Source organism: Ambystoma mexicanum, chromosome 8, assembly GCF_040938575.1.
Source record: "Ambystoma mexicanum isolate Mex_15411 chromosome 8, UKY_AmexF1_1, whole genome shotgun sequence".
In the NCBI taxonomy this organism is placed as follows: Eukaryota; Metazoa; Chordata; class Amphibia; order Caudata; family Ambystomatidae; genus Ambystoma; species Ambystoma mexicanum.
The window spans coordinates 70,533,201-71,459,396 of NC_090929.1; the positions used below are offsets into that span (position 1 = coordinate 70,533,201).

The 926,196-nt window shown below is 48.6% G+C and overlaps 1 protein-coding gene across 6 annotated transcripts; it reads left to right on the forward strand.

Moving 5' to 3' along the window:
- Window positions 1-163,160: 163,160 nt before the first annotated feature.
- NTNG2 (netrin G2) lies at window positions 163,161-680,406 on the forward strand. 6 transcript variants are annotated; one of them, XM_069609300.1, is made up of 14 exons: window positions 163,161-164,001; window positions 235,979-237,026; window positions 353,388-354,031; window positions 517,894-518,066; window positions 559,500-559,526; window positions 572,721-572,804; window positions 577,854-577,919; window positions 583,615-583,740; window positions 589,966-590,103; window positions 659,265-659,357; window positions 664,785-664,859; window positions 669,776-669,943; window positions 678,677-678,811; window positions 679,280-680,406. In XM_069609300.1, the coding sequence occupies exons 2-14, from the start codon at window positions 236,814-236,816 to the stop codon at window positions 679,501-679,503; spliced, it is 2,166 nt and encodes a 721-aa protein (XP_069465401.1). In that variant the 5' UTR covers window positions 163,161-164,001; window positions 235,979-236,813; the 3' UTR covers window positions 679,504-680,406. The 6 variants fall into 6 exon arrangements, with proteins under 6 accessions (XP_069465401.1, XP_069465402.1, XP_069465403.1 ...); XM_069609301.1 differs by lacking the exon at window positions 664,785-664,859; XM_069609302.1 differs by lacking the exon at window positions 583,615-583,740.
- The last annotated feature ends 245,790 nt before the right edge of the window (window positions 680,407-926,196 follow it).

The window sequence follows — 926,196 nt, forward strand, 5'->3', positions numbered from 1 at the left end:
ATTACAGATATGTGCTGGTCCTCAGATTGATAAGAGATTCCATAGTTCAAGGCATCCGAGTTCTGCCGGTCTTGTGGAGAGGCACAACGGGATTCTTAAATCAAAGATTAGCAAGATTTGTGCGGGAAGCAAGTTGAGTTGGGTGGATGCATTACCAATAGCACTATTATGCATGCGTACGTCTGTACAGGTTAAAACTGGGCTCTCCCCGTACGAGATCGTGATGGGGAGGCCGGCAAATGTATGGTCCGCACCACATCCAAAACGACTTAGTGAGGTAGAACATCCTGTGCTTAGTACTTATTGTGGCCTTTTAATGCAGAAATTGCATTTGATTCATCAGCAGGTGCAGGAGGCATTACCAGTGAGATACACCGGTCTGGGGCACGCACTGGAGCCAGGCGACTGGGTGCTGCTAAACATTTTTGAAAGAAAATCATCGTTAGCACCCAGGTGGCGCGGGCCCTATCAAGTACTCTTGGTGACGCAGACGGCAATACGGTTGGATGGAAGGAAGTCGTGGATCCATGCCACCCATGCCAAGAAGATTCCAACTTCACTGAAAGACTTGCCTGACACCGATGACCGGAAAGAGACAGCGGTCCCAGAAACGGAAGAAACTGTTGCCAGTAAGCAGCCACTAAATCTACCAAAACGAGAAGTGAAACTCGAAACAAAGCCTGTGACGATTGCCAAAGAGTGGGAAGGGCAAATAGTGCCTCAACGTTGCCAAGCAGAATCGACATCACTGCTGACCGACACAAAATCTGCCTTGCAAATACCAGCAGAAACAAATTGTGTACCACTTTGGCGCCCACCAGCACTTGCCAACACACCAAAGAACGGATCTGCATCATTGGCGCGGCGCACACCAGCACCTGCAGTAACGCCACAGGCTGACTTTGAACCTGAATCTGGAAGTGCACCGGCACTGTTCACGGATCACACGATACCAGGCGCAAGGCGATACAACTTGCGGCTTCGAAAGACAAAGTGATCCGCAGTTCTTTTTTGATGTTTATGTCAACCTCTGGTTCAGCTCATGGACGGAGAAGGAACTAGAGGTGTCGAGGAGAGAAGCGTGAGAATTGTGCAAGTCGGACAATTCAAGACTCGCGGCTCCTCGGTGCGATCATAAAAGTACATGTGTCAGAAACCAGAGCGGACAAGCTGGGCGCACATGGTACTAAGGCAATGAGATAACTGATTAAAAGTACATGTGTCAGGAACCAGAGCGGACAAGCTGGGCGCACATGGTACTAAGGCAATAAGATAACTGATCAAAGGTCCTCTGAGCAGTATAAGAAAGGACAAGTGATCTTGCCTAAAAACGAATAAACAAAAACAGGGTAATAAGGACAGGCAGAACTGAACTGTGACAATTCCGTTGAACTTATTGACATCAGAGCAAGCGCAACGAAGAGAGATATCCACAACGAACTGTGATAAGGAAGAAGAAGGACGATGAGAAACATGCCGGGACCGGTTCCAGCCTCCTCCTGCACCACCACCGCTGAGAATGAGTCAATTATAAAGACTATAAGCTAAAGAAAAACGCATGGTAAAACAAATTGTATGCTGGCACTGACAATAATAATGTGCTTTATGAGCGTGGTAGCACCAATATCGACAGCCATAATATTATGGTATGTGGAAGCAATACACCCATTAGAAATGTTTTTACCAATAGTTAATATATCCACTACTGAAAGTCCGGTTCAGGTGATTACCTATACCCTGCCCCCAATGGAAGAAAGACACAGGGAAGGTTTTGGGAATAATACCTTGCTATTGATCATGAACATGACACATGCAATTCTGAAGAAAACAAATTGCTGGGTGTGTGCCCATTTACCACAGCATGCTGGGAAAGGAATAGGGTGGTATGTGCAGCCACTACCATTAAGTTCTGCATGTAGTGCATCTTTAGGTGCAATGTTTTATGGGAAATGGAATGAGAGTAGTATGGGTCAATTAGACAGAACCAACATGAATGTGTTTGAGGAGATAATAATGAAGCCTGTGGGTTGTTCCATTTTCCATAAAGCACAAGTAATAGCCTCAGAGCCCACGAGGAAAAGTACACAACAAAATAGACGAGATAGATTGTCCCCGCCAGAAAAAACATCTGTAATGACGTTTCGTGTAAGAACAGAGGGGGACAAAGATGCAATGCCCCCATCTTACACAGTGAATTGTAGCCCAAGAATAGCCCAAGAACTGTCCCTTTTTGTCTAAAAAAGAAAGGCTCTTTTTCAGTCGGAACATATACTGGGTGCATGAATACAGTGGTATTAAAATGGGAAATAGAACCAGTATATGTAGGTGATCCAGTTTATTTTATATGTGGAGAGAAAGTATATCCTTGGTTGCCCAGAAACTGGGGAGGTACATGTTACCTAGGTCTACTGTTCCCAGGAGTATTCCTCTTAGAAACAGCAGACATGGCCAGACTATCCAGAACTAGAGTCAAAAGGACTGACAAGGGTGTTTTAATAGCAACTGATGTAGCAAAATCATTCATTCCATTCTTAGGGCAGATAGTGAACTCCTATAATATAAGGCAACTGTCCAGAATCCTAAAAAATACAATAAACACAACAACAGATATACTATTTAACATGACGCTGGAAGAAAGAGGAATCAGGTTAATGACGCTGCAAAATAGAATGGCTTTCGATGTGATCCTGGTTGATCGTGGGGGAATTTGCAAAATAGTGGGATCAGCGTGTTGCGTTTATGTCGATGACTATTCCCCCACGATCTTTGAAGCAATAAAGAAAATGCACGTCCTAAGCTCTGCACTATCTACTGGAGAAGGAAGCTGGGGAATAGGATCTTGGTTTTGGGGAATACTACGTTCTTGGGGATGGAAGTTGATCTCAATATTAGTGGTGGTGTTTGGAATATTCCTAACGTGCTGTTGTTGTATACATTGTCTACCCATAGTTTGCTCTGAGGTAACTGAGGGATGTACGGAAGGATGTATGGATATGATGACAAAGAAAAAACAACCTCATGGTCGAACTGACCAAGACCCAAATGAGATGAGAGCAGTAAACGAGTTGATGGCAATAGATATTGATGAAGACGATGATGTTTACGATAGCATGAAAAATTCAGACATAAGTACTTCAGACTCATCATCACTAGAGGAGGTTTCAATAAATAGATGAGACGTTTGGAATACGGCCAAAGGAGGGTTTGTCAGTCTAGAAAAATGGATACCTCTACTTTGTGACCGCAACCGTATTTTGGTGGCCGTGGGCCAACCGTCTCATGCACGATATGATAGAATATAGGTTTTTGAGTTTACCAATGAACGGCCATTTTGATGTAACAGGAATCGCCATTTTGTTTTCTAAGCATTGCTCATTGCTTTCTGTTCCTATTGCTTCGCAGTATATTTTCCGCTTGCATTGCTTGACTGTAAAACATTGTTGTCTGTACGTAAAAAGGACAAGGCCGGAGGGCCGAGAGGATAACAAGAGTTTGTTGAAACACAAACGTAGGCAGCGCCAGGAAGAATGCCCTGCTCCCGCCCGAATGTAGCCTTGAAGCAGAGCTACGGGGCATTTAATCATTTCGCAGCTGCCAGCCAGTCTTGTTATATGGTAGAATATGTTAGAATAATATAGCTAAAGTCTTGAATTATGCTTTTCTTACGGCCCCCCTTTGCTGAGCCCGCTAGAGCGTGTCGGCTCCCAGGACACGAATAGCACCTAATAAATAGCAAGGTCCAGAATGCAACTCCTCCTCCCCGTATGTAGCTCGCTTCCAAGAACAGAAGCGCTGTGTTCTATTCAACAACTGAAAGATGCCTTCGCACTCACAAATTGCAAATTGTTACTAGAATAGATGTTTGAAGATGTCATAGTTGTCGGAGATGTCCATCATCACACCAAGTTCAAAGAAACCCAATAAAAGGGGGGTGTTAAACATGTCATAGCTGATTGTTTGATATGCATTTTGTATATATGTAACTGATGTACGTAACCCACTCTCTTGTGTCCCTCGAGGTCTAGAGATACACGTTGCGGGGCGTGAGACCGAGTTGGCCAACTGAGACTTTTATTTTGCAACAAACCCTAGCTTTTGGAATACAACCTCGTGTCTGGCGTATCTATCGTGTGTGGTGACTCGCCTTGTTTCCATAGACGTTAGGGACCTCTAGGGGCCCCTTTCAAGTCTGTTAGCCAAACCTGAAAAATGCGTCTTTGAAGCATCCATGGTACCCTACCTGGGGTTTATTCTATCCGCTGATAAGATACAGATGCAATCATCAATTGGCCTGTACCCTCCACCATCAAGGATATACAGAGGTTTTTAGGGCTCTCGAATTTCTATCGGAAACTCATCCCTAACTTCTCCAACATTATTCTACCCATCACCAACTTACTTAAGAAAGGCGTGAAGTTTGTTTGGGATTCCAGCACGGAACAAGCCTTCCAACAATTAGAGAAGTCCTTTGTAACAGCACATGTCCTTAGACAACCGGACCAATCGCAGCCATTCATAGTCGAAACAGATGCCTCCTATGGAGCCATTGGCGCCGCGCTGTTACAGAAAGAGGAAGAAGGCTTGGAAGATCCGGTAGCCTATTACTCCCGAACATTAAGTCAGAGCGAACAGAATTATTCTGTGTTAGAAAAAGAACTTTTGGCCATCCGACAAGCCTGTGAAGAATGGAGGCATCTTCTCCAGGGATCTGTCGTCCCTTTCCTAGTCCGCACAGATCACCAAAATCTCAAAGTACTGCAGAGGATGGAGTGTTGCAACTCAAGGCATGCCCAATGGGCTTATTTCTTCTCACAATTTGACTTTGTGATCACATACCTACCCGGAAAGGACAACACTCTGGCCGATGCCCTTTCCAGAAGTTTGGCCGAAGAATCAGGAGGATACCAAGAACACGAACTCATGTTGGCAGGAAAGAGATTCATCAACACTATAAACACATTTCTCCAACAAGTACAGACAGTACAGCAGAAGAACGGAAATGCCAGAACCGACTTGAACAAGAAGGGTGGTCTTCTCTTCAAGAATGACACCTTGTTTATACCTACCCGAACATTACAAACAGAGGCAATGTCCTGGTTCAATGATATCGCTTCAGCAGGTCATAAAGGTCAGAGGGCCACGATAGAACTAACATCTCGTCAATTTTGGTGGCCTTCTCTGGTCAAGGAGGTAAAGGAATACGTGGCTGCCTGTCCAGTATGTGCTCAAAATAAATACTCCTACCACAAACCCTTAATTTTGTTGCAACAAGAAACACTTCCGGATGGTCCTTGGCAGCACATATCCACGGATTTTATTGTGGACTTGCCGGTTTCTTGTGAACACACCGCCATAATGGTCACAGTCGACTCTTTCAGTAAACTGGCTCATTTCTCGCCTCTAAAAGGACTCTCTACAGCCAATGTTACAGCAGAGGTATTCATGAGAGACGTGGTTAGGCTTCATGGACTCCCCAACAACAAAGTTTCTGACAGCGGCACACAATTTACGGCTAAGTATGGGACTATTATTTGTAAAACATTAGGAATCAGAAGATCCCTTTCTACTGGGTTCCACCCGTAGAGAAATGGGCAGACAGAGCGCTTAAATGCTACTCTGGAGCAGTATATCTGATGCTTTTGCAATCAGGAACAAAGCGACTGGTTCCATCTTCTACCCATGGCAGAATTCTCGTACAATAATACAAGACACACTTCCATAGGTATCAGTTAGTTCAAATGCACCTATGGTTACCACCCAAAGGATATTCCACTTTCCGGTTTATCTTCTACAAATATGCCTTCAGTGGATCATCTACTAGATGAACAAAGGCTTCACCGAGAAGCACATTACAATCTCGAGAAGGCTCGACAGGACTGCAAAACATGGGCAGAACAGAAACGGGGCCCTAGCCCTCAGTGGGAAGTAGGAACCAGGGTTTGGCTGTCTACTAAATTCCTATCAAGATGGGTTCATCCAGGAAAGTTTGCACCCTGGTTTCTGGGACCCTTTCGTATTTCAACCAAGATTAATCCAGTGGCCTATAGATTGGATCTCCCTTTAAGCCTCTAAAGGATCCATCCAGTCTTTAATACCTCACTCTTAAAACCTTATATAAAAGACCCTCATTCCCGAAAGATTAGAAAACCACCGTCAAAAACAACAGATACTCCTGAGGAATATGAAGTATCCAATATTCTTGATTCCCGATACAAGAAAGGAGAATACTTGGTCTTTTGGAAAGGATATCCAATGACAGAATGCACTTGGAAACCTGTTAAAAACATCAAGACTCCTCGCTTGCTGCAGAAGTTTCACCGCCTCCATCGAGGGAAGCCAGGGGGAGGACTCCTGAGAAGGGGTCATACTGTCATGGTTCGCCAGCCGTGGAAGCTATGGGGGAGGTGGAAATCGAGAAATGACTAATGGTCCCTTCCGTAACGCTATGCGCGTTCTAGTCTTCCCAGCCTTAGATATCCAGAAGTCGCTAATGCGCTTGAGTTGCAACTTCCAGTGTTTCGGGAAGCGACTACCAATGCTCCGGTTTGTTTGTTCCTGCACTCTGCGCTGAGGTGGATATTCTTTGTTTTTTCCCGCTTCCTGCTTTGCCTACTTCCCACCTCCCGTTTCCTTCCCATTTGCCTTTAGTCCCTCGCAGTGCTCTTTCGGCTGTGTTGCTCTCTCCTTCCTGCCTGTGTGCGGAGTTCTACAGTTCTCGAACGGGATACCCTTCTTTGCTGCTTTTACCTTACCTTCATACTCCGAATTCCATCTCTACTATTAGATCAGTATCTGGACTCCCTCATTGGAATTATATCATCTCCAACCTCACAGCATTGCATGCTGGGATTCGAAGTCCTCATCCGGATCATCTCTTTGACAACCTGCCAGGGTTTTTCAGCAAGGCTTTTCCCTGGTTTGGGGTGGGCTCCCTGGGGTCCCCGCTGCCAGGCAAATAGCCTTATTGGCAATGTGGCCTCCGGTGGAGCTCATCCTCCACTCTCCAGACAGAAGGGAAAGATAGACAAGAAGAAGCCCAGCGATTCCTGGAGACAGAGAAGAAAGGAGATTTAATCAGACGACTCCTCAGACTTTCATACAGACTCAGGTGAGGAGAGGGTTGTGGAACTAAACACTACTGTGCAAACAGAATCTGAGAGGCATTTAGTCGTTTGGTCTGACCAACGTTTGAGGGTGGTAAGCGGACGAAAACTGGTCGTCAATCCCCAAGGATCTTGTGAGAGCCCTCCAGAATCGAGACGTGAATTGGGAACCACGATCAGATATTATGATATTAGGAAGACCTAAAAACCTGAAGACATTGTTAAGAAAAAGATCAGCCAAGAAAGGGGTAGTAGGAAGACCCTTACAAGGAACAAATAAGGCCATCTTTGAGAAAGAATCAATCACAACCCATATGGTATCAAATCAGTGAGCAGCTGGTAGTTCCACTATAAAATTCATCGTCAACATGACCCACGGTTGTTCGGGTATGGGCAAAGGATGTAAGAGGCCTACAGGCTTAGCCAGAGTGTTTTTGCCCTGGGCGCAGATGGAACAGGCCACAACGTATTCCGAAACTTCCTTGTTCAAGGAAGGCCACCAACACCAATGTTGCAATAATTTAAATGTTTTTTTAACCCCAGCGTGAGCTGCACACTTGAAATCATGAACCCATCATAGAGCCGTAAAGCGTAAAGTGGGGAAAACCCTCAGGTAGGTATATGGAACCTTGATGGTAAGGCAGTCCCTAGAACACTTGGAAGTTGTTGTCCTTTATTTCCTGTGGATGGGTACTCACCCAGTCTGATAAGGTAGTAAACATTGGTGTTTGCAAAGTACAGGCACAAATGACATGTTGAGGCAGCAGAATGGGTGCACCCATATTGAGGCTAGCTGAGGCACCATGGAGGCGCAACAATGCATCTGCTTTTGAGTGCTTGCAGCCAGGTCGATAGGTAATCTCAAAATGATACATAGAAAAGAACTCATGCCACCTTGCATGATGGGCCATCATGCATTTCACCGACTGTAAGGCCAGGAGGTTTCAATGGTCTGTATACACCTGTATTGGCAATACGATTCCTAGAAGATGATGCCTCCAGACTAGAAAAACATCCCACATTGCCAAGAGCTCTGTCTCAATAATGGGATAAATAGCTTCAAAAGAGGTCAACTTCCTAGAATGAAAGGCCACCGGATGTAGTACATCGATATCCTTGCACTTTTGTGATAGAATAGCCCCCACCGCTGCATCAGAGGCATCTGCCTCAACGACATAGGGTTGTTCTGGGGTCGGGAGGAGCAATACTGGCGCTGATGTAAAAGCCGACTTCAAGGCGTAAAACGCTTGTTGGGCAGCCGGACTCCATACAAATGGAGTCTTGGGACTAGTAAGAGAGGTCAAAGAGGCAGCGATCTTGGAAAAAGATGTAATGAAATGCCGATAGTAATTAGCAAAGCCTAAGAAATACTGTAGATTCTTGATGCTAGTCTGTATTGGCCAGTCTAGGACTGCTTGGACCTTTGAGTTGCTCATTTGTATGCCTTTGTCTGTGATATCATATCCTAAGAATTCAACCTGTGTTACATGAAAAACACATTTCTTGAGTTTAGCATACAGATAGTTGTCCCTGGGGCCTTGCAGTACCCAGGATACATGTGTGACATGGGATTCATACATAGGGGAGTACACCCGGATGTCATCGAGGTAAATGACATAAACATGATCCACCATGTCCCTAAATGCATCATTTATGAAGTGCTGAAATGTGGCCAGAGCATTGCATATGCCGAACGGCATTACACAGTATTCATATAAGCCGTATCTTGTTTTGAAAGCCGTCTTCCACTCATCGCCCTTCTGCATTTGAACCAGATTGTAGGCTCCTCTTAGGTCTAGTTTTGTGAACAGCTTCGCAGAGCCCAATTGGTCCAGCAGTACTGAGATGAGCGGTATTGGATATTTGTTTTGAATTGTCACCGCCTAAAGGGCACAATAGTCGATATAAGGGCGAAGATCGCCTTCTTTCTTCAGGACAAAGAACATGGGAGAAGTTGCAGGGGAATGTGAGGGTCGAATGAACCCATTAGCCAATGCCTTATCTATGGACTCCTTTAATATAGCATCTTCTTTTAGGGTCAAGGAATAGCGTTCTGTGGGGATCTTAGTCCCAGGAACTAAATCGATTGAGCAATTGTAGGCTCTATGTGGAGGCAAGACGTCAGCTCCCTTAGCACTGAAAACATCCCTAAAACATGGTATTTCTTGGGTAATGCCACAGCGGCAAGTTCCCCTATAGTAGAAGCAACACCCAACAGCGATGTACAATGGTTTTTGATCGTATCCGAAGTACCCATGCAGTGGTTCTCACAATAAACCGTGGAGAAGAAGACTACTTCGGCCTCCCAATCAAGAACAGGGTTGTGCATTTTCAACCATGGAAGACCCAGGATAACCTTGTAGTGAGGGGCTGCGATAACATCAAAATGTATGGATTCCGTATGACCTGAAACTGTTATCATATATAATGACACTGTATGTTCCGTGACCAGACCGGAAACCAATGTGGAACCATCCACAGCATTGACGAGTTCCGGATGTTCTTTATGAACCAGAGGGATGTTGTTTTCATGAGCATATGTATTGTCAATGTACTTCCCGGTGGCCCCTGAGTCCATGACTGCCTCCCCGGACCACAATGAACTGAAAGGAAAATGGAACTTGGCCTTGACCGTCAGAGGTCTGAAGCCCAAAGGCAGGGACTTCAGTAAGCAGGCTCCTTCCTTTACCAAGCCTTCCTGTTTCCCGACTTCTTTGGTTTCTTAGTACAGGCCTTCGGGAAGTGTTCCGAAGAACCTCAATAGAAACAGAGATTAGCGGTCTGCTGTCTTTCTCTTTCTCCGGCGGGCAACGGCCCCCTTACTGTCCTGATCTGCATCGGCTCCATGGACTCCTGTGTGTTAGCGTGGGATAGAGACCAGAATCGGGGCTCTCTTTTCTCCTTTACTCTCCGCCCTTCTGTCATCTATCTGGAGTACTAGATCCAGTAGTTCATGAAATGTAGTAGGAACCACTGGTACCGTGGCCAAGGTGTCTTTTAGAATCTTTATAGAATAAAGATGCCTTTTTGTCTTCAGGCCAACCAGTCTCAGCCACAAGCAGATTGAACTTGGCAACATAGGCTAGAAGAGAAAAATCACCTTGTTGTAATCCCAGGAGCTCCAGTTCCGTTGCTTGCGTTTTACACCGCATGTCGAAGACACGTCTCATGGCTTCAAATAATGCATCACAGTCAAACAGCAACTGACTACCGGCCTCAAGTAAAGGGTTCACCCAGGCTGCTGCTGTTCCCCCCGAATGGGATAGAACAAAAGACACCTTAGTAATGTTGTCAGGGAATGCATTAGGGCGATAAAGAAAGTGTAACCTGCACTGGTTAAGGAAGGTGCGATACAACTTGGGATCGCCATGGAATCGTTCCGGCGGTGCTAACGGAAACTAAGATGTCAAATAGACAAGAGGCATAAGAGGGGATGGCACCGGACCCCCTGAAGCTGAAGCCACTGCTGGTTGATGCACCCCAAGGCCAAGTTGGGGACCACCCTGTATGTCGTCTATCCGACTTTGTGTGGAGGCATGAGCCGAAGCCATGTCCGCACGAAGCTCCGCCATCATTTGTGTATGAGTTTGTGAGGATGCATGGGCCGAGGCCATCTCGGTATGAAGCTCTGTCACCACTTGCATAAGGGTAGCCAGGGTTTCGTTGGCATCCATTTTAGGCTTCTGATTATGTCAGATACCTGGTTTTTACCCCGTAGTGTAGCCGAGAGTTCTTGCCCCGTAGTGTAGGCGAAGAATTCTCCCCACCAATGTAACCCTCTAGATTAAACACACATAAAGAGGGAACAATTTGTTGGGAGAGAGGACACCAGCTGAACCCAGGAACTGAAATGGAAATAAACACAATCAGTAATGGAGTGTGTTTAGCAGAACCATAATTACTCGGTATTTCAGGGAAATGGCCAACCTGAGAATAACCGGAGAAAGACCTCCAAAGAATTCAGGGAAACAGCCCTCCAGATAAACACCACAGCTCACAGTAACCAAGAGGGAAACCTAAAGGCAGAAAGAAAATTATAACATGAAACCCCAAGAGATAGTCACAATGAAACAAGGCAGAAACGCACTTACTATGAGGGAGAGAGTGAAACGCTGTTCCAGGTATTGTGCCCCGTGTGTTCTGCTTATGTTAACCTGACCACGACGGCACGAGGACGCCTGAAACGGGTAGTGGTCTTAAGTTTCTAGTCCTGGAGGACCACCTATCCCGACGGAACGAGGACACCTAACGATGACGGAGCGCCAGGGATGGAAGTCCAAAAAGTTCCTGCGCTGATTAGGGCAAACACACAAGAACACAAAACGGAGAGAGATGGTGGTCCGACATTGTCTTCAGTTCAGGGCTGTACTTTCCGATGGCAGTTCCGGTAATGTCTCTAAAAGGTTGCAGTTCGGGTCAGTTAACTTGCGTGGCAAAACGAGGACAGAATCAGCAGGAGGGAGGCAGGTCAAGTAAGCAGTCGGGGTCTGTTAACTTGCGTGGTCTGACGAGTGCAAAATCAGCAGGAGGGAGGCAAATCGAGTAAGTGGTCTGGGGTCTGTTCATGGCAAACTGATGAGGAAAGGTCCAGGTACAAGGGCTTGGGGACTCGGGGAAAAAATAGGGCAAGGACGTAACAGGATTAAGGAACAACAAGACAGGAAAAAAAGTAGTAGCGCCATGATTTTACAAAATTTTACCGAAAACCGGAAGTTTAATTAGCCCTTCCGTGCGAACCAATGAGTCCGCCCCTAACGAGTCATATGTTGCAATGGGAATGCAGCAGATGCCATAGTTGCCATGGAAACCCCCAAACAGCCCGCCCACTGTGTCGGGAGCAGAAAGGAACAGAGAAGTTAGGGGGTTATCGGAGAGTAGAGGCGCGAGAATTAACTTTACTCAAAAGCCGTGTGTTGGGACTGTTGGTGTGTCCCGTGTATGCTCTAGTCCTGACACATAGGCGCAGTCACTGTACACCGTTATTTCAGTCCATGCATGTTTCTCAAGTGTGACAATAAGCACCTGGCTCTAACATCCCACTGTAATATGCCAGAGATTTGTAACCCAGTGTAGTCCTCTGTGTAAGCACTTCTGTCATAACTGTTCCATTTGTGTACGAAAATAAAAATAAATCCTCAGAATAGTTGAGAATTCCTAAAACTGAAGCTGTAAAAATTGCTTGCTTTAATTCTTCAAACCTTCCCTCCATTTACTTAGTCCATTTTATTTTTTCCTGTTCATTTGAGCCTTCTTCAGAGCCTGCAAAAGGGATCTTGTATATGAACTATAATCAAATATCCATGCTCTAACATAGTTGCACAATCCCAAAAACTGCTGCATTTGTTTTATCGTGTGCGATTTTGCTGTTTTCCTAATCACCTCAGCCGTTTCAGGTGTAACTTTCTTCCCCTCATGTGAGATTAACTGACCTAGTACAACACCGCTTCTTGACAATATTGCTACTTCTCCTTTTCCATCAACGTCCGGCACCCGTTACATACATATGTGTGATCAATTTCATTCACATATATCATTTGTTCTATCCTTATAGAATCCATCTACATACTCTACTTGTTTCGTCCGTTCTACGCATTCAGGAGTTCTATGTACTTATCCGTTCGATGATGGCATCTGGAACTCCAGTGAGTAGGGCCTGGCTACCTTCCAGGTGGGAGATGATCAGTGCTTGGATAATTTTGCTGAAACTCAAAGTCACAATGACATGCTTGACTTTGCAGAGGAGCACGAGCCTTTTACACCGTGTGAGAGGCGAGGAATGAATCTATTGAACCTCACGCCAGTCAGCCAATTCTGGATTTAAGCATGTTTGATGGGGTTATTGCAGTGGAGATGGCCGGGGCATTTGGACAGCTCAAGATGCATAGTCACCCAAACTATGTGTCAGGTCGAGGATATATCTACAAGGATTGCCCCTCAAACATTCCCTGTCCACTAACCATACATAAACATACTTCCTGGTGCAAAAAGAAGAACGAAAGGTGAGGGATTGGTTCCTCCGGGATGTGGAAAGAAAAACAAAAAACAGGTAAGAAAGGAAGAGAAAACAATGATATACATTTGTGTAAGTGTAACCTGTACCACATAACTTAGAGGAGCCTGGATTGGCTGGAAAACCAATAGGAACACAATCCCACCCTTCAGAAGTCAGGGGCCATACCCCAGGACACCTTGCACTAGGGCAAGTGTGCAACAAATGCAATAATAGTCCACAAGTGGGGCTGACCCTGCACAGAACAGATGGAAGCTAAAGGACTGTTTCCAGAGCATGGAGAGTAGGAACCAGTAATGGGCAACGAGGGCTGACATGCAGGCAGTGAGGTAGACAAGTGGTTCAACTGTCAATTGCACGTGGTGGGTCAACTGCATTTTGGCCAACCTGCCTTTTGTTCTGTCGTGACCTCCTGTGAACCAAACCACTTGCCTACTGCTCGCCCTGCTTGGCCTGCTCGTCCTGCTTGTCTTGACCTTCATTGTTCAGAGCGTCCCACAATAAAGGTTAACTTTCAGGTGTTAATAGAAATCTTTGTTAAGAGGATAGTGCAGCGTATAGAAATGAAATACATCTCTCATAATCTAGATTCTGTAAAGAAAGGTATGGGCACGGTAGGATCAGAAGTATAATGGATATGATGAGGCTTAATCGCGACAGAACCCTGGCCACCTTGGCCTTGTATAGGCAGAAAAAGCATTTGATAGGGTTAACTGGGGAGACTGAGGGTTCACTTGTTGCAATTTCGGAGTTGGGAAGTGGTTTATATAGCTCTTAAGAAGCCTGTAGCATGGTGCTGCGGCAAGGATCTGATCTGAGGGCAGCATGTCTGGTGAATTCTCCTTGGGGATGGGGTCAAGCCAGGCTCACCACTTTCACTGTTATTCCCCAACATTCCTGCTAGGCTTCTATTGGGCAGCGTAAAACAGTCAAGGGCATAATGTGTGGTGGGTGAGAGTACAACAGCCTGTTGCATGAGGATCGCATGGTACTCCTATTATCAGAACCAGGGGAAAGTTGCAGTCCATGCAAAGAGATCATGTGAGAGTGCATCAGCCTGTTGCATGAAGATCGCATGGTACTCCTATTATCAGAACCAGGGGAAAGTTGCAGTCCACGCAAAGAGATCATGTGAGAGTGCATCAGCCTGTTGCATGAAGATCGCATGGTACTCCTATTATCAGAACCAGGGGAAAGTTGCAGTCCACGCAAAGAGATCATGTGAGAGTGCATCAGCCTGTTGCATGAAGATCGCATGGTACTCCTATTATCAGAACCAGGGGAAAGTTGCAGTCCACGCAAAGAGATCATGTGAGAGTGCATCAGCCTGTTGCATGAAGATCGCATGGTACTCCTATTATCAGAACCAGGGGAAAGTTGCAGTCCACGCAAAGAGATCATGTGAGAGTGCATCAGCCTGTTGCATGAAGATCGCATGGTACTCCTATTATCAGAACCAGGGGAAAGTTGCAGTCCACGCAAAGAGATCATGTGAGAGTGCATCAGCCTGTTGCATGAAGATCGCATGGTACTCCTATTATCAGAACCAGGGGAAAGTTGCAGTCCACGCAAAGAGATCGTGTGAGAGTGCATCAGCCTGTTGCATGAAGATCGCATGGTACTCCTATTATCAGAACCAGGGGAAAGTTGCAGTCCACGCAAAGAGATCGTGTGAGACTGCATCAGCCTGTTACATGAAGATCGCATGGTACTCCTATTATCCGAACCAGGGTAAAGTTGCAGTCCACGCAAAGAGATCATGTGAGAGTGCATCAGCCTGTTACATGAAGATCGCATGGTACTCCTATTATCAGAACCAGGGGAAAGTTGCAGTCCACGCAAAGAGATCATGTGAGAGTGCATCAGCCTGTTACATGAAGATCGCATGGTACTCCTATTATCCGAACCAGGGTAAAGTTGCAGTCCACGCAAAGAGATCATGTGAGAGTGCATCAGCCTGTTACATGAAGATCGCATGGTACTCCTATTATCAGAACCAGGGGAAAGTTGCAGTCCACGCAAAGAGATCATGTGAGAGTGCATCAGCCTGTTACATGAAGATCGCATGGTACTCCTATTATCAGAACCAGGGGAAAGTTGCAGTCCACGCAAAGAGATCGTGTGAGAGTGCATCAGCCTGTTGCATGAAGATCGCATGGTACTCCTATTATCCGAACCAGGGTAAAGTTGCAGTCCACGCAAAGAGATCATGTGAGAGTGCATCAGCCTGTTACATGAAGATCGCATGGTACTCCTATTATCCGAACCAGGGTAAAGTTGCAGTCCACGCAAAGAGATCATGTGAGAGTGCATCAGCCTGTTACATGAAGATCGCATGGTACTCCTATTATCCGAACCAGGGTAAAGTTGCAGTCCACGCAAAGAGATCATGTGAGAGTGCATCAGCCTGTTACATGAAGATCGCATGGTACTCCTATTATCAGAACCAGGGGAAAGTTGCAGTCCACGCAAAGAGATCATGTGAGAGTGCATCAGCCTGTTGCATGAAGATCGCATGGTACTCCCATTATCAAAACCAGGGGAAAGTTGCAACCACGCAAAGAGATCATGTGAGAGTGCATCAGCCTGTTGCATGAAGATCGCATGGTACTCCCATTATCAAAACCAGGGGAAAGTTGCAACCACGCAAAGAGATCATGTGAGAGTGCATCAGCCTGTTGCATGAAGATCGCATGGTACTCCTATTATCAGAACCAGGGGAAAGTTGGAGTCCACGCAAAGAGATCATGTGAGAGTACATCAGCCTGTTGCATGAAGATCGCATGGTACTCCTATTATCAGAACCAGGGGAAAGTTGCAGTCCACGCAAAGAGATCATGTGAGAGTGCATCAGCCTGTTGCATGAAGATCGCATGGTACTCCTATTATCAGAACCAGGGGAAAGTTGCAGTCCACGCAAAGAGATCATTTGAGAGTACATCAGCCTGTTGCATGAAGATCGCATGGTACTCCTATTATCAGAACCAGGGGAAAGTTGCAGTCCACGCAAAGAGGTCATGTGACAGTACATCAGCCTGTTGCATGAAGATCGCATGGTACTCCTATTATCAGAACCAGGGGAAAGTTGCAGTCCACGCAAAGAGATCATGTGACAGTACATCAGCCTGTTGCATGAAGATCGCATGGTACTCCTATTATCAGAACCAGGGTAAGGTTGCAGTCCACGCAAAGAGATCATGTGAGAGTACATCAGCCTGTTGCATGAAGATCGCATGGTACTCCTATTATCAGAACCAGGGGAAAGTTGCAGTCCACGCAAAGAGATCATGTGAGAGTACATCAGCCTGTTGAATGAAGATCGCATGGTACTCCTATTATCAGAACCAGGGGAAAGTTGCAGTCCACGCAAAGAGATCATGTGAGAGTGCATCAGCCTGTTGAATGAAGATCGCATGGTACTCCTATTATCAGAACCAGGGGAAAGTTGCAGTCCACGCAAAGAGATCATGTGAGAGTGCATCAGCCTGTTGAATGAAGATCGCATGGTACTCCTATTATCAGAACCAGGGGAAAGTTGCAGTCCACGCAAAGAGATCATGTGAGAGTGCATCAGCCTGTTGCATGAAGATCGCATGGTACTCCTATTATCAGAACCAGGGGAAAGTTGCAGTCCACGCAAAGAGATCATGTGAGAGTGCATCAGCCTGTTGCATGAAGATCGCATGGTACTCCTATTATCAGAACCAGGGGAAAGTTGCAGTCCACGCAAAGAGATCATGTGAGAGTGCATCAGCCTGTTGAATGAAGATCGCATGGTACTCCTATTATCAGAACCAGGGGAAAGTTGCAGTCCACGCAAAGAGATCATGTGAGAGTGCATCAGCCTGTTGAATGAAGATCGCATGGTACTCCTATTATCAGAACCAGGGGAAAGTTGCAGTCCACGCAAAGAGATCATGTGAGAGTGCATCAGCCTGTTGCATGAAGATCGCATGGTACTCCTATTATCAGAACCAGGGGAAAGTTGCAGTCCACGCAAAGAGATCATGTGAGAGTGCATCAGCCTGTTGCATGAAGATCGCATGGTACTCCTATTATCAGAACCAGGGGAAAGTTGCAGTCCACGCAAAGAGAAGAGTTGGGAAAAGTGTTTAGGCATAAAATAAACGGGGTCATGTCTGAAGGACTCTCGCTATCAGGGAACTCTTCTAAGTGGGATTTCTCACCATGGAATATAAAGTCGGTGGAAAAAGGTGTACAATACTTGAGAATGTATACTGTAAATAGTTTAAATATCCCAATTAAATACAAACATGGTAATAAAGAGAACGGAAGCAGACACCTCAACTAGAGTACATTGAATTAAGGCATAAGGGCAAAGGTCAATGCTATGAAATGTGTCCTCTCTTGAAAATACTTGATGTCCTACAGCCAATCCCTCAGATAAGTTAAAAGGTGTTCTTCGGGCCAGTAGATTTCTCTTTGAAAGCATTTCTCTGGGAAGATGGAAAAACCCTGAAGAATCCATACCGCATGCTCGGCTGGAGTCTTAGAACGGGTAGACCTGACTCCCCTGATCTTGATAAATACAAAATGCACAGACTAAAGAAGGCCCACCACTGGTTCCAGTTGGACACTGCCAATAAACTGAGATACAGAGATGTGGACTGCATGTGGTTAAACCATTCAACCTAATCAATTTGTACTCATTAAATAAACCAATTTACGCTGGAGATAACACTTCAAACTTTTAAATGCACTAATCAGAAGACAATGTGCAGATCATCTGGTGTCATGGCGCCGGATCTCGTCATAACCCCCCACTTCAGGTGAGTAATAAAGTGTCGTGCTGGTAAAGCAGTTTGACGGAATGTATAGTGACGATAGAGGATATCATTTCAGACAACAACGCGATCACATTTAAGGCATTATGAGATAGATATGGCCTCAGTCAAAGTATGCTGTCAATATATAAGACTCTAAGGGACCTGCTGAGAACAATAACTGCCAAATGTGCCTGTTAGGATTTCACCACGTACCTCGTCTCACGTGCTCCTCCTTCCTGAGAGACTCTTGCAACCGCGATGGACTCGTCGCTACCAAGCATCGGTGATCTGTTATCCCAGAGGGAAAGCCACTATAGGCTACCTGCCCTCCTTCCTTGCACTAGTCTGATGACCACAGATATAATAATATAGGAACCTTTAGGATATCGGCCCATTCCAAGATGGCTTCTTTGTGATGCTACAGTGAAAGAACAGAGAAATATCGAGGCTGAGTAACACAAAGGAAATACACCAATCACGGGCTAAAAAGATTCACAGATCTTTTATTACTGTATAGTTCACAAAGAAACAGATAGCTATCTGGCTCCCAACACCCCGCAATGTGTACCAGCCCAACAGAGAGAGGTGAGAGAGTACTGGACATTGAAACATTTGTGCTTTTATACAATTCCGTGTAATATTGGCCAGCCTCTCTACATGTTAATAATTTGTGGTCTAGATTTTGTGCCTAGTTCACATATGGATCATACAATATTATACAAAGGATTACATAGGTTTGCATTTCCATGGAGGCACAATGGCGATGTATGTTCTCAAATCCTGCAGTAAGCATCATTCAATATCCCTTTACAATTGCGTTCGGCCTGTGTCTACGCTTGAGGTTTGTTCTACATTGTCCCCAATGTGTATTCAAGGATGAGTCTTGTGAGCGCAGACAACAATTAAACAACAGTTCATATGCAGTGCAAGGCCTTATTGCCTAGTCTAAACAGTCGGCTCTTGGACAGTCTAAACATTAACAGAACTCAATGGTCGGGAAGCTTGGTTGCAAGTTGAAAACATAGTCCACCATTTTAGAACAAAGAACACACGAGTAAAAATCAAAATGGCGGACAAATCTTAAAATGGCGGCGAAGTTAACCCAAAAATTGGAACTTTGCAACGTGGTTTTCTGTGCAAAGCGATTGGGCTTAGGCCAATATAAATACTAAGGAGGCACTATATAATTACCCTTTAATAAACCCTCCTTTTGGCCTATGCCAATAACTTACTACATATATTCGCTTTACTCACAACTCCACGCTTCAATGTCCATACATCCTAAATCAAATTCATCAGATATATTGTTTGCCATTAGATCCTTGACAGTAATACCTTTTTTGCCACAAATGAAATAAGCAGAATCGTCTACATACAGAGGTCTGTCTTTAGTAATCAAATTCACAATATTGGTACAACCCTTAAAAGTACCCATTGACTTAGAACCATCCCTTTGTATGCAGAAGGAAACAGAGTAGGGGCTGTGATTGATAGTGTAGGAAGGAGACGTGGCATCCCGGTTGCCTACAGGTGCCATTTTGAAAAGAAACTAATGATTAGAAAGGTTTAGAAATCAATCAAAAAGGCCTAAATAAAGCAACGTTAAGCTCACTCCTATTTCAAAAAGAGAACATCCCAGTGGCGTCAGAACTCGCCTTTTGATTCATACAAGTTAGAGGCATCAAATTTCCCTGAGATGCTGTCATTCAAGTGACCAAAGAATAGTGCCCTTAGAGAGGCGTAGCATACAGTAGTTTAAAAGCAAAGGATCAATATACCAGCCCCAACCTTTTCCCCATAATGTAGCAAATGCAATCATATCCATTAATTCATTCTATTCAAAATTGCATAGGTCACATTTGTAATTAACAAAAAGGGTATTGTTGTAATAACCCCGTCTGTGTTGGGAATCCCTAGAGGATAGAGTGTGCAGATGCACGAAGGGAGAAGACATAATAGAAACATTAATCAGTGGATGTCAAAGTTTCGAATGGATGCACCCCCTTCAATATACCAAAACCCTAGAGCAATGATTACTGTTAGACCAATTAACAAACTCAAGAGAAAACAATAAGTCCTCAACGACCATGTATTTGTCTGTCCAATGTCTTTGTTAGCCACACAATCGATCGGTTGCTCCGTACGAGTAGAGATAATGACAGGCATGGTTCCTCAAAGCTCTTCCCCGAAAAAAAGTTCCTGCAAAAAACACTGTAGTCCGTTTGCTGATATTCTCCCGATCAGAAGATTCTATATTGAAGGTAGTCTTTTCCGTTCCCCGGCCACTTGCTTATGTTTCAGCGCAAAGGTGGCAAAGGACGAGTTCAACAGTCGTTTCCTGTGCGCACAACTACACTGTGCCGTAAGTCTAGTGCTGTGGGTGCAGGCTGTACCTTAAGACTCCAGGTACTGCGTGATCTGCGAACAGAGTATCACTGTTTCCTGATGGAAGTGGTGAAAACAGGGGAACGATTGATCAATAGTGTAGAAAGATCCAAAGAAAATGTCAAAGACAAAGCAGCTGTCTCCCCAGGCTCCATGGACTCAGGAACTATCTCCAAAACACGCTTGATGTTATTCAAGATCGATTGATCCTCAGAAGCAGGGCAAGTAGTTTTCTTCTTTTCTTCTCTGTTGTGTGACAAAGGATAAGCTTTTCTTGATGTGTGTCGATCCAGTGTCTTTTCTCAGCTACCCATACAGCAGTTTGTGTGGCCAACGGGACCTGGAACGGTCCTCTTCAGCGTCGTGCGAGACTGGATACTCTCTCAAATGACTTCGGGAGCACCCATCTACCTGGTCGAATTCTGTGACCTGGACCCTCGTACTTAACTGGGAGGACTTCTCGCACCTGTTAATAAATCAAATACATGTTTTGAGTTAACTGGTCACAGCATTCACTAAGAAGCAAATACTCCACATATTTTTAACACTCTAGGTTTTTGGTAGACTTCAAATATTAGCTGACCTCCCCTTCATGATTTCTCCCGGGGGGATTCCAGTTCTAGTCTGTGGGGTTGTTCATATGGACAGTAGAGCTATAAATAAGTGTCTAGTTATTTCAAATTACTGAGAGGCTTTGCGTTTACCCAGACAGGTTCTAGTATTTTACGGATTTTCCTAACACGTATGTAAATGGGACCATGAGCCATTGTGATCATGGAGGTGACATATGTATCGGGTAGCATCCATCTTCCCTTTGCACTGTCTACCCAACACCTTTCCTTATCCAAACTCGCTAAAACCCACAGCCCAGTGTCTAAGTTCTTTTGAAGTGGCATCAGCTTGAATATTCTTTATCAAATCAATCCTTTCATCTACTGTACATATATTTTGTGGTTTCTTTTCTGACATACATTTCTAGGTATAAATCAATAGAAGTCTGTTTAGCTATCCTGTCAGAAAAAGCGTTTTCTCTCCCTACATCATCTACTACCTTTTAATGTGCGGCGCACTTCATGATTGCTAGTTGAGTAGGAAGTGCAAGTGCTGAGAGTAGCTGAACTATCAAGGTGGCATGTTGGATTTTTTTGTTTTCCGTGCGAGGTCAAGAAACCTTGTTTTACCCATCGTCATCCCAAGGTATGAACCACCCCAAAGGTATACTACCGGTTATCTGTAAATATATTCACTCTAAGCTTTTCTGAAAGTTCACAAGCCTAAATCGGTGCAATAATCTCTGCGGCCTGCGTGGAGTTATGTGAAATTCTCCTGGTTTCCACAATCTTGCTTAGTGTAGTGATGGCATAAGCAGCAATGGATGTATCATCCAGGAGTTTGAAGCAGGAGCCATCGAATAACAGCTCCCTTTGTGGATCATTCAAAGTTGCATCATTTAAATCAATCTTGCCTTTAATTTCCTACTCTATGGTATAAAGGCAGTCATGTGACATTTTGTCACTGCAAGCAGTATATTGCGGAAGAGGAATCAATTCAGCCAAATTCAATACGCAACACCTTTTAATTTAAATATGGGGTGCAAATAGGATCAGTTCATATTTTGTTGATCGTGCGGAAATAAGGTGTTGTGTTTTGCATTCTACGTAACAGAACATCTACAGAGTGAGGTGTCATGCCGGTTAAAGTATGGCCTAGAACCATTCCCTCACTCTGCTTTATGAATGTAGCAGCAGCAGCGACAGCTTTCAGACATCACAGCAATGCGCATGCAACAGGATCAAGTGTGGAGGAATAAATAACCACACAGTCAGTCTATTCTCCCCCCCATACTCTTGCGTTAACACAGCGAAAGCACATTTATCACATTCATGCACATACAACACAAAGGCCTTATCATACGTTGGTGTGCCCAAAACTGGTGCTGAACACAGTGCAGTCTTGAGCAGATCAAAAGCTTTCTGTGTTCCAAGTTCCACGGTAGTGGCAAAGAAATGCCCTTCTTTGTCAATGCCAACATTGGTTTTGGGATCCACTATTTACAGTAAGAAGCCTTTCCGATCAAGGCTCTAACTTCTTTCTGTGTATTTGGGACAGTCATGCTAGAAATGCTTTTTATTCAGGTGTCAATCTTCTTCCCTCCTTTGACAGGAGAGAGCCTAAATAGGCGACCTCCTGTCAACAGTACTGACATTTTTTCAAATGAAGCTTTACGTCCATGTTCTGCTAGATGAATACGCAATAACACAGTACCCTCTTTGTAAGCACTTTCCGAGTCTGTAGCAAAGAGAAGGTCGTCAATGTACAAGTGGAAGGCAATTCAAGTGTATCGAACTGCCCTTTCAAAGCCCTACTATAAATGCTCAGACTCTCTGTGTACCCTTGTGGTGCACGGGTAAATGTAAACGAGCGCCCCCCTAGGGTGAACGCAAACAAATATCTACAATCCATGTATATGGGAATGCTAAAGAAGGCATTCTTAAGATCCACAATACTAAAAGGAGTAGCAGAAGCTGGAATCTTTGTAAGTATCATTGCTACATCAGGCACAATTGGAAATTGTGCAGCAACAATCTTATTGATAGCACGCAAATCGATAATGAAACGGAATGGAATCGCATTATCCCCTTTCTTGCACACTGGTAAAAATCAGGCTATTGAACAAACTTCCTGCAATTTCCTCAATCACTCCACGATATACAAAGTCAGAAACTATACACTTCAAAGCTTGCTCACCATCAACTGAAATCTTATGTTGTGGAATTCGTGACAACTTAACTCCTGGTTTCAAAACTATTTTTACAGGCTCAGTCTGTAAAATACCAACATCATTGTCATCAACCGCCCAAAAACACGTCGAACTTCACTAAATTCTGGCGGTAAAGGTCTAGTCAGAAACTGTGAGGCAGAAATTGCTGAGGTGAAATCGTCAAACGCACTCCATCCGAAGAACAATGAATTAACGCATTTAATTCCTTCAACAGATTCAACCCCAACAAATTCTCTCCACAGTTCGTTTTCAGAAGGAACGGACAGTAATCCGTGAATGGACCCAGTGAAATCAGTACCGGCAGAGAAATCAGACAACCACTGGCGTACCAGAAAAATCCTAAAAACTTTATTCTGCCCTCACAGTGGAATGTCTGGAACCCGTGAATGATCAATGGAACAATTCTGTGCCCCCATATCTATGAAAAAATAGATGCTTCCTATTCCCCACCTTCATCTCAACTTAGGGACATATTATTTAATGGGAATAGGCATTGGTTCCATACCCTGCTTCGGGCTTTCCTAACGGAACAATATATTGTTGAAGACAAGATTTCCAGAAAGATAGGCAGTGGAAGCATTATCAAAGATGTTTCGGCTATCTAAATTAGGTTGCTGATTATCTTGTGAAAAGGACTGAGAATTTTGACCAAACTGGCTTCTCGCAGGAACCCATACTCCAGGGTGGCCTTTGGGTCATCTACTCATGACACCACATGTGTTATTCGAGCTCTACTGAAGGATCGGGCATTGTGCTCTCCGATGCCCCTCTTGTCTGTAATATGCACATTGGTTCATGTGTACAGGATACAACTGCTCATTATTCTGTGGAATAGACTGACCTCGAAACTATGTATTCCCACCTCCAATCCCTCTAACTATCTGAATCTCAACTCTAAGAACAAATGTCGGAGGACCCTCCCTCATAGGCAACTAGGAAGTAGGCAACTCCGAATGTTTTTTTAGCAATAAAGCCAGATCGAGTGCTAAAAGTGGTAGGAATAGTATTGGGCGCAAAAGGCGCTCTTACAAACAATCATCCATTCTGCGGGACAACAAATCTCTTTTTTATACACTCATCCTTCAGGTATTCTACCATTACCTGTAACACTTACCTCTGCATTTCTGGAGTATACTGACTATATGTAGCATGTACTTCTGTGGGAGACATTGACACATTAAAAATCCATCTAAGCGCATCCCTTGTGCAAATTCGTGTTTCTTCACTCATTGATTTACAAGGAGGAAGGAACCGTTTCTGCGCATAAAAAGCATCCAAACTATCACCATCTATTTCATCATTCTGTAACCATTCTAACTCCCTTCTTAACTCAAAACCCTCTCGACATGCTCATGTACTTTGTCCCCAGAATCCCTTGAATAGTCTAAAACATTCAAATCCCTCAACCCTTGTGAGACATCCGCGTCCGTCAATCTATTCCATATTACAACTAAATGTATCCCCATCCCCTCAATAGAGACATCCTGATTGGGAATACTTTCTAGATTAAGGAGTTTTAGCTATGACAGTACATTTTTCACTTTTCTCTATACATCGCTTAGCCCATCCATTCAACTCTTTTCCTCTTCTCTTTGGAAACCATGTCCTACGTTACAACTTTTGATTCAGTGCTTGCCTCTTTATCAGCTACAAGTGGAGCAGAACCGCTTGGGAAAGAAAGAGAGTAGGCAAATCCTGTACAATAGGTAGTGGAGATACTACCACTAGCAACAAAGATGAACTTACTGGAACAGTAACAGTCGGTAAAGGTTGAGGTACAAGTAGAGGAACAACAATAGGAAGCAAAGCAATAACTGGTGGCGGAGGAACAACAGGAAGAACAGGAATTGCTACGGGAGAAGGAGCGACAGCAAGAAGAGGTAAAACAGCAGGAATAGGTACATAAGGAGGTGGTGCAGTGGCACCAGGCCTACGTTCATTTAGGAGTTTATCAATTAGTTCATCTGTGAAATGAAAATCTTTTCTGTACACCAAGTTAAAGAAAACCCTATCCATTTTTCTAACAGACTCTGACTAATTTTTGGTGATCATAAAATTATGGTTTTCTTCAAAATGTTAACATATGACGACGTGCATGCTTCTATTTACTCTTAGTTGCTAAATAGCTTCTCTTTTCCAATTCTGTATTATATCAAACACTGTAGGTCTAGCATTTTGTTTTCTTTAAAAATATAGTTTCTGAATACTCTATTCGGGCAATCTCAAAACTACCATTGACTGGCCACTGAAATTCGGAAACATGTCTAGTCTGTCTGTGCCAAATATCATCGAATACTCTACTATCAAATGCCGTTCTTACAGTTCATAGACATGCCGGCGACCCCTCCTGTGGCGCTGGTCGGCCAAATATCAAAGATTGTCTGTCTCTGCAGAATAATGCCCTGGAACAGGCAGACAATTTCCCAGGTATGTCAGATCACTGGTGTTACCTGGAATCATTTGTGCTCATGAGGACAAAGCTGCAACCAAATATCAGGATACTTAGGAATCGGGGCACGACTCACCTGATTCAAAGGACTAAGGGAGGTCCAATTGGATTACAAAGGACAACAATGGACCCTCGTGGTTGGTGATTTCAGCAAAACTGCCCGCCTCGATATATGGACCCTCGTCAAGATGCCGTCTCGGATCGCATGCTCACCGTCCAGTGATTGGATTGTGCAGTACTGTTGAGGTATCGCATCTCATCCAAAAAGGGGCCCCCTTTTCTCACCATCCGATCCCTGTCCGATAGCCGTGGCAACTCTTCAACGAGGTGGCATCAATCTTGAGGGTCCCTATTTGGGCGCCATCTGAAAGAACAGAGAAATATCGAGGCTGAGTACCACAAAGGAAATACACCAATCACGGGCTAAAAAGATTCACAGATCTTTTATTACTGTATAGTTTACAAAGAAACAGATAGCTATCTGGTTCCCAACACCCCGCAATGTGTACCAGCACGACAGAGAGAGGTGAGAGAGTGCTGGACATTGAAACATTCGTGCTTTTATAGAATTCCGTGTAATATTGTCCAGCCTCTCTACATGTTAATAATTTGTGGTCTAGAGTTTGTGCCTAGTTCACATATGGATCATACAATATTATACAAAGGATTACATAGGTTTGCATTTCCATGGAGGCTCAATGGCGAAGTATGTTCTCAAAACCTGCGGTAAGCATCATTCAATATCCCTTTACAATTGTGTTCGGCCTGTGTCGACGCTCAAGGTTTGTTCTACATTGTCCCCAATGTGTATTCAAGGATGAGTCTTGTGAGCGCAGACAACACTTAAACAACAGTTCATATGAAGTGCAAGGCCTTATTGCCTAGTCTAAACAAGCGGCTCTTGGACAGTCTAAACATTAACAGAACTCAAAGGTCAGGAAGCTTGGTTGCAAGTTGAAAACATAGTCCACCATTTTAGAATGAAGAACACACGAGTAGAAATCAAAATGGCGGACGAATCATAAAATGGCGGCGAAGTTAACCCAAAAATCGGAACTTTGCAACGTGGTTTTCTGTGTAAAGCGATTGGGCTTAGTCCAATATAAATACTAAGGAGGCACTATATAATTACTGTTTAACAACAGGGACCTTCCAAGATGGCCACTGTGTCATTACTACGCACTATATAAGAACGTAGCTCCATCGGTTTAAAGGCAATAAAAACACTGTCTCCAAAGACGATCCCCGGACATCAATTCTAAGTATTTAGTTGCTTCATATATGTGGAGCAATCCACATCCCTGCTGTGATTCTTGATTTGGTCTTGTGTGTCTCTAGCAGAGGAAGCTCCTCAGGAGACCAGGCGGTTACTGTTAGAACCAGCGGCTGTCAGGTACATGATTGGGATTGAGGCGCATTACATATTCCTGCTATTGTGTCCTGTTTGACCCTAGCCTTATTTTTTGTTTCTCTCCAAACTGCTGCTCCCATTCCAGGGTGCGAGGAACCTGTACAGAGGCGTGTAGCATAAGCCGCCTCAACCCTGTGGGATGGGATCCTGGATAAGAGTTTCTACCTCACTGTCCAGGCCTGATCTTTCAGGGAGGTGTTTTCGGGCTGTTTCATCCGTGGCTCACAGAGAAATCTACTGGTCTCTGGTAAGTCCCTCAGGAAGGGAGTTGAATCCCAACAGTGCCGGAGCTGCGCAGGCACCTTGGGCAGTCGCAAACAACTGTGTGTACATTTTGGGGGCTAATGCCTAATGAAGCAAATATGTGGATAGCGCGGAGAAGCTGGAGCAAAAATGAGTGAGGAATTTAATTGCGACGTTCTTCCAAATACGTGGCATCCTTGGGGCTAGAATTTATTCAATAGTGATGGTAATCGGAAAATGGAATTCTGTCAGAAGGGAACATTATACAGACTCTACTGGACTCCAGCTAAAATGTGTGAACTAGTCTCTGAGATAGAGATGCTTGCCGTCCGAGGCTGCCCAATACGCAATGGGTGATCCGTGCCATGTGTTGTGGATTGGCCATAGGTCTATGACATTTAAGTTTGGCAAGTTGGACAAAATCATCCTAGTGTGTTGCGGTAGGGTTGTATACTAATTGTCCTTTTCACAATTGACCTCGGGAGAATTGACCTTGGGAGAATTTACCTAATTTAGAAGGTCAATTAGGACATATATGCGGGGGAAACCCCCCACAACCCTCCAGCCAATCCAAAAACCCCCGCAACCCCACACCTTATCCCCTTATATTATTTATAATTCATAACCAACACAATAGCCGGTCAAGTGGCACAGTGAGTAGAGCGCTCTCTTTGACATCTGTGCAGAGCCTGCTAACGCAGGTTCGAATCCTGGCGGGGCCGAACTCAGCCTTTCATCCTTCCGCGGTCGATAAATGAGCACCACACACCGTGGGTAATAATAAGCAGCGCTCAGATACCTGAGGGTTCGTAGTGCTATATAAATGCCAAATTATTATTATTTATATAAAATAACTAAAATAATGTAAAGGTCAATTGTGCAGAAGGTCAATTAGGACCACTATAATTAGGTCAATTGTGCAAAAGGTCAATTGTAAAAGGTCAATTTGGGTAATACCAGCAGTAGTCTAGCTAGAAGCTATTTCTTGCTTCTCCTTATAGATTGTGTCCCCCTCCTTTGATACATTCGGTGACGGGTCTATATAGGCTCAAGAGTGGCTACAAATACTAAAGGTATGGCTGACTGGAAAGAAGCCCCCTGTGGATGGCTGGACCCCATATCCAAATAACCCTACTCTCCACCTATGCTTCCAACGCCCGACCAGTCAACACTGGAGGTCCACAAGGAGCATGCCGATCAGCCATCCTGTTTAACCTCTATATGTCCACCCTCCCACGAATAATCCGCTCGGACAATATCCTGTGCTATAACTACGCCGATGACACACAACTAATCCTAAAACTCCTGAATTCAAAACCCAACTGCCAACCCGACCTCGCTTCCTGCCTCCTCGACATAGATCACTGGATGACCACAAACCACCTCTTGCTAAACCCCTCCAAAACTGAAATCATGGTATGTGGCAACACCAAACTTCTTCCGCACCCACTAACCTGGCCATCTGCCATGGGAAATTCCCTGACACCCTCAAATTCAGTAAAAAACCTTGGATGCACCCTAGGACCTAACCCTCTCGCTCCAAGTCAACATCTCAAAGTCCTGCCACTACCACCTTAAAACTCTTAGGCGTATTTTCCCATACCTCTCCTTTCCCAACAGACTCTCCGCAGGCCAATCAATTGTTATGTCAAGACTGGACTATGCTAACCCCCTCTACCTCGGAGTGCACGCTTACCAACTGACTAAACCACAAAGACCACAAAACGCTGCAGCCAAACTGCTACTAGCACTCTGCCCAAGAGATCACATCTCCCCAGCCCTCAAAACTCTGCACTGGCTTCCGGTTACCCGAAGGGTGACCTTCAAAACCTTATGCATCTCTCACTGAGCAAAGCATATCCGGACCTCAATATCTTCAAGACAAACTAAAACCCTAGCATCCTCCACGCACTCTAAGATCGACCTCTGCCGGCCTCCTAGTCATACCAAAAACCAACTCAGTCAGGTTAGGCGGATCATCATTCTCAGCCCTGGCCCCCACTCTGTGGAACGCACTTCCACCAACATCCGACTCACCGAGGACCTCATGTCTTTCCGCAAATGACTGAAAACATGGCTCTTCCCCTAAAATCGACTCTTAACTCAAACTGGTTAACAGCAATCAATGACCTCAGCCCAAAGCTGCTATATCATAAATAACAATCCATCAGAATGATCCGAGCGAGAAATCGAAAACTAATAACCGCTAATGTAAATTAAAACGGATAAACTGACTAGAACGAGTGAAGTGGATGAAAGGAATAAACTGGATGAAACAAGTGAAGTGGATGAAATTAAGAAAATGGATGAAATCAATGAAATAGAAGAGAGGATCGAATCGGACGAGAGGAATAAAGTGGACGAGAGGATGGAAAGGATGAGTACATGATACGGATGGTGTGCACGGAATAGATAGAGTGCATGGAACGGAGAGATGGCATGGAATGACAGAGTGCATGGAAGGAACGGAACAAATGGAATAGATGAATCAAGTGCATGACATGGATGGAGTGCATGGGACGGGTGGGGTGCATGGGACGGGTGGGGTGCATGGGACGGGTGGGGTGCATGGGACAGCAGGGGTGCATGGGATGGGTGGGTGCACGGGACGGCAGGGGTGCATGGGACGGGTGGAGTGCATGGGATGGGTGGGTGCATGGGACGGCAGGGGTTCATGGGACGGGTGGGTGCATGGGACGGGTGGAGTGCATGGGATGGGTGGGTGCATGGGTCGGGTGGAGTGAATGGGACGGGTGGGGAGAGCGGATGGAGAGTGTGGAGCAGATGAAGTGCATGGATCTGATTGAAGAGATGGAGTGCATAGAACTGAGGGAGTACATGCGACGGATGGAATGCTTGGAACAGTTAGGCGACATGAAATGGGCACTGTACAAGAATGGTTGGAGTGAATGGAATGGTTGGAGTGAATGGAACGGTTGGAGTGAATGGAACAGCTGGAGTGCATGGAATGCATGGAGCATGAAGGCGCTCGATCACAAGCACCTACAGAAAACCACCATATCACATCACCACGCTTACTCTCTTCTCCACCATGCAACTAGAACACAGCAATACTATGACACATTCGGTATAGCTGTTCTCAGAGCCGGCCTTGGGGGGGGCGAGCCGGGCGACCGCCCGGGGCGCCACGCCCCCGAGGGCACCTTTTGCCCCTGCCACGCCAGCTCGGGGGAGTCTTTCAAGGGCTCCCCGAGCTGGCGTTGTGGGACAAGGCGCAGCAGGCGGCCTTTTACTGTAAAAGGTGCCCGCTGCGGTGGGTGCATTTAAATGCGCCCCTCCGCTGTGGACACTTTTCACAAGAAAAGGTGCCATTAGTCCCCCACCATGCCAGCTCCGGGGAGTCTTTCAAGTGCTCCCCCGAGCTGGCGTGGTGGCAGAAGGTGTGGCAGGCACCTCATTGTCATTGAATGAACCCGCGATGGCGGGCTCATTCAATGACAATGGGGTGCTAACGGCACCTATTTAACCTCCTCTATTTAACCTCCTCGCAGGAGCAAGGAGGTTAAAAAAAAAGTTGCCCATCCTGTCCCCGCCCCCTTCCGTCCCGCCCCTGTGAACCAGGGGGGCGCAGTGGGCGAGGGGGGGCGCCAGTTCGCCCAGGGCGCTGCTGGCCTTAAGGCCGGCCCTGGCTCTTCTCATACCAACACCTGCCACATACTACCCATCATCCTAACTAAACCCAGCTGGCTGCACACCCGCCAGCCTAGGCGTTCTCCTCAGGCCTAAGGCAGCCAGAATCACTCTGGTATCACCCTGCCAGAACGAACACATACTCCTGATCTCCCAACCACCACACCTACCGCTAAGAAGCAGCTATCATACGAGTGCCATGCCTGCTGCACACATATCCGGTGCACGCACGCACCTTATGACTCTCTCTCTCTACTGACTTGAACTACGGTTCCCGAGGGCGTTCACCCTACCAGCGTCTTGAGATCATACCAATGGTACATAAGGCGCTATATAAATGCAAAGTAACATAACGTAACATCTGCAGGCTCTAGCTAAGCATGACTAGATTGCATGGATGAAGACACAATAGAGAGCGAGTACTGTGTAGGCGATATGTGGCCTTCTTTCAATCACCTCCATGCATGTAAGCATGTTTCATGCATGACCAAAGCGTGTCGTAGTCCCATGCTGAAGGCCGAAGCATAGCATGAAAGAAGGGTGCCAGGAGGCTGTCACTGCATCCCTCCTTCCCGGTCCAGTGTGGTCGCACATCCACCTGCGCACAGTCTAATGAACACAGCCTGCGGGGGCGGGGGTGGCGGGGGGGGGGCTCGTGCTATCGTCTCTCACTTTACAAGGCTGAGTATTGCTAGACTTTGGTAGCACCGTCCGGTCTAACCGTGAACTAAAAGAAAGCCTAGCACGACATGACACTGAATACACTTTTAATAATGACCATTTTTGACATCAAGGGGCCAGGCCTTTTCAATTTTACCAAATGTTGTTTTTCCCACTCTGTTCCCTTGCCTTCTGCCACCAACACACTCTACCCTTGGCTCTGCCTCACTTGGCTCCGGACTGGCAGTCACGGAACGAACATTCTGGAGTTGGACCTGGGGTACAACATATAGTGACACGCGGGCAAAGAAGCCACCAAACTTCCAGGATTGCTCGGACACGCTCTCGCGCCCCTCGTGCACCCCACATTACATTGTGCCCTTCCTTACAAATCTCCACACCTGCCATGAAGATACGCCCCAATTACCACAGCCCTCCAGGACATGTCGGCTGCCTCGTTTTCTGAGAGCTATGGTCCACCTAGCAGGACTGGCATGTGCCCAGACTATGCCCGCTACATGCCTCCCACACTGGGTTTGTAGAATCTATTTCCTGCCCCCCCCCCCATTCTCTATTTCTATAGGGTACCTTGCCGCGCTGTGTAGGGTACACGGTCATGTTGCTGGAGCGTCAACGTTTCATCGGCATTTTTCGGGAACCACCATAGGAAGGCTTTGGAACAGACCTAAAAGCACCCCCTCCCCCAACACGCCCCCGCAAATAGTTCGCGTTTGCCACTCAGCCACCTGGCGCGGATGGGAAGAAGTGGCCCCGTTCCAGGCGTGTTTCAACAGCAACTTAGGGCAGGGATGGGGGGGGGCGATGACGCGTGGCCGGTGCTGGGGTCAGGGTGGCCCCCAGGAGCTACACTGCTGCGCTCTCCCGCGGGAGCTTAAGTGCACAGGCCTGGCGAGCACGCAGAGTCTCACCCGAGCTCACCCCAGTTGCCACCCAGAAATCAGACTGGCAGCTGATGCCGTCTGCAGAGGCTCCGCCCACACACAGCAGGGCTCTGCGATGCCTCATCTCTTGAAAGCAGAGACCGAAATCACAAACATGCTCAGAAAGGGTGGGCGTCAGAGCTCCCGAACCAGCCTGCCATCAGCTGGCATCAGCCTCGCAGGGAGGCAGCGTGTGCCAGCTAAGCACAGCAGGTGCCACCCGAAAAGCACCCAGGGATGGTACATTTAAACAGAGAGGAAAGCAAGCAGAGAATGCTGTGCCACGAAGGGCCCGTTCTTATGGGTTTGGAGAATCTAACAAAAAGCGCCCACCAATCACGGGTCCGCGGACCAGGTCCGCGGATCAGATCTGTTGTCTGGATCCGCGGGTCAGACTTTCTAGCCAGATTCTCCTCGTTCCCTGAGACGGGAAAGCGGCGGACCCCAGGGTCCTGTGCCTCTTGCTTATCTGTCAAACCTTTGAGTTGCCTATGGGGGAGCGAGACCTTTGACCCCTATGAACAAGCAAGAGGATTGACCAATGAGTGAACTGAATCTTTGGCAGGTGACAACCGTCAAAAAGGGGGGGTGGGGGGGTTGCCAGGTAAGCTTTTAGTGTTAAGTCAGTGGATGCATATTGATTCCAGCTGTCAGTGCACCCCAGAAAGCAGTAATGGCGGCGACCAGGTTAAAAACATGGTGGGGGTCAATGACAAGGATGAGCGCTGGCTCAGGGTGTGCTCAGAGGGTGCGGCCGCACAAGCCCCCCCTGCCCCCATGCAGAAAATAAAGGGCGCCTTGCCACCAGTTTATATGACACTGAACACGAGCATGACACTGAGCTGGAGGCTCCAGTTCAGTGTCATGTAAACTTAAGTGTCGGTCTGTCTCGGCCAGCGCCTATAAAAGAATCACGCAGCAAATACACTCTACAAGAAGCAGGGGGCTCAGTTCTGTTGTTCGGCTGAAACTTGTTCTAGTATCAGCCGAACAACAGAACTGTGCCCCCTGCTGTTCTGCATTTGTGATTGGGGAGGGCGCACCAAAAAATCTCGCACAGAGCACTGCCAAGAATTATCCATGCTAGCAGCCACGTGGCCCAAACTGCGCGCTATGCAATAAGGCTTCCTGCACGACCGTCCACGCGGGTGGGTGCCCTGCGCAGAGAATCAGTGGAGCATGGAGCGAATGCGGTGAACTAAGCAGAAATAAGATGGCGGTGTTTTCCCGCTGAACCCGCTCCGCGCTGAATGAAGGTTCGATCCCCGGGTCCGCGCTTAGAAACCTCTGGGTATTAAGCGTGTTATATTCCTGTAACAGCGCCTCGATGCCCTCGGGCTCTGTGAGTGCTTTTAAAATGCAAATAACATAAATAAAAAAAAGGTGTGAGAGTGCGATCCGCACAGAACGCTCCCAGAACGCAGAGTGCGGGACTTCGCAGCACCGTGGCTAGAACTATGTTCCATCGTGCCATGAGTGACCGCCAGGTCACGTGTCTAGATGCCAGCAAAGCTAAGCCTGCCCTGCATCACAGCACCTTTAGACATAGGTCTCAACTCACACGCTGGTGGCGGGTGTCACCTACCTTGCAATCAGCTGACACACCCGCCAGGCCCCCAGAAGCCCCCCACACGCCCAGTCACTTCCATGATCTCTCACCCAACCGAAAACTATGGTGTGTCTTCACCTACCTTGGTGTGGTATCCTGGTATGATTGTATTGACTGCTTGAGTGTATGCAGGGGCCTCATGGAATGGTGAGGTGGAGCTTGGAGTGTGGGAGGCTTGGGGTTCGACTGGGAACCAGGGCAGAGGCTTGTTGCTTACTCTCCTACCTTTCATGAACTTTACCTATGTAACTAAGCAAGAATAAAGCCTGTATCTTTTGATACTTACCCGAGTCAGCCTGGTTCCTGCTCCATGGCATCCCTGGCTCAGATGCATCTATGGTTTAGCGGTGCAGACGTACATTTTGTGTGTGTGCTTTAAAAATGGTCATCATGATGAAAACGCTAGAAATGTGTGGGCGTTTCATGGAGTGGTCTGTAAAAGAGGTGTTAAATAAAAGGATGTGGCGGAGAGGTGATGAATCGAGGATTATGAACAATGGGTGTAGAAGGCAGAGGCATGGAGGCGAAGAACATTAAAAAGAAGCGTGTGGAATGCCCGACTGAGGGGAAGAACGGAGAGACACAGAGTTCAATGCGAAATAGAGGGCTGCGAAATCAGTGGGCAGGGCCGAAACAGTGCTGCAGAATAGCTCAGTGAGTCAAGAGTTTTCCTCTGTCATCTTTGTTCAGCCTACTACACACAGGACCAACTCCTAGCAGGGCTGACTCAGCCCTTCATCCTTTTGAGCCTGAGACATGGGCCTGATTCATGGAACGTTTTCCTATGGGATTGCGCCATTATAAATCACTTCCATGAATCAGGCCCTATATACTCTCTTAGTGTACAGAAGAGAAAGAAACTGTGGAATTTGGACCTTAAAGGTATCCCAAGAGGTCAAGTGAATATCGCCCGGGAGGCCCAGACCATCGCATACCATCCCCTCTCGACAACAGCCCACTACTCAAACATTACGTGGACGTTGGGAACACATGAATGCCACTTGGAGTTGTTTTCTCTTCTTAGAAAGTTGTGATAGCATGGCGCCTGCTGCTACAATGAAAGGCTTGGCACGGTCTGGTGCTTGAAGCACTTACATGACAGAGAGGGCATCTTTCACCTTCTGAAGGGGATCTAGGCACTCCTCTGTCCAAACAACCTAGCCAGGCTACCTGGGAGTTAGTGGAGCTGCCAGGGAAGCAACGCGTGCAGCAATGGTCCTATAGTAACTAGAGAAAACCAAAAAGCTCTCTCCTGGGTCTGCTTCCAAATCAAGAACCACATGGAGTTTGAAGTGTATGCTCTTTACTTCTCTACTACTAACTTCAGGACCTGGTAACCCACAGAGCTCTGTCATATCTGCCATTTGGACACATTCATGGTAAGCTTGGCCATCTGGAGTGCCTAGAAGACTTTCAAGCGGGTAACAAGGCTCTTCTCAGCTGGAGCTGAAGACTGGAATGCCATCGAGCCGGTTGATATGAGGGGTGTAATCAGAATATCCCTTCAGGGTGGGCGTGTATAGTATCCACTAAGACAGGGGTCCCCATAAAATAACACGATAGATTCATTGTATGAGAGTGGTTTCTTTTTCCTGCTCCTGCAGCCCAGCAGGTGTTCTTTTGCAGCCTATCTCCATTGCATGGTAAATAACAGATCTTACCATTGCCCACCTCAAAGGTCCTCATTAGTAGTGAGTGGGTAAGGGTGAGAGGCAGAAAGGACCCTGCTAGAACTGGAACATATGCAGCTCCCACAAACATGTATGGAGATCTACATACATGCGAACCTAATCTGTATGGGAGGAATCCTCTTAGCAGGACTACCCTCCTATTTTCTTTTGCACAGCATCCCATTTGTTAGCTATGTTTGTGCTATGTAAATCGCATACATGCATGTGTACAAAGGCACATATGTTCTCTTCTGCCACACAACAGTAATCTGTATGCAATATAAGCGTGTGGTGTGAACTTTCTAAAACTAGTTTTGGCGGGTACTGAGGTAGGGGGAGAACCTCACAGAAACTGGAAGTGAATGAGGGGGAATAGGATCCTAAAATTTAGGGGCGTTGGTTCAAAATTCAAGAAAAATTGTAATCATGTAATGCGTGGTATGGAGGAACACCAACTAGAAACAGTTTGCACCCCAGAAAACGTCCAAAATGTAATAACGGACCAGGACAGACCGTAAGGTATGACTCATAAAGGAACACCTATGCATTCCCCTGTATTCGATGAAACTATATGGCAAAAAAACGAAGGAATTGAGGACAAATATTAGAATACTAAGAAAGGAATGTAAAGTAGACTTGGTATGTAAACAACAAAAGAAAAGACTTAAGCTAAATTATCAAAACTGGGTAAGAGGGTCCAAATATCTTGGGTATCAAAAAGGTGGAGAGGTTCTGCTCAGGACGTTGGAGAGTAATAATGCAAGACGTTTCTGGTCATTGATAAATAAGAGCCAAGGAACTGGAGAAGATCAGCTGAGCAATTCAGTGACAGAAGGAGAATGGATAAAACAATTCCAAGATCTCTATAAAATCCCCAGGTGAGAGGAGGAGAAGCAAGAAGAGAGTGGCTAGTGGTCATTAAAATTGCCCAGCGAGGGTATAAGAGAGATTATTAGGAAGTCATCAACCTCGGCAGCTGCCGGCCCAAATGGACTCACCTATATCATACTCTAGTCTGATATGGAATTGTGGTCCCACACTTCATTGATACTATTTAGGAATATTCTCAGAAGTAGAACCTATCCATGGAGCTGGAAAGTAGCAATTATCAGCCCAGTCTATAAGAAGACCAGTCGGGCAGATCCGGTGAACTATCGCCCGATTGCCCTTCCGGATGTGGATACTAAGATATTTGCAAAGTATCATTCTTAGAGAATTAGAAGGATGGGCAGAACGCAATGGGATCTTGAGGAAGGAACAGATCGGGTTTAGGAAATGTACGTCCACCTCTGTCAACGGAGTGATAATAAACATACTGAGGGGAAGGCATGGACAACAGGCAATGTACCTCTATATGTAGCCTCAGTAGACCTATCGAAAGCTTTTGATATGATGAATAGAGGCCGCCTGAGGTGTAAACGGAGAGATTGGGGTATTTCATCTGGCCTCCTCTCATTAATAATAAATCTTCATAAGAACTCACACATACGGGTACTTTTAGATGTGGAAGGGCACCTCATCAAATCAATTCTGACAGAACGGGGAGTGAGGCAGGGATGTATTCTTGTCCTCTGCCTCTTCAGCCTCTATTTAGGAGACTTGAACGAAGCTTTCCAAGATCGGGCCTTGGCAAGTCCTCCGGTCGGCGTGCATAAGGTCTGTTGGATTGCATATGCGGACGGAATCGTACTTCTAGATAACACTCCACAAGGTTTACAGCGTCTACGTTTGGGCTTGGAAATCAATGCAAAGAATAATGCTCTGATTATTAACCCATTAAAGTCCAATATAATCCACTTTAGCTCACGTTAAAAAAACAATGCAGACAAAATGGTTCCTAAATAGGGAGAAACTGGAAGCAATACATATACATGGAATTAAGTATTTGGGTTTTATGTTGAATTCCCACTCGAAAAAAACACTAGCTGAGGAAAGACTCAGAGAAAAAATCGATCAGATGAGTTGTCAACTGAAAAGCCTGATGAAACAGTATTGTAGGTTTTCCATAATACCCCCAATTAGATTTTATAAGGGGAAAGTTATCCCAACAATAATCTATGGTATGGATATGGAGTCACAGTCATGGCAGCTAGATTGGGTGAAACTGGAGGGGTGATTATGGAAAGAAGGGACGAATCTCCCCCAGTCGCTGCCAATGGCCTCCCTTAGGTATGAGTGCTTTCCTGGAGTGGAAATTGGTCCAGGTATATAGATCTATACAGCCGACACCTGGAAACACTTTGTTTTGTTTTTGTTTGTTTTGTTTTATTATTTATAATGCGCTATTATACCCGAGGGTATCAGGGCGCAGCATTTACAAGAATATGCAAAGCTTAGTTACAAAGTGTACAAGGTTCAAATAGCATAGAGAATGTACAGAGCAGTAGATGAGAGCACACAATATATACAGTATATACAAATTGATAAGGTGGCACACAGGTTAAGCGAATGCGGATCGCGAGAGGGTGGCTTTAGCACATATCTATATGGCTGTCCTTCAGTTTAAGCCATGAAATTACCTTGGATCGGAAATTCAGGTAGGGCATGTCTACTCTGAGGTTGGGGGGCAGAGAGTTCAATAGTTTGGCTGCCTTTACCGGGAAACTGTTACCTCCTATGGTGGCAAGTTTGTAATTTGGGACAGAGAGGCAATCTTTGTAAGCAGTTCTGAGTGGTCTTGCGGAGGCTTGTCTGTGGAATCTGTTAGTCAAGTAAATTGGGGCAGCGTTGTTAAGAGATTTGTAGGTAAGTGAGTCCGTTTTTAGGATAATTTTGTCTCTGGTGGAGAGCCAGTTATTCTGTTGGCTGAAACCTGATATATGCTCTCTTCTGGGGATGCCCAAGGCTGCTCTCAGGGCGTTATTCTGGAGGGTTTGTAACTTGTTGGTAGTAGCCTTGGAGGTTCCCAAGTAGAGGGCGTTACAGTAGTCAAGGCGGGATAGAATGAGGGCTCTAGCGAGTGTAAGGCAGCTAGTGTCTGACAGAAATGGTTTAGCTGAGCGAATTAATTTGCATGTATATGCAGATGAAGATGCCAGTGAGCTCAGTTGTCTTTTGAAGGAGAGGTTAGAATCCAGGTAGAAGCCCAGTGTTTTGACCTCCTGTCCAACTTTGATGTTGTTCCCATCTATCATGAAAGAGTTGTAGGCCGGGCTGAGTTTCCCTAGACTATGCGTTGTTCCTAAGATGATAAGCTCTGTTTTTTCATCATTCAGGCATAGTCCATGAGTGGCCATCCATGCCTGGATGATGATGTACACCCTATTCAGCAAGGCCAAATCCTTTCCATAATCTCCAGAAAGCGGAAGGAGGATCTGAGTATCATCTGCATAATTAGTGTAGGTGATACCGAGATGATCCAAATCATCGAAAAGGGGCTTAGTGAATATATTGTACAATGTAGGGGAGACTTTATACGAACATGTCGATGTGACGCTGAAGGACGACTCCAGTACTTATCTGGGTGCCTAAGAAAAGCAGGTGGCAAAGTGACTAGTCAATTGTGATAACAGAATCGAAGATTGAAAAATCCTACGGGTTATTAAGAAAGCGATACTTAGAGTGGATTGGATTAAGACATTTCATGCTGTGCATGGGTGTAAGTTACACAGTACCGTCTCCATTTTGGATAAACCTAGTGGAACCTGGCCAATGTATTCAAGAAGATTTCCAGATGTTAAGAGAAGAAGCGATTTCCTCAGGTTCTGAATAAACTCACTACCAACCAAACAACTCTTAGCAACACGCAAGAGAGAACTTGTAGTAAATGGTGGCTGTAATTGGTGTCACCGGTGCCTAGAACAGACATGACATCATATTCTGTCAAACTGCCCAGGAACTTTGCACAGAAGAACCAGGTCGCTCGCACGTTTTGTTAACAATGTTGAATGGTTAGAAACGGAGGATTTCGGGTTAAGGTTGTCCGCTGGGCATGAAACCTTCCTAACTTTGTAAATAATCAATCTCTTGAATGACCGTGGACTCTTTCCGCAGTGTACACGAAAGAATGAATATGGACTGGTCAGGAATATAGGTTCTGTTTTAACACTAATCATTTTAAGTAAACGGTATGAAAGTTTGTAATAATGTATTGTATTTATATGTGAAAACTCTTTCTCCTGAATGGTGGACTATATCATATTAATAATAAAAAACTTTTAAAAACTAGTAATGCAGAGAACTGCACACTTTTATCGCCCAGCTATTTAATTTGCACTCTGGTTTTGTTGAAATATACCGAAACAAAGTTCTCAGATCATGTTCTGTAAGTCCAGGAAATGTTTCCACGTGTCATTTTGTATTTCTGTACAGTTAATAAATACATAACTACAGGTACCAGAATGCATCGTGATGTGAGACTAAAAACTGAGAGTGTTTGATTGACACCAGACACCTGAGATCATGTCCAATGAGTTATGCATGCTATGGTCGATCTTATCTTTGCCCTTTCAGCTACTGCCGCTGTTTTCTCTGCGCTCCCTGTAATTTGGTCTGCCCAAATGCTGGTGCCCTTTTCAGTGCAGCCTGAGGGTTCCTTTCTTCCTCCTCCCCGGCAGTATAGTCAGAAACGCTGTTGGCACTCTGCTTCTCATCAGGATCTGAGCCTCTTAATTTCCAATGGCTGTGCAAATACTACTGACTGCACACTGCCAATCCTGTCCCGGCCACTAAACGCGGTGGCAGATACTCGTGCCCCTTTCAAGAACTGTTTAGTGAAAAATCGCCATTCGGAACCGTGATATACAGCCGAACTTAAAGATCTTAAACTCCAGCGTAGACAGGCTGAGAGGAAGTGGAGAACTGGCTATTTATTAGCCGACGCAGTTCTCTTTCGTTTGGCTACTGCAAGATAGCCTAGAGATAGTACAGTGGCCAAACAACAATTAGTGGAAAGACTGAGCAGGCTATCAGCCAACCTAAAGCTCTATTGGAGGCAGTTCAATTGCTGATCACTCAGCCTAGGTCTCCGCCCAGTCTCCCCCCCTCGCAGTAGCTTTGTGACTCCTTGTCTAAGTTCTTTGACAATAAGATAGTTGCCATTCGTGGTGCGATTACTGCTACTCCTCCGCATTCCGCCTTGCCCTATCCATCTGTGGCCGACTGTGCAGTTTCAGCTGACTGGTCTACTTTCCCTACTTTTACGGCCCAGGACATTTTAGCCGCTATTAAAGGGCTAAAACTGGTATCGCCCTCTGACCCTAACCCGCTTTCTATATTCAAAGATGTGTCGAGTGCAATCGTCCCGTGGTTGGTCAAGGCAGTTAACGATTCACTTCCATCAGGGTTCATCCCTGATGATCTAAAGCACGCCCTTGTAAACCCCCTTCTTAAAAAACCATAGTTGGATCCGCTGGTCCTTTTGTAACTTTCGCCCTATTTCCCTACTCCCATTTCTTATGAAACTACCTCAGTCTCTGGTTTCTCCTCTTCTAAGCTCTTTTCTTGAACTATTTTCCTTCTTTTACTCCTTTCAATTAGGGCTTTCATCCGGGCTGAGGTACTGAATCTGTCTTTGTGTCAGTAGTTGATGACTTGACACAGTTAGTGGACCAGGGCGGGGAGGGTGCCCTTATTCTATTAGATCTTTCGGCAGCATTTGACACTGTGGACCACCCCACCCTGGTCTCCCATCTCTCTTCCGCTGGTCTATCTGGTCAGGTTTTGGCCTGGTTTGCTTCTTTTTGGAGGGACACTCACTGTCCTTTTCTCTGACACCTTTTCATTCCCAACCTGTACCTCTGTTATGGGGAGTCCCTCAGGGCTCCTCGTTGTCTCCCACTATGTTCAACGTTTACATCCAGCGGCTTATTGGCATCATCCACGCTTCCCGTGCTACTCCTACGCCAACGACACACAGATTATTCTGCGGCTCTATCTGTCTCAGCCTGAAACGGCTGTTCGGCTGAGGAGTTGCCTGTAGGCCATGGGTGGATGGATGGATAAGAACTGGCTAAAGTTGAACAGGGAGAAGACAGAGGTGCTGGTGGTTGGTACCGCTAACCCTTCGCTGTTCTGGACCCCATAGTTATGGCCCACTAGTTTGGGCCCTTTTCCCACACCCGTTTCATCGGTCAAAGACCCATGCATCAAGATTATGTCTTCTTTATTCATGGCGGGACAGGTGTCAGCCACTTGTCAAAAGGGTCATTTCAAGCTGCGCACACTACGCAAGGTTTTGCCTTTTATTCCTGTTAAATTTCATGCCCTGTAGTCTCCTCTCTGGTAATCAGTGGAACTGATTATTTTAATGCGCTTTATTTGGCTGCACTATTTGCGCCACCGTTCCCAGCTGCAGCAAAACATGGCTTCTAGGACGGTTCTTTGCCCCCGGCTTGGTGCTCATATGGCTCCCATTCTTCTGCAGCTCCTCTGGCTCCCAGCTGAGCATCGTGTGAGGTTTAAGTCTCTGTGCTTGGTACACAGAGCCTTTCACAAAAAAGGGCAGAATATCTTCAGGTGAAATGTTGGGCCTTGAAAACATTTCTTTTTCAGTTTCTTGTGGGTACTCAGTTAGTGCGTACATTGCTTAGGGCATAGAACCATGATGCCTTTAGGCCACTGATGCGCTTTACAAGTGTCGATAACACAACATAACATAACATAACAGAACAAGGTGGACACAACCTAAAATAGATTGTGTGAAAAAAAAGAAACATGCATGCAGCCATTTTCTGACACAGGCAGATAGCTTGTTGTTATGCATAACATGAATAACATTTGGCCATCTAAAATATATTGTATACATTTTTTGCACATCAAACAGGCAAATATGCACCATCAACTGTCAGGAGCAGGTCTGAAAAGAGCTCTACTTTCACCAGAATGGCTGTTTGGCCCCTGGCTCGCAGTATAAGGTCCCACTGTTCCTGGGCCTGCCTTTCCAGTAAACCAGGAATGGTCCCAGGCTTTCCCCCTTTGAGTCCCAGGCCCTGCCTGCATGGACCCTCGAGAGTAGGACGCTCTGTCCTTCACTGGTAGAGTTCCTCCTGATCAGGGAGGGTGTTAGGCAGAATCACATCCATTGCAGTACATATCAAGTAAAGGAACGAGAACGTTCACACAGGATTCTCCGCCACAACAGCCATCGCCAACACCCAGTGCCAGATAGTGACGTCACCATTGTTGTCAGAGAGCTGAGCTGTATGGAGCTCCTCCAACCAACCGTCACCAGTGCTTCCACAGCTGAAATGTCACCAAAGTCCCGCCATTAGACCGACGGTGCCCATACCTCGTTAAGACTGCACAACAGGTACTGTCATCAGCATCGCTTCTGCCTGTAAACGCTGCAGCCGCTACTCTTAGGGCAATTAATAACGCTGATTGTAGCCCCTTTATTAGGCTCTCTCTCAGGAGCCACTTCCACAGTTTGTTTCCCCCAGCCACCTAGCTTCCGCCAACTTAAGTCGCCGCCCCTTAGCCCAACGATGTGTCGGGTGCAACACGGCCCCAGCTCCAATACTTTACATGGGCTGTCTGAGGCGAAGGCAGAACCAGGTGTACAGCGCTACTCCAAAACACCTTTGGGTGTCCTTACTCTCACAGTCACACTGGACAAGGGTACACTCGCCTTGAGGAGGGGGGGGTCCATGTCTCTATTCCAGATGCTTACTGGTGGGCAACTTCCTTGCCACCCTTGTCTTCCTGGACGTTCGGTCCTTTCCTGCAACCTTTTCTCCTTCTTCCTTTGCCGTTCCTGGTACCCTTCAGTTTCCACAAATTCTCATCGCCAGTGTTACATTTAATGAGGTCAGAAGAGAGGAGGAGATATCCCCCATTCTGAGAGAAAGGAGGAGATGGGGCCAAGGGCCTGTAGATAGTGTCAATCATCAGAGAAGAGGTAGGAGAGATGGCAAGCTTGTAGACCAGGCTTTCGAAGGAGGAGTTGTGCTGAGTGGGTATGACGGAAGAGGGGACCCACTCAGGGAAGATCAAGGCTACACCACCTCCAGTGAAGTTGGGACGAGGCTTTGAGATGATCTTGTAGCCATCGGGGAAAAGGGCGTCAAAAGCAGTGACTGAGCTGGCATTGAACCACCTCTCAGTGAGAGCGAGGACGTCGAGATCAAGGTCATCAAGGAGGAAGCAGAAGTCAGAAGAATGTTTAATAGCAGAGTGAGCATTCAGTGTGCCTAAGTGAAGCCAGTCACCACCTTTTAATGTTTTCCAAGGAGGGGTACATGCAGGTGGTACACCCGTCGGAGGAGGTAAAGGAGGTGCTGAGAGATATGAAGGAGGAGTTGAGGGAGCAGGAAGGAAGATGATGAGAGATGGCAGGCTCTGTTCAAAGTGGAGAAGGTTGGGTTGAGGACCCTGGGCCATGATAGTTCCATTCTTATAGACATTCATGACGCACCTTGAGGATGAGAAGCCAGCCAAGAGAACTTCCCATATAGTGCCACCAATAATGGTTGAGGAAGAGAAAAGGGAGAGAGTGGAGATAAGGTGAGGGGTCCATAGGTCTGAAGAGGGGACAGAAAAGAGGATGTCAATGACAACCTGTCTGGACATGGCACTAATGGGGGTGTCTGTGATAGGTAATCTAGGATTACAAGAGAGGAGATCTTTTTTAAACTTTTTCATATCAGACTTGGTGAGAGAGGAGGTATAGGTGATAGTATAGCAGTTACAGTGGATAGGAGAGATGGAGAGGGCCATAGCCGCAAGTGAGAGGGGAGTGGGACAGGGGGAGATACTGCACAAGTGTGCACTAGGACCCCAACCAGCCCATAAAGCTGGGGGTTGCCCAATAGCACTTTAAGATGAGTAGCATCACCCGTGAGATGGATGGGGATGCCAATTAATACTCTAGCATCAAATCAATAATGAAAACTCAATGGTTTGGCAAAGGGAGTCCGTTTAATGACAAGTACAAAAAACAGGGAGTTCATGAATATCAGCAATCGCTCGATCTTCCTTCTCACTTCAACAACTCCAAAGAACTTGTGAACACCGATGAGGTTAGGGTGAACAGTCTGTTTTCGTATGGGATTGCATGAAAAGCTTCTTCTGATTTAGTCAAAAAGTAATTCTCTCTATTCATTCGATTCATCAGTTCTACAGATCTCCTCTTCCTCAGGTGAGCATCTGCTTTTGGGAAGCTGTCAATATTCGGATCACTTTTTGGAATCACCAATGCTGGAACATGGACATTCACTATTGTGCATATACCTCCCCAGTTTCTCGGCAGCCTGATATATGCTTTGGGTCCACATGCCCAATAATGATCCATGATCACTGCAGTACCAAGTACCATTCCTGGAGCGCCAAAATCTCCTCCACAGTTTTGATTCTCCCCCATTTTCCTTGTGCCATTATTCCTGAAGCAGAATTTTGGGCTCTCCAATGGCACTATCTGCAAGGGTCCTCCCCTGCCTTTGACCCATGTTAGTAGTTTAGCAAGATTTGGCCATAATGGCTTGCATCCATTTTGCACTATGTTAATGGTGGGCTCGTAGTGATCGAAGACCATGCATGCTCTGCAGATCACCATTCCTTTCTCCCATCCGTCTGGTGAAAGCACTGTTCCCCAAATTAGCATTTGTTCTCTGTTCTTCCACTTCCGAGCTTCTTCTGGATTTTTTCCTTGGACGTTAGTGTTTGATTTGCCTCTCTTCTGATCTCTGCTCCTTTAACTCCAGGCTTCTCATATCTGATCACACTGTGCTTTGTTTTTCCATTGTTACTTGTCTTTATGTCCTGGATATAATCGTCTTCATTTGGATCCGTTGATTCAGTTGCCCATTTCAATGAAGCATCACTTCCCATGAACTGGCCTCTGGTCTTGCACATTGCTACGTGTGATAGACACTGTGCCGTCTGCACATCTATTTCCAACAGCTACAAAGATCTTTGATTTCCTCTGCTGTAAGGTAGGAGTGCATAAACAAAGCATTCCTCCTCTGAATTTCGTCTTCCAACCTCTTTCATGTGTTGGTACCAGATGTTATTTCCCAAGTGTGCTGTGCTGTCCAGGTAGTCATTTAGTTCGTTGTCATCTCCTTGTATGCTTCTCTTTATTCTCAAGGTTTTCATGTAGTTTGCTATCATCACATCCGTAATAGCATCCGCGTAGCTTCTTCTTGCTGGAGAATTCTCAGGTATCTCAATCCATGGTTCAGGTCTCTTCATCTGCACCAGTTGGGGAGAAGACAGTCTGGCAATTCTTTCCTTGTCCTCTTGTCTTTTCCTTTTGTTTTTTTAACTTTTATTTTTATCGGCAGAGGTTCACAAGGTACAAACATCGAGGCAACAAGCATATGAATCATGTAAAGCGTGGAGCATCTTACAGACTACCTTATCATCATTTCAACAGTGATTGCAGTATTTTACAGATAAAGGAGGACATCAGAGGAGATCACGATGCATGAGTGGAGGCCGGAGACAAACAAGACCCTGACATGCTTTCGCACTGATTGTTGAGATATGTGTTAAATTCATTCCAAATGTTCTTGGGGAGAGATTGGGCCGGCAGCATAGTCAAGTAGTCCTCCTCGCAGTTCCGTGACCATGTGAGCAGGCCCAACCACCTTTGAGGGATCGGGGGAGAATAACACCTCCAGCTCTGGAGTATACACTTCTTGGCAATCATACGACTTATATTCAAATACTTTTTCAGGCGCTTAGTTTCCTCAGTCCTCCAGACCCCAAATAGAACTGCCACAGGATCGGGATCAATAGTGGTTTCAGTTACTGCACTAAGTGTTTTTAGGACCCCATCCCAAAAATCGGACAATTTGTGACAGGTCCAGAACATATGTAAGTGATCAGCGTCTGCAGCCTTGCATCGCGGGCAGAGGCGCACCTCAGAACGAGCAAACCCCGAAGTCCTGCGCGGTGTATAGTATAGCCTATTAAGGAGTTTATATGGCATGGCCCGAAACCGGAAGTTGAGGGAGACTTTTTGGGTGTGAAGACACATGCACTCCCATAACTCATCAGGTATCTCTAGGCCCAGTTCGTCTGCCCATTTGTTGCGCACTCCGAGAACAAGAGTAGAGGAGACATCCTGCAGGATTTGATATAATGATGAGACGACGCCCCGTGCACCGCCCGAGTTAGCAATGTACGCTATTGCCGGGTCATCTGGGGGCTCATCCAGGAAGGAGGGCCACATGGTGTGGAACGCGGCGCAAAGCCTGTAGTATTGAAGAGTCTCTAAGGGGGATCTAGTGTGACCCGGCCTCCAAGTCCGGGGGTCTATAAATTTGCCCTCTGGATAGAAGTCCGACAATGCCCTATACCCCAGAGCCTCCCAGTGGCGGGCCAAAGCAGCGTCCAGCGTGGGCTCCAACCCAGGAAAGGCCCACGTGGGAAGCCACCTGTAGTACGGGGAGGTCCCATCTGATGGGCTTAGTATGCGTGTCCAGGCGAACATGGTCGCAGCAATGGGGTCTACGGGGGAGTCCGGAGCATAGTGTCGATGCAGCACTAAGGTCATTAAATTAATACCAACAGATGCCAGCCGTTCCAGCTTAAAATGCGGGCGCACTGGGGCGCCAGGGTACCAGTGAGTGGCATGCTGGGCGTGGGCCGCAATCCAATATATAGCAAAGTCAGGAGCAGCAATACCCCCTCGTCTGTATGAGAGTGCCATGTCAGTCCACTTCTTGCGCACCGCACCAGAGTGGCAGAGGAATTGTGCGCAGAGTGTGTGCAATTTAGTGAAGTATGCCCTCCCAGGCCATATGGGTATATTACTGAAGGTGTATAAGAGCTTGGGGAGCAAAATCATTTTAATCAGGGACAGTCGGCCCGCAACGGATAACGGAAGAGTGCGCCATCGTGAGATTTTAGCCTCAACTGTTTGCGCTACCGCAGAGTAATTATCGGTAAGTAGGGTGGGTTTAGTGAGGGATACATGCACACCCAGGTATTTAATGCCGTCCGGGGCCCAGCGCAGGGGATATTCGGAGATGGGCTGTACGGTAGATTTAGTGAGCGGGAAGATCTCCGACTTGGAGTAGTTAATCGTAAATCTGGAATGGGTGCCAATGCGGGTGATATCTCTCAATATGGGATTGAGGTGAGTTGTGGGATCTCTGATATAAAGTAGGACATCGTCTGCATATAGGGATATGATTTCAGGCTCCTCTATCAATCTTATTCCCTTATGAGAGTGTCTTGAACGGACAAAGTCCGCCATTGGTTCTATCACCAATGCAAAGAGAATTGTGGAGAAGGGCCAACCCTGGCGGGTGCCTCTAAATAGCGTGAAAATCTCAGATGTTAGTGAGTTGACTCGAACTCGCGCAACAGTGGAGGTGTATAATAGTATAATAAACCCTATCATGTTTGGGCCAATACCCATTGTCTCGAGGACCAGCCACATGTATTTCCAAGAAGCCATGTCAAAGGCTTTCTGAGCGTCCAACGTAACCGCTACAGCCTGAGCGTCCTGATCTATGCGGAACATGACATTAAACAATCTCCTGATATTATGGGAGGTGGACCTGCCCGGAACGAAGCCCGCTTGGTCCTCATGCACCAAGTGCGTCATGATTGGCAAAAAGCGATTAGCAATGATCTTAGCAAAGATCTTTGTGTCAAGATTCATGAGGGAAAGAGGTCTGTATGACCCGCACTCGTCTTCAGGCTTACCCGGTTTGAGCAGCACCGTGATGACCGCTTCACGCATGGAAGGGGGAATGTTGGAGGCCCGGAGTGCCTCATTCCATACCTCAAACAACCGAGGGGCCAGAACAGCTATGTGCTCCTGGTAAAAGTCGGTGGTGAGTCCGTGAGGACCAGGCGCCTTGCCTTTGGGCAAGTCAGAGATAGCCGTCACTATCTCGTCTAGCGTGATCGGGGAGTCTAACTGGTCTCAGGTCTGTTGGGAAATTTCTGTAGTGGGGATCTGCTCAAGGAGCTCTCGCATACGTTGCTCAGTGTGTTCTACGGGCTGGGAGTAAAGGGAGCTATAAAACTCAGTGAATATCTCTAGAATATTTTTGTCCGCACACTGAGCATCGCCATTTCGATCTTTGATAGAAGAGATCTGCATTCGGCCCAACTCCCCGCTCACAAGTGTCGCAAGCATTTTCCCAGGTCTGTCGCCCTCCCCATACCTCCTGGCGTCCTGGGGGCGGCTGAAATATCAGACTTCGGAGGTGGCCAGTGTGTTATATACATGGAGTTCATCCGAGATTTGGGCAAGAATGGTGGGGTCAGAGCCGGTGGTGTTACGTTGATCAAGTTGTTTCAGTTTGATTTCAGATCGCCCCAGGGCAGCCCTGATGGCCTTCAGCACCCCGGCCTCCCGGGAGATGGACATACCCCTTATGTATACCTTGAAGGCATCCCATCTAACCGTGGCAGTCGTGTCCTGAAGGGAGTTAAGTTCAAAAAAAGACCCGATATCAGCTAGTATTTCGGATTTAAACACAATGTCTTTTAGGGCTTCGGACTTAAAGCGCCAAGTGCTGAATGTTGGAATGGGAATGCCCAGCCTTAGAGACAGTGTGATTGGAGCGTGATCCGAAAGTGTGCGGGCCAGAATACCTGCACCCTCCACCCCACCCATTACCTCACCAGAGACCAAGAACAGATCTATCCTGGACGAGCTGTCGTGCACAGATGAATAATAGGTGTATTCCTGCTTCTGGGGATGGAGTGTTCTCCAGGCGTCACAAATGTTGAGCGACTGCATGTGGCCCTGCAGCCTGCGCGCCGCGCGAGACAATGCTCTGGGAGCCGTGGCAGTTCTGTCTAGAACAGTATCCAAAATGAGGTTCAGATCCCCTCCCCATATAATATGCACCCCCACGAAACCCAGAAGTATGGTGGCTATTGTGTCAAAGAATTCCGGAGAGTCCACGTTGGGACAGTAGGTGTTAACAAGCAAATATTCCTTATTGACTAGTGTGCAGTGTAGTATAACGTAGCGACCTTCAGGGTCGATGTAGCTTTTATGCAGCCCAAACTTAATCGATTTGTGAATAATCGTGAGAACACCCCTAGATTGTGTGGAATAGGAGGTGAAAAATCTGGCGGGACCCCATGACGGGGCAACTGCCCTTGGTATGAGTCCATTGGAATGTGTCTCCTGTAAGAGCAGGATCTTACAGCTATGTCTGTTGGGATAAGCCATGATCTTGCGGGCTTTGGTGTGGTTGCTCAGCCCCCGAATATTCCAGGACATTATGACAGTAGCCATTTCAGAGGTAGCCATCCCCAACCGCAATATCCATTTTCAGTGAACATCCCAACACAAATGACAGTGTGAGCTCCCAAAGTAAAAACAGCATGCGCGCATGTGCCTCCTCAGGATGCGCCTCGCGAAACCTTGTGTGCCTTTTTGAGAAATAGCCCCCTTCCCACCCCCCACCCGCACCACTAACCTTGAATCAGCAGTGTAAACATCACCCGCCCTTAACAGCACGCAGATGGGCCAACCCCAACCTGGCCAACACTTCCCCAAGGCCCAACAGGGGCCAACCCATTCCAGCAGAATAAAAAAGAACAGTGCAATCGCAATGGTGTGCGTCGTTGCCGCGCACTAGCACGCTTAGAGCCAAATGGTTCTGTTGCAAAACGAACAGTAGTGGTGGACTCATAACGCAAGCCCCCGCCCGCAGAGCGGGAAGCCGGGGACTGCGCACGAGCCCCTGCGGTCCCGTAACAACTAGAACAGTTTCGACAGTCATATAGCATTCACCCCCTGTGTCCCCAGAGTGGGGAACTGGGCCAGTCTCAGAGAAGTAGAAGTCCTGCAGTTGTGCAATTGGAAGAGAAAAATAGCAGTAGGGCAGCAAAATATTGCAACATTGGCTTCGTGTAGTGCATCATCAAAGCCCGAAGGAGGATGAGCGCCTGAACACTGTGGACCAGACAATCAGCAGAGACGCAGACCGTCTCAGGGGGAGCTAGCCCCCGAGTAGACATCCGGCACCCAAGCAAGCGCAACGCCAATGGCAGGCGGCCGGATAGCATGTCCAAACGTGGCCAGCCTTATGGGCATACCACGAACCAGCGTGTACTGAGCGAGGCCCAGCACTTTAGTATGCTAAATGTTTGGGTGATATCAGGACCAGCCAACGCCCCCCAGGACATCCGACCACCAAGGGAGACTGGAGTAAACGTCAGTTCCCGGTAACGTGAGAGGTAAGTGGCCAGTGCCAACAGTTTGTGGCCCACCCCCGCCACAGGCGAGCGCTGCCGGGAGCCAGAGCGACTCAGTAAGCCGAACAGTATTAACAGTAACAAATTGTAATTACAGAATTAACAAATGCAGCCAATATCCCCATTCCATGCCACCCAATCAACTTTCATCAGCAATGGCATCTCTAGGGCCCTGAAGAGGTATCTGCATCTCAATGAATTTTACCGCCTCTTCAGGGATGGTGAAGAAATAGAGTTTGCCCCTATGGGTGATTTTGAGTCTAGCAGGAAATAGAATGGCATATGGGACTTTGCACTCCCTGAGCATCTTCTTGACGCCAAGGAATTGACGCCTCTCCTGCTGCACGGCCATTGAGAAATCTGGGAAGATTTGGATAGTATGAGCCTCCAGCCGCAACTCCTCCTTTTCTCCTGCCAGGCGGAGGATGAGGTCCCTGTCACGGTAATTGAGAATCTTGGCTATAATGGGCCTGGGGCTATTGCCTGGTCTGGGTCGCGGAGACAGGGCCCGGTGAGCCCGCTCAACAGTGAAGTAGGGGGAAAGGTTCGGGTCACCAAGCAGGTCCTTGAGTATTTGTTTGACTGCCTCCTCCATTCGACCCTTCAGGGCAGTGGACCCCAATAATGCGCAGGTTGTTTCTGCGGGAGCGGGATTCCAAATCGTCGCATTTTGCCTTTACATTCTTCATATCACGCGATAAGGTAGCCACAGTGTCTTGGAGTGTGTGTATCTCATCTTCGTTGGTGGATATCCGGTTTTCGGCCTCAGTGATTCTGAAGCCAGCCTGGTCAACGCGTGTTTTGAGTGAGGCCACGTTAGCATTGATGTCATCAAGATTTTCATGAAAGGAGGCAAAGTTTTTGGCCATCGATTCCATCATGGCAGTAAGGTCAGGAGCCGCAGCCCCGGGACTCGGCTCAGCATCGGGTTCCTCCGGCCTAGTTGACGCGTGGCCCACTTCTGACCGAGGGACCGCCTTTGTAAATTTGTCCATGGCCGCCCCCTGGCGCCACTCTTGGAGCGATTTGACATGATCAGGGACAGAGAATCAGAGGGGGAGATGACGAGATGAGAGTAGCCAGTTACGGCAGCATAGGGGGCCGCTACGGGCTCGAAGGAGGCAGCCAAACAGGTCCAGGTCGGCCCAGCCCCGGAGCCAGAAAGTAAGGAGACCCTGCGTGCGGAAGGTCCAAATATCTACTCGGTGTGGGGCTTACCGCCGGCACCCCCAGAGGGACCAGGACCTACCCTAGTGCAGTCCCCCGCGGAGGTCCCCACCAAAGGGAGCAGCTTACAGTCCAGCAGAGAGTGGCAGGAGGAGAGACAAGGAGGTGGAGTATGGAGGACTAGTATAAACGGGGTCACCCGTATGCGTAGACGGGGTGCTGCGGAGCTGATGAGTACGACCTGGTGCAGTGAAGTTTTGCAGCTTGTGATGAGACCGCCCAGTATAACGAACAGTAAGTGGGTCAAGAGCGCAGGAGGTCCACAAAGGTAGGTCAGCTAAGTGTGGGGCAGGTCACCCACCCAACAGGGTGAGTTATAATGTTTTCTCAGGGCGACTCCACCCGGATAAAATCACTCCGGAAGCGGGATGAAGCCTTAATATGGTAGGGCGGTGGAGGGAGACCCCTCAGGAAGGCCGCGCATCCAGGAGGCAGGAAAGGCCCACCAGTAGAATGGGCAATGCGCAGGGCATCCAGGCCTCAGCAGGCCATCACACGAGAAGGGAGAAGCGAAGAGAGTGCGGGAGGCAGAGATGGTGGCAGCCCCCGCTCCTCACCTTCAGTCCGCCGCGTCCTCTATCCAGGCGCCGCCACTCCGACCCCAGGCGAGGCCGCAACGCACCAAGAGGCCCCGCCAGCGGCCCCCCGATCCCAGAGAAAGGGGCCGCCGATCCGCGGGGCCGCCTCCAGTAGCCGCGGCGGCGGTGGGCGAAGGGTTCGGCCGCGGCAGCGCTCCCCGCGGGCCCGCTCCTCGCCCAGCCCCCGCCACTCCCGGCCGCAGCCAAGCAGCCGGCGCGGCCGCGGTACAGATCTTCAGTGGGAAGGGCGGGCAGGCGGAGATGATGGGAGCACCAGTCCAGCGACGAGCAGGGATTGCGCCCGGGGCACAAACGTGGGTCAGCGGCAATGAAGACGGCGGCGGGCACCCGTCCGAGCCGCGGTGCACGCGGGACACGCCGAACGGCCCAAGGCCACCCCGCCACCAGCGTAATATGAAGGCAGATCCAGGGCACCCGATGCCCGATTTCCTCTGGGATTTGGCGTGCGGGTAGCGCACATCAGCAGTAATGTTTAATTCGAAGCAGGGTTGCAGGATCGGGTACAGAACCGCAGATGTAGGCGGATAGAGGGCGGCTAGGCGCAGAGCTCACACACTAGGCAGCCATCTTGCAGGCTGCTCAACAGCGCCCCCGTCCACTTGTCTTTTCCTAGCTCTGGCTATGAACAGCCATAATGAGTCTGCTATAATTTCTGCACGTGAGATTTTTGCTGGGCTTGCACTTGCCTCTTTCAGTGCTGGGTCAGTTGTGTTTATCAATGCTATCTCTGTTGGTTTCTTCTCCAACTCCTTTTGTTTCTTTAAAAGTTCAGCCTTTTCCATTTGGCTTTTCACTTCACTTGTAGTAGAGCTTCTCATTGTTGGTTGTCCAACCTTCTGCCAATCTTTGGATTGTGGCTTGCAGTTATTGACACTAGACCTGGTGTATGTGCACTCATCGTTTTTTAAATGCGTGTGGTTGTCAGTAACCTTTTTCCCTTCTTACTCTGCCGATCCTGTCTCTGGCTTTTCAACTTGCTTGTCAATACATGTGTGTCATTTCTAATCACATCCTTTTCAAGTTCACTCACTCCTTTGTCAGACCTTATAGGAACTGGAATCACTATAAAGGGTGTGGGTGCTTTTGTGGGTGTCATGCGTACATCATAAGGTGGGTGCACTGGAATCGGAACACTTTGTCAATAAAACAACGATGAATACAATGCATAGATACATTATGCCTCTATAGGTTAATCGGCAGCACTTAGATCTGGAACAATAAGAGCGTCTCTCCTCCTGAGGGATGACGATGCTGCTGTTTTGATTTCCCATCTCTAACAAATAAGGAAAAAAGACTAACGTTTAATACATTCTATGCAACAATATCTCTGGATTCTGTTGTCTCTGCTTGTCGGTTGCAGGTACTGGAACAATTGTCCTCCTTTGTCTGGACAATGGATTGTCTATTGTCTCTGGATACAGTTCTCTTTTCTGTATACGAAAAAATGTCAATTAAGGTAATAAGTTCAGCAAGTCCTTTTTTACTGTACATGTTCAAAATACACAAGTTCCCAATCTATTCCCCTTATCTGTTTCACTCCGGAAGACATGTCGTGTCCTTGACAGTATAAACAAAAGTGAAGTCTCTGGCAACACTTTCTCGATCTGTCCCTCGGCGGAAAGTCTTACAGTCTCCTCCGGAAATTCTGATGATGATTAGAAAGTTCAACTTACATCAAAATACCATGCAGGAGCATGCTCATCTGTGTAGAATTAGCTGGGTCTCTGATGAACGTGAGGACGCCAACACCGGCGGGCCTCCCCACAAGTTCTGGAAAGTCCTCAATTAGGCAGAAGAAGATATTGCTCACCAATCTGCTGTCTTCTGGTGACAGGGACATTTGTCTAGTTCTTTCTGAATTCTGGAACTGCTCGGTACTCACTGTGAGCAGCTTCTGTGATTTCGATGAGCGTGAAGAGCAACCTGAATTATGATTCCGTTCAGGATTACACTCAAACGTTCTGTGTTTGCTGGATCTCGAAGAAATGTCAAGACGTCAGTGTGTCTCTGGACGAGATCTGGGCAGTCTTCAATTAAACGAAAGAATAGCACGCTGACAAGTCTATTTGCTTCTTCTTCTGCTTGGGACATTTGGTTTTTCCTCTGTGTACTCCGGAAGCAGGAGGAACAGCTCGGCGATCACGGTGAGCACCCTCCTTGTTGTCTTTTCGTTTTCAGGGTCTTGAAGAAATTCAGTGATGCTAGTGAGCCTTCCCACTAGTGACGGGTACAATTTCAAGACTAAGTCAAAGTAGTTCAGAACGTCTTTAGTGATGTCACTGCTGTGGGACACCATAAGTGAGTCCAAACAATGCTCCTGTTTGGAACGAGTGTGCATACTGTATTTTCTTCCAATTTGTGTGTCCTCGATCAACATTTGGCATATCCTTTTCTTATCAAGGCTTCAGTGTGCCTCAGTCCAAAGTTCAAAGTTAATAACCTGTGTTGTGGCTTATGCATGCAATTCTCTTCTTCACCCTGCAATTAGGATGCACAGAGTGTCGGTTTTTATGTCCTTATCCCATTTTTTGCATAGAGGAAATGTCCAAAATTAAGCCTCAACCTTGCACAAAGGTTCTTTGCCTTTGCTTTGCTGGTCATGCATCCTTCTTCCTCGTCATGGATCTCGTCTGCACGTGCTGCGGTTCTTTCCCATCATCTGTGGTCTCTACGAATTGGGGTGCAGGCAGGGGGCCTTCTCCGATGTATGGCTTGATGTCACCCAGAAAGATCCAAGCTCTTCTTCCTTGCAGCTTGACGGCAGAGGGAGTGACGTCTTCCACTGTGAAGGGTCCGTTGAACCTTGGCTTGTCCCACTTCTTTCTCGTGTGATTCTTCACCAGGACCATGTCTCCAGGGAAGATTGGTGGTAAACATAAACTCTGAATCGGGTTTGCTGTAGTATCTCCTTCTGTGCTCTGTGCTGCCCTGCACCCTTTTTCTCATCGCTGCAGCTGTCCTGAAATTACAGTAAGACAGGATGTCATACAATTCAAGTAATTTTGCATTTCCGATCCTAAAAGTTCCCCTGTCGACTGAGCATCTCATCTAGCTCTATCTCGGGGTGTCAATGGAGTGTGCATCCTTCTGCCTGTTGCTATTTCTTGCGGCATAAATTGATGGTCAGAACCAGGCTGGTTTCTGAGTGCGTACAGTGCCAATGGAAGGCAGTGCAAAAATTCCTTCTTTAGAGTAAGCTTCAACTTGGCTATCCATTCCTTTAACAAGCCGTTGAGCTTCCCACATATTCCATTACCTTGCGGATGATACGCAAATGAGAACTTGTGCTTTATACCAGGCAGCAAGCTGATCTGTTCAAATACTGTATTAACAAAATGAGGACCATTATCTGACCTCATGACCTCATATACTCCCCACTTGGGAAATACCTCTCTCACCAGAAATTTGGCCGCACAGGTAGAGTCTGGGTGTGTACAGGGACCTGCTTCTATCCATCTAGAGAATGGACACACCCCAACAATTAAATACCTGTACCTGTTACATACTTGAATCATATCGACATAATCAACATGCAAGTGCTGAAAAGGTCCATTGGGCCTTGGGATGACTCCTCTAATTACTCTTAGTGTATGCCCAGCCGTGAATTTTTGGCAGATTATACAGTTCACCATAAAAAATTCAACGTGTTCTTCTAAGTTCAGTATAAACCAGTCTTCAGTGATCATTGCTGCTATATTCTCCTTTGACATGTGCGCTGGATAATGCAATTTTTTCAATGCCAATTTTAACAGGGCTAGAGGCATCACTGGTTTACCAGTGCTTTCTTGTCACCACAAGCTTTCGGAGGGGTTTAAAGAACACCGTTGCCGCTTCCAGAGGTTCTTTTCCTCCTTTGGTGCTTCCCCTTGGAGTTCCAATAACTGGGTTTGCCCCATGTTACTATAACCCGTAGGTTCACTTTGTGCAACAATCATTTTTCATGTACATCAGTTATTTCTACATTCATTATGGTTATGCCCTTGGTCGCAATACGATTGGCTTCCGTGTCTGCTGCTTGATTTCCTCGTGAGATAAAATCTGTCCCCTTCATGTGGGCAGCGCATTTCACGACCGCTATGCCCACTGGGAGCTGTAGTACCTTAATGAGCCTATCCAATAAGGCTGCGTACTGCGCTGGCGTGCCATTCGCTCGGAGATAGCCCCTCCTTTTCCAGTGCACTAGGCCTGCGTGCACTGTCGACGTCACATAGGCGTAGTCACTGTGCAATGTTACTTCCTGGTCTGCGTGATTTTCAATAGCGAGGATCAACGCCAATAATTCTGCAGCTTGCGCTGAATAATGAGATGGTAATCGTGCACTAATGAGTACTTGAAATTCTCCATTTGCTGTGTGCTCCACCACAGCAGTACCTGTATATCTTTGCCCATCATTTTGATCGATTCTCGAGGAACCATCAATGAAGACAATTTCACACTCTGCCAACACATTCTCTTTCACTCTACGGAATTTCATCATAGAATTCTTCATAGTTCACGCAGTCATGGATTGGGTCTCCGTCAGTGACAGGCTCTGCTATAAACATAGCTGGGTTCACTATCTTACCTCAAATTATCTTAATCGATGGATTAGATATGATTACTTCATAAGCAGAAGCTCTCTGAGATGGCAATGTGCATTTCGGTTTTCCTAGAATGGCAAATAGTGCATGCTCGACGTACAACATCATTGAGCATTCCAAAACAATGGTTGAAGCCTTCTCTATGGCGAACGCTGCAGCAGCTAAGCTTTGTTTGCTAGGGAAGTGACCTCTCATCACTGGATCCAAATTCCCACTGTATGGGTCCAAATTCCCACTGTAGTATGCCAGGGGCATGTACCCCAACGTGGCTCTCTGTGTGAGTACTGCTGTCATTGAAAACAGGTAGAATTCCTCTGCATAATTGGGAATCCCTAAAACTGGTGCCGTGCAAATGGCTTTCTTGAGTTCAATAAACCCTTCTTCCATGGTCTCAGACCATTCAATTATTTCTTTTGTCACCTGTGCCTTCTTTAGGGCCTGTAACAAGGGCTTGGTGAATGAGCTGTAGTCAAAGACCCATGCCCTGACATAATTGCAAAGACCTAGAAAACTCTGCATCTGTTTTATCGTGTGTGGCTTGGTTGTGTTCAATATGGCCTCAGCCCTTTCAGGGGTAACCCTTTTCCCCTCATGCGAGATCGGCTGGCCTATGTACAGCACTTCCTGCAGACAATATTGTAACATTTCTTTGTCAACTTTATATCCTTTCTCAGCCAATATAGTCAATAGCTCAATAGAATCGTGTCTACACCTCACCTCTGTAATGCAGCAAATTAAGATGTCATCCGCATATTGCAAGACAACACTCTTTCATGCAACATTGCTTAAATCCATCTGCAGCACTCTGTTGAAAATTGAAGGAGACTCACAGTACCCCTGGGGTAACCTCATGCTTTTCAGACGCATCTGTCTGAACGTGAATGATGTCAAATCTTGTGAGTCTTTGTGCAATGGGATAGAGAAAAACACATTTTTTAAGTCCATCACCGTGAAATATTTAGCCTCAACGGGTATATTACATAGGATTGTGGACGGGTTAGGGACTAGAGGGACAATATCATTTATTGGCAGCAAATCTTGAATTAGTCTCCATGACCCTCCCTTTGATTTTTTAATCAGATAAACCGCAGTGTTGCATGTCAACTCTGACATCACTAAGATGCCCTGTTCCATCATAGCAGAAATTGTCTTGAAAATCCCTTCATCTGCCTCCCTCGACATTGAATATTGTCGTGCCTTTGGCAAAATTGCTCCTGGTTTCAATTTAATCCTCACTTCTCTGACTCCTTTCAGTAAGCCTACGTCATAGGGGCCTGTGGTCCACACTGAGACAGGCACCTGGGCCATGTCTTCAACAAAATATTCATGACGGTTTTGTGCCAGCATCATTCTTTGGGGCACCTCTCTTTTGATTATTCCCACCCAAAAAATGAGATTTACCTCAACTGTTGTTTCCTCAACATCTGTTTGTTCATCAAACAGATCGCCATCAGTGACATCAGTCAATCTGTACCCTTCCTCAATGGCGATTACTGTGCACCATTGTCTGCCTTCATCATCACAACCATTGATCAAAGCCATCATTCTTCGCACTATGGCTATGTGTAGTGCCAAGGGAAATACTTCTCCCTTTTCCTCGTGCATAGGTATTCTTGGCCTAAATAGAAACGCACATGGAGTTCTCATGGTTTTGTCTGCAAGGCTTGGTCACCCTGCCATTAACACACGCACTCCATACGCGAATATTTCTGGTCCCAATGGGATAGCCCTCATAGCTGTATGTCCTGCGTATGCTCTAATCATTTCGCATACGTTCAAATAATGCATTCCTGGAGTTGAACATACTATGCCCTTCTCCGTGAACAAGATTGTCATGTTTAACTTTGTCATTAGGTCTCATCCCAATATAGTTACTGGGGTTTGCCTCGAATATAGCAGTGGCACATTCATGTCACATTCTCCTATAGAGATCGGAAGTTCATTTGTAAAAGGAACACGACTTGTTGCTCCTGTGAAGCCCTGAGTATTTATGGCATCGCCGGACAAGGAAAACTTTCCTTCACGTATACACGAACGTGTTGCACCCGTGTCAACTAAGAAGGAATATTCTTTATCCCCTATAAGGACATCTCCCCTTGGGTCCTCGTGAGGGTTAGGTGTCACTGATAGGATAGAACACATCAGGTTTCCCAGTGAGCTGTCCTAATTCGTATATAACTTCGTCACATGCTGAGTGAATGGACTTCCTCCATCACCAGTGTTATTTACGATTCCAGAATTCAGTACCTGTCCTGCACTTGTTGTCTGTGACAGTTGCATAGGCGACTGTTGAGACTGTCCTTGTGGAACATTTGTCATATTCTGAGGTTGCAAGCTTTGTTGTGCTGCCAGCGCTTGCTGCTGCACCATGTGATTTTGTGCAACTTCATTTCCACCGTGCGGTAAAAACACAGGTGGATTCACCACACCTACTCTTGTTCCTTGGTCGTTTTGCATCATGCCTTGACTCCTGCATGTACGTGCTAGATGCCCTGTCATCCCACACGTCCATCAGATTGGTGGTGGTCTGATTATTTGCCCATTGGACATATCCTGATTGCCACTTTGCATGTTTTGAAAACCTCCCTGATTACCTTGGAAACCTCCCTGATTACTCTGCCATCCTCGCCCTCGAAAGCCTCTCCCTCTTGGGTAGAACCCATTACTACTCTGATTAACCTGCTGTTGATTATTGACTTGCTGTATGTTCGATCCGTCTGTGCTAGCGATCATTACCGCTTCAATGGCATATTTTGACAATTTCTTCTGCACTCATTTTGCCTCTTTAGCTTTTCGTGAAGCCTCTTTTTTTGCAATTCTTCTCTTGCAGCAACCTGCAATAGTGAGCTATGGTCAACTATATTTCAGACCACGGTTTGGTTTCAATTCTTACCAATTTCTTGAGTTGCTTCTGCATCTGATCTGGCAGCCCTTGGCATAATATATGGTAAAACACGGGTATAGATTTTCCCCAAGATTCACGAGTTTCAAGCACCCATGTGTCTTGGAAATTCTGAATGTAAAGTAAAGGATCCTCTGACTCCTTCATTTTTCGTGTCATTATAGCTCCCATGTCAGATGTATCCGGGTATAGCAATCAGAATGCTTTGCATACCACGGCTCTGCAATTGTTAAATGGAGCTCCATCGTGTGCAGTGTTAACTGTAGTCACTCCAGGATAACCTGCATGCGTCACCACATCGTCAGCTGTATAACCAAGTATGGTGATTAAAAGATCCTTAATATCCCCAATAGCCAACGTGTTCCCTCCCATTATTTTTTCTAGCTCATATATCCATTTTCAGGCTCCCGATGTTAACATTGGAAGCTTATTTTTCAGATTTTCTCAATCCATGTGTGGCCAGGGAATATACTGTGGCTTCATTCCTCCTTTTTCGAGCAACGGGAATTGTAATACATGGCACTCCTTTTCCTCTCTCATTATTTTTCTATCCACTGCAGGGGTGATAATCCTGCATCCCCATCTACCTGGCAATGTCCTTAGTTGGCTCACATAGGGTGGTGAAGACACCCCCTCTGACTGTAAAATACTCCTGCGTGTCAGTCTGACTGTGTGGCTGACTCTGATGCCTTAGGTGCAGACTGGCTAGAATCTGACCATCTTATCCCTTTTCCTCCAGAGAAGCGTTTTTCACGTCTTCTCTCTTCTTCCTTTTCCTCATATTCCTCTCTTTCTGCATCTGATATTGGCTGTGCCCAACTCGTGCAACTTTTCTCATCCTCCTCATTCCTGTTTAGCGTCAGCCTATCTAGGGACAGCTCTCTGTTTCTGCTACTTCGAGAGGCGTCCTCAGTATCGTACAGCTGAGTGCTCTCAAGCCTCTCATCCTCTCCTTTCCCTTGGGGTACTTGTTCTAGCCCCATTTCATCATATATTCTATCGATTGTTTCTCCGATGCTTCTGGTGTCAAAGTCATCTTCGAATCATACTCAGGAAAGAATTCTTCTATGTCTTCCCAATCTACTACTGGATCAGGTTTTTTAACCTCTCTCTCCAGATATTGAAGATCGCATGCTTTCTGTCTTCGCTTACGTTCTATGTCATCATCGAAATTATCTGCCCTTCCTCGCTTCCTCTCTGACCCTATCTTCTTCCTGCTTCTTTGCATCTCTACGTTCATTTGCCCTTTGTATTTCCTCATCCCTTTGTCTGTTTATTCTCTTCTCCCTTATCTTTTATTCTTCTTCTTCTATTCTCCGTTGTTCTTGCCTGCTCTGATCGTTAGCTGTTCTCTGCTTATGATCTTGTTTCCTTTCTTGCTCATCATGATACAACTTCTCTCGTCTCTGTCTATCTTTCTTCCTGATCCTTTCATCTCTCAATCATTTTTCCTTTTCCTTCTCTTTTCTTTGTAAATTGCCTGGCTCTCCCCTTTGTCTCACATCCTCAATGACTTTACCATTGAGTTTCATTAGAATCTGACCTCCCATCCATTCGTTCTGTGTGAATGCTATCTCATCAGTTCTATCCTCATTTACTTTCCATCTCTTGCCCTCTCTCTCTGTATTTAGAGATGTACTTGCTTGTGTCTGGTCTACTTTCTCTTTCTCGCGCCTCTCCTTGTCTCTCGGGACTTTGAAGGTGATATCTATGTCTCTATCTTTGTGTGGGTTTTCGTCACTACTTTGCGTAGATGACTCATATGCTGGGTTGCTATATCCCGTGGCTGCTTTAAGTTCCCTCAGCGGGTATAATCCTTCGTCTTTACTGACTTCAATTTTACTTTCAGATGTGGCGGGTACGCAGAAGGTGTCTTGCCCCACTCTGTGCATACGTTAAGTATCCATTCTAAAGACGGCTCCTCCTCCTTATCCTCTTGGTACATATTCCAAAGTTCTAAACTCGCTAGGCGTTTTTCCAACATTTTGCCCGTGTATGTGGCGTGCAAATATGTCGACATGTGTTGTAGGATCGTTTTAGATAGCGATCCTCCTTGGGGCCATGGCATAAACATTTTGTGGGCGGTTCCTTTAACCCATTCTGCGCTGTACTTTTTCAGCTTAGGTGCATGTTTTGGCAACTGCTTGCACAAGTGTATTAATGGTGTAACGTCTTCCATGCTTAAATCTGTTCAACTTCTCCTTATATAACACCTTGTTATGCTTTTACGCTTCTTAAACAAACCCAACAATATGAGCGAGCACCAATCGTCTCAAGCTCCAATTCCATTTTTTTCACACATTTTTGTTTCTTTTCCAAACAACAACCATCAATTCATATTATAGATTATCTTAGCTGAACAATCGCGTAATTTTCGGGCTAATTCCTCTAAAACAAAATTCTTATTCTATGACGTCAGAGAAAAGAGAAAAAAAACCACAAGACAGACCTGACAGACTAAACAGACTCTGGCCGGCTACACAAATCTCCTGCCCCTATTATTATTCTGACATGGAATGTAAGCCCATCCCTTTCAGATCGCTTCTTTCATCGATTCTGATTTTCTACTGTGCCCTATTTTTTCAGGACTTTGAATGCAGGCTTCTTCTAACCGCTATATTAAAGCATAGGTATTTGAGCATATCCTTTCTCTGCTCAGGTATCCTCCTGGTATTCTCTCTCTAGCTCGGGTAACCTCCTAGCATCCTCTATGCTCGGTCACCCTTGAGTCACTATTTCCTTCCCCTATATATATACATTCTACTCTAACCCTAATGTTATTTTTGTCCCGCCTTGTTCTAAGGCATGCAACTTTTTGCCAAAGCGTTTAGTCTTTTTCACTCACTGTTCGCATGTTTTCCTCTCTGGATCCTCGGGATCACTGCCTTCGTTACCGCCTCTCCTGCTTTTCGCTCGATCGGCTGCTCGTAGAAGTGGGAAGAGGTTTGTGGGCGAAAACACAGGTTCCTTCAGACATCAATCTGCAGGCTTTACAATTTAGTCTAGTCACTATCTACGGACTTGTGATATTGCTGAGGACCTAGAGTTACTTTATGTCAACGGTCAATGGGTGTCTTATCTAATCGATAATCGATAAACCATCCTCTGCTACAAAGTGTGCACTAGGACTCCAACCGGCCCATAAAGCTAAGGGGTTGCCCAATAGCACTTTAAGATGAGTAGCAGCACCCGGGAGATGGATGGGGATGCAGATTAATACTCTAGCATCAAATCGATAATGACAACTCATTGGTTTGGCAAAGGGATTCCGTTTAATGACAAGTACAAAAAACGGGGAGCTCAAGAATATCCACAATCACTTGATCTTCCTTCTCACTTCCACAACTCCAACAAACTTCATAAAAAACACATCATTTATGCAAAAAATTCGTCATCACTGACGTGTAATGCTTAAAATATTGCATGCAATTTTATTGGTTATAGGAAGGTAACTTTAATATAGGTACTATATCTGTATATGGTAACGGAGTGAGGGGATTGGATGAACAGTGTCAGGTGGGGCATCTAAGCCATGGCTACTGTAGACGTCACTAAAAGTATGACGTCTCAATTGTTCTACTACTATAGGTCCCTAGATTACTTGGTCCACCATGATGGGGTTGGCAATAGCCCCACTCATACTTTTCCACTTGCCTTGCAGCGTGCAGAATAGCCAGCCAGGTGCAGGGAGCTCGTCTGCACCGCCAGCCCCCATCCAATTATTGCTACAATCAATCATCACCTCAGTGGTCATGTGTCAATTATTTCCTTGTGGTTGGCCTCGAGACTGCTTCACGGTCTGGAAAAATTAAGATATCTGTGCATGGCACACGGCCACATGTAGGTGTGAAAGTTTCATCCCGTCTCGCTTGGCTGGTCACGTGATTCCGACACCATGAAATGGTCTTATTCTTCATGCAATTTGTGTATTTCATTTAATTCTGCCAGTCGTCTGCCGTCTGTGGCTTATCTTGACCTTTCACAATAGGATACTCTGTTCTTCACTTCATTAATTGTATCCACTGTGGGTCTATTTCAGCCGATACGACCTTGGCTTTTTGGCACGATTTGCATGCGTCTGAGTTTCTTTCTGTCTTTAGTTTTTGATTTGCTTGCTGAGGGGCTCTTCGCCTGAGAGCTTTAGTAACCTTTGGTTGATTCTGCTCTTGTGTATAGTGGAAGTATACTTATATAAAGTGCTCCTTTTGAGGTAGATATGTATAGGTGGTGCTTGCCACAATCTATCTTACTACTAAACATAAGCAAGCTTCACTATTCTTTGCTTCTTGCGGTTCCTTGCATATGTACACGTGTAAACTAACTGAATATCTTCATGGTGCTCATGGCATAAGATTCTGATATTTTGACATAATTATTTCACTTTTAGGGTCATGATGTCCCTTATCCATGGTGTTTCATCTCTTTTTGTCGTTTGCAGGTTGTCATATCTTCTATGTGTGAGTCAGTCCGGGTTCTTGTGACGTCACTATTCGTCTTCCTTCTGTATCTTTGTAGCTTCTTCAGGGACTGTGCTCTGACACTCTTCATTTAGTTTCATCTGTCAATATGGCTTTCTCAATGGGTACCTTACGGTCCAGGTTTTCTTAGGCGTCGGTACTTCAACAGGTGCTGTTCTTTTGATAGGTACTGGACAGAGCCCCACTGCGGCTCTCTGTTGGTTTATTTGCTCATCATAGGTCACATATTTCGGCATAATTGTTCCTGGTACTTGAAAATGGACGGTTGGAGTGCGGGTCGTGCTTGGGACCTCCTCTACACTGGCATGAGGCAGCTCACCAGGCAGCCTAGCAGCCGGGAGGAGGGTTTTGCACAAGAACGCTAAATAAGTACACAAATGAAGGCAGCCACAATTTAAACGCACACCTAGATTGGATTTTGCACAAGAGCACTAGATCAATAGACAAATGAAAGTAGCCACAATGTAAAAGCACACCTAGATTGGATTTTGCACAATAGCACTAAATCAGTACACAAATGAAGGTAGCAGCAATTTTAAAGCACACCTAGATTTCATTTTGCACAACAGTACTAAATCAGTACACAAATTAAGGAAGCAGCAGAGTGAAAAGCACACCTTGTCTAAGCGAGTGAGAAGGATGTTAGCGCAGCATTAAGAAAGAGTTAGGCACAGTATGCATTGATTGAGAGCAGGTGAGAGATGGGATAAAGTGAGAGACCATTGCAGTTTGGGGAGCGCTGATAGCAGTGTGTCTGATGGTCAGTGGAGGTCAGCATCCAGAGGCAGACAGGAGGAGAGAGTTCTTGCCCAAGGCCGGTTGGTTGCATTGCTTACCGGGCCAATGAAGAAGCACATGACAGGGACGGACAGGTGCCTTTGTTGTGGGCCTTGAGTAGGGTCTGGCTCGTGTGTTTGGTGGACAAAAGGACTGTGTGGCCCAATCACTGTGAGGCTGGTGAGGCAGGGCAGGTCCTCCAGTGCAAGTAAGTGGCTGCAGCCAAGTTAGAAGATCCGGCAGGCCCCGGAAAGCAAAGCTCAGCTCGGATTTACAAAGTGTAGAGGCCCAAAATGTTAACAACACAGCAAAGGGAATGCAGATTCCAAATCAAGCATGCATAATGTTTTTTTGTAGAAAAATCGGAGCGCGCTGGCCACTCATCTCCAAAATGTGAGTGCTTCAGGCCACAATGACAGAAGGGGCTGACCTTGCTGGCAGATGCTGAGTTTGTCAGCCTCTGCATCATCGGGACAAAGGTAGTGGCAGCTGTTTTCCCCCAAGGCTGGCAGCAGCAAAAAGGGAGGCGAGGAGGAGGGCTGGGGCATCTTTGTGGGCCTTGAGTGTGGGCTGGAATTTGCCTGCCGGCTCACATGATTGGTCGACAAAAGCACTGTGTGGCCCAATCACTGCAAGGCTGGTGTGGCAGGGCAGGTCCTCCAATGTGAGTAAATGGCTGCGTCCATGTTAGAAGATCCGGGATGGCCTCGGAAAGCAAATCCCAGCTGGGTTTTACAGAGTGTAGATGTCCAAAATGTTAAAAACACAGCAAAGGGAACGCAGATTCCAAATTAGGCATTCATAGTTTTCTTGTAGAAAAATGGTAGTGCGCTCGTTGCTCATCTCCAAAATACAGGGCTTCAGGCCACAATGCCAGGAGTGGCTGCCTCTGCCTCGTGGGGACAAAGCCAGCAGCAGCTGTTTTCCCCGAAGGCTGGCGGCGGCAAAAGGAGGTGAGGAGTAGGGGTGGGGCCTAGTTGTGGGCCTTGAGTGGGGGCCAGCGTTTGCCTGCCGGCTCATGTGATTGGTGGACAAAAGGGCTGTATGGCCCAATCACTGCAAGGCTGGCGAGGCAGGGCATGTCCTCCAGTGCGACTAAATGTCTGCGGCCATGTTAGAAGATCCGGGCAGGCCCGGAAAACAAAGCCCAGCTGGCTTTTACAGAGTGTAGATGCCCAGAATTTAAACAACAAAGCAAAGGGAACGTGGACCCCAATTCAGACATTCATGATTTTTATTTGTAGAAAAATCAGAGCGCGCTCATCGCTCATCTCCAAAATGCGAGCGCTTCAGGCCACAATGCCAGGAGGGGCTGCCTCTGCCTCATGGGGACAAAGACAGCAGCAGCTGTTTTCCCCCAAGGCTTTCCGCTATACAGTCTTGGTGTACCTCCATTGACCTTTGTTTCTATGTCAGCAAGACTGAGATTATTCCCATCAGGGCTCCTGCTCTCTCTTTTCTCCCTTCACTTTGGCCACCCTCAATTGCCCCCCCCCCTTCCTCTAAGGTCATAAATCTGGGAGCTATGTTCGACCACTCTCTCTCTTTCACTGCCCACATTCTGGACCTTGCCAAGAAGGCCCAATTCCAACTCTTCCTCCTCCAGGGCATCCTCTCCTTCCTCACCTTCCCCCAGAAGCTCAATATCACCAGAGCTTTGGTGCTCTCCAGGCTGCAACAGCCTCTTCCTGAATCTACCTACTTCTTCTTCTATCCGCCCGCTCCAGCTAATCCAGAATAGGGCTGTGAGACTTATCCTTGACCTTAAGCCCGGGAACGGTATCTCTCCAGCCCTAAAAACTATCACCTGGCTCCCAGTTGCTGCAAGGATACATTTAAATCCTGCTGCATCATCCACAAGGCTGTCTGGGGCCGTGGACCACGCCATCTACAACTGGCCTTCACCAAGTACTCACCATCGAGATCCCTCTGATCCTCTGGCTCCTACTCTCTACTGGTCAATTGCTTCTCTAAACAGAGAACGGGGGCTGATCCCTCTCCTCAGCTGGCTCCCTCCTCTGGAACAGCCTCTCGCTTTCTCTCCCTCTTGCGTCAGACCTCCTCAAGTTCTGCAAACACCTCAAGACTTACATCCTTTTCTCCTCCTTCCCCCTCTCCCTTTCGCACCCCCTCTGCACTTGCCGTGCGGCTCCACTTGGCACAGCTTCTCAGGCCTGCACTTATTAAAAAGCCTGTGTCCCTGCTTCCATCTTGGGGTCACAGTGTGAGGAAATCGACAATACACACGGTGGGTTTGCATTCGCCTAGGATTTTTTGATATTTTTTAAAAAAATTGAATGATGGTAGATCGACCTCGGAGAATGTGTGGGCTAATCCCCACACATTTTCATATGCCCACCGCACAACTAACAGATAGCAATGTGTACTCTGGGTGGATACAGCCTATATGCGCAGTTCTCCTGTCATGCTCAGTTAGAATGTGGCAGCCAGGAGTACATGAAACCTGTAAGCGGAAGAGGGCAACACCTTCCTGCCGCCATGGCCAGCCTAATTAAATATTGAATGCTCCATGGATCTGCCCTATCCTTTGTCTTGCAAAGGTAGCGGGCGCCCCTCTATCGATAGAACAAGGCGTGATAACCTGTTCAGTGGTTATTAACCACTTGAGAGTTCGCAGCCATTGCTTTTTCTCACTGTGCCTTTCACAGATGGGAAATATCCATTTGCATATCAGTCTTTGTCCTGCCCAGGGACAGTCCAGCACCGAAATACAATGGCAATTCCAACCTGAACGAGAGTACCACCAGCAACCCCATACACGTGTTTCACCCTTGTTGGGGATCATCAGTGAGGTGAAGCTGATGCCTCTCTAAGCACAGTGAGAGGGAGACCACGTCTGGTTGCCCCCAGGAGACCTAGGGTTACCAATCTCAGGTTCCTTGAAATTTGGTTTGCAAAGGTAGCGGGCGCCCCTCTCTCGATAGAACAAGGCGTGATAACCTGTTCAGTGGTTATTAACCACTTGAGAGTTCGCAGCCACTGCTTTTTCTCACTGTGCCTTTCACAGATGGGAAATATCCATTTGCATACCAGTCTTTGTCCTGCCCAGGGGCAGTCCAGCACTGAAATACAATGGCAATTCCAACCTGAATGAGAGTACCACCAGCAACCCCATACACGTGTTTCACCCTTGTTGGGGATCATCAGTGAGGTGATGGGTGTATGGGGTTGCTGGTGGTACTCTCGTTCAGGTTGGAATTGCCATTGAATTTCGGTGCTGGACTGCCCCTGGGCAGGACAAAGACTGATATGCAAATGGATATTTCCCATCTGTGAAAGGCACAGTGAGTAAAAGCAGTGGCTGTGAACTCTCAAGTGGTTAATAACCACTGAACAGGTTATCAGGCCTTGTTCTGTCGAGAGAGGTGCGTCAGCTACCTTTGCAAACCTATCCTTTGTCTGGCTGTTGGTGGCAGCGCATACTGATGAAAGTTAATTGAAGCGGGTCTGCAGGAGACATGGTCGCCAGACTGACAAAGGACAGAATGCTTAACACCCTTTGATATGAATCTGTGTCAACTTGAAGTCAGCTCCCACCCCTTAATATGAAGGGCAGTGAATGTCATGTCTGGGACAACTGCTTACAGTAGGCAACCCCTGCAGGGGGACCTCTTTCAGAGGGAAGAAGTATGTGATTTGATGGAGACAGAAAGTTTGTTCTCGCCATACCTTCAAGGGAGACCTGCACTTTGATTAGCAGCCACAGAGAGCTCAATTAACCAGAGCGACACTTTGATCCACAGCAGACAGGATGATGGGTGGGACTTAGTAGTACATGTTGTCACCCCTTACCTTTCCTGTTGCAAAGCACTCTGATTATGACCTCATGCATAATAGACTTATTGTTGGTGGTGACACAGGATTGGTTCATTAAGGTAGGCATAGCCTCCGCCAATCATTGGGGCCCATTTGGCTTTAAAAGAGGGCTGAGGCCCTCTCTTAGCAGATCATCTGAAAACTTTTCAAGGAGTAACAAAAATAACTCATTTGGACCCTGGCTGAAGGTACAGTCTGCCTTACAGCTTCCGCCATTGAAGGAAGACCAGGATTTGCAAGATGGAAGCAAGATCCCTCCCCTAAACATCTCCCAGGGAGCAGAGAGAGATAGCAGACACAGAGGACCCATCCAGCACCTCCAGAGCTGGTACCCAGCCAGCACACAGTATGCCCTGCTAGGGTCTGCAAACAAGCTTCCTAGTTGGAAAGTGCTAGAAAGTCTCTGAACCGAATGACAAGGCCATTGCCTGCAACACTCTCCTCAGCTTTGGGCCGTCTGCCTTAAAGGACGACACAAGCCCAGCGAAGAAGCTAGGAGGAGTGCATTGATAAGCATCAACCAGCATCCGCATGAAAGGACATTGTCGAGACAGTTGAGCCCATCGAGCTGCAACCAACTGTAACACTGACTGTTGCCACAGCCGCAGTCGGCCAACTGTCCGTTGTGATAATAATAAAGTAGATATTTTTATACAACTTTGACTGGACAATCCCTTTTATCATTGGGTAATATTTTTTTTTTTGGTGTGTTGCAACTAACCAATGATCCACGACCTTGTGGAGATAAGCCTGCCATTCCATCCACGTTACCAAAATTAGACAAGGAGGTCTTATAATTTACATGTATTTCCAATCTGTTCGGATCCCTTCCGGTGTACTAGAGGTGTGGGGCTGATTGATGGTTTAGAAACCAATATTCATGCCTGGACCACTGTTGCCCCGGAAGTTGATTCGTCACACACAGCCTGACACTTACCTGTTGCCCCTCAACTTACTCCTGCACTTATCTGTTGCAGTTGCAAACATCCCTCTGGCACTTTATCCCCTGTGGATCCCCTTAGCACTTACCCTCTTCCCCTGTAACCCACTCAGTCCTGCACTTGCACAATCCAAATGTTCACAAGGCCTAGTAGGACCGTCTTTCTGTACTTTGTATTTACCCTTGTCTCGCTGTTTTTCCCCTGTTCCCTTCCCTTTGCCCATGTGGGAGCTTTGAAACACAATTCATTGTTGTATAAGCACCTTACAAATGCCCAATAAATAAATAAGGCACTCTGATAGTCCATTCCAATCTAGTGCATGTTGGTAACAGAAACCCGAAGCAAGAGATATTGCTGTCAAAGCAACGCTCTTATAAAAGAGCAAGGGTCATTATACCAGAGTCGTCAATCATTCATTTGGGAATAACTACCAGACAGGGAGTAAGACTCAGGTGGTAATCTGGAGATGCTGGGCACAAGGCACGGGAACCTCTGGAAAGGGCAGAAGAGACGAAGTGGCTGCCTAACGTGGCCTGGAGAAGGGGAAGCCCGGATGACCGCAGAATCCCTAGACGGGTATGCAGTAATAAAATCGCAGCAAAAAGTCGTCTGTACAAAAGACGCTGAAAAAATGCTGTGGTTTAAACCGGTAAAGGTGTACCCCATTACACCATTTAAGAGGAGCGGTGGTTGCGGGTGTGTCCCCCAATTCATGGATTGCGGCGGCAAAACCACAGGCGTTTTGCTGTGATTTTCTGTGTAAACAGCATTTTTTGCTACGATTTTAACACATGGAAACCCTGGACGGCAGCAACGAAGGGAGACAGCAGGCCCTCAGGGGCCTCTCACATCCCCAGAAGAGCCAGGAAATGATCACTTTTTGTCATCCACGTTTTCGAGTTACAACTTGTTTTTCAGCAACAAAGGCGTAACGGCGAAGGCGCAACACAAGCACTCTGAAAACGGATCAGCGATCTTGTGAAAGATGGAATGGCGGCAAAGCGAGGCATTGGGTAACTAAAGTGATTTTCTCGCTGGGTGCAGCTTTAATTAGGAAAAGGATGGAGAAAAGGCACTCTCGGATTCTATTGACTGACGGGCAAAACAGCACCCAATGGCTTCAAAAGGAACTGGGCTGGTCACGTGGGCTCGCCGGGCCTTCTTCCAGCTGGAAGATGGGCACAGCCCATTTTAATGAGTACATTCTTTTTGGGGGGATGGGGGAGGGGTCTTCCGACACCAGGAGGGTGTTATATTTATGGTGCTAAGGGCAGGAGTGCCTTGATAGTTGTTAAACTCTACCAACACTTTATTTTTAATCTGTAAAATCATTTTTTAAATTTATTTTTATTTACCGATTTGGTTGCAAAATGCAGCCTTTCAATGTACGTATAATTACTACAAAATCAAAAATATACATATACATCTATATAAGGACAACCTTGATATACAAAAAATAGAATAAAATACATGCTATTCTTAAAATTACAATTTAAAAAAAACATTTTCGGCTGTACAAATCTTTTTGGGACTTGTATTAAATCATTGATTGATTGATTGATTGATTTATTTATAAAGCGCTTTACACCAAGGTGCTGTACAATGGAACAACAAAATACAGAGTAATAACAACAAATAACAATGTGAGCGACACTGACTTTGATGTGAAGCATTGGGACAACAGTGCCAATATTGGCAAGTACAGGAATCTCATTGCAGCTATGATGGTTGAAATGTGTTCTCCTTTGTAAATTCTACACCAGACATTTTCAGGTGTTAGTATTCTCTACTCCTTAAATTAATGATGCAAATATGCTTTCCTTAAATCCTGGAGTGCCGGACAATAAACCAGTATATGTTTTAACGTTTCCATTTCTGTCCCGTTTTTACAGTAGCAAAATATTCTTTCATTAATGGGTACGTTTGCTCTAGAACCCAAGATGTTTCGAGCAGGCCACTGATTTAATCTAAATCTTAAGAACATAGTCCTATATTTGGGATCTGGTAAATGTATCATGCAGGGTTCTAGGCAGTCTAGCTGCTTTAACGTCGGGGCTCCTAAATAGAAGGTTTTATACCTTTGGTACGATTCCCAAGTTATCCTCCAGTCATACCACCACAATTTGGTTTTAGCTTTCGTCGACAGATTTTTTATCAGCATGTCTAATGATATGTCTGCCTCTTCCATGAATTGAGTTGCAAATACCACCCAAGGTTTCACTGGCTTATCTATATAAGAGGTCAACATCGTGGCTACAACGTCTAGCAGAGAGTTTGGGGTGGGATCAAGTAAACATTTTCTGTACAAGGTTAGTATTTTCCACACAACAACTATGTTCAAAGAAAGCAATCCCAACTCATATCTTACTATTGCCATAGGCTGACCAGCCGGTAACATCAAGAGTTGTTTTCCAAAAGACCCCTTCAAGCCTTGTCCAATATAACACACCTTGATAGAATCGGGTCTCAGCACCATATGTAACATTCAGCACTGTTTTTTGCCTGCAATAAATTATGAGTGGGTTATAGGTAAATGTACTATATTTCTGGTGTATCACTCTGACCTGCGATACAGCCGTTTGCATTTTCTTCTTTAAGTCGAAATGATATGCTAAATCAACCAAGCTATTATTTATATTAAGCCCAAGATAGCGATACTCATCTACTGTTGCAACAGGGCTTTTATTAATCTTCCACTTAAATTATGTTCTATTTTTAGATTGATTCAGTTTAGAAATCATCACTTTCGTTTTTTCCAACTTGATCAATGAAACATTTTTATTTTCATATAATTCAAAAGTATATAGTAGATTGAAGTGATGAGGGGCACGGAGGTGATTAACATAAACGTGTGTTTATTTATGTATCTTAACATTTGTGGATTACGTTATACTAAATACTATCTATGATAGGGGACATGAATTGATCCGCTGCTCCTTCTCTGGCTTCTTCTCCAACTGCCTCTCTCCAACGTTCTCTCCTTCCTCGAGCTCCAATCTCCTTTCTTCTTCTCCTGGCACGCGGAATGCACGTGGACGGTCTCGCTTTCCCGATGCATACTGTGTCTACATTGTTATAGTGTTAGGACACTACACATCCCCCTTCCTTAACACATGAAAACCAAATTACAAATTCAGATAGTCCGAGAAATGCTTCGGTCGTCTGTAACGTCTTCCTGCTCTGGATCTCCTGCTGACTATCAATGAGCGCTCATCTGGAATGTTTGCCAAGGACAAAGTACTTGTTGGATCTTGAATCCCACTTCTATATCCCCTGTTACATTCTCCTTCTCCTCTACCTCTTTCACCGCATAACTTGGTCTTCCCATTCTCTTCATCTCTCCTCTCCTCCAACTTAGTCCACTCATCTGCATCTTTCTCACTTAACAACATCACTCTTTCGTTGTTCCAGACTCTGCCATCTTTGGTTTTCACAGCATGAGCTGGACCAATGACAATCATTCTTCCTCAGAGGTACAGGAAGTTTGATTCTCACAAAACAACCCACCTGTGGCATTATTCTCTGTTTGAATTTCTTAACATCATGTAACAGCTTATTGGACATCTGAGCTTTCATTATGTTGTCTCTCACACCTTCCAGATTCACCTCTGTACCAACAATAACATTCATCCACCCAGGGAATAGCTTGGTGTTGGCTCGCCTGCCTCTGCTCAATTCGAAAGGGGATACTCCTGTTGTAGTGTGAGGCGTGAATCTGTGTGCTAATAACGTTTGTTTAACAAACATCTTCCATTCTTTTCCACTGGCCCAAGCTACTTTCACAGCATCCTTAATAACACGATTATACCTCTCAACAATCCCATTTGACTGGGGATGATAGATTGCAGAACAAACATGCTTAATGGATCTTTCACAAAAGTATTTTTCCATCATCCTGGATTTAAACTGTGAACCATTGTCCGTTAGGACCTCCTCAGGATAACCCTCTCTTTCACACACCTCCTCCATGAATTCAATAATTTTCTGTTTGGTCACCTGTGGCATAAAAGATATCTCTACCCATCTAGTCAGCATGCCAATAATGACCAAGCAAAACGTAGCACAGCCACCACTCCATATCGGACCAATCACATCCATGGCAATCTTCCTCCAAGGTGTTTCAGGGATATCTCTCAAGACCATTGGGTATTTTGCCCCCATACACACTTTGTCACTTCTCATACAAAGGATACATTTCTTGACAAGTTCTTAGGCTTGACGGTCACATCCGGGCCACCAGTATGTGTTTCTGACTCTTCTCTTTGTTTTGACAATCCCTTGATGACCTTCATGACTCATCCGTAATATTCTTTCTCTGAGACCACTCGGGGGCACCACTTTATCTTTCCTCATGAAGTACCCACTTTGCAGGTATAGTTCGCTTCGAACTTCCCAGAAAGCCTCAGTTCCATCATGATGGGTCTTATTTTTTTCCATCTTCCTTCTTCAACTCGTTTCATTACTTCCATCAGAATCATGTATTTTTTTAACTCTCCGTCCCATTCTTCCATAGATATTGATTGGTCAGAAATTTCACAAACAACTTCTTCATCTTCTGTGTTGTCGTCTTCTGCAACAACACCAGACAGTCGTGACAGACAGTCTGCCGTATAGTTCTTCGACCCTGGAATGTGTACTACATTGAAATCGAACTCCTGAAGTCTGGAAACCCACTTACTAACTCTGCTAGATACTTTATTCAGTCCTTTCTTGTTGAACGTCTCCACCAAAGGTTTATGATCAGTATGAATGTTGAATTGTAAACCCCAAACAAAAGTTCTAAATTTCTCCGTGGCCCATTTTATGGCCAAAGCCTCCTTTTCTATTGTCGAGTAATTTTTTTCTGCTCCTTTGAGAAGCCTAGAGGCAAAAGCGATCACTGATTCCTGCCCATTGTAAAACTGAGATAGGGAAGCACCCAACCAAACTTCACTCACATCTGTTGTGATTACTGTTTTTTTTTCCCCTCACAAAACTTTTGAGAGAAGGTGCTTTAGCGAGTGCTTCCTTGATGAACCGAAACTCCTTGTCACACTCAGCATTCCATATGAATTTTTTATTCATTTTCAACAGACTCCTCAAATTCACTGTATGGTCAGAAAAGTTCTCGATAAATTTCGCATAATATTCTGCCATCCATAGGAATGTTCTGAGTTGATCTTTACTGCATGGCGTAATCATCAGTTCAATGGAGTCTGCTAGCTCTTTCTTCGGTGCAATGCCATCTCCTGAGATAACATGTCCTAAGTATTCGATCTCCTTCCTATTTAATTTGGACTTTTCCTTACTGAGCACCAGTCCTGCCTGATGCAATTTCTTGAGAACTTTGTTCAACCTCATATCATGCTCAGTCTGATCGCTGCCATAAATTAGGACGTCATCTTGAAAAAATGCTACACCTTCTTCTCCAGCTAATATCTTGTACATCACTTTCTGAAATGCTGATGCCACTGATATCAGGCCAAAAGGCATTCTGCAATATTGGTATAGACCTTCTGGCGTTATGAAAGCCGTCAAATGTTTGGATTGGTCATGTAATCGAACTTGATGATATGCGGCTGTGAGGTCTAAAGTGGAAAAAATCTTTGCCGGTCCTAGAGTCAAAATGAGTTCTTGATTATTTGTTAGATGATGGCGATCAGGTATTACACATTTATTTAGTTCTCGCATGTCAACGCACAGCCTCACCTTCCCTGAACTTTTCCTTACAATTACCATTGGTGATACCCACTTGGCTGCATCGATACTCTCGATTACACCTTGACTTTCCAGTTTCTGTAGTTCTTTCTTCACCTCATCTCTGAGGGCTAGAGTTACATTGCGTAGTTTTTGTGCAACAGGCTTAGAACCTGATCTAAGTAATATACGATGTGAGAAACCTTTCAGGCATCCTATTATATTTTCCCTGAATATTTCATCCTTTATTTTCTGTAGATTGTCACTGGTTTCACCATCTATTTGGTATATAGTATCACTGGCATTGGGATCCAGACAGACTTTTAGGAGTTTCTGATGTGTCCAGCTGAGTAACGATGGTTCTCCATTTCTTGAAACATAAATGCGTCCATTTGCTCGTCTGTCTTTGAATTCTATTGTAGCCATGAACCAACCAATCAGTTCTATTTTAGCTCCCCCATAGGCTTTGGGCTTTACATCAACTTCACGTAAATATTCCGGGCCACATGTTCTCCATACGCTCTCCGGAATCAGGGTATATTTGGCCCCTGAATCTATCATCATATCTATGGGATAGCCATTCACTTTTATCTCCGCCCTGGGGCTTTCTGTTTGTACACCTTCATCAGAAACTACAAATACACATTCTTCTTCTTCATCGCTGCCCTCAATCCAATTAAGAGTTGGGTTTTCCCGGTACAAACTTCTGCAACACTTGGCTACATGGCCTTTTCCACCACATTTCCTAGGAATCAATCTCAGAGCAGGGCACATGTTGCTGTTCGCCAAGTGAGAAAGACTTCTACATCTATAACATGCTCTCTGTCTGGTTCTACTTCTCCTCCCTTGAGAGTTTTGTCCCTTATTTTGATTCTCACCACTAGGCATTCTGGTATGATCTCTGTCTGATTTATATCTTCTAAAATTCTGTGTGGACCTTCCTTTTGAGGATTTAGCATGTGATTTACTATGTCTGGGAGTTACTGTCCTGTTGCTGCTGCCGCTTATTTCTCCCACTTCTTCATCTTGGTCAGACTGTATTGAGCTGATAGATGGTTTGATAGCAACGTCTTTCACTCTGTTTTCTAATGCAAGAACACATCTCTCAGTGTGTTCAACTTCTTTAGCTAATCTCAGGACCACATCAAGCGAGGGATCATCCTCGGACCAGAGTTTTTCTCTGACTTTGCTGCTTCTGCATTCGAGCATAAATTGGTCTCTGATTCTCTCCTCTAGCTGTTCATTGAACTTGCAATTCCGTGCTAACTTCCTGAGTGCACAGATGTATTCTTCTATTGTCTCATCTTTTTCTTGGACTCTCTTCCCAAATCTGTACCTCTCCAGTATGGTACTGATTTTATTTTCGTAGTGCTTATCTAGTTTGTATATTGCAACATTATATTCATTCATGTCCCCTCTCTCTTGATCTGTCAGATCAGGAAGATCTTCATATTTCTCTTGCCCTGCTGGACCAAGACAGTGTAAGAGTAGAGATTTCTTTCTTTCTATGCGATAGTTCGTTCCACATACTACGTGTGCATAGTGTTCAAAGGATTTGAGCCAACGCTTCCAGGGTAGAGTTGGTTCTCCCACTTCTGGCAGAAACATGTTTGGAGGATGGACCCCTTGCATTGCCATGGTGGCAAAATTGAACTTTGTGCACTAAGAACTTGGTGGGTTGTGCAGAAGTGGAGTGTGTCCTTGTGGTGTCCAGCACTGAGATCTTCTTGCTGTAATTTGTGATATTTTAAACTGTTGCTGCAAAATAGTTTGTAGTATTTTTAAAACTGTTGCTGCAATGTAGTTTGAAGTATTTTTAAAACTGTTGTTGCAATTGTAGTATATTTGAAACTGAAATCTTCCTGCTGTACTCTGTAGTATTTTTTTTAAACTGTTGCTGCAATGTAATAACATGCGCACTGTCTTGGTAACGCCTGTTACTTCAACGTTTGCATTTCACAGCGTTCGTCATGTGCAGATATGTAATCACAGACTCTCTCGAGCACCAATACGACCCCTGGAAGCAGTTCGTTATGATGTGTACAGCGCAGCCGCACGGGAGCGAAAGGATGTGTAAGGGGAGCGTCCAAAGGGAGTGTCCTCTTCCCCGTTCTTACGTGACGTGGGCGGTCAGAAACCCAACATGCACAGCCATAAGCCGGAAGCAGGGAGGAATGAAAGCAGCAGAGCCGCAATCTCTCGTATGAGGACAGCTTTCTTTTTCCAGGCGAAGAAATATACCGGGACGTGGGCGGTGTTGCTCCTACCTTTGTGGCGGCCGGAGATCCTTCTCAACGGCCGCAACGTAATCCCATCCTCATCGCCATTGAAGTGATGAGGGGCACGGAGGTGATTAACATAAACGTGTGTTTATTTATATATCTTACATTAACATTTGTGGATTACGTTATACTAAATACTATCTATGATAGGGGACATGAATTGATCTGCTGCTCCTTCTCTAGCTTCTTCTCCAACTGCCTCTCTCCAACGTTCTCTCCTTCCTCGAGCTCCAATCTCCTTTCTTCTTCTCCTGGCATGCGGAATGCACGTGGACGTCTCGCTTTCCCGATGCGTACTGTGTATACATTGTTATAGTGTTAGGACCCTATATAGATTTTGCAGATCTGTAGACATTTTGGAAATTAAAACCAAGTCATCGGCATATAACAGCCAGGGTATCTTCACTACGGCCGATTTGGGTGAGTCTGATACCATCTTATTAAACTCCTTACCAATTTCTGCTATAAAAAAGTTAAAAATAGTTGCTGCTAGAGTACAGCCCTGTTTTAGCCCTCTATATGTCTTAATTGGCCGAGAGAGTAGAACATCCTGGGTTAATCGAATTTGCACCGAGGTGTTAGTATAAAATTGGGTTATCCGTGCTTGGATATGGTTGGGGCAGTTTGCTTCCTCCAAGTTTTCAAATAATAATTCTCTAGAAATAGAATCAAAAGCAATTTTAAAATCTACGAAGGCCATGTAAACTGCTTGTCCTGTTAATAAGCTTAGACATTTAATTAAAGAAAATGCTAAAAGATTTACTGCAGTACCCAGTCCCGCTATGAATCCTGTCTGAAATGTATGATTCAGATGCATGTTATTTTGTCGTGGGGTCTTGTTCCCTTACTTCCTCTGTGCCTTGCTCCGAGAAGGTATTATCGACACTGGCCCTACTTTTAGTCCTGTGTGCGAGGAGCTCATTGTAGGCCGTTCAGGGGATCAGAATTGATTTGACTCGGCCGATCTACGATTGCCTCAGGGCCTTGTTGGCTCCCTACCCGCTTGCTCACATCATCAAATTCTTTGTTGGTAGCAGGTGTAGAGAGTTGTGGTTTAGTGATCCAACCATCAGGTGGGCCTCTATGTTGGACCAGTCTTGTCTCCCCATCCAAGAGTGTGTTTGTCACAGTGGTTAAAGTTTTGGCCATGTGTTGCGATTGATGTTTAGATCTTTCCTTTGGTTTATCTTTCTTTTGTACTGTCTTTTGCTTCGTTCCCTGGGCCCCAAAGAATTTAACAAGTCTGAATTTTCTTGGGGGAGATTCGGGGGCTTTCATTAATGATAGTTCTGCACAAATGGCCTCTAGTGCCCCACTATCTGATTCTGCTACCACATAGGCCCTTTCAGGCGACATCTCATGTTTTCTGGGTGATGACGTAAGGGTTTTAGAGTGATCAAAGTCCTGCTTGTCCCAATCCACAGGGGACTGGGCTTTCAAGTTTTTCAATAAGAAAATCATTTCTGACGTGTCCTCTCGCGCAGCTTTTTGTTCCATTGCCACTTTGGCGCATAGTTGGAAAAGTTCTTCGATCATTCGAGCACCCCCAATCCTTTCGACATGCCAGTTGGAAGCCGTTCCTCCATCAAAGACCCTCACTGCTTCTTCTGCACAGGCCATAGTGGCCTCTTCGTCATCAGACTTCTCAATGGCTGATTCGGAGAAGGTCATGATGTTTTCCAGGTCGGGGGTGGCTGACAGGTTTGATGACAGCAAATTATTGGAGTCTAGATCACCAGGCATCAATGAGTTCCTTTTGGCAACATTGCAAGGTTTTAGTAAAGACCCATTCATTGTTGTCCATAGAAATAATAGATTCCTGTTCAGTTGTGCCAGAACAGGGTTCTGTGATCCGTGGTGCTTTTTGTGAATCATCTTTTGGCAGAAAATAAAAGATTTTATTTTTTGTTGTAAGTTCGAGGATGGCATTGTAATAGAGCAGGCCGATTTATTCTTCTTCGGAGCCGAATTTGCGTCGCCTTTGTTCACGTTAGGGCTTCTAACCCTTTTTGCCTGTGTTTTCATATTTAGTTGTTGAACCACAGCACTTTGGTTTCAGGTTTCCACTGAATATGGGCAGGGAAAGATGTTAAGGTTAAGAAGTGTGTCGGCGTTGCAGGGGAAAAAAGTGCCCAAAAACTGAAGTGCTGTTCTATATTATACATATTTGGGGCACTGTCCCTGCTGTTCTGGGGCGGCTGCCTGTAGTGTCCCTCAGCCATAGCTAAAGTATGTGCCCGGCAGCAACCTTGCAGCTTCACCCCAACAGCACTGCCACCAGTGCCCAAACACTACAAGCCACACCACTCAATTGCCACAGATTTACATAGAAACACAAATGTTTTTGTAGTTTCAGCACCACAGCACTTACTTGCAGCTACGATCCGTCTCCGTGCCCCTCCACGTCCGAACACTGTCAAACACTTCTGCTACACTTCCGCTACGCTCCATGTAGCCGGAAGCTTTCTCTGAACTTTGTAAATGTCAGTGACCTTAAAGGGGCAGCAGAAGTTCCGTCTCGTCGCCTGCAGCACAGTAAATCCGAAAGGTAACACTGTCCCCGCGTTACCAAGCCGCATCAAACGGTCTCCTTTTTTGAAAATCGGGATTACTATTGATTTTTACTTGTTTGTAATATGTTGTTAAATAGGGCGAGCCGAATTTGGGCCCGGGCTTCAGGATGAGATTTTAACATTACGTTTGTGAGTCCATCTGGGCCTGGGGCTCTGGAACCACTTAACTTAGCTATTAGCAACAAGATATCATCCTTATGGATAATAATTGTGCCGTTAGATGTCCACGGTTTAGGTGCTAAGGTTTCTTGATTATACGAACGACCATAAACATGATCGTTTCTGAATGTCACCTATTCTTTCTGAATGTCTGAATGTCTTAATGAATAAAATTGAGGATTCTGACAACCCCGAGACTCTTATCAGTATTAATAATAAGGAGATAACACGTATGTTAGATAACTTTGCTCCTTTGAAAACTAGAACAGTCAGAGATATCCCTAACCATCAGAAATGTTTCTCCCCAGTTTTAGTGAAACTTAAAGCTAGTAAAAGACATATGGAACATGCCGGGTTGAAAGAAAACACCCCAGAAAACCTGGCAGCATTGACGCTCAAGGAAAAGGAATACAAGGCCATGATTATAGAAGCTAAACATAGCTTCTACAATGACCAAATAAATCAGGCCAGGAATCCAAACTAAAGAACTCTCATGACTTCTTAGATCTTGGGAAAAACCCACAGTCACAAATCCTACTATCAAACCCACAAAAGATGACTGTATAAGAGTTAAAAAAGCTTTCTCTGACAAACTGCAAATAGCACGAAAGAAGATCAGGGAAGAGCTAATCAGGCAGGATCTGCATCCAACAGTTACGACTGGAAGCAGTAATAAGGAAAATAAGGAGGTGGATCCCCAGAGCCCAGAGTCAGGGGAAATCCCCCGTGGGCTTTAGGTTTTCCAAGAGGACTACGATCGAAATTCACAATATTCTTAGAACTATGCACACCACTAGTTGCCCTGGAGAACTCCCTTCTAAGACAATATTGGTACATAAGGAAATTCTTGCTCCGTTTCTCCGTAGGTTTGTCCACGCCTCTTTTAGAACAGGTGTCATTCCGCATATAAAACACATAGCGGTCGCCCCACTGTTAAAGAAGGCGGGTTTAGACCCAAATGATGCTGCAAATCTTAGACCCATCACTAATACTCTTTTTTTCCTGAAACTGATTGAAAAAGTTGCCACAGTACAACTACAGACTCATATGTCAGTTGCAGGCATCTTACATAAAAAACAATCTGGTTTCTGCAGTTTTCATGACACTGAGAGTGCACTAGTAGATCTACAGACCCATATGCTATCCAAGTTAGAGCTGAGCAAATCAGGGCTGCTGGTATTGTTGGATCTATCGGCGGCCTTCGATTTGCTCAATCACAAGAACTTGCTTGATGGGATGGCCACTGTAGGGGGACTATCAGTACAGGGGATTGATGGCTTAAGTACTTTCTTGAGGGTCATCGTTCAAGAGTTTAATGGGGTGGAAACGCCTCTGAAATTGAAATCACTACCTGTGGAGTCCCTCAGGGGGTATGTCTCTCTCTCCTACTTTTAAATATATACATTGTCCCGCTGTGTATGGATTTGGAGAACCTGGATCTCTTCTTCTATAATTATGGAGACGATTTTCAGTTCACACTTGAGATTAGTGGAAACCACGAAAATGATCAGAGAAAGCTGGATTTGGTCTATCCGACCATCAAGGGCTGGATGACCACTAATTGGTTATGCCTAAATGCAGCAAAGACTGAGCTCATGCTCTATGGGTCTCGGCATGCCAGAGACAAGTTGAGTCAAACCTTTGTACATTTTATGATCGATGCTAGCCAGATTACAGGGATGTCTAAGGTGAAGACCTTAGGTTCTTACCTGGATGCCAGCCTAGATAGCGGTGCCCATGTGGAGGCAATAGTGAAAAACACTAATTACCACCTTAATGTGTTTACGGAAAGTTGCCCCTATGCTCTCTAAGGAAAACCATGTGAAGCTTGTCGGAGCCTTGATACTTCCACGGGTGGACTATTGTAATGCTCTCCTAGGTGGGGCAAATAAAGTAGATGGTCAGAAATTGCAAAAAATACAGAATGCCACAGTATGCATCATACATCAGTTGAGCTGTGCTGAACCTACCTCTGCGGCATGGCGGGATCTGCACTGGCTGCCTGTTTCAGCAAGGATGCAGTTCAAGTTATTGACCATCTGTCATAGGTGTGTCTTCGGTAATGCCCTGACATACCTTAAGGATATGTTGAACATCCACCGCCCGAAAAGAAACCTTCGATCCGCCAAGGCCTGCGCCTAGAAGTTGAACGCATAAAAAGAGCCTGTGGAATAGGCCGTGCCTTCCACGCACTTGCACCACGAGCCTGGAACGCCTTACCGGAACTTCTCTGCGTAGGGAAGAAAACCACCTGGGGTTCAGGAAATTGTGGAAGACCACTTTGTTTCAGTAATACTGGGAACTTGTCAGCTCACTTTCTCTGTTAAGGGCTCCTGGATGCCTTCGGGCTTTGGCGCGACATAAATCTGTAAACATAACATAACATTGTGGTATTGAATCCATGCCACTTCTTGCACAGCATTGTTTTGGAAAGGCAATTGGCTGTCCTGGATTTAATGTCGCCCAGATTTGACCAGTATTCTTGGACGCTATCACTTTCAGCATGGTTTCACCATCTTGCTGCAGGAAGTGTGCTCGATGTGACTTACACCAATTTCAATATCTGATCTTAATTTCCTGTATCGCGGCCAGTTTTATATCTATGTTTAGTTGCTCAGTTGCTCTGATGTATTTTCTCATTTATGCTTTTTTATCACGTACAATGTGATCAAATGAGTGCTTATGTTTATAGCATGGACTTGCAGTATGGAATGTTTGAATTTTAAATAGACACATGATCGCTACATATCTACCATCCGATTCAACTAAATTCGGGTTAAGTAGCATATTTTTGGAGGAGAGGCAATTGTGGAAATATTGTAGGGAATCCTTCGACCATCTGAATCTATTCATCCCTCCAGTTGGTTGTGCTGTATTTGGATGGTAGATATCGATGATCTTAGGTACCACCTGCTTCCAGGTTAGTGATAAAAGATCATGACCACTTTGGATCTGCTGGATTACTTCAAAATGGGTTAATGCATTGAGCATTTTTCTCTGACCATAGACATAATCGACGATTGAGGTAGACTTACCACACCTCCACGTTGGACTGGGAGATATATCACTCTTTAATGTACCATTAACCATAATGAATTGTCTCTCGTGCATTAAGGCTATTCATCTTGATGTGGCATCTGTGGAGCCTATTTTCTCCAGATATTATCACTTCAGTCATTTTGCTTTCTGAATTAATCATGTCAAGCATCTACGCAACACCCTTCAGAAACAAGCTGTTTGATATTCCTGTATGGTTCCAATACAAGTCCAATAAGGCAATATTCCCACATTCAGATTTTATCTTTACGAGCTGTATGAAAGGATGTGGAAATGCCCAAGCATCTAAAGAAAAGCCGTTACTGGTTTTTACAGCTGCTAATAGACCAGGTGAGGGTCTCCCAAAGGTACCTCTGATCGCCGGCACTAAGACTAGAGCACGATCTGCCCATACTCGAGGTTTAAGAAACCATGTCTCTTGTAGTACAATAGTATCAAAAAAATTGACACTGTCTATTTTATTGAATGACAGGTGTGTACGCCCCATCGTATTCCAACTTGCGAATATAAAAGTGTTTTGCGTGGGTTTTGCGGGTTGTTACATATAGATAATGTTTCTTATGATATTCGGTTGCTTGGTAAGCTCTGCGCCTATGTAGAACTGCCCTGTCATTTGATTGGTGAGTCTTACTTCCATTGCGCTTCCTTGTGTACAGGTGATCCTTATTGCAGGATTTCCCAACTCTTCGGGTTTTAGGGTACTTGTTGTGTTGATCTTCTGTTGAGAATGTAGTTCTCACATTGTTGTCAATGCTACGATCATGGATTAATAGGGGAGTTCTGGAGGATAGTCTTTTTTGATTCTGCATAAGTGCAAAATAATCACTGTCTGATGTTTATTGATTAAGGAGGAAATCCTGAGACACGATAAAGCCAAGTTGATACAGTTCATCTCTGACTGGCCATAATGTGTTCATAATTACTCCTGATTGAATCCCTAACTTCACTATGCTCAAATTGGTATCCTGCAAAAATTCAACCTGTGTAATATCAAACGTTTGTAGATCTTCCAGCAAAAGAATAGCATTAAATACGTTCAGGATGCTTGTTCTATTTGGAGCATATTGAGGGAAGGGTTCAAGTCTACATTGGAACATTAATGAATGACAATTGTTTTGTTGGTTTTTTTGTGGGTTTGCTAGGTTTTTTGGCTTATCTGTATCTTGATTGGGTATTTCTCAATCAGGTATATTCGACCACAGATCTGAGTGTGGATTTTGTACATTCTTCCACTCGCATAGGGAATTAGTAGTTAGTATATTCGAATAACTGCTATTTGCGTTATGCAAAGTAACAGATTGTTTCAAGGATTTTTCAATTTCGTTTCTATGTTTAGAAATGTGGCTGTGTTTTGCTATAGTTGCAGCGTTGGTCTTTCGGCATTTATATGGTCTTTTGTTTATTCGCGTTATTCTACGGCAGCCTGTATGGGTTTACGGATGCGGGAGAATTAGACACAGCCTCATCTTGATTCATCGGCTCAACAGCCTGAATCGGGTCATCTAATGCTCCCTACCTACAGAGATTTCTTGGTGATCATTCAGCAACAGATTTTTATCTTTTTTAATATTCTCACTAGTTTCTTAGTTTTTTTTTCTGTTCCTTGCATTTGTATGGAATCTGTGTTTCTCAGGTGTCATCAATAATTGAAGGAATTTCCTGGATCCTATCTTCACTGATTTGGAGCTGGCTTTCTGCTTCTTAGATTTTAGTTCTAATGCAGCGGTTGTCCCTTTCCCCTTAGTTCCTTGAATAATCTTAAATGTGGATTTTGTAGGTTGAAGAACAGGTGTAGGAACCTCCGTACCTCGTTCGTCATTCCTGTTGACCAACTGGTCAGCTGATATAGCAGTAGTGTCTATGTCTTTTTCAGTATTAGTTGTTAAGTTGATTACAGTACATTGGGTCTCAGGTTGAACAGTCCTTTCTAAATTACACACACCCTGTTCGATTATTACTGACACAGCTATTTTCGTTTTTTCAGTGCTTTTAACAGCCCTTTCCCTAGACACTTTTATGAACATGTCGGTCTGAATATGTATCTTGTTGTCAGGTGTATCATATAGTTTAGCCAAAGATAATGGAGCAGTATTCATCGCCCCTACGGTAATGTCTGAAGAAACTCCAGTGGCCCTCATTACGACCCTGGCGGAGATCCATGGTGCAATTTGCACCATGGACCATGGCGCAGAGCTGCCAACTCCGCCATGGGGGTTGGCGGACTTACCGCCCCATTCCGACCTTGGCGGGGCGGTAAGTCCCCAATCCCCATTTACCCTTCCCCATTCCCATTTTTGCCCCATAGGGTATAATGAGAGTGGGGAAGGCGTTATTTACGCCACCGTAGAATACGGTGGCGTAATTAACGAGGGGTCCCGTAGCACCATGGATTTTTCCGCCCGGAAAATCCGGGCGTAAAAATCACCATGGCGCTACGGAAAGTCCTAATCTGGCGGAGAGGTACGCCATGCATTACGCTGGCGTAAACCCCTCTCCGCCAGGGTCGTAATGAGGGCCGGTGGCCCGCACCCCGCAACCCACAGCAATGCAGAAAGTGATGGGATGACTTGCGGATACGCGTACGGAGCATACTATCCGCCAACCGTAACATTGCCACAGCTACCGGGGGAGGATCGGAATCACCCATCAAGCTGACCCCCTGGGAAGAAATCTGTGCCTCCACCATTGGAATGGAGACCATAGAGGGAGTCGGAGGGATGGAGAAAGGAGTGCAGACATCCAAGAATCAGGTAGGTGGCCCAAATAAAACTATGCTAAAACCACAATGTCCAATCATGTGAAGTACCATGTGTCCACATAGTGCAACAGAAACACATGTCCAGGAGAACGTCCACTTACATTGGCCTGATATCGGACATTAAAAGTCAAATTAAATAAATAAATAATTAAAATTCCTAAAAACACCCTCTACACGTGCAGCAGGCACCCCCTAACTGCAGGCTGCAATACAACTGCACCCTCAATCCACACAAAAATGAAACCACCTCCAAGGCCCTGACCCAAATCACCCTCAGGTACCACCCCAATGCATGTGATACATTGCCATTCCAATTTCCACAGACCCATTAATAACGCTCGCCCTCCTTTACTCCACCACAGGGTCCGATTCAAACGACGAGCTCCAGGACACCCCTACCAGCACACCTGCAAAGAGGGCCAAGACCAACGGCCAAAGACCCTCCACCTCAGCTGCACGCATCAAGACACGGCAGCAGCACAAATCAAGTGGCAGCACACAGGAGGGGACTTCAACAGGCACCCCAGCAGCCAGCATGGCCACAACACCACCACCACCACAGGCCCCCCCAATGGATGCCACAGAAGGCACTGCTTCTGGTGGCAGCAGCACCATAGGTGACACTGCATTATTGGCAGCATGCTCCGACACAGAAAACGGTGATGTCGATGTACGATCCATCCATGACCTGTCTCAATCCCCCTGTTTGTTTCATCCCGTACAACATGAGGATACCACGCAGGGGCACTCACAAGACGACGACTGGCCATCCCCCACAAGCCCTGTGTCAAGGCAACATGAGGTGATCAGCCCCTCTGTGACACCACCGCAAATGTCCATGGCCCAGCAGAGGCAACAGTCCCTCGACCAGGTGATCGTGCAACAGCAGCAACTGGCCACGCTCCTCAAGGACCATGCTGATGAATGTGGGGGTACCAAGGCAGCCATAGAAACATGTACAGAGACACTAAGGGCAGAAATGGAGAGAAGCACCGAGAGCCTGAGAGTACAAATGGAGAGAAGCACCGAGAGCCTGAGAGTACAAATGGAGAGAAGCACCGAGAGCCTGAGGGGGGAACTGCATGCGACGTCCAAAGACGTATGTGCTGAACTTGCCGCTGTGCGCCGTGTGCTCACTGAGCTCTCACAAACCCTTAGGGACATGCATGGACGTGAGCAGGCAGAGACATCATCCGTTGCAAGTTCCGTCCAGGGCAGCCCCCAACGTAGATCTGGGAGGAACCTGCGCTCCACAGGCAGGGGTGCCCCTGATACCCGGAGAGGGGGCTTGCAATAGCGTCTGCCCACTGACAATGAGCATCCTTGGACACTGGTGTTCGGGGGGGAGGTAGGAGGGTGGAGGGGGTGTGTTGGGCTTACTTGGGTGGCGGGTCGATGGGGTGTGTAACACAATTTCACATATGCTATAAACATTTCACAATCATCCAATGAGATGTGTGGACATTGATCTTTGTGTACGAGGCCATCATAGGCGTACAGTCCATATTGTGCATGTTCCAGACACACACAGTGCCACAACTCCCGTGTCCATGTATCAACCACCAGGCGTGAGTGCTAGAAGCATGAATCTATGATAATCTGACGAATTTCACGGCCCTCCTGTGCCTCGCGGACTCCTTGAGGTTCTGCCACATCCCCACCCACATCATGACCATATTCTGGTGCTTGCAGTTCTGCGTCAGGGGGCATGGGCACATTTCTACGTATGCACATGTTGTGTAGCATGACACATGCCATGACCATCTTAGCAACCTTCTCATGGCGGTACAGGAGTGCCCCGCCAGACCTGCTGAGGCAGCGGAAACGACCCTTCAGTAGGCCGAATGCCTGTTCTATGACTACACGGGTACGTGAGTGGGCATGGTTGTAGTCCTCCTCATGCTGGTCCTGTGGGTTCCGGAGTGGTGTAAGGAGCCATCTCTTCAGTGGATACCCGGCATCACCTGTATGTGGACAATAAAGGATGTTTGAGGAATGACATTGCTACGTAAGCACCCCCCCCTTCCTGGCAGGTCAGTGCCGCATCACATACCCCACATTATCATGCATGAAATGAGACTCACCGAGTAGCCAGGATCTGTTCCCTGCATGTCACTCCATGTAGCGTGGTATTGTAGAGTTCCGTAAGACCATGGAATCATGGGTTGATCCAGGAAATCGGGCACAACAATGTGTAATGATCCTGTTTGAGTCACACACCATTTGTACATTAAGAGAATGATATTGTTTTCGGTTGCGGTAATGGGCCTCCATGGCATGTGGGACAACCAATTCCACATGGGTGCAGTCGATGGCACCAATGCAACCCGGTATGCCGGCAAGTGCATGGAATCCCACTTTTGTGTTCGTAATTTCCTGCTCCGAGCGTGGTAGAGAGATGTAGTCGTCTGCGTGCTTCAGGAGGGCATCGAGCACTTGCAATAGTGTCCGTGACAACAGTGGCTGTGAAATGCCATGCAACTGTCCGACTGTGTGCTGGTAGGTGCCTGTGGCCAGGAAGTGGAGTACAGACACCACCTTCAGTAGGGGTGGGATGGCGGTTGGGCTATCTATCATGCTGACAAGGTCAGCGTGTGTCATGTCCACAATGGCGGTTATGGTGTCCCGGCCCAAACGGTAGAGGGTGTGGATCTGCTCATCAGTGAGGTTGAACGGATGTGCTCGGAGGCGTGGGATTGCGGGCTGCCTGCGTGGTGGTAGTGGTTGTGCTGGTGGGCCTTGCTGGCCCTGCCTTGCCCTCCTCCTCCTCCTGCGTCTCCTCTGTGCGGCCGGTTGTTGTAGTAGTTGGTGTTCGTCTTCTTCTTGAAGTTGGAGTACTTGCAGTGCTATCAGGTCCCCCAGGGCCAACATCGCAAGTCCTGCCGGTAGCATTTTGGAGTGGGTGTGGTTGTGGGAGGGGGTTGGGTGTGCAATTTATGTGTTTCCAAGCTGTATAGCCTCCACCTGTGGTGATTCATTCCACCTGTGCAAGCTGCAATCGCCTTTGGGCGAGCACATCCCGCACACAACGCTGCAAATCGACGCATGGCATCTTGCTATTACAATCATGTATTTCATCCCGATGGCAGTGAGATATTGCTTCATATGTTAATTCTGCTATGCTCCCATTGTTTCACATACTATCTTTGCAGTCGGGAACAAACTTGTGAAGGGTCCGTGGAATGTAGTACTCGATTAACGGTGGACCCTCATGCAGCGCTGTACCGCGGTTCACCGACGGGCGGGGCGTCCCATTTGTGAGTGTAGCCAGTTGCCATTTTCACACACTGCCGCACTAAATGGGTGGATTTGTGATTTCAAGCGGTCACAGATGCCTTTTCGACGTGATGTTGCAAATGAGGAATTCGAAGGACAGCGCTTTCGGTTTCCAGCTAGCGGCGAGGAGACGCCCACAGGTCTGACTGCAGATAGAAAGTTCTATTGTTTAATGTCCTTGGGACAGGGGCCATGCCGAGAATGCAATGATTGATATGAATAGTATGGGATGCGCAATAGCGTAGTGGAGGATAAGGCAGGACGTTCCCAAATACATGTTACTTCACAACACTAGAATTCCGGCCTGGAGCACAGTGGATTTTGCAGACTGCATTAAGCACAGATTCAATGGAAATTTCTAATGTTATGTGAGTAAATAATCAGGCGTTTTTATACCGGGATGAGGGAATGATGTATGGATGCATGGACAGATGATTTAATAGAGAGTCTGCCATGTACATGGCTTTTTGGAATCTATCAACTTCCTCTGCGCTATGTGATGCAGGGCTGCCATAGTGGGACCATCGTCTATCTGCCCTTGTTGAACCCTCCCTGTCTCGACGCGCCTTCAAACACTTGTGTCTATGCACGTTACTAATCCCATCTAATGGATTCTGTTTTAACAGACGCATGCACACAAACACTCGTTTGTAATAGTGTTTTCACCTCGATTTATATAGTTATGATTCGCAAGTGATTATTGGGTGCGAATAATCCTTTTGAGTGGGCTAGCATGCATATGGCTGTGGATTTAGTGTGATCTTTGAAGTGAGTAATTCAAATGGAGTTCAGATGCCCATACTATTCTTTTTCGTTTCATTTGGGTGACAGGTATCTCCTCCCCTTTTGCCGCTGCCATCTGTATGCCACTCCTGCAGATGGCTTTTACTCCCGACACCTGCTGCTTCGTGTTAATCAGTGGAGCACCATTACGATCTTATGGGACGATCGCCAATGGCCCACATGCCCTTACGCAGTACTAGTGGCTAGGAGCAACATTTCGAGCTTTCAGCTGGACTAGTGCCTACCTAATGGGACGACCCTGCGGTTCTAGGCGCTTCCATGTTGCCTTTTTGAACGTGGATGTAGCCCCTGTGTACCATGGAGGAACAGGGCGTCACACAAGAAGAAGCTGGTCATTTATTGCGGATGCAGCCCACAATTATGAGATATGATTTGGAGTTCATGACCTAATAGCTGTATGGCCCGGGTGATTTTGTTGTGCATTAAATTTTGATTATGATATTGACCTTGTAGCGTTATTCTTTGCAAGTAATGTAGCATATTCCTATTTGTGGAGCGATGTATTGTGAGGAGATCTGCTTTGGGTTCGGCCTTCTGAGCATAGTTGCGTGGTACTGTACTGGGCGCGTTTGCCTACGAAGGCCAGTAAGGTCAGGGATAGGGGCTGCCATTATGACTGTTTTAATGATGTCATGCTCATGGGAGGGGGATTGGCTTTTGTGTAACAGATGCCGGTCAGCCAGGTGGATTGGTGGAATGATGTGATTTTCAGAATATGGCTGGTCACAGGTGCCTGTGTTTGCGTGCGTTTCTTGGAGGGAGACTAAGGTCATGTCCATTGGAATGGCTTCTGTGTTCGTGCCATCTGTGCCCTGCTGCTCCCATTGGCCCCTCTTGAGATGTGCCTGGCTGCTCAGTCACTCTGCCAACTTGTGTGGTACATGCTTATGCTGCTGGTTGGTTTGTTTACTGGCAGGAGTACAGGGCTGGTGCAGTCTCACTCAGGATACTGCTTTGTATGTTGCCTTGCACTGGTGTCAAGCGATGGGGGGCCTGTTTTTGTTTGTCTCAGTTTTCAGTTCATGTTGCTGTACTTGGAGCTTCACATGCCTGTGCTGCATCAGTACGGCAATGGTGCCATGGCTAATATGGATGGCCACTCACAAGGCACTTGGAGCCCCTACATTCATTTGTTCGTTGGCATGCATGGGTGACTTGTACATTTCACTAGTTGCATTGTTTGACTTCATTGCACCTACGAGGAGTTGTGCAATGTGGCCAGGGAGTGGTGTACAGGCACTCAGTAAGGCCTTTTACGGTTGGTTTGCGATGCCGTACTTATCACCATGGCGGAATGGTACTTTCCGCCATGCTTGATGGCGTTAGGTACATGTCCGCTAGGGTCAGAATTCCCGTACCGTTGCGCCATGGTGGTAATTACGGTTTCGCAGTGCGCGCGTGCGCGTACTTGGTGCAGTTAGCGTTGGCGTTCACTACGGTGTCGCTAATGGCATCGTAGTTTACGGTGACGGGTCATAATCGCAACGGGCGGTATTCGATGGCGGTATTGCATTTCCGCCATCGTTTTTCGATTTCCGCCAGGGTCGTAATGAGGGCCAGTGTCTTTTTGCAAGTTAGAGGGTCTCCATGGTGTTGGATTGACATAGGAGGCTGAAGAGCATGGGGAGGTATCCGGGGATGATCTATACATAATAGGAGATTCTGATAGATGTAAAGGCTGTCGCAGGGGAGCAACAGCACGCAGATTTGGAAATTGGGAGTCAGGTACTAAAATTACTTCTGGGTCCACTTGTGTCTGATTTATGATGTCAAATGATGGGACTGCAACAACTTCTTAATTTGAACATACTAGCTCGATACCTGTTGTGGGGCTCTGTATACTCTCATTACCCTTGACAGGAGTATGTTCTATACTGAGTCTAGCATTTGCATGGACTTGGGCTGTTGTTATGGGTCATCCAATCATGTGTGGAACACCCTCTGATAGGAGCGCTTGATATTTGAACACTCATGCATGCTCCGGTTCTTAAGCTATAGTTTCGTGGGTGGCTAACATCTGGGTATCAGAAATTTGATTTACCTCTTCCAGAGGTGCGTTATTCTCGAGTTCTTGAAGCCTACTTGATATAGCAACATTTATCTGGATATTTGGATTCAAATCAGTGGATCTCTCCTGATGTCGTTTTTTGGAGGTGCAGAAATATCTAATATCCACAGTTAGAGATTTAGCACGCTTCCTTTTCTGTAAACATTTCAACTGTCATACTGACTCAACATTTTCAATGTCCTCTATGGAGGGAGCCGATGTCAACGATAGTTGAAAAGGTTTATGTACAGGCGGCATTGCTATCTTTAAAGTATACGAATAACTGATGTGTCTGATCACGTGATGTGTATCGCGTGATACACAGGTAACACTGGTGATCCATGCTGTTTAGTGTATTGGAGTGTGTTTGTGAAAACTCCCACAGCACACATCGAATTATCAGATCTGTGCGCATTATGCGAGATCACGCAAAATACTCTTCTCTATTTTTAAGTAGTTCAAGAAAAGTAATACTAAATCAATTAGACACAAGCCTGTATTTGCGGCTAATACAGCACAGTTGCATTCATAACAGCACCCTCAACATCACATAGAAGCACTTGCACCTGAACCCTTATGGTCCTTTTAGTTAAGTTAACATCGTACGATGGATGGGATGGAGAATAACTCTCACCCCAACCAAGAAGACGAACTCAGGAAGTTGGCAAAACTGTATGTTTTAATATCAATTATCTAAAACAGGGAGTACAACAGACATCAAAGGACATTGCACAGCACGATCTCAATACATTTAATAAAAAACATTACTTTTATAGAAAAAACTCATCATATGTGATGTCATACTACATGGAAAACTACAAAAACCTACGTAAGATTGTGATAGGACTAAGGGGAACATCTAAGTATATTTTCTATATGGGAAAAGATTGTGATTGGGTCTCTATAGTCAGGTGGGCCACTCATGCCCTCCCTTAGTGCAAGTCATCTTCAACAGTTGTTAGCTAGACGGCACACCATTGGCTATCTAACTATAAGGCCCTTCGCTATATGGCCTTCTACAATTGGTTGGCACGCTTGTACCCTTCTGGAATATTTCATTCTCTAGCAGCATGTAAGCTGGTACCCCAGGTGCTGGCGGGTGGACTTGACTGTATCTCCCCACCCAATTAGCCCAACATCTCTCATTACTCATGCCGTCTGCCTTTCAAATTGTCTTTGAACTTGGCCTTGTAGTTGCTTCTTGTCTCTGGGAATATAATTGTAAGCATGTTCTTATCAAGGTTCAGGCTTGCATGCCCACTTCTATTTTCATTTTGGACTCACATGATCAGAGGCTGTGAATCGGCCCATTTAATAGCATTTAATTGTTTTAAATGAAGAAACGTGGCTCTCTTTGCAATTTAACAAGGGATGATTTTGCTTCTCGCGTTTTACTTTTCTTTGAGAATAGATAACCAGTTCTTGGCTGCCCCAGCTCTTGATACCAAGCCAAGCAGTCTTCCTTCGGTCCATCTTCGAACTTCCGTTTATTCTTTGCTGTGACACACACACACAGCTATCAATCCTCCTTTCTCCAAGGGTTGAGCGTACTAAAATTATAGCATTGAATGTCTAGATTCTCTCTCTCTCTCTCTCTCTCTCTCTCTCTCTCTCTCTCTCTCTCTCTCTCTCTCTATATATATATATATATATATATATATATATATATATATATATATATATGGACGCACTGCCTGCAGTTTAATCACTACATATAGCCAGTCTTATGATTACTTAGTCTACTTGAGTTACGGCATCTGTGCAGTTATAAAACGACTTGTATTTTCTTCAGTGTTTTTTTACACATGCAGTCTTCATTTCGCATATGAAGGTCTTCCCGATTCCTTACTTCGCCATTAGATTCTATAAGGTCTATGCCTTCTCTTCCTTGGTCATCCTTCTCAGTGCGTCATGCTCATCTCTTGTGACGTCACCAGCCTCTCTTGTTCCATCTTCATACTTCTTCAGGGCTCTCTCTCTCAGGAGACCGTCATCTCTTTGGGGATATATCTTGTAGGGATTTCTCAACAGATACCTTGTCTCAAAGGCTCTTCGTGGTGTAGGTACCACTACTGGCGTTGCGCATGTCACAATTTCGGGTTTCCAACATATAAGCAAAATAGGGGCGGGGCTTCCTGTAGAGGCCTTCGGCTGCTCCTCTACACACCATAAATAGTGAAATGAAGGGACAGGGTGCAACGGAGAATGTCACACAGAATAGACTTGGTCTCAAAGAGCATACCTTACGAGGAAGAAGGATCGAGCGACTGACGTTTAAAGGGATCTTGCCTTAAGTGACATTACCTCTCCTATTACTCTGCAGAACCTTTGTAAACGGGAGAGGTTTATATGCTAAATAGTAAAAAATGGGAACAAGTCATCACCCTCTAGCCCTTGCCCATCTAACAGCCAACAGCACTTGCAAAGAACTTCCACAAATGCGTGCGAGCAAATGGGCATGACCTTGACTGTTGTGGGCACTTCCGAGTTCGGGGGGCATGGCCAAGTGAAGTTCCTCAGGTAAATGCAGTTAAATGGAGTAAAAATGCCTAGGAAGCAATGAAAACAAAGGTACAAGTTAGATACCATGTATAGAGGGTGTATTGCTTCCCATACCGTTGTCTCTCCAGTAGACTAGACAGCCAAAGACAGCCAACAGCACTTGCAAAGAACTTCCACAAATGCGTGCGAGCAAATGGGCATGACCTTGACTGTTGTGGGCACTTCCGAGTTCGGGGGGCATGGCCAAGTGAAGTTCCTCAGGTAAATGCAGTTAAATGGAGTAAAAATGCCTAGGAAGCAATGAAAACAAAGGTACAATTTAGATACCATGTATAGAGGGTGTATTGCTTCCCATACAGTTGTCTCTCCAGTAGACTAGACAGCCAAAGACAGCCAACAGCACTTGCAAAGAACTTCCACAAATGCGTGCGAGCAAATAGGCATGACCTTGACTGTTGTGGGCACTTCGAGTTCGGGTGGCATGGCCAAGTGAAGTTCCCTAGTTAAATGGAGTATAAATGGCGTTTCCACTCCAGTAGACAGCCAACAGCACGTGCAAAGCACTTCCACAAATGCACGTTACACAATGAAAGCACATTGTATACATAGTTTGGATCACATAGCGTGCCTCAGGCGGGTCACCCCGTTTTGTTTTGTCTCTGCGTGGATTCCCTTTGACTCCAGCTATTTATTTTCGAGCACCTTGAAGGCCTGAAGAATGTGGAATTCATGAGTTTGCATTTCAGTCGGCGTGCCTGCCACCACACCACGCGTGCCACTTCCCTGGGGTTAGATTTGGATATTGTTTTGAATTTATCATTCACCTCCAGAAATGCTTTGCTTCCATTTGGCGGTAGGTGGGTCTCCGACTTTTCTCCTCACTTAACTTTTGAAAATGTCAAACCAGTTCAAATGCAGCCAGGCAAGCAAGGGCGTCCAACCCCACAATGTTCACAGGTGCTAAATCTTTAGGGAGTTGGGAATGGGACCGAGGGATTTCTCCATTCCATGCCAATGCAATGTGCAGAGTGTCTTCCATTGCTGCTTCCAGCTGCAGTGTCTTCAATTCGGGCTCAAAGGCTTGGTCTTTCATCCTCTGCTCTCTGTCCCACTTCTCGGCCGGTCTTGCGTCCAACTTCTCTGCCTCGATTTCCAGCCAGTCACACTCCAGGCCCCTGGCAGCTCCCTGCCCAGCCTGCTGGGCTTGTTGGCCTTGGGTTAGTTCACCTCCAATCCAGACTCATAAACTGCCATGCTGGTTACTGAAGGGGATGGTGAGGACAGTGGAATTAAGTTCTTGTGGTCACTGGATGGGCCCCCTTGCTCTTCACCCTCTTCCCGCTTGTCTGGTTCTTCTGGCGTGGCAACTTGAGCAGGCCTGATATGATATGGTTCTGTCTGGCTGGACGGACCCTCCGGCAGCACCTCTTTGGTAAGGTTCCTGGCCTTGAGCTTCCTCAGCTGGTATTGTTCACGCAGCCTCTACAAATTCATGGCACTCAGTTTGGGCTTAGCAGTGGTTGCCATTGCTTCCATCTTCTTGGCACTAGACTTGTGTGGCTTTTACCTAAAGTGATATTTGTGCCTGAGCCTGGTGCAAAGAATTATTTATATAAACAGGTAGGAATTGGGGGGTCACTGAGCTATCCTGTCAAAGCAAGTACTGGTGTCTATTACTTTGAATAACCCTGCCACAGGTAACACAGCAGTGAAGTCCTGAACAGAGGGCAGATTATATCTGCTGGTTATAAACTAAAGAGCTGAAGAAATGCATGACATGTGTTTCGCCCTAATAGAAAAAAAATCAGATCTAGCTCAAAGAATGAACTTCTTCAGGCCCTCACCGAATTTATATTGCAACAAATGTAGGTTGTCGTAGGTATACAAATAGCAAACGTCTTCATCCTGGTGCACTCTTCGGTATGGGCCTCTGTCAGTACTATATGAGGCTTTCAAGCCACTCTTTTAGTTCACGTTGCAACTGTGACTTAGAAAGATACTGCGTTGATCGTGGACTAGACTTTTATTATGTCAAGCTCTATCTTTTGCCGACGTTTAGAGAATGGTCTTTGTATTACGGATAAATTACAAACCACTTCTGTCGTTACTTAAACAGAACTCCATTCTTGTTTAGCAGTTTCCCTTGAATAATTGAAGTGAAGAAGTGGGTTGTTTGAAGGTGTTTTATACCATGCGCCGCTGCAATTTTAATGGTCTACAGGCGCTTTCGTCACTCTAAAAGGAAAAGGGGGGGTTGGCTAGGATAGAAAGAGGGATAGGATAGGTGTTGTGCTCAGCTGCTGGTGTGTGTAGACCCAGCGTAGACCCAGCGTGCTTCTCTGTGTGTGTGTGTGTGCTTTCGCAGTGTGTTTTTGTTTTGCGTTGTTACCAGTTGGGAGACACCCAATGTCTGAGTTGTCGGGTGTTTGAGGCTGGTGGGGGGTTTATGAGTTGGTTTGAGGAAGATGCATGGTCTAGGGTTGTTAAGCGGGCGGGTTTGTTCTAGCTTTCCGGGGCGTGTATGGTAAGTGTGCGGTGAGTGAGGGGGGTTGAGAAAGGAGATGGTTAGTAGGTTTTGGGTGTCAAGTCATGGATAGCCCCTGGGTATAGATCAGCTCTGTGATTTGCTGTTTCCTTTTTTGGGGGGTCGGTCACCTACACACAGGTGTGGGCTATGCTGTTTCAGAAAGTCGTGCAGCAACGTTGAGCTTGTTTGAGTGCAGGGTACAGCCCAGGGGAGAGCTGGCATTGTAGTGAGTGTTGCCTCAGGTGGAAATGTTCTTCTTGAGAAGACTGAGGTATGAGGTATAAGGTATGAAGTATGGGTTTCTCTGGGTGCACTTGGTCCACTTAATATTTTAATGTGGAAAAAGGTGGTATGTCGGTGGCAAACCGCATGAATCTGGTGTCCGTGGGTCTGGTACAAAACTGAAGGGTGACTCATAGGAGGCCCTGAATGGCATTGGCATTTGGTTGGGCAACCCTCCAGGCCATCGTTCTTTGCCTGGCAAGCCATTACAGAATAATGAAAGATCACATGCAAATCAGGCTTGGTCCCACCTCGAAAAGGGGCAGTACAGCCTGACCTGTTAGGTCACATCCCTTCTGCACGAGACCACAAACACCCCCAGACACGTTTCAACCTCACTGGGCCTCATCAGCGAGGTGCAGCTTCGGTCTCTAGGAACATAAGGGTCGGGAACCACGACGGGGAGCACCCGCCCCACTTGGGCTGACACACATGACACTGGAGAGTGATGGCCGGAAGGGTCGGACTGAATTGCCCTACAGATTCTTCCTGCGTCTGGTGCCAGACCCCCACCGTTTTCATATATGGTCACACCTGCACCCAATTCCCCCACACACGAGATCAATGCCTGGCGGCAGACCCCTCTACATGATTTTACATGGAGTGCACTAATTGGGGGACCCCAGTGGAAGAGTGGGCCTGAGCTGCAGAGAATCGAGCAAAAGGCTGCCACCAACCGCTGCAGCCCGCACAGCCAGCTGTGCGGGGCGACTGTCATGGAAGCAACTGGGCACCTGGTGTACCCTGACCTTAAGGACATGCGGTTCCCTTAGGGAGCACATCTGTAAGCCATATAGCTGATGAGCCTTACGATAAGGATTCCTCAGGAAAAATCCTAAAACCAGGCAGAGATAAATGTCGAAAAGTCATGGGTATTGCCCCCAAATTGGTAGCCTAGGACTTTGCACCCCACAACTTGACAAGGGCATGCTCTGGGGTTCTGCTCACTCACTGCAAAGTCTTCCATCGCCACCAACACTCTGGGCCCCCTCCTGTACACCATACACCGGCCCCTTCTCTTTCCCCCCTCCTTCACTCCATACACCGGCCACTTCTTTTTCCCCCCAACTGCACACCACACCGGCCATTTCTCTTCCCCCCTCCTGCACCCCACACACCGGCCACTTCTCTTTCCCCCCTACTGCACACCATACACCGGCCATTTCTCTTCTCCTCTCCTACACACCACACACCAGCCACTTCCCTCCCCCCTGCACACCACACACCAGCCACTTCTCTTCCCTCCCCTCCTGCAAACCATACACCGGCCACTTCTCTTTCCCCCCTCCTGCACACCATACACCGGGCACTTCTCTTTCCCCCCTCCTTCACTCCATACACCGGCCACTTCTCTTTCCCCCTCCTGCACACCACACACCGGCCACTTCTTTTTCCCCCCAACTGCACACCACACCGGCCATTTCTCTTCCCCCCTCCTGCACCCCACACACCGGCCACTTCTCTTTCCCCCCTACTGCACACCATACACCGGCCATTTCTCTTCTCCTCTCCTACACACCACACACCAGCCACTTCCCTCCCCCCTGCACACCACACACCGGCCACTTCTCTTCCCTCCCCTCCTGCAAACCATACACCGGCCACTTCTCTTTCCCCCCTCCTGCACACCATACACCGGCACTTCTCTTTCCCCCCTCCTGCACACCACACACCGGCCACTTCTTTTTCCCCCCAACTGCACACCATACACCGGCCATTTCTCTTCCCCCCTCCTGCACCCCACACACCGGCCACTTCTCTTTACCCCCTACTGCACACCATACACCAGCCATTTCTCTTCTCCTCTCCTGCACACCACACACCGGCCACTTCCCTTTCCCCCCTCCTGCACACCATACACCGGCCACTTCTCCTTCCCCACTCCTGCACACCACACACTGGCCACTTCTCTCTTCTCTTTCCTCCCTCCTGCACACCATACACCGGCCACTTCTCTTCCCCCCTCCTGCACCCTACACACCGGCCACTTCTCTTTCCCCCCTCCTGCACACCATACACCGGCCACTTCTCTTTCCCCCCTCCTGCACCCCACACACCGGCCACTTCTCTTTCCTCCCTCCTGCACGCCATACACCGGCCACTTCTCTTTCCCCCCTCCTGCACCCCACACGCCAGCCACTTCTCTTTCCCCCCTCCTGCACACCATACACCGGCCACTTCTCTTTTTCCCCTCCTGCACCCCACACACCGGCCACTTCTCTTTCCCCCCTCATGCACCCCACACACCGGTGTAGAGGAGGTCCCAGATATGGCCTGCACCCCTGCCCCCCAGTGCGAGTTGTCAGTAAAATACTTGCCATGGTATGTGACGTATGAGGAGCAACTGAACCAACAGAGAGCCGCGTTGGGCCTCTGCCCTGTGTACATTACAAGATTAGTACCTGTTGAAATGCCAATAAGCAGACAGCCAGGGCAGCACGGTACCCAATCAGACAACCATACCAGCCGCTGATACGAAATGATGAGTATTTACAGACTGTCCATGAGGAGACACAAAGAGCCTTGATGGAAGGTAAATGATGATGAGAATGCATGAGAAAAGGCAACACGCAAACGTGTGTATCCACGAAAACAGGTGCAAGAGACACAAAGGACAACACAATGTTAAAACGTAAGAAACGTCATAGCGAAAGAACCAAGATGAAAGAATCAAACCCGTTAAATGTGTGTAAATAGGCTTGAAACGCAAGATGCTAAGAAATCGATACTGCTTGCAATGCTTAGTAGAAGATAGAGCGGCAAGCACCAACCATATATCTACCTCAAGAAGGCACAATGTACACGTGTGACTCCATTTTGTAAAAGCAGAAGTACGCCCAGGCGGCCAAGGACAAATGTCATGATCTCTGCTTCCAAAAGATCAGGACTTGCCCGACTCCCTTGGAAGCAGACCCATAACCCCGGTTCCGAGTGCCAGCCAGTCCCAATTGGGACCTTTTGGACCCTGTCCTGGCGCCAGTGGCACCAGGCTCATAAAGATGCCCAGTCCCAGCGCTGGAAGCGCCGGGCTCATAATGCTTGGGTGGACTTACCTGCAGCAGACCATGCTGCTTACTTACCTGCCAGTTGAGCCCCTGATCCTCTTCTGTTTGGGACTACTTTTCCTGTTGGGTGGGGCAGGAGCCACTCCCTAGGTTCAGAACACTGGAACTCTTCTGGAAAGCAGGAACTCTTTTGTCACCTAGGCGAGGCTGTGGAAGGAGACACCTAAGCACTACAGGAGGCTATTTAAACCACACCCGATGGATGAATCTTGCTTTGCGTTATTCTGCATTCTCTGCAGCAGAACACTCATCGTGTCTTCTGCTTCTGATACTGGGCCTAAGGGAACAAAGGCTTACCATCCTGGAATCCAGTCTTCAGCAGCACCTGTAAAGACAAAGAAAGAATAGGTTAGCACTACGGTCTTCAGTGGCAGCGCATCTCTTACCTGGTCCATCGGCTGTCACCAACGCCTCGCGCTGCATTCCGGCATCTGAAAGACAAAGGCTTACCTACTCTTCGCATGCTCCGGAGGTCTTTGCACTGCATTCCGGCATCTGAAAGACAAAAGCTTACCAGCTCTTCGCACGCTCCGGAGGCCTTCGGCGCTGCATCCCGCATCTGAAAGACAAAAGAAGGTGCGTTTAAAGACATTGGGCAACTTTATTACTCACGTGCCATTACTCCTTCCCACGCCGAATCCAGTGGGTATTCCAGCACCCTTCAGCTTCTCTAAAGCTCCGAACTTGTACCTGCAAGATAAAAGGGACAGTTAGTGCGCATCGTGAAGCAGGCTACAAGCGCTTACTTACGTGCTTCCAGGTGCTTCTATTCCTCACGCGGGTTCGATCCTCAACTCTCATCAGCCCGCCATCCGCCATCGCCGGAACCCTGCAAAACAAGAGATATCATTACAAAAGACTTTTAAGACATTTGAAGTGCCCAGAACTTACCGTTCGTGCAGTTAACGACGGACAGCAGTCCTCTGAGGTCAAGAGGCCTGCACCCTTATCCAGTGAAGAAACTGGTTACGGCACCCTGCCCCGAGGCAGATGGAGAGCTCGGCGTTCACTTACCTAAGACATCTTACTCTTCGAGTCAGACATACAGTGCACAGAGGTCCAGCCCAAAGAGCCAACCGTGTGTTACACATCACCTTTGAAGATACGGCATTCACCCAGTCAAGACCGGCGCCTCTGCGGGAATCAGGTGAGCGTTACACAAACTGGTCAGGTTTCATACCCAAGCCCAAAACAGGGGAAAGAGCGGAATTGAAACTCAACAAAGGACGGCTCAGGCCTGGGAAATCAAGGTCAACCCAAGAGAGGGAGGCGAGCGTCATCTAAGTAGAATCAAATCTTCAGAGTATACCAGCCTGCCCTGTGAAGGTCAAGATAAGGAGGCCCGGGCAGGTGGTGGAGCTACATGGAGAATTAAATACACGAAAATCTGGAAACTGAAGCAGATTCACGGTGAACCAACACGTGACCAGCCAGGTGCAAAGATGTACCACCGTCTGATGTCACCCAGATCCAAGGGGTGCCATAACTTTTCCTGAAAAGAGACTACAGTTTCGAGGCCTTCCTTAGCCAACTCATTGACACATTGCCCTAAAACCACTAATTGATGGAAGGGAGGCAGGGTGAATCTTGGGACACTAGGCACCTGGGTGTCCAGCCTGCTTGCTGCTAATTAAAGTGGAGATTTATGATTAGGGGTGTAACTTGCCCAATCACAATGGACCATGTAATCTAGGGTCCTACAGACACTGTAGCCAATAGGACGTCGTACTTATAGTAACGTCTATCGCGTGTGATGTAGAAGGATAGGCGTAGATGCCCACCAGATAAGCGTTAACCAATCTGCATGCTCTATTGCCATATACAGATATAACACCAATACTTAAGTTACCTTTCCCAACCAATTATATTGCGTGATGATTTTTTATAGAATTAGACGCCAATGATGACGAGTTTAGCCTATAAAAACGGCTGTTGGACTAAAGTTCGAGGAAGTCGGAGCGAGACAGGTGTATGGAATGCTGCTGATATCCATATGCTGATGTATGTATAATTAAACAGACTTACCTTTGCCAACTTACTGAGTCCTGATTTTTTAGATGTTCTGGAGTATGTGAATCCTTCACTCTGTCCTCACATGGTGCAGCTATCTAGCATTACAAGTTCTCGGGGGTTGAGTACTGACCAATGGGTCCATCAGTAATTTCCTCTCTTCGTGAACACTTGGTAGTGTGAGGATGGTTTCGGCCATCGATTATTGATCATTGATTTATATAGTTATAAGACACCCTTAGACCGACGGCACAAAGTAACTCTGGGCCTTCGGTTACATCATGAGTCCTTTCGCCATTCCGGCTGACTAGGCCGAGAAGCTCCACGTGGGCAATGATAGAGTAAAGAATTTCAAAAAATCTGCAGTGGGTATGAAGGAAGCCGCCTTTCCAAGCATAACCCTTCTCATTCCCATGGTCAGCGGATCGGACGTAAACCTTAAAAGTGGAAAGAGGAAGGGGCGGTGATCCTGAAGTTCGAGAGAGGAAAAGAGGTGATCGGTGAGTGAAACAACGAAACCCGTTACCTGGGCAGATGTCTTATAGGCATTAGAGTAAGTAGGGGAAAGATAACGGAGGGCGGCAGAGAAAAATAAAGTAGCTAGAGGTAGAGTAGACGGTATATATTTAAAGGGTTAATGACTCGAGTATAAAAAGAAAAACATATATAAAGAGGAATACCAGGTGGGCACCTGAGCCAAAACGTAAAAGAATACCAGGGGGGCACCTGAGCTAAAACGTAAAAGAATACTGGGGGGGGGGACACCCGAGAGAAAAACGAGATTTCGCCTTGTTCCTGCGCTTTAAAGATTGGTCAGAAGGAACGTGAACCCAGAGCCCACAGAGGGGGGACAATCTAGGCTACAATTACGTTTAAAGAGGGAATTAACGGGGTTCGTTCAAATCCCATGGTGGGGTATTAATTAGAAGGCAGGTACATGTATGACCAGCTGGTGTCTGTCTAGTCTGTCAAGTGTCCGTCAGATGTGTCTTACTGCATGTTAAATGTACAACAATTGTATTGGTGATTGATTGAAATGCATTTTGGCCTTACGCGATTCTGTAACTAAGAGAGAACCACCAGTGAATTGATGGTTTCTTTTGAGTTAATTGATAGTATAAATTTTGGCAGGAAGAAGTGGATTGGAGCTTGCGGTTGTGGTGCTCGCTCATACTAGTGGGAAGATTAAAAGATTGTGTAAATATTGTTGGTGTCGAAGTTAAAAAATGGAAGAGGTTACCCCACTAGCACACTTGTGCAAGCAACTACCCAAGCATGCAATAAAATTGAAGAAATATAGCCAGGAGTGGGTTAAGGGTTCTGCCAATAAGATGTTTATGCCTTGGCCCCAGAATGGGTCCTTGTCTAAGGCTGTTTTATAGCACATGACAACCTTCCTACATGCCACATATACTGGCAAGAAGCTTGAGATACGCCTTGCTGTTCTCGAGCTTTGGAAGATGTTTGAGCAAACGAAGGAAGAAGAACCACCTGCAGACTGGATATTAAATGTATGTACAGAGAGGGGGTGAGACGCCTACCGCGCCACCAGCCCCGCCAGAACCAGTCATTGAGGGAAGCAAATCAGATGGTTTTTACCCGTTACGAGAACTCAAAGTAGCCACAGGGTACAGTAACCCCGCATATGAGTCACCTACATGTAGAAGTGACGAAACTAAAGAACAGGAGCAGCATTGATTTGGCCTCCACAGTCCCGAGGGACAAGGTGAGGCGCGGCGATAGTAGTAAGGATCGGGCACAGGCAAGTTCACCTCTCGATAAAGAGAGAGAGGGAAAGAAGCGGAAAGGAAGTGATGAGACAGCATTCGCAAAAGACGAATGGATGGGAGGACAGATACTATTAAAGCTAGATGGAAAGGGAAGTGATGATGTGCGGACGAGAGAAAGGCACGATGAAGAGCGGAGAAAGAAGAAAGGGACGAAAGGATGAGAAAGAAGGATAGATTAAGGCAAGAACAACTATATCGCGAAGAGCAAGGAATACCGCTCAGTCGCACCCAGTATGCAGCCTATGAAAAATACAGGCTGAACATGTTAAAGTTGGAGGAAGAAAGGAGAGTGCACGAAAGGAAGGTGAAAAAGCGGGAAGACGAGGAGAGTAGAAGGGCAAAGGAACATAGAAATGAACGAATGAGAGAAGTAGATAAGGCTAGAGAAGAAGCGAAAAAGTGAAAGGAGATAGATGAGGAATTGGAACGAAAACACAGACAAAGGGCATGAGATCTTGAGTATTTGGAGCGGGTAGTCATTAAACCCAATCCTACAGTAGAATGGGAAGACATAGAAGAATTATTTCCTGCAAGCGATGCGGTACCACGTCTAGCGGGATAAATATTGACGAAGACTTGGATACCAGAAGCATCAGGGAAGCGATTGACGAAATATATGATGAGATCGGACTAGAAGTAGCCTACCAAGGGGGAAGGGAAGATGAGCGCTTAAAGAGCACTCAGCTACATGACACTAAGGATGTTACTCAAAGTAGTGGGAGTAGGGGACTGTCCCTAGATAGACTAGAAATTTGACAGAACGCAGATGATGCAAGAAGTTGTATAAACTGGGAATATTCAGAGTCTGACTCCGGTGGGGATACAGAGGATGAGGCACAGGAGGAAGGGAGGCCATGTGAAAAGCCGCTCCCTCGAGGCCAAGGGGTACGATGGTCCAACGCCAGTGAATCTGAACCTAGGACATCAAAGCCTACCAAGGCACATGGCAAACGTGAGGAAACACCCCGCGATCAGAGGGGGGAGCCAGCATCCACCTATACAGGCAGATTAAGGGCATTGCTGGGTAGACGGCAAGGCAGTAATACTGCCACGCCAGTAGACGGGAGGAGTGGGGCAAAAGAAAAGGAAGATTGTGCCTTTCAATTCCCGCTGCTAGAAAAAGGGGGAGTGAGGCCGCAATACATTCCATGGCCACACATGGACTGAGAAAAAGTAAAAAATAAGCTTCCAATGCTGACATCGGGGGCTGGGAAATGGATACACGAGTTAGAAAAGATGACCGGGGGAGTCACCTTAGCTACAGGGGACATCAAGGGCCTCCTGATCGCCATACTTGGTGAAAGGGCTGACGATGTGTGGAAACGGGCTGGGTATCCAAGGGTAACGGTAACTAACACTACCCATGACGGAGCACCTTTTAATAATTGTAAAGCAGCAGTGTGGAAAGCGCTGCAAACGCTGTACCCAGAAACATCGGACATGGGAGCTATAATGACTTGGAAAATGAAAGAGTCTGAGGATCCGTAGATTTATATCCAAAATGTTCAAGACGCGTGGGTGCTCGAAACGCATGAGTCTTGGTTAAAGTCTATCCCTGTCTTTTACCACATACTGTGTCAAGGGTTGCCTGAACCGGTGCAAAAACAGCTCAAGAAATTGGTAGGGATCGAAGCCAAACCGTGGGCCGAAATTCAACTGACAATTGCACACTACTGCAGATTGTTACAAGAAAAGAACCGAAAGAATTAAGCAACCCGTAAGGGGGAAGAAGCAAAGCTGGTACAAAAGAAGCTCTTGAAGTATACTCTCGAGGGAGCCAAGTTGACCAGCCCAGCCAAGCCCAGCACGCAGCAAGCAAATTACCAAGCAAATACAGGATATTACCCAAGGGGTAGAGGATTTAGAGGAAGAGGATGGCAAGGTGGCCAGGGAGGTTTCCATGGTAATCAGGGAGGTTTTCAAAATAAGCAAGGCGGATTCCAGAATGAACAGATGAGCGGTCAAGCCATGCCAGATGGGTAGATAGTCCGACCACAGCCAGTATGCTGGCTGTGCAGAATGACAGGACATGTGGCGCGCATGTGCAGAAACCAAGGCATGTGGCAAAATGGCCAAGGAATGGGAGCAGGTATGGTGACTCAGCCTGCCGCCCCGCAACAAGGCAGTGCGCAGGGCCACATAGTCCAGCAGCAGGCAGCAAGCTTGCAGCAAGGTGCACAACAAGGGTTTCAACCCTCAAACATGGGGAACTTGCAACCAGGGCAGCCCCAACAGGCACCACTGCCGGTGCCACAAGGAATGAACAATGAAGGAGGAACCAACCCCGGGAATGGGGGTATTCCACAAACTTACAGCTGTACATAAAATAGGACAGCTCACAGGAAACTCTGATGTGCTATATCCTATCTGTGACACCAGACCCTAATAGGGAACCCAGGGTAAATGTCACCATAGTGGGTGAAGAATATTCCTTCTTAGTTGACATGGGTGCGACGTGTTCGTGCATACGAGAAGGCAAGTTTTCCTTGTCCGGCGAGGCTATAGATACTCAGAGTTTCACTGGAGCTCATAGCAGAGTTCCCTTTACAGACACACTCCCAGTCTCAGTTGAAGAGCGTGAAATTAATTTGCCCTTATTGTACTCACGTCAGTCCCCTGTAAACATCATGGGTTGAGATTTTATGACAAAGTTGAATATGACAATCTCGTTTACTGAGGATGGTATAGTGTGCTCCACGCCAGGAATGCAGTATTCTAACGTGTGCAAAATGATCAGAGCATACTCTGGACGTGCAGTCATGAGAGCTATACCGCTGGAGCCAGACGTTTTCGCATATGGCGTACGAGTGCTTATGGCGGGATTGCCAGGCCTCGCAGACAAACCTATGAGAACCCCTGATGAATTTCTATTTAGATCAAGAATACACATGCATGAGGAAGAGGGACAAATATTTCCCTTTGGAAATACAATCTGCCGCAGCAAAGGGGAAGGTGTCCCTGGTAGAAGGATATAATGACGAAGGAAGGCAATGGTGCGCTATTATCGCCATTGAAGAAGGGTATCGAGTGACTGACGTCACGTATGACGATCTGTTCGAAGAACATCCTGACTTAGAAGAGACAAGAGTGAAAGTAAGTCTCATATTCTGGGTCAAAATGATCAAACGAGAAGTGCCACAGAGAATGATGCTGGCAATGGTACGTCCAGAATACTTTGAGGAGGACATGGCTCAGGTGCCTGTCGCAGTATGGACAACAGGGCCTTATGATGTAGGACCCCTGAAGGGGGCGGGAGAAGTGAAAATCAAACTAAAGCCAGGAGCGATCCTACCAAGAGCGAGACAATATCCCATGTCCAGAGAAGTGGAGGAGGGGATCGCGAAGACAATTTCCGCCATGATGGAACAGGGCATCCTAGTGACGTCAGAATCACCCTGTAACACGGTGATCTATCCCATCAAGAAATCGAAGGGCAGGTTTTGGCGTTTAATCCAGGATTTAAGGGCATTAAACGACATTGTCGAAGCTGAGTTCCTTCTAGTCCCTAACCCGTCTACAATTTTGTGTAACATGCCCACTGAGGCAAAATATTTCACGGTGATTGATTTGAAAAATGCATTTTTCTCAATTCCGTTACACCGTGACTCGCAAGACTTGACATCGTTTACGTTTAAGCAAATGCGCCTGAAAAGCACGAGGCTGCCACAGGGGTATTGTGAGTCCCCATCCATTTTTAACAGATTCCTGCAAATGGACCTAAGCAATATTGCGGTAGACAGTGTTGTTTTGCAGTATGTAGATGACATTCTGATCTGCAGCACCACTGAGGAGCAATGCAGGAGTGACTCTGTCCAGCTACTAACGATACTAGCTGAGAAGGGGCACAAAGTTGATAAAGAAAAGTTGCAATATTGTCAGCGGGAAGTGCTGTACATAGGGCAACTAATCTCTCATGAAGGGAAAAAGATAACCCCAGAAAGGGCTGAAGCCATCATGAACACGGCCAAGCCACGCACAATCGAGCAAATGCAAAGCTTTTTAGGCCTGTGCAATTATGTCTGAGCTTGGGTCTTTGACTACAGCTCGTACACCAAGCCCTTGCTTCAGGCCCTGAAGAAGGCCCAAGCGACAAAAGAAGAAATCGAGTGGACTGAGGCAATGGAAAAGGGTTTTACAGAACTCAAGGGGGCAATTTGTAAGGCCCCAGTTCTCGGGATCCCTAATTATGCAGAAGAATTCTATCTGTTCTCACATACCGCTGGCAATTTTATGACGGCTGTACTAGCTCAACGAACATCGCTGGGGTGCAAACCTCTAGCGTATTACAGCGGGAGACTAGACCCGGTTATGAGGGGCCACTTCCCATGCTAAAAAAATCTGGCCTCCGCCGCGTTTGCCATTGAGAAGGCATCTTCCATTGTGATGGGGTGCTCCATGACATTGTATGTCGAGCACTCACTGTTCGCCATATTGGAGAAGCCAAAAGGCACATTGACATCCCAGAGAGCATCCGCCTATGAGGAGATCATCTCCATATTCACATTCATAATAGAACCAGTAACCGAGGGTGAACCAGTCCATGACTGTGCAAACTATGAAGAATTCTACGATGAAATCCCAAGGGTAAAGGAAAACGCCCTGCCAAGTGGGGAGGTCGTCTTCATTGACGGGTCCTCTAGAATCGACCAAGAAGATGGACAAAGGTATACAGGCGTAGCCGTGGTGAAAAACCTGGCGAATGGAGAGTTTCAGGTACTCGTCAGTGCGCGAATACCCTCTCACTATTCAGCCCAAGCTGCAGAACTGGTGGCACTGATACTCGCCATCGGAAATCACGCAGATCAGGAAGTGACGGTGTACAGTGATTCCACCCATGTGACTTCCACCGTGAATTCAGGTTTAGCATGATGGAAAAGGAGGGGTTACCTCCGAGCAGATGGCACGCCAGTGCAACATGCAGCCTTACTGGATAGGCTGATAAAAGCACTACAGCTCCCAGTGTGCATAGCGGTCGTGAAATGCACCGCTCACACCAAGGGGACAGATTTCGTGTCACGTGGAAACCATGAAGCGGACACGGAAGCCAAGCGCATGGCATCCAAGAATGAAACAATCATGGACATGGAGGTGGCACGTACCCATGAACGAATGATGGTAGCGCGAGCCACACCAGAAGCCTATAGCAATATGGGGCAGACTCAGTTAATGGAGCTCCAAGGGGAGGCACCTCAGGAGGAGAAAAATGTATGAAAGCGTCGAGGGTGTTCTTTAAACCCCTCTGACGGATTGTGGATGCAAGACAGCACTGGTAAACCAGTAATGCCTGTCACCCTTCTAAAGGTAGCGTTAGAACAACTCCACTACCCTTTCCATATGTCAAAAGAAAATCTTGCGGCAACGCTCTCAGAAGACTGGTTCACGCCGAATTTAGCAGAGCATGTTGCATTCTTTATGGTCAACTGCATAATACGTCAGCAATTCACCTCTGGGCACACATTAAAAGTAGTGAGAGGAATCATTCCCAGACCTAATGGACCGTTCCAGCACCTACATATCGATTATGTCGATATGATTCAGGTATGTAATGGGTACAGGTATTTAATTGTGGTGGTGTGTCCTTTCTCAAGATGGATAGAAGCAGGTCCCTGTACACAACCCGATGCAGCCTGTGCCACAAGGTTTCTGGTAAGGGAAGTGTTCCCTAGGTGGGGGGTGTGCGAGGTAATGAGATCAGATAATGGCCCATTTTGTAAATACAGTGTTTGAGCAGATTAGCTTTTTGCTTGGTATAAAGCACAAGTTCTCATCGGCGTATCACCCAGAGGGAAATGGGATATGTGAGCGGCTCAGCGGCCTGTTAAAAGAGAGAATAGCCAAGTTGAAGCTCACATTAAAGAAGGCATGGTTGCACTGTCTACCATTGGCATTGTATGCTCTTCGGAACCAACCAGGCTCTGACCATCATCTTACGCCGCACAAAATAGTTACTGGTAGAAGGATGAGGACCCTTCTTGCCCCCCGAGACAGGGCTAGATGTGATGCCAGCCTGCTAGGGAGGTTCTGGGAGCTGAGATGAAGGATTACCTTGACTGTCTCACATCCAGCGCCACTGTCATTTCAGAACAGCACAGCACAAACCGCAACAGACAGTGCTGATGCAGGCGCAGCTCACAGCCTTCATGCGCCCCTTGTCTTCCCTGGCGACAGCGTCCTTGTACGGAATTTTACAAGGAAAAAATGGGACGAGCCAAGGTTTAATGGCCCTTTCATCGTAGAGGACTGCACCCGTCCGCTGTCAAACTCGAGGGCAGAAGAGCCTGGATCTTCCTAAACGACATCAAACCATTTATAGGAGAGAGCACTCCTACTGCATCCACCTCTGAGGAATCTACAGACAACAGGGAAGGACCTCAGCACGTGCAGACAAGATCTATGGCAAGGAAGAAGGACGCATGAGCAGAGAAGAAAGGAAAAGAGCCCGTTTGTGAAAATCATGTCCACACTGAACTTTTCCTTTATGCACAGATCGAGACAAAACCAAGCAAACAAACACTCTGCGCAGCCAAAAGTGCAGGGCAAAAAGGAGAATCATATATTCCGAATCCGCAGTGACACTGGTAACTCGAAAATGTTGAATCACACGAAGCTTTGAACATGAACTCTAAGACTCCGATAAGTAGTAAAATAAGACATTTCTGAGAACCAAAAAAACATTATTCTAAAGCATCCAGTACCAAGACTTTGTGCACAGAACTTATGGTACATCCCGGCAGAAGTCTCAAGTGGGATGTACTCACCTATTTTCAGCTCGTGCTCCTAACATATCCGTCACTCATAGGGAGAGGAACAAGTGTCGCAAAATACATTCAAGGTCCAGAAAATAAGAAGCTAATCAGGCAACTACTGACTGTCATCATAGAGGTCTTCGCCGAGTTGCCCGAGCACAGTGAACAAGAGACTAATGCTCCCACCATAAGTGATCATTGATGAAATAACATATACATTATTCTTCCGAATCATAGAGGAGTGCCTAGGACTTGTCGGGAGAACCACAGATATACCGACTTTCATCAGAGATCCCCGAAACAATGACTTTTTTAACCAAGTGTGCTATAAACTGAACCATGTGGTAGCAATCCACGCAGCAGGAAAGTGCAAAAACTGCTCACGACAAAAGAAAGACTTGTGATCGGGACCCAGAAAAACAAAGAAAATGTCCCTGTCTCCTGCAGACATGCAGCTAGCCCACAATGTCCTGATTAGACTAGTCACAGACTATCCAGAAATGGTGGGAAGGCCTGCTGATGTTGATGTTGTCACCTTCCTCAGAGATCCAGTCAATTTCCTACACTGAAGACCCTTCTCCACGGGATCATGCTCTAGGTGGAACTTTCCAACTTCCAGCGAGAGTTCCTAAGGAGATTCCTGTGAGACCGTTCGCCGAGGGACAGATCGAGAGAAGTACAAAGACTGTTCATGGCACAAAAAAGGGCCTGTGATCTAGAGGCCAGAAAATAAGAGCGAATGTCATTGACACCAGAAGACAGCAGATACGCATTCCGAGTCTTCTTCCACCTCATTGAGAACTTTCCAGAACTTGTGGGTAGACCCATTACTGTCGACGTGCCCACCTTCCTCAGCAACCCAGCAAAGAACGCGCAACTCAACAGGCTCCTGAGAGCTATCATCTCGCAGCTGAGAAGCAATTACGGACATCCATTGCTGAGGAGAGCCTTAGGGGGGGAGATCCATGATAAAACTCTTCATCATCCTTCCACCGAGGACAGAGTAAGAAAACAAGGACAAAGTTCTCCATTCTGCTCACATAGGACAGATTGAGAAGAGCGGAAACAAGGATAACCACATCGTGTTCGTATTTTATTTTTATTTTTATTTTTATTTCTGTGTTTTTCTTCTATTTTTCATCATCTTTCTGCCGTGGTGCAGATGGAGGAGAGAGACACTACTCTTCAATATGTCAACGAACAACCAATTGGAAGGAACAGCACAAGAATTTCACCATCGTGTTTTCCATTTTCAACATCTTTCTTATTTCTTCCTACCTTCTCATATGTTCACTTTTATTTTTGTTTTTATTTTTTGACGTTTTATTTTTGCGTGATTTGTAGCGGATCCATCTTTTCATGGTGTCATTGCGAATAGATTCCTGGATGTCCTCAGGGCCATGGTGAATTGGAGGGGTGCCCTGGGACTGTGTTTATTATAGAAATGCAAAATGAAAATGATATGATAAAGATAGTAGTCTAACCTTTCTCCATAGTCTAGCTAAACGGTACTGTGCCGCATATCTCGAGACTACTGGTTACACCGATAAAGGGGACATTTGAATAATACTCGTCACTTTAGTATTTTCTGAACCTTTTTGAGCAACGAGATCAAAGTAAGAAAGCAAATAAACTATTGACTATGGACTTGATCGGCATGGGGGCCCAGAACAGTAACCTAGTTTTGCCACCCGCAAAGGGGCACTCCCGCTTCCCTGGAAGGAGATGCTGCAAGCTATCGTTTAAAGCCATTATAAGCATATGCATAGTGATTATTATTGTGTTTTTGTCTCTAACTATCAGAACTGCATTTAGTGTTGGTGCACGGAGTGTCCCATTGTCTGTGCATCCACCAGATAACGAATATCTGGGTCCCACAAAAGCACCCAGACCATATATCGTCATCCCTGTTCCTAGAAATGTTGGTGGCAAAGCAAACGAACTGAAACTGAATGTAATAAATAGTGACAACTACATGGTTGAGGTTATGAATGATGAGAAACGCTGGAGACAGGGTCCGCTCGGAATGAATGATAACATAGCACTGTCCACGGCACGCACCCACACAGTGAGTGCACACGAACAAGGGCAAGTGTCAATGGCTACGGGACCTCAGACCAAATCAACAGTAAAAGAAAAACTGCCTAAGGAACGACCGGCTCCAGAAAATACTGGAAGTAAACAAGGGGAACCAGGTGAGAACCCAAGCAGAGGGGGCATGACAGAATCCTTCAAAGAACTGGAAGAAGTCACGAAAGAACCTACTGAGAAAACACATGCGTTGGTTGAATATGTGTTCCCGCTCATACTTAGAGCAAAGAAGCTACATGAGGAGCTGAGCAAGAAAACCACAGAAACTGTTATAACGAGCACGCCTGCGCCAACGCCAGAAATAAGCATGAGGCCTCCAATGCCGCCACGCATTGGGAAGATGACGAGCCAATGGTGGTGGGAGGAGGTCTACAAAAGAATGCATGAGGGAAGGAAAAGAAACGCAAAACATCCCCCTGTTACTGCAGGGCAGGAAATTAAACCTGCCCCACCAAGGATAGTACCCGAGAGCCAACCCGAACGGAAGAGCAGTACGGACGAATTCAGAGACATAGTGATAGCCAATTACAGAAAAACGTTAAGAAACAAGAGAAACCCATATGAAACCGACAACGAACTAAACGATTCCTTGGACAGCACAGCCCATCTAGGAAACAACATTTGGTACCAACACATGAAAGAAGTTGGAAGGAAGCAATCAGAAGGGGAATGTTTAATGTGTGCACTCCTGCCATACAGTATGGGCAAGTCCAAAATCTTTGTGGCGATAAAAGTTGATGCCCCCACTGCACACTGCATGTCACACATAGCAATGTGCAACACCAGAGGGCAGTTTATGGGGAGAGACACCTCCCTGATATGGGCCAATGAAAAGGATTTCCCTGATGAAGAGGGTTTTGTTCAGGACAGCAAAACAAGAAACAGGGCGCACACCAAGAATCATGTGATTAGATATGAGAACCCTGACATCAAAGGATCGGGAATAAGATGGGAAATAAACCCGAGACTGAATGTCCAAGGGAAAACAGCTGAAGAAGCTCAAATTGGAAGAACCGAGGCCAAATGCAGATCTGGGGGTCAGTAGTGTCCCCAAACGGATGGGAAGAAGGGGCTGTGATCTGCCGAGCCTGGATGGTCCTTGGAGCCTGCCAAGAAGCAATAGAAAATTCACAAAGACTATGCAAACCATTGTGGCCAAGAGTGGTAAAGCTTCTAACATGGGTCAAAGACAGAGGAGGACCCCTGCAAATAGTGCTACTAGAAAATCTGAAACTGTGCTTCAGAAGTAATGGCACGAGGAAAATGGGGGAGAATCAAAACTGCGGACAAATATATGAAGCCCCAGGGATGTTGCAAGGAACCGCCATCCTGATGGAACATTAACTGGGCATGTGGATCCAAGGCATACATAAGGCTACCAAGGAACTGGGGAGGCATATGCACACTGGTGAACGTCCACGTTCCGGCACTGGTGATTCCAAAAAATGAACTGAATTTGGACATCTTCCCAAAAGCAGATGCTCACCTGAGGAAAAGGAGGTCTGTGAAGTTAATGTTGAGGATGAAGAGAGAAAATTACTTCTCCACCAAATCAGAGGACGCATTTCATGCCATTCTCTACGAACACAGGCTGTTTAGCCTAACCTCATCCATATTCACAACAATACTCTTGCCGCATATCCAAGTTAGTGCAAATACCAAATGGTTGCAGATAACCAGATGGGAATTACTGCAGACCATCAATACCACCATAAAAGGATTCAACGCGATTAAAGAAGAACTAAGAGCAGTCCGCCTGATGACTCTCCAGAACAGATATGTGCTTGACAGGATTACAACGATGGATGGAGGTGTTTATACAAAGATTGGAGAATCGTGTTGCACATTTATACCATCACACAATGAGGAAAATGGAACCCTCACCGAGGCCATAGGCATGCTGACAAGCCTAAAGAACCAGATGACCAAGGAAACAGATGAAGTGGACGTCGACAGTTGGTTTGGGAACTTATTCTCCTGGGTCCCACAATGGATGGCTGACATATTCAAGTTTCTGGGAGCCTTACTAGCTATGGTGCTGATAGGATTCTGTGTTATCACGATAATCATCACACAGTGCCAGAAAAATGCAAAGAAGGCCATTGGGATGATAATTATGGTTGATATCGAGCCAGGGTGGAAGCCCAGAGACCTGACAGACGAAGAGATAAAGGACTCCGTGAAGGCCAGTGAATTTGCACCAGAGGGAACAAAATTCACTTATCCCAATAAACGAAGAAGGTATGGAGGAAAATAGATTTATTGCAGCCCAAATGGACAATGCCAGCTGATGACCTGGAACAAAGATGAGCGTGTGAAAACAGCAGGAAGTTTGAAAGGGGTGATAAAGATATGGACATCAAAATTGCATGCATTCACGCCATCTTGTGTAAACCCGGAAGACGATGAACAAGACATTGAAGAAAACAAAGAAACTAAATATAAAGGAGAAAGCAGAAGTGGTCGATGAACCAACCAGAAGGGAGAGTGTAGAGGAGGTCCCAGATATGGCCTGCACCCCTGCCCCCCAGTCAGAGTTGCCAGTAAAATACTTGCCAAGGTGTGTGACGTATAAGGAGCAACTGAACCAACAGAGAGCCGCATTGGGCCTCTGCCCTGTGTACATTAGAAGATCAGTATCTGTTGAAATGCCAATAAGCAGACAGCCCTGGGCAGCACGGTACCCAATCAGACAACCATACCAGCCGCAGATACGAAAAGATGAGTATTTACAGACTGTCCATGAAGAGACACAAAGAGCCCTGATGGAAGGTAAACGATGATGAGAAGAGGGCCTAGACAGACTAACGCATGAGAAAAGGCAACACGCAAACGCGTGTATCCACAAAAACAGGTGCAAGAGACACGAAGGACAACTCAATGTTAAAACGTAAGAAACATCATAGCAAAGGAACCAAGATGAAAGAATCGAACCCGTTAAACGTGTGTAAATAGGCTTGAAACGCAAGATGCTAAGAAATCCATACTGCTTGCAATGCTTAGTAGAAGTTACAGAGGCTAGCACCAGCCATATATCTACCTCAAGAAGGCACAATGCACACATGCGACTCCATTTTGTAAAAGCAGAAGTACGCCCAGGCGGCCAAGGCCTAACTGGTCAGGTTTCATACCCAAGCCCAAGCCTGGGGAAAGAGCGGAATCGAAACTCAACAAAGGACGGCTCAGGCCTGCGAAATCAAGGTCAACCCAAGAGAGGGAGGCAAGCGTCAGCTAAGGAGAATCGAAACTTCAGAGCCTACCAGCCTGCCCTGTGAAGGTCAAGATAAGGAGGCACGGGCAGGTGGTGGAGCTACATGGAGAATTAAATACACGAAAAGCTGGAAATTGAAGCAGATTCACGGTGAACCAACACGTGACCAGCCAGGCACGAAGATGTATCACCGTCTGATGTCACCCAGATCCCAGGGGTGCCATAACTTTTCCTGATAAGAGACTACAGTTTCGAGGCCTTCCTTAGCCAACTAACTGACACATTGCCCTAAAACCACTGATTGATGGAAGAGAGGCAGGGTGAATCTTGGGACACTAGGCACCTGGGTGTCCAGCCTGCTTGCTGCTAATTAAAGTGGAGATTTATGGTTAGGGCTGTAACTTGCCCAATCACAATAGACCATGTAATCTAGGGTCCTACAGACACTGTAGCCAATAGGACGTTGTACTTATAGTAACGTCTATCGCGTGTGATGTAGAAGGATAGGCGTAGATGCCCACCAGATAAGCGTTAACCAATCTGCATGCTCTATTGCCATATACAGATATAACACCAATACTTAAGTTACCTTTCCCAACCAATTATATTGCGTGATGATTTTTTATAGAATTAGATGCCAATGATGAGGAGTTTACCCTATAAAAACGGCTGTTGGACTAAAGTTTGAGGAAGTCGGAGCGAGACAGGTGTATGCAATGCTGCTGATATCCATATGCTGATGTATGTGCTGGAGTATGTGAATCCTGCACCCTGTCCTCACATGGTGCAGCTATCCAGTATTACAAGTTCTCAGGGGTTGAGTACTGACCAATGGGCCCGTCAGTAATTTCCTCTCCTCGTGAACACCGGCCACTTCTCTTTCCCCCCTCCTGCACACCATACACCAGCCACTTCTCCTTCCCCACTCCTGCACACCTCACACCGGCCACTTCTCTCTTCTCTTGTCCCCCTCCTGCATACCATACACCGGCCACTTCTCTTTCCCCGTCCTGCACACCACACACCGGCCACTTCTCTTCCCCCCTCCTGCACACCATACACCGGCGACTTCTCTTTCCCCCCTCCTGCACACCATACATACACCGGCCACTTCTCTTTGCCCCCTCCTGCACACCATACACTGGCCACTTCTCTTTCCACACTCCTGCACACCACACACCGGCCACTTCTCTTTCCCCCCTTCTGAACACCATACACCGGTCACTTCTCTTTCCCCCCTCCTGGACACCACACACCGGCCACTTCTCTTCCCCCGTCCTGCACACCACACACCGCCCACTTCTCTTTCCCCCTCCTGCACACCACACACGGGCCACTTGTCTTTCCCCCCTCTTGCACAACACACACCGGCCACTTCTCTTTCCCCCCCTCCTGCACACTATACACTTCTCTTTCCCCCCACGTGCACACCACACACCGGCCACTTCTCTTTCCCCCCTTATGCACACCATACACCGGCCACTTCTCTTTCCCCCCTCCTGCACACCACACACCGGCCACTTCTCTTTCCCACCTCCTGCACACCGCACACCGGCCGCTTCTCTTTCTCCCCTCCTGCACACCACACACCAGCCGCTTCTCTTTCCCCCCTCCTGCACACCATACACCAGCCACTTCTCTTTCCCCCCTCCTGCAAACCACACACCGGACACCTCTCTTTTCCCCCTCCTGCACACCATACACCGGCCAATTCTCTTTCCCCCTCCTGCATACCATACACCGGCGACTTCTCTTTCCCCCTCCTGCACACCATACACCGGCCACTTCTCTTTCCCCCCTCCTGCACATCATACCCCGGCCACTTCTCTTTCCCCCTCCTGCACACCATACACTTCTCTTTCCCCCCTCCTGCACACCATACACCGGCCACTTCTCTTTTCGCCCACGGCACACCATACACCGGCCACTTCTATTTCCCCCCTCCTGCACACCACACACCGGCCACTTCTCTTTCCCCCTCCTGCACACCATACACCGGCCACTTCACTTCTCTTTCCACCCTCCTGCACACCATACACCGGCCACTTCTCTTCCCCCCCTCCTGCACACCATACACTTCTCTTTCCGCCCTTTTGCACACCACACACCAGCCACTTCTCTTTCCCCCTCCTGCACACCATACACCAGCTACTTCTCTTTCCCCCCTTATGCACCCCATACACCGGCCACTTCTCTTTCCCCCCTCCTGCACACCATACACCGGCCACTTCTCTTTCCCCCTCCTGCACACCATACACCGGCCACTTCTCTTCCCCCCTCCTGCACACCATACACCGGCCACTTCTCTTTCCCCCCTCCTGCACACCATACACCGGCCACTTCTCTTTCCCCCTCCTGCACACCATACACCGGCCACTTCTCTTTCCCCCCCCCTGCACACCATACACCGGCCACTTCTCTTTCCCCCTCCTGCACACCATACACCGGCCACTTCTCTTCCCCCCTCCTGCACACCATACACCGGCCACTTCTCTTTCCCCCCTCCTGCACACCATACACCGGCAACTTTTCTTTCCCCCTCCTGCACACCATACACCGGCCACTTCTCTTTCCCCCTCCTGCACACCATACACCGGCCACTTCTCTTTCCCCCTCCTGCACACCATACACCGGCCACTTCTCTTTCCCCCCTTCTGCACACCATACACCAGCCACTTCACTTTCCCACTCCTGCACACCATACACCGGCCACTTCTCTTTCCCCTCTCCTGCACACCACACACCGGCCACTTCTCTCCCCCCCCTGCACACCATACACTTCTCTTTCCGCCCTTGTGCCCACCACACACCGGCCACTTCTCTTTCCCCCTCCTGCACACCATACACCAGCTACTTCTCTTTCCCCCCTTATGCACACCATACACCGGCCACTTCTCTTTCCCCCCTCCTGCACACCACACACCGGCCACTTCTCTTTCCCCCCACCTGCACACCACACACCGGCCGCTTCTCTTTCTCCCCTCCTGCACACCACACACCAGCCGCTTCTCTTTCCCCCCTCCTGCACACCATACACCAGCCACTTCTCTTTCCCCCCTCCTGCAAACCACACACCGGACACTTCTCTTTTCACCCTCCTGCACACCATACAGTGGCCAATTCTCTTTCCCCCTCCTGCATACCATACACCGGCGACTTCTCTTTCCCCCTCCTGCACACCATACACCGGCCACTTCTCTTTCCCCCCTCCTGCACATCATACCCCGGCCACTTCTCTTTCCCCCATCTGCACACCATACACTTCTCTTTCCCCCCTACTGCACACCATACACCGGCCACTTCTCTTTTCGCCTCCGGCACACCATACACCGGCCACTTCTATTTCCCCCCTCCTGCACACCATACACTGGCCACTTCTCTTTCCCCCTCCTGCACACCATACACCAGCCACTTCACTTCTCTTTCCACCCTCCTGCACACCATACACCGGCCACTTCTCTTCCCCCCCTCCTGCACACCATACACTTCTCTTTCCGCCCTTGTGCACACCACTCACCGGCCACTTCTCTTTCCCCCTCCTGCACACCATACACCAGCTACTTCTCTTTCCCCCCTTATGCACACCATACACCGGCCACTTCTCTTTCCCCCCTCCTGCACACCACACACCGGCCACTTCTCTTTCTCCCCTCCTCCACACCACACACCGGCCACTTCTATTTCCCCCCTCCTGCACACCACACACCGGCCACTTCTTTTCCCCCCTCCTGCACACCATACACCAGCCACTTCTCTTTCCCCCCTCCTGCAAACCACACACCGGACACTTCTCTTTTCACCCTCCTGCACACCATACAGTGGCCAATTCTCTTTCCCCCTCCTGCATACCATACACCGGCGACTTCTCTTTCCCCCTCCTGCACACCATACACCGGCCACTTCTCTTTCCCCCCTCCTGCACATCATACCCCGGCCACTTCTCTTTCCCCCTCCTGCACACCATACACTTCTCTTTCCCCCCTACTGCACACCATACACCGGCCACTTCTCTTTTCGCCTCCGGCACACCATACACCGGCCACTTCTATTTCCCCCCTCCTGCACACCATACACTGGCCACTTCTCTTTCCCCCTCCTGCACACCATACACCAGCCACTTCACTTCTCTTTCCACCCTCCTGCACACCATACACCGGCCACTTCTCTTCCCCCCCTCCTGCACACCATACACTTCTCTTTCCGCCCTTGTGCACACCACTCACCGGCCACTTCTCTTTCCCCCTCCTGCACACCATACACCAGCTACTTCTCTTTCCCCCCTTATGCACACCATACACCGGCCACTTCTCTTTCCCCCCTCCTGCACACCACACACCGGCCACTTCTCTTTCTCCCCTCCTCCACACCACACACCGGCCACTTCTATTTCCCCACTCCTGCACACCACACACCGGCCACTTCTTTTCCCCCCTCCTGCACACCACACACCGGCCACTTCTATTTCCCTCTCCTGCACACCATACACCGGACGCTTCTCTTTTCACCCTCCTGCACACCATACACCGGCCAATTCTCTTTCCCCCTCCTGCATACCATACACCGGTCACTTCTCTTTCCCCCCTCCTGCACATCATACCCCGGCCACTTCTCTTTCCCCCTCCTGCACACCATACACTTCTCTTTCCACCCTCCTGCACACCATACACCGGCCACTTCTCTTTCCCCCCTCTTGCACACCATACACCGGCCACTTTTATTTCCCCCCTCCTGCACACCATACACCGGCCACTTCTCTTTCCCCCTCCTGCACACCATACACCGGCCACTTCACTTCTCTTTCCACCCTCCTGCACACCATACACCAGCCACTTCTCTTTCCCCCTCCTGCACACCATACACCGGCCACTTCTCTTTCCCCCTCCTGCACACCATACACCGGCCACTTCTCTTTCCCCCTACTGTACACCATACACCGGCCACTTCTCTTTCCCCCCCTCCTGCACAACATACACTGGCCACTTCTCTTTCCCCCTCCTGCACACCATACACCGGCCACTCCTCTTTCCCCCCTCCTGCACACCATACACCAGCCACTTCCCTTTCCCCCCTCCTGCACACCATACACCGGCCACTTCTCTTTCCCCCTCCTGCACACCATACACCGGCCACCTCTCTTTCCCCCTCCTGCACACCATACACCGGCCACTTCTCTTTCCCCCCTTCTGCACACCATACACCAGCCACTTCTCTTTCCCACTCCTGCACACCATACACCGGCCACTTCTCTCCCGCCCCCTGCACACCATACACTTCTCTTTCCGCCCTTGTGCACACCACACACCGGCCACTTCTCTTTCCCCCTCCTGCACACCATACACCAGCTACTTCTCTTTCCCCCCTTATGCACACCATACACCGGCCACTTCTCTTTCCCCCCTCCTGCACACCATACACTGGCCACTTCTCTTTCCACACTCCTGCACACCACACACCGGCCACTTCTCTTTCCCCCCTTCTGAACACCATACACCGGTCACTTCTCTTTTCGCCTCCGGCACACCATACACCGGCCACTTCTATTTCCCCCCTCCTGCACACCATACACTGGCCACTTCTCTTTCCCCCTCCTGCACACCATACACCAGCCACTTCACTTCTCTTTCCACCCTCCTGCACACCATACACCGGCCACTTCTCTTCCCCCCCTCCTGCACACCATACACTTCTCTTTCCGCCCTTGTGCACACCACTCACCGGCCACTTCTCTTTCCCCCTCCTGCACACCATACACGAGCTACTTCTCTTTCCCCCCTTATGCACACCATACACCGGCCACTTCTCTTTCCCCCCTCCTGCACACCACACACCGGCCACTTCTCTTTCTCCCCTCCTCCACACCACACACCGGCCACTTCTATTTCCCCACTCCTGCACACCACACACCGGCCACTTCTTTTCCCCCCTCCTGCACACCACACACCGGCCACTTCTATTTCCCTCTCCTGCACACCATACACCGGACGCTTCTCTTTTCACCCTCCTGCACACCATACACCGGCCAATTCTCTTTCCCCCTCCTGCATACCATACACCGGTCACTTCTCTTTCCCCCCTCCTGCACATCATACCCCGGCCACTTCTCTTTCCCCCTCCTGCACACCATACACTTCTCTTTCCACCCTCCTGCACACCATACACCGGCCACTTCTCTTTCCCCCCTCTTGCACACCATACACCGGCCACTTTTATTTCCCCCCTCCTGCACACCATACACCGGCCACTTCTCTTTCCCCCTCCTGCACACCATACACCGGCCACTTCACTTCTCTTTCCACCCTCCTGCACACCATACACCAGCCACTTCTCTTTCCCCCTCCTGCACACCATACACCGGCCACTTCTCTTTCCCCCTCCTGCACACCATACACCGGCCACTTCTCTTTCCCCCTACTGTACACCATACACCGGCCACTTCTCTTTCCCCCCCTCCTGCACAACATACACTGGCCACTTCTCTTTCCCCCTCCTGCACACCATACACCGGCCACTCCTCTTTCCCCCCTCCTGCACACCATACACCAGCCACTTCCCTTTCCCCCCTCCTGCACACCATACACCGGCCACTTCTCTTTCCCCCTCCTGCACACCATACACCGGCCACCTCTCTTTCCCCCTCCTGCACACCATACACCGGCCACTTCTCTTTCCCCCCTTCTGCACACCATACACCAGCCACTTCTCTTTCCCACTCCTGCACACCATACACCGGCCACTTCTCTCCCGCCCCCTGCACACCATACACTTCTCTTTCCGCCCTTGTGCACACCACACACCGGCCACTTCTCTTTCCCCCTCCTGCACCCCATACACCAGCTACTTCTCTTTCCCCCCTTATGCACACCATACACCGGCCACTTCTCTTTCCCCCCTCATGCACAAAACACACCGGCCACTTCTCTTTCCCCCCTCCTACACACCACACACAGGCCGCTTCTCTTTCTCCCCTCCTGCACACCACACACCAGCCGCTTCTCTTTCCCCCCTCCTGCACACCATACACCGGCCACTTTTATTTCCCCCCTCCTGCACACCATACACCGGCCACTTCTCTTTCCCCCTCCTGCACACCATACACCGGCCACTTCACTTCTCTTTCCACCCTCCTGCACACCATACACCAGCCACTTCTCTTTCCCCCTCCTGCACACCATACACCGGCCACTTCTCTTTCCCCCTCCTGCACACCATACACCGGCCACTTCTCTTTCCCCCTACTGTACACCATACACCGGCCACTTCTCTTTCCCCCCCTCCTGCACAACATACACTGGCCACTTCTCTTTCCCCCTCCTGCACACCATACACCGGCCACTCCTCTTTCCCCCCTCCTGCACACCATACACCAGCCACTTCCCTTTCCCCCCTCCTGCACACCATACACCGGCCACTTCTCTTTCCCCCTCCTGCACACCATACACCGGCCACCTCTCTTTCCCCCTCCTGCACACCATACACCGGCCACTTCTCTTTCCCCCCTTCTGCACACCATACACCAGCCACTTCTCTTTCCCACTCCTGCACACCATACACCGGCCACTTCTCTCCCGCCCCCTGCACACCATACACTTCTCTTTCCGCCCTTGTGCACACCACACACCGGCCACTTCTCTTTCCCCCTCCTGCACACCATACACCAGCTACTTCTCTTTCCCCCCTTATGCACACCATACACCGGCCACTTCTCTTTCCCCCCTCCTGCACAAAACACACCGGCCACTTCTCTTTCCCCCCTCCTACACACCACACACAGGCCGCTTCTCTTTCTCCCCTCCTGCACACCACACACCAGCCGCTTCTCTTTCCCCCCTCCTGCACACCATACACCAGCCACTTCTCTTTCCCCCCTCCTGCAAACCACACACCGGACACTTCTCTTTTCCCCCTCCTGCACACCATACACTGGCCAATTCTCTTTCCCCCCTCCTGCATACCATACACCGGCGACTTCTCTTTCCCCCTCCTGCACACCATACACCGGCCACTTCTCTTTCCCCCCTCCTGCACATCATACCCCGGCCACTTCTCTTTCCCACTCCTGCACACCATACACTTCTCTTTCCCCCCTCCTGCACACCATACACCGGCCACTTCTCTTTTCGCCTCCGGCGCACCATACACCGGCCACTTCTATTTCCCCCCTCCTGCACACCATACACTGGCCACTTCTCTTTCCCACTCCTGCACACCATACACAAGCCACTTCACTTCTCTTTCCACCCTCCTGCACACCATACACCGGCCACTTCTCTTCCCCCCCTCCTGCACACCATACACTTCTCTTTCCGCCCTTGTGCACACCACACACCGGCCACTTCTCTTTCCCCCTCCTGCACACTATACACCAGCTACTTCTCTTTCCCCCCTTATGCACACCATACACCGGCCACTTCTCTTTCTCCCCTCCTCCACACCACACACCGGCCACTTCTATTTCCCCCCTCCTGCACACCACACACCGGCCACTTCTCTTTCTCCCCTCCTCCACACCACACACCGACCACTTCTATTTCCCCCCTCCTGCACACCACACACCGGCCACTTCTTTTCCCCACACCTGCACACCACACACCGGCCACTTCTATTTCCCTCTCCTGCACACCATACACCGGACGCTTCTCTTTTCACCCTCCTGCACACCATACACCGGCCAATTCTCTTTCCCCCTCCTGCATACCATACACCGGCCACTTCTCTTTCCCCCCTCCTGCACATCATACCCCGGCCACTTCTCTTTCCCCCTCCTGCACACCATACACTTCTCTTTCCGCCCTCCTGCACACCATACACCGGCCAATTCTCTTTCCCCCCTCTTGCACACCATACACCGGCCACTTCTATTTCCCCCCTCCTGCACACCATACACCGGCCACTTCTCTTTCCCCCTCCTGCACACCATACACCGGCCACTTCACTTCTCTTTCCACCCTCCTGCACACCATACACCAGCCACTTCTCTTTCCCCCTCCTGCACACCATACACCGGCCACTTCTCTTTCCCCCTCCTGCACACCATACACCGGCCACTTCTCTTTCCCCCTACTGTACACCATACACCGGCCACTTCTCTTTCCCCCCTCCTGCACACCATACACTGGCCACTTCTCTTTCCCCCTCCTGCACACCATACACCGGCCACTTCTCTTTCCCCCATCCTGCACACCACACACCGGCCACTTCTCTTTCCCTTGTCCTGCACACCACACACCGGCCACTTCTCTTTCCCCCTCCTGCACACCATACACCAGCCACTTCTCTTTCCCCCGCCCTGCACACCACACACCGCCCACTTCTCTTTCCCCCCTCCCTGGACACCACACACCAGCCACTTCTCTTCCCCCCTCCTGCACACCACACACCGCCCACTTCTCTTTCCCCCTCCTGCACACCACACACCGGCCACTTGTCTTTCCCCCCTCTTGCACAACACACACCGGCCACTTCTCTTTCCACCCCTCCTGCACACTATACACTTCTCTTTCCCCCCACGTGCACACCACACACCGGCCACTTCTATTTCCCCCCTCCTGCACACCATAAACCGGCCACTTCTCTTTACCCCCACACACCGGCCACTTCTCTTTCCCCCTCCTGCACACCATACACCGGCCACTTCTCTTTCCCCCCTCCTGCACACCATACACCGGCCACTTCTCTTTCCGCCTCCTGCACTCCATACACCGGCCACTTCTCTTTCCCCCCTCCTGCACACCATACACCGACCACTTCTCTTTCCCCACTCCTGCACACCATACACCGGCCACTTCTCTTTCCCCCTACGGCACACCATACACCGGCCACTTCTCTTTCCCCCTCCTGCACACTATACACCGGCCACTTCTCTTTCCCCATCCTGCACACCATACACCGGCCACTTCTCTTTCCCCCCTTCTGCACACCATACACCAGCCACTTCTCCTTCCCTCTCCTGCACACCATACACCGGCCACTTCTCTTTCCCCTCTCCTGCACACCACACACCGGCCACTTTTCTTCCCCCCCTCCTGCACACCATACACTTCTCATTCCGCCCTTGTGCACACCACACACCGGCCACTTCTCCTTCCCCCTCCTGCACACCATACACCAGCTACTTCTCTTTCCCCCCTTATGCACCCATCCACCGGCCACTTCTCTTTCCTCCCTTTGCACACCACACACCGGCCACTTCTCTTTCCCCCTCCTGCACACCACACACCGGCCGCTTCTCTTTCTCCCCGCCTGCACACCACACACCAGCCGCTTCTCTTTCCCCCCTCCTGCACACCATACACCAGCCACTTCTCTTTCCCCCCTCCTGCAAACCACACACCGGACACTTCTCTTTTCCCCCTCCTGCACACCATACACCGGCCAATTCTCTTTCCCCCTCCTTCATACCATACACCGGCGACTTCTCTTTCCCCCTCATGCACACCATACACCGGCCACTTCTCTTTCCCCCCTCCTGCACATCATACCCCGGCCACTTCTCTTTCCCCCTCCTGCACACCATACACTTCTCTTTCCCCCCTCCTGCACACCATACACCGGCCACTTCTCTTTTCGCCTCCGGCACACCATACACCGGCCACTTCTATTTCCCATCTCCTGCACACCATACACCGGCCACTTCTCTTTCCCCCTCCTGCACACCATACACCGGTCACTTCACTTCTCTTTCCACCCTCCTGCACACCATGCACCGGCCACTTCTCTTCCCCCCCTCCTGCACACCATACACTTCTCTTTCCGCCCTTGTGCACACCACACACCGGCCACTTCTCTTTCCCCCTCCTGCACACCATACACCAGCTACTTCTCTTTCCCCCCTTATGCACACCATACACCGGCCACTTCTCTTTCCCCCCTCCTGCACACAACACACCGGCCACTTCTCTTTCTCCCCTCCTCCACACCACACACCGGCCACTTCTATTTCCCCCCTCCTGCACACCACACACCGGCCACTTCTTTTCCCCCCTCCTGCACACCACACACCGGCCACTTCTATTTCCCTCTCCTGCACACCATACACCGGACGCTTCTCTTTTCACCCTCCTGCACACCATACACCGGCCAATTCTCTTTCCCCCTCCTGCATACCATACACCGGTCACTTCTCTTTCCCCCCTCCTGCACATCATACCCCGGCCACTTCTCTTTCCCCCTCCTGCACACCATACACTTCTCTTTCCACCCTCCTGCACACCATACACCGGCCACTTCTCTTTCCCCCCTCTTGCACACCATACACCAGCCACTTCTATTTCCCCCCTCCTGCACACCATACACCGGCCACTTCTCTTTCCCCCTCCTGCACACCATACACCGGCCACTTCACTTCTCTTTCCACCCTCCTGCACACCATACACCAGCCACTTCTCTTTCCCCCTCCTGCACACCATACACCGGCCACTTCTCTTTCCCCCTCCTGCACACCATACACCGGCCACTTCTCTTTCCCCCTACTGTACACCATACACCGGCCACTTCTCTTTCCCCCCCTCCTGCACAACATACACTGGCCACGTCTCTTTCCCCCTCCTGCACACCATACACCGGCCACTCCTCTTTCCCCCCTCCTGCACAGCATACACCAGCCACTTCCCTTTCCCCCCTCCTGCACACCATACACCGGCCACTTCTCTTTCCCCCTCCTGCACACCATACACCGGCCACCTCTCTTTCCCCCTCCTGCACACCATACACCGGCCACTTCTCTTTCCCCCCTTCTGCACACCATACACCAGCCACTTCTCTTTCCCACTCCTGCACACCATACACCGGCCACTTCTCTCCCGCCCCCTGCACACCATACACTTCTCTTTCCGCCCTTGTGCACACCACACACCGGCCACTTCTCTTTCCCCCTCCTGCACACCATACACCAGCTACTTCTCTTTCCCCCCTTATGCACACCATACACCGGCCACTTCTCTTTCCCCCCTCCTGCACACCACACACCGGCCACTTCTCTTTCCCCCCTCCTACACACCACACACCGGCCGCTTCTCTTTCTCCCCTCCTGCACACCACACACCAGCCGCTTCTCTTTCCCCCCTCCTGCACACCATACACCAGCCACTTCTCTTTCCCCCCTCCTGCAAACCACACACCGGACACTTCTCTTTTCCCCCTCCTGCACACCATACACTGGCCAATTCTCTTTCCCCCCTCCTGCATACCATACACCGGCGACTTCTCTTTCCCCCTCCTGCACACCATACACCGGCCACTTCTCTTTCCCCCCTCCTGCACATCATACCCCGGCCACTTCTCTTTCCCCCTCCTGCACACCATACACTTCTCTTTCCCCCCTCCTGCACACCATACACCGGCCACTTCTCTTTTCGCCTCCGGCGCACCATACACCGGCCACTTCTATTTCCCCCCTCCTGCACACCATACACTGGCCACTTCTCTTTCCCCCTCCTGCACACCATACACAAGCCACTTCACTTCTCTTTCCACCCTCCTGCACACCATACACCGGCCACTTCTCTTCCCCCCCTCCTGCACACCATACACTTCTCTTTCCGCCCTTGTGCACACCACACACCGGCCACTTCTCTTTCCACATCCTGCACACCATACACCAGCTACTTCTCTTTCCCCCCTTATGCACACCATACACCGGCCACTTCTCTTTCTCCCCTCCTCCACACCACACACCGGCCACTTCTATTTCCCCCCTCCTGCACACCACACACCGGCCACTTCTCTTTCTCCCCTCCTCCACACCACACACCGGCCACTTCTATTTCCCCCCTCCTGCACACCACACACCGGCCACTTCTTTTCCCCACACCTGCACACCACACACCGGCCACTTCTATTTCCCTCTCCTGCACACCATACACCGGACGCTTCTCTTTTCACCCTCCTGCACACCATACACCGGCCAATTCTCTTTCCCCCTCCTGCATACCATACACCGGCCACTTCTCTTTCCCCCCTCCTGCACATCATACCCCGGCCACTTCTCTTTCCCCCTCCTGCACACCATACACTTCTCTTTCCGCCCTCCTGCACACCATACACCGGCCAATTCTCTTTCCCCCCTCTTGCACACCATACACCGGCCACTTCTATTTCCCCCCTCCTGCACACCATACACCGGCCACTTCTCTTTCCCCCTCCTGCACACCATACACCGGCCACTTCACTTCTCTTTCCACCCTCCTGCACACCATACACCAGCCACTTCTCTTTCCCCCTCCTGCACACCATACACCGGCCACTTCTCTTTCCCCCTCCTGCACACCATACACCGGCCACTTCTCTTTCCCCCTACTGTACACCATACACCGGCCACTTCTCTTTCCCCCCTCCTGCACACCATACACTGGCCACTTCTCTTTCCCCCTCCTGCACACCATACACCGGCCACTTCTCTTTCCCCCATCCTGCCCACCACACACCGGCCACTTCTCTTTCCCTTGTCCTGCACACCACACACCGGCCACTTCTCTTTCCCCCTCCTGCACACCATACACCAGCCACTTCTCTTTCCCCCGCCCTGCACACCACACACCGCCCACTTCTCTTTCCCCCCTCCCTGGACACCACACACCAGACACTTCTCTTCCCCCCTCCTGCACACCACACACCGCCCACTTCTCTTTCCCCCTCCTGCACACCACACACCGGCCACTTGTCTTTCCCCCCTCTTGCACAACACACACCGGCCACTTCTCTTTCCACCCCTCCTGCACACTATACACTTCTCTTTCCCCCCACGTGCACACCACACACCGGCCACTTCTCTTTCCCCCCTCCTGCACACCATAAACCGGCCACTTCTCTTTACCCCCACACACCGGCCACTTCTCTTTCCCCCTCCTGCACACCATACACCGGCCACTTCTCTTTCCCCCCTCCTGCACACCATACACCGGCCACTTCTCTTTCCGCCTCCTGCACTCCATACACCGGCCACTTCTCTTTCCCCCCTCCTGCACACCATACACCGACCACTTCTCTTTCCCCACTCCTGCACACCATACACCGGCCACTTCTCTTTCCCCCTCCTGCACACCATACACCGGCCACTTCTCTTTCCCCCTCCTGCACACTATACACCGGCCACTTCTCTTTCCCCATCCTGCACACCATACACCGGCCACTTCTCTTTCCCCCCTTCTGCACACCATACACCAGCCACTTCTCTTTCCCTCTCCTGCACACCATACACCGGCCACTTCTCTTTCCCCTCTCCTGCACACCACACACCGGCCACTTTTCTTCCCCCCCTCCTGCACACCATACACTTCTCATTCCGCCCTTGTGCACACCACACACCGGCCACTTCTCCTTCCCCCTCCTGCACACCATACACCAGCTACTTCTCTTTCCCCCCTTATGCACCCATACACCGGCCACTTCTCTTTCCTCCCTTTGCACACCACACACCGGCCACTTCTCTTTCCCCCCTCCTGCACACCACACCGGCCGCTTCTCTTTCTCCCCGCCTGCACACCACACACCAGCCGCTTCTCTTTCCCCCCTCCTGCACACCATACACCAGCCACTTCTCTTTCCCCCCTCCTGCAAACCACACACCGGACACTTCTCTTTTCCCCCTCCTGCACACCATACACCGGCCAATTCTCTTTCCCCCTCCTGCATACCATACACCGGCGACTTCTCTTTCCCCCTCATGCACACCATACACCGGCCACTTCTCTTTCCCCCCTCCTGCACATCATACCCCGGCCACTTCTCTTTCCCCCTCCTGCACACCATACACTTCTCTTTCCCCCCTCCTGCACACCATACACCGGCCACTTCTCTTTTCGCCTCCGGCACACCATACACCGGCCACTTCTATTTACCCCCTCCTGCACACCATACACCGGCCACTTCTCTTTCCCCCTCCTGCACACCATACACCGGCCACTTCACTTCTCTTTCCACCCTCCTGCACACCATACACCGGCCACTTCTCTTCCCCCCCTCCTGCACACCATACACTTCTCTTTCCGCCCTTGTTCACACCACACACCGGCCACTTCTCTTTCCCCCTCCTGCACACCATACACCAGCTACTTCTCTTTCCCCCCTTATGCACACCATACACCAGCCACTTCTCTTTCCCCCCTCCTGCACACCACACACCGGCCACTTCTCTTTCCCCCCTCCTGCACACCATACACCGGCCACTTCTCTTTCCCCCTCCTGCACACAATACACTGGCCACTTCTCTTTCCCCCCTTCTGCACACCATACACCAGTCACTTCTCTTTCCCACTCCTGCACACCATACACCGGCCACTTCTCTTTCCCCTCTCCAGCACACCACACACCGGCCACTTCTCTTCCCCCCCTCCTGCACACCATACACTTCTCTTTCCGCCCTTGTGCACACCACACACCGGCCACTTCTCTTTCCCCCTCCTGCACACCATACACCCTCCACTTCTCTTTCCCCCCTCCTGCACACCATACACCGGCCACTTCTCTTTCCCCCTCCTGCACACCATACACCGGCCACTTCTCTTTCCCCCCTCCTGCACACCATACACCGGCCACTTCTCTTTCCCCCCTCCTGCACACCATACACCGGCCACTTCTCTTTCCCCCTCCTGCACACCATACACCAGCCACTTCTCTTTCCCCCTCCTGCACACCATACACCGGCCACTTCTCTTTCCCCATCCTGCACACCATACACCGGCCACTTCTCTTTGCCCCCTCCTGCACACCATACACCGGCCACTTCTCTTTCCCCCTCCTGCACACCATACACCGGCCACTTCTCTTTCCCCCTCCTGCACACCATACACCGGCCACTTCTCTTTCCCCCTCCTGCACACCATACACCAGCCACTTCTCTTTCCCTCTCCTGCACACCATACACCGGCTACTTCTCTTTCCCCTCTCCTGCACACCACACACCGGCCACTTCTCTTCCCCCCTCCTGCACACCATACACTTTTCTTTCCGCCCTTGTGCACACCACACACCGGCCACTTCTCTTTCCCCCTCCTGCACACCATACACCAGCTACTTCTCTTTCCCCCCTTATGCACACCATACACCGGCCAATTCTCTTTCCCCCCTCCAGCACACCACACACCGGCCACTTCTCTTTCCCCCCTCCTGCACACCACACACCGGCCGCTTCTCTTTCTCCCCTCCTGCATACCATACACCGGCGACTTCTCTTTCCCCCTCCTGCACACCATACACCGGCCACTTCTCTTTCCCCCCTCCTGCACATCATACCCCGGCCACTTCTCTTCCCCCTCCTGCACACCATACACTTCTCTTTCCCCCCTCCTGCACACCATACACCGGCCACTTCTCTTTTCGCCTACGGCACACCATACACCGGCCACTTCTATTTCCCCCCTCCTGCACACCACACACCGGCCACTTCTCTTTCCCCCTCCTGCACACCATACACCGGCCACTTCACTTCTCTTTCCACCCTCCTGCACACCATACACCGGCCACTTCTCTTCCCCCCCTCCTGCACACCATACACTTCTCTTTCCTCCCTTGTGCACACCACACACCGGCCACTTCTCTTTCCCCCTCCTGCACACCATACACCAGCTACTTCTCTTTCCCCCCTTATGCACACCATATACTGGCCAATTCTCTTTCCCCCCTCCTGCACACCACACACCGGCCACTTCTCTTTCCCCCCTCCTGCACACCACACACCGGCCGCTTCTCTTTCTCCCCTCCTGCATACCATACACCGGCGACTTCTCTTTCCCCCTCCTGCACACCATACACCGGCCACTTCTCTTTCCCCCCTCCTGCACATCATACCCCGGCCACTTCTCTTTCCCCCTCCTGCACACCATACACTTCTCTTTCCCCCCTCCTGCACACCATACACCGGCCACTTCTCTTTTCGCCTACGGCACACCATACACCGGCCACTTCTATTTCCCCCCTCCTGCACACCACACACCGGCCACTTCTCTTTCCCCCTCCTGCACACCATACACCGGCCACTTCACTTCTCTTTCCACCCTCCTTCACACCATACACCGGCCACTTCTCTTCCCCCCCTCCTGCACACCATACACTTCTCTTTCCGCCCTTGTGCACACCACACACCGGCCACTTCTCTTTCCCCCTCCTGCACACCATACACCAGCTACTTCTCTTTCCCCCTTATGCACACCATACACCGGCCACTTCTCTTTCCCTCCTCCTGGACACCATACACCGGCCACTTCTCTTTCCCCCTCCTGCACACCATACACTGGCCACTTCTCTTTCCCCCTCCTGCACACCATACACCGGCCACTTCTCTTCCCCCCTCCTGCACACCATACACCGGCCACTTCTCTTTCCCCCCTCCTGCACACCATACACCGACCACTTCTCTTTCCCCCTCCTGCACACCATATACCGGCCACTTCTCTTTCCCCCCTCCTGCACACCATACACCGGCCACTTCTCTTTCCCCCCTCCTGCACACCATACACCGGCCACTTTTCTTTCCCCCTCCTGCACACCATACACCGGCCACTTCTCTTTCCCCCTCCTGCACACCATACACCGGCCACTTCTCTTTCCCCCTCCTGCACACCATACACCGGCCACTTCTCTTTCCCCCCTTCTGCACACCATACACCAGCCACTTCTCTTTCCCACTCCTGCACACCATACACCGGCCACTTCTCTTTCCCCTCTCCTGCACACCACACACCGGCCACTTCTCTTCCCCCCCCCTTCTGCACACCATAAACTTCTCTTTCCGCCCTTGTGCACACCACACAACGGCCACTTCTCTTTCCCCCCTTATGCACACCATACACTGGCCACTTCTCTTTCCCCCCTCCTGCACACCACACACCGGCCGCTTCTCTTTCTCCCCTCCTGCACACCACACACCAGCCGCTTCTCTTTCCCCCCTCCTGCACACCATACACCAGCCACTTCTCTTTCCCCCCTCCTGCAAACCACACACCGGACACTTCTCTTTTCCCCCTCCTGCACACCATACACTGGCCAATTCTCTTTCCCCCTCCTGCATACCATACACCGGCGACTTCTCTTTCCCCCTCCTGCACACCATACACCGGCCACTTCTCTTTCCCCCCTCCTGCACATCATACCCCGGCCACTTCTCTTTCCCCCTCCTGCACACCATACACTTCTCTTTCCCCCCTCCTGCACACCATACACCGGCCACTTCTCTTTTCGCCTCCGGCACACCATACACCGGCCACTTCTATTTCCCCCCTCCTGCACACCATACACTGGCCACTTCTCTTTCCCCCTCCTGCACACCATACACCAGCCACTTCACTTCTCTTTCCACCCTCCTGCGCACCATACACCGGCCACTTCTCTTCCCCCCTCCTGCACACCATACACTTCTCTTTCCGCCCTTGTGCACACCACACACCGGCCACTTCTCTTTCCCCCTCCTGCACACCATACACCAGCTACTTCTCTTTCCCCCCTTATGCACACCATACACCGGCCACTTCTCTTTCCCCCATCCTGCACACCACACACCGGCCACTTCTCTTTCTCCCCTCCTCCACACCACACACCGGCCACTTCTATTTCCCCCCTCCTGCACACCACACACCGGCCACTTCTTTTCCCCCCTCCTGCACACCACACACCGGCCACTTCTATTTCCCTCTCCTCCACACCATACACCGGCCGCTTCTCTTTTCACCCTCCTGCACACCATACACCGGCCAATACTCTTTCCCCCTCCTGCATACCATACACCCGCCACTTCTCTTTCCCCCCTCCTGCACATCATACCCCGGCCACTTCTCTTTCCCCCTCCTGCACACCATACACTTCTCTTTCCACCCTCCTGCACACCATACACCGGCCACTTCTCTTTCCCCCCTCTTGCACACCATACACCGGCCACTTCTATTTCCCCCCTCCTGCACACCATACACCGGCCACTTCTCTTTCCCCCTCCTGCACACCATACACCGGCCACTTCACTTCTCTTTCCACCCTCTTGCACACCATACACCAGCCACTTCTCTTTCCCCCTCCTGCACACCATACACCGGCCACTTCTCTTTCCCCCTCTTGCACACCATACACCGGCCACTTCTCTTTCCCCCTACTGTACACCATACACCGGCCACTTCTCTTTCCCCCCTCCTGCACACCATTCACTGGCCACTTCTCTTTCCCCCTCCTGCACACCATACACCGGCCACTTCTCTTTCCCTTGTCCTGCACACCACACACCGGCCACTTCTCTTTCCCCCTCCTGCACACCATACACCAGCCACTTCTCTTTCCCCCGCCCTGCACACCACACACCGCCCACTTCTCTTTCCCCCCTCCCTGGACACCACACACCAGCCACTTCTCTTCCCCCCTCCTGCACACCACACACCGCCCACTTCTCTTTCCCCCTCCTGCACACCACACACCGGCCACTTGTCTTTCCCCCCTCTTGCACAACACACACCGGCCACTTCTCTTTCCCCCCCTCCTGCACACTATACACTTCTCTTTCCCCCCACGTGCACACCACACACCGGCCACTTCTCTTTCCCCCCTCCTGCACACCATAAACCGGCCACTTCTCTTTACCCCCACACACCGGCCACTTCTCTTTCCCCCTCCTGCACACCATACACCGGCCACTTCTCTTTCCCCCCTCCTGCACACCATACACCGGCCACTTCTCTTTCCACCTCCTGCACTCCATACACCGGCCACTTCTCTTTCCCCCCTCCTGCACACCATACACCGACCACTTCTCTTTCCCCACTCCTGCACACCATACACCGGCCACTTCTCTTTCCCCCTCCTGCACACCATACACCGGCCACTTCTCTTTCCCCCTCCTGCACACTATACACCGGCCACTTCTCTTTCCCCCTCCTGCACACCATACACCGGCCACTTCTCTTTCCCCCCTTCTGCACACCATACACCAGCCACTTCTCTTTCCCTCTCCTGCACACCATACACCGGCCACTTCTCTTTCCCCTCTCCTGCACACCACACACTGGCCACTTTTCTTCCCCCCCTCCTGCACACCATACACTTCTCATTCCGCCCTTGTGCACACCACACACCGGCCACTTCTCCTTCCCCCTCCTGCACACCATACACCAGCTACTTCTCTTTCCCCCCTTATGCACCCATACACCGGCCACTTCTCTTTCCTCCCTTTGCACACCACACACCGGCCACTTCTCTTTCCCCCCTCCTGCACACCACACACCGGCCGCTTCTCTTTCTCCCCGCCTGCACACCACACACCAGCCGCTTCTCTTTCCCCCCTCCTGCACACCATACACCAGCCACTTCTCTTTCCCCCCTCCTGCAAACCACACACCGGACACTTCTCTTTTCCCCCTCCTGCACACCATACACCGGCCAATTCTCTTTCCCCCTCCTGCATACCATACACCTGCGACTTCTCTTTCCCCCTCCTGCACACCATACACCGGCCACTTCTCTTTCCCCCCTCCTGCACATCATACCCCGGCCACTTCTCTTTCCCCCTCCTGCACACCATACACTTCTCTTTCCCCCCTCCTGCACACCATACACCGGCCACTTCTCTTTTCACCTCCGGCACACCATACACCGGCCACTTCTATTTCCCCCCTCCTGCACACCATACACCGGCCACTTCTCTTTCCCCCTCCTGCACACCATACACCGGCCACTTCACTTCTCTTTCCACCCTCCTGCACACCATACACCGGCCACTTCTCTTCCCCCCCTCCTGCACACCATACACTTCTCTTTCCGCCCTTGATCACACCACACACCGGCCACTTCTCTTTCCCCCTCCTGCACACCATACACCAGCTACTTCTCTTTCCCCCCTTATGCACACCATACACCAGCCACTTCTCTTTCCCCCCTCCTGCACACCACACACCGGCCACTTCTCTTTCCCCCCTCCTGCACACCATACACCGGCCACTTCTCTTTCCCCCTCCTGCACACAATACACTTGCCACTTCTCTTTCCCCCCTTCTGCACACCATACACCAGTCACTTCTCTTTCCCACTCCTGCACACCATACACCGGCCACTTCTCTTTCCCCTCTCCTGCACACCACACACCGGCCACTTCTCTTCCCCCCCTCCTGCACACCATACACTTCTCTTTCCGCCCTTGTGCACACCACACACCGGCCACTTCTCTTTCCCCCTCCTGCACACCATACACCCTCCACTTCTCTTTCCCCCCTCCTGCACACCATATACCGGCCACTTCTCTTTCCCCCTCCTGCACACCATACACCGACCACTTCTCTTTCCCCCCTCCTGCACACCATACACCGGCCACTTGTCTTTCCCCCCTCCTGCACACCATACACCGGCCACTTCTCTTTCCCCCTCCTGCACACCATACACCAGCCACTTCTCTTTCCCCCTCCTGCACACCATACACCGGCCACTTCTCTTTCCCCATCCTGCACACCATACACCGGCCACTTCTCTTTGCCCCCTCCTGCACACCATACACCGGCCACTTCTCTTTCCCCCTCCTGCACACCATACACCGGCCACTTCTCTTTCCCCCTCCTGCACACCATACACCGGCCACTTCTCTTTCCCCCTCCTGCACACCATACACCAGCCACTTCTCTTTCCCTCTCCTGCACACCATACACCGGCTACTTCTCTTTCCCCTCTCCTGCACACCACACACCGGCCACTTCTCTTCCCCCCTCCTGCACACCACACACTTCTCTTTCCGCCCTTGTGCACACCACACACCGGCCACTTCTCTTTCCCCCTCCTGCACACCATACACCAGCTACTTCTCTTTCCCCCCTCATGCACACCATACACCGGCCACTTCTCTTTCCCCCCTCCTGCACACCACACACCGGCCACTTCTCTTTCCCCCCTCCTGCACACCACACACCGGCCGCTTCTCTTTCTCCCCTCCTGCATACCATACACCGGCGACTTCTCTTTCCCCCTCCTGCACACCATACACCGGCCACTTCTCTTTCCCCCCTCCTGCACATCATACCCCGGCCACTTCTCTTTCCACCCTCCTGCACACCATACACTTCTCTTTCCCCCCTCCTGCACACCATACACCGGCCACTTCTCTTTTCGCCTACGGCACACCATACACCGGCCACTTCTATTTCCCCCCTCCTGCACACCACACACCGGCCACTTCTCTTTCCCCCTCCTGCACACCATACACCGGCCACTTCACTTCTCTTTCCACCCTCCTGCACACCATACACCGGCCACTTCTCTTCCCCCCCTCCTGCACACCATACACTTCTCTTTCCGCCCTTGTGCACACCACACACCGGCCACTTCTCTTTCCCCCTCCTGCACACCATACACCGGCCACTTCTCTTTCCCCCTCCTGCACACCATACACTGGCCACTTCTCTTTCCCCCTCCTGCACACCATACACCGGCCACTTCTCTTCCCCCCTCCTGCACACCATACACCGGCCACTTCTCTTTCCCCCCTCCTGCACACCATACACCGGCCACTTCTCTTTCCCCCTCCTGCACACCATATACCGGCCACTTCTCTTTCCCCCCTCCTGCACACCATACACCGGCCACTTCTCTTTCCCCCCTCCTGCACACCATACACCGGCCACTTTTCTTTCCCCCTCCTGCACACCATACACCGGCCACTTCTCTTTCCCCCTCCTGCACACCATACAACGGCCACTTCTCTTTCCCCCTCCTGCACACCATACACCGGCCACTTCTCTTTCCCCCCTTCTGCACACCATACACCAGCCACTTCTCTTTCCCACTCCTGCACACCATACACCGGCCACTTCTCTTTCCCCTCTCCTGCACACCACACACCGGCCACTTCTCTTCCCCCCCTTCTGCACACCATACACTTCTCTTTCCGCCCTTGTGCACACCACACAACGGCCACTTCTCTTTCCCCCCTTATGCACACCATACACTGGCCACTTCTCTTTCCCCCCTCCTGCACACCACACACCGGCCGCTTCTCTTTCTCCCCTCCTGCACACCACACACCAGCCGCTTCTCTTTCCCCCCTCCTGCACACCATACACCAGCCACTTCTCTTTCCCCCCTCCTGCAAACCACACACCGGACACTTCTCTTTTCCCCGTCCTGCACACCATACACTGGCCAATTCTCTTTCCCCCTCCTGCATACCATACACCGGCGACTTCTCTTTCCCCCTCCTGCACACCATACACCGGCCACTTCTCTTTCCCCCCTCCTGCACATCATACCCCGGCCACTTCTCTTTCCCCCTCCTGCACACCATACACTTCTCTTTCCCCCCTCCTGCACACCATACACCGGCCACTTCTCTTTTCGCCTCCGGCACACCATACACCGGCCACTTCTATTTCCCCCCTCCTGCACACCATACACTGGCCACTTCTCTTTCCCCCTCCTGCACACCATACACCAGCCACTTCACTTCTCTTTCCACCCTCCTGCACACCATACACCAGCCACTTCTCTTCCCCCCTCCTGCACACCATACACTTCTCTTTCCGCCCTTGTGCACACCACACACCGCCCACTTCTCTTTCCCCCTCCTGCACACCATACACCAGCTACTTCTCTTTCCCCCCTTATGCACACCATACACCGGCCACTTCTCTTTCCCCCCTCCTGCACACCACACACCGGCCACTTCTCTTTCTCCCCTCCTCCACACCACACACCGGCCACTTCTATTTCCCCCCTCCTGCACACCACACACCGGCCACTTCTTTTCCCCCCTCCTGCACACCACACACCGGCCACTTCTATTTCCCTCTCCTGCACACCATACACCGGCCGCTTCTCTTTTCACCCTCCTGCACACCATACACCGGCCAATTCTCTTTCCCCCTCCTGCATACCATACACCCGCCACTTCTCTTTCCCCCCTCCTGCACATCATACCCCGGCCACTTCTCTTTCCCCCTCCTGCACACCATACACCGGCCACTTCACTTCTCTTTCCACCCTCCTGCACACCATACACCGGCCACTTCTCTTCCCCCCCTCCTGCACACCATACACTTCTCTTTCCGCCCTTGATCACACCACACACCGGCCACTTCTCTTTCCCCCTCCTGCACACCATACACCAGCTACTTCTCTTTCCCCCCTTATGCACACCATACACCAGCCACTTCTCTTTCCCCCCTCCTGCACACCACACACCGGCCACTTCTCTTTCCCCCCTCCTGCACACCATACACCGGCCACTTCTCTTTCCCCCTCCTGCACACAATACACTTGCCACTTCTCTTTCCCCCCTTCTGCACACCATACACCAGTCACTTCTCTTTCCCACTCCTGCACACCATACACCGGCCACTTCTCTTTCCCCTCTCCTGCACACCACACACCGGCCACTTCTCTTCCCCCCCTCCTGCACACCATACACTTCTCTTTCCGCCCTTGTGCACACCACACACCGGCCACTTCTCTTTCCCCCTCCTGCACACCATACACCCTCCACTTCTCTTTCCCCCCTCCTGCACACCATATACCGGCCACTTCTCTTTCCCCCTCCTGCACACCATACACCGACCACTTCTCTTTCCCCCCTCCTGCACACCATACACCGGCCACTTGTCTTTCCCCCCTCCTGCACACCATACACCGGCCACTTCTCTTTCCCCCTCCTGCACACCATACACCAGCCACTTCTCTTTCCCCCTCCTGCACACCATACACCGGCCACTTCTCTTTCCCCATCCTGCACACCATACACCGGCCACTTCTCTTTGCCCCCTCCTGCACACCATACACCGGCCACTTCTCTTTCCCCCTCCTGCACACCATACACCGGCCACTTCTCTTTCCCCCTCCTGCACACCATACACCGGCCACTTCTCTTTCCCCCTCCTGCACACCATACACCAGCCACTTCTCTTTCCCTCTCCTGCACACCATACACCGGCTACTTCTCTTTCCCCTCTCCTGCACACCACACACCGGCCACTTCTCTTCCCCCCTCCTGCACACCATACACTTCTCTTTCCACCCTTGTGCACACCACACACCGGCCACTTCTCTTTCCCCCTCCTGCACACCATACACCAGCTACTTCTCTTTCCCCCCTTATGCACACCATACACCGGCCACTTCTCTTTCCCCCCTCCTGCACACCACACACCGGCCACTTCTCTTTCCCCCCTCCTGCACACCACACACCGGCCGCTTCTCTTTCTCCCCTCCTGCATACCATACACCGGCGACTTCTCTTTCCCCCTCCTGCACACCATACACCGGCCACTTCTCTTTCCCCCCTCCTGCACATCATACCCCGGCCACTTCTCTTTCCACCCTCCTGCACACCATACACTTCTCTTTCCCCCCTCCTGCACACCATACACCGGCCACTTCTCTTTTCGCCTACGGCACACCATACACCGGCCACTTCTATTGCCCCCCTCCTGCACACCACACACCGGCCACTTCTCTTTCCCCCTCCTGCACACCATACACCGGCCACTTCACTTCTCTTTCCACCCTCCTGCACACCATACACCGGCCACTTCTCTTCCCCCCCTCCTGCACACCATACACTTCTCTTTCCGCCCTTGTGCACACCACACACCGGCCACTTCTCTTTCCCCCTCCTGCACACCATACACCGGCCACTTCTCTTTCCCCCTCCTGCACACCATACACTGGCCACTTCTCTTTCCCCCTCCTGCACACCATACACCGGCCACTTCTCTTCCCCCCTCCTGCACACCATACACCGGCCACTTCTCTTTCCCCCCTCCTGCACACCATACACCGGCCACTTCTCTTTCCCCCTCCTGCACACCATATACCGGCCACTTCTCTTTCCCCCCTCCTGCACACCATACACCGGCCACTTCTCTTTCCCCCCTCCTGCACACCATACACCGGCCACTTTTCTTTCCCCCTCCTGCACACCATACACCGGCCACTTCTCTTTCCCCCTCCTGCACACCATACACCGGCCACTTCTCTTTCCCCCTCCTGCACACCATACACCGGCCACTTCTCTTTCCCCCCTTCTGCACACCATACACTAGCCACTTCTCTTTCCCACTCCTGCACACCATACACCGGCCACTTCTCTTTCCCCTCTCCTGCACACCACACACCGGCCACTTCTCTTCCCCCCCTTCTGCACACCATACACTTCTCTTTCCGCCCTTGTGCACACCACACAACGGCCACTTCTCTTTCCCCCCTTATGCACACCATACACTGGCCACTTCTCTTTCCCCCCTCCTGCACACCACACACCGGCTGCTTCTCTTTCTCCCCTCCTGCACACCACACACCAGCCGCTTCTCTTTCCCCCCTCCTGCACACCATACACCAGCCACTTCTCTTTCCCCCCTCCTGCAAACCACACACCGGACACTTCTCTTTTCCCCGTCCGGCACACCATACACTGGCCAATTCTCTTTCCCCCTCCTGCATACCATACACCGGCGACTTCTCTTTCCCCCTCCTGCACACCATACACCGGCCACTTCTCTTTCCCCCCTCCTGCACATCATACCCCGGCCACTTCTCTTTCCCCCTCCTGCACACCATACACTTCTCTTTCCCCCCTCCTGCACACCATACACCGGCCACTTCTCTTTTCGCCTCCGGCACACCATACACCGGCCACTTCTATTTCCCCCCTCCTGCACACCATACACTGGCCACTTCTCTTTCCCCCTCCTGCACACCATACACCAGCCACTTCACTTCTCTTTCCACCCTCCTGCACACCATACACCAGCCACTTCTCTTCCCCCCTCCTGCACACCATACACTTCTCTTTCCACCCTTGTGCACACCACACACCGCCCACTTCTCTTTCCCCCTCCTGCACACCATACACCAGCTACTTCTCTTTCCCCCCTTATGCACACCATACACCGGCCACTTCTCTTTCCCCCCTCCTGCACACCACACACCGGCCACTTCTCTTTCTCCCCTCCTCAACACCACACACCGGCCACTTCTATTTCCCCCCTCCTGCACACCACACACCGGCCACTTCTTTTCCCCCCTCCTGCACACCACACACCGGCCACTTCTATTTCCCTCTCCTGCACACCATACACCGGCCGCTTCTCTTTTCACCCTCCTGCACACCATACACCGGCCAATTCTCTTTCCCCCTCCTGCATACCATACACCCGCCACTTCTCTTTCCCCCCTCCTGCACATCATACCCCGGCCACTTCTCTTTCCCCCTCCTGCACACCATACACCGGCCACTTCTCTTTTCGCCTCCGGCACACCATACACCGGCCACTTCTATTTCCCCCCTCCTGCACACCATACACTGGCCACTTCTCTTTCCCCCTCCTGCACACCATACACCAGCCACTTCACTTCTCTTTCCACCCTCCTGCACACCATACACCGGCCACTTCTCTTCCCCCCTCCTGCACACCATACACTTCTCTTTCCACCCTTGTGCACACCACACACCGCCCACTTCTCTTTCCCCCTCCTGCACACCATACACCAGCTACTTCTCTTTCCCCCCTTATGCACACCATACACCGGCCACTTCTCTTTCCCCCCTCCTGCACACCACACACCGGCCACTTCTCTTTCTCCCCTCCTCCACACCACACACCGGCCACTTCTATTTCCCCCCTCCTGCACACCACACACCGGCCACTTCTTTTCCCCCCTCCTGCACACCACACACCGGCCACTTCTATTTCCCTCTCCTGCACACCATACACCGGCCGCTTCTCTTTTCACCCTCCTGCACACCATACACCGGCCAATTCTCTTTCCCCCTCCTGCATACCATACACCCGCCACTTCTCTTTCCCCCCTCCTGCACATCATACCCCGGCCACTTCTCTTTCCCCCTCCTGCACACCATACACTTCTCTTTCCACCCTCCTGCACACCATACACCGGCCACTTCTCTTTCCCCCCTCTTGCACACCATACACCGGCCACTTCTATTTCCCCCCTCCTGCACACCATACACCGGCCACTTCTCTTTCCCCCTCCTGCACACCATACACCGGCCACTTCACTTCTCTTTCCACCCTCCTGCACACCATACACCAGCCACTTCTCTTTCCCCCTCCTGCACACCATACACCGGCCACTTCTCTTTCCCCCTCTTGCACACCATACACCGGCCACCTCTCTTTCCCCCTACTGTACACCATACACCGGCCACTTCTCTTTCCCCCCTCCTGCACACCATACACTGGCCACTTCTCTTTCCCCCTCCTGCACACCATACACCGGCCACTTCTCTTTCCCCCATCCTGCACACCACACACCGGGCACTTCTCTTTCCCTTGTCCTGCACACCACACACCGGCCACTTCTCTTTCCCCCTCCTGCACACCATACACCAGCCACTTCTCTTTCCCCCGCCCTGCACACCACACACCGCCCACTTCTCTTTCCCCCCTCCCTGGACACCACACACCAGCCACTTCTCTTCCCCCCTCCTGCAGACCACACACCGCCCACTTCTCTTTCCCCCTCCTGCACACCACACACCGGCCACTTGTCTTTCCCCCCTCTTGCACAACACACACCGGCCACTTCTCTTTCCCCCCCTCCTGCACACTATACACTTCTCTTTCCCCCCACGTGCACACCACACACCGGCCACTTCTCTTTCCCCCCTCCTGCACACCATAAACCGGCCACTTCTCTTTACCCCCACACACCGGCCACTTTTCTTTCCCCCTCCTGCACACCATACACCGGCCACTTCTCTTTCCCCCCTCCTGCACACCATACACCGGCCACTTCTCTTTCCACCTCCTGCACTCCATACACCGGCCACTTCTCTTTCCCCCCTCCTGCACACCATACACCGACCAATTCTCTTTTTCTCCACTCCTGCACACCATACACCGGCCACTTCTCTTTCCCCCTCCTGCACACCATACACCGGCCACTTCTCTTTCCCCCTCCTGCACACTATACACCGGCCACTTCTCTTTCCCCCTCCTGCACACCATACACCGGCCACTTCTCTTTCCCCCCTTCTGCACACCATACACCAGCCACTTCTCTTTCCCTCTCCTGCACACCATACACCGGCCACTTCTCTTTCCCCTCTCCTGCACACCACACACCGGCCACTTCTCTTCCCCCCCTCCTGCACACCATACACTTCTCTTTCCGCCCTTGTGCACACCACACACCGGCCACTTCTCTTTCCCCCTCCTGCACACCATACACCAGCTACTTCTCTTTCCCCCCTTATGCACACCATACACCGGCCACTTCTCTTTCCCCCCTCCTGCACACCACACACCGTCCACTTCTCTTTCCCCCCTCCGGGACACCACACACCGGCCGTTTCTCTTTCTCCCCGCCTGCACACCACACACCAGCCGCTTCTCTTTCCCCCCTCCTGCACACCATACACCAGCCACTTCTCTTTCCCCCCTCCTGCAAACCACACACCGGACACTTCTCTTTTCCCCCTCCTGCACACCATACACCGGCCAATTCTCTTTCCCCCTCCTGCATACCATACACCGGCGACTTCTCTTTCCCCCTCCTGCAAACCATACACCGGCCACTTCTCTTTCCCCCCTCCTGCACATCATACCCCGGCCACTTCTCTTTCCCCCTCCTGCACACCATACACTTCTCTTTCCCCCCTCCTGCAAACCATACACCGGCCACTTCTCTTTACGCCTCCGGCACACCATACACCGGCCACTTCTATTTCCCCCCTCCTGCACACCATACACCGGCCACTTCTCTTTCCCCCTCCTGCACACCAGACACCGGCCACTTCACTTCTCTTTCCACCCTCCTGCACACCATACACCGGCCACTTCTCTTCCCCCCCTCCTGCACACCATACACTTCTCTTTCCGCCCTTGTGCACACCACACACCGGCCACTTCTCTTTCCCCCTCCTGCACACCATACACCAGCTACTTCTCTTTCCCCCCTTATGCACACCATACACCAGCCACTTCTCTTTCCCCCCTCCTGCACACCACACACCGGCCACTTCTCTTTCTCCCCTCCTCCACACCACACACCGGCCACTTCTATTTCCCCCCTCCTGCACACCACACACCGGCCACTTCTTTTCCGCCCTCCTGCACACCACACACCGGCCACTTCTATTTCCCCCTCCTGCACACCATACACCGGCCGCTTCTCTTTTCCCCCTCCTGCACACCATACACCGGCCACTTCTCTTTCCCCCTCCTGCATACCATACACCGGCGACTTCTCTTTCCCCCTCCTGCACACCAAACACCGGCCACTTCTCTTTCCCCCCTCCTGCACATCATACCCCGGCCACTTCTCTTTCCCCCTCCTGCACACCATACACTTCTCTTTCCCCCTTCCTGCACACCACACACCGGCCACTTCTCTTTCCCCCTCCTGCACACCACACACCGGCCGCTTCTCTTTCTCCCCTCCTGCACACCACACACCAGCCGCTTCTCTTTCCCCCCTCCTGCACACCATACACCAGCCACTTCTCTTTCCCCCCTCCTGCAAACCACACACCGGACACTTCTCTTTTCCCCCTCCTGCACACCATACACCGGCCAATTCTCTTTCCCCCTCCTGCATACCATACACCGGCGACTTCTCTTTCCCCCTCCTGCACACCATACACCGGCCACTTCTCTTTCCCCCCTCCTGCACATCCTACCCCGGCCACTTCTCTTTCCCCCTCCTGCACACCATACACTTCTCTTTCCCCCCTCCTGCTCACCATACACCGGCCACTTCTCTTTTCGCCTCCGGCACACCATACACCGGCCACTTCTATTTCCCCCCTCCTGCACACCATACACCGGCCACTTCTCTTCCCCCTCCTGCACACCATACACCGGCCACTTCACTTCTCTTTCCACCCTCCTGCACACCATACACCGGCCACTTCTCTTCCCCCCCTCCTGCACACCATACACTTCTCTTTCCGCCCTTGTGCAATCCACACACCGGCCACTTCTCTTTCCCCCTCCTGCACACCATACACCAGCTACTTCTCTTTCCCCCCTTATGCACACCATACACCGGCCACTTCTCTTTCCCCCTCCTGCACACCATACACCAGCTACTTCTCTTTCCCCCCTTATGCACACCATACACCGGCCACTTCTCTTTCCCCCCTCCTGCACACCACACACCAGCCACTTCTCTTTCTCCCCTCCTCCACACCACACACCGGCCACTTCTATTTCCCCCCTCCTGCACACCACACACCGGCCACTTCTTTTCCGCCCTCCTGCACACCATACACCAGCCGCTTCTCTTTTCCCCCTCCTGCACACCATACACCGGCCAATTCTCTTTCCCCCTCCTGCACACCATACACCGGCCACTTCTCTTTCCCCCCTCCTGCACATCATACCCCGGCCACTTCTCTTTCCCCCTCCTGCACACCATACACTTCTCTTTCCCCCCTCCTGCACACCATACACCGGCCACTTCTCTTTCCCCCTCCTGCACACCATACACCGGCCACTTCACTTCTCTTTACACCCTCCTGCACACCATACACCAGCCACTTCTCTTTCCCCCTCCTGCACACCATACACCGGCCACTTCTCTTTCCCCCTCCTGCACACCATACACCGGCCACTTCTCTTTCCCCCTACTGTACACCATACACCGGCCACTTCTCTTTCCCCCCTCTTGCACACCATACACCGGCCACTTCTCTTTCCCCCTCCTGCACCCCATACACCGGCCACTTCTCTTTCCCCCATCCTGCACACCACACACAGGCCACTTCTCTTTCCCTCGTCCTGCACACCACACACCGGCCACTTCTCTTTCCCCCTCCTGCACACCATACACCAGCCACTTCTCTTTCCCCCACCCTGCACACCACACACCGCCCACTTCTCTTTCCCCCCTCCTGCACACTACACACTATTCTTCTCAGGTTGATAAGTCAAGTACCATTATAACACCTGTTATTACAGCGCTTAGAAGCCGGAGGAGTCTGGCATGACGCGCTATACAAGAACAGCGCTATAAGAATGAAAGCGGGTCATCCCTCTCTTTATGGTGAGGAGATCGGGGAGGGCGTGTCCCGTTGCGGCTGAGAAATGCTGAGGAGTCTTAGGAGAGGGATGGGAGAAACGCTGACAGGCGGCATCAAGCAGGAAGATTCCATGCCGAGCAGGGATGGGAAGGAACAGGCTGACAGGCCGACTGGTAAATCCTGGACGGGCCTTCAGCTGGATGTCAGTCACCGAGGACGGGCGTAAGCAACGGAAATAAGGGCGAGCAAGGAATGGGGTACTGGGGGGGGGGAGGAGGGCCAGGGAGGGCTCTGAAGAGAGGCTGGCAGCTGAGCATTAGCAGAATACAAACAAAGCACGGCTACGTAGTAATTGATCACAGCAGGCCGAGACAATTGGCAGAGAGCGATGGGATGCCACGGTGCATTCTGGTACCTGTAGTAAGGTTGACCAGATATATACCAGCAGCCACTGAGAGTTGTGACAGGGAAGACAGCACAACGCTGCATCCCAGAATCCCAGACCTGCACAAAGGTCGCCAAGTAGTAAACTTTCCTCCCAAGAGAGGCAACCCAGTGCATCCTGGAACCTGATGTGCAACTTCCTAAAACATATGACAATGCACTTCAGCATTGTGCTCATAAGAGAGAAACGAAGTGCATCCTGGAGCCTGAAGTGCAATTTCCTAAAACATACGACAATGCACTTCAGCATTGTGCTCATAAGAGAGAAACGAAGTGCATCCTGGAGCCTGAAGTGCAAGTTCCTAAAACATATGACAATGCACTTCAGCATTGTGCTCATAAGAGAGAAACGAAGTGCATCCTGGAGCCTGAAGTGCAAGTTCCTAAAACAGGTGTGACAAATCAAATCAACCAGTGGTCCAGGGATGAATATCAGTTTCTAAAGCATCACTCAGCCCCACACCTCTAGTAGTACACCTAAAGGGATCTGAACTGATTGGAAACACAAGTGAATTATAAACCTCCTTGTCCAATTTTGGCAACGTGCACAGTACTGCAGCCTTATCTCCGCAAGGTCGTGGGTCGTTGGTTAGTAAATACAGTGAAAATACAATTATTACCCAATGATAAAAGGGACTTTCCAGTCAAGTTTGTTAAAAATATCTACTTTATTATTATAACAACAGACAGTTCTAGCAACACTACGAAATGCAACCCCCCCCCCCTGTAAAGGAATGCAGAGGACAGACAGTTTCAAGAAGGAAAGGGGTGCACTCTGGATACTGACAAGGGGGTAGTCGGTAAAGCAATTAATTACAATAGTTCAAGGATAACTGGTTTGAACACAAAGGGAGCAATGGGTCGTAAAATGTCACTGGGGGCATTCAGAGAAGGACCAGGGGGACAGAACCACAATGTACCTTGTGCTTGCAGAAGTTCTTGGTGCTCGACAGAGTTGAGTCGGTTTCGGTCGCTTTGCAGCTTCTGTGACAGAGTTCAAGATGGGAGACAGCTGCCGGTATCAGGCGGCAGGCAGTTCCGCGAGCGAGGGTGGATGGACGGATGCAGGCTGGCCTACATGTCGGCTCAAAGTCAGGAATCATTGTCTCAGTGCTGGTTGGCGGGTCTGAAGCACTGGTTGAGGCATCATGGACAGCGTGAGTGACTGCGGCGTAACAACAATCAGCTGTAGAGTCGGTTGCAACTCGAGGGGCTCAACTGCCTCAAAGATGTCCTTTAAAGTGGACGTTGGTAGGTGCTTGTCAATGCACTTCTCCTGGCTTCTTCACTGGGCTTGTGTCGTCCTTTAAGGTGGACGGCCCAAAGCTGAGGAGAGTCTTGCAGGCAGCTGCCTTGTCTTTGGTTTGGTTCAGAGACTCTCTGGCTCTTCCCACCTAGGAAGTTTGCTTTCAGAGCCTTGCAGGGCACACTGTGTGCTGGCTGCGTACCGGTTCTGGAGCTGCTGGAGGTTCCTCTGGATTCAGTATCTCCCTCTGTTTCCCAGTGAGATGTTTAGGGGAGGGATCTTGTTCCCTCTTGGAAATCCTGGCCATCCTTAACTGGCAGAAGCTGTAAGGCAGACTGTACCTTCAGCCAGGGTCCCAATGAGTTCTTGCTACTCCCTCCAAAGTCTTCAGTTGATCTGCCAAAAGATAAAGCCAAATGGGCCCCAGTGAATGGTGTAGGCTAAGCCTACCTTAATGAACCTATCCTGGGTCCCCACCAACAATCTTCTGTTATGCGTGAGGTCATAACCAGAGTGCTTTGCAACAGGAAAGGTAAAGGGGTGGAAACATGTACTACTTAGCCCACCCATCTTCCTGTCTGTTGTGGATCAAAGGGTCTCTCTGTGGCTCCTGATTAAAGGCAGGTCTCCCTTGAAGTTGTGGTGAGAACAGACTTTCTGTCTCCATCAAATCACATATTCCTACCATCTGAAAGGGGTCCCCCTGAGGGGATTGCCTAGTGTAAACATATGTACCAGACATAACTCTTCACAGCCCTTGATACTAAGGGACCAGGGGCTGGCTTCAGGTTGACAATGTGCATAGCAAAGGTCGGTGGGGGTTTCCTGTCTCCTTTGTTAGCCTCTACAGCTAGGCCCCATGTGGGCCTGTTTGAAGTATTCTCTATTAGTATGCTAATTATGTTTAATTGCTGCCATCATTCTGCAGGGTCAACAAAGGCTAGGGTGGATCCATGGAGCTTTTGTTATTTAATTAGACTGGACATGGCGGGGGAATGTTTTGTCTTCCCCTTTTGAGATGCCTTGGTGTACTCCTGGGTGTCACATTCCAACTAAATGGGACACGGAGGACTGCACCTGCATGCTGTTCCCACCCAGAGTACACAGGTCTATGTGTATGTTGGGCGGTGAGCATAGGAAAATGTGTGCAGATTAGCCCCACATTTTTTCCAGAGGTTGACCTACACTCATTCAATTTCATTTAAATTTCAAAGAAGCACAGGTGAGTGCACACCGATTGTGTGGATGATCAAATTCCTCACATGCCCCTAGTCTCAACATGTGAACCACCACCCTACTGAGGGTCTGGTTCATCATCAAGGTGAAAGTACTGGCTGAGGCCATCTGCATTTCCATGCTGGGAAACTGGCTTGTGTTGGATGTCCATACCTAATCCCTGTAGGGATATTGCCCAACGCAAAAGATTAGGGTTCTCCCCTTGCATTGCCATTAACTATCAAAGAGGAACATCACAAATGTCACAAACTATCGAAGAGGATGGTGGTCTGTCTGGATCGTAAAGTGCCACCCAAAGATGTAGGGTTTCAGCTTCTCTATGGCCCACACGACCGCTCAAGTGTCTTTTTCATGTTCAGCCCAGTTCCTTTCCCTTTTAGTCAATCGGGCTGCTAATGTAGGCGTCAGGTTGCTCTACCCCTAGAGAGGTCAGCTGTGCTAACACTGCTCCAATCCCAAAATCACAGGCGTCTGTCTGGATAATGAACTCCTGACCATAGTCTGGCATGTTCAGAAGTGGAGCCCAGCACATTTTATCATTTCAATCCTGAAAGGAGGTTTGACAGGCGGGGGTCCACGTTCGCCATTGTCTTGGAGGTTACATCATTCAGGGGCATGGCAATGGTCCCATAACCTCTGATGAACGAACGGTAGTACCCAGTTAGACCTAAAAAGGCTCTTACCTGTGTCTGTGTGGTGGGGATGTCCCAGTCCCTCACAGCCTGTACCTTCACTTCGAGGGGTTGTTTCTTACCTCCACCGACCAGGTGGCCTGGGTAAGTCACTGTGCCCTGCGCTATATGGCACTTCGTGGCCTTGATTGTCAGACCTGCATTCTGCAGCACCTGAAGCACTTGTTTCAGGTGGGATAAGGATCCTCCCAGGTGGGGCTGAACAAAGCAATGTCATCTAAATAGGCCAGACAAGACCTGGTTAACCATCTGCTGAAAAGTGGCAGGGCCATTCCTAAATCTGAAGGGCATCACAGTAAACTGATAATGTCCTTCCGGGGTTGAGAATGCTGACCTCTCTCTCGTTCCATCTGTCAAGCCGACCTGCCAGTACCCTGCCATGAGGTGAAAGGTACTCATATGCTTGGTAGCGCCAAGCTTGTCGATGGGATCATCTGCCCGAGGAATGGGGTGAGCATCTGTCTTTGTGACAGAATTGAGCCCCTGTAGGTCCATACTAAAGAGAACTTCAGTCTTCCCAGCACTGCTCTTTTTAGGGACAAATACCACTGGGCTAGCCGAGGGGCTGTGGGATGACTCTATCACTCCTAGGGACAGCGTCTTGGAAACTTCCTCCTTGATGGTGTCCCAGACATTATCGGATATGTGGTGAATTCTGCTCGTCACTGGCTTAAGGTCTTCAGTATCCACATCTTGGAATGGCAAGTGTGATGTCTTCCGGTTCGAATGTGCCATCTTGGAATGGCAAGTACGACGTCTTTCGGTTGCAATGTGCTATCTTGGAATGGCAAGTGTGATGTCTTTCGGTTGCAATGTGCCATCTTGCAATGGCAAGTGTGATGTCTTTCGGTTGCAATGTGCCATCTTGGAATGGCAAGTACGATGTCTTTCGGTTGCAATGTGCTATCTTGGAATGGCAAGTGTGATATCTTTCGGTTGCAATGTGCCATCTTGGAATGGCAAGTACGATGTCTTCCGGTTCGAATGTGCCATCTTGGAATGGCAAGTACGACGTCTTTCGGTTGCAATGTGCTATCTTGGAATGGCAAGTGTGATATCTTTTGGTTGCAATGTGCCATCTTGGAATGGCAAGTATGATGTCTTCCGGTTCGAATGTGCCATCTTGGAATGGCAAGTATGACGTCTTTCGGTTGCAATGTGCTATCTTGGAATGGCAAGTGTGATGTCTTTCGATTGCAATGTGCCATCTTGGAATGGCAAGTGTGATGTCTTTCGATTGCAATGTGCCATCTTGGAATGGCAAGTGTGATGTCTTTCGATTGCAATGTGCTATCTTGGAATGGCAAGTGTGATGTCTTTCGATTGCAATGTGCCATCTTGGAATGGCAAGTGTGATGTCTTTCGATTGCAATGTGCCATCTTGGAATGGCAAGTGTGATGTCTTTCGATTGCAATGTGCTATTTTGGAATGGCAAGTGTGATGTCTTTCGGTTGCAATGTGCCATCTTGGAATGGCAAGTGTGATGTCTTTCGGTTGCAATGTGCCATCTTGGAATGGCAATGGCAAGTGTGATGTCTTTCGGTTGCAATGTGCCATCTTGGAATGGCAAGTGTGATGTCATTTGGTTGCAATGTGCTATCTTGGAATGGCAAGTATGATATCTTTCGGTTGCAATGTGCTATGTTGGAATGGCAAGTGTGATATCTTTCGGTTGCAATGTGCCATCTTGGAATGGCAAGTGTGATGTCATTTGGTTGCAATGTGCCATCTTGGAATGGCAAGTACGATGTCTTTCGGTTGCAATGTGCTATCTTGGAATGGCAAGTGTGATGTCTTTCGGTTGCAATGTGCCATCTTGGAATGGCAAGTACAATGTCTTTCGATTGCAATATGCCATCTTGGAATGGCAAGTGTGATGTCTTTCGGTTGCAATGTGCCATCTTGGAATGGCAAGTGTGATGTCTTTCGGTTGCAATGTGCCATCTTGGAATGGCAAGTGTGATGTCTTCCGGTTCGAATGTGCCATCTTGGAATGGCAAGTACGATGTCTTTCGATTGCAATGTGCTATCTTGGAATGGCAAGTGTGATGTCTTTCAGTTGCAATGTTCCATCTTGGAATGGCAAGTGTGATGTCTTTCAGTTGCAATGTGCCATCTTGGAATAGCAAGTGTGATGTCTTTCGGTTGTAATGTGCCATCTTGGAATGGCAAGAACGACGTCTTTCGGTTGCAATGTGCTATCTTGGAATGGCAAGTACGATGTCTTTCGGTTGCAATGTGCTATCTTGGAATGGCAAGTGTGATGTCTTTCGGTTGCAATGTGCCATCTTGGAATGGCAAGTGTGATATCTTTCGGTTGCAATGTGCCATCTTGGAATGGCAAGTGTGATGTCTTTCGGTTGCAATGTGCCATCTTGGAATGGCAAGTGTGATGTCTTTCGGTTGCAATGTGCCATCTTGGAATGGCAAGTGTGATGTCTTCCGGTTCGAATGTGCCATCTTGGAATGGCAAGTACGACGTCTTTCGGTTGCAATGTGCCATCTTGGAATGGCAAGTGTGATGTCTTTCGGTTGCAATGTGCCATCTTGGAATGGCAAGTGTGATGTCTTTCGGTTGCAATGTGCTATCTTGGAATGGCAAGTGTGATGTCTTTCGGTTGCAATGTGCCATCTTGGAATGGCAAGTGGGATGTCTTTCGGTTGCAATGTGCTATCTTGGAATGGCAAGTGTGATGTCTTCCGGTTCGAATGTGCCATCTTGGAATGGCAAGTACGATGTCTTTCGATTGCAATGTGCTATCTTGGAATGGCAAGTGTGATGTCTTTCGGTTGCAATGTGCCATCTTGGAATGGCAAGTGTGATGTCTTTCGGTTGCAATGTTCCATCTTGGAATGGCAAGTGTGATGTCTTTCAGTTGCAATGTTCCATCTTGGAATGGCAAGTGTGATGTCTTTCAGTTGCAATGTGCCATCTTGGAATAGCAAGTGTGATGTCTTTCGGTTGTAATGTGCCATCTTGGAATGGCAAGAACGACGTCTTTCGGTTGCAATGTGCTATCTTGGAATGGCAAGTACGATGTCTTTCGGTTGCAATGTGCTATCTTGGAATGGCAAGTGTGATGTCTTTCGGTTGCAATGTGCCATCTTGGAATGGCAAGTGTGATATCTTTCGGTTGCAATGTGCCATCTTGGAATGGCAAGTGTGATGTCTTTCGGTTGCAATGTGCCATCTTGGAATGGCAAGTGTGATGTCTTTCGGTTGCAATGTGCCATCTTGGAATGGCAAGTGTGATGTCTTCCGGTTCGAATGTGCCATCTTGGAATGGCAAGTACGACGTCTTTCGGTTGCAATGTGCCATCTTGGAATGGCAAGTGTGATGTCTTTCGGTTGCAATGTGCCATCTTGGAATGGCAAGTGTGATGTCTTTCGGTTGCAATGTGCTATCTTGGAATGGCAAGTGTGATGTCTTTCGGTTGCAATGTGCCATCTTGGAATGGCAAGTGGGATGTCTTTCGGTTGCAATGTGCTATCTTGGAATGGCAAGTGTGATGTCTTCCGGTTCGAATGTGCCATCTTGGAATGGCAAGTACGATGTCTTTCGATTGCAATGTGCTATCTTGGAATGGCAAGTGTGATGTCTTTCGGTTGCAATGTGCCATCTTGGAATGGCAAGTGTGATGTCTTTCGGTTGCAATGTGCCATCTTGGAATGGCAAGTATGACGTCTTTCGGTTGCAATGTGCTATCTTGGAATGGCAAGTACGATGTCTTTCGGTTGCAATGTGCTATCTTGGAATGGCAAGTGTGATGTCTTTCGGTTGCAATGTGCCATCTTGGAATGGCAAGTGTGATGTCTTTCGGTTGCAATGTGCCATCTTGGAATGGCAAGTGTGATGTCTTTCGGTTGCAATGTGCCATCTTGGAATGGCAAGTGTGATGTCTTTCGGTTGCAATGTGCCATCTTGGAATGGCAAGTGTGATGTCTTCCGGTTCGAATGTGCCATCTTGGAATGGCAAGTACGACGTCTTTCGGTTGCAATGTGCCATCTTGGAATGGCAAGTGTGATGTCTTTCGGTTGCAATGTGCCATCTTGGAATGGCAAGTGTGATGTCTTTCAGTTGCAATGTGCTATCTTGGAATGGCAAGTGTGATATCTTTCGGTTGCAATGTGCCATCTTGGAATGGCAAGTGTGATGTCTTTCGGTTGTAATGTGCCATCTTGGAATGGCAAGAACGACGTCTTTCGGTTGCAATGTGCTATCTTGGAATGGCAAGTATGATGTCTTTCGGTTGCAATGTGCTATCTTGGAATGGCAAGTGTGATGTCTTTCGGTTGCAATGTGCCATCTTGGAATGGCAAGTGTGATATCTTTCGGTTGCAATGTGCCATCTTGGAATGGCAAGTGTGATGTCTTTCGGTTGCAATGTGCCATCTTGGAATGGCAAGTGTGATGTCTTTCGGTTGCAATGTGCCATCTTGGAATGACAAGTGTGATGTCTTCCGGTTCGAATGTGCCATCTTGGAATGGCAAGTACGACGTCTTTCGGTTGCAATGTGCCATCTTGGAATGGCAAGTGTGATGTCTTTCGGTTGCAATGTGCCATCTTGGAATGGCAAGTACGACGTCTTTCGGTTGCAATGTGCTATCTTGGAATGGCAAGTGTGATGTCTTTCGGTTGCAATGTGCCATCTTGGAATGGCAAGTGTGATGTCTTTTGGTTGCAATGTGCTATCTTGGAATGGCAAGTGTGATGTCTTTCGGTTGCAATGTGCTATCTTGGAATGGCAAGTGTGATGTCTTTCGGTTGCAATGTGCAATCTTGGAATGGCAAGTGTGATGTCTTTCGATTGCAATGTGCTATCTTGGAATGGCAAGTGTGATGTCTTTCGGTTGCAATGTGCCATCTTGGAATGGCAAGTACGATGTCTTTCGATTGCAATGTGCTATCTTGGAATGGCAAGTGTGATGTCTTTCGGTTGCAATGTGCCATCTTGGAATGGCAAGTACGATGTCTTTCGATTGCAATGTGCTATCTTGGAATGGCAAGTGTGATGTCTTTCGGTTGCAATGTGCCATCTTGGAATGGCAAGTACGATGTCTTTCGGTTGCAATGTGCCATCTTGGAATGGCAAGTGTGATGTCTTTCGGTTGCAATGTGCCATCTTGGAATGGCAAGTGTGATGTCTTTCGGTTGCAATGTGCCATCTTGGAATGGCAAGTGTGATGTCTTTCGGTTGCAATGTGCCATCTTGGAATGGCAAGTGTGATGTCTTTCGGTTGCAATGTGCTATCTTGGAATGGCAAGTGTGATGTCTTTCGGTTGCAATGTGCCATCTTGGAATGGCAAGTGTGATGTCTTTCGGTTGCAATGTGTCATCTTGGAATGGCAAGTGTGATGTCTTCCGGTTCGAATGTGCCATCTTGGAATGGCAAGTACGATGTCTTTCGATTGCAATGTGCTATCTTGGAATGGCAAGTGTGATGTCTTTCGGTTGCAATGTGCCATCTTGGAATGGCAAGTGTGATGTCTTTCGGTTGTAATGTGCCATCTTGGAATGGCAAGTACGACGTCTTTCGGTTGCAATGTGCTATCTTGGAATGGAAAGTACGATGTCTTTCGGTTGCAATGTGCTATCTTGGAATGGCAAGTGTGATGTCTTTCGGTTGCAATGTGCCATCTTGGAATGGCAAGTGTGATATCTTTCGGTTGCAATGTGCCATCTTGGAATGGCAAGTGTGATGTCTTTCGGTTCGAATGTGCCATCTTGGAATGGCAAGTGTGATGTCTTCCGGTTCGAATGTGCCATCTTGGAATGGCAAGTACGACGTCTTTCGGTTGCAATGTGCCATCTTGGAATGGCAAGTGTGATGTCTTTCGGTTGCAATGTGCCATCTTGGAATGGCAAGTGTGATGTCTTTCGGTTGCAATGTGCTATCTTGGAATGGCAAGTGTGATGTCTTTCGGTTGCAATGTGCCATCTTGGAATGGCAAGTACGATGTCTTTCGATTGCAATGTGCTATCTTGGAATGGCAAGAGTGATGTCTTTCGGTTGCAATGTGCCATCTTGGAATGGCAAGTACGATGTCTTTCGATTGCAATGTGCTATCTTGGAATGGCAAGTGTGATGTCTTTCGGTTGAAATGTGCCATCTTGGAATGGCAAGTGTGATGTCTTTTGGTTGCAATGTGCCATCTTGGAATGGCAAGTGTGATGTCTTCCGGTTCGAATGTGCCATCTTGGAATAGCAAGTACGATGTCTTTTGATTGCAACGTGCTATCTTGGAATGGCAAGTGTGATGTCTTTCGGTTGCAATGTGCCATCTTGGAATGGCAAGTGTGATGTCTTTCGGTTGCAATGTGCTATCTTGGAATGGCAATGATGATGTCTTTCAGTTGCAATGTGCCATCTTGGGATGGATCATATTGCAACCCTGGTTCTGCATGAGATGCTTAAAGCCGGTGAACAGCCCGTAAATTCTGTCTAAGGGCCTCATTACACGGATTGCGGTAAGGATTTACCGGTACCGGTAAAATACCGGTACCGGTAAATCCTTACCGCCTTACTATGAGGTCCCTTTGCGGGTTGGGGGAGTTAAAATCCAACCCGACAAGGGACCTCGGAGCTAATTACGGCACCGCACAATTGCGGTGCCGTAATTAGCGCCTTCTCCATTCCCATAGAGCCCTATGGGGCAGAAATGGGAATGGGGAAGGGCAATGGTGGAAGGGGGATTTACCGCCCCTCCAACCTTGGAATGGGGCAGTAAATCCCCTTTCCGCCAAGGCGGTGCCGGTATTTTACCGGCATGAGCCATGGCGCTAATAGCGCCAAGGCTCACCGCCTACCGTGTAATGAGGCCCAAAGAAGTAAGCACCACTTTCCGGAGTCCGGATACTATTGGAATTTCCCTTGAGTAAAATAATGGCCACCGCAGCCACCCAAAAACGTGTACTTCAAAAGAACTATTGTGGCTGAGTCGTGGGGGTGGGGGGAACTATAGGGAATTCTGAAGTGTGCTGGGCCGTGAGCCAGAATCTGTTGAAATGGCAAGGCACATCGAGGGCGGCAAGGAGGAGGGTGCACGAAATCAGGTCTGAGTGATGTCAGAAGTGTGATGATGAGTGGTACCTCGGGAGCTTGTCACGTGAGAGTGTGCTGAGAGTGTGATTTGCCGCTGTGTGCCTGCCCTCTGTCCTACCTGCACCTTTCTACTGCACCTTAGGTGGGGTACAGGAAGTACCCTGCTTAATAAAGGAAGAAGTGGGCTGCCCCTGCTTGCCTGCAGCCTCATCTCCAATGAAGCACCTTGCATCCCCACAGAGTGGCGTGTGCTATTGGGGTGTGCGTGAAATAGGAGTGCGCGGAATAGAGGAGTGTTTGCAATGAACGGAGGGCTTGTGGTGTAGAGGCGTGTGGTATAGAGGGGTGTTTGCAATAAACGGAGGGCGTGTGGAGTAGGGGTGTGTGGTATAGAGGTGTGTGCGGAATGAATAAACGTTGTGTGGAATAGGGGTGTGCGAGATAGAGGTGTGAGGAATCGAGGGGTGTGTCGAATGCCTGGATGGTGTGTGAAATCGGGGTGTGCTGAAAGCGGGATGTGGAGTAGAGCTGCTCGTGCGGTGGTGGATGTGCGGATTCTGTATGAGAAATAGTGGGCGGTGCAGTGCAGTGGAGTGTGGAGTAGAGAGCTTCTGGGTAATAGAGGTGTGTGGACAGAGGGTGGTGGGAGTGGCGGGTGTGTGGAATAGAGGGGGGTTCAAGGGAGGTGTGGTGGCGTTGGGTATGGAATAGAGGGTGTGTGCAGTAGAGGTGTTTCAAGTAGAGGGGGGAGGGTTCGTTGTAGGCAAGCGGTCTGTGAAATAGAAGTGAGCGTGGAATGGAGCAGAGAGGGGAAGCAGGAGAGAAAGAGAGAGTGAGAGAGGCAGATAGAGCGAGAGAAAAAGAGAGAGGGAGAAAGAGGGGGTGAGAGAGAGCGAGCGAGAGAAAAAGAGAGAGAGAGAGAGAGAGAGAGAGAGAGAGAGAGCGAAAGAGGCAGAGAGCAAGAGAGAAAGAGAACGAGAGTGAAAAACAGAGAGGGTGAGAGGGCGAGAGAGCGAGAGAGCGAGAAAGATAGAAACACAGAGAGAGGCAGAGAGAAGGAGAGCAAGAGTGAAAAATAGAGAGGGATAAAGAGGGTATGAGAGAGAGCGAGCGAAAGAAAAGGAGAGAGACGGGGTGGGAGAGAGAGGTGAGGGAGAGAGAGAAGGGGCGAGAGAGAGCGAGAAAGTTAGAAAGAGAGAGAGAGAGCGAAAGAGGCAGAGAGAGTGAGAGAGAGGGAGTGAGAGAGAGGGAGACGGAGAAAGAGGGTGAGGGTGAAAAACAGAGAGGGAGAAAGAGAGGGCGAGGGAGGGGATAGAGAGCGAGAGATAGAAAGATAGAGAGTGGCAGGCAGAGAGGGGGAGAGCGAGAGAGTTAGAAGGTTGTGTGAAACAAAGACGTGTGTGGAATAGGGGGCTGCTGGGGTCTAGGGCATGTGGAATAAAGAGATGCAGGTGTGTGTGGAAGGGGGAATGGTGAACAGGGAGTGTGTGAAGTAGGGGTACCAGGAATAAAGGGGCGTGGCACATGGCATTGAGTGCCATACACTGGTTGTAGGAGTGTGAATAATATGTAGCATGTAAAGGGGTGGATTGGGTGTGGCATGCAGATGTGTTCGTATAATGAGTGTGGGGCGGTGGCGTGTGCAGCAGAGGGGAATACACGGGCGTGCAAAGGAAAGGTGTGGGACAGGGTGTGGGGTGCAGATGTGTAGATTTGAGGGGCGTGACCTGCAGATGTGTGGATTTGAGGGATGTGGCATGCAGTTGTGTGGATGTGAGGGGTGCAGATGTGTAGATTTGAGGGGCGTGGCCTGCAGATGTGTGGATCTGAGGGGTGTGGCATGCAGTTGTGTGGATTTGAGGGGTGTGGCGTGCAGATGCGTGGATTTGAGGAGTGTGGAATCAGAGAGGCGGGTTGTAGAGGGTTACTGGAGGCAGGGCGGCGAGCCCTGTGAGGGGAGCTGTCCACCCGGAGGTGCTGAAAGCTGCGCTAATCCTGCGGTGCACGGGACCTCGCCTCCCACCTCCCTGTGCCACCTGCTTCCATTTCTTCCCACTCACCCACCTCAAAGTTCTTCTCCCCCACCTCCCATTGCCACACTTCTTGACCTGATGTCCCACCCGCCACGCCCCAAAGCTGTCCCTTACTCCTCCCTCCCTTCCAGTCTCCCCTCTCCCTCCCTTCCTGTCTCCCCTCTCCCTCCCTGTCTCCTCTCTTATTCTTCTGCCGTTCCCCTTCTTTCCCCAACTTATTCCAGCTGCCACTCTTCCCACCTACCGATTTCCCCATCCCCCTTTTCTCTTCCGATCTGTTCCTGTTTCTTCACGCCCTTTCCTCCCTGCCACCCCCCTCCGACCCCTCACCGCGTTCTCCACGTCCCTCCAACTTCTCACTACCCCCGCTTCTTCCTCCTGACCCGTCTCTCTCTCTCTCTCTCTTCCTCGCTCCCTGTCTCACTCTCCGACTCCTCTCACAGTCAGTCACTGCATTACGCTTTCCTTCTTCCTCATCTCCTTTCTTTCCTCCTTCACACCCTCACCTTCTCCTTCCCCGTCACACGTACTGCTCCATTTTCTAGTTCTTAGTGCAACCCTCTACTCTTATTTTCCTTCTTTCTTTCTTTCTTTCTTTCTTTCTTTCTTTCTTTCTTTCTTTCTTTCTTTCTTTCTTTCTTTCCGTTTCTTTCTTTCCGTTTCTTTCCTTCCCTCTTCCTGCCTTCTTTCTTTCTTTCTTTCTTTTTTCTGTTTTCTTTCTTGCTTTTTCTTTCTTTCATTCCCTCTTCTCTCTCTCCTTCCTTCCTCCTTCCTTCCTTCCTTCCTCCTTCCTTCCTTCCTCCTTCCTTCCTTCCTTCCTTCTTTCCTTCCTTCCTTCCTTCTTTTCTTTTCCCTTTCTTCTTCCTTTCTCTTACATTCCTTCCTTCCTTCCTTCCTTCTTTTCTTTTTTCTTTCTTCTTTCTTTCTTTTTTCCCTTTCTTCTTCCTTTCTCTTACATTCCTTCCTGCATTCTTTCCTTATTCCTTTCCTACATTCATTTCTTCCTTTCTTTCTTTTTTCTTTCTTGCTTTTTCTTTCTTTCATTTCCTCTTCAATCCCTCCATTCTTTCTTTCTATCTCTCTTTCCCTTTCTATTTTCTTTCTTGCTTTTTTCTTGCTTTCATGCCATATCCCCTTCCCCCTCTGCTTCCTTTCCTCCCTTGTTTCCTTCTTTCTTTCCCTCCCTCTGTGTTTCTTTTTTTACCGTCATTCTTTCTTGCTGTCTTACCGCATTACTTTCTTGCCTTCTTACTTTCTTCCTTCCTTCTTTTTTCCTTCTTTTCTATTACCTCATACACTATCATCTCTTGCCCTCCAACACCTACCCTCCGTACCAGGCATCCACCCTTCCTCCTTGACACTTCTCATCCCCCCTCTTCCTCGGGGGCTCCTGCCTGCGCATCTCCCTAGCTTTTCCTTTCCCCGTGCACTCCTCCTTGCCAGCACTTCTCTCCTCGCCCTCCTGGCTCCCTCCCTCCTCTCCCCGCCCCCCGCCCTCCCTCCCTGCCCCTTTAAGAGCACGCTGCGCTCGGTGCGATGGTGTACTGGGCTGGGAGGAAGTTACGCACCCGGATCAGGGCTGAGATAAGAGCCGGACGCTGATTGAAAGTGAAGGCTCGCGGATTTGGGCGCAGTCCGGAGCTGGGGAGGTACGCAAGCAAGTGGGGGGACATACACTGCTCCCTGGGAAGCAGCTGAGTGAGCAGCAGGGGACCTCCGTGAGCCCTGCTGGAACCCCGAGGACATACTGCCAGTAGCGGGGGGCTGCTGGGACCCCGAGACCTCGCCACGACTTGCTGGAACTGCCTGGAGCCTCGGGGAGCTTCGGCACCCTACCCCAAGGGGCCACAGCACAGGGGGCAGTCCCCAATAGGATACCTGTCAGCCTCGCCTCAATAGAAGACCTGGTGTTCACCCCAAAGAGGTCCAGGGGTACCGCCACAGGGAGACCGACTGGACCGTCCCCTGACCGGACACTGACAGGCATCGCTCCGGAAGGACACCGGGGTGTGGCCCCCCACGAGGAGACTGCGGGGTTGACGCCGCCCCTCGAGGACACTGTTTGGACCAGCACCCCGAGAGGACTGGGGGGGGGGGGCCCGCACAAGGAGGAAGGGCGCTGGAAGGGGACCACCCGGCCCATCAAAGTTCAGTCTCCTGTGAGGGGAAACTCTACCGGCGTGCGCCCTGGAAGTGGGGGTCGGCGGAGGCCCCCATGCACGTCCTGCATCTTTTCAACTTCTGGGACACACCGGCTTCTTCTCGCGGCACAGCCCGGGGGTCACAGGAGTTGAGGACCCGCGTCCAGCAGCGCCGGGAATGACCCGCACTGGCGGCCGGAGCGTCTGACCGCCGACGGGGTAAGGAGGTGGTGGGGGGGGGAGGGGCGGGGGTTGGAGAGGCGGGGTGCCGGGGAATAACCCAGGGTGTGTGTGTGTATAACATGTAGGTATGTGGGTATGTGCACATGGACATGTATGCAGGGAGCTGGTGTGCAGGAATGGGATTATCCGGGAGAGGGGGGCGGTAGCATGCCCCCTACCCTCCTGCCCCCATCTAGGCAACACAGACCGCACCAGCTCTGAATTCAGAAGCTGTTGGTAATTATAACGATTGAAGCAACTCTGGTATTATGGCTAATACTATAACCAGGTGTTATAATCGCCCTCGGGACACGACAAGGTGTCATTTCCTGTTGATTGGAAAGTTTCTTGCCTTCTCCCTCTCCATGTTATTTCATTACTGAGTCATTTCGGTTCGCTCCGAAGTCCGGGTACACTCTAAGGTTTTGGGGAGGGGCATGCCCCGCTTTGGGACCCTAGCTGTCCTCCATCGGGCGTAGCGCCCCCTCTATCTGACCCTACCGGGTGGAGGGAGTCTGCCCACTTTTTCGGACTTTTCTTGAGGGCTGTACCCCACTCTAGGCCCGGCTGGGTGGGGAACAGACCCCACTCTATTCCGGCCTTAGATGCCCCCATCTCTAGGAACCTGCCCCCCAGGGGCTCTTCTCGCCCCCCTTGCAGATCCAGAAGGGCGAGCCTGACCCAATTGTAAAGTCTCCCTGGCGGGTTTACGCTGCAGGAGCCCCTGGGCGGGGGTCCCTTCTTTCCACACCTTATATGAGGGGGCGGGGAAGCGCTCGCCTTCCCGGGCGCGGTCTTGTGGGGTCACTTCTAGGAGAGTCTGGGGGCTCCACCTTTCGAATACCTTCCTGCCATCACTCAAGGATCTTTCTGTGCACCCCTTCCTTATCAGAAGCTTACCTCTGGGTGCTCGTTCATTGCCAGGTTCTGCCCCCCCCCCCCCTCCTCACCCCCGACGCTCTCCAAATTCTGCCCGGACTGTCTCCCTCACCAAGAACACCCCGCCACCAGCCGCCCCTTCCAGGGCCACCTAATTATAACAACCAGGCGTGTTATTCTGTATAATCACCCATCCTTATTTGTTAAAATTACAGCATCTTAGCACGTGTAAGGGGGAGGTGGGGGGGAGGGGGGGGAGTGGCACCCCCCTCTTCTGCTCAAGTCTGCCGAACGAGGCTTGATATTTGAAGGGCGCTCGCTCGTGGATTGGAAGCCGCTGGTAGCGCTCTCCTGGCAGATGGGGGCGAGAGCTGCTCTTTCAGAGCGCTGATAAAAAGGCTCTCCAGTGTCTGGAGCTGCCCCGCGCGCCTCCCCGTCTGCTGTGCCCAGCCCACCGCCCAAGCACTTGTGCCACCCGGGACACTTCACTCGCGCGCCGTTATATGGGTGCAGTCACATGCCCCGCGACTGCGGAGGACCCCCACCTCTTTCATCAGACTTGGCGTCATCTTAGATGGGGGTTGAGGGACGGGGGGTTAGACATAGGCCCACAGACCACAGCCGTGGACCTTTCGCCGAAGCGCTGTGCTGGGAGTCTTCGTCATACGCGCGCATCTGCCGCCCGAGCAGATCTGAGTCCCAGGAAGTCTCCTGGCGGAGCTGGCAGCGCCGCACAATCGCTGCTGGCATCACTATCCCCGGCCGAGGGCAGGGCGGCAGGGGTGGAGCGTTTATGGCAGGAGGGAATTGGGGACACCTGTGAATACCTTGTAGGGAGTGTCTCTCCTGCGTTAAAAGTGATAAAATGGAGGCCTTTACACACCTCAGGAGTCCTTTTGTTTAGGAGAGCGCCAATTAAATGCACAGGCTCACCCAGGAAGTGGGCAGGAAGGGGGCAACACCTAGATATCGGACACCATGTTTCTGTATGTTCCCCCTCTTTTCTACCATCCCCTTTTTTATCTACCAATTCATGACCCCTACAGCGCCCCGCTTGCCCCCACTATTAGCATCATGGTAGGTAGGTATGTAAAGGTGGAGCGCAAAGAGATTGTGCTACTTACGGGCACGCGGTCTCCACTATCACCGTGCACGCAGTCTCTACTATCCCCGTGCATGCAGTCTCAACCATCACTGTGCACGCAGTCTCCACTATCCCTGTGCACGCAGTCTCCACTGTCACCGTGCATGCGGTCTCCACTGTCACCGTGCATGCGGTCTCCACTATCACCGTGCATGCGGTCTCCACTGTCACCGTGCATGCGGTCTCCACTGTCACCGTGCATGCGGTCTCCACTATCACCGTGCATGCGGTCTCCACTGTCACCGTGCATGCGGTCTCCACTATCACCGTGCACGCAGTCTCCACTATCCCTGTGCACGCAGTCTCCACTGTCACCGTGCATGCGGTCTCCACTGTCACCGTGCATGCGGTCTCCACTGTCACCGTGCATGCGGTCTCCACTATCACCGTGCACGCAGTCTCCACTATCCCCGTGCACGCGGTCTCCACTATCACCGTGCACGCGGTCTCCACTATCCCCGTGCACGCAGTCTCCACTATCACCGTGCACGCAGTCTCTACTATCCCCGTGCATGCGGTCTCCACTATCACCATGCATGCAGTCTCCAGCCACTACCACTGTGCATGCAGTCTCCACTATCCCCGTGCACGCAGTCTCCACCATCACCGAGCACGCAGTCTCCACTGTCCCCGTGGACGCAGTCTCCACCATCACCCTGCACGCAGTCTCCACTATCACCGTGCACGCAGTCTCCACTATCACCGTGCACGCAGTCTCCACTATCACTGTGCATGCAGTCTCCACTATCACCGTGCACGCAGTCTCCACTATCATCGTGCACGCAGTCTCTACTATCCCCGTGCATGCAGTCTCAACCATCACCGTGCACGCAGTCTCCATTATCCCTGTGCACGCAGTCTCCACCATCACCCTGCATGCAGTCTCCACTGTCACCATGCATGCGGTCTCCACTATCACCGTGCACGCAGTCTCCACTATCCCCGTGCACGCAGTCTCCACTATCACTATGCATGCAGTCTCCACTATCACCGTGCACGCAGTCTCCACTATCCCCGTGCACGCAGTCTCTCCACTATCCCCGTGCACGCAGTCTCTCCACTATCCCCGTGCACGCAGTCTCTCCACTATCACCATGCATGCAGTCTCCACTATCACCCTGAATGCAGTCTCTACTACCACAATACTTACCATCTCTGTTATCACCCTACATCTGGTCTTTATTATCACTCTACTTGCAGTCGCCGTTATCACATTCGGTGTCTACTCTACTATCACGCTGCATATGGCAACTACTATCACCCTACTTGCGGTATGGGCGGTCTCTGGTAAGAGGAGTAGTCGGCCAGTCTATACATTTATTGAAACTCCTTTAAAATGAGAAACCGATTTTTGCTGCAAATTATTATTTTGCAATGTGTGATATGCGTACTCGTGATATGCGTACTCGTGATATGCGTACTCGTCTATGAAGTGTGCTTACCCTAAATAAATAATTCTCGCCTGAGCCGTGCGGCACTTCTGGGCGAAGTTTCCAATCAAGTGGCCAAACAATTGGAAATACAGATTAATAGAAATAAACGCAAATGCCCGCGGGATTCAAAGACGGTAGAAGAGAGCAGGCGCACGGAGGCGTGTAATTACCGCCCTCTTATACGCACTGTAGAGCGGGGACTTTGCGCACTCCAAGACTCGCTCCGAGAGCGGGCAGATGCGAGCAGGGCATTGACATCCAAGAGTTCCATAAACACCGCCAAGGTGGGGTCGGGGTGCGCCCAGAACAAGGGGTGACAGCATACAGTGATGTCTGTCTACGGCATCTTTCCATCCATCCGTGCCGAAGTTTCCATCCCCTCCAGAAGCCCCCCACGCCCTTCCCCACTTAACCCCTCACAAGCAGCCCGGGCCTTCCTGCTGCTCCCCATTAGTCCCTGGAAGTGCTTTTAGCGCAGAGTCCCATGGGAGGGGCGGGAGAGAGGAAACCCAGCAAAAGGGACACACGGAAAGCAGCACTTTGCCGGTAACCGCAGAAGCATTAGGGAGGCCCGAACTCTGCTGCATCGCCCCTAGGCCGCAAGCCCTTCCAGTCATCTGGAGCACGCCGCCCTTCCATCGCCCACAGCATCCAAGCATCCCTGCCTCAGAGCATCCCTGCCAGAGTGCTACCCAAAGCATCCCTGCCTCACAGCATCCCTGCCCCCAGCGTCCCTGCCTCTCAGCATCCGTGTCGGAGTGCTACCCATAGCATCCCTGCCTCCCAGCATCCCTGCCCCCCAGCATCCCTGCCTCATAGCATCCCTGCCGGAGTGCTACCCACAGCATCCCTGCCTCACAGCATCCCTGCCCCCCAGCATCCCTCCCTCATAGCATCCCTGCCGGAGTGCTACCGACAGCATCCCTGCCCCCAGCATCCCTGCCTCCAAGCATTCCTGCCTCACAGCATCCCTGCCTGAGTGCTACCCACAGCATCCCTGCCTCACAGCGTCCCTGCCCCCCAGCATCCCTGCCTCCAAGCATTCCTGCCTCACAGCATCCCTGCCGGAGTGCTACCCACAGCATCCCTGCCTCACAGCATCCCTGCCTCACAGCATCCCTGCTGGAGTGGTACCCACAGCATCCCTGCCTCCAAGCATTCCTGCCTCACAGCATCCCTGCCGGAGTGCTACCCATAGCATCCCTGCCCCCCAGCATCCCTGCCTCACAGCATCCCTGCCGGAGTGCTACCCACAGCATCCCTGCCTCACAGCATCACTGCCCCCCAGCATCCCTGCCTCATAGCATCCCTGTCGGAGTGCTACCCACAGCATCCCTGCCGCCAGCATCCCTGCTCCCCAGCATCCCTGCCTCCAAGCATTCCTGCCTCACAGCATCCCTGCCGGAGTGCTACCCACAGCATCCCTGCCTCACAGCATCCCTGCCCCCCAGCATCCCTGCCGGAGTGCTACCCACAGCATCCCTGCCACCCAGCATCCCTGCCTCACAGCATCCCTGCTGGAGTGGTACCCACAGCTTCCCTGCCTCCCAGCATCCCTGCCTCACATCATCCCAGCTGGAGTGCTACCCACAGCATCCTTGCCTCCCAGCATCCCTACCGGAGTGGTACTCATAGCATCCCTGCCGCAGTGGTACTCACCGCATCCCTGCCCCCCAGCATCCCTGCCTCACAGCATCCCTGCCGGATTGGTACTCACAGCATCCCTGCCTCACAACATCCCTGCCGGAGTGGTACTCACAGTATCCCTGCCTCACAGCATCCCTGCCTCCCAGCATCCCGGCCGGAGTGGTACTCACAGCATCCCTGCCTCACAGCATCCCTTCCCCCCAGCATCCCTGCTGGAGAGGTACTCACAGCATCCCTGCTTCACAGCATCCATGCCCCCCAGCATCCCTGCCTCACAGCATCCCGGTCGGAGTGGTACTCACAGCATCCTTGCCGGAGTGGTACTCACAGCATCCCTGCCCCCCAACATCCCTGCCAGAGTAGTACTCACAGCATCCCTGCCTCCCAGCATCCCTACCTCACAGCATCCCTGCCAGAGTGCTACCCACAGCATCCCTGCCTCCCAGCGTCCCTGCCTCCCAGCATCCCTGCCGGAGTGCTATCCACAGCATCCCTGCCTCACAGCATCCCTGCCAGAGTGGCAACAGGAGCAACCCTTCCGGGTGGCACCCACAGCATCCCTGCCAGAGTGGTACCCACAGCATCCCTGTCAGAGTGCTACCCAGAGCATCCCGGCCTCACAGCATCTCTGCCGGAGTGGACGCCCACAGCATTTCTGCCTCACAGCATCCCTGCCGGAGTGGTACCCACAACATTTCTAACCCACAGCATCCCCGCCAGAGTGGTACCCACACCATCCCTGCTGGAGGGATACCCACAGCATCCCTGACGGAGTGGTACCGACAGGATTCCTGCTGGAGTGGTACCCACGAGATCCCTGCTTGAGTGGTACCCACGGGATCCCTGCTGGAGTGGTACCCAGGGGATCCCTGCCGGAGTGGTACCCGCAGCATTGCTGCTGGAGTGGTACCCACAGCATCCCTGCTGGAGGGGTACCCACAGGATCCCTGTCACAGTGGCAACAGGAGCATCCCTGGTGAAGTTGTATCCACAGCAGCCCTGCCGGAGTGGTACCCATGGGATCCCTGCCAGAGTGGTACCCACGATATCCCTGCTGGAGTGGTACCCACAGCAGCGGTGCTGGAGTGGTACTCACAGCATCCCTGCTGGAGTGGTACTCACAGCATCCCTGCTGGAGTGGTACCCACAGCATCGCTGCTGGAGTGGTACTCACAGCATCCCTGCTGGAGTGGTACTCACAGCAGCCCTGCTGGAGTGGTACCCACGGGATCCTTGCTGGAGTGGTACTCACAGCATCCCTGCTGGAGTGGTACCCACAGCATCCCTGCTGGAGTGGTACCCACAGCACCCCTGCCGGAGTGGTACTCACAGCAGCCCTGCCGGAGTGGTACCCACGGGATGCCTGCTGGAGTGGTACCCACAGCATCCCTGCTGGAGTGGTACCCACAGCATTGCTGCCGGAGTGGTACCCACAGCATCGCTGCCGGAGTGGTACCCACAGCATCCCTGCTGGAGTGGTACTCACAGCATCCCTGCTGGAGTGGTACTCAAAGCATCCCTGCTGGAGTGGTACTCAAAGCATCCGTGCTGGAGTGGTACCCACAGCATCCCTGCTGGAGTGGTACCCACAGCATCCCTGCTGGAGTGCTACCCACGGGATGCCTGCTGGAGTGCTACCCACGGGATCCCTGCTGGAGTGCTACCCATGGGATCCCTGCTGGAGTGCTACCCACAGCATCCCTGCTGGAGTGGTACCCACAGCATCCCTGGTGGAGTAGTACCCAGGGGTGCCTGCTGGAGTGCTACCCAGGGGATCCCTGCCGGAGTGGTACCCACAGCATTGCTGCTGGAGTGGTACCCACAGCATCCCTGCTGGAGGGGTACCCACAGGATCCCTGTCACAGTGGCAACAGGAGCATCCCTGGTGAAGTTGTATCCACAGCAGCCCTGCCGGAGTGGTACCCACGGGATCCCTGCCAGAGTGGTACCCACGATATCCCTGCTGGAGTGGTACCCACAGCAACGGTGCTGGAGTGGTACTCACAGCATCCCTGCTGGAGTGGTACTCACAGCATCCCTGCTGGAGTGGTACCCACAGCATCACTGCTGGAGTGGTACTCACAGCATCCCTGCTGGAGTGGTACTCACAGCATCCCTGCTGGAGTGGTACTCACAGCAGCCCTGCTGGAGTGGTACCCACGGGATCCTTGCTGGAGTGGTACTCACAGCATCCCTGCTGGAGTGGTACCCACAGCATCCCTGCTGGAGTGGTACCCACAGCACCCCTGCCGGAGTGGTACTCACAGCAGCCCTGCCGGAGTGGTACCCACGGGATGCCTGCTGGAGTGGTACCCACAGCATCCCTGCTGGAGTGGTACCCACAGCATCGCTGCCAGAGTGGTACCCACAGCATCGCTGCTGGAGTGGTAGCCACAGCATCCCTGCTGGAGTGGTACTCACAGCATCCCTGCTGGAGTGGTACTCAAAGCATCCGTGCTGGAGTGGTACCCACAGCATCCCTGCTGGAGTGGTACCCACAGCATCCCTGCTGGAGTGCTACCCACGGGATGCCTGCTGGAGTGCTACCCACGGGATCCCTGCTGGAGTGCTACCCATGGGATCCCTGCTGGAGTGCTACCCACAGCATCCCTGCTGGAGTGGTACCCACAGCATCCCTGGTGGAGTAGTACCCAGGGGTGCCTGCTGGAGTGCTACCCACGGGATGCCTGCTGGAGTGCTACCCATAGCATCCCTGCTGGAGTAGTACCCACGGGATGCCTGCTGGAGTGGTACTCACACAGCATCCATGCTGGAGTGGTACTCACAGCATCCCTTCTGGAGTGGTACCCACAGCATCGCTGCTGGAGTGGTACCCACAGCATCCCTGCTGGAGTGGTACCCACAGCATCGCTGCTGGAGGGGTACCCACAGCATTGCTGCTGGAGTGGTACCCACAGCATCCCTGCTGGAGTGGTACCCACAGCATCGTTGCTGGAGTGGTACTCACAGCAGCCCTGCCAGAGTGGTACCCACGGGATGCCTGCTGGAGGGGTACCCACAGCATTGCTGCTGGAGTGGTACCCACAGCATCCCTGCCGGAGTGGTACCCACAGCATCCCTGCCGGAGTGGTACCCACAGCATCCCTGCCGGAGTGGTACCCACAGCATCCCTGCTGGAGTGGTACTCACAGCAGTCCTGCTGGAGTGGTACTCACAGCATCCCTGCTGGAGTGCTGGAGTGGTACCCACAGCATCCCTGCTGGAGTGGTACCCACAGCAGCCCTGCTGGAGTGGTACCCACAGCATCCCTGCTGGAGTGGTACCCACAGCAGCCCTGCTGGAGTGGTACTCACAGCATCCCTGCTTTAGTGCTGGAGTGGTACCCACAGCATCGCTGCCAGAGTGGTACCCACAGCATCGCTGCTGGAGTGGTAGCCACAGCATCCCTGCTGGAGTGGTACTCACAGCATCCCTGCTGGAGTGGTACTCAAAGCATCCGTGCTGGAGTGGTACCCACAGCATCCCTGCTGGAGTGGTACCCACAGCATCCCTGCTGGAGTGCTACCCACGGGATGCCTGCTGGAGTGCTACCCACGGGATCCCTGCTGGAGTGCTACCCATGGGATCCCTGCTGGAGTGCTACCCACAGCATCCCTGCTGGAGTGGTACCCACAGCATCCCTGGTGGAGTAGTACCCAGGGGTGCCTGCTGGAGTGCTACCCACGGGATGCCTGCTGGAGTGCTACCCATAGCATCCCTGCTGGAGTAGTACCCACGGGATGCCTGCTGGAGTGGTACTCACACAGCATCCATGCTGGAGTGGTACTCACAGCATCCCTGCTGGAGTGGTACCCACAGCATCGCTGCTGGAGTGGTACCCACAGCATCCCTGCTGGAGTGGTACCCACAGCATCGCTGCTGGAGGGGTACCCACAGCATTGCTGCTGGAGTGGTACCCACAGCATCCCTGCTGGAGTGGTACCCACAGCATCGTTGCTGGAGTGGTACTCACAGCAGCCCTGCCAGAGTGGTACCCACGGGATGCCTGCTGGAGGGGTACCCACAGCATTGCTGCTGGAGTGGTACCCACAGCATCCCTGCCGGAGTGGTACCCACAGCATCCCTGCCGGAGTGGTACCCACAGCATCCCTGCCGGAGTGGTACCCACAGCATCCCTGCTGGAGTGGTACTCACAGCAGTCCTGCTGGAGTGGTACTCACAGCATCCCTGCTGGAGTGCTGGAGTGGTACCCACAGCATCCCTGCTGGAGTGGTACCCACAGCAGCCCTGCTGGAGTGGTACCCACAGCATCCCTGCTGGAGTGGTACCCACAGCAGCCCTGCTGGAGTGGTACTCACAGCATCCCTGCTTTAGTGCTGGAGTGGTACCCACAGCATCCCTGCTGGAGTGGTACCCACAGCATCCCTGCTGGAGTGGTACCCACAGCATCGCTGCTGGAGTGGTACCCACAGCATCCCTGCTGGAGTGGTACCCACAGCATCGCTGCTGGAGTGGTACCCACAGCATCGCTGCTGGAGTGGTAGCCACAGCATCCCTGCTGGAGTGGTACTCACAGCATCCCTGCTGGAGTGGTACTCAAAGCATCCCTGCTGGAGTGGTACCCACAGCATCCCTGCTGGAGTGGTACCCACAGCATCCCTGCTGGAGTGCTACCCACGGGATGCCTGCTGGAGTGCTACCCACGGGATGCCTGCTGGAGTGCTACCCACGGGATCCCTGCTGGAGTGCTACCCATGGGATCCCTGCTGGAGTGGTACCCACAGCATCCCTGCTGGAGTGGTACCCACAGCATCCCTGCTGGAGTAGTACCCAGGGGTGCCTGCTGGAGTGCTACCCACGGGATGCCTGCTGAAGTGCTACCCATAGCATCCCTGCTGGAGTAGTACCCACGGGATGCCTGCTGGAGTGGTACTCACACAGCATCCATGCTGGAGTGGTACTCACACAGCATCCCTTCTGGAGTGGTGCCCACAGCATTGCTGCTGGAGTGGTACCCACAGCATCCCTGCTGGAGTGGTACCCACAGCATCGCTGCTGGAGGGGTACCCACAGCATTGCTGCTGGAGTGGTACCCACAGCATCCCTGCTGGAGTGGTACCCACAGCATCGTTGCTGGAGTGGTACTCACAGCAGCCCTGCCGGAGTGGTACCCACGGGATGCCTGCTGGAGTGGTACTCACAGCATCTCTGCCGGAGTGGTACCCACGGCATCCCTGCCGGAGTGGTACCCACAGCATCCCTGCTGGAGTGGTACTCACAGCATCCCTGCCGGAGTGGTACCCACAGCATCCCTGCTGGAGTGGTACTCACAGCAGTCCTGCTGGAGTGGTACTCACAGCAGCCCTGCCGGAGTGGTACCCACGGGATGCCTGCCGGAGTGGTACTCACGGTATCCCTGCCGGAGTGGTACCCACGGCATCCCTGCCGGAGTGGTACCCATGGCATCCCTGCTGGAGTGGTACTCACAGCATCCCTGCCGGAGTGGTACCCACAGCATCCCTGCTGGAGTGGTACTCACAGCAGTCCTGCTGGAGTGGTACTCACAGCATCCCTGCTGGAGTGCTGGAGTGGTACCCACAGCATCCCTGCTGGAGTGGTACCCACAGCAGCCCTGCTGGAGTGGTACTCACAGCATCCCTGCTTGAGTGCTGGAGTGGTACCCACAGCATCCCTGCTGGAGTGTTACTCACAGCAGCTCTGCTGGTGTGGTACTCACAGCATCCCTGCTGGAGTGGTACTCACAGCATCGCTGCTGGAGTGCTGGAGTGGTACCCACAGCATCCCTGCTGGAGTGGTACCCACAGCATCCCTGCTGGAGTGGTACTCGCAGCTTCCCTGCTGGAGTGCTGGAGTGGTACCCACAGCATCCCTGCTGGAGTGGTACTCACAGCAGCCCTGCTGGAGTGGTACTCACAGCATCCCTGCTTGAGTGCTGGAGTGGTACCCACAGCATCCCTGCTGGAGTGGTACCCACAGCATCCCTGCTGGAGTGGTACTCACAGCAGCCCTGCTGGAGTGGTACTCACAGCAGCCCTGCTGGAGTGCTGGAGTGGTACCCACAGCATCCCTGCTGGAGTGGTACCCACAGCATCCCTGCTGGGGTGGTACTCGCAGCATCCCTGCTGGAGTGGTACCCACAGCATCCCTGCTGGGGTGGAACTCGCAGCATCCCTGCTGGAGTGGTACCCACAGCATCCCCGCTGGAGTGGTACCCACAGCATCCCCGCTGGAGTGTTACTCACAGCAGCCCCGCTGGAGTGGTACTCACAGCATCCCCGCTGGAGCGGTACCCACAGCATCCCCACTGGAGCGGTACCCACAGCATCCCTGCTGGAGCGGTACCCACAGCATCCCTGCTGGGGCGGTACCCACAGCATCCCTGCTGGAGTGGTACTCACATCATCCCTGCTGGAGTGCTTGAGTGGTACCCACAGCATCCCTGCTGGAGTGGTACCCACAGCATCCCTGCTGGAGTGGTACTCACAGCATTCCTGCTGGAGTGGTACTCACAGCAGCCCTGCTGGAGTGGTACTCACAGCATCCCTGCTTGAGTGCTGGAGTGGTACCCACAGCATCCCTGCTGGAGTGGTACTCACAGCATCCCTGCTGGAGTGGTACCCACAGCATCCCTGCTGGAGTGTTACTCACAGCAGCCCTGCTGGTGTGGTACTCACAGCATCCCTGCTGGAGTGGTACTCACAGCAGCCCTGCTGGAGTGGTACTCACAGCATCCCTGCTGGAGTGGTACTCACAGCAGCCCTGCTGGTGTGGTACTCACAGCATCCCTGCTGGAGTGGTACCCACAGCATCCCTGCTGGAGTGGTACTCACAGCAGCCCTGCTGGTGTGGTACTCACAGCATCCCTGCTGGAGTGGTACTCACAGCATCGCTGCTGAAGTGGTACTCACAGCATCGCTGCTGGAGTGCTGGAGTGGTACCCACAGCATCCCTGCTGGAGTGGCACCCACAGCATCCCTGCTGGAGTGGTACTCACAGCATCCCTGCTGGAGTGCTGGAGTGGTACCCACAGCATCCCTGCTGGAGTGGTACTCACAGCAGCCCTGCTTGAGTGCTGGAGTGGTACCCACAGCATCCCTGCTGGAGTGGTACTCACAGCATCCCTGCTGGAGTGGTACTCACAGCATCCCTGCTGGAGTGGTACCCACAGCAGCCCTGCTGGAGTGTTACTCACAGCAGCCCTGCTGGTGTGGTACTCACAGCATCTGACAGCATCCCTGCTGGAGTGGTACCGACAACATCCCTGCTGGAGTGGTACTCACAGCATCCCTGCTGGAGTGGTACTGGAATGGTACTGACAGCATCCCTGCTGGAGTGGTACCGACAGCATCCCTGCTGGAGTGGTACTCACAGCATCCCTGCTGGAGTGGTACTCACAGCATCCCTGCTGGAGTGGTACCCACAGCATCCCTGCTGGAGTGGTACTCACAGCATCCCTGCTGGAGTGGTACCCACAGCAACGGTGCTGGAGTGGTACTCACAGCATCCCTGCTGGAGTGGTACCCACAGCATCGCTGCTGTAGTGGTACCCACGGGATCCTTGCTGGAGTGGTACTCACAGCATCCCTGCTGGAGTGGTACCCACAGCATCCCTGCTGGAGTGGTACTCACAGCATCCCTGCTGGAGTGGTACCCACAGCATCCCTGCTGGAGTGGTACTCACAGCATCCCTGCTGGAGTGGTACTCACAGCATCCCTGCTGGAGTGTTACCCACAGCATCCCTGCTGGAGTGGTACTCACAGCATCCCTGCTGGAGTGGTACCCACAGCATCCCAGATAGGATTCATCTTGTCTTTGTGACACTTTACACGCCCCCTCCCCATGACACTCTAACAGGAAATGTAGAGTCTGAAATGGGTGCTTCCAGAGTTGCTCACACGTGGGTAATTAATGAACCCCCTCCCCGCGGGACCGGACCTCTCAGTGGGGCGCATGCTCACGAAGGCTTAGTGTGAAAAGTACACATTTTAAGCATACATTTCATGCCACGTCATATTGTCATTCATTTGCATGGTGCACAGACGTCATTTACGATTCTGGCTTCCATGGGTGCTTTATTCCCACATCAGTTCCCCCATCAAACCAACACAATTCAGAGAACATTTTACAGCAGGAATTGGGGGGGGGGGCACAGGATTTACAGGAAAGGGCTGTTGCTATAACATCTCAGCAACAGTCACCTCACCTGCTGAGCTGGCTTTGCAGCATTCTGTTTAAGTATTCCCCCTCCCCCTACTAATCCCGCGCTCTGCCTGTCCTCTCCTCCCCTACCCTGAACAATCAGGGATCACGTGGCCCATTGACGAGGCGGCATTCCCACTTTGAAGTGAACAGCACTTGCTAATTTTGAAAGATGTGGGCTAACTCTTCACCAAGCCCTACACCCAGCAGGAGTGGAGCCAGAAGCCCTGCCCAAGCCTGCAACCAGCAGGAGTGGAGCCAGAAGCCCTGCCCTGCACCCAGCAGGACTGGAGCCAGAAGCCCTGTCCCCAGCAGGAGTGGAGCCAGAAGCCCTGCCCAAGCCTGCGCCCAGCAGGAATGGAACCAGAAGCCCTGCCCTGCACCCAGCAGGAGTGGAGCCAGAAGCCCTGCCCAAGCCTGAGCCCAGCAGGAGTGGAGCCAGATGCCCTGCCCAGCACCCAGCAGGAGTGCAGCCAGAAGCTCTGCCCAAGCCTGCACCCAGCAGGAGTGGAACCAGAAGCCCTGCACAAGCCTGCACCCAGCAGGGGTGGAGCCTGGAGCCCCAGCCAGCACCCAGCAGGAGTGGAGCCAGAAGCCCTGCCCAAGCCTGCTCCCAGTAGGGGTGGAACCAGAACCCCTGCCCAAGCCTGCACCCAGCAGGAGTGGAACCAGAAGCCCTGCACAAGCCTGCACCCAGCAGGGGTGGAGCCAGAAGCCCCGCCCAGCACCCAGCAGGAGTGGAGCCAGAAGCCCTGCCCAAGCCTGCACCCAGCAGGGGTGGGGCCAGAAGCCCTGCCCAAGCCTGCACCCACCAGGAGGGGAACCAGAAGCCCCACACAAGCCTGCTCCCAGCAGGGGTGGAGCCAGAAGCCCCGCCCAGCACCCAGCAGGAGTGAACACAGAAGCCCTGCACAAGCCTGCACCCAGCAGGGGTGGGGCCAGAAGCCCTGCCCAAGCCTGCACCCAGCAGGAGTGGAACCAGAAGCCCCGCACAAGCCTGCACCCAGCAGGGGTGGAGCCAGAAGCCCCGCCCAGCACCCAGCAGGAGTGGAGCCAGAAGCCCTGCCCAAGCCTGCACCCAGCAGGGGTGGAGCCAGAAACCCTGCCCAAGCCAGCACCCAGCAGGAGTGGAACCAGAAGCCCCACACAAGCCTGCACCCAGCAGGGGTGGAGCCAGAATCCCCGCCCAGCACCCAGCAGGAGTGGAGCCAGAAGCCCTGCCCAAGCCTCCACCCAGCAGGGGTGGGGCCAGAAGCCCTGCCCAAGCCTGCACCCAGCAGGAGTGGAACCAGAAGCCCTGCACAAGCCCATCACCCAGTGGGAGAGGCCAGAAGCCCTGCCCAAGCCTGCACCCAGCGGGAGTGGGGCCAGAAGCCCTGCCCAAGCCTGCACCCAGCAGGAGTGGAACCAGAAGCCCTCCACAAGCCCAGCACCCAGTGGGAGTGGCCAGAAGCCCTGCCCAAGCCTGCACCCAGCAGGAGTGGAGCCGGAAACCCTGCCCAAGCCCAGCACCCAGTGGGAGAGGCCAGAAGCCCTGCCCAAGCCTGCACCCAGCAGGAGTGGAACCAGAAGCTCTCCACAAGCCCAGCACCCAGTGGGAGTGGCCAGAAGCCCTGCCCAAGCCTGCACCCAGCAGGAGTGGAGCCAGAAACCCTGCCCAAGCCCAGCACCCAGTGGGAGAGGCCAGAAGCCCTGCCCAAGCCTGCACCCAGCAGGAGTGGAGCCAGAAATCCTGCCCAAGCCTGCACCCAGCAGGAGTGGAACCAGAAGCCCTGCACAAGCCCAGCACCCAGTGGGAGAGGCCAGAAGCCCTGCCCAAGCCTGCACCCAGCAGGAGTGGAGCCAGAAATCCTGCCCAAGCCTGCACCCAGCAGCAGTGGAGCCACAAGCCCTGCCCAAGCCAGCACCCAGCAGGAGTGGGGCCAGACGCCCTGCCCAAGCCTGCACCCAGCAGTAGTGGAGCCAGAAGCCCTGCCCATGCCTGCACCCAGCAGGAGTGGAACCAGAAGCCCCGCACAAGCCCAGCACCCAGTGGGAGAGGCCAGAAGCCCTGCCCAAGCCTGCACCCAGCAGGAGTGGGGCCAGAAGCCCTGCCCAAGCCCAGCACCCAGCAGGAGTGGAACCAGAAGCCCTGCCCAAGCCTGCACCCAGCAGGGGTGGAGCCAGAAGACCTGCCCAGCACCCAGCAGGAGTGGAGCCAGAAGCCCTGCCCAAGCCTGCACCCAGCAGGGGTGGAGCCAGAAGCCCTGCCCAGCACCCAGCAGGAGTGGAACCAGAAGCCCTGCCCAAGCCTGCACCCAGCAGGGGTGGAGCCAGAAGCCCTGCCCAGCACCCAGCAGGAGTGGAGCCAGGAATCCTGCCCAGCACTCAGTGGGAGAGGAGCCAGAAATCCTGCCCAAGCCTGCACCCAGCAGGAGTGGAGCCAGAAGCCCTGCCCAAGCCAGCACCCAGCAGGAGTGGGGCCAGAAGCCCTGCCCAAGCCTGCACCCAGCAGGAGTGGAACAGAAGCCCCGCACAAGCCCAGCACCTAGTGGGAGAGGCCAGAAGCCCTGCCCAATCCTGTACCCAGCAGGAGTGGGGCCAGAAGCCCTGCCCAAGCCCAGCACCCAGCAGGAGTGGAACCAGAAGCCCTGCCCAAGCCTGCACCCAGCAGGGGTGGAGCCAGAAGCCCTTCCCAGCACCCAGCAGGAGTGGAACCAGAAGCTCTGCCCAAGCCTGCACCCAGCAGGGGTGGAGCCAGAAGCCCTGCCCAAGCCTGCACCCAGCAGGGGTGGAGCCAGAAGCCCTGCCCAGCACCCAGCAGGAGTGGAACCAGAAGCCCTGCCCAAGCCTGCACCCAGCAGGGGTGGAGCCAGAAGCCCTGCCCAGCACCCAGCAGGAGTGGAACCATAAACCCTGCCCAAGCCTGCACCCAGCAGGGGTGGAGCCAGAAGCCCTGCCCAGCACCCAGTGGGAGAGGAGCCAGAAATCCTGCCCAAGCCTGCACCCAGCAGGAGTGGAGCCAGAAGCCCTGCCCAAGCCAGCACCCAGCAGGAGTGGGGCCAGAAGCCCTGCCCAAGCCTGCACCCAGCAGGAGTGGAACAGAAGCCCCGCACAAGCCCAGCACCTAGTGGGAGAGGCCAGAAGCCCTGCCCAATCCTGTACCCAGCAGGAGTGGGGCCAGAAGCCCTGCCCAAGCCCAGCACCCAGCAGGAGTGGAACCAGAAGCCCTGCCCAAGCCTGCACCCAGCAGGGGTGGAGCCAGAAGCCCTTCCCTGCACCCAGCAGGAGTGGAACCAGAAGCTTTGCCCAAGCCTGCACCCAGCAGGGGTGGAGCCAGAAGCCCTGCCCAAGCCTGCACCCAGCAGGGGTGGAGCCAGAAGCCCTGCCCAGCACCCAGCAGGAGTGGAACCAGAAGCCCTGCCCAAGCCTGCACCCAGCAGGGGTGGAGCCAGAAGCCCTGCCCAGCACCCAGCAGGAGTGGAACCATAAACCCTGCCCAAGCCTGCACCCAGCAGGGGTGGAGCCAGAAGCCCTGCCCAGCACCCAGTGGGAGAGGAGCCAGAAATCCTGCCACACACAGAGATTCATGTATTAGTTTTTGGTCACCCTATGCCAAATACTTGCAGACTCTCCGCAGGGGCAAAATGCCACTCCTGCCCCTGTTGTTAAAGGAGAAGAAAGGCAACTGCTCCCTCTGCCCCACCATGCACTCAGTACATATGCCACCTGTCGCCTCCTCTCCGCCATACAAATACTCCAGCATTTACACCAGCATAACACTTTCATGCTGTGGATTCCAATGGAATTGGCTTTCTTTTTGCACCAGCAAAACGCAGGTGGATTTCATTGGAACCCATTGTACACGCTGCCTGCCATTGGAACCCATTGTACACGCTGCCTGCCATTGGAACCCATTGTACACGCTGCCTGCCATTGGAACCCATTGTACATGCTGCCTGCCATTGGAACCCATTGTACACGCTGCCTGCCATTGGAACCCATTGTACACGCTGCCTGCCATTGGAACCCATTGTACATGCTGCCTGCCATTGGAACCCATTGTACACGCTGTCTGCCATCGGACAGGCATACATGGCAGGTGGTGTTTACTCAATTTGCAGAGTGGAGTGCAAAGGGTGGCATAAAGGCAGGTACACCTCCTCTTTACACCTCCATTTTGAACATCAACACGCACATGGTAACATTTATGCAAAGGGGACCAGTTTGCACCAAAGTGAAAACATAACAGGTCCCCTCGCCGTAAATTACAGAGAACTCGAAAATGCACCCCATTGTGCGTTAGTTGCTCAAATCTGCCGACAGCCGACACGGATTCGGGCCCCGTAGACTAGACTATATACACGATCTGCCGACTCTTGGTAGATGGGGCCAGTTCTGGTTTATGCGCCTTTAGCTTGGGTCCACCACGTGAGCAGGAAGAAGCTGGTTGTAGGTCAGGCTCCAGAGTAGAGAGTGGCCCATCGTGGGCCCAGGTCTGGCCTATGAGTATTTGGAGCAGGGAGAGACTAGGTATAGCCCCAGCTCTTGTTTACGGCCATCTGGAGCAGGGAAATGATGGGTGTGAGTGCAGCTCTGGAACAGGGAGTTCCCGCTCCAAAGCAGCAAGAGTCCAGGTGTGGGTCCAGATGGATCTTTGCAGTATTGAAACTCTGGGTTTTTGGACTAGGTGTACACGTTTCTGGGCCTCTGGGGCAGGGGGAGGTTGGGTGTGGGTCCATGTTCTAGTGCATGAGTTTCTGGAGTAGGGAGAGGATCGGCGTGAGTCCAGTTCTGGTTTATGAGTCTTAGGAGCAGGGAGAGGTCAGGTGTGGGTCCTGAGATCCTTCTCATTGGGACCCCTGCTCCTGCTTTCCCTCTTTCACTCTGGTCGCCCTCCTTGGGCCCTCTCCCTGCACCTTCCTGCGAGGCAATAAACATTGGGGTCATCTTCAAGTCCATTCTCTCCTCACATCTCGGATGTTGCCAAGAAGTCCCACTGCCAGCTGCACCACCTCAAAGGTACTCTTCCCTTTCTCACCTTCCCCCAGAAGCTCACTGTCTCCAGAGCTCTGGTTCTCTCTAGGCTGGACTACTGCAACAGCCTCTTTCTCAATCTACTTTCCTCTACTCTCCACCCTCTGCAGCTAATCAAGAACAGGACCACAAGACTTATCTTTGGCCTCAAGCCTAGGGATAGTATCTCTCCAGCCCTGAAATCTCTCCACTGGCTGCCGGTGGCTGCAAGGAACAATTTCATACCCTTTGCATCATCCACAAGGCTTTCTGGGGCCTGGGACCCCGCTACTTCCAACTCTCTCTCCCTAAATACCTCGCTGCTAGAGCCCTTCGGTCTGCCACCACCAACTCTCTGAGGGTCAGACGTTTCTTCGGGCAGAGGGTGGGGGTAGATCTCTCTCCTCGGCTGGTGTCTCCCTCTGGAACAGCCTCCCTGCCTCTCTCAAACTTGAGTAGGACCACCTAAGTTTCCGGAAGCAACGCAAGACCTTCCTTTTGGCATCTGCTTTCTCTCTCCCCTGCTGATGTACTTGTCTGCTGTACTAACAAGTTTACCTGCCCATCCTCTGAACCTTTTGGGTCTCTAGAGCGCAGAGAGTCTGGATGTGGGTTCAGCTCTTTTTAAAGGAGGCCAGAGAAGGGAAGCCCCGGTTGTGGGTCCAGCTCTGATTGACAGGTCCCTGGAGCTGGAACAGACAGTGTGTGGGTCTAGCTCTGATGGACTGGTCTCTGGAGCTGGAACAGACAGTGTGTGGGTCCAGCTCTGATGGACAGGTCTCTGGAGCTGGAACAGACAGTGTGTGGGTCCAGCTCTGATGGACAGGTCTCTGGAGCTGGAACAGACAGTGTGTGGGTCTAGCTCTGATGGACTGGTCTCTGGAGCTGGAACAGACAGTGTGTGGGTCTAGCTCTGATGGACTGGTCTCTGGAGCTGGAACAGACAGTGTGTGGGTCTAGCTCTGATGGACAGGTCTCTGGAGCTGGAACAGACAGTGTGTGGGTCTAGCTCTGATGGACTGGTCTCTGGAGCTGGAACAGACAGTGTGTGGGTCTAGCTCTGATGGACTGGTCTCTGGAGCTGGAACAGACAGTGTGTGGGTCTAGCTCTGATGGACAGGTCTCTGGAGCTGGAACAGACAGTGTGTGGGTCTAGCTCTGATGGACAGGTCTCTGGAGCTGGAACAGACAGTGTGTGGGTCTAGCTCTGATGGACTGGTCTCTGGAGCTGGAACAGACAGTGTGTGGGTCTAGCTCTGATGGACTGGTCTCTGGAGCTGGAACAGACAGTGTGTGGGTCTAGCTCTGATGGACAGGTCTCTGGAGCTGGAACAGACAGTGTGTGGGTCTAGCTCTGATGGACTGGTCTCTGGAGCTGGAACAGACAGTGTGTGGGTCTAGCTCTGATGGACTGGTCTCTGGAGCTGGAGCAGACAGTGTGTGGGTCTAGCTCTGATGGACTGGTCTCTGGAGCTGGAGCAGACAGTGTGTGGGTCTAGCTCTGATGGACAGGTCTCTGGAGCTGGAGCAGACAGTGTGTGGGTCTAGCTCTGATGGACAGGTCTCTGGAGCTGGAACAGACAGTGTGTGGGTCCAGCTCTGATGGACAGGTCTCTGGAGCTGGAACAGACAGTGTGTGGGTCCAGCTCTGATGGACTGGTCTCTGGAGCTGGAACAGACAGTGTGTGGGTCCAGCTCTGATGGACAGGTCTCTGGAGCTGGAACAGACAGTGTGTGGGTCCAGCTCTGATGGACAGGTCTCTGGAGCTGGAACAGACAGTGTGTGGGTCCAGCTCTGATGGACAGGTCTCTGGAGCTGGAACAGACAGTGTGTGGGTCCAGCTCTGATGGACTGGTCTCTGGAGCTGGAACAGACAGTGTGTGGGTCCAGCTCTGATGGACAGGTCTCTGGAGCTGGAACAGACAGTGTGTGGGTCCAGCTCTGATGGACAGGTCTCTGGAGCTGGAACAGGCAGTGTGTGGGTCCAGCTCTGATGGACAGGTCTCTGGAGCTGGAGCAGGCAGTGTGTGGGTCCAGCTCTGATGGACAGGTCTCTGGAGCTGGAGCAGACAGTGTGTGGGTCCAGCTCTGATGGACAGGTCTCTGGAGCTGGAGCAGACAGTGTGTGGGTCTAGCTCTGATGGACAGGTCTCTGGAGCTGGAACAGACAGTGTGTGGGTCTAGCTCTGATGGACTGGTCTCTGGAGCTGGAACAGACAGTGTGTGGGTCTAGCTCTGATGGACTGGTCTCTGGAGCTGGAACAGACAGTGTGTGGGTCTAGCTCTGATGGACAGGTCTCTGGAGCTGGAGCAGACAGTGTGTGGGTCTAGCTCTGATGGACAGGTCTCTGGAGCTGGAACAGACAGTGTGTGGGTCCAGCTCTGATGGACTGGTCTCTGGAGCTGGAACAGACAGTGTGTGGGTCCAGCTCTGATGGACAGGTCTCTGGAGCTGGAACAGACAGTGTGTGGGTCCAGCTCTGATGGACAGGTCTCTGGAGCTGGAACAGACAGTGTGTGGGTCCAGCTCTGATGGACAGGTCTCTGGAGCTGGAACAGACAGTGTGTGGGTCCAGCTCTGATGGACTGGTCTCTGGAGCTGGAACAGACAGTGTGTGGGTCCAGCTCTGATGGACAGGTCTCTGGAGCTGGAGCAGACAGTGTGTGGGTCCAGCTCTGATGGACAGGTCTCTGGAGCTGGAGCAGACAGTGTGTGGGTCCAGCTCTGATGGACAGGTCTCTGGAGCTGGAGCAGACAGTGTGTGGGTCTAGCTCTGATGGACAGGTCTCTGGAGCTGGAGCAGACAGTGTGTGGGTCTAGCTCTGATGGACAGGTCTCTGGAGCTGGAACAGACTCAGACAGTGTGTGGGTCCAGCTCTGATGGACAGGTCTCTGGAGCTGGAACAGACAGTGTGTGGGTCCAGCTCTGATGGACAGGTCTCTGGAGCTGGAGCAGACAGTGTGTGGGTCTAGCTCTGATGGACAGGTCTATGGACAGGTCTCTGGAGCTGGAACAGACAGTGTGTGGGTCCAGCTCTGATGGACAGGTCTCTGGAGCTGGAACAGACAGTGTGTGGGTCTAGCTCTGATGGACTGGTCTCTGGAGCTGGAACAGACAGTGTGTGGGTCCAGCTCTGATGGACAGGTCTCTGGAGCTGGAACAGACAGTGTGTGGGTCTAGCTCTGATGGACAGGTCTCTGGAGCTGGAGCAGACAGTGTGTGGGTCTAGCTCTGATGGACAGGTCTCTGGAGCTGGAGCAGACAGTGTGTGAGGACCAGCTGTGCTGAAAGGATGTGGGAGTCATGCATGCTTTCTGAGGTCTCTGGAGCTTCACTGGGGGGGGCAGGGGGAGGGAGGGTGAAATCTCATATCTGGCTTGTGGATGATCAGGTGTGGGAATTCAGGGGGCACAGTTGGGGTCGACCAGATTGTCAGTTCCCAGCCAGTTTCTGATGTCTCTAGAGAATGCACGGGGTTAGGTGTGGTTCCGAAGTCTATTGTGTGGGGGTCTGGAGCCTTGGGGCAGGGGCAGACTCAGTGTTGGGTGTGGTGGGGTGTGGAAGCTTAACCACAGATAATTGAACATTCAGAGACTGTCTAAAAGCCGACTGCTGCACCATACAGGGAGAGAGACCCTAAAAGTTAATGCCAAGCAAAGGAAGCAGCACAGAACTAGGCAGCCCAACCCCAAATAGTACTGTATGGAGAGCCAGCATAACCCTATAGCACATACAGAGCAAAGCTTTCTCAGGAGAGTACTGCACAGGCAGAACAAAGCTTTCTCAAGAGAGTACTGCACAGGCAGAGCAAGTTATCGCCAGAGAGCACTGTGCAGGCAGAGCAAGCCTAACCCCAGAGAGTACTGCACTAGCAGAGCAAGGGATCTTCAGAGAATCCCGTACAGGCAGGGACAGCCTAACCCCAGAGAGTACTCTACAGGCCGAGCAAGTTACCTCTAGAGAGTACTGTACAAGCAGAGCAAGCCTATCTCCAGAGAGTTCTGTGCAGGCACAGCCAGCCTATCGCCATAGAGTAGTATACAGGCAAAGAAAGCCTAACTCCAAAGAGTACTGTAGAGGCAGAGCAAGTTATCTCAAGAGAGTCCAGTACAGGCATGGCCAGCCTAACCCCAGAGGGTACTCTACAGACTGAGCAAGTTAACTCTAGAGAGTACTGTACAAGCAGACCAAGCCTATCTCTGGAGAGTTCTGTACAAGCAGAGGAAGCCTAACTCCAGAGAGCTCTGAGCAGGCACAGCAAGCCTATCGCCATTGAGTATTATACAGGCAGAGCAAGTTATCGCCAGAGAGTACTCCAAGCCTTACTCCAAAGAGTACTGTACAGGCCGAGCCAGCCTATCGCCATAGAGTATTATACAGGCAGAGCAAGTTATCGCCTGAGAGTACTCCAAGCCTTACTCCAAAGAGTACTGTACAGGCCGAGCCAGCCTATCGCCATAGAGTATTATACAGGCAGAGCAAGTTATCGCCTGAGAGTACTCCAAGCCTTACTCCAAAGAGTACTGTACAGGCCGAGCCAGCCTGTCGCCATAGAGTATTATACAGGCAGAGCAAGTTATCGCCAGAGAGTACTCCAAGCCTTACTCCAAAGAGTACTGTACAGGCCGAGCCAGCCTATCGCCATAGAGTATTATACAGGCAGAGCAAGTTATCGCCAGAGAGTACTCCAAGCCTTACTCCAAAGAGTACTGTAGAGGCAGAGCAGGATAATCAGGAGAGGCCCGGGCATTTTGCAGCGCGACCTATTGGGAGGTGTGGTGGCAGGCCAGGAAGGGAGGGTCACCAGAAAAGGGAGGTGGACCACCCGGGTACCAGGCGTCATGGAACGTCGCTGGCAGAAGCCGCCACTGGCAGTTGGATCCAAAGGGTCCCGGGCGGGTATAAAGAGGGGGTGGGGCACAAGGTGCTCTGCCTCTCTTTTGCCCCACCCGGGACCGTTGAACTGCAAAGGCAGTAGTTGTTGTTAGATTAGGGGTTTGTCGGTGTGTTGCGGTAGCTTGTGGTAACTTGGGGCACAGTGCATTGACTTGAGCTAGGGGGCTCAACCATTGGGGTCACTGGAAGGGAGGTGTATTGCTGACTCGGGTTATGGTCCTAGGTTCGATGTGGAACGGTGGGATGTCATGCCAGGGGCTCATAGAGTGGTCCTCACCGGTCTGGGGGAGAAGGTCTGGTAGGTTTAGGGGGTCACACATTTCTCTCAGGCCCGTCCCGGCGCGTGGGGGGGTGACCACTGCCACTCCGCCGCGTACTAGTACGTAAACGACATAATTGATTATATAACTATGACGTAATGATGACGTAACATCTTTGTTGATGTGAGTCATTTATGGCTTCGTCGCATTTCTTGATGATGTAAGAAATGTAAGAATTGCGTTCATTTCACAGTGCAAAGAATGTTTGTGTCTGGTGTCCCCCGCGGGCTTTGCTGCATACACCGCCCACTACCAAGAGCACTGTACAGGCAGAGCAGGCCTATCCCCAGAGAGCACTGTACAGGCAGTACAGGCCTATCCCCAGAGAGCACTGTAAGGCAGAACAGGCCTATCTCCAGAGAGCACTGTAAGGCAGAACAGGCCTATCTCCAGAGAGCACTGTAAGGCAGAGCAGGCCTATCCCCAGAGAGCACTGTACAGGCAGAGCAGGCCTATCCCCAGAGAGCACTGTACAGGCAGAGCAGGCCTATCCCCAGAGAGCACTGTACAGGCAGTACAGGCCTATCCCCAGAGAGCACTGTAAGGCAGAACAGGCCTATCTCCAGAGAGCACTGTAAGGCAGAACAGGCCTATCTCCAGAGAGCACTGTAAGGCAGAGCAGGCCTATCCCCAGAGAGCACTGTACAGGCAGAGCAGGCCTATCTCCAGAGAGCACTGTACAGGCAGAGCAGGCCTATCCCCAGAGAGCACTGTACAGGCAGAGCAGGCCTATCCCCAGAGAGCACTGTAAGGCAGAACAGGCCTATCTCCAGAGAGCACTGTAAGGCAGAACAGGCCTATCTCCAGAGAGCACTGTAAGGCAGAACAGGCCTATCTCCAGAGAGCACTGTAAGGCAGAACAGGCCTATCCCCAGAGAGCACTGTAAGGCAGAGCAGGCCTATCCCCAGAGAGCACTGTACAGGCAGACCAGGCCTATCCCCAGAGAGCACTGTACAGGCAGAACAGGCCTATCCCCAGAGAGCACTGTAAGGCACAACAGGCCTATCCCCAGAGAGCACTGTAAGGCAGAACAGGCCTATCTCCAGAGAGCACTGTAAGGCAGAACAGGCCTATCTCCAGAGAGCACTGTACAGGCAGAGCAGGCCTATCCCCAGAGAGCACTGTAAGGCACAACAGGCCTATCCCCAGAGAGCACTGTAAGGCACAACAGGCCTATCTCCAGAGAGCACTGTACAGGCAGAGCAGGCCTATCCCCAGAGAGCACTGTAAGGCAGAGCAGGCCTATCCCCAGAGAGCACTGTACAGGCAGAGCAGGCCTATCCCCAGAGAGCACTGTACAGGCAGAGCAGGCCTATCCCCAGAGAGCACTGTACAGGCAGAGCAGGCCTATCCCCAGAGAGTACTATAAGGCAGAACAGGCCTATCTCCAGAGAGCACTGTACAGGCAGAGCAGGCCTATCCCCAGAGAGCACTGTAAGGCACAACAGGCCTATCCCCAGAGAGCACTGTAAGGCACAACAGGCCTATCTCCAGAGAGCACTGTAAGGCAGAGCAGGCTATCCCCAGAGAGCACTGTAAGGCAGAGCAGGCCTATCCCCAGAGAGCACTGTAAGGCACAACAGGCCTATCCCCAGAGAGCACTGTAAGGCACAACAGGCCTATCTCCAGAGAGCACTGTAAGGCAGAGCAGGCTATCTCCAGAGAGCACTGTAAGGCAGAGCAGGCCTATCCCCAGAGAGCACTGTACAGGCAGAGGAGGCCTATCCCCAGAGAGCACTGTACAGGCAGAGCAGGCCTATCCCCAGAGAGCACTGTACAGGCAGAGCAGGCCTATCCCCAGAGAGTACTGTAAGGCAGAACAGGCCTATCTCCAGAGAGCACTGTACAGGCAGAGCAGGCCTATCCCCAGAGAGCACTGTAAGGCACAACAGGCCTATCCCCAGAGAGCACTGTAAGGCACAACAGGCCTATCTCCAGAGAGCACTGTAAGGCAGAGCAGGCTATCCCCAGAGAGCACTGTAAGGCAGAGCAGGCCTATCCCCAGAGAGCACTGTAAGGCACAACAGGCCTATCCCCAGAGAGCACTGTAAGGCAGAGCCGGCCTATCCCCAGAGAGCACTGTACAGGCATAGCAGGCCTATCCCCAGAGAGCACTGTACAGGCAGAGCAGGCCTATCCCCAGAGAGCACTGTACAGGCAGTACAGGCCTATCCCCAGAGAGCACTGTAAGGCACAACAGGCCTATCCCCAGAGAGCACTGTACAGGCAGAGCAGGCCTATCCCCAGAGAGCACTGTAAGGCACAACAGGCCTTTCCCCAGAGAGCACTGTAAGGCAGAACAGGCCTATCCCCAGAGAGCACTGTAAGGCACAACAGGCCTATCCCCAGAGAGCACTGTAAGGCAGAGCCGGCCTATCCCCAGAGAGCACTGTACAGGCAGAGCAGGCCTATCCCCAGAGAGCACTGTACAGGCAGAGCAGGCCTATCCCCAGAGAGCACTGTACAAGCAGTACAGGCCTATCCCCGAGAGCACTGTAAGGCACAACAGGCCTATCCCCAGAGAGCACTGTACAGGCAGAGCAGGCCTATCCCCAGAGAGCACTGTACAGGCAGAGCAGGCCTATCCCCAGAGAGCACTGTAAGGCAAAACAGGCCTATCCCCAGAGAGCACTGTAAGGCAGAACAGGCCTATCCCCAGAGAGCACTGTAAGGCACAACAGGCCTATCCCCAGAGAGCACTGTACAGGCAGAGCAGGCCTATCCCCAGAGAGCACTGTCCAGGCAGTACAGGCCTATCCCCAGAGAGCACTGTAAGGTACAACAGGCCTATCTCCAGAGAGCACTGTAAGGCAGAGCAGGCCTATCCCCAGAGAGCACTGTACAGGCAGAGCAGGCCTATCCCCAGAGAGCACTGTAAGGCACAACAGGCCTATCCCCAGAGAGTACTGTAAGGCAGAACAGGCCTATCTCCAGAGAGCACTGTGAGGCAGAGCAGGCCTATCCCCAGAGAGCACTGTACAGGCAGAGCAGGCCTATCCCCAGAGAGTACTGTACAGGCAGTACAGGCCTATCTCCAGAGAGCACTGTACAGGCAGTACAGGCCTATCCCCAGAGAGCACTGTACAGGCAGAACAGGCCTATCCCCAGAGAGCACTGTAAGGCAGAACAGGCCTATCCCCAGAGAGCACTGTAAGGCAGTGCAGGCCTATCCCCAGAGAGCACTTTAAGGCAGAACAGGCCTATCCCCAGAGAGCACTGTACAGGCAGAGCAGGCCTATCCCCAGAGAGCACTGTACAGGCAGAGCAGGCCTATCCCCAGAGAGCACTGTAAGGCACAACAGGCCTATCCCCAGAGAGCACTGTAAGGCAGAACAGGCCTATCTCCAGAGAGCACTGTAAGGCAGAACAGGCCTATCTCCAGAGAGCACTGTAAGGCAGAACAGGCCTATCTCCAGAGAGCACTGTACAGGCAGAGCAGGCCTATCCCCAGAGAGTACTGTACAGGCAGTACAGGCCTATCTCCAGAGAGCACTGTACAGGCAGTACAGGCCTATCCCCAGAGAGCACTGGAAAGGCAGAACAGGCCTATCCCCAGAGAGCACTGTAAGGCAGAACAGGCCTATCCCCAGAGAGCACTGTAAGGCAGTGCAGGCCTATCCCCAGAGAGCACTGTAAGGCAGAACAGGCCTATCCCCAGAGAGCACTGTACAGGCAGAGCAGGCCTATCCCCAGAGAGCACTGTACGGGCAGAACAGGCCTATCCCCAGAGAGCACTGTAAGGCAGAACAGGCCTATCTCCAGAGAGCACTGTACAGGCAGGGCAGGCCTATCCACAGAGAGTACTGTACAGGCAGTACAGGCCTATCCCCAGAGAACACTGTACAGGCAGAACAGGCCTATCTCCAGAGAGCACTGTAAGGCAGAACAGGTCTATCCCCAGAGAGTACTGTACAGGCAGGGCAGGCCTATCTCCAGAGAGCACTGTACAGGCAGTGTAGGTCTATCCCCAGAGAGTACTGTACAGGCAGTGCAGGCCTATCTCCAGAGAGCACTGTACAGGCAGTACAGGCCTATCCCCAGAGAACACTGTACAGGCAGAACAGGCCTATCTCCAGAGAGCACTGTAAGGCAGAACAGGCCTATCCCCAGAGAGTACTGTACAGGCAGGGCAGGCCTATCTCCAGAGAGCACTGTGCAGGCAGAACAGGCCTATCCCCAGAGAGTACTGTGCAGGCAGTGCAGGCCTATCTCCAGAGAGCACTGTACAGGCAGAACAGGCCTATCCCCAGAGAGTCCTGTACAGGCAGTGCAAGTACAGCGAGAGGCAGCCTAACTCGATGGAGTTTCACAGGGAGATCAGTACCACCCACCCCGGAAAGAAGTGAAAGGAGAGACGGGACACGCTGAGGTTCTGGGGAAACACAAGTTATTAATGAAGAGCGGGGCCGGGAGTGATTTCTATTGCCCCCCCCCCCGCACATCTTGACTTCGAGGGTAAATACAGACACTGGGTGAAGGTCTCGGAGGGGGCATAGCCCAGGGATGGGAAGGCTGGGGCGAGTTGGCAGGCATTGATTTCTGTCCCAAGATCCATTTATCTCAATCAGACGTCCTTCAGCACTTAAAGGAGCGTGGGGGAGGGGAGAAGAGGGGACCCGCAAAAGCAAATCCATGCTCCCTTTAACCCAGCCTCGGTTTCAATCCCAGCCCAGCAGGGGTCACCTCCTCCTGCACCCATGGGAAGGGCGCAGGAGCCCGGGGTCCAGGCGACCTCGCCCACAGCCTGCTGCACTTCCCCGTGTGCCCGCTGCAGGTCACAGGTTGCAATCCTGCCAACACTGACTCAGCATTGTCTGCTCCTGAAACTGATCAAATGGGGGCTTCCGAGTAATGCGCTGTTGTACCCCAGCAAACATACCAATGGCTTCAAAATAATGTTATTAGTACACTTATAACATACGCCCGTATAATAAAGTGTAACTCCTGCTTCCACAACGTTTATGCCCAGACGTGACCGTATCTGACACCAGATATCACAGTGTATACGCAGCGGAGTCCTAGCAGGTTAGTCGATATGTCCGTGCATGTAAATCCTGGCACCATAGCATGTCATTTCAGGCATGACAACGTGAATGTCCCGGTGTCATACAGTGTAAGCCCAATGATCACAGTTTGTAAGGCCGGGTAGGCTAGGTATTATAGCATGTAAGGCCGGGTGTGAAAGTATGTTGGGCTAGGTATTGTAGCATGTAAGCCCGGGTCTGAAAGTATGTTAGGCTAGGTATTGTAGCATGTAAGCCCGGGTGTGAAAGTATGTTAGGCTAGGTATTAGAGCATGTAAGGCCGGGTGTGAAAGTATGTTGGGCTAGGTATTGTAGCATGTAAGCCCGGGTCTGAAAGTATGTTAGGCTAGGTATTGTAGCATGTAAGCCCGGGTGTGAAAGTATGTTAGGCTAGGTATTATAGCATGTAAGGCCGGGTGTGAAAGTATGTTAGGCTAGGTATTGTAGCATGTAAGCCCGGGTGTGAAAGTATGTTAGGCTAGGTATTAGAGCATGTAAGGCCGGGTGTGAAAGTATGTTGGGCTAGGTATTGTAGCATGTAAGGCCGGGTGTGAAAGTATGTTAGGCTAGGTATTGTAGCATGTAAGCCCGGGTGTGAAAGTATGTTAGGCTAGGTATTATAGCATGTAAGGCCGGGTGTGAAAGTATGTTAGGCTAGGTATTGTAGCATGTAAGCCCGGGTGTGAAAGTATGTTAGGCTAGGTATTATAGCATGTAAGGCCGGGTGTGAAAGTATGTTAGGCTAGGTATTGTAGCATGTAAGCCCGGGTGTGAAAGTATGTTAGGCTAGGTATTATAGCATGTAAGGCCGGGTGTGAAAGTATGTTAGGCTAGGTATTGTAGCATGTAAGCCCGGGTGTGAAAGTATGTTAGGCTAGGTATTATAGCATGTAAGGCCGGGTGTGAAAGTATGTTAGGCTAGGTATTGTAGCATGTAAGCCCGGGTGTGAAAGTATGTTAGGCTAGGTATTATAGCATGTAAGGCCGGGTGTGAAAGTATGTTAGGCTAGGTATTGTAGCATGTAAGCCCGGGTGTGAAAGTATGTTGGGCTAGGTATTATAGCATGTAAGGCCGGGTGTGAAAGTATGTTGGGCTAGGTATTGTAGCATGTAAGCCCGGGTCTGAAAGTATGTTAGGCTAGGTATTGTAGCATGTAAGCCCGGGTGTGAAAGTATGTTAGGCTAGGTATTGTAGCATGTAAGGCCGGGTGTGAAAGTATGTTAGGCTAGGTATTAGAGCATGTAAGCCCGGGTGTGAAAGTATGTTAGGCTAGGTATTATAGCATGTAAGGCCGGGTGTGAAAGTATGTTAGGCTAGGTATTGTAGCATGTAAGCCCGGGTGTGAAAGTATGTTAGGCTAGGTATTATAGCATGTAAGGCCGGGTGTGAAAGTATGTTAGGCTAGGTATTGTAGCATGTAAGCCCGGGTGTGAAAGTATGTTGGGCTAGGTATTATAGCATGTAAGGCCGGGTGTGAAAGTATGTTAGGCTAGGTATTGTAGCATGTAAGCCCGGGTGTGAAAGTATGTTGGGCTAGGTATTATAGCATGTAAGGCCGGGTGTGAAAGTATGTTGGGCTAGGTATTGTAGCATGTAAGCCTGGGTCTGAAAGTATGTTAGGCTAGGTATTGTAGCATGTAAGCCAAGGTGTGAAAGTATGTTAGGCTAGGTATTAGAGCATGTAAGGCCGGGTGTGAAAGTATGTTGGGCTAGGTATTGTAGCATGTAAGGCCGGGTGTGAAAGTATGTTAGGCTAGGTATTGTAGCATGTAAGCCCGGGTCTGAAAGTATGTTAGGCTAGGTATTATAGCATGTAAGGACGGGTGTGAAAGTATGTTAGGCTAGGTATTGTAGCATGTAAGGCCGGGTGTGAAAGTATGTTAGGATAGGTATTAGAGCATGTAAGGCCGGGTGTGAAAGTATGTTGGGCTAGGTATTGTAGCATGTAAGGCCGGGTGTGAAAGTATGTTAGGCTAGGTATTGTAGCATGTAAGCCCGGGTCTGAAAGTATGTTAGGCTAGGTATTATAGCATGTAAGGACGGGTGTGAAAGTATGTTAGGCTAGGTATTGTAGCATGTAAGGCCGGGTGTGAAAGTATGTAAGGCTAGGTATTAGAGCATGTAAGCCCGGGTGTGAAAGTATGTTGGGCTAGGTATTAGAGCATGTAAGCCCGGGTGTGAAAGTATGTTGGGCTAGGTATTGTAGCATGTAAGCCCGGGTCTGAAAGTATGTTAGGCTAGGTATTATAGCGTGTAAGGCCGGGTGTGAAAGTATGTTAGGCTAGGTATTGTAGCATGTAAGGCCGGGTGTGAAAGTATGTTAGGCTAGGTATTAGAGCATGTAAGGCCGGGTGTGAAAGTATGTTAGGCTAGGTATTACAGCATGTAAGGCCGGGTGTGAAAGTATGTTAGGCTAGGTATTGTAGCATGTATGCCCGGGTGTGAAAGTATGTTAGGCTAGGTATTAGAGCATGTAAGGCCGGGTGTGAAAGTATGTTAGGCTAGGTATTAGAGCATGTAAGGCCGGGTGTGAAAGTATGTTAGGCTAGGTATTATAGCGTGTAAGGCCGGGTGTGAAAGTATGTTAGGCTAGGTATTGTAGCATGTAAGGCCGGGTGTGAAAGTATGTTAGGCTAGGTATTGTAGCATGTAAGGCCGGGTGTGAAAGTATGTTAGGCTAGGTATTAGAGCATGTAAGGCCGGGTGTGAAAGTATGTTAGGCTAGGTATTGTAGCATGTAAGCCCGGGTCTGAAAGTATGTTAGGCTAGGTATTGTAGCATGTAAGGCCGGGTCTGAAAGTATGTTAGGCTAGGTATTGTAGCATGTAAGGCCGGGTCTGAAAGTATGTTAGGCTAGGTATTGTAGCATGTAAGGCCGGGTGTGAAAGTATGTTAGGCTAGGTATTAGAGCATGTAAGGCCGGGTGTGAAAGTATGTTAGGCTAGGTATTATAGCATGTAAGGCCGGGTGTGAAAGTATGTTACGCTAGGTATTATAGCATGTAAGGCCGGGTGTGAAAGTATGTTAGGCTAGGTATTATAGCATGTAAGGCCGGGTGTGAAAGTATGTTAGGCTAGGTATTGTAGCATGTAAGCCCGGGTCTGAAAGTATGTTAGGCTAGGTATTAGAGCATGTAAGGCCGGGTGTGAAAGTATGTTAGGCTAGGTATTATAGCATGTAAGGCCGGGTGTGAAAGTATGTTAGGCTAGGTATTGTAGCATGTAAGCCCGGGTCTGAAAGTATGTTAGGCTAGGTATTATAGCATGTAAGGCCGGGTCTGAAAGTTTGTAAGGCTAGGTATTGTAGCATGTAAGGCCGGGTGTGAAAGTATGTTAGGCTAGGTATTAGAGCATGTAAGGCCGGGTGTGAAAGTATGTTAGGCTAGGTATTGTAGCATGTAAGCCCGGGTCTGAAAGTATGTAAGGCTAGGTATTAGAGCATGTAAGCCCGGGTCTGAAAGTTTGTAAGGCTAGGTATTATAGCATGTAAGGCCGGGTCTGAAAGTATGTTGGGCAAGGTATTGTAGCATGTAAGGTCGGGTGTGAAAGTATGTTAGGCTAGGTATTGTAGCATGTAAGGCCGGGTGTGAAAGTATGTTAGGCTAGGTATTGTAGCATGTAAGCCCGGGTCTGAAAGTATGTTAGGCTAGGTATTATAGCATGTAAGGCCGGGTGTGAAAGTATGTTAGGCTAGGTATTGTAGCATGTAAGCCCGGGTCTGAAAGTATGTTAGGCTAGGTATTGTAGCATGTAAGCCCGGGTCTGAAAGTATGTTAGGCTAGGTATTATAGCATGTAAGGCCGGGTGTGAAAGTATGTTAGGCTAGGTATTGTAGCATGTAAGCCCGGGTGTGAAAGTATGTTAGGCTAGGTATTATAGCATGTAAGGCCGGGTGTGAAAGTATGTTAGGCTAGGTATTGTAGCATGTAAGCCCGGGTGTGAAAGTATGTTAGGCTAGGTATTAGAGCATGTAAGGCCGGGTGTGAAAGTATGTTGCGCTAGGTATTGTAGCATGTAAGGCCGGGTGTGAAAGTATGTTAGGCTAGGTATTGTAGCATGTAAGCCCGGGTGTGAAAGTATGTTAGGCTAGGTATTATAGCATGTAAGGCCGGGTGTGAAAGTATGTTAGGCTAGGTATTGTAGCATGTAAGCCCGGGTGTGAAAGTATGTTAGGCTAGGTATTATAGCATGTAAGGCCGGGTGTGAAAGTATGTTAGGCTAGGTATTGTAGCATGTAAGCCCGGGTGTGAAAGTATGTTAGGCTAGGTATTATAGCATGTAAGGCCGGGTGTGAAAGTATGTTAGGCTAGGTATTGTAGCATGTAAGCCCGGGTGTGAAAGTATGTTAGGCTAGGTATTATAGCATGTAAGGCCGGGTGTGAAAGTATGTTAGGCTAGGTATTGTAGCATGTAAGCCCGGGTGTGAAAGTATGTTAGGCTAGGTATTATAGCATGTAAGGCCGGGTGTGAAAGTATGTTAGGCTAGGTATTGTAGCATGTAAGCCCGGGTGTGAAAGTATGTTGGGCTAGGTATTATAGCATGTAAGGCCGGGTGTGAAAGTATGTTGGGCTAGGTATTGTAGCATGTAAGCCCGGGTCTGAAAGTATGTTAGGCTAGGTATTGTAGCATGTAAGCCCGGGTGTGAAAGTATGTTAGGCTAGGTATTGTAGCATGTAAGGCCGGGTGTGAAAGTATGTTAGGCTAGGTATTAGAGCATGTAAGCCCGGGTGTGAAAGTATGTTAGGCTAGGTATTATAGCATGTAAGGCCGGGTGTGAAAGTATGTTAGGCTAGGTATTGTAGCATGTAAGCCCGGGTGTGAAAGTATGTTAGGCTAGGTATTATAGCATGTAAGGCCGGGTGTGAAAGTATGTTAGGCTAGGTATTGTAGCATGTAAGCCCGGGTGTGAAAGTATGTTGGGCTAGGTATTATAGCATGTAAGGCCGGGTGTGAAAGTATGTTAGGCTAGGTATTGTAGCATGTAAGCCCGGGTGTGAAAGTATGTTGGGCTAGGTATTATAGCATGTAAGGCCGGGTGTGAAAGTATGTTGGGCTAGGTATTGTAGCATGTAAGCCTGGGTCTGAAAGTATGTTAGGCTAGGTATTGTAGCATGTAAGCCAAGGTGTGAAAGTATGTTAGGCTAGGTATTAGAGCATGTAAGGCCGGGTGTGAAAGTATGTTGGGCTAGGTATTGTAGCATGTAAGGCCGGGTGTGAAAGTATGTTAGGCTAGGTATTGTAGCATGTAAGCCCGGGTCTGAAAGTATGTTAGGCTAGGTATTATAGCATGTAAGGACGGGTGTGAAAGTATGTTAGGCTAGGTATTGTAGCATGTAAGGCCGGGTGTGAAAGTATGTTAGGATAGGTATTAGAGCATGTAAGGCCGGGTGTGAAAGTATGTTGGGCTAGGTATTGTAGCATGTAAGGCCGGGTGTGAAAGTATGTTAGGCTAGGTATTGTAGCATGTAAGCCCGGGTCTGAAAGTATGTTAGGCTAGGTATTATAGCATGTAAGGACGGGTGTGAAAGTATGTTAGGCTAGGTATTGTAGCATGTAAGGCCGGGTGTGAAAGTATGTAAGGCTAGGTATTAGAGCATGTAAGCCCGGGTGTGAAAGTATGTTGGGCTAGGTATTAGAGCATGTAAGCCCGGGTGTGAAAGTATGTTGGGCTAGGTATTGTAGCATGTAAGCCCGGGTCTGAAAGTATGTTAGGCTAGGTATTATAGCGTGTAAGGCCGGGTGTGAAAGTATGTTAGGCTAGGTATTGTAGCATGTAAGGCCGGGTGTGAAAGTATGTTAGGATAGGTATTAGAGCATGTAAGGCCGGGTGTGAAAGTATGTTAGGCTAGGTATTAGAGCATGTATGCCCGGGTGTGAAAGTATGTAAGGCTAGGTATTAGAGCATGTAAGCCCGGGTGTGAAAGTATGTTGGGCTAGGTATTAGAGCATGTAAGCCCGGGTGTGAAAGTATGTTGGGCTAGGTATTGTAGCATGTAAGCCCGGGTCTGAAAGTATGTTAGGCTAGGTATTATAGCGTGTAAGGCCGGGTGTGAAAGTATGTTAGGCTAGGTATTGTAGCATGTAAGGCCGGGTGTGAAAGTATGTTAGGATAGGTATTAGAGCATGTAAGGCCGGGTGTGAAAGTATGTTAGGCTAGGTATTAGAGCATGTAAGGCCGGGTGTGAAAGTATGTTAGGCTAGGTATTGTAGCATGTAAGCCCGGGTCTGAAAGTATGTTAGGCTAGGTATTGTAGCATGTAAGGCCGGGTCTGAAAGTATGTTAGGCTAGGTATTGTAGCATGTAAGGCCGGGTCTGAAAGTATGTTAGGCTAGGTATTGTAGCATGTAAGGCCGGGTGTGAAAGTATGTTAGGCTAGGTATTAGAGCATGTAAGGCCGGGTGTGAAAGTATGTTAGGCTAGGTATTATAGCATGTAAGGCCGGGTGTGAAAGTATGTTACGCTAGGTATTATAGCATGTAAGGCCGGGTGTGAAAGTATGTTAGGCTAGGTATTATAGCATGTAAGGCCGGGTGTGAAAGTATGTTAGGCTAGGTATTGTAGCATGTAAGCCCGGGTCTGAAAGTATGTTAGGCTAGGTATTAGAGCATGTAAGGCCGGGTGTGAAAGTATGTTAGGCTAGGTATTATAGCATGTAAGGCCGGGTGTGAAAGTATGTTAGGCTAGGTATTGTAGCATGTAAGCCCGGGTCTGAAAGTATGTTAGGCTAGGTATTATAGCATGTAAGGCCGGGTCTGAAAGTTTGTAAGGCTAGGTATTGTAGCATGTAAGGCCGGGTGTGAAAGTATGTTAGGCTAGGTATTAGAGCATGTAAGGCCGGGTGTGAAAGTATGTTAGGCTAGGTATTGTAGCATGTAAGCCCGGGTCTGAAAGTATGTAAGGCTAGGTATTAGAGCATGTAAGCCCGGGTCTGAAAGTTTGTAAGGCTAGGTATTATAGCATGTAAGGCCGGGTCTGAAAGTATGTTGGGCAAGGTATTGTAGCATGTAAGGTCGGGTGTGAAAGTATGTTAGGCTAGGTATTGTAGCATGTAAGGCCGGGTGTGAAAGTATGTTAGGCTAGGTATTGTAGCATGTAAGCCCGGGTCTGAAAGTATGTTAGGCTAGGTATTATAGCATGTAAGGCCGGGTGTGAAAGTATGTTAGGCTAGGTATTGTAGCATGTAAGCCCGGGTCTGAAAGTATGTTAGGCTAGGTATTGTAGCATGTAAGCCCGGGTCTGAAAGTATGTTAGGCTAGGTATTATAGCATGTAAGGCCGGGTGTGAAAGTATGTTAGGCTAGGTATTGTAGCATGTAAGCCCGGGTCTGAAAGTATGTTAGGCTAGGTATTATAGCATGTAAGGCCGGGTGTGAAAGTATGTTAGGCTAGGTATTGTAGCATGTAAGGCCGGGTGTGAAAGTATGTTAGGCTAGGTATTAGAGCATGTAAGCCCGGGTCTGAAAGTATGTTAGGCTAGGTATTATAGCATGTAAGGCCGGGTGTGAAAGTATGTAAGGCTAGGTATTAGAGCATGTAAGCCCGGGTGTGAAAGTATGTTGGGCTAGGTATTAGAGCATGTAAGCCCGGGTGTGAAAGTATGTTGGGCTAGGTATTGTAGCATGTAAGCCCGGGTCTGAAAGTATGTTAGGCTAGGTATTATAGCGTGTAAGGCCGGGTGTGAAAGTATGTTAGGCTAGGTATTGTAGCATGTAAGGCCGGGTGTGAAAGTATGTTAGGCTAGGTATTAGAGCATGTAAGGCCGGGTGTGAAAGTATGTTAGGCTAGGTATTAGAGCATGTAAGGCCGGGTGTGAAAGTATGTTAGGCTAGGTATTGTAGCATGTAAGCCCGGGTCTGAAAGTATGTTAGGCTAGGTATTATAGCATGTAAGGACGGGTGTGAAAGTATGTTAGGCTAGGTATTGTAGCATGTAAGGCCGGGTGTGAAAGTATGTTAGGATAGGTATTAGAGCATGTAAGGCCGGGTGTGAAAGTATGTTGGGCTAGGTATTGTAGCATGTAAGGCCGGGTGTGAAAGTATGTTAGGCTAGGTATTGTAGCATGTAAGCCCGGGTCTGAAAGTATGTTAGGCTAGGTATTATAGCATGTAAGGACGGGTGTGAAAGTATGTTAGGCTAGGTATTGTAGCATGTAAGGCCGGGTGTGAAAGTATGTAAGGCTAGGTATTAGAGCATGTAAGCCCGGGTGTGAAAGTATGTTGGGCTAGGTATTAGAGCATGTAAGCCCGGGTGTGAAAGTATGTTGGGCTAGGTATTGTAGCATGTAAGCCCGGGTCTGAAAGTATGTTAGGCTAGGTATTATAGCGTGTAAGGCCGGGTGTGAAAGTATGTTAGGCTAGGTATTGTAGCATGTAAGGCCGGGTGTGAAAGTATGTTAGGCTAGGTATTAGAGCATGTAAGGCCGGGTGTGAAAGTATGCTAGGCTAGGTATTAGAGCATGTAAGGCCGGGTGTGAAAGTATGTTAGGCTAGGTATTGTAGCATGTATGCCCGGGTGTGAAAGTATGTTAGGCTAGGTATTAGAGCATGTAAGGCCGGGTGTGAAAGTATGTTAGGCTAGGTATTAGAGCATGTAAGGCCGGGTGTGAAAGTATGTTAGGCTAGGTATTATAGCGTGTAAGGCCGGGTGTGAAAGTATGTTAGGCTAGGTATTGTAGCATGTAAGGCCGGGTGTGAAAGTATGTTAGGCTAGGTATTGTAGCATGTAAGGCCGGGTGTGAAAGTATGTTAGGCTAGGTATTAGAGCATGTAAGGCCGGGTGTGAAAGTATGTTAGGCTAGGTATTGTAGCATGTAAGCCCGGGTCTGAAAGTATGTTAGGCTAGGTATTGTAGCATGTAAGGCCGGGTCTGAAAGTATGTTAGGCTAGGTATTGTAGCATGTAAGGCCGGGTCTGAAAGTATGTTAGGCTAGGTATTGTAGCATGTAAGGCCGGGTGTGAAAGTATGTTAGGCTAGGTATTAGAGCATGTAAGGCCGGGTGTGAAAGTATGTTAGGCTAGGTATTATAGCATGTAAGGCCGGGTGTGAAAGTATGTTACGCTAGGTATTATAGCATGTAAGGCCGGGTGTGAAAGTATGTTAGGCTAGGTATTATAGCATGTAAGGCCGGGTGTGAAAGTATGTTAGGCTAGGTATTGTAGCATGTAAGCCCGGGTCTGAAAGTATGTTAGGCTAGGTATTAGAGCATGTAAGGCCGGGTGTGAAAGTATGTTAGGCTAGGTATTATAGCATGTAAGGCCGGGTGTGAAAGTATGTTAGGCTAGGTATTGTAGCATGTAAGCCCGGGTCTGAAAGTATGTTAGGCTAGGTATTATAGCATGTAAGGCCGGGTCTGAAAGTTTGTAAGGCTAGGTATTGTAGCATGTAAGGCCGGGTGTGAAAGTATGTTAGGCTAGGTATTAGAGCATGTAAGGCCGGGTGTGAAAGTATGTTAGGCTAGGTATTGTAGCATGTAAGCCCGGGTCTGAAAGTATGTAAGGCTAGTTATTAGAGCATGTAAGCCCGGGTCTGAAAGTTTGTAAGGCTAGGTATTATAGCATGTAAGGCCGGGTCTGAAAGTATGTTGGGCAAGGTATTGTAGCATGTAAGGTCGGGTGTGAAAGTATGTTAGGCTAGGTATTGTAGCATGTAAGGCCGGGTGTGAAAGTATGTTAGGCTAGGTATTGTAGCATGTAAGCCCGGGTCTGAAAGTATGTTAGGCTAGGTATTATAGCATGTAAGGCCGGGTGTGAAAGTATGTTAGGCTAGGTATTGTAGCATGTAAGCCCGGGTCTGAAAGTATGTTAGGCTAGGTATTGTAGCATGTAAGCCCGGGTCTGAAAGTATGTTAGGCTAGGTATTATAGCATGTAAGGCCGGGTGTGAAAGTATGTTAGGCTAGGTATTGTAGCATGTAAGCCCGGGTCTGAAAGTATGTTAGGCTAGGTATTATAGCATGTAAGGCCGGGTGTGAAAGTATGTTAGGCTATGTATTGTAGCATGTAAGGCCGGGTGTGAAAGTATGTTAGGCTAGGTATTAGAGCATGTAAGCCCGGGTCTGAAAGTATGTTAGGCTAGGTATTATAGCATGTAAGGCCGGGTGTGAAAGTATGTAAGGCTAGGTATTAGAGCATGTAAGCCCGGGTGTGAAAGTATGTTGGGCTAGGTATTAGAGCATGTAAGCCCGGGTGTGAAAGTATGTTGGGCTAGGTATTGTAGCATGTAAGCCCGGGTCTGAAAGTATGTTAGGCTAGGTATTATAGCGTGTAAGGCCGGGTGTGAAAGTATGTTAGGCTAGGTATTGTAGCATGTAAGGCCGGGTGTGAAAGTATGTTAGGCTAGGTATTAGAGCATGTAAGGCCGGGTGTGAAAGTATGTTAGGCTAGGTATTAGAGCATGTAAGGCCGGGTGTGAAAGTATGTTAGGCTAGGTATTGTAGCATGTATGCCCGGGTGTGAAAGTATGTTAGGCTAGGTATTAGAGCATGTAAGGCCGGGTGTGAAAGTATGTTAGGCTAGGTATTAGAGCATGTAAGGCCGGGTGTGAAAGTATGTTAGGCTAGGTATTATAGCGTGTAAGGCCGGGTGTGAAAGTATGTTAGGCTAGGTATTGTAGCATGTAAGGCCGGGTGTGAAAGTATGTTAGGCTAGGTATTGTAGCATGTAAGGCCGGGTGTGAAAGTATGTTAGGCTAGGTATTAGAGCATGTAAGGCCGGGTGTGAAAGTATGTTAGGCTAGGTATTGTAGCATGTAAGCCCGGGTCTGAAAGTATGTTAGGCTAGGTATTGTAGCATGTAAGGCCGGGTCTGAAAGTATGTTAGGCTAGGTATTGTAGCATGTAAGGCCGGGTCTGAAAGTATGTTAGGCTAGGTATTGTAGCATGTAAGGCCGGGTGTGAAAGTATGTTAGGCTAGGTATTAGAGCATGTAAGGCCGGGTGTGAAAGTATGTTAGGCTAGGTATTATAGCATGTAAGGCCGGGTGTGAAAGTATGTTACGCTAGGTATTATAGCATGTAAGGCCGGGTGTGAAAGTATGTTAGGCTAGGTATTATAGCATGTAAGGCCGGGTGTGAAAGTATGTTAGGCTAGGTATTGTAGCATGTAAGCCCGGGTCTGAAAGTATGTTAGGCTAGGTATTAGAGCATGTAAGGCCGGGTGTGAAAGTATGTTAGGCTAGGTATTATAGCATGTAAGGCCGGGTGTGAAAGTATGTTAGGCTAGGTATTGTAGCATGTAAGCCCGGGTCTGAAAGTATGTTAGGCTAGGTATTATAGCATGTAAGGCCGGGTCTGAAAGTTTGTAAGGCTAGGTATTGTAGCATGTAAGGCCGGGTGTGAAAGTATGTTAGGCTAGGTATTAGAGCATGTAAGGCCGGGTGTGAAAGTATGTTAGGCTAGGTATTGTAGCATGTAAGCCCGGGTCTGAAAGTATGTAAGGCTAGGTATTAGAGCATGTAAGCCCGGGTCTGAAAGTTTGTAAGGCTAGGTATTATAGCATGTAAGGCCGGGTCTGAAAGTATGTTGGGCAAGGTATTGTAGCATGTAAGGTCGGGTGTGAAAGTATGTTAGGCTAGGTATTGTAGCATGTAAGGCCGGGTGTGAAAGTATGTTAGGCTAGGTATTGTAGCATGTAAGCCCGGGTCTGAAAGTATGTTAGGCTAGGTATTATAGCATGTAAGGCCGGGTGTGAAAGTATGTTAGGCTAGGTATTGTAGCATGTAAGCCCGGGTCTGAAAGTATGTTAGGCTAGGTATTGTAGCATGTAAGCCCGGGTCTGAAAGTATGTTAGGCTAGGTATTATAGCATGTAAGGCCGGGTGTGAAAGTATGTTAGGCTAGGTATTGTAGCATGTAAGCCCGGGTCTGAAAGTATGTTAGGCTAGGTATTATAGCATGTAAGGCCGGGTGTGAAAGTATGTTAGGCTAGGTATTGTAGCATGTAAGGCCGGGTGTGAAAGTATGTTAGGCTAGGTATTAGAGCATGTAAGGCCGGGTGTGAAAGTATGCTAGGCTAGGTATTAGAGCATGTAAGGCCGGGTGTGAAAGTATGTTAGGCTAGGTATTATAGCATGTAAGGCCGGGTGTGAAAGTATGTTAGGCTAGGTATTGTGGCATGTAAGGCCGGGTGTGAAAGTATGTTAGGCTAGGTATTATAGCATGTAAGGCCGGGTGTGAAAGTATGTTAGGCTAGGTATTGTAGCATGTAAGGCCGGGTCTGAAAGTATGTTAGGCTAGGTATTAGAGCATGTAAGGCCGGGTGTGAAAGTATGTTAGGCTAGGTATTGTAGCATGTAAGCCCGGGTCTGAAAGTATGTTAGGCTAGGTATTGTAGCATGTAAGCCCGGGTCTGAAAGTATGTTAGGCTAGGTATTGTAGCATGTAAGGCCGGGTGTGAAAGTATGTTAGGCTAGGTATTAGAGCATGTAAGGCCGGATGTGAAAGTATGTTAGGCTAGGTATTGTAGCATGTAAGCCCGGGTCTGAAAGTATGTTAGGCTAGGTATTGTAGCATGTAAGGCCGGGTCTGAAAGTATGTTAGGCTAGGTATTAGAGCATGTAAGGCCGGGTGTGAAAGTATGTTAGGCTAGGTATTAGAGCATGTAAGGCCGGGTGTGAAAGTATGTTAGGCTAGGTATGGTAGCATGTAAGCCCGGGTCTGAAAGTATGTTAGGCTAGGTATTAGAGCATGTAAGCCCGGGTGTGAAAGTATGTTAGGCTAGGTATTGTAGCATGTAAGCCCGGGTCTGAAAGTATGTAAGGCTAGGTATTATAGCATGTAAGGCCTGGTCTGAAAGTTTGTAAGGCTAGGTATTGTAGCATGTAAGGCCGGGTGTGAAAGTATGTTAGGCTAGCTATTATAGCATGTAAGGCCGGGTGTGAAAGTATGTTAGGCTAGGTATTAGAGCATGTAAGGCCGGGTGTGAAAGTATGTTAGGCTAGGTATTAGAGCATGTAAGGCCGGGTGTGAAAGTATGTTAGGCTAGGTATTATAGCATGTAAGGCCGGGTGTGAAAGTATGTTAGGCTAGGTATTGTAGCATGTAAGCCCGGGTCTGAAAGTATGTTAGGCTAGGTATTGTAGCATGTAAGCCCGGGTCTGAAAGTATGTTAGGCTAGGTATTATAGCATGTAAGGCCGGGTGTGAAAGTATGTTAGGCTAGGTATTGTAGCATGTAAGCCCGGGTCTGAAAGTATGTTAGGCTAGGTATTATAGCATGTAAGGCCGGGTGTGAAAGTATGTTAGGCTAGGTATTGTAGCATGTAAGCCCGGGTGTGAAAGTATGTTAGGCTAGGTATTGTAGCATGTAAGCCCGGGTCTGAAAGTATGTTAGGCTAGGTATTGTAGCATGTAAGCCCGGGTCTGAAAGTATGTTAGGCTAGGTATTAGAGCATGTAAGCCCGGGTGTGAAAGTATGTTAGGCTAGGTATTGTAGCATGTAAGGCCGGGTCTGAAAGTATGTAAGGCTAGGTATTAGAGCATGTAAGGCCGGGTCTGAAAGTATGTAAGGCTAGGTATTGCATATCAATGCATATAAATCCAGGTAGCACGGCGTGTGGGCCCAGCCAGTCATCCAGATAAGTATCGTACAGGGCCTTTTAACGTGTTAAAATCTTGTAAATACGACACCTTTTATCTTTCTATGCGTACCATTTACGCGCCGGTTGAGAGCAGAGTGCAATGCAAAGGGCAAGTGACTTGATGGAATCCAAAACACCTCTTGTGATTCTTATCTGCATGGATGCAGTTACAGGCCATGTAGCAGCAGTTCAGGCATGTTTCTCTGTGCTGCATGCACTGCTGCATGCACTAAGCCTGTCAGAAACGGCACACACACAGTGAGAGGGGAATGGTTTCTCTTTGTTCAACTTCTGCTGTGTTTTGGGTCCCTCGGTGCTCAATAATGATGCATTTCATAGTGCAGGCATATTTATTTTCCCAGTATTTTAGGATCATAGCAGTAATAAGATGGAAAACTTAATACAATTGGGAGGTATTCTTTTAACAAACAAATGATGCTTTTTAGTGAATGCTCGCTTGCCTTGCCCCAAAGTATTCTTTAGCGTTTCACGTTTTGTGTGCATTTATCATCAATGACAATGACCACGATGGGTTATTCATGTAGGGTTCTCGCCAAATCGCTGTTCATAGAACATATTTACATACAATTATCACCCAACCAAAGCTGACACTCATTATCGACTTTAGAAGGAGGAAAGGCCGAATTGGCCTTTGCCGGAATTCAACCCTGCGACCTGCAGATCTCTTGAACAGTGCAGCGAGCGCTCAACCGGCTGAGATAGCTCACTGGTGCATGATGCATCAAGAGGCATCTATGTGGTGGGTTCATACATATTAATGTGCGAGAGAAGGTTTTTCAAAAATGTAATTACTTATTTGAAGCTTCGCATCTTTGCTACGCAACTGTTTTAGTTGTGTACTATTCATTTTCGCGTCTTGTAATGTTCAGCTTGCTTTCAGATATTATTCACACTCTTGCTAAAGCAAATTATGTGTACTCTTATAATTTAATTTAAATATAATTATTAAAACAGTGTGTACATTACTGCCACCTAAGAACCTTCTCTGGGGCATGGGTGAGCATTCCATGTCTAGTTTAAACATCCCATTAACATGCAGTCCATGATGTAACTGCTAATATAAATGGTCCGCGGTATCGAGGCCCTCGCACAAGCGTGAGTGGTTGTCATTACCGCAATCATAGTGGTCACAGCCTCTTTCAAATCTACACTTCAAACCTTCAAAACATTCAAAGCCAGTCAGCGGAAGCACCGTTACAAACCCAAAATGAAATGGTTCCATTTGTAAGTAATTGGAAACGCACTTACTTTAGTGGTGGTCCAGGGAGGCAACTGTTCTATGTAGCGCTTCATGCAGTGTTCCTTCAACTTCTAAGCAGTGTGATTGTTATTACCGCAGTCGACAGTTTAGTAACCTCTGAAGGATGAAAGGGTGACTCGGGACAGCCGATATTTGACCATGAGATTAGATATAGATTATAGCACTGAGCACTTGCCTCACGGCACTTTCGTATCACAAGACTGGTATATCATTAAGTAGAACTGGTCCCAGTAAATGCAGACTTTAATCATCTGGCAATTCTACCCTCAAACTTCAAAACACAAGCCATGTTTGCCTTTACCGTGTAATTGGCCAAGTTTGCCTTTACCGTGTCATTGGCCATATTTGCCTTTACCGTGTAATTGGCCATGTTTGCCTTTACCGTGTCATTGGCCAGGTTTGCCTTTACCGTGTAATTGGCCATGTTTGCCTCTACCGTGTGATTGGCCAGGTTACCGTGCAATTGGCCAGGTTTGCCTTTACCGTGTAATTGGCCAGGTTTGCCTTTACCGTGTGATTGGCCAGGTTACCGTGTAATTGGCCAGGTTTGCCTTTACCGTGTAATTGGCCATGTTTGCCTTTACCGTGTAATTGGCCATGTTTGCCTTTACCGTGTCATTGGCCAGTTTTGCCTTTACCGTGTAATTGGCCATGTTTGCCTTAACCGTGTGATTGGCCAGGTTACCGTGCAATTGGCCAGGTTTGCCTTTACCGTGTAATTGGCCAGGTTTGCCTTTACCGTGTGATTGGCCAGGTTTGCCTTTACCGTGTGATTGGCCAGGTTACCGTGTAATTGGCCAGGTTTGCCTTTACAGTGTAATTGGCCAGGTTTGCCTTTACCGTGTAATTGGCCATGTTTGCCTTTACCGTGTGATTGGCCAGGTTACCGTGTAATTGGCCAGGTTTGCCTTTACAGTGTAATTTGCCATGTTTGCCTTTACCGTGTAATTGGCCAGGTTTGCCTTTACCGTGTAATTGGCCAGGTTTGCCTTTACCGTGTGATTGGCCAGGTTACCGTGTGATTGGCCAGGTTACCGTGTAATTGGCCAGGTTTGCCTTTACCGTGTAATTGGCCAGGTTTGCCTTTACCGTGTGATTGGCCAGGTTTGCCTTTACCGTGTGATTGGCCAGGTTACCGTGTGATTGGCCAGGTTACCGTGTAATTGGCCAGGTTTGCCTTTACCGTGTAATTGGCCAGGTTTGCCTTTACCGTGTGATTGGCCAGGTTACCGTGTAATTGGCCAGGTTTGCCTTTACCGTGTAAATGGCCAGGTTTGCCTTTACCGTGTAATTTGCCAGGTTTGCCTTTACCGTGTGATTGGCCAGGTTACCGTGTAATTGGCCAGGTTTGCCTTTACCGTGTAATTGGCCAGGTTTGCCTTTACCGTGTGATTGGCCAGGTTACCGTGTAATTGGCCAGGTTTGCCTTTACCGTGTAATTGGCCAGGTTTGCCTTTACAGTGTAATTTGCCATGTTTGCCTTTACCGTGTAATTGGCCAGGTTTGCCTTTACCGTGTAATTGGCCAGGTTTGCCTTTACCGTGTGATTGGCCAGGTTACCGTGTGATTGGCCAGGTTACCGTGTAATTGGCCAGGTTTGCCTTTACCGTGTGATTGGCCAGGTTTGCCTTTACCGTGAGATTGGCCAGGTTTGCCTTTACCCAGGTTACCGTGTGATTGGCCAGGTTTGCCTTTACCGTGTAATTGGCCAGGTTTGCCTTTACCGTGTAATTTGCCAGGTTTGCCTTTACCGTGTGATTGGCCAGGTTAGGTTTGCCTTTACCGTGTAATTGGCCAGGTTTGCCTTTACCGTGTAATTGGCCAGGTTTGCCTTTACCGTGTAATTGGCCAGGTTTGCCTTTACCGTGTGATTGGCCAGGTTACCGTGTAATTGGCCAGGTTTGCCTTTACAGTGTAATTGGCCAGGTTTGCCTTTACCGTGTAATTGGCCATGTTTGCCTTTACCGTGTGATTGGCCAGGTTACCGTGTAATTGGCCAGGTTTGCCTTTACAGTGTAATTTGCCATGTTTGCCTTTACCGTGTAATTGGCCAGGTTTGCCTTTACCGTGTAATTGGCCAGGTTTGCCTTTACCGTGTGATTGGCCAGGTTACCGTGTGATTGGCCAGGTTACCGTGTAATTGGCCAGGTTTGCCTTTACCGTGTAATTGGCCAGGTTTGCCTTTACCGTGTGATTGGCCAGGTTTGCCTTTACCGTGTGATTGGCCAGGTTACCGTGTGATTGGCCAGGTTACCGTGTAATTGGCCAGGTTTGCCTTTACCGTGTAATTGGCCAGGTTTGCCTTTACCGTGTGATTGGCCAGGTTACCGTGTAATTGGCCAGGTTTGCCTTTACCGTGTAAATGGCCAGGTTTGCCTTTACCGTGTAATTTGCCAGGTTTGCCTTTACCGTGTGATTGGCCAGGTTACCGTGTAATTGGCCAGGTTTGCCTTTACCGTGTAATTGGCCAGGTTTGCCTTTACCGTGTGATTGGCCAGGTTACCGTGTAATTGGCCAGGTTTGCCTTTACCGTGTAATTGGCCAGGTTTGCCTTTACAGTGTAATTTGCCATGTTTGCCTTTACCGTGTAATTGGCCAGGTTTGCCTTTACCGTGTAATTGGCCAGGTTTGCCTTTACCGTGTGATTGGCCAGGTTACCGTGTGATTGGCCAGGTTACCGTGTAATTGGCCAGGTTTGCCTTTACCGTGTGATTGGCCAGGTTTGCCTTTACCGTGTGATTGGCCAGGTTTGCCTTTACCCAGGTTACCGTGTGATTGGCCAGGTTTGCCTTTACCGTGTAATTGGCCAGGTTTGCCTTTACCGTGTAATTTGCCAGGTTTGCCTTTACCGTGTGATTGGCCAGGTTAGGTTTGCCTTTACCGTGTAATTGGCCAGGTTTGCCTTTACCGTGTAATTGGCCAGGTTTGCCTTTACCGTGTAATTGGCCAGGTTTGCCTTTACCGTGTAATTGGCCATGTTTGCCTTTACCGTGTAATTGGCCAGGTTTGCCTTTACAGTGTAATTGGCCAGGTTTGCCTTTACCGTGTAATTGGCCAGGTTACCGTGTAATTGGCCAGGTTTGCCTTTACCGTGTAATTGGCCAGGTTTGCCTTTACCGTGTAATTGGCCATGTTTGCCTTTACCGTGTAATTGGCCAGGTTTGCCTTTACAGTGTAATTGGCCAGGTTTGCCTTTACCGTGTAATTGGCCAGGTTTGCCTTTACCGTGTAATTGGCCAGGTTTGCCTTTACCGTGTAATTGGCCAGGTTTGCCTTCGTCTTACAAAATACACAGAAAAGAAATGTAAATGCAAAATGTGCAGGAAAAAGGAAAGTCCAATTGAGTGACTGTTCCTGGCCTTTCGCAGCAGCTGCTTTAGCAAAGGAAGCAGCGGAATCGGGGCTGGTAATCGGGGCACAAATCATGTGCTGCTCTAAGGCTGAATTTGCTCTAATCATGGTTTGCTAACTTCCTATCATGGGAAGTTTGTCTGATTCTGGAAGCGGAGTCAGCCTTCGTGTTGGAACTAGTCGCTATCAATGCAATGGTACTTCACTCCGCGAGGCGCTTGCTATGCTGAGGCAATTAAGTGTTCCTGCTCTACGTGGGTGGTGCGCCCCTGTTATTCCCATTCTATGTGAGGGGGGCTTGGAACGCTGAGCCCCTGCAGGGCAAGGTCTTTGTGATGGGAATTTGGACTGCTGAGCCCTAGGCTGTCTGGCTTGCATTTGGGGCCCTTTGTTGACCCTCTTCGGTTTGGGGGTGCTTGCACTGCTCCGTCCCCTGCAGTTTGTTCTCTATGCGATTGGAACCTCTACTGCTGGGGCCTGATCTCTGGTACGGTTGAGACCCTCAACATTCCTGATCTACGGAGGCTCGTGGCATACCCTTTCTGTAGTAGGGTGTGCCCACTACTGAAGAATGTGTTGCACCTGTTCTGTGTGCGGGGAGTTTCTACTGCAGGGATCCAGTCCTTTATCTGTTCTGTGTGGGTAACTTATGCCCGTGCATGGATTCACTCCACCTGTTCTAAATGGTGAAGGTTTGCATGGCTATTGCTCTGAATTGCCTTCTCTGTGTGAGGGACCCCTACGTGGCTCCTGCTCACGCAAGCCGTTCTGTGTGAAGGGAGCCTGCGCGGCTCCTACTCACACTGGCCTGTCCTGTGTGAGGGAAGCCTGCACGGCTCCTACTCACGCTGGCTGTTTTGTGTGAGGGTTGCGTGAAGTGGCACTTTTACCGATTCTTTGCCTCCTACTCAAGATGCCGTGTTCTGTGTGAGGGAAGCCTGCGCGGCTCCTACTCACGCTGGCCTGTCCTGTGTGAGGGCAGCCTGCGCGGCTCCTACTCACGCTGGCCTGTTCTGTGTGAGGGAAGCGTGCACGGCTCCTACTCACGCTGGCCTGTCCTGTGTGAGGGAAGCCTGCGCGGCTCCTACTCACGCTGGCCTGTCCTGTGTGAGGGAAGCCTGCGCGGCTCCTACTCACGCTGGCTGTTTTGTGTGAGGGAAGCGTGAAGTGGCACTTTTACCGATTCTTTGCCTCCTACTCACGCTGGCCTGTTCTGTGTGAGGGAAGCGTGCACGGCTCCTACTCACGCTGGCCTGTCCTGTGTGAGGGAAGCCTGCGCGGCTCCTACTCACGCTGGCCTTTCCTGTGTGAGGGAAGCCTGCGCGGCTCCTACTCACGCTGGCCTGTCCTGTGTGAGGGAAGCCTGCGCGGCTCCTACTCACGCTGGCTGTTCTGTGTGAGGGAAGCGTGAAGTGGCACTTTTACCGATTCTTTGCCTGCAGGGGAAGCTCAGAGGGTTAGTGTTCATCGGTCCCATTTGTGAGAGGGTGCCTGTGCTCCTGCACACTGGGCTTTATCTCTTAATTGTGAGGGGTGATCTGCTTTTCTTTCTTGATGTGGAACACATGATAATGCTGTCGATACAGTTCACTTTTTGCACGTGGTGGCTGGAGGTCCCATGTTTTATTCTGCTGTGAAGCGGAAACTCATTTAGACCCCCTTGAAATCATATTGCTCCTCAAAGTTTAAAAATAGGAAGTAAAATACTCCCACCTCAACATCTTATCTGGAGGACTGGTTTAGAGCCTGGCACCCGTGAATGTGAGGAGTGCTCTAGACCAGAAGGACCAATGTTGGAGCTTTGCCAATTCCATGGGGCTGATGGGCTGGCATCATTTAACCGCAGTGTGAATTCAGCTCCACCATCCTAGGCTGAGTGCTTTATGTAAGCGAGCACGCCTCATATGTGTGATGCTATACTAACAGAAATGCGCAGGCCAAGCGTGCAATGGGGCCCACAGTACAGATAATCCATGAAACAAATGACAGCATGAAAGAGTTAATGCAATATAGAAAGCACACCTGTGGGAATTGCATAAAGAGAAGAGCTAGTGTGAGACTCGTTGATCCCCCCGAAACTTGGCGCATACCAATTAAGTCACCCCTAAAAGTAAGGTTTGTCCAACTCCAGTCCTCGCGTCGGATTTTCAGGATGCCCTGCATCAATATTCATGACATACATTTGCATACAATGAGTTTATGATATGCAAATTCTTCATCCTGAATATTATTGAGGGGTATCCGAAAAACCCGCCAGGATGCCGGCCCTCGAGGCCTGGAGTTTGTCAACCTAAGACTGTGCAGTAGTGAAGAGGACAAGTCTATCTGAGTAGGAGAGGGTGCAGCCGGCCGGCTTTCTAGAACTAGGGTGTCGTTTAGCAATGGAGGGGGGCAGGGCTGTGGAGTAGCTCCTGGTGTCAGCACCGTCTTCTTGGCACCGGGGCACCCAGCCCTAGCAGGCGCCCGCTGTTCCATTCCCACCCAAGGACTGCCCGATGGGAGGGGCAGAGAGGTTTCTGCTTGCAGTGGCACTGTGATGCCGGCCAATGGGCACACATTACCGAGCGTGAAAGATAGCAATGAGGTGGCCTCTAGGCGCCGGATTCCAAGATATCAGGACATGGTGCGGCAGATGTGTGGGCGAGCCGTGGTCTCAAGGCTGGTCCGAAGCGCAGATGTCCGTCCGGCGATGGTTCCGGTCCTGAGTAGGTTCCATAGTCTCCAGGCGAGAGTTACACATGTACGGCAGGACGTGTTGAAGGACGGGCTAGCGGTGAGAAGTCTGGGTGAGGCGCAGAAGTCAGGGCGCCCTGGAAGCACCCCCATACACGCCAGGAAAGAGCTATTCATGCGTCCATCTTTCTCGCTGTACAGCGTTCCGCCGCGTGTGGGCTGGGTTACCTCATAGGTAATTCCATACCATAGAGCGCTACAGTGGAAGACGCTTGACCCTTCCGGCAGTCCGTACGCAACTCAACGGACCTCGCAGCAGCATTGCCTGTCCTGGCACTCGACGTCCTTTCTCGGAGGGTTTAGTATAGCGCCGACGTGTCGCCTTTCGACCACTTCGGAGCGCTCTATTCGTTTTTTTGCGTGCGATTTTGGAGGAAGGATAGAAAGCGAGCGCCTCTCGGTTCCGTGGGCGCGTAGCGACCGGATACCGGTGGAAGATCTGGCGTGACGCTGTTACCGTGCCCGAGGGGCTTCAGCGGGTCGCCTCTGACGTCAGCTGGAGATGGCCTGTTCCTCTCAAGGATCCAATGCATTAGGGCGACTTTCCTCACATTAGCGATATAATAATCGCCATCATTACTTGTTATTTCCCTTAGCAATATTCATGGTGCTTTTATTAATCATGTTATTATCATGAACTTAATTGTATCTTCCATTACTGCTGCTTGCTCATTCTTAGAATAATGATTAATAACTTACCACGGAATCATAATAATGTAGTATTAGCAATTAGTATTATTATTATTGCCGTTATTGTTATTAGCCACCCTTTTAAATGGAGCCCCCCCCCTGTATTCTCTGTTTTTTCTATAGAAAATGTTCTCAATTCTCTACTTCTGTCATTTTTTTATTGCAGTTTCTCTTTGCGTATTGATCTGCCCCCGACCCCCAGCGGCTGCTAAAGCCATGCCATAAAATCTGTTTTTAATGTAAAAATAAATACCCGCGCCGGGCCATCGCTCTTGTGAAGGCTCCTCATGAGCTGAGCTGGGGGGTCGGGGCGGGGGGGGCACCTCTCCTGTCCTCCATTATTGCCGCTTTATTGGGGCAGTAAATCGCCAGAAGGCCCCCGGGGGCCACTTACCCCGCACCGCTTCTATTTCAGGTGCTTTTTCTCTGCACTGCCGGGGACATTGGCCAACTGGCCCTTCATCCAGAGCCAGCGAGGGTAGGTAGCTCAGAGAGCACTGCTCTTGCGGTAGAGATGTGCACACGCCTAGAGGATGAGGGCTCCAACCCCAGAAGGGTACCTCAGCGGGTTGAGTCCGTGATGCAGAGACCTGCGGGCTCCCTGCCGGGGATAAAAGGTCGCTGGCTCAGTAAGGTAGCTCGGTGGATTCATTGGCGACTGCAGAGCTCTCAGAGCACCCTGATGGTTCTCGAGTTAGATCGCAGTTAGATGAGTGGGTTGGCCACCTGATGCAATATACGGGTTACAGGTCCCCACGCCAGTTAGATAGTTCCGCGGGTTAATGCGCTCAGAGATTTGCGGGTAACGCGCACACTGGCAGCTCTCAAGCTTGTAAGATAGCTCGATTGGTTTGAGGTTTGGAGAGAGAATGAACTATGATCCGTGCCCACTGCAGAGATCGGTGTAGTGCCGCCAAGTTACAGGTCAGAATCTCAGCAGGGCTGGCTCAGCCTTTCATCCTAACACAGGTATACAGAAGTGGGCGGCATAGTGCGTTAAGTGGGGGTGACGCGGGTTTTTGAAAGCATTGCCTATCTTGGTAGCACCCAAAGGCATCCAGTCTGTATTGTGCGGTCTGTGAATGGTTCATTTAAATACCACCTACCCCCCGCCCCCCCCCCCGCCCACCGGGGCAGGGGGGTAGTAATGCCTGTTTCCGGGACACCGAGAAATCCACCGCTTATTTTGGGGAATGCTTTGTTTGTTGGGAGTGTCATTGAGTACCTGCCCCCTCACTCGCGGTCGGGTCTCGATGCCTCTGAACAGCCCCCTGCCCCCTCCCCCTCTGCCCCTGCCATCTCGCCACCCTCTCCTGTACCCCCAAAGGCGGCCTGGGTTAGGACCACATGGTGCGGCCAGAGCACTGTTTTAGAATCTCTGTGTGTAGTCCTTCTTTGGCAGGGCTTTAAGTGGGGTAAGAAATTGAAGGGGGCCCTCATTTGGAGGCTTGCATGATTTGTGTGGCCTGAAAAGTACACAAACCATAGTAAGGTATGGAAACAAATATATGAATGTATGTAAGCATTAATATATTTTTATGCGTACCTTACTATGGTTTGTGCACTTTTCAAGCCTTCTTTTTTAAACACAGAAACATATTTCTATGTTTATAAAAGATGGCTTGAAAAGTACACAATTCAATCCATCTTTTATAAAGGTTTGCCGACAGACAAAACCCGAGGCGTCTTTGTCCGTCGGCAAAGCTTTATAAAAGATGGCTTGAATTGTGCACTTTTCAAGCCATCTTTTATAAACATAGAAATATGTCACACAGTCCCCAGGTCCGCCGAGGGTCAAAGACGCCTCGGTGACCTGGGGAGGGTGAAACAAAAGGACAGTACCTTCCTCTGGTGACCCCTCGCACGAAGGGTCACCAGAGAGAGTTACACTCACTGACAGAAGTGCCAGCCAGCCACAGCAACACATTTCTATCATCTTGATGACTGAACGGCAGCCGCATCTCCTGTCGCGCTGCTGCCGTGGCGGGATAACGTGTCTCGCCGCCATGACACAGGGACCCAGCAGGGCCCAGGCTCAGCACCATTATTTGGAGACTGCCGGGGCCTGGCCCGGTCTGGCCCCCGCCCACTTAAAGTACTCTATCTGTGGTTTCATTCAGGTTATCTTTGCAAACGTTTGAACGGGTTTAATGTTTCACCATTGAGCGGGCAGTTATTGTCTAATATTTCACGGACCTTCTCTTATGTGACTGCTGGTGTCTGGCTGCTATTGTGCTTAGATTCCAGGTGACTATATCATTTTTATTCTTGCTGGGGTGGCGAGTCATTGTTTTTACATTTATCACACACATGGCAATTATTTTTTTTTTCATGTGGCTTTTGTCGGCTTTAGGGGTTCATATCATCATTTCTCGGTGCTGCTTCATTTGGCTGTTTTGTCACATTGCTCTGGCTTTTAATTATTTTCTTTTAGTTTCCACATTGTAGGGCGCGTTTTTTTAAACGCGTTGCATCTGCGGGCAGCGCTGCAGTGGTTTCCCCTCTCCACAACACCAGGTGAAACGTATATTATTGTTTAAAAAAAGGCATGTCTGGTTACAGGCAGAAGTGCCATGGAAAGGCTCCGCATCTCGGCTCCCCCTTCCCATATCCAGAAGATTGGAGGGGGCGTGGCGCAGCCTCAAAGAGGGAGCTGGAGACCAGGGCCAAAAGAGATGGCCCCGGGCTGCTCGCCTGATCACGCGGCCCGGGGCAAACACACGGGGGTCGTCTTAATCTCGGAGCAAAGGCAGAGTTGGAGACTAAATAGAGCCTGCGATGTTACTGGATACGTGGCTAGGCGCAGACACAATACGTCTGGCTGTCCTTGTCTGCTGCCAATATCTACATAATGGAAAAGGCCCCCCAAAAATAGGCAGGCGAGCAATACCACCTAGGAGTTCAGGGTGACCCTGGAGTCTGGTTACAGTCTACGGGGACAAGAGTGTGCAGGGGGTTTTGGGCGGGGTGTGGGGGCGTGAAATGACCAGAGGAACTGGCCTCCTGGCTTACCTTTGCCTTCCGTGCAGTTCCTGAACCAGAGCTTTAAGCAGCTGCACAGGTATCGGGAACAGTTCAACATCTTGCCGGCAGCGAAGGGCGTGGACCTCCCCTTTCCCCCCCAACAGGAGCATAGAGACTGAGACTGGGCTTACTACAACTGAGGGGACGTGGCAGATTCAAGGTAAGGGCTCCGTGAGCAAAACTGACAGAGGGCCCCAGGTGGGCGGGTCATGAAGGCGGAGTCTGGAGTGGGTGGAGTTGCACAATAGTGAACTTTAGGTACATATGCTAAATTTATGTTTTTTACAGTTTTCTGTGTTTGGGGGTCTGACTCTAGCTAGAAACAGCTGGACCCCTCGCCAGATTTTGCTGTCAATGAGGGTAATATTGGAAGATCGCGCCGGAGGCTAATGTTGGAAATTATACGATTCAAGGCAATGTGAGGGGGCGTTACAGGGCAGGGTGGGACTGGGACAAGAAATAGGCCCGGTCATCCAATAAAAAGTGACCCACAGCTCGTCTCAAAAAAGTGGCCCACCCCTCGCCTCATGACCCTTGACCTCTGATGACATCACTGGAAGTGATGTCATTTGACCCCACCCCAAAGTGACATCCCGGGAAGCGATGAAACACCACAAAACAGGAAGTGGCATCAAATAGCATTGTTCCCAAGTACACTAAATTACTGTAAATCCAAGCAGACGTCCAAGGCCAAATGATAATATGGTATTATATAGCACTTACGCTTAAGCTCTTTTTTATAGAACAAATATGCATACAATATCACCCAGCCTGTGTTGGTACTCATTTATCGAGATGAAAGGCTTTTTGAAAAAAAAAATGAAAAAACGTTAAACAAAAATGTTTTTTTATTTTTATTTTTTTCTTCCAAACTGGGCCAGTCATGGCCTGAAACCGTCCCCCACTCCCCAGGGACGATTTCGGCCTGGCCATGACGCTGTTACAGGGGGTGATATCGCAGGATAATTCCTACAGCATGCAGAGCCATTGTGTGCATGTCCCCGGTGTTCTTACTCCCCACACACTTGAAAGGTCATTGAGCATCCCAGATTTAAAGGAGTTCACCTTTTAATCTCAAATTATAGAAGGGATTACCCTTGTTTGTGGGTGCTGCTTGTGGCCCTTGAAAGACCCCTTAACTCCATCCCACCACCTCCATATCTCCTCCAGCTCCAAAGCGCCCTCTACAGGGCAGTGAATGGGAATGTAGAGGGAATAAGTAGAGAAGGGACAGGTAACATGAACACTGATGGCACAGGAGAGTGGAGAAAGAGGGAGGGCAGATGCATGCGGGAGAGATTGAGAGTGAGGGAAGGCAGGAGATAAGGTGATTGAACAGAGCCAGGTGAAGGTAAAAGGGTGAATGGGTACAGAGAATGAACGAGGGCAGGAGAAAGGGGCAACAGTTAATAAGGCACAAAGGTGAGGGGAAATGCAGGGTGAAGACCACGAAAGGGAGAGGAAATGGCGAGCAGGGGGTTCAGGAGTGTAAGGCGAATGGGGAATAATGGAGGTCTAAAGAGTTGGGGGGGAAATGAAGAGTGAGGGAGGGAAGGAGAAAGGGAGAGAAGGGAGGCAAGTGACGGAGAAATGGGGAGTGGAGGGGCAGCAACAAGAAGACATTGCTAGTAAGGAAAACAGAGGGGGCCAAAAAGAATGTTTTATGGGAGGAAAAGGAAGCAGGAGGGAACGGAGTGAAAGGGGAGCATATTTGCGTGCCTTAAAAGGGGCACATTTTGGGTGATAATAAGTGGGAGGGGAGTATAAGGCTGCATGCTGTGTGACATGTCGGCTCGAGCAGATTAGCTTATATTGCATTCTCCTTCACTGGGAACACCTTTTTTAGAACCAAATTATATATTTTTAGGTCTTGCTTCCTTTGCAGGCTGCTACTGCAATCATGCATTAAGGTGGGCGGGAGGAATAAAGCGATACGTGTCTTTTTGCATGACCTATTTCTATAACAATGTATATAATGTCAGGTTGGTTTCTTATATGATGTGTGTACTTTTTAAGACATTGATAGAAAACGGATAATTTTGTTTTTGGAAACCCGAAAATTAACAAATATGTATGTGGCCTATCACTGAGAAGATATGTATTCAAGTGCTTAAATCACAGCTTGGGTCCAAATACGGATTTCACCACTTTAACAAAATGTGTGATCCTGGGCAAATCATTTAATCTCACTGTACCTGATCTGCTGACACTGGATGCCACTAGAAGTGATTTCGTTTGTAATTCATGCCATGAAAAAAAACCTTCATAGTTGACTAAACTATAGAGTTGTTGCACATTAATAATAGTGAATATTTATATATTGCACGGCACATTATTCTCTTGGCTTACAGGTGAAAACTTCTTTCACTGTCTCTACCAATGGTGCCCTAGAGTATCGAAGACTGATGCCACTGCTTGCATTGTGATCTACTGTGGTGCCGCTTCTGACCCTGGCACTTTATATTGTGCAAATTAGGGTTCTGCATATCTTTTGCTGCATTGCCTTGTATGGCCTAACAGTCCCACAGTGTTGCAATTTTTTTGTGCTGTGCATGTGTTCAAGAGCCAAGCAGTCATACTACACAGCAACATATTTCTTTCTATCATGGCATTAGATGTGCACTTTGCCTTTCATGTATGTTACAGGCTGCCCTTTGCTGGCTGCTGTCATCTTAACTGAAGACTTTAAATGTGCGCTTTGCGGCAGCTTACAGACTGGCTTCGATGGCCTACAGGTTTTACTCTGGTTTCATCTGCGTCAGCACCTTGCTGACAGAGCAATTACTAACTTTTCAGTGGCCTTTTAGTGTTTCAGCTCCCCTCTGGCTTCCTGCCCAATGAGATTAAAGAGCATTCCTTTGTAGCAATTCTTTTTAAGCAACCCAAGGGTGCCACAGACTGTGTCCACCTCTCCGAACTGGAGGCAAGGGGGGCCCAATCACATTGAAATGGGCCCCCAGGAGCCCTAACACAGGTTTAGCCAGGCCGTGTGAACGAGCACTACGGCTGGTCTTTGGTATTCCACTGTGCCTGACTGCCAGTAAGGAAGGACGTGGGCGTGTGTGTTGTGGCTGGTGTGAAGAGATTGGGATGGTGGCGGACCAGGACACAGCAGAGCCCACTCACCCTGTGCCCGTCAAACGAGTGCTGAGTCTGCCTCTAGTGAGCGGTCTGAGGGGGCACAGGGAAGCTGCACAGAAGAAGGAAAATATGTGGACTAGTTGTATTTATTGCTTGGAAATGTAAAGTGCTTTGCCATGAAGTGCTGCACAAAGTGCATGTTGATGGCTGGAGCAGTCCCATTGATGTTGCTTTACACAATGACGAACAGGAAGCCCACAGCGGGATGGGGGTGGGAGGGCTGGGCCCAGTAAAAGGGGACACCACATGGCAGAGTTTAGATGCACCCTGAGCTGTGACAGGCTGAACAGATCTAAGCAGATGTGCAGTCCAGTGATGCCAGTGGCTGGTGGTCAATGGCACCTTAAGACTCTGGGGCCCCCATCTTCAGGGCCACGTTGAAGGCAGTCACTATGTGTATGTCCTTCATTCTTGGGACTCAAGGTTCTCATGGGGGGCCAGGGAAGGCAGACCTGGGACCCTTGACTTGGCTATGCCTGCGTCCTGCATAAGGGACTGTAACCATTTTCCGTAGCCCTGTCGGAGAGCCAGTGGGGCCCCGCGGCCCCCTGCATGACACTGGGATCCCAGTGCAAGTCTGTCACATAGCTCAGTGGGCTCAGCGCTTCCTGCTAATGTGAGCGGGCTCCATCCTTCATCTCTGCACTGCTGATAAAAGGAGTGCCGGGTGAGTTGGATCACTTCTGAAACACTTGTGTATGAGCGCGACACAAATATCATATCATATCATATCAATTGCAAAGGCGTGTTCGTTAAAAGTGCCTCGAAGCAGCAAGACCCAGAATCCGCGATCGACGGCCCAGACGCAGGAAACGTTGTGTGCAATAAAGCCATTGCCTCCTTGAGCGTCAAGTTTTGGGAGGCCACCGGCACCTTCAAGGGAAGGTTCATGTCCTTATGAATCAGAAACGGTTTGACCCATTTATTGGGCGATCTGACACCCCCAAGGGTGGTGTAGACGCAGAAAGGGCCTGGATGGCGGCAGGTGATACATTGCGCCTCCATTGAGCTGCGCACCCTCAAGTGTTGGGGCTTCCTCCAAAAGGTGTTTTCAGCTCATGGTGCGTGGGTGGGGGCGGGCATACAGTGACTGGCGTTATGTGGCCTGCAATGCAGAATGATATAGTGGCATGCCTACGTCGACACAGGGACACTGTGCCGACACTGCACCTCTGCACAGTGTTCTCACATTTGTGCATGCTAATTTCAATGGTTAAACTATACACATGTGGTGAATGTAGGAAGAGTTAAAGGTCCCCCTCTGCACCAATTAGGCTCCGGGAGAACACGCAAATACACTACGTGTAGTGCGAAACATCATCATACAAAACACTGCACATGGGGGGGGGGCTTAAACACGCAACAAAAACCCTAGTACACAACCGAGGCACTGAGTCTTACCCTTACGGTTACTACAAGCTGGGCCGCACAACCATCCCGCACGCAAGACAACACGCACACAGACACCAGCCCCTCCTGGTTCTGAACCTATCCTTTCATCCTATCCTCACTAACACTCCCGCCCTCTTCTCTTGCAGAGCCACGTGAGTGCCTGGAGACTGTCTCTAGGTGGTAGCGGTTCACGGTATAAGCACCGGGAGGCTGCCCCTGGGTGGTAGCAGTGCTCGGTATAAGCGCCTGGAGACTGCCCCTGGGTGAGAGCGGTGCACTGTATAAGCGCCTGGAGAGTGCCCCTGGGTGAGAGCGGTGCACTGTATAAGCGCCTGGAGAGTGCCCCTGGGTGGTAGCAATACATGGTATAAGCACCTGGAGACTGCCCTTGGGTGGTAGCGGTGCGCAATATAAGCACATGGAGGCTGCCCCTGGGTGGTAGCAGTGCTCGGTATAAGCGCCTGGAGACTGCCCCTGGGTGAGAGCGGTGCGCGATATAAGCACCTGAAGACTACCCCTGGGTGGTAGTGGTGCACTGTATAAGCGCCTGGAGACTGCCCCTGGGTGGTAGCGGTGCGCGATATAAGCACATGGAGACTACCCCTGGGTGTTAGCGGTGCTCGGTATAAACGCCTGGAGACTGCCCCAGGGTGGTAGCAGTGCGCGGTATAAGCACCTGGAGACTGCCCCTGGGTGAGAGCGGTGCGCGATATAAGCACCTGAAGACTACCCCTGGGTGGTAGCAGTGCACTGTATAAGCGCCTGGAGACTGCCTCTGGGTGGTAGCGGTGCGCGATATAAGCACCTGGAGACTACCCCTGAGTGGTAGCGGTGCACTGTATAAGCGCCTGGAGACTGCCCCTGGGTGATAGCGGTGCGCGATATAAGCACCTGGAGACTACCCCTGGGTGGTAGCGGTGCACTGTATAAGCGCCTGGAGACTGCCCCTAGGTGGTAGCAATACATGGTATAAGCGCCTGGAGACTGCCCCTGGGTGGTAGCGGTGCACGGTATAAGCATCTGGAGGATGCCCCTGGGTGGTAACGGTGCACAGGATAAGCACCTGGAGACTGCCCCTGGGTGGTAACGGTGCACGGTATAAGCGCCTGGAGACTGCCCCTGGGTGGTAGCGGTGCATGGTATAAGCGCCTGGAGACTGCCCCTGGGTGAGAGCGGTGCGCGATATAAGCACCTGAAGACTACCCCTGGGTGGTAGTGGTGCTCGGTATAAGCGCCTGGAGACTGCCCCTGGGTGAGAGCGGTGCGCGATATAAGCACCTGAAGACTACCCCTGGGTGGTAGCAGTGCACTGTATAAGCGCCTGGAGACTGCCCCTGGGTGGTAGCGGTGCGCGATATAAGCACCTGGAGACTACCCCTGAGTGGTAGCTTTGCACTGTATAAGCGCCTGGAGACTGCCCCTGGGTGATAGCGGTGCGCGATATAAGCACCTGGAGACTACCCCTGGGTGGTAGCGGTGCACTGTATAAGCGCCTGGAGACTGCCCCTAGGTGGTAGCAATACATGGTATAAGCGCCTGGAGACTGCCCCTGGGTGGTAGCGGTGCACGGTATAAGCACCTGGAGACTGCCCCTGGGTGGTAACGGTGCACGGTATAAGCGCCTGGAGACTGCCCCTGGGTGGTAGCGGTGCATGGTATAAGCACCTGGAGACTGCCCCTGGGTGGTCGCGGTGCATGGTATAAACGCCTGGAGACTGCCCCTGGGTGGTAGCAGTGAATGGTATAAGCGCCTGGAGACTGCCCCTGGGTGGTAGCGGTACACGGTATGAGTGTCAGGAGACTGCCCCTGGGTGGTAGCGGTGCGCTGTATAAGCGTCTGGAGACTGCCCCTGGGTGGTAGCGGTGCATGGTATAAGCGCCTGGAGACTGCCCCTGGGTGGTAGCGGTACACGGTATGAGTGTTAGGAGACTGCCCCTGGGTGGTAGCGGTGCACTGTATAAGCGCCTGGAGACTGCCCCTGGGTGGTAGCAGTGCATGGTATAAGCGCCTGGAGACTGCCCCTGGGTGGTAGCGGTGCACGGTGTAAGCGCCTGGAGACTGCCCCTGGGTGGTAGCGGTGCACGGTATAAGCGCCTGGAGACTGCCCCTGGGTGGTAGCGGTGCACGGTATAAGCGCCTGGAGACTGCCCCTGGGTGGTAGCGGTGCACGGTATAAGCGCCTGGAGACTGCCCCTGGGTGGTAGCGGTGCTCGGTATAAGCGCCTGGAGACTGCCCCTGGGTGGTAGCGGTGCACGGTATAAGCGCCTGGAGACTGCCCCTGGGTGGTAGAGGTGCTCGGTATAAGCGTCTGGAGACTGCCCCTGGGTGGTAGCGGTGCACGGTATAAGCGCCTGGAGACTGCCCCTGGGTGGTAGCGGTGCACGGTATAAGCGCCTGGAGACTGCCCCTGGGTGAGAGCGGTGCACGGTATAAGCGCCTGGAGACTGCCCCTGGGTGGTAGCGGTGCACGGTATAAGCGCCTGGAGACTGCCCCTGGGTGAGAGCGGTGCACGGTATAAGCGCCTGGAGACTGCCCCTGGGTGAGAGCGGTGCACGGTATAAGCGCCTGGAGACTGCCCCTGGGTGGTAGCGGTGCACGGTATAAGCGCCTGGAGACTGCCCCTGGGTGGTAGCGGTGCACGGTATAAGCACCTGGAGACTGCCCCTGGGTGGTAGCGGTGCACGGTATAAGCGCCTGGAGACTGCCCCTGGGTGGTAGCGGTGCACGGTATAAGCGCCTGGAGACTGCCCCTGGGTGGTAGCGGTGCACGGTATAAGCGCCTGGAGACTGCCCCTGGGTGGTAGCGGTGCACGGTATAAGCGCCTGGAGACTGCCCCTGGGTGGTAGCGGTGCACGGTATAAGCGCCTGGAGACTGCCCCTGGGTGGTAGCGGTGCACGGTATAAGCGCCTGGAGACTGCCCCTAGGTGGTAGCAATACATGGTATGAGCGTCAGGAGACTGCCCCTGGGTGGTAGCGGTGCACGGTATAAGCGCCTGGAGACTGCCCTTGGGTGGTAGCGGTGCACGGTATAAGCGCCTGGAGACTGCCCCTGGGTGGTAGCGGTGCACGGTATAAGCGCCTGGAGACTGCCCCTGGGTGGTAGCGGTGCACGGTATAAGCGCCTGGAGACTGCCCCTGGGTGGTAGCGGTGCACGGTATAAGCGCCTGGAGACTGCCCCTGGGTGGTAGCGGTGCACGGTATAAGCGCCTGGAGACTGCCCCTGGGTGGTAGCGGTACACGGTATGAGTGTCAGGAGACTGCCCCTGGGTGGTAGCGGTGCACGGTATAAGCGCCTGGAGACTGCCCCAGGGTGGTAGCGGTGCACGGTATAAGCGCCTGGAGACTGCCCCTGGGTGGTAGCGGTGCACGGTATAAGCGCCTGGAGACTGCCCCAGGGTGGTAGCGGTGCACGGTATAAGCGCCTGGAGACTGCCCCAGGGTGGTAGCGGTGCACGGTATAAGCGCCTGGAGACTGCCCCAGGGTGGTAGCGGTGCACGGTATAAGCGCCTGGAGACTGCCCCAGGGTGGTAGCGGTGCACGGTATAAGCGCCTGGAGACTGCCCCTGGGTGGTAGCGGTGCACGGTATAAGCGCCTTGAGACTGCCCCTGGGTGGTAGCGGTGCACGGTATAAGCGCCTTGAGACTGCCCCAGGGTGGTAGCGGTGCACGGTATAAGCGCCTGGAGACTGCCCCAGGGTGGTAGCGGTGCACGGTATAAGCGCCTGGAGACTGCCCCAGGGTGGTAGCGGTGCACGGTATAAGCGCATGGATCAACATAACACCATCATAGCTCAGGAATGGGGGTCATTCGCCCCTATAGCACATGTTAGAGAAAAGTTGGCTTAGAAATGCTTGGGATCTTGCTTAAGAATTCCCCAATGGGCCTTAATCACAGGTGGGGCCCGGAGTCTGCTCCACAGGCACGCGCCTGATCGCGCGAGGGCGGGTCCAATAGCCAAGCCCAGCCAAACCTGCCGGAGACCTAAGATGAAGCAGGAGACCACTGCTCTCTTTGGAAGCTTAGTCAGATAGTAAAGGTTAAGTTGGAGACCACTGCTCTCTTTGGAAGCTTAGCCAGATAGGTAAGAGTCTGAAGAGCTGGGCAATGAATGCACACAAGATGGCGGCCTCGGTGGACGACACATCAATGGCACGGAGTCTGAAGAGCTGGGCAGTGAATGCACGCAAGATGGCGGCATCGGTGGACGACACATCAACGGCACAGAGTCTGAAGAGCTGGGCAGTGAATGCACACAAGATGGCGGCCTCGGTGGACGACACATCAATGGCACGGAGTCTGAAGAGCTGGGCAGTGAATGCACGCAAGATGGCGGCATCGGTGGACGACACATCAACGGCACAGAGTCTGAAGAGCTGGGCAGTGAATGCACATAAGATGGCGGCCTCGGTGGACGACACATCAATGGCACGGAGTCTGAAGAGCTGGGCAGTGAATGCACGCAAGATGGCGGCATCGGTGGACGACACATCAACGGCACAGAGTCTGAAGAGCTGGGCAGTGAATGCACATAAGATGGCGGCCTCGGTGGACGACACATCAATGGCACGGAGTCTGAAGAGCTGGGCAGTGAATGCACGCAAGATGGCTGCATCGGAGGACGACACATCAACGGCACAGAGTTTGAAGAGCTGGGCAGTGAATGCACACAAGATGGCGGCCTCGGTGGACGACACATCAACGGCACGGAATCTGAAGAGCTGGGCAGTGAATGCACATAAGATGGCGGCCTCGGTGGACGACACATCAATGGCACGGAGTCTGAAGAGCTGGGCAGTGAATGCACGCAAGATGGTGGCCTTTACCACGAATGCTTGCTGGTACATGGCGCGTCTTGACTAATAGCGGCCCTTTCCCGATGAAGGATGAGGTGCCACCAGCCGGAGAGTCATGCCCGCACTACTCAGGGCCAATTTGTAAGGGAGCCGTGCTTCTTGTATGAATAAAACATTTCATTTTTTGAGAAGAGAATGTCGCAGATGTCAGACAAGTGCTTTACAGAAGATCTCTCACGTGCAGATTCTCAGGTGAAGATCAAAGGTGGTGTTCGGGGCCCCATGGGTGCAGGGCCAGCCTTAAGGCAGGGCCGCATGGGCGACCGTCCGGGGCGCCATTAGCCCCCCGCCACGCCAGCTCGGGGGAGTCTTTCAAGGTGAGCAGGAGTAAAGGGCGGGTGGGGGTGGGGGATTTTATGTTTTGCTGCCCAGGCGCTGCCGCTGCTGTGGCCGACCCTACATGGGTCCCAGGTTTGCAAGGGAGAGGGGGGGGGCTTACTCCACTTGGTAGAGGAGTGAAATGACCCAAGCTGTGGGTCCTTGGTGAAGGAAACCGGGTGCTCCAATTTCCTATGTCCCGATTTCAGGGTCCAGGGGAGTGGGTTTAATAGTTTGCAAAAAAAACAGATGTTTTTAGGCAGCAAAGGAAATGGGCGACGATGCAAAGGGTAGCGACTATCCAGTTGTGATATCATGGTCAAGATCCACCAACATGCGACTGGCGCATAGTGTGGTTGTGGGGTCAAACAAGAATTAAGGGTACAGCCGCCTGAATGCCACCGGTGGGCTCTAATCTTCTAATATGGCCCCAGGTATCAAGATAGGGGGTGTGGCATCACTGCTTTCTAACATCACAAAATGGCACGAGCACATCAAAGCAGACATTAGGTGGAAAGGACATCACAGCAAAGCACTCGAATCCCACAATGGCGCTCCCTGGCCGCCCAGCAACACTCTCGTGGGCTTGTGGATCTCTCTAGCCACAGAAGGGCTCTCTGACCTCGCAAGAGGTCTCTATGACATGACAGTCGGGCCCTCTACTTCATGATCAGGGCCCCTGGAAACACGATAGAGCCCCTTGGCATCACAAAGTGATAGCCTGATACCACAATGGGACCATTTGCCATCACAACAGGGCCAATTGACATCACAATTGGGCCACCACCTATTACAATAGAGCCTAACAGCTCTCTACAACCTGGTCCAATCACACGAGAGCCAGTCTTTCCCACATCACAGCCTGCTCCAATAACATCACAGTAAGGCCTCCAACATCACAGCCTGGTCCAATAACATCACAGTAAGGCTTTCCCACATCACAGCCCTGTCCAATAACATCAGACCAAGGCTTTCCCACATTACAGCCTTCTCCAATAACATCACAGTATGGCCTCCACCATCAGAGCCTGATCCAATCACATCAGAGCAAGGCTTTTCCACATCACAGCCTGCTCCAATAACATCACAATAAGGCCTACAACATCACAGCCTGTTCCAATCATATCACAGTAAGGCTTTCCCACATCACATCCCTGTCCAATAACATGGCAGCAAGGTCTCCAACATCACAGCCTGGTCCAATAACATCACAGTAATGCCTCCAACATCACAACCTGCTCCAATAACATCAATGACGGCTTTCCCACATCATAGTCTGGCCAATTAACATCACAGTAAGGCATCCAACATCACAGCCTGGTCCAATAACAGCACAGTAAGTCCTCCAACATCACAGCCTGGTCCAATAACATCACAGAAAGGCTTTTCTACATCACATCCTGTTCCAATCACATCACAGTAAGGCATTCCCGCATTACAGCGTGGTCCAAAAACATCACAATAGGTCCTCCAACATCTCAGACTGGTTCACTAACATCACAGTAAGGCTTTCCCACATCAAAACCTGGTCCAATAACATCCCAGTAAGACATCCAACATCACAGCCCGGTCCAATAATATCAGAGTAAGGCCTCCACATCACAGCCTGGTGCAATAACATCACAGCAAGGCCTCCAGCATCACAGCCTGGTCCACTAACATCACAGTAAGGCCTCTAACCTCACAGCCTGGTCCAATAACATAACAGAAAGGCCTCTAACATCACAGCCTGGTCCACTAACATCACAGTAAGGCCTCCCACATCTCAGCCTGGTCCAATAACATAACAGTAAGACCTCCAACATCACAGCCTGGTCCAATAGCATCAGAGTAAGGCCTCAACATCACAGCCTGGTGCAATAACATCACAGTAAGGCCTCCAACATCACAACCTGGTCCAATAACATCACAGTAAGGGTTTCCAACATCACAGGCTGGTCCAATAACACACAGTAAGGCCTCCCACATCATAACCTGGTTCAATAACATCACAATAAGGCTTTCCTTCCCATATAACAGCCTGGTCCAATAACATCACAGTAAGCCCTCCAACATCACAGCCTGGTCCACTAACATCACAATAAGGCCTCTAACATCACATCCTGGTCCACTAACATCACAATAAGGCCTCTAACATCACAGCCTGGTCCACTAAGATCACAGAAAGGCTTTCCCACATCACAGCCCCATCCAATAACATCACAGTAAGGCCTCCTACATCACAGCCTGGTCCAATAACACCACAGTAAGGCCTCCAACACCACAGCCTGATCCAGTAACATCACAGTAATGCCTCCAACATCACAGCCTGGTCTAATAACATCACAGTAACGCCTCCAAAATCACAACCTGGTCCCCTAACATCACAGTAAGGCCTCCCACATCACAGCCTGGTCCAATAACATCACAGTAAGGCCTCACACATCACTCAGAGCTGCATGCTTACTCAAAAGGACTCCCAACATTGCAATAGGGCTTGACACAGCATCATGGCTCCAAACAGCACAGTAACCCTGTCCGAGATAACAACACAGACATGTGATATCACAAGAGGACTCACTGTTTCACATAAGAGCTAGCTGGCATCACATATGTGACCCCTGACCTCACAATGAGCTGCTTTGACATCACAAACTGTTCCAGTGACATCACAGCGGGGCTCTCTGGCAATACAATAGAGTGTTCAGAGCCCACAACAGGTCTCCTTAAAATTACAAGTGCACCCTTTGGCAGCCCACAAACCACATGGCCTTTCAATAGGACACTGTCACCACAGGCCTCCCTGATATTGCAGTAGAGCCGTGTACTCTCACGACATGACCCTCTGACATTGTGTTGTGTCTCGCTGCACTTATGCTATGACCTCCCTTCCCCCCTAAACATCAAAGTGGCCGGTGATGTCCTGCTAGGGTCGCTCACATCACAAGAAAGCCCCATTGTAGCAGAGCAGAGCCTTATAACATCACAACAGGGCTCACACCATCACAATAGGATTCTGACATCACAACAGGGCCTCAGCATCACAATAGGCATGTTTGATAGGCGCCCCTGAAACCCCAATAGGGTCCCTGATAATAGCACAGGGACAATGCGATTCCCACCCAACACAGGAGCGTCTTCTGATGTCCCACAACTTGACATCACACGGGGGGCCATGGGCGCCCCACTAGTGACCCCAGGAAACTGAGTAGTGGGCCAGCGGACACCCAAGTGTTCAGTAGGGCAGAGTATCTGATAAAATATATCAGCAGAGTCATACAATGTCAAATGAAAATGGCATGAGTTATGCGCCCGCCACCTGCTAACAGTGCGCGAAGGCTGTTGAATATTTAAGCGCGCTATCAGTGAAGGCGCCCAACCCTGGCTGTGCCGCAGTGCCAGTGCCAGTGCCAGTGTCTGGCTCCTCTTTTAGCCTGGAAGTTCATAATACATAACCTCCATTTCGCTTTCTTCCTCGTTGGGGCCATTACTGGCATTACTATGTATTACCTTAAATAACTCTTTCCTGTCTTACTCGTTAGAACCCCTTAAATATTAATAGGGCCCACTCCCCCCACCCCCCAGCCCTCCCCTTTGAAGAATAAACATATCATTTCACTCTTTCATCCAATCTGAAACCCTCCAGTCCTAATTAACGTTTGCCTGCCTCTCTCTACATTATCGTAAATTAATCTGTGGGTTTCACGTGCATCAGTGCTTAAAAGGGACGTCCCCACGATAAAACCGACTTGTAGGGTGTGCATTAAGAGGATGAGGTCAATGCTTTCTCATGTGTACTGTAGTGTCACTGTTTTAAACAATTCTAAAAGGAAACAGAGTAAGCCGTTTTCAGGGGTTGTGTGGCTCGTGTTTTGCGGTGATACTTGGTGCTCTGTGGGAAAAGTCGGCTCAGAATATGGCACAACTTTGAGTCAGGAAGTTGGTCTATACACAGAGGAAAATGTGGGGAAGTCCAGAGGGGTCCCCAACATACTTTCAATCTAAAGTCAGAAAGGGGTATTCCAAAGACCTTAGGTTGACCTTTAAGAACGAGGTTGGACCCTCAGACTGTACACAGATGAAATCATTTAGCAATAGCACACGGTCCAGTGGGCCGGATCAGGTGGTAACAGCTGGTCCGGATTGGGATTTATCGCTATTAGCACTCCGGGTTTTCAATCTGGAAACGCAGGGTGCTACCAGCAATGTATTTTGTTTGCAGGAACAGAACGCTGTGAAGGGTCCCGTTCATGCAGACAAAATACTTGCTTAAGATGGCCCCTGTGGAGCTGGAAGAGGGGCTCCACCAGGAGCCCCTCTTCCATTTTCATGACGGTCGGTGGGCCGAAACAGAGGCTGGAGCGGCAGCGGCAATGGCCGCTGCCATAGGAATAATGTGGGTGGGGTTTGGGGGCAGGTAGGGGATGAAACATTGACCGGAGGGGAGGGAAGATGGCGGGTCGTGGAAGCAGCCGTCAAGCTGCTCAGAATGTGGGCTGAGATTGTGGGAATCAGCCCACGATCCGAGCAACCTGATTCGTTAGCTCCCGCACCCCAGGTACGAATAACAAATGAATATGTTCTTAGCACCTTATAACAACAACAATATTCACATACCTATTCGTTGTTTTGAAAATAAAAATGGTTGGGACACAATATTCACATAATATAATATAATTCTACTGTTGCAAACCCTTGGATAACAAAATACATCAAACTAGAAAAGCTACTACTGGCCCTAAACAACAGTAAAAGGGTGTTTATAAGGCCAAGGGCAGGAGCCTCTTACTGCTGCATTCTTTTGGAGCAATGGTAGCAGGAAATGTCTTCCCCTGAACACGCTAGACAATACATTCCCAACCAGCCGTGAGACGAAGAACACTGATTGCAGATCAGGTCCAGCCGTGAACACCCCCAGAGTGAGCCAGAGTGGGAACATACCTAGACCGGGCGAGCCTGTGCGCCTTAGCCACAGAGTCCTCAACAGGAGAAAGTCACCGGCATTGCCAGACATTCACATTCCTGTCCCAATGTCTTTGCAGGACTGTCAAGGAGGCAGCAACACTCTCAATGGCCATTGGTGCAAAGTGATTTATGAAGCGGGGAACGGTGCATGGACCGCAATGTGCCCGTTAGGGCATGCACAGTTCTAGACTATTGGACCGAATGGACCAAGTGGAACTGGGTGCATTGTAGTCAGTCATGTAAAGAGCACGACGATGCATGCACGTTGCCCCCAGGCACCCTATGATGGCACCAGGCATGACGTAGACTAACATATTCACCTTCCAGACAGCATCCGGGCAGCATGGTTTCAAGATAATACTCTAGGCGAAGACCCATCAGCATAGTGGAAATGCATTATGCATAACGCCTTATGCGCAAGTGTTAATTCCAGGTCTTGCAGAGAGATAGTCCAATGTAACACCTTTCAAACATCACTCCTATTAGCTGTGATCCACCTTAAATGTGTAGGATGTTTTTGGATCTGAGGTGGGTTTTCAAGAAAGTATGAACTTCTTGAGGTCCCATATAATGGCACAGCATTCTTACTCAACTGTCGCCCAGTTCTATCCTCCTAGAAGACGCTCACTGATGAAGGTCCATTTGTGTTCAACAGGGACGAACCTGTTCCGATGTTTATGCCAGAGGAGCTGTGCCGGATAAGGATGTCCTGTTCCAAGTCTGAAGCTTATAACGTAGGTGTCTCACAGGAAGGCTTTTGGAAAATGACAAGTCAGCAGAATAAAGGTGCCTGTATGATAGCCTATTGGTAAACATAGGTCCTGTGAAAACAGTGAAACATAGTAGGCTTTCACTTGGCTCTGAATTTTGGTGCTGGTTGCAGATCAGGCGTTTACGATAAAAAAAAAAGCTACATAAAGAGAAGTTGAGTGCTATGATTTTAATATTTTGCACATTAATGTCCCTTTTCCTTCCTTTATCTGAAACGGTTTGCCTGGAGCAGGTCCCATGGATGTGTAAAGCATCATACAAGGTTCCGATTCTGCCAGTTCGTAGAATCTTGACATCTACTGGCTTTCTGTTTCTATCTCTCTGCAAATAGTAGTGAACTGGAGGCTTCCAGCCCTTTAAGATGGGTAGTGATACCCTTGGGATAGATGGGGATGCAGATTTTAATCATACATCAATAATCAAGATGACACAAATAGGTTGGCAAAAGGTTTGTCTGTTTTAATGCAAGTATTTAAAACAGGGAGTACAACGAACATCAGCAATCGCTCGATACTCTAACTCTACTTCAAAAAAAGTTCAGTTCTTATACCCATAATTGTTCACAGCTGACATGCTGAGCTGCATCATTACCAACTTCATCCTACGTGGCAAACTACAAAAAAACTTATCGGGAAGCGGGATTGGTTGTAAGTCAATAAATAAGCATAGGTGCTATATCTGTACGGAGTAACGGAGAAAGGTAATAGGATCATTAACATTAGGTGGGGCATCTAAGCCCTCCCTTCAAAATGGCCACTATGAACGTCACTAAACGTATGACGTCCCATTGGCTACACAAACTATAGGACCCTCAACTACGTGGTCCCCTACAATTGGTTGGCTACTAACCCCCGTCAGTAATTTTCCACCTACGTGAGTAGCACGCAGACCGAACAACCAGGTGCGGGTGAGCTTGTCTTGATACCAGCTTCCCACCAATTAAAAATATTATGCATCATCACCTCGATGGTCCAGTATCAATTAGTACTTTGAAGTTGGCCTTGAGTCTGGACTGTTCTCTGAGAATTTTTAAAGAGTATGGGTACTATCCGGCTTCCGCGCATAGGTGTGATCATCTTGCTCGTCCAACTTTCTTCCATCACGTGACTGGACACCATGAAATGAAGCCTTTCTGTGTATTTGATTTTATTTTCGAGAGTCTTCTGACGTCTTTTGATTTATACTTGAACTATCTGAACAGGAGCTTCTGTTCTTTCACGTTAATTGTATCTAATGTCAGCCAACTCCTAGTTTGATAAGACCTTGGCTTTCTTGGGTCAGTGAACTCCTTAGCTGAACTGTATTCTGTTTAATTCAATTGCTTTGTGTTAACTGCGACACTGAAATGAGGCCTTCTCGCGTTGTTCAGTACTGCTTTATACGTATTGGAAACATTCATTCTTTACTTAATCCATATGTATCTATAAGTTATATAGGTATATGTTGGAGCTTGCCGCGGTCTAATCTATTTAAGAATGTGGCTAGCTTCATGATTTCTTTGCTGCTTGCCTTTCATTGCATCTGTACATGTTTAAACTAAGTATCTTCATCAGGCTTGTGGCATAAGTCTCTTCCTCTTAAACCCAAGATGTCACTTATCCTTGGTACTTCTTTGTGTTTTATAAATCGTCTACCTCTCTGGTCCGGTTATCTGTCTATATGGGTGTTGATTCAACTTTGTATGACGTCAGCATACATCTTTGCCCGTTAGTGTCTCTGCTTCTTCAGCAATCTCGTTCAAATGGCCATCATATGGCCCTGGATGCAAGTATGGTTTCCTCAATGGGTACTTTACCTCCCATATTCTCTTAGGTATAGGTATTCCTATGGGTACGGCACAGAGTCCACACTCTTCTCTTTGCTGGTTTAACCATTCACTATACGTCACATCCTTTGGTTCATACTTTTCAGGTAATGTAGGCGGGGCAGTTGGAGTGGGGGTGCTTGGCTCCTCCTCTACAGTAGTTTATTTGAACAAAGTGTCCAGGTCTGGTGGTAGAACCAGGGTAGAAGGAATGTGACCCAATCACGGCACAGTCTCCGCGTTGCATGCCAGCAAGTACCACAAGGCAGCATGCAACAGAACAACTAGTCCTAGCATGAAGCACTACTTCCACATGAGTGTGTGCCTTGCTACTACACCAAGCACATGGCACACCTACTGCAGTGTCTCCGGTCTCCCGGGGCTTTCCTGCACTGCACACAGGGCACCACCAGTGCATGGTGCATATGTGGGTCTGCCTGCACCGAGCTCATGGCATTAACAGGATTCAGAAATGTTGCAGCAAAACACTCCATTTCTGATTAAATCGCAATTGGCGCCGGCGCCCGGGTTCTTGCGACCTCACAGTATTTTGAGCAGCTTCCAAGAAAAGGTCAAAAATAAAAGAAATTGTCAACAAATTTAAGTAATCTAGCCTAGGCAGAATGAATCTACTAGCACAGATCACTAGATCCCACAAGGTGGATCACTGTGGTACAATGAAGGCTGACAGAGGGGTGCATATCTCCGGGATAATGGAAATAGAACTGAAAAGCACAGACTCGCTGAGTAGCATTATAAAAAAGATACAGCGCCCCCTTCAGCCTGCACAGGGCCATGCCAGGGGTCCCTCAGAAGTAGCCAGAGCTTGGTGACTTAGGGCACAGGCCCCGCGCCTGATTCCTTGGGCAAGTCTTGAAGTGAAGAAAATGCTTTGGCGAAAGCTATACAAATTACATAAAATACAAACACGAACACAAAACGTTGATCATATGAAAGAATGCTGCCCCTACCCGCCCCCCCCAAATTGGTGCCAAAAACAAGCATATGCTTGAATGTCCAGAACTAGAAACACCAGATGTAACACATTGGGTGCCTTGTAATTGGTTATTTATAACCAATAGGTTTCTAAGCGCGGACCCGGGGATTGAACGGTATCAGGTGATAATATCCCCATATATATGGTCGCCGTAAATAATATCGCCGGGAAAATGTCCTGGCGATATTATTAGGCAAAAAAAAAAAAACGTTTTAAAAAAAAAGAACAACAAAAAAGTTTGGGGGTTGCGTGGGTGTCCCCCGCATGCTCCATGCAATAATGTTGCCACAAAAAACGGCCATTTTTCGGCAATATTTTGTGGCGACATTATTACATGGAACCGATTGAATATGTGTTGCTCAGCATCGTCTTGCTTCCAAGGTGAGCACGTTGCCCCTGAGCTATCCTCCCGAGACTTCCCTTTCTGACACAAATCAGGAGGGCTCAAGGGCGTATGGTGTTAGAGTGTTGAGTCTTGGGGGCCTGAGACACACATGCACGTCCTTGCTTTTTGTAGTGAGTTGAGCTTGTTTTTTTGCTGCTACTTAACATGTTGTGTTTTTCTTGCAGGGACTGGACAGTGAAAGAGCACCATGCCGGGGCCCGCTCTCAGGATGGGAGACAGTCCAAGTGGACCGTCCTGCTACGCTTTAGTGACCACTGCGGCCTGGCGCCGGTTATAAGGAAGCGCCCGCCCAAAGAGAACGTCCTACAGAACATCGGTTTCCCTGCACCCCCTGATCTACCTCAAGGAGGGAACAGACCTACAGTTCTCAGGAAGATGAGGTACGTTTCACGCATGGGAAGGAGAAAGCAGGCGTGCCACCTCCAGGAGACCCTGCCAAGCCCCTGCTCCACAGTTTGCCACCTCCAGGTGACACCCCTAAATCGCACAGAAGTCCTTTTTTTCAAATAGTACATTCAGGAGCAGGATATTTTTCATAAAGATGTTCAGAAAACAACTACATCACAAGGACTAGGACGCAACGCGCTTTCCACCTATCACATGCTGAGAAGTCATGGTAGGCGGCATTGGGGGGACCTGAGTGCACGCGACATGCTCAGAAGACGAAGGGAGGCCCAGGCGACTGGAGACACTGTGCTGCCAAAAGCAAAGGTTTAGCCGCAGCGGCCTGCCATAGCAAAGTGACAGTCCTTGGGCTCCAGCCGGGTCACTGTGTCTCTCCACCAGGTGGCAGACTGCTTCTCATCTTAAAGGACCATCCTCCTGCTCGCCACTAGGGGGAGTGCAGCTGTTTGCAGACTACCCACCCCTTTGCGCTGTGCTGCGGGGTATCCCTCTGATGAGGAGGTTCCATGCTGCCCCTGACCGTGGCTCCTGACGTCTCAGCCGCTGCCTCCTTACGGACTCTCGGCGCCCTGTCTGTGCGCGGAGCCGGCGGACATGCTCTCCTTGGTGGCCGTTCTGCTACACTGCCTTCCTCTGGCCATGGGCTACTACGACATTTGCAAATCCTGGGTGACATCAGACGAGGGCCCCTCCTGGGAGTTCTACGCCTGCCAACCCAAGCCTGTGGCCATGAAGGAGTATGTACTGGTCAAGGTGGAGCCAGCGGGCATCACCTGCGGCGAGCCCCCGGAGCGCTTCTGTACACACGTGAGTACTCATTGAATGCTGTGTCGCTGCGGTTTGGTGGGTTGTGTCATAGGCCAAAGTCCAGGGTCTCTCGCTGCCGCCAGATTGGTAAACTGTTTAGTTCCCACCCAAAGGTGTTAACGTACAGGGGTGTTGCTAGGTCTGGAAAAGCTAATGTTGTGACTGTCGTGACTCGGAGCTAAATAGCCTTTTGGTTGTAGCGCCTGAGCTTCTATCCCGGCCGACAACCAAAAGACCCGGGGCTATAGCCCCCTAGCAACGCCTCTGTTGGTGTAGATACAATAGGCAGCATGGGAAAGAGCGCCGCCCAGTGGCCGGTCAGAGTTTGATATTGACTGACATTTGATAGGAACAGAAAGACAGTGGGGATGAAGTGACACGCACACCATGGTACTTTCAGAAAACTTAGACCAAGCAGAGAACTACAATCTAAAAAAACAATCATATGTCTCTGCAACAAACAAATTAGAGAAACAAAAAATCCAAAAAGGTAATCAATGCCAAAGGCGAGTAGAAATGGTAAAGGGTTTAGTTTAGTAAAATGTGTTTTAATGGTTTAAAAAGAGGAGTTGGGGGAACCCCCCCATAAAATAAAAAAATAGAAAAAAGGCATTCAATGGTTTTCTTTAGATGCTTTTTTGTCAATGGTATGGTTGTCGATGGTTTGGATGTCAATGCAATCACTAGGAACCATATTGTACCAATGCCATCCTGTACCTAGAGTTAAGCGTGCCAGAGGAGGGGGTGTAAGCTTTCCATTCATTGCTGCCAGGCGATGGAACTCGCTCACACTCGCTCTCAGATCAGAACCCTCACACCTTGCATTTCACAAAGCGATCAAAACCAGACCATTCGCCTGAACCTCCAAAGTAGCCCAGTAACGTTCCCAGGACCACCCACCTGTGTAGCTAATCTACAACAGATATAAGTAATTTACTTTGTAACGATATGCTACCCATTATGTAACGCTGTGCAGCATTACCGCTCGCCATGCAATGCATCATGCACAACTAAGCACACATACTTGCAATTGTAAATAAGTCAATTTCAAGCAACAGCGCCACGATGCCTGTGGGCTGTTTTCTGCGCTTTATAAATGCAAATAAAAAAATAAATCCTTCCTCGACCACAAAAAAAGTAGCACAACAGTTACAATAAGTGGATCCTACACATCCTTCCACATTCCCCAAAAGCATACACTTCCTAAAGTGTGTCCTGATGAAGGTGGTACAGATTCTGCAGAAACCCTGGCACTTGGAAGACGGCCGTCGGAGCAGCGAGAGGATCTGGGGCCCAAGCCCCTCTCTGAACTCAGAAGGGGTCCCTGCCCCACTGGCTGGCTCCTACCCCTCTTAATTGAGCACATGACTGGGATGATGCAAGGCCAATGGATGTGCAGCTAGCACGCGTCCTCTATGCGCTTGGCCATGGCCATACCACGGCTATTTAGTCTTCCATGGATGATTCCTGGGGTGAAGCCAGAGAAGCCTGTCTTACACCCTAAAAAGGACGCCATGACACTGGAGCTTGGGGTTGGAAGGTAGTTGGGATTTGTGAAATACCCCGAGGAGTTGGGGGAAAGGTCTAGGGAGGTGGTTGAACATTGAACAAAGATCCATTGTCCATATGGCACTGCTCTTTCATTCGACAGCCCTGACCCAAAACATTTGATCCAATCTGGTGATCAGCAGAGAACGAGAGCATTCAAAAAGTAGAGGGCGCTGTTCCCCCACATTCAATGCTTCCCTGACCAGCCCAATGGAAGGATGGAATTCGTGTTGAAAAGGTTAACCCTTTGCATGAGGCAGATGGACTTCAGTGTCTAGCTCCTAAGAATGGCAATCTTGCGTTGCCGGCCACTTGCTGCCTGATTCCACCAGGGGCAGGACACCTGGATACTCGCAAAGCGAGGGCAGGGGAGAATGGAACGATCTTGACAAACTCGCATTTTGGGTCCATACCTGAAGCTGGGCTTTCTGTGGCCTTTAAGCCTCGACTTCTTTTTAGATAACGGTTATAACCAAACAAATGTATTTTCCTGTGGATAGGCAAGACCAGGTTTACATGTAGACGGGCATAAAAACTATCGGGACAGATAGCCCACGAGTTAAGTGCTCACCTCTCACATGGGGTGTGGTGGGCTGTACTTCAAGAGTTCGAATCCCTATTACAGACCACTCAGCCTTTCATCCCTTCCGAGATCGATACATTGAGTACCTTCAATCGGAGTAAAAATAACACCTGTTTCTCAAGCTCTTAGAAGCTGTAGAATTTTCATGAAGCACCATGGAAAAACATAAGTCATTACCAGCAGTGCCCAGTATATCATGCAGCGACCTGTGTCTCCTTCCTTTCTTTCTTTCTTTCTTTCTTTCTTTCTTTCTTTCTTTCTTTCTTTCTTTCTTTCTTTCTTTCTTTCTTTCTTTCTTTCTTTCTCTTTCTTTTTCTTTCTCTCTTTCTTTCTCTCTTTCTTTCTTTCTTTCTTTTTCTTTCTTTCTTTCTTTCTTTCTTCCCATTGTGGTACTCATCGAACTGTGGAGAATCACGGAGCTCTGTGATAAGCTTTGTGAAAGGCTCTGTGAAAACCCACTAGTGGAATGGGTTATGGGTCAGTGACCCGCAGGCTATGCTAGCTTGTCCCCCCGGTCCCTCCCTCTCTCCTGGCGTGTGCTGGGTTATCTAGTGGTTCGTTGTGACAGTGTTTCCCACTGTTCTTCTAACTGGCTGGCCACTGTCCCCTATTGTCCCCATGCTCCCTTGCTTCCTTGCTTCCTTGCTCCCTGCTCTGCTCAGTAACTAGTGAGAGCGGGAGACTAGGAAGGAAAAACGAAGTGCTGGCCTTGGCAATTGGGTCTCAGTCCTCCGAAGTTTTCTTACATTATCTGATGCTCCTGCTTTTGTTTGGAGATGTTCTGCCTTACGGCGCTACGCTGAACTATTCGATGCCTCGCGACTCCCCGTGGTTGCAGTGACGCTCTTCCCGCCAGCCGGGGGGCAAGGTGTCTTGTGTGGTGCGTGTATTTTGCTGAAAAAGACCATCTGGATTTTCAAAGGAGGGGGTGGTTAGCTTTCCTCTGCTGTAGTATTTTCTGGTGATACTCTCTGGTGGTGTGGCAGAAGGCCACGGTGGCCAAACGTCATGCTCGCAAGGTCCTGAAGAAGGATGCCGTAAGAACTAGCTCGTCGGGCTGCAAGGCCTCTGGGCTTGGTAGGCTACCTAGACAGCCCAGGCAGACCACTATTGACTGGTTAGCTCTCAGACATTGCGCCGCAGATGCCTCCACAGGTCCTCCACAGTGTTCCACAGGTCCCATTGTAGAGGAAAGAGGTGACATCCGGGCGATAGCACCTACAGATCCGCAAGGAGATGAGGTGGCCGGTCTAAGCCCAGCAGATGACCCAAATGGCATGGAGGTGCTTTTGGCCAAAGACATGGATGTTTCAATGGAATCTGCAGTCAGGCAGCAGCAGTGGGGAGGCGCAGTCCGCGTGCTGGCCTCAACTGACCCGGGTGATTGGGAGCTCATTCGACTCACTGGTGCCACCACTCCAGGCCCGGGAATCATTTGCAGCGGCTCCCCGGAGCATTCTGCTCTCAATGTTGCAAGTGACAGCGTTCGGACTATCGCCCCAGGCGTTGTTGTTCTCTTTCGTCGAGCGCGTCTTTGCAGGCTCTCGAGCGTTCTATTGACCGCTACCATGTCTGACCCTGGCCCAGGACTACGGCCCCATTTTTTCTCGGTACCCTGGTTTTCTGCTCCTCTTACCTTTTCTCCCATGCACTCCCTTACACCCAACCCCCTTCCCCATCATCTTCATTTGAAGCAAAGAATGTGTTTAAAGCCCCACTCTTACCAAATGTTATATGTCCGTCTGTTATTACGTTATACGACTTTGAAATCCTTACATTGGGGCAGAAATGATGCGCAATCGCTAGTTGCGTACATTTCTGAATGTTCTTCCGGCCCACACCCCTCAAACATTATTTAGCGGGATTCGACTTTCAGATGGTTTCATATGGGGCCACTTTCAACGAGATTTCCAGGGCCACTTTCGGTCCCCAGTACGTGATCCGATAGGAACACGTAGTTCCAGGTAAGTAGCCAAGTAGCCCTGGAGCTGCTTTCTAGGCCGGGCCTCTCAATCCCGGCAGCGTTACTCTGGAGCGCCCTATCCCCGGTGCCTGAGAAACCGCAACCATGGTCGGACTGGGGCATTAGCCTGTCTCGGGACCACCGTTGCATATCGCTATTTATTCCTTTCATGACAGACTGTTTGAGTAGTTCCCAAGGGGGAGGTTTTATATCAAGTGTGATGCAAATTGCGCATTTTAAAGAATATTTATTCAGTAACACTGGTCACAACGACTAGAGTGAAGTAACTCAAACTGCCCCATATTGGCCAAAAAGGAGGCCCACCTTGGCCAAGAAAACTGGCCCACACTAGTATATTGTGTTTTTGGTTAGAGCAATGTCCTATGCCCTGTAGGCCAGTCCGAGCCTGGCAGCGACGCTCCGCAAACCCAGTCCTCAGTATAAACGCCACGCAGCATTTTCTACAGACTTGCATGCAGGCACAATGTGTGGGCGGCACAATGTGTGGCCCGCACACTGAACACTCGCACAGTCTCTGAGAAATGCCTGCTCGTGTCAACAGGTTTTTTGGTAAAATTGAATTGTGAGCCCTGATTCCTGCAAAACGCCATTCGTTCTATTTCATATCTAACTTCGTTTGTTTCTATTAAATATTAATCGCCTCCTTTTTATTTGGTGACCACACGCCCGGGTGGGAGCACCTGATCCATAATTCACAAGAGTAGACCGGAGGATGTTCTGCAGGGTTTGGACTTAGCTGGAAATACATGAATGTATTGACACGTCTCGCGCCTCACACCACAAACTGTACTTACACAATATACCTTATAATGCATGGCAGCCTACCAGACACGTATGCTGGCTGCAGAATCATGTTCATATTCACGGCTTCTTGTGACGTCACTGCCGCTCTGTAATCAGTTATTACGCTTCAGTAAATCATGTTCACATTAATGGCTCGTTGTGACATCACTACCGCTCTGTAATCAGTTATTACGCTTCAGTAAATCATGTTCATATTAACGGCTTCCTCCGCTCTGTAATCAGTTATTACGCTTCAGTAAATCATGTTCATATTAATGGCTCGTTGTGACATCACTACTGCTCTGTAATCAGTTATTACGCTCAGTAAATCATGTTCATATTAACAGCTTCTTGTGACGTCACTATTGCTCTATAATCAGTTATTACGCTTCAGTAAATTATGTTCATATTAATGGCTCCCTGTGACATCACTCTGCTCTGAAACTAGTTATTATGCCTCAGTTAATCATGTTCATATTAACGGCTTCTTGTAACGTCACTTTTGCTCTATAATCAGTTATTACGCTTCAGTAAATCATGTTCACATTAATGGCTCGTTGTGACATCACTACCGCTCTGTAATCAGTTATTACGCTTCAGTAAATCATGTTCATATTAACGGCTTCCTCCGCTCTGTAATCAGTTATTACGCTTCAGTAAATCATGTTCATATTAATGGCTCGTTGTGACATCACTACTGCTCTGTAATCAGTTATTACGCTCAGTAAATCATGTTCATATTAACAGCTTCTTGTGACGTCACTATTGCTCTATAATCAGTTATTACGCTTCAGTAAATCATGTTCATATTAACGGCTTCCTCCGCTCTGTAATCAGTTATTACGCTTCAGTAAATCATGTTCATATTAACGGCTTCCTCCGCTCTGTAATCAGTTATTACGCTTCAGTAAATCATGTTCATATTAATGGCTCGTTGTGACATCACTACTGCTCTGTAATCAGTTATTACGCTCAGTAAATCATGTTCATATTAACAGCTTCTTGTGACGTCACTATTGCTCTATAATCAGTTATTACGCTTCAGTAAATCATGTTCATATTAACGGCTTCCTCCGCTCTGTAATCAGTTATTACGCTTCAGTAAATCATGTTCATATTAACGGCTTCCTCCGCTCTGTAATCAGTTATTACGCTTCAGTAAATCATGTTCATATTAATGGCTCGTTGTGACATCACTACTGCTCTGTAATCAGTTATTACGCTCAGTAAATCATGTTCATATTAACAGCTTCTTGTGACGTCACTATTGCTCTATAATCAGTTATTACGCTTCAGTAAATTATGTTCATATTAATGGCTCCCTGTGACATCACTCTGCTCTGAAACTAGTTATTATGCCTCAGTTAATCATGTTCATATTAACGGCTTCTTGTAACGTCACTTTTGCTCTATAATCAGTTATTACGCTTCAGTAAATCATGTTCACATTAATGGCTCGTTGTGACATCACTACTGCTCTGTAATCAGTTATTACGCTTCAGTAAATCATGTTCATATTAACGGCTCCCTGTGACATCACTACTGCTCTGCAATCAGTTATTACGCTTCAGTAAATCATGTTCACATTAATGGCTCGTTGTGACATCACTACTGCTCTGTAATCAGTTATTACGCTTCAGTAAATCATGTTCACATTAATGGCTCGTTGTGACATCACTACTGCTCTGTAATCAGTTATTACGCTTCAGTAAATCATGTTCATATTAACGGCTCCCTGTGACATCACTACTGCTCTGCAATCAGTTATTACGCTTCAGTAAATCATGTTCATATTAACGGCTTCTTGTGACGTCACTATTGCTCTATAATCAGTTATTACGCTTCAGTAAATTATGTTCATATTAATGGCTCCCTGTGACATCACTATGCTCTGAAACTAGTTATTATGCCTCAGTTAATCATGTTCATATTAACGGCTTCTTGTAACGTCACTTTTGCTCTATAATCAGTTATTACACTTCAGTAAATCATGTTCATATTAATGGCTCCCTGTGACATCACTACCGCTCTGTAATCAGTTATTACGCTTCAGTAAATCATGTTCATATTCACGGCTCATTGTGACATCACTACCGCTCTGTAATCAGTTATTACTCATCAGTAGATCATGTTCGTATTCACGGCTCGTTGTGACATCACTACTGCTCTGTAATCAGTTATTACGCTTCAGTAAATCATGTTCATATTCACGGCTCGTTGTGACATCACTACCGCTGTGTAATCAGTTATTACGCTTCAATAAATCATGTTCATATTAACGGCTCCCTGTGACATCGCTACTGCTCTGTAATCAGTTATTACCCTTCAGTAAATCATGTTCATATTAATGGCTCCCTGTGACATCGCTACTGCTCTGTAATCAGTTATTACCCTTCAGTAAATCATGTTCATATTCACGGCTCGTTGTGACGTCACTACCGCTCTGTAATCAGTTATTACCCTTCAGTAAATCATGTTCATATTAATGGCTCCCTGTGACATCGCTACTGCTCTGTAATCAGTTATTACCCTTCAGTAAATCATGTTCATATTAATGGCTCCCTGTGACATCACTACAGCTCTGTAATCAGTTATTACGCTCCAGCTGTGACATCACAGTGCTGCTGCTAGAGCCAGCACAGAGCAGAATTCCAGCTGTCTCTGCAGAACCTACCGCCATGATAACCTTTCTTGAGAAACCGCTTTCTATCACTTTACAGCCAGTCACTGATAAGGAACTGTTTGGAGTAGTGTGTTTATGTTGTGCAATTCTGGAATTTAACACACGAGAGCAAGCACGTGCATGTTATTTCGAATTTTAAAGCACACATTGAAAAGGTTTTTGTGGATGCATTTTATTAAACTTTTAGCATAATGTTCCTGCAAAACATTGGAGCCTGCACATTGTTTTTTTGTATTAATCCAAATGGATTCTACTTGGATTATATGGATCAGCAAAGGCAAGAGCTCTTATATTGAGCAAGAGGCCAGGTGTTGACGGGGATGACAGTGTGTGGCCATGTATTATAAGGAATAAAATACCCCCCGCCATATGTAAAAAGGATATTGCAAGTCCCCTTGGAGTTCTGTGACCTTATAAAGGAAGTTGGCCTTCAGCCTCGTTTCTCTGCTTGGTCAAGGAGCTCCTCAGTGGCTGTCAATATCCTTGTAATGTTCGGTGGGGGGCACGTCATCCCATATGTTACCAAATTATTATCCCCAATGGAAGGAGGGAAGGTTGCATGGGTACCACTGGAATTCGAACCTGCAACCTGCCTATTACATGAGAATGATGATTCATGGGTCCTAGCGATGGAACCTAGGGTACCCTAGGGATGGACCCTGCACCGCAGCACGGGGGCGGCGATTGATGATTCATGGGTCCTATTGATGGAACCTAGGGTACCCTAGGGAGGGAACCTGCACAGCAGCACGAGGGCTGGGAATGATGATTCATGGGTCCTAGTGATGGAACCTAGGGTGCCCTAGGGAGGGAACCTGCACAGCAGCACAAGGACTGGGAATGATGATTCATGGGTCCTAGTGATGGAACCTAGGGTGCCCTAGGGATGGAACCTGCACCGCAGCATGGGGGCTGGGAATGGTGATTCATGGGTCCTAGTGATGGAACCTAGGGTGCCCTAGGGATGGAACCTGCACCGCAGCACGGGGGTTGGGAATGATGATTCATGGGTCCTAGTGATGGAACCTAGGGTGCCCTAGGGATGGAACCTGCACTGCAGCACGGGGGCTGGGAATGATGATTCATGGGTCCTAGTTATGGAACCTAGGGTGCCCTAGGGATGGAACCTGCACCGCAGCACGCGAGCTGGGAATGATGATTCATGAGTCCTAGGGATGAACCTAGGTTACCCTAGCGATGGAACCTGCACCAAAGCACAGGGGCTGGGAATGATGATTCATGGGGGGTCCTAGTGATGGAACCTAGGGTGCCCTAGGGATGGAACCTGCACCGCAGCACGGGGGCTGGGAATGATGATTCATGGGTCCTAGTTATGGAACCTAGGGTGCCCTAGGGATGGAACCTGCACCGCAGCACGGGGGCTGGGAATGATGATTCATGGGTCCTAGCGATGGAACCTAGGGTGCCCTAGGGATGGAACCTGCACCGCAGCATGCGAGATGGGAATGATGATTCATGGGTCCTAGTGATGGAACCTAGGGTGCCCTAGGGATGGAACCTGCACTGCAGCACGGGGGCTGGGAATGATGATTCATGGGTCCTAGTTATGGAACCTAGGGTGCCCTAGGGATGGAACCTGCACTGCAGCACGGGGGCTGGGAATGATGATTCATGGGTCCTAGTGATGGAACCTAGGGTCCCCTAGGGATGGAACCTGCACCGCAGCACGGCGGCTGCGAATGATGATTCATGGGTGGGGGTCCTAGTGATGGAACCTAGGGTGCCCTAGGGATGGAACCTGCACCGCAGCACGAGGGCTGGGAATGATGATTCATGGGTCCTAGGGATGGAACCTAGGGTGCCCTAGGGATGGAACCTGCCCCGCAGCACGCGAGCTGGGAATGATGATTCATGGGTCCTAGGGATGGAACCTAGGTTACCCTAGCGATGGAACCTGCACTGCAGCACGGGGGCTGGGAATAATGATTCATGGGTCCTAGTGATGGAACCTAGAGTGCCCTAGGGATGGAACCTGCACCGCAGCACACGAGCAAGGAATGATGATTCATGGGTCCTAGTGATGGAACCTAGGGTGCCCTAGGGATGGAACCTGCACCGCAGCACGGGGGCTGCGAATGATGATTCATGGGTGGGGGTCCTAGTGATGGAACCTAGGGTACCCTAGGGATGGAACCTGCACCGCAGCATGGGGGCTGGGAATGATGATTCATGGGTCCTAGTGATGGAACCTAGGGTGCCCTAGGGATGGAACCTGCACCGCAGCACGGGGGCTGGGAATGATGATTCATGGGTCCTAGGGATGGAACCTAGGGTGCCCTAGGGATGGAACCTGCACCGCAGCACGCGAGCTGGGAATGATGATTCATGGGTCCTAGGGATAGAACCTAGGTTACCCTAGCGATGGAACCTGCACCGCAGCACGGAGGCTGGGAATGATGATTCATGGGTCCTAGTGATGGAACCTAGGGTGCCCTAGGGATGGAACCTGCACCGCAGTATGGGGGCTGCAAATGATGATTCATGGGGGGTCCTAGTGATGGAACCTAGGGTGCCCTAGGGATGGAACCTGAACCGCAGCACGGGGGCTGGGAATGATGATTCATGGGTCCTAGTGATGGAACCTAGGGTTTCCTAGGGATGGAACGTGCACCGCAGCACGGGGGCTGGGAATGATGATTCATGGGTCCTAGTAATGGAACCTAGGGTGCCCTAGGGATGGAACCTGCACCGCAGCACGGGGGCTGGGAATGATGATTCATGGGTCCTAGTTATGGAACCTAGGGTGCCCTAGGGATGGAACCTGCACCGCAGCACGGGGGCTGGGAATGATGATTCATGGGTCCTAGTTATGGAACCTAGGGTGCCCTAGGGATGGAACCTGCACCGCAGCACGGGGGCTGGGAATGATGATTCATGGGTCCTAGTGATGGAACCTAGGGTGCCCTAGGGATGGAACCTGCACCGCAGCACGGGGGCTGGGAATGATGATTCATGGGTCCTAGTGATGGAACCTAGGGTGCCCTAGGGATGGAACCTGCATCGCAGCACGGGGGCTGGGAATGGTGATTCATGAGTCCTAGTGATGGAACCTAGGGTGTCCTAGGGATGGAACCTGCACCGCAGCAAAGGGGCTGGGAATGATGATTCATGGGTCCTAGTGATGGAACCTAGGGTGCCCTAGGGATGGAACCTGCACTGCAGAACGGGGGCTGGGAATGATGATTCATGGGTCCCAGTGATGGAACCGAGGGTGCCCTAGGGATGGAACCAGCACCGCAGCACGCGAGCTGGGAATGATGATTCATGAGTCCTAGGGATGGAACCTAGAGTACCCTAGGGATGGAACCTGCACCGCAGCACGGGGGCTGGGAATGATGATTCATGGGGGGTCCTAGTGATGGAACCTAGGGTACCCTAGGGATGGAACCTGCACAGCAGCACGGAGGCTGGGAATGATGATTCATGGGTCCTAGGGATGGAACCTAGGGTGCCCTAGGGATGGAACCTAGGGTGCCCTAGGGATGGAACCTGCACCGCAGCACGGGGGCTGGGAATGATGATTCATGGGTCCTAGTGATGGAACCTAGGGTGCCCTAGGGATGGAACCTGCACCGCAGCACGGGGGCTGGGAATGATGATTCTTGGGTCCTAGTGATGGAACCTAGGGTGCCCTAGGGATGGAACCTGCACCGCAGCACGGGGGCTGGGAATGATGATTCATGGGTCCTAGTGATGGAACCTAGGGTGCCCTAGGGATGGAACCTGCACCGCAGCACGGGGGCTGGGAATGATGATTCATGGGTCCTAGTTATGGAACCTAGGGTGCCCTAGGGATGGAACCTGCACTGCAGCACGAGGGCTGGGAATGGTGATTCATGGGTCAAAGTGATGGAACTTAGGGTGCCCTAGGGATGGAACCTGCACCGCATCACAGAGGGCTGGCAATGATGATTCATGGGTCCTGGTGATGGAACCTAGGGTGCCCTAGGGATGGAACCTGCACCGCAGCACCCGAGCTGGGAATGATTCATGAGTCCTAGGGATGGAACCTAGGGTACCCTAGGGATGGAACCTGCACCGCAGCACGAGGGCTGGGAATGGTGATTCATGGGTCCTAGTGATGGAACCTAGGGTGCCCTAGGGATGGAACCTGCACCGCAGCACGGGGGCTGGGAATGATGATTCATGGGTCCTAGTGATGGAACCTAGGGTGCCCTAGGGATGGAACCTGCTGGAATGGTGATTCATGGGTCCTAGTGATGGAACCTAGGGTCCCCTAGGGATGGAACCTGCACCGCAGCACGGGGGCTGGGAATGATGATTCATGGGTCCTAGTGATGGAACCTAGGGTGCCCTAGGGATGAAACCTGCACCGCAGCACGGGGGCGGCGATTGATGATTCATGGGTCCTAGTGATGGAACCTAGGGTGCCCTAAGGATGGAACCTGCACCGCAGCACGGGGGCTGGGAATGATGATTCATGGGTCCTAGTTATGGAACCTAAGGTGCCCTAGGGATGACACCTGCACTGCAGCACGGTGGCTGGGAATGGTGATTCATGAGTCCTAATGATGGAACCTAGGGTGCCCTAGGGAGGGAACCTGCACTGCAGAACAGGGGTGGCAATTGATGATTCATGGGTCCTAGTGATGGAACCTTGGGTCCCCTAGGGATGGACCCTGCACTGCAGCACGGGGGCTGGGAATGATGATTCATGGGTCCTAGTTATGGAACCTAGGGTGCCCTAGGGATGGAACCTGCACCGCAGCACGGGGGCTGGGAATGATGATTCATGGGTCCTAGTGATGGAACCTAGGGTGCCCTAGGGATGAAACCTGCACCACAGCACGGGGGCTGGGAATGATGATTCATGGTTCCTAGTGATGGAACCTAGGGTGCCCTAGGGATGGAACCTGCACCGCAGCATGGGGGCTGGGAATGATGATTCATGGGGGGTCCTAGTGATGGAACCTAGGGTGCCCTAGGGATGAAACCTGCACTGCAGCATGGGGGCTGGGAATGATGATTCATGGGGGGTCCTAGTGATGGAACCTAGGTTACCCTAGGGATGGAACCTGCACCGCAGCATGGGGGCTGCAAATGATGATTCATGGGGGGTCCTAGTGATGGAACCTAGGGTGCCCTAGGGATGGAACCTGCACCGCAGCACAGGGGCTGTGAATGATGATTAATGGGTCCTAGTGATGGAACCTAGGGTGCCCTAGGGATGGAACCTGCTGGAATGGTGATTCATAGGTCCTAGTGATGGAACCTAGGGTCCCCTAGGGATGGAACCTGCACTGCAGCACGGGGGCTGGGAATAGTGATTCATGGGTCCTAGTGATGGAACCTAGGGTGCCCTAGGGATGGAACCTGCACTGCAGCACGGGGACTGGGAATGATGATTCATGATTCCTAGGGATGGAACCTAGGGTGCCCTAGGGATGGAACCTGCACTGCAGCAAGGGGGCTGGAAATGATGATTCATGGGTCCTAGGGATGGAACCTAGGGTGCCCTAGGGATGGAACCTGCACCGCAGCACGGGGGCTGGGAATGATGATTCATTGGTCCTAGGGATGGAACCTAGGGTGCCCTAGGGATGAACCTGCACCGCAGCACGGGGGCTGGGAATGATGATTCATGGGTCCTAGTGATGGAACCTAGGGTGCCCTAGGGATGGAACCTGCACCGCAGCACAGGGGCTGTGAATGATGATTCATGGGTCCTAGTGATGGTACCTAGGGTCCCATAGGGAGGGAACCTGCACCGCAGCACAGGGGCTGTGAATGATGATTCATGGGTCCTAGTGATGGAACCTAGGGTCCCATAGGGAGGGAACCTGCACCGCAGCACGAGGGCTGGGAATGGTGATTCATGGGTTCTAGTGATGGAACCTAGGGTCCCCTAGGGAGGGAACCTGCACCTCAGCACGGGGATGGGAATGGTGATTCATGGGTCCTAGTGATGGAACCTAGGGTTCCCTAGGGATGAAACCTGCACTGCAGCACGGGGGCTGGGAATGGTGATTCATGAGTCCTAGTGATGGAACCTAGGGTGTCCTAGGGAGGGAACCTGCACTGCATCACAGGGTCTGCGAATGATGATTCATGGGTTCTAGTTGTAGAGAAGGACCTAAGTACCCCCGCCTCAACCATCTTGCCCACAGCACCTGTATGTTGGGTGCGGGAGTGTGAAACACGTGCAGTACCAGTGAAAATACTTATAGCTAGGAGAATCTGGGAGGCAAGGTTCCCATTGAGGAAACCATACCTGCATAAAAGACAATATGAAGGTCGTCTGAATAAAATTCCGGAAGAAAAAGGACGGTTGAATGATGAAGAAGAATGGTGATGTCATCACCATCACCATCATACAGAGCAAAGCTGACATATAGGGAAGAGATGCAGAGACTAGAGAATGTAGACGATTCTATAAGGCATCAAGAAACTATCAAGATAAATGGCATCTTGGGATCAAGGTGAAGAAACTTATGCTACAGAAATAATGAAGCGATCAAGCTATTTTCCACGTGACGTGTACAGATGCAAAGAAACGCAAGCAGATGAATTATTCATAAAGGCTGGCTAAATAGTGAATAGATTGCAACAGGCAGCAACATGAACATATACATGTATATATATTGAAGTCAGTAGAAGAGGGACGATAGCAGTGCTGAGCAAAAGGGAGGCCGATTTTTCCACTTTCCAAGTGTGGCGCAGTTAGAAAACAAGTGAATTAACAAGGGTGAAACCCAGAAAGGCGAGGTTGGATGAGCCAAGGCCATATCAGGCTGGGGTGAGCCGACATTGGATACAAATCGCGTGGAAGAACAAAGCTCCTGTTCAGAAGGCATGGACAAAAACAAGAAGACGTCAGAGGTCTATTAGAAATTAGCATTTGAATACGCTGAAAGCTCAATTTCATGGTCTTTAGTCATGTGGGGAGGAGAAGTAGGACGAGTATGATGGTCGCACCGATGCACAAGGTCGGTGCGTGCTTTCACTCCCCTGAATTCCCCGGAGCAAAGAACATGTTCAAGGCCGAGTTCAAAGACCTAATTGACAGTGGACCACTCAGGCGAGGATGGATGGATATGCTAATTGGTGGGAAGCTATAGTTAAGACTAGCTCATCTGCACCTGGGCTTTCAGCCTGCGTGCTGCCAACGTAGGTTGGAAGGGTACTGAGGAAGTTGGAAAGTAACCAATGATAGAGAACTGCATGATCAAGGGTCCTATAGTTGTATAGCCAATTAGACGTTGTATATTTAGTGACGTTCATAGTACAATATTTTAAGGGAAGAGCTTAGTTACCCCACCTGATGTTAAGAAACAAATCATTTTCTTCCACTGCCCTAAACAGGTATGGATCGTATAACTAGATGCTCCTTGTAGAACCTATCACACTCACCATTAGGTTTTTGTAGTTTGCCAGATAGGATAACGTTAGTGATACAAAGGTTAAACGTCATCAATGACGAATATTTACTATAAGAATGTCATTTTTTACAAAATGCTTTGGAAGTATTGAGAGAGATCATGATGAGGGATGACCGTTGATATCCGTTGTGCTCCCTGTTTTAGATAATTGATATTAAAACAGTATCTTTTGCCAACTACCTGAGTTGTTTCTATTATTGATGATTGAGTAAATTCTGCATCCGCGTCCATCTCTCAGGTATTGATATCTCATCTTAAAGGGCTGAGAAGGAACCTCAGTTCATAGTGATGGAACCTAGGGTGCCCTAGGGATGGAACCTGCACTGCAGCATGGGGGCTGGGAATGGTGATTCATGGGTCCTAGTGATGGAACCTAGGGTACCCTAGGGATGGAATCTGCACTGCAGCATGGGGGCTGGGAATGGTGATAAATGGGTCCTAGTGATGGAACCTAGGGTACCCTAGGGATGGAACCTGCACCGCAGCACGCGAGCTGGGAATGATGATTCATGAGTCCTAGGGATGGAACCTAGGGTGCCCTAGGGATGGAACCTGCACCACAGCACGAGGGCTGGGAATGATGATTCATGGGTCCTAGTGATGGAACCTAGGGTGCCCTAGGGATGGAACCTGCACCGCAGCACGGGGGCGGCGATTGATGATTCATGGGTCCTAGTGATGGAACCTAGGGTACCCTAGAGATGGAACCTGCACCGTAGCATGGGGGCTCGGAATGATGATTCATGGGTCCTAGTGATGGAACCTAGGGTACCCTAGGGATGGAACCTGCATCGCAGCATGGGGGTGGCGATTGATCTTTCATGGGTCCTAGTGATGGATCCTAGGGTGCCCTAGGGATGGAACCTGCACCGCAGCACGGGGGCTGCAAATGATGATTCATGGGGGGTCCTAGTGATGGAACCTAGGGTGCCCTAGGGATGGAACCTGCACCGCAGCATGGGGGTGGCGATTGATGATTCATGGCTCCTAGTGATGGAACCTAGGGTACCCTAGGGATGGAACCTGCACTGCAGCACGCAGGCTGGGAATGATGATTCATGGGGGGTCCTAGTGATGGAACCTAGGGTGCCCTAGGGATGGAACCTGCACCACAGCACGGGGGCTGGGAATGATGATTCATGGGTGCTAGTGATGGAACCTAGGGTACCCTAGGGATGGAACCTGCACTGCAGCACCGGGGCTGCAAATGATGATTCATGGGGGGTCCTAGTGATGGAACCTAGGGTGCCCTAGGGATGGAACCTGCACCACAGCACGGGGGCTGGGAATGATGATTCATGGGTCCTAGTGATGGAACCTAGTGTGCCCTAGGGATGGATCCTGCACCACAGCACGGGGGCTGGGAATGGTGATTCATGGGGGGTCCTAGCGATGGAACCTAGGGTGCCCTAGGGATGGAACCTGCATCGCAGCACGGGGCTGGGAATGATGATTCATGGGTCCTAGTGATGGGACCTAGGGTGCCCTAGGGATGGAACCTGCACTGCAGCACCGGGGCTGCAAATGATGATTCATGGGGGGTCCTAGTGATGGAACCTAGGGTGCCCTAGGGATGGAACCTGCACCACAGCACGGGGGCTGGGAAGGGTGATTCATGGGGGGTCCTAGCGATGGAACCTAGGGTACCCTAGGGATGGAACCTGCACCGCAGCATGGGGGCTGGGAATGATGATTCATGGGTCCTAGTGATGGAACCTAGGGTGCCCTAGGGATGGAACCTGCACCGCAGCACGGGGGCTGGGAATGATGATTCATGGGTCCTAGTGATGGAACCTAGGGTGCCCTAGGGATGGAACCTGCACTGCAGCACGGAGGGCTGGGAATGGTGATTCATGGGTCCTAGTGATGGAGCCTAGGGTGCCCTAGGGATGGAACCTGCACCGCAGCATGGGGGCTGGATACATGTATTCTGGGGGTGCTGGTGCATTACTGCTGCGGTGTCGTCTGCATCAGAAAATGGTGATTACACACAGAGACCACTCAATCGTCTGTGATTTGCCAGGTTTTGGCATCACGATGGTTTAGCTACTATTCTGAATAATGTACCTATTTTGGTTATAAATGATTATTAAAACATAACAATAACAGCTGGGCTGGCCTGCCTGGATCTCGGCCCGAATGCCCGTTGGCTCTATGGCCACAAGGGCCTACAGTCACTGGCTGCCAATGTTGAGCTGGCATGGGCACAAGGCAATGTGCGCCAAACTGGGGGGGACATAGTGTGAAGTTGGGCGTGGGATGGTTAGCCCCCTTGGAGGCTCCCCTACCGCCCACCCCTCTAGTTCCCAGCACTTCCTCCTCCACGGACCCTACAATGCACACAATAAGGCCCTCTTTGCATGCTTAAATATTAATGGCCCAGTGCCGGAGTCTCTCCATGCAGCAGCTTGGATCCAAGGCTTTTAAAGCCCAGAGCTCCCTCCCTACCCTGTAAGCACTTTCCGGACCGGAATCAATAATGCACTCAGTGGCCGAGATCCGGAGAGTCCGGGCAGAACACTGCGCGTGACCCGGTGGTCCGGTGCCACGCATTCCTCCAGTCCAGAGCCCAGCAAGCCAGATAGAAGGAATTTTGACCAACAGGATTGTTCTATGTGCCAGGCTCATGCAGACTGTTCGAGACTGTACTGCATTGTGTGTGTGGAGGGGGTGGGAGTTTGGAGGGGGGAAGGCCACCAATCAAGTGAGACTCTGCCATGGTCCACATTGTAACTGTTGCACCTATTCAGGAAAAGGCGCTTTGAAGTGTGAGACTAGCATTCAATGAGGGTTAGAGAATGCAGGTGCCTGTCTGTGATGTCTCACACAAAAGGGCAGAATGTTAGGCTCAATTCGTGGCACTATATTCCAAGGTGTGAAATGCACACGCACACACGCACACACGCACACACTGCATGGAAGGGGTGAGGTGCCGATCCAGTGAGCAGAGATGCGCAAGCCAGTGGAAGCCGGAGCTCGGCTCGGCCCCAGGACATGTGGGACAGAAGAGCCAAACCAGAGCCGAGCCAGAGATCGTGGACCGCGCGCGACCTCTTCCTTGTTCCTTCTCATAGGCCCTTTCATGCTGACATGTTTGTGAGCAAATAATACAAACTTTGCTGAACTTTCTGGCCAGTCAAAGAAGGATTTCTGTGCAGTTATCCATGTTTACAGATGTTTATTTGTTTGTTTGTTGCATTTGCCAAGCGCGCTTAGCCCGGAGGCATCCGGGCGCTGGTTGCAGGACAGAGTCGTGGTTAGAACGGTAAAGGCTGAGGAAAGAGCAGGCAGATCACTTGCATGAAGAGCCAGGCTTTTAGGTGTTTTCAGTCAGAGGGCTCAGAGCGGAGGGCGAGCGGTAAGGAGTCCCGTAGCCTGGAGCCAGTGACTGGGAAGCTGGAGTCACCTGCTCTGCTGCGTCGGAATCCGGGAATGGTGAGGCGGTGGCGGTATTCGCAATAGGTATACTGGGGCTGAGTTGGTAAGGCACCAGCGGGTAATAGATAGGGGTTCGAACTTGATACATTCGGGTATCAGGAGCCAGTATACCCTCCTTCTGGCAGCTGAGATGTGTTCATGTTTGGGAAGACTGAGGGCAGCGTGCAGGGCATTGTTTTGGATGATTTTTAGTTTATTGAAGTTCTGTTTGGAGGTGCCTGCGAGTAAGATGTTGCAGTAGTTTAGTTTTGAGCCTATGATGGCTCGGGCAATGGTAAGACGGTTGCTGGCGGAAAGAAAGGGCCTACTGGCGTTAATGCCTTTCGTAGTGTGGGCAGCGGAGGATGCAATGGCGCTTACTTGTCATGTCATGTTTAGGGTGGTGTCAAGGTAGATTACCAGAGTTTTCACTGCCGGTGAGACCGGCCTGGTGATACCATCTATCACAAACAAGGGGTAGGCTGGTTCTAGTTTATTGAGAAGGGCTTGGGGGCCGACAAGCAGGAGTTCCATTCATTCAGGCAAAGCAGGTGGGAGGCCATCCAGATTTTGGTGATTTCACAGATGTTGTTGAGTGTGGTGATGTCGTGTAGGCAATCTCCTGTAAGCACCCAGAGTATTTGTTTATTGTCTGCATAGTTTGTGCATGTAATTCGATCGGCATCCAGGTGATCGAAGAGAGGTTTCGTGTATATCTTGTAGAGTGTTGGGGAGATGCTGGACCAGCAGCGTCCATGCGTGGCGCCACAGGTGACCGGTGCACAGGGAGCTACTGATTCTCTAGCGAAGACTCGAGTGGTTCTGCCGGCAAGGAAGGATGTGATTCATTCGGTTGCTTCGGGGAGAAGTTGGTGGCAGTAGTCAGATGGTGGCAGAGGGTTTTTTGGTTGATGACGTCAAACGCTGTGTATAGGTCTAGTACAAGTAAAAGGGCCAGCTTGCATGCATCCCTGATGTCAAGTTGGTTTTTCAGATCGAGTATGGCTATTTCCGTGCCATGTCTTGGGCGGATGCCAAGAATATGGTTGTGCTCTAGGTAGTGTTGGATCTGGAGGTAGGCTGCTCGATCTACAATCTTTAGGATGAAGGGGACAGTGGGGATGGGAAGGTACTTGGTAGGGATGGTGAGGTCAAGCGAAGGCTTTTTAAGTAGTGGCTGGATCCATGCTTCTTTAAGGCTTGCAGGGATCGAGCAGGAGCCGAAGGCGGCATTGATGATGGCGCTGATGAGGTCGGGAGAGGGCCTCTGCGCCTTCCTTGATGAGTGGGGCTGGACAGACGTCACTTTTGCAGGTGTGATGGGTTGATGCCTTTGATGAGAAGGGCTACTTCCAAATCCGATAGTGGGTGGAATTGAAAGGGGGTGAGGGACTGTGTGCCAAGTTGTTGGGTGTAGGGTGAGGGCGGGGCCTTGTTGCTGATGGTGGCTGATTTTAGTCGGATTTTCTCCTGTAGTGGGACCATTTTGTTCATAAGATGCAGAGTCTTTGGTGAGGATGGGGGGTGGAGTTGTAGGTTCGCGTAGGAGGGTGAAGAGCTCCTGCGTGTCTGATGTAGCATTAGCGATTCTCGTGTTGTAGGTGGAGGCCTTGGCGTCATGTATGGTCTGCTTGTACTCCTTGGCAATGGTGGTGAAGTGGAATTTGTATCAGATTGTGCTTTTTCACCATTTTGCCTCAGCGGCTTGTTTCTCGAGCAAATAGAATGAGATCTGGGGTAACGGATGGTTTAGCGTTGCGCTTTACTAGTTGGGTGAGTGTGTTTACCGCTTGGGAGATAGTGGCGTTGTAATGATCACGAGCATGGTAGGGTTGGTGGAGAGAGCTGTGGCCGGCCTAAGGTCTGCGAGCAGTGGGAGAAAGCGGTCCTTTGTGAGTTCGCGTGAGCACCAAGATAGTGCGGGAGGCATGGCGACTGTGGGGCTGAAGGAGAGTTGTGCGGTTGGGATGACTAAGGACATGATGTGGTGATCTGACCATGGGCAGGGTGTGTTGCATAGGAGTCTGATATGACAGTTAAGGTCGGCCATCCAGTCTAGTGTGGGACCTAGGATGTGAGTAGGGTTCTGATGTGCATTGAGGCCTACATTGTTTTGGCCTACATTGAGTTGGGGCCCAAAACATCTCCAGTGGCACATCCGATTGTGCCTTGAATGTGGCCACTTAAAAGTGTCTGGATAGAATGCTGGATTGGACGGACTACTAGAGGTAGCAACGGGGCACGCCGAATTAGAATTGGGGACAGGTCATGTCACGCACTCAGTTGGACATCCCTACCTAATTATCAAGGGGCTTACCCAAGCACTGTGAACGGTCAACCCATAGGTTTCACTGGAGGCAGAGAGGAAATGCACCAGTTCAACTTGAGCTATAGGGCAAGACTCGCACTTAAATGGCTTTTGGGAGGGTAGGAATAGTGATGCACTGAGACGCCCCATGGGGGCAACTACAGGACGCACTTAGATGGTTCTTAGTTTTTGGGACAGGAATCGATACCATTGGTCTTAGGCCATAGGTGGCAATGTCTATTTAATGTATTTGCCTACTGCACTCAAAGAATGCCAACAGCTGTAACGGTTTATTGAGAGACCACCCTCAACACAGGGATCCCCTTCCCTCCCCACTCTTGGTGTCACGCAACAAACTATTTAACAGACTCTTTTCTTTAGCCCTATCTCAGACACATATCATGTCCCTTGGACCCCTCCAACTGAGCTAACAATGAACCAAGAACCAGGCCGGTGTACGGGAAATATATTGGTATTTATTTAAATTAGTTGTAATAGGAATTTGCACGAAAATATAAAACACAACTTTATCCGTGGCACAACACAATCAACTTCTCTGAGCATAAATAAACCACAAAAGTGAATTGAAAAGAACACAGTCACAATTCTTCACTTGACACACATTTCACTTCACAAAATAATTACACTGATCAATCTGAAAGTAATTATCATGTAGTGTTGTGCGATTTTGATTTTCCTGCAGGCTTAAAAGTCTAGCAGTAGGATTATCTGTACTGGACTGGTTGATGGTGTTGGCATTGACAGAACGCTACCAGGCAGTGGGGCCTGTACCGCCTGTGACTGGAATAATTGTCTGCTCAATTCGTCAGTACGCTCTTTAGTAACTATCAATTCTCTCCTCAGGGCGTTGGTCTCTTGCCTGGCGGAATGTACTTCGGCATGTAACTGTTCCAACAACTGGGCTAATTGGTCGGTTTGTGACGTTTCCATGACGCCCAGGTGGATATTGGTATGAAGGCTTCGCATTCTGTAATGCTCACCTGGTATCCACGGGGACGCCACTCAGCCTAGCTGGACCTTCGCTCCCTCTCAGACCTCTTCCCTTGGTAATGCTTCAGAGAGTTGGGCCTGCAATACAGGAGTGCTGGGTTCAACCTTAATTGTTCCTTGCTGCTTAACCCCCGCCTCCCTTGAAAATCAGACCTTCCCTCAGACCTGTCCTCACCTTGATTTTTTGTACGATGCGCTCTCCGTCCTGCTTCTCAATGCAGGGGCATGTAGATGGAGCGGGCGTGTTGCAACCGAGTTATTTCACTGGTGCGAGCCCTGTTCGAATCCAGTCCTGCTGTGACTCCAACTTTGTAAGGTAGGTTGCTTCTTCACACTTTTTATATTTCAGTCTCTCTTCTTTCCTTCTTCCTCCTTATTAATTTGCTAATGTCTCTGTTTTATTTCATCTAGGTGTGGAAAGTGATGTTGGCGTTGCCATGTGGATCAGCGTGGAGCATGAATTGGTGAACGAACGTGCATTGCACGGCATTATTCCTAAAGTAATGTGTGGTGCGTGGCGTTAATTTGCCTTTCTTGTGCTAACCTGTGTCTCTTGTCTTGCTTGCAGGTCGCTGTGATGTTCCAGAATGGATGCTGACCAGGAGATGTTCGAATCAGGTAAGAGTCTTGTACTTCCTTAGCAAGAATTTCACAAAAGGTAGCAGGCGCTCCTCTCCAGAAAGAATATGGCATGATAACCTGTTCTGAGATGAGAGTTTACAGCACACGCTTTTTGCTCACTGTACCTTTCACAGATGGGAAATATCCATTTGCATATCAGTCGAAATGCTATGGCAATTCCTCTCTGAACAAGAGTACCGACAGCAACCCAATACATGTGTTTCAGCCTTGTTGGGCCTCATCAGTAAGGTGAAACTGTGCCTTTTCCTTAACAAGAATGGTTAGGTGCTCACTAACGCTGTTCTTTCTCTCTCTCCTTTCCAGGTTGCGGTGCTCCGGAGGAGGATGCAGTGCCTGGATGCTGGTGTTCTGGAGATGGATGCGGTGCCTAGATTCTGGTGTTCTCTGGACCGGGTAAGAGATGGACCGAAGACAGGATGCTACTCACAGGTAAGTGCTGTAGTAATGATGTTCTTGTTCTTTCAGGGTGTGCGATGTCTGGAATCAGCAGGTAAGGAATTCAGGAGGCAGAGCCCGACACGGTGAGCTTCACGCTGCTAACCGCAGAGTAACGCGAAGCGTGTTCCTTTGTTTGGACATGACTTATATAGCCCCAGGTATTCAAAGGCCCGACCACACCCAAAACACTAGACCGCATGGCTCAGTTCTTGGAACTGAGCTATGGGGGAGCCTCCATGTTGGACCCAGCCCATTACAAAGTCCAGGCCCCGATATTACCTTCACATTAAGCATGAGCCTGGCGCCAGAGGCGCCAGGACTAACTCCAGGAGAGTCTTTGGCAAGGCAGCAAGGCCTTTGAGGCCATAATAGGAGACCCTAACCTGGTTTCAAGGGGAAGACTGACTTGCCTATGAGGGTTGGGGGTAGGGATCATGACAGCACCTCCCCCCAAAGCCCCTCTCACGGTAGTTCTTCTGCCTGGTCCTGGTTTGGTTGGGTGATTCTGGTGGGACCGTTTTACCAAGCATGGAGCATGGATGTACTCACAAGGTTCCCACGTTCTGTACTGCGGGCCATATCCTTTCCAATATACTAGATAATATAGCTTAGATCCGGTGTATTTCGAATACAGGATGTCTTTAACTTCAAATCCCGGTTCTCCATTTACTATTATTGGTTTTGGTGGTGTTGTAACACAGGTTCCAGGTTGAACAGGTTTCAGAATAGATACGTGGAACACAGGATGAATCTGGATATTTGATGGTAAGGCTAGTTTAACAGCTGCTGAATTTATTACTGATTCAATGGTGAAAGGTCCTATTTATCGTGGGTGAATGGTCCGGGTTCCTTTTATGGGCACATATTTTGATGCTAACCAGACTTCGTCCCCAACCTGATAATCAGGAGCCTTCCTACGATGCTGGTCGGAGAATATCTTTTGGTGGTTTTAGCTTGGAGTAAATGTTGAGCTGCCTTTTTAAAGGCTCGAAAGATGGTTGTGTGTAGGGTTTTTATTGCTGTAATTTCCAAAGTGGTTGGGACGTCTAGTTCAGAAGTCCGTGGATGTCTACCATATATGATATAAAAAGAAGTCTGCCCAGTGCTGGTATGTAGAGAGTTATTATAGGCATATTCTGCTATCCATAACAAGTCTTTCCAGTTTCCTTCCACTTGATGTAGCATACAGCCTAGGTATTGCTCGAGTGTTTGGTTTGTTGTCGCTGTTTGGCCATCCGTTTGGGGATGGTGACTTGTGGATAGTCTAATATCAATTTGGGCCATTGAACTGCACTTCCTCCAGAAGTTAGACACAAATAGACTACCTCTGTCAGAGATCAAGACTGAAGGAAAACCATGTAGTCGTATGATATGTTCAAGAAATACCTTTGCCAGGCTAGATGCATTTGGGAGGCCTTTCAGAGGAATAATATGTGCCATCTACGAAAACAAGTCTACAACCACTAGTATGGTGTTGAATCCCTGACTGAGAGGTAAGTCTGTGATAAAGTCGAGAGACAGCGTATGCCAGGGTGCAGGCGGAATCTCCAACGGCTGAAGACCAGCTGGTTTCTGCTTCTGTGATTTATTTTGTGCACACACACCGAAGGACTGGATAAACTGAATAATGTCTTTGCGCCAAGTGGGCCACCAATAATTTATTTTCACCTTAGCTAATGTTTTAGCGATTTCCGGATGACCCTCAATTAAGGAGTCATGATAGCCAGAGATGACTTGTTCCAGTAATTCTTTAGTTGGCAAGTATAAACGGTTCTTGAAATATGGTAGTTGATCTTTAATTGCGTGATGTTCCCCTTGTATACTCCATTCTTGTAATAGCTTAAGACTCATCAAGAGTTGAATCTTGTTCTGGAGTTCACTGTGAGTCAATGTTGTTGTAAGCCCTAGAAGTTTGTCACTTGGAATGATGGCCACTGTGTCTGGGGTCGTGTATACCTTTTCGTCAATTCCCATACGAAAGAGGGCATCAGCCTTTCCATTTCTGACTCCCGGTCGAAACCTGATCACATAGTCGTATTCTGCGAAGAAGAGGGCCCAGTGCAGTTGACATGATGATTGAGCATTCGCTGTTTTGAATTATTGTAGGTTTCAATGGTCAGTTATTACGGTGATGGTATGCCTGGCACCTAGGAGGTAATGTTGCCGGGCCTTAAAAGCTGATTTAATAGCTAGAAGTTCTTTGTCCGTTATAGCATAGTAGGCCAGAACTTACGTGACCAGAAAGCCACAGGATGCAACTGACCTGTTTCGGGGTCCCTTTGTGAAAGGACAGCTCCCATTGCCATGCTTGAGGCATCTGTTTCCACCATGTAAGGGATGTCTGGATGAGGATGTTGTAGAATCGGGGCAGAAGTGAACCTCTTTTTGAGTTCTTGAAAGGCCTTTTCTGCTTTTTCTGTCCATTGGAATTTCTTATTGTTTTTTCCGTAATAGTGATGTGATCAGATGCACTATTTGAGAAAAACCTGGGATGGATCGGCAGTAAAAATTTGCAAAGCCCAACATGCTGTGGATTCCTTTGAGAGAGGTCGGTCACGGCCAAGTTAGAATAGCATCTACCTTGTGCAGATCTATTCGTATTCCCTTTGGAGTGAGAACAAAACCAAGGAACTCAACTTCGGTGACATGAAATGAACATTTATCGAGTTTAGCATATAGGGGATGTTGACAGTTTTGCGAGGACAGAACGGACATGCTTGACATGGTCTTGTTTTGAAGCAGAATACACTAAGATATTGTCAATGTAGAGCAAGGCACACACATTGATTAGTTCCCTTAAGACAACCATCATGAAATATTGGAATGCAGCGTGGGCGTTGCAAAACCCAAAGGGCATCACCTGGTATTCATACAGGCCATATTTGGTGCAAAAGGAGGTTTTCCATTCGTCTCCCTTTTTTACCCGAACAAGATGGAACGCCCCTCTAAGGTCCAATTTAGTATAGATTTGGGCATCTTTAACTTGATCTGACAGTTCCGGAATAAGAGTTAGTGGGTAGCGTTTTTTACAGTGATTTGGTTTAATGCACGGTAGTCAATGCAAGTCCTTAAATCTCCTTCCTTCTTTGGCACAAAGACTAATGGAGAGGCTGCCGGTGATTTAGACAGGCGTATAAACCCATTTGCCAGGTATTTATCTAAATAGGACTTCAAATTGAGGTTTTCAGGTTCTGTGAGTGCGTAGATCCGCCCACAAGGAATTTGTGCACCAGGTACAAGGTCGATCGGACAGTCATAAGGCCTGTTCGGTGGTAAGGTATTAGCTTGTTCTTTTTGGAATACGTCTTGGAAATCTTGGTATTCATTTGGTAGGGCTCCAGTCATGCCCAGTACCATTCCCGCTGTTCCCTGAGCCGACGTATTTATATCTGCTTGTTGCTTCTCTCTGTCGTAGCAAGTAAGAGCGCAATGGTCAGAAAAGGAAAGGCCAACTTCCTTGCACGCCAATCTATTTGAGGGTTGTGAGCTACTAACCACGGCATCCCTAGGATTAGCCGAAACTGAGGTGCCTTGATGAGGTTGAAAACAATAGATTCCCAGTGTCCATCCTGGCACACAAGGGTTAATGCTGCTGTACATTGGGTTACTGGACCAGAAGCTATTTCCGTACCATCAACAGTGGTGACCTTTTCAGTAGTCGACTTTAGGCATAAGGGAAGCTCCATTTTTGCTGCCAGATCTTGGTCCATGTAGTTCCCAACTGCTCCGCTATCTATGTATGCTTCCACAGCATGCATTCGAGACGGTTGTTGGTGGTTGATGAAGATCACAGGTAATGCGAAGTGTGAGGTCTGTGGCTCACCTTCCTCGCTCGACAAACGGACCTCTACGCTTGCCGGGCTTGGTAGTTTTCCGACTCCTTGTTGTCTTCTTCTTTCTCTGTGGCCCCAACGGTTCTCCTTGGAGGTTTCACTGGGCAAGCCCTAAGAAAATGGCCTGATTTTCCACAATATAGGACCTCATTACAAGGTAGGCGGTAGTGGTTTACCGGTACCGGTAAGGGCACAGGTACCGATAAACCCCTACCGCCTTACTACGAGTTCCCTTTGCGGGACCCGACTTTAACGGCTGATTTTACCAGCCGTTAAAGTAGGGTGCCGCAAAGGGACCTCGGAGCTAATTACGGTACCGCAATTTGCGGTACTGTAATTAGCACCTTCCTCATTCCCATTATGCCCTATGGGGGCAAAAATGGGAATGGGGAAGAGCCTTGTGGAATGGGGAATTACCGCCCCCGTTCACCTTGGAGTAGGGCGGTAATTCCGCCATCCACCAAGGCGGACACGGTAAAATACCTGCGGAAACCATGGCGCTATTAGCGCCATGGTTACCGCCTACTGTGTAATGAGGCTAATACACATAACTGCTGCTGCCTTCTCTTGTCCCTTTCGGCCTAGGTTAACAGGGCCCTTACCCCTCCAATTTGCATAGGTTCCCCCATATTGTCTGCCGAGCGTGAGGCATTGTCCTTTGACTGGACATACATTGCACGAGTGACAAGTCTAGTCCGATCTGCTCTTCTGTCTTCCAGCCTATGGTCTGGCTGAATGACAAGAATGATAAAGTCTGCACAGTCCTTAGGTGGATCAACCACTTGAGCAAGAATGTCCTTTAGGTCTCCCCGTAGACCCCGATGGAATAATGTGGTCCTTTTATCTCCAGGCCACCCAGCTTCAACAACGAGCCGGTTGAACGTTGCTATGTATGTTAGCAGGTCTTGGTTCCCTTGACCAAGGGACAAAAATTTGTTATCCAATGCCTGTCCATGGGTTCGGCGAAAAAAGAGTTTCTCCATCTCCTGTTGAAAACCCCTGAAGTCATGTAGCAGAGGGTCATCCTGACTAACCAATGTTACAGACCAATCCGCAGCACTGCCACTCAAGTAAAATAAAACAAAAGCAACCCGTGACTGGTCGTTAAGAAAGGCCCCAGGCCTGCAAAGGAAATGAAGACGGCACAGGTTCATGAATGTCACGTACTTCTTGGGATCCCCTGTAAATCGTTCAGGTGGAGCTAAGGGAACTGCTCCAGGTAGGGTTATCTGTACTGGACTGGTTGATGGTGTTGGCATTGACGGAACGCTACCAGGCAGTGGAGCCTGTCCCGCCTGTGACTGGAATTATTGTCTGCTAAATTAGTCAGTACGCTCTTTAGTAATTATCAATTCTCTCCTCAGGGCGTTGGTCTCTTGCCTAGAGGAATGTACTTCGGCACGTAACTGTGCCAACAACTGGGCTAATTGGTCGGGTTCTGACGTTTCCATGACGCCCAGGTGGATATTGGTATGAAGGCTTTGCGTTCTGTAACGCTCACCTGATATCCACAGGGACGCCACTCAGCCTGGCTGGACCTTCGCTCCCTCTCGGACCTCTTCCCTTGGTAATGCTTCAGAGAGTTGAGCCTGCAATACAGAAGTGCTGGGTTCAAACTTCATTGTTCCTTGCTGCTTAACCCCCTTCCTCCCTTGAAAACCAGACCTTCCCTCAGACCTGTCCTCACCTTGATTTTTTGTACGATGCACTCTCCGTCCTGCTTCTCAATGCAGGGGCGCGTAGATGGAGCGGGCGTGTTGCAACCGAGTTACTTCACTGGTGCGAGCCCTGTGCGAGTCCAGTCCTGCTGTGACTCCAACTTTGTAAGGTAGGTTGCTTCTTCACAGTTTTGATATTTCAGCCTCTCTTCTTTCTTTCTTCCTCCTTATTAATTTGCTAATGTCTCTGTTTTTTTTCCTCTAGGTGTGGAAAGTGATGTTGGCGTTCTCATGCGGATCGGCGTGGAGCATGAATTGGTGAGCGAATGCACGTTGCGCTGCGTTATTCCTAAAGTAATGTGTGGTGCGCGGCGTTAATTTGCCTTTCTTGTGCTAACCTGTGTCTCTTGTCTTGCTTGCAGGTCGCTGTGATGTTCCAGAATGGATGCCGACCACGAGACGTTAGAATCAGGTAAGAGTCTTGTACTTCCTTAACAAGAATGGTTAGGTGCTCACTAACGCTGTTCTTTCTCTGTCTCCTTTCCAGGTTGCAGTGCTCCAGAGGAGGATGCAGCGCCTGGATGCTGGTGTTCTGGAGATGGATGCGGTGCCTAGATGCTGGTGTTCTCTGGACCGGTTAAGAGTTGGACCGAAGACAGGATGCTACTCACAGGTTAGTGCTGTAGTAATGATGTTCTTGTTCTTTCAGGGTGTGCGATGTCTGGAATCAGCAGGTAAGGTATTCAGGAGGCAGAGCCGGACACGGTGAGCATCACACTGCTAACCGCAGAGTAACGCAAATCATCTTCCTCTGTTTGGGCGTGGCTTATATAGCCCCAGTTACTCCAAGGCCCGACCACACCCAAAACACTAGACCGCATGGCTCAGTTCTTGGAACTGAGCTATGTGGGAGCCTCCATGTTGGACCCAGCCCATTACAAAGTCCAGGCCCCCATATCACCTTCACATTAAGCATGAGCCTGCTGCCAGAGGCGCCAGGACTGACTCCAGGAGAGTCTTTGGCAAGGCGGCAAGGCCTTTGAGGCCATAATAGGAGACCCTAACCTGGTTCCAAGGAGAAGAATGACTTGCCTATGAGGGTTGGGGGTAGGGATCATGACAGCCAGCTTCATCTCAGGACACTCTGGAAAGAGAGGGCAGGGGTCAGGTCACTCAAGATGGCCTCCTGCTCTCCACCATAAGACCCAGTGAGCTTTGAGTCCTTCCTAGAGATAGACAGCTCCACCCAGCTGCACTCTCTGCAATCTTCTCTGGTGTTTCCTCCCAGCTGTCAGATGGTACGTTTCAGCAGCCCTCACTGTCTTTTTTTGTCTCTGTGTTTTTTCCTCTGTACTAGTGCAGTTTCCCTTATATAGCAGTAATGACACCACCAATTTTACCATTGTGGCGAAGTGCTCTGCAATAATTCCTGCCACTAGGATTGGACAGTTACCCTTCTCTCTGCTCTCAAAGCCAGCCTCCAAGTCAAGATTGGTTTAGGGGTCTGGAGCAACATATGCCAATTCCCATTTGTATTTGCATTTTGTTCTCCTTTCAACTTTTTGCCAAAAAACTAGTTATGTATCAGAACTTCATAATTTTACTAGCAACTGCCATAATAAACATATTTTTTTTATTATTTTTTTTTTTTATTTGAACTTTACTCAGTAAAGACTAAGTTTTGTCAAAAGACCTTCTCTATCTTGCATATCATAAAAGAAGGCGAACACACGAAGGGTAGCTTCTCCCAAAAACCTCCCCTAGAGGCTGGCAAACCGGGCCACAGTCCAAATCCTAAACCCTGTTTGGGAAGCTAAAAAGGCCTCATTCAGCAGGGTCATAGACCGTCACCGAAGTACTTTCAGTCCGAAGACTGTTAATTTGTTCAAATACAAGGTCGATGAGTTGGGCCAGAGCCAGGGTCCATCTTGTCTTCTCGCCCGATATCAGTCTATTCCATAGTTCATCTACTTGGAAAATCCACATATTTTCGGCCAGGCAGGGGAGGTATAGCCTTCTGTTTTCCATTGTGTTGGGACACTCGACCACGAGGTGTTTTAAAGTCTCAATAGCGGACTCGTTTTTACATAAACGGCAGCGGCTTTCGGTTCCATTTCTTCTTAAAGTTATGATCTCTCTCGTAGGGAGGAGGTTGAATCTGGCTCTCATGACAGAAATTCTCAGCTTCTTATTTGGAATCTTTACACAGTACTGGAGTGTTTTTTTCCCCTTGTTGAAAGTGGGTGGGAGATGTTTCAGGAGTTTGTTTTCCACCGCCTTTTCTGTTGTCACAATCCAGTCCATGTTTTCCGTCTTTTTTTTAATTCTTTCTGGGTTTTCTATTAGCTCTTTCTCGGCGCATTCAACTTTTCTCAGATCCTTCTTTCTCGCTTCCACCCATTTATTCAAAGCCGTACATTTGCCTAAATCAATTTCTTCCCTTATGGTATTATAAATGGGTAGGGTGTCAGACATGATGATTCGTCTGTAGAGGCGCAAGGCGCTTTAATCCACTGTCGATGCTAACGATATGAGCCCCAACTCTCTCCTTATGGCTGGCATGGCGGTAGATTTGGGTAGGCCTAAGACCGTTTTACAAAGGTGGCCTTCGATTTTGCTCCAGATGTTGCGCTGGAGATATAGCACACACTCCGTACCATACGTCAGGGCCGGAACAACCTTAGTGTTATAGAAATTTATAGCCGGGATCAGGAAGAATTTGCCATATTTGCGGTCTACTGCTCTGGTTTGAGTAGTCAGTCTTTTCACTTTTTCCCAGAGTTGGTCAACAAGGCTCTTTCCCACACCTGAACTGTCTAATTGAATCCCCAGATATTTAAAGTTGGTTACGATTTCGATTTTTGACTCGTCCAGGAAGATCTTTAGATTTTTCGTCTTTTTGCAGGGGACTTTCTCGAGCACCATGACCTTTGTCTTCGATTTGTTGAGTTCCAGCTTATTTTCCAGGATGTAGGCCTCCAAATTACAGAGTTTTCTTTGCAGGCACCTTCGTCTGGTCGATCACAATGATGTCATCTGCATAGAGTAACCGTGGGATCTCAGTTTTCCCGATTTTGGGGGGAAAAGATCGAATTTTTTCTTTGGAGAGTTGATAGTCGCCCAAGAAAGCTGTGAACAGTACCAGTGCCAAAGGACATCCCTGCTTTAACCCTCGTTTAACATTTATCTCCTCTGAGAGCATGCCCTGATTGTTGAGTTTAACTCTTATTTTGGTGTTCGAATGGAGCGCTTTTATTGGCTCCAATATTTTTGCCGGGCAGTTCCAATCTTGAAGCTTCGTCCACAGGATTTTTCTGTCGATTTTATCAAAGGCCTTTGAGAGGTCCACGAATGCCAAATATACTTTAGGCGCCCCCTCTTTGACTTTGGTTTTCATGATGTTAAGTATGAGAAGGTTGATTGATGTACACCCATTTTTCTGGAAGCCAGTTTGAAGCTGATCTTTGGCCTGGCTGACTTTTTCCCAATCTCGAAAATGGACGAGTAGCAGGGTCGCGTAGATTTTACCCAGAATGTCCAAAAGGGCGATTGTTCTATAACTTACCGGTTCTTGTCTCGGTCCCTTTTTATAAATCGGGACAATTACTGCTTTCTGCCATGATTCCGGCACCATGTTGGTTCTACCACATTCCGAATATATACCACTGATCATTTCAGGCCATTTTTTTGGGAACATTTTCAGGTCCATGTTGGAGAGTCCATCAGGGCCCGGCGCTCTAGATGTTTTCAGGTTCCGTATGGCTGTTTTGATATCCATAGTATTAGACAGATCGACCCACGTTATCACTTGGTTTTGCTTTGCCCCTTGGCTATCACTGGTGGGGCCGTCGAATTCAGCCGTAAAATATTGGATCCAGTTTTCTTCCGCTACAGCATTTCCCATTGCGGCGGACAGGGGCCTGTTCATCTCTTTTATTAAACCCCAAAAGTCACTAGATTTTTTTGTGTGAAGTTTTTGCATCATCGCCTCTGCATCGTTTTGGTACAGAGTGGCTTTGTGATGTTTATGCCAATTTTTGTAGCTTAAATTTTCCTTGCGCCAATTTTCCCAATCAAGCTCATCGTTGGATTTCTTAGCTTTTCTTTGCAAACGACGGACAATTTTTCTTTTTTCTACCACCGTCTTATCATACATGTGATTGTTCTGGGGCATATTCTTCGCTTTCCCTGCTCCTTTGACCTGGAAAGCTAGCAATAACCGTAGGTAGTTTGGTCTTTCTCTCTTGTCGGTCAAAGCTTGATCTTTTACTCTCATCTCCCAGGTATTTCTAATTTTCTCAATGTCTCGTTCGGTTAACCGCAGGCGAGTCTGTTGCAGGTTTACCTCTGTCGTCCAATTGTAGGTTTTGGATGTTCTGGTAGTGATACTCCATGAACAGCACAGAAGGTTGTGATCACTATGGATGGTTTTTTTGACCTCGAAACCTGACAGCTCCTGGATGAAGCCATTGGAGATAAAGATGTAGTCCAAAGTTGCTTTGGATTCATTACGTTCCCATGTTGGACAGTTAATTTGATAGGGGAATAACCTCGCCACATTTTGGACATTTCTTTTACTCATAACTTCGTTCAAGGCTTTGCCTCTTTCGGTAGCAGAATCCATGTCTCCCCAATGGACCCTCGGAATGGACTCCAAGACCTCGGTACATTTGGCGTTCATGTCGCCGCATATGATGAGCTCGATTTTATCAAATTCTGCATACAGCTTGTCAATTGTTTCAGCGATGTTGTTGCAGAATATTTTGGTAGACATTCGCTGGGGGTTCCAATAGCAGTTTATAATAGCTATCGTCTTTTGATGGCCATTTTTCCTTTTGATCTTTCCCTGGGATATGGATGTCAGGATGACAAGCATTTCGTAGGACTGTTTCCAGTTTTTAGGTTCACTCAGTCCTGTCCCTGTTTTTATAGCTGTAAGTAAAACCGATGACGGTCTACCTAAGAGGCCTTTAACTGCAGGAGAGATCTTCACGGAGAACCCGTCCAGAAACGGTTGGTGGACGAGCCAGATTTCTTGGAGGCAGAGAATATCATAGGCGCCCAGATCGACATCTCCTGGTGACGTGAGGTGCATATGGCCTCTCGTGTTCCATGAGCCCAATTTTAAGGCTGCCATTTCCGGTTGCTCGTTGCATTTATCGTTGCAGGTTTTGTTAAAGTCACTGCGACAAGCTAACCCAGGTCGTTGCTATTTGTCATTCTTTTTCGACCAATTTGACATGAGCCACTTCCATGGGCCTTTCGGTTTTCTTTCATCTTCCATATTTTTCCGATGCATGTCAGAACTATTTGTGAACACTTCGGGCGATAGACAGTCCGATCTGGAGGAGTATTTAATCGATCTCTGATCATTCTTATTGCTTTTTGCAGTGTTTACTATCCAGTCAGAGTGTATTTTGGTGTATTGGCCGTGACTTTGGTTTATATATTCTCTCCCCCTCCTATCTGAGGGCCGTCTTATACCCTGGCCTTGGTAGAAAGGTCGTCTGTGCAACTCCCTACTTTCTCGAGTGTTATACCCTCGGGTTTGCTGGTATAGATCCTCCGTTTTCGATCTGTAGTGAATTTGTCGTTTATATTGCTCTGTCCTTTCCTCTTCGGGTTCTTGGTACTCCGTAATTCTCTTATGTTCCATCAAGGACAGGCCTAGTTGCTGGAATTCCTCATAGACTGCCTCGTCGATATGTTCGATGGCAGCTGATTTCAGGTGTATAAATGCTTTCACCTTCTTTTCCCTATGATAGGGTTCGACAAGCACCAGATCCTCTGTCCTAAGTTTTTTTAGGGTTTTCATTTTTTTGTTATCTGGAGTATTGTTGGTCTGTTCAAAAAATGGAAGTTTCTCTCCAGTTCCTGATTCAGCTAATCATGGAGAATTAGATAAACCGACCACCAAGTGCGTGCCATGTAGCACGGCCATGTGGCACCTTTCTGTCATTTCCATAAAAAGCACAACTGTTATGAATATGTAAGTTATTAAGCATATCCTCAAATTATATTTTCCACCTCCTCACCAACTCTCACATTTGAAACATGTTCAGATCAGTCAGAAACCTAGTTTAACTGGCTATTGCAGTTCCCTGAGTCGCAGGTAGATGAATTTCATATCTCCCAAATTGCCTGGAAATTATATTAAAAATGGTACAGAGATGAAATCCATCCGCCTTATAATGGCTGAGAAAAAGATCTAAATGCTAATAGTCCTTTTAAATGAATTGTGAATCTTCATGTGAGACAAATGGCACTGCTCCTGCCTTCCAGCCATTTGTTTTCACTGCGTCAGCCTGTACCCATGATTTTTTTATCAGTCTCTTTTATGTTGGAAGATTGCTCTTTGAAGGGGTGACCCCATTTTCACACATATCAGTCGTGCTCCAGGCAAGGATGTCTCTTCTTGAAGTTCCTGCTTTCAGAGCCAGCAGGTCTGGAGAACACTGAATTTCGACACCATTAGCAGGACACTTTATTGCGGTTGGTCATTAGATGGGCGATGTGACTTCCAAGCTAAGAGTGGGAGATTTCCTTGTGTAATTTTGCCCATAGCCAGCAAAAGGGTCTGCCTTGGGCTGACATTTTTCCATGAAGACAACGTGGCTGTTCAACTATCACTGAAGTTTTGTAGGTGAAACATAATATACATCGCTTTGTGTCAACCCGTACATCATGTTTTGTTTCCCTGATATTTTTCTGTGAGCAGCGATACTTTTTCACTTTTAAAAATGCTTTTATTTACATACACCTGTGCAAGCCATATTTTTTGTAAATGTTTAAAAATCCTGTTTTCCATGTGACAGGGGCTTCTGTTTGGGGCCTTTAAATGCACCCCACACAGCCAGGTCTCCCACAATGGTAGTATGCTAACCCCACCAGAGGATGCACTCCAACGACCAGCCGCCTTGTGAGATCTAGGAAAGCGACATTGAAGTTAAACTCCGCCTGAGTTTTTTGGTATGTATAAATCGCATCACGTCTGTGGACACATGCCACAGGCACGGCTCCTGATCCATGCACTCTAGAATTCAGCTACAGCTATGTCAAATTCAGTCTAGCTGCTCGCATAGCTGTCCGCACTGAAACCCCTGACGTGCCTCAACACCTCTGCCATTAGTATACAGTGACAACCTATGACAAATTCGGTCTAGCGAGGCACACATCGAGTCTCCTGCCCTAGCAGTCTCTCTTAACCACTAGCAGCACCCGCCCATGTACCCGGCATCTGTGGTTGCTTACTTGGCCTAGCCAGCCGTCCTGAACCCTAATCCCAGCAGAATGCACACACACACATCTTAAAGTCAACTGTTAGAATCTTTGCCATACCTGGACTTCGGTGGCCGAGGGCGTTCCACCCACAAAGCGCATTGAGGCCATACAAATGGGGAAAGGGCGCTATATAAATGATGACTACAATGCATTGCAAAATGAATAACCATAGTGGAGGGTCTATCACGTTTCATTTTAATTGCATATTCTTGCCAAATGCCTGTATCTGGGAACATGCATATTTACGTTGCCATGGCATTCGTCAGTAAGTGAGTTACTGAATAGAAATTGAAGGGGACAGCCTGGGCTAAGCAAGCACAGCATCATAGAACCCCCCAAATAATGGTAGGTGCTGCCTTTGAAACAGGTGAAGTCCTGGGGGGCCAGGGGGGTGACATCACAGGCACGCGACTGTGGACAACGCAGTGGCTTAAGCCTTACATTTACTCCAGACACTGATTTCCACCAACATTAGAAAGTGATGAATGGAAGGTTTTAAATGAATCCTAACCACTAGCATTGCTCTAGGAAACCCTCCCGGCCGTCATTGTAATTGGACCCGGGGATCGAATCTGTGTTGCTCTGCGTCTCTTTCTTCCAAGGCGAGCGCGTTACCCATGAGCTATCCTCCCGAGACCAACATTTTTTAGCCCATCTACGACATTACAGAAATCAACCAAAGAGTTGCAGGCCGGTCTTTTTGCTACAGGCGATGAACATAATAGTTGTCTATACTGCACCAGGGGAGTACTCTGCTGCTCTCGGCCATGCCCCCGGTGCACAGGAAGGCAAGCTACCCCAAACACGGTTTTGGCCTTGTTCAATTGAACCAATGAAGTGCAGCTTGATTCCCTGGGGATAGTAAACCGGTTGAGCGTACACTTGCTTACTTAGGGGGACAAAACCAAAAAGGGATCGATGGATGGTTGGATGGTTGGATGGATGGTTGGTTGGTTTTGTATCTATTATAACCTCTGGCATTGCTCTGGGCAGCCTCTCATACGCACGGCCGGCTGAAGATGTGCCAGGGCCGGTGGGGACCCATTTCAGCATGCTGTTCGGTACCCCCTTGCCTACAGCTGGGACAAACAGTTTGAGGAACCCTAATGGGCGCTTAAATTATAATGGAGACAGGTAACCGGCAAGTTGTTACAAGCTACTGATTGCCACGGGTCTGGCAATCAGTACTGATTGCCAGGGGAGCTGAAACCCTAAACACAAATGCACCCCAAAAAGCGGTGTAGCACCGTGTTGGGAAAGTGTGATTATGCAGAGGAAAGTGGAGTAAAAGGGAGTGAGGTGATAAGGGCATTGCTGGAGACTGGGAGAGGGCAAGGTGATGGCCTGAAGGCCAGCAAGCAACAGCAGCCGGTAGCTGCGTGCTACAAAGTGCCATTTCATGTTCCAATTTAAAGAAGATGTTGAAGTGCCATAACACTTTCAACATGAGGGAAGCTGCTGGGGGCCCCATTGAGGTTTGGGGCCCATTTCAACCAAAACGATTGAAAGGCCCTGACACCGTCCCTGGCTGAATGCAAATCAGTGTTCCGCGGTGAGGGGCATGGCCAATTCAGACTGGCCTGCTGCTCCTTTTGTTGGCAGGCTTAAAAATGATTTGCATATGCCTGGTTCTGGGGGGTGGGGGGGTTATAGAAAACTGTCCACAGCAGTAACAGTGTGCGGACATGTGAGATGCTCAGTGGGTTTCGGCTTTTATGCTCCCACAAAAAACAAGAAGGTCCCGGGAGTCCCTCTGCCAGGCATTAGTCCCGGTTACGGAGGATGGGCCTTGCTCTGTGCCTTGTATGTAGAGGATGGGCCTTTCTCGCTACCATGTGCACCCCAGCCCGGCTCTTGGATTGCATAGAGTACCAGCCGTCCTAGAGACCAGTGCAGAGTATGGGCCTTGTTCTGTGCCTTGTATGTAGAGTATGGGCCTATCTCGCTGCCTTACACATCATCTCAGTCGGTCTCTTGGCTTGCACAGAGTACCAGCCCGTCCTAGAGACCAGTGCAGAGTATGGGCCTTGTTCTGTGCCTTGTATGTAGAGTATGGGCCTTTCTCGCTACCCTGTGCACCCCAGCCCGGCTCTTGGATTGCATAGAGTACCAGCCCGTCCTAGAGACCAGTGCAGAGTATGGGCCTTATTCTGTGCCTTGTATGTAGAGTATGGGCCTTTCTCCCTGCCTTACACATCATCTCAGCCGGTCTCTTGGCTTGCACAGAGTACCAGCCCGTCCTAGAGACCAGTGCAGAGTATGGGCCTTGTTCTGTGCCTTGTATGTAGTGTATGGGCCTTCCTCACTGCCTTGCACAGCATCCCAGCCGGTCTCTTGGCTTGCACAGAGTACCAGCCCGTCCTAGAGACCAGTGCAGAGTATGGGCCTTGCTCTGTGCCTTGCATGTAGAGGATGGGCCTTTCTCGCTACCCTGTGCACCCCAGCCCGGCTCTTGGATTGCATAGAGTACCAGCCCGTCCTAGAGACCAGTGCAGAGTATGGGCCTTGTTCTGTGCCTTGTATGTAGAGTATGGGCCTTTCTCGCTGCCTTACACATCATCTCAGTCGGTCTCTTGGCTTGCACAGAGTACCAGCCCGTCCTAGAGACCAGTGCAGAGTATGGGCCTTGTTCTGTGCCTTGTATGTAGTGTATGGGCCTTCCTCACTGCCTTGCACAGCATCCCAGCCGGTCTCTTGGCTTGCACAGAGTACCAGCCCGTCCTAGAGACCAGTGCAGAGTATGGGCCTTGTTCTGTGCCTTGTATGTAGTGTATGGGACTTCCTCGCTGCCTTGCACAGCATCGCAGCCCGGCTCTGTTGTCTAATCCGAGTGCCATGCTGGCCCAGCGCCCGGTACCAGCCCAGCTCTGTGGCCGGCTGCGGCAGGGGGAACCGGTGCCCGTTGCGTCTCTGGACTGGCAGATGCAGCTGCCAGGATTAGGGCTCTAGGCAGAGCGCTGGGTGACCCCAGATCCTGAGCTTCTGCCCGAAGCCCAGCCAACATGATCCGCTTAGGGGGGATTTGAAGCAGGGAGCGGTTAACCCTGCGTGCACCACACGCTCTCTGTAACCCAAGCGAGATATCTGCTGTCCAAGTCATGGACCCACGAACCGGGCCGTTTCTAGACACTATGGGCCCCTCGGCGAAATACTAGAATACACCCCGTACTGGGAACCCCTCCCTGAAGCCCCATTTCATGACATGATTATAATATCAGTAGCTGTACCCAGCGTTTCACACGCCGCACTAGCACGCACGCTCTCTCTTGCGCGCACTTTCTCACTGCACGCTCTTTCTCGCAGTCTCTCACTGTTTCACTCTGTGGTTGAGAGTCGCTCTCTCTTGCTCGCACTTTCTCACTGCACTCTCTTTCTCGCTGTCTCTCACTGTTTCACTCTGTGGTTGAGAGTCGCTCTCTCTTGCTTGCACTTTCTCACTGCACGCTCTTTCTCGCTGTCTCTCACTGTTTCACACTGACTGTGGGTAAGAGTCGCTGTCTCTTGCTCGCACTTTCTCACTGCACTCTCTTTCTTGCTGTCTCTCACTGTTTCACTCTGTCAGTGGGTAAGAGACGCTTTTTCAGGCGTGTGTTTGCTAGAGCCACCCCAGCCGTTGCTGACAGCAGCGTGACCAGTGAAAAAAAGCTGATATCTTGAAGGAAGAGTGGTCTGGGGGGTGGGGAGGAGTTGGTCCTTTTTTATGGTTAAAAGCAGAATTGAGGGTCACTCTACCCTACCCCCAAGATGAGGAGGGGGCTGGTACGTGGAGACATACACTGGCATTACTTGTTTTTTCTGTAGGAATGCCGCCCTCACACTGAGGGTGTATTATCTGCATGGTGGGTGGTGGGAGGGCTTGTGTAGGCTCTGCAAGAGGTGCTGAGGTTCAGACAGACTGGTGTATTCAATGTATATGGAATATGTGTATGAAATTTCAAATTAAAATATGTAATGGTTTTAGATTTTCTAACTCTGGTATTTTGCATTATTGACTAATATATTGACAGACGAGTACATGGGCTAGTATCCCCTATCCATTCTAAGAGAGCGGTATTTTGTGATTCACAGGCCAGTTTGTATATTTCAAGGGTTCCACCCTTTACACAAGGGTTTGCCTGTGACTCCAAGTTTTCCCTCTACCTCCCAGTGTTTTCTTGTGGCTGAGGTTCAGACAGACCTTGTATGAAACCAGAGAACCAGACTGCAGAGTCGAGAATAGTTTTTATTTTCTAATTTTTTAAAAATTATTGGCATAAGAACTACTTACCACAACTGTAAGAAATGGGTGGGTTCAATTGCACTATCAACCAAATGTGTGGCCAGATCGCAGAATAAAACGTTTACTTCGTTCTCACTAATCTGAGCACACGCCTTTCTGAGAAGGACAGGCCTTTTCAGAGACAAAATGTTGTGTATTCTTGGCAAAAGAAGCTAGTTAAAAAAGGGGAATTAATTTTAATAACATTACAAAATGGCTCTTTTAAAACGTTACCAATATTAATTTCTAATGAGCACTTTGATGTATGTTGTTATCATAATACAAATGTTACACTCATCTTTCTGGACAAAGCACATTATCAAAATCTAGAATAACCATATACATTATTTTCTGATAGAAGCTGACATTTCCAAGATGAGCTGTCTTTGTACATTCCAATAAGACCCGTTTGAAATACCCACATGTGAAGGGGAAAAATAGCACCACTGAGTGCTCCTGGCTGCTTTGCATAAAATCAAAGGTTTAAAAAAATAATATTATAAAATTGCCACACCCCCATGGGCCTCAGAGCACTAAAGAAGGAAAAATGGAACAAGAGAAGAGTCATCATCAGAACATGGAGAGATCCTCAAACAAGGTCAGGTCAGGAAGAAGAACGATGTCTAGCCGGGAGCAAGTAAGTAGGTCTTAAGAGCTTTTTTGAAGCATGAAGCGGAAGGTATGAGGCAGACTGTTCCAGAGAGATGGCACATCAAAATCAAACATGGAAGCTCCGGTACGCTGCAACTTGAAGCCACTGACATCCACCTGAAAAGAGTCATTGGAGCGAAGACATCTCCTTGGAACAGAGCGTTTGATGCGACTGGAGATAAAGACAGGGCCAAAGTCTTGGAGGTATTTATGTGCCAAAGTTAGAATATTGTGTTGACACGTGCCTGAACTGGAAGCCAGTGTAGCGACTGCCAAACAGGAGTGACGTGGCCCCGGTGAGCAAGATTACGAACAATACGAACCGCGCTGTTCTGAATAACTTGCCATTTTTGAAAGTTGGCTTGTGAGGAGGTTATGAGAAGGCCGTTGAAATAATCCAACTTTAAAACTAGAACTGACCGACCTAGAAGCCAACGGTTGGTATCAGAGCAGTACGGTCTGACATGTCTGAGTAATCTACGGCAGTATGCACAAGAGGATCCAAGCTGGTTGATATGAGGAGTAATGTTGAGCTCCGAGTCCAAGATGATTCCTAGTGTCTTAACTTTGTAGCTTTATTTTGCCCCATAATGATTCAGAACGATAGTGACCAGCATGTAAAGTAATGGAAGCCCAAACAGACCTCCTATGGGTTTTAAAACCATAGTATGGAGGCTTAAAGACACTCATTTAAAAAAAAACGTAACGTAAGGTCCCCTGCTTGTAGTCATTATTTCACTCAGGTCAACCTTCTGTGTACTCCCCCTGTGCTAATCAGCAAACATTTGCATTTCTTACGTTAATTGAATCGATGAATAATAGTCTCTCCAAATCACGTCCTCATTGCTGTATCTGCAGTCATCCACCACGAGTCACCCCCTGTTTAAGTGCTCTGCTGATAACAGACATGTTTGAACTTATCTGACTGGCCCTGTTTCTTTTGTTGTGCTTAATTTCAAAGCAAAACAAAATAAACTACTAGGTTCATGGGTCATAAATCAGTCCATGAGCACTGGCTGGGAAGACCTCGTGCTGCACCCTCAAGCTACCTGCCCCAATGAAGCCACTCACTTTGCCTGCCCCTAAACATGTTCCTACCTATGAAAGACTTGCCCTGCTGGGCTGGTGGGGGGCCAGGGACAGTAAGGCCTGAGCTTCACATATTTGTGTACCCCGGGAGGGCTGGGTTACCTCTCATGGACCTGGATCCATTGTATTGTCGCTGGGGGTCTAGCAGGCCAGTGTAGCAAGGAGAAGCCCTTGCCCCCAATCTCCTCAAGGCAGACCGAGATCCCCAAGTTGGCTCAGGCCGAGTGGTCGACGACGAGGCCGGTGATCCTCAGGCTCGTGTGCAGGAGACAGCTTCATTCTACACTAAGCAGTCCAGCCTGACATGATCCAGAGCATAAATCTTCGTTCCTAAAAGCAGACTTTGCTGCCGGTTATATCGCCACTACCTGCATTTTGCCCCCCGGAGTGTTCCAAGTGTAGATTCTGCTGCCTTGTTATCCCGCCACTGTTTATATTGGAATGCACCTGCATTTTGCCCCCCCCGGAGTGTTCCAAGTGTAGATTCTGCTGCCTTGTTATCCCGCCACTGTTTATATTGGAATGCACCTGCATTTTGCCTACCGGAGTGTTCCAAGTGTAGATTCTGCTGCCTTGTTATCCCGCTACTGTTTATATTGGAATGCACCTGCATTTTGCCCCCCGGAGTGTTCCAAGTGTAGATTCTGCTGCCTTGTTATCCCGCCACTGTTTATGTGTTAGCGCCCCTGCATTTTGCCCCCCGGAGTGTTCCAAGTGTAGATACTGCTGCCTTGTTACCCCGCCACTGTTTATATTGGAATGCACCTGCATTTTGCCTACCGGAGTGTTCCAAGTGTAGATTCTGCTGCCTTGTTATCCCGCCACTGTTTATGTGTTAGCGCACCTGCATTTTGCCTACCGGAGTGTTCCAAGTGTAGATTCTGCTGCCTTGTTATCCCGTCACTGTTTATATTGGAATGCACCTGCATTTTGCCCCCCGGAGTGTTCCAAGTGTAGATTCTGCTGCCTTGTTATCCCGCCACTGTTTATCTTTGAATGCACCTGCATTTTGCCTACCGGAGTGTTCCAAGTGTAGATTCTGCTGCCTTGTTATCCCGCCACTGTTTATCTTTGAATGCGCCTGCATTTTGCCCCCCAGAGTGTTCCAAGTGTAGATTCTGCTGCCTTGTTATCCCGCCACTGTTTATCTTTGAATGCACCTGCATTTTGCCTACCGGAGTGTTCCAAGTGTAGATTCTGCTGCCTTGTTATCCCGCCACTGTTTATCTTTGAATGCACCTGCATTTTGCCTACCGGAGTGTCCCAAGTGTACATTCTGCTGCCTTGTTATCCTGCCACTGTTTATGTGTTAGCGCCCCTGCATTTTGCCTCCCGGAGTGTTCCAAGAGTAGATTCTACTGCCTTGTTATCCCGCCACTGTTTATCTTTGAATGCACCTGCATTTTTCCCCCCGGAGTGTTCCAAGTGTAGATTCTGCTGCCTTGTTATCCCGCCACTGTTCATATTGGAATGCACCTGCATTTTGCCTACCGGAGTGTTCCAAGTGTAGATTCTGCTGCCTTATTATCCCGCCACTGTTTATCTTTGAATGCGCCTGCATTTTGCCCCCCAGAGTGTTCCAAGTGTAGATTCTGCTGCCTTGTTATCCCGCCACTGTTTATATTGGAATGCACCTGCATTTTGCCCCCCGGAGTGTTCCAAGTGTAGATTCTGCTGCCTTGTTATCCCGCCACTGTTTATATTGGAATGCACCTGCATTTTGCCTACCAGAGTGTTCCAAGTGTAGATTCTGCTGCCTTGTTATCCCGCCACTATTTATATTGGAATGCACCTGCATTTTGCCTACCGGAGTGTTCCAAGTGTAGATTCTGCTGCCTTGTTATCCCGCCACTGTTTATATTGGAATGCACCTGCATTTTGCCCCCCGGAGTGTTCCAAGTGTAGATTCTGCTGCCTTCTTATCCCGCCACTGTTTATATTGGAATGCACCTGCATTTTGCCTACCGGAGTGTTCCAAGTGTAGATTCTGCTGCCTTGTTTTCCCGCCACTGTTTATATTTGAATGCACCTGCATTTTGCCTACCGGAGTGTTCCAAGTGTAGATTCTGCTGCCTTGTTATCCCGCTACTGTTTATATTGGAATGCACCTGCATTTTGCCCCCCGGAGTGTTCCAAGTGTAGATTCTGCTGCCTTGTTATCCCGCCACTGTTTATATTGGAATGCACCTGCATTTTGCCTACCGGAGTGTTCCAAGTGTAGATTCTGCTGCCTTGTTTTCCCGCCACTGTTTATATTTGAATGCACCTGCATTTTGCCTACCGGAGTGTTCCAAGTGTAGATTCTGCTGCCTTGTTATCCCACCACTGTTTGTGTTAGCGCCCCTGCATTTTGCCCCCCGGAGTGTTCCAAGTGTAGATACTGCTGCCTTGTTATCCCTCCACTGTTTATATTTGAATGCACCTGCATTTTGCCCCCCGGAGTGTTCCAAGTGTAGATTCTGCTGCCTTCTTATCCCGCCACTGTTTATATTGGAATGCACCTGCATTTTGCCTACCGGAGTGTTCCAAGTGTAGATTCTGCTGCCTTGTTTTCCCGCCACTGTTTATATTTGAATGCACCTGCATTTTGCCTACCAGAGTGTTCCAAGTGTAGATTCTGCTGCCTTGTTATCCCGCCACTGTTTGTGTTAGCGCCCCTGCATTTTGCCCCCCGGAGTGTTCCAAGTGTAGATTCTGCTGCCTTGTTATCCCACCACTGTTTGTGTTAGCGCCCCTGCATTTTGCCCCCCGGAGTGTTCCAAGTGTAGATTCTGCTGCCTTGTTATCCCGCCACTGTTTATATTCTGCCACTATTTGCATTGTGCCCCAGAGTGCCCCAAAGGCAAAATCTACCACTGTGAGGCTAGACTCACCCCTAAACGTGCCGTGATGTGGCAAGGCCACCCAGAACTTCACTGTTGTGAGATTTTAGCACTTTACAGCACACCTCATAGAGTTCGCCACCTCCGAGCCTTGCCACTCTGCCACCCAATGTTTGGACTCCGAGACTCTGAACCTCCCACTACTCATTTCGGAAATGTTCAACCTACGGCCTTGAAGGCTACCATTGTAAAACTGGGGTTACCAAGCACCATGAGGCTCTGAGACTGAGATGCAACCAGCACAGAGAGGCTTTGGCCACTGTGAACCCAATACCATGACAAGGCCTCAGAAACGGGAGCCCACACCATCCGGAGGCTAAAGCCACACTAAACCATTTGCCAATACAAGGCCCTGTCGCTATGGGGACTCACGACCAGGAACCCTAACATAGTAAGGATATACCACTCAGAGAACCTTCCATTTGCAGTACCCCCCACTCCACCGCCCTGCGCCCCCATCACAAGCTCCAAGCACTATAAGGCCTATATCACAGGAAAACCAAACCAAAAACCTGAGAGAAGGGATAATACTGCATCGGGATACACTCACCTAAGGCAATTTCCACCTGGAATAGTGCCACCCCAGGTTAGTTCAGCACCAGGAACAGCTCTGCCACTGTTATAGTCCTACTTGGGCATAGCTCTGCCCTGGAATAGACCTGCCCCGGGAAAAACACTTCCCCAGGAACAGTTCAGCCCCTTAGATAGCTCTGCCCTGAAACAACTCAGCCCTTGAGATAGCTCCAGCCACCGGGATAGCTCCAGCCACTGGGATAGCTCTGGCCCCTGGGATGGCTCTGGCCCCTGGGATAGCTCTGGCCCCTGGGATAGCTCCAGCCACTGGAATAGCTCTGGCCCCTGGGATAGCTTCCACTCCTGGGATAGATCCGGCCCCTGGGATAGCTCCGGCCCCTGGGATAGCTCCAGCCACTGGAATAGCTCCAGCCACTGGGATAGCTCTGGCCCCTTGGATGGTGCTGGCCCCTGGGATAGTTCCAGCCACTGGAATAGCTCTGGCCCCTGGGATAGCTTCCACTCCTGGGATAGCTCCGGCCCCTGGGATAGCTCCGGTCTCTGGGATAGCTCCTCCCCTGGGATAACTTCATCCACTAGGACAGGTCTGGCCCCTGGAATAACTCTGGCCTCTGGGATAGCTCCGGTCTCTGGGATAACTCCTGCCCCTGGGATAACTCCTGCCCCTGGGATAGCTCCACCCACTGAGATAGCTCCAGCCGCTGGGATAGCTCTGGCCCCTGGGATAGCTCCAGCCCCTGGGATAGCTCCGGCCCCTGGGATAGCTCCGGTCTCTTGGATAGCTCCACCCACTGGGATAGCGCTGGCCCCTGGGATAGCTCCGGTATCTGGGATAGCTCCACCCACTGGGATAGCTCTGGCCCCTGGGATAGCTCCAACCCCTGGGATAGCTCCGGCCCCTGGGATAGCTTTGGTCTCTGGGATAGCTCCGCCCCTGGGATAACTCATGCCCCTGGGATAGCTCCACCCACTGGGATAGCGCTGGCCCCTGGGATAGCTCCAGCCACTGGGATAGCTCTGGCGCCTGGGATAGCTCTGGCCCCTGGGATAGCTCCAGTCTCTGGGATATCTCCACCCACTGGGATAGTTCTGGCCCCTGGGATAGCTCCAGCCGCTGGGATAGCTCCGGCCCCTGGGATAGCTCAAGCCCTGGGATAACTCCTGCCCCTTGGATAGCTCCGGCCCCTGGGATAGCTCCGGTCTCTGGGATATCTCCACCCACTGAGATAGCGCTGGCCCCGGGGATAGCTCCGGTCTCTGGGATAGCTCCACCCACTGGGATAGTGCTGGCCCCTGGGATAGCTCCGGTCTCTGGGATAGCTCCACCCACTGGGATAGCTCCGGCCCCTGGGATAGCTCCAGCCCCTGGGATAGCTCCGGCCCCTGGGATAGCTCCAGTCTCTGGGATAGCTCCGCCCCTGGGATAACTCCTGCCCCTGGGATAGTTCCACACACTGGGATAGCGCTGGCCAATGGGATAGCTCTGGCCCCTGGGATGGCTCTGGTCTCTGGGATAGCTCCGGCCCCTGGGATAGCTCCAGCCGCTGGAATAGCTCCAGCCACTGAGATAGCTCCGGCCGCTGGGATAGCTCCGGCCCCTGGGATAGCTCCGGCCCCTGGGATAGCTCCGGCCCCTGGGATAGCTCCGGCCCCTGGGATAGCTCCGGCCCCTGGCATAGCTCCGGCCCCTTGGATAGCTCCAGCCCTGGGATAACTCCTGTCCCTGGGATAACTCCTGCCCCTGGGATAGCTCCAGCCACTGGGATAGCTCTGGCGCCTGGGATAGCTCTGGCCCCTGGGATAGCTCCGGTCTCTGGGATATCTCCACCCACTGGGATAGCTCTGGCCCCTGGGATAGCTCCGGCCCCTGGGATAGCTCCCGCCCCTGGGATAGTTCCGGCCCCTGGGATAGCTCTGGCCCCTGGGATAGCTCCAGCCCCTGGGATAGCTCCGGCCCCTGGGATAGCTCCGGCCCCTGGGATAGCTCCGGCCCTGGGATAACTCCTGTCCCTGGGATAACTCCTGCCCCTGGGATAGCTCCAGCCACTGGGATAGCTCTGGCGCCTGGGATAGCTCTGGGCCCTGGGATAGCTCCGGTCTCTGGGATATCTCCACCCACTGGGATAGCTCCGGCCCCTGGGATAGCTCCGGCCCCTGGGATAGGTCCAGTCTCTGGGATAGCTCCAGCCACTGGGATAGCTCTGGCCCCTGGGATAGCTCCGGTCTCTGGGATATCTCCACCCACTGGGATAGCTCCGGCCCCTGGGATAGCTCTGGCCCCTGGGATAGCTCCAGTCTCTGGGATAGCTCCGCCCCTAGGATAACTCCTGCCCCTGGGATAGCTCCACCCACTGGGATAGCGCTGGCCCCTGGGATAGCTCTGGCCCCTGGGATAGCTCTGGCCCCTGGGATAGCTCTGGCCCCTGGGATAGCTCTGGTCTCTGGGATAGCTCCAGCTGCTGGAATAGCTACAGCCACTGAGATAGCTCTGGTCTCTGGGATATCTCCACCCACTGACATAGCGCTGGCCCCGGGGATAGCTCCGGTCTCTGGGATAGCTCCACCCACTGGGATAGTGCTGGCCCCTGGGATAGCTCCGGTCTCTGGGATAGCTCCACCCACTGGGATAGCTCCGGCCCCTGGGATAGCTCCAGCCCCTGGGATAGCTCCGGCCCCTGGGATAGCTCCAGTCTCTGGGATAGCTCCGCCCCTGGGATAACTCCTGCCCCTGGGATAGTTCCACACACTGGGATAGCGCTGGCCAATGGGATAGCTCTGGCCCCTGGGATAGCTCTGGTCTCTGGGATAGCTCCGGCCCCTGGGATAGCTCCAGCCGCTGGAATAGCTCCAGCCACTGAGATAGCTCCGGCCGCTGGGATAGCTCCGGCCCCTGGGATAGCTCCGGCCCCTGGGATAGCTCCGGCCCCTGGGATAGCTCTGGCCCCTGGGATAGCTCCGGCCCCTGGCATAGCTCCGGCCCCTGGGATAGCTCCAGCCCTGGGATAACTCCTGTCCCTGGGATAACTCCTGCCCCTGGGATAGCTCCAGCCACTGGGATAGCTCTGGCGCCTGGGATAGCTCTGGCCCCTGGGATAGCTCCGGTCTCTGGGATATCTCCACCCACTGGGATAGCTCTGGCCCCTGGGATAGCTCCGGCCCCTGGGATAGCTCCCGCCCCTGGGATAGCTCCGGCCCCTGAGATAGCTCTGGCCCCTGGGATAGCTCCGGCCCCTGGGATAGCTCCGGCCCCTGGGATAGCTCCGGCCCCTGGGATAGCTCCGGCCCTGGGATAACTCCTGTCCCTGGGATAACTCCTGCCCCTGGGATAGCTCCAGCCACTGGGATAGCTCTGGCGCCTGGGATAGCTCTGGCCCCTGGGATAGCTCCGGTCTCTGGGATATCTCCACCCACTGGGATAGCTCCGGCCCCTGGGATAGCTCCGGCCCCTGGGATAGCTCCGGCCCCTGGGATAGCTCCAGTCTCTGGGATAGCTCCAGCCACTGGGATAGCTCTGGCCCATGGGATAGCTCCGGTCTCTGGGATATCTCCACCCACTGGGATAGCGCTGGCCCCTGGGATAGCTCTGGCCCCTGGGATAGCTCTGGCCCCTGGGATAGCTCTGGCCCCTGGGATAGCTCTGGTCTCTGGGATAGCTCCAGCTGCTGGAATAGCTACAGCCACTGAGATAGCTCTGGCCCCTGGGATAGCTCTGGCCCCTGGGATAGCTCTGGCCCCTGGGATAGCTCTGGTCGCTGGAATAGCTCCAGCCGCTGGAATAGCTCCAGCCACTGAGATAGCTCCGGCCGCTGGGATAGTTCCGGCCCCTGGGATAGCTCCGGCCCCTGGGATAGCTCCGGCCCCTGGGATATCTCCACCCACTGAGATAGCGCTGGCCCCGGGGATACCTCCGGTCTCTGGGATAGCTCCACCCACTGGAATAGCTACAGCCACTGAGATAGCTCCGGCCGCTGGGATAGCTCCGGCCCCTGGGATAGCTCCGGCCCCTGAGATAGCTTCAGCCCTGGGATAGCTCCAGCCCTGGGATAACTCCTGCCCCTGGGATAACTCCTGCCCTTGGGATAGCTCCGGCCCCTGGGATAGCACTGGCTCCTGGGATAGCACTGGCTCCTGGGATAGCTCTGGCCCCTGGGATAGCTCCAGTCTCTGGGATAGCTCCAGCCACTGGGATAGCTCTGGCCCCTGGGATAGCTCCGGTCTCTGGGATATCTCCACCCACTGGGATAGCTCCGGCCCCTGGGATAGCTCTGGCCCCTGGGATAGCTCCAGTCTCTGGGATAGCTCCGCCCCTAGGATAACTCCTGCCCCTGGGATAGCTCCACCCACTGGGATAGCGCTGGCCCCTGGGATAGCTCTGGCCCCTGGGATAGCTCTGGCCCCTGGGATAGCTCTGGCCCCTGGGATAGCTCTGGTCTCTGGGATAGCTCCAGCTGCTGGAATAGCTACAGCCACTGAGATAGCTCTGGCCCCTGGGATAGCTCTGGCCCCTGGGATAGCTCTGGCCCCTGGGATAGCACTGGCTCCTGGGATAGCTCCGGTCTCTGGGATATCTCCACCCACTGGGATAGCTCTGGCCCCAGGGATAGCACTGGCTCCCGGGATAGCTCCGGCCCCTGGGATAGCTCCGGCCCCTGGGATAGCTCCAGCCGCTGGAATAGCTCCAGCCACTGAATAGCTCCGGCCGCTGGGATAGCTCCGGCCGCTGGGATAGCTCTGGCCCCTGGGATAGCTCTGGTCTCTGGGATAGCTCCGGCCCCTGGGATAGCTCCGGCTCCTGGGATAGCTCCGGTCTCTGGGATATCTCCACCCTCTGGGATAGCTCTGGCCCCTGGGATAGCTCCGGTCTCTGGGATATCTCCACCCTCTGGGATAGCTCTGGCCCCTGGGATAGCACTGGCTCCTGGGATAGCTTCCACCCCTGGAAGATGTGAGGGGTCAGTAATGCAAGGCAGACAATTGCTTGTGGATTTCTCAGTGTTAGAAATGTTATTAATAACAACAAGTGCAATAAAAACCCTAACCCTAAACCTAACCCTAACCCTAACCCTAACCCTAAACCTACTTCACAAGGGAGTTCCCTGCCTGGTCTAAGTTCTAATGGGATTTCTCCTGCATACACAAAACTGGCCCTCACACTAAACAAAACAAACATTCAAAGTAAATCATAAACAACATAACTAAGTGACCACCAAAACCAGTGACTTGGATGACCTTCACCGGTGCTGGGTAGACCCCTTTCCCATGGTTGTCCAATGTCAATTTCTCCAAGTGTTCATAAAGAAATGTAAAGTCTTTAATCAGTTACCAGAAAGGGTTTTTCAGTGAACCTGAATACGGAGCTTCACTCACCGGCTCCGAGAACATTGCGATTGCGGGCTGCTTCCACTTCCTGACTTCTCCTCCTTCTTCTACTACTTCAGGCACTCTTGAGACCCCCACGCCCCTGCAGCATGGGTGTCTCCAAGCTGGCCTTAACCAAAGGGAGTCTCCTTCACTCCTCTGTCCCTCGGCTTGCTTCTGCACACAGGCCACGGGTTGCAGCACATTCTCAGCTCTGCAATTACAGCCACTAGGTACACCTGGGAAGACCTTCAATTTCGGCACGTCTCTTTCATTGCAGCTGCGGCAAGGAAGGGTTTGTGAACACAGGACCAACTCAGAACCTGCAGGTGAAATCTGCTCGTCTTTCATCATGGCGTCCCTTAAGTGATCACACTTCCTCGTGAACTGCCAGCCTTGTGCTCTTCTCCTTCTGCTACTACTGCCAACATTCCAGCTCCTGTTCCAGCTCCTTCCTGCTGCCTCTCAGGTGGGGCACTTGATTTCAGGTGCAGCCCCTTAATGTTAATTGCCTGACCATAGCAAAGGCTGTCTGGCCTACTTGTCTGTCCTTCACTTCTACATGCATCTTCTACCCTCTTCTTCATCTCAGTTCCTGTGTGATTCTGGGGCATGTAGTTCACTTTAGTTATATTAGGTTTTCTGACTTATTTGATACTTTTACGGCTCCCTTTAATTCCCTTATTATTTTTAGAAGACGGATTGTGGGTTTCAACCTTACAAGAGGCAGATGGCATAGAAAAGGCCATATTTCCGTCATTCCTTGTAGTATACCTTCGGTATTGAGGTAAGTGTTTGTTTTTAAGGATACAAAAGATGTGTTCTTTTGATCTAAAAGGTTACAGGGTTACAACCTTAGAATTTACCACTTCAGTTTGACTAGGAGGTTGAGATATGTTAAAATGATAATGTACCAGAACCTCCTCTGGCACAGTGGTAAGAGTCTCCCTTTTAGAGGAAGAATACTGTGTCTCAACCCACGGAATCTCCTCACTACCCCGGGCCCTGTCTCCACCCAGGTGATCCTCCCCCACTACACCACCCCCAGGGTTGGGATAAGGAAGCACCTGATCTCCCCTGGCCACCTGGGATGAGACTTTAGGCAGGGTTTCAGTGATGGATCTGCAGGATTCCTTACAGAGAGCTCCTGCCCCTGGCATAGGCCCCGCTCCAAGGATAAGGTTTCTAGCCCTGGGACAAGGTTAAGACCAGGGATCAGGATAAACCTAGGTAAAAAACTCAGAGCCCCAAGATCAGGCTAGCCCCCAGAATAGACTTACCCATGGGACAGTATGACGCCTAAAACAGCCCGGTCCCATGGACAGCAAGAACACTGGAACAGCTCTATAATATCCTACAAACTATACCCCTGAGACACCTCTGTTCCATGCTGGAATAACACAAACAGCCCAAGTGAAGTGAAAAACCAGGACGACAGACAGTCCACCAGGAAACAATGGGAACATCCAACATAATCAGGAAAAACAGAACCTAAGAAGAAACCCAACCTCAAGCAACAAGCCCACACCACAAAATGCATCCTACCAGGAAAGACAGACGCACAAGAAATAGCCAAAACAAAACAAGCCAATTGGAATAACCCAACCATCTCAATAACCCAACACTGGGAACCAAACAACACCAAGAAATGGCACACCTACCTGCCCACCGCAAAAGAGACCCTTTGCTGAAACAACTCCAAAATCACTCTACTTATCGTGCTACCTATCAACCTATCACCCACTTGGCCAACGTATCAACCACAAGAACCGTAAGCACCATAAGGAGGATAGCAGGAAACCCAACAGACAGACGTGAAACCCACAAAAGCACAACTGAAAGATACAACCTCAACACACTATTCGTCACAAAAAATTGGCATGAATCAAAGAACCATCAATGTGAGCAGACAGACAACCCAGAAGAAAACACCAAACCAAAAAACAACCTTTTTGACCTACTCGATGAAGAAACAGAAACAAAACCGAAGGCACAATGTGATGGAAAAACAAATCAATAGCAACTCAAATTACCAAGGGCACCATCAAAGGACAAACGAAACACAGGAAACAAAAGGATACAGTGAAGACTAGTCATCATCATATCAGTGTCAAAACACACAGCTGAAATATGCGAACTATTAAGTGTTGGAGGTACAGACATACTATTTCTCACTGAAACCTGCCTAACTCAAACCTTGAAGGTAACAGCACACAATTCCCTACCGAACAACTTCAAACTTAAACAACACAGCCGAGAAGGAAAAAGAGGAGGAGGTCTCACCATAGCATATAAGGACCAGCTAAAAATAACAACAGCACCACCGTTAAACATCCCAAACTGCGAATCACTGCTCCTGCACTTAGCCTTCGATCACCAAACCAACCTATCATTCCTACTTGTCTACAGTCCTCTGACATAAAACCCTACTTTCACTGACAGATTTGTGGACATCATCGTTACTATCACCATTAAACATGATCACCTGATCATACTGGTAGATTTCAACATCTGGATAAAATAAGAAAACATTGGTTCACCCATAACTCGAACAAATCAGCTAACAACGACCCATCTACAACTGGTGAAGGGAGCAATACACACAGCAGGCCACAACTTAAATCACAATTGCGCCTCCAATGCAAATCTTTTGGAGCAATAACCTCCTAACACCCTTTGTGATCCATCCATAAACACGAATACTATCTAACCTCACAAAAATCCTCCAATTCGGAAAAGAAACTGGAAATCCATAAACACTGAAGACCTAAACAGCTGCTTGGAGGCCCCTAAACCTTCAATCACCATTTTAGACTCAACCAGCATAGAGGAAAGTACTGAGACAACCCAAAAATGGATCAGGAAAAACTAGACTTCTTTGCATCAGAAAAACTATTCACCCTCTCATTAAAGAAATAAATGGCGAGGGTTCACACCCCACATCAGAGCACTAAAGAAAATAACAGGAAACTGGAACAAGAATGCAGGAAAAACTACGATCAAGAGAAAAAAATCACCTACTAAAGACAGATACGACTATAGAAAGCTGAAATACTCAAAGCAAAAAAGACATACTGCAATGAAAGGGTCACAAGCTCAAGCAACAACCGGAAAATAGATGTTCAACATCTTCAACGAGCTAAGACCCCAACATCATGCAACAACACACCCACGTCATCACAAAACCTATGCGATGATCTTGCAGACCACTTTGAAAACAAAATCAAAAACATCCAGCAAGTCATTCAGAGCATGCCCAAAAACACCAACCACCCTAAACCAGCCAATGCCGGAATCATCTACAAGACTAAACAACTACCACCAATTTCAACAGAAAAATTCACCAGCTGGCTGTCGATCAGACCCCTGCCAACCGGACACAAACACCCAGAAGACCCCTGCAGAATATTTCCTCACCTCTTCAATGACTCACTAGCAACTGGAACTGTGCCATGAGTCTGTAAATCAGCAAACATCAAGCCACTCCTTAAAGACCCATCGGAAAATGTGGAAGACCTAACCAACTACCAACTAGTTTCAAACATCCCATACTCAGTGAAACTCCTAGAAAGCTATGTCTACGAACAAATCCTGGAACATGTAGAAAACAATCGGACACTAGACCAGGCACAAGTCGGCTTCAACCCCATAAAAGGAAAAAGAGCAGCATTACTATCGATATGGGATGATGTAAAAACCAACGCAGACTCCAACGTCAAATCAGCACTAATACTACTTGATTTATCAGCAGCTTTCGACACAGTCCACCACAAAACACTCATCAAAGCACCTGAAGGTATAGGAATCAACAACACAGCGTTACACTGGGGAAAATCCTTCATGACAGAAAGAACGGAAGCAACTTGACTAACACCCTTCATCTCAACCCCCGCACAACAACTCGAGGAGTCCCACAAGGCTCGTGCCTCTCACCACTACTATTCAACATCTATATGACCCCTTATAATCAACTTCAACAAAAGACACAGACTCACCTGCTACAATTACACAGACAACACACAAATCACCAACAAAATCAGTGCTAGCTAAGAACAAAATCCAACCCTTACCAACTGCACCACAGAAATATAACACTGTATGAGTTCCAACAACCTTAAACTCAACCCGGACAAAACAGAAATCATGATTGCACCCAATGAACCACCACCGCATTCCATGGCCTTCTGAATTGGAAACCTACCAGAACCAGCCAAAGTGGTCAAGAAACTCGGAATATTCATGGACAACGCCTAAAGATTCGAAGTGCAAGTCAATGCAGTAGTAAAGAAGTGCTTCTTTCACCTGCACACAATCAAGCGGATACTTTCCTTCATCACCTTTCCAAATGGAACACTTGCTCTGATTTCTTTTGTCATGCCAGGAATCAACTACGCCAACAGCATCTATCTCGGAATGCCAGAGTACCTTATCAAAAAACTACAACGAATACAGAACGCAGCTGCAAGACTGCTTCACAGACTCATTAAGAGAGAACACATCGCACCGGCACTAAGAACACGATATTGGCTACCGGTCAAAAAATGAATTATCGTCAAAACATTCTGCATAACTCACAGGGCAATCGACAGCCAAGGAGGAGAATTGATAGAGGGAAAAATGTCCCATCTACAAACGAAAATGAACATTAAGGTCCAGCAACGACATTTTCCGTGAACCTAAACAATTCTCAAAGAGTACATTTGGGGGAACAGCAAATCACCAAAGAATAATAACAACTCGATATAACCCTACCCAAAGGACTCTGACAAGTCTCCACTAACCCTACTAGAACCTAAAACCTAAAACCACCACAAACTGCACACACTCCACAACAGGAAACGAAACCAATCACACACAAATCACCCCATGCACACTCATGCACCAAACACCACATAATGGCCCTCATTACAACACTGGCGCTAAACCATGGCGCTATTAGCACCATGGTTGGTGCCAGTGTTGTAACGAGTACGCCATGGTGAAATGGGGAAATACCACCCCATTCCAAGGTTGGCGGGGCGGTATTTCCCCATTTCACCATGGCCCTTCCCCATTCCCATTTTTACCCCATAGTGCTCAATGGGAATGGGGAAGGCGGCAATTACGGTACCGCAAATTGCGTTACCGTAATTGCCTGTGAGGTCTCTTTGCGGGTCCCTACTTTAAAGGCTGGTCCAGACCAGCCGTTCAGGTCGGGTCCCGCAAAGGGACCTCGTAGTAAGGCGCTAAGTGGTTAACGGCGCCGCAGCCTTTTACGGTGCTGTTAACCACTTAGCGCCTGGGTCGTAATGAGGCCCAATGTCTCCCAACTAAAAACAAAGCAGCACACAGTGGCCGGTTTTTCCGATTTGACGCTAGAAACAGCACATCAAAGCTCTCTTGCACTTTTCCATCTCAATCCCACTAACTAAACCCTCCCATCTGCCAGAGGGTCTGTAAATGGCAGCGGTGTACGGTATAGATCGCAATAACATAACATAACAAGCACCCAAAGTAAACAGATTCCAATAAAAAAAGAGGTTATGTTACTGGGATTTACTCTACATACTGGTGGCATGTGCATGGCCACCAGGCACTCTAGCGGCCCTGGTGGAGAAGGGGGTGGTTGAAATTTGTGGGGACGGAGATAAAATGCAAGATAGCTGTGCTGTTGCGTTGATGCATACAGACCGGAAGTAGCCGGGTAGCGTGCATGCAGCTGTTCTATACCGAGAGCATAGAGGCTTTTGTGGCTGCATGCGAGTCTCGTGCACCGGTGCTGCTGGGATGCACTGGCCGGGACTGTGGTAAGTAAGTCGATTGTAGAGATGTAGTCGTCTGTTGTTTGATGTCTGTTGGGAGGGTTGTTCACATGCCACGTGCAAGTGGCTGAGTTGTTAAGTGTATAGTATGGTTCAGCGTAGTTTAAGAATGTTACTGTGGGGAAGTTAGTGGAGGGTCAGGGTCCGGTGACCCATTCCGGGCATTGTCTGGGGAGGATAGCTCAGGGGCAGCGCGCTCGCCTTGGAAGCAAGAGGACGTAGAGCAACACAGGTTTGATTCCCGGGTCCGCGCTGAGAAATTATAATATAATAATCCATCCAGTGTGGCCATGGCAACATCTTGGTAATCGAGCCTGGTGACCTTCAGGTGATGTGTGCTCCTTCACCTGCACAACCCGAGTCCAGAAAGAATGCAGTCGATTTTCACTATATTTGCGTCCCCTTTAACTGTCCACTCAACTTGAGAAAACCACTTGGACAAATCACTCTTTTCTTATAGCCTGAAACCACCTTTGCCTCGCCACATGTAGCCTCTTTTTATTTTTTTGGGGGGCCGTCAAACTATACCCAGCGCAGGCAGGGGCGTTGCTAGGGGAGGGGCTAAGGGGGCTATAGCCCCTGATCTTTTGGTTGTAGCCCCGGATAGAATCTCAGGAGCTACAGCCAAAAGACTAGCTAGCCCCCAATCCCGACAGTACCGACATCAGCGTAGCCCCGGGTTTTTTCCAGGCCTAGCAACTCCCCTGAACGCAGCGGTCTGATCAAGTCCATAGTCAAATATATCATTGGCCCTGCCCTCAGACCTCATATACTATACTACATCATTCAGATATCGCATGGTGCCTCCCCTAAATGGGGTCCTTTGCCCTTCTGGCCCCCCAACATTGTAGCCCTCTCGTGTGGGGACCAGTTCAGCGACTGCCTTGAACGTCATCGAGAGGAACGGAAAACTGCTTCCGCCTGCGGCTGGATGGAACTTCCATCACTGCGGCAATCCGCTGCGCCTCCAGAACGTTCAGGCTGCGTGATGACGTCACGGCGCCCTCTCTACTTCTCGTTCTCGTGCCTTCCCGCTCCCATCTACTCCCTTGCCCACGTGCACCGGTGACTGGTCATTGCAGGAAACAGACAATGTTTCTGCTCAGGGAACAAGTACCAACAAAAGGAACAAAAAAGACACTTGTGGGAAAATAGTGTGGTGCAGGAGTATTGCATTTACTGAAAGATGATATAAGATAGCTCAGTGGGTTGATGCACCCGCTGCACTTCCACAGGTGTGAATATCAGTTGGGCTAGATTAGACGGCCATCCTTCCAAAGTTGGGGAAATGTGTGCCATTGTGGTGGATAACAGTTTCGCAGGTTAATTTTATTGTTGCAAGACCACACAACGTATACAAAAGCATGCATTTTTTAATTCAAATTCCTTGTGAGTGCAGAGAGTGTATACGCATGAGCCCCCCCCCACCCACCCCACTTACCCTATTTTACTTTTTGCACAGGGGAACCCCCTCTCAAAAGACAGAAATACAAACAATGACCACTAACAGTCAATATAATGTTTGTCCATTTTCCTATAGAAATAAGGGGCGCCTTCACGCAACCCTTCGTTTTGCTTTCTCGAGCAGTTGGTAAAACAGAAAAGGCCGGGGCTGCGGATCCCACAATGAATGGGAAATGTATAATCAGATGAAATTATCCCTAATCCCCTTGGGCCTCATTAAAACCCATTTCTTTCCTCTTAATCACCAAATGCACAGGGCTTGCCGTTGTATGCAAATGAGTTGTGTGTTACCCACTCAGCTGGCAAAGTCAAATCATTTGCATTTCCAGCTTTGCTTCAACTCTTTGGCCATCAGGGATCTAGTGCAGGGAGGTGGGGGGTGGGGGGCATCGGGGGGGGGGGGGGGGGAGGGGTCGAGCTTTGTTAGATCTGGAAAACAGGCCGAGCTGCAGGCAATTGCAGCTCTAGGAGTGCCAGAGACGTCAGAGGACACCATGACACCGAATGCTGAATACATTTGCGCTTACAGAACTAAGATTGTTTCTAATTTATTTATTTAAATTTATATAGCGCACCGCAGCCCTGGAGCATCGTGGCGCTGTTACAGAATACTTGCTTGGTACAGGCTTGCATCAGATAAGCAACAGTGCGATCATTATGGACAATCGGAGGAGAGTATATGTTCCTTCATTACATTGGAACAGCATAACAAGACTGAGAAAATGTTGCAGGTTACCTAGAATTGAGAGAGTTAGTTGAACAGTTTGGTTTCCAGCATTTTGCGGAAGACTGTGTAGGACTTTTCATCTCTGAATGCAGTGAGGAGGGCATTCCAGTTTTTGGGTGCTAAGTGTTGAAAACTGGTGCCTCCTGCTTTGGCTCTTTTGAAGGAAGGGACATAGATCTGGTTAGTGAGATGCGATCTCGTGGGTCTGGGTGAAGAGCTGGGGGTGATCCTTTCCGATAGATGGGGGGGGGCGTTATGTGGAAGGCATTTGTGTGTAATGGCCATGGTTTTATAAAGAATGCATTCTTTAACCGGTAGCCAGTGTGCGTCTTTCCTTGCCTGTGAGATGTGTTCCCTTTTTGGAATACTCAATGCTGCTCTCAGGGCATTGCTTTGTTTAACTTGTAGCATGTTAAGGTTTGGCAGAGGTGCCCAGGAAGAGGGTGTTACAATAGTCCAGCTTGGTGCTGACTGTGGCTCTGGCAATTGATAGGCAGTTTTTGGTTGAAAGGAAAGGTTTGACCGCGTTGATAACTTTCGTGGTGAGTGCAGCAGAGGAGGCCATGGCACTGACCTGGCGTGTCATGGACAGGGAGGAGTCAAGGTAAACTCCTAATGTTTTTACTGCTGATGAAACAGTGGTATTGTCGATGTTGAAGGTGCTGTATTGGGGGAGAGTTTATTGAGCGTTTCTTTAGCGCCTACCACAAGGATCTCGGTTTTATCTCCATTGAGACAAAGGCTGTTGGCTTCCATCCATGTTTGGATGACAGAGTAGATATTGCTTAAGGCCGCACAGTCTTGTTCGTAGATGCCGGTTAGAGGGAAGAGGAGCTGCGTGTCATCGGCACAGTTTGTGTAGGCTATGTCACGACGATCCAGGTCATTGAAGAGAGGGAGGGTGAAGATGTTATTAAGGGTAGGTGCAGTGCATGATCCCTGTGGGAATCAACAGTGTATGGTGGTGGGAGAGGCACAAGCGCTGTCTGGGAAGACTCTCATGAGTCTGCCATTGAGGAAGGATGCGACCCAGGCAATGGCTTGCAGGGAGAAGTGGGCCGCGTTTTTAAGTTGCTTACCGAGAATATTATGGTTGACGAGATCAAAGGCAGCCGACAGATCTAGCACAAGGAGAAGTGCCAGTTTCTGTCCCATGGCCTGGGCGCAAGCCAGATTGCCTTTTGACTAAGATCTTGTTTTCTTCCAGCACTTGCTGGATTTGCGTATAGGCAACGTTATCCAAGATTTTGAGCAAGATTGGGATGGGGGTAATGGGCCAGTAATTGTTAGCTATTTCAGGGTCTAGTGAGGGTTTTTTCAGAAGTGGGCGAACCCAGGCTTCTTTTAGACTGTGTGGGACTGTACTGGAGTTGAAAGAGGCATTGATGAAGGTTTTTAGAGAAGGGGCCAGGGATTCTGCACACTCTTTGACTAGTTTGGCTGGGCAGGCATCTCCTTTACAGTTTGATGGCCTGATTTTATTGACTATGTCTACTACTGCGGACTCAGTAACTTCCCTGAAGGAGAAGAGTTTTATTACGTCTTTGGTGACCTTTCTGTCAGGGTCGGAGGCTAACGTGATGGGTTTAGAGAGGTTTTTGTGATGCTCATGGATCTTATGTTGCAGGTGCTCAATTTTATTTATCAAGGCTGTTTGTACACTCGTACACCAGGCTTTATCTTTACCAATCTCTTGTGAGTTGGTGGCTGGAATGGATAGTTCTTTAAAGATGGGGAAGAGCTCCTTTGATGATTCAGAAGTGGCATTGGTAATTCGATCATGTAGGACGAAGATTTGTCTGTAATTATGGCTTTCGTGTATTAAGTGGCCAGAGTTTTATAGGTGGATGGCATAGATTCCTATGGTGATCCTAGCCATTTGCTCAAGGCTTTGTGTGTTAGGGCATGTAATTCTATCTGTTCTGTGGAGAACCAAGTGTTTGCATGTTTTATTTTTCTCGTTTTTTTGTTCTGTGGAGGTGCAATGGTGTCGATGGCTGTTTTCCAGCGTTGTGTTGCAGATATCCGCCAGCACCGATGGGTCTGAGGAAGTTGGGAGGTTGAGCGTTAGCATTTATAGGTGAGAGGTGAGGAAGGATCCTTTCTTTAGCGGGGATCTGTGCACTTCTAGCTAAGGCAGGTGGGCTGGGGTTGAGATTTTTGTGTAAGGTGGCGCAAGTTAGAATGAGGAAATGGTCAGACCAAGGTGTAGAGGTGTTGGAGCTGACGTCTACATCACAGTTATGGTCTACTATCCAGTCCAGTGGGTGGGTGTGAGTATTTTTTGTTTGAAACCGGGTTCTTGTAGCGCTTGTGCCAGGGCTTTGGAGGGTCTATCTTTTTGGTCATTAAGTCCCAGATTGAAGTCACCTAGGAGAACTGTTTTTGTAGAGGTTTTAAGGTTTTCACCTAGGAGATGGATGAGGTTATCGTGGAAGTCTGCTATTGTTGGACCTGGAAGGCGGTAGTCTAGGTGGATGGTCAAAGTGGTGTTAGGAGAGATAGAGATCTTAACTGTGAGGGAATCGGTGTTCTCTCCGAGGTGTGAGGAGGTTTTTCTGACCGCTATGCAGTCTTTGATTATGAGGGCTTCTCCCCCACCTTTGGCTGAGTGTCTTTCTTTCCTGTAAATGGTGTCCTTGTGGGAGGGCTAGCGAGAGGGCTGGTCCTGCTGCTTCATGGAGCCAAGTCTCTGTGACAGCTAAGATGTCAAGGTCGAGATTGGTGATGAAGTCATAGATTTCTGTGGCATGTGCAGGGAGGGATCTGGCATTAATCAGTGCACATTGCAGATTGGAGGGTGCCATGTGTTTCCTAGTTATGCCTTTGCCTGACTAGGTGGTAATGGTGGTTCCTGTGGCCATGGACAGGGTGGGTGCTGAGGAGATTTTGGCAGTGTCAGGTGGGACAGTAGCATTTGTAGCACCGTTGTATGCCCGTGGTGGGTTGGGGTTAGGTGTAGGGGCATAATGGGAGCGTAGACCCAGGAGTTTATTTCTGGTGTCAACGGATCTGGGGCGTTTGCCTAATTTGGAGGTACTGGAGAGGTAGCCTGGCAGGTTGGGCATGGTATTTGAGAAGTTGAGGCGATGTGGGTTGGCCCTCAGATGGGCAGTGATCTGAGCAGTGGATTTGGTGAAAAATTATTGTAGGAAGGGGGTAGGTGGAATGTCAGAGAGTTTAGGGATTGCAGATGTAGCCATGCTATGCACTGTTGCCGGTGTGTGGGCGCATGGCTAGGCCGAGCTGGTAGCAGCTGTGCTGTAGTGTATATGAGGGTGAGGTGGTGTGCCGCGTTCAGGCATACAGGGCGTAGTGCAAGGCGCAGGTGAGCCCGTGTCAGAGGACCAGCGCAAAGTTACAGTAGCAGACGGTTGGCGAATGACACTTTAAATGCAGGTAGCTATACAACGCATGCAACACAACACAACACAGGGCACATGAGCATTCATTCAGGGATTATTGGTGAGGAGAGGCTCGTGGTTGTGGAAGGCATCACAGGGTTCTGGGCAGCTCATCTTCTCTACACATCTTTTACACGAATAAATCAGATTTACTTCTTTTTTAAACCTAATTCTCTATAAGTATTCATGTATTTGGGGTTTTTTTTGTACATACACAGAACCCTGCAGGACGCTCTCTGGGGCTTATCAGAAAATGCACAGTCTTGAGAACCCAATAGGTGGTTCTACTGTATCTAATTGGCTAACTGAGATTGCTTGAATCACACTTTTGCCTAGATGGGCCTCTTTAGGAGGGTGGGACCCGCTCCTTCTGCTTAGGAGGGGCCTGGTCAGTCCTGAGGATTTTGTGTCAGCCAGTGAGCAGGGCTGGTGGGGAGGTGTCCGGCTTCTGCAGTGAAGGACATGCAGCTTTCTTACCACAGTCGGACACCTCCCAAAGTATACAAGAAGTGTGGTAATTGGGGGAAAGGTGGCTTGTGCGAGCAGTTGTGGCAAGCCGAGGGTTGGAGCTATGGAAGGAGGAAACCAAGTGTTTCTCTTGTTTCTGAAGAACAGGTGCGTCTCCGTAGCTCGCGAGACACATAGTTCCAGAGGAGGGAGGCTTGCACCAAGAACGCTCTTCTTCCGGTGTGCACCAATTTACCACAGGGAACATTAAACCGAAAGTTCTCAGATGAATGAAGCAAGAAGAGAGGAACACAGTGCTACTGTCTCTTTGTGGGGGAAGTGGGCCCAGATTTGTAGACACATCTGTGGACCACACGGAGTGAATTTAAGGCGCTGGGCGTCTTTCTCTGTCTTTCGTAGTGGAGCAACATACACCTCCACGTCAAACCGTTGAATCACGCAGGCGCCCAATTTGTGGTTAGAGTGTCAGACATGAGCGCTGGCGTACGTCAACAGTGTGACGTGTGTCTGGCACACAGAATGAATTTGACCTGGTGATGTCAGACGCAGAAGTGATGCATTTGACATCACTTCCAGGCAGCTCAAGTCACACCAAAGTGAGGCACCCCTAGTAGGTGGTCCCAGGGTGGGTGAACAACTCATTTATTGGGCATTATTGGGGCAGCGTTTCTTGCCTCTGTTAATGATTAATATTATTGCATTTATGGAGCGGAGGAGTTGCTTTGGGACGCAATGGAGCGCTTTACAATCATAGGGGAAAGAACACAGTGAGAGAAGCAGAGAAACGAGGAGAGTAGGGTCCTAGCAACAGGCGGGGCAGAGGCCGGGCAGTGTGGCAGCCCTGGCAGCTAGGGAGATGGGGTAGCAGATCTCAAACTGATTTCATTGATTTGCGGTTTGCACATTGTTTTTTTGTCCTTCTTTCTTAGTCTCCTTATGTGTATTTGCTCTCAGTTATTACATGTATATACTTTTTATTCCCTAAAAAATTAACACAAAACAGGCTGTGTGCACCCACATAAAAAGACAAGGGAAAACCGAGCATGCGCACACCCACATCGGCCAAAGTGCTCCTTATAACCTTCAACAGCACACCAAAAGTTCAGTTTGGAGGACATCAAAACTACCACCACAAACAAATAAGGGTAGCAGAACCTGTCCATGTCAAATTCCTTCCAATGCACTTTTTTTGCACCAATTTTCAACCACTCCCCTGAAGTGTTTCAGTCTGTTTTCTGCGAGTTGGTTTTTCTGTGCAAATGTAACATGAGCCGATGCATTTCACACTGGAAAAAGTGGCGCGCTGGTGCATAGCCCTCACACTTGACCGGCCCTAACACGGGTACCTGTTATCCACCATCTCAATGGTGCATTTCACAGGTCTGCACTTCAGCCGACAGTGTCTTGATTGCCACAAGTTTACTGACCAGAAGCTGGTGGAGAGTAGCCTGTACCTGAGCAATGTGGGACCTATAACGAAACTTGTTTCCTCTTAATGATGCCTTTGCACGCATTATAGAAGAGAATTTCACTGGTCCATGAATAAAAACAAAAGCAGAAAAAGTGAAATGGAGGACAAATGTCCTTAAAAGCAAAAATCAATTTGAGAGGAATTCGACCATATGCACGGGGAGTGTGTGCTCCTCTGGGCTTTTGTGAAATTTTGTAATGAAATAGATTGTTGGGAGATCAACCTCTGGAAAATGTGTGGGGCTAATCAGCACACATTTTTCTATGCTTGCGCACAACAAACACATAGTCTCATGTACTCTGGGTGGACACAGCCTACAGGCGCAGTCTTCCTGTCATGTTCAGCTGGAATGTGACAGCCACAGGTATATCAAAGCATCTCAAGAAGAGGGAAGGCAAAGCCTTCCTCCTGCCATGCCTAGCCCCATTATCTGACAAAGGCTCCATGGATCTGCCCTATCCTATTTCTGCCATGCTGGTGGCAGTGCATAGTGATGAGAAGTTAATTGAAGCAGACCTGTGAGAGGCCTGGTTGCAGAGCTGACAAAGAGGACAGGAAACCCAACACCTTTTTGATAAGCATCCGTGTCAACCTGAAATCAGCTCCCGCCCCTTAGCATCAAGGGCAGTGACCTGCCATGTACAGGACAACTGTTTACAGTATGCAACCCCCACAAGGGGACCACCTTTCAGAGGGTAGAAGTATGTGATTTGATGGAGAATGCCTGTTCTCACCACAACTTCGAGGGAGACTTGCGCTTTGATCAGGAACCACAGAGAGCTTCAGTGAAGGAAGGCCAGGACCTCCAAAGAGGGAAGCAAGATCCCTCCCCTAAACATCTCCCAGGAAACAGAGGAAGATACTAAATCCAGAGGACCCTACGCAGTTCCAGTATCGGTACCCAGCCAGCACACAGCGTGCCCTGCTAGGCTCTGCAAGCAAACTTCCTAGTTGGGAAGTGCCAGTCTCTGAACCAAACCAAGGACACGGCAGTTGCCTGCAACAATCTCCTCAGCTTTGGGCCGTCCACCTTAAAGGATGACACGAGCCCAGCAAAGAAACTCAGAGTAGTGCACGAAAAGCATCAACCAGCATCACCTTTTAAGGACATTTTTGAGGCAGTCGAGCCCCTCGAGCTGCAACCAACTGCACTGCTGACTGTTGTCACGTCACAGTCGCTCACGTCGTCTGAGACACCTCGGCCAGTGCTTCAGACCCCCTAACCAACACTTAGACAACAATTCCTGAGCCGAGGCGCTGTGTAGGCCAACCTGCAGCCGTCTGCCCAGCCTCGCTCACCAAACTGCCTGCCGCCAGATGCCCACAGCTATCTCAGTCTTGAACTCTGTCGCAGAAGCGGCAAAGCTCCCTGAAACCGACTCGATGCTGTCGAGCACCAAGAACTTCTACAAGCACAAGGTACATTGTGGTTCTGTTCCCCTGGTCCTTCTCTGAAGGCCCCTAGTTACATTTTATGACCCATTACTCCCTTTGTGTTGAAACTAACAGCCTAATTCATGGAATTATTTCTGCCAAAAATGCTGATTTGCGTGCCTTTCTGCCCGCAAATCTCTGTTTGAAGTAAGGGGATTTTCGGGCAGAAAGGTGCGCAAATCTGCGTTTTCAGCGCAAATAAGTCCATGAATCAGGCAGTAAGTATCTTTGAACTATTGAGATTAATTACTTTACCGACTACCCTCCTGTCAGTATCCAGAGTGCATCCCCTTTAATTCTTTGAAACTGATTTTCTTCTTGAAACTGTCAGTCCTCTGCATTCCTTTACAGGGTGGGTTGTATTGTGTAGCGTGCTAGAACTGTCTGTAGTGATAATCAGAAGTAGATATTTGTATACAACCTTGATTGGACAGTCCCTTTTATCATTGGGTAATATTTGTATTTTCGCTGTGTTGCAACTAACCAACGATCCACGTCCTGGCAGAGATAAGCCTGCCGTTCCGTCCACGTTACCAAAATTGGACAAGGAGGTTTATAAATGATTGCGTTCCCAATCTGGTCGGATCCCTTCTGGTGTACTAGAGGTGTGGGGTTGATTGATGGTTTAGAATCCAATATTCATCCCTGGACCACTGGTTCCCCGGAACTGGATTCTTCACACCATTTGGTATAAAAAAGAAGCAACCACAAAACACGGAGGGCAGGGTGGTAGTCGTGTTTATAGTTAAGAAGGGATTGGAAGTAGGAAACCAAGGAGGGGTGATGGGATGAGGCACCCTCTTCCAAAAAAGGGGAAGGGCTACTTTAATACAGGACAATTTCTGGCTGTTTTGGGGGTCAAAAGCACTTTACACTTATCCCAGAGACCCAGCTTGGCATGCCAAGATCATGTCCCTGATAATATCTGAACAAGATGGTAGTCGGGGTACTGGTCAGTCGATCTCCCTTGGAGGACACGTGGTAGGGTGAATTTCAGTATCTTTAAGGGAAAACAAAGCATGTGGACACTCTGTTGGTCTTACAACCAGAAAAGGTGGACGTGGAAGAGACATCCATGCTGGTGAACCTTGGGGTCAAATGTCAGGTGTCCAAAGGTCATCGAAGCCTCGGCAATCAATGCGTCTTCCTTGAAGGCATCGGGTTCCAGCCAATTGAAATCCAAACACTTGGAGGCTTCAGGTGGCGAGGATCTGAGCCTGAACCCCGACACCATCCTGGTCCCAAAACATGGAAGAGTCGTCAGCCTTAGTGTGTAAGTCAAAACCATGAGCGAGCCACGGGGGATGGGCCAGGTAAAGGTTACAAAAAGGGAGGGAAGAGATGAGCCCCGGAGCACAGAGGAAAACGGTGGGAGGCTGTCTCCAGATCCTTTCCAGATGCAAAGATCCCATCCAGCCGATCATCAAGGCCTTGAAACCAGATCCACGCCGGCGCTCTAGTAATGTCTTGCGGTCACCGGTCTCAAATGCTGCTGACACGTCCAGTAACATCAGCCCACCGACCTTTGCAGCTCGGCGCAGTGCTGACGCGGTCCCGCTTAGAGGGGGCGGACAGCGCCGGCTCAAGGTGCGCACAGAGGGTGCGGCCGCGCAAGGGCGCCCCCACAGTGCAGTGAATAAAGGGCGCCTTGCCTCCAGCTCAGTGCCATGTAAACAGCGCCTGTTAAAGAATCAAGGCGTGATTCTTCAATAGGCGCTGTTTACATGACACAGAGCTGGAAGCAAGGCGCCCTTGAACACACTTTACAAAAACAGCGTGGGGCACCGCTCTGAGCTCCGGGCTCTGCATTTGCGGTGGGCAGGAGGGTGGGGGGTGGGAGGGCACACACATCTCGCACAGGGCGCTGGCGGAGTATCACTGCCTGAAGACGGTGCGGGAGACTGTAGCGCATTCCAGAGAATTTACCGGAAAGGCGAGGTTTGCTATGGGGCATAAGTTCCTTGGAGCGGAACAATCCATTAGGGGTTTCCTGGAGGGGACTAAAACCGTGGCAAGAGTTTTCAAAAGGTTGAGAGGAAGAGATCTCCTTGGGGGTCCACGGCACTTGCCATCGAAACTGCAGTGAATGCTTAGAAAGTTGTCTGGGGTGCTTCACAGCTCGCCATTTGAGGACCCCCCACACGAGACATTGGACTATGCCATCACTGCTGATACTGCAGGACCATGGGATGTCACCATAAAGAGACGCTGGACTATGACGTCACTTCCGACACTGCAGGAACAGGTGATGCAACCAAAAGAGACACTGGTATATGACGTCCCCGCCGATTTAGCTGGAAAGTGCGATGTCACCACAAAGAGACTCTGCACTATGACGTCACTTCTGTATAGCAGGAACATGTGGTGTCATCACAAGAGACACTGGACTATCTGATATAGCAGAAACATGTGATGTCACCATAAAGAGACGCGGGACTATGACGTCACCGATGACATACCAGGAATAAGAGAAATCACCCCGAAAGAGACACTGCTATATGATATAGCAGGTACAAATGATATCACCACAAAGAAAAACTAGACTATGATGTCACTGCAGATATTGCAAGAACATGTGATATCACCCCAAAAAGACACTGGAATGTGACGTCACTGCTGTTTTGGCTGAGACATGTGATTTGCCCACAAAGAGATGCTGGACTATGACGTCACTTCTGATATAGCAGGAACATGTGATGTCACTGCAAATAGACATTGGACTATGATGTCATTGATGACAGCAGAATAAGAGATATCACCCCCAAAGAGACACTGCTATATGATGTCACTGCTGATATAATCATACATTATAATTGGTTATTTATAACACGCTTAATCCCCAGAGGTTTCTAAGTGCGGACATGGGGACTGAACCTGTTTCACTCTGCGTCGTCTTGCTTCCAAGGCCAGCGCATTGCCCCCAAGCTATCCTCCCGTGACAATATGCCATCCCCAAAAGAAACTTGACTATGCAGCCACTGCTGATATTGCAAGAACACGTGATGTCACCCCAAAGAGACACTGAAATGTGACGTTGCTGCTGTTATGGCCGGGACATGTGATTTCCCCAAAAAGAAACACTGGAATATGACGTCACTGCTGAAGCACTGTCGAAAAAAATGACGGCATTCTATCTGAAGGCACTTCTTTATCCCCTTATGTTTTATCGTATATCTTATGTGTACAGTCCAATATCAAACCCTCCGATTATTAATATATTTAGTGCAGTGCGGCTATGTTTCATTATTTCGTTTGTTGTGACAAAATATCATTTTTATTTAGTGAGAAGAGGAGTTATGCCAGCTCATTAGTCAAAGTATGAGCCAGAGTAGGATGATCGCATGTGTTCCTGCAATTATCATTAAAATATTATAGCAATATGGTACCATTCAATGCCACTAGAGTGGAGGTAAGAGGTTTGATGCGCTCTGAAGGTTGAGGTGAGATTACGACACCACTATGGAGGCAGCATGGTGACACTATGTGCTAAGTGTCGATATTATGACACCACTTCAGAGGAAGCATGGCGGTATGTTACGCTAAGAGTCAAGATGCCGACACCACTATGGAAGGAGCATGGTTGTATGATGAACCTTGCAAACATGAACACTCTTAATGCAGCGCTTTACTTCAGAAGATTGAGAGCCAGGTTGAAAGGTGCCAGGTTTTCACAAGACTTCATCCATTTCTGCACATTGGCTGGGTCTAGATTGCGACACCACTACAGAGGGAGCATGGCGGTATGATGCAGTAAGAGTTGAGCTTGCGACACCACTACAGAGGGAGCATGGCGCTATGATGCAGTAAGAGTTGAGATTGCGACACCACTACAGAGGGAGCATGGCGCTATGATGCAGTAAGAGTTGAGATTGCGACACCACTACAGAGGGAGCATGGCGGTATGATGCACTAAGAGTCGAAATTGCAACACCACTACAGGAGGGGGGAGCATGGCGGTATGATGCACTAAGAGTCGAAATTGGAACACCACTACAGGAGGGGGAGCATGGCGGTATGATGCACTAAGAGTCGACATTGCGACACCACTGCAGGAGGGGGGAGCATGGTGGTATGATGCACTAAGAGTTGAGATAGAGGGAGCACGCTACAGAGGGAGCATGGCGCTATGATCCACTAAGTGTCAAGATTGCGACACCACTACAAAGGGAGCCTGGCGGTATGATGCAGTAAGAGTCGAGACTGTGACACCACTACAGAGGGAGTCTGGTGCTATGATGCACTAAGAGTCGAGATTGTGACACCACTACAGAGTGAGCAGGGCGCTATGATGCGCTAAGAGTCGAGATTGAGGGAGCACGCTACAGAGGGAGCATGGCGGTATGATGCACTAAGAGTCGAGATTGCGACACCACTACAGAGGGAGCAGGGCGCTATGATGCACCAAGAGTCGAGATTGTGACACCACTACAGGGGGGGAGCATGGCGCTATGATGCTCTAAGAGTCGAGATGGCGACACCACTACAGGGGGGAGAATGGCGGTATGATGCACTAAGAGTCCAGATTGCGACACCACTGCAGGAGGGGGGAGCATGGCGGTATGATGCACTAAGTGTCCAGATTGCGACACCACTGCAGGAGGGGGGAGCATGGCAGCATGATGCACTAAGAGTTGAGATTGAGGGAGTACGCTACAGAGGGAGCATGGTGCTATAATCCACTAAGTGTCGAGATTGTGACACCACTACAAAGGGAGCCTGGCGGTATGATGCAGTAAGAGTCGAGATTGTGACACCACTACAGAGGGATAAAGAGAAGGGGTACCTGTTTTAAAGTCCCTAGTTCTACAGGTCAATCTAACAAAAATATCACAGGATTTGAACTAGTAGACCAAATGCAAAGATGACGGAGTACACAAGTGGTTTTAGATTGGTTTACAATTCCCAAGTTTATTTTCTTTAATTATGCAAAAAATGCTATATCAAAAAATATATATATTCGACATTTCATATAATTCTGTGGCCCATACTCTTAATTCATTCATTCACATTTATACTTTCTTCATCAATCTCTCGTTCTACACTTCATACTTTGGAAAAATGGTCTGTATATAAAAAACAGTAAAAACATCTGTTATCTCTACATATGTTTACAATTCATTGTGAAACACATCCCCACCAATTAGGGGTATTACACAAGTCTGTGTTCTGTTGTTCCCACAGTTCTCACGTCGACACGTGTTTCAGTTGCTCTCAGCGAGCATCAACATTAATGCTCTCTTTGTATGGCAACCTTCTTCAGGACAAAACAACCCATTTTTCAGGCACATGTATTGACATGGGCCACACCATCTAGAAAAATACATAAAACACTATGAATATTGTGTATCCCCGTCACTCCTTTTCAAGTTATTTAATTGCATATTAATATGCTGTGTTCTATAATCACTAGAACAACAAACCAACTCACCTCCTATCCTGATGGGGTCAGGAGGAACAGTGGAATCTGGAGGCCAATAGTCCTCTCGTCTATGGGGTAAAAAATTGTATCCATTACCTAAGACTGTCTCCGTTTCACTTGATCGCAAAAGCCAACATTTTATTTATAACTTTACAGATCACCACGGGTGGAAAAGACCCAAGTTAAAGAAGGGGGAGGGCTAAGTCACTCACTCAAGGTAGCAACAGCCACAGCTTCCCAGGTGGGTTCATCCAAGACGGGGTGTTCTATGGATGAAATGTCTGAGGCGGAGGCTTATAATTCCAAAGCTATCCGTCTGTCAACGCCTTTTCTTCTGGTTCATAAATCTAAAAATAATATATAAACAATAATATATAAACACCATTGGTTGGTTTTATATATTGCACTTAAGCTAGAGATTATTAAATGTGGAGTTATATTACTCCATGCTCATACACTTTTCTTATCTCTTTTGAATTGTCAACACAGAGGGAGTAGAATTAATACTTATCCGCTTTTTTGAAAAGACATTAATCCAAACTAATTTGTTCGGATGACCAACGACTAGTACTAATCCTAACACATATAAGTCTCTTATGGTTAGAGAGACATGGATCGATCTAACAAAAACACGCGTTTCTGCCCATATTTGTTATTTACAAAGCAGCTGCCTCCCATTTATACTTGTGCCAGCGGCATCATCTCGTATATCACAGGGGATTCATTTATACTGTCACTCTGATGGAGTGTACTTACCCGATTCTCGCCGTCACAGATTTTCTTTCCTGCCTGCACCAAAATGACGCATACAGCAGCCAGCGGGGTCGTGAGTACCATCCACACGAATCCTCGTGTTCATGTTCATAGAAAGCGGACTTGAAAAGTATACGCGAGCACCGAGGGACGTCTCCTCAATTTACGCGCTCTTATATCATGTCTTGGTTTTTTATTTTGTATTTTTATTTTGTTTTGTGTGTGATCTCATCATCACATTTGGTTAAGAAATATACAAATCAACGGTGACCAAGCGCCTCCTAACTTATAAAGGCAATATTTCTATTTCGATAGAAATAGAAGACAGACTAATCCAAAGTCTGTTACTAAAGGATTTACATTACCCCATTTGTTGTAAGGACGCAGAATAAAACTCCTATTCAGGAGAATATAAATTATCGCACATCTTTTTTTATTTTTTTTTTTATTTTTTTTTTTTTTTTTTTTTTTGTGTAAATACCGCATACACTACTATACCATGCGTTGGTAGGCGTATTCATTACAAAAATGATGGATGTTATCAGTTATTTTGGTAACGCCTCTAGGTGTAAAATTCTAATTCGCTGCAAAGTAAAATGTTGCAGGGAACAAAGCTAATTTTACATATGGGCAATCAGATGATTCCATTCCACAGACAGGTTTAGGCCCCGTTTCACTGTATCTAAAGTGTATATCCAACGTTGTTCCTTCTGATGTAGGAGAGTGCCCATATCGCCACCTCTCCTTGAAGGTTTTATTACTTGTAATACAAACCACGTTAGGTCTGTATCTTTGTGACCGTATCTCCCAAAATGTTCCACAAGCGGCTTATCCGCCACTTTATTCCTTATACAGGATCTGTGTTCTGAGATGCGCTGCCGTACTTCCCTAGTGGTCTTTCCTATATACAAAAGATCACACGGGCATCTTATTACATAGATTGCATTCTTGGTTTTGCAATTAGTATGCATTTTTAGTTGCCATTTAATTTGTCTGTACTCGAAGTCGGTTCTAACCTCTGCCAGTGGGCAGGCTACGCATCCTCCGCATTTGTGGTGACCGATCACGGGGGGCAACCCCCATTGACTGAGTATCGTCTGATTGTGTTTTGGTTCCACATATGTATGTACTAGTTTCTGCCTCAGATTTTGATTTCTTTTAAAGGCAAACATTGGTCTCTGATGTAGAGACCCATCCTGTTTCACAAGGTCCCAATTGTGGTTGACTATCTTTTTAATCTGATTACTTATTGGGCTATAGGTGGTAACACAGACCAATCGTTCTTTTTTTACCTTAGGCTGATGGGTTAAACATATATCCCTATTGGTATTTTTTGCCCTTTTCAGATTGTTTCTGACCAGTCGTGTGGGATAGCCCCTCTCCACCAGTCTAACTTGTAGCTGTTTGGAATGTTCCATGAATTCTTGACTGGTGCTGCAGTTGCGCCGTATTCTTAAAAATTGCCCATATGGTAAATTATATCGCTGGCTTGCAGGATGAAAGCTGGTGTAATGAAGCAAGGTATTGCGGTCTGTTGGCTTTCTATAAAGTGTTGTCTCCAATTTTGCTCCTGCTTTTCTGATAATTAGATCAAGAAAACTTACCTCTACAGTACTTGATTCCATAGTAAACCTGATATGGGTATCTTGCCTATTTAACCATTGATGAAATAGTTCCAGGGATTCTGCATTACCTGTCCATGTTAAAAAAATGTCATCGATATATCTATGCCACCCTTTCAGGTGTTGGCATAGATCTGGGATAGTTTTCAGTGCATTTAAATGTCCTGATATAAACTTGTCCTCAAAATCTGCCATATACAGATTCGCCACATCTGGGGCAAAAGTGGCCCCCATGCTGACGCCCTTGCATTGTTTGTACAACTGTTGCTTGTGTAAAAAGAAATTTTCGGTCATCGCTAATCTAGCGCATTCAAGTATAAAAAGTGTAGGTGGTTCCTGAGGTATTGTACGGGTGTTCAAAAATTTACCCAGGACCTCCAGGCATTCAAGTTGCGGAATAGATGTATACAACGATTCTACATCCATTGTTGCGAGGATCAATCCCGGAGAGCACTCAATTTCTTGTATGATTTTAATCATGCTCGTCGAGTCCTTGACATAGCTAGGCATCTTTTCAACAAATGGCTTAAGAAAAACTTCCACGTACACTGACAGTGGCTCCAGTAGTGAATTTATGGCAGAAACAATAGGTCTTCCAGGGGGATTCATTTTATCCTTATGGATTTTCGGCAGTATGTAAAAGGCTGCCGTTTTTGGGTGACTTTTATTCAGAAAACCTCTTTCTCCCTCGCTGATCCATTCTTCTCTCATAGCATGGTCGGTGAGGCTTTTTATTTCTTCTTTCAATCTCAAGGTGGGATCTTGTCCGAGGGTTTTATAAGAGTCTATGTCTCCCAAGAGTCTTAGGCATTCTTTTTCGTAATTGCTGGTTTCCATAATCACTATCCCGCCTCCCTTATCTGCGGGCTTGATGGTAATGCCATCTGTATCACAAAGTTTTTTCAAGCTGTTTCTTTCAGCTCTAGTCAAATTGTCCGGTTGAAAATTTTTCTTTTTTATGGCTTCCTTCACTTCTTTTATAACCTTATGTTCAAACGCCAAAATCTCGGGCGGGCATGCATAAGGGGGAGGATTAAAGGTGGACTTATTCTTGAGACCCGTTCTATTAGGTGTGTCTTCGTTCTCTCCAGACACTCCTGATTGGGTCCGGTCTAAATTAGGTAAGAAAATCTCGAAATAATGTTTAAGTCGTATATTCCGGAAAAAACAATGAAGCTCTAATTCAGTAGTAAAAAGGTCAGCCTTTGTGGTAGGAACAAAAGATAAACCTTTTGACAGAATTTTCAATTCATTGGGATTCAGAACAATCGTGGATAAATTTATGATAGGTATTTTGTCTTGATTCTCTAATGGTTCTGATACCATTGCCGGGTTCTCATCCCTGGTCCCTGATTGTATCGTCCCTGACTCTGTCTGGGGCGTCCTCTCTGATTGCCTCGGTAAAAACCCCTCTGTTGTTGACCTCTTCCTCCTATATTCGTGGATTCTTGATGATTCAGTGACGGATCTGAGCCACTTGATGAACCAGACGTATTGGAGAAGGAAACAAATTTATTATTTCTCCTATAGCTGGCTGTTCCCACCTGAGTAGTGAAGAAACCTTCCTTCAAATACGGATATGTTTTTTCTTCCGAATAGTTAGCCACATCTTTTTGAAATTTAAAGATTTTACGATCAAGATTGATTTTCTTAAACTTGACAATTTCTATTTCCAGGTCTTCCAATTGTTTTTTTGCATCTTTGATTGTTTTACTTTCTAAAAAGGCTTTTTCCAGAGCGGCTAATTCATCTCCCTGTTTTTTAGTTTCTTCCTCTGCTGTTTCGATTATGAGGATAATCCAGTCCCGAGAACATTTGTTGCCAACCCCACTGAAGTTCTTCTGGAACTTGGGGTTGTCAACAAATATTCTCGGGACGTTTCTTACTTGGAGTCCCTCGGGGATAATCCCCGCTTGTAGATATTGCAACATAAATTTCCCATGTAGTTCGGTTCTGGTCAGTTTTTTCATTTTTTGTGTAATTTTTTCAATGTCATCAATTCCTTCTACTGCGGGCACTGCCGCAATCACATCAGCCCCTAGTGCTGGTGTTCCCATGAGCCTTCGGAAGTGCTCCTCGGTAAACGAAATAACATGTACGTTTTCCATTATTATAGGGCTCAATAATCACCCACCAGTAATAGTTGCCCCTACAGCCGCGGGCTGCACTAACAATGCAATAAAGAGAAGGGGTACCTGTTTTAAAGTCCCTAGTTCTACAGGTCAATCTAACAAAAATATCACAGGATTTGAACTAGTAGACCAAATGCAAAGATGACGGAGTACACAAGTGGTTTTAGATTGGTTTACAATTCCCAAGTTTATTTTCTTTAATTATGCAAAAAATGCTATATCAAAAAATATATATATTCGACATTTCATATAATTCTGTGGCCCATACTCTTAATTCATTCATTCACATTTATACTTTCTTCATCAATCTCTCGTTCTACACTTCATACTTTGGAAAAATGGTCTGTATATAAAAAACAGTAAAAACATCTGTTATCTCTACATATGTTTACAATTCATTGTGAAACACATCCCCACCAATTAGGGGTATTACACAAGTCTGTGTTCTGTTGTTCCCACAGTTCTCACGTCGACACGTGTTTCAGTTGCTCTCAGCGAGCATCAACATTAATGCTCTCTTTGTATGGCAACCTTCTTCAGGACAAAACAACCCATTTTTCAGGCACATGTATTGACATGGGCCACACCATCTAGAAAAATACATAAAACACTATGAATATTGTGTATCCCCGTCACTCCTTTTCAAGTTATTTAATTGCATATTAATATGCTGTGTTCTATAATCACTAGAACAACAAACCAACTCACCTCCTATCCTGATGGGGTCAGGAGGAACAGTGGAATCTGGAGGCCAATAGTCCTCTCGTCTATGGGGTAAAAAATTGTATCCATTACCTAAGACTGTCTCCGTTTCACTTGATCGCAAAAGCCAACATTTTATTTATAACTTTACAGATCACCACGGGTGGAAAAGACCCAAGTTAAAGAAGGGGGAGGGCTAAGTCACTCACTCAAGGTAGCAACAGCCACAGCTTCCCAGGTGGGTTCATCCAAGACGGGGTGTTCTATGGATGAAATGTCTGAGGCGGAGGCTTATAATTCCAAAGCTATCCGTCTGTCAACGCCTTTTCTTCTGGTTCATAAATCTAAAAATAATATATAAACAATAATATATAAACACCATTGGTTGGTTTTATATATTGCACTTAAGCTAGAGATTATTAAATGTGGAGTTATATTACTCCATGCTCATACACTTTTCTTATCTCTTTTGAATTGTCAACACAGAGGGAGTAGAATTAATACTTATCCGCTTTTTTGAAAAGACATTAATCCAAACTAATTTGTTCGGATGACCAACGACTAGTACTAATCCTAACACATATAAGTCTCTTATGGTTAGAGAGACATGGATCGATCTAACAAAAACACGCGTTTCTGCCCATATTTGTTATTTACAAAGCAGCTGCCTCCCATTTATACTTGTGCCAGCGGCATCATCTCGTATATCACAGGGGATTCATTTATACTGTCACTCTGATGGAGTGTACTTACCCGATTCTCGCCGTCACAGATTTTCTTTCCTGCCTGCACCAAAATGACGCATACAGCAGCCAGCGGGGTCGTGAGTACCATCCACACGAATCCTCGTGTTCATGTTCATAGAAAGCGGACTTGAAAAGTATACGCGAGCACCGAGGGACGTCTCCTCAATTTACGCGCTCTTATATCATGTCTTGGTTTTTTATTTTGTATTTTTTATTTTGTTTTGTGTGTGATCTCATCATCACATTTGGTTAAGAAATATACAAATCAACGGTGACCAAGCGCCTCCTAACTTATAAAGGCAATATTTCTATTTCGATAGAAATAGAAGACAGACTAATCCAAAGTCTGTTACTAAAGGATTTACATTTACGTTGGATATACACTTTAGATACAGTGAAACGGGGCCTAAACCTGTCTGTGGAATGGAATCATCTGATTGCCCATATGTAAAATTAGCTTTGTTCCCTGCAACATTTTACTTTGCAGCGAATTAGAATTTTACACCTAGAGGCGTTACCAAAATAACTGATAACATCCATCATTTTTGTAATGAATACGCCTACCAACGCATGGTATAGTAGTGTATGCGGTATTTACACAAAAAAAAGATGTGCGATAATTTATATTCTCCTGAATAGGAGTTTTATTCTGCGTCCTTACAACAAATGGGGTAATGTAAATCCTTTAGTAACAGACTTTGGATTAGTCTGTCTTCTATTTCTATCGAAATAGAAATATTGCCTTTATAAGTTAGGAGGCGCTTGGTCACCGTTGATTTGTATATTTCTTAACCAAATGTGATGATGAGATCACACACAAAACAAAATAAAAAATACAAAATAAAAAACCAAGACATGATATAAGAGCGCGTAAATTGAGGAGACGTCCCTCGGTGCTCGCGTATACTTTTCAAGTCCGCTTTCTATGAACATGAACACGAGGATTCGTGTGGATGGTACTCACGACCCCGCTGGCTGCTGTATGCGTCATTTTGGTGCAGGCAGGAAAGAAAATCTGTGACGGCGAGAATCGGGTAAGTACACTCCATCAGAGTGACAGTATAAATGAATCCCCTGTGATATACGAGATGATGCCGCTGGCACAAGTATAAATGGGAGGCAGCTGCTTTGTAAATAACAAATATGGGCAGAAACGCGTGTTTTTGTTAGATCGATCCATGTCTCTCTAACCATAAGAGACTTATATGTGTTAGGATTAGTACTAGTCGTTGGTCATCCGAACAAATTAGTTTGGATTAATGTCTTTTCAAAAAAGCGGATAAGTATTAATTCTACTCCCTCTGTGTTGACAATTCAAAAGAGATAAGAAAAGTGTATGAGCATGGAGTAATATAACTCCACATTTAATAATCTCTAGCTTAAGTGCAATATATAAAACCAACCAATGGTGTTTATATATTATTGTTTATATATTATTTTTAGATTTATGAACCAGAAGAAAAGGCGTTGACAGACGGATAGCTTTGGAATTATAAGCCTCCGCCTCAGACATTTCATCCATAGAACACCCCGTCTTGGATGAACCCACCTGGGAAGCTGTGGCTGTTGCTACCTTGAGTGAGTGACTTAGCCCTCCCCCTTCTTTAACTTGGGTCTTTTCCACCCGTGGTGATCTGTAAAGTTATAAATAAAATGTTGGCTTTTGCGATCAAGTGAAACGGAGACAGTCTTAGGTAATGGATACAATTTTTTACCCCATAGACGAGAGGACTATTGGCCTCCAGATTCCACTGTTCCTCCTGACCCCATCAGGATAGGAGGTGAGTTGGTTTGTTGTTCTAGTGATTATAGAACACAGCATATTAATATGCAATTAAATAACTTGAAAAGGAGTGACGGGGATACACAATATTCATAGTGTTTTATGTATTTTTCTAGATGGTGTGGCCCATGTCAATACATGTGCCTGAAAAATGGGTTGTTTTGTCCTGAAGAAGGTTGCCATACAAAGAGAGCATTAATGTTGATGCTCGCTGAGAGCAACTGAAACACGTGTCGACGTGAGAACTGTGGGAACAACAGAACACAGACTTGTGTAATACCCCTAATTGGTGGGGATGTGTTTCACAATGAATTGTAAACATATGTAGAGATAACAGATGTTTTTACTGTTTTTTATATACAGACCATTTTTCCAAAGTATGAAGTGTAGAACGAGAGATTTATGAAGAAAGTATAAATGTGAATGAATGAATTAAGAGTATGGGCCACAGAATTATATGAAATGTCGAATATATATATTTTTTGATATAGCATTTTTTGCATAATTAAAGAAAATAAACTTGGGAATTGTAAACCAATCTAAAACCACTTGTGTACTCCGTCATCTTTGCATTTGGTCTACTAGTTCAAATCCTGTGATATTTTTTTACCACTACAGAGGGAGCATGGTGCTATGATGCTCTAAGAGTCAAGATTGTGACACCACTACAGAGGGAGCATGGCAGTATGATGCAGTAAGAGTCGAGATTGCGACACCACTACAAAGGGAGCATGGTGCTATGATGCTCTAAGAGTCGAGATTGTGACACCACTACAGAGGGAGCAGGGCGCTATGATGCGCTAAGAGTCGAGATTGCGACACCACTGCAGGAGGGGGGAGCATGGCAGCATGATGCACTAAGAGTTGAGATTGAGGGAGCACGCTACAGAGGGAGCATGGCGGTATGATGCAGTAAGAGTCGAGATTGTGACACCACTACAGAGGGAGCAGGGTGCTATGATGCTCTAAGAGTCGAGAGTGTGACACCACTACAGAGGGAGCATGGCAGTATGATGCAGTAAGAGTCGAGATTGCGACACCATTACAAGAGGAGCACAGCAGTATGATGAGCTAAGAGTCGAGATTGTGACACCACTACAAAGGGAGCATGGTGCTATGATGCTCTAAGAGTCGAGATTGTGACACCACTACAGAGGGAGCAGGGCGCTATGATGCGCTAAGAGTCGAGATTGCGACACCACTGCAGGAGGGGGGAGCATGGCAGCATGATGCACTAAGAGTTGAGATTGAGGGAGCACGCTACAGAGGGAGCATGGCGGTATGATGCAGTAAGAGTCGAGATTGTGACACCACTACAGAGGGAGCATGGCGGTATGATGCAGTAAGAGTCGAGACTGAGGGAGCACGCTACAGAGGGAGCATGGCCGTATGATGCAGTAAGAGTCGAGATTGCGACACCACTACAAGAGAAGCATGGCGCTATGATGCGCTAAGAGTCGAGATTGCGACACCACTACAGAGTGAGCAGGTGGTGAGCATGGCGCTATGATGCGCTAAGAGTCGAGATTGCGACACCACTACAGGGGGGGCATGTCGGTTTCATATCCTGCGAAGGAATGGTTGAGATTATGATATCAGAGTTAAGCGGGTATTCATGTCACTGTTAGTGGTGAAAGCTAACGTTGACACACATGTTTATCTGAAGGGTTCATGCTTACATAGTTCACTGGTTCTGAGTCCAGTAATGAGGGAACATGAGCTCCTGTCGGGCAGACGAGAACCAGGGCTCTGGATACAAGGAACCCGCCTTTTGTGAAGGACTTCAGCAACTATCCCCCTTCCTGGGCTGCTGCATCCTCCTATGTGACGTCATGGCAGCGGATTATGGAATTCATAAGGACCTGCTGTGACATCCCAGCAGAGGGACACAGACTTTTCTCTACCCTGTGGTTTTGCCCTTGTAGGGCTGCTTTGGGTGCAGGGCAGGGGGCACCTGACATCTGGGGTGTTCTACATGGCTGATGTGTGCCCCCCAATGGATGATCCCTGGCATGGATGATCCCTAGGGTCAGTGCAGGGGCCGGACAAGGGCATCCCAGGGCCCGATATATCATTATAGTGGGGACGCTTTGAAATACGCGGTGCTCGGAGTGGCATCGCTCTCGTTGATCAGAAATCACTTGGTATCCCTTTGGTGGGAAATGTCTCTGTAGTGGACAAGGGCGGCACCGCCTGCCAAGGTCGCGTCTGGAAAGATGGAAGTAACCGTGCGAGCTAGCGGGCATGCGCGCTCCCGACAGAGTGAGATGCGCGCCCCCGGCCGAGTGAGTGTGGCTGAGAGAACAGCCACGACCACAGAAAACCACTTTGCGAAGGTCATATGGATTTAAAGACTCATGCATGAGTTATTTAAAATGCTCGGGTGGCAGAAAGTGCACAGCAAGCAATGGCTACACGAGCCGCCGATTATAGTAGCCAGGAAACCATCCGGAGGGGGCGGGAGGGAGGGGCATTAACACCTCCACAGCCCCCGCTTTATAACCCGTCAACTGTTTTAAATATGTCACTGTCACTTGGTGGCGAATGCCCTTGTAATGGCGGAGCGGGCCTGATTCGTCGGTGGGCCCTGAACATCTTGATGTAGGAAGTCCATCTCCAACAGCACAGGAAGTGGGAGGAACGTAAACCGGAAAGGCGAAGGGCACCTTAAACACATGTTTATGAAAGTCCAGATGCAGTGAAAAAACACACTGCTCCTTTCTCTTTTGCTGTAGCAGGTCATATGAGCCTGTACCTGAGCACAGAAAGCTGTACCCGGGCATCTGTAGCTGAGCACTGAAAGCTGTTCCCGGGCATCTGAGCCTGTACCTGAGCACAGAAAGCTGTACCCGGGCATCTGAGCCTGTACCTGAGCACTGAAAGCTGTACCCGGGCATCTGTAGCTGAGCACTGAAAGCTGTACCCGGGCATCTGAGCCTGTACCTGAGCGCTGAAAGCTGTACCCGGGCATCTGAGCCTGTACCTGAGCACTGAAAGCTGTACCCGGGCATCTGAGCCTGTACCTGAGCACTGAAAGCTGTACCCGGGCATCTGAGCCTGTACCTGAGCACTGAAAGCTGTACCCGGGCATCTGAGCCTGTACCTGAACACTGAAAGCTGTACCCGGGCATCTGTACCTGAGCACTGAAAGCTGTACCCGGGCATCTGAGCCTGTACCTGAGCACAGAAAGCTGTACCCGGGCATCTGAGCCTGTACCTGAGCACTGAAAGCTGTACCCGGGCATCTGTAGCTGAGCACTGAAAGCTGTACCCGGGCATCTGAGCCTGTACCTGAGCGCTGAAAGCTGTACCCGGGCATCTGAGCCTGTACCTGAGCACTGAAAGCTGTACCCGGGCATCTGAGCCTGTACCTGAGCACTGAAAGCTGTACCCGGGCATCTGAGCCTGTACCTGAGCACTGAAAGCTGTACCCGGGCATCTGTACCTGAGCACTGAAAGCTGTACCCGGGCATCTGAGCCTGTACCTGAGCACAGAAAGCTGTACCCGGGCATCTGAGCCTGTACCTGAGCACTGAAAGCTGTACCCGGGCATCTGTAGCTGAGCACTGAAAGCTGTACCCGGGCATCTGAGCCTGTACCTGAGCGCTGAAAGCTGTACCCGGGCATCTGAGCCTGTACCTGAGCACTGAAAGCTGTACCCGGGCATCTGAGCCTGTACCTGAGCACTGAAAGCTGTACCCGGGCATCTGTACCTGAGCACAGAAAGCTGTACCCGGGCATCTGTACCTGAGCACTGAAAGCTGTACCCGGGCATCTGATCCTGTACCTGAGCACAGAAAGCTGTACCCGGGGATCTGAGCCTGTACCTGAGCACTGAAAGCTGTACCCGGGCATCTGAGCCTGTACCTGAGCATTGAAAGCTGTACCCGGGCATCTGAGCCTGTACCTGAGCATTGAAAGCTGTACCCGGGCATCTGAGCCTGTACCTGAGCACTGAAAGCTGTACCCGGGGATCTGAGCCTGTACCTGAGCACTGAAAGCTGTACCCGGGGATCTGAGCCTGTACCTGAGCACTGAAAGCTGTACCCGGGCATCTGAGCCTGTACCTGAGCATTGAAAGCTGTACCCGGGCATCTGAGCCTGTACCTGAGCACTGAAAGCTGTACCCGGGCATCTGAGCCTGTACCTGAGCACTGAAAGCTGTACCCGGGCATCTGAGCCTGTACCTGAGCACAGAAAGCTGTGCCCGGGCATCTGAGCCTGTACCTGAGCACTGAAAGCTGTACCCGGGCATCTGTACCTGAGCACTGAAAGCTGTGCCCGGGCATCTGAGCCTGTACCTGAGCACAGAAAGCTGTACCCGGGCATCTGAGCCTGTACCTGAGCACAGAAAGCTGTACCCGGGCATCTGAGCCTGTACCTGAGCACAGAAAGCTGTGCCCGGGCATCTGAGCCTGTACCTGAGCACCGAAAGCTGTGCCCGGGCATCTGAGCCTGTACATGAGCACTGAAAGCTGTACCCGGGCATCTGAGCCTGTACCTGAGCACAGAAAGCTGTACCCGGGCATCTGAGCCTGTACCTGAGCACTGATAGCTGTACCTGGGCATCTGAGCCTGCCGGGCATCTGAGCCTGTACATGAGCACTGAAAGCTGTACCCGGGCATCTGTACCTGAGCACAGAAAGCTGTACACGGGCATCTGAGCCTGTACCTGAGCACAGAAAGCTGTGCCCGGGCACCTGAGCCTGTACCTGAGCACTGAAAGCTGTGCCTGGGCATCTGAGCCTGCCCGGGCATCTGAGCCTGTACCTGAGCACTGAAAGCTGTACCCGGGCATCTGTAGCTGAGCACTGAAAGCTGTACCCGGGCATCTGAGCCTGTACCTGAGCGTTGAAAGCTGTACCCGGGCATCTGAGCCTGTACCTGAGCACTGAAAGCTGTGCCCGGGCATCTGAGCCTGTATCTGAGCACAGAAAGCTGTACCCGGGCATCTGTAGCTGAGCACTGAAAGCTGTACCCAGGCATCTGAGCCTGTACCTGAGCACAGAAAGCTGTACCCGGGCATCTGAGCCTGTACATGAGCACTGAAAGCTGTGCCCGGGCATCTGAGCCTGTACCTGAGCACTGAAAGCTGTACCCGGGCATCTGAGCCTGTACCTGAGCACTGAAAGCTGTGCCCGGGCATCTGAGCCTGTACCTGAGCACTGAAAGCTGTGCCCGGGCATCTGAGCCTGTACCTGAGCACAGAAAGCTGTGCCCGGGCATCTGTACCTGAGCACAGAAAGCTGTACCCGGGCATCTGAGCCTGTACCTGAGCACTGAAAGCTGTGCCCGGGCATCTGAGCCTGTACCTGAGCACTGAAAGCTGTACCCGGGCATCTGAGCCTGTACCTGAGCACTGAAAGCTGTGCCCGGGCATCTGAGCCTGTACCTGAGCACTGAAAGCTGTGCCCGGGCATCTGAGCCTGTACCTGAGCACTGAAAGCTGTACCCGGGCATCTGAGCCTGTACATGAGCACTGAAAGCTGTACCCGAGCATCTGAGCCTGTACCTGAGCACAGAAAGCTGTACCCGGGCATCTGTACCTGAGCAAAGAAAGCTGTACCCGGGCATCTGAGCCTGTACCTGAGCACAGAAAGCTGTACCCGGGCATCTGTACATGAGCACTGAAAGCTGTGCCTGGGCATCTGAGCCTGTACCTGAACATTGAAAGCTGTACCTGGGCATCTGAGCCTGTACCTGAGCACAGAAAGCTGTACCCGGGCATCTGAGCCTGTACCTGAGCACAGAAAGCTGTGCCCGGGCATCTGAGCCTGCCCGGGCATCTGAGCCTGTACATGAGCACTGAAAGCTGTACCCGGGCATCTGTACCTGAGCACAGAAAGCTGTACCCGGGCATCTGAGCCTGTACCTGAGCACAGAAAGCTGTGCCCGGGCATCTGAGCCTGCCCGGGCATCTGAGCCTGTACCTGAGCACAGAAAGCTGTACCCGATCATCTGAACCTGAGCACAGAAAGCTGTACCCGGGCATCTGAACCTGTACCTGAGCACAGAAAGCTGTACCCGGGCATCTGTACCTGAGCACAGAAAGCTGTACCCGGGCATCTGAGCCTGTACCTGAGCACTGAAAGCTGTACCCGGGCATCTGAGCCTGTACCTGAGCACTGAAAGCTGTGCCCGGGCATCTGAGCCTGCCCGGGCATCTGAGCCTGTACATGAGCACTGAAAGCTGTACCCGGGCATCTGAGCCTGTACCTGAGCACAGAAAGCTGTGCCCTGGCATCTGAGCCTGTACCTGAGCACAGAAAGCTGTACCCGGGCATCTGAGCCTGTACCTGAGCACTGAAAGCTGTACCCGGGCATCTGTACCTGAGCACAGAAAGCTGTACCCTGGCATCTGAGCCTGTACCTGAGCACAGAAAGCTGTACCCGGGCATCTGTACCTGAGCACTGAAAGCTGTACCCGGGCATCTGTACCTGAGCATAGAAAGCTGTACCCGGGCATCTGAGCCTGTACCTGAGCACAGAAAGCTGTACCCGGCCATCTGAGCCTGTACCTGAGCACAGAAAGATGTGCCCTGGCATCTGAGCCTGCCCGGGCATCTGAGCCTGTACATGAGCACTGAAAGCTGTACCCGGGCATCTGAGCCTGTACCTGAGCACAGAAAGCTGTGCCCTGGCATCTGAGCCTGCCCGGGCATCTGAGCCTGTACATGAGCACTGAAAGCTGTACCCGGGCATCTGAGCCTGTACCTGAACACAGAAAGCTGTGCCCTGGTATGTCAGTCTGTACCTGAGCACAGAAAGCTGTACCCGGGCATCTGAGCCTGTACCTGAGCACAGAAAGCTGTACCCGGGCATCTGAGCCTGTACCTGAGCACAGAAAGCTGTGCCCAGGTATGTCAGTCTGCACCTGAGCGCCACTGATGTAGCGGGGGCTCCTGCCGCCCCATGTGTCGGGTAGGGGGAGCCCTCTGCACTCTTGCTTCTTTCTAAAGTAAGAGTACAGGGCTTATGAGCAGCAGTTGTGGAACAAGATGGAGGCACTTCCGCTCTGCCCTCCATGACAGGAACCAGGAAACGGTCCCTGCTTCCTGTTTCCTTTCTGAGTGGAGCATGGAGAGGAGCATTGAGTCCCTCGAGTTGGTCAGACTCGGGAAGGCAGTACGTAAATAAAGGCTTTTTGGAAGTGTATGTGTAAGGGTCCCACATGTTTATGTGCATTTTGTATGTATGCGTTTGTTCGTGCATGCAAGCGTGTGTCTGTGTAAGTGTACGGATGAATGAGGTTTCAGTGTGAATTGTGTGTATGCCTGGGTGTATGTTGGCGTGTGAATGTCAATGGAGTGTGACTATTCTGGGTATATGTGTGTAGAATGCAGCCAGAATGTTCTGGGTGAGTGTGGCTCAGAAGCTCAATGTCTCCACAGGCTGGACGACTGCAACAGCCTCTTCCTCAATCTCCCTCTCTCCTCCCTTCGCCCCTTCCAGCTAATCCAGAACAGGGCAGCAAGACTTATCCTTGGCCTCAAGCCCAGGGACTGGATCTTTCCAGCCCTAACATGTCTCCATTGGCTCCCAGTGGCTGCAAGGATCAAATTCAAGACCCTCTGCATCATCCACAAGGCCTTCTCGGCCCTGGCCACACTATCTACACTCTCCCTCGCTAAATACTTCCCTACTAGAGCCCTCCGCTGCTCTAATTCCAATTCTCTGACACACAAATGCTTCTCTAACCAGAGTGTAGGGGGCAGGTCTCTCTCCTGGGCTGGTGCCTTGCTTTGGAACAGCCTCCTGCCCCTCTCAGACTTGAACCGGACCTCCTTAAGTTCCAGAAAATGCCCCAAACTCTGCTCTTCTCTAACTCTTGCCCTCTTTCCCTTCCTTGCTAATCACCCCATTGCCGCTGTGACCGGTGGCCTGATCCTCATGAACCCCACAGGATCCCAGGCCCTTCCTCTCAGTCAATACCAGCACCCCTCCCCCACTGCACTGCCCTGTGGGCTCCTTTTGGTGACGCGACATCCCAACTTGAGAGTCAACTGTACCAGCACTTAGCCTGAGGTTCTCCTCCTGGCTCCCCTTAGCACTTCTGTCCCGGACCCTCCTCCAGCACTTGCCCACTCCTCTGCTGCCACCCCTCCCCAAATCCTGCACTTCTCTGCACTGCTCTTGCACGTCCGAATGCCACAAGGCCTAGTAGGACCATGACTGTATATTACTGTCTGCCATTGTTTTTATTTCCCCTGTTCCCCTCCCATTTAGCCTTGTGGCACTTTTAAACACAGTTCTATTGTATAAAGCACCTTAAATGCTCAATAAAAAAAATAATAAGTATGTGAATGTTTGAGAGAGAAGCTATATGGATGAGTGACTGGAAGGTGAATGGGTATGAATGTGAGGGTGCGAGGCTGGGGCCCAGGGAGGTGGCATTGGTGCTTGTAGGTTTTCTTGCAGTGGCATGGCATGTTTTACTGGCATTTCTGGGCAACGCAAACTTGGTGAGTGTTGATACATGGAGATGTGGTTGGGGTAGAGGGGTTTATAGTACAAAGAGGTCAGCAGCCATGACATTTTCCTTCTCTGACATGGTATTTTTGTACTTGCATTAAGGGCAAAGCCCACATGATGCCTGTTTTTACATTGGGGGTGGGCATTTTTTCAGCTAGCAAGAAAATGCTGCCTTGCTGTGGCATTGTATGTCTTACTGGCGTTAAGGGCAAAGCTAGCCTAATGATCGTTCTTACAGTGTGCCGGGGGTGGGGGACGGGGAGGTACTTGTGGAGCCAGCAAGGAGATGATGTTTCCTTACAAAGGCATGGCTTTTTTTACTGGCATTAAGGACAAAGTCAACATGAGTGTTGTTACAAAGGGGTAGGTGGAATTTGAGCAGCAAGCAAGGAAATGGTTCCTTACTGTGGTGTTGCATGTTTTACTTGCTTTAAGGGCAAAGTCAACATGATGAGTGTTCTTACATGGTGGTGGGGTACTACTTGTGCAGCTAGCAAGGAGATGTTTTCTTACTGAGGCATGGCTTTTTTAAGGGCATTAAGGGCAAAGTCAACATGAGAGTTATAAGATGGGGTGCATTTGTGCAGCCAGAAAGGAAATGTTTCCTCGCTGTAGCATTGCGTGTCTTACTGGCATTCTTGACAAAGTCGGCATGAGTGTTCTTACATGGTGGCAAAGAGTATTTGTGCAACCAGCAAGGAATGTTTTCTTAGTGCGGCATGGCTTTTTTTCACTGACACTGTTTGGGCATGTAAGGTTGCACCTCGGCATATGAGACCGCACATATTCACATATTGGCTGTTCCTGTGTATGTAAGACCAGGTTGAACAAATATAGTGTTTGACCTGGAATGAAGTACTTATTGTGCTATTATTCTGCTGTTGACATACAAAATATAGACAGCTACTAGCCGTTGAGGCCACCTGCCAAGGAAACAGTTACACATAATGAGATATTGATGCACCAGAGAGAAATAAGCTGGTCTGGCCTGGGCACAGTCATCAGGGGAGCCCAGGCAGTTGTTGAAGCTGGGGAGGGGTGAGATGACTGTCAGCGTGTTAGTCAAATGCCAATGTACACATGGCATGTGACTTACTGCAGCTCAGTCCTAAAACCTCTCACTTTCGCCTCTATCCAATGGCTCTTAGAATGGGATCCCCTGCTGATATCAATTTAGGTATCAGCCCCATAGTAAGTTAGTTCTGGGGTAGGTCATATTATCAAGTGTACGTACTGCAAAATCTTTAGTATTGCATAGCACATGCATAGAAACTCCTGCAGCGGGGCATAAGAGGTTGCATGCCTACGGATGCACTGACTGCATAGACGAGCACTGCAAAGAAACACACAAAGGCTTACTGCGCCCAGAGAAGTGGGATTCTGGCCCCCACATGTCCACGCGGGGTGCCATTCACCTCCAACTACTGCACACGTTAAAAGAGGGATATTGGTGGTGGGAAAGAGGAACACTGCCAGGCTCTTCGTTGAAATTAATTGGCATGGCTAGGGAATGGCACCACTGCACTCCAGAGGTCCATGGGCATACTTTTAGGGTGGGGCAAGGGCGTCTGCCCCCTCCCACGCCAACTTTAGAGGCACAGCATTTTGTCCCATTCATTTGGCAGAGGCAGCTTTCATTTAGATGTCATGTCCCCTCAACATTTTCAGCAAAGTTACACCACTGCAGAGGTCTCATCAGGACAGCATAATACCATATGTAGTCCTGATCTCACCCGACCTCTCATCTATCCAGCTCCTGGAAGCCTTGACTTACTGGTTGGACCAATTGGTGGTGTTTTAAAAGGATCTACCCCTTCTGATTGGTTCTTTAATGCTGGCACCATCCCTCTCTTATCCCGAAACGTTGTGTTGAGTGTGGGGTTGGGGGAGTGAGGTGAGGCCAGAATGAACAAAGTACAACTGAGTGTGATCTGAACCGGGAGTCCACCATTGACACTGAGCTGAGCCCTGTCCTCTCCCAGAACACCAATGGGCTGCAGTTGTGCCGTTTGTGAAATCTCTGCACCCCAACCTACCTTAGTGGTGCCCCAAGAGAAATCCTGTTGACCATATGGTTCTAGTGACTTGAAACTGACTCGACCCATAGAACCCTGGGTACCCCCAGACAATACCCTGGATGGCTTCAGCTCATCGCTTGATGCGGTTCAACTTCCATGTTCAGACTTAGTTATTTTGAGGCGCCTGTCGGCCCTCTCCCATAGATTTAGATTAGTTTAATGGGCCTGTCGGCCCTCTCCCAAAGATTTAGATCAGTTTGAGGCGCCTGTCGGCCCTCTCCCATAGATTTAGATTAGTTGGAGGCGCCTGCCGGCCCTCACCCATAGATTTAGATTAGTTTGAGGTGACTGTAGCAGGAATCTTACTTATTCTGGACTAGAGCAGTGGTCAAGGTCCTAGACTGGCCTGGAGGGGGATCAGGGCCTTGGTTTGATCTAGGGGCAGTGATCAGGACCTAGGTCGGAAGTAGGCAAGTGCTCTGGGTCTTAGCTTGTGCTAGAGATGTTGATCTGTTCCCTGGTGCCTGGGCAAAGATGGTGATCAGCACCTTTGTCTGAACCCTTGGCAGTGATCATGGCCTTAATATGGGCTAGGTACAGTGAGTACGGCACTCGTCTAGGCTACGATAGATAAGCAGAGCCCTAATGTGGTCTTCAGGTAGTAGTGCTTGGCTCTGGGCTAGGGCTGGTGAGCAGGTTCTTTGTCTTGTCTGTGGGTGGGAATAAAGAGCTTGGGCTGAACTGGAGCATTGAGTAAGCCCTTGATTTGGACTAGAGCTATGGTAAAAGCCTTTTTTTGGACTTGGTTGGTGATCAAGGCCTTGGTCTGAGCTAAAGCCAGTGATCAGAGCCCTGGTATTATCTTCTGTGGGTAGTAGTGAGTGTCCTTATCTATCCTCAGGGGACGGTGGGACAGGAGCACATGGGGGTGGATCAGAGCCTTGGTCTGTACCAGGGCAGTAATCAATGCATTGCTTTAGACCAGAACAATGCCTTGTTCTAGTCTAGGGTGGTGAGCAGTGTTTTGGGCTGAGCTGGGGAGGTGGTCACTTCCTTTGTCTGGGCTGGGGTGGTGATCATTGCCTCGGTTTGTGCTTGGGTGGTGATCAATGCCTTGGTGTGGGCTAGGGTAGTTATCAATGCCTTGCTTTAGACCAGAACAATGCTTTGTTCTAGTCTAGGGTGGTGAGCAGTGTTTTGGGCTGAGCTGGGGAAGTGGTCACTTCCTTTGTCTGGGCTGGGGTGGTGATAATTTCCTTGGTTTGCACTTGGGTGGTGATCATTGCCGTGGTTTGCACTTGGGTGGTGATCATTGCCTCGGTTTGTGCTTAGGTGGTGATCATTGCCTCGGTTTGTGCTTGGGTTGTGATCATTGCCTTGGTCTAGCTAGGGGTGGTGATCATTGCCTTGGTCTAGCTAGGGGTGGTGATCATTGCTTTGGTCTAGCTATGGGGGGTGATCAATGCTTGGTCTGGGCTAGGGGTGGTGATCATTGCCTTGGTCTAGCTAGGGGTGGTGATCATTGCTTTGGTCTAGCTAGGGGTGGTGATCATTGTCTTGGTCTAGCTAGGGGTGGTGATCATTGCTTTGGTCTAGCTAGTGGTGGTGATAATTGCTTTGGTCTAGCTAGGGGTGGTGATCATTGCCTTGGTCTAGCTAGGGGTGGTGATCATTGCCTTGGTCTAGCTAGGGGTGGTGATCATTGCCTTGGTCTAGCTAGGGGTGGCGATCATTGCCTTGGTCTAGCTAGGGGTGGTGATCATTGTCTTGGTCTAGCTAGGGGGGGTGATCAATGCTTGGTCTAGCTAGGGGTGGTGATCATTGTCTTAGTCTAGCTAGGGGGGGTGATCAATGCTTGGTCTAGCTAGGGGTGGTGATCATTGTCTTAGTCTAGCTAGGGGGGGTGATCAATGCTTGGTCTAGCTAGGGGTGGTGATCATTGCCTTGTTCTGGGTTAGGGAGGTGACCATGACCATGCCCGATTGAAATTGGAGGTTATGATAGATCATGCAGACCCAGTGGAGTTATAAGCAGGTTCAAGATACTGCTGCTGGACATCCTTACTTGACTCTGCCTGCATTACGGGCTGCTGGACATCTTTACATGGCCATGACACTGCCCACGTTGCTGGTTGCTGGACATCCTTACTTGACTCTGCCCTCATTACCGGCTGCTGGACATCCTTACATGACTTCACAGGCACCACTGGCTGCTGGACATCCTTGCTTCCGCATTACTGGAGTCTGGATATCCTTACTTGACTCTGTCTGCATTACCGGCTGCTGGACATCCTTACATGACTCCGCCAGCATTGCTGGCTGCTGGACATCCTTACATGACTCTGCCAGCATTGCTGGCTGCTGGACATCCTTGCATGACTGCACCTGCATTACTGGCTTCTGGATATCCTTACTTGACTCTGTCTGCATTACCGGCTGCTGGACATCCTTACATGACTCCGCCAGCATTGCTGGCTGCTGGACATCCTTACATGACTCTGCCAGCATTGCTGGCTGCTGGACATCCTTGCATGACTGCACCTGCATTACTGGCTTCTGGATATCCTTACTTGACTCTGTCTGCATTACCGGCTGCTGGACATCCTTACATGACTCCGCCAGCATAGCTGGCTGCAGGACATCCTTGCATGACTGCACCTGCATTGATGGCTGCTGGATATCCTTGGATGACTGCACCTTCATTACCGGCTGTTGGACATCCTTACATGACTCCGCCAGCATTGCTGGCTGCTGGACATCCTTGCATGACTGCACCTGCATTGCTGGCTGCTGGATGTCCTTGTATGACTGCACCTGCATTACTGGCTGCTGGGCATCCTTGCATCCATGGACAGACTGATCCAGAATAAGATTGCCTCAGCTGCTCCATGAATGAGTTAACCAGAATCGCTCCACCATCACGACTCGTGCTCTGTGCTTTCAGTGGAATAGCCAATCGAGTGGGACCTCTAACGCGTCGTAAACGTACATTTGAGGCTGGGGCATAAGGAGCTAAGGAACCTTTAAAAGACGGGTTGTCTATGCAAATAAAGGAGCGGCCTAAAGGACATGGTCATGCATTTGTACCTAGCATGAAAAGGAGCAAAATCTATTTTGAAATTACTATGTAATTGAACAGCGGTCGAAAAATCAACTAAGGCCACAGGCCATCCCCATCATCACCAGGCAACGCCAACATCAACGGCATCACTCCTCCTCTAAGGCATGGACTCCGCAATGTAGCACCTCACCCACATCAGCCTGAAGCCCATCAGCACCCCCTCACCGTCACCAACACGGAAGTTAGATGCTCGCCATCATCTGCTCAGCTATCACCCATGCAGCAGACATCTACAACCTCATCACTACACATGACTTTGATGCCATCTTCATCACTGAGACCTGGCTGGCATCCACCTCCACCCACATCCTGGAAGTCCTTGTCTCCGGCGGCTACAGCATCCAACACAGAGACCAGCCGAACAAGACAGATGGAAGCCTCGCAGCCATCCACAAGACCTTGTGGCCCTGCACCAGACTTGACACTGACAACATTGGCTCCTTCGAAGTTATTGCATTCCACTTCCCGCTCACCCCGACGGACTCAGTCACCTTCCATCTCATCTACAGGCCACCCAAACCCAACACTGACTTCATCAGAGATGTCGTCACCAACCTGGTCACCACCATGTCCCTTATGCACGCAAACAACATCTTCCTAGGGACTTCAACCTCCCACGCAATAAGGCCACCAACCCGATGAAGGAAGCTCTCCTCGATCTTCTCGACACCCTCAGCCTCACACAGCACATGAAAGACCCAAAGCACGAGAAAGGTAACATCCTCAACCTAATTATTACTGCACTGCCTTCCCTCTACTACATCTCTCCTCTCCCGCTTGACTGGTCTGACCACCTGGCTGTGCCTTTCAACATTCTGCACACCACCCCAGTCAAGCACTCCCAGCAGAAGCCCAGCAGACAAACCTTAAAGTCCTTCAAGAGCTTCCCAGTGGAAGACCTCACAGAAGACCTCACCAACATACAGCTCACATGGATCGAACACCCCCAAACAAACTGCCACTTTCTACTGGAAGCACTTAATGCCACCCTCTCAGCCTCCATCGATCGACACACGCCTCTGAAACAACGCACCTGCAAACCAAAATCATCAGCCGCCTGGTACACGCAAATGAGTCATCAGGAAACAAGAGAAAAGATGGCGCCGCTCCAGGATCGCATCTGACCCGGCGCCCCTCAAAGAACTCTGAACAGCCCCGCTGACAACTAATCAACACAGCCAAGGCCTCGTACTATCAGAACAGCATGCAGAATCCGACACCAAAAGCCGAGCCCTCTTCAAAGCGGTCAAGCATTGCGTCAACCCGCTACCCGACCCTGCCATACCACACTCCATCAACATCTTCATTGACAAATTCAGCAAGATTGGCCAGCACATAGATGCCAGCTCTGCATCCACAGACCCACCTCACGTCCCGCTCATGAAATCTCCACGCCCTGGACAGCATTCAAGACACTCGGGGATGTGTGTGGGAAGTCTGTGGGAAGTGGTTTGATCCAGGAGCTAAGGTGTGGTTCTACCAAAGGAAATCTATGGTTCCCCTGCGTTAATTAAGTATTGTCGCCCAAGGGTGCGGGAACAATGGCTAATCGATGCCCAGAACGCCTGTTTGAATAGACCTAGAGCAAAGTGAGGGTCATTAAGAAGGGCTGAGGATCACCTAAGGGCTGGTATCCTGCACTGCAAGGGGGATATGCACGCCCAAAAACAAAAGGACGCTTTTGTGAAGAGCCCATGGTGCCCATGCGTTGTTGCATTGCCATGGCAACTTTTGAGTGCAGACAAAGCATGCAGTGAGGGCTTGCAGCATGCAATGGCGTGACCTTGGCCATCACATAGGGGAAGCCCGGGCGGCGTGTGCTCAGAAGAGCTGAAACAGTCTCCTGGGCACATCAGCACCCCCTTGAAAAGAGAGGGGGGTGGCAGCGGGAAGAGGGAGACCCCTGAAATAGGGAAACATAACTAAGCCATGGAGTGGTATGGTGGAAATAACATTGGTTGTGCCCAGCCACGGGGAAACTGAAATTCTGGGCAACTATCAGTTAATAGTGCCCAGGAATCATCTATCCTGATTGGATGAGGTGCAACCAATGTTATTAAAAGGGGGCTAGTTAAGCTTTATAGATTCCGCCTGAGGGCCCTACCAGGTGTTGCGGGCCTTGACGACCGAGTTAAAGAATTGAGTGTAGCAAAAGCTTTTAACATGTTTCCAGACCCTAATGCCCGGTAACACCCGAGGGTGGGGTCTGTCAAGCTGTTGTAATCCATACCGGTTGCAAGTAATGCTTTACGGGCATATTTTACAGGCAAGTTGGCTTCCTCTACTTCCTGGGGTTAACATCCACTCTGCTTTTAGTATTAACATTTACATGGCTAGCCAAGGACCTGTAGTAAACTAAAAATATGCCTGGGAAGTCGCAGGGAATTGGCTGCAGATGATCTCTGTGCTGTTGGTGGCCTTGGAATATGGCGTTGCAACAATCTGCGCACCCTGCCAATTCCTAGAGCCCACATATTCTCCATTTTGGATGTCAAATGAACATTCCAAGTTTATAATTAAGCAATGAACCCCAAGGTGGGTGAGCTTTAGAGTTCAGGTAATTGCCTGGGCCTTAACGTGGACCGTTAATACCCGCCCATCGAGCGGTTTATAGCTATTAAAACCCCGGCATGATTTCTGGGGTGCCAATAGCTCGTTTTTTTTAGAAAAGGCACGGTGGCCTGTGTGTGGGGTTTGGGATGTGGGACTAAAGGCTGGATCACCGGAAGCGGGAGGTGACAGCCTCTCTCTGCTCAGGGAGCTCAGAACACAGGCAATAACATGAGGTAAAGATATCCTTCTAAGCTCCCTGATTGGATGGGAAGTCTAATGACTTCACCTCCCAGAAGCTAATTAAGTTTATAGACCCCACCTGAGGGCCGTACTGCAAGTTATCCACTCTAGGGTGGGCCCTATACACCAAGTTAAAGGCCTGTGCAGGAAGGACACATTTCATGAGGTGTACAGACCCACAACTCGTGATACCATGGATCCATAAAGCTATTATCATCTGTGTCTAGTGGGCAAGCATGGTGGCCAGTGCAATTTTAGATTAATCCGCTTGGGCGAGTGCGGGGAATGGTCTGCGGTTTACCCTTCCTGTTTCCAAATCTGCCTGGGGAGAGCCATGGAATTGGCTGTGGCTCTCTCAGATGTCACCAATGTCTGATAGCCAACTAGGCCTCCGTGGAGGAAGCACCAGGTAGGAGCCGTAAACCCAGAGACCTGGCTGAGGCGGTGAGCAGCAAAGTGAAATTACAGAGGGTGGCAGGAGGGGAGGGTGCATTAGGTGTGTGACAACATTGAAAGATATTTTAGTTTAACAAGAATCTCTGGGCCATACCAGCTCATACAGCCCAGTTGCGAGGCACCTCTGAGTTCAGAGGTTCATAATGTATTCAATTATTTTAATGGCTTAAATATATTGATATGTTGCATAAATCAAACAATATATTTAGTCTCTATTATATTTTGCTTTCAGAAAAACTTAACTCCAGATTTATAAAAACAGATAATGTGATTCTAAAGATGGAGTGTTAGTGACATCTACTGGACAAGAGTAGTATTGTCACACCTCATGTTTTCATTTACTTTGGCGCACTAGGAAATCCGTTCGGGAAGCCCCAGCAGGGCTCTTGTTTGGGACCATGCTGGGGCTGAGCTCTGGCTAGCCGCAGACCAATATAGGCCGGGAATCGCTGGATATTGGCTCTGGAGTGCCCGGTGAAAGCATCTGGAAGCTGAGCGTTGTTTGCAATGGTTTGCTTCTCTTAAAGGAAAAAGCTGCCACTGCCCAGTATTTAGGAGCCTGGCCTAGTATCCTCCCCGAAGCACCAGAATCTGAGGCCAAAGGTATACGCTGTGAGGCCTGTGAAGTGCTGCTGCTTGTAGCCCCAGAGGGTTGCCAGGCTTGTCTGGCATGGAGCTCCACCGCCCAGCACTGGGTCCAAAGGGCACAAGCACTAATGAGAAGCCTGGGCCCCCTCTGCCCCCATTTCATGATCTTCATATTGTCCTCTTTTGACCTAGACGGCTGTTTTATTCCTCTTCATTGCAAGATTCGAAAGAGCGCTCGCGCAGCAGCTCCGTGCGAGCTCGGCAGTCAGCTTTAGTAGCTGTCTTCTGAACTCCACCCAGACCTTCCAGCCTGTCGGAGGAGCCTGGGTTGATGAGGCCCTCTGGTGGACATTCAGAGTCTTGTTCCTGTCGCTGTGGTCTAAGCTTTGGAAAGAGCCCATCCAATTGCGTGTCCGCGCGTCCGTGCCCTCCACACAGAGCAGAGACCGTCCCAAATGACCAAATAGGTAAAGTAGGCACCGGCCTATGGGCCCCGCTCCTTTTAAGGGCCCCGCGACAACGGATCAAAATAATATTTTTTTTTTTTTTTTTTTTTTTTTTTTTTTTTTGTGTTTAATCAACAGATTTTTACAAAAAGGTAGAATTCGCATAAAGCTGGTGCTGTCGCTAAAATGTTGCTTAAAATGTTGCTTGAAATGTTGCTTAAAAAAGTGCCGCCCACGCGGACTATGCCCGTGGCAGGTTTAGTGATTCTAGAATTTTGTACGTGGCTATCTGCCATTTTGTCTTGTCTCCTCCCATTAAGCGAGCCCAACAAGTGTCTTCGTCAGCTATAGTAAAGTCCGAAAAGATATGTCTCAGGTAACGGCTTCTTACTTGTTGGTTAGCAGCACATTTTAGCAGTAGATGGCGTATTGACTCTGTTTCTTGTATGTTGCAAAAACGACAGAAGTTGGATTCAGTTTTGCCTCTTATCGCCAAGATCTCGTTTGTTGGCAATAGATTGAGGCGAGCACGTAGTAACATGTCTCTCCCCTTCCTACAAGGGAATTTTTTAATGAATTCTTGTAGTTCATTCAGTCTTTTTACGTTTGGTGGCAGATGTGCAGTTAACTTGTTTTTTTCTGCAGTTTCCAGAGTTCGTATCCAATCGTATTCTCTTAGTTTTTTGAGGACAAGTTTCGGGTTAGTGGTTAATGTTTCTTCGTTCTCCTGAATTTGTTCCAACACTTGGATGTTATCGTTTTTCCATTTCGTTAGACTTCCAGTCGTGGTTCGTTCAAGTTCCTGGTTTATTAAATTGTAAATTGATGGAGGCTCCGCCATCCGGCATTTCCTATAGAGCATCAATTTTGCCTGTTCAACAGAGCTTTTGAGGGACGGCAAGCTGAGCTCTTTACGAATCGAGGCACCTGATGTTGAGTTGGGCAGCATGAGGACTTTTCTCCAAAACTTTGACTCCATTTTTGTCCAGATGTCTAAAGGCAGGTTTATCATGGCATCGCCTCCATATGATAGAGTTGGCATAACTTTTTTCTTATAGAATTCTCGCACTGGTATCAGCGAGTATCTGCCAAACTTTCTATCTATTGCCCTGGCTTGGGCTGCCATTAGGTTTACTTTCGTTGTTAGTGCTGCTTGCATGGCTTTGTCTTGTTTTGTACTGTCTAATATGACTCCTAGGTATTTAAAGACCAAGACAGTTTCAATCGGTTCGCCCTCCAGATTTAAGCTCGGTCCTTTGCTTTTTCTAATCGCCTTCCCGAATCTCAGCAATTTGGTTTTTTTGATGTTGATTTCTAGCCGGTTTTCTTGCATGTACTTCTGGAGACTTGTCATTTGTCGCTGTAGTCCCACAGGAGTGTAGTCCAAAAGTACTAGGTCGTCCGCGTACAAGAGCCTCGTTATTGGTGTTTTGCAAATTTTCGGTGGGAAAGATCGTATAGTTGTGTCCGAGCTATTTATGTCGCCAATAAATGCTAAGAATAAGGCCGGGGCCAATGGGCACCCCTGTTTCACACCTCTAGCTGTTGTGAATAATATTGATTTGGTCTTGAAAGAAAATGAAATCCCGATATCTGCCCGGGTGCTGCTGCTCTCCACCGCATGCATGTCGCCGTTACGGTGTGTGCACTTCGTCATGCGTGCATTTACGCGGCAGAGATCAGCAACGACAGTCACCCTTGCATGTAATGGAGGCTGCCACTGCCCCGTGCATTTGTGCATTTGCAAGGATTGTGCTTGGTTTTTGTATCCACAAGACACCCAGACGCAATCCGTGCAAATAACCGCAATCAGGGGGACTAATCAGTGCTGGAAATGGATATCATTTTCTGTGGGATCCCACCGGAGATAGGGGATTTCAGGGCAGGGGGTTGTTGCGATGGTTCCCATTCACCTCCCGTAAACAGTTTTGCCCCTCTGAAAAATAATCATGAACACCTGCAAAATAACCCAGGAGAGTGGGGCATTTCCCTCATCGTTGCTGGCAAAGTATGATATAATATGATATGGCATTTATAACACACAGCGACCTCCATAGTGTGCAGAGCAGCTTGCAGCCCCTCCCATCAGCATGTAGAGCAGGAAACTGCTAATGATGGGCCATTAGTCACTGAATGGTTTCGTGCCTGTTTTCTGATGGGGGAGGGGGATACAGTGGGGTTTGGGTAGTTGCTGTGCACAAATGCCTCTCTGCACGAGTGCTTGTGACGTCACAAATTACCTTTAGGCGCCCCCCCACTTTTGTCTGTGGCCCCCCTACTTTTGTCTTTGGCCCCCTCTGTGCCCCTCCTAAATTTGATTCCTGGCAATGCCACTGGTGTCACCCCCTTAGCACGAAACAGACCTAAGCACACTAGCCACAGGGGGTGCAGTGCTCACTGGGACAAGGGTTTGAGGTATTCTGGGGTCGTGGATCCAGCATTGGGAATGCGAATATCTGTCTGGCGGTGTGAGGATTTCTTCCCACGCCGGGCTCCCGTGCAGAAATCCCACACCCACGCGCCGGTGCACAGCCACGCGCCGGCGCGCACCCCGCATGACACCGAGGATAGGACTAGATAACCTTCACACTGTTGGTGGGGGTCGCCTCTGCGACCACCTCACTGAAAATGAGGCCCTTGGATGTGCTAGAGCATGGGGTCTGCAACCTGCAGCTCGTCAGGTTTTCTGTACTACGACTCCCATGAGGCCTCATCATTGACTATTGCTGGCTACGGCTGATTGGAAATGGAGTCCAAAACATCTGGAGATCAAGATCCAAGATGGTCGACCCCCTGTGCTAGAGGCTCTATAAGAAATATTGCCAACTGATTATCTTTTGGCTGTTTGGGGGAAACGTGTAGGGTGTCATTTAGCCAAATTAATGCTATTTTGGTTCCTTTTTTTTACCAGTCACTTTTTCAACAAACGACTATGTATATTTGTGTTCACATTTCTCTTATAAAACAACTGCAATATATATTCACATCTTTTATGAAACTGTTTGTGCAATCAGAGATTTATATTATCGTGCAAATGCACCAAACTGTAGCGGTTTGATGGCTGCCTTCTCGGCACCTTGGGCGTGCTCCTCTGTTGGCACGCAGCTGCACAGGGTGCCAGGGGGTCAGCGACACCCTGTTGGCCTCTAACCATCCTGCCACTTTCCTTTCGAGCAGTTTGCGCCCCACGTGAGTGCGCAGCAGACGCGGAGATGTGTGAGGGTAACGGAGCAAGCGCTGGAGGGGGAGCGAGAGGCACCGAGACATTATTAAGCGGTTTCCAGATTTAGAAAGACTCGAAATAGGAGCTCGTTTCCGCTCTGTAAATTATTCACCGCTGCTCAGACTTTTTCTTTCCAATAAGTAGGAAATGGCTTTTTTCGTTCGGAATGTGACTGCCGCTTTCCTATTTACCCAGACAATTAGATCGTGGTGTAGGCCAATGGGGCGGGAGTGTCGCGTGCCCCCCAGGGAGGAGGGGCCGAACATTGGGAGTGAAGGGCCACGACCATGGGGCAAAATGGCGAAACGGGAGCCTATGTCTGATCGTCTCAGCCGGATAACTCGGGGGCAAGGCGGCACAGAGCAGCACAGGTTCGATCCCTGGGTCCGCAATGTTATAAATAACCTAAGATATCTTAGGCGCGTGTCTGTCCATGTGTGCACCTCAACACTGTCTGTAGATTGTTTTATTTTTTTGTTGCCCATTTTGGGTCAGAGAGTATGAAGTCTCCCACAAAAGTAGAAAGGTAGCGGGGATGCCCCGGGCCCGCGTTGCATCGATATTTTTACTGGCTGCCCCCCCCCGTGGGTGGAGAAATTCCTTTCTGGGATTCTGCTCCACTCTGGGACATCTCCCCACCCCATCCAAACCACTGTTGGCACAAACGCTTGACTCGTCGCCACTGTTGCACAGCCAGCACCCTCACAACTGTTAGCACAAGCACTTGGCTCGCTGCCAATGTCACAGACTACCCAAACCACTGTTGATACAAGTACCTTGCTTGCCACCACTGTCGCACAGCACCCAAACCACTGTTGACACAAGCACTCTGCTTGCCTCCACTGTTGCACATCACCCAAACCACTGTTGACAAAAGCACTCTGCTTGCCCCCACTGTTGCACAGAACCCAAACCACTGTTAGCACGAGCATTCCACTTGCCACCACCATCGCAAAACACCAAAACCACTATTGGTACAAGCACTCTGCTCACTGCCACAGAGCGCCCAAACCACTGTTGGCACATGCATTTGGCTCACTGTCACAGAGCACCTAAACTCATGTTGCACATCTACTCGGCTCTCCACCACTATTGCACAGCATCCTAATCACTGTTGGCACAAGCATTCCACTTGCTGCCACCATCACAAAACACCAAATCCACTGTTGACAGAAGCACACTGCTCACCACCACTGTCGCAGAGCACCCAAACCACTGTTGGCACAAGCATTTGTCTCACTGTCACTGAGCACCTAAACTCCTGTTGGCACATGTACTCTGCTCTCCACCACTGTTGCACAGCACCCAAACCACTGTTGGCACTCAGCCCACTGCCCCAGTCACAAAGCACCCAGAACACTGTTGGCACAAGCACTCAGCCCACTGCCCCTGTCGTAAAACATCCATCTGTTGTTGGCGCAAGCACTGTGCTCACTGCCAATGTCGGAAAGGACCCAAACCACTGTTGGCACAAGCACTCTGCTTGCTGCCACTGTCATAGAGCGCCCAAAACACTGTTGGCACAAGCACCCTGCTCGTCACCACTGCCTGAAAGCACCCAAACCACTGTTGGCACAAGCACACAGCGCCACTCTCACAGAGTGCTCAAACCACTGTTGGCACAAACACTCTGCTCGCTACTACTGTCACAGACTGCCCAAACCACTGTTGGCACATGCCCTTGACTCATCACTACTGTTGCACAGCACCCAAACAACTGTTGGCACAAGCATTCTGCTTGCCACCACTGTTGCACAGCACCCAAACCTCTGTTGGCACAAGCACTCTGCTTGGGACTAATGTCACAAAGTAGCAAAACCCTTTTTGGCATAAGAATTTGGCTCACTGTCGTAAAACTCCCAAACCACTGTTGGCACAAGCATGCTCACACCCACTGTCGCAAAGCACCCAAACCACTCTTTGCACAAGCATTCTGCCCGCTGCCCTTGTCACAAAGCACCCAAACTGATGTTGGCACAAGAACCCAGCCCACGGCCCTTACTGCAAAACATCCATCCACTCTTGGCACAAGCACTGTGCTCGCTGCCCCTCTCGGAAAGCACCCAAACCACTGTTGGAACAAGCACTTTGCTGGCCGCCTCTGTCATAGAAAGCCAAAAACACTGTTGGCACAAGCACTCTGCTCGCCGCCGCTGTCTGAAAGCACCCAAACCACTGTTGGCACAAGCACACAGCTTGCCGCCACTCTCAGAGAGCACCCAAACCACTGTTGGCACAAGCACTGTACTTGCCACCACCGTCTGTAAGCACCCAAACCACTGTTGGCACAAGCACTCTGTTCACTGCTACTGTCACAGACCGCACAAACCACTGTTGGCACAAGCCCTTGACTTGACAAGGAGGCTGCCCATGAATTAGCACCATTTATCACCACCCTCATAAACACAACTTTCAACTCAGGCATCGTCCCTGATAACCTTAAGAATCCCCGGGTTATCCCCTTAATCAAAAAAACGTCATTAGACCCGAGCAATCCTTCCATATACAGGCCTATTACCACCGTCTCCTTTTTACTTAAAATCGTGGACCGAGCTGCATCTTTACAAATTCAGGATTATCTAGACTCTAATAAACTCCTCGGCCTTAGACAATCTGGCTTCCGACCTCGGCACGGAACAGAAACTGCCCTTATCGATTAAAAAACTCAAATCAAAGACCTGAATGATCATGACAAACTGGCCCTCTTACTTCTGCTCGACTTGTCGGCAGCATTTCATCTGGTCAATCATCAACTTCTATGCCATCACCTCAAATCTGCAGCCCACGTTTCCGATGTAACCTCTACATGGAACAGATCCTTTCTAGCCAACAGATCGATGAGGGTCTTCTTACCATCGGCCTCTGCTGAACCCTCACCAGTCTTGTGCGGGGTCCCACAGGGCTCTTGTGTTTCACCGACACTTTATAATGTGTTCGCAAAGCCACTCTTCAATATTCTTGACTATTTGGGTGTCACCTATACCAACTATGCAGATGACACCCAAATACTCATCCCAATCACTGGTGACCACTCGGTTGACTCTAAAGTCTTAAATGATGTCTTTAAGGTCATCCAGGCCTGGATGGCGAAACACGGGCTCTGTCTCAATGACGAGAAGACAGAACTTCTCATCCTAGGCTCCCACTTTAGACTCAACAGACTGGATCCATACTTCAAATCCTTCATCATTGATGGTAATACCATTAAGGTATCTAATGATATGAAAACGCTAGGCATTTATCTCGACTCCACCCTGTCTCTCACAAGGCAAACCAACGCTGTTGTCTCGGCATCTGCCTACACATGCAAACTTATTACAGCATATAGACCCTTCCTCACCCCTTCTAACTACATCATCCTTGCTAGAACCCTCACTATGTCCAACATTGACTATTGTAATGCCCTATATCTCGGGATCATTCAAAGGAACTTCAACAAGTTACAGGTAACACAGAATAATGCCATAAGGTCAACACTAAATATCCCCAGGAGACCAGACGTAGTCTACATTGGCTCTCGGTCTCCCAAAGAATGTCCCTCAAAACTCTTGCACTGACGCCCAAATGCCTGGCTAACCAGGCCCCAGAATATTTGGCAAACCGTTTCACACCTCATACCTCCACCCGCCCTTTGAGATCAGCTCAAGCACACTGCCTTACACTGCCAGGGTTCAAACATCAGAAAGCAGGGGGGTCCAGCTACCCGGTTCTCGCCTCCAAATTATGGAACTCACTCCCCAACCCACTCAGGTTGGAACCTTCTTACCACTCTTTCAAGAGTAAAGCCAAAGCATGGCTCATTGCGCAGGATCTGCAAAGCACACAGCTGTCCCACTGCGGGCAGTAACTAACACTACTTGCCAGTTACTTGACCGACTGGGTCAGCTGGCTATGCCAACTCGACCCTCATTCTGTAATTATTGTATAAATACCTTGTATAATCACACTGTGATATGTACTGACTATGTCCTATCCTTCACCTGTGTAATTACTGTGTATATACCCTGTATGTAGACCACATTATGTAATGTTTTTTTTTTAATGATCTGTATGCCTTGCTACGTGTAACCTGAAGACATGTGCCCAGATGCCCACGGGCCAGTTGTGCTATATAAATAAACACAAATACAAATACTTGTCACCACTATTGCACAGCACCCAAACAACTGTTGGCACAAGCACTTGGCTGAACGCGAAAGTCACAGACTACCCAAACCACTGTTGGCACAAGCATTCCACTTACAGCCACCACTGCAAAATACCAAAACCACTTTTGGCATAAGCTCTCTGCTCACTGCCACAGGGCGCCCAAACCACTGTTGGAACAAGCATTTGGCTCACTGCCACTGTGACAGAACACCTAAACTCCTGTTGGCACACATACTCTGCTCGCCACCACTGTTGCACAGCACCCAAATCACTGATGTCACAAGCACTTGGCTCGCCGCTGCTGCCACTGTCCACCCAAACCACTGTTGGAACAAGCATTTGTCTCACTGTCACTGTGACAGAGCACCTAAACTCCTGTTGGCACACATACTCTGCTCGCCACCACTGTTGCACAGCACCCAAATCACTGATGTCACAAGCACTTGGCTCGCCGCTGCTGGCACTGACCACCCAAACCACTGTTGAAACAAGCATTTGTCTCACTGTCACTGTCACAGAGCACCTAAACTCCTGTTGGCACACATACCCTGCTCGCCACCACTGTTGCACAACACCCAAATCACTGATGTCACAAGCACTTGGCTCGCCGCTGCTGCCACTGACCACCCAAACCACTGTTGGAACAAGCATTTGTCTCACTGTCACTGTGACAGAGCACCTAAACTCCTGTTGGCACACATACTCTGCTCGCCACCACTGTTGCACAGCACCCAAATCACTGATGTCACAAGCACTTGGCTCGCCGCTGCTGCCACTGACCACCCAAACCACTGTTGGAACAAGCATTCGGCTCACTGCCACTGTGACAGAACACCTAAACTTCTTTTGGCACACATACTCTGCTCGCCACCACTGTTGCACAGCACATAAATCACTGATGGCACAAGCACTTGGCTCGCCGCTGCTGCCACTGACCACCCAAACCACTGTTGCAACAAGCATTTGGCTCACTGTCACTGTCACAGAGCACCTAAACTCCTGTTGGCACACATACTCTGCTCGCCACCACTGTTGCACAGCACATAAATCACTGATGTCACAAGCACTTGGCTCGCCGCTGCTGCCACTGACCACCCAAACCACTGTTGGCACAAGCATACGGCTCACTGCCACTGTGACAGAACACCTAAACTCCTGTTGGCACACATACTCTGCTCGCCACCACTGTTGCACAGCACATAAATCACTGATGTCACAAGCACTTGGCTCGCTGCTGCTGCCACTGACCACCCAAACCACTGTTGGTACAAGCAGTCTACTCGCCGCCACTGTTGGAAAGCACTCAAACCACTGTTGGCACAGGCACTCTGCTAGACGCCACTGTTGCAAAGCACCCAAACCACTGTTGGCACAAGCACTCTGCTCACCGCCACTGTTGCAAAGCATCAATATCATTGGGCGCTCAAAGACACACTGAAACTGTAATTTTGGTCTGGAAATTCAGAAAATATGTATTCACAGAATTTAACGGTAGAATCAGATGTCAGGCGAAGTGATTGGTGGAAACAGGGCACACAATGAACGAAGGCAGTGCTAGTCTGAGTAAAGACCGGCTTCAATTGGTTGAGCAGCTACAAGAAAGTATGTCTGCGAGGATCCTGGTAGAAAGCAAAACATGGAAAACTCTGTGCCTTGTACCCAACATCGGAGCGGATGGTCCCACCAAAAATGGCTTCCTTTTTCTTGGGAGATTACGGTGACTTTCGCTCCATACCGCTCCTCTTTCAAGATTGTGCTTGGTGGGAGTTGCACCGCAGCGCCTGTCTCAGCACCAATCAGTCGTTACCCTCTTACCCCTGTAGTAGGGGTGTTGCTAGGTCTGGTAAAGATCTGGAGTATGCAAATATTGGGACGGTCGGGACTCGGGGCTAGCTAGCCTTTTGGTTGTAGCCCCTGTGCTTTCATCCGGGGCTAGAACCAAAAGACCCGAGACTATAGCCCCCTCACCCCCCAACAACGCCTCTGCCCGGGAAGGCTAATTACTTGTGTCACTCCCCGAGGGGACCTGCACATCCATTTCTACAGCACCCTTGAAAACATCCTCTTTTATCCAGGGGTCCAGTCCAGGTTTGGATTGGCCCATCTTCCACTCGGCCCGTGGCCGGGACGAAATCATGTGTAGTCCCTGGGAGCCGGTGTCTGCCCACGCCTGTGCCGTTATTTTTTTTTTAAGCAAACTAAAAGCACCTGCAACAGCATCATTCATGAAAGCAAGGTAACACATGTTACCTTGCTTTGATGATTGATTTGCATGCATGATGTATGCATAAATTATGATGCATGCCTCATTCACATGCTGCTGCAGCATGCAACCAACTTTGCACCAGACCTGCAGATGAACTTAACTGGTCTGCTGTTAAATCTCAGTTACCAGTTTAATGGTATCCACTACAGAGTAATTGCTCATTTTAGTATAGCCAAAATGATAGCTCAATGGGTTGAGCGCTCGCTGCTGTGATGTGTGTGTGATCTGCAGGTTTGAATCTCGGCCTTTCATCCTTCTGAGCTCGATAAATGAGTACCAACACAAGTTGGGTGATATTGTGTGCATATTTGTTCTATAAAAAGAGCTTAAGCCTAAATGCTATACAATAACATATTATCATTTGGCCTTGGACGTCTGCTTGGATTCACAGTAATTTGATAATATGGATCTATACACACAGATATTAAGGATACATATGGTGATCCATTCTTGTATGAAATGTATATCACTTTAGTGAAATCATAACCATATTATTCGTAGTGTGCTTAGGAACAATGCTATGTGATGTCACCTCCTGTTTTGACAAAGGGGTGAAAGGTTGTGTTTCATCGCTTCCCGGATGTCACTTTCGGGTGGCGTCAAATGACATCACTTGCCGTGATATCATCAGAGGTCAAGGGTCGTGAGGCAAGGGGTGGGCCACTTTTTTGAGGCGAGCGGTGGCCACCTTTTTGAGGCAAGGGGTGGGCCACTTTTTTGAGGCGATGGGTGGGCCACTTTTTTGAGGCGAGCGGTGGGCCACTTTTTTGAGGCAAGGGGTCGGCCACTTTTTTGAGGCAAGGGTTGGGCCACTTTTTTTGAGGCGATGGGTGGGCCTCTTTTTTGAGGCGATGGGTGGGCCTCTTTTTTGAGGCGAGGGGTGGGCCACTTTTTTGAGGCAAGGGGTGGGCCACTTTATTGAGGCAAGGGTTGGGCCACTTTTTTTGAGGCGATGGGTGGGCCTCTTTTTTGAGGCGAGGGGTGAGCCTCTTTTTTGAGGCGAGGGGTGGGCCTCTTTTTTGAGGCGAGGGGTGGGCCTCTTTTTCTTTGGTGTCGGGCCTATTTCTTGTCCCAGTGCGACCCTGCTCCAGTCCTGGGGTCACTTAGATACTCGGGGTCAATGGCCCGGCCCATGGATGCTGGACACACGAAGATAAAGGCTTCACCTTTACGTGTAACTTAAGGAAATGTGTTTGCTTTGTAGTTTAGTCTATTTTTGTAGAGGAGTTGGATTACGTACTTTAAGCACCAACAAAAACAAAAAAACAGGGTCTTTAGACATCATCGGCTTGAGGTGACAATGTGTGACAGCAGGTGGGGATGTCACACACACACACGCGTGTTAATGGCCCTCCATCACACTGATGGCCCTGCTTTCCCTGATCTCGGCCACAGCCAAGAAAGACAAGGCCCAGGAGTCTTCCCAGCCACTCCTCGGCCCCTGGTACCAAACGTTAATAGGTTGAGGGCTCTCTGCCTCCCCTGGTTGTTGGTTGGAGATGGGGGGGCTTGGGGCAGAAAACCTCCCACCCTGATTTTGTTTACTCTGGCCACATACGCGTGCAGCTTCTCAGGGTCATCTCTAGAAGTGCCCCCATGTGGGGGCTCTGGTAAAAGTCGGATACCGGGGGAATGAGCAGGGTGGAGAGTAAACACTCATTCCTGGGTGTTGAGCCCTACTCACAGCTTGGGAGGCTCAGTCTCACAGACGGGGTCCTTTCTACTGCCTAGTCCCCATGTTTCCCATGGCTCCGCCTTTTCTCATTTCAGGCGCTTGTGCCCTTTTCTGCCTTGGCTCCTTCCACGACCCGAAGCACGTTAGGAGGCCAGATTCTTATTGGAGGGGAGCCCGGGATCCGCGGAACATTCTAGAAGGGTAATATATCATTGAAAGCTCGGGGTGGGCAACCCTCGAGGGAAGGCCTCCTCCGGGCGGGGGGCAAAGCCCCTTTGATTCTGAGTTTGGAATGGGTGGTGTTGAGTGATTACAGTTTGGCACTCGGCTCTGTAATGAGTTCCTATTTCCGATGTTCGCCGCCTCCTATTAATAACTTTCCGCAGGCGTGAGCGCGGCTAATACCCGCTAATAGTCTCTGCGTCTGCTTGCCTCGATTGCCTGTCTGTGCGCGAGGGGGAACTGTGCCCTCTGCCCCCAAGTCCCAAGCTCCAATAAAACTGCTCCAATTGTTTTGCTTGTTTATTTTTTTTGGACTGCGTTTTTTTAACCAGGGTATGCACCCCCCACCCAACACACTCCGAATATGAGCCTACCCCAACCCATCATCTGCATTCTGGTGGTATAATTAGAGAATAAATAAATAAATAAATACATTCGAACAGTTTTTGGTCGAGCAATAGACCCGCTACAGCTACAGTCCCAAATCTCTGGCCATCTCCAAGATCTCGCACCCCCCTACCACCAAAAAAATGAAGACCGGCCCCACCCCATCAATCCCAACATCTTTAAAAAAAAAAAGCAAATGTAGTCGGGTGATCGAATTACGCACCTTGTTGGGGGACGGGCGTAGGCGGGCACACAATATATTTCATATACCAGAGCTTCGAACCTGACCCACCTCTTATCTGTTTCCAAACCCTGCTCTCCTGGGTTCAAGAGCACCCCGGTGAGCTCCACTGGGGAGGGGGTGAAGGTAGGGGAAATTCGATTAATGTTGGTACCACTGTGCTCCATACACCATTGGTCTGTTACAATCGATAGCAGCCTATCAGGCCGCCTACTTGCCACAGGTGTAAGGGTCCATAGTTTACTGGAGTTTGTCCTTGTTTTTATTTCGTGAGAAGGCTTCCCCTATGTTCTGGTGAATTTCTTGATCACTAGTGAGTTTATTACAAAGAGCTTAATATTATTATTATTATTTTGACATTTATTGAGCGCAGACCTGGCTTTGAGAAGCAACGGATCGCTTTACAGAGGTATACAATAATACAGGTGCACAACGCAGCGCTTTACGGAGGTAACAGAGCAGATATACAGAGGGGGGTAGGATACAGAGGGGCACAGAGGAGGGCGTGAGAAACCTAGGGGTATTCTCCCTGGTAGACCCAGGGAATCCTCCATTCAGGTGGCCGGGGAGGGCCATCGCTTTTGGATCCCAACCCGGGGGATGGACAAGCGAGGGAGGATCACTTGGGTAGGGGAGGCCAGGGTTGCCCTCAGGAGAATACCCTAGGAGAGACTCGGTATTCCGGAGGAACGATAGGTGAGGAGATCCCAGAAGCCTTTGTGCGTTATGCAGGTCCCATTATCCCTAAACCAAGAGAGAGACAAACCGATTATACCAGAGCAACCCTGGGGAAAGGGGGAAGCAAGGTGAGACAAAGACATCATCTCAATCCCAACACTTCTTTGGCTTTCCCCAGTTCAGATCAGGGCAAGTATTATAGGGAATAATTTAATACGAAGGAAACCACCTTTTTTTCTACCAGACTAGGGCCAGGGGGTCCTCCCTATCATTTACCAAACACCCTGTAATAATATATCCTGTAAATGTCAATTCCCATCTCCACCTCTCCATTTCCAACAAATACTGACACTAGATTGCCCATAGGAATAACATGGCATAAATAAGGACAACCTACCCTAGAAAGAACTCAGGTTGTCCCACTAATAGAGTCAGGCAGGGTCAGGCATCCAATAGTGACCACTCACACCTGTTTCCACTTGACTGGTTTGCTCATTACAAAAGGTGTGATTTTACAGAGATGGTTGAGCGAGCTGGGGAAGCACACAGGACCAGAGAAGCCAGGAAACTGGGAGCTGCAGAAAAAAGGACCTGGAGGAGAGCAGGGTGCCACAACGCTGGCCCGTTGTTGGAGAGGGGCTGAAGCATGACTGGGGAGCTGTGTCTCCTGCGAGCTGCAGCAAGGCAGCTTGGACCCTGCTGGCAGACCCAGAAAGAAGGAAACACGTGTTAGTGTGAGCGAAAGAGCGAAAGAAGGAATAAAAGACAGTGCAAATGTGCACGACAAAAGAGAAAGGAATACATGAAAGAGGAGCAGACTGCTCCTGAAGATAAAAGGCATAAAGGAAAGCAAGAGTAAGAATTAAAGAGAGGAGCAAAGGAACAGAGTGGTCACGCTCAGGAAAAGCTAAGAGCGTGGCATTTTCAAAAGCTTCTGTTTCTACCCCGTGAGAGGATTGTATGTGAGAAACACTGCATATGAGGAAAAGGTACATACTGACCAGCTGAACCTGTGTTTGAAACTAGAGGGGCCTAAGCTTGGGAAAGGGCACCCTGAGATGCCTACCGACGCTGAATACTTATTTTGGAAACAGAGAGGCATAAACTTGGGGAAGGCACCCTGAGAAACCTAAAAGGAATTGTGATATATTTTGTTTTGTTCGAAACTGGAAGGGGCCTAAGCTTGGGCAAGGGGACCCAGAGAGGCCCAACCAAGTTGGAGACTTATTTATTTTGGGCAAGGGGACCCAGAGAGGCCCAACCAAGTTGGAGACTTATTTATTTTCTTTATAGTGTTGAAAGGATTGAAGCATGGGGAAGCAAACCCTGAGAAGCTTAGAAAAGGGTCTGTGTTACATTTCTTTTATAGTGTTTGAAACTTGAATACGTTGAAGGTTGGTGAAGGGAACACCAAGGCACTCAAAGACAATGGCCCTCATTACGACTCTGGCTTTAACCAATGGTGCTAAGAGCGCCATGGTTAACGTCGGTAACTTACCGATTCCGCCAATGGTAAATGGGGAATTACCACCCCATTCCAAGGTTGGCGGGGGGTAATTCCCCATTTACCATTGGCCCTTCCCCATTCCCTTTTTTGCCCCATAGGGCTCAATGGGACTGGGGAAGGCGGTAATTACGGTACCGCAAATTGCAGTACCGTAATTACCTCGAAAGTCCCTTTGCGGGTCTCTACTTTAACGGCTGGTCCAGACCAGCCGTTAAGGTCGGGAGCCACAAAGGGACCTCGTAATCAGGCGTTAAGGGTTTAACAGAGCTGACACCTTTTACGGCGCTGTTAACCCCTTAACGCCAGGGTCGTAATGAGGGCCAATGTATTTAGTTGGAATCTCTACAAGTGCCCAGTGGAGAAGGTCTTACGAACAGCCCTGTTTATTGAACTCATATTTTGATGACATTGACCAAACTGCACCCGTTGAGAAGACCACCTGAAACCAACTTTGGTTTGCCAATTTATGTTACACCACTATTTTCCTTTTCAAAAGACTTCCTATCACATTGCTGTAAAGAGTGAGGGCAAGCATAGGTTTCAAGAAAGACAAACTTTTATTTTGGACTATTAGACAACCACGGCCATTAGAAACATCAGTTCAGGGAACTATCCCTTTAGGGTTAGGGCCAGTCAGGCATTCCACCAACCCAGGAACCTTTGTAAATAAAGGTTTTAAAATGAACCCCTCTGAGTCTGTGTCTCTCTTGATACCATGCCTGTCTCACATGGGTTTCAGCTGTACCGGGTGGCGGGGAGGAAGGTGCGGGCAGCGTCTAGCGAGTCAGGTGGCGTAAGGGGCGAGGTGAGGGCCTAGGTGTTGAGGTGGAGAGATTCCTTGCAGAGGTGGGTCTTGAGTTCTTTTCTGAATTGTCGGAACGTGGGGGTGAGCCTGATGCTGACGGGGAGGAGGTTCCAGAGTCTGGGGTGTAGGCAGAGAAGGCTTGTTTTCTGGTCCTTTCCTTTTTGCAGCAGTGGATTTTAAGTATGAACGTGTCCTGGCTTCTGGTGGTGTGCTGTCCGCCAGAGATGCTGAGTTTCTCATGCGAGGTAGCTGGGTGACTTGAGGGTGACTCTGGTTAATAGCACACCAACTAGCACCCCTGGATCCTACTGTAAGGTGGTTATATAAATGGCTGTTGTATTGTTTAGGGTGCTCACTTTTGGGCACAGTTGAAAAACAATCACAGAAACATATAATATTCAGGTATTAATTATCAGTTGGCTACAAACTAAGGGGGTCAATACGTTGGGTGGATTTAAAATGAATTAAATACTGTTAGAGAAAGTTGCTACCTCTGTTGGTAGTTGTGAGGAATTCAACCATACTCACGGTGGGTGTGTGCTCGCCTGTTTTTGAAAAACATTTTTTTTTAAATTGAAGGATGGTAGATCAATCTTTGGAAAATCTGTGAGGCTAATCCGCACACTTTTCCATATGCTCACTGCACGACATACACATACACACGTGTACTCTGGGTGGACACAGCATACAGGCGCAGCCTGCAATGTCATATTTAGTTGGGGTATGACAGCCAGGATTACACAATGTCCTCTCAGAAGGGCGATGGCAAAACCATACCTTTGCATGGCCAGCCTAATTAACTGACAAAGGCTCCATGGATCCGCCCTGCCCTTTCGTTAGCTCTGCTGCTGGTGGCAGCTTTGCGTACTAATCAGAGTTTAATTCAGTCAGGCCCATGTGGGGCCTGGCTGCAGAAGATAACAAAGGAGACAGAAAACTCCAACATTCTTTGATATGCATCTCCGTGAACCTGAAACCAGCTCCCGCCTCTCAGCATCAAGGGCAGTGAAATGTCATTTCTGGCGCAGCTGTTTACAGTGGCCATCCACCCAGGGAGACCCCATTCAGAAGGTACGAGAATGTGGTTTCCAGAAGCCAGAAAGTCTGGTCTCGCTGCAGCTTCAAGGGAGGCCTGACGCTTTAATCAGGAACCACCAAGAGCTCCATTAACCAGAGAGATTCTTTGATCCACAACAGACAGTAACATGGGTGGCATGTTTTCACCTCTTTAGCTTTTCTGTTGCAAAGCACTCTGGTTATGACCTCACGCATACAGGAGATTGTGTGTGGGGACCCAATATTGGTACCAATCCCTGTGGTCCATTTGGCTTTAAGAGAGGGCTAAGCCCCTCTTTTAGCAGATTATCTGAAGACTTTGCATGGAGTAATAAGAGCATTGGACCCTGGCTGAAGATATAGTCTGCCTAACATCTTCCACCAGTGAAGGAAAGGCCAGGACCGCCAAGAGAGAAGCAAGATCCCTTCCCTAAACATCTCCCAGGGAACAGAGGGAGATACAGAAACCAGGGGACCCTCTAGCTGCTCCAGAGCCGGTACCCAGCCAGCACACAGCATACCCTGCTAGGCTCTGCAGCAAGCTTCCTAGGTGGGAAGTGCTAGAGAGGCTCTGAACCAAACCAAGTACAATGCAGCTGCCTGCAACACTCTCCTTTCTTAACAGATGACACGAGCCCAGTGAAGAAGCTAGGAAGAGCGCATCGACAAGCATCTGCCAACAGACGTTGGTAGACGCCTTAAAGGACATTTGCAAGCCAGTGGAGCCCCTCGAGCTGCAACCCACTGCACCGCTCACTGTTGTTACGCCGCAGTCGCTAAAGCCATCCGAGAGACCTTGACCAGTGCTTCAGAACTGCTGGCGAGCACCGAGAGACGATTCTTGACCCTAAGCCGCCGTGTACACCAGTCTGCAGCTGTCCATCCAGTCTTGCTTGCCGAACTGCCTAACGCCTGATACCCACAGCAAAGCACCCTAAAACAGATTCTACACTGTTGAGCACCAAGAACTTCTACGAGCACAAGGTACATTGTGGTTCTGTCACCCTGGTTCTTTTCTGAAGGTCCCATGTGACCTTTTATGACCCATTGCTTCCTTTGTGTTGAGACCAAGTATCCTTGAACTATTGCGATTAATTACCACACCGACTACCCTCTGGTCAGTATTTAGAGTGTATCCCTTTTCCTTCTTTGAAACTGTCTGTCCTCTGCATTCCTTTACGGGGTGGGTTGTATTTTGTAGTGTGCTAGAACTGTCTGTTGTAGTAATAATAAAGTAGATATTTTTATACAACCTTGACTGGACAGTCCCTTTTATCATTGGGTAATAATTGTATTTTCCCTGTGTTGCAACTAACCAGCTATCCACGATCTTGCATAGATAGGCCTGCCAGTCCGTCCACGCTACCAAAAATTGGACAAGGAGGTTTATAATTAGCTTGTGTTTCCAACCTGTTTGGATCCCTTCTGGTGTACTAGAGGTCTAGGGCTGATTGATGGTTTAGAAACCGGTATGCATCCCAGCACCACTGGTACCCCGGAAGTTGATTCATCATATAGAAAGTACCCCTAAAATACTGCCACTGGCACCACCAGGGGTATTTGATCAAACACTGAATTAGGTGGACGGTAACATCGGCAATATGTGCCCAATACTGGCGATTGTACTATTACCACCCACATTTGAATGACCACTAAGTCTGTGATGGTATTTCATGGTCTTGTCCAGAACACTCTTATCTTATGTGACCAACAAAAAACACACATGAAAATCAACAACATATTCTGATATACAGATACAAAGTCACATGAACACAGACATATCTTTCCCCCTAGACTTTACACATTCACAAATACACTCAAACACATTAACATTGCCACAGAAACTGGAACGCACACACAGACACCACCTTCCTTGACAATGCGAATAAATATAATCGGCCGCTCCTGCTGCCTCTCTATCACCAGATGCCGGGCAGATTCCCCTTGCAGTGCCCTCTGCTTGGCTTTCTAAGTGTAACTTGGGAGCGCAATAAAGGCCAAGTCCCCTCTTGCCGTCTTTCGCTCTCTGCTCTCCAAGTGCAAACCCCATCGCCGCAATTCCCAGTAAGAACCGAACCACAGTCTCTAGTGGTGTCTGACCGAGGCTATCTGACAAATGAAGGTGGCATACTGTCTGTCTACGTGTAAGCCAGGGCAACTGGAGGTGGCGAGGGCCAAGGAATGGGACTCGTGTGATGGGCACTTAAAGGGGGTGGGTGGCAAGGAATGGGTGACTGAGCAATGTGGGCAAGGAAAGGGAAGGGGAGTGAGTGAAAGGTTAAAGGATTGAGCAAAAGGGGAACAGAGGTCGGAAAGTTTATTGTAAGGAATGTGGGCGCATCAAAAATGTGGTGCAGGGGAAGGAAACAGGAGAGAGATGAGTAAATGAGACAGAGGTGCACAGCTAGAAAGATAGATCTGTAGGTTTATTGACTGTTGCTGAAATCTGTGCCTGACTATAATGCCAAGGCACCCAATTGTGGGTCAGGCTGAACTCCTTTCTTTTTTCTGCCAAAGTGATGCATACTTGCTTTATGAACATACGTGTCAATTAAAAGGTCTCTTATATTTTGTCAGGCTGCTTCATCATGGGACTTGGTACTTTGAAAGTACACACAATTGTATAGAGTAAGATTATAATTGCAGTGAGTTTTCATTACAATCATAATATTAGTCTGTACAATTGTGTGTACATTTGCCGCAGGATACAGACGATTCTTGGGCTTCTCCCTTTTATATGCATTGATGCTTTGAAAGCTACTTTTATTGAACACTGCATTGGTTTAGCCCTTGAATAACAACTTGCAGGAAGTGTTTTGTTATTTATAATGTTGAAGGTGGGAAAGGTTTTCTCAATTGGAAACTGTGGAAGCAGGAAGAGAGGCCACAACCCCCTGCCTTTCACACTTCATAGTGTCTGTGATCCTGCACAAATCACTTTTCATCACTGTGTCTTATTGTCCTTAACTATCTGTATATAAAGTTTATATATGTTTATAATGTATAGTGTTACTCCATAAATAATTATAATTTAAACCATTTATTTCATGCATGCTGGTAGGAAGACAGGATGCCAAGTGAGGGTCTTATGTTGTGGGGGTGGGAACACAGGGTGCTGGTATGGGTTTTGTGTTGTGGGCTTTGGAGGCAGGAAACCACGTATGGGTCTTTTGCCATGCCAGCTCATGTTTGGCTCCTAGGGGGAAGCCAGACACCCCTGTTTCAGCAATGGTTCAGCTCGACCCATCCATTCTCCAGCTTCACCATCTCTTTACATTGGTAAAAACTACTGATGGGATGGGGGGAGATGTTGCCTGCTGTCAAATTTCAAACTGGGACCAAAGGAATCCTTGGCTCAAATCCCAGCTTTCCGATTTCACCAATTATATTATCCTGGTTAAATGATTTCACTATGTTTGGCATGTGGGAGAGTTTCCTGGGGTGCAGGTTGCCCGGAAACCACAAGAACAAATGAAAGATATGTAGCATAAAAGGAAAGTAACGTCTACTATATATACTTCTGAATGTGTGGGAGGGGGAGGTTGGTATTGAGTTTACTTGTTCTGGAAGTTGGGGGTCCCCTGAATTGTGGGCTTTGGCCACTGCAACATGGGCCAGAAAATGATACTTACTCCCTATGCCAAATGTTGCCAGTCGTACCCTCGTCCTTCATGAGCCAACTCGTAGTCTGGGTATCTAAGTGCCTCTTCGAGCGCGCACTCTTGCAACCTCTCACTATATGTGCTGCATGATCTCCATGACCTGGCCACCTCATTGTTCTTCGGGTACCTTCACATCTGCCTCCATCAGCCATTTTATACTTTTGGTATCTCATCGCGACTTAATGAGCAATAGCATACTCTTGTGCTCCGAAAGCCCTCACTGGGGCTGGGGAGGGGTATGCAGACGTTGTTGACTATAGAGCTCCTCAACTACCTATTAAAGAACGTGTCCTTTCTTTGTCTTTGCAGGAAAATCCATACCTGTGCAGTGACGAGTGTGATGCTTCGAACCCAGATCTTGCGCACCCGCCCAAACTCATGTTCGACAAGGAGGAGGAGGGACTGGCCACCTACTGGCAGAGCGTGACCTGGAGTCGCTTCCCGGAGCCGCTGGTAGCCAACATCACGCTGGCCTGGAACAAGAGCATTGAGTTGACGGACGACATTGTGATGACCTTCGAGTATGGCCGGCCCACCATCATGATGCTTGAGAAGTCGCTAGACTATGGCCGGACTTGGCACCCCTACCAGTACTATGCAGACGACTGTATGGAGGCCTTTGGCATGCCCGCAAGGCGGGCGAAGGAGCTCTCGGCCACCAGTGCCCACCGAGTGCTCTGCACAGAGGAGTACTCACACTGGCTGGGGTCAAAGAAGGAGAAGGACGTGCGCTTCGAGGTGCGGGAACGGTTTGCTATTTTCGCGGGGCCGGACCTGAAGAGGATGGAGAACTTGTTCACGCGAATGGAGAGTGCCAAGGGCCTGAAGGAGTTCTTTACGCTAACCGACCTGCGGCTACGACTTCTGCGGCCTGCACTGGGTGGTACCTACGTGCAGCGGGACAACCTCTACAAGTACTTCTACGCTCTGTCCAACATCGAAGTCACTGCAAGGTGAGGGTTTCTTTTGGCACCGCTCCCCGGAGACTGTTTTCACATATCTGGGGTCTCCTTCTGTATTGTTCCTATAAATGGCCATATGTTTCTCTGCAACTCCTTCCTCTTTCTCACTGCACCTGTGTCACCATTAGTAATGTCTGCCTTCTTCTTCAGGCGCGTGTTGCATTCTGGGCCTTGCAGATTAATGTTTCCCACTATAGGTGTGGACATGCAAATCCCAGAATGCAAAACAGTGTTGGCTAAAAAAGATACAGGATTTAATGAAGCATTAACGCAAAACTGTGGCGCTACATGACAGCCCCGGTGACATCTCCTTCACTTACTCCAAGCCTCTGGTAATTCTCTAACACTCCAAAAGAATGCTTCCTTCTCCATCTCGCTCTATGTCTCTCTCTCCCTCTCTGTCTCTCTCTCTCTGTCCTCCTCTCTGCTACGGGTCGAAACACGTGTCACGAGCCCCCACTGTATCTATAGGAGGTGTTCTCAATACAATAAGACGAAATCAAACAAAAATCCCTCTTACTACTAAGCACATAACGTGAGATAACTGCATGGAAAATCTATTTCTTTTTGAAAAAACAGATGCGAGGTATCCAGGTTAACCCCCCTTCTCTCTACATTATATGAAGAGTTTGTCACAGGAAAGACACTGAAGTGCACCAGGAGTCTGTCGCAAAAGGTACAGAAACCTACATTATATGAAGAGTCTGTCAAAGGGAAAGACACTGAAGTGCACCAAGAGTTTGTCACAAGTGGTACAGGAGCCTACATTATATGAGGAGTCTGTCACAGGGGGTTAAAGGCAACTGAAGTGCACCAAGAGTCTGTCACAAAAGACAACATAAGTGTATCAAGAGTTTTTCACATGGGGTGCAGAACCCTACATTATATCCAGAGTCTGTCACAAGGAGTTAACGACCACTGAAGTGCATCAAGAGTCTGTCACATGGGGTATAGAAAACCTACATTATATCAATAGTCTGTCACAAGGGGTTAAAAAACACTGAAGTGTATCAAGAGTCTGTCACAATGGGTACAGAAACTTGCATTATATTGAGAGTATGTCACAAAACACAACAAAAGTGTATGAAGAGTCTGTTACAAGGGGTGCAGAAACCTACATTATATCAAGTCTATCACAAGACGTTTGTGCGCACATTTATTTCCACGTACACAACTGACTCAGAGTAAGCCACAGAACTAATTTTGCAGACAAAACATTCAGACATGATAAATTAAATGGAATGTTCCAGAAAACATGCCAATTAACATGAGTTCATGTGTCACTGCAAAGAAGTCCTTCTTGGGCCAGGAGAACATGGATCACATAACTCATGTCAGGATAATTAGAATAACTGCACCATAGAGTATGATAATCAGACTTCCTGCGGCTCTCCTTACCATCAACAGAGCAATGACAACACTTACAGCTAAGAAGCATGCATACCACCCATGTTTACCCTCTAAAAAGAGGGAAATGTGCCCACCAGAAATAGTGAGTAAAAACAAGCCCAACAAGATTCCAAGATGGCGGCCGCCCGGTGAAGACGTGTGAGCAATTAGCTTCGTCCCTGAAGAGGCAAAAATTAAGAAGCTGGGAGCCAGAAGTGACACTCACTAGGCACACTGTCCCCCAAAATCTCCACCACAGGCACCCACTAGCTACCTCAAAAAATCTGTCCGCAAAACGTAGAGTCAGGGAAGAGGACACAAGCCTGGCAGGTTGAGTCACTGGGCTCAGTGTAAGCCCCTCTGATCGAAGCGTGAGACAGCGCTACATAAAACAACCCGTGGAGCTGACAATCGTGTTGGGAAATTAGAACGGGAGAAGCAGCCCTCGGCGGCCGGGCGGAGCGTAGCACAGGGCTGACAAGGACAGCTCTCCCCATACGTGCCCGGCCCTTAGATCCACCGAGACCCGCTGACAACTCCCTCCTAGCAGCCAGTCTGAGCCCTTACATGACTAGAGGCCCCGGAGCAGATATCCTGCGTGCCCCGCTGGGGCCAGCGAGTGCCACATCCACCAGGTGGGCAGCCGGCACAAGCAAAGGGAACCCCTACGCCCTTCCTGAACATCCCCGAAGACTCCTCAAACATTCCTCCCCCCGAAGTGTCCGCCTCAAAATCTGACATTGAAGCCTACTTCCATGAATTCCAGGAAAAACGTACGGCTACCTTCCAAGTGCAATTCACCTCCTTTATGGGGAAAGTGAAACAGTCCATCAAAGACATATAGAGAGATATTTCAGCCCTGGAAGAGAGGACGAACACCACCGAACGGGCCCTACAGGAAGTGGCAGAGGACACCTGCAAAATGGATGTGGCACTTGAACATCTAGCAAGGGTAACCCAAAACATTGAATTGCAGTGTGAAGACCTCGAAAACAGGTCCCGTTGGTCCAACATATGCATCCGAAATCTCCTGGAAGCGATAGACGATGCAGACCTCAGAACCACATCCACACAGATCTTCTTGGATATCCTGGGCTCGGAAGGGACATGGGAAATTCCAGTAGACAGAATCCATAGGACCAGCCCCAGAAGATAGGAACTGGGCATGTGGGCAAGGAATGTTTTGGTCGCCGTGGCAGGGTACCCCCAAAAGGAGGCCATCCTCCCAGCATCCCGTCCAACAGATCCTATCACTTTCAATGGGGCGGAAATCTGCCACTACCAAGACCTGGCACAATCGACCCTCCAGAAAAGAAAAGAAATTACACTAGTGGTGAGAAGGGTCCAGGCCAAGCAAATCAAATATAAATAGACATTCTCCTTTGGACTGCTCTTCCATTGGGAAGGCCGCCAACACAGGATCACAACATGAGAGGAAGGGACTCAATTGCTACACATTGAGGAAGACAAAGATGACCCGAGGACAAAGAACATGCTGCGACACCCCCAAAACCCAAAGCCATGGGAATGGACACCAGCAAGGAGAAGCTGCAGGAGACCACAACTACGGGGCCCACAAAACCAGGACCCCCAAAAAGATATGAGCTCCACAAATGTGGAAAGAAAGTAACACCGGGACACAACAGCACTCAACACCCTAGCAAACAGCCCATGCTGAAGCTCTAGGGGACAGATCCGGCACATGACCAAGAGATCTTGGAATCACCATAGGGGCAGTAGAACGCCCCACAAGAAAGCCCTGACAGGAACAGGACCCGCGAGCTCAGCTCCCAGACGCCAAGCCCCGGAGACACATAAGCACTGGGACTAGCACCAGGATGGAGGGAGGGGGTACTCGAGAAGATGGGGGACTCTCAGTGATAGCCATACAAAGGATATGGATGAGAAGGGAATAGGGAGTCCAAGTTGGGGGAGGGCACCCTATCTGGTATTATCTAGTTGGGGGTTGCTCCAGAGCAATGGCACCTAAGCACTCGGAAAACATCACGTAGGATGCTCAAGTTCCCCACACTCAATATAAGGATACTTACACACCATACTCCCGACATTGTAGCGCTCCAAGAAACGCACATCAAGCGGCTGGCAGACAGCGACTGAAGCTAAGGCTATACCCGCAGATCTTTCAGGCGAATGCCCAGGGTAAATTAGCGGGGGGTACTAATGGAGACTAAACAAGCAATGCAAACGACAGCTACTAAGGCAGACAAAGAGGGTCAGCACCTATTCATCACCCTCCAAATAGACTCGTCAGTTAGAATTATTCAGTCGAGGGGAGGCCCTAGTGATGTGAGATTTCAACCTTGTCCAGGACCCAAAGAAAGACAGGAGCCCAGAGCAAACATGTAACCCCACCCCACCTTCACCTGCATTAAAATCAAAAATGGAACGTCTCGCAGTCTCCCACATGCACCTCTCCTTCTCCCGTATAGATTACATTTGGTCCTCAACAACGCTTCTGGGCAGAATCACACAGACAGATCTTCACACCATCGCACTTTCAGATCACGCCCCCATTTCCATGATGCTCAATCTCCCCAGGAAAAAGCGAGGACTATGGAGCTGGGGATTTCCCAGGAAGGTGCTCACTGACCCAGTTATGCTGGAAGAAATAGAAGGGAAGATCAAGGAATACTTTGCACTAAACGCAGAAACCGGGGTACCGGTAGCAATAGCTGGGACGCCTTCAAGGCTACGCACAGAGAGGAACTAATAGCCCTCTGGGTGCGGCAGCTAAAGCAACTGAGAGCCATGGAAACGGAGCTGGAAAACGACCTCCGGGACATCATGGGTAAAATGGTCCAAGACCCCAGTAGAAAGATATGGAGGGAATACCAAAACGTAAAAGGCAAACTACACCTCCTCCAGATGAAGAAGGCAGAAAAGAACCTCTTAAGGTTGAAACAGAGATACTACGTACACGCCAATAAGGCAGATAATGATAATGATGTGTTATTTATGTAGCGCCTTAATCCAAAGCGCTTTACAGAGTACATATTGACATACACTATAACCCAACCGAAATTGGTACTCATTTATCGACCTCGGAAGGATGAAAGGCTGAGTTGGCCTTGCCGGGATACGAGCACGTGACCTTCAGATCATGCTCATATCGCAGCAGCGGGCGCTCAACCAGATAAGATGCTTGCCAGAACTCTAAAACAGAAAGCTACCTCCCAAACAATCCAGAGGATAGTCAACTCACAGAGCACTAAAGGGACCCCTGCACCCAAAATAGTAGACCAATTCTTCAACTTCTACTCCACACACTATCGATCAGACAAACCTGGGGACACACAACAGAGCACATACTCACTCACACTCCCGAAAATTACCACAGAAGCCTGAGAAACATAAGAAGCCGGGATTACGCAGGAGGAAGTGGGACAAGCGATCAGGAGAATAGCCCTTAATAAGGCCCCAGGCCCTGATGGGTAACCAGTGGCATTTTACAAAACATTTTGCCAGGCCCTGACACTGAGGCTGGCAATGCTGTCTAACTCCTGTTAGGCAGAATCCAGTGCAGTGCCCTTAGGGACCACTGCACAGAGTTAAGACTACAAGTGGTAATACAAGTTCACCTTTGGTACAAGCCTGTACTACACAGAAAAAGTGGTAGCAGCGACTGAGCAGCCAGACTTACCTCAAGAGCAAATGAGCAGTAGTAGAGATTACACAAAGGACCACAATTACTGTGACTCAAGCAAACACTGACTCAAGGTTTTTGGTTAAAAAGTAAAAGTAAATTTATTTTAAACCATCTGTTTGTAAAACACTTCATTTCTATTAATATAAAAACCACACTTCAAATACAATACACGCAACCAATTCCACTTGTGCAGAACAAGTCAAGGTAAGTACCTTATGAGTTGACAGACTGATGTTATGAAACAAAAGACATTACTGGGAATACATATGCGATCACTTTTTGACAGTAATGACAGTTCGGTCTTACTAAAGATACGCGTATCCGCGGGAAGAAATGTTACCGGGGTAAAAACACACTTAGCACTTGAGGTAACACAAGAGAGTTGGGGACAAAAATCATAGGCAATACTTTTGTCAAGGCAGACAGAATCAGAGAACACTTTCTAACCCAAAGATAAAAGTTAATAGGCCTGCGCCAGTGTTAGGTGGAACAGGGTTCCTGTTGTCTAGGATCACACAGTCAGATAGTTCACGATTCAAGGTTGCCAGGAGTACTTAGATATTGTCAGAAGAGGAGGCAAAAGTTATAAGAGGGAAGGAAGAAAAGGTCAAGCCTTTAGTGAGGAGAAAAGGGTTCACCTAGTTCCTCGAAGTTGGACACAGTACCTTATTCCTTGAAGAAGCTGGTGCCACGACAGTTGTTCCTGGTAGTTTCCTGCAGACTCACGGTTCCTGGCGCTTCAGTCGTGGTGACAAGAAGGAGGATGTCTGGAGCAATCTTCACTACCCAGGGATGAGCCAGCAGCAGCGACGGTGAATAAATGGTGCGCTCCTTTAAAATAGGAGAGGCTCTTCAGATGACTATCCGGACCACTACAGCAGTGTGCAGCGATTTCGACCACAAAGGGGATCCTCTGGCTGTGTAAGATGAGCTAGTTGACCCCACCAGGCTCATGGGAAGAAGACTCCGGACTGGATCTTCTCAGATCGTCGAAGGGTAGATAGCTCAGGACGGCAGCAGGGCTTCACCGGGACTCAGAGTTGCAGCAGCCATCTTCTTCTCCGCTTCTCTTTGGTTCCTTGCAGTTCCAGTGGCGACTCTGACTTCCAGCCCAAGAGTCCTGCCATTTATGCGAAAATCCCCCATTCACACAGCCTGGCTGTCAATCACCCAGCAGGGGGGGTTGTCCGGCCCGGACAACCACCTCAGCCAATCATTACAAAGTGGGACTTGGATCTCCATGGAGACCCTGTGCAGGGGGTGACTACACCCCTCCCTCACATTCAGCCCACCTAGACACCCAGGTGCCAAGAGGAGGGCTTCTCTGCCCGCCAAAAGACGGTGAACAAAGAAGGCAAACCTGGTTTTCCGCGCAAAGTAAAACACAAGAAGGACTTTAACAAAAAGAAATGGCGACTAAACCCAAACGGAGCCGAAATAAAAAGTATTTGGGCAAGCGGGTTTAAGTTCGAGGCTACCACAATAGCCTGGAAAAATACCACGTTTATATAATATAATTGCGGTAGAAATGTTAGGGTAGACACCACTGCCACCAGCCAAGTCTAAATGTTAAAAGAGCAAAACAAAGCTCAGAGAGCCACAGACAAAAAGGGGTAGGAGTTAGCCCTTTCCAATACTCCATGTAAGATGGGGTGTACTGGGTCTGTAGTTTTTAGTGACTACATAAAGTTAATGGCAACTTTACATGTTTCTGGGGGACAGTAGTCAGCCCCAGAAAAATGGAGTCAGTGGGAAGTCTAAAAGACAACCCTGTGTTACTGCACTGAAGGTGCTGTGTAACACACACAAAAGTGGGGCTCATGGAGTGGTGTGCTCCAGAGCCCAAAATCACACAAACAGTAAAAATACACATGGCAAAACACAGGTAAGAGTGGGAAAAAAGGCTCACACTCTTACTAGGTGGGAAAATAAACTCCAGAAATCCAACGAAGCTGCCGGGGGACTCACTAGGTGAGGGAAATTAGCCATAGAAGGAGAATTCTCCCTAACAACTCATTCGGAGAATCAGGTCTCATCACCCGGGCAATGGAAGAAGCCAAAATCATACTTTTTCCCCAAATCATCCAAGGGCCCCACGCAATATGATATGATATGATAGGTTATTTATAACGCGCTTCATACCCTGAGGTTTCGAAGTGCAGACCCGAGGATCGAACCTGTGCTGCTAGGTGTCCTCTTGCTTCCAATGTGAGCACATTGCCCCTGAGGTATCCTCCTGAGACAATGCGGATCATACAGGCCCATCGCCCTCATAAACATAGAGGCTAAGCTATACACCAGGATATTGACCAAAATGTTAGAAACTCTCCTCCCACAGATGACCCAACCAGACAAATCCAGATGCATACAATACAGACAAATACCCAATAACATCCCCAGACTATGCCACATCATAGAGAATATCCAACAGAAGGGAGACCCAGCCATCCGCCTCTCATTAGATGGCAAGAAGGCATCCAACAGGGTCCAATAGTCCTTCCTTTCCAGCTCCATGGAGACGAGTGGATTTGGCTCCGGCTTCATTAACAGAATCTGTGCAAACTATCAGGACCCAACAGCCCGGCTCTTGATCAATGGGGACCTGCCCCAGCCTATGAAATTGGAAAGAGGGACCAAGCAAAGCTGCGCCCTACACTGATCCTCTATGCCACCCATCTAGAACCCTTCTTAATAGCCCTTAGGACTAACTAGCTGATACGGGGGATCGCGTTCGTGAAAGACACCCACACAGTCATGGCATATGCGGACGAGATGCCCCTTACCCTCACGGCCCCAGAAACATCCCTCCAAGAAGTGGTGTGAGGAATTAACAAGTTTGGGGCAGTGGCCGGACTGAAAGTCAACATAACCAAGTCCGAAAACCTGAATCTATCTCTAGGCGGGGATGATCTCAAATGGGCAAAAAGAAACACTCCACTTCGGGTGGGCACAGGGAGGCATCAAATTCCTAGGAGTCGTCATCAGATCGACGCTGCAGGGACTCTATCAGGCGAACTTCCCACCCTTGCTAACACTCCTCAAAACATAATTACACCAATGGGGGCCACTATCGGTCTCCTGACTAGGCCGAATAAGCACCCTCAACATGGTAGTTCTCCCCAAACTTCTATTATAGCTTTCAAGCACTCCAGGTACCAGAATCCTTCTTCCAAGCACTACACTGACTAATAACTCCATACATCTGGAACAGCAAATCCCCTGTACCGCGCTGAAAACAATAGGCGTCCCCAATTTTCTTATGCACTACAGGGCAGCCCAAATCTGAGTAGTGAAAGACTGGTTCGCAAACAAATCGGGGAAACAGTGGGACCAAATGGACCAAGCAGTGGTGGTAGCCCCCCTGACGGAGGTCCTGTGGCTGCATGAGGTGGACCACCCACGAAATAAGCACATTTCAGAAATCACGAAAACTGATAGAAACAATGCGGGACAATAGGCAGATCCCCACTTTCCCCTCCCCATATACAGAAATGTGTGGAAATCCCCAATTCACCCGGGACTAGAAAAGGAAGTCTTCAGGCGCTGGAAAGAGGTTGGCTGCACGAAGATGAGAGACGTGTTTCAGGGCAGGAACATCAAACCATTTAACCAATGCAGATCAGACCAGGGACTAACCGAGACTGATAGGATGTCCTACTTCCAACTATGACACTGGCTAATGAACCCACACATGTGCAAGGCGGCAACCCGCCCCTTTCTCCATTTGAGAGATTCTTGGCCACTGACCCAGGAGATAGACATCTCGTTTCTAACCTATACAGACTAGGACTAGAAGCAGAGCAGAATACAGGCCTAAACTACAAGACAAAAAGGACAGAACACTGGGGGACCAATCATAATCATAAGATCATGACTCAATGGCATCTTACCCCGGCACGCCTACAACAAATCTACCCCTCACAGCAATGCTGGCGAGAATGTGGTGCAACCGGGGACTGGCTCCCCATCTGGTGGGGATGCCCAAAACTGGGGGACTTCTGAAAAGCTGTAAATCAAAGCGTAAATGATATATTCGGGGAACAGGAACATAGGACCCCAAAAGAAAGCTTACTCTGCATGGGAGGGCACAGCACACTCCAATGGACGAAACATAAAAGGAAGGGGGATGCAATTCTGTCAATAGCAGCCCGGCTGGTTACAGTGCAGAAATAGAAAACTAAAGACCCTCCAACAGACCAAGACTGTCTAGCCAAAGTCTGGAACTCTGCAGCCCTAGAATGGATGACTCACTTCCTTCAGGGAAATCACGGCAGGTTCACCACAGACACGGAAGTGGTCTAGGATGTCCTACATGATGACTTTAAGGAACCACACTGTCCCCACAAACTGAGAATCCTGGGGATAAAATGATGAGACACGATTGAGGCAACTCTGGGAAATGGGGGAAGGGGAGGGGGGATGAGCAAAATGTTTGTTTGTTCTAATAAAACCTAATAAAAAGACATTTAAAAAAAACAAGCCCATTCAGAAATCGGAAACAATGAATACATAGAGTGGGGCCTACCCAGGAGCGGGGCCTACCCAGGAGTGGGGCCTACGCAGGAGCGGGACCTACCCAGGAGCGGGGCCTACGCAGGAGCGGGGCCTACCCAGGAGCGGGGCCTACCCAGGAGCGGGGCCTACACAGGAGCGCGGCCTACCCAGGAGCGGGGCCTACCCAGGAGCGGGGCCTACCCAGGAGCGGGGCCTACACAGGAGCGGGGCCTACCCAGGAGCGGGGCCTACCCAGGAGCGGGGCCTACCCAGGAGCGGGGCCTACGCAGGAGCGCGGCCTACCCAGGAGCGAGGCCTACCCAGGAGCGGGGCCTACGCAGGAGCGGGGCCTACGCAGGAGCGGGGCCTACCCAGGAGCGGGGCCTACGCAGGAGCGCGGCCTACACAGGAGCGCGGCCTACCCAGGAGTGAGGCCTACCCAGGAGCGGGGCCTACGCAGGAGCGGGGCCTACGCAGGAGCGGGGCCTACCCAGGAGTGGGACCTACGCAGGAGCGGGGCCTACGCAGGAGCGGGGCCTACCCAGGAGCGGGGCCTACCCAGGAGCGGGGCCTACCAAGGAGCGGGGACTACGCAGGAGCGGGGCCTACCCAGGAGCGGGGCCTACGCAGGAGCGGGGCCTACGCAGGAGCGGGGCCTACGCAGGAGCGGGGCCTACCCAGGAGCGGGGCCTACCCAGGAGCGGGGCCTACCCAGGAGCGGGGCCTACGCAGGAGCGGGGCCTACCCAGGAGCGGGGCCTACCCAGGAGCGGGGCCTACCCAGGAGCGGGGCTTACCCAGGAGCGGGGCCTACCAAGGAGCGGGAACTACGCAGGAGCGGGGCCTACCCAGGAGCGGGGCCTACCCAGGAGCGGGGCCTACCCAGGAGCGGGGCCTACGCAGGAGCGGGGCCTACCCAGGAGCGGGGCCTACGCAGGAGCGGGGCCTACCCAGGAGCGGGGCCTACCCAGGAGCGGGGCCTACGCAGGAGCGCGGCCTACACAGGAGCGGGGCCTACGCAGGAGCGGGGCCTACCCAGGAGCGGGGCCTACCCAGGAGCGGGGCCTACCCAGGAGCGGGGCCTACCAAGGAGCGGGGACTACGCAGGAGCGGGGCCTACCCAGGAGCGGGGCCTACGCAGGAGCGGGGCCTACGCAGGAGCGGGGCCTACGCAGGAGCGGGGCCTACCCAGGAGCGGGGCCTACCCAGGAGCGGGGCCTACGCAGGAGCGGGGCCTACGCAGGAGCGGGGCCTACGCAGGAGCGGGGCCTACCCAGGAGCGGGGCCTACCCAGGAGCGGGGCCTACGCAGGAGCGGGGCCTACCCAGGAGCGGGGCCTACCCAGGAGCGGGGCCTACCCAGGAGCGGGGCTTACCCAGGAGCGGGGCCTACCAAGGAGCGGGAACTACGCAGGAGCGGGGCCTACCCAGGAGCGGGGCCTACCCAGGAGCGGGGCCTACGCAGGAGCGGGGCCTACCCAGGAGCGGGGCCTACCCAGGAGCGGGGCCTACCCAGGAGCGGGGCCTACGCAGGAGCGGGGCCTACCAAGGAGCGGGGCCTACGCAGGAGCGGGGCCTACACAGGAGTGGGGCCTACCCAGGAGCGGGGCCTACCAAGGAGCGGGAACTACGCAGGAGCGGGGCCTACCCAGGAGCGGGGCCTACACAGGAGCGGGGCCTACACAGGAGTGGGGCCTACCCAGGAGCGGGGCCTACACAGGAGCAGGGCCTACGCAGGAGCGGGGCCACGCTCCTACGCAGGAGCGGGGCCTACCCAGGAGCGGGGCCTACCCAGGAGTGGCATTGGAAGGAGCTCTAATATTACTGCCAAACCTCAGGAGGAACTTTAAGAGGAAAAAGCATCTTTTAATGAGCAGAAAGTGCGCCTATTGGCAAAGCGAATTATTTTCTTACTCCCTGCCCTGCAAAGTGATTCGATTCCAAGTGCAGGGCAACATTTTAGCAGAGCCCTGGCACACTCGGGGGATGCTCTCCCCACTGGCAGGGTGGGCAAAGGATCGCCCACAGAACCTATTCAACCGCAGTTGTGCCACCAATGGTATATGCGACTTTTCACTGCACGCCCATCGGTGCCCACACGCACTCCCCACGTTCTAATGCGCGGGGGAGAGGGGGCCTCACTCTCAACACATAACAAGACACATTATAAAGGCATGGGGGTCGCACACGGGCATCAGTTGTCCAGCGTGCTTCTGTAGCCATGAGACTGTGCGTAGTCTCCGGTTTTACCCGAATCGTTCCCCCATCTCTTCCCGTGCTCTGCCAGTGCCATGCTTTGCCCGTGACAGGGTGACTGTGGACTTCAACCGCCGAGCCCTGGAAATCTCACTCACCAGGCGGCTCAGCGAGGTGGGAGGGTAGGCAGCGTCAGCACAATTGCGATAGCCCTCCCCCCCGGAATAAACCTCGTGAATGGATCCCCCCCCCCGCCAGGCCCCTCGGGAAGCATCACACGGAAGAGGGTCAGGTTCCCGCGTAACTGACGCTAATTAAGCGAGGACAGAAAACTCTCTGCGCCCAGCAGCTAAATTGGAGACGGGTTATTGTTAGCCTCGGATCAATCCAGGATGGACAGGGCCCTGAGTGCTAAAATAGCGAGAACTCGAGAAGGCCCGCGGGAGCGCGAGGGACGCAGGGTCCCGGCGCATGCGCGCATGCACCCCTTGCTGCGCCGGAAGGCACGCTGTGTTACAAGGACCAGAGGCAGGGCCGGGGTTCAGGATAGGCCTGCGCAGCCTCACCCATTAGACATGAGTCTGAATCCCTGGAGGGCCGAGGAAAGGGGTGATAGTGATACAAGAGAGCCGAAATATTGGTGCCCGTTTGGCCACAGTATACAGGATTCGTGGTGGGACCAGCATAGCCACAAAGAGCCATTTTTAATTCCACCAAGTTTTCTGGTCACATTAGACTTGGAGTTTAATTTAGGGAAAGACCAGACTAACTTTTCTCCAGAGAAACCCTGTTACCATTTTTTTTAAGTCGAATATAAAAAAGAACAACTCTACTTAAAAAAGTATTTCAACATGACATGTTAAATCGCGTGGGTGCTCGGGCGGGGAAGGAGGACTCTGTGTCCTGTGGTTTGTGGAAGGTTTCTCGGTAGATTGGAGTGGGGGTGCCTTCGTGACCTTGACACCCCCCTCCCAACCCCCCCCAACACACCTAGTCTGCCAAGTCCCACATCTCTCCTCGTACATGCGCACGCGCTTAGCTTTCATCTGGAGGAGGGGAGGGCCTTACAAGGCCCCACGTTGGTAAGGCTGCTCTCGGGTTTGGACCCCCATTTAATAGCGCAGGGGGAAGCTGAACGGCATGGGAGCAGCGGGAAAAGGCTGGGAAGGGGGTCTCAATGGGAGGAGAGAATGGGGGAACCCCCAGCTACAAAGGGGGAGAGGGTACAAGTTGCACAGGGCAGGGGGGAGAAAGTGGCCATGTAGAGAGTGCCATTTCTGGGGCACCGGAATTGGGGAAATGGGACCAGTCAAGGCAACTTGCCTGTTGTCTCTGTTTCAGTGTTCCTGTTTTCGTTTTATGTAGCGCCCTGATGCCTACGGGCTGTTGGCGCTAAATAAATAAAATAAACTGCCTGGAGAAAATCAGTATATTCGGTCAACGAAGTGGGTCCGGAGCTCAGTCTTCATTTGAGAATGATGTAGGCCTGGATGAGCCCACATTCCCTTTAGTGTGCATCCATTAGGCGCTATATGGCGGGAGGGAGCGCTATTCTATGTATAGTTGATTAATATAGCAACAACTGCAAAACACAGTTACTTCATAGCACCCAAAGAAGGAAGGGGTGAGACAAGACAAGAAGGAGACTGACTAATCCGATCATTCTGGGGCGCCGCCTTCTGCAGGCTGGCTCGCCATTGGCGCAGGATGGGCGGGGACGCCGCATCCTGGCCCCCCTGGGGGCTGCAGGTCTGGCTCGCGCGAGGCGGGCAGGACATCTATTTTCCAGGCTGGCAGCCTGTTTCTTTCTCGCGCTCGTTCTCCACTCTTTTCTTTTTCAATAAGTGTCCTGTAAACATCGATCCGCTGAGTAACTGGAGACGGGAAAAATGCATCACCAGAAAAGATGAAAGTGTACGGTCTTCTGAAGGAGAAAGGGGGCGGGGGGGGAGGGGGGCCGAGATGGCACGCGCAGAGGGCGGGAGAGGAAGGCAGGCGCGCGGCGGGCACGCGCACTTCTGCCTCGTCAATGCAGCTGACACATCAGAAAGTCTACTCCGTGCCAAGGAGGTGCGGTGCGGTGGGAGTGCTGTGCGTGCATGTGAGTGCACACAATCACAGGCCACGCTGATTCATGGAGTTATTTGCGTGTACAGCGGGGATTTGCGTGCCATTCTGCCTGTTTGACGTATGGGCATTTGCGTGCAGAATGGCACACAGAGTCAAATCCCCGCCGTACACGCAAATGGTTCCATGAAGCAGGGTGTGTAGCATATGCGTAGTATGCCGAATCTCTGCGTGTATGTATGGTGCCTGTGCTGTGTGGATGTGTGCTTACGCTGCCACCGTATGGGGTGTGGCCTGTGGCTATGTGTGCACTCTGCAAGTGTAAAGCATGTGTGCGTTTCACAGGTGTCGGTGTATGTTTGTCCGGGATGTGTGTGCTCTTTGTGCTTTGTGTTTACATGATCTTTGCATGTACTCTGTGTGTGCTTTGTGTGCTGCATGTAAGTGCACCATCTACTTCTCCAGTGCCTCAGGTTTGTGTTCTCAGTTTGTGTGTGTTCTATGGGAGCTCTGAGTATATGATGTGTGTGTGTGTGGGGGGGTTATCTATTTACTGTGAGTGAATGGTAAGTGCTCTGTGAATGTCTATTCAGTGTGCAAAGGTGTGTGTGTTTGTGTGTACTCCGAACGTTTATATGTGTGCACTTTGTAGGTGCATGGTGTGTGTGTGTGTGCGAGGCCCGGCTGAAGATATATGCCCCCCCCGTGCTTACAGAGGAAAGCAGTCTAGGGGTGTGGGGGTCATACGTTATAACGCAGGTAAAGATAAGGTCAATAGCCGCCAATTATCACGAGACGGCGAGCCAGCAGGAAGCTGAAACACTGAATAGCAATGAATCCTTCTTTGTAAGTAAGTGGCTGATGTGGAGGAACCAGTGTTGAAAAGCAACAAGGTGATAACTCTTCTGTTTCCCCCAATGGACGTGACGGCCAGCCGGGCTCCGGCAAAAGCAGGGGGAGATGAAAAGCGCACACTGTAAGACCCTGAATATATTGCCGTGTTATTAGACTGCTGACTGGCCATATGAGGGCAGTTGCTGGGGCCCCCCCCTCTGGCTCCTGGCCCCTTTCATTTGAAAAGGTTGAAAGGCCCTACACTGTCCCTGGTGTGTATACACATGCCCTGCAGGTGTGTCTGCCTCCGCAATGAGTGTATGGGTGAGCATGCGTGGACTTGTGATTTGTGTGTACATGCTTTTTGCACCCTGTACGTGTTTTCCTGTGTTCTGCACGCATGCACCACTCTTGTGGGATGTTAAGCCCCTCCTACTAGACTCCAACTTCCGATGCACCCCACAGGTCCAGCTGCTCACGCACCTACCCACCACAACTACCCAAGCATCTATAAAACGTGTCTGCCACACCCCTGCCCACCGCATCAGAGGTTCCTGAAATTACCACCACATTACCACACACTACAGCATCACTGAATATCCATGGAAGCACTCGTCACAACCATCTTTTGCGGAGCAGTCACCATCCAGACGCCCTCCAAAATGGCAGACAGTCACCATCTCTACAGTCCTCGCATCCATAAAACCAGGACGGGCCAGACTAGAGCAGGACAAATTCTGACACACCCGGGCCTCAGGGCAGCTGCAAAATCAAAGAACCAGGAAGCAGCGTTCACAGTCTCTGCCTTTACCCATCAACGTTCAACATGAGACTCGCCCCCACCCTCAAGCAATTCAGGAAATACCCATACAAACTTTGCAGAAGACACCCAAATCTTGCTCACACTCACCAGTAACCACGCCACTGACTCCGCTAACATCCATCACGTTTACAGCATCACTCAGGCCTGGATGGCTGACCGCCACCTCTGCCTGAATGATGACACAACTGAACTCTTCACTGTAGGATTGCCACACTGACTCAAACGCTTGGACCCAGCGTTTGCTCCTTTTTCTGTAGACGGTAACCCCGAGGCTACTTAGATGCAGAGCTAACTATGCACACACATGTCAAGGCCCGCGCCTCCTCAGCAGCTTACACCGCTAAGCGCATCAACTTCAGCAGAAAATTCCTATCCACTGACAATTGCCTCACCCTTGCCAGGGCCATCATTGGTAGTAACTTGGAATATTGTAACGCCATTCTTTAAGGCACTTAATCTAAAAACCTATATAAACTTCAACTGATTCAAAATAATGCCCTCCGGATGGACTGGGGTCTAACGCATTCAGACCACATCTCTCATGCTAGATGGGAGGACCATTGGTTGCCACTCAAAGCCCGCATCAAGTTCAAGATCGTATCCATAACACACAGATGCGTCCACAATTTTTCACCTGCTTTCCTCAACCAGCGCATCTCCAAAAGATTGAACCCTCGCTGCCTGCACGTTCCTCCACCCTGACTCTAGACATTCAAAGATTCACTAGAAAAAGAACAGGAGGGGGCCTGTTTCATCATCATGGCTCCCACCTTATGGAACGCCCTCCCCCTCCACATCCAGGAAGAACCTTCACCCTTAATCTTCAGAAAAACACTCAAAACCTGGCTGTTCGATAAATATGACTAGACTGGCCAGGGGCGACTTCTCTGACCTCGCCTCCTTGCCTGATTTCTGTATAAATATGTGGTCTGTACTTTGTATGTTTCCCTTCATTAAGTTGTAGCAGCGCCGTGATACTTACTGGTTTAGGTGCTGTTACTACATGCAATAAATACATATCCTACCAATCTGACATCTGATACCTCTCAGCTGCAGAACTCAAGCAACACACACCCATAGAGCGCCCCATCATTTTACTGGGGCCGGAGCCCGACATTACAATGCCCTCAGAGTTGAAACCTATTCCCTCAAGGTGGTTTCAAGTCATGAGAGCATTCAGCAATTGCACCCAATTAATCAATAGGCCCTCCTCCATACCCACATGCTTGTCCTAACATACTCCCGATGCAGCTAAACCCCATCTTCTTATGTCCGCCACCCATTGCGGGATAAGTGGGCCCCCTGCTAATACAATAAGAATTGGGCAATTGGTATCTGTCGTTTCTCTTTCCTGTTGCCCGGTAATTTACCCAGCAGGCACAGGCACGTGTGACATAAATAGTATTTATGAAGCAACGTGTTGATTCTCTCCATCACCTCCCTCGAGTAACTTCAGATCACAGAGTACTTGTATACCACAGGCCGAAATCCCACCGAATCACAATTACATCTGGGGCATGTGCGAGGTGGTTCCGGGGCAATAACATGTAACCCGGCCGGAGTCATGTAGACCCTGTTGAGGAAATTAAATTGAATCACCTTAAACCTGGCCTTCCCGGTCCCATATTGCGTACTCAAAATCATTTTCCCATTTTCCCTTGATAGCGAAAGCCAGTGTAGGTCTCCCACTCAGTAATACTTTATAAATCTGTGAGAGTACTCCTTTCCTGTCTCCTGTCGAAAGGAATTCCTGAAGCAATGGGGTGGGTTCTGGCTCATCCCCTATAAATGTCCACAATTCGGCCATTCTCCTAATGGATCTATGTGATTATTGCGAGAGAAAAAAATCAAATCCCAAAATACCCCCTTTAAGCCACCCCAATACCCCTCCACCTTTTTATTAACTTAACCCATCCCCCATATATATGTATGTATGTGTGTGTGTATATATATGGAAATGGGCTCTCGAAATTCGGTATTTCGGGCTTCATTTGTTTTGGTATGAACCCCTCCTAACCACCGTGGCATAACTCAAAGAGTGTCCCTGTGGCATACAATATTCCTGCGGCCATTGGTTAAAGGAGAGCAAAGAGCCTCCCCTAAAAACATCTCCCAAGGATCTACAACCAGTAGATCGCAAGGTGGATAACCCCTTATCCGTAACGCTTCCAAACAGGCCTTTATCAAATCCAATAGGTAAATAATGGATGATAAAATGCCCGTAATCCAAACTTGTTCAGACGTCTCTTCCGTGCTGTCGGTACTATTCGCACTATGCACGTGTCTCCTCTAGACCCCATTACGTCCCATGGTACTTCAATCCCTTGACGATATTTCGGAACGCCCCCCAATAGGGTACTCACCGTAGCTTCAGGCGAGCCATTCCAGTGTCATGCATATTGTAGCTGGGCGGCAAGCAAACACAGTTCATAATCCGCGACGGGCAAGGTGCCTTACCTAGAAGGTCTCTGCAGCGTCGGTAGCGCCACACTCCGCCTGCCAGGGCCCCAAAGTAATTCAGTCATTTTGTCATCCATCATCTGAAAGAAGATCCGTTTAATCACATAAGGGGTTTTGTTAAGGAGCGCAGTAGTCTAGGAAGCACAACCACTTTGCATAATGCTATTCCACCCATTGCGGAGAGAGGCCTTTTTTCCCAGAAGGTTAATGTGTCTTCGATCCCTGTCAACGCCCTACCTGTGTTATACACAAATGCATCCTCTATATCATGAAAGATCTGTACTCCAAGATATTTACATGATTTGAGTCCCCATTCACCCGCCAATCTGGAAATGTATCCAGGGGCTTTTGCCTCATACCTGCCAGGGGCAAAAGTATGGATTTTTACTTTTTGATCCAGAACTCAGATAGTGCTCCGAAGTTTTTGAGCACCTCCAAAATGATTGGAATAGTATACAAGGGATTACATACATACATACAACAGTGCATCATCACCCATTAAGGGGGTAGTATGTGTGCGTCCACCGACCCATGTACCCACCTCATACATACAGTAACGGTTCCAATGCCAGGGCAAATAGTCCTGGAAATACAGGGCAGCCCAATCTGGTTCCTCTTTCCAGGGTTCATCTAGTAGAGATCAAGTGACCCGTTTTAACACTCGCCATTGGTTCATGGTACAGTATGCAAATCCATTGGAATAGATTTGGTCCCAGTCTGTAATTTCGCAACACGTTAAACAGCCAGGGCCATTCAAGCGAGTCAAAGGCCATAACTGCATCAAGGGACGTTATTGCCAATTGCGCCTCTGAGTCTTTTGACTGTGTTGCAGATGCCGTAGATTCATAGAAGTATTCCCCCCATGCCCCAAACAAAGCCACATTGGGAATTTATCAACTGTATGCAGTAGTTGCAATCTACGTTGATCAGTGAGATTGGACGATAAGAGTCACAATATCATGACTCCAACACGTAGAGCAGAACTATAAACTCTCTGCAACTGAGGTGCCAGCAGATCTATGAAGGTTGACCGGGAGGCCATTGGACCCGGTGTTCTGCCCCTTCATAGGGACTGAATAGCACATTGGATCGCCCGCTCCCTTATTGCTGAGTCCAATGCGTCCCGGACATCATCCACTAAATGAGGTGAGGTCACCTGTTCTAATAGATCCGAGGCTTCTCTCTCTTCATAGGTCCCTGGACTTGACTATAGAGATTTGTAGGTAACCCCAAAACACCGCATTGATCCCTTCCTGCGAAGACACTAAGGCTCCTGCCCTATCACAACTCTGGGCTATGGTAGATCTAGGCATTTTCCGCCTGAGGAACTATGCCAAAAGTCTGCCCACTGGTGGTGACCTTAAAAGCTTCCCACACCAGGACAAAATCCTCAAGGATTTCCCTATTCCTGTCGAAAAAGGATGGCATCTCCTCCCTAATCTGATTCCAGAATGATCCATCCTCCGGGACCTCCGCCCTTAACCCCCAGGATGTTATAGCCGGCGTGTCTGCCTTCCAGGACGGCGTGGTTGCAAGAGGGGATTGATCGGAAAATATCCTTCCCAAATATTCAGTGTCCAGAAATAGTTGAACATGTTTTATCGCCACAAAGGTATAGTCGAGACGTGAAAAAGAACCATGGTGATGGGGAAAGAAGGAATACCCTTGCACTTCTCCCCAACTTTCCATCCACAATTCCACCAATTCCGTTACTAAGTGGTTCAGAGATGTGGAGGTTAATCTCTTAAAGGGAACCAATGTATCAGATCTATCCAACCCTGGGTCCAACAAACAATTTAAGTCACCACCCCACAAAAAAATGTTATAACTATAACCCCCAGCCCGTTGCAGTACCTCCTCGGAGTCATTATTGGCGCATAGGAATTGATGAGGCATATTCCTCTCCCTTTCAGAAGAACCTACAGAATGATATGATTGGTTATTTATAATGCGCTTAATACCCAGAGGTTTCTAAGCGCGGACCCGAGATCTAACCTGTGTTGCTCCATGTCCTCTTGCTTCCAAGTTGAGCATGTTGCCGCTGAGCTATCCTCCCTGTTCAATGTCCTATCCTTTGAATCTCCCTCTTTGGGTTCAATGTCTATGGTGATGTCCCGCACCACCCTAATCATGACCACTCTTGCACATGGTGAGTGACCTGAACCAAACACCAATCCCCCCTATGCACGTCTCGCGTCCACTATGTCGGAATCCACAAGGTGTGTTTCCTGCAATAGCGCAATTTGGATCCCATGCCGTTTCAGAAAGCTGCCTATCCTTGCCTGCTTCCCCTTATTTCCAAGGTCCAATGCATTCCACATAACGTCTCTCACCATATTTGGAGCCATATCGGAATATGCCAAAAAATCAATCGCTGTGGAGGCTCCCCAGCTTACTATCGCTGCACAGCATCCTGTATCAATACCCTTAAAAAATTCAGAATCCTAGACTCCCTTCCCCACCTCCTTCTGAGTATCCCATCCTCCCCTCCCACAACTCCCAACTCAGTAACCATACAACTATGCTCTAAACAAGACAAACTCGGTCTGCAGACCTTAAGGGAAACGGTAGAGCATTCATTCATCGACAGATGTAATTTCTATGTTTTTTAACAAGTATTTCTTACCGAAAAAACTCTATCAAAATATATAGGCAGGGTTGGGAAAGTGTATATAGGGCGTTCGGGGGTTCGGGAATAGTTAAAAAAGAATAGGGGATGGGAGCTTGAGCAGAAATAAAAAATAAACAATTTCAGTGAGTTTTTTTGGTAAAAAATGTTCTGAAAAAAAACCATCGAAATTACATCCGTCGATGAAATGACATAGAACCAAGAGAAACAGCCTTGGAATACCTGTAAAGAATGCCCACAGAATCTGGCACACGCACGTGGAAACCATCCCTTTCCCACAGGCCATGGAATTGTGGGCAGAGTGGGGTCCCACAGTTCTGAATCCTAACCGCCCATCACCTACTTCTTGTAGTGTAAAAGTATGCAGAATACACCCACCTATAACTTCCGATAGATAATATTCGCATCCCTCCCAATATACCAAAGCACTGGCCGGCATTTATCAAACAACCCTAGTGCTCATCGTACTGCAACGCCAATATGGCGCCCACATTCCAGGACAGTCAATAGAGTCCCCTCATCGCTTCAGATCCGACACAGTTCAAGACAAGCCGTGCTCTACCATCACCTTCAAGTCGGTAGTTGTCATTCTGCCACTACTGGCTTTGCCCGCCAGATGAGGATCCTGTGATCCATGGGCTCCAGACTCGAGGGATCGAGTCTCTAACCAGCCCCAAACTTCATTCGCCTTCATAAAAAACAGTGAGGTTCCATCCACCATCATTTTCAGCTTAGCCGGAAAAAAACATCACATACTTAATGTTTTAATTTCTACATTTTTTCCTCACCATATCAAAGGATCGGCGTTGTTGTTGTACCTCTTGGGTGAAGTCAGGGAACAGCAGGATATTGGTGAACCCCACTTTGAATCGACCCTGTACCCATGCCTCCTGCAACAGAGCAAGGAAAACGACCACTCCAACCTCCTGGTTTTTATTTTGCAAAGACATTTTGGAGTTCTTGATGCCCTCTAATACCTTCTCCATAGTCACCCCCTCCTTTGCGGTTTCCCCAGGCTACGCCACTATCTGATTCTCTACCCTGTTTGCTCCTGGAACCCACAAGCTTCTCCATCTTCTGTTGGCCCTTCACCATGGTGGGGACCCTGCTCTCTGACGGTCACTACGTGGTCTTGGCGAAGTCAATCATGCACCAGAGTTACATGGAAGGGCCCTGAAGCAGTACTGTTCCCCTCACCATACAAAACTGCCTGTTCAGCAGTTGGGAAGACTAGTCTGCCAAAAATCCACGTCCAAGACTCACCAAGGAGATTCAAGTAATTAGGGAAAACAGCCCCGTCCATCCACCATTCCGACACCCAGCGCGATTCCTTTGAGGCCAACACAGCAACATTCGGGCAGTGCGCCGGAATATCCACATGCAAGAGGAGCTCACATACCCAGCAAACCTCACTTGAGGCACCGACAAGAGGTTGCAGCAAGTAACGATACTGCGCCAGCTGTTACTCAGCTGCGGCAGCCTGCTCGATCACCGAGAACGCCCCAGACCGCCATCGAGGTCTCCCAAGATGGCACCCATCTCCTTCGCCGAGGAAATGAGTCCAAGCACCCCGGCCTACCCGGGCTATTTTTGGGTTAGATGTTTGGGCCCCCGGGTCACTAGCCCCCCTGCTTCAGCCTTCCCCCATCGGGTCCTTTCTGTCAGGATTTAAAAAAGGAATTTAGGCAGTATGGTAGACGGAGCTCGCACCGCTCACATCTGTAGTGGTCGGCTCCTGGCCACGCCCCCATGTGCACGTGTGTTCGCACACATGTGGTGGGCATGTGGTGAGTGTATGAGAGAGTGATGGATATCTTTTTTAGATGTATGATTAGACTGTGAGGTGTGTGGCTGTGGGTGTTGGTGCTCCATTGGCTTGACTGACTCTAGAAAAAGGTAGCAATTAGCAAACAGATAAGTTGCAAGAGTTGCAACCAACTCACTACGTCCGATTCAGAAACGTGTTAACTACTGGGGGCTTGCGTACATTTCAGCACAACTTATGCACAGCTTCTTAACTTACAAATGGCTAACTTACTCCCAGGCAGCAAAATGGGGATTCACTGGAACGCCTCGATGATTTGTCGTTGTTCATGGGCTGTTTCAATGGGAAAGAGGTACACTGTGATGCCAGTGGCATAACACAACATTTGGGGCTCCCACTGCGAGCCATGCTGAGGCCCCCCCAACTCTACAACAAATTACAGGTTTGTGCTACCTCTAGGCCGGCCTTAATTACCACGCTTGCGCAATACGCACGAACGTGTTGCTGCATGAGTACGCCGCACACTGTACTAGGAGAAAGACATACATATGTGTTTTAATGCATTATACAGCACACTTTCTGAGAAAAATTGGCTAAAAGGCCAGAGCGTTTGCAATTGTTTTGTAGGGTAACACCAATCTAAAAATCCAATACATGGAAGTCACCAACAGTGCACAGGAACATTAATGCGTTAATTAATGTAATGCTTTGCTATTAAAAATGCCATGCCACAATGAAGACATGTCCAACTGGCTGTTCAATGTAGACCAGTCTACACACGTAAGAACATATTACAGTAAAGCATGCCAGGCCACATTTAGACAAACCCAGACTGGTTGCACTAAAATGCCAGTCGAAGCAATAACACTTATCATGGTTGTTTTATCACAGATGCCCAGAAAAATATAGAATGCTGCAGCAAGAAACGGTTAGACTGGCAGCACACAAATGCCAGTCTAGCCAGGTAATTACACTTAGCAGGACTGCTTTATCAGAGATGCTCAGTTAAAAAAAAGTCAAACCAAACAAAAAAAATACTAAACTGGCTGCACCAAAATGCCTCTCTAGCCCCTAATAGCACATAGCAAGCCTGCTTAGTCTGGACATGGATAGCCATTATGATTTATCACAAAATCCCCATCCCACCCTACCACACATCCCCTCTCCCTCCAACCCCCTGCCCCAACAACCAAAATCAGCTTCTCTGCCCAGAATTACCTCCACGGCCCTTTTCCTTGTCCCAGTGCTTATGTATGAGGCTCCTTGCCTCATAAGTAAGTACTGGGATAAGGAAGAGTGGGACTAGAAGTAATGAAGATTACAGGTAACTAAGCCAGGCATTACCTCCATGTCACTATACCTCATCCCAGTACTTGTGTATGAGTCAAAGTGCCTCATTAATAAGTACTGGGACGAGGAAGAATAGGGCTATGAGTAATGAAGATTACCAATAAGTAACCAAGGGATTAAACACAAGTAGTGGCGCAACACCATTGAGCTGGCTGGACTTCAGCCCTCCCCGCCCCTCCCTCCTTGACATTTTGGGCTATGTTGACTTGAGCTGGCTGACCTACAGAGCTGCCGGACAGAACAGAACACAGATGTTAAACAGCACCTGGGTTTCGCTGTTAACAAAGGCCCAGCAATTACTAACGTAAAGCATTTCACTGTTACTAACTGCATTCAAATGCATAATTCTTTGGGCAATTGAAATCGTGATGCAGGTTTTGTACTTGCTTGCCAGGGAAGTGATTGGAAGGATAAAGAGGGAACAGGCGACCGCTCATTCTCACAGCAGTCCATATGTGGGTGCTTTCAGACATAAAGGAGAGAGTTAACTGCTTGTAACATTGACGCTGCACTAGAATAGTCTCATTAGAATGCATAAAGAAGTTAGATGCCCCACAAAAATAAGTTTGCCCCTCCCCCACCGCCCGTGAAATTAGCACCTCACCCAACACTTGAAGGGTTAGCAGCCCCCCCCCCCCCTGACATTTTGTGTTTTTTGCACCCCTAAACACAAGCACACACACCATCCAGCATAAGCACACACAGGCACCCATACATTTAAGTGTGTACCCTTTCACCATACAGGCACACCCAGGCAGCCACCCATATATGTAAGTGTGCACGCTTTCACCATACACTCACACACGCACACGTCATGGGGTTGAGGGGAGCCCTATTACTTCAAAAAGAAATGGTTTCTTTTTTAAGTCACTCCGACTTCATAAAGAAATTATTCCCGTTAAGGACCAAAACATAATGGGATTAATTTCTTTATGTAGGCAGAGTGACTTCAAAAATAAACAATTTCTTTTTTTAATCATAGGGCTCCCCCACCCCATGGCATGGAGGTCTCCAGCCTAGAGACTTGCATGTCATGGGGTGGGGGAGCCCTCAGACTTTAAAAAAAAGTTTATTTTTGTAGTTACTCTGCCTTCATAAAGACATGATTTCTGTTAATTTCTCTATGAAGGCAGAGTGACTACAAAAAGAAACTCTTTTTTTTTGTTGTTTTAGTTTAAGGGGGCCCGCTCTGCCACCCTGCCAGGACATGTGGTGGTGGGGCCCACCCGCACCGCAGAGAGTGCAGGGGCCCCCATTACGCCAGTGTTTGACACCCACAAAAGTGTAACGTCGTGCGCGCTCGTAAAACTTGAAAGTTAAACCTGAACGTCATCCGTGGAAGTCTTGGATGCGAGATGTGAAAGCGAATAAGCTTGTGTGCAAACCTGCGGATGTGTGGAGTAAAATGGACATGGTAGAACAAAGCTTGTACCCAGGGGAAAAAGATTATAAAGTATTCTGCAAAAATGTCCTGGCTCCCTGTCAGGCCGGTAGCAGGTTTGTCCGTAGTAAGGATGGCATGCCACACCCTCACTTTTGGGTTGTTCTGTTAACAGTTTTTTATATCGCACCAGTCACCACTCTAGTGCACTAACAGTGCTCAGACGTGTCCGGAAAGTGAGGTATTGTGCCCCTGCCTGGGGTATGCAGCCCCTAGTCTACGGCGGATAGTGGGACCAGACATTGCGGTTTGCCCGACTGCCCCGGCATTGAGCACTTTCTACCCCTCCCCCACCCTCCACCGAGAGATTTGTTTATTTGTTTTTTCATTTAAAAAAACCCACCCTGGTTTTGAGGAAATGAAGGATGGCCACAGGCAGAAATTGTAGCATATATCTTGTTGAAAAATAACTAACAAATAAACGTTGTTATAGTTTAGAAATGTTATACGAAACATTGGAACGCAATCCCGCTATCACTAAGATCAGAATCCTCCGTCTGGTCCTTCCGCAGAAACCTCAAAACATGGCTGTTCACGCAAGACCCTTAATCCTCCGAGGCTGCCACGCTCTACTCTGTATGTAAAACCTTCATGAGTGCAGGTAACAGTACCATCGGTCTGTACCGTCGGTCTGCTTCATGCTTTACTGTAACCAGCAACCTTCATGAGTGCAGGTAACAGTACCGTCGGTCTGCTTCATGCTTTACTGTAACCAGCGGCCTTCATGAGTGCAGGTAACAGTACCGTCGGTCTGCTTCATGCTTTACTGTAACCAGCAACCTTCATGGGTGCAGGTAACAGTACCGTCGGTCTGCTTCATGCTTTACTGTAACCAGCAACCTTCATGGGTGCAGGTAACAGTACCGTCGGTCTGCTTCATGCTTTACTGTAACCAGCAACCTTCATGGGTGCAGGTAACAGTACCGTCGGTCTGCTTCATGCTTTACTGTAACCAACAACCTTCATGGGTGCAAGTAACAGTACCGTCGGTCTGCTTCATGCTTTGCTGTAACCAGCAACCTTCATGGGTGCAAGTAACTGTACCGTCGGTCTGCTTCATGCTTTCCTGTAACCAGCGGCCTTCATGAGTGCAGGTAACAGTACCGTCGGTCTGCTTCATGCTTTACTGCAACCAGCAACCTTCATGAGTGCAGGTAACAGTACCGTCGGTCTGCTTCATGCTTTACTGTAACCAGTAACCTTCATGAGTGCAGGTAACAGTACCGTCGGTCTGCTTCATGCTTTACTGTAACCAGCAACCTTCATGGGTGCAGGTAACAGTACCGTCGGTCTGCTTCATGCTTTACTGTAACCAGCAACCTTCATGGGTGCAGGTAACAGTACCGTCGGTCTGCTTCATGCTTTACTGTAACCAACAACCTTCATGGGTGCAAGTAACAGTACCGTCGGTCTGCTTCATGCTTTCCTGTAACCAGCAACCTTCATGGGTGCAAGTAACTGTACCGTCGGTCTGCTTCATGCTTTCCTGTAACCAGCAACCTTCATGAGTGCAGGAAATAGTACCGGTCTGCTTCATGCTTTACTGTAACCAGCAACCTTCATGAGTGCAGGTAATAGTACTGTCGGTCTGCTTCAATAGTACCGTCGGTGAGTGCAGGTAACAGTACCGTCGGTCTGCTTCATGATTTGCTGTAACCAGCAACCTTCATGAGTGCAGGTAACAGTACCGTCGGTCTGCTTCATGCTTTGCTGTACCCAGCAACCTTCATGGGTCTGCTTCATGCTTTACTGTAACCAGCAACCTTCATGGGTGCAGGTAACAGTACCGTCGGTCTGCTTCATGCTTTACTGTAACCAGCAACCTTCATGAGTGCAGGTAACAGTACCGTCGGTCTGCTTCATGCTTTACTGTAACCAGCAACCTTCATGGGTGCAGGTAACAGTACCGTCGGTCTGCTTCATGCTTTACTGTAACCAGCAACCTTCATGGGTGCAGGTAACAGTACCGTCGGTCTGCTTCATGCTTTACTGTAACCAGCAACCTTCATGGGTGCAGGTAACAGTACAGTCGGTCTGCTTCATGCTTTACTGTAACCAGCAACCTTCATGGGTGCAGGTAACAGTACCGTCGGTCTGCTTCATGCTTTACTGTAACCAGCAACCTTCATGAGTGCAGGTAACAGTACAGTCGGTCTGCTTCATGCTTTACTGTAACCAGCGGCCTTCATGTGTGCAGGTAACAGTACCGTCGGTCTGCTTCATGCTTTAGTGTAACCAGCAACCTTCATGGGTGCAGGTAACAGTACCGTCGGTCTGCTTCATGCTTTACTGTAACCAACAACCTTCATGGGTGCAAGTAACAGTACCGTCGGTCTGCTTCATGCTTTACTGTAACCAGCAACCTTCATGAGTGCAGGTAACAGTACCGTCGGTCTGCTTCAATAGTACCTGTAACCAGCAACCTTCATGAATGCAGGTAACAGTACCGTCGGTCTGCTGGTAACAGTACCGTCGGTCTGCCTCATGCTTTACTGTAACCAGCAACCTTCATGGGTGCAGGTAACAGTACCGTCGGTCTGCTTCATGCTTTACTGTAACCAACAACCTTCATGGGTGCAAGTAACAGTACCGTCGGTCTGCAACCTTCATGAGTGCAGGTAACAGTACCGTCGGTCTGCTTCATGCTTTACTGTAACCAGCAACCTTCATGAGTGCAGGTAACAGTACCGTCGGTCTGCTTCATGCTTTACTGTAACCAGCAACCTTCATGGGTGCAGGTAACAGTACCGTCGGTCTGCTTCATGCTTTACTGTAACCAGCAACCTTCATGGTGCAGGTAAAAGTACCGTCGGTCTGCTTCATGCTTTACTGTAACCAGCAACCTTCATGAGTGCAGGTAAGAGTACCGTCGGTCTGCTTCATGCTTTACTGTAACCAGCGGCCTTCATGTGTGCAGGTAACAGTATCGTCGGTCTGCTTCATGCTTTACTGTAACCAGCAGCCTTCATGGGTGCAGGTAACAGTACCGTCGGTCTGCTTCATGCTTTACTGTAACCAGCGACCTTCATGGGTGCAGGTAACAGTACCGTCGGTCTGCTTCATGCTTTACTGTAACCAACGACCTTCATGGGTGCAAGTAACAGTACCGTCGGTCTGCTTCATGCTTTACTGTAACCAGCGACCTTCATGGGTGCAAGTAACAGTACCGTCGGTCTGGTTCATGCTTTACTGTAACCAGCGACCTTCATGAGTGCAGGTAACAGTACCGTCGGTCTGCTTCATGCTTTACTGTAACCAGCGACCTTCATGAGTGCAGGTAAAAGTACCGTCGGTCTGCTTCATGCTTTACTGTAACCAGCGGCCTTCATGTGTGCAGGTAACAGTACCGTCGGTCTGCTTCATGTTTTACTGTAACCAGCAACCTTCATGGGTGCAGGTAACAGTACCGTCGGTCTGCTTCATGCTTTGCTGTAACCAGCAACCTTCATGGGTGCAGGTAACAGTACCGTCGGTCTGCTTCATGCTTTGCTGTAACCAGCAACCTTCATGGGTGCAAGTAACAGTACCGTCGGTCTGCTTCAATAGTACCGTCGGTCTGCTTCATGCTTTACTGTAACCAGGAACCTTCATGAGTGCAGGTAACAGTACCGTCGGTCTGCTTCATGCTTTACTGTAACCAGCAACCTTCATGGGTGCAGGTAACAGTACCGTCGGTCTGCTTCATGCTTTACTGTAACCAGGAACCTTCATGAGTGCAGGTAACAGTACCGTCGGTCTGCTTCATGCTTTACTGTAACCAGCAACCTTCATGGGTGCAGGTAACAGTACCGTCGGTCTGCTTCATGCTTTACTGTAACCAGCAACCTTCATGAGTGCAGGTAACAGTACCATCGGTCTGCTTCATGCTTTACTGAAACCAGCAACCTTCATGGGTGCAAGTAAAAGTACCGTCGGTCTGCTTCAATAGTACCGTCGGTCTGCTTCATACTTTACTGTAACCAGCAACCTTCATGAGTGCAGGTAACAGTACCGTCGGTCTGCTTCATGCTTTACTGTAACCAGCAACCTTCATGAGTGCAGGTAATAGTACCGTTGGTCTGCTTCATGCTTTACTGTAACCAGCAACCTTCATGAGTGTAGGTAATAGTGCCGTTGGTCTGCTTCAATAGTACCGTCGGTCTGCTTCATGCTTTACTGTAACCAGCAACCTTCATGGGTGCAAGTAATAGTACCGTCGGTCTGCCTCATGCTTTACTGTAACCAGCAACCTTCATGGGTGCAAGTAATAGTACCGTCGGTCTGCTTCATGCTTTACTGTAACCAGCAACCTTCATGAGTGCAGGTAACAGTACCGTCGGTCTGCTTCATGCTTTACTGTAACCAGCAACCTTCATGAGTGCAGGTAACAGTACCGTCGGTCTGCTTCATGCTTTACTGTAACCAGCAACCTTCATGGGTGCAAGTAATAGTACCGTCGGTCTGCTTCATGCCTTACTGTAACCAGCAACCTTCATGTGTGCAAGTAATAGTACCGGCGGTCTACTTCAATAGTACCGTCGGTCTGCTTCATGCTTTACTGTAACCAGCAACCTTCATGAGTGCTGGTAACAGTACCGTCGGTCTGCTTCATGCTTTACTGTAACCAGCAACCTTCATGAGTGCAGGTAATAGTACCGTCGGTCTGCTTCAATAGTACCGTCGGTCTGCTTCATGCTTTATTGTAACCAGCAACCTTCATGAGTGCAGGTAATAGTACCGTCGGTCTGCTTCAATAGTACTGTTGGTCTGCTTCATGCTTTACTGTAACCAGCAACCTTCATGAGTGCTGGTAACAGTACCGTCGGTCTGCTTCATGCTTTACTGTAACCAGCAACCTTCATGTGTGCAAGTAACAGTACCGTCGGTCTGCTTCATGCTTTACTGTAACCAGCAACCTTCATGAGTGCAGGTAATAGTACCGTCGGTCTGCTTCAATAGTACCGTCGGTCTGCTTCATGCTTTAATGTAACCAGCAACCTTCATGAGTGCAGGTAACGGTACTGTCGGTCTGCTGCATGCTTTACTGTAACCAGCAACCTTCATGAGTGCTGGTAACAGTACCGTCGGTCTGCTTCATGCTTTACTGTAACCAGCAACCTTCATGAGTGCTGGTAACAGTACCGTCGGTCTGCTTCATGCTTTACTGTAACCAGCAAACTTCATGAGTGCAGGTAACAGTACCGTCGGTCTGCTTCATGCTTTACTGTAACCAGCAACCTTCATGAGTGCAGGTAACAGTACCGTCGGTCTGCTTCATGCTTTACTGTAACCAGCAACCTTCATGGGTGCAAGTAACAGCACCGTCGGTCTGCTTCATGCTTTGCTGTAACCAGCAACCTTCATGGGTGCAGGTAACAGTACCGTCGGTCTGCTTCATGCTTTACTGTAATCAGCAACCTTCATGAGTGCAGGTAACAGTGCCGTCGGTCTGCTTCATGCTTTACTGTAACCAGCGGCCTTCATGAGTGCAGGTAACAGTACCGTCGGTCTGCTTCATGCTTTGCTGTAACCAGCAACCTTCATGAGTGCAGGTAACAGTACCGTCGGTCTGCTTCATGCTTTACTGTAACCAGAGGCCTTCATGTGTGCAAGTAACAGTACCGTCGGTCTGCTTCATGCTTTACTGTAACCAGCAACCTTTATGAGTGCAGGTAATAGTACCGTTGGTCTGCTTCAATAATCATGCTTTACTGTAACCAGCAACCTTCATGAGTGCAGGTAATAGTACCGTCGGTCTGCTTCATGCTTTACTGTAACCAGCAACCTTCATGAGTGCAGGTAATAGTACCGTCGGTCTGCTTCATGCTTTACTGTAACCAGCGGCCTTCATGAGTGCAGGTAATAGTACCGTCGGTCTGCTTCATGTTTTACTGTAACCAGCAACCTTCATGAGTGCAGGTAATAGTACCGTCGGTCTGCTTCAATAGTACAGTCGGTCTGCTTCATGCTTTACTGTAACCAGCAACCTTCATGAGTGCAGGTAACAGTACCGTCGGTCTGCTTCATGCTTTACTCTAACCAGCAACCTTCATGTGTGCAAGTAATCGGACCGTCTGTTTGTATCAAGCTTTACTGTAACCAGTGCCCAGGTGCCCTTGGGTTCGGCGCGCTCTACAAATGTCAAAATAAATAAATATGTCAACACGCAAGCCATGAGGGCAGGCTGAAACCCCTGACCTTTCAGTAAACTGATTGCACCAGGGAGACTGGTTCCCTGCTTGGGAAAGGGTTTCATAGCAAGGTCTGAAATAGCAGTCAGAGCAATAGCCGAATGCAGACTGTTTATATCCAGGGAAATGGCTGGAAAGCCCCTCACAACCCCCCCTCCCCGGCCTCCCACCAAAAGCCTTTTCCCCACTATTCAAGTCAAATCGTGGTAGTCACTGTCAAACCGAAGTCCTACTTAATGAGTAGTCCTACTCTTATGTTGTTGGCCAGTCCCAGTGTTTTATTTTTAAAATTAGTTCGATTAATCATGAACACTTGGCAAATAACCCAAGGGAGTAGCTTTTCCTGTAATCTTGCGGGCACTCATTTTGAACTTAAACACCTGTATTTAAATATTTGCCACAGAGTACAATCCTAACAAGCGATTTCACAGACATTCGGATCAGAGGTTCTCGCCACGACTTGAAGGGTGCAAAGGGATTTTTCCAGATCCAGGGAGATTTTTATTGCCCGCGCAATACCAGCACTGTGTGGCTGTCTACGTGTGCGTGTGTAATCTGTGTGCATGGTCACTCCCATATCCAGATTCCCATGGGCCTGTGTGCACGTGTCTGTGGAGCGTGTGTGTAATCTGTATGCATTTCCAGATTCCCATGGGCGTGTGTGCACGTGTCTGTGGTGCGTGTGTGCCTACTCTATGTGCATTTCCAGATTCCCATGGGCGTGTGTGTGCACGTGTCTGTGGTGCGTGTGTGCGTACTCTGTGTGCATTTCCAGATTCCCATTTCCAGATTCCCATGGGCGTGTGTGCGCGTGTCTGTGGTGCAGGTGCGTGTAATCTGTGTGCATTTCCAGATTCCCATGGGCGTGTGTGTGCACGTGTCTGTGGTGCAGGTGTGTGTAATCTCTGTGCATTTCCAGATTCCCATAGGCGTGTGTGTGCACGTGTCTGTGGTGCGTGTGTACGTACTCTGTGTGCATTTCCATATTCCCATGGGCGTGTGTGTGCACGTGTCTGTGGTGCGTGTGTGCGTGCTCTGTGTGCATTTCCAGATTCCCACGGGCGTGTGTGTACACGTGTCTGTGGTGCGTGTGTGCGTACTCTGTGTGCATTTCCAGATTCCCATTTCCAGATTCCCATGGGCGTGTGTGCACGTGTCTGTGGAGCGTGTGTGTGTAATCTGTGTGCATTTCCAGATTCCCATGGGCGTGTGTGTGCACGTGTCTGTGGTGCACCGTGCAGGTGTGTGTAATCTATGTGCATGGTCACTCCCATTTCCAGATTGCGTGTGTGTGCACGTGTCCATGGAGCGTGTGTGTGACCTGTGTGCATTCTCAGCCCTGCCCCTGACTCCCATTGCTAGACGGAGGGCACTGCTGGCCCCTCCCACCCTCCAGCAGTGCACTGGAGCGGCTGGCATGAATGAGCGAGCGGCCTAGGCCCGTGTGTTGTAACTATACACGGCGATCAATGGGCCGCTCAGCCGGTTAATGGCCCTGCTGCGCGCTGCCTCTGCCGTGCTCCCCGTGGCCTCCTTCTGGTGCTCAGTCACTGCCCCCCCCCCCAGCTCTCCCCCTCACATCCCTGTCACCGCGCGGCTCCAATAAGCGGTAATTGAAGTTAATCAGCCGTGCAGCGGAGCACAGATGGAGCCGGTTAAGGGAAGTCGTACAGTATACGCACGACTTGAATCAATATACGAGTGATTACCAGCAGCCCCCTCCCCTGTGCCACCTACCCACCCCCGCCTTGACTCAGCACGTGCAAATACACACTGTGTTTCTACAGGCCAAGACCCGAGCACTCCGGATTCAAGGAACTGGTCCTACAAGCCCCAGGATGGTCCTACTGAAGCGCATACATGGCCATTCTAATCCTACAAAAGAAGGGGCGTGGTGTCGCTGGCACAGGGCGGCGTAGATCTCCCTTCATGCCACGAGGAACCCTTCACCTTCCACGTCATCTACAGACCACCTCGCAGGAGTGACTCTCAGGAGAAGACTTCGGCCCTCATTACGACCCTGGCGGAAAGGGGTTTACGCCGGCGTAATGCATGGCGTACCTTTCCGCCTGACTACGAGTTCCCGTAGCGCCATGGTGATTTTTACGCCTGCTTTTTGCAGGCGGAAAAATCCATGGCGCTACGGGACTTGTTGTTAATTACGCCACCGTAATTTACGGTGGCGTAATTAACGCCTTCCCCACTCCCATTATACCCTATGGGGCAAAAATGGGAATGGGGAAGGGTAAATGGGGATTGGGGATTTACCGCCCCGCCAACCTCGGAATGGGGCGGTAAATCCGCCAACCCCCATGGCGGAGTTGGCAGCTTAGCGCCATGGACCATGGTGCAAATTGCACCATGGATCTCCGCCAGGGTCGTAATGAGGGCCTTCGTCTCCAACATACTCTCCTCTACAAAATTAACACACACGAATAATGACTGTCTCTCAGATTTTAACGTCCCTGAGTCTCACACCGACCACCACACTGCCAATCATCCACTCTCCATGGCCCACAAAGGCCAGACTCAACACCCCCTCACTCAGTGCTGCTCCTTTAACCCCTTCCCGGTCAATGGACCAGGAGCAAACTTCCCAGACTTCCCCAACACAGGCAATGCCCCGGTTCATCTGGAAATATTCAACAATTCCACTATAAAACTTGCAGGCACCTCTGTCCCGGTAGGATAGCTCAGTGGTAACATGCTCACCTTGGAAGCAAGACGACACGGAGCAATGCAGGTTTGATCCCCGGGTCCGCGCTTAGAAACCTCTGGGTATTAAGCGCGTTATAAATAACCTATCATATCATATCCATGCCCACAAAAAACAGCTGGGCTAAGACGAAACCATCCGCCCTTTGGTTCATCCTCGAGCTCCCCTCCAACAAACACTGAATCAGAGCCTGAGAGAAACGGTGGCACAAAAACCATAACCCTGGCGATCTCGCAAACCAAAAATCTCTCTGTGCCACTGCCGACAGTAGGATTCCGATTGCCAAGGCCGACGCTGATTACTACTCCACAACCATTGCAGCAACTTCTAAGAGGATCAAACGCCCTCTTTAAAGTAGTAAAGCATTGTACCAAACCAGTTAGAACTGAAATAATATTGTTTCGTTCTCATTGTATATGTTGGCCTATGCCCAGTTGTGGAATCAGAAAAAATACAATGGGCCTCATTCCGAGTATGGCGGTAAGGGATAGCGGCCACCGCTAACGAGAGCGGTGGCGGTAATCCCTTACCGCCATACTCCGAGTTCCCTTTGCGCCATGGAGGTTTTAACACCTGCTTTTAGCAGGTGTTAAAAACCATGGTGCTAAGGGACCTTGATGTTAATTACGCCACCGTAATTTACGGTGGCGTAATTAACGCCTTCCCCACTCCCATTATGCCCTATGGGGCAAAAATGGGAATGGGGAAGGGTAAATGGGGATTGGGGAATTACCGCCCCGCCACCCTTGGAATGGGGCGGTAATTCCGCCATCCACCAAGGCGCTGCCGGTCCGGGTACGGCGTCAACCAAGGCGTTAATAGCGCCATTGGTTAGCGCCGTACTCGGAATGAGGCCCAATATTACGGCTGTTACACCGAGCAAAGGAAAATACACCGACACGGGCTTGTAAAGATTCCCAGAATCTTCATTACAAAACTGAACAGTATTCAACAAAGTACACAAATAGCTATTTGGCTGTCAATAGATCACAGAGACCACCAGCAGGGTTCAATGTGAGCAGTGAGAGAATTTCCTAGCTGGACATCGACGCATTTATACAATTTGTAAAATGATGTCCAGCCCCTTTAAAGGTTAATCATGCACTGGGCTAGGGTCGCGCCAGGTTCACTTTCCTAATTACTTTTTCAATTCATTTACTAACACACTCCATCATTCTTTAATTTAACATTTACACTCTTTACATATTGTTTTAATACAGACCAAACAATGTTTCGCATATTTTATTCGTATAGCATTACTGTTCTTGTATACTTGTAGTTTAACATTGCTAATTCAAGTAATCCCCTGCTCCCGAGGTCAACAAAGGACAAGGTCTACATGACCCTAACATGTAGCCTGAGGGCAGGTTGGACATTAACTCCCCTACAGAGGTTGGAGAGGTTAAGGCAAGAACAAGGACACACGAGACGGCCATTTTAGATTACAGGCTGACTTTGTATAAAACCCCAAAATGGCGGTTTCTAACCTAAAATGGAGGCTTGATTCAAGATGGCGGCTTACATCAATTTCTAAGGTCAAGACCTTGCCGCAGAGAGTTATTCACGTACAATTTCAAGCAACTTGGCGTAGGCCAATATACATACAAATCGTTTGTAATAAGAGGCATAATTTAATATCCGGTTTGACAAACCCTCCTTTTGGCCTATGCCAAGTGCTAATACTACCTCTGATTTGCTTGCTAGTAACTCCATGCGTCATCGTCCATACACCCCGGATCATTGTCGGACATATCTATTGCCATTAGGTCTGATACCAGAGTTTCTTTCAACACATAGGGCCTCATTACACGGATGGCGGTGAACCATGGCGCTATTAGCGCCATGGTTCATGCCGGTAAAATACCGGCACCGCCTTGGTGGAAAGGGGAATTACCACCCTATTCCAAGGTTGGCAGGGTGGTAATTCCCCCTTCCATCATTGCCCTTCCCCATTCCCATTTTTGCCCCATAGGGCTCTATGGGAAGGGGGAAGGCGCTAATTACGGTACCGCAAATTGCGGTACCGTAATTAGCTCCCTGGTCCCTTTGCGGGTTGGCTTTTAACGCCTGCAAAAAGCAGGCGTTAAATTCACCAACCCGCAAAGGGACCTCGTAGTAAGGCGGTAAGGATTTACCGGTACCGGTAAAATACCGGTACCGGTAAACTCTTACCGCCATCCGTGTAATGAGGCAGACACTCTTTGGAGAGCTCCTTTGGGGCATATTTTTTATTCCCTAATACACTTGTTGCTTGCGCGCAACATCCCCCTAATACTGAGCATATACCAGGGAGACACTGTATACAATAACAAAGAAACAGAAAACTTCCCAAGATAATCAGTAGGGCCGAGAACAACTTCCATCCCCATGACCGTAGGAGGTCCCAAAACCATGTACCAAGTTCCCAATTTCCCTCAGGAACATGTACTTCTGAACTAAGAACATGTAGATTTTGGATCGCCCTAAAGATCGTTGGAGAGGAGTATGGAACGTAAACGCAGCAAGTGGACCCCACTAATTTACATACTCCTCCTCGCTCTGCCAGGATGACATCTAATGCCATCCGGTTCTGAAGAGCCACTAATCTTATCGCTCTCTGCTCTAACATCATATTATAGAGTATATCAGTGGTCCGATTGATGGTTCTCTCCAATACTCTCGCTAGTCCCCTAATATCCTCTGAATTCGTAATTTGCCCAACAAATGGCACAAAGGATTTCATAATATATCCTAGAGTTTGCGCTGGAGTATCCCCTTTTACACCTCGTCGTGGACGAGTCTTTGAAATTTCTGTAGTACTGGCAATAAATACCCCAGGTAATAGAATCCCTAAATAACAGGTTCCTTGCCAATCCCTGGGCAACCACGGAAATGCCACATTACCGCAAACAAAATAGACAGGTTCGCCTACGTTCAGAGGTCTGTTTTCACTAGTCAAATTCGCAACGTTGGTGCACTTTCTAAAATTACCCATTGACCGTGTTCCATTCCTCTGTATGCAGAAGGATACTGAATCGGGGCTGTGATTAACAGAATAAGATGGAGGCGTGGCATCCTTATTGTCTATAGGAGCCATTTTGAAAGAGATTAAAGACTGAAAAGGACGAGACAATCTATCAGAGGGCCCAACAGAAGCAACGTTTGGCTTACTTCTATTTGCAAAAAGCGAGCATCCCAGGGGCATCAAAACATTCTTTTCAAAACTATTTAAATTTGTACCATCAAAGTTCCCTGAGATGCTGTCATTCCATCGGCCAAAGAATAGTGCTCTAAGAGAAGCGTAAAAGGCAGTTGTCAGAGGCAAAGGGTAAATATACCAACCTAGCCCCTTATCCCCATGTTGCGGTAGATGTGTACAGATCCAGCAATTGGTCTTATTAAAAATTGCACGAGTGGCATTCATTATTAACAAAAGGGTATTATTCTGATAACTCCGTCTATGTAAAGAATCTCTAGGCGACAAAGTATGGAATTGCACAGAGGGAGTGGGAATCACAGATACATTTTCAATAGGTAAAAAGTCCTCTAACGGATATGCTTCTTCCAGATACCATAGCCCAAACCCAAAAGTCATTACAAATCCAGAAATTAGTACGAGAAGGCAACAATACACTTGTGGGGGCCCCTTGCATACTTGATCATTGTCTCTGCTAGTCACATTTTTATCTAAAAGTTCAGTACGAGCGGTAGCGGGTGCAGGCATCGTAGTCTTCAATCGAAAAAACACCAATTGTTAGTTTGCTGGGGACTCCAGTCGCGCGTCTTCTTAATGTCTTTCCCACAACCCTTAGCCAACAGAATCTTTCGTACAATCGGGCCAAAAAGGCAAGCCCTCAAATGATTTTTTTTCAGTCGCACAGTCAGAGCATGCTGTACATTTATTTCCTTTAATTATATTTAGCAGTTTCTGGTGGGAACAAAGTGTCGTCACTTCCTCCTGGATGTGGCGAACGGACGGAAATGGGATCAAGAAAGGATTGATCCGGAAGCTCCACTGTTGGGGAGTGCGGAGACAAGATGGCCGTTTTGTCCGGCCTTGCGGATTCTGAAGCGGTCTCCGATTCTCCGTTGTCGGTTGTTGCTGTTTCAGGCACGCGAGTTACAGCAGTGGGAAGAGATTCTGTATCTTCTGTATCGTATGGCACGGGCTGTGGGATCCGTTTGGTGTGCGTCGCATGGCTCCAGTGTTTACGACCCGCTACCCGCACAGCAGTCTGGGTGACTAGCAGGACCTGGTAGGGACCCCTCCACCAAGGTGCAAGGCAAGATGACCTGTCAAAAACCTTTGTGAGGATCCAGTCCCCCGGTCGTAGACTGTGACCGGGGCCCTCGTAGTGCACAGGTAATGCCTCTCGTACCTGGTGATAAATTGAAAACAGATTTTTAGTCAACTGGTTACAGTAGTCTGAAAGAAGCACATTTTCTATATCCCGTAATGAGCGACTTTTTCGCATACCCCAAATATTAGCCGGTCTCCCCATTACCACCTCAAAGGCAGAGAGCCCAGTCTTAGTTTGAGGGGTCGTTCTCATCGATAGAAACACGATCGGTAAGGCGTCCGGCCATTTTAGCTTGGTGCCAGCACACTTCTTAGCGAGTTTGTTCTTTATAATGCCATTATGCCTTTCCACTAATCCGGCACTCTGGGCATGTCCAGCTGAATGGAACCGCTTGTCAATCTGTAATCCTTTGCAAATTTGCAGGATTACAGTGGCAATAAAGTGTGGCCCATTTTCAGACCAGATGACTCTCGGCAGCCCGAACCTAGGAAAAAACTCTTTCAACAGAGTTTTTGCCGTGGTTATGGCCGTTGCATCTTTAACCGGGAAGGCCTCAACCCACTTACTAAAGGCGCAAATAACAACCAATACATATTTAAGATTGTTACACCGTTCCATTTCAAGAAAATCAAAGTGAATAACCTCAAACGGGACAGAAGGTGGAGCGAAACTTCCTCTAGGAGTCGAGGTACCTTTCCCTACATTGTGCTGCAAGCAAACCATGCAGTACTGGACAAAACGCTCCGCAATTTTGAAAATCTTATCATTGGCCCATACGCTGTGTAGCATTTTTGTTAACGTCCGCGCACACACATGTGTCGGACCATGAGCCATAATAACCATCATTGTATTGTAGGCGTCAGGGAGTAACCATTTCCCTTCAACATTGTCTACCCAACACCCATCATCATCCAATCTTCCTGCACCCTCGATCCATCTCTTAGTTTCCTCTATGGTAGCATCTGCTTGAATATCTTTTACAACATCGATACTTTCTCCCAAAGTGCAAACATTTACAACTTCTTTTACAGTGTACATTTCTGAACTGCAATCAGTGGCAGTCTGTTTAGCTATCTGATCGGCGAAGGCATTCCCTTTTCCTACATCATCTGTAACTTTTTGATGTGCTGAACATTTTATGATAGCTAACTGAACAGGGAGTGCAAGTGCTGAAAGTAATCGCACGATTAAAGTGCCGTGCTGGATTTTCGTTCCGTGCGAGGTCAAGAAACCTCGTTCTTTCCAAAGTCTACCGAAATTGTGGGCCACCCCAAAGGCATACTGACTGTCAGTATATATATTCACTGTACGCCCTTTAGAAAGCTCACAAGCTCGAGTTAACGCTATAATTTCTGCGGCCTCTGCAGAGTTATGCATAATTCTTTTAGTTTCCACAACCGTGCTTAAAGTAGTGACAGCATAAGCAGCCGTGGATGTTCCGTCTGGAAGTTTAAAACAAGAGCCATCACAAAATAGCTCTCCTTGAGGGCTATTCAAAGGCGTGTCTTTCAAATCGATTCTGCCTTTAGTCTCTTGTTCTGTCATATAAAGGCAATCGTGTGACATATCGTCATCATCAGCAGTATTTTGTGAGATAGGTAAAAGTTCAGCCGGATTTAATACGCAACACCTCTGAATTTGAATGTGGGGGGCAAACAAGATCAGTTCATATCTTGTCAATCGTGCAGAAGTGAGGTGTTGCGTTTGAGTTCTATTCAATAGAATATCTACACAGTGAGGTACCATTAGGGTTAACGCATGACCCAGGACATTCCCTCACTCTGTTTTACAGACGCAGCAGCAACAGCGCGCAAACATCTTTGCAAAGCGCATGCTGCAGGATCAAGGGCGGAGGAATAGTAGCCGCACGGCCTATTCTTCCCTCCATGTTCCTGCGTTAACACAGCCAAAGCACATCCATCACGTTCATGCACAAACAATACAAAGGCCTTATCATAATTCGGAGTTCCTAAAACCGGCGCCGAACACAGCGCGGATTTGAGCAAATCAAATGCTGTCCGGTTTTCCAAGGTCCATGGCAATGGCAAAGAAATGCCCTTCTTTGTCAAAGCCAGCATTGGTTTAATCGTTAACGAAAAATTCGGGATCCACAATCTACAATAAGAAGCCATACCTATCAAGGCTCTAACTTCCTTTTGCGTATTTGGGACAGGCATACCAGAAATGGTCTTTATTGGTTCAGGTGTCAACCATCTTCCCTCCTTTGACAGGAGATAGCCTAAATAGGCGACCTCCTGGCAACAATTTTGGAATTTCTTAAGTGAAGCTTTGTGGCCATGTTTTGCTAGATGACAAAGCAACAACACGGGCCTTCTTTAGAGGCACTCTCAGAATCAGCAGCCAAGAGGAGGTCATCTACGTATTGTAGTAACGTGCAAGTAGTAGGCAACTCGAGGGTATCAAGCTGCTCTTTCAATGCCCTACTATAAATACTTGGACTCTCAGTGTACCCTTGTGGTGCACGAGTAAATGTAAATGAGTGTCCACCTAGGGTAAACGCAAACAAATACCTGCTATCCTTGTGTATGAGAATACTGAAAAACACGTTTTTAAGATCAACAACGCTAAAGTGAGTGGCAGAAGCCGGAATCGTGGTTAATATCGTTGTAACATCAGGTACAATAGGAAATTGAGGAGCCACAATTTTGTTAATAGCGCGTAAATCAATTATAAAACGAAAGGGAATCGCATTATCACCTTTTTTGTATACTGGCAAAATGGGGCTGTTGCATATGCTACCCGTAATCTCCTCAATTACTCCACGATGTACAAAATCAGAAACTATACATTTCAAAGCCTGTTCGCCTTCAAGTAAGATCTTATATTGCGGGATGTGAGGCAATTTTACTCCATGTTTCAAAATAATTTTAACAGGTTCAATCTGGAGAATGCCCACATCATTATCATCAATTGCCCATAAGCATTCTGGAACATTACTAAATTCTGGCGGTAAAGGTCGAGTCAAAAACTGAGAGGCGAGTGATTGCTGGGGTGAAATTGTTAGCCGAATTCCATCCGGAGAACAATGAATTACTGCGTGTAATGCCTTCAACAAATTTAGCCCCAGCAAGTTCTCCCCACAGTTTGTGGTAAGTAGGAATGGACACTGTCCCGTGAAGGGACCCAGTGTTATCGGTACCGGCAAAGAAACCGGACAAACTACAGGTGTGCCTGAAAACCCTACGGAAACGTTGGATTGCCCTGACAGGGGAATATTTGGAACCCGTGAATGGTCAATGGAACATTTCTGTGCTCCCGTACCTACTAAAAATAGATGCTTCCCACCGCCATCTCAACGTAGGGGCCTTTCTGATGAACGGGAATAGGCGTAGGTTCCAAATCCTGTTTCGGGCAATCCTAGCGGAACAAAATATTATCAAAAGGAAGCTCTTCGGAGAGGTATGCGGCAGAAGGGTGATCAAAAATGTTTCTATTATCCACATTCGAAACTTGCTTTTCTTGTGAAGAAGGTTGCTGTGAGTCTGGTGCAAACTGACCTCTGCCATGGCCCCCTGCACCTGGGCGACCTCTGGATCATCTACCCATGTTCCCAAATGACCTTTGCTGTAAGGTCAGACAGTGTGCGCGCCAGTGGCATTCCTGCCGGCAATAGGCACACTGGTTAATGGTTACCAGAGCCAAGGGCGCACTTCCCTGTGAAATGTACTGACCTCTAAATTAATTACCCCCTCTAGGGTTTCTAACAATCTGCTGCAATAAAACTTTAGTTTTCAAGTCACCCTTTTTTTTCTCAAGTTTCTCTTTTTCAGTATTTACACGATTTTCATAATACTGAGCCATATGCAGTACTTCTGATTGGGACTTCGCCTGCCAAGCGCTTTCAGAGGACATAATCTGTAACTGGATGTCAGGCAGCAATCCACGTACAAATTTGTCGACAAACAACCTTTTCCCTGACTTTGTGCCCAAGTCTTGTCCACTGAAATCCGAGAATACCAGCTTGAACCGATTGACAAAATCGGTAGCACCCTCAGACTTTCCTTGGACACAGGCCGTAAGCTTGTCCCATATGATTCTTTTTTCTGGAACCATAGTTTTCAATTTTACAATAATTCTATAGGCAAGGTTAATATCACTTGAGGTGGTCGTTCGCCAGCTGGTCTTTCTCTGTCTAGCCTAGTCATGTTATCCCATGTATCTCCCAACCCAGGTATGTCATCTATAGTCGTAAACTGCTTCCACAAATCAACTGGCAGGAGTACGGGAAATAATAGGTCAATATCACTTAGAGTGAATACCGACGACTGTAAGACCGACTCTATGGGCCTCATTACAAGGACGGTGGTGGACCAAGGTGCTATTAGCACCTTGGTGGAAAGGGGAATTACCGCCCTATTCCAAGATTGGTGGGGCGGTAATTCCCCTTCCCCCATTGCCCTTCCCCATTCCCATTTTTGCCCCATAGGGCATAATGGGTATGGGGAAGGTACTAATTACGGCACTGCAAATTGCGGTGCCGTAATTAGCTCCCTGGTCCCTGTTTTTAACGCCTGCAAAAAGCAGGCGTTAAATTCTCCAACCCGCAAAGGGACCTCGTAGTAAGGCGGTAAGGGTAAACACTTACCGCTGTCCGTGTAATGAGGCCCTATTTCTTTATAGAATCCGGTCTGATTTTTTCGTATATCAGGAATAGATTGCTTTATGGTGTTCACTTCCTGTCTTGAAAACGGGACGTGAACAAACTGTGAAACGTAATGTGCAGGAATTTCTCCGACTACTATACCTCGTGCAGCATCAGCCGCAATCTCAACTTTTGGGACAAATGTTGGAGGGACCTCTCTCATAGGCAACTGAGAAGTAGGCAGCTCCGAACGCTTATTAAGCAACAGAGCCAAATCAAGCGCTAAGGCAGTCGAGGAAGTATCAATCGAAAAAGCTCTTTTATAAACACTCAACAATTCTGCGGGACATCAATTCTTTCTTCTTACACACTCATTCTGCAAGTGCTCTACCATCACCTGTATCACTTTCTTTTGCATTTCTAACGTATATTGACTGTATGTGTCATATACTTCATCTGGAGTTATCGACATATCCGAAATCCATCTTATCGCGTCCTTTGTACAAATTTGTGCTTCCTCACCTTTTAATTCTCGACGAGGGGAAAACCGTTTCTGTAAGTACATAATACCTAAACTATCACCATCTACTTCCTTGTTCTGTAACTCTTCCAACTCCTTCCTATACTCAAAAATCCTCTCAACATGCTCATATACCTTCTCCGCAGTATCTCTGGACAACGCTAAGGCGTCCAAATCCCGTAACCCTTGTGGGAAATCTACATCATTTAGTCTATTCCACATTATACTTAAATGAGTCCCTAATCCTTCGATAAAAACATTTTTCTCAGGAATACCTTTTAAATTTTCGAGTGTGGAAAAAACATCAGCTTGTTCACCCTTCTCCATACAATGTTTAGCCCAAGCAGTCAATTCACTCCTCTTGTCTGGCGACACAGTATTACGAGTCACAAACCTTGGTCTTGCTCCCTGGTCTACTACAAGCGATGCAGGATCACTTGGAAGAGGAAGAGTAGGCACATTCTGAATAACAACAGGTGAAGGTAAGGGGGCAGGCAAAGGGGTGACGGCTGGAAGAACAACAGGAAGAACAACAGGGAGGACCGGAGGTACTATAGGAGGGGGAACTACAACAGGAAGGGGCAAAGCGCCAGGAGGAGGGACATATGGAGGTGGCGCGGAGGCATCAGGCCTTCGTTCATGCAAGAGTTTATTAATCAATTCGTCTGACGTATGAAAATCTTTTGAAGGATAGATTTTCTGAATACCTAATTGAAATGCCCTGTCCGTGTTCCTAACTGACTCCAATTGTTTATTTTGATCATATAATCGTGCCTTTTCGACACTCGTCATGTCGACGCATATGTTTCTCTCTATTCTTTTGTTGCTGCAAAGCTTCTATTTTCCAACTGTGCAACGCGTCAAATGCTGCAGGCGTAGCCTTTTTCTTTACTAATACAGACTCTAAATATTCTATACGAGGGATTTCAAAACTACCATTGGTTGGCCCCCGAAGATTAGAATTATGTCTGGTTTGTCTGTGCCAAATGTCATTAAATGCTATACTACCAAAGCCTTTCTTACAGTACATAGTACATGCCGGCGACCCCTCCTGTGGTGCGGGACGGCTATCTTCCAAAGATTGTCTGTCACTGCGGAAAAATGCCCTAAAGCAGGCAGACAATTTCCCAGGCATATCAAAGTTCTGGTGTTACCTGGTTAAATAATTGTGCTCGCGAGTACAATACTCCAAATTCAAATTTGTCAGGGTTAAATTAAGAATCGGGACACGATTCACCTGACCAAAGGACTGATTGGCCCGATCGGGTTACTAAGGACAATGCAAAGGACCCACGTGTCTGGTGATTTTCGGCAAATTTACCCACCTCAAATATATGGACCCTCGTCAAGACGTCGTCTCGGGCTACAGCTCACCGTCCAGGGTTCGGATCGTGCAGTTTTCGTCGAGGAATTCACTTCTCGTCTTAGAGTGGCCGGTTCTGTTGGCACCGTCCGATCCCAGTCCGATAGCCGAGCCAACCTTCAATGAGACGAAGTCAATCTTGAGGGTCCCTATTCGGGCGCCATCTGTGGAATCAGAAAAAATACAATATTTCCCATGGGCGTGTGTGCACGTGTCTGTGGTGCGTGTGTGCGTACTCTGTGTGCGTTTCCAGATTCCCATTTCCAGATTCCCATGGGCGTGTGTGTGCACGTGTCTGTGGTGCAGGTGTGTGTAATCTGTGTGCATTTCCAGATTCCCATGGGCATGTGTGCACGTGTCTGTGGTGCGTGTGTGCATACTCTGTGTGCATTTCCAGATTCCCATTTCCAGATTCCCATTTCCAGATTCCCATGGGCGTGTGTGTGCACGTGTCTGTGGTGCAGGTGTGTGTAATCTGTGTGCATTTCCAGATTCCCATGGGTGTGTGTGTGCACGTGTCCGTGGAGCGTGTGTGTGACCTGTGTGCATTCTCAGCCCTGCCCCTGACTCCCATTGCTAGACGGAGGGCACTGCTGGCCCCTCCCACCCTCCAGCAGTGCACTGGAGCAGCTGGCATGAATGAGCGAGCGGCCTAGGCCCGTGTGTTGTAACTATACACAACGATCAATGGGCCGCTCAGCCGGTTAATGGCCCTGCTGCGCGCTGCCTCTGCCGTGCTCCCCGTGGCCTCCTTCTGGTGCTCAGTCACTGCCCCCCCCCCCCGAGCTCTCCCCCTCACATCCCTGTCACCGCGCGGCTCCAATAAGCGGTAATTGAAGTTAATCAGCCGTGCAGCGGAGCACAGATGGAGCCGGTTAAGGGAAGTCGTACAGTATACGCACGACTTGAATCAATATACGAGTGATTACCAGCAGCCCCCTCCCCTGTGCCCCCTACCCACCCCCGCCTTGACTCAGCACGTGCAAATACACACTGTGTTTCTACAGGCCAAGACCCGAGGACTCCGGATTCAAGGAACTGGTCCTACAAGCCCCAGGATGGTCCTACTGAAGCGCATACATGGCCATTCTAATCCTACAAAAGAAGGGGCGTGGTGTCGCTGGCACAGGGCGGCGTAGATCTCCCTTCATGCCACAAGGAACCCTTCACCTTCCACGTCATCTACAGACCACCTCGCAGGAGTGACTCTCAGGAGAAGACTTACGTCTCCAACATACTCTCCTCTACAAAATTAACACACACGAATAATGACTCTCTCTCAGATTTTAACGTCCCTGAGTCTCACACCGACCACCACACTGCCGATCATCCACTCTCCATGGCCCACAAAGGCCAGACTCAACACCCCCTCACTCAGTGCTTCTCCTTTAACCCCTTCCCGGTCAATGGACCAGGAGCAAACTTCCCAGACTTCCCCAACACAGGCAATGCCCCGGTTCATCTAGAAATATTCAACAATTCCACTATAAAACTTGCAGACACCCCTGTCCCGGTAGGATAGCTCAGTGGTAACATGCTCACCTTGGAAGCAAGACGACACGGAGCAATGCAGGTTTGATCCCCGGGTCCGCGCTTAGAAACCTCTGGGTATTAAGCGCGTTATAAATAACCTATCATATCATATCCATGCCCACACAAAACAGCTGGGCTAAGACGAAACCATCCGCCCTTTGGTTCATCCTCGAGCTCCCCTCCAACAAACACTGAATCAGAGCCTGAGAGAAACGGTGGCACAAAAACCATAACCCTTGTGATCTCGCAAACCAAAAATCTCTCTGTGCCACTGCCGACAGTAGGATTCCGATTGCCAAGGCCGACGCTGATTACTACTCCACCACCATTGCAGTAAGCATTGTACCAAACCTGTTAGAACTGAAATAATATTGTTTCATTCTCATTGTATATGTTGGCCTATGCCCAGTTGTGGAATCACAAAAAATACAATATTACGGCTGTTACACTGAGCAAAGGAAAATACACCGACACAGGCTTATAAAGAATCCCAGAATCTTTATTACAAAACTGAACAGTATTCAACAAAGTACACAAATAGCTATTTGGCCGTCAATAGATCACAGAGACCACCAGCACGGTTCAATGTGAGCAGTGAGAGAATTTCCTAGCTGGACATTGACGCATTTATACAATTTGTAAAATGATGTCCAGCCCCTTTACAGGTTAATCATGCACTGGGCTAGGGTCGCACCACGTTCACTTTCCTAATTTACATATCCCGTGCTTGTGGTTTACTTTTTTAATACATTTACTAACACACTCCATCATTCTTTAATTTAACATTTACACTCTTTACATATTGTTTTAATACAGACCAAACAATGTTTCGCATATTATATTCGGATAGCATTACTGTTCTTGTATACTTGTAGTTTAACATTGATAATTCAAGTAATCCTCTGCTCCCGAGGTCAACAAAGGACAAGGTCTACATGACCCTAACATGTAGCCTGAGGGCAGGTTGGACATTAACTCCCCTACAGAGGTTGGAGAGGTTAAGGCAAGAACAAGGACACACGAGACGGCCATTTTAGATTACAGGGTGACTTTGTATAAAACCCCAAAATGGCGGTTTCTAACCTAAAATGGAGGCTTGATTCAAGATGGCGGCTTACATCAATTTCTAAGGTCAAGACCTTGCCGCAGAGAGTTATTCGCGTACAATTTTAAGCAACTTGGCGTAGGCCAATATACATACAAATCGTTTGTAATAAGAAGCATAATTTAATATCCGGTTTGACACAGTCGCTTTGCGAGGAAATTTGTATTGCAAGGTCGTGACCTTAAGTGAATCAAGCCTCCATTTTAGGTTAAAGCCGCCATTTTATTTATTCGTGCAAAGTCACCCTGTGGCCTAAAATGGCCGTCTTGTGTTCTCTTGTTCTTGCTTTAACCTCTCCAACCTCTGTAGGGGAGTTAATGTCCAACCTGCCTTCACGCTACATGTTAGGGTCATGTAGACCTTGTCCTTCGTTGACTTCGGGATCAGGGGATTACCCGACCTCCAGGTACCAGCAACTAAAAATAAATGTGACGGAAGCAACTTGCGCTTTTTATTGAAAAAATAGAGAATGGCCCTCATTACAACATTGCCGGTATCCTGGGGATAATTCTGCCCGGAAACCAGCAAATGGTAATACTGTTACCGGCACTCAGTCTGGCAGTATTACCGCCGGATTATGAGTGCCAGTGACGGTGGTAAATCCCCATTCAATGGAGTGCCATTGGACTCCTTGGGTGGATAAACTAAACTAAAATAATTTGTAAGTATTCCCGGTAATGCAGGTGCTGGTAATACTGGCTATTATTTGCCAGCAAGGTGGCTGAATTGCCGTCAGCTCTTAGGGGGAGGTAATTCAGGCACCTCACTGACAAACTTGTAGTGGCCATTGCGGAAACGTGCTGGTATACGTTAATACCAGCACGCTAATTCCACACGGGCCATCTCATAAAGAGGGCCAATATCTGACAAATCATCAAATCAACCTCCCACATCATTAGCCCCCCCTTCACTGCAACACCCCGCCATGCACACCGCCCCTCTGTAACTGAAGTCTCTCCTCTCTCTCCTCCAGACCTCCTAAAAACAATCACCTCTCTCAAGCCTACTTCCTACTCTGACAACATAATCCAGGCCTCCATCATTCGACAGCTGATAGGCTCAGCACTCACCGTGCTACTCAGCATCATTAATTCCTGCCTGACAGAAGGATAATTCCCAGACACCATCAAGACTAGTCTCATATGACCACTTTTGAGAAAACTGACCCTATGCCCACACGACCTGGCCAACTAACGGCCCATTATAAACCTCTCGTTTATTGGCAAAATCTTGTAAATAGTGACTACACAACTCCTCACCAGAATCGAATACCTACACCTTCTAAACAACGATCAGTCTGCCTCTCGCTCCAAGTGTATCATTGAGACAGCCACCATCCAGGTGGTGAATGATGCTCTCCAAATCATAGAGGAGTCTGACACATCCTGCTTCACCTCTCGGCTGCATTTGTCACAATCAACCACTGCATCCTCCTGTCCCTCCTTGCCAACAGAATTAGATTCACTGGCAGTGTCCTGGGTAACCTCGCGGGTAGACGCCAGGCTGTCCAGGTGAACACGTTGTGTTCTATCTGGCTCAAAGTCTCCTGCAGAGTCCTCCAAGGCTAGGGTGACCAGACGTCTGGGTTTTCCTGGGACAGTCCGTGGAAATCACCTGACATCCCGGGGTCCCGGGAGTTTTTTTATTTTAAACCCCATCTGGGGTTTCGCCTACGGTCCCTTTTTTTGCTCTGACCCGATTTCAAAATCCTGAAATTGGGTCCCGGCGCAACTCTTCCTGTGCGAATGGGGGCGTGAAATGCTTTTCACGGCCCCATTTCCTCCCCCTCCCCGGCGCTCTCCTCCAATGAAAGGAGTGTGCCTGTTAGCACGCCCCCTTCCCGCCCCTTCCCCACCCCTTTGCAATGGGCCAGTGACATAGAAGTAGACTAAAGTTGTATGTGTATTTACTTTAGTCCTACTTGTATTCCCATGGCCTGTCACATTTAAAAATAAAAATAATCTGGTCACCCTACCCAAGGCTCCATCCTCTCGCCGATCCTTTTTAACCTTCACATGGTGTCCCTGGGTACTCTCCTCAAAGATCCCAATATAGCCATCCACCAATACGCAGACGAGACTCAGTTATGCATAGCACGCAGGAGATAAGTCGTCCCAGAGATTGCATAGCTACCATCCAGTCCTGGATGTTGACTGCCTACCCCAAACCTAACTCATCCAAGACCAAATTCGTCCTCATTGCTCCCCCCGCTAAACAACAATTTGTCCAACAATGGCTCAATGATATGCACTTGTAAGGATTTGATCCACGGCTCTCAGATTGAGCTAAATGCTTAGGCTTCACCATAGGCAGCAACCTGTCCTTCCAGAAACACATGCCAAGAAGCCCAAAACACCAGGCTCCAAATCTCCACCCTTTGAAAAATCAAACCCTCCATCCCTCTGCAGCGCTCACTCTGCCCCCCTAAAAGCAGTCCGTCATGCCGAAGCATGTCTTGCGTGGACATTTGACCGGATCAACCCAACCTACTTTGGCTTCTCCAGGCCAGGATACTGTTCAAGACTGCATGTAAGCAGTCACAAGTAGCACACCAGCGGCTAAGCTTCCCATGTCTGGTGGCACACGCTCCGTGCACAGCTAATCGACCAACCGGCTTGAATCACAATTTATCTGTAAAGATAGGACCTGCAAACAATCCTTCTGTTCTCACGCACCCACCCTCTGGAACTCAATACCGGTATCGGCTCGGACTGACCTCACAATTCTCCAGTGTCACATATCTCCCAAAAAGTGGCTTTTTCAACAACACCTAACCAAGGACTAATCCCAATGGACGCACAGATCTCAACTCAGAGTACTGCACTACTGTTAAAAGATGCCAGCCCAAACACTGGCCACCCACACCCTCTTCAGAGCTCTGATGCTCTTGAGCTAGGTCTGTGCTTTAAACAATACAATAAAATAAACCTACCCACACCCTGCCAAAGGGCAAAGGATGCCTCTGGTACAGGATGGGGTAGAATCCACCACAACCTGTCAAAGGGCAAGCAGTGGCACTGACAGAGAATGGTGTTCAATCACCCACAACATGACGAAGGGAAAGAGGCGGCACTGTCACAGCACAGTGTACAGTCTGTTACACCCTGGCAAAGGGCAAGAGGTGGCAGTAGCACAGCATGGTGTATAACCAACCACACCCTGAGTGAGGGCAAGGAGTGGCACTGGCATAGGGTGCTGTAGAATCACCCACACCCTGAGAAAGGGCAAGAGGTGATGGTGACACAGGGCGGTGTAGAATACCCCACAACCTGCCAAAGGGCAAGGGCTGGCACTGGCACAGGCCAGTGTACCATCACCCACACCCTGCCAAAGGGCAAGGGGAGGCACTGGCACAGGACGGTGTACCATCACCCGCACCCTGCCAAAGGGCGAGGGGAGACACTGGCACATGACGGTGTACCATCACCCGCACCCTGCCAACACACCCTGCCAAAGGGCAAGGGGAGGCACTGGCACAAGACGGTGTACCATAACCTGCACCCTGCCAAAGGGTAAGGGGAGGCACTGGCACATGACGGCATACCATCACCCTCAACCTGCCAACACACCCTGCCAAAGGGCAAGGGGAGACACTGGCACATGACGGTGTACCATCACCCGCACCCTGCCAAAGGGTAAGAGGAGACACTGGCACATGACGGTGTCCATTACCTGCACCCTGCCAAAGGGCAAGGGGAGGCACTGGCACATGACGGTGTACCATCACCCGCACCCTGCCAAAGGGCAAGGGGAGGCACCATCACCCGCACCCTGCCAAAGGGCAAGGGGAGGCACTGGCACATGACGGCATACCATCACCCGCACCCTGCCAACACACCCTGCCAAAGGGCAAGGGGAGACACTGGCACATGACAGTGTACCATCACCCGCACCCTGCCAAAGGGTAAGAGGAGGCACTGGCACATGACGGTGTACCAGCACCCGCACCCTGCCAAAGGGCAAGGAGAGACACTGGCACAGGACGGCATACCATCACCCGCACCCTGCCAACACACCCTGCCAAAGGGAAAGGGGATAAACTGGCACATGACGGTGTACTATCACCCGCACCGTGCCAAAGGGCAAGGGGAGACACTGGCACATGACGGTGTACCATCAACCGCACCCTGCCAAAGGGCAAGGGGAGGCACTGGCACAAAACGGTGTACCATCACCCGCACCCTGCCAAAGGGCAAGGGGAGGCACTGGCACATGAGGGCATACCATCACCCGCACCTTGCAAACACACCCTGCCAAAGGGCAAGGGGAGACACTGGCACAGGACGGTGTACCATCACCCGCACCCTGCCAACACACCCTGCCAAAGGGCAAGGGGAGACACTGGCACAGGACGGTGTACCATCACCCGCACCCTGCCAAAGGGTAAGGGGAAGCACTGGCACATGACGCTGTACCATCACCCGCACCCTGCCAAAGGGCAAGGAGAGACACTGGCACAGGATGGCATACCATCACCCACACCCTGCCAAAGGGCAAGGGGAGGCACTGGCACAGGACGGTGTACCATCACCCGCACCCTGCCAACACACCCTGCCAAAGGGCGAGGGGAGACACTGGCACAGGACGGTGTACCATCACCCGCACCCTGCCAACACACCCTGCCAAAGGGCAAGGGGAGACACTGGCACATGACGGTGTACCATCACCCGCACCCTGCCAAAGGGCAAGGGGAGGCACTGGCACATGACGGTGTACCATCACCCGCACCCTGCCAACACACCCTGCCAAAGGGCAAGGGGAGACACTGGCACATGACGTTGTACCATCACCCGCACCCTGCCAAAGGGCAAGGGGAGGCACTGGCACATGAGGGCATACGATCACCCGCACCCGGCCAACACACCCTGCCAAAGAGCAAAGGGAGACACTGGCACATGACGGTGTACCATCACCCGCACCTTGCCAAAGGGCAAGGGGAGACACTGGCACATGACGGTGTATCATCACCCGCACCCTGCCAAAGGGCAAGGGGAGGCACTGGCACATGACGGTGTATCATCACCCGCACCCTGCCAAAGGGCAAGGGGAGGCACTGGCACATGACGGTGTACCATCACCCGCACCCTGCCAACACACCCTGCCAAAGGCAAGGGGAGGCACTGGCACATGACGGTCTACCATCACCCGCACCCTGCCAAAGGGCATGGGGAGGCACTGGCACATGACGGCATACCATCACCCGCACCCTGCCAAAGGGCAAGGGGAGGCACTGGCACACGACGGTGTACCATCACCCGCACCTTGCCAAAGGGCAAGGGGAGACACTGGCACATGATGGTGTACCATCACCCGCACCCTGCCAACACACCCTGCCAAAGGGCAAGGGGAGGCACTGGCACAGGACGGTGTACCATCACCAGGACCCTGCCAAAGGGCAAGGGGAGGCACTGGCACATGATGGTGTACCATCACCCACACCCTGCCAAATGGCAAGGGGAGACGCTGGCACAGGATGGTGTACCATCACCTGCACCCTGCCAAAGGGCAAGGGGAGGCACTGGCACACAACGGTGTACCGTCCCCCGCACCCTGCCAAAGGGCAAGGGGAGACACTGGCACACGACGGTGTTCCATCACCCGCACCCTGCCAAAGGGCAAGGGGAGACACTGGCACACGATGGTGTACCATCACCCACACCCTGCCAAAGGGCAAGGGGAGGCACTGGCACATGACGGTGTACCATCACCCGCATCCTGCCAAAGGGCAAGGGGAGGCACTGGCACAGGAAGGTGTACCATCACCCGCACCCTGCCAAAGGGCAAGGGGAGGCACTGGCACATGTCGGCATACCATCACCCGCACCCTGCCAACACACCCTGCCAAAGGGCAAGGGGAGACACTGGCACATGACGGTGTACCATCACCCGCACCCTGCCAAAGGGTAAGAGGAGGCACTGGCACATGACGGTGTACCATCACCCGCACCCTGCCAAAGGGTAAGGGGAGGCACTGGCACAGGACGGCATACCATCACCCGCACCCTGCCAACACACCCTGCCAAAGGGAAAGGGGATACACTGGCACATGATGGTGTACTATCACCCGCACCCTGCCAAAGGGCAAGGGGAGACACTGGCACATGACGGTGTACCATCACCCGCACCCTGCCAAAGGGCAAGGGGAGGCACTGGCACATAACGGTGTACCATCACCCGCACCCTGCCAAAGGGCAAGGGGAGACACTGGCACATGACGGTGTACCATCAACCGCACCCTGCCAAAGGGCAAGGGGAGGCACTGGCACATGACGGCATACCATCACCCGCACCCTGCCAACACACCCTGCCAAAGGGCAAGGGGAGACACTGGCACAGGACGGTGTACCATCACCCGCACCCTGCCAACACACCCTGCCAAAGGGCAAGAGGAGACACTGGCACAGGATGGTGTACCATCACCCGCACCCTGCCAAAGGGTAATGGGAAGCACTGGCACATGACGCTGTACCATCACCCGCACCCTGCCAAAGGGCAAGGAGAGACACTGGCACAGGACGGCATACCATCACCCACACCCTGCCAAAGGGCGAGGGGAGACACTGGCACATGACGGTGTACCATCACCCGCACCCTGCCAACACACCCTGCCAAAGGGCAAGGGGAGGCACTGGCACAGGACGGTGTACCATCACCCGCACCCTGCCAACACACCCTGCCAAAGGGCAAGGGGAGACACTGGCACATGACGGTGTACCATCACCCGCACCCTGCCAAAGGGTAAGAGGAGACACTGGCACATGACGGTGTACCATCACCCGCACCCTGCCAAAGGGTAAGAGGAGACACTGGCACATGACGGTGTACCATCACCCGCACCCTGCCAAAGGGCAAGGGGAGGCACTGGCACAGGACGGCATACCATCACCCACACCCTGCCAAAGGGCAAGGGGGGGCACTGGCACAGGACGGCATACCATCACCCACACCCTGCCAAAGGGCAAGGGGGGGCACTGGCACAGGACGGTGTACCATCACACGCACCCTGCCAAAGGGCAAGGGGAGATACTGGCACAGGACGGTGTACCATCACCCACCCCCTGCCAAAGGGCAAGGGGGGGCACTGGCACAGGACGGTGTACCATCACCCGCACCCTGCCAAAGGGCAAGGGGAGGCACTGGCACATGACGGCATACCATCACCCGCACCCTGCCAACACACCCTGCCAAAGGGCAAGGGGAGACACTGGCACATGACGGTGTACCATCACCCGCACCCTGCCAAAGGGCAAGGGGAGGCATTGGCACAGGACGGTGTACCACCACCCACACCCTGCCAACACACCCTGCCAAAGGGCAAGGGGATGCACTGGCACGGGACGGCATACCATCACCCGCACCCTGCCAAAGGGCAAGGGGAGACACTGGCACATGACAGCGTACCATCACCCACACCCTGCCAACGGGCAAGGGGGGGCACTGGCACAGGACGGTGTACCATCACCCGCACCCTGCCAAAGGGCAAGGGGAGGCACTGGCACATGACGGCATACCATCACCCGCACCCTGCCAACACACCCTGCCAAAGGGAAAGGGGATACACTGGCACATGACGGTGTACTATCAACCGCACCGTGCCAAAGGGCAAGGGGAGACACTGGCACATGACGGTGTACCATCAACCGCACCCTGCCAAAGGGCAAGGGGAGGCACTGGCACAAAACGGTGTACCATCACCCGCACCCTGCCAAAGGGCAAGGGGAGGCACTGGCACATGAGGGCATACCATCACCCGCACCCTGCCAACACACCCTGCCAAAGGGCAAGGGGAGACACTGGCACAGGACGGTGTACCATCACCCGCACCCTGCCAAAGGGTAAGGGGAAGCACTGGCACATGACGCTGTACCATCACCCGCACCCTGCCAAAGGGCAAGGAGAGACACTGGCAAAGGATGGCATACCATCACCCACACCCTGCCAAAGGGCAAGGGGAGGCACTGGCACAGGACGGTGTACCATCACCCGCACCCTGCCAAAGGGCGTGGGGAGACACTGGCACAGGACGGTGCACCATCACCCGCACCCTGCCAAAGGGTAAGAGGAGGCACTGGCACAGGACGGTGTACTATCACCCGCACCCTGCCAAAGGGTAAGAGGAGGCACTGGCACATGACGGTGTACCATCACCCGCACCCTGCCAAAGGGCAAGGGGAGGCACTGGCACATGACGGCATACCATCACCCGCACCCTGCCAACACACCCTGCCAAAGGGCAAGGGGAGACACTGGCACAGGACGGTGTACCATCACCCTCACCCTGCCAACACACCCTGCCAAAGGGCAAGGGGAGACACTGGCACAGGACGGTGTACCATCACCCTCACCCTGCCAACACACCCTGCCAATGGGCAAGGGGAGACACTGGCACAGTACGGTGTACCATCACCCGCACCCTGCCAAAGGGTAATGGGAAGCACTGGCACATGACGCTGTACCATCACCCGCACCCTGCCAAAGGGCAAGGAGAGACACTGGCACAGGACGGCATACCATCACCCACACCCTGCCAAAGGGCAAGGGGAGGCACTGGCACATGACGGCATACCATCACCCTCAACCTGCCAACACACCCTGCCAAAGGGCAAGGGGAGACACTGGCACATGACGGTGTACATCACCCGCACCCTGCCAAAGGGCATGGGGAGGCACTGGCACATGACGGTGTACCATCACCCGCACCCTGCCAAAGGGCAAGGGGAGGCACTGGCACATGACGGCATACCATCACCCGCACCCTGCCAACACACCCTGCCAAAGGGCAAGGGGAGACACTGGCACATGACGGTGTACCATCACCCGCACCCTGCCAAAGGGTAAGAGGAGGCACTGGCACATGACGGTGTACCATCACCCGCACCCTGCCAAAGGGTAAGGGGAGGTACTGGCACAGGACGGCATACCATCACCCGCACCCTGCCAACACACCCTGCCAAAGGGAAAGGGGATACACTGGCACATGACGGTGTACTATCACCCGAACCGTGCCAAAGGGCAAGGGGAGACACTGGCACATGACGGTGTACCATCAACCGCACCCTGCCAAAGGGCAAGGGGAGGCACTGGCACATGAGGGCATACCATCACCCGCACCCTGCCAACACACCCTGCCAAAGGGCAAGGGGAGACACTGGCACAGGATGCTGTACCATCACCCACACCCTGCCAAAGGGCAAGGGGAGGCACTGGCACAGGACGGTGTACCATCACCCGCACCCTGCCAAAGGGCAAGGGGAGGCACTGGCACAGGACGGTGTACCATCACCCGCACCCTGCCAAAGGGCAAGGGGAGACACTGGCACACGACAGTGTACCATCACCCACACCCTGCCAAAGGGCAAGGGGAGGCACTGGCACATGACGGCATACCATCACCCGCACCCTGCCAACACACCCTGCCAAAGGGCAAAGGGAGACACTGGCACAGGACGGTGTACCGTCACCCGCACCCTGCCAAAGGGCAAGGGGAGGCACTGGCACATGATGGTGTACCATCACCCGCACCCTGCCAAAGGGCAAGGGGAGGCACTGGCACATGAGGGCATACCATCACCCGCACCCGGCCAACACACCCTGCCAAAGGGCAAAGGGAGACACTGGCACATGACGGTGTACCGTCACCCGCACCTTGCCAAAGGGCAAGGGGAGACACTGGCACATGACGGTGTACCATCACCCGCACCCTGCCAACACACCCTGCCAAAGGGCAAGGGGAGACACTGGCACATGACATTGTACCATCACCCGCACCCTGCCAAAGGGCAAGGGGAGGCACTGGCACATGAGGGCATACCATCACCCGCACCCGGCCAACACACCCTGCCAAAGGGCAAAGGGAGACACTGGCACATGACGGTGTACCATCACCCGCACCTTGCCAAAGGGCAAGGGGAGACACTGGCACATGACGGTGTACCATCACCCGCACCTTGCCAAAGGGCAAGGGGAGACACTGGCACACCATCACCCGCACCTTGCCAAAGGGCAAGGGGAGACACTGGCACATGACGGTGTACCATCACCCGCACCTTGCCAAAGGGCAAGGGGAGACACTGGCACATGACGGTGTACCATCACCCGCACCCTGCCAAAGGGCAAGGGGAGGCACTGGCACACAACGGTGTACCGTCCCCCGCACCCTGCCAAAGGGCAAGGGGAGGCACTGGCACAGGACGGTGTACCATCACCAGGACCCTGCCAAAGGGCAAGGGGAGGCACTGGCACATGATGGTGTACCATCACCCACACCCTGCCAAATGGCAAGGGGAGACGCTGGCACAGGATGGTGTACCATCACCTGCACCCTGCCAAAGGGCAAGGGGAGGCACTGGCACACAACGGTGTACCGTCCCCCGCACCCTGCCAAAGGGCAAGGGGAGACACTGGCACACGACGGTGTACCATCACCCGCACCCTGCCAAAGGGCAAGGGGAGACACTGGCACACGACAGTGTACCATCACCCACACCCTGCCAAAGGGCAAGGGGAGGCACTGGCACATGACGGCATACCATCACCCGCACCCTGCCAACACACCCTGCCAAAGGGCAAGGGGAGACACTGGTACATGACGGTGTACTATCACCCGCACCCTGCCAAAGGGCAAGGGGAGACACTGGCACATGACGGTGTACCATCAACCGCACCCTGCCAAAGGGCAAGGGGAGGCACTGGCACATAACGGTGTACCATCACCCGCACCCTGCCAAAGGGCAAGGGGAGGCACTGGCACATGACGGTGTACCATCACCCGCACCCTGCCAAAGGGCAAGGGGAGGCACTGGCACATGACGGCATACCATCACCCGCACCCTGCCAACACACCCTGCCAAACGGCAAGGGGAGACACTGGCACAGGACGGTGTACCATCACCCGCACCCTGCCAACACACCCTGCCAAAGGGCAAGAGGAGACACTGGCACAGGATGGTGTACCATCACCCGCACCCTGCCAAAGGGTAATGGGAAGCACTGGCACATGACGCTGTACCATCACCCGCACCCTGCCAAAGGGCAAGGAGAGACACTGGCACAGGACGGCATACCATCACCCACACCCTGCCAAAGGGCAAGGGGAGGCACTGGCACAGGACGGTGTACCATCACCCGCACCCTGCCAAAGGGCAAGGGGAGGCACTGGCACATGACGGCATACCATCACCCGCACCCTGCCAACACACCCTGCCAAAGGGCAAGGGGAGACACTGGTACATGACGGTGTACTATCACCCGCACCCTGCCAACACACCCTGCCAAAGGGCAAGGGGAGGCACTGGCACAGGACGGTGTACCATAACCTGCACCCTGCCAAAGGGCAAGGGGAGGCACTGGCACATGACGGTGTACCATCACCCGCACCCTGCCAACACACCCTGCCAAAGGGCAAGGGGAGGCACTGGCACAGGACGGTGTACCATAACCTGCACCCTGCCAAAGGGCAAGGGGAGGCACTGGCACATGACGGTGTACCATCACCCGCACCCTGCCAAAGGGCAAGGGGAGGCACTGGCACAGGAAGGTGTACCATCACCCGCACCCTGCCAAAGGGCAAGGGGAGGCACTGGCACATGACGGCATACCATCACCCGCACCCTGCCAAAGGGTAAGGGGAGACACTGGCACATGACGGTGTACCATCACCCGCACCCTGCCAACACACCCTGCCAAAGGGCAAGTCGAGACACTGGCACATGACGGTGTACCATCACCCGCACCCTGCCAACACACCCTGCCAAAGGGTAAGAGGAGGCACTGGCACATGACGGTGTACCATCACCCGCACCCTGCCAAAGGGTAAGGGGAGGCACTGGCACAGGACGGCATACCATCACCCGCACCCTGCCAACACACCCTGCCAAAGGGAAAGGGGATACACTGGCACATGACGGTGTACTATCACCCGCACCGTGCCAAAGGGCAAGGGGAGACACTGGCACATGACGGTGTACCATCAACCGCACCCTGCCAAAGGGCAAGGGGAGGCACTGGCATAAAACGGTGTACCATCACCCGCACCCTGCCAAAGGGCAAGGGGAGGCACTGGCACATGAGGGCATACCATCACCCGCACCCTGCCAACACACCCTGCCAAAGGGCAAGGGGAGACACTGGCACAGGACGGTGTACCATCACCCGCACCCTGCCAAAGGGCAAGGAGAGACACTGGCACAGGATGGCATACCATCACCCACACCCTGCCAAAGGGCAAGGGGAGGCACTGGCACAGGACGGTGTACCATCACCCGCACCCTGCCAAAGGGAGAGGGGAGACACTGGCACAGGACGGTGTACCATCACCCACACCCTGCCAAAGGGCAAGGGGAGACACTGGCACAGGACGGTGTACCATCACCCTCACCCTGCCAACACACCCTGCCAATGGGCAAGGGGAGACACTGGCACAGTACGGTGTACCATCACCCTCACCCTGCCAACACACCCTGCCAAAGGGCAAGGGGAGACACTGGCACATGACGGTGTACCATCACCCGCACCTTGCCAAAGGGCAAGGGGAGGCACTGGCACATGACGGTGTACCATCACCCGCACCCTGCCAACACACCCTGCCAAAGGGCAAGGGGAGACACTGGCACATGACGTTGTACCATCACCCGCACCCTGCCAAAGGGCAAGGGGAGGCACTGGCACATGAGGGCATACCATCACCCGCACCCGGCCAACACACCCTGCCAAAGGCAAGGGGAGGCACTGGCACATGACGGTCTACCATCACCCGCACCCTGCCAAAGGGCATGGGGAGGCACTGGCACATGACGGCATACCATCACCCGCACCCTGCCAAAGGGCAAGGGGAGGCACTGGCACACAACGGTGTACCATCACCCGCACCTTGCCAAAGGGCAAGGGGAGACACTGGCACATGACGGCGTACCATCACCCGCACCCCGCCAAAGGGTAAGGGGAGGCACTGGCACAGGACCGCATACCATCACTCGCACCCTGCCAAAGGGCAAGGGGAGGCACTGGCATACAACGGTGTACCATCACCCGCACCCTGCCAAAGGACAAGGGAAGGCACTGGCACACGACGATGTACCATCACCCGCACCCTGCCAAAGGGCAAGGGGAGGCACTGGCACAGGACGGCGTACCATCACCCGCACCCGGCCAACACACCCTGCCAAAGGGCAAGGGGAGGCACTGGCACATGACAGCGTACCATCACCCGCACCCTGCCAACACACCCTGCCAAAGGGCAAGGGGAGGCACTGGCACATGACGGCGTACCATCACCCGCACCCTGCCAACACACCCTGCCAAAGGGCAAGGGGAGACACTGGCACAGGACGGTGTACCATCACCCGCACTCTGCCAAAGGGCAAGGGGAGACACTGGCACAGGACAGTGTACCATCACCCGCACCCTGCCAAAGGGTAAGAGGAGGCACTGGCACATGACGGTGTACCATCACCCGCACCCTGCCAACACACCCTGCCAAAGGGAAAGGGGATACACTGGCACATGACGGTGTACTATCACCCGCACCCTGCCAAAGGGCAAGGGGAGACACTGGCACATGACGGTGTACCATCAACCGCACCCTGCCAAAGGGCAAGGGGAGGCACTGGCACAAAACGGTGTACCATCACCCGCACCCTGCCAAAGGGCAAGGGGAGGCACTGGCACATGACGGCATACCATCACCCGCACCCTGCCAACACACCCTGCCAAAGGGCAAGGGGAGACACTGGCACAGGACGGTGTACCATTACCCGCACCCTGCCAACACACCCTGCCAAAGGGCAAGGGGAGACACTGGCACAGGACGGTGTACCATCACCCGCACCCTGCCAACACAACCTGCCAAAGGCAAGGGGAGGCACTGGCACATGACGGTCTACGATCACCCGCACCCTGCCAACACACCCTGCCAAAGGGCAAGGGGAGGCACTGGCACAGGATGGTGTACCATCACCCGCACCCTGCCAAAGGACAAGGGGAGGCACTGGCACACAACGGCATACCATCACCCGCACCCTGCCAAAGGGTAAGGGGAAGCACTGGCACATGACCCTGTACCATCACCCGCACCTTGCCAAAGGGCAAGGGGAGATACTGGCACATGACGGTGTACCATCACTCGCACCCTGCCAACACAACCTGCCAAAGGCAAGGGGAGGCACTGGCACATGACAGTCTACGATCACCCGCACCCTGCCAACACACCCTGCCAAAGGGCAAGGGGAGGCACTGGCACACGACGGCATACCATCACCCTGCCAAAGGGCAAGGGTAGGCACTGGCACATGACGGCGTACCATCACCCGCACCCTGCCAAAGGGCAAGGGGAGGCACTGGCACAGGACGGCATACCATCACCCGCACCCTGCCAAAGGGCAAGGGGAGGCACGGGCACAGGACGGCATACCATCACCCGCACCCTGCCAAAGGGCAAGGGGAGGCACTGGCATATGACGGTGTACCATCACACGCACCCTGCCAACACACCCTGCCAAAGGGCAAGGGGAGGCACTGGCACAGGACGGTGTACCATCACCCGCATCCTGCCAAAGGGCAAGGGGAGGCACTGGCACATGATGGCATACCATCACTCGCACCATGCCAACACACCCTGCCAAAGGGCAAGGGGAGGCACTGGCACATGACAGCGTACCATCACCCGCACCCTGCCAACACACCCTGCCAAAGGGCAAGGGGAGGCACTGGCACATGACGGCATACCATCACCCGCACCCTGCCAACACACCCTGCCAAAGGGCAAGGGGAGGCACTGGCACAGGACGGCGTACCATCACCCGCACCCTGCCAAAGGGCAAGGGGAGACACTGGCACAGGACGGTGTACCATCTCCCGCACCCTGCCAAAGGGCAAGGGGAGGCACTGGCACAGGACGGCGTACCATCACCCGCACCCTGCCAACACACCCTTCCAAAGGGCAAGGGGAGGCACTGGCATACGACGGTGTACCATCACCCGCACCCTGCCAACACACCCTGCCAAAGGGCAAGGGGAGACACTGGCACAGGATGGTGTACCATCACCCGCACCCTGCCAAAGGGCAAGGGGAGACACTGGCACAGGACGGTGAAACCATCACCCGCACCCTGCCAAAGGGCAAGGGGAGACACTGGCACAGGACAGCATACCATCACCTGCACCCTGCCAACACACCCTGCCAACACACCCTGCCAAAGGGCAAGGAGAGACACTGGCACAGGATGGCATACCATCACCCACACCCTGCCAAAGGGCAAGGGGAGACACTGGCACAGGATGGTGTACTCTCACCCGCACCCTGCCAAAGGGCAAGGGGAGACACTGGCACAGGACGGTGTACCATCACCCGCACCCTGCCAAAGGGCAACGGGAGGCACTGGCACAGGACGGTGTACCATCACCCTCACCCTGCCAACACACCCTGCCAAAGGGCAAGGGGATACACTGGCACAGGACGGCATACCATCACCCGCACCCTGCCAACACACCCTGCCAAAGGGCAAGGGGAGATACTGGCACAGGACGGTGTACCATCACCCGCACCCTGCCAAAGGGCAAGGGGAGATACTGGCACAGGACGGTGTACCATCACCCGCACCCTGCCAAAGGGCAAGGGGAGGCACTGGCACAGGACGGTGTACCATCACCCGCACCCTGCCAAAGGGCAAGGGGAGGCACTGGCACAGGACGGCATACCATCACCCACACCCTGCCAAAGGGCAAGGGGGGGCACTGGCACAGGACGGTGTACCATCACACGCACCCTGCCAAAGGGCAAGGGGAGATACTGGCACAGGACGGTGTACCATCACCCACACCCTGCCAAAGGGCAAGGGGAGGCACTGGCACATGACGGTGTACCATCACCCGCACCCTGCCAGCACACCCTGCCAAAGGGCAAGGGGAGACACTGGCACAGGACGGTGTACCATCACCCACACCCTGCCAAAGGGCAAGGGGAGACACTGGCACATGACGGCATACCATCACCCACACCCTGCCAAAGGGCAAGGGGAGGCACTGGCACAGGACGGCATACCATCACCCACACCCTGCCAAAGGGCAAGGGGGGGCACTGGCACAGGACGGTGTACCATCACACGCACCCTGCCAAAGGGCAAGGGGAGATACTGGCACAGGACGGTGTACCATCACCCGCACCCTGCCAAAGGGCAAGGGGAGGCACTGGCACAGGACGGCATACCATCACCCACACCCTGCCAAAGGGCAAGGGGGGGCACTGGCACAGGACGGTGTACCATCAACCACACCCTGCCAAAGGGCAAGGGGAGACACTGGCACATGACGGTGTACCATCACACGCACCCTGCCAAAGGGCAAGGGGAGATACTGGCACAGGACGGTGTACCATCACCCGCACCCTGCCAAAGGGCAAGGGGAGGCACTGGCACATGACAGCGTACCATCACCCGCACCCTGCCAAAGGGCAAGGGGAGATACTGGCACAGGACGGTGTACCATCACACGCACCCTGCCAAAGGGCAAGGGGAGATACTGGCACAGGACGGTGTACCATCACCCGCACCCTGCCAAAGGGCAAGGGGAGACACTGGCACAGGACGGCATACCATCACCCACACCCTGCCAAAGGGCAAGGGGGGGCACTGGCACAGGACGGTGTACCATCACCCGCACCCTGCCAAAGGGCAAGGGGAGGCACTGGCACAGGACGGCATACCATCACCCACACCCTGCCAAAGGGCAAGGGGAGGCACTGGCACATGACAGCGTACCATCACCCGCACCCTGCCAAAGGGCAAGGGGAGATACTGGCACAGGACGGTGTACCATCACACGCACCCTGCCAAAGGGCAAGGGGAGACACTGGCACATGACGGCATACCATCACCCACACCCTGCCAAAGGGCAAGGGGGGGCACTGGCACAGGACGGTGTACCATCACACGCACCCTGCCAAAGGGCAAGGGGAGATACTGGCACAGGACGGTGTACCATCACCCACCCCCTGCCAAAGGGCAAGGGGGGGCACTGGCACAGGACGGTGTACCATCACCCACACCCTGCCAAAGGGCAAGGGGAGACACTGGCACAGGACGGTGTACCATCACCCACACCCTGCCAAAGGGCAAGGGGAGACACTGGCACATGACGGTGTACCATCACCCGCACCCTGCCAAAGGGCAAGGGGAGGCACTGGCACAGGACGGCATACCATCACCCACACCCTGCCAAAGGGCAAGGGGGGGCACTGGCACAGGACGGCATACCATCACCCACACCCTGCCAAAGGGCAAGGGGGGGCACTGGCACAGGACGGTGTACCATCACACGCACCCTGCCAACACACCCTGCCAAAGGGCAAGGGGAGATACTGGCACAGGACGGTGTACCATCACCCACCCCCTGCCAAAGGGCAAGAGGAGGCACTGGCACAGGACGGTGTACCATCACCCGCACCCTGCCAAAGGGCAAGGGGAGACACTGGCACATGACGGTGTACCATCACCCGCACCCTGCCAACACACCCTGCCAAAGGGAAAGGGGAGACACTGGCACAGGACGGTGTACCATCACCCACACCCTGCCAAAGGGCAAGGGGAGGCACTGGCACAGGACGGTGTACCATCACCCGCACCCTGCCAGCACACCCTGCCAAAGGGCAAGGGGAGACACTGGCACAGGACGGTGTACCATCACCCTCACCCTGCAGATATTTATCAATGCATCAAGCGCAAGTGCAACAGGTCCCGTCGTGCAATTCTTTTCATTTGCACTCTGAGGTGCAATACATAAGTGCAAAAAGCAGGCGAAATCGACGTTACTGTTGCAGCTGCATTTACAATGGATTCTTATGCAGTCCCTCTGCTTTCTGCTGGTGTAAAACGTAGGCAGATTCTATAGGAGTTTACAGCATGTGCACAAGCATGAACATGGCGCGGTGGTGTAAATGCTCACACATTTGCCTATCTGAGAGAATAGAGGCGGGCAAAATGCTTATTCCCTCCCTTGCCACTCTCTAGCGACTTGTTTACTCCACTCCACATTTTCATTCATTTGTATGATCCAGATAAGCGTGCACATCACTTTCATGTGCTGCTATCTGTGTTACAATGACACATGTGCAAATAATTAATTCCTTATTCCCGCAGGCCCCAAGGCAGACATAATCTAGAGGTTCACACAGGTGCTGGAGTCAAGTATCATCTATCGAAGTTTTCTCCAGAATCCTGTGGGCCAGGGCCAGGGCCAAAATGCAACCAATCAGAAGGCGGGCTCAGGGCCAAAGAGCAGAAGTAAAACCACAGCTTTAGGTTTGCTAAAGGGAAGTCCTTTGTCTGCATAGGCCGCCTCCAAGCTTCCAGGTAGAGACACCATAGAGGTGGCCTGAATGGCTGAAGGAGCTTTGCAACCGGAGAGCGGCGCAGCGTTCCCGCGCTTCTGCGCTCCCGCGCTTCTGCGGTCCCTTCCAGTCTGCGCCGTCTGTTGCATGCCACATCCCATGTATCTATGACAATATCCTTGGCAACGAATGTTTGGAAATGAGGCACTGAGCAGGAGCCAACAGTAATGATGGCGCTCCAGAACGGAGTCGCTGAGCAGAACATCGAGACGCAACTAATACATTAGATAAAAGGCTCCAAATAGTTACAACGTTGTGGACTTACTAGGTAGCGCTAAAAGGCCACTTAGCAGCCAAACCTATGTAGCCTAAGGACATATGGAGACAGTGCCTGCCTCTCAATTCCACCTGGCCCCGCCCACGCACTCCTTATGTACAGTTTTGCATCCTATGCTGTGATAATGCTAAAGTGCCACCCAGCAGCCAAAGCTCAGGTCAAGGGTAAATGGCAGGACTGTGCCCACGATCAGCAGACGGGCAAAGGCTCCCATCACATGTTTAAACCCAAAGAAACGATATGAAAAATAAGTGCTCACAAAGCACGAGGGGATCAACTGTCTTGGGAGGATAGCTCAGGGGCAACGTGCCTGCCTTGGAAGCAAGACGACACGGAACACCCCAGGTCCGTGCTTAGAAACCGTGTTATAAATAACCTATCATCATCATAACAAGTTTGGCGGTGCGGTGTATTTTTGGTGGTAATTCAATTACTGACATTTTTTTAGTAGTAACGTATAATTAGTGTTACTTTTACCGCCCTGTCGAATCTTGAGAATGGAGGTGAAGCAGAGGATTTACCGGAAAAGCTTCCATTTTACCTCCTAAATCGGACCGGTTCCCCATGGAATTCAATGTACCCCAAAAATGGGGAAAAATGGGGAATGACACTGGCATACATCCATGTGCAATCATGCAGTCAATTCACGGGACCAAGTGGGGCAAACAGTAACGGAGTTTGCAGTCATTTCCCCAGATTTACTGCTAAACTCGGAATGAGGAGGCGTGTGATTGGCTTTTTGTCTAAACATTACGGTCCAACGTTGTTACATCGCCAGGCTTTTTTTCACGAATTTTCGACCGAAAAAACTCATAGGAAAATATGGGGGTAAGGGGACATAAAGGGTAGGGTGTATGGGGAATAGGGACTAGATAATTAGGAATGGGGATGGGGGAGGAATCCCCCCAAATATTATAAACTTTTATTCTATGAGTTTTTGGGCAAAAAATATTCAGCAAACAAAATGGCGATCTAAGAACAGAGACCCAACATTACACAGGCATTTGCTTGGCAGGTTCTCCTGATTTTTCAGCTATTGCCATCATATCAGTTGTCCCGCCACATCATACAAGAGGCATTCTTGTTAAATAGCAGCTATTGCTATCAGAAGCAGAAGTATACACGCCATTGCCAGGTTTGGCAAACAAAAGTCCAGATATGGGCTGCACTGATGCCTGGGATTGCCAGCCAAGGCCTAGGTAGTCATATACTGGAGCTGGGGTGGGCAGTGGAAACTGTTATTTCACAGCTGCAGCGACCCTCCGCATTAATTCTGTAAGGGAATACGCTTATCCCCCACTGCCACAGGGGGCGCTCTTGCCCACTATGCCGGTCAGATAGCACAGTGAGTTTAGCGCTCATCCCTGATATCTGTGTACAGCCGGCTGTTGCAGGTTTGTATCCCGGCAGGGTCAACTCATCCTTTCATCCTGTGTGGGAGACTAGTGTCTTCAGTCATTTCAGCGCTCTGAGATCTATGGGTGTGTAGCGCTATATGAGAAATTATTATTATCATTGCTAGCGGGGGGGGGGAAACAATCCTGACAGGCCGCCTTTCCCATACTGCGGCCTCTCTGGAACAGTGCATGTCTGTATTTGTGCAAGTTTGTGCAGATTCGGACGTCGCAGCGCTGGGTAGTTCGGTAGGGGAAGATGGGCGGGGTAAGGAAGGCATGGTATCAAACAGTAAAACAGACACAAGTGACCACAGTTCCAGGGTGTTTATTGAACTTCAATTGGGTTTGAAAAACACCTATCTAATACTAAATCTAAAGATGGGAGCAAGCTACGACCATCAAATAATAATAACGCAGTCCCAGTCGAGTCTTGTCAAAATAAAAGGGCCTATACTAATAAACCTATTGCCAATCCTTACTTCTAAATACAGATAGTGTGGGAAGCAATGTTATGCAAAAGAAAAGTGTTTAAGAAATGATATGTCAGGATAGTCGAGCCGGTAGCTTCCTTCCCCCCTGTTTTCAGCATGGGAGAAGGTGGCACACTCGAGCTTAGCACATACTCTGGCTTTTATAGCACTAGGATGCTGTTCAAAATCTCGTCTTCATTCACTTTCCTCTCTTGGTCTCTCTTTCTCTGTTCTATGATGGCTCTGCTCCTATCTCTCAGATCAATCAGGTCCTGTCTCCTGGACTGGGAACATGTCTCCTTCTCATCCTCTTCTCTATGGTGTCCCTCAAGGTTCAGTACTTGCTATCTTCTCTCTATGCTATGCCTCTTTCCGCAGCTTTTGAAAGTGTTGGTAGTCCTACTCGTCTTCCTACACTTTCCTCGCTTGGTTTCTCAGTCTCTGTTCTACGGTGGCCCGGCTCCTATCTCTTAGATTGATCATGTTCTGTCTCCTGGATTGGGTACATGTCTTCTTCTCATCCTCTTCTCTGTGGTGTCCCTCGAGGTCAGTACTTGCAATCTTCTCTCTATGCTATCCCTCTTTTTGCCTTTATCTAATCTTTGAACTTGCCTCGTCACTTTTATGCTGACAATAATTTTGTTTTCCTTTTCGTCTTTCACTGGCTCGCTTCACTCTACCGTCTCGAATTACCTTTCAGCCGCCGACCATTGGGAGTCCTCTCACTATCCTTGACTAAACATCACTAAGACTGATGTTCTGTTTTTTTCCAGCATCTATTCTTCCCACCTCTCAACCCTCCACATGCCCTCTCCTTTCCTTTGTCCTCACTCCCCTTTGCCTCCTCACCTAGTAATCTTGGTTACTTTTGACTCTGCCCTTTCCTTTTCCTCCCATATCTCAGCCACTGCTCGTACGTGTCGATTCTTCTTTTTTAATATGCATCGGGTCCATCCTTTTCTATGACTTCAGGCCGCCAAACGTCCCTTATATATCTCATCTTCTCTAGTATTGATTACTCTTCTCCTCTTCTCCTCAGCCTCCCTGCCTCACATCGTACCTCTCTTGGGTCAGTATATAACTCTGCTGTTCGTCTTTTATCTCTCTCACTCTTCTCTCACTGGTTTTCATCTATCCATCTCTTTTCTTTCCTTTGATTCTTGCATTCTTTTCCATTTTCTCTCCATCGTCTACAAAAGCATCCATGGTCTCGCTCTTCTCTACCTTGGCTCTCTCACTCTCACTTTACTGTTCCTAAACCTCCTTGTGCTGCCTCCCGCTTTGATTAATTTTCTCTTGCAGCGCCTAGACACTGGGATCCCCGTGAAAGCAAAAGAAATATCGAGGCTGAGTACCTTCAAAAGGAAATACACCAAACGCAGGTTATAAAGATACACAGATCTTTATTCAAAGTAACTGACCAGTTTTCAAAGAAACAGAGTATCGGATAGCTATCAGGCCCTCAGTTCACCACAGTGAATACCAGCCCGTTTGGTGAGGGAAGTGAGTGGGACTGTACATCAGAATAATCACACCTTTTATACACTCCAAAACATGATGTCCAACCCACTTGCAGGTTAATAAGTCTGGTATCTAGGGTTCGTGCCGAGTTTGTTCCCTAATTTATGCAGCTATACATTTAGGGGTTATCCTTAACATATTAGCAAACAAGTTACAATAGCAACAGTGTGTCTTTGGATTTCGCGTTGAGCCTCTGCACATTATTTTATACAATATAGTAAAACAAGTGTTCACATAAGATGCTCAAACAGTGTTGTGCACGATATACATTCATGGATAGTCTCGTTGGTACAGGTAATCCTTTATACACAGGTCAACGAGGGGCAAGGTCTCAGTACATGACCCTAACATTTAGCCTGCAGGCAGTTTAGACATTAACTTGCACACAAAGGTCAAGACGGCCATGTTACATTCAAAACGACACTGTCCACCATTTTCGAACACAAGTTGACTTTAGAGAGAGAATATAAAATGGCGGATTAACCTAAAATGGCGGCTTACACAGGTCTAATGTCAGGACCTTGCAACGCAGATTTTCTCGCAGAGCGACTTGGCCTAGGCCAATATATATTCATACGATCTAGAGGGTATAATACGATTTCCCGTCGACAAACCCTCCTTTTGGCCTATGCCAAGCGCTAAACTACTTCTAATCACTTTACGAATAATTCCACGTCTCAATGTCCACACACCCTGAATCACCATCGGAGATATCGATCACCATTAGATCGGTTACCAGAATTTCTTTCAGAACATATTCATTGGAGTTTTTGTCTGGGGCGTATACTTTACGTCCTAATGTACCCATCGCCAGAGCGCAACATCCCCCTACCATCGAACATATACCAGGAAGACACTGTATACAGCAACAAAGGAACAACAGAATTCCCAAAATGATCAGCAAGAACGAAAGTACCTTCCAACCCCAAGATCGCAAGAAGTCCCAGAACCAAGCGCTAAGATCCCGGTTTCCCTCGGGAACATGCACTTCTGAATTTAGGACATGCAGATTCTGTATTGCCGTGAAGATAGTTGGGGAGGAATCTGGCACGAAAACGCAGCAAGCAGACCCCACTAATTTACATACCCCTCCACGTTCAGCCAGGATGAAATCTAATGCCATCCCGTTCTGAAGTGCTACTAACCTTATTGCTTTCTGTTCTAGAGTCATATTATAGAGTATGTCAGTGGTCCGGTTGATGGTTCTCTCCAGTACTCTCGCTAGTCTCCTGATATCCTCTGAGTTCATTATTTGTCCCCAAAATGGCACAAAGGATTTAGCTACGTCCCCCAGAACTTGTGCTGGAGTGTCACCATTCTCGTCCCGCCGTGGACGAGACTTTGAAACCTCTACAGTACTGGCTATAAATACCCCGGGTAACAGGATCCCTAAATAACAAGTTCCCTGCCAATCCCTGGGTAACCATGGAAATGCTACATTACCGCAAACAAAGTAGACAGGTTCACCTACATAAAGAGGTCTGTCTTCCCCAGTCAAATTTGCAACGTTGGCGCAACCTTTAAAATCACCCATTGACTAAGTACCATTCCTCTGTATGCAGAAAGAAACACTATGGTTAACAGTGTAAGAAGGAGGCATGGCATCCTTATTGCCTATAGGAGCCATTTTAAAAGAAATCAAAGTTTGGAAAGGACGAGACAGTCTATCAGAAGGCCTAATAGAAGCAACGTTGAGTTTACTCCTATTTGCAAAAAGCGAGCATCGCAAGGGAGTCAAAACAAGTTTTTCAAACTGATTCAAATTAGTCCCATCGAAGTTCCATGAGATGCTATCGTTCCAGCGACCAAAGAATTGTGCTCTAAGAGAAGCATAACATGCAGTTGTCAAAGGTAAAGGAAGAATATACCAACCTAGCCCCTTATCCCCATGTTGTGGTAAATCCCAACAGACCCAACAGTTGGACTTATTAAAGATGGCATGTGTAGCATTCATGATAAGTAATAATGTGTTGTTGTGATATCTCTGTCTATGCTCAGAATCCCTAGGAGATAGAGTGTGCAGATGCACGAAAGGAGTAGAAACAGTAGGTACATTTTCAGTCGGTAACAAATTCTCGAGCAGATGTACTTCCTCTAGATACCAGAAGCCTAAAACAATGACTATTATAAAACTAATTAACATTATCAACAAACAGCAATACGTTTTCGGGGCCCATGTTGCAAACTGTCCTTTTTCCCAGCTGGTCACAAGTTCACTTATCAGTCCTGTACGAGCGGTAGTGGTGGCAGGCATTGTAATCTGCAAACGAACACACCAATGTTTGTAGCTGGCGACCTCCAGGCCGAGCGTCTTCTTAGTCCTTCCACAAACCCTAGCCAACAGAATCCCCATGTAGACAATAAATGCAGTAGGTCTATTTCCTAGGTCGCAGATCGTACCTCAGGCTTCCTGGTACTGAGTGATCTGATAACAACGTGTCATCACTTCCCGTTGGAAGCGACGTATCAAGAACAAGAGACGATGCAAGATCCACAACAACAGCTTCCGGAAACAAAACTGTTGGAGAGTGTGGAGGCAAATGGCAGTTTCCCCAGGCCGCACGGGCTCAGGGAGAGTCTCCGACGCACTCTCGATGCTGTTTACGGCTTCAGGATCGTTGATTGCAGCACTGGTGAGGGGTTCTGTTTCTTCTGTATCGTGTGGTACTGGGTGTGGAATCTTCTTGGTGTGCATTGCATTGATTCAATTTTTCCGGCCAGCCACCCGCACCGCCGTCTGTGTGACCAGCAGGACTTGGAAGGGGCCCGCCACCGAGGTGCAAGGGAAGAGGATCGCTCAAATGGTTTTGTGAGAACCCAGTCACCGGGCCGTATGCTGTGACCGGGGCGCTAGTATCGTACAGGTAAAGTCTCTCGCACCTGGTGATAAATCAAATACAGGTTTTTAGTCAACTGGCTACAGTAATCTGAAAGAAGTACATTTTCTACATTTCCCATTGAATGACATTTCGGAAGGTTCCAGATATTAGCAGGCCTTCCCATAACCACTTCAAAGGGAGAGAGCCCAGTCTTAGTTTGAGGGGTTGTACGCATGGATAGCAACACGATCAGTAAGGTGTCCGGCCATTTTAATTTGGTGCCGGCACACGTCTTAGCAAGCTTGTTATTGATTATGCCATTGTGCCTTTCTACTAGTCCGGCACTCTGAGCGTGTCTGGCCGAATGGAACCGTTTATCGATCTGCAATCCCGCGCATATCTGCAGAATTACAGCAGCGATAAAATGTGGACCATTGTCTGACCAGATGACTCTTGGTAGCCCGAACCTAGGGAAATAATCTTTTAACATAGTCTTTGCAGTAGTCATGGCTGTAGCGTCTTTAACAGGAAAAGCCTCAACCCATTTGCTAAAAGCAGAAATGACAACTAACACGTATTTCAAGTTATTACATCGTTCCATTTCAATAAAATCAAAGTGTATAACCTCGAAGGGGACAGAAGGTGGACCAAAACTTCCCCTAGGAGTTGGGGTTCCCTTTCCCACATTATGCTGTAAACAGATCATGCAGTTTTGGACAAAACGTTCAGCTACCTTAGAGATTTTGTCATTCACCCATACATTTTACAACATTTTTGTAATCTTGCGGGTGAATATATGTGTGGGACCATGAGCCATAACAACCATCATCATAATATATGGTCAGGAAGTAGCCATTTCCCTTCAACTCTGTCAACCCAACACCCATCATCATCAAGTTTCCCCAAGCCCTCAGCCCACTTGTTAGACTCTTCCAATGTGGCATCGGCTTGAATATCCCTCACAGAATTGATACTCTCATCCATAGTACAGGCATTTGTGGCTTCCCTTGAAGTGTATATGTCTAAAGAGAGATCAGTGGCAGTCTGTTTAGCTATCTGGTCGGCAAAAGCATTCCCTTTCCCTATATCATCTACAATATTTTGATGCGCTGCGCATTTTACAATAGCTAATTGAGTGCAAGCGCTGAGAGTAGCCGTACTATCAGAGAGCCATGCTGGATCTTTGTACCATGTGAAGTTAAGAACCCTCTTTCTGACCAAAGTTGTCAACCATCCCAAAGGCATACTGACTGTCAGTGTATATATTCACGGTAAGCCCTTTGGAAAGTTCGCAAACTCGGGTCAATGCTATAATCTCTGCAGCAATCGTGGAGTTATGCGTGATTCTCTTGGTTTCCACGACCATGCTCAACGTAGTGATTGCATAAGCAGCTGTGGATGTACCATCCGAAAGTTTGAAGCAGGAGCCATCGCAAAACAGCTCCCCTTGCGGATTGTTCAAAGGAGTATCTTTCAGATCAATTCTACCCTTTGTCTCTTGTTCGGTAGTGTAAAGACAATCGTGTGACTCTTCGTCACTGCAAGCAGTACCTTGCGGGAAAGGTAAGAGTTCAGCCGGATTAAGAACACAACACCTCTTAATTTGGATGTGTGGTGCAAACAAGATCAATTCATATCTTGTCAACCGTGCGGAAATGAGGTGCTGCGTTTGAGTTATGTTCAGTAGAACATCTACAGAGTGAGGTACCATCAGGGTTAAAGCATGGCCTAGGACCATTCCCTCACTCTTACAGACGCAGCAGCAGCAGCGACAGCTCGCAAACATCTTGGCAAAGCACATGCTACAGGATCAAGGGCGGAAGAAAAGTAACCACATGGCCTATTCTTCCCTCCATGTTCCTCCGTTAACACAGCCAAAGCACATCCATCACATTCATGCACAAACAACACAAAGGCCTTCTCATAATTTGGTGTGCCCGAAACCGGTGCCGAGCACAATGCAGTCTTGAGCAAATCAAATGCACGCTGGTGCTCCATGTTCCACGGCAATGGCGAAGAAATGCCCTTCTTCGTCAGAGCCAACATCGGCTTAATCGTTAACGAGAAATTGGGGATCCACTGCCTACAGTAAGAAGCCATCCTTTCAAGGCTCTAACTTCTTTCTGCGTATTTGGGACAGACATGCTAGAAATGAGTTTTATCCGTTCAGGCGTCAATCTTCTTCCCTCCTTTGACAGGAGATAGCCTAAATAGGCGACCTCCTGGCAACAATACTGAAATTTCTTAAGCAAAGCTTTATGTCCATGTTTAGCCAGGTGAATAAGCAACAACACAGTGCCCTCCTTACAAGCGCTTTCTGAGTCAGCAGCTAAAAGCAAGTAATCAACATATTGAAGCAGTGTACAAGTAGAGGATAACTCAAGTGTATCGAGTTGTTCTTTCAGAGCCCTACTGTAGGTGCTAGGACTTTCCGTGTAACCCTGTGGTGCACGGGTAAATGTGAAGGAGCGTCCCCCTAAGGTGAACGCGAACAAATATCTACTGTCCTTGTGTATAGGAATACTAAAGAAAGCATTCTTTAGATCCACAACACTAAAATGAGTAGCTGAAGCCGGAATCATAGTCAGTATCGTCGTCACATCAGGCACAATTGGAAATTGTGGAGCGACGATCTTATTGATGGCACGTAAATCAATTATGAAACGAAGAGGAATCGCATTACCGCCTTTTTTGTACATGGGCAAAATCGGACTATTGCACAAACTACCTGCAATTTCCTCAATCACCCCTCGATGTACAAAATCGGAGATGATGCATTTCAAAGTTTGCTCACCATTGATAGAAATCTTATATTGCGGAATGCGCGGCAGCTTCACTCCATGTTTCAAAAAATCTTAACAGGCTCAATTTGCAAAACGCCGACATCATAGTCGTCAACTGCCCATAAACACACCGGAACATCACTAAATTCTGGTGGCAAAGGTCTAGTCAAGAATTGAGAGACAGAAAGTTGCTGTGGTGAAATCGTCAAACGAACTCCATCAGAGGAACAATGAATTACTGCATTTTATTCTTTCAACAGATTCAACCCCAGCAAATTCTCTCCACAATTCAAAGTCAAAAGGAATGGACAATGGTCTTCAAACGGACCCAAATAAATAGGTACCGGCGAAGAAACTGGACAGACAACTGGTGTGCCTGAAAACCCTACAGAAACATTGGTTTGCCCTGACAGTGGAATGTTTGGAACCCGAGAATGATTGATGGAACACTTTTGTGCCCCTGTATCTATCAAGAATAGATGTTTCCTATTTCCCACTAACATTTCAACGTAGGGACCTTTCTGATTAACGGGACTAGGCGTAGGTTCCAAATCCTGTTTCGGGCAATCCTAACGAAACAGAATATCATCGAAAGGAAGTTCTTCAGAGAGGTAAGTGTGCAGAAGGATGGTCAAATAAGTTTCTAGTATCCACACTTGGTGCCTGAATGTCCTATGAAAAAGGTTGTTGTGAATCTTGTGAAAACTGACCTCTACTAGGGCCCCCTAAACCAGGGCGACCTCTGGGTCGTCTACCCATATTCCCAAATGTGTTATTTGACCTCTGTCGGAGGATCGGGCATTGTGCACGCCAATGACCCTCTTGCCTACAATAGGCACACGGGTTAATGTTTACAGGTCCCAAGGGCACATTTCCTTGTGGAACATACTGACCTCTAGTTTGTGCATTACCCCCTATAGGGCCTTTAACGATTTGTTGTAATAATACTTATCTCTTTAAATCGCCTTTTCTTTTTGACTCTTTCTTTTTCATTATTGACACGATTCTCATAGTACTGAGCCATGTGCAGTACTTCTGATTGAGACTTCGCTTGCCAAGCGCTCTCACAAGACATAATTTGCAACTGGATGTCTGGCAACAACACACGCACACATTTGTCTACAAATAATCTTTTCCCAGACTCTGTGCCTAAATCTTGTCCACTGAAATCCCAAATACCTGTTTGAGCCGATTAAAGAACTCGGTAGCACCCTCAGACTTCCCTTGGACACAGGCGGTAAGCTTGTCCCAAATAATTCTCTTTTCGGGAATTATAGTTTTCAATTTCGCAACTATTCTGTCAGGCAAGGTTAGTATCACCTGAGGCGGTCTTTCGCCAGCTGGCCTTTCTCCGTCGAGTCTAATTATGTTAACCCATGTATCTCCTAACCCTGGTACGTCATCTATAGTCCTAACCTATTTCCACTAATCTACGGGAAGGAGTATGGGAAATAACAAATCAATATCACTTAAAGTGAATATTGAGGATTGCAAAACAGACTCTATTTCTTTATAGAACCCTGTTAGATTTTTCCTAATGTTGGGAATAGATTGTCTAATGGTGTTCACTTCCTGTCTTGAGAACGGGACGTGAACGAACTGAGACACATAATGTGCAGGTATTTCCTCAGCAGCTGTACCCGCTACAGCATTAGCGGGGATCTCAACTTTTGGGACAAGTGTCGGGGGAACCTCTCTCATAGGCAACTGAGAAGTAGGCAACTCCGAACGCTTACTAAGCAACAGAGCCAAATCGAGCGCTAAAGCAGCCGAAGAAGTGTCAAATGAAAAAGCTCTCTTGTAAATACTTAATAACTCTGTGGAACAACTAATCTTTCTTTTTACAAACTCATCCTGTAGGTATTCTACCATTACCTGTATCACTTTCCTCTGCATTTCTGGCGTATACTGGCTATACGTGTCATATACTTCAACTGGAGTTATCGACGAGTCTGAGATCCATCTAATCGCGTCCTTCATGCAAATTTGCATCTCCTCAGATATCAATTTGCGACAAGGAAGGAACCGTTTCTGCACATACATACTATCTCCATCTTCATCCTCATTATGTAACCTTTCCAACTCCTTTCTATACTCAAATACCCTCTCAACATGCTCTTGCACTTTCTCCACAGTGTCTCTAGAGAACGCTAAGGTGTTCAGATCCCTCAACCCTTGTGGGAGATCTGTATTGTTTAATCTGTCCCACATTACACACAAATGGATCCCTAATCCCTCAATGAAAACATTTTTCTCAGGAAAATTGTCCATATTAGAAGGTGTGGCAAAAACATTAGCCTGATCATCCCTCTCCATACAATACTTAGCCCATGCAATCAATTCACGTTTCTTCTCTGGAGGTACAGTATTGCGAGTGACAACCCTCGATCCAGCTCCCTGATCTACTACAAGCGGTGCAAGACCGCTTGGAAGAGAGAGGGTAGGCATGTTCGACAGAGGTGTTATCACTGGTACAACAGGGAAGAGCGGAGGAGCAGGTGGAGGAGCAGGCGGAGAAGAAGCAACAAAAGGAAGACCAACGACTAGGGGAAGAGGAACGACAGGAGGAACGATAGGAGGAGGAATAACAGCAGGAAGAGGAACATACGGAGGTGGCGCAATGGCACCAGGCCTTCGTTCATTTAACAATTTATCGATAAGTCCGTTGGAAACATGAAAGTCTTTAGAAGGATAGATTTTCTGGATACCAAGTGAGAAAGCCCTATCCATATTCCTAGTTGACTCAGACTGTTTATCTTGGTCATATAACAACGCTTTTTCGACGTTCGTCTTATGACGGCGCGCATGTTTTTCTCTACTCTTAAGCTGCTGCAAAGCTTCTTTCTTCCAATTCTGTAATACATCAAATGCTGCAGGTCTAGCCTCGTTCTTTAATAATATAGGGTATTGTTACTGTCTGGAGGCTACGCTTCAGAGCTGAACGTTTTATTTGCCTGCACGTATTCAACTTCCACAGCACTGCAAGCTGTCCGGAGCTCTTGCTGTCCCTGTGCCTGATTGGCAGTGATCGCGCTTCCTGGAGGAGGCGGATCTTGCAGGGAACATGTGACTGATCACGTAACTAGCTTCCAGCTTAAACTGTCGGCCCGACCACCCTCGCAGCGTTAAGCCCGCAGCGGGGACAAGGGTGCGGCACTTGCAGCACTGTTTCAGCTGCTGTTTGGCTCTGGGAGGCTCCGGGTTCTGGAGGTGATCCTGTATGTAATTCAAGTACTTTTGCAAGTTTCTCCCACTACAACTTTGCTGCCAGTATGGCGTACTAGCGTACTTAGTAGGACACTGGGTGACTGTGGAGGAGTTCTCTTTGAGCCCAATTATCGCCCTACAATTACTGCTATTTAAGCTTTTGACTTGTATGGTAGCTACTCGTGATTTTCCTTTAATGTTTATCTAACTCTTAAGAAGGAAACACATGTTGGCTACCTGCTGTATTTAGCTGGACATTGGGGAGGAGAGATGGACTAAGGCTGCTCCTCAAGCCATCGGGCGTTCCCAAGTCAGTGCAAATATAATATTTAATATTTTTAAAATCCATGCTATAGTGATTTTGAAAATTGTTGAATGTTATACATATTTTAATTAAATTGCTTTCTTTCCCAGCCCTTATATATTCTTCTTCTATTTTTTTATTTCATAGAGGCTGCGAGTTGTTCTCTCCTCTTTCTTTTTACCTGAAGGGAGTGTTCCCGTACTATCAAATTACTCGAATATGCCTGAACCTAGAGGCGGGTTTGAAACTGTTGAGAGTCAAGAGAACAAGATAGTAGAAGTTCAACTGGGCTCTCCGATACATTGTGAGGTGCCTATTAATATAGATCATATGGAAAATAAGGTTGCTTCTAATATATCTGCTGAAATTAATAATGAAAAGCCAAATCACACACCTGAAGTGAGTGTGGAGGGACCACCCATTATTGATTCTGCAGCTTTGGAGACTCAAGCTCCTACTGGGGGAAATTTAGACATATTAGATATAGAGCCCACTGGGGCTCATAGGGATATGCTGGATTCTAGACAGGAACCTACGGATGAAGAATGTCTTCAACAAAGTCTATTTGGTATTAAAAGGGTGGTTCGTTTTCATGCATCGACTCCACTTCAGAAGATGATTTTAAGTGGAAAAATGCAAGCAGGAGAAATTTACGGCTCAGATTTATCCAAATTGAATATGACGGGAAATAATAAGGGTAAATACCCATTTGGCACCAAGCATTCCACTCATATCTCGCCAGCAGTGTTTATTTTTGGGAAGGGTGAACAGGATAAGATGCAATGTGCTACTAGCCCTACCCAGTCTAAGCATGCCAGTTGGGGAGAACAATTTAAAGGGACACCTATTCATTCTAATCATAATCTTGATCTACCTATCGGGGGCGGGCGATTTGGACGATTCCTTTTTGCTTATGGCAGATGCTTCGGGTGACTTGCTTAAAGAAATGATCGATCTGGAGATACCGACAGGGAGATTTTTATCCAAGGGTAAGGGTGCGAGGAGCTTATCTGAGGGGGCGCCGAGCGGTGAACTCTCTCAATTTAAAGATATTACTACGATGGGGAAACAACAAGAGGGTAAGCAACTAACCCCACTAGACCGGTATTAGAGACACCTAAAGCATTTATACATAGGAAGGTAACTTTTACTCAAGCGGATAAGGAAGGGTACCATCGACCTAAAGCAGTGGATAGTGCCACTGAACCCCATCAAACAATATTGGAAAGTCACTCTGTAGCTAAGGACAAACACGAAATACCTTGTTCAGGTAGGCAGGATAGAGGAGATTATCTTCTACCCCTCCTATCTAACCTACATATTAGTTTAAATTCGGCTCTGAAAACCATGGGTGAGTCCCAAGAGATGCTCGGTGGCTCCATGGTAGGCCAACAAGATGCCTTTAACCAATTAGTGACTCGTTTGGCATTTTTGGGGGGTTTAGTGGAGGGCAAGACCTATAATGATCATAATATTAAAGAACAGAATCTATACGATAAATATAGAGAGGAACAAGGTATTAGGTTAACAACTATGGATGCAAAAATCACCACTTTGTTGGAACTTATGCTTTCAGGGGATCGCCCTACCTCTTCAGATAAGGGGATAGTGGACCCAGACTTCCCTGTCCAAGGAGGTAAGAAATCCAATAACAATAAATATGGAAACGCATTGAGCTGTCCAGATAGTCCATCTGTCCTTTTGCACGCTATTGTAAGAGCTACAGGGGGGCTTACTCAAGAACAGGATTTGGAAAACTCTAGTGCCCAGGAGCACAGGAGTGAAATATCTAAGGAGGGGGAATTTTTTAATATCAGTAGTGAAGACGCAATAATTATCCAACTCACTCCACTTAAAAAGGGGAAAAAATGTAAACAAAAGACAAAACATATAGAGAAAAAACTAGTAGACCCAGCATTAGAAACGGGTGGAATGACGAATCCCGACGAAATAGGTTCTGTTAACAATTCTGACTATGTCATTAATGAGGTACCCCAATCTCCAGTGTGTAGATGTAAAAAAGCAGAAAAACAGGTTAGGGTGCTAAAAAAAAAACTAAAAATATGCCTAATACTAAAATGGAAGGCAGAAATTCCAATCTTAAAGCAATTAGGAATATTCCTGTTCAAGAAGAGCGTGGTGATAATGGGGTAGCGAATGGCTCTAACAAGGAAGAGGGTTAGGTGCGTGGAGAGGTCTCTAACAAAGGCTCTTCAGCTAGGGGAGAAAAAAACACCAACCCTAACATGGACGAGAGAATTGGGCAAGATCGCCCACAAACTAAACAAACTAAGATGACAGCCTTTGGTAAAAAAAACCAGCACCAAACATGCCAGAACATCAATAGGCACGCAACAAATTAAGCTTCTCCCTACTGCCTAAGTAAGGGAGGGAGTATATTCTAACACTCCCTCCCTTAATGGGCCGATAGCCATGGTTGAGAGTGGGAGTGGTTCTACCACTAATAATATGGGGGAAAGCCCTCTAGATACACAGTCTTCTAAAATCCAGGACTTTCAAGGAAATGCATTGGCTAAACCTTTTGTTGATAATACAAAGATGCAATCTATTTTGGGCCAGCCCCTTTCAAAGATTCATACAGGGAAGATTTTGGGTTGGATTAATAATAATAAAACAGACTCTCAGGCTAGTTTAAACAGAACACATCTTTTAAATCTGTTCAAAAAAATTCCTCTACTACGGGCTATAACAACAGATGATATAGACGCTATTTCTTTACCGAATCATAATAATCATCGAATGGTAAGTTGCTTTCACTTGGTGATGGTGGCAGTCATGGTGCGGGCCCAGGAAAAAAACCTTAATTCTTTGGGATATGATCTATCTACATTAGCAGATGACAAAGAGGCCGATAATTTCCTTCAATATAAGGAACCGATTAACATCCAAACGCAACAAATCGCACAATTGGGTAATAAAAAAGCAGACAATTCAGATCTAGGGATGGTTTTAATTTCCAGCCTACTTAATAGTGGTCAAGATTGGTCATGGTTGCAACCAGTGCTCAAAACTTTAGAGACCCTTAGAGAAGGTAATGTGTGCTCCTAACAGCTCTAATACCGATGTTATTTCCTGGAATTCATGTGGGGGATTACATTTGAACACATTCTTGACTAAAGGTGAAACTTACACCTGCCCCCGTATCTATTTTTTCCAGGAAACCATGATGTTGTTTGACAAGTATATAGAAGGATTCTATATCTTCTCTTCATTAGCATCGAGGGGGCTAGCTGGTCGGCCTAGTGGCGGTTTGACCATTGCTGTTGATCGTAATTTGGTGTTTCATGGCAATGTGATTTTTAGGAGTGATTGGCTTCTGGGTATTGTTCTATCGTCAGAGAACAATGTAGATCCGATCCTCCTGTTGAACTTATACTGGAATCCATTAAAAGTGACCATCAATACAGTGGAAGACTCTCTTAGAGAAATTCTGGGATGTTAGTTTGAGAAGGGATTTGGAAATCACATTATCTTGGGAGGTGACTTTAATTCGGCCTGTGCTGGGGGCTCTATGCTAAACGAAAGAGGGGTGATTCCTAAACTGCTTCACCCTAGTCTTAAGAGAGGTATATGGTGAGATAAGTTCCTTGATCATTGGGATCTGGGGCTCTTAGACCATGCCTCGGATTGGAATTTACCCAAATATACCTGGAAACGAGGAAGTAACAGCTCCAGAATTAATTTTTTCTATGTATCCAATAGTTGGAAGCAAGCATGTGGAGAATTGACACTCATGGAGGTAGAGTTGGGTGATCACATTCCCCTATGCTTTTCCTTATCACTTCCAAATCTTGGTAAACACATTAATCCTATGTTTTTGGGCCTAAAGGCGGCAAATAATGGGAGAAGGATTGCATGGAATAAGAAAACGATTATGAAATTTAATACCTTGGTTTTGGAGAACCTGACCCTATTGTCGCATCGAATTAGTAGGAAAGAGGACATCGTATTGGGGGGATCTTACTACCACAATATTATATTGTCATGTGTTTATAAAATCAGTAGGACAGGCCATATGGAGGTGTTGAAACCTAGGGGGAGGGTTGGTGACTCCAGAATCCAAAAATCCAAGCGTATCAAATATAGGGATCTAAAAACTTTGAAGAAATTACCCATCTCCTTTTCTGAATTACAGTTTAGGAAGGACAAAATTATCTTGAAACATAAAAATGTGTTTAAGTCCCTGAGAATGGATCAATATCTTGAAGCCCATCAATTGATGATGTATAATCTCTGCAAGTGCAGAGATGCTAACTTTTGGGCTACTGTCAACAATACACTCAGGCTGGCAAAAGATAGACTTGATTGCCCTATCCAAGCAGAGGCGTGGTGCTCCTATTATAAGGAAAACTTTGCATTGCCTTCAGCCTTCTCTAGGGAACAGGATCTGGTCCTCCAGTGGTGGGTTATTGCTTGTGGGATATTGAAGATATCATGTGGGCCATCAATAAACTGAAACCATCTAGAGGGCCGTGCCCCGATGGCATCCCTCCATTCGTCATAAAGGCGGCCCCTGAAATGTGGGCAGAGTTGCTCAAACCCATATTTGATGATATTTTTAAAAATCATATCATCCCTAAATCTTGGGCTCAAAGTATTATTATACCAATATTTAAAAAAGGTGATGTCCTCAACCCCCAGAACTATAGACCCATAGCACTTTTAGATGCAGCTAGTAAGGTCTTTGGCGTTCTACTCTTAAGGGATCTTAATAAAGTGATTAGGAGGAATGCTTGCTTTAGTACATTTCAGGTTGGCTTAAGAGAGGGTTTGGGAACCGACTTGAATGGGAATATTGTGGCCCATCTTAGAGATACTGTCCATCAATCTAACATGGGTTAAGTCTTTATGGCATCTTTAGACCTTTCCAGTGCCTTTGACGGGGTAATCAGAGCAAGATTGTGGAATACAATGTTAGCAATTAACTTTCCGCGAAAGATTGTTCAACTCTTGGCTCTGTTGCATAAGAATACCTCAGTCAGGGTTTGCTTGACTCAGGAAGGCTTGCTATCCGATGCCATGGACACTAAGGTTGGGGTCAAGCAGGGCTGTTCACTTGCACCCACGCTCTTCAACCTATATGTTAGCGATGTGGAGGGCATGTGGCAGGGTCCTTCCATTGCGCCGGTTAGGTTGGGGAGTTTGACTATTGTATGGGTGGCCTTTGCTGACGATTTTATTCTTTTTGACCACACTCCACGTGGCCTTCGTGGAAAGATGGATATTTTCTATCAGTATGCGATGGTGAACAATCTCCCCCAATGCATCCAAATCCCGAACGATTGTGGTCACTAAGAAAATAATTATTAAATCATATATTTGGAAGATGGGAGATGATTTGGTGGAACAGGTCCAGGCAATAACATATTTAGGCTATAACTTTACTAATAAATCTAGCCTTAAGAAGTGGAAACTGAGCCTAGTAGAAAAAGCGTCTAAATTAAAGATTCAAATGAAATTTCTGAAGGTTAGGGTATGTAAATTTTCACTCTTACCGATAAGACGTTTTTATCTTGCGAAATGTGAGCCGGTTCTTTTGTATGGTCTGGACATTTGTACCCATGATATGAGCTCATACCTGAATGTGGCCAGGGGAAAATGTGGAAAGAAGTATTGGGCCTATCCATGGCAGTCCCCAACGCCATTATCCGCCATGAGGTATGTCTTATCTCACTCAAAGCAAGATACCTGTGGAGACAATTATCTTTGTTTAGAAAGTTGAATGATCCACCTGCAAACACCCTATATGAGTTGTTAAATAAGGTTGTTAAATCTGGGTCAGTAAAATCCATTAGAGGATTCTGTGATAAAATGAATTTTCTATTAGATACTCTAGGCCTCTGTTTAGAAGACCTGGTACAATGACCTGGACTAGTTAAGAGACTTTTATTCAAGGCACATTGAGTGGACACAGTAAATGGCGTAGAGTCTTACTCCTCTTATAAGGAGTATGCTAACTTTGGACACGCAAGGGAATGCAGTCCCCTTTATTTACAAAGATTCCCTTGTTATAGGGCGAGATTAATATTTATGCGTTTTAGACTCAATCAGATGCCGACTTTAGAAAGGATTCGGCACTAGGGACATAAAGAAGAGGTGCCTAATCAAGTTCAAATCAGCTTCACATGTCGCTTCTGTGGAGAAACGGACACGTTAGAAACTCTTAAGCACCTTGTCTTAACTTGTACCCATTTTGAGTCTAAACAAGCGCTCTATCTTAAAGACAGATTTAACAGGGATCTTGAAATGTCTATCCATTTGTTTTGGAGCCGCTGTATGTGGGGTGTAAATATTTCTTTAATTCTTGCATTAAATCTATTGCTCCAAAATATAATGGAGGAATTGGAAAAAAAGGAACTTAATATGTAAGGTCTCTACAAAGAAATAACAGGAATGGAAAGAAAAGGGAAAAGAATAGGAAAACAACTACAATATTAATTAAGGGCTGGGAGAGATATTTTATGAAAATTTAATGATAATGTTTGTGATTTTGATGAAATTTTTCTCTATTTTTGTATGGTATTCTTGCATTTTTCTCATTTTATATTTGTATATGCTGTCTTATAAAATGAATTGTATATATGAATTGTGTGCGAAATGTTGTATAAGGTTTTATGTAAACTAACAATGCAACAATTAAAAAAAAGTATTCACTACAAGGAATTTCAAAACTACCATTGATTGGCCACTGAGGTTTGGAAGCATGTCTAGTTTGTCTGTGCCAAATATCAATAAACACTATACTACCAATGCCATGCTTACAGTACATAGTACAAGCCGGCGGCCCCTCCTGTGGATTTACCTCGTGTTTGGTGATTTCGGCAAATCTGCCCGCCTCGATATGTGGACCCTCGTCAAGATTCCGACTCGGACCGCATGCTCACCGTCCAGGGATCGGACCGTGCAGCGCTGCTGAGGTGTCGCTTCTCATTCAGAAAGGGGCCCCTTTTTGCCCATTTTGTCACCGTCCGATCCTAGTCCGATAGCCGTGTCATCCTTCAACGGGCCGGCATCAATCTTGAGGGTCCATATTCGGGCACCATCTGTGAAAGCAAAAGAAATATTGAGGCTGTGTACCTTCAAAAGGAAATACACCAAACACGGGTTATAAAGATACACAGATCTTTATTCAAAGTAATTGAACAGTTTTCAAAGAGTATCGGATAGCTATCAGGCCCTCAGTTCACCACAGCGAATACCAGCCCGTTCGGTGTGGGAAGTGAGTGGGACTGTACATCAGAATAAGGACACCTTTTATACACTCCAAAACATGATGTCCAACCCACTTGCAGGTTAATAAGTCTAGGATCTAGGGTTCATGCCGAGTTTGTGCCGTAATTTATGCAGCTATACATTTAGGGGTTATCCTTAACATATTCGCAAACAAGTTACAATAGCAACAGTGTGTCTTTGGATTTTGCGTTGAGCCTCTGCACATTACTTTATACAATATAGTAAAACAAGTGTTCACATAAGATGCTCAAACAGTATTGTGCACGATATACGTTCATGGATTAGTCTCGTTGGTACAGGTAATCCTTTATACACAGGTCAACGAGGGACATGGTCTGAGTACACGACCCTAACATTTGGCCTGCAGGCAGTTTAGACATTAACTTGCACACAGAGGTCAAGACAGCCATGTTACATTCAAAACAACACTGTCCACCATCTTAGAACACAGGGTGACTTTAGAGAGAGAATATAAAATGGCGGATGAACCTAAAATGGTGGCTTACACAGGTCTAAGGTCAGGACCTTGCAACACGGATTTCCTCACAGAGCAACTTGGCCTAGGCCAATATATATTCATATGATCTAGAGGGTATAATACGATTTCCCGTTCGACACCCCTTCCTCTATCTGTTCACTCTACCCCCACTCGGTCTGGCTAATAATTTGCTATTCTTCTTTCATGTTTAACTTTACCCGTTGTCATTGTTATTTAATTTTTTATGGTAATTTATTATTTTTTTTTTCAATGTGCTTTGGCGAAAATGCTAAAGAAATATAAATGAATACCAATGCAGATGCCCAACAGTTGTTACCATCTGCAGCCTGGTTGATAAACACGGTCTATTATTATTCTGGTATTTATTAAGCGTGGACTTCGCTTCAGGAAGCCAAGGAGCGCTTTACAATCACAGGGGGAAGAACGCGGTGAAGGTGCGGGGAGCTAACAGGGGAGGGCGGCCAATGGATCTACAAGCAACCAGTGGAGGAAACAATGGGGAGCAGATCACCCAGTCTCGGGCAGGGTGGGGAGTGGAGGATGTGTGGACCTGTCATCCAGGGGAGGAAACAGTGGGGAGCAGGTCACCCAGTTTCGGGCAGGGTGGGGAGTGGGGGATGTGTGGACCTGGCATCCAGGGGAGGAAACAGTGGGGAGCAGATCACCCAATCTCGGTCAGGGTGGGGAGTGGAGGCTGTGTGGACCTGCCATCCAGGGGAGGAAACAGTGGGAGGCAGATCACCCAGCCTCGGGCAGGGTGGGGAGTGGAGGATGTGTGGACCTGGCATCCAGGGGAGGAAACAGTGAGGGACAGATCACCCAGCCTCGGGCAGGGTGGGGAGTGGAGAATGTGTGGACCTGGCATCCACTGGAGGAAACAGAGGGGAGCAGATCACCCAGCCTCGGGTAGGGTAGGGAGTGGAGGATGTTGGACCTGGCATCCAGGGGAGGAAACAGTGGGGAGCAGATCACCTATCCTCGGGCAGGGTGGGGAGTGGAGGATGTGTGGACCTGGCATCCAGGGGAGGAAACAGTGGGGAGCAGATCACCCAGCCTCGGGCAGGGTGGGGAGTGGTGGATGTGTGGACCTGGCATCCAGGGGAGGAAACAGTGTGGAGCAGATCACACAGCCTCGGGCAGGGTGGGGAGTGGAGGATATGTGGACCTGTCATCCAGGGGAGGAAACAGAGGGGAGCAGATCACCCATCCTCACGCAGGGTGGGGAGTGGAGAATGTGTGAACCTGGCAACCGGGGGAGGAAACAGTGGGGAGCAGATCACCCAGCCTCAGGCAGGGTGGGGAGTGGAGGATGTGTAAACTTGGCAACCAGGGGAGGAAACAGTGGGGAGCAGATCACACCATCTCGGGCAGGGTGGGGAGTGGAGGATGTGTGGACCTGGCATCCAGGGGAGGAAACAGTGGGTATGGGGAGTGGAGGATGTGTGGACCTGGCATCCAGGGGATGAAACAGTGGGGAGCAGATCATCCAGTCTCAGGCAGGGTGGGGAGTGGAGGATGTGTGGACCTGGCATCCAGGGGAGGAAACAGTGGGGGACAGATCACCCAGCCTCGGGCAGGGTGGGAAGTGGAGGATGTGTGGACCTGGCATCCACTGGAGGAAACAGAGGAGAGCAGATCACCCAGCCTCGGGCAGGATGGGGAGTGGAGTATGTGTGGACCTGCCATCCAGGGGACGAAACAGAGGGGAGCAGATCACCCAGCCTCGGGCAGGGTTGGGAGTGGAGGATGTGTGGACCTGCCATCCAGGGGAGGAAACAGTGGGGAGCGTTTCACCCAGCCTCGGGCAGGGTGGGGAGTGGAGGATGTGTGGACGTGGCATCCAGGGGAGGAAACAGTGGGGAGCAGATCACCCTGTCTCCGGTAGGGTGGGGAGTGGAGGATGTGTGGACCTAGTAACCAGGGGAGGAAACAGTGGGGAGCAGATCACCCAGTCTCGGGCAGGGTGGGGAGTGGAGGATGTGTGGACCTGGCATCCAGGGGAGGAAACAGTGGGGAGCAGATCACCCAGTCCCGGGCAGGGCGGGGAGTGGAGGGTGTGTGGACCTGGCACCCAGGGGAGGAAACAGTGGGGAGCAGGTCACCCAGTCTCGGGCAGGGTGGGGAACGGAGGGTGTGTGGACCTAGGTGTTGGAGGTGGTGGGGGGTGGGGCATTCCTAGATGTGAGCACACAAGTCAGGCTGGGAAGAGGCAATGGCGCATTCTAACCCTGTCTTGTCAGGCAGCGCGTTCATGGGAATGCTGTCATCTTTCTCCAGGGCGCCAGTGTAGGGTCGCCCGGATCCGAGGACTCGATCTGCTGCTCTGAGGCCCGACTAGTCCGGATTCTATGCCACCCCCCTTTATCTTGCATTAAAGGCTCTCAGATTAGGAGCTCCACTCGGGGTACTTTTCACCATTAACAATGATTATAACAATTATAATCATAAAAATGTAAATAATGGTTATAGTAATATCGCATTCTTATATAGCGTTAAATTCCATGGTGGATTCCTCTCGCTTCTAAGCACTGTAAGTGCTGCCTGGACGACTGCCTGGGGAGCCCGGCCATTAGCCCCCCACCATGCCAACTTTCAAGGGCTTCCTCGAGCTGGCGCGGTGGGAGAAGGCGCCCCTTTGAGAAGGTCATGATCCTGGCGCGATGTCATGACCCTGGGGTGATGTCATGATCCTGGGGCGATGCCATGATCCTGGGGTGATGTCATGATCCTGCTGCAATGTCATGACCCTGGGGTGGTGTCATGATCCTGGGGCGACGCCATGATCTTGGGCTGATGTCATGATACTGGGGCGATGTTGTGATCCTGAGGTAATGTCATGATACTGGGGCGATGTTGTGATCCTGAGGTAATGTCATGATACTGGGGAGTTGTCATGACCTGAGCTGATGGAGTTACGTTCCTACTGTGATGACATATTCCCAGGATCTTGGCAGAGTTATGGAGTTACGTCATGTTCCTAGGAAGATGCCATAATCCCAGGGTCCTGGCAGAGTTATGGAGTTACGTCATGTTCCTAGGGTGATGCCATATTCTCGGTGTCCTGGCAGAGTTATGGAGTTACGTCATGTTCCTAGGGTGATGACATAGGCCCAAGGTCCTGGCAGAGTTATGGAGTTACGTCATGTTCCTAGGGTGATGGCATAGTCCCAGGGTCTTGGCAGAGTTATGGAGTTACGTCATGTTCCTAGGGTGATACCATATTCCCAGGGTCCTGGCAGAGCTATGGAGTTACGTCATGTTCCTAGGGTGATGCCTTATTCCCAGGGTCCTGGCAGAGTTATAGAGTTACGTCATGTTCCTAGGGTGATGACATATTCCCAGGGTCCTGGCAGAGTTATGGAGTTACGTCATGTTCCTAGGGTGATGCCATATTCTCGGTGTCCTGGCAGAGTTATAGAGTTACGTCATGTTCCTAGTGTGATGCCATATTCTCGGTGTCCTGGCATAGTTATGGAGTTACGTCATGTTCCTAGGGTGATGACATAGTCCCAGGGTCCTGGCAGAGTCATGGAGTTACGTCATGTTCCTAGGGTGATGCTATATTCCCAGGGTCCTGGCAGAGTTATGGAGTTACGTCATGTTCCTAGGGTGATGACATATTCCCAGGGTCCTGGCAGAGTTATGGAGTTACGTCATGTTCCTAGGGTGATGACATATTCCCAGGGTCCTGGCAAAGTAATGGAGTTACGTCATGTTCCTAAGGTGATGGCATATTTTCGGTGTCCTGGCAGAGTTATAGAATTACGTCATGTTCCTAGGGTGATGACATATTCCCAGGGTCCTGGCAGAGTTATGGAGTTACGTCATGTTCCTAGGGTGATGCCATATTCTCGGTGTTCTGGCAGATTTATGGAGTTACGTCATGTTCCTAGGGTGATGACATATTCCCAGGGCCCTGGCTGAGTTATGGAGTTACGTCATGTTCCTAGGAAGATGCCATATTCCCAGGGTCCTGGCAGAGTTATGGAGTTACATCATGTGCCTAAGGTGATGACATAGTCCCAGGGACCTGACAGAGTTATGGAGTTACGCCATGTTCCTAAGGTGAAGACATAGTCCCAGGGTCCTGGCAGAGTTATGGAGTTACGTCATGTTCCTAAGGTGATGCTATATTCTCGGTGTCCTGGCAGAGTTATGGAGTTACGTCATGTTCCTAAGGTGATGACATAGTCCCAGGGTCCTGGCAGAGTTATGGAGTTACGTCATGTTGCTAGGAAGATGCCATATTCCCAGGGTCCTGGCAGAGTTATGGAGTTACTTCATGCTACTAAGGTGATGCCATATTCTCGGTGTCCTGGCAGAGTTATGGAGTTACTTCATGCTACTAAGGTGATGCCATATTCTCTGTGTCATGTCAGAGTCGCAGAATTTTGTCATGTTCTTAGGGTGATGACATATTCGCAGGGTTCTGGCAGAGCTATGGAGTTACGTCATGTTCCTAGGGTGATGCCTTATTCCCAGGGTCCTGGCAGAGTTATAGAGTTACGTCATGTTCCTAGGGTGATGACATATTCCCAGGGTCCTGGCAGAGTTATGGAGTTAAGTCATGTTCCTAGGGTGATGCCATATTCTCGGTGTCCTGGCAGAGTTATGGAGTTACGTCATGTTCCTAGTGTGATGCCATATTCTCGGTGTCCTGGCATAGTTATGGAGTTACGTCATGTTCCTATGGTGATGACATATTCCCAGGTCCCTGGCAGAGTTATGGGGTTACGTCATGTTCCTAGGGTGATGCCTTATTCCCAGGGTCCTGGCAGAGTTATGGAGTTCTGTCATGTTCCTAGGGTGATGACATATTCCCAGGGTTCTGTCAGAGTTATGGAGTTACGTCATGTTCCTAGGGTGATGCCATATTCTCGGTGTCCTGGCAGAGTTATGGAGTTACGTCATGTTCCTAGGGTGATGACATATTCCCAGGGCCCTGGCAGAGTTGTGGAGTTACGTCATGTTCCTAAGGTGATGCCATATTCCCAGGGTCCTGGCAGAGTTCTGGAGTTACGTCATGTTCCTAGGAAGATGCCATATTCCCAGGGTCCTGGCAGAGTTATGGAGTTACGTCATGTTCCTAGGGTGATGCCATATTCCCAGGGTCCTGGCAGAGCTAAGGAGTTACATCATGTTCCTAAGGTAATGCCATATTCCCAGGGTCCTGGCAGAGTTATGGAGTTACATCATGTTCCTAGTGTGATGACATAGTCCCAGGGTCCTGGCAGAGCTAAGGAGTTACGTCATGTTCCTAAGGTGATGCCATATTCCCAGGGTCCTGGCAGAGTTATGGAGTTACGTCATGTTCCTAGGGTGATGCCATATTCCCAGGGTCCTGGCAGAGCTAAGGAGTTACATCATGTTCCTAAGGTGATGCCATATTCCCAGGGTCCTGGCAGAATTATGGAGTTACGTCATGTTCCTAGGGTGATGACATATTCCCAGGGCCCTGGCAGAGTTATGGAGTTACGTCATGTTCCTAAGGTGATGCCATATTCCCAGGGTCCTGCCAGAGTTATGGAGTTACGTCATGTTCCTAGGAAGATGCCATATTCCCAGGGTCCTGGCAGAGTTATGGAGTTACGTCATGTTCCTAGGGTGATGCCATATTCCCAGGTTCCTGGCAGAGTTATGGAGTTACATCATGTTCCTAGGGTGATGCCATATTCCCAGGGTCCTGGCAGAGTTATGGAGTTATGTCATGTTCCTAGGGTGATGCCATATTCTCGGTGTCCTGGCAGAGTTATGGAGTTACGTCATGTTCCTAGTGTGATGACATAGTCCCAGGGTCCTGGCAGAGTTATGGAGTTACGTCATGTTCCTAGGGTGATGCCATATTCCCAGGGTCCTGGCAGAGTTATGGAGTTATACCATGTTCCTAGGGTGATGCCATATTCCCAGGGTCCTGGCAGAGTTATGGAGTTATGTCATGTTCCTAGGGTGATGCCATATTCTCGGTGTCCTGGCAGAGTTATGGAGTTACGTCATGTTCCTAGGGTGATGCCTTATTCCCATGGTCCTGGCAGAGTTACGGAGTTCTGTCATGTTCCTAGGGTGATAACATATTCCCAGGGTTCTGGCAGAGTTATGGAGTTACGTCATGTTCCTAGTGTGATGACATAGTCCCAGGGTCCTGGCAGAGTTATGGAGTTACGTCATGTCACGAGGGTGATGCCCTATTGCCAAGCTATGTGCTCCCTGGTGTTGAAGAGAGCCTCTGGGAGTGATGTCATCTTCCCAGAGTGGCATCAGGATCCTGCACCTATGGCACGCTCCTGGGGCAATGCCCTGTGGTAAAATGACATCATGTTCCCAGAATGTGGTTTATCAGTTTCCTGGAGGGATACATTCCTTGGATAATGTCATGTTCCCAGAATGGAGCTAAATTAGTTTCCTGGAGTGACGTCATTTACTTGAAGTGTTGTCATTTTCCTAGAGCGATGTCACTGGACACTCAGGCTAGAGGGGTCATGTTGTGACATCACTCCAGGAACCTGACATCAACTGCCAATTATCTTTTTTGACCGATCGGGGCGAATCAGTATCTTTACCTCCTTTTCTCGCTTCTCTTTCCTGTGGCGTCACGCAGGGCTCTGCCTTGTCCCCGATGTTATTTAACATCTATGTGCAGCCTTGGGTTGACCTCATCCGCTTTCACGGGTTCAAGTGCTACTCATACGTGGACGACACGCAGATCCAGGTCAGTTTGGAGCGGGACCGGGAGGCGGTGTCGTCCCGTCTGTGCGACTGCCTAGCGGCTGTGGAGGAGTGGATGGGTGCCAATTGGCTCAAACTCAACAGGGACAAAACTGAGGCCCTGGTGGTGGGTGCCTCCTCTGAATCCTGTTCTTGGTCCTCTGCCTTCTGGCCATCCTCACTGTGTGACTTTCCTATTCCAGTGACAGTCGCTAGAAATCTTGGGGTCTATCTCTCTGTTTCTCTGTCCATGGCATCATAGGTGAGTGCAGTGTCTCCTCGGTCCATGGCGTCACAAGTGAGTGCAGTGTGCCAGACTGGCCACTTCTTACTGAGGGCCCTTCGGAAGATCCTGCCTTTTATTCATCCTTCTCTTTGCCCTCCAGTTGTGGCTTTCCTAATTTCCAGCAGGATAGACTATTGTAATGCTCTCTACTGGCCCTTCCCTCGAGCCTAATCCATCGCCTGCAACTGCTGCAGAACCTGGCTACACGGACAGCTACAGCCACCCCTTATGGTTCCCACATTAGCCCAGTGCTACGTTCTTTCCACTGACTCCCGGTGAAACCAAGAATAGTCTTTACATCTCTTGTCTTGTTCACCGGGCATACTACCAGGCTGGTGCCAATTTCTTGTGGGATAAATTCACTCCTTATATTCCAGGCCGCCCTCTTCAGTCAAGCAGTGACTGTCTGGTCGTTGTCCCCCAATTTCATCTTCGAAGAGTGTGCGGTCAAGCCTTTTTGGTGGTAAGTCATGGAATGGTCTCCCTTTAACTCTGAGGCTGACCACGAACCACCTGCACTTCTGTCGCTTGTTAAAAACTCTGCAATTTCATTAATCCCCCTAGATCAATGTTGTACTACTATGACTATCCTTGCGTCAAGATGCCTTCGGGTGTATGTGCGCATTATAAATCTGAGTAACATAACATAACAATGAACCAGAGGGTCCTCTGCATAAGTCTCCTAGGAGAATGCATGGTGTGTGTAGAACATTCTTGTAGCCAGTGGGGGGGTTTCCTTCCTTTTTTTGTTACAAGCTGTTAGGCAGAATCATTACCTCCGTGTCCCTCTTCCTCGCCACAGTACTTACTACATGAAGTATACCAAAGATCCGAAGATCAGACCGGCACATACTTGACCCGAAAAGGAAAGACCTCATTCCTGCAAGCAGGGGCTGTGGCATCCCAAGGTGAGTCCCAAGCAACCGACCCAAGGAGGAGTGAGGAGCACATCCCTCACAAAACCAACCGGGGAGGAGCAAAAATCCCAGGTGCTGTAGATAGACACATAGACAGACCACACAACGTGTCCACTTCAGGGCAGCAAGGGCTGTAGCCCTGGACACTCCGAACCAGGGACCACTAAAATATCACAGAGGTCCCATGTAAAAGACCAGAGAGGAAGGCATTACCAAGCTGACCTCCAAGTCGAGGCGCTCCAAAGATCAACAGAGCAAGATGGAGGCCCAGCTATCCCGACAGAATAAAGGACAACAACCACACTACTCCCAGCGCCAGGTGCTCAGGAATAGCCTTCCAGAAAGAACCCTATTCTAAAGATGCCACCCCACCACACTACGTGACAGGCCACATGTCTTCAGCAGAGAGAAGGTAGGAACCCCTCTTTCTCACCATTGGGGGGAGAGGCAGGGGAGAACTGAGAGCGTCCTCCTAACCTATCACAAAGATAGAACTCCATCACAGCTTATACATTACAGAGAGTACAACCAGATGCCCTCACCATATGCCCACGCATTCATCCTCCTGGGCAAAGCAAGGGCCTGGGCAAACCACCTTGGTCACCTCTGCATATGTCATAGACACCTACACCCCCATCTCAGATATTGTGGGTGCAACTCGACATCAAGCACCCCTAGACAAGGCAACTTCTATAGCTGGTGAGCAGAGGAAGTCATGACCCAGAGTGATCTGATGCCGCCATGATGCAGGTGGAATGCACTAACTCACAGATATTCCTGAACCTCCAGGAGCAGCGTACTCCAAGGACGCCCCTGAACCTACGAAGCCCAGGGATTTGCCCTCAGAGCAGTGATCCTGCCCGTTACCACTGTCTGGAAGGATCAACCAACCTACTGGCAGGGCTGAGTCAAGAAGTCCCCCAAATACACAGCCCGCTGGGGTACTTCACGTACAACCATAGGACACCATATCTGATCCAGAAGGCAAGCAACTAGTATCCCCGAATCCTGTCACCACCAAACCAGAGCACAACCCCCTCAACCCCAAGACTGTGGTCAGCAACTGGAGGAAGGCAGGAGGTGGAGCCCAGAACGCACCCACACCAATTACCTTCCTGCAACTTACAATAATGCCAGGCGACCCAACCTGCTACGGGCACCATGGCCAACTAAGAATGAGGCGTGGCCGGTAACCGCCAGCACTCCAGCAGACACCAAAGCATGAAAGCGGGATTCCCAAGGAGCATCATGGGACAGGTCAGGTGCTTTATACCCCGGGCTTCGAGTGGGGGGGGGCTAAAAAAGAAAAAGAAATGGAGGTGGAGAACCTGCATAGAGTCAGCGCTGTGACGAGGGAGAGTGCGACCAGGAGTAATGAAGATTATTGGTAAGTAATGAAGATTACCGATAAGTAATCACATGTTGCAGAATTTCCACCTGCTTTGATGTAGCACCAACATGACTTGACTTACTTCCGCGGGAGGAGTCACAGTTGCAAAAATCCTGACGACCACCCCCCACCCCCCACCGACCCCTAATCCGCCCGACCCGGCCCAGCACTGAGAATGTATTATGAATTTGTGCTTGACAGTCAACGCTCCACCCCCACTGGCGCTACCCCCGTGCCCCTCCTACACTGGTACCCCCCCCTGCTGTCAGGCCCCTCACCACGCCATCCCCCGGCCCTTCGCCTCCTACTGACAGACACAGGGGCAGCGCCTGACTGCTGAGTACTTATTCTGAAGGATTTCTTGACAGTCACCGACCCCCAACCCCCCACACACTCACTGGGGGCGGGGCATGACTCTTTTACGGGAAGCCTCATTAGGTGATTATTAATAGTGATTTTTCCATTCCCCTCCCTCCCTCAGGGGCGTGCTGGGTGGGTTGCGGGACCTCATTCACTAAAAATAATATAGCCTTTCGGAATGTAAACCAGCAGGCAGCAGACGGGGCCCTGCCCCTCTGAGGCTAGCTCCTCGGGCAGCAGACGGGGCCCTGCCCCTCTGAGGCCCTCCCAGTGTAGCTCCTCGGGCAGCAGACGGGGCCCTGCCCCTCTGAGGCCCTCCCAGTGAAGCTCCTCGGGCAGCAGACGGGGTCCTGCCCCTCTGAGGCCCTCCCAGTGTAGCTCCTCGGGCAGCAGACGGGGCCTCCCAGTGTAGCTCCTCGGGCAGCAGACGGGGCCCTGCCCCTCTGATGCCCTCCCAGTGTAGCTCCTCAGGCAGCAGACGAGGTCCTGCCCCTCTGAGTCAGAGGCTACAGCTCGCCTTCCCAATGTAGCTCCTTCCCACGGAGTGACCACTAGCAAGGGCATGGCGGGGCGAGAGGGGGCCGGCGTGGGGTTCCTACTAAACGCCTAAAACCTCGGTGAGGAAGAAGCAGTGTGCTGCTTGGTGCAACGATACCCCAAAACCGGGCCCCCTACCCAGTCTCCCTGCCCAGGCTCCCTACCATGGGAATCCCCCATCCCAGACATTCTGAAATTCAAGACTTTAGTGCTTGTGTGCGTGTGAGAGCGACATAGAGAGAGAGGGGGGAGAGAGGGGCAGAGAGAGAGAGGGGGAGAGAAAGAGAGAGAGAGAGAGAGGGGTTGAGAGCGCGAGATAGATAGAGAAAGGGAGAGAGAGAGAGAGAGAGAGAGAGAGAGAGAGAGAAGGAAATGGAGGGGGACAGAGAGAGAGAGAGAGAGAAAGGGGGAGAGAGAGGCCTCATTACGACCCTGGCGGTAAGGGGTTAACGCCAGCGTTAGCTGCGCCGACCCCTTACCGCCAATTACGAGGTCCCTTAGCGCCATGGCGCTTTTAACACCTGCTTTTAGCAGGTGTTAAAATTCATGGGCCCTCATTACGACCCTGGCGGAAAGTGACTGACCGGACCGCAACAGCGTAAATAGCATTTCCGCCATTGCACGAAGGAGCAAAGTGCGGCCCATTCCGACCCATCGGGCACGAGCACCAAGGCATGGCGGAAGTGCAAAGTCCGCGATGGCGGAAATGACCCCAAAACGGCCCACACCGCCGCCGTACGGCGCCCTAGGTGCAATACCGCCACCCATCACAGCGGAAACCGCAGAGTGCGCCTACCGGAAAGTACGGTGACCGGAAATATACGGAAACGGAAGTAAAAACATGGGCCCGGAACGGGAAACATCCCGCCGTACACCTATAAAACCACAAAAACCACACAACCACTAAAAACACTACCCCGAGACACACCCCAACCCGTCATCCACCCTAGCGAAACCAAGAAAAATGGGAAAAGTAGCGAAGAAAGCGTGCGACCGCAAGCGGCAGGTCCACTTCTCCCGTGAGTAACTCACCGTGCTAACAGAGACCCTCCAGGAGAATGCTGCCGTCGTCTTCTCCACGCAAATGACCAGGACGGCACTTGCGAACAAGAAGGCCATATGGGCTCTGGTGGCACAGCGGGTAAGTGCGGTGGGGACCGCACCCCGCAACCCACAGCAATGCAGAAAGCGATGGGACGACCTGCGGATACGCGTCCGCAGCATACTCTCTGCCAACCGCAACATTGCCACAGCCACCGGGGGAGGTCCTGAATCACCCATCAAGTTGACCCCCTGGGAAGAAATCTGTGCCTCCACCATCGGAATGGAGAGCATAGAGGGAGTCGGAGGGATGGAGAAAGGAGTGCAGACATCCGAAGATTCAGGTAGGTGGGCCAGATAAAACAATGCTAAATCCACAATGTCCAATCATGTGAAGTACCATGTGTCCACATAGTGCAACAGAAACACATGTCCAGGAGAACGTCCACACACATCGCCCTGATCGCGCACTTTAAAACTCACAATAAATACATAAATAATTAAAAACCCCTAAAACACCCACCACACGTCCAGCAGGCACACCCTAACTGCAGGCTGCCAAACAACTGCACCCTCACTCCACACACAAATGAAAGCACCTCCAAGGCACCGACCCAAATCACCCTCATGAACCACCCCAATGCATGTGATACAATGCCATTCCAATACCCACAGACCCATTAATAACCCTCGCCCTCCTTTACTCCACCACAGGGTCCGATCCAAACGACGACCATCAGGACACCCCTACCAGCACACCTGCAAAGAGGGCCAAGACCAACGGCCAAAGACCCTCCACCTCAGCTGCACGCATCAAGACACGGCAGCTGCACACAACAGGTGGCAGCACAGAGGAGGGGACATCAACAGGCACCCCAGCAGCCAGCATGCCCACAACACCACCACCACAGGTCCCCCCAACGGATGCAACAGAAGGCACTGCCTCTGGTGGCAGCAGCACCATAGGTGACACCCCATTGATGGCAGCATGCTCCGACACAGAAGACGGGGATGTCGAAGTCAGATCCATCCATGACCTGTCCCATTCCCCCTGTTTGTCCCATCCCGTACAACATGAGGATACCACGCAGGGGCACCCACAAGACGACGACTGGCCATCCCCCACAAGCCCTGTGGCAAGGCAACATGAGGTCAACAGCCCCTCTGTGACACCCCCGCAAATGGCCATGGCCCAGCAGAGGCAACAGTCCCTCGACCAGTTAATCGTGCAACAGCAGCAACTGGCCACGCTCCTCAAGGAGCATGCCGATGAATGTGGGCGCACTAAGGCAGACATAGAAACATCAACTGAGACACTCAGGGCAGAAATGGAGAGAAGTACAGAGACACTAAGGGCACAAATGGAGAGTAGCACCGAGAGCCTGAGAGTCCAAATGGAGAGAAGCACCGAGAGCCTGAGGGGGGAACTGCATGCGACGTCCAAAGACATATGTGCCGAACTTGCCGCAGTGCGCCGTGTGCTCACTGAGCTCTCACAAACCCTTAGGGACATGCATGGACGTGAGCAGGCAGAGACATCATCCGTTGCAAGTTCCGTCCAGGGCAGCCCCCAACGTAGATCTGGGAGGAACCTGCGCTCCACAGGCAGGGGTGCCCCTGACACCCGCAGAGGGGGCTTGCAATAGCGACAGGCCACTGACAATGAGCATCTTTGGACACTGGTGTTTGGGGGGGAGGTAGGAGGGGGGAGGGGGTGTGTTGGGCTCACTTGGGTGGCGGGTCGATAGGGTGTTCAACATGATATCACATATGCCATAAAGAGTGCACGATCAACCAATGAGATGTGTGAACAATGAACTTTGTGTACTAGGCCATCATAGGCGTACAGTCCATATTGTGCATGTACCAGACACACACAGTGCCACGAGTCCCGTGTCCATGTATCAGCCACCAGGCGTGAGTGCTAGAAGCATGCATCAATGAGATGCTGACGAATGTCACGGCCCTCCGGTGCCTCGCAGACTCCTTGAGGTGCTGCCACATCCCCACCCTCATCATGACCATCATCAGGTGCTTGCAGTTCTGCGTCAGGGGGCATGGGCACATTTCTACGTACGCACATGTTGTGGAGCATGACACATGCCATGACCATCTTAGCAACCTTCTCATGGCGGTACAGGAGTGCCCCGCCAGACCTGCTGAGGCAGCGGAAACGAGTCTTCAGTAGGCCGAATGCCTGTTCAATGACTACATGGGTACGTGAGTGGGCATGGTTGTAGTCCTCCTCATGCTGGTCCCGTGGGTTCCGGACTGGTGTGAGGAGCCATCTCTTCAGTGGATACCCAGCATCACCTGTATATGGACGATAAACGTATGATGTGGAATGCCATTGCTACGTACGCACACCCCCCCCCCTTTCCTGCCAGGTCATTGCCGCATCACATACCCCACATCATCATGCATGAAATGAGACTCACCGAGTAGCCAGGATCTGTTCCCTGCGTGTCGCTCCATGTAGCGTGGTATAGTAGAGTTCCTCAAGACCATAGAATCATGGGTTGATCCAGGGAATCTGGCACAACAATGTGTAATGATCCTGTTGGAGTCACACACCATTTGCACATTCAGTGAATGAAATTGTTTTCGGTTGCGGTACTGGGCCTCCATGGCATGTGGGACGACCAATTCCACATGGGTGCAGTCGATGGCACCAATGCAACCCGGTATGCCGCCAAGTGCATGGAATCCCACTTTTGTGTTGGTAATTTCCTGCTCCGAGCGTGGTAGAGAGATGTGGTCGTCTGCGTGCTGCAGGAGGGCATCGAGCACTTGCAATAGTGTCCGTGAGAACAGTGGCTGAGAAATGCCATGCAACTGTCCGACTGTGTGCTGGTAGGTGCCTGTGGCCAGGAAGTGTAGTACAGACACCACCTTCAGTAGGGGTGGGATGGCGGTTGGGCTATCTATCATGCTGACAAGGTCAGCCTGTGTCATGTCCACAATGGCGGCTATGGTGTCCCGGTCCAAACGGTAGAGGGTGTGGATCTGCTCATCAGTGAGGTTGAACGGATGTCCTCGGAGGCGTGGGATTGCGGGCTGCCTGCGTGGTGGTAGTGGCTGTGCTGGTGGCCCTTGCTGGCCCTGCCTTGGCCTCCTCCTCCTCCTGCGTCTCCTCCGTGCGGCCGGTTGTAGTTGGTGTTCGTCTTCTTCTTGAAGTTGGAGTACTTGCAGTGCTATCAGGTCCCCCAGGGCCAACATCGCGAGTCCTGCCGGTAGCATTTCGGAGTGGGTGTGGTTGTGGGAGGAGACTGGGTGTGCAATTTATGTGTTTTCAGGCTGTATGGCCTCCACCTGTGGTGATTCATTCCACCTGTGCAAGCTGCTCTCCCCTTTGGCCGAGCACGTCCCGCACACGACGCTGCAATTCGAGGAATGGCATCTTGCTATTGTAATCATGTATTTGTACCCGATGGCCGTGTAACATTTGTTGATATGTACATTCGGCTATGGTCCCATGGTTTCACATACAATCTTTGCAGTCGCGAACAGACTTGTGATGGGTCAGTGGAACGTAGTACTCGAGTAACGGTGGGCCCTCATGCATCACTGTACCGAGTTGCAACGACGGGCGGGGCGTCCCATTAGTGGGTGATGGCAGATGCCATTTTCACACACAGCCGCACTAGATGGATTAATTTGTGATTTCAAACGGCCACAGATGCCTTTTCGACGTGATGTTGCAAATGAGGAATTCGAAGGGCGGCGCTTTCGGTTTTCAGCAAGCGGCGAGGAGATGCCCACAGGTCTGACTGCAAATATAACGTTCTATTGTTAAATGTCCTTGAGACAGGGGCCATGGCGAGGAAGCAATGATTGATATGAATAGTTTGGGTGCGCAATAGCGACGTGGCCGATGAGGCCGGACGATCACAAATACAATCACAACACTGGAATTACGGGCTGGGGCACTGTGGATTTTGCAGGCTGCATAACGCACAGACTCAATGGAAATTCCGAATGTTTTGTGAGTAAATATCCAGGCGTTTTTATACCGGGATGAGGGAATGATGAATAGATGCATGGGCAGGTGATTTGATACAGGGTTTGCCATGTACAGGGCTTGTTGGAATCTATCCGCCTCCCCTGCGCTATGTGATGCAGGGCTGCCATAGTGGGACCATCGTCTATCTGGCCTTGTTGAGCCCTCCCTGTCTCGACGCGCCTTCAGACACTTGTGTCCATGCACGTTAACATTCCCATCTGATGGAATCTGTTTTGACAGACGCATGCACAGGTACACTCGTTTGTGATGGTGTTTACACCTCGATATAGATAGTTATGAGTCGCAAGGGGTTTAGGGGTGGTGATGATCCTTTCGAGTGGGCTAGCATGCATATGACTGTGGATTTCGTGTGATCATTGAAGTGAGTTGTTCGAATGTAGTTCTGATGGCCATTCTGTTCTTTTTCTTTTCTTTTGGTTGACAGGTATCTCCTCCCCTTTTGCCACTGCCATCTGTATGCCACTCCTGCAGATGGCGTTTACTCCCGACACCTGCTGCTTCGTGTTAATCAGTGGAGCAGCATTACGATCTTATGGGACGATCACCAATGGGCCACATGCCCTTACGCAGTACTAGTGGCTCGGAGCAACATTTCGGCCTTTCAGCTGGACTAGTGCCTCCCCATTGGGACGGGCCTGCGGTTCTGTGCGCTTCCATGTTGCCTTTTCGTACGTGAATGTGGCTCTGTGTACCATGATGGAACAGGGCGTCACACAAGTAGTAGCTGGTCATTCCTTGCGGATGCAGCCCACAATGGTGATATGTGTTTTGGAGTTCATGGACTAATGGCTGTATGGGCTTGGTGATTTTGTTGTGCATTAAATTTCTATTCTGATATGGGCCGTGTAGCGTTCTTCTTTGCGAGTGATGTGGCATTTTCCTATTTGGGGAGCGATGTATTGTGAGGAGATCTGCATTGGGTTCCAGCTTCGGAGTATAGTTGCGTGGTACTGTGCTGGGCGCGTTTGCCTACGGAGCCCAGTGAGGTCAGGGATGGGGGCTGCCAATATGACTGTTTGATTGTTGGCATGCTCAGGGGCGGGGGATTGGGTTTTGTGTAACAGATGCCGGTCAGCCAGGTGGACTGGTGGAATGTTGTGATTTTCGGAATATTGCTGGTCACAGGTGCCTGTGTTTGCGTGCGTTTCGGGGGGGGGGACTGTGGTCATGTCCATTGGAATGGCTTCTGTATTCGTGCCATCTGTGCCCTGCAGCTCACATTGGCCCCTCTTGTGATTCTTTTGTTCGTTGGCATGCATGGGTGACTAGTACATTTCACTGGTTGCATTGTGACTTCATTGCACCTACGGGGAGTTGTACTTTGTGGGCAGGGAGCGGTGTCCAGGCACTCAGTGGGGCCGTTTACGGTTGATTCGCGATGCCGTACTTCTCACCATGGCGGAATGGTGCTTTCCGCCATGCTTGATGGCGTTAGGTGCATGTCCGCCAGGGTCGGAATTTGCGTACCCTTGCGCCATGGTGGTATTTACGGTTTGGCATGGCGCGCGCGCGCGTACTTGGTGCAGTTAGCGTTGGCGTTCACTACGGTGTCGCTAATGGCTTCGTACTTTGCGGTGACGGGTCATAGTCGCACCGAGCGCTATTCGATGGCGGTATTGCATTTCCGCCATCGTTTTTCGATTTCCGCAAGGGTCGTAATGAGGCCCATGGCGCTAAGGGACCATGGAGTTAATTACGCCACCGTAATTTACGGTGGCGTAATTAACGCCTTCCCCACTCCCATTATGCCCTATGGGGCAAAAATGGGAATGGGGAAGGGTAAATGGGGATTGGGGACTTACCGCCCCGCCGACCTCGGAATGGGGCGGTAAGTCCGCCAACCACCATGGCGTAAACGTAGTTTACGCCATGGTGGTAAAGTCACGGCCCAGGCGGTAACTTACCGCCTGGGTCGTAATGAGGCCTTGAGGGAGAGAGAGACAGAGAGAGAGAGAGAGAGAGAGAGAGAGAGAGAGAGAGAGAGAGAGAGAGAGAGAGATGGAAATGGAGGGGGAGAGAGAGAGAGAGAGACAGAGACAGAGAGAGAGAGGGGGCGAGAGAGATAGGGAGGGAGAGAGAGACAGGGAGTTGACCTTCATTCAAACATATTGTAAAGCGCCATTACTGTTAACTCCCTGTGGTGCTTCTGACAGAAACCCTGCATGACATCTCACCAGTCTCTGATGATCGCCCCACCGTTCCCGAATTCCCCCCCTCCAGGCTTCCCCATACCCAGTGGAAGATTTAAGGCAAAGGGCCCAGGGGGCAAGATTGACAGAGGGCCCTGGGCAGGCAGGGTTTAGGGTGGGAGGAGTCAATGTCTGTCACAAGTACAACTTGATGAACTGTAAGGATAGATATTCTATATATTGTATGTTCTCTTGTGTGTCATTCGTGTTGTGTGTTTCGGATCATGACTGTAAGGGGCAGCCTGCCCACCTTGCCAGATCCTGCTGACCTAGAATGGCTTATCCAGGACCACTCCATGTGCTCCCTAGAGTGGCTTATCCAGGACCACTCCATGTGCTCCCTAGAGTGTCTTATCCAGGACCACTCCATGTGCTCCCTAGAGTGGCTTATCCAGGACCACTCCATGTGCTCCACTAGGACCACTCCATGTGCTCCCTAGAGTGGCCTATGCAGGACCACTCCATGTGCTCCCTAGAGTGGCCTATGCAGGACCACTCCATGTGCTCCCTAGAGTGGCTTATCCAGGACCACTCCATGTGCTCCCTAGAGTGGCTTATCCAGGACCACTCCATGTGCTCATGTGGGACTGCTGCTCTCCCCTTACATCTGTTCATCTTTTCAAAAATCACAGGACTCCTGGACCCCTTCCCAAATCTTCTGCTCTCCTCTCACATCTGCTCCCTCGTCATTTTCCAGAAGACCCTCACCCTCGTCACCTTCCATTCTCTACATCTGCCATCTGGTCCCCATCGTTCTCACTTTCAATCCACTCCTCTGATTAGCTTCCATCCGCTCTAGCCTTCCCACAAGAAGAGCTCACTTTGCTACAGCTCTGCAGATCTCTAGCAAGATCCTGAAAGGGGAATCCTAATTAATCATTCCCCAAGAATAAAGTGTGTGCACCTTTTATTCAACATATATGCATGAATTGACCTAGAAACAACCTGTGCAAATCCAGAGAAAAAGAGAAGACGGACAAATAGTGTAGAAGCATCCTTCTACTGATCTTCCCATCTGCCCTCCCCTTCCTATTTCATTGCTATCCTTTTAAATGTGACACCCAGTCACCTTCCATGCACTCCCCATTACCACCATTCCCGTTTACCACCAGTCCCCCACACCCACGCCATGTCTTCATGGCCTGGCTGGAGAGACTTGAGGATGACGCCTCCTTTGCTCTGCGAGGGCTGAGCAGTGCGGACCCCGGCCCATATTCCATCCCAGCTTCAGGGCGCTCATACACGTCCCTGAACACTGTGGCTACTCCCAGCAGGCCGCCGGGGAGGGGCTTCCTGTGAAAGGCAGACCCACCCAGAATATTGCAGCATGGAATGGCACAAATTGTGGCTTAATAAACAACATTTTGAAGCACAAAAATTAAGTTTTTCAGTACATTATCAGGGTGTGAAGGAGTGCTACTATGCTGGAGAGAGAACCAAGATGCAGACTCAGGGTGACAAGCACGTTTGGAAACAACGGCCCTCATTACGGGTCCGGCGGAAACCGTGCTGGATAGACCGGCAGGTAGCCGCCGGAGCTGTAATGATTTACCACCGCCTGACTTGCTCGAATCACTGGGGCATTACAGCCCCGGCGGTCCGGTAAGTCAGGCACCAGTTAAATGTTGACCCCCATGGAATGGGGACCACAAAAGCACAAGTCCGGAAACAACAGGGCCGGTAAGCTTACCGGCCCCGTTGTATCCGGACCGGCAAACTTGTGATGAGGGCCAACATCTGTTACTTTGCATGGTCAATATAATGGGTGACTGTCATTACATATGGAGCAAAAATAGTCTATTACATCTCGAGTGAGGCTTGTTTTGGAAAAGTGTACACTGGCAATGGAAACACTTCCCAAGGGCAAGTCATTTTGACAGGTACGCCATGATGCACAGATCACCCACTTAAGCAGTGAAGCTGGATTTCAGACCCAGTCTGACATTTTGGTACTTGACCAGGTATCTTCCTAGATCCAGTTGGTACAAATATGTATTCATGTTTGGATTTGAAGAACTAAAATAATAGTACGTTTTATACAGATGGCATTAAGAGTGCCCAAGTCACATGATAAATCAATCTGACAACATATACATCATTGTCGAAACATGTTGAACAAAAGTGTATGGGAGTCCCCTGCATGCAATGTGAATGGTTTCCACCGCTTATTAGAAAAGTAAATAGTAAAACACAAGTGAAATCATCTTTACTCTTCACTTCTCCGCTAAGGGTTTCCTTATGAGTTCGGCGGTGTGGCCAAAATGGTGGTAATGCAGTGGTAATGTTACCGCTACATTACTGCCGCATTACCGCACGGCTGTACTATGTGTTTGGAGGTAAGGTGGAGGGAAAAACCTCCAAAAATATTCTGGAGGTAATTCTTCCACCTTACCACCAAAAACAGCCATTTCAGTGGAATTACCGCAGGTCTAATTACTGCCAGTGGTAATTCTGCCAAAATCCCAATGGAGTCCCGATGGGGACTAACACCGCCATACAGCCACACTGCCACTTGTAATCTGGCAGTAATGGTAAATCCGTTTGGTGGTATCTTAGTGGATTTACCGCAGACCACAGGGATGCCACCAAACTCATAATGCATGCCTAGAAAAACTGTAAATGCTACCCCCAATTAACGATTGTGGGAGCCATGATCTACTATGGACTCCTTTGCAATCTGCATGCTTTTACCAGGTGTAAATGCGAGGTGGAGTCCATAGGAATCCGCTGGTTTTCCAGCAGTTTAAGAACACAGGCCGGCTACTCACACTCTGTACAGCGCTTCGCTGCTCTCCAGCTCGGTCTGCGCTTTAAATAATAAAATAATAATAACATGCTGGTGGGAAACCACGCAGATTTGGTAGGCGGCCCAGAAAGAGCAGGAGGAGATTTTAAGTCCACACTGCTCTCCAACTTTGCCCACCAAATCATACAAAATCCAGTGTGGCATAAAAAGTGGCTGTAGAGGCTTTACCACCACTGTTCCCGCTCCGCGGGACATGAAAAATGACCCCACATGGTTGTACCTTCATTTTTCCCCACCCTGAACAGAAGCGTATACATTCCAGCAGACAAATCAATCAAAAATCTCCTAAAGACACCAGGTGAATTAAATTACATGAGGGTCATTGTGTCACACGGCTTGCAGCTGGTTTAGCAAGCCCCAGCCCATGACTAATCCAACAGCAAGAGAAGTGTAAGAGCAAAAAAGTGCCCCAGTAATGGTGGCTCCCATTTATCAGTTACGATCACGAAGAGTCTGATGCTGAGACTGTAGAAGAGATGAGAGAGGAGACCCCAATAGGCCGGGCTGTTTCCTCTGCTACCCCAGCACCCTACTTGGAACTGTCTGGAAGCATCTCTTATGTGTAAAGCTCTGCTGCTTCCCACCTTGGCGTGCGCTTCATAAATCCCATACTTATATGCATGCATATATATATATGGTCCCTAGGAGACATCGCACTTCTTTGTGGGATGCGGTAACACATCTGGTTTGCAAGGTTTACTATGCCTTTCATGCCATGATATGCCTGCTATATGTGGCTTGACTGGTTGCACCACTCACTAAGCTGCCCAGCACTCTGCTGCCATGTGTCCCACTGTAATGTTGCTCACGTTGTGGTTTCGCACCTCTGTGCGCCCTGTCATTTTGGCTCTCTGGGGTTTTACTCCCTGGTGTCACACTGTGATTTCACCCCCTGGTGACCAATGCAATTAGTGGCCTTCCATGTTTTGCCCTCTGATGCCCAATGCAATTTGCTTGACTCACTCCTAGGTGTCGCACGCTGACCTCGTGGCCTGCAAAGCTGGCCCTAGGCAACCCCACCAGGATTCTGGAATCCCTACTCTGAACTCTCCCTGGCAACTATTGTCACCCACTGCTGCAAGCTTCCCACTGCTTCCGCTCGTCCCTGGGATCCCGCATTCTCATAAAGGACCAGTTACTGCACACTGACCACCTCCAGATATTACAAACAAGGTCCAGGGTGCACCAGGACATCTGGTCACAAGTACCACTACTGAGATGTGTCCCAGTAGGCAACCTTGCCGAGATGTTACCATGGCCACACCGAATGGATGCTGCCAGTTGCCCACCAAACCCTCCACTAGCCTCCCCGCACTAACTACATGGATGCAAACGAAACCACTCACATACAACAATTCAATAATACTCCCACCAGCAGGGGCGTTGCTAGGGGGGGGCTAAGGGGGCTATAGCCCCTGATGTTTTGGTTGTAGCCCCGGATAGAATCTCATGAGCTACAGCCAAAAGACTAGCTAGCCCCCAGTCCCAACAGTTCCGACATCAGCGTAGCCCCAGGTCTTTTCCAGACCTAGCAACTCCCCTGCCCACCAGACATCCAGCAACAGAACCACACACCTTTTCATTCAACGTACATAGCACAGCCCCCGCCGCTGCATCCTAGCAGTGTGGGCACATTGTAATTGTAATTGGTTATTTATAAGGCGCTTAATACCCAGAGGTTTCTAAGCGCGGACACGGGGATCGAACCTGTGGTGCACTGCGTCATCTTGCTTCCAAGGCGAGTGCATTGCCCCTGAGCTATCCTCCCAAGACATATAAGGCTCCTCTCCGGACACATATGTCCTCGTGCTCTCGACAAAGAGCACCTGAAAGCAGACCCGCACACACACCACAGGGTGCCTCTCGTCTGCATGCATCAGCACCACAGCAAAGCCATCTTGCATTTTCCCCTCTATCCCCAGTACCCCCGCTCACCCATTTTCAGACCCGCCACCATGCCGAGAGACCACGCAAAAGGCATCAGTGCCCAGTATAAATCCCAGTAAAATAAAACAACACACCACATTCCACTGTGGGGACACCATGCTCTCCGGTAACATCATCCAAACATTCCAGTCCACGTGGCCTGTTCCGGAGGTATGGGGTTTGTGTGGCCTTTGAAAAGCTTGCTTGTTTATTAAGAAATGTAGGCCACCATTTTCGTTTGAATAACAGTGTTCCTAACCAATCAAGCAGCCGTGAAGACACACAGACACATACCCCGCACCCCTCGGGTCAATGAGGGTGATGGCTATTTGATCCATCAACATTATAGGGTACTGATCCATGGGATGGCCTGCAGCAAGTAAGTGCTCTAGATGCATCTGAATGATCCTATTACGAATCATAATTATTTATTTAAATGTTATTCACACCTCTGTTACACGTCCAGATGAAGGCCCCATCAGAAGAACTCGCAGGCCGAAACATTGTCGATAGTTCAGCACCCATGGATAATGAAGACATTCCAGGGGGAATCTGAGGCGAAGGGATATGTAAAGTTGACAGTGGTTAGAAGCCGTCTTTGGTGTTTATTTAATCATGGCACTACATCTTAATCCTGTTGTGGGCTAATCATTATTTCAAGTTCTCTTCCTCTCATAGTTTGTAAATGATCTGTGATGAACTTATGGTGTAGCTAATATCACACAATTGAAAAGTGCTTACATGTATGGCTCTTTCTTTATATGTCGTGGTGTGGGTAAACATGGCCACATGTATGGCTCTTTCTTTATATGTTGTGGTGTGGGTAAACATGGCCACATTTATGGCTCTTTCTTTATATGTTGTGGTGTGGGTAAACATGGCCACATTTATGGCTCTTTCTTTATATGTTGTGGTGTGGGTAAACATGGCCACATTTATGGCTCTTTCTTTATATGTCGTGGTGTGGGTAAACATGGCCACATTTATGGCTCTTCCTTTATATGTTGTGGTGTGGGTAAACATGGCCACATTTATGGCTCTTTCTTTATATGTTGTGGTGTGGGTAAACATGGCCACATGTATGGCTCTTTCTTTATATGTCGTGGTGTGGGTAAACATGGCCACATGTATGGCTCTTTCTTTATATGTTGTGGTGTGGGTAAACATGGCCACATTTATGGCTCTTTCTTTATATGTTGTGGTGTGGGTAAACATGGCCACATTTATGGCTCTTTCTTTATATGTTGTGGTGTGGGTAAACATGGCCACATGTATGGCTCTTTCTTTTATATGTTGTGGTGTGGGTAAACATGGCCACATTTATGGCTCTTTCTTTATATGTCGTGGTGTGGGTAAACATGGCCACATTTATGGCTCTTTCTTTATATGTCGTGGTGTGGGTAAACATGGCCACATTTATGGCTCTTTCTTTTATATGTTGTGGTGTGGGTAAACATGGCCACATTTATGGCTCTTTCTTTATATGTTGTGGTGTGGGTAAACATGGCCACATGTATGGCTCTTTCTTTTATATGTTGTGGTGTGGGTAAACATGGCCACATTTATGGCTCTTTCTTTATATGTTGTGGTGTGGGTAAACATGGCCACATTTATGGCTCTTTCTTTATATGTTGTGGTGTGGGTAAACATGGCCACATTTATGGCTCTTTCTTTATATGTTGTGGTGTGGGTAAACATGGCCACATGTATGGCTCTTTCTTTATATGTCGTGGTGTGGGTAAACATGGCCACATGTATGGCTCTTTCTTTATATGTCGTGGTGTGGGTAAACATGGCCACATTTATGGATCTTTCTTTATATGTTGTGGTGTGGGTAAACATGGCCACATGTATGGCTCTTTCTTTGTATGTCGTGGTGTGGGTAAACATGGCCACATGTATGGCTCTTTCTTTATATGTCGTGGTGTGGGTAAACATGGCCACATTTATGGCTCTTTCTTTATATGTTGTGGTGTGGGTAAACATGGCCACATTTATGGCTCTTTCTTTTATATGTTGTGGTGTGGGTAAACATGGCCACATTTATGGCTCTTTCTTTATATGTTGTGGTGTGGGTAAACATGGCCACATGTATGGCTCTTTCTTTATATGTTGTGGTGTGGGTAAACATGGCCACATTTATGGCTCTTTCTTTATATGTTGTGGTGTGGGTAAACATGGCCACATTTATGGCTCTTTCTTTATATGTTGTGGTGTGGGTAAACATGGCCACATGTATGGCTCTTTCTTTTATATGTTGTGGTGTGGGTAAACATGGCCACATTTATGGCTCTTTCTTTATATGTCGTGGTGTGGGTAAACATGGCCACATTTATGGCTCTTTCTTTTATATGTTGTGGTGTGGGTAAACATGGCCACATTTATGGCTCTTTCTTTATATGTTGTGGTGTGGGTAAACATGGCCACATTTATGGCTCTTTCTTTATATGTTGTGGTGTGGGTAAACATGGCCTTCTGGCCTGGCTGTTTTATTCTTTGTGGCCCATAGAAGGCTCTTTTCTTTCCCCTTGGGGTCTCTTGCTGTTAGGAAGAAGACTTGAACGTTCCAGAAAGGGGGTGCGGGGGATTGTGGACACTATAGGGGGCTTTCCTTCTCACTGTTAGTAGCTCCCAATGCTGGATGGTGGGTGCCCTTGGCCAGTCTGGGGCAGAGTTGCCCAGGGTCGTCCATCGGTGCAGTTTCCAGGACAGTAAAGGGCAAACATTGAGCTGCTCAGATCCAAGAAGGGGTGTTCCAGGGACTGAAAAACAGGAACTAGACAAGGGAGAGCCCCATTATGGTTTGTCTCGGCCACAGTGTGGAGGACCCATGGACAAGGCCTGCTTCCATGAGGGGCCAGCGTGCAGTAATGATGTACAGACCTCGCCCCCCTGAAGAGCGTGCACAGCCTCCAGAGGAGCGAGAGATCATCCAAAGTCCTGGGGCGACCAGTTCACAGGAGAGCAGAGCGGCCCACGCGGTGGCAGGCCACTTTTGGAGAAGATCGCCAGGGGTGGTACGGGAACCCGTAGGAGCATGGAACGCTGTAGTAAGCAGCAGCCGTCGGTGGTGGATGTCTGTGGAACCAGCAGCATTGACCTGAGGTGTGGGTACTCAAGCTGGCGGGTACTTGGAGGTAGTGGGATCACATACGTACAATGGCAGGATCCTATTGGTCAGCACCTCAGCAAGGGCATAAGATGTTAAGCTGTTTCCCTTCAATGCTATCCTTTCATTGGTGTACGTGGCTTTATTTGGGGGTGTTATGTTACTGCCCTAGGGGTACCAAATGGAACAGGGGCTAAAGGAGCCAAGGCATTCCTAGGAGCAGAGCGACCGGCGTACCCACCAGAGCCTCCCCGTAAACCCGCTGGTTGGTCCGCAGGGAGCGACCATATAGAAATATGGGGCATGCCTGAGTCAAGGTTCATGGGAGAGGATTAAGCCAGCAGATATTGGGCAAGGTATGGCTGACCTCTCCGCGTGGTACCTTTCTTGGTGGCCCTTCACACTTCGTGATGGATGGCGGGTCTGTGGGGAGGACCTTCACTGCCAGACCCCAGCCGGCCGCCTTCTCAGGATCCGGCTTGGTCTGGTTCGAGGACAGCCGGCCTTTTGCCTCTTCTGGTCGTCGTTATGTTCAGTAAATCAAAACGAGCCCTTTTCTCTGGGAGCCATTAAATTCGTTTTGGGGGCAATGTGTTTCTTCTCGAGGCGCTGCCTGACTAGACTGTGAGCTTTCTGGGGTGGGCATTAATAAAGTTTCTAGGTGGGACTGACTACTAGCTACTATGGTGCCTGTTTGGCTTCCCATCAGCTGAGCCGCATGGTCCAGGGAGAATGTAGTGCCTGGAACTCAGGAAAGTGGGCGCCCCTGCAGCAATATTCGTCATCCCCATGTGGACTGGGAACGGAGCCATGAAGTGTTCCCCTCCCTGGCCTGCTGGTAAAGTCTTCGCCTCCAGGCCAGGGAAAAGAAAACCTGCACTACCTTAGTCTTTGGGGGCTTGGGGGGTGCGGGGGCTCTTAAAACTCACTGGCAGTCCCTCGAGCCTTTTAAATTTCTGTTATTGATCAATGCTTTCTTTTCTACTTTTTAGAATAAGTGGCTTTTAAATTCTTTTGATTTTGTGCTGTTCTTTGCATGTTTTGTTTGGCTGTGCAGCGCTCCATTCCCTCTGGATATAGATGCACTTAAAAAAAAAATATGAACGGAAATAAATTAATGAAACAAAAAACAAACTGAACTTTTTTTTGGATTGAAACAAACATTCTTGTTCTAAGGGAAAAGTTCTTGGGTGTTAGTAAGAAAATGCTTGAGTTGACAGAAGAAATACTTTGCTGACAGAAAAGGTCTTGCGCTGATCGAATGCGACTGCCCTTGTGTTGATAGCCAAGTTCTTGCGTGGATGGAAACTGTCTTCCTCCCGTTGCAAAGTTCTAATTCTGGAAGAAACAATCTTATGTTCATGGAAGGTTCTTGCATTGATAGAAGCATTCTGGAATGGATAGAACGATTCTTGCACTGTTATGAAAGTTCCTTCGTTGTTAGAAAAATGTTTGTGTTGATGTAGAAGCAGCAACATGAAGGTCCTTGTCTTGATAGCAAAGTTATTGTGTTGCAGGAAACCGTTGCTCACTGTTAGCGGAAGACAGGTGTTGATAGAGTTCAAAAAGACTTTTGTTGGTAGTAAAGTTCTAATGCGGATGGAATGGGTCTTATGTTGATGAAAAGCTTTTTGGGTTGATCGACGTGTTCTTGGACTGGTAGAAAAGTTAAGATACTGATATGAACGTTCTCTCCTGGATAGAAAAGGGATTGTGTTGACAGAAAAGTTATTGTGTTGAAAGAAACACTATTTTTCTGTTAGGAAACCTCTTCTTATGACAGAGTAGAAACGGTCTTGTGTTGGTATATGTGTTCTTGGGTTGATGAAAAAGTTCTTGGGTTGACAGAAAGGTTCTCGAAATGTTATGAACATTTTCATATTGGTAAAAAAAAAGTGTGTTGATAGAGACGTTATTGTGTTTAAGAAAAAACTGTTTTGCTGTTAGTAAACCTCCTGTCCTGATAGAGTAGAACATGCCTTATGTTGATTGACACGTTCTTGGGCTGATGAAAAAGTTCTTGTGTTGACACGGAAGGCGGTGATCCAGGGTGCTATTAGCACCCTGGACCATGCCGGTAAATTACCGGCACCGCCTTGGCGGAAAGGGGATTTACCGCCCCATTCCAAGGTTGGAGCCCCATAGGGCTCTATGGGAATGGGGAAGGCGCTAATTACGGCACCGCAATTTTGCGGTGCCGTAATTAGCTCCGAGGTCCCTTAGCGGGTTGGTTTTTAACGCCTGCAAAAAGCAGGCGTTAGAGCACCAACCCGCTAAGGGACCTCGTAGTAAGGCGGTACTGGTTAACGGTCACCGTTGCCATTAACGGTGACCGTTAACCCTTACCGCCGTCCGTGTAATGAGGCCAAGGGAACAGTATTTTGCTGTTAGAAAACTTCCAGTGCTGTGCTCTTATGTCGACAGAAAGGTTCTTGTAATTCTATGTTTTGCTGACAGTAAAGTTCACATGTTGGCTGAAGTGTTATGTTTCTATAGAAGAGCTTGTCTGCTGATGTAACTTTTCTTGTACTGATGTGGAAGTCCTCACATTGATAGAAAGGTTCACACAGTGATCGGAAGTTGCTTCTGTTCATAGAAACATTTCTGTAAGGCTATCAAAGTGTCAGCATTGATAGAAACATGTGTAACTTCCAGAATCATAGCACTGTGTCCGGAATTAGAGCATGGCCCCAGAGGCAACAACACTGCTTTTTAAGGCCACACTGCCAATCCTGAAAGAGGCAACACCAGAGCTCCAGAGGAGGCAGCACTGCTCATCTGAACTGCAGACACCACAGTATGGCTCCTAGACACAATACAACAGTGGGAGGCCTCTGCGTACATCCCAAGGTCACAGCATGGGTCCTGGGGCCCCAACTCCAGCTCCTGAAGCATGACTCAAGAGGAGAAAGCACAGCTCTGTGGTGTGTGGCTTCACTGCAGAGCCTGCAGCACAACTCCCAAAATGGAAGTACTGCCTCTGAGCATGACAAACTTCCCTCAGTTGCTGCCGGGCCCGCCACACCGCTACAGCGGCCGCAGCACAGCACCCGCGACGGAATTAGAACCCGGAAAGCCGCAGCACAGCTCCCTAGACCACAGCCCTGCTGCAGCAGCATGGTCTAGAGGCCGCAGAAAGACCATGGCACGGCTTCAGCCCTCTCTGATGCTGCACCACCCCTTGGAAGCAGTTCTGGGCTTTATGATTAAATAATGGCCCTGATTGATTGGCTGGGAAAGTGCTGCGTCGCCCGCTCAGGTTGGACTTTTTTGGGTGGATTGATCGCTCTCAGAGGTCAGATCCCGAAAGTGATTCCCCAGCAAAATTGATCCATTGCTGGGGAAGGCTCTTCAGCGCTGAGGGGGTGGGAGGCGGGCCTCCGCGTGGGGTTACTGGGCTACACAGGAGTGTCTTACCGCAGTGCCACAAACCTTACTGAATGCCCCTTAGTCAAGTGAACAAGATCAGAAAGGCATTTTCTGGATATGGGCAAGGGCGCCAGGGGCAGAAAAAGACCACCTCGCTGTTCTAGAGTCTGCCTGTCCTAAGAACTTAGAAGACCTTACCCTGTGGCTTTCGTCGACTACCCCCAGCTTCTTCCCCTCCTTCCAATTGTACGACAGATGGAAATCTGATTGTTTACTCTACAATACCTTAGCATAGTTTGCATTTCCCCTCAGAGTTTCTTCTACTTCCCACAGCTTCCCATGAAAATATGGAGCAGCGCTCTTTATCCTGATTGGCATATCGCAGAATGCTCCAAAGGTCAGATGTGCTCCTCGAGAAACACTGAGTGGCATAGAGGCATACACTCCAAAGGTCTCGCCTCCCGTCCCGAGAATAAGAACAAAGTTATTCCAAAATATAAAAAATCAGAAGCGCCAACAACATAATTGAATAGTATGCCGACACACGTTTCGCCATGTTCTGCGTATGCTGCTCTTTATATGTAATGATAGGTAAAAAAAAAACTTTTATATGTGTGTTCATGATCCAATTAGTGTATGACAGACATTTAAGCACTTCTGTATTCACTTGCTGGCCACCCCGCCCGCATTTAAGCAACTGAATTTTGCTTGGCCTGGAAACCCATACATTGCCCTTCTGCAGGGTAATGCTTTGCAGGTTCACATTCACTCCTTGCAGTCTTTAGCTCCAGTCACATGGACCTGCCGCTCTGTGGCCAAGCAGGGATGGCAGCCAAATTGAAAGGCTCCCCCCCGTGCCCTACTTCTATCCCCCTTATGTTGCCTGCTGTCTACCACATGGACCTTTCACACAGTCAACCCTTGACTCGATCCGCTCTGACAGTTGGCCTTGACACTCCTAGGATTGAGCACCTGGAGAATGTTTTGGCACTGTAAAAGGTAACTTTAGCAAAGGAACCTCCATGCTTCTCAAGCCCATCACACAGCCACACACCAATGACATGCACTATCTAAGTACACCTGGATTCTCAATGTTGTGCAGGGCGAAGCAGTTACGGCACATAGATGGACGGATCCCCTGTTTGTCCCTTACCGATTACCTTAAATGTTTCTTACCACAATCTCGTTTCACATGGGCAATGTAACCCTGGGAAATGTGCCTCTATGCGCCAAGGGTTCTCTAGAGCACATCTCAATCACATGACACAGCCACTCACTACTATTAGAACTACTACCTGAGTAGTATGACTCTGCCTTCACAGAATGCTGACCGCTATTACACAAATCACAGAACTGCACTGCAAAATCTGCACTCCTTCCCTGATCTACACGAGCTAGGACGACACGCATACAAACCATCACAAGCGCGCCTCCTTCCCGTACCCTGTCTTCTCGCTCTTCCAACACCTGATATTTAGCTACAGGTGTACCCACTCTCCCCTTTCCCCCATCCTCTCATCCTCTTCCATTCCCCCCCCCCCATCTCAGATCAGAGTCTGCATATTTCAGGCACGGACAGAACATGCCACTTCTGACACGTATCGGTGCTGTGACACCACTATGTCCAGATAGTCACCTTCAAAAATTATTCACAAAGATTCGCTCAAGAGAATCTCAGAGGCTCTGTGAATCAGGAGGGAGGGAGCGGGTGTACACCTGAGGAGGGAGGGAGCGGGGGCACACCTGAGGAGGGAGGGAGAGGGTGCACACCTGAGGAGGGAGGGAGCGGATGCACACCTGGGGGAGAGGGAGCGGGTGCACACCTGAGGAGGGAGGGAGAGGGTGCCACCTGAGGAGGGAGGGAGCGTGAGGAGGGAGGGAGCAGGTGGACACCTGAGGAGGGAGGGAGCGGGTGCACACCTGAGGAGGGAGGGAGCCGGTGCACACTTGAGGAGGGAGGGAGCAGGTGGACACCTGAGGAGGGAGGGAGCAGGTGGACACCTGAGGAGGGAGGGAGTGGGGCACACCTGAGGAGGGAGGGAGAGGGTGCACACCTGAGGAGTGAGGGAGTGGATGCACACCTGGGGGGGAGGGAGCGGGTGCACACCTGAGGAGGAAGGGAGCAGGTGCACACCTGAGGAGGGAGGGAGTGGGTGCACACCTGAGGAGGGAGGCAGCAGGTGCACACCTGAGGAGGGAGGGAGAGGGTGCCACCTGAGGAGGGAGGGAGCGTGAGGAGGGAGGGAGCAGGTGGACACCTGAGGAGGGAGGGAGCGGGTGCACACCTGAGGAGGGAGGGAGCCGGTGCACACTTGAGGAGGGAGGGAGCAGGTGGACACCTGAGGAGGGAGGGAGCAGGTGGACACCTGAGGAGGCAGTGAGTGGGTGCACACCTGAGGAGGACGGGAGCGGGTGCACACCTGAGGAGAGAGGGACCACGTGCACATCAGAGGAGGCAGCGAGCGGGTGCACACCTGAGGAGGGAGGGAGCGAGTGCATACCTGAGGAGGGAGGGAGAGGGTGCACACCTGAGGAGGAAGGGAGCAGGTGCACAACTGAGCGGGGAAGGAGCAGGTGGACACCTGAGGAGGGAGTGGGTGCACACCTGAGGAGGGAGGAAGCGGGTGCACATCTGAGGAGGGAGGGCGTGGGTGCACACCTGGGGAGGACAGGAGCAGGTGCACACCTGAGGAGGGAGGGACCACGTGCACACTTGAGGAGGGAGGGAGCAGGTAGACACCTGAGGAGGGAAGGAGCAGGTGGACACCTGAGGAGGCAGTGAACGGGTGCACACCTGAGGAGGGAGGGAGCAGGTGCACACCTGAGGAGGATGGGAGCAGGCGCACAGCTGAGGAGGGAGGGGCCATGTGCACACCTGAGGATGTAGGGAGCAGGTAGACACCTGAGGAGGGAGGGAGCGGGTGCACCGCTGAGGAGGGAGGGAGCAGGTGGACACCTGAGGAGGGAGGGAGCAGGTGGACACCTGAGGAGGGAAGGAGCAGGTGGACACCTGAGGAGGCAGCGAGCGGGTGCACACCGGAGGAGGGAGGGAGCAGGTGGACACCTCAGGAGGCAGCGAGCGGGTGCACACCTGATGCACACCAGAGGAGGGAGGGAGCGGGTGCACACCTGAGGAGGGAGGGAGCGGGTGCACACCTGAGGAGGGAGGGAGAGGGTACACACCTGACGAGGAAGGGAGCAGGTGCACACCTGAGGAGGAAGGGAGCAGGTGCACACCTGAAAGGGAAGGAGCAGGAGGGAGCGGGTGCACACCTGAGGAGAGAGGGAGCAGGTGCACACCAGGTGCACACCTGAGGAGGAAGGGAGCAGGTACACACCTGAGGAGGGAGGGAGCAGGTGCACACCTGAGGAGGGAGGGAGCAGGTGCACACCTGGGGAGGGAGGGAGCAGGTACACACCTGAGGAGGGAGGGAGCGGGTACACACCTGAGGAGGGAGGGAGCAGGTGCACACCTGAGGAGGGAGGGAGCAGGTGCACACCTGCAGATGGAGGGAGCAGGTACACACCTGAGGAGGGAGGGAGCGGGTGCACACCTGAGGAGGGAGGGAGCGGGTGCAGACCTGAGGAGGGAGAGAACGGGTGCACACCTGAGGAGGGAGGGAGCGTGAGGTGGGAGGGAGTGGGTGAACACCTGAGGAGGGAGGGAGCGGGTGCACCCCTGGGTAGGGAGGAAGCGTGAGTTGGGAGGGATCACGTGCACACCTGAGGAGGGAGGGAGCGTGAGGAGAGAGGGAGCAGGTGCACACCTGAGGAGGAAGGGAGCGGGTGCACACCTGAGGAGGGAGGAGGTACACACCTGAGGAGGGAGTGAGCACGTGCACACCTGAGGAGGGAGGGACCAGGTGCAGACCTGAGGAGGGAGTGAGCGTGAGTAGGAAGGGATCACATGCACACCCAAGGAGGGAGGGAGCGTGAGGAGAGAGGGAGCGGGTGCACACCTGAGGAGGAAGGGAGCGGGTGTACACCTGAGTGGGAGGGAGAACATGCACACGTGAGGAGGGAGGGAACGGGTGCACACCTGAGAAGGGAGTGAGCACGTGCACACTTCAGGAGGGAGCGGGTGCACACCAGGTGCACACCTGAGGAGGAAGGGAGTGTGTGCACACCTGAGGAGGGAGGGAGCGGGTGCACAGCTGAGGAGGGAGGGAGTGGGTGCAGACCTGAATAGGGAGGGAACAGGTGCACACCTGAGGAGGGAGGGAGCGAGAGGAGGTAGGGGGCGGGTGCACACCTGAGGAGGGAGGGATCAAGTGCACACCTGAGGAGGGAGGGAGCGGGTGCACACCTGAGGAGGGAGGGAACGGGTGCAGACCTGAGGAGGGAGGGAGCATGAGGAGGTAGGGAGCAAGTGCACACCTGAGGAGGGCAGGAGCATGAGAAGGGAGGGAGCGGGCGCACACCTGAGGAGGGGGGGAGCATGAGGAGGGCAGGAGCGGGTGCACACCTGAGGAGTGGGGGATCGGGTGCACGCCTGAAGAGGGAGGTGCACACTTGAGGAGGGACAGGGCAGGTGTGCACCTGAGAAGGGATGGAGCGGGTGCACAGCAGAGGAGGGATGGAGTGGGTGCACACCTGAGATGCTCTGGGCATCTCCAGAGTTGCTCCACGTTTAGGCTCTGTGAATCAGGAGGGGGGACAGGTGGACACCTGAGGAGGGAGGGATCCGGTGCACACCTGAGGAGGGAGGGAGAGGGTGCACACCTGAGGAGGGGGGAGAGGGTGCACACCTGAGGAGGGAGGGAGCGGGTGCACACCTGGGGGGAGCGGGTGCACACCTGAGGAGGGAGGGAGAGGGTGCACACCTGAGGAGGGAGGGAGCGGGTGCACACCTGAGGGGGGAGGGAGCGGGTGAACACCTGAGGAGGGAGGGAGCGGGTGCACACCTGAGGAGGGAGGGAGCGGGTGCACACCTGAGATGCCCAGGGCATCTCCACAGTTGCTCCACTATTAGGCTCTGTGAATCAGGAGGGCGGGAGCAGGTGAACACCTGAGGAGGGAGGGTGCCGGTGCACACCTGAGGAGGGAGGGAGTGGGTGCACACCTGAGGAGGGAGGGAGTGGGTGCACACCTGATAGGGCAGGGAGCGGGTGCACACCTGAGGAGGGAGGGAGCAGGTACACACCTTAAGAGGGAAGGAGCGGGTGCACACCTGGGGAGGGAGGGAGCGGGTGCACACCTGAGGGGGGAGGGAGCAGGTGCACAGCTGAGGAGGGAGGGAGCGGGTGGACACCTGAGGAGGGAGGGAGCGGGTACACACCTGAGATGCTCGGGGCATCTGCAGAGTTGCTCCAGGTTTAGGCTCTGTGAATCAGGAGGGAGGGAGTGGGTGCACATCTGAGGAGGGAGGGAGCGGGTGCACACCTGAGGAGGGAGTGAGCAGGTGCACACCTTAGGAGGGAAGGAGCGGGTGCATACCTGGTGAGGGAGGGAGCAGGTGCACACCTGAGGAGGGAGGGAGCAGGTGCACACCTTAGGAGGGAAGGAGCGGGTGCACACCTGAGGAGGGAGGGAGCAGGTGCACACCTTAGGAGGGAAGGAGTGGGTGCATACCTGGTGAGGGAGGGAGCAGGGGCACACCTGAGGAGGGAGGGAGCGGGTGCACACCTGAGATGCTCCCGTCATCTCCAGGTTTGCTTCAGGTTTAGGTTCTGTGAATTGGGCATGAAGGGGCGGTGCAAATGGGAGATGATCGGAGGCCCCCCTTGATTTTCTCCAGTGCACAAAGCTAATAATGAGCCGCAGAGAATTAATTTATAGAGCTATTTTGCTTGTGCAAATGCATTCCCAAAAATGCAGAAATGTGCCCGTGTGCAAACTGTGCATGAGTCAAACAAGGGATTTGGAGGCAAATATGCATGCGAATGCTTGCACAGCGTGAGCGTGGATTAAGTTGCATGGGTGCACTTACGCAACTGGCTTGAAGGGGAGGAAATTGAAACCTGATTAACCCTTATTTGCATATTGAAAGTGGGAGTGGCCTATGGCAGGCAATGCAAATGAGGGCACTGCCTTTAGAGTCAAGCTTGGCAGGTACCCACCTGGCACAGAAACCTGGGGACAGATTATCAAAGCTTTGCACTTGTGCAAAAAGTGTAGCAAATGAATTTAGCACCGATTTTACTGCTCAGATATTTGGGAACGGAGCAAACCGATTTAGTCCCAGTTTGAATTATCGAAACATGTTTTCACAAGGTGGAAAAAGCAGACTGTTTTAGTTACTATGTTTGATGAGTAGCATGGGTACAAATGAATGAAACAGATTTCTTTTATGTTATGCAGCAAACATAGTACCAAAGACAGAATGGTTTATTTGTACCCCAGTGCAAATGTTTTTTTAGATAATACTGATGGCGCTAAAACGTGTTTGCTCCATTTTATATTATCAAAGTATTTGCTCACTTTTTAGAACGCGTGCAAATGTTAGATAATTTAGCCCCTTGTGCAGTCAGAAAATGCGTCGGAGTCATTTTACTTTTTTGAATCACTTTTTCCTAAGGGTTTTCTGCCCCCCCACAATTTCACAACGCTTTTAGAAGTGCATGCGTGAATATCATTTATCACATGCAGCTTCCCGCGTCCACAGTCCCTGCATACCTGCATAAGAGCCGTAAATGCTACCCCAGACCAGATGCAGGCGGTATTCACGAGAGCAGCACCACCTGCAGCATGAGCGCAAGCGCTGTGGTGTTCCTTTCTTCACAAAGGGCCCGATTCATGGAATTATGCGTGGAAAATAGGGTACTTGTGCAAATCCGCATTTGTCGATTCATGGAATCGAATGCGCAGTACTTTTCCTGGACTTGCGTGGAGTTCGCGCAGGCTCAGCACATCTCTACAAGCTGTCGAGGGCCTTGCGTGAGACTCCACGGAGAGCGTGGGCGTAGTTTGGCGCAGAGGGCTTGGAAGGGGGCAGAACACCAAAAATGGGGAACAAATTGCTCAAAAGTGGGAGTTCCAAGGGACGGCCTGCAGGCAGTCCTTCGCACCCCCACAATTGCGCGGCACAAGACGTTTTCATGGATTCGATCGTGAAACCTCTCGGCCGGGAAATGACCATGCAAGTCCTTCATAATATCTGCCACCCCAAGGCAGGCATAAGTACACCTGCGCATAGGAATCGCAGTGCGGATGTGGGACTGCATGTCGGATTTCGGGGTGCGTGTACACAACCAAGGTACCGATCCAACGTAGGGGTGCGCATACGCAGTGTACTGGGGTGCAAGAACGGTTTATGGGGGTTCGCACAAACATTTTTTTCGAGATTTCAACTGAGTTACAATTTTTTATAACCATGTTTACGGGGTGCAGGATACAGTTACCAGGGACCCTGCGCAGGGTCCCCGAGATGCAGGACTGTTTGTGGGGGACCCTACACACCGTTTGAAGGATACATGTTTTGCACCATGGGGAACACGCAAACGTAGCTGATCTGGCTATTTTTGATTTGCGTGTGGGCGTGTCGGGTGGGCATTCTGGGCGCGACTTGCGAATACAGTTACTTTGCGCAGTAAATTCCATGAATACACGTGGCGCGCATTTTTTTTATCTGCGCACAGGCTTGCGCATTGTCATTCTTGGCGTTTGGCCCCTGCAGGATTTCTGCGCACATTTCCATGAATAGGGCCCATAGTACCAGAAACTCGGCTTCACACCGCTGTCCATAAAACAAGCAGATCGCCAGCAGAATGTCGCATTTACTCCCCATGCTCCGAATACTCTCCTCCCCGCCTAGCACACTGCTCCTTCTCTCTCTCCCTCGTCTCATCCAGTTCCCTGAACAGGAATAGCAGCAACAGTAGTAACACAGAATCGATATAGCGTTTACGGACACAGCGTCCCCGGCCTGCGGCGCTGTAAGAGCAGGGGTCCACCAGGAACACAAAGAGTCCCGGGAACTAATGTTCACGGTGGCCCCATATTACACATTTTCAGCAAGCCCAGCCCCTTTCCTATGAGAACATTTAGAAATAAAATAGGTTACCACATAAAATAGGCGCAGGGTGCAGAGGCCTATCGGGAAACCTCCAGAGTTCCCTGTAGGCCTCTCCAGCCCTGAGTAAGAGGTAGTAAATCCTACCTCACCCCAATGAGGCTCATCTTCTGGACTTTGAGAGGGTGAAGGGCCAAGAGGCGTTGCTGCTAGGGTGCAAAGCTGGGGTAGCTTGCTTTCCCATTGTGTATAGCGCTTGTCTCCACAATCGGGCGTTCTCAAAGCACAGAGAATACCCCTGCTGACCACCTTCCGCCAGGTCCTCTTCTTCCACCGCTCCCAGCCCTACCTCTGACAACAACAAGCCCCAGAGGGTTGGCCGTGCCAGTGTTCTGCCATCCTAGGCCATCCAGTGGCGCATCGAGTGAGTTCACCTTCCCAGAGGCCAGGCCGCGCCAGTGTTCTGCCATCCGAGGCCATCCAGTGGCGCATCGAGTGAGTTCACCTTCCCAGAGGCCAGGCCGCGCCAGTGTTCTGCCATCCCAGGCCATCCAATGGTGCATTGAGTGAGTTCACCATCCCAGAAGGCAGGCCATGCCAGTGTTCTGCCATTCGAGGTCATCCAGTAGTGCATCAAGTGAGTTCACCTTCCCAGAGGCCATGCCGCGCCAGTGTTCTGCCATACCAGGCCATCCAGTGGTGCATCGAGTGAGTTCACCTTCCCAGAGGCCAGGCCGCGCCAGTGTTCTGCCATCCGAGGCCATCCAGTGGCGCATCAAGTGAGTCCACCATCCCAGAAGGCAGGCCGTGCCAGTGTTCTGCCATTCGAGGTCATCCAGTAGTGCATCAAGTGAGTTCACCTTCCCAGAGGCCAGGCTGCGCCAGTGTTCTGCCATCCCAGGCCATCCAGTGGTGCATTGAGTGAGTTGACCATCCCAGAAGCCAGGCCGCGCCAGTGTTCTGCCATCCCAGGCCATCCAGTGGCGCATCGAGTGAGTCCACCATCCCAGAAGGCAGGCCGTGCCAGTGTTCTGCCATCCGAGGTCATCCAGTGTCGCATCGAGTGAGTTCACCTTCCCAGAGGCCAGGCCGTGCCAGTGTTCTGCCATCCCAGGCCATCCAGTGGTGCATTGAGTGAGTTCACCATCCCAGAGGCCAGGCCGTGCCAGTGTTCTGCCATCCCAGGCCATCCAGTGGCGCATCGAGTGAGTCCACCATCCCAGAAGGCAGGCCGTGCCAGTGTTCTGCCATTCGAGGTCATCCAGTAGTGCATCAAGTGAGTTCACCTTCCCAGAGGCCAGGCTGCGCCAGTGTTCTGCCATCTGAGGCCATCCAGTGGCGCATCGAGTGAGTTCACCATCCCAGAAGCCATGCCATGCCAGTGTTCTGCCATCCCAGGCCATCCAGTGGCGCATGGAGTGAGTTCACCTTCCCAGAGACCAGGCCGTGCCAGTGTTCTGCCATCCCAGGCCATCCAGTGGCGCATCGAGTGAGTCCACCATCCCAGAAGGCAGGTCGTGCCAGTGTTCTGCCATCCGAGGTCATCCAGTGGCACATCGAGTGAGTTCACCTTCCCAGAAGCCAGGCTGTGCCAGTGTTCTGCCATCCGATGTCATCCAGTGGCGCATCGAGTGAGTTCACCTTCCCAGAGGCCAGGCTGCACCAGTGTTCTGCCATCCGAGGTCATCCAGTGGCACATCGAGTGAGTTCACCTTCCCAGAGGCCAGGCCGTGCCAGTGTTCTGCCATCCGAGGTCATCCAGTGGCGCATCGAGTGAGTTCACCATCCCAGAGGCCAGGCCGCGCCAGTGTTCTGCCATCCCAGGTCATCCAGAGGCGCATCCAGTGAGTTCACCTTCCCAGAGGCCAGGCCGCGCCAGTGTTCTGCCATCCCAGGCCATCCAGTGGTGCATCGAGTGAGTTCACCTTCCCAGAGGCCAGGCCGCGCCAGTGTTCTGCCATCCGAGGCCATCCAGTGGCGCATCAAGTGAGTCCACCATCCCAGAAGGCAGGCCGTGCCAGTGTTCTGCCATTCGAGGTCATCCAGTAGTGCATCAAGTGAGTTCACCTTCCCAGAGGCCAGGCTGCACCAGTGTTCTGCCATCCCAGGCCATCCAGTGGTGCATTGAGTGAGTTGACCATCCCAGAAGCCAGGCCGCGCCAGTGTTCTGCCATCCCAGGCCATCCAGTGGCGCATCGAGTGAGTCCACCATCCCAGAAGGCAGGCCGTGCCAGTGTTCTGCCATCCGAGGTCATCCAGTGTCGCATCGAGTGAGTTCACCTTCCCAGAGGTCAGGCCGCGCCAGTGTTCTGCCATCCCAGGCCATCCAGTGGTGCATTGAGTGAGTTCACCATCCCAGAGGCCAGGCCGTGCCAGTGTTCTGCCATCCCAGGCCATCCAGTGGCGCATCGAGTGAGTCCACCATCCCAGAAGGCAGGCCGTGCCAGTGTTCTGCCATTCGAGGTCATCCAGTAGTGCATCAAGTGAGTTCACCTTCCCAGAGGCCAGGCTGCGCCAGTGTTCTGCCATCTGAGGCCATCCAGTGGCGCATCGAGTGAGTTCACCATCCCAGAAGCCATGCCGCGCCAGTGTTCTGCCATCCCAGGCCATCCAGTAGCGCATCGAGTGAGTTCACCTTCCCAGAGACCAGGCCGTGCCAGTGTTCTGCCATCCCAGGCCATCCAGTGGCGCATCGAGTGAGTCCACCATCCCAGAAGGCAGGTCGTGCCAGTGTTCTGCCATTCGAGGTCATCCAGTGGCACATCGAGTGAGTTCACCTTCCCAGAGGCCAGGCTGTGCCAGTGTTCTGCCATCCGATGTCATCCAGTGGCGCATCGAGTGAGTTCACCTTCCCAGAGGCCAGGCTGCGCCAGTGTTCTGCCATCCGAGGTCATCCAGTGGCACATCGAGTGAGTTCACCTTCCCAAAGGCCAGGCTGCGCCATGTTCTGCCATCCGAGGTCATCCAGTGGCGCATCGAGTGAGTTCACCATCCCAGAGGCCCGGCCGTGCCAGTGTTCTGCCATCCGAGGTCATCCAGTGGCGCATCGAGTGAGTTCACCTTCCCAGAGGCCAGGCCTCGCCAGTGTTCTGCCATCCCAAGCCATCCAGTGGTGCATCGAGTGAGTTCACCTTCCCAGAGGCCCGGCCGTGCCAGTGTTCTGCCATCCGAGGTCATCCAGTGGCGCATCGAGTGAGTTCACCTTCCCAGAGGCCAGGCCACGCCAGTGTTCTGCCATCCCAAGCCATCCAGTGGTGCATCGAGTGAGTTCACCTTCCCAGAGGCCAGGCCACGCCAGTGTTCTGCCATCCCAGGCCATCCAGTCGCGCATCGAGTGAGTTCACCTTCCCAGAGGCCAGGCCGCGCCAGTGTTCTGCCATCCGAGGTCATCCAGTGGCGCATCGAGTGAGTTCACCTTCCCAGAGGCCAGGCCGCGCCAGTGTTCTGCCATCCGAGGTCATCCAGTGGCGCATCGAGTGAGTTCACCTTCCCAGAGGCCAGGCGACGCCAGTGTTCTGCCATCCCAGGCCATCCAGTGGCGCATCGAGTGAGTTCACCATCCCAGAGGCTCTTCCGCGCCAGTGTTCTGCCATCCCAGGCCATCCAGTGGCGCATCGAGTGAGTTCACCTTCCCAGAGGCCAGGCCGCGCCTGTGTGCTGCCATCCCAGGCCATCCAGTGGCGCATCGAGTGAGTTCTCCTTCCCAGAGGCCAGGCCGCGCCTGTGTTCTGCCATCCCAGGCCATCCAGTGGCGCATCGAGTGAGTTCACCTTCACAGAGGCTCTTCTGCGCCAGTGTTCTGCCATCCCAGGCCATCCAGTGGCGCATCGAGTGAGTTCACCTTCCCAGAGGCCAGGCCGCGCCAGTGTTCTGCCATCCCAGGCCATTCAGTGGCGCATCGAGTGAGTTCACCTTCCCAGAGGCCAGGCCGCGCCAGTGTTCTGCCATCCCAGGCCATCCAGTGGTGCATCAGGGAGTTCATCTTCCCAGAGGCCAGGCCGCGCCAGTGTTCTGCCATCCCAGGTCATCCAGTGGTGCATTGAGTGAGTTCACCTTCCCAGAGGCCAGGCCGCGCCAGTGTTCTGCCATCCCAGGCCATCCAGTGGCACATCGAGTGAGTTCACCTTCCCAGAGGCCAGGCTGCGCCAGTGTTCTGCCATCTGAGGCCATCCAGTGGCGCATTGAGTGAGTTCACCTTCCCAGAGGCCAGGCCGCGCCAGTGTTCTGCCATCCCAGGCCATCCAGTGGCGCATCGAGTGAGTTCACCATCCCAGAAGCCATGCTGCGCCAGTGTTCTGCCATCCCAGGCCATCCAGTGGCGCATTGAGTGAGTTCACCATCCCAGAGGCTCTTCCGCACCTGTGTTCTGCCATCCCAGGCCATCCAGTGGTGCATCGAGTGAGTTCACCTTCCCAGAGGCCAGGCCACGCCAGTGTTCTGCCATTCCAGGCCATCCAGTGGCGCATCGAGTGAGTTCACCTTCCCAGAGGCCAGGCCGCGCCAGTGTTCTGCCATCCGAGGTCATCCAGTGGCGCATCGAGTAAGTTCACCTTCCCAGAGGCCAGGCCGCGCCAGTGTTCTGCCATCTGAGGTCATCCAGTGGCGCATCGAGTGAGTTCACCTTCCCAGAGGCCAGGCCACGCCAGTGTTCTGCCATCCCAGGCCATCCAGTGGCGCATCGAGTGAGTTCACCATCCCAGAGGCTCTTCCGCGCCAGTGTTCTGCCATCCCAGGCCATCCAGTGGCGCATCGAGTGAGTTCACCTTCCCAGAGGCCAGGCCGCGCCTGTGTTCTGCCATCCCAGGCCATCCAGTGGCGCATCGAGTGAGTTCACCTTCACAGAGGTCAGGCCGCGCCTGTGTTCTGCCATCCCAGGCCATCCAGTGGCGCATCGAGTGAGTTCACCTTCACAGAGGCTCTTCTGCGCCAGTGTTCTGCCATCCCAGGCCATCCAGTGACGCATCGAGTGAGTTCACCTTCCCAGAGGCCAGGCCGCGCCTGTGTTCTGCCATCCCAGGCCATCCAGTGGCACATCGAGTGAGTTCACCTTCCCAGAGGCCAGGTCGCGCCAGTGTTCTGCCATCCCAGGCCATCCAGTGGCGCAACGAGTGAGTTCACCTTCCCAGAGGCCAGGCCGCGCCAGTGTTCTGCTATCCCAGGCCATCCAGTGGCGCATCGAGTGAGTTCACCTTCCCAGAGGCCAGGCCACGCCAGTGTTCTGCCATCCCAGGCCATCCAGTGGCGCATCAGGGAGTTCACCTTCCCAGAGGCCAGGCCGCGCCATTGTTCTGCCATCCCAGGTCATCCAGTGGTGCATTGAGTGAGTTCACCTTCTCAGAGGCTACGCCGTGCTAGTGTTCTGCCATCCCAGGCCATCCAGTGGCGCATCGAGTGAGTTCACCTTCCCAGAGGCTAGGCCGCACCTGTGTTCTGCCATCCCAGGCCATCCAGTGGCGCACCGAGTGAGTTCACCATCCCAGAAGCCATGCCGCGCCAGTGTTCTGCCATCCCAGGGCATCCAGTGGCGCATCGAGTGAGTTAACCTTCCCAGAGGCCAGGCCACGCCAGTGTTCTGCCATCCGAGGTCATCCAGTGGCGCATCGAGTGAGTTCACCTTCCCAGAGGCCAGGCCGCGCCAGTGTTCTGCCATCCGAGGCCATCCAGTGGCGCATCGAGTGAGTTCACCTTCCCAGAGGCCAGGCCGCGCCAGTGTTCTGCCATCCCAGGCCATCCAGTGGCGCATCAGGGAGTTCACCTTCCCAGAGGCCAGGCCGCGCCAGTGTTCTGCCATCCCAGGCCATCCAGTGGCGCATCAGGGAGTTCACCTTCCCAGAGGCCAGGCCGCGACAGTGTTCTGCCATCCCAGGTCATCCAGTGGCGCATGAGTGAGTTCACCTTCCCAGAGGCCACGCCGCGCTAGTGTTCTGCCATCCGAGGCCATCCAGTGGCGCATCGGGGAGTTCACCTTCCCAGAGGCCAGGCCGCGCCAGTGTTCTGCCATCCGAGGCCATCCAGTGGCGCATCGAGTGAGTTCACCTTCCCAGAGGCCAGGCCGCGCCAGAGTTCTGCCATCCCAGGCCATCCAGTGGCGCATCGAGTGAGTTCACCTTGCCAGAGGCCAGGCCTCGCCAGTGTTCTGCCATCCCAGGCCATCCAGTGGCGCATCGAGTGAGTTCACCTTCCCAGAGGCCAGGCCGCGCCAGTGTTCTGCCATCCCAGGCCATCCAGTGGCGCATCAGGGAGTTCACCTTCCCAGAGGCCAGGCCGCGCCTGTGTTCTGCCATCCCAGGCCATCCAGTGGCGCATCGAGTGAGTTCACCATCCCAGAAGCCATGCCGCGCCAGTGTTCTGCCATCCCAGGCCATCCAGTGGCGCATCGAGTGAGTTCACCTTCCCAGAGGCCAGGCCGCGCCAGTGTTCTGCCATCCGAGGTCATCCAGTGGCGCATGAGTGAGTTCACCTTCCCAGAGGCCACGCCGCGCTAGTGTTCTGCCATCCGAGGCCATCCAGTGGCGCATCGGGGAGTTCACCTTCCCAGAGGCCAGGCCGCGCCAGTGTTCTGCCATCCGAGGCCATCCAGTGGCGCATCGAGTGAGTTCACCTTCCCAGAGGCCAGGCTGCGCCAGTGTTCTGCCATCCCAGGCCATCCAGTGGCGCATCGAGTGAGTTCACCTTCCCAGAGGCCAGGCCGCGCCAGTGTTCTGCCATCCCAGGCCATCCAGTGGCGCATCAGGGAGTTCACCTTCCCAGAGGCCAGGCCGCGCCTGTGTTCTGCCATCCCAGGCCATCCAGTGGCGCATCGAGTGAGTTCACCATCCCAGAAGCCATGCCGCGCCAGTGTTCTGCCATCCCAGGCCATCCAGTGGCGCATCGAGTGAGTTCACCTTCCCAGAGGCCAGGCCGCGCCAGTGTTCTGCCATCCGAGGTCATCCAGTGGCGCATCGAGTGAGTTCACCTTCCCAGAGGCCAGACCGCGCCAGTGTTCTGCCATCCGAGGCCATACAGTGGCGCATCGAGTGAGTTCACCTTCCCAGAGGCCAGGCCGCGCCAGTGTTCTGCCATCCGAGGCCATCCAGTGGTGCATCGGGGAGTTCACCTTCCCAGAGGCCAGGCCGCGCCAGTGTTCTGCCATCCCAGGCCATCCAGTGGTGCATCGGGGAGTTCACCTTCCCAGAGGCCAGGCCGCGCCAGTGTTCTGCCATCCCAGGCCATCCAGTGGCGCATCGAGTGAGTTCACCTTCCCAGAGGCCCGGCCGCGCCAGTGTTCTGCCATCCCAGGCCATCCAGTGACGCATCGAGTGAGTTCACCATCCCAGAGGCCAGGCCGCGCCAGTGTTCTGCCATCCCAGGCCATCCAGTGGCGCATCGAGTGAGTTCACCTTCCCAGAGGCCAGGCCGCGCCAGTGTTCTGCCATCCCAGGCCATCCAGTGGTGCATCGAGTGAGTTCACCTTCCCAGAGGCATAAATAATTCACGGGGAACCACTGCATTCCAAGGACTCGCCTCTAATGCAGGAAATGCACCAGGAAGTTACAGTGGGCAGAGGGCACAGGGGGTGTGGGGTGAGTTCTGGGCCACAGGAACCACGCGCTTCTGTTCGCAGCACGCACATTAAGCCATCAGGCTATCTTCCTGGCTGAGGATGACCACTCGTGGAATCCCCTGTTGCCCGTGAGGGGCTGGGGGAGTGGTTAAAGAACTTCTGATATTCGTTTCTTTTGTTTGGTTATTTTCATTAATGCTGTCTTGTGTAAGAAACGAAGGTCCTTCACTCAGCAAGCCAATATGAGTATCGGGGTGAATGCCGATGTGTGGGTGAAGTAAATACTCTTCACCACCAGACGCTGATCCATGTACGTAGAGGAAAGTACCTCGGAATGTCGGCAATAACAAAGATGAAATTGCAGAAGCGATTTCTAAATTGAAAAACTCAGGTGCAGCTGGCCCTGATGGACTATCCAACATCTTGCTAAAGAAGAACAAGGAGCAATGGGCTATTTTTATTGAAGTTCTTTGCAGACATATCTCCACGGCGAAGAAGATCCCTTCGTCCTGCCAATCAGCGGTAATTGTGCCGATCTTCAAAAAAGGAGATTGAGCAGACCCGAACAACTACCGTCCGATTGCATCGTTAGATGTCATTGGTAAGATCTTTGCCTCATTTTTGCAAAAAGGACTAGCTAAACGGGCAAATGACGCTGGAATCATGGACGTCGGACAAACAGGCTTCACAAAAGGAGTCAGGACCGAGCAAAAACTCGAAACGATAAAAGGAGGGAAAAACCTGTCCCCAGCATTTGTGTATCTACGTCAAGCTTTTGACGGTGTGAATAGGACAATTATGTGGCGGGAATTAAAGAAGTGGGAATGCCCGCCGGATCTGATACAAGCCATCAAATCTCTTCACTCTGACACGTCAATTTGAGTGAGAGAACTGACAGACAAAATAGCATCGGGAAAAGGTGTTAAGCAGGCTGCCCGCTAGCAGCTTTAATCTTTAAACTGTACATTGTAGATCTACCAGCGGCCTAACTGGAGTATAATTCATTTCATCCAAGAATCAACGGGCATCAGATAGGTTGGGCAATCTATGCTGATGACTTGGTGCTTTTAGACACCACGCAAACAGGTCTACAGAGACTGTTGAACAACTTGGAAGTGTACCTGCAAAAGAATGATTTGGAAATAAATGTTAAAAAGTCCAAAATTGGCTCCTTTGGCTCGAATCTTGGAAAAAAAGGAAAATCTTGAAATGGTTCACGGCTGGTAAACAACTAGAAAGCGCGCAGCTAGCGTTCGGTATCTGGGTATTCGTATTAATAAATCAATGCAAGAATGGCAGTGGACGCAAGACCTCAGAATGAAGATGCTGCCAGGTGCCAAACTACACGCCGACTGCGGCAAATTCACACGCAAATCTGCGATTATGTTTTACCGGCAGAAGGTCGTAGCTGACATAACTTGTGGTAACGAAGCTGGCTTTAACGTAAGTCGAGCAACATGGAATGTATTTCGTTTAGTTTAGTTTATTATTTGATAATGCACACCAAAACCCAGGGGTAGCCGGGCGCAGCAGTAGAAGAATGCTTAAGCTTGGTGACATACAGTAAATGCATACATATTATAACAGTATTTACACTGCAAATGTACAGCAAATCACGCAGGGGGATAGTCTATGTTACAAGTTTCAGAAAAGTACAAGTTTCAGAATATTTACATGCCTAGGTCCACGGTTGAGGCTGGGGATCAGTTTAGTGGGTGTCATTAGTCTGGATCCAGCTTTTCACTTTACATCTAAATCTAGAGTATGGTTGATCATCTCTTAGTGCAGATGGAAGTGCATTCCAATCCTGGGCAGCTCTAACGGGGAAGCTCGCGCCACCCGATTTAGTAAGTCTGAATCTAGGGGTGTCGAGCAAAAGGTGGCTGGAGGCTCTTTTGTGGTGGCTGGTAGTTTTTCTAGTCAGTCTAGCCGCTATATATGGTGGCAATAAGTTGTTAAGTCCTTTGTAGGTGATAGATAGTGTCTTGAGGAGGATTCTATCACTAATCTTTAACCAGTGCTGGTCTTTCCTGATGTTGGATATGTGAGCACTGCGGGGTATGTCGAAGGCTGCTCTAAGAGCATTGTTCTGCATTATTTGCATTTTATTTATGATTATTTTATTAGCACCTGCGTATAGGGCATTACAATAATCTAGTTTAGACATTATTAAGGCTTTGACTAGTGTGATGCAGTTGGTTTTGGAGAGGTAAGGTCTACAGGCTCTGATTAATTTGCAGGTGTAGGCTGTCGATGAGGCCAGGGAGTTGACTTGTTTTTTAAGGGATAGTGTAGAGTCAAGGTAGAAGCCAAGTGTTTTAACCTCGGTTACCACCTTGTTTATGTTACCATCTATATTAAAGGTCGAGTAGCTAGGGCTATGTTTTTTGAGGCTAGAGTCGGAGCCCAAGATCAGTATCTCTGTTTTGTCATCATTCAGGCAGAGGCCGTGAGAGGCCATCCATGCCTGAATGATGATGTAGATCTTGTTTACTAGGGCTGAGTCTGCGACAAAGTTGCCAGAAAGTGGTATGAGGATCTGCGTATCGTCCGCATAGTTAGTATAGGTTACCCCCAGTCTGTCAAGTTTGTCGAAGAGTGGCTTAGTAAAGATATTGTACATAGTAGGAGAGACACATGAATCTTGTGGGACACCACAGGTGATTTGTATCGGGTCGCTGAGGCTAAAGGGGAGAAGACTCTCATTGTGCGGTTGGCTAGGAAGGACTGTACCCAGGCTATAGCTTCACTTGAGAAATGGGCGGCAGACACTAGATGCTTGCATAATACTGCATGGTCAACTAGGTCGAAGGCTGCCGATAAGTCAAGGAGGAGGACCATAGCTGTTTTACCTTTGTCCTTCAACTCGTCGATCAATGTCTTAAGGTCAATTAAGGCTGTTTCAGTACCGTGAAGAGGTCTGAATCCCGATTGGCATGATCCTAGTAGTTGGTTCGTCTCCAGATATTTTTGGATCTGGAGGTAGGCTACTCTGTCAATGATTTTAAGAAGGAACGGGACTGTGGTGATAGGCCTATAATTAGTCGGGATGGCTGGGTCGAGGGTTTGCTTTTTGAAGAGAGGCAATACCCATGATTCTTTAAGGTTGGTGGGCACAGTGCTAGTTCTAAAGGAGCCATTGATTAACTTAGAGATGAAGGGTGCTATGATTATTTGAGCAGGGCAGTTGTCGCCCTGGCAATTAGATGGTTTCAGAGATAAGATGACCTTTTCAGTTTCCAGTATGGAAATGTTGGTAAACCTGAATGGTATACAACTGCCTAGTCCATCTGTACTTGGTGTTACTATCAGAGGGGTGGTATGCGTTCCTACGGAGCTCAAGGAAGCTTTCTTCGTAGCAATTTTGGATTGTAGCGTTGTTATCTTATTAGCTAGTGCATTTTGGATGCTCGTGCACCACTGTTTGTCCTTGGGGACATTGTCCGTGGGAGCAATAGGGTTTTCCATTTCCCTGAGGATGGAGAAGAGTTCCTTAGAGTTGGAATTGGCTTTGCTGATTCTTTCGTTGAATGCTTTTTTTTTGGTTTGGATTATTTCTTTTTTGTATTTGTTCGCGGAGTTGGTGAGTAGGTTTTTATTCTCTTCTGAAGGTGAATGTCTGCAGATAGCTTGGAGTTTACGTTTTTGGATTCGTAGTTCTTTGAGGTGGGGGGTAAACCATGAATTGAGGTGTGGTTCTTGTTTACTTTTACGTAGTTTGATAGGGGCAATGGTGTCCAGCGCTTTAGCCCTAGAGCTGTTGAATGTCTCGACTAATGAGTTAGGGTCAGGATTATTGGCGCTAGCAGTAAGGGCAGGTAGGAGGAGAGGGAGTAGTTTATCCACAGTGATGTCTTTTTTGCTTCTAGTAGGCTGAGGTGGTACAATTTCACGATTTTCTGTTTGAGGGGGTGCTATGATGGATGAGAAGCATATAAGATGATGGTCTGTCCAGGCTTGAGGTATAATATTGGCTATGGTAGTGGTGCAATTTAAATTGGCTATCCAATCTAGAGTCCGTCCTTTAATGTGCGTGGGGGCTAGGACTTTTTGTGTAAGCCCATGTTTGACTAGGATAGATTGGATGGTTTGGGCCTGTTTATCCTCAATATCATTGAACCCTAGGTTAAAGTCACTTAGTAGTGGAGATTTTGATGTTATTGGTGAGGAGGCTGGAAAGGTCATCCTCGAAGCTGCCTAAAGGGCCCGGTGGTCTGTACACCAAAAGGATGGTTAGTATGCTATTGTTAGAGATGGGAAGTTTAGCTGAAAGTAGTTCAAAGGATGTGATAGCTGGAGGTGGGGTCAGTCTTAATGCTAATTTAGTTTTGGCAATAATAGCCAGGCCACCGCCTCTTGAGTTTGGCCGGTCGACTCTCAATATGTTGTAGTTGTCTGGTATGGCAATCATAAGTGCAGGGCCTGCTGCGTCATGGAGCCAAGTCTCGGAGACAGCTAAAAAGTCTATGTTGTCCATATTGACTATGTCAGCAATCTCCGTGCTGTGAGCTATGAGGGACCTCGCATTGATAAGTGCTCCTGATACGGTGGGGTTGGTATTTTTTTCTTGAATGAGTTTTAGCTTAGGGTACTTGGACCTCTTCTGGTTATGAGGAAGGTAAACCTATATTTTAGGGGGTCTTTCCACCTTTGTGGCAGGTAAATTAGGTTGTTGTTATTTAGTCTATTTTTAAGAATCAATGGTTTTGTTCTATTATTTTTGAGATCGTAGAGTCGTGGTAGCCTAGCTCTAAGCCGCATGTTTCTTTCCAGCAGATTACACGGTATGGAGTTGATGTAGGCCATAGTTGTGGTAATTATGCAGTTCTGGCGCAAGGTCCTCCGTTTGCCAAGAAATGTATCGATCTTTGCCGTCCAATATGAACTTGGGTTACAGTCTTTGTTTGCCACAGTGCTCTGGAAGTCGGGGGCAATGATGAGGAAAATGTCAATGGCGTCATCGGCAATCCCTAATCACATCTTACATCCCACGTCTGAGAAGCCTCATCTGGGCCTGTTGAAGGAATGGACAAGGATGATCCATACACACTTGGCGTACGCTGACACTGATAGAGAGACACTCTGGAACAATCCTTGTGCAGCAAAGAAAAAGTTGACATATTGTGATTGGATCGACACTGTCAACAACAGATCTAAACTTGCCACCACACTAGACCTTGGAGGTGAGTAAATCTAATCCCGAATTACCTGGAAAAGTTTCCATCCAGATATCACCGAGATACATTTTTGCGATTACGTCTAAACCTGTATTCAACAAGGAAATGCTGTTTTTGAAACATGACGAGAACACTTTAAACAACCACTGTCGGTTCTGTAATATCGCAGTAGAGTCCTTAAAACATCTGGTTATTGAATGCTTAGTTTTAAAGACTCCAAAAAGTGCCTTTTTGGGGAAATGTGCTCCTCTACATGGAAACGTAATTGACTCTCTTGATAAGCTACTGACGAAACAGAGAGGGGACATTTCTTTGTCTTAAATAGTAATGTTGTTTTTACCAAAATTGGTGAAGTTTTAGTTTTTGGGAAACGACGAAGTAAAGATGGTATATTTACTTGTTTTAAGCGGGAGAGGAAGATAAAACAAAGGAGGGAGAAATAAGAAAATAAATGGAAAGAAATGTAAAATAAAGTTTGTAATGAACAGAAATGTACAATAATAAATACATTAATTAATTTTTAAAAATTCTCTCTTGCGTCCCAAGGATCTGCAGCCTCTGGCGCTCTAGCTATTTTGGACTGCGAGTCTCATGATCTCTCACCATTGGCAATGCTGGCTAGGGATGATGGGAGTTGTAGTCCAAACCATCTGGCGAAGAAAAAGCTGAAGATCCTTGGCAATTGAGATGAAGCATGACAGACGTAATCATGGGGCACAATTTGCAAGTCTCACGGGAGCCGCAAATTCCATCTGACTCTCCATATGCAGGCCTGTGCAGGAGTACTGTCCAATCAGGAGTACTGTCTAATCAGGCCTGTGCAGGAGTACTGCCCGATCAGGTCAGTGCAGATGTACTGCCCGATCAGGAGTACTGTCCGATCAGGCCTGTGCAGGAGTAATGCCCGATCAGGAGTACTGTCCGATCAGGCCTGTGCAGGAGTAATGCCCGATCAGGAGTACTGTCCGATCAGGCCTGTGCGTACTGCCCGATCAGGAGTACTGTCCGATCAGGCCTGTGCAGGAGTAATGCCCGATCAGGAGTACTGTCCGATCAGGCCTGTGCAGGAGTAATGCCCGATCAGGAGTACTGTCCGATCAGGCCTGTGCGTACTGCCCGATCAGGAGTACTGTCCGATCAGGCCTGTGCAGGAGTAATGCCCGATCAGGAGTACTGTCCGATCAGGCCTGTGCAGGAGTAATGCCCGATCAGGAGTACTGTCCGATCAGGCCTGTGCGTACTGCCCGATCAGGAGTACTGTCCGATCAGGCCTGTGCAGGAGTAATGCCCGATCAGGAGTACTGCCCGATCAGGCCTGTGCAGGAGTAATGCCCGATCAGGAGTACTGCCCGATCAGGCCTGTGCAGGAGTAATGCCCGATCAGGAGTACTGTCCGATCAGGCCTGTGCGTACTGCCCGATCAGGAGTACTGTCCAATCAGGCCTGTGCGTACTGCCCGATCAGGCCTGTGCAGGAGTAATGCCCGATCAGGAATACTGTCCGATCAGGCCTGTGCAGGAGTACTGCCCGATCAGGAGTACTGTCCGATCAGGCCTGTGCAGGAGTAATGCCCGATCAGGAGTACTGCCCGATCAGGCCTGTGCAGGAGTAATGCCCGATCAGGAGTACTGTCCGATCAGGCCTCTGCGTACTGCCCGATCAGGAGTACTGTCCGATCAGGCCTGTGCAGGAGTACTGCCCGATCAGGAGTACTGTCCGATCAGGTCTGTGCAGGAGTAATGCCCGATCAGGAGTACTGTCCGATCAGGCCTGTGCAGGAGTACTGTCCAATCAGGAGTACTGTCTAATCAGGCCTGTGCAGGAGTACTGCCCGATCAGGTCAGTGCAGATGTACTGCCCGATCAGGAGTACTGCCCGATCAGGCCTGTGCAGGAGTAATGCCCGATCAGGAGTACTGTCCGATCAGGCCTGTGCAGGAGTACTGTCCAATCAGGAGTACTGTCTAATCAGGCCTGTGCAGGAGTACTGCCCGATCAGGTCAGTGCAGATGTACTGCCCGATCAGGAGTACTGCCCGATCAGGCCTGTGCAGGAGTAATGCCCGATCAGGAGTACTGCCCGATCAGGCCTGTGCGTACTGCCCGATCAGGAGTACTGTCCGATCAGGCCTGTGCAGGAGTAATGCCCGATCAGGAGTACTGCTCGATCAGGCCTGTGCAGGAGTAATGCCCGATCAGGAGTACTGTCTGATCAGGCCTCTGCGTACTGCCCGATCAGGAGTACTGTCCGATCAGGCCTGTGCAGGAGTACTGCCCGCCTGTGCAGGAGTACTGTCCAATCAGGAGTACTGTCTAATCAGGCCTGTGCAGGAGTACTGCCCGATCAGGTCAGTGCAGATGTACTGCCCGATCAGGAGTACTGCCCGATCAGGCCTGTGCAGGAGTAATGCCCGATCAGGAGTACTGCCCGATCAGGCCTGTGCGTACTGCCCGATCAGGAGTACTGTCCGATCAGGCCTGTGCAGGAGTACTGCCCGATCAGGAGTACTGTCCGATCAGGCCTGTGCAGGAGTAATGCCCGATCAGGCCTGTGCAGGATTACTGCCCGATCAAGCCTGTGCAGGAGTACTACCCGATCAGGAGTACTGTCCGATCAGGCCTGTACAGGAGTAATGCCCGATCAGGAGTACTGTCCAATAAGGCCTGTGCAGGAGTACTACCCGATCAGGAGTACTGTCCGATCAGGCCTGTACAGGAGTAATGCCCGATCAGGAGTACTGTCCAATAAGGCCTGTGCAGGAGATGCCCGATCAGGCTTGTGCAGGAGTACTGCCCGATCAGGCCAGTGCATGATTACTGAGCAATCAGGAGCACTGTCTGATCAGGCCTGTGCAGGAGTACAGCCCGATCAGGAGTACTGTCCGATCAGGCCTGTGCAGGAGTACTGCCCGATCAAGCCTGTGCAGGAGTACTACCCGATCAGGAGTACTGTCCGATCAGGCCTGTACAGGAGTAATGCCCGATCAGGAGTACTGTCCAATAAGGCCTGTGCAGGAGATGCCCGATCAGGCTTGTGCAGGAGTACTGCCCGATCAGGCCAGTGCAGGAGTACTACCTGATCGGGAGTACTGTCTGATCAGGCCAGTGCAGGAGTACTGCCCGATCAGGCCTGTGCAGGAGTAATGCCTGATCAGGCCAGTGCAGGAGTACTGCCCGATCAGGAGTACTGCCCGATCAGGCCAGTGCAGCAGTACTGCCTGATCAGGAGTACTGCCCAATCAGGCCTGTGCAGTAGTACTGCTATCCAAAGGTCTCCACTCACACGCGTTTGGCGGGTGTCACCCATCTCCTAATACTTCTTTTGGCGCCAAAATCCTTACACCTCCATTCACTTTAATGGATTATCACCCGCCCAAAATGAAACCTGCTGTTTTCACCTGCCCAGGGGACTAAAAGGGTTGAGAGCAGGCTCGGACTGGCCTATAGGTCAATAGGCCCATGGTTGTACCAAACACACACAGGCCCTGATTCATTAAAACTTTGGTGGTTAAGCGGAGGAAATATCTCCATCAAAATGCTGGAGGTACTTCCGTTGCCTTCCTACTTAAAATTGGTCAAATTGGCGTAATTACCGCCAGCGGTAATTCTGCTGAAATCCCCAAGGAGTCCTAAGGAATCCATAAATGGGGACTAACACCACTTGTAGTCCAGCGGTAATTCCGGAGGACCAAGTGGAGGTAACAGTAATTCCGGTTTGTGTTGTTCCGGTGGATTTACGACCGGAAGACCGCCAAACTTGCAATGAGGCCCAATGTGTGTGGTATAGGCAGTGCTCGTCTTTTCTTCATATTAGCTGGGGCTGGAGGCTTCGGGCCTCATTAAGAGTTTGCCAGTATCAATATACAAACTGCCGTGTAGTTACCACAGGCGGGAACTGTTAAATGTCTGCCTGCTTATGAGTTTATATTACTCTCCATCCCGGGTGCAACCTTGCTGTGCTCCCGACTTTCCCCTGGGCTCCAGAATGTCACCGGCTGGTACAGCCTTGCCTTGCAGGAAGGTGATTGTCACCTAGTTATCACCGGTCCGTGTTTCGCTGGAGTCCTGATGAATAATGATGGGCGGCTGAAACTTTCCTGTTAGGATCATCTCCCTGGCCTTCCTGGCTGGTCACTGCCAGGTGACTTTCTCCTTTTCATGAAGAGATTACTGGTTCAGAGAAGTTTGCAGGTGAATTTACCGGTACTTTGCCTCCTGGAGGGCTAGTTGAGTGCGTCCACCACACTCATATAGTCCAATAGCACCCATGGGTTGGGGTGGAGCCTGCCAATCAGGTGGCTAGCAACGCGGGTTTGAACTGCCAATGCAAGCCCACATTCCATCCCACCTGACGGCAGGCTCCCCCCACCACCATTTTGCCCCCACCCTCTGTCCCATTTTTTTTCCATCTCTGCTCCAACCATCCAATTTACTGTAAATCTGAGGCAGCAACACTCCACGCTGCTCCGTCCTCTCTGCTCCTGCAGGCTGCCATGGAAAGGGAAGAGGGACTCTGCACAGAGCCCTGCTTCCCTCTCTATGGTGTTTTTATAACTGGAGGGAAAGCCCTAGGAGACGGACAGGATATAGTGGGCTAAATGAGCAAAGTATGTACACATTGGGTGGTCCTGTCCTCCCTGAGTTCTGTGTGCTGCGCACAATTTAAGGCAGCAAATAATTCAACCTTCCTAAAATCCCCATGCAGAGGTACAGAGATCCTGAGCATGGGATGAGAAAACAACCATTAACAATATCTGGTTTTTAGAAGGTAGCCTTATTTTATTTCTTAAGTGGCTTTTTCTTGTAACTTTTTGTAAAAACAAACATTCAATTAGAATAAAGGATATAGAAAAAGAGTAAGGCATGGAAAGCACAGTCAGGCATCAGAGTTTTAACGTCACATAATTTCAATCAAAAACTTGGTAAGGAACTGTGTTATTGTAATAAGAAGGGTTTTAACAGTTTTCTGAGGCAACTTATCACAAGTCTGCGTAACTAATATGCAGAAACACCTTATGTTTAGCAAAAGCATGGAATAGAGGTATATGTCATAATACTTCATATTGAAACATAACTTTTTAATTACAATGCTGTCCAGTATTATATTTTGCAATTCAATTCTTTTGCATATAGTAGCCTGGATGAGTTGTTGTCATTTCTATGTAGAAATAGTTTTAATAATGGTGGCCAGCCACGGCTGGTCCAAGACCGAGAGAGACTGGTCCGACGTCTGTTTAAAGAATAAAGATAGTTCTGTGTGTTCCTCGAAGGTGGTCTTGCAATGGGGCACCACGGGGGACACTGACGTTTCGATTGGTATTTATTCTCAATCTTCTTCTGGGGCCTTAATTATGAAGGTCTCCCTGGGGAAAAAGAAGAAAAGGGTCCACTTAGAGTGGGGTACCAAGTGTTTTCCTCGGGGATCACATGGTGTAGGGGGAAGGTTAAAATGTGAATGCATTGGGTAGAGTGCTGATAAAAACAAATAGTGAAGGGCTGTTAGCCCTGCTAGTCCCTCTCTATGGTGGCCATCTTGGAATAGGATTTTCCTTCGTACAACAGGAACCTGTGCGCATTCCGTTGAACGAAGGAAAATCCTTTTTTTAGCACCCCAGAATACCACTTAGGCAAACTGGGGTGCTAATACCCTTAATCCCCCGTTCCAAGTGCTGCAACTGGGGTAACGGCTGGGAGCCCTCGTTATCCACCCTCGCTTCAAGCGGCCCTCGCTTTGCTTGGGCCGGTAACTTGGGCTGCCGGCCCATTAACTCCCGTTCCAGCACTTGGGAGTTAATCGTGGCAAAGCGTAGATGTCGGAGTTCGCAACAGTATCGCCAGTGCGCAGTCATGGTCCGGCTTGTTTCTAGGGATTTGATTGTTTGGTCGGGATGGCGGAGGCAAGATCGCTAGATAGTTTGGGACCCCAAGATTGCAAAGGCTCCCCCTCACGTAAATGAGGAAAGGTGTGATTGACAGCCTCTAGAGAGCTTCATCTAGAGGTTATAAAAGGGGGGTGGGCGGTGTCAGAAGCACACAGATGAAAAAAGGCAAGCGCCTTAAAGGCGATTCTATATTCCACGCGGGACCATTGGAGGGTGCAGTGAACCTCCAAAGTTGTTTCTCTCAATTAGGTGTTGATGCATTTTTTTGGGAACACCTGGGTAACTTGCATTAGTGCAGTCCGGGCCTGAGCTAACAGCAGTACTCATATTTTTACCACAGAATGTAGGTGGAGACTCTTACCCCTCTAACTACCACTCATCACCACTCCCACCCCAACCAATATTGCTTGAGCCCCAACCCACCATCTACATGTTGGTACTAATAAGTGGTTAAAAATAATTAAACACACTTTTTTAAAATAATTCGACCAGTTGGTGGTGGAGCAAAACACCCACTACCTCGATGGTTTATTCTGCCTTGGTAGTTTTGGGGTCAGCTGGCAATATATTGTCTTCGCCTTCCGCAAGACGCTCCATGGCAAGGCTCTGGGTCCCACCACCCCGGGGGAGTCTCACTCAGGTGGGACTACGGCCGGGTGTCGGCCATGACACGCCCAGCCGCATGCCTAATGAACAGAGGACCCGACCATCCAGTACATTCAGGGTCCAACTCGACAAAGGCGGAAGTGGGAAGAGGCACGATTCCTCTGAATAGTGAATTTAAAGATAGCTCAGAAAACGTACACATCATTGGATAAACCGCTCATTACATGAACAGAGATGAGTTCTCATTAGTAGTTCAGATCCAGGAAATTCTATAAATAATTAAAGGAGGGCGCAATATATCAAGGCATGCTACCGCCGTGATACTTCCAGGTCTGGGTGCTACCAACAAATTCAATAAATAAATAAATAAATATTATGGCTGCCATGTTGCCTAGCAATCAAGCTAGATCCCATTAGTTTGTGCGTATTGCCAACCAAATTGCCTCGAGGTGCTAGAATTGCAAGAATAGACAGCTAGCAAGTAAGGGAGCGGCAGGAAGGGAAAGACTTGCACAGGTGAGGGCTATTATTATCATGATGGTATTTATTGAGAGCAGACCTAGCTCCGAGAAGCAGCGGAGCGCTTTACGGAGGGTTCAGGTTGGATCTGAACAGTGGTGGAGTTGGAGGGGTGTAAGAGAGCCCCATGGGGAGGTTGGTGTCTCCAGATCTCGGCTGCAGCAAGGAAGCCTGCATTGCAAGTGTTGGGGGCAGTGCCATGGACACTTTTGTAGGTGAGGCAGAGCACATTGACGTGCCTCATGCAGTGGTAGGGTTAGGTAGAAGCCTAGTGCAACATGTGACACAGTGTTGCAGCTGGGGCATTGCCATAGTCTAAGAGACTAGTAACTAAGGCTCCTATTACAACTTTACACTTGCACCGGGACAGGAATGGGCAAGTCCTCTGCAGAGAATGGCGCATTAGGTCTTAAAGAAGAGAGAAATGGTAAACAGAAGCAAATAAAAGAAGTGGAACACCGCCCCCGACCACTTCGATCATTGGCCTCGTGGAGTCGGTCGTGGACAGAGAGTTTTTTGTGACTCAGGGACACACGTCGTATTTTGAGTGACTCACGGACACACGTCGTATTTTGAGACACAAATAAAACATTTGTGATTGCTAATTTGAGTAGATGTGTTGTAGTGCAGGCTTTGCTTATCTAATAGCTAAGAGGTCTTTCATTCAGTGAAAACCAATAGGTCAATAATGTTTTTCAAGCGGCCCTTTAACAATCCTTTACAGCAACAGCGGCAGAATTGATCCTTGCCTTGCAGGGAAGTTACACGGTAATTGTCTTAAAGGCCTTGTTCAAAGGACTGGTCGTTTCTTAGTCAGTGGACGCCCAATTAGCTGTTTTTCATTATGGACTGATGAGGCATTAAATGACTTTAAGGGATATTATAGACCCTTCGATACTGTCTTGGGAGGATAGCTCAGGGGCAACGTGCTCGCCTTGGAAGCAAGATAACACGGAGCAACACAGGTTCAATCCCCGGGTCCGCGCTTAGAAACCTATGGGTATTACGCGCATTAAATAACCAATTATATCAAATGGAGTGGCTACAATGATTGATCTGGCATTGCCGGTTCCCCTCCCTCCTCCTCCCGTCCTCCCTTCCCTCAGTGCTAACGCCAAAAGACCCTAACCTGAATCTTATATAAGAGGTCAAAGCAGCACAAAGAACAGACAACAACATCAACACCTTCTAGATCATATAAGCGCCTTGAAGACCGGTGGGCTAGGTATCTGGCGGAGGGGACACAGGTGCACAGTGCCATCATAGAAGTTCCGCCGGCTGCGGGTGGGAATCAGAAGGTGATGAATGGTGGGCATGTGTTATGGCGGGAAAGAGTAACTTATTAAGATTGACTCAAAGTTCCACCAAAAGAAAGACCAACACTCTGCACTCTGAAGTGACACAGTGTTTGGTAACTAGGTTAAGGAACCAGAAATTCTGTTGGGGAAAAACAAAGCCTCGACTTGGCAGTGTGAATATCAGCTTTAACTCCTTTATTCATTCCTCGTGAATGATTATTTGCAATTTAAGTGCACATTGGTGTCCATGAGCAGATCACACTTTATGTGACAGATTAATTACTGTGATTACACACTGGCAAAAAAGTGCGCATACTTCGCCCGGGTTCTGTACACAGACATGATAACACTCTCGTGGAGGGGAGGCGAGAGTCGGTGTGCTGGACCTTCTGTGCGCTCTCCCCACCTGTCACCTAACCCAGGCACGTGGTGCAGTATGTGGCGGTGCGTTGCAGTGCAGATGCCTCAGAAACAGTGCATCCTAGGACCTTGAAACATGGTTTCCAACCTCGAAGTCCTATTCCACGCATCCAGGCACTTGAAATGAGCTCTGCCGCGTCCTTCATTCGCCACATTGATGTTCTGCCACTTCCAGGCAACTGTCTGATGTGTGCAAGGGCTGAATTCCAGGGAACCGGGTGGCATATTAGTGCACACCAATTTTCGGAAATCACACTTCAAAATGCTGTCGCTCAATTAAAGAATGTTTGAGGTGCAGGGGAGGAACTGTGGTCTTGGCACAGAACCACCTCAAGATACAGGAAAGAGATGAAGACCCAGAGGTTGAATCCTCCCCTCCCCTGCACACTTTCAGTTACTGTACAAAACAGTCACCATTTCTACTAAGGAATATTCCACCTTCCAGTCTGGATAATTAATCAAAGAAGACATGTCCATCCAATTTAAAGTTTCAATATCAAACAATGCTAAGTGCAACAATTTGCAAGTCCGATTTCTTTGGTTGGCGCGTTTCGAGGTTTGTGTCTCTTCTTCTTGAGCCTTACGGACTGCGAAGAAAATATCATACAAAAGGACATGTCAGACTCGTATTCTTTCAACAATGGTATACATTCTACAACACTGATGATTTTAAAGGCATGGCCTCATTATAACTCGCCCGGTATGGAAACAACGGTGGCGGTAAACCCGCCGCCACCGTTGTTTCCATGCCGGGCGATCACAACTCCTGCAGACGGAGGCGTCAAACCCACCAGGTCTGACCTGGCGGGTTTAACACCGCCCACCTGCAGGCGGACGAGGAAACACCGGCACCATCACAAGATGGTGCCGGTGTTTCCATGATCCCCATTCCCATTGAGTCCTATGGGACTCAATGGGAATGGGGATTAACACCATTCCGCCTCCGGAATTCCCGGGACACCGGGGTTGTAATGCCCCGGTAATTCCGGGAGTCACAGAGGTGGAATGGTAATACGAGTCCAGCGGTAACCAGGTGGTTTTACCGCCTCGGTTACCGCCAGACTCTTAATGAGGCCCATTGTATTCAGAAAGTCCCTGTACACAGGGTGGGGTGTCCACATGTGATATAGCCAGTGACATCCAGAGGTTTCTAACAGGTCACTGTGCAAAGTCTGGTGCAGATTGGTGGAACGGTGTGGAATGGTATGAGGAACAAACAAACTAACAAACCAATAATCTGTTTTATAGATAGACACAGTGTTTCGTAACTAGGTTAAGGAACCAGAAATTCTGTTGGGGGAAAACAAAGCCTCGACTTGGCGGTGTCAATATCAGCTTTAACTCCTTTATTCATTTCTCGTGAATGATTATTTGCAATTTAAGTGCACATTGGTGTCCATGAGCAGATCACACTTTATGTGACAGATTAATTACTGTGATTACACACTGGCTAAAAAGTGCCCATACTTCGCCCGGGTTCTGTACACAGACATGATAACACTCTCGTGGAGGGGAGACGAGAGTCGGTGTGCTGGACCTTCTGTGCGCTCTCCCCACCTGTCACCTAACCCAGGCACGCGGTGCAGTATGTGGCGGACACGAACCTAGCTCGGGTGCAGCAAGCGCTGTACAGGTCATAGAGTAAAATGTTGGTAGCAAGAATTTAACAAGTCATCAAAGAAACATCTGTAATAATTATCACCGTATAATATGAAGATACAGGAGTGCACACGATATCCAGAACCTATGTCACGCCAAGGTGTTCTCTTCAGGTCTTCCCCAAACTTAAGGAGACTTGGAGCAGTCTGGAAACCAACCAGCATGGAGTCCACGAAGACCCAAACGTAACACGAGAAGGACTATCTCCCAGTTTCCTCCTTGCAAGCCACTCTACTTTCCACTCTGATGAAGATCGTACTGCGAGATGGCCATGTGCCACCCAATGTTTTTGGCTTGGCCGTCTGGTAGGCCGGAATACCAACGGTGGTTGCCTTGTAGGTGAGGCATGCCGTTTTGAACCGGATCCTAGCCAGGATATGGAGTCCGTGTAATTGACGCACGGTGGGGATGTGGTGGTTTCCTAACAATGGTGATGAGGTCAGCCTCAGCATGGTGGGCCACTTTGAGGGTGGGCCGGTGATGCCCCTGCCTTTCATGTATAGCATGACATACTTTACATTGTGGTGCGTTTGCGAGACTGTGAAGTACAGTTACACTCTGAGTATTGCTATAGGGTTGCCCTGAAGAAAGGGATGTTTGATTATTCATCATTGAAGGAAATGATCAATTAAAGATAACACCTTGAGAGTTACTGAAGCCTTTGGCTCCCATGGCCACGTGTTTCGTCTAGGTAAGTCGCAGCCACATTCTTAAGACGATGGCCCTATCGATCTCAAGCCCTGAAAACAATATCCCTCAAGGTAATGTACATGTCTTTATTATAAAAGGACAAGAGTTAATACAACACGTGTTTGTGTTATTGAACCTTCCTCTTTCCTTGTCAGAAACCAACTCTTTTTGGCCAAGAAGAAAGCTACTGATCTTGACCCCTGTATTAATTATTGGGGTTGAATGGCATCCTACTCAAATATTGATATCGTTTACCCTTAATCAGTGGGTTAAGTTGAAGGGCTGACTTTATTTTCTGAAATAACTGAATTGGTACAATGCTTTCAATTTGGTCAATATCAAGAAGTGAAAGGAAACCTTTCAGACCAGAGCGGGTTATTTCAAATATATGGGTTACGCCTTTCGGTCAGGGCAGTGCCTCAGCCCCACGTCAGTGTTTTGTGAATTAAACATTTAGAGTTAATGTTTTGTAGTAAGTTATTTAAACAATATTTTGCTTTACGGAAGCAATTAGAAAGAACACCAGTAACATGTAACAAGAGCGGGACAGCGGCTTTTGGGACATGGTTTATGCGCCCAGTTGCATAACTTTGAAATGTACGTGTTCAAGCATCACATTTCTAATGAAAAAGGAACACTAGCTCGGTAGTGCAAGTACAAGAAGTTAGGATTACACGCAAAGCGTATTAAATACAGAGTAGTACCAGAGTGACTAACAGTTACTCAGAGTAATCAACTTTTCTTCAGGCAGGGGGTGATCAGCTTGCATTCTTTCCTGACCTTTGGCACCGAGGTAGCACCTCAGATAGGGATAGGTGCAGGCTATTGGGCTGGGGGTCTTCTGCTATCATTGCTTAAGAATCTCACTGCTCAGATTGCACTATTTTGTGAACATTGTTTAAAGCGCTTTGACGCCATAAACGATGGCAGGAGGCGCTATACAATTAAAAGATAACATAACATTTTACTAAGAATAACTATGGTTTCTAAACCCTACTGTAGCCTTTTGTGTTCCTGTATGTTTACAACATCTCATACTGCCCCCAAAGAGCCAGGATGGTGGTAGGTGGAGCTGGTATGACGCCCCTTAGCAAAGAAAAAGAAATCTTCCATCCTCTTCTGGGTGGGTGGTGTGCTGCTCTCTCTGAAAGAAGGGCTGGTCGCCTTGAGCACGTGGGGGCTAGGGACTGTGTCCATTGTTATGAGAGACTGGGTATGGGTAAAATGAAGACAGACAAGAGCCAAAAGGGTTGAACGATGCATTTATTTATTTATTTTTGCATTTGTTAAGCACAAAAAACCCTCAAGCATCAAGGTGCTGTTGCAACCAGTTACATTTCACTTGAAAGGAGGGTGGGGGAGACCAGGCAGCATACAGTGTTCAGAGGGCTCTAGGTAAAAAGCCATGTTCTGAGCACTTTTCTAAAGGGCCATAACAGTGGCCTGTAATCATCACTACTTAATTATTGGAACTCAAAGGGGATTCTGTTGTTATATGTGAGACACATTGTGTCGAGAAGCGTACTCTGCCAGCGGTTCTATTCTATTTGTACCTTTTTTATTTTATTTTTTATTTATTTATAAAGCGCCAAAGCCCGAGGGCATCAGGGCGCTACATTGACATGACAAGACTTAAGGGACAGGACAACCTTTCATACAGCAACAGCAATACTGTGTAATAGGACCTTTTAAAACAATCAAGAAAGGTATTGAGAAGACCTGTTTCTTACTCAAGCAATGCCATTTGTATCGAAAACAAAACAGAGTTACACACTAAGGGGGCTGCCCGTTTTGGGAATAAACGTGACCAGTTAATTGCTTATGAATAGATCTCTGAGTTTTCAATTTTTACTGATTTGTACACATAAATACAGACGAAAATCACTCTGGTTTTTCCAGTATTTGTTTGTACAAAACAGGGAGAAGCAGAAAAGGATGTGTCTGGAGACGATCTTCGAGCACATCAGACACGCCTTGCAAGCCAATGGCTGCGCAGAGTTTAGCGATGCAGACGCTAACACGCTGGCCTGTTGCGTGTTGGCATTCTTTAAAGGGCTGCGCAGATCTTGATGGTGTCTTCATTCGCGGCAACGCTTTGCTGTAAGATGACAATGCATCTTGGCTTCGGGTTCAACAACCTAGCTCTATGAGCTTCCAATTACAGGCATCCAAGCGCTACATTTTTAATTTGAATAAATGCAGAAAAGCACCGCTTGCAACAAATATATAAATATGAATGCATGCAGCTACAATTACTAAAAAAAATACAGATGGATAAATACCAATGAAAATGTTGATAAAATAAATGCCCTAAAACCAGGAGCGTTACTATTGAGATAACTCGGTTGATTCGACACTTACTGCGGAGATCTGCGTGTAACCTGTAGGTCATGCGTCCAAATATCAAAGCCTAGAGAAAGGTTCATCTTAGGAAAATAAAAAAAAATAAGTATTAGTTGACCAACAAAAATACTGAAAATCTGCGCCACGAGACTGGAGTTGGGAAATGACTTGAAGGGTCTGATGGTTGGGGTAAGAGTCGGTAGTGGAAGGCGAGGGGGGGTGAAGTGTCAATTCTAGAGTGTGGTCAAACAGCCTGCCACCTTGGGTGCTACCAGCAGGTGGCCTCAGATGAACAGTACACGCAGCACATGCCCCCGCTCATCACTCAGTAGGGTGGGCAAAATGTCACTTCACCCAGGGCAGTAAAGAAATCCTTGCACTGGCTGCATGTTGAAAGGTGAGGGGGTAGCGGAACACACAAGCTCGACCTGCCAGTGAAATCACTGAGTGTCCCAGGCAGGGCCGGCGCTAGGCAAGTGCAGCAAGTGCAGCTGCACTTGGCTCGCGCTCATAGGGCCCAGTGCAGAGGCCAAGTGCAGCTGCACTTGGCTCGCGCTCATAGGGCCCGGTGCAGAGGCCAAGTGCAGCAAGTGCAGCTGCACTTGGCTCATGCTCATAGGGCCCGGTGCAGAGGCCAAGTGCAGCAAGTGCAGCTGCACTTGCTCGCCCTCATAGGGCCCGGTGCAGAGGCCAAGTGCAGCAAGTGCAGCTGCACTTGGCTCGCGCTCATAGGGCCCGGTGCAGAGGCCAAGTGCAGCAAGTGCAGCTGCAGAGGCCAAGTGAAGTTGCACTTGGCTCGCGCTCATAGGGCCCGGTGCAGAGGCCAAGTGCAGCTGCACTTGGCTTGCGCTCATAGGGCCCGGTGCAGAGGCCAAGTGAAGCTGCACTTGGCTCGCGCTCATAGGGCCCGGTGCAGAGGCCAAGTGCAGCTGCACTTGGCCTCGCGCTCATAGGGCCCGGTGCAGAGGCTGACCCACACCCTCTGAGAATCTCCAGCGCTGCAGTCAGTGGTGGATCCAGCCCTCATGCGCCCACATGACCCCTCTCACCAGGCCTGGCTTCTTTCACAATGTAAACGCACATCACAAGAGGGCAGACACAGAAGGGTCCCAACCCCAGTGCCTGCAGTTTGAACGCTCAGGCTGATCGCCATTCTTATGCAAGGCCCCAGGAAGCGTCCCGGGCTGGGCGGCCTGTGGCTGATCGCCATTCTTATGCAAGGCCCCAGGAAGCGTCCCGGGCTGGGCAGCTTGTGGCTGATCGCCATTCTTATGCAAGGCCCCAGGAAGCGTCCCGGGCTGGGCGGCCTGTGCTTGATCGCCATTCTTATGCAAGGCCCCAGGCAGCGTCCCGGGCTGGGCGGCCTGTGGCTGATCGCCATTCTTATGCAAGGCCCCAGGCAGCGTCCCGGGCTGGGCGGCCTGTGCTTGATTGCCATTCTTATGCAGGCCACAGGCAGCGTCCCGGGCTGGGCGGCCTGTGACTGATCGCCAATCTAATGCAAGGCCACAGGCAGCGTCCTGGGCTGGGTGGCCTGTGGCTGATCGCCAATCTTATGCAAGGCCACAGGCAGCGTCCCGGGCAGGGCGGCCTGTGGCTGATCGCCAATCTAATGCAAGGCCACAGGCAGCGTCCCGGGCTGGGCAGCCTGTGGCTGATCGCCAATCTTATGCAGGCCACAGGCAGCGTCCTGGGCTGGGCGGCCTGTGGCTGATCACCAATCTTATGCAAGGCCACAGGCAGCGTCCCGGGCTGGGCGGCCTGTGGCTGATCACCAGGCCACAGGCTGAATCCTGGGCTGGGCAGCCTGTGGCTGATCGCCATTCTTATGCAAGGCCACAGGCAGCGTCCCGGGCTGGGCTGCCCCCTTCTCTTATCCAGCACACCCTATACTTGACACCGGACGGGCTCATTACCTTAGCAGGAAGGAGTTTATGCTTTAAATAAAGCCCCCCTTTTAAAGGGTTGCCATGATGTTTTGCATGTAAAAGACATGGTTAATATGAATAGGCAAATGCTCTTGACATCTTGCACAGCCGCCGGCTGGAAGCTTGTGGCACAAGTGCACTTTCTGCTTTCAGACTTGTGATACTTTGCACTGTGGGCCTTCTAGCTTTCCATTCTGGATGTGGAAAACAAAGCAACAAGATGCTTCTTTTGCTTTAAGACGTGAGTCTCCAAGGACTCACTTATTGTAATGCTGCTATAATATGAGATCTGCGCATGTTAGAAGTAAACTATCGGAGCTCGGCAGTTTCTCAGGGCCAGGTGTGAGAAGGCCACGAAGTTCCTGTTTTTTTTCAATTTGGATTCAGGGACCTGTAGTTTTTCCTCTCACATTTGAAATTTAGGAAAACGTAAAGTGTCCATGTGTGTGTGTTGGGGAAAGGGGCCGGCACACGACAAGAACGTACCTTTATACTCAGTGTGCCATAAACCAATACGCATGTGGCAATGGTAGCGATTGGGTTAATGCGCCTACTGAAGAGGTCTAGGTTTAAACTGCTGGCCACGGGATCCAAGCCCCTCAAGTCTCACCCTTCCGAGTTCAGGTTGGAGTGATGTCACTTCCTGTGATGTGATATATGCAAATTAAGGGGCCCCGTAATTAATTTGCCGCACTCGGCCCCACAATTCCTAGGGCTGGCCCTGGTCCCAGGCAAACTTGGAAGAAGCGTCCACCGCAGAGGTCTTGGGCAGCAGACACCCCCTGGTCAAGGTTTTCTAAAATAAATGTTAAATTCTCGCTTCCTTCCGAGCAGCTTGGTGCTACGCGTCACAACCCGCTTATTCTGTATTTTTCTCTTGTTTTGCATTTTTCTGATTAATGGGATTTTGAAATAGAAACAGCTCACGCGGTTATTGTGCCACAGACGTGCCTGCCTCTGTAAGCAGGTCTGGGCATGGCCAGACTAGAACAGCGCCGAGTGAGGCGGGCAAATATCGCCTCGGCTTAACAAGACCTCATCGTCTGATTGTTCCGCCCGGGCCATTTCGGCTAACAAGCAAACTTGTCACTGCGCCACCGAGTGGCCATCCCTGGAAGTTCACCTCTAGTTTGGAACGACTGAGCAATGCATTGTGGGTATGAAAAGTAGCGGGAAAGCAGACAGTTTTGCTCCATGCGTGAAAAGTGCCTGTCATGGCAAGTGAAAAACGCAGCAGGAAAGATCTATTCCCCGTGAGGCTATGCACACCAGGTGCACAACGACCAGTGGGGTCATGGGGCTTTAGCCTCTCCCACCAGCCCAACCAACAAAGCTGCCCTCAGCAGGGCAAGACGCACACGATGAAGGGACCTGGGGATGTGTTTGCTTTTATTAAAGGCCGGGCAAGAACCCCTGTCACCAATTTCATTGATAGCTGCAGTGCTTTTTCATACATATTGAAAGCAGTTGGAACCGTGTTGTGACAGTTCCAGCTGAAAGCCCCCGCACAGCTGCCATTACCCCAACATCTGTGCCTGCTTGCAGGGCAATCACAGTGTGTCACGGGTACTTGCTTTTTAAACAGAGGGCACAAGCTTTAGGAGCGAGGCAGATCAAACCATACAAGGCCCTGTTGAGGACAAGAAGTCAGGTCTTAGTTAAGTATTCAGAATGGCAGCACGTGCATGTCAAGGGAGGGCGTGCAGTGCATTCTGGGTGCTGGAGTGGGTCACATGTATTTGATGATTCCCACCCAAAGCATTCATTGTGCCTCACTGTGCTATATTATGTGAAGTTAGGCTAAGTTATGCAATGTCACGTTACGCTATGCCATGGCCAGGGCTGGACTGGCCTACAGGGAACTCTGGAGATTTCCCGCTAGGCCTCTGCACCCTGGGCTGGGGTGGACTGGCCTACAGGGAACTCTGGAGATTTCCCGTTAGGCCTCTGCACCCTGGGCTGGGGTGGACTGGCCTACAGGGAACTCTGGAGATTTCCCGCTAGGCCTCTGCACCCTGGGCTGGGGTGGACTGGCCTACAGGGAACTCTGGAGATTTCCCGCTAGGCCTCTGCACCCTGGGCCTCTTTTGTGTGGTAACCTATTTTATTTCCACATTTTCTCATAGGAAAAGGGTTGGGCTTGGTGAAAATGCCTAATATGGCGGCACCTTGAACATTATTTCCAGGGCCTCTTTTGTGTTCCCAGTCCACTCCCGGTCAGGGCATACAGTCTGCAGTCAGTTGCCCGGGGCCTCTGTTCTGATTTATTTATTTATTTATTTATTCATTCATTTGTATAACGCACCTAACCCAAAGGCATCTGGGTGCATTACTTGATTTACATCACATTTTGTTGACAATACATTTCTAGACATTACGTTTCGTTACAATACACAGAATAAACAAGGTCATTTCTAGTCATTACATAACAACTAACATAACTCAGGTAAAGAGAAGTTCACGTTACGTTAGTGAACTAAAGCATAGCAAGTCGTAGAACGACAGTTATTGCTCCTGAGCGGAGAGCCAGGTGTTCGCCTTTTCTGAAAGTCCAAAAGGAGGGTTCAGCTCTGAGAGCAAGGGGAGGGGTATTTCAGAGTTTGGGGGCTAGTACTGGGAAGCTATTACCCCCTGCTTTCTGTAGTTTAAATCTAGGCCTCTTTAGCAGGTGCTTTTGGGTCGGCCGCGTGGGTCTATTATGAGACGTCAGCGACACTCCGAACTATAGTGACGTTGCATCTTTAATGGGATGATGGTACAAGGCAGCTGCACAATCCACGGACAGCCGACACACCACACCACAAGCACAGCATTTCCCAGCACCGGTAGGAACGTGCATTGTGTCCTTCACTGATGCTGTCATGGTTGCTGGCTGTGTCAGTGCTGCTAACTTGACATTTCAAAAAACATTATTTGGCGGAGAATGACTCTCACCCCCACAAGTAGATTTGCCCTGCCCTCACACAGAGTCTGAAAGTAGCCCCCCCAAACGCTTTGTCTCAGTTGTGCCCCTAATATACACATCACAGCCACGTGGAGCCTTTTATTAGGGTTTTACCCAGAAACGGAAACATAATGTTATCTGGTTTCCAGGACTGGCCTTAGCGGCGGCAGCGCCCCAGACAGCAAGACACACATTTGGCACCGGCCAACACGTGAGCCCCTTGTCATGGGGTTGGGGGCACATTTTTCAATAGGTGCCCTATTGTTATTAAATGCTCCCCACTCGGGAAAACCGAGCGCATTTAATTTCAATGGGGCACCTGCCGCGCATTCTCCCGCCCTGCCAGCTCGGGGGAGACCTACAAAGACTCCCCTGAGCTGGCGTGGCAGGGGTTAATGGCGCCCTGGGCGGTAGCCCGGGCGGCCCTGTCTTAAGGCCGGCCCTGCCGGTTTCCATGAAAGAGCGGCTCTGCACCCATTTAGAGCTGGAGCCCAACTGGTTTATTTGTTCATCTGACTACAGTCCTTTGTCAAAGAATTACTGTTTATTTTGCTTTAAATTTGAATAGGAAACATTAGGCCCCATCACAAAAAGCCCCGCCCACACACTTACATCCAATTAATGGTTCACCAGGAATTTAGCTCCGCCCACACACTTACATCCAATTATTGGTTCATCAGGAATTTAGACCCACCCACACACTGACATCCAATTAATGGTTCATCAGGGATTAGCTCCGCCCACACGCTTACATCCAATTAATGGTTCATCAGGGATTCAGCCCCGCCCACACACTGACATCCAATTAATGGTTCAGCTGGGATGTCGCTCCACCCACACACACACTGACATCCAATCAAGGGATCAGTGGGGATTTGGATCCACCCAGACACTGACATCCTATGAATGGTTCAGCTGGGATTTTGCCCCACCCACACACTCACATCCAATCAATGGTTCAGCTGGGATTTAGCTCCACCCACACACATCCAATCACATCTAATCAAGGGATTAGTGGGGATTTAGATCCACCCACACACTTAGAGAAATCAATAGTTCAGCTGGGATTTAGCTCCGCCCAAACACTTACATCCAATCAATGGTTCAGCTCCACCCACACACCTACATCCAATCAATGGTTCTGTGGGGGCTAAGCTCCACCCACACACATCCTATCAATGGTTCAGCTCCACCCACACACTTACATCCAATCAATGGTTCTGTGGGGATTTTGCTCCACCCACACACTTACATCCAATCAATTGTTCTGTGATGGCTCAGCTCCACCCACACACTTACATCCAATCAATGGTTCAGTGGGGATTTTGCTCCACCCACTCAATTACATCCAATCAATGGTTCAGCTGTGATTTAGCTCCACCCACTCAATCACATCCAATCAATGGTTCAGTGGGGGTACAGCTCCACCCACACACATCCAATCAATGGTTCAGCTGGGATGTAGCCCCGCCACACACTTACAACCAATCAGTGGTACAGCTGGGATTTAGCTCCACCCACACACTTACATCCAATCAGTGGTTCAGCTGCGATTTAGCTCCACCCAAACACTCACATCCAATCAATGGTTCAGTGGGGGGTCAGCTCCACCCACACACTGACATCCAATCAGTTGTGTCAGCTAGGATTTAGCTCCACCCACACGCTCACATCCAATCAATGGTTCTGTGGGGTTTCAGCTCCATCCACATACTTACATCCAATCAATGGTTTAGTTTAGTTTAGTTTAGTTTGTTATTTGATAATGCGCTCCAAAACCCAGGGGTAGCCGAGCGCAGCAGTTACAAGAATACTTAGGCTTAAGGTTGCGTACATACAAAAGGATACATACAGAATATGCATTATATGAGTTATTAACATATATACAAAACCAATATACAAATATACAAGAAATACAGGAATGTGAATCCCTCTCATAGGTCTGGTATCGGAAGAGTCAAAGGTAGTTATGCGCAATGATAGGGCCAGGTTCAGTGGGTTAGTTGTCGTTACTCCAGAGCCAACTTTTCACCTTACTCCTGAAACTAGAGTAGGGTAGATTAGCTCTCAATGCCATGGGGAGTGAATTCCAAGCGCAGGCCGCTCTAACAGGGAAGCTAGCTCCGCCTGCTTTAGTTAGTCTAAATCTGGGGGTTTCAAGTAGGGAGTGGATAGAGGCTCTGGTATGGTGAGTAGAGGATTTTCTAGTCAGTCTAGCCGAGATGTAGGGGGGCGCAGTGTTGTTCAGTCCTTTATGTGTGAGAGATAGTGTTTTAAGGAGAACTCTGTCATTGATTTTTAGCCAGTGGTTGTCTTTCCTAATATTAGATATATGTGCTCTGCGGGGTATGTCAATATTTGCAATTTGTTAGTGACAGTTTTATTGGCGCCCACATAAAGGGCATTACAGTAATCCAGTTTGGACATTACTAGGGCATTGGCTAGTGTGATACAATTGGTTGTGGACAGGTAAGGTCTGCAGGCCCTGATTCATTTGCAAGTGTAGGCTGTGGAGGAAGCCAAAGCGTTAACTTGTTTTTTGAAAGATAAAGTGGAATCTAGGTAGAAGCCTAGTGTTTTTACCTCCGTTGCCACTTTGATTATATTACCGTCTATATTGAAGGCGCTGTAGTTAGGGCTGAGTTTTTTAAGGTTGGAGTCGGTACCCAGTATCAGTATCTCTGTTTTATCGTCATTCAGGCAGAGGCCATGTGAGGCCATCCATGCCTGAATGATGAGGTCAATCTTATTTACTAGAGCTGTGCCTTCAACAAAGTTGCCAGATAGTGGTATGAGGATCTGCGTATCGTCCGCGTAGTTGGTGTAAGTTACCCCCAATCTGTCAAGTTTGTCAAAGAGTGGCTTAGTAAATATATTGTACATTGTGGGGGAGACACATGAACCTTGTGGGACGCCACAGGTGATATGTATTGGGTCCGCTGAGGCTAATGGGGAGAACACTCTTATCGTACGGTTAGCTAGGAAGGATTGTACCCAGGCTATAGCTTCACTTGAGAAATGGGCGGCAGATGCTAGATGGTTGCATAACACTGCGTGGTCCACTAGGTCGAAGGCCGCCGATAAGTCAAGGAGGAGGAGCATAGCTGTTTTACCTTTATCCTTCAACTCGTCGATTTGTGTATTAAGGTCGATTAGGGCCGTTTCAGTACCATGTAGTGGTCTGAAGCCAGATTGGCGTGATCCTAGTAGTTGGTTTGTCTCCAGGTAGTTTTGGATCTGGAGGTAAGCTACTCTGTCAATGATTTTAAGGAGAAATGGGACCGTAGTAATGGGCCTATAATTAGTTGGGATGGCTGGGTCAAGGGTCTGTTTTTTCAGGAGAGGCAGCACCCAGGATTCTTTAAGGCTAGTGGGTACAGTGCTAGATCTGAAGGAGGAATTTATTAATTTAGAGATGAAAGGCGCTAGGTCTCTGGCTGCATCCTTAATGACTTGTGCTGGGCAGCTGTCACCTTGGCAGTTGGATGGTTTCAAGGATAATATCACCTTTTCGGTTTCCAGTATAGATATGTTAGAGAAACTGAATGGTTTGCAGTTGTTTTGAGTGACTATTCTAGGTATATCTGCCATGTGGGAGGTATGTGTTCCAGTGTCATTTAGGGATGCTTTCTTCTTAGCAATTTATGTTTGAAGAGTTGTGATTTTATTAGCTAGAGCATTTTGGATGCTAGTGCACCATTGTTTGTCCTTGGGGGCATTATCTGTGGGTGTGATTGGGTTTTCCATTTCTCGGAGGATGGAGAAGAGTTCTTTGGAGTTAGAGTTAGCTTTGCTAATTCTCTCATTGAATGTATTCTTTTTGGTTTGGATTATTTCCTTCTTATATTTTTTGGCCAAATTGTCAAGTGAGGTTTTATTCTCAACTGAGGGTGTATGCCTCCAGATAGCTTGGAGTTTGCGTTTTTGGATCCTTAATTCCTTGAGGTAGGGGGTGAACCAGGTGTTAAGATGAGATTCTCGTTTGCTTTTGCGCAGTTTAATAGGGGCAATAGTATCCAGGGCCTTTGTCATAGTGTTGTTGAATGTCTCAACTAGCATGTTAGGGTCAGAATTGATGGCGCTAGCGGAGAGGGCAGGTAGGAGGAGAGGAAGTAGTTTATCAGCTGTGATTTCTTTTTTGCTTCTAGTAGGCATAGGCGGAGCTGAAGTAAGCTTGTCTAGTTTGGGAGGCTCTATGGTAGATGAGAAACAAATAAGGTGGTGGTCAGTCCACGTTTGTGGTAAAATGTTGGATATGGTCATGGCGCAGTTTCGGTTAGCTATCCAATCTAGTGTCCGTCCTTTTGTGTGTGTAGGGGCTAAAACTTGTTGGGTAAGGCCATGATCGATTAGGATTGATTGGATGGAGTGGGCCTGTTTGTCTGTGTCGTCATTAAATCCCAGGTTAAAGTCACCTAGTAACAGGAGCTGAGTGGAATCTTTGATGATATTCGAGAGGAGGCTAGATAGGTCTTCCTCAAAGTTACCTAATGGGCCTGGTGGTCTATACACCAGAAGGACAGTTAATGTACTGTTATTAGAGATAGGTATTTTAGCAGAAAGAAGTTCACAGGATGTGATGGCTGGGTGTGGGGTGCGCCTTACAGCTAGTTTCGTTTTGGCAATAATGGCCAGGCCACCGCCCCTAGAGTTGGGTCGATCGACTCTCCTTCTGGTATGGCAATCATAAGTGCAGGGCCCGCAACATCATGGAACCAGGTCTCAGTAATGGCTAGTAGCTCTAAATTGTCCATGGCTAGTATATCGGCAATTTCCGTATTGTGGGCTATGAGGGACCTTGCATTGATGAGGGCTCCTGATAGGGTAGGAGTTGTGATTATTTTTTGAGTGGGTCTGGGACTAGGGAGATTGGGTCTCTTCTGGTTGTGGAGGAAGTTAGTATGTGTTGTTGGGCGTCTTGCTGCAGCTAGGGCAGGAGGGTTGGAGTCAGAGGCAGTTGGAGTTAGGCTGGACCCAGGTGGTCTAGTTCTTTTGTTTTTTAGGTCGTATAACCGTGGTAATCTCGCTCTGAGTCGCATATTTCTCTCTTGAGGGTTACAAGGTATGGCGTTAGTGTGGGCCATTGTTGTGATGGTGATGAGAATGGTCCACGGTAGGGAACAGAGTATGAGTGTACGGTAAGTCTTAGTAGAGCGCATGTTAAGGGACAGGTAGCAGTAGCGCCAAGGTACGGCAGTCCCAGTACTGGCTAAAATGCAATGAACAGGAGGGGCACCTAAGTGCAGTAATCCCAGTACTGGCTAAAATGCAGTGACTAAAGTGACCCAGCAATGATTAAAATGCAGTGACTAAAGTGACCCAGCAATGACTAAAATGCAGTGAACAGGGGAGGCACCTGAGTGCAGCAGTCCCAACAATGACTAAAATGCAGTGATTAAAATGACCCAGCAATGACTAAATGGTTTATCTGGGATTTAGCTCCGCCCACACACTCACATCCAATCAATGGTTCTGTGGGGTTTTAGCTCCACGCACACATTTATTAATAAGGCGTGAGCTAAACTCATTTCAATTGGAACCGTGAGTCTGCTCTCACACAATAAACCCTAATTTCCTTCCCATCACACAGGGTTTTGGATCCCCTACATGTCTCTTAGGGGTTTGTCCCCACTGCCACGTGTCCTGGGGCTTTAGCTCACTGCCACACACATGGGGTTGTGACAGAGGTGCGGGGGGTGGGGGGCATTCAGGGTTGCGCTCTCGTTTTTTTAAGGAACAATATCACCGCCTGCCCTCTGCTTTAGCCTGGAGCAGTGGTATAATAACGAGCCTCCCCTTGAGTAAAAATATTGTTTATGTGCCCACCACCTAGTGGCTGCCCTTAGGAGGCCCAAAGGATGTGCAGGGGTGCTCTAGACACTTTAAAAGATCCCTTTTTAAAGCACCTGGGCCCCCTCTGGACATCTTTCTCAGTTGAAGACCTCTGCCTTAGAGGTAGCTGAGGTGCCCAGCACTACGCACCCAGTGCTATTGGGTTGGTAGCGACGCTATGCTTCCTACTTTGAAAACCCTATGCAGCCTTTATCGCCAAACTCGCGCTCTATGGTACAGTTCCCCTATTGGCAGGACCTATGTGCGCAGGATCCCTGCGCATCGACCCATTGGGTAATCAGGCTCATTGAGAGATGTCAGCACCTTCTAGCGCCCAGCATCTACCAGCCAGGCACTATGGGCCACCCAATGCACACATTGAGGGTACCATCCTGAAATGGCATTGGCGGCCATGGGTGGGCAGCTGTCGACGCGCACATGGGTAAAATAGTAAAGGCCAGGATGGGGGTGGGGGGGTTAAAGTCAGGAACCCCTGTAGATATATGAATAGTGGACAGAGCAAGGATACCAAATGCCTTCCCGGGGTGGGGAACACCCCTACTTCCCCCATGGTCACCTCTGCACTGCCTCCAAGGGGCACCCACGATGCCTGCCTCCAGCGCCACTTCTCGAGATGCCGTGGGGTCAGTTCATTGGTGAGTAGGGAGAAGGCTGCCGCAGTAGTGTTCCGGCCCAGGATGGGCACAGAGCTGAACGCATGACTGGCACCTCTGAGGGCTGTTCGGACTGAAGGCAGCTCCATGACAGACTTGACTGTATAGCTGCTCTGTTGTTACCTCTGTAAAGCGCTCCGTTATGTATTTGTATGGGTATACACCTCTGTAAAGCGCTCCGTTATGCATCTGTATTGGTGTATGCCACTGGAAAGCGCTCCGTTATGCATCTGTATCGGTGTATACCTCTGTAGAGTGCTCAGTTATGCATCTGTATCGGTGTATACCTCTGTAGAGTGCTCAGTTATGTATCTGTATTGGTGTATACCTCTGTTGAGTGCTCCGTTATGTATCTGTATTGGTGTATGCCTCTGTAAAGCGCTCCGTTATGCATCTGTATTGGTGTATACCTCTGTTGAGTGCTCCGTTATGTATCTGTATTGGTGTATACCTCTGTTGAGTGCTCCGTTATGTATTTGTATTGGTGTATACCTCTGTTGAGTGTTCCGTTATGTATCTTTATTGGTGTATACCTCTGGAAAGCGCTCCGTTATGCATCTGTATTGGTGTATACCTCTGTTGAGTGCTCCGTTATGCATCTGTACTGTTGTACACCTCTGTGAAGCGCTCCGTTATGCATCTGTATTGGTGTATGTCTCTATTGAGTGCTCTGTTGTGTATCTGTATTGGTGTATACCTCTGTTGAGTGCTCCGTTATGTATCTGTATTGGTGTATGCCTCTGGAAAGCGCTCCGTTATGCATCTGTATTGGTGTATACCTCTGTTGAGTGCTCCGTTATGTATCTGTATTGGTGTATACCTCTGTTGAGTGCTCCGTTACGTATTTGTATTGGTGTATACCTCTGTTGAGTGCTCCGTTATGTATCTGTATTGGTGTATACCTCTGGAAAGCGCTCCGTTATGCATCTGTATTGGTGTATACCTCTGTTGAGTGCTCCGTTATGCATCTGTATTGGTGTATACCTCTGTAAAGCGCTCCGTTATGCATCTGTATTGGTGTATACCTCTGTTGAGTGCTCCGTTATGCATCTGTATTGGTGTATACCTCTGTTGAGTGCTCCGTTATGTATCTGTAATGGTGTATGCCTCTGGAAAGCGCACCTTTTATGCATCTGTATTGGTGTATACCTCTGTTGAGTGCTCCGTTATGCATATGTACTGTTGCACACCTCTGTAAAGCGCTCCGTTATGCATCTGTATTGGTGTATGCCTCTATTGAGTGCTCCGTTATGCATCTGTATTGGTGTATACCTCTGGAAAGCGCACCTTTTATGCATCTGTATTGGTGTATACCTCTGTTGAGTGCTCCGTTATGCATCTGTATTGGTGTATGCCTCTATTGAGTGCTCTGTTATGTATCTGTATTGGTGTATGCCTCTGTAGCGCTCCGTTATGTATCTGTATTGGTGTATACCTCTGTTGAGTGCTCCGTTATGCATCTGTATTGGTGTATGCCTCTATTGAGTGCTCCGTTATGCATCTGTACTGTTGCACACCTCTGTGAAGCGCTCCGTTATGCATCTGTATTGGTGTATGCCTCTGTTGAGTGCTCCGTTATGTATCTGTATTGGTGTATGCCTCTGTAAAGCACTCCGTTATGCATCTGTATTGGTGTATACCTCTGTTGAGTGCTCCGTTATGCATCTGTATTGGTGTATGCCTCTATTGAGTGCTCCGTTATGTATCTGTATTGGTGTATGCCTCTATTGAGTGCTCCGTTATGCATCTGTACTGTTGCACACCTCTGTGAAGCGCTCCGTTATGCATCTGTATTGGTGTATGCCTCTGTTGAGTGCTCCGTTATGTATCTGTATTGGTGTATGCCTCTGTAAAGCACTCCGTTATGCATCTGTATTGGTGTATACCTCTGTTGAGTGCTCCGTTATGCATCTGTATTGGTGTATGCCTCTATTGAGTGCTCCGTTATGTATCTGTATTGGTGTATGCCTCTGTAGCGCTCCATTATGTATCTGTATTGGTGTATACCTCTGTTGAGTGCTCCGTTATGCATCTGTATTGGTGTATACCTCTGGAAAGCGCTCTGTTATGCATCTGTATTGGTGTATACCTCTGTTGAGTGCTCCGTTATGTATCTGTATTGGTGTATGCCTCTATTGAGTGCTCCGTTATGTATCTGTATTGGTGTATACCTCTGTTGAGTGCTCCGTTATGCATCTGTACTGTTGCACACCTCTGTGAAGCGCTCCGTTATGCATCTGTATTGGTGTATGCCTCTGTTGAGTGCTCCGTTATGTATCTGTATTGGTGTATACCTCTGTTGAGTGCTCCGTTATGTATCTGTATTGGTGTATGCCTCTGTTGAGTGCTCCGTTATGCATCTGTATTGGTGTATACCTCTGTAAAGCGCTCCGTTATGTATCTGTATTGGTGTATACCTCTGTTGAGTGCTCCGTTATGCATCTGTACTGTTGCACACCTCTGTGAAGCGCTCCGTTATGCATCTGTATTGGTGTATACCTCTGTTGAGTGCTCCGTTATGTATCTGTATTGGTGTATACCTCTGCTGAGTGCTCCGTTATGTATCTGTATTGGTGTATGCCTCTGTTGAGTGCTCCGTTATGTATCTGTATTGGTGTATGCCTCTGTAAAGCGCCCCGTTATGCATCTGTAATGTTGTATACCTCTGTAAAGCGCTCCGTTATGCATCTGTATTGGTGTATACCTCTGGAAAGCGCTCTGTTGCTTCTCGAGCCTAGGTCCACGCCCAATAAACATCATAATATTAACCGATGTAAAACGCCTAGATGCCTACGGGTTATGTGCATTATACAAATGACAAATAAATAAATAAGTACGCCTAGCAGGGCTGGCACAAGCCAGGTGTGGCAGTGCAAATGGTTGTAGGTCTGGGGCCGAGTCATTCACAGTTCTGACCTGGGTCTAATGTGTGACTGGCTCTTCTCCAGGCTCTGGCCTAGACCTAATAGGCTTTTCAGAAACATTTACTGCCACGCTGAAGAGGGATTGGTTCGACATCTCTTGGATTAATCATAACCACTGGCATTTCTTCTGTGCAGATTTTCTTTGCTCTGGGCACCTTTTCAAACCACTGATTTTGAGCCGACTGTGCAACTGCAGAAAGGGAAAAAGCCTCATTGGTTTTCATCAGGGAGGTGTAGCTTGGGATTCCAGCCACAAGAGGCTGATGAGCCATTTCAGAAGGACTGGCCTCTTAGTGTTTGCCCATATGCCAGTACGCTCCTGTTACAGGAGGTCTTGGAGGCTGTTTTCATGTGTTATACTAGTGCCTCCTCTATAGCATGGGGCTATCGTGAGCTATGTCTCATGCCTGGGAGGATTGGGTGCAATGGTCCAGTGTGTACCCCATCATTGGTAACATCCATTTTTTCCCTCTCTTTCCCTCATGTCTTTCTACAGATGCAAGTGCAACCTCCATGCCAACGCGTGCACCTTCCGCGACGGCAGCCTCCAATGCGAGTGTGAACACAACACCACCGGCCAGGACTGCGGCAAGTGCAAGAAGAACTTCCGCACCAAGTCGTGGCGCGCGGCCGCCTACACCCCTACGCCCAATGGATCGCCAAACGCATGTGCGTACAAGCCCCTTCCTTCCCACTTTTCCTTTGCCTATGACTTCTGGAGCCGCATGGTGTGATCAGTGGGCCATGGGCTGTATCCCTCTGCCAAGCAGTAGGACATGGCACCGTCCAGCTGAGGAAAGCGCTAAGGATTCCTAGGGACACGGCAGGGTCCAAGCCAGCGGTCTGGAACCTTTGGCTCTTCAGATGTTTTGAACTACAACTCACGTCAACCATAGCTGCATAGTCAATGGTGAGGGGTCATGGGAGTCGCAGTGCTAAACATCTGGAGAGCCACAGGTGCTGTAGACCACTAGTCAAAGCTCTACCCATAACTTTGATTTCCTGTAATCAGACAAGGGGCATCTTGGTGGTGCTTTGATTTACTACTATTTTAGGGTGACTGGATTTTCAAAATAAAAAAACAGGACGGGCCTCTGACATAGAAGTAGGACTACTTTTTCAGTGGACATAAACACAAAAGAAGGACTAAAATACAAGTAGGGCTCCATTGAAACCGCAGCCCTACTTCTATGTCTGTGACCCTCTCTGTGGGATGTACAGGGTTGTATTGCAGGCACGAGCTCTCATTGGAAGAGAGGCCATGGAGCAAAGGGAGGGTGTGGGCATGGAGCAGGACGAAAGGTGCGAGAACAATATCCAGCCTGATTTCAGAATGTGTTAATCGGTTCCCAACAAAAACCAGGACAGGGTTTTAAAACGTAAAAATCTCTCAGGACGCTGATACCAAGGGGGAAAAACCCAGACAGTCCCGGCACGTCGGGTATACCCTGTACTATTTGCATAGATTGTTGTGTATTGCAACACAGCACTCCATGAAAGTGCTGCTCACACTAGGGTTACCAGACGTCACGGTTTTGCCGGGACTGGGAACTCGGTCCCCCTGTCCTGAGAGCTTTTTTTTTTAAAACCCCTGTCCCGGTTTTGGGGAAAGTGACAGTCCTGGTGTTCTTAATAACTAACAATTATCAACTAAGTAAACATCATTAGATTTTAAGAATGTTGTCACCTTCTAATGTGCTGGAACGTCAACTCCCCATGTATGAACGGTATGCATTAACCGCTTGTGCCACCGAGACAGGCTGAAAGTGTGCAGCAAGGCACGTTATGTCAAACAGTGCAAAAGCGCCTTTCTTATTCATGGTTAGTGTTATATAGTTGAAATGTCCACCTTTTCACACTAAAAACCAAGCACCAATATAACATTAAAATACATCATTTCATCAGTATTACTTGACATATGTCATGCTTGTAATTGACGTGCTTTTATCAACACTCAAAGCGGCACCGTGTTCCGGCAGATGCTGTGGGAATGGGTGCAGTGAGTGGGTTAGTCTTTCTTAAATGTTGGCTGTCCCAGTTTTTTGTCCCGAGCTCCCACCCCCAGTAAAGGACTCTTTAAACTCAGGGATGAGTTGGGGGCCTTTCCACCTGCAGGGGTGAGCCACCCACCGAGTGGGCTATTATCCTGCCTACCCAGTGCTGGATCAGAGTATAATTGCTCTTTTATAACCCGCTTAAACAGGATTCGAACCTGTGTTGCTATGCATTGTTTTGCTTCCAAGACAAACGTGTTGCCCCCGAGCTATCCCCCTGGCCCTCCTGGCCATTCACGCCTCTGATCCAGCTCCATACTAAGCGCAGCCGCGCGGACGACTCTGGAACATCGACTCTGGGCCAGGATTCGTGGAGTCCAGGCCCATCCTAGTCCAATGAAGATGGGGCCTTTGCCGTTAGCACACTCAACAACCAATCGCAACAAATAGCGCATGCGCAGGTCTGCCAATGTCAAGCGACATCAACATTGGCACTGATAAGACTGAGTGTGGGCAAGGAGGTACCCAGGCTTTATCGCAAACACAGTGGTCGCCAGTTCAGTTCACACAGAGTGAATGCATGTCACCCCTACATACAAGGGCATGCCCTTCAGAGTATAAAATTACCAACACATAAAGAGACCCGCTCACACAAACCACACGCAGGCACGTGCCCACATGCATGCAGGCGTGCTCACGCACACACACGCACATTCAGGCAGGGCCCACACTGTGCAAAGGAAACAAAAGAATAGACCCCAAAACTAAACTCAGATGCCTAAACACAGCAAGCGACACAAGGAGACACACCTCAAAGCTCCCAACGCGTTTCAGCTCACAGCGCACAGTGCTCAAAGAGGCCTGACTCAGGGTTTAACTTAGCCTGGTGTTACTTCATGTGCCGTGTTGTTGCATCACAAAGTTACTCATCCCGTGGCAAGTTCTCGGTATTGCAAGTTCCCGTGATTATCACACATGGATGTCACGCTCTGTGATGTCACTTCTGGAGACGTCAATAGATATGCAAGTTAGGGGGCCCCACTGGTCTGTAGCGCCTCCTATTGGGTTCACTCCGCTCTGGAATAAACACTGCCCTTCTGCTTTCCAATGTTAATTCTATGTCTACCCTGTTCTTTTGACGCGCCTCCTTTTCTCTAGGCGCTCGTCATTTTACCTCCAGTCTCTTTGGTTCCGTGAGCACAGCACTTGACGGGATGCATAAGCCCTCCCTGTGACCCCAAATGAATCAGAACTCGTTTTATTTGTTTAAGAATGTTGTCACCTTCTAATGTGCTGGAACCGTCAACTCCCCATGTATGAACGGTATGCATTAACCGCTTGTGCCACCGAGACAGGCTGAAAGTGTGCAGCAAGGCACGTTATGTCAAACAGTGCAAAAGCGCCTTTCTTATTCATGGTTAGTGTTATATAGTTGAAATGTCCACCTTTTCACACTAAAAACCAAGCACCAATATAACATTAAAATACATCATTTCATCAGTATTACTTGACATATGTCATGCTTGTAATTGACGTGCTTTTATCAACACTCAAAGCGGCACCGTGTTCAGGCAGATACTGCGTGCTCTCCACCGCACTCTGTGTTGCCCGAGTCTTCCTCACTCTCCTATTCATCGCCGCGCAACTTGAGTGACACTGCTCCTGGCCGGTTTTATGTCTTGTCTCCCCTCCGTCAAGCCATATGCCATCTCTCCCTCCAGACTTATGTCATCTCTCTGCCTTCCCTCCGGCCCTATGTCATCTCTCCCCTTCCATCCGGTCTAATGTCATCACTCCCCTTCCATCCGGTCTTATGTCATCTCTGCCCTTCCATCCGGTCTTATGTCTTCTCTCCTTTTCCCTCCATTCTAATGTCTTCTCTCTGCATCCCTCACAGTCTTATGTCTTCTCTGTGCCCTCTCTCCAGTCTTATGTCTTCTCTCTGCCTTCCCCCAGGCTTATGTCTTCTATCCGCCCTCCCTCCAGTCTTATGTCTTCTCTCTGCTCTCCCTCCAGTCTTATGTCTTCTCTCCGCCTTCCCCCAGTCTTGTCTTCCTTCTGCCTTCCCTCCAATCTTATGTATTCTCTCTGCCTTCCCCCAGTCTTATGTCTTCTCTGTGCCCTCCCTCCAGTCGTATGTTTTCTCTCCGCCTTCCCCCAGTCTTATGTCTTCTATCCATCCTCCCTCCAGTATTATATCTTCTCTCCACCTTCCCCCAGTCTTATGTCTTCTCTCTGCCTTCCCTCTTGTTTTATGTCTTCTGTTAGCCTTCCATCCAGTCTTATATCTTCGCTCAGCCTTCGCTCAAGTCTTATGTCATCTCTCTGCCTTCCCTCCAGTCTTATGTCTTCTCTCCGCCTTCCCTCCTGTCTTATGTCTTCTCTTTGCCTTCCCTCCAGTCGTATATCTTTGCTCAGCCTTCGCTCCAGTCTTATGTCTTCTGTGCACCCTCCCCCAGTCTTATGTCTTCTCTCTGCCTTCCCTCCTGTCTTATGTCTTCCCTTCGCCTTCCCTCCAGTCTTATGTCATCTCTCTGCCTTCCCCCAGTCTTATGTCTTCTATCCGCTCTCCCTCCAGTCTTATGTCTTCTCTATGCCCCCCCCCCAGTCTTATGTCTTCTCTCCACCCTCCCTCCAGTCTTATATCTTCACTCAGGCCTCCCTCTGTCTTCCCGCCTGTGTTACGTCTTCCCGTTGCCTTCCTTCCAGTCTTATGTCTTCTCTCTACCTTTCCCCCAGTCTTATGTCTTCTCTCTGCCTTCCCTCCTGTCTTGTGTCATCATCTCTCTGCCTTCCCTCCAGTCGTATGTCTTCTCTCTACCTTCCCCCAGTCTTATGTCTTCTATCCAGCCTCCTTCCATTCTTATGTCTTCTCTCTGCCTTCCCCCCAGTCTTATGTCATCTCTCCACTCTCCCTCCAGTCTTATATCTTTGCTCAGCCTTTGCTCCAGTCTTATGTCTTCCTGTGCCCTACCTCCAGTCTTATGCCTTTTCTCTGCCTTCCCTCCTGTCTTACATCCTCTGTTCGCCTACCCTCCAGTTTTATGTCTTCTCTCTGCCAAGATTGAGAGAGGCAGGGAGGCTGTTCCGGAGGGAGATACCAGCCAAGGAGAGAGATCTTCCCACCACTCTCTTCCTGGAGAAGCATCGTAGGTGGATGAGCGAAGGGCTCAAGAAGGAGAGTGCTGAGGAAGAGAGAGTTGTGTGTAGTGTGGTCCCCGGCATGGACGTCATTCAGGGGGTCACCAGGGGTTGCAAGTGCGACCCCTGAGGTCTCCCTTGCTACCCCTGTGTTCTCCCTTGCTGCTGCAATGTGTGTGTGATCTGAAGGTTGCAGGTTCGACTCCCAGCAAGGTCAACTCAGCCTTTCATCCTTCTGAGGTCGATAAATGAGTACCAACTCAGGTTGGGTGATATTGTATGTATATTTGTTCTATATGAAGCGCTTAAGCGTAAGTGCTATATAATAACACATCATTATTGTTTGGCCTTGTACGTCTGAATGCATTCACAGTAATTTGGTAATATGGGCCTATACGCACTGATATTAATGATACATATGGTGATCCATTCTTGTATGAAATGTATATCACTTTACAGTGATATAACCATATTTTTGATAGTGTACGCAGAAACAATGTTATGTGATGCCACTTCCTGTTTTGTTGTGGGGTGAAAGGTTGTGTTACATCGCTTCCCGTGATGTCACTTTGGGGTGAGGTCAAATGCTATCACTTCCTGTGATATCATCAGAGGTCAAGGTTGTGTGATGTCACTTCCGCTACCCCTGGCATTTTGGTGAAATGGCGTCCCTGATCCCCGGCCCCAGAAAGCTTTGTGGACAATGCAGAGGTTCTTGAACTTAATCCTCGCAGCCACTGGGAGCCAATGCAGAGATTTCAGTGCCGGAGACATACAATCCCTGCTCCTGAGGCCAAGGACAAGTCTCACAGTCCTGTTCTGGATTAGTTGACAAGGGTGAAAAGTAGAGGCAGGAGGGCTTAGAAAGAGGCTGTCGCAGTAGTCCAGCCAAGAGAGAACCAGGGCTCTGGAGACAGTGAGCTTCCGGGGGAAGGAGAGGAAAGGAAGAATACCTCAGAGGAGGTGCAGCTGGTAGTCAGACTTCTGAGAGGTTTCCGTGATATGAGAGGAGAGTGGAGTCGAAGATGGCATCAAGGTTTTTTGCCTCTCAGGAATGGGACAGGAAATGCTGCACACTCAGTTCTGCAAATAGGTCCCTCCAGTCCACGACATGATTTGGGCTGCCTGTGGTACTCCAGCAATACCAAAGCTCTCTGCTGCTTCTCGAAGTTTGGTCTACACCCATTAAATACCCTAACACCGAACCCCTAACCATGTGTCCTATAGCCCCAATCCCAGCCCCAGCATCTCCTCAAAAATATATATGAAAAGTGAAGGACCTCTTGGTGGGTTGCAGGGCCCCAGGGGAGCACTCCGGCTCCAGGGTAATATTCTCGGCCGCCCCGATGATCTTCCACCCAATCAGCCCAGCTCCTGGGCAAGCCGCCAGCAGCCTGGTCAGGGTACCCGCCCATTTTAACCTCATAGGTTTGCCCCCCTGAGCTCAGTGCATGCGCGCACATTGTTATAAACTGGAGCTTTTATCAGAGCTGTGTGGAAGAGAACTCCCTGGGGCTATTATGGGGAGGGGAGAACAGAAGGTTTTCCCAGTTGGGATAGTGGTTGGCTTGGAAAGTCTGCGCATGCACTTATGCACGGCTAAGTCTACCAGGGCTCTGCCAGTACCTCCTCCAGGAAAAACTGTGCATGCACTTATGCACGGCTAAGTCTACCACGGCTCTGCCAGTACCTCCTCCAGGAAAACCTGTGCATGCACTTATGCACGGCTAAGTCTACCACGGCTCTGCCAGTACCTCCTCCAGGAAAACCTGCGCATGCACATATGCACGGCTAAGTCTACCACGGCTCTGCCAGTACCTCCTCCAGGAAAACCTGTGCATGCACTTATGCACGGCTAAGTCTACCACGGCTCTGCCAGTACCTCCTCCAGGAAAACCTGTGCATGCACATATGCATGGCTAAGTCTACCACGGCTCTGCCACTACTTCCTCCAGGAAAACCTGTGCATGCACATATGCACGGCTAAGACTACCACGGCTCTGCCAGTAACTCCTCCAGGAAAACCTGTGCATGCACATATGCACGGCTAAGACTACCATGGCTCTGCCAGTACCTCCTCCAGGAAAACCTGTGCATGCACTTATGCACGGCGAAATCTACCACGGCTCTGCCAGTACCTCCTCCAGGAAAACCTGTGCATGCACATATGCACGGCTAAGACTACCAGGGCTCTGCCACTACTTCCTCCAGGAAAACCTGTCCATGCACTTATGCACGGCTAGGTCTACCACGGCTCTGCCAGTACCTCCTCCAGAAAAACCTGTCCATGCACATATGCACGGCTAAGTCTACCACGGCTCTGCCATTACCTCCTACAGGAAAACCTGTGCATGCACTTATGCATGGCTAAGTCTACCACAGCTCTGCCAGTACCTCCTCCAAGAAAACCTGTGCATGCACATATGCATGGCTAAGTCTACCACGGCTCTGCCAGTACCTCCTCCAAGAAAACCTGTGCATGCACATATGCACGGCTAAGTCTACCATGGCTCTGCCATTACCTCCTTCAGGAAGACTCGCTCATGCGCATAGGTCTGCCATCTCTCTGCCAGTACCTCCCCCAGGAAGACTCGCTCATGCGCCTAGGTCTGCCATCGCTCTGCCAGTACCTCCCCCAGGAAGACTCGCTCATGCGCCTAGCTTTGCCATGGCTCTGCCAGTACCTCCCCTAGGAAGACTCGCTCATGCGCCTAGGTCTGCCATGGCCCTGCCAGTACCTCCCCCAGGAAGACTCGCTCATGCACCTAGGTCTACCACCGCTCTGCCAGTACCTCCCCCAGGAAGACTTTCTCATGCGCCTAGGTCTACCATGGCCCTGCCAGTAGCTCCCCTAGGAAGATTTGCTCATGCGCCTAGGTCTATCATGACCCTGCCAGTACCTCCCCCAGGAAGACTCGTTAATGCGCCTAGCTCTGCCATAGCCCTGCGAGTACCTCCCTCAGGAAGACTCGCTCATGCGCCTAGGTCTATCATGACCCTGCCAGTACCTCCCCCAGGAAGACTCGTTAATGCGCCTAGCTCTGCCATCGCTCTGCCAGTACCTCGCCCAGGAAGACTCGCTCATACGCCTAGATCTGCCATCGCTCTGCCAGTACCTCGCCCAGGAAGACTCACACATACGCCTAGGTCTGCCATCGCTCTGACAGTACCTCGCCTAGGAAGACTCGCTCATACGCCTATGTCTGCCATCACTCTGCCAGTGCCTCCCCCAGGAAGACTCGCTCATATGCCTAGGTCTACCATGGCCCTGCCAGTACCTCCCCCAGGAAGACTCGCTCATACGCCTAGGTCTAGCATGGCCCTGACAGTACCTCCCCCAGGAAGACTCGCTCATACGCCTAGGTCTACCATGGCCCTGCCCGTACCTCCCCCAGGAACACTTGCTCATGCGCATAGGTCTGCCATCGCTCTACCAGTACCTCCCCCAGGAAGACTCGCTCATGCACCTAGGTCTACCATGGCCCTGCCAGTACCTCCCCGGAAAACTTGCATATGGATACACATGCTTGGCTAGCTCTGCCATCGCTCTGCCAGTACCTCCTCCAGGAAGACTCACTCATGCGCCCAGCTCTGCCATCGCTCTGCCAGTACCTCCCCCAGGAAGACTCGCTCATGCACCTAGGTCTACCATGGCCCTGCCAGTACCTCCCCCAGGAAGGCTCGCTCATGCGCCTAGGTCGGCCATCGCTCTGCCAGTACCTCCCCCAGAAAGACTCGCTCATCCGCCTAGGTCTACAATGGCCCTGCCAGTACCTCCCTCAGGAAGACTCGCTCATGCGCATAGGTCTGCCATGGCCCTGCCAGTACCTCCCCCAGGAAGACTCGCTCATGCACCTAGGTCTGCCATGGCCCTGCCAGTACCTCCCCCAGGAAGACTCGCTCATGCGCCTAGGTCTACCATGGCTCTGCCAGTACCTCCCCCAGGAAGACTCGCTAATGCGCCTAGCTCTGCCATGGCCCTGCCAGTACCTCCCCCAGGAAGACTCGCTCATGCGCCTAGGTCTTCCATCGCTCTGCCAGTACCTCGCCCTGGAAGACTCACTCATACGCCTAGGTCTGCCATCGCTCTGCCAGTACCTCCCCCAGGAAGACTCACTCATACGCCTAGGTATACTATGGCCCTTCCAGTACCTCCCCCAGGAAGACTCGCTCATACGCCTAGGTCTACCACGCCCCTGCCAGTACCTCCCCCAGGAAGACTCGCTCATACGCCTAGGTCTGCCACGGCCCTGCCAGCACCTCCCCCAGGAAGACTTGCTCATGCGCCTAGGTCTGCCATGGCTCTGCCAGTACCTCCCCTGGAAGACTCGCTCATGCGCCTAGGTCTGCCATGGCCCTGCCAGTACCTCCCCCAGGAAGACTCGCTCATGCACCGAGGTCTACCACCGCTCTGCCACTACCTCCCCCAGGAAAACCTGTGCATGCACTTATGCACGGCTAAGTCTACCACGGCTCTGCCAGTACCTCCTCCAGGAAAACCTGTGCATGCACATATGCACGGCTAAGTCTACCACGGCTCTGCCAGTACCTCCTCCAGGAAAACCTGTGCATGCACATATGCACAGCTAAGACTACCATGGCTCTGCCAGTACCTCCTCCAGGAAAACCTGTGCATGCACATATGCACGGCTAAGACTACCATGGCTCTGCCAGTACCTCCTCCAGGAAAACCTGTGCATGCACTTATGCACGGCGAAATCTACCACGGCTCTGCCAGTACCTCCTCCAGGAAAACCTGTGCATGCACATATGCACGGCTAAGACTACCATGGCTCTGCCAGTACCTCCTCCAGGAAAACCTGTGCATGCACATATGCACGGCTAAGTCTACCAAGGCTCTGCCACTACTTCCTCCAGGAAAACCTGTCCATGCACTTATGCACGGCTAGGTCTACCACGGCTCCGCCAGTACCTCCTCCAGAAAAACCTGTCCATGCACATATGCATGGCTAAGTCTACCACGGCTCTGCCATTACCTCCTACAGGAAAACCTGTGCATGCACTTATGCATGGCTAAGTCTACCACGGCTCTGCCAGTACCTCCTCCAAGAAAACATGTGCATGCACATATGCATGGCTAAGTCTACTACGGCTCTGCCAGTACCTCCTCCAAGAAAACCTGTGCATGCACATATGCACGGCTAAGTCTACCACGTGTGCATGCACATATGCACGGCTAAGTCTACCATGGCTCTGCCATTACCTCCTTCAGGAAGACTTGTGCATACGCCTAGCTCTACCATGGCCCTGCCAGTACCTCCCCCAGGAAGACTCGCTCATGCGCATAGGTCTGCCATCTCTCTGCCAGTACCTCCCCCAGGAAGACTCGCTCATGCACCTAGGTCTACCATGGCCCTGCCAGTACCTCCCCTAGGAAGATTTGCTCATGCGCCTAGGTCTATCATGACCCTGCCAGTACCTCCCCCATGAAGACTCGTTAATGCGCCTAGCTCTGCCATAGCCCTGCGAGTACCTCCCTCAGGAAGACTCGCTCATGCGCCTAGGTCTGCCATCGCTCTGCCAGTACCTCGCCCAGGAAGACTCGCTCATACGCCTAGATCTGCCATCGCTCTGCCAGTACCTCGCCCAGGAAGACTCACGCATACGCCTAGGTCTGCCATCGCTCTGACAGTACCTCGCCTAGGAAGACTCGCTCATACACCTATGTCTGCCATCACTCTGCCAGTGCCTCCCCCAGGAAGACTCGCTCATATGCCTAGGTCTACCATGGCCCTGCCAGTACCTCCCCCACGAAGACTCGCTCATACGCCTAGGTCTACCATGGCCCTGACAGTACCTCCCCCAGGAAGACTCGCTCATACGCCTAGCTCTGCCATGGCCCTGCCCGTACCTCCCCCAGGAACACTTGCTCATGCGCATAGGTCTGCCATCGCTCTACCAGTACCTCCCCCAGGAAGACTCGCTCATGCACCTAGGTCTACCATGGCCCTGCCAGTACCTCCCCGGAAGACTTGCATATGGATACATATACTTGGCTAGGTCTGCCATGGCCCTGCCACTACCTCCCCCAGTAAGAGGTGGACATGGACACACATGCTTGGCTAGCTCTGCCATCGCTCTGCCAGTACCTCCTCCAGGAAGACTCACTCATGCGCCCAGCTCTGCCATCGCTCTGCCAGTACCTCCCCCAGGAAGACTCGCTCATGCACCTAGGTCTACCATGGCCCTGCCAGTACCTCCCCCAGGAAGGCTCGCTCATGCGCCTAGGTCGGCCATCGCTCTGCCAGTACCTCCCCCAGGAAGACTCGCTCATGCGCATAGGTCTGCCATCTCTCTGCCAGTACCTCCCCCAGGAAGACTCGCTCATGCACCTAGGTCTACCATGGCCCTGCCAGTACCTCCCCTAGGAAGATTTGCTCATGCGCCTAGGTCTATCATGACCCTGCCAGTACCTCCCCCATGAAGACTCGTTAATGCGCCTAGCTCTGCCATAGCCCTGCGAGTACCTCCCTCAGGAAGACTCGCTCATGCGCCTAGGTCTGCCATCGCTCTGCCAGTACCTCGCCCAGGAAGACTCCCTCATACGCCTAGATCTGCCATCGCTCTGCCAGTACCTCGCCCAGGAAGACTCACGCATACGCCTAGGTCTGCCATCGCTCTGACAGTACCTCGCCTAGGAAGACTCGCTCATACACCTATGTCTGCCATCACTCTGCCAGTGCCTCCCCCAGGAAGACTCGCTCATATGCCTAGGTCTACCATGGCCCTGCCAGTACCTCCCCCAGGAAGACTCGCTCATACGCCTAGGTCTACCATGGCCCTGACAGTACCTCCCCCAGGAAGACTCGCTCATACGCCTAGCTCTGCCATGGCCCTGCCCGTACCTCCCCCAGGAACACTTGCTCATGCGCATAGGTCTGCCATCGCTCTACCAGTACCTCCCCCAGGAAGACTCGCTCATGCACCTAGGTCTACCATGGCCCTGCCAGTACCTCCCCGGAAGACTTGCATATGGATACATATACTTGGCTAGGTCTGCCATGGCCCTGCCACTACCTCCCCCAGTAAGAGGTGGACATGGACACACATGCTTGGCTAGCTCTGCCATCGCTCTGCCAGTACCTCCTCCAGGAAGACTCACTCATGCGCCCAGCTCTGCCATCGCTCTGCCAGTACCTCCCCCAGGAAGACTCGCTCATGCACCTAGGTCTACCATGGCCCTGCCAGTACCTCCCCCAGGAAGGCTCGCTCATGCGCCTAGGTCGGCCATCGCTCTGCCAGTACCTCCCCCAGAAAGACTCGCTCATGCGCCTAGGTCTACCATGGCCCTGCCAGTACTTCCCTGAGGAAGACTCGCTCATGCGCATAGGTCTGCCATGGCCCTGCCAGTACCTCCCCCAAGAAGACCCGCTCATGCACCTAGGTCTGCCATGGCCCTGCCAGTACCTCCCCCAGGAAGACTCGCTCATGCGCCTAGGTCTACCATGGCTCTGCCAGTACCTCCCCCAGGAAGACTCGCTAATGCGCCTAGCTCTGCCATGGCCCTGCCAGTACCTCCCCCAAGAAGACTCGCTCATGCGCCTAGGTCTTCCATCGCTCTGCCAGTACCTCGCCCTGGAAGACTCACTCATACGCCTAGGTCTGCCATCGCTCTGCCAGTACCTCCCCCAGGAAGACTCACTCATATGCCTAGGTATACTATGGCCCTTCCAGTACCTCCCCCAGGAAGACTCGCTCATACGCCTAGGTCTACCACGCCCCTGCCAGTACCTCCCCCAGGAAGACTCGCTCATACGCCTAGGTCTGCCACGGCCCTGCCAGCACCTCCCCCAGGAAGACTTGCTCGTGCGCCTAGGTCTGCCATGGCTCTGCCAGTACCTCCCCTGGAAGACTCGCTCATGCGCCTAGCTCTGCCATCACTCTGCCAGTGCCTCCCCCAGGAAGACTCGCTCATACATCTAGGTCTACCATGGCCCTGCCAGTACCTCCCCAAGGAAGACTCGCTCATATGCCTAGGTCTACCACGGCCCTGACAGTACCTCCCCCAGGAAGATTCGCTCATACGACTAGGTCTGCAATGGCCCTGCCAGTACCTCCCCCAGGAAGACTTGCTCATGCGCATAGGTCTGCCATCGCTCTGCCAGTACCTCCCCCAGGAAGACTCGCTCATGCACCTAGGTTTACCATGGCCCTGCCAGTACCTCCCCGGAAGACTTGCCTATGGACACATATACTTGGCTAGCTCTGCCATCGCTCTGCCAGTATCTCCTCCAGGAAGACTCGCTCATGTGTCGCTCTGCCAGTACCTCCTCCAGGAAGACTCACTTATGCGCCCAGCTCTGCCATCGCTCTGCCAGTACCTCCCCCAGGAAGACTCGCTCATGCACCTAGGTCTACCATGGCCCTGCCAGTACCTCCCCGAGGAAGGCTCGCTCATGCGCCTAGGTCTGCCATCGCTCTGCCAGTACCTCCCCCAGGAACACTCGCTCATGCACCTAGGTCTGCCAAGGCCCTGCCAGTACCTCCCCCAGGAAGACTCGCTCATGTGCCTAGGTCTACCATGGCTCTGCCAGTACCTCCCCCAGGAAGACTCACTAATGCGCCTAGCTCTGCCATGGCCCTGCCAGTACCTCCCCCAGGAAGACTCGCTCATGCGCCTAGGTCTTCCATCGCTCTGCCAGTACCTCGCCCAGGAAGACTGGCTCATACGCCTAGGTCTGCCATCGCTCTGCCAGTACCTCCCCCAGGAAGACTCACTCATACGCCTAGGTATACCATGGCCTTGCCAGTACCTCCCCCAGGAAGACTCGCTCATACGCCTAGGTCTACCACGGCCCTGCCAGTACTTCCCCCAGGAAGACTTGCTCATACGCCTAGGTCTACCACAGCCTTGCCAGTACCTCCTCCAGTAAGACTCGCTCATACGCCTAGGTCTACAATGGCCCTGCCAGTACCTCCCCCAGGAAGACTTGCTCATGCGCATAGGTCTGCCATCGCTCTGCCAGTACCTCCCCCAGGAAGACTCGCTCATGCACCTAGGTCTACCATGGCCCTGCCAGTACCTCCCCGGAAGACTTGCCTATGGACACATATACTTGGCTAGGTCTGCCATGCCCTGCCAGTACCTCCCCCAGTAAGAGGGGGACATGGACACACATGCTTGGCTAGCTCTGCCATCGCTCTGCCAGTATCTCCTCCAGGAAGACTCGCTCATGTGTCGCTCTGCCAGTACCTCCTACAGGAAGACTCACTTATGCGCCCAGCTCTGCCATCGCTCTGCCAGTACCTCCCCCAGGAAGACTCGCTCATGCACCTAGGTCTACCATGGCTCTGCCAGTACCTCCCCCAGGAAGGCTCGCTCATGCGCCTAGGTCTGCCATCGCTCTGCCAGTACCTCCCCCAGGAACACTCGCTCATGCACCTAGGTCTGCCAAGGCCCTGCCAGTACCTCCCTCAGGAAGACTCGCTCATGTGCCTAGGTCTACCATGGCTCTGCCAGTACCTCCCCCAGGAAGACTCACTAATGCGCCTAGCTCTGCCATGGCCCTGCCAGTTCCTCCCCCAGGAAGACTAGCTCATGCGCCTAGGTCTGCCATCGCTCTGCCAGTACCTCCCCCAGGAAGACTCACTCATACGCCTAGGTATACCATGGCCTTGCCAGTACCTCCCCCAGGAAAACTCGCTCATATGCCTAGGTCTACCACGGCCCTGCCAGTGCTTCCCCCAGGAAGACTTGCTCATACGCCTAGGTCTACCACAGCCTTGCCAGTACCTCCTCCAGTAAGACTCGCTCATACGCCTAGGTCTACCATGGCCCTGCCAGTACCTCCCCCAGGAAGACTTGTATATGGACACATATACTTGGCTAGGTCGGCCATGGCCCTGCCAGTACCTCCCCCAGGAAGAGGTGGACATGGACACACATGCTTGGCTAGCTCTGCCATCGCTCTGCCAGTACCTCCTCCAGGAAGACTCGCTCATGCACCTAGGTCTGCCCTGGCCCTGCCAGTCCTCCCCCAGGAAGGCTCGCTCATGCCCCTAGGTCTGCCATGGCCCTGCCAGTACCTCCCCCAGGAAGACTTGGTCATGCGCCTAGGTCTGCCATGGCCCACCAGTACCTCCCCCAGGAAGGCTCGCTCATGCGCCTAGGTCTGCCATGGCCCTGCCAGTACATCCCCCAGGAAGACTTGCATATGGACACATATCCTTGGCTAGGTCGGCCATGGCCCTGCCAGTACCTCCCCAAGGAAGAGGTGGACATGGAAACACATGCTTGGCTAGCTCTGCCATCGCACTGCCAGTACCTCCTCCAGGAAGACTCGCTCATGCACCTAGGTCTGCCATGGCCCTGCCAGTACCTCCTCCAGGAAGACTCACTCATACGCCTAGGTCTACCACAGCCCTGCCAGTACCTCCTCCAGGAAGACTCACTCATACGCCTAGGTCTACCACAGCCCTGCCAGTACCTCCCCCAGGAAGGCTCGCTCATGCGCCTAGGTCTACAATGGCCCTGCCAGTACCTCCCCCAGGAAGACTCGCTCATGCACCTAGGTCTGCCATGGCCCTGCCAGTACCTCCCCCAGGAAGACTCGCTCATGCGCCTAGGTCTACCATGGCTCTGCCAGTACCTCCCCCAGGAAGACTCGCTCATCCGCCTAGGTCTACAATGGCCCTGCCAGTACCTCCCCCAGGAAGACTCGCTCATGCACCTAGGTCTGCCATGGCCCTGCCAGTACCTCCCCCAGGAAGACTCTCTCATGCGCCTAGGTCTAACATGGCTCTGCCAGTACCTCCCCCAGGAAGACTCGCTAATGCACCTAGCTCTGCCATGGCCCTGCCAGTACCTCCCCCAGGAAGACTCGCTCATGCGCCTAGGTCTTCCATCGCTCTGCCAGTACCTCGCCCTGGAAGACTCACTCATACGCCTAGGTCTGCCATCGCTCTGCCAGTACCTCCCCCAGGAAGACTCACTCATACGCCTAGGTATACTATGGCCCTTCCAGTACCTCCCCCAGGAAGACTCGCTCATACGCCCAGGTCTACCACGCCCCTGCCAGTACCTCCCCCAGGAAGACTCGCTCATACGCCTAGGTCTGCCACGGCCCTGCCAGCACCTCCCCCAGGAAGACTTGCTCATGCGCCTAGGTCTGCCATCGCTCTGCCAGTACATCCCCCAGGAAGACTCGCTCATGCACCTAGCTCTGCCATGGCTCTGCCAGTACCTCCCCCAGGAAGACTCGCTCATGCGCCTAGGTCTGCCATGGCCCTGCCAGTACCTCCCCCAGGAAGACTCGCTCATGCACCTAGGTCTACCACCGCTCTGCCACTACCTCCCCCAGGAAAACCTGCGCATGCACTTATGCACGGCTAAGTCTACCACGGCTCTGCCAGTACCTCCTCCAGGAAAACCTGTGCATGCACATATGCACGGCTAAGTCTACCACGGCTCTGCCAGTACCTCCTCCAGGAAAACCTGTGCATGCACATATGCACAGCTAAGACTACCATGGCTCTGCCAGTACCTCCTCCAGGAAAACCTGTGCATGCACATATGCACGGCTAAGACTACCATGGCTCTGCCAGTACCTCCTCCAGGAAAACCTGTGCATGCACTTATGCACGGCGAAATCTACCACGGCTCTGCCAGTACCTCCTCCAGGAAAACCTGTGCATGCACATATGCACAGCTAAGACTACCATGGCTCTGCCAGTACCTCCTCCAGGAAAACCTGTGCATGCACATATGCACGGCTAAGTCTACCAGGGCTCTGCCACTACTTCCTCCAGGAAAACCTGTCCATGCACTTATGCACGGCTAGGTCTACCACGGCTCTGCCAGTACCTCCTCCAGAAAAACCTGTCCATGCACATATGCATGTCTAAGTCTACCACGGCTCTGCCATTACCTCCTACAGGAAAACCTGTGCATGCACTTATGCATGGCTAAGTCTACCACGGCTCTGCCAGTACCTCCTCCAAGAAAACATGTGCATGCACATATGCATGGCTAAGTCTACCACGGCTCTGCCAGTACCTCCTCCAAGAAAACCTGTGCATGCACATATGCACGGCTAAGTCTACCACGTGTGCATGCACATATGCACGGCTAAGTCTACCATGGCTCTGCCATTACCTCCTTCAGGAAGACTTTTGCATACGCCTAGCTCTACCATGGCCCTGCCAGTACCTCCCCCAGGAAGACTCGCTCATGCGCATAGGTCTGCCATCTCTCTGCCAGTACCTCCCCCAGGAAGACTCGCTCATGCGCCTAGGTCTGCCATCGCTCTGCCAGTACCTCCCCCAGGAAGACTCGCTCATGTGCCTAGCTTTGCCATGGCTCTGCCAGTACCTCCCCCAGGAAGACTCGGTCATGCGCCTAGGTCTGCCATGGCCCTGCCAGTACCTCCCCCAGGAAGACTCGCTCATGCACCTAGGTCTACCACCGCTCTGCCAGTACCTCCCCCAGGAAGACTTGCTCATGCGCCTAGGTCTACCATGGCCCTGCCAGTACCTCCCCTAGGAAGATTTGCTCATGCGCCTAGGTCTATCATGACCCTGCCAGTACCTCCCCCAGGAAGACTCGTTAATGCGCCTAGCTCTGCCATAGCCCTGCGAGTACCTCCCTCAGGAAGACTCGCTCATGCGTCTAGGTCTGCCATCGCTCTGCCAGTACCTTGCCCAGGAAGACTCGCTCATACGCCTAGATCTGCCATCGCTCTGCCAGTACCTCGCCCAGGAAGACTCACGCATACGCCTAGGTCTGCCATCGCTCTGACAGTACCTCGCCTAGGAAGACTCGCTCATACGCCTATGTCTGCCATCACTCTGCCAGTGCCTCCCCCAGGAAGACTCGCTCATATGCCTAGGTCTATCATGGCCCTGCCAGTACCTCCCCCAGGAAGACTCGCTCATACGCCTAGGTCTACCATGGCCCTGACAGTACCTCCCCCAGGAAGACTCGCTCATACGCCTCGGTCTACCATGGCCCTGCCCGTACCTCCCCCAGGAACACTTGCTCATGCGCATAGGTCTGCCATCGCTCTACCAGTACCTCCCCCAGGAAGACTCGCTCATGCACCTAGGTCTACCATGGCCCTGCCAGTACCTCCCCGGAAGACTTGCATATGGATACATATACTTGGCTAGGTCTGCCATGCCCGGCCAGTACCTCCCCCAGTAAGAGGTGGACATGGACACACATGCTTGGCTAGCTCTGCCATCGCTCTGCCAGTACCTCCTCCAGGAAGACTCACTCATGCGCCCAGCTCTGCCATCGCTCTGCCAGTACCTCCCCCAGGAAGACTCGCTCATGCACCTAGGTCTACCATGGCCCTGCCAGTACCTCCCCCAGGAAGGCTCGCTCATGCGCCTAGGTCGGCCATCGCTCTGCCAGTACCTCCCCCAGAAAGACTCGCTCATGCGCCTAGGTCTACCATGGCCCTGCCAGTACCTCCCTCAGGAAGACTCGCTCATGCGCATGAGTCTGCCATGGCCCTGCCAGTACCTCCCCCAAGAAGACCCGCTCATGCACCTAGGTCTGCCATGGCCCTGCCAGTACCTCCCCCAGGAAGACTCGCTCATGCGCCTAGGTCTACCATGGCTCTGCCAGTACCTCCCCCAGGAAGACTCGCTAATGCGCCTAACTTTGCCATGGCCCTGCCAGTACCTCCCCCAGGAAGACTCGCTCATGCGCCTAGGTCTTCCATCGCTCTGCCAGTACCTCGCCCTGGAAGACTCACTCATACGCCTAGGTCTGCCATCGCTCTGCCAGTACCTCCCCCAGGAAGACTCACTCATATGCCTAGGTATACTATGGCCCTTCCAGTACCTCCCCCAGGAAGACTCGCTCATACGCCTAGGTCTACCACACCCCTGCCAGTACCTCCCCCAGGAAGACTCGCTCATACGCCTAGGTCTGCCACGGCCCTGCCAGCACCTCCCCCAGGAAGACTCGCTCATGCGCCTAGCTTTGCCATGGCTCTGCCAGTACCTCCCCCAGGAAGACTCGTTCATGCGCCTAGGTCTGCCATGGCCCTGCCAGTACCTCCCCCAGGAAGACTCGCTCATGCGCCTAGGTCTACCATGGCCCTGCCAGTACCTCCCCCAGGAAGATTCGCTCATGCGCCTAGGTCTGCCATGGCTCTGCCAGTACCTCCCACAGGAAGACTCGCTCATGCGCCTAGGTCTACCATGACCCTGCCAGTACCTCCCCCAGGAAGACTTGTTAATGCACCTAGCTCTGCCATAGCCCTGCCAGTACCTCCCCCAGGAAGACTCGCTCATGCGCCTAGGTCTGCCATTGCTCTGCCAGTACCTCGCCCAGGAAGACTCACGCATACGCCTAGGTCTGCCATCGCTCTGCCAGTACCTCGCCCAGGAAGACTCCCTCATACGCCTATGTCTGCCATCACTCTGCCAGTGCCTCCCCCAGGAAGACTCGCTCATACATCTAGGTCTACCATGGCCCTGCCAGTACCTCCCCAAGGAAGACTCGCTCATATGCCTAGGTCTACCACGGCCCTGACAGTACCTCACCCAGGAAGATTCGCTCATACGACTAGGTCTGCAATGGCCCTGCCAGTACCTCCCTCAGGAAGACTTGCTCATGCGCATAGGTCTGCCATCGCTCTGCCAGTACCTCCCCCAGGAAGACTCGCTCATGCACCTAGGTTTACCATGGCCCTGCCAGTACCTCCCCGGAAGACTTGCCTATGGACACATATACTTGGCTAGGTCTGCCATGCCCTGCTAGTACCTCCCCCAGTAAGAGGTGGACATGGACACACATGCTTGGCTAGCTCTGCCATCGCTCTGCCAGTATCTCGTCCAGGAAGACTCGCTCATGTGTCGCTCTGCCAGTACCTCCTCCAGGAAGACTCACTTATGCGCCCAGCTCTGCCATCGCTCTGCCAGTACCTCCGACAGGAAGACTCGGTCATGCACCTAGGTCTACCATGGCCCTGCCAGTACCTCCCCCAGGAAGGCTCGCTCATGCGCCTAGGTCTGCCATAGCTCTGCCAGTACCTCCCCCAGGAACACTCGCTCATGCACCTAGGTCTGCCAAGGCCCTGCCAGTACCTCCCCCAGGAAGACTCGCTCATGTGCCTAGGTCTACCATGGCTCTGCCAGTACCTCCCCCAGGAAGACTCACTAATGCGCCTAGCTCTGCCATGGCCCTGCCAGTACCTCCCCCAGGAAGACTCGCTCATGCGCCTAGGTCTTCCATCGCTCTGCCAGTACCTCGCCCAGGAAGACTGGCTCATACGCCTAGGTCTGCCATCGCTCTGCCAGTACCTCCCCCAGGAAGACTTACTCATACGCCTAGGTATACCATGGCCTTGCCAGTACCTCCCCCAGGAAGACTCGCTCATACGCCTAGGTCTACCACGGCCCTGCCAGTACTTCCCCCAGGAAGACTTGCTCATACGCCTAGGTCTACCACAGCCTTGCCAGTACCTCCTCCAGTAAGACTCGCTCATACGCCTAGGTCTACAATGGCCCTGCCAGTACCTCCCCCAGGAAGACTTGCTCATGCGCATAGGTCTGCCATTACTCTGCCAGTACCTCCCCCAGGAAGACTCGCTCATGCACCTAGGTCTACCATGGCCCTGCCAGTACCTCCCCGGAAGACTTGCCTATGGACACATATACTTGGCTAGGTCTGCCATGCCCTGCCAGTACCTCCCCCAGTAAGAGGTGGACATGGACACACATGCTTGGCTAGCTCTGCCATCGCTCTGCCAGTATCTCCTCCAGGAAGACTCGCTCATGTGTCGCTCTGCCAGTACCTCCTCCAGGAAGACTCACTTATGCGCCCAGCTCTGCCATCGCTCTGCCCGTACCTCCCCCAGGAAGACTCGCTCATGCACCTAGGTCTACCATGGCCCTGCCAGTACCTCCCCCAGGAAGGCTCGCTCATGCGCCTAGGTCTGCCATCGCTCTGCCAGTACCTCCCCCAGGAACACTCGCTCATGCACCTAGGTCTGCCAAGGCCCTGCCAGTACCTCCCCCAGGAAGACTCGCTCATGTGCCTAGGTCTACCATGGCTCTGCCAGTACCTCCCCCAGGAAGACTCACTAATGCGCCTAGCTCTGCCATGGCCCTGCCAGTTGCTCCCCCAGGAAGACTCGCTCATGCGCCTAGGTCTGCCATCGCTCTGCCAGTACCTCCCCCAGGAAGACTCACTCATACGCCTAGGTATACCATGGCCTTGCCAGTACCTACCCCAGGAAAACTCGCTCATATGCCTAGGTCTACCACGGCCCTGCCAGTACTTCCCCCAGGAAGACTTGCTCATACGCCTAGGTCTACCACAGCCTTGCCAGTACCTCCTCCAGTAAGACTCGCTCATACGCCTAGGTCTACCATGGCCCTGCCAGTACCTCCCCCAGGAAGACTTGTATATGGACACATATACTTGGCTAGGTCGGCCATGGCCCTGCCAGTACCTCCCCCAGGAAGAGGTGGACATGGACACACATGCTTGGCTAGCTCTGCCATCGCTCTGCCAGTACCTCCTCCAGGAAGACTCGCTCATGCACCTAGGTCTGCCCTGGCCCTGCCAGTCCTCCCCCAGGAAGGCTCGCTCATGCCCCTAGGTCTGCCATGGCCCTGCCAGTACCTCCCCCAGGAAGACTTGCTCATGCGCCTAGGTCTGCCATGGCCCGCCAGTACCTCCCCCAGGAAGACTCGCTAATGTGCCTAGGTCTGCCATGGCCCTGGCAGTACCTCCCCCAGGAAGACTTGCATATGGACACATATACTTGGCTAGGTCGGCCATGGCCCTGCCAGTACCTCCCCCAGAAAGAGGTGGACATGGAAACACATGCTTGGCTAGCTCTGCCATCGCACTGCCAGTACCTCCTCCAGGAAGACTCGCTCATGCACCTAGGTCTGCCATGGCCCTGCCAGTACCTCCTCCAGGAAGACTCACTCATACGCCTAGGTCTACCACAGCCCTGCCAGTACCTCCTCCAGGAAGACTCGCTCATACGGCTAGGTCTACCACGGCCCTGCCAGTACCTCCCCCAGGAAGACTCGCTCATACGCCTAGGTCTACCACGGCCCTGCCAGTACCTCCTCCAGGAAGACTCGCTCATATGCCTAGGTCTACCATGGCCCTGCAAGTACCTCCCCCAGGAAGACTTGCATATGGACACATATACTTGGCTAGGTCGGCCATGGCCCTGCCAGTACCTCCCCCAGGAAGAGGTGGACATGGACACACATGCTTGGCTAGCTCTGCCATCGCTCTGCCAGTACCTCCTCCAGGAAGACTCGCTCGTGCGCCTAGGTCTGCCATGGCGCTGCCAGTACCTCCTCCAGGAAGACTCGCTCATGCGCCTAGGTCTGCCATGGCCCTGCCAGTGCCTCCCCCAGGAAGACTCGCTCAAGCGCTTAGGTCTGCCATGGCCCTGCCAGTACCTCCCCCAGGAAGGCTTGCTTATGCGCCTAGGTCTGCCATGGCCCTGCCAGTACCTCCCCCAGGAAGACTCGGTCATGCGCCTAGATCTGCCATGGCCCTGCCAGTACCTCCTCCAGGAAGAATCGCTCATGCGCCTAGGTCTGCCATGGCCCTGCCAGTACCTCAGCCAGGAAGACTCGCTCATGCGCCTAGGTCTGCCATGGCCCTGCCAGTACCTCCCCAGGAAGGCTCGCTCATGAGCCTAGGTCTGCCATGGCCCTGCCAGTACCTCCTCCAGGAAGACTCGCTCATGCGCCTAGGTCTGCCATCGCTCTGCCAGTACCTCGCCCAGGAAGACTCGCTCATACGCCTAGGTCTGCCATCGCTCTGCCAGTACCTCGCCCAGGAAGACTCGCGCTACGCCTAGGTCTGCCATCGCTCTGCCAGTGCCTCGCCCAGGAAGACTCGCTCATACGCCTAGGTCTACCATGGCCCTGCCAGTACCTCCCCCAGGAAGACTCGCTCATATGCCTAGGTCTACCACGGCCCTGCCAGTACCTCCCCCAGGAAGACTCGCTCATACGCCTAGGTCTACCACGGCCCGGCCAGTACCTCCTCCAGGAAGATTCGCTCATGCACCTAGGTCTACCATGGCCCTGCCAGTACCTCCCCCAGGAAGACTTGCATGTGGACACATATACTTGGCTAGGTCTTCCATGGCCCTGCCAGTACAGTCCCCAGAAAGAGGTGGACATGGACACACATGCTTGGCTAGCTCTGCCATCGCTCTGCCAGTACCTCCTCCAGGAAGACTCGCTCATGCGCATAGCTCTGCCATCGCTCTGCCAGTACCTCCCCCATGAAGACTCACTCATGCACCTCGGTCTACCATGGCCCTGCCAGTACCTCCCCCAGAAAGGCTCGCTCATGCCCCCAGGTCTACCATCGGTCTGCCAGTACCTCCCCCAGGAAGACTCGCTCATGCGCCTAGGTCTACCATGGCCTTGCCAGTACCTCCCCCAGGAAGACTCACGCATGCGCCTAGGTCTGCCATGGCACTGCCAGTACCTCCCCCAGGGAGACTCGCTCATGCGCCTAGGTCTGCCATGGCCCTGCCAGTACCTCCCCCAGGAAGACTCGCTCATGCGCCTAGGTCTACCATGGCCCTGCCAGTACCTCCCCCAGGAAGACTTGCTAATGCGCCTAGCTCTGCCATGGCCCTGCCAGTACCTTCCCCAGGAAGACTCGCTCATGCGCCTAGGTCTGCCATCGCTCTGCCAGTACCTCGCCCAGGAAGACTCGCTCATACGCCTAGGTCTGCCATCGCTCTGCCAGTACCTCACCCAGGAAGACTCACTCATACACCTAGGTCTGCCATCGCTCTGCCAGTACCTCTCCCAGGAAGACTCGCTCATACGCCTAGATCTGCCATTGCTCTGCCAGTAACTCCCCCAGGAAGACTCTCTCATACACCTAGGTATACCATGGCCCTGCCAAGCTACAAAACCATTATATTAAAAAAAGACAGTCACAAGGGGGTTTGGATGGGTTGGTGTTCAAACAGTTAGGATGCATGCTGAGCAGTCGAAAAGCAGAGCTTCAGGGTATATGGGTATGGACCACTTGGATTCTTCATTGCTCATTGCTCATGTGCCTAGGTCTACCATGACCCTGCCAGTACCTCCCCCAGGAAGACTCGCTCATACGCCTAGGTCTACCATGGCCCTGCTAGTACCTCCTCCAGGAAGACTCGCTCATACGCCTAGGTCTGCCATGGCCCTGCCAGTACCTCCACCAGGAAGACTTACATATGGACACATATACTTGGCTAGGTCTGCCATGGCCCTGCCAGTACCTCCCCCAGGAAGAGGTGGACATGGACACACATGCTTGGCTAGCTCTGCCATGGCTCTGCCAGTACCTCCTCCAGGAAGACTCGCTCATGCGCCTAGCTCTGCCATCGCTCTACCAGTACCTCCCCCAGGAAGACTCGCTCATGCACCTAGGTCTACCATGGCCCTGCCAGTACGTCCCCCAGGAAGGCTCGCTCATGTGCCTAGGTCTGCCATCGCTCTGCCAGTACCTCCCCCAGGAAGACTCGCTCATGTGCCTAGGTCTACCATGGCCCTGCCAATACCTCCCCCAGGAAGACTCGCTCATGCGCCTAGGTCTGCCATGGCCCTGCCAGTACCTCCCCCAGGAAGACTTGCTCATGCACCTAGGTCTGCCATGGCTCTGCCAGTACCTCCCCCAGGAAGACTCGCTCATGCACCTAGGTCTGCCATGGCCCTGCCAGTACCTCCCCCAGGAAGACTCGCTCATGCGCCTAGGTCTACCATGGCCCTGCCAGTACCTCCCCAGGAAGACTCGCTAATGCGCCTAGCTCTGCCATGGCCCTGCCAGTACCTCCCCCAGGAAGACTCGCTCATGCGCCTAGGTCTACCATGGCCCTGCCAGTACCTCCCCAGGAAGACTCGCTAATGTGCCTAGCTCTGCCATGGCCCTGCCAGTACCTCCCCCAGGAAGATTCGCTCATGCGCCTAGGTCTGCCATCGCTCTGCCAGTACCTCGCCCAGGAAGACTCGCTCATAAGCCTAGGTCTGCCATCGCTCTGCCAGTACCTCGCCCAGGAAGACTCGCTCATACGCCTAGGTCTGCCATCGCTCTGCCAGTACCTCCCCCAGGAAGACTCGCTCATATGCCTAGGTATACCATGGCCTTGCCAGTACCTCCCCCAGGAAGACTCGCTCATACGCCTAGGTCTACCACAGCCCTGCCAGTACCTCCCCCAGGAAGACTTGCATATTGACACATATGCCTGGCTAGGTCTGCCATGGACCTGCCAGTACCTCCCCCAGGAAGACTCGCTCATGTGCCTAGGTCTGCCATGGCCCTGCCAGTACCTCCTCCAGGAAGACTCGCTAATACGCCTAGGTCTGCCATGGCCCTGCCAGTACCTCCTCCAGGAAGACTCGCTCATGCGCCTAGGTCTGCCATGGCCCTGCCAGGACCTCTTCCAGGAAGACTCGCTCATGCGCCTAGGTCTGCCATGGCCCTGCCAGTACCTCCTCCTGGAAGACTCGCTCATGCGCCTCGGTCTGCTATGGCCCTGCCAGTACATCCTCCAGGATGGCTCGCTCATGCGCCTAGGTCTGCCATGGCCCTGCCAGTACCTCCCCCAGGAAGGTGCGCTCATGTGCCTAGGTCTGCCATGGCCCTGCCAGTACCTCCTCCAGGAAGACTCGCTCATTCGCCTAGGTCTGCCATGGCCCTGCCACTACCTCCCCCAGGAAGACTCGCTCATGTGCCTAGGTCTGTCATCGCTCTGCCAGTACCTCCCCCATGAAGACTCACTCATGCGCCTAGCTCTGCCATGGCTCTGCCAGTACCTCGCCAAGGAAGACTCACTCATGCGCCTAGCTCTGCCAGTACCTCCCCCAGGAAGACTCGCTCATACGCCTATGTATACCATGGCCCTGCCAGTACCTCCTCCAGGAAGACTCGCTCATATGCCTAGGTATACCATAACCCTGCCAGTACCTCCCCCAGGAAGACTCGCTCATATGCCTAGGTGTACCATGGCCCTGCCAGTACCTCCCCCAGGAAGACTCGCTCATACGCCTAGCTCTGCCATGGCTCTGCCAGTACCTCCCCCAGGAAGACTCGCTCATGCGCCTAGGTCTACCAAGCCCCTGCCAGTACCTACCCCAGGAAGACTTGCATATTGACACATATGCCTGGCTAGGTCTGCCATGGACCTGCCAGTACCTCCCCCAGGAAGACTCGCTCATGTGCCTAGGTCTGCCATGGCCCTGCCCGTACCTCCTCCAGGAAGACTCGCTAATACGCCTAGGTCTGCCATGGCCCTGCCAGTACCTCCCCCAGGAAGACTCGCTCATACGCCTAGGTATACCATGGCCTTGCCAGTACCTCCCCCAGGAAGACTCGCTCATACGCCGAGGTCTACTACGGCCCTGCCAGTGCCTCCCCCAGGAAGACTTGCATATTGACACATATGCCTGGCTAGGTCTGCCATGGCCCTGCCAGTACCTCCCCCAGGAAGACTCGCTCATGTGCCTAGGTCTGCCATGGCCCTGCCAGTACCTCCTCCAGAAAGACTTGCTAATACGCCTAGGTCTGCCATGGCCCTGCCAGTACCTCCTCCAGGAAGACTCGCTCATGCGCCTAGGTCTGCCATGGCCCTGCCAGTACCTCCTCCTGGAAGACTCGCTCATGCGCCTCGGTCTGCTATGGCCCTGCCAGTACATCCTCCAGGATGGCTCGCTCATGCGCCTAGGTCTGCCATGGCCCTGCCAGTACCTCCCCCAGGAAGGCGCGCTCATGCGCCTAGGTCTGCCATGGCCTTGCCAGTACCTCCTCCAGGAAGACTCGCTCATGCGCCTAGGTCTGCCAATGCCCTGCCACTACCTCCCCCAGGAAGACTCGCTCATGTGCCTAGGTCTGTCATCGCTCTGCCAGTACCTCCCCCATGAAGACTCACTCATGCGCCTAGCTCTGCCATGGCTCTGCCAGTACCTCGCCAAGGAAGACTCACTCATGCGCCTAGCTCTGCCAGTACCTCCCCCAGGAAGACTCGCTCATACGCCTATGTATACCATGGCCCTGCCAGTACCTCCCCCAGGAAGACTCGCTCATATGCCTAGGTATACCATGACCCTGCCAATACCTCCCCCAGGAAGACTCGCTCATATGCCTAGGTGTACCATGGCCCTGCCAGTACCTACCTTAGGAAGACTCGCTCATACGCCTAGCTCTGCCATGGCTCTGCCAGTACCTCCCCCAGGAAGACTCGCTCATGCGCCTAGGTCTACCAAGCCCCTGCCAGTACCTCCTCCAGGAAGACTCGCTCATGCGCCTAGGTCTGCCATGGCCCTGCCAGTACCTCCCCCATGAAGACTCGCTCATACGCCTCAGTCTACCATGGCCCTGCCATTACCTCCCCCAGGAAGACTCGCTCAAACACCCTCGGTCTACCATGGCCCTGCCAGTACGTCCCCCAGGAAGACTCACTCATATTCTTAGGTCTGCCATGGCCCTGCCAGTACCTCCGCCAGGAAGACTCGCTCATCGCCTAGGTCTACCATGGCCCTGCCAGTACCTCCCCCAGGAAGACTCGCTAATGCGCCTAGCTCTGCCCCATGGCCCTGCCAGTACCTCCCCCAGGAAGACTCGCTCATACGCCTAGCTCTGCCATGGCCCTGCCAGTACCTCCCCCAGGAAGACTCGCTCATATGCCTAGGTCTACCATGGCCCTGCCAGTACCTCCTCCAGGAAGACTTGGACACATATGCTTGGCTAGCTCTGCCATGCTCTGCCAATACTGCCACCATGAGCACACGGTGGAGTTCGGCGACACAGGCTGGTGTTCCGCCACAGGCGGCAGCCCACCCCCACCCGAGAGACCCGAATTCTGAGGGCCCCTTGGCGGCTCTTCGGCGCTGTAGTCTGCGCTACAAGGCAATCCATGCATTTATCTCAAAAGCGCAGTGATCAAAGGTGTGAAAGGCAGAGTGAAGGCCCTGACAGGCCGGGCGCGCTTCTCGGGGGGAGCAGGCGGCTGTCAGTGTGAGTGAAGCACCCCCTGTGACTTCAAAGAACTTCCCCTGCCTTGGCGCGTCGGAGTTACATGCTGTCGCCTGAGTGCTCGTGCTGCTGTCAGGTGCAGTCTCTTCCTTTCTCTGGGGTACCGTCTACCCGCGTATGCCACCCCAATCATCTCTCCTCGCAGCCCCACTCTGCGGGTGCACATCTGCTGCACTGTGTCTCTTTCACACTCGTGCATTTTCCCTTCCCCTGACTGTCTCTCTGTCGCTCTCCCTGGCCCCATCTCTGCCCTGTGCATCTCACGAATCGCCCGTCTCACACCCTTCGTTCTTCTCCTTCACCAGGTCCCCAACTCGGAATCTGTCTCTGTCCTGTTATTTCATATCTCTCTCTCGCTCTCTCCCTCTATCTCTGCCGCTCTCTCTTACACTCCGTCCCTCTCTCTCCTTATCTCTCTCTCCCCTCTCTGTCTCTTCTCTCTCTCGCTCTCTCCCTCTATCTCTGTTACTCTCTCTTCCTCTCGGTCCCTCTCTTTCTCTCTTCCTCTTTGTCTCGTCCTCTCTCTCTCTGCCTCTCTCTGTCTCTCATTCAATGTTTTTGCTTTTCTCTCTCTTCCTCTCTAGCTCTCTCCCTCGCTCACAGCCCCTCTTTCTCCGTCTCTCCAAATCCCACATTCTCTGACAGCCTCTCTCTTTCCTCCTGTTATTGCCGGCCTCCCTATATCTGGACCTGCTCTTCCCTGTGCGTTCGCTCTTACCATGTGCCCAGGGCTTTAGGTGGGCCAGGGCTCTCCAGGGCGGTTTACGCTTGTTGTGATTTGAGTGACACTTTCGGGTGTCTTGGCCATTTCACGAAGGAATCAGCAGCATTGGTGGGTACTCACTGCCACAGGGAAATGTTGACACAGACTGTGCACTTATATTTCATTGTCTGGTCATCTTTTTATGGTATTTAGAGATCGCAAAGGTTTATGGGGTTTTTATTGGTGACGTCTTTCATGCAGGCTAGAGAGACATCTCCCTGAAGAAGGCCTACACCGGTCCAAAATGCATTGGGATCGGGTCATGTGCCGGCATGTTTAAATAATGCGTACATTGTTTGGCCCGGTCCCATGTGATTTAAACGAATCAAATAACAGAGGATTAATTAATAACGAACCTATAACAACCAAAAATTACACTTTTTTATTTTTATTTTGGGCGGGGGTCCCGCAAATACACCTATTCCCCTATGTTTGAAAACCCACCCAAACCCCCTTCCCACCCGTTTTAACCGCTTAGACCCCAACCCATATATATTTTAACAAAATATTTGTTATTTTGTGTTGTTTGGGATTCGTAATGAATTCATTCGTTATTTTGGATTAGTTTTAATCTCTGGATACCGTTGGACCGCCATGAAAGATTGCTTTAATATAATTTGAACCTTTCTTTTCTACATTTATGGAAAAAAATATTCCTATAGTATTTTTGTATGAAATTTAAATTTTTATTTTCACAGTAAGCAAACATAAATAAATGAACAGCAGTCCATGAAATTCACACATATCAACCAAGTGAAAGCAAAGTAACCAATTCGCCATAAACAATCCAAACATCACATAAACATTAAAAATAGAACAAGAAGGAAGAAAGGAAAAGAAGAAAAAGAAAAAGAAAAGGAAGAAAGAGAATAAGAGCATAGGAGTAGAAGACATAAACCAAAAATGTCAATGCAAAATACTATACCTCAGACAAAAGGGCATTACAAAAACCATCACACAAACTATAGGTATTATACAGATTATGAGTGTTCAAGGGTAAGTACATAATACCCCAGATCAAAGATCAGGTTTATCCATATGCATCAAGAAAGCAGCTCCAAATGTCCCAACATTTTTCAATGTCACCAGTGAGTTTGTAAATGGCTTTTTCATATGTTGAAACAGTAAGTAGCTCCTCCACCCAGTCATCAATGTTAAATGAAGTACTTGATTTCCATGACCTCAATATGAATTTTTTAGCAACCATGCATGCACGAAGCAACCAAACTCTCTTACCAAAGTCAATCCTATAGTATTTTTGGAGTTGTGGGTGATGCATCGTGCACCTAGGGTTCAACGCCCTGCTCTACTTTGGCGGTATTCCTCGTGTTCCGAACACAGAACTGTTAAGGGTCTATGCAGTCCAGACCATCAGAATATTTCTAAGTATTTCTAAGTGTACGTCTACTGCTGCCCATCCCTGTCCCGCTGTTCCTAAGTCTATAGTTCCTCAGAAACCGATAAGAGTTCCAGTTGCCAGGGGAGACCTTGAGCTTTGGCAAGGCGGAGGGTTTTGTTCAGTGTCCACATGAAACGTTCCGCGTCCCCGTTTGCCTCGGGCCAGCGGGGTGTGATGTGATGTTGGTGGATCTGTAGGTCCTCCGGGTATTTTTTTAAGTCCTTTCCCTGAAACAGAGGGCCATTAACCCTTTTCACCGACTGGGGGAGACCGTGCGTTGCAAGCATTTTCTCCATGGCCGGCAGTTTTCTCTCTGCCGTGGTAGATGCTATAATTTCCACCTCGGGGTATCTAGAGTAGTCGTCAATGGCTATCAATTGTTATACCGTTCCTGGACTCTGCAGAAAGCGATTGCCAATGGATTCCCAGCGAGATTGTCCTCGAGGGGCAGAGCAGATGGGGTGCAGTCTCAGTGGAGCACCTGATGCTTGGCATGGGAGGCAGGAGGTTACGACTTTGTTCACTCTCGCGTCCAGAAATCGGAACCAAACTCTGCTTCTGATGAGTGACTTTGTGTGCACCTGGCCTTGGTGACCTTAATCGGCAAGAGCAACAACCCTGTGTTGGAGGCCATTAGGGATGCCAATTCGTACCCCTCGAGAAGGAGGCAATCCAACGTGACAGAGAGTTAATGGTGGACTGCGAATATTCCTGTCAGGAACCCGTGGGCAGCCTTTGCGCGGTTATGGGTGTTTTGCAGGAATGAATTAGTTTCCTGACATCACTGTATTTTTAGTGAGATCACAACATGTGTCTTGTAGGCTGGCTTCTGCAGTGTCCAATGAGCTGATGGCTTTTGTCTTCATCGTGTGGATCACCCGTCAGATGCAGTCTTCGATTTTATGGACTCCAGCACTTCTGCTGCTGTGGCAGGCCGTGGGTGTCGTGAGAGAAAATCTGCAGGGTTGTGGTTGTGGCATTGAGGACCACGGGATATTCCTGTAGGACTGGTTGGATGGCGTGTTGAAATATCTTGGCCACGGAGGAGATGCCAAAGTTCAGCTGCTTATACCTCCGCAAACTGAGGTGGGACGAAAAAGTGGTGATGTCCTTATGTAGGCTCGTGACCCTGTCAGATCCGTATTGATTTCATTAAGTGTGGGGCTTACATACCACTCTCTGGTGATGGCCACGTTGGGGAGACACATGTCCTTTCACAGCTGTTTTGGTTTGTGGGAGATGGCCATGGGGGAGACCCCTGGTTTGGGTGCTGTTACCTTCTCAATAATATCTGCTTTTTCCAGTTCTTGGAGTTCTTTCGCTACTAAGGTCTGCATGTGGAACAGTGTTCTTCTGTGTCGCACAGCCTTGGGTTGGACTGAAGTGTCGATGTGGAGCTTCACCAGGCGCCCTGTGAAGCATCCAATTCTGTTTAGCATGTTAGGGTGTTTGGCGAGGGGGGCTTGGATTTAATCAGCCGTGGAACCATTTCAGACAAATTGGATGAGGCCTCGGTCTTCAGCGACCTCCCGGCACAGTAGGCATTCCAGTCCTGTGTCGATGACGTAGATTTTTGACTGTATGCAGACATTCCCTCTTGTGAGTTCTGTGCGAAAACGCTTGATAACTGGCAGGGGTTTCTTGTTGCTCTGTGCATAGAGATGCGTGTCTGTGGCTTTTAGGGGCAGACGGGCGAACATCTGTTTGAACGTCAAGTGGGACATGACATTTACGGATGCCCCTGTGTCGATGGTTACTGTGATGACTTACTATGCGGATTTTGCACCTGTGTCGCTTCCTTTTTGACAGTTTGCACATCAAGTGTACTTTGCCCTCCTGCTTTGCTTTGGGCTGAGTCTGCATTGCTACCATTGCCGCCTCTTCTTCCTCGCTTGATTCTGCTGTGGAGGAGGTTTCGTTGGCATCTACTTGCAAGCTTTTGCTTGTTTTCTCTTCTGCTTGGGCCTCATCTGCATAGGACGGTTCTAGGCTGGCGGAGTCGATGATCAGCACACTTTTGTGTAATAGTCCTGGCAGCCGCACGTGCTGCAGGATGTACCCTGGGCTCGACAATCTCTCCTTACATGACATGATCCACTACACCAGCTGCATTCCCTGTAATTGGATGGGTGTGAGCACCAAGGGGCCTGGGACCAAGCTATCTCCAACGTTCCCTCCCTAAATACTCCCCTGCTAGAGTGCTACGCTCCTCTAATTCCAACTCTCTGACTGTCAAACCCTTGTCTAACCAGAGAGTGGGGGGCAGGCCTCTCTGCATGGCTAGTGCCTCCCTTTGGAACAGCCTCCTGCTGCTCTCAGACTTGGGTCGGACCTCCTTAAGTTCCAGAAACTGCTCAAAACCCTGCTCTTCTCTACCTCTTGCCCTCGTTCCCGTCCTTGCTAATCACCCCACTGCTGCAGTGACTGATGGCCTGATCCTCATGAACCCCACAGGCTCTCAGGCCCTTTCTCCCAGTCAATTCCAGCACCACTCCCCCACTGCACTGCCCTTCCAGCCCCTGTTTTGAGACTCCACATCCCACCCTTGAGAACTGCCTGTACCAGCCCTCAGCCTGAGGTGCTCCTCCTGGCTCCCCTTAGCACTTGCCGCCCGGGCCCTCCTCCAGCACTTGTACCCTCCCCTGCTCCCCCTTCCCGTCCCCTTTCCCTGCACTTCTCTGCACTGCTCTTGCACGTCCGAATGCCACAAGGCCTAGTAGGACCACGACTATATATTTACTGTTTTTGCCATTGTTATTATTTCCCCTGTTCCCTTTCCATTTAGCCTTGTGGCGCCTTGAAACACAATTCTGTGGTATAAAGCGCCTTAAAAATCCTCAATAAAATCAAAATAAAGTAAAGGTGCAGGGCTGCCTGACTCCCCCTCGTGTCTCACCTGCTGGGAACGGTCAGAGATGGTTGCGATGGTGGACGCAGGAGCGACCTTCAGTTCCCTCAGTGTTAGTTCCATTTGAGCTGCTCTGGCATGGGCGAGTTCACGCTGACGCCCGTACTCCAGAATTCATAAGAGAGTGATGCCTTTTTCACTGAGAGCGATGCGTCTTAGCTTTTCAGAGTGCATGCCGTTGATGACTCAACATCAGACTTCTTTGTCATCGCTCTTAAACTCGCAGGAGAGTGGCAGGCGGCGTAGACGGGCGTGGTAGGCATCCAAAGTCTCTGCTTCAGCTTGGGCCATTGTGCAAAATATAAATGTTTTTTAGTCCGGGTTCAGCTCTGGCATGACATGGCTTGTCGGTGCCCCCTTTGCCAGCGCGTAGTCATCTGCAGCACCAGTCTTAGCAAGTGAGTCGAAAGTGGGAAGGACATCCTTCCCATGTTGAGTAGAAGGTGAGACCGCATATTTCTGGGAGTGACGATGTCCTTGCAGTTCATCATCATTTCAAACTTCTGAATCCAGATAGCCCACCTAAGGCCCACCGATGATGGGTCAAAAGGCGGCACTAGGGTCCATGACCCACTTTGACCTCGACCTGGGGTCTGGGGGCTAAACATCACCGCTAGCCTGGCTGGAGTAGCCGCACCAGTGGTCAGTGGTGGCTGATGGGCTGCTTGTGTCCAGCGCGGCAATGCTGTCCCCTGGGGCCTTCACTGGCCTGAGCTATGGATTGAGGTGGAGACTCCTGCCTTACCTCAGGTGAGGATCTCCTGGATGGCATTAGGTGGGGAGTGGGCCGTGCAGGTGTTTTTTTTTCTGCGTCCATCATGGCGGGCGGGTGTGCAGAATGTGCGGCGGTCACTTGAGGCGTGCCGGCTGCATAAGGGATGACAGCTCCTGCTGGTGCAGCCTGTTGGAGGGCAGGGTTGCATCCCAGCCTGTCACCACTGTTGTGGGGGCCCTGGTATGGCCTATGAGGCGGTACGGGGCCTTCCATATGTGGTCAGAAACCAGGAGACATTTTAGTGGATGTGTGGCGTGCCTGGCTCCATTTTGACCCGGAAGCCCCGGGTCATGCTCCTTTTATTCACGCATCCCTGCCCGTGCGTGGTGATGTGTCAGGATTGCGATGGGGGGCGGGTACAAGCCCGGTACATAGCACCCAGTTCTAAGCTACTCCTGTCTCCCTTTAACTTTCGTTAGTTTCTCTTCCCACAGCCAGTCTGGTTATCATCCTCTTCCCCCAGAGGCGTAGCCAAGATTGTCTAACACGTGGGGCCTGAAGCTAATGTAGTTGGGCCCACCGCAGTGGCATTAACATCTGTAAATGCCCACATGGCGCAGCTGAATGGGTATTTACAGATTTTGGGTGGACTCTGCTCTCCCGGCGGATATTTCCTGACTCCCGCTTCTCTTTTACGCGGAGTGCGGGGCAGGAATCCATACAGCAGTGTGAAGCAACATGTGGCTCTCCAGATGTGTAGGACTACAGCTCCCATGATCCCTCACATTTGACTGCACTGGCGAGGGCTGAAGGGAGTTTTGGGCATATGCACCTAGGGAGGTTACCTACAGCTGCCATACAGCAATATCATTGGCATATAACATGGCAGGCCAGATTAGTCATTATAGGGGGCACCGTGAGAGAGATTGGGCATTACACCAGGACCTAAGACTAGACAGAACCGTTGATTCTCACGTTCCCTAGCCCTTTTTAGTTTTGGCTTTTAGGTGGCGCTTTATAAGCCAAATCTTTTGCATTCGAGTGCAGCTAGGGAGATATGGCATATAAGGAGGGACACAAAGCTTGCGTTGTTTGGTTATTTACCCACCAATTGACTGCCCATGGCCCATGCTAATCCCTATGGCCATTGCCATCCACTTTCTGCCCGAGCACATCCTCCTGGAATCTCTTTGAGTTATCTTGTTCAAGCCTTACCATCAAACTTTGCACTCAAAGGGCCTCATTACGACCCAGGTGCTAAGTGTTTAACGGCGCTGTAAAAGGCATTCGGCGGCGTTAAACACTTAGCGCCTAATTACGAGGTCCCTTTACGGGACCCGACCTTAACGGCTGGTTTTACCAGCCGTTAAAGTAGGGTGCCGCAAAGGGACCTTGGTGCTAAGTACGGTGCCGCAATTTGCGGCACCGTACTTAGCGCCTTCCCCATTCCCATTGAGCCCTATGGGGCAAAAATGGGAATGGGGAAGGGCCATGGCGGCATGGGGGATTACCGCCCCGCCAACCTTGGAATGGGGCGGTAATTCCGCCATTCCCCATGGCGGACCCCGGCATGGACCATGGTGCTAATAGCACCATGGTTTAGCGCCGAGTCGCAATGAGGCCCAAAGTGTGTTTTCAAAGCAGTCTTCTGAGGGTAAATGAATCAATTGCAGCTGTAAACACGCTAGTGGCGTAGTTAAAATGCCTAAACTAGTTGCCTTGAGCAACTCGATGGATAAACACTTTGCGTGTCCTTCACTGACGTCTCGTTAAAACGAGCATTGGCAAAGCCATCAGTTTGGCCTTGTGTATAAATATAAGCATTTCCAGGCACTGCTACTAGATGCCCAGACAGTCACACCATTTTACCTTTCCCATGCCTACACAAAATCCCAAACTGTTGGCATTGCCAATGCTTGTTTATAACTTGGGATGTTGTTTGGGTTTCTTTCCCCCCTCTCCTGTTGGCCTCCATTGGGGGAGTCTCCTCTGACCACCTAGACCCTATGCCCATATCCCCTGCCCAGAACGCACATATGGGCGTGGGATTCAGAAACGTTAATCCCAACGCCTGTTTGGTATTTTGGTTTTTTTACATTTTTGTGAAAATATTTCTGTAAATACAGCTTTATTCCAGACAGAATGTATAATATAGTGGACCCTATGAGTAAATTAGCTTATATAAGGCCATAGAGAGACTGAGAAAAACAGATGACCTTGTGAGAGACCTGCCACTATGGAGGCCCAGAGAGAGAAGGGGATAAAAAGGGCCTGAGAGAGGCTGTGTGAGGAATTCGGCTATCCGCATGGGGAGTGTTCACTCGTCTGCGCTTTATGATATTTTTTTAAGAAATTGACTGTTTTGGAGATCAACCTCAGAAAATGTATGGGGCTAAACCGCACACATTTTCCTATGCTCACCGCACAACAAACACATAGTCACGTGTACTCTGGGGGGACACAACCTACAAGCGCTGTCCCCACTGTCACATTTAGTTGGAATGTGACAGCCAGGAGTACATGAAAGCATCAAGCGGAGGAGGTCAACACCTTCCTCCTGCCATGGCCAGCCTAATTAAATATCAAAGGCTTTGTGGATCCACCCTGCCCATTGTCTGTCTGCTGGTGGTAGCGGATACTTATGAGAGTTAATACAGGCCTGTGGGAGGCCTGATCGCAGAACTGACAAAAGGGGACAGGAAACCTCAACACCTTTTTGATATGCAATGTGTCAGCTTGAAGCTAGCTCCCACCCCTCTGTATGAAGGGCAGTGAATGTCATGTCTGGGACAACTATTTACAGTAGGCAACCCCTGCGAGGAGACCCCCTTTCAGAGGGAAGAGGGAAGAAGTATGTGATTTGATGGAGACAGAAAGTCTGTTCTCGCAACAAACTTCAAGGGAGATCTGCGCTTTGATCAGGAGTCACAAATAGCTCAATAAACCAGAGAGACACTTTGATCCACAACAGACAGGACGATGGGTGGGACTTATTAGTACATATTGTCACCTCTTACCTTTTCTGTTGCAAAGCACTCTGCTCATGACCTCACGCATAACAGAACATTGTTGGTGGGGACCCAGGATTGGTTCATTAAGGTTGGCTTAGCCTGCACCAATCACTGATGCCCATTTGGCTTTAAAAGAGGGTTGAACCCTCTGTAGTCAGATTATCCAATGACTTCAAAAGGAGTAGGAAGAAGGACTCATTTGGACCCTGGCTGAAGGTACAGTCTGCCTTACAGCAAGATCCCTCCCCTAAACATCTCCCAGGGAACAGAGGGAGATACCAACCTCAGAGGACCTTTCCAGCAGCTCCAGAACTGGTACCCATCCAGCACACAGTGTGCCCTGCTAGGTTCTGCCATCAACCTTCCTAGGTGGGAAGTGCCACAGAGTCTCTGACCAAAGGACAAGGCTGTTGCCTGCAAACACTCTCCTCAGCTTTGGGCTGTCCGCCTTAAAGGATGCCGCAAGCCCTGTGAAGAAGCTAGGAGGTGTGCCAAAACAAGCACCAACCAGCGTCCATCTTTTAAGGTAATTTATGAGGCAGTCGAGCCCTTGAACGGCGACCGGCTGCACCACTGACTGTTGTCAAGCTGTAGTCACTAAAGCTACCTGAGACGCCTCAACCAGCGTTCGAGATCCGCCAACCAGCACAGGGACACATTTCTTGACCCTGGGCCACCGTGTAGGCCAGCCTGCAGCTGTCCGTCCAGCCTCGATTGCGGAACTGCCTACCGCCTAGTACCCGCAGCTGTCTCCTGTCTTCAACTCTATCACAGGAGCTGCAAAGCGTCCTGGAACCGACTCGAAGCTGTCGATCATCAAGATCATCTCAAGCACCAGCCACATTGTGTTTCTGTCCCCCTGGTCCTTCCTAAAAGCCCCTACTCACATTTACGACCCTTTGCTCTGGTGCTGAAACCAAATGACATTGAACCGTTAAGACTAATTGCTTTACCGACTGCCCTCCTGTCGTAGCCAGAGTTCATCCCTTTCCTTCGCGAAACTGTCTGTCCTCTGTGTTTCTTTACAGGGTGGGTTGTATTTTGTAGTGTGCTAGAACTCAGGTATTAAGCGTGTTATAAAAAAAAGAATTAAAAAAAAAATCATTGGGTAATAATTGTATTTTCGCTGTGTTGCAACTAACCAACGATCCACAAACTTGCAGAGATAAGCCTGCCATTTCGTCCACGTTACCAAAATTGGACAAGGAGGTTTATAATTTGCTTTTGTTTGCAATCTATTAGTATCCCTTCTGGTGTACTGGAGGTGTGGGGTTGATTGATGGTTTAGAAACCGATATTCATCCCTGGACCACTGGTGCCCCGGAAGTTGATTTGTCACACCCTTTGCTAGAGGGAAAGGGATAATAAGGGTCTCAGAGACACTAGGTATAATAGAGGACCCTGAGCGAGTCCTTTTTGGACTGGCCTAAACAGAGGAAACACAGGGCCGTTCAAAATATGTTCCTTATATTAAAAATTCAGCGAACTTTAGTGATGAGGAGCAAAGTGAGTTAATATTCAAAGTTATAGTTCCCCCGCCTTTGCAAACACCCTCCCCCCCTCAACTCCCAAGTAGCGCAGGTGACAGTATTACTCAAAAAGTAGAGTTTTTCTCCCAAGCTAGACATTCAAGGGACCCCATGACCCATGGAAGTCTGAAGGCTTCCCATACAGGTCAACATGAAGTGAAGACACCTAGAGGCCAAAGACGAACGGGCAAGCAGTGTGCTGCTCAACCAGAAGGGGTCGCTGTGGCATCTAAAATGGCTAAGGACCATCCAGTGTGAGAGACACCCATGTTGTGTAGGGCACTGATAACAAAACAGCAAGTAAGCACGGTCCTTCTCGATGAGCACCGGTCTTGCTAGAGAGGGGGTGCGGGGGAACCCAGGAAGCAGTCCAAAATATTTTGGGAAGATGTAGCAAGCAGGGTCGGACTGGGATAAGAAATATGCCCGGACAGCCCAGAAAAAGTGCCCCACCCCTCGCCTCAAAAAAGTGGCACAACCCTCGCCTCACGACCCTTGACCTCTGATGACATCACCAGAAGTGATGTCATTTGACCCACCCGAAAGTGACATCCCGGGAAGTGATGAAACACGGCCTTTCACCCCTTGACAAAACAGGAAGTGACATCAATAAACCTAATAAATACAAAATACACTGCGAAAAATATGGTTATGATTTCACTAATGTGATATACATTCCATACCAGAATGGATCACCATATGTACCTTAATATCTGTGTGTATAGATCCATGTTGTCAAATTACTGTGAATGCAAGGAGACGTCCAAGGCCAAATGACAGGTTATCGTATAGCACTTGAGCTCTTTTTTATAGAACAAACATGCACACAATATCACCCAACCTGTGTTGCCACTCGTTTATCTACCTCAGAAGGATGAAAGGCTGATATGGCCTTGCTGGGATCCGCACCTGCAACCTGCAGATCACACACACATTGCAGCAGTGAGCGCTCAACCCACTGAGCTAGCATATCGGCTATAGCAAAATGCGAAATTATTCTGTAGTGGATACCATTAAACTGGTAACTGAGATTTAACAGCAGACCAGTTAAGTTCATCTGCAGGTCTGATGCAAAGTTGGTTGCATGCTGCAGCAGCATGTGAATGATGCATGCTGCAGCAGCATGTGAATGATGCATGCTGCAGCAGCATGTGAATGATGCATGCTGCAGCAGCATGTGAATGATGCATGCTGCAGCAGCATGTGAATGATGCATGCTGCAGCAGCATGTGAATGATGCATGCTGCAGCAGCATGCAGCATGGGAATGATGCATGCTGCAGCAGCATGTGAATGATGCATCCTGCAGCAGCATGTGACTGATGCATGCAAATCAATCATCAAAGTAAGGTAACATGTGTTACCTTGCTTTCATGAATTATGCCGTTGCGGGTGCTTTTAGTTTGTTTCAACAGCAACAACAACAATAAATGTTTCAAACCGGCCCAGGCATGGGCGAAACCGGCCTCCAGGCTCTACACATGATTTCGGCCCGGCCATGTGCCCAGTGGCAGATGGGCCAATCCGACCCTGGTAGCAAGTAGGGGCTACCTCAACATGTCGACGTTTCTAGGAAGCAGGATCCTTAAAATGGATATCCCCCAAAATGGCTGATAGGCGGCCATAAATTGGCAAGAATTGAACTAGAATTCTTGTGGCATTTGATGCCTGCTGATGGAGCCATAACCATACCTGCCAAACCTCCGGGTTTAACCCGGAGACTCTGGGTTTTTACGCTCTTCTCTTGGTCTCTGGGTTTTCCGGCCATCCCTGCGTCTCCACTAGATTTGAATGCTTTGATCCCTTCCCTACCATGCAATACCGGCAAGTAACATCACATCTGTCGGGAGTAAAGGTATCTTTGCTGCCCCCACTCTCCCTGAAATGCGCTCATGTTTGTCTTCAAAGCGAGTTAACTGTAATGAAGGGCACACATTACGGCCTCAGCTATGGCGAACAAGTGCTATGCCACATGGGGATAAAAAAAGCTACTGTGGTGTGTTCGAGAGATTTCATTATCACGTTCATAATGCACTCAGTTTACAATCACGTTCAAATTTGAATCTATATATATATATATATATATATATATATATATATATATATATTTGTGATGGCTCCTTTCATATGTTTTGCACATTTCATGCTTATTACAGTCCTGTGAGTTTATTAAACACATATAGTACAAACTTAAATATATTGCAATGTGGGGGCGTGGCCTTGAGAACGTGTGGATGGGGCATTCCTTTGACGTATATCTCCGGGTTTTTCATTCTGGAATGTAGGCAGGTATGGCCATAACCCTGAAGCCCCGCGGCCCTGGCACAGCAGGTCCAAAATAAGCCAGCCATACGCATGGCGGTGCCCAGGGCCGAGCGCTTCAGCATTACAGGCCTATAACTCAATAGTGGCTACCTTGGCATAATGCAGATCCGGGCAGCGAGACTGGCACTGGGACGAAACCCCAGGTTGAAAACATTAAAGTGCATACCCATTGAAGACAGGATCAAGGGCTAAATGAAATGCAGAGTTGGGCGCCTTACACCCACCAAGGGTCCCACACACCGACTCCCTTTCCTGCGCAAGTGCCTTACTGGCAGCGACCGGAGGAAACACCCTCCTTACAAACACATACACATATGTTACACATAATTACAATATCAAATGTAAACAATTGTAAACATTTTATGTAAGCAAGCGCCCAGATGCCGTTAGGCTTGGCGCGCTATATAAGCAACAAAAATAACTATATAAATTAGTCGAATTACAGAACATGGTGGACTCCCAAACAAACCTACAGCTGAGCTTTCACGTTTCCCTACATTTTAAATGGGGGAAAAAAACTACAAGTCCAAGAATTCAAAGGGGAAAAAAACAGGACTGGGTGACTTTATCGTGTATAACAAGGGGACATTTGAGAGCTCTGCTGCTGTGCACTATTGTCTGTGAACAAAAAAGCCCCTTGAACCAAAATCTGCCAGACTCCTTTTAATTGCAAGCTGGTACATAGCCTGCTTGGCCCAGCCGATTTGAAAACCTGGCTAAACAGCAGAGCACTGCGTGGCGATGGGCGCAGAATGCAAGTGATATGCTGTGGTGCAGCCGACATTCACTGGGGACTGTAGCACCAAGCAAAGGGGTTTGATACCCGGCCCTACGCTTAGAAGCTGGAGTCAGGCATGAAGCGCAATATACATACAGGTAATGAAACTGGCACGGTGGCATTTATTCTGCAGGGCATTTGGGAGGTGTGTGATTTGTAGTAAATAATATCCTTGTTTTAATGTAAGCATTACCCCCATATGCCCCTATAGGCTCCCCTTTCCACTAACTCTTTCACCCCTGTGTTTTTTTGCAGGTAATGTCGTTTTCGAAAGCCTGCCTAGGGGGCTTTCTGCATTGAGGTTTTCACATACAAATCACAGATCTATCTCATTTTTAGGAAAAACTTAAAAAAGATAGAAAGGTTTTTGAAAAATGTATGTTTTTAATACTGATATGTGAGCACAGGGTACTGGCAGAAAGGGATGCAGGTTGAACGATTGGGCCTTTGGCATGCAGTGCCCAGGGGATTAGCGTCATGGTGGTTCAGTGCAGCGGGTGAGGTCTTGCCACTGGGCACCCACTCAATCTTTCCTTCTCTTCCATTCCAGGTGCTGCGACGGGTTCCGCCTTCGGAAGTAAGTAGAGCGCTGGTTGGTTGCTATGCCCGTGTGTGCCACCATCAACAGCATGAGCCCTTTCCTCCTCCCCTCCCCCATGCCATCCTCATGCTTCCTTCATGTCTTCATTTGTGTTTCTTTGATACTTTTTACACTGCCAGCCATGCCCCTGCAGCTCCCATCAATCGTTTTTCTTGATGATGATGAAAGGTGAGTCACTGTAGCTGCAGCATTTGGTAGTTTCCTGATGAGCCACTGTAGCTGCAGCATTTGGTAGTTTCCTGATGAGCCACTGTAGCTGCAGCATTTGGTAGTTTCTTGATGAGTCACTGTAGCTGCAGCATTTGGTTGTCGCTTGATGAGTCACTGTAGCTGCAACATATGGTAGTTTCTTGTTGAGTCACTGTAGCTGCAGCATTTGGTAGCTTCCTGTTGAATCACTGTAGCTGCAGCATTTGGTAGTTTGTTGATGAGTCACTGTAAATGCAGCATTTGGTAGCTTCTTGTTGAGTCACTGTAGTTGCAGCATTTTGTAGTTTCTTGTTGAGTCACTGTAGCTGCATCATTTGCTAGTTTCTTGATGAGTCACTGTAGCTGCAGCATTTGGTAGTTTGTTGATGGGTCACTGTAGCTTCAGCATGTGGTAGTTTGTTGATGAGTCACTGTAGCTGCAGCATTTGGTAGTTTAATTGATGAGTCACTGTAGCTGCAGCATTTGGTAGTTTCTTGGTGAGTCACTGTAGCTGCAGCATTTGGTAGTTTCTTGATTAGTCACTGTAGCTGCAGCATATGGTAGTTTCTTGTTGAGTCACTGTAGCTGCAGCATTTGGTAGTTTCTTGTTGAGTCACTGTAGCTGCAGCATTTGGTAGTTTCTTGACGAGTCACTGTAGCTGCAGCATATGGTAGTTTCTTGGTGAGTCACTGTAGCTGCAGCATTTGGTAGCTTCTTGTTGAATTACTGTAGCTGCAGCATTTGGTAGTTTGTTGATGAGTCACTGTAAATGCAGCATTTGGTAGCTTCTTGTTGAGTCACTGTAGTTGCAGCATTTGGTAGTTTGTTGATGTGTCACTGTAGCTGCAGCATTTGGTAGTTTCTTGATGAGCCACTGTAGCTGCAGCATTTGGTAGCTTCTTGATGAGTCACTGCAGCTGCAGCATTTGGTAGTTTCTTTATGAGCCACCGTAGCTGCAGCATTTGGTAGTTTCTTGATGAGCCACTGTAGCTGCAGCATTTGGTAGTCTCTTGATGAGCCACTGTTGCTGCACAGTTTGGTAGCTTCTTGATGAGTCACTGTATCTGCAGCATTTGGTAGGTTAATGATGAGTCACTGTAGCTGCAGCATTTAGTAGCTTCTTGATGAGTCACTGTAGCTGCAGCATTTTGTAGTTTCTTGATGAGCCACTGTAGCTGCAGCATTTGGTAGTTTCTTGATGAGCCACTGTAGCTGCAGCATTTGGTAGTTTCTTGATGAGCCACTGTTGTTGCACCGTTTGGTAGCTTCTTGATGAGTCACTGTAGCTGCAGCATTTGGTATTTTCTTGATGAGTCACTGTAGCAGCAGCATTTGGTAGTTTCTTGCTCTGAACACAGGATCATTTCATAGCTTTTGGAAACTTCTCACCCCTCATCCTTTCTTTCAACCGCAGGAAGCCATACACATGCAGCAGAAATCATAGTGCTGGCTGCGTCATGCTTTCACTTTCACAGCACTATGTATGCCAGCTAGTACTGGTATGGCAGGTGTTGTTCTTGGTGCTTAGTTCACCTGCAAAAGATGATTGGCCGAGGGACCCCACTGTGATTCAAGCCTGCTACCTGCAGGGCATGCAAAGTGCTGAGCGGTAGGCCTGCCAGTGATAACCTCGAGCACGCTGCAGTGGACTATATACTCTATACATACAGTAGGCACCTCAAGTCACGTGACGTAGTCCACCCAGCCTGGGCCAAGTTAACCAAACTTTGGCTTCCAGTTTCAAAACTATTGTTTCCCACTCATGTAGGGATTATGAACATCCCAGTCTCACTGGTTCATCAATAGGCTTGACATTTCTGGTCAACCCCATAGAAAATGCCTGCACACTTCAAAAGACTTGACCCAAGAAATGGTTGCGCAGCGGCCTAGCTGCGCGGCCTAGCTGCTTCCAAAAGGCTAAGCAGTCACAAGGGGACAATGGTCTGATGCCTCCCAAAAATTCTGCATCAGTGTTAGGCCTGAGCTACTAAAGATGTCCGAAATTGGGGAATTTCTTTCCATTACAATTCAATGGTGGCTCCTTTGAAGCAGCCATCAATTCCCAATGATTAAGATTTGTTCTTTGTATAAATGCATAATATTGTGTTAATTAGCTAAGTATAAGTGCATAATACCATGCTATTTAGCCGAGTATAAATGCACCTTACTGTGTCAGTGGAGTACAAATGCATAATACTGTGCTAGTTAGCAGAGTATAAAGTCATAATACTGTGCAAGTCTTCTGCGTATAAATGCATAATACCATGTTAGTGGAATATAAATCCATAGTACTGTGCTAGTTAACAGAGTATAAATGCAAAATACAGTGCTAGTTTGCGGAGTATAAATTCATAATACTGTGTTAGCGGAGTTAAATGCATGATCCTGTGCTAGTTAGCAGAGTACAAATGCATAATGCTGTGCTAGTTAGCAGAGTATAAGTGCATAATTCTGTGTGAGTGTGCTAAGTATAAACTCATAATACTGTGCTAGTTAGTAGAGTATCTGTGCATAATACTGTGTGAGTGTGCTAAGTATTAATTGATAATACTGTGCTAGTTAGCGGAGTAGAAGTGCATAATACTGTGTGAGTTTGCTAAGTATAAATGCATAATACTGTGTTGGCGGAGTATAAATGCATAATACTGTGCTAGTTAGCGGAGTATACGTGCATAATATTGTGCGAGTTTGCAGAGTATAAATGCATAATACAGTGTTAGCGGAGTATACATGCATAATACTGTGCTAGTTAGCAGAGCATGAATACATAATACTGTGCTAGTTAGCAGAGCATGAATGCATAATACTGTGCAAGTTTGCTGAGTTTGCTGAGCATGAAAGCATAATACTGTGCTAGTTAGCAGAGCATGAATGCATAATACTGTGCTAGTTAGCAGAGTGAAAAGGCATTGATTGAAGGAACTCAGTGCCCTGATATCTTCCTCAGGGAGAGCAAGACACGGATGTGCAGTTTTTATTCACATAAACATTTAATATTTTTCATGAATTCCTTAATCTAAATACAGTGATTGCTAAAGCTGAACAAGGCTTAATCATGCTTATTTTTGTTTGACTTCATGCTCTGTAAGTTTATTATATGTCGGTTATCAGAAACCATTTACGTTAATGCGTTGATGATAGTATGGGTTGCAGGGAGTAATTTTTTAAAGCTTTTCCCTAACTCTTTTTTTTTGTGGAGAAATACCTTCAAAACCCTTTGTATAATAAACTGATCATAGAATCCCTAAGGCGTTCTGAAAGGAGCGGGGGTCTTTGGACCGCGTTGCCCCACTCTGTGGCTCTAAGTATCCTGGGACAGGTGGACTTTCAAGACATCCCTCTACAACTGTCCTTTTCTATTTAAAAGGTGACAGAATAAGTTGTTTGTCGCAGCAAAAAAGAAATGCACGGGTGTGGGCTGTGATTGGTTCTGCTGCAAATGACGCGCAAAACAATGGTGCGCTTATTATGGCGGTCCAATGAAGTACCTGTCCAGGAAAGTTTGGATAAAGGTTTTAGATACGGCAACACATAAACCATTCCTGCCGTATAACACCTGATTTTAGTTGATTCACCTGTCACTCTCTCTATCAATGTCTGTCTCACTCTCTTCCTTGCAATTTCAATGTCTCCTTCTCTGTATCCTACTTGCACCCTCTCTTTCAGTCTTGCTATTTTTCTGTCTCTGTTCCTCACTCTAGCCATCTTGCTGTGTCTCCTCTACCACCCTGTCTCACATCATCCTCTCTCACTTTTTCGCCCTCTCTCTCTCGCTCGCTCTCTCCTTTATATGCTCCGTGCACTCATCAAATTTTAAGATTTCCTCTTTCACAGATATTGGAAGCAGCCATTGAAGGCCTTATGACCTGTGCAGAAAGCAGGGGCGTGCTTAAATCGCAGCCTACGCATCGAGACATAATGCCCAAATGTTTGACAGAACATCCCAAAAATAGGGGTACATTTTGAAATGTAGAAATAGGCGTAAGATGACCGGTGTCACAGCCTGGCACAGGCACCATGGAGGTTTTCATCGGGCTAAGGAGTTCCCAGTGAGACAGTTGTACTCCAGAAGCTTCTTGCATCATACGTTTGGAGGGTGGCGGGTGATAGATAGGGTCTTGTAGAATATGCTGCAAATTCTCACCGCATCTCTGTCTCTCCCTTAGACCAACCTCTCTTCCTAAATCTTCTGCACCTGCCCACTCCACATGCCCACATTTCTCTTGCACACTGTCATTGCTTCTAACAAGCCTCTTATTCTTTAAAGAAATCATATCTATTTCCTACGGGCCCCGTCTTTTGCATTATTTCATATGCTTGTTCCATGACCTCTATTTCTTGCAGATTTTCGCAATTGCTTCTTGATTTTTTGTTTCACATAGTTTCAGTCTCTCGTCTTCCTTATGTCTCTGGGTTTCTTTGTCCCTTGTATATTATATTTTCCTTGTTTACTTCCTCTTGTGGATTTTTCTATTTTCTTCGCTTTTACTTTTTTCAATATAGCCCCCTACCTTTAAAGATGTTTCAATCCTTTTCAAATTATATCTTTTTTTGTATATCCTCATTTCTACAGATTTTCTTTTTCCTATGTAGATTTTCTCAATTTAAAATGTACCCTCCCTCTAAAATATGTTCTTTGTTTCATGCAGGTTTCTTATTTGCTCTGTAGCCTCCATTTTTAGATTTTCTTTATCCCAGGCAACATGTCCACATCAATTATGTAGCTTCATTTAGTAGATTTTCTTTACCTTGAGATGATTTTCTCTTTACTCTGTAGCCTCCATTCTGTAGATTTTATTTATCCTGCGCAGATTTTCTGTATTAACTCAGTAGTCTCCATTTTGTAGATTGTATTTATGCCACAAATATTTTGCATATGCTTTGTGGTATATGTCTGGCAGATTTTCTCAATGAACATTGGAGCTTCCCTTTTGTGAATTCTTGTTGTCTGTTGCCTAGTGTTTTAATGCCCTGTATAGCCTCTCTTCTGCACATTTTCTTTATCCAGACAGATTTTCATTCTTGACTCTGCAGCTGCCCTTTTCTGAATCCTCTTTGTCAGTTGCATATTATTATTATTATTGACATTTCTTTGGGTTGCCACCATGTAGCTGGTTACAGAATTTTCCCATATTTGCTCAAACATGCTCAACTGGGCTTTTCTAAAAGTTGCAAAGCTGAATTCTCTGCTGGTGCAAACATGGCAACTGCTTGTCAGGTTTTCTGTTCCTCTGCAGAACACATTTGCTCTGCATTTATTTGCTGTCTACCGAGCCTGGTGCATGCCTCGCACATAACATTTCTACCTATAGGTACGCTGCAACCTCATCCCTACCTATAGAAATATTGCCCTACTAGTGTTGGGAGTCCCTCATCCTTGGTGCATGCTTACCTGCCACCTAGTCTATTCTATTTGAAAAAGACACACTAATTGTGCAAGCTAAGGCCTCCTCTGGCCCTACTTGTGTAGCAAAACTACCTATTCTTTGTGCCAGCTGCATTTCCGGGAGATTTTGAAGTGCAGTTTCAAATGTGTTCTTTCTGATTTTGTAATTCTGTTTCTTCTGGGGGAGGCAGGGGAGCACCTGCTTTCTAGCCAACAATTGCCCCACTACAATTGCATTTCTTCTGCAGATTTTCCGAATCAGTATTGGGGCTTCCCTTTTGTGACTTCTCTTTGTCTGTTGCACATTATTTCAATTGGCTGCATATCCTCCCTTCTGCACATTTTCTTTATCCATGTAGATTTTCTTTCTTTACTCTTTAGCCTCCCTCTTGCAGTTTTCCCTGCCTGGTGCAAATCTTCTAGTTTAGCCTTGGTTCTGCAATGCATTGTTGTCTCTTGGAGGTTTCAGAGTGCCCTGTAGAGGTTCGCCCACATATTGTAACCCTTGGAATACTGGGGGAACGCAGCCGCTGGGCAATCTGTGGCTAAACCAGAGGGTATAACTTGCTGACCTTGAATAGCCTGCATCTGCCTCGCCCTGCGACTCCATGGTTGCCTGCATCGCCATTTAATGCGGCACACCTCTCATGCATTGTGGTAGGTGGGGTGAATGACGAGCCCTGCAAACTATTCCTGCATGCGGGCTCAGACTGGCCTATAGAGCAATAGGCCCACGGCTGGACCAAAAATGCAAAATGCTGGCATGGGCCACTTTTTGTGTTCAAAGTGGCCCACTTTTTGGCCAATATGTGACAGTTTGATGAGCTACTTCACTGTGTCTAGTAGTTTTCACCAATGTTACTGAAAATATATTCTTTAAAATGCACAATGCACAATTTGCATCATATATTTCTTTTTTTTAAACTCCTGCTTGGGTACTATTCAAACAGTGTCAAAAAAGGATAGAATTGCCATTCTCAACTGTGGGCCACATTTCCATTGGTGCCCGAGACAATTTTATGGCCCAGTCTGACTCTGCCCGCATGCCCCATGCAGCCTGCACAGGGAGGATCCACATGAGCAGCCTTGCTGCATAGGGGGAGCACGGTCCTTCTGCTGCATGCCTCGAGAATTACACTGTGGCCCCCACCAGTAAGGGGAGGTTCTGTTGCTGAGAAGTCCAACTATCAGCTCTTCCTCCTCAAAGGAATTTTCCCTTTTCTCACTTTCCCTCAGAGGCTCAATGGGACTCAAGCCCTGGTTCGCTCTAGACTTGACTACTGTAACAGCCTTCTCCTGAATCTTCTTTCTTCTATTCTGCGACCCCTCCAACTTATCCAGAATAGGGCAACAAGATTTATCCTTGGCCTTCAGCCCAGGGACGGCATCTCACCTGCCCTAAAAAGCCTCCACTGGCTCCCGGTTGCTGCATGGATCAAATTACAATCCCTCTGCATCATCCACAAGGCTATCTGGGCCCTAAGATCATGCTATCTTCAACTCTTTCTTACTAAACACTCTCCTTCTAGACCTCTACGTTCCTCCGGCACCAACTCCCTGTGTGTAAAACGTTACACTAAACAGAGAGCAGGAGGCTGCTTGCCTTCCTCAACTGGTTCCCTCCTCTGGAACAGCCTCCCTCCGCCTCTGCGTCTTGAACAGGACCTTCTGAAGTTCCAAAAGCAACTCAAGACTCTCCTCTTGTCCTCCTCCTTCTCTTCTTCCCTCCTCTGCTAATCCCACAGTTGCTGTGATTGGTGCCTTGTACTATTATGCATCCACGGGGACCCAGGCCACTCCCTCCCAATCTCCCCAGCTTCTGACTACCGCAGCACTTGCCTCGGGACACACCCTCTGCACAGGAGACACGCACTTTCCACCCAACGCGGCTCCTGGCCTCATAGCACTTACCTTACCTTGCACTTCATCTGTGGCTCACCCTTGAGCACGGACACCGCAGAATCTACCTCGCTGCCCTCTTGCTGCACTTGCATGTTCTCAATACTCACAAGGCATGATAGGTTTGACCGTCCATTCCCCCACTGCATTTTTTGTATACATAGTTGTACTGAAATTACAATGTACAAGTTCCCTCCCTGTTGCCCCGTGGGCATTTTGAAATGGAATTTACTTGCTGTATAAGCGCCTAAGAAGTAAACAAACGCAACAAAACTATCTGTGTGGGCTAGCATGTAGGCAGGCGTGCAGAAGAAAGATCAGTGGCAGCCCACGCTAGAACCACTAAGCCGACTGGAGCTGAGACCACATCACCCCGTGGGCCGCAACCATGAGCATAGCCGGTCAGATAGTACAGCGAGTAGAACACTTGCTTTGATATTGTTTTGATGCAAGTTCGCATCCTGGCAGGGCTAAATTCAGCCTTTCATCCTTCAAGGTTGATAGTTCCACACACTGTGGGTAATAGCAAGCAGCGCTCAGATACCTGAGGTTTTGTAGCGCTATATTAATGCACATTATTATTATGAGCGCAGTGGAAATCCTCGATCTACTGTTTTGTTTCCCACGACGCGTGTAGTTGTTGTTTCTAGTGCACACCAAGAGCCTGATTCATGGGATTTTTTGTGCGTTGCAAAGTGACTTTGCACTGCCAGCAAACACCATGATTCACAGAGCCGTGCAAAGAATATTTTTATGCAAAGGGTGTTTGTTGGCAGTGCAGTCACTTTGCGCCACGCTAAAAATTCCCATGTCCCCTCCCAGTCAGAGGTGCCGTTTCTTGTTTTTCTGGTCCCCAGGCAATACCCACACTAAAAATGTGTGCCCTTGTGTCTCTGTGAATTGGGACCCTACTCAGCTGTTCTTTGGCGTCCATGTTTCTTCTTTTGATCTGCTTCTCAAACTGCCAACGAGGTTGGGTGCTGGTTATGATAGCTTTAGAGACCACGCCCTCATGTCATACCAAGTGTTATGGGTCCTCGGTCCTCGAACCTCCCCGCAGTCTTCAGGACCCATAATGCCCAGTAGGGGCGAAGACCGGTGTCTAGAAAGCTCAACTATTGGTTTCTTGTATCACTATACTCCTTCCATGCTCTGTCTCACTCCTACACACCTTGATTGTCATCTCACACTGCATTCACAGATCCTGGCCAATCTCTCTCTCACTGTCTTTCCACCGTGTACACAACTGGACCCTTTCTCTCCACTTACGACACGCTTTTCACCTGCTCTTCTCTGCACTATGTCTGTCTCTTCTGCTCACAAACCTTCTTTCTGTGCCCTGGCATCACTTCCTCTGGTTTTTATTTTCAAGCCACCTATTCTTCTCCTTTTTTCGATGTCTCTTCATCTCACATTCTCTCTTTTTTGTATCCTCTCCGTTTCAGTCCTTTTCTTCTGCTCACTTTCAATCGGCGTCACTTCCTCCTTCTCTTGCACGCGCCCTTACGTCGGTTTCCATCTTGTTAGTCCCCTTTCTTTGTCTTTCTCCCGGACTTCTATTTGATTCTTCCTTCGTCTGTCTTCTCCTCATTACCTCCGTTCACCCTCCGTGTTCTTCTTATTTTCTTATCGCTTTCATGCTTGTATATTCTTTCATAACTGCTTTGCTTGTTTTCAGAGCTGATCCGTTATTTCTTTTCTTTTCTCCCCTTCCCTGTGTTTTCCCCTCATCTCTGCTTACTTTATCTTTCTTTCATCCCCTCTTATTAATTTTATCTCTGCCCTTTTTGCCACTCTTCACTGCCATTTCTTCTCTTTATTCGTTCACTCTCCTCCTTCTTGCAATCACTTCTTTCCTCTGTCTTTCTTACTCTCTAAATCAAGAGAGCCCGCGCGCCGCCTCTACTTGATCTGGCGTAGCATGGAGACATACCCTCCCCCGTGGACTATTTTTTGCGACCCGAATCAGAGTCATATCACTAGCGCTACCTTCTGAGCAGTGAGCACGCTTCAAACCTGTATTGTGGAAAGTTCCAACAGATTTTAAACATTCTCCATTTGCTGAGCAAATGTGAGTGGACGACGCAACGCAGACCTGCTGGTTCCTGGAAAGGCCACGTGTTTCACACCCCGACCCCTCCTACACGTGCCAGCCACGAGCAAGCAGGGAAGGGGGGGACATACAGGCGTTTTATGTGTGTATTTATGTGCTGTTCTCAACCTCATGCAGACTCGAACACATTTTGAGCCATTATGTTTTTACGAGTAAGAATGTTTCTAAATGTTGATATTTATTTCTGAGAACTGTGCTGTGCCCCTGCTCTTATTTCAACTAATTCCCTTCCTTAGTCTTTTATGTCCTTTTTTTCACCCCTTATTCTCCACTATCATTACCTCTGTCAGTGTTTCTCTCCCTCTCTCTCCTATTCAGTCTATTTCTGATCCTCAAGTCAATCACTCGTTATTTTTTAATTCATTCCATTTGTACAGCTTTTGTCCCGTTGTAACTCCCTTTCTGGCTGCATTTCTCAATCTATTTCTGCTTTATTTGCTCCTGTACTGTTTCACTTTTTTACCTGATCCGTTTTCTTTCTCTGATTATCCTTATTCCACCCATATGGATTTGCTGCCGCTGGCCCTCTGTCTTTCTCTCTTGTACTAACTCCATTTTTCTCCTGTCATATTTCCTAGACCTCTGCATCCCTTAATCACACGTGTTCTGTTTTCTTTGCTTTGCTTTACACCCTTGTATAGTCTCTTTTCTTCATGGACTTCTTTTCCGCCATCTTTCCCACTGCTGTTTTCCCATTCTGTTTTCTTTGCTTTGCTTTACACCCTTGTATAGTCTCTTTTCTTCATGTACTTCTTTCCCGCCATCTTCCCTCTGCTGTTTTCCCATTCTGTTTTCTTTGCTTTACACCCTTGTATAGTCTCTTTTCTTCATGTACTTCTTTCCCGCCAGCTTTCCCTCTGCTGTTTTCCCATTCTGCTTTCTTTGCTTTACACCCTTGTATAGTCTCTTTTCTTCATGTACTTCTTTCCCGCCATCTACCCTCTGCTGTTTTCCCATTCTGTTTTCTTTGCTTTACACCCTTGTATAGTCTCTTTTCTTCATGTACTTCTTTCCCGCCATCTTCCCTCTGCTGTTTTCCCATTCTGTTTTCTTTGCTTTACACCCTTGTATAGTCTCTTTTCTTCATGTACTTCTTTCCCGCCAGCTTTCCCTCTGCTGTTTTCCCATTCTGCTTTCTTTGCTTTACACCCTTGTATAGTCTCTTTTCTTCATGTACTTCTTTCCCGCCATCTACCCTCTGCTGTTTTCCCATTCTGTTGTCTTTGCTTTACACCCTTGTATAGTTTCTTTTCTTCATGTACTTCTTTCCCGCCATCTTTCCCTCTGCTGTTTTCCCATTATGTTTTCCTTGCTTTGCTTTACACCCTTGTATAGTCTCTTCTCTTCATGTACTTCTTTTCCGCCATCTTTCCCTCTGCTGTTTTCCCATTCTGTTTTCTTTGCTTTGCTTCACACCCTTGTATAGTCCCTTTTCTTTATGTACTTTTTTTCCACCATCTTTCCATCTGCTGTTTTTTTCCCATTCTGTTTTCTTTGCTTTGCGTTACACCCTTGTATAGTCTCTTTTCTTCACATACTTCTTTCCCGTCATGTTCCCTCTGCTGTTTACCCATTCCGTTTTCCTTGCTTTGCTTTACACCCTTGTACAGTCTCTTTTCTTCATGTACTTCTTTTCTGCCATCTTTCCCACTGCTGTTTTCCCATTCTGTTTTCTTTGCTTTATACCCTTGTATAGTCTCTTTCCTTCATGCACTTCTTTTCCGCCATCTTTCCCTCTGCTGTTTTCCCATTCTGCTTTCTTTGCTTTGTTTTACACCCATGTATAGTCTCTTTCCTTAATGTACTTTTTTTCCCGCCATCTTCCCTCTGCTGTTTTCCCATTCTGTTTTCTTTGCTTTACACCCCTGTATAGTCTCTTTTCTTCATGTACTTCTTCCATCTTCCCTCTGCTGTTTTCCCATTCTGTTTTCTTTGCTTTACACCCTTGTATAGTTACTTTGCTTCATGTACTTCTTTCCTGCCAGCTTTCCCTCTGTTGTTTTCCCATTCTACTTTCTTTGCTTTACACCCTTGTATAGTCTCTTTTCTTCATGTTCTTATTTCCCGCCATCTTCCCTCTGCTGTTTTCCCATTCTGTTTTCTTTGCTTTACACACTTTTATAGTCTCTTTTCTTCACGTACTTCTTTCCCGCCATCTTCCCTCTGCTGTTTCCCCATTCTGCTTTCCTTGCTTTGCTTTACACCCTTGTACAGTCTATTTTCTTCATGCACTTCTTTTTGCCATCTTTCCCACTGCTGTTTTCCCATTCTGTTTTCTTTGCTTTACACCCCTGTATAGTCTCTTTTCTTCATGTACTTCTTTCCCGCCATCTTCCCTCTGCTGTTTTCCCATTCTGTTTTCTTTGCTTTACACCCTTGTATAGTCACTTTGCTTCATGTACTTCTTTCCCGCCATCTTCCCTCTTCTGTTTTCCCATTCTGTTTTCTTTGCTTTGCTTTACACCCTTGTATAGTCCCTTTTCTTTATGTACTTCTTTTCTACCATCTTTCCATCTGCTGTTATTGTCCCATTCAGTTTTCTTTGCTTTGCTTTACACCCTTGTATAATCTCTTCTCTTCATTTACTTCTTTTCCACCATCTTTCCCTCTGCTGTTTTCCCATTCTGTTTTCTTTGCTTTGCTTTACACCCTTGTATAGAACCTTTTCTTTATGTACTTCTTTTCCACCATATTTCCATCTGCTGTTTTTCCCATTCTGTTTTCTTTGCTTTGCTTTACCCCCTTGTATAGTCTCTTTCCTTCATGTACTTCTTTCCCGCCATCTTCCCTCTGCTGTTTTCCCATTCTGTTTTCTTTGCTTCACACCCTTGTATAGTCCCTTTTCTTTATGTACTTCTTTTCTACCATCTTTCCATCTGCTGTTATTTTCCCATTCTGTTTTCTTTGCTTTGCTTTACACCCTTGTATAGTCCCTTTTCTTTATATACTTCTTTTCTACCATCTTTCCATCTGCTGTTATTTTCCCATTCTGTTTTCTTTGCTTTGCTTTACACCATTGTATAGTCTCTTTTCTTCATGTACTTCTTTCCCGCCATCTTTCCCTCTGCTGTTTTCCCATTCTGTTTTCTTTGCTTTGCTTTACATCCTTGTATAGTCCCTTTTCTTTATGTACTTCTTTTCCACCATATTTCCATCTGCTGTTTTGTTCCCATTCTGTTTTCTTTGCTTTGCTTTACCCCGTTGTATAGTCTCGTCTCTTCATGTACTTCTTTTCCGCAATCTTTCTCTCTGCTGTTTTCTCTTTTGCTTTCTCCAAATGTCCCTATTCCTGTCTTTTAACCTTTCGCATCCATGGAATCAGTCTTCCTTTTCCCCTTTCCACCTAAAGAAAATCAACTTTTAAAAGATGTTGTCCCTGTAAGAGTGCTGCCAATGTTATTAAGGTCAGGTTTGCAGGAAAATTGCAGTTCGGTAAGGATGCACCTCCCAACAATGTCCGGAACTCTCGTGAATACCCCGGGTGGCGCTGGACTGACTCCCTCCGGCTTCCGTCTCTCCGTCTTGGATGGTCTCTGAATCACCCAAACCTTTCTTTTTTCTTACTTTTGCTTCTTGCCAGTACTGCACCGGCCCAGGCATATGGCCACCACAACGACGACGACCACCACCACAACCCCTGACCCGTCCCATACTAAGCAGCCAGGTGGGTTCACTGCTATCTCTCCACCGCCCTGATGAATAGAACACCATTGGCCTTTTCCATCCCACCTGCTTCTCGCTCTTTCCGCTTTGCTTTCTGCCAGCACTTCCAGAGCAGACCAAGTCCGACTGGTAGAGTTACCACCCATCCTGGTACCCCAAGGCCCAGCAGGAGCGACTTAGGGGTCTTATGTGCAGTCAATGTAGGGAGAGATCCGAGCTGACCATAAAATCACACAGGAGAAGGGCACTAGCAAGGCCAAGCAGCTGTGGCTAGTATGGAAGACACTTGGGGAATTCCCCAAGACAGTGCTGCCCCCCAATACATCATCACCCAACAAGTACTCTGAGGGTTTCCGAGAGTACTCTCTTAGTTATGACACCCATAAGCTCAAAGCTGAAGAAATGGTATTACCAGCTGCAGGGGAACTCGGTAAGGGGTCTTGGCAGTAGGGTGGTGGCATGCGGCATGCCGACACGTCATTACCATATTATTCCGGAGGGCTCCATCATAACATGTTCTTGTTATCTGGTCCTTTCCGGTCAGTTATGCATTTTCCATTGAACATGTGTAGTACAAAACGTGTTTCTTCAGTTCTTGTTGGTCACGTGTACTTGTGGTTGTCATCCAGCACTCAGTGGAAAATTGTAGCCTTGCCTGCGATTCAGACCGCATTGAATGGATCTATGTAATCACTGCGACCACACATAATTGCGACGTCCGAAAATATAGACTTTTTATTTTTACATCTTTTTTTATGAAACCCCCTTTACACCACAAAGATATGCGGGGGGACACCCCCACAGCCTCCCCATATTAATATAATATCACATACCCCCCCACATATATATGTGGTGTAAAGGGGGCAGGGGGGTTTAAAAAAAAGTTTGCCATTTCGGCCATCGCAATTGTGAAGGCGACATTTTGGGCCATTTCCTATTAAGCATCATTGTTACTCAGCTTTTGTTGGCCAGGTGTACACATAGTTCTTACACACATTTCTTTGGACACCTTTGTGCATCCACGGCATTCAGTTTTAATTGGGAACATAGTCATGCAGTAGCCATGTAGTAGCCTTGTAGTAGCCATGCATTAGCCATGTAGTAGCCATGTAGTAGCCATGCAGTTGGTTCCCAGTCCTGAGGTGACATTTACACATCTAATAGTTATTCACTTCTTGCTGGACGTGTCTATGCATAGTTTACGTCCACTTTTCATTGGAGGCGTGTGCATGTAGTCAATATCACGTTTTTACTAGATGTGTACACATAGTTATCACATTCTTGCTGGAGGCCGACCCACAGTTACTATGAATACCTGGTTGAAAGAGCCTACACATATGTGTTACCCAGTCTGTGCACTATGGGGGTGCTCATTCCTGTTATCCAGAACTCCTTGGACATGGACACAAATATTGTTCTTGAATGCGTGTTGGATCTTCCTACACCTGGTTGATGAGCAAAGTAGAGTTTACGGTAGAGTTCAGCACCTGCTAGATTCCGGGAGTTCTGGGAAAAGGGCCGTGATTAGGCATGGAAGAAAGACACCTCGCTAGGTGTCGCTTGGCCTCGCTAGGCCTCACTAGTTATTGCTATGTCATGCTAGGCCTCGCTAGGTCTCGCTAGGCGTTGCTAGGCCTCGCTAGTTCTCGCTAGGTCATGCTAGTTCTCGCTAGGCCTGGCTAGGGCTGGCTAGGTCTTGCTAGGCCTGGCTAGGTCTGGCTAGGCCTCACTAGGTCTTACTAGGTCTCACTAGGCCTTGCTAGGCTTCGCTATCGCTAGGCCTCGCTAGGTCGCGCTATGCCTCTCTAGGTCTCATTAGGTCATGCTAGGCCTCGCTAGTTCTCACTAGGTCTCGCTAAGCCTTGCTAGGTCTCACTAGGCCTCGCTAGGTCTCGCTAAGCCTCACTCATTCTTGCTAGGTCACGCTAGGTCACGCTAGGCCTCGCTAGGTCTCACTAGGCCTTGCTAGGCCTGGCTAGTTCTCGCTACGCCTTACTAGGTCTCACTAGGCCATGCTAGGCATTGCTATCGCTAGACCTCGCTAGGTCGCGCTATGCCTCTTTAGGTCTCATTAGGTCACGCTAGGCCTCTCTAATTCTCACTAGGTCACGCTAGGCCTCGCTAAGCCTTGCTAGGTCTCACTAGGCCTCTCTAGGTCTCGCTAGGCCTCACTAGGTCTCGCTAGGCCACGCTAGGCCTCGCTAGCTCACGCTAGGTCTTGCTAGGCCTCGCTAGTTCTTGCTAGGTCTCACTAGGCCTCACTAGGTCTTGCTAGACCTCGCTAGGCCTCACTAGGTCTCACTGGGCTTTGCTAGGCTTCGCTATTGCTAGGTCTCGCTATGCCTCTGTTGGCCTTGCTAGGCTTCACTAGGTCTCGCTAGGCCTCACTAGGTCTCGCTAGGTCACGCTAGGTCTCGCTATGCCTTGCTAGGTCGTGCTAGGCCTCGCTAGGTCTCGCTAAACCTCACTAGGTCTCACTAGGCCTTGCTAGGCCTTGCTAGTTCTCACTAGGCCTCGCTAGTTCTCACTAGGCCTTGCTAGGTCTCGCTAGACCTCGCTAGGCCTCACTAGGCTTCGCTATTGCTAGGCCTTGCTAGGTTGCGCTATGCCTCTCTAGGTCTCATTAGGTTACACTAGGCCTTGCTTGCTCTCAGTAGCTCTTCTGTCGTGATCGGCGAAAGCTATCTTACAGCAGATTTAGAGGTACAACACAAAGTGTCAGGCTAATAAAAATGGGAACGAGGTAACCACTCTAGCCCCCAGCTAAAGCACTTGGAAGGATAAGCCCAGCATCCGCATCTTCGTACGTTAGGATAGTGAGGGTTCCTACACCGACCAGCTTCGTATCCACAAGGTTGCCTGTAGACGCAGCGCCTACACCAACAGGCCAATGGATAAAGGCTTCCCTCCCAGCTGCCAGCCTATCCCAGCCTATCCCAGCCAAAGTCTTTCCATAGAGCTTCCTTTTCTATTCTTTTCCCAAGAAATACTCTTCAGTGGATTGGATCGGTTCCTGGCCTATTCACTGATGACCCCTTCTGTCATTGAGGGACCCTCCATTAAGTTGGTCTATGTTTCGCAGAGGAGCTTTTCATGCATTGGGGCACTACGCCCTGAAATTGATTGCATATTATACCGGGATCCAGAGCCACCCGGCAAGCGGCAGGAAGGTCTTGAGGATCGACCAGACTGTGAGTGCACCTTCTGAAGCCTGTGCATGATGGTATCAAGCAATCCTGCCGGGACGCCATTCGTACCCGCCGGTGTTGGTAGTAGAGCTTCTCCAAGGAAGGGGACCCTTGGTTTCATCGCCCAGAAGGGAAGTATGTTCTTGATAGTCTTTAACTCCTCCCATTTTCAGACAAAGTACTTGCTTGGATTCCTGAAGCAGCACTAATGCCTTCTCCCATAAAAGCAGGCATTAATACCCATTAATGACCAGGGAAGAAGATAAGGTATATCCCTGTGGGACCCTGCATCTCAGTGGTTTCGACAGGGAGATGAGGGTCTGCACTTTAATCGCCCCTCAAATGTGTGATAAGGGCCTCAACCTTTGCATTCAGGCCAACATTATCGCTCAGCCGCTCTACCAACAGTTGGTGGACCACCATATCGAAGGCGGGGAACAGGCCAAGTGAGATTAGAATCCCACCCACTATCTTACCCACAGCAGTTTATCTCAGATACCTGCTAGCGTCACCCCAAGAGTCCTGAGTCCGTCAACCTAGAGAAGGTCCATTGGGGGATATGTGAGGGTACGATGGGACAATGTCTAACCGGGAACCCAAGGAAATAACCTCTGAGGGTAGGGAGTGGCGGTTGACCCTCCTAATTCTTAGAAGAGCGCCCCCTAAAGGAATGCGGACAAAACAATTTTTATTGCAGCCGACATATAGTTGGAACTGCACATGACGAGCAAAGTGGATTACGGTAAGGCGATTGCTAGACCCGCTTGGCCTCTGATACTACTATAGGTAGAGTCCTGTGTGATATAATCCTCCAGCACTGTAAATCACCTCTATGGACCGCCTCCGACTAAGATACGCTATAGCTTTGCACCGGGAGGATAGCTCAGGGGGCAATGTGCTCGCCTTGGAAGCAAGACGACGCAGAGCAACACAGGTTCGATCTCCTGGGCCACGCTTAGAAATCTCTGGGTATTAAGCACGTTATAAATAACCTATCATATCATATCATAGCTAGAACTCATTCTGTAAAAAGGCTCTCTATAGGATCTATTTGGGCCAGCGCCTCGACGCCTTTATAAGTCTTTAAATAAATAAATAGAGTATATGACAATATAATAATGCTATAGTGGGAGTACTTCCTGTGGTAATAATGCTAGTACTATAATAATGCATTATATAGACAACCTCATTCGATAACAATGCTATATGTTGAACCCCTAGCGCTATAATAATGAAATAAATAGGCCTCCAAATATGAATACTATCTAAATGACTTATATAGACCATATAATACTATAATAATCCTATTAAGTAGCCCGCTTAGTACTATGATTTTGCTACATATAGTGGGTGATGTACTGTAAAGTGCAAATCGTTCATAAGGCACCGCCAACACGTGCACATAAGTAACACATGCATGCGGGCGTACCGGACGTATGTCTCACTGTAGCATGCTCAGGAAGGATTATTAGCGTCTTCAGCCAATCAGATTGCTCCAAACCCAGGCTGAATCACACTCTGCTCCACCCGCCCTGCCATCTCCTCCCCTCCCCCCGCCCCCCTTCTCCCTGCTTGCTCGCGCAGTCCCATGGAGAACCTACAACTACCACAATGCAATAGACTGGAACATGTAGAAGAGTGAACAAAATGATGAATGTGAAAAGGTAACATCTAATTATGACAATCAAGTGTAAAAGGCGCCTTTAATTAATAAACATGCATAGAAACTTAAATTACAAAAACAGAACCCGAAACCTGACTTCTGGAAAGCTGCGCCTAAAGGCTGCGCTCCCTTGTGCTGATCTTACTTGTTCACGTTTGACCTTAAACCTGTCTTTTTCTTCTTCACCGAATGTGACCAGAGGTCGCCCGGTGGCCGACTGTCGTCCCTGCACCTGCCTCCACCCACGAGACGCAGGAGTACACAGGTATACCACTGGCCTCATTCAGAGCCCCGCATGCAGCGCTCACTGGCAACTACCTCAGTGCAACACCGGCTAAGCCATGCCTAGTTTAGTTTGCTGTCAACTAAGCGCTGCATAGTTTACTGTGCCCTTGACTAAGCCCTTTGTAGCTTAGTGTTCCATTGACTAAGCACTATAGAGCGTACTGGACGACTGACTGAACACTGCGCAACGTAGTGTGCTTTTGGCTACGCACTGCATAGATTAGTGTGTCTTTTGGCTAAGCATTATGTAGCTTTGTGCATCACTGACCAAGCATTGCATAGTTTCATTTACCATTGACTAAGCACTTTGTAGCTTACTGTGCAATTGACTAAGCGCTCAATAGCTTAGTGTGCTGTTTACGAAGCACTATTTCGCTTTGTGGGCCATCGACTAAACACTATCAGATTAGTGGGCCACGGGCTAAACATTATGTATCTTAGTGTGCTGTTGACTGAACACATCAGTGTGTCATCGACTAAGCATTAGGTAGCATTATCATTGAATAAGCATTCCATAGTTTCATGTGTCATTGACCAACCAATTTATAGCTGTTGTGCCATTGATTAAGCACGATAAAGCTTAGCCACCCACTGACTAAGCAGCATGTAGCTTTGTATGCCATGAACTAAGCACTGCATAGATGAATGTGTCATTGGCTATGCACAATGTTGTTTACTGTGACTACAGAGCACTAGGTATCTTAGTGTTCTCAGCTAAGCACTGCATAGTTTCAAGTGCCATCGACTAAGCACATTGTTAGGGTGCCATGAAGTAAGCAACACATGGCTTTGTGTGCCATCAGCAAAGCACCATGTACCTTAGTTTTCTATTGACTAAGCACTGTTTAGGTTAGTTTCTCATTAAGTAACTGCTAGGTAGCATTGTGCATCACAAACCTAGCACTTGGTGGCATAGGGAATCTTTAGCTAAGTGCTCAATGGCTTAGCCAGTCTTCGACTAGGCACTACCATTCAGTTTATAAGCATGCTAGTGTACAGGCCCGTGGCCAAAGTGCAGGTTTTTCATTGACACAGTAGGGCCACTATCAATCTTAAGCCTACAGCTCCCTCTAGCGGTGACAACAGGCAAAGCTATGCAAATTAGACCACTGTAACAGGCAAAGCTATGCAAAGTGGCATTGTCTCTATATTTCCTAAAGCAATAGCTCCCTCTAGCGGTGACAACAGGCGAAGCTACTGCATCGGACAAACATAAATCTGGCTTTTTATTATATTGTTTGATTAGATCGACTGGGAGATATGTGGGCGAGTCAGCGCCTCTGTGGGATGGAAAACATTCCGCCCGAATCTGCCATACACGAGCTATGTCTATGGGGCCATCTCCTCTTAGGGCGCCCTGGAAGAGGGTACCGGGCACCTCACTCACCGGTGCCCTGCGCAAGACCTCTCTAGCTTTGCCCTTCCTTGCTTTCCTGACGAGTGGGATTGCACTGACTCAGCTCACTCTTGCCGCCGACCTGGAGTGTAAATAAAGGCGCCTGGGTGGGCCAAGTCTGCCATAGAGAGCTGCCCAGTCCAGCCTGCCAGGGAAGCGCCTGCATGCTTGGCATGACTACAAGCCTCCTGAGGCACCATAGTCCTGACCTTGCCCTGGGAGGCTTGAGGTTAGTTAGGACCTTCCTAATGGCATGGCATCCCTTCACGAGCATCCATAGGGTCCAGAGCTGACCTCCGGTGAGTGCGCTCTGCATCCAGGTCAGGTATATGAACAGCCTTTGCCACCTGTGAGTCGATATAGGAGAAGGACCAGCACACTGGCTCTGGTGCTGGTGTGCAAGCCCCCGGTGGACAAGACCACAGCCTTAGGCTTTGTTAGCACTTTGCTCTCCCTCCCCCAGGAAAGTGTCTGATGGGGTGCCCATGACTTGCTCCCCAAATACAGCTTGTTATTTCCCAGGAATTACTACATAAAGAACACTTGCCAACAGTGACTGGTGAAAGGGCCAATCTCCACCTCTCCAAATTCATTTCTCCACCAAAAATTGCACATATTCAAATCGAATTATAGCGGCTCGATGCAGGGATACCTGTGCGCTTTAATCTGTTACCACCATTGTGTTTATAACGTATTGGATTTATTTCATGTAACCAGCTAGATATGACATGGCAGCAGGTCCACATGCTGATGCGTCAGTACAGTGAAATACATGCACACTGTGGAACTGGAAGATATCGAAGCACAATGGGAAATATATTGGTATTTATTTTAATTTAAAATACTAGAAATCACACTGAACTAACGGCACGCGACATCTTCTTTGTGGCTCACCAGAAACTTCTTGTTACTCCACTCAATTACACAAGTTAGTTAAAAAAAACACAAATCACAATTCTTTACTTTCTACAAATTTCACTTAAAAAAATAATTATACTGGTCAATAACCAAAACAATTATAAATGTAGTGTTGTGCAATTTTGATTTTCCTGCAGGCTCAAAAGGCTAGCAGTAGGATTTCAAGATTGGTACAAATACATATGGCAATTATGATTCCACCCACACTTTTGGTTTTAAATAAACACAAGGTGATTTAGCAGCTTGCTTTTCAGACCCCCCCCAACTTTGGTCTGTGTTAGGGAAGTCAGACAGAAAAATTGGAATGATTTGGGGAATTCTGGAGTTCGGACCCCCTCCACTGAAAGACCTGTGTTAGGGGAAAGGTGGATAACAATATTGGACTGATTTAAGAAAGGCACCCATCTTCCTTAAAGAAGCCGGGGTCAATGGGACAAAAAGGATTACCCAATGTAATTATAGGCTATAGTTTTTCAACGCACACTGGCAAGGGAGCTTTGTTAATTTAAAATTTTAACAAAAATCACCCTGTAGTGTTCCACCAAATGGGGAATTAATTAAATGAATCTTTTTAGTTAAGTAGACTAAGGATCTACACAGTTTTGACCCCTGCCCATTAGAAAGGGACAATAGGCCTCATTACGACCCTGGCGCTAAGTGTTTAACGGCGCCGTAAAAGGCGGCGGCGCCGTTAAACACTTAGCGCCTTACTACGAGGTCCCTTTGCGGGACCCGACCTTAACGGCTGGTCTACACCAGCCGTTAAAGTAGGGACCCGCAAAGGGACCTTGGTGCTAAGTACGGTACCGCAATTTGCGGTACCGTACTTAGCGCCTTCCCCATTCCCATAGAGCCCTATGGGGCGAAAATGGGAACGGGGAAGGGCCATGCTTCAATGGGGAATTACCACCCCGCCAACCTTGGAATGGGGTGGTAATTCCCCATTGAACCATGGCGGACCCGTTACAACACCGGCACCAACCATGGTGCTAATAGCGCCATGGTTTAGCGCCGGTGTTGTAATGAGGCCCAATGATTTAAGTCAAGCAGACTCCCCACCTTTTTGTTTCTCAGTGCTCAGTTCTACTTACATAGAAAGCCTCTGTTTAAGGTTCAGGACAGCCAGCTGCATGTCAGGACCCTCTGGAAAGACAGGGCAGGGGTCTGTTCACTCCACTCTCAAGGATGGCCTCCCACGTTCCACCATAGGACCCAGTCAGCTCTTAGGCCTACCTAGAAATAGACAGCTCCGCCCAGATGCGCTCTCAGCAATCGCCTCTGGTATTTCCTTGCAGCTGTCAGATGTTTAGTTTCATCAGCACTCTTCGATGGTAAATGTCAGCAGCTCTGTCTTCCTCCTAGTATAGTCCCCCTTATATAGCAGCAATGACACCACCAATTTTACAATCTTGGGGGAGTACCCTGCAAGAGGTCACGCAACTAGGATTGGACAGTTACCCTTTTCTCTCCCGCCCACTCCAGCCCCTCTCTACAGATTGGTTTAAGAGTCTGGAGCAGACATGTGGCAGCTCAATTTACAAGCCCCATTTGTTCTCATGTCAAATATTTGGCAAAAGTGAGTTATGTGCAAAACTTCATAGTTTTACTAATAAGTGCCATAATATACATATTTTCTGACTCAGCTAATCATGGGGAGTTAAATAAGACGACAGCCAGGTCTGCAACATGTTGCACAGCCCTGTGGCAATATTCTGCTGTTTCCATAAAAAGCATAACAGTTATGAATATGTAATTTGTTACCCATATTCTGAATTTTATCCTCCACCGGTTCACCAACTCTCACATTTGGAACATTTTCAGATAAGCCAGAAACACATCTTAGATGGCCATTACAGTTCCCTGAGTCACAGGTAGATGCATTTTGTATCTCCAAAATCACCTGGTAATTACCTAAATAAATGGTACATCAATGAAGAAAATCTGCCTTATAATTGCTGGGGAAAAGGCTGGGGAAAAGGCCTAAGTTATAATAGTCCTTTCAAATTCATAGTAAATCTTCATGTGGGACAAATGGCAATTCTCCTGCCTTCTGGTCATATGGTCTCACTGGGTCAGCCTGTAACCACAGTTTGTATTATTCTCTTTGCGTTTGCAGTTTGCTCTTTGAAGTTGGTTGCCTGTTTGAAGTTGTAGTCCCCGGTCTTCACACCTTTTAGTCATGCTCCAGCCAAATGTGTTCCGCAGTAACTGCCTTCAGAGCCAGCAAGTCTGGGGAACACTGGGTTTTCCACACCTTAAGCAGGACACTTTATTGCAGTTTGTAATTAGCTGGGGGATGTAACATACAGACTGGCAGTGTGTGATTTCTATGTGAAGTTTGCCCACCCACAAGCCAAAAAGGTTTGCCTTGGGCTGACATTTTTGCATGGAAACAAAGTCGCTCTACAAATGTCACTGTCATTTTATATGCAAAACATAATATACATTACTTTTTGGCAACATGCACCATGTCCTTTTTTCCCGGACATTGTTCCTGCTAGCAGTGGTACAATCTTCCCATTTGAACTGTCCATTTTTGTGACAGTGTTTAAAAATACTGTTTTTCAAGTGAAAAGGACCTTTGATTTTTCTTCTTCCTTTGTGAATGAAAATGTTGCTTCTCCTAGGATAATGACAGGTACTCCTTTTACATAGGGCCCTTCAGTTTTCATTTGCAATCACACACGCAACACCAATTTTGTGTCAGTGTTGAAGAATCCCTGCTTTTCATGTGAAAGGGATTTCAGTTTGGGGTCTTTGAATGCACCCCACACTTTGCCAAAAAAGTTTCAGTGCAACTGGAAATACTAGCCATGCTCCCAACACAAGGGCTTCCAGAAAACCAGCTCATCTCTGTAAATATATGTGAACATGCTTTCTTTTTCTCAATTGCCTTTAATTAAAAGCAGCCCACTTCTCTGTCCCAGATCTGTCCTTGAAAACACCCCAGAACATGTCACAGAACTAACAAAACTAGAGGGAAATACAATACAAACATGAAAACTGAAGACAACGTGAGGCAGGTTCAATTTGGCTTCCGGTCGCCAACATGACACCTGCGATGACAAAGACCTTTTTTTTGCACAGTGCTTGCCTCTACCGCTTCTATGTGCCAGCATCACCTGGCAATACTGGTGCGTAACCTTGAAAGGATGAAAGGCTGAGTTGGCCCAGCTGGGGTTCAAACCTGTGGAACTGCAGGCTGAAAAATACTCTTGCAGCAGGGGTATGAACCCACTGAGCTACCTCGCCGGCTTGTGTAGTGTCCACATTCTTCCTAGGCGACTTCTGGCTTCTTAGAAGTGTCCCTGCCTGCAAGCTCTTGAGTAAACTATGCTTCCTGTGTTCCTGTTGTGCTCAGAGAACCCGGGTAGCACAGGGGCCGCCCCGCCGGACTCCACGTCTGTGGCCTCGCACAGCACCCTGGCTCCAGCCCCCCTGCACCTGGGCTGCCCCCCCTGGAAGGAGACCAGCGCGCACACCCAAGGTACAGCCTTGTAACTGCCTGCTTGCCTGACTGCTTCTAAAGAGGCCTAGTGGAGACGGGTAGCGCACGCCTTCGCTGGTTACACTTGCTTCCATGTCCGCTGGGGGTGGGGGGCGGGGAGGGGTGAGATGGTGTTATTTATGTTTAATCTATGTCTGGGTTGTGATTCATGGAGACCGGAAGGGCAATAACTGCAATAAACGAGGGAGACAGGAGCTCACTGATTCATGGCGCCTTTATTGGCCAAAACCACAATCGACAGCACTTACTGCAGCTTTCGCGGAATGTTCGGTGATTACAGCTCCAGCCGATGCACCAAAACCACAGAGACCGAGCCGCCGCCCACCCGGCCAGCCGGCAGCCTTCCCAGGGCACTCACCTACTACGGGCCTACCAAGCAAGCCGCTGTGCTATTGCATGCAGGCGACATTCCTGCCTGAATCTACTTCACAAAAGGGCTTGCAGCATTTTGCACATTTAGGGAAAGAGCTGCCAATATTGCGGATCAATAACCTGCACGCAGTGTGATTTTGCACAGAACATTCTTGTGGAGGCTCTGCACAGAGACGAGAAGCCTGGACAGCCTTTCCGGTGCAGACCGGTCACACAGTCATGTTTGCTAAAGAAAAGGCAGACTTCTCGAGCTTAATGGCTGTGTGCCTGGGTAGCTCTGTGGCTCTTGTGCGCAATGATGTTGCAGGCAGGTCACTATTTTGCAGAGAATGTATTCAACAAATTAACCTCCACACAGCAGGGGTTGCTGCAAAAATAACTTTCAGAAGAAAGCGTTGCCATGGGTCCTAAGTGAAAACATAGTGTTTCCTGGTCCGGGAACAAATCGATCGATTTAGAATGACCGCTCTGTGACCCCCCCATTTGAGCGCTTAGTTGCAAACTTATGAAATGTCATCAGTTTTACAAAATGGAGGATCCTGGCTTCTACACCATTCCACCAGAGGAATGAAACCCGTGCACAGCTCTAGCTAGGGGTGTTAGTGTGATGGCAACCGCCCTGCACGGGCCCTGCTAGCAATACCGCAGGGTGTTGCGGGCATTAATCAAGTGATAATACCAAGGGGCTCCTATTTTGCTCTTCGTGGGTAGTGGGAGTGGTCACATTTCCTGGGTGCAGAAGTAGAGAGACCCAGAGAGTGAGACCCAACCACGAGGAGGGTCCTCCTTTGTGGAAAGAGTGGAGTTTTGAGAGGCACGGGGGATGTAAAGTGGTCGTTGACGATGCAGGGAATGATAAAAGGAAGCACTTGTGGTATTTCCTCCGAGGGAAGAGGGAGGGCGTCACTGCCGGTAGAAAGACCTTTCAATTTCATGCCTCAAGGGGGTGGTCTCGGGCTGCTAAGGGGGTGGTCTTGCGGTGCTAAGCGCCAGAGATCGCAGAGGGCAGAGGGGATAACTAGTAGAGTTATAAAGGAAACAGGGTGAAGCAAATGGGACTGCTACCAGGGGTCCCAAGCACATAGGGGGGGGCGGGGGTCCCAAGCACATGGGGGGGCGGGGGTCCCAAGCACATGGAGTGTGGGGGCGGGGGTCCCAAGCACATGGGGGGGCAGAGGGGGCTAAGCAATAGTAACATACCAGGGGGTAAATTCCAGGCAACAGTGATGTCAAGGGAAGGGTGGGGACTAAGCAAGCAGTGACATACCAGGGGATGAAGGCCAAGCAACAGTGATGTCAAGCGGGTGGGGGGCTAAGCAAGCAGTGACGTACCAGGGGGTGAAGGCCAAGCAACAGTGATGTCAAAGGAAGGGGGCCTAAGCAAGTAACATACCAGGGGATGAAGGAGGCCAAGCAACAGTGATGTCAAGAGGGGGAGGCTAAGCAAGTGACATACCAGGGGATGAAGGCCAAGCAACAGTGATGTCAAGGGGGGGGCTAAGCAAGTGACACACCAGGGGATGAAGGCCAAGCAACAGTGATGTCAAGGGGAGGGGGGCTAAGCAAGTAGCATACCAGGGGATGAAGGCCAAGCAACAGTGATGTCAAGGGGAGGGGGGGGACTAAGCAAGCCGTGACATACCAGGGGGTGAAGGCCAAGCAACAGTGATGTCAAGGGGAGGGGGGGGGACTAAGCAAGCAGTGACATACCAGGGGGTGAAGGCCAAGCAACAGTGATGTCAAAGGAAGGGGGCCTGAGCAAGTGACATACCAGGGGATGAAGGTCAAGCAACAGTGATGTCAAGGGGGGGGGGCTAAGCAAGTAACATACCAGGGATGAAGGCCAAGCAACAGTGATGTCAAGAGGTGGGGGGCTAAGCAAGTGACATACCAGGGGATGAAGGAGGCCAAGCAACAGTGATGTCAAGGGGAGGGGGGGACTAAGCAAGCAGTGACATACCAGGGGGTGAAGGCCAAGCAACAGTGATGTCAAAGGAAGGGGGCCTAAGCAAGTGACATACCAGGGGATGAAGGCCAAGCAACAGTGATGTCAAGGGGGGGGCTAAGCAAGTGACACACCAGGGGATGAAGGCCAAGCAACAGTGATGTCAAGGGGAGGGGGGCTAAGCAAGTAGCATACCAGGGGATGAAGGCCAAGCAACAGTGATGTCAAGGGGAGGGGGGGACTAAGCAAGCCGTGACATACCAGGGGGTGAAGGCCAAGCAACAGTGATGTCAAGGGGAGGGGGGGGGACTAAGCAAGCAGTGACATACCAGGGGGTGAAGGCCAAGCAACAGTGATGTCAAAGGAAGGGGGCCTGAGCAAGTGACATACCAGGGGATGAAGGTCAAGCAACAGTGATGTCAAGGGGGGGGGGGCTAAGCAAGTAACATACCAGGGATGAAGGCCAAGCAACAGTGATGTCAAGAGGTGGGGGGCTAAGCAAGTGACATACCAGGGGATGAAGGAGGCCAAGCAACAGTGATGTCAAGGGAAGGGTGGGGACTAAGCAAGCAGTGACATACCAGGGGATGAAGGCCAAGCAACAGTGATGTCAAGGGGGTGGGGGGCTAAGCAAGCAGTGACGTACCAGGGGGTGAAGGCCAAGCAACAGTGATGTCAAAGGAAGGGGGCCTAAGCAAGTAACATACCAGGGGATGAAGGAGGCCAAGCAACAGTGATGTCAAGAGGTGGGGGGCTAAGCAAGTGACATACCAGGGGATGAAGGAGGCCAAGCAACAGTGATGTCAAAGGGAGGGGGTCAAAAAACGGGCGTTCCTGGAGATGAGGGAGGCCAAGAAACAGAGCTATCTTGGCAGCACAGAGGTCAAGCGTGTAGTGAGTGAGAGGCAGTGATGTGATGGCGCGGATGGTTACGCAATAGAGACCACAATGATAAAGGGTCTGAGGAACAGAGAGGTCAAGTGGAGGCAGCTTAGTAAAATAGGCCCTTAGAAGTGACCTTTGGCAGTTTTGAAAAATAAGTTTACTATAAAAAAAAGAAGGGGTTGGCCTGCGGGTCCCTGCGGCCCAGGGTGTGTTTCTACGGTTTGGCCCAACAGACACAAGCTCAGCATTGACTGCTACCATTCCAAAGGATTCTGTGATTATAACATGGAGATGGGCCTTCCGTGACAGGTCGGTGCCTGCTGAAGGCCAGTCCCTCTGTGCAAGGGGGTGAGGCCTGCTGAATTCTGTGGTGCCCACCACAAGCCCAAGCGAATTATCCACCAAACATGAGTTCTTCTTCAACTCAACCATTCTCGTTGTGGCTGAGGCCTGCACGGATCTGAGCAGCTCTCTACAGTGGGTGCTTAACCCACAGGGCTATTCTTCTGTCTTCCTTGCGGGCTCTGCTCAGACACTGCACCCGAAGGATATTTCCTGATCAGGGGTGCACGCACTGTTATAGTTTAATGTTTGCACAGGACACCTGGTCCTCTGAGAATGTGGGGAGAGGGAATCTGTTAGGGGTAATCTGTGGACAGGTAATCTGTTGGGAGTACTCTGCGGAGAGGGTCCAGTTTGACTTTTCGAGGTGTGATGGGGGACATCCCCTACCCGTTGTGTGATCTGTGGGGAGTATTTATTGAAATGTGTAATTGCTTTGGGCATTATAACGGGTTACAGGCTTGTGAGCTGTGCACGGCGAAGCAGGCCTAGGCCCAATGGTACAGCTCTCCACCCACATGCACTGTTAAGCAGACTCAGGCCCAGTGGTACAGCTCTCCACCTACATGCACTGTTAAGCAGACTCAGGCCCAGTGGTATAGCTCTCCACCTACATGCACTGTGAAGCATGCCTAGGCCCAGTTGTACAGCTCTCCACCCACATGCACTGTTAAGCAGACTCGGGCCCAGTAGTACAGCTCTCCACCCACATGCACTGTTAAGCAGACTCAGGCCCAGTGGTACAGCTCTCCACCTACATGCACTGTTAAGCAGACTCAGCCCCAGTGGTATAGCTCTCCACCTACATGCACTGTGAAGCAGGCCTAGGCCCAGTTGTACAGCTCTCCACCTACATGCACTGTTAAGCAGACTCGGGCCCAGTGGTACAGCTCTCCACCTACATGCACTGTGAAGCAGGCCTAGACCCAGTTGTACAGCTCTCCACCTACATGCACTTCGAAGCACCCTCTGGCCCAGTGAAACAGCTCTCCGTCTACATGCACTGTTAAGCAGACCCAAGCCCACTGGTACAGCTCTCCACCTCCATGCACTGTGAAGCAGACCTAGGCCCAGTGGTACAGCTCTCCACCTCAATGCACCGTGAAGCGAAGCAGACCTAGGCCCAGTGGTACAGCTCTCCACCTACAAACACTGTGAAGCTGGCCTAGACCCAATGGTACACCCCCCAACCTACATGCACTGTGAAGCAGACCTAGGCCCGGTGGTACAGCTCTCCACCTACATGCACCGTGAAGCAGTCCTAGCCCAGTGGTACAGCGCTCCACTTCCATGCACTGCGAAGCAGACCTAGGCCCAGTGGTACAGTTCTCCACCTACATACACTGTGAAGCAGGCCTAGACCCAATGGTACACCCCCCCAGCCTACATGCACTGTGAAGCAGACCTAGGCCCAGTGGTACAGCTCTCTACCTACATGCACCGTGAAGCAGACCTAGGCCCAGTGGTACAGCTCTCCACCTACATGCACTGTGAAGCAGGCCTAGGCCCAGTTGTACAGCTCTCCACCTACATGCACTTTGAAGCACCCTCTGGCCCAGTGAAACAGCTCTCCACCTACATGCACTGTGAAGCAGACCCAAGCCCACTGGTACAGCTCTCCACCTCCGTGCACTGTGAATCGAAGCTGGCCTAGGCCCAGTGGTACAGTTCTCCACCTCCATGCACTCTGAAGCAGACCTACGCCCGGTGGTACAGCTCTCCACCTACAAACACTGTGAAGCAGGCCTAGACCCAATGGTACACCCCCCAACCTACATGCACTGTGAAGCAGACCTAGGCCCAGTGGTACAGTTCTCCACCTCCATGCACTGTGAAGCAGACCTAGGCCCAGTGGTATAGCTCTCCACCTCCATGCACTGTGAAGCAGACCTACGCCCGGTGGTACAGCTCTCCACCTACATGCACCGTGAAGCAGACCTAGGCCCAGTGGTACAGCTCTACACCTACATGCACCATGAAGCAGACCTAGGCCCAGTGGTACAGTGCTCCACTTCCATGCACTGTGAAGCAGACCTAGGCCCAGTGGTGCAGCTCTCCACCTCCATGCACTGTGAAGCAGACCTAGGCCCGGTGGTACAGCCCTCCACCTCCATGCACTGTGAAGCAGACCTAGGCCCAGTGGTGCAGCTCTCCACCTCCATGGCCAGTGGTACAGCTCTCCACCTACATGGCCAGTGGTACCGCTCTACGCCAGCACGATCACAGGACAGGCATGACCTGGGTTTTTAATATGATCGTGTCTCACTTGAGAAATGGGAGACCCCACAGTTGTGAACATTCCTTTTCAGCGCATTGACCAATCAGATCGTGTTCTGGATCCTGGCTCTTTCTGGGAAGTGATGAAATATCATTTTTTCAATGTAATGTTAATGGCGGTATTTCGGAGTTACCACTGCATTACCACCATTTTTCCCCACCCCCAGATGTTGATGTAGGTGCTTCGGTGCTCTGAGGGAGGCCTGCTGTACTCTGCGGAGCGGACCCCTCGCCGGCATTTTGCGCAGCCAGCATCGCCAGGCAATTCCACTCGCTTTGAGAGGGGTTCCCTTCTGCCAGCAGGCCTGTCTCTCAAAGTGACCTGCAGCACAGTAGCTCCCCTGACGCCCACCCTTATAACCTGCTGTGCCTGCCTTTATCAGAAGGAGTCTACGAGGCGGAAAACACCACCAGCCAAACGCAAAAATCAGTGCCCTTCCGGGGAGTCCAGAGCACGCCCGTCTCAGCCAGAGTGGAGACCACCAGAGTCCAACCGCAAGACCCGCCTGAAAACATCCAAGGTAAGGAACTGAGGCAGGGCTCCTAGAGGGTTAGTCCAGGAGACCCCGCAAGCTGAGGGGTAGGGGCGGGCCACACATTGTGCACAGGAAGTCTGGGGGCCACTGACGGGAGAAAGCAGGAAGTGCCTTAAAAATGAGCATGGTTTGCAAAATAAACCCCAAAGTGAAAGTCAGTGTCACCCAAAGCGTTATAAAGTACTCCCCTAATTAATGATATTAAAATGCCACCCCCAAACCCCCAACTTATCTGGGGCACTCTTGCGCTATCTGCCCATCCAGTTCTGTTTTTTTTTACAGTACCTTGTATGCCCAGGTGGTCTCCCATCCAAGTACTAACCAGGCCTGACCCTGTTTAGCTTCTGAGATCACCACATTCAGGGTGGTATGGTCAAAGAGCCAGCTCTGATCTTCCTTTGCCTTCTGGGGCTTCTAGACCCGCATTTTTAAATGCAAAGAGAAAATCAACACATACCAGGTGCCTGGAGCACCCACGAGATACGCGTCTGCAACTTGGACTGTCCACATGTCTTGAACTGCCTCTACCATTGGCCTTAGCTGGCAACGCTAAGGGCGGAGGATCATGGGAGTCGTAGTCCAACACACCTGGAGAGCCTTGGGTTGCAGACGCCTGCTTCTTGAGCAAAGCTTTGCGAATCGCATTTACACGTGAACCCCTGAAAGACTCAAACACTACAACATTACAGAGGGAAGGAGCGGTCGCACCCCACCTATTACCTCTCCTCTTCATAATAGACAGCAATGACGGACATGTATCCCCTCTAACTTTGATGAGCTCCTGAGGCTGGAAGCAGCAGGGACGCGCGGACCTGCGCCTCCGGAGCAATGAGGCCATCGTCGCTTTCAGACCAAGGAAATTGAAAGCCCAAATCGCCTCTATAACTCATGCACAAAAGGGGATCCATTTAGAATAATCATTTTGGGAAAATGTTAATCCTACAAGAGAATTGTTTCGTAATAATTAAAGAGACGAATGATGTCTCTCTCTCTGGTCTGTGTCCTGTTTTTGTGTTTTTGTGCGCCTTGAGGCCTGCGGGCGATTTGGCACGCTATGAAGAATTCAAATAAATAAAAAAATAAGTATCGCCTGATATTGACAATTTCATATTTGTTGGGAAAAGCATTGCAACCACTAAAACTGCATAGGTTTATAGTTATGACCAGATTCAACACTTTTGTTATGTTGTATGTTTTATTACATGTTATTAGTTTTTTCTTCTATTATTGTCTTGTTATCTATAGTGCCAAAAGTTGTATAAACTATAAAGTGCTTTCCTAAAAAAAATGCTGTCTACAGATCTGGAAAGTTAGAAGCCATCTCCTGATTTGCTCCAGTATTAGGCTGCGTGGTCATCAAGTGCAGGTCTGGGATGCTAGCGGCCATCTCCTGATTTGCTCCAGTTTCAGGCTGCGTGGTCATGAGGTGCAGATCGGGGATGCCAGCGGCCATCTCCTGATTTGCTCCAGTTTAAGGTTGCGTGATCATCAGGTTCAGATCTTGGATGCTAGCGGCCATCTCTTGATTTGCTCCAGTTTTAGGCTGCATGGTCATCAGGTGCAGATCCGGGACGCTAGTGGCCATCTCCTGATTTGCTACAGTTTTAGGCTGTGTGGTCATCAGGTGCAAATCTGGTAGACTAGTGGCCATCTCCTGATTTGCAGCAGTTTTAGGCTGCGTGGTCATCAGCTGCAGATCCGGGATGCTAGCGGCCATCTCCTGATTTGTTCCAGTTTTAGGCTGTGTGGTCATCAGGTGCAGATCCTGGATGCTAGCGGCCATCTCTTGATTTGCTCCAGTTTTAGGCTGCATGGTCATCAGGTGCAGATCCGGGACGCTAGTGGCCATCTCCTGATTTGCTACAGTTTTAGGCTGTGTGGTCATCAGGTGCAAATCTGGTAGACTAGTGGCCATCTCCTGATTTGCAGCAGTTTTAGGCTGCGTGGTCATCAGCTGCAGATCCGGGATGCTAGCGGCCATCTCCTGATTTGTTCCAGTTTTAGGCTGTGTGGTCATCAGGTGCAGATCCTGGATGCTAGCGGCCATCTAATGATTTTCTCCAGTTTTAGGCTGCGTGGTCATCAGGTGCAGATTCCGGGATGCTAGCGCCCATCTCCTGATTTGCTCCAATTTTAGGCTTCATGTCATCAGGTGCAGATTCCAAGATGCTAGCGCCTATCTCCTGATTTGTTCCACTTTTAGGCCCCGTGACCATCAAGTGCAGATCCAGGAGACTAGCAGCCATCTCCTGATTTGCTCCAGTTTTAGGCTGTGTGGTCATCAGGTGCAGATCTGGGATGCTAGCGGCCATCTCCTGATTTGCTCCAGTTTTAGGCTGCATGGTCATCAGGTGCAGATCTGGGATGCTAGCAGCAATCTCCTGATTTGCTTCAGTTTTAGGCTGCATGGTCATCAGGTGCAGATCCAGATGCTAGCGGCCATATCCTGATTTGCTCCAGTTTTAGGCTGCGTGATCATCAGGTGTAGATCCGGGATACTAGTGGTCATTCCCTGATTTGCTCCTGTTTTAGGCTGCGTGGTCATCAAGTGCAGATTTTGGGATGCTCGCGGCCATCTCCTGATTTGCTCCAGTTTCAGGCTGCATGATCATCAGGTGCAGATCTGGGATGCTAGTGGCCATCTCCGGATTTGCTCCAGTTTTAGGCTGCATGGTCATCAGGTGCAGATCCAGATGCTAGCGGCCATATCCTGATTTGCTCCAGTTTTAGGCTGCGTGGTCATGAGGTGCAGATCCGGGATTCTAGCGGCCATCTCCTGATTTGCTCCTGTTTTAGGCTGCATGGTCATCAAGTGCAGATTTTGGGATGCTGGCGGCCATCTCCTGATTTGCTCCAGTTTCAGGCTGCATGATCATCAGGTGCAGATCTGGGATGCTAGTGGCCATCTCCGGATTTGCTCCAGTTTTATACTGCGTGATCATCAGGTGCAGATCTGGGATGCTAGCGGCCCTCTCCTGATTTGCTCCAGTTTTAGGCTGCGCGGTCATCAAGTGCAGATTTTGGGATGCTCGCGGCCATCTCCTGATTTGCTCCAGTTTCAGGCTACATGGTCATCAGGTGCAGATCCGGGATGCTAGTGGCCATCTCCAGATTTGCTCCAGTTTTATATGGGGTGATCATCAGGTGCAGATCTGAGATGCTAGCAGCCATCTCCTGATTTGCTCCAGTTTCAGGCCCCGTGATCATCAGGTGCAGATCCAGGCTAGCAGCCATCTCTTGATTTGCTCCAGTTTTAGGCTGTGTGGTCATCAGGTGCAGATCTGGGATGCCAGCGGCCATCTCCTGATTTGCTCCAGTTTTAGGCTGCATGGTCATCAGGTGCAGATCCCGGATGCTAGCAGCCATCTTCTGATTTGCTCCAGTTTTAGGCTGCATGTCATCAGGTGCAGATTCCGGGATGCTAGCGCCCATCTCTTGATTTGCTCCAGTTTTAGGCTGTGTGGTCATCAGGTGCAGATCTGGGATGCTAGCGGCGATCTCCTGATTTGCTCCAGTTTTAGGCTGCGTGGCCATCAAGTGCAGATCCGGATGCTAGCGGCCATATCCTGATTTGCTCCAGTTTTAGGCTCCGTGATCATCAGGTGCAGATCCGGGATACTAGTGGTCATTCCCTGATTTGCTCCAGTTTTAGGCTACGTGGTCATGAGGTGCAGATCCGGGATTCTAGCGGCCATCTCCTGATTTGCTCCAGTTTCAGGCTGCATGGTCATCGGGTGCAGATCCTGGATGCTAGTGGCCATCTCCGGATTTGCTCCAGTTTTATACTGCGTGATCATCAGGTGCAGATCTGGGATGCTAGTGGCCCTCTCCTGATGTGCTCCAGTTTTAGGTTGTATGGTCATCAGGCAAGCGGCCATCAGTGCCACACAATGCAACTAGGCTCTGACATCAGAGCTCTCGCCACAGTCAGTGTGTGATATCAGTGTTGCAATGTGCTGAGGCTGTGATATCAGATCTACACAACAGAGCTCGGATATAGACATTCCGTCAGGTTATGATATCAGCGCCGCTCACTACATCCAGGCTCTGGTATCAGAGCCACTCACTGCAGCCAGGCTCTGGTATTAGAGCCACTCACTGCAGCCAGGCTCTGGTATTAGAGCCACTCACTGCAGTCAGGCTCTGGTGTCAGAAGTATTACACAATTTTGCCGGATAGCAATTTCGCCGATTGCTTTTGGGCTGCATTTTTTAACGCTTTTGTTTACCACAAGAATATCGATGGTAGGTTTGGGTGAGGTGTATAGGAAGGGGAGGGGGTGAATAGTGGAAGAAGGGGTGCAGGGCTCGCACCCTGCTTTCTAAGGCAAGACAGATGACTGGTTAGGCCCCTGTGTGCAGGGTGATCACAGGGCTGACTTGGAAACGGAAAGCGCCCCTTCTTCTTCCGGTTCACTTTGGGGGAGGGGACGAGGGCAGCGTCACACTATTGTCCCTAAGTTGTCAGGCAGAGACTCGGCTGGGGGTTTGGTGGGGTCTGCTGGTGGCCCCACGTAGAGGGCGTGTCAGTGTTCTTGGTGTTGCATTTTACATATAAAATGCAATGAAGCTAAAACTAGTAACGGAAGCTGTTAAAGACCGTCTGCATTACTGGGAGTGTTTGCAATTTCCTCAGAGGCCACTTCAAAGGGAGTTGCAACGGAGATCAAAGAGTTTTGGGGATGGAAGTGTCATTGGCCGCCTGGATGAGGGTGGATCGTTGGGGTCTTTCAGGGCATCAGCCTGGCAGTGAATATGATTTCGGTGAGGGAGCCCCAGGGGGCGTACTCTTGAAGGTGTGGTGTCCTTGACTCCTTGTATCTGTAGGAGCTGGTTCAGGGAGGCCGACCGTAGGCGTCTGGTCAGCTGAAACCATGGCAACCATTTGTTACGGGCATCATTGGAAGTCCACTCAGCTGTTTTGAGCAACTTTACTACATATTCAACCTGAGAAGACCCTGTGGAATCCGCCCTACTGTGACAAGTCCACGCAGACCATGAAGAATCCTAACCCATGACTACACACTCAGCCCGAGAAGACCCTGTGAAACCTGCCCTACTGTGACAAGTCAATGCAGACCATAAAGAATCCAACCCATGACTACATACTCAGCCCGAGAAGACCCTGTGAAACCCACCATACTGTGACAAGTCCACGCAGACCATGAAGATTCCAACCCATGACTAGATACTCAGCCCGAGAAGACCCTCTGAAACCCACCATACTGTGATAAGTCAATGCAGACCATGAAGAATCCAACCCATGCCTACATAATCAGCCCGAGAAGACCCTGTGAAACCCACCATACTGTGACAAGTCAAAGCAGACCATGAAGAATCCAACCCATGACTACATACTCCACCAGAGAAGACCCTGTGAAACCCACCATACTGTGACAAGTCCACGCAGACCATGAAGAATCCAACCCATGACTAGATACTCAGCCCGAGAAGACCCTCTGAAACCCGCCATACTGTGACAAGTCAACGCAGACCATGAAGAATCCAACCCATGACTACATACTCCACCAGAAAAGACCCTGTGAAACCCACCCTACTGTGACAAGTCAACGCAGACCATGAAGAATCCTAAGCCATGACTACATACTCCCCCAGAGAAGACCCTGTGAAACCTGCCCTAATGTGACAAGTCCACTCAGACCATGAAGAAGCCTAACCCACAACTACACACTCAGCCCGAGAAGACCCTGTGAAGCCTGCCCTACTGTGACAAGTCCATGCAGACCATGAAGAAGCCTAACCCATGACTACACACTCAGCCCGAGAAGACCCTGTGAAACCTGCCCTACTGTGACAAGTCCACGCAGACCATGAAGAAGCCTAACCCATGACTACACACTCAGCCCGAGAAGACCCTGTGAAACCTGCCCTACTGTGACAAGTCCACGCAGACCATGAAGAAGCCTAACCCATGACTACACACTCAGCCCGAGAAGACCCTATGAAACCTGCCCTACTGTGACAAGTCCACGCAGACCATGAAGAAGCCTAACCCATGACTACACACTCAGCCCGAGAAGACCCTATGAAACCTGCCCTACTGTGACAAGTCCACGCAGGCCATGAAGAAGCCTAACCCATGACTACACACTCAGCCCGAGAAGATGGAGTAATGTGGCTCAAGCCTTGGTATCCAATAATCACCGCTGATGGATAAAATCTACCAGCAGGAAGAAGACAGACAGTCAAAGATGTAAGCATTCCATGAGACCCCTTGAGATCTTGGGTGGCGGCTCTGCAGTGGTCTGCAACCCTTGGCTCACCGGATGTTTTGAACTAGAACTCACATCAACACTGGCTAGCATAGTCAATGGGGAAGGATCATGGGAGTCGTAGTCCAAAACCTGGAGAGCCACAGGTTGCAGCCCTATGGAACCTTAAACAAAGCGCTTTCTTCCCTTTAGGGGGAAGAGCAGGGCTCCCCGCCAGGCTTAGTGCCTGTCTCCAAGGTCCATGGAGGAGGGGTTGACGAAATGCCCGATTTTGGCTTCATTGGTGAATGCCAGGCAAAATGTGCCCATTCTCCCAATTTCGCCCACGGAGCACACTTTCCTTTCTTTAAAGGCACGACGAAACCTTTTGAGCTAAAATAAAAACAAAACGATGTGATGCAAATTAAATTTGTGTCTTTTCCCACCTGAAATTTACTTTAAGGAGCGCAAAAAGTTTAGGACATAAAAATAAAGTAAAATGTTGGGGGCGTGAAATGGGGCGAAATTTCACAGGAACGCTAAATTCACCGCGAAAAAAGCAAGTGTCAGTTCAACAAAAAAAGCCTCGCCTGTAAAAACGGACATGGTGGCGAATTTCGCCGAGTTCGTTCCTGTATTCAAACATAAGTAACTTTTCCGTGTGCCGGTGCCCTCGCTCCACAAGGAAGGGAAGCCAGAATGACCGCTTGCGAGTTTCAGTAGTTCCCGCCATAGACTTCCTTTAAAGAGGGCTATGCGGGAGGGAGCTGTCTCTGGTGCTGAACAGTAGTTCCCGCCATAGACTTCCCTTAGAGAGGGCTATGCGGGAGGGAGCTGTCTCTGGTGCTGAACAGTAGTTCCCGCCATAGACTTCCCTTAGAGAGGGCTATGCGGGAGGGAGCTGTCTCTGGTGCTGAAAGCTTTGCGGGAGGGTGCTGTCTCTGGTGCTGGACAGTAGTTCCCGTCATAGACTTCCCTTAGAGAGGGCTATGCGGGAGGGAGCTGTCTCTGGTGCTGAGAGCTTTGCGGGAGGGTGCTGTCTCTGGTGCTGAACAGTAGTTCCCGCCATAGACTTCCCTTAGAGAGGGCTATGCGGGAGGGAGCTGTCTCTGGTGCTGAGAGCTTTGCGGGAGGGTGCTGTCTCTGGTGCTGAACAGTAGTTCCCGTCATAGACTTCCCTTAGAGAGGGCTATGCGGGAGGGAGCTGTCTCTGGTGCTGAACAGTAGTTCCCGCCATAGACTTCCCTTAGAGAGGGCTTTCCGGGAGGGAACTGTCTCTGGTGCTGAGGGCTTTGCGGGAGTGTGCTGTCTCTGGTGCTGAACAGTAGTTCCCGCCATAGACTTCCCTTAGAGAGGGCTTTGCGGGAGGGTGCTGTCTCTGGTGCTGAACAGTAGTTCCTGCCACAGACTTCCTTTAAAGAGGGCTTTCCGGGAGGGAGCTGTCTCTGGTGCTGAACAGTAGTTCCCGCCATAGACTTCCCTTAGAGAGGGCTTTGCGGGAGGGAGCTGTCTCTGGTGCTGAACAGTAGTTCCCGCCATAGACTTCCCTTGGAGAGGGCTTTCCGAGAGGGAACTGTCGCTGGTGCTGAGGGCTTTGCGGGAGGGTGCTGTCTCTGGTGCTGAACAGTAGTTCTCGCCATAGACTTCCCTTAGAGAGGGCTTTCCGGGAGGGAACTGTCTCTGGTGCTGAGGGCTTTGCGGGAGGCTGCTGTCACTGACGCTGAACAGTAGTTCCCGCCATGGACTTCCCTTAAAGAGGGCTTTGCCGGAGGGAGCTGTCTCTGGTGCTGAACAGTAGTTCCCGCCATAGACTTCCTTTAGAGAGGGCTTTGCGGGAGGGAGCTGTCTCTGGTGCTGAACAGTAGTTCTCGCCATAGACTTCCCTTAGAGAGGGCTTTCCGGGAAGAAACTGTCTCTGGTGCGGAGGGCTTTGCGGGAGGGGGCTGTCTCTGGTGCTGAACAGTAGTTCCCGCCATACCCTTCCCTTAGAGAGGGATTTCCGGGAGGGAGCTGTCTCTGGTGCTGAACAGTAGTTCCCGCCATAGAGGGTGGTGCTGAACAGCCTCAGCCAATCAGAACGTCATTCATTTTCTATGACTGCTGGAGAGTGCACCCTTTTCTAAACCTGTCTCCGGCCTTGCACCGGCACAGTCATGGCTGGGTCCCAGCCCTCTCCTTTCGGGAAGTGAATTGGGAGCTTGGGCCTAAACCGTTCAGCCACAGCTACCAACGGGTGAGTCAAGGATGTCACTGAGACCTGTCCAACCAAAGCTTCCATAGTACCCGCTCTTCTGGTGCAGAGTGTCAGTAGCACTGTCTTAAGGCTCTCTTCTGGCAGAGTCTGGAGAAAAGTCTAATTGTGTATATTTTAAAACTCAATGTTCCCTGTTGCTGGCAGAGTGTGGATGAGTTTGGATATTATTATTTTTTTAGAGCCCATTTGTGCTTGATTGCTGGTGCTGTTTTCCGTGAATGTTTGCTCCAGGAAAGGAAACGTTTAGGTACCAGCAAAGTGATCTTTAGCAGGGGCCCTTGTGACGATTCAACTTCCGGGGCACAACTGGCCCCATTGTGAAAACAAAATCAAAATATCGAGGCTGAGTACCCCAAAAGGAAATACACCGAACACGGGTTACAAAGGAACACACAAAGATCTGTAATTTATACTGAATCAGTTACAAAGAACAGAACAAAAACCAATTAGCTATCGGCCCTCAGTGCAACACATCGAACTCCAGCGTGGGTCGGTGTATTCAGTGAGAGATGCTGTACATTAGAATTCATTGCTCTTTTATACTATTTGCGAACACGATGTCCAACCCTACTTTGGGTTAATATTCCTCTAATACATTACTGATCTAGGGTTCATGCCGAGTCCACATGTAACTAGTTTGCCTTTATAACATACGTCAACAAGCCTACACGGCAACTATGTGTTTTGGGATTTCCCATACAGGTCTTCTCAAACATTAATTACAATGTAGTTAAACAAGTGTTCTTAGTTCAGTATTTGAATACATTACTCTACGAGCATATGTTAAGAAAAGTTTCATTGCACGAGTAATCCTTTACACACAGGTCAACGAAGGACAAGGTCTCAGTTCACGACCTCAACAAGTGGCCTGCAGGCAAGTTATATATTAATTACACACAGAGGTCAAGACGGCCATGTTGTATTTCGGAATGACATCGTCCACCATTTTAACTCACAGGGTAACTTTACAAAGCAAATCTAAAATGGCGGTTTGACCTAAAATGGCGGCTTACATTGATTTTAAGGTCAGGACCTTGCAACACAGATTTTTCGCAAGTGACTTACAAGCAGCTTGGCATAGGCCAATATACATATATTCATTGCAATAGGAGGCACGATATAATTTCTCTTATGAAAAACCCTCCTTTTGGCCTATGCCAAGTGCTAAACTACTTCGGATCTCCTTGCAAATAACTCCATGCATCATCGTCCATGCACTCTGAATCGCTGTCAGAAATATCTATTGCCATCAGGTCATTCGCTAAAATTTCTTTTAACACATGTTCCTTGGAAGTTTTATCTGGGGCATACACTTTATGTCCTATCGTACCTATCGATTGTGCGCAACATCCCCCTAGCATCGAACATATACTAGGTAGACACTGAATACAACAACAAAGGAACAACAAAATAAATTCCCAAAATGATCAGTAAGACCGAAAGTACCTTCCAACCCCAAGATCGCAAGAAGTCCCAGAACCAAGCACTAAGATCCCAGTTTCCCTCGGGAACATGCACTTCTGAACTAAGGACGTGCAGATTCTGTATTGCCTTGAAGATAGTTGAGGAGGAATCTGGAACGAAAACACAGCAAGCGGACCCCACTAATGTGCACACTCCACCACGTTCAGCCAGAATGACATCTAATGCCATCCGGTTCTGAAGCGCTACTAGTCTTATCGCTTTTTGTTCTAATGTCGTATTATAGAGTATGCCTGTGGTCCGGTTGATGGTTCAGTACTCTCGCTAGTCTTCTGATATCTTCGGAATTCGCTATCTGCCCCCAAAATGGCACAAATGATTTAGCTATATCTCCCAAGATTTGTGCTGGAGTGTCACCGTTCTCGTCCCGCCGTGGATGAGCCTTTGAAACTTCTATTGTACTAGCTATAAACACCCCAGGTAACAGGATCCCTAAATAACAGGTTCCCTGCCAATCCCTGGGCAACCATGGAAATGCTGTATTACCGCAAACAAAGTAGACAGATTCGCCTACATGCAAAGGTCTGTCTTTCTCAGTCAAATGTGCAACGTTGGCACAACCTTTAAAATCTCCCATTGACTGAGTACCATTCCTCTGTATGCAAAAATAAACTGAATCGGGGCTATGGTTAACAGTGTAAGAAGGAGGCATGGCATCCTTATTGCCTATCAGAGCCATCTTAAAGGAAATCAAGGATTGGAAAGGACGAGACAGTCTATCAGAAGGCCTAATAGAAGCAACATTAGGCTTACTCCTATTTGCGAAAAGCGAGCATCCCAAGGGAGTCAAAACACGTTTCTCAAAGCTATTCAAATTAGTGCCATCAAAGTTCCCTGAGATGCTATCATTCCAACAGCCAAAGAACAGTGCTCTAAGAGAAGCATAACAAGCAGTTGTCAAAGGTAAAGGATGAATATACCAACCTAGCCCCTTATCCCCGTGTTGCGGTAAATGTGAGCAGAACCAACCGTTAGACTTATTAAAAATGGCATGTGTAGCATTCATGATAAGTAGCAGAGTATTATCGTGGTACTTTTGTCTATGCTGGGAGTCCCTAGGGGACAGAGTATGTAAATGCACAAAGGCAGTAGGAACAGTAGGTACATTTTCAGTTGGTAACAAGGACTCTAAAGGATGCGTTTTCTCGAGGCACCACAAGCCTAAGACAGTGACTATTATAAAACCAAATATTATTATAAAAACACAGCAATACGTTTTTGGGGCCCAGGTGCATTGTCCATTGTCCCGGTTGGTCACACATTCATTTACAAGTCCCATACGAGCGGTAGCGGTGGCAGGCATTGTAGTCTTCAAATGATACTCCAATGTTATTAGCTGGCGACCTCCCAGCCGCGCGACTTCTTAGTCCTTCCACAACCCTCGCCAACAGAATGTCCTTTCTCAAATTTGGGCAAAACAAGCCCTCGATGATCCTTTCCTTCTTCAAGTGCACAGCCGAACCGTGCCGTAAGTCTATCAGATGCACAGCTAAACCGTGCCGTAAGTCTACTTTCTTGGACGCAGATTGTACCTTGCTTTTCCCGGTACTGATTGATCCGGAAACAATGTATCGTCACTTCCCATTGGAAGCAACGTATCAGAGACAAGTGAAGCTGCCGAATTTTAAACAGCAGTTTCCGGGAGCAAAACTTTTAGAGGGTGTAGAGCCAAAATGGCATGCATCTCAAGCCCCACGGGCTCAGAAAGATTCTCCGATACACTCTCCACACTATCTACTGCTTTAGGATCGTTGGTTGCAGCGTTAGCGAGGGGTTCTGTTTCTTCTGTATCGTGTGGCACTGTGTGAGGAAGTTTCTTGACGTGCGACGCGTGGATCCAATTCTTTCTTCCAGAAACCCGCACCGCTGTTTGGGTGACCAACAGGACTTGGAACGGGCCCCGCCAGCGAGGTGCAAGGCAGGAAGAGCACTCAAATGCCTTGATGAGCTTCCAGGCCGTATGCTGTGGCCCGGGCCCTGGTATCTCACAGGTAAAGCCTCTCGCACCTGGTGATAAATCAAATACAGGTTTTTAGTCAACTGGCTGCAATAATCTGAAAGTAATACATTTTCAATGTTTCTTAAAGAGCTACATTTAGGAAAATTCCAGATATTGGCAGGTATCCCCATTACCACCTCAAATGGAGAGAGCCCAGTCTTAGTTTGAGGGGTTGTACGCATGGATAATAACACGATCGGTAAGGCATCCGGCCATTTTAATTTAGTGCCGGCACACGTCTTAGCGAGCTTTTTCTTGATAATACCATTGTGTCTTTCTACTAGTCCGGCGCTCTGAGCGTGTCTGGCCGAATGGAATCGTTTGTCGATCTGTAATGCCGCACATATCTGCAGAATTACAGCAGCGACACAATGTGGACCATTGTCCGACCAGATGACTCTTGGTAGCCCGAACCGTGGGAAGTACTCCTTTAACATGGTTTTCGCAGTAGTCATGGCTGTAGCATCATTGACAGGGAAAGCCTCAACCCATTTACTAAAAGCACAGATGACCACTAGTACGTACTTCATATTATTGCACCGTTTCATTTCAATAAAATCAAAGTGGATGACTTCAAAGGGGACAGAGGGTGACCCAAAACTTCCCCTTGGAGTTGCTGTCCCCTTTCCCACATTGTGTTGTAGGCAAATCATGCAATCCTGGACATAGCTTTGGCCAGTTTTTGAAATCTTGCCATTTACCCAAACTTTCTCTAACATTTCCGTTACTTTCTGGGCCATGATGACCATCATCATTACATATGCGTCAGGGAGTAGCCATTTCCCTTCAACTATGTCCACCCAACACCCGTCATCTTCGAGTTTCCCCAATCCTTCAGCCCACCTCTTGGATTCTTCTAATGTGGCATCAGCTTGGATATCCTGTACAGACCCAACACCCTCGTCCATTGCATAGGCATTTACAGTCTCCCTTGAAACATACATCTCCGTACGGAGATCGGTAGCAGTTTGTCTAGTTATCTGATCAGCGAAAGCATTCCCTTTTCCTATGTCATCTGTAATCTTTCGATGCGCTACACATTTCATAACAGCTAACTGAGTAGGGAGTGCAAGCGCTGAGAGTAGTTGTACTATTAGGGAGCCATGTTGGATCTTAGTGCCATGTGAAGTAAAGAACCCTCTCTCTGACCAAAGTCTCCCAAAGTTGTGAACCACCCCAAAGGCATACTGACTCAGTATATATTTTTACTGCAAGCCCTTCAGAAAGTTCACAAGCTCTGGTCAAAGCTCTAATCTCTGCGGCCTGCGCAGAGTTATGCGTGATTCTCTTGGTTTCCACAACCGCGCTTAATGTGGTGATTGCATAAGCAGCTGTGGATGTACCATCCGGAAGTTTAAAGCAGGAGCCATCACAAAACAGCTCTCCTTGCGGATTATCCAAAGGAGTGTCTTTCAAATCAATTCTACCCTTTGTCTCTTGTTCGGTAGTATACAGACAGTCATGTGGCTCTTCATCGCCGCAAGTAGTATTTTGCGGTAAAGGTAAGAGTTCAGCCGGATTAAGAACACAACACCTCTTAATTTAGATGTGAGGAGCAAACAAGATCAATTCATATCTCGTCAACCGTGCGGAAGTGAGGTGTTGCGTTTGGGTTCGGTTCAGTAGAACATCTACAGAGTGAGGCACCATCAGGGTTAGATCATGGCCTAGGACCATTCCCTCACTCTGTTTTACAGACGCAGCTGCAGCAGCGACAGCTCGCAAACATCTTGGCAAAGCGCATGTTACAGGATCAAGGACGGAAGAAAAGTAACCGCACAGCCTTTTCTACCCTCCATGTTCCTGCGTTAATACAGCCAAAGCACATCCATCACATTCATGCACAAACAACACAACAGCCTTTTCATAGTTTGGTGTGCCCAGAACTGGTGCAGAGCATAATGCAGTTTTAAGCAAGTCAAAAAATGATTGCTGGTGTACCGCGTTCCATGGCAATGGCGAAGAAATACCCTTCTTTGTCAAAGCCAACATCAGTTTGATCACTAGTGAAACATTTGGGATCCACAACCTACAGTAAGAAGCCATACCTATCAAGGCTCTAACTTCCTTCTGTGTATTTCGGACAGACATGCCAGAAATTTGTTTTATACGTTCAGGTGTCAATCTTCTTCCCTCCTTTGACAGGAGATCGCCTAAATAGGTGACCTCCTGGCAACAATATTGAAACTTTTCAAACGCAGCTTTGTGACCATGCTTAGCTAGATGGATAAGCAATAACACAGTGCCCTCCTTACAGGCGCTCTCAGAGTCAGCAGCTAAGAGCAAGTCATCAACATACTGAAGCAATGTACAAGTAGTGGTCAATTCAAGGGTATCAAGCTGCTCTTTCAAAGCCCTACTATAGACGCTAGGACTCTCTGTGTACCCTTGAGGTGCACGAGTAAATGTGAATGAGCGTCCCCCTAAGGTGAACGCGAACAAGTATCTACTATCCTTGTGTATAGGAATACGAAAGAAAGCATTCTTCAGGTCCACAACACTAAAGTAAGTAGCTGTAGCTGGAATCATGGTTAGGATTGTCGTTACATCAGGCACAATTGGAAATAGCAGAGCGACGACTTTATTAACGGCATGTAATTCAATTATGAAACGGAATGGAATTGCATTATCGCCTTTCTTGTACACGGGTAAAATCGGACTATTGCACAACTTCCTGAAATTTCCTCAATCACCCCGCGATGCACAAAATCAGAAACAATGCATTTCAAAGCTCGCTCGCCCTCAACTGAAATCCTATACTGGGGAATGCGTGGCAGCTCAATTCCATGTTTCAAAACTATCTTAACAGGCTCAATCTGTAAAACACTGACGTCGTTGTCGTCAACAGCCCATAAGCTCTCTGGTACATCAATGAATTCTGGCGTCAAAGGTCTAGTCAAGAATTGCGAGACAGAAAATTGCTGTGGTGAAATCGTCAAGTACACTCCATCAGAAGAACAATAAATCACTGCATTTAATTCTTTTAACAGGTTCAACCCCAGCAAATTCTCCCCACAATTCGAAGTCAACAGAAATGGACAGTGGTCCATGAAGGGACCCAAAGAAATAGGTACCGGCGAAAAAACTGGACAAACAACTGGTGTGCCAGAAAACCCTACAGAAACATTGGTTTGCCCTGACAGTGGAATGTTTGGAACCCGTGAATGATGAATGGAACACTTCTGTGCTCCAGTATCTATCAAAAACTGATGTTTCCTATTTTCCACCACCATTTCAACGTAGGGACTTTTCTGGTTGAAGGGAATAGGTGTAGGTTCCAAACCCTGCTTCGGGCAAACCTAACGAAACAAAATGGCATCAAAAGGAAGCTATTCAGATAAATATGCAGCGGAAAGATGATCAAATATGTTCCTGGTGTCCACACTCGGAGTCTGATTATCCTATGAAAAAGGTTGCTGAGGGTCCTGTGCAAACTGACCTCTACCAGGGTCCCCTACACCCGGGCGACCTCTGGATCTTCTACCCATATTCCCTAATGTGTTATTCGACCTCTGTCGAAGGACGGGGCATTGTGCACGCCAATGACCCTCTTGTCGACAATAAGCACACTGGTTAATGTTCACAAGACCCAAGGGCACATTCCCTTGTGGAACATACTGACCTCTAATCTGCGAACTACCCCCTCTGGGGCCTCTAACAATTTGCTGTAATAGCACTTTAGTCTTTAAATTACCTTTTCGTTTTTCAACTCTATCTTTTTCATTATTGACACGATTCTTGTAGTACTGAGCCATATGCAGTACTTCTGATTGGGACGTCGCCTGCCAAGCACTCTCAGAAGACATAATTTGTGACTGGATGTCAGACAGGAATCCACGCACAAATTTTTCCACAAATAAACTTTTCCCAGACTCTGCCTGAATCTTGTCCGCTGAAATCCGAGAATACCTGTTCGAACCGATTAAAGAACTCGGTAGCACCCTCAGATTTCCCTTGGACACAGGCCGTAAGTTTGTCCCAAATAATCAGGCAAAGTCAGTATCACCTGGGCCGGTCTTTTGTAACGCTCACCTGATTCTCGCAGAGGCGCCGGTCTTGACTGGGCGACTACCGTATCTTCAAAGGTGATGTGCAGCACCCGGTTGGCTCTTTGGGCTGGACCTCTGTGCCCTGTATGCCTGACGCGCAGAGAGGATGTCTGCAGATAGAAAATACGGGGTTAATGAACTGGGGTTATTGGGGTGTCCCTATCTCTTTCCTCTTCTCCTCTCCTGTAGACCCCCACAGGTTAACGCTCTCACCTTAGGTGAGTGAATGCCGAGCTCTCCATCTGCCTCGGGGCAGGGTGCTGTAACCAGTTCCTTCACTGGATAGGTAGCGCAGGCCTCTTGACTTCAGAGGACTGCTGTCCGTCGTTTACTGCACGAACGGTAAGTTTCGAGTAACTCAAATGTCTTTAAAGTCTTTAATAATGATGTCTTTTGTTTTGCAGGGTTCCGGCGATGGCGGATGACGGGCTGAAGTGAGTTGAAGATGGAGCCCGTGTGATGAATAGAAGCGCCTGGAAGCACGTAAGTAAGCGCTTGTTGCCAGCTTCACAATGCGCTCTAACTGTCTTTTATTTTGCAGGTACAAGTTCGGAGCGGCTGCAGGGTGCCGGGATACCCACTGGGTTAGATGTGGTAAGGAGTAATGGCACGTGAGTATTAAAGTTCCCCAATGTCTTTAAACGCACCTTGTTTTGTCTTTCAGATGCGGGATGCAGCGCCGACGGCCTCCGGAGCGTGCGAAGAGTTGGTAAGCTTTTGTCTTTCAGATGCTGGAATGCAGTGTGAAGAGCTCCGGAGCGCACGAAGAGTAGGTAAGCCTTTGCCTTTCAGATGCTGGAATGCTAACCTGTTCTTTCTTGTCTTTATAGGAGTTGCTGAAGACTGGATTCAGGATGGTAAGCCTTTTTCCTTAGGCCCAGGACCGGATGCAGAAGACACGATGAGCGTTCTGCTGCAGAGGGTGCAGAATAACGCAAAGCAAGATTCATCCACCGGGTGTGGTTTAAATAGCCTCCTGTAGTGCTTAGGTGTCTCCTTCCACAGCCACGCCTAAGTAAGAAAAGAGTTCCTGGTAAGAAAAGAGTTCCTGCCTTCCAGAAGAGTTCCAGTGTTCTGAATCTAGGGAGTGGCTCCAGCCCCACCCAACAGGAAAAGTAGTTCCAAACAGAAGAGGATCAGAGACTCAACTGGCAGGCAAGTAAGCAGCATGGTCTGCTGCAGGTAAGTCCACCCAAGCATTATGAGCCCGGCACTTCCAGCGCTGGGACTGGGAATGTTTATGAGCCTGGTGCCACTGGCGCCAGGACTGGGTCCAAAAGGTCCCAATTGGGACTGGTTGGCACTCGGAACCTGGGTTATGGATCTGCTTCTAAGGGAGTTGGGAAAACCCTGACCTTTTGGAAGCAGAGACCATGACATCTTTCCCCAGCTGGCCTTTCTCCATCGAATCTAGTTATATTTGCCCATGTATCTCCCAACCCTGGCACGTCGTCTATAGTTCTAACTTGTTTCCACAAATCTACGGGCAGGAGTACAGGAAATAACAAATCAATATCGCCTAAGGTGAACACTGAGGACTGCAAGATGGACTCTATTTCTTTATAGAATCCTGACGGATTTTTCCTACTATCAGGAATAGATTGTCTAATAGTATTCACTTCTTGTCTTGAGAACGGGACGTGAACAAACTGTGATATATAATGTGCAGGAATGTTCACAGCAACTATACCCTGTGCAGCATCGGCCGCAACCTCAACCTTCGGGACAAATGTCGGAGGAACCTCTCTCATAGGCAATTGAGAAGTCGGTGACTCTGAACACTCACTAAGCAACAAAGCTAAGTCGAGCGCTAAAGCAGTTGAAGGAGTGTCAAGTAAAAAAGCTCTCTTATAAATACCCAATAACTCTGTGGGACAACTAATCTTTCTTTTTACACAATCATCCTGTAGGTACTCTATCATTACCTGCATCACTTTCCTCTGCATTTCTGGTGTATACTAACTATACGTGTCATATACCTCAACTGGGGTTATCGACATATCTGAAATCCATCTAAGCGCGTCCTTCGTACAAATTTGTGCTTCCTCAGATATCGATTTTCGACAAGGAAGGAACCGTTTCTGTACATACATACTTTACCCCTCGTCATCCTCATTCTGTAACCTTTCCAACTCCTTTCTATACCCAAATAACCTCTCAACATGCTCATTTACTTTCTCCACAGTGTCTCTTGAAAACGCTAAAGTGTTTAGATCCCTTAACCCTTGCCGGAGATCTGTTTTATTTAATTTGCCCCACATTACACATACATGAATCCCTAAACCTTCAATAAAAAAATGTTCTCAGGAAAATTATCCATATTATAAAGTGTGGCAAAAACATTAGCTTGATCATCCCTCTCCATGCAATGCTTAGCCCATGCAATCAAATCACGTTTCTTCTCTGGTGGTACAGTATTGCGAGTGACAACCTTCGACCCCGCACCTTGATCGACTGCAAGCGGCACAGGACCACTTGGAAGAGGGGGAGCCAGCAAATTCCATGGAAGTACTGTTACAGGTGCGATAAGAAGAGGTAGAGGAGCTGGAGGAAGAGGAACATTGGGAGGAGCAGGAACAATGGGAACAACAGCAGGTACAGGAGGAAGAGCAGGAGGAAGAGGCAAAGCAGCAGGAAGAGGAACATACGGAGGTGTCGCAGAGGCACCAGGCTTTCGTTCATTTAACAATTTGTCTATGAATTCGTCGGAAACACGAAGGTCTTTAGAATGATAGATTTTCTGAATTCCAAATGAGAAAGCCCTATCCATATTCCTAGTCGACTCAGAATGTTTATCTTGGTCATACAATAATGCTTTTTCGGCATTCGTTTTATGACGGCGCGCATGTTTTTCTCTACTCTTAAGTTGCTGCAACGCTTCTTTTTTCCAATTCTGCAAAACATCAAATGCTACAGGTCTAGCCTTTTTCTTTAATAGAATTGACTCTAAATACTCAATACGAGGGATTTCAAAACTACCATTGATTGGCCACTGAAGTTCGGAGGCATGTCTGGTTTGTCTGTGCCAAATATCATTAAACACTATACTTCCAATGCCATTCTTACAGTACATAGTACATGCCGGCGACCCCTCCTCTGGTGCGGGATGGCTAAATTCCAAAGATTGTCTATCGCTGTGGAATAACACCATGAAGAAGGTAGACAATTTCCCAGGCATATCAAATTATTGGTGTTACCTGGTCAATAATTGTGTCTGCAGATACAATACGCCAAAATCAACTTATCAGGATTATATTAAGAGTCGGGTCACAACTCACCTGATCAAGCCTAAGGAGGTCCGATTGGATTTCAAAGAATCTTATCTAAGTAATCTTACCTCGTGTGTGGTGATTTCGGCAAATCTGCCCTCCCCGATAAGTGGACCCTCGTCAATATGCCGTTCTCGGACCACAAGCTGATCGTCCAGGGATCGGGTCATGCAGCGCTGCTGAGGTGTTGCGTCTCGTTCAGTGGGGCCCCTTTTTGTCACACCGTCCGATCCGGGTCCGATAGCGAGGGTCAACCTTTGATAATCCGGCATCAATCTTGAGGGTCCCTATTCGGGCACCAACTGTGAAAACAAAATCAAAATATCGAGGCTCAGTACCCCAAAGGGAAATATACCGAACACGGGTTACAAAGAAACATACAAAGATCTTTTATTTATACTGAATCAGTTACAAAGAACAGAACAAAAATCAGATAGCTATCGGCCCTCAGTGCAACACAGCGAACTCCAGAGTGGTTTGGTGTATTTAGTGAGAGATGCTGTACATTAGAATTCATTGCTCTTTGTACTATTTGCGAACACAATGTCCAAACCTACTTCGGGTTAATATTCCTCTAATACGTTACTGATCTAGGGTTCATGCCGAGTTCGCATATCCACATGTAACTAGTTTGCCTTTAATACATACGTCAACAAGTCTACACTGCAACTGTGTGTTTTGGGATTTCCCATACAGGTCTTCTCAAACATTAATACAATGTAGTTATTCAAGTGTTCTTAGTTCAGTATTTGAATACATTGTTCTTAACATATGCTCATGGATTAGTTTCATTGCACGAGTAATCCTTTACACACAGGTCAACGAAGGACAAGGTCTCAGTTCACGATCTCAACAAGTGGCCTGCAGGCAAGTTATATATTAATTACACATAGAGGTCAAGACGGCCATGTTGTATTTCGGAATGACATCGTCCACCATTTTAACTCACAGGGTAACTTTACAAAGCAAACCTAAAATGGCAGTTTGACCTAAAATGGTGGCTTACATTGATTTTAAGGTCAGGACCTTGCAACACGGATTTTTCGCAAGTGACTTACAAGCAGCTTGGCGTAGGCCAATATACATATATTCATTGCAATAGGAGGCATGATATAATTTCTCATTTGACACCAGGATGAATATCAGTTTCTAAACCATCACTCAGCCCCACACCTCTAGTACACCAGAAGGGATCTGAACAGATTGGAAACAGATTGGAAACAAGTCAATTATAAACCTCTTTGCCCTATTTTGGTAAATTGGACGGAACAGCAGGCTGATCTCTGCAAGGTCGTGGATCGTTGGTTTGTTGCAACACGGCCAAAATTATTACCCAATGATAAAAGGGACTGTGCAGTCAACGTTGTATAAAAATAGCTACTTCATTATTATTCAACACTACGCAAATACAACCCACCCAGTAAAGGAAAGCAGAGGACAGACCGTTTTAAGAAGGAAAAGCGATGCACCCGTAAATACTGACAGGAGGGTAGTCGATACAGTAATTAATCGCAATGGTTCAAGGATACTTGGTCTCAGCACAAAGGGAGCAATGTTTTGTAAAATGTCACTAGGGGCCTTCGCAGAAGGATCAGGGGTACAGAACCACAATGTACCTTCTGCAGTCGGTTTCAGGACACTTTGCAGCTTTTGCAACAGAGTTTTAGACAGGAGACAGCCGCAGGTATCAGGCGACAGGCAGTTCGGCGAGCGTGGCTGGACGGACGGCTGAAGGCTGGCCTAAACATTGGCTCAGGGTCAGGAATAATTGTCTAAGTGCTGGTTGGTGGGACTGGAGCACTAGTCGAGGCGTCTCAAACGACATTAGCAATTGAAGTCAACAGTCAGTTGTGCAGCTCGAGGGGCTCGACTGGCTCAAAAATGTCCTTTCAGGCGGATGCTGGTTGATACCCTCCTCCTAGCTTCTTCACTGGTCTTGTGACACCTTTTAAGGCGGATGGCCCAAAGCTGAGGAGAGTCGTAGGCAACGGGCCTTGTCCCTGGTTTGATTCAGAGACTCTCTGGCACTTGCCACCTAGGAAGCTTGCTGCAGAGCCTAGCAGGGCATGCTGTGTGCTGGCTGGATACCGGTTCTGGAGCTGCTGGACGGGTCCTCTGAGATCAATATCTCCCTCTGTACCATGGGAGATGTTTAGGGGAGAGGTTTGGCTTCCCTCTTGGAAATCCTGGTCTTCCTTCACTGGCAGAATCTGTAAGGAAGACTGTACCTTCAGCCAGGGTCCAAATTAGTCATTGTTGTTACTCCCTGCAAAGTATTTAGATGATCTGCTAAGAGAGGGCCTCAGCACTCTTTTAAAACCAAATGGGCCCCAGTGATTGGTGCAGGCTAAGCCTGCTGTAAGGAACCAATCCTTGGCCCCCCATTAACAATCTTCTGCATGCATCAGGTCATAACCAGAGTGCTTTTCAACAGGAAAGATAAAGGGTTGAAAACATGTACTACTAAATCCCACCCATATTCCTGTCTGTTGTGGATCAAAGAGCCCCTCTGGTTAATTGAGCTCTCTGTGGTTCCTGATCAAAGCACAGGTCCCCCTTGAAGTTATTGCAAGAACAGACTTTCTCTCTCCATCAAATCACATACTCCTACCCACTGAATGGGATCTCTCTGCAGGGGTTGCTTACTGTAAACACTTGTCCTAGACATGACATTTCACTGTCCTTCATAGTAAGGAGTGGGAGCTCACTTCAGGTTGACACAGACGCATATCAAAAAGGTGTTGGGTTTCCTGTCCCCTATATCAGTTCTGCCACCAGGCCTCTCGCAGGCCTTCTTCAGTTAACTCTCATCAGTATGGGCCGGCATCAGCAGACTGACAATGGGCAGGGTGGATCCATGGAACCGTTGATATTCAATTAGGCTGGCCATAGCAGGAGGAAGGTGTTGCCGTCCTCCCCTTGATGCTTTCATGTACTCTTGGCTGTCACATTCCAACTAAATAAGACAGGGAGGACTGCGGCTGTGTCCCCCCAGAGTACACAGATCTATGCGTATGTCGTGCAGTGAGCATAGGAAAATGTGTGTGGTTTAGCCTCACACATTTTCAGAGATTGATCTCCCAGCATTCAATTTCTTAAAAAATATTTTAAAAAGCCACACCCACCGTGTGGATGGTCGAATTCCTCACAGCCCCTGTGACAGGACAGCTCAGGTTTGCATGGTGGGAGCCTCCTGGAATGTGTTCTCCAATGCCCGTGTTTACCTGTGGAAAGTGTGTTCATAGGGACAGCCTTGAGTCTTAACTCTGGGGAATTGGGTCCTGCATTTCCGGCTAGTATTAGGGAGAGGTAGGTGGTGTTGACTTGGGGCCTGCATCTAGGCACAGTTAAGATGTTTTCAGCTGACGATTCGTTGTTGTGCTGGTGCCCATTCCTGGGTAACTAGATGTGGCAACAGAGGCAAGTGCTGCCAGCGTAAGTGTGGAGTCCACCTTCCAGTCCAATCAGTAGGTCATGTAGTGGCATTGCCAATGACTCATAGTTGGCAAGACCCGAGACACACTAATGCTGATAGACCACCCTGAAAAAGGAGCGGTGCCCTAGACATGAGTCACGCTGACCTGATGAGAACTGGCCAGAATAAATGTGGCAGAGGCACTCCCCGGGAAACTCCTGGAAAAATGTGCATATTGCAAAGTTGGCAACTGGCCCCATGTCCGCTAAAGCACCTTCATGCATTCCTAGCTATTTAGATACCAGTGTTTTGCTTGCTGGGACCTCTAAATCCATATTTATAATGAAGAAATGTGAATCTACAAGGCCCAGCATGCAAATCACTGTTGGCTAGAAAGCAAAGGCTGATTATAGGTGACACATATGGCATGGCACAGTTGCCAAATGTGTTAATGTTCCTGACTGGGTGTAACTCCAGGTGCAATACAACACTGTCCAATGATAGTGCCTGAAGTGCATGCAAGATATTACCTTACCACAGTGGCGGTCATCCATAGTGGGCATGAGCCAACACCCTTTATGGAGGAGCCACCACTGAGCTGCCAGTAGAAGCAGGGAAACGTGCTTTACATTTAGAGTTTGAAGTTCCCCAGTGCGCATGCTCAATGGGTCATACCAGGCCGGGTGTTTTGCTTCCCCAGCCTTGCAGTGGTCCAGGGATGAATATCGGTTTCTAAACCATCAATTAACCCCACACATCTAGTACGCCAGAAGGGTTGCAAATGGATTGGAATACAAGTGAATCATAAGAGCTCCTTGTCCAACTTTTGGTAACGTGGACGGAATGGCAGGCTGATCTCTGCAAGGTCGAGGATCATTGCTTAGTTGCCACACAGTGAAAATACAATTATTACCCAATCATAAAAGGGACTGTCCAGTCAAGGTAGTATACATATATCTATTGTATTATTAATACAACAGACAGTTCTGGCACACTACAAAATACAACCCACTCTGTAAAGGAACACAGAGGACTGACAGTTTCACAAAGGAAAGGGATGTACTCTGGATACTGACAGGAGGGTAGTCGGTAAAGTAATTATTCTTACTGTTCAAGGTTATTTGGTTTCAGCACCAAGGGGAAAAAAGAGGTGTAACTGTCTCTAGGGGCCTTCGGAGAAGGACCAGTGGGGCAGAACCACAATGTACCTGGAGCTGAAGAGTACGGGTACCAGGCGGCAGGCAGTTCGGCAAGTGAGGCTGGACAGACGCATGCAGGCTGTCTGGCGCGGGGGCCAAGAATCATTGTCTCTGTGCTGGTTAGTGGCTCTGCAATGCTGGTCGAGGCGTCTCGATGGGCCGGGTGACTGCAGCGTGACAACAGTCAGCGGTGCAGCCAGATGCGGTTCGAGGACTCAACTGTCTCGAAAATGTCCTTAAAAGATAGATGCTGGATGATGCTTGAGTGGCACTCTTCCTAGCTTTTTTGCAGGGCTTGTGTCCTTTGAAGGCGGACGGTTCAATGCTCAGGAGAGCAATTGCAGCCAACGACCTTGTCTTTAGTTCAGATACTCTCCAGCACTTCCCACCTAGTCCGCTTGCTTTCAAAACCTAGCAGGGTATGCTGTGTGCTGGCTGAGTACCCATTCTGGAACTGCTGGATGGGTCCTCTGAGTCCTATATCTCCCTCTGTTCCCTGGGAGATGTTTATGGGAGGGATATTGCTTCCCTCTTGGAACTCCTAGCCTTCCTTCACTGGCAGAAGATGTAAGGTATACTGTACCTTCAGCTCGGGTCCAAATGAGTCCTTCTTACTCCTTTCAAAGTCTTCAGATGATCTCCTAAGTGAGTGGTTCAGCCCTCCTTTAAAGCCAAATGGGCCCCAGTGATTGGTGCAGGCTAACCTTAAGGAACCAATCCTAGGTCCCCAACAACAATCTTATGTTATGCATGAGGCCAGGACCAGAGTGCTCTGCAACAGGACAGACAAGAGGGTGACAACATATACCTAAGTTCCACCCATCTCCCTGTCTGTTGTAGATCAAAGTGTCTCTCTGGTTAACTGAGCCCTCTGTGACTTTTGATTAAAGTGCAGGGTTCCCTTGAAGTTCTTGCTGGGAGCAGACTTCCTGTCTCCCCCAAACCTCATACTTCTCCCCTCTGAAAGTGGTCAGCTCTGCAGGGTTTGCCTCTAGTAAATAGTGGACACAGACATGCATTTCACTGCCTTTCATGCAGAGGGGGGGGAAACTAGCTTCAAGTTGACACATTGCATACCAAAGGGGTATTAGCCCTGCCTTTCCTGTGGTCTTTTCCGGCAACCAAGCCCCTTCAGGCTTGCTTCAATTATCTTTCATTAGTATGCAATGCCTCCAGCTGAAGGACAAAAGGAATGCAGATCCATGGAGCCTTTGATATTTAAATTAGGCTGCTCACGGCTGGAGGAAGGTGTGCTTTCCCCCTTCTGGAGATGCGTTGATGTACCCCGGACTGTCACATTCCAGCTGAATATGACAGGGGAAGACATCGCCTGTAGGCTGTCTCTTCCTGGAGTACATGTGACTAAGTGTTTTGTGCAGGAAGCAGATGGACTGTGTGTGGAATGGCCCCACACAGTCCTCGGAGGTTGGTCTCCCATCATTTCTTTTCATTTTTAAAACAATCAAACAAAAATCCAGATGAGCGCACACTCCCTGTGCGGATGGTCAAATTCCTCACAACTGTCCACATGCTTCCTAGTTCATTTCTGCATGGTGTGTGGGAGCGGAAACGGCCTATAGAGCAACTGGAGACAGTGTCGAGTCCAGAGCTGGATCAGATAAGAATAATTCAATAATTAATTTTGTATGTGTGTGTATGCTTGCATGCAAGGGTGTGTAATGTATGCAGGTGTCAGTGATTGAGGCTGGAGCGGGTACATTGGGGCAGCAAGCATAGACCATTTTTTTTAAAGTGGGATGCCATGTTTTTATGGCAGTTATGGGCTAAGACCATTTGATAAGACTTGTCAGGTGGGGGATGGGATGGGGAGAATACATTGGGGCCAGCAGCAAGGCCATTTTCTTTAAGTGGCATGTCAGATTTTACTATCATTATGGGAAAAGGAAACTTGATGAGTGTTCTTAATTGGGGGCAGACGTTAAATGTTCTTACCTGGAATTCTGGCCTACATTGGTGCATCTTATATGGGCATTTTCTTGCAGTGGCATGGTATGTTTTCCTGGAATTATGAGCAAAGACAACTTGATCAGTGTTTCTATGTGGCCATACTCACCTACATTGGTGTAGCCAGTATCACACATACCAACATTACCCATTCCATTCGGGAGACACTAGTCCAATCATGGTAGTAACTTTGCATCCTGGTACTTGCAGTACTGGATTTTGTCATTGGAATTGCAGAAATACAAGTCCCAGAGTGCAAAGATAAAACGAGGATGGGATTAGTGTCTTTTGAATAGAATGGGTAATGATGGTATGCATGCCGGTAAAGCCATGATTTCTCACATTGCTATTGCATTGTTTTACTGGCATTATGGGCAAAGCCAACATGATGAGAGTTCCTACATAGCTATGCTGCCCTACATTGGTGCAGCCTGCATAGACATGTTTTCTTGTGCTATTAATACTGCCATTATGGGCAATGCAAACATGAGTATGTTGTTATGTGGAAATACTTGCATATATTGGTTCAGCCAGCTAGCATGATTTATTTTTACACTGGCAGAATACCAGCATATATTGTATTCAAACGCATCATGAAAATCTGTTAGAAAATGCTCCTGTTGGTGACTTGGCATCCATTTGATTTTTTTAATGTGTTATTCTACAAAACCGAGTGTAAGCTGTGCAGCTTTTTGCCCAATTTTCAAAGAAAGTGCGCTGTAAAATGAACCATTTTAACCCACTATTTAAAAAATGCTCTCAGAGGTAAACTAAATATTGACAGCCCTCCAATTAGAATGTGCACACTTGGGTTATTCCACTTTGGCATGGCAGAAAGGGGTGCCATGGTGTAGTGTCTGTAATGTTATAATTCATAGTTGTCCGTTATGTATTTGTCATATGTAGAGATGGAAGTGTAATATAAATCAGTGGGACGCCACCACTAGTTTGTTTGCTTTTTGTACTTTTAGTTCAAAGGCTTTCTCCTGAGTCAAATACGGAATCGGCTCAGGCCAGACATTCAAGCACTGCCAGTTTCCCAAGTCACAGCTAGGCAGCCACACACACAGCGTCCCTAAGGTGCTCAGGCTGCAAACACATTTCTTTTATCAGCGGCAGAGACTTTCACATACATGATGGAACATTTCCAACTCGAAGACCCCGCAAACCCCCACCTTGCAAATCTGTGCAAGTTAAAGTGACCAACAGGAAGCACCCATTTAAAGATTTGTTTATATCCATCATGTCTATTATCCTGACATGCAAAACAAAGTTGCTTGAGTCACTAATCAAATGTTTTCAACATCATGAATAACGACGAGCTGGAAGTTTGAGACAAAGTCTCTCCATATCTGTCCATGTTTATTACACGTCTTAAATCACTGAAAGTACCCTGGGGTTACCTAGACTTTTCAGGTTGGCATTATCTTGCATTCTGGGACTTGTAGTTTGTCATTCAGGATGTGAATGATAATCTTTTGGCTTAACATGTTGCTATAAGGATGTACATGCGGTCATGTGGCTTCATTATGCAATTAGTGTTTTTTGTAAGTAAACTCTATAATATGTTAGGACTACATGCATTTAAAAGAAACTACTTATACCGCTTAAAGCTTGGAAGGTGTGTGGTCAAATGTGAAGAGTGGATTACAATCCCTGCTACACTGTTCAGCCAAAGTGTGATCCTGGCCCGTCCTCCCTCCTCCACCCCTCCCGCCATCTGCCCGGCCATCACACTCCCTCCTTTTTGGATGCAGGCACCGTCCACCACTGGTCATAAGACATGCGATGTTTTTCAAGGGTCCCTGGAACACGGGCGTGAGGGAGGGAGGGAGGGAGGGAGGGAGAGAGGCGTTTTAGCCGGAGAAATCTAGTTACAGCTGTGCAGACATTACTAATCCCCAGACGAGCCGGGGGCCGGACATTTAATCTGCGGCGCTGGAGACTCGTGCGGGGCGGCGTGGCCAGGGGCCTGGGGCCCCAACCCAAGGTACTCGCTAATCCTCAACACACCGATTCTCACAATCCACCTTTGCCACGGGTGTTTAGCTCCTGAGTGCTGTGCATAACACGTGTCACTGTCGTGCGACTCAGGGGTGCTCACTGGAGCCCCCTGTAGTCTGGTGCCAGAAGGACGATTTCCACATTCTCACTAATTTGACGAAAACGGGCCACCTCTGACAAAAAGGCCCCCTTCCTTGCTGGCCGGCCCTTATCCTTGTCTTATTATCGACGTCTGCGCAACTGTCCCCAAATTATACTCGTCAGAATAAAGTCGTCATTCTGACTGGGCACAATGATCTTCGGGTTGCACGCAGCTCCGAGAAGACGTTGCTTCAAAGCACTGTCATGTTGTGCTGGTTGCTTGAAAAGCACCTAGACAATGCAGGGCCTAGAATAGGAGAGGGCCAAACAGGCAAGATGACTGTTGGACAGTATTCAGAAGGAGATGAAACGGCTGGTGGCGAACTTGTTTGGGGCAAAATATCTAACGTGTCCAAAACTGAACCTATCTAGCCTGACCAAAGCCTTTTATTATTTAATATTGGGGTATTTATTCAGGAAGAAATGGAGCGCTTTATAAACTTAGAGGAAAACAAGACCAGGGAAGCAGAGAAAGAAGGGAGTGGGGCAATAACATGGGACGCCGAGGGCGGGCAATTTGTCAGCAAGGGATCTACAAGCAACCAGGGGGAGGAACCAGTGGGGAGCAGAACTCGCAGTCTCATGTAGGGCAGGGAGCGTAAGGTGTTTGGGACTAGGTGTTAGGGAGGAGATATTCTTTGAAGAGGAGGGTCTTGGGCTCCTTCCTGAACTATAGAACCGAGGGGGGCAAGTCTGATGTTGAGAGGGAGAAGGTTTCAGCAGCCTTTTCTGCTAGTCTTCACACCGATGCATGGGGCCAGAGTGAGAGCGGGGTGGCCCACGAAAAACCTTCCATTGCACGCATAATCAAAGCCTGGGTGTCCTGGGTGTAAGAGCGGGAGTTGGCCTCTAAACCCCAGAGATTTGGGGGAAGTTGCAGGAAATCCTCCAAAGTCCCCCTGGTACCTAGTCAAAGGATTATAGGAACACCTGGCTTCCCATTTGGTAGCAAAGAGGAGTTCCAAGGCTGTACTCCCAACATGCTCAGAATACAGCACAGCACATGGTGCAGTCTCAATAAATAGCGACTTGGGAGCTTTCCTTAAATATGAATATCACCTTCAATTCACAGACAAACAGCACATAATTATAATGTTGGCAATGGATGGATGATGTGATCCATCAGAAAGAGGCCGTGCTGGGGGGGCCTCTTAATGCTCCGTGGTCTAGTCTTTCTGATGATTGCCTCACTTGCCAGGCGAGTGCCCGAAATGCCACACTGCAAGCCTTCCTTTCCCTGAGCACGCCGGCCACACACTTGCAGCGAGAGCACCAAACTGCGACCAGCAGGTGAGTCCAGCACAGGTAAGTCTCTCACTGGGCACTAGCCGTGCCGGAGGCTAAAAACGCGCGAGGCAGCCCAGGTCCAGCTGTGAGTACTCACATAAAAAGCCAGATGGGCAAGGTATGAAAACAAGGTGCTCACAGCCAATGGCGAAGCCCGGCCTTCACCTGTGCAGCTTTAGTGCCTCTGCAGGGCACTGGCATTGCCACTCCCTAGTTACTGGGTCCACAATGATGTTCATGTGTTGTTCACAAGGAAGCCTGGGTCTTCTCAGAACACACACAATTCTCAAAGCTATAGAACCAAGTGGATCCAGTTAAATGGTGTGTTGCGGCTCCTCTGCACAATATGTATAGACCTGCGGGTATAAACCAACTCTCACAGCATTACATAATTATTTTGGTAGTAGCGATCTCCTTACATAGAAACCCCATATGATTTTGTTATGACAAAATATTCTTTATGTTATATTATACCTAAATAATCAATGAACAAAACAGTGTATAAAAAGTTACTTTCAGTTACTTTGGGTCATGGGAAGGGCTTTGATGCACAAGAGGGTCTTCTAAGCACTCTGGGACAGCAGCCAGTAGTTTATAGAATACAATCTTCACCAGGAGGGCAATGTGCACGTGCACCCGGGGCATGCAAGCTACTGCTTCAGGCAACAGCTGGGTTGAGACAGAGGGCCTCATTACGACCCTGGCGTTATGGGGTTAACAGCGCCGGTAGAGCTGCCGGCGCCGTTAAACCCTTACCGCCCCATTACGAGGTCCGCTCGCGGGACCCGCTCAGGACACCTGGTTTTACCAGGCGTCCTTAGCGGGTGCCGCGAGCAGACCAGCATGCTAACAATGGGCCTGTCATTAACGGGCTCATTGTTAGCATGCTCCCCATTCCCAATGAGCCCTATGGGGGCTCAAATGGGAATGAGGATGTACCGGGTCCGGGTTCGCTGAATGGGAAATACCGGGCCCTCCTAGGTTGGAATGGCCCGGTATTTCCCCATTCAGGGAACTCGGACCCGGACCCGAGTTTGGAGGTAGCCATGCCCTTATTAAGGGCATGGCTACCTCCAAACTCGTAATAAGGCCCAGTGTCTCCTCATGTCGCCACACAGGGAAACCAGTCCCAAAATGCATGTACTGGCGGGCGCTCCACACGATAGGTCTTTTCATAGAGGAGAGGTTTTAAGGTTCACTGTCCAAGACAGGCTGCTCACAAGATGGCACGCTAAGGGGTGCCACAAGACAGCACTTCCTTGCCAAAGTAGTTACACTGAGTTCTCTGCAACCAGGAGGCCTTTCAAGGCAAAGCAATATCCGGTGCTGATTGACTAAGCTAAATAGGTAGCTTAAGTAAGACTAAATGTACCAAGCTCAAACAAACAGTGTAATTACTACTTAATCCATTTTTTGGTGTATGTTGTGCTCAGAAAATCAACCCAGTACACATATATATTTCGTTCAGGGGGGGCAAAGTTATAGGGGCTCACACATTTTTTTTTCTTCCATAGACTGAATGGAATAAACTTTGCTCACGCCTACAGCCCAAACCGATGGATGGATTTTCACCAAATTTGCGGCAGGAGTGACAGCTTGGTCCTGAAAGCGTGCTTTTGTAAATTTGGTGAAAATCTGGCCAGTAGTTTTTTTTTTTTTAAAAAAGGCAAAATGTAGGTCAAAGAAATTATTGATATCTGGCTCTGCTCCGCTGACCCATTTCCCTGTTCAGTCCGCATACGATTGGTCTAGAGGGTGACGTGATGTCAGCGGACATCGGACGTGCCCCCCACCCAATTTGATGGTGAAAAGTGTGAAATGTGTCAGATTTTTGGAAACACCTGCCATGTTTGATTTGCAGACTTCGGCCGATGTCCCCGGACATCGCGGTAAAAACATATTAAAAAACACATTACACTTGTCAAACTTATCAAACAATCTCTGGGGAGGTGAGGGGTGATGTGGATAGGATGGGATATGGCCATAAGAAACCAAAAAACAAGTTTTTTTCACCGTAAAAGTAAAATGTGGTCATAGGCTGTGCAACAGGGGCGTGAAGTTGAGCTGGCTTTAACTGAATTTCAGGGGTTTTATTTCGTTAAGTTCTCACCTTAATGTCCCTGTAGCTAAAGGTTTTTCCCTTAATTTTAAGGGTTTTGTTATTCCATAGATTTTAAGAACGCTTTTAAACCACTAGCATGGTCTTCACCCATGGTCAGTGGCGGCCACTGTCCATTTTAAAACGTTACCAGACCATTAGCCACGGCCTTCTGATTGCAGGCTTTGAGAACCTGCCTGACCCTGCTTAGCTTCAAAGCAAGCAAAGGGCCAGGCCGTTTCTTTAAGTGGTCCTGTAACTCAGGCTCATTTATCAGGAAACATGGCCTAAGGAGCCTGGCCCCTTCCTCACTTTGAAGCTAAGCAGGGCCTGTCCTAGTTACTACATGCATGGGAGACCTGAATGGATATCGCGTCACGGGCCGTGTGCGATTTTTCACCCCCAACCTCACTATAGCAGTAAAAATGACATTTGGAAAAAAAAAACTGTAACATGTGCTGTCAATAGTCCTATATGACTGTAAATACAGACAGCAAAAAAATGCTTTCCTGCCCCCCCCCAGGGCTCACCAAGTGCCCCCCTTATCTGTGCCAGTTCCCCCACTACCCAGAAGGCCTACACACCTCCCCTCCTCCCCCCGCTGTTTCTGTGATGTTGTTTGTTTTGGGATGTCGGCTATTAGAGGCTATATCCGAGGTTACAGAAAACTTTGTAACTCCCAGCTTAATGGCATGTGCATGTTTTTTGGCCTGCAAATAGCTTTTTTCCTGCGTTTCATTTTGCTATAGCCTCTGCTTTCGCCGCAGATATCTCTCGCATTGAGAGAAAAACAAGATGGCGGTCGTTTCATTTCCAAAATAAAAAACGGTTTGGGGTCAATCCCTGCGATATCTCTATCTATTTTTGGGAAGGGGGCACCCCCTTCTCTGTCAAATTTTTAAAAAACTACTGCACGGAATAACCCCAAAGCACGGATATAGATCGCTTAAAATAACTTTTTTAATCACTTTAGAAATTTCGGCCAAAACCATTACTCAAATCAAAAGTTATCAACAATAGAATTTTGAGGGGTTCCTATGGGAGTCTGACTCCCCTTAACCATAGGGCGGCTAGCCCCGCCCTATAATATATGTATATTACGCTGATTGATGACGCTAAAGTAATAGTGTAAGTGAAACTACATTATTAAGCTTAAACAAAATAGTGTAAGTAATAGACCCAAAAATGACTGCATTAGCTACTTGGCTAGCTTGGTAATTCAGCCCCATCCATCCCCCCAGGCCCCTCTTGGTCGCTTGTGCTATATATGCCTCCCCCACAGCCCCCCTTGGTCGCTTGTCCTATGTATGCCTCCCCCACAGCCCCCCTTGGTTGCTTGTCCTATGTATGCCACCCCCCCAAGCCCCCTTGGTCGCTTGTGCTATGTATGCCTCCCCCACAGCCCCCCTTGGTCGCTTGTCCTATGTATGCCTCCCCCACAGCCCCCCTTGGTCGCATGTGTAATGTATGCCTCCCCCACAGCCCCCCTTGGTCGCATGTGTAATGTATGCCTCCCCCAGCCCCCATTGGTCGCATGTGTAATGTATGCCTCCCCCCTAGTCTCCCTTGGTCGCCTGTGTAATGTATGCCTCCCCAGCCCCCCTCGTCACTTGTGCTATGTATGCTTCCACCCTAGTCCCCCTTGGTCGCCTGTGTAATGTATGCCTCCCCCACCCCCCCTTGGTCGCTTGTGCTATGTATGCCTCCCCCACAGCCCTCCTTGGTCGCTTGTCCTATGTATGCCTCCCCCAGCCTCCCTTGGTCGCATGTGTAATGTATGCCTCCCCGACAGCCCCCCTTGGTCGCATGTGTAATGTATGCCTCCCCCAGCCCCCATTGGTCGCCTGTGTAATGTATGCCTCCCCCCAGCCCCCCTTGGTCGCCTGTGTGATGTATGCCTCACCCCAGCCCCCCTTGGTCGCCTGTGTAATGTATGCCTCCCCCCAGCCCACCTTAGTCGCCTGTGTAATGTATGCCTCCCCCAGCCCCCCTTGGTCACTTGTGCTATGTATGCTTCACCCCTAGTCCCCCTTGGTCGCTTGTGCTATGTATGCCTCCCCCAGCCCCCATTGGTCGCCTGTGTAATGTATGCCTCCCCCCTAGTCCCCCTTGGTCGCCTGTGTAATGTATGCCTCCCCCAGCCCCCCTTGGTCACTTGTGCTATGTATGCTTCAACCCTAGTCCCCCTTGGTCGCCTGTGTAATGTATGCCTCCCCCAGCCCCCATTGGTCGCCTGTGTAATGTATGCCTCCCCCCAGCCCCCCTTGGTCGCCTGTGTGATGTATGCCTCCCCCCAGCCCCCCTTGGTCGCCTGTGTAATGTAAGCCTCCCCCCAGCCCCTCTTAGTAGCCTGTGTAATGTATGCCTCCCCCCAGCCCCCCTTGGTCGCCTGTGTAATGTATGCCTCCCCCAGCCCCCCTTGGTCACTTGTGCTATGTATGCCTTCCTCTAGCACCCATTGGTCGCTTGTGGGATGTATTTGTATTTGTATTTACTAGGTTTATATAGCGCTTTACGCCAATGTGCTGCACATTTTAACAACAGGGTACATTTAACGATAACAAATTAACAGTAACAGTAGAAGCAAATAACAATTTAGAATTTTGAATCAGACTAACAAAACAGTATGTAGAGCAATTAGAGAGAGAGGGGGAGGGGAGAGTAGTGGAGTAGAACTGGGAGGAAGAGGGAGGGTTGGGTAGGAGGAGGCGAAAGGGAACGGAAGGGGCGTAGGGGGTGTGGAAGGAGTGGAAGAGGCTGTGGAGGGAGGTGATTAAGGGGAAGAGGGAGAGGATGGGAGAGGGGGAGTGATAAGGGGGAGGGGAATCATGGCAGAGAATGGAAAAGGAGAGATTTGAGGGGGGTGCGGAATGAGGAAAAGGTAGGAATAGAGCAGATTGAGAGAGGTAGGGAGTTCCAGTGGAGGGGAGCTAGGAGTTGGAAGGAGCGGAAATGAGAGGAGGCACAAGAGGAAGGAGGAACAGTGAGAAGGAATTTGTCAGCGGAGCGAAGGGAGCGAGAGGGAGTGTAGAAAGAGAGAAGGGAAGAGAGATAAGGGGAAGCGAGATCATGGAGAGATTTGAAGACTAAGCAGAGGAAATGAAATTTGATTTGGGAGTGAAAGGAAAGCCAGCCAAGGGAGGATAGGGAAGCAGAGATAGAGTCTCAGGGGGTGAGGAGACAGAGGCTACGGATGGCAGAATGGTAGATAGATTTGAGGGGGGCGAGATGTGAAGTAGGTAGACCAAAGAGTAAGGAGGAGCAGTAGAAGAGGCGAGAGAAGATAAGGGAGGAGATTAAAAGTTTAGTGGCATGGAAAGTAAGAGAGGGGTGGACTTTGCGAATATTATAGAGGTGGTAGCGACAGGCACGAGAGGTGAGTGAGATATGGTGGGAAAAAGTGAGAGGAGTCAAGTGAATGCCTAAGTTGCGGTTGTGCGGGGAGAAAGTAAGGTTAGAGGGGGGAAAATGAATAAAAGGAGGGGGAGGGGGAAGGGAGTTGGAGGGGAAAAAAACGACTTCAGTTTTGAGGGAGTTAAGGGGAAGAAAGCGAGAAGACATCCATTCTTTAATGACAGTGAGACAGGAAGAGAGTTTAAGGTGGAGGTCAGGAGAGAAGGAAGAGAAGGACAGAAAGAGCTGCGTGTCGTCGGCATAGAAATGGTGGGAAATGCCAAATGAGGAGCTAACGGAGGCAAGAAAGGAGTTGTATAGTGAGAATAGGAAAGGGCCAAGCACCGAGCCTTGAGGGGACTCCATATTCCAGAGGCTGGGAAGGAGAGGAGCGGCCTCCCCAGGAAACAGTGAAAGAGCGGGAGGAGAGGTAAGAGGATAGCCAGTTGAGTACAGAGCCTTTGAAACCAAAGGAAGAGAGAGTGTATGCCCCCCAGCCCACCTTGGTCGCTTGTGGGGTCGGTAGCACCCATGTCTATACCACCTATTCTGAGTAAAAAGGTATTATATGCTATTGCCACTTGTAATTAGGGTCGGACACGCATATTTCAATTCCTACTCTGTCCCTTGCATTACCCGTTATCACCACCCTTCAAGATGGGGTTGGCTCTCATGTTCTATGCTACTGATTCTGACCGCATGCACTTATGTAACCAAGCAAGTATTCTTAACAGCGCCACGATGCCCGAGGGCAGTTGTGCGCTCTACATATGCAAATAGATAAGTGTTAGAAAGGGATTCGATCTCTAGCATATGGCTGCCGCAGCGTCTCCTCACAGACACACAGCCGCAAGTAAAGGGTTACTTCTGCTTCCCATCAGGATGCTGGCGGGCCAGCCCTGGCTCACTTCTAGTGAAGCAGAGAGAAGCAGCCGCCGGCTCCTTCAGGACCCCTCCATTTTCAGTTCAGAGTATTTGCCCCTATTACGGTTATGAGGGGGCGAAGGGGGCATCAGACATGCAGGCACCCATTCACCACACGGCTGGAAACGTTACACGATAAAGGGAATTTTCCCAAAACGGGGAATGCACACTCCAGCCCGGCTGACCCCTCCATTCCAGCTTTAATGACGTTTGCATGACACACGAGAGTCGTATGTCATGGCTGTCAAGTTTCCGCTGAACATTGTCAACAGGAAGCGTCAACACAGCGCTTTGTGTTCGCCAGTTAGCAGGGAAAGTGTTGTTTTAATTGGCTGTGAACAGTGGTAGCTGCCTAGTACTATGTCACACACGTACATCAGTAAAGCTCAAGGGTTTCCCTTGAGAAAAAAAAACCCTCTGTTGACTCATTCACTATCAACACGCTTTAGGTTGCAAAGGTTTTTTTCCTGGGCTTTTCAGAGTGAAGTTACGTGCATTTTTCAATGTCTTTTTATTGGGGCTTCTGGAAATTGGCAATTTACACTTGGTTGGAACTCGATGTATTCTGTACTCATCTGTACTGCAAAATAAAAACACACCGTTATCAGAAAACACGAGTCAAATTAGAAAAAAAAACAAGGCCGCCACCAGGAAAGCAGTGTTAGCCTTTGGTCCAAGCCAGAAGATCCCAGAACAGAGTTGTGGCTTAACCTGGCCTCAAGGAAATGAGAAATGCATTCTTTCATTTGCCTTAACAATGAGAAAGTCACTCTGTGGGAGCTTAGGCAAGCGCCCCTTTAAATACAAGCCAAGAAGTGGGGCCACTCAGCACTCAGATGGGGCCCCAGCAAGTGAAGGGGGAGGGAGAAGATGGGCGTCGAGGGAGTCTGTTTTGGGTGGGCTAAGGTTGGGCTGGTGAAGGTCCATTTGCCTTGTAAAGTGGGAACAGGGCGACCCCCACCTGGGGGCACCTCTATCCAGCATGAGTGAGAGTAAGGGAGTGCCGGGGTGTATTGGCGTAAAAGGATCCCCTGCCCCAGGCCAAGCGGCGGTTACACACTGATAGGATGGAGTCTCCGCGTGCCCTTGAGGGATGGCCCAACCCGGCAGTACGCAGGGGGGTGCATTGGGAGCTTCCAGGCAGGAAAAGGATATGAGCCACTCAGGAATAGCTCCAGCAATGCCCCTGGGAGCTGCAGGGATGGCCAGTGGCAGCTCCAGGCTGATCAAAGGTGAGTGGGGGGGGCACAGGAAGCAGGCCTATCCTGATCCAGGCTCCTGAGATGGTCATTCACCATCTCAGGGAAAGGGGGCCATAAGAGGGGGCTGGTGGAAATAGAAGACAGGGCAGCAGGGAAGTGACATCATCTCATGTTCGATATTTATTACACACACATTTTCTCTGCACTTTTGCCAGACTCAGCTGGCCTGCTGAGTCTATGGTATCTTTCTGGAGCTGGACTCTGTGCATGTGCAGCGTGACTGCCCCTTGTGGTGAGTTTACAGAGCTCTCCATCCTGACATGTGGGGGAAGGGAGCAAATAGGGACTGCGCTGGTCCGGCTGCTACCAGATGTGCCTCCCAGTGGGTGGATGATGAGGGATCTCCCTAACTTGCTGCCCCCGCGCCCAGAGATGCTATAAGTAATTCCCAGATACAGAGATGTATAACCTGAGCGACGGGTGGAGGCCAGTGTCGAGAACCTACGCGCAGCTAAACGATAGGCCCAACCCCCGTGGTGCCACACTAAGGGCCAAATGGGAAATGGACACTGGCGAGGAGATCTCAGACAATGATTGGGGGAGAGCACTGAAATACCCAAAGGCAGTGTCCAGAAATGCCAGGTTCAGGCTAATCCAAATAAACGTATATGACCCCAAAAAGGGTAGCAAGCTTCAAACGGCAAGCGGAGGCGCACTGCCCATGGTGCACTAATGACGAAGCAGGCCTGATACACATGTTCTGGGGGTGTGCAAAAGTGGGCACCCTTGGGGCCAACATCAAACAGGCATGCAAGAAGGGCGGAGTAAGCAGATATGAGTGGACAATGAAGGAATGTCTGCTGGGCATGTACCCCAGGTTAAGCAAAATAAAACACATTGTACGGGTGATGGACATGGCATGCATACTGGCAAAAAGGGAGATAGCAATGTCGTGGAAGTCAAAAAAAGGCCCAAAATACATGAGATGGAAGAGGGAAATGGAGCGATGGACGGCCGCAGAAACAGAAGCATAGGGTATAGGGATCGCCGGGGATGAGGGCGATACTAACGCTAAATTTGATGCATGGAAAGCCGTGGTGAGAGACATGTTCCTACCCTCTGATGACATGCCCCCGTGAACCAATTGGCGGGATAAGTAGCGCACAGCCACAGGAAGCGCGGGGCTCATAATGAAGAAAAGAGGGAGACGCGACACAAAGGGGAAGAAAGTCAACCCCACCCGCCCCCCTCCGAAAAAGACATGGACAGGCCACCAATTGGATTCAAGGCAACGTAGCCACTACAATCGTTCAACATGAAGACAGTTCAAGTTTGTTAAATGTTGTTGTTTTGTTTAGTTTGTTGTTTCTTTTCAGGTTTTGAAATTGTAAAATGGCGCAAGAAATCAGTAAGGGGGGGGGGAGATTGACACTGGTGTAATGCCAATTTCAAAATGCCAATAAAAATATTTTGAAATAAGTAATTCCCAGAGGATGCCACTGTTCCTAGGGACTCAGACTACCAGAATGCCTTGCCAAGAGTAATAGCGGCTCCTGGAATGGAACGGCAGACTTGCAACAGGGAGAAGAATATTGGGTGTGAACTTGCTGAGTCGCAATCCCCTAGAAGGAGCGCCCCCACCTTACTTGAAGTTGATATAACAATGAAGCAGTCCTGGATCTTGTGTGCCTTCTTGCATGCAGTGGTGTGGTGCACCGCAGAGAGGAGAGACCTGCTCCTCTCACTGGAAGTGAATTCAAGATGGTGCCACATGCCAGGAATATGCTTCAAACCTTGTGGCTCTTCATTAAATGTCATGTAGACCTTCAGGTAAGGAGCTAAAACTGGAAGAGCAGAAGAGGACAATCTGACCCATAGCATGCAGGTGATATAATATCGACTTCCTGAAAATGGCCCTGAATGTGGAAAATACCCATAACGCTTCTGTGAATCCTGAGAAACCTAAAATCCTGGAGGGACCTTTTGTGAATCCCAAGGAAACCTAAGATCCAGGAGGGACCTGCTGTGAATCCTGAGAAACCCACGGTGCAGGGGGGAAGCTGCTGTGAATCATGAGAAACCTAAGGTCCAGGAGGGACCTGTTGTGAATCCTGAGAAACCTAAAATCCTGGAGGGACCTTTTGTGAATCCCAAGGAAACCTAAGATCCAGGAGGGACCTGCTGTGAATCCTGAGAAACCCACGGTGCAGGGGGGAAGCTGCTGTGAATCATGAGAAACCCAAGGAGCAGGAGGGACCTCTTGTGAATCCTGAGAAATCCAAAGTCCAGGAGGGACCTGCTGTGAATCCCGAGTACCCCCAACATCCAGGTCGGACCTCCTGAGAATCCTGAGAAACCTAAGGTCCAGTTGGGACTGGCTTTGAATCCTGAGAAACCCAAGGTCCAGCATGGACCTGGTTTGAATTCTGAGAAACCCACGGTACAGAGGGAGAACCTGCTGTGAATCATGAGAAACCTAAGGTCAATTAAGGGGCCTGCTTTGAATCCTCAGAAACCCATGGACCAGGGGTGGGGGGGGCTGTTATGAATCCTGAGAAACCCATGGACCAGGAGGGACGTGTGTGTGGTGTGTGTGGTGTGTGGTGTGTGTGTGTTTTCAGCACATTAGAGGCCCCAATATTAGGCCAGCAGGGTGACAGGGTGAGCCCCTTTATTCTAAACTGCTCTAAGAGCCTGTGTACACAGGCCAAAGTGCAGATTTTCATTTACACAGTAGGACCACTGTATATCCTAAGGCAACAGCTCCCTCTAGCGGTGACAACATGCGAAGCTACTGCATCGGACAAACATACATCTGGCTGTTTATTATATTGTTAGACGCTGCTGGGCACGTCCTTAGGGGCACCTGCACTGCACCTGCAGAGACACCCTGGTGAGGCCTTGTTCCTGTGGCAGCTGAGCACTCCTTGTGTTGGTGTAAAGCATACCCCTTTTCATGCATTCTCTGCCAGCCCTTGCATTTGGGTGGGGTACACCAGACTATGTTCCACATGAAGCTGTGCCACTTTGTTCCGTGCCAGAGGGCATGGCTCTTTCCTGCGTTCAATGGGTCTGCAGCGCCTGCACCACTCCAGAGGGGTGCCCGGAGAAGCCTTGTTACAAAGGCAGCTGAGCCTTTTGTGTGTATGTCGGTGTCTGGGGTGCCTTTCACCCAATGATGGGTAGCAGCTATTAGAATGTGCCAGGAGGGTGACCTGGCCAGTCCTTGTGCTGCGGGTACCTGCGCCGTGCTAGTTTGGTGGCCTGAAGAATCGTGTGTCAAATGCAAGTGCAGAGTGTCTGCAAGCTGCACTTTGCCAAGAGGGTGACCTGATCAGACCTTGTGTCAGAGGAAGCAGGCATTGCACATATTAACAGCTTGCCGGTGAATAGGGGGGGGAGGGGGGAGGGACACGGCACATCACAGGGTCGCCTCTGCACACCTGGTCCCCCAGTTTTTTGGACCTTGTACTCAGTGTGGATTGGATGGAACAAACTGCAGCTGACGAGTGCTCGAGACTCAGCAAGTAACACCACCTGTGTGTAAGGTCTCGTGGTGCTTAGTGAGCAAAACTACGGCGGAGGCTTAAAATCAAACCTGCAGAAAGCAAGGGACTGTGAAAGCAGGTGTGTCTGACGTCACAGGCTTCCTGAGTATATAGCTAGCATCCAGGGCACACAGCGTCTCATTTCAGCCCCACCCCCTATATGGGTATTGTTCTTGCGGTATGTATGCATGAATGTTTTTTATATTTCTTGTATAGTGCTAAACTCTGCCTTCATGCCATTTCAAAATGATATGAGAAGAAAGCAAGCGAGAGTGGGAACAGGAGCAAGCCATCACCTCCCTCGGGCCTTGCAGTATCCAGCAGTGTCCTTGTCACCTCCTTGCCTTTTTACTCCGGTTTCGTCTACATTAGTCCCTTGCTGACAAAGAGAGCTTAATATTTTTTTGTGGATATTTACTGTTTCAGCTCCCACGCAGCTGCCTTTCTTAGTTCTGTGCAGAGGCCAGTAAAGGTGTCCAGTGATAATCTGCAGCAATGTACCCCCTCCCTCCATTCTTTTATCTCTTCATTATAATCTATGCACCCCACCGGTGCGTGAGACCGATTTTCCCAGCTGTAGGTAGGCGAGGGGGCCGTCAAACATCATTTTCAAATGTACACCCACTAGCCCTCAAACAACGTCTTCAGCCGGTCCTGGTAAGAGGGGGAGGAGGGGCAGAAAGAGTTATGAAGCCTGGCACTTGTAAGCACTATGGGCTTCATCACAAGTTTGTGGTAATTTCTAAGTAATTACCCCCAAATTCTTTTAATGCCACCTGTAATCGGGCAAAATCCAGCCAATTACAAGTGGTAGGATGGCAGCGCTAATGCCTATTTCTAGAATGCATAGGACTCCCTGGAGATTCAGGAGGAATTACCGTGGGTGGTAATTCTGCTGTGGTAGTAGCACCAGTTTTTGGCACTAATGTGAAGGAAATCCCCCAGTCAAGTGCTAGAGGTACTTCTGCTGCATTAACCTCATGCTTGTAGCATGGTGGTGAGAAAATGGTGGCAGTGATTCTAATACTGCCACTTTTTACTGTACCACCATACTCAGAATTTGCCTCTTTGTCATGTTGGGTCACTAAGACATTTGCGAAGCTCTTAACTACCTCAAATGGGTGGTCTGGGGGCATCTGGGGCCATCTGGAAGTGCATGCTACACGCATATGGGCTTCTGGGACACGGTAGAGTGGCACTGCAAGCAGAAGTTTCAGTGTAAATACCTTATGACATGGCAGACCCAGAGGCGCTGATACACAAGGAGCAGGCTGGTCGATGTGCCCTTTGGGATCCTAGGCAATAGGTTACGATGGTGGGCTCTGCCTTTTAACATGCCAATAGTGCGACGAGATAGGACAGTTTTATTGTTATTATAAGTAATATTATTAGTGTATTTATTGAGCATGGACCTAGCTCCGGGAAGCAACACAGCGCTTTACAATCATAAGGGGAAGAGCACAGTGAGCAAAGCAGAAAAAAAGGAGCGGGGAGCAAATAGGGGAGGGTGGGCAATTGGCAGCATGGGGGGAAGACAGTGAAGAGCAGATGACCGAGTCTCAGGTAGGGTGGGGAGTGCAGGGTGGGTGGGCTTGAGTGTTAAGGAGGAGCCATTCCTTGAAGGGGAAAGTCTTGAACTCTTTCCTGAACTTTCGAAGTGATGGGGCAAGTCCGATGTTGGCAGGGAGGAGGTTCCAGAGTCTTGGAGCGTAGACAGAGAAGGCCTGTCTACCGGTTCTTTCCTTCCCGCACTGTCGTAATTCAAGTCTGCACATGTCCTTAGTTCTGGTGGATCGCAGGCCTCCGGAGAGGCTGAGTTTCTCAGTGAGGTAGCTTGAGGACTTCAGGGTGACAGCCGTGTAGAGGATGAAGCAGGATTTGAAGATGATACGGGCTTGCAGCGGGAGTCAATGCAGTACCATGAGGGTCGGGGTGAAGTCATTGAAATTGTGGATTCCTTTAATGGGTCTTGCTGCAGCGTGCAGGATGCATTTCAAGGATGCTAGGATAGTTGCTGGAAAGCCTTCCAAAGCGGTATTGCCACCATCCAGGTGGGAGAGGACCAAGGCTTGGACAGCTGATCTGAAGTTGTTTTCTGGGATGAAGGGCTTGATTTTCTGCAGGAGGGAAAGTTGGTACCAAGCTGTTTATGTCTTCCTTGCTATGTGCTGTTTGAACGTGAGGTGCCTGTCGATGTTGAACCCGAGGGACTGGGCACAGGGGGCCAGCTGGCTTGTGAAGCACTTGATGCTCATATATGTAGAGCCAGGCCTGGATGTCATGGTGTTCAGTGTTGTTGGTCAGCAATAGGAGTTCTGCCTTGGACGGGTTGAGCATCAGGTAAGTAGTGGACATCCAGGACTGGATCAATATGCAGGCCTCGAGCCTGTGGTTGTCTTCGATGGAGGATATCTTGAGGTAGAGCTGCATGTTATCTGTGTGTTGATGGATGCAGATATTGCGTGGAGCGAGTAGGGTTCTGGGCGGTTCCATGTAAAGATTGAAGATCAAGGGGGACAGGATGGATCCTTGCGGGACATCACAGGTAGAGTTGTGATCTGGAGGAATCCATTTGTACGAACGGGCTGTTCCCAAGGTAGGATTTAAACCAGCTGAGGGTGATCTCGCTGATCTCTATGCAGCGATGTAGATTGTTGGGGAGTGTCTACTGTGTCAAATGCTGCTGAGAGGACAAGGAGAACCAGGGGATGAGGACGGCAATCAACAAGGATTTTAAGGGCATCGTCGATCACCTTGATGCTAGCCTTTTCTTTGCTGCATCTGGGTCTGGAGCCAGATTGGTAGGGCTGAAGGAGGTTATGGGCTGCGATGTGTTGGAGGATTTGCGTGGCTACTGCTTTTTCAAGGATCTTACCTAGAAAGGGAAGATGGGTATGGGCGGTAGTTACTGAGATCGTCAGGGTTCAATGGTGGTTTCTTAAGAAGCAGGGGGATTCGTCTGGTCTTGAGGGTCAACGGGAAGGGGCCTTGAGTTAGGGAGCAGTTGATGATTGTCAGGTAATGGAGGAGTGCTTCAGTCGGAAGGGTCTTGAGTAAGGAGACTGGGAGGATGTCATCCGCATGCAGTAACTGAGAGGAGCGCGTTAAGTGCAGCGGCAAATGGTGAAATATAACAGCAACAACAATACCTCTCATTACAGCATTACAAAGCAATTTTAGTCTTTCACTGTCTCAACATTGTGATGCAGGCCTACCACAGTAGTGCAATGGTTTTGGGGCAGGTTTGGGCTCACAGGCAATACGTTGTGTGAGCATGAGTCTCCCTGCCCATCATCCCCTGACTGCGGCATATGCACCCTGATTACATTACCAGCCCTGCTATTTCATGAAAGTCGACCTCAAACTCAGCCACTGCCAAGCATCGCCTCCTATCTCTTTGGGGGGTATGTAGCTCCTTGTCCTAGTTATAGGTACTTTTGAAGTGATCCAAGAAATTCTGGGTAAGGTATGCTTTCCAGAGAACCTCGCTGGGTATGTCACCAGGTCTTGGGGAATTAGCTGCGAGAACATGTTGATGTGAAGTGTAGCACCCACTAGAAGCTACATCACCTCCAGGCGCTTAGTAGAATTTATGGTGTAGATTTCATGTAAGTTGCTACATTGGGAATCCTAGATTCTGGTGCTTGCTTGTCACTCGCAACCCCTCAAATTGACTGACCAGTCTGAGTGTCTGAGACAGCCCGCCAGCACTAGTTTATCAGAGACAGATCTCACACTGCTCACCAGTGCCAGATCATCACACTGCCCAACAGTTCCAGCCCCCCACCCCGACCACCAGTGCAAGCTGTGTGATACAGCCCTCACACTGCTCACCAGTGCTAACTTCTCACTCTAACCACCAGTCTCACTAGCACTGATTTCTCATGCTTCACACCAGCGGCAGCTCCTCACACTGCCTGCCAGTGCCTGTGGCAGCCCCTTAGACTGTCCGCCCATGCCAGCTACTCAAACTGCTGATGTGGATCTACTTTGTTGGAGAGAGTACAGTTCATACTTCACACCACTTCATTTTTCGGCCTCTCTGCTGGGTGTAGCAGGAGGGGGTCCCCCAATGTTTGCCAATGGTGGTTTTGCATACCCAGAGAAGGCAAAGTAAATGCAAGCTCTTAGTCCACCTTGTTCCTAAAGGGTGAGTTCAGCAAGAACAGCCATAGCCATTATCAGTCCTTATTAAACCCAGGAGCAGCCCTGACTGAACCCAGCGTGAGCCCTGACTAAACCCAGAATCAGCTCTGACTGAACCCGGAAATCAGCCCTGACTGAACCTGCAATCAGTCCTTACTGAACCCGCCATCAGCCCTGACTGAACCCGGCATCAGCCCTGACTGAACCCGGCATCAGCCCTGACTAAACCCGGCATCAGCCCTGACTGAACTCGGCATCAGCCCTGACTGAACCCGGCATCAGCCCTGACTGAACCCGGCATCAGCCCTGACTGAACCCACAATCAGCTCTGACTGGACCTGCAGTCAGCTCTGACACAACCCTCAATCAGACCTGACCGAACCCAGGATCAGGCTGGATTGAACCCGCTATCAGCTCTGACTGAACCCACAGTCAGCCCTGACTGAACCCGCAATCAGTCCTGGCTGAACCCGGCATCAGCCGTGACTGAAACCGGCATCAGCCCTGACTAAACCAACAATCAGCCCTGACTGAACCCAGCATCAGCCCTGACTGAACCCACAATCAGCCCTGACTGAACCCGGCATCAGCCCTGACTGAACCCACAATCAGCCCTAACTAAACCCACAATCAGCCCTGACTGAACCCACAATCAGCCCTGACTGAACCCACAATCAGCCCTGACTGAACCCACAATCAGCCCCGACAGAACCTGCTATCAGCTCTGATTGAACCCATAATCAGCCCTGACTGAATCCGCAATCAGCCCTAACTGAACCCTCAATCAGCCCCGACTGAACCCAGAATCAGCCCTGACTGAACCCAGAATCAGCCCTGACTGAACCCGCTATCAGCTCTGACTGAACCCACAGTCAGCCCTGACAGAACCCGGCATCGGCCCTGACTGAACCCGGCATCAGCCCTGACAGAACCCACAATCAGGCCTGACAGAACCCACAATCAGCCCTGACAGAACCCACAATCAGCACTGACTGAACCCGGCATCAGCCCTGACTGAACCCAAAATCAGCCCTGACTGAACCCAAAATCAGCCATGACTAAACCCACAATCAGCCCTGACTGAACCCACAATCAGCCCTGACAGAACCCGGCATCAGCCCTGACAGAACCCGGCATCGGCCCTGACTGAACCCGGCATCAGCCCTGACAGAACCCACAATCAGGCCTGACAGAACCCACAATCAGCCCTGACAGAACCCACAATCAGCACTGACTGAACCCGCTGCCAACAGTGAATGAACAGGGTATCAGCCCAGGCAGTCCCAGTAACAACCCTAAAGCAAAACAAAAGAGTTGATGGCTGGAAGGTTTAGAATTAACCCTAACCTCTGGCATTGCTCTGGGCAACCCTCCAGGCCACCGTTGTTCGCCTGCCAAGCCATTACAAAAGGGGAAAGACCATATGCAAATCAGGCCTAGTCCCACCCAGAAAGGGGCAGTCCAGAAACAAACTACTTGGTCACATCCCTTCTGCACAGGAAGTGCTTATCCCTGTTGAGCCCAGTGTCATAGGTGAAGACTGCCCCCACAGTGATTGGCTGGTGTGATTTACTGATTTCCTGGAGTTTAATGGGCAGCAACCATCAGAGTGTTCTCCGATTGGCGAGGCCCAGTTCCTCGGCTTCTAGAACAGTAAGGGTGAAAGCTAGACCTCGGTTCCCTGCCTGTACATCATCCTTTGTGCAGTAGAGACATTACACAGGCTCTTTATTCAGATGTGAGGATGTAACCGAGAAGACCAGGTCTGGTGTGAAAGTTGTGTGTGTGTGTTTATGTTAATGCCACTACCATCCGAAGGGTGATGCCTAAGCAGGGGAAGGCATGTGTAGTGCCAACTGCAGGCAACATCTGCAGTGAAAGGGAGAAGGGTTCAAACAATCAGCATGTGAGATGTCGCCCCCAAAATAATCAGAGCAGTGTGGCCGTTACCAGGCCATTTGGGTATGCTCCCCTCAACACTGCTTCTCCCCCTCCAGAACTCTCCTCCCGATTCCTACACATCCCAGCTCCTCTACTAACTCTGAACTACGGGTGGACCGAAATTTGGCCTCGAGTAAGTATTCGGCTGAAACGCTTAAATAATTATCCCTCGAAGCAGAATAGTTTCCCCTTCAAAATACATGCAGTACTGCTTTTACTTCTGCCTGCAATTATTCAGGCATGTCATGTTTATCCGTTCTAAGGACCATTAAAGGGATGCTGCTGCCACTGCTGTGATGGAGTACAAGCAGAGCAGAGGTGTGAAAGGTCAAAGTCCGTGCCCTTCATGTGCTGGACCGGCAGGCTTTCATCTGGTGGCTCGCTGGGGAGGGGTAAGCTGAAGCAAAACTCTCAATATTGGGAATGGATCTCGCGTCTCCCCTGTGCTTTGCAGTTTAAACCCATTTAGCTGGTGCAATAGTTTATGACATCTCTATTGACAAATCATATTTTCTTTAGACGCGTACTGATTGCTGATGACCTGTGTGAGAAATCTGAAACGTACAGGTGACAATCCCACCAATTCCCGATCCAAATGATATAATTACGTGCATTAATAGAGCTGTTGCCGGGATTCCAGTAAGTTCGAACCCCTGAGTAAAATAGCACAGGCGGAAGTGTGCCTGCAGCAAAGAACTGTATAAAATCTGCAGGCAAGGTCATAAAGCAAGTAAAATGGCTGAGTGGGAAGTGTCCATGTGGCAGAGATGTGCTTGTAATATTGAAACACAGGTTACAATTCCTGCCCTCCCAACTTTCTCATGTTGTAAAAATTAGTCCCTTTGAATTTAGTAAAAGTGAAAGATGTTACTTAAGAACGTGGCTACATTACTTTAACCAAAATGCCCCAGTCTGTGGCATCAAAAATATTCCTCCCAACATTAGAGGGTTAAAAAAAGAGGGATGTTTATGTAATAAAGACGAGGAGAAACACGTTTACAATTTGGAAACATTGGAGCAGTTGGATGCACAAGTGATGCAGATAAGTAAAATATCAGCAGTGCCCGTTCCCTATAGGGTCAGCCGAGAGCCATTGAGGACTCAGCATTCCCCATATATTATTTAACATGCCCCAAAACACCACAAACCTACCCCAGCTGAAAAGGAAGACATTACTATCTTTTAATGACAAAATATTGTTCCAATGCCCCATCCTCACTCAGTACCATAGATAGAAAGCATGGCTTTAGCATCCCAATGGTTTGTATTCAGTGGCACTTCAGCAGGCAGTAGGGTGCTAATTGACGTAATCGCTGCTTTTGTGTTTCGGTGCCTTGCTGGAGCCAGAAGGCTAAAGAGGGGCAGGCCCAAAAGGATATTTTGAAAGTACAAGTAGACACACCCCAGCCCCCCCTCACAGTGATTGCATACATTCATAGTATACTTTTGGGCTAGTCTTGGTTACTTTGGCCCTACCCAACAAGCGACACATAGGAATGCCCACAAAATGAAAACGTCGCTATTATTGAACAGTTCCTTTTCTGGTAATTTCTTCTTTTCATGGTTTACACAAACATCTTCCATAGACAACAAAGAAGAAAAAATGTAATAAAGAAAGAATATGCATATTTTAAAGCGTGTGTTTGAATTTTCTAAGTGTTTTTCTTTTCTACATAACTTTATTAAAAAGGCAACTATTCGGCTCTGTATTAGGCTCTGGCCGAATACTTCTCCAACTATTCGGTAATCGGCCCAATACCTAAATCTACTATTTGGTTCACCCCTCCCCTGATCTCTACATGTAATCCCTGGGTGTACCCCCCCCATGTGCAGTGCTCCCTTGCTTATCAGCTGGGTTTGTGCTTTACAAACCCCATACATACAAACGCTGCTCCAACATGCTCAATTTAAAAGTAATGTCCTTGGTTGTGGGCTCAGAAGTCTGATTTATCAGCCCAAGGTGCAGACATATTGGCTAGTAGTTCCACCAGGCCGAGTAACCTGTAAGGGATCAGCAAAGTCCTTCTTCACCTTTGGCACACTGGTGCGTGAGCTCGAAAAGCAAATAATGGTAAAAATCAAAAATAAACATGCACAAGCCAACTTAGAATGCTACGCTGGAGTAAATACCAAATCATAATGATTGAAGTCTAGCAATCTGATTGGCTGGCACTAGTTTCACATTCTACTCTGAGTGCGCTGTAGGCAATAATGCCTAGAGCGGTCGGCTCTAGCGGTCAGTTGCAGCCTAACGCCTCAAGCATTTCAGAAAGCACCAGGACGCTACCACCTGCTACCGCTCACCACCCATGGCCATGTGACCTTACGCACCTGAGCAAAACACCCATTGTGAAAGCGGTTCTTTTTGTGTGAAGAAAGGCTTCACCGGACAGCAGAAAACGTTTTATTTCCTTAAAAATAATTACAAGCAAGATGGCTGCCATGGAAATAGCAAAGAAGTCCCTTTTCTATTAAGATGTTTGGTTGCAGTGCCCGCCCCATGCTCTAATTGCTCATAGTGACTCGTAAGCCAATTGAGCCCCAGATGCTTAGAACCAAGTACACTTTTTTGCATAATACCCTATCAAAGCAATGTAAATCATACAGGACTTTGCAGAGGTAACATTTTAAAGTGATAACAAGTTCAAAGTTTAATTGGTAGGTATTTTATAAAAGGCAGACCCCACTCCAAAGAGAAGTGTGGCCCTTACGGGGAGCATTTACTGCAGCAGGAGCGCCTCGAGCGTAAAGTGCTGTGCGTTGAAAGGCATAGGCATCAGCCGGGTTTCATGTGTTCAGTGTTTATATTTTTCTAATTCGGATGGTGCTTTTCCAGGGGTTCTGAATTATTCAAAACCAGTGTTAATCACTTACCCATTATTTCCTTCAAAAGAATATTGCGAAGAACTGTGTTTTACCAGTGTAGACAAAAATGTATCTTTTCTTGCTGCGTGTATATCATGCAAAGTTCCTTTGAGGAAGCAGCTAAAAATCTCAGGTTATACTGATGCCAACCTGGCTCTTGGTATTCTTGGACTGAAAAGGAAAGCTACACATACAAGAATGCAAAGACTCAAATTAGGACATGATGGCCTCCGCTGGCCTGGCCTGGGGCACGATAAGAAGAAGAATTCATTTTGCAGTGAATCCTAAGACATGCGCCACCCAAAGTTAAAATGAACCCAGTTTTGAGGAGAGGAAGGGGGAGGTGCATGGGGGCAGATGCAGGGTTTTCTGCATATTCATTGTCAAGGCTGCATTCAGGACAAAGAACTGAGCAACCTTTTTGTTAAAAACACCTTGTGTGGAACGAAGCTTCTCATCACACAGAATCCAATGACACTCTCGATGCAGCTATGCAGTTTGCAAATGCACTATCTGTGCAGATATGCGGTTTGCAGATGCACTATCTGTGCAGATTTGTGGTTTGCAGATGACTATCTGTGCAGATATGCGGTTTGCAGATGACTATCTGTGCAGATATGCAGTTTGCAAATGCAATACCTGTGCAGATATGCGGTTTGCAGATGACTATCTGTGCAGATATGCGGTTTGCAGATGCACCATCTGGGCAGATATGCGGTTTGCAGATGACTAGCTGTGCAGATATGCGGTTTGCAAATGCACTATATGTGCAGATATGCGGTTTGCAGATGACTATCTGTGCAGATATGCGGTTTGCAGATGACTATCTGTGCAGATATGCAGTTTGCAAATGCAATACCTGTGCAGATATGCGGTTTGCAGATGACTATCTGTGCAGATATGCGGTTTGCAGATGCACCATCTGGGCAGATATGCGGTTTGCAGATGCACCATCTGTGCAGATATGCGGTTTGCAGATGACTAGCTGTGCAGATATGCGGTTTGCAAATGCACTATATATGCATATGACTATCTGTGCAGATATGCGGTTTGCAGATACACTATCTGTGCACATATGTTGTTAGTTAAATAGATTCTGGAACCATGAAAAGGAGCTGGATATGGAATTAAATGGGAATTCTGGTTCCCACACCACAGACATAACTGCTGAAAACTGCATTATGGGAATAGAAGTCACCTTTCCTTGGACCATTTCCCCAATTGAATAGAAAGGACCAGTGTTTGAAGGAGCTTCATTGTAATACAAGGTGCAATTTGATCGAATCGTCCATTTGGAGCTTCTCTGACAAGTGGCTAACTAAATTTTTACCACCCTGTAGCTTCGGGGACGCAATAATTAACTCCAAATTGCTACTTTTTAAAAATACATGGTACATAAAATAAAAAAATAAAGGGGAACACTGGGCCTCATTACAACCCTGGCGGTAGCCGTGCCAGTAAAAACGGCAGGCTGCCGCCAGAGTTGTGTTTTTTTTTCCAGCACCTGGCTTTAAGGCATCACGAGGGCATTACAGCCCTGGCGGTCTGTGAAGTCAGGCGCCAGAAAATGTAACTCCCCATTCCCCTCTGAGTCCCATAGGACTCAATGGGAATGGGGAGGACGATAGTTCACAGTGGTGCCGGAGCTACTGTAAAAGTCTGCGAGCGGGTGCCGTTTCGCACGCCAGGTCAGACCTGGTGGGGGATCCGGCCCACCAACTTGTACGCTGTCGGTCCGGTAACAATGGTGCCAGTAAGCCTACTGGCACCGTTGTTACCGGACCGGCAGGGTCTGTTTCAGTTTGGATCACATTGTGATATAAAAATGTCCACTAGAGGGCAGTGTTGACCTTGATTTTAATTTTTAACTTAATAAGGAAAGCCAGAAGTAGCAAGGTCAATGCTGCCCTCTAGTGGACATTTTCTGAATAACCCCACCGCAGGAAGGGGACATTTTTCCTAAGGAGATTGGGAAAATTCCATACATATTGATATTGATATTTTATTTCTATTGCGCTCGTACACAAGTGTTTCAGAGCGCGACAAGGCAAGGGAGGGGAACAGGGGAGAACAAAACAGCGATCTTACTAGGCCCAGTGACACTGAGAATGCGCAAGTGCATGGGAGAGGGGGAGGGGAAAAGTGCATGGAAGGGGAGAAGTGGAAAGTGCGAAGCAGAGGAGAAACAGATAAATAACAATAAATAAATAATAAAGGCAACAAACAGTGCTAATGCAGGCAGTTATTTGCAAGTGCTAGGTTTAAGGCAGCAGACAGGGTAGGTCTGATAAGTGCAGGAAGAAAAAGGGGGGGCTGTATGGGTACAGATACAGATCCCAGTGCAAGGGGTGGCCCGGAGGCAGTGCGGGAGGGTGGCAGGGCGAGCAGGTACCTGGGCCCAGAGGACAGAGGGTGGCCAGGTGCACGGTGCCAAGAGCGGACAGATCAGCAAGGGAGAGGGGGAGCGAAGGCAGAAGAAAAGAGGAAGTTCTTGAGGTGCTTCTGGAACTGGAGATGGTTCTCCTCAGGTTTTAGAGTGGCAGGGAGGCTGTTCCAGAGGGAGGCCCCAGCCAAAGACAGAGATCCAACCCCAGCTCGTTTCTTTGAAAAACGACTGACCCTGAGGGAGTTGGAGGTAGAGGAGCAAAGAGCTCGAGAGGGGAGGGCTTTGGGGAGGGATAGCTGAATGTAGAAAGCCTTGTGGACAACGCAGAGGGTTTTGAATTTAATCCTTGCATCCACTGGGAGCCAATGGAGAGATTTCAGAGCTGGAGAGATACTGTCCCAGGGCTTGAGGCCATGGACAATCTCGCAGTCCTGTTCTGGATTAGTTGTAGAGGGCTGAGAGTAAAGGCAGGTAGATTTAGTAGGAGGCTGTTACAATAGTCCAGAGAGAACCAGAGCTTGGGATACCATGAGCTTCTGGGGGAAGGAGAGGAAAGGCAGAGTACCTCCGAGGAGGTGCAGTAGGAAATTTGACTTTTTAGAGACCTCAGAGATGTGTGCGGAGAAGGAAAGGGTGGAGTCAAAGATGACCCCGAGGTTCTTAGCCTCGCAGGTGGGGGTAGGAGGAGGGCCAAGGGAGGCCGGCCAGAGAGTGAGGGGAAAGGATGGTCAAGGTGTGCCGATGAGGAGGATCTCCGTCTTGCTGGCATTCAGACAAAGATCATTGGCGGCACACCAATCTTGAATGGCAGTTAGGCAATCAGAGATGAGAGAGTGAGAGGAGGTGGCAGAGGGTACCCTGAAAATGAGTTGAGTGTCGTCAGCGTAGCCCTGGAAATTTGAGAAGAAAGTGGCAATGCAGTGGGCGAGAGTTGCCAGGTATTAGTTGGAGGTTAGACACCTGGGGAGCACCACAGGTAGAGAGGAAGATAGATGAAAGGAAGGACCCAAGTTAGACCTGGGAGGGTTGATCTGAGAGGAAAGAGGTCAGCCAGGCCAGAGCCTGATCAGTGATACCCAGGTTTTCACAGAGACAGTTGAGCAGGATGGTATGGTTGACCGTGTCGAAGGCAGAAGAGAGATCGAGGAGGATGAGAACAGAGGGAAGGTTAGAGTCAAGGTTGGAGAGCAGATCTTCACGGATGTTCAGGAGAGCAGTTTCTGTGCTTCTGGCAGCTCTGAAGCCTGACGGGTGGCCATGGAGACAGCCAACAGAATTGGAATGAGCGTTAAGCTGAGAGATGGCCTACTTTTCCAGGAGTTTGCCTAGAAAGGGAGTAATGGAAATTGGGCGATAGTTAGCTGGACAAGAAGGATCAGCTGTGGTTCTTTATTTCAGTAACAAACCAACCAACATGAATAAGGTTTTGACTGGGCACCACAGGAGGAATATTGGGCTTTAAAGAGGCTTTCTGTGGCTGCATGGCCCTCTGTCCTTAACCCTCACCCCTAGATCAAGTATGCCTACGTGGTGTAAAAACAGTCGCTCAGAATCTCTGGGTTTTATTTTAGGCCACACTTCCTTCGGTGCCGCCACTGAATCTCTGTGGGCTTCTTTGGCATCTGGTACCCTTAGGTGTTCTGACAGGGGTTCCCATTAGGAATTATACACGTAGCAAGGCCCCAGGGGTTTTTATCCCACCCCCCGCTCATGGTAATGAAAAGATTCTGAGGAGCCTTCAACGTTTTGACAGATAGCATCAGGCGGGCCTCATTACAAGTATGTTGGTGCGTAATTAATGTGCCGGTTATTCCATTTACCAGCACATTTCCGCACCGGCATACTCTGAGTTTGGTAGTGGGGTGGCCGGAATTACCTCCAGCTCTCAGCTGGAGATAATTCCAGAACCCCACCATCAAAAACTGCTGGTATAACCAGCACTGGTATTACTGGAGCTGGTAATACCGGCTACTCCCCTCATGGAGTCTTGTGGCACTCCATGGAATGGGAGCTAACTACCCATGGTGGCACTTGGAATCTTCTGGTAATTCCGGCAGACCAGTGCTGGTAATGGTATTTCCGTTTGGTGGTATCCCGCTGGAGTTACCAGAGGAATACCACCAAACTTATAATGAGGTCCACTATGTCTTCCCTAGACCCCTGCCCCCTTCCACTATTCTTTGCACTTTCTTCTTCCTTTCGACCACCTCTCTTTTCCCTCCCCTACTTCGCATGCCCTTCGTTCTTTCATTCCCTCTGTTCCTCCTTGCAACTCTGCCACAGTCTCCCCTTCCTTCCATTGCCTTTCCATCTCACTCTTTTTTCTTCCTGCCTCCTCTGCTCCTCCCCCTGCCTCTTGCCTGCCTACCTTGTCTCTCTTTCTCCCTTCTGCCTCCTCCCTTATTCGGTCTCTCGTTTCCATTTCCCCTGTTGCTCTCTTTCTCCTCTCGGTCGGCTCTGCTCTCCCTTCTCTCCTCCACCTGCTTTGCTCTTTTGCTACTTCGCTTTCTGTACACTCTTTTTCCTTGCCTTCGCCTCCTCTCTGCTCTTTCCCTTTTCTTGGCCTCCTTGTCTCTCTGTCCGCTATCATCTCTCTCTCCTCTCCTCTCCTTCTCCTTCTCCCTCCACTGCTAGCCTCTAACTAACACTAGTAGCCCCACGCTCCTCTGAGGCCGGGATTGGGTCTGTCCTGCTTCAGCTACTGGTTGCTTTGGTAGTCTGTGCTAGCCAGCTAGAACTAATCGACAAATAATGAGTCTCGAGGCTGTGGGAGTTAGATTAAGGAAAGAACCCGTGGCAGGCTTTCTCGCGCCCTTTTATTAGTATGGCCACATGGGCCGTCTCGACCACGCTCTCACGTGTCCCCTGGTCACCTGACCATCATACTCAGCTTGGCTAACAGAAGTTACGAAATACCTACCCGCCATCTTGGAATCATTCTGCAAGCAGCTTATGCTTATGAAGAATTTTGCAAGAGCTCCCGCCTCATCTACCTGCATTTCCATAGGACTGCACTATTATCTGGGTTTGGAAATGTGAAGGAACCTACGAATGGGAGCAAGCAGGGTCACATTTAAACAAGAGCATTGCTTGCAAATCTCTCAGAAAACCAGGCTTCTCTAGTTGCGATGTGTGGACTGCGGATACCTACGACGGTGGGTCGCGCGAGGCTTGGTCCTCCTCCTACGCTTCTCAGGCTGTAGAACAGTTATACAGGCAGTCTGGACTGCCTTTAAGACTCAAGGCTAGGAGTGGGCTCAGGGGTTTGAAGGATTCAAACGGCATATGCATCCTTTGGGGTTGCATCACAGAGTGGACCGTGGCTACTCCAGTCCCTTCACCTAGCCTTGTGCATGTACATTTCCCATAGTTCTCTGGTGTCACATGAACTCACAGGTATTCTGTTCTTTGATATCACGTAACCTGATAGGTGTTCTCTGTTTTTCTCTGACATCACACAATCTCAAAGCACAGATGTTCTGGTTTCGGATATCACATAATCTCAAGACCTCGTAAGGTCCTGTTCTCTGATTACTCGTGATCACAGGCATTCTGTGGTCTTTGGTACCACATGGTTTTTGAGCTGTTTACTGGTTCTTTACTCTAGCAAATGATCTCACTGTCGGTCTGATGTCACAGAATCTCGGAGGTGCTCAGTTATTTGATTTCACATGATCTCAGACATGTTATCGGACATCACATGATCTCACGGGCATTCTGTTCTCTAATATCACATCATATTATAGGGTTCGGGTCTCTGAATTAAAATGATCTCATGGGCCTTCTGTTCTCTAATATCACATGATATCGTAGGGTTTGGGTGTCTGATATCACATAAACTCACAGGCATTCTGTTCTCTAATATCACATGATATCGTAGGGTTCGGGTCACTGATATCACATGGTTTTATGGGCATTCTGTTCTCTAATATCACATGATATCATAGCGCTTGGGTCTATCACATGATCTCACGGGCCTTCCGTTCTCTAATATCACATGATATCATAGGGTTCGGGCCCCTGATATCATGATCTCACAGGCATTCTGTTCTCTAATATCACATGATATCATGGGGTCCGGGTCTCTGATATCACATGATCCCATGGTCATTCTGTTCTCTAATATCACATGATATCATAGGGTTCAGGTCTCTGAATCAAATCATCTCAGGGACCTTCTGTTCTCTGATATCACATGATCTCACGGGCATATGGTATCATAGGGTTTGGGTCTCTGATATCACATGAACTCACAAGCATTCTGTTCTCTAATATCACATGATACCATAGGGTTCGGGTCACTGATATCACATGGTCTTATGGGCATTCTGTTCTCTAATATCACATGATATCATAGGGTTCGGATCTCTGACATCACATGAACTCACAGGCATTCTGTTCTCTGATATCACATGATCTCATTGCCATTATGTTCTCTAATATCAGATGATATTACAGGGTTCAGGTCTCTGATATCACATGTACTCACTGGGATTCTGTTCTCAATATCACATGATATCATAGGGTTCAGATCTCTGATATCACATGATCTCATGGGCCTTCTGTTCTCTAATATCACATGATATCGTAGGGTTCGGGTCTCTGATATCACATGATCTCATGGACATATGATATCATAGGGTTCGGGTCTCTGATATCACATGAACTCACAGGCATTCTGTTCTCTAATATCACATGATATCATAGTGCTTGGATCTATCACATGATCTCGCGGGCCTTCTGTTCTCTAATATCACATGTTATCATAGGGTTCGGGTCCCTGATATCACGATCTCACAGACATTCTGTTCTCTAATATCACATGATATCATAGGGTTGGGGTCTCTGATATCACATGATCTTACGGGCATTTTGTTCTCTAATATCACATGATATCATGGGATCCGGTTCTCTGTCAAATGATATCACGGGCATTCTGTTCTCTAATATCACATGATAACGTAGGATTTGGGTCTCTGATATCACATGATCTCATGGGGCATTCTGTTCTCTAAAATCACATGATATTACAGGGTTCAAGTCTCTGATATCACATGAACTCACAGGCATTCTGTTCTCTAATATCACATGATATCATAAGGTCTGGGTCTCAGATATCACATGATCTCACTGGCATTATGTTCTGGTTTCGGATATCACATAATCTCAAGACCTCGTAAGGTCCTGTGATCTGATCACTGTGATCACAGGCATTCTGTGGTCCTTGGTACCACATGGTTTTTGAGCTGTTTACTGGTTCTTTACTCTAGCAAATGATCTCACTGTCGGTCTGATGTTACAGAATCTCGGAGGTGCTCAGTTATTTGATTTCACATAATCTCAGACATGTTATCAGACATCAGATGATCTCACGGGCATTCTGTTGTCTAATATCACATCATATCATAGGGTGCAGGTCTCTGAATCAAATGATCTCATGGGCCTTCTGTTCTCTAATATCACATGATATCGTAGGGTTTGGGTCTCTGATATCACATGATCTCACGGGTCCCTGATATCACATAAACTCACAGGCATTCTGTTCTCTAATATCACATGATATCGTAGGGTCCGGGTCACTGATATCACATGGTCTTATGGGCATTCTGTTCTCTAATATCAGATGATATCATAGGGTTCGGGTCTCTGATATCACATGATCTTACTGGAATTCTGTTCTCTAATATCACATGATATCATGGGGTCCGGTTCTCTGTCAAATGATATCATGGGCATTCTGTTATCTAATATCACATGATATCGTACGGTTCGGGTCTCTGATATCACATGATCTCATGGGGCATTCTGTTCTCTAAAATCACATGATATTACAGGGTTCAAATCTCTGATATCACATGAACTCACAGGCATTCTGTTCTCTAATATCACATGATATCATACGGTCTGGGTCTCGGATATCACATGATCTCACTTGCATTATGTTCTCTAACATCACATGATATTACACGGTTCAGGTCTCTGATATCACATGGCCTCACTGGCATTCTGTTCTCTAATATCACATGATATCATTGGGTTCGGGTCTCTCATATCACATGATCTCACGGGCCTTCTGTTCTCTAATATCACATGATATCATAGGGTTCAGGTCTCTGATATCACATGATCTCACAGGCTTATGGTATCATAGGGTTCGGGTCTCTGATATCACAGGCATTCTGTTCTCTAATATCATATGATATCGCAGGGTTTGGGTCTCTAGTATCACATGATCTTACGGGCCTTCTGTTCTCTAATATCACATGATATTGTAGGGTTCAGGTCTCGGATATCACATGATCTCACGGACATATGGTATCATAGGGTTCGGGTCTCTCATATCACATGAACTCACAGGAATTCTGTTCTCTAATATCATATGATATCGTAGGGTTCAGCTCTCTGATATCACATGATCTCACTGGCATATGGTATCATAGGGTTCGGGTCTCTGATATCACATGAACTCACAGGCATTCTGTTCTCTAATATCATATGATATCGTAGGGTTCAGGTCTCTGATATCACATGATCTCACTGGCATATGGTATCATAGGGTTCGGGTCTCTGATATCACATGAACTCACAGGCATTCTGTTCTCTAATATCATATGATATTGTAGGGTTCAGGTCTCTGATATCACATGATCTCACTGGCATATGGTATCATAGGGTTCGGGTCTTTGATATCACATGATCTCACGGGCCTTCTGTTCTCTAATATCACATGCTATCGTCGGGTTCAGGTCTCTGATATCACATGATCTCACAGGCATATGGTATCATAGGGTTTGGGTCTCTGATATCACATGAACTCACAGGCATTCTGTTCTCTAATATCATATGATATCGTAGGGTTCGGGTCACTAATATCACATGATCTTACGGGCCTTCTGTTCTCTAATATCACATGATATTGTAGGGTTCAGGTCTCTGATATCACATGATCTCACAGGCATATGGTATCATAGGGTTCGGGTCTCTGATATCACATGAACTCACAGGCATTCTGTTCTCTAATATCATATGATATCGTAGGGTTCAGGTCTCTGATATCACATGATCTCACTGGCATATGGTATCATAGGATTCGGGTCTCCGATATCACAGGGTTCGGGTCTCTGATATCACATGAACTCACAGGCATTCTGTTCTCTAATATCATAATATTGTAGGGTTTGGGTCTCTGATATCACATGAACTCACAGGCATTCTGTTCTCTAATATCATAATATTGTAGGGTTTGGGTCTCTGATATCACAAGATCTTACGGGCATTCTGTTCTCTAATATCACATGATATCATAGGGTTCGGGTCTCTGATATCACAATCTCACGGGCATTCTGTTCTCTAATATCACATGATATCGTAGGGTTCGGGTCTATGATATCACATGATCTCACAGGCATGTGGTATCATACGGTTTGGGTCTCTGATATCACATGATCTTACGGGCCTTCTGTTCTCTAAGATCACATGATATTGTAGGGTTCAGGTCTCTGATATCACATGATCTCACGGCCATATGGTATCATAGGGTTCGGGTCTCTGATATCACATGAACTCACAGGCATTCTGTTCTCTAATATCATATGATATCGTAGGGTTCAGGTCTCTGATATCACATGATCTCACTGGCATATGGTATCATAGGGTTCGGGTCTCTGATATCACATGAACTCACAGGCATTCTGTTCTCTAATATATAATATTGTAGGGTTTGGGTCTCTGATATCACGGCATTCTGTTCTCTAATATCACATGATATCATAGGGTTCGGGTCTATGATATCACAGGATTTTACGGGCATTCTGTTCTCTAATATCACATGATATCATGGGGTCTGGGTCTCTGTCAAATGAAATCACTGGCATTCTGTTCTATAATATCACATGATATCATGGGGTCCGGGTCTCTGATATCACATGATCCCATGGTCATTCTGTTCTCTAATATCACATGATATCATAGGGTGCAGGTCTCTGAATCAAATCATCTCATGTGCCTTCTGTTCTGTGATATCACATGATCTCAGGGGCATATGATATCAAAGGGTTTTGGTCTCTGATATCACATGAACTAACACGCATTCTGTTCTCCAATATCACATGATATCGTAGGGTTCGGGTCACTGATATCACATGGTTTTATGGCCATTCTGTTTTCTAATATCACATGATATCATAGGGTTCGGTTCGCTGATATCACATGATCTTACGGGAATTCTGTTCTCTAATATCACATGATATTACAGGGTTCAGGTCTCTGAATCAAATGATCTCATGGGCCTTCTGTTCTCTAATATCACATGATATCGTAGGGTTTGGGTCTATATCACATCACATGATCTTACAGGGATTCTGTTCTCTAATATCACATATTATCATGGGGTCCAGTTCTCTGTCAAATGATATCATGGGCATTCTGTTATCTAATAGCACATGATATCGTAGGGTTTGGGTCTCTGATATCACATGATCTCATGGGGCATTCTGTTCTCTAACATCACATGATATTACACGGTTCAGGTCTCTGATATCACATGACCTCACTGGCATTCTGTTCTCTAATATCATATGATATCGCAGGGTTTGGGTCTCTAGTATCACATGATTTTACAGGCCTTCTGTACTCTAATATCACATGATATTGTAGGGTTCAGGTCTCGGATATCACATGATCTCACGGACATATGGTATCATAGGGTTCGGGTCTCTGATATCACATGAACTCACAGGCATTCTGTTCTCTAATATCATATGATATCGTAGGGTTCAGGTCTCTGATGTCACATGATCTCACTGGCATATGGTATCATAGGGTTCGGGTCTCTGAAATCACATGAACTCACAGGCATTCTGTTCTCTAATATCATATGATATCGTAGGGTTCAGGTCTCTGATATCACATGATCTCACTGGCATATGGTATCATAGGGTTCGGGTCTCTGATATCACATGAACTCACAGGCATTCTGTTCTCTAATATCATGATATTGTAGGGTTTGGGTCTCTGATATCAAAAGATTTTACGGGCATTCTGTTCTCTAATATCACATGATATCATAGGGTTCGGGGTCTCTGATATCACAATCTCACAGGCATTCTGTTCTCTAATATCACATGATATCGTAGGGTTCGGGTCTATGATATCACAGGATTTTACGGGCATTTTGTTCTCTAATATCACATGAAATCATGGGGTACGGGTCTTTGATATCACATGATCCCATGGTCATTCTGTTCTCAAATATCACATGATATCATAGGGTGCAGGTCTCTGAATCAAATCATCTCATGGGCCTTCTGTTCTCTGATATCACATGATCTCACGGGCATATGATATCATCGGGTTTGGGTCTCTGATATCACATGAACTCACAAGCATTCTGTTCTCTAATATCACATGATATCGTAGGGTTCGGTTCACTGATATCACATGGTTTTATGGGCATTCTGTTCTCTAATATCACATGAGATCATAGGGTTCGGATCGCTGATATCACATGATCTTACGGGAATTCTGTTCTCTAATATCACATGATATCATGGGGTCTGGTTCTCTGTCAAATAATATCACAGGCATTCTGTTCTCTAATATCACATGATATCATAGGATCTGGGTCTCTAATATCACATGATCTCACAGGGCATTCTGTTCTCTAAAATTACATGATATTACAGGGTTCAGGTCTCTAATATCACATGAACTCACATGCATTCTGTTCTCTAATATCACATGATATCATAAGGTCTGGGTCTCTGATATCACTTGATCTCACGGGTCTCTGATATCACATAAACTCACAGGCATTCTGTTCTCTAATATCACATGATATCGTAGGGCTCGGGTCACTGATATCACATGATCTTACGGGAATTCTGTTCTCTAATATCACATGATATCATGGGGTCCAGTTCTCTGTCAAATGATATCATGGGCATTCTGTTATCTAATATCACATGATATCGTAGGGTTCAGGTCTCTGATATCACATGATCTCGTGGGGCATTCTGTTCTCTAAAATCACATGATATTACAGGGTTCAAATCTCTGATATCACATGAACTCACAGGCATTCTGTTCTCTAATATCACATGATATTGGGTTCGGGTCTCTCATATCACATGATCTCACGGGCCTTCTGTTCTCTAATATTACATGATATCATAGGGTTCAGGTCTCTGATATCACATGATCTCACAGGCTTATGGTATCATAGGGTTCGGGTCTCTGATATCACAGGCATTCTGTTCTCTAATATCATATGATATCGCAGGGTTTGGGTCTCTAGTATCACATGATCTTACGGGCCTTCTGTTCTCTAATATCACATGATATTGTAGGGTTCAGGTCTCGGATATCACATGATCTCACGGACATATGGTATCATAGAGTTCGGGTCTCTCATATCACATGAACTCACAGGAATTCTGTTCTCTAATATCATATGATATCGTAGGGTTCAGGTCTCTGATATCACATGATCTCACTGGCATATGGTATCATAGGGTTCGGGTCTCTGATATCACATGAACTCACAGGCATTCTGTTCTCTAATATCATATGATATCGTAGGGTTCAGGTCTCTGATATCACATGATCTCACTGGCATATGGTATCATAGGGTTCGGGTCTCTGATATCACATGAACTCACAGGCATTCTGTTCTCTAATATCATATGATATCGTAGGGTTCAGGTCTCTGATATCACATGATCTCACTGGTTTATGGTATCATAGGGTTCGGGTCTCTGATATCACATGAACTCACAGGCATTCTGTTCTCTAATATCATGATATTGTAGGGTTTGGGTCTCTGATATCACAAGATTTTACGGGCATTCTGTTCTCTAATATCACATGATATCATAGGGTTCGGGGTCTCTGATATCACGATCTCACGGGCATTCTGTTCTCTAATATCACATGATATCGTAGGGTTCCGGTCTATGATATCACAGGATTTTACGGGCATTCTGTTCTCTAATATCACATGAAATCATGGGGTCCGGGTCTTTGATATCACATGATCCCATGGTCATTCTGTTCTTAAATATCACATGATATCATAGGGTGCAGGTCTCTGAATCAAATCATCTCACGGGCCTTCTGTTCTCTGATATCACATGATCCCACAGGCATATGATATCATAGGGTTTGGGTCTCTGATATCACATGAACTCACAAGCATTCTGTTCTCTAATATCACATGATATCGTAGGGTTCGGGTCACTGATATCACATGGTTTTATGGGCATTCTGTTCTCTAATATCACATGAGATCATAGGGTTCGGATCGCTGATATCACATGATCTTACGGGAATTCTGTTCTCTAATATCACATGATATCATGGGGTCTGGGTCTCTAATATCACATGATCTCACAGGGCATTCTGTTCTCTAATATCACATGATATTACAGGGTTCAGGTCTCTAATATCACATGAACTCACAGGCATTCTGTTCTCTAATATCACATGATATCATAAGGTCTGGGTCTCTGATATCACATGATCTCACTGGCATTATGTTCTCTAATATCAGATGATATTACAGGGTTCAGGTCTCTGATATCACATGTTCTCATGGGCCTTCTGTTCTCTAATATCACATGATATAGTAGGGTTCAGGTCTCTGATATCACATGATCTCATGGGCATATGATATCATAGGGTTCGGGTCTCTGATATCACATGAACTCACAGGCATTCTGTTCTCTAATATCACATGATATCATAGGGTTCGGGTCTCTGATATCACATGATCTTACGGGCATTCTGTTCTCTAATATCACATGATTATCATAGCGCTTGGGTCTATCACATGATCTCACGGGCCTTCCGTTCTCTAATATCACATGATATCATAGGGTTTGGGTCCCTGATATCACAATCTCACAGGCATTCTGTTTTCTAATATCACATGATATCATAGGGTTGGGGTCTCTGATATCACATGATCTTACGGGCATTCTGTTCTCTAATATATTATGATATCATGGGGTCCGGTTCTCTGTCAAATGATATCACGGACATCAGGGACGTCATTTCACCAAAATGCCAGGGGTAGCGGAAGTGACATCACACGACCCTTGACCCCTGATGACATCACAGGAACTGATATCATTTGACCCCACCCCGAAGTGATATCGCAGGAAGCGATGGAACACGAACCTTTCACCCGTTGCCAAAACAGGAAGTGACATCACAGCATTGTACAGTACGAAAAATATGGTTACGATATCACTATAATGTGATGTACATTTCATGCAAGAATGGATCGCCATATATCTATCGTTAAGATCAGTGTGTATAGGCCCATATTACCAAATTACTGTGAATGCAAGCGGACGTCCAAGGCCAAATGAAAATGATGTGTTATTATATATCACTTACGCCTAAGCGATTTATATATAAAGAATATACACCCAATATCACCCAACCTGTGTTGGTACTCGACCTCAGAAGGATGAAAGGCTGAGTTGAAGCATTTAAGAACAGACTAAATCAGTGACTCACCCCCCTGAAGTGTGCCTGAAATAAACCTTTAATGAGTTTAGCAATTATTGTACAGAATTCCAGAAAGACACATTATTTGGTTTCCTATTCTTTCTTATTTAGGGTCAGTGCTGAACGTGTTAGACTTGTGGCCCTCATGTTCTTATTTGTCTTATTATTATTTTTTTTTAAAGGGCCTGAACATGAGAGCCAGCCACTCCAGGACCATGCATTACAAAAAACGAAAAAAAAAAAAAAAAAAACGAAATGTTTTTTTTTTATTTCTTTTTTTTTAACAGAGGTCGCAAGGGAGACCACAGAGGTCGCAAGGGAGACCTCAGAGGTCGCAGTTGCGACCTCTGGCGACCCCCAAATGACGTCCCTGACGGGCATTCTGTTCTCTAATATCACATGATATCGTAGGGTTCGATCTCTGATATCACATGATCTCATGGACATTCCGTTCTCTAATATCACATGCTATCAAAAGGTCTGGGTCTCTGATATCACATGATCTCACTGGCATTATGTTCTCTAATATCACATGATATTACACGGTTCACGTCTCTGATATCACATGAACTCACTGGCATTCTGTTCTCTAATATCACATGATATCATAGGGTTCGGGTCTCTGATATCACATGATCTCACGGGCCTTCTGTTCTCTAATATTGCATGATATCGTAGGATTCGGGTCTCTGATAACACATGATCTCACGGGCATATGATATCATAGGGTCTGGGTCTCTGATATCACATGAACTCACAGGCATTCTGTTCTCTAACATCATATGATATCCTAGGGTTCGTGTCTCTGATATCACATGATCTCACTGACATTCTGTTCTCTAATATCACATGATTTCGTAGGGTACGGGTCTCTGATATCACATGACCTTACAGGCATTCTGTTTGTGATACATTATCACATTGTCTCACAGGTGTGCTTTTGTTTAAAATGGCATTCCCACATGTGTTCAATTCTCAAGAGGTTGGTATCCTGATATCACATAAGTTTAGGTGTGTTCTTTGCTATCACATGATCATTCTATTCATTGACTTCACATAATTTCAGAAGTACCCTCAAGCCTAAAATCACTTAATGTCAAAGATGTTCGGTTCTTTGGTATCAAATGATCTCATATGTGCTCTTTGACGAAGCATGATCTTGCGTGCATTTTGTTCCAGGTACAGCATCACATGATCTAACTGGTGTGCTCTTGTCAAAAATCAAATGTTTTGTTCTTTAACATCACTTAATCTTAGAGGTGTTCTCTGATATCAATTGATCTGACTAGCATTCTGCTGTCCTTATCACGTAATCTCAGCGGTGTTCTCTTGTCTGATATCACATGATCTCACAAGTGTTGGTTCGCTGATATCCCATATTTGCAAAGGCGTTCTGTTCTCTGCTATAACCTGGTCTCACAAGTGTTAATTTCTCGGAAGTCACATGATTGCACAGGAGTTTGATTCTCTGATATCACATGTTCTCACAAGTATTCAGTTTGCTGATATCACATGGTTGCACAGGTGTTTGGTTTTCTCATGTCACATGATCTTACAAGCTTTGGTTCTCTGATATCACATTGTAGCACAGGTATTTGGTTCTCTGATATCACGTAATTGCAATGAGGTTGGTTTTCAGATGTCACGTGATCTCAGGGGTTTCCCATTCGCTGCTATCACGTGATGTCGCAGGTGTTCTGCTCTCTGGTATGATGTAATCTGAGGGGTGCCCTGTACAGAGCGTTATAAGGAGTTCTGCAGGTGTCTATATTTTGTCCAAAAGGTGTTGCCTAGTGAAGGGACAGGAGCCTGATCTCTGAGTCTACACAGGGGTAATGCCAGTGTCGCAGTCCCGCTGCCACCAGACACAAACATTGACCGCCAACTGCCCTTTCCAATATTAGCATAAAGTGGGCGCCCAAACTCCCCCATTGCTTCCTGAAGCTAGGCCCACGCTCAATAAATACGCTCAAAATACTAATACTCATTGCCCAGGTGGCCCCTCTCTGCACCAGCACACACTGGCTACCTGCCTTCACAGCTGTGACTGATGTGCCACTGGCGGGGGCCTGCCGAAGGCCGGCCCACCCCAGTGACTTGCAAGGAGGACTCTGGAATCCAAAATAACATTGAAAGTCATTGAAAATGGAGCCACCCCCTGAAGCGGCCATGCTCAGATTTTAACGGCAAATAGTGTGCATATGGGAGCACAGTCCTGTATGGAAGAATCCTCGGGGTGTATGGGGTTATGGGGTCTAGGGAAGCCCCAAAAGATGCTATATGTTTACAAATGTGGGCACCCTTTGGCTTCCAGAAACCTTTGCTATGTTCAGAGTCAGACTTTAAAGACTATATTCTCCCCGATAAGTCCATTGCAACCCCCCAGCCCCGGCATCAGACATGATGTCCATACATGGCAGGGTCTGGCATAAGACGCGCTGGCGGGCAGGCACTTTATGCCATCCATTCATGCTAGAGTGGGGACAAGGCATGATGGCACAACCTTTATGCCATCCATTCATGCTAGAGTGGGGAGAAGGCATGATGGCACAACCTTTATGCCATCCATTCATGCTAGAGTGGGGACAAGGCATGATGGCACAACCTTTATGCCATCCATTCATGCTAGAGTGGGGAGAAGGCGCGATGGCACAACCTTTATGCCATCCATTCATGCTAGAGTGTGGTCAAGGCGTGATGGCACAACCTTTATGCCATCCATTCATGCTAGAGTGTGGTCAAGGCGTGATGGCACAACCTTTATGCCATCCATTCATGCTAGAGTGGGGAGAAGGCATGATGGCACAACCTTTATGCCATCCATTCATGCTAGAGTGGGGAGAAGGCATGATGGCACAACCTTTATGCCATCCATTCATGCTAGAGTGGGGAGAAGGCATGATGGCAGAACCTTTATGCCATCCAGTCATGATAGAATGGTGACAACGCATGCTAATCTGCACTATATACATGCCAGGGTCTAGCATATGACATGCTGACAGGCACTTAATGATATACAAGATAGGGTGGGGGATATGACATGCTGGCAGGCACTTTTGCTACCCTGTCAAATTGCCCAATTCCATGCGTGACCCCTCGAGCCAGACCTGCCTTTTGCTTCCAATTACATGTGGGACTTGTAGTTTTGTTTCTGGGAACTGGGAAACTTGGCAGCTATGGATAGGGTGCAGCATTAGCGATTCTGACAGGCACTTTATGCTATGAATACATGATAGGGTGTGGGATATGACATGCCGGCAGGCACTTTATTCTATGTATGCATGATAGGGTGTGGGATATGACTTGCCGGCTGGCACTTTATGCTATGCATACATGATAGGGTGTGGGATAAGACATGCCGGCAAGCACTTTATGCTATGCATACATGATAGGGTGATGGATATGACATGCCGGCAGGCACTTTATTTTATGTATACATGATAGGGTGTGGGATATGACTTGCCGGCTGGCACTTTATGCTATGCATACATGATAGGGTGTGGGATAAGACATGCCGGCAAGCACTTTATGCTATGCATGCATGATAAAGTGTGGGATATTACTTGCCGGCTGGCACTTTATGCTATGCATACATGATAGGGTGTGGGCTAGGACATGCCGGAGGACACATTATGCTATGCATACATGATAGGGTGTGGGATATGACATGCCAACAGGCACTTTATTCTATGCATGCATGATAGGGTGTGGGATATGACATGCCGGCAGGCACTTTATGCCATGCATACATGATAGGGTGTGGGATATGACATGCCGACAGGCACTTTATTCTATGCATGCATGATAGGGTGTGGGATAAGACATGCCGGCAAGCCCTTTATGCTATGCATGCATGATAGGGTGTGGGATATGACATGCCGGCAGGCACTTTATTCTATGTATGCATGATAGGGTGTGGGATATGACATGCCGGCAAGCACTTTATGCTATGCATACATGATAGGGTGTGGGATAAGACATGCCGGCAAGCACTTTATGCTATGCATACATGATAGGGTGTGGGATATGACATGCCAACAGGCACTTTATTCTATGCATGCATGATAAAGTGTGGGATATTACTTGCCGGCTGGCACTTTATGCTATGCATACATGATAGGGTGTGGGATAGGACATGCCGGAGGACACTTTATGCTATGCATACATAATAGGGTGTGGGATATAAAATGCCGGCAGTCACTTTATGCTGTGCATACATGATAGTGTGTGGGCTATGACATACTGGCAGGCACTTTATGCTATGCACACATGATAGGGTGTGGGATAAGACATGCCGGCAAGCACTTTATGCTATGCATACATGATAGGGTGTGGGATATGACATGCCGGCAGGCACTTTATTCTATGTATGCATGATAGGGTGTGGGATATGACATGCCGGCAGGCACTTTATTCTATGCATGCATGATAGGGTGTGGGATAAGACATGCCGGCAAGCCCTTTATGCTATGCATGCATGATAGGGTGTGGGATAAGACATGCCGGCAAGCACTTTATGCTATGCATACATGATAGGGTGTGGGATATGACATGCCAACAGGCACTTTATTCTATGCATGCATGATAAAGTGTGGGATATTACTTGCCGGCTGGCACTTTATGCTATGCATACATGATAGGGTGTGGGATAGGACATGCCGGAGGACACTTTATGCTATGCATACATAATAGGGTGTGGGATAGGACATGCCGGAGGACACATTATGCTATGCATACATAATAGGGTGTGGGATAGGACATGCTGGCAGGCACTTTTGGGCATGCAGGAGGTGCGGGAGGGGGGAACTTTTAACTTTGTGAACCTGTCACTGTCCCCTCCCTGTGCATGTTTCAGCTCAGCTGATTTGCTCCAACTGCCCAGCCAAGCACGCACCAGAGAAGCCCAGGCACGCCGCGCCCCCTGCTGGTAGAAAACATGGAAAAACAGGTATAGTTCCGCTTCCGGCCGCGAGCGTAGTTTGGTGCAGTTACATGTCTTTATATCGAGGTAATGTATAACGAATACCCATATATCGAATCTTTTACCTTTAAATCTTGAAAACCTTTATAGCGAGTGCATTTATTTTTTTTATTTTTTGTGGGTTCCCCCCCGAACCTCCGTTTCCCACCCCTAAAAACCCATCCTGACCGTTTCCCCAAAAAATGTAACCCTTTACCCCACCCTAAATACATTCACTATAAAGCTCTTCAAGATAATAGATTCGGAGTATGGAGATTCGATATAAACACTGTCTACTGTTTGGTGCAAGCAGAAATTCCCAACCCTGCCCTTGAAACCACTCCCCTTCCTTTACACTTGAAGGGGATGGGTGGGTCGTGCTGTAGGATATTTCCTATTTGAAAAAGTTAACGAAAGAGGGAGAGAGGGAGGGAGGGAGGGAGGGCGGGCGAGAGAGAGAGATATCATTATAGCAAAACAAGAGGGAGCTGGAGAGGGCGGGATAGGGAAGTAGAAAAAATAAATAAAGCCGGGGAGCAGAGGAAGGACGAGCCAGCCAGAGAAAGTGGGGTGCACATGGGAGAATTGGATAACTTCAAAAGACGTAGACAATATGTAAGGCAGAAAGGCAGACTAGGGCAAGTAAGGGGTTATACAATTGCAGCGCCCCGTTTACTGCGACCCCATATATATGTGGGGGGATGGGTACATTATATAATGAATGAGGGGGGGTGGAGGGTCTGGGGTGAAAAGGGGGTCGAAATAAAAAAGAAAAGTCCAAATATTAGGGGGTCACATACAAACAGATAAGGAGAGAGAGAAAGAAAGAAAGAAAGAAAAAGAAAGAAAGAAAGAAAGAAAGAAAGAAGGAAGGAAGGAAGGAAGGAAGGAAGGAAGGAAGGAAGGAAGGAAGGAAGGAAGGAAGGAAGGAAGGAAGGAAGGAAGGAAGGAAGGAAGGAAGGAAGGAAGGAAGGAAGGAAGGAAGGAAGGAAGGAAGGAAGGAAGGAAGGAAGGAAGGAAGGAAGGAAGGAAGGAAGGAAGGAAGGAAGGAAGGAAGGAAGGAAGGAAGGAAGGAAGGAAGGCAATAGCGAGAGACAAATAGAGAAGGAGAGAGAGAGAAGGAAAGAAAGGACAAACAAGCCAACAAAATACCACAAAGAGCTCGGAAAATCGACAAGTCCTTTCACTTCAAGGCACTAGAAATTCAGGTAAACGAGACGACATATCCCCTGTTAGTTAAAGAGCGCCCCCTGCCAGACACACAAGAGAAACCTAGAAACGCCCACCAGGCAGGATGCACCGAGGATCCCTAACTCAGCAGAATCTCTGCTCAAAGGGAAGACCACTGATGATCAAGTACTGGACTAGTGACTACATGGTGATGATCCAAATTACAGACCACTGATGAGCAAGTACTGGACTAGTGACTACAGGGTGAAGATCCAAATTACAGACCACTGATGAGCAAGTACTGGACTAGTGACTACATGGTGATGATCCAAATTACAGACCACTGATGAGCAAGTACTGGACTAGTGACTACAGGGTGAAGATCCAAATTACAGACCACTGATGAGCAAGTACTGTACTAGTGACTACAGGCTGGCGATCCAAATTACAGACCACTGATGAGCAAGTACTGGACTAGTGACTACAGGGTGAAGATCCAAATTACAGACCACTGATGAGCAAGTACTGTACTAGTGACTACAGGCTGGCGATCCAAATTACAGACCACTGGTGACCAAGTACTCAGCTAGTGACTACAGGATGGGAATCCAAATTACAGACCGCTGATGACCAAGTACTGGGATAGTCACCACAGGCTGGAATTCCCATTCACTGGCCACTGATGGCCGAGTACTGGACTAGTGACTACTTGCTGAAGATCCCCATCACAGGCCACTGATGACCAAGTACTGGGCTAGTGACTACAGGCTGGAGATCTCAATCACATGCCACTGAAGACCAGGTAATGGGCTAGTGACTACAGACTAGAGAACCCATTCATAGGTCACTCGTGACCAAGTACTGGACTAGTGAATACAGGCTGCAGATCCCAATCACATGCTACTAATGACAGAGTACTGGCCTAGTGACTACAGGCTGGAGATCGCAATCACAGGGCACTGACGACAAAGTACTGGGCTAGTGACCACAGACTGGAGATCCCAATCACAAGTCATTGATGAGCAAGTACTGGGCTAGTGACTACAGGGTGGCGATACAAATTATAGACCACTGATGACCAAGTACTGGGTTAGTGACTACAGGCTGGCAATCCAAATTACAGACCACTGATGACCAAGTACTGGGCTAGGGACTACAGACTGGAGATCCCAATCCCAGGCCATTGATGACAATGTACTGGGCTTGTGACTACAGACCGGAGATCCCAATCCCAGGCCATTGATGACAAAGTACTGGTCTTGTGACTACAGACTGGAGATCCCATTCACAGGGCACTGATGACCAAGTACTGAACTAGTGACTACAGGCTGGAGATCCCAATCACAGGCCACTGATGACAAAGTACTGGCCTAGTGACTACAGGCGTGGAGATCCCAATCCCAGGCCATTGATGACCAAGTACTGGACTAGTGACTACATGCTGGAGATCCCAATCACATTGCACTAATGACCAAGTACTGGGCCTACTAGCCCCAGGATGGCAAACCCAATCACAGGACACTGATGACCAAGTAATGGGCTAGTGACTACAGGCTGGAGATTCCAATCACAGGCCACTGATGACCAAGTACTGGACTAGTGACTACATGGTAAAGATCCCAATCACAATGAACTAATGACCAAGTACTGGGCCTACTGACCCCGGGATGGCAAGCCCAATCACAGGGCACTGATGACCAGGTAATGGGCTAGTGACTACAGGCTGGAGATCCCAAATACAATGCACTAATGACCATGTACTGGGCCTACTAACCCCAGGATGGCAAGCCCAATCACAGGGCACTGATGACAAAGTACTGGGCTAGTGACTACAGGCTGGAGATCCCAATCGCAGGCAACTGATGACAAAGTACTGGGCTAGTGACAACAGGCTGGCGAGCCCAACCACAGGCCAGCGATAACCAAGTACTGGGATAGTGACTACATGCTGGAGATCCCAATCACAATGAACTAATGACCAAGTACTGGGCTAGTGGATACAGGCTGAAGATCCCAATCACAGGCCACTGATGGCAAAGTACTGGGCTAGTGATCCCAGGCTGGTGAACCCAATCACAGGCCATTGATGACCATGTACTGGGCTACTGACCGCAGACTGGAGATCCCAATCACAGGCCAGTGATTACCATGTACTGGGCTACTGACCACAGACTGGAGATCCCAATCACAGGCCAGTGATTACTATGTACTGGGCTACTGACCACAGACTGGAGACCCCAATCACAGGCCAGTGATTACCAAGTATGGGGCTAGTGACCGCAGACTGGAGATCCCAATCATTGATGACCAAGTACTGGGCTAGTGACCGATCCCAATCACAGGCCAGTGATTACCATGTACTGGGCTAGTGACCGCAGGCTGGAGATCCCAATCACAGGCCAGTGATTACCATGTACTGGGCTAGTGACCGCAGGCTGGAGATCCCAATCACAGGCCAGTGATTACCATGTACAGGGCTACTGACCACAGACTGGAGATCCCAATCACAGGCCAGTGATTACCATGTACTGGGCTAGTGACCGCAGGCTGGAGATCCCAATCACAGGCCAGTGATTACCATGTACTGGGCTAGTGACCGCAGGCTGGAGGTCAGAATAGGTACCGACGTGGAAAGCAGAGCAAGGCCTGATCGTGAGCTTGTGACACGTAGAACGTCCATGGTTGAACATCCTTACCCCCATCCTCCTATTCCCCCTATTCCTCACTTGCCCTTCTCACGCCCCATTCCTCCCCCTTCTCCTCGCTCTCACTCATTGTACAGGGTCGGTCATTGTCACTCATACTTGTAACGCCTCACACTTGGGCCTCACAGTCTGCCCAGACACCCTTGCTGGGGCTTCATAATTTGACAAATAAGGGATCCAAGTGAGTTGCCCAGAGTCACACAATGTAGTAACGCGAAGAAGCTGGGATTAGATACCAGACCACCCAATTTCATAATATATATATTTGGCCTCAGGCCACAAATCACTGTGAACTTCTGTTGCTCTGAGCTAGGCTGAAGGGGGGTGAGGTATAAGGAGGTTGAATAAGGGATGATGAGATGGAATAAATGTGTGGAATGTGATTAAGCGGTAAGATTGAGCGCTAGTCACAAATGATCCGTATACCTCCTATCGCACCCTCTTCATCCTCCTCGTACCTCACCCCCTCTTCTGAATACCTCAGAATAACAGCACGCTCCCCGGGTGATGTGGTCGAGTATAGATTGTTTAACTGGATGCTATGGTATCAAATCCCACCTCCTTCTTTTGACCAGATTGTGTGATCCTGGGCGACTCACTTGGTCTCCTTATTTGACAGATTGTGAAAGGTAAGAGGAGAACGAGTGGCGAGTGAGAGCTTCTGAGTGAGGAGTAAGGAGGATTAGAGGAGGTGAGGAGGTCCTATGAAGGACGCTGTAGGGCCAGGCCATGTCCTCAAGCCTGAGTAGACAGGGAAATGAATCCTACTGCAGAACCACGGGCCTCACGGCGCTTTCTCCGTGAACCCCACATCCATATGATGCTGGGAGCAAAGCCAGCCTTGGCAGGAAAGAGAGCCTAGAGGAGCGCGCCAGCGCATGAGTGCGACGGAGACTCCAAGACTTGTGGGCAAAGCTGTTGAAATATCTGTAAAGCTTTGGCAACACTTGTGAATTAATCAGCCACGCCAATAACGCGCTATCAAAATGGATGAGAGAATAAAAGGAAAGAGAAAAACGGTGAGAGAAGATTTTTTTAAGAGACCTAGAAAACACGTATCTAGAAAAGAGCCATTGACAGAAAGGAAGGACCAAAGCAATAGACACCGCGAGAGATGGGGAAATGGAAGCGCAAACACAGTACAGAAGAAGAAGAAGACAGACTAGAGCAGGAGTAAGCACACTTTAGCTCTCTGGGTGTTTTGGACTACGACTCCCAATCAGCCATAGCCAACAAAAAGCAAAAGCAATGGTGAGGGATCATGGGAGTCGCAGTCCAAAACATCTGCAGAGCCTCATGTTGCAGACCCCTGGACTAGAGACTGATTTTTCAGTGTCTTGAAGTAGCATTGTCTGTGGTCGAGGCCTTTGCAACTGAGTGCCTGATTCTTCTGAGGAGAAGTGTGTGGGGGGGGGAGGGTGCAATCCTCTCGTGGCTTCCCACTGTGCTCGTGGCCTCGGCTTAGCCTCCCCTAGAGTAGAACCCAAGTGTGTGATCATTCAGCTGCTGATGAGCTCCAACCCTCTCCATTCTTCCCAAGTATCGTCGAAGACGTCCCCGGCACGTGACCCGGAGCCCGCCTCGCTGCCAGGTTTGCTGGTCGAGACCTTCCAAGGTAAGCTGGGAGCATCCTAGGGCCTAGTGGTACTGGTGGAGGTGCAGCGGCCCCTGGGTCCAGCCACAGCGCCTCTTCTCTCATTGGTGGTGATCGTAGGAAAGGTCACCAAAGGCCTAAGATGGCGGCATCAAGCTTCCTTAGCACGGCGGCCATCTCGAAATCAGGGCATAAAAAGGTCTCTTTTTAGCAGGGCACAATACTTTAAATGGGAAATACCACCAACTCTCAGTAGGGTGGGGTAATGCCATCAAGTTTCAGTAGGCTGCTATACTTTCAATAGAGATTTCTCTGTATTTCTCCCAGGCTGCTATACTTTTAATGGAACTGTACAAACTCTTTGCAACAGGGCTGCCATGCTTTTGATGAAACAGTACATCACTTCTTAACAGGTCTGTACTACTTTCAAAGGGACAGCAAAAGGACTTGACGTAAGGGAAAAGTTTGCGGCTGAAAAGACCATAGCTAGCATGACCGTTACGGTCAAACAACCCAAAGTAAATACCTCCCCAAGCATACCCTACACATAAACCCCTCCCCCGTACTTACCTTTTGGCAGCACAGCTCGTTGTGTGTACCCAACTACCTGTGACACCAGTTCCCTTCACTAACATGCTTGGGAACCAGTGCCGCTGGGTCCTTTCCTTTTTTTTTCTTCTTCTAACTTTTTCCCCCCTATGCAGGGGACACCCCCACAACCCCTGTTTCTGTTATAGCGAGCAAGGGGAGCAGGGGACACCCTAGCAACCCACTTTGGCTATAATGGTTATGTATGGTATATTTGATTGAATGTTTGGTAGTACGGGATTTTCGTACAGCCTAAAATCGGTCAAATATACCATACGGTTTATTATTTTCGGTCATTTTGGGTAATTCTCAGCAAAAAACTTCTCAGCAAGAGTGTGTCACTTTCCATGATTTTGGCAGGCCAGTTGACTCACCCTCCAAGCCCTTTAACTATCCATAGACTTCAATGGGCTCTCACCAGCCAAAAACGAAATCCTCTGTTTTAAGGCGCCCTGTGGACGCGACAGGTTGAGCGGTATATTTTAATGGGACAGTACAGCACGTCTCCGTCGGATGGTGCTACTTTGAACAGGAACGTTTAAGCAGTTTTGTAGGCACTTGCAGTCAGGACTGTAGGCCAGTGAGTCCTCCTCTGTGATCTTCTCTTTCCGTTTCTTATCTGTCCTCCAGGGGAAATGGCGGCCGGGTGAAAACACATTTTTATTGCACCAATGTCTGTGAGAGGGCGTCCTCCATAATGGATGCTGGGGTGGGCTACATGGGCGGCAGTGGCCGGAGACCAAGTCCAAGCCCTGAGTGAAGTAAGCCTCCAGGGGCCATTAATGGGTCTTATAGCCCGTTCCACCAGCCATTAAGACTGTTAGCACCCTGACCAAACGCCTGAGCACTACAGTTTTGCAAAGGAAACTGATGCCTTGCTCTGAACACAGCGTGCTGAGAATAGGATCATGTTTCCATGTGAGAAACGTCCCTGCTGACATGGCGGCTGAGGAGACGGAAATGCATTGCTTTCAAAATAGAAAGAGGACAGGGTCGGATTCCAAGGTGCGGCCAGCGCCGGCAGCCGAGAAGGCGGAAGAGGGTAGGACGGGGGAAGCGGAGACGCCAGAGAATGAAACGTGGCTCAGACCAGGGAGAGATGCCAGAGGGTACTGCCCAGATTTCGAGCCCGCTCGTGTGTTAAGCCCATTGTTGCACCGTGGCATACAATTGTCTCGGGCACCAATGAAAAAGTGTCCCGCCGTTGCAAAAGGCAGTTCATTCCTTTTGTGAAAGACTGTTTGAATAGTCCCCACGGCGGAGTTTTTTGATACAATGTAATACAAATTGTGCAATTTAAAGAATATTTATTCAGCGATAATGGTCAAAACTACTAGCCGCATAGTGAAGTAACTCAAACTGGCCCATATTGGCCAAAAAAAGTGTCCCACTTTCATCACATCAACTCGCCCACAATTGCATTTTGCGTTTCTGGTTCGGCATTGCCCTAGTGCCCTGTAAACCAGTCCCAGCCTGTTAAGCCGCACATCCTGAGTGATGGCACTGAAACACAGGTCTCTAAGAAGGGCCATTATGTGCATGTGGGAGAGGGCACTCGTTCAAATAGAATAGGGTGAGAGAGTAGGAAACCCTTAATTTATTGAGGCTGGGGTCACATGCCACCTCTTATGAGCCCCCTGCCACCGGTTTCTCTTCACTATTCCAATCCTTGGATAGCGCTTACAAAGTGGGTAGCCTGTTTCTAAGCGCTTCCATTTGGCGGGCAAGGGAAATGAGCGCAAGTGGTGCAAGTTGGGCAGAATCACATAATTGGACCAAATGGGAAATCAGAGATTAGAACTCATGTCCCCTGGTTCCACTCCTGGCACTATTCACCTCAAGAAGCTGCCGTCTTCCAAGCTGCCTTCAAGCGAGAGTGGTTGAGCCCCATCACTAGTGGGGCGGCCCCTTCTTCTGACTACAGGGCCCCCAAGCCCCAGGATGCTGTTTTGTGGAGGACCTCGAGAGGTCTCGGGAGGATAGCTCAGGGGCAACGTGCTCGCCTTGGGAAGCAAGACATCACGGAGCAACACAGGTTTGATCCCTGGGTCCACGCTTAGAAACCTCGGGGTACGTTATAAATAACCAATCATATCTTATGTTAGGTTCCAACGCTCGCTGCCCTCACTCTGGAACCACACTGAAAGATGGAAGAAGTCTTTCCAGGGCTGTTCCGGGGTCCGACAAGGCATTCCACTTTTGCCAATGGTCAGTGAAGTCTGTCACTCCATTAAAGTGGATTTGGGAAAGCCCAAATTATAAATTATAGACCAATATACAACCACAACCATGATCCAATCTGGTTCCAACCCAAAGTCATTGCCCTGGGAACATGCTGGCCTCTGGAAGTATAAGGCCAATTTTCCCCTGAAGCTCAATGGGATAAGCCTAGCGTCCATCCACTCATGTGAGCCACTATAGTACCCGGGCCCTACCCGGCTCCCCAGCCTCCACTGGCGTAGAACTTAACGCACGCCAACCGCTTGACCGTCAAGTTACATAGCAGCCTGGTGCCCTCACTGTTAGATCCCAAATTTCACCCAATATCAATCCTTGACCAGATACGTCCAATTTTCATGTCTGTTTCGAAAGTGATCATCCCTTCTTTCTGCTTCATTCCACCTGCATGAACCGCCCCAACTTGATTCGTGTTCATGGCATGCCACATCAACAATCATTGGCTTCACACGTGTGCGTGCATTCATTCATTATTGCCCACGCCACCCTTCATCTGCCCACAAAGCATGACATCACTTCCCTGACCTTCACGCAAGGTCTGCAGTTTCATTGGGGGCGCGTGGGGGCTGGGGGCTGGGGGCTGGGGGCGGAGCTAGCTATTGTCATTCCAGGAGGTATGGGTGAGAGCAGGAGTGTGAGGGAGTCAAGAACTCAAGAAGAATGGGCAGATCTTAGAGGGTAGGGATGGTAGAATGTCAAAAGGATAGGTGGGATGAGCTTGGCAGAATAGTCAAGGGTCAAGGTCAAAAGGGTAAAGTCGTAAAGCGAAAGGTGGAAATCACAGCAAGGAATTGGAGAGTGTAGAAGAACGAGTGAGATGGGGGTAAGTGACCATTTTTGTATTGGAAAAGTATTGGAATGGACCAGGGAAGGATTTACAAGCAGAGTATGGCCAAATGTAGGGTCAAGGAGTCGGGCACGCTTGTTGACGGCAGGATATCATATAAATAGAATATGATTTCTGGGATCTCCTCAAGTTACACAACTCTTAAGTGAAGGGAAAACGCATAATATTATTCCGTTCCCAGCTCCAGGACTCCCAGATCCTGCTGGACTTGTTTTCAACCAATGTTGAAAAGGAGTGGAACGGGTTCCATTGGCCCATGGCAGACATTCTTCAGAGACATGGCCTCTGACCCATCATTGGAAGGACAAGGCCCATGGCCAGGGCAGTCCTTCAGCCTTAAGTACAGGGTGCACAAGAGGTTCATGGTCCTGGCCAGTAGACAAGGTGGCATCGATGCTTCTTCTCAGGCCAGGGGGCAGGAAGAAAGGTGCTGGGTTATTGGATTGTTTGAAGGATGGCTCTCTGATCAGTTTGTGGCTTCCAGAACCACATCGCCAATATCTTCTGGCACTGGAAGTCAGGCTTCCTTAATTGAGGGACAATTCCCGAACACGAAAGTGCCCTGGGATTAGGACTTGGACACGAAAGGACTTGGATTCGCACGAGGCTGAAGAGCAGGTCAAGAGCAAGTATTGGCTTATCACGTGCATAGCGGCAGACTGTGGCAAGCCCTTCCTGTTTGAAGCCAAACTTGACGGCGGTGGCAGACTCAGTCCACCACTCTGTTCATGAATAGCGCAATTGCTCAGACTTTAGAAGTATGGTACACTGGGTGGGCCAATAGTTGTTGAGTGACAATCAGGTTTTAGAAGGTTTGGTAGACAGGGTACACCACCTACTGTAGAGTGATAATTGGGTTTTAGAAGGTATGGTAGAGGGGGTAGGCCAATAGTTGCTGAGTGACACTCAGGTTTTAGAAGGTTTTGTAGATGAGGTGGGCCAATAGCTGTCGAGTGACATTAAGGTTTTAGAAGGTATGGTAGATGGGGTTGGCCAATAGCTGTCAAATGGCACTCGGGTTTTAGAAGGTATGATAGATGGGGTTGGCCAATTGCTGTCGAGTGACACTCAGGTTTTAGATGGTATGATAGATGGGGTTGGCCAATAGGTGTTGAGTGACACTCAGGTTTTAGATGGTATGGTAGATGGGCTGGGACAATAGCTGTCGAGTGACTCTCAGGTTTTAGATGGTATGGTAGATGGGCTGGGCCAATAGCTGTCGAGTGATCTCACTGTTGTTTTTTCTGCCACCCTTTCTACTCAGACTGTGAGTGCTACGGTCACTCAAACCGCTGCAGCTACATCGACTTCCTGAACGTGGTGACCTGTGTGAGCTGCAAGCACTACACGCGGGGGCAGCACTGCCAGCACTGCCGCCTGGGCTTCTACCGCAACCAGTCAGCCGAACTGGATGATGAGAATGTCTGCATAGGTAACTGGGAACAACTTTGCAACAATGGGTGAGGAGTGCGGGGGGGGGCATGTAGAAACCAAGGACCGCGAAAAGCAGAAAGAAACCCTTCACCCTCTAAAAGAAACAAAGCATCTATGGCCTTGTACACCAGGTGTCCCTAATGCATGGTAACCTCAGGTCTGATAAAATTATGTTGCATCACAACTCTTGCTGTGAGATCAGTGACCGTTTATGCATGAGAGCCGGCTGCAGTGACACTAGCTCATCAGAGGCAGAAACCTGGGGAACGAGTGTGTCCCAGGGCTGTGAAAGCGCCAGGATTACAAGAGAATGACAGGGAGGGCTGCAACCCAGGTTCCTTGCTTCTTGGCAATACATGTGAGCCTTAACAAGAGATGTGTTGGCGGGGTTAAGGCCCTCCTGAATGTCTGTGTGTGTGTGCTGCCCTCTCTACTCTGCGCCCTCTTCCTAATGCAGATTTCCCTCTTCACATTAAGTGCAGGATCTTACTTACAATAGTGCCTCCGCGTTCCACATTGGGCAGACAGGGACCCCTATTATTTGTGTTTGGAGTATGTCCCACCCTATGCCCGCATTTACATCAGCCTGTGGACGCTTCGCTAGTGAACACACAGACCACAAAATGAAGGGACTTCCACACCCAACTATAGTACACGTATTTGATCTTGTCCCTTTTGTTCCGTTCTAGTCTTGCTGAGTATCCCATTAACTGGGGGGTCTCAAGAGAATATCTCAGAAGGACCTATATCGAGCAGGTCCCGCAGAGAAGAAGGACCTATAGAGAGCAGGCCCCGCAGAGATAAGGACCTATAGAGAGCAAGCCCCGCAGAGAAGAAAGACCTACAGAGAGCAGGCCCTGCAGAGAAGTACCTATAGCGAGCAGGCCCCGCAGAGAAGGACCTATAGCGAGCAGGCCCCGCAGAGAAGAAGGACCTAGAGCGAGCAAGACCTGTGGAGAAGAAGGACCCATAGAGAGCAGGCCCGCAGAAATAAGGACCTATAGTGAGCAGGCCCCACAGAGAAGAAGGACCTATAGTGAGCAGGACCCGCAGAGAAGAAGGACCTATAGAGAGCCGGCCTCGCAGGGAAGAAAGACCTATAGTGAGCAGGCCCCGCAGAGAAGAAGGACCTATAGAGAGCAGGCCCCGCAGAGAAGAAGGACCTATAGAGAGCAGGCCCCGCAGAGAAGAAGGACCTATAGCGAGCAGGCCCCGCAGAGAAGAAGGACCTATAGCGAGCAAGCCCCGCAGAGAAGAAAGACCTATAGCGAGCAGGCCCCGCAGAGAAGAAGGACCTATAGCGAGCAAGCCCCGCAGAGAAGAAAGACCTATAGCGAGCAGGCCCCGCAGAGAAGAAGGACCTATAGAGAGCAGGCCCCGCAGAGAAGAAGGACCTATAGAGAGCAGGCCCCGCAGAGAAGGACCTATAGAGAGCAGGCCCCGCAGAGAAGAAGGACCTATAGAGAGCAGGCCCCGCAGAGAAGAAGGACCTATAGAGAGCAGGCCCCGCAGAGAAGAAGGACCTATAGAGAGCAGGCCCCGCAGAGAAGAAGGATCTATAGAGAGCAGGCCCCGCAGAGAAGAAGGACCTATAGAGAGCAGGCCCCGCAGAGAAGAAGGACCTATAGCGAGCAGGCCCCGCAGAGAAGAAGGACCTATAGCGAGCAAGCCCCGCAGAGAAGAAAGACCTATAGCGAGCAGGCCCCGCAGAGAAGAAGGACCTATAGCGAGCAAGCCCCGCAGAGAAGAAAGACCTATAGCGAGCAGGCCCCGCAGAGAAGAAGGACCTATAGCGAGCAAGCCCCGCAGAGAAGAAAGACCTATAGCGAGCAAGCCCCGCAGAGAAGAAGGACCTATAGAGAGCAGGCCCCGCAGAGAAGAAGGACCTAGAGCGAGCAAGACCTGTGGAGAAGAAGGACCCATAGAGAGCAGGCCCGCAGAAATAAGGACCTATAGTGAGCAGGCCCCACAGAGAAGAAGGACCTATAGTGAGCAGGACCCGCAGAGAAGAAGGACCTATAGAGAGCCGGCCTCACAGGGAAGAAAGACCTATAGCGAGCAGGCCCCGCAGAGAAGAAGGACCTATAGAGAGCAGGCCCCGCAGAGAAGAAGGACCTATAGAGAGCAGGCCCCGCAGAGAAGAAGGACCTATAGAGAGCAGGCCCCGCAGAGAAGAAGGACCTATAGCGAGCAGGCCCCGCAGAGAAGAAGGACCTATAGCGAGCAAGCCCCGCAGAGAAGAAAGACCTATAGCGAGCAGGCCCCGCAGAGAAGAAGGACCTATAGCGAGCAGGCCCCGCAGAGAAGAAAGACCTATAGCGAGCAGGCCCCGCAGAGAAGAAGGACCTATAGGGAACAGGCCCCGCAGAGAAGAAGGACCTATAGGGAGCAGGCCCGGCAGAGATATAGAATCGTCATTGCCAGGCCCTCTGGGTCAAGGAACAGCCTATTGCCATCATGTTTTTCTCTCTATCGACTTATTTTATGGGGACCCCTCTTTGTGCTGGATTTTGAGCAACGTATCCCCTCGCTGCATACGCTTCCTATCCCCTCCCCCCCTGTTTCCGGTCTGGTTCTTATCTCCCACCGCAGGGGGGCGAGCCGCCGCTCCCAGTTGCTCAAACACCCCAGGCCTGCCATGTTCTAATCAGTCCTATTTACTGAGGAAAACGTATCCTTTCATGAAACTAAAGCAAGAGATCCCGTGGCACACCTTGCTGTTCCGGGGCACCGGAAGTAATCTACATGTTACTGATCATGGAACACGTTCCAGCACTATATTTAAGATTTAAGCAACTGCAAAAGGGGCGGGGGGGGGGAGGAGAGAGAGAGAGAGAGAGAGAGAGAGAGAGAGAGAGAGAGAGAGAGAGAGAGAGACTGACTCTATGGGACTATGTCTGACTGCCAGTCAATCAGGATTCTTGGAATGCAGGCCCTAAATGCTGACAGTTTCCCACAGTTCCACTGCATACGCTCCTATTTGTACAGCAGCAGTAAGTTAGACACCGTTTTCAGGGGTCAAGTCCTAAAAATTAAAGTGGGGAGACTCATCAACAAAGGCAATGGGATGTGCCATCGCCAGAAATTGGCATATCAAGGTGGAATATGCACATTTCATTAAATTGGCTTTGCATAACAACCTAAATTGAACAGGACAAATGGCATTTGCCTTTCATAAAATCAACACACACACACAAAACCAAGAGAGGATATTGTCTTGTAATAGTGTTTTTGAAAACTTTAAAAGGTGTGCATGTTTTAAACTCCAAGAACCAAGACAAATGTTTTCCCTGGGACTTGCAGTACTGAAATGGGACATTTCACCTTTAGGTGTTAGTTATTTTTCATCAGGTCATATAGTGCAGTGGTGAAGTGTGCGGCCCACAAATCTGCCGCAGTTTGATCCCCGAGGTCGGCTTTAATTCAACCATTCAAAGAGGACATTCAATGTTTCTCATTTTAGCTGGGGTCCACCCTGAGTCCACCCTCTGAATAAAGTGGGTGGACTCCGTTTCCCCGCGTGCACCCTCGACTTGAGCCCTGATAGTCCGTTTTCCTCTTTTGTGAGCCATCCACTACGTGGCAGTGGGCACCCGGGTCCTAGCTTGTCACCCACTTCACTTTGCTGATTGGGCAATTAAGCCCTGTTAGTGCCCTCCCCTGCCGGCCCTAACAATAATTAACACCACTGTAATGTTGTTGTGCCACTGCAAGCAATGGTTTTGGGGCCCATATCGTGGGTTCTGGGTCGATACCACCTGTTACAGTCCCCCCCCACCCACCCGTGGATTGAAGCACCGCATGAGTCCAATACAGCCAGTTCTGAGGAGAGTTTCAGAACCGAGGTGGGGCTCAGATCCTTGGGACTGGTACGCATGCGCCATGAGAAAGGTACACGCAAAGCACAGGCATGTGTGTAACTTTTGGGCACACATCTGCCAGCAGCATAGAGGGGCCATGGGGACCAGCAAAGCAGCAGCCCTCACTGGTCTGCTGGAGAACTCCCTTTCCCTGTGAGTCGCTCTTCCCCAGTACGGACACATTAAAAGTGGGCACCACTATTTTCAAACTCGGTCTACTTCAAATGAATATTCTCACTTTGCCTTGGTACAAGTCCGCTGCCAACCGGCGGTAAAGTGAATATTGTGCGAAGACTGATGAAGTGTATTCTTTCAAATGATTTATTCACGATGACCCCACGTGTGTGTGGTCCTCACTGTCGGAGTTATTTCTCCAATGTATCATAAATAGTCAACGTCACTATTACCCTCTCACATTATGCGGGCCCTTGCCTGTGCATATGTCTTGGCCCTTGGACTGTGTTAGGCAGAATCACCTGCAGTACCCTTTGGAAACACTACATACAATTAAGACTCCAGGTGTAAGTACAATTTCACCTTTGGTACACACCTGAACTACACAGTTATGTGGTAGCAGTGGCTGAGCAGCCAGGCTTATCTCAAGGGGGACGTGAGCAGTACAGGATGTTACACAAAGGACTTGCAATTACAGTGGTTCAAACACTTACTCAAGGTTTCTTAGTAAAAAAGGATATACATTTATTTACACATTTAGTTAGAAAACATTCCACTAGCAAGAGCAGCTCAATATCACGCTATAATACTAAACCAATAAGTTTCTGAACAAGTTAAACTCCCCTGAAGTGGGAGCAAAATGGCACTTCAGTTACTTTCAAAAGAGATCGAACGACAAAGGTTTTAAGAATCAACACACAGTTACTTTCATAGGCAGGGCAAATAGATAGAGTTCACTACAACAGGCAATTCAATTCAATAGGTCTGGGCCAAAGTCAATGGTTCAGCATCTTGGATAGGATAGCACAGTTCTGATAGTAAATGGTTAAGTCTTTGCGCCTGTTCTTAGAAGTAGTTTGCTAGAAGAAAAGTTATATGTCGGTTTAAGGAAGGACACGCCTTCAAAGCTGGGAAAGTTTCACAAACTTTCACCACGGCAGAAAGGATTTCCTGACCGCACTTGCACAGTACCTTTTAAGTGAAGAAAAGCTGTAGCTGAGGCAGTTGTTCCTGGCAGTTCCTGCAGATCTCGCAGTTCCTGAGTTTCAGTCGTGGGGAAAGAAGGAGGACGTTGGGAGGTTCCCGCACTGCCCAGGGAAGAAGCCACAAGCTGGGTAAAATGTTGGTTTATTGTGTGAGTGCCTTAAAGTCCACAAACTGGTTTCCTTCTCACTGGCTATCCAGTTTTCAACAGCACTCTGAAGAAAATTCGACCAGTATGGAGATGGTGTCCAGGTGGCTTACGAGTTGGTTGTTCCCACCAAACTCAAGGGAAGAATTTAACCTTGAAGGGCTTCTCTGTCGATGAAGTTTCAGGCAATTCAGACCTCCAGCAGGGCTTCACCGGTGGACTACGAGTTGCAGCAGCCATCTTCCTTCAGCTCATCTTCGGTTATTTCGTTCCAGTGGTCGACTCTGCTTTCCAAGTCCCAGAGACCTGCTTCTAAACAGTTTTCCCCCATTCATTCCAGCCTAGCTGTCACCTTGCCAGACAGTCAGCCAGCCAATCACGCCAGCATGTATTCAGGTCTCCTAGGAGACTAAGCACAGGGAGTTTCATGCACCTCCCTCACATCCTGTCCACCCCAGATACTCAGGCGCCAGAGGAGGGCTTCAGCACTGAAGCCTGCCAAAGGGCATCGAACAAAGGGACCAAACCTGGTTTGGCGCGCAGAGTTAAATACAAGAAGGACCTTTCCTAAAAGAAACGGCGTAAAAAGTTGACCGGAGTCTGTTTTTATAGATAGGGCTTGGCCACCATATTGAAAAACATGGCTGACCCGATTTTTAGCTACTGTTGTTCGCGGTCGGGAAAAATCATGGTAGTTCATTCAAAAACCACTGCCAGCAGCCATTTCAAGAGGAAAGGGTAACATTCGACTGTTACATGAGTGTTTAGACACAGGGGATGCTAGGCAACCCCTCCACCACTCTATAAGAAGATAGTGTGTGCTGGATCTAAAAAGACTAGCAAAGTCAATTTAATTTCACATGCTCTGGGAGACAGTAGTCAGTCCCAGAGAAGGTATTTAAACCTTGGGGAGTCTGAAAGACACCCCTGTGCCACTGCACTGAAGGTGCTGTGTGACACACAAGAAAAAGATGATGCCTATGGAGTTGTTTAAAACGCCATATCCAAAGAACACAAAAGTAAAGCACACAACAAAATACATGAAAGAGTGGGGAAAAAAGGCTCACACTCTTTCCAGGTAAAAATGTAAATCCTAGAAATCCAGCAAAGTTGCTGGGGGTCTCAAAAGGTAAGGGAAATGAGCACATTCTTGAGAATTCTCCATAACAGACTGTCTCTCTTAAGGCAAAGTGAACAGGTTGCCCCAAAAATGCCAATATAAATGCATCAATGTCTGAACTCCCTGTTAAGTTGTTCCTCGACTTTGCAAATGAACCGTTACAGCTCCTTTTGGTTCCAGGAAGATCCTGTTCTTCAAATGTGCAGTTTTTCATTGTCCCTCATTGCTTCTTGTGAGGTTAGAGCCTCATGATATTGTCAGTGTACCTCATTTATGTCAGTTGAGGTGCGTGTTGCAATTAACATGCACGAGCACGGAGGACGCTCTCTTAACTGGAGACTCATTTGCACCAACGATTGGCCTCACTGTTCCAATGGCAGTGAGTACAGGTGGGTTGGGGCACACCAGTTTGTGGAAACAGAGCAAAGGGGAAGCCACTTCCTGGGACGTAATAGTCACAGGATTATCTATGGAGACCCAAGGGTGCTGTGGTGCCAGAACCTGGTAAAGTGATAAAAGGAACATAGGAGGCCAGTTTGCAGTTCTGCCAGAGGTGCTCTGGACAGGTAAAAGCACTGCCCAGAGTTCTCAAGGCTGCTTAGATGCAGTTGGTGACAAGGTTGGCCACCAACCTCGGGGTGTAAAAAGTTACATTTACAATAGCAATACAACAGGAAGTAAAATTGAGAAGCCTATCCACCTTGTTATGGGCCATGTGCTCCTTAACAATGAGATGGGTAGGCTAAGTCACTGCCCTAAGGGGCAATTTCCAGATTTGTAAGGAACACCATAGAATGGTACAAGGAGTCAGTCTGCCTGAAGGGGGAAATGGGTAGGCACACGTGAATGCAAGAAATCAACACTGGGACAATGTAGTAATCCGTCAGTCTTCATTAGTAGGCAATTTCAACCAAACAATGTACAAGAATTAAGCACAGTTAAAACAGCATTATAAAAACCATACATTATTATGAGACCATTTAATTACCAGCTAAAACCTTCCCCCACCCTCCCTCAGCAGAAATATAGTTACAGGCAAGTAACTCTTTTCTTCTCCAGCATTTGGATCTTTTTTGGCTTTACATGATCAGGACAGATTAAAAAGCAGTACACACAGAAAGGACAGGCGTAAGAATCAGCCTACCAAACAAAAACATACCCCAATTCTAATGCAATAAATATCAAAGCACTGTTTGGCCCACTGCCGTCTTGATCGTGCCGTCTACCTCCAGGTAGTAATGCTTTGTAAAGACATGAGTTTTTTGCAAGGTTGAAGCTTGACAAATGCTGTGGGTCAAGCCCTGGCTGTTCTGGCCCTCATTCAATGGCTGTTAGTCTTCCAGGAATCGGCATATTCCCTACTTCATTTTAGAACCTGATACAAACTGGTCTCCATCTGGCAACGCCGTGTTTTGAAAAGCCCTAGCCATGATGTGAGGTATCAGAGGCAACAAATCGCTGAACTGACCCACCGAATTAAGCTTTTCTCGCGGTGGAATACCACAGAGTTCTCCTCCCACCAAAAGTGTACAAATATTATTTGGCTGTTGTAGAAGGGATTTTGAAGAATGTTGGCAAGGGAACAGTTTGGTTTATGTGGATTTCAAAGAGTAATTTAGAAATTAATTTAAGAATTAATTTGTAGGGCATATTGCCTGAAGGGAAGTGTCACCACTCCGTACATTCTTTGACTACTCATGTACCAAATTAAATGGGCGGCTGGATGCGTTGTTTGCACCATGGCCACAGATTCGTGCCAACAGTGAGTTCTCATTTTGTGACAGGAGACTCCGTAACACCAGGTAAGAAAGATTTACTGAGAAAGGTAGTGCAGATATACGTACTGAACTCGGAGGCCACTAGCCGCCCAAGGCATCTAATGCAGGTCTCTGTCACCCATTGGACATTAGTTTATAAAACCTTCGTTCCTGGAGGTGGGCCAGCGTAAGATAGAGCTAAAAGAAAGAATAGCTTAGGAAGACATCTGGGGGTGGAGTGGAGGCTAAAATAAGAAATCTGTGATTGCGTGGGTAGACTGCATGAGAGAAGCGGGATGCATGAAATAGTGCTGGAAAAAGGCTGACCCACAGCAGTGAGACACAGACCCCCACCCCCAAAAGCAGAAGGAAGAAGAAGGGAGACACAAGGAGTAGTCTTGCAGGAGGTGGCCTTCTGCAACATTTCTCTTTGAAATGCATGATACAGACCTAGCTCCAAATCTCCAGGTTATGGATTACAAAGACGGCATGCCCCTTATGTTTGAGGAAACTTGCTACACAGTTCTATCAGCAGCGCTTTGAGTAGACAGCCTCATCTACTAGCAGCTAGAAAGCTACGAAGAGTCATGGCAACATTGATGCAGTGTTGCAGGCTGAAACATGGCATAACAGATAGCACAGCAGAGTTGCTGGTTCACACTGAGCTCTTATGTTTGTGTTTTGACAGAATGCAACTGTAACCAGAAGGGCTCAAAGCACGACCGTTGCAATGACACCGGCTACTGCGACTGCCTGGATGGTGCCACCGGGCCTAAATGCGATGACTGCCTTCCCGGCTACTACTGGAGGCAGGGTTGTCTACGTGAGTATCCCCAGGCCTGGTCATGCCCACAGTAACATACTGCTATAATAAAAACTCAGAACTCAGCAAAGGTGATTAATTTATCATCTGTAGGCAGATAGTAGTCATCAAATTCTGCACCATTCAATGCTAAACTGTGAGTAGCGCGAAGGAGGTAGGAGCGCAGTCTGCTTCTTATCTGTCCCTCAGAGTAACCTAACAGTTGAAAGAAATCTCTGGAACTGGGTCCTCTAAGGGCTTGATTGCACCCAAACCATCAAAGTTAACAAACTGAAAACACCACAAAATGGGCATTGTCCTAATTTATTGTTTGTGAAATGGAAACTGTGTTTTGGGACTTTGTTACTGTGTATAGCACTTGCCACCATTTACTGGAGTGCTTCCAAAGCAGACACACCCTTATTCAATGATAAGTGGATATGTGGTGTTGATTATAACCATCTGCCTCTCACTTCTCCACTCTTGCAGCAAACGTGTGCGACGACGAGTTCCTGATCTGCCAAAATGGTGGAACCTGCCACGAGAATCAGCGCTGCCTCTGTCCGAACGCCTTCAAGGGGATCTTGTGTGAGCAGCCCAAATGTGACCCCCACCACAAGGACTGTGACGGAGCATGCAGCACATGCCTCAACCTGGTGGCCGTCGTCTTGGGTGCCCTAGTCGGCCTGCTGTCACACCTGAGGGACTTCTAGATTGCCAAAATACTTGAAATGGCACAAAGAAAGAGATGAACCATGAGGGGGAACCCTTAAGAGGGTTAGGCTGGGCTCACTCGCACCCTTGCCGCTATCCCTTCGTGGCTAGAAGACAAAGCACCTTGTATTATCCGCAATGATTTGTCAACACCGAAAGCAAGACACCTACTAGGTTGGTCTGTATCATTGGAACGGAAGGCGCCATTTGCCACAGTGATCATGTAGACCGTTGGCAATGCAGCTGCTGCCCTTCCAGAGAGACGTTAGAGGGAGGAGCAAGGAGTCAAATGTGATTAACAATCCCTAGTTCCACATCAAGATGGCGGAATTCCTCAAGATACTTCGAACGTTTCGCACAAAAAGACACGGGTTTCTCTGCCAAAAGTAAATAGGGAGGAAATAAGGGTAAATAAATATAGGCTCACAGATGTTTGCTTTTTCTTATTTGATATTTGTTTTGCTTTTGAGGGGGCAGGTGTTGCCATGCAATCAGGACTTGTCCACATCGAAAGCACCAGGCTCTGACTGTTCTGTCTTCGTCGCTTCCTCCAGGGATGGCCTACAAACATGTTCTACTTGGGCATACCGTGCAGCCAGACTTTGCGGCCGCTCAGTTATATATACACATATATATATATATATATATTTTTGTTAATTTGTTCTATGTTCAATCCACTGGGACACACCATAAATTATTGGGGCAGGAGCATCGGTCACATGACATACGACGCAGACAGCTCATACTGTACCTTCCGGAAGTCTTTCTTTCATTTTTAATTTTGTAGAAATTTATTTTTGTTGCAATTTAACATTAAGAGATGCTCACAGGGAGGCAGTTGCAATGGACATTCTGGTATGGTGTATAATCCCACAGTAAAATAATGATGTATCGCTGCTGGACCCATTGTCTGTGTTGTGTAGCGGGACATGGTTCGGGGTAGAATCTGGAGTTATCAACCTTGAAATCGTATGCCTCCCCAAACTGTTGTAGGGAAGAGTAATTAGGAAAAGAGGGGTTACGTGTCATGACTGAAAACAGATTATAATTTGTCCAACAATTCCTCCATATAGTAAACCGACAGATTTTGGAAGCAACATTGGGTGGCAAGCCCTTGTGAGGACATTCATAAAACCCACATACAACCCATATGACAAAAGCAAAGCAAGCCAGATTAAGACCTCCATAGTTATCCCAGATGAATAGCAATTTAGGGACACACTGACCAATCAGCATAAGACTCTAATGCCTATCCTAAATTAACTAACTCCTGAGGGACACACTAACCACCTACATAATACACCCACCATAGCTATTCTAAATGAACTAACTGCTGAGGGACACACTAACCACCTGCCTAATGCACCCACCACAGCTATCCTAAATGAACCAACTCCTGCGTGACACACTAACCACCTACATAATACACCCACCATAGCTATTCTAAATGAACTAACTGCTGAGGGACACACTAACCACCTGCCTAATGCACCCACCACAGCTATCCTAAATGAACCAACTCCTGCGTGACACACTAACCACCTACATAATACACCCACCATAGCTATTCTAAATGAACTAACTGCTGAGGGACACACTAACCACCTGTCTAATGCACCCACCACAGCTATCCTAAATTAACAAACTCCTGAAGGACACACTAACCAACTGCATAATACACCCACCATGGCTATCCTAAATGAACTAACTCCTGAGGGACACCGTATCCACCTGCCTTCTGCACCCATCATAGCTATCCTAAATGAACTAACTCATGAGGGACACACTAACCACCTGCATAATACACCCATCACAACTATTCTTAATGAACTAACTCCTGAGGGTCACACTAACCACCTGCCTAATGCATCCAGCACATCTATCCTAAATGAACTAACTCCTGAGGTACACACTAACCAACTGCATAATACACCCACCATGGCTATCCTAAATGAACTAACTCCTGAGGGACACACTAACCACCTATCTAATGCACCCACCACAGCTATCCTAAATGAACAAACTCCTGAGGGACACACTAACCAACTGCATAATACACCCACCATGGCTATCCTAAATGAACTAACTCCTGAGGGACACTGTAACCACCTGCCTTCTGCACCCACCATAGCTATCCTAAATGAACTAACTCATGAGGGACACACTAACCACCTGCATAATACACCCATCACAACTATTCTAAATGAACTAACTCCTGAGGGACACACTAACCACCTGCCTAATGCATCCAGCACAACTATCCTAAATGAACGAACTCCTGAGGGACACACTAACCAACTGCATAATACACCCACCATGGCTATCCTAAATGAACTAACTCCTGAGGGACACTGTAACCACCTGCCTTCTGCACCCACCATAGCTATCCTAAATTAACTAGCTCATGAGGGACACACTAACCACCTGCATAATACACCCATCACAACTATTCTAAATGAACTAACTCCTGAGGGACACACTAACCACCTGCCTAATGCATCCAGCACATCTATCCTAAATGAACTAACTCCTGAGGGACACACTAACTACCTGCCCAATACACCCACCATAACTATCCTAAATGAACTAACTCCAGAGGGACACACTGACTACTTCTGCATCAGACTCCCACAGTTATACTAAAAGAGTAACATTTTAGGGACACACTGACCACCCCTAAGTAATACACCCATGGCTATCCTAACTAAGTAGCACATATGGGGCACACTGGCCACCCCTATATAATACTCCCATAGGTATTGTAAATGAGTAGCACCTATGGGACACACTGGATACCACTGCTTAATACTCCCATAACTATCCTAAATGAGTAGCACCTATGGGACACACTGGCCATCCTTGCACAATAGTCCCATAACTGTCCTAAATGAGTAGCACCTATGGGGCACACTGGCCACCCCTATATAATACTCCCATAGGTATCATAAATGAGTAGCACCTATGGGCCACACTGGCCACCCCTGTATAATACTCCAATAACTATCCTAGGTGGGTAGCACCTATGGGACAGACTGGCCATCCCTGCACAATATTCCCATAACTATCCTAAATGAGTAGCACCTATGCAACACAGACCACCTCTGCATAGCACTCCCATAGCCATCCTAAATGAGTAGCACCTATACGAGACACTGGCCATAGCTGCATAAAACTCCCATAACTATCCGAAATGAGTAGCACCTATGGGACACACTGCCACCCCTGCATAAAACTCCCATAACTATCCTGAATGAGCAGCACATATAAGAGACACTGACCACCCCAGCATAATACTCCCATAACTATCCTAAGCGAGTAGCACCTATGGGGCACATTGCCCACCCCTGTATAATACTCACATAGCTATCCTAAATGAGCAGCACATATAACCCCTCCGGCACCCCTCAAAGCACCAGTAACATGTCCAATAGCACCAGCTGCATGCCCAGCCCTGACACTACTCCCCCCTCCCTCTTGCAGGCTCAGGTTTAGTGGGGTACATCTGATGGAATTGGCAGAGGAGTCGAGGAGCATGAACGTTCTGAGTGGGTTCCCAGGATCGGTCCTCTGGGCCATACCCTTTCCAGTCTATGAGGTACCACTGGTTTCGTTGCCTGATGGTGAGTCCAAGATGGCCTTAACTTCGTATTCTGGGTACCCGTCAACTATAACGTGTGGGGGTTTTGTTTGTTTAATGGGAGCTGGGGCTGGTTTTAACAAGGCAACATGAAATACGGGATGTATCTTCATATGTTGAAGCAATGTCAACCGTACTGCCACTGGGTTAATGATTGATTCTACTGGAAACGTGCCAATAAAACGGGGATGGAATTTACGTGTTCCTTGAAGATGAAGGTTCCACGTTGAAAGCCATACATTGTCTCCTATGTGATAGAGTAGACTTGCTCTTCTTTTCTTGTCTGCATAGCGCTTATACGTTTGCTTTGCTGTTGTCAGGTTGTGTTGTCTTGTCTGCCAGATGCCTTCCAGCTGCTTTCTCTGTTCCCATGCTGCTGGGACACTAGGTACATCAGGTTGTGCTACTGGCTGAAAGCGTGGTTGGTACCTGTAGTGTGGAATCAGAAAAAATACAATATTACGGCTGTTACACCGAGCAAAGGAAAATACACCGACACAGGCTTCTAAAGATTCCCAGAATCTTTATTACAAAACTGAACAGTATTCAACAAAGTACACAAATAGCTATTTGGCTGTCAATAGATCACAGAGACCACCAGTAGGGTTCAATGTGAGCAGTGAGACAATTTCCTAGCTGGACATCGACGCATTTATACAATTTGTAAAATGATGTCCAGCCCCTTTACAGGTTAATCATGCACTGGGCTAGGGTCTCGCCAGGTTCACTTTCCTAATTTACATATCCCGTGCTTGTGTTTTACTTTTTCAATACATTTACTAACACACTCCATTATTCTTTAATTTCACATTTGCACTCTATACATATTGTTTAAATACAGACCAAACAATGTTTCGCCTATTATATTCGGATAGCATTATTGTTCTTGTATACTTGTAGTTTAACATTGCTAATTCAAGTAATCCCCTGCTCCCGAGGTCAGCGAAGGACAAGGTCTACATGACCCTAACATGTAGCCTGAGGGCAGGTTGGACATTAACTCCCCTACAGAGGTTGGAGAGGTTAAGGCAAGAACAAGGACACACGAGACGGCCATTTTAGATTACAGGGTGACTTTGTATAAAACCCCAAAATGGCGGTTTCTAACCTAAAATGGAGGCTTGATTCAAGATGGCGCCTTACATCAATTTCTAAGGTCAAGACCTTGCCGCAGAGAGTTATTCGCGTATAATTTTAAGCAACTTGGCGTAGGCCAATATACATACAAATCGTTTGTAATAAGAGACATAATTTAATATCCGGTTTGACAAACCCTCCTTTTGGCCTATGCCAAGTGCTAATACTACCTCTGATTTGCTTGCTAGTAACTCCATGCGTCATCGTCCATACACCCTGAATCATTGTCGGACATATCTATTGTCACTAGGTCTGATACCAGAGTTTCTTTCAACACATACTCTTTGGAGAGCTCCTTTGGGGCATATTTTTTATTCCCTAATACACTTGTTGCTTGTGCGCAACATCCCCCTAATACTGAGCATATACCAGGGAGACACTGTATACAACAACAAAGAAACAGAAAACTTCCCAAGATAATCAATAGGGCCGAGAACAACTTCCAACCCCATGACCGTAGGAGGTCCCAAAACCATGTACCCAATTTCCCTCAGGAACATGTACTTCTGAACTAAGAACATGTAGATTTTGGATCGCCCCAAAAGATCGTAGGAGAGGAGTCTGGAACGTAAACGCAGCAAGCGGACCCCACTAATTTACATACTCCTCCTCGCTCTGCCAGGATGACATCTAATGCCATCCGGTTCTGAAGAGCCACTAATCTTATCGCTCTCTGCTCCAACATCATATTATAGAGTATGTCAGTGGTCCGATTGATGGTTCTCTCCAATACTCTCGCTAGTCCCCTAATATCCTCTGAATTCATAATTTGCCCAAAAAATGGCACAAAGGATTTCATAATATCTCCTAAGGTTTGTGCTGGAGTATCCCTTTTTACACCTCGTCGTGGACGAGCCTTTGAAATTTCTGTAGTACTGGCAATAAATACCCCAGGTAATAGAATCCCTAAATAACAGGTTCCTTGCCAATCCCTGGGCAACCACGGAAATGCCACATTACCGCAAACAAAATAGACAGGTTCACCTACGTACAGAGGTCTGTTTTCACTAGTCAAATTCGCAATGTTGGCGCACTTTCTAAAATTACCCATTGACCTTGTTCCATTCATCTGTATGCAGAAGGATACTGAATCGGGGCTGTGATTAACAGAATAAGATGGAGGTGTGGCATCCTTATTGCCTATTGGAGCAATTTTGAAAGAAATTAAAGACTGAAAAGGACGAGACAATCTATCAGAGGGCCTAACAGAAGCAACGTTTGGCTTGCTTCTATTTGCAAAAAGCGAGCATCGCAGGGGCATCAAAACTTTCTTTTCAAAACTATTTAAATTTGTACCATCAAAGTTCCCTGAGATGCTGTCATTCCATCAACCAAAAAATAGTGCTCTAGGAGAGGCGTAACAGGCAGTTGTCAGAGGCAAAGGGTAAATATACCAACCTAGCCCCTTATCCCCATGTTGCGGTAGATGTGTACAGATCCAGCAATTGGTCTTATTAAAAATTGCACGAGTGGCATTCATGATTAATAAAAGGGTATTATTCTGATAATTCCGTCTATGTAAAGAATCTCTAGGTGACAAAGTATGCAATTGCACAGAGGGAGTGGGAATCACAGATACATTTTCAATAGGTAAAAAGTCCTCTAACGGATATGCTTCTTCCAGATACCATAACCCAAACCCAAAAGTCATTACAAATCCAGAAATTAGTACGAGAAGGCAACAATACACACTTTGGGGGTCCCCTTACATACTTGATCATTGTCTCTGCTAGTCACATTTTTATCTAAAAGTTCAGTACGAGTGGTAGCGGGTGCAGGCATCGTAGTCTTCAATCGAAAAAACACCAATTGTTCGTTTGCTGGCGACTCCAGTCGCGCGTCTTATTAATGTCTTTCCCACAACCCTTAGCCAACAGAATCTTTTGTACAATCGGGCCAAAAAGACAAGCCCTCAAATGATTTTTTTCAATCGCACAGTCAGACCATGCTGTACGTTTACTTCCTTGGGCGCAAATTATATTTTGCAGTTTCTGGTGGGAACAAATTGTCGTCACTTCCTCCTGGAAGTGGCGAACGGACGGAAATGGGATCAAGAAAGGATTGATCCGGAAGTTCCACTGTTGGGGAGTGCGGAGACAAGATGGACGTTTTGTCCGGCCTTGCGGATTCTGAAGCGGTCTCAGATTCTCCCTTGTTGGTTGTTGCTGTTTCAGGCACGCGAGTTACAGCCGTGGGAAGAGATTCTGTGTCTTCTGTATCGTATGGCACGGGCTGTGGGATCCGTTTGGTGTGCGTCGCATGGATCCAGTGTTTACGACCCGCTACCCGCACGGCAGTCTGGGTGACTAGCAGGACTTGGTAGGGACCCCTCCACCGAGGGGCAATGCAAGATGACCTCTCAAAAACCTTTGTGAGGATCCAGTCCCCCGGTCGTAGACTGTGACCGGGGCCCTCGTAGTGCACAGGTAATGCCTCTCGTACCTGGTGATAAATTGAAAACAGATTTTTAGTCAACTGGTTACAGTAGTCTGAAAGAAGCACATTTTCTGTATCCCATAATGAGCGACTTTTTGGCATACCCCAAATATTAGCAGGTCTCACCATTACCACCTCAAAGGGAGAGAGCCCAGTCTTAGTTTGAGGGGTCGTTGTCATCAATAGTAACAAGATCGGTAAGGCGTCCGGCCATTTTAGCTTGGTGCCAGCACACATCTTAGCTAGTTTGTTCTTTATAATGCCATTGTGCCTTTCCACTAATCCGGCACTCTGGGCATGTCTAGCTGAATGGAACCGCTTGTCAATCTGTAAAAAATTTGCAAATTTGCAGGATTACAGTGGCAACAAAGTGTGGCCCCTTATCAGACCAGATGACTCTCGGCACCCCGAACCTAGGAAAAAACTCTTTCAACAGAGTTTTTACCGTGGTTATGGCCGTTGCATCTTTAACCGGGAAGGCCTCAACCCACTTACTAAAGGCGCAAATAACAACCAATACATATTTAAGATTGTTACACCGTTCCATTTCAATAAAATCAAAGTGAATGACCTCAAACGGGACAGAAGGTGGAGCGAAACTTCCTCTAGGAGTCGAGGTACCTTTTCCTACATTGTGCTGCAAGCAAACCATGCAGTTCTGGACAAAACGCTCCGCAATTTTGAAAATCTTATCATTGGCCCATACACTGTGTAGCATTTTTGTTAACGTCCGCGCACACACATGTTTCGGACCATGAGCCATAATAACCATCATTGTAATGTAGGCGTCAGGGAGTAACCATGTCCCTTCAACATTGTCTACCCAACACCCATCATCATCCAATCTTCCTGCAACCTCGATCCATCTCTTAGTTTCCTCTATGGTAGCATCTGCCTGAATATCTTTTACAACATCGATACTTTCTCCCAAAGTGCAAACATTTACAACTTCTTTTACAGCGTACATTTCTGAACTGCAATCAGTGGCAGTCTGTTTAGCTATCTGATCGGCGAAGGCATTCCCTTTTCCTACATCATCTGTAACTTTTTGATGTGCTGAACATTTTATGATAGCTAACTGAACAGGGAGTGCAAGTGCTGAAAGTAATCGCACTATTAAAGTGCCATGCTGGATTTTCCTTCCATGCGAGGTCAAGAAACCTCGTTCTTTCCAAAGTCTACCGAAATTGTGGGCCACCGCAAAGGCATACTGACTGTCAGTATATATATTCACTGTACGCCCTTCAGAAAGCTCACAAGCTCGAGTTAACGCTATAATTTCTGCGGCCTGCGCAGAGTTATGCATAAGTCTTTTAGCTTCTACAACCGTGCTTAAAGTAGTGACAGCATAAGCAGCCGTGGATGTTCCGTCTGGAAGTTTAAAACAAGAGCCATCACAAAATAGCTCTCCTTGAGGGCTATTCAAAGGCGTGTCTTTCAAATCGATTCTGCCTTTAGTCTCTTGTTCTGTCATATAAAGGCAATCGTGTGACATATCGTCATCATCAACAGTATTTTGTGAGACAGGTAAAAGTTCAGCCGGATTTAATACGCAACACCACTGAATTTGAATGTAGGGGGCAAACAAGATCAGTTCATATCTTGTCAATCGTGCAGAAGTGAGGTGTTGCGTTTGAGTTCTATTCAATAGAATATCTACAGAGTGAGGTACCATTAGGGTTAACGCATGACCCAGGACCATTCCCTCACTCTGTTTTACAGACGCAGCAGCAACAGCGCGCAAACATCTTGGCAAAGCGCATGCTACAGGATCAAGGGTGGAGGAATAGTAGCCGCACGGCCTATTCTTCCTTCCATGTTCCTGCATTAACACAGCCAAAGCACATCCATCACGTTCATGCACAAACAATACAAAGGCCTGATCATAATTAGGGGTTCCTAAAACCAGCGCCGAACACAGATCGGATTTTAGCAAATCGAATGCTGTCTGGTGTTCCAAGGTCCATGGCAATGGCAAAGAAATGCCCTTCTTTGTCAAAGCCAACATTGGTTTAATCATTAACGAAAAATTCGGGATCCACAATCTACAATAAGAAGCCATACCTATCAAGGCTCTAACTTCCTCTTGCGTATTTGGGACAGGCATACCAGAAATGGTCTTTATTCGTTCAGGTGTCAACCATCTTCCCTCCTTTGACAGGAGATAGCCTAAATAGGCGACCTCCTGGCAACAATATTGGAATTTCTTAAGTGAAGCTTTGTGGCCATGTTTTGCTAGATGACAAAGCAACAACACAGTGCCTTCTTTACAGGCACTCTCAGAATCAGCAGCCAAGAGGAGGTCATCTACGTACTGTAGTAACGTGCAAGTAGTAGGCAACTCGAGGGTATCAAGCTGCTCTTTCAATGCCCTACTATAAATACTTGGACTCTCAGTGTACCCTTGCGGTGCACGAGTAAATGTAAACGAGCGTCCACCTAGGGTAAACGCAAACAAATACCCGCTATCCTTGTGTATGAGAATACTGAAAAACACGTTTTTAAGATCAACAACGCTAAAGTGAGTGGCAGAAGCCGGAATAATGGTTAATATCGTTGTAACATCAGGTACAATAGGAAATTGAGGAGCCACAATTTTGTTAATAGCGCGTAAATCAATTATAAAACGAAAGGGAATCGCATTATCACCTTTTTTTGTATACTGGCAAAATGGGGCTGTTACATATGCTACCCGTAATCTCCTCAATTACTCCACGATGTACAAAATCAGAAACTATACATTTCAAAGCCTGTTCGCCTTCAACTGAGATCTTATATTGCGGGATGCGAGGCAATTTTACTCCATGTTTCAAAATAATTTTAACAGGTTAAATCTGGAGAATGCCCACATCATTATCATCAATTGCCCATAATCATTCTGGAACATTACTAAATTCTAGCGGTAAAGGTCGAGTCAAAAACTGAGAGGCGAGTGATTGCTGGGGTGAAATTGTTAGCCGAATTCCATCCGGAGAACAATGAATTACTGCGTGTAATGCCTTCAACAAATTTAGCCCCAGCAAGTTCTCCCCACAGTTTGTGGTAAGTAGGAATGGACACTGTTCCGTGAAGGGACCCAGTGTTATCGGTACTGGCAAAGAAACCGGACAAACTACAGGCGTGCCTGAAAACCCTACGGAAACGTTGGATTGCCCTAACAGGGGACTATTTGGAACCCGTGAATGGTCAATGGAACATTTCTGTGCTCCCGTATCTACTAAAAATAGATGCTTCCTATTTCCCACCGCCATCTCAACGTAGGGGCCTTTCTGATGAACAGGAATAGGCATAGGTTCCAAATCCTGTTTCGGCCAATCCTAGTGGAACAAAATGTTATCAAAAGGAAGCTCTTCGGAGAGGTATGCGGCAGAAGGGTGATCAAAAATGTTTCTATTATCCACATTCGAAACTTGCTTTTCTTGTGAAGAAGGTTGCTGTGAGTCTGGTGTAAACTGACCTCTGCCAGGGCCCCCTGCACCTGGGCGACCTCTGGATCATCTACCCATGTTCCCAAATGACCTTTGCTGTAAGGTCAGACAGCGTGCGCGCCAGTGGCATTCCTGCCGGCAATAGGCACACTGGTTAATGGTTACCAGGGCCAAGGGCGCACTTCCCTGTGGAATGTACTGACCTCTAAATTGATTACCCCCTCTAGGGTTTCTAACAATCTGCTGCAATAAAACCTTAGTTTTCAAGTCACCCTTTTTTTTCTCAAGTTTCTCTTTTTCAGTATTAACACGATTTTCATAATACTGAGCCATATGCAATACTTCTGATTGGGACTTCACCTGCCAAGCGCTTTCAGAGGACATAATCTGTAACTGGATGTCAAGCAGCAATCCACGTACAAATTTGATGACAAACAACCTTTTCCCTGACTCTGTGCCCAAGTCTTGTCCACTGAAATCCGAGAATAGCTGCTCGAACCAATTGAAAAAATCAGTAGCACCTTCAGACTTTCCTTGGACACAGGCCGTAAGCGTGTCCCATATGATTCTTTTTTCTGGTACCATAATTTTCAATTTTACAATAATTCTATCAGGCAAGGTTAATATCACTTGAGGTGGTCGTTCCCCAGCTGCTCTTTCTCTGTCTAGCCTAGTCATGTTATCCCATGTATCTCCCAACCTAGGTATGTCGTCTATAGTCCTAATCTGCTTCCACAAATCAACTGGCAGGAGTACGGGAAATAATAGGTCAATATCACTTAGAGTGAATACCGACGACTGTAAGACCGACTCTATTTCTTTATAGAATCCGGTCAGATTTTTTCGTATATCAGGAATAGATTGCGTTATGGTGTTCACTTCCTGTCTTGAAAACGGGACGTGAACAAACTGTGAAACGTAATGTGCAGGAATTTCTCCGGCTACTATACCTCGTGCAGCATCAGCCGCAATCTCAACTTTTGGGACAAATGTCGGAGGGACCTCTCTCATAGGCAACTGAGAAGTAGGCAGCTCCGAACGCTTATTAAGCAACAGAGCCAAATCAAGCGCTAAGGCAGTCGAAGAAGTATCAATCGAAAAAGCTCTCTTATAAACACTCAACAATTCTGCGGGACTACAAATCTTTCTTCTTACACACTCATTCTGCAGGTGCTCTACCATCACCTGTATCACTTTCTTTTGCATTTCTAATGTATATTGACTGTATGTGTCATATACCTCATCTGGAGTTATCGACATATCCGAAATCCATCGTATCGCGACCTTTGTACAAATTCGTGCTTCCTCACCTTTTAATTCTCGACGAGGAGAAAACCGTTTCTGTAAGTACATAATACCTAAACTATCACCATCTACTTTCTCGTTCTGTAACTCTTCCAACTCCTTCCTATACCCAAAAATCCTCTCAACATGCTCATATACGTTCTCCGCAGTATCTCTGGACAACGCTAAGGAGTTCAAATCCCATAACCCTTGTGGGAAATCTACATCATTTAGTCTATTCCACATTATACTTAAATGAGTCCCTAATCCTTCGATAAAAACATTTTTCTCAGGAATATCTTTTAAATTTTCGAGTGTGGAAAAAAATCAACTTGCTCACCCTTCTCCATACAATGTTTAGCCCAAGCAGTCAATTCACTCCTCTTGTCTGGCGACACAGTATTACGAGTCACAACCCTTGGTCTTGCTCCCTGGTCTACCACAAGCGATGCAGGATCACTTGGAAGAGGAAGAGTAGGCACATTCTGAATAACAACAGGTGAAGGTAAGGGGGCAGGCAAAGGGGCGATGGTTGGAAGAACAACAGGAAGAACAACAGGGAGGACCGGAGGAACTATAGGAGGGGGAACTACAACAGGAAGGGGCAAAGCGCCAGCAAGAGGGACATATGGAGGTGGCGCGGAGGCATCAGGCCTTCGTTCATGCAAGAGTTTATTAATCAATTCGTCTGACGTATGAAAATCTTTTGAAGGGTAGATTTTATGAATTCCTAATTGAAATGCCCTGTCCGTGTTCCTAACTGACTCCAATTGTTTATTTTGATCATCTAACCGTGCCTTTTCGACATTCGTCATACGTCGACGCATATGTTTCTCTCTACTCTTTTGTTGCTGCAAAGCTTCTGTTTTCCAACTGTGCAACGCGTCAAATGCTGCAGGCCTATCCTTTTTCTTTACTAATACAGACTCTAAATATTCTATATGAGGGATTTCAAAACTACCATTGGTTGGCCACCGAAGATTAGAATTATGTCTGGTTTGTCTGTGCCAAATGTCATTAAATGCTATACTACCAAAGCCTTTCTTACAGTACATAATACATGCCGGCAACCCCTCCTGTGGTAAGGGACGGCTTTCTTCCAAAGATTGTCTGTCACTGCAGAAAAATGCCCTAAAGCAGGCAAACAATTTCCCAGGCATATCAAAGTTCTGGTGTTACCTGGTTAAATAATTGTGCTCGCGAGTACAATACTCCAAATTCAAATTTGTCAGGGTTAAATTAAGAATCGGGACACGATTCACCTGACCAAAGGACTAGGAGGCCCGATCGGGTTACTAAGGACAATGCAAAGGACCCACGTGTCTGGTGATTTTCGGCGAATTTACCCACCTCAAATATATGGACCCTCGTCAAGACGTCGTCTCGGGCTACAGCTCACCGTCCAGGGATCGGATCGTGCAGTTTTCTTCGAGGAATTCACTTCTCGTCTTAGAGTGGCCGGTTCTGTTGGCACCGTCCAATCCCGGTTCAATAGCCGAGCCAACCTTCAACGAGCCAAAGTCAATCTTGAGGGTCCCTATTCGGGCGCCATCTGTGGAATCAGAAAAAATACAATATTACGGCTGTTACACCGAGCAAAGGAAAATACACCGACACAGACTTGTAAAGATTCCCAGAATCTTTGTTACAAAACTGAACAGTATTCAACAAAGTACACACATAGCTATTTGGCTGTCAATACATCACAGAGACCACCAGCAGGGTTCAATGTGAGCAGTGAGAGAATTTCCTTGCTGGACATCGACGCATTTATACAATTTGTAAAATGATGTCCAGCCCCTTTACAGGTTAATCATGCACTGGGCTAGGGTCGCGCCAGGTTCACTTTCCTAATTTACATATCCCGTGCTTGTGGTTTACTTTTTCAATACATTTACTAACACACTCCATTATTCTTTAATTTAACATTTACACTCTTTACATATTGTTTAAATACAGACCAAACAAGGTTTCGCATATTATATTCGGATAGCATTATTGTTCTTGTATACTTGTAGTTTAACATTGCTAATTCAAGTAATCCCCTGCTCCTGAGGTTAGCAAAGGACAGGGTCTACATGACCCTAACATGTAGCCTGAGGGCATGTTGGACATTAACTCCCCTACAGAGGTTGGAGAGGTTAAGGCAAGAACAAGGACACACGAGACAGCCATTTTAGATTACTGGGTGACTTTGTATAAAACCCCAAAATGGCAGTTTCTAACCTAAAATGGAGGCTTGATTCAAGATGGTGGCTTACATCAATTTCTAAGGTCAAGACCTTGCCGCAGAGAGTTATTCGCGTACAATTTTAAGCAACTTGGCATAGGCCAATATACATACAAATCGTTTGTAATAAGAGGCATAATTTAATATCCGGTTTGACAGTAGGAGCAGAGGAACAGTGTTGCCTTAATTGACGAATGAACTGCCTTATTGTATGTTAGCTCCGCTAGCCAGATGTCTTCTGCCCAGATGTCGTGCATCCCTTGGATCATGCAACGTAGATACTGTTCCAATGAATGATTAAGTCATTCTGTTTGTCCATCTGTTTCTGGATGGTAACTGGTGACAAACGTATCTCTATTCCTACTGATTTGCAAAAAGCTTGCCAGAATCATGAGGTAAACTGTGGGCCTCTATCTGAGACGATGCAATAGGGGATGCCATGCAGTCGAAACCACGTTTTGCAAGAATAAGTCAACCAGCGTGTTGGCCGAAGGGGTTTCTTTACATGCCAAAAAATGAGCCATCTTGGTTAAATAGTCTATGATAACCAAAATGGATGTGAAACCTTGACTCTTGGACAGCTCAATGATTAAATCCAACAAGACTGTATGCCAAGGAGTTGGAGGTGTAGGAAGTGGTTGTAGTTGACCAGCTGGTTTTCTATGTTCGCTTTTATTTCTTAAACAGTTTTTGCAATTGGTTATGTAGTGATGAACGTCTTTCCTCATATGTAGCCACCACAAATGTCTATTAAGCAAGTCCATAGTCTTGGTTGTCCCGGGATGACCTACAAATGGTGAGTCATGACACCACTTAATTGCTTGTTGTCTGATTTGTGATGTAGGTAGATCTAGAGTAGCCTTGTAGAACGATAACCCATCCTTTACTGTCTGTTCCTTGTTCTGTGAACTCCAACGTACTAGCTTGTGGGCTAACATGGCTTTTCTAATGTTCTCAAACATGGTATCCACTATAACGCTTCCTATGATACGGCTTCGATCTAGTATGGGCTTGGGTTCTTCCATCGTTCTTGGTTGGTCAGTGCTGAGTTCTGGATACTGCGATAGGATGTCTGCTTTTCTGTTTTCCATGCCAGGGCGGTAAGTTACAATGAAATCAAACTCAGAGAAGTACATGGCTCACCGCAGCTGTCGGGGAGTAAGCACCGTGGCTGACTTCAGAAACTGTAAAATGCGATGGTCAGTGTTTATTGTGATAGTATGCCAGGCTCCCATAAGATAATGGCGCCATTCACCGAAGGTGGCCTTAATCGCCAATAATTCCCTGTTGGCTATTATGTAATTTTGTTCTGCTGGCAACAATGTTCAAGAATAGTAGGCAACCAGGTGCAATTGTCCGTTTTTGTCACGTTGAGATAAAATGGCACCAATGGCATAGCTGGAGGCGTCTGTGTCTACTAGGTATGGTTTAGCCGGATCTGGATGCATCAGTACTGGACCGGTGGTGAAAGCTGTCTTTAGTGCATGAAATCCTGCCTCTGCCTCTGCGCTCCATTGGAATGGTACTCCTTTTCGTAGGAGTCGGATGATAGGCTGGACCTTCTTAGCGAAGCCCTCAATAAAACGGCAATAAGAATTTGCCAATCCTAGTACCATCTGGACGTCTTTCGCAGAGGTTGGGGGTGGCCACTCGACTACGGCCTTGACCTTTTTCTTGTCCATAGTGACACCTTGAAGCGACAAGATAAATCCTAGAAACTCTACTGTTGCTCGATGGAATTTGCATTTTTCAAATTTTGCATAAAGTTGGTGCTCTCTTAGTCTTTGTAGTACTGCCTCCACGTGGCCTGGTGTTCTTCCATGCTTTGTGAGTAGATTAAAATGTCATCGATGTATACGACTGCAAACACATCCAGATAGCCCCACAGTACATTGTCCAGAAAGTGTTGAAAGGCAGCTGGCATGTTACAAAGCCGGAAGGGCATGACTTGGTATTCGTATAGCCCAAACTTAGTTCGGAAGGCCGTCTTCCACTCGTCACCCTGCCTCACGTGCACTAGATGGTACACCCCACGTAGGTCGAGTTTCGTGTAGACCACTGACCCGCGTACCTGATCCAACAACACGGGTATCAGAGGAAGGGGTTAACGGTTGTTGATGGTGATCTGATTGATAGCTCTATAGTCTATACAAGTTCTTAGGTCTCCTGTTTTCTTGGGTACAAAAAACAAAGGCGTAGAGACAGGGGATGTGGAGTGTTGAATGAAGCCATTTGCTAAGTTCATCTCAATATACTCCTTTAGGTGTTCATTCTCTGCTTCAGTGAGGGCATAAATTCTGCTGCAGGGTAACACGGCACCAGCCTCTAAATCTATTCTGCAGTCGAACAACCGGTGTGGGTGTAGAGTCTCTGCTGCTGCCTTGCTAAAGACATCCCTGTAGTCTTCATGCTCTTCAGGCAATACTACTTCCGTGCTTCCAATGAAATGTGTTATACTTCCTGGTATTCTATAGTTCGTACGACAATAAGCAGATTGGAATTGAAGCATACCCGTAGCCCAGACCACAGTGGGGTTATGGAGCCTAAGCCATGTTAATGAACCCAAACTGCGGGGAAACAATAACGTCAAACTGTACGGTTTCTTGATGTGTCTTCCCACACTCCAAACATAGGGGCTGAGTCTGTTGGTTATTGGGTCCTGTGGTCAGCAGCGAACCGTCCACCGACTTGACTTCCTCAAGTTGTGCGTTATCCCTCAGTGGGAGACCCAACCTTTGTGCCAACTGTTCATCAATGAAATGACCTGTATCACTCGAGTCTATCATCAAGGACGCGGGTATACATTTCTCCGGGCAACTTAAGTGGCCCATGAGCAATACATGGGCTGCCTGAATATGATGAGTACTTGTTAACATCCTCGGGGTGTCTTTAGATCCGCTTGCCTGGGCCACCCTCAAAGGCGAGCTACCACGTCTCCCGACACTTCTCCTTTTGGTGGCTTTGCTGGACATTCCCGAATGAAATGTCCGGCCTTGCCGCAGTATAAGTATAACTTGTCCCGTCTTCTCTTTTCTTTTTCCTTCTTAGACAATGGTCCCTGAAGCGATCCGATCTGCATGGGTTCCTCTGCGCCTTTCTCAAGCGCCCTGGTTACCTCATGTTGGTCTAGTCGCACAAGGGTCTTAGGCTCCCACTTACACCGGTCCTGTCATCGTACACTCTGTCGTTGATCCAGACAAAGTGTCAGGTTTATCATCATGGAGCAGGTGCCGGGCTACGTGTCAACTTGAGCTATAAGATCTTTTAGATCATCATGTAAACCCTGGTATAACAGGGCCATCCTCTTCTCTTGCGGCCAGTCGGTTTCCATAGCTAACCTGTTAAAGGCTGTTACGTAGGTTACTAAGTCTTTGCTTCCTTGCCTAAGCGTTAACAGTTCCCTGTCCTTGATCAAGGACGCTGAACGCTGGTTGGACAGGTTGCCAAATTCCTCTAAGAATTCATCCCAGCTGTATAGTAGGGCCTCATCCTTGTGGACCAGGGGTGTAGCCCAGGAAGCAGCATCCCCGGTTAGATACGAGGTTACGAATGCCATAAGAGCCTGGGCTGTTCGGGAAATGGCTGATTTAGTCAAGAAATGTAGTTGACAATGCATGATAAATTGTTTCAATTTTTGTGGATCCCAATGGTACCTCTCTGGGGCAGCCAATGGCAAAGGTGGTTCTGTGGAGACCTGCACCTGTACTGGCATTGGCAGGGTTTGTCTGGGCAATGGGGTTGCTTGGGACTGGTTTTGAACTGTCAAGGTATGAACCTGACCGGCCAGGGCTAGATGATCTTGTCTAGTTGGGACCAGCTCTGTTTTCAACTCCTGCAGTAGGGCTACAACATCTGCCATGGTTACTTGTGCTTCCTGGGTACCTGACTATATGTGGGCTCACAATTCTGTCAGGCTTGCAGTCCCAATCTCTGGTGCACAGGCAGCACAAACTCCTACCTCCCTGTTGGGTCTTGGCTCCTGGGAATGCTTTTACCACAGGCCGCCGCAACCCGCCGGGGAAAGAGGGTTAGGGTCCGTTGGTTGGATGGGTTCAGGGTTTACAGGATAACCGGAAAGATTGTTAGAGAAATGAGAGTGGAAGGGTAGGGGGATTTAGGGAAACATGCTCCTCGGCTCCTCCAGCTGGCTCCAGAGTGGTGTTTTACTCCGCCCTTACTCTCATGCACTCCACATTCACACTACGTGCCAAGGGAGTATGGAAGCCTTTGTACTGGTGCTCCCTAACCAGAATACTGTGGGCTTTAGACCCTGTGCTTAGGTATGCTAGGTATTCACCTCTGTCCTAGTGCACCCAGCATTGATCTCCCCACATTATTACCCATGCAGGAATAACCTCCCCTGCATTAACTTCATGCAGAATCACCAATAAAAGACTTCTCTACGAGAAGAAAATATGAAAACACTTAGCTGTGGTTTTCTTGTTTGTCCCACAGTCTCCTGGTCAATCTGTGCTGCTTGGCAATGCTGCCTTGATAATGTTCTAAAAGGCTGCTGGAAAATACCAAAACAAATGTAAGTATATGCGGTTGCTGAGTTCTACTATTCTCAGTGCACTCAGGTTGTTTAGTGCTTGAACATGATCACACGATCTCGACTTGGCAATCAATTTCCTCGTGTTTGCGGTCACCTCGATCATATGCAAATTGTCTCAAATTAAACATGTAAGGTCTGAGTTAAGCATGCAAGTAATGCGTGTATCATGTGTAACAGTTTCATGCATCCGCCCCTTGTTCGGAACTCGCTGCCTCGTCTGTGGTCCTAGCTGTGAATTTGGCGTGCATGCGACTTCTTACAACTTGCGATCATGGCGAAAATTAATAGCAAAGGAACTTATCTTGCGGTGTAAGCAGGGTCTGTGGAGAGCAGGTGGGAGCTTGTGCCCCACGTAGGCGTGCCTGCCGGAGTTCAGGGAAACACGTCCTCTCCCTCCAAAGTCCAGAATTGCGAGCGTTGTCTCGCGGGCGTGGCTCGCGCATACGCAATGGCATGGGTGTGGCATTTTCCCTACCGGCAGGCCTGTGCACAGCACGGCCTGCTTGGTAGTGTAGTCTTCGGGCTGTTCTCCATTCCTGAGCCTTCTTTCTGGAAAAGGGATAGAGAACTCACCTGGAGTACAACATAGTGAGTCCAAGAATGGTTTTAACCCCTCCAACGCCCCTCAAAGCACCAGTAACATGTGCAATAGCACCAGCTGCATTCCCAGCCCTGTCACATAGCTGTCCTAAATGAGCCACAACTATGGGACACATTGGGCTCCCCTGCATAAGACTCCCATAACTATCCTAAATGAGAAGCACTGATGAGACACATTGCCACGCCTGCATAAGACTCCCATAACTATCCTAAATGAGTAGCACCTATGCAACACACTGGCCACCCCTGCATAATACTCCCACAATTATCCTAGATGAGTAGCACCTATGCGACACACCTGCCACCCCTGCATAATACTCCCATAACTACACTGAATGAGTAGCACCAATGGGACACACTGGCAAAACCTGCATAATACTCTGATAACTATCCTAAATGAGTAGCAACTATGGGACTCACTGCCACCCCTGTATAATACTCCCATAACTATCCTAAATGAGTAGCACCTATGGGACACACTGGCCACCCCTGTATAATACTCCCATAACTATCCTAAATGAGTAGCACCTATGGGACACACTGGCCACCCCTGTATAATACTCCCATACTTATCCTACATGAGTAGCAGCTATGGGACACACTGGCCACCCCAGTATAATACTCCCATAACTATCCTAAATGAGTAGCACCTATGGGACACACTGGCCACCCCTGTATAATACTCCCATAACTATCCTAAATGAGTAGCACCTATGGGGCACACTGGCCACCCCTACATAATACTCACATAACTATCCTAAATGAGTAGCACCTTTGGGGCACACTGGCCACCCTGTATAATACTCCCAAAACTATCCTAAATGAGTAGCACCTAAAGGCCACACTGGCCACACTGCATAATACTCCCATAACTATCCTAAATGAGTAGCACCTATGGGACAAACTGGCCATCCTTGCACAATACTCCCATAACTATCCTAAATGAGTAGTACCTATGGGGCACACTGGCCACACCTGCGTAATACTCCCATAATGATCCTAAATGAGTAGCAACTATGGGACACACTGGCCACCCCTGTATAATACTCCCATAACTATCCTAAATTAGTAGTACCTATGGGGCACACTGGCCACACCTGCGTAATACTCCCATAATTATCCGAAATGAGTAGCAACTATGGGACTCACTGGCCACCCCTGCATAATACTCCCATAACTACACTAAATGAGTAGCACCTATGGGACACACTGCCACCCCTGTATAATACTCCCATAACTATCCTAAATGAGTAGCACCTATGGGACACACTGGCCGCCCCTGCATACGACTCCCATAACTATCCTAAATGAGTAGCACCTATGGGACACACTGGCCGCCCCTGCATACGACTCCCATAACTATCCTAAATGAGTAGCAACTATGGGACACACTGGCCACCCCTGTATAATACTCCCATAACTATCCTAAATGAGTAGCACCTATGGAACACACTGGCCAAACCTGCATAATACTCCCATAACTACACTAAATGACTAGCACCTATGGGACACACTGCCACCCCTACATAATACTCCCATAACTATCATGAGCCCCACCTATGGGACACACTGGCCACCCCTGTATAATACTCCCATAACTATCCTAAATGAGTAGTACCTATGGGGCACACTGGCCACACCTGTATAATACTCCCATAACTATCCTAAATGAGTAGCACCTATGGGACACACTGGCCAAACCTGCATAATACTCCCATACCTATCCTAAATGAGTAGCAACTATGGGACACACTGCCACCCTGCATAATACTCCCATAACTACACTAAATGAGTAGCACCTATGGGACACACTGCCACCCCTACATAATACTCCCATAACTATCCTAAATGAGTACCACCTATGGAACACGCTGGTCACACCTGCATGATACACCCATAACTATCCAAAAGAAGAAGCACCTATGGGACATACTAGCCATCCCTGCAGAATACTCCCATAGCTATCCTAAATGAGCAGCACCTATGGGACACACTGGCCACACCTACATAATACTCCCATACCTATCCTAAATGAGTAGCACCTATGCAACACACAGGCTACCCCTGCATAGTACTCCCATAACAATCCTAAATAAGTAGCACCTATGCGACACACTGGCCACCCATGCATAAGACTCCAATAACTATCCTAAATAAGTAGCACCTGTGCGACACACTGGTCACACCCACATAATACTCGCATATCTATCCTAAATGAGTAGCACCTATGCCACACACTGGCCACCCCTGCATAACACTCCCATAACTATCCTAAATTAGTAGCACCTATGAGGCACACTGGCCACCCCTGCATAATACTCCCATAACTATCCTAAATGAGTAGCACCTATGCAACACACTGGCCATCCCTTTATAATACTCCCATAACTTTCCTAAATGAGTAGCACCTATGGTGCACACTGGCCGCCCCCGCATGAGACTCCCATGGCTATCTTAAATGCGTAGCACCTATGAGGCACACTGGCCACCCCTGTATAATACTCCCATAACTATCCTACATGAGTAGCACCTATGGGACACACTGGCCACACTGCATAATACTCCCAGAACTATCCTACATGAGTAGCACCTATACAACACACTGACCACCTCTGGATGATACACCCATTAATATTCAAAAGAAGTAGCACCTATGCGGCAGACTGGCCACCCCTGCATAATACTCCCATAACTATCCTAAATGAGCAGCCCCTATGGGACACACTGGCCGCCCCTTCATAATACTCCCATAACTATCCTAAATGAGTAGCACCTATACAAGACACTGGCCACCCTTACAAAATACCACCATAACTATCCTAAATGAGTAGCACCTATGGAACACACTGGCCACACCTGCATAATACTCCCATAATTATCCAAAAGGAGAAGCACCTATGGGACGTACTAGCCATCCCTGCATAATGCTCCCATAACTACACTAAATGAGTAGCACCTATGGGACACACTGCCACCCCTACATAATACTCCCATAACTATCCTAAATGAGTACCACCTATGGAACACACTGGCCACACCTGCATAATACTCCCATGACTATCCTACATGAGTAGCACCTATACAACACACTGGCCACACCTGCATAATACTCCCATAACTATCGAAAAGGTGAAGCACCTATGGGACGTACTAGCCATCCCTGCAGAATACTCCCATAGCTATCCTAAATGAGCAGCACCTATGGGACACACAGACCACTCCTGCAAAAAACGCCGTTAACTATCCTAAATGAGTAGCACCTGTGCAACACACTGGTCACACCTGCATAACACTCCCATAACTATCCTAAATGAGTAGCATCTGTGCGACACACTGGCCACCCATGCATAAGACTCCCATAACTATCCTAAATGAGTAGTACCTATGGGGCACACTGGCCACACCTGTATAATACTCCCATAACTATCCTAAATGAGTAGCACCTATGGGACACACTGGCCAAACCTGCATAATACTCCCATAACTATCCTAAATGAGTAGCACCTATGGGACACACTGCCACCCCTACATAATACTCCCATAACTATCCTAAATGAGTACCACCTATGGAACACGCTGGTCACACCTGCATGATACACCCATAACTATCCAAAAGAAGAAGCACCTATGGGACGTACTAGCCATCCCTGCAGAATACTCCCATAGCTATCCTAAATGAGCAGCACCTATGGGACACACAGACCACTCCTGCATAAAACGCCCGTAACTATCCTAAATGAGTAGCACCTGTGCGACACACTGGTCACACCTGCATGACACTCCCATAACTATCCTAAATAAGTAGCATCTGTGCGACACACTGGCCACCCATGCATAAGACTCCCATAACTATCCTAAATGAGTAGCACCTATGCGACACACTGGCCACACCTGCATAATACTCCCATAACTATCCTAAATAAGTAGCACCTGTGCGACACACTGGCCACCCCTACATAATACTCCCATAGCTATCCTAAATGAGTAGCACCTATGAGGCACACTGGCCACCCCTGCATAATACTCCCATAACTATCCTAAATGACTAGCATCTGTGCGACACACTGCCCACTCTGCATACAACTCCCATAGCTATCCTAAATAAGTAGTCCTATGTGACACACTGGCCGCCCCTGCATAAGACTCCCATAGCAATCCTAAATGAGTAGCACCTATGGAACACACTGGCCACACTGCATAATACTCCCATAACTATCCTAAATGAGTAGCACCTATGGGACAAACTGGCAACACCTGCATACTACTCCCATAACTATCCTGCATGAGTAGCACCTATGTGGCACATTGACCACCCCTGCAAAATACTCCCATAAATATCCTAAATGAGTAGCACCTGTGGGACACACTGATCACCCCTGCATAAACTCCTATAGCTATCCTAAATGAGTAGCACCTATGGGAAATACTGGCTACCCCAGCATTGTACTCCCATAAATATCCTAAATGAGTAGCACCTATGCAACATACTGTCCACCCTTGTATAGTACTCCCATAGCTATCCTAAATAAGTAGCACCTATGCGACAAACTGGCCATCTCTGCATAATACTCCCATAACAATCCTAGAGGAGTAGAAACTATGGGATACGCCTGCCACCTCTGCAAACTACTCCAATAACTATCCTAAATGTGTAGCACCTATGCGAGACACGGGCTACCCCTGCATACGACTCCCATAACTATCCTAAATGTGTAGCACCTATGGGACACACTGGCCGCCCCTGCATACGACTCCCATAACTATCCTAAATGTGTAGCACCTATGGGACACACTGGCCGCCCCTGCATACGACTCCCATAACTATCCTAAATGTGTAGCACCTATGGGACACACTGGCCGCCCCTGCATACGACTCCCATAACTATCCTAAATGAGTAGCACCTATGGGACACACTGGCCGCCCCTGCATACGACTCCCATAACTATCCTAAATGAGTAGCACCTATGGGACACACTGGCCGCCCCTGCATACGACTCCCATAACTATCCTAAATGAGTAGCACCTATGGGACACACTGGCCGCCCCTGCATACGACTCCCATAACTATCCTAAATGTGTAGCACCTATGGGACACACTGGCCGCCCCTGCATACGACTCCCATAGCAATCCTAAATGTGTAGCACCTATGCGAGACACGGGCTACCCCTGCATACGACTCCCATAACTATCCTAAATGTGTAGCACCTATGGGACACACTGGCCGCCCCTGCATACGACTCCCATAAATAACGTAAATTAGTGTGAAACTCGCTGTCTGGCTCTGAGCACTCCCCCAGTTCCTCGCCTGAGCTGCTGGAACCGATTGTGGGAGTCTTCTTCCTTCTGAAGCCTTTTTTTAAAATCTAGATATGGCCTACCTCGGGAAGACGTCACAATGGTTGCTTAAAAAAAAAACAAGCAGGGCAGTGACCCCGCTTCCGAGACAACCAGAAAGGGGAAAAAGCCTGGCTAGGCACAAAAAAACCTTGCGACTGTGGTGTGGAGCCCTTTACGGCGAAGGCAGGTGGAAAGCAGCAACAGGTCACTGAAATTCCAGGTGAAATGTCCCATGTTAGTTCCAACAGGCGTGTACTGGAGGTTCCAGAGAGCGTATTCCACAATGAGAATCCAGCGCAAGGGATCTGATAGGGGAGTGAAGAGCTGTAGACTGGGAAGCCAGATAGAAAGCAGTGTTACCAGCTCTGGAGTGCGAAAACCCCAATGAGCGCCAGCCAACGGGAGAAACCAGGGGAGAAAAAGAAGGAGAGGCGGGAGAGGCGGGAGAGGCGAGAGAGCGAGAGAGCGAGAGAGCGAGAGAGCGAGAGAGCGAAAAAATTCACAAGGACTGGAAGGAAGTATCTCCCAGTGGTGGCCATCTTGAGAAAGACTAGACTGCGCAAGTGGTGCTGAAGTAGAACACAGTGTGCGAATCAATGGCGGTGGGCATGCCAAATCTATCAGCTTGAAGAAGAACAGGCGCCAAGGGGCAATGCCTCTCCCATCAGCCTCTTTAAGGCTGCTCCCGTGTCTCCCTGTTCTGCCGTCAGCCAATCGTGTTGTCTGCGGGCGGGACAGGAAGTCATGGCTCAGAGGGTGGTCTCTGGGCAGCCCTACAGGGAGCTACACTGGTTTTCTTTTTCTCTCTTCGCCATTCCTGGACACTGGGCAGCCATGGTGGGGCCCATGGTATCCAGTGGTACTGGCCTGAAACGAGGGTCGGGCCGGAGCCCCCGTTTGAGTCGGGCTCGCCCACCTCGAGTTTGGTGCCCACTTTTCCAGGCTGGATGGATGAACGTTGTGAATGGTGGCAGAACAATGGGACTTGTTATTTAGAAGAAGGTAGCTGCGTGCAGAAAAAAGAAGGGCCTTATTTTTTAAAAATAAAACATTGTTTTCAGTTCTGGTGATGGCATAGAGACCCTGTGAGGCCTGCAACATGCCCTACTTCTGGTTGCAACAGGTGGAAGCGAAGGGTGCCAGCCACTGGCATGCACCCTCTATCCAAGAGGTGCACAAGGACACCAGTGACCACCCCCTCATGTATTTCCTTTCTCCTGCAGGCCACCTTCTAGTGACTGGCATTATTTCATGCCAACGGTGGAATGGGTAAGGTGAAGTGGGGTGGGCACAGCGAAACTGGCAGCAGCTGAAAGACCACAGCGCAATTACAGCAACGAATAAGGGTGCGGCTATAGTCACACTCCGTGGTGGTTATGCTGCCTTCTCCGCACTTATATGGAGGTACGTATCCCCAAAAACCATACAAATACATATTTCACATGTCTTGAAACAAAGCAACCCCTTCCCTTCCCAGTGGCACGCTCCAGAGGACTCGAAGACAGAAATACAGCTGGCTCTGCAGGGGAGAACGGCAGTCCACCCATTATCTGCTGACCCCCCCCCCAAACCTTTCCTGTTTCGAGAAACACTATTTTGAAGCTCAGCAGGGAGGAAGGCTGGGAAATTCGCCTGTTTATTTGCGCGGTGACCCTGGGGGGTGCAACTAAGCAGCTGGGGGCTGCGGGGGGATGCCGCTCAAGGCAAGATGGCGAACCTCGTCATGACACCCAGCAGAACAAAAAAGACAACACTTTCAGGCTAATTCAAATGTTCCAAAAATGGAAACATCCCGTGTATCAACACCAGACCAACTCCTGCACAAGACTCACAAAAGCCTGGTGTCAATTGGACTTTCTGATCTAAAATTCTAAAAACAGTTTTTTAAAAAAGAAACCTTTAAGATGCCAATGCAGGGAAACATTTGACGGGGCATGGTCGTGCTACTGCACCCTTCAAAGACATCAGAGAGTCAATGAAATCAACAGTTATATAACAAAATAAAAGAATACCTTTGGACTACTCTCAGGTGCTTGAGTTTGATTGACAAGCGCATGGACACCTTTTTGTCCATAAACTCACATGACCAACAGGACAACAATAGTGTTCCATAAACACGCGGTGTCACACACACGTTATAGTGAGTCTAGTCAAATCGCATTGTTCATGGTAATTAATTCTGTAGTCGATACTGTACTCGCCGACACGTGTTTCCACCAAATTGATCCTCTTCAAGGCACAGTATCAAATCTGTGTTACACATATTTGCAGGAAACATATAAACATTAATTCATGCAATTGTTGAATTAAAAACAAAAGTGTTAGGTCCATTAACATATTCAAGGACATTTGAACAGGCCAAACCATTACATAGATAGGTCATCCAATGAAATTATGCCACCAAAAAATATGGTAATATTTTGGATAATTATCCAAAATATTACCATATTGTGTAACACGGGTTTTATAATGTGCCTTGAAGAGGACCAATTTGGTGGAAACACGTGTCCGCAACTACACTATTGACTACAGAATAAAATACCATGAACAATGTGATTTGACTAGACTCACTATAACGTGTATGTGACAGCACGTGTTTATGGAACACTATTGTTGTCTGCTTGTCAAACGTAGGTTGGGGTAACCTAAAGTTCCATATTAACCGCAGCAGTCAAATTGTAAATAACGTATCTATCCCACTAACTTTCCAAGCCACAGCGCCCCTTATCCTGATCACCCCACACACATATACTCCAACATGACCAACAGACAGATATTCTGGAAGGCCCACGGGCTGCCAGGATCCTGCTGATGGCTTCTGAATCATGCCTTTAACCAGTTTAGAGCGGAAAAAGTCATTTCGGGTATGTGGTGAGTGGGAGAAGCCAGATTCTGGCAAGTTGGGTAACGGGAAACCTGGGTGCCCACAGATAGTGGCAAGTATTCTTCACCCCATTTGTGAATTTTATCTCAGTCAGAGGGTAGGCGCCCTTTGCAGCTGGACAGTCAAGCAAGTGTCCGATGTGTTGGTGTGTTGCTGGTCAAAACAAAAGCTTTCATGAGTGTGCCTGAAATTAAGCTTTCCGGTGCTTCGCAACCAAGGGCGTGCGGATGGAGAAGATGGCCGATAGACATTGAGTTTCAGAGTCTGGCCACAATTGATAAGCACTCCCAATAATTCCTTAAATCCACTCCTTATAGTCCTTTTGTGCCCCTCCTGTGCTTTTCACTAAAGGGGGACTGCTCCAGATGCCATGGAAACCCACCAATTCCAGTCCCAATCCCATCAAAGAATTGTTATCATCATTAGGGTGTATATTGAGTGCTGACTAACGAAGCGCTTTACAATCACAGGAGGAAGAACCAGTGAGGAAAGCAGAGAATCAAGGGAACAGGGATGGCGGGGAGTTTGGCATTTAGGAATCCACAAGCAAGCAGGCAGGGAGCCGATCACCCAGTCTAAGGTATGTTGGGGAGTAGAAGGTCTGTGGTTCTACATGTTAGGGAGGAGCCATTCCTTGAAGAGGAGTGTCTTGACCTCCTACCTAAACTGTAGAAGTGAGAGGGCGAGCCTGATGTTGACGGGGAGGAGTTCCAGAGTCTTGGAGCATAGACAGAGAAGGCCTGTCTTCTGTTTCTTTCCTTCCTACACCGGTGGAGTTCAATGCTGCACATGTATTTACTTCTGTTGGATCGCAGGCCTCCAGAGAGGCTGAGTTTCTCTGTGAGGTAGCTTGGGGACTTCAAGGTGACATCCGTCGATGAGTCATGCTCCAGCATGCAGGACACATCTCAGCAGTGCTAGAGTAAGCACATTGCAACCATCCAGGTGGGAGAACAACAAGGCTGGGCAGTTGTTTTCTGGGATGAAGGGCTTGATTTTCCGCAAGAGAGTAAGTTGCTACCAGGCTGTTTGTTCCTTCCTTACTATGAGCTGTTGGAAGGCGAGGTGTATGCCGATGTCGAGCCAAGGGACGTGGCGCAGGAGGCCAGCTGTGGTATGAAGCCCTCCAGGTGCATAGCAGAGAGCCACATCTGGATGTCAGGATGTTCGATGTTGCTGGTCAGCTGTAGGAATTCAGTCTTGGAGGGGTTCTTCTTCAGGTAAGCCCTGGACATCCACTGATGGATCATTGTGAGGCAGGCTGGTATAATTAATAACATAATGCCTCCAGCTGAGCTCAAGTGTGTTTATTGTGTAGTAACCCCAGCCTCGCCTGCACACATATCTCCTCGTATCTCATCAACCAGTAAAGCGGGACCGGGACCGTGACCGCATTCGAATAGTGATTAAATGTTGTCACGCACCATCACACATTACTACATTATGAACTCTTTCTCTGCTTGGTGCAATTACGATACACAACTAAGAACATCTACACAATTAGTTTAATAAACTAACATAACATGACTGTAAATGGAACAATTTGATGAAATTAGCACATTTAAATCCACTAATACATGACATAGTTGTTGAATTTCACTGGTCTTTTGGATGCTCGACCCCGTTCACTTGACTCATTCTCATCACTGTGTTCACGTATCGATTCTTTAGGAAAAGCCTCTTCCTCAGTTCGCTCAGTCTCTGCTTGCATTTGATCCTCCTCACACTCTCCATGCCCCTCCTCTTCCACGCTTCATCGGCAGCAAAAACAGCTCAGTCATTCTCAGCCTCCTTTGTGCCTTCCTAAGTCCTCGTTCTTGTCACCTTTTGTGAAAATATGTTTCCTCCCCATTTCTATCACCTCAAAGGGGTCATGAAACCGTGAACATCCTTGTGGAACAGTTTGGTTTTTTCACCCTTTCTATGTCTCCCAGACAGACCCAAACTGCTCAGTTCTTCCTGTTCTCCTTATCCTTTTCACCCACACAGTTCTTTCTAAGGAGCCCTCCAGCCTCTTTTGCTTTGCAGCTGGGGAGCAGGTGTAAGTGGATCTAGGTCACCTGGCCTAAGCCCCACCCACCTGGTGCCTTCCTGCTTGCCGCTCTTTTCCCTACTTAAGGAGCCCTCCAGCCTCTTTTCCTTTGCAGGCGAGGAGCAGGTGTAAGTGGATCTAGGTCACCTGGCCTAAGCCCCACCCACCTGGTACCTTCCTGGTTGCCGCTCCTTTTCACCACTTAGCAAGCCCCGCCCATCTGGTGCACTCCTGCTTGCCGCTCTTTTCCCTACTTAAGGAGCCCTCCAGCCTCTTTTCCTTTGCAGCTCGGGAGCAGGTGTAAGTTGATCTAGGTCACCTGGCCCAAGCACCACCCACCTTCTTAGCCCTGCCTCTTCCTTCCTGCTCTTAACTCTTAGATGAAGGGCGTCTCTCGCCCGGGCGTCCGAAGTGAAGGGCAGTCAAAGAAAAGGGCTATTGCTGTTCGGACCAGGAGGATCCAGGGTCCGACCCCCTGCTAAGACAGTAGGTAAGCATGCACCAACATGTGTTTGCACCCTCTGTCCCCTCAGGCCATCCCCCACCCTCTCTGGTCCCCCTGTGTTGTTCCCTTGTGCCCCCCCTTCCTGCACACAGGAGTCTGTGCTGATACATTCTGGTTTCACCGTCTTGTGGCCAATGCTGGATTTTACTTTTATGCACTTCATTGATTCACGGTGTGTCGCCCTTTCTCAACTCTCATGCTGGACTTCCTGTGCATCTTGTACTCATGGTGACCCTGAATCATGCTGTTCCCATCTTCATCTTGTATCCTGGCTGCAACATTATGTGTTACTACTGACTTATGCAATTGTATTCCCTCTCCCCTCTTGCTTCTCCACTCTTTTTGACTGCTTAATCTCTGTTCTCACCTCCCCTCCTCCCCTTTCTTCTATGCACTTTATCAGAATTGTTCTGGACCTACTATCATAGCAACCTCGCCTGGCGCTCCCCTATCTCCTTAATGCCCCCCCCAACACTATCTGAAACGTTGTCAGGCCTAGTACGATAGTCACTTGTTTTGTTCCCCCCCCACCTTTCTGCTCCCCTCTCCCTCACCTTTTGTTTTTCTCCGGCTCTACCAGAAATGTCATCAAGCCTAGTACGGTAGTCGGCTCTCTGTTTCCATTTCCTTCCCCTTCTCCCCCTCCCTTCCTTATCTATGTCTTAGCTCTTGCACTATCTGAAATGTTGTCAGGCCGAGTACGATAGTTAATTTCACATCCTTACTGTTCATGGCCTGTAAGAATGTCATTGTATTTTCCCTTGTTCCCTCCCTTGCCTTGAAGCGCTTTGAAACACATTGTGTATAGGCTCTATATAAATAAACTATCATATCATCCTGAACATGGCTTTCATGCCCCAACCAATGAGGATTTACGTTAGATCTCATCTGTCTCTCCCTCATTCGCTCAAATGGTGTTCTGGCCGTTATGTGTGGAGTGTCCCCTTTTGCTACTACCATTTCCTGTACCGTTTTTTCCAATCCATTCTGTTTGCATGTGCCAATTCTATGGATTATTGAATTATTCTTTTTACCCGTTCTACTAAGCCATTTGCCTGCGGGTTGTTCAATGCCTTTCTGCAATTCACTATCCTGTGCTCCTTCCACTTCCCTTGCATTGCATGCAACACCAATTGCACACTATTGTCTGAAACAATTGTCTTGGGATAACTCCCCCAAAGACATCCTCCATGAACTCAACCCCTTTAAGTGTAGTTATGTCATCCAAAAAACTCACCTCAAACCATTTTGATGCATAATCCACTAACATTATCACAAACCGCCTCTCTTGACCCATTATTCCTATCGGCCCCATAAAATCGATTGCTACTTTTTCTCCACACTATCTCGGGAATCTTCACCCTCACTGCCTCTTGCATTTGCATCGTCATCGATTCATCGTTCATTGCACAAGATATACACGCTCCCACCTCCTCTTCCACCGTTGTGATCATTCCCGGCCACCAGAATCTCGCCCATAATCTCCTTTTGGTTAAGCTTTTTCCTAAATGTCCCTTAGGAGCTAGCTTAATCAACTCTTTTCTGAATCATCTTGGAGGAACACGTCTTTCACCCCTCACTAGACTCAACTCAGAGCTACTCAATTCTTCTCTTACCTTATAGTACAGAGATGACTCAGCTTTCTTACTTCCCCAGCCTTCTCCTATGTGCAACATCACCTCTTCTATTTCCTGATTTGTCGCTCCTTCCCTCAGCCAGACTGATCCTTCGATGATGTTTGTCACGGTCAACTCCATTTGAGAAATCCATTCCTCACACAGGTCTCCCAGATTGCTAACTTCAATGCAAGGGGACCTGGAGAAACCATCCCCCACCGGATTACCCTTCCCGGGTATGTTCCACTTTGAAATTGTACTCTTGCGTTGCTGCCAACAACCTTGCAAGGAAAGGCGCGGCTAATCCCGATACCCTGGTAGTAAATAGAGATTGCAAAGTTTTATGATCACTCCTCATTGTGTACGGTTCACCCCATAAATATACTCCAATCTATCTTGACGCTCAACAATACGCAAACCCCTGCCGTCCAATTGTGGAATATTCCATCTCACCCTCATTCAATGCTCTGGATGCAAAGGCCATCGGCCCCTCTACGCCCTCTAGAACTTGACTTAATGCTGCTAACATGCATCTACCGTCACTATTGTCTTATCCTTGGGATCGAGCCTATGTAGCGTGTGTGTGTTCTTTCAGTTCCCTGAACACCTTCTCCTTCTCATCAACCCACTTAAATTCCTTTCTTTGTTTTAATAATTCAGGAATGGCGGCTGCCTTTGCGGCAAGAATTCTCTCAAAATTTGGCATAATACTCAATTAATCCTAAAAATGATCTCAAGTCATCTTTGGCCGTAGCTGCTCTAACGCCCTGAATTGCTTCCACCATCTCCAGACGTATTCCTGTATCCAACATGTGCCCCAAGAAAGAAACTAATTCCACTTTGACTGCACTTTTCCTTCTGAACAGCGAGGCCTGCTTCCTCGTACACGTTGTCATGTTCCTCCTCAGACTTGACCCCCACCAAAATATCATCTTGAAAACATTGAACCCCTGGAATGTGCTTGAACAAGTCTTCCATTATTCTTTGAAATACTGCTGATGCTGACCCAAGTAGCATCAGTCAATATTGGTATGCGCCCATCGGAGTGATGGATGCTGTTAAGTGCCATGGTGTAATTCCATGGTTGTATGTGAACTTAACATGGGAAAACAACATGGTTTAAAAACAAATCCTGAAGAACTTTAAAAAAAAAAGAAAATATCGAGATACTTTTTTTTTACTGAACCTAATATCTACATTCAATTAGGATCTATTGTCTTGGAGTGCCATCTAGTGGTTCGTTCTAAAAGTAGCATACATTTGAAAAGAAAAGATTTTATGCAAGTGTACAGATGGAGCCAAGTACCCCATCCAAAGCTCCTCCCCCATGTTGCCTATATGTTGGGAGCCAGAATGTGAAACACGTGCATTGCCAGTCAGAATACCTGTACCAAAGAAAATCCTGGAAGTAAGATTTCCATTGAGAAAACCGTACATGCGTACACGACAGTAGGATGGCCATTTCAATGAAATCCCAGAAGAAGTGGGGAAAACTGAGCAAAAGGGAAGACTGGTGACGTCATGAAGAGCAGAATTGACGCACCAAGAAGAGATGCAGAGACGAGAGAGCATAAAGATTCTATAAGCAAAGGAGGAGGTGTTAAAGATGAGCAACAGTTCGTGCTCGAGATGAAGATGCTCGTGCTACAGAAATAATGAAGAAGTTATAAAGTCATTTTACAAGTGTACAGTCGCAGTAACGCAAGTAGATAAAAGTATTCTTTAAGGCTGGCTATGTAGTGAATAGATTGCGGCGATGCGCCAACATATACATATAGGAAATGTAAGGACTATGGATGATTCCATGACGCGCTTTAGCAGAGCTGGATTCCGAAAGCAGAAAGACATTTTCAGTGTGTCGCAGTTAGAAATCGAAAACTCAACCATGGAGGTGGATCAAAGAAAGGCTTGGTTGTATCACCACCAAGAAGTCAAGGCCACCTTGCGCCTGGATGGGCATACGAACAATTACAGAACATGTGAAAAGAACAAATCTTCTGTCTTAAATTAGAGGCAAGAACATTGAAGACATCAGAGGTTCATTAAATAGTAGTATTTTAAATGCAGTAAGCCTCGAAAACATGGTCTACAGTCACGTAGTCAGATGAAAATAGACACTATGATGAACTGTATTAAAACCGAGAAGACAGAGTATGCTATACTCCCTCATATTCTCCAGCACAGAGAACATTTCGAAGGCAGAGTTCAAAGCCTTAATTGACTGGTAGGCTTCAAGTGTGATGATGGATGCCAGGGCTAATTGGTGGGAAGCTATGGTTATGACCAGCCCACCAGCACCTGTGTGCCAGCCTGTGTGCTGCTTGCATAGGTGGAATATTACAGAGGGGTATAAGGGTGCCAACCAATTATAGAGGGCCTCGTAATAGAGAGCCTTATAGTTTGTATAACCAATGGGATGTCGTGTATTTGATGACGTTTGTAGTGACCTGCACTAAAGGAGGGCTTAGTTGCCGCACCTGATGTTAGAGACCCAATCACCTACCTTGAGCAGTATGGAACGTATACCTAGATGTTCCTTTTAAGCCTATCACCATTCCAAATAGGTTTTTGTAGTTTGCAACGTAGGTAGACGTCAATGATGATGAGTCTTTAGTATATAACCTGCTTTTTTGTGTGTTGAATTGAGTGTGAAGATTGAGTGAACATGTTTATGTTCGTTGTAACTCCCTTTTCTAGATAATTGATATTAAAACAGTCGCACTTTGGCAAATTCCTAAGTCAGTTTTGATTATTGATGTTTGAGTAATATTCTGCATCTCCATCTGTCTGCAAGTATTGCTACCTCGTCTTAAAGGGCTGGGTCGGATGCCCCAGTTCACATAGTAGCAGAGCTGATGGTTAAAAATCCATCGACCTAGTAAGCTTTGGGGTCCCCGCTAATATCGGACGTCCTCTGCCATTTAACTGGAAGAACTTGATGCTCCAGGTAGATAGCGGCTGTTATTTTAAAAATCTTGCAAGTACGGGTTTGACGGGTCCCTCTTTTTCCAGGGGAATCCCTTCCTGACATCTACAGGAAGCTGAGCAGACTGAAGGCTGAAGTGGCTGGTTTGAGGAGGAGACGATCCAAGGGTCGGAAGTAAAAAAAAAAAAATGCGAATGGTGAGTAGGCTGAGTGAGGTGGCAAACTGAATGAGCACCGAGTGGGAAAGAGTGATAACAGGTATATAGTAACAGAGGGTTGGTTGGGGTATTTTATTATTTATTTAAAGATGAGGAGCGTCATAGTGTGAGACAATGAGCATCACAGTGTAAGGTATATAGACGAGAAGCGATCTATATAGTAAGCCTGTTAACCTACGTCAAGGACGTTTAGAAGAAGCTTGTCCTAAAATCCAAGTGGATAGATAGGCTACGTCGTTAAAGAGGACAGCTCATACTCCATCAGAGTCATTTTTAGGGGCAGAAATAGTCACGAGGAGCGTGGACTAAAGTATATGTGGGCCATCCAGTATGTCAAAATGTGTCTGGATGTCTATATGTTGCGTAAGATACATGTGGTAAGGAAATGAAATATTGAGAAATAAGGAAGAAATAGACTGTGGTGGAAATGATGAGATTTGAAGACATCTGATTATTTATTTATTAGTTAAACTGATAATGTTCAGTGAATAGGTAGATTGAAGTAAAACGTGATACATAGGCTTGGAGCTGCGAAGATTGGTGCATGCTCATATTTTATTATTTTTATGGAAAGCATGTATTTATGTGAAATAATGGAAAGTGGTGATAGTCAATTGTGACTAAGTCATGATGGAGGATATTACTTTGCTCATACATTTGTGCAGGCAGCTGCGAAAACACGCACCCATGCTTAAGCAATACAGTGCTGTATGGGTTAAGTGTACGGCAGGTCAAATGTTCATACCATGGCCACAAGGGGCATCGCTGTCCAAAGCGGCCCTGCAACATATGACCACATACTTGCATGCAGCATTTACGGGAAAGAAGTTAGAAAAAAGGTTAGCAAGCTTAGAGCTCTGAAAGATGTACCAGGAGGAACAGGAAGACCCGCCTCCTGAGGACTGGATGCTTAACCAGTGTAAAGAGGGGGGTGAAGAGCCTTCTGCTCCCCCTACCGCATCTGAGGTAAAAGGTGAGAGTACGAAAGATGAAGGATTATATCCTTTAAGAGAGCTTAAGGCAGCGACGGGGTATAGTAACCCGACGTATAAATCGCCTGCATGAAGCAGCGACGAGAGTCCCGAAAAAACTCCAGAAAGAGATGCGATTCCTAAAGTCCCACGGGATAAGGAAATAAGTGACAGACCAGGCATGTCTCTAGATATAGAGAGAGAAATAAAAAGATGGAAAGGAGAGAAAGACAAAGCTGACAAGCTAGCTTTCATACAGAACGAATAGATGGCCGGTCAGATATTGCTCAAAATTGATGGAAAGAGCATTGAGGAAGTAAGGCAAGAGGAATATCAGGATAAACAGGATAAAAAAGGCAGGGAACGAGAGAAACGATTGAAAGAGGACGAGGCTAAAAAAAGGACAGAGAGAAGGGAACAGCTGCATCAAGAAGAGAAGTTGAAGAAAGTATGATAATAGGCAAAGAGCAATCAAAGAACGAGATAAGTTAGAAAAGAAAAAGGAGGAAGAAGAAGAACAGAAGTTGAGGGATAAAGGATACAAAGGTGAAGAGATGAAGTGTGTAGAGCAAACGAGAGAAGAGAGGTGAAAAGACAGGAAGAGGAAAGGGTTAGAGAAGAATCTAAGAAGCGAAGGGAAGTCGATGAAGAAATGGAACGAAAGAGAAGGCAAAGGGCACGAGACATTGATCGCATAGAGAAATAGCTAATGGAACCTAATCCAGTAGTAGCATGGAAAGACATAGAAGAATTCTTCCCGACACCTGAACCAATGCCAGGTCCGTCTAGAGCAAATCTAGAAGATGATTTTGATATAAAAAGCATTGGGATAAAATTGATAAGGTTTATCATGACATGAGGACCAAGAAAGATTCAAAAGGAAACGGAAAAAATGATCGATTTGAAAGTACACAGTCGCAAGGCAAAGAGGGAAGCTTGTTTAGCCTCGAGCATAGAGCTTTGACTTTGGACAGGCTGACTCTGAATAGAGACGAGAAAGAGGGAAGTCACACGAGTTGGGGACAGGATATGTCCGAAGAAGACATAGGGCCTCATTACACGGTATGCAGTAAGGGTTTACCGGTAAGGGCACCGGTACCGGTAAACCCTTACCGCCTTACTACGAGGTCCCTTTGCCGGACCTGACCTCAACGGCTGGTTTTAGCAGCCGTTAAGGAACGGGCCCGCAAATGGAACCTTGGTGCTAATTACGGTACCACAGTTTGCGGTACCGTAATTAGTTCCTTCCCCATTCCCATTGAGCCCTATGGGGGCAGAAATGGGGAAGTGCCTTGGTGAATGGGGAATTACCGCCCCCGCTCACCTTGGAGTAGGGCGGTAATTCCGCCATCCACCAAGGCGGACACATTAAAATACCGGCGGCAACCATGGCATTAATAGCGTCATGGTTACCGCATACCGTGTAATGAGGCCCATAGAAACCTTCTATGGAGAGAAAGGCGCTAGTGCATATGTTCCTTAATGGTGTTCTATGGACAGAAAAGTACGATGGTCAGATCTAGACCTGCCTGTCAAGGACGCCAGAGCCACTGGCGCGGCTAGATGGACCTAAAAGGCGAGTGTGAGGGGGGACTCGCCACCTTATGTGAGTAGACCAAGGTCATTACCGGGAAGAAGACAGTGTGGAACCATTGTCCCTGCTCTGGACAGACAGACTATGGGGGATGAATGCACATTTGGGATCTCGCCATTCCCATTGTTAGAAAAAGGAGGGGTCAGACCACAGTAGATACCGTGGCCCAGATAGATAAGGATAATTTAAGGTGTAAACTCCTGAGTTCAACGTCAGGTGCTGGAAAATGGATCTATGAATTAGAGAAAATGACGGGAGGAAATACGTTAGCTATAGGGGAAACTAAGGGTCTTCTAGCAGCTGTACTTGGGGAGAGAGCTGATGACATTTCGGCAAGAGCAGGATACGCAGGAGTCACTGCTCAGAATACTGCTCATGACGGAGTACCATTTAATAATTGTAGAGCGGCGGTCTGGAAAGCGCTTAGAGTACAGTATCCAGACACGTCAGATATGGGAGCTATAATGGCACATAAGATGCAGGAAGGAGAGGATCTGTTGATTTATATTCAGAATTGGAGCAATGGAGCTTGGAAACGTGTGAGCTGTGGGGGAAATCTATACCTGTATTCTATCATATATTATGTCAAGGGCTGCCAGAAAAAGTGCAGAGACAGCTTAAGAAATTGGTGGGTATGGAGGCAAAACCTTGGCCAGAAATACAGTTGACAATAGCGCATCATTGCCGTCTGTTAAAAGAGAAAAGTCAAACGAAAGAAGAAGGCAGGAAGCTTGAGGAGGCTCAGTTGGTACAGAAAAAGCTATTGAAGTATGCTATAGAAGGGGCAATGTTAACCAGTGGAGAAGTGGAGTTTTTCAGAACAATCAAGGGAACTTCCAGAGTAACCAAGGTGGGTTTCAGCCTATACAGAATGATAATCAAGGCATGCAAGGAGGACAAATTAGAAAGATTCCTCCTGTATGTCGGACATGTGGAATGACAGGGCACATAGCGCAAACATGTGGGAGCCAAGGGTATGTACAGAATGGCCAGTTCTCAAGAGGGGGGACCGCTTAATCGCCTGTATATGGTACACAAAACAGGGATGGGTTTGCCCAAGATCAAACAGTGTATCAAGGACAAGCGCTGAGGATACAATAGGCTTTGCAACCACAGCAAGCACAATTGAGTCTGCCACAAGGGCAGTCACAGCATACACCCATGCAAATACAACAGAGTGCAAACACGGGACAGTTACTGACTCCTAGCATAAGGGGTGTTACCATGGAGGGAGGGAATCTTTGCACGGGCCCTGGGATAAGCATGTACCCGCAATAGGACAGCTCACTGGGTGACTTGATGTGTTCAGTACTATCAGTAACGCCAAATTCTCAAGAACCACCAAAGGTTGACGTCACGATAGGAGGCAAATCCTTTTCTTTTTTAGTAGACACAGATGCAACTCGCTCATGTATACAGGAGAGAAAATGTTTACTCTCAGGTAATGTCATGAATGCTCAAGGTTTCACAGGAGCTATTAGTAGAGTTCCTTTTACTGAAGAATTACCAGTCTCTATAGGAGAGTGTGATATGCCTGTGCCATTGTTGTATTCAAGACATAAACCAGTTAATATGCTGGGTCGAGATTTAGTGACGAAGTTGAATATGCTGATTTTTTTTCTGATGAAGGCATAGTGTGTTCATCACCAGGGATACATTATTTAAATGTTAGTGAATTCATTATGGCATTTTTACAGGGCAAATAGCCATACGAGGAGTACCGTTAGAACAAGAGGTGTTTCATTATGGGGTATGTATTTTGTCAACATGGCTGCCTGGTTTAGTAGGTAAGACTATGAGAATACCTGATGAGTTTCTCTTTAGGCCAGAAATTCCCATGGATGGAGAGATTGGACAGATTTTTCCCTTAGAGTTGCAAGCAGCTGTGGTACGAGGAGTTTTGGCTATGATCATAGGATTTGACGATAATGGCAGAACATGGAGCACAGTAATTGCTATTGGAGAAGGTTACAGATTAACTGATGTCACTGATGAGGACATATTTAAAGATGGCCCATCTGATGACGTAGTGTTTGAAATGAGCATCACATATTGGCTTAGATCAGAAAAACGCACAATTCCGTAGAGAATGATGATAGTGAGACAGCATCCTGCATTTTTCGATGATGACATGGCGAAAGTACCAATTTCTTGATGGACTATGGGCCCCTATGACGTAGGCCTATTAAAGGGGGTTGATGAAGTTAAGATTGAACTTAAGCCAGGAGCAATTTTACCTCAAGCACAACAGTATCCTATGTCTCGAGAGGCAGACAAGGGTATTTTTAAGAGGATATCCGCCATGATGGATCAATGCAGTCTAGTGACGTCAGAGTCACCATGTATTATGGTCGTGTATCCTGTGAAAAAAATCGATGGGGGGATTGTGCCGTTTAATTCAGGACATGCGCCAGATTAGATTGTAGAAGCCGAGTTTCCTCTAGTTCCTAAACCAGCAACGATCTAATGTAGTATCCCTGTTGAGGTGCAATATTTCTCTGTGATTGACTTGAAAATGTGTTTTTCTCAATCCCTTTGCATAAAGATTCTCAATATCTGACATCATTTGCGTTCAGACAGACTAAGTTAAAAAGCACAAGATTACCCCAGAGGTACCGTGAGTCTCTATCGATTTTCAATAGAGTCCTGCAGATGGAATTAAGTAAAATTGATTTGCCAAGTGTTGTATTGCAATACGTGGATGATATTTTGGTCTGCAGCACATCGGAAGATGCAGATGCGACTCAGTTCAGCTAATGATTATTTTAGCCAAGAAGGGATATAAGGTGGATAAAGAAAAATTGCAGTATTGCCAAGGAGAAGTGTTATACATAGGCCAGTTAATTTTGCATGAAGGAAAGAAGGTTACACCTGAAAGGGCTGAGGCCATTTTGAAAACAGCAAAACCGCATACAATAAAGCAGATGCAGCAATTTTCGGGACTATGCAATTATGTGAGGGCCTGGGTATTTGATTATAGTTCATACACAAGGCCATTGTTGCAAGCCCTGAAAAAGTCTCAAGCGAGTCAGGAAGAGATTGTATGGACTGATGAAATGGAGGAAGGGTTTGATGAATTGAAAACGGCAATTTGACAGCTCCAGTTTTAGGGTTTCTGAATTATTCGGAGGAATTCTTTTTATTCTCGCACACGAATGGAACAGTTATGACGGCAGAACTCACGCAGAGAACTACGTTGGGGTACAAGCCTTTAGCATATTACAGTGGGATTTTGGACCCAGTAATGAGGGGTCACTTCCCCAGCAAAAAATCTTTGGCAGCCTCCATGTTCACTAGTGAGAAGTCTGCCAGCATAGTAATGGGGTGTTCCATGACTATGTTAATTGAGCATGCATTATTTGCTATTTTGGAAAAACCTAAAGGTACGCTAACATCTCAAAGAGCTTCTGCTTACAAGGTGGTCATATCGAATCCAGCAATTAAAATCGTCAGATGTAAAACAGTGAATCCTGCCACGTTTGTAGCCGAACCACTGGCAGATGACGAGCAGGCACATGATTGCTCCAACTATGACGAGTTTTATGAGATTCCCAGGGTGAAATAAAATGCTCTAGCAGCTGGGGGGATTCTCTTTATTGATGGTTCTTTGAAAATCGATCAAACTGATGGGCAAAGATATACAGGTGCCGCTGTGGTAAGGCACATGTCTAATGGGGAATTTGAAGTATTGATAAGTGCACAACTACCATCTCACTTTTCAGCACAGGCTGCAGAATTAGTGGCGCTGATTGTCGCGCTCAAGAAACACGCAGACCAGGAAGTAACCGTGTACAGTGATTCCGCCTATGTTATGTCGACATTGCACGCAGGGCTAGCACATTGGAAAAGGAGGGGATACCTCTGAGCGGATGACACTGCAGTGCAACATGCTGCCTTATTGGACAGACTTATTAAAGCGCTACAGCTCCCAGTAGCCATTGTGATTGTTAAGTGCGCAGGGCACACTAAGAGAGCAGACTATTTCACGTGGAAACCAAGCCGCAGACTAACAAAACGAGTTGCATATTCAGAGGATATTATGAGCTTTGATATTCCTGATGTGAATGAAAGAATGCTGGTGATGATTATAAATTAAAGTTTTACTAACTCGTCAAAGACCCAACTAATGGGAAGTTCAAGGTGAAGCACCACAAGATGAGAAGGATCTGTGGACATGGAGGGGGTGTTCTTTATCCCCATCTCATGCTTTGTGGCAACAGGAGAGCACTGGTAAACCGGTGATGCCTGTAGCCTCGGTAAGGGTGGCGTTGGAACAGCTACAGTACCCTGCACATGTCACTGGGGAAAGCCTCACAGCAGCTATTGAGGAGGAATGGTTTGTACCAAATTTGTTATAACATGTGGCATTTTATGTTTTAAATTGCATCGTATGTCAAAGGTTTACTGCTGGGCACATGCTGTGAACAGTCAGAGGTGTTATCCCTCGACCGAATTGTCCTTTTCAGAATTTACATATTGACTATGTTGACAGGCTGCAGGTCTGTCATGGTTACAGTTATATGATCGTGGCAGTGTGCCCCTTCTCAAGGTGGGTTTGCAGATTGCCCATGCACACATCCAGATGCCACTTGCACTGCAAAGTTCCTAGTTCAAGAAGTATTTCCTAGATGGGGAATATGTGAGGTATTAAGATCAGATAATGGCTCCCATTTTGTGAATGAAGTGTTCAAACAGATCAGCTTGTTGCTCAGTATAAAGCATTCGTTTTCCTTAGCTTATCACCCGCAAGCCAGCGGGATATGTGAGACTCAACGGCCTGCTTAAAGAAACGATAGCTAAGCTTAACCTAATGATGAACAATGGATGGCTGCATTGCCTGCCTCTTGCATTATATGCGTTGATGAGTTAGCTAGGCTCTGACCATCATATTATGCCCCATGAACTTGTAATGGGCAGGCGAATGAGAACGCCTCTCACTCCTCCATCAAGGACTAGAAGTGATGCACAGACAACAGCAGAATTGTTAGGAGATGAGGTACGTGCCTACTTAACATGTAGGACTACAAGTATCTTTGTCATTTCAGAACAAGTCAAGTGAACATGGTGTCTGTCTCAGAACACAGATGAAGACCATCCAGCAAATGAATCAAAAGAACTTTGACTGCCAAGAGTTTTTCCCGGAGATCAGGTATCTGTAATTTCGTCCGCAAATGGCATCAACCCAGATTTAATGGCCCTTTCATCGCGGAGGATGTTACTCCATCAGCAGTGAAGGTGCAAGGAAGAGGCGCTTGGATAGTCTTAGGAAACGTGAAGATCTACAGCAGTGAGACCACCACACCCCACCCCATTGGGAAGCAAGTCAAGGAGTAGTAGTTCAGCATGTGCAGACTAGATCGATAACGCGGAAGCAGGATGCAGAGACTGTCCAGTAGACAGATAAAGAGTTCATTGGATTGTGGTTCATTTGAGACACTCTTTGTAGCTACTAAACAAGGATTGAAGGAAAAAGCTATCGTTCTTGAACCACAGCAGTTTGCTGACAGTGGACTGAGACAAATTGAAGTCTTGAAAAGAAATGCCAGATTTAGAGTATATCTTTGACAATTGGAAGCAATTCCCCAATTCCTTTCTCATTGAGTTTCTCTTTGGAGGTGTCTATGGTGTGCCTAATGGCAATGTTCATCGGATCATTCTTACTGTTTTCCTTTTTATTCTTCGTGCATATCCTAATCTGGTGCGGAGAACTACTGACGTTTACGTATTTTTGCAAGATCCTAAAAATGGTCCAGTCATGAGGAGATTGCTCGCAGCTATAATAGAGCAAATCCTCCAACTGCCGGAGTACTGTATGAAAAACATGAAAGCCGCTGTCTGATGAAGACTCTAATAGACTAATTGGAATGGTCTTTTATTTCTTGATTGAAGAACGCACGCATCTTGTTGGATGACACACCGACACTCAAACATTTCTAAGAGATCCCAGGAATCAATCAGCAATCAATCAATTGCCACATGATATAATTGAGCAAGTTCGTCTATTCTCTGAGACAACATTGTACGCATCCTGATGGGCTTCTCGAGTGATGACACCCATAATCTGTTGGTGCTGGTCTTTTAAGACCTACTGGAAGCGCATCCTCATTTGGTTTGGTGAAAAGACAATTCTTTTGTATTCATCAGGAACCCTATCAACCGTCCTGCCATCAGCCAATTGCTTGTGGAGCAGATTCAGCTATTGCCAGAATATTTTATGAGATTGCCTAATTAAAGTTTGGTTTTCCTTCCTTAAAAGTAAAAGTAGAAAATGGGTAACATTAATAGCAACAATAATGTGGCAAACAATGAGAGGCCGCCACGATGTGCAAGAGACTATTGTTGTATTTGTCGGACTTATTGGTACATCATCTACAAATGCATTGCGATCCAACAAAAGAGCAGCACTAAAAAACGGGCAATCTGACCCCTGCACCAGCACCAAAAACAATTTCAATCTAATCTCCCACCAATACAAGATAGCTATCACCAATGCCAAAGCCAACGCTTTCAACACCTGAATCTCTAATACCAATTCACACTCTAAAGAGATCTTTGCCATTTTTAATGAGCTTATCTCCCCCCCCCAATACTCCAGACGAAATAACCAAAGATGAAGCTTGGTGTACCAGCATTCAACCTGCCATGCTACACAAAATTGACCTTCTCCAAAAGAAAACCAAAGACCACTGCAAAGCACTTCCTGAACAGACAGGAACCAAACCCACCAACACCCCACCCATCTCGTCCAAGCCCGCCATACCTGACTTCTCCTTCAGAGACGTCACTGTATCAGAAGTCATCAACCTACTGAAAAATCTCAAACCCTCTCCCTGTAAAGGTAACATTTGCCCACCAAAACTCGTCAAATACTGTGCAGACTGTTTTGCGCTGCTCTTTACGGGATTCATCAATGCGTCCTTTAAAACTGGCATCATCCCAGCTAACCTCAAAGAGGCCTGGGTCCGGCCTCTCCTAAAAAAAAACCTACTCTCGACCCCTTACAACCAAACAACTACAGACCAATAACCACGGTGCCATTCCTCCTGAAATTACTGGACAAAGCCGCACATTGCCAAATCCAACACTTTCTGGAAACCCACTCCATCATCGGGACTAGGCAATCAGGCTTCTGGAAAGGACATGGCACAGAAACAGCCCTGGTGGATCTGAAGAGTCAGATCACCCAAATCATGGACACAGGCAAGCAAGCCTGCTCTTCTGCTCCTTTTAGATCTCTCAGCTGCTTTCGATCTGGTTGATCACAAGACCCTCACTTCACACCTCACACACTCAGCCAACTTCTCTAAAGAGTCAGCTCTCTGGATCACCTCTTTCCTAGAGGGAAGAGCCATGAAAGTCTTCTCGGATATCGCCAATGCCACCCCCACGACAATCCACTGAGGGATCCCTCAAGGATCATGCACTGCACCCACACTCTACAACTTGTTCACCAAGCCCCTCTTTGACAAACTCGACTCATACAGCATCACATACACAAACTACGCAGACGACACACAAGTACTTCTACACCTTTCAGGATCATACAACGAAGACAACACGGCTCTCCACACAATCTACTCCACCATCAAGGCATGGATGGCAATTAATGGCCTCTGCCTTAATGGAGACAAGACTAAAATCATGATATTAGGTCAACAGAACACCCTAGACAAACTTGACAAACTGTACGCTAACTTCTCCATTGACAACTCCATCAACCCTGTATCCACTGCCGTAAAGACACTGGGAGTATACATTGACTCCTCACTATCTATGACTAGACAAGTCAGCGCAATCACTTCCGCGTCTGCGCACACCACCAAACTCATAAACGCCATCAAGCCTTACCTCTCCAAACCTAACTGCCTCTCTATAGCGAGAGCAACCCTTGGAGCCAAACTGGACTACTGTAATGCACTCCTAGCAGGAACATAAGCCAAAAACCTAAACAGACTACAAGTCACACAGAACAATGCTCTCCGGGCCGCTCTTAGTATCCCAAGAAGAGAGCATATCACCCATGCCAGGCACTCAGCCCAATGGCTCCCGGTCAAAGAGAGGATCACCCTCAAAATCCTCACACTCACACACAAATGCCTCTCTCTCTCCGCCCCGTCCTATCTATCAGAAACCATCTTCAAACCATCCTCCTCCCGTCCCACCAGGACGCAATACTCCAACCTACTCTGCATCCCACGCATCAAAAAAGCCAAAGCCGGAGGTCTGAGTTTCCCCTACATCGCAGCCAAGACCTGGAACGCTCTCCCTGCAGACATTAGAGCGGAAAACTCACTCCCTATTTTTCGCAGGAAACTGAAAACCTCATTCCTTGCAAAATAATAGGAAACCATCAGGAATCTTTGTAAATATTCTGCATTGCTAATGTGTACATGTCTTCTGTAAATATTGTATTTGTATGTAAATATTGTATCCTACGTAACTAAGATATTGTCTGCAACAAGCGCCATGATGCCCCCGGGCTGACGTGCGCTCTACAAATCTGAATAAAATAAAATAAAAATAAAATATGTTCATTATCATTCTACTTTCTCTCACAGTATGTACTGTCTATTATGTAGATACAAATAAAGCAGTAGTGCCTGTGTATCTTCCTATGCAGCGGGAGGGTACAGAATAGGAAAGTGCAAGACCACCAAGACCTTATGCGATTGTTCCTACTCCAGTGATGCATATGAAAGCACCCAGTCCTGTGACAGATAAATCTGGTCTTCCTTCTGGGGAGAGGTCGACTTTGCACGTTTTTCATGATTCTTGGTTACCTTCATATTATGCCAAAAGAAAGATACATTTTGTGACTGACCCTACATCAGTAGCACACGTAATGACACTGATTGCACTGACAAATGTCTCTGATTCCCCCAATAAGAAGGAACTATGCAGACATACTTCATGAGATGATTATAGAAGCTCATGAAGTGAGAAGACGACCTAAGAGAAGTGCAAGGGAAGATGATCATGACTTGAATGATTATCTAGACAGCACAGCACATTTGGGAAACAATATGTGGTATCGGCACATGAAGGAGGTAGGCAAAAGAACATCAAATGAGGAATGCTATGTATGTACACTCGTACCTTATAGTATGGGGAAGTATAAGATATTCATAGTCATTGAAATAGATGTTCAGACAGCACATTGCCTATCTCACATTGCACTCTGCCAAACACGAGGTCAATTCATGGGCTGAACATCTTATTTAAAATGGGCAACTGAATGGACAGATCCAGATGAAGATGACCATGTGCAAGATACAAAGACAAGGGCAAGAGCCCACACTAAGAATCATGTGATAAGATATGAACAGCCTGGAGTGAAAGTGGTTGGAATTAGATGGGGAGTAAACAGAAGACGTGAGAGTCCAGGAAAATCAGCAGAAGACATTCAAAGATGGAAGAACAGAGACCAGATGCAGATTTGGGATCAGTGTTTTCTCCAGATGGATGGGAAGAAGGAGTGGTCATCTGCAGAGTGTGGGTAGTGATGGGCTACTACAAACCAACCATTGACAATGTGGAAAACGAATGCAAACCTTTATGGCCGAGACTTGATAAACTACTGGCATGGGTTGAAGATAAAAGAGGGCCCCTGCAGATAGTACCTTTGGAAAGTGCAAAGCTGTGCTTCAGAAATAATGGCACAAGAAATCTTGGAGAGAATCAAAACTGTGGTTGAGTCTTTGACGTGCCAGGAATGACCACTGGAACAGCATTGATAATGGATCACTACTGGGCTTGTGGATCCAGAGCTTATGTGAAGCTGCCCAAGGATTGGGGAGGACTGTGTTCTATAGTGAATGGTCATGTGCCAGCATTGGTGATTCCTAAAAGTGACCTGAACATTGGCGAGTTTGCAAAAGCAGACGCTCACCTGAGGAAGAAGAGATCTGCTGAAATCCTGAATCAAGTAAAGAGAGAGAACTATTTCTCAGCCAAGTCAATAGAAGCCTTTGATTCCATTCAATATGAACACAGACTGTTTAGCACAGCGGTATTCAAACTGTGGGTCGCAACCCCCCAGGGGTCCACAGGTGCCTCCCTGGGAGGCCCAAGAGCTCAAGATGAAATATAAATTAAAAAAAAGATATATATTTTTTGTTTTTTTGTTTTTAGATTGGAAGAAATGGGCAGGGGTGGCTCACATGGTCTGGCTGAAGCATGAAACTGTCACAGGCAACAATGAAAAAGTGTCCCGCAGTTGTAAATGGATATTCATTCCTTTAGTCACAGACTGGGCCTCATTACAACTATGGCGGTACAGTAACAACGGTGACGGCTACCAGCACCGTTGCTACCATACCGCCATAGTACGAGTTGTGCTCACGGGTGCCTGACAGCCTGCCGTGCGGCACCTGCGAGCACAGCTCGTTGGGTGCACCAGCCGAGCTTCCCATTCCCATTGAGCCCTATGGGGCTCAAATGGGAATGGGGATCTACCGGTACCAGCACCCATGAAAGGGCAATTATCAGGTCCGACTAACTCGGCATGACCCAGTAATTGCCCATTCACGGGTGCCGGTCCCGGATGCAATTCCAGCGGCAGCCGTGCCGGTTTTACCGGCACAGCTACCGCCAGGGTTATAATGAGGCCCACTGTTTCAATAGTACCCAAGGGGGTGCTTTGTGTTAAAATGTAAGTAAATTGTGATATATTCAGCAACAATGGTCAAAATTACTAACTGCATAGTTAGATAACTCATCAAAATGGTCCACATTGGCCAAAATGGTGGCCCATTTTGACTGGCCCACATTAGCATTTTACATTTTTGGTACAGGCATTGCCCTATAGGCCAGTCCGAGCCTGGCGGCTCATCCATAATGGCGAGGGGGCGCTCACCCAGTGGCCCCTCACCCATTATGGAGGAACTAAGGAGCCAGCCCAGTGAAACAGTGAGCACTCCCTCAGCTGATTTTTCCAGCTGATGGAGTGCTCCTTGGCTGGCTGAACTGTCAACGGGAAACTGTCAAGGTGAAACACTGTTTCCCTTTGACAGTTCAGTTTAGTTCCCCAGCCTCACATGCTCACTGAGCCATGCAAGTGCTGGGGCATTTTGCTTGGCCAGCATTGCATACCTCATTGGAAATGCTGACTGGTGCACTGTATGTCTGTATGTCCGAGGGGGAGCTCCTGTGCCTCCTCGCACATACGGACAGAGCAGCCTGGAGCAGGGTGTTTCAGCACCCACACGCAGGCCAATGCAGAAGGTAGGTTCATGTTCATTGTTTTTATTTAAACATGTGTATGGATGCGTGTATGCTTATGTTATGAGTGAGTGTATGGTGATGGATGCTCGTGTGAATGATAGAGTGATTGCTGTATGAATGTGCAGCGCCTTGCATACACACATAATCATGTTGATTGTGTTAGGCCCAGTGCAGCCTAGGGGACAGGGATGGTATCTTTTTACTGGACATCTGTAATAGATGTCCAGTTAAAAAATGTCATGCCTGCCCCCTTGATCCCCCAGCAGCAATTGCAAACTGTTTGGCTATTTACCCATTTTTTTGTTAAAAGTATGGTCTACAATGCAACATTTTAACCCATTATTTAAAAAAATTCACAGGGGGAAACCCCCCCGAACCCCAATTTATTGGTTCGGGCTCCCTTACTATGCTCGGTCGCTATGGCATTTTTGGGGAAAAGAGTTATGCCCCTCCACTTTAAAAAATCACCAGCCGCCACTGGCTCTCAGACTGCGTTGGGAACGGGATGGGGGGAACTCAGGGACTATGGTGGGAGCACAAAGGCCGGGGACCATGGGATAGTGGTGGGAGCAGAGTGGGGAGAGCCCAGGGTGTGTGATGGGGTGGGGAGAGACCAGGGACTGGGTAGGAGTGGGATGAGGGAGCCCAGGGACTGTGATGGGAGCAGGTGAAGGCGTGCAATGCATACTGTCCATTTGGCATTTCTGGGGGGTCCTGTCCTGCCCAAATTTTGCTCAGGGGGGCCCCGGCCAAAAAAGTTTGAAGACCACTGGTTTAGCAGGACTTCGTCGATATTCACGATAATCTTCAGGATCCAGACAGATGCAAATACTAAGTGGTTACAAATAACCAGATGGGAATTGTTGCAGACGATCAACACGACTATCAAGGGATTCAATGCTATCAAGGAGGAACTGTAAGCCATACGACTGATGACTCTTCAGAATAGGTATGTCGTGGACATGATCACAGCTATGGATGGAGGTGTTTGTGCCAGAATTGGAGAATCATGTTGCACGTTCATACCTGCTCATGACAAAGAGAATGGCACCTTGAAGGAGAGGCCATAGAAAGGCTGCCAAAGCTACACGTCCAGATGATAGACAAAGTAGAAAACATCACTGATGACAGTTGGTTTGGATCACTTTTATTGTGGGTTCCACAATGGATGGCAGATATATTCAAGTTCCTTGGAGTCCCTATAGTGATGGTATTGCTTGGATTTCGTGTGATCAGGATAATAATTTGACAATGGAAGAAATCTGTGGGAATGAAGATCATGATTGAAGTCGAATCAGGATGGAAGACTAAAGAGCTGACAGACGAAGAGATCAGAGACTACGTAAAGGCCAGCATCCATGCACCTGAGGGAATGAAGTTCCTGTACCCGAAAAATCACAAGAAGTACGTGTGAATGCAGTCCCAGTGGACAAAGCAAGGTGTATGCAACAGTTCTTATGGCAATTCAAAAGATCAAATCATGTTCTCTCTCTGATGCTATTCCAGTGGACATTATGAAGAAAATCGCCCCTGATCTCCTATCATTACTCACTGCGGCAGTGAATAATTCATGCCAATCGGGGATAGTTCCACCTGAACTAAATGTGGCCACAGTTGTCTCTCTTTTAAAGAAGCCATCACTTGACCCTACTGTATTGGCTAATTTTCGCCCGATATCTCTTCTTCCCTTTCTTACAAAACTTCTCGAATCTCTGGTATCATCCCTTCTATCATCATATCTTGAATCCTCACACTTCCTCGACCCTGCGCAGTCCAGTTTTAGACCAGGCAGAAGCACTGAGAGTGCACTGGTCTCCGTCCAGGACGACATGGCCAGGCTGGTGGACTCAGGTGGGGTTGGTGCTCTGATTCTGTTAGACCGGTCGGCAGCTTTCGACATGGTCGACCACCCCATTCTGTTGTCTCGTCTGCCCCAGATAGGCATTTCTGGCCAGGTACTGGCTTGGTTCACGTTGTTCCTGGCGGATTGGACCCAGACACTCTCCATGCCACACTTTCTCTCTGCTCCTTGCCATCTTAGCTGTGGTGTTCCGCAGGGGTCGCCTCTGTCTCCGATCCTATTTAGCATCTATATTTGGGCGCTTGTGTGCCTCATCCGCTCCTATGGCTTCAGGTGTTAGTCATACGCCGACGACACTCAGATTCTGATCCCATTAGATCTCGATCAGGCTGAGATGTTGTCGTGACTACGGGGCTGCCTGACTGCCGTGGGAGCATGGATGAACGAAAATTCGCTCAAATTGAACAGCGACAAGACGGAGGTGCGGGTGGTGGGATTTCGCCCCGATCCTTCACTTTGGGTCTCCTTCTGGCCTACCATCCTGGGTGTCCTTCCCTCCCCGGTGGGTAAGGTGAAAAATCTGGGTGTTATTCTTTCGGCTTCCTTTTCTATGGCCAACCAAGTTGCTGCTGTTTGTCAAGCAGGGTACTTTTAATTTAAAATTCCTAAAGGGAGTCCTCCCTTTGATCCCTGCTCCTCTTATCCCTCCAGTGGTAGCATCCTAGATATTATTGCGGTTGTCTACTGTAATTCACTGTACCTGGCCAAGCCAAAGGGTCTCATTGAGCAATTAAAATGCCTCCATAATATGGCGGCCCAGATGGTGACCGATACATCCTATGGAGCACACATATCCCCGGTGAGAAGTTCTCTGCACTGGCTCCCTGTTAACCAGCGCATCAGCTTTAAGACACTATGCATAGTTCATTGCGCTATACAAGCTCAGGGCTCTGAGTTTCTGCAAACCAAATTCTCACGCTACTGCCCTATTTGTCAGCTGCGGTCAGCCTCCGCTAACCTGCTCACTGTACCCTTTTACCATCGTATGAGGATCGGAGGCAGGGCTTTTTCCTTAGCTGGAGCAAAACTGTGGAACGATACAATAAAGATACTTTCGAATCATCTGGCCTTTAGGAAGGCTATTAAGACTCTCCTGTTTTAGCTAGTTCGGTGTCCATTCTGTGAGCAGTCTCTGCCATGGATGTGCGCCCGGCTCTCCAGCGCCAAGATGCCTTTGGTGAACGTGCACTTAAGAAATGACAGTAACATAACATTATGTCTTGGAGTAAGGATGAGCATGTGAAATCAGCAGGATGCCTGAAGGGAGTCAAAGATATGGGTCCCAAAGAAGCATTTCTTCAGACGAGGATGTCTGGATGTGAAGACTGATAAGAGAGTGCTTGATGAATTGCCCAGAGGGGGGAGTGTAGAGATGGAGTCAAGTACCCCCATCCAAAGGTCCTCCCCCATGTTGCCTATATATATATATTGGGAGCCAGAATGTGAAACACGTGCATTGCCAGTAAGAATACCTGTAGCAAAGAAAATCCTGGAAGTAAGTTTTCCGTTGAGAAAGCCATAGATGCATACACAACAGTATGATGGCCATTTGAATGAAATCCCAGAAGAAGTGGGAAAACTCAGCAAAAGGGAAGACTGGTGACGTCATGAAGAGCAGAATTGACGCACCGAGAAGAGATGCAGAGACGAGAGAACATAAAGATTCTATAAGCAAAGGAGGAGGTGTTAAAGACGAGCAACAGTTCGGGCTCGAAATAATTAAGTTATCAAGTCATTTTACAAGTATACAGTTGCAGTAACGTAGGTAGATAAAGTATTCTTTAAGGCTGGCTATGTAGTGAATAGATTCCAGCGATGCGCCAACATATATTTATATATAGGAAATGGAAGGACTATGGATGATTCCACAACGCTCTTTAGCAGATCTGGATTCCGAAAGCAGAAAGACGTATTCAGTGTGTCGCAGTTGGAAATTGAAAAGTCAACCATGGAGGATCAATGAAAGGCTTGGTTGTATCAACAGCAAGAAGTCAAGGCGACCTTCAGCCTGGATGTGCGGATGAACAATTACAGAACGTGTGAAAAGAACACGCCTACTGTCTTAAATGAGAGGCGAGAACATTGAAGACGTCAGAGGTTCATCAAATAGTAGTATTTTAAATGTAGTAAGCCTCGAAAAACATGGTCTACAGTCACATGGTCAGAAGAAAATAGACACAATGCTGAACTGTATTAAAACCAAGAAGACAGAGTATGCTATACTCCCTCATATTCTCCATCACAGAGAACATTTCCAAGGCCGAGTTCAAAGCCTTAATTGACTAGTAGGCTGCAAGTGTGATGATGTATGTCAGGGCTAATTGGTGGGAAGATTTGGTTATGACCAGCCCACCAGCACCTGTGTGCCAGCCTGTGTGCTGCTTGCATAGGTGGAATATTACAGAGGGGTACAAGGGTGCCAACCAATTATAGAGTGACACGTAATAGAGATCCCAATAGTTTGTATAACCAATGGGACATTGTGTATTTGATGACATTCGTAGTGACCTGCATTAGAGGAGGGCTTAGTTGCCCCACCTGATGTTAAAGACCCAATCACCTTCCCTGACCGATATGGAACGTATACCTAGATGTTCCTTGTAAGACTATCACCATTCCAAATAGGGTTTTGTAGTTTGCAACGTAGGTAGACATCAATGATGACAGGTTTTTAGTATATAACTTGGTTTTTTATGTGTTGAATTGAGTGTGAAGATCGAGCAAACGTGGTGATCTTCGTTGTAACTCCCTGTTTTAGGATAATTGACATTAAAACAGTCGCACTTTGCCAACTTCCTGAGTCAGTTTTGATTATTGATGTTTGAGTAATATTCTGCATCTCCATCTGTCTCCAAGTATTGCCACGTCGTCTTAAATGGCTAGGTCGGATGCTGCAGTTCATTTATTAAATGTAATTTCCCTAACAAAACATACATTCTACCTACAATCGACTAACAAATACTTCATAATGGGGGAATACCCCCTGAACCTCCATACTTTTTCTACCTGTGACGCTTTCTTCCCCCCCTATCCAGCCCTTCCCATTTGTACTATTAATAACCTAATAATTCTTCTAACAAATGAAATTTATGCCTGCAATTCAACATTCAAAGCGGCAATTCGACATTTATACCTGAAAATGGACATTTATTACAATCCTTATTCGCCAAAATTGATATTTTGAATTCTTTAATTTTTAAGTCAAGGATTTTTTTGGTTGACAATATAATTGGCTACCTACTTCCACCTGATAGTACTCAGATTACAAATGTAAAGTACTGTACCACCAAGGCTCACCCATTGTTGTCAACATCTCATTTACATTTGGAAATGGATACCGGTCTACCGATATGTTGTGCTTGAGATCTCGGAGATCTATAAACAACCGTATTCCACCATAAGGATGTTGCATAATAACTATCGGGGATAACCATCACTACATTCCATTGGTTTCGATTATGCCAGCCTGACATAATAACCCTTCCAATTTTGCTTTGACCTTCTCACGCACCCACAATGGCACTGGCCTCATTTAAGCACACATGGTATCGCATTTGCCCTCAATTTGATCTGATGGGTATATCCTCTTAACTTCCCAATTTTGTACGTTAAAACTCTTATATTTCTGTACAATGTTCTTCTCATATACCTACAATTTGTTGTTACTTATCACCCTCACCTGCTCTTTTTTCCTGCATGTAATTCCATTCCAAGTCTGCCTTGATGGCACCACCCCAGCAAAGACTCACCTTTGCTTGCTACATATATCTTTCCATTTACCTTTTTTCCACTGTATTCAATGGTGCCTCTCACAAATCCAACTATGTCGATTCTTCGCCAGCATACACCTTTGGTCGTATGTCACTATCGTGCAGCTCATGCGTCAACCCTTTCAAGTATTTCTTCTCCGATATTATCGTATATGGTGAACCCGAATTTGCGACCATCTGCACCACTTCCCCCGCCGGTGGTAATGTCTACTTCTGGTTATACATATTCACCATATTCCTCTTCTTCATCACGTTCACATATTTATTACACTAACCATCACTGTCCTCACTTACATATTTGTTATGCTTTTTCGCACCTCCCCAATTCTGTTGGTCTTACACAAACTCATGGAATGGCCCTTTTTCCCAAATTTCAGACACGTTACCCTGGTTGCCACTCGTGTCTGTTCATAACATGCTTCTCAAACCCACATCTTGCACATTGACCCTTTTTTGTGTTCTCGTTTGGAGATATTGGTTTACTCTTCTCACCATCTTTCCTTAGTGCATACAATTTTCCTTCACGCATCACTACTTCACTCTTGTTCTGTTCATCACTTGTCACTAGTATTGTCGTCTTTAGCATTGACTTCTTTACAACATCTATTAGTCAACTCCATCCCCTTAGTTATTGTGAAAGCCTCCTGTAGTGAGTGTCATGAACTACAGAACACGTCCCTTTTGGACTTCCTGGTCCTTGTCACAACGGGGCGTGCACTCCATAATACTCCCAACATGGTCGTCCAGCATGAAACCCCTTTCTCGCTCCACGCGCTGGACGTAACGTATTCTATTAATAGACCATGCCTTCCGCGGCTCCGCGCGTCTCAATGCTATTGCAAAGTAGCGATCCGACGTGTGTCCCGTAGCTCGCGGAATTGTTTCCTTGCACCTGTCTATCTACCCGTTCCTTGCCCCTTCCTTTCCTCCTATTTCCTGGACTTGTGTGCGAGTTGCACCTTTCCTAGTTCCTCGGATTCCTGGATCCGCATCCCGGAAACTGAACGCACTCTGGAGTCGGAAGAGACTCGGGCAGCCTTGTTCGAAACCAAGTCCGTCCGCAAGAAGGCAGCGACCAAGGACTCCAGCAAAGAACGGACCCAGATGAGAAGGGGAGAACTCCTTGACAGTGAGATTATTATCCTGCCATAATCGTTCTTTTATTTGGGGTTCGATGTATGCATCATTAGTTGAACTCTTTATATCAATCTTCCATTCCTGTAAATTCACATGATGCCAATAACCCTCTTAAATCTGCTATGAATATATCTACTGTTTCGTCCACATTTTTCTTCCTAGTGAAAAATGTATCTCTCTCCAGCACAACATTTGTCTGCTTACCAAATGTATTTACTTATTTATAGAGCGCTTAAGCTTGTGGGCATCAAAGCGCTTTCACATATAAGACAATAATAAGACTAACAAAACACAAAAGAAAAAATAAAATAGGGAGCCTGCCATCGGGAGGTCAATCCAGAAAAGGGGTGGGTTTTAAAGAAGCAAAATTAGAATCAAGGTGCAAGCACTGTGGTAGCATGCTCCACCAAAATGTGGCTGGGATTTGTAAAGACCTGCCAACAGCGTGACTATGCTTGTAGCGTTTATTAGTTCAAAATGGTTGTGTGCTTGAGCGGAGAGAGCGAGGTGGTTTATAGGATCATAATCAAGTCTTAAGGTATGAAGGGGCATCACCATAAGCACATGTATGGCTGCTAGACATGGTTTTGAACTTTTTTCTCTGAGCAACTGCAACCAATGTAGGTATTTCAACATTGGAGTGAAGTGAGATCTACGGGTATTGGCCAAAGTCCAAGCAGCTGGATTATGGTATGGTATGGTATTGTTTATTTATTTAGCCCCTACACACAGGCAAGGAGGGTGGGAACATGGGGGAAATAAAAACAGTAGCTCAGAGACCTTGAATTTCTGAGACGATAATAGTCTGCACAGCCAGAGTAAGTGCATAAAAAATACATTTATTGACGGCGAATCTACAGTTTAACAGTGCAATTTAGGGGTGAAAACAAGGGAAAACAGAAAGATGATCTACAGGCACAGTGCGTACGGATCATGCAAGTGCACAGAGTCACAGGGAGGGGGAGGGTCAAGTGCACCAGGTTGGTTGAAACTGGGGTAAGTGCTGAGAGAGCTCCTCTCTTTGATTTAGTTTCTCAAGTGCATTGAGTGTGGGTGGGGTATAGGGCCATGAAGCAAGTGCGTGAAAGGACTAGCGGGGGTGCTGGGGACCAGTGAGACACTGAGGTACACCCTGCGGCCAGTCTGCATGCTATAAGGAAGAGGAGGGAGAGAGGGGAAAAACAGAACTGGGTTAGCTGGGTAGAGGGAGAGAGACGGAAGAGGAGAAGAGGAAAGTCTTGAAGAGTTTTCCGGAATTTAAGGAGATCCGGCTCAAGACAGAGGGCAGCAGGGAGGCTATTCCAGAGGGAGGCACCTGCTGAGGATAAGGATCTCCCTCCAAATCTCTGCTTGGAGAACCGGCTCACTCGCAGAAGGTTGGAGGTAGAGGAGCGGAGGGCTCGCGAGGGACAGTATTTAGGTAGGCAGTGTTGCAGGTAGGTAGGACCCAGGCCCGAGAAAGCCTTGTGAACAATGCAAAGGGTCCCGCGCACCGGGAAGTACAGCGAAGTGCTGTTTGCTGTGAGGACGCTCTGCCCTGCTGGAATTGTGCCTCGACTTCGCCGAGACTGCCGTGGGAATTCTGCTCGACGATACGCCTGGAGGACGTCTTTCTGCGGGACACTCCCTGCCTGACTCGGAAGTAGGAAACCGAGGGTGTTACGAGTGCACTTGGCCCCTCCCCTCCAGCTTCGTGACGTGGCTGGCACGTCTTTAAAATCTGTGGTGCCAGCGCACCTGCGCGCGCACCGGGAAGTACAGCGAAGTGCTGTTTGCTGTGAGGACGCTCTGCCCTGCTGGAATTGTGCCTCGACTTCGCCGAGACTGCCGTGGGAATTCTGCTCGACGATACGCCTGGAGGACGTCTTTCTGCGGGACACTCCCTGCCTGACTCGGAAGTAGGAAACCGAGGTGACTTTGGGCTGATCTATAGCATGCACGCTGTGTGGTAGGCATAGTGGTAGGCAGTCCACGGGCGTGAAGGGCTAATTCGTGTTTGGACATACACACGTAAATGCACACGTAAAGGTACACGTGTACACGTAAATGTAGTTCAGTAGTCCTAGGTATTGATTGACTGCCTTGACTCTCTATGTGGTGGGGGCCTCGTATTGGATAACACTGCAGCTATTAGTCCCTCACCAACCCTTATTATCTCATTTTTTGTAGGGTGTTACGAGTGCACTTAGCCCCTCCCCTCCAGCTTCGTGACGTGGCTGGCACGTCTTTAAAATCTGTGGCGCCAGCGCACCTGCGCGTGCACCGGGAAGTACAGCGAAGTGCTGTTTGCTGTTCGCTGCGAGCGCACGGGCGTTTGGAGCCTCTCTTCTTGGGGGAGAGGGGTGCGGTGAGGGTAATTACCCTTAGGGATCCGGCTTTAATACAATTTATGAAATTTGTGTTGAGACCTATTAAGTTGTCTATTTTGCCCTCATAGGGAGATCGAATCCTGTCTTTAGGACCGCCCATAAATTACCGTTATTTGAACTCTAGGTGGTATTCCAGGGGAAATTATGGATTCTATTTTGAGAAATGGGAAAAAGCGGACGGAATGCCCTTCAAAAACGATCCCCATGTTAGAATCTTCAAAAAATCTAAAAAAAAAACAAAACCAAAAAAAAAATGAGGTGTCTAGCCCCATTTCCTTGTTGCATGGGAAGACATCACTTTTGTCGATATCTATGCATTCGGATGATTTGAGGGATACTCTGGATACGAATCGGCCATCAGAAATATATTTGGAGAATTTAGCCAATATAGAAGTCTGTTCCATAAAAACAGCAAATGAAAACATTACGAATGATCCTTTTGCGGCTGTGGAGCAAACTAGTGAAATGCAAAAAATAATTGTGGATATACATGCAAATAATTACCAGCCTATTTCGGATATATCAATGCTGGCAGCGGTGATCATGTCCGATCTTGACAAAAGAGCCAGACTTTCCTTAGGCCCCTCAACACCGGTCTCCATTAATGGCCCTTGGCGAGAACATGTACATTTTCATAAACCCAATGAGCTGCTGGCGGGATTAAATAACTCCGACAAGAAACAAACGATAAATCTAGCCAGTCAAACGCCTATAACCAGCTCACCCCTCAAGAACCTTGCAGACACTAGTAACATGCAGGAAGGTTTAGAAGAACAAAAACCGGTCACTACGTCTATCCCCATATTTAACTTCTCAAACGTCCCTGAAGCGACCTTACTCAATGATATAAACGAAGAAGAAGGCTTAGAGCAAAAACTTAATGACCTACCTATTTTCACGAGAATCCTAAATCTACTCGATCGTGGACATGAACATTCACATCTCTTATTACAAGAGATGAAAAACGAGCTTGCAAGCAATAAGGCCCAACTTTCAAAAATTGAAGGCTATATGCTAGCACAAAATTCTTGTCATGTATATCACTCCGAGTGTCACATCCGAGCAGCCGCTTTGGTAAAAAATGAGATGTCTAATTCCACTCATTTTCTTGAGAAAAAAAATGCTGCTTCACAGACTTCAGACGAACAATTTTTTGCCAACGGAATCCTGATAACCTTTGCTCAAATCCTTCAACACAAAGAGACCAATGAAAATCAAAAAGCCAATTTCTCATCTATTAATAACATGAATTACTTGGAAATTGCTAAGCTCCAGCATGACAGACTCTGTCAAATCGAATCAATTGTGATGCAGCCTAAAACAAACGAAGAGCCTGAGAAAACGCTTGCGGAACATGAAGATACTGCACTAAATGCAAGCCTACCTGTCAAGTCACCTGACAGTCCTTCGGAATTGGTGGAGCTGATTACTAATGGAAACCTTAAAGAAGGGGGGCATGACACCCTCAATGCTCAAGATAAGATTTATTTTATATCGCGACGTGCTAAAAGAAATCATTTAAAAGCATTAAAAAGAAGACATAAAAACAAAGGCCATTGTGCTAACACTGCAAAAAAGATAAATGATTTAGCCTCTGAACTTGAAATTGAGAATGGATTAAATTTATCACCTACTAAAACATCTTCAGAGCTGACTGATCAAAATCTGAACTTGAATGAATTAGATGAAAGCAAGTTTGCATTACAAATTAAATCTACAAAATGCCAGAGAAGTGATACGTTAATAACGAAAAAAAAGTCTCTGTTGCAATCTCCCATTCAAAAATATAAAGTGGAAGAAAAAGTAAACATGAAGGAAGACGGGCTACATCCTAGCATTGAAAACATGATTCAATCACAGGTAGCAGCTTTCTTTAAAGACCTGTCTTCGAAAAAATCTGACAGCTTGGTGCGGAATACGCAAAATAAATGTAGCAACGGCTGCGTACCTTGTGTGAAACCAACCGAAACATGCGATGGTACACAGACAATAAATACGTGCGACTCTCTGGTGACAGATAAAATTAATGCAATAACGGAGGTAGTTACTAAAACTGAACCCAACAAATCATAGACTCAAATGCCTTATTCTCAGAAGATCACGCATGAGCAGCCGATAGCTATCATAGGCACCTCAACGCTAGAAGAATCGATACATGCATCGCAAAAACCAAGTACTACAAATATCCAAACGGAAATACGGACTGGGCCGTCTAGCAATCATTGGGAGGAAGCTGAGGCCACTAAAAAAAAAGGAAACGCCGAGACTGAAAATAAAGTTCAGGATACACTTAGCGAAGATAAAGATTCCCAGATCATGCTGCAATTTCATAAGATACCCCCAGAAATGCAAACTATCGTGGGGTGGAAAAGTGACCCGCAGATTAACGGTACGGCACGAATTAATCGTTCATTTCTCATGAACGCACTTTATAAAATTCCATCTTTAAGAAATTTAGGGTCTAACGATATAGAGTGGATTCGCTTACCCGCGTCAAACAACAACAGAATGTTATCGAATATGATTTCACCCATTATTGCAAAATTGATATGGGAACATCGAAGTGATCTCCGGTCTTTGGGACTTGAAATGATGGGGTTCGACCACATAAAGACAGCCATGGAATTTATGGAGTTCATACAGCCCCCGCTGATGGTGGGCTCTCAGCTTAATACCTTGAACTTGGGTGATAAGAAATCACACAACAACATGATAGAACATCTGTCAGCTCTTACGAACGCCCTTAACAATCTAAAATGGTTGGAACCTTTGGTGAAAACAGTTGTTAACGTAACTCCACCTACAAATACATTATAAAATAATGACTTAGTTATCATGTCATGGAATTGTTGTGGCATTGGTAATCTTCTAAAATGGAAAGATAAGCTTCAATTAGAACATGCTCCAAATATTCTGCTTGTTCAGGAAACGATGGCGCTTACAACCATTGAAATTGAGGGATTTGCCGTATGTTTTCACCACGCAAAGAAAGGTGGTGAAGGAAGACCCTCAGGGGGGCTAATGATTTTGACTGATACCACGTTAAAATTCACTATTAATAACATATATCACAATGATTTGCTTATTATGTGCGACATTTGCTTTGATGTGGACTTACATGGTCATCTACTCTTGATCTCTCTTTACTGGAATCCATCACTACTTTCCATAGAACAAGCCTCTGAGCTTTTCGGTGAGACTCTCACCACTGCGCTAGCCAAAGCACCTAATGCGGAAATATTTATCGGAGGTGACTTCAATGCACTATGCACTGATGATAACTATAATAGGAACGTCAGTTCCGCCTATCTGCAAGCCTCACTTAATAAAGGAGACAAGTGGATTAGGCTTCTTAAAGATTGGAACATATTTCTTGTTTTAAATTCTGCACTGCATTGTCAATTTACATGGAAACGAGGAAATAGTCAATCATGGATCGATCACATGTTTGCATCCAAAGAGCTTTCAGGCAGATTAGCGCCAGTTAAATCTTTGAAAATAGTGTTTGGGGATCATGCTGTGATTTCTTCTGCTATAGTAAACTACTTTGCACGCTGCGTACCTTTGACTCACTTAAGTCTTATTCAATGTGATAGACCTACGTTGTCTATTAACTGGTCTCGTTCCACATGTTGGAGGTTTACGGCTCTGATAAACAGAGACCTTTGGAAAACTCATACTGTTAACAATATTGATAATGCAATAATCTCAAATTGGAACGGTAAGACAATAGCGGCGCACCTTGCAAAGTTGTCTACGGACGATTCCTCGAAGGAAAGGAGAGTAGAAGGGAGTGTTTTGTATTGTCATGCCACTGCTGAACTAAAAATAAAGAAAACTCGTGAGCTACGTAAAATAACGAATTCCAGGCTCACTATGACTCAGAGTGAATATCGCTTCGAGAAAAAAAAAATATTGTGGCATTACAAAAAGAACCTTAAAGAGCTACGTATGTTAAAAAAAATTCAACAAAATCAACGAATGGTTAACCTATTATGTAACAGGAAAAACAAAGATATTTGGAAAACGATAAGATCTTTTGAAAAAGAGACTCCTCGAGGTTTCGAATCTTGCATAGACAGCACAGCATGGTACTCGTTCTTTCTTAAAAAATTTGCTTTACCTGTTGAATTTATGGAGTATGATGATGCACCTGCGTCGCAATTAATTCCTGATAGTTGTCCTTGGAACAAGAACGACATTTGTGCCGCAATTTATAGGCTAAAAAGCTCCAAATGTCCTGGGCCGGATGGCCTTCCACCTTGCCTAATTAAAGACGACCCACTGTTCTGGGCTAATATCTTTTATGGCACCTATCAGGAGATATTTCGAACCAAGGCAATTCCAAGCTCATGGCTTACGTCTATCATTATTCCGATACACAAAAAGGGTAGTATTTCAGATCCCAATAACTTCAGACCAGTAGCAATCATTGATGTAGCGGCTAAAATCTTTGCTGCTTTAATTCTTGTAGAGCTTGAAAGTTTTGTTGCTATAAACAGTATTCTGAGTCCCTCGCAAGTTGGCTTCCGTAAAGGGATGGGAACACCGCTTAATGCGTGTATTTTGGCGCATATTATTGCCCATGCTACTAGTCCTAACAACACGCCTGTATTTGTGGCATCAATAGACCCAAAAGCAGCGTTTGATTGTGTAATACGAGGAAAGTTATGGGAAAAACTTCATAGAGCTAAGATACCACAATATCTCATTATATTGATAGAAATGCTGCATTATCAAACAAATTTTAAAGTAAGATTAGATCGGTTGGGTTCCCTTACAGAGAAAATACCTTCACGAATAGGGGTTAAACAAGGCTGTAACCTTGCAGCAATGTTATTCAATCTTTATCTGGCCGGAATCGACGAAATTTGGGACAAGGAGAAATCTTTTCCGATTCGCATAGGAGCACTGACCATATCATGGTTGGCATATGCAGACGATATTCTGCTTTTTGACCGCACACAGGCTGGATTGCAACATAAATTAGAAAACTTTTTGAGCTATTGCAGATCCAATAATTTGAGGGTAAATCCCCAAAAATCCAATATAATAGTACTTGCGAATAGGAAAAAAATCCGTCATTTTTCATGGAGACTTGATGATGACTTGATTAAGACAGTTATGGAACTTCCTTATCTTGGCCTCATTTTGACAAAGAATATGTTGTTTCGAAAAATCAAGGAAATACTTACTATAAAGGCAACTACTCTAAAATATCAAATGAAAGTGCTCCGAAATAAGATCTGCAAATTCTCATTAATTCCTCTCTTAGAATTTTATCTAAAAAAAGTAGAGGCAATATTACTCTACGGAGTGGAATTATATCTTAGTGACTTGGGCCCACTTCTTGACCAACTACAGGGGCAGATGTGGAAATACACTCTTGATCTGCCCCCATCCATGCCTAACGCGATTGTTATACATGAATTAGGCCTGAATTCTCTATCCGCTAAATACAATTGGAGATTACTAGTGAACTTTGCGAAAATGTTATACCCGCCAAAAAATTCACTATATTTAGATCTTCATACTATGATGTTGAACAAGAATCCTCTCTCCATAGTTCAATACAAAAAACGTATGATAGGAATTATGGAAAGGATTAATTTAACAGGTGATGATTTGGAGCTCTTTCAGGAAAAGAGTAAAAAAAAACTGTATCAAACTGATTGGGCGGATATTTGCACAAAAATAGCTAATTACTCCTCTTATTTAGAATACAACAAATTCGTGCATAAACAAACACCTCGCATGACGTATCTAAATCTATGCCCCTGTCCCAAGGTGCGGCAAACTTTTATGTTGTTTAGGTTCGACTTGCTACACACACGGGTTAGACAGAAGCATTGGTTCAAGAAAGATGTAGCTGATATATGTATAATCTGTCGCTTTTGTAAGCAGACGCCCGAATCCCTTAAACATCTGTTTCTGTATTGCACTTACTTCGAAAAGGCACGCTGTAGAATGATAGAATCATTTGTGGAGGCAAATACTATTGAATCGAGGGAATGGATCTGGACTAGTAGTATGTGGGGGGCGACAAATGCCTCGATAATTCGAACTACACGCTTAGTAAAGACCATTGAGTTAGAGCTGCTGTTGGGTAATTAGTTTCATACTTGATGGACAATTACTGTTGATGAAGTGTTTATACGCCTGGATCAGGATGTTTTAGCTTCGATATAACGGCCCAAGCTACTTAGGGGGCGACAAACGGCAAGACCGTGGATCTTGTCTCTGACGATTTTTGTAATTATATCTTTATGCTGACTGTCATGGAGCTATAAATGTAACATGCACTTGTAGCTGTTCTTTTTACCTTATATAATATATGAACTTATATGTAAGTTCTTTTTATATTCAGAAATGTAATTAGTCATGATTTGTAAAGGTCTTGATGTTTCTTTTTTTATTTTACATCTCGACTCAAAACAAATAAAACTTTAAAAAAAAAAAAAAAAAAAAAAGGGTCTTGAATTTGATCCTTCCAGTAACGGGAGCCAGTGAAGGGATTTCAGTGCCAGAGAGATGCGGTCCCAGGGCTTGAGGCAAAGGATAAGTCTTGCGGTACTGTTCTGGGTGAGTTGCAGAGGGCACAGGGCAGAAGAAGTATCACTTGGAGCCTTGCAATATCGTATGACTGCATCGCCATAATCCAGCTGGCTCCCAATAATAGCCATGGCTATTGAAGCAGCATTGGAATCAGAGATAAATGGTCTTATCTGAAGATAGCAATGGCTGTAGCTAACGGTGGCTGAAAACTGGGCATCCATATTCCTCTCAGTATTCAGATAGATACCCTGGGATTTGGCTTTCCTCAGTATGGGGTCAGTATTAATAGACAAAGCCATAGGAATTACCATGTTTCTTGATGGTATTAGGGGGCGATGTTATCAATAGGATTGGTGTCTCTAGCAATATCGCCAGAAAGCATGAACACCAGGTGGGTATCATCAGTATAGTTCTGAAGCTGGACCTCACTGTTATGCAGAAGATCATGACGGGTTTTATGTATACATTGAAAAGAAGGGGAGACGTGCATGCTCTTGGGGGACTCCCTGCATAATCGGGTGAGGGAGAGGTGAATACTGACCCAACATCACTGAGGCGGACCTTCCTCATAAAAAAAGAACTGATCCAACTGATGGTGAGGTGATCAGGATTGAAATCTTGTGTAAATCGTGACAATAGAATCTCATGATCGAGCACGCCAAATGCTGCTGAAAGGTCCAGGAAGATTAACAAACCAGCTTTGCCCATATCTAGGAAATTGCACATCCATTTGTTCATTGTCTTATCATGAACCCCACCAACATCTCCCTGCACATCCTCTCCAGCCTGAACCACATCTGGAAGCTTCTTTATGATTCTAACAGCTTCTGCTCCCAAACAGCAGATTAAAGAGGAAAATGTCCGCTCATCGGAGAATCCTTCTCCTCAGATGCCACAAAATAACTTAAATAAATCTTGTCAGTCTTCCCAAACCACTGGAGGTTCACCTGGCATTGCCATGAACTTTGGAGGGGGATCCAGATTCTGCATTACATCTAACCACCCATATAATTATTATGATCAAACTCTGTCTTGTATATTGTAACTTAATACTGCTGCACCTGCAACCGTAGGTTCCAGGTAATGTTCCATACACACCATTTTTATAAAATGTAACTCTTGCCACTAGTTCTTCTGGGCCTTCCTCCTCCTCACAAACGCCTCACTTTCAGGCCCACCTCCTCATATGCTGCTTTCCTGTACTCTTCTTCAAGGCTGTCCTCCATGGATCACATTGAAGCTGCCCTTCTTGTCTCACGGTCCTCTAGACCCGCCCACTTAACATACTCTTCCTCCACGACCACCTCCTCGCTGTAGAGGTACAGTCAGACATCCTCACTCCAAGCTCCGCCCCTATGCTGCCTATATGTTGGGAACCAGAGACGACAACATGTGCAGTTCCAGTCAGTGTACCAATACCACAGAGAACCTTTGAGACAAGGTATCCATTGAGGAAACCCTACCTAAATGTATGGAGACATAGTATTATTTTGGAATAAGTGCCAGAAGAAATGTGTATTTGAACAAAGAAAGGAGCCTGATGACGTCATATGAAATCGGAGTTGACGTATCTAGAGGCTGGTTGGAGAGAAGAAACGTAACAGTATTCTCTAAAAGTTGAAGAATAGAGTACATATGAGCAACATTTTGGGCTAGAGATGAAGATGCTCATGCGACAGAAATGCTGTAAAAAATGGAAATCAGTTTACACGTGTACAGTTGCAGAAACGCAAGTAGGGAAAAGTATTCATGAGGCTTGCTACGTAGTGAATTAGATTGCAGCGATGCGCCAATGTATATACATAGGAATGTATATAACCTGGATGTTCTAAAATGCACTTTAGCGGCCTGAAACCTCCTGAACAAGAAAAGGACTTTCAAATGAGTGGTGCAGTTGTAAATTACTGATGGCAAGGCAAGTTTCAGAGAAGATGGGGCTGACCAAGGAAATAAGACCACAGTGAAACTGATGCCTGTAAAGAAGGCTACAACGAATGTGAGAAAGGAACACGCTTCTGTTTGAAACAGCATGAAAAAACACTAACTGTTTCTACAGTTCATCATTTAATAGGATTAAATGCTGCAAAAGGCTCGAAAAGAGTGGTCTTCAAGTCACATGGGTGAGATCGAAATAGCTTGGGTCAGGCTGTGCCGAAACTAGAAGATAGAGTGAAGCTATACTCCCTTTATTTCCCAGACGAAGTCAACAGTTACAAGGCCAAGTTCAAAAGCCTAATTGACAAACTGAAAGAGTGTTGATGGATAGTGTGTTAATTGGAGGGGAGGCATGATCACGCCGTGCTTCCATGCACATGGGATGGTAGCCTGTGTGCTGCTAGCGTGAGGAATATTCCAGAGGGGTACAAGGGTGCCAAACCAAACATAGTGGGCCGTGTAATGAAGAGCCCTAAAGACTGAAGAACCAATTGATCGTTGTATATTTAGTGACGACAATGATGACCAGTTATTGGGGGAGAGTTTTGATTCCCATCTGAATTAAGTACCCAATCATAATCAGTGGCTATATCAAACATATACTTAGATGTTCACTGAGAACCAACCACAGGTACTCATAAGTTTTGTAGGTTGCCACATAGTATGACGTCTACAGTGACACATTTTTGCTATAAAATAACTGGTTTTTATTAAATGTTTTGAGATCGAGCTGTGCAGTGTCGGATGATGCCTGTTGTACTCCCTGTTTTAGATAATTGATATTAAACCAGAAAGCACTTTGCCAACTTCACGAGTCGTTTTGATTATTGATGTTTGAGTAACTTCTACATCCCCATCCGCCTCTGAGTATTGCTACCTCGTCTTAAAGGGCTCTTGGGAGTAAGAGTTCATTGCTAGTCGATGAAGCTGCTGTTCTGACTTCCACTGTCCTCCCACACACTGTCCTCCATGGTTGTAGCTGCCATGCTGATCACAAAATGGCAAAGCTGACAGGTACTCCCGCTGCACAGCCAAGTGCGTGTTGTAGAGTCGGTGTGGTCACTTTTACACTGGTTCACTGCCTGGACTTACGGAGCAAAACTGGCTAGAATGTGATAGTGGCGATTTGCTGCTGGGGTTACACCAACTCGTTGCCAATTATGTTATAATTAATAAAATAACGCCTTCCAATTGAACTTGTGTGTTTAATATATAGTAACCCCAGCTTCCACCAGTATGCATATCTCCTCATACTGTATCGAACTGTCAACAAGCACATTACCAAATTTGAATAGTCATTGAATGACATCCCATACTATCGCACCTTACTACAGAGGCCTTACGCCTTTGGATTTCTGCAAAGGAGGATAGTGTGAAGTAGAGCTGCATGTCAACTGTATATTGGTGGATGTGGATGTTGTGTGGAGCGGACGGGGTTCCCAGTGGTTCCATGTAAAGATTGAAGATCACAGGGGAGGGGATGGATCCTTGCAAGATGGATCCAGAGGAGATGGGTAGGGTTGGTGATCTGGAGGAATCCATTTGCACAAACTGTTGGCGATCAGCAAGGTAGGATTTGAAACAGCTGAGGACCATCTTGGTGATCCCCATGTGGCGTTGTAGATTATTGGATGGTCTTTTGTTTTGAATGCTGCTGAGAAATGAAGGAGAACCAGGAGGCAAGGATGGCCATCAATGAGGATTTTAAGGGCATCATTGATCACTTCGATGGTAGCCATTTCTATACTGCATCTGGGTCTGAAGCCATATTGTTAGGACTGAGGTGGTTATTGGCGTTCATGTGTTGGAGGAGGTGTGTGGCTACTGCTTTCTCAAGAATCCTACCTAGGAAGGGAAGATGGGGGATGGGGTGGTAGTTGCTAAGGCGGTCAGCGTCCAGCACTAGTTTCTTGAGAAGCGAAGGATTTGTCTGATCTTGAGAGTCGAGCAAAATGTGGCTTGAGTTAGGGAGCTGGTGATGATGGTCGGGTACGGGAGGAGTGCTTCAGTCGGAAGCGTTTTCAGCACTGAGGCAGGGTGAACATCACCTGCATATTCGGTGGCCATATGGGATCCTATGGTGGCAGTCAGCTTTTCCATAGTAAGTGTCTTAAAAGTTGTCCAGGTTGTTGTGGATCTGCGAGATGGGATGTGTAGTGTGCTGCCAGTTGTGGGGCTCGTGTCTATGTGGCTAATCAGGTGGAAGATCATTCTGGTCTTGTTGATGAAGAAAGGATGGAGGACAGGGGCCTGGCAGAGGGATGATGCAGTGCTTGATGACTTTAAAGGGGGCTCTGCTTTCATTGTTAGCCTTGGTGATGGTGTGTTGGCAGTAGTTGGCCTTAGCAGTGGTGAGGAGGCGTCTGCATGTAGCACTGAGCTTCTTAAGCAGGGTGAAGTCAGATGCGCTGCAGGATGTTCACCAAGCCTTTTCTTGTTTTCTGGTGGTTCGTTTGTTGAGGTTGAGTTCTTAAGTGTTCCAGGGTGTGAAAGGTTTAGGCTTCAGGGTGCGTGGTCCCACTGAGGCATGGTGGTTGGCTGTGAGGACGGTGTTGAGTTCTTGGAGAAGTGAGTTCAGTCCTGGTTCGACAGAGGTAGATCAGCCCATTTGAGGTGGAGTTTGCCGAGGTCCTCCCAGTGGAGGCTTTCACTGAAGTTCTTGAATGATCGTTGTCTTGTTTGATGCATTTCTGATGGGTTTGCTGGACTGGTGTGGTTTGATTAACGTCAAAGGGTACTGCCAAATGGCCTGACCAGTTCAACCGGATTGGAGAGCTGTGATGCAGGGTGGGCAGGGGAGTGATGATGAGGTTGAGGACATTATCTTTCCTGTGAGTTAGGCAGTGGTTGAAGTGAGACGGAGTGGTGCTCCTCTACTTTTTTTAATTACCTTTTACAGCTCCTATACTTTTATTTTAAAAAGAAACCGTTCGGAATGGTTTTGTTTTAAAATAAAAGTGTATGAAGAAGTTGAAACTTGCCCTTTCAATGCACTGCACTGAATGTTCCCTTAAACAGCAGGTGCAAGTGTTTGGTGGTGTGTATTGTGTGTGGGAGGGGACGTGCGGATGGGGTTTGTGGGGAGTGGGTGCAGGCCAGCAGGGAACATAGTTCCACTACTTCTTTTCATACACTTCGACCACTGGAGTTAGGTCTTATTTATGCTTTGTGAGGTTCAGAGTGTTGAGTAGAGATCTTCCTTCATTGACTTGCTTGCTGGGTTGTCAGGGACCATGAAGTTGCCAAGTAAGATGTTGGCATCTGTGAGAGACATGGTGGCGACAAAGTCCATAAAGTCTTTGATGAAGGAGGTGTTGGGATTGGGTGGTCTGTAGATGAGGTGGAAAGTGACTGTGTACGTTGAGGAGAGTGGGAAGTGTCAGGAAAGGCTTTCAAAAGAGCTAATGGTGGCGACGTCCAGTTGAGTGCATGGCAATGATGCCTTGTGAATAATGGTGAGAACTCAACCAATCTTGTTTGGGCGGTCTCGTTGTAGAAGTCTGTAGCCGTTGGGAAGGAGGACATCTAGGATGTGTGAGGAGGTGGACGTTATCCAAGTCATGTGTGATAAGGAGGTCAGTGGCGTTTACTGCATGGTTACTGCTGTGTGGACAGTGGCGAGCATCAGTTGCCGTGTAGTGGTGTATGCTGGTGTGCTGATGGAGTATAGAGTGGCGAGAGTGAGTTGGCTGCGATGCAGTGTCCATGATGTTGCTTGTGAGCGGTGTAGTTGGTGATGGTAGGGATGGGCTGTTGGGCGAGAGGGGTGAAACGCCTATTTGTGGGAACTTACCTGATGTTAGAGAAGCAGGGGTTCTGTGTCCTTCCGGACCAAACAGGAATTGCCCTTTTGCTCATGTGCCGTTCACTTCGGACACCCGGGTGAGAGCCACCCTTGATGTAAGAGTTACAAAAAGGAAAGTGAGGGCCGGAGCTAAGCAGGTGGGTGGGGCTTAGGTCACATGACAAAGATCCACTTGCACCTCCCCACCAACTGCAAATAAAAAGGAGTCTGCATGGCTGCTTAAGTAGGATGAGTCTTGCTTCAACCTTGTCCGCTTTCTGCTAAGTGTTTCGCCTGCTTCACCCCGGCTCCGCTCCTCACTCTTTGAAAGCTGCGATTATATCACCCTTTAAGAAAACCTTCGCTGAATCCCTCAATCCCCACTAATGTCAGACCTACAACCTTCCTATTGCTCAGTCAACCACACCGCTTTATGGACTTTTATTTTATTTATTTATATAGAGCTATATGCCAAAGCGCTGTACACTAAAGTAAAAAGAAAGTACAAATCAGCAGATGAGCAAGTGAGCGAAAGAGTGAAAAAGAAGAGAGCAAGCAGCGAGGGAACAGCGTGCCAATGTTTGGGGGCCAGCAGGGAAGCATTTTGTAACAAACCAAGCAAGGCGGTAGGTTTGTTAAACACAAAGTTTATTCTGGCGAGCCTGCCGACACAACCAACATCAGTGCCCACATCCCAACCGTCACACAAGCTTCCAACATAACAATCACTGAGCTTGCGCGACGGCACACACCCTAACATTCCATTCACTACATATCTTCCCCCTTTATGAGAGAAAGAAAACATATAACATAATAAGCTAAAAGACAAAATATAGAACATGTAAATCTGTTAACCGACATACAAAAATAATCATTTTTGATGCATTTTAAAATTTGTAGATCTAAAAACAAAACAGTACTACAAGTGATAGAAACATTTCATTCTGTGATAGCAACACATATTCAGCGGTATGAACATTTAATTTCCAACACTACAATGAGAACTTCACGCCATATAGTGCCTCATCCATACAGGTTTGGACCTTATCCTACAATAATTGCTAAATTTACTTCCACTCTGTGAATCATTACAGTCACTACCACTTTTTCCACCACTTTCACCATCTTTTATCCCTTGCCTCCTTGCACTCTCAATACTCTGATCCATCCCATGCGCTTTGGCAATCCTTCCCTTTGACCACACTTCACCATCTTCGGGAATTACCACCGACTTCTCGACTGCTGATATCTTCTTTGGCCCTAAGTATTTGCTTTCTGAACATTTATGCACCAATCTAGGATTCTTTACAAATACTCTCTCTCCAACATTCCACTCCCGATCCTTTACTTTTTCGCGAACATTGAACTTGGTTACATTTCTTTAATTGCTGGCATTTATGAGTCTCATTATACGTGCCCTATCCAATTTAACTACCTTGGCCACCCCCAACCACCCCGGACACAATTTGGTCCCCGGTTCCCTCCCCTTAAGGGACACAAATGGTGACACCCCCATCACTGAATGTGGAGTGGTTATATAACTCCACGTCAATAGGTTTAACACTTCCCTCCAAGGTTGCCCCGCTCTCATAGCCAATTGCAATCCTTCCTTCAACCATCGATTCACCCTCTCCACAAGCCCATTAGCCCTGGGGTGATATAATGCCGTCTTGATGTGTCTTATACCATAACTATCAAGAAATCTCCTCATAGCTTCAGGCACAAATTGGACACCATTATCCGAGACGAGTTCCATAGGAACACCTTCTTTGAGAAACACTCTCTCCAAAAATGCTATTAATTCCCTAGCAGTGACCTACTTGACCGCCTGCCACTCAACCCATTTGGAATGGAAATCAACCAGGACAAACAGAAATCTCAAGCCTTCCCCCAAACCCCTTATGGGTCCCATAATGTCAACTGCAATCTTGGTCCATGGCTGAATGGGGACAGAATTCGGAAACATTGGAGTCTCACGTACCACTTTAGACTTATCGCTTGTTTGGCATGTCATGCAATCTTTCACCCACCTCTCACACATTCTGTCAATAATAATAATAATTAGGCTTTTATATAGCGCTACAAACCCTCAGGTATCCGAGCGCTGCTTATTATTACCCACGGTGTGTGGTGCTCATTTATCGACCTCGGAAGGATGAAAGGCTGAGTTTGGCCCCGCCGGGATTCGAACCTGCGTTAACAGGCTCTGCACGGGTGTCAAAGCGAGCGCTCTACTCGCTGTGCCACTTGACCGGCTACCAATAATTCTCACGGAGTTTCCTTTTCATGGCACTTTCTCCCGGGTGTCCCTCGTGAGCAAGTTCTAAAAGATGAGATCTGACAGACTCTGAGGGAACAATGCATCTCCCTCTCCTTAGTCTCCCTTCAAAAATGTTTAACTCTTCCTTGAGTTCCCACCATACATCACATTTCTTTTCTAAATTTTTCTTTTGAGGCCAACCACTTACAGTCCATTCCTTGACTAGCTTAAGTTCCTGATCCAACTCCTCTCCTTCAGACCACTCCTCTAAAGTAATAGTACTGAGAACTTCAGCTACTACTGATTCTTCTACAATATCTTCATTAATATCAACTCCTGTGTCTCCAATCGGTAGCCTCGACAGACAGTTAGCTATTGCATTTTTTTTTCCCGGGAGAAAACTTACTTCAAAATTATAAACTTGTAAGCCCAAACCCCACCTACTTATCCTTGGTGAGCCTGAAGCCCACCTTCCACCCTGAAAAAGTTGCACTAGTGGCTTGTGGTCGGACCTAACAACAAAGTGCCTACCCCACAAAAATACTTAAAATGTGTGATGGCCCAGGGCATAGCCAATGTCTCTCTTTCAATGACAGAATATTTAGACTCTGCCCCCTTCAATGCCCTTGACGCAAACACAATCACTCTTTCCTCATTGTCATACTGCACCAAAGTTGCCCCTAGCCCCAATATGCTGGCATCTACCACCAACACTGTCTTATCTGCCGGATCAAATCTCCCAATAGAGGGAGCTTTACAAATCGCCTCCTTGATGTGCTCAAATGCCACATTGCACTCCGACGTCCATTCAAACTTGGCACCTTTTTTTTAATATCATCCTTATGGGAGTGGAGACTACTGCAAAATCTTTAACGAATATATGGTACTATTCTGCAAGGCCTAAAAAAGACCTCACTTGATCCTTATCACTTGGCACCGGTGCCCCCTTTACTGCTTCTACCAGGCATTTTTTAGGCTTCACCCCACATTCATCAATTTCATGCCCAAGATATTCCACTCTTTCAACTCCTAACTTGCACTTGTCTCTCTTCACAGTCAAACCAGCTTCTGTCAGTCTGCATAAAACATGTCTTAATATTTCATCATGTTCAGACACGTTATTTGCATATGTAAGCACATCGTCCTGAAATACTACAGCATTCCTTATCCCCTCTAAAATGATGTCCATCACCCTCTGAAACACTGAAGCTGCAGAAGCCAGTCCAAATGACATTCTACAGTACCTGAAGTTTCCAAAAGGTGTTATGAACGCAGTTAAATGCTGGCAGTTTTCGCTCAAGGGAATCTGGTGGTATGCTTGAGAAAGGTTGATTACCGAAAAAACTTTATCTCCCTTGAGAGTCGACAAAGTGTCCCCAATAATTGGCAATGGATGTCTGTCTATAAGTATGTTCCTGTTGACATCTCTCATGTCCACACAAAGTCTTATCTGTCCATTGGATTTCATGGCTACAACAATGGACGACAACCACTCCGAACTCTCACTTTGCTCTATGATTCCTCTCTGTAGCAAGGCTTCAATTTCTAATTTCAACTTCTCCCTCAATTCATGAGGCACAGGTCTCACTTTATGCACCTTTGGCTCAGCTCCCGGCTTCAACCGTATTTCATGCTCAAATTCCTTGAGCCTCCCCAAATCTTCCTGGAACACCTTAGGAAACTCTTTTTCCCACTTGTCCTTTATTTCGGCCACTGTGACAGGCTCCTCTGCATTTGCTTGTGTAACGCTCACCTGATTCCCACGGAGGCGCGGGTCTTGGCAGGAAGCGGTCTGTGACTCGAAAAGTGATGTGCAGGACTCGATTGGCTTCTGGGGTCGAACCTCTTCGCACTGTGTGTCGGACTCGAAGAGTGAGGTTTCTGCAGGTGAAAGAATATGGGGGTTAATGGTCTGGGTAGTTGAATGTCCCTCTCTCTCTCTCTTCCCAGCTTTTTCATAGAGCCCCCCCAGGTCAACGTGCTCACCTTATATAGGTGAATGCTGGGCTCTCCATCTGCGTCTGGTGCAGGGTGCCGTTGCCAGTTCCTTCACTGGTGAAACATAGGCCTCTTGAATTCAGAGGATGGTTACCGTCGTTATCTGCACGAGCGGTGAGTTTCTGGACACCTTTTGTCTTTATAGTCTTTAAATGCGTGGCACGTTTATATGCAGACTCTATATAATGCTTTTCCCTTATGTATTGCAGGGCTCTTGAGATGGAAGATGAAGTGAAGCGCCTGGAAGGTCGTAAGTATGGCAAGTGCTCTAACTGTCTCTTTCCTTGCAGCTTAGTTCGTGTTAAAGAGACGCCGGAGTATTTTAAGGCGTTTGATTGCGACGAGCGTGATGGACGTAAGTAAATACCTGCTTAATGTCTTTTCTTTTGCCTTTCAGATATTGGTTTGCAGCGCCGCAGTCCGCGGAATGCCAGTAAGTTGTTAACGATACTTTGTCTTTACAGGCGGCGATGCAGAACGAAGAAATCCGGCATTCACAGCGTGCCGGTAAGTATGGCAATGCTTTTGCCTTTGCAGGTGGAGATGCGGCGTGAAGAAGCGGCCGCAGCCGATGGATCAGGTGAGTAAGTACTGAGTGTAAAGTTCGCCTTGCTAACCTGTTGTTTCTGTTCTTTGCAGGTGCTGATGATGTCTGGATACTGAAATGGTAAGTAGGATTCTTGCAGGTCCAGGATCAGAAGAAGAAAAGCCGGAGCAGACTCGGTGAGCGTTCTGCTGCAGATGCAGAATAACGCGAAGCACGCTTCATCTATCGGGTGTGGTTTAAATAGCCTTGGAGTGATGAGGCGTCTTCTTCCACGGCCCCGCCTAGGTAAGAAAAGAGTTCCAGTTTCCAGAAGAGTTCCAGTGCTGTATCCAGGGAGTGGAGCTGCCCCACCCAGGTAAGAAAGTAGTTCCTGTTCTTAGATAGCTTCTAAGTGGCTGGTAAGTAAGCAGCATGGTCTGCTGCAGGTAAGTCCACCCAAGCATCCTCACACCTAATATGAGCCCGGCGCTTCCAGTGCCGGGACCAATGGTTTTGATGAGCCTGGTGCCACCGGCGCCAGGACAAGGTCCAAAAGGTCCCAGTGGGGACCGGCTGGTGCCTAGAATTAGGGTTAGGGGCCTGCTTCCAAGGACGTTGGGCTGGTCCTGGCTCCTTGGAAGCAGTGATCATGACAGCTTGTATACGAATTCCCAGTTTGTTTTATTCACTCCACCCCAACAAGGAGGATCCCTCTTGTGTTACAAATATATCAGCTTCACATTTTCTCCCTTTGTACTTTATGCTCGTTTGAAACATTCCTAATATTTCAATCTTCACATTACGATAAGCATATGGTTCAATGTCGTGTTTGTTAAGATTAGTGACTGAGCCCTTCAAGCAATTCTCATAGGTCCTTTTAGATACTAGAGTCCAAGGTGAACAACTGTCCACTTTTAGACTAATGGCTTTTCCATTTATCACAAACTCATCAACTGGAGCTCTTCCTCTGTTAGAGACTTCTGCAATCTCCAATACGTGCTTGGACTGTATGCTCTGAACTATATTTGCACATTCTTCTTTTTCTGCGATTCCAATTCCAGCTTCAATATTCTGTACTTGACTCGAGTCTCGACTGACCCTCGCAAAATGCCCCCCTTCTTTTGCATTTTAAACATGAGACATTTCTGGCTGGCAAAATGCACTTGTGGAAATGTGCCGATTGCTGCCACATTTATAACATTTAGTCTCTCTATTCATGCTTATCTTCTTTGTTCCCTTAACAGCTGCCACTTCACCTTCCTGTTTTTCTCCTTCCATAGTCAACATGTACTTATGTGTCTGTTCCATTCCTCTGGCAATCTCCACTGCCACTTCTAGAGCTGCATCTTTGGTCAATAACCTTTCCTGAATCTCCATATTATTAGTGCAACGTACTAACTGATCTCTTATCAGGGAATCGGTTAACTGACCAAACTCACATGTATGGCTCAAAGACCTTAATGCTGCTATAAAATTCTCCACTGGTTCCCTAGGTTCCTATATCCTTTGAAAAACTTATGTCTCTCAAATGTAATATTTTTCTTAGCCTCAAAATGAATCTCCAGTTTCCTCTCTGCCAGGTTATATTGATCCACTTCACCCTGACCTTCCCATGGAGGCTGTGGCAAGCTATCATATACGCTTCTGTACCCAAGTTATGTAGAAGAATTGCTTCTTTTCTAGTAGCAGCAAATTTGTCTCCTCCAATTGCCACTAAAGAAGTGTCAAAACGTTTTTTCCACCTGTCCCACCTTATAGGTGGGACACCAGGTTCCATCAAGAATGGTGGGGGTGGGGCCATGCTAGCTGCTGCCATGACTAAAGAGTTTAAGTTCTTAAGACTATTATGCTGATTTCAGCCCACTGCAGGCAACTCTTCTTGACTTCAGAGGCAAAATAACTTAGAAAGAGTTTTCTCTTTTCTTTTTGTATATTACAATACAGTCACGTGTTAAGAAACAGAACTTTTGCTTCCCTTCAGGGAGTGCTGCTGCTGGTTCCTCTGTTATTGAATGCTGGGGAATTACATGGGTATCATCCCAGTTATGTTCACTTTAACGCTTGTGCTTGGGTTTGGTCACGTGAGCGCCGATGAGTCAATGAACTTTAACTTCCTTATGTGCTCAAAGAAAGAGTCTGCTCCCTAAGCAGTGACTCCTTCACAGACGCGCGTCTGAACACCTCCCCGCTCCCCCTGCACTGCTCCTCACATGAGCACGGAATGGTTTGGCTCGTCGTGGAAATCTTCCTTTGCGTCTTGTAGCTACTGGATCTGGCAGCGCTCTACGCCCGACTCTCCACTCGAGCGGAGACAGAGTCCGTTCGTCACCAAAACCTCTCAGTGATCCGGTGGTGTCTCCTGCTGCTCGGTCCCCTCGAGGTGGGGAGTGGGAACGACTGCAAGGTGCCGCGGGGAAAGGTCAGCACTGCCGCAGGGTCCAGCAGCACCCCGCTGCGCTCTCTCACACTCGAAGAGAGGGCCGTCGACACTGCAGAGCACCGGCACAGCATGCTCCGACACGGGGTTGATGGCTGTCATGGGCTCGCCTTCATCCTCGTCGCCATCTGTAACAAACCAAGCAAGGCGTTAGGTTTGTTAAACACGAAGTTTATTCTGGCGAGCCTGCCGACACAAACACCATCAGCGCCCTCATCCCAACCGTCACCCCGTCACACAAGCTTCCAACAGAACAATCACTGAGCTTGCGCGACGGCACACACTCTAACATTCCATTCACTACCCATTTCCCAAGTATTTGGGCAAAGGGGGTATCTTATCAGGGCAGCAGCAAAAGAGGTCAATTTATGAAGTGGCGTTTTGACTTGTCTTGTCATTTTCAATCTCCAGCCCAACCAACAAGTGCTTGACACCCACAGTGTGGAGCCGTCTTGGGGGGCCTCTAAAGGCAAGCTCGAGAAATATAGATCATAAAAGTTGCAAAGCCTACTTTGGCAATACTAAATGGAAAGATGTATGCAGGTGCAGCAGCTAAGAGAAGAAAGGTAAGTCCGGGGGAAAAAGAAAAAGAAACACGTTTGTTAGATTCGTGAAATATGTGTATACAAAGAAAGGGTACAAGCAAGTTTTGAGTGAAAGTAGTTCCCTTCTAGGTATGGCTTATACGTAGACTGCGCCTCCCCATTGGTAAATTGGGTGCATACTTTCCATGGTTCTACAATTAAAATGGCGTCCTGCTGACATCCTATTATGTCATCCAATTCGTCCTGTTAGGTCACATAGGACTACACATCACATTTGAATTTGCTACTTGAATGCGGCCGGAAGGACCAGTACAGCATGTCCCGCTTTGCCTTTTTATTGCCATGAGTACCGCTTTCTCTACAAGTTTTAGAAAGACTAATTCTGAGTCTTTCTGCCATGTCTATACCAACCTGTTACGTGTAAAGTCTGCTTTTTCATAAGCATCTATGGTGTTGCTCAAATTTTAGGTCTGTTTGCTATGTCTATATTTTCTGACATATTAAGTCCGTTATCTATTTTTGGTATAGTTATTCCATCACAAATGTCTACTATAACACGTGTGGTCAATAGGGCATGTTCGACAAATGGTAATACTAGGTCTGTCTTCTGTGTCTATACCAATTGGTTTGAAGCATTTTTATGCTCACCGTAACTTGACTAAACAATAATGTGTGTGTAGGGGAGCAACCAAACAGTACAACTGCCTACATGCCCCATTTAAAGCAGTCGCCCATCTCCCTTTCAAAAAAGCCTCCCGTGAGCCCCGACTATCCTCTAGAACCTGTGGGCAGACACACACTTTGAAGACCATTGTTCTATAGCACCCTTTTATATGTCGAATATATGACACATTTCTATCACACTCTAAGCCAATCTCCTATGGATATCAGTGTCATACATGTCGGTTTCCCATTTCTACATTATTACAAGTGCATTCAAAATGATATCTTCCCTGTTGTGCACTATCCACCGACAAAGTGGAGGGAGCACAACATCACTGCTAATCAGGAGGGAGCACAGCATCTCTGCTAATCAGGAGGGAGCAGAGCATCTCTGCTAATCAGGTGGAACTGGAGGGAGCACAGCATCTCTGCTAATCAGGAGGGAGCACAGCATCTCTGCTAATCAGGTGGAACAGGAGGGACCAGCACAGCAACTCTGCTAATCAGGAGGGAGCACAGCATCTCTGCTAATCAGGAGGGAGCACAGCATCTCTGCTAATCAGGTGGAACTGGAGGGAGCACAGCATCTCTGCTAATCAGGAGGGAGCACAGCATCTCTGCTAATCAGGTGGAACAGGAGGGACCAGCACAGCAACTCTGCTAATCAGGAGGGAGCACAGCATCTCTGCTAATCAGGAGGGAGCACAGCATCTCTGCTAATAAGGAGGGAGCCAGGTTCGGACTGGGACAAGAAATAGGCCCGGTCACCCAAAAAAAGTGGCCCACCCCTCGCCTCATTAAAGTGGCCCACCCCTCCCCTCACGACCCTTGACCTGTGACGACATCACCAAAAGTGATGTTATTTGACCCCAACCCAAAGTGACATCCCGGGAAGCGATGAAACACAAAACAAGAAGTGGCATCAAATAGCATTGTTCGAAAGTACACTAAATTACTGTAAATCCAAGCAGATGTCCACGGCCAAATGAAAATATGTTATTGTATATCTCTTACACTTAAGCTCTTTTTTCAAGAACAAATATGCATACAATATCACTCAACCTGTGTTGGTACTCATTTATCGACCTAAGAAGGATGAAAGGCTTTTTAGAGAAAAAAAAATAAGCATTGAAAAAAAATATATTTTTTTTCTATTTTTTTTTCTTCCAAACCGGCCCAGGCATGGCCAGAAACCGGCCCCCACGCCCCAGGGACGATTTCGGCCCAGCCACGGGCCGAAAGGCCGAGGGGCCAATCCGACCCTGGAGGGAGCACAGCATCTGCTAATCAGGAGGGAGCACAGCATCTCTGCTAATCAGGTGGAACTGGAGGGAGCACAGCATCTCTGCTAATCAGGAGGGAGCGCAGCATCTCTGCTAATCAGGTGGAACTGGAGGGAGCACAGCATCTCTGCTAATCAGGAGGGAGCGCAGCATCTCTGCTAATCAGGAGGGAGCGCAGCATCTCTGCTAATCAGATGGAACTGGAGGGAGCACAGCATCTCTGCTAATCAGGAGGGAGCACAGCATCTCTCCTAATCAGGTGGAACAGGAGGGAGCAGCACAGCATCTCTGCTAATCAGGAGGGAGCACAGCATATCTGCTAATCAGGTGGAACTGGAGGGAGCACAGCATCACTTCTAATCAGGAGAGGGAGCACAGCATCTCTGCTAATCAGGAGGGAGCACAGCATCTCTGCTAATCAGGAGGGAGCGCAGCATCTCTGCTAATCAGGTGGAACTGGAGGGAGCACAGCATCTCTGCTAATCAGGAGGGAGCACAGCATCTCTCCTAATCAGGTGGAACAGGAGGGAGCAGCACAGCATCTCTGCTAATCAGGAGGGAGCACAGCATATCTGCTAATCAGGTGGAACTGGAGGGAGCACAGCATCACTTCTAATCAGGAGAGGGAGCACAGCATCTCTGCTAATCAGGAGGGAGCACAGCATCTCTGCTAATCAGGAGGGAGCACAGCATCTCTGCTAATCAGGAGGGAGCACAGCATCTCTGCTAATCAGGTGGAACTGGAGGGAGCACAGCATCTCTGCTAATCAGGAGGGAGCGCAGCATCTCTGCTAATCAGGAGGGAGCGCAGCATCTCTGCTAATCAGGAGGGAGCGCAGCATCTCTGCTAATCAGATGGAACTGGAGGGAGCGCAGCATCTCTGCTAATCAGGAGGGAGCACAGCATCTCTGCTAATCAGGTGGAACTGGAGGGAGCAGCACAGCATCTCTGCTAATCAGGAGGGAGCACAGCATATCCGCTAATCAGGTGGAACTGGAGGGAGCAGCACAGCATCTCTACTAATCAGGAGGGAGCACAGCATCTCTGCTAATCAGGAGGGAGCACAGCATCTCTGCTAATCAGGTGGAACTGGAGGGAGCACATCATCTCTGCTAATCAGGAGGGAGCACAGCATCTGCTAATCAGGAGGGAGCACAGCATCTCTGCTAATCAGGTGGAACTGGAGGGAGCACAGCATCTCTGCTAATCAGGAGGGAGCAGAGCATCTCTGCTAATCAGGTGGAACTGGAGGGAGCACAGCATCTCTGCTAATCAGGAGGGAGCACAGCATCTCTGCTAATCAGGAGGGAGCACAGCATCTCTGCTAATCAGGTGGAACAGGAGGGAGCAGCACAGCATCTCTGCTAATCAGGAGGGAGCACAGCATATCTGCTAATCAGGTGGAACTGGAGGGAGCACAGCACCTCTGCTAATCAGGAGGGAGCACAGCATCTCTGCTAATCAGGACGGAGCACAGCATCTCTGCTAATCAGGTGGAACTGGAGGGGGAACAGCATTTCTGCTAATCAGGAGGGAGCACAGCATCTCTGCTAATCAGGAGGGAGCACAGCATCTCTGCTAATCAGGTGGAACAGGAGGGAGCAGCACAGCATCTCTGCTAATCGGGAGGGAGCACAGCATTCTCCGCTAATCAGGAGGGAGCACAGCATCTCTGCTAATCAGGTGGAACTGGAGGGAGCACAGCATCTCTGCTAATCAGGAGGGAGCACAGCATCTCTGCTAATCAGGAGGGAGCGCAGCATCTCTCCTAATCAGGTGGAACAGGAGGGAGCAGCACAGCATCTCTGCTAATCAGGAGGGCGCACAGCATATCTGCTAATCAGGTGGAACTGGAGGGAGCACAGCATCACTTCTAATCAGGAGAGGGAGCACAGCATCTCTGCTAATCAGTAGGGAACTCAGCATCTCTGCTAATCAGGAGGAAGCACAGCATCTATGCTAATCAGGTGGAACAGGAGCGAGCAGCACAGCATCTCTGCTAATCGGGAGGGAGCACAGCATCTCTGCTAATCAGGAGGGAGCACAGCATCTCTGCTAATCAGGTGGAACTGGAGGGAGCACAGCATCTCTGCTAATCAGGAGGGAGCACAGCATCTCTGCTAATTAGGTGGAACAGGAGGGACCAGCACAGCAACTCTGCTAATCAGGAGGGAGCACAGCATCTCTGCTAATCAGGAGGGAGCACAGCATCTCTGCTAATAAGGAGGGAGCCAGGTTCGGACTGGGACAAGAAATAGGCCCGGTCACCCAAAAAAAGTGGCCCACCCCTCCCCTCACGACCCCTGACCTGTGATGACATCACCAAAAGTGATGTTATTTGACCCCAACCCAAAGTGACATCCCGGGAAGCGATGAAACACAAAACAAGAAGTGGCATCAAATAGCATTGTTCGAAAGTACACTAAATTACTGTAAATCCAAGCAGATGTCCACGGCCAAATAAAAAAATATGTTATTGTATATCTCTTACACTTAAGCTCTTTTTTCAAGAACAAATATGCATACAATATCACTCAACCTGTGTTGGTACTCATTTATCGACCTAAGAAGGATGAAAGGCTTTTTAGAGAAAAAAAATAAGCATTGAAAAAAAAAATATTTTTTTTCTATTTTTTTTTCTTCCAAACCGGCCCAGGCATGGCCAGAAACCGGCCTCCACAACCCAGGGACGATTTCGGCCCAGCCACGGGCCGAAAGGCCGAGGGGCCAATCCGACCCTGGAGGGAGCACAGCATCTGCTAATCAGGAGGGAGCACAGCATCTCTGCTAATCAGGTGGAACTGGAGGGAGCACAGCATCTCTGCTAATCAGGAGGGAGCGCAGCATCTCTGCTAATCAGGAGGGAGCGCAGCATCTCTGCTAATCAGATGGAACTGGAGGGAGCACAGCATCTCTGCTAATCAGGAGGGAGCACAGCATCTCTGCTAATCAGGTGGAACTGGAGGGAGCACAGCATCACCTCTAATCAGGAGAGGGAGCACAGCATCTCTGCTAATCAGGAGGGAGCACAGCATCTCTGCTAATCAGGAGGGAGCACAGCATCTCTGCTAATCAGGTGGAACTGGAGGGAGCAGCACAGCATCTCTGCTAATCAGGAGGGAGCACAGCATATCCGCTAATCAGGTGGAACTGGAGGGAGCAGCACAGCATCTCTACTAATCAGGAGGGAGCACAGCATCTCTGCTAATCAGGAGGGAGCACAGCATCTCTGCTAATCAGGTGGAACTGGAGGGAGCACATCATCTCTGCTAATCAGGAGGGAGCACAGCATCTGCTAATCAGGAGGGAGCACAGCATCTCTGCTAATCAGGTGGAACTGGAGGGAGCACAGCATCTCTGCTAATCAGGAGGGAGCACAGCATCTCTGCTAATCAGGTGGAACTGGAGGGAGCACAGCATCTCTGCTAATCAGGAGGGAGCACAGCATCTCTGCTAATCAGGAGGGAGCACAGCATCTCTGCTAATCAGGAGGGAGCACAGCATCTCTGCTAATCAGGTGGAACAGGAGGGAGCAGCACAGCATCTCTCCTAATCAGGAGGGAGCACAGCATATCTGCTAATCAGGTGGAACTGGAGGGAGCACAGCACCTCTGCTAATCAGGAGGGAGCACAGCATCTCTGCTAATCAGGATGGAGCACAGCATCTCTGCTAATCAGGTGGAACTGGAGGGGGAACAGCAATTCTGCTAATCAGGAGGGAGCACAGCATCTCTGCTAATCAGGAGGGAGCACAGCATCTCTGCTAATCAGGTGGAACAGGAGGGAGCAGCACAGCATCTCTGCTAATCGGGAGGGAGCACAGCATCTCTGCTAATCGGGAGGGAGCACAGCATCTCTGCTAATCAGGTGGAACTGGAGGGAGCACAGCATCTCTGCTAATCAGGAGGGAGCACAGCATCTCTGCTAATCAGGAGGGAGCGCAGCATCTCTCCTAATCAGGTGGAACAGGAGGGAGCAGCACAGCATCTCTGCTAATCAGGAGGGCGCACAGCATATCAGGTGGAACTGGAGGGAGCACAGCATCACTTCTAATCAGGAGAGGGAGCACAGCATCTCTGCTAATCAGTAGGGAACTCAGCATCTCTGCTAATCAGGAGGAAGCACAGCATCTATGCTAATCAGGTGGAACAGGAGGGAGCAGCACAGCATCTCTGCTAATCGGGAGGGAGCACAGCATCTCTGCTAATCAGGAGGGAGCACAGCATCTCTGCTAATCAGGTGGAACTGGAGGGAGCACAGCATCTCTGCTAATCAGGAGGGAGCACAGCATCTCTGCTAATCAGGAGGGAGCACAGCATCTCTGCTAATCAGGTGGAACTGGAGGGAGCACAGCATCTCTGCTAATCAGGAGGGAGCACAGCATCCCTGCTAATCAGGAGGGAGTGCAGCATCTCCCCTAATCAGGTGGAACAGGAGGGAGCAGCACAGCATCTCTGCTAATCAGGAGGGAGCACAGCATCTCTGCTAATCAGGTGGAACTGGAGGGAGCACAGCATCTCTGCTAATCAGGAGGGAGCACAGCATCCCTGCTAATCAGGAGGGAGTGCAGCATCTCCCCTAATCAGGTGGAACAGGAGGGAGCAGCACAGCATCTCTGCTAATCAGGAGGGAGCACAGCATATCTGCTAATCAGGTGGAACTGGAGGGAGCACAGCAACACTTCTAATCAGGAGAGGGAGCATAGCATCTCTGCTAATCAGTAGGGAACTCAGCATCTCTGCTAATCAGGAGGAAGCACAGCATCTATGCTAATCAGGTGGAACAGGAGGGAGCAGCACAGCATCTCTGCTAATCGGGAGGGAGCACAGCATCTCTGCTAATCAGGAGGGAGCACAGCATCTCTGCTAATCAGGTGGAACTAGAGGGAGCACAGCATCTCTGCTAATCAGGAGGGAGCACAGCATCTCTGCTAATCAGGAGGGAGCACAGCATCTCTGCTAATCAGGTGGAACTGGAGGGAGCACAGCATCCCTGCTAATCAGGAGGGAGCACAGCATCCCTGCTAATCAGGAGGGAGTGCAGCATCTCCCCTAATCAGGTGGAACAGGAGGGAGCAGCACAGCATCTCTGCTAATCAGGAGGGAGCACAGCATCTCTGCTAATCAGGTGGAACTGGAGGGAGCACAGCATCTCTGCTAATCAGGAGGGAGCACAGCATCCCTGCTAATCAGGAGGGAGTGCAGCATCTCCCCTAATCAGGTGGAACAGGAGGGAGCACAGCATCACTTCTAATCAGGAGAGGGAGCACAGCATCTCTGCTAATCAGTAGGGAACTCAGCATCTCTGCTAATCAGGAGGAAGCACAGCATCTATGCTAATCAGGTGGAACAGGAGGGAGCAGCACAGCATCTCTGCTAATCGGGAGGGAGCACAGCATCTCTGCTAATCAGGAGGGAGCACAGCATCTCTGCTAATCAGGTGGAACTGGAGGGAGCACAGCATCTCTGCTAATCAGGAGGGAGCACAGCATCTCTGCTAATCAGGAGGGAGCACAGCATCTAGGCTAATCAGGTGGAACTGGAGGGAGCACAGCATCTCTGCTAATCAGGAGGGAGCACAGCATCCCTGCTAATCAGGAGGGAGTGCAGCATCTCCCCTAATCAGGTGGAACAGGAGGGAGCAGCACAGCATCTCTGCTAATCAGGAGGGAGCACAGCATATCTGCTAATCAGGTGGAACTGGAGGGAGCACAGCAACACTTCTAATCAGGAGAGGGAGCATAGCATCTCTGCTAATCAGTAGGGAACTCAGCATCTCTGCTAATCAGGAGGAAGCACAGCATCTATGCTAATCAGGTGGAACAGGAGGGAGCAGCACAGCATCTCTGCTAATCGGGAGGGAGCACAGCATCTCTGCTAATCAGGAGGGAGCACAGCATCTCTGCTAATCAAGAGGGAGCACAGCATCCCTGCTAATTGGGTGGACTGAATTCCAAATATTGGAATCGCATAAGGAGTAACCTAGTTATGGGGTCATCTGGTATATTTAGTTAATGATGTGTTATTTGTGTAACACTTTCGCCTAAGCACCTTACAGAGAACATATTTACATACAATTATCACCCAACCGAAGCTGGTACTCATTTATCGACCTCTAAAGGATGAAAGGCCAAATTAGCCTTGTCGGGGTTCAAACCTGTGACCTGCAGAACACACTCAGATCGCAGGAGCGAGGACTCAACCAGCTGAGCTATCTTACGGGCATAGTAAGTTTGTTAAGTATGTCATTTCTATAACAAGTAAGATTTCAGTTGTGGAAATACAGAGGCAGCCGAAGAGAGAATACAGGGGTCTGCAGCCTGCGCCTCTCCAGATGTCTAGGACTGCCACGTCCTTGATCTCGCACCATTGAATATACTGGCTAGGGCTCATGGGAGTTGTAGTCCAAAGGTTGCAGACCTCTAAGCTCATAGATAGGTTACCCTATAAATATAGACATTGCTCAATCCACATGTATACCAATTTCTGTGGCTTTCAGCCCGTGTATACATGTTCGTTTCCTCTCGTCTCAACAGCAGTGTCTTATTTCCGCCGCTTTCTTTCCCAGGAAAAATTTGTATGGTCCACGTTTTCATAATTTCATTTGACCATGTATATTATTTGAAAATCTTTGTATATTCTGCAGTTTGGCTCATTTGCTTAATAAAGATGCTATGCTCACTTCCGTTTGACAATTTATAATACACACCTATGAAAACATTATTTTGAATACACTTGCAAATAGCATAGAAATAGAAACCAGACTTGAAATGTAAGATAGCAGAATAGACATACGAGATAGACTTAAAAGGAGCCTGATTGAAACATACAATATCTCAGGGGGTCTGCAACATGCGACTCTCCCAATGTTTGGACTGCAACTCCATTATCCCCCACCTGGCTAGTGCTCAGGGCAATTATAGTCCAAAACACCTGGCGAGGCAAAGGTTGCAGACCTCCGCCATCTATATTGGAAAATGAGTATATATATTGAAGTCCCAAAAATATGGAGGGCCACATGATGAGTAGCCATGGGCTCACCGGGTCTGGTCCGAGAGAACATATAGCTTCCATGATGACTGGGAGGTTCCCCTCCCACAAGCCGCAGGAATGCAGTGGTGATCTGCTCCCCCCTGTTTCCTCCCCTGCTTTCTTGTAGATCTCTTGCTGCCAAATTGCCCACCCTGCCCAGTTAGCTCCCTGCTCCCTCGTTTCTCCGCTTCCCTCACCGTGTCCACCCGCCTTGTGATTGTAAAGCGCTACGTTGCTTCTCAGAGCTAGGTCTGCACTCAATAAATACCCCAATAACAATCTCTCAGTTAAGACTCTTCTCCCTGAAGTGTCCCTACTCCAATTCTCAGGGTCAGTGATGCCCGAGGCCCTTCTAACGCCAACAGGCAGGCGATCTAGAGTTGTTCTTGATCAACCATGCCTATTTATTCAAGGTTTGTCCAGAAATCTTCTGTCAGCGCCCGGGCCCTGCGCCAGCTCCCCTGGAAGTGCTTAGAGGATCGCAATGGACTTGGGGGGGCTGGTGTCATGCCCCACGATAGAGCCACAGAGGGTCATCTAGCCTCCTCTTGAAAAGCCGCCTGCCTTTTCAGAACAGACACCAGACTCCGCATGCAGACTCTTTGAATTCTGCTGACTCCAATGAGGTTCCTTCCCTCCTGGTCCTTCCTGCTTTCCAGTGGGCTTCAGGGCCTTTCAACCTTTTCGGTTGAAATGGGCCCCAAGCAGTTGCACCCGCTTGGCAATCTTACCACACAGAAACATGTTACTGGTTTAAATTCATGACACTTAAGGTGCACTTGGCGTGCGCACGGGAGCAGTTGCCTTTGCTGGCTGCTGCCAGCTTAACTCGACATTTGACGCGTGCTCTTTGGAGAGCACAGGTTACAGGGGCCTTTGATGGCGCCCAGCATCCAGCAGACTTTATATCTCCTGGTTGCCTTTTGCTCCGCACTAGCACCTCCCTGACAGAGAGCAATTACTCGCTCTTCAGTGGCCATTCAACGTTTAAGTCCCCCACCCACTTCTGCCCCCTCCCAAAACCACGGGCAGGCACCTGCCCAGCGATAATCTAAGGGCGATTATCATGCCTGCTGCACTCCTTTGTATCCGTTATTATTTAAGTACCCCGCAGGTGCCTCCCAGCATTTTGCAGGAGTGGGTGTGGGAGGAGGCAAACATCATACTGAATTGGCCCCCCACAAATCCTCAGCTGGCTTTGATGAGCTGTCCACCCTTGTGTATCTAGCAGGGCTCGAGTCCTAACAAAGTGCGGGGGGGGGGATCCTAGTGGAAGGGGGGGGACTTTGGCCTATGCAGTGGGGAGTGACATCACAGGAAGTGAACGTACATTGAAAGACCTTTGCCTATTTCCTTTTAAGATGTCTTCCCCAACTTAAGAAAGTCCACAGGACAAATAAGCATTTCTAAAAAGAACATGATTTCTTAAAACATTGCCTGCTACATAGAAAAGGTGTGCACCTTTTATATCGAAAAATGTGTAGGAAAACTTGTCCTGCACTGCAGAAGGGGTTTCACAATAATCAGCTCAGAGATTCTTGTGGTCTCGCTGCTATGTTTCTATCCCCACAGCCAGAGCCGGCCTTAGGGGCAGCAGCGCCCTGGGCGAATTGGCACCCCCTCTTCCCCTGCGCGCCCCTGGTCAACAGGAGACAGGGTGGAGGGGGGCGTGGCCAGGAGGCACCTTTTTTTAAAAAAGATTTTTTTTAACCTCCTGCGAGAAGGTAATGATATAAAACACCCTATTGTTATTAAATGTACTCCGCTGCTGCGGGCGCATTTAATAACAATGGGGCTACTGCCACTCCTTCTGCCACTATGCCAGCTCTGGGGAGCCCTTGAAAGACTCCCTCCCTCCCCCCTGAGCTGGCGTGGTGGGGGGCTAATGGCGCCCTTTTGTTAGTAAAAGCGCCCGCAGCAGAGGGTCGTATTTAATAACAATAGGGTGCAGACAACCCCCCCCCCTTACACTTCCAAGACGTGAGCAGGCAAGGCAGTACTCTGCTCGCCAACTCTTCACCGCAAAGGGTGCATTTGTTCCCTAGTGAAACGCCTCATAAAACAGTGACACACACACACCTATCCTCTGCAGATGTTTTGGACTACGACTCGCATGATACTTCACCCTCAAAAGCGTGCAGACCCCTTTAAACAGCATCATGTTTTAGTCATTCGAGAGCTGCTGCGCTATTTATCATGTAAAAGCGAAAGGCTCAGATTTCGCAGGCGACACCGAGACCTAAACATGCCTCACACATGAAAAGCCAAACTAACCGTGGCGTTCAGATAAAAACAAGGGGGAGCCGCGGGAACACATACGTCTGAACTACGAGTGAGCGGCCAGTTCCAATCTGCACTAATGTACCAAGAGGGAGAGGTCGCCTGGCTCCAAGGCTTGGGCTGCAGTTATGTAACACACAGGCCCTAAAGTAGCATCACACACAGAGTGCACCAAGGCCAGCAATTTAACAAGACACAGTATTTTATTTGTTATTTGTAAGGTGCCTATACAACAAATGGTGTTTCAAGGAGGCAAAGGTGGGTAGGAAGAAAGTTAACAATAACGGTCCTAGTAGGCCTTGTGACATTCTGATCGTGCACTTGCAGTAACAAGAAGTGCGAGGGCTGGTCTGCCGAATGTAAAGTGCTATTGTGGGACGGGAAGTGCGTGGTAAAGAGGAGAGAGTGCAAGTAAAAGGGGGAGTTTGGAGGGGGAGAGGGCCATGGGGGCTAGGCGAGTGCTAGGGGATACTGCTAAGTGCCAGGAAATGCAAGGGGTTCAGCGAGTGAGGGATCACATGCTAAGTGCGAGGAAAGGGGGATGGACTGGGCATGGATTTAGCAGGGAAGGAGGGGGTGAGAAGATACAAATTCCTTCACTGATGAAGGTATAGTGTGTTCCACTCCGAGAATACACTACATGAATGTGGGTGAATTCATATTGGCATTCACTGGACAAGTGGCTCTGCAAGGTGTCCCATTAGAACCAGAAGTATTCCTTTATGGGGTGAGCATTCTGCTAACATGGCTACCTGGCTTTGTGGGAAGAACTATGAGGATACCTGACAAATTTGTGTTTAGACCACAGATACCTATGGATGGAGAGGGAGGACAGACTATCCCTATAGAATTGGAAGTAGCCATAGTACGAAAGGAAATGGCAATGCTTGAAGTAGTAGATGATATGGGTAGACCATGGAGGACAGTAATAGCTCTCGGGGAAGGGTACAGATTAACATAACTGATGATGACCTGTTCAGGGAAGACCAAACAGACGATGAAGTGGCGTCCTTTACGAGCATCACATACTGGATAAGAATAGAGAAAAGGGAACTTCCACAGTGAATGGCGATGATGCAGCAGCGTCCATCATTTTTTCAGGAAGATTTGGAGAAGGTGCCAAGCATCCTTTGGACTACAGGCCTTTATGACATAGGTTTATTGAAGGGAATAGGGGAAGTTAAAATAAAGCTGAAGCCAGGAGGGATTTTACCTCGAACAAAACATTGCCCCAGGTCTCGAGAAGCTGATGATGGTATATTGCACACTATCTCAGCACTGATGAAACAAGGAATTCTGGCGCCATCGGAATACTGCAGTGTTAAGAAAATCTAAAGGAGGGTCGTGGAGATTTATACAGGATATGAGACCAATTAACCAGATTGTAGATGCAGTTTCCTTTAGTTCCCAATCCAGCAACGGTACTATGCAGTATCCCGGTGGAAGCTCGATATTTCATGGTGATCGATTTGAAGAATGTGTTTTTCTTGATCCCATTGCATAAGGACCCACAAGACTTGATGTCATTTACATTTTGCCAAACCCGAATGAAACATACTTGTTTGCCCCAGGGGTACTGCAAGTCCCCAAATCGATCTTTAATAGAGTCCTACGGATGGATTTTGGCAATATTGACCTTAAGAGTACAGTGATACAATACGTACATTACATTTTAATTTGCAGCACCACAGAAGATGAGTGCAGACAAGTTTCTGTTCAGTTGATGACCATTTTAGCAGACAAGGGATATAAGGCAGACAAGGAGAAATTGCAATATTTTGAAGAACAGGTGTTATACATAGGTCAATTGATTTCGCATGAAGGAAAGAAAGTAATGCCTGAAAGAGTCGAGGCGATTATGAAAATGCCAAAACCAAACACAGTGAAACAGATGCAAAGGTTCTTGGGGTTATGCAACTATGTCAGAGCCTGGGTGTTTGATTATAGTACGTGTACAAGACCACTTCTGAAAGCTTTAAAGAAAGCACAGGTGGAAAAAGTAAAAATAGAATGGACTGAAGAAATGGAGGAAGGATTTGAGGAACTGAAAAAAGCAATTTGTACAGCCCCTATTTTGGAAATTCCCAAATATGCTGAAGAATTTTATATTTTTTTCGCACATAAATGGGACAGTCATGACAGCAGTGCTTACACAGAGAACTACATTGGGGTACAAGCCTTTAGTATATTACAGTGGGATTTTAGACCCAGTTATGAAAGGACACTTTCCTTGCGAACGGTCATTGGCAGCTGCTGCTTTCGCAATTGAGAATTCTACAAGTATTGTTATGGGCTGCTCTATGACTCTTCGTGGAGCATGCTCCGTTTGCTATTTTAGAGAAACCCAAGGGCACATTGACATTCCAAAGAGCTTCAGCATATGAGGTAATGATTTCGAACCCAGCGATTAAAATTGTAAGATGTAAAATAGTGAATCCTGCCACGTTTATAGCTGAGCCAATAAAAGAAGGCTATCATGCGCATGACTGTGCTAATTATGTTGAATTTTGATGATATACCCCCCCCCCGTGATGGAAAATGCTTTAAACAGGAGGGGAAATTCTCTTTATTGATGGTTCACCAAAAATTGATCAGACTAATGGGGAAAGGCATTCAGGTGCAGCAGTAGTGAGACAGATTAAATGGAGAATTTGAAGTTTTAGCAAGTGCAAGGCTACCATCTCACTTTTCAGCGCAAGCAGCAGAATTGGTAGCATTCATAGTCCCGCTCGAGAAACATGAAGGGCAGGAAGTAACGGTGTACAGTGACCCCGCCTACGTGACGTCAACAGTACACGCAGGTTTAGCACGTAGGAAAAGTAGAGGCTACCTCCATGCAGACGACACTCCAGTTCAGCACACATCCCTATTGGATAGGCTTAAGGCACTACAACTCCCAGTAGCCATAGCGGTCATTGAATGTACAGAGCAACTAAGCAAACAGATTTTATCTCTTGCGGGAATGAAGCCACAGATGAAGAAGCCAAAAGGGTTGCATGTTCCCCAGATATTTCGAGTTTTGATACTGAGAATGTAAAAGAAAAAGTAGTCACAACCATGTTAGTGCAAGAAGGGTTTCATAAATTATTGATAACCCAACTAATGGAGATTCAAGGAAGTGCGCTGCAGGACGGGCAGGAATTATGGAAGCGAGGGGGGTGTTCTTGATCCCCCACAGAGGCATTATCGTGACAAGATGGCACTGGAAAGCCGGTGATGCCAGTAGCGTTATTAAAGGTTACGCTTGAACAGCTGCATTACCCTGTGCATGTAACTAGGGGAAGTCTTGCAGCTATGATTGTGGAAGAATGGTTAAATTTGTTGGAACACAGTGCATTATTTATGGTGAACTGCATCATGTGTCAAAAATGTAGTGCCGAGTATACCCTGAGGCCAATTAGAGGGGCGATACCTCGACCGAATGGTGCGTTTCAGCATGTTGATATGATGCAGGCGTGTAATGGATATAGGTATCTATTAGTGTTGGTGGGTCCCTTTTCCAGGTGGATCGAGGCAGGTCCATGTACACACCCTGATGCCACTTGTGCAGTGAAGTCTTAAGCGCACAACGTCTTCCCGAGATGGGGAGTGTGTGAAGTGCTGAGATCCGACATACGTTTTCTTCTGCTCATCACCCGTAAGCAAAAGGAATATGTGAGAGACTTAACGGCCTCCTTAAAGAAAGGATTGCCAAGATTAAAAAGACTTTGAAGAAGGGATGTCTATATTGCCTACCTTTAGCCGTGTATGCCCTTCGGAATCAGCTAGGATCAGACCATCACCTCACCCCTCATGAACTAGTGACAGGGCAGCGTATGAGAATGCCCCTCACACCTCCATCTAGGAGTAGAAGTGATGCCCAGAGTGTAGCTAAAGCATTAGGTGATGAAATGCCTAATTATTTGACATGTATGTCCTCTAGCATCTCTCTCATTTCAGATCAAATCAAGCGCAAGGGGGTTGGTCTCAGAACACATAAGACGACAGTTCAACAACCAACTCAATTCAATTATTATTATATGTTGGAGACCTAGTCCTAATCAAGAATTTTACCAGAAGGTGGCATGAGCCACGTTTTAATGGTCCCTTTTGCATTGAGAATAGAACTCCTTAAACTGTGAACGTCCAAGGGAGATGAGCTTGGCTTCACTTAGGGGTTCTAAAGGCCTACAAATGTGAGACCCGCCCTCGCCACCATTGCCGATCCAGAAGCAAGACAAGAAGAAGAAGAATTTCAGCGTGTGCAGACTCGATCGATGACAAAGAAGGACGATAAAGCAACTACTTGTGAATCGTACAGATTTATTTTGGACTGAAATTCAAATGGACGCTCCTTATAGATATTATAGCAGTGAGTGAAAAGACTTGCAGCGAATTTCAGTAGGCCGAAAATTAACTATAGAAATTCACATTGAAGTGTCAGTGTCATGCCTAAACATCAGTTCTCGATTAGAAATTGGAAACGAGATCAGAATCCAGATTAATTTCGTGGAGAATACTTATTCCAAGCAGTTAATCATATGGTGCTTACCGACAGTGACGTTCATCAACTTTTGCTTGCTGTCTGTTTTTATACGTCAAGCTTAGCCTGCTCTTGTGAGAAGAAATGTTGGTGTTCGCAATTTCTTACAGAATCATAAAAATGGCCCAGTGATAAGCAGGCTCCTTATTGCCATTATCAAGCACATTTTGCAGTTACAAGTGTAAAAGAATTTTGATGAAATTGTATTAAAAATGATTAAAGAGGAAAGTGGCATGGTTCCAGGCGAAGGACAAATGCAACGAGTAGTAGGGTGGGGCGTGAGATGAATGGCAATGTTCTTATGCATAATATACGCTTGCATGATTGTTCCCTTTGTCTTTCTCTTCCTCATCTTTCACACGCTCTATCATGGTGGTACTTCTGCTGAGGGAGAGGTTCCTATGGCTCTCCCCACTATGAGATCTATTTTTGATTTGCTTCATGAGTATTACACAACTTTTGGGAGACACAGGAGAAATGCAGAGGAAGACAGTGAGGGGATAAATACCTATTTAGATAAGGCAGCGCATTTGGGAAATAACATCTAAAGAGAGTCTCTATGTGTGCTCTCTCATAACCTATGCCATGAATACAGTGAAAACTTTCATTGCCAGAGAAGTTCCAGGAGGTGAGGCTAAGTGCCTGTTCGGCAGAATCCTGTGCGGTGCCCTTTGAGACCACTAAATATAATTAAGACTACAGGTGGTAATACAAGTTTTACCTTTGGTACAAGCCTGTACTACTATGTTAAAGTGGTAGCAGTAGCGGAGCAGCCAGGCTTATCTCAAGAGTATATGAGCAGTAGCAGAGATTACACAAAGGGACCACAATTACTGTGACTCAAGCAAATACTGACTCAAGGTTTCAGGTAGAAAAATATAAGAACATTTATTTTTTAAACCATTTGTTATAAACACAACACTTCTATTAAATTCAAAACCACACGTAAAATATACTGCAACTAACCAATTCACTTTATACTGTATGACAAAAGGTAAGTACCCTGTGTTTGAATGGACCGGTATTATGAAACAAGACACGTTACCGTGAATAAGATTGCGATCACTTTTTAACAGTGCGGTCTACTAAATAAACGCGTATCCATGACAAGAAATGCTACCGGGGCAAAAACACACTTGGCACCTGAGATACCCAGACGGAGTTGGAGGCAAAAATCATAGGCAATATTATAGTTAGGCAGAGAGAATCGAAGAACACTCGTAGACAGGAATTCAAGAGTCAAAGGGCCGGAGCCAGAGTCAAGTGACACCGGGAGCCTGTTGTCGAGGATCACACAGTCGGACAGTTTACGATTCAACGTAGCCAAGAGTACTTTGATATTGTCAATGTTCGGAAGCAAAAGTTATAAGAAGGAGGGAAGACAAGAGCAAGCTTTGGAGATGAAGAAAAGGGATTCACCCTAATTCCTCAAGCAGGACACAGTACCTTATTCAATGGAGAAGCTGGTGCCCTGGCAGTTGTTCCTATTGGTTTCCCGCAGACCCACGGTTCCTGGAGTTTCGATGTGAAGGAGGACGTCTGGCGGGGTCTGCACCACACAGGGATGAAGCCGGCAGCAGCGACGATGAATAAAAGGTGCTCTCCTAAAAAACAGGAGAGGCTCTTCAGATGGCTATCTGGACCACTACAGCAGTGTGCAGCAATTTCGACCAAGAAGAGGATCCTCTGGCTGTGGAAGATGAGCTGGTTATCCCCACCAAGCTCAAGGGAAGAAGACTCCGGACTGAATCTTCTCTGGTTGTCGAAGGGTAGATAGCTCAGGACTGCAGCAGGGCTTCACCGGGATGGGATAGTTACAGCAGCCGACTTCTACTCCGCTTCTCGTTGGTTCCTTGTAGTTCCAGTGGCGACTCTCCAACTTCTAGCCCAAGAGACCTGCCTTTTATGTGAAAATCCACCATTTACACAGCCTGGCTGTCAATCACGCAGCAGGGGGGTTGTCCGGCCTGGACAACCACCTCAGCCAATCATGGCAAAGTGCAATTTGGGTTTCCTAGGATACCCTGTGCAGGTGACTACACCCCTCCCTCATATTCAGCCCACCTGGACACGCAGGCACCTGGAGGAGGGCTTCTGAGCAGAAGCCCGCCAAAAGACGGTGACAAAGGAGGCAAACCTGGTTCTTTAACAAAAAGAAATGGCGAATAAACCCGATCAGAGCCAAAAGAAAAATTATTTGGTCAAGCGGGTTTAAGTTTGAGGCTAATATAATAGCCTAAAACAATACCACCTTTATCTAATATAATCGCGGTAGAAAAGTTAGGGTAGATACCACTGCCACCAGCCAAGTATAAATGTTAAAAGAGCGAAACAATGCTCTAGGAGGTACAGATACAAAGGGATACGAAGTAACCCTTTACAGCACTCCATGGAAGATGGGGTGTACTAGATCTGTGGTAATTTGACTAAGTAAAGTCAATGGCAACTTTACCCTTTTCTGGGGGACTGTAGTCAGCCCCAGAAATGGAGTCAGTGGGAAGTTGAAAAGACAACCCTGTGTCACTGCTCTGAAGGTGCTGTGCAACGCACAAAAGAAGGGGGCTACTGAAGTGGTGTACTCCAGAGTCCACAATCATAAAAACAGGTAAGAGACACATGGCAAAACATGGGTAAGATTGGGGGAAAAGCTCAAACTCTTACCAAGTGAAATAAATAAACTCCATAAGTCCAGCAAAGCTGCTGGGGGGCTCAATAGGTGAGGGAAATTAGCCATAAATGAGAATTCTCCCTAACACTTGCCCCCCAGACTAAGGGATAGGAGGATTTAATCCACTCCTGGATGGACCTCATACCTCTAGTCGGTTAAAAACATCCTAGAGAGACCATCAGCATTTTGGTGGTGACTTCCTGCTCTGTGCTCAATGGAAAAATCAAATCCTTGAAGGCAGATTGACCATCTGAGTAACTTTGGGTTTTCCCCTTTCATTTGCATCAGCCATCTCAAGAGTTGGTGGTCAGTCTGAATGGTGAAGGTAGACCCATACAAGTATGGTCTAAACCTCTTCAGGGACCACACAATAGCAAAACATTCTCATTCTATTGTTGCCCACCTTGTCTCAGGATCCTTTAACTTCCTGCTGATGAAACAAATGGGGTGTTCCCTACCTTTTTCATCCAGTTGACTAAGGACTGCACGTATACCTACATTAGAAGCATCAGTTTGTACAATGAAGGGTTGGTGATAGTCAGAAGCTCTTAGGACTGGAGCTTGACAAAGGGCTTTCTTTAAACCTTCAAAGGCTTGATTACACTCCTCATTCCACCTGACCTTTTTAGGGAATTTGGGAGAGGAGATGACATTCAAGGGAGAAGCTATGGTCCCATAGTTCTTGTTAGGGAGAATTCTTATTTTATGGCTAATTTCCCTTACCTATAGAGTCCCCCAGCAGCTTTGCTGGATTTGAAGGGTTTGTTTCCTTTTACCTGCTAAGAGTGAGACTCTTTTTCCCACTCTTAGGCATTTTTGCTATGTGTGTTCTAGGCTATTTTTGTGTTTAATGCCTATGGGATCTTTCTCAACCCCATAGGAACCATCTTTATTCACATGTGTTACACAGCACCCTCAGTGCAGTGACACAGGGGTGTCATAGCAACCCTCAAACATAGACTCCATACCCTGGGACTGACTACTGTCTCCCAGGGCATGTAAAGTCCCCATTGACTTTACTAGTCAAAACCTATGAACTAAACCAGTACAACCCATCTTACTATGGAGGTACTGGAAGGGGTTAATAGTTTTTCCCCTATGTTCATTTTCGAAAGGGTACCCTACAGTCCCTCTCTCAAAAGTTTCTGGCTGGTGGCAGTGGTTACTTACCAATATTCGACCGTGAATATTTCCCTATGGGATTTTCCCATTGTTCGAGGCTACCACATTTTCTGACAGCCTCTAACATACCGCCGGTGCATTTTAATATTAACTTTGCTCCGGTAGGTTTTATTTGCCAGAACTTTAATATAATTTCTTTCTCGTGTCTTTCTCTAAACTCCTAACCCAGGTCGGGGATCCTGTGTTCGCCCTTTTGGCGGGCTTCTACCGAGAAGCCCTCCTTCCGGCGCCACTGAGTCTGGGGTGGGTCCATTGTGTGGGAAAGGGGAGTAGGACCCCTGGACAGGGTTGCCTCAGCAACCCATGTCGCACTCTATCCTGATAGGCTGGAGGGTCTCCCACCAAGATGACCACTCCATTGTGTGAGTGACAGCTAGGCTGTATGAATGGAGATCTTTTTGCATAAAAGCAGGGTCCTGAGGACTGGAAGAGCAAGACGTCGCCACTGGAACTAAGAAGCCGAAGAGGAGAGAAGCGAAAGACATCTGCAATGACTGAACCACCGGTGAAGCCCTGCTGCAGCGTCTCACCACTTTTCCCCACACGATGAGAGGAGATCTTCACTTGCAACAGCCTTCTTCCCTTGAGCTGGTGGGGCCAACCAGTTTGCCAATCGCCTTCCCGGACCTGCCTTGGTCGAATCTCCCGTACCCTGTACTCGGAGGCCGCATAGCCAGGCACCAGTCTACCCGGACCGCGATTTAAAGGAGCGTACCTTTTATTCGTCGGGCAGCACCGCGGCTGGTTTCATCCCTGGGTAGTGCAGTAACTCGAACCTTCCTCCACGACGAGAGCTTCTCTTCCTCTGCTGGATCACCCGAACTGCAGGAACTACCAGGAACAACCGCCACCGCAGGAGCCACTTCTTTATTTTAAGGTACATTGTTCCGCCAGGCCGCCCTTTCTTCGCGTTAGTGCTAAAGGTGTTTTAAATCCTTTACCTACCTGTTGGGTTGGCCGCCCCTCTCTCTTAACATTGTCTTTTCAACTTCTGCAACTACCTTTTCAACTTCGTTAACCAAAGACTTGACTGCAGCTACAAGAACATTTTTGCTCCTGGGCCCTTGCCCTGTACCACTGACTCTGGCACAGGCCTACTGAATCTGGTCACATTTCTTAGATCTGCTTTCGTTAGATCGATTCTCCCTGAGAACTGTGTGGTGCACCTATTTCTTTTAACTACCCTTTCCTTCCCACTCTTAAACATTGTGAAATGCCATTTTGCTCAGTTTTCATTTTAAATATTGCCTATACTGATGCACTGTCTTGCTGAACTGGTTCACAAACTGATGGGAAGTGTGGTTAGGGTGTATAAAACTATTTCTAGATGACTTGTGCATTCCCTCCCTTGTGAGGAATTGTTAGAGTATCCCTTGTGTGTAGTTTTCACTGTGCTGTTTTGCTCAGTTTTCACTTTGGCACACTTGGTCTACAATTCAACTTGGGAGTGTGCATATTTTTCCTTTGCGTTCATTTAACTTGCTTGATAACTGTGATACATGTGTTTTATTAGAAGTGTCTAAAATAAATATATAACTACTTTTTAAATACAAAGCTTTGGTCAGTGTTTCCTTGTGCCATGGTACAGTAGACCTATTGTGTAAACCCTGAACACTGCTCATCTCCCTCTTGAGATAAGTCTGACTGCTCAGCCACAGCTACCAACTAAACCTTTGTGGTACAGACTGATACCTAAGGGGATTTATTGCTCTCACCTGTAGTCCTAATCTGGCGTAGTCCTCCCTAAGGGAACTGCACTGGATTCTGCCTAACAGTTCTCTATGAAGTTCCTGTAGTACCCAGTGAGACCTAAGAAGGCTCTCACTTGGGTTTGAGTAGTAGGGGTGGCCCAGTTTTGTACAGCTTGTACTTTGCTAGGCAATAGCCTTATTTCACCTCCTCCTACCTCATGTCCAAGGTAGACCACTGAACTCTGACCAATTTGACATTTGCTTGTCTTTATGGCCAGATGGGCCAGTTCCAGAGCCTGCAATACATATCCTAGGTGTTCAATATGTTCTTTCCATGTAGGGCTGAACACTGCAATGTCATCAAAGTATGCCATGCAGAAGTCCTCCATCCCATTCAGAACTTGATTGACCATCCTCTGAAATGTAGCAGGTGCATTCTTTAGTCCAAAAGGCATTACCTTGAATTGGTAGAGGCCAGCTGGGGTGGAGAATGCAGTTTTCGCCTTAGCATGGTCTGTCAGGGCTATTTGCCAATAGCCTGACGTTCGGTCAAATGTCCTGAGGTACTTGGCTGCACCAAGTTTGTCCACCAGCTCATCTGTCCCTGGCAAAGGATGGGCATCAGTTTTTGTGACTGCATTTAGAGCTCTATAGTCCACGCAGAATCTCAACTCCTTGGATCCTGCCTTTGGTACAAGCACAACTGGGCTAAACCATGGGCTAGTAGAGGGCTCAATAACCCCGAGATCATGCATCTTGTTGACCTCATTCCTTATGTGGGATCTTACATTGTCTGACATTCTGTACCCCCTGCTTTTGACAGGCAAACAGTCACCAGTGTGTATGTCATGCTGGCCCCAAGAGGTCAAGCCTGGTGAAAGTGAGAACAGGGAGGCAAACTGATTTAACAGTAATTTGCACTCATCCTACTGGTCAGATGTGAGACTGGAAGAGAGATTAACTCCTTCCACTTGCTCATCTAAAGGTAAGCCTCTGAGGAGGTCAGGCAGAGGTTCACTCTCCTCCTCCTCCTGAGCTGAAGCTAGGAGCAAAGCTCCTTTGTCAGGTCTAGAGACATAAGCATTTAAACAGTTGGTGTGAACGACCCTGGGAGCCTCCTTAGGATTGCCTAGGTCCACCAGATAGTTCACCTCTCCAAGTTTACCCACAACCTTGAAGGGTCCTATCCGTTTGTCCTGCAAGGCACCCAGGCGCCTGGAGGAGGGCTTCTGAGAAGAAGCCCGCCAAAAGGCGGTGAACAAAGGAGGCAAACCTGGTTTGCCACGCAAAGTAAGACACTGACAGGATTAGTCAGGCGAGTACAAAGGCAGCGAATATGGCAAGGGAAATGTGCACTAAATTACACAGTGAAAGGCTTTGAATTAAACTACGTGCACACAGGAACAACGACTCATGTATGCTAGAACCCAGGAGTGCAAATAGAGTGTGACAACAAAACCAATATATGAAAAGGGATGTGGGGTAAGCACCTGACCGCGAGGAAAGTCGGCAAGCGCCTTACCCCCAATTGCTGTTACAGGTACTGACAGCGCTAGACCCACGTGGAGGGCAAGCAATGACAGGATCTGTGAACTAACACTCTTGATGGTATTAAATAAGGGAACTAAAGAACAGTACTCACGAGGACGAGATAAACCTCTTGAATGTCAGCTAGCCCACGAATCCTGTTGATGAAACTGGGACCCAGAAAGGCTATAACAGCAATGGGAGGAAAACTAAATACCTAAGTTGGAATAGTGTTTACAAATTAGTGAGGAAAACATAAGCATTCACACAGGAGCTAGCTACAACCGCACACCACACCTAATAATCAAATGGGAAATAAATGCAGTAGTGCAATGGAAAACATGGAATGGATCCCAATGGAAAATAAGGATCGGGAGCAGGGAAAAACGAAATAACCAATGCAAACTTCCCCCTACCCCTCCAAGGGAAAGACAGGAAGCTAATCTAAGAGGAAGGCTAAGGCATACGGGTTTACAGCAGCAAAGGACAGAGTCAAAGAAATATAGAACACAGACAAACTGGGCTGCATCTAAAAGGGGAAAGCACTGAGAAATGCTGCCTGCAAACAGAGGAAGACAAAAAGGGAATCAAGGGAGCAGAAATCAATTAGCGCATGAATCCGAAATCCAGGGCGGAGGAACAAGAAAACAGGAACTAGGAACTAGGTACAAAAGCTAAGATCAAGGAAAAAAGGGACTAGTCACAACAGGATACACTGCAACGATGACCAGCGCTGGACTGAAGTAAGACTGAGGCTTTTAAAGCTGCTTAACGAGCACACGCCTCAGGTGTGCTGATTGCTGCACCTGCAGCCACAGGTGTTGCCTATCCTCCACCCAACCTTGTCCTGCAAGGGTGGAGGTGAAGCAGTGTGCCAGGCATTCTGGGAAGCATAGTCATTTGGTTAAAGAAGCATGCTGGCTGCCAAAAACCTGGAATGGATCCGGAAGGGAAGTACCTTGGAAAATAGGGATTTAGCGCTCCCAATTCAACACATCACTGTAGCATAAGGTTCGGAGGAAAAGTCCAGTAGGGAATAAACCCCAAATCATGCCCCCAAGTGGCGGGAATGGGAGCGAAGGGAGCGAGTCGTGACAGTATACCCCCTCCCACGGCCGTCTTCGGGTGCCCGCCACCCGCACGAGACATCTTCTTTCCATGATGGGAGTGCTTTTTCTTTGGAGGTGGCACTGATGGAAATGGTGGCTTCTGGTGAGGAAGAGACTCATGGTTCGAAGAAAGGCATGAAGGACTTGCAGGACCTGAAGCAGAGTTGGAAGGTCCAGGAAGCTCAGTCACTTGGAGTGGACCCTTATTAGTCTTTGAGGAGGGAGGCAGGCTGGTGCAACATGCCTTAGACAATGGTAGAAGCCCTGTTAGCCTTTCTGCCGAGAGTGGACATGCGGGAGGTGAGGAAATTGCTGGCTTCAGGAAAGGTTTATGTTCAGCCATTAGAGAAGGTGGCGGCTGATGTAGAGGTTCAGATTTTCTTCCGTCATTCATCTGGGAAAAGGCTTGTGGTGGAAAGTGACTAAGGTTTGACTGCACATATTCTACGCCTTGGAGACCTGAAAGTCCAATAGGTTGTACAAGGCTGGTACTCCTGGTGACAGTCGTGTAGCCACTTTGTTGCACGTGGGATACAACAGCAGGGACGTTTGGCATACTGATAGGAGTGATAGACGCAGTACTTGGTATTTCAGGCACACTCACAGAAGGAGCAATAACAGACACATTTTGAACTGCAGCAGTCATTCCCTTCCTTTGGCTACTAGCACCCAACTGGTGCTTCTTGGCGGAATTCTGTTGCACAAGTCCTATAGGTAATACGCCGGTCTGCACCACCCCCTGTGCACACCCAGGTGAGTGGTTCTGACTCATCACTTGGTCCAGCTTGATGACTCTGAAGCGGGAGCTGGCAAAAGTCTCAAACTCTGATGCTGCATTTTTAGGAGGCTCTGATGCTAAAGTGAAGCAGTTGGAAGAATCGTCTTGTGGAAAAGGCAGGCATTCTGGTGCTCCTCCTGAAGCAAAAGAAAGGCAGGCTAGACGTTCATCGACAGTAAATGGTTGGGATTCAGGAGGAATCGCTGGAGCAGAAGAAAATACAGCAGGATCTGATGGTGTAGACAGGTATACCTCTGATATTGGCAGCGAGGCTAAGCAGGACACAGGCGTCTCATGAACTGAAGGCAAATACTCAGTATACTCCGGGACTGAAGACATGCACTTATGATGGACTACCGGAGGCTCTATAGCTGAAGGATGATCTGCAGGATGAGTCACTGTAGCTGAAGACAGGCAGGCCAGAGGAAACCTTGAGGCTGAAGGCATGCACGCTGGAGCAATCTCGGTTGCTGGATACAAACATGTCCAGGTCTTTGGGACTGGCTCTTGAATAAATGGCAGACACGGCAGCGGTTCATTGGGTGAAGACACGTGTGCCAAAGATGACTGCAGGGCTGTGGGTTGGATCATAGAAGAGTCAATGGTTGTAGGAGGACAGACAGAAGTCTCAGAAGTTGACAGACACATTGGTGGCTCAGGAATGGAGGGCACCTTTAGGGCAGTAGACTCCTTGGCACCAGTAACCAAAGACTGAGCTGTACCCTTGCAGTCCTTTTCTTTAGTGGGTGACACAGAGTCTTTTTCTTTGTAGAAGTCAAAATCAACCAGTGGAATTACCATAGTAAAGTCTCTGTTAATCAGGATTTCGTCAATTGTCCATTCCTCTGTCTTAGCTTCTGAAAGAGGCAGATTTACAATCAACAGTTCAGGAATCGCCTGCCGGTCTTTTGGTTCTGTATACTGTGGAATGAGACCATCAGAACATGAAATCTGTACTGTCTCTGACTGTTCGTATTGATCAGAATTGGCAGAAGGAAGAGTGAACCCAGAGGTAACATCGTTTTCCACATCAGCTTGAACATCTACTTCAGTCTCAGCAGCTGTATCAATAAGATCAGGGCCTAAGCCTACTGTAGTGACTGAATCTGTGTATGCCACCATTGTGGATTGTGTTTGGAAATCAGAAGCTTGCATGTGTGCTAGCTCAGAATTATGACAAACTGCTACACAGGAAATTTTAGGTAAAGGAGTGGCTTGTAAATCTTCAGCTAACTGCAATCCCTGACAAACAGCCGAACCATTGTTAGAAACTGTGCCCAGATTAAGCGCTGTGCTAGAAGAAAGACTTTCACTCCCAATAGATCTAACATATTGACAAATATCATGGTTTACCAAAGTCTCTGCACTCAGGGGCTGAACAGTGTTCACTTCATCAACATCAACGGATAAAGTCTGAGGTGTATTCAGTAAAGAGTGCAAGGTTTTATTCTCCTCTTGTAAAGAAATGAATTCTTGTCTTAACTCCTCAAGCTTAGCTCTTAGCATGCCCTGCATTAACTGTACATCACTATCAGTAGGCACAGGGGGAGGCATAGTGGCATCAGGGCTGGATCCTGCACTAGCAATCTGGATGTGCACCGATTGTGCATTGTCCCCTACTGCTTTCAGGTTCTGAGATTTATACTTTCTCTTACTAACTTGGTCTGTGTTTCCCTTAAGCAAACTATTGACATTAGACCTCTTGGCATTAGGGACTACAGTATGTACTTGTGCAAAGGAGTATGCTTTAGACTGAGGGTAGAAAACAGAAGTTATGCAAGGAACCCCTCCATTCTTTATGTTTGTACCATGAAACTGTTCTATCTGAGGTGAAGCACAACTGGAATCATGGGGTTCAACAACAGAGGTACTCTTGTATAATAAGTCTAACAGTGTGTTGTTTTCTGCGGCTAAGGCTTGCGCTGACATAGAATCTGGATCAAAACAAAAGATAGAACTAGGATCAGGCAATGTAGGATGTGCCATCCTATGGGAAAAATACTTTGCACGTAAATGCCCATTCGTGACAAGGGGTTCATTTAAGTCAGGACTAGTGATTTGATTGTCACAGGTAAATGTAGGGGAAGCTTTCTGTACAAACTTGTTAGAGGCCTTGCTGCCTTTCTTTCTTAAACTTGCCATATTCAATGGGAATTTTGGGCTGGTCATTCTGACAGGATTAGTCAGGCGAGTACAAAGGCAGCGAATATGGCAAGGGAAATGTGCACTAAATTACACAGTGAAAGGCTTTGAATTAAACTACGTGCACACAGGAACAACGACTCATGTATGCTAGAACCCAGGAGTGCAAATAGAGTGTGACAACAAAACCAATATATGAAAAGGGATGTGGGGTAAGCACCTGACCGCGAGGAAAGTCGGCAAGCGCCTTACCCCCAATTGCTGTTACAGGTACTGACAGCGCTAGACCCACGTGGAGGGCAAGCAATGACAGGATCTGTGAACTAACACTCTTGATGGTATTAAATAAGGGAACTAAAGAACAGTACTCCGAGGACGAGATAAACCTCTTGAATGTCAGCTAGCCCACGAATCCTGTTGATGAAACTGGGACCCAGAAAGGCTATAACAGCAATGGGAGGAAAACTAAATACCTAAGTTGGAATAGTGTTTACAAATTAGTGAGGAAAACATAAGCATTCACACAGGAGCTAGCTACAACCGCACACCACACCTAATAATCAAATGGGAAATAAATGCAGTAGTGCAATGGAAAACATGGAATGGATCCCAATGGAAAATAAGGATCAGGAGCAGGGAAAAACGAAATAACCAATGCAAACTTCCCCCTACCCCTCCAAGGGAAAGACAGGAAGCTAATCTAAGAGGAAGGCTAAGGCATACGGGTTTACAGCAGCAAAGGACAGAGTCAAAGAAATATAGAACACAGACAAACTGGGCTGCATCTAAAAGGGGAAAGCACTGAGAAATGCTGCCTGCAAACAGAGGAAGACAAAAAGGGAATCAAGGGAGCAGAAATCAATTAGCGCATGAATCCGAAATCCAGGGCGGAGGAACAAGAAAACAGGAACTAGGAACTAGGTACAAAAGCTAAGATCAAGGAAAAAAGGGACTAGTCACAACAGGATACACTGCAACGATGACCAGCGCTGGACTGAAGTAAGACTGAGGCTTTTAAAGCTGCTTAACGAGCACACGCCTCAGGTGTGCTGATTGCTGCACCTGCAGCCACAGGTGTTGCCTATCCTCCACCCAACCTTGTCCTGCAAGGGTGGAGGTGAAGCAGTGGGCCAGGCATTCTGGGAAGCATAGTCATTTGGTTAAAGAAGCATGCTGGCTGCCAAAAACCTGGAATGGATCCGGAAGGGAAGTAGCTTGGAAAATAGGGATTTAGCGCTCCCAATTCAACACAGCACTGTAGCATAAGGTTCGGAGGAAAAGTCCAGTAGGGAATAAACCCCAAATCATGCCCCCAAGGGGTGGGAACGGGAGCGAAGGGAGCGAGTCGTGACAGACACAAAAAGGACTTTAACAAAAAGAAATGGCGAATAAACCCGACCGGAGCCAAAAGAAAAAGTATTTGGTCAAGCGGGTTTAAGTTCGAGGCTAATATAATAGCTTAAAGCAATACCACATTTATCTAATATAATCGCGGTAGAAAGGTTAGGGTAGATACCACTGCCACCAGCCAAGTCTAAATGTTAAAAGAGCGAAACAATGCTCTAGGAGGTACAGATACAAAGGGATACGAAGTAACCCTTTCCAGTACTCCATGGAAGATGGGGTGTACAGGATCTGTGGTAAATTGACTAAGTAAAGTTAATGGCAACTTTACCCTTTTCTGGGGGACTGTAGTCAGCCCCAGAAATGGAGTCGGTGGGAAGTCTAAAAGACAACCCTGTGTCACTGCACTGAAGGTGCTGTGTAACACACAAAAGAAGGGGGCTACTGAAGTGGTGTACTCCAGAGTCCACAATCATAAAAACAGGTAAAAGACACATGGCAAAACATGGGTAAGAGTGGGGGGAAAAGCTCACACTCTTACCAAGTGAAAGAAATAAACTCCAGAAGTCCAGCAAAGCTGTTGGGGGACTATCTAGGTGAGGGGAAATTATCCATAAATGAGAATTCTCCCTAACAGTGCCTCAGCCATCTTGCAGCATGCATGACAAGAGGACAATTTCAAGAAAGCTGGGCCACTTTCCGATGAATGGTCGTTTCCATACCAAGATGACTACATCAAGACCACACAGATGGAAAAGGAACCCGGATGGAAGAGCAATATGCTTGTGTATCCTGCAACAGGACAGGTTTAGGTGGTCATTGAAGAGATGAAGAGAATTAATTGCCCTGATGTGACAGAAATAGTTGGATCGCCTGGATGTTGGGAGTGAACTCAAGTCTTAGTATATGGAGGAGTGAAATCCAAGAAGGGATGGGAAGAAGGGCGGATGTCCTGTTCAGCTCATCTACTGAAGCCAAAAGAGGTACAGGGAGTAAATGACGGGTGTATGAAGTCAGGGGCTAAGCATGCCCAACTGCTGACATGGGTAGAAGATGAATCCGGTCCCATGACTGTGATCCCGTTGGCTAATGCAACATTGTGCTTCTGAAGATATGGAAAGAAGCATGTGGGAGACAACAAAGACTACAAAACTACTGTTGATGTTTCCAGGATGGGAGCAGGGAGAGCCGCCCTGATGGATCGATATTGAGCTTGTGGGTCTAGAGCCTACATGAAGCTGCCCAAGATTGTCTCAGGAGGATAGCTCAGGGGCAACGTGCCCGCCTTGGAAGCAAGATGTCATGGAGCAACAAAGGTTCGATCCCCGGGTCTGCACTTAGAAACCTCTGGGTATTAAGCGTGTTATAAATAACCTATCGTATCATTGGGGAGGGACATGCTCCTTGGTGCTTATTCCTGTTCCAGCATTAGTGATTCCTCAGAGCGACTTGAACTTTGGAGAATTTCCAAAAGCAGATGCCCATTTGAGAAAGAGAAGATCGCTTGAATTTCTGTTACGCTCACCTGGAATCCACAGGGGCGCCACCCAGCCGGGTTACTCGCTGGTATGCTTCTCAGCTTTGCCCTGATGTGGTCTGCGGGGAAGGTTCTGCCTGAAAATACAAGAGGACTGTGTTCAAGGCTGACCGACCAGGGTAAGTATCCTCCGTCCACCCCCGTATGATTTCAGCCCCTCTGGGACCCTCTCCTCACCTTGTGGTAGAGTTAGGCGTGCTCTCTGTCCTGCCTTCTTTGCAGGGGCGCGTTGTCTTTCATGGGCGTGTGTGGTCCAGTTACTTCACTGACGCCGGCCCGTTTGATATTGTTCAGGTAGGTCTTATTGCTGTTCTTTAGTTTTGTTGCTATCCTGTATGCCTTTCTTGGTTTAAAAATGTCTCTTTTTTTTCCCTTAGGTATGCAGAGCTTCAGCGCGGCGAACTGGCTTGGGTGAGCCCCACTGGTAAATGATGGAGTATTAAGAGCGCTATGATGCAGTAAGTAAGCGCTATGCGCAGCGCTGCAAAGTCTTGCCTTTGCTAACCTGTGTTTTCCTTCCTTGTAGGTCACAGTGTTCTTCAGCGCGAGTGGAATGTCCGGAGTGGTGCCAGCCGAGAGGCGACCAGCTAGATAAGCCTTTTGAGCAGTTCGTAACTTGCAAATGTCTCTACTTCTTTCTTTAATGTTGCCTCTATCTTCCTTTTTCAGGTCATTCTGTCCGGGAGGCGTGCAGATTGGAGGAAGCTGTTCTCAGTAGCTGCGAGTGTTTAAAGATGAAGACTGCAGTTAAGATGCTGCAGCTAATAATGTTCCTTTTGTCTCCTTGCAGGTTCTGCTTCTCCGAGGTTCAAGGGAATAGCTGGACACGGTGAGCGTCACGTTGCAAGCTGCAAAGTAACGCGAAGCGTGTTGTCTTGCTCGGGTGTGGTTTAAATAGCCCCAACAAAATAGTCCAGGTAAAGTAGTCCCTAGGCTGCCACACCCAAAACACTAGACCGCATAGCTTGGTTCCTAGGAACCAAGCTATGTGGATGCCTCCATGTTGGCTGATAACACATTAAGTAGTTCCCAAGCACATGTTTTTCATGGTGTATGAGCCTGGCGCTATAGGCACCAGGAGTGGCCCCAAGAGAGTTTTGGAAAAGGATGCCAGGTTCTAGAGGCCCGAGTCCTGACTCCACCTGGCCAATGGGTTTGCCAGAGGGAGTTTTGGGTGAGGGTCGTGACAGCACTCCCCCCTAAGGCCCCTCCCATGGTGTTCCTTCTGTCTGGCCCAGGTTTGGTTGGGAAGTTCCGATGGAATTTTCTGATTAGACGTGGTGCATGGATATTCTCACTGGGATCCCAGGATCTATCTTGTGGTTCAAATCCTTTTCAATCGATGAGATAATATAGCTTGGTCCTAGAGTATTTAGAGTCCAAGATATCTTTGACTTTGAATTCTGGTTCTCCATCAACAAGTACAGGCTTAGGTGGCGTCCCAATCCGTGTGCTGGGTTGCATTGGTTTCAGGAGGGACACATGAAATACCAGGTGGATTTGTAGATTAGGTGGCAAATCCAGTTTCACGGCTACTGGGTTTATAATTTTCCTTAAATGGTATAGGGTCCTAAGAATCTGAGATGAAAGGTCCTGGTTCCCTTGATTGGTACGAATTTAGCGGCTAACCAAACTTTGTCTCCTACTTGATAATCAGGGGCCTTTTTCCGGTGTTGATCGGTGAATCTCTTGTTTTTCTTTGGCATGAATAAGGTGTTCCTTTACCCTTTTGAAAGCCTGAGTAATGGTTGTGTGTAGAGTCTTTACCGCTGGCATTTCCAAGCTGGCTGGAAGGTCTAGTTCAGAGGTACATGGATGTCTGCCATAAAGGGTATAGAAGGGCGTTTGTCCCGTGCTTGAATGCAAAGAATTGCTATATGCATATTCGGCTATCCATAGTAGGTCTTTCCAATTCCTTTGTTCGTGGTGCAGCATGCACCGTAAATATTGCTCGAGTGTCTGATTGGTTCTCTCGGTTTGGCCGTCCGTTTGGGGATGGTGACTGGTAGATAGCCGAATGTCGATCTGTGCCATTGCACAACATTTTTTCCAGAAGTTTGAAACAAACTGGCTGACTCGATCAGAGACCGGAACCGAAGGGAAACCATGTAGCTTAACCACGCCCTCCAGGAACACTTTTGCCAAAGTGGCTACGTCTGGGAGGCCTTTGAGAGGAATAAAATAGGCCATCTTTAGAGAATAGGTCCACAACTGCAAGGATGGTGTTGAACCCTTGGCTTGGAGGTAGATCAGTGAGGAAGTCAAGGGAAAGTGTGCCATGGAACTGGAGGAATGGCCAATGGTTGTAAGAGACCAGATGGTTTTTGTTTCTGAGATTTATTTTGTGCGCAGACACCGTAGGACTGAATGATGTCCTTACGCCAGGTAGGCCACCAAAAGTTCTTTCACCTTAGCTAGGGTTTTGGCGATCCCAGGATGCCCTTTGATCAGAGAATCGTGATAGTTTGAAATAATATGCTGTTGTAATTCCTTCTTGGGTACATATAGGCGATCCCTAAAAAAGGGTAGATGGTCCTTGATGGTATATTGTTCTCTTTGAGTTTGCAATGCGAGGAAGGGATCAGGACTCATTGTCCGTTGGATTTCTTGCCGTAGTTCTGCTTGTGTTAAGGCTGTCGTGATACCCAAGAGTTTGTCTTCAGGTATAATAGGTACTGAGTCTGGGGTTGTATATACAATTTCATCTATGCCCATGCGAGATAAGGCATCCGCCTTTCTGTTTCTGACTCCTGGTCGAAATGTGATTACATAATCATATTCGGCGAGGAAAAGGGCCCACCGTAATTGGCGCAAGGACTGGGCCTTGGCTGTTTTGAGATATTGCAGGTTTCGGTGGTCTGTGATGACTGTAATGGTATATCTGGCCCCCAGAAGGTAGTGCCTCCAAGCTTTAAAGGCAGATTTGATAGCCAGGAGTTCCTTGTCCGTGATGGCATAATTAATCTCTGGAGGTGAGAACGTTTTCGACCAGAAGGCCACAGGATGTAGCTGGCCGGTTTCCGGGTCTCTCTGTGAAAGGACAGCCCCCATTGCGAGACTGGACGCATCAGTTTCAACGACATAAGGGAGGTCTGGACGAGGATGTCGCAGGATTGGAGTGGAGGTAAATCTTCGTTTAAGTTCCTGAAAGGCTTCTTCTGCTTCTTCGGTCCAAGTAAACTTTTTATTGTTTTTTCGTAATAGTACTGCGATTGGGTGGCACAACCTGAGAGAAGTCTGGGATGAACCAGCGGTAGAAGTTCGCAAAGCCCAGCATGCTTTGTACCCCTTTCAGAGACGTCGGTGAAGGCCATTTCAGAATGGCATCTACCTTGTGCACGTCCATTCTGATGCCTCCTGGAGTAAGGATAAAACCAAGAAACTCTACTTCGATGACGTGAAAAAAGCATTTCTCAAGCTTTGCAAACAAGCGATGTTGACGGAGCTTGGTGAGGACTGAACGAACGTGCCTGACATGATCTTGTTTCGAGGCCGAGTATACTAAGATGTCGTCTATGTACACTAAGGCGCACACATCAATTAACTCCCTTAAGATGTCATTTATGAAATATTGGAATGCCGCAGGAGCGTTGCATAACCCGAAGGGCATGACTTGATATTCAAACAAGCCGTACTTAGTACGGAAGGCGGTTTTCCATTCATCTCCTTTTCTGACTCGGACCAGGTGGTACGCTCCTCGAAGGTCCAATTTGGTATAAATCTGGGCATCTTTAACTTGGTCTAGCATCTCAAGGATAAGTGGCAAGGGGTAGCGGTTCTTCACAGTGATCTGGTTCAATGCGTGGTATTCAATACAGGTTCTCAAGTCTCCTTCCTTTTTCGGTACGACGAACAAAGGACTGGCTGCGGGGGACTTCAAAGGACGGATAAATCTGTTTGCAAGGTACTGGTCTACATAGGATTTCAAATGAAGGTTTTCTGGTTCTGTGAGAGCGTAGATCCTGCCGCAAGGGATTTGTGCACCAGGAACAAGGTCGATCTGACAGTCATAGGGCCTGTGCGGCAGCAATGTATTGGCTTGGTCCTTTTGGAAAACATCCTGGAAATCATATTCACTGGGCAAGGTAGTAGTTGCTCCCAAGGTTGATACCGTCGCTCCGGGAGTCATGGGGATACAGACGTCAGGTTTCTCCTCTTGATAATAGCAGGCAGGGGAGCAGTCACCGGGGAAGGTTAATTTTCGTGCCCGCCAGTCTATCCAAGGGTTGTGAGCAACCAACCATAGCATCCCTAGTATTAGCCTGAACTGAGGTGTCTTGATGAGATCAAATGAAATAGACTCCCGATGTCCGTCCTGGCACAGCAAGGTTACCCTACCTGTGCATTGGGTTACTGGTCCGGAAGCGATTTCTGTCCCATCCACGGTGGTTACCTTGTCCATAGTTGGCTTAGAACACAAAGGAAGCCCCACCTCCGCTGCCAGTTCTTGATCAATATAATTTCCAACTGCTCCGCTATCGATGTATGCTTCAACGGCATGCATTCTTGACTGTTGGTGGTTAATTAAGATCACTGGTATTGCAAAGTGCGAGGTCAGCAACTCTTTCTTCTGACTCGACAAACTGACCTCTACATTTGTCGAGCTTGGTAGTTTTCCGATTCTTAGCTTCATCCTTCTCTGTGGCCCCGACTGTTCTTCTTGGGGGTTTTACTGGACAGTCCTTCAGGAAATGTCCTGGTTTCCCACAATACAAACAAAGCTGTTCTTTTGTCCCGCTCTTGTTTTGTTAATGGAGGCCGTATCCCTCCAATCTGCATGGGTTCTACAGTATTTTCAGGTACACGGGGTGTGTTTTCCCTTGGTCGAACATACACGGTCCGAGGGTCCGTCTTAGACCAGTCTACCTTTCGGTCCTGCAACCGGTGGTCTAGCTGCACGACCAGATTTATGAATTCTGCAGTCTCTGGGTGGATCAACCACCTGGGCTAAGACGTCCTTTAATTCGCCTCGTAAGCCTCGATGGAATAACGTAGTTCTCTTGTTTTCTGGCCACCTAGCTTCGGCAACCAGTCTGTTGAAGGTAGCAATGTGCGTTAACAAGTCCTGATTCCCCTGTCGGAGGGACAAGAGTTCATTGTCTACTGCTTGTTCCTGGGTATTGCGAGTAAACGTTTTTCCATTTCTCTCTGGAACCTCCCAAAGTCATGTAATAGAGGATCGTCATGGGTTACCAACAGCACCGACCAATCTGCTGCACTACCACTCAGGTATGATAAGACAAAAGCTACCCGAGCTTGCTCATTTGGAAATGCTCCAGGCCTACAAAGAAAATGAAGGCGACACTGATTGATGAATGGCGCATACTTCTGTGGGTCACCTGAGAACCTTTCTGGTGGTGCTAGGGGAACTGTTCCAGGTAACGCGATCTGTACCGGAGTGGGTGGTATGGCAGTGTTTTGCATCGTTGGATTGCTTCCAGGTAGAGGCGTCTGTCCTGCCTGTTATTGCAAGTATTGCCGGCTAATCTCTTCAGTGCGTTCTTTCTTTGGTCACTATTAGGTCTCTCCGGAGGGCATTAGTCTCTTGTCGGGCAGAATGAACCTCAGCACGAAGCTCTCCAAGTAATTGGGCCAGTTGGTCCATTTCTGATGTCTCCATGGCGCCCAGGTGGATGTGTTATGGTAGGCTTTGCATTCTGTTACGCTCACCTGGTATCCACAGGGATGCCACCCAGCCGGGTTACTCGCTGGTATGCTTCTCAGCTTTGCCCTGATGTGGTCTGCGGGGAAGGTTCTGCCTGAAAATACAGGAGGACTGTGTTCAAGGCTGACTGACCAGGGTAAGTATCCTCCCTCCACTCCTGTATGATTTCAGCCCCTCTGGGACCCTCTCCTCACCTTGTGGTAGAGTTAGGCATGCTCTCCGTCCTGCCTTCTTTGCAGGGGCGCGTTGTCTTTCATGGGCGTGTACGGTCCAGTTACTTCACGGACGCCGGCCCGTCTGATATTGTTCAGGTCGGTCTTATTGCTGTTCTTTAGTTTTGTTGCTATCCTGAATGCCTTTTTTTGTTTAAAAATGTCTTTTTTCTCCCTTAGGTATGCAGAGCTTCAGCACGGCGAACTGGCTTGGTTGAGCCCCGCTGGTAAATGATGGCGTATTAAGAGCGCTATGATGCGGTAAGCGCTATGCACAGCGCTGCAAAGTCTTGCCTTTGCTTACCTGTGTTTTCCTTCCTTGTAGGTCACAGTGTTCTTCAGCGCGAGTGGAATGTCCGGAGTGGTGCAAGCCGAGAGGCGACCAGCCAGGTAAGACTTTTGAGCAGTTCGTAAATTGCAAATGTCTCTACTGCATTCTTTAATGTTGCCCCTATCTTCCTCTTTCAGGTCGTTCTGTCCGGGAGACGTGCAGATTGGAGGAAGCTGTTCTCAGTAGCTGCGAGTGTTTAAAGATGAAGACTGCAGGTAAGATGCTGCAGCTAATAATGTTCCTTTTGTCTCCTTGTAGGTTCTGCTTCTCCGAGGTTCGAGGGAATAGCTGGACACGGTGAACGTCACGTTGCAAGCTGCAAAGTAACGCGAAGCGTGTTGCCTTGCTCAGGTGTGGTTTAAATAGTCCCAACAAAATAGTCCAGGTAAAGTAGTCCCTAGGCTGCCACACCCAAAACACTAGACCGCATAGCTTGGTTCCTAGGAACCAAGCTATGTGGATGCCTCCATGTTGGCTGATAACACATTAAGTAGTTCCCAAGCACATGTTTTTCATGGTGTACGAGCCTGGTGCCGGCCCCAAGAGGGTTTTGAAAAAGGATGCCAGGTTCTAGAGGCCCGAGTTCTGACTCCACCTAGCCAATGGGTTTGCCAGAGGTGGTTTTGGGCGAGGGTCGTGACAGTTTCTCAATTGGACCAAGAGAGAGAATTACTTCTCAGCCAAATCAATAGAAGCATTTGATGCCATTCCTTATAAGCACAGGTTGTACTGCTTCAATCGTCACAACTATCTTCATGCCTGGGATCCATATGATGGTCAATACCAAGTGGTTGCAGATCACAAGATGGAAGCTCCTACAGACGATCAACACCACCATAAAGGGATTAAAAGTTATCAAAGAAGAGCTGAGGGCCAATACGACTGATGACCCTGCAGAACAGATATGTCCTTGACATGATCACAGCGTTGGAAGGAGGAGTTTGCACCAAAATTGAGCATTCATGTTGCACATTCATACCTTCTCATGACAAGACTGGGACTTTGACAGAGGCCAGAACGTTGCTAACAAACCTGCATAACAAGATGGAAGACGAGACTGAGGACATTACGGCTGACAGTTGGTTTGCCTCCATATTCTCATGGATTCTGCAGTGGTTGGCAAACATATTTAAGATCCATGGAGCGATATTGGTCATGGTGATGTTTTGAATTCTGTGTGATCAGGATAATGATTTCACAATGTAAAAAGACAGCAAAGAAGGCAGTTGGAGTGAAGATCATGATCAATGTCGAATCAGGGGTTGGACCCAAGGAATTGACAGATAAAGATGTCAGAAAATACATAGAGGCTAGCATTGTAGCACCTCAAGGAACGCAGTTCCTGTATACCAAGAATCACAAGAAGTGCATGGGACGATGGCTCCATTGTAATCAAAATGCACAGTGCAACTACATGACCTGAGTGTAGACGAACATGTTAAATCAGCCGGCACCCTGAGGGGGGGGTGATGAAGATCTGGAATCCGAAGAAGAATTCTTCAAAAGAAAATATCAAGATGTGGAAACCATTGAAGAGGTTGTCGATGACTCGACCAGAGGGGGGAATGTAGAGGAGCAGCTGCATGCCTCTGCAGGAAATCCCACCCCCTGCCTCCTATATGTTGTAAATCAGAGACTGCGCCATGTTTGACACCAGCAGTTGGGCCAATTCTGCAGTGAGTGTTTGAGAAAAGGTATACTCTGAGAAAACCCTATCAAACGTATCCCCGAAGAGATGACGATCTGAGGGAGGAACTCCCTGAAGGAATATGAAAAAGAGTGAACGAGAAGCTAGTGACGTCACAACAGACAAGCGTGACGCACTGAGAATACGGACTGTAGAGAATATTTGGATCTTACGGAAACTGATGACGAAGTTAAGAATCGAGTAAACTTTCATATGGAGAAAAGAAGATTGCATGCATGCGAAGTGCTATAGAAATGCAACCGTTAAATTATTGTACAGACGCTGAAACACAAGTAGACTAAGTGATCCTAGAAGCTAGCTAAACATAGTTAACTGACTGCAGGCGAAGCCGCCATTGTATAGAAGCTGAACATCAGTGTCATGAATTTTAGTAAGCCGAACCCATGGAGAGGAAAGGTTGAGAATTGTGTCACAACATGAATAAGCTGAGATCGTGGAAGAGCCTGGCAGGGCTGTCTGGCCTGGCATCAAAACAGAAGTAGCCAAAGTCAGTTATCTATTCCTCAAAGCAATACAATTTAGAAGGATGAATCATCCCTTATTGAGGGGCAAAGAAAGAACACCAAGAGTGCCAAGCTTTACTAATTTAAGACATTTAAATGATGCAGAATGAACCAGGATCATGGTCTCCTGTTACACAAGTGGAGGATGGAACTAGAGTTGAGCTGGGAGTCCTAGAACAACTAAAGTGAAAGCCTGTACTCCTATATATTCCCACAAACAAGGATAATTTGCAAGGCCAACTTCAAAGACAATCTGCATGGCAGAAGGCATGGGTGATCAGATGTTGGGCTAATTGGGTGGGGAGGTAAATTCAAGTCCACCTCCTGGCACCTGGGAATGAGTTTATGTGCTGCTAAGTGAACTTAATGTTCCACACATGGCTTGAGCATGCCAACCAATTGTAGACGGCCATATAAAGAAGGGCCTTATAGTTTTAGAGACAATCCTATACCGCGTACTTAACAGTAAGATGACATGTTTTAGAGGTAGGCATATGTTAAAACCTGACAGTAGACAGCCAATCACAATCCCAGCCCTTATAGAAAGTATACTTAGATGTTCCACTTCAATGAATCACAATCCCTCGTAGGTTTTTCTTAGTTGCCACGTAGTATGAAGTCACTGCGGAAGTATTTTTTGCATATAAGGATGATTTTATGTGAAATTTGTCGAGAACTGAGCGAACGTCCGTTGATGTCTGTTGTAAACTCCCTGTTTTAGATAATTGTTAATAAAACAGCAACCTTTGCCATCTTCCCGAGTTGGTGCGATTATTTGGACTCAGTTATTCTGCGAACCCCATCCATTGCATGCACGATGCCAAAGACCCATACCTTCATAACAATTTCTCAGGTGGAGGAGAGTCTGGTTTTGACAATGATCACTTGGATAATTCAATACTGCACTGTGCCTGCACCAACACTCCTCACTTTTGTTTGCATTAATTAATAAATCTGTGCTATGCCCGCGCCAATATGCCTTTTTATTGCGAGCGTGTGCAATTAACAAATGCACTAAAACATGTACCTTCAAACACTGAATGCACACGCAATCCTCTACTGAACTCTGCTTAGAAACGTTCAATACACCATAATTTGTGGTCTTTTTGAGATAACTTCTCACACACCTTGCTTGCAGCCATCTCCCCAGTAGTAGTACTAAGTTCCCAACCTCAATGCTATGCCATTCCTTAACTTGTTAACTATTATTCAATATCACCACTAAGTTCCCAACCGCAATGCTATGCCATTCCTTAACTTGTTAACTATTATTCAATATCACCACTAAGTTCCCAACCTCAATGCTATGCCATTCCTTAACTTGTTAACTATTATTCAATATCACCACTAAGTTCCCAACCTCAATGCTATGCCATTCCTTAACTTGTTAACTATTATTCAATATCACCACTAAGTTCCCAACCGCAATGCTATGCCATTCCTTAACTTGTTAACTATTATTCAATATCACCTCGCTCATTCCAATGGTGAACTTCAACATCTGAAGACACACGCATTCAGAATCCTTTCTGCGCACGCCTATCAGGAATTATCTTGAAATTGGGCCTTGGTTGCTCAGCCCAAAGAAACTTTGATCTTCTTGGTCCAGCTCTAGGATGAAAGGCAGTTTAGAATCTTTGCTTACGTTTAGCCCTACCTCACTGGTGGAACTCCTGGCGATAGGACTCCCCTCAATCACTGAAAGGGATCTGACAGCCATCCCGGATGCACCTACTTAAGGACAATAATAATATATACCCAATCACTCTGCTCTCTCTGAACGCTCAGCAGCAGTAAGCACATTCATGCTTGTGTCGGATCCCGCAAATGGAGGGGCGGACTCACAGGGTTGGTGGGCGTTTTCAGCTGTTTGCGCAAGCGAACAGGCAACATGGTGTGGGCTTCATCGTCCTTCTTGTAATATTTCTGCTTTAAATATCGTAGCTTGGTCAGGGACTTACCCTGCCAAATATCTCTCAACTCTTTCTGGAGCATTCCTATCTGTGCTAAGATCTCCTCACTTCCCTCTGGGTGGGTTCGGAGCGACAACTCTTTCTGAGTAATGTTTGTAGGTCCCTTTCCTTTTTTACCCTGACCTTATTTCTGTAGGGCCCCACTGCAATCAGAATACCTCGGATTGTAGCCTTTGCCACTTCCCATACCGTGTTTAGCAAGAACTCCCGTGTGTCAGTCTTAATGAAATAATTCTTTATAGCAGCTGCTAGAGTTTTTCTAAACAGTGATTCTTTATAGACAGTATCATTGCAGGTCCATCTGTGCTCTGTCTCTGGGGACGGGCCCAGATCCAGCTTGTGAGTGCACAGGTCATGATCTGTCCAAGCAACTATTTCTATGGCTGTAGACAGAATAGAGCCTTCATTTGTAGCTTCAGCCAGAATATAATCAATTCGGGAATAGGTGAGGTAGGTGGGGGTGGGATGGGGTGGGAGGGTTGTGAGTAAAAAGTAAAAGTCCTTTCTTGCCAGTGTACTGTGCACCATGCATCAATCAGGTGATTAGCCCTTAAAAAACCAGAAAATCTCTCTTGTTGAACCATTTGGGGGGAGTGAGCCCTGTCTCACCGAGTCCCAATCCATTATAGGTTCTGATATGTTAAAATCTCCCCCAAATACTAATGTGCCCTCTTTCCAACTTTAGAGGAAGCTAAGAAGAGATTCAGTGAATTGTAGCTGATTTTGGTTCTGTGCATATGCCGAACAAAGAGTAACCACCCGGGACCTCACCCTTCCCTTTAGCACAACAAATCTCCCCTCCTCGTCTCTGAATGTTTGCATTATTTGGAGACCTAGAGATTTCCTATATATATTGCCCGCTCCGCCCCTCTCATGCCCGCCCGATGCCCATAGTGTTCCACCTATTTCTCTGCCCACGACCTTAAATTCCTTCACATGCATAAATTGTGTTTCCTGCACAAACATAACATCCAGTTTGGATACTCTAAATTCTCTTACCAGCATAGAGCACTTTTGCAGTGAGTTTAAACCCTTAACATTGAGGGACCCAAACTTTATCCCGTCAAATGATGCCATGGTAGTTTTCCAATTTTTGCATTCTGACCCCTATCGGATGACGTGCCCACCTACTCGCCATATATGATATATGATATGATAAGGCATTTGTAACGCGCCTATACACAAGTGTTTTAAGGCGTGACGAGGCAGGGAGGGGGGGGAACAAGGGAAGACAGACAACGATCCCACTAGGCCAGGTGTCATTCAGACCGCGCAAGTGCAGGCGTAGGGGGAAGGTACAAAGTGCAAGGGGGAGAGGGGGAGTGCAGTACAAATAGTAGAATAGAAATAAAATAATAAATAAATAGGGCCAGCTGGTGGCAAGTGCAAGGTAAGTGCAGACAAGTGCTGGGGGGGGGCTGTAGTGATACAGAGACAGTCCCGTAGTGCAGGGGTTGCCAGGGAGGCAGTGCAAGTGAAGAGTGACTGGGCCCAGGACCGAGGTCGGTGAGAGTGGCCCAGTTGCAGAATCAGTGCAGTTATGGTGAAGAATTTAGCAGGGGAGAGGGAGAGAGAAAGCAGAAGTGAAGAGGAAGGTTTTGAGGTGCTTCCGGAACCGGAGATGGTTCTCCTCAAGTTTCAGGGAGGCAGGAAGGCTGTTCCAGAGGGAGGCTCCTGCCGCGGAGAGAGAGATCTACCCCCAGCTTGTTGCTTCGAGAAGCGGCTGACCCTGAGGGAGTTGGAGACGGATGAGCGTAGGGCTCGGGAAGGAAGATATTTAGGAAGAGAGAGTTGAAGGTATTTAGGCCCCAGGCCCCAGAAGGCCTTGTGGACAATGCAGAGGGTTTTGAACTTAATCCTCGCAGCCACTGGGAGCCAGTGTAGAGGTTTCAGTCCTGGAGAGATACGGTCCCTGGGCTTGAGGCCAAGGACAAGTCTCGCAGTTCTGTTCTGGATGAGTTGCAGAGGGTGGAGAGTGGAGGCAGGCAGATAAAGATAGAGGCTGTTACAGTAGTCCAGCTTTGAGAGAACCAGGGCTCGGGAGACAGTGAGCTTCTGGGGGAAGGAGAGGCAGGGAAGAATACCTCTGAGGAGGTGCAGCTGGTAATGTGACTTCTTAGAGACGTCAGATATATGAGGAGAGAAGGAGAGTGTGGAGTCGAAGATGACCCAGAGGTTTTTTGCCTTGCAGGTAGGAGCAGGAAGAGGGCCAAGAGAGGCCGGCCAGGGAGCTGCAGGGAAGGAGGGAGTGGGTGTGCCGATGAGTAGGATCTCAGTCTTACTAGCATTAAGGCAGAGGTCATTGGCAGCACACCATTCCTGGATAGCAGACAGACAGTCAGAGATGAGGGAGGGAGAGGAGGAGGCCGAGGGTAGCCTGAAAATGAGCTGGGTATCGTCCGCATAGCACTGAAAGTTGGGGCAGAGGGCGGCGATGCGGTGGGCAAGGAGTGCCAGATACTGGTTGAACAGCCAGGGAGAGAGATTAGATCCCTGGGGAACGCCACAGGTGGAGAAAAAGATGTCAGAGAGGAAGGACCCAAGTTGGACCTGGGAGGGTCGATTGGAAAGGAAAGAGGTCAGCCACGCCAGAGCCTGACCAGTGATACCCAGGTTATCACGAAGACGGTTGAGCAGGATGGCATGGTTGACAGTGTCAAAGGCAGAAGAGAGATCGAGCAGAATGAGAACACACGGAGTGTTGGAGTCGAGGTTCAAGAGCAGGTCCTCACGGATGTTCAGGAGAGCAGTTTCCGTGCTTCTGGCCGCTCTGAAGCCAGATTGATGGTCATGGAGACTATCAACAGCTTCAGCATGGAGGTTAAGCTGGGAGATGGCCAGTTTCTCCAGGAGCCTGCCCAGGAAGGGAGTGATGGAGACTGGGCGATAGTTAGCCGGACAGGAGGGGTCGGCAGAGGGTTTCTTAAGGAGAGGGTGCACAAGGGAGTGCTTGAGGGGGGATGGGAAGACTCCAAAGGCGAAGGAGTGGTTGCAAAAGTCAGCCAGGGCAGGAGCCAGGGAGTCGATGTGGTCCTTGATAGTTTTGGAGGAACAGGGGTGAATCTGTTTAGACGAGACTTTCATAGATCGGACTTGTCTGGAAACCTCGTCAGCAGAAAAAAGGGGAAAGGCAGAGAAGGAGGGAGGAGGGGTGGCTGCAGAAGGGCCAGAGGAAGAGCAGGGAAGAGAGGGGGGGAGGTGATAGGAGGAGAGTGAGGACAGGATGTCCTGAGTTTTAGAGATGAAGTGGGAGGGCAGTGCAGAGGGCCTGGGAGGGGACAGGAGAGGTAGAGACTGCAGCAGGGTTGGCAAGCTCCTTGCAGATTTTAAAGAGTTCAGCCGAGTTGTTGGATGCCGCAGAGATGCGGGCTTGGATAAGGGCTCTCTTTTTGGTGAGAACGGAGAGACGGTATTGCCTTTGGAGCAGGCGGCAGGCCAGTTTGTCAGAGGATGAACATGAAGCACGCCATTTCCTCTCTGCCACCCTGCACTTGCGTTTTAGGGTGACGAGATCCGAATCATACCAGGAGTTACATTTGGCTTTGGGCTTCAGGCGGATTTTCATGACAGGGGCAAGGATATCAAGAGTATCAGATATAGCAGAGTGGAGCAAGGAGAGGGCTGTGTCAGGGTGGGAGTCAGCCGAAGGGGGAGGGGGGGGTCGAGAAGGTGGCAGCGAAAGCCGCAACTGACACGCGCTTCATGGGTCGGATGACCGAGAAGGTGGGTGGCAATGATGAGGGTGGCTTTGCCTGTGGGGTAGGGAGGGTGAGGTGGGTGGATAGGAGAAAGTGATCACTCCAGGAGAGAGGAGTGGAGAGAGGGACAGAGAGGGGAAGGTCAGAAGAGATCAGAGCATCAAGAGTGTGCCCTGCAGAATGAGTAGGCCCAGACGGGAGAATAGAGAGTGAGAGAGAGTCGCAGAGGTCACGAAAGAGTCCAGTGGGGGGACAGGAGGCATCTAGGTGGATGTTGAAGTCACCAAGAAAGAGGAGTTGAGTGGTAGAGGACAGGAGTGAGGAGGAGAGGTCAGCCAACTCGGAGAGGAAGGAGGAAATTTGACCAGGTGGCCGATAGATAGAAGCCACGGTAAGGGAATGGCTAGGAGAGAGAGAGAGTCGGCAGACAAGACATTCAAAAGAGGAGTAGGTCTGCGTAGGAGTGACAGTGGAAGGAATCCACTCAGGGAAGATAAGGGCTACCCCCTCCTGCACGGTTGGGTCTGGGCAAGGAGAGGATCTTGTAGCCATCAGGTAGGAGTGTGTCAAAGCTGGTGACAGACCTGGCCGTGAACCATGTCTCAGTAGGACCGAGGACGTCAAGGTCCAGTTCCTCAAGAAGGTGACAGATATCAGAGGAATGCCTGATGGCAGAGCGAGCGTTGAGTGTGGCAATGTGGAGAAGGTTGCCATCCTTGAAGGATTTCCGGGGATGGGTACAGATCAGAGGTACGCCCTGCGGAGGTGTAGAAGAGGGAGGGGAAGAAGGAGCAAGAGAGGGGGCAGGGAGGGAGGGTAGAGGCAAGGTAGCCGAGGACAGATGAGGGGGGACAGCAGGAGAGGAAAGGAAGTTGATGAGGCGTGGGAAGCGTCTATCAAAGAGGTGAAGGTTGGCCTGAGGGCCTTGGACCAGGACAGTCCCATTAGCGTAGACATTAATGATGGCCTTAGAGGAGAGGAAGGAGGCCAAGAGGACATCCCAACGGGTGCCACCATTAATGGGAGAAGAGGAGAAAGGAGAGAGCACAGAGACCATATGAAGGGTCCATAGGTCAGTTGAGGGCACGAAAAAGAGGATGTCAGTAAGAGTTTCCTTGGAGCAGGCACTAGTGTAGGTGTCAGCGATAGGGAGGCCTGGGTTGGAGACCAGGATGTCCTTTTTAAACTTTTTCCTACCAGATTTAGTGAGGAGAGCAGGATAGTCAATAGAGAAGCAGTTAGAGAAGATAGGCGAGATAGAGAGCACCATGGAGTAGGGGGAAAGGGGGGGGAGACAGACGAAGCAAGAGCACGAAGGCAGGAAGTGAGCGGAAAGCCCAGGTTTACCACAATTAGACAGTGAGTGCGTATTAGGTAAAAATGCCACCTAAGTTTGAGAATCCTGTGGGGAAAGGAAAGCCGTTTGCAGGGTTGCGTGCAATGTCATGCCGGGTTGGGCATAATCTAGCGTGTGGCTGTGCAATTAAGAGCTCATCATGTCAGCTCAACACTCCGGCGTCTGCGCCTCCCAGCTCGTGCTTTTGATTTTTTGATGAAAAGGTTTATGTTGGCTTGCAGACGAGAAGGGATTATAAATCTGGAAGCTGGGTGCAGGGCAGGAGCCAGGTCGCAGCGATTTCGGAATCCGCCCCTCACTCTCTGACTCCTAGCCTGTCAATGAGCAGGCACTCCGCATAACCCGGCATTGATATTCTGCTCTGCATTTCTCTACTGCCAGTCGGTCGGGGGCTCAGCATCCCTCACGCCTCAATACGGGACCACCTTTTGCCTGACAGGCCACAACGGGCGGGGGTCTCGGTCAGAGACATTCAGATCACGCCTGCCATGTTTTCTACGCTCCTTTCTTTAGGATCCCTGCAGCTGCTCAACTTGGGTCTTGTTGGCAGTGAATACGGGCACGGTTCCTCCCGCCGTGCGACCGCAATATGCTCCAAGGGCTCGGGAGTCAGCTCATGTGTCTAGGGCCTAGGCTGTCGTGCAAATCCACAGCAACGGGACGCTCCGCCATTTCTCAGAGCCTGCAGAGGGAGACGATGGCTTAAGCAGCCATGATGTTGGCGCCCCATGGTGGTCTCCGCCATTTACCTTTTAGAAGGTTTTAATCTAGTGTATATTAGGGGGTTGTAGATAGGGAGATTGACTTATTTAGGTACATCCTTAACTAGTCCTACTCAGGAAGCAGAACTTTCCCAAACCAACATGGTGATGGCACATTAAGATGTTGATTAGTTGAGAATCTAAACAGGAAAAACTTTCAACATTCTAAACTGCCTTTCATCATTTCAAGTAGGAAGGTCCTGCTTTGAAGAAGCTCACTATTTTCTAGGTCTAAGGCAGTGTTTGTTTAGAAGACTTATGTGATGAATCCCATCAAATCATCACCAATTCCCCTCCAAGGATCTCCTCCCGCATGGCCAGGGGATGGCAGCCGCTATCTGATCCTGACCCTGAAAGTGGTACTATGAGGGAGGACCACGTGGGAGGAGACGGCTGTCAGGGGAAGGTGGTGAGCCCATCAGGAGATGCACAGTATTTCACCCTTTCTGAGGAAGAAGACCTCATAATTCCCAAGTTCCTGATGGCTTGTTGCCACTATACAAATCCCTCCCGCTGTAAAACCCAGAAACCGATTCTTGAGAATCACTCTAGGTAAAATACCATTCATGCCACATACACACACCTAAACATCATCTACCTCGGTTTTTCTAAATAAGAACTCTACAATATCACTTTGGGAATCCTAGAAATTCGATGGACTCCAACTCCCATAACACCTCAAGTACTGAGACGAGGAGGAGGGATTTAATGCAGACTGAAAGAAACACAAAGTTAAACATGCTGACTAGTTGTTTTGATGGAGCACAAGTGCTGCATCAAAGCACAGAGGATAGCTCAGGGGCAACGTGCTTGCTTTGGAAGCAAGACGACACAGAGCAACACAAGTTCGATCCCCGGGTCTGCGCTTAGAAACCTCTGGGTATTAACCCCTTTATAAATAACCTATCATATCATATATCACGAGACATTTAAAAATGGTGTCTGCACTAAAAGTAAAGAGGAAAGCAGAACCGTAGAAGGAAGCAGTGCGGGAAAGAAACCTACTGGAGAAGGCAGGCATTTCCGGGCAGCCGCTTGCAATTACATACCGGTGTGGCGCGAGGACAGGAGAGATGCAGCAGGCACTGTGGAAGGACCAGAGTACACGCAGCAACAGCAGAGCTACTGGAGACACGGTTGTGCCAAGAAGCAGCAGTTTTGCCGGCGGGTGGAAGAAGGTCTGCAGTGTGAGGGAGGCCAACCCAGAGAGGAAGCTTTGTTGCAGCAATGTGCCGTGTGAACAAATACGAATATTTGAATATCAACCAAATAAAGTAAAAAGACAGAACTTGCACACGTTCTCATGTATGGGATGTGCATGTGGGGAAAGTTGGCACAAGTAGTACCTTAATTCAATGAAGAAGCACAGTGAAGTAACACAACTGAGCTATATTAAAGGACAGTGAAACCGAGAAGTCCTGGTGAAAGACGCACATCGGGCAGTGAACATTTGGTGAGAGAGACCTGGCAGAGAAGTGAAGAGGGAGTCCGAATACTGCAACCCCCCCCCCACTAAATTCATGACAAGACAAAAGGCCAGAAAACACTGCAAGCATCCATTCCATTTCAGACAAATTCCTAATGGACCAATGATTGATAAATACGTTGAGAGGTATCCCCTCAGCCAGCCATGCACACTAGATGCGGTACAGATCTATGCATGGTCAGGGACACCTATATGGACAGCCTGGACTACAGCACTAAGAAGCCATCTTGCTGACGTCGATAGAAACACTACTACATAGCAGCATTGGACATGAAGCACACATGCCATCCGTACTTCGGGACACAACACACACTCTAATACATGAACACGAGCATACAGTTCTATAGTTAGACAAATAAATATCAATCTGATATACTGATTTCTTTCTTAAATTCATAATAATGAAGAGACTATCCCTGAGGTTAAGCGCAAATTGCCAGTACAGTACGACCAGATACAGTAACTAAAAGAAGAGGTTAGGAGGGAACCCTCTGTTCGCGAGGTCCTCGGACCCCCATCTTGCTTCTCAGTACCTCTTCTGCTCTGACAGGCTCTCCTGGACTTTCTTGAGCTCTCGACACTCAGATAAAACACTCAGGCAGCATACCATGAGGCGGGGACAGCTTTTCAGGGATGTTCCATTTATTCACGCCAGACTGACACACTCAATGCATCTTTATCAAATACAGGAACTCTGGCCCCGTGCTGAAGAGGGAGCTTGTTTAAATAGCAGAAAAAGTCCAACCCCCACCCTTTCCTAATACATGCCCAAGCAAAGCTCTCCATTGACTTTACTCTCGCTCCTGGCCATTAGTCATTCTCTGCTTAAACCTTCAAATTGAGATACCTTTTGGCATCCGTCACTGAATTTTCCCGGTCAAGATACCCTTATTTGGTCATGCAGCTGTGTTCTTTGGCTAAAAACCCAGACACGGCCTCATTATCTGTCTGGTCTCAGACTGCTTATCTGAATCCACAGGGCTCTGTGGCCTTTACACTTTCCTGCTCAGGAGGCTGACTCATACCACCGCTGTCCAGAGATCTTCTTCCTTTAATTCATTCTATTTGCTTATTAAAGGCATTGTCCAGTTACCCAAAATGGTGGATTTCTTTTCTGTCGGGTTACATTTAAACACTTAGTTATTTTTCTAGTCAATTTTTATAATCCACAGTCTGTTTCCTGCCTACTTACTAAATCATGATTAAAAAAAGCATTTTTGACTTTATAAACATAGCACCATTTAAAGTACTAATGTCATTTAACCCTATGAGTTCTATTTTCACACATTTAAAATACTAAATCACCCCACGCAATTTTCTATGCCTAGCTTTAAGTGGGGGGGTGGGCTGCCTCTATTGTATTCCGTTGGCGGTACCTCCTCTTCATATTGGTACCTCCTTTACATTCCCCCATCTTGAAAGTTCTTGGTTGTTAAACAATTACTTTCAACCATATCCAGGTACACCCTCCTTGATACTTATCTAAAAAATTTTCTATCAAAATCCTACAATTTGTTAAATACTAACATTATTTTTCTTAAAACAAAACATGCGCGTGTCTCTAACTTCTTTGATCTTCTTTCATCTGAGCCCCACCTCCATTTCTCAATTTTACTTTAACTATATGCCTCAGATAATTCCACAGCCATTGTGAGACTCGAGAGATTGGTCAAGCTTTGAGATAACCCATTAGCCCATTGTCTTTTCATATGTCATATCTTGTCTGCAACTCCCATCCCAACAAAATATAATCTCTCCTTGATCATCTTCTTCTGCCCATGCATATATACAATGTTTTCAAAATGTATTTTTCCCTCTTGTTCTAAACATTTTCTTCTTTCGTATCTTCCATCGACTCATCTCGGTTTGGCATTGGTGGACCGCCTGTGTCCTGTCGGCTTTGTCCTCTTTTTTTGGGCTGCCTTGCAGCAAGTCCTTTTTGTTTTCTCCAGTGTGTATCTTTCAACAGAGTACTCATATTTTCTTTTTTGTTCAAATAAGTCCAATGGAGGGGGAGATTCAGTATGGGGACACAAGGTTGGGGGCGGTGGTGGAGTCTTTTGCAGACACAGTTCAGACAATCATCTTGGCAGGGCTTTCAACTGGGTTTCTCTCTGATCTCCCTCTTTCCTCACATGGTTCAACGTTAAATTCCCTGAGGCATACAGGTCCCTCGATGTATACCTGTAATAAAGAAATTGAATGAGTTTCTTTTGTAAAATAAGCATGTCTCTTATTTAACACATTTCCTACCAACCCATCTCTTTAAAAACCCCTTGGTTGCATATTCTAGCTTTCATACCCTACCTCCTAGATGAAACTACAGGTTATCTCTTTTGAACCCCCCTGCCTCCTAGAGAAAACTAGTTTTTCATTTTTCATTTAAACATTATGGGTCATTCCTGCCTCCTATACAAACTAAACCGCACCTTCATTACTGTGCGTCAGCCGGCTGGAACCTGGGTTTGTTTTCTCTATCATGCATTACACTATTTTTCCTTCGTGGGACACATTTTTCTCTTGAGGGTGACACATACAACCCCTAAGGAAATAAAAATAACAATTAAAGAAAGACGTCTTCTTCTTTTCTTGTCTTCTAGGCACATCCGTAGTAGATGAAGATGTCCTTGGGGATCGCCGCTGTCTGTAGGAAATCGAAATAGAGGCAAAAGTCATTCGGAGACTGGCAAGGGGTCAAGTTTTCCTCCTAACTTAAACCTCTTCCTCCCTTTTCTGCTAACAAAAAATGCTTTCTGGATCATTGGTTATGCTTTTCAGCCCATTTTATTCACAGGCCCTCCCTTATCTGTTGGTGCACATAAACTACTACTTTTCAATACTTAATGTTTAGGCTTGGTTCCTCATTCAGTTTAGCAGCACGTTCTTGCAGGTTAGCAGTAAATACTTCATTTGTTCTCTTGATTTTGTTAGACAATGGTCTCTGCTTCTGTACTTTACTTCCATCCTGTTTAGTGAAACAGAGGTGTTTCGCTGCACACCGTCCCTGCCTAACTTAAATTTAGTCTACCCCTGTTTTTCGATACTATGGCACCAATTCCTACTATGTGCCTCCATTTTTTAAATCGCACACAGCAATGTTTGCCTCTCCTAAATAATTGTATACCCCGGTCACATCAACCTTCTTTGGCATTATGAACCCAAAAATAATGACCCACCTTAAAATTTGACTTCTTTTTTTTTAAATGTCCATGCTGTCATCTATTTCCTACTCTTTCCACACCTGTTTGCGCCTATCTTGGAAAAAACAGCTAAACACTTGAAAACATTGTGTCTCTTAATACCTCTTTTCCTGTTACTTACCTGGATCCTCTTACTTTTAGTGCTGATCAATTGTTTTTCCACACCCTTTTAGCGTGAACTAGTACTTACCTTTTTCTTTTTCTCCCTAATTAAGGCCATGTGGACATTTATTGTGCTTCCGTGCAAGATCCATGACTGTTATCTGTAGCATAAATCAAAATCGTTACAGGCACTAAAAAAATCGTTTTTTACTTAACTCAATATATTTTCTTAAAATGGCTTTGTGTACAATTTTCCTTGTTTGGTTGACCCAATTTTTGTCAACCATACTCATTTTCTCGGTCTTGATGGTCACTGATGCTTTTTATTGCCCTATGCTCTTTTTTACTGTTGGCCAGGAAACCTCATTAGTGCCATTTGTTTTCAATTTTTTTATTTTTTACCCGTTTTATGCTTCTGGGTTTATTCCCTATCCTTTTATTCATTTGTCCAATCGTTCCCTTCCTCATTTTTTCTTTTATTCAATTTTTATTTAAGATAATCATTTTCATCTTTTTCCCAATTTATTTTTCTGATCCTGTGCAACAAAGCCCAAAGTCTACCTAACGTTTTTAATCCTTTTTCTAATCGTCTTTCATTTATGTTGAGTACTTATTTTATTTTTTGTCATGTATACTAAAACATACTTCCTTTCTTTTTACTGTGTGATGCTGTAAGGAAAGTACCACTATATACACCATTAAGCCCTGTATGGCTATACCGTCATCTGTGACGTTGTTTAACCTAAATCTTTTTATCTGAACCATTACTGTCCTTCATGATTCTTATTTCATTTTGTTTGCTCCTTAATCATTTACCATGTTTCCCTACGTTATGGCTGCCTCCAATTACCTGGCGGTAATCTGTCTCTTCCTCTTGTTCATCAATTTTCATGGCCTGTGCCTGAATTTATTAAACATTTTCATAATTTTTCCACTAGGTCACACAGCTGGTTATATTATCGCGCTTTGCCACAATAATAGAATCCTTTAGTTTTTACCCAAACAATCTCATCGGCCTTCTGCCGTTTTCATGCCTTCAAAATTATACCCATGTCTAAATGGTGCACGTCCCAAATAAACAAAACCTGCTTTCCTTGATAACCTAAACAACATCATTATGCTTCAGGCTTTGTCATTCAAGGCCTCAAAAATCTTAAAAGACTAACCCTGGTGCATCACCATTCATTCTATCCATTACACAAGGTGGAGCTCCTGAAAACGGAATTTTAAGAGCACCCAAAACCCTCTTTCGGTACATTATGCTATCCGAAAAACTCCCCGAAAAACAGGTCACAAAGGACCCAATAACACCTTTCAACTTCAGAGAGCTCTCTAAATCAAAATAATAGAGATCATGAATAAAATCAGACCATTCAGCTGAAAAGGCGATGCCTGCACGTTAGTTTAAAAAAACTGTAGAATCACTTACGCCGCATTTCATGACGTTCACCAATGCCTCACTGTCTCTATAGCTGTAAAACAACCCCTAGGAGTGTTCCTTGACTCACCCCTGTCCATGTCACGCAGGTTAAATGCTATAACCTCTTCCGTTGCACTTATCATTAAGTGCCATTGCCTCGGTCTCAGCCTCACTATCAAGTTCATTAATGCCATTAGCCCTTTCCTTTCCCCACAAACTGCTTATTCATCGCCCGTGTCATTATCAGAGTTACGTTGGACTACTACACTGCCATCCTTGCAGGCATCTTTAACAAAAGAAATCTCCATAGGCTTTACATAGTGCAGAGCAATGCTGCGTGCAGCTCACAGCATTCGCAAAAGAGTACACATTACTCAAGCCAGGCAAGCTGCTCACTGGCTACCGGTGAAGGAACAGTTAATTTAAAAAATCCTAACCATCACGCACAAATACATGAATCACAACACCAGCATATCTCACTGATATTATCAGCAGAGTCAGTTCAGCCTGACCCAAAGAAGTCACTATGCCAACCAACTGCAAGTCCCATTAATTGAAAAAGCTAATGCTGGAGGTCTAGGCTTCCCCCACACAGCTCCCAAACCATGGAATGCCCTCCCTAGCGAACTTAGAGCAGAACCATCCCTCCTCATTTTTTTCCCCCAAAACCCTCAAAACTACCATGTTTAATTAACCCTACTAGTTCCCCCAGCAGGATCTGTACGTATTCCCCCCTGAAGCTTAATTAACCACCATGCCATGTGTTTACTCAATTTCTGCTGTATCCAATGTAAGCTAAACATGTAAGTAATCCACTCTAAATACATTGTATATTTTTTGTCCTATAACCACAAGCAAAGCTGTGGCATGCAACCACTATGTATGCCACTTCCTTTATAACCTGCAAGTCTCTTCTTTGTAACAACACCACAATACCTAAGGGCTGCTGTGTGCTCTATACATTCTAGTAAATAAATAAAGGGTTATCCGTGTGTTTAAGCCTTTCCTCTCTACCAGGAATTGCCTATTCATTGCCAAAAGTACAGTAGGCACCAATACTGAATTACTACAGTGCCCTTTTCGTGGGCATCCATGCCCAAGACCTCAATAAATTATAAGTCACACAAAATAATGCCTCTAGGGTGATACTAAATATCCCCATAAGGAAGCCTCTCAAGGGCTAGGAAAGAAGCACACTGGCTACCAGTAAATGAAGGCATCCTTTTCAGACCCATGGTCATCGCACAAAGATGCCTTTTTGTCGATGCTCCTGCATACTTATCAGAGTGAAATACTCTCATTAATCCACCAGACCCATCAGGTCTCACCTGGGTAGTCTAATATATGTGCCTGCTTTAAAGGAACCAAAACTACTGGGGGGGTCCAGCTTTCAACACCTGGCTCCTAAAAGCTGTAATGCACTGCCCATAGCACTAGAAAATGGAAAATCTTACATTGCTTTCCTCAAAATGCTGAAAACATGTATTTTCAGCCAAGCCTCTTTGTGATCTCACCATGATGAATAGCTAAGCTGGCTACAACAATGCCATCCATGTGCTAATTCATCCCTTGTTCAATGTATTCCTGTACCATTGAACCTTCTGTACTCGCGCCACAATGCCTCTGGGCTGATGTACGCCTTTAAATAACCACCACTGGCACGTGCCTATTGCAACTATACCACAGCTAACACATTTGCCTCAAAGACTTCTAAAACAACGCCACATTTGTAATCTTAAAAGCTGTCTTTGCTCCATGGAGACACAGTCCCAATATTTATCATTAGACCAACAAAAATTTTTTTTGCCATATTTATCCTTGCATTCTAAAACCCTAGTGCCACCTAACACTTCTAAACACATCAGGGCACCCTGTGAGGCTGTCCTACTGTGAAACCCATTCATTTTTCTGTTTTGCAAAAGTATTCCTTATTTTTAGAGTGACACCATTTATTCCCAGGTGTCTGTGTATTCTGTGTTTACGTATTGCTGAGCCGACATGTAAGCTCACTTACTCGTCCTCTGCAACAAATTCATTTTGCATGCAATGCACTTTATTTTCACAATAAATGCAACATATAAAACACAACTAGCTAAGCATTTTCCAGCCTCACTCTTATCGCTAGAAAGCAGCTTTCCTCCAACAATTACACCAGCTGCACACATAACTGATACACCCACGCATCATACAACGCTATCGCTCTCGACTGACTTGATTACTTCTCAAAAGAAACCATTAGAAGGGAAAATCGTCCTTCCTGCCCTTTCCCTTCTGGAATTCATCAAACAAGTTCTCAAAATGCCAACATTCATGAACTTGCTTATTGTCTGACAGTTTTCTTTTTTTTTTGCTGCGCCCCTGGCAGAATTCTCATTTTTTTATGTCTTCCCGTTTGCTCGTCAGTTTACAGCAATCCCCTCTTAGGCAGCAGCCTTTGGAAATGTCATTTTACCCCCATTTCTTCTTAATCAGAAACAATCCTTATATATCTGATATATATTGCATCATACAATTGTTCAGCTCCAAGAGCTCAACTCATGTAGCGCTTTTATTTAAAGAGAATGCAAGACGTATATGCACATAGAAATACTGCTCAATTTTGTGTTTTCATGCAGCTTTTCTGACTTCATATTCATATGCTAAACAAAATATATTCATGTTATCAAGAGCATACGCATCTTGTTTTTATCAGTGGACAAAAATGCCAGCTGAGTTTTAAAACACTGCATCTCTTAAACAAAGGCACACAAACTTCAACGTGACATCCTAATGTTTCCAAAAATGCAGCATTTCAGTGTTCAAAACAACCTTATCAATCACTGTGCGTAGAACCAACCCCAGACTAGCATTCCACCAGGTCATGCATTAATCGGAGAATCAATCACTTCTTGTCCTGACAGCCAAATAGCTTTAACACTGAGCACTTCATTTCTCAGACCACAAATCACTGTGGCTCAACGCTATCGTCCACAGTTTCAAAAAAGGCAACTCTGCACGATGCATTTTTTTTCTCGCGCTCATACATCAGCACTCTATAAGTCACTGTAACTCAGTTATTTAAATGTGAAACTTTATCATTCCTGACGTGATTAATTATCTTGCCTGATACTAGGAAATTACAAATTTAACTCAATTTTTTGTATGGCTATAAAGTGGAGCAGTTCTTTTTCCATTTATCTCAGAACTGCTCATCTGTTTTGACGTGGAATCACCACGATTTTATTCACTTTGAATTATAGTATCTAGCATGTGAACAATTTTTTTGATTGAGTATTTTAAAACGTGCCAAAAAGCCAAGTTTTTAGATCATCTTGAAACTACATTTTTTGTGAAACAATATCATACAGTGCACACAAACAATATGACACATAAAACGGACTCAAAGAAACAACATGACATATAACAAGATCACACAGACAACATGGCATATGACAAAATCAAACAACACCATGGCATATGACAAAATCAGACAGACTCCAGCACAGATCTCTGCCGCTATGAGTTAGCCCGACATGGAGTGTAAGCCCATCCCTTTCAAAAAGCATCTTTAACCGCTTTGGTCTCCTAATTCATCCTATTTAATTCAGGACTTTGGATGCAGGCTTCTTCTAGCTGCTATATTAAGCGTAGGCATTTGGGCGTATCCTCTCTCTCGGGTGTCCTCCCCGGTATCTCTCTTCTCGGGTGTCCTCCCCGGTATCCTCTCTTTATTGCTCGGGTGTCCTCCCCAGTATCCTCTATTTATTGCTTCGGTACCTCGAGTCAATATTTGTTCCCTTATATATACATTATTCTCTGACGTTATTTTTGTTCATATCCCATCTCCCTCCGTTACATTTTAAAGGGGTTCCCCATGAATGTTTCACAGTTGTTTTTAAAATGCTGTTAATTTCTTGGCTTTTTCCCAAATCTGGACTGACATTATTATTTTTCCCTGAAAACTTGCCACACATATATATAGTTTATTTCTGCCATATTGTTCTGCCTCCCTGCCCTGTGCCTTCTTTTCTGTTGGCTAAGGCAGCTGCAGTCTGCCCTATCCCCATCTTATTTTCTACTCCCTTTACTCTACTCTTATCTTGTGCAGAACAGTATAGCTCACCTTAGTCTCTTAGTCTTGAATGTCCAGGTTCTTTTTTGGGCTTTAAGAGATGTAATATGTTCATCATCCTATCCCTCCTGGAATGGTTTGCCATGTGTTCTCAAGGTCCTCGGACCCCCATCTGGCTCCTCAGTACCTCTTCTGCTCTTACAGGCTCTCCTGGACTTTCTTGGGGTCGCGACACTCCGAAATAATACTCAGGCAGTATGCCATGAGGCGGAAACAGCTTTTCAGGGAAGTTCAGTTTATTCACGCCAGACTGACACACTCAATGCATCTTTATCAAATAAATACAGGAACTCTGGCCCTGTGCTGAAGAGGGAGCTTGTTTAAATAGCAGAAAACGTCCAACCCCCACCCTTTCCTAATACATGCCCAGGCAAAGCTCTCCATTGACTTTAGTCTCGCTCCTGGCAATTAGTCATTCTCTGCTTAAACCTTCAAATTGAGATACCTTTTGGCATCCGTCACTGGATTTCCCGGTCAAGATACCCTTATTTGGTCGTGCAGCTGTGTTATTTGGCTAAAAACCCAGACACGGCCTCGTTATCTGTCTGATCTCAGACTGCTTATCTGAATCCGCAGGGCTCTGTGGCCTTGAAACCTTCCTGCTCAGGAGGCTGACTCATACCACCACTGTCCAGAGATCTTCTTTATTTAATGCATTATATTTGCTTATTAAAGGCATTGTCCAGTTACACAAAATGGTGGATTTCTTTTCTGTCGGGTTACATTTAAACACTTAGTTATTTTTCTAGTCAATTTTTATAATCCACAGTCTGTATCCTGCCTACTTACTAAATCATGATTAAAAAAAGCATTTTTGACTTTATAAACATAGCACCATTTAAAGTACTAATGTCATTTAACCCTATGAGTTCTATTTTCACACATTTAAAATACTAAATCACCCCACACGAATTTCTATGCCTAGCTTTAAGTGGGGGGGGGGGGTTGCCTCTATTGCATTCAGTTGGTGATACCTCCTCTTCATATTGGTACCTCCTTTACACCTCTCAGTAATGACATTGCAGCTAACCAAATGAAAAAGACCTACAACCAAATTGCGTGTAATTTACGGTCATACCTCCACCTAATCCTACAATGTTTACACTTAACCGTTGTGTGCGGCTGACACTTGGCCAATACAACAATATGGCAGAATATCTGCTAAATAGAGATGAGGATCGAGCGTCCATCTTTGCACCTAGAGGAAGCACTAGCAATGCTTTCAGAAGCAGACACACTGCAACAGAAAAACCCAAGACAGAAATGTATAAAACTGGAACGACTTTCTAAGAAAGACACAAATACTGGGAACAAGGCTCATTAACTACTTGGAAAATAAGATACCACGGGCATCAGGATACTTATTTTTCCCAATTTCGATAACAAGGATGACCAAGATCTAGCTAATCAATGGGAGACCAATCTAGACCAAAGTTCAATGGTAATGATAGAGCTCTTAGTAGAGCATGCGACGAGAGAACACAGCCATGTATAAGAACTCATAGAAGAAACGAGGCAAGAAATTACAGACATGGACAGTGGTGGGATTACTAAAGATAAAAAATCATGCAAAGACGAACAAGATCCTGGTGCTATATCAAGATGAAGTCAAACTGCAAACATTTTGAAAGTATTTTCGGGATGAAAAGGACTATCGAGAAGTTAAGAGTGTATACTTTTTAATCCAAGTTTAATGACATTTCAAGAAAATCTTGAGAAAGCACGCCCAACATATCAACCGGCAGCTCCGATGTAAGCTCAGTTGGGGACCCGAACCCCACTATTGGCCAGACGATGAACCCAACGCAATACAGAGGGAGGCTTTTTTTTTTTTAGCACAAATCAAGAGATATAGAGAGGGAACCCAAAGCAATACCAAGCAAGTAAGGTTTCAAAGACCATCTGCACAAAATACCACAACATGGAACACACTACCAGGGGCAGCAGGGAGGGGCAAGAGGAAGCACGGATAGAGACAGGCGACAAATGGGAATTTTAACAAGATCAGGCTCAAGGAAGCAATTAGGGAAATTAGTACTAGCAACCTAGTAGTCAACCTGTCCGACAAAATACTAACTCAGTCAGAAGAAAGAGTTCTTAACAAAGGACTTTCCTTTGCCCCAACAACGGGAACAGACTTTACTGACTTTCAGATAGACATTTACAAATGTATTCGTAAACTGAAATTAAAGAAATTCTTCGCATCCCAAATAAGAACTCATGTACCAACACCAGCACAAGACCCTGCGAGTTCTCTTACAATAAGGGCCATAGAAAACACACATCTTTTAATGACATTGGAATCTGAGAAGAGCTACTCCCAAGAGGAAATATGCACAGATCTGCAAGTATTGCAGGAGCACTTAAGTATAGAGGAACTTAAACCTAAATCTAAATTCTCTCCTCAATTGTGCAACGAAAGCATGATAGAAACATTTCATCAGGCTGTGACCAAAGACATCTATGCATATCTAGAAAAGGCAATTAAGAGAACCAAAGGAACCAGATCTAATCTGAGCAAAGAAGAAACAACAGCAACACTGGCAACAGACAAAGCTATTGTGATTAAAGAGGCAGATAAGGGAGGGAATGTGGTGGTTATGAACACCAAAGACTACCTACATATGGGTTTGCCACATCCAAGTACTCCAGGCTGCTATAAGAATCTAACTAACCCAAGCAATGACATTGTTTTGAAACTTCACTCCCTTGTACATAATTGGCATGTCAGAGGTTTGTTGACAGATAACGAGGCAAAGTTTCTAACCAGAAGCAAACCGACCATGCCAACTATGTATTTTTTACACAAAATGCACAAGCACTTTGATAAGCTGCCAGAAGTACACCCTATTATGAGCGGGATATGATGGGCGACAGAGGGCTTATCCAAACATACTGATAATGTGATCAGAGATCAGGTAACTACACTTCCATCATATATTCGAGACAGTAAACAAATACTACAATCATTGTCAGATGTTAAATGGCAGGAAGGGTATAAACTTGCGACATTGGATGTCACAGCATTATATACGTCCACAGCACATGATGAGGCAGTAAAGGCTATTGATTCTTCTTTTCAGGACTTTTCTGCGTCCTATCGAATTCATGTAGAAATGCTCAAGGAGTTTCTCAAGTTTACCCACGAGAACAATGTTTTTCTATTTGCAGAGTCTTACTATGTACAAACTAAAGGGGTAGCTATGGGAGCAAAATATGCTCCATCATTAGCAAACTTCTTTATGGCTCATTATGAACAGTCGCATGCACCGAGTAGTGAAGATTACCAAAATCAAGTTATTCTATGGCAACACTATATCGATGATATTTTGGTTATATGGCACAGCATAACCGATGGATTTGCCAAATACATTGATTACTTGAATGACAACAGTTTTGTTATTAAACTCACAAGCTCTTGTGATCAACACCAAATTGATTTCCCTGATCTGCATATTTATGTAACGGAGAAGGGGATACAAACTAGGACATTTTGTAAGGCAATGGAAGTTGCACACTACATGCAGACAGTTGACATCACAAAACAACCAATAACATACCATTGGGAGAATTTCACAGGGCATGCCGCAATTTTAGTGAGGATGTGATTTTTTCCAATGAATGTGAATTTTTGACCAGAAGATTTCGGGAAAGGGGTTACTCAACTAAGACCATCCTGCAGCTGAACATAAAATGAAACAGCAAGAGAGATCCCAAATGTTGATATATGACAAAAAAGGGGACAAAACACGTCACAACATTGATACAATTACAAAATATTCTAAGGATGCACATATGCTATGCAAGATAGTGCAAAGACATTGATTGGGACATCCTAATCATGGACCCAGACCTATGGCCATTTTTAGACCAGACACCCACATTTATATTCACTAGGGCTCCAACCATCAGGAATAGACTCTGCCCATCTTTTTTGGACACAAGGCCAATGAGAGGGGGCAATTGGCTGAAACCAATGTTGGGTTTTCACAAATGCGGTACCTGCAGCATGTGCAGGTACGTGCACCCGGATTGTCGAGAATACAATGACGTGCAAGGAAGAACAGTTAAGATAGAGGACATTATCAATTGTAAAACTAACTTTGTAATCTACGCTACCATTTGAAAATGCAAGAAGCAGACAAATGTAATCAAACGGCATACGTTTCTTGCGATGTGTTCAGACTCAATTCGGATCACGAAATGAATGTTTTTTTATGAAAAGTTTTATTGAGTGTAGACACATGATTGTAGAAGGAAGGTCATTGTTTGGAGATTTGTGGGGGCCAGTTGCAAATGCATTGTGCTACATCCAGGTGGTGGGAACACGGGCATCAACCACAATATATTTGGCAACTCCCCCCCCTCCTTTTTGTCATTAATGATAATTAATAATGAGGGATACCGTTAGGTGCGTCTCAACTATTTTTTAGCAAACGTGCAATTGTTGCTGGCACTAATAAATACAACTTCATGTGATGCAGCATATAAACTATGGGATCTGTTAGGTGCGAGTTAACTGCAATTTAGCAAACACAATGTTACTGGCACTCATCTCATGAATACAAGCCAATGTGATGCAGTTTACAAACTTGATACTGCAAACAAAGAATGCGATTGGTTAGTGATGTCACACGCTCATACGTGTGACATCACACGCATTATATAATATATTAACAGGTTGATAAAATGGTTCTATGTGATTATTGCGACAGCCAAAAATGCCGACTTCGGCCATTGTAATTGTGAGGGCGACATTTTGGTATGCTTCCGATAAAATGGCTCGGGTGCTCGCACATGTTCGGCAGAGCCCGGAATCTAACCCGACGGACGATTTACACCTAATCAGGTAAGAACTAAGCGCAGGCTGCGCAGCACTAGAAAAACATACATTACAACTATGGACAGACAGCGTAATGAGCAGGATACGTGTAGGTTAGGAAACAAAACAGCTAACCAAGTATTAATGATTTACAGGTCTGAGAGGCTATTTTAGAGACATTAACCTACCAAACCTATCGGCGCTTGAACATAGAAGACGCCTATAGGTAAGAACACAAGCACATGAATTAAATTATCATGGGCTAGCTAATGTAATTGTACATGCAGCAATTTGGCATCAGTCCAAAACTATATATATCACATTTCGACACTCTCAGTAACTAGACACAAGATTGGAATCTTCTGGATGGATGCTGGAGGCGATTTGGCACTCTGTGAAGAGACGTTCTACTAAATAGGGATAAGGGACCATTTAGGAAGCCTAATGGAACCTACCCATTGTAAATGACATCTAATAGGACCATATATCTGATTGTATTTTCATAATTCCACACAGGTACAGCTAGTAAGATTACGCCCGTTTGTTTTTGAAAACCCATGCATGTGGGAATCACGCTAAGGGTGACTCAGCAGAGAGAATTACTTTTTCAAGTTAAGTATACTCACATGTCAAACATAACAGGATATTTGATTTTGCAGACCTGGTGTAGAAATGGTGGGGCTCCACACGGCAAACCCAAACAATGACTGGCTAACACTTCTTTTAACATATATCATTAAGTAAAACTATTTTCCATTAATAATGTGCAATGAGCGTGAGAATACTTATTACATGTAAAATTTTGCAATGTGCGATTCGGATCTATGTGATCACTGCGACCACACAGAATTGCGATGGCCGAAAATGCTGATTTAAAATAATAAAAATAAACCCCCTTTACACCACATAGATATGGGGGGGAGACCCCCGCAGCCCTTCCATATTACTATAATATCCCATAGCCCCTCACATATATATGGTGTAAAGGGAGTGTTTAAAACAGAAAAGTCGGGCATTTCGGCCGTCCCAATTATGAGGGAGCCATTTTGGGCCATTACCTGCGATTCTAATGTAGCAGTACCTTGTTTATTTCCTTTATGTCCCCAAAACCTGCTCTTTTTCTGGTATGTACAATTTATAATTTATCTTTTGTAAATAATTATGTTCATGGTTTCAATAATTCATGATTTTTCCTTTTGAATTGTAATGCTGGAATTACCTCCTTTTATGTTTTTATGATTTTCTGAAATATCAAATATACGGCCATGCAATGTAAATGACAGCCTTGAGGCCGACAATTTGTCGAAACACGCGTTGGCTGTGAAGTACAAGACAAATAAATACCAATCTGATATACTGATGTCTCTACCAATGAAGAGACTATCCTTGAGGTTAAGCGCAATTGCCAGTACAGTAGCACCAGATACAGTAACTAAAAGGAGAGGTTTGGAGGGAACCCTCTGTACTGACATTGCAGCTAACCAAATTAAAAAGACCTACCGCCAAAGCGCGCCTAACTTACGGTTATACCTCCACCTAATCCTACAGTTCTATAGTTAGAGGACAAATTACATACTGTTATTGCTTTTATTATTTTTGCCATTAGCTAAGTGCAGCAATGCACAAATGCAAGGCACAAGAGATCCTGAGCATATGGAGCAGATGCTTGAACGCGAATAACTGGAACGGCAGGAGCACCTATGGGACCTGACAGAGCCAAGTGTGACAAACCTATGCGAAATGTAGTGTAGCATGGACACTGTAGAAACCGCATTATAGGGTTTAGGAAAATTACAGCAGGCCTCTGAGCAAGAGACGAGCTGAGCTGATTCAGGCTCGACAGAGCAAGACGTGTGAGACAGGACCCGCAGCCAAGGTCAAGAGATACGGATGACATGTCAATCACCAGACAACAAAGAGACCAGCTGCAGAAAATACAAATAAGTCTTCATAGTTCAGAGCTGCAGAGCTAAAATGTGTGGTCTCTAAACATGTGACGTGGCCGAAGCAGACAATGGGAAGTTATCGGTGGTGGGAAAGGAGAGCCTAACTCAGGCAGCCAGACACATACTGCAACAAGTGTTGCGCCAGACAGGAGAATTTTCTCGTAGGGCTAAGGTGGTGCACACAAGTTACAATACAGACACATACTCCTCATCACCTTGAGAAGGTACACAGTGAGCTGAGAACCATTTCGGGTCTCAGGCCTGGGGACATCAGCTCTAGCAAATCATAATTTAGTACCCTACGGGTGGGTAGCCATGGGCAAGAACCAATGGTAAGTCCACTATTCGGCAACAATGAAGTAAGTTGGATTTTGGGGAAGGGACAGGCCAGCCACCTGACATGCGAGGGCAAGTAGAATAACATCTATAGTGTCATGTACCCTTATAGTGTTCAGTACCCAATCACCTGGTCCGATAGGTTTTCTGGACAAGTGCTCAGGTTGTGACAAAGTGCTGATGCCATTTAAGTGTAAAACCAGCCTGAAAGCTGAGAAAGACCAAGATGTGGAATGAATAATTAGCTGTTCCTGTGCTGATCCCTATTGGTTTTGTCTGTAATAAACCACAGTTTGAACTTGCCATTGACTGAGTCCTCGTGTATCCTGGGGGAGGGTTTCGGGCCCTCTGAGCCTGCGAACTTCCAGTATCCCTGTGGCATGCCTGGGAGTATCCCCCAACAGAAGTATACCAGGGGATCTGCAAGTCCCCAGAAAGGGATTCCTGGCAGGGGAGTATACCAGGCAATCCACTCAAAGGACATTGTGACTAGATATCTGGCAAGGGAGTATACCAGGGGGAATCTAAGAAGTTGATGAAAGGAAACCCTGGCAATCAGAACATCAGGCACTCTGAAGATGATTAACAATACTAAAAGTGTATTAAAAAAACAAATTATATGGTTACAAATAAATATAACCTTTAATATAATATAATAAAATCATACAATACAAGAAAAAGAAAAACATTATAAACATTACAAAGTAGAATAAAAATACAATTTAAAGAGAATAAAAAACAATTCAATTCACCATTAAATCGTCAATAAATGTCACCACATTTCATCTATATCAACCAATGAAAGCTTAAAACATACTGTAGTACATCCTACTCTTTATAAACATCCAAACACCTGGACCTCTCCATCCATAATTATAGTAAAATACCAGATTAAACCTTAGTCATAAGACACTGAATCCAGTTTCAGAGCTTTTATAAATCCTGTAACTGCAATTATAGTTGAGGTGGTACGTCCGGCCAAACATGTAAACCAAATGTGAGCGTCCTCACCCCCAGTGTTAGGCTGAAACAATGTCCTTAAATACAAATATTGCAAACCTGAAAGTGCCTTGCATGCTATCAATAGGTGTTTAAGTGTTTCACGGTGTGCAACCAAGTTACAAATACGACATTATACTTGCTTTAATGGAATCATCGGTTATCTCACGAGAATCTGCTTGGTGAGAATTAAGTCCCAACGAAAACAAAGCAAAATGGACCTAGTTTATCAGGATAGATACTAATCCCAATTTTTTGTGGTCTCCCCACAAGTGTGTTAATGATGGGCATGAGTGCATACATTCCAAAGTGATAATACAATCCTGGTGATATAGAGAGAACTTAATGTTCACTGGATTATATACTAATTTTGCCATGGAGCTACCAATAATATCAAGAATAGTAGTGCACAGCTCATGAATAGATTTAATCCAAATACCACCTTATTCCTGATGGATACGTTTGAAGTCCGTGTATAGGAAGTTCTCTGTTGGGCATAAAATCTTACGCAATAGTGATACGAACCTCCAGTGAGCTCCCGCTCTTAGTGAAACTATCCCCAGTTCGTATCGGATAGCAACACCTGGTAGAGTTTGTGTCAATCTTAAAGTTCTTTTCAATATCTTAGCCTCAATAACAGGTAAGCTATCCAACACATGCAGGGGAAAAGTCTCTATACCATACAGTAGCTTATGCACAATTTTACATCCGTAATAGCAAATCACAGGCTTTAATGAAAATGTACCAAATTTCAAATCTACCTTCATCACTTGAGTGGATAAGCTAAAAACTAAATTTGTAAACCACTGATAGACTTACCAGACGGGGCTCAGAATTAATCAGAAACCCCAGGTAGGTCAATAAATTCACATTGTTAACTGGGACCTTCCCAATGTGCCAGCAAAATTTACTCTTATTCCTATGTTTTACTTTTGCTTTTTCAGGGTTAACCTTCAAGGCGTGATCTTCCACATAACTCACAAAGGCATTCATTAAGCGTTGGAGGACCCCACGAGAGGTCACAATGTTCCGGGACAGATCTCCAAAGTGATTCAGGCGAACCTGACTATCTGTGTTAGAATATAATCCAATGATTAGTTTTGACAAACCAGAGGGAATGCCCCATAAGTGTAATTTCGACCATAACCATCTATGATTCACTGCATCAAATGCTGCTGTAAGATCGAGTGAAGCAACATATATGCTATCGTAATTCCACCCCCTCACACCCGCCCCTCGGCTTCATGCTGCAGTTCACAGTTAGGCCATTCAGTGACGTTCCAATCTTCCGCCTAAAGCCTGTCTGCCATTTTCCCAATCTCCTAATATCGTCCATCCACAACTCAAGATGGGACAGCAATAAAGAAGCAAAAACTTTGCTGTCCGCATCCAGAATCGCAATGGGCCGGTAATTAAGAGGGCTTGATCTGTCCATTATTTTATATATCAGGACAACAAAAGCGGTAGACCAAGCAGCAGGAAATTCATCCATAGCTAAGATGTTCCTAAAACGTAACGACAGGACCTTAGCCCAAGCAGAAGGTTCACATTTAAATGGGAAATTAGATAAACTGTTTGGTCCCGGTGTGCGAGAGGCATTAGTTTAGTTTTCATACCCAAAATCCTGCGACTACAGATCACAAATATTACCAAGAGATAGTGGGGGCCAATACTTTACCCCTACACTCATTCTGAGAATGCCAGACTAAAGTGAGACACCCAAACAGATTAAGAATCTTCATACATTTTTGTGCATCAAGTTGCAACACATCTATGGCTTTAATAATTCTCCAAGATGTCTTAGTGTTTTTGTTCTGTTAGCATTGTCTCTGCATCCTCCCCTGCCTATTCGCAAAAGAGATACTGTCCCCCCTATTTAACTGTCTGATCTTCCATCTCTTATCTTTTTTCCGAATGGCCACTTCCTCATTACAGACATGTTGATTAGCTGGTCTTCTCCCTTTTCTACAATTACCAGTAGCTCCACTACTCTCCATGAGTGAATTTACAAAGTTACCAAATGTATCCACAGTTCATGTGAGAAATTTCCATTCCTCCGATATGGACCTTAAAAAGGTTGCGAGTTGAGTGTTCACTCTTGTGGCCGCTGCAACATTCCAAGAGATCCGGTTGCCCGCAGAATTATCCGACAATTCTCTTAAATCCCCAACTTGCTTACCCATTCACCCAACTGAATGCAAAAAGAAGCCTCTAGCATGGCATGGTCACTGTGAGACGTAAATGGAACCTCAAATTTAGAACATCTCGATAGCATCCACTCATCTAAAAAAAACAGTCAAGAGTAGTTTGCGTGTGACCATTTGTCCATGTTTCAGCAACAGTTACCGGGGCGCTAAAGCAATCATTCAAAAAGGCCAGGCCTAAACCAGCCAAACAGGACAACCAACACCTTCCGTTGCCCTTTTTATTTTTGCTCCACACTCCCCTATGACCAATCTCTTCCCAAAGTTCAGCATTAGCACAGTGAGTTCAGGTCCCCAACCAGCACTACATGGCCTCCCCCAAAATATAGCATTCCACTCAAACACACATTCTGAAAAACACTTTAAAATATCAATGAAACTCCGAACACCATCGTGCCAATACACATTAGTAACTAGGAAGTCAACTGGATCTTCTTTTAGCAACCTAATGTGCGCAGCCATGACTCCAAAACATACATCAGAGCAACTTATAACTGCAATAGCACTGGAAGATTTTGTGTGTGTTAATAATCCTCCAGAAGGACGGGCCACAGGGCCCTGGCTTAGCTGTGGAAAAGAAACAAAGGTGGGGGTCGGGTGGGAGGGAGAGGTTTGTTAACCATGTTTCCTGAAGAGCAATGATCGAGAATGATTGAAATCTACATCCTATATCCAGACAGGTGAACAGGTGCCCATGATCCCTCGTATTCCATGATAACAGATTAAGCTGGAGACTATCCATCTTTGTACTGCAATCATCTATGTTGCATTGCATTAAACAGCCCGGACCAATTGTTAGTGTCCTCGGACGTCTTAATTTTCTGTTTCAAATATTTAATTTCAGCTTGCGGGACCTGTTCTCCCTCCAACCCCATCTCCTTTTCAGCTTGCTTAGGTTTCCCCTTACAATGTGGAAGATCAAAGCCATATACTCTAATGCTCTCTCTTTCCCTCATACTGGAGTCGAACACAAACCTGGAATTAAAGAATACAATAGCCCGATCCTTCCTATGACTATCAATAAATTCCACCGTTGCCAGGTCATTAGATGAAATTCCCGATAAACACAGTATCAATGACAGCAGTTGTAAAGTCACAGTTCGCCTCATTATTACCGATTGGTTTTCAGGAAGAACACTTTCAAATAAAATTACATAAGGAAAATCCTAAGAATTAAACAAGGGCCTGTTTAACTTACTTTTTTAAAGTCAGCATTCGGAAAACTCTGTGCATCCGGTTCCCTACTGCAGACAGACCCACATGGTATCTCACAGGGTCAAATCGCCACATCCATCTAACCCTTGGGGGTAGATTTTGTCCCACCTGAAAACCCAGCTTAAAAGCTACTGCTGCCTGGTTAAGAGTACTCGGGTGCTTAAGCAGGGGTGCCACAGGATGCCCACACCCTTTGGGCTGAGCAGAAACAGTGTTGGCAACCTAATAGTGGTTACTGATGGCAGGATCAGAGCCCCTCTACTTCCGGCAAAGTTCTGTCTACTGACCTAGCCAGAGAGATAATCAAAACCACTGCCTGCCCCTGAAGTACAGCCAGGGATTGCACCGAGCCCTCAGTACTCATGGGTACGGCAGGCCCCATTTCCACTGGGGTTCCTCTCTCACCTCCTGACAACACATTGCCCTCTGACCCTGTGCTGATAGCTAGCTGCTCCCTTTGATCTACAGGGAATATGCCACCATTTACGGGCTCTGATCGCTGTGAGCCCCCCTGCAAGCTACACTGTAAAACACCATCATCCCAGTGCCTAAGCAGTAAAGAGCACATTTTGGGAATTCCAAGCTTTACAACATCAGATTGGGGATGAATATTGTGTCCAACTACTGTTTCTGTTGAGGTGACTTTACTTTCTGGAGAAACATGATTAGCGCTCGCCACCGAGTTGGACAATACCATTTTCACAGTTGGTTGATTTGAGAAAGAATGTATGAATTGTTTTGATAAGTGATTTTATGCTTTAGGGGCATGACAGTTCTTTGATTTCTGTACTTGAGGGCCACTCTTAATCCCCAGTTTTTTCCTTGATTTATAAGTCACAATTGTAGGTATGATAGACTCTCAATCTTCAAAACAGTAAACTTCTGCATCAAGCTCAATAAAAATAGTAACGGGGGACCTCGGTGTAACACAAATCACCTCATCAGACTTTGATAACGAAACAGATGTTGGGACAACAGCCGGGAGAGAAACAGAGTCATCCACCACAGATAACATAACTCAGTCAGCCGTTAAACATCCACCACAATGAATAATTTAATCGAGAAACTTAGTAACCTTCCCTGATGATATCCCAAAGTTACTTTCTTTCCCACAGATTTAACCCGTGGAGGAGCCATGGACTGGCAATTGTCCCCCCCAGCTTATGAATATCATGATTAAATCAAAATTCTTTGGCCGCCACATGCATCTGGATATTGTCAAATTTGGATAGTAACAATTCGAGAACTACCGAGTTCGCCTTAAACACTGTTTTGAAGAGACCATAATACAAAGTACCTGGTTAATTTCCATTAAGGTCCGATTCAATGATGTATTGAAAAGAAAATTAGCTCCAGGAGTTAAAGAAGATAGGCGTCTAAATTAATCCAATGATGAGGAGATTAAAAAAAAGAATCAATGTCCAGAACAAATGTTACACTGCAGTCTGAGGCGTATCATCAGAACTGAGGTGAGCAAGGCCATTGATATCACACAATGAGACCCTCTCCCCATTCATCTCTTATGAAATACCACTGGGTAGTTGTAGTCTTTTCTTTTGGGGAGGGGGGTGTAACTTTTCCCCCCATGCTGGGATGCCCTGATTGTATTTTCCGCTAGTTTAGATTGTTCTTTCGAGAAAAGATAATATTGTGGCATTTTTTTTTTATTATGCGCACATGTTGGGGTGAGGTGGGGACCGCCAGAGACTCTACTCTATTATTATGCATCAATCTCTTATCTTCGCCCGTCCTAGCACAGGACCCAGACGATACTCTCCTAACCAAATTTCCATCTGGAGACTGGGGAAGAGGCAGATTCATGGCTACCAACATTTCAGCGTCAGAAATATAGTTTGGTGTGATATATTGAGGCATTTGAGTTTTTCCACTCTGTAAATCGCACATAAAAGCAGTTATTGGCTTCTAATAGTAGCCAAGTCCATAACGACAGAGGCATGTAGCGGAATGGAAAGCGGACAATTAATTAAAATCCCAAGTCCACACTCTACAACTCTGTCTAAACTGATCGTGGATCAAACTACATCAACCTTTAGAGTAAAAAGGTAGTAGAACGTATAGGGCTAGGAGTCTACTTCAGTGACCAACATTATGTTCATGCCGCGCCTTGAATCACTTGTGTATAGGCACATTATAAATGCCATATCATATCATAGATCAACAGACCCTCCAACAGCTGTAGAATAAATAAACGTGCATTAGCCCGATACACATGAAAATTGTTCCTCACCAGAAGGGGGAAAATGTCTGCAGCAACCGAACCTCCGGCATCGAGGAACAACCATAAGCGAGAGAAACACTGCTTCGCACACACCGCTGGTGTGGTAGTTTTGTTGTAATGCAACTCCTCTATGCTAATGGAAAAATAAAGAAAGACTGCAGACTGTGACCTAACTGCTCTGGATTTCCAAAGCTCCTTCCGATAGTATCACACAAAACACACTGCTTTGCACACCGAAAACTGTAGGAAGATACCTGGCAGGAGTTTAAACTGGGGGTTCTGAAGAACCTACTAAGGATTCCTGGTAGGGGAGTGTACCAGGAGATCCACCAAAGTTACAGAAACAAACATACTTACTTTGCAGAACACGTGGTAGAAAAGTATACCAGAGACTTTAGGAAAGTAGGCATTTGAAGTTGTGAAGTTAAACAAAGACCTGGTTTCATGTGGAAACCACAATACTTGGATGAGGGGTTTGCCCAGAGACCTGAAGAGCTTACAGGAGCATTCTTGATAGCCAAATGCGTCAAGTGATCCACCAAATTACCAGAGACATTTTTGCCATCATTAAGAAACTGTTGTTTGGATGAGACGCTTTTCCGATCCTTAAAGAACTGTTTGAAAGAGAAACCTTTTTCCATCCTACCTAAATATTCAGCGTAAAGGACGCACCCTCTGTATGCAAGAGTTTCTCCATGGAAAGGTTTCTGTGGGATTAACATATTTGCTTTGGTTGTGAACACTTTCTGCAAAATATAAGGCAGAGACATTTCCTTACACTCTTAGTTCATTTTAGTGTGAGGGTCAGATTAGTATGTTTTGGACACAAGGACAGTGTATATGTTTTTGAGAACTTGACACAGACTGATCTTGAGTTGTAGTTTCCTAGGTAGGGAAACTCTTTAGGATGGGGACAGAAAGGCCTTTATCCAACCCCTTTATTTTAATAAAGATGTTTGAGAATGAAAACATGACAACTTTGTGTCTGGGTTCCATTTCTGACCCCTCACACTTACTTCAGGAGGTGCAAAGACTGGTTTGGAGGAACTCTGTGTGACATTTGAAGTATACATGGTTGGGACAAGAAATAGTGTAACCCACTTGAAGTTAATTTCACAGGTATACTTGAGAACTTACCTCATAATCAATGCACATTGATTCTTGTGGGCATAGTGTATATTAATTTCGTGCAGCGAAAGTTGAGGGAGACGTCCTGACAACTGCTGGTTTTCACAACAGCGTAATTGGGTATGCGCAGAACGAAGGCACTAATCAAGACGTAGGAGTGTCCCGCTTTACTATAACTCCAACTGCCACTTGTAGGGCTAGTGCGGATTGTATGCAGTGTGCTGCCTACGCAGGACGAATAGCGTGGATAGGAAACAAATTCTTGATAACCCAGAGGGATGAGTCTCCCTACTGTCCCCCAGTGGTCATTCTGTCAGAGAATCCCCGACCTAGAGAGAACTGTCCCTGTGCCAGGCATTGACGCGCTTCTACAAAAGATGAATGAGAACAGTTCTACTTGCAATGACTCAAGAGGGCATGAACCCATTATGAAAAGCAACCCTAGTTGTCTCTGAGCAGCTTCAAGAGGTTTTGAACAGAAGAGTACACCAAAACTGAAAGCAAAGCAGCAAGGAGTACAAAGTAGGATAAAGCAGACTCTTTTAATGCTCCAAAAATTCAAAGCAACAGTCCATTTAGGTGTGTGCGTAATATGCAACTGTTCCTCTACTGTCACAGTTGGATAGATTTAAGGACAGTTAGATAAGTTAGTAGAGTGTAATATTCAACGATGCAATGTTTATAAGTTATTTACCAAATCCTTTGGAGTATAATAAAAGAAAATTCATTGCGAAATCTAAGAGAGGTCAAAAATACTACAGAGACCAAAGAGATGCAGAAGAGATTAGAAAAGGCATAGTCCACGCAAGTCAATTGAATGTCAACTCAGCAATTGCAAGAGCAGCACAGGTAACAGTGCGTGGTTCGAGGGAAGGAAGGATGGCCTATAGTCAGGAGTTGGGTTTATCTTACCAATTTTCTTTAATTTCTCGTCCCTGCAGATTTTCACACATCTTTGAAGCCAGGAAGTCAGTAGTTTGTTATGCTATCCTTTTCCCCTTTCCCCCAGGGTGTACGGGGTTCAGCTGTAAACATCAATCAGCTGTAGACGAGACACTCTTGTGGGTCTGTGGGTTTGAGCAGCTCTGGCAGATCAGAAAAGTCAGCACCTTACAGTTTCAACTAAAACCTTCAGCAGCACTTGGATATAAATGCATCCTCCCACCTTATGAGTCTCCTGTACCCTCCTCATAGAGTCTTTGCTGCGAGTGGACCCGACATCAGGGCCATCTTGGATTTCAGATGTCTGTTTGCCGCTCTGTGTCATGTTGCTGGGGCGCACATTTGGGGTGTCTCAGCTCGACCATATGGTCCATTGTCACTTGGTCTCTTTTCTGTGGGTGAGGGGTACCTTGCAATTACAGTCTGAACTCCACATGAATGTGAACCCAGGTGGAGCACCTGTATACATTTTAGACTTTTGGCCTGCAAACAGTTTCCACTTAAAATAAAGTTGTTTGGAAGTTGCAGTCTATATCTGAAGTTTGTGTCAACGATGCCCGTGGTGGGTTCTTACTCAGTCTTATAGGGTGGCAAACCCTATGGGAGTCATATGAGGTGGCGGCTGGATCATCCCAATTACTTGTGGCCCAGCCACCTAACAAAAAGAAAATAGGTTGTTCTACCAACTCACCACAGGGTACACGGCACTGGTATTTTCTGACCAAAAAGGAGGATACATGTGCAGCAACATGGACACCATTGTCTGCACAGTATTTTCTAGCTGTTGAGTTAATGAGAGAAGTCAAACACCTTTCAATGCCGTGGACAGTTCAAGAAATGCGCCACTTATCCACAGTACACAGATGAATGATCCCGCTCTTCCACCGACACTTGGGAACCTGCAGACTTGAAGTCTTTTTACGAGGCTTGGTGTATTGGGAGTTGAAAACCCTATTCCCAGTCTCTCCAACTACCTTGCCCCCCTCATAGTGGCAGGCAGCCGTCTGCAATGGTTTTTCTTAAGGAATAATTCCTTCTACTCAACTTGAAATCCACCTGCATGACCAGTTTAATGTGCCACGGGTTGCTGACCTAGCCACTAACACAAATGGGCCCCCCTGGGCTCGTCTCTTAAACTTTGCTAAAACAGCAAGACCAGTTTCTCGGAGGGCCAACTACTGTCCAATGATAAGGAATTTACAGGGGGTAATAACTGTTGGGGGTAGTAGGTGAGTGGTGCATATGGTTGGGAGATACTTTCATCAATGAAGAAGGAGGTGATTATTGGGAGTAGAGAACTGTAAGGAATTATGTTTACTTAGGTTTCCTTAATTAACCATCCAAAGGGTTCCCAAACCAAGATGGATAATAGAGTTGGAAGCTGTCAGAACTAGCATCTGGAAGAGTCTCACTGGAATGCTGGGGCATTATAAACTGCCTTTCATCAAGTTTGCTGTGGGAGCAGTTCATGTTTTAGATGCACTCTTCATCAAGGCCCTATAGGAAGAAGTAGAAGAAGGAAGAATCCAGCGAAGAGTACAGAAAATTCAGGGCAATAGTCTTGAATCCTGTTGGGAGCGCAGCGTATTAATTCGTATTATAAGACTAAATGAACTCTGGCGCAACTCTGTTTAGGTAATGGATTGCTACTATTAGGTCATTACATGTGCTTTTGGAGTAGGTAAAGAAGTTGAATTCTAGTCCAGCTCGATAGTCATCCAAGGCTTTTTACCGGCACAAAAGATATTCTGTGTTTTTAAAATCCATTGCTGGAGTCAAATGCAGCATTTACCTGTGAGCGGCGCGCTCTTCATTCTCCATGCTGAACAAGTAAAGGCAGGGGCTCATGAACACGCGAAGTGCCTAAGCTTGTGCAAGCTGTGTGTGTGTGTGTGTATGTATGTGTGTGTGTTGGGGTGCACGCAAACTAGAAGTTCAATGTGCAGTGTTATGGGAGGCGCCAGGTATACACGTTCGGTTGTAGCGTTAAAGCGCTTGTGTGAGATACTTTGTTGCACTGCCAAATAATTACTTTGAGGAAGAAAGTTCCTGTTAAGAAGATGCTACTTTATATATTTAAACAATACAGCAAAAGGACATGTACAGTTCATTAAGGCACATGTAAAATAGTTACAGTAACTGTTACAATTCATAGCAACTTAACCATCCAGAGTGAGGTTCCTTCTCCAGAGGATTATACAGGTTCATATTATAAATGCTCCTTTTTTCTCCATGGAGCTCTTCTAGTCATTCTGCAGATGAGCCAGAGGTATAGAGGGGGCAGTAGGATTAAGAAGGGGAGAAGACTGACTGTTTTGCTTTTAAAATGCATTAAAAAGGTAACCGGTCTTGTGCCTCTTCCTAAAACAGGTCTTCACGGCAGAAGAGGAAGGAGAGCCTGGGTTCTTCTTTTCATTTCACCCACTTTCTCTACGGGGCGACCAGTGTACTTTTTAAAGTAGCTGGAGGCTGGGCGCTCCAGGAGGAACGGTGGGGTTCAGTAGCTCCCACAGATATGAACATACCGACCTCAGTGTATTGAAGGCCCAAGGTGTTTTTTCCATCTGAGATGCTATGGACCCCACTGAAATTTCACTCTGTTCCTTGGGGGAGGTTTTACAGGAGTTTGAGACAGGAATTTAGAACTATTACAAGCGAGAATATGTCTGAGTGAACAGCTGGTGGTGCTTGGTTAAAAAGGGAACATGCTGCAATAACAATTAACTCCATTCTCTACAGTGTCCAATTCTGGTTCAGAACCTCCAGAGTTACTTAAGGAAGGAGATGTAAGTCACACCAGTAAGGGACCTGACCTCTTTACACCAAATCAAATCAACTCTGAAGATGGCAAAGTCTTTTTACTGTTTTATTATCAATTGTCTGAAACAACGGACATCAACAGACTCTACAGTCAGGTGGACAACTCATGCCCGCCCCTAGTGCAAGCCATCTTCATCAGTTATTAGATACACAGTAAATTATTGGCTCTCAAACTATAAGGCCCTTCGTTATATGGCCATCTACAATTGGTTGTCACGCTTGTGCCATTCTAGAACATCCGGCTCAGTAGCAGCACGTAAGCTCATACCCCAGGTGTCAAGAGGTGGGATGGACTGTACCTCCCCACCCAATTAGCCCACCATCTCCCATCACCCATGCATTCTGCCATGAAGATTGTCTTTGATTCAGCATCTCACATTCACTGTTCTTCAAGGATAGATAACCAGTTCTTTGGCAGCTCCAGCCTTGACACCAGGCCAGACAGCCCTTCTCGATTCTTCCATGCTCCCAGCAAATTCTTTGCTGCGACACAGCTCTTCTCTTCAGGGTTTGAACTCACTAACATTGTGACACTGATGTCGAGCTTCTACATAATGGTGGCCATGCCTGCAGTCTTTTCACTACGTATAGCTAGCTTCTATAATCACTTAGTCTACTTGACTTGTTGTGTATCTGTACAGTTATTGAATGATTTGCATTTTCTGCAGTGCTCTTCACACGTGCAATCTTTGTCTCGCATGTGAAAGCTTACTCGATACTGTACTTCGTCATCAGTTTCTATAAGGTCCATACCTTCTCTTCTTCAGCCAATCTTCTCAGTGTGTCACGCTAATTTCTTGTGCCGTCACCCACTTCTCGTTCTCTCTTTTTCATATTCCTTTGGGGATCTTCTCCAAGAGATTGTCATCTGATAGGGTTTTCTTAATGGATACCTTTTCTCGAAGCGTTGACACAGAACAGTCACAATCGCTGGTGTCAAGCATGGCACAATTTAAGGCTTCCAGCATATAGGTTGGAGGGAGCGGAACTTCCTGCAGGGGGACATGGCTGCTCCTCTAGAGACCTAAGGAGAGAGTGGAAATGGGAGGTAGAGTATCCAAGGAAGGATTTCCAGTACCTATACCTCTGACAGCACTAAAACATTGCGGGGGAGATTCAAAAAGATTTTGTGTTCATGACAGTGTGAATTACATTTCTTGTGCAGACCAGTAGCGTTTCCATCAAAGGTCTCAAAAATAGCTTTCATCTTATCTTATTTAACTGGTAAGGCAGCAGTTTGAATGGTTCTGTTAGTGGCCCAAGGTAGTGAGGTGCTTGAGGATTTGACTACATTTAAAGTGGGATTTGGAAAGATGTTTGACCACCGTCAGGTATCACAAGAGGTAGACACAAAGTTACTGGACTTGAAACAGGGAAGCAGACATTTGGTAAGCTGCATTACTTAATTTAAGTCACTGTTGTTGCAAAGTGGATAGCTGGAAGAGAAGTGAGCTTCCTTGTTCTACAGGGGCCTAAAGGAAGAAGGTTCAAGGATGCTCTAGTGGTCATAGTGAATCGACTCACGTCATGTTAAGAGTAAATCTCACTGATCATGCAAGGGGATTTTCATTTGAATGAGTGAAAAATACCCAAATAATTGGGAATGAAACATTTGCTCTGCACAGCGTACCATCTACAAGCCAATGGATTAGTAGAATGATTGAACTGTTTGTTGAAAAACAAGTTTGCAAAAATATGCAGCAAGCTGTAGAGGAGTTGGCTACATTGCCTGCCTTTAGCGCGGTTCAATTTGCTCAACCATCCAAGCAAGGACCACCACTTCTCGCTGCATGAGGTGGTGATGGGTAGGATGATGCACACGTCGGTTGCTCCAAACCAAATGGCGGACACTCACAGGAGCACAGATATACTGGGAAAATAATTGAATGCATATCTTAAGAGCCTGTCAACATATGCTAAGCTTATATCTCGCCAGATAACCTCCAAAGTGCACCAACGGGCAACAGCAAACTCAAACAACGCAGATATCACAGCCTATACAGCTTTGCTCTGGAGACAGAGTCTATGGGTGTCAGCACAACAGGACACGGCAGAAACCAAAGTTTACGGGTTCCCATGAGGTCATCTATGCCACATCAACCACAGTGAAGTTGAAAGACAGATGTGCCTGCAAGGGTCAAGTCCAAAAAAACAAAAAAGTGGGGGGGGGGGGGGGGGGGACTCATTAACATACCAATTGAATGTGGCGTCAATAGAAATTAGCATAGCAAGGTGCCCTCTGAGTGGCGGGGACACCATCCACCTGCGTGCACCCTCGACTTGAGCCCTGGGTCCATTTACAAAGAGACAACATCAGAGCCTCAGCAAGACACAGGAAAAAGTGTACTCCGAGACACCCGGCCGGCCCATAGAGCCGAGGTTTGCTCATAAGCACTTTAAGACAAGATAGCTGCACCCATGAGATGGATGGGGGTGCAGATTTATTACTCCAACACCAATCAATAAGGACAACTCAATGGTTTGGCAAAGGGAGTCGGTTTAATGACAAGTACAAAAAACATGGAGTTATGAATATCAGCAGTGATGCGATCTTCCTTTTCACTTCAACTCCAACGAACTTCATACAAGTTGTAACATTTATACTCAAAACTCATCATCATTGACATGTAACACTCAAAAGTTAACATTCAATTCTATTGGTTAGGAAAAGGTAACCTTACTATAGGTACTATATCTGTATATGGTAACAGAGTGAGGGGATTGGGTAAACACTGTCAGGTGGGCATCTGCCTCTCCTTCAAAAATGACTACTGCAGATGTCACTAAAAGTACGACGTCCCATTGGTTCTACTAACTGTAGGACCTTAGATTATTTGGTCCATTGTGATTTGATTGGCACCAACCCCATGCATACTTTTTCTACTTCGCTTAGCAGCACGCAGAATGGTCAGCCAGGTGCAGGGTGCCCCTTAGTTACCCGGCCTTCATCCAGTCCTTGTTACAATCAATCATAACTTTATTAGCCATGTGTCAATTAGTTTTCTGCGGTTGGCCTCGAAACTGCATCTTCTGTCTGGAAAGGGTTCCGATATCTTCATCTGGCCTGGTGCCATGTGTAGGTGTGAACCCTCGCTTCTTCTTGCTCGGCTGGTCGCGTGATTCAGACACCGTGAATTTGCTTCTTTTCCCTCAATTTGTGTATTTGATTTTCGTTTCACCCGCCACCTGCCTGCGCCTTCTTATCTCGACTTTTCATAGGCCGGATATTCTGTTCTTAGTTTCAATTAGATGTAGCTATTTATTATATATGTATAGTAGCTATGTAGCTACTGTTCGCCTCTTCTATTGGTATGACCTTGGTTTTCCTGGCACGAGTTGCCTCTGCTGAGTTTCGCTTCAGCCATCTTTTCTAGTTTTGCTAAATATGAATCTTTTCTCATTTGGCCTTTAGTAACCTGGGTTGATTCTGCTTCTTGTGCAAAGTAGAAATATACTTATAAAAATGTGCTTTGTTTGAGGTAGATTATGTATAATGGCGCTTGCCGCACTACTCTTCTACTAAGCATAGCAAGCTGCACTGTTTTCTTAGCTTTTTTGCTGTTCCAAGCATATTTACAGGTGTAAAGTGGTAGAATATCTATCTCTTTCTTACAGCTTAATTTTCTTACATTTTGACATCGTTCTTTTACCTTAAGTTCACAATATCCTTACTCATAGCGTTTTGTCTCGGTGTCATTCTCGGGTCGTCATTTCTCCAATCTGTGAGTTAATTCGGACCCTCGTGACGTCACCATATGTCTTCCATTAAGACTTTTTTGGTTTCTTCCGGGACTGTACTTGGGCAATCTTCATTTCGTTTAATTTGTTGGTAGGGTTTTCTTAATGGATACCTTACTGTCCATGGCCTTCTGGGTTTTGGTACTTCAATAGGTGCTGTTCTTCTAATAGGCACTGGGCAGAGTCCTACTGCGGCTCTCCACTGGTTTATTTGCTCGTCATACGTCACATCTCAGTGAATGTTCCTGGTACTTCAAAATGGACGTTTGGAGTGCAGGTTTTATTTGGGACCTCCTCTACACTCCCCCCCCCCCCCCTGGGTAATTCATCGACCACTTTCACTTCCTTCTTTGGATTCATCTTACTCGGTTCTTCTGTATTCATTATCACTTCATTGCCTGGGTTCCTTCCTTCTTCATCTTCTGGATCTGTACATGATGGTCTGAAGAAGTGTCTCTTTGGAGTCCATATTTGTATTACTCCTTTCAGGCTTCCTGCTGTCCTTACATGTTCGTCTTTATTCCATGTCATCAATTGACATTGTCCATTTGGGCTGCAGTAAACCCATCTTCCCACATAGTTTAAATGTTTCCTGGGATAGAGAAATTTTCTTCCTTCTGGTGCGTGAATGCTGGCCTTCAGAAAGTCTCTTATTTCTTCTTCAGTCAGGTCTTTGGCTTCCATCCTGGCTTGACATCAATCATGAGCTTCATCCCTATGGCTTTCTTTTCAGTTTTCTGGCACTGGGACATTATTATTTTAATAACACAAAATCCTAACAATATCACTAGCAGGGCACCTAGGAACTTGAATGCATCTGCCATCCATTGTGGGACCCATGAGCATAGTGATCCAAACCAACTGTCATCAACTTCATCAGTTTCATCAATCATCTTGTTCTGCAGTTTTGTCAGCATACCTATGGCTTCTGTTAGAGTTCCTTTTTCCTCATCTTGAGAAGGTATAAATGTGCAACATGATTCTCCGATTTTTGCACAAACTCCTCCATCCATAGCTGTGATCATGTCAAGCACATGTGTGTTCTGGAGAGACATCAGTCGGATGGCTCTTAACTCTTCCTTGATTGTATTGAATCCTTTTATTGTCGTGTTGATGGTCTGTAGTAACTCCCATCTGGTTATCTGTAACCATTTAGTATTTGCTCCAACTTGGAATCTTGGCATGAAGATTGTCGCGAATACTGATGAGGTGAGGCTAAACAGTCTATGTTCATATGGGATTGCATGAAAGGCTTCTTCTGATTTGGCAGAAAAGTAATTATCTCTCTTCATTTGGGTCAGCAGTTCCACAGATGATCTCTTCCTCAGGTGTGCATCTGCTTTCGGGAAACTGTCAATATTCAAGTCGCCTTTCGGGATCACCAAAGCTGGAAACATGGACATTCACTATTGTGCATATACCCCCCCAGTTTCTCGGCAGTCTGATGTACGCTTTGGATCCACATGCCTAATAGTGATCCATAATTACTGCAGTTCCAGGCTCCATGCCTGTGGCGTCAAAGATTCGTCCACAATTCTGATTCTCTCCCATCTTTCTTGTGCCATTGTTCCTGAAGCACAATTTTGAGCTTTCCAGTGGTACTATCTGCAAGGGTCCTCTGTCTTCGACCCATGTCAGGAGTTTTGCAAGCTTTGACCACAATGGTTGGCATATCCTTTGTAGGCTCCGAGGACCATCGATGCCCTGAAAATCACTACTCCTTTTCCCCATTCAGCTGGTGAAAGCACTGTTGCCCAAATCTGCATTTGGCCTCTGATCTTCCAATTTTGAGCCTATTCTGGAGTTTTTCCTTGGACATTTAGCTTCTGATTTACTTCCCATCTAATTTCATCTCCTTTAACTCCAGGTTTCTTCTACCCGATCACCTGATTTCTCGTTTGAGCTCTATTTCTTGTCGTAATGTCTTGAACATAATCATCTTCATCGGGATAGGCTGTTTCAGTTGGCCATATTAGTGAGGCATCACTACCCATGAACTGGCCTCTGGTTTTGCACATGGCTACATGTGAAAGACAGTGTGCTCTCTGGACATCAATTTCTACAGCTACGAAGATCTTGGACTTCCCCATGCTGTATGGTAGGAGTGCACAAACAAAGCATTCGCCCTCTGAAGTCTTCCAACTTCCTTCATGTGCTGGTACCAAATGTTTCCCAAGTGTGCTGTGCTTTCCAAGTAATCATTTAATTCACTGCCGTCTCCATGCATGCTTTTCTTGATCCTTAATATTTTCCTGTAGTTTGCTAAAACTACATCCCTGAATGCATCTATATAGCTCTTTCTTACTGGAGGATCCTCAGGTATCCTGTTCCATGCTGCAGGCCTTCTCATCTGCGCCAGTTTAGTAGACAAGAGTCTGGCAGTCTTTTCGTTGTCCTCTTATATCTTTTTCCTTCTGGTTAGGAGTGCCCATATCCACGCTGGCATTGATCCTGTATATGGTTGTATTGTGGAGCTTGCACTTGTCCCTTTCACTGGACCATATGGGTTTGTCCATGCTGTCTCTTTGGGTTTATTCTGAAACTCCTCTCGTCTCTTCTTGGCTCTGGCTATGAACGGCCATAGTGAATCTACTATCAGTTTTGCTCGTGCAAGAATTTTCTCTTCACTTGTCTTAATTTCTATAAGTGCTGTATCGGGAATGTCCATTTAATGTTATTCCTGCAGGCTTCTTTTCTACTTTCTTTTGTTTCTCCACTAATTCAGCTTTTCCCATGTGTCTCTTTGGTTCACTTGCAGTGGCACTTTTCATGATAGATAATCTCTCGGATCGTGGTTCTGCAGTCATTGACACTAGGCCTGGTATATGTGCATTCAATGTTTGCATGCGTGTGGTCGTCAGTAATCTTGCCATTCATACTTTGCCGACCCTGTCTCTGGCTTTGTTACCACAAGTATGTGTCTCTCATTGCTAATCACATCCATCTCAAGTTCATTCACTCCACCATCAGATCTTCTAGGGACTGGAATGACTATGTAAGGTCTAGGTACTTTCGTAGGTTTCATGCGCACATTATTAGGTGGGTGCACTGGCATAGGAATGCTTTGTGCACCAATAAAAAATGCAGTTCTGATCATTAAATGGCAGTAAAACAATGATAAATATAATACGCAAATACATTATGCCCCTGTACGTCAGGTGGCAGCATTTACTTCCAGAGAAACGTGGACGTCTTTTCTCCTGCGGGAGGACAAGTTTGCTGCTCTGGATTCCCATCTCGATCATTTGCCAAAATTTTTACTATTACTATACTCCTTTAAACAATATTGTCTTTCGGATTCTTTGTTGTGAGTTTCAGGTGTTACACAATTGTCCCCCCTCTTGTGAATAATGAATTGTCTATTATCTCGGGATGCAGTTATTTTACTTGGCTATGGGAAGTGTTAATATCAAGCAATAATTCAGCAAGTCTCTTTTACTGTGCATGTTCAAAGTATGTCAGTTCCCAGTCTATGCTTCTTATCTGCTTCATTCCCGAAGACATATTGTCTTTGTCAATAGAAAATACGAAAAGAAATTTCTGGCAATATTCTCTCGATCTGTCCCTCAGCAGAAAGTTTAAAATCTTCTCAAATAGTTCTGCTGATGGTTGGAGAGTTCCACTTGCATCACTATTCCATGTAAGAGCATGCCCATCTGTGTAGCATTAGCTGGATCTCTGATGAAGGTGAGGACGTCAACATCTACAGGTCTCCCCACTAGCTCTGGTAAATCAGTAATTAAACGAAAGAAAACGTTGCTGGCCAATCTACGGTCTTCTGGTGACAGGGACATTTGTACTGTCTTGCTGAGGTTTGGAACTATTTGCTCTCATTCAATGTAAACAGTGTCTGCACGTTCCGTTTGCATAGAGTGCAACTAAGATCACAATGAAATTTAGGAGTTTGCTTAGACGTTCTGTATTCACTGGATCTCGAAAAAACATGAGTACGTCTGTCATTCTTCTGACAAGATTTGGACAGTCTTCGATTATGCGAAAGAACAGTGAATTGACAAGCTCATTTACTTCCTTCTTTGCTTGGGACATTTGGCTTTTCTTCACTGTATACAGGAAGTAGGAGGAATTGCTCGGTGATCACAGTAAGCAGCCTCCTTATGATCTTTTGGTTTTCAGGATCTTGAAGAAAGTCAGTGACATTTGTGAGCCTCCCCCACCAGTGACGGGTACGATCTTAGCAATAGATCGAAGTATGTCACCATGTCTTTGGTGATGCTGCTACTGCAGGATACCATAGGTAATTCTGAACAAAGTCTCTGTGTGGAAGGAATCGGGGTTCTGTATTTTCTTCCAATTTATGTGTCCTTCATCAAAATTTGGCATGTTATTTTCCCGTCACAGTTTTAGTGTGCCTCACTCCAAAGTTCAAAGTCAACAGACTGTGTTGTGGTTTATACGTGCAAATGTCTTCTTCACCCTGCAACTAGGATGCACAGAGTGTCCAGGTTATCTGTCCTTATCCTCTTTTTTGCTCCGAGGAATGTCCAAAATGGAACCACAACTATCTCACAAAGGTTCATTTATCTTTACTTTCTTGTTGCTCATGCATCCTTTTTCCTCGTCATGGATCTTGTCTGCATGTGCTGTGGTTCTTCCCCGTCACTCATAGTCTCCTTGTGCTGGGGTGCAGGCAGGAGGCCTTCTCTGATGTAGGGTTTGATATCGCCCAGAAAAATCCAAGCTCTCCTGCCTTGTAGTTTCACTGCGGAAGGAGTGCAGTCCTCCACTGTAAAGGGACCGTTAAATCTTGGTTCGTCCCACCTTTTTCTCGTATATTTCTTTACCAAGATGGTATCTCCAGGGAAAACCGATGGTATACAAAGTCCCTGAGCTGTGCCTGTAGTAGTATCTCCTGTGTTCCGTGCTGCCCTGCACCCTTTTCGTCGTCACTGCAGCTGGTCTGAAATTACAGTAAGACAAGATGTCATGCAATTCAGGTAATCTTGAATTTCAGACCCTAAAATTTCTCCTGTTGACTGGGCATCACATCTAGCTCTATCTCGGGGTGTCAGGGGAGTGCACATTCTTCTTCCTGTGGCTATCTTGTCCGGCGCAAGATGATGGTCAGAAGTGGGTTGATTCCTGCCAAAGGAAGGCAGTGTAACCATCCCTTTCTTAGAGTATGCTTCAACTTGGCTATCCTTTCCTTTAATAAGCAGTTGAGCTTCTCACAGATCCTGTTACCTTGCGGATGATACACCAATGAGAACTTGTGCTTTATACCAAGCAGCAAGCTAATCCGTTTGAAAATCTCATTTATTAAGTGAGCCCCATTATCTGATCTCATGATTTCACATACCTCCCACCTGGGGAATACTTTTCTCACTAAAAATGTGGCCAAACAGGTAGAGTCTGGGTGTGTACATGGACCTGCTTCTATCCATCTAGAGAATGGACACACCACAACAATTAGGTATCTGTACCCGTTACATACTTGAATCATGTTGACGTAATCAACATGCAAGTGCTGAAAAGGCCCATTTGGCCTTCGGATGACTCCTCTCACTACTTTTAATGTGTGCCCAGCTGTGAATTGTTGGCAGATTATACAGTTCACTATAAAAAATGCAACATGCTCGGTTAAGTTCGGTATGAATCAGTCTTCGAGTGTTGTCGCTAGATTCTCTTTTGTCATGTGTGCCTATAATGTAGCTGCTCCAGCACTAATTTTAACAGGGCTATAGGCATTACTGGTTTACCAGTGCTGTCTTGTCGCCACAAACTGTCAGAGGGGTTTAAAGAACACCCTTGCCGTTTCCATACATTTTTCTCTTCCTGTGGTGCCTCCCCTTGGAGTTCCATCAATTGTGTTTGCCCTAGATTGTTATAGCTTTCAGGTGTAGTCCGTGCAACCACCATTCTCTCATTCGTATGGGTGACTTCCACTTCCATGATCGTCTCACTTTTGGATGCCATACGTTTGGCTTCCGTGTCTGCTGCTTGATTTCTGCGTGAGATAAAATCTGTCTCTTTCATGTGGGTGGCGCATTTCATGACCGCTATGCCCACTGGGAGCTGTAGTGCCTTGATCAGCCTGTCCAATAAGGCTGCGTGCTGCACTGGCGTGCCGTCTGCTCGGAGGTAGCTCCTCCTTTTCCAGCGCACTAAACCTGCGTGCACTGTGGATATCACATAGGCAGAGTCACTGTGCACCGTTACTTCCTGGTCTGCGTGATTCTCAATGGCGAGTATCAACGCCAATAATTCTGCAGCTTGCGCTGAATAATGAGATGGTATTCGTGCACTAAGGTGTACTCAAAATTCTCCATTTGCTGTGTGCTTCATCACAGCGACACCTGTATATATTTGCCCATCATTTTGATAGATTCTCGAAGAACCGTCAATAAAGACACTTTCTCCTTCTGCCAAAGCATTCTCTTTCACCCTGGGAATTTCATCATAGAATTCTTCATAGTTCGCACAGTCATGTATTGGTTCTCCTTCAGTGACTGGCTCTGCAATGAACATAGCTGGGTTCACTATCTTACATAAGATCTTAATCGATGGATTCGGTATGAACATTTCATAAGCAGAAGCTCTCTGAGATATCTGTGTGCTCTTAGGCTTCACTAGGATAGCAAATAGCGAGTGCTTGAGGTACAATGTCATTGAGCATCCCATTACAATGGTAGTAGCTTTTTCAATAGCGAACGCTGCGGCAGCAAACTTTGTTCGCATGGGAAATGGCCTCTCATCACCGGGTCCAAATTCCCACTATAGTATGCCAGGGGGGCTTGTACCCCAATGTGGTTCTCTCTGTGAGCACGGCCGTCTTAACGCTGACATTTGTGTGTGAAAACAGGTAAAATTCCTCTGCATAATTGGGAATCCCTAAAACTGGTGCCGTGAAAATAGCTTTTTTGAGTTCAGCAAATCCTTCCTCCATGGTCTCAGACCGTTCCATTTTTTCTTTCGTCACTTGGGCCTAAGAAGCTCTGCATCGGTTTTATTGTATGTGGCTTAGCCGTGTTCTGGGATCACTCTTTTTCCTTCATGTGAGATCAGCTGGCTAATGTACAGCACTTCTGGTTGACAATATTGTAGCTTCTCCTTGTCAACCTTATATCCTTTCTCAGCCAGTATAGTCAATAGTTTACCAGAATCTTGCCTGCATTGCTCCTCGGTCATGCTTCAAATTAAGATGTCATCCACATATTGCAGGACAACCCTTTCCAATGTGATATTGCTTAGGTCCATCTGCAGGACTCTGTTAAAAATAGAAGGAGACTCACAGTACCCCTGGGGTAGTCTTGTGCTTTTTAGACGCATCTGTCTGAATGTGAATGACGTCAGATCTTGTGAGTCATGGTGCAACGGGATTGAGAAAAATGCATTTTTCAAGTCAATCACCGTGAAATATTTTACCTCAACAGGTATATTACATAAAAATCATAGCCGGGTTTGGGACTAAAAGGAAACTCTGCCTCAACAATATCATTTATTGGGTGTAAATCCTGGATTAGCCTCTTCAAACAGATCGTCATCAGTGACGTCCGTCAATCGTTATCCCTCTTCAATGGCGATTACTGCACACCATTGTATGCCTTCATCATCATGAGCATCAATCAAGGGCATTTTCCCTCGTACTGCAGCTGTGTGTATCACCAAGGGAAATACTTGTCCCTTTTCCTCGTGCATCGGTATTCTTGGCCTAAATAGAAACTCATCTGGGGTCCTCATGATTTTGTCTGCAAGACCTGGCAGCCCTGCTATTAGCACACGTATTCCATACGCAAATATTTCTGGCTCTAATGGTGTAGCCCTCATAGCTGTTTGCCCTGCGTATGCTCTAATCACTTTGCATACGTTTGAATAGTGCATTCCTGGAGATGAGCATACTATGCCCTCCTCTGTGAATGAGATTGTCATATTTAACTTTGTCCTTAAATCTCGACCCAAAATGTTTACTGGGGTCTGTCATGAATATAATAAAGGCACATTCATCTCACATTCTCCTATAGAGACTGGAAGTGTGTTTGTGAAGGGAACACGACTTGTAGCTCCTGTGAAACTAAGTATTTATGGCCTCGCCGGACAAGAAAAACTTGCCTTCACGTATACACGAACATGTTGCACCCGTGTCAACTAAGGAGGAATATTCTTTATCCCCTATAACAACATCCACCCTAGGTTCCCAGTGAGGGTCTGGTGTCACTGATAGGATAGAACACAACACATCAGTGCTCCCAGTGAGCTGTCCTAGTCCATATACAATTTTGTCCCTTCTTGTGCTGATGGATTTCCCTCGTTCCTAATGTTGCTTGCCATTCCGGGGCTCATGGCTTGTCCTTTGCTCATCGTTTGTGAGAATTGCAACGGTGACTGTTGGGACTGCCCTTGTGAAAAAACGTACTATACCTTGGGGTTGTGGGTTTCGTTGTACTCCTGGCATTTGCTGTTGCACCGTGTGATTCTGTGCAACTCCCTGTTGTACAAAGGCGGGTGGATCTGCCACGCCTGCTCTTGTTCCTTGGCTGTTTTGCATCACGCCTTGGTTTCTGCATGTGCGTACTAGATGCCCTGTCATTCCACACAGCCAACATACTGGTGGTTGTCTGATCATTTGCCCGTTTGACATATCTTGATTGCCATTTTGCATATTCTGGAAACCTCCCTGATTACTCTGCCATCCTCTTCCCCTGGGGTAAAACCCAGTACGTCCCCGATTATTCTGTTGTGGGTTATTGACCTGTTGCATGCTCGATTCAGCTGTGCTAGTTACCATGGCTCCCTCAAGAGCATATTTTTGACAATTTCTTTTGCACCAGTTTCGCTTCCTCACCCTTTCGTGCAGCTTCCTTTTTGCAATTCTTTTCTTGCAGCAGTCTGCAATAGTGTGCGATGGTCAGCTGTATTTCTGACCATGGTTTAGCCTCGATTCCTGCCAATTTCTTGAACTGTTTCTGTACCGGCTCTGGCAGGCCTTGGCACAATATATGATAGAACACAAGTACAGATTTTCCCCAAGATTCATGAGTCTCAAGCACCCATGCGTCTTGAAAATTCTGTATGTAAATCAACAGATCCTCAGACTCCTTCATTTTATGTGTCATTATAGCTCCCATATCAGAAGGGTCTGGGTAAAGCACTCATAATGCTTTCCATACCCATCATGCGCAGTATTAATTGTTGTCACACCAGGTTAACCTGCCCGTGTCCACACATCGCCTGCTCTCTCACCAAGTATGGCGATAAGGCGACCCTTAATATCCCCTATAGCTAACGTGTTCCCTCCTGTCATTTTTTCTCATGTATCCACTTTACGGCTCCCGATGTCAGCATTGGAAGCTTATTTTTCAGGTTTTCCCGATCCATGTGTGGCCATAGAATATACTGTGGTCTTGCTCCACCTTTCTCGAGCAACGGAAATTGGGACACATAGCTCTCTCTCTCTTCTCTCATTGTTCTTCTGTCTATTGCTGGAGTAATATTCCTGCACCGCCGCCTGCCTGGCAATGTCCTAAACCTGCTCACATAGGGCGGTGAAGACACCCCCCTCTGACTGTGAGATTCTTCTTCATATCGGTCTGATTGTGTGGCTAATTCAGCTGTCCTAAGCGCGGACTCGCTAGTGTCTGACCATCTTATCCCTTTTTCCCTTGGGTATCGTCTTCCGCACCTTCTCTCTTCCTCCTTTTCCTCGCGCTCCTCCCTTTCTGTGTCGGACATTGTCTGTCCCCGACTCGTGCAACATCTTGCGTCTTTTTTGGTCCTACTTATTTCTAATCTATCCAAGGATAGTTCTCTATTCACACTACTTCGAGAGACATCTTCAGTGTCTTAAAGCTGAGTGCTCTCTAGGCGCTTGTCTTCTCCCTCCCCTTGGGGTATTTGTTCTAACCCCATTTCGTCATATATCCTATCAATTGTTTCTCCGATGCTTCTGGTGTCGAAGTCATCTTCAATATTCGCCAGACGTGCCTAATACTGAATCATACTCAGGAAAGAATTCTTCGATGTCTTCCCAATCTACTACTTGCCAGGTTTTTTAACTTCTCTCTCTAGATATTCAAGATCGCGTGCTCTGTCTTCGCTTACATTCTACATCGAATTGTCTGCGCTTCCTTGCCTCTTCTCTGACCCCATCTTCTTCCTTTTTCTTTTCGTTTCTACGTTCATCTGCCCATCGGATTTCCTCATCCTGTTACGCTCACCTGGCTCCCACAGGGGCGTCGATCAGACCCGGACAGCTGCGACCTCCTCCAACGTGAAGCATAGTGCAGAGATGACAGACTGGACTGGACCGCCTAATCCTGTCTGCTTGACCCGTAGAAGTATTCCCCTGCAAGTGGAGAAAGGGATTTAGCCACCCGTGGATTCTAGTAATGGCACCCCACTGTTCTCCCCACTAATCACCACCAATATTCACTTTCAGTAAGCTCACCTTATGTTTTTAAATGAGGAGCTCTTCACCCTGCGTGGAATGCAGGGGTGTGTAGATATCAGCTACTTCACTGGTTTGAAGGCGTTGGAAGAGTTCTGGATGAATATTGACTCCGAGGTTCCAGGCGAGAACCCGTAAGTATAAAGTTCAAAGAGTTCAATATGTCCGATGTTCACTCTTGTACATTCCTTTCTTGTGTTGCAGCTGGATCCAAGGGAAGATTGTCTTGTGGCAGCTGATGGTGTTCAGGTAAGAGTCTGTATTACCCAACACTGTCCGGTAAAAGATGGGTGTATTTTAACTGCTGGTTTCTCTCTCCTTACAGGTGCGTCGTAAGAAGTTGCGTTTTGTTACAGAATAATGCCTCCGGTTGTTAATCAGGTAAGTCTATGGGGGAGAGGTTGTATTTGTTGGTTCTTTCGGCTCACCTTATGTTTCTTTTCTCCCCTAGATGGTGGAATTCGGCGAAGAAAATGATGGAGGCTGCGCCGGATCGAAAAATGCTGTGAGGACTGGTGAGTATGGCGCCACGCTGCAGCTGGCGATGCGACGCATGTAGAATAATGTCCTTTTCAAGTTAATACCTGTGTTCTAACCCTTCCTTCTTTCTTCTATTGCTAGGAGCTCTGGATTCGAAACGGGTGTGGCTGAAGAGTGGATACTGACTGCAGGCACGGTGAGCGTTACGCTGCTGGATATAGAATAACGCGAAGCATTTGCTGCTGTTCGGGCGTGGTTTAAATAGCCTCCAAAGTAGTTCCAGGTAAGAAGTCCCTAGAACCACACCAGAGTAAAAAATAGTCCCTGTAGTAAAATAGTCCCATCCTGGCCTCACGTCGGCTTGGATTCATTTGCAGCATGGTCTGCATGAGGTAAGTAAAGTCTATGAGCCTGGCGCCTATGGCGCCAAGACCGATTTCTATTATGAGCCTGGCGCCTAAGCCGCCAGGACTGAACCCAGACAGTGTCATGATCTCTGCTTCCAAAAGGTCAGGGTTTTCCCAACTCCCTTGGAAGCAGATCCATAACCCAGGTTCCGAGTGCCAACCAGTCCCAATGGGGACCTTTTGGACCCAGTCCTGGCGCCAGTGGCACCAGGCTCATAAATATGCCCAGTCCCAGCGCTGGAAGCGCCGGGCTCTTAATGCTTGGGTGGACTTACCTGCAGCAGACCATGCTGCTTACTTGCCTGCCAGTTGAGCCTCTGATCCTCTTCTGTTTGGAACTACTTTTCCTGTTGGGTGGGGCTGGAGCCACTCCCTAGATGCAGAACACTGGAACTCTTCTGGAAGGCAGGAACTCTTTTCTTACCAGGAACTCTTTTCTTACTTCGGCGTGGCTGTGGAAGGAGACACCTAAGCACTACAGGAGGCTATTTAAACCACACCCGGTGGATGAATCTTGCTTTGCGTTATTCTGCATCCTCTGCAGCAGAACGCTCATCGTGTCTTCTGCATCTGATCCTGGGCCTAAGGAAAAAGGCTTACCATCCTGAATCCAGTCTTCAGCAACACCTATAAAGACAAGAAAGAACAGGTTAGCATTCCGGCATCTGAAAGGCAAAGGCTTACCTACTCTTCGTGCGCTCCGGAGGTCTTCACACTGTATTCCGGCATCTGAAAGACAAAAGCTTACCAACTCTTCGCACGCTCCGGAGGCCGTCGGCGCTGCATCCCGCATCTGAAAGACAAAACAAGGTGCGTTTAAAGACATTGGGGAACTTTAATACTCACGTGCCATTACTCCTTTCCACATCTAACCCAGTGGGTATCCCGGCACCCTGCAGCCGCTCTGAACTTGTACCTGCAAAATAAAAAGACAGTTAGAGCGCATTGTGAAGCTGGCAACAAGCGCTTACTTACGTGCTTCCAGGCGCTTCTATTCATCACACGGGCTCCATCTTCAAGGCACTTCAGCCCGTCATCCGCCATCGCCGGAACCCTGCAAAACAAGAGACATCATTATTAAAGACTTTAAAGACATTTGAGTTACTCGAAACTTACCGTTCGTGCAGTAAACGACGGACAGCAGTCCTCTGAAGTCAAGAGGCCTGCGCTACCTATCCGGTGAAGAAACTGGTTACAGCACCCTGCCCCGAGGCAGATGGAGAGCTCGGCATTCACTTACCTAAGGTGAGAGCGTTAACCTGTGGGGGTCTACAGGAGAGGAGAAGAGGAAAGAGATAGGGACACCCCAATAACCCCAGTTCATTAACCCCGTATTTTCTATCTGCAGACATCTTACTCTGCACGTCAGGCCTACAGGGCACAGAGGTCCAGCCCAAAGAGCCAACCGGGTGCTGCACATCACCTTTGAAGATACGGTAGTCACCCAGTCAAGACCGGCGCCTCTGCGAGAATCAGGTGAGCGTTACAGAACGCAAAGCCTACCGCAAAACTCTCGCCCAGGCGCTATGGAAACCTCGGATACTGACCACCTAGCCCGGTTACTTGGGGAACTAAGGGCAGAAGTGCATGCAGCTCGTCAGGAAACGAACGCTCTAAGAAGGGAACTAATTATTTCCAAGGAGAGAACAGATGATCTTGCTAGACAATTGCTACAGTCACAAGCCGGACAGACCCCGCTACCCGCATCAGGGGCAAATCTTCCTTCAACATCCTCTATGAATCCAGTGCAGATCAACCTACCTGGGAATGTACCTCTGGCTCCGCCCAAACGATTTTCTGGTGACCCAAAGAGGTTTGCGGTATTTATCAATCAGTGCCGGTTGCACTTCTTATGCCGGCCAGCAGCCTTTCCAACTGATCAAGCTAAAGTAGCTTTTGTACTTTCGTACCTTAGTGGCAATGCGGCAGACTGGTCGATCCCTCTAGTTAATCAAGATGATCCGGTTCTCCATGATTTTCAAGCCTTTCAGCTTAGTATGGAAAAACTGTTCGCAAGACATGCACAGGGGCAGGCCTTGGACAATGAGCTTCTTTCGTTGCGACAGGGTAATCAAGACCTTTTGGCTTATATTGGATCTTTCAATAGACTAATAGTGGAAACTCAATGGCCTGAGGACAAAAGGATTACGCTGGTTTATAGAGGTCTACGTGGAGAGCTCAAAGACCTTTTAGCCCAAGTAGTGAATCCCCCACAAGACTGTTCGGATTATATAGACTTGGTCGTTCAAATAGTTCACAGACTGCAGAACAGGAAGGCCGATCATTCCAAGTTTGATGCCCGAGTATTTTCCAAACCGCCAACTCCTTCCAAAGGAGTAGACTCCGGGGAACCCATGCAAATAGGGGGTCTGAAAGGTCCTCTAACACAAAGGGAGCAGGAAAGGAGAAAACAGTTGCAATTATGCCTATATTGCGGAAACTCAGGGCACTTTCTTCGAGACTGTCCGGTGAAACCTGCCAAGAAGGCAGTAGGAGCTGCAGTTACCACAGTTACAAACTCTGAGCAGGGAAACGACCTCGCTCTTGCCGAGCGTGAAAACCAGTTCCGTGACCTCGCATTTCGTGATACCTATGGTCCTCATTAGCCCTGATAATCCGGATCGATTACATGCAATTGAAGCTTACGTCGACAGCGGTGCCATCGGCAATTATGTGGATCATGAAATGGTTTTGAGGATGAATCTAACTCTTTGTCCCAAGGCTGTAAAGGACGTCATTACTACGGTGGATGGTACGGAGATAGCCTCCGGGCCAGTAACGCATACCACTCAAGAGGTGACGCTAGTAAGTCAAGATGGACACCATGAGAAGATCGTGTTCGATGTGATCAAGGCCCCTCAGTTCCAGATTATTCTAGGAATACCTTGGTTAGAGAAACACAATCCTCTGATCGATTGGCGAGCAAGAACGGTCCAGTTTCCAGAATGTGTCTCTACTTGTCACCCTCCACCTGGTGTTGCACTGGCAGCAATTTCTTCAGAGACTCCCCAGTTACCTCCCGAATACCTAGAATACCAAGATGTTTTCCGGAAGGAGCAGGCTAACTCTCTACCTCCTCATAGGTCTTATGACTGCCAGATAGACCTGATACCTGGATCTACTCCTCCTTGTAGTAGAATTTATGCCCTCACCGAGCCTGAGAACCTTCACCTTCGACAATACCTGGATCAATACCTGGCAAATGGGTTTATTTGTCCTTCCAAGTCAGCTGCCTCTTCAGCTTTGTTCTTCGTTCCAAAAAAGGAAGGAGACCTTAGAACTTGTATCGATTATCGCTCCCTGAACCAGATCACCGTTAAGAATAGATATCCGTTACCTTTGATCCCTGAACTCCTGGACCAAGTCAGAAAAGCATGCATATATGCAAAGCTGGATCTTAGAGGAGCTTACCACTTGGTACGAGTAAAAGAGGGCGATGAATGGAAGTCGGCCTTCCGCACCAAGTATGGGCTATTTGAATATCAGGTCATGCCCTTCGGACTTTGCAATGCCCCGGCCGCCTTTCAATATTTTATGAACGATGTCCTCAGAGAGCTCATAGTTGTGTGTGTTGTTGTTTACATCGACGACATTCTTGTTTATTCTTCATCGGAATCTGAACATCGGAAACACGTGAAAATGGTCCTCGAAAGATTGCGTCAACACAAACTTTTCGCTAAGTTGGAAAAATGTGTTTTCAACGTGACTGAAGTTGAATTCTTGGGATTCATATTATCGCCTGGCGGAGTGCGTATGGATTCAAAGAAGGTTGATGCAGTTCTCAAATGGCCATCACCATCTTCCGTAAAAGGTGTGCAAAGCATGTTAGGCTTCGCTAACTTTTACCGCAGGTTTATCCCCGAGTTCTCTCGAATAGTCCAGCCCATCACTGCCTTGTTAAAGAAAAACAAACGTTTTGAATGGTCTACCGAGGCGGAACAAGCTTTCCAGGATTTGAAGACTAAATTTATCTCTGCACCAATCTTAAAACACCCTCGCCCCGAACTCCCCTACATCGTGGAAACTGATGCTTCAAGCCTTGCCATGGGGGCAGTTCTATCAGAAAAGGATCCGGTAACCAATCAGTTGCATCCCGTGGCATTTTGGTCCCGCAAATTCTCGCCTCCTGAAGTCAATTACACGATTACTGACAAGGAACTTCTGGCTATCAAGTCTGCCTTTAAGGCTTGGCGGCATTATCTGCTGGGGGCCCGACACACCGTTACTGTGATTACGGATCACCGAAACCTGCAATATTTGAAAACCGCAAAAGCCCAATCCTCTAGACAACTCCGTTGGGCATTATTCTTTGCCGAGTTTGACTTCATAATTACCTATCGACCTGGTACAAAAAACGGTAAAGCCGATGCCCTTTCTCGGATGGGAGTGGAAGAACACTTGATCAACCCTAAACCTGTACCAATCATTCCCGAACAAAGAATTCTGGGTGTAATCGCCACAGAATCCATAGAGGAAGTTAAGGATAAAGCCAGGCAACTTGTAACTCCAGCAGACATACAGAATTGGCATCTGCAGGGAAAGGACTTTGGAGTAAAGGACAACTTATTGTATTTCCAAGAACGATTATACCTACCCAGCACAGATTTACAGAAAAAAGTAATCTCTTGTTATCACGACTCTTTAATGGAAGGTCATCCCGGTATAGCCAAGACCTCAGAAAAGATCAAGCGCTACTTCTGGTGGCCGTCTTGGAAAAAAGATATCAGAGACTTTATAATGTCCTGTGGAGTATGCGCCCAAAACAAGAGTCAAAAGGAAAGACCAGCAGGCCTCTTGCGCCCTATTGACATCCCACCTCGCCCTTGGCATACGCTTTCTATGGACTTCATCACCGATCTACCTCCATGCTCCGGATACAATACGATTCTAGTAATCGTGGACTTATTCTCCAAGATGGCGCATTTCATTCCGCTCAAAGGCTTGCCAACAGCAGCAACTCTGGCCCGAGAATTTCTCGAAAACATCGTCCGACTGCACGGTTTTCCTTCGGTTCTAATTTCAGATCGAGGTAGTCAATTTATTTCTCATTTTTGGCGAAGTTGCTGTCGGTCGGCTCAAATTGATGTGAGACTATCGACCAGTCACCACCCTCAGACCGACGGACAAACCGAGAGGACCAATCAAACTCTGGAACAGTATTTACGCTGCATGCTGCAACAAACTGAAAAAACTTGGAAAGATATCCTTTGGATAGCCGAGTATGCCTACAATAACTCTGTCCATTCGGGAACTGGGAAAACCCCATTTTTTCTTTTGTACGGCAGTCACCCTCGGAGTTGGATCCCCTCCAAGATCTTGAAACACCAGCAGTAGACTACCTGCATTCTACAATCACCCAAGCCTTTAAGGAAGCTGTTTCTCACCTTCAAAGGGCTAAAGAACAATACAAGAAAGGAGCAGATCAACATCGGAAGGAAGCCCCTCACTATCAAGTAGGGGATCAAGTCTGGTTATCCACCAAATATCTATCTCTAAAAGGGCCACGCACATTCAACCCAAGATACCTTGGTCCCTATTCCATCACTACCATAGTAAACCCAGTAGCGGTCAAGTTGGACTTGCCCCCGCACATGAAGATACATCCGGTCTTCCACGTCTCTCTATTAAAACCCGTGCAACCTCAAACCCGACTAACCAAATCTCCAAAACCTATCCTAGTTGATGGAGAACTCGAGTTTGAAGTCAAAAGCATTCTGGACTCCAAGATCTCCAAATCTAAACTATTCTACCTAATTGACTGGAAAGGCTACGGCCCCCAAGAGAGATCCTGGGAACCTGCTGAATATGTCCACGCTCCTCGCCTAATCAAAAGATTTCACCGAACATTTCCTGACAAGCCAAAACCCCCGGAGAAGCCCGGTTTGGGAGGGGCCTTGAGGGGGGGTACTGTCATGATCTCTGCTTCCAAAAGGTCAGGGTTTTCCCAACTCCCTTGGAAGCAGATCCATAACCCAGGTTCCGAGTGCCAACCAGTCCCAATGGGGACCTTTTGGACCCAGTCCTGGCGCCAGTGGCACCAGGCTCATAAATATGCCCAGTCCCAGCACTGGAAGCGCCGGGCTCATAATGCTTGGGTGGACTTACCTGCAGCAGACCATGCTGCTTACTTGCCTGCCAGTTGAGCCTCTGATCCTCTTCTGTTTGGAACTACTTTTCCTGTTGGGTGGGGCTGGAGCCACTCCCTAGATGCAGAACACTGGAACTCTTCTGGAAGGCAGGAACTCTTTTCTTACCAGGAACTCTTTTCTTACTTAGGCGTGGCTGTGGAAGGAGACACCTAAGCACTACAGGAGGCTATTTAAACCACACTCGGTGGATGAATCTTGCTTTGCGTTATTCTGCATCCTCTGCAGCAGAACGCTCATCGTGTCTTCTGCATCTGATCCTGGGCCTAAGGAAAAAGGCTTACCATCCTGAATCCAGTCTTCAGCAACACCTATAAAGACAAGAAAGAACAGGTTAGCATTCCGGCATCTGAAAGGCAAAGGCTTACCTACTCTTCGTGCGCTCCGGAGGTCTTCACACTGTATTCCGGCATCTGAAAGACAAAAGCTTACCAACTCTTCGCACGCTCCGGAGGCCGTCGGCGCTGCATCCCGCATCTGAAAGACAAAACAAGGTGCGTTTAAAGACATTGGGGAACTTTAATACTCACGTGCCATTACTCCTTTCCACATCTAACCCAGTGGGTATCCCGGCACCCTGCAGCCGCTCCGAACTTGTACCTGCAAAATAAAAAGACAGTTAGAGCGCATTGTGAAGCTGGCAACAAGCGCTTACTTACGTGTTTCCAGGCGCTTCTATTCATCACACGGGCTCCATCTTCAAGGCACTTCAGCCCGTCATCCGCCATCGCCGGAACCCTGCAAAACAAGAGACATCATTATTAAAGACATTTGAGTTACTCGAAACTTACCGTTCGTGCAGTAAACGACGGACAGCAGTCCTCTGAAGTCAAGAGGCCTGCGCTACCTATCCGGTGAAGAAACTGGTTACAGCACCCTGCCCCGAGGCAGATGGAGAGCTCGGCATTCACTTACCTAAGGTGAGAGCGTTAACCTGTGGGGGTCTACAGGAGAGGAGAAGAGGAAAGAGATAGGGACACCCCAATAACCCCAGTTCATTAACCCCGTATTTTCTATCTGCAGATATCTTACTCTGCACGTCAGGCATACAGGGCACAGAGGTCCAGCCCAAAGAGCCAACCGGGTGCTGCACATCACCTTTGAAGATACGGTAGTCGCCCAGTCAAGACCGGCGCCTCTGCGAGAATCAGGTGAGCGTTACAGACAGCCCCCAGCAGGGGCTGCTGGGGTTTTATTAAATATCTGGATGCCTGCTCCCAGGGCTGATGGGCTTGATCCGGATTCCGGGGATATGCATCATGACGCATCCCTTCGTCTCTTTATTCTTTTTTCTCGTATTCTTTGCTCTTCCTCTAACTTTTGTTGCTTCTGTATGTCTTGAATATTAGCTGCTCTGTTTGTGATCGAGCTGGCTTTCTTGCTCTTCACGATATAACTGTTCTAGTCTGTCTATCTTTTTTCCTTATTCTTTGTCTTTCTCCTTTCTCTGTACATCATCTAGCCTCTGCTTTTGTTTCACATCATCAATGCCTTTGCCATCGAGTTTCAATAAAATATGCCCTCCCATCCATTCGTTTTTTGCGAATGCTATCTCATCAGTTCCATCTTCGATTCCTTTCCATCTTTTACCTTCTCTCTACTTGTCGAGAGATGCACTTGTCTGTGTCTGGTCCCTTCTTTTGTCATCGCGTCTCTCCTTGTCCCTTGGGACTGTGGAGGTGATATCCTTATCTTTACCTTGATTTTCGTCACTACTTTGCGTAGGTGACTCATATGCCGGGTTGCTATACCGTGTAGCTGCTTTAAGTTCTCTCAGGGGGTACAACCACTCGTCTTTATTTTCTTCAATCTTCATTTCGGATGGGGCGGGTGGCGCGGTAGGCGTCTCACCCCCCTCTGTGCATATATTAAATATCCAATCTATTGGCGGCTCCTCTTCCTTTCCCTGTTCATACATTTGCCAAAGCTTTAAAACAGCTAGGCGTGTAATGCTCACCTGGTATCCACAGGGATGTTACTCAGCCTGTTCTGACCTCTTATGATCTCAAACCCTTCCCTGGAGGCTATTTGACTGGAGACTGGGCCTGAAACACAGGATTGGTAGTGGATAACTCCCTATTGTCTCTATGTGCTTGAACCCCTTCTTCCCCGGGGTCCAACACTTCCCTTTTGATCCACAGCTCACCTTGTTTTCTTGGATAGTGTGCTCTCCGTCCTGCTTTCAGCGCATGGGCGCATTGATTGATGCAGGCTCGTTGCTGCCTAGTTACTTCCCTGGCAAGAGTCCGACAGGAAAGTATAATGAGTCTTTTGAACAGTTCTCTAACTTCGTTACTTTCCTTCCTTAGATGATGGCCGGCATCCAGGGATGGCGGCGTGCTGCTGAGATGAGTAGCGCTGAAGGCGAGTGAGAGCGCGTTGTGCAATGCACCCCTTTCGTATTTGTATTGAGCTGAGTTCTTTTTCTGTGTCTTTTAGGTGCTGCAACGTTTTCAGCGTGAATTCCGGTTATGAAGAACAAATGCGGCGAGTAAGCGCGGTATGCGGCGTCTCTAGATGTTTCCACGCTAACCTGGAGTGTATTTTCCCTCTTGCAGAAGGATGAGAAGTTCCGGAGACAGAGTTCCCCCAGAGCGGCTGGGATTCAGGTAAGCGTTTGAGCTCGAACAGTATTTAAAAATAAGCGAAGATTTGCAGAATGCTTACTAATGCCTTTTTTCTGTTCTTTTCCCTTTTCCTTAGGGAGCGGCGTGCCGGGATGGAATGACACTGCTGAAGATGCCTGCAGAACAGAAGGAGCGATGAATGATGGGCAGAAGCGCCGCAACGTAAGGCTGTTCCTAACGGTGTTCTCGCAGGAGCTAAGCGCAGAAGAAAGATGCAGGCCTACTGGAGACCGATCTGAACACGGTGAGTGTCACGCTGCAGGTGCAGAAAACGCAAATCATGTTTCTCAGCCTGGGCGTGGCTTAAATAGTCTCTGGGTATCCCAGGTGTCTCTGGGCTGAACCACACCCAAAAGACTAGACTGTACATGCAGTTCTGGGAGCCGAAATATGTGGGGGAATCCATCTTGTCCTCATCAATGCACTGCAAGTCCAATCCCCAATGTTATCCTATGGGAGTGAGTGAGTCTGGTGCCACAAGTGCCAAGTCTGACTCCAAGGGGGTCTTTGGAGGGATGGAGAGGCCCTTGAGGGCCATGTAGGTGATCGTGGCCTGGCTCCAGCCCGACATCTTGGAGGGCTAGGGACATGAGGGGCAGGAATCATGACAAGTATTTGTCTAACTTTATGCCCGTGTGTGTGGCGTGCAAATATGTCGTCATGTGTTGCAAAACAGCTTTAGATAAGGACACGCCCTGTGGCCACGGCATAAATATTTTGTGGGCGGTTCCTTTAACCCACTCTGTGCTGTATTTCTTCAGTTTAGGTGCATGTTTCGGCAACTGTTTGCACAGGTGTGCTAGTGGAGTTATGTCCTCCATATTTAAATCTGCTCCCTTTCCACTTATATAACACTATCAAAGCTTCACGTGATTTAAACAATTTCAACAATATGAGCAAGCACCAATCACTGCAAGCTCCAATCCCGATTTCTTATTTCTTTTTTTCACAAAATTTTATATCTTCTATTTTCCTCAAAAAACATACATTCTTATACTATAATATCTCAATTATTCAATCGCGTAAAATTGAAGTCAGTTCTTCTAAGGAAAATTTTTGACTTATGATGTCACAACAAACAAAATGTAAGACAGACGTTTAACAGACTAGACGAACACCAGCTGGTCACATGTATCTCTGCCTCTAAAATTACCCCGACATGGAGTTTAAACGTATCCCTTTTGCGGCGCCTTTCATCACTGTGGTAGTCTATTCGTTCCCCTTTATTTGGGACTCTGGATACACGTTTCTTCTAGCCGCTATATTAAGTGTAGGAATAAGGTGAATCCTCTCTCTTCTCGGGTGTCCTTCCCGGTAACCTATCTCTTCTCAGGTGTCCTCCCCGGTATCTTCCATTTATCTACTTAATTATTCTTGAGTCATTATTCCCTTCCCCCTATATACATACATTCTTCTCTACTTCTAGCTATATGTTTTCTCCGCCTCCCTCCGTTATCTTTTCCCTTTACTTGTTCTAAAGCATGCACTTTTGCCAAAACACTGTCTTCTTCGGCTTTTCTCAGGCTCAGGTGCCCGTAGGAGTGGGAAGGGGTTAGGTCGGTAACACGGGTCCCTTCAGACCTTGTACTGCAGATTTTATTTTTACTCTACCACTGTCTACTGCTAGGCCATAAAGACTGCATATGGAAACTAAGGCACAATAACCATATACTATAGTGACACGTCAGACAGGAGGTTCGTTTTCCAAACAAGTCTGGTTTATTTCAAAGAGTATCTCAGTCGGCCGACTGGGTCTCAACGTCTCGCAACGTGTGTTCCCAGAACCCGTGAGACACGAGAGCAACGCTCAAGCAGCAATATATATACATACAACAGGATCTTTACGAAGGCAATTCGATCCGCCTACAAACATGGGATTCAGGCTAGGGTTCAGTGATTGACAATCATGACAATTATGACACGTTATGACACGTTATGACAAATCTTCATTCAGTCTAAACATAGTTATTCTGGTAATGGCAGTACAGACAGCTTCTGTTATGGGCAACATGGAGCTCTTAGCTCGGCAAAGATATTATGTTCTTAGCAGCGAAACATTCCTTACTACGTTATCTGTGTCTCTCGGTTCATGAGCTATGGGTCAGACAGTTCTGAAGCAGAAATACCACTCTCCGTGAAGGAGCACCACTAGAAGAATATAATTCATGCTTTAACTGCCTTTTACAACAGCGTTTGCAAGACAAGCTGGCACCTGGACTACTGATTAGATGCTGCTTCTGCTCGTCTTCAAGGACTTAGTGAGAGAGAAAAACATTGTATTTCTGCAGAGTTTGGCATTCATGTCTGTGTTAGTATTTCAACATCCAGGCCATGGCCTCGCACCGTGTGCGTGTTCGAAGCATAGAATACATTTTGCAAAGCGTTTTGACAGAAAGGAAAAAGCAAATGGCTGACATTTCACAAAATGAACGCCCTTTGGTTTCATTGACGATTCTAGGATTGCGATGTTTGTCACAGGATGCGATTGGTTTCTGGCCAACATACTAACATACTATAGGGTCGTTTCTGGTCTAACACTACGGGGAGCTTCACGGTCTACTCAGCCGAATGGCAAAGGACTTGTGATATTGCAGAGGACCTAGAGTTACTTTATGTCGACAGTCAATGGGTGTCTTATTCTAATCGATAACCATGAATCTCTGATACCAAGTGTACTCTGAGACCCCCGGCCGGCCCATAGAGCCGAGGCTTGCTCAGAAGCACTTTAAGGACAAGATAGCTGCACCCACAAGATGGATGGGGGTGCAGATTTACTACTACAACACCAATCAATAAGGACAACTCAATGGTTTGGCAAAGGGAGTCCGTTTAATGACAAGTACAAAAAACGGGGAGTTATGTATATCAGCAGTGATGCGATCTTCCTTCTCGCTTCAAATCCAATGAACTTCATACAAGTTGTAACATTTATAATCAAAACTCGTCATCATTGACGTGTAACACTCAAAAGCTAACATGCAATTCTATTGGTTAGGAAAAGGTAACTTTACTATAGGTACAATATCTGTATATGGTAATGGAGTGAGGGATTGGGTAAACATTGTCAGGTGGGTATCTAAGCCTCTCCTTCAAAAATGACTACTGCAGACATCACTAAAAGTACGACATCCCATTGGTTCTACTAACTATAGGACCCTAGATTATTTGGTCCATTGTGATTGGGTTGGCACCAACCCCATGCATACTTTTTCTACTTCGCTTAGCAGCATGCAGAATGGTTGGCCAGGTGCAGGGTGCCCCTTAGTTACCCGGCCTTCATCCAGTCCTTGTTACAATCAATCATAACTTTATTAGCCAAGTGTCAATTAGTTCTCTGCGGTTGGCCTCGAAACTGCATCTTCTTTCTGGAAAGGGTTCCGATATCTTCATCTGGCCTGGTGCCATGCGTAGGTGTGAACCCTCGCTTCTTCTTGCTCGGCTGGTCACGTGATTCAGACACCGTGAATTTGCTTCTTTTCCCTCAATTCGTGTATTTGATTTTCGTTTCACCCGCCACCTGCGTTTGCCTTCTTATCTCGACCTTTCAGAGGCAGGATATTCTGTTCTTAGCTACTGTTCGCCTCTTCTATTGATATGATCTTGGCTTTCCTGGCACGAGTTGCCTCTGCTGAGTTTCGTTTCAGCCGTCTCTTCTCGTTTTGCTAAATATGAATCTTTTCTCGTTTGGCCTTTAGTAACCTGGGTTGATTCTGCTTCTTGTGCAAAGTAGAAATATACTAATAATGTGCTTCGTTTGAGGTAGATTATGTATAATGGCGCTTGTCGCACTACTCTTCTACTAAGCATAGCAAGCCGCACTATTTTCTTAGCTTTCTTGCCGTTCCAAGCATATTTACAGATGTAAACTGGCAGAATATCTTCATCTTGCTTACAGCTTTATTTTCTTACGTTTGGACATCGTTCTTTTACCTTAAGTTCACGATATCCTTACTCATGGTGTTTCGTCGCTTTGTGTCATTGTCGGGTTGTCATTTCTCCTATCTGTGAGTTAATCCAGGCCCTCGTGACATCACCATTCGTCTTCCATCAAGACCTTTTTGGTTTCTTCCAGGACTGTACTTAGGTCATCTTCATTTCGTTTCATTTGTTGGTAGGGTTTTATTCATGGATACCTTACTGTCCATGGTCTTCTGGGTATTGGTACTTCAATAGGTGTTGTTCTTCTAATAGGCACTGGGCAGAGTCCTACTGCGGCGCTCTGCTGGTTTATTTGCTCGTCATACGTCACATATCTCGGTGTGAACGTTCCTGGTACTTCAAAATGGACATTTGGAGTGCAGGTTTCATTTGGGACCTCCTCTACAGCACCACTGACCAAAGTTGAGTAGATAATAGACTGACAGATTGTATGAAGTCAGTGTGCCCCTTAGGCACAAGTGGAAAATAGCAAAATAATGAAAAAACTGTATATAGGGATATGTTTGTTTTTCCTTGCTCCTTTTTCCCTATTCCATGATGAAAATAGTGAATGTTGGAGCTTGAAGTAGGAGAAATAATAAAACTAAAGTAGAGAATATAACAGCAATTAGAGGTAACCTTGTGACCGGACACGGAAGAGAAATTCAAGCAGAAGAACGTAGAAAGGCCAATGTTATCGAAGAACATTCATAAGGGACCAATATTTGGTATAACACAATGAAAGAGATAGGCAGGGCCCAATATAATGACTTGCCTTATGTATGTGGTCCAATACCACATGCAGTTGGCACCCCTGGACTGTTCATACCCAAGGAAGTGCAACATTAGAGGGACAGTGCTTAGCACACTTAGTACTCTGCAAGATACAAGGGCAATTCCAAGGAAAGAGCGTACAGGCTGAAGCTGAATGTGCAAGAAAAGGAGGACAAAATAAACGATGTGCTATCAGACCGCATATGTATATTGAAGGTGCAACTTACTGGAACAAAAAGTGGGTGAAGGGGCAAGCAGTGTTCAAAGCAAAGGGACTGGTGGGGTATACAGAAGATGTCAAAAAATGCCGATTCAAAATGCAGAGTTACACAGGCTGCACGTTAGTAGATTGACAGGCTTCCAGCAACATGATCAACCTGTTGAGGCATAGAAACTAACTCAATCTTCATTCTGTTTCAGGGGCAAAGGAAGCATACCTGTCGGTCAGAATATGAACTGTAATCGAACAATCGCCATGCCAGCATTACATGATGGAACTGTCACTTTAATGTACGTTGTGCAGCAGTGTGGGAGGAGAGCTTATTTTCATCTACCATTTTCTTGGAACAGAGTTTTCACCCTACACATCCCAGAACTCCTTATCCCAAAGAAGCACAGTCCCTTTCAACGCTCCCAACAGAGCAAGATAAACACCCACAGACATTATCGCGTAGAAGGAGATCAACCTGTTTTGAAAAAGCAACAGATGACACTCTGGAGAAAATCTCCACCCAATATAGACTGTTCTTGAAGACTATTGTTTGCTTCTTGTTTAGCCCCTTGTTTAGTCCCTGGAGTACAAACAGCAACAAATGTGAAATGGCTACAGATTGTCAAATGGAACCTGGTCCAGCTGGCAAATGCAACAGAGCACGGCCTCAATGCTGTGAGGTAAGAGCTGAGAGCCCTGCGAATGGCACTACAAAATCGTATGGTATTGGACCTCCTCCAAGTCATGGATGAAGGGAGGGAGGGAGAGTTCTGACGGAAGATCGGGGCAACATGTTGCACTTACTTGCCCCCAAACAATGGAGACAATGGCTCTGTGAGCATAGTGATTAAAGTGCTTCAGGTATAGAAATGGTAGGAGGATTCCGTGAATAGTATTATGTAAAACTGTACCAAAGGAAGCAGAGAAGTGCGACTTAAGTTGACAGTTATGGGCCTGTGTAAAGTTTAAAACATATTTGACAGACATGCATAGATCAATGCAGATCCCTTTGCCAAAAGAAAACCTGTTAACCCAGGAGCTATGCATATTGGGTGATATGTCGCACTTTTAGACTGTATTCTCGCAGGAAGTTAAATGGCTAACAACTGTTTTGCTGATGGCCAAACAGGACATATTAAGGTTATAGGGTACTCAGAGGGTATCCGTGGCAGAAACCTGGGCGATAGCGATGAGAAAGATGGTGACGTGTTAAATATTGATATATAGAATGCAGGATAGGGGGACAGTTTTTATACACATGGGGTAAGCATCCAACTTTGGGAACATAGGGTGATTAAGGCATAACGTATAATAGGTGACTCGCTACCAAATACTCTGAGGTGCCACATTAGAGCCTGGAAGGGAAAAAGAGGGCCCCCTCTTTTTGATTGTGCTCCTGCTTCCCACTAGGGACATGCACTACTGTGTAAATGCAGGGAATACTTAGGGGAGGACAGGCCCCTGCTGACAACACATAAGATAATGGGAACAGGATACTGTAGATGGCTGAATCCGAGAGCTCTAAGCTCTCTAGTTGAATCTAGATCCATTTCTTTTTTATTTATTTATTTATTTAAATTTATATAGCGCGCAAGTAACCCATGGGCATTGAGGCGCTGTTACTTGCAAGAGCTTAGTTACAGGCAAAGAGGTATTCAGCAGTACATTATGTATTCAACAGGCATAGAGCTGCTATTTTGGTTGGTACAGTTGGTCATTAAAAACAGTTTATGCACTAGAGCATAAGAGATGTATTCACCTGGTGCGAGGAATCTTATGTGAATAAAATGTTTTTTATGGATTTGCGGAAGGTGCAAAGGGAGGCCTCACCTCGGATTATAGGAGGTAGGGCGTTCCAGTGAGTGGGTGCGAGATATGGGAAGCTGGAACCGCCAGCTCTGGCTTTTTTTACTAATGGCACAGAAAGCATGTTAGTATATGGTGATCTGGTTGGCCTCGTAGAAGAGACTGGGTGGATCCTTTGGGAGAGGTAGTCGGGGGCAGTAAGGTGAAAGCACTTGTGAGTCAGTGTCAGCGTTTTGAAGATGATTCTTTCTTTTATTGGGAGCCAGTGTGCTCGTTTTCTGGCTTCCGAGATGTGTTCTCTTTTGGCAATGCCTTGGGCTGCCCGGAGAGCGCTATTCTGCATGATTTGTAACCTCTCTAGGTTTTTGTTGGATGTACCTAGGAAGAGTACATTACAATAGTCAAGCCTAGATCCAGTGATGGCTCTGGCTATGTTAGTGCAGTTCTCTTTGGAGAGAAAAGGCCTGACTGCGTTGATTAGTTTGGCATGATATGCAGCTGCAGAGGCTATAGCGTTGACTTGTTTATCCATGGATAGGTTGGAATCTAAGTAGACTTCAAGGGTTTTGACTGATTCTGAGACAGGTCTTTTGATGGAGTCTATGGTGAAATGACTAAACTGGGAGTCTAGATTTTTCAGCGTGTCGGGTGAGCCTACCAGGGGGAGTTCAGTCTTGTCTGAGTTGAGGCATAGTCCATGGTCTGCCATCCAGGCTTGGATGGTGTTGTAGAGGTTGTTGAGGGTCATGGAGTCAGTGTCGTAGTTGCCAGTGAGGGTGAGGAGGATCTGTGTGTCATCAGCATAGTTGGTGTATGAAATGCCCATGGCGTCAAGGATGAGAAAAAGGGGTCGTGTGAAGATGTTGTAGAGGGTGGGTGAGAGGCAGGAGCCTTGGGGCACACCGCAGAGTATGATACTAGTTGAGGCGGATGCTAGGTCCGAGAATACTTGCATGGTTCTGTCTTGTAAGAAGGAAGTGATCCATGCTGTGGCTTCAGGGGAAAATTTGGCCGTAGAGGAGAGGTGGTGGCATAGGACGTCATGATCCACGAGGTCGAAAGCCGCGGATAGGTCAAGAAGTAGGAGAAGTGCTGGTTTGCCCATGTCTCTGGCATCGTCCATTTGGTTTTTCAGGTCAAGTAGGGCAGTTTCGGTCCCGTGTCTGGGGCGGAAGCCTGATTGTCGGAGTCCTAGGAGTTTGTTCTCTTCAATGAAGTGTTGAACCTGCAGGTAGGCTGCTTTGTCCAGTATTTTGAGGAGGAAGGGGACAGTGGTGATGGGTCTATAGTTGTTGGGGGAGGTGGGGTCGAGGGTAGGTTTTTTTTAGGAGAGGGCGGACCCAGGCTTCCTTGAGGGAGGCAGGGACTTTCCCTGTAGCAAAGGAGGCGTTTACAAAGGCTGTAAGGAAGGGAGCTAATGCTTCGGCGCAGTCTTTGATAATGGTGGCTGGGCATACATCACCTTTGCAATTGGAGGGTTTGATGTTCCTCATTATGTTGGTGATGTCTTTTTCTAAAATGGGTTTGAATGAGAAGGGTTGGGGGGGTCCGGGTCTTGGTTACTGTGCTTATTTTATTTTGTTTTAGTTTTATCCGTTGATTATTATCTATGTACTGGACTCTATACAGAAGTTGCGAGTGGACAGTAACATTCCCTTATGACTGACATGCAACTGGCGCAGGAACAAAGTTGTGAGGCTGATTGGGATTCTGGATAGAAGCAAAGACTGAAGTTGCACAACGTATTGTTGGCTCATGCAAGGTATTGTCACTGAATGTAGCAATGCGTCATACTCTGTTGTAGATTTGTGATGCAAAACAGAAGAATTGAAAGGAGGGATTAATAAATAACAAGACTGGTTGGCTGAAATATTTTCCTGGATGCTAAACTGGGTAACAGACATGTGTAGAATCCTCCTTCCCATTCTTGTCCTCCTGATTTTGATTTGGAGCCTCTACCAAATAATAGTGGTTTGTTGTGTGTCCCGAGGAAATAGCAAAACTACTTGCAGTTGGAACCAGAGATGCCACTTCTCCTTGTAAAGATGAAAACACCCAGACAGACGAGGTAGTAATACAAGCAAACTAAAGATGGTACGAATAGAACCATCAATAGGCCCAGCAGGAACCCTTTCGTCCCCACCCCAAGATCCAGAAAATTACCTTTAATGCTATGTAGACCCCAAAGCAGATGGCGACTGTAGCTTCCATGGATGTAGCCCATGGGATTATGCACAAAGAGGGAGGACATTTGAAAAATGACAGCAAGGTATTCGGTCCCCAAAGAAATATATGATTGGACAAGAGAATAAGAACAGCGGGATAAAGAATTTGTGAAAGAGTTTGTTCCGGATGGAACGAAAAGGGTGAATGTTGGGATGCACATCCAACGTCCCAAACGTGAGAGAAAGGACAAGCTAAGGAAATCTCGAACATAAGACATGAACCATGAAGAGGGCCAGTCACCTTGCTAATTTGCACGACACACAGGCCTCCTTGAAGCAAACAAAGGAATAGAGTTTCTGAGAATAATCAATGACGAAATATATATTAAACACCTAACAGCATCCAACATTGAGAGTGCAAAAATGTGTACAGTAAGATAGGAAGCAACTAAAATCTAGCAGCACACCAGAACAAGGGTGTACGTACAAGTAACAGAAGGAGACGCGTGGCATTTCTTAGAGTCGAAATAATAGCCAGACAGATACATTAGACAACTGTTCCAGAAATAGTGGGGAACATATAGAAATTCATATTGGCAAGGTAATATGAAGCAAATGCAGTTTATGCCATTCTAAAGTCAAAACATGCATTCTTAGAAGCAGTCCTTCACAGTAGTTGGAAAAGTAGGTTGCAGAGAAACATTCACATTGGTCAAACACAGCCCATTCCAGTTTGTTCCATGCACAGCAAAGGACAAGATCAGACTCCATGAGGGAACATGCGAAAAGCTGCACAGGAATTGGTTAGGAGCAGATAGTGCATCAGGTTCCCAAGACTCGAACAAGTGAAACACAACAAATAATGTTACTACCCACCACTTTAAAAACTACCAAAACGATGTGCACAAGACAAAGTAGAACAGGCAAAAGACTCACACTGCCCCCTATCAGAAAACCGCCACCTAGGAGTGGAGTTACGCGTACCAAGCAACATGGGTATTTCAACTAAGAAGGTAAAGAAGTATGGTTTCAATGATCATAGAAGTTAGGAGAAGCGTGATTAATGTAGGAAATATAATGGGGAATACATTAAATGTTGCGATATCTCGTCAAATCAAATATGTTCATAAGAGTTAGGGCTGCCCAGAGCCACCCACATTTGAATCCACAGTTTAGATTTGCACAAGGTCTTGAAGTAAGGGGCCAAGAAGAACGCACAATGAGGTTGCATAGTTCCATCATGGGAGAAGGAAGATGTACCAAAAGGTGAAACATTTTTCCAATGAGAAGTCGCAATATTATCCGTCAGTTGAACAGTCACTAAGCTGAGAACGGTCAGATGTTGCAAACCTTTGAGTCTCACAAGAACAAGATGAAGTATTCTTTTTTGTGTCTACACCTCACAAAGTGATTGGTCAATTAAGGAGAGAGAAACCCACACAGGAACACTCTAGGTGGGTCACCCAATGAAAAACTGAGTTGTATGTTGCAAAATGTTAAAATGTCCAATTAGAACTCGAGAAGCTAGATTAGCCCACTATTAGATAATTGTCAAGAGGAAGTCTCTAGCATGGTCACGACAAATAGGATAGGCCAATAGGGCTAGGTATTGTATAGAATCTTCTATAGGACAGCAACCATTGTCCAATCGGTGAATGTGTATTTACATGTGTCTTGAAACAAAGTATGAAACATGACATCACTCCTCACTACAAAATGTAATGATAAAATGTTGAAGGATTTTTGAATTATTCCCAGCTGAGGCTGCATTAATAAACTTTGTTTTTCTTGCTTCTCATGCACTTTCATTGGTTCGGTGGATTATTTTTATACGACTCAAGTTTTTGGGCCCATCTTACACTTGGTGACACGCAACAAGATTCCAGTCCCATCTGAAGGGCTAGGCACTCCTCTGCCACATTTTCCGGGGCAAGCAGCACCTGCCTGCAGAGAGCAGAAACTGTGAACAGCAAGAGGCCAGTAAGCGGCAGGGTTATCCAAAAGCTTGTCTGATTGCTGGAAGCTGTGGCTCTGCCTCCAGGTGTGCAGGCCCTTTGAGGGGGAGAGAGGACTTCGGTGGGCCTCGGAACACCATACAGAAGAAGAGCGCGTCCGATGCAAGAACATGCAGGAGAGTGGGCATTCAGAAGATATAAAAGAAAGGGCTCCCACAGAGACGTACCGAACATGATATTCCGCCTGCTCGCAGAATTTGTAATTACACCAACAGTCCCCCAAGAAAAAGCACCAGGGACAATGTTTACCCTACACATAGAATCAGTGATCACCAGAAAAGACACAATCATTCTAGCAGGCACAAATGAAGAAGGAATAGAATAAAGCACAGTATTGTGCATTGACCCCGACAATGCCACTAAGAGAAGTAACGTATGAGTAATTATTTCCAGATACGGACGCTGAAGGGAAGATATTGTTCGAGATATGCACACCCTGCTGCATGGCAGTACAACATAGATAAGTGCCACAAACAGTATTTACTGCCACAGCACCACCATCACGATATGAGGACATGGAAAGAGTGCCCAGTCATCTATAGACTGACAACCCTCATGACGTAAGGTTATTGAACAGCAAAGGATCAGTGAAAATCAAAATTCAAACCGGGAGCAATAACTCCTTAAGAGTGAAACAATACCCATTATCCAGAGAGGCAGATGAAAAAGAATATGACACCAGCACTGATTGAACAAGGCATCATAGTACCATCCACTTCCCCATGCTGCACGGCTATCTACTCTGGCAAAAGGCTCATCATGGAGGATCTCTACCCCCTCAAAATAGTGGAATCAGAATATCCATTAATACCCAGTCCAACCCCAATACTATGCAATATCCCTGCAGATGCAGCATATCTCACTGTAATTGATCTAAAACATGCATTCTTTTCAGCGCAATTGCATCCAGATTCTCAGTATCAACACACCTGTTTAACACAAGGGTACTGCGAGTCCCTCAGTGTCTTCAAATAGGGTCCTCCAGATGGATTTAGGAAACATACAAATACCAAGCACAGTACAACAGTAAATAGATTATTTTTTAGTATGCAGCACAACAGAAGAACAGTGTACAGAAGACACGATAAGACTCCGCACAAAGGGTACAAAGTTGACAAAGAGAAAAGTTACAGAATTGCCAAAAGGAGGTACTGTACTTAGGACAAATACAATTCTCAGCAGGAAGAACGGTAACCCCAGACAGCCACAGGAGTGCACAACACACCACAGCCCAGCACAGATGGGGAGCTGGTGCAAGTGGATCTAGGTCACCTGGCCTAAGCCCTGCCCACCTTCCTAGCCCTGACTCTTAATTTTGCTCTCAAATCTTAGATCAAGGGTGTCTCTCGCCCGGGCGTCCGAAGTGAAGGGCAGGCGAAAAATAAGGCAATTCCTGTTTGGGCCTGTTAGGACCAGAAAGACCCTGGGCCCGAACCCCTGCCCAGACAGCAGGTAAGCATGCACCAACATGCGTTTACTGCCCCCTCTGGTCCCCTCTGACGTCCGTTCCATTGTGCCCCCCTGTCCCTCCATGCAGGAGTTGCCCGTTTTGTTTGATTCTTCTGCCCTGCTTCCCCCCTACATCCTACCTCAGCAGGAGTCTGTCCTGATACATTCTGGTTTCACCATCAATGACCCCTTTGCCAATTCTTGGATTTTACTTTTATGGACTTCATTGACTCACGGTGCGTCACCACCTCTCAACTCTCATGTTGGACTTCCCCCTGCATCTTGTACTCATGGTGGCCCTGAATCATGCTGTTCCCATTTTCATCTTATGCCCTGGCTTGTATTGGCTGTTCACTTTCAACATTATGTTTTAATACAGACTTATGAACTTGTATTCGCTCTCCCCTCTTGCTTCTCCACTTTTTCACTGCTCACTCTGTTCTCTCCTCCTCTCCCTTTCCCCATCTCCTCCCCTTATTTCATCTATGCACTTACCCTATCAGAATTGTCCTTGACCTAGTATGATAGAAACCTTGTTTGTCTCTTCCTCGTTCCCTACTTGTTTTCTCTCCCCCCACCCCTAACACTATCTGAAACGTCGTCAGGCCTAGTAAATTAGCCGCTTGTTTTGTTCCTCTACTCCCTTTCTGAACCCCTCTCCCTAACCTTTTGTTAATCTCTGGCACTACCAGAAATGTCGTCAGGCCTGGTACGGTAGTCACCTGTCTGTTTCCATTTCCTTCCCACTCTTCCCCTCCCTTCCTTATCTATGTCTTAGCTCTTGCACTATCTGAAATGTCGCCAGGCCGAGTACGATAGTTAATTTCACATTCTCATTGTTCATGTCCTGTAAGAATGTCATTGTAGTTTCCCTTGTTCCCTCCCTTGCCTTGAAGCGCTTTGAAACACATTGTGTATAGGCGCTTTATAAATAAACTATCATATCATTATATCATATCATATCACAGGCAAGGGGATGCAACAGTTCCCAGGGATGTGTAACTTTTGCAGGACATAGATTTGTGAATATTCCACATATGTCAGGTCCTTACTGCAAGCACTAAAAGATACTCAATGCCCCAGTGTTAGCAACACCAGATTGCAACAAGCTATTGTATTTGTTCTCACAGCCGAATGGACAGGTAATGACAGCAGTTTTCACTCAGTAATCAACCTTGAAACATAAACCCTTAGCATATTATCTTTTAAACCCAGTAATGCAAGGCCATTTCCCATGCGTACAGGCACTGGAAGCCGCTGCATTTACAATTCAAAAATCTGAAACAATCACAATGGGATGGCCAGTAACATGTGTAAACCCCAGCCGTGAGACACAGCCGGGCCTCAGATAAGGCTGCAGCTTGCAGTCTCTACCGGTAACACGAAACATCCAGATCCCAACACAGAAGTCAAAATATGAAGAGTTGCCTCATCTACCTTGGGTATAATGAGCCCCAACACCATCCTGTGATGGCTGCCATACCGCTGTGTGTTTTGAACCGTCTTGGCTGAATAAGAGCTTCTGCATTCCCATTGGCTGTAGCACGACTCAATGGAGCTGGCTAACCAAAGCTGGACCTCGGTGAAGGCCCATTATTAAGGCTGCAGCTTGAAGTCTCTGCCGGTCTATGCCTGGAACACAGGAAGAAGCTTGATTCATATCGCTCCCACGGTACACCACCATCTGAAAAGTTAAACATGAGCATCTAGAGCGTGCCAATGTCCCAGTATTGCCATGTTCCTTGCAGTTCGATTCAGATGCACAGATGACTTACGTCCATATACCATAAAACTATACTTCTATCAGCAACTGCAACATACCGACTTTGACCGTGCAGCCCCGTGCTGGACTTTAAACACATCTTGTGCGACATGTAATGTTTTGACCTTGCAGCTTCATGCTGTAGCCAGACTCTCGGCTGAAATGTATTGCTTATTGACCTTGAAGCCTTGTGCTGCTCTTAAAACATCTTGTCTGCTTGCTCACCTGATGTAGCCTCTTACTCCATGAAGCAAGGTTTGACGGTATGTGCACTCTTAAATGTTGCTTCTGCCCACCTGTACCTGCACACCCCCCATAATATGAGGTGAGGCTTTGCCAGTTTTGTGCCCACATACCCATTTTTTCTTCTATGCTTTTATGCACGCCTGAAGTAGCCGAGACTTTACCAAGCTACTCACGTACCTATTTTTAACTGTAACCAACATGCGTATTCTTGTACCTTGCACTTTCTGTAATTAGCGCCTAGATGCCTCATGGGTGAAAAAATAAATACATCCAAAAAAATTAAGTTTCTACAATTCGGGAATGTAAAAAGTCAACCTGCATACCACAGAGAGCATCTGGGTATGAGGTAATATTGTCCAACCCCCGCCATTACCATAATTAGATGCCACATTGTGAATCCAGCAACAGTCATAGCAAAACAAGTTGAGTCACAAGAACACGTACACGACTATGGTCTGTACGAAGAAACTCCTGAAGAAAGCAGTAGGGTGAGCGAGGATGCATTTGATACAGGAGAAGGAATAAGACAGGGCAGGACCCGGTGTAGGGGGCAGCCTCTGCTGGACCTCTGATAACAGCGCATGCAATGTAATTAGAAAGTCCAGCAACATGTCCCTCAGCTGAGGGGTGAAAGGAGCCAGAGGTGTAGGGTCTGGGCTGATGTGCCTCCTCGGGCGAGGAAGAGAACCAGGCTCATCCTCTGGGATGTCCGAATAGTCATCCCCTTGTAGATCGTCGCCCTCCTCAGAGCTAGTGTAGATTTGCACTGGTTTCACCAGGGCAGTCTGTGTTTCAGCCACGTTCTCACTGTCACCCTTTGGAGCACTACCTTTCTCTGTCTCCTGAGCCTTCTGGATTGGAGCGTCTCTAATCCTGGGGTGCCAGAGGCTTTAGATGGTGCTGCAGTGGGCGCTGGACACCATGGTGGCAAAGACACACGTGGACTGCCCACTGTTGCAGCAGTGGCCACATCTTCATAGCCATGCCTTCCTTAGCCAAAGACAATTTAGACATCGAGGGGGGTTGCAGAGGCCTTAGTTGATGGGGTCATGGTCGTCGACGAAGAAGTGGTCAAAGACAGTTGTCTTGGGAGGATGACCAGCCGATGGTGTTATATAATTGGACGACTGAGTAGCAGAGGGGTTCATAGAAGGGTCACCAGAAGATTTATCCTTTGCTTTGTCTGTGAGGTTTTGAAGGAGTCAAGGACTTTCTCTTAGAGGGAGCACCCCTCACCAGAAGGCTTGATATGGAGGTGGTTGGTGACCGTGATCGTGTCCTCCCGAACTGGCCCCTGCATCCTCTGCAAACCCAGGGGTTTTAGTGGCATGGAGCCTCTCTTCCTTTTGTACCCCCGAAGGCGGGGTGTCCTCAATGGACCATGACCTCTTTCGAGGGAGTTCGCATGTGGGACCTGCGTGAGTCATGACCACCCCAGGAAGCAGAGTCAGAGGCCTTCCCCAACTTGAGCCACACTGCCAGCCTGATGTAGCGGTCTTCTCCGAAATACTCCGGCAAACCTTGCATCCCTCCTTATCATGGTCTGGATGCAGGCAGTATAAGCATTTATGGTGTCGATCCTCTAAAGACATTCCTCAAACCACATTTTGCGCAGAGTTTTAAGAAGCACCTCTTCTCCTTGGACATGGTGGAAAGGCGCAACGTAAGTCCAAGCCTGAGCCTTGTCAAAAAGTTTGATGGAAGATTTGCGTTTGGGGATGATCTTCGATGACAACGGGTCTCCACTGCCGGTACTCTACTTGCGGTTGAATGTGGAATCAAAAAATCGGTCAAAAAAGGTATAAAATGTTAGTTGAAATTCTCAAAGAGCCAAAAATAGCTCTTAGAGAAAGAAGCGGACTCCCAACACTGAAGCATGCAGTAAAAATCTGAAGATGGACACAAGGGGTGGAGCTTATAGGACTCTCATTGGATGGAGGTAGTATGATCCAGCCTACAGTGATGGTTTAGAGGAGAAATGCAGTTTTCAAGCTAAAAGCAAATCTGTTTTCTTTTACTGAGGATTCCCATCCTGACGGGGAATAATCATGAGCATGTGAATCCATGCCAGACCCCATGCTGGAGAATTACTTTACGTTGATGGGTCATCAACGATAAATCAGGAGAGTGCTCAAAGGCCGTCAGATGGTGCCAACCTTTGAGTCTCATGAGAACTAGATAAAGTATTCTTTTTGTGTCTACACCTCACAAAGTGATGAGTCAATTAAGGGCAGAGAAACCCACACATGAACACTTGAGGTGGGTCACCCAATGAAAAACTGAGTTGTATGTTGGAAAATGCTTAAATGTCCAAGTAGAACTGGAGAATCTAGAGAACCCCACTATTAGATCATTGTCATGAGGAAGTCACTAGCATGGTCACGATGAATAGGATAGGCCAATAGGGCTAGGTATTGTATAGAATCCCCTATAGGACAGCAACCGCTCTCTAAACAGTGAATGTGTATGACACATGACATCACTCCTCACTATAAAATCTGCCATTAAATGATAAAACGTTGATTTGATAAATTTTTGCATTATTCCCGGCTGAGACTGCATGTAATAAACATTTGTTTTTCTTGCTTCTCGTGCACTTTTATTGGCTCAGTGGATTCTTTTTATACAACTCTGGTTCTGGGGCCTGCCTTACAGCTGCTTGAGGGCCTGTATTGACTATAGCACTTTAAACAAGATTACCATCAAGATATGACACCCACTTTCCTTGGTTTTCGTGATGCTTGATCAGATTCAGGGAGGCAAGATTTTCATCAAGTTAGATCCAAGAGGTGCTTACCATTTTAATCAGGGTGTGTGAATTGGGTGACTAGAAGACAGCATTTAGGACTAGGTTTGGCCTCTGAACATCTGGTTATGCCATTTGGATTATGTAATGCCCCAGCAGCTTTTCAGATTTGCATTAATGAAGTTCTTCGAGAATGTATTGACATATTTGTGGTTGTCTATATAGATGATTTTTCGATATAGTCATCCAACCCAGGACATCATCAGAAGCATGTGGAACCAGTGCTGAAGAAACTTTGAGAGAATATTCTTTTAGATAAGATCAAAAAGAGCATTCCACACAGAGGTGGTGGAGTTTCTGTGATTTGTAATTTCACCTAAGGGTTTGGAGATGGATATCCGTAAGGTACGGATGATGAGAGTGACTGCCCACCTCCAGTGCCAAGAGTGTGCAGAGCATTTTAAGAATCGCTAATTTTTTCCTGAGATTTATTAAGGATTTTCTGCTACAGGTTGCTCCAATCACGAGATACTCAAAAAAGTAGTGAAGTTCAGTTGGTCGGATAAAGCTGCTTTTTATTGGTTGGAGGAACGTTTTATTTCAGGTTCCATTTGACTTAATCCTGATGTTACTCAGCCGTTTTTTGTAGAAGTGGATGCATCCAACCTGGCTGTAGGGGCAGTTCTCTCTCACAGAGATAGAAACCAGAAAGTTGCATCCAGTGACTTTTTTTCCTCGAAGAAACTCTTAGCAGCTGAAGTTAATTACACCATTACAGATAAGGAACAGTTAGCAATAAGGCCGCTTTTCAGGAGTGGCGGCATGATCTGTTGGGAGTGTGGAAGATCATCACTATTTTAACTGACCATCACAATTTGTTATTTTTAAAATCTGCTAATACTTTAACACCCTGGCAGTTAAGTTGGTCATTATTCTTTTTGCAATTAGGCTTTTTGATAACTTACAAGCCAGAGGAGCAGAATGGAAAGGTTGATGCTTTATCATGCCAATTTACAGGCAGCCTGAAGTTAGAAGCTGAGAAAATTGTGCCTTTAATTTCGAACATTTTGTAGCCAGTACCAGTCAGGAGAAATGGGATTACCGGCGGGAGGTGCAGAAAAGTAGGACATCTGATCAAATGATGGAATGGGCAAACAAGGATGCGGCCATGAAAATACAAAACTGGTCCTAGATTACATGCTAGATTTACCCACAGAAAGTCACTGCAAGAAGGCACTAATAGAATGTCATGAGTCTGTGCTTGCAGATCAGCCAGGTTATCGTAAAAAACATTGGAATTGGTGCAAAGATGTTTCTGGGGGGAAGGAATGAGAAAAGATGTTTAAACTTTGTAAAAACATGTGAAGTCTGTGCATGACATAAGGGAGAAAATAGAAAGCCCCAGGGCCTTTAAATACACTTCCCATTCACCACACCATGGCATACAGTCTTATTAGATCTCGTAGTCGTTTTACCCGAGGGTGCACATCCATTTTAGTAATAATAGATAATTTGTCCAAAGCTGGGCACTTTATCTCCAAAGCCACAGCCATAAATTTGGTTAAAATCTTCTTGCAGGGTGTAGTTCAGTTGCACGGACTACCTTCACTGAATTTCAGATAGAGGATCTCTGCTTGTATCCACATTTTTGAAAGCTAGGAGTGGAGGTGAATTTGTCATCAGCTTAGCATCCACAAACTAATGGGCTCGCAGAATGTGTGATTCAAGAACTAGAAAAATATCAGAGGTACTATTTGGGAGCAGAAGGTTGGGTGGATTGGTTATGGCTTGCCGAATTCTACTACAATACCTCATCTAAAGACTCCATTAAAATGTGCCCATTCTTATGTAACCAAGGTTAATACAGTTTCTTGTGATCTGAAGTAGAAGAGAATCCTTGTCCTCAGGTGGAAAACAGGTTAGAGGCTATGAGAAAAAACTTAAAACGGGCAATTACAGTGCTTAAGAAGAGTAAACTAGAAATGAAGATGTTTGCTGATCACTCTAGACGGTCAGAGCCAGTATATCAGGTGGAACAAAATGTTTGGCTGTCTACTAGGCCTTTGAGATTAAAGGGAAGGAACAAGTTACTTACCTTTAACTATTGTTCTCCAGCATGGGTCTGGCATGGATTCATATGCTCATGAATATTCCTCGTTGTCAGGCCGGGAATCCTCGGTAAAAGAAAAAACAGTTTCACTTTCAAACTGTCTTTCTTCTATAAACCAAACACTGAGTGGGTCATACTGCCCGCAGCCAATGACTGCCCTCTCCCTAAGCCACTTCTCTGGCAGCCATCTTCAGATTTGGTAGCACGTAAAGTGGCAGTATGGCCAAGAAGAGCCGCAGAGGGCCCGGAGGGAGGGTTTGCATGTGAATCCATGCCAGACCCATGCTGGAGAACAATTGTTACAGGAAATTAACTTGTTCCTTCTCCAGCATGGGGTCTGGCATGGATTCAAATGAATAAATCATACATAGCAGTACATTACACAACCAGGGAGGTGGCAAGGCTCAACAGAAGCAAATACTCTTACCTTTGGAACAGGCTCACATTCAAGCAAACAGGTTGTGTAGCACTGCTTGGCCAACCCTGGACTCCTCTCTGGAATCCCTGTCAACACAGTATAATCTTGTGAAGGTATGCATGGACCGCCACATAGCAGGGGCACACCAGACAGGAAGGCTGTCGTTGCAGCGATCACTCTGGTGGAATGGGTGTTACGCTCACCTGGTCTCTGCGGGGGTGTTGGGGCATGGTTGGAGCCCTCCCTCGACTTGGCTCCCTGATGTTGGTTGTCTCCCCCAGCTGCCTCGAAGGATAGGGTTCTGGATACTGGTGTTGCACCTGGGAGGAAAGGAGAGGAAATGAGAGTGTGGAGGTGTCCTGAATCACCTCACCTCTTTTGTGCCAGAACAATGTGCGCAAGAGTCTTCCCATGCAAGCTCACATGTTCTTTTGAGATGTTGGGCTCTCTGTCCTGCTTTCTTCAGCAGGGGCACGTAGAAAGGGCCTAGTTGCTTCACTGGCCCACGACGTGGCGATCCAGACCGGCTGTGACCAATCCACTTGAAGGTAAGTCTTTGGTTTTCTAATAATGTCTTTAGCGATGAGTATTGAGGAAATTATAAGCAGTAAGGATTTCCTGCTATGTCACTGCTCTTCCCAAATAGGTGTGAAGATGAAGGTCGGGAGCGTGGAACGGCTCTTGGGATTCCCCTGAGGAAGATGGGCTCTTGAGGACAAAAGGTACACAGATCGGTATGATGGAAGTCAAGACTCAGGTAAAATGCAGCCCAGAGTTCGTGATTGTGAGATTTCTAACCTATTGTGTTCTTTTCCCCTTGTAGGAGCGGTCAGACGGCGTGGAGCAGAGTGCGGAGACTTGGAGGTGGTTCAATGGCTCCAGAGGAAGATTCTGCGGTGAAGCGGAGAAGAAGCGAGATGCTCCCGAGTCGCTGGCAGTCCGAATCGGGAGTGAAGAGGCCCCGACTCCAGCGGAATGCAGGTAGGATGCACGCACAGCGGTGGAGTGGCTGGAGTCAGGTAAGTGCGCTTTCAGCAATGGAGCGAGTGGAATCAGGTAGGTGCGCCTTCAGCGATGGAGTGGCTGGAATCGGGTAAGCGCCTTCAGCGATGGAGTGGCTGTAATCAGGTAAGCGCAGAGGTCTTCGGAACTGGAGTGCCAGAATCAAGGTGAGACACATCGGTAAGCGTAACGGTGCAAAGCAGAGTAACGGGAGGCGAGGGCATGAGATTGGGCTGGCCTTATATAGGCTGGCTCCGGCCCGTCCCTTTAGCCATGCCTTGTGGCTCCACCTTGCCTTGCCCAAGGATTCCAGCACGTGCCTCCCAATGCAGTCCTAGGGCCACGCCCGGTTCTGATGCACGCGCCTTAGGCACAGAGTGTTCCAAGCACATATTTCCATGAGCCTGGCGCCAAAGGTGCCAAGACTGGGTCCAAGTGGCCCTTGTGGGTGATGGAGGCCTGGGCCCTTGCCCCGTGGCCATAACAATGGGCTCTCAGACATTTGCCAACCGGTGACATTGTGATACAGCCGGAGAGCAACCTGCAGATGGAAGCCTTGGACAAGGCCTTCCCATGGTGTACAGGACCAAAGTTCACACAGGCAACACCAAAGGCTTGTTGAGATGGAATTCCGACAGACCCTTTGGCATGAAGGAGGAGTGCGACCGCATCACCACCCTTGTGACGTGAAAAGGCTGTTTGCAGGAAAGAGCCTGGATCTCACCTACCCTCCTGGCGGAAGTGATGGCCACGAGCAAAGCGGTCTTCCACGAAAGGAACTTGAGAGGGGCTTGATGCATAGGATCGAAGGGAGCCCCCATGAGCCTTGTCAGCACAACCATGAGTTCCCAACCCGGGGCAGGGGCCTTTACTGGCAGAAACGATCGAAACAGTCCTTTGAATAACTTCTTGACTAGACGATAGGACCAAAGAGAAAACTGTCCTGGAGACCTGGTGTAGCAGGAGATAGCCGCCTTGGCCAAGAACAAGAAGTATGGAAGAATCTGTGCAGCCAAGCCCCTCAGAGGGTTGATCTTCTGCATTCGGTACCACGTTGTGAAATATTTCCACTTGTGCCCCTAGCACAGAAGAGTCGACATTGCTCTGGCCATGGCAAGGAACTCCCTGCAGTCCGCTGGCAGGTCGTACCCTCCGAACTGTAAGGATGCAGGAGCCAAGCCTTCAGGTTCATCGATCTTGGGTCGTGATGTAGCCTCCTTCTCTACTGAGCAGATCCGCGACCACCTGACGCTTGACCGGCGGGCGATGCTGACAGGCTGAGAAGATCCGGGTACCAAATCTGCCTCGGCCATGCCGGGGCAACAAGGTCATCCTGCATCAGCACCATTTGAGTTGTTTGATAACTCGTAGCAGGAGAGGCAACGGGCGGGGGGGTGCGTACAGGAACAGGCCTTCCCACGGGAAGGAAAACGTGTCCCCCATGCTCCTTGGCTGGTGGAGCCCGCAGGCGAATCTCTGGCATTTAGAATTAGTTGCTGTCGCAAACAAATCGATCTGGGTCTGCCCCATTTGAAGAAGAGGTCGTCCACTTGATCCTGTCAAAGTTCCCACTTGTGGCAAGAGTGCAGCTCCCTGCTGAGAGTCAGCAATGGTGTTCTTGACTCTTGCCAGGTGAAAAAGAATGGAGGAACATCTCTTGGGTGACGGCCCAGTGCCACAAGTCCTGCTCCTCTCTGGAGAACACTGGGGATCTGGTACCCCCTTGCTTCCCGATGTAGAACATCGTGGTGGTATTGACCGCGACGACCCCGGAAGGAACAACTTGAGGGCCCAGAACCTTGCCCACAGCTCCAGGACATTGATGTGGAGACGCCTCTCCTCCGGTAGCCACAGACCTTTGGCGTGGAGATGTCCGTTGTGGGCTCCTCTGTCATGATGCCTATCCTCGGCACACCAGGCCAGGCCCAGCACCCCCGGAAGCAGGCATCATGCCCTCGGGTAAAAGCCCAGCGGCCCCTTATAGGGGCTCTTTGGACTCAGTCCTGGCACCTTTGCTTCAGGCCTCCCTGAGACCTGAAAGGGACTATTTTTTCATATGGACTATTTTTTCACTCGGGCGTGGCCAGGGAAGGATACATACCTAGTTGGGGAAGGATACATACCTGGGACTTCTTTGGAGGCTATTTAAGCCACGCCCAGACAGCAGCTCATGCTTCGCGTTGTTCTGCTTCCTGCAGCTTAACGCTCACCGTGTCTGCTCCTGGACTCCAGCCACGCCCGCCTCGAACCTGGAAGACCTGCAAGGAAGGAAGAGAAGAGAAAGGTGAAAACCAAGGACTATTTCAAACTTCTACCTGCATCCGGAATCTTCTCGCCAGCATCCCTGAAGAAAGACTTCCATTTAAAAGCATTGCGTTGCTCGCTGCAGCGCCACGCTTCACTCACCTGTCCTCGAGACATCTCCCGGCTCCATCGCGGCTGTCAGCATCGGACGCCACATCTCTGCACCTAGGGGAGAGAGGAAGAAACAAAAGGTGAGCAGAAGGAACACAGAAAGAAAGCCTGATTAACAGCCATAATACTTTTTTAAATTTTTATTCAATTTTCAAAACCAAACAAAACATACATTTCAACTGTTTCAATATACAAAAAACATCATTGTGCCATTTAGTGTCCATTAGAACTCCCCAACTCACCCCCCCCCCTTTCAACTAGAGCCGAATCTCCCATGTCAGCTACTGGAGCGTTATCGGGCAGTGCAGTATCTAAACGGACATTGCCCAAGTTTTCTGTTTCGTTGTTACTCTGGCAGGAATTAGCTATGGAGGACACCAATTGCCGCCAGGCCAGCAGGGGCCCCACTTCCGCTTCGCCCCCCCTGGTGACTGCCTCAAACCAGACAACAGATTCGGCTTCCGCCCATTTCAAGAGGTCTGCCCACCACAGTTCCACCCTGGGTCGACGGGCCGCCTTCCAGCCCATTGCGATCCTGCGCTTGGCCAGAACATAGGCCAGGTCCTTCATTTTGCTTATGTGTTTGGAGTGCCTGGGTCTGGGAAAGAGCCCTAGCATGCATGACCAAGCAGATTCCACATCCAGCACCACTCCCCCGCCAGCCAGCCTCGTTTTGACCTCGTACCAGAACTTGAGCACTTCCGGGCAGGCCCAGAACATATGCAGCAGCCCTGCGTCCACCTCCCCACACCTGGGGCATTGCTGCATGGCTAGGCCCCCAAACCTTGCAATCTTCCCAGGGGTCAGGTAGGCCCTGTGAGTAACATACAGCTGAAGCTGTTGGAATCTAGCATTGCGAGACACCTTTTTATGGTATCTCTGTGCCCACTCCCATTGCCCATCCAGCATAGGTCCTCCCACCTCCTCCTCCCATTCCTGCCTTAGTCGGGGCAACTCCTTCCCCGCCCTCTCTCGTAAGAGTTCGTATATCCTCGAGATTTCGTGCCCGCCCTCTGACACATCATACATGGTTTCTAGGGAGGTCTCAGGGTCCTTTGCTAGCACTGTCTCGGGCCATCTTTCTCTAGTCTTTTTAATAAGCCTGGCGTAAGTAATATATTGGCCTTCATGCACCCCCGCCTCCTCCTGCAACCTCTGGAAATCCAGTGCCTCGCCACCTTGCCATATGTCTCCGAGGGTGGCCAGGCCTACCTGCTCCCAGTATCTTCGGACTGATTCGAATAGCTGAGAGTCGTCCCCGCACAGGACCACCAGCGGGGCCTGCCGAGAGTATGGATCCCGATCTCCCATCATCTTCCAAGTCCTTTGCCAGATCTCCCAGCCCAGTCTCAACAGCCGTCCCCTGCCCACCATTTGATCCCTGCGCAACCACACCACCTCCTGCAGGAAGTATGGGGCCGAATCTCCATGCAGAAGCCGCACCTCTGCCGAGTCTTCCACTGAAAGCCACCTAGCCACATACAACAGCTGCCCCGCCAGGTAGTAGAGCTCAAAGTTTGGCAGGCCTATGCCACCCTTGTCATACGGGTTCTGGAGCTTCCACAGGGCCACCCTATTCCTGGAGCTTCCCCATAGAAAACCCCTGCACATGCTATGTAGTTTAACGAATAGGCTTCTCGGTATCAGAAACGGGATGTTCACAAAAAAGTGCAAAAGTCTAGGCAAGACCACCATCTTAAGCAAGGCCGCTCTCCCCATCATGGTCAGGGGCAATTTGGCCCAAAAAACCATGCTGTTTTTAATCCCTTCCAGCGCTCTTTACGTATTGTGTTTGTGTTCTGCCTCTATTTTGTGGTAGATGTTTAATCCCAGATACCTGAACGTTTCCGTCTGCCATGGAATCGGTAGGATAGGCAACCTCTGCGACGGGACGTTCCTGTATCTGCCTAGAGGAAAGAGACTGGACTTTCCGAGATTCACCGATATACCGGAAAGGGTGGCATATCACTCCATTACCTCTAACACGTACTGCAGATTTTCTTCTGGATAACGCAAGTAAAGTAGCATGTCATCCGCATATAGTGATATCAGGTGCATACCGCTATTTGTACTTATGCCCACCTCCCCGTATTGATGACGCAGACACACTGCCAACGGCTCTAATGCTAGTATATATAGCATAGGCGACCAGGGGCACCCCTGTCTGGTCCCTCTACTAAGTTGCCAGGCGTCTGAGATTATGGACCCAGTTTTGACTCGCCAGCAGGGCGCTGTAGAGCAGCTGGACCCACCTGAGATATCCAGGTCCCATCCCATATCCCTTCAAGACCGCTTTCAACCAGGGCCATTTTACCGAATCAAAAGCCTTGACTGCGTCTAGTGACACTATGGTTAGCTCACCCGAATCCCCTTCAGTCTGATCAATAACATGGTGTAGTCTCCTGTGGTTATCTGTAATGTTTCTACCCGGGACGTAACCTGTCTGGTCTGGGTGTATCAGCTTCCCAATCACCCTCTTCAACCTGTTGGCCAGCACCGCAGTGAGTATTTTGCTGTCCTGGTTGAGCATGGACAGTAGTCTATAAAACCCGCACTCGTCGGCTGGCTTCCCTGGTTTCAGGAGCGGGATGATCACGGCCTCGCAGAGGGACAACGGGAGTTCGCCCTGCTCATAGGCCTCGTTAAAAGTAGCTAGCAGTGGTTGGATTAGCTCCTGCTTATATGTTTTGTAGAACTCACCAGGCAATCCGTCTGTACCAGGTGCCTTGCATGTGGGCAGATTCTGGATCACTACCTCCAGCTCATCAGAGGTGACAGGTGCGTCTAACTCTGCACGTTCTAGGTCATCTAGGGTGGGCAACTCTATGTCCTCCAATGTGTCAAGTATGACTTGTCCCATATCCTCCCCTGTGTCCTCGTACAGGTGCCTATAGAACTTATGGAACTGCTTGTTTACCTCCACTTGGGTGTTGCACATGCAACCTCCATCACCCTTGACCTCACTGATCACCGAGCGGGGAGTCTCACACTTATATAGCCAGGCCAGCAGTCTGCCTGGCTTGTCGCCACCTGCATGTATCCTCTCCGTATATCTCCTGTGATTAAGTCTGCACAGCCTGTCCCAGAGTTCACTGCAGGTAGTCTGCAATTCTTTTATCCTAGTTCTATTGTCGTGAGCGGTGTTTTCACACCGCGTGAGGTCTTCCAGCTCCCTTTCCGCTGCTTGGAGTTCCTTTTCTATACCCCCCTGGAGCCCTTTAGCCTTAGAAATGGCCACCCCGCGCACCACCACCTTGAACGCTTCCCACAGAGTTCCCATCGAACGTACACTGCCCGTGTTTATATCAAAGTATTCCTCAATGGAATCCCGTAGGCCCTCTCGGAACCCCTCGTCCTGTAGCGCCTCGGTCCTGAGCCTCCATGTCGGGATCCGCGGTCTTGGGGGCTGGTGTTTCCATTCCACTACCAGGGGCGAGTGGTTAGATAATACTCGGGCCCTATATTCCGCCCCACTATGTCCCCCACTATCTCGGCCGTCACAAATATGTAATCAAGCCTGGTGTGCAAGTTATGTGGCGCTGCATAGTGTGAATATTGCCTATCCTCTGGGTGCATTCTCCTCCATACATCCACTAGGTTTAGGTCTCTCAATAATGTTCCCAGCGCTCTGGCCGCCGGCGCCGTTTTTCCCGCCCTGTCCATTGATCTGTCCATCTTAGGATTCAGGGTGCAATTGAAGTCCCCCCTCCCTGCCAGGGACCCCAGTGTACCATAAAGAGTCCTAAAGTAAGCTGCCGTATCGTTGTTGGGGGCATACACGTTTGCAATGTGCACTTCTCTGTTCTCCAAGAGGCCCGTCACCACCACCATCCTGCCCTCAGAGTCTGCCGTGGTGCTAAGCACTCGGAACGGCACATGCGGCGCCACCCATGTGATGACCCCTCTAGCATATGCCGAGTACGCAGCCCCCACCACCGTGCCCTTCCATTTCTTCTTAACCATCTCCTGCTTCTCCCTAGTAAGGTGTGTCTCCTGCAGCAGGGCTATATCTATGCGCATTCTCTTTAAGTACAGCATCACTTTATTCCGTTTCAGATAGCTGTTGAGGCCCCGTACATTCCAGGTCACAACTTTGAGATTACCCGACGCCATCTGTTCCGGCCGTTCCCATCCCAACCTTACTCCCGATGCTCCCGTTACTGATTAATTTTCCGGCTCTTTCCCAATGAGTCACAAACAGAGTCTCCTTACCCCATCCCCCCCATAGCACACAACTCCCACCCTCCCCCCTTCCTACCAACCCCCAACAGTTGCCCAGCTCCATCCCTGGATCTCAGGCCTACCCACTTCTGGACCTGTCCCGTATCTGAGAACAAGGACCCTGTAGGGTGCCACCAATCTAACGGTGACCTAACTAAACAAACTACTATTGGGGTCAGAGAGCGCTTCACAGGAGCTCTGTCATCTATGTCAGGAGAGGCGCGCCCGACGGGACCCGCCGGCAAATACCTTGGCTTCCGTCCCACCAGCACATCAGCATTCTATATTCTAGTCCCAGTGTCATAAATATGGCACTTAGGGTGCTCTTGTTACGTGCTACTTATCCTCGGCCGCTTCCGTCTGGGCATCCGGTTCTTGAAGGTGGCCCTGCAAGTCGAGCCAATCCATCGCCTCAGTAGGAGTCTCGAAGAACAGGGATATGTTCTTGTAAAATACCTTCAGCCTGGCGGGGTTGAGCAACATGTAGCGGTGACCTGCTTCCCTGAGCCTCCTCTTTACCGCTCCAAAGTTCATTCGATTCCGAGCGTGTAGTCCGGGTACGCCGTTATATTCGCTGGCCCCCTTTCTATCGTTCCTCCTTTCCGAAAAAATTCAAGAACCTTCTCGCGGTCACGATAATTCAAGATCTTCGGATCAGCAGCCGTGGGGGGGCCCCCAAGGCCGGTCTCCTGGTCAGGGCCCTATGCGCCCTTTCTACCGCAAACCCCTGGGTCAGCACCCCGCCAGTTATCTCCTGCAAAAGCATGGTTTCGACGTATTCCGTGGGGTTCGGACCCTCAATTCCTTCTGGGACACCCACTATACGAATGTTGTTGCGTCTGACGCGCCCTTCCGCTTGCACTGCTCTATCCTCCAAGTTGCCAACTCGCTGCACTAGGGCATGCAGCTCCTTAGCATGTGAAGCGCACGCCTCCGTGTTCGGGATCAACTCCTTTTCCAGTGCCCCAGTGCGCTCTGCGATCGTTCGCACGTCTTGTCGCAGCAGGTTCACCTCTTCCTGGACCGCTCCGATCTTGAGGTCCAAGCCCACCCGCAGCTCCTTCATGGCCAGGCCCAGCTTCGTTTCCCAGGCCACCTTCAAATCAGCGATTGCTGCCAGCACCTCCTGGATTGTGCCCGGTGGGTCCCCCGCGGCCGCAGGGGCGCTCGGGGGAGACTTGGTGTAGGCCTACATCGTGGACTGCTTGACCCGGGGTCTCACCGCTTTGGTGGACATCTTGTCGCGACAATTGGGCACGGTCTCACCGTGCTGCCCCTCGCTGGAGTCTGTCTTGTCCACGGCCCCCACAGTGTTCACTCCCGCTCCGCTCTTCGATCTTGCTTCGGGCGGCAAGCGTAAAGTTCGTTATTGGGGTCTCACCAGTTTCAAGCCCAAGACCGCCGCGGCTCCATCGCGGCTCCCGTCATCTTCTTTGTGCTGGCCGCCATTTTGTCTGTGTCTTCGGTCCGGGACCCGCTGCAACGCGGCGAGGATAACTCGAGCCCGGAGCATTCCCCACGCACCAAACTTTCAGCGAATGTCGCCTCAACATTCATACACGTGTGTGTAAGTTTGCAGCGCCGGCTGGTCACCGCACGCGCTCCATCTTCCCAGGATCAATGCAGGATCTGCGGAGCTCCGTGAAGGCACAGCCTCCTACGTGGCCATCCAAGCCACGCCCCCAACAGCCATAATACTTACCGGCTTTTCTTCCACATTTCGGGTCGGCGCTGCCCCGTTGGCAGGTACCGTACCCCGGCCCCTATGGGGAAAGGACAAGGGACATTTCTGGGAAATGATGAGGACATTTAGAGGGATCGTCCTCATCACTACTCACCTCAGCAGTTTAAACCCTCGACGCATCGCCTTCATTCTGCACCTGAAATAAAGGATAGATCACAGGTTAGAAAGACAACATAAAGGGGGCCTCACTTGAACTTTGAACTTTCATACTTACGGCGCATCGCTCAGGAAAGTCAAGTGGATTTTGCCAGCGCCATTCTGAAAACCAGTGAAGTAACTGGACGAACGCGCGCCCCTGCACCAGAAGCAGGATGGAGAGTTCATCCTTCCAAACCATAAGGTGAGCTTAAACCGGGGTTTGGAGGAAGTTAGAGAGGAACGAAGGGGGAAAGGGGGGAGCGGGCACACTATTCTGCAGACTGTTAATCCCCTTTCTCATCTGCAGAAGGATATTCCTATGGGCCAGGCAAGCACGATTTGGAGGTCCTGTCCAATCGGTGTTCCGGGTCCTGCGCATCACGCTAGAAGAGGCCACAGCAATCCAGACTAGACCAGCGCCCCCGTGGGAACCAGGTGAGCGTTACAGAACGCAAAGCCTTCCTACAAATTCCCACCCAGGCGCTATGGAAACTTCCGAAACTGACCAGTTGGCCCAATTACTGGGGGAATTACAGGCCGAAGTACACGCCGCTCGTCAAGAGACTAGTGCTCTCAGGAGGGAAGTGATTGTAATAAAGGATAGAGCTGAAGACCGGGCTAGATAGCTTTTGCAAGGTCAAGCTGGACAAACTCCTTTACCCGGTTCCGGGGGGAACCCCGCTGCTGTGGTTTCCAGTAACCCAGTGCAGATTAATCTACCTGGAAACATGCCGCTGGCTCCACCTGAACGCTTTGCTGGGGACCCCAAACCATTCGCCGTATTCATGAATCAGTGTCGCTTGCACTTCCTATGCAGACCTGGGGCCTTCCCTAATGATCAGACCAAGGTAGCCTTTGTGTTGTCATATCTCAGCGGCTGTGCTGCCGATTGGTCAGTCCCACTGGTAACTCAAGATGACCCGATTCTTCGTGATTTTCAAGGATTTCAAACAAGCATGGAAAGGTTATTTGCTCGACACTCCCAGGGACAGGCTCTGGATGACGAACTTCTATCTCTGCGACAGGGCAATCAAGACCTTCTATCCCACATTGCAACCTTCAATAGACTAATTGTGGAAACTGGTTGGCCAGAGGATAAAAGAATCACGTTATTCTATCGAGGTCTACGCGGAGAACTTAAAGATGTCCTGGCACAAGTTGTAAATCCGCCCCAAGAATGCACTGAATATATAGACTTAGTGGTCCAATTGAATCACAGGCTGCAAAACAGAAAAGCAGATAGGTCCAAGTTTGAAACCCGGGTGTTGGCCAAGACCCACGCTAACCCCAAGGGGGCTGACGGCTCGGAGCCTATGCAAATCGGAGGGGTTAAAGGACCCCTAACTCAAAAAGAACGGGAAAGAAGACGACAGATGCAATTATGCCTTTATTGTGGGTCCTCTGGACACTTTCTACGAGATTGCCCGGTTAAGCCGCCCAAGAAGGTGGTAGGAGCCGCTGATAAAATCCATGGAAACTCTGTATCGGGAAACGACCACGCCCGGCAAGCGTAGGGGTCCGCTTGCCGAGCTTGAAAACTAACTCTCAGACCTCGCATTTCATTGTGCCAATGGTCCTCGTAGATCCGGAACAGCCTAAACGGTTGCATGCTATAAAGGCATACATCGATAGCGGGGCTATAGGAAACTATGAGGATCGAGAATTGGTCTCTAGGATAAACCTCCCTCTGTGTCCTAAAACCAACAAAGATGTCATCACCACAGTAGATGGAACCGAAATTGCCTCTGGACCGGTAACACATTCCACAGCGGAGGTGACACTTGTAGGTCCGGATGGCCATCGGGAGGCAGTTGTGTTTGATGTAATCAAGGCTCCACAGTTTCAGCTTATTCTCGGAATCCCTTGGTTAGAGACACATAATCCTCAAATTGATTGGCGAGCGAAGAGAATAACCTTCCCGGATTGTGCACAAACCTGCTACCCAGAAAATCCAAAGATTAATCTAGCATCAGTAACCTCTGTCCCCGTGCAACTACCTCCAGAGTACCAAGATTTTCAGGACGTCTTCCAAAAGGAACAGGCCAACACGTTACCTCCCCACAGATCGTACGATTGCCAAATCGATCTGGTGCCCGGTGCACAACCCCCTTGTAGCAGGATTTACGCCCTTACTGAACCAGAGAATCTGCATTTGAGACACTATTTAGATCAATACCTCGCCAATGGTTTCATTCGCCCGTCAAAGTCTCCGGCATCATCAGCTTTGTTCTTCATGCCTAAAAAAGAAGGCGACCTTAGAACTTGTATCGATTACCGCGCATTGAAACAGATAACTGTTACAAATCGTTACCCTCTGCCTCTGATCCCTGAACTCCTTGACCAGGTGAAGGACGCTTGCGTATACACCAAGTTAGATCTCCGGGGGGCATATTATCTGGTACGAGTAAAAGAAGGCGACGAATGGAAAACGGCCTTCCGTACAAAATATGGACTATTCGAATACCAGGTGATGCCTTTCGGGTTGTGCAACGCGCCTGCAGCCTTCCAATTCTTCATGAACAATGTCCTTCGGGAACTCATCGATGTCTGTGTTGTCGTGTATATCGATGACATTCTTGTGTACTCCTCTTCGGAATCTGATCACAGAAAGCATGTCAGGGCCGTCCTAGAGAAACTGCACCAGCACAAACTGTTTGCCAAGCTGGAAAAATGTGTTTTCCATACCACCGAGGTTGAGTTTCTCGGATTCATCCTGACACCTAAAGGGGTCCGAATGGATTCACGGAAAGTGGATGCCATCCTCAAATGGCCATCAACTAGTTCGGTGAAAGGTGTCCAAAGCATGCTTGGTTTTGCCAACTTTTATCGCAGGTTTATCCCGGAGTTTTCACGTGTGGTGCAACCCATCACTGCACTCTTGCGAAAAAATAAACGTTTTGAATGGACCGAGGAAGCCGAACAGGCCTTTCAGGAGTTGAAAGCTAAGTTCACGTCCGAACCTATTTTGAAGCACCCGCGTCCCGATCTCCCATATATAGTCGAAACCGACGCGTCCAGCTTAGCCATGGGAGCTGTCCTGTCTCAGAGAGACCCTGAAACCAACCAACTGCACCCTGTAGCATTTTGGTCCAGAAAGTTCTCGCCGCCGGAGATAAATTATGCGATCACCGATAAGGAACTATTAGCCATTAAGTCCGCCTTTAAGGCTTGGCGGCATTATCTCCTCGGCGCCTGGCATACCATCACCGTGATCACTGATCACCGAAATTTACAATATTTAAAAACTGCCAAGGCTCAATCGTCTCGACAGCTCCGATGGGCTTTGTTCTTTGCTGAGTTCGATTGTGTAATCACCTACCGCCCCGGCTATAAGAATGGTAAGGCGGACGCTCTATCCCGAATTGGAATGGAAGAAATAGACACAAACTCAGAACCTGTGCCGATAATTCCCGAACAAAGAATTTTGGGGATAACCACTTTACAAACCCTTGAAGACATTCAAGCATGAGTGAAACAATTCCTGGACTCTTCAGCCTTGCAGGATTGGATCAAAAGGGGGTCTAACTTTTCAGTCAAGGATGGCTTACCTTACTTCCAAGGACGCTTATTTTTGCCAGAAAAGGAATTGCAAGAACTGGTTATTTCCCGTCATCATGATACCCTGATGGAAGGACATCCTGGCATTGCCAAAACAGAGGAAAAGGTTAAACGAGAATTCTGGTGGCCTTCCTGGCGAAAGGATATTAAATCTTTTGTGATGTCCTGTGGAGTTTGTGCTCAAAACAAAGGTCAAAAGACAAGACCCGCCGGTCTTCTTCAGCCCTTAGACATTCCACCAGCACCTTGGCACACCCTGTCACTAGATTTTATCACGGACCTGCCCTCTTGTAATGGTTACAATACTATTCTGGTCGTGGTGGATTTATTTTCCAAAATGGCCCACTTTATTCCGTTGAAAGGATTACCTTCAGCCTTTGTTCTTGCCAAGGAATTCCTCGAAAATATCATCAGTTTGCATGGATTCCCGTCCATACTAGTCTCCGATCGGGGAAGCCAGTTTATTTCTCATTTTTGGAAAAAGTGTTGTCAACTGGCACAAATCGACATAAGACTCTCGACCAGCCACCACCCACAGACCGATGGTCAGAGGGAGAGAACGAACCAGACCCTAGAACAATATCTACGACGTATGTTGCACCAATCGGAGGGTAATTGGAAGGACATTTAATGGGTGGCTGAATATGCATACAATAACTCGATACACTCTGGAACTGGTCAGAGCCCCTTTTATACCCTATATGGACATCACCCTCGTACTTCAGACTTGGACTCACCTCTGAGCCTTGAAATGCCCGCAGTGGACCATTTGCATTCTACGATTACTCAAGCCTTCAAGGATGCAACTGCACATTTGCAACATGCGAAAGGGAAATACAAAAAGAATGCGGATCTGCATCGAAGAGAGGCGCCTCCATACCAAATAGGGGATCAAGTATGGTTGGCTACCAAACACCTATCACTCAAGGGGCCTCGAACTTTTAATCCAAGGTATTTAGGCCCTTACTCGATCAAAGCTATAATCAACCCAGAGGCAGTCAAGCTCGATCTACCAGCTAACATGCGGTTTCAACCCGTTTTTCATGTGTCACTTTTGAAACCAGTGCACCCAGGAACCAGATTAACAAAGCCACCAGAACCGATTCAGATAGATGGGGAGCCTGAATTCAAGGTGAAAAACATTTTGGATTCTAAGATCTCAAAATCAAAACTTTTCTATCTAATTGATTGGAAAGGGTACGGGCCTCAGGAAAGGTCTTGGGCACCCAGTGATCATGTACATGCACCTCGGCTGGTAAAAAGGTTCCATCGGAATTTCCCAAACAAACCGAAACCTCCAGAAGGAACGACCTTGGAGGGGGGGGGGGGGGGAGTGCTGTCATGATGCCTACCCCCGGAGCACCAGGCCAGGCCCAGCACCCCCGGAAGCAGGCATCATGCCCTCGGGTAAAAGCCCAGCGGCCCCTTATAGGGGCTCTTTGGACTCAGTCCTGGCGCCTTTGGCGCCAGGCTCATGTTGGACATCAGTCCTGGCGCCATAGGCGCCAGGCTCATAAAGGGAGGTGTTTTGTGCACTTAACTGATGCAGACCATGCTGCACGCTTCAGGCCTCCCTGAGACCTGAAAGGGACTATTTTTTCATAGGGACTATTTTTTCACTCGGGCGTGGCCAGGGAACAATACATACCTAGTTGGGGAAGGATACATACCTGGGACTTCTTTGGAGGCTATTTAAGCCACGCCCAGACAGCAGCTCATGCTTCGCGTTGTTCTGCTTCCTGCAGCTTAACGCTCACCGTGTCTGCTCCTGCTCTTGGACTCCAGCCACGCCCGCCTCGAACCTGGAAGACCTGCAAGGAAGGAAGAGAAGAGAAAGGTGAAAACCAAGGACTATTTCAAACTTCTTACCTGCAACCGGAATCTTCTCGCCAGCATCCCTGAAGAAAGACTTCCATTTAAAAGCATTGCGTTGCTCGCTGCAGCGCCACGCTTCACTCACCTGTCCTCGAGACATCTCCCGGCTCCATCGCGGCTGTCAGCATCGGACGCCACATCTCTGCACCTAGGGGAGAGAGGAAGAAACAAAAGGTGAGCAGAACGAACACAGAAGGAAAGCCTGATTAACAGCCATAATACTTACCGGCTTTTCTTCCATATTTCGGGTCGGCGCCGCCCCATTGGCAGGTACCGTACCCCGGCCCCTATGGGGAAAGGACAAGAGACATTTCTGGGGAATGATAAGGACATTTAGAGGGATCGTCCTCATCACTACTCACCTCAGCAGTTTAACCCCTCGACGCATCGCCTTCATTCTGCACCTGAAATAAAGGACAGATCACAGGTTAGAAAGACAACATAAAGGGGGCCTCACTTGAACTTTCATACTTACGGCGCATCGCTCAGGAAAGTCAAGTGGATTTTGCCAGCGCCATTCTGAAAACCAGTGAAGTAACTGGACGAACGCGCGCCCCTGCACCAGAAGCAGGATGGAGAGTTCATCCTTCCAAACCATAAGGTGAGCTTAAACCGGGGTTTGGAGGAAGTTAGAGAGGAACGAAGGGGGAAAGGGGGGAGCTAGCACACTATTCTGCAGACTGTTAATCCCCTTTCTCATCTGCAGAAGGATATTCCTACGGGCCAGGCAAGCACGATTTGGAGGTCCTGTCCAATCGGTGTTCCGGGTCCTGCGCAACACGCTAGAAGAGGCCACAGCAATCCAGACTAGACCAGCGCCCCGGTGGGAACCAGGTGAGCGTTACATCCCCAGCCCTCAAGGGAAGCATCCGAGGTGACAATCTCCTGGTATGGTGGGGCTCTGGAAATCCGTGCCCCAGGTGACAGAGCGCACGCCCCACCACTTTATCGCTTGACGGAACTCCTTGTTGAGAACAATCTAGTCTACGAAGCTTCCGGACACCTGGATCCACCGAGCTTCCAGGAATTCCGGTAGGGGTCGCATCTGCAACCTGCAGAGTAGGATCAGGCCAATACATGGTGACATCATGCTGAGCAGCGACTTGATGGTCCGCACTGTGGCGATCATCAGTGCCAACAGCCGTTGCACCTTGCCCAGCATGGCCGCTATCCTCTCATCCAAGGGGGCCGCCAGGCAGGAGACCGTGTTGAGCCTGGCCCCCAGAAATAGCGCGTTCCGGGTAATGTAAAAAGCGGGATTTTGGATAGTTGACGGAGATCCCCAGATCAGTCAGCAGCCGGAAGGCCCTCTCCATGTTTTCGACAGCTATTTCCCTGGACTTGGCGCAGGTGAGCCAGTCGTCGAGATACTGGTACATATGTATCCCTTGTAGACGCAGATGGGCTGCCACTGGTAGCAGGCACTTTGTGAACATCCTGGGCGCCGACTTCAGTCCGAAGGGAAGGGCCTTGAACTGGTAGTGCCTTCCCTGTACCACGAAGCGCAGGAACTTCCGATGCTTCTCGTGAATGAGGACATGGAAGTATGCGTCCTCCAGATCCAGCGACAAGACGTCCCCTTCCTCCTGTTGGCCAAGCATGTGCTGCAAAGTGAATATTTGGGCCTTGAGGTATTTGTTGAGGTGCTGCAGATATAGAATGGTCCTCCAGCCCCCGGACTTCTTTACCAAGAAGTATTTGGCGTAGACTTCGGAGCGCCAGAGTCACTTTGAAACCAGCTCTATCACCCCCTTTTTTAGCATGGCCCGTACTTCTGCAGGAACTGAGGGATGTGTTGCTCCTGCGGGGCCACCGGTGGTGTCCGCGGACACTTGAAACTCTAGAGGTTGTCTGTGGGTGAGAGCGTCCAGCACCCATCGGTCAGTGGAGATCAATTCCAACTCGCTGACGAAGCCCGTCAGCTGGCTTCTCAACAGGGTGCCTGGGTGGGGGTCCAACGTCCTGTCAGGTTCATTCTTGCTTCGGGGCCTGCGTACCGCCTTGGGAGCGACGATGTCAGCCACCTTCACTGAAAGCCTTGGAGTGGCCCTGCAGGCCTCTTGGGTCGTGAACCGGCAGGGTTGGCGGTATGAGCAGGACCCGCCGCTGAACCCCTTCGATGGTCTACCTGATTTTCCACGGGAGGCACAAAAGGATGGACGCTGCTGAAGAGTTCCCAGGGTACGGGCTGTCTCCGTGTCTGTCTTAATGGCCTGCAACGATTCATCAATGGCTTTTCCAACCCTGTCGAAGGGCATGTCCAGCACCCTCGTCTGGACCTCTTGACGGAAGTTGGTGGCCTTCAATCAGCCACGACGACGGAGGCAGACACTGTTCCCCATCTGTCAGAACCCTGTGTCAGCGATGTCCAGGGCCACAGTGATGGCATGCTCCAATGCCACCTCACATCCTTGATGATCTCTAGCACCTTGACCCGTTTGTTAGGTATAAATTCCAGCAGCCGAGCCATCTTATACCACAGCTCTCTGTCGTATCTGGCCAGCATCGCAAGTGCATTTGCTGCCTTGACTGCCGTCAATGCTGAGTAGATCCCGTGGCCTCCAACTTCTTCCGCTCGGTGTCCGGGGGAACGGAGGCTGAAGATGAGGGATTAAAAGACTTCTTCCTCGCTGCCGCCGAGACCACCGAGTCCGGGGAGCGCTGCGACCGTAGGCACTTGGGTGCAGACTCCGGCACCCGGTACTTCCTCTCCAGCCTATCCCTCTTCACCGTGGGCTGAGACTGGGTTTCTCATCAGTGCTAGGCCTTAATCCCAAAAGTCGCCTAGGAGAGGTACCGCCAGAATGGTCTTCCTTTTGGCCTCACATTGTGGGTAAAGGAAACCTTCCTTCTTGGTCTCTTCTGGAGTCAGCTGGAAGAGCATCGACGCTCGGGCGACCATGGCGTGAATGACCCCACTTTGTCTGGGGGGAGCATGCCCTCGGCGGTGGAGAAACGCTGCTGTCATCCATGCTTATAGTGACCGTGTCTGTCCCTGTATACCTAAGGGGGAGGGCATGTGCAGCAGTTGATGAGGTGGCGTAAGGTGTCGCTTTCTCTTTGCCGGTGGCGGGCCTGGTGTCACTGGTGCCGGAGGTGCCGTCGGCATCCTCTGCTGGATCTCTGACACCAGGGTGTGGAGAATTGAAAGGATGTGCAGCAACACGTCCCTGGGAGGTGTCGGTGGGGGTGCGGGCAGGTGTGCAGGCTTTCTGGGCCCAGCACCCACGCCACCATCGTTGTCCCCCTCTGCGTTTCCGCCATCACCTGCCTTCCCCACGTCCTTCGGGACCGTGCAAACAGACACCAGGTCCTCCCCCCTTTTTGCATCCTGAGGGGTCGGTCTCGGGCTTCGGGATGGCATCCTCTTCTCTGGCTTTATCTCCAGCATCTTGGCCGAGGCCTCCCGCCACAGGGGTAGGGCAACTCTGGGCACCGCTAGGGTCCAAAGGACCGCGTCAGCCCCTTTCACTTTTGAGAGGGCGGCCGCCACCAGCTCGATCGTCAAGGATGACTGTCTGAACCACCTGGGCCATCAGGGGCAGGTCGAACACCTTTCCCTGCGCCTTGTTCTTCTCCGGCTCCTCCCGCAGCTTCCCTGGGTTAGCCAATTTACTCTTCGAGGAGGACCTAGAGAGATGACTGGAGATGGAGGCAGATGGTGACCCCAACGGAAACAGACTTGGGGTACTTGACCTCGTCTTTGGCCCCCACGGATGGAGCGACCTCAAAGGTCTTAGAAGCCCGCTCTTTGGACTGACCGGTCCTGGGTGAGGCATGCCCCTGCTTGTCGCACGGGGTAGAGGCCTTGGCATTGAGCCACGCCACCAACCTACTGTGATGATCCTTGACGGTGCACTTGGCGAACACAAGGCAAATTTCACAATCTGCTTCCCTGTGGTCCGTATGGAGACAGAGGCACTGGGAGTGTTTGTCCTCCACAAACACGTTCCTCAGTCCGCAGCAGGAGCAGAGTTTGAAGAGCCTTCTGGAACCTTCGATGAAACTCTCGACGTCTTGCACTTGAAGGGCGTTAAAAGATGCTGACAAACTGATCCCTGCTTGTCGGTCAAAAGAACGAAAGAGCACACAGGCTCTATTTGACAAAAATATTAACTTTTTTATCGAAAAAGCATGAAAACGTAGAAAAGCTCTCAGAGCAAACCACAAGGTCTCTGAACACTTGAACGTGTGGTAAGAATGTGAAGATGGCTGCCAGAGGAGGGGCTTAGGGAGAGGGCAGTCATTGGCTGGGGGCAGTATGACCCTGAGCTCAATGATTTGTTTATAGGAGAAAGACAGTTTGTAAGTGAAAGAGAAACTTTTTTCTTTTACCGAGGAATGCCTGCCTGACAATGGGGAATATTCTTGAGACCCCATGCTGGAGAAAGAATAAATTCAGTCCTCGATATTTGAGATTGAGAAAGTACTCAATCCTGTTACAGTTGAAATTACCAAAAGAAGTTAGGGGTGCATCGTTCTTTTCATGTGAGTTTACTAAAGCCCTGTGGGGAGGGCAGTAACTTTGCCAACATATCTAGCAATCACCGAGGGAGATTCATCTTAGACTCTCGTAAGAGTAAAGGTAAATTACAGTGCTTGATGGATTGGAAGAGATTTGGTCCTGAGGAGAGGTCCTGGGAGACAGTCTCTGATAATCATGCACCATGTTTTGTGGCTAAGTTTCACAAGAGGAATCCAGACAAGCCAGTCCCTGGGTCAGGTAATTTCGGAGGGGGTGCGGTCAAGGTCAATAGGCGAGTGGTGCATAGAGTTGGTAGATGCTTTAATCCATGAAGGCGGTGGTGGTTAAGTGTGAACTGTAAGGGAATGAGATTTACTTAGGTTTCCTTAATTAACCATCCAAAGACACTGGAGGGTTCCCAAACCAAAATGGAGGACAGAATTGAAAACCGTCAACTGGAATCTGGAAGAGAGTAATTGGAGAGTAATTGGAATGATGGGGCATTCTAAACTGCCTTTCATCTAGTTTTGGGAGCAGGTCATGCTTTAGATAGACTTCATCAATTACCCATAGGAAGTAGAAGAAAGAAGAATCCAGTGAAGAGAATAGAACATTCAAGACAACAGTCTTCAGTAGCATTGGGAGCGCAGTGTGCCAATTCGTTTTATAATACTAAATGAACTCTGGTGCTAGATGAACTCTCTTTAGTTAATAGTTTGACACACTTCATTACATGTGCTTTTAGCTGAATTCTATTTTTTATTTGTTCGACTTCTGCTTTCCATTTGGGGCGACCAGTGTATTTTATAAAGTAGCTGGAGGCTGGGCGCTACAGCAGGAACAGTGGGGTTCAGTAGCTCCCACGGATATGAACATACAGACCTCCGTGTATTGAAGGCCCAAGGTGTTTTTTCTGTCTGAGCTGCTATGGACCCCACTGAAATTTCACTCGGTTCTTTCGGGGAGATTTTACGGGAGGCGAGACAGGAATTAAGAGCTATTAGAATGAGTCTGAGTGAATAGGTGGGGGTGTTGGGTCAAAAAGGAACTCCCCTACCGCCGGAGTCCAATTTTGGTTCAGAACCCCCAGAGTTACTTAAGGAAGGAGATGTAAGTGACACCGCAAGGATACAGTGGAAATCTTTTTCCGGTATCTATACCTCTGGCAGCATCAGGACGTTAAAAAGATTTAGAGGACATTCAAAAAGCACAATAGTCGACGAAGACTTTTTTGCCAGGAGCAAAACAAATCCTGTGTTTTTAAAGTCCAACGCTGGAGTCAAACGCAGCTTTTACCTGTGGGCGGCGCACTCTTCATTCTCCATGCTGAACAAGTAAAGGGAGCGGCTCAGGAACACGCAAAGTGCCTAGGACAAGATCAGGCAGCTCGCGCTCATGTATGTAAGCCAGATGTGTGGCGTGGTGTGTGCGAACCAGAAAGTTCAACTTTCACAAAAACAGCGTTACGGAAGGCACGTGGATAAAAGTTTGGCTGCAGCACCGAAGCACTTGCGTGAGATACTTCATTGCACTGCCAAAGAACTCAAAGTAATTACCTGTGAGGAAAATGCTAATTTATATGTTTAAATATACCAATACAAAAAAGGGAGATAATTAAAGTTACATGTGTAAATAGTGACAGCAATAGTTACACTTCATAGCAATGAAACCGTCCAGAGTGAGGTCCTTTCTCCAGAGGATTGTATAGTCTCATATTGTGAAAACTCCTTTTTCTACATGAAGCTCCTCTAGGAGTATTGCGGAGGAGTCAAAGGTATAGAGGGGGCAGTAGGGTTAGTAGTAAGGGGAAATTATTGATTGTTTCAATTTTAAAAAGCATTAAAAAGGTAAACCGTCTTGTACCTCTTTCTAAAACAGGTCTTCATGGCAGAAGAGGAAGGAGAGCCTGGGTTCTCTAATATTTTATCCAGTTCCACTTTCCCTTCAAGGCGACCAGTGTCCAGTGCACTTCTTAAAGTAGCTGGAGGCTGGGCGCTACAGGAGGAACAGTAGGGTTCAGCAGCTCCCACAAATATGAATATGCGGACCAGAGTGTATAAATCAATCACGCCCTCCCCAATTTTTTTTTTGAAAACATTTTTATTTTGAAAAACAATACAAACCAAACTTGCAGCATTATTTACAATAAACCCGTGAATATCAATTAACGCTCATTACTGCTCCCCAAATCCCCCCCACCTCAAGAGCCTATTTGCATTTCTAGTTCTGTATCCACTGCGCGTGGCTGGGTATCGCTTCCTTCCGAAGCTGCAGGATCCACTACTGTGCCAAACAGTCCTGTTATTAACATTCTCCAAGCCATCATGTTACCTATATCTTCTTCCCCGCAATTGCTTCATGCCTCCTGCCACACCACCGTTTCAGCCTCCGCCCATTTTTGCAAGTCCCGCCACCATACCTCTACCCGTGGCTTGTGGCATTGCTTCCAGCCCATAGCTATCCTTCTTTTAGCAAGCACATATGCCAGATCCCTCAGTTTCCCAAGGTGTTTAGTGTTCCGTGGTCTGGGAAACCCTCCCAACAGGCAGGCCCAGGCCGTATCTATGTTGAGCGGGACCCCTTTATCTGCTAGTTTCCGTGCCACTTCCCCCCAAAAAGCTTCAATCACTGGGCAAGACCAGAACATGTGTGTCATATCAGCGTCTTCCTCATCGCATTTTGGGCATGCTTGTCTTCCTGCGTTTGCAAACTTAGATATTCTCTTCGAGGTCATATAGGCTCTATGCGTTATGTATAACTGTATCTGCTGCAATCTTGCATTTCTGGACACTTTCTTGTGGTATCCTATAGCACGTTCCCACATTCCATCGGTCATCTGTACCCCCACCTCCGCTTCCCAGTCCAGCCTCAGATGACTCAAATCCTTCCCCACCCGGGTCATCACCATCTCATATAGTCTAGAGATCTCGTGCCCTCCCTCCGATATGTCATATATTGTTCCCATTAGAACGTCTGGCTCTTCCGCTAGTACAGTCTCTGGCCAGGTTTTGCGAATAGTGTGCACTAGCCTAAGATACGTGACATTTTGGCCTCCATGCAAGCCTGTCTCTTCTCCCAGGTCTTCGAAATCTTTAATAGCCCCTTCTTGCCATGTGTCTCCCAATGTGGCCAGCCCAACCGACTCCCAATAGGTCCCGATTATCATCCTGAGCTGGTTGTCTCCCCTAGCCAAGGCAACCAGCAGCACCTGTGGGGAACACGGGCACGGGTCCTCCATCAGTTGGCATACTCTGTGCCACATCTTCCACCTAAGCAACAGCATACCCGGGCGTTCTTTCATTTCAAGTCTGGGAACCCAGATAATCTCTTTTAGGTAAAACGGGGTGCAGTCCTGCCCAAACAGCCTAGTTTCAGGAGTTTCTTCATCAGAGAGCCATTTGGTCACATATTGCAACTGACTAGCTACATAATAGGCCTCAAAGTTCGGCAGCTTAATGCCCCCTCTATCATGGAAGTTCTGTAGCTTCCATAGCGCCACTCTATTGCGAGTGCCGTGCCATAGGAAGTCCCTACACATGCTGTTCAGTTTGACAAAAAACTTTTTGGGTATCAAGTATGGTATATTACTGAAGAAATGTAACAGCCTAGGAAGGACCACCATTTTGAGCATCGCCCCCCGTCCCATCATCGCCAGCGGCAGCTTCTCCCAAAACTTCATATTTGTGCGGATTTTTTTCACAGCCACCTCGGTGTTATGCAAGTGTTCCTCCTCCACCGTATGGTACACATCTATTCCGAGGTAGCAGAAGGAATCAGCCACCCAAGGCACGCACAGCACCGGCAACCATTCCAGAGGGGCTCCTATATAGTTCCCCAATGGGAACATGCTCGATTTTTGGGGGTTCACCGCTATGCCGGACAGCTCTGCATACTTTTCCATGACCTCTAGAATATACCTAAGATTTTCTTCCGGATATTTCAAATACAGTAGCAAATCGTCAGCATATAAGGATATTAGGTGTTTCTCTCCCCCTGCTTCAATACCAACCATGTCATATTGTTGTCTGAGGTACACTGCCAGGGGCTCTAGGGCCAGAATGTATAACATCGGGGACCAGGGGCACCCTTGTCTGGTGCCTCTACTGAGTTGCCAACTCTCAGATATCACTGATCCTGTGCGTACTCTGGCCAGTGGTTCACTGTACAACAATTTCGCCCACCTAACATAACCCGGCCCCATCCCGTATTCTTCCAGGGCCGCCAGCAACCATGGCCACCTCACTGAATCAAAAGCCTTGAGTGCATCTAGGGACACCACCGCCATTTCCCCATCGCTCCCGTTTCCCTCTTCGATCACCCGGTGGAGTCGCCTGTGGTTGTGGGTTATATTTCTGTTGGGGACATAACCTGTCTGATCCGGGTGTATCAGTTTACTGATGACCCTTAGTAGCCTATTAGCCAGGACCGCCGTCAAGATCTTGCTGTCCTGGTTCAACATTGACAACGGCCTATAGGAGCCGCAGCAATGCCCTGGCCTGTTGGGCATGGGGAGCAGCACGATTAGTGCTTCTCTGAGCGTGTCCGGTAGCCGACCCTTCTCAAAAGACTCATTGAGCATCTCTAGCATGGGGGGGGGGGGGGGGGGGGAGTACTTCTGCTTTATATATTTTGTAAAACTCGCCCGGGAATCCGTCCGTACCCGGGGTCGTACAGGTGGGCAGCTGTTTTACCACCTCCTCCAATTCCTCCAGGGTAATCGGTGCGTCTAGTTCCTCCCTTTCTTCATCACTAATCTTAGGTAATTCCATGTCTTTTAGTGTTTCTCAAATCTCCTCCTGATTGTCCCCTCCTCTGTCCCCATATAATGTTCTGTAATAGTCCAAGAATGCCTCGTTGACTCCTTCCTGGGTGTCAACCACCTCCCCGTTTTCTCTGGTTATTATCCTAATCGGGGGCCTGGGGGTTTCGCTCTTATATAACCACGCCAACAAGCGGCCAGTTTTATCTCCACCTGCATGTTGCCTCTCGACGTACTTTTTGTAGTTAAGGTTGCAGAGCCTTTCCCAAAGCTCCGCACACCTCTGCTGCAACTAGAGTACAAGGTCCGCGTCCCCTCCTGCCCTGTTGCTTTCGAGCACCAGTTTCTCTTCCGCTTCCTCTAGTTCTGTTAGGACCCCACCCTGTAGGCCTTTTGACTTAGCAATAGCAGCACCCCGCAACACCACCTTAAAGGCCTCCCAGAGTGTGCACGCTGAATCTACGCTGCCTGTGTTCACCTCAAAGTACTGTGAGATCGCATCCCTGATATCTTCCCTGAAGACTGGATCTCTGAGCGCCTCCGCCCGGAGGCGCCACGTCAGTATCCGCGCCCTGGAGCGGCAGTGCTGCCAGGTCAGCACCAGAGGCGAGTGGTCCGACAGGACCCTCGCTCTATATTCTATTTGGGTGGTCTCTATCATCACATCTGGCATGGCAAAAAAAATAATCCAGCCTTGTGTGCAGGTGCTGCGGAGCTGAGTAGTGCGAGTACTGTGTGTAGGGTGTTTCAGTCTCCAAACATCCGCCAGCCCAAAGTCATCTAGTAATGTCTAATACCCTGGCCGCCGGGGTGGGCCGATCAATCTTCCCATCAGATCTGTCTGCCTTTGGGTCGAGCACACAGTTAAAGTCCCCTCCCCAGATAACCGCTCCCCCCACACATGCTCCCAGATGAGTACATAGGGTTCTAAAATACATAGCAGTGTTTTGGTTGGGAGCATATGTATTTATAATGCACACCTCTTTATTCTCTACCAAGGCCTTCAATATGACCAACCTACCGTCCGTGTCCACTACTTCTTGTGTGAGTTGGAGCGGAACGTGCGGTGCCACCCAGTCCAGCACTCCCCTGGCGTAGGCAGAGTACAGAGAGCCCACTACAGTACCTCTCCACTTCTTCCCCACCAGTTCCAATTTTTGCTGGGTCAGATGTGTTTCCTGCAACAGCGCAATATCAATCCTCTGTCTTTTTAGGTGCATCATGACTTTGTTCCTTTTTAAGTAGCTGTTAAGTCCCCTGACATTCCATGTTACGATCTTAAGGTCTCCCATGGCTCATGAGTGTCTTCCTGCCTCCCATGTAGCGAATCCCCTTTGCCCACGTGATACAGATACAGCCCTCCATTTTTGCTTGTAGCTTCTCGTACCAGCTCAAACTCCCCATAACTATGTACACAGTAAATCCCCAACTTCCCTCCCCCCACCCGTCCCTTCCCCAACATCACACACCCCAACTGCTGGCCAGCTCCATCCTCAGAGCTCAGGCACCCCCACATCTAGCCCTGCAAGCACCGAACTATGCACAGAGCACAGTAGGGTGAAGTCGCCCTAGTGGCCACTTAACTAAAACTGTTGTGGGGTAGAGAGAATCGCTCCGTAAGGCTCCCGTTAAGTCAACATTAACCACAGTGCTTATGACAAATAGTGCAATAGTCTGACCTTCTCTACTGAAGGCTGCGCAAGCGGCTATATTCAAGTCCCACGTGCCGCGCCATCTTGCGGCACCTTCTTCATGCATCACTTATCTCTTCCGAGCTCTTTCTCCGTCCGAACTTCTGACTCCTGGGGACATCCTTGCGCATCGAGCCATCCCATGGCATCCTCCGGGGTCTCAAAAAACAAAGTTTTATGTTTATGAATGACTTTCAATTTTGCCGGATACAGTAGCATATATTTGTGGCTCGCCTCTCTCAATCTCCGCTTTACCGTCCCAAAGTTCATGCGGCTACGCTGCACAGACAGGGTGTAGTCCGGGTAAGCCGTGATGTTTGCCGCTCCTCGTGTGATCGTTCCTCCCTTACTAAAGTGTTCCAATATCCTCTCCCGGTCACGGTAATTAAGAATTTTGGCTATCACAGGCCTAGGCGGGTTCCCCGGTGGCGGCCTCCTTGTTAGGGCTCTGTGTGCCCTTTCCACTGCAAATCCTTGGGATAGGGCTCCTCCGGGTATCTCTTGCAGTAGCATGGATTCAATGAATTCCGTGGGATCGTGGCCCTCCAATCCCTCCGGCAGGCCCACGATGCGGATGTTGTTTCGTCAGGCTCGTCCTTCCGCCTCCTCCGCTCTGCTCTCCAAGTTGCCCACTCTTTGTATCAGGGCGTGCAGTTCGGCTTTATGGGAGGCGCAATCCGCAGTATTCGGGCTAACTTCCTTCTCAAGGGACTCCGTGCGCTCCGCCAAGGCCCTGACATCCTGTCGGAGTAGGTTAACGTCCTCCTGCACCTCTCCGACCTTGAGGTCCAGTGCCGTTTTTAGTTCAGTGACGGCTAGTTCGAGCTTAGATTCCCAGGCCGCCCTTAGGTCCGCAATCGCAGCCAGGATTTCTTGGTTGGTGCCCGAGGTCGTCATGCCGCTTGCAGGCAGCTTGTCTCTGCTCTTGGTAATGTCTTGACCCGGGGACGTCTTAGCGAAGTCGTCTAAGGTGGGCTGTTTCGCCTTCGGCCTCACCGTTCTATTCGACATGACCCAGGGGACCCTTATTTTGCACAAGTGACAAATGTGCACTCAGTACGCCCCTTTCGCTAGGTCACCGTGCGGCCTGCTTCTTCTTTTGTTCCGGACATTGGTCAGCCATTTTGTGTTGTCTTTCGTCTCCGGTGCTCCTTATCTCTTCCGCACCGATCTCTGCCGCCGTCCCTCCTGCACCATCCAGAAGTTCACCACGCGTAGCCCAATCATTCACACACCGGCATGTGTATTTTCAGCGGTCGACAGCCCATCTTCACGCACTTTTTTGCCCGGATCGTTGCAGGATCTCGGGAGCTCCTCCAGATCGCGTCCTCCTACATGGCCCTCGTAGCCACGCCCCCCACGCCCTTCCCACTTCACGTCTAGCATTTCTCCATCCACTTCGGGCTCTGCTCAAACATTCTATTAAACAGTTTTCAAATGGTTTACATCCTTCAGAGCTGGACCTCCCAGGAAAGACCGGAAGGATGGACCGAGCCACCACATCTCCCATGAGATAACATAGCAAGAAAGCCATCCTCACTGCCTGTGTCATGAAAGCTTTGAGGTGGCGCAAACAAATAATAGCTTGCACTACGTAGCAATTATTTTAACTATCCTCTTCCCCACACTACCATAGGGCTCTGGTACTGCCAAAGGGATGACCAAATGAGACCCAGTATTTTGGCGTCTTAACTTCAGGTTCTGCAGGACTGCCATTACAAGGCTCCCCCCTAATCCAATCTTGGGCCATAGTGCAGGGAGTTTTGAAACTTGGACTAACTCCAGTGGGAGGAGAGTTCCTTAGGCCTGTAAGCCACTAACCTGCACACTCAGGCTGTCTACCTTCAGGCCAATGGTCAGATTTGCTCTAGGGAATGGCACTAATTGCTCCCGCAATTGTCCAAGCATCTCTCTCGGAGAGCCCATGTTGACTCCATCAGGGTCCATGACAGTTTGGGCAGAAAATCTTAGCAAGGGCGTTTAATTTGGTCAGGTGCAGGCTGATGGAATTCTAGACTAGCTGCTGGCCCACAGACTGCAGAGAAAAACCCAAATGATAAAGGTTGAGGTAAGAGCACAGTTTGCACCGCCCCTGCAGGGAAGGTGGAACAGGACAACATACATCAGACACTCCTCAGCTTCTAGAGATCGGTAGTGAGAGAAATCAAAAATCTGTTAGTTCCCCTAATGCAACACATGTTTCAATAAACTGTGTTCTTGGTTATACCCTTTATTCCTGAACATTATTTCTGCTAATTGCTTAGAGGTGAGAATTTTGTGGGCATGACCCGCTTGTAGTTTTGCTGGTAAAATCAAATAAAGGGAGCTTGCTAGCTTTAAGTCACTTGTTTTGGTGGCAATACTGCTGGAAAGTCCACTTCTAGGAGCAAGTTACTAAAAAAGTCTCTAAAGGAGCTTGGCTGTAGTAGACAGGGTGGGGTTGCTTTCCCTGGGGGAGGGCAAAACTTCGAACTATGTTTTAGGAACATGGATGGGTGTTATTTTGAGGCTCTGGCTGGAGAGAAGCTATGGGACTTCGGTGGGCGCTTTCCTTCACTTCACTGCTCTATGGTTACTTCCCCAAGCAAACACGTAGGGAAGGCTGAATTGGACCCTTCAGGCAGCACAGCACTCTACAGAGGGTTCTACAACTGCCTTTTATCCCAAGAAATTCACTGAGCAGGCCCAGTAAGCAGGAGGCTGCCTTCGAGGGGGGCACAAAGCCTGCAATGAGAAGGAAGAGCGTCCTCTACTTGAGCTGCAGATGATCAGCATGGGCCCTCATATTCCAAGTGGTGGGAGCACAGTGCTCAGAGCTAGAGTTTAATCTATGAAGCAGTAGCTGAGGTACAGACTATCAGACTTTTCCAGAAAGGCCTAGCGCAGCGATGCCGAATCCTGTGTTGGTGCTGACTTCAGCAAGCTGTAGAGAGGCAGATGGACAGGTAATTTAGAGCCCACACTGTGCATGACCTCTATCATCCCAATACCACATCGAATGTATGAGAGACGTTATGCACTCAGACAAATGTATCGAATGTACCCTCAAACTGTTGCGGCGGACATGAACCTGCAGACACCATTGGACATAGAAATACTATAAGTAAAGTCTGACAGATGAAAAGTGATGTCATGAAGAGAGAAGACACGCGAGCACACTAAACCTAATGTATGAATATCTAAAGAATGAAGATGTAACTGAAGCAACAAAGTAACCATATATGCGAATATGTAGAAAACCATATACACTAAGAAGATAAGTGACGAGATGTAGTAGATGTATATATGCAGAAACGCAAGGTAGAGAAGACAACATAGAAGCTTGCTAAAGTAGGACAAATAATGCAAGTAAAGCAGCCATGTTGAGAAAATAGACGTCAGCATTGTATAAACGTAAGCGAGAAGCCTTGAGAAGGGAGACCAAGGCTGCAGAGCCGACAAGCGCTGGAATACAGGTTTGTGCAAGAACAAAGGGTATTTGGTGGTATTTGGTTGGCTCAGAATCAAGGATGCCACAGCAAGAAGCAACTGCAAGGAACGAAAGGAGTCAGAGGATAAACTACGTACGCAGGACATATTTCTCTTAGATTAAGTAAAGGAGTGAATAATTGTGAGTGGCAAGTATTGAACAATCAAAGATGCAGAAAGCATATGCAGGACAGAGCAACCAAGTTTCCAGAGGCCTAGGAGAGTAATAGCACCCAATATAATTGAATCAAATAGCACTAAATAGAAGGACAGATTAACAAAATCATGGTCTCCTCACACGTGATTCAGAACTGGAAAACAAGGTCTATTCATAAAGCTCCAGACGAAGTTAGCAATGTACCTTCACTCCCTTTAAAGTCCCAAGCAAGAGAACAGTCAGCAAGGTCAACTACAAAGAAGCAGCTTTGGCTTCGGGCCTAACTGATGAGATGATAGGCTAATTAGCTAAGAAAGGCAGTTGTCCAACGCTGTTCCCTTGCACCTGGGTTTCATTGCTTACATGCTGCTAATGAGCCAAATGTCCATGGTTGGAAGAGAGTGCCAACCAATCATGAGGGCCTATGTAATGGTGCACCATACATTGTTGCAGAAGCTTATCTGCTGCTGTTTTTATGCTATTTCTATGTCACGTAGTTAGACGTTGTTCAAGGCGTGCATACCAGATAAAGGGCATCCAATGAGGATACTAACACTCAAACTATATGTATAGGTTTCCCAATCCCTCCACCCGGTAGGTTTGTACTGTTTGCCACGTAGGATGACGTCATAGGCGACGTATGAGAGGTATAAAACCTTTTGTGTAACTGAAATGCCTTGAGTGTGTCAGCTACAATCTGTTTGTTTGCCAGGTTTTCCTACTTTATTGAACTGATAATTAAGTAGTATTTTGCCATATTCCTAGAGTCTGTCTGGTTATTTGGGCTGGAGATGATTTATTTTGGTAATGCGATTCGGCACTTGGAACGCTCCAGGTGCTACTGCACATTTGGTAGCAGAGGATGGTTCAGATCCAAGGACTCGGACTCATGACATCTTCCACCATAAGATCGCAGAGATTCCTGTGGAAAGCAGAAGAACCATACGTGTAAACCAAGACGGTCGGAAGGTGTCCGGTCCCCACGGTCCCCACGGTCGCCCCGCGGACTGAAGACAAAGTGGTGGATTGGGGAAGAGTCGACACCGACGGGCTCGAACTGAGCAACAGGCGCAAGTAGAACATTCAAGTTGGCAAATAAAAGGTGAGGGATTGTATTGTAAGCGTAAATATATAGTGGGGAAAACGTAAAAAGACTGATTTAAGAAGAGATTGCCTCGAGACCTATTCCCAAGAAGATAGACAGGAACACATCACACTCCAAGTTGGGGTATTTTTAGAGAGGAAACCTGAGCCAAGGCTGACATGAAGGAGGCACTTCACACTCCAAAATGGGGTACAATAGAGATGAGATACTTTTACTAGAGAAAGTAAAGAAAGACGATCATAGGAATTGTTGTGCACATTTGTTTGGGGTTATGAATATGTCGCTGTAAGAAGTTGATTTGTTTGACTGGAAACCTAGAACGATTAAAAAAATGTTTGTTTATCAGAGCCAAAAAACAAGCGATTGGCACCAATCATAGGAGGCTAAGAGTTGAGAGAAAAAATAAAGCAAAATAAGAACTGTAGATTGTCGTTAAAACAGCAGCACAGCGAAGATCGATAGAACTGTAACAAAGAAACAAAGAGAATACTATTATGTAGGCTTGGAAATTGTTTGAAGAATTGCTTTTTGGATAATGGGCAGCGATTGATGGTGCTTGCCTGAATAGATTTTTGTGATATAATGAAAGTAATAGCGAAATAAAATGTCTGGTAAATATTGACAGTTGAAAAAGGCCTGTCATTATGGAGGACAATCCTCTTCTACACTTGTGTAAAACATTACCCAGGTACACATCTAAGATTGGGGAATATCATGCTGAATGGGTAAGAGGCACAGCTGACAAAATGTTCATGCTGTGGCCTCAAGAGGGCTCCATATCAAGAACAGTATTGTAACACATTGCTTACATTACATTAACCAATTACTTTGTTATTTATGTACGTTTTGTTTGTAAGTAGCATATTCTTTGAAGTGCTGTGAGGCCTGCGGGCATGTAGCGCTTTATAAGAATTCAAATACATGCTGTGTACAGAGGGAAGAAGTTACAAAAAAGGTTTGCCATTTTAGAGCTATTAATAATGTATCAGAGGGAGAGAGAAGACCCACCGAGAGGGAGTGGATGCTTAATCAGCATGAGGGGGAGGGCACAAAGCCCTCGGCTCCTCTTTCTCCTTCTGAAGACAATAGTTAGACTACTGAGAAACAGATTCTTTCGTCTAAAGAAGTTAAAAGCAGCAGCAGGGTATATTAATCCAATATATGGACACCTGCTTAGAGAAGTGAAGATAGTACAGAAGACATTAAGATTAAAGAACGTGAAGAAATGTCCAGACGTAGTAAAAATGAGGAACGGACGAGAAAAGGGGCAAACTGATAGAGATAAAAGAGACTAAGACAAAAAGGAGAGAGATAAATTCAGTGAAGTGACAATTGTACAGAATGAATGGATGGGAGGACAAATATTACTCAAATTAGATGGAAAAAGTATTGAAGTTAAAGAGAAAAAAGAGGCACAGGAAAGAAAGGAAAAGGAATGAGAAAGGGCATACAAAGATGAGAATAGAAGGAAGAAGGTATGAAGAGCAGGTAAAGGAGAGAGAAAGGATTAGGAGAAGAAGAAACGTGAAGAAATAGAAACAGATTGAAAGAAAGAAGGTTGCAGAGAAGGGAGGAAGAGGTGAGAAGACGGAAGAGCAAGAGCTAAAGGAGATCAGAAGGAGCTGGGAACACAGGGAGGACGAAATAGATCACATTGTTAACAGATGTGTAATGCAAGTCAAAGAACGAGAATGATGCGAGGAAGAGAGAAGGTCAGAACAGCCCTGCATGGAGCTGCACGAGATACCTCGAGTACCGACATGGGCTTATGAGCATGAGGCAGAAGTCATAGGGAAAAGGATTGGGAAACTATATAGGCATATGAGGAAAAAGGATGGCTATGAGAGCAGAGGGAGTATCAAAGAATCTCCACCGACAGAAACAAGAGATAGATCGGATGACGTAATGATAGACCAGCATAGAACACGGTCCCTAAGCAGACTAGATCTTGATGACGAGGAAAGGGATAACAGTTGGGGAATCATGATGTCAGACGAAGAAAGGGAAGAAAATGGGAGCCCGAGAAGAGGGTGCATGTGGCTCTTTGATAGATCCAGATGTAGGAAAAGGTGTAAAGTGGTCAGATTTAGAAGAGCCGGAAGGGAAAACAACAAAATCTATATCATATCCTGCTCGACCACAAGGAAGGTCACATAGTGGAGGGGAAATGTCTCTGCCTTATGTAAGTAGATTAAGGTAATTGCAAGGACGAAGACGAACAAGCAAAACCAGCTCCGCCTAGAAGACAAGAAGCGTGGGTGGATACGATTGTAGAACACAATTCCCATTATTGGAGAAAAGTGGAAGACGATCACAAAATATACTGTGGCCGCAGATGAATAAAGATATTTTGAAATGCAAACTACCTAGTTGGACTGCAGGAGCGGGTAAATGGATTTGAGTTAGAAAGAATGGCGTTAGCAGTGGATGGCATAAAAGGCCTATTAGCAGCTATCCTAGGGGAGAGAGCTGATGACATTTGGAGATTAGCAGGATATGCAAGTGTGACAGCACAAAACACGACATGATGGAGTGCCATTTAATAATTGCAGAGCAGATATATGGAGGGGACTAGAGTACAGTATCCTGATACATCAGACATGTGTGTGATTATGACACGGAACATGCGAGAGAATGAAGATCCTGTTGCTTATATTCATAAGATTCAAGAACAATGGCGTCTTGGGACAGGAGAACCATGGGATAAGAACATAGCATTATTTTATGTCAGGGACTGCCCGAGCAGATGAAAAAACAAATAGCGATGGAAGCGAAACCATGGACAGAAATACAGTTGATTATCGTACACCATTGTCGGCTGTTATAAGAGAAGAATAAGAAAAAAGCTGAGAATAGGAAGATTGAGGAAGCAAAGTTGGTTCAGAAAGAATTGTCTAAATTCACTATAGAAGGAACAGCACTGACAAGTGGCAAGGCGTGGTTACACAAGAGTTACCACTGTAAGGAATGCATGTTATCAACAGTAAGACAGACACAAGAGACCACAGTTCAAGGGTGTTTATTGAACATTCTGAAGGGTCCGGAAAACACCTATCTAAACCTAAAACTAAAGATGGGAGCAAGCTATGACCATCAAATAATAAAGAATGCAGTCCTAGTGGAGTCTTGTCAACATAAAAGGGCTGATGCTAAAAAAAAAACTATCGTCAATCCTTACTACTCATTTACAAATTAAGGTGGGGTGATGTTCATGAAAAAGAAAGAAGCGTTCACAAAATGATAAGTCAGGATGTTTGGGCCATTGGCCTCCGGTCCCCACGTTTTCAGCACGGGACAAGGCGGTTCACTCGAGCAAAGCACACACTTTGGCTTCTGTGGCATGGGGATTCAGTTCTAATTTCACAGTTCAAGACCTCCTGTCTCCAAGTCTCTGCTTTTTGCAAGTTTCTTGACTCAGAGCGCCTGGTGTACACAAAACACGTAAACGTTATTTTCCCTTTTCTCACTATTTCAATTTGGGCATTCGCCCTGGATCCCCCTCTTCCAGACTCAGATCCCTTTCAAACTATGTTTAGAGAATCCTTTTTCAGGTGACTTGCAGTTCACCCCGGATCCCCCTCAGACAGGCTCAGATCCCTTTCTTTCCCTCAATTAGTCTCCCTCAGTCGGGCTCGGACCAATTGTGATGTACTTTAAACTATCGAAGACTTTCGAATGTGCATGGGATTTAGCAAGACTGATTGCATGACCACTTCGATATCAGTATTCCTTTTTCTCACACTCCGCATCAGTTGGATACATAACAGAGTCCTTCGAAGGCGCGCCCACGTGATCGACGCGGGAGTGCCCTGGGTACCTCCGGCAGGCTGTGCAGGTTTGATCAGCCTTAGTTCCTGGTCTTCGGTTTCTTACTTTCCAAGGCTCACGAAAGTAACCATCGTTAGAGGTCACGGGTACTTCCCTCCTTGCAACACTCTCTGGTCTTGCTGGTTTTCTCCTTGTATTAAACTGCCATCTTGGAACTGCTGTTTCCGTGTGTGGTTTGCCTCACTTGGTGTGTGCTTTCGTGCTCCACCTTTTATCCATGTGGGAAAGTGTGATGGAAGTCAGGTGTGTGTAATAATCCGCAATTGCCTGACCTTGCTTGTCCATGGTGTTGGGACATGTCAGATATATGGCTCTGGTGTTATTCCGTTGTCGCTCACGGTGAACAGTCCATCAGAAAGTGTTTGTGTCGGAGAAGGGGGCATCGGGTGTTATTGGGAAGGGGATACCGCCGTCTCAGCATCCGGTGTGTCACATCCACTCCCCGAGAACACCTCATCCAGGTGATCCTCCCACACTGGTCCACCCCCAGGAACTGGATCCAAAAGCGATGGCCGTGACGTGGCCACTTGGATGACAGATCCCCAGGGACTAGCGAGTGAGACACCTTCAGGTTTCTCACACCACCTACACAGCTAATCCATGTAGGGTACCCCACAGATAAGGGCAGGTACAATATTTGGCCACGTGGTAGAAGGAATGGACCTAGAGGACAAGGAGCTGGATTTCAAAACCCTCAAGGGGGAGCAGGATTTAATGGACAAACGCAGCAGTGCTGGAATTGTGCGAGGATGGGCCATATGGCCTGTATTGTGTAGATGTAGAGGAGCAATGCCACAGAACCTGCAAGCTCAAAGATGGGGACAGGCTACTTTGACCGTATAGTACAGAACCATCAGAGTATTATGCCACAGATCACACACAGTATCGGACACATGCGCCACAAATGCTGCGAACACAGCAGATACGCTGCAATCACAGTTGCCACAAGGGCAACCACAGCGAGCACCTATGCAAACACAGATACAGACCCAAAAGTACACTCCAACACAACAGGTGACAATACCACAAAAGAATGTGAATGCAGGAGCCCCACGAACACCTACACCCAGGATAGGGAGTGCGACAGTAGTGGGAGGAAATCCTTTTACAGGAACAGTGATACATTGATATCTACAATAGGAAAGTTCACAGAACAACCTGATGTTTTCAGTACTATCTCGACACCAGACCCCCAAGAGGAACCAAGGGTCAGGGTAAAAATAGGAAGCAAGACATTTTCGTTTCTTGTAGACATGTTATGTGATGTTATATGAATTTGTAGAGCGCAGCGTACGCCAGAGGCATCTTTGCGCTAGGGGGTAGAAGGTGAGAGGAGATTCAGGGAGAGCTAGAAGAGAAGAGTCTTCAGTGCATGTCTGAAGGCCAGATGATTGGCAGTAGCACGGTGAGCTCAAGGAATGAGGTTCCCTGCTTTTGCTGAGGCTACCGAAAAGGCGCGGCCTCCCGTTCGAGTGCGTTTAACATGGGGAACCAAAAGGAGTAGCGCAGACTGGGAGCGCAGAGGACGATTATGCATAGTGATTAAACTTCTCCTGCAAGTATTCACCCCCCACCTTGTAGAAAGCCCGGTGAACAGGCCACAGATTTAAAATGGATCCGCTGTTCAATGGGGAGCCAGTGTAGCTGACGCAGGAGGGGAGCTATGTGCGAGCATGCTGGCGGGCAGAAAATTGAGCGAGCAGCAGCGTTTTGGATCCTTTGGATCCAATTGAGCAGATAGTGTGGTTGGCCGAGGTACAGTGAGTTACAGTAATCCACTGTACTAAGGACCAATGCTCCAAACACTGGGGCATGAAACTGGCCTGGGATGAAAAGAAGAACCTTTCTTAGTGTCGGCAGTTTATAATGGCCGGCTTTGCAGATAACACCCACTTGTTCAGTCATCAGAGAAGAGGGGAACTTAACACCCACATTTCTCACCGTAGGAGACGGGAGAGGGAAGGGGCCAAGAGACGTGGGCCAGAAGTCCAGGGTCCAGTAGTTCAGGGGGGTATTTTTCCCTACCACCAAGACCTCTGTTTTACTACCACTAAGCTTGAGAGAGTTGGCAGCCATCCACACACCTAGATCTTCAAGGCAGATCCTGAGACGGGCTGCAGTGTGAGGCTGAGAGAGATCCAGACGTAACAAGATGTGCGTGTCATCAGCATAAGAGTAAAATCGAAAACCTTGAGATAGAATGAGAAGGAGCAGTGGCCGAATGTAGATATTAAAGAGCATGGGCGACAGGGCCGAGCCCTGAGGCACTCCACAGAACAGTGCAACTGATTTCGAACAGTAGGGAGGCAGAAAGACCGATTGAGACAAGTCGGTCAGAAAGTCTGCGAACCAGTTCAGCACCTGGCCCCCCCAGGCCTGCGTCCGACAAACGGGATATAAGTGTAGAGTGATCAACCGTGTTGAACGCGACAGAGAGGTCGAGTAGTAGCAAGGCACCCAGCCCACCCTGATCGACTAGCCGGGTGAGGTCATCGAGTATGGAATTGAGGACCGATTCAGTGCCTCCCCCAGGACGAAAACAGGACCTTAAACCAGGAGCAAATTTAACACGGATGTGTACCCAGTTAAGAAATCAATGTGGGAGGTGGGGGGGGTCGTGGAGGTTTAATCCGGATCTACGCCAATATTGCCGAAGCAGAGTTTCCTCTGGTTCCAAACCCAGGTACGACATTATGTAATATCCCAGCTACAGTTGAATAATTTAGAGCAACAGATTTAAAAAAACACCTTTTCAATTCCCCTTCATGAGGACTCCAAAGATTTGACCTCCTTTTCTTATATAAACTAGCGGTGGAAATTTAAGATTACCACAGGGGTACTTGTGAGTCCCCATCAATCTTTAATAAGGTCCTTCAGATGGACCTAGGTAAAATTCAACTTGTGAGCACAAGAATTCAGTACATAGATGACATACTACTGTCCAGAGAATATTCAGTCCAGTTTATTACAGTATTGGCAGGAAAATTATACGACAAAGATAAACTACCAGAAAGAGGTCCTGTACATAGGACAGCTAATCTCTCAGGAGAGGAGAAAGGTGACATCTAAGAGAGCAGAAGCAATCATGAAAACTCCAAGACCTGAGACAGTGCGAGAAATGCAGCAATTCTTAGGCCTATGTAATTATTGTAGGGCCTGTGTTTTTGATTACAGTACATATATTAGACCACTTTTGATGGGACTTAAAGAAGCACACATAAGCAAAAGTGAGATAACATGGACAGAGGAGATAACGGAAGGATTTGAAGAGATAAAAAAGGCGATTGTCATCATGTGTCCTACCTGGAGTCTGTGGAAGCGGTGGACCATCTGTGATGTATGTGCCATCACGTTCCTTTCGAATGCACCTTTGCAGTCTATTTTTTCTCAAGATGGCCGACCACCTTGAGTATACCGTCAGTCCAGGATCACACAGCCTCGAGTTACAACCCTGTTTTCTTTACTGTGGGTAAGACGCTGGTTTTCTTCATTCGCGCTCAGTGCATTTCTACCTTTTCTCTGTCTTAGCTACCTTTGCGTCACTGGTGCCTTGCTACTCACAGAACCTCCTGCTCGTCTGTGCTACTCTTTGGCTGCTTTGTTCTCCCTTTCCTCCTATGGCTCTACCAGTGCTTCCATCTTAAGTGATTGTATTCGCTGGCTCCTTCACTCGTGTCACTGCGACCTACACTCAACTCAGAACCCTGTCAAATATCCGGTCAGCAGCTTCAGTCAGGGTTTTTTTCAGTCGCTCTGGCTTTTTACCCTGTTTAGGCTGTTATGGGTAAGGGGGGGCTCTTGCCTTGGCAGTTCTGCAGTCAGGTATAGGGGCTTCACCCCATAGTAGGCCATTTCTTTATAAGGAAAGAAAGGCCACCGGAAGGAAGGCTAAGACTAACCCACGAGAGGCCCCCCCAAATCCGACACCAATAGAAGAAAGAGGTGAGGAGGGCATTACTGAAAGATTTGTACAGCCCCTGTGTTACTGATTCCAGACTATAGCTAGGTGTTTTATTTATTCTTGCATTCAAATGGAGTGGTAATGACAAAAGTCCATACGCAGAAGACAACATTAGGACATAAACCATTGGCTTATTACAGTGGGATTTAGACCAGGTAATGAGAGGGCATTACCCTTGTAAATAAGCATTAGCTGCTGCTGCTTTAGCAGTTGCAAAGTATTACAATGGATGCTCAGTTACTTTATTCGAACATTCCCTATTCCCCATTTTGGAAAAACCTAAAAGCATGTTGACTACACAGAGTGTTAGGATATGAGGTGATCATTTCAAATCCAGCGATCAAAATTGTTAGATGTAGAGTAGTGAATCCTGCAACATTTATAACAGAACCAGTAGAGTAGGAGGATTATGTACGTGAATGTGCAACGTATGCTGAGTTTTATGACGATATTCCGAACGTTAAAGAAAACGCTCTAGGAGGGGGTTAGGGGGCGAGGTTCTATTCATTGAGGGTTCTTAAAAAATTGGCCAAACGACAGGAGAAAGGCTTACAGGATCGACAGTAGTGAAGTTAAAGCAGAATGGTGAATTGGAAGTAGTGACAAGTGCAAGATTGCCTTCACATTGCTCAGCATATGCTGCAGAATTACTGGCGCTTATCGCCGTACTGCAGAGATATGAGGAAGTGACAGGGTACTCTGACACTGCCTATGTGACGTCAACCGTACACGCAGGGTTGTCACACTTGAAAAGGAAGGACTTCCTCCACGCAGACGGCACTCCAGTGCAACATGTATCGCTATAGGCCAAGCTTAATAAGGGTCTAAAGCTCACATTGGCTTTCGCCATGGTGAAGTGCGCAGCCCATACTAAGAGGGCAGATATGATTTCTTGCGGCAATGAAGCCGCAGATGTTGAAGCAAAAAGAGCAGCAAATATTTCCAATAGTTTAAATGTTGACGTAGGTTTTAAGAAAATGAAGGAACGGTGCATGATGATGAAATAAGGCTTTAATATATTATCCATTGCACAGTTAATTGATCTGCAAGGTCGACCTCCACATGAAGAACAAGATTTATAGAAAAGACATGCGGGTTCTTTATCCACTACAGAGGCTATATGGAGACAAGAGAGTATTGTAAAGCCAGTTATGCCTCTAGCAATATTGAGAGTTGCGCTGGAACAGTTTCACTATCCTGCACATATAACCAGAGAGAATATTGCTGTCATGATCGCAGAAGACTGGTTTTCACCAAATGTATTAGAACACATTGCACAGTTTATTATGAACTGCATTGTCTGTCAGAAATTCACAGCAGAACATACTTTGCAAACAGTGAGACGAGCAATACCCTGCCCCAATGGTCTTTTTCAGCATCTAGACATAGATTATGTAGATATGTTGCGAACATGCAATGGCTACAGATATATGTTAGAATTATGCCCTTGTTCCCGATGGATTGAGGCAGGTCCATTCACGCACCTGGTGCCACATGTGCAGCCGAGTTTCTCATACGTGAGGTGTTTCCTAGATGGGGTGTATACAAAGTCCTGCGGTCTGATAATGGGTGGCATTTTGTAAATGGGATGTTTGAAAAAAATCACTCTTTCATCAGCTTATGCATCTGCTCATCTCCCCCAAGCGAATGGAATTTGTGAGCGTTTAAACCGACTCAAAGAAAGGATAGCCAAGATAAAGATTACTTAAAGAAGGAATGGAGGTATTGGCTACTCCTTGCCCTATTTGCATTAAGAAACCAGCCTGATGATGCTAGATTAGGTTCTGGAGTGGAGTGCATTGGTCTATTAGCATTAATATATGGGGAGGGGGTTTGTGTTGTCTATGTGGTTGTTTTGTGTGGTCTTACTCGTTTGTTGTCATTTGTTTGATACATCTGGCTTTGTTTTAGGTTAGTCCTAAGTTTCATATGTTGGAATACAGAGTTATGGTTTGGAATTGTGTTTTATTTTGTTTTCCACTGTTATGTATTTTTCAATTCAATGACCTAGGATGTTAATTCTGTTGTTTATTGTAACTTGTTGAAAATGAGAAATAAAGAGTTAAAAAAAAAATAATAAAGAAAAACAACAGCCTGGCTCCGATCACCACCTGACTCATGAGTTGGTGACTGGACGCATGAGAGTGACACTTGCTTCTACCACTCGAATATAAATTGATGCCCATAGTGTAGCAAAAACATTAGGGGATAAGATGCATGGCTATTTGACAAATATCACCATTAGTGTTTCTTTTATTTCCCAACAGATCAAAAATCGGAGGGAATGGTCGAAGAAGATTGATGAAAACAGCCAAATCATCTAGTTTGTATCCTGGCAACCAGGTTCTCATTAAAAATGTTACCCGCACTTGGAATAAGTCCTATTTTGTAGGACCGCACCTAGTAGAGGGGGTCAATCCCACTTCTGTGATGCTCGAAGGGATAAGAGCTTGGCTGCATCTGAATGACGTAAAGCCTTACAAAGGAGAGACCCTTACCCATCGGACATCCGTTGACCGTGAAGCAAGAGAAGAAGTTCTGCAAATGCAGACCAGATCGGCTGCCAAGAGCCAACAAGAACGGAAACATTTAAACAATTGGAACTTTTGATTATTCCCAAGTTTAATGGAAACCGAAAAAAACTTTAGAGTACACAGAAATTCCTGTTAGGTAGAAGATAATGTTTTGAAGACAAGAGCACATGACAATTTATGTTGCCTATAATGTTGCACACAATCTTGTATGCTGTTTTTACATATGTACTTCGATCCTATCCAGCTCTAGTGAGGTGAAATGTTCATATTGCCATCTTTTTTTGGAAATTCTAAGACAGCCCCTATTATTCGCTGGATCATCATTGCAATACTATTAACTGCTTGTTATTTCAAAAAGTGTGGTTGTTATAAAGAGTAACAGGAACTAAACATTGATAAAATAGAATTCACGTATTATTCCTAAAGCATTTAGTCAAATGGTGTTTGACAATATAGACGAAGTGTCGAACAATGAGACAGCTGTTTCTATCCTAACAAAGGCACGAGTGAAATTTTTTCTGACATTTCCTTACAAATTCACAGACTTAAAAGGGATGCTCGAGAAGCTTATCGGGATATAAATGCATACCTTGATAACTCAGCCGATTTAAAAAATAAAAGTGGTATACGCACATGAGAGGTACGAAGGAGAGCGGCTATGCATGTTCTCATCTTTTATGCCATGAGCACATCCAGAACATTTATAGCAACAGAAATACTTACATGATGCAAAGTGTCTCAGCCATCTAGCAGCATGCATGACAAGAGGACAATTTCAAGCGAAATGGACAACCCTACAATGGAGGTCAAAGTGCATTCCCACATGAAGATTCTTACATAAAAACGTAGAAGATGATAAAAGACCCGAATTGGAAGAGCTGAATGCTCCTGTACTCATTCAGCGGTCTGCATAGAGGATAGATGAACATTGTTGAACAAAAGAGATTGGATTGTGCAGATACATGGGAAACACCAGGATCGCCAGGATGCTGGGAGAGACCTCAGTTATTTATAAATGTTAAAGAAGCCACCAGTACAGGGTGGGAAGAAGGCATGATGGTATACAGCGCACATTTACTAATAACAGCACCAGTAAAGACAGTGAAAGAAGTGCATGATGAATATCAAAGAATGGGCCAAGTATTCAAAGTTACTAACGTGGGTCAAAGATTAATCAGGACCTGTTATCCATACTGCCGATGAAGAATGCAACTGTTTCAGAAACAGTGGTCTGACCAAAGTTGGAGAAAATAAAGAATGCACATTAATAATTGATGTGCCAGGAATTAAAGGAGGAACTGCCGTGCTGATGGACCACTATTAGGCCTGTGGATCCAAAGCTATATGAAGCTACCTATGAATTGGGGAGGAGTATGTTCTATAGTGGTAACACATGTTCCTGCATTGGCGATCCCACAAAGTGATCTCCACATTGACAACTTTCTGAAAATGGATGCACATCAAAGAAAGAAGAGGTTGCTCAACCTCACCCGACAGAAGAGAGAGAACTATTTTTTGGCAAAATCCATAGAAGCTTATTATGACATTCCAGATGAGCCCAAATTGCTCAGTAGGACGGCAGTGATATTTACAGCCATATTCATGCCAGGAAGTCAAGTTGCTGCTAACGCCAACAATTAACACAAGTATTTAATGCAATTAAAGAAGAATTGAGGGCCATCAGACATATGACCCTACAGCAATGGAAGGAGGTGTGTGCGCGCCAACATCGGGCCTTCTTGCTGTCCATACACACCTGCCCATGATGAAGAAAATGGAACCATGACAGACGCTATAACTCTGTTATCAACCCAGCATACGAAAATGATGCAAGAAGTAGATGAAACTGAATATGAAGATTAGTTTTCATATCTGTTTTTGAGTGTTCCAACTTGGTTGGCGAATGCTTTCAAAATGTTATGAGCAATACTAGCATTAGTGTTGCTGGGATCCCGTTTTATAAGAATAATCATAGGATAATGTAAGAAGGCTGCGAAGAAAGCTATTGGGATGAACATAATGATCAATGTAAATGCTGCGGCTGACGAGACAAAACAGACCGAAAACACCACCTGTGAACACCTGAAAGGAAGTATTATGGCACCCCCAGGAACAATGTTTTACTATCCCAAGGATCATAAGAACTATGTGGGACATGGATGTTCTGTTCACCAACTGGGGGATGTTGCCACATGGCCTGGAGTGTGGATGAACACAAAGAATGCAGGTGACCTGAGGTGGGTGACAAAGGTATGGATTTTGAAGACAACACAATGTGACGAAAAGGTGAACAAAATTGAGGTGGTCGAGGACTCTACCAGAGGAGAATGTAGAGCTGTAGATTTACACATACTTTATAGAGCCCACCCCCTCGCCTCCATCGTATTGGAAGAACAGCAAGAAGACACTGCATGACACCTGGTATCATCCTAATACTTCATCGAAGGTTTGAGACACATTATGCACTCAGACAACCATATTGAATGGTACCCTCAAACTGATGTGGTAGACATGAGCCTGCAGACACCACTGCACATAGAAAGACTTTAAGTAAAGTCTGACAGATGTGAAGCAATGTCATGGAGAAAAGATATGCGAGTGCACTAAACCTGATGGACGAGTATCTAAAGAATGAAGATGTAACTGAAGCAACAACGTAAACATATGCAAATATGAAGAAAACCATATACACGTAGAAGATAACAAGAGATGTAGATGTATATACTCAGAAACGCAAGATAGATAAGACAATGTAAAAGCTTGCTAAAGTAGGAAATATAATGCGAGTAAAGCAGCCATGTTGAGAAAATGGAAGTCGGCACCATATAAAAGTAAAGTGAGAAGCTGTCAGGGTTGGTTGTATATTGGCAGGGGTGACTGGAGGCTAGTTGTTGTACACAGGGTAAGAATATGCTTTGTTAGAAGATGATGTTAAAGGGAATGGGCAGAGTGTTTGTGTCCCATCTTCCTTAACCTTAAGTTGTACAGGTATCCCAAGCCAAATAGGCAGAACCATAGTTGGGAAGCCGATTGGCTGAAGATTCAGGAACAATCACTTTGAAATGTACAGAAGAATTCTTAACTGTCTTTCATCAACGTAGTTGAAGTGTCAGGTTGTGTATTATAGGTTTCCCTTAAATTAGGGCCAAAGAAGAACCAGTTTAATGAAAGAAGTGCAGTAGAAGTCAGAAGCCGCCAATTCCTGAAAAAAGAGGAAGTTTGAGTCTGCAGCAATAGAGAATTCAGGTGGGAGCGCAGCATATTGTGAGCCTGGATTCAAACACTTAAAGTTTAAAAGGTTTTTGAGTAACTGTAGCTGAGAAATATTGGAGACTCATTTGAGCAGCCCTCAATTTAAAGCAGAGAGCACAGTGGGCTACTGTACAGTGTAAACGTGTCAAATTACATATAGAACTTTCACCCGTTTACTTTAAAGAAGCGCTAGATTTTTTGTGCGAGGATGAGCGTTGCTGCAGTGCGCGTGTGGGTATCAGTGCATGGGCAGCAGAAAGAGATCGAGCAGCAGGCAGCATACTTGTGACCTTGTGAAGCCGTGTGCTAGGAGGCGTTCCGCGCAGCGCCTTTGAAGTACGGCTTGCAGCTCGTTTCTATAGTCGTCATTTCTTTCGGAGCAGCTTGCATTCAGTAACTCTGTAGTTGCGCATGCACATGAAGGTGCAGAAACCTCCTGGGAAGAACAAGCAACGTAATGTGGCAACAAGCCAATAAGCCATTGCACATGCGCGCAATCAAAGTGACATTCACCTCCTAAATCATTTTTTGCAAGCAAAAGGAACAAATAAAACAATTCAAAAAGGCAAAAAGTCAGCAAGTCTCTGAGCATGCACATAGTTAAAAGGACTCCGATTTAGCAAGAGTAAAGCACAGACACAAAGGATTAGATTAGTTCCTCTTCTGAGTCAGAGCATATTTCAGTATTTACAAGAAGTTTAAATATGAAATATAAATGTAGGTAATTAGGTTTAGTAGTTTGGTTAAATGCAGCAAGACATGTTCTAGCAGCTCATTACCAAGTAACTTTTCTGTTTTCAAAAGGGAGGGAGTTCTCAGTCTGTAATTCAACCTCTTGGCATCGGAAGATGTGTTACAGGCTAGAGTATGTTTAAATGACATCAATTTAGGAAAAAAAAGGTTTTGATTCTGTACTGAATTAACTTTATGCACTTGTCTTGCTGCAGAACGTGGTAACCGGAGCAGAGCCAGCCTGCCTGAGAGCCATCTGTTGCTATTATTTTATCCACTGCCCCTTTCCCCTTCCTGGCGTTTCTGGCTCAACTGTACTTTGGAAGGCTGGATCGGAGGGGGTTTGTGGGATCAGCAGCTCCTGCATAGAAGATCCAGTCTCATCCTGACAGAAGCCTCGAGAAGGGAGACTAAGGCTGCAGAGCTGACAGGCACTGGAATACAGATTTGCTCAAGAACAAAGGGTATTTGCTTGGCTCAGAATCAAGGATGCCACAGCGAGAAGCAACTGCAAAAAACGAAAGGAGTCGAAGAGGAAAAGCCATGTACGCAAGACATTTCTGTTAAATTAAGCAAAGGAGTGAATAATTGTGAGTGCCAAGTATTGAACAATCAAAGATGCAGAAAGCATATGCGGGACAGAGGTCGAAGAGAGCAATAGCACTCAATATAATTTAATCAAATAGCACTAAATAAAAGAAAGAATGGACAAAATCATGGTCTCCTCACAAATGATTCACGACTGGAAAACAAGGACTATTCATAAAGCTCCAGGACTATTCATAAAGCTCCAGGCGAAGATAGCAATGTACCTTCACTCCCTTTAAAGTCCCAAGGAAGAGAACAGCCAGCAAGGTCAACTACAAAGCAGCAGCCTTGGCTTAGGGCTTAACTGATGAGAATGTAGGGTAATTAGCTAAGAAAGGCAGTTGTCTGACGTTCCCTTGCACCCAGGTTTTGTTGCTTACATGCTGCCAACTAGCCAAACGTCCAAGGTTGGAAGAGACTGCCAACCAATAAGGAGGACCTATGTAATGGTGCACTATACATTGTTTCAGAAGTTTATGCGCTGCTGCTGTTATGCGGTTATCTGTATTTTATGTAGTTGGTGTTTATTCAAGGCGTGCCTACCAGATAAGGGGTATCCAATGATGATACTAACAATCACAAACTATATGTACACATTTCCCTTAACTAATACGTACCACCCGGTAGGTTTTTACTGTTTGCCACGTAGGATGACGTCAGGGCTGATGTATGTTGAGGTATAAAACCTTTTGTGTAATTGAAATGCATTGAATGTGTGAGCTACAATCTGTTTGTTCGCCAGGTTTCCCTACTTTATTGAACTGATAAAGTAGTATTTTGCCATATTCCTCGAGTCCATCTGAATATTTGGGCATGAGATCATTTATTTTGGTAATCCCATTCGGCACTTGGAATGCTCCAGGTGCTACTGCGCAAAGTTATACAGGTTATTTTGGCCATCCTGAGTTTTCTGCACTGCATAGAACTTTGATTATTTCATCACAGTGCACACACTCTCATACTAGATACGCTTCTCCCTGTAGCAATCACCTCTCCATGGTTTTCAGAAGCATGTGTGATCGAAACGCCATTCCTGAGTGAGATTAGATTCTCAGAGTGGCACAGCACAGAAGTTTGTACCAATACAACCGCACAATCATCTTCACCTGCTCTGGCTCAGAGTCTAGCAACAGCTTGCAAAGCTCGTAACTGAATACCAGCCGAACACTAGGCTTTAGAGGAATGCATGCTAGTTAACTAAAGCAAGTACAGTATGGAGGAGTGATCCAAAAATGGAACAAGATACTTACCTGTAACTGTTATCCCCCTGTTGTCCTCTGAAAAAGAACAAATCAGTTTCAGTTTAATTTCTACCGCACGTTCAAGTGTTGGGAATCCTCGTGCTCGGCTCTCAAGCTTTTACTGCGCATTTCGCTTTTTTTTGCAAGAATTTACTCTATTTTTTGGTCAATCGAGCCTGTGTGCTCTATCGATCTTCCTTCCGATTAACAGGGACACTTTTTTGGATTCTTCTGCGCCCCTCAAGGGTGAATTTCATCGCAATTTCTTCAGGGAAGCTTCCAGAAGAGTCTTCAGGCCTTCACCGTGTGGATCATGTCGGACGAGAAGGAGGATTTCCCTTCCGTTTTTAAGCTTTACTCCGACTGCGGTTTGCGGAATGTTTACGTGTACGATAAGCATTCCCAATGCCTGTACTGCCTGTACCCAAGGCATAAGGAGTAGGATTGTGCGTTTTGCTGTGAACTCACAAAACGCACGTTGAAGGATCGGCGTAAACGGCTGGAAGAGTGGCTGCAGGCCAAGGCCTCTGCACCGGGTGGTTCCCAGGAGCATGCCTCTCCGGGATCCAGGAAAGCAGAGCTGGCTTTTAAGTCCTTTGAGGGCGCCCCTCCCGCGGGGGTTCAACAAAAGGCCAAGCACTGCTCCTCGACAGGCAGGGTGCGTTCAACTTCTCCGGCTGCATCGGTCTCCAGTCAACGCTCTGGATCTGCATCCAAGAGGAAGTCAGATCACCCAGGCAAGCTGAAGGTGGCCCCAGAGACGACCAATTAGAAGACCACACAGGATACGGTGTCCGGCCTACCCGCGATGGATAAGGCCAAAGGGGAGCGATGACCCTGACCCCTAAGGAGAAGGCCAAGCAGGAAAAGGTGTCCGGAGTAACCATGAAGGCCAAGCAGGACAAAGGGCGCCTTCCATTGAGGTGGTGGTTGCATCCCTTTCGAAGGCCGCAGTTGCGGACCCGCAGGGCACCAGTCCAATGGCAAGGGTGGCCCTTCCTCGCAGGAGGGAGACTTTGTTTAAGCTCATTTAGAAGACCCCAAAGAAGAGGATGCCGATCATCTCCCCAGGCCGTCCCCTTTGGATGTGAAGAAAGGGGGGGCATTGAGGTCCTCCAGGGCAGGGACCTGCCATCACTTGACTCTGTGGTTTCTGCAGCAGCCAAGAAATCGTTGTCTGGCTCGACGTCTTCTGCAGCATCCACCCCTTCTGACAAGGAGAGGAAGAAGTTGGATACGATGGGTAGGAGAGTCATCTACTCTGCAGCGACAACCATCAAGGCCGCCAACGCCCTCGCTATCGTGGCACGCTCCGACCAGGAGCTCTGGTTTAAGCTCACACCTCTACTGGATTTCCTTCCCGACGATAAGAGGTCAGAGGCTTTGGAGATTCTTCAAGAGGGCGAGGTGGCGTCGGACCATGCCATCACGGTGGACACAGACATCGCAGATGCTGGGTTCCACCAGATGGGCAATGGAGTTTGCCTTTGCCGTCATGGCTAGCTCAAGGCCACCAACTTCCGACAAGGAGGTCCAGACCAGGGTTTTGGTCATGCCATTCAACTGAGAATATTTTTGGGAAAGCGGTGGAGGAGTCCCTAGAGGACACCAAGGCGGACACAGAGACGGCACATGCCCTGGGCACGCTTCAGCAGCGATGACCGTCCTTTCGGTCCTCAGGAAGCAAGTCTACCAGATCTCTTCTATGTACATGGTTGTTGTGCCACCTAGCTCTTCTCTCTCACCTAGGTGACCAGAACCTTCATCATGCACGTCAGTGTACTCCTTCCACTACTCTACACACTATCCCTTCGACTTGCCCAAGTTCTCCAGCTACCTACGGTAACAACCTCCACACTCTGGGTTAAAATGGACCTGCCTTCTACCAGCATGGCATCCCCACGACCTCTCGCGTCACCTAGAATGAGCCCGGCAGCACCCACTGTAGGCCATACCAACCAATACCTCAACGACCCAGCTTTATGGCTGGATCACTTTGCTAGGAAACCTATACCTAACCAACCCTGCCCCCTCTCTCTTAGAAATAAGAGACTAGGCACCAGATTCCGCCTACGCCACATCCGCCACATCACCAGGAAACAAACCCCCCTCTCTCCTGGATCTCTGTCAACTACCACCACATGCAAACCCACCACCACCGAGGTTAAACTGCCCATGTTCAAAGGTGCCCTCATTAATGCCAGATCCCTCACTGCACACGCACTTGACATAGCTGACCTCATCACCACGTCCGACCTTGACTTCTTAGCTATCTCCGAAACATGGCTTCATGCCGCATCTGGCCCCTTGCTAGCGTTAGCCCTACCGCCGAACTACGGCATCACACGATGTGACCGATCCACCGCCTCTTCCAAAGGCGGCGGTGTGGCCTTCATCCATAAAAATACTCTTGACCTAAGAGTGTTACCTGATTCCAAACTCACATCAGCCGAATTGCTGTCCGTCAAACTAGCACTCACACCTAACCAAACAGCCACCATGCACCTAATCTATAGACCTCCAGGACCCGCACCAACCTTTGTCAGTGAAATCTCCTCTCTCCTCCTCAACAATACAAAGAACAATTCGCAAACAATCATCCTAGGCGACCTTAACTTAGGTCTTGGTGACTTAAAAGATCCTGTGGCCTCTGACCTGGAGATCGCACTATCTGACCTCGGCCTTACCTTATACATCCAAGAGCCTACCCATATTAAAGGTAGAACACTTGACTGGGTAGCTGGCTCCAATTGCAATATCAAGGTCCTTAACAATACCCCCTTGTCTATGGTCCGACCATCACATTATAACTTTCAACATTGAAGCCACACCACGAATCCCGTCACCATTAGCCCCAGCACTCCCAACTCGAAGCAAAAAAGATATAACCAAGGGGAAACTCCTCCCATTGTTACTCCCTTCCCTTAACACAGCCACCAACTCTTACTCTGATCCAACCTCACTAGCACACACCTACAACCAAACAATGCGAACTGCCATTGATTGTATAGCACCTCTCAAACTTAGAAAGGCTAAACCTCAAGCTCATCTTAATTCATGGTTCACACCTCAGTTAAGATTGCTCCGCAAAGCCAAACGCTGTGCCGAAAATCGATGGAAAAGCCACCCCTCAGACGAGCATAAAGACTGTTTCCTTCTAGCCTCACTCTCCTACAAAGATGCCATCATCACGGCAAAAAAGGAATCTTTCAACAACCGCATTATACAAGCCGACTCGAACACCAAGGAACTCTTTAAAATCCTAAGAGAGCTTGAAACTCCAGTCGCCCCCCCCTGATACATGCGTGAAAGATAGTAAATGGTGTGCCAACATCCAAGCAGCCTTACTAAATAAAATCTCCACACTACAAGACAAAATCAAAGATAAACAGGACAGCCTGAACCGCGACAACCACGCTCTTTCCCTCACTAAGGCCCCCTTGCCAGACTCTACCAATATCACACCATTCGCATTCTCTCCGCTTACCGTGGCAGAGGTAGAAAATATAATTCTTAGAATTAAACCAACTAACTGCCAAGGTGACCCGTGCCCAGCCCCTACTATCAAGGACTCAGCGCATGAGTTGGCCCCATTCATCACGGCCTTCATCAACTCTTCCTTTCAAACAGGAATTGTCCCGGACAATCTGAAGGACGCTTGGGTTATCCCACTGCTTAAAAAACCTTCCCTAGACCCTAACATTCCCACCAACTTCCGACCCATCACCACTGTACCATTTCTGCTCAAGATCCTAGACCGTGCCGCATACTTTCAGATCCAAAATTACTTGGAAACTAATAACTTGCTAG

Excerpts from the sequence above, each read along its gene's own strand:
- NTNG2 (XM_069609300.1), top strand. The coding sequence starts at position 236,814 with ATGCTCTCCTTGGTGGCCGTTCTGCTACACTGCCTTCCTCTGGCCATG. Across the intron at positions 659,358-664,784 it reads TAGAAAACATGGAAAAACAG|TATCGTCGAAGACGTCCCCG; the intron begins GTATAGTTCCGC and ends ATTCTTCCCAAG. Across the intron at positions 678,812-679,279 it reads CTGGAGGCAGGGTTGTCTAC|CAAACGTGTGCGACGACGAG; the intron begins GTGAGTATCCCC and ends CCACTCTTGCAG.